The sequence below is a fragment of the Kogia breviceps genome, chromosome 4 (genome assembly GCF_026419965.1).
Source record: "Kogia breviceps isolate mKogBre1 chromosome 4, mKogBre1 haplotype 1, whole genome shotgun sequence".
NCBI classification, from domain to species: Eukaryota; Metazoa; Chordata; class Mammalia; order Artiodactyla; family Physeteridae; genus Kogia; species Kogia breviceps.
Window position 1 is genome coordinate 83,522,250 of NC_081313.1, and position 1,153,433 is coordinate 84,675,682.

Consider the following 1,153,433-nt stretch of genomic DNA (forward strand, 5'->3'; position numbering starts at 1 on the left):
GATGTTTTTTAAGCACAGCAGTGGATTAGAAACAGTAAATTAGAAGGCCTTAGGGATAGGTTGTTAGCAGTTGGAAGCAGCCAAAAACAATATTCACTAATGTGACTATAATTACTGATTAAGGAAAAGAAGGCAGGAACTTACAGGAGTGAAATTCTTCTATCTGTTAAGTTCTATGTCTACAAGACAAGTTCCCAAACATGTCTGCATATTAGAATCACCTGTGGTATCTTTTAAAAATGTCAGAGCCCAGGCTATGCCCCAGATGATTTAAATCACAGATCTGGGATAGAGCACAGACATCAGTATTTATTGAAGCTCCTTGGATGTGTCAGTGTGTAGACAGCTTTGGGATCCATGTGCTAGAGGCACAGCATGATGACATTGAAGGAGAACTGGACTTGAAGCCAGGAGACCTGGAACTGCACACCTGGCTCTGGGTAGGCCCTTGCCTTCACGGCTTACATGTCCTCTTCTCTGTAATCGGAGGTTCCGGGAAAGTGAACTCCTAGATGACTCTGGCACTAGAACTAGATGGTTCTAGATATCATGGGGCTGATAATGGTCATGCTTAGGAAGGACTCCATTTCCCAAGGAATGACTCTGTTCTGAATGGTTTGTTTCAGGTACCTCTTGAAAAGGATTTTGTTCACATGATATTTTTGTTCTGTATATTTAGACAGTTACGTTACATCTGTTTTGTCTTAAATTTTGTTGCTGCTATGTGTTGCTAAAAACAGTTCAAGCATACTGGAGCAGTTTTTTGATTACTGAGGGTGACTTTTTTTGATAAGCCTGATTTAAAAAAAAACACTCCCAGAATGCAGTACTTCTCAAAAGAATTATTCATATAGTAGTTGTGAAACTTATCAGCTGTTTTCAGAGCTGGTCTAAGGAACTGAGGCATCTAGGTTATATTTTCAGAATGTTGCTCCTGGTGCCACATGTATAGGAAGTTTGGCCTCTTGGAGGGTGTTCAGAGCTAAGTAGATTCCACACGGTCACAGTCTTTTGAATATGCTGGTCTTGATGCATCAGTTTCCCCTACGTGTGTATTGTGGTTTGGACTTTTTACTTTAGTTTCAGCTAAACTTCACAATTGCATGCCGTACCCAATGTTTTTAAAATGTACACTGTGTACATTTTCCTGGTAAATGCTAAAGTGTTTCCTTGTTTAGCGTTGTCTAGTTTTGAGTCCTCATATATTTCAAAGAAACAGACTGGTGCCTGTGAACATTGCCAGGTCTTCCGTATGCTGTATAAATATACTTGAGTGCCACTGTTGCTGATTGGATTGTGAGGGAATTTGATATTGAAGACCCTTAGGTGTCAAAAAAAATTACAGTTGTTTCTGGTACTTGTTTATGAAACTCAGTTATAAAAGTAGTGTTCAACTACAAGTTGACTTTTTTATGCTTGTTGCATTTTCTGTTCTAAACTCTATTCCACAGAATATTGCTGCTTCTGGTATCATATTTTCTGTTTCCAGTTTTTATTTTTGCTTTAAACTGCATATGAAAGGCATTAATGGAAACAGTAAGGGTCTCTGTTGTCGGTCTCCAATTTGTAGTGCTTTGTGGTGCAGAAGTTAGCAGTGGGCCTGATTTCTCGGTTCACATTTATTCTTAAGGATGCAGTGGGCGCCTATTGCACATATACCTGCAATATTTACAGAGAGTGCTTTGTAATTGTTTATCTTGGCAGTATTTTTTTTGTGTGTGTGTGTGTGTGTGTGTGTGTGTGTGTGTGTGTGTGTGTGTGTGGTACGCGGGCCTCTCACTGTTGTGGCCTCTCCGGTTGCGGAGCACAGGCTCCGGACGCGCAGGCTCAGCGGCCATGGCTCACGGGCCCAGCCGCTCTGCGGCATGTGGGATCTTCCCCGACCGGGGCACAAACCCACGTCCCCTGCATCGGCAGGCAAATTCTCAACCACTGTGCCAGCAGGGAAGCCCGGCAGTATGTTTTTTTGATACAAGTTTTATTTTAGAATATAAAACAAAATGCTTAGTCATGAATATTGTTAAAAATAACAAACCCATAAGCAGAGTTTTCATGGTAAAATACAAAGAATATACTGCTAACACAGGCTACATGCTATGTAGTCACGGTAGCCGAGTTCCCTGATGAATGCCTTTAATAAGAAATTTTCCAGTGAACATTATTGGACATTCATACATTCTGACTTTGAGACCTTTCAGTCTTTATTGTCTTTCACGTCACCCCCATTTTTTTAGAGGGTACTTCCCCCTCTTCAGATGGGACAGTACCTACACTACTTCTGCCCATTAAAAAGATAAGTAAATGTTTATTGTGTAACTGCTCTCAGGATCTTGCTCCAGTATTTAAATCTACTCAGGAAATTTTCAGCAATTTAATAGCATAAAAAGTTTTGTTTTCGGTCACATTGAGGAATGGAAGGTTATGCTGCTTAGTCAGCACTTTACCCAGCTAAAATTGAAATATTACTTGCCAATCAGGTAGTCTCCACATAGCTTTCTTAGTGCCACACAGTAGATGTTCTTTAGGAAGGCAAAATATAAGTAAAAAGGATCATTTTTTAAAATCTGTGCAATTTGCTGAGTCCTGGTTGCACCATTCATATTCCTACATGAGTGTCAGTATCTGAAGATGTTCTTGTATGCTACAGAGACCATGAAAGCACCTCAAAGAGCTGTTAGTTTTGAGAATATGCAATTGTTTGGAGCAGGAGTACTGATGTTTTATAACTAAAAACTGCAGTTTTCCAGCCCTTAGAATTACTCATCAGAGGTTCAGCAGGTAGCAGCTATTATGTATGTAATATCTAAAATGAGCTTTTTCATGTTCCAGTACAGCAGGACTCTCATTCAGAAGTGTTACATAGACTATTGATCCTTAGTTCCTAGGTTAAAAATTTTTGTTAGGGGATATTAGAAATGCTTATTTCTTTAACTTTCTGGTTAAGTAGTGTTTTTTACAGGGAGTGTGTTGTTTACATTAGTAAAGTGTAGTAGGTTTCTTACATATGGTAAGTTTCCTTAAAGTATGGTAGGCTGCTCAGTTGAAATTTCCAGAGTTCTTAAACTACATTTTCTGCTGAACAATATAGGTTAAATCATTGTCTATCAGGTTAGATGTCTGAAGATCCTGTTGGATAGTTTTGCCCAAGCCAGGTGATGTTTTTATGGTGTTTTGACTGCTGGAAACTTAACCAGTCATAGTTACTCATCTAACAGAAGTGTCTTTTTCTTGTCACACCAAATCTTGACCTTTATACGTTGTCTCACTCACTTTCTTTACTTTTCTAATTTTCTAGGTACTTATTTTTAAGCTGGTATATTATTTCTTTTTCTCTCAAACCTTTGTATCCTGCCATTCATTATCCTCAACCCCTAGAGATTCTAAGTATTTCTCTTGGCCTGCCTTGATGCAGCAAGATTGATTTAGTGAGGGAGCAAACTTTTGATGATTGCATTGACCAGAGAAGCCTGTGCCCACTCTTCTTTGCTGTGACTTTGCACACTGTTAGCTTGCTTAGCAATTTTTATACTAAGGGGCAAATAAGATGACTTCCAGCTTAGCCTCTTTTTGAATTATCACCCAATACAGAATGGGTGAAGTGTGAATTCATGAATTTTAGGAAGTTTATAATATACCAGGGAATGCAGTAAGGTGACTGGTGGAAATCCATGGACTGTCATGGACTGCCAGATTTGGAAGAAACCTAGACTGGTTTGTCGCTTAATGTGGACTGATTGCCTGAGTGTCACCACCTAGGTAACTCTCCTTGGGTGGTCTCCATCTCCTCCACAGCCCTGATTATTTAGGTTTCACTGATCCTCCTCTCCTTCTCTTTCAGAATGAAGTATCAGAGAAACACTTCCTGCCTGTAGCTGCCTGTCAGGTTAGGTATGTTGGAGGCCTTGGATCTGTCCTCTTGTGCTCTTTCTGGACTGCAGAATTAGTGGGAAAGGAAGGATTAATTTGTCATTTGGCTTAGAGTAAACATTTGTTTGTTCCGCATAAAATCTGTTGAGGTTTCGTATGGCCCTCTAAAGTTTATTAGATGAGAAATCTTCAGGTTTTTGCATGCATATCAAAGTATGCATGGTAGTCTCCTCCTATTCCCATCCTCTCAACAGAGAAATAAATTATACAATTAAATATAAATTTATTTTTACATTAATAAAATAGAATAAAGCCAATTAATTTAAATCTATAAGTGTTGAGGGACTAAGGTATTGTGGTTAAATTTAAATTGGAAATAGTCTAAGATTTAGAGTAAAAAGTAAGTAATAAGCAAAACTGTGTGGATCCCTTTGACATTTACTTTATCTCAGGAATCATTCTTGATATTAGTTTTCAGTTGTACTAGAAATGTGTGGACCATAGTGAGGACAGGATGGCATCTGGTAACTTCTTATAGTCTTGGTTTATTTATTTTCTAATGAAGGAAAAGAAAATACAGCATGCAAATGAAGGAATAAGGTTGGAACTTTTTTTTTAGCTTCCTGATTGCTTAGATTTTGAATGAATACCCAAATTTTAGAAAATGATTCAATTAGGAAAAAGTTATTTGTTTTACAAAGGGACTCGTGAGAGTTATTTAATATAATAGCCTAATTCAATAAATATTTAATCTTAAAATCACATTATTTTTTGACATGTTATTAGTTGACATCATTTTAATTAGTGATTTGAGACATTTAAAACTGTGCTACCTACTTCTAATTGAAGATCAAGTAGAAGTAAAGTTTATCAGAAGTGACATTGTCACTTGGTTTCCCTTGGATTTTATTTTCCAAAATTAGATTTATCTGCAAGTTTCTAGGAACCTGGCCATTGTTTGTGGTACTTCTGGTTGCTGGGATTTTCCAAATTATGTAATGTGATCATTGTGATGAATAATATTAATATTCATTGTGAATTGTTCTGCCATTTACCAAACTATTCAAAAGTATACTGTCTTAGGTGTTGCAGAATAAAATAACTGTCAAATCTGTGGTATATTTTAGGATGAAATAGTCAAGTAACATTTGATTTTTATATATGTTTAATATTAAAAATGGCCTGATTTACTGGATTTAGGATTAACTTTTAAACTACAAAATGGTTTTCTTTAAATAGTTGATTGGAGATTTGGAATAAGGATCATTTACAAGGTTTGTGAGAACCTTCCCTTAAGACTCCTCCATACCTTAAAAATTTTTCTAGGTCTAAATTGGATTCTTTGGAGAAATTGATCAGCTTTTATCTTTTATTATATGCCCCTTAAACACAGTTGAAGAGTTAATTTTAAAGTTAATTTTTATGTTGGAAATATTTTGTGGATTCTTGTGAAATTGTGTATGATTATTTTTATTTGCTTCATTATGTTGAGCTCTGTATTGGATTTGTTTAATAATCACATCAAGGAATAAACTTTGTGTGATTGAATGGAGTGCTGTATTTAGAGAAGTATTGCTGTTGTTTTCTGTTAACGCTTCTCCATATGAACCTTTCAGTAGTCCTTCAGACTTTAATTTAACCTGCCTTTGAGTTCTTGAAGGCAGAGAAGTAGTAGTCATTTCATGCTTGCTGTGGAACATTTCATAGACATAGATAAAAATCTGTCAGATGTACATTGGCTGTTTTTCAGGCCGGTGTTACTTCATGCTCCCTGAGCCTTCTCAAACCACCCAGCTTGGCCTGAGGTTCTGAGCGTTATACTCTTCTAATCTGAGTCTGTCTGCTTTTAGGAGTGTGCAGACTGGTGCCTAAAATGGAAGTAGATGTTAATGGAGAGTCCAGAAGTACCCTGACCACCCTGCCCTTGCCCGTGGCCGAGGTGAGCTCCCCGGGAAAGGCAGAGGTGGAGAAGCCCCGCTGTTCCAGCACTCCATGCTCGCCGATGCGCCGGACTGTGTCAGGCTACCAGATCCTCCACATGGACTCTAACTATTTGGTTGGCTTCACGACTGGTGAGGAACTCCTGAAGTTAGCCCAGAAGTGCACAGGAGGTGAAGAGAGTAAGGGAGAAGCCGTGCCTTCCTTGCGCTCCAAACAGCTGGATGCAGGACTTGCTCGTTCCTCTCGTTTGTATAAAACCAGAAGTAGGTACTACCAGCCGTATGAGATTCCAGCTGTCAATGGCAGGAGGCGAAGGCGGATGCCCAGCTCAGGAGACAAGTGCACTAAATCTTTACCTTATGAACCTTATAAGGCCCTCCATGGGCCTCTGCCTCTCTGTCTTCTTAAAGGTAAGAGGGCTCACTCCAAATCTCTGGACTACCTCAATCTAGATAAAATGAACATCAAGGAGCCAGCTGACACAGAAGTGCTACAGTACCAGCTTCAACACCTAACCCTCAGAGGGGACCGTGTGTTTGCTAGGAATAATACATGAGTGACTTGCAGAGGATGTAAACCAGTTTAGGTCAGCCTACACTTGGCTAGAAAATCCATTGTTGTACTCTGTACAGGACTCTTTACATTATAGATGGTTAAATCAGCTAAGTGTTCCTGGAACATAAAAATTGGATCAGATTTTGGATGCAGGAATGAAATCACAGGTACTTGAGGTGAAATCATTCTAGAGCACGCAACTGCAAGGAAAACAGAATGTTGACCATTAGTTTGTATCGCTTTTTAGCTGGGAAAAAAAGGCTTTGGTACAGTAATATCGTCTTTAAAATTCTGATACTCAAATTGGGAATGTCATCTGCTTGGTTGTTGCTGACTTGGTATGATTCATTAGAAATTTATATCTTAAGTACTCAAGTACTTCTTTAATCTCTGTACTTTACTATAAAATATATGTAATGATTTGTTTTATGAAATTTAGAACTTGAACATTGCTAAATTGGACCACGTTTTATTTTTAAATATTGAGTTTAAATATTTTATAACTGGTTTTGCACTGAAAAAAATTAACATTTCAAATTGACAAGAGAATAATCTTTCTTCACTTGCTTCAATAATATTATTGAGCAGTGAATTTTTTATTTCCGCATGGAAAGTTGATCTCTATGGCTGTAAAATATTTCTTTATAGCGTTATTAAAGTGTGTCTTAATAAAATTAAATTTGGGGTACAAAGTATTTATTTTACAATGGGTGGGGGGAAACTTTACAGGAAAGTTTCCAATATGAAGTTTTCATAAGTTGAAAAAGTTTCCTTAGTGCTTATTTTCTAATTTAAAATTCATCTGGAACTTTAAAATGGAAAGGATTCTTTAAATTGTGGATTATAGGCATAATACTGATTGCATCTGAATGTTCTGTAAGTGAATGGAACTCTAATAGAGGAACTCATGATTTCTACTTTCAAATGCTTAAACTAAGTATGAAGTGATACCATTCAGCATGGCATCGGGTCATTTCAGTTTTAGTTCTGTGCAGCACAGGCACTCATTGAAATTCCACTTTCTAGGATTAGTGCAGGAGCCTGAAGTGCTTCTACAGTTTTAATGGGTTAATCCTGGATTACTTAACAATTTATGTCAATTGCACTGGTTTAATTTGTTGCTAAAGAAATAATGCCCTGGCTTTAGTAACAAATACAGCTCAACTATTCTTGAATATATTTTGAAAAAAAATGTATGTAATGTACCTTTTGTAAAAGTTTCTATTTCTTTTTTTCTTTTTTGACTCTTGAAGGTGCAATTTATTACTGAATTGGCATTTCTGGCAGCATAGACCTCCTTATTTTAAATTTTATTTTGGGGGCTGTGAGTTTCTAAGGTGTTAGCAATCTTGCTTATAAAATAAGAACACCTTTTAATTAAATGAGTGGGTCATTCCTGGTGCAGTTGTGACTTTTCTTTGGCCAGAATGAATGACAAACTCTATTTAGAGCAGAATATGTATTAGAAAACCCTAGGAACTCTTAATCAACGTTTATTATACTTCCACTGAGGCAAATCATGTGAAAGAGCCTCAGGGAAGTTGGCCCATATCTTACTGAGTTGATCAGATTTCTTGGTGGGCTGGAAATTTTCAGCTATTGTACATTTTAAAGTAAATTGCACCTTTGTAACATATTGTATTGACGAATGATCACTAAGATTAACTATATCTATACAGTCATTAGTTTGAAAAGAAATAGAATCCTGTCAGATGCCAAAGAGTTGGGATTTTTACGTTTAATGATTAAACACCATTATTTATTGATGACTTACCCTGTGGAACTGTATTATTTCTAACTATGAAATAAAAGGGTGATATAAACACACATTGTTGTGTTGTGCTTTAACGAGGTCCATCAACAGGCCAGTTACTATTCAAGGATTCACCAAAGCACTTATTTTTAGATTCCATGTTTGTTAAATAAAATAATAATTTTGCATTTGGTGCTCGTCCACATTTCAAGGTGAAGGATGTATTCATGGCAATGGTATGTGTTGAGTCACACAACTTTGTGACTGTGAGATCTGTCTATGCCCATGCGCCTACATAATTTCTTAAGCTAAATAAAAATATGTAGCGGGCTTCCCTGGTGGCGCAGTGGTTGAGAGTCCGCCTGCCGATGCAGGGGACATGGGTTCGTGCCCCGGTCCGGGAGGATGCCGCATGCCGCGGAGCGGCTGAGCCCGTGAGCCATGGCCACTGGGCCTGCGCGTCCGGAGCCTGTGCTCCATAACGGGAGAGGCCACAACAGTGAGAGGCCCGCGTACCGCAAAAAAAAAAAATGTAGCTGTTTCATTTTGTTTTTAAAGACAGGTGTGAAACTCTGCAGCAAAAATGAGGGGGGGTTAAAAGTTTGAGATATGATATATTTTCTATTATGTGATTAGTAAATATATATAATTTAAAGTTTGGTTTCCTAGAAAGAAAGTTTCGAAACTCAGGGTCAGTGGTTTTCAGAATGTGTTTGCAGAGCCCCTTCACTAGCTCAGTCTTGCTTTCCCTACACTTTGTGCTTATGCTCCAGTAGTAGATAGTGGTATCCTATCAAGAAAAATGGTTAGGGAGGATCTCTAAGTTGGGGGGGGGGGAAATCACATTTTCTTTAGCCTTTTAGTATGGTTTCTATTTTTTAATTCTTTTTCCCTCCATTTTCATTCAATTTGATATTCTGTACTAAACAGGGCATATTTTTGGCCATCATATACCTGCTGATATTATCTTAAAATACATTGCAGTATCACATAACTTTAATTCTTTTTTTATTTTGGCAAAAATACCATGTTTTAGAGACTCAGCTGATGCATTAAACTAGTAATAGAGTTCAGTCCTTGCCTCAGTCTCAGGTGAGCTGCTTTTGCTCCTCGACTTTTGCTGCATTTGTACTTCTGGTTCCAGGGCTCCCAGCATCAGTGGTCAGGGAACAAAAGACTCTATGGGGATGGATTAAAATGTAAACCTGTTCAGATCCCCATGTCTTCCTGCCTCTGGCTCAGCTAAGCTACTGTTGAGACCCATTGAGTCCTCTCCATCACCCCTTGTGCCCTTTAATGCCCGGAGTGGCTCGCTGTGTCTTTTCCTTTCCTGAGATGTTTATTTAAATAATTTCAATATTTGAGGTGTGGGAGCTTTTAGAAGATTCTAAGTGAACTTCTAAAGGCAAATTGGCCTTTCACTGAAGAAAATATTACTTGAGATCTTGGGAAAAGCAACCTGTTTACTAATTTTCTCATTCTTACATACTTTTGTCTTGAAAGGGCTTTTATCCCATTATAGCTGGTAAAATTTTTTTAAGGGAACTTTGAAATGACTGTGGCCTAAGTGATTTGTTCTCAGTCATGGAAGGGAGGAGACAAGACTGTCAAGCATAAATGGCGTAAATGCTCTAGAAGAGTTGGAGTGGAGAGAGAGCAAGGATGTACGTCACTGTAATGCAAAGAGGACAGCAAGTATAGAGAGAGCAAGGATGTATGTCACTGTAATGCAGAGAGGACAGCAAGTATTAAGTAGAATTGCCTTTTTTTTTTTTTTTTTTTTTGCGGTACGCGGGCCTCTCACCGCTGTGGCCTCTCCCGTTGCGGAGCACAGGCTCCGGACGCGCAGGCTCAGCGGCCATGGCTCACGGGCCCAGCCGCTCTGCGGCATGTGGGATCTTCCCTGACCGGGGCACGAACCCGTGTCCCCTGCATCGGCAGGCGGATTCTCAACCACTGCACCACCAGGGAAGCCTAGAATTGACTTTTTAAACAATGTAATTGGATTAGGGTAATGGATAAGGAAGATTGCTTTGGAAAAATAATAAATATGATGATAAAGCTAGAAGTGGATGGAGGTTGTCAGCCCTTAGGATGCACCTTCTACTTTGTAGTGTGCTTTAGCATTATGAAATGGTTCTTGTGATAGATTACATTAGAAAAAAGTTCAGGATTTTTCTGGCTGACGAGAACACTACTAGAAACAAATCAAAATAAAAATGGGTTTGATTTGTTATTTTGAGTTTGCTGGGCTCACAGGTCACTTCTTTAGTTGGGGGGAAAATGTTGAATTTGTATTCTTGCCGTGGTAAAATGACTTTGTGTCAGGTTTTGTTAAATTATTTCAGAGGAAAGATCTGAAACCAAATCTCCTAAATGTTGTCACCCCGATCTTGGGGTTGTCTTTGATGTACAGATTTATCGGAGAGCACAGGATGAGAAAAGGGAACTCTTTAAAAAGAAGAACACAACATCTACTGGAATGAAAGAGTTGCTGCACAGACAGTGGAATCCTTAAGTGATCCTGGCTGGGGTTGCTTCTGAAATAAAGAGCTTCAATTCTTTTGCTTTTGTGGAAAAGTTTAGCGGCACTTTAAAAGTTGCTACCGAATGCTCTCGAGAAAGGGTTCTTACTGTGTGCCGGTGCAAAGAGGGAGGGGAACACTGGGTCCATGATGTTGACCTTTAAGTCTAATCCACCGGGAAGAGTATTCTTTACCAGACTTTTACGTAAAAGGATTATACATGGAAATATATATTTGGAAGACCTTGAACCCTCCGTGCCTGGTCTAATGCTTCAGTTTGGGAAAGGAACTTAGGCAGTAAGAAGTTCTTGAACTTAATGAAATTCAGATTTTGGCTCAGGGTTTAGAGTTGAGGTGGCAAATACTGAGCATGCATACCATCATGCTCCTCACCTACGCATGTGGCAGACATCGCTAACATTATTAGTATCAGTGTACATTCTCTCTCTGAGTCCATATGTGACCTTATCTTTCTTAACCCAGCACTTTTGGCAGCTGCTAGTGAATTCATCAACATTACAGTGAAGATAAAACCTGTTTGCCCACCACACCCTCTGCAATGGGTTATAGTGTGAATTTTAAAGTGGTCTGAATGTTTTTGAGGAGACCATTCTGGGCCCAGTCTTCTAACCAGAGAACAGAGGAGAATTCAGAAGGTGCCTACTGAGAATATGCAGGCATTCTGGGGACAGAAGAGATTAAGATGGATTTCACCTTCAAGAGCATGCCTGTTATTGGGAGAGGTAGGGCAAGGTAGCATAAGATGTATGCCAAGTGAGTGTTTTGTAGAATAAATATTAATTTAAGAGAGGAGCTTAAATCCTACGGGACTGAAATCTGAGAAAGAACTATCTTATTCATTTTTCTGTCAGTAGCTTGGCCTATATACTGAATGTGCTCACTTAACATTGCTGTCTGTGTAGAAAGTGAAAAAAAGTGACTTGATGGGGAAGTTTGGGGAGATGAAAAATATGGAGAAGGCAAAATCTTAAAATAATTGAATTTTTTTTTTTTTTTTTTTTTTTTTTTTTGTGGTATGCGGGCCTCTCACTGTTGTGGCCTCTCCCGTTGCGGAGCACAGGCTCCGGACGCGCAGGCCTAGCGGCCATGGCTCACGGGCCTAGTTGCTCCGCGGCACGTGGGATCCTCCCGGACCAGGGCACGAACCCGTGTCTCCTGCATCGGCAGGCGGATTCTCAACCACTGCGCCACCAGGGAAGCCCCAAAATAATTGAATTTGAGAAGGATCAGGGCATGCCAGTAACGTTCAGTGGTTACCTCCACCTTTCTTCTAGGTGGCTTTCTAAGATGGACTGACCCACTTTCTAGAAGAGAAGAGTTAAGGTGGTGGGGTAGTTAAAGAACTGAAATACTGGAGTTGGGGACAGGGGAGGTGAGACCTATGAGAGAATAAATGGATATTTTAGTGATTTGTTTTCTCTTGCATTGCCCTTTATCCTGGGGTTGGCGGGGGCAGTGACTGAGAGGTTTGTTTTAATTATTTAGGGTCTGAAGTACATTTAAAAATAAAAATGTATTCTTGATGTAGTTTGTGTAAGAAATGAAACTACTATATGGTAAGTGTTTTGCTCAAGAAGTTTCCTAATACAGATTGTTTTTGAAATGACCACCTAGAACCCTGCATTTGTTGGTAGATTTCTGTATTTTACTTTCTAATATTAATAAAGTTTGAGTTTTGTTATTCTTAGGTTTCACGTATGTTTAGTGACATGCTCATCTAATGAGAAATTAATGCAGTTATGGGGGAAATGTTTAAGGGATTAGGTATTTAGGAAGGCCACATAAGGTAATCCACTCACAGTTCAGAAAGATATTCTCTAAACGTGACAGACTGACTCTTTTTTTTTAAGGGCAAGAGCACACACTACATTTGGTATAACATTGCCTAACTACTATTTTTTCCACTGTAAATTCATTTCTTAAATGCTTGCTAGATCAAGCCTTCAAAGTAAATAGGTGGGATTGTGTATTTTTCCTTCAGATTTTCTTTAAAATTTTCCTTTTTTTTTTTTTAGGAACGTTTTGACTAGAATAGAGATACCAGAGAATAAACAATTGAAAACATGACTTTCCCCACAGGGCCAGGTTACTCTGTTTAGAAATTATAGGAAATGCTGCAGATGATAATGGTTCCTAATTTGTGAATAGAAAAGTTGTAAGAGCTATCTCATTTGTGTTAGGCTAGACTTGTGGTGTGACTAGTAATGAGAGAGCATTCCTTTGTATATTGACAACCTGATATAGTGATCTTATAAGGTTACAAAGAGAATGTTCAAAGAACTATGGTGGATTTTATATAAGGTGTATAAAGGCAAACAAATCCTTGTTTGAAATAGAACCATTGAGATGAATCTATTATAATTAATCTGTAGGAATTAGTGCTCCTTCAGATTCATGATTCAACCTTTATTTCTTCATCCACCAAATATTTGTTGTGATAGATTATGTGCCAGGCACAGTAATAAGTGATGGGAATACAAGGTGAGTAAACACAGAAACCATAGTCAAGAACAAATAGTTGCATTTTAAAATGAGTGGTTCTAATTAAATACAGATTTAAGATTTTTTTTGAGCACACAGATGAGAAAGTTCCTAATTCTCGCTTACGTGTGGGGAAAGCTTCACTACGGAAGCCATGCTTGGGTGTGGAGGGTGAAGAGAAATCTGCCAGGTGGGTAGGAGAGGTGAGAACTTCCCAGGCAGAAGAGAATGCCTGAATGGACAGCAGTCATATATCTTTTAAAAAATCTTCAGCAAAGGAAATCATGCTGAATCACAACTGTAGTTTAACCCATGTTTTCTGGTGTAGAATTTAGCAGTGAAATTTCAAATCATGGTTCTTAAACTGGCAAACAACATTTTACAGTTAGCATTTCTCCTAATTCAACCAATTTTTTACTGTAAAGTAGCTTCTCCAGGCTCATGGACCCTCTCGTCTTTTGTGGGACTTTGGCAGCCCGGAGGCTTCATAGATATTAGCTGCATCTGTGCCTGGACAAGGAATAAGCCTCGTAAGAAGAGTGGGTAGGGAATCTAGCTGGCTTTCTCTCTCCTCTTATTCTTCAGCGCAGAACAGTATGAATGCCCTGCTCTGCAAGCTCCAAAACTTATCCTTAATAAATTCTCTTTTAAGGGAATTCCCTGTCAGTCCAGTGGTTAGGACTCTGCACTTTGATTGTTCAGGGTGTGGGTTCAATCCCTTATCGAGGAACTAAGATCCCACAAGCTGCGTGGCCAAAAATAAATAAATAAAAACAAATTTAAAAAAATTGTCTTTTAAGATTAAAGGATGTTGTTTTGGGAAACAATACTCAAAGCTCTAAGGTTTTGGGCACCTGCATCAGTAGAACCGTACCTGCTGTAACCACTCCCAGAAATCTGCAGCGTCTTTATAGGACTTAAAAGTACTGTTTGCTGAAGGAGAGGGGAAGAGAAGCAGGTGGAAATGTCTGGGAGCGGTTATTTTTTTAACCTAAAGAATTTTTAATAGTTTATTTCTCAGTTCCCCTCTATTTGCTTTAAGGAGCCAGCTGTAAACAAAGAAAATAGTAAACAGTTAAAATGCTTGGCCCTTGTCCTGTAATTGTGATCATCTTGATTTTGTGGTTTTAAAGATACCCACCCTGGCTCTACCACTTAATTGCAGGATGTGGTTGATCATGAACCTTAATTTCATTTTTTTAAATAAAATGGGAAGAGTAATTTTTACTTTATAGTTCTCGTGAGAATTAGATATAATACATGTAATATAAAATGCCTGTCACATAATAGTTGCTGAGTAAAGTGCAGCCATAGGCAGTAATAAAAAGTCTTTGAAACCCTGATTTGCTGTATCTTCATTCACCCCACAACTGCTTTAAAAAGGTTCTACATAGTAATATAAAAGCACTACATTTAAATTCAAGTTTTTTGGATAAAATATTGCAAAATCTCAAACGTGTATATGAGTGTAAGTTATGGGTGAATATATGTTGCCCCTCACATCCAATTAATGAACTAAATTTGTGTTTTCTGAAATGTGAACATCCCAAGCGGTGCAAACATGATCCACCTGGGTGAGGGAAGAAAATAGACTGCTTTTAAAATATTTTTAATTTTATCCTTAAAACCTTTTTATTTGTTGTATACATCATGTATGTAGTTTGCCAGTATAATAGTAAATGCATGAAATAGATGAATAAGTATACATTATATTGGAAATATCAACTCAGTTTTTTTTTAACTCATGACCATGAGTTTGAAAATCGCTGAAGTAAATAGCCACATCCATTATATCCTGAAAATTCTTCTTGTTGAGGTCAAAATATTTTCTTAGAGTTTTATCTTATTAAATGTTTGAACGTAGCCTTGAGATTTAGGAAAATTAAAAAATAAGGGGGCTTCCCTGGTGGCGCAGAGTCCGCCTGCCAATGCAGGGGACGTGGGTTCGTGCCCTGGTCCGGGAAGATCCCACATGCCGCGGAGCGGCTGGGCCCGTGAGCCATGGCCGCTGAGCCTGCGCGTCCGGAGCCTGTGCTCCGCAACAGGAGAGGCCACAACAGTGAGAGGCCCGCGTACCGCAAAATAATAATAATAAGGACCATTTAAAAATATTTGTGGACAGTTTTATTTTGATTCTTATTCTACATTTTTTTGCTAGTAATTTTCTATCCAGTGCATTAAGTTCCTCAATTTCTTGGATTTGCTTTCTAGTTCCTAATTTGAGGTCTTGATACAATTTGGGAAAGAAAAGAGAGTAGAAGAGAACCCACCTGTCTTGATAGGTTTCTGAAGTTTGTGAACCTTTTCTTGTGCACATGTTATATTTTTGGTTAGGGACTTTTGAACCATGTGGTGAAATATTTGCTGAACATCCTACTTTCAGAATCCGTTATTAGTGCCTCGAGTGAGGTCGTGTTCTTGGTGATGGTTGTTTAGTCGTGTCTTTTAAGAGCATGATACAGCTTTGCCCTGCAGAACTTTCTACTTCTCATCCCACAGTTCTTTCAGGCAGCCATCTCTGATAATTTGAAGATCTTTTTTAAAGAAGATTGGCACAATTGCTAATCTCATTCTTTGGTGTGTGACACCCTTACGGAATATGTCTCCCCAGTGGTCGATTTCTCTTGTGCTGACAGCTAAATTTTTCATATGATTAGTGTCCTATCCTATCCTGAAAAAAAAAAAAAAAAAAAAAAGTAGAGTCAGAGACCGTGTTCTGATACACTTTGTTGTCAGGAGCTTTGGCAACAATGACAGAAAGTGTCTAGAAGGTGACTTCTTCCTCCCACTCGTCTCCCTCTCCAACTCCTTGCCCTCTTTTCCCTGTTGCTGCTGCAACTTCTAAGAGCCAGAGTTGACCCCCACCCTCTCTAAGCCCAGGCTGCTCCAGCTCAAGGCACGGAGTTACTGTGTGGTCCATAGCGCTTCCTCCAGGTAACCTATACTATTCTCTCCATCTTTACCACCGTCCTGCTCTCATCAAACTATACAGTGTAATGTACCCGAGAAACAACTACAGTCGTTGCCCCCTCATCCACGGTTTCCCTTCCCACATTTTCAGTTACCCGAGGTCAACTGAGGTCCGAAAATACTATTTTTATTATTATTTTTATTGGAGTAAAATTGCTTTACGATGTTGTGTTAGTTTCTGCTGTACAATGAAGTGAATCAGCTTTATGTATTCCTATATCCCATCCCTGCCTCCTCCCCGCCCCGCCTCCCACCCATCTATGTCGTCACAGAGCACTGAGCTGAGCTCCCTGCGCTATACAGCAGGTTCCCACTAGCTATGTTTTACACATGGTAGTGTATTTATCTCAAACCTAGTCTCCCAGTTCATTCCACCCTCCCCTTCCCCCCGTGTCCTCATGTCCATTCTCTATGTCTACGCCTGTGTTCCTGCTTTACAAATAGGTTCATCTGTACCATTTTTCTAGATTCCACATATATGCGTTAATATACGATATTTGTTTTTCTCTTTCTGGCTTACTTCACTCTGTATGACAGACTCTAGATCCATCCACATGTCTACCAATGACCCCATTTCATTCCTTCTTATGGCCAAGTAATATTCCATTGTTTATATGTACTACATCTTCTTTATCCATTCATCTGTCGATGGACATTTAGGTTGCTTCCATGTCCTGGCTATTGTAAATAGTGCTGCAATGAACATTGGGGTACATGTGTCCTTTTTTTTTTTTTTGTGGTACTTGGGCCTCTCACTGTTGTGGCCTCTCCCGTTGTGGAGCACAGGCTCCGGACGCACAGGCTCAGCGGCCATGGCTCACGGGCCCAGCCGCTCCGCGGCATATGGGATCCTCCCGGACCGGGGCACGAACCCGTGTCCCCTGCATCGGCAGGCGGACTCTCAACCACTGCGCCACCAGGGAAGCCCTGTCCTTTTGAATTATGGTTTCCCCGGGGTATATGCCCAGTGAGATTGCTGCATCATATGGTAGTTCTATTTTTAGTTTTTTAAGGAACCTCCATACTGTCCTCCATAGTGGCTGTAACAATTTACATTCCCACCAACAGTGCAAGAGGGTTCCCTTTTCTCCACACCCTCTCCAGCATTAATTGTTTGTAGGTGTTTTTTTTTTTTTCGGTACGCGAGCCTCTCACTGCTGTGGCCTCTCCTGTTGCGGAGCACAGGCTCCGGACGCGCAGGCTCAGCGGCCATGGCTCACGGGCCCAGCCGCTCCGCGGCATGTGGGATCTTCCCGGACCAGGGCATGAACCCCCGTCCCCTGAATCGGCAGGCAGACTCTCAACCACTGCGCCACAAGGGAAGCCCCGTTTGTAGATTTTTTGATGATGGCCATTCTGACTGGTGTGAGGTGATATGAGATCCAAAAATATTAAATGGAAAATTCCAGAAATAATTCATATGTTTAAGATTGAACAGCTATTCTGAGTAGCGTGATGAAATCTCGCGCTATCTAGATCTGACGTACCCGTTAGTCGCTCAGCCGCCATCTTGGTTACCGGATCGACTGTGGACGTATCACTGTGTTCAGGTAATTTATTTTACTTCATAATGGTCCCAAAGTGGAAAAGTAGCAGTGCTGGCAATTCAGATATGCCAAAGAGAGGCCATAAAGTGCTTCGTTTAAGTGAAAAGGTGAAAGTTCTCAACTTAATAAAGAAAAATCATGCTCAGGTTGCTAAGATCTACGGCAAGAATGAATCTTCTATCCGTGAAATTTTAAGAAGGAGAAAGAAACTTGCTGGTTTTGCTGTCACACCTCACACTGCAAAAGTTATGGTCACGGGCTTCCCCGGTGGCACAGTGGTTGAGAGCCCGCCTGCCGATGCAGGGGACGCGGGTTTGTGCCCCGGTCCGGGAAGATCCCACGTGCCGCAGGGCGGCTGGGCCCGTGAGCCATGGCCGCTGAGCCTGCGCGTCCGGAGCCTGTGCTCCGCAACGGGAGAGGCCACAGCGGTGAGAGGCCCGCGTACCGCAAAAAAAAAAAAAAAAAAGTTATGGTCACAGTTGCGTGATAAGTGCTTAGTTAAGATGGAAAGGCATTAAATTTGTACAATAAGATATTTTGAGAGAGAGAGACCCCATTCACATAACTTTTGTTACGTATATTGTTATAATTGTTCTGTTTTATTATTAGTTGTTATTGTTCATCTCTTTTTATGCCTAGTTTGTAAATTAAACTTTATCATATGTATGTATAGGAAAAAATATAGTACATATAGGGTCCAGTACTATGGAAGTTTCCAGGCATCCACTGGTGATCTTGAAACGTATCCTGTGGATAAGCGGGACTACTGTATTTGCTATAGTTAACTTTGCTACAGTTAGCTACAGCCCAGTTAACGTCATGTAAAGCATACATGTTACTTTTACTTAATAAGAAAGGAGATCCATTTTCATTGTTTCTTTACTCTCCTTATAAAGAAGAAAATATTTGTGTGTACCATAACCTGCATATTTACATCTCTCCATTAGACTTGTTTGGCTGTCATCCCAATGCCTGTTCCTGCTTCTAGTGTGTATTTCTGTTTTTAGGGTTGTTTTAGTTTGCCTACGGTAAGCTGAGAACCCAGAGGGGAAATTTTCAGTTATTTCTGCTGGAGTTTTCCTGAGTTGCTAACAATGCCCTTATTTGTCATCTAGCCACTGTGCAAACTGACTTTGACGAGGACTGTTGAGACTTCAGCTTGTCTTCATTTTTCGTATAGAAGTGTGTTAACCATCTTTTGATCTTTTTTCCAAAAATCTCTTATGACTGGTGCAGCTTACTTTTTCATACCTTCTGATGTAAAAGCAAATTTGTCTTTTTTATGCACAACTGTAGACTTGTTCATTCTGTGACAAAGGCTCAAAATGATATAAATTCTTACCTTTGAGGCTTGGTGATATATCTGAAAAATGGACAAACTGGCAAAAAATTAAAAAATAAAATTTTATTTGGTTGCAAATGGAAAAGGCAAAATAGCCTGTTTAGCTTAAATCTGCATTCACTATTCCTCTGTAGCTGCTAGTTTTAATAAAAAACAGCTGAAGCAATGGAAAATTGGGTTGGAGGAGGGCTCTGTTGAGTGTGTGATTGGACCTTTTAGAAATTACAGAAATTCTCAAAACATTTTGTACCTAAAGGCTTTTAGTATTCCATTCTACAAATTTAGACACACAATCAGAGTTTATAACAACCCTCTGTGCAGTTGGTTCTTGCATCAAAACTTTGTGCTAACACACCTCTTTATGTGGGCTGTTTAATGAATAACTTCCCATTCACAGTCTGCATTCAGTGTACCTGGGAAGTCTTGTCGCCCCTTCTCAATATTTGCCTCATACTTGCCATGCCTCATACTCATTCTATCAGTGTTTTGTTTTGAAGTCAGTCACTGTTACAGGGTTAGTATATTTATTTCCTCTGATCATTTCCTAGATTGAGTGTTTTAGGTTTATGTAAGTTATATATTGAGAATCTACTGTGTGCACACAATGCTTTGACTTTGAACCAAATTAGGTAGTAGGTTGCTCTTAAGGATGACAGTTAATGTTCAGAATATGAATTTTCTTTTAGTTAAATATTCCATTCTCTTTGTTTTGTGTACATATAACCGAAGGTATCATGGAGTTGGATTGTCATGACAGTTTTATCAAGTTTATCAAGTTTGACAACTTGATAATAGTCATATACTATTATTGATGTACTAGTCAAGAAACTTTGAAATTATTTTTCTAAAAAGAGATATAGAATCTTTGCAAGTAAATAATTTCACTTAATGTCTGAAGAAGTATGTGAATATAAGGCCTCAGAATGTTCAAGTCAGCCTATATGTGAGGGTTTCCGAATAATTGCTCTAGATTTCTTCAAACCCTTATGACATTGATAGTGTCAGTAATGAAAGGAGCAATGCAAACAGTATGGAAACTGAGAAAAAAATCTAAGTTGGTTCAGTTACACTCAACTCCCCCCCCTTTTTAATTATCACCTGGTTTATATTTAAAAATAACTTTTCAATTGCGGACTTCCAAGTTTATCCCAATGTTCTCAGTGCCCTGGGCTATATGTGGATTCACAGTGTATGATAACAGTACTTTGTAACCATCTTGGGAGTTTTAAAATGTCTTGTTATTTCTGTGAAGTCACAAAAAACGTGACTGCTGAAATATGCAAGAATTAGAGCAAGGTGATAAAATCTGGAACGCCTTATAAAAGCCTGACCTTACACTTCAATTTATTTAACTCCCACACAAGCTTTTCTCCTCTAAAGTTTGATTGAGCGGTAGTTGATTTTTGTTGATTAGGATAATTATGCTGGACTTTAAAATCTCTATGCATGCACTGTTTAGCTTGGGCACTTCTTGTAATCACTTAGAGGGGGACCAGAGTGTCCTACCCAGAATTCCCAGGGTAGGGCGGTCCGAGGAAACCTCCCGGGAAAGAGCAAGGTGAATTTGGGGAAGCAGTTATCTTTGTTCTGCATGCAGTTCATCTATACAGTGCTGCTAAGGTTGGTCATTGCATTGAAAGCTGTACAACTGTAAGGAGCCAGGTCAATCTGAAACCAAACAGCAGAATATGCAATGGAAAGAACATGGGCCTTGAAATCAGACAGAACTTGGATTTGTATTCTGGGCTTGAACCCTGGCTCTGACACTTGAAGCTCTATGACCTTGGGCTATCTTTGGGAGTCAGTTTTTAAAAATTTATTGTGCAGGATGTAAGCCAGGTAATCACTTAGCACAGTGTATGGTGCAGTAGTTATTCATTTTTTTTCCAACTTATTTATGATAAAGAAACAGACATCTGTTCGCCTTTGGAATGTAATTAAGGATGTTTGCGTCATTCATTTTTATTGGCTTTTATTAATTTTCTTTTTTTTTTTATAATTAAAGTAATGCCATGGCATGTCACAGACCATGAAAACTCAGTTTAAAAACAGTTTGGGGTGGCTCCCCTGGTGGCGCAGGGGTTAAGAATACGCCTGCCAATGCAGGGGACCCAGGTTTGAGCCCTTGTCCGGGAAGATATCTCACATGCCTCTGAGCAGCTAAGCCCATGCACCACAACTACTGAGCTTGAGCTCTAGAGCCCACGAGCCACCACTACTGAAGCCTGCGCTCCTAGAGCCCGTGCTTTGCAACAAGAGAAGCCACCTCAATAAGTCCTCGCACAGCAACAAAGAGTAGCTCCCCGCTCACTGCAACTAGAGAAAGCCAGTGCGCAGCAACGAAGACCCAACACAGCCGAAAATAAATAAATAAAATAAATTTAAAAAGAACAGTTTGGGGTATTTTCTTCTGTTATCCTATCAAGATGTCTTTTTTTAATTTTTATTTTTTGTGGTACGTGGGCCTCTCACTGTTGTGGCCTCTGCCGTTGCGGAGCACAGGCTCTGGAAGCACAGGCTCAGCGGCCATGGCTCACGGGCCCAGCCAATCTGCGGCATGTGGGATCTTCCCAGACCGGGGTACGAACCCGTGTCCCCTGCAACGGCAGGCGGACTCTCAACCACTGCGACACCAGGGAACCCCAAGATGTCTTTTATATTTGATATTGTGCAATAGAAGTGATGTGGCTGATGTCAAATCTAAATCAAGTTCCCAGGAAGAGTGTAAAGCAGTTGTACATTTGCTTCTAGCTGATTGCTGAAATGATTTTCCTCTTTCTCATTTGTGTGCTTCATTTTAATGGTGAAGGCAATTCATAAAAACAGTGCATAATCAAACCTGTTTATTAAGATGAAACAGTCTCTAGCCCACTAATTTAAATTTCTTTAAGAACAAACAAAAAAACCCTGCCCTTCCATGACTAAACCATAAGCATCCTTTATACAGATTGCAAAACTAATGGAATTACATAATTTATAGATAAACTTTTACAAGGCATTTCTAAATTGCTTCCAAGCTTAGACTTATGGGTTAGTTATAATGGGTTATACTTCTTAAATATTTTCTTAATGTCTTCTGCTATGTAGTGATAATTAAATGCATGTTCTCTTGGAATCAGTTATCCTAGTGTAGCTAAACAGATTAAATTGAAAATTTATTTAGAGGCTAAGTGTTGAGGTAGAAATAAATGTAGGCTTACCTTGGTTTCAAACAACATTACTTTTAAATAAGGTATGATAAAGCTTTAGTCCTGAGTCCTGTTTTGGTTATTAAATCGGCTTCATTTTTAGTATAATTCTAGGGTAAGACTTTTTAACCTTTTCTCTCTTAGTCCTAAATCATTAAGTGAATGTTGTATAGCATCCTAAGAGATTGCAGTGTTTTGTAATTAAATCTATGAATTCACTTTTGGAAATATGAAAACAATTGCAAATTTAAAACTGGAGATCATGGTAACTAGCTTTCTTAAGTTACTTTTTATTGACTCTGTTGGGGTCGGGGGTGTGTTTTCTGTGTGATTCCCTAAACAAGTTTTACTGAAAAACTTTATGTCACAGCAGTTTTATGAGTTTGCGCCCTGAAATTGCTTATTTTGAGAGTAGCAGCTTTCTCCAGGGAATGTTTACTTGGGACTTTTTTCTTTTTGCCCTTGGTGGTACAAGGCAGGAACTTTCTAGCCCAAAACAGAATTATTCTAATAAATATAACCTCATTTACAAACTTTTAAAAAATGTCCTGTTAGGTCTAGTTTGTCACAAGGAAAATAATTTTTCCTTTAACATACAAATGAGAGAGCCAAGTTAAATGTAGTAGATAATCTTAATGCAATGAACATGCTGAGGGCCTATAAGTATGGCTGTTTTCCAGTTTGAGTTCCCTAAATGGGGGCAGTAGGTGTAGAAGCCTGTGGTCAGCTGGAATGAATGAGAAAAAAACAGCAGTGACCTTTGCATCAGGGGAAAGACATCATTCCGCTTCTGGCTTTTCACAGCTTATGTTTGTGTTTTTAATGTATGACTGAACCTGAAAGTTCATCTCTAATCTTGATCCACAGGGAAATGGCAGAAATCCTAACCAGCCAAATGAAGCAAATTTAAATTTCCTGTGGAGGAAAGGTCAGTAACATTGTGTTCGCTGGGGACAATCTCAGCACAGCAAGCAATCCTTCTGATTAAAATTCCTGTTGAGAGCTAGTGATTTGTCTGATTGAAAAACTAAATAGGTCCTTAATCACCTAGATAAGATGACATCACCGGGGCATCATAAACTGTTCAGCAGATGAATAACCCCTCTCAAATATCAACTTCATTTTAAAACTGAAAAACAAAAACATGAGGCTGCATTTAACAGCAACTATTTATAGTTCTGTGATGTAAGGCCTCCAGTTTCCTTTAATTCCCATTGTTCTCTAAAAATAAAGACCCATTTAACCAAGGAGGAATGACAAGTGATCTTGTGATGGATTTGAGTTATTGTTCAATGTGTAAGACTAGGGAGAGTACCGCAGCAGCGTGTCAGCACTGCTGGAAACCTCTGGTGTGCTGTGGCGCCCCCTGCCTTGCCCGCTATAGGTACCTGTTTGCACACTGGTACTGTTGGGAAAATGACACTCTTGTGGTTGGTTTCTGCTTTTCCAGTGGAAACATAGCCCTTTTTTAAGATGAGCACACAACCTGCATATCTAGTTGGTAACAAGTGACCGACCTAATGAATTAGGTCAGCATGGAGAAGATTCAGTTCCCCTCCCCCATTCTTAAAGTTCCTGTTTTTAAAATTTTTAAAAATTAATTAATTATTTATTTAAATAAATTTATTTATTTATTTTTTATTTTTGGCTGTGTTGGGTCTTTGTTGCTGCGCACAGGCTTCCTCTAGTTGCAGTGAGTCGGCAGGGGGCTACTTTTCATTGTGGTGCGTGGGCTTCTCATTGCGATGACTTCTCTTGTTGTGGAGCACAGGCTCTAGGTGCGTGGACTTCAGTAGTTGTGGCACATGGGCTCAGTATTTGTGGCTCACGGGCTCTAGAGTGCAGACTCAGGAGTTGTGGTGCATGGGCTTAGTTGTGCTGTGGCATGTGGGATCTTAGTTCCCCAACTAGGGATTGAACCCATGCCCCCTGCATTGGCAGGCAGATTCTTAACCACTGCACCACCAGGGAAGTCCCAAAGTTCCTGTTTTATAAATATAGGAGTTTTGTATCTAAATTACCTACATCTAACTAGCACCTTCCTATGAAGTCTCAAGGTAGCCATTATCCTGAATTTAAAATAACCTGGGATGTGTCATTTTACCTAGAGGCCAACAAAAGATGTTACATCCTTGTTAATGTTTCCAATATAGATTTTTTTTGACAGTCCCTATTTATAGTTTACTTCTTTCTTTTCTCTTTTCTTTTTTATTGGAGTATAGTTGATTTATAATGTGTTAGTGTCAGGTATGTAGCATAGTTATTCATTGTTTTTTTGCAGAATATATTCCATTATAGGTTATTACAAGATATTGGGTATGATTCCCTGTGCTATACAGTAAATCCTTGTTGCTTGTCTATTTATGTATCTATATACAAAACAAAAACAGACTCACAGACATAGAAAGCAAACTTATGGTTACCAAAGGGAGAGGGAATAGGGGAGGGACAAATCAGGAATGTGGGAATAAGAGATACACACTACTTTATTTCTTTAAATAAGGAATTTCTCAATTTTTGTGTGTACTGTGGTGTCTGTTGTTTTTCCTTCTTGTAAAACAGAAGAAAGTAATAAAAAATAAAAGTTAAGAAAAGACACACATTGCAGATTAGGTGCATTTCCAGACTCAATTTGAAATCACATAAGGTGGTCATGTCTTCCCTTGCTCCGAGGTATACAAGGAGCTCATGAGGACAGCTAGAGACTGTGTCTGCTTTCAGAAAGGCCCTGGGAGTCCTTGTTTGAGGCTTCTCATCTTACCAGTGCTGAAGGGCTGAAGGCTGAAGGAGAATGCAGGGATTTCCTCACAATTGGAATACCCTGACATTTTGTCTTTAATCTCTTTTTCAATGTGAACCCTGTCAGATGATCTGAGAAGACATCCAATTACAGTCTGAATTGCTATCCAGTGTCTAACACTGCTCAAGGAAAGGGCTTTCTTTTTAGGAATAAGATAGTATGTGTGTGTTCTGAGCTTTTAGCTTTTCATATGAAATTATAATAAACTGTGCATGAAGGTGAAACACTGAGGATGATGCAGCCTTATTAAGTTGAATTTAGTGGGTGATTAATTCTGATTACTCTGAGATATCGCTCATTCTAAAGTAGGCACACTGGTGCCAGGAAAGTCCTTGATGTGTTTGGCATGGAACTGTGACGTTTAGCTATTAGAAACTGGAGTGAAATATCTTGAGTAGAGCTGAAGTGGTGAAGGCTAAGTACTTGAATGGTCTCACTTCTAATGCATTTGGGTAGTTCTCCATGTGCCTAATAATAAATTGAGAATTGTGTAGATTTCCTAAATGGTAAATATACAATCTTTATTCAAATGGATTTAGAAGGCTTACTGGTCAGATATTAAGTTTGGGATATATTTTTAAATATCTAAATTGCACATTTCAGTTATTAGAATGCAACCATATATTGTGTGTGAAAATGAACTTAAAATCAGAAAGATAACTGAAATGTATGACAAAGGGAGAAACCATTAATGCTTAGTAGGTTTTAAAGAACAAAATAATTTCAAATATTTATTTATTTTGAAGTGGACACATATTGTAGGAAGCAATGAACAAATGAAGACAAATTCACAGACTGAAAGCTTGATAAAAGTTTCTCTGGACAAATAAAATGATAATAAAAATGGAAAAAAACCCCTTTAAATGTGTTTGCCAAGCCCAATGGGCAGTTTCACAGTACTAAGTACTGATAAGGCTGGTGAACCCTGAGAAGGTGCATAGGGCTTTTTCTCATCATTCATATAGAATTAGCTACAGATGGTTTTGTCTTGAGTGATAATCACAGCCTCAGTTTTAACCCCAAGTTCCATAATATCCACTTTCAAAGGCCTTGATATTGTGAAATTATTTCAGTTTAGTACTAGATGTTTTTTCATTAGTGAGTCCTCACATTTGAGAGAGAGAGATGAAAAAAATCAAAACTGCTTTATCTGCTTGGTTGTCATAAGCACTTTGCATCATGATTTGCTTTGCTGACACTAGGGAGGGTTGTGTTTGGGTTACAGACCATGTCACACAGTCTCTCCCTCATATGCTACTCAGACTACATAGGGGTCACACAAGGACAGCAGGAATCTGCAAGAGTGGATTATTTTCAAGAAGGCTCCAGATGGTATTTTACTTATTTATTTAGGTTAATTTGGAGATACATCCAGTTTTGATGCATCAGACATAGATATAAATAAGCAAAACATAATGATCTGGACCTGTCTATTTGTAAGTTATCCTATTTTTCTATCATGCTTTATAATTTTCTACAATTTATTCTGGAAGAGTCTACAAAAATCACATCTCATACATAACATAAAAAATACCCAACATTACTAATCGAATATGTTATTAGGCTGAATTTACCACACATATAGGAGAACTACAAATTTAAATGTTTAATAGTAAGCTTAAAAATATTTACCAAGGTCAGTATTTTAAAAGCACTGACTCTTAGTCTCCCAAGGCAATAGAAATAAAAGCAAAAGTAAACAAATGGGACCTAATCAAATTTACAAGCTTTTGCATAGCAAAGGAAACCATAAACAAAACAAAAAGATAACCTATGGACTGGGAGAAAATATTTGCAAATTATGCTACAGACAAGGGATTAATTTCCAAAATATACAGCTCATACAACTCAATAACAATAACAACAAAAAAAAACCCAGTTAAAAAATGTGTAGAAGACCTAAATAGACATTTCTCCAAAGAAGACATACAGATGGCCAAGAGGCCCATGAAAAGATGCTGAACATCACTAATTATAAGAGAAATGCAAATCAAAACTACAATGAGGTATCACCTCACACCCATTAGAATGGGCATCATCAGAAAATCTACAAACAATTAATGCTGGAGAGGGTGTGGAGAAAAGGGAACCCTCTTGCACTGTTGGTGGGAATGTAAATTGTTACAGCCACTATGGAGAACAGTATGGAGATTCCTTAAAAAACTAAAAATAGAACTACCATATCACGCAGCAATCCCACTACTGGACATATACCCTGAGAAAACCATAATTTAATAGGAGTCATGCACCACAATGTTCCCTGTAGCTCTATTTACAATAGCCAGGACGTGGAAGCAACCTAAGTGTCCATCGACAGATGAATGGATAAAGAAGATGTGGCACACATATACAATGGAATATTACTCCATAAAAAGAAACGAAATTGAGTTATTTGTAGTGAGGTGGATGGACCTAGAGTCTGTCATACAGAATGAAGTGAGTCAGAAAGAGAAAAACAAATACCGTATGCTAACACATATATATGGAATCAAAAAAAGAAACACAAAAATGGTCATGAAGAATCTACAGGCAGGACAGGAATAAAGACACAGATGTAGAGAATGAACTTGAGGAAATGGGGAGGGGAAAGGGTAAGCTGGGACGAAGTGAGAGAGTGGCATGGACATATATACACTACCAAATGTAAAATACATAGTGGGAAGCAGCTGCATAGCACGGGGAGATCAGCTCGGTGCTTTTGACCACCTAGAGGGGTGGGATAGGGAGGGTGGGAGGGAGGTGCAAGAGGGAGGGGATATGGGGATATATGTATAGGTATAGCTGATTCACTTTGTTATACAGCAGAAACTAACACACCATCATAAAGCATTTATACTCCAATAAAGATGTTAAAAATAAATAAATAAATAAATAAAGTTTGCCTCAACAACAACAAAAAATGTCTCCAAATAACAAGTGCTGGAGAGGGCGTGAAGAAAAAGGAACCCTTCCACACTGTTGGTAGGAATGTAAATTAGTGCAGCCACTATGGAATAAAGTATGGACATTCCTTAAAAAACTAAAAATAGAGTTACCATATTATCCAGCATATATCTGGAGAAAACACTAATTTGAAAGCATACATGCACCCCGATGATCATAGCAACATTATTTACAATAGCCAGTATATGGAAGCAACCTAAATGTCCACTGACAGATGAATGGATAAAGAAGATGTGGTGTACATATATATAAATATATACACAATGGAATACTACTCAGCTGTAAAAAAGAATTAATTAATGCTATTTGCAGTAACGTGGATGGACCTAGAGATTATCATACCAAGTGAAGTAAGTCGGAAAGAGAAAGACAAATACCATATGATAATACTTATATGTGGAATCTAAAATATGATACAAATGAACTTTTTTACAAAATGGAAACAGACTCACAGACATAGAAAAGAGACTTATGGCTACCACAGGGGAAAGGGGGTGGGGGAGGGATAAATTAGGAGTTTGGGATTAGCAGATACAAACTATTAAATACTGTATATAAAATAAACAACAAGGTCCTACTGTATAGCACAGGGAACTATATTCAATATCCTCTAGTAAACCATAATGGAAAAGAACATGAAAAAGAATATGTATATATATCTGAATCACCTCACTGTACACCAGAAACTAACACAACATTGTAAATCAACTATAGTTCAATTAAAAAATAAAAAAATAAAAAAAAAATAAAAGCACTGACCCTTTATATCAGGGATACCCTCCCTTTTAGATATCAGGGATATCTGAAACTGCAAAACCACTTCCAACTCTCCCAGTACACTTTCTTTGCTTTATTTTTTTCTCTCAGTTTTTTTGTATATCTAACATATTAAATATCTAACTTATTCTGTTTATTTTCTATTTCTATCAGAATGTAAACTCCATGAAGGTAGGGATTCGTCTGTTTTGCTCAGCGCTGTATCTCCATTGCCTAGAACAGTGCCTGGTGTACCACATAAACATTTGTTGAATAAATAAATTAATTAATTTTAAAAGATACAATATTCATTCATCAGACATTTATTAAGCAGACACTGTGTGATTCTGCCTCATATAAGTAAGTACCTATCTTGGTTTGTGAGTGTATCCATTTACTTAACACTTTATTAAATGTGCAATTCCAAGCACCCTCTTGGAATCATGATGTACCTGGCCAAATTAGACCATGCTTTCTGTCACTTGACAATTTTAAGAGGCTGTTAAGGTGTTGGGAGCACATGCCTGAGCTTAAAAGCTAGATCCACCACTTACTAACTGTCATTTTGAGCATGTTCTTTAGACTTTTTGTACCTCAGAGTGTGCATCTGAAAAGTTGGGCTGTGGTGAGGATGAAATGAGATAACACAAGTAAACTGCCTAGAATAGTGCCTGGCACATAGTATGTGCTTGTTGGTGTTTGTGTTGGTGTGTGATCTACCTAGATCAAAACAGTTTCTATACTTAGCTTGTTTCTGCATTTGTATGTATTCAGAAATAATGTCTAATATTTTTCTCACACTGGAAGCAAATGGCAAATTGAATAGAAAATATATTCAATGCACTAGCACGTTTTTTCAGATGTTCGACATTTGTTTGGTTTTTAAAATTAAGTACTGTGTCATTCACACTCTCCAATATTTTTGCCTCATTGGGGAAGGAAAAATAATGATTATTAAACATTATCTAATGTTTAGATAATGTTTAGCCCAGTGTTGCTTTCACTCTCTGAGTGAGCCAGGGATTATGTACATTATGTTCCAGAAACATAAAGCATAGAAGGATAACTGAAAACTAAAGGATAGAAGTTTGTGAATTCAAGAAAAATTCAGGGGGACACTTTTCAAGTGTATCATCCCCTGGGGATAGGTAGTCTGGCATGGTGCTACTGGGGGATAGAAAGTAGGATAAGAAACCAGAGGCTCTGAGGACTCCAAGTTGTGATGGAATCTCCATGGTACTCTTGCTTTCTGGTAATGGGATCTTGAACCAGTTCCCTGACTTTTTAGAGAAGAAGAAAAGTGTGATGAGTGAGTGCTGTGTAGACAGAGACCTCAGTTTGAATCCCACTGATCTCAGAGAGACAGCAGTGAGTGGTCCTGAAGAGAGATCTTAGTTCCCTGCCCAGGAATTGAACCTGGGTAGCATGGATAAAAAGCAGGAATCCTAGTCACTAGACCGCCAGGGGCTGGAGGCTAGAAGCAAAGTGGCCCTGGCTCTTTCCCCCATTTGAAAGCAAGAATGTTTCAAGGAGGCAAAAACTGTAAAAACAGGTACAAAGTTTATTATTAAAGACATAGCACAATGTATGGGAGAGCACACAGAGAAACTAGGCAGAGATACACACCCAGAGAGAAAGGGTGTGGGCGTCCTCTCTACTGAGGAGGAACTCAGTAAGTCAGAAACTAGGCAGAGATACACAACCGGAGAGGAGTGTGGGCGTCCTGAATGAGGAGCGCAGTAAAGAGGTGATTTAGTCCTGAATGAGGAGCGCAGTAAAGAGGTGTTAAATCACTTACATGGGACAGTCCTTCCGGGTCTTTGTTTACTTTGGCCAATTGTTTGTTTCTTTCTTCCCACATCTGACCTGCCCGAGGATCCTCCCCAACATGCATGCGCAAATTTTTGCTGGGGTATGTTCACACTTATTATGGGGTGGTGCCCCCTCCCTTTTTGACCCCCAAGGAGCCTTCCTGCGCATGTGCAGACAGGGAAGTTTTCCTTGACCTCAGGAGTGGTCATCTTATCTCTTTACTTGCGCAGAGCTCAGCTTCTGCCACTAGCTTTGTCTTGGAGTGTCTCGGTGAGAACAAAGCTTCGGTTTTGCTCCACTTGACAGACACCAGCTGTCCAGCCCAGGGGCCCATCTATCTCCTACCTCAACACTGCTAATTACTTACTTGAGGATTTGGGGCCAAATTGCTGAGTCTCTCTTGTCTTAATTTTCTCATCTGTATATTGGCCATAAAAGAATCTCTGTCACAGCGCTGGTAAGACAAGACATAAGTCACTTTGTACTGTGCTTGGTACATGAAAAACGCACAGTACATTGTTGTTGCTATAATGATGGGTAATACCATCCACCTTAAGAGATTTAGGGGCTAAATGAGATATCGGAAACACCAAGCACATAGTACATGTTTTTAAAATGTTCTTACCTACTTCCTTTTTTGGCTTTCCTCGAAATGGGTGTAATTCTCATCCTTCCCTGGAGAGTAATTCCACCTTCTGGTCCCTTTTCTCCTCTCCAGCAGCTTCTCCTCACAGTCTCCGTTGAGTGATGCTCACACAGTGCATCTGCCCACGTGTCTTGCTTCATGTTCACGAAATGAGAAATTCAGAGGAGGATGGCAAAATGGGCCACTTAGCGAATGCTAATCTTTTTGAGCTTTTCCACTGAAAATATACCCATCTACACCCCTCTCTTCTTCTCAAAGATGATCAGATATGATCATCTCCTCAGTACTTAAAATCACAGAATCCTAATGCTAAATAGAATGGCAGAAAACTGAGGGCCTGAGGGCCAGTGTAGTCCAGAGATATTTTGCTTCACTGTCCAGGGTTGGCTTACGTGGTGTTTTTAAAGTTTTGAATTAGTCAATAATATTTTTAAAAGTCAGACATTTCAAATCAAAACACACACATACAGACTCACACATATTTCTGGCTACTCTGGCAAAGTGGGTGATCTGACAATCCTAAGCCCAGATTCTCCTAGGAGACAATGGTCTGGAGTAGAACAGCAGCTGCCCTTTACTTTAGTGTCCTATGGTTAGACAGAGTCCCCCACCACTGTCTTCCTTTATTCCTTTATTTATCTGCATAGCTGCTGCTCACAGAATAGTCCAGTTACCTCCATGTGCAGATATGGGACCTGAAGCCAATCTAGGCTTAGGGCTAGTTACAGATTGAAAAGTGAGTTAGTAACTGAATGAAGATGAGAATTCTAGCTTTTGGATTCTTGGATCCCTGTTCTTCTTAATCATCTTAGTTAAATTCATGGAAGATCATTACTCAGCTGAGGACAGGTTTTTATTTTTTTTATGACTACTTTTCAAACATCTTGACCCATTCTCTCGCTTGGTTAGAATATGACCAAGTCTCAATGAATTCACTTCAGTCCCATTTACTTCATTCTGTCTTACAGCTCCCAGCCATTACCCCCTGCACTTGTTTCCAAGTTGTAAGGCACTGGCCTTGCTTGTAGATAATGTTCAGTGAATGTTAGGTGACTCTACTTGATACCATTCATCCAGAGATGGCAAACTGAGATGCTCATCGGAGCCAGGCACTTAACTGTGTGTGACAGGCTGGGGTGTCCTGGAGACAATCAACCCTGAAGAAAGAGCACAGCCATTCCTCAGCTCTAGTTGTCAGTTGACATGAGGGATTCCTGATGCTGTCATATCTTTTGATACTTTTATTTTTAAGGAGAAGCCCCAAATCTTTATATGAAATCTTCTTGCTTTAAATTCGGCTGTTAATTCACATTTCTAAATAAAACTGTTTTGTCTGAAGAGAACAAAACCTCAACAATCTGTGACCCCTGCCGAGGAGAACTCCAAGTGAAAAAATGAACAGCTGACCAATACAACTCCTCCTACTGGAGGGGCAAAAAGAGCACAAGCTTTGGTTTTAGGCAAACTTGGATTTGAATCTCAGTTCTCCTATTACTCATATGTGATAGTGCCCAAATTACTTCATCTCTGAGTTTCAAAACCCTCATCTGAAGCATGCCTTTAATAATACCTTAGGGTGATGTGAGGACCAAAGTGAGAATGTAGGTACAACGCTTGGCACAGAATAGGTACTGTGAAGATCTCAACTCCATTTTTTTCTCTGTTGCTACCGTCTTGGTTTTTGTAGGATGGTGCATTTGAATTTACATCTATGTACTTGTTGCTTTGTTTCTTTGTTTCTATCTTAGAGTACCGTGAAAGTGGTGAGTTGAAAACTGCTCCTACTATTTTGGCTCCCTCATATCCAGGACTGAAAATGATTATTTAGAAAGAGATAAGCTGTGTTAACAGTTACTTGGTACGATTAAAAGACATTTCAAACAAGCTGTTGTTAATGGTGTTAAAACAGGTATCAGCAATTAAATACATTCAAATATGGTACTACAAGGGAACAATTCACTGAGAGAAAATAAATATGCTATGTTCCCAAGTAATATTTCAGTTAAAACAGCACATACATATCAGAACAACCTAGAAATGCTGACAGATTTAGATGTTCCACTTTATTTTTAGCCATAGTTCAATACTCATGGCAAAAAGACTTATAGTTTTTTTTTTCTGGAAAAATTAAGATATTCCCTATTGGATTTTTATGAACTTTGAGAGAATCTAAATGCCTTTTTGAGTAATGAACGCTTTAAATGGAGGAATGACAAAAGAGATGCCCACCTCCTGTGTTGATGTCACATCTGGCCGTTGTGGGTAAGGCTGGGGGAGGGAATGAAATGAAATAACTATAAACAGAATTATGGGATTAAAGCCTCTACCCATCAACTCTGTTATCATCCAATTAGAAATTCTTTGATTGTAACAATCCTTTGGCTAATGACAAAGGAAAGAATGGAGTCAGAGGTCACCAAACCAAACTTACCCCATACGGAGATGGTGCCATTGATAGTGAATCTTCTCCCTATCCATTTCCCTGTTCTTACTTGTCTCTCTCTCTCTCTCTCTCTCTCTCTCTCTCTCTCTCTTTCTTTCTGTCTTATCTGATGATATAAAATGGCTTTCCTTTTCTTTGCCCTTGGATTTGCCGTTAACAAAGGAGGGGTGATTCTAGATACATTTTTTTTTTTTTTTTAAATGCATGGCAAGTTTTAAGTTCCCTAGGTATTTCTAAATTTAGGGGAAATGTTCCCATGGAAAAGATAAAATATATTTGATAAAAATCTTTTTATATGTTTTCCTATAATTTCTCTCATAGCTTAGAAGTGGTCTAAGAGTTTTGTGATGTACCCGTTGCTAGGGAAACTTGCTTTTTAGTGAGCAGCAATTTTCCAAAGCAGATGCATTTCCTCTCTTACTAATGAGTGTGTAAATGGTACCTCTATTGCTTTTTGCCTCCATATTTTGGAAACAACTTGAACTGTTTGCTTAGGACAGCAGACATCTGCTTTATAAAAATTGAAGCAGATAGACTCCTAGAATGTCTTATTTATATGCAACTTGTGCTGCATATTTCCTAAGCACATTTGCTGTTTTGCACTTTCTTGTTAGAAGACATTTTACACCTGTTAATAGCAGAAATAATTGCTTGGATTAAAAAAATGTCCTCTCTAAAAGGTTTATCTATGTTTGGTCACATTGTGTATTTCATTCCCACCAATCTCACGGTAGAGAGGGGGAACTTTTCCTGATTTGGGCTGGGAGGCAGGCTGGAAGTCGTGCTGCATAATAGCAAACCGAATATTGTTATGCAAAGTTGAGTGGGAGCAAGGCTATTTCAGAGGCAATAACGTTTCCTTCCAGTTCACTGATCCACTAATTTCTATTCATTTTAAACTGCTCTTGTATTTTTCAGAGAAAAAAAGCTATTTTCTACCATTTGCGCTGTTCTAATCTTTTTGGCTTTGAACAGAATCTGCCTGGATAACAAGGAGGAATGGTCACTCTGCTGCTTTTATGGACAGCTGGTAATGGGTCCAAACACATGCAAATAAGGAGTATAGATATTTCCATAAAAGGTGGAGCCACATGCCCTCTAATTATGCTCTCTGATTTTAGATGGAGGAGAAAGATAGATTTAAGGAATTAAAAAAGGAAAAGGCCAGAAAAAGAGGGCAGCAGCTTGAATAATGTAAAGGATTATCTGAGCAAAAGACAATGTACTTGCATTTTTTTTTAGTAGCTCCCTCCCTGAAAGAGTCCTTGAAAAGTTTCTAAATTTGGTGGCTTTTTATAGTACCACTGAAATGAAACAGTATTATTCTGCTGATTTGTTTAAGTTTATAAGAATTTCTCTTCTGATATGCTTATACAAGATTATACATGACTTTTTCTTTTTGTTAAATCATTAACTATTTTTTTTCTTGGAAGTTTTGTACCTCTTGACAATCTTCCTTAAAGGGGTTAAAGCTGTATTAACATTGGACACATTATGTGTATAGCTTTAGATTTCCATTAATTCAACTTGAAGGTTTTTTTTGAGTAAATAATATACCTCTTAACATAGTTTAAAGCTGAATTGGCTTTCTGGTTGTGGCATGTGTAAGGGAGAATGGAAAGGAATTTGTTATTTTTCTAATATATCTTTACAAGAATTATCAAGAGGATTCTAATGTACACAGAAGGAGAGGCAAATTTTCCAAGTTATCTTTTTTTAATAGTCCTTTTTAAGTGAAAATGCAAAAACCCAAGGATGCCTTATTTAGATACCAACTGAAATGTGCCCTCCAAAATGTGATTTGAATTCACATCAGAGAAAGCTCTTAACAGGCCAACATTTGACAGCTAACTTCTTCTTTGTACCAAGTGTATAGCAATTATGGAAGCAGATCAGTTCTATGCCAGAATACTGTGTTGTAATTTGGGTCAGTGCCACAGAGTACAAAGAGCACCAACTGAGGGATCATAGGACCCCAACTATGCCAACAAGCAGCTGTGTGACCTCAGGCAAAGCCCTTCACTCAACAGAGAGGCTGTTTCCTCATCTATCAGATGCAGATAACAATGCTTTCCTTACTTATCTCAAGGAATTACAGGAGGGTTCTAATAAGATAACAAATTTAGTAGCATCCCCATCTTTTCTATTTAGAGTTATTTATTAGAATATTATGTATTTAGCCTACTTATATGTTTATCTTCCCCACTACATTGTACATTCTTCTAATGCCATTTTTCCTTTATATCTCAGTTACTGTAGGATCACCTTACATGTTTATGGAATGAACTATTGCTTTTAAAAAGTAAAGCACCACATAAATACAAGGTGTTGGGTGTGATTTTGCATTAGTATTGACAAGAGTCAGTTTAAAGATGAAAATCCCTCTGTGAGGTAGTCATTTAACTCCAAGAGCATTGTGTCCTGAATTGATGGGATCCACCATTTTCTCTGAGTTCAGTACAATGACCAAGGCCATCATCTACTAAGCCCTGGCTTCCTCATGAACAGATTCCATAAAACAACTGGTCTCTTTAGTTTATATTTCCTGTCTCATATTGAATGAAGTGCATTCCGTGTTGGAATTACATGTTATAAGGAATGCAGATAATCCAAATAAAAAATGATTATCAAGCTATAGACCTTCTAAATAAGGTCCCCAAATACATCCACAAAAATCACTGTATTTAAAGGACATTTTGCACAAACATGGACCCCAACAAGTTACTTTGAATTGTCATAGAGACTTCCTCTGTGGATTTGATGAGGTTATTGCCCCATTTGCCATTCCTATATTGAGAATATGAATTACCTGCTTCTAGGGAGTTGTGAGAATTTTTTCCCTGAAGTTAGATATCAGAATATAGTTTCTATTCTTTACAGGCTTTTTTAATTTTTATTTTTCCTTTAAAACTAAACTCTAGACTTTATTTGGATTTTACCAGTTTTCCCATTGATGTCATCTTTCTGTGTCAGGATCCAGTACAGGGAACCAGATTGTATTTCATCATCCTCTCTCCCTAGTCTCTCCTGGTCTTGGACTGTTTCTCAATCTTTACTTTTTCCCCCCACAAGACCTTGACAGTCTTGAGGAATACTGGACAGATATCCTATAGAATATCTCAAATCTAGATTTGTCTTGTTTTTTTTTTCATGGCTATACTATGGTTACAGGTTTCTGGAAAGAATATCTTAGAGGCAAAGTGCCCTTTTCGTTATATCAGGGGAACGTGATATTCACATTGCCACTGCTGGGGGTGTTAACCTTCATCACGTGGTCAAGGTGATGATATCTTCCAGGCTCATCCACTATAAAGGTACTATTTTTCCTTTCCCTTGTCTATTTTTCAGAAAGGAGTCTCGAAGTCCAGACCACACTCAAGGGGATGAGGTGGGAATTAAATTTCACTTCTTGAAGTGCGTGTGTATCTGCATGTACTACTTGGAATTCTGTAAGGAAGATTTGTCTTTTCTACCTATTTATTTATTTATTCAACAATTTATATCAGTGTGAATTCATGTATATTTATGTTATACAATGGGTTATAATCCAATACTGCTTTATTTTGTTGCTTAAAATGTTCCAACTTTTCGGGCTTCCCTGGTGGCGCAGTGGTTGAGAATCCGCCTGCCGCTGCAGGGGAAACGGGTTCGTGCCCCGGTCCGGGAAGATCCCACATGCCGCGGAGCGGCTGGGCCCGTGAGCCAGGGCCGCTGAGCCTGCGCGTCCGGAGCCTGTGCTCCGCAAAGGGAGAGACCACAACAGTGAGAGGCCCGCCTACCACAAAAAAAAAAAAAAAAAAAAAAAGTTCCAACTTTTGCAGTTGGGAACTCTTTCAGGTGGCTTTTTGTGTCCTTTTGACATAACCTCAACTTTTGTTGTTGTGTGTGGTTTTTTTTTGTTTGTTTGCTTTTTGGTTTTTTAGCGCTTTCTTATTTTCTGGGAACACAAGGTGCTCTTAGATTCAGCTAATAGGCACTTTAAAAATTTTTTATCAAGACAGTTTTTTAAGAGCAGTTTTAGGTTCACAGCAAAAATTAAGGGAAGGTCGATTTCCCATGTATTCCCTGCTCCAACACGTGCATAGCCTCCCTCATTAACATTTCCCCATCAGAATGGTACATTTGTTACAAATGATGAGCATACATTGGCAATCATAATCACCCAAAGTCCTTAGTTTACATTAGGGTTCATTATTGGTGGTTTACATTCTATGGGTTTGGACACATGTATAGGTACATGTATCTATCATTATGGATTCAGAGTATTTTCACTGTCTTAAAAATCCTCTGTGACCTGCCTATTCATTCCTCCCCACTCAAACCCTGGCAACCACTGATATTTTTACTGTCTTCCTAGTCTTGGCTTTTCCAGAATGTCAAATAGTTGGATTCATACAGTATGTAATGTAGCCTTTTCAGATTGACTTCTTTCACTTGGTAATATGCATTTAAAATTTTTTCATGTCTTTTCATGGCTTGATAGCTCATTTCTTTTTAGTGTTGAATAATATTCCATTATACAGATATACCACAGTTTATTTACACATTCTACTATTGAAGAACATCTTTGTTGCTTCCAAGTTTTGGAAATCATGAATAAAGCTGCTATAAACATTTTTTTGCACATTTTTGTGTGGACATAAGTTTTCAACTACTTTGGGTTAAATACTAAGGACCAGGATTGCTGGATCATATGGAGTTTTGTAAGAAACTGCCAAACTACCTTTCAGAGAGGCTGCATCATTTTTCATTTCCATCAGGAATGAGAGTTCCTCTTCCTCTACGTCCTCACCAGCATTTGGTTTGTCAGTGTTCTGGAGTTGGACCATTCTAATAGGTGTGTAGTGGGATCTTATTGTTTTAATTTGCCTTTTCTTGATGACATTTGCTATGGAGCATCTTTTCATATGCTTATGTGCCATCTGTTTATCTTCTTTGTTGAGGTATCTGTTCATGCCTTTGGCCCATTTTTTAATTGGGTTGTTTGTTTTCTTGTTGTTGGGTTTTGAGAGTTCTTATCTATTTTGGATAACAATCCTTTATCAGATGTATGTTTTGCAAATATTTCCTCCTAGTCTGTGGCTTGACTTATTCTTTTGACATTGATTTTTGCAGAACATAAGTTTTTAATTTTAATAAAGCCCAGCTTATCGATTATTTCCTTCATGAATTGTTCCTTTGGCATTGTATCTAAAAAATTATTGCTATACCCAAGTTCATCTAGGTTTTCTCCTATGTTATTTTCTAGGAGTTTTATAGTTTTGAGTTTTACAAAATGTGATTAATTTTGAGTTAATTTTTGTGAAGGGCTGATAGTCACTCTTAAGAGAGCTATATTTTTACTTATGTTAAAAAGTCTGTTATAACCAGTATGAACATGTAATAGCATACAATGACATTCCTGAGTATCACGGATCCTAGCAATCATGGCCTCAGTTTATTATTTTTTAGCTAATTATTTTTTTAGATGGAATAGGTATTTAATGATAATATGGGCTGAACTGTGTCCTCCCCCAAGTTCATATGTTGAAATTCTAACTCCCAGTACCTAGAATGTGACTGTGATAGGACTTTTAAAGAAGTAATTAAGGTTAAGTGACAGCATTAGAGTGGGCCATTTTATTGTCAGCTTGGGCTGCTATAATGAAATACCATGGGCTGGCTGTCTTAAACAATAGACATTTATTTCCCTTATTTCTGGGAAGTGCAAAATCAAGGTGCCAGTAGATCTGGTTCCTGGTGAGAGCTCTCTTCCTGGCCTGCAGACTGCCATCTTCTCAGTATATCCTCACATGGTCATAAGAGAAAGAAAGAGCTTTGGTCTCTTCTTCTTATAAGGACATGAATCCCATCATGAGCCGGGCACTGGCTCTGGGAATCTGACCTATCTCAACCTGAAAAGACTCAGCCTTTTTTTTTTTTTTTTTTTTCCCTTTTAATTGGGGTATAGTTGCTTTACAATGTTGTGTTAGTTTCTGCTGTCAGCTTTTATTGTACAAGCTTCTCTTAAATTTTTTACTTAAACAAGAGGTTCTACATAGAAATAATTTGAAAACCATTGTTTGACAACATGATTTTTATGTTATGCAACATGATACATTTTCATCCTTTATATGGACTTTCCACATACAACTGACTCCATTCCTGGGAGTGAAATAGTTGGGTTAAAGGATATATTCGTTATAATGCTGCCTAATAAATCACCCCAAAACATAGAGACAGAATATAAAAATAACCCTTTATTATTAGATCAGGGATTCAGGATTGGCTAGGCAGAGTCTTTTCTGAGGCTGCAGTCAGATGTTGGCTGGGCTGCACTCATCTAAAGGCTTGACCAAGGCTGGAGAATCCACTGCATGGTGGCTCATGCACATGGCTGGTAAACTAGTGCTTGCTGTGGGTGGGAAGGCTTTGTTCTCCTCCACATGAGCCTCTCGACAGCGCTGCCTGAGTGTCCTCATATGTGGCAGCTGACTTCCACAGAACAAAACATTCCAGAAAGCAAGACAGACGTTGCAATGCCTTTCATGACCTCATAAAGGAAATCTCATACTGTTAGTTCTGCCATTTTCTGTTGGTCACTGTGGTAAGCAGAACAATGGCCCCTCAAAGATGTCCTAAAACAATGGAACTTGTGAATATATTATCTTTTATCACCAAAGGGAATTTGCAAATATTACTAAATTAGGATTTTGAGACAGGTAGATTTTCCTGGGTTATCCAGGTGGGTCCAATGTAACCACAAGTGTCCCTATAAGTAAAACAGGGAGTCAGGAGAATTATAGGCAGAGGAGGAGATGTGACTACAGAAGAGGATGTTGGAGTGATAATGATTGCTATCTGGAAGGAGGCCATGAGCCAAGAAATGCAGGCAGCCTCTAGAAGATTAAGAAAGCAAGGAAACTGATTCTCCTTTAGAGCCTCCGTAGACATGCACCCCTGTCAGCACCTTGATATTAGCCCATTGTGACCCATTTTGAACTTCTGACTCCCAGAAGTCTAAGATAATAACTTTGTGTTGTTTTAAGCCACTCAATTTGTAATACTTTATTACAGCAGCCATAGGATGCTAATGCAGGCTCATACCCACACTTCCTGGCGGCAGTGAACTACACGAAGGGTTGAATACAGGCAGCAAGGACTATTTGGAGCCATTTAGATGCCACAAAGGGTATGCCTACTTTTAAGGCTCTGATATCTATATTGTCAAACTGCCTCCTAAAAAGGTTGTATGAATCTTTACAACTAGAAATTTGGATAACTACAGACTTAGAGAGATCAAGGGAGGTGTCTTTCAAATGACCAATATTTTCAGCTCATGTATCTTCTTGTGGAGGAGAATATAAAGGGGAAGTGGGTTCTTTAATTGTCTAGGTGTCTTTCCTTCTGACACAGTGGGAGACCAGGTAGCAAATAGGAGGCCTATAGCCAAGGACCTATCTCTGTGCTTCTTGAGGTCATTTTTTTCCACCACACTTTATTCTGACCCCCTTCAATAAAAGTAAATTTCAGATGCAATTCCATAAATGTATTTTCACCTAACAGAATTTAAGAATCATGTCAGACTTTAAAGCCAAGAGGATCCTAAATATAGCTGAATTTTTTTTGTTTCCTTTAAGTATTCTGAGATTTGTCTTTCAACCAGGTGAACATTTTCATACTGTTCCAAAAAGAGGTGTTTGAAATAAAGACACATGTGTTTAAGAGGAAACAAGTGATTTCCATGGCAGCTAAGGCAAGCTTATTCTTTGCAGAAGGCAAAGTCTCCGCTGGGGAAAATTCTAAAATGCATACCTCTGACTCTCTGTTGATCATGTCTAATATTTGAATGTGTTTTCATGATGCTGACCTTACAATCTTGGGCCACAGCGAGTGAGGAAAAACGTATTTTTCCTACAGAGTATGTACTGCCTATCAGAGAAATGCTGAGCAAGGGTCTTTCTCATTTTGGAAGGTTTTTTATTTTTCCTGGAAGATATAAAATGCTTTAAAAATTAATTAAACCAAAAAAATAGATATGCCAGTAAGCAGATGCTATTCCAGCAAGGAAGTCCAGATCCCTCATGTGCTTTTCCCAGGCTTTCCCCCACTAAACTCACAGAATCTCTCAAAGGGGATTTAAAGACCACTTAGTTCCCCTTATCTTATAAATGAGGGATCTGAGACCTAGAGGATTGATCTGCCATGAGGACTCAGGATATGTGAGTACTAGACACAGTACTAGACTGAAAAAGGATATACTTTATCGTTCAAGTGGCTTTGGGGTTTCTCTTTGCTTTTTATCTTTTCCCTCTTCCCTTGTAATCTGACAGGAACTTTAAGTTGAGTTACAAGAAAACATAACTGAAGCTTATTTAAGCCAACAGTGTGTTTATTGAGTAATGAAACTTTAAAAATCCACAGGTAGGTTTGACTCCTATGAGGTCTGACTCAGGTACTTAAGTGCTTTCTGATTTTTCTCTCCATCTCTTGTTCTATTTCCTCTGCGTCAGACCCATTTTCAAATACACTCTGTCCTTGCAGTGACATTAGCCTCTCATTCTCCAGGTTCAGGTCCAGTAGGAGGAAGTACTTGCCTCTCTCCTGGCTTCCCAGCAAGTTCCCAGCATTGCGTTGTTTTTGATTGGGTCCTGTGCTCATCACTAAACCAATTTTGTTGACCAGGAGGTTGCATTGTTCTGTTTTGTCAGACCTGATCCACGTGCCATACCCCTGGAGCTGGGGGCGGTAGCCAGTACTTTTTGAATCATAGGAACTGAGAGTTGGGGAAAATTTGGGGTACTGTTACCAAAAGAAGGGGAATAGATGCTGGCTGGCCCCCAAGTTGCAAGTGGTTTTCTGTATTCCCTTTTAAAATTTCTTCTTTACATTTAATTTATCAAGCACCTACCATATACCAGGTATATAGTTGGGACAAAATGGACAATATCTCTGACATATGAAGTTTTTAATCCTAGGGAGGGATTGGGTGGGTGTAGAAACAATCATCAAAATAAGTGATCCCACAAATAGGTTAAGTAAAGAAAAAACAGAGGTTAGTGCTTATCTATTAGAGGTATGTGCTAGAATATTTACAGATAAAATATTTACAGATAAAGTGATATGATGTCTGGCATATTTTCTTCAAAGTTGTCTGGGTTTGTGAGGGAGGTTGGGGTTGTAGATGAAATGAAATTGACTAGATAATTGATGAAGCTCGTTGATATATATATATATATATATATATATATATATATATATATATATATATATATAGTACAGGAGGACCCAACCAAGTGTCAATGGTCAGGAAAGCTTTTCCAAGGAAGTGAAATGTTTGCTACAATCTGAAGTATGACTAGTTAGTATTGAGATATTAGGTGGACAGTACATAACACCCGCTCCTGCTTGAGTTTGAAAACAAGTGAGAGACAGACAAAGGAGTCAGACAGATAGAAATCAAAATGTCAACTTATTACTGATACAGTTTAGGATATGGCTTACATATATAGTCAGGTAAGCCTGCTGATGCACCTCTGAACTGAGTTTGTGCTTGAAGACTGAAGGCGAGATTGCAGACCAGAATACAACCTCATGAAACCTGGAATAGGGAGTAAGACAAGGGCAGGACTGGGTGTACTTATTCCCTTCTCACAAACACTGCAGGTGGCAGTCCTTGTCCTAGGATGGAGGAATGAGTCAGAGCGGGACCAAAGGCCATAAATGTCACGATGGGAGTTCCTCACAAACAGATGTATGAGGAGTGGGGTGATAAATGGCTCCCTCTTAAGAAGTAGTAGTAAACTAGGTTAAAGGGTTGGTCGGTGGGTCAAGAATAGGGAGGTATTTTCTGGGCAGTTGGAGCAGCCCATGGGAGGGCCTATGTATGCCTAGCACTGTATGTGCCTAGTGCTGGGTGTGTATATAGGAATGAATGGGGTTTGGTCCCACGCCCAAGTCATCTGTGGTTTATATGGGAGATAAATACAGAAAGATACCACCACAATGAACAAGACACACTTAAATACTGCTAAAGAGGGGTAAGTGCAATATAGGTTGATTATTACTGAGGAAGTCAAGCTGAATTCTCAGCATGTACTAGCAGAGGAAGGGAAGAAGGCAGGGAAAGAAAGAAGAGGAGGATTAGGAAAGGCTTCCTGGAGGGGCATTTATCTGGTCCTTAAGGGTGGGTGGAATTCCCTTCAGGGTAGGGTGAAGAGCAGGGCACCCCAGGGAGCAGGAACTAAGTGGTGCTTCTCCTGGCCTATTTTGTTCAGTGTTTTCACCTGTATAATTGTTTCCACATTGTTCCAGCCTCTGAGGGAGGGAAGCCTCCTCCCATCACCTCCCTAAGGTTCTGTGACGCCCTAGAGCACAGACCCTACATTCTGTGCTCTTGCCCTCTGTTCTCTCACTGTCTCACACAAAGTGATCCTACCCTCAGGCTTCCTGATACTGCTGCTTTTATGGCTTGTGTGGGAGGGAGGCTCTAAGCCAGCCAGGATGCAAGTTCACAATTATGATAACTTTATTAGTGGTTTGAGGTCAAGATTGCAGAGAATCCGAATTTTTCTCAGTGGAATGTAATACACTTAGGTGAGTGGCAGAGGAGTTTTCATTGTACGCTATGCCTGTCACATGGAATGACACTGTCATACTTTTTTCTTCCCCCTACTTTCTAAAGCTTGTAAAGAAACAAGCTTGAGAGAGTTCCTCTCTAGAAGTGGGAGGAGTAGGGGGAAAGTTTCCATCTCAGGAGCACATGTGACAAGTCTTTACCTGATGCCTTATGCATAATAGTGGGATTCCCACTTTAGACTCTTTTACTCTTAAGTAAAACAATAGATTGTTTTAAGTAAAACAATAGATTGAAAGCATGTCTATTCTCAAAGATTCATCAAAGAACAATCTATATTTAATACTTTTAGATGTTTTTCTTGCCCTAAAATAATTTATATATAGTGAAAGCACAGGTGAGGTCTTGCCACACTGAATATTTTTGAACCTTTTTAGCATTTACAGTCCCAGTTTACAAGCAGGCAGTTTTAAGGGAATCATATCTACTAGGGAAAAGAAGAGGCAACCTTTTATCAGAATGCCAGAAGGGTTTATCGACAGGCTGTTGTCGACCATAGGAGACAACATGGAACAGCTTTCCAGGTCTGCTGTTACAACCCTTCAGGTTTTAGCAAATTTTAAAAAGGCACCTTTCCTCCAGGTGCGGGCAGCCCTAGGCCAGCTTGGTAGGGCTTGGCAGGCTGAGTACCTGCTGAGTTTCAGTGCCTACTTTGTACCTCGGCCCAGTGCCTTTCTTCAGTGATTCACCTGCAGACTTATGGCTGCGTTCAGCAACAGGCTAAGGAGCTATTAGCTCCTGTGGTTTGGGTTGCTGAATTTCCTATTTTTGCCAAAATTACATCCTCTTAAACTTGAGGGTTGTGATGGTTAATTTTATTTGTTAACTTGACTGGATCATGGGGTGCCCAGATATTTGGCTAAGCATTATTTTTAGGTGTGTTTGTGATGGTGTTTCTAGATGAGATTAGTATTTGAATCAGTAGACAGAATAAAGCAGATTTTCCTCCCCCAGATGCAGCTGGGCATCATCCAATCCCTAGAGGGCCTGATTAGAACAAAAAGATGGAGGAAGGGAGAATTCTCTCACTCTCAATTTCCCCCTCTCTCTCTCCTTCCCTCTCAGCCTCCCTCCCTCTTTGCCTCTCTCTCTTCCTAACTACTTGAGCTGGGACATTGAACTTCTCCTGCTCTCAGGCTGGGACTGACACCGTTGGGGCTCCTGATTCTCAGACCTTTAGACTTAGACTGGAACTACCCCCCAGGCTCTCCTGTGATTCCAGCTTGCAGATGGCAGATCATGGGACTTCTCAGCCTCCATAATCATGTCAGTCAATTCCTTATTTTACACACACACACACACACACACACACACACACACTCTTACTGGTTCTATTTCTCTGGAGAACCCTTACTAATACAAGAGTCAATAACGAATAAAATTGTTTGATTTCTCACAAATACATTAAGAAGTTTTCTTGACCAAAAGATGTTCATTCTCATTAGAATCACTTTTTTTCTGTCTGATTTTCCACATCACTTCTCCTTTTTAGACCACAGGGTTACAATCTTCCCATCCCTTTTGTTTCAGGCTACATTTCCACCGTGTACCTCAGTGCTTTTAAGGCTTTTCTGGAAATTCCAGTTTATTCATATCTATCCTCATAGACATGTTCTTTAGAGAAGGGTCAAGGAGTAGAATTTATTTAGTCACTTTAAAAATGGGTCATATCTTTAAAACTGTTAACTCAAGAGTTCCTGCACATTTTAAATTAAGTGATTTTGAGACTATTAAAGCAAGAATACAGATTTCATAAAAACTTTATATATTTAATATATTCACCCATTTATTGAGTGCCAGGTACTACCTAGGTGCTTTGGAGAAAACAGAAGATTAAACTGTTGTCCATGTAATCACAGTTCTTACAGTTTAATGACATAGTTAGATAAAAATAAACATTTTGAAATAAGATACAGTGGGTCTAATAAGCAAGTTCCAAGTGCTACAGCAGTTCAGATAAAAGAGAGCTATTTTCTGGTTAGTAGGACTTGGGAAAGCTTAATGGAAGTGACTTCTGAACTAAGGTTGAATAATGAATTGGATGACAGTGGGCTGGGGAGAGAATTGCAGACCAGTGGTGTGGCAAAGCACAGACAGTAGGGTGGGGGGGGATGGTATGTGGTCTGATTTAACTGAAACATAGGGTATTAAGAGAAGTTATTTACAGAGTACCTACTATATGCATGCATTGTTTCTAATCTGCAAACGCTCTAAGACAGGAATCCTTATTCCCTTAACAGATGAAAAGATCTTCATCTCAGAGAAGTTTAGTAATGTCCATAGTTATTTAGCTGTAAGTGGTGATGTTGGGAGTCAAGTGCAGATCTACCTGACTCAAAAGCCTGTGTTCTTTCTGCTCTACTACTACTGTCCTTAACTGTGTACGTGGAGGAGAAAATATGGAAAGATACATCATTCATGTAGTAGGTTGTTCAGGGTAAGAGAGAGGAAACATAGGCAAGGAAAAGAATATGCTATGATTGAAAGGACTTGTTGATAGGATATTTTTCTGGGGAAGGCATGCTCATATCTAGATGACACGATAGAAATGATGATGATGACAATATGTAGCTGTCATTTACTGAATGCCAAAAACAGGCCAAAAATTACATCATCAGTGATGCTCACAACTACAGGTAGCACAGTCATGTGATTTGTTACCTGATGTAGTAGAAAGAGCAGAGGTGTAGAGCCCAAAAGAACTTGGTTCAAATCCTGCTTTTATTCTTTTCTAGTTATTGAACTCTAGGCAGATTATTTAATATTTATGAACTTCAATATCCTCATCTGTAAAATGGGTATATATGCATATGTCATGGAGTTGTGAATGTTAGAAAAAAATTTTAAAAACCTATAATGTGGGGCTTCCCTGGTGGCCCAGTGGTTGGGAATCTGCCTGCCAGTGCAGGGGACACAGGTTCGAGCCCTGGTCCAGGAAGATCCCACATGTCGTGGAGCAACTGTGTGCCACAGTTGCCACAGGCTGTGTTCCACAACTGCTGAACCTGTGCTCTAGAGCCTGTGAGCCACAACTACTGAGCCTGCATGCCACAGCTGGTGAGGCCTGTGTGCCTGGAGCCCGTGCTCCACAACAGGAGAGGCCACTGCAATGAGAGGCCTGCGCACTACAATGAAGAGTGGACCCTGCTCACTGCAACTAGAGAAAGCCCGCGCAGCAACGGAGACCCAATGCAGCCAAAAAAAAATAAATAAGTAAATAAATTTATTTTTAAAAAATTTTAAAAAAAAACAAACCTATAATGCATTTTATAATAACAAAAGCAGAAGAATTCGGTAATAAAAACAAAATTCTGCTATAAAAGCAAGGGTATCTCTGAGCATGTCTAAATGAAAAACATTGTAATAGTATGACAAAAATATGAACAGTCATAGTACCAAAATTTAACCTACCTTAATAAAGGCTGTTCTTTCCTTTACAAAAAGAATTGTGTACCAGAATAGGCAACTGAGGATATGACTATAAATTTAAATATATTCTGAGAACCGAGAGGATTTATATTAGTGTATATAACAGCAAAATACACCTAAAAGTTATTGTTGTACAACCCCATGAAAAATACAACTCATTCTTACTATGGTGAAATATGCTTTTATATCCATAGTATTAATGCAGTTCTGGCTAGATTTTTTTAATGACAGTTTTTAATTCTTTCTGAGAAGAAATTCAGTACATCAAAAGTAGGTCATGCTGTGCATAGATTTATTTTCCTAGCTTGATGTGTGCTTACATAGTAGACTGAGAATTGAATCTTCTCAGAATGAAAAATGGCTGATTCTGACTTTTATAGCAAGCATAGGAAGTATTATAAACATTATTGAAAGTATTGCTGCAATTGTTTTGAATGTAATATTCTTGCAAAAAACACTTGTCTAGAAGGCTTTGTTTTTGTTAAGAGACTCTTCTAATTGAGACTCTTGTGTGGAAACCTTCCAAAGGGAAATCCTATAATTGGAGAAGGCAGGGAGAGAGTTTACAGCATTCCAGATAATTTCACCTTCCTGAAGCCTTAGCCCTTAATGGTTTATTTAATCTCTTACCCTATCCCAGGACACTGGACCTCGATTAATTTATCCAGAGAAATGTTTGGAGCAACTTGTAAGCATATACAATTAGCAGAGTCTTTAGAATATATTTATGTTCATTTTGTAAAGTGTCAAATTTTCCTGGAACATATTGTGAAGAACCCTATTGAACTACCAATAGTGTTACCAGATTTGTAAAGCAGAAAAATAATCCCCAAACTGGGAAAGTATTTTCTCAAATACTGAAAAGTGTTCTTTTCAGGACACTAGGGCAGAGAGCTGAAAAATAAGTCCATCCTGAAAAATATTTTGTCAATCTTGCCCTGGAGTAAACTATGCACAAGGCAGAGTTTTAAAAGTTTGAGTAAATGCTTGCAATGAATGGATTAGTCTATCCCTGCCTTGCGATCTAAATCTGAGTAATTTGTTTCAACATAGAAATATGTAAATGCTGCAATACAGCTCATTGTTCTTACATTCTGAGTACCCAGGTATTCCCAAGGCTTAACAAAATTTATACATCATAACTCCAGAATTTACCCTATTTTAGGAATTTGTCCTGTGTAAGTAGCCATAAATTTAAATGCATAAAATGTACAAAAATCGTTGCTGTAACATTATTTATAACAATAAAGCTATTGGAAAAATCCTAATAATAGCAGAGTGCTTAAATACATTAGGGTAGACTCATAAGTTGGAATAATATGTAGCCATTAAAATGGAGTTTTTGAAAAATAGTTAATAACTTTAGAAAGTTCTTGGGATTTGATGTAAAGATTAAAATTATATATGTAATATCTATATAAAAATATCAAAATATGTTTGAATTAAAATTATTGGAAGGTAATACATCAAAATATAACTGCTTATTTTGAGGCAATGGGATTTTGAGTGATTTGTTTTCCTCCTTGCTTATTAATTAATTAATGTAACAAGTCTTCATTAAAACCTAACATGTGATAGGCACTATACTAGAGAGCTGTTCATTCAATAGTGAGCAAAAATAAAATAGCCTTTGCTATCATTATGCTTCTAATATATTGGAGAAGACATTAATTTTAAAAAGTCACACAAATAAATGTAAAATTACATCTGTGATAAGTGCTAAGAAGGGCGCCGTGAGAGCATACAATAGGGAACCTAGCATAATTTGGGGTTTAGTTCACTGAAGAACTGACAAATGTACGAAAACCTGACTTGTAGGTAGGAGATTTTAGCAGGTGCATGGGGTAGGAGGATTAGGAGAGCATTCTTTCACAGAGGAATAGCATTGTAGAATCCCTGTAGTAGGATGGAGCATTTGAAGAAGTGAAAGGGGGCCGAGTATGGTAGTGCATAGGGGTGAGGGAGCATAGTATGAGATTTGTGTTTTTAAAATTTCATTCTCTTGTGCAGTATAGAAAAGACATTAGAAGGAGGAGAAGCAGAATCAGGGAACCTAACTGGGGGATTATAGCAGCAGTATAGCTAAGTGATTATGGTACATTGGATTAAGGAGATGAAGGTGGAAACAGCATCAAATGGATTGAATCAAAATATATTTAGGAGGTAACAACGAAATGGACTTGATGATGGATTATATATGGAGGTGAAGGATCAGGGAAAACTGAAGAGGACTCCTAGGTTTCTAGTTTGAGCAACTGTTTGGAAGGTGGTGCCAGTTATTAAGGTAAGTATTTGGGAAGAGAATTAGACTTGAGAAGGAGATTATGTGTTTCGTTTAAGACATGTTAATTGCCTCTGAAACATCCAAGTGGATATACTAGCAGGCAGTTGATATATGGGTTTAAACTCAGAAAAGTCTGAATTCATTCACTCTCTTATCTCTAGGGACTAGAATATTGTATGCATTTAATAAATATTTATAGAATGAATGAATGAATGGGCTGGAGAAATAAATTCACTGGACTCATTGGCTTATGATTGATAACTGAATCCTACTGGATACAATTCCTAAGAGCAGAATATAGAATGAGGAGAAAAGTGACATAGAAAAAACCCATAGAAAATCCTCCATTTAATGACTCTGAAGAAGGGGGAAGAACACAGAGAAATAGAGATTGCAAGAAAACTAGATGAGATGCTGTCTTGAAAACCAGGAGGGAGAGGTCAACCATGTCAAAACTGCTGATAAGTTGTGTATGGTGAGGACAAAAATGCCCTTTGGGTTTAGATAGTGAATGCCTTTGGTTAACTTAGCAAGAGCTATTTTGATAAAGAGTGAGTGGGAATTAAGGGGATAAGGATGGTATATAAAGGGTGATGTGGGGATAAAGGGAGGTGATTGATTGATTGATTGCCAGGGATTTGACTTTGGTTAAGTCCCACTGGGAAAGATGAATTCAGATTGTGTGTGTGTGTGTGTGTCTGTGTCTGTGTGTGCATGTGTGTGATTTGAAAATATAAGAAAGATAAGAAATAATCTATTATATAAAGTTTTTGTGAAGGTCAGAGTAGATGAAACTACTAGATGAAACTATCTATCTATACTACCATGGTCCTGAATGAATATTTTTGAGGATAATAAATAAAAGCTGAGGAAGAGAGTTAGTTCTCAGAGAGGAGATGGGCAGTATCTTTTTTCTTACAGGTGTAATGGGAAGGGTTTAGAAGTAAGCTGACATACTGAGCAAGATGATCTTTGTTTCCTCTGTGAAATAGAAGGACACATCATGTCCTTCATGTAAAGAGGATAATTTAGAGTGGGAATGTTGGAGGCTTGAGAAAAATGAGGGCACTTTATGTAGTCATTTTAGAAAGTGAGCATGAGGTTCTGAGAAATACCATAGGCAGGCAGGTAGAAGGTGGTCAGGCAGAGCTCATTTGAAGTTGATACTATGAATTCATAGTGATGTTAGTCTGCCCTGATGGTGGACTTTCTCCAGCAGTACTCAGCCACTCAGGGCAGGAATGGAGAAAGAAAACACGCAGAGGTGGGATTTTGCCACACCACTGAGATATAAAGACAGAGGAGCAAGAGAGTTTAGAATACTGACAGGGATTTTCCTGTAATGATGGACCAAGTAACTTAAGCTGGATACATGAAGAAAAGGGGAGGCTCCTAATGTGCTCCTGATGTATTGACACTAAACAGAGGGTTCAGTGGACATGCGTTTCCAAAAAGGTTGAAGATTGACGGTAATTTGGAGTAGTTGAATAAGCAAGCTCCAAATGTAGAAGTTTTTGTCAAAAAATGGAATTCTTGAATAAGTGACTTTAGATAAGAAGTAGTTATAGGTGACAAGAAAGTCTTTTCTATACTTTTCTATAGGTGCGAAGGTCTTTTCTGTCTCTATAATATGTATGTCTTGCTTTTGTAATCAGAAAAGTGGTGTAAAACAAAAGACATCCTTATTTTTCTTTTAATTGCAGTCAATATTTTAAACTGCTAAAGGAATGAAAGGAAGTCTAGAGAAAAAGGAGTAAATAGTGAATAAAAAATCTTGGGTGATTAAAAAGTCTAAGTGAAATTAAACTAACAGTAAACACCTCAGTTTCTGAAATCCATTCGAGATTTTATATCCCATTACCCAGGACAGCTGTCTCTAGGAATCCACTTCCAACCTGAGTGTTTTGTTAGCTTAGGAACAAGGAGCTGTTCTCCCAGACTGGCTCACAGTGGCTGCCTCTGAAAGAAAACAGGACATGATCTGTTCTTGTTGGCATAGTTAGGGGAAAAAAGAAGGTGCATTATAGTTTCCAAAATATTTTTGAGGATAATATTTAAATGGAGAAAATTTCTTAGCATCAAGTTATATATAGGTGATATATTAGTATTAGGATCAGAGTTTCAAACTGAATCTTACTTCTAGTAGGGACTTAGAGGTCATTTAGTTCAGCAAATTTATTTTCACATGAAGAAACTGAGATTTAAAGAATGATTGAATCAATATTCTAGCTTCGGAGGAACTTCAAGATGGCGGAAGAGTAAGACGTGGAGATCACCTTCCTCCCCACAAATACATCAGAAATACAACTACATGTGGAACAACTCCTACAGAACACCTACTGAACGCTGGCAGAAGACCTCAGACCTCCCAAAAGGCAAGAAACTCCCCACGTACCTGGGTAGGGCAAAGGTAAAAAGAATAAACAGGGACAAAAGAATAGGGACGGGCCCCGCACCAGTGGGAGGGAGCTGTGAAGGAGGAAGGGTTCCCACACACTAGAAGCCCCTTCGCGGGCGGAGACTGCGGGTGGCGGAGCGGGGAAGTTTCGGAGCCACAGAGGAGAGCATAGCCAGAGGGGTGCGGAGGGCAAAGCGGAGAGATTCCCGCACGGAGGATCGGTGCCGACCAGCACTCACCAGCCTGAGGGGCTTGTCTGCTCACCCACCGGGGTGGGCGGGGGCTGGAAGCTGAGGCTTGGGCTTTGGTTGGAAGCCGGGAGAGCACGGGGGTTGGCTGCGTGAACACAGCCTGAAGGGGTTAGTGCGCCATGGCTAGCCGGGAGAGAGTCCGGTAGAAGTCTAGAGCTGCCGAAGAGGCAAGAGACTTTCTCTTGCCTCTATTTCCTGGTGTGTGAGGAGAGGGGATTAAGAGCGCTGCTTAAAGGAGCTCCAGAGACGGGCACGAGCCGCGGCTAACAGCGCGGACCCCAGAGACGGGTATGAGATGCTAGGGTTGCTGCTGCCGCCACCAAGAAGCCTGTGTGCAAGCACAGGTCACTCTCCACACCTCCCCTCCCGGGAGCCTGTGCAGCCCGCTACTGCCAGGGTCGCGTGATCCAGGGACAACTTCCCCGGGAGAACACACGGTGCATCTCAGGCTGTTGCAACGTCATGCTGGCCTCTGCCGCCTCAGGCTCGCCTCACACTCCGAACCCCTCCCTCCCCCCGGCCTGAGTGAGCCAGAGCCCCCGAATCTGCTCCTTTAACCCCATCCTGTCTGAGTGAAGAACAGACGTTCTCAGGCGACCTACATGCAGAGGTGAGACCAAATCCAAAGCAGAACACCCAGGAGCTGTGCGAACAAAAAAGAAAGAGGGAAATTTCTCCCAGCAGCCTCAGGAGCAGCGGATTAAATCTCCACAATCAACTTGATGTACCCTGCATCTCTGGAATACCTGAATAGACAACGAATCATCCCAAACTGAGGAGGTGGACTTTGGGAGCAACGATATATATATATTTTTTTCCCTTTTTCTCTTTTTTGTGCATGCGACTATGTGTGATTTTGTTTGTATAGCTTTGCTTTTACCATTTGTCCTAGGGTTCTGTCCTTTTTTTTTTTTTTAGTATGGTTTTTAGCACTCGTTATCATTGGTGGATTTGTTTTTTGGTTTGGTTGCTCTCTTCTTTCTTCTTTTTTTATTACTTTAAAAAATTTTAATAATTTTTTTTTATTTTAATAACTTTTATTTTACTTTATTTTATCTTCTTCTTTCTTTCTTTCCTTTTTTTTTCTCCCTTTTATTCTGAGTCACGTGGATGACAGCTCTTGGTGCTCCAGCCAGGCATCAGGGCTGTGCCTCTGAGGTGGGAGAGCCAAGTTCAGGACACTGGTCCACAAGAGACCTCCCAGCTCCACGTAATATCAGACGGTGAAAATCTCCCAGAGATCTCCATCTCAACACCAAGACCCAGCTCCACTCAAAGACCAGCAAGCTACAGTGCTGGACACCCTATGCCAAACAACTAGCAAGACAGGAACACAAACCCATCCATTAGCAGAGAGGCTGCCTGAAATCATAATAAGGCCACAGACACCCCAAAACACACCACCAGACATGGACCTGCCCACCAGAAAGACAAGATCCAGCCTCACCCACCAGCCCACAGGGACTAGTCCCCTCCACCAGGAAGCCTACACAACCCACTGAACCAACCTTAACCACTGGGGACAGACAACAAAAACAATGGGAACTATGAACCTGCAGCCTGGAAAAAGTTAAGCAAAGTGAGAAGACAGAGAAACACACAGCAGATGAAAGAACAAAGCAAAAACCCACCAGACCTGACAAATGAAGAGGAAATAGGCAGTCTACCTGAAAAAGAATTCAGAATAATGATAGTAAAGATGATCCAAAATCTTGGAAATAGAATAGAGAAAATACAAGAAGCATTCAACAAGGACCTAGAAGAACTAAAGAGCAAACAAACAGTGATGAACAACACAATAAATGAAATTAAAAATTCTCTAGAAGGGATCAATAGCAGAATAACATAGGCAAAAGAACGGATAAGTGACCTGGAAGATAAAATAGTGGAAACAACTACTTCAGAGCAGAATAAAGAAAAAAGAATGCAAAGAATAGAGGACAGTCTCAGAGACTTCTGGGACAACATTAAATGCACCAACACTCGAATTATAGGGGTCCCAGAAGAAGAAGAGAAAAAGAAAGGGACTGAGAAAATATTTGAAGAGATTATAGTTGAAAACTTCCCTAATATGGGAAAGGAAATAGTTAATCAAGTCCAGGAAGCACAGAGAGTCCCATACAGGAAAAATCCAAGGAGAAACATGCCAAAACACATATTAATCAAACTATCAAAAATTAAATACAAAGAAAAAATATTAAAAGCAGCAAGGGAAAAACAACAAATAACACACAAGGGAATCCCCATAAGGTAAACAGTTGATCTTCCAGCAGAAACTTTGCAAGCAGAAGCGAGTGGCAGGACATATTCAAAGTGATGAAGGAGAAAAACCTACAACCAAGATTACCCAGCAAGAATCTCATTCAGATTTGATGGAGAAATTAAAACCTTTACAGACAAGCAAAAGCTAAGAGAATTGAGTACCACCAAACCAGCTTTACAGCATATGCTAAAGGAACTTCTCTAGGCAGGAAACAGAAGAGAAGGAAAAGACCTACAATAACAAACCCAAAACAATTAAGAAAATGATAATAGGAACATACATATCCATAATTACCTTAAATGTAAATTGATTAAATGCTCCAACCAAAAGACACAGACTGGCTGAATGGATACAAAAACAAGACCCGTATATATGTTGTCTACAAGAGACCCATTTCAGACCTAGGGACACATACAGACTGAAAGTGAGGGGATGGAAAAAGATTCCATGCAAATGGAAATCAAAAGAAAGCTGGAGTAGCAATGCTCATATCAGACAAAATAGACTTTAAAATAAAAACTATTACAAGAGAAAAAGAAGGACACTACATAATGATCAAGGGATCAATCCAAGAAGAAGATATAACAATTGTAAATATTTATGCACCCAACATAGGAGCACCTTAATACATAAGGCAAATGCTAACAGCCATAAAAGGGGAAATCACCAGTAACACAAACATAACAGGGGACTTTAACACCCCACTTTCACCAATGGACAGATCATCCAAAATGAAAATAAATAAGGAAACACAAGCTTGAAATGATACATTAAACAAGATGGACTTAATTGATATTTATAGGACATTCCATCCAAAAACAACAGAATACACATTCTTCTCAAGTGCTCATGGAACATTCTCCAGGATAGATCATATCGTGGGTCACAAGTCAAGCCTTGGTAAATTTAAGAAAATTGAAATTGTATCAAGTGTCTTAACTGACCACAATGCTATGAGACTAGATATCAATTATAGGAAAAAGTCTGTAAAACATACAAACACATGGAGGCTAAACAATACACTACTTAATAAGCAAGAGATCCCTGAAGAAATTAAAGAGGAAATAAAAAAATACCTAGAAACAAATGACAATGAAAACACGACAACACAAAACCTATGGGATGCAGCAAAACCAGTTCTATGAGGGACGTTTATAGCAATACAATCCTACCTTAAGAACCAAGAAACATCTCAAATAAACAACCTAACCTTACACCTAACGCAATTAGAGAAAGAAGAACAAAAATACCCCAAAGTTAGCAGAAGGAAAGAAATCATAAAGATCAGATCAGAAATAAATGAAAAAGAAATGAAGGAAATGATAGCAAAGATCATTAAAACTACAAGCTGGTTCTTTGAGAAGGTAAACAAAATTGATAAACCATTAGCCAGACTTATCAAGAAAAAAAAGGAGAGGACTCAAATCAATAGAATTAGAAATGAAAAACGAGAAGTAACAACTGACACTGCAGAAATACAAAGGATCATGAGAGATTACTACAAGCAACTCAATGCTAATAAAATGGACAACCTGGAAGAAATGGACACATTTTTAGAAAAGCACAACCTTCTGAGATTGAACCAGGAAGAAATAGAAAATATAAACAGACCAATCACAAGCACTGAAATTGAGAATGTGATTAAAATCTTCCAACAAACAAAAGCCCAGGACCAGATGGCTTCACAGGCGAATTCTATCAAACATTTAGAGAAGAGCTAACACCGATCCTTCTCAAATTCTTACAAAATATAGCACAGGGAGGAACACTCCCAAACTCATTCTATGAGGCCACCGTTACCCTGATACCAAAACCAGACAAAGATGTTACAAAGAAAGAAAACTACAGGCCAATATCACTGATAAACATAGATGCAAAAACCCTCAACAAAATACTAGCAAACAGAATCCAACAGCACATTAAGAGGATCATACACCATGATCAAGTGGGGTTTATCCCAGGAATGCAAGGATTCTTCAATATAGGCAAATGAATCGATGTGATACACCATATTAACAAACTGAAAAATAAAAACCATATAATCATCTCAATAGATGCAGAAAAAGCTTTTGACAAAATTCAACACCCATTTATGATAAATACCCTCCAGAAAGTAGGCATAGAGGGAACTTACCTCAACATAATAAGGGCCATATATGACAAACCCACAGCCAACATCGTCCTCAATAGTGAAAAACTGAAACCATTTCCACTAAGATCAGGAACAAGACAAGGTTGCCCACTCTCACCACTCTTATTCAACCTAGTTTTGGAAGTTCTAGCCACAGCAATCAGAGAAAATAAAGAAATAAAAGGAATCCAAATAGGAAAAGAAGAAGTAAAGCTGTCACTGTTTGCAGATGACATGATACTATACATAGAGAATCCTAAAGATACTACCAGAAGACTACTAGAGCTAATCAATGAATTTGGTAAAGTAGCAGGATACAAAATTAATGCACAGAAATCTTGCATTCCTATATGCTAATGATGAAAAATTTGAAAGAGAAATTAAGGAAACACTCCCATTTACCATTGCAGCAAAAAGAATAAAATACCTAGGAATAAAGCTATGGAAGGAGACAAAAGACCTGTATGCAGAAAGCTATCAGACACTGATGAAAGAAATTAAAGATGATACCAACAGATGGAGAGATATACCATGTTCTTGGATTGGAAGAATCCACATTGTGAAAATGACTCTACTACCCAAAGCAATCTACAGATTCAATGCAATCCCTGTCAAACTACCACTGGCATTTTTCACAGAACTAGAACAAAAAATTTCACAATTTGTATGGAAACACAAAATACCCCAAATAGCCAAAGCAATCTTGAGAAAGAAAAACGGAGCCAGAAGAATCAGGCTCCCTGACATCAGATTATACTACAAAGCTACAGTAATCACGACAGTATGGTACTGGCACAAAAACAGAAATATAGATCAATGGAACAGGGCAGAAAGCCCAGAGATAAACCTATGCACATATGGTCACCTTATTTTTTAAATTTTTGCGGTACACGGGCCTCTCACTGTTGTGTCCTCTCCCATTGCAGAGCACAGGCTCCAGATACACAGGCTCAGCAGCCATGGCTCACAGGCCCAGCTGCTCTGCGGCATGTGGGATCTTCCTGGACCGGGACATGAACTCGTATCCCCTGCATCAGCAGGTGGACTCTCAACCACTACGCCACCAGGGAAGCCCTGGTCACCTTATTTTTGATAAAGGAGGCAAGAATATACAATGGAGAAAAGACAGCCTCTTTAATAAGTGGTGCTGGGGAAACTGGACAGCTACATGTAAAAGAATGAAGTTAGAACACTCCCTAACACCATACACAAAAATAAACTCAGAATGAATTAAAGACCTAAACATAAGGCCAGACACTATAAAACTCTTAGAGGAAAACATAGGCAGAACACTCTATGACATAAATCACAGCAAGATTCTTTTTGACCCACCTCCTAGAGAAATGGAAATAAAAATAAAATTAACAAATGGAAACTAATGAGACTTTAAATCTTTTGCACAGCAAAGGAAACCATAAACAAGATGAAAAGACAACCCTCAGAATGGGATAAAATAGTTGCAAATGAAGCAACTGACAAAAGATTAATCTCCAAAATTTACAAGCAGCTCATGCAGCTCAATATCAAAAAAACCAAACAACCCAATCCAAAAATGGGCAGAAGACCTAAATAGACATTTCTCCAAAGAAGATATACAGATTGCCAACAAACACATGAAAGAATGTTCAACATCATTAATCATTTGGGAAATGCAAATCAAAACTACAATGAGATATCATCTCACACCAGTCAGAATAGCCATCATCAAAAACTCTAGAAACAATAAATGCTGGAGAGGGTGTGGAGAAAAGGGAACCCTCTTGCACTGTTTGTAGGAATGTAAATTGATACAGCCACTATGGAGAACAGTATGGAGGTTCCTTATAAAACTAACAATAGAACTACCATATCACGCAGCAATCCCACTCCTGGGCATATACCCTGAGAAAACCATAATTCCAAAAGAGTCATGTACCAAAATGTTCAGTGCAGCTCTATTTACAACAGCCAGGACTTGGAAGCAACCTAAGTGTCCATCAAGAGATGAATGGATAAAGAAGATGTGGCACATTTGTGCAATGAAATATTACTCAGCCATAAAAAGAAATGAAATCGAGTTATTTGTAGTGAGGTGATGGACCTAGAGTCTGTCATAGAGTGAAGTAAGTCAGAAAGAGAAAAACAAATACCGTATGCTAACACATATATATGGAATCTAAAAAAAACAAGGAGAAAACGGTCCTGAAGAACCTAGGGGCACGGCGCGAATAAAGACAGACCTAGTAGAGAATGGACTTGAGGAAATGGGGAGGTGGAAGGGTAAGCTGGGACAAAGTGGGAGAGTGGCATGGACATATATACATTACCAAATGTAAAACCGATAGCTAGTGGGAAGCAGCCACATAGCACAGGGAGATAAGCTCGCTGCTTTGTGACCACGTAGAGGGGTGGGATAGGGAGGGTGGGAGGGAGGGAGATGCAAGAGGGAAGAGATGTGGGGATATATGTATATGTATAGCTCATTCACTTTGTTATAAAGCAGAAACTAACACACCATTGTAAAGCATTTATACTCCAATAAAGATGTTAAAAAATATATATTCTTGCTTCTTTCCCCCACCGTATCGTGGTGAGGGTGTGCAACTTGCTAAACAGAGAATCTAAACCTTTCCTGATAAAATGTTAGTTCCCATATTAAAAGCAAAACTGAAGGCCTTCTCTACTCTTGTGTTTTCAGTCTGGTAAGATTCTCAATTAATGGCATAATCTTAGAGCAGCACTTGCCAAACTGTGTTCCAACAAAAGTTAATAGATATTCTATTAATGTTGTATGATATATTCTCCCTTGGACATGCACACTTCACATGAGCATATAAAAACCTATCATACGTCCTGAAGTGAATTACATTTTAAAACTTTACTTAACCTAGTCAAATTTATGTTTAAGGATTAGATTGTTTTGATGATAGAGCAGGAACAAACTTCAGGGATTTATTTACAGGCATGCAATTGTATGGAGAAGCCATCATAAATGCTTATTGAACTTGCCTACCCTTTTCCTCAATATTCTACCAAGGCCTTCCAGGGTGGATGCACTGGAGCACAGCAAGTAGCCTTGGAGAAATTTGGAAAGGATGGTAAGGCAACATTAAAGCATCCACTGTCACAGCAAACAGAAGAGTCATAGTTAAAATGGCCACCTATGGGGATGACCTAAGGCTTCAACTAATGAAGATCATCTCGTAAAGCAACTAAAAATTACAGTCATTAGATGTTTATGGCTGGTCAAAGCATTGATGCTAAAAGACCTCTTAAAAATGTAGTTATTTAAAATGGAAGGGACAGTATATCAGAAGGGTAGGTTGATGTATGAACATGCAAAATGAGATTGCTAAATTCCAACATTTCTTTAACAATAATTTAATAAAATGTTTCAGTGAAGAATAGGCAATCCAAACAAAGAGTCTTGTGGGTATTTACCTTATTTAAGTAAAATGGAGAGAATTATAGAGGCTACATTTTTAAATAGGCTCTTAAAAAATCTTACATGCCATAAAATATATACTTCTAAAGTGTATGATTCAGTGGTTTTTAGTATATTAACAAAGTTATGTAACTATAACTAAAATCTGATTCCAGACATTTCCCTCGCCCCCAGAAGAATCCTTATGCCCATTTGCAGTCACTCCAAACTCCCTCTGCTCCCAGACTCTGGAAACCATTAGTCTTTCTCTTTCTATGGATTTGCTTATTCTGGACATTTCATAGAAATGGAATCATGTAATACGTGCCCTTTTGTGTCTGGCTTCTTTCACTTAGCATAATGTTTTCAAGATTCATCCATGTTATAGCATGTATTAATAGTTCACTCCTCTTTATGGCTGAATAATATTCCATTGTATGGATACACCACATTTTATTTATCCTTCATCAGCTGATGGACATTTGGATCATTTATATTTTTTGACAATTATGAATAATGTTGCTATAAACATTCCTGTATAAGTTTTTGTGTAGTCATATGTTTCAGTTCTCTTGGGTATATACCTAGAAATGGAATTTCTGGATCAAATTGTAACTCTATGTTTAAATTTTTGACGAACTGCTAAAGTACTTTCCAAAGTTGCTGTACCAAGAAAAGAAAGAAAAAAGTGGCTGTACCATTTTGCATTCACACTAACAGTGTAAGAGGGTCCCAATTTTTCCATATCCATGCAAACATTTTTTTTTTTGTCTATCTTTCTGATTCTAGCCATCCTAGTGGGTAAGAAATGTTATCTTATTGTGGTTTTGATTTGCATTTCCCTAATGGCTAATGATGTTGAGCATTTTTACCTGTGTTTATTGGCTATATGTTTATCTTCTTTGGAGAGATGTCTATTTAGGTTCTTTGCCCATTTTGCATTTGGGTTATATGTCTTTTTATTGTTGAGTTGTATGAGTTATTCATATACTCTGTATACTAGTCCCTTATCAGATATGATTTACAAATATTATTGATATCTCCCATTCTGTAGATTGTCTTTTTACTTTCTTGATAGTGTCCTTTGAATCATAAATGCATTCATTAAAAATTTTCTCTTCCTTATAATTTTTTAACTAAGGTATAGTTTCTGTATAATATTATACATTGTAGGTGTACAATATTGTGATTAACAATTTTTAAAGGTTATACTCCATTTATAGTTATTATAAAATATTGGCTATTTTCCCTGTGTTGTACAATATATCCCTGTAGCTTATTGTTTTTTTTAAATTTATTTATTTATTTATTTTTGGCTGCTACTCTTCATTGCAGTGCACAGGGCTCTCACTGCAGTGGCTTCTGTTGTTGCGGAGCATGGGCTCTAGGCATACGGACTTCAGTAGTTATGGCACGTGGGCTCTAGAGCACAGGCTCAGTAGTTGTGGCGCACGGGCTTAGTTTCTCCGTGGCATGTGGGATCTTCCCAAACCAGGGCTCAAACCCGTGTCCCCTGCATTGGCAGGCGGATTCTTAACCACTGCGTCACCAGGGAAGTCCCTCCTTGTAGCTTATTTTATACCTTATTTATAGTTTGTACCTCTTATTCCTCTACCCCTTCATGCCCCTCCCCCCTTCCCTCTCTCCACTGATAACCACTAGTTTGTTCTCTATATCTGTGAGCCTAATGCATTCATTTTTATATCAGCTATCATAGAATTTAAAACTTGGAGGCAGTGGCTGACAGTGAATGAAAATTTTAACAGATACAAATAAAATAAATGTCCAAGAACATATTATTTTATGGGACTCTTTCATTTCTTTAAATTCAACTAGCTAGAATTATTTGCTAAATATTTTCCCATTCCAGTTTTTGGAATGAAGGATTTGCCTTTTGAATAGAATTGTTAACTTCATTGTAAAGAACATGATGTTCTTGCCTGCATGCTTTCTCATAAAACTGGCTCTTTATTGTACCCTTTGCTTAATGAGTAGGAAGAGACCTTGGAGCAAGTTTATTTCATGGTGAGGCACAAAGATACAACAGATGAGTGATAGTGCAGCTCACATACTCAGTTTCCCAAATATTGCAGGTGAAAACTCAACTTTCCTGACTTCTTTCTCAACCATGTCTCAATGAGAATAGAACAAGTTGAGGATAAGCAAAATCTTAAAGCAAGAACAGGTTCCAAAAACAGTATCAGGGACTCACTTACAGTTCGGAAAGTAATGTTTCCCCTGGATATCTAGTGGGATATCTTTGTAATAAATATATTGATAGTGGCAAAATACTTGGTATTTTTTATGGAATGTGTCTTATACATATATTAATTCAGTTAACCATGTGAAGTAGATATTTTAAGTATCTCCACTCTCAGATGAGGAAACTAATTTTTAGAGGTTAAATAAATTGCCTTAGATTGCACAGCTAGTTAATGGTCAAACCGTGAAATCCCTTTCAAAGAGGGGTTTAAAAGGGAGAACCTTGGTTCTATACTGAAAATGCCAAAGGCAATCAACTTCTACTACAGGCCTCTGCTGATTATTTGATTTCTAAGGCAGCCTTCTTAACCTAAAAGTCTGGCCACCTATGACTCTGTTTCCATTGTCTGTTCAGGGTTGGGATGATGATATGTGTGAATTTTGATGAGAAGGATAATAACAGCAACAACAGTAATAATAACTTCTTTGAGAATCTCCACTGGCCAGGTACATTCTCTTTGTCACCATAAATTTCTGCAACAGTATTCTAAGGTTAAGGCATTTATAACCAGTTTATCAATGAAGAAACTGAGGTGTACAGTGGGCTATGATTACTTTGGGGTTATGCAGTGGCAGAACTCAGAATGAAACTAGTTTTATTTGACTTTGAAATACTGGCCATCATTACATGAAGATTTAGGACCTTTTTTGACCAGTCTGTCACCATCTTTTAGTTATCTGGCTCCCTTAGATGGGCATCACACCGGATTTACATTGTATATGAGAACAGAGAAATGACATATAAATTGAACTGAATGTAATTAATTTTACAGTCAAAATAAGCCAAGAGGAAAACAAGTCCCAGTAGTTACCTATTGGTTGCCTGGCAGTTTCTCCCCTTTGCACCAACTAATAGCCCTGATTGCCATATGGAGCCATGTGGATATGTGGAGGTGACACCACAGCTGGGGAGTATAAATCATGCTTGATCTAATCCAATCAGGAAACTTTTTCCCAGATGCAGTGACTGGTTCACAGGTGACCTGATCTTGTCCAATCAGAATGAACTTAGGACTTTTCCTGGGGATTCTGGGGAAAATGCTCTTGTCTGGGGGAACAGCCTCAAACTACTGTAGCCATTTTTGTTTACACAAGGAAGTCATCCTGAGGACTGGTAAGTAGAACTGGGAAACTGGGAGCATTGTTGAGTATTGCGCCTAGTCTCAATGCCATCATGAACTATCATGCCGGAAGCCTGGTCAGGCTCTGGGCCTTTGAGGCCTGTGAATCCATAAGTTCCCTTTATCTGTTCATCCATTTTGAAATGGTTTCCTAATGCTTGCAACGTGTCTATACTGATGCCATCTTCTTCTGATCCCACTTGCTGGCCCCAGGATTCACATTTCCTTTTGTTCATATGACATCTTGTCTTACTAGTCTGTATTTCATGTATCATCAGGTTTTTTTTAACCTGTACGACTATAAGCTTCTTATTGCCTTGTCATACACTCAAAGAATATTAGTTGCATTAAGAGTAAACATGCCACTTTCCAAATTATATTTTGTGTAAGTGATACATGCTGCCTGTTTAAGATTTTTAAAGGGTAGAGCAAATAAAATCAATTTTAGAGGCAGAGGCGCTTGATGTCTACATAATTTTTCTTATTTAGTAGCAATAAACTATCTAGCTGAGTAGCAAAGAAATTCAATGCCTGTCAATGGTGTTTTTACTTGGTGTTATTATTAAAACTCTCACATTGCCATTCAGTTAGCTACTCTGCAAAGCAGACTGTTGTACACTGAAAATGAGCAGTCAAGTGCAAAGAAAAGGTGTGGGTGAGTGTGTGTGTTGTTAATTTCACACTCACAAACAAAATCAATATTGTGATATAGTTAACCAATTTCAAAGATATAAGTGTATTTTGAAATATTCAACAAATTTAGCTCATCAGCCTATGTGCCTCTCAATTAAAGGTGTTAAATATTTTTATTATGAGGAACTCTTTATGCTGGCAGAAATTTGAAGATCCCCACTCTCATAGTAATATGGTTTAGTAGCTATTATGCAAGAAGGTAATTTTGAATGATATTGGACTGTATGTAAATCTAATAGAGAATTTAAATAATTTATAACAATCACAAATTTGAGGATATATGGCACTTAAGGGGTATATATGTAGGTAGGTACAAGTTGGTTAGGAGTTGGGGAAAGTAGCTATTGAACTCCATTGTCCAGGTTGAAGAATAGCTGAGCCATAGCTTTCCAATGATCAAGTTTGAATGGATTTATGAGAGAAATGACCCTGTAAGAGATTTGAGATTAATGGCAAAGAGTGGCTTAGTGGTTTTGAGAGAGAAGTTTGTTATAGGTCCTTGGTATTTCATTGAAAAAGGTTTAGTGGTGCTATTGAGTGATGAATAGATTACAGTGTGTATAGATATGTCTGAGATAAGGTTGAAGTGACATAAGTCATCTGAGTGGGAAAAAAAATAAGACTATAAACTCCCTGACTCCATTTTCCTTTTCATTTCCTTGGCTGAGACATTATTAGTTAACTTTAATTCCCAAGTTGTTTTGGCTTCTATGATGTGGTTCTTTTGCACCATGATCCTATGAACTCTCGTATATGCTATTGTTTTCTAATTAACATTGGAAAATAAAGAAATCTCTAGATGTGAGAAGAGTTAGGAAATTCAGAAGATGATTGCATATCGTCTGTGCTTTTTGAATGTTAAAGAGTGGAGGGGAAGAAAACTGTTTAATGGCATCATAAGAATTTGTTCTTTTGGAGCTAATCCAAAACAGTTTCAGGCAAGGCTATGTAGAGATGTGATTTATAATTCAGTTTTAGAGGCTATATAACATACTAGTTTAAAATAGGCGATCTGAAGTAAGAGCAGTTCAGTCACTTCAGTCTCTCACTTCAGAGATACAGTCTCTGACCCTTAAAAACTGTGTGACTTTGAACTTGCTACTCAACCTTTTTATGCCTCAATTTTGCAACATGGAGTTGTTTGAGGATTCAGTGAGATAATTTATATAAAACACTTGGAATAGTGTCTGGAACTTCAAAAGTTTCAACTAATATTTGTTGTTTTTATGATTCTTTCTCACTAATGAGGTATTACCAGTGTTATTCTACACTGCAAAATATGTATGTCAGCTTTTTTATTTGCATAAAACTGTTCACTGGTTCATCAGCATTAATTCTCAATAAATCTAACCATTGGCTGTTAATACACATTTAATCATTATTGTGAGTGGGTAAAAATATGACTTCAGACATTGACCTAGTACATGAAGTAATCTATTCATTTAAAGTTGTCAAACTTTCCTGACCAAATTTTTAGCTAGAATCATCAGAATAGGAACATATTCTTAGAAAAAGCATGGAATAGCAAGCTACCTTCCACATATCTCTAAACCCTGAACTTTCCAGCCATTATGCATTTTGACTCTGATGATCTCTGAAGACAGAAAAAAAAAAAATTAGCTGTTTTTTGCATGCTGTTTAGAATGAAGTCGTTACACCACAAGCAAAAACAATTACTCATTAATGAGTGACAACGTAGTGGCCTTACAAAATTAAGTAAATGATAACTTTATTTTTTTTTAACTGTAGGTGAATTAGGATCAATATTCTTGGTCAAGCTTGAGATAATTTCCAAAGTATTGCAGTATAGAGAAGGCAAATATTGATTGAAACAAAGAACACAGCCTCAGAAAATTCTGCAGTGATTAATTTAAATGCTTTATATTTGAATAATGGAATAAGTATCATTGAAGTTAATTGGCAGTCAATACATTCTATGCAGTACAGCCCAATTGATTATGCACCCAACAACAAAATGTCTAATTGCATAAATGCACAGTATCCTTTATTAACATTAATACCCTTTCTGCCTATCTATTTTCACTGTGTACAATGTGTAATATTGTATTAATCATTAATAAACTGTACTGATTGCATCAGTCATTAATTAATCATTAATAACTCTCAAACAATAGAATTTTAATATTCTCCTTGAACAGTTTGAAAAGCCCATATGTACAACTCACAGTCATGTCACTCTGAAGTTGGGCAATGAATCTACTGTAGATGCTTTTACTGAAGTTCATAAAGTTTAGGTGACTTTCTTTAAAGTCAAATAGAGTTTATCAGTGGCCAGAGATGACAACAGATTTCTGTGAAATTATGGCATCACAGGGTCACACATCCAATTCAAATACAATTCTCTTTTATGTCAAATCTTACCAGAGACATTGAGTTTTGAGAATTTTGGTGTAGGATGACCTAGAACTTGGCATAAGTATATGGTACTGGTACAGATCATGTTTGGGTTAACAAGCCCTTTGTAGTGGCTCTTGATCACTTTCATTTGCCAAGTTGCTTGTTGGAGCATTTCTTGTACTGACCCAAGGATGGAGAAATAAACACACATTTATCTCATGCAAAGGTTTGTATAACCAACTCTAAATTAACTGTACAAATTGGGGGGCAAAGAGCACAAAGTTAATTAAAATTCTCAGGTGATCCTTAGGTCTCATATATGTTTTGGCTTATTCCTCTTCCAAATTTTTGCAAAGTTACAAACGTAAAACAAAAGGGATTGACATATATCACTATGACCTTTCTCTCTACACATTGATGAGCAAGATAAAGAGCAGTGAAACAGAAAGTAGGCAGCAGAAGGGAAAAAAAGGGTTCAAGGTCATCTGCTTGTACATTAGGTTTAGTATCATCATGAGTTGACTGCTTTTGGATAATCACCTTCCAAATTAGATGAGGGCAATGTGTCCAATTTTTATTTCTGAAAAAACTGAACACCCCCCTCACTCCCCAGAATTCGCATAATACATGCCCTTCCAAAGTGGCCTGATTACCTTACACTGAATTGTTCCCTTGGTAAAGAAGCTTTCATTGCTTTTGGGCACAAAGGCAGACATGATGAGAGAATGTGGGCTGGTACTTATAAAATGCAGCTGTGCCTTGAGTACACACTGAGCAAAGAATACTACAACAGACCCTCTTTCCTAAACTGACTTATACTTAGGAGACACCAGGCCAAACAAATAGGGAAAAGATAGAAGAAAAGGTTGCTATCAAATGTATTGAACATTTCTCTACAAAAGTCAATGTTAAAATCTGAGTTAGTGAAAATCAGAGGTGGAGATTCTGAAACAAAGAGAATAATAGAGAATAGAGATGATTTTGTTGATTTTCTTTTTCTTCACATTCAACTTGTTTGTAAGGGCTGCATTTTTGTAATGGGTTTTTGAAATGTGTCTATTGTGAAGTGTGTGTGTTTGGGGGAGTATTGTGTGTGGGTGGTGTTTGTTGTCCTTATGTGTGTGTATGAGTAGTGGTTGATGATATGTGCATGTGTGGTGGTTGATAGTGTGTATGCTTGTTGTTGTGTGTGAGAATGGTGATTAGTGTGCCTATGTGGGAGGAGCTGTTGTTGCTGTTGTGTGTATGTTTGGTGGGAAGGATGGGTTTAGCCTTTGTCCAGGCAGGCCACTGAATTAATATTTGGCCATTTGAACAAATGAAACTTTGGCATCCTTAGTTTGTGGGGAAGCAGAGTTTAATGCTGAGATGCTGGCTTTTTGTTCAAGTCTTTATTGCTAACCAGTGCCTGTGCCAGTGAGATTCTATAGCAAGTGCTGAGGAAGTCCTGAGCCTCCTTCAAAAGCCCCCCCTTGAACTCTGATTGTTAGGGAGCTTTCCACCCCCATCCGCCAATTGAAAATCTTTTTAGTCTGCTTTAGGAGGAGACAGTGAATGAATGAGAATGGAGTAAGAGGGAGAGAAAGTGAGAGGGAGAGAAGAGAGAGTTAGGGAGAGACAGAGAACAAGAGAGCTGTCTCCACTACTATTGAGATTTGTGTGGCTCTGACATCCCTAGGACAATCTTGACTTTTTGTTTGTGAAAGTTTGTGAAAGTCACAAACTTTCAAAGAACAACCTTTTAATGAACCTCATTGGAGACAAAATTAAACTTTTCAACCATTGACTAAAAAGCCCTGCAAAAATCAAACCCCTAATTCATACTAGACCACAATATCCCCCTCTGGACACATAATAATCTTCCTAACTTAGATTTTTTCTTTTTTTTCTGTGGTATGCGGGCCTCTCACCATTGTGGCCTCTCTCGTTGTGGAGCACAGGCTCTGGACACGCAGGCTCAGCGGCTATGGCTCAAGGGCCCATCCGCTCCGTGGCATGTGGTATCTTCCCAGACTGGGGCATGAACCCACGTCCCCTGCATCGGCAGGCGGACTCTCAACCACTGCGCCACCAGGGAAGCCCCCTTAGATTATTTTTTTATACAAGCAAGTGGAAATGGGGAGGATATCCCTACTTTTTGTTATCTGGTATGTATGCAAGGTGACTCTGCTTCAGTAATTGCAATAGCCAGAGAAGAATTACTGCTTCTTTGATTCTGTAATTGTGTTTTGTCCTTAGAGGTGTATCCCAAAACAATCAATGTCAACTGGCTTTAGAGGTAATGTTTTTAATGGGCCTGCTGCTGCCAAGTTTCTCCGGGATGCTTAATCAATGTCTTTGCACCAGTGATAGAAGCACTGTGACTTCAGTAGCCTGGTTCTAAGCAGACCATCTCAGGGGCTCAAATGCTTACAGAGGCCAGACAGATACTATAAATGGGTGGAGCACTTAGGTATACAACAATAGGGAATATGGGGGGCTGTGTGAACCTGGAGAGTGTATCTCATACACAGGAGGCAGCTGCTACCTGTCCCAGTCAGTTGTTGCCCTGAGGGAATGAGACCTCTGTGATGTGGGAACATCTCTTACAGTTTCTCTCCATATCTGTATAAGAAACAGACTAAATTGGGGTCACATACAGGTAAACCTGAATGGGTCACCCTGAAGAAAAGGATTAGGGAAAATTAGGGAAAAAAAATAGGGAATCTTCTGATATTAAAACCTCTCAAGGAGGACCAAATTAGTTCCTAGGGCTGCCATAACAAACTACCACAAACTGGGTAGCTTAACCTGCAGAAGTTAATTTTTTTTGCAGTCTGAAGACTGGAAGTCCAAGATCAAGGTGTTTGCAGTTTGGTTGCTTCTGAGGCATCTCTCCTTAGCTTGCAGATGGCCAACTTCTTACTGTGTCCTGACATGACCTTTTCTCTGTGCATCCCTGGAGCTCTAACTTCCATTTGTGTGTTCGAATTTCCTCTTCTTATAAGGATACCAGTCAGGTTGGATTAGGGCCAATCCTAGTGATCTCATTTTAAATTAATCACCTCTTTAATGGCCCTATCTTCAAAGACTGTCACACTCGGAGGTACTGGGGGTTAGGACTTCAATTTAGAAATTTTGAGGGGACACAATTTGCCCATAACAAAGCAGCACCCCACAGTCTGGGTTCTGCAGAGGCAGGCAGCTGGGGCATCTGCATCCCATTTTCCACATTCAGACTAGTAGACAAGTATGTATTATAAACAAGGAGTGAACAACTCCAGCATCACATATGCAGTGACTTAATTAATGGTTTAAGCTTATTCCTAGACTAGAATCCCCAAAGAAACTTGTGATTAATACAGATTATAAAGGCTTGCTAGAGAGAGTGTGGAAATACTTGACTCCTGCAACAGAATTAACTTTTTCATGATTGTAAGCTTTATTCCATTCTGGAGATGGCATTGCCCTTAAACAGTTAGTAATCGGTACTTCAGTGCCTTCAGTGCAGCTTTTTCTCTAAAACAAAGTATCTGTGGTGAGAAATGGTGGTTTATGCTCTCTGTCTGCATGTTGCCACAGTCTTAGAAGTAAGTAAATGCTTAGCCTTCCAGATAAAGACTCCCACATTGGTGATGAGAACAGTTGCACAGACTGATTTTTCCAGTAAGTATAGATGAGTTTACCTCCTGCGGAAAAAAAAGCAGAGTAGAAATTGAATATACTAAGGATGTGCTTGCAACTCTTCACTTAAAAAAGAAGTGCATGTGCTTTTTGTTGGGTGGGATGAAAACCAACACTATTGATCTGGTAATTTAAGAATTTGGCACTGAATGTTCTCTCTTCATATTTCTATAACTTCACTTGGTTACTGGATGAATCAAAATGCTGCGTAGGTACTGAAGCACTTTTGCAGCCCTATGGGTAGAACATCAAAATATGGTATCATATCTGGCGACCTAGAAATTCAAGTCTTTTGGAAAAGTCAAAGGTAACAGACATCTGGGGTACTTGACCTAAGCTATTCTCATTAGTTTCTCCACTTAAAAATTTGGAATTGGGTCTCAGAGGCTTTAGTTCATCCCTATTGGATGTCAGGGGATAGAAAAACAGGGTTTTCAGGGGGTGACATATTTGGATCATGTGCATCCCAAGGCAGAGAAAGCCTGTCTGCTAAGAAGGAGAAGAAAAAAGGAGGCAAACCAAGAGAAGAGGAATGGGAGTATCTCACTTCCAGGGCAATGGTGAATGTAACGACAGTTCCTAACCCCCTATTCCTTGTTTCCTTTCCCGGTGTGGATCAGGTGTATTTTCTGCCCTTTGGGTTCAATGAAATATCCATTTATCTTTCTATATCCCAGATAAATAAAAACAGTAATTAATTGTGAAAATCATCATCATCCAATTCTGAATAACCATCCTAAATCTTTCAGTTTCTTTCTTTCTATGACTTTGCCTTTGTAGTCAATCGTGGTTTTTTTCTTTCAGTTTATACTCTCTCCAGTTTTTCAAGAAGCAAATATGATCATTTTTACCCCCTGGTTCTTATTACTTATGATCAGTTTTTTTACAGTTTAAAAGTTTTATTTCTGAAATAAAACTGGGAGCCAAGTATGCTAATTTTAATGCTGTGGTATTTAACACACTGATGGTCCATATTAGAGCCTCAATAAATACCTGTGGACTGGTTCATTTTGACTTCTTTTCTAAGTCCTTCATATGGCTCAAAGCTTTGTGTTATTGGGCAATACAATCTGACCTGGCTTCTAGGTGGGTATTGACCTGCTCTGTGCTGTGAAATGACTATGTTAGAATTGGTGCAACAAATCTATCAACTGCCTGAATTCAGATACTGTCAATATATTTCAAATTTCTTATCTTTTATCTGCTGTGGAGGATTGACAAATAATCCAGTCCAGAGAAATTTAGGACTAGATGAAAATTCATTTTCTTGGGTAAGATGTGGGATAATGTGCTGTTTAATTAATGGTATAGTTTGGATCTCTTGTGCTTCTCTAAAATCACCAGGTGTATAGTAAGTTGGATAATCAGGAACAGGCCTAAAGTATACTGGCTATTGCTGTCAAGTGTAAAGCCCACGGGATTTTTAACACCAGAAATGTAGTCTGATGCACTTGTCCTTTGGAAGAAAACACTCTCTGAGATTACTGTGATTTGGTAGGTTTGCCTTCAGCTCTGGAAGCTGCTGCCAGATAATTAGTGGTACATCCTCAGGGCAGTCCCTGCATAGCTGCTACATGTACTTTAGCCAAGAATCTAGCCTCCTTAATGCCTTTATTTGTCCTTTTTACAAAAGGAAATTATAACCTTGTATTTATATAATTAAAAGTGGGGTATGCACAACAATGTGAATATGATTAACACTACTGAACTGTACATTTAAAAATGGTTAAGGTGGTAAATTTTATTTTATGCTTACCACAACTAAAAATAAGAAAAATAAAAAAGTGGTTTGTGATCTTATTTATGGTTTTCCAGAGGCCACAGGCAAGTGCCTACATAGGCTAAAATGGTCCCTTTGGTTTTAAGTTTATATTAAATGTTTTCTTGAATTAACACTATCCAGCCATTTACCTTGAATGTTAAATACTTTCAGACATCTCATAAATACCCCTGCATTCCTCCTGTCTGCTTTACTTCCATGAACATTTATTGAACATTCATGAATCTGGAATAAAAGGGAGAAGCAGGATTTGCTCTCTGCCCTCAAGAAGCTGCAGATTGCTTAAGATGACTGACAAGGAAAGACAAAAATTTGAAGACAGATGTGTGTTTTATATGATGTTTAGGAAATCCTGGAGGGGCATCCAGCCGCATCTGCAGTGGGTGTAGAGGGTGGCATGCAAGGCTTACCAGAGGAGGCAAAGTCTGAACCGAGTCAGGAAGAGTGGGTAGAGGGGAGCTCAATGAAGAATGGAGAGCAGGGCATTGCAGACAGAGGAACGACATCTACGAAGGTGAGGAACATGCAGGCACATGAAATGCTGCAAGGAATTTTATATCCTTGGTGACTCGTGTTTGTGTGAGAAGGGGTTCAGAAGAAGTTAGAGAAGGTGGGAAAGTGGCAAGAAATGAGGCCAGAGATATAGACAGGGTCAGATCTTTGAGCACCATGCCCCAAAATTTAAGCCTCCCTTACATGTTTGGGGTAGAACCAGAGAAGGAATTTGAACAGAAATGACATCAAGTTTGTGGTTTAGAAAAATCACCTTGACAGAGTTGTGGAAATGGATTAAAATGGAAGAAACTAGATGACTTTCCAGTAATTCAGGTGAGAAATAATAAAGGTGTGAACTAAAGCTGTGGGGCTGGAAGAGAGGGGAGGAAGTTGAGCAAAAAAGAAGGTTATTGAATAGGAGAGGAGTGGGGAGGAAGAAGGAATAATCAAGAATGCGTAGCTCTTTGAGTGATACACTGAAGATTTGTGCATTTCAGTATATGAAGTTCCTCAAAGTTACTTACGTTCTTAATAATAGGCATGCTCAAGTGTTTAGGGGTGAAGTGTCTGATGTCTGTAGGCTACTTTGAAATAAGATGGACTGATGGAAGGCTAGATGGATTGATACGTGTTAAAGCAACTATAGCACAGGTAGAGTAGAATCTAGGTTTGTAAGTATTCACAACGTAGTTCTTTCAATTTTTTCTAGAAGACATAATTTTCAGAATAAAATATAGGGGGAAAAATGTTGCTCCTAAGTTACTTTATGCAGTGTAGAGAAGTTATAATATGCTTTACTATGTAAGAAAAATACAGTATAATTCAAGTTGCCAAGACCATACCCAATAACCGAAAGCCCCATCACATACACTACTTCTATAATATATAGCATTTCTACACTATGGCCATATTAATAAGCTAATGGATATTTCACTTCAGTCTGTTTTTTGTGTGTGTATGTGTGAGCCATATATTCCCCCGCACCCCAATAGCTAGTACAGTGGCAGGCAAATAGCCAGAAAAATCATGCATTGCTCTAGATATCAATAGATAACATTATAAAATATTGTTTACCCTAGAATATGTTATTCCACTTAGAAACTAGTGTAACTGACTTTGGGTACTGTGTGTGAAATGAGGGGAATAAAGTATATTTTAAAAAATATTTATTTATTTAGGCTGCCCTGGGTCTTAATTGCAGCACACAGGATCTTCGTTGCAGCAGGATCTTTTTTAGTTGTGGCATGCGGACTCAGTTGAGGCACACATGCAGGACCTAGTTTCCCAACTAGGGATTGAACCCAGGCCCTCTGCATTGGGAGTGCGGAGTCTTACCCACTAGACCACCAGGGAAGTCCGAGGGGAATGAAGTAGTTTTGAAAAACAAACAAACACACAAACAAACAACTTCCTGATTCATTGTGTGACAAGGGCAATAATTGTTCCCATAAGTAAGGTAGAGAATCTGGGGAAAAGAGTGGATTTGGGGTAAGGGGGCACAGGCAGAGAGGATTATTTTAGGTTTGGAAATACTGAATCTGAGGTGTTGCTGACAGCTGGACATAATGGTTTTGGAACTCAGAGGAAAGTTCTGTGCTGGAGGGGAGGAATATAGCCAGATGGTCACATAGATGAGATCCTGGGAGGGTGGGTAGAGTATAAGAAAAGATGACCAAGATTAGAATTCTGAGGAACATTCAAAGGGACAGAGAAGTTGAATTTTCCCAGGAGGCTTGGAAGGCATATACAGATAGGTAGGAGGAAAATGCAGGAGAAAGAGAGAGCATGGGGGGAGGGAAGAGGTAGAGGAGAGAGGAGAGAGGAGAAGGGGTGGGGAGGGGGAGAGAGAGAGAGAGAGAGAGAGAGAGAGAGAGAGAGAGAGAGAGAGAGAGAGAGAGAGAGAGAATGAGAATACGCAGATCTGAGAGGAAAGAGCAAATCATGAGGAAGGAATGGCTAACAATGTCAAGTGGTTGCCTGAGGTCAAGGCTAAGGAGTAAACTACTGGGTATGGTGGTTCTAAAAGATTAGAAACCATGGTGAGAGCAGTTCCAGTGAAGAGGTGGATTCAGAAGCTGGATTATAGCACAATAAAGAGTTAAGGAGGTTAGAATTTGGATTCAGCAAGTGTAGATTGTTCTTTAAAGAAGTCTGGCTATGATGGGTTGAGATAATTTACAAACAGATAATATCATGACTCGTTATGTCTAATGGGGAAAATCCTTGGAAATAGATTAAACAAACAGAAGAGGAATTGGTAATAATTGAGGCCAACTGCCTGACTGGCTGTGAGGGGAAGGAACCCAGAGGCCAGGTGGAGAGTCTAGACCAGGATGTGGTAGGGAGACCTCCCTGTCCTTCCACTGAGGTGAGGGAAAGGAGGCGATGGTGGGTGTGGATAAATTCCTTTTCTGGGTAGGGGACGAGGGCAAGCAGGAAGGTAAAGAAGCTCTAGTTACTGGCATTAATAGGGAGAGTAGTAGGTCAGTACTGATGAAGATGGTTTGGAATAACTATTATGGAATTGTGAGCAGGATCGGAATAGAGACATGGAAAGCAATACCAGGCCATTGGAAGGCAAGGTTTGGTAGTTTTCTCCAGGGGCTCTTAACTAATTAGATGTAAGAAGCATCTCTCTGAACTGCTCATCAGCCCTCAGCTGCCTTCTGCTTTGGTTTTAAACCTCATCACAGAGTGTATCTGCAGATAATACAGTCCCTTTTGTAAAGGGCTAAACATCATCTACCTGTACAACTTCCAACAAATAAACAACAAAAAATGAGATTAAACGTGTCTTCCCCTAAAACCTAATATGAAATATCGTTCTTTTTAATAATGTTGGAATCATAATTAGATTGACCCACATACCAACGTGACCATGAAAGCTGGACATGGCCTAGTATTTATCTTATATTTTATAACTTGTCTTCTTGGGAAGGCAGCATATTCTGCTACTGCAAGCCTGAATGTTCTTTTATGGCAAGACAGAAGGTGCCAAGACTAACCCTGTTCCCTAGATCTTACATATTCAGGTGGTAGGCAAGATTTCATAGCTTTAAATCAAGATCTCACTACCCACATTTTAGTTTTCCATGGACTAACTAGCAACCCAGTGTTCTTCTTTCTGGAAAAATTACCTCCAATCCTAATCTCTGCTTTCTCAAATATGGTTGCAGGGTAGAAATGAACTCAACGGTGGGGTCATCCTCTGGTGTGTGGCTTCCTGTGTGAATCCTAGAGGCTTCATTTTGACACCTTGCCTCTCATGTGGTTTTCATCTCAACCTCAATTTCAGCTGCAAATCCTTCTCAGGAAGTGAGGAACTTCCTAGCTTCTTCAGTGGCCATCTCCCTGGCTGCTTCTGGTGGCATCCTTAAGTACCAGTGCTGCATCTTTCCTGAGTCACTGCACTCAAGTGACCAAACTCTTTGGAGTCTCAATTAAATCTGGTTTCCCACAGAGTAAGATTAGTAAATGTTTCAGAAACCGTTTGTGAAATATTGAGTCAATTCTGAATCTAAACTCAAAATAATTTCTTATTTCATCTTCATTTTGAAAATTTAATGCCATATAGATATTCAGTTGAGATCATTCATTTCATAAATTCCAGTTCCCTGCCTTCTGCTTACTCAGAAGTGCTCCTCAGGGTCCCAGTCAACACATATTTATCAAGAACCTACTCGAGCTTGTCACTGGTGATAAAGAGGTGGATAAATCACAGTACCTGTCATCAGAGGCACTCAAAGTTTGGTAAAAGACAGGCTAGTAGTTAATATATAGCAGCAACTCTCCAAATGTAATGTATAGAATAATCAATTGAAAGCCTAGATAAGGGAGATTTTTTTCTGTAGACCTGCCAAAGAATCTGCATTTTTTTTTTTTTTTTTTTTTTTTTTTTGGTACGCGGGCCTCTCACTGTTGTGGCCTCTCCCATTGCGGAGCACAGGCTCCGGACGCGCAGGCTCAGCGGCCATGGCTCACGGGCCCAGCCGCTCCGCGGCATGTGGTATCTTCCCAGACCGGGGCACGAACCTGCGTCCCCTGCATCGGCAGGCGGACTCTCAACCACTGCGCCACCAGGGAAGCCCCAATCTGCATTTTTAATAAGTGCGTAGGAGTGGGTGGTCTGGGGAATAGTGGAGGTGAGTCTGATACCTTTATTGTAACACTTATACTGTTGTCTCGCAGTGTTTTTCCAAGAATCACACTTGGAAAAACACTGCGAGACAATAGTGTAAGTGTTACAATAAAAGTATTTATCCTGGATGCTCTGGGAGCCAAGGAGGAGCTGACTGACTCGGCCAAGGGAAGTTGAGGGTAGAGAGGCTGAGGGAAGGAGGTTTTATTGGATTGCTACACTATATCCTTTCACATGATCTGTGAGATCTGTGAATCAAATAAATCTCCTTGTCTTTGGCCCTTTGTCTCTAAAACCTCTCCTAAAGTATTTTCTACTTGATTTATAGTGTGTACTCTTTTCTCTTATATATGTTTTTATGTTTTCTTTTAACTAAACAAGTTACACCGTCTGCAGCTTCATGGGTTTCATGTGTCTTTTTCCATTTCTAGACATGTTATAATTTAAGTAGCAGTTTCCTCCAGAACTGAGTTTCCCATTCTCAGCTACTTATTTCTGAATTTCACTTACTGCATATGCTTTCCTTTTTTTGCCTTTAGCAAACAAGCTCTTTTCCTTAACCCCAAACTGAAAATATAACCCTTACCTTATCCAGACATTGAATGTACTGTTTGCTTCTATCAGTTTAAAAGGAAGGTGTGGGCTATTGTTGTGGTTGTTGTTTTTTAAATGATGTAATCAGAATTATTATTTATTTATTTATTCTATTTATTTATTTTTCGCTGTGTTGGGTCTTCATGGCTGCACACCGGCTTTCTCTAGTTGCGGCAAGCGGGGGCCACTCTGTTGTGGCGTGCAGGCTTCTCATTGCAGTGACTTCTCTTGTTGCGGAGCACGAGCTCTAGGCGCGTGGGCTTCAGTAGTTGTGGCTCACGGGCTCTAGAGCACAGGCTCAGTAGTTGTGATGCACGGGCTTAGCTGCTCCGCGACATGTGGGATCTTTCCAGACCAGGGCTTGAACCCATGTCCCCTGCATTGGCAGGCGGATTCTTAACCACTGAGCCACCAGGGAAGTCCATGGGCTATTGTCTTGTGAAGGTTATCACAGGATAACTTAGCATCATTGCATTTGTGTTTATGAATTTACACCTTGATGTGGAGAGAGTAAGGAATGTATCACAAGCAAATCTTTATGCAGTTAGTCTCAAACAAGTCATTACTGAGAAATGAGAAACAATATCAAGCTGTAGAATATTTTCCTTTTTTAATATCCAAGTATTATTTCCTTCATATTGAAATGTTGAAGTATGGAAACAAGAGTTGTGTTTTATTGGCAAGGAGGAGGGATGTGGAAAAGTTGTGGCAATCATTTTTTGAAAGAAGTTCCTATGGACTGAATTGTGTTTCCATAAATTTGTATGTTGAAGCTCTAACCCCCAGTGTGACTGTATCTGGAGAAAGGGCTTTTAGGAAGTAATTAAGGTTAAATGAGGTCACAAAGCGGGGTGTGTGTGGGGGTCCTAATATGATAGAATTGGTGGCCTTATAAGAAGAGGAAAAGGAAAAGATTCTCTCCATGCGTATGCACTGAGGAGAGGCCATGTGAGTACGCAGTGACAAGGCTGAGGTCTGCAATCCAGGAAACAAACTCTCACCAGAACCCAGCCATGCTGACACCCTGATTTCAAACTTGTAGCTTCCAGATCTGTGAGAAAATACATTTCTGTGGTTTAAGCCACCCAGTCTGTGGTATTTTGTTATGGCAGCCTGAGTTAATACAGAAGACACACTTGACAGCATGAAAGTCTGTGTTCTGGGTTCTAGTTCTGATTCTACTACCCTTAGTTCTTGTGGCTCTAGAAGTTTCATAAGACCTCAGTTTCTTCTTTGCAGAATGAAGGAGTAAAACTGACTCTTAAGATATTATTTGATTTTGAAATCTTTGATTCTAATTACATGAAATAAACTGCTTTGTGAAGATCATATAACATTGAGCCTGAAGCAGCTTTCAAGGCCTTTTTGCCTAACTCTCATTTAGTGGAAGAGGAAACTCAGGCCCAAGTAGATTGTGACATGACTTTCCCAATGTCACAGTGGTACTCCTGGCAATGCCTGGAAGTGTAGTCTCCTCTTTGTTCCTCTTCCTTTTACACTACTGAGTGAGTTGTCAGCTGTTAAATAGGAATAGCTTTTCTTTCATGGACCTATTTCATTGGGAAAATGTTAATAAGTTGGAAAATACTAAGCTTTTCAGAATGAACTTTTTAAAAATTGTTTTATGGTGATTTATCATGAAAATATTCTATAAGTGTTTTCTTTTAAAGTTATCTATTATTGCATTTAAGTATTTCTCTCTAAATGCTTATTAATTGATACTAATATGCATTTATAGTAATATTTTATTTAAAGTTTGTTTTTTCAAAATAACATGATATGGTAAATAATAAAATTATACAGATGCATTTATGATGGAAAGTAACAGTTTCTCAATCAAAATTCTCCATTCCCAATTATTCTCCACAAAGGCAAAATCATGCTGTTACCTTTCAGATTTCTTTTGAAGACTAGCTTGACAACGTTAGAGAATGTGCTTATTCCTGTACTCTTCCGTAAATCAATAAACCACATTCATAGACTTCCTATTAAGAAATTTGAGGTAATAATTCACTTACATTACTCTCCCATCCCCATCTTCCATGCTAAAATTTGATATTAATATTATTTTTAGTTTTTCTAAACCTTTGTAATTTTTAAATAATATCGTAAGACATCTTTTGGCAGATTTTTTTGATTCCTTGTTTTGTAAAATGAGTACATCTAAGTAGTAGGACCCCTGCTTTTTTCTCACTTTTCCTTTCCTATTTCTACATCTTCCTATCAGCTACTCTTGCTTTTACATGGTCAAGGTTAACATTTACCTTCCATTCTGCAACCACAAATGTGTCATCTCTGCTTGTCCAGACCTTGATTCTACGTTGAAAACCAATAAAATAATGTTTTAAAGAATGTTTGGGGACCCCAGATGTTCTGTACAAATGGATTTTCTGCAAAAATGGAAATTTGCCACTTAGGCAATTTTGAATTAGAAATTACATTTATTTGAATTATGAGGGGAGGTAAATATCCCCCTTTTCTCTACTTTGCCTTTAAAAATGACTTAGCGTAAATAAAATGCCAGAAAGGGTGCCATGAATATCATTTAAATAATTTTTTTAAAACTGTGTTAATTTTTATAAAATTAGAGTTTCTGGTTGGGTTCAAAAGGTCTGATTAGACACTGCATTAAATTGTACTTCTTTAGAAGTCTTGATAGCCACTCTTTGATATACTGGTTTACTCACTTAATTCAGTAAAATTCTATCTTTAATGTGTTCCTATCATGTGATGCTTAAAATTATTCTGTGTAACTAAGTCAGAACCTCACTGTAAATCATCCTTAGAGTCACACCAAAAAGACTTCATTTTTGTTAAAAGTGTAATTACGTTTGTTGGTTTGGGATGAAGGGAATGTCTTAACATTAATAATCTCCTATGTACTGATTTCTGTTATGTCCAGGGAAGCTTGTAGGAGGTTTCAATGCACTTTGGGTCAATTGTGTCTCTCTCTCTATTTTTTTTCTTGTTTTTCTGTTTTGTTTCGTTTTTTTGCGGTACGCGGGCCTCTCACTGTTGTGGCCTCTCCCATTGCGGAGCACAGGCTCCGGACGCGCAGGCTCAGCGGCCATGGCTCACGGGCCCAGCCGCTCCGCGGCATGTGGTATCTTCCCAGACCGGGGCACGAACCTGCGTCCCCTGCATCGGCAGGCGGACTCTCAACCACTGCGCCACCAGGGAAGCCCTATATTTTTAATTATATTAACAACGGTAATACATTGCCTCTTTTTTGTAATCATATTTCCAGTATGGTTGCTAGGGAGTTATTTGTACAGAAGGGACTACAAGTCTCTATGCCTTTTTTTTTTTTTCTTTTTGTGGTATGCGGGCCTCTCACTGTTGTGGCCTCTCCCGTTGCGGAGCACAGGCTCCGGACGCGCAGGCTCAGCGGCCATGGCTCACGGGCCCAGCCGCTCTGCGGCATGTGGGATCTTCCCAGACCAGGGCATGAACCCATGTCCCCTGCATCGGCAGGCGGATTCTCAACCACTGCACCACCAGGGAAGCCCTTCTATGCCTTTTTGATGAATGTATGTTCTTGAGCTTCCTTGCCTATATAGCATTTCATATCTTGCAGACATAAATCCCAGAGCTAAGCCTAGCTCGAATAGCTCTGTATAGTTTCACTTCCCCAATGGTAGTTACATCATTTCTGAAGTAAGAGGATCAATACAAAATAAGGTTCTCTAAGTAAGGGCTAAACCAGTACCAAATATAGCATTGATGAAACATTTAGTGGCTTCCTGTTTGTGAAGTTCATCAAAGCTATAAAGCTGACTAAAACCAGGATTTGAGTTCTGCAGAAGACTACATGGTCACAAAATTTCTGAAACAGTCTTTCTACTTGTAATTGTGCCCGGAGATTTCTATTTTTACCATAGATCATGATGGAATTCCCATTTAAGGCCCTTAACTTCTGATTAAATCACATATGTCATTATGATAAAATTTATTATGAGCAAATGTCAATGTATTTCCATACTTTCTACTAGATTATGAACTGCTAGGGAGTATTCATTATGCTTTATCTTCTTTATATCCTCCAGAGTGTACTAGAGGATGCTTCTCATACATGAGATATTTGGCAAGAGCTAGTTTTCTGCCTGGCACTGTGCTAATCAATTTAGATGCGTTTTTTCTTTAATTCTCAGAACAACCCCATGAGGGAGGCACTCTATAGTTCTGTTTCATGGATGGGTAACTTAAGGGAAAGAGAAGTTAAGTCACTTGACTAGAGGCAAATAGCTAGTTAAATATTAGAGCCAAAATTCATCTGTGTGACTGAACTCTTCCAAGATGTCTTATAGTTGGAATGATATAGTATGTAGCCTTTTCGATTGACTTCTTTCACTTAGTAATATGTGTTTAAGATTCCTCCATGTCTTTTCATGGCTAGATAGTACATTTTTTTCTAGTGCCGAATAATAGTCCATTGTCTGGATGTACCGCAGTTTATCCATTTACCTACTGAAAGCCATTTTGCTTGCTTCCAAGATTTGGCAATTATGAATTAAGATGCTATAAACATTCATGTGCAGGTTTTTGTGTGGATATAAGTTTTCAACACCTTTGGGTAAATACCAAAGAATACTACTGCTAGGGCTTCCCTGGTGGAGCAGTGGTTGAGAGTACGCCTGCCAATGCAGGGGACGTGGGTTCATGCCCCGGTCCGGGAAGATCCCACATGCCACGGAGTGGCTAGGCCTGTGAAGCCGTCCGGAGCCTGTGCTCTGCAACGGGAGAGGCCACAACAGTGAGAGGCCCGCATACTGCAAAAAAAAAAAAAAAAAAAAAAAAAAAAAAATACTACTGCTAGATTGTATGGTAAGAGTATGTTTACTTTTATAAGAAACCACCAAACTGCCTTCCAAATTGGCTATGTCATTTTTCATCCCACCAGCAATGGATGTGAGATCTTGTTGCTTCACATTCTCACCAGCATTTGGTGTCATCAGTGTTTTAGATTTGGGCCGTTCTAATAGGTATGTAGTGGTATCTCGTTTTAATTTCTAGCTCCCTAATGACATATGATGCTGAACATCTTTTCACATGCTTGTTTTCCATCTGTATATCTTTTCTGATGAGGTGTCTGTTCAGGTCTGTGGCACACTTTAAAATAGGGTTGTTTGTTTTCTCACTGTTGAGTTTTTTGAAATTGAAGTATAACTCTTATTGAGTTTTAAGAGTTCATGTTATATTTTGGATTGCAATTCTTTATTATATATGTCTTTTGCAAATATTTTCTCCCAGTCTGTGGCTTTGTATTCTTTTACATTTGAATTCTTTTGACATTGTCTTTTGCAGAGCAGAAGTTTTTAATTTTAATGAAGTCCAGTTTATCAATTATTTCTTTTATGAATTGTGCCTTTGGTGTTGTCTCTAAAAGGTCATCAACACATTCAAGGTCATCTAGGTTTTCTCTTGTGTTCTAGAAGTTTTATAATTTCACATTTTACATTTAGATCTGTGATTCATTTTGAGTTAATTTTTGTGAAGGATGTAAGGTCTGTGTCTAGATTCACTCAAGTTGTTCCAACACTACTTACTGAAAAGACTCTCTTTGCTTCATTGTATTGTTTTTGTGCCTTTGTCAAATATCAGTTTACTACAATTATGAGCATGTATTTTGGGGCTCTATATTTTGTTTCATTGATCTATTTGTCTATTCTTTTACCACTACCGTACTTTTTTATTTTTAACATCTTTATTGGAGTATAATTGCTTTACAATGTTGTGTTAGTTTCTGCTGTATAATGAAGTGAATCAGCTATACGTATACATATATCCCCGTATCCCCTCCCTCTTGCGTCTCCCTCCCACCCTCCCTATCCCACCCCTCTAGGTGGTCACAAAGCACCCCACTGATCTCCCTGTGCTATGCAGCTGCTTCCCACTAGCTATCTATTTTACATTTCATTACCATACTATCTTAATTACTGTAGCTTTTATAGTAAGTTTTCTTGAAGTCAGGTGGTGTCAGTCTTACAATATTGTAAGATGTTGTTCTTCTTCAATATTGAGCTGACTCTTCTGAGGCTTTTACCTCTCCATATACTCTTTAGAATCAGTTTGTCTACTTCCACAGAATAATTTGCTAGAATTTTTACTGGGATTGTGTTGAATCTACTAAGTTGGGAAGAACTCACATATTGACAATATTGAATCTTTCTATCTATGAACATAGTTCTTTGATGTCTTTCATCAGAGCTTTGTAGTTTCTCTCATGTGATCTTGGCATATTTTGTTAGATATATGCCTAAATATTTCCTTTTTGTGGTGCTAGTGTAAAGGATAATGTGCTTTTTAAAATAAATATTTATTGGAACACAGCCACAGTCTTTCATGTACATATTATCTGTTGTGCTACAAAGCAGAGTTCAGTACTTGCCATAGAAATTATATGATCCACAGATTTTAAAATATTTCCTATCTTGCCTTTACAGAAAAAGTTTTCTGACCCCTTGTCTAGAGGAGTAGCTTTCAAACTCCAACTCACATTGGAAAATATATTTTACTTGCTGATCCTGTACACACATTTCAGCAATTAAAATATTACAGATGCCTGAGTGTGGGGTTGCCAGATTTACCTATAATTAAAAAGTAATAAAGGATAATGTGCTTTAAATGTCAAATTCTTCTTGTTAATTGTTGGTATATAGGAAAGTGATTAATTTTTCTTTATTAATCTTGTATTCTGCAATTTTGCTATACTTAGTTCCAAGAGTTTTTTGGGTTTTTGTTTTTTAGTTTTCTACATAGCTGATCATGTCCTCTGTGAACAAAGACCATTTTATTTCTTCTTTCCCAATCTGTATGCCTTTTATTTCCTTTTCTTATTGCATTAGCTAGAACTTCCAGTATGATTTTGAAAAGCAGTAGTGAAGGAAAATCCTTGCCTTTTTCTTAGCTGGGAAGCTTTGGGTTTCTTATCATTAAGTATGATGCTAGCTCTAGGTTTTTTGTGGATGTTCTTTACCAGGTTGAAGAAATTCTACTCTATTCCTGGTTTACTAAGAGTTTTATCATGAATGGGTGTTGGATTTTGTCAAATGCTTTTCTCATCTGTTAATATGTCTTGTGAATTTTTTTTTTTTTTAGCCTGTTGATGGGCTGGATTACATTAATTGATTTTTGAATGTTGAAACTGCTTTGCACTGCCTGGGATAAATCCCACTTGGTCATCATGTATAATTCTTTTATACACTATTTGATTCAATTCATTAATATGAAGATTTGTTGAGGATTTTTACACCATTGTTCACGAGAGATAGTGGCCTGTAGTTCTCTTTTCTTATAATATCTTTTTCTGGTTTTGGTATTAGAGTAATGCTGGCCTTGTAGAATGAGTTAGGAAGTGCTCCCTCTTCTTTTATATTCTGGAAGGGATTGCAAAGAGTTGTCATAATTTCTTCCTTAAATGTTTGGTAGAAATCATGGGTAGAAACATCTGGGTCTGGTGCTTTCTGTTTTGAAAGGTTATTAATTTTTTATTTCTTTAATAGATATAGGCCTATTCAAGTTGCCTATTTCTTCTTGAGTTTTGACAAATTGTGTCTTTCAAGGAATTGGTTTCTTTCATCTAGTTTATCAAATTTGTGGTCATAGAGTTATTAACAATATTCCTTTATTATCCTTTTTTTTTTTTTTTTTTTTTTTTTTTTTTTTTTTTTTTTGTGGTATACGGGCCTCTCACTGCTGTGGCCTCTCCCGTTGCGGAGCACAGGCTCCGGACGCGCAGACTCAGCGGCCATGGCCCATGGGCCTAGCCGCTCCGCGGCATGTGGGATCTTTCCGGACTGGGGCACGAACCCGTGTCCCCTGCATCGGCAGGCAGACTCTCAACCACTGCGCCACCAGGGAAGCCCTATTATCCTTTTAATGTCCATAGAATAGTGATGTTCCATATTTCATTTCTGATATTAGTAATTTGTGTTTTCTCTCCTTTTTTTTTTTTGGTTAACATGGCTAGAGTCTTATCAATTAACCTTTTCAAAGGATGACTTTTTAAAAAATTTTCTCTATTGATTTCTGTTCTTTTTTTTTTCTAATATGTGCATTCAGTGCTGTAAACTTCTATCTAAGCACTGCTTTTACTACATCCCATACATTTTGATAAATTGTATTTTTATTTTCATCCAGTTTAAAATGTTTTATAATTTCTCTTGAGATTTCTTCTTTTACCCATGTGTTATTTAGAATCTCAATCTTGTTCTATTTGTTTATTTATTTATTTATTTTGAAGTTTTCCAGCTATCTCCCTTTTCCAGTTTAATTCCATTGTGGTCTGAAAGTATGCATTGTATAATGTATTGTATTCTTTTAAATTTGTTAAGGTGTGTTTTATGGTCCAGAATGTGGTTTATCATGGTGAATGTTCCATATGAGCTAGAGATAAATGTGTATTCTGCTGTTGTTGGATGAAGTAGTCTATAGATGTCAATATATCCAGTTGATTGATAGTGTGGTTGAGTTCAACCTTGTCCTTAATGATCTTCTGGCTGCTTGGATGTCTCCATTTCTGATAGAGAGATATTAATGTTGCAATTATAATAGTGGATTCATCTATTTCTCCTTGAAGTTCTACCATTTTTTGTCTAATGTATTTTGATGTTCTGTTGTTAGGCACATACACATTAAGGATTGTTTTGTATTCTTAGAGTATTAACCCCTTATCATTATGTATTGCTCCTCTTTATTCATGATAAATTTCCTGTTCTGAAGTCATATAGTCTGAAATTATTCTAGCTACTCCTCTTTTCTTTTTTTAGAAATTTATTTATTTTGTTTATTTTTATTTTTGGCTGTGTTGGGTCTTTGTTGCTGCCCGCGGGCTTTCTCTAGTTGAGGTGAGTGGGGGCTACTCTTCGTTGTGGTGGCCGGGTTTCTCATTGCGGTGGCTTCTTGTTGTGGAGCACAGGCTCTAGGCATGTGGGCTTCAGTAGTTGTGTCATGCGGGCTCAGTAGTTGTGACTCACAGGCTCTAGAGCACAAGCTCAGTAGTTGTGGCGCACAGGCTTAGTTGCTCCGCAGCATGTGGGATCTTCCTGGACCAGGGGTCAAACTGTGTCCCCTTCATTGGCAGGCGGATTCCTAACCACTACATCACCAGGGAAGCTCCTCTTTTCTTTTGATCAGTGTTAACATGGTATATATTTCTCTATCCCTTTAGTTTTAATCTGTATGTGTGTTTGTATTTAAACTGGGTTTGTTTTGGACAACATATAGTTGCATCTTATTTTTTCATCCACTCTGGCAATCTCTGTCTTTTAAGTGGCACGTTTAGACCATTGATATTTATTCATATGGTTGGATTAATATTTACCATATTTCTTACTGCACTCTATTTGTTGCTCTTGTTCTTTGCTCCTATCTTGTCTTCCACACTTTTTCTGCCTTTCATGCTTTTAATTGAACATGTTATATAACTTCATCTTCTTTCTTTTCTTAGCATACCAACTACACTTCTTTTTCTTTATTAGTGGTTGCTCTAGAGTTTGCAATATACATTTACAACTAATCCCAATTTCAAGTAACATTTCATAGTTAGTATGAGTACCATATAATAACAAAACATTCCTAATTCCTCTATCTTGTCCCTTGTATCACTGCTGTCATTCATTTCACTTATACATAAGCATACATAAGCATATACACACACACACATGCATACATATGTATACATAATAGAATACCTTGTTGCTATTATTTTGAACAAATAGTTAACTATTAGATTAAGAATAAGAAAAATAAAAGTTTTAATTTTACCTCTATTTATTCCTTCTCCAATATGGTCTTCCTTTCTTTATGTAGATCCAAGTTTCTGACCTATGTTATTTTCCTTCTCTCTAAAGAACTTCTTTTAATAGGTCTACTGGCAACAAATTTCTTCAATTTTTGTTTGTCTGAAAAAGTTTGTATTTCTCTTTCATTTTTGAAGGATAATTTCACAGGATACTATTCTGTTGGTAGGCTTTTTCTCTCAACACTTTAAATATTTCACTCTACCCTTTTTTCTTTGAGGAGAAGTCAGAATTCTTATTTTTGATCCTCTGTAGGCAAGGTGTTTTTTCCCTCTGACTTCTTTCAAAGTTTTTTTTTTTTATCTTTTGATATTTGAATGTGATATGCCTAGGTGTAGATTTTTTTTGGCATTTGTCTTGCCTGACGTTCTCTGAGCTTCCTGCATCTGTGGTTTGGTGTATGACATTAATTTGGGGGAAATTCTTCGTCATTATTGCCTAAAACATTGCTTCTCTTTCTTTCTCTCTTTCTTCTCCTTCTAGTATTGCCATTATATGTATGTTAAAACTTTCTTAGTTATCCCACAGTTCTTAGATATTCCATTCTGGTTTTATTTTTCATTCTTTTTTCTCTTTGTCTTTCAGTTTTAGAAGTTCTATTGTCATATCCTCAAGCTCAGTGATTCTTTCCTCAACTGAGTGCAATCTACTAATGAGCCTATCACAAGCACTTTTCATTTCTGTTACAGTGTTTTTTTGTTTTTGTTTTTTGTTTTTTTGCGGTATGCGGGCCTCTCACTGTTGTGGCCTCTCCCGTTGTGGAGCACAGGCTCCGGACGCGCAGGCCTAGCAGCCATGGCTCACGGGCTTAGTTGCTCCGCGGCATGTGGGATCTTCCCGGACCAGGGCACGAACCCGTGTCTCCTGCATCGGCAGGCGGATTCTCAACCACTGCGCCACCAGGGAAGCCCTGTTACAGTGTTTTTAATCTCTAGCATTTCCTTCTGATTTTTCTTAGAATTTCCACCTCTCTGTTCACATTATCTATCTGTTCCTGCATGTTGTCTACTTTTCCCATTAAGGCCCATAGCACACTAGTCATAGATTTAAAAATCCCTGGTCTGGTAATTCCAACATTTTTGCCATATCTGACTCTCATTCTGATGTTTGTTTCATTTCTTTGAACTGTATTTTTTGCCTTTTAGTATGCCTTGTAATTTTTTGTTGAAAGGTGAATATGGTGTGCCTGGTAAAAGGAACTGTAGTAAATAGGCCTTTAGTAATGTATTGGTAAGGTGTAGGGGGAGGGGAAGCATACTATAGACCTATGAATAGGGCTCAGTCTTTTGGTGAGTCTGTGCCCCTGAGCTGTGAACTTCACCAGTGCTTCTCAATCCCTCCCCATCTCCCCTGCCTTGGCTCCAACTGGATGGCTAGAGGGGGCTGGAGTTGAGTATTTCTCTTCCCCCAGGGTGGATAGGCTCTGATGAAACCCCATCAGGTTAACCTGTGGTAAAATTGTTTCTCTTGAGGGCAAGTCTTGTAGTAAGAACAGTATGCTTTGGTGTGTTTCAGGATGGTTCCTTCTCCCCTCCCTCTGCTGGAATTTGCTGATATTCTCTGATTTTCTCTGTGAGGACCTGGTAGAGTTCTTGGAGGTAAAACTTACAAAAGTGTGGGTACCCCTCTCTGACTGGGTCCCCATAGATTTCTTTTTTTAACTCTTGGAGTTTTCCACACTGAGCCTCCAGCAATTTGTCAATTATAGTTCAAGTTTTCCTAACCCAGTACTGGTTTCGTCAGAGGTTTCTGCTCTGGTAAGTTGTAATTCTCTGTATTTACCTGTCTGTCTCTCAAATTTAGGGGGCAGCAGTTTGTCCTGTGACCTCATATCTCTGAGGGATCTAAGAAGAGTTGTTGATTTTTCAATTTGTTTAGTTTTTTACTTATTAGGATGGACTTGTGACTTCTAAGCTTCTTACATGCTGGACCAGAAACTAGAAGTCTGCCTGAACTCTGAATAACCACCAGGCCCCATGTTTTCCCACTAACTACTGGTTGACTTGATTTCTCTGTGTATAGTATCTTAGCTTGGGCTATACAGGAAGCAGAGTCTGGGTTAAAGGCTAATATGCTATTATTTTAGTAAGGAGTTCAATCACAGGGAGCAAGAGGGAGGGCAAAAGGGAATGAGGAAGGAAGAAGAACCAGTATGAAAATGTGTTATCAAACTGGCCACTGCCTGGTATTGAGCCTAATTGACTGTCCAATTTCAAGGGGCTCTTGCAGAGGCCATTTAAAGAATTACTTTTCAGAAGAGGCTATGGTGTAGAGGTGGGAGTAAGTATTTATCTGCTGACCTGTTCTCCCAGTCATCGCAGTTTTACTCCTTGGTTTAACTCCTTTCCTCCACACTTTTGGGTTGTACATGTGTTGGCCAAAAAAAAAAAAGAGGTCCCATGGTATCTTAGTTTGCATTCCTCTGAAAGCAGAGCCTAGATAAGGGCTTAGGGTTTATGTAATTTATTTGGACAGTGATCTCAGAAAGCAAGGGTGAGGAAGTTGAGAGAAAGAGAGAAGGAGAAAAAGAATATAGGAGTGCATTATTGCAGTCCCTGCTGTAAGCAGTAGGAGCTCCAACCTACCAGGAATTTTGAGAAATGTACAGAATGCCTCTCAGAATTATCCATCCATACGATGAGAAGCTGGACCATTTACTCACTGTCTTCTAACTCCCATTTATTGAGAGTTGCCCCCTTGGGGCTGTAACTCTCTTCCCTTTCTGGGCAGTGCTTATGTGTGGACTGAGAGTACTTCTGGGACTTTGGAAAAGTCTCCTAGCTTAAAAAAGCAGAGATTTGCACAGTCAGTGTGAGTTTGATCTTGAGTACAACTGCCCACCACAGAGTTGAGCCAAAGAGATGTGCCATGGATTTTTAGTTGCCTTAGGGAACAGGGAAGCATTAGGGCAGATGGTCAGAAGAGTATTTCTTTTGTAGGATAGTGTGAGATTAGCCTTCCAGAATGGTGCTGACATGCTTATTTTGAGTGGCTTGCATGGTTCTGCTACAAACATCTGCCCAGGACTCCACACACCCTAGGGGGAGCCCTGCCTCTGTGAAGCAGGTTGGAATCATGCAAGCTGACGGCAGTGGCTGCAGCTGAAACAAAAGTAATAACGAGAAGACTTACAGTGTCATTTAGGAGGTAACTGATATCCTTGGTTAGGTGCTTCTTCAGAAAAGTTTTTTTATGGAAGATTTTTAGAATCTATATTCCTCTATTACATATAGAATAACATTTGCAAATGTTTTATGAGTGAGTCAACATGTGGGGTGGGTTGAAAAATGTGGCTGCAAATTCTTTTCACCCTGGTATGTATATTCCTTCTAATTCAGAGTTGGAGTCTATTTCTCCACCCTCTTGAATCTGGATGGGCAGGTAATTTTCTTCTTTTAGTTTATAAAGTCTCTAGATCAAGAGGAGCTATACTACTAGAAGTGGTCTTGTGACTCCCTTTGACCCATAAAATGAAGTGAAAGTGAAATTTTGCAAATTCTGGTCTTGAAGCTTCTGCTTTCACCCTCTCCACTGAGACCAGCATGGAAGGAGTCTAGCCAGTGTTTCCTACTGGAGAAGGAAAGGCAATGTGGGGGAGAAAATCAAGACACCCTAGCTTATGGCCAGCAACCACTCGCAAACGTGAGTAAGGCCATGTGGATCCTCCAGTCTGGCCACCTTTAGAGCTCAACAAACTCACGTGAGTGAATCCAGGCAAAGGCAGAAAGGACTGCTCAGCCAAGCCACAGAATCATGAGAAATACTCAATTATTGTTGTTTTAAGACATTAAGCTTTGGGTGGTTTGTTATGCGGCAACAGATACCTAATATAATGAAAATACTAAAAGCCTTTGGAAGCATTTTTATGCTTCAGCTAAATAGATGACTAAATTAAATGATGTGTTAATAAAATGTGCAAATACTAATAAGGTTTCATGGTGAGCTTTGGAGAGTTCCTTTTCTTTATTTAACCAATGAAGAAAACACAAAGGAGGAGTTGCCGTTCCATGCTAGAAAGTAAGCTTATGAAAATTACATGTCAGTGAAATAAATAAAAGGGCAAATTGTACCTTAAATAGTCCATGTAACTACAGAGAACAGTTTTTATATGTGTATGAATTCTTGGCTTCTAGGAAAAGAAGTAATTTAAAAGAAGTCACTTTAGTGACTGTCAGGATGTGATTGAAAAGATGATGCAATTTTGTACTCTGATCTAATTCTAAATGATTTTGTGGATCATAGCAGTTACTAACATTTACTGAAAAGTCTTGATGGAATGGAGCTCTGTTGGCTGATTAGGGACTACATGGTGCTCATGGTGCTCCAAAAGTTTCAGAAAGTGGCAATGATTGGAAAGGGGAGGAGAAGCCCAAGAAAATAGATTCCTTATTTTTGGACTTTGCTTGAGTCTATCCTTTCCAAAGAGCCAGAGATACCTCATTTCCTTCTAACCATAGAGAGGAGATATCACATCCTGCCTTTAAAATTTGTAGCAGCAGAAATTTGAGTTTTGTTACAACATGGAAAAAGAGACCTGTTAGATTTTCACAAATCACTGATTAAAAGAAATCCTGGGCTTCCCTGGTGGTGCAGTGGTTGGGAATCTGCCTGCCAATGCATGGGACACGGGTTCGCGCCCTGGTCCGGGAAGATCCCACATGCCGCGGGGCAACCAACCCCGTGAGCCACAACTACTGAAGCCTGTGGGCCGTGCTCCACACAAAGAACAAAAAAGCAGCCAAAATAAATAAACTAAATAAATTTTAAAAAAAAAAATCCTTTTTGCATAGTACTGGGTACAGTAATACTGGTTCTTTGACCAAGTGATACATAATCTACAAGTCTAGATTATACAAATTGGTAGCTCATGGGCCAAGTCTATCTACCTTTGGGTGTATTTTGTTTAGCCTGCATTGTGTATAAACATAGTGTGTTACAAAAATTGAGATGCCTTTTAAAAATCCAAGAGCTTTCACACAAAAATCCATACTTTCAGCATTTCTTGGAAATTGGATGATCTAACCACAGGTCTAAAGTGAGGGATAGCACCCACCTTAGACAGATCCCATATTCTCCAGCCAGCAGGCTACACTGATTACCTTATCCATCTGGTTGCTCTAGGCAAGTGCCAGCATTTATAGACTCATTTCAAAGGGGCAAGCATGCTGGTACTCTGGACTTACTGACTATTTAAACAGTAGTTAGTGGTTTGATTTCCCACAAGTGGAAAATGATCATAAAATGTCATTTATATATGAAATATCAATTTTAAGTCATTTCCACTACTAAAAAAGTCCCAGTTCAGGCGGAACGTTCATAGGTTTAGGTAAAATGTTTTAGTGAATGCTTCACAGCTGATAAAGACTTGCTCCCACTCTGATGAGAGGAAGAGAGGAAAGTCCATAGTTACTTGGATTGAAAGAGGACCTATGTTTTATTTTTGGTATCCCGTGGGGAAAAAAGGCTGAGTCTGGGCAGAGAGAGAACCATAGACAGCTCCCCCTCAGAAGCACCAAAGACCTACAGACTTAGAGGGACCTGTTGAAAGGATATCATGTACCTCACAGGCAACCTGAGTGAATGGTGTTTGAGAACAGGATACTCCACTCTCCACCTTTTCCCCAATGCCTTGGCTTGGTAGAAGATCCTAGAACTTTGACAGAATGCATTTAAAAGGATCAGGCAACCCAAAGAGAGCTCATATTAAGTTTCCCACAATCTCAGTGAAATGGTGCTTTGAGTCAGAAATTACTATAGAAAATAGAGGATTTATTTATTTATTTAATTGAAGTATAGTGATTTTAAATGTGTTAGTTTCTGTTGTACAGCAAAGTGATTCGGATATAAATATATATATATATTCTTTTCCATTATGGTTTTTTACAGAATATTGAATCTAGTTCCCTGTTCTACACAATAGGACCTTGTTTTTTATCCATCTTATATATAATACTTTGCATCTGCTAGTCTCAAACTCCCAATCCAACCCTCCCCTGCCCCCTGACTTACTTACTTCCCTTAGTATGATAATCTCTAGGTCCATCCATGTAGCTGCAAATGGCATTATCTCATTCTTTTTTGTGGCTGAGTAATATTCCATTGTATATGTATGCCACATCTTTATCCATTCATCTGTCGATGGACATTTAGGTTGTTTCCATGTCTTGGCTATTGTAAATAGTGCTGCTGTGAACATTGGGGTGCATGTGTCTTTTTGAATTATAGTTTTTTCTGGATATATGCCCAGGAGTGGGATTGCTGGATCATATGGCAACTCTGTTGTTAGTTTTCTGAGGAACCTCCATATTGTTCTCCATAGTGGCTACACCAATTTACATTCCCACCGACAGTGTAGGTGGATTCCTTTTTTTCCACACTAGAGGTTTTTATTATTAATACACCTAGAATTGTGGACTGAGATCCATGTCCATTATACTGTCAAAGAAATATACTTATTTTAGGAAGGAAAAAATATATTCCATTAAGTGAGTTAGTTTGTGTTTTCAAGGTATTGTGTTATTTTTATTCCTTAACACTAAGTTTACAAAATACATCCTGTGATTCTGCACTTGATTATTACACTGAATATTAGAATTGTGATCCCTAGAGTTAATTGCCTTCACATGTATTTGGTCATTTGCTGCCAGCTGTGTCTTTGTTTTAAGAGCATCCTTATGTTTCTCCTTCACACCAGCCAGAAACGTTTCCAGCGCTATGCACAAGTAATGGCTCTTTAAATTACCACCGTCCAGTCATCTTCCAAACAGGTTTTCTTCAAGAGTCAGCAAATGAACAGGACCTTCAAGGACTGCTCTCCAAATAAGTGGATCTTCTACTTTACATGGACCAAGTTTCCACTGGGAATTCCAGGTTTTTATTTCAGAGCATCAAGACACATTGTTGTAAATTCTTAAACCTTAGTTGAGAGTTCCAATGGAAATTCTATCAATATGACAACTGTATTCACTCATTTATTTAAAAAATATATGTTGAATGGCAACTATGTGCTCAGGATGCCATATAAGATCCAATAGCTGCTCTCTGGGAGCTAACAACCTTCTGGGTGAGAGATGAATATATGCATGATTATAAAGAGACATGAAAGTGCTATGGTGAAAGTAGGCACAAGGCATCAAAGGACAAAAATTGGTGGGTGGGTGGGAAGTCAGAGTACAAAGGAGGTCAAGAAGCATTTTGCTGATGTAATATCCAAAGTATGTTTTTTGGTTTTTTTAGATGTCGGGGGTAGGAGTTTATTAATTTATTTTATTTTATTTTTGCTGCGTTGGGTCTTCGTTTCTGTGCAAGGGCTTTCTCTAGTTGTGGCAAGCGGGGGCCACTCTTCATCGCTGTGCGCGGGCCTCTCACTATCGCGGCCTCTCTTGTTGTGGCTCACGGGCCTAGGTGCTCCGCGGCATGTGGGATCCTCCCAGACCAGGGCTCGAACCCATGTCCCCTTCATTAGCAGGCAGATTCTCAACCACTGTGCCACTGGGGAAGCCCCAAAGTATGTTTTGAAGTAAGGAGTTGGAATTATTTAAGAGAATAGACAAGGACCAAAACCTTAAATGCCATATTAGGAAATTTGGACTTTACCCAGAACTGAGTGTGGTTCCATGTAGCACCAGTAAAGAATTCTAACCAAGAAGGGGGTTTGATCTGATTTCCCTTTTAGAATGAGCACTTTGGTGATAGTGTGGAGCATGAATTAGGAGCATGGTAAAGCCTGGGGAAAAAGATATATCTTAGGAGGCAGTTAAAATAACTTAGATAATAAATTATAAGAGTCAGAACTCAGGCACTAGAAGTAAGAATATATAGTGCCTGAGTTTTATATATATATATATATATATATATATATATATATATACACATATACATATATATATGAGGTAGACTCAAAAGATATTAAGAAGGAAGAGGATTTATGTTCTGAGGACTAGTTGTATATACGGGGTGAAAAAAGGAAGGAGTCAAGGATGATTTCAAATTTTCTGCTTGGGTAATTGGTTGTATAATTGATCATTCACAGTATTAATGAACAAGATGGAGGAACATCCCTTAGGAGACTGATGATTAATGAATCTTTGGATTTGCTGACTTTGTGGGGCCAGTGGAACAGTCACATAGAGATTCTAGTTAGCATTTGGATATATGGGTCTGGGGAACATGGAAAAGCTGGGCTGGAAATATTTTGGGTCCTTGGCACACAGAGGATAGCTAAAACCTTGAGAATGAATGAGATGATCCAATGAGTGTTTGTAAAGGGAAAAGAGAAGAGTACCAATTACAGATTTGTGGGGCACACTGACTGTTAAAGGATGGTCATTTGAAGAGGAGTACATAAAACACTTTTCTGAAAACAAGCAACTCGAAGAGCAAGAAGAAAACTAAGGGAAGGTGGAATTTGGAAGCAAATGGAAGAATGAATTGAGAGAGAGAGAAAGAGAAATTTCAGCTGGAACTAAGATTTCAAGGGCTAAATAGAGGTGCTGACTTATTTAGATTTTTTAAAATTCCAATCCAATTAAAATAGATGAAAAATCTGTTATGAAAAGAAGTGTAGCAAATGCCAAAGAAGTTTGAAAGTATGAAAATAATTAGCAAAGCAATTAGTTTTATTTAATGGTTGTAATGTGAAGCAGAAGTGGGGGGAGGGATAAATTGGGAGACTGAGATTAACATACACACACTACTATATATATTGGGGTGGCCAAAAAGTTCGTTCGGGGCTTCCATACATGGAAAATCCCGAACAAATTTTTTTGCCAACCCAATATAAAACAGATAATTAATAAGGACCTACTGTAGAGCACAGGGAACTCTACTCAATACTCTGTAATGGCCTATATGGTAAAAGGATCTAAAAAAGAGTGAATATATGTTTATGAATAATTGATTCACTTTGCTTTACAACAGAAACTAACACAATATTGTAAATCAACTGTACTCCACTAAAAATTTTTTTAAAGTAAAGCAAATGTGTAAACCATCCACAAATGTGTTTAGATATTGTTTTTGTAAATATTAGGATATGAGTTCAAATGCTTCTGAAGTAAATGTCTTATTAATCTTGTTTTTGACAATTTCCATTGTTGCATCTGAAATTAAAATTAATGGAAAACTATTTAAAGTATTCTATGGGGACAACAAATTTTAGTTTTAGCACTATCCAGCATATCTGCTTCTGTAGTAGGAAAGAAGAGCAATTGTGAAATTTACCAATGCATTTACTAAAGCCAAGCATCACTTATTAGCTTGTTAAGGCTGCCATAACAAAATACTACAGACTGGGTAGCTTAAATAATATAATTTATTTTCTCACAACTCTGGAGGCTAGAAGTCCAAGGTTAATATCAGCAGAGTTGGCTTCTTCTGAGCCTCTTTCCTTGGCTTGTAGATCACCATTTTCTCCCTATGTCTTCACATGGTCTTCCCTCTGTACATGTCTGTGTTCTAATCTCCCTTTTAGAAGAATACCAGTCATATTGGATTGGGGCTAACCCTAATGACCTCACTTTAACTTAGTTAGCTCTTGAAATACCCTATCTCCAAATACAGTCACATTCTGAGGTACTGAGAGTTAGGACTTCAACATATGAATTTTGGGAGGACAGAATTCAACCCATAGCAATCACAAAAACCAATCTGCTTCAAAATTTTAATTTCTATTTATTGACAGAAAAAAGACTTTTTTATATCATGTTTTGTATTTAATTTTAAGTTTTAGAATGTGTATATTTTATCATAGGCATATTTTTGATTATTAATAAAGTATGTAATCATGTATGGTAAAAGCACATTTCACTAATTCACTAGTGGATGCTCTATAGTTGTTTTTTAAACCATGGAATGATTGTATGGGAGAGTAAAGACAATCACAAATTCTTTGACACTCTTTCCATTGAGAGGTAGGGGTCTCAAGTCAATGTCCCCTTCCTTTGAATTTGGGAGGGCTCTCTGTCTGCTTTGACCAGTATAAAATGACATAAGTGATGCTTTCTGAGGAGTCAACCTTAAGATACTGGCAGCTTCTACTCAGGTCTCTTGGTATCCTCCCTTTAGGAGCCCTGGGCTGTCATGTCAGAAGTTCACTGCCCTGAGACTGCTATGCTGGAGAGGCCATGTAAAGGTGATCTGGTCAACAGTCTTCCTTCAGGCATCCTTGTCAAAGCATAGATATGTGAGTGAACTCATCTGAGATTTTCCACTGGCCAACTGAACACTACTACGTGACCTCATATGGTAGGTGATGCTTGTAGAAATATTTTCTAAATTTGGTCTCTTGCAAATGAAAGCTAACCAAATATATTAGTGTACCAGTAATTTCAATATATAGAGTTGTCTGGGAGTGTATCTAAGTTCAAATATGAAAATGCTCTGTGCAGACCAATAAACTAGATCTCACTTTGGTTGTCATGGAATAATTGTGAGTCTGAATCCAAGGCCAAAGATTCCCTTTTATACTTTGTCATTCTATACCCTAGTATCAGAAAAAAGAAAGTGAGCCTATGGCAGATAGAAAATACAAGGCACCCGTGGATGCAGCGGAGTCACCAGATGTCTTAAATTGGTGTTTAGAGATCCTCACATTTAACAGCCAATTTACTCATTTGTCTTTAACGTCTCTTAATTAATTAATTAAAGACAAATGACCCAATTGAATATCATAATAATGTAGTTTCATTTTAGAGTGTACGTTTTTATTCCTAAAATAACAGTCTGAGAACGAGCGACAAGAGCTGCATTAACCATTTTTACAACCATCTTTCCACCTATCCAATATCCAATGGTGGTACATAAACTTGGAATTCAACAGTGATAGTTACCAGCTGTTATAGTTATGATTCCTATGATTAGAGCTTGTGCCTTTCCTTGGTGCCGCACACATATTAGTATTGAGGCTTCACGTGGGCAGCAGGAGAATGCTGCAAGGATAGATCACATGCTTTGCTTCCTTTGAGCAAGGTGGTGAGGAACAAATTGGCAGTAGGAATGTTTTGCCATGAATTTTGTGGATGGAAAAGAGAAGTAGAAATAGAAATGCATGAAAAGTGTGTGGGGGTGACAATAAATAAAGGTGTAAACAAATTAAAATTTAAAAGTGGTGATTTCAGTTCTTTGGTAAATTGTTTATTTCTGTTTCATTATTTATTTGTTCCGGGTTTTTCTCTTGCTCTTTCAATTAAGAGTAGTTCCTCTGCCTTTTCATTTTGCTTAACTTTCTCTGCCTTTATGAACTTAAGTGAAACAGTTACCTATTCTACTCTTGAAGGGGTGTTCTTATGTGGGAGCATCCCTATTCAGACTGCGTGTGCCCAGTGCCTTTGGTGGGAGAGCTAAATTTGATGTGGACACAAGTCACATGTTTCCTCAGGGTGTGCTGGCAGCTATCACTTTGGTAGGGGGTGGGGCTGGAGACGGAGGGGCTAGAACTGGCGCCAGATGTGACGTGAGACTTCTCCCTGTTCGGTGGCCACCACTGCCCTACTGAGGGTGGGGTCTGAATTCCTAGTTGCTGAAGCAGAAGCCTTGAGGGTTGGGCCCAACCTGACCATTCCCTTTAAGGGTATGTTTTCCCCTTTCTTTGCACTGGGACCCTTGCTTCAGAGGGGAGAGTGCTAAAGCAAGTGGGGCTCATGCACATATAGAGGTCTGATGTGCTGCCTGTGCAGGCATCTATAGCTCTGCTCAAACACAGCCTCGGGTGTAAGTTCCCTTTGTCCTTCATAGCTGATCACTGCCTACAGCCTCTGCCACTGTTACTCTGTTGTGGAACTACTCTGCAGGGCTGGCAGTGCCCACATGGACTTTCAGCATGTTTTGGGAGGTGAGCTATGTTGGAGCTGCCATCATCAGATATCTGGGCTGCTTCTGGTTCACTGCTTGAGTAAGTGCCAACAATGGCCACCATCACTCCACCCAGGCTCTATCCCAGGACCAGGTTGCCTCTGTGTCCAACAGTTGAGTCTTTCCCATAGGGAATAAAAATTTTAACTGAGTTAGGGAAAAGAATTAATGTAAACACTTAAACAAGGAACTAAAAAATATTTAAAAAGACCTAATCAGAAATGACGAATTCAATAGTTAAATAAAAAGCACACTAGGGGACTTCCATGGTGGCACAGTGGTTAAGAATCCACCTGCGCGGGCTTCCCTGGTGGCGCAGTGGTTGAGAATCCGCCTGCTGATGCAGGGGACATGGGTTCGTGCCCTGGTCTGGGAAGATCCCACATGCAGCGGAGCGGCTGGGCCCGTGGGCCATGGCCGCTGAGCCTGTGCGTCCAGAGCCTGCGCTCCGCAACGAGAGAGGCCACAACAATGAGAGGCCTGTGTATCACACACAAAAAAAGAATCCACCTGCGAATGCAGGGGACATGGGTTCGAGCCCTGGTCCAGGAAGATCCCACGTGCCGTGGAGCAACTAGGGCTGTGTGCCACAACTACTGATACTGCGCTCTGGAGCCAGTGAGCCACAGCTACTGAGCACATGTGCCACAGCTTCCGAGGCCTGCATGCCTAGAGCCTGTGCTCCGCAATGGGAGAGACCACCGCAGTGAGAAGCCCATGCACCACGATGAAGAGTGGCCCCCACTTGCCACAACTAGAGAAATTCCTCATGCAGCAATGAAGAGCCAACACTGCCAAAAATAAATAAATGGATAAATTTATTTAAAAAAACACACTAGAAGGAGTAAATAGCAGACTAAGTGATACAGAAGAATGCATAAGTGCTCTGGGAGATAGAATGATGGAAATCACCCAATTAGAACAGCAAAAAGAAAAACCAATTTTAAAAATTGAAAGCAATTTAAGGTTAACATTAAGCATACCAACCTTTGCATTATAGGGGTCCCAGAAGGAGAAGAGAGACAGAGAAGGGGATCAAAAATGTATTTGAGGAAATTATGGCTGAAAAATTCCCAAACCTGAAGACGGAAACAGATATCCAGATACAGGAAGCACACAGGTTCCCAAACAAGAAGAACTCAAACAGACCCATACCAAGACACATCATAAGTAAAATGGCAAAAGTTACAAAGAGAATTCTAAAGGCAGCAAGAGAAAAACAGAGTCATATACAAGGGAATCCCCATAAGCCTGTCAGCTGATTTCTCTGCAGAAACTTTGCAGGCCAGAAGGGAGTGGCATGATATATTCAAAGTTCTGAAAAGGAAAAACCTAATATACTCTACCCAGCAAGATTATCATTTAGAATAGGAGAGATGAAGAACTTCTCCAACAAGCAAAAACTAAAAGAGTTCATCAATACTAAGCCTACACTAAAAGAAATATGAAGGTTTTTCTCTAAATGGAAAAGAAGAATCTATAGGAAAGGGAAAATCCCACCAGGAAACACATATATGTGGTAAGGGTTGAGGATCAAGCACTTAAATAAACCAGTCTGAAGATTAAAAGACAAAAAATTGTAAATCAAGTATAACTACAATAAACAGTTAAAGGTTTAAAATGAAGATATAAAATATAATATCAAAGACACAAAATTTGGGGGAGGGGAGTAAAAAAATGTAGATCTTTTAGAGTTTGAACTTCAATGACCACCGGTTTAAAATAAGTAGATATAGTTAAAGGTCAACATGTATGAACCACATGATAACCACAAATCAAAAACCTACAATAGTTCACAAAAACTAAAAAGAAAGGAACACAAGCGTACTACTAAAGAAAAGTATCAAAGCACAAAAGAAATAAAAAGAAGAAATGAACAGAGAAGAACTACAAAGTCAATGGGAAAACAAGAAATAAAATGGCAATAAGTACATACATATCAATAATTACTTTAAATGTCAATGGAGGGACCTCCCTGGTGACACAGTGGTTAGGAATCTGCCTGCCAATGCAGGGAACACAGGTTCAAGCCCTGATCCAGGAACATCCCACCTGCTGTGGAGCAACTAAGCCCATGTGCCACAACTACTGAGCCTGTGCTCTAGAGCCTGTGTGCCACAACTACTGAAGCCCACGCATCTAGAGCTTGTGCTCTGCATCAGGAGATGCCACTGCAATAACAAGCTCTCACACCACAACAAAGAGTACCCCTGCTGTCTGCAACTAGAGAAAGCCCGCGTGCTGCAATGAAGACCCAGCACAGCCAAAAATAAAATAAATAAATAAATTTATAAAAAAACAAAGTCAATGGACTAACTGCTCCAATCTAAAGACAGTAGTAGATGGCTGATTGGATTAAAAAAACAAACAAACAAACAAAACCCAAAACCCTTCTATATGCTGCCTAAAAGAGACTCACTTCAGGGCAAAAGACACACAGACTGAAAGTGAGGGGGTAAAAAAAGATATTTAATGCAAATGGAAACAACAAGAAGAAAGGGTAGCAATACTCATATCAGAAAAAATAGGCTTTAAAACAAAAACTATAACAAAAGACAAAGAAAGGCATTACATAGTGATAAAGGGATCAATACAAGAAGAGGATAGTATGCTCATTAACATATATGCACCCAATACAGGAACACCTAAATATGTAAAGCAAATACTAAGAGACATAAAAGGAGAAACTGACAATAATACAATAATAGTAGGGGACTTTAACACACCGTTACATCAATGAACATATCATCCAGACAGGAAATCAATAAGGCAACAGTGATCTTAAATGACACAATAGACAGCAGGATTTAATAGATATCTACAGGATATTATATCCCCAAGTAGCAGAATATAAATTCTTTTCAGGTGCACATGGAATGTTCTCCAGGATAGATCACATGCTAGGCCATAAAACAAACCTCAACAAAATTAAGAGGACAGAAATTATATCAAGCATTTTTTCCAACCACAACAGTATGAAACTAGAAGTGAATTACAGAAAGAAAAATGGAAAAATAACAAACATGTGGAGCTAAACAACATGCTTCTAAAAAACCAATGGGTCAATAAAGAAATCAAAGAGGGAATCAGAAAATACCTCCAGATAAAAGAAAATGGAAACACAACACTCTAAGATTGATGGGATGCTGCAAAAGCAGTTCTAAAAGGGAAGTTTACAGTGATACAGGCCTTTCTCAAGAAACAAGAAAAATCTCAAATAAACAACCTAATCTACCACATAAAGGAATTAGAAAAAGAACAAACAAACCCCAAAGACAACAGAAGGAAGGAAATTAAAAGATCCAAGAGAAAATTAAAAAAAATAGAGATTAAAAATAGAAAAGATTGATGAAACCAAGAGGTGGTTTTTCTGAAAAGATAAACGAAATTGATAAACATTTAGCCCGGCTCACCAAGAAGAAAAGAGAGAGGACCCAAATAAACAAAATAACAAGAAATGAAAGGAGAAATAACAGTCAATATCACAGAAATACAAAACAATCACAAGAGATTACTATGAACAGTTATGTGCTCCCAAATTGGACAGCCTAGAAGAAATTGACAAATTTCTAGAAGTATACAACTTGCCAAGACTGAATTAAGAAGAAACATAATTTGAACAGATCAATCACTAGTAGTAAAATTGATTTTGTAACAAAGAAAACCTCCCAGCAAACAAAAGCCTAGGACCAGACAGCTTCACAGGGCAATTCTACCAAACATATAAAGAATTGATACTTATCCTTCTCAAACTATTCGAAAAAATTGAAGAGGGTGGAACACTCTATAATACAAGGGAACGCTAGCCACAAAAAAGACTAAAATTCTGCCCTTTGCAACAATGTGGATAGACCTGGAGAATATTACACACACTGAAATAACTCAGACAGAGAAAGATAAATTACTGTATGATATCACTTATATGTGGAATCTAAAAAATAATACAAATGAATGTACATAGCAAAACAGAAACAGACTCACAGATATAGAAAACAAACCAGTGGTTACCAGTGGGGAGAGGGAAGGGGAGAGGAACAAGTTAAGGGTATGGGATTAAGAGATACAAACTACTATGTATAAAATTGATAAGCAACTGGGATATATTGTATAGCACAGAGAATTATAGCCATTATCTTGAAACTGCTTTTAATGGAGTATAATCTGTGAAAATACTGAAGCACTATGCTGTACACGTGAGACATATAATATTGTAAATCAAATATATTTCAATTAGAAAAAATAAATAAAAGTGGCAATTTCAGATACTTGTATATCTATAAAGGAAATAAATGAGGTGGTATAACAGAATGACAGTTTCTTGTGATAGGATGGTTGGGGCAGACCCTCAGAGGATATTCAGTTGTACAGGTAAGAACTGGAACTCTGTGGTTTCTACTGATGCTTCCCTAGTAAACAGGAAAATTCTTCCTCTCCTAGACACATGCATGGGCTTCAAAAACATACCAATCCTTGACAGATTAATGGTTAGTTTTGATGGCGATATTAGTAACACATATTCCAAAAGTAACATAATTGCACAGTTTGCAGACTCTATTATTTTGTTTAAAATAATGAATTCCTGAGAAGATCAAATCAGGATAATGTGATAATTACTTTAAATAAGTAAAAAAGAATAATTAATATTTATAAGCATTTACTAAATGTCTAGCAGCAGCGTAAACACTCTATGTATTAATTTCATTTTTATAGTGGTTACCAAAATTGGTGCTAACACCAATGTTGTTCATGTTAAAAAAAGAAAATTCCAGACCAATATCACTGATGAATGTAGATGCAAAAATCCCCAACAAAATACTAGCAAACAGAATCCAACAGCACATTAAAAGGATCATACACCATGATCAAGTGGAATTTATCCCAGGGATGCAAGGATTCTTCAATATATGGAAGTCAATCTATGTGATACACCAAATATTAACAAACTGAAGAATGAAAACCATATGATCATCTTAATAGATGCAGAAAAAGCTTTTGACAAAATTCAACACCCATTTATGATAAAAACTCTCCAGAAAGTGGGCATAGAGGGAACCTGCCTCAACATAATAAAGGCCATACATGACAAACCAACAGCAAACGTCATTCTCAATGGTGAAAAACTGAAAGCATTTCCTCTATGATCAAGAACAAGATAAGGATGTCCACTCTCGCCACTATTATTCAACATAGTTTTGGAAGTCCTAGCCATGGCAATCAGAGAAGAAAAAAAAAATAGAAGGAAGACAAATTGGAAGAGAAGAAGTAAAACTGTCACTATTTGCAGATGGTATGATGCTATACATAGAAAATCCTAAAGATGTCACCAGAAAACTACTAGAGCTAATCAATGAATTTAGTAAAGTTGCAGGATACAAAATTAATGTACAGAAGTCTCTTGCATTCCTATACAATAATGATGAAAAATCTGAAAGAGAAATTAAGGAAACACTCCCATTTACCACTGCAACAAAAAGAATAAAATACCTAGGAATAAACCTACCTAGGGAGACAAATGACCTGTATGCAGAAAACTATAAGACACTGATGAAAGAAATTAAAGATGATACAAACAGATGGAGAGATATACCATGTTCTTGGATTGGAAGAATCCACATTGTGAAAATGACTCTACTACCCAAAGCAATCTACAGATTCAATGCAATCCCTATCAAATTACCACTGGCATTTAGAACTAGAACAAAAAATTTCACAATTTGTATGGAAACACAAAAGACCCCGAATAGCCAAAGCAGTCTTGAGGGAAAATAACGGAGTTGGAGGAATCAGACTCCCTGACTTCAGACTATACTACAAAGCTACAGTAATCAAGACAATATGGTACTGGCACAAAAACAGAAATATAGATCCATGGAAGAGGATAGAAAGCCCAGAGATAAACCCATGCACCGATGGTCAACTAATCTATGACAAAGGAGGCAAGAATATACAATGGAGAAAAGACAGTCTCTTCAATAAGTGGTGCTGGAAAAAATGGACAGCTACATGTAAAAGAATGAAATTAGAACACTCCCTAACACCATACACAAAAATAAACTCAAAATGGATTACAGACCTAAATGTAAGACCAGACACTATAAAACTCTTAGAGGAAAACATAGGCAGAACACTCTTTGACATAAATCACAGCAAGATCTTTTTTGATCCACCTCCTAGAGTAATGGAAATAAAAACAAAAATAAACAAATGGGACCTAATGAAACTTAAAAGCTTTTGCAAAGCAAAGGAAACTACAAACAAGACGAAAAGACAACCCTTAGAATGGGAGAAAATATTTGCAAACAAATCAACGGATAAAGGATTAATCTCCAAAATATATAAACAGCTCCTGCAGCTCAATATTAAAGAAACAAACAACCCAATCCAAAAATGGGCAGGAGACCTAAATAGACATTTCTTCAAAGAAGACATACAGATGGCCAAGAAGCACATGAAAAGCTGCTCAACATCACTAATTATTAGAGAAATGCAAATCAAAACTACAATGAGGTATCACCTCACACCAGTTAGAATGGGCATCACCAGAAAATCTACAAACAACAAATGCTGGAGAGGGTGTGGAGAAAAGGGAACCCTCTTGCACTGTTGGTGGGAATGTAAATTGATACAGCCACTATGGAGAAGAGTATGGAGGTTCCTTAAAAAACTAAAAATAGAACTACCATATGACCCAGCAATCCCACTACTGGGCATATACCCAGAGAAAACCATAATTCAATAAGACACATGCACCCCAATGTTAATTGCAGCTCTGTTTACAATAGCCAGGTCATGGAAGCAACCTAAATGCCCATTGACAGACGAATGGATAAAGAAGATGTGGTACATATATACAATGGAATATTACTCAGCCATAAAAAGGAACAAAATTGGGTCATTTGTAGAGACGTAGATGGACCTAGAGACTGTCATACAGAGTGAAGTAAGTCAGAAAGAGAAAAACAAATATCATATATTAATGCATATATGTGGAACCTAGAAAAATGATACCGATGAACCGATTTGCAGGCCAGAAATGGAGACACAGATGTAGAAAACAAATGTATAGACACCAAGGGGGGAAAGTGGTGGGGAGTAGGTGGTGTGGTGTGATGATTTGGGAGATTGGGATTTACATATATACACTAATATGTATAAAATGGATAACTAATAGGAACCTGATGTATAAAATAATAAATAAAATTCTAAAATTCAAATAAATAAGTAAATAAACCCAATATGTTCATGTTAGAGATGAAGCCAGTTAGACCAAGAGAAGAAGATAATTTGCCTCTTGTCACATAACTAGGAAGTAGAGGAGCTGGGATACAAACCCCACAGTCAGACTACTTTTCATCATACTATGCCTTCACAGAATAGCATCCTATGCATTCAAGACATTGATGGGATAGTATCAGTTGAGAAATTTTTTGTATATGATGGAAAGTTTTTGAGGGTGGTACTCTATTTTTTTCAGGGCCAAAGAGAATCTTTAACTTGTCCTTGAGGATTCAAAAGAAAATAAAGATGTAATTTTTTAATAGAAAAACTACAGTGAGGAAAATGTATTATATCTAAGCAATATTTTGTGTAAACAGTTAATAAATCAGAAAAAAAAGAAAAAGAAAAATGTTAACAGTAATTTAGTAGCAAATGGGGCATTTGAACTGCAGCTCCCAAATGAATTCCCAAACAATGTGAATAATTTATTTTAGGAAGATGAAATGATATGGGTTATGTAATGCTTGATGAGAAATTGCAGTTGTAATTGGGAAAATTGCTTCTACTTAGCAGGGTCATCAGTGAGGAAGGAGCGATCCCAGGATACCATTTTCCACCTTGAGAATCTTGGCCGAAGTAGTGCCTGAGTGCTTTCTGCCCAGCTGCGATCAAACTAGTGTAGCTGAAGTTAGCTTCATTTCCTGAGACCTGAAAAGGCTTTTGACTATCTAGCCTCTGTGCTATTTTGTGAGAGGTTGTGCTCCAATCACAGCTCCTCATTTTAGAGCTGCAGTACTAGATTTGCACAGTTGCAAGGCTCTCCCAGAACTAGGATAAGCTGTCAAGTTGTATGGCAGCTCAGTTGCTCCTTGGAATTTATGCCCTAAGGGACAAGCACTCCATAGAGCATTTTGAAAGCTGGCAGCTTAGTGTTGGCAGCTGAATTTTGACATTTCAGGCTATTATCAAAACTCTCTCAAACAGCTGAAACTCTAGGTATCTGACAGTTAAGCCTTCTGTGAGGCATGTTTATCTGGCAGGAAGAATGCTATCAGTTGCCTTATTATTCTATTATCCTGTACATTTCAATTGCTTTTTGTTAATCACCTAAAATTAATGCATTGTTAAGATATATCAAATGACAAGGCAGATAAAGAGCCAGGGTTCAGATTTTAGCCTCAAGACCATGCTGAATTTAAAGATATGGAAAAATTTATCACTGGGCTTCTGAGAAATATAAAAAGCAATACAAGAATCCACATATTTGATTGTCTCTGTTAAAGCTCACACTTAGTCCTTCCCCTATGGACTTAGAAAGAGGTAATGAAAAACCATATTTCTTCCCAAGCTAGAGCTGACCCCCTTGGATATGTTGGTATCTGAAAACATATTTTATCCAAATAAGGAGCCAAGGTGATTTTACTTTATTTTATACAATGTCAGCCACTTAATTTTCATTCCATTAAATGCTGAAAAAAAATCAATATCTGATAGATGAAAAAGGTCAGAGTTAGAAGAGCTATTTGGAAAAGAATAGTATATCACAAAAAGAAGAGTTGGGATTATTTTTATTTAGCAAAAGGAAGAATAATAATCCTGTAGCTATGTTTACTTCCTATACAAATTATGTATTTTTCTTAGTGAAGACAAAAATGAAATTGCATTAGTAATGGTGAAAGAATATGGCCCTTTAATTTCTAGAAAAATTGGTTGAAAACATAATATCTTTATCTCCTTTGGAAAACCACCTCTCACTCCCCCTATGCTAACAATCAACTCAACTCAGAGACTTAAGGAACTTAGTCCCAGCCCCAGTATAACCCTCATCAAAGAATGCAGAAAAGAATGCTACCTTCTGCTTAAATACTGGATAAGCACAAATTGAAATAAGTCATTAAAGTAATTATCCAACCAAATCACCCTAGTTGCCACAAACTGAATATAAGATTGTAGAAATCTTTGATGTCCTCTGATTCATGACGGAGAGCTGAATTTGATAAAACAGCTTTGAGATGAGTCATGATCATATTCTCCATGCATGTACACAGCACCAAACAGTCAGTCCATGCAGTAAATTGAACTTCCTCAAAACAATGCTCAGTGAAAAAAAAGAAAGAAATATGTTTATCTGGAGTTTTCTCATGAGTTAAGTTTTACAGAGACACAAATTTTAAATTAATCAGTGCCCCAGTCTTATCTGTCGGCTAAGTTGTATGGTAGTTTTGTAATGACACTAATAATAAATAACAGTGACAGCATCTAACCCCTAAAAAAATGTGTATGATGTAATAGGCACGGCTTAAAGTCATACGTGCACACACATACATATACCTCATATATACATATGTGTATATATATACACATACATATACATATGTATACTATTTAATCCTCAAGACATCCTTGATATTGGTAGATGCTATTATTATCCCATTTTGCAAAGAAGGAAATAGAGGTTCAAAGAGCTTAAACAATTTGTCCAGTGTCACAAAATCATAAAGGTGGTATTTAAATCTGGACCATCTGACTGTAAAGCCTGTGATATTTATTTATCACTACATAAATAGTCACCAGAACATTTATATGTTGAGATGTATTCATTTGAAGCCTATCTGCAATACAAGAATTTCAAAATTCTATATGAGCTCCTTCAAAAATGTGGTTAATATAGTAAAGCAGAATAACCACAATAGAAGTGATATTTTCAATGCTTCCATATAAAAATGTCTGGAGGCAGAGCTGGTAATGGAAAAATATTGATTGTGAGTTTAAAAGGTGATGAACTTCAGTATTGATAACAGACAAATTTATATTCCTAAAGTTTTCCTCTCTATTTGCAAATTCCCCTTTCCACATTCGAAAAGCTGGTTTTTAGAAGTGATGACAGAAGTGTTACAGAGTCAACCCTAATAACAGCTGTTAGCTCAGATTAGCCCAAGTGAAAATGTCCCTCAGTTTCTGCTGCACATCTGTCATGATTTTGTGTGTGTGTGTGTGTGTGGATAGTGGGTTATAGGATGGTGTATGGGATTTTTTCCCTATATTTAAAATATTTTTCTGTATTTTCTTTATTACTTTGCCTCATTTCCTGGAAGTTTTTCTGTTAATGCATGGTAACCACTTAGCTTCAAGCAGACACCTAGGAGTAAATAAAAATATGAATGCTTCCATCTATTAAAACAAAGATTCATTTGGATTTCAGACTATCTTGGCATTATTATTTTTATATATGAAAATGATTTTTTCTATATTATCATGCACCTCTGCATCTTAGAGTGCTTAATTATAGCTATTAATTGCAGTATTAAGGTAAACTAGGTTTGACAGGTAAGTTCTCTCTTTTTATTAAGACATCTGTGTACTTTGGTCAGAAAATTTAATGATACTTTCTCATTTATTTTATTAGTAGTTTAAAAACAAAACAAAGAACAATTGGGTGGCAAAAGTGTAAGACCTTTAGATAGCTTAATTTTGTCTTTGCCAAAGGGCTTTTAGTAAACATGTATATATTCATACATAGTCAGCTCCTTATTTACATTTCTCACTATCAAGATAGGAAGCCCCTTTATTTGGAATTTCTACTGGAAAAAGTGACTTCAAGAATTATCACCAACAGTCTCCTCTGAATCTCTTAACAGGATTGCCTTCTTAGGGACAGCTGCCTCCCCCATTCCCCCACGCATGAGCTGCCTTGGGTCACATGGTCAATACAGAGAAGAGAAATAACTACAATAGAGGTAATATTTTCAATGTTTCAAATACAAAAATGTCTGGAGGCAGAGCTGGTAATGGAAAAATATTGATTTGTGATGAACTGAAGTTCATCAGGACTGATAATAGCCGCCTTTACACCTCAAGAGCTCTACAAAGTCTGGCTTCTGGCCAATTCTGGCTCCATCTAGGAAGCAGCCATGAGAAATAGAAAGGCCATGGGTTTATACTCAGGCTCTAAAAGTTCTCAAATTCCATTCCAAATGGCACCAGAGATTTGAAATTTGTTTCTACAGTCTGAGCCTCAGTCTCCTTATCATTAAATTGGGAGTAAATGTATATTTTAAAATTTCTTCCAAGGACTAAATTGAAATGAAGACTAAAATGAGATGAAACTTTCTGGGTCTCTCAGTAAATGTTTCTGGGTCTCTCAATAAATATATTTCCAGTTTGCTAGAAGTCTGACAACAGTTTCCGTTTTGGGGATAATGATACAAATAAACATATTGATGAAGATATATTTTTGTTGGGTCAAGTAATATTTACATTAGTCAGGACTCTTCCTTCTGGAATTTATCATACTTTCCATTAGTGTTTTTCAAAGTGTGCTTCCATGGACCACCCGCATCAGAATCACTTGGAGTGCTTAGCAAAAAGTCAGGTTACCAATCTCTACACTGGACTTATTGAATCATGATTCCTGGGGAAGGTGCTTGGATGAATATGTATTTAACAACATCCCCGGAGGAATTTTTTCCCCTACACTAAAGTTTCAGAAGCATTGCCTATTTGTGTGTGTGTATCTTTATATTTTATGCATCATAAATCGTGACACATGCTGTCATCCTACTCATAGAAACCTTGTTAGATATAAAGGACAAGAATAAGTAACATCTCCTTTGTATTGATGGGAAAACTGAGATCTAGAGAAGTTAAGTTTCTTACCCAAGGTTACAAAGACAATAAGAGGCAGAATTTAGATCTATATTAAGGGTTTCTAGTCCAGACTATATCTCACCGATTCTCCTACATGAAAGGATGCTAGATGCACATGGTTTGGGGCTGCAGGTAAGTCTTGCTACTCTACAATATTTTATTTTAAAGACAATGGAGATATATTAAAGATTTTTAAGTATTAGAATAACTTAATCAGATCTGTGTTCTAAGAGGCACCCTAGAAAATTTGGAGAGAGGAGAAACTGAGTCCAGGAAGTCAATTGGGAGACTGATGTTCTTTCTACCACATCAGCAATATATGCTAGGTTATTTATGCCAAAAATTCTCAAGTTGCATCCCAGAAGGCACTGGAAATTAAATATTTTTGGAACAAGATATAGTTGTGAAACCCAGAACATGGTTCTCTATGGTTGTCATTAATCACATTAGTATGGCTGGCTCCTCTAAGTTGTGAGCTCTATGAAAATAGAGGCATGTTTCATTCATCTTTGTATGCTCAGAAGCTAGTTTAATATTAGCTGTATGGTTTCATTAAATATGTTTGTTGTTTGTTTAATAAACTTCAGTGAATGACAGTAAAAACTTTTATTATGTTGGCAAATGTAATTTATTATTCACATATATGGCCCATTTTGTATAAACTCAATATATGCCAACATAGAGATTTAGTTACATTTACTCATTTGATAATCACAACTGCCCCATTTTAATAACCCCTATTTTGCACATGAGAAACACAGAGTGGTTAAGTAATTTACCCAAGTCAGTCACATGTCTAAGCTCTAATCCTAATGGAATTGGTATTTGAATTAGGTAGCCTGGTTCCAAAGCCTTGTTATGTTACATTATGTACATAAATTTATCATTATATTTCAATTGCTTATTGTTTCTAACATTATTTCATATTGGTATAAATTGGAGTTTAATAGGTATACCATACGCTGTGTAACAAACATGTAAAATATCAGTGGCTTGACCCAATAAAAGTTTACTTCATACTCAAAGTTTAATGTGGCTTAGATGACATTCCTGTGTGGCTGTCATCCAAAAGATGACTCAGTGACCTGGGGTGCTTTCATATCGTAACTATGCCAGCTGGAACAGGTGTCCTCCAGGGTTGAGCAGGCAGGGGAAGAGAAAGGAAGGAGACATATTAGCTCTTAATTGTCTTGGTCTGTAAGGTCACATGTCACATCCACGCATATTTCATTGGGTAGCACCATTCACACAGCCCAAGTTAACTGAAAGAAAGTCTGGGAAATGTAAATGTGTCTGGAACCTGGAATGTAGAAAAAATATTATAAAACAAATGATGCTTCTATTCCCCCTATCATTCAGGAAATTACAAAGGTTTTAGGAGCTCTGTGCTAGGAAGTCAGCATAGAGACTGAATTTACATTTCTTATTAAGTCATACAAAGTGACTTAATATACATGGTATAATATAGGTAAGGGGAGGAGGGTGGGCAGTAGTGTGCTGGAAATATTTAACACCTAGCTTGCTGAAAAAAGGTATGCCAATGTGTATATACATTAGCTTATTATCAGTTTTTCTGATATAAAGGTTGGGTAGCACACTCTTTATAAGCAATAAAATAAAGTATAAAATCCTCTTCATTATTCAGAATGCTTTCATTGATTTCTGCCAAACATTTTTGTCCCTAGTCAACTATGATTGCAGTTGATGAGCAGGTACAGTTATGACATGAATGTCATGTTACAACATGAATATAGTGAAAAAACAAAAATGTATTTTGAAACTTTATTTCTCAGTGATGTAAGTTACATTTTTGCTGACTCAGGTAACAGTTTTCAAATACTAGAAGAACATTTTGAGTTTTCACAATGTGACAGCTACAGACATGACACACTTTTAATTCTAATCAACACTACTAACAGCTCCTCTGTCACTTTCTTAAGTCTTGACAATCATCAAAACAATAAATTAAGCCCTGATTTGTAGCAATTTGCTGATTTCCATGGTGTAAATACCATGGCAGATTCCAGGCCTCCAATGTGATATCATCGAATGTGGAGATGGGAAGGGATGCTCAGTAGCTCACCATTATATAGTGTTACCATGATAATAATAGATGTAAACAAGCTTGAGAGCATAAATAACAGTAAGGTGTAATAAAATCATAAGAAAGTGATGATTTTACTTATTTTTACTACCTTTGTATTTAATATAATCTATTTAGGATGAGCTTAGGATGGGTTTAGGATGAGCGAGGTTGGTGGTGGAGTTTTGCTATTTCATATAGACTGATCCAGAAGGACCTGTCTAATAAGTTGACATTTGAGCAGAGGCCTGAAGGAAATGAAGAAAACAGCCATGCAGATATCTGGGGAAAGAGCATCCCAGGAACATGAAACAAGTGCAGGGGTCCCAAGGTGGGAGCATATTTGATGTACTTGGAAGACACATGAGGATGCTACTATGGCTGGAATGGAGTTGGCAAGAAGAGAACGGTAGGACCAGAGGTCAGAGAGTTAACAAAGGGGGAAGGCAGAGGGCAGATGTATAAGTTGACCTGTGAGTCACCTTGATGTCCATCAGGCTGGGCCCCAGGACCCTCCTAGGCTATCCCTGGGTCCCTTGTTGGTTCCAAGTCCCTGCCCTCTTATTCACCTCCCACACTCCTCTGAACATCAGATTTGGCAGAATCTTCATACCTGTATTTCTGTCTGTGTACTTATGTGGTCACACACTCTAGGTCCTGACAATCTTGGTCTAATACCTTTCAGAAGCCTGCCCTGTTAGCAGATACAATGCCTCCCTTCATAACTCTCCACAGAAATGCCCATTGTCTCCCATAATATGCCATATAGCTTGTCTGCTTTGTCTATTCACTTGGTTACTAAATTGTCCTAGTATCTCCCTTCCTTTTTTTTTTTTTTTTTTTTTTTTTTTGTGGTACATGGGCCTCTCACTGTTGTGGCCTCTCCCATTGCGGAGCACAGGCTCCGGACGCGCAGGCTCAGCAGCCATGGCTCACGGGCCCAGCCGCTCCGCGGCATGTGGGATCTTCCCGGACCGGGGCACGAACCCGTGTCCCCTGCATCGGCAGGTGGACTCCCAACCACTGCGCCACCAGGGAAGCCCTCCCTTCCTTTTTTAAATAGAAAATGATGAAGCCCAATCGCTGGCTCAAAGGAAAAAGGAATTTCATTGGTTCACAGGACAATACAAGTTTCAGGTGTGTTTGATCCAGGGCTCAAATGATAACAGCAAGAACTGCTTGTTCTCCAACTCTTGCTTCACCTCAAAACTGGCTTCACTTTTAAGCTCCACGTGGTGGTCAGTGGCAACTCCAGACCTAAGCTTTTCCAGGTTCAAATCTAACAGGAAAAGAGCCTCTCTCTCTCTCCTCTCAAGTCTCTCAGAATGTCTCCTTAAATCTTAATAATTTGATTATCCATCTCTGAAGTAATCACTGGAGGTGGGAAAATGTGAAGCCCTGATTGGTTTGGCCTGGGTCAAATTCCTTTCCCTGAGGCAGAGGTAGATCATTAAGTCCTTCCAAACCACATGGACTAAAAGTGAGAGAGAAAAGTATTTCCCAGAGGAAAATTGGGGTACAGTTACCAGGAGAGTGAACTGATTTGGGGTAGCAAAATGATTAGATGTTCACTATACTTGCAGCTTATACTCCTATTGTGCTCACCACACCAATTCATCTCGAAGTAGGTTCTTACATTTTAGGCTATGGCCTACAGTCTCCACCTATTTTATTTTGTTCATCCATTATGGGCTTCACACTTTAGGGCAGGCTATGGTTCACAAATTGTAAGCCTGGACTAACACCATCAATATCACCTGGGAACTTGTTAGGGATGCAAATTCTTGGGCCCCACTTCAGATCTACCAAATCAGAAACTCAGGGGGTGGGGCCAGCAATCTGTGGTTGAACACACCCTCCAGGGGATTCTGATTTGTGCTAGAGTGTGGAACTTCAGCTTGGAGCTGTGTCTCTGTGTACGTCTTTGTTATACACTGTTTTAGGACTCTACTGGTCAAACGAGAGGGGTAAGTCTTGATAAGCACTCTGTTCATCCTCAGGCAAGCAAGTCTTGTAAGTGTGTGGATGTGTGTGTTCTGTTTTCTCCCTGCCTATTCCATACTGCCCTAGGTCTGCATTTCTTTTTATTTCCCTAGAGATCACTGGACCCCGTGGGAACACTTTTGGCAAGATTCCTTAGGGATGATGCACAGTGGCCCATGTGGTTCTGAGAATAACTGTATCTCTATGAGCCTACACTAAATTTGTAGCATTTTTATTTCTCTAATGATTATTTTTCACTATAATATTTTTTTTAGGTTTTTTTTTTCTTCTTTAGTGCTTGTTCTAGAGTTTGCCATATACATCTTAAGAGTCAGCTTTGGATTTATATTAGCTTAATTCCAGTGACAAATAGGAACATTACTCTGTATAACTCTTCCCTTCTTCCCCTGTTGTAGTATTATTATTAGACATATTTATTAATGTCACAGACTCAATGATACTTTACCATCTGTGGTCATTTCCTAAGCTATACAACTTTGTTCATATCCACCTCATTTTGCTGTTATCGGCAAATATATTACACATACATTTCTATATGTGTAGGCCCAACATTACACTATATACATGTTATTTTATACAACTGTTTTTTAAAATCACTTAGAAATGAGAAAAATGTGCATTTATACAGTTTATTCTGTTATTACCTTTTTTTTGTGTGTGTGTGTGGTACGTGGGCCTCTCACTGCCGTGGCCTCTCCCATTGCGGAGCGCAGGCTCCGGACGCACAGGCTCAACGGCCATGGCTCACGGGCCCAGCCGCTCCGCGGCACGCGGGATCCTCCCGGACCGGGGCACAAACCCGCGTCCCCTGCATCGGCAGGCAGACTCTCAACCACTGCGCCACCAGGGAAGCCCTGTTATTACCTTTAACTGTGGTTTTCTTTCTTTCTTTTTGTTTTTTTTTGGTCTGTGTGGATTTGAATTACTGTCCTAGGTTACTAGCTTTCAGCCTGAAGAACTTTGTTTAGTATTTCTTGCAAAATGGGTCTTCTAACAATAAATTTTCTGTTTTTATTTTTCTGGGGAAGTCTTTATTTTGCCTTCAGTTTTGAAAAATAGCTTTGCTGGGTATAGAGTTCTTGGCTGACAGTTTTTTTTTTTTTTTCTTTAAGCACTTTGAATATAGTCCCACTGACTTCTAGTTTACATTATTTCTTCTGAAGTCAGCTGCTAATGTTACTGAGGTTCCCTTGTAAAGGATAGCCAACCATTTTATTCTTGCTGCTTTTAATATTTTCTCCTTGTCTTTGACTTTTAGCATTTTACTATCCTGTGTCTATTTATGGATCTCTTTGCATTTATTCTCCTTGGAATTCATTGAGCTTCTTGGATGTGTAGGTTATTGATTTTCAATAAATTTGGGAATCTTTCAGCCATTTTTCTTTGAATATTTTTTCTGTTCCTTTCTCTCCCTCTTCTCTTTCTGATATTCCCATTATGCCTATATTAGTACTTTTGATTATATGGAACATTTCTTGAGGCTCTGTTCATTTTTCTTCATTCTTTTTTTTCTCTCTGTTCTTTGACTTGCATAGTCTCTATTGATCTTGAAGTTTACTAATTCATTATTCTGCCAGTTCAAATCTATTGTATCTATAGTGAAATTTTTATTTCAGTTATTTTACTTTTCAACTCCAGAATTTCCATTTGGTTCTTTTTAATAATTTCTGTCTCTACTGATATTCTCTATTGCTGCAACCTTCCTTTACTTCTTTCATCATACTTTCCTTTAGTTTTGTGAACATATTTATAATGGCCATTTTGAGATCTTTTTCTGCTAAATCTGTCATCTAGTTGCTCTTGCAGGCAGTTTGTGTTGTCTGCTTTTTTCCCCCGGTGTATAGATCATTCTCTCCTATTTATTTGCATGTCTGATAATTTTTTATTGAGGGGGGCAACTGGACATTTTAGATAATATATTGAAGCAACTCTGGGTACTGCTTCCACCCCAGGGCTTGTTATTCTCATTTACTTGTTTACTTTTTTAGTGGCTGGCTCCTATTATTTTCGTGAAGTGTATTTCCTCCCCACAGTATTGTCTCTTACGTTGTTTCTCAGGATGGTTTTTTTTTTTTTTTTTTTTTTTTGCCGTACGCCTGCCTCTCAATGCTGTGGCCTCTCCCGTTGCGGAGCACAGGCTCCGGACGCGCAGGCTCAGCAGCCATGGCTCACGGGCCCAGCCGCTCCGCGGCATGTGGGATCCTCCGGCACCGGGGCACGAACCTGTGTCCCTTGCATTGGCAAGCGGACTCCCAACCACTGCGCCACCAGGGAAGACCAACTTTGGGTATTCTTCATCACTCTGGGATGACAGTGGTATTGGTAGGGGTCTCTGGAAAGAGACTCGATCTCACCCAGCTGTTTAACTCCACTAATTGCGTGCTGATTGTGCTATTGTTTTCAACAGCAACCTGGGGGTCTAAATTGTTGTACAGACGAATCTAATCAAATTGTGACTCCTTTGGTGGAATAGTTTCTGAGGTACATATTCTGACCCCCTGTGATCTTATCCCCCTGGTTTTTGCCCGTAAACTAGTTGGCCTTCAGTCTAGGATGTATCTTCATTAAATCCACAAATCTCCTCTCAATTGCCTTTCACCAAAACCTCCACTATTCTTGAGAGAGCCGTCAGAGTTGAATTTCTCCATACTCCATTGCAAATGAAGTCAATTCCTCTGGGAAGAGATTAGGAGCTATCTGTTTTACAGTCTGCTTCTCCTTCCAGGCAAAAAATCTCTGAACTCGGGCTCTAGAGCTGGGGGTGGGTGTAATAGAAAGCTTCTTGCTGTGTGACACCCTGTTCTAGGAGTTCAGTGCTCAGTGGAGGATAGAGGCAGCAGTCTGATGTCCTCTGGGCTTGCCTTTTCTGGCATAGAACCACTGTCTCTTGAGCCAAGGCAAGAGCAACCAGGACTCCCTTAATCTTGGCCTGCAGCACCCAAGGTACAGCCTCTGTTCCACAAGTAGGGACTGGTGGAAGAAGGGAACCTCCATCTCTCAACCACATTCATCTGGGACATAGCCTCAGCAACAAGTGGCTGGGGCAAGATGAGAAATGCTGAAGTCCTGTTCCTCCAGGGATGAAAGTCCTCTGACCGGGAGCTGGGGGGAAAGGGAGCCCTGTGCTTTAAGCTGTAGCCATCTGGAGTGGAATCTCCACCTTACTGAGCTGAGAGTTAGGAGGGAGGGAGAGGGCTTTGTTCAATTTCCACAGATTCTCACCTTTCTTAGCAAATCTTCACAGATTTTCTTGAGTAGATATTTCATTTGCTGTTTGTTCTTAGGACAATTTCCAGAGACTTTAAAGTATTTTTAAAAAATAAGTTTCACCAGTTTCACTGGGAAGTGGGTTAGCAGAGCTCCTCACTCTGCTATGCCAGAAGTTGATCTCCCCAACACTAAATTTGAGTTGATAGCAATTATTGTCTAAATCCTGCTTAAAGTTAATTGTGCACTTGGATACCTTGGGGTCTATCTGGGTCTGTCTGGGTCCCCCAAGTTCCAGGTCTGGAAGCTGAGCCTCATGCCAGGCCTGACATTACCTGACAGTCCTGACTTCACCACAAGTACCATATACTATGACTGTTTTCCAATGTCATGAGCCCCATAGCAGCAACTGTGATGGGAAATGATGCCAGCAGGGAGAAGAGAGGGCATGAGAGTAAACTGCCATTTACGATTTTGTACAGCATCAGCCCAAGTCTTGTCACTTAAAATTACCATGGATGCCACCTCTCCAGCGTGTGCACTCACTTCTTTTTCAAGGTGCCTGTTTCCTTGCTCTTACTTTCCAGTAGCTGTGCAGAATTTTATCTTCTTTTGACTAGTTTTTTAACCTGCTATTCAAGAATGCCTGCCTAGGATCATGACTATCCTGGAAAGAATATTGACCTCAAAATCATGCAAAGAATGGCCTGTAAGTCTCCTAGAGGTACGACCCTCAGAATGCCTTGGGGTGTGTTGTAGGCCTGACTGAATGGTCATTTGCTTGTGTGCTTGGAGGCAGCCCCTGTGTATTTATTCAGCCAACATAAATTGCACAACCAGAGACCCCCAGACACTCTGCTAGGACCGAGGACAGTGGGGAAATAGTCATAGTTTCTTCAAGGAGTTTATTGTCTAGGGGAAGAAACAAAAAGAAATCAGCAATTATAATGTCATATGACACTGTGACAAGGAGGGAAAGCACAGGTTGCCTGTTTCAGCCTCCGCTCCCTCTTGCTGGCATCCAAAAAGCAATGCTGAGGCTCCCTAGTGGGGAATGGGAAGGAGGTTATGTATAGATCCTTGTTTTCTTGGTTTTCTTTGAAGTTGAGAAGGGAGAAGAGAACTGAAAAGTGTACAAGAAGGTGCCCAGGCACACTTGCTTTCTCTTGCCTTTTTCAATGAAAGCAGAAAAGGAGGAGAAAGGTTTTTATCATCACCAGGGGAAGCAGTGGGGCTGGCAGCAGGACAATGACTGTCACCTAGCAGGGGAGAGTTTGCAGCCCAGGAAGACCTTCTTCTGCCCAGCCAATCCAGACAAGGAGTCAAGAGCCTTGGCACAGGCTCTGCTCGGCAGCATGGGGATGACTGAAGACTGAGTAGCTTTCGCTATCTGAGAAGTTTGAATGACAAAACCCCTTAAGGTGTGAAGAGAGGATGATTCCTTGTCTTGGGGGACTAAAAAGGAGACTAGATTGGCCTGTTAATGCTCAAGACTGGAAGACAGTCTCCCTGTGGGGCTGCAATGCCTGATGTTATCTCACTAGGAGGAAGGAAACAGTGCACTTCCCTATGTAATGGTCTGGGATTTACTCTTTACCCCCATCAAGCATTATATTGCATTGAATTTGAGCAACCACAGTATTGAGCTGCCAAGGAGGGGCCAACTCTTTAGGTTTATTTAGAAGGAGACAGAAATGACAATGATTATAAAACAGATGAGAAGCAAGTCCTCAGAAGTTAGCAGAGGCAAGGAAAATGAGCAATGGTCATACTCTGGGCTGGAGAAGCAAGCCAGGTACAACCAGGTATGGGTTGGTCTGGGCCCTCATGGAACAGGGTCAGAAGCATGGGGGCCCAGACCAACCCATACCTGGCTGTACCTGGCTTGCTTCTCTGGCCCAGGGTGGCTCTGCCTGGCAACTGGGGGAGAGATGGGCGGTGTATGGGATATGAATGGAATTTCTCAACTTTTTCTCCCCTGGCTTCCATCTGCTTTAGGAGGAATTCCAATTTTATGTCTGGTACACTTCACACAGTAGGTTTGTTGCAGGAGTTCAATGTTGGTTGTACACTGTGCATAAATGGGGATGCTTGGGGTTTCCAGAATTGGTGGTCAGCGCTATAGGAGACAGGACCTCACTAGTACTTATCCCAGCTTTTGAAATAAATTCCTTACTGTTCTTCTTTATTTCATTCTCATCCCCTGAGCTCTCTCCTCTACAATGTTGCCAGAGTGATGTTTCAGGAATGCAGACTGACTGTGTCCCTCCCCTGCTCAAAGCCCAGTTCCTGTAGAATAAAGTTCCTTACATGGGACATAAATGTTTCCTTAACCTGACGTCTACCTGTGTTCCTAACTACTGACAAGCCACCATCCCTGTGATGCACACACATTATATATTCCGGCAATAGCAAACTGCATGCACACAGCGTTCTGCTTCCAGCTCCTTTACCTTTGCTTGTATATATATTTTTTGCTTGTAATACCCACCCTTTAGTTCACCTCCCCTCCTTTTTTTTTTTGTCAGACTTTCTTAAGAAAGTCTTCTCATCCATTTTGAAGTGGGTTAGATTCTGTTCTTCTGAGGACCCTGCACTTATCTCTAACTTGTTTGTACTCACCATATTGTACTGCATGTGTAATTCTCTCTATTACTTACCTCTGATCTCCTCCTTGCTGTGTCTTATTTATATTTGTATCAACCGGGGCAGAGCATATGCCTAGGACATAATTGGTACTGTAAAAATATTTTGTTGCATAAATGACTCAAATGATCCTTAACTGCCTCCTGAATAACTAATTCTAGATAGTATCTGTTGGATTCTGACTGGAGTCTGGAAGCAATAGGGGCCTTCATTTCACCACTGAACTTAGAAATGTAGCAACCCACATCCTGCTAGGCTGGATGCACCTGAAAGCCTCAGGAAATCTTGTCACTGTGCATTTTATTATGTGACTACAACTTGAGCTGAATAGAGAGAAATGAATCCTGGCCAGCACCAAGCATTGTGCCAGGAATAGAACAGTGGGGCCATTGCACTCAGTGAAACTGAAGGTTACCATGGTGTCGTCAGGGAGTGTTCTTGAACTGTAGCTGGACCGTATGCCTCATTCTACCCTGGCCACTGCTCTGTGTCACCGAATGGAGAAGCTGTGGGCTCTCTGTATCCACAGAGGAATGTAGCATACCCCTTATCTCCTAAACCTGTCCCTGAGAAAGTTACTTAGCCTTGGGTAACAGTGTCACGCAGAACAGTGAATGTGATCTCAGCCCCTCCTGGGTGTTCAGTAACCGTCATCTGATATGGAGTGCCCCAGCCAGGTGACACAACGAAATCTGAAAGCACCTCAGGTGGTCTTCACCGTCATGCTCCTTATGCACAGCACACCCTCCTTGTCCCACTTGCAGCTTCTCTAATTATGACTTTCTTTTCTTCCTCTAAACTGAGGCTGACATCACTGAGTGGTAGGTCAAAAGTGTCAACTAAATAATAAACTGTGTTCCTGTTTAAGTGTGTGATGTTAGGTTTTCCACATGAGGGGAGGATGAGGGTCAGTAGCACTGCCATAGACGTGAGGGAACTCAGTGTGCTTCCCAGATCTGACTGCCTCTCATGCTGCTGCAGGTGGAGGGTTTGCCATTTCCTTTCCTGCTCAGTGTGAGATATTTTTTACCTTCATACAAATGAGAATTTATATGGAATTTTAAAAACCCACAAAAACAAAACCTTTGTTTTGAATGTAAAGCTATGGGAATAAAGATGATCTCACAATCTGCAATAAAAAGGTCATCTCTGGGTCTTGGATGTTTCCCAGCTCAGCACATTCAGGATGGCAGTAGAAAACCCAGAGTGCCTGCAGCCTCCACACTGTGATTTAGTGAGGAGAATGAGTATTTTTGTCAGAGGAACTGGTTCTCTGCTTAGCCTCAATATTTCATAAAAAGCTCATGGCAGCAAATTTTTCATTTGGCAGCATCTGCTGTGCTGTCATCTTGATATCTCCACTTTAAGTAACACTGACACTTCAGGGTCAAGTGAAAGTCAAATTGACATGCTGAATATTCAGTTATCAACTTCTGTTAGTCCTATACATTTATATATATATATAAATATACTCAGCAATATTTTGGGGAAAAGGAAGTTAGGAATCCTGGAATCATAGGGCAAATAAAAAGTTCAAATTTTAAGATATGCATCACATGGTAGGAAATGAATCACTAGAATGAATATTGTACTTGATTCTGACATTGTTGATCTTGGACAAGTCATTTAAACTGTAGGTCTCAGTTTCCCCAACTGTCAGGAGAATGAACTACATAACTGTCATAGTTTTTACTCTTACTCCTATTTTAAGTGATACGTTTTCTAGATACCATTAGAAAGAACGTCCAAAATGTTGCAAAATATTGAAACATACTGGGGGAAAAGGATGTGAGGTTTGTTGTTTGTTTGTTTTTTCCCTGAGCACTTAAATAATAGAATAGGCAGCAGTTTCCTAAGTGATGGATTTAATGAAATGGAAATCACAATGAGACTTATAAGGCTGGGAAACGAGCCTGAAATGTGCAGGGACTAGACTAAAAGAAACTTGGCCTGTTTGCATTTTCAGTGGAAAACATAGGATGCTGTTAAGGGCCTTCACTGGAACTGTTTTTTAGAGTTTATGAGATTACGTGTGGCCTGCATAACCTAGTGGACAGAGAGTAGGATGTCAAGTACACTGTGCCTTTATCAGTGGCCAAGCCGGAAATGACTGAGAAACATCTACTTCTTTGCAGTCTTGGAAAGTTAGGTATTCTATTTGAGGATAATGTAAGCATTTGTTTCTGGAATTCTGCCCGGTAACCCAGAACACACAAAAAGGTCTTAGGGTAATTCGATCAGTGTTCTTGTAAAAGAACACCAAAGCCACAGATTCTGTTACTGGCAAGACAGAAAATGCATTATAAGGAAAGACAACATGTTTCATGGCATGATGGCTTGGCCTGGAAGGGCTCAGGAGAGTTAACTGACAGCAATTAGGAGCAATGATGAATGCTAACCTAAACTTCTGGGAATGCTGCTGAAATGTACTCTTCAGGGTGGGTTGGTGGTTGCAACTTTGCTTTTTGTTTTGCTTCTGCAGCCTGATGCAGTTTTGGTCAAGGTCCTTGTTAGTCTCTGTTGGCCCGGTTTTTGAGCACTGATATAAAAGGACATCCTTAGAAACAATTTTTTCTCCACTTGGTCATCTCACACACTATCCACAGTAGTACTTCCAAAGGTATATTCACCCTTCTGTCATTACTGTTTTTGGATAGTCACAGAAAATGTGGCTGTAATCATTCTTCCATAAACTGGTCTGTTGTTTAGCTTCTTTGATATAATATTGGTACTCACTGTGAAAATGATGGGCCAATACCTATGTGTCTATGGGCCTTGCCCTCTTTGGCCTGGGAATGGGGAGAGTGTAAGGACTGGGGGATATTAAAAGCAAATTATAGATAACCTCCTGTGAACTCCTTTTGTTTACATTGGTCATATTGGGTGGCTTTGGGGAAATATTATTGGAGATGTGGGGAGTAGTTTTCTGATTGGCAGAATGCAATCAACTAAGTAGGGCCACTCTAAGTTCCAGTTTCTCAGGCTGAAGGGGGTTAATTAGGTTGGGTGAGCAATGAGAACTTTGGGGAGGGAGTGGGAGACACCTTGATATCAGTTTAAGCCTTTTTCTTTGGATGCTTTTGTTACTGTTGAGAAGTCAGGGGGACATTCTGTAGTTCCAGGACTGGAGAACTATGACTCATGAACAAAATATGTCCTGCTGCCTGTTTTTATAAATAAAGTTTACTGGAACACATCTATGGTCATTTATTTATTTATTATATATATATATGTTTTTGCAGTATGCGGGCCTCCCACTGCTGCGTCCTCTCCCGTTGTGGAGCACAGGCTCCGGACGTGCAGGCTCAGCGGCCATGGCTCACGGGCCCAGCCGCTCCGCAGCATGTGGGATCCTCCCAGGCCGGGGCATGAACCCGTGTCCCCTGCATCGGCAGGCGGACTCTCAACCACTGCGCCACCAGGGAAGCCCCATGGTCATATATTTACACGTTGTCTGTGGATGTTTTTGCACGAAAACAGCAGAGTTGAATAGTTGAAGCAGAGACTGAGACCTGTGAAGCCTAAAATATTTGCTATTTGGTCTGATATAGAAAAAATATTTGCTTAATTCTGCTATATTCTTTGTAGGTTATCTGCTCTTTGGTGTTGTGTAGTTGCTAAAATGAGTTTAGGTGTGAATTATTTTTCCTGCTTTGGATTTGTGGTACTTTAACCAATTCTTAGCCGTAAACTCTTTAGAAATTGTCCCTCCCCATCTCTTCTCTTGAAAATCTGATTAAATTTATGTTAGAATTTCTCATCCTTTTCTTCATTTATTTTAACTCTCATATTTTCCATCTCTTAGGTCTTCATGCTGTATTCTGGATAGTTCTCTAGATCTCTGATTCATTAATTCGGCAGTTGTGTCTAATCAGCTGTTAAACCTATCATTGGATTTTTTTTTTTTTTTTTTTTTTTTTTTTTGCGGTACGCAGACCTCTCACTGTTGTGGCCTCTCCCGTTGCAAAGCACAGGCTCCGGACGCGCAGGCTCAGCAGCCATGGCTCACAGGCCCAGCCGCTCTGCGGCATGTGGGATCTTCCCAGACCGGGGCATGAACCCGTGTCCTCTGCATCGGCAGGTGAACTCTCAACCACTGCGCCACCAGGGAAGCCCCTATCATTGGATTTTTAATTTCATTATTTTAAGATTTAAAAGTCTCATTTACTTCTTTTTCAAATATGCCCGGACATCTTATTCATATTTTATATCTCCTCTTTTATTTCTTTAAACATATCAAGCATACTTAGTTTAAATTCTCTGCTGCTAATTCTAGTGTATGAAGATACTATAGGTCTGATTCTGCTGTTTTTTTTGTTTGTTTTTTTGTTTTCAGTTTATTTTTGGTTGAGTTGGGTCTTCGTTGCTGAACGCGGGCTTCCTCTAGTTGTGGTGAGCAGAGTCTACTCTTCATTGTGGTACGCGGGCTTCTCATTGCAGTGGCTTATCTTATTGCAGAGCATGGGCTCTAGGCGCGCAGGCTTTAGTTGTAGCTCGTGGGCTCTAGAGCACAGGTTCAGTAGTTGTGGCACACAGGCTTAGTTGCTCCGCGGCATGTGGGATCTTCCTGGACCAGGTTTCGAGCCCGTGTCCCCTGCATTGGCAGGTGGATTCTTAACCACTGCACCTCTTGCAAGCTGTTGTTTACTTATGAGTTTTGTGATTGTTTCTAATGTTGAGCTCAGGTTTCTTGGATCTTTTCTGTGGAAATTCTTCAAGCATTTTTATTTGTTATTCAGAATATATAACATACCATCCTTCCAGAGAGGTTTACTAAGCCATTTTATCCATACCAACTATACCAGAGATTTCCAAATGTTGCAGGTTGTTAAGCACTTGCCTGACCATTAATAAAGCTAATTCTTTGATGTTAAATTGCTTACCATTTCCTGGACTCTCTTCTTGCTTTTGATTTGATCCTTGAAGAGAGTAAAGTGAATCTTAATTTCTCACTGGGATCCACAGTGATATGATAAAAACTAAGAACCATTTCATATCTTGAAGTCCTGTTTGGTTGTTTTTCAAATCTGCCTGTCATTAATTTTACTTCTGTGAAAATTACCCTGCTCTCTAGAGCAAATGACATTCGGTATACCATTTCCTATTTCACCTTGTTCATGAAATCTACACTTTATTAAGTTGTTCCTAATATATCAATTCTTTGATCTCAATGAGACATCTACTCTGTTTATCATCTACTTTCAGTGTTTCAAATATTTCCTATTTTTTCTCATCCAGATCATATTTTATAATTCAAGACTTCAAATACTGCTTTACTAACTCCCTTAGCTGACTTGCCATATACTCTTCCTATTCTTACTTGGTAAAATTTCTGTCCTGGATGAAACAAAATGCCCATTTTCTCTATGCCATACCTGAGCTGATGAGTATTCTTGAAGAAATATCATAATTTTCACTTTGGTAATGATTGACTAGATTATTTAGAGTAATTTCTCCTGAAAATATTTTGAAATGCTAATATAATATTTAAAATGTCTTTTTTAAAACACTGAAGAATTTTTAAGATGTTAAGGAATTACCAGACTGAAATTTAAGAAAAACTGGAAACTCAAAGAAGTAAGCTGAACATTGAAGCCAGTTGGCCCAGAAGTATTTTCTAACACTGAAAAAATTGCGCTTGTTTTTGGTAGCCTCATAGGGTAAGGAATCATAATTTAAGGCCCAGGGCCAATGTAAGTGGGCGATCTAATAAGAGATTCTCCTCAAGGTAAGCCATAATCACAAAGGGATAGGCTCTCAGGGTGAATGAAAAACAAACTTCTAGAAAGGTTATTTGGGAACTATGAACAGAAGAGGGAAAAAGGAAAGAACTGTTTTTTGAAAAGTTGTGGCCACAGGCCAAACTGTGTGCAGATTTGCAGACTAAGTTCACATATCCTGAAGGGATCCAAGGAAACCTCAGGACAAAAATTTGTTTTAAGTTGGTTCTAGACTGGTAGTGCCCTTGGTTTCTAGGCAGAAGTAAATTCAGATCCCTTTGGAGATAGGTAACTTGATGCTAAGCTTCAAGGAATCCCCACAAATATTTTTCAGGGAAAATGAAAATTATATAATCAAAAATAAAATCAATCACACAGTGCAACAGAATATCATGAAGAGGGAAGATTAGGAATAGCAGATTGAAGAAACAGGTCTACAGAGACTTCACAGTTTGGATTCACTGGACATAAATTGTAAATGTTTTTGCTTACTCTATAAAGAAATAAGAGGCAAACTCAGGAAATTCTAGAATTTAACCTAACAAATGAAAAAGAGCCAAGTAAAACTTCTAGAAATGAAAACCAAAATGTAACCCCAATTTAACTCAATGTCTGGATTTAATAGAAAATTACCCACAGAACTAATGGGAAGGTGAATAGAAATATAGATGAGAAAAAATATACAGAATAAATTATAAAGAGACAAGAGTATAAAAATAGGGTTAACAGCCATAGAGGGAAGTATGCATTTAATTTGAGGAGATAGAGAATAGGAGCAGAGGCCATAGTTGAAGAAATGATGACTGAGAATTTTGCAGAACTGACGAAATATACCAATCCAAAGATTCAAAAACTAATAAAACCTTAAGCAGAGTAAATATGACTTCATATCTAGATATTTTACAATGAAACTGCATAACACCAAAAAAAAAAAAAGAAAAGGAAAGAAAATATTCAAAGCAGCCAGAGAAAAATGTTAGAATACTTCAAAAGGAGGAAGTGTTAAGCTGACTGTTGACTTCTCAATCCTAGCACTAAAATCCCAGACGTCAGTGGAATGATATCTCCAAACTGCTGAAAGAAAATACATGCTAAGTTAGGGTTCTATACCCTGAGAAAAATCTTAAAAAAATAAAGGTGAAATAAGATCATTCTCAAACAAACAAAAATAAGGAGTGTTTGTGCCAGTATACCATCACTAAAGGAAATTCTAATGGAAGGTAAGCCCAAATGAAAGGCCTAAAATGAAAGAAGGAATGGAGAGTAAAGAAAATGATAAATACACAGGTAAATATAAATGGACACTTACTATATAAAATGATAATAATGTATTATAAAGTCAAAACACAGTATTAAAATACATGGTAATAATAACACATGGTGAGTGAGTAAATTCAGTGAAAGCATTTGATAGTCTTTTTATCTGGTAGGGTAAAGGTATTGATTAACTTTAGAAATATTTGTGTGATTTAAAAATATATTTTGAATGTACCTTTCTGTATGTATGTTATATTTTACAGTAAAGTTAAAAAAAATTAATCCAAAATTTGGTCCACTATAAGTTTATGGTCTTCAACTTTAGTCAACAATATTTCAATGCTTCCTTGCAATCCTATGGTTTCCATAGTCATGTCCCTCACATTCTCCATAGAAATGCTTTCAAACATTCTCCAGTCTCTCCAGTCTCCTACTCTTCTCCTGCTCCCAACCTTTCTCCTTTTCTTCAACACATAACCTTACCTCCTAATTCACAGTGTATATAGCAGCCATAAGATGAGAGCTCCCTCAACTTCCTGCTACAAACACTAAAGTTTTCTCAACATCAGAATCAATCCTTTCCTAATTTTCTCTTATTGAAAAGACTAAGCTGTCCCTTCTCCAATCTAAGCCTAATCCTCTATTTCTTCTTAGGGATTTTATTCTCTCTACCCCATCTCCCACCTGTACAACATCTCTCTCTTTAACAGACCCTTATCCTTAGTATTTAAACATGCTCAAGTTTAAATATTATCTGTCTTAAAACACACACACACACACACACACACAGGCGCGCACACCCTACTTCTGACCCCAGAGTTCCCTTCTAAATAATGTTATATCTTTCTTTCTCATAGCCAAACTTCCTGAAAGCATTGTTTCTACTCTCTGTCTCTCTTTCCTCACTTCCTACCCAATCTGCTAGAATAGCAATTTTCAAACATTTTGATCTCAGGACTCTTGAAAATTATTGAATTATTGAGAGGAGCACAAACAGCTCTTGTTTAGGTGGCTAGCTACAAGGTATTACCTACTCTTAGATGCTTAACTTTTCTTTTTAGATGGATACTCTGTCCTCTTTATTTTTACCTAGAGTAAATATCACAAGAGCAGAATTTATGTCCACTTAATCTTGGAATCCTGGTGACTGACTCAGAAGTTGGTACGCTTTTTGGTTATTATTAACTCTGTCTTATGTCCCTGATCTCACTTATTCTTTGTTGGTAAGTGTGAAAGAGTCAGCAAGTGTTTCAGCTGCATTTCTTTTTAAGTTCTTTCTTTTTTTTAGGTGCTTTGTGTAGATTTTAAACAAAATGAAACAATAGTTTATGAAACAGGAGTACTAAACCAATTCACCCCACTCCTTGGAATACATGAGAAAGACAAAACAAGAAAACAAAGCTCCAATTTCACACTCCAGCTGAAGTCTGTCCTATATCTGAGAAAACTGCCCCAGGTGTCCACAATGGATCTTCTGCTTGAGATTCTAATATGCTAAAGATGATTTCTCAGGAGATGTTATTTCTCTGAAAAGTGACTGAGAAAAAGCTTTGTCAATAGCAGATTAAAATAAAGCTAAGATAAAATTCTATTATTCTAGCCAAATGTAGTGGTTTTATTCCATCTTCAGGAAAAGAAAGTGGCATATAAGGATGCCCAGGAATTAAGTATGGTTGATCAGGTAAGCACACTAACTGAAAGGTAAACATAGTTTTGCTATAAGATACTTTGCCCCCCTTGCCTCCACTGAATGGAGGTTTTTTGTTTGTTTTGTTTTGTTTTTTTGTGACTATAATATCTCAGAGCCCTTAAAAGAATTTATCAGACAAAAAAATGACTTGCAGTAAATTCCATTATATGTGTGGATAGTGTTGTAGCCAGATTCTTGCATCATTTTACACATTATATTTGGGCTATAGCTGGGTGAGCTTCTCCTGGCCCTATACATGTGAGTGTATATGTGTGAGTGCGTGCGTGTGTGTGTGTGTGTGTGTGTGTGTGTGTGTGTGGTCTTTGACAGGGAAGATGGGTGAAAGGCAGTTGGGGATGGGGAGAAGGTAGGGGCAAAGCTGGGAAGAAGTGTATCTGAATTGTCCTTGCACATTAGGTGTCCAGGACATCCTGGGAGACAATTAGCCACACTGAATTTAAATGGTATAAATGGGATAGTATAAAAAGGGATGGAATGTAGCTGGTGTTAATGTCATGATAAATGAAAATTTGGTGCTTAATAGCAGCCAAGAACTTTCCTGCTTTAAAAAAATTAAAAGGATGATTTCATTCTTCATAAGTACTCCTAGTGCAAAAAACAAAAAATAGAATTTGTTTCATGTTTGAATCCAGTGTTAAATCTGAAATATGGTCTGAGGCAAAGAGAACCAGCTTCTCTGCAAAGCCTTAAGCAAGCCCTTTTGTGCTTGCCAGCTTTCATTGAGTACACGGGTTGCCCTAGTGATGAATGTCCTGCTTTGTGTGGTCTCAGCATTTTTTTCTGGAGAGGCTCTTTTAATGAGAAGGTGAATAGAGGGGCTTCTTTTGAAACCAGGATAAGAGGAGGGACGCTTCTGAACATGCAAGCATAATGGTGCCATTCCTTATCACAGATCTGACAATCCACAGAGCCTGCTCCTCTCTCTCTCTCTCTCTCACTCACTCATTCTCTTCCTTTAGCTAACTACTGTTTTGGATTGGCCTCTGGTCTCAGTCTCCTGGAATCTTCTTTTGGAAGTAAAGAGTAAACAACCAATCAGATCTCATTCTGTCACTCTGGCCTTCTTTCCTCCAAAATGGGACTGTTCTTGGTGTTTCAGGGAAGGACACACCCATGCTTCTTTCTCCTACCTATTTTAAAATGCTGCACTTTTTACGGATTTACCCACATACTAAGAATTATGCTTCAGCCTGTTTGAACACCCTTTCTCCTTCAGGATCCATTATGCAGGGCAGGAGTGGGAGGAAACCATATAGTTGTTATATTTTAGGACTTGCTTGGGGCTAGCTGGGATTGAACACACACAATAAACTCTTGATTATCCATGCTAATGGAGGGAATAGTAATACGGACCATACACATTGTGTCTGACTTTGAAATGTGTTGTGTGATATTTTTTTTCCTTTTTGAAAGCAGTAGGTGGTTTACTTAGAATGATAGTGAAATTACTCTTGTATCGCCTGTGTTTGGGGTAGGCAAAACTGTGAGAGGTACTATTCTCTTTCTTCCTCTGCCCCTCAACCTCACCTGACAGAGACTCCTCCCGCCTTCATATCACACGTTCCTTTTTATTTACTCCTTCTCTTATCAAAGTGAACTATTTGGAAACTGGAGAAGGGGTAAGGCTCACTTGACATATAATTAATTGAGGGAGTGTATTGTCAGACATTTATATTTAAATAGGAGTCAACATCAAAGCTAAGGAAACAAAAATGATTAATATTTGTGTGATCAGTATTTACACAAATAGACTAAGTTCCATGATGGTAGGTATTTATTGTTGATATTGCTTTGGTGGTATGCCTTGCTGTTTGCTTTGTTTACTGCTGTATCCCCAGTGTTTATAACAGTGCTGAGTATATTTATTAATATGCTCTTAATAAATTTTGAGGACCAAATGAATGAAAAATCTTATAATTTTCAAAATACTTTTTCATATACTTTTTTAATATTCTTACTACTCTCCTAGAATATAGCCATCATAGTCATTATTATTAAAATAACGAATTCTTGGTTTATCCCCCCCTTTTGTTTGTATGTAGCCGACTGTCTAATTCCTTGTAAATTCTCAAAGGAATATAGGATAATGGAAGGATTTTTTTCATGGACAGTCTCATTGAACTTTTGCTATTTTTTACTTTGTTGATTTGTCAGACAAAGTTTTTTATCATCTTAACAGAGACAGCTTTTCTTTGGAGATAGTGGCGAAGTGGTATGCTGCTCACAGGCCGTTTCTATCACTGGACCTAATCTGTCACAGTGTGTTTGTGTGTGATAAACCATTCACTGCACAGAGCAGGAATCTCACCCCAGCTAGGCCCACTCCAGCCTTTTTTCTTAATAAATAGAGTTAAGCAAAAGAGCTTTCAGCTTTGTGCCACTTTAGCTGAGAAGAAGCCAGAAAGAGAAGGTCAAAATGGAATGGAACCCCTTTTCCTATTTGATCCTCTCAAAGGAAGATGAGATGGCAGTGGACTGTTAAGGTGGGTGATTTCTGATTCCACCTGAGGAGTGCAACTTGGCTTAGAGTTAAAACTCGCTGAATGCCTATGATGTGTTAGGGAAGTAAGTTAATCATTTGGCCCTGGAGCTAAACCAAGGTTGAGTACCCATTCTCCCACTGACCAGCTTTACAAATGGAGCAATTTACTTAGGTCCTCTGGACTCCTGTTTCTTCATGTTTAAAATGGTGATAACAATAGTATCTCTTTTACTGGGAGAATTACATTTTTTAAGGTCTGCAAAGAGCTAACTTCATGCCTGGCATACACACAATTACTGACTCTGATGAACACTCCTTGAGCACCTACTATGTGCCAAGAAATGCCAGAGAACTTTGACACGCTCTGTAATTTAATCCCTTTATCAACCCTTCCTTCCCAATGAGAAAACTGAGGGTCATAGAAGTTAAATAGCATGCTCAATGTTACACAGTCATCAGGGTGCTGGGAATTTGGACCTGTACATGTCTCTTTGTATATCATGTGACCTCCTTGGGGTTTCAGTGCCCAAACCGTTGAATCCATTACACAGCCATGTCCCCAATAATAAATACTTTGCATTAGGTTATTGGGGAGATAAAATGCAAGAGCATTTATCAAAGCAGAGATGTATTTAACTCTCTGGACATCTCTCCTCCTCCATGTTCTTTGGAGGGTGTGCTTGGGCATCCACCCTGGGTCTTGGCAGGGCTCAGCTGACATGACACTTCCTGAGAGCAGCTTTCCCTGACCACACTATTTGAGATTGTTATTCAACCACGCCACAGCTGCCATGAAGGCATTGTCACAACCATGAAACATGGATGTATTTGTCTGAGTCATTGCTGGTTACTCCCACTGCACTGTGAGGTGTCCGTGAGAGGGGACTTTGCTTTGTTCACAGCTGTATCTTCAGCACATAGCACAGTGCTCACACGTGGGAGCATCACAACAGATGTGTGACCCATTTGCAAATGAAGATCTCTAACTCTTGTGGGAAGGCTGCAGGCCTGTCAGGCAAGCATTGTATTGGGAAAACCACCCAGCTAGGCTTTCAGTAATAGATAAGGGAGGGTGTAAAAGTTGCCTGAATTCTCTGCCCGTATGTCTGCTTCATGCCCTTTTGATGTCAGGAGGGAGCTGTCCTGATTCTTTTGCCAGGGAGTGAGGCCTTGAGGTACAGCCCTTGGCTAAATATGTCCTAGCTCAGCTTCTGCTTCATCCTCATTAACTCCACTTCATAGTTGGCCATGGGGAAAGATTAATTTAGTGACCAAGCTTAATAAATAGATGCTTCTGGTCTTACATTTCATGCATCGCTCTCAGAGGCTAAGAGCTCATTGAAGTGCCAGTTTCAAGATGTCAAGGGCAAGCAGCTGGGCTTGGGGGAAGTGCAGAGATATTTCTGCTGAGCCTTTGTTCCCCAGCCCATCTTGCAATCACCAGAACTGCAGTGATGACAGGAAAACCCTTCAACATCCATTTCCCGTGCAACCCATAAACCACATTTCTGAATCGGATTGCCTGTGTGAAGCATTGCCACATGTGTGGCCCTCCAAGCATATCAAGCCACTCTTGCCTGAGATGTATGGTTGGAAAATTTTGATTTTGTCACCATGTATACATTCTGTCATTGCATGGCATCTGATATAGAGATCTATTATCTCTTGCCTCTGAAAAGCCTTGGCAAAGAGTTTCCATTTTTGAGGAATCTTATTTCCGGGCAGCCATCTCCAGGGAAAATCGAGTGTGAGGTACTAGATGGTAAACAACATTGTATTCCATAGGGACTGAGGTGACCTGAATAAGTTCCAGAGTGAGTCCACGATGGCAGCATAATCATTACAGTGTGTGTGTGTGTGTGTGTGTGTGTGTCCATGTCTATGTGTGATTGTAATGTATAATTAATACAGAGCTAAAATTAAACTCCTGGTTGAAAGAGACTGGCAGGCTGAAGAGGCTGAGGAATATTAATCTCTAAGATGCAGCTTGTTTACAACAAAGGTAGCATTGCATTCCTCTTCATTTCAGTGGGTGTGTGCCTGTGTTTTGGGTTGCTTTTTGTTGTTAATATTTCAGCCTTGAGGAATAAGGATTTTGCATCTTATCCACTCCCCATTCCCTCCAACCCCGGGAAGAAACTTGGTTTCATTTAACCTTGTCCTCAGGCTACTTAAGTACTTTGGTTTTTCCAGATAATTAATTTTTCTCAAGTGGCAAGACTCACAAAGCCAACAGAAACAGGAGATAAACATCCCTTACCTGGTGCCATTCCTTTGCTCTCTCTTGGCACTGATTTAGCCATGAGTCCATGAAGGTGTGTCACCTGAGAAGACTTCCGACTCTTGCTCATGAATACTCCTCATAGCGCCCTTCATGTTTCTTTTGATCTTGAAGAGAAGTGACCACTGTTTGCAGTTGTTGCCCTTGATTGTTTATGGAAGTTTGCTTCTTGGAGCAGCTGTTCCATGAAACAACTATCAAAGTAACTAAGCTTATTTCTACTTTTCAAACCCAGACTTCATTTTAGCCTCTGCATTATGATTTGTGCTAAATGTGCATTATGGAAGAATTTAGAGAGAAGATGGTTTTCACTTCTCTTCTTCCCTAGTTTATTGTTTGAAAATCAGTGACAGGCTTGAGTTGAACAATCATCTGGCAAGACATAGCTTCTGAACTCCCACTTTACCGTTATCCACACACAGACCCTCTGTTCCTGCTTTTAGCTGAATGCTCTACTATTTTCTACTAAAGGTTATAGTAATACAAATTCTGCATGTCTGTTTCCACTCCTAGATCTTGTTATTCCTTGTTTGGGCAATGATCTGATTTCTTAGTAGTTTTAATAATTTCTAGTTCCTGGTTTCAAAGAAGTTTTCTATTGAACCCCCAGAACACCTTCTAACAAGAGGTAGTACACACTAGACACAGCGTCCTAGCATCTTCTTCCTAGAATTCCAATGAGATGAGAGAGAGAGAGAGGCAGAGACTGAGACGTATAGTTTGATCCAATTAACTCTCTTCTGTAACAGCAGTAGCAAATATTAGCAAGTGATTTTCAACCTCTTTTGTCTGTGTTTTGCCTTTGTCACTGTGATCTTGAGCATGCTACTAAACAACTCTGACCCTAAGGCTCCTCATTTGTAAATTGGAAGACAGAAACAGGTTTAGTCCTCAATGGGTGTTGGGCTAGCAGAGAACCCAACACAAATGAAAGTCTTCATTTTACTTTCTTTTTTATGTCCTTGATGGAATAGGAAAACCAACACTGAAGCTATAAAAATATGAATCTTGAAATTGATCAGAGCATATATTTAACAGACTGGAAAGTCCGTTTGACAAAATTGTTTTGAATCTCTCATCAGATTTGATGGTATTAAATTGTTAATTTTGACAACAGAATTCTTTCCATATTTTAATTAAAACAAATGTTCTGTAAAGGGTCAAAGAGCTTCTTGGAGACTTTCATGTAATGATAATAGAGAATAAAGTACTAAAAGTAATATCACTAAATATATCATTGGCTAAGTATTGTTATTATTCTTCTAAGATCACTTATAAAATTTAGAAAATTAAGTGATAAATAATGGGCCCAGAGTGTCTATGTATGCTGGCTTAGGATAACAATCAGGTTGGAAGGAAAAACTAGAGTTCCTTTTGATGTTATGTTTGCATAGCCAGCCCACAGTTTTCACCCAGATTGCATATTATTGGGGATGACTTTGAAGCTCATGAAAATACAGGGCCCCTCTTAAAGCTGCTTTTGTATAGCAAGGCCAATTTTATTACTTAACCGATGTGTTTACTGGGGGCTTTGAGTGTATTGATAGAGACAGAGGTGGGACTGTAATTCATTTTAGCCACGAATTAGATAAATTCTGTCCAAGATATATTTAGGGTTTCTGTTTTAAGTTGAATTTGTTTAAAATATAGTGTGAAGATTAGACATGTGAAGAATTCAAATGTTGCCAACTTCACTCACCACTAATTCCTAGACTTGGAATGATTTTTCTCTTTGCAGAAACAAGGTGTTTGAAAAAGTGGTTGAGAATTGCAAATGTGATATCAGAGTTATGCACGTGCTGTGATTTCTTTCCTAAGATACAGTATGTTTGCAGGATCTGTGATGTTTGCTCACTTTAAGTTTGGATGCTTGAGTAATCCAAGGGTGTTGGAGAGACAGTAATATTATAGTGTTTTGTTTGTTTGTTTGTTTGTTTGTTTTAATGAAAGGCACTGTTGGCATTTCAAAGGGTCAGGGAATAAGGTTAGATCCTGCATTTAGGTGGAATACCTGCATGATTTGTCTTGAGGTCACTTTGTCTTTCAAACCTCTTCATCTGGTTACCCTTAGTGACTGAAACTCTAAGATATCTCACATCTTTGGGTAAACTCACTAAAATGAAAATGTAATCTGGGAGAAGTTGCTATGTCTACACTCATTTTGCAAATTCTGATTTATAAGGCGTGTCTATATGTGCCTCTTCTGGCAACTACATCTACATTTAACTTTATGGAATAAGCAACTAAGCTTTGTATAGGCAAGGATGACTGACAGCACAGGCTATACTCCAGTACTTGTAACATTGTTATTGATTTTGTTCATTTAGTCAACCAATAGTATAAATTAATCAATAAATACTTTCTGTAAAAGTGGAAGATCTAAATGCCAACCCTAGAGTATAATTTGTAGTTTTTACACTAATCATCAACTCTTACAACTTTTATTGGTCACTACTTCTTTTGATTTCTGTGTTAAAATAGTTACTCACCAAGGGCTTCCCTGGTGGCGCAGTGGTTGAGAATCCGCCTGCCAATGCAGGGGACACAGGTTCATGCCCCGGTCCGGGAAGATCCCACATGCCGCGGAGCGGCTGGGCCCATGAGCCATGGCCCCTGAGCCTGTGCTCCGCAATGGGAGAGGCCACGACAGTGAGAGGCCCACGTACCACCAAAAAAAAAAAAAAAAAAAAAAGTTACTCACCAAGAGCCTCAGATTTCAGAATAAGAAACCTTCTGAGACATTTATACAAAAGGGCATCACAATTTAGAATTCATCAAAATCTATTAGCAGGTCTCATAAGCAACTTAGTAACTAGTTGGTCCTTTTAGCTGTCATAGTTATAATTCTTCTAAGAACACATTCTATCAAGTCTTCTGAGTTCTTATACCTACTCTTCCTTATGGTAAGCAGAGAACAGAGGAAGAAATGAAATATTACCACCATAACGTGCTCACAGCCACAAAACAAATATATTAACTTTCAGTTGGAAATGATCCTCCACTTCTCATGTTTTTCCTGCCTGGATCCCTAACCACCGAATTTAGGATCAGTATATGAACATATTAAGTATACTTCCCAATCCATCATTATTCATTTCTGATGTTTTCTACTCATTCCCCAAATTCTTTTAGGTGTTAAAAATGGTCAGTGTTCTCTGTTTGGGTTTGATGAGACCCAATAAACAACGCTGCTTCTTCCATCTAAGTCCAAACTGAGAGAGAGAGAGAGAGAGAGAGAGAGGCACAGAGAGGCACAGAGACAGAGACAGACAGAGACAGAGAAATCATACAGACAGACAGAGAGATGAAGATCAAAGAATCAGATTTGTTTGCCGATACCAGGTGGACAGCAGCCACATGTGCTTGCTGATGCTGAATTAGAGAGATTAGGAAACAGTCAGTGGTAGAGTGGGACAAATCTATTTTCTTTTAGATAGGGCTTACTCTAGATTATCTGGCTGAAGGAAAGAGGGGCAAAGAAGGTCTGAACTGGGCATACTAGTTCCTTCTCAAAGACTCACCAGTCAAGTGAGTTACTCTAGGAGGACGATCTAGCAGGAGATAGAGAGCTACCAGGGATGCTACTCGAGGAAGTTCTCCACACTTTTACTGGAATGAGGACACGATTTCTAGTAATGAAATTTTATCAGTTAGCAATTTGTATTTATAAGATAATGAAAACTGACTCAGTAGCTTAAGCCAATAGAAGGGAGAAATTTAAAAAATGAATTCTGGATAGATGACTCATGGAGCTGGAGAGGATGAGCACACTCAGGCATTGGGATGTGCAGAAACCAGGGCAACTCAGAGAATGTTTGTAGAGGGAGTTCATGCGCAGTCTCTTTAGGTCTGGCATGGCCATCCAAATGATTCAGCTATGACTTCCTTTACCTCTGTGCATTTCTGTTCAAAATTCAAATTCTTGAGGGTTTGAGTCTCAATGGCTTAGGTATATTTATTATAGTTTCTGTAAAGGTGGTTGCATATAGCCATTTTATATCAACCTTCACAAAGGCTTAGAGCCTGGAGTTTAATTATTATTCCACAAAGCCATTCTGAAGTGAAGCTGCTGATAATTTAAAGAAAAATTCTGTTGTTTTTAAGTGGCAATATGTATCATCCCATATAGGTTTATTAATAACAGGGAACTGAAGAGGCATATGGAAAGCCAGAGGCCGATAGAGGCTAATGTCTGGCTGATGGTGGTGGGAGTACCTTAGATGTTGATGTCTTTGGTGGGGTTCCCACATAGCCTGCAGAAGAAGCAATGCACAAAGGATGGGAAGTAACCAGGAAAGAAGAAGGAACAATTTACCACACTTTTGCTATTTTTAGGGACTGTGTAATTGCTTTGTCTTTCATTATTTTGTTAATGGTGGGCCATATGTGATATGATATTTTCTCATAGATGTTTTCTGAGGCTGTCCTGTCTTAGATTATTTAGGTCCGTGGACATTTTTCTCAGGTTGAATGTCTCACATTAAATTCATTATGACACATTTCTTTGCATTTCCATGAAAGTAAAGCCTGAGACAGGGACTTGGGTGCAGGCATTTTATCTGGGGGATGATCCTAGGAAGCAGACGTGGAGGAGTGAACAGAGTGAAAACCAGGATAAGGATGTAGTAGTTAGGGCATTGCTGTAGGCAATAGGGGCTTGATTCTGCTGAGACTTGATGAGACATATACAGAATGCCTCTGAGACTTGTCTGCCTGAAGGGTTAGAGACTGGGACATCCATCCACTGGCCCTTGCACCTCACTGGTAAGGATTTCCCTCAGAGTGTTAACTCCCCTGTGCTTGTGGACCAGACTGTGCCTGTGCGTGGGCTGAATAGGTACCTGCAGTGTCAGAAAAGACCCTGAGCAGAAAGCAGAAAGACATGCAGATTACATTTGAAATGGAGGGCAGTGAGATGGTTTAGTCTGAGCTTTCATGTACTGTCCACTGCAGCTGTCCTAGAATCAGAGGGGACTGTGATACAAGGTACTTAAATAGTCTGCTAAAATGCTCACTCTGGTTCATTCATCAGTCCATTTGTCCATCCATCTGTTCATCCATCTATTCAACCAAATGCACTTAATTGGCACCCATTCTATCCCAGGTCATGCGCTAAACCCTAGAGACACAATGGGAAAGCAAGATATAATCCTCATCTTTAAGGAGCTTATATTTTATTGAGGAAATAAGAGTTCATGAAAACTAGCAGGAGTCAATAAAAGATTCCATAAGAAAAAATAGCATGGACACTTAGTCTTGGAAGGGTCAGAGAAGATTCTTCTTAATGGAAGAAGCAAAATTTAAGGTGGTTTGGAAAGCCTGGAGTGTAGCCAATTATACCTTACTATGATTGGTGTTGTGGTACTCAATAAAAATTAGCTGAATTGGTTGCAATTCTGACAGTTTTACCTGTTAAAATTTAGTCTTTAGCAATTTCTACCAAATCTACTTGTTAAGTGTTAGAATTAGTTCTCTGCCACAGTATGAATATTTGGCAGGGAAATTGTTGGTTGATTAAGATAACATTCCCATTCTATGGCCATCTTTTCCCAACTGACATTTTATTTTTGGCTCTACACACACCTTTGCTGAAAAAAAAATAATGTGAATATGACCTGAGTGTTGCTAATTGTTGAACTTTTAGGCAACTTTGCAGTAAGCAAATGCCAAAGAGAAAACCCTTTAAGGAGGCAGGGATTAATTATGGATTGCAAACTGTTTGCCATTAACAAGGTTCAATATGTTTCTTGCTTTGTGAGTGGATTTCCTAGGGTTGCTGGGGTTGGAGTTTAAGCATGAAGCAGTTTTGGCTGCTGATATCATGTTCCAGAATGCCCAGGTGTTCTCTCCCACAGCACAGTCTCAAATGAAGCCTGTTTAGCATCACTTGCTGCTGAGAGCAGTTTAAGCTTGCACCTGAGGTGTCACTTTCTGCCCACTGTGGGAAATTCTTCCCAAATGGTCCTTGGCTGGCATCTTGCCCCAGCTAAAATCGATGTAGTATAGTCCTTTGAATCTGGGCATGGGGCCACCATAGCAGGAGCACAGATCTCATGCGGCAGAGAAAGATGGACATGAGGGGTCTGTAAAACATTATCTCTAGAGTTGCTTGAAAACTCTAAAATGGCCACATTGTACTAAAGAATGGATGTTTATGCTAATGTTCTTCCCTCTTGCCTTCATATGGAGAGAAGATTCCCTGGATATATGTGGAGAAATTCATTCATTACTTAATTCATCTTTTCAAAAATATTTATTAAATTCCCACAATGTGCTAGGCACTGCCGGGAGCTAGTATGTGGTAGTGAAGGTCCCTGTTTCATGCAGATTACATTCTCATGGTGGCTGGGGCAGGGGAGACATAAAAGAAACAATCAAATAAATAAGCAAGAACATGGTCAGATGATATGTGCTCTCTAGAAGAGTAAAGTATGGTGATATGATAGGGAGTTCTTTGGTGGATTTTCTGAAGGCTGGCAGGTGTGGAAAGTTGGATTCAACTAGTGGAGCTACAGAAAAGTGGGGGATGAAAGCCTCAGTGATGATAGATGACCTGCATTGGTGACAGAAATGTGACTATGATGAGGGAATCATCTCTTGGGAGAACATGAGTAATCAACTTAATCTGGATGGGGTGATCAACAGGGTATGAAGGAAAATGAGGATAAGTGGAAGGTATTTTAGAATTGGGAGCACAAGCCTCTGAGTGACACCGCAGTCCTGTGGTGTTACAAGCTGAATTTCAATTACTGGTAAGAGGCCAGGGTGAATCTCTTCTCATAAGAGGTGCAGTGTTGTGTGGCTGGGATACAAGGTTAAAATGCTCTCTTTCACTGGGGCAGATGGATGACAGAACTGAGAGACTTTCCAATTTTCAGGTGTATGAATTCCCTTCACATATTCTGTCATCATCCTGACCCTAAGGGATCTGTTCTCTTAGCACTTGCTGCATCTATGGCTTTATCCCTGAGGAAGGATTCATGAGCTAAGAGATGCATGACTTTTCCACTCTATATATACACCTGCTACAAACTGCAGACTGGGAAAGCCAATTTTCTGTCTTTATTCATGGCCGAGGAGAAAGCAAAATATGCATATTGTTATTTTCAAAAAATATTTTAAATCTTTCTTTTGCATATTTCTGCCCAAATTTATCACTTTAAAGAGACCATTTCTTACCATCTTGTCTAAAATAAATACCTAATTCCATTGTACCCATTTAATATCTTTTCTCAATTATTTACTTTTGGTTTATTCAGGATTACTCTTTATATTTTACACTGACTTTTTGAGTTGGTTGCTTAACTCATTATTTTTCAGTTTTCCTCTGATACATGAATTTAAGGTTGTAAATTACTCTCAAGTATGATAACAGCTATATTCCATTAGTTCTGATACATAGTTTTTACTTTTTTTGAATTACTGTTCAAGTCTAATTTTTTTTCAAATTTTCATGATGATTTAATTTTTGAACTACAGATTATTTAACATTTTTAATTCTTTTCCATTACAGTTTATTATAAGATATTGAATACAGTTCCCTATGCTATACAGTAGGACCTTGTTGTTTATCTATTTATATATAGTAGTTTATATCTGCTAATCTCAAACTCCTAATTTATGCCTCCCATCCCCCTTTCCCCTTTGGTAACCATAAGTTTGTTTTCTATGTCTGTAAGTCTCTGTTTTGTAAATAAGTTCATTTGTATCATATTTTAGATTCCACTTCTAAGTAACATCATATGATATTTGTCTTTCTCTGTCTGACTTACTCCACTTATAATCTCTAGGTCCATCCATGTTGCTACAAATGGCATTATTTCATTCTTTTTTTATGGCTGAGTAATATTCCATTGTATATATGTACCACATCTTCTTTATCCATTCACCTGTCAATGGATATTTGAGTTGCTTCCATGACTTGGCTATTGTAAATAGTGCTGCTATGAACATTGTGGTGCATGTATCTTTTCAAATTTGAGTTTTCTCTAGATATATGCCCAGGAGTGGGGTTGCAGGATCATATGGTAACTCTATTTTTAGTTTTTTAAGTAACCTCCATACTATTCTCCACAGTAACTGTACCAATTTACATTCCCACCAACAGTGTAGGAGGGTTCCCTTTTCTCCATACTATCTCCAGCATTTATTATTTGTAGACTTTTTGATGATGGCCATTCTGACCAGTGTGAGGTGATACCTCATTATAGTTTTAACTTGCATTTCTCTAATAATTAGTGACATTGAGCATCCTTTCATGTGCCTGTTGTCATTTGGACGTCTTCTTCAGAGAAAAGCTTACTTAGGTCTTCTGCCCATTTTTTGATTTTTTTTTTTTTTTTTTTTTTTTTGCTATTGAGTCATATGAGCTATTTGTATATTTTGGAAATTAAGCCCTTGTTTGCCACATTGTTTGTATAACATTTTTTAAAAAGATTTTCAAATGTATGGAATTTTGGGTTTACTTTGTTGCTGATTTCTAGTTTTATTGCATTATGGTATAGTTAAAAAGAATATATATTTTCAAATAACATTGGATTTCATGTATATATTTATTAAGTTGCTCTTGTTAATTATGATATTCAAATCTTCTATGTTCTTAATTTTTATTCACTTGACTTCTAAGTGCCTGAGAGAGGTATATCAAAGTCTCTTATTATGATTATGTATCCTTTCATATCTCTTGAAAATTTTTCCCTCATATTTTTGTTTATGTATTTTCAAGCTATGTTATTAACTGCTTACAGTTTTAAGATTATTATATTTCCAGTGAATTTATCATTATAAAATGTTCCCTCTTTTCCCTATAATTTTTTTTAACCTTAAAATCACCTTTTTCTGATGCTAAAAATGCAATCCCACTTTTATAAATTCTTTTCTTAGAACATCTTTCTTTATAATTTTAGTTTCTATTTTGGGGGATCATTGAGGTTAGGTGTTTCTCTTGTTACTATATGCATCTTGATTTTTAATAAGCTCATATAATATTTTCAGTTTAAATGAAAAATTTATTGTGGTTACTTGGATTTTTCTGCCATCATGAATTGTACTTTTAAATTATCTCACCTTTTTCTTGCTTTGATTTTTCTTCTTTTATGCTTTTATTAGATTAATAAAGTTTTCTTAACTCCTCTCTTCTGTGTTTGCAATAATGCACTCTATTTGCAATCTTTAAAAGTTTGTCCCCACATTTTAAACATTCATTCTTAAAAAATATAAATCTAATCAAACTTTCTGGCAAACTCTTTGCCTTCATACAATAAATGGACTGTTTAATGTCCTAATGTTGACTACACACTCCTATATTCAATGCTAATGTTGCTTGACTGTTTTAGTTCTGTTTTTGTTTAAGTTTGGATTCTCTAAGAAACAGAAGCCAGTGCAGGATTACATATGCAAGAAATTTTTTGAAAGACATTAAAGATAGAGAGGGAAGGAGCAGGAATAGACAGGGAGAGCTTGCAGACAATCATGCATGGCTGACAACTGTGAAAGGAGAGATGGAAAGGAGGATTTGGTAAGTAGAACCTTAGACTGCAGTATAGTTCTGGAGAGGTTTATGTCAGGGTGATGGAAAGTTTCTGGAAAAAAAAAAGGACATGAAAAAAAAACAAAAGAATACCCATCAGAAGAATTTCATGTTGAGCAGGAATGCTTGGCTCTAGGACCCCTGAGACTAGGCCTCAAAGCGAACAAAGTGGTGAATCCAAAGTTTCAGTAGCTGGGGCTATTGGTCACCTATGCTCTCTTCAACAGAATATGTTAAAGAGAGATCTAAATGGCATACCTCTATGGCCTCCACAGCCTTGGACAAATGTTCCCAGATTCATTTTCTACTTTGCTAATTCTCTCTTCAGTTCTGTTTGATCTGCTGTTTAACCTAACCACTGAATTTTTACTTTCAACTGATAAAAATTTTCACTTTTAAGGGGTCTATTTGTTTTTTTCTATTTGTTTTTTCTCAATGTATTTGTCTAGTTTTCTTTTTTCTTTTTAGTGTCTTACTCTTTTCCTATAGTTTCTATACCTTTTTATCTCCTATATTATTTTATTTATGTTTATTTTGTAATCTATTCTGCCTGCCTCTCACTCATCCTGGTTAGTTCCCTGATATGTGTCCTAACTTATGAGTTCATCTTCTGCTGGTTTTGTTCTTTTCTGAGGGAGTATAGGGCAGACTGATTTGCTGCTGCCTGGTTTTAGAGATATTTTGGGCCCATGTTATACTTACCTTAATTATCAGCTTGGGAATTCTTATTCCACCCAAGTAGAGCTCCAAACACATGTGTGGTACAATCTTGGCCATTTGGTTTCTTATGGGATACTTCTTTTTCCTATTCATGGCACAGCCATGGCAGAACAAGCTTCCTTATAATTTTCATTGGCAGATGGGTTGAGTTTTTCCACTCTTTCTTCTACTGAAGATGCAGCTCTTTTCGTGTCCCATGTTTATGCAGAGTCTCAGCTCCAATTTGTGTTTCACATGGGCCTAAATTCTATTTTCCTGCCCCTGTGTGAATTACAACCAATGATTCTGTATAGTAGTTTGTATCTGTTAATCACATACCCCTAATTTGTCCCTCCCATCCCCCTCTTTGGTAACCATAAGTTTGTTTTCTATGTCTGTGAGTCTGTTTTTGCTTTGTATATAGATTCATTTGTATTATTTTTTGTATTCCATGTAAAATAGATAAGCAACAAAGATTTACTGTATAGCACAGGGAATTATACCCAGTATCTTATAATAACCTATAATGGAATATAATCAGAAAAAAAAATCACTATTCTGTACACCTGAAACTAACACAATATTGTAAATCAACCATACTTAAATTAAAAAAAAAAAAGTTTCTGGCCATCAAGTCCTATTTCCAGGTCCAGTTACTTCCTGTACCGCATTCCATGTCAGCTTGCACTTTTACTATTCTGATTTTCAGTTTAGCCTTTGTTTCTTGCATTTTGGGATATCTCTTACTTTCATATAAACTCATACATAAATTTTTAAAGTTTTTTTTTTTGTATGACTTTTCTGAGTCTTTGTAGCATGATGATTTTTATGCTCATTCCTCTGGGTTGTTATCTCAGATACTGTCTTTTTAACCTGCCTTATTTTCTTATTAGTACTTACTATTCTGTCACAGAAGCAGATGCTGTGATGAGGTTTGGGGTTCAAGTTGTTTATTAGGAATTAACCTGTGAAGAAAGTGAGGAGCAGGATTGGGCACAGGAAGAAGTCAAACTGCAACGTGGGCCTGATAGAGCCTCAGCCAGCCTCATGTAGAGCCTGTCAGAGTGGCCCATGTTGAGCCCAAATGGCTGAACCTCTCTATCCCCACTTCCCCACTTAGTCACAGATGCAAACTTCCTTGGGAATAGTATGGCTTTGAGAAAGGTGGCTTTCTACAGCTCAAGTGGGTCCTCAAAGAGTTGACAGCCGGGGTTGCCTGCTGACTATACTGCTGCAGCTGGACAGAAAGTCCTTCCTTGAGGGAGATTGGGACAGCACAACTCTGCATCTAACACACACTCTCTGAATTCATACTCTTCAGTCATTTCTCTACTGATTTGATTTTCTACTCCAAAAAATAAAAGCTCTGTGGGCAAAGCTGAGACTGGCCTGGTGGAAATCAAAAGCCAGTGTTTGTGAGCTGGGGGAAATTAGTTGGGCTTAGTCAAGTAGGCCTAGACTTTGATGGGTCTTGGAGTAGAAGGAGAGTTTACATTGATTATCTGACACAACAGTTTTCTCTTGCTGTCATTATAAATGACCACACATTTTGTGGCTTAAAAGAGCACAAATTTACTATCTCATGGTTCTGTAGATCAGAAATCTGGTTCCTCTGTTCTGGGTCTCCCAGAGCTGAAATTAAGGTGTTGGATGGGCTGGGCTGTTAGCCAGAGACCCTGGGGGAGAATCTGTTCCCATGCTCATTCAGGTTGATGGCAGAATTCAGTTTCTTGTGGTCATAGTGCTGAGGACACATCCTTGCTGGCTGTCAGCTGGAATCTTCTCTTAGCTCCTTCAGGCCACTTACATTCCTTATTATCCTTCCCTTCATCTTTGAACCAGCAATGATGAGTTGAGTCCTCATGATTTGAGTCTCTCTGCTTTCCCTTCTGCTACATATCTTCTGCTTCCAGCATAAGAAATTTCTTTTTTTAAGGGCTCATGTAATTAAATTGGGCCTACCAGGATAATCTTCTTATTTTAAGACCAGTAGCCTTAATTATGTATGCAAAGTCTCTTTTCTCATATAGCATGACATGTCAGGGATATCTGATATGGACAGCTTTGGGAGACACTGTACTGCCTACCACTGCTGGGGAGCAGAGGTTTCAGGAAAGGGTCCTGACATGATAAAAGTGGCATTTTAGGAAGCTTTCTCAGCAGTCAGGTAGAGAATGGATAGGGCCAGGGAGACAGTGAAGGAGGATGCTAATCTAACAGAAAATAAAACTGTAAGGTTCTAGATGAGGGCAATGATAATAAGAACAGGAAAGATGTGGACATCAATTAAAGAGTTTAGGAGTATCTGATCAGATTTGCTGGCAGATTTATGGGGTACAGGAGCGGGTAGTGGGTTACGTGAGATATTGTGTTTGAAAGGTGATGAGTTCATTGTGAGCAAGTTGGGTTTAGTTTTCTCACCCTAGTGGGAAGCTGCATAATTGGGGCCATCAAAGACTTACCACAGCTTACTGCCTCTGACACAGAGTCAGGATTACATGGAGCAGGACTCTAGAGTATACATCGGTTTTCACTTCTGGTACTAAAAACACTCATTCTAGAAACTCTGTGGGACAAGCAATAAGATAGGGTTAATACCTACCCAGATATGTTGTAGTGTAAGTGCAGATCATCCAAAATAATTTTTTAAGTTCTAAATTATGTACCTTTGACAAAAGCATACATCTAGAATTCTAGGTGATATATGTATCTTCTACAGTGTGTTTTACTCAGGCTGATATTAAAATAGGTTTGTATTATCTCAGTATGAGTCAAAGTCAATTGGAGACTGGGGAATTTCCTTCAGAAACATGTTGAAGGGAAATCAGCTTAAATATCAATTTTGCAGAAGAATAACATACGTGGAGATGATTAAGAAATCACTATATTTTTATTCCTATTGTACAGATGGTAGAAACAAAGATGAGTCATTGATGGGCTTAAGGTGAGTCTGTCTGGGTATTACCTCAGTCATCACCTGCTTTCACCAATGAGTTCCTGGCAAAACTGGAAAAAACACACAGGAGAAGATATATCCCCAAACCAAAAGCTCATGTTTATTTTGTTTTCAGTATTGAATTCTCCAGAGTATCTGAAGTGAGCTGGTCCAGCAATTCTTCTTTTCACACCTACAGACCTTAACCCTTAGGTCACTCAAGTTCATAGTGGAGAATAGACAGAAAGAAATATTTTGGAGTAGAGAATGAATACTTGGGGGGTATTGCGGGGGGAAGTATTTGGGTGGAAATGGTGTAACTGTATAGAAATGGTGTACTTTTCAATATTTGGTGCATTTGCTCTGTTTTCATTCTCTGTGTTTCTTTTTCTCATCAACAAATGCTAATTTTTTTTTTTTTTTTTTTTTTTTTTTTTGCGGTACACGGGCCTTTCACTGCTGTGGCCTCTCCCGTTGCGGAGCACAGGCTCAGTGTCCATGGCTCACAGGCCTAGCCACTCCGCAGCATGTGGGATCTTCCGGGGCACAAACCTGTGTCCCCTGCATTGGCAGGCGGACTCTCAACCACTGCGCCAACAGGGAAGCCCAACAAATGCTAATTTTAATCCTATGGATAGCTAAAGGCAGCATTAATTTCCATTTGGTCATACAAGACAGGTTTTATGGTTCCTAAAATGACACCACCAAGCAACCTTGTGTGTATAGACTGAGACTGCAAGAGCTTGGGAAAGTGGGAGGAAAAGGAGAAGGGGCAGTGACACTTGTACCAGTGGAAAAGTCTCAGAAATGGCAGCAGATACAGAAGCGTTGATTGGCAAAGGCTGGGGTCTAGGTGGCTATCTAGAGAGACTCCATCCTTCTGATACACATATGCATAATGTTGGAGTCGTTGTGCATACATGTGTCTTTCTTGGGAAATTTCATCAAAATTCTAAAAGGTAAGGACCTGTGGGGTCCAGAAAGAGAGTTTAGAGAAGCAAAATAAATGGAAAACCAGGTAGATACTATCTGAAAACAGTTCCTAAAGTAGTCACTAGTAGGATGAGGCCAAGGGATGAAAAGGAAGAACTTCTTAAAAGCATCTTCCCTTTTCTGAGAGCATCAAAATAAAGAGACAGTAAGGCTTCAGGGCAGTGAAGGGAAGGAATGTTACATATTGAACATCAGGGGAGCAAAAGGCTTTAGAAGATTATGAGCCTTATTTGCATATTTTCTGGAAATGTGTCAAGAAGAGTGAGTGCATCTCTATATGCAAAACTTCAACCAAAATAGATCATCTGAGTGAAGGAAATAATAAGGGAGCTGGCTTGCCTATTGACATTTATTTAACTCTTTTAGAGGAAAGAATATGTTGGCAAGAGCTTTTGGGAAAAAAATGTATCTGCTTTCCAACCACAAGAAAAGGCAACTGACTCAAAGCCAAGGAGTATTCTTGGATTGATCTTTAGTAGTGCCTTAATTTAGACAGCTGGAGAAATGCTTTTTTCAAGTATAAAATTAAACTTCCAAAGGAAAGTTTTCAGTTTAGTTTTAAATCTGGACTTTACTGTAAATTTGTCCTTCTATGAATTTGCCAAAATAACCACCACTTTTCAGTGATGGTGAATATATTGCATTTATGAGAGGACTTAATGTGAGTAAGGGCTGAGCTTGTCCCTATATACTTAGCAAATAATGCTACTTCCTTAGCAAGTAGTGAGGGGACTTTTGACAAAGCTATAAATGACAGTGCCCTAGATCTATATAAATCATCAGGGATAGAGCTCAAAAACTTAATGTTGAGTGAAAAAGCAAGTGACAGAAGATATGTACAGTGTGTTATTTCTGGATACATATATAAGCATGAAGAAAAATTTTTAATTATGTTATTGTGCTACTGGTTGCCTGGTGTGGGAGAGTTGCCTCTGGGGCAGAGAATAAAGAGGAAAAGTGAGAAAGGAGTTTGATGGTTGTCAAAGATAACTTTAGTCCCTCCTTCCCCTCCCTCCTTCCCTCCATCCCTTCTTTCCCTAAAAGAATGCAAGTGTGAATTGCTTGTGCAGTTTTATTTAAAATTATCTACACAGAAAAAATATTGGAACAATTCAATATTGAAAGTTAATAATTTTGTAAATGGATGGTAGGAATATGTGGGGGTTTTTTCTGTGTTGTAGGGGAAAAAAGAGCATTTACTGAAGATATCTGTATCATTTCAGTGTATTAAAATGCCAGTATTAACACTGATCTTCTTTTTCCCTATCAGGTATTCCTTAGCAGCAACCAGGAGAAGAAAAGAATGAGAAAAAGAATCCAATTCCTATTTCGTATTCCATAATCAGGACAAGAATAAGAAGATGGAAACACTTAAGGCAGAGGATTGAAGGTGAGTGAAAACATATGAGTGACAAATTGTGGAGGAGATGGAGTGGACAAGAATATAAACAGAGTATTGTGGTACAGCCCCCAAAATATATATATATTATAAAGCAAGTCAATTACATTATAGAGTCAGTCATGCCAGTTGGTCAATATCTTGTGAAACAAATAATGTGAAACATGTGAATTTTAAAATTTTTAATTTGAGCCATAGTGTCATAAAAATCCATTAGTCTCAAGTGTGAAGAAAATGAGTCTGTGACATTGAGTGGACCTGAAGCATTCTTCTGTATGTCTGTGTTTTCTGTTAAATGAGGGGCCTGAGAAGACACTTGTCCTAAGAGAGTGTGGGAACATGACCCGCCCACAGAGGCTTTGATCTGTGAACATAGAAGTCAGCATTGCAGGGACAGATACTCTTTTCTAGTTAAAAGGCAGCTTTTGTCTGGAAAGTTCCCCTCTAGCAATACACAGACCAAAGCAAAAATACTAATAGGATGGTGTGGGCATAAGGACATGGCCTCTGTCTGATTATTGATCTACAGTCTCACAGTGTCCTAGGTCTTATAAGTGAAGATGTGTAAGTGAAGCCACATAAGTGGAAAGTCAGGGTCGCAGGGAATGCATACATGTTGTGTCACATTTTATTCTTTGGATTTGCATTTCCTCACTCTTCCTCTGCCAGAATTGTTCCCGTCTAATTTCCATGCTTCAAATGAAATAAATGGGTTCACATTTGTAAATTATCCTGGAGGCCTCTCTTACCCATTTTCCTCTTTCCTTAACTGGCCATTTACTTTCAATAATTTATGTTGGCTATAGAAATGGGGGAGTTGGGATGAGTAAAGACATACTCCAAAGAAAGGGGAAGAACCAACAGGTTCTAGTGAGAAAATTATCTTTGGTGCTTCAGTGCTTCTTGCTGAGTACATCAGCCTCAGGTGGGTTTTGCTCTGGTGACCTTGAGTCCCTCCTTTGCTGTAAAAGCTAACAGATATTCTGCTGAATAGAGCAGAAATAGAGCTCCTCATTTTGAGTAGTAAACCAAGCTGAATAAATCATGCCTTCAGAACCTGACCTGATTTTTTTTTTCAGTGGAATTTTGTGATTCCCCTAATGGAAAGGTTTTATAAAATAAGGGCATATATGACTTCCTGAAAACAATTAGAGGCTCTGTAATACAAGCACATCTAATAAAAATTATGAATCCTTTGGCAAAAACAAATCTTGAGGTTTTATTGATAAGCTGACGGTTACACAGAAACACTAGGCCATATTGACTTTAATAATACATTAAGTGGTTTAATTAAATCATAATTCCACCCTCAGTTCCATTTTTCAAAAGACAGTCAATGTAAAAATAAAACGGTTTCTTTTTTTAGCTGCTTCTCTTTCCTCTGTAATTCATTAGGATGAGTCTATAGATTGAATTATTGCTACTCTGCCATAAAGCACTTGCCGCCATTTCAAGAATATAGTACTTTAAGCAGGATACAAGGAAGTATTGATCTTAAGGTGACATCTTCCTTCACTTTTCATAAAAGGGTTTTTTCTTAGAAAAATCTATAATATGTGTATGACTACAGAGATTTAAGTCGCAACATTATTATACTACTACTAAAATAATTGTTAACTTGTTTCTCTGGTCTACAGGGAAAACTTATAAAAGGTATGTGAGCAACTTTAAATTCATGAAATGGTAATCATCATACATTTTCTTTCTAAATTAATTTTTATTTATGAAAGTAATATATGGAGATAGTTTTTAAAATCAATAATATCAGAAAATATATAAAAGAAATTAATATTTTGTCTCACCCTCCTGATACTGTAATCATACTCCCCAGAGACAGTATATATCTCTGTATTTAAAAATAATATTACTCAGCCATAAAAAGAAACGAAATTGAGTTATTTGTAGTGAGGTGGATGGACCTAGAGTCTGTCATACAGAGTCAAGTAAGTCAGAAAGAGAACAAAAAATACCGTATGCTAACACATACATATGGAATCTGAAAAAAAAAAAAAAAAGGTTCTGAAGAATCTAGGGGCAGGACAGTAATAAAGATGCAGATGTAGAGAATGGACTTGAGGACACGGGGAGGGGGAAGGGTATGCTGAGACGAAGTGAGAGAGTGGCATGGACATATATACACTACCAAATGTAAAGTAGATAGCTAGTGAGAAGCAGCCACATAGCACAGGGAGATCAGCTGGGTGCTTTGTGACCACCTAGAGGGGTGGGATAGGGAGGGTGGGAGGGAGATGCAAGAGGGAGGAGATATGGGGATGTATGTATACGTATAGCTGATTCACTTTGTTATAAAGCAGAAACTAACACACCATTGTAAAGTAATTATACTCCAATAAAGATGTTTAAAAAAATTAATAAAAATAATATGCTGTCTTAGCCTAGATTCTCTAAAAACAGATTAACTAAGGGGTTAATGTTTTGATACTTTGGGTGGTATAAGCCCAGGTAGGTGAAGGTAAGAAAGAAGGGAAGTGAGGCAAGGAAAGCTACAAAGCACTGCCATGTAATACATTACATGATGGGTACTTAGCAGGCATGTCAACTCAGCATATGGATTTGTCCCCATGGATTGTGATGAGTAACCCCATCCCCAAATACTGTGTGGATGGAAATTCATCTGCTTGGCTTGCTCTGATCTCCCTTTTCCCCTTGGTCAGAGTTCACTCCTTGGGGAGCTAACTCTTCTGTAGCTCAGGATCATGCCATCTGGCCCTTGGTGGCCTCCTAGAAGCTTCTCCCACACCCTGTGGTGTTGCATTCCATTGAAGTCCAGGAGTGGAAGGGTGACTTGGCATGGACAGTCTCAGCATGCAGGGTGTATGGGCCGTCCAGGTGCTGGACTTCACCTTAACTCCAGCCAGCTGGGAAGCTTGGCAAAGGTGATGGAGGGGGAGTGGTGGCTCAGCCTGGAATGCAGACCAGGCTGAGCACCTGGAATACAGCATCTTCAGAAAGGAGACAGTAGGGGAAATGTGAGTGGTTGTGTAATACATATACTATGTTTATTCCTTGATATACCGATTTTAGACATTAAATATTGACTTCTTAATATGGGTTGATGAGTATTTAACTCTTACACTCCCTTTCTTTCATTCCCACTCCAATATAGTTATATAATAGTTTTTGTTTCAAGGTAATAGTCAATGTTTGCATTATTGTGTTAAATTATATTATTGCTAAGCCAAGTAGTGAATATAATTATATTTTCTTTCTTATACAACTTTCATTTTCCCTAATTACCAGGTTTTTATTTCCATTGTTTTCTAAGAACTTTTCTAATATTTTTCCATTATAGCTAACTATAATCATTTTTTCTAAATCCTCACACATGTAAGACAGTCTGTCAATTCCATTTTTTTCCCCCTACTTTCATGACCACTTTCCCAGAGCCCTGGATTCTCCTGCTTTAATCTGGACTGATTGCTTTCCAGGCCTGATGATGTGGAATCCTTATTTTCTGGATCTCATATTTTCCCTTTTCTTGGATAACTCCTTTGCTTGGGTCTAACACATCCAACAGTGGCCTCTTAAAATAAATTTGGTAGACACTTATAATACTTCTCTATGATCAGTTTTCCTCTCTTCCTGGACAAATGGGAGGGTGACACTTCATTGCCTCCTTGCAGCTACATAGGTCATTATCTGGTTCTGGCCAGTGGTCTATGAGTAGAAGTGACACACCAGTTCGTCAAAAGCATACTCTTTACCCATGGGAGAAGATACCATGCCTTGTATAGAGATGGTTGTAAGACCAAAACTAAGCCTGGATTGCTAAATTGCCATGGAAGATGGTTGACCTGGAGAATCTCCTGTACTCACATAAATTCCAAGTATACCAATAAAGAAACCTTTGCTGTATTAAGCAACTGAGATTTTGGCATTGCTTGTAATCTGGCCTCTCCTGACTGATACAAAAGGGTTCATGGGAAATACATTTTTGAGCCATTCTGATCTGAAAACATTGTTATTCCACCCTCCCATTTGATTAATAGAGTAGCTGAATATGGAATTCTAGATTATGGAAAAATTTTATTATATTCTAATCCTATCTGTTTGTATGCAAGCTAGCTTTTCCCTGGAAGCTTTTAGGGTCTTCTATTTATCCTTGGTGTTTAGAGATTTCATTATGATGTGGCTTGATGTGAGTCTTTTTTTACTTTTATTTATTGAGGGTCAATCTTGAGGTTTATGCCATTCATCTCTGATAAATTTTGCATTATATCTTTGATAGTTTTCCCTATTTTTCTTTCTATAATTCCTGTTAGTTGGATGTTATATAGCCTGGAATGATATTCTTTTTCCTCACTTAAAAAAAAAATTAATTAATTAATTATTTTTATACAGCAGGTTCTTATTAGCTATTTTATACATATTAGTGTATATAGGTCAATTCCAATCTCCCAATTCATCCCACCACCCGTCTCCCACCCCCTGCTTTCCCCCCTTGGTGTCCATGTTTGTTTTCTACATCTGTCTCTATTTCTGCCTTGCAAACCAGTTCATCTGTACCATGTTTCTAGATTCCATATATATGTGTTAATATACAATATTTGTTTTCCTCTTTCTGGCTTACTTCACTCTGTATGACAGTCTCTAGGTCCATCCACGTCTCTACAAATGACCCAATTTCGTTCCTTTTTATGGCTGAGTAATATTCCATTGTATATATGTACCACATCTTCTTTATCCATTCATCTGTTGATGGGCATTTAGGTTGCTTCCATGACCTGGCTATTGTAAATAGCTGCAATGTAAAGTGCTGCAATGAACACTGGAGTGCATGTGTCTTTTTGAATTACGGTTTTCTCTGGGTATATGCCCAGTAGTGGGATTGCTGGGTCATACAGTAATTCTGTTTTTAGTTTTTTAAGGAACCTCCATGTATATCTTCTTTGGAGAGATATCTATGTAGGTCTTCTGCCCATTTTTGGATTGGGTGTTTGTTTTTTTAATATTGAGCTGCATGAGCTATTTATATATTTTGGAGATTAATCCTTTGTCCTTGGATTCGTTTGTAAATATTTTCTCCCATTCTGAGGGTTGTCTTTCGTCTTGTTTATAGCTTCCTTTGCTGTGCAAAAGGTTTTAAGTTTCATTAGGTCCCATCTGTTTATTTTTGGTTTTATTTCCATTACTCTGGGAGGTGGGTCTTTCCTCACTTTTTCTTTCTGATTTTATATTTCCTTTGTCTTTCTGTTCTACTTTGTGGAAGAAAGCCTCAGTTTTAAAGTTCAACTCTTCTACTGAATTTTTATTCATTTAATATGTTTTCTCCAGCTTTATTGAGGTATAATTGACAAGATTATGTATATTTAAAATGTACATGTTGATTTGATATATCTTTACTTTGTGAAATGATTACCACAATCAGGTCAATTAACACATCCATAATTTAGCATACTTACCATTTTTTCCTGAGTTTAAAAATTTAATCAATTTTATTTTAATTTCTAAGAACTCTTTCTTGCTGTCTGTCTTTTATATAATTCTATTTTTCTTTTATCTTTCTAAGGATATGTCTTTTAAAATTTGTTCTGCTATTCCCTGCACTATTTTTTTCTGAGTTCTTTTGTCTTCTTGATTTTTTTTTTTTTTTTGTGGTACACGGGCCTCTCACTGTTGTGGCCTCTCCCACTGTGGAGCACAGACTCCGGACGCGCAGCCTCAGCAGCCATGGCTCACGGGCCTAGCTGCTCCGCGGCATGTGGGATCTTCCCGGACTGGGGCATGAACCTGTGTCCCCTGCATCGGCAGGCGGACTCTTAACCATTGCACCACCAGGGAAGCCCAGTCTTCTTGATTTTTTAAAAGACCTTTCATTTTGGGTTTCCCTGAATAATCAGGTGATACTTTGCTGTCCAATAAATCAAGTGTTATATTTGAAGACCCTTATCAGAACCTGTGTGCCTAAGTGGAACTTGTTGACTTATAAACAGTGGAATAGCCTATTTGTTGGGAGAGTGCCTCCAAATACCAGTATCTATAGGTCTCCTCTTTAAGGCTACTCACTTTCTCCAGAGAAGATTCCCTTAATCTCCTCTCTGGTTGAGTGCAGGGTTGATTGACAGCCTTCTTGGAGAAAGGCAGAAGAAACTCCTTTAATCCCACAGGTGCCTGGTATTCTCCGGTCTGGAGACTCTCTGGTTTAATTTCTCAGAGAACAAATGTCTGGCCTCCTATCATGGGAAAAGAGAAGATGCTTACTTCATTGCAAACAGTGGGAAAAAGATGTACCCATGGAGGGGCAGATTGGAATGCTTATAAGGGTGTAAGAAAGGGAAGAGGACATATGCACAGAAAGGCAGCCTGGTGTGGGGCCTGCAGAGTTGGAGCCTCGGGAGGATGTGGAGAGCATCTGTACAGAGTATGGCCCAGCATGAATGAGGTCTCCGAGTTTGAGCAGGGTAAGAAGGTCATTCTCTCAGTAGGCTTTTTGCCATAGGATGGAGCCCAGCATAGTGAGGAGGCTGGTGGCCTAATATGGGCTATCAGGGTCTGAGCTGGGTGAGGAAGGCTTCCATGTGGTGATAGATTTTGGATTAATTTCCTATGGCTACTATAACAAATTGACAAAAACTTGGTTGCTTACAACAGAAATTTATTTTCTCACAGTTCTGGAGGCTAGAAATGCAGAATCAGTTTTACTGGGCTGAAATCAAGATTTTGGCAGGGCTATATTCCTTCTGGAAGCTATAGGGGAGAACCCATTTTCTTGCTTTTTCTAGCTTCTACAAGCTGCCAGCATTCCTTGGCTTGTGACCTTGTGGCCCTGTATCACCCTGGCCTTTGCTTCCATCATCGTATCTCTTTGTCTGATTCTGATGCTCCTGCTGTTCTCTTATAAGGACCTGTTTGATTACATTGAGCCCAGTTATGCAGGATAACTTCCTCATCTCAAGATTTTTAATTTAATTATATCTACTAAGGCTCTCCTTCTTTTATTGCTCCCCAACTGTATAAGGAAACATTCACAGCTTCCAGGATTAGGATGTAGATATCTTTTGGGGGGCCATATTTAAGCCTACCACAGATATATGAATAAATAAATACTCTTGTAAATGTGTTCATGTTCACACACACACAGTACCTCTGCCCACTGGAGGCCTGGGGAAAGCACCATCCCAATGTCAATGAATACAGCTAGTGACTAGATCTGGGTTGCAGTTGCAGTTGGGTTTTCCAGATTTTCATACCTGCCTCACTTGGCTTCCCAGGGTAGACTGTGATTTTGGGCAAGGTGACTATCTGTAGCTAAGGCACTCCCTGAAGTGGGTGACAGCTGACAGTACTTTAATTTTCAACCCAAAGGAATCAGGGTCTCCTGGAGAAATGGCTAATTCCAGGCTGAGGCAGGGAAAGTACAGTATAAATCTGGAACATCTTTTTGTACTAGAAAGTAAGGAAGTGATCTAAGAATGATGTGGATAATATCAACCTGACACAGAACCAGTTTGAAGGAACTCCCATTGACCAAATCTGAGGCAGTTCGAACATCAAAAAAAGTAATGAGAATAATGGATTATAACCTATTGAATAAAATCAGACACACCATGAATCCATACTGATATAAATAGATAAGTGAATACATTAAAAATTTGGTGAGGGGGCTTCCCTGGTGGCGCAGTGGTTGAGAGTCCGCCTGCCGATGCAGGAGACGCGGGTTCGTGCCCTGGTCCGGGAAGATCCCACATGCCGCGGAGCAACTAAGCCCGTGAGCCATGGCCGCTAGGCCTGCGCGTCCGGAGCCTGTGCTCCGCGATGGGAGAGGCCACAGCAGTGAGAGGCCCGCATACCGCAAAAAAAAAAAAAAAAAAAAAAAAAAAAAATTTGGTGAGGGAAGGGATATTTACATAGTTTAAAAATGCATCTGCACAACTACTTATTAAGTACAAGGTGTTAGAATAAGGTTTCAGTGGAGAAACCTGGCAGAACCACTTTAATCAAGTGATCAAGGTGAAATTAGTAGTGATGGTGGGAATAGATTGCTTGCCACTTCATAGGATGAAATGAGAAGAATATGCTTCTCATCTGTGTTATTTTTAATCTGATCATGAGAAAATATCAGAGTAACCAAAATTGAGGATAACGCTACAAAATAAATGACCTATAAACCTCAAAAATGCCCACTTCATGAAAGTCAGGGAACTGTTCCAGATGGGAGGAGACTAAAGAGATGTGACAACTAGTTGCAATGCACGACTCTGAAGTGGATTCTATAAAGGACATTATTGTAACAATCAGTGAAACTCCAGTAAGGTCTGAGGATTAGCTGGTGGTAATATATCAGTGTTAACTATTTTTCATGATTGTGTTGTGGTTGCATAGCAGAATGTCCTGTTTGTAGGAAATGCACATCAGCTACGTGAGTGTGATGGTATATCATGTCAGCAACTTATTCTCAGATGATTCAAGAATAAATCTCTTTGCACAATACTCATAACTTCTTTGTATATTTGAGATTGCTTAAAACATTAAAGTTGCTCCCCTATTTTTGGCCAAGCAGCTCATAGCGTTGCTTCTATACTTGTTGTTGATCCTATCTTGGGGAAAGGGGATATGGAAGAAGGCTGATGTAGAGTGCAAAGTGAAGGAAAAAAACATTCATGAGGAATATTATGCCATTGACTCCTACCCAGCCTGAGAACTATCTCGCAAGATTGATTACTTTCCATTCAAACTCCATTCCTTTCTCATTTGGGCTCCTATCAACCCTCACCATTTCAACTACCGGCCATGGACTTGCTTTCTGACATTTTATTCCCAGTGCTTGGCACCTGGGAGACCCAATAAACATTTAAAGAATTAATTAATGGTACCCTCTGGAAATGAAGTCAGCAATAGAGTCTTAGAAAATAAGTCCAAGCTTCATTTAACGTTCTCCATTAGTATGAGAATTAAGCATTAAATATTTTTTTGTATAATTTTAAATGAGAGGTTTCTATTTATGGCCCCTCTGTCTGTACACATTTTCCTGAACAGTCCCAGGTAATTAACTTCCTGGAATATTACTGTGTGGCAAGTTCTTGTCGTTCAGATATCTTATTCTTACGTGCTTAAGAGTTACTTCTCCAACTTCTCTTCATCTCCAGGTCAAGGAACTTATCTTGGTTCTTCATGGGAAGAAAGCTTAATCAGTTTTACCTCTGGCCACAATCTCACTTGCTATGCAAACCTCCTCCATGATCAGCCCTGAATTCAAATCCTAATAGCAGTGTGTACATGTCAATCCCAAACTCCCTAACTATCCTTTCCCCTCGTCACGGATAACCAAGGACCTACTGTATAGCACAGGGAACTCTGCTCAATATTATATAACAACCTAAATGGGAAAATAATTTGAAAAGAATAGATGCATGTATATATATAACTGAATCACTTTGCTGTACACCTGAAACAAACACATTGTTAATCAACTATATTCCAATATAAAATAAAAAGTTTAAAAAAAAGAAAAATAAGCAAGAAAATGTCAGGGAATTTGTGGCTCCATGCTTCTTATCTAAGGGGGAAAAAAAATCAAACTAAAACCTTGAAATTGCATATTATGCTGTTGTTGTTTCAGTGGTAATATTTATAGATGATCAACAGCCATAGGTAAACTACAACAGTAATAGTGAAAACTAATGGGTCTCTGAATTTAAAAATTAATTATCCCTATTGCAGTTTTAATGGATACTGACATTTCTGATTCCCTACTGAACAGAAAAAAAAAAATCCTAATAGCTAACGTTAAAATTCTAAGAATAGCTAATAGTTATTAATTGCTTTATAGGTGCCAATCATTGTGCTAATCCTTTTTATGCATTTGTTCATTACTCCTCACAAAAAGCCTATAAGATAGGTACAATATTGGTGTACATTTTATAGCTGAAGAGACAGATATTAGACTGAGCTTCTAGGAGTAACTCCCAAATCTTCATGGAAAAACTGGGCTGCCAAGGAGCTGCTCCTGGCCACCATCAGAGAGCTGCCTATCCAACTGAAGCTTTACCCTTCCAGCTCTCAGTTTGAGAATCAAGCTTGCAACATCAATGCTCCTGCTCTGCACTTTACCATGTACTCAGTTCCAAACTCAAGTCTTGTATTTTGAATTTGATTGATATAACCAAACTCACATCTAGAAGCCAAGCTGTTATGGAGTCTAGGATATGTATTCTTCAGCTTTCTAGCTCTGTAGTATAGGAGAGAATATAAGAAGGGCATCAGGTTAGATGTAGAACAAGTGAATTCTCAGTATGTCACAACAAAAGCCTCACTGTTGGGATTGGTTTATTTGGAAGTATGCCTACAGCAAGATTACATATACATTCTGGAGTATGTCCCACTTTAATTTCTACATCTGAATTCACACAATTCTCACATTGATTATCTTTAGTACATCTGTCTGAGTGAGGTCTATTCCCATGATTCTTTGAGCCCCTTTTCTCTTGTTCTTTTAAAAGCCCTTACAGTTTCCAACAGTTTATTTCATAGCTGTCTGGCTTAATTTTTGTAGAATCACAGATTTCCTAGATTCTTAGTCACCTTGGAAAAGTACAGCCTTTCATATCAGCTTCTTAGTGATACAAAGACTGTGTGGTAGGGCTCAGTTTCCAGCCAAGACTTCCTGGAAGAGGAAACTCCTGTCTCCATTGCTGTTTTTTGTTTTGTTTTGTTTTGTTTTTTTAAATTAGGACCAGATGGCAACTGAAACTCAGCACTGTCTAATAGAAATATATTGTGAGACACATAGGCAATTTAAAATTTTCTAGTAGTTACGTTAAAAATTTAAAAGAAACAGGTAAAATTATTTTAATAATATATTTTGGTTAACCTAATATCTCTAATAATTTTGACATGTAGTAAATGTAAAGATTATTAATAAACTATTTTACAATTTTTGGTACTAGGTCTTCTAAATCTAGTTCATATTTTGTACTAACAACACATCAGCAGCCACATTTCAAGTATTCAATAGCCACTTGTAGCTGAGGCTACCTACTGGACAATGCTATTATTAGAGAGAGAACTGCTTACTTTGGTTCAGAATGTGATGGCCTTATGTCTTTTTTTTTTTTTTTTTTTTACTGAAGTAAAATTGCTTTAAAATGTTGTATTAGTTTCTGCTGTACAATGAAGTGAATCAGCTTTATGTATTCCTATATCCCCTCCATCTTGGACCTCCCTCCAACTCTCCCCATCCCACCCATCTAGGTTGTCACAGAGCACTAAGCTGAGCTCCCTGTGCGATACAGCATGTTCCCACTAGCTATCTATTTTACACATGGTAGTGTATTTATCTCAAACCTAATCTCCCAATTCGTCCCACCCTCCCCTTCCCCCGCTGTGTCCACATGTCCATTCTCTACATCTACATCTCTATTGCTGCCCTACAAATAGGTTCATCTGTATCATTTTTCTAGATTCCACGTATATGCGTTAATATACGATATTTGTTTTTCTCTTTCTGGCTTACTTCACTCTGTATGACAGACTCTAAGCCCATCCACATGTCTACAAATGACCCAATTTCATTCCTTTTTATAGCTGAGTAATATTCCATTGTATGTATGTACCACATCTTCTTTCTCCATTCATCTATCATTGGACATTTAGGTTGTTTCCATGTCCTGGCGATTGTAAATAGTGCCGCAATGAACACTGGGTTACATGTGTTCTTTTGAATTATGGTTTTCTCAGGGTATATGCCCAGTAGTGGGATTGCTGGGTCATATGGTAGTTCTATTTTTAGTTTTTTAAGGAACCTCCATACTGTTCTTCATAGTGGCTGTATCAGTTTACATTCCCACCAACAGTGCAAAAGGGTTCCCTTTTGTCCACACACCCTCTCCATCATTTATCATTTGTTGATTTTTTAATGATGCCCATTCTGACTGGTGTGAGGTGATACCTCATTGTAGTTTTGATTTGCATTTCTCTAATAATTATTGCTGTTGAGCATCTTTTCATGTGTCTCTTGGCCATCTATATGTCTTCTTTGGTGAAACGTCTATTTAGGTCTTCTGCCCATTTTTTAGTTGGGTTGTTTTTTTTTATATTGAGTTCCATGAGCTGTTTGTATGTTTTGGAGATTAATCCTTTGTCCATTGCTTCAATTACAAATATTTTCTCCCATTCTGAGGGTTGTCTTTTCATCTTGTTTATTGTTTCTGTTCCTATGCAGAAACTTTTAAGTTTAATTAGGTCCCATTTGTTTATTTTTGTTTTTATTTCCATTACTCTAGGAGGTGGGTCAAAAAAGATCTTGCTGTGGTTTATGTCAAAGAGTGTTTTTCCTATGTTTTCCTCTAAGAGTTTTATAGTATCCGGTCTTACATTTAGGTCTTTAATCTATTTAGAGTTTATTTTTGTGTATGGTGTTATGTAGTGTTCTAATTTCATTCTTTTCCATGTAGCTCTCCAGTTTTCCCAGCAACAGTTATTGAAGATGCTATCTTGTTGCCACTGTATATTCTTGCCTCCTTTGTCATAGATTAGTTGACCATAGGTGCGTGGGTTTATCTCTGGGCTTTCTGTCCTGTACCATTGATCTATATTTCTGTTTTTGTGTCAGTACCATACTGTCTTGATTACTGTAGCTTTGTAGTATAGTTTGAAGTCAGGGAGCCTGATTCCCCCAGCTCCATTTTTCTTTCTCAAGATTGCTTTGGCTATTCAGAGTATTTTGTATTTCCATACAAATTGTAAAGTTTTTTGTTCTAATTCTGTGAAGAATGACATTGGTAATTTGATAGGGATTGCATTGAATCTGTAGATTGTAGTCATTTTCACAATATTGATACTTCCAATCCAAGAACATGGTATATTTCTCCATCTGTTTATGTCATCTTTGATTTCTTTCATCAGTGTTTTATAGTTTTCTGAGTATAAGTCTTTCGCCTCCTTAGGTAGGTTTATTCTTAGGTATTTTATTCCTTTTGTTATGATGGTAAATGGGATTGTTTCCTTAATTTCTATTTATGATATTTTGTTGTTAGTGTATAGGAATGCCAGAGATTTCTGTGCAGTAATTTTGTATCCTGCAACCTTAGCAAATTCATTGATTAGTTCTAGTTGTTTTCTAGTGGCATCTTTAAGATTTTCTATGTGTAGTGTCATGTCATCTGTAAAGAGTGACAGTTTTCTTCTTCTTTTCCCATTTGTATTCCTTTTATTTCTTTTTCTTCTCTGATTGCCATGGCTAGGACTTCCAAAACTATGTTGAATAAGAGTGGCGAGAGTGGACGTCCTTGTCTTATTCCTGCTCTTAGTGGAAATGCTTTCAGTTTTTCACCATTGAGTATGATGTTTGCTGTGGGTTTGTCATGTATGGCCTTTATTATGTTGAGGTAGGTTCCCTCTATGCCCATATTCTGGAGAGTTTTTATCATAAATGGGTGTTGGATTTTGTCAAAAGCTTTTTCTGCATCTATTGAGATGATCATATGGTTTTTATTCTGTAATTTGTTAATATGGTGTATCATATTGATTGATTTGCATATATTGAGGAATCCTTGCATTCCTGGGATAAATCCCACTAGATCATGGTGTATGATCTTTTTAATATGTTGTTGGATTCTCTTTGCTAGTATTTTGTTCAGGATTTTTGCATCTACGTTCTTTAGTGATATTGGCCTGTAATTTCTTTTTTTGTGATATCTTTGTCTGGTTTTTGGTATCAGGGTTGTGGTGGCTTCATAGAATGAAGTTGGGAGTGTTTCTCACTCTGCAATTTTTTGGAAGAGTTTGAGAAGGATAGGTTTTAGCTCTTGTCTAAGTGTTTGATAGAATTCACCTGTGAAGCCATTTGGTCCTGGACTTTCGTTTGTTGGAAGATTTTTATTACAGTTTCAATTTCATTACTTGTGATAGGTCTGTTTATATTTTCTAATTCTTCCTGGTTCAGGAAAATTGTACCTTTCCCAGAATTTGTCCATTTCTTTGTGGTTGTCCATTTTTTTGGCATATAGTTGTTTGTAGCAGTCTCTTATAATCCTTTGTATTTCTGTGGTGTCAGTTGTGGTTTCTTCTTTTTCATTTCTAATTTTATTGCTTTGCATCCTCTCCCTTTTTCTTCTTGATGAGTCCAGCTAAAGGTTTATCAATTTTGTTTATCTTCTCAAAGAACCAGCTGTTAGTTTTATTGATCTTTGCTATTGTTTTCTTCATTTCTATTTCATTTATTTCTGCTCTGATCTTTATGATTTCTTTCCTTGTACTGACTTTGGGTTTTCTTTGTTCTTATTTCTCTAGCTGCTTTAGGTGTAAGATTATATTATTTATTCGGGATTTTTCTTGTTTCTTGAGGGGAGATTGAATTGCTATAAACTTCCCTCTTAAAACTGCATTTGTTGCATCCCATGCGTTTTGGGTCATCGTGTTTTCATTGTCATTTGTTTCTATGTATTTTTAAATTTCTTCTTTGATTTCTTCAGTGATCTCTTGGTTATTTAGTAGCACACTTTACCCTCCATGTATGTGTGTTTTTTACAGTTTTTTTCCTATAATTGATTTCCAATCTCATAGTGTTGTGGTCAGAAAATGTGCTTGATATGATTTCAGTTTTCTTAAATTTTCTGAGGCTTTATCTGTGACCCAGTATGTGATCTATACTGGAGAATATTCCATGTGCACTTGAAAAGAAAGTGTATTCTGCCACTTTCAGGTAGAATGTCCTATAAATATCAGTTAAATCTATCTGGTCTGTTGTGTCATTTAAAGCTTGTGTGTCCTTATTTATTTTCTGTTTAGCTGATCTGTCCATTGGTATAAGTGGGGTGTTAAAGTCACCTACTATTATTGTGTTACTGTCAATTTCCCCTTTTATGGTTGTTAGCATTTGCCTTATGTATTGAGGTGCTCCTATGTTGGGTGCATAAATATTTATAATTGTTATATCTTCTTCTTGGATTGAGCCCTTGTTCATTATGTAGTGTCCTTCCTTATCTCTGTAACAGTCTTTATTTTAAGGTCTATTTTATCTGATACAAGTATTGCTACTCCAGCTTTATTCTGATTTCCATGTGCATAGAATATCTTTTTCCATCCCCTCACTTTCAGTCTCTATACGTCCCTAGGTCTGAAGTGGGTCTCTTGTAGACAGCATATATATGGGTCTTGTTTTTGTATCCATTCTGCCAGTCTGTGTATTTTGGGTGGAGCATTTAATCCATTTACATTCAAGGTGATTATCGATATGTATGTTTCTATTACCATTTTCTTAATTGATTTGGTTTTGTTTCTGTAGGTCCTTTTCTTCTTTTGTGTTTCCCGCCTAGAGACGTTTCTTTAGCATTTGTTGTAAAACTGGTTTGGTGGTGCTGAATTCTCTTAGCTTTGGCTTGTCTGAAAAGCTTTTGATTTCTCCACTGAATCTGAATGAGATTCTTGCTGGTAGCGTAATCTTGGTTGTAGGTTTTTCTCTTTCATCACTTTAAGTATATCCTGCCACTCCCTTCAGAGAGTTTCTGCTGAAAAATCAGACCTGCAGAGTTTCTGCTTAGAAATCAGCTGATAACCTTATGGGGATTTCTTTGTATGTTATTTTTTGCTTTTCCCTTGCTGCTTTTAATATTTTTTCTTTGAGTTTAATTTTTGTTAGTTTGATTAATATGTGTCTTGGTGTGTTTCTCCGAGGGTTTATCCTGTATGGGACTTTCTGCATTTCCTGGACTTGATTGACTATTTCCTTTCCCATGTTAGGGAAGTTTTCCACTATAATCTCTTTGAATATTTTCTCAAACACTTTCTTTTTCTCTTCTCTTTCTGGGACCCCTATAATTTGAATGTTGGTACATTTAGTGTTGTCCCAGAGGTCTCTGAGATTGTCTTCAATTCTTTTCATTCTTTTATCTTTATTCTGCCCCTTGTCAGTTATTTCCACCATTCTGTCTTCCAGCTCACTTATTCGTTCTTCTGCCTCAGTTATTCTGTTATTGATTCCTTCTAGTGTATTTTTCATTTCAGTTATTGTGTTGTTCATCTCTGTTTGTTTGTTCTTTAGTTCTTCTATATATTTGTTAAACATTTCTTGTATTTTCTCAATCTGTGCCTCCATTCTATTTCCAAGATTCTGAATAATATTTACTATCATTACTCTGAATTTTTTTCAGGTAGGTTGTGTATTTCCTCTTCATTTATTTGGTCTTGTAGATTTTTACCTTGCTCCTTCATCTGTGACATATTTTTTGTCATCTCGTTTATTTTTTTTGATGGGTGGGATTGTGTTCCTGTCATACTGGTTGTTTGGCCTGAGGCTTCCAGCACTGGAGTTTGTAGGCTGTTGGGTAGAGCTGGGTCTTGGTGCCAGGATGAGGACCTCTGGGAGACCTCACTCCTAAGAATATTCCTTGGGGACTGAGGTTTCTGTTAATCCAGTGTTTCGGACTCAGAGCTCCCAGCACAGGAGCTCTGGCCCAACCCCTGGCTCATGAATTAAATCCTGCAACCTGCACAGGGCAGCAACAAAAAAAAAAAAAAAAGGAAGAAAGAAAAAAGGAGCAGAACAATAACAAAACATAAAAAATAAAATAAGATTAGAAAACTAACAGATGTTAGAATATATATTGATGAAACAACAACCGGAAGGTAAAACAGACCACAGTAGTAAAAAAAGAGGAGGAAAAAAAAACAGAGAAAGAAAAGGCCTTGGCTGTGGAGAGCGGGGCTTAGGCTCAAGGGAGTAGGGTCCCAGGAGTGCCTCTGGCCTTGGAGGTTGGAGGACCAGGTCCAGAGCCCCAACAGGCTCACTGGGCCCAAGTGAGTGGGAGAAATGCTAGGCATATTCACCCCATCCTCTGATCCTGGAGGGCCCCTCTTCGTTGGCCTCTCTGCTTCTTCTGCCACCTCCCTCCCTCCTATGCCCCTAGGAGCCACATGGCAGGTGGGGGCCCCAGAAGGCAGGGGACCAGACCCAGAAGCCCAACAGGCTCTCAGGGCTGAGTGGATGGGAGAAACGCCCTCCATGCCTCCCCTGATACTCTGATCCCAGAGTGCCCCTCCCGCCTGCCTCTCCTCTTCTCCCTCATCCCCCTGTCTCTTACACCCCTAGGACCAATGCAGCTCGGAGGCCTCAGAGGTCAGAGGACCCAGCCTGGGAGCCCCTCAGGCTTCCCGGGCCTGACTGGGCAGGGGAAACACTAGGCCCACTCCCCCCTGTTCCTCTGAGCCTCCAAGGGTCCCTCCAGGTATGGGAACCCCTCCCCTCTCCCAGCTAGCCCTCAGGGGCACTGTTCCTGTCTGGCCTCCACTTCTCCTCCCCCCTCATTCCCCCATGTCCTACCCGGTCACTTGGGGGTTCCTCCTGTCTGCTTGGGCATTGGTCCCCCACCAGCGTCCAGCAGGCACCCTGGTTGTTGGGGAGATGCAAACTCCGTGACTTCCCACACTGCCATCTTGACTCCACCCCCCTTATGTCTTTTGGTACTCATTGTTTTATATCACTGAAACTCAGAGACACGTGAAGGGGAATTAATCTGTTAACATTACTTCTTTCAGTGATGTGAACATGTAGCAGGAAGCTGGTGGCACCATTATGCCTTCTGACCTAAGTATCTTTAGCCTCTTTAACCATGTATGTCTGAAAAGTTCTAGTTAAAGATAACTTTGTGGGCTTCCCTGGTGGCGCAGTGGTTGAGAGTCCGCCTGCCGATGCAGGGGATACAGGTTCGTGCTCCAGTCCGGGAAGATCCCACATGCTGCGGAGCGCTGGGCCTGTGAGCCATGGCCGCTGAGCCTGCGCGTCCGGAGCCTGTGCTCCGCAACGGGGAGAGAAGGCCACAACAGTGAGAGGCCCGCGTATTGGAAAAAAAAAAAAAAAGATTACTTTGTGACTGATAGGGTTTAGTCTAGACTTCTTAGTACCAACCACCCTGGGGACCTTATTTCTTTTGAAGACATCCTTAGTTGGATTGGATTTTGACACGGAAACTGTAACATGGAAAGTACTTCTTTCCTATTACTCTTGTAGTAAAATGGTGAGACTGCATCCTTGATGCAGTCAGTCTGGATTTGCTCTTTATTCCTAACCAAAATAGTAATTCACAATCTTTTGCTTTTCCTTCATGGACCAGAAGGTCAGTGTTCTCTAGAACTACACATTTACTACTTATCACATTTTTCAGCTCTTCTGCCTGAAGGTGTAACATTTCCTGTCAGTCATGTCTTATGCAAGCAAAATGAGCTTGTCATTTGGGGCCAGCAGAGTCTATTCTACACCAAATTCAGAGCGCTTTCTTGCTCTCACTTCTTGGTGTCATTATGGAAAGCTCTCAAAGGTCAGTGGCTTTTGGATTTGGGGGAAAACATTTGGATACCTTGTCATGTGAAGTAATATAGCCATTGCTTCTGGTGGCCAAGTCATAATGCCCTTCGGGATATGTGTCGTTTAGACACATCAAGAACTCACCGTGTCATGACTGTGCTCTCAGTTTGCCAAGGTTCAACCTATGGTTCTATGTCAATGAACTGACTTCATTTCTTTAGGAGAGAAGAAAAGATAACCTAATGTTTTCCTCTGGAGGTCACCATTTTAAAAATCTTTTCTACATTTTACTGGAGTTCCTTGCTATGTCATTGGGTTCTCTAAGTCAGGGGTCCCCAACCCCCAGGCTGTACAGCAGGAGGTGAGCAAGCAAAGCTTCATCTGCCACTCCCCATCGATCCCCATCGCTCGCATTACCGCCTGAACCTTCCCCCACCACCCCAGTCCTTGGAAAAATTGTCTTCCACGAAACCTGTCCCTGGTGCCAAAAAGGTTGGGGACCACAGCTCTAAGTAAATCTCTGCCTCTCAGACTATGACTTTTATGTTTATAGGAGCTGGTGTTTCTAATTCCATTATTCTTAGGTAGCCTCCAGACAACCAGATTTTTCAGCTTCTAACAGACTTCTGTTTCTCTGTCTTGACAACGAGGATTAAAAACCCCATTCTTTTCACTCTTATTTTTTAAGGAAGATGGAAACTTCAAATGATTGGTTAACCTGAAACTTTCTCCTCCTGTTTTACCACATTTGCCTGTAAATGGCTAGGCACTTCTTTCTGGGTCATGTTAGTGATCATATGATAGGGGTTACTTTTAAGTTAATTGGAGTCTCATTATTCTTTCTGTCAAGTCTGGGTATTCACTTCTCTTTTTCACCATAGTTTTTCTTTATGATTTCAGCAAGTCACATACTTTTTTTATATCTCTACTTCAGTATGAAGCAAGAATTTTACCATATGACAAAAGAATGTACTGAACATCCTTTAAATATGACACATTTACCTGTGATTTTAGAAATTGTGCTTTGAGTTATTTTTGTAATGGCAGGTAATTTAACAACGACAACAACAAATACGATCTTTTGTGAAAACTGGTTGTTTTAGTGGTGCAACATGAGGACTTGGAAGAGAGCAAAGCTAACTCAATTATTAACCATAAGCAGTGGCAATAATCAACTGAGCCAACTTTGCAATAACCAGCATAGTAAAGAAAAAGTGATTTAGCACACAATACTTTGTTATCCTAAAACCATCATATGACAGTGTGTTTATCGAGGTAAAAGTTCCAGGAGTGGTAGGGAGTCAAAATCCATTAGTACCTAGTTCTACTCTCACTGAATGTCAGCCTACTAAGAAGTATAGGGATTAGGTAGTGTCAAAAATATGTCATGCAAATTTATCATGTTTTATTTTTAAACTATTATAATTAGTTGAAAATAATGATGAAAAATTTATGTCATCACAAATTTGAGCAGTGGTGCTTTAATAGCTAGTCAGTTGGTTTAGGATGCCACACCACCTAGCAAAATATTGATATTTGAGACCTCAATGCTGGAATAATGCTTACTTTTAACTAAGAATTTATTACAATTAATTCAATTATGCCTCTCTTCCCAGTTCACCTCAGTGATGATGTGAAGTCCAAGCCCCCAGCTATCTATTATTACCTCATCTCCGTACTGGGCTCTGTATATTTGCCTATCTTACTCACTCTTCCTTGGCCACTTTTGTCCCAGATCTTCTGCTCTATGATCAGCAAACTCTCTTAATCAACAACCTCTTTTCTGATTGTTCACTTGTTTTCCTTGCTGTAGCAGAATTACAAGAACTACAACTATTTCTCATCTTCTGGGTCTCATTTTAATAGAGAGACATTTCCTGCCCATCCTATCTGTCTAACATCATCATTTTTATTCTCTCTCAGAATAAGCTGGTTATTTTCCTCCTTGTACTCATCACCTTTTATACTTATTTAATTCCTTGATTTATTTTATTGCTAGTTTACTGCTAGACTCCTGCACTAGACGGTCAGCTCTTCAATTAGAGCAGAGACTTTGTCCACCAGGCAAATGTTCTTCAGGGTCTGGAAAATACTGAGAATGAATGAATGAATATTATCATTCATTCATGATAAATGAATCATCACAGAGGCTAAAAATTTGAATACACTTAAAAAATTAATTTTATCTTTTGACTAAATATATTCATGTTATGGTCATAATTTTTTACCTGGTAAATTGAGTATTTATCAATTGGATCATGGCTTATTGCTGCTTTTACAAATGTCCTGAGAGAACAAACAGATTCCATACAGGTTTGTTAGGTGACCACATTTAATATACTTGGTTTCTGAAGCATTTAGATTTTGTAGCAGGACATGATGGAGCAATGATTTGACATGGTTTGTTTGTACATTCTTAGTAAAAATCTGAAAATTTTACCTCTCTAGTAATGCACGGATGAGCACCTAAAATTTCTTTAGCTAAAACTGATGTGCACACAATTCTAAGCTACCACTGCATTTGGAACCAGCTATAAGCTGTTTCTGAAGTAAAAACATCACAGTTATGAACAGAAAAATGGATGCCGTAGGAGAAAAGAAAAACCTCCAGTTTTTAATACTTCTCTTTCCATGACTGTAATGGAAGGAGAACCTCCTTTTTTGCTGCTGCATTTCAAGGGACATTTTGTTCAATTAAAAACCCTGTCACAAAATTAAAAAGTCTGTATCACTTCATGGCTTAGAAATTCCTAAAAACGATTTTAAAAAAAACGATGATAAACACACACAAATTCCTTTCAAAAGATCAGGAAGATGTTCTGATGAGAATAAGGGGAGGGAAACCCTGAAAACACCATCATCAGTATATTTTTTTGGAAATCTATAATTAAATAATTCATAGTAAATATAATAATTGAAAGAAGTAGCGCTATGTATAACTATTCATCTAATTAGTATCAGATTTCATATGTAGTTAACACTCCATAGGACAGCGAGAGAAGCTGCAAAGAAAAGTCTGATTTGAAAGTAGAGCAAAATTATTACCTTGTGTTTCCACAAAGAATAGATTGAAATTCCCCAAAACAACATTCTAATTTATTTTACAGCATAAAAAATACAGCATGGATCATTTAAAAATAAAGTCATAATTACAGGGATTACAATTGAACAGATTCACTGAGCAAAACATTTTATTTTTATCTACAAGTTGAGTAACTGATGAAGCATAAAGGACAAATATGTATAATCAGTTGGAAAGTCTGAGGGGGGGTTTTATCAAAATAAAGATTTGGTGTGGTTCAAAGGCATTCACCCAAGAGAGTTCCTGTTTCAAACTCACATTCACAACCTAACACTTCATTGCTTGCTGCTAAATCAACACAGTAGTGGATCTCAATAAATGGTCAATTTTGATTCCAGTGTTATTTGAACAGTGTCCTCCAAAAGGAGTCTCTTGTTCTATATTTATAATTTTAATTACAGATAACTATACCTTCCTCATAATCTCAAGCTATATAGTGATTTATTGTATAACATAGTAACCTTTTAAAAGTATGGGGTAATTGATTCCAGTATTCTCTTATGAGCTCAGGAAAAACAATAATTTCTCAACTGTCGCTTAAGTAAACTAGTTTAAAACCTATTTTAGGGTCTGCACAGCACAAAAATAAAGGTGAGGAGACTAAATATCTGAAAAGCCAAATGACTTATTGTAGGCAGTATGGCCAGTTGGTGATGCAGGAATCAGTGTCATAGGCCACAGCTTAACAGTGGCGGGCAGTGGCTGCTTTTGCCATGAGTAATAGAGTTCTTTGTCTCTGACACAGGAATCTCATGTCTTTTGCAAGCATCCATGGCACTGTGGCAGGCAAACTCACTGTATAGTCATTTTGATGGGAATTCTTTGGTTTCCAGGACTCGTGCATACCATTAAACCTTATAAGTAGGATAAAATCCCAACATTTGGCTTCCCCGAGTCTCCATTTTTCTGGAAATGCAATGCTTCCTCTCTCTACTCCATTCCATACAAACACAGAGTTAGGACTGCAGAGCTACCAGAATCTGTTCTCTTATAATGTGACCCCACCTCCTTGGTCATGAGTAATTGGTTTCTTTCAATTTGTTGGAACTGCTATCGAAAGATAGGAATTATTCTCTCAGAGGAACTGGACTGAGAACATACAGACTTGAAGCTGTCAGCTAAAATCACATTCCTCCATGTGGGTGAGGAAGCAGAGAATACCAGTTTGTACATTATTCATAAGATGACATATCTCACTTTCCCTGAGAAATTCCCTGCTTACATCCGTTGCTCAGGATAATTATTGATAGTATCTTCTCTCAAAATGTCCTGATTTGGAAGCTAAATTGTATGGTCACACTAATCGCTCAAGACTCTGATGGCAAACATAGACATTTAACTTGAACAGCAAATGCCTAGATATCATTCTGGGTCCCATGATTCAAGGTAAGAGACAACTTTAAAGCATTCAGAGAGTGAAGGCACAGCATTTACCTCTGCATGGGAGCAAGTGGCTTTAAACTAGGAAGGCTCCTTCCTATATTTCATCTTAGATAAGAGGGAAGTTCCCTTTCTGAGTTTGGTTCTTCTGTAAGTGTTGCTGTTTAGGCCCTTGCTATTACTGGTGATATGCAGGGTACCTCACTCTAACATGTTGACACTAGCTCTGATTGCTTCAAAGTCTTTTCTACCCCATCCTCTGGCCAAAGACTTTATGAATACAAAGGTGAGGTAATCTCCATATGTGGATCCTGTTAAGAGGCTAGGACTGTCATTGGGATTTTGACTTAAAATTCACACATTCATTCTCTACATCAATTAAAGTCAACTTGCAGGGAGAAAGAAGAATGAAGTGGCATAACAAGCAGTAGAGCGGAGATAGAAGATACCTTGGGTTTCTTCTTATGCTTCAATCCCCATTGAGACTGACTCTGAGGTGCATTTTTGCCTTTAGGTTCTATAAGATGCCACAGTTTCTTCATAATTATGATATCTTTATGCTTAAGTTCTTTCCAAAATCTTTCTGTAAAGTCCTAATGTAACTCAGAATCTAAACTCAAAATTTGCAGATTTAATTTTCATCTGTGATCAGGTCAATAAATGGGAATTCATTTATTTATGCTTTTACTATATGAATATTGAATGTTTAATGTATGTTGGACATTGTGCTAGCTTCAGGGAAGATGGTAAGTAAGACAGACATATTGCTACCTCCCTGAAGTCATCATACCAGTAATTACAGATGTGAGATCCTCCCCATTCTGCCTCAGATGATTGATCAAATAATCTAGTAGTATGTTCAGAACCCTGTTTATGCATTCTAGGTATTCATAGCATGTGAAGAGGCACTGATATGAAAATTCTCTGCTTAAGAATGGGTTCCATTCTAAAAAGACAGATTTGGAAACATGTGGAGGGATATTTTTTAAACAAAAAATATACATAGGTAATATTATAAGATGTAAGGTACTAGTAGAATAGAGTGGTTATTTTTTTAAAAGTATGCTTTATGGGGCTTCCCTGGTGGTGCAGTGGTTGAGAGTCCACCTGCCGATACAGGGGACACAGGTTCGTGCCCCGTTCTGGGAAGATCCCACATGCTGCGGAGCGCTGGGCCCGTGAGCCATGGCCACTGAGCCTGCGCGTCCGGAGCCTGTGCTCCGCAATGGGAGAGGCCACAACAGTGAGACGCCCGCGTACCGAAAAAAAAAAAAAAAAAAAAAAAAAGAATTGGAGTTAGGTCAGCCCGACTTAGGCCCTGAAGGGACCATCTGAGAATAATTTGGGCCTAGCTTAGGGCTTCTAGGAATGCTGATGGGAAATCTTCCAAGTTTACTAAGAAGTTGGGCTAGAAGAGTTTTGACAACTGCAGGCCAGTCTTTGGGGTGCTAAATAGGCAATATTATGTTTCATATAACCCAGAACGCCTGAAACTATATTTGCTCCTCTCTTTTAAAGCCACATAAGAAGGAAACCTTGATGGAACTCTCCTCCATCCTCTCCACCTTCAGGTAGTGAGGTGAGGGAGACAAGATATGTTTCTTCTGAAGCTGTCCACAGAGATGGGAAGTCTGTATATAACTAGCTGACAATGCTTGCTAATGATATTGATAATCATATTGAGAGTTCACTGGGGCTGCTCACTGTTACAGTGCTTCTCATACATTGTTCATTTAATTCTCATAGACAGGTGACACACACTGTAATTATCTCCATTTATAGATAAGGAAACTAAAGCAGGGAGAGCTAAACATGCCCAAGGTCACAGCCAGGAAGTGACAGGGTAAGAATTTGAACTCAGGCCATCTGGCTACAGAGTGCATGCTTTGAACAATGTTTCCTGCCTCTCCTGAATAGTAGCACACTGCTGACAACTAGTACTTCACCCATAGTAGGTGCTCAATGAACATTTATTTACTAACTGACTATTGGGCTCATGGGGAGCTCTCCTTGATTTGCCAAAAGGTGGGCTAACCCTCAAATGTGTAGTCAGATAGTGTTTATGTAGAAGGCTGGCCCTGTACCTTTCCCTCCCTAGTATTCCTACTGGGGATGGAAATCTTGTGGATCTTGGGAAATGTTTTTAACCTTAGAACTAAAAAGTTCTTTGGGGGTCATGTATCCCTTAAAAATCATATAAAAGCTCAGAATCCTCTCCACATTAAAATGCTCACACGAAATTTTTTATTTAATATGTCTGGGATTGTTTAGATCTCTAGAACCTTCCAGGAATAAGTACAATAGTTTTTGAGGAGTGGCTCTGAACTTCTAATGTTGATACCTTTCACTTTTTTTTTTTTGTGGTACGCGGGCCTCTCACTGTTGTGGCCTCTCTCGTTGCGGAGCACAGGCTCCGGACGCACAGGCCCAGCGGCCACGGCTCACGGGCCCAGCCGCTCCGCGGCGTGTGGGATCCTCCCAGACCGGGGCACGAACCCGCGTCCCCTGCATCGGCAGGCGGACTCCCAACCACTGCGCCACCAGGGAAGCCCATACCTTTCACTTTTAAGTGAGCTACATGAGTGCTTAATTCAGGAAAAACTGTATTCACCTTTTACTGAGGTAGTCACTTTTGTTTTTCCCCATCAGGGGAAAGCTCCATGCCAGTGTTACAGTTGCCTGTGGTCACTAGCCTGCTGCCTGGTAACAGCACAGTTTGTACATTCCTTGATGGGGCTCCAGAAAGGCGGAGGGCTCCACTGGGGAGCAGATGTGTGAGCTCCAGGTTTCTTACATGAACATTACTATCAGTAATGCCCCTGCTGAAAGTCCTCATTATTATCATGACAAATACTGGAGAACAAAGGGACCATTGTCAGAACAGAGGGCTATCTGTTATTGTTAATTGAATATTTTTGCTTATGGTATTAAGTTGGTCAGAGTACTACAGCATGCCTTTTAGGGCATGAGTTCATTTAGGCAGCTTCTCTTAATATGGGAACTAAGTTGCACATGCCTACACACTCACAAGCCTCCTTTATCTGAGTTGTGGTGAGGACAGCTGCAAAGTGTAACCTTCTAGTTAAAGAATGCAGTCTTTTGGGTGGGGGATGGAGGTGAAGAGTGTAGGAAAAATGGCATGAATTTTTATATCTTTTTTATATTTAAGATTCTCTGGAAAAGGCTATGATTTGAATTAACATGAAGGCCTTCCATGAGACTGTAGAAATGTAAACATGATTTATTGCTGGAATCAATGTTTTTCAGTTCTCAGTGAAAGACTAGAAGTATTCAACAAGTTTGGGGAGTGAGTAGCTGCATTATCTCTATTAAACCCCACCACATCCTTGGGCACAATGAGGGGCTGTAGGATGGGTGGAAACAATGCTGGATAGAGGGATGAAGATCTGAATTCAGCTCCAGGCTTCAGCTCCAGTTTAACCTTTGTGATCTTCAAGAGGCAATTACCTCTCTGAGCCTCAGCCACAAAGAATAGAGGTTAAGCTGTAAGGTCCTTGTGAGTTCCGAAATATTTTGACAAATTTTCAAGTTTTTATTACTGTCCTAAGTTGCTCTAGAGCACTTGAATCTGTGCTCTGAAAGCTGTATTCCATGTTCCATTAGTGAGGGCATGGGACTTCTGAGTCCCATACCAGAAGTCAATGCTCGGAATTCACTTTTGAATTTCTCTGAATTTTACTTTCAGGATTAAGAACAGAACATTCTTGATTTATTTTGTTTTCCCTTTTCAGTGTGATAGATATTCAGACAATAATTCAGGTAATAATAAGACCCATGCCTCTGAGTTCTCTCCCCTAAATTCAGTCTAATTATTTCCTTATTTTATTTTTATAACAATAATTGTTATTATTTTCTTCCATCTGGGAAGTTTTGGGAGACACTTGGGCCAGTTGATTTTAAGATGACCTTTGTTTAGCTGAATTATTTGCTCATCATTTAAGCCACTTAATTTCCATGATCTTAAATTTCCCAAATATCAGCTTCCCACATCATGACCTAGAGACATTCTAGGAAACCTACAGCCAAAGAACAGAGTGGAACATTTAGCAAAGAATATAAAAGAAAGAATAAAATAAATTAACTTTTCTTGTATATATCCTTTCAAAAAGCCAGGGATATGGGGCATACTATATTTTGATGCTTAACATGTACAGACTATGGGGGAAAAAATATAGAGGTCTTAATAATGTTGATATAAGTTATTTGAGTGTCACATGAGATTTTGGTGTTTTGGTTCAGAATCAAAATTATAATCTTATCACAAAATTTTAATATATTGGAGGAACATTCATTTGAAAAGTTATATAGTGATAAATGTTTTTGTTTCTTCCCACAACTAGCTGGTGGTGATTTTGTGGATCCTTTCTCTTAAGATTAGTATTTCTGTCACATTCTGGTCTCCTCTAGAGGTCGATTCATGAAGTCTTGAATAGCCTGATGCAAAGGAAGCCATTTTTTGATAGACATTTTCAGAGCTGTAATCCAGCTGCAGAAATAATAGCACAGGACAGGTCATTAAAAAAATTGTTGGACTCTAGGGAGATGAAATGTTACAAAATCTTTTAATTTATCTTGTAAATGTTTCTCTTTGTTATTTAGTTCAAAATTAATATAGTAAACCATGATCCTTAGGTTTTGGATTGAACAAAAAGGTAAAACACCAAAAGAGAAATACGCAATGGTAGCTATGATGTAAATCCATGTTAATGTAAATAATGGGGCCAGAAGAGGGTACAATGTTAGTAAATAGTGATTAACGCAGTTATAGGATTTTAAAATTATTACTAGTATTTTTCTGTTTCTATTTAAAGTTTAGTTGATCAAATGTATAGTAATCAAATATTGCCATTAGGGCCAAATACTTCTTCGTCACATTCTTGAAACCACAGCAAACACTCCAGTTAACTCTCTTCTCTCTTCCTCTCTGTTCCTTTTGTTTTCTTGGATGATGTTTTATAAAATGTGCCCATATAATGTTTATTCTAAGGGTGGTTAACAGGAGTTATTTTTTTAAAGTAGTTTAGGTCAGGTAAGCTTAGGTAGTGGGAGTTAACCAGGATTCCTTCCAGCAGTGTGTCTCAGAAACATTGAGTTAATATACTTTGTGATTCTCTGAGAGGGGAATATGATTTGTATCATTTCCTAAACTTATGTCACTACTTTTGGGGAGTGGGCTATCTTGTGGAACCAGAGTTCCATAAACCACAATTTGTGAAACTCTTGCTCTTTTAAATATTTCTCTAATGACGTAATATTGTTTCCTCTTGATAGTATCCACTCATGGATTTGGCAGTGAGATCCAACTATTCAACTTCCTCTCTTAGAGAAGCCAGCAAATTTTATCAGATAGGAGTTAACTCTCTTTCAGTGACCCCTTTTCTACAATAATATGCCAGCTGGAGCCTCACCTTCAAGGGACCATCTTTATCTGCCACCAGATTATACAGCACAGTCTGAGGAAGAAGATCTTGGCAAGTATCTAGCAATTCTATATTCATTATCCTCCCACTCTAGCCCATGCTTAGGAGTGAGTGGAGCAAGGAAGGTTACATAAAGAGGGAAGGCCTAGGAAATCCTTTTCCCTTCTCCAAATGGTCACTTGCTGGAGATTACTGAAATTCTACTTTTGGAGTTTTATTTCTTTGGGTTGAAACAGTGAATTTGATTCTTACAAATGGCCCTGGAAGTTTTACCATGTCCTTTGTTTTAATAAATCACTGTAAATTTCTTTATTAGATTCGTTTTATTCAGATAGTTGAAAGAAAGTGTCTGGATGGTCACCAAGCAGTTGAGGGTAGGAATGGGAGATGTAGGACATTGGATGTCCTGAGGATTGGAGTTAGGTCAGGGAGACTTGAGAGATGAAAGAGGATACTCTAAGTACTTCCTCTGTTTCATGGTTTTGTCTCTGTTAACTTTACTGCTGCGTTTTTTTTCAGAATCTTTATGAAACCAGTACCCATTTGTACATGCCAAGTTGGATACTAAACATACAATTTAGATGGATAAGTCCTATGCTCTTCGATGGCTTATAACAAAACCAAATAACTGACCAGATGGACATATCAATAAGAGTTATGTGAAAGGTGGTGAAACAACAAACCTGTGAATTAATAAATTACAATATTTACGGGTTACAGTGTTAGTGGACTTTTTATGTTGAAACCTGAGTCAGCCACTACCTTGGGAAGAACTATGGACTCCTTTTTCATTTGAAAAAAAATACTTCTAGAAGAGTCATCTTCTATGCATTGAAAGAAAAAAAATCCTGGGGAATATTAACTATAGGGACTATGCAAAGAAAGGGAGATATTTAATTGAAGATGTGGAGTTGAAGTTGGAAAATAAGGATAAGCGTTTGCTTAGAAGGCTCCTGTCAGGACTGATAAAGAAGAAATACGTAGACCTTGACTTACCGTTGGTTTTCTGTCTTATTTTCTGCACAGAAATAGAAAGTCTTGAATTCTTCAGTTGGAGGTTTGAGTTCAATTACTGATTGCTTGAAGCTAAGGGTCTGCTCATTCACCATATATCCTTGTAGATAAAGGCCACCTACAGAGGGTGAAAGGAAAAAAACAAGTGAGGAGAATAGGGAAAGAGTAAGATGGAGAAAAAGTCTGAAAAGGTGTCAAGAAAATTTGTATCTGAAGGAACCTCTAGTCCAGGTGTCTTGTTTTACGGATGAAGAAATTAGGCTCCAAAAGAATATATATTGATAACTTAAGGTCATCCACTAATAATTAATGGCAAGACTGGTACCAAAGTTTGGATTTCCTGTTTTTCATTTCTACAGTGTTCTCATGACATGTTCAATATTTAGCTTTTTGTTACTGTGGGCCTAAAGTAGCTTCTTTAGGCTACTTCTTTTAGTTTGTTCCTGGAGTACACATTTTGAAATACATTTTTTGGTATCAAATATTGACACCTACAATATTCCATTAGAGGAAAAATTAAATAGTATTTGTTTGGGTAGAACCATTAAGACATCCTGAGGAATTATGTAGATGGCCAGAGGTTTCTACAACCAACATAGATTCTCACCTTGTTTGTGCATATGCAAAGCACATTTAAAATATGAACCCACAGGGTGATATGAGGGAGCCAACTTGAATTAAAATGAGAATAAATGACTAGTTTTAAAAGATAATTTCTTCCCCGTGGTCCTTTGAATCTATATTAGTGGTTATATATTGCTTGGCCAGAATTCTGTTTACATTGTTTAGGGGTTGGGGTGCGGGGAGAAGACATCAGTCTAGGAGAAGGTGCCGAAAAATCAAAACACTTGTGTGTTCCTTATGGTGTCTTGATGCTCTGAGGTAACCTGAATCTCATGCAGATACTCTAGGTAACGTCATTAATAGTGATGATTAGATTTTTAGATCTCTTTCTTGTGCTTGCTAACTCTTATTATTCTCGCTCCCCAACCTCCCACTGTCCCCACCGCACGAGCCACTTTGCTGCACTATACTAACAAAGAAAATGCCAAAATACTACTGGGATTTTTGCTACTCTATGGGATAAATATTCTGTACTGGTATGGTAATAAGGGACTGTGAAAGGAAAATTTGGCTCATTTTTGTTTTTCTTTGGCTACACTTGATAACAATATACACTGTCAGGACGTCATAAATTTTTCTTTTTAGACAGAATGAGTGGCTTTGGACTTTAAAAATTCTTTACTCTATAGAAGGGGTTTAGTTGCACTATTAAATTCTTTAAAATTTTTCATTTAAAAAGAGTCCATTTTAGAACTAACTTCTAGGAAAGCATTCATTTTAGAAATGGTTAGAATTTTTTCTTTTAGTAGGCTCCAGTAAGATGGTGCTTACCAAAATCAGAGAGTGACTTCTTTCTTTGAGAATGATATAAAACAACTTTTTACAGATAATATTTACACAGCATAATATTCATCCATTTAAAGTGTACAATCACTGATTCTTAGTTTGTTTATAAAGCTGTGCAACCACCACCATAATCTACCTTTGGAACATTTTCATCGTCTCAGAAAGAAACTCCATACCCATTAGCAGTCAGTGCCCACCTGCTTCCCCATCCTAAGCCTAGGCAATCCTAACCAACTTTCTGTCTCTATAGATTTGTTTTTCCTGGGACACTTAATATAAGTGGAATTATACAATATGGTCTTTTGTGACTGGCTTATTTCACTTAGCATAAAGTTTTCAGGGTTCATTCATGTTGTATCATGTACTAGTACTTCATTTATTTTTATTGCTGAAATTTAACTGTATGGATATAGCATATTTGATTTATCCATTCGTTAGTTTGGACATTTGAGTTTTCTTCAATTTTTTGGCTATCATGAATAACGTTGCGATGTGGTCATGCAAGTTTTTGCATAGGTGTATGTTTTGGGGGTATATACTAGATGTAGAATAAGCAACGTGTTAGATGTTTCAGGACTATAGGATACCTAAGGACTTATCTGAGGGTTATTTTGCTGTCTTAATTCTCTGCTCCAAACAACAGTATACACCATTTATATTATGTACTGATTTTTGACTTCTTCCTGCTTGTGAATTTCCTTTTCTCATATGTCTGAACAGATAAGAATACCTTCCTCCATTCCTACTCATTCTGAGAATAGATAGAAAGTTATGCCCAAAAGGTGTCTGCTACAAACAGGAAAGTTTCTGACACCTCTCCTAACCAATTATAGGGTAGAAATGATTAGCAGTAAAATCATCCAATTATAACCCCATTACCTCATTTCAAGTGACCTCATTGGGCTGGTCTCTGTCTGTCATTAGGTGGCAGCAATAAATAGCAAGCTGGCACAGTGTTTGGACAGAGATTTCTCACAAGAACTATCCATTTGTTGCAATAATGTAAAATATATCTGAGAAGCACATGCAGACCTTGATGTGATTTGTTTAAGAACAATAGTTAATCACGATTTGTTACTTCCAGCTCTTGCTGGAGAGAGATAAAAGGAAAAAAATTATCAAGTATACTGTGAATGACAAGGGGCTTCAGGCCTATGAAGAGGCACTTGACTAACAGGCTTCTGGAATAATCACAGTGGCTTTTTAATATTACCAGGCATAGGCCAGCCAGTAATACATATTGTTAAAGTACTAGCACCTTCCATAACGGTGAGAAAAGACTTCAGGGACCTAACTGACTGGGGCTATTTCTCTGACTCCCAAAATACATATCTGAGGCGTATTTAGCTGAAAGTAAAATGTGGGACTAGCATCTCATAGGGTTTTTTTTTTTTTTTTTGCGGTACTTGGGCCTCTCACTGTTGTGGCCTCTCCCGTTGCAAAGCACAGGCTCCGGACGCGCAGGCTCAGCGGCCATGGCTCACGGGCCCATCCGCTCCGCGGCATGTGGGATCTTCCCGGACCGGGGCACGAACCCGCGTCTCCTGAATCAGCAGGCGGACTCCCAACCACTGCGCCACCAGGGAAGCCCTCTCATAGGGTTTTTACAGGAAATCAGGGCTGTGTTGCTTCTCATGGCTTTTGCTCTTTCCCCTCCTTTCACTGTTATCTTTCCCTGCCTCCTCTTTGTTGTCCTTACTATTCTCTCAGCATCACAGGTGACTGTCACAAGAACTAAGTCATGCCCCAAATACTACAGATACCTTCAGAAATAAGAAATATCATATGGTGTGTCCCAGGTCTCTAATAAAGAACATAAATCAATGTAGTAAAATGAATAATAAAATAAAATAAATGAAAATAAAACAGTAAAGTAACCGAGATGCTGCAGCCAGGGGACCATGTCTCTGAAGTGGTGAACATAGAAGGCCGAGTCTTAATAACAAAGCAAATAATATGACAGGCATATTACAAAGATAATAGAAAGGAAAGAACCTTCTTTAAATATTCTGTTTCTAATATTCTGAAAGAAAACTGACTGTGTGAACCAGGATATATGCAGAGATGAGGTTTATGTACTTTAATATTTTTCTACCTTTTTTGGCTGTGATATAAAGATGTTATAAATACAGACCTCTACATGTTTTAATACAATTAAACCAAAAGTTTTGTGAAACATTATGATGTATCATGATATTTTTTGTTCAATTAAATCATATGCTATTGTTTTTTAAATACTGGTCACAATTTACTACATTGATTGTATGACACAGTAACAAGGTCAAAACCTGCAGTTTGATAAATACTGCTATAAATGGTAATCAAGGCCTGCTTCAAGGTTATGACCTTCACAGGGCCGGAGAACTAGGAACCAAACCAGGGTGGGATGTGCAAGAGCCAAGCAGAGCTTGAACAATATAAGTAAAGAACGAACTATAGATCAGACCAGCACAAAGGTCATTTACTTAGTGTCACCTAGAAGAAAATGAGCATTAGAACCCTGTATAATCTTTATTAATATAATAATGATTCATATTCCATGCATATAAAATGATTAAGTTAAACTAAACATATTAGTGCATGTAGTGTTTATGGTGCAGCATGGTTTCAGCCATTCTCACTAAATTTCTTTGCTGTCCTCACAACTCCTTTGGTTGTTGGACTGAGTGGACCCTGGCTATCGCAGTCAGTGTGCTGATGTCCAGAGTGCAGAGACCAGACACAACGTTACTGACCGAGTACTGCTTTTAGAAGACTAATTTCTGTCAGGGAGTGCTATACAGAGCATGGTGGTTAAGAGTTTGGGCATAGGATTTCGATAGCATTTGTTCAGAGTTTGTCTCTGTCACTTAATAGCTGGTTGACCAGTGGTGTGCTAGTTAACTTTTCCAAGCTTTAGTTTCTCACTTATAATGGGACAATAACTGTGGATGTTTTGCAAATATTAGTTTTAGATAAAGAACATGAGGGCTTCCCTGGTGGCGCAGTGGTTGAGAGTCCGCCTGCCGATGCAGGTGACACGGGTTCATGCCCCGGTCTGGGCAGATCCCACATGCCACGGAGTGGCTAGGCCCGTGAGCCGTGGCCACTGAGCCTGTGCGTCCGGAGCCTGTGCTTCGCAGCGGGAGAGGCCACAGCAGTGAGAGGCCCGTGTATCACACACACACAAAAAGAACATGAAGTGCTTATCCAAGTCCTGGACACATAGGAAGCATTCAATAGCACATGCTAACTTTCCCATTCCAATACACTTGAGCAGTATGATCCAGTCCTCTGGAAAAAAAAAAAAAATGTGGTTCACCAGAGCAGTGACTTTTTGTGGACAGTGGAGAGGGGCATATTTATTTGGGGAATTTTCCAAAGGAAATTTGGATTTGCCTCAATCCTATCTTGAGTTTCATTATGCAGGACCACTGGCTGTGAGCCTCAGGTCATGATCTGAGAAGATGTATAAGAAGATTGAAAAGGACTCCTAGAAAAAGGATGTAAACCTCAATTTAAAATTCAAGTCTAGGGAAGGGTAAAGAACTTCAGAAGAATCCCTGCACAGCCACCTTAATGCTGAAGAAGGGTTAGCAGCAGATTAACCCTGGGAGAGCTTCCAGCTGGGCCCAGCAGCTGTCAGGGTGGCAGTGGGGAGGTGGTGGCAATAAAGTACACCTTCAGGAACAAGGTGCATGCTCAGGCATCTTTTATTCAAAGAAGAGTAGAGTCATGTAAAAACAGAAATCACAGGCCTCTATTTTAGAACCTGGCCTAGATATAAAAATTCTGTTGGAATTTCAGTAAGGAACATGTTCTTTTAATTCATATTTAAAATAATTTGGGCTAGAAATTAAGGACCTATGAAGATAGGATATTCAAGAAGTAAGGCTGGGGGCTTCCCTGGTGGTGCAGTGGTTAAGAATCCACAATGCAGGGGACACAGTTTCGAGCCCTGGTCTGGGAAGTTCCCACATGCTGCAGAGCAATTAAGCCCGTGCACCACTACTGCTGAGCCTGTGCTCTAGAGCCCGCGAGCCACAACTACTGAGCCTGTGTGCCACAACTACTGAAGCCTGCGCTCCTAGAGCCCGGGCTCTGCAACAAGAGAAGCCACTGCAATGAGAAGCCTGTGCACCGCAACGAAGAGCAGCCCCTGCTCACCGCAACTAGAGAAAGCCCATGCACAGCAGCAAAGACCCAATGCAGCCATAAATAAATAAATAAATAAAATAAACTAAGGGAAAAAAAGAAGTAAGGCTGGGAAAGAATGAATGGCTTTGAATTTATTTTTATTAGCCACAAAATAATATATTTTCAAGAGAAAAATTTTAAAATAGATAGAAATTAGATAACTTCTTACAGCTGGAAAGAGTGTAATATGGCCAAAAGCCCAGGTATCTGGTGGCCTGAGTTCTGGTTTTGCCTTTGAATTGGCTTTGTAATCTTCTAATCTTTCTCCACTGTTAAATGAGGGTATGACAAACTACAGTACCCACACTTCATGGGAATAGTGGCCAACTGAGTCAATTTGGTTGTTCACTCATTCATTTATTAAACATACATAATATAGAGTCATCTCTGAGTACATAATCCCTTAGAAGAGATAAATGGCCAACTAGAGATAAAATACAAAGTAGAGGGTGATAAGTGTCACAAGATGGGTGAGTGTGGAAGTTCGGAAAAGCGAGATGCTTTGTTTACCTAGGACCATCTGGGATTCCTTTCTAGCAGAGATGGCCAGCATATGAATAAACATTTGAAGGACAGGTAGAATCTGGACAACTTGTGTTGGGGAATCAGTAGGTAGAGAATGTTTCAGGGGAAGGAATTAACATAAGCAAAGACATGGGGTCAGAGAAAAGTCCAGGAGGTGGGGTGTGCTAAGCAAATAGAATGTGACCATGTGTGCATGTAGAGTACAGGGTGCTTAGACACAGGAGTGGAAGAGAAAGCCAGAAAGAAGGGTTTGGGGACAAAGTAGAAGGCCCTAGAGTGCTCTACATGCAACAAAGGACCATGGAAGTTTCTGGAAAGATGTGTGAAATAATAAGAACTGAATATAAAGAAAGCTTTCACATTTCCCCCCTTGTCTATTTTTCCTTTTGGCTAGTGTAACTTAGGCTGCCTAGGTTCAAATTCTATCTTCACCATTTACTAGCTAAGGGAACGTGGGCAAATGATTTAACCTTGCTAAGCATCAGTTTCCAAACTTGTAGGTGGGCTAATAACCTATTTATAGGATTGTTATAGAAATTAAATGAAATAATAAGTAAAAACACTTACTAGAGTGACCAGTACAAAATCTTTACCCACTAAAAGATAACTCTGTTATCTGCTTTTACTGTTGTTATTTTTAGGCCATTTATTAGTAGCTGTTTCCCAGCTCTCCCACTAGGACTTTCTAAATAGGGCCTCCTCGGACCTTTCAGAATAAGGGAAGCCACTTAGTGGCTGTCATTACCATTTTAAACTCTTGGAATCAGTAGCAGTCCCTGGGCTCCAGGGGTTTGGAAGCACTTGGTTAATATTTAAGTTTGGAGTAATCTGAGCATTCAATCCTAAACATTCACTTTCTACCTATGGAAACATTCTCTTGAAAATGAACTTCATTGATTTGTTAGTTACAATGGTTCAGACTTTCGCAGTGATATTTTATAATAAAAGCCCCAGTCAATGACTACTTTAGAGGTTTGTTTTGTTTATCTTCATTCTCATCCTGGAGTCAGGTGCTTAAAGCTGTGGATTTGGATTGCATAGGAACAGTCTGTTCTGTAAGTGCTTAGAGATGCTGACTATTGCCTAATAGTTGAATAATATTCTGGGTCATGTTTTAATACTCTCAAAGTGAGTAAGTGAAAGAGAATCATTGTATTGCTCATCCTGAGTGATGAGTAAAGGGCCATAGTGTGATACTCAGTTTGTACCTCTTTCATACCCTTCCAAGAAGGTCGAAATGGTCACCGGATACCTCCTTCCCATTTGGCATGGCTATCTAGCTTAATTAAAGAAAGGCATTTATGCTAAAAGAGGAAATTAAATGACTAAGATTCCAGGATCTTCATTACTGAAAATTATTTAAGGATTATTCATTTGGGAAAGAGTTCAACTGCAAATAAAACATCTGTAATCTATTTTGTCAAAAATTACAAGAAGGTAAATAATCTTTCTTGTAGAAATCATGCACAATTATTTTATTACTATATTATATTGTTTACCTACTTATTTTGTATATATAGCTTTTAGCTTAGCAAAATATATATGATGTGTAATATTTATATATAATTTAATAAATATATATACGTTTTATAGAGAGAAGGCTTTTTGTGTGGAGTACTTTGTATGTAGAACTTAAGTAACTCTAAATGGCAATCATTTTATTCAATCTTCACAATAGTCCTGTGAAATAGATAGCTGTTTCCATTTTATGAATGATGAAACTAAGTTTTAGGAAGTTAAGTAACTTGCCTAAGGAAAATTGACAATTAATGTTCTTTTCATTACTCACTTGTCCAAGATTTAGGGATACTATCAGAAAAGGATAGAGTCACTAGCCAAGAAAACTACTGGCATTGACTCTGAATGTCATCAGTGATAAAAAAATGAAAGGGTTTAGTTTTTGTTTTTCCAGGCGTAAAATCATGGGGTTAGGGGTGCAGGCTCTGGAGTTAGGTTGGATGCTTTTAGATCTCAGCTTCATTGCTTACTACACGAGATCTTGTCAAGTTGTGTAGACATTCCAGTCAGTTTTCCTATCTGTAAAATGTGAATAATATCCCTTCTCCAGTTGATAACTGAACTAATTTACACAGCATAAAGTTTGGTAAAGTCTCTGTAAAGCTAAGATGTTATAACTATTATGACGGTAATTACTATTATTTCAGGTGAAAGTTGAGTCCATACCTGAGGCCTGGGTGGAGCGAATGCTAGTGTAGAAGTACAAGCAGCCATCCTTCAGAATGCAGTAGTGCTGGATCCACATGTCTGTGCTTCTGTCAAGTTGGTGCAGAAGGCCCAGGCACTCTGGGTTCTTGATAGCCAGGGGCGGGAGGCTCCTGTTGTGCAGAGTAACGTCTTCCCAGACATGCTTCTGCAGATGTGACACAAAGGGATCAGCTGAGTGGCCATCCTGTGCCAAAGGTCATTGACACCCAGAGCCAATGACATCAGCGCCAAGACTGACTTCAGAGAAGCTTCTGTCCTAAGTGATTGTATTGCTAAGGCAATCTGAATACTTGAGCAACAAGCCAGACAATCTGAATTTATCCATTGGCCATAGAGAATTTCTCCCTTTTCATGTCCATAGACATCCCTTCTCTTTGGCTTCTTTTCTATTGTGAGGAAATCAAAAGAATTATCAGTGATGTATAGAAAGGAAATGGAAATGGGCAGCTCAGCAAAGGCTATTGTTTAAAGGCCCTGTCTATAAGTGCTGGCCCCAATGTGTTATTTTACTCACCATTGGGATTGTCCTTCTAGCCCTGTTCCTGGTATGTCCACTGTGACTAATTGCAGCCCGTGGTTCATGCTTTACTTTATCTAGCACTCCCATTTGTGCAAAGGAACAAGTTAAACACCCCAGGCCAGATCAGGCCTTAGGCTCATATGGTCCGTGATGTGGAAGGCCCATGATAAATCAAGATCCCCTACCCTGGAGGTCAGCCCTCGGTCCATAGTCCTGAGAGTGGCAGGCTTTTCCTGGGAACTTGACCCGAGGCAGGGGACATGGTGCTTCATCCCTTTATCAGAATGCCTTGCTGGGCACTGGCCAGTTTCTCTTCTTTATTTGGTTTCATTTTCGCTCTTTAGTTTTAACACAGCAGTGCAAAAGATTTCAGAATGCAGAGCTGGCTGAGTTCTTTGCTGTGTAGTGGGAGCCTGCTGGGAGTTTGGGTATTCATTTTTCACTCTGCTGCAGACACCCTGAGTGCATGAGCAGAATAGATCCCTCTTAAAAATATCAAGGCTCATTACGATGATGCACTGGAGAGACGGATGAGTGTATTGAGCATTGTGTTCCAGCTAAAGTGAAACACAAGTCCTGCTGTTTATCATATGATAATGCTGGTGATTATTCTGAAAGTACAGTTACAGGGCACGGGGGTAGTACATTTAAGCTCAAGCAACCCACATTTTCCTGAATGTACAAGAGCCAAAATATGTTGAGAAGATAATTGACAGTAAATACCTTTTTCTTGTATGCCATTTTGTGAGGAAATGAGCATATTTAAAGGAACTCTATAACCTTATTAGAAATCATATCTACAGCATAAACATGAAACAATTGAATTTGAAGCAGTTTCTTCCCTCTTGACCAGGTCATAGCTCAGAAAGAAGGGTATCAAATGACTTGGGGGCTGAAGTGATTACTCACCTGTTGATGTTACGAAGTTATCTATCAGTTTATAGGTCAAATCTAAATTAAAAATTATATTACTTCAAGGCTAGCAATCATTTTCTAATAAGCTGCTTGGCCAACAGCACTATCCCAAGATATACCTGAGCCCTTGTTCTTAGGGAGTGAGAAAAAAACAGTAGCAGTGGTTTAACCTCATAGGGAACCACTGGGCTGTTCTGTGTCAAGGAGAAATTCCACCCCAGTTGGAACACCCATTGAGCTCACCAAGAGGAATGTCATACAAACCGCTGAAAACAAAAAGAACAGCAGGAATGCAAGCACCTCCATAAAATCTGAGTGGAAAACCCTGTTGACTGCAAATCCCAGCTTTTATCGCAGATCTGAGAAGTCCCAGGGTGGACTGCATGACATCTGACTTGATCCTTTCCCCCTCGGAGAAGAAAAGCAGAATGAATAGATAAACATCAAGGACAACTTACGTGGTGGACAGGATGGACCGCTTTGTCCATTGCTTCAAGCCACCTGAAAGACAGAAAGATGAGAGCTGCTTTCCTTGGGGAGCTTGATAAATGTCATTCAGAGAGCCTTGTTTTTCTCCTTGAAACTCATTGTTCAGACAGAAGAGTCCTGAGCCTCAGGTATATTTCATGGCTCTAAATTCATGGTTGAAGAGCAACACATTCTTATAAAATTGGTGTTACTAGGTGGCAAAATCCCACACTCACCAGGGGTATTTAAAATAAATTTATTTTTATTCTTCTCCGTTACTATAGTTTAATTAGTGCCTACGGGAAAATGTATTCATTATTTTACTGAGGTATGTGAATTTAACATCAGCAGGGCTGATAACTGTAAGGCCCTGGCTATTAATATATGGAAAGACTGGTAAATAGCCACTGTTCTAAGCCACCTCCCTAAGTGTTCCTTGGACAAGGTGGCCACCTTTAGTGCACTGTTAGTGTCCCTACTTGAGAACTGAACTTTGTTAGTCTTGTCTCCTTAGCCAGGTACCAGCCTATCTACCCCACCCCATCTTGCCAGTCTTTTCCAAGTTTCTTTTAAACCCTATAACTTCCAATCAAACCATCCTGCATGCTTTTCTCCCCAAAGCTTGATTTAATCACTCTGCACTTCTGTGTTCCATTTCTTCTTTTGTATGCCTACCTGATGCTGTACCACACCCTTCATAAACTCCTCCCTCACCCACACATCCAGAGACCTTCTCTCCCCCCCCTCAATTCCTACGCCACATTGTCTTTTTGTATAGCACATCTCGACTTCTATTTTGCATTAAAAATCCTACCTTCTTGGTTCAGAGCTTTTTTGAAGGCAAGGATTGGTGCCTAATCACACTAATGTCGTCAGAGATTTTAAAACAGTGTCTTGGACATATTAGCTATCCAATAAATATTTTGTCTATGAATTGAAATACAATTAAGTTGCTATCAGCATGTTTCCCTGTTTGTCCTATAAAGAAACATGCATTTGAATACACAATGTTCCACAAATACAGACAGTATATTGTTTGCCTAAGAGGTTTCAGACCTAGGGCTCTCTTTAAAATTGGAGTCCAAATTCTCTTAAAGAGATATGGCATTCTTCTGAACACCGTTGGCCCATTTTTTTTGTCATTGTCTCCCTCTCCCCCATTCTATCCCACCCATCACCCTAAAGTAGCAGTACTTACACAGCAGTTCTGAGTTGACTCACTGGATTGACCAATGAATGATCTCCATTCCCTCAGGGTGACACTCTGAATAATGTTCATAAGTTGCTGAATGCTTAGAGTTTGTAGGCTGCCCTCTTAGAATGCCTTCACACTTCTACCCTCAGACTGGGTTGTACGCTTACAGACTGTCAACTGCATTAATTCCCCACAAAGCTATATTATTATTATTAATTTTGCTCATTTCACTGTAGTGTGTTAAATTGTAACCCAACTACATTATTTTTATTCCTCTGACTATCCATCCAATTAGCTTAAAATATATGTATCTGGAAACTTTTGGGGAAGCTAGATGTGAACTGTGGCAGTAGTGAGCTTTTTTAGAAAATATAGAGATCTAAGGTAAATGAGTTAGGAGAAGATGCTTCTGTTCTTTGGAAATTCTGTTAGGAAAAAACTTGGCAGAAACATGAAAAACCAAACTCCTCAAACATAAGAAAAAGACAATTTATTGACTCATGCTGTGAATTTGCTATTCCCTTCCCTACTTGCAGTCCCAAGAATCTATCAGATTGCTTTTGAAGAAGCATTCCCCCACCCAAAGTGAAACTAGTAAGATAAAGAGTAATCAATTACCTTTTCATTTCTTGGTTTGAGGTTGCGCAGAGGTAGAAAGTTCTATTTCCAGACTGAGGCACACAGTTAAACACGAATGGTCTTCCCAAGCTGCTATCAATGCCAATTTCTGCACCTTCTAATTTTATTACCTCTAGAGGTGGGCATTTTCCTTCATCCTATAATTGATAAGAAGAGGTTCAGAATGGGCACTGCAACTAAGCAGATAAGGAAGAAAATGAGGGAGGAAAGGAGGACTGAAGTTATTTTTCTGAATTGATTGTTTGTTTTGTTCCGAAATGAAAATAAAACCAAAATGAGTTTTTGTAGATTATGCTCTCTGTGATATATTATATCAAACTCCAAATTTTCCACATCCCTTTTGAATAGCCTGTATTAATATGCATTTATTTATGTTAGCTCGGGAGAGTATCATTAATCATTCATGCCCATTTTTCCCATCAGAGAAAAGAACATCAAAAGAAATTGATGTTACAAAATATATGTGTTTGGTAGTAGCATGAGATCTCTAGTTAGTGGCTATAATTAACATGATACCATACTTATTGTGTGTCAGGCCCTCTTCTAATTTCTTTACATCTATTAATTGATTTATCTTCACAAATGCTTATGAGGTAGTTACTTTTATTATCTTTTATTTTTACAAGTCAGGAAACTGCAGCATAGAGAGAATAAAGAACACTTTTCTATAAATGACAGTAGTTTGAAACATGTATGCAAAACTAAAATCAGTTTATAGGTAAATTTTTGCTCTTTGTATTTATTTTACAATTATATGTCAAAATATCTTGTCCATTATTCATGTCTTTTCTAAAAACAGCTGTACTGAGGTAAAATTTACATACCATAAAGTCACTTATTGTACGTGTACAACTTAGTGACTTTTAGTGCATTTACAGAGTTGTGAAACCATTGCTACAATCTAGTTTTAGAACTCTTCCATCAACCTCCAAATTTCCTTTGAGTCTGTTTGTAATCACTTGCCACCCTTGCCCCTCCAGTTACAGGCAGTCACAGATCTATTTTCTGTCCCTATAAAGTTGCCATTTCTAGACATTTTGTATAAGTAGAATCATACACTATAGGGTCTTCTTTCATTTAGTGTAATGTTCTCAAGTTTCCTCCATGTTGTAGTTCTTATTAGTATGTCATTCCTTTCTATTGCTGAGCTATATTCTACTATATGCATATGCCTCATTTAGTTTATCCATTCACAAGTTGATGGAGAGTTTTCTTTCCAGTTTTGGGCTATTTCAAATAATGCTGCTATGAAAACTTGTGTACAGGTCTTTGTGTGGACATATGGTTTCATTCTCTTTGGTAGATTACTAAGAGTGAAATTGCTGGGCCGTATGGTAAGTTTAACTTTGTAAGAAACTGCCAAACTGTTTTCCAAAGTGGCTGTACCATTTTACATTTCCACCAGCACTGTATGAATGTTCCAGATTTTTCACACCCTCACCAATACTCTGTATTGCTTGTCTTTTTGATAATAGCCATCCTACTGGGTGTATAGTGGTATCTCCTAGTGGTTTTTTTTTTTTTTTTTTTTTTTTTTTTTTTTGCAGTATGCGGGCCTCTCACTGTTGTGGCCTCTCCCGTTGCGGAGCACAGGCTCCGGACACGCAGGCCTAGCGGCCATGGCTCACGGGCTTAGTTGCTCCGCAGCATGTGGGATCTTCCCGGACCAGGGCACGAACCCGTGTCTCCTGCATCGGCAGGCGGATTCTCAACCACTGCGCCACCAGGGAAGCCCTCCTAGTGGTTTTAAGTTGCATATTTCTAATGACTGTTGATGCAGAACACCAACTAGCCCAGAGGTTCTTAATCAATTTTAGGTGATGACTTCCTTTGAGATGCTGATGAAAACTATGGACGCCCCCCCACCAAAATACATAAATGTGTATGTGTGAATTTATACACATATACAAAAAATTTCTTGCAACTCACAGGTAGATATATACAAATACATGCTCCACTAAAAGTAATATCTCATAGTTGTATGGCACTTTATAAAACATTTTCGTGGACCCTGTCTTTTTTACTCTTCACAACTACTCTATAAAGCAGGAAGCTAATGTTATCCCCATTTTCTAGAAGAAGAAACTGAGTTTCAATAAGATGCCCCAAGGTTACATAGACAGAAACAGAACTTAAGCACTGTTTTTTTGGCTCTATCTTCCACACTACATCTCTCACATATCTGGCTTCTTGGGCCATGGCTCTTAGAGTCAGCAGTTGAAAGCTGTAGTATTTACGTTTTAGGAGACAGAATATTTCCTGAAGCCATGAGCTTTCCTGGAATATAGACAGAGGTCTAAAATTTAGCTCTGTTTCAGTAAATATAAAGAAGGTAGCACATCTTATAATACTTGTATATGGCCAATAATAATGACATTAGAAACCAGAAGAATATATTTTCATTTGCTTTAATAAGTATAAAGAACTTCCATGCCTATAAAGAGTAGCTATCTTTCAGAAGCATCTTAAACTGCAAAAAGAAATGGGGAAACATAAATAAAGCCTGGAGATTTTATTCTATTAATAAGTGACAGACGTATTCATTTGCTAAGAGCAAATACTCAGTGGGTCTGCTATCCTTTGGACCCATTAGGCAGAAAAGATGCTATAATATGTTTGTCTCTCTGTATCAGCACTATTAGGTAATTATGAAACTACCAGTATTCTCCCTCATCCTTTGCTGTGGGACAGTGCAAAGGAATACACTCCTATGACATATGACACACAACCAAGAAAAGTATCTGAAGTCACTTATGAGTCTCTTTGCCTCTGCTCAAGTTTCATCTGTGTGAGGTGGATGAATGGTGAATGGAGTAGATTAAAAATGAGGGCTACTATTTCTTACATGGTCTCCATCATGGCCCATGTTCCATTTTTACTAATCTCAGCTGCTGCCTCATTGCCCGGGATTACGAGCCCACTGTGGCCCTGGGAACAGCTGCAATAAAACCATGGACACAGAGCCTGTGTAGCAGGTGCAGGTGCTCTTGCAGCTGTGCTTACTCATCTTACTCTTTTTCTCTTGGTTTCACCAGCCCAAGCACCTTTAAGCTCCACCCTCATGGAGATACAAGGGTTGGAAAAGGTTCTCCATTCAGTCTAATCCTAATGCTGCTTGGACTGTCATTCTATATTCCCCAATCAAATGTTTTCTAGAGATAAAGGACAACTGAAATCTTCTATCTTATTGCCATGCCCTGGGGTCTTTAACTCATCCCTTAAGCAAAACTCAATTCTTCAGTTTGGCAATAATTCTTAAAGAGGTTCTGTCTGATTCCTTCCCTCTAGCTCTGCCCAAAGTCTCACTTAAGTCGGAACTAGAAACAATGAAGATTTCTTTAAGACTTTGGCTTCCCTGCAACTTTATATTCTTCTTTCCAAGGCATGGGAAGGCTCTAGCTCCATTTTTCTATTCCTGAGACAAATCATGAAGCAGAGATCCAGCTGCTTCATGTGTGCAGGATTGATTAAAATAGCAGGGATGCTGAAGGGATTTACCAAGGAATTGTTTAGTGAGGTCCAGAAGCTATCGATTGAGAATAAAAGAACTTGGGCTGTTTATGCCATATGGCCTTAGATAATGTTGACATTGTCAATCATGGAAATAAGATTTCTATAGCAACAATCCCAAAGGTCAGAGTGCTCAGAAGAGGAAAATAGTAAATTATAATAATGACAAAAACCCAACCCAGAGTGAATTCACTTCTAAATTCAGTTATTTCTATAAAGAAAAATACAGACAAGGGCATTTGTGTCTGTCTGCAACTTGGGCTCTCTGGTAAAATAAAATTATGTACAGATATCTCTGGGTTATTTGTGTTGGTCAGAATTTTGGTTTGAACATGTTAGAAATTTTTTATTGTTGTTGCTAGGCCTCTTTGTCTAAGAGAAGAGAAAAGGTTGGGACATTATACCAACATGGTTCATTTTATCTGAAGGCACAGCCATGAAAATCCACAAACTAAGGAGGAAAAAAAGGCATCTTTAGCCATGAAAAAGAGCTGATTCTTGGTGGGGAAAACAGAGCCAAGATAAATTTAGAGGGAAAGAAAGCATGTCCTAAAGCAATGCACCACATGAAACGGTGCATGAAATACACATCTCAAGTGCTGTATTTAAAGCTAGCAGATTGAAGCAAAATTGAAGATGGAGAGTCTCTTGGAGTCTTATTAATGATTCTGAGAACCCTTTATATCTAGGCAGCAGTTTGGAGGCATGCCCTGCCCACTGGTGACTGAAAACCATCACTCCTTGGTAGCTATGAGATGATGGCCTCTGTTCATATGCTACCTGATAGGATCCAGACAGCAGCAAACCCTGCAAAGGCAAGAAGGAAAGATGTAAGAGTGCTTTCACTGTAACGATCTTTGCTATCTTTGTCCTGGGATTAAATAGAAGTCTTGACGCTATTTAAGTTTTTTTTTTTTTTTTTTTTTTTTTTTTTTTTTTTTTTGCGGTATGCGGGCTCTCACTGTTGTGGCCTCTCCCGTTGCGGAGCACAGGCTCCGGACGCACAGGCTCAGCGGCCATAGCTCACGGGCTTAGTTGCTCCGCGGCACGTGGGATCTTCCCGGACCAGGGCACGAACCCGTGTCTCCTGCATCGTCAGGCGGATTCTCAACCACTGCGCCACCAGGGAAGCCCTCTTGACGCTATTTAAAGGCTCAAGCCCCTCACTACACAACTCAAGATTATTATATACATACATATATGCATGTGTGTATTTGTTTATTTATTTATGCTTTCCTCTTTCCCTCCGGGCAGGCAAGGGAGGATGGATGAAGAACAGAGCAGAAAGTAAAGCAAGCACGTAGGTCAGGCCCTTGTTTGTAAGTGGTACTGGGTGCCTTGGCAAAGCTTTGTGAATTTACTGTTTTTCTTTTTGCTTTTATCAAGAACTTGAGATGATGACAATTTCATTGCACCCCACAGTTGCAGCAACTCTCTAGTCTGAATAAAAGTATGGTTACTGTTCTTTCCCTGCTTTTATAATGCAGCCTACTTATTTGTGACATCAGCAGAGGTAACTGGCCCAAACTCAGAATTTTGTGCTTTTCTTTTCAGTTTGCCTGGAGTGGTGAACCATTTTTTCATAGTGATAAATACATGCTGGCAACACCATGTTGTTTCCTGGCACTAGGGAGACTGGGCTCCAGGAAACATGGGTGGCTTTGGGGGCTGAGGGAGCTCATCTCCACCACCGCATTATGCTGCATCCAGACAGACAGGCTTCCTGCTGGAAAGCTAGCCAAGCAGAGGGATACTAATGATGTTGGGGTCCTGGCTACCTGGGCTTGACAGATTTGAATACACTTCTGGCCTCAATCACATGTCTCATTTGTCACCATTTTACTTGGCTCCTAAACTATCCCTTAGAATATAACAACTCCAGCTCCATAGTTTTATTACAACAGAAAAAACTATGAAGTTGTGAATCTGAGTAGTCATGACCCTGTTCAAAATTGTCGAAAAGTTACCAGGTTAACTGTAAAATCAAGACATTCTACATCTTATGCTCTGCAATTGATTGTTTGTCCTACGAGGTTTCTCTCTGAACTCAGTGTGCTGTTTTGTGCACGGATTCTAGAGCCAGACCAGCTGGGTTTGAATCCTCACTGTACCACTTATTAGGTCACTTATGTGACCTTGGCCAAGTTACTTAACCTCTCTGTGCCTCAATTTCCTCATCTGTAAAATAGGGTTGTTATAAGGATTGTGTTAATATATATGTAGTGTTCAGAACACTGCCAGGCACTTTGTAAGTGAGCTGTACATGTTAGCTTTCATTATTATGTAGAATTTGATGAAAGTGAAGAGTAAGAATCTAACAAATTAGTCAACCAAGAAGCTTTAATACGGATGACAGGGTAACTTTATTTAAAGTGAGTTCCTGTATATGTCTTTTTTTTCCTCCAAGAATTACATACTGCATGAACAAGGGGAAAGACTTACTCTCTCAGAATCTGTGAGAATCTGTGTCCTCGTCTGTAAAATGGGGGTAGGAGTACCTTTCTCTGTGAGGTGCATAACAGCTGTTCAATGAAGGTTCGTTCTTTCCCACATCTGGGGTCCACTTTCAGTTTAAGTACAAATGAAGCGTCACTGTTATATCCCTAGGACTCAGGGAAGCTGTGCAAGAAAAGCCCCTGCTCCAGAACCACTGGTGGTATTACTGGGAGGAGGGAGAGGGCAGAGAGGGAGAGACCCTGGGCGACTTCACTGTCATATCTTGGAAGAGAGTTGTGATGATCTGAGTGGTTGGCTCCTGTGCCTGGATTCTTGTCATTTAGGTGACAAGGTTCATTAAATGTTCTCTGCCCCTTACTCAGGGATTTGGAGGACTCAGTCCCTGCTTCTGGTTACACTTGGACTGGGAACCTCCCATAGCCCACAGGTAGAGGCTGACTGCTGCCAAGAGCCAGGCCTTTACTCCTGGCCCTCCCTCCCTCCGGGATCACATCCTGAGAGGCTGCTTTGGGGACCTTTGCCAAACCCTGCCCCTCCTGGATTAAGATTCCACCTTTTAAAGGATTTCTCTCTCTTTACCACCCACGGTCCCTCCCTCCCTTCCACCAGTGTTTACTGAGTGTGTCTGTACCTTCTGCCGGACGGACGTTGTGCTAGGCCCTAAGGACATACATGGGCTTTAACCTTAGGTGGATTTCCTAGTCTTCAGCCTCTCTCATTCTTGACAGTTCCTTAGCCCCTTTCTGGCCATGTTCTTAGACTCTGGAATTTTCCAAACCCAGCTTGTCCATTATTACTCATGACCCTTTGCCTTCAAAGTATCTTACCCAACCCCTCTATTTCCTTCCTACTGACATCACTTTGGTCCAAGGCCTTGGTATCTCATGCCTATGTCACTACAGAAGCCTCCTGGCTGAGCTTCTCTGTCGCCAGTACGATCTTGACCATGTAATCCAAACTGCCTGATATCACCCCCAAAGGTCTGCTTCCATTGCGCTGCCCATGGTGACAGTTGCCAATTTATTGCCTCTTAGCTCCTAACGTATCCTTCACTGCCTGATTCCTGAAAATGGATCTTGAACCTTTAAATATTTTCCTCTGCCAGCTGGCATGAAGTTCAACTCAGCCAGTACAGAGCACTGGAGAGATATCACAGGAAGAAGGGTTCTTCTTCCTGGTTCCTGTGGATAGTTCCAAAGGAACTAGAGAGTGCTTTATTTTTCTCCACTACTCAGCCCTCGAGGTTTCTGCCGGTGCTAAGAACTTGCAGGATGCAACTTCCCCAGGGGTCCTCCACTCCCAGTCTGGACAGCAGTGGCATAGTGCAGAGCCCCAGACAATGAAACCTGTGCTTTAGCCCAAGTTTCTGCCTGCACACCTTCTCCTCAGCCCTATGGGGCTGGACATGTAGGGAACTCTGGACCCCTTGGCCTGAGGTACCCGAAAGTACCTTAGGTTCTTACATAGGAAGGCCTCTCCAGACCCCAGTTCCAGCAGCACACACGGTAGCACCCCAGCACTATCTATGTACCCAGGTCCCTCTGTGTGCCCAAGCGTCAGCTTCAGCTCACCAACAGCATGGACATTTGTTTCTGTGGATATTCCAGTGCAGACACCAGGGCGCAGTACCCCGACTGTGTGATTTCTATCTCCTGAATGGACCCAGATTGATAGGCTCATGAACACATCAAAATATCCAACCAGGGTTCTCCTGCTGATTCCCAATCCCCTCTATAAACAGGCCCCACCAATTCTATCTAATTTTGTTATTAGTCCTCAGTGTCCCAGGAACATACCACTCATTCTTCCTCTGTCTGCACTCAACTTTCCCTCACCATTCATGCCCTCCCATCTCTTTTCCTCTCATTCATATTCTAGCCATCCTTCAAGGTCCAGCTCAGATTCCTCTTCCTTTGTGAAGTCATGTTTTTCTTCTTATAGCCATCACCATTCTTTCTCTTCTTACAAAGCATGCCTGTGCCATATAACTGAGTGATGAATTATATAGTGCCTCTTGTGGTTCTTTTGTTTTTGGCAAATATTTGTTGAGATTGGGTTGTTATCACACATCAGGAACTGTGCTGTGCACTTTTAGTCATTTTATCATCTCATCTTGAAGATTCTCCATCAGATATGTATGGGCCGATGTGCTCCCCTAAGAGTCACTATGTAATTAAAAATTTTTCTTCTTTCTCTGGGGAACCAAATGAAATTAGCAAATTAGGACTATGGTCTATTGTTCTTAAGTAAGATGTCATAAGGTCAGAATAAGGTCCCCCTTTTCAGAAGATAAACAACAAGTTTATAAACAGGGGGAGAGAACATGTAACATGTGCCACATTCCTGTGAGAATTCTCTCTGTGCATCTGGAAATTATGGTGGCCTGCTGGTTTAGTATATCTAGTAAATAATAGACAGGTGCCTTCCCATTGAACCTACCTCCAGTGGGATAACCTATCCTATGATCCACTGTGAAACCCCAGGGAGGTAATAAAAAGGGTCAGAATACCACCTGCTCTTTGCAGTAGTTGCTTTGTTATGTCCACAGAGTTGACTGAGAGTTTCTAGCAAACCCCTTTCTGTTCAACCTCAAGAAATCTTCTGGATGGCTTAGACCTTTGAGAAAGGGAAAAGAAATTTCGAGCATATTGCTGAAAAAATAGTGTATGTGATTTCTGAATGCCATTTGGTCTTGCCTGGAGTGAAAATTAAATGGTGGCAAACTGACCCGGACTCTTCACATCTCTAAAGATTTGTCTTAACACTCTTTGTTGAGTTGGGCAAGGTTGTAAAACCATCTCACTATGATGGCTATATTATCTGCATTCTACAAACAAGGAAATGGGGGCAAGTGAGGTTAAGTAATTTGACCAAGGAAATGCAGCTAATAGGTGGTAAAGCCAGGATGTGAACCATGGTTTACATAACCACAACATGGGACTGTCTCCATGAAACGTGATGTATTTCATAAAGGCCAGATTTCCTACCTGCCGTGTTCACGTTCACCTTGAGAGAACGGGGATGTTATTATCCCCATTTTATAGTTCAGGAGTAAGGCTTGGAAAAGCTCACCGAATTGCCCAGTTCCACTCAGGCAGAAAGTTAGCAGCATTGAGGCCTGAATCCAAAGCTGGTACTCTTCATCTGTCATGAGATGAACTATTTCACTTGGATGTTATTGATCAAGGTATATACCAGCTCCATGTGAGCAGACAGTGTGTGCTTTTCACAGATAGTAGGTAAGACAGTGCTGGATCCAGAGGAAGTTCTCAACTAAACACCAAATGATCCAGTGGACAACTGTTAAGGAGCCTGTGGTCCTGTTATCCAGCACTATAGTTTCTTCTGCTGTAAGTTTCTGGTGTTCTGTTGTTTCTTCACAGCTATGACATAACCTCTCCAGAGACAAGTCTCCCTACTTCTGTTTTCAGAAAAATTTCCCTTTCCCTGGAATGTGTGCACTTGTCAGGCAGCTTTGACCTTCTTTCAGCTCTTGAGGCCCTACCACAGTATAAGCCTGGCTCTGGAGGACTTGCTATTCAGGACAGATGACAATGATGACAATGGTTAGATCCAAAGGGAAGCTTGTCTTTAGACTGTATGAAGACAGTGCTGGGTGCTCTGAACCCTGGTGCCCTGGTCCTGCTCTGTTGCTTAAACGTCCTTCATTCACGAGCTATTACCCAGGAGTGGAAGAACATGATAGGCTATTTATGTCCATTCAGGGAATGACCATGCAGAGTGCCTCTACAGTGTTTGCTTTTAATTCAGAAATCTCACTGATTACTAGTCCTTCCCCCATGATGTGAGCAAAGAAAAATAACATAAGAGAAGAGGTATTCTAATCACTGACTAGAACAAAGCTTTGGGATGGTGTGTAGTTTTAATTTGTTACTCTGTTCCACTTTTGCACAGAAGCAGTAGAATTGACTGGGTATTAATTTTCCCTTCATTTGAAATACACTTAGAACTTCAGTGCTAAATGGTATTTTCGTAGAAACTGTTTTAACTCTATGAGCTATACTTTTATTCTGTTCACACAGATTTTTTTTTGTTTTTTTAGAAAAATGGAACTCTCCCAGCTTTGTAGTTTGGAGATCCTTTTCTTTGGGATCGAAGACTGTGATCTATTGGAAATATTACTGAATATAATAGCAATAAGAATGCCTACCTTTAATTTTCTGCCTGTTTTGTTCCAAGGATTATGCTAGATGGTTTATATATGTTAGTTTATTTACTTCCAGCAATATCCCTTTAAAATCTGTGTAGATCTTTTTTTTTTTTTTTTTTTTTTTTTTTTTTGTGGTACGCAGGCCTCTCACTGTTGTGGCCTCTCCCGTTGCGGAGCACAGGCTCCGGACACACAGGCCCAGCAGCCATGGCTCACGGGCACAGCCTCTCCGTGGCACGTGGGATCTTCCCGGACCGAGGCACGAACCCGTGTCCCCTGCATCGGCAGGCGGACTCTCAACCACTGCGCCACCAGGGAAGCCCTGTGTAGATCTTTTTATGCCAATCTGAACTGTACAAATTTGGAATAGTATTATGTAAACATCAGGCACAAAGTCAGAAATAAGGTGAATACTCTCAAATTATATTAAAAATGGAGAATTTCAACCCACATGGGCCAAGAAAACTCTGTTCACTCTAATGCCATGAGGTAGTACTGCTTTAGCTGGCAACTAGAAGTTCTTTGTCAAGATTAGTCTTGGATTCCATCAACTCTTGGGAATGCATTCCTTGTATAAAATGCACTTGTATTGTAATCTCAGAGAGCATAGGGCAGTGCAGTGCATTCCTTGTATATAGGGAGCAGTCAGAAAATGATCATTTAGTGGATTTGAACAGGGGAGTGTGGTCAGAAACAAGCAGATCAGTCCTTCACCTTTGGAATGTGAGCCTGACCACTCTCCTTTTGCATTTCCAGCCGAGGTTGCAAGATAACTTGTGATGTACAGCTGAATACCACTAAGTGACCTTAATTTCATCCTCCCAATCTTGCTCTTGGTTTCCTTCCCGGCACCCTCCACCCCTTCCTTTCTTCAGAAAAATAGCATATGCATGAGGGTTTTTGGTATATAACCTTTTATTTTCAAATAACTGTAGATTCATACGAAGTTGAAAGAAAATAATAAAGACAGGGCCTATGTACCCTTCCCTCAGTTCCCCCCAGTGGTAACGTCTTGTAAAACAGTAGTAGCACATGTGGTTTTGAAGGACAGTAGCTCACTGAGTTTAAGTTCCGAGGAAAAACTCCATATTGAGGCCTTCTCCTCAGGTCTCAGCCAGAGCAGGTTTCATGGGTGTTCCACCTGTGCCTTTGCACAAAGCCCCACAGCAGAAGGATGCAATCAGCATCTTGAAATCCTTAATGATTTTATCTTTGAATTTATGTTTTGTAAGTGAAGTTGAAGAAACAGTGGAGCATGTGCCAGGGGCTTGGAGCCTTGGCTCATGTGTGAGTCCACCTCCCTGTCTCTGTGGGTTGGGGTTTTGGCCTCCTCCTCTCCTGCTCCCATCCATAGACCACTGCTGCCTTCCCCACTGCGGGGTGCTGGGCATGGGTGCTGGGCTTTTGGGTCGGGGGAAGACATCTGGTACCTGTGAGGGTCTGTACTTGTCTGGCAAGTATCCTTGTGCTTTAGGAGTTATTTTGAACTAAATAACAACTACAAAGCACCATGACAAGTCATGACAGAGACAGCTGAAGAAAGGAAAAAGCTTTTAAACTTCATTTTGAACAAAGGGCCTGACATTTTCATTTTGCACCGGGCCCCACAAATTATATTGCTAACCCTACTTAAAACTATTTTATAGCCCACCCTCTTAGAAAAAATGAAGGCATGAATATGTATCAGGAAATAGGAAGCTTTGACTAAAGCACAGAGGACTATTTGCTTGTCAAAGGCAAAAATGGTTCCCGCTAATGCCAGAGAAATCTTCCTAAAGCACACTCTTTTCAAGTCAGAGACTGCTCTAAAACCTGCAGTGCTCCAGGCTCATAGGATACAATCCACAGCCATAGCCCGGTCGTGGGCTCTCTGTAAATAATCTACCTCATCTTATCTTTTTTTTTTTTTTTTTTTTGCGGTATGCGGGCCTCTCACTGTTGTGGCCTCTCCCGTTGCGGAGCACAGGCTCCGGACGCTCAGGCCTAGTGGCCATGGCTCACGGCTCACGGACCCAGCCGCTCCGCGGCATGTGGGATCTTCCCGGACAGGGGCACGAACCCGTGTCTCCTGCATCGGCAGGCAGATTCTCAACCACTGCGCCACCAGGGAAGCCCTCATCTTATCTTTTGAATTTCAGGTTTTACTAGACCTTGCCTCAAATTCATGCTTGCTTCCAACTCAGTGCAGTTCATGCTTTCCCAGTTCAGTGCCTTTTCTTATGCCATTTTATTTTTCAGAAATATCACTTTCCTCAGTCTTTGAAGTTGAACTATCACTTGTCTCCTAAAGCTCCCATCCTGTGTCTACCTCACAGCCTTTTCACTTGTTTCCTCTGCCCATATTGTTCTTTCTCTAGGTCTTGTACAGTTACAGCCATCTCATCATTCAGAGAAGTCACCTCTCTAGAGGGGTCTACCTGAATACCTGCTCTAAGTTAACCTTTGCCCCATCCTATTCCTGTTCTGTTAATTGCATTGACCACTTTTAAAATTGACTTTGTATATTTAATTTTTTACTAGTGTAATGATCATCTCTCCCCACAAGAATGGGTACCTCTTTTGCCTTTTTCACTCTGTATCTTCATGCCTTAAACCTTGCTTAGCATATATTTGTTGAATAAAGGAATGGTTCTTCTCCCTATTCCAAACACTGGAACATATTGTGCATTGTATTTTGCTTACATGTTTTCTCTCCTCTTCTATGCTGTTAGCTTCTTGATGGTGGGGAATGATTCATTCTTATCCCTCACAATTCCTAGGAGAGACCTAGGCTTCAGTAAGTCTTCATTGAATGCATATATAAAAATAAATGGTGCAGAGGCAGAGCGTTTCTTTTCTCTTACGGAACAACTGGACACAGCATTAAGCCAGAGCGATCAAAACTAATTGCTGGAACAAGGAGTACATGCCATTTAGCATTCACTGCATATGTACCAAGGACAGCCTTGGGAAAGTGTGTAATCAACTAACAGCACACAGTATCCAGAGTGACCTCTATGTTCATCATAGTGCCATTCTCTCCAGGCAGTTGGGTGCCTCTGTGGCCTTTGGGATGAAAAGCTTCCCAAAATAGAGATCAGAGGTGAGGTCTAGCTCTGAGGGGAGGGACTCAGAGCTAGAGGGCAACTTCTTTACCAACATCAGCACTCTGTGCTATTTTTTTAGCAAAGGACTTTGTTTTCCATTGTCAATAAAAATGGAGATGTTCACCCACAAATTATTTGGGGGATCAAGGAGGTGTGAAGAAGGTAAGATGCAGCATTAATCTAGAGAGTGACAGGTTTGGGGCAGAAATGGGACCATTAAATCAAAATGGTGTCCATAAAAAAGCAGAAGAGTGATGTGTTCTGATTGTTCTGGGCAAGGAGAACATGAGGCCTGCTGACCAGCTCAGCTAGGTTGAGATGAGGCTTCTTAAGCTCTGTGAGAAGTCTGGAGCTGCCAGAGACCACCGGGCACTGGAGAACAGAGCAATTATGCACAAGGCCAAGGGATTTGGAGGCCAGGCAGAAAGAGAGGATGTGCAATGTTCTAAAACTCATTTATACAACTACTTCTTCCTTTACCCCTCAGAAGAGATTCTCGCTGGTAAATGCTGAGCCTCAGAAGCTCCCCATGGGCACTCCCACTGCTAATGGTAAAAATGAGGATGGCCTCCCTCAACTGTGCAGAACCCCTGTGATGGGGAGCTTCTGTGATGAGAGGACACGTGGTTTCATTCCTGGGGAGAATTAGGAATTCACAGAGGGTTTCTTAGAGGGGAGGGGTAGTGTGTGGCACACAAAGAAAAACATAACTATGCAAACTGTGGGATAAATGGGCATCATACTGTAGCCCCAAGACCTGTCTGCTGGGATCAGATCCCTCCTGAGGAAGCTGAGATTGGCTCTTGGTACTGATGGAGAAAGGTGTAACTATGTGGGGTGGTGGAGCTGGGGTTGGGGAGGTAATTTTAGGGAAATCCTGCAGGCAAGGTCCTGGAAGGCTTGGTGGAGTGAAGGCTTATTTTAGTCTTCTCCCTGGGAAGGAAATAGCTCTTGTATGACAGGGCAGCGTTGTTGGTCTCCTGTGGGATTTTCCCCTTCTTTGGGTCTTTAGTCCCCACGTTGGCATTTTAGACAGCTCTGCAGTGAGAGAGCTGTGGGCAGAAGTCTTGAAGTCTTGTCTACTGTATAGGAATGCCTCACTGTAACCAGCCAAGTGGGACCCTGGCCTGCTGGCTGTATGAAGGAGTAGAGGATGGTACTCAGACAGGTCTGACAAATGGTGCTGGGGTGAAAAAGCTATTTCTTTCCTTCTCTTTTCCACTATGGAGAAAATCATTCTTCTTACTTCTTGGAAGGAGGAAATTCTGTGGAGCCTGAAATTAAACCACAGGTACACTCATCCCCTCAAAGGCATCCACTTTGGTGCTTGCTCCTATCTTTGACCTTGTTTTTCCATTCTTTATGACAGTATAGAACCAGAGTGTGCTTTTTGACTTGTTCAGTCTGGGCTCTGAGTCATTTCTTCTTCCATTGGCTAGATGTTTCTGGTTAGTAAGTAAATTATTTATTTGTCAAATCAGTCACCCAGGAAAGCAGCACTTGCTTTCTAAGACTGATGACTCTAGTGTGCCAGTAGTACCCAGGGGTTCCAGCCTCTGCCAAAACAAAGAATGGTTTAGGAGCTAAGGGCATTTGGCAAGTCCTATCAGCCCTACCTTCAAAATTTACCTCTGGTATGTTTCCTTATCTCAGGTCTATGCAGCCTCCATTTCTTTTGTACAGATCTACTTTGTCTGGATTGCTGTAGTAGCACCTCAGCTGACCTCCCAGTCCTACCCTTGATCCCCTTCACACCATTTTCCATGCAGAAGCTGTACAGGCATTGCATTAGTATCCCATATCATTGTTAATAAGAGTAAATGAAATAAGATATGCCAAGTATCTAGCACCAATACCTATAAGGAAAGTAAATGCTTAACACATGGGAGATCTAAAATAGTATTATTAGAAATCTTCGACTCTAAATTCTTCTTAGAAGCAGTTTTGCCTCTTTGTTTCCCTCTAGTTTAAAAGAAGCTTGACTAAGACACCTGAAAGAAATGCTCCTGGTCAATAGCTCTATTTTCATCATCACTTCTTCCTCTCATAAATGTCCTCAAGCTGAAATTCACCGAAACAGGTTTCCCCATCAATAATGAATATTTTGTAACTCACTCAAAATCTTCAGGAAAGAGTTAAAATTTATCTGTGGTGAAATGCTGTTCTTTGGGGCAATAGCTCATTTAGGACATTGGAAGCTGAAGAATGAAACAGTCTTCCAAGTGGGTTAGAGAAAATGTCCTGAGACCCAGCAGCTTTCCTTCCTCCTAAGATTGCCTCCCTAGTGAAATATTTTTGGAAAGATACACTTTTCCTATCCCACCAGGAGGGTTGGGAAAAGGTTAATAAAGCATATAACTTAAGCTCTCCTGCTAATAATTTCTTTTCTAGGTAGTGCTTCATGTTGCCATGTTTAAAAGACAAATCTGTTTTAAAAAAATGTTAATATGAGTATGTCATATCCTTGCTTAAAGCCTCCAATGAGTCCTTTCGGAATGAAGCCCAAACATCTTTCACTGTTCAGTAAGTCTCTCTACCATCTCATCCCAACCTACCTTTGAAAGCTCCATTTGTTGGCACTATTCCCCATTCCATTTACTACTGCTTCAATACACCCTCCACTTCATGGAGAAGGTGCTGTTAGTCACCCTTCACACTCATACTGGGAGTTAAGTGCAGGGACATAGGCATGTTTTTGCTCATAAGAGCACCATAAATGAAATCTGCATACTTTACAGATCAGAAGATAGTTCCTAACGTGGTTTAGATCTCATCAGCCCAAGATTTAGATTTACCAAATCTATGGGTAGTAAATATCTTTACAGGCAGCTAGGATTGTATATAGAGAGTGCCAGCAAAAACAAAGAGCTTCAAAACCTGTATTTTAAGTGTCAAGTTACTGATTGATTACCAAATAGCTAGTCTGTCTCCATTTTTCAACAAGAGTCAGCAATGATATCTCAGCTTTCCTGTTTAGAAGATGTCCTAAGAGATATGTCTAAGTCCCAGATATTTATGACTCTTTCCTTTCATTTCAGTTAACTAACATTAGTAGGGCACCTACAATGTGTAGGCAATTTCTTAAAGACAAGGACATATAGGAATATGGAGATGGAATAAATTAATTATGACCTGGAGATACTGAGAGGGTCTTATGAAGGAAGCTATATTTTGACATCTGTAGACACTGGAGGGTAAGAGAGGCAAGCAGAAGAAATGGTGTGAGAAGTGGTCTAGGAGCTGGAGGGAAAGAGTGTTCTGGGGTAGCAGCAAGTGGAAGGGGCTGAATGGTGCCGAGTAAGCATTGAGGAATACTATGGTCTATGGGGGGTAAGTCTGGAAGTTGGACTCGTATTGTAGAGACTCTTAATACCAGGCTGAGGAGTTTGACCTTGCTCTATGGATAATAAGGAATTGCTGAAACTTTTTGAACAGAGAAGTGACAACATCTCCCATAACTTATAGTAAAATATAAAGAAGAGTTAGCTGCATGTTTAAGGTGCAACAAGTGTTTATATACCATCTGTGTTCCTGGAAGAATAACACATTTCCTAATTTCTTTTTGAGAAATTACTGTAAACTCAAAAGAGTGTGTTCCTGCACAAATATAAGAAAAAAGGACTGTGTTATCTGAAGGGCTACGTGTTGTTCTTTTATATTCCAGAGTCTACAAGAATGTCAACAGAATATTTGTGCATGGTTAAGATGAATAATTTAGATGAAAAGTTTACAAGAACCTGAACAAAGGAAAAACTGTTTGAAAAATGCAGCTGAGTTCTGGACAAAAAAGTGACATTATGGTAAATTTATCAATCTATTTCAAAATTAGTGACCAGGATTAAATTCAGGAAGGTCATATTTCATGGAGTTGCAGGAGCACCCTGATCTTTTGAGTGTACACTGAGTTCTAGCTCAGTCAATTAGCAGCTGAATGAGCTTGGAAAATATGATTTCTCTTCTAAACCTCAGTTTTCTCATCTTTAAATGGGCATAATAATATAAACCACCTCAGTGGGTTATTGAAATTAAAACCTTGCTAAGTGCTTAACAAAATCCCATTTTGTTCATAATAAATTCTTAATAAAGAACTGCATTTTTACTGTAATACTTTCTTCCAATTTTTAATAAAACTTGACAACAAAAAAAGAATCATCTTTCACATTTCACTTTCCTATTCTCTTAATTTAGTAGTTTAAGATTTACAAGCAATAGCTGATTCTCATTGTTCATAAATTCCATATTTGAAAATTCACCTACTTGCTAAAATTGATTCATAAAACCCAAATCAATACTCATAGCACTTTCACAATCATTCATGGATGTGCTTAAAGTTGCAAAAAATTTGAGTTGTCTAGGCCATGTCCCCAGCTGAGGCTGAACAAAGCAATGCTCTATCTTCTTGTTTCAGCTCTTATTCTGTAAACAAGTATCCTTTTCATAGTCTATTTAGTGCCATGTTTTTACATTTTTATAGGGGTTTTTTTGTTGGTGATTTTGTTCTTTAAATGGCTCCAATGGCAGTGTTGAATTTCTGGCTAGTGTTCTTAAATGCAGGAAGGCATTTAAGATGTGCCCCATGGAGAAAATATTTGCATATCTCGTTTTATTGCATTTCACTTTATTGTGTCTTGCAGATACTGCATTTCTTACAAGTTGAAGGTTTGTGGCAACCCTGCATTGAGTTGCCAAGTCTATCAGTGCCATTTTCCAACAGCATTTGCTCACTTCCTGTCTCTGTGTCACATTTTGTTAATTCTCATGATATTTCAAACTTTTTCATTATTACTATGTTTGTTGTAGTGATCTGTGATCAGGGATCTTTGCTATTACTACCGTAATTATTTTGGGACTCCGTGAACTGTGTCCATGTAAGATGGCAAACTTAATGGATAAATATTGTGTGTGTTCTGACTGCTTCACCATCAGCCGTTCTCCCCATTCCTCCGTCTCTCTCCCTCTCCTTGAGCCTCCCTATTCCCTGAGACACAATAATATTGTAATTAGGCCAATTAACAATCCTACAATGGCTTCTAAATGTTCAAGTGAAAGGAAGAGTCACACATCTCTTGCTTTAAATCAAAAGCTAGAAATGATTAAGCTTAACGAGGAAGGCATGTTGAAAGCCAAGATAGGCCAAAAGCTAGGCCTCTTGCGCCAAAAAGTTAGCCAAGTTGTGAATGCAAAGGAAAAGTTCTTGAAGGAAATCAAAAGTGCTACTGCAGTGAATACATGAATGAAAAGAAAGTGAAACAGGCTTATGCTGATAGGGAGAAAGTTTTAGTGGTCTGAATAGAAGATCAAACCAGACACAATATTCCCTTAAGCCAAAGCCTAATCCAGAGCAAGGCCCTACCTTTCTTTAATTCTGTGAAGGCTGAGAGAAGTGAAGAAGCTACAGAAGAAAAGTCTGGAGCTAGCAGAGGTCAGTTCATGAGGTTGAAGGAAAGAAGCCATCTCCATAACATAAAAGTGCAAGGTGAAGTAGCAAGTGCCGTTGTAGAAGGTGCAACAAGTTATCCAGAAGATCTACCTAATATCATTAATGATGGTGGCTACATTAAACAATAGATTTTCAATATAGATGAAATAGCCATCTTTTGGAAGAAGATGTCATCTAGGGCTTTCATAGCTAGAGAGGAGAACTCGATGTCTGGCTTCCAGCTTCAAAGGACAAGCTGACTTTCTTGTTAGGGGCTAGTAAAGCTGGTGGCTTGAAGTCAGTGCTCATTTACCATTCTGAAAATTCTAGGGCCCTTAAGAATTATGCTAAATCTATTCAGCCTGTGCTCTATAAATGGAATAACAAGGCCTGGATGACAGCATATCTGTTGACAACATGGTTTACTGAATATTTAAAGCCCACTGTTGAGACCTACTGCTCAGAAAGAAAGATTCCTTTCAAACTATTTACTGCTCATTGACAATGCACCTGGTTACCCAAGAGCGCTGATGGAGATGTACAATTCATGCCTGCTAACACAACATCCATTCTGCAGCCCATGAATCAAAGAGTAATTTAGACTTTCAAGTCTTATTATTTAAGAAATACATTTCAGAAGGCTATAACTAGCATAGATAGTAATTTCTCTGATGGATCCGGGCAAAGTACATTGAAAACCTTCTGAAAAGGATTCTCCATTCTAAACACCATTAAGAACTTTTGCGATTCACGGGGAAAGGTCAAAAAGGAGTTTGGAAAAAAGTTGATTCCAACCCTCACAGATGACCTGAGGGGTTCAAGACTTTAGTAGAGGAAGTAACTGCAGATGTGGTGGAAACAGCAGGAACACTAGAATTAGAAGTGGAGCTTGAAGATGTGACTGAATTGCTGCAATATCACGATAAAACTTTCACTGATGAGGAGTTGCTTCTTATGAATGAGCTAAGAAAGTGGTTTCTTGAATTGGAATCTACTCCTGGTGAAGATGCTGTGAAGATTGTTAACATAACAAAGGATTTAGAATATTACATAAACTTAGTTGAAAAAGTAGTGGTGGAGTTTGAGATGATTGATTCTAATTTTGAATTTGGAATTTCTCTGTAGCACTGCATGCTGCAGAGAAATCGTTCATTAAAGAAACAGTCAATTGATGCAGCAAACTTCATTGTTGTCTTATTTTAGGAAACTGCCACAGCCACTCAACCTCAGCAACCACCACCCTGGTCAGTCAGCAGCCGTCAACATATAGACAAAACCCTTCACCAGCAAACAGATTATGACTCACTAAAGGCTCAGATGATGTTTAGCAATTTTTAGCAGTAAAGTATTTTTTAATTACAGTATTACATATTTTTAGACATAATGCTATTGCGCACTTAATAGACTACAGGATAGTGTAAAAATAACTTTTATAGGCCCTTTTATAAACTTTTATAAACCAAAAAATTCATATGACTCTCTTTATTGGGATTTTCACTTTACTGCAGTAGTTTGGAACTGAATCCTCAGTATCTATGAGGTATGCCTGTATCTGTGTCAGTTAAGTTTCTTTCAAGCATAAGTAATAGGGCTGTAGGCCGTGAATTCAATGTTAATGAATCACCTATATATATGTTAAATGAGATATATTTAAACAGAAACCCACATAAAACAAGGTTATATATTGAATGACTGATGAAAATGTTTTGACCAGAGGCCTGCAGGAACCTAGCGCTGTGTTTCCCTAGGAGTAATGGTTCAGTATTCTCTAATTCAATGTTTGCAGTGAATTCATAGAACATAACTACTGAGACTAATAAGAATTGACTGTATTTTTGAAATTTGTCCTTATAACAATGAATATAATAGGTGATGTGTTAGTTGTTTAATCAGTAAGCACAAACTATAAAAATATGTATCCTTGCAAATATATAAATATTGTTTAAAATTTCTGGCAACTTGTTATTTCTTGGTAGTTTCATATGGCCCAATTGTAGTAATTTCATTTGCTTATGCTTTTATAGCCCTTTGTTATAGTCTTCTAATTTTATATATCAATTTTGTGAAAAATCAACTAAAACTAAATGTCAAAAACTAGTGTTTTCAGTATTTTATTTCTTGGATGCTCATTTCAGACTATTTATAAGCCTCAGTAGTCTTCAATTACATTTTTGTTTGTATTTAATTTCAATTGGTTGAGCTTTTTGAGTAATGATCACAAGGATAACATGATCATTGTGGTATTAATAGAAATCAAATGCATCTTTTAATTGTAGGGAGAATGACATTCTTAGTGAACCAGGAAAGGCTGTGCCTAGATTCTTCTTGTGAAAACTCAGACATGAAAGTCCAAGGGTTGTGTGTTCATAGATCAGCAGGAAGTCTGGCTCCGATACCATGTTGTAATATAGATTGCCTTTCATCTCAGGTAGTTTAATATTTTAGAAAAGATCTGTAGAGAAAAGGTTTTTTGTTTTCAGAATTTGTTTTTATTTTAACAATAAAATACATCCTTGAAAATACATTTTTAATTTTAATTTATCCTTAGTTATTTTCTAGGCCTTATGTTCTTTTTTTTTTTTTTTTTCCGGTACACGGGCCTCTCACTGCTGTGGCCTCTCCCGTTGTGGAGCACAGGCTCCGGACGCGCAGGCTGAGCGGCCATGGCTCACGGGCCCAGCCGCTCCGCGGCATGTGGGATCTTCCCGGACCAGGGTACGAACCCGTGTTCCCTGAATCGGCAGGCGGACTCTCAACCACTGCACCACCAGGGAAGCCCTAGGCTTTATGTTCTTTTACTTTTAATTGTTCTTAGAAAATTTAAAGAATTTGTGGACACCACGCTCTATATAATAGCCCACTATGTTCATAAAGACAATCGAAATGTTAAGTAATAAACTTTGCTGTTTAAACTATTGGCCTTTCACAGTCAATTAGAAAAATAAAAAACACATTATTCAAATCGATTAAGACCTTAGTATCCATGGTATGTACAGCTCAGAGACTGAGATGCAAGAAGAAAATACTAGAACTTCTAATTTTAGACTTTTAGCTAAAAATATAATAACTTAAGCTTTATGAATATTGAATACATAGCTTGTCCCTGGCATCGTCACATAGACTGTATTTCAGGTGGTTACAGGTTAGGAACCTCTACCCAAGGCTCCATCTCCCCAGGGCAAGAGTATGAGTTCCACACTCAGAGGAACTGGCTCTACACCACAGCTGTGTGTTCACTTTCAGCATGCTGCAGTGCTAAGTTAGTACGTGAGTAAGGGGATTCAGAAATTATATTACCTTCTATTTTAAAAATTCTTACAATACTTTCCAATGATGTGGAGCAGTGAGTGAACTTGAAAATCTTTTGCACACCACAGAGGTTTGCTGGTTATGTTACAGAAAGTTAAAATGTCAAATTTAAGATTAATTGTACATTGTTTTCTTTATTAAAAGAAAAAACCCCAAAACCCCTCACTTGCCAGGTTTGCTGACCTTTTTTTGTGATGACAAGTAGCTACCAGTAGTGTGTTATCTAGCAGATATTTGAAAAAATAAGCAAACTTGATTTGCTCCTTCAAGGTAAAGGTCACTTTTTAATAATGGATGAGAAAGGAAATGCTTTGGAAAGAAACTCATGATATGAAAAAAGCATTTTGGAAATGTTTCTTTCATTAATGATTTAGTTGCCATAAACAGTGTGTTTCACCTATAAAAACTCATATCTTCACATTTAAGGAACTTAGAATTTTAAAATCTTCCAAATAAGATCTTCTGAGTCCATTTGTTAAAAATAGTAAACAGCAACACTACCCAGTTAGTTTGCATGGATGAGTCACTGATATCAGGGAAAATGGAAATTTACTGGCCAAATTTAAAGGAAAAATTTTTGCATAATTGGTGGGTGGGATTGAAAAATGAGCCCCATGATTTAGGAAGTACAGCCGATAAGGCACTTCTTCCATTTAGATCTCTTCTATCTTTGTAAAGTGTACATTTAAGTTATGACAGTCACTAAAACTATGAATGAAAATAAACAGAATTCTGAGCTAGGCCTTCGAATTCCTGTCTCACAAAATGTTAAACCAAGATTTTTAAAAAATGAGGTATATGAAATAAGGTGGTCTCAATAATATTTTTAAGATGAGAGAAAACATAATGGGTCATTTGAATCTTTAACAAGTAAAATAAATTTTAATGTTTATTTTTTATCTCATCCTTTTAAATTTATATTTTGTGTAAGTTTAATAATATCAGTATATTATCAGAGCAGCATATGAATGTGATTTATAAAATAATCCCATACACTAAGGATGTGTGTTAAAATTTTTCTGAAAGATTTATGTAATAAACAAGTTCAGCATCACTAGTCTGAACTAACTATTCAAAGAGTAGAAAATGAAAATAAATTAGAGAGATTGGATGTACTTTTCTTTTTAAAAAAATTTTTTCCCAAAGAGGAGTGTTTAAGAAAAATCTAACATCTATTATTTGTATTAAAAAAAATAAAAGACAATTTGATACTAGAAAATTAGGAGGTATGTATTTGCAGAAGAAAGGAAAAAAATTGGAAAAAAATTAAATTGGAAAAAATTTACTTATGAACAACTTAATACATTGTCCTTTAAGGGAGTTCCCTGGTGGCCTAGTGGTAAGGATTCCGGGCTCTCACTGCCATGGCCTGGGTTCAATCCTGGCTGGGGAACTGAGATCCCACAAGCGGCCTGATGCAACCAAAAAAAAAATTTTTTTTTTTTTTTTTCCTGTGGGCTCTGAATACCACCATGGAGCAGTACTGGTCTGCACACCCAAACACCCTAATTCTCACAATTTTCTTTTTTCCAAACGTAATACGTCATGTCCCTTGTACTTTTCCTAAATCCTTTTTTTTTCATACTCTATGAATTTTGACCTTTCCTGGGACAGTTATCCTCCTTCTTCATGTCTTCCTATCACCCCTTGTGCTGTCCTTACTAAAACAATGACTTCACAGTGGCCAGGGAGCGAGCATTTTTGCATTTTCCATTCTAGTTTTGATTTCTGGATGATTATAGTCCACTCTAACTCTGTGACATTTTTAGTTAAACAGAAACATACATTTGGCTCCTCTTCCCTCAGTATATATTTGTCCCTACCCACCAACTACTTCTTCAAATTATAAAAGTCATTTGAATTCTAAGCTTATGTTTTGTGATACTAGATATCCTTGTATCTGTGGCTCCAGTTTTATTGATCAAACTTTCTATTCCTGTTTTCTTGATTTTTATTGAAAATGTCAAGTTACAGGTTTTCAGAAACAACCCCTGAAACCTCATTATTTACTTCCAATATTGGGAGAGCATATTAAATGAAAATTCTGTGTATAATTTTCCAACTAATTATTTTTTCATTAGTCATTTGATGTGTATGTTAAAAGAAAAAAAGACCCAACAAAACAAAATCATACTAAAATATCCACAAAGTTCTACAAAACACATAGTATCTTCTATCACCAGTTCCATCTCTTAGTCATAGGAAATGAGGTAAATTGAAAGAAAGTTTCATGAAAACAAAATCTGTTAAAATTATTCTAGATTAGTCACAATGTCAACAAAGAAAATATTTGTCATGCTTTCATTTTTAGTGTGTGGCCTAAGCGTGTGCCCTTTGAGATGTTACATAACAGAGGTTATCAACTTATTCACATGTGCCAAGACTCTCAACACACAAGGTCATTCAGTGGGAGCAGTCAGGGTCAACCCTGGATGAAATTCATGTTTGGTACACTCCCTGTCCCTTAAAAATACCCTCTCTCCATTTGGTAGTCAACAGTTCCCTTCCTGTCCTCTCTCCCCACATCACTGTATGGTCCACAGGCTTGTTGAGGTGCCTCACACACAGCATTAATTTCCCAGCAGGAAATTCATCTCTCACCTCCTGCTCTCTCTTATAAGGAAGTGAATCAATGGAGACTTGGCATTCACCTTTAAAAGTTGTTGGCTTCTGGTTCGCAGCAACAACAAACTGACTAGATCCAGCAGAGAACAGCATTTTTATTTAGTATAGAAAGAATTCTCCAGGAAAAAAAAAAAAGGACAAAACGGAGATTGAAATTATGCTTGGTTACAAAAGCACTGGCATTCTGAAGGTGTACAAAGAAGGCTCATAAAGTAGAAGAAAAAGTGAAAACAAAATGGGGAGGAAGAGGTGAAACCAGCAATGAGGTGACAAGTGAGAGGACATCTTTCCTTCCCTTGTCTGTAGGTGATGAGAAGAGGCAAGGCTGCCTTTAGAAAGAGTGAGAGATGGAATATTTCCTCTCAAGGGTATAGAGCTAGACCTCGGAGATGGTCAGAAAATTGTGTCAGGCCACGACCTCAAATGATGACCCAGATCTCTACAAAGCTTCTTGATGTTTGGCAGTCCTGAGAAGCTTGTGTATCTTTTTTTAGAATAACATTTTTACATGCATAAATCAAAATACTTAGGATTACAAAGAAAACCAAGTATACTGAAATACCATTATCAAAATATTAAAGAAAAATGTGTGATATGGTAGCACCTGCTTTTTAAATAACATGTTAAACAATAAAATCTGGTAATGGGACTAACTACTACCTTAATTTTGAAATAGTGATGAATACAAACTATATTTTAATATATGAACAGTAACTATAATATGACACAAAATACCTGTAACTTCTGTCATTAAAAAAATGGACAGAACAGTCAATTTTATGGTGGTTTGTTCCCTATTTTATAATTGAGGAAAATTTTAAGTTTCAGTTAGAGGTTAGTGAAAATAAAGATGTAACTATTTTCCCATCCAAGTCCAAGAACCTTTTAATATTATATTGTTGGGAGTCCTTGAATTCCATGTTAAGAACTTCCATAGCTAGGGGCTGGAGAGGTTGGTCAAGGAACAGTAAAGGAGGGTGTATAGTGGGATAGAGGATATAAGACTGGTGAAAACAGTGTAGGGTAACGAAAAATTTGGAATAGAAGTCAAATATCTAAGATATTTTTGAAATCCATTTTCTTTCCCTGATTCTTAGTGCCATCAGCCAAATTCAGCCTCCTATCTCTTGCCTTAATTAACGCAAGGCTACCTAGCTCACCCTACAACCCAACCTCCCAGCACCTCCCCACAGTCCTAAGGAATAGCTTCATTTATCTTTCAGTTATGCTTCTGGGGTTCAGAATCACTCAGTGGTTCTTCATTGCCACCCGCATAGGGGACAGCTCTTTACTATGAATTGAAGGCTTGTTAGTATTTGGCTTTGGTCTATCTTTACAGTCTAAGTCTCCATTAGTCTTGTCCATATACCCCATGATGCAATCAAATTGATCCACTGTGGTTCCTTAGTTGGATCTCAACATATTCCTGTACAGTCTTTCCTCAGGCTGTTGCTTCCACCTCGAATTTTCTTTTCCACATTATACGTGCAGAAATATTACCCATGCTAAAAGCTTAAGTTCAATCACCACCCATTATAAGAGTAGGAACTTTGTCTTATTCAACTTGGTTTCTAGACTAATGATTAGCTATATCCCTTGCACACAAAAAGATGATTAATAAGAGCATTTAAAATTAAAGGACGGGAGACTAAACATGGGATATTGGGGAAGTCCAAGATTATAGATTTTAAAATTTCGGATGGAATTCAAGGTAGAGTGATTCAGGAGCTGGTCTAAAAGAGTGGGAGAAAAAATTCTAATATCTGAGTGTAAGAAGTAGGGAATTGATCAGTTATCAATTGAAGGTTTTATCTCACGTTATTTGGATTAATCTGTTTTCATTTTATTTGGCTTTAGTACTTTACCTTGTTTCTGTTATCATCATCTCCCCACCAATGAAAAAGAGGAGAGGATGGTGCTATGAGATGAGGTCCTGCTTATTGACTGGCAACTACAGTAGAATGAATATCAGCATAGGGGTGGGAGGTCTAGAGAGTATCCTTTACAGGCTATTTTTTAAAGGTTCCTTCTTACATAGTCTTGACCGCAGCTTTCCATTTCTTAAATGTTGCCTGCCTTTAACCTGTATGAGATTCTGGATAGGAATTCTCATGCTAACCAACTCCAGCTTTCCAGCTCCCCTAGCACCTATTACAGAACAAGGCAATCTCATGGCTGCTGATATCAGATCTGATGAATTCTCTGTTCCCTATAAATTATTCAAAAGCAATTTCAGCTTACCAGAAATGAATTTCCCATTCTATAAAAAAGGCAAGTTTTGGTCATTTTCACCTTAAAATAACATAATGATACTCAAAACTAAATAGATGGATATAGAATATTTCTCAAGAAATTTGTCCTTTGAAGGCTAAACTGACCTAAATTCATATCTCTTTACCAGATTCAAATGCAACTTGATATCTGTTAGATGAAAGAGCTGGGAGAGTATTAATATTAAACTGACCTTGAGTTCTCTCAATTTCTGATGAAAAGTTTCAAGTTGCAAATGTTCCTTCTGTGCTTTCAGAACACATTTTTCATAGCTAGAGGAGGCATTCATTTGCAAGCTTTTAATTTTAGAATTCCTTGGGTAGAATTTTGCGCAACTCATTCACTGTTACAATTCCTTGCAATGTAACAAATACCTCTGACCACCACACAAAATGGCAGTGAGCACAAAGAGATTTGGGGACCATAGTCTAGTTTGCTTTGTCATCGTGTTTGGCCCAAGGAAACAGGAGATGGCAGGTCTGTGCCACTATGCAATATTTAGGACAAGGATGACTCAGTTTAAATGGAAACATTACCTTAGTTCTGAGGTTAAAGGGCAGATCTGTAAGCAAATACCTTCCATGTAAATGATGATGACAGATGTATCCCAAAGGGAAAAATGCAAATGGCATATGTACTTCATGAATAATTTGTCTTAATTGTCTATTCTTATACCCCCAAAATTCCTTGTGAAGGACAAAAACACCAACTTTGACTGATTCTCCTTTGCCAATTTAGCACACTTTACTGGAATAAGGAGATAAGTGTATGTCAAGGAAAAATAATGTATTATGGAGCCATAAAATAATTTCCACCCTGATGAAGCCTCTGGCATTTTGGTTAAAACATTTGAAGAGTGTGAATAGTGGTTGAACTGTCTTTAAGCAAGGGTTGTTGGGCTTCTGAAAGATCTTCCCAAAGGCCCCGCTGCTACAACTACTACTGCTGCTGCTATTGTTAGGCATTATGGCCTGCTAGAAAAATCTGTGGAAGAGAGAAGTCATGTGCTTTCTCTTCAAATTTTTGATGATGAAAAATAAAAAAGAAATTGAGCATTAAATGTATTGGGCTGAATCAGGCAACCAGATAATCCTGCTTTTTGCTGGTTTATTGGGGTTAGGTCAGTGGAAGGATTAGTAGAAACAAACAAATGAACAAACAAACAAAAAACCTCAATACCTAATGGCAGATGGGAGGTGGGTGTGTAAGAAGTCCAAATTTACTCTTGCTTTTTTGGCCATAGTTTTGTAAATTGAATACAAATATACCAGTGGACATGAGGAACATATCCATTTCTTCACCATTCCAAATGCACTTGCTGTGTCCTCATTGTTGTGTGCTGCAGGAGTTGAAATCACATCCTTCCAGCCCACAGTTTCACTAAAGGAACTTTCTTCCCACTGTGTCCCTGAGAACAGGATGAGGTGAGAGGTCAATGCTCTTGAGATTTACAGAGAGCACATTATTGCCCACAAAATTACACCATCCACAGGAAAACTAATACTAAACCCTTGAAGAAAGCTTTTGTTTACTCAAATCCATAAAGAAAAGTGCTCCTTTATATATTATAGATTTAAAAAAATCACGAATTATCAAAGACCTATGTCTTGTTAATAAAGGGAACTATTAAAGATCTCTTTAAAACTCCCTAATGTTTCACACGGGTTTGGGCCATGCATTAATCTTCCCTTTTTCTCTCAGAGGTGTTTTAGTCTCTTCCTTCTTTGAAGAACTGAGCCTGTGCTAGGAGAAAGTTGAAGGCCATACTATTTGAAGAGCTGAAGCACTGGGAAAATGCAAATTCTCTAGAGCATCAGTTCTCAACTTTAGTGTATATAACATTTACTGTGTGTGTGTGTGTGTGTGTGTGTGTGTGTGTGTGTGTGTGTGTGTGTGTGTGTGTGTGTGTGTGTGTGTGTGTGTGTGTGTGTGTGTGTGTGTGTGTACTTATTATAAGCCATATTCCTGAGCCCTATCCCATAAATTCAGATTTGGAAGACCGGATATGTTGCCCAGGGGTATCTGATAAGTGCATGGGTGATTCTAACTTGTGGTTTCCAGACCACATTTCGGGAAACACTGAGGTGGAGATAAGCAGGCTATTTAAGAATCTCTTTTAAGTACTTGCAGTTTGGATTTGGTGCCCTCCGTTTTGTTTTTTATTTTATTTTATTTTTTTTGCGGTACGCGGGCCTTTCACTGTCGTGGCCTCTCCCGTTGCGGAGCACAGGCTTCGGATGCGCAGGCTCAGCGGTCATGGCTCACGGGCCCAGCCGCTCCACGGCATGTGGGATCTTCCCGGTCCGGGGCACGAACCAGTGTCCCCCGCATCGGCAGGCGGCCTCTTGACCACTGCACCACGAGGGAAGCCCTGGTGCCCTCCGTTTATCCCTTTAGTGAGTCTCTTCTGCTCCTTGTGATGCCCGCCTCCTGTCCTGGTGCTTCCCCACAGACCAGGGCCACACTGCTGGACTCAACTGTCCCCACGACCTCCACACTAGGGAGGAGACACGCCTGACACGTTCCAGGATGATCCCTCTCCTTTCCCTCGTTTAAACCTCAGTGCCTTCAGTATTTTCTTTATACCAGGTAGCAAGCACTTAAGAACCAAGGGATAAACTACCTAATGCTTATTGAGATTATAATGATTGAAAACAGCTTGAGGCTCCTTCCTCAGGTCCTTTGTACTAGCTGTTTCCTCTACTGAAATCATTCCCCCAGATCTTTGTTTTATCTTAAATGTCATCTTCCCAGACAAGCTTCCTTGACGATTACTTAAAAATAGTCTCCCAACCCTACCCCTCCACCCAGCCACTCTCAAATCCAGATACTTATTAGTATCTGAAATTATCTTGTTTATTTACTGTCTCTTCCCACAGTCAAGTGAAACTCCATGAGAACTGTTGGCCTGGTCTATTATTTTTACAGCTCTGTCTCTGACATATAGTAAGTTTTCAATAACTATTTTGCCAATAACTGAATGGATATGAACTTCCCCCAGGAATATCTTTTAGAAGTGGACATGGCATGATGGCCTTGTCTTTGTCCCTGGGAATTCCAGATACTGGGGCAGCCTGGGAAGGAAGCTGCTTTGGGAAGCTGGCTTTCTTCTAATTTACAATCTGAACATATACCTGGCAAGTGGGATTTTGCTGTAGGAGAAAAAAGCAGAAAGTGGTAGGAGAAGATCAGGAAGGTGAAAGGGAAGGGGTGGATTTCTTCCCATTTTAAATGTCCTTTTGTATTGAGATTTCTTAATACTGGATAAATAGGCCCAACAGGTTATCATCCTAAGACTGTGGTCATATCATGGCAGACAACTTTCTCTATGTAGCCTTACACTTTCCTAACCCAGAGCTAGCTGCTTACTGCCATTGCATGGCCTTCCTAGGGGACGTTACCCAAAGTTTGAGACTGGTAACTAGTATAAATAGGAGAATTCCAGGTGAGTATCAACGACCTGGTTTAAATGCTGGGTCTTCTCTTATAAATTATATAATCTTTAATCCTCATTTTCATATTTTGGAAAAGGAGGAAGTTGGTCTAAATTACTTGTCTCTTCCTGCATTAACAAGAATTTTATGATCCAAATTGCTCTCCCAGGTGGGTTCTGGGAAACCATTTGTGAGTAAGCTGCGCCACCTACTGGGAATCACTTAAATTACAAAGTAAGGTTCCAACGAGGTACTGAAATTTGGAACTGAACTTACTCAAGATTTTAGAGCAAACTTGGAAATCCTCTGTTATATTGACCCCATATATTGACTCATTCCCTGCTTTCTGAATGCCACAAGCATTCTTCCATTGATGAGGTATTTATTTGTTCCATTCCTGTGAAATCAGGAAACGATGCTCACGAATCTTACTTAATAGTTCTTATGTTCACCTCTCTTTTAGACTAGCTGGATGAGGTTTGAGGTGTGAACCTGGGAAATGCATCAGGGACTGTGGTTTCCAGGGGGCAGGTAGTTTGCAGTTAGGCACAAAACTGGGGACTGAAGCACTGGGAAGGAAGTTTGGACTAGTGGAAAGATAGAAGTATGCTTTTTAGCCAAGAAGACACGAGTTTGAATCTGTACTCACATATGAGCTACATAACCACAGGCAAATTACCTAGATTAAGGTAAAATGGGTCGAGGGGATGGAATCTAGTAGTTGAAACTATGTGCCAGGCCCTGTAATTACTGATTTATATATGATACTTAATTTAATCCACATAAGAGCTTTATCAGGTAGACATTATCATGTCCCACTAAATGTTGGTGGCTCACTGCTTTTCTCATCCTACACTCTCTTCCTGGATAATCTAGATATGATCATAATTTCAATGTCCACATGTATAGCAGAAACAGACACCTGATTGCAGTGGGTTAGGAAAGAAAATGAAGGAAGGTAGGTAGACAACTCTTCCCAAGAATTTGCCTTAGAAAAGGAGATGAGAGATAGAAAGTCAGTCATAATAAATGTGTCTTCAAGAGGGTTTTCTCTCCCCTCCCTCAGGATATAATAGACAAATATGCCTTTAGATTGGGAAAAAGTGAATTCAAAGAAAGAGGCAAGGCAAGGCCAGAGAAGGCCAGTCATAGCAAAGGAGGTTCACTCTCCCACTTAGAGGCTTGTATCTGGCAGGCAATTACTTCACAGCAGCATTTAACTCCACTGACTGCTCCTACGCTTTTGAAACACATTCATGTCTGGGCTCTGGAAACATAAAACTCCTTTTGGTTTTCTTTTTGCCTCGTTGGCTGTTCCTATTCAGCCTGTAATGCTGGATCCTCCTCCCCATGCCAGACTTCTGACTGGCTCTGTCCTCATCCCAATGTCTTTGACCTCAGCTCTCTTCTCTTGTAATCTACATTCTTCCTATGCAACCTCGTGACATATAGTGCCAACTCCATATGCAAATGATTTTATAACATAGCTGAACTCTTGACAGATCTCTCCTCAGAGCTCCACCATGCCGTCTCTTCCATAAGGTCTCCTGGATAGCTGCAGGCAAAGAACCATTTTGGTAATAAGCAGGACCATAAGGTGCCATCAGGAATCAACTGTATTGTTTCCTCTACTGTCTGTTCAAGCCCATTCTGTGGGCCTGGTTTTCCTCTGCACCTTAGGTCAATTCTAGGGCAAATTCCCTTTCCGATAACTCTTACTTTACGAAAAATCATAGTATAAAATTATTCTGAGATTGTGGGCTGTAGAGCTAGACTGACCTTCAAGGCCCGTACTCTATTCTACTTCACCCTGCCTCTAGTTTTAGAGCTTAACTGCCTTTAAAAGTGCATTGTTAACATCATAGCAATTTTGGAAGGGAATATCATTCACTTTCCTTTCGTAAAAGGAAATCAAAGATTAACAGGTCTCATTTACAAAAGAATTTCAAGAGACATGACAAAAATATTTAATCTTATTTCATGCCCCAAATTTTACTCTTTGTTCAAAACGAAGTCTCTCACACTATTGTGTGCTACTCAGTCCCTTGGACTCCTCCTCCAACATAGCAAAGTAAATACGCTGTGACAATCACAATTCCTGAAATAGAGACAAGTATGTAAAGCATAACACTGCTTTCTTCTTTGAGATCTGTAAAGCCCAGTGTGTGAAGTGTCTCCCAGTCCTTTTTCCCCCACGTACACCCACGTTTGGGTTCTTGCATACATAGATTTCCAGAACAGAACAAAAACTGGCTTGTTCTGCTACAATGTACAGAGAATGCATCCTTTTTCTGAAAAACCTGGTTGAACATTCAGTCTTATCCTTCATAAAGTTCAGTTTCTCTGTTGGTACCTATGAGCTAGATATACCCAATTTTAGGATAGGTGGATTGTAAGGTAAATGTATCCACTAGTAATTCCTCTTTTTCTGTATCTTCAGGTTTTTTCTCCTTGCTTGACTCTACTTTCAGCAGCATTCACACTTAAACTGGTATCTTACACCTTAAAAATAATAAAAACAATTCTGCCCTCATACATATATCCTTCCTTTTCAGCTGTCAAGGAAGCTTGACAGCTAGGAATTGTCCTTTTGGTAATGGCAGACTAGTTCATTAGTATCAACTCTATTACTGAGAAAACTAGAAGAGCTGAAGTATATATAAATGCCTCTTTGAATACATCAGAGAGCCTATAAGACAGTGAAGAATAATGGGGCTAAAATCCAGCAGAAGATGAACCCAGCATTGGAGTCACTTCCACCTGAAGGGGCTAAGAAGTTGAGCAGAGATTTCAACATACTCATGGAGTTCAGACCCCATCAAGGAGGAGGTACTTATAAATCATGCTCTGAGTTAGAATCTTGAAGAATAACCTTGGGAATTAGAATGAATGACAAAAAGACCAACCTTCACAATGACTGAAGGTTGTCTTACAATTATTTTAGTACTGAATAGATTAAGATGACCTAGGATTAGTGCCCTTATCTTTCTAACACAGACAAAATTGCAGAAATGGCAGATGAAAGAAACAGGCACCTGTAGAGGATCCTGATAAAGGATGGACTTGAGCATGACTATCATTAATATGATCAAAAAATAAAAGACAAGTTCAAGCATTTCAGCATAAACAGGAAAATATAAACAAATAATCAAATGGGCTCTGGAACTAAAAATATAATTGCTGAGATTAAGAACTTACTGGAGTTTATTTGCTATTAAACTAGACAGAAGAATTTCAGAAGAATATATGCAGAATAAAGCACAAAGAAACAACTTATACTGAGAAGTTATCTAATAGTCTTATTGTTACAGTGAAAGCCAAAAGAAAGTGAAAAGACATATTCAATGCTCTGAAAGAAAACAACTACCCAATCTAGAATTCTATATCCAGTAAAAGTATTCTTATAGTATTAAGGGAGGAATAAAGATATTTGCCCAAGGTAGCTGAAAAATTCACCCCCAGCAGACCTCTAACTAAATACCATTCTTTTGGAAGATGGAAAATGTTTCAGGTTAACTGTTTAAAGATGCAGGAACAGATGAATACCAATGCAAAAGGTAGATATGGGTAAATACAAAAGAATATTGATTGTATAAAATAATAATATCTCAGAGGATTTGCAATCTGTATAGAATTTAAATATATGACAACAAAAACATATTACTTAAGGCATGGCTAAATTAGATGCTGTGATGTCCATAAAATAGTATAAGTACTAATTTATGTTTGACTCTAGTAATCTAAATGCATGGTGTAATATTTTTGGTAATCACTGTAAGAACAGTAAAAGACTTAATAAGTACAAGTTAAATGGGATCATAAAACTATTAACTTAATTGAAAGGAGGCAAGAAAGGTGAGGAATAGAAACAGAATAGAGAGACAAATTGAGAGCAAAAATAACAATAGTAGATGTAAACCCAATTATATCAGTAATTAAATTAACTGTAAATGGACTAAATACTCTTCAGTTCTCACACTATTTCTCTAGTCTCTTTCATAGGCAAGATTTTCAAAAGATTTCTCTGCAAATGCTGTTTATACTTTTCCAATTCATATAATAAATTGTTTCTCTCTCGACTCACTCTATATAACCCAGACTTTTGTTGCCAAAGTTTCCAAGGACTTTGCATAATGCCAAACCCAGAAGATGCTTCCTAATACTCATCACAGTATGACCTTTCAGCAATTCCAGGAAACACTATCACCTTCCTTCTTGAAACTTTTTTTTTCTTTTTTATCTTGGCTCCATGACACATGTTTTCCTGGGTTTTGTTTCTATCTCTCTGGCCACCCCTCTCAATCACCCTTCCTATTTCCTCCTACTTTGTCCACTCTCAGGCTTTGAGACTTCTCTTTTCATCTCACTTTATATTCTCTCCCTTAGCAATCTCATCAATTTCCATGGCTTTAAATAATACATATATATATATATATATTTGCTATACTATAACTATACAGTATATATAATACTCTAAATGTAGTTCAGATTGAACTATTGATCTCACCTTACCCTATACCCTTGTAACCTGCTCCTTTTTCAGTAAAAGATATCTTATCCAACCAGTTACTTTGATCAGAAACTTCAAAGTCATCCTTGACTGTCCTTTATTTCCCCTTTCTCTACCACATTTAACCCATCACCAAATCCTTTTGATTTCAGCTTTTAAATATTTCTAGAGATCGGTCCACTTAGCTTCCTTATTCCCACTCTGGTCAAGACTGCTTACCTAGGCTCTCCTCTTGCCTAGACTATGTATAGTACTAGCGTTCTAACTGTTATTTCCATTCCACTCTTATCCCCCTCCAATTTATTCTCCACATAACAGTCAAAATGATCTTTTGAAATTGCCTTGCCCAAGAGAATTTTGGTGGCTTTCTATTGTAGTTAGAAGAACATCCAAAAATCTTTGTCATTGACTCAGGACCCTGAGTTGACAGCCTCCTGCCTACCTCTTTAGCCTGACCTCCTGCCTTCCCTTCCCTCTTTCTTGCACGCTGGTGTAGCCGCACTGGGCTTTCTCAGAGTTCCTCAAACTTGCCAAGCTTTTTTCCAGCTCAGAGACTTCATACATGTTTTTCCTGCCTAGAGAACCCTCATCCCAACCATCTGTCCGGCTAGCTTTATTTCAGTCCTCAGGCCTAAGCTAAAGTATTACATCCTCAAGAAGGAATTCGTTACATACTCCCATGTCTTCTAATCTATACTAAACCCTCCATTTCACTCTTGTGCCCGTTACAAACTTATTGCTTCTCAGCTCCAAATTCACTCCTCAATGTATGCTCTGCAATAATGGATGGAATTCCTTTCCGTAGTTTTGTTTTGTTTTGTTTTGTTTTAACAGTAAGCGCATTGTTTTCTCAGTAGAGGGCGCTAGAGGAACATTGCAAGAGGAAGGGGCCCTCCCGCTCTTTTCAGCGGCTTAGGGTGGGTCTGCAGTGTGAGTGTGTGGACATCTGGAGGTTCTCTATCTTACTATTCACCCAGAACACACTGTTCCTGGAAAGCTTGCAGCCCTAGTGTGACCTGATGATAACCTTCCCGTGACCCTCTCCATATGGACATCTCCCGCCCGCTCTGGTGCCCTGATTCCCTTGCTCACTTCCCCTCTCCTGTAGGTTTGTCTCCTGCAGTCCTCCCTGCACTATCACACTCCAGACGTTCTTCGCAACAGGGATATCTCATGCACCAGGCTTCCTGCCACAGTGGCATCCCCAACTCCTCTTATTCTCCCATTCACCAGCTACCAGCTTCAGTTTACCTGCCCCATCTGTGCTCCAAAGGGTTGCTTCCTGTTTGCCCTCTGACTGCAGTATAACTACCTCTGTCTCAGCGAACTAGTGAGCTGCTCTGATATCCAGTGGATTCAACTACATTTCCCAAGGAGATCTGAATCCCCAGCCTTGGAGAGGGGTACCCTTTCTAAGTTTGTCCTTCCTTGGGTACTTTCCCTTGGTATCATATAGATTTTTTCTTATAGCCTATAGTAATTCTTTTATCATAGTTTAATAATTATTTATATTAAACTTGTTTAAATCACTGTGTGATTGTATCACACAGTGATTTGTTTGGATTCAGACTGCTACCATTCTCTTCTCCCATCCCATAATTTTTCGTATTGTACCAATCACAATTGCATATTTATTTGTAAGTATTTCTTAGTATCAGTCTCTTCTATGGAACTATAAGTACAAACAGGGCAGGCACCATGTCTGTTTTTTTGTTTGTTTTTTGTTTTTGTTTTTGTTTTTGTTTTTGTTTTTTTGTATTCCCAGTGCTTAGCATAATGCCTGGCTCTTAAAAAGCACTCAATAAATATTAGTTGCATGAATGAATACTGTATAGCTGAGTTCATTTTCTGCTAATTTAATCTGTTGTGTTCTTATTATGCCCCCTTAACTCTTCTCAGTCATTGCTATCTACTCTAAAGATTAGACATAATGTATTCTAGAATTTGTAGCATTACAAGGGATCTGATTTTGGCTCTTTATGAACAAAATAAAACTGTATTTTTATATTCTACCATCTCCATGTTAGACCTGTTGTGGTGGTGATGCTCACAACAGCAGTTACTCAAGATGTTTTTTTCTTAGCTGTGTCCAAACTTACTATAAGATGTACATATCTTTTCCAAAGAGGACTAGAAGCAGTTTTTTTTTTTTTAAATCTATTTTAATTCTAACCTCTCTACCACCACACTTTTAATTTTTCACATAAATTCTACCTCAGGACTCATACATTCAAATCCCTGCAGGGCCTAGTGAGTAATTTAAATGACTGGGCTCAGTGTAAGGAAATGAGGAGTAGTAGGGATTATGGCAAATTGGATAGTACCTGCTTCACCTGAATGCATTTCATTAAAAAATTTATGAAAACTTTGTGCAAGCCAAATATAACATCTGCAGGCACCACTAGCCCCATGATTGCCCCCTGGCAAGCCCAGACACTGCTCCAGGAATCATTCTTAATCTCAAGAACCAGGAATCTTAAACTATGGGATGCTCGACATAGGGTTGCTTTATGTATTTGTTTTGCTGAAGAATCCATTAAAGAAAAGCTAGCATCTACTATTGTCACTGTTTCACAAGAGGAAACAAAAATTATCATCACCAAGAGGTAGGAAGGACACAGTCTCAGGATAAAGAACCATCTATTCCATGAAAGAAAAATTGGGAAGCTTGCATTATTGTTTTATTTTTGTCTTCTGACTATAGATGGAAATGAACTTTGCTGTGGGACTTATCCAGGCTACAAATCAGTTCCTTCAGAATGGCCTTGAAAGCTTACAAAAGAATATATAGTTTCCAGGGCCCCACTCAGGAGGGAAGGGGGAAGGAGATTGTTTGCATGTGTACTTTGGAAAACTCTTCAGGGGCTTCTGAAGCATACCCAGGTTGGAACCTTCTGGTCTGTTCCACTTTAATACTCAGAATACAGAAAACAAGCCTAGACCATCATTTCTCATCCTGCTTACAGAGAATCCTATTTTCCTGCACTGGAGGGAGACAAAGATTTTGCAAAGTAGCTGTACGGCTCTCATTGCCATGAAAGGCAGACACCTCCTGGTCTATGTCACAAATAAATGATTCACAGTCTAGGAATGAGGAGTCTTCACAATGATTCAATATGCAGTTACTAATTTTTTTAATGTACTGATTTCTTTATAGATAGATAAATACATACATAGATAGATAGACAGATAGATACTCCTTGTTCCAGAAAGGAATTAAGGTCATTTAAAAAATATATAAAATAACAAAAAAGCTTAAAATTCAGAAACTAGGGCAATATAAAATAAAGGCAGAAAAAATAAAATTGTGCCATGGATAAGGTAAATAACCCAAGCTCCTGTTTTTCACGCTTATTAGCAGTGGGTCACACAGGTGGTCCAGAGTGAAGCCAGCCAGACAGAGGACATAGGAAGCAGTGGGCCCTCTATTGAACTGCACAGTTCTCACCCTCCCTAGAGGAGGGAGTCACTACACAGTTCTCACCAACTGTGACTAGAGAATTTTTCACGAGAAATTGGAATTTCTGTGTGAAATCTCTAAAATGTATGATGCTTGCTTTTGATTAAAACAATTAAACATCATATCGCATAGGGCAAAGAAAACAATTCTGCTGATAAGACCTGACCTGCCGGTTGGTTGTTTAAACTGCAGGCCAGCATCTCTTGAAGTGCTTTCCCCACACCCACAAGCCCAGGCCTCATCCCAGACTTGCTGAATGAGAAACAACTGGGTTGAGGACTGGATCTCATATTTTGAGAACATTCCCTAGAAGATTTCAACCCTCACATATGGTTAGAAATCACTGCTCTAAGGAAATCTGGGAAATGAAACAAAGTATTTCAGGTGGCTTAGTAGGTGCTCTGCTTCAGAAGCCTTACTAACATCAGTCACTGTAACCTAAGGAACAGTGCCCAGGCACAGCAGTCTAGTGAGATGTTAGCTGTGCTTTGCCTTAGCCCACCTTGATTTCTCTAGGGTACTAGGTATATAATTTGGTTCTTATTTTATTGGCTTTGATAAGAAAGTTTTCACAGAGGATCTGAAAGTAGGAATAAATCAGATAGAAATGTATGCCAGCCTTGATTTATGCAGCAGCAGAGAAAATAAATTACAGTTCTCTGAACTTCTGAAGAAGGAAAAGTTCTTTAAAAGTCACTGGAGAGAACACTGTTTCTAGAATCCTACCATATACATGGTACCTTACAAGACAATACTTTGGTAATGGACTTCCTGTACTTCCCAGGGTTTCTTGTTCTTATCCACTCCAACCCTTTCCCTTCCCTTTAGTTTACCTTCTTATGTCTGTAGTAGTGGACACAGCCATCATGCTTCAGCACGAACCACCGTTTCCTCCAACTCTTCATGAACCCGGAGTGAGTCCTCTTATGTAAGTAGCCGCGGCAGGTGGGCCAAGGCGTATTGGGACAGCAGCTGATGTCAGATCCCACCACCAGAGTCAAGATGTCTGGACCTAGAGGGATAAATTTGAGATAGTTCAGTGGCTGAAACTCTTACAACCAACTGGAAGGACTGTTGCTTTTCAGAAGGAATGGATGAAAAATAGGTATAGTTACCATAAATGGAATCAGTGAAATGGAATTCTACAACTGGAATGAATCAGAGAGTTCTTTAGTAATTCAACCCCTCATGTCGAAAAGGAGAATGAAGACTGGGGAGGTAAAGGGACTTCTTTGAGGACCCATAGCTCATAAGGGGTTGAATCAAATGTGAGACCCAGGTTTCCTGATTCTAAGACAGAACTCTTTCTATTCAACCACATGGCCTAGTTGGGTCTGATTACGGAGGACTCAGGTCTGCTCATTCTGTCTATAGTAACAGCAAGCTAAACATTTAACATATTTTGATTTACATCCAAAGAAGGAAGATAGGTGATGTTTGGCTTTTCTATCTCACTTTTATTCAAGATAATTAGCTTCCTTGACCTGTGTTAGCTAAAGGGAGGATCTAAACCACTGCTAGTATATGTTGTCAATATTGTCTCTGATCAAAATCAATTACTAACCTTTGAACTTCAAGTAGACAGAAATTTTAGGAGACTTGAGGTACAAATGTTTTTTATCCTTTTTTCTTGCCTACCCAACTCGTTGCTGAGGATTTGACCCTGAGCTTCCAAGTACCTATCTTCTCCTTCTGGAGTGCCTGGACTTCAGTGGTGCCCCCTTTCCTGTAGAATCAGTATGGTGAAGAGCTTGAGAAAAATTGTCCCTGTCCCTGATAATATGAGGTCACTGTTTACCAATTGTGCTTTGATGCTGCCAGCATGAACATAGACTTTCATCATACCTACCTCTTGATGCCTCAAGAAAATTCTCTGAATGTCACTCAGACAGACAGCAACCCTGACATGCGTTGAAAACTGCAAATGGGGTGTGACTTCATTTACAATTCCTCTGAGATGGAGGCCACATCCCTGAAGGGGGACATTTGGCCTTGGAAGCCCTGACTTCATCATGATGTCTGACATTGAGATTACCAATCTGTTTAGAGCTGTCCATGGAAATGGGGGTCAGTGAGGAGACTCCTCTTATATAAGTGACAAGTTCCAACCCAGGGGATCATTTCTGGCTGAGCCACATGGCCCTGAAAATAAAGATTTGTCCCAGAAAGGCTGACACAATCTTAACTTTAGCAGCACTCAAAGTACCTTGGTAATTAAATAACTGGGTGTGTTGAGATGATTCTTCATTGCCATGTAAATACATTTTAATTTATTGAACTGCCCTTAAGCTCCTGTCAAAAATACATCCAGAATAATTAGAAGAAATGCTCCAGATTGACCGGTAACCCACAAATGTCTTTGTCTTTGGACTTCAGTCCCCAAAGAACTGCACTCCTGGGCTAATATGCATAGTTGACACATCTGCCAACTTATTTAAGTACTGCTGCAGTGGGCTGCCCCTGGAGGTCATTTTTCTCTTGCTTACAAAGACTGCATATGGGTTTCTCTGATACTGATCGAGCTAAACTTGAGTTCCAGCCGGCCGTAAACATAACTTGGTACACCAAAAAATTCTCTCTGGGACAGGGATACAGATGTTCCTATATTCATATTGAAAGGAAAGATCTTCATGTTCACAGTTAGGACATGATCCTGATGCATGGGGAGTTGCTGAGTTCTAAACAGCTGTTGGGTGGTGGTGGTTTTATATTCTTTGCAGGTCCTATCCAGGGCCAGGAGGACCTGGGCCTGACACTTACAGAGACTTCAGACTTTTGATGTTATCTCCACATTAGATTATTTATATAGTCATGGTAGTGTGTGTGTGTGTGTTTTAAAAGAACTAAATGTTAAGTACAAACAATTAAACCCTTCTGGTTCTGTTATTATTTATCTGTTAATTTACTGGGAGCCTAAAGACATGCCAATGTCCTAGCTCAGTGCTTCTCAAACTAAATGTAGATGCAAATCACCCAGTGGGTTTTGTTAAATGCAAATCCTCATTCCGTAGGTCTGGGATGAGGCCTGAGATTCCTTATTTGTTAGGAGCTTTCAGGTAATGTTGGACCACAATTTAAGTGGCAAGTCCCCAGGCAACTGTCAGTTGCTGAGAGGATCTGCTCATGAACACAGTCTTTGTCACCAACCACCATGCTTCTTTCTTTCCTTGGCTCTGATTTAGTCTCCCCTGTATGCTTTCATTTTCATCCCCAATATTTTGCAACAACAAAATCATTAGTTCCACGCCCTATCCCAGTGCCACCATTACTTCTTTCTCTAGATATCTCCCCACCCTGGAGAAGTGGAACACATAATCATTGCCTTCCTCTACTGGACACCCCAGAAATCTTTCCTGCTTTTTGGGTGTGAGTGGGAGGGAGAATGCGGTAGGATGAATGGCCTGATGTGAAAGAGTTAAGAGAACTGTTTGTTTCATGAGATGAAAGAGTTTGAAAATCCATGCCTTTAGCAAGTACAGCTCTTTGGTGGCGACGTCCTTAAAAAGAAAAGCGCTCCAGCAAACTCTTCTTCCCTAGAGATTTGGCCTATAGTTTTGGAAGTAAGGAGTTGTGGGTGAGGTTATTTACAGCTACAGGAGAGAGAAAAATGATTTCTTTTTCTAATTCACACTTTCTCCTTGGATCACTGTCTTTTATTATGCCACCAATCTTAAACTGTGTCAGAGTCGCACCTCTGCTGTCAGACAAACTCCACCACCCTCGCAGGCGTGGATGAGCAACGTGCAAGATGAGTGCTGTCCCCCAGGGCTGGCGCAGTGGGCTGGTACTGCGTTCAGCTGCGAGGTCCTAGGCTCCAGAGGCACTTCTGTGCTTGTTTTTAGTACAGCCTGCTGTTAGGGAAACAAAGGAGCCCTAATGAATCCAAAGGACTTCCAGGTTGATTAAGCTTCATTGTTTCCCTTTCCTCTCTTTCTTTTCAGCACTTTTCGTTAATGATTAAATCTTCTATTTGACTCTGCAAGTAACCAAGCCCTATAAAAGCTCAAACCAGAAAGTATGAGGGACCTAATTAAATAAAAATTCACATGGAGCTATTGTCAATCCCAGTGTGATACTGAACGCTTTCTTAAATCTGTTTTGGTATTTCCATCAGCAAAATTGAGGTAATTTGTCTAGGTGTGTGTGATTAGTATTTTTGAATAGAATTGTTATTTGATTATGTTTTATTTTATATTATTTCCTATTATATAATATATAACATATACTAACATGTTATTCTATTATTATTGAATGGAATTATTATTTCAATAGAATTATTGAAAACTTGACCTTGTAACATACAGTGGATCCCCTTTCTAATGCTGGTCTAGGAAGATATGATGATAACACCTACAATGGAAGCTAACAAAATTGATTTTTAATCTTATGCCTGTAACCTTTTGGCCAGGCCTCCGAGATGCTGGTCTGTGTACTGATGCTGGGCAGGCTGTGAAAGAACCACCAGGGAGACTTGATTAAAATTACAAATGTGCAGGCCACCACCCACCATGAATTCTGTATTTAAGAGTTTCTCAGGTGATTCTGGCATATAGTTAGATTTAAGATTTAATGTTTTGAGAAAAGTTACTTGATGTTTCTATATCTAAATCAGTAGTGTAGCAATCAGTAATATAATAGGATTTTACCAAAGTTCCACATGCATGGGAATGAAATTGTGCAGAGATATATAGCAGTCAAAAAGATATCAGATGGACTTTTAAGAAGTTTATGCAAACAGACACAAGAGTCAGATGGAAACATTCAGATTTTTAAACACGCTCTTAATAGGTACCAGGTAGATATATCTTTCAAGACCTCTGTGTTTCATATTAATTTAAGAAAAAGCTCTATCATTTGTTTCACAATTTTTACTTTCTTCAGACAAGTTGGTGACTTCCTCTCCCAAAGAGAACCTCCAAAAGCTTGTTTCACATTCTATATACTCCAGAAATACCTTGACCAATGTATATAGGCTTGCTAACAAAATCGAACATGTAAAGCATTACATAAAAATAAAATTATTCCTATTATATCTTCCCCTTTCTCCTCTTCTTTTTTTAGTTTCATGGTCATGTATATTCTTCTCATAGACCTACTGCCTCTCAGTAATGCTGTGCTTTTTGTTTGTTTGTTTGCTTTGCCTTCCTTCACGATTACCACCTATACATTTTAGAACTTGGAGCTAAAATTGTGTATGTGTGGGTCCCCATTCAGGAGGCATTTGTCTGTTGCTCTTGAACTCAACTATAGACAACTGAGCCCATCGTAACACTCAGGTCATTGCACACAATTGTGTTTAGAGTACAGCCTCCTTTTGTTTTTTGTTTTACTTTATTTTTTCCTTCCATTCCTGATTCTCCTCAAACATTCTGCTCCCCACAATAGGCACTCACAAAACATGTTTGATATAGGACTGTGAATACACTCTTTTGTGCATGTCTTTTTATTTTACATAAATGGTATTTTGCTAACTCTATTTCTGTCTTTTTCTTAACTCAAAACCATGTTTTTAAGGATCTATCCATGGTGCTGGCTAAATGTGCATTTCGTATATTGTTTCAAAGAAGGCATAGAAGTCCAGAGTATGCATCCATTATTGGTCTGCTTATCCATTCCTCTAGTGACAGTCACCCAGACTGCTTCTAACTACTCCCCACCACACAGAACACTGCAATGAACATCCTTGTATATGTCTTCTCAGCAGCTTTTTTGGGCTTAAATGCCCAGAAGTGCAATTGGTAGGACAAAGGATCTATAGGTACTTCACTAGATGTTGCCAGTGCTCTCTGAGATGCCTAGAGCCCAGCAAGACTGCATGAAGATTCTCACTTCCTCATATCCTTACCAAAGCTGGCTATAATCTAATTTCCACTTTTTTCCCCTAACCTGGTGGATCTAAAATGTCACCTTATTAATTTGCATTTCTCTGATCACTAACAAAGTTATTCTACTATAATTTCTTTTATTGACATTATGCTGTTAACTTAAAAATTGAGGTCATTAATACATCTGAGGTCAACCTTGGTATTATGGTATAAACAATAAGGCATAATACATGAAGGTATGAATCCATCCAAATGATAATTCTCCATAAAAATAATGTACTAAAATGTTTGTCCTTTTCCCATTGTTTTGTGGGGCGTTTATCATATGTTAAGCTTTAGTAGTTTTTTTCAGTCCATTTATAAACTTTCTAACCCATTCCATTCCACTGGTCTATTTCTGTGACAGTACTACATTTTTTATTTATTAGTATTATGGTTTCATAATATATATTAATATCTGATATGAAAAGTTCCTCTGCCATTGTTTGCCCTATTCATAAATGATGTAGCTATTTGCAGACATTTATTCTTCTATATATATTTGAGAATAAGTTTGACAAGCTACTCAAACATTTAAGATACAATTTTATTGAAAATTTATTGACTTTTTAGATTAATTTTGGGAGAATTAACATCTTTACAAAGCTTTTCCACTCATAAAGATTCTATGTATCTCCAGTTATATTTAGGTCTCCTTTTATGTACTTTGGTCAAGTTGTAAACATTTTTTCAAGAAGTCCTTGTGCATTCTTTGTTAGATTAATTCTTTTCTACCTTGTAGTTTTGTTGCTATTGTTAATCATATATTCGTTTCCTTTTCTTCTCTTTTTGGTTATTGAAGGTATAGGAGAACACTCCTGATATTTATAAGGAGATCTTAGTTTGGTCAATCTTTCTCTAACTACTTCTAAGCATCAGTCTATTAATTTTGTAATAATCATATAATCTACAAATAATAATGGTTTTGTCTCTTTTCTTCTAGACCATATACCTTTATTTGTCTCTCTTGTGTATTGGACAAGTCAGGACCTTTGATGTTATATAAACAGAGGTTGTTAAAATTGGCATTATTCTTCTCAATCTCAAAAGAATGTGTCCAAAAGTTTCTCTATTAAATGTTTTATTGTTGTTGTGTATACACTTTTATTTATTTTTCTCTTTTCATGGTTAGAATTTTGGTAGATAGACTTTATCAAGTTATGAAAAGAAACTTCTGTTCCTATTATTTAGAGAATTATATGTATATATTATACATATGTGTGTATATATATATATAACTTGATACACGATTTTTTCTTCTTTATATAGTCATGTGATTTTTTTCTTTAATTCATTAATGTGATGAATTGTGTTACAATATTTTCTTATAAGCTGTCTTTATTTAGGAATAAACCCTACTTGATTATGATGTATTATGTGTAATTTTAATAAACAGTTTGCTTCAGGTATTTACTATTTTTTCTTAGGATTTGTGCATCTATACACTCATAAGTAAAATTAACATATGATTTAGTTTTTCATACTATACTAACCTGGTTCTGAAATCAAAGTTATAGTAGATTTATAAAATGAGCTGAGGAGTATTCACTCTTTGTTATTTTCTGAAAAAACTATGGAATAGGGATTATTTGTTCTATGAAAGTTGGATAAGTTTCATCTATAAAAGTGACTGGTATCCTGGGCTTTTGAGTGAGGAATGGGGTGGGTATGGAAATGGAGGAGAGGCAAGGTGGTCTCTTTGTTTATTCTATAAATATTTTATTATAGTCTATACAAATTTTCTAACTATTCTTGCACTAATTTTGGCTCTTTAAATGCCTGTGGAAAATGTTCTTATTTATCTAATTTTCAAATTTATTGTTATGCAGTGTTCAAATAGTATTTTATTATTTTTAAAAGTTTGTTTTTCCTTTTTTATTATTTCCTTTTTTTACTCTCCATTTTATTTGCATCTTTTAAATTTTTATTATTTCTCAGTTAAAAGCTGGTAGCCTTAGAAATGTGCAGAAGATTAAGCCTGAGGAAGGAATGATCAACTCCCTAATCCAGCTGTGTTTCAAGGGCTACTCTGATGTTTTGCACTGACTGTCCATAACAGGTGGTGCCATCTGTCAGGCTTTCAGTGCAGTGTGGTGGGGAATTGGCCACCAGGGCTATAATGGGGAGAAAAACACTAAGAAACAGTCCCTCAGCCATTCCCTATATGAGATGTTCAGCTCTCTTTAGCTGCTGGCTGTAGTTCCCACCCCTCCAAACATACACAGGTACCAAATGGGCTTGTTTCCCTAAAAGTCTCTTACTGTCCTTACTTTAACATCTCAGACCCATAATTCACCTTTCTGCTTCTGAGGCATCTCTACTGTTGGGTTTGAGAAAGATTGACAAAGACACAGGGAGGTTCCCTGAGGGTCAGAGTCTTGGGATCGGAAGTCCACGCTGGCAAGCAAGGAGTGGTGGAACTCAGATAGTAACAGCATATAAAACCATCCTACAGATAACTGCCAGGGACAGCACAAGCTAGGGTGCTGAATTTAGCTCTTCTCCCAGGATCAGTGTTAGTTTATCATCTTTTAGAAATCCACAAACCCTCCATTCAAGTTTTAGAGCTGTTTTCTATCTTCCATTAACTGAGGCTGAATGCTTCAGTGCTATAAAGAACATTAAGCTTCTTGGGGAAAAATGAAAGAAGTACTAAGAGTGGAAATATTACTAAAATTAGATTTTATTTAACTCAAAAATTGGAAAATTAATTTGTGAGAAAGAACCTAGGAACAGCTAGATCCAGTAGCAAGGGGGTAGTATTCCCTCATTGAATGGGATACTACCAATTCATTAGTATAATCATTACCATATTATCTCGATTTTTAATCTGTACTGCATAAGGATAAATATTTATGTAGGACTTATAAGTAGTTGCTGCACCTGCTGACAGTGTCCTTGGATTCCTGGTGCACCAAGTACATGACAAGCAGCCAAACACTAAGCTAAATTCTACCTCAAAAGGCTCCAGGATGCTTATCAGGACACAACATTTGTTAGTGATTTTCTTGTGCTGGTCTGCACTAGAGAAGTCTCTTGCTGTTGCTCACCCACAAGCATGATGGCATCCTGAGAAATAGCGAGCGATACATACTGTTCAACAGGTTATACTTATGGCACGTGTGGCCTATCCCAAATGCACACATTTTAATCCCTCATTGCCTGATAATATATTTCAGGGCCACAGAGGTATGCATGCAGCCTTTGGGAAGCCAGGAATAGGACACCTCACCAAATAATCCCATGATGGAACACAGCATTTACCAGCTGTTTATTTTTAGGCCTGTGGGGAGATGAGGATTTGTAACATGATGCCAAAGAAAGTAACTTTGTTTTGCAGAGAGGAAGGTGCTATTTACCTTTCCAATATTTTAATGTAAGTGGATACAAGGGTACAGGGCATGTGTTATCGTTGTTCTCTTGGTGGTCCCATCTGTGTCAGATTGCTATAAGGGCAAGCCTCAAGTGGCCCTCGGAGAAGCTGTAGAAGCTTTAGGTTTGTGATTTCTTTATGTCCTTCTCTCTCTTTTATAACATTAAAACCCTGAGGCTCTTAATTCTAAAAACTGATGGAAAGAAAGAAAAGAATAAAGGAAGAAAGAAAGGAAGGGAGGAAGGAAGGAGGATGCAAGAATGAGAGGGAGAGGCAAAGGAAGGGAGGAAGGGGAAAAGAGACATACTAAATGAATTCTTGTAATGATACTTGCGTGGCAAGGAGTTTAAGGAAACATATTGGTAATAAATAGAGCACATTTTGCTTACTGCCACTTTCTGGTTTCACTTTTGTGGCTGGCCATCAATACAGAAGGAACAAGGGGCAGAAATGTGATTTAATTCCTATGAGAAATCATGTTGATGACAAGGCATTAACGGTAGCCTCAGGAGAGAAGTGAAGTTATACCCATTCTGTGGTTGCCTCCTCCTCATGTTCGCATTCCCTGCTGTATTTCAGCTCTCTGCTTCTTCAGATCAACCCTGGACTCTGTAGACCACCTACCTTTCCTTGCAAGGTGCACAGCTTCTGCATGCTCCACACTGGTGACCTCAGTGCCATTGACAGCCAGCACCACATCTCCAATCTGGAGCCCAGCTTCCTCAGCAGCACTGTCTGTAAGTAGACAGACAACAAGGGTCTCATTGAGGAGGGGTCCCAAATTGATTGCCCTGCTGTTTGTCCCCTTTTTAAAAGGCTCTTTCTGTAAAGGGCCTTTCTTTCCAACTTTAGACAATTGCCGATGTCATTAATAAGAAGGAAAATACTGTCCTTGCAGCCTCCTTTCATTTCCAGGACATGGTTTCTTTGCACATTCATCCAGGCATCTGCATGGCCTCTTTGCAATATAATAGCAAGGCTGCTCAGAAACTCAATCTATTCATCTACCAGAAGGTTGAACTGCTAGTTCTCATTCCTTCATTGCTGCTAAGTCTCTTTGTAACCCTGAGAAAATCACTTAACCTCAATATCTTCATCTATAAAAAGGGAGGTGGGGGGCAGAGCTTCTCAGCAGTATTGTTGAGGGCACAAGTAATTGAAATACTTAAGAAGTTTTGGCAAAAACAGATCTTGGAGTAGTCAGAGAAAAAAGAAATAAAGAGCTGCTCTTACTTTTCATTGTATAGGCTCCTTTCTAACCCATCTCAGAAAGGAAACCAAAAATAGCCTTAGGCCTTAAGATTTAAGTTTTGGAAGGTGGGGAGGACCTCTCTGGAGGCTATTTATTTTATCCCTCGGTTTTGGGGCATCTGCATTTACTGTAACATACCTAATATTCTCTAGGGGTAAAAAAGGATATATTAAATCATTTCAAGGTTAATTCATTTTAAATACGGTTTCCCATATATTTGAACAAGATTCTTTCTGCAACAGTTTACATCTATTTTTTCTTTTTCACTTCAGTTTAAACCCATTTCCTCTTTCTTAGATCTTAGTGCTGTGTGAGTGTTTATGGACTTGCAGAGTAATTACGCAGCAATATTAGGCTGTCATTATCTAGAATGTCATAAACCTCCTCAAATACTTTTAATCTTAAAGCATGACTCATTTGGTGAGGTAACATGAATTTGAATATTTTTAGTAATGACTATAGTTTGTCTAAGTCTGTTTATAATAGTAGGGAAGATTTCTGCTTGGATAGGAAATGGTCAATCACTGTAGGAAGGTTAAGTGAAGAGTAATATTTGATATATCCATTCATTAGCATAATATCATCCTTGTGGTGAATTAAAGTCTCATGGTATGGCTGATCATTTGAAAAAATTTCCTCCATTGCATTAAAAACCTTGATCATGGCAGTGCTTTCTGAATCAAATTCCAAAATGATGATACAGATCCAGAAACAACTTATCAATTTTTGTATTCCATATGCTACTAAATATTATGTCTTTATACAGTAGTCTTCCAATGAATACATGTCGAACGAATGAATGACCTAAAAATTATATCTTCAAGGAGATTAGAATTCTATTGGAGAAGAAAAGACATGCATAATCAAAAAGAAATAGTGTAGGGCTTCTCTGGTGGCACAGTGGTTGAGAGTCTGCCTGCCAGTGCAGGGGACACGGGTTCATGCCCCGGTCCAGGAAGATCCCACATACCACGGAGCGGCTGGGCCCGTGCACCATGGCCGCCGAGCCTGCGCATCCGGAGCCTGTGCTCTGCAACGGGAGAGGCCACAACAGTGAGAGGACCGCGTACCGAAAAAAAAAAAAAAAAAAAAAAAAAAAAAAAAAAAAAAAAGAAAGAAATAGTGCAAGTGTAAAAATACAAAGATAATAGGTATTGTGAAACTTCAGAAAAGGGAATTCTCACTCCCATGTGGAGTGGCTAAGAAATGTTTCCAGAAAAGTGGAATTTGGTTTGACCTTGATGAATAAGTAGATTCTCCATAGTGGGGAGTAATGAGGAAGGCAGGGTGAGAAAGACTGCTGGGTGTTCACAAACCAAATTTCTCTTCTATCTGGGCTCACATTTGGACAGCTTTTCTCCGACTCTCTTGCAGTTTGGCAATATGATTGAGTTCTAGCCATTGGAATGGGATAGAAGTGATGTATACCACATTCAGGCCTGGAGCATAAAAACATCCCATGGACCACTCTTCCTATTCTTTACCCATCTGCCTGCCAGATGCACATGACTTCAAGATCCTATGGCATGATACACTAAAGAAAAAATAAACCTGGATCTCAAACAATTTTGTGGGAAGCAGCCATCTTCCAACCAAGAACATCCACATGGGACTATCAGCATGAGTGACTAATGAGCTTTTATTGTCTTAAACCATTAATGTATATTTTGTTACCAAAGTTAGCATAACTTCAAACAATCAGCAAGCAAGCCAAGAAAGAAAATCTTCTGAGCAAAGGTGCACAAGCAGAATGTTATTAAGACATGCTAAAAGTTAGTGACTCATATCAATTGGAGCAGAGGTAGTGGGTGGATACAGTGAGCCTGGAGGATAAGGTTTGAAAGACAGCCAGTGTGTAAAGGGTCTTGGATGTGAAGATGATGAATTTGTACTTGATCCTTCAATAATAGAGAGCCATTAAAAGTTTGTGAGCAGGGCTTCCCTGGTGGCGCAGTGGTTGAGAGTCCGCCTGCCGATGCGGGGGACACGGGTTCGTGCCCCGGTCCGGGAGGATCCCACGTGCCGCGGAGCGGCTGGGCCCGTGAGCCGTGGCCGCTGAGCCTGCGCGTCCGGAGCCTGTGCTCCGCAGCGGGAGAGGCCACAGCAGTGAGAGGCCCGCATACCACCAAAAAAAAAAAAAAAAAAAAGAAAAAAAAAAAAAAAGTTTGTGAGCAGATGGGCTTCCCTGGTGGCGCAGTGGTTGAGAGTCCGCCTGCCGATGCAGGGGACACGAGTTCGTGCCCCGGTCCGGGAAGATCCCACACGCAGCGGAGCTGCTGGGCCCGTGAGCCATGGCCACTGAGCCTGCGCATCCGGAGCGTGTGCTCCGCAACGGGAGAGGCCACAGCAGTGAGAGGCCCAAGTACCGCCAAAAAAAAAAAAAAAAAAAAGTTTGTGAGCAGAAAATAGATATACAGTGGTTTTCAGAAGATTAATTTAGAATAGGAAGAGATTAAGCATCTCAGCAAAGATATTATCAGAATCAATACAGGCCTGCAATACAGGCTCTGGAAACAGGAACTGGAAATGAATAGAAGGTGTAAAATGCTGTCATAGGACCTAAAATAACCTCATTGCACTCATTTGCATGAGTAGGGGCAGATGCCTTTCTACCCCTAATAGACTATAAGCATCTCATGAGCAAGTAAAATTTCTTATTTATTTATTTAGGTATTCCTGTGGCTAGTATAATCTCTGGCACACTGTAGGGGTATTAAAAAGGTTGGCTAAATATACTGAGATAACCATGGAAGAGAAAAACTGAAAATGTTCATTGGGCCAGGTATAAAAATATCTTTGAAACCTAGGGTATGAAGCTGGCCTGAGAAATGGATTCAGAATTTATAACCAAAGGGACAAACGTAAGGAGAGAAGTACAGAGCACTGAGGACAAAATCTTGAAGAATAATCATAATTCCCTTTAAGGACAGAGAGGAAATGGGTAGCCAAAGAGGAACATAAAGGAGCAGATAGGTCCTAGAGAGCATGGAAGCAAGAGTATAAGATCAGTGAAGGCAAAGGAAGAATTTCAAGATGGAGAAAATGGTCAACACTTCTACAGTGATACCATAGAAGTAACCATAATAATGGTATTCTAAATCCTTTTCTAGTCACAAAGTCAAGAAGAACAAAGATGGAGGAAAAGTGATTAAATCTGGAGTAAGAAAAGTAAATGATAACTAAAGAATTTTAAGGAGTATGATGGAAGTGAAAGACAAACTTTTGAGCTATTTGTGCTGATCAATATATGCTAAATGATTGAATAGATGAAGTCATAAACTACTATATAATCAAAGGTACGAGTGTTTGATAACAGATCTCTCCCAAGTAAACTTTGCTTTAAACAACAATTTATGACTTAAAGGATCCAGCAATATGGAAATAATTTGTTTTTTTAACACCTTTATTGAGTCAAAACTAACATATCATATAATTTCACCCATTTAAAGCATATAATTAAATGTTTTTTAGTATATTCACAGAGTTCTGCAACCATCATCACAATATAATTTTAGAACATTTTTGTTACCCCAGAAAAAAACTAAGTAATGAAGAGTAGTCACTCTCTCTTTCCCCCAGCCTCTCAGCTCTAGGCAACCACTAATCTATTTTATGTCTCTATGGACTTGCCTATTGTGGACATTTTGTATAAGTGAAATAATATAATATGTGGTCTTTTGTGTTCAGTGTCATTCACTCAGCAAAATATTTTCAAGAGTTATCCACATTGTAGTATGCACTGAATTCTTTTCAATTGCTGAATTAATATTTTATTGTAAAGATATAGCACATTTTGTTTATCCATTCATCAGTGGATGATAATTTGTGTTGTTTTCCATTTTTTTGATGAATAATACTACTATGAAAATTTGTGTACAAATTTTTTTGTGGACTTATGTTTTCATTTGTCTTAGGTATATACCTAGGAGTGAAATTGTTGGGTCAAATGGTAACTCTGTGTTTATTTAACGTTTTGAGGAATGGTCAGACTGTTTACCAAAGTGGCTATACCATTTTACATTCTCATCACCATTGTATAAGTGTTTTGAATTTCCCCACTTTCTTGCCAATATTTGTTATTTTTGACTTTTTGATTATAGCCATCCTAATGGGTATGGAGTGGTTTTCATTTGCTTTCCTTGATGACTACTGATGTGGAATATTTTTTTATGTGCTTATTGGCTATTTGTTTATCTTCTTTGGAGAAATTTCTATTCAAATCCTTTGCTCATTTAAAAACTGTTATTTATCTTTGTATTATTGAGTTATGGGTGAAAATTATTCTTGTTTGTCGAGGAATTACTTCTGTGGTGTAATGCTTCTTGATAGTTTATTTGATTGCTTTTAGCTTTAATTATAGAGGGTATTGACTGTGTTCCTCTAATCCGAATGCAACTACAAATTTTCCCTTTATCTACTAATTATGGTGACAATTTGTGACGTTAGGATTTCTGAGGGGGGCGGTATTTCAAGGTGACTCTGTAATATACCACATGTATACCACATAGACGGTTGCCCTACTTGAGGCTGCTCTTAGGAGTAGATGGAAGTATACATCCTATATTGCAAAGGAATGATCAAGGTGGTAAGAAAACAAAACCATGCTTTTCTAAGTTTGTTTCCCCCATAGGATACCTGACTACATATTTCTGTATTTATTTTAAAGAGTTAAATGCCGAGCTACTTCATCCTTTCATGCATATTTACATATAGTGCAGAATCTGAAAACCTTAAAATTAAAAAGTAGCCTTGTCCTTTTCATTAAAAAAAATTTTACTATAACAGTAGCATTTTAAATTCTAGAGCTTCCAGAAAGATGGTCCTGTCCATAATTTCCTCTATGGTCTGCCCATCCCTAAATGTATAGTTTTCTTTTCAAGTTTGCTTTGTATCATAGTTGGAACATCTGTTTCTTTTGTTTATGCCAACAGATCTCACAAGCATTTAGGCTTTTATAGAAAATGTTCATGCAAATGCCAGCTGGGTGTGGGCAATTAGTTATGTAAGCTACGAGCAAGCTCCCTCTCTGTATACTTAAGGATAATAATTTCTGTCGCACCTACAGGTCTTCCTGCTTTATCTTTTTATCATCAGTGTGTAATTAAGCCTCTCTGGTGCATCCAGAACAATGTTTTGTGGTGTGAACGAGATTCTCAGAAATGCTAAAATACATGTAATTTTCAAGTCCCTCAACCCTTCATTTAGTAGATTTGACTAGACAATGGATTTCAGGGGTTGCTTTTCAGCATTGAGAAATACATTTTTTAAAAAAGGAAGTAGACTCAGCATACATGAATCCCTGCCAAGGCAGCACTTTCTGATGTTGAATAAAATCCTAGGTTAACTGTGTATTGTACCATTTTTGTTACAGTAGAGATGCTTCAGCTTTTCCTATTACAAAACCTCAGGGCCTCCTAAATACAACATCATTTGCAATGCAAATTTTTTGATTTGTTTCACATCTGAATGAATGAGATACAGTTAACTGTCTCAGTTGCACAGGTATCAGACATTAAAGAAATCATAACATTTTATTAAACTGCATTTAGTTATTTTATCTAGAAGGCAGGCATGAAAAGTATGTCAAGGTTTTTGATATTTTGCAAAAATTTGCTAAACTTATGTTTGAATTTGAAAAGGTAGTCATTTTTATTTTTCTTATGAATTATTTTATTTCTTTGTTTAAGGCTAATCTTGCAAAGTCAGAGGTATAAAGAGGAGAGTAGGGAGAAGGGAAAGAGGACAGAAGAGAGAGAAAATGGAGCGAGGAGGAAGGGGGAGAGGAGTTAAGTGGAGTGGGAAGATGAGGAACATCATGAACACATTCCCCATGAATGAACATTTATTTTTTTAAAGCCAGATGTCCTTTAAAACATTGTAAGAAATCAGAAGCCACTTGATGATAAAAAGTTGACTGTTTTTGTCTATATAGAAATAATTAAAGCCATAATTGGTTTTTGTTCTTGTTAATTTGAAGGGCACTAAGAAACAGAGTAAGGTTGTCCCTGGACAAAATTTGTAATGTTTATGTTTTGTCGCCTGAGTTCTATTGCCATGTTCCTCTTCTACTCTCTCCTCATTTGTCTGGGGTTCACCCTTACCACCCCAAGTCCCACCAACATTTGGGTAAACTCCCCGCCTTCCCCTATCATTAAGAGAATTTTCTGCTTAATAGTCACATATATTTGCTTAGCTGATTAAACTTTAATTGAAATTCATTCACATCAAAGTTAATAAGTTGGCCCTTTGCTTTTCTATAAATATTTTAGAATCTAATTGAAAATTTTTTACCAAGAAAAACAAAAGCGAAAACAAAAACAGCCACTCTACTAGAATTTTGATTGGGATTGTATCTCTAGGTCAGTTTAAGGAAGAACTGATATCTTTAAACATTAAGATTTACAAACCGTACACACTTTTCCTGCCGTTAATTTAAGTGTTCTTTAATTTCTTTCTGTATTTTGTTATTTTCAAAGTAATATTGGCACACCTTTATGAGAATTATTTCTTTGAATTTGCCTTTTTTTTTTTCCTTCCTGAAGGCTTTATATCCCATACTCTACATAGAGTTCTTAGGTCTACACTGCCAAGGTATACCTTCAAGAGAAACTACTGTGAGGATTATGATTGAGTAAAAGCCTTCAACTGCTACACTTTCTGGTCATCCTGCCTCCCACTAAGGCTACATTCCTCCCACTAAGTCACTACTTCCAGCCAGTGACTGAATTTGGAGGGCGTACTGGAGCAAGGCTGTTTCTGGCCAATGTGGGACTTGTCTAATGGGCACTTTTTACTCTGGGGCTCTCAGAATTTCTCAGAGCTACAGTGCAGTTTGAGGTTCTTCCTACACAATCCTGCTTCCTTCTCCCTCTCCTTTCACAGGGGCCAGACCTGCATTGTTGTCTAAAGGCTCTTCTGCCTACTTATGCTCTCTTTTGTCTGTCATAGTGATTTCCTCCAATCTTTTGCACATCTGCTTTTGCATTGGTGTCTATTTCTCAGACTACAGAAATGGAGAAAATGGAATTTCTTTTATTACCTTAAAGAAATTTACATCTGTTCCTAATTTACTAATATTTTTGTAAGTCACGAGAAGGTAGAAGTATTGGCTTTCAAATGGAGAAGGAGAAAAGGAGAAAAAGGTAAAAATTCAAGTGCATTTGAAGGTATAGAGGTGGGATTTCTAATGAACAGAAAATAGAGGTGAGAGCTAGTAAAGAAGATAATCCATTCTTGCAAGCCTGAGGCTCAAACTGGGAGAGGAGGAGAGAAACTCAAGATTAGCAAAGAATTCAGAAATTTTGATTATTACATTAGACTTACCTGTAGTTCTATAATTATTAGACTACACTGAACTTTTAATTACAAAACAATTATGTTCTTATTGTCTGAGACTACAAAAAATTAGAATCTATCCCAGAACTCACCCAGAGCAGGAAAGAATGGGTCTGCAAGGCAAGCTTAATGAAGAGTATTAAGAAAAAGTTATTTTATGTAGTGCACTGACTGAATCCTGCTCATAAATGGTCAGATATTTGGGGCAATGTCAGTTCAACTGTATAGCTAAGAAGAGTTAGTGTGATTTTTTTTTTTTTTTTTTTTTTCAGTACGCGGGCCTCTCACTGTTGTGGCCTCCCGCGTTGCAGAGCACAGGCTCTGGACGCGCAGGCTCAGCGGCCATGGCTTACGGGCCCAGTCGCTCCGTGGCACGTGGGATCCTCCCGGACCGGGGCACGAACCCGCGTCCCCTGCATCGGCAGGCGGATTCTCAACCACTACGCCACCAGGGAAGCCCTGCTAAGATTGTTTTGAATCCAGATGAGAGCCTTGTAACACTAAGGTAGTCTGGATCAAGTGGCTGAAAGAAGTTGTGCCTTTGATTAAATAACTGAGCCATGAAACAAATCTAACACCTGTGCTATCTCAGAACCTTCAAGTTTTTTGAGTCAATCAATCCCATTCTATTTTGAGTCAAATTTCTTACTAGTTGAGAGAGTCCTACCTGATATAAGTCATAGGGCAAAAACTCTGGTTCTAGGGGTAGAAATTCTGAGATATGAATCCTGGAGTTGCCATGATAAAGCTATATAACCTGAGGTGAGTTGTTCAACTAGTTTGAGCCTTAATATATTCATCTGTTAAATGGAAGTAATAATACCAAGTTTCAAGTTCTGTTGTGTAGATTATATGGAAGTACATATATAAAATGCCCTGCCCATACTAGGTGTCCAGTGAATGTGAGTGTCTTTCCTCTCTGCAACATCACATGGCTTTTATATTTAAAGTACATTTAATTTCTACTTTGATATTATAAATAAGTAAGTAAATTTCTTTCCTTACAAACATCAGTGAGTGTGACATAGATATATAGGTTACTAAGTACTGAGGCATTCCCCCTATGCTTCATTTAAAGGAGACTAAGCCTCTACATAATACAAATTCTGTGCCATTGATCACCTGGCATAAGTGATAACCTGTGAGAAGTTGTTTCCTTAAGATGGGTCCTAAAACTGTAAAACTTAACTTCCATGCTGCACCAGGAATATCTCACATTCTATCTAGATACTCCATTCATATAAAAAATAGGTGGTTGTCTGTGCACACTGTTTCCTACCCGCTGATGTCACCTATGACTGTGAAAGGCTGGGCTTGAAGGCAACAATTTCATCTGCTGCAGCTGTCACCCCTCTGGCCTTTCCCAGAGTTGAGTAGTCATCTACTTCTTTACAGATAGGAGAACATATTCCCAAAGGAATCACAGAGAGTACACAGAGGAAACATCCGAATGCTGATAAGCAAAGAAAAACAAAATGTGACCCTGGGTGATAACGGCACCTGGGTACCAGGGCGAGCCAGATGTTGTAATCTTCCTGGACAGTATGCCTCCCTTCCCCTCTATCCACACTGCCCCAGCCTTCAGGTACCTAGGGCTCTCATAGTCACTCCACAAGCATTTTTGGGGGCATCTGCTTTGTTGCCTTTGGGACCCTGCACAAAGTATTGAGGATTAAAATAATGGATAGGATACAGTTTCTGACCTTGGAAAACTCACAGTCCAGATGGGGACTGTGAAACCCCTAGTGGCCTTGGGCATCCCTCTGTGATAACCTCATTAGGCCTCCCCTAATGCACCATGCTTGGTATGGGTATATTTATCTTATCTTTATATCTAACAGATCAGGGAGCAAAGGATCTATCTTTCATTAGGCATCTACTAATTCCCAATTTGCTTGTTAGGAAATAAATCTGAGAAGCCATAAAGGAAATAATTTAGGGGGAACGGAACTGCTCCTGGAAACTATTAAATACTAATAAATAGGCAGCTGCCTACTCATAAGACCCTTCTATCTCCAGAGCTTGAGCCCTGTTTCTGTAGGTACAGGTAGGGCTCTTCTTTAGTCAGGTGGCCCTGTGTATACCAGAGGTGTCCATTCCGTCAGGAAAACATGGTCTTTTAAAAAATAATTGATCATGATGTGGGCACTTGCCAAATATCATGAGTTTTTATAGACTGAGATTTCAAAATTGCTTCTATTGCATATATGTGTTTTACAAGACTATAATATTGGAGGCTATTTAGTATAATATATTGCCCGAGGCTTGAGATAGTTGTTCCTGTCTGAATTAAAGTTGCTATAGTGAGATAACTTACTAGCATCCACTTCAGTTACCACGATTGGTTTGGAGAATTGAATTCGGAATCCCCAGGGATAATCGCCAGTTCCTTTGACTAGTTTCACGGTTCGCTCACGAACTAAAGAGGAAACAAAAAGGGCATTCTTTTGAGTTATTCTTTAGATACTACAGATATGATTATAAATGCAGCTAGTATTTATTGCTTATTTATTACATGCCAGGGTAATAAAAACATTCTAAGTACTTTACAAGTATCATCTAATTTAATCTTAACATCGGCCTGTAATTAATATTCCTTTTTTGGAGAGGAGGAAACTGAGGCACAAAGAGGTTAACAACTCATCTGAGTCACATAATGAGTAAGGGGCAGTGCTTACTACTCCAAGGCAGCACAACTCCCAAAAGGCAGCTGAGCCTTACAGGTATGAGGCACTCAGATCCATAAACAGTGGAACATTTATTACAAGGTTATAATACACATGGAAACAAGAAAACAGAATACTCAGCCATACATTTAGCTCTTACAGGAACCCAATCCTGAAAAACTGAGCTTTTCAGAAACAATGGGAACAGCTGGGCCTTGCCAAAATTGTAACTGTAAGGTTATGCTGCATTGAAAGTGGAGAGTTCCAGAGACTTCACAGTAAAAATTCAAGAATTTTTACGTTAGTCTAATAACCTTTAATTAACGTGGCCCAGCTGTTTCTCAGTCTGCTTTTCCATGTATCTTCTCCCTTTTCCTTCTGCTACCTTTATACCGTCTTTTCTATATGTGTATGTACAGGTGTGTGTGTGTGTGTGTGTGTGTGTGTGTATGTGTATTTCTTCCTCAAAGCTTCTGCTTGCTGAGAAGTTCATAACTTCGACTAACTCCTGGGCCTTCTTGACTTTTCTCTACCTCAAGACTTTCCAAGAGCATTTTCCCAGGCTGAATTCCTGAAAGAGAGAATCTCACAGGATGAAACTCATAACTCTTTGAGCTATTGCTCTTCAGAGATGAGGAAAGAGCAGGATTCCAAGGCAGAAAACATCTCTCTGCAAGACTGTTCCTTTTGTGCAAGGGCAATTTCCATAAAGGGAGATGTGGCCATGGTAGGTGTTTTGTCTTTTACAGTATATTTATACCTTATTTTTTATTTAGAAAAAAAAAAATCATGCCTGAATCATGCTAGAGTACAAAACTGAAATAAAACATTTGAAGGGCTTAAGTGATCTCAGAAGAATCCTATTTTAAATGCTGACAGTGTTATCCAATGAAGAATTACAACAAAAGTCTTCAAAATATTGAGTATTTGGGAAAACTTCATCAGAGAGAAGGAAAACTTCATCAGAGAGAAGTATTAATGCAATACTGGGAGAATTAATCTACCCCCAATGATTAGATTGGCATGCTTTATTAGTCAAGTTTTTCCTATTTGTTAATGAATATCTTAAAATGATAAAGAATAAATCATAATAAAGTGTAATGATAAACTTCCTGAGCTGCAGAAGTGAATTATTAGTAATAGGTCTCTGGGAAAAAAGTATTATTAGGTCTCTGGGAAAAAGGTAATTAATTTTAAAATAAGAATGCTCATCTATTAACAAGGGCAAGGCAAATTCACACCTTAAAATTGTAATAGAATTCCCTTCCATTAAAAAATGGGAATACATTAAAATTTATGGGTAGTATATTTTGTAGCTTCTTTTCAACCATTTTTTGTATTTTTATATTTCCGTATTTCACTTCTCATTTCTCAGAAATATTTAGATATTCCTCCAGGTTGGAGATCAAGGACATTTCTTCTTTGAAGGGTTGCATCCTCTAGATTCATATTCAAAGGTTCATACTAAAAAAAGTGTCTAGTGCAGGCAAAATTTGGATGAAATTAGAAACAATCAAGGGTTCAAAGGAACTCTTAATTGCATTTTGAGTGGGAAAGGACCTTAGTCCAACTTCCCCTTTGATGGGAAATCTCTTTCTCTGCCATTGCTGACAGATGGTCTGGGTGGGTGAGTCCCTGATCTTTGGAGAGATATTATTATTATAAATGTACCTTATATTTTGCAGAGTTTGTAAAAAGATTTGCCATTATTTTATTAAATTTCCTTCCAGATATTCTGAGGTAAATCTTTTTTAAAAAATGAAGTTTCTTATTAAAAAGTGACAAAGATAGTAAAAGATTAGGTAATCTCTCCAAATGTTATTGGATGTGATCATCTCCTTGGTCAGCTAGGGAACAAAAATATCTGATAAAAACAAGGAAACAAGCATCTTTGTCTCTAATAATCTACTGTAGTCTAATATCAGAAGTAATTCATTCACAAACATTTACTAAGTATCTACTTTGTGCCCAGTTGTTTTCCTATGTATTAGGACTGTAGTGGTAAAGACAGAGAAGAGACTTTTTCTCAAGGAGTTTACATCCTAGACACTGGCTACCAAAATTGGCAAACATTCAAAGAGAGAAAGAATAAATTCTCTTCATATGGATTCCTGAAGGAAGGTATGTTATTACAAAATGTCTGAACAAAATACACTGTTTTTCTACCGGAAAAGGAAACCAAAGCTGCTGTGCAGGTATTAGTGTATTCCAGCCCTAAAATGCTGTGCTCTGCTCTATTCTATGCTCCTGGGAAGATCTCTTATCATTTGTTAATATGATTCCCTTTTGGCAATTATTTTACATGACTGTTTGGACTGCTACTTACTGGATCTCAGCATAATTTAAGGGACAGAACTGGGAAATTCAAGGACACAGAAATGAATATTTTAGCAGTCTGCAACAAGCTGGTAGCTAATCAAGGCAAAAAGAAAATCAGAAATCCTATTTCTGACCTCGGTAGAAATCATTTCTAACAACCCAACTTGTCAAAACTTCTTGCTCCCTATAGGTTACCATCTTGATACTATCTTCTGCTTTTGACAGATTGATTACCCAATAGATATTTGTTTAATGGAGTATTTTTACTGTGTTGATTCAAATCAAATCATGTTTTTTTGTTTGTTTTCGTATTACATGAGACTGTAAGATAGCTATGCTTTCAAGGCTGTAGTGGTGGTGGTGGGTTTTTCAATCAGGCAAATCGAATGTCAACAATGTGTGACAGTAAAAACAATTCAATAAAGTCTTTAAATGGTAAGCTCAACTGTAGTGCTCTCCTATGGGAGAAGATACAATCAAGATGTTTTGCGACATGTTCCCCTCCCATTCTGAAGACAATTTTCTCATATTTCAAGATTTATAGTCCTGGATTCCCTTGCTACTGTCTGGTGAATAATCTGAGTACACAGCTGCTGAAAAGCCACAGATGAATGTCATTGTCTTTTCAGAGACTGTGTGGGCACATCGTCAAGTAATTTATCCCCCCAAATAACACTTCCTTGGAATCATCTTGTTAGATGTAAAAGTTCAAATGAAGGGTACATATTTCCATAAATACAATACGACTCACATATTGAATATACCCTAAATTTTCTTTTAGCTCCAGCAACATACTTTTGTAATGATGAAAACCTTTGTTTATCTATTTCTCCAAATTATATAAGGACGCTTTCTAGTAGATTCAGGATTGAATTTTTTTAAGTGTAAAATTTATTTTCACAAAATACATACTGGTAGATGCAAATTAGTATTACAATATTTTTAAAATGCCATTAGACTAATAAAGATATCTTTCAGTCTTAAAGCTATTCATTTGCCTCCAACTCACGTTTCCTCCCAATCTCCATCTTCTTCTATTGATGTCTCAAAATCACATAGTTAAAAACATGTATCTGGTATATGTCTTAGTAACAGTAAGAAAGAAAAACTAGCACATTCTTGAACTGAGGTTCAGTCCAATAAATAGTATAAAACTCACCACATTCAAACATTTTCTTTAGTTGTATGTATGTGTGTGTGCATATGTGTGTGTGTGTATACACACACACATGAATTTTTTTGCAAAATTAAACAAATTTTCTTTTCTTTTTTAGCTAAAGCAAATAACAGTGAATCAACCAAATGTTTGTTCATTGATGACCATAGACAGTTGTAGAAATGGTGATAATTGTACTTTCTTACATCAGGTGTTAGCCAAGATACTGTGAGGGAGGAATTGTATTTTACCCAACTTATTTTTTCAGCTCCCTGCCACAAACAGTCAATACATATTGGTCAATTTAGTTAGTATATTATGAAATAGCAATTGTTTACAATTTAAGTAAAAAATATATAAATAAACACAGATGTGAATATGTATTTAATATTTAGTTAAAACTCTCATAAAAATTAAGAAAAATAAGGATAGCAGATAGAAATAGTCAAGATAGATAAGAATAGTGCATTATAATTTTTACATATATAGTCTCACTTTATATCTTTATAATACTCTATGATAGGCAGAGAGATAATAACAGTAAATAAGTGACTTTTCTAAGGTCACATAGCTGGTAAATTACTTTTTATTCATTCATTCAACAAATATAAATTGGCTTCCTATAATGAAGCAGACACAGTCCTTGGTGCTTAGAATACATCAGTGAGCAAATAGAGATCCTAACCCTGAAAATCCTATTTTCGGCCTGGTGTTTTTTTCCTATGCCATCCAATACTCAAATAAAAGTTAACTATAGAAAATTTTGTTTCTTTTTAAAAAAGTTTATTCCTAATTCTCAGCATCTATTTTTTTTTTATAGTTGATTTACAATGTTGTGTTAGTTTCTAGCATACAGCAAGGTGATTCAGTTACACACACATAGATATATATACACACACATATATATAAATACATACCTATATATACAATATATATTCTTTTCTATTATAGTTCATTACAAGATATTGAATATAATTCCCAGTAGGATCTTGTTGTTCATCTATTTTATATATAGTAATTTGTGTCTGATAATCCCAAACTGCTAATTTATCTCTCCCACCACTTCCCCTTTGTTAACCATAAGTTGTTTTCTATGTGTGTGAGTCTGTTTCTGTTTTGTAAATAAGTTCATTTGTATTATTTTTTTAGACTCCACATATAAGCGATATCACATGATACTTGTCTTTCTCTGTCTGGCTAACTTCACTTAGTATGATAATCTCTAGGTCCATCCATGTTGCTGCAAATGGCATTATTTCATTCTTTTTTATGGCTGAGTAATAGTCCATTGTATTCATGTACCACAACTCCTTTATCTATTCATCTGTCAATGGACATTTACGTTGCGTCCATGTCTTGGCTATTGTAAACAGTGCTGCAGTGAACATTGGGGTGCATGTATTTTTTCAAATTAGTGTTTTCTCTGGGTATATGCCTAGGAGTGGGATTGCTGGATCATATGACAACTTTATTTTTAGTTTTTTAAGGAACCTCCATATTGTTCTCCATAGTGGCTGCACCAATTTACATTCCCACCAACAGTTGGGAGGGTTCCCTTTTCTCCATACCCTCTGCAGCATTCATTATTTGTAGTCTTTTTGATGATGGCCATTCTGACTGGTGTGATATAATGCCTCATTGTAGTTTTGATTTGCATATCTTTAATAATTAGTGATGTTGAGCATCTTTTCATGTGGCTGTTGGCCATCTGCATGTCTTCTTTGGAGAAATGTCTACTTAGGTCTTCTGCCTATATTTTGATTGGCTTGTTTTTTGTTGTTGTTGTTGTTATTGAGCTGTATAAGCTGTTTGTATATTGTGGAAATTAATCCCTTGCCAGTTGCATCGTTCGCAAATATTGTGTCCAAGTCTATAAGTTGTCTTTTCATTTTATTTATGGTTTCCTTTGTTGTGCAAAAGCTTGTAAGTTTGATTAGGTCCCATTTATTTGTTTTTGCTTTTATTTATTTTTTTGCCTTTGGAGGCTGACTGACCTAAGAAAACATGGCTACAATTTATGTCAGAGAATGTTTTGTTGATGTTCTCTTCTAGGAGTTTTATGGTGTCATGTCTTATAGTCAAGTCTTTAGCCATTTTGAGTTTATTTTTATGTATGATATGAGGAAGTGTTCTAACTTCATTGATTTGCAGGCAGTTCATCAGCTTCTAACTTAATTTTCAAAAATTCCACTCTAAATTCCATAAGTTTTAGAATCAAAGTCTCATGCTTGCTTTTCAATGAATGGTTAATCTCAATTAATTCATATTATGAAATGAGTATAAATAAATATTCTAAATGTGCAATATACAAATCTTGCATTGTCTTATGCATGTGCATAGGAACTCAGAGTTACAACTTTTCCTCATTAAAATCCTCCAATGCTGAATTTCATATTTATAAGAAAAAATTAAGAAAGGCTGTATTTTACTCTACACATAAAACAAATGATGATCTTATATGTAACAACAATTAATCTTGTCTCCATAAATGGGATTAAGATAAAACTAAGCACATTTTGATGCCGGTACTGAAAATTTAAGTACCTCTTTATGCAATAGAATCTATCATACTCATACCTGTCACTTCTGTGTATCTTTTTAGCAACTTCCCCCAGTGCCTAGACCATAGTAGGCATGGTATTTGTTGAATGCCAATGATTGTACAATTAATTTAAAACATTATTTTTAATCTGAATCTTTGCTTGCTTGAGTTAAATTGTTTACTATTTATCAAAGTCATTTATTTATACCAATAAAACAGAAGTTTATAAAAGCTCTACAGCTTAAATTTTGCAGCAAAGATGGGACTGAAGTAATAATTTCACATGCTGTAAGTTGTTATTCAGGTATAAGTTTTTAAAAAAATCATTATGCTGTTATTGCATTAGGGAAATATCAATAGTTTAAGTAAACTAAATTTTAATCTCTTAAAAAACATCATGAAACTATTAGAATATAATGACATCTGCAAAAACACATGAAAATATTTTATTAAATGAATGTATAATTATTATATAATTATATTATTACATATAAATCAGGCTATATAATTTAATTTAATAATTGTAGGGTCCTTACCAGCTACTGGTAGGGGGTTTTTCTTATATATCAAGCTTTATACATGATAATATGAAATGCATATTTCATATGCATTTGAAAACAGGACTAGACCTATGTATAATAAAAAGAATGCAGAAACAATAAAATGGTCATATTCCAGTGCTGGAACAATAAATGATTTGTTACTTGTTTATACTTTGCAGTACATTTTTAAAAAATAGTAAGCATTTTTTTAATGGTTCTGAAGAACCTAGGAACAGGACAGGAATAAAGACACAGATGTAGAGAATGGACTTGAGGACACAGGGAGGAGGAAGGGTAAGCTGAGAGGAAGTGAGAGAGTGGCATGGACATATATACACTACCAAATGTAAAATAGATAGCTAGTGGGAAGCAGCTGCATAGCACGGGAAGATCAGCTCGGTGCTTTGTGACCACCTAGAGGGGTGGGATAGGGAGGGTTGGGAGGGAGATACAAGAGGGAGGGGATATGAGGATATATGTCTATGTATAGCTGATTCACTTTGTTATGCAGCAGAAACTAACACACCATTGTAAAGAAATTATACTCCAATAAAGATGTTAAAAAAAATGAATCTTAAATCATGGTTTAAAAAAATAGTAAGCATTTTTTATTCATAGAATGAAAAAGACTCTTGATTCTTCTAACATTAATCTTTAACTCCAACTTTGGAATTATTATTCTATTTTTGAGTGAGTGCTTAAGAGAGTTTGTATTTTAATAGCTTCAGATTCTTTCACAATATTAAGAAGTTCTATATATATATACACACACACACACATACACATATACATACACACATACCCATACTTCTCTCCAAATGCTCTACCCAGTGTGCAAGTTTGCCGACTTTAGAGACTTGCCTGGTTACAGGCAAGTCTCTAGGACATATTCATTTTACCATAATTGTAGGGTCCTTACCAGCTACTGGTCGAGGTTTTTTACTAAGACATCTGGGACTGTCATCAGGATTCCCATCATCCCCTCGGAAAACCCATGCTGCTGAATGGAAATTCTCTGTGTAGAATCCTTTTGCTTCAATACCAACTCGAAAGCCAAGATCCACAGAACAGCCATCTTCTGAGGTGACTGAGGAGCAGAAAAGGTGATAACGTGAATTATGGTCTGGGAAGAAAGATGTGAACATGCTGATGGCCAAGGTAAGAAAGCTCCCGAATGTGTGCAGGGGTGAAGTCTATATACTAAAGGCAATGTCATCCTGGAAAACTAGTAGCTCAGTTTTTTAGACAATTCTCTTGGGAAGAACTTGTATAGTCCTAAAATATCATAAATAAAATAGGCATTGCTTGAGGGCCTATTCTGTGGGAGTCAGTGTACTAAAGACAGCACTACAAATCCTTTTGCTGAGGAGAAGTATGTTTTTCAGACTTATATATTAGTATCTAGGGGTCAATGGGAAGCCACATAAGACTGAGAAATAGCTTTAGAATCCCTTTCAAAATTCCAGGCACAGGGGAAAAAAATCACTATTGCTTCTCTGTGCCTCAAAGAAGGTGCTGCAAAAACATACATTCCTAGAAAACTCTCTGTGCTCTTACATGTAGAATGAAGCATATAGGGAGGCAAGTAAAGTTTTCATCTGACAGTTTCAGTCATAGCAGTTTACAGTTTTCTGTGTATTTGGGAGTTTCTTGGATTGTATAGAAGGCTATGCCAGTTAAGGAAATGAGAGTGCATTTCTATTTTATCTTCCAAGTATTTCTTTGTGGTCCTGTTTAGGTAATTGAAACCCGAATAAAATCATGCCCCATGCCTTTCAGTCTTTCAAGGATACAAAATTGAGAAGCACTATTTTATAACCAAAACATACTTTCAAGAAAAACACAGGTCCTTTACTTATATTTCTTAATGATCATGAAGAGAGTAGGGTTTGAAGATCACAGAATGATTCTTAAACAACAACAACAACAAAACACTTCTCTTTTAATGTCTTCTCACATACTATAGTTGCTCCCAAGTGTTTATCTTAAAATTATAGGTAAAACCTTTTACTTACTTCCCTCACCATGTCCAGCAGTAATCAGCTGGACTTTTGCTGAAGGTCACTTATATAAACCCCAGAAAGAAAGGTTCTTTTTTTTTTTTTAATTTTTGCGGTACGTGGGCCTCTCACTGTTGTGGCCTCTTCCGTTGTGGAGCACAGGCTCCGGACGCGCAGGCTCAGCGGCCATGGCTCACGGGCCCAGCCGCTCCTCTGCATGTGGGATCTTCCTTGACCGGGGCACGAACCCACATCCCCTGCATGGGCAGGCGGACTCTCAACCACTGCACCACCAGGGAAGCCCAGAAAGGTTCTTTTGCTGTCACTGATTTTCTCTGGAGACTCATTGCTAATGGTTCTTGCCCTTGGCCCCACATTTCCACCTCTGCTCTCCTAGTACTGGGCTGAAGGGTGTAAATGTTAGTTGTCCTGATACATAGATAAATGCAACAATAAGTTTCTAGCTCAAATATTTGTTTAACTTGTGTGGAAATGGTCAGGGGTGGTATACTGACAAAGCATGCTACAGCATAGTCTCTTGCAGACAGTCAAGAACAAACCCCAGGACTTCCCTGGTGGTGCAGTGGTTAAGAATCCACCTGCCAGTGCAGGGGACATGGGTTCGTTCCCTGGCCTGGGAAGATCCCACATGCCGCGGAGCAACTAAGCCCGTGAGCCACAACTACTGAGCCTGTGCGCTAGGCCCACGAGCCACAACTACCGAAGCCCATTCTCCTAGAGTCCGTGCTTCGCAACAAGAGAAGCCACCGTAATGAGAAGCCTGCACACTGCAACGAAGAGTAGCCCCACTCGCCGCAACTAGAGAAAGTCCGCGCGCAGCAACAAAGACTCAACACAACCAAAAATAAATAAATAAAAATTTAAAAAAAAACCCGAATGTTTTTAATGCTTGTTCTTATAGTTTTTATTTTATATATCAAATACAAGTTCATTAATCACTTGCTATTAATTCAAAATGGTTTAAATGGTTTTAGATATATTTATTCATTTATTACTCATGTATTGAGTTGAGTTAATTTAAAATAGTTGTTCCTCTGTCATGAGCAAGGTACAATTTTAGGCATAATGGGGACAGAAAGATGAGTAAGATATAAGACTCAGGATGCAGTAAGAGAGTTCAGGGGAAGGAGAGTAATTGTGGCTGTAGGGAAGGGAAGGATTGAAGGAAGGAGGAGTGGGCAAAATTTCTACAGGATGATGGGATTATGGATTGGTAGATAAACATGATATGGACAGGTGGTCCACAGTAGGGAAGTAGGTACTGGAAAGATAGGCCATGTTGATTGAATAAATATAATTTTGGTGTGTGAAAATAAAGGGAATGTTATATAGTAATATTATGTAATGATAAAGTTGAAATGTAAATGATATGAGAATGTTATGGGACATCTTGTTTATTGAAATAAAAGTGATAACATTCGAATAGAATACTTTAACTCAGGATATAGAACACCTTTCACATATTATATTTCAAAATTCCTTAAGTATGTTTGCACTCATTTTTTGAATAAATCTGCGTGTGACATTTGACTTTAAATGGTAGGAAGAGTAAACCAAAAAAAATTATAATAATTCATTGACCTATCTTTCTGAGCTTTAAGCCTAAATCAAAACTGCTTCCTACATACTTGCTAAAGTTACAGAAGCCCTAAAGGCTTTTAAAGTGTCATCCATTATTTGATTTATTTCCTATATCCTTGGCCTTAAATATTCAGTTATATTTTAATATTTATGAATATAACATATGTAGATTCCTGGGCAAGGATTTATCTTTTTTTTTTTTTTCTGAGCAGGAGCTGTCCATGTTGGACAGGTAATCATCCCCCTATCATATAAAGGTCTGAGGGTGGGCCTTTAAATTATAATCATCTTTGTTTTTGTCAGCCTGCATGAGACTGCTAAAACAGCTCACTTACTTATAAACAGATTTGATTATGTGGATGAGCAGTTCTCTGTTCATTCAGTTACCAGGACAGAGCTAATCAACATATTCTTACATAAACTGAAAGATAAAATTTGTGTTAAAATCCAGTAAAGCAGCATGCCACACACCTGCTGCAGCTTTGAGCTGCTAGATTTCTCAGCTGCCCTTTTGGAACTCTGAGCCAAAGAGAAAACAAATCCAAATGTTTCTGTCACCAAAATTTGGTCATCTAAATTTGGCTTGCTAGATGAGTCTTTTAATAAATGAAACTTTAAAACAGAATGAGCTCTTTTTAAAAAATTTTTTTACAGTAGGTCCTTGTTGGTTATCTCTTTTAAATATAGCAATGTGTACATGACATGTGCACAGAATGAGCTCTTAAATATGCTCAGTATGACAGAAATTGCATGTGCACTTCTTTGCTCTTGAAAAATTTAAATACTTCCTTTTTGGGACTTGAGAATCAAAAAGATAAAATACTCAGCTCACTTCCAGGTGTCTTTAGACATTCTCATATCTCTTTCATTCTACTGTATTACTTGACGGTAAGAAAAAAAGTGGTATCTAATGAAGTGAGACTCTGTTTGGACATTTCCAGAGAGAGACCAGGTCAGATATGAATGATCCAACCAGAGGCAGTGAGTTGTATTGTTCAAGAGGGTGGATTCCTGGTCAGAGGTCTGGTTTGAAACCCAGCTCCACCACTATTTATAGCAAAGTGACATTGGGCAAGTCACTTATTCTCTCCGTGACGCAGATTCCCCACTTGGTAAAGTCAGGATGAAAATACAGGACTTAACTAATTTATATTGTAAAGACTGGCATAGCAAGCACAATGTAATTGTTAGCTCTTATTATTAGAAATGGAAGTTCTATTATTGTGTAAATACAGTTCCATAAAAATTCTTATTGCTGAATGAAATAAGGGAAATGCTATCAAGTATCCTCACACAATTAGACTCAAATTCTTGCCACATCTGTTTGTAATACAGGAACCATTCGAGATTATAAATATCAGAGCTCCATTTTGCGGACCCTTCTGACTTCCGTTTACAGCCTCCAAGTTATTTACCTGGTGTGCCTTAGTCAGCATTCCCCACAACCTAGATGGATTGATCAACTGTGTCCACAGACATAAATATGTCATTCCTAATGTCTTTTCCAGTTATTAGGTAGGAAGTCAGAGATGAGTGAGATTAACAGACTGAGAAACACCAGCTGTAATGATGCTTGATAAAGCTGTCAGATTTGAATTCATGGATTAGTAGCATATCCTGACTCTATAAATGAGATAAAATTTAAACAATACATTAAACAATACTAGTTCCAGCAGCTCTTAGTGAATTGCAGTCTCTACTGAAAAGTTTCTGAGGAAATACAATATGCCTTGTGAGTGTCTTTGCGTTGGATAAACTGAAAAATAAAATGGCAGTTCAATTCCCTCATGCCTAATCTGAAACAAATTGTTAGTATAAGTTTTCATTCAAACCAGAATTCACCCCAAAGGAAACAATCATTATTTTAATTAAAATGGCTATGTTATTTTGGCTTGAATTTGAATTTGTATAAGTTATACAGCTGATTCCTGTGTTGTTTCAAGTGGGCACTGGTAAATGTTTAACAAGTGACTCTCCAAAAGGGCTAAAAAACAAGCCCTGATTTGTAGTGTTTGCCAGTTTCCATTGAATAGATACTTCCATCATGGCCAATTTCAAGCTACCAAACTGATGTTACTGAATTGCAGTGTTAAGGGAAAAAAAGTGCACAGTTGGCTATCATGAACCACTGTGAGTTGATTCCAACACACCTATAGTTGTTCCTTTTTCTGCAGAGCAGACATGAACATGAAATGAAAGAGCATTGGTAGTAGAGAATTTGTCCGTAAAACAAAGGATTTCAAGTTGTTTGCTGTGGAGTATGTAATAGAAGCCCTTTTATGTAAGGGACTTGAGCATCCAGGGATTTGTTATCCACAGGGGTGGGGTCCAGGAAACAATCCCTTGTGGATTCAGAGGGCCAATTATATTGCTTTTGTGTGGATATATTCTTTGGGGGACCTGGAAGAGTAGGGCCAATGGCAATTGTATCTGATTTACATACATAACACAAGATTTATATTCTTAGGTGAAAAGGAAGAAAATTTTCAAAGACTGCAAGTTAATCAAACAAAAGGCCAAGGAAAACATGAATGACAGTTCAAGAATATTGCTGTCTAGGAAATCCAGTTTGGGGGAATCCACCTTAGTGAAATTTTGTCTGTTTATTTACCTTAAGACTAGGGAAGATTTGAGTACACTGAGAACAAAACCTCTATTCTTTTTTACAGCTTGGACACAGAGGACCAAAACCACCTACTCCCACACATCTTACTGTCTAAATTACATGACCTTATTTCACATTATCAACACATTTTACACTCTAGAAGACTCTTGACCAGGCAAATACCTTTATCGTTCATTACAGCAACTTCTGTCCACACCATCAACTCTTCAACAGAATGCACCAATAGATAGTTTATTTCCTTAGTCTCTTGGAAACACTCAAAATCCTCACCTTTCCATTTCCCAAGTCCTAATCTTTTAAATCACGATCCTTACCCATTTCCAATCAAGCTCTCACATTGAAAGACCTGCCTTAAATCAAATTTCTAATTCTCTATAAAGTGGGACTTTGCCTTTCCCCCTCTGAGGCACTACCGAACCTCTGTCAAGGGGGTATCCTCCCTTATCTCTGTAAGCAATGGACAGCTCTCTCTTATCAATATGTAATATAGGTGATATTTGATCATTGCTATAATATGAGAACAGAGCACTGGTATGTCATAAGGTTGTGACATGAAATAGGTGATACACTCAAATGAATAATTTGAGGAAAGCTTAATAAAAACACTATTTACAAACTGTGGACAGAACTTAAGGAAATCAGGTGTGATAGACCAGTCCATCTAAGACTAAAACAGTAAGGGGGGAAGCAGGTACCAGTTACCAGACCCCAGAGCCATAGAAGGCAGTGTGGAGAGGACTGCTTTATAGGAGTGTGACTTTAAGGACACAAGCGGCCTTTGGTACACCACAGGGAGAGATCTGGGGCAGTAATACCAGAATCTCACTCTCCCTCCAGGCTTCTGCTGATCTTCCCTACTGGCCAAACCCATAGGAAGCCAGGGGGCAAATACACTCCTTGATATAGTCCATAGTGGTGAGACTCCTGAGGCAGACAGTAAGGTGGAGAAGGGTGCAAAAGGAAGCTAGAGGGGCAAATGGAAGCTATTCGCAGACATGCATTCAAGATAGTGGAGTAAGCACAGACCTTGTATCCCATTTTGATAGGAATGCTAGAAAACATATTTTTGGATAGGTCCTAACTCCCGCAAGGTCTTTTATTTTATGAACACTGTGATAAATTCAATTGCACTTATGTAGAAACAGGGGTTGCAGCTGAAGTTTTCTACATAATGAAGGAGGGAAGTATTTCAAAGTCCACAGGAAAATTAGGAAGGAAATAGAGAATGTGTGTGTGCCTATAGTATAGTAACTGTTTTAATATCTATAGATATGTTTGGAAGAAAGAAGGGAATTCTCAGTACTACCTAATAACTGGGAAAAACCTGAAATCCAGAATCAAACTATAAGCCATGGAATGAAATCACAGCAGAGGATATATATGAGAGGTGTTTTTTTTTTTTTTTTTTCCTGTTGAAATATATTTGACATATAACACTGTGTAAATTTCAGGTGTACACATATTTGATACATTTATACATTATAATATGATTGCCATTGTAGTGACAATTAGCACCTCTAGTACATTAATATAATTATCCTTTCTTTTTAGTGGTTGGAATAATTAACTTCTAGTCTCCGAGCAAATTTGATGATTATAATACAATATTATTATCTATATTCACTATACTGTGCTTTTTACCTCTAAGATTTATTTACTACTCTTTGCAAGTTTGTACCCTTAAACAACATCTATCCTATCCCCCCACCCCCATCCCCTGGTAACCACCATTTTACTCTCTGTTTTTACGAGTTTGGCTTTTTTAGATTCCACATATAAGTGATATCCTACAGTACTTGTCTTTCTCTGTCTGACTTATCTGTGAGGAAGTTTTGATGCAGAATGGTGGGAGTATGACAAGAGTGAGAACCCAGGAGCTAGAGAGGCCCCAGGTACAAACAACAGGGCAATCAACTGAAGCACCATAACAGAAACAGCAGGTAGTTTGATGTCTGTGCATCCCTCACTTAGAAACTCCACCATGAGTCAAGTAGCAGCAGTGATTGTATCTGCCTCTAGCCAAGAAAAAATGAATGTTTAAAAAAGTTACAGATTGAGGACAGAGGACACCCAGATGGGATACAGAATATCCTGTGCAGGGGTGAGTCATTTATTGTAACCTGAAGCATTCTTACTTACACAGAGTACAGCAAAAATCATAGTGGAGCATTTGCTACCTGCCCAGGTGCTCAGTAGGAGGCATTACATAAATAGGAAATTTGAACCAAAAAATAAGCATCCAGTCAAAAATCACAAAGCCATTTGGGAAAAGCCAGCACTATGAAATAAAGATAACTCAGCAAATGTGAAATTTGTACTGAGGAAATATTTGACAGAGCAATTAGATTAAAACTTTATATAATTCATTTAATGTTCTCAGAGGTAAAAATATATTAAAAAATAAAAATAGATCAATAAAAAGAAACATCTAAAGATTCTTTGAAATTAAGAAAGAGTTGTTGAAATAAAAACGTTTTAAAAAAAGGCTAAAGAGAAGGAAGGATTTGGATGCAAGGTGAATTGTTAAGCTGAAAGGTAGGGCTAAGGAATTTTCTCAGAATGTAGCACAAATTGATGAAGAGATGCAAAGTACAAAAGGAAGGTTAAGCTATCTGGAGGATAGATCTAAAAGTTTAAATGTCTCTCTAAAAGGGGTGACAGCAGGAGAAAATAGAGAGAACTCATATCTGCGAATTTATGAGGCTTGAAGAAAGATATGAATCATCAGCATGTAACAGCTTATGGGATGCCAAACATGAAAATATATTTAAAATACACATACTGAGATACATACTAGAAAAATTTTAGAATACCAAGAATAAAGAGAAAACCCTAAGAGGTAAAAGAGACAAAAATTGGATTCATGACCGAAGTTGTGAAAATGAGATTGGATTCAGACTTCTCATCAGCACTGCTGGCTGCTGGAAGATCGTGAACCAGTTTCTTAAATAACCTGAACCTAGAATTGTCTACCAAACTATGCCAAACTGTCAATCAGAATTAAGAAGGAAGTGAATACATTTTCAGATATATAAGGTCTGAGTTTATCTCCCAAAGAATCCCTCTGAAAAAATTATTCGAGGATAACTATAGTAAGAAGAAAAAGAAAGCAAATCCTGTTGGAAGTAATTGGTACAAAAAGCAGTGGTGAAGAAACATTAATGAACTATATTAAGTATTGATTATTAAAAGTAACAATTTAAAAAATATAAATCAAATTCTAGAATATATCAATCCAGAAATTGATAAGGGGAAGGGAAAGTGAGAGTTGAATAAAATGAACATTACAACAAAATGTGTAGCAGTGGAAATATATTATTGGAAGTCTGATATAAGAAAAATATTCTCCAGGGAGGTATTTCAAGAGTCCGTGAATAATAGAGTGATAATAAAACAACCCTATACAGTAGTATATGTAAGAATAAAAATTTAAGAAATAGGTGAAGGGGATCAAGAAGTACAAAACTTTAGTTATAAAATACAAAAGCCAGAGAGATGCAATATACAGCATAAGGAATATGGTCAATAATATTGTAATAACTTTATATGGGGACAAATGGTTGCTAGACTTATCATGGTGATCCTTTCATAATGTATGCAAATGTCAGATAATTATGTAGTACACATGAAACTAACATAATATAGTACGTGAACTACATTTCAATAAAAAAACAAACAAACAAAAATACCATTGGGGGAAACTGGGCTCTTTCTATTCTTTCTTACAACTGCATGTGAATCTAGAATTACCACAATAAAATTTCAATTAAAAGAAAAAAAGAAAATTCAAGATCTTGAGTCCTTGCTGCCAAATAGGAAGAAGCAACTAGAGGGATTAGACACTGATCAAGAGACAAGGACAAAACTCTCAGGACAAAATGGGACATTTACATTGTATTCTTCACTGTTCACATGAATTTAAGAACACCATGGCGGGATAATACAGTACAGTGTTTAATTATTTAAATTACTTATAATTTTGCCACACATTTATAGCTACATTCAATTTCTAACCTGTGCCAGCTCTCTAACTCACTCTGGATAAGTTATACCATTGTCTTCCTGAACTGTACTTGGGTCATTCCGGGAGCTTGTCCATTGGACATAACCTAGGACACTCACACGCTCACTATTGTCTCTATCATAGAGACACTGTTCTCTGCGTCATAACTCTTTAGGGTTCCTGGACCTAATTCCAATGTGTGTGTGTGTGTGTGGGGGGGGACTTTTGTTTCCCCACATCAACAAGAAACAATTCTTAGAAACCACATGGGTGTACTACAGTTCAACTCAATTCTGACACTACCTACCAAATACAAAGGTTAAATGTTCAGTCTTAAAAACTGCCACCCCCACCCCTCCACCTTCCACTTTAGCTGCCAATCGCAAGTCCAGGTTGTTACCTGTACTTCTGACCCACCAGCTAGGTTCCAACGACCTCCATGTGAATTAATATTTTAGCGCAGCTCACATAACTCCGAGAAGCATTTCACTTACTAGATCACCAGTTTATTATTAAAGGATACAACTCAGGAAGAGCCAGATGGATGACATGCATAGGGCAAGGTATGGGAAATGGTATGGAGTTCCATGCCCTCTCCAGTTGTGCCACTCCCCCATATCTCCACATGTTTACCAACCCAGAAGCTCTCTGAGCCCCATCCTTTCAAGATTTTTACAGAGGCTTCATTACATAGACATGATTGATTAAATCTTTAGCTGTTGGCAATTGTTTTAACCTCCAGCCCCTCTCCCTCTCTAGATTGGGGCTGGGAAGATGGAGGTGAGGCTAAAAATTCCAACCCTCTAATCATGTGGTTGGTTCCCTTGGCAATCAGCCCCACCCTGGGTTACCTAGAGGCTGGATCCCTGGTCAGGGAACTAAGATCCCACATGCCATGCAGTGTGGCCAAAAATAAATTAAAAAGAAAAAAATTTTAATGTAGTATTCATTAGTGCCCCCCCTCCATTTTTTAAACCTGTATTTCCTTCAGTTAAATTTCCTCAATGATGACTTATTTACTTTCATTTCTCAATTTGCCATTGATTGTGGGACTGAGATGTAGGGATTCAGAAGAGGCCTCCCCAAGATGCACCACTTTGGCATGTGGATTTCTTTCAGCTAAAGACAGTGGAACCCTCTGAGCTCAAGAGAATACTGCCCCTCCCTTAACTACCTAGATTAACTTAAATTGGGGATTTTTCCCAGAGAAAAAGCTATTGCCAGAGATAAGTTTTATCCAGGTGGCTCCCTCTTTATGGCAGGGCGAACATCTAATTACCAAACCTCTGCTCTTCTTATCATCCCATGAATGACCCTCCTGTCCTTGAAAGCCCCAGGCACCTATCCCATTTCTTGGCTCAGGATGGCATATATACCTCATTTTATATTTCTACCTTTTAAAAAAAGTTTTTTGGTTGCACTGAGAGGCATGCGGTTCTTAGTTCCCTGACCAGGGATCAAACCCACACCCCCTACAGTGGAAGGGTGGAGTCTTAACCACTGGACCACCAGGGAAGTCCCTTACATTTTTGTCTTTGAATCTCTCAAAGAGATTCAAAGACATCTCTGACCCCCAGGTATGTGTGGTCTCTGACCCTCTCATGTATGTGGGGTTCCCACACCTATGAAATTAAGTTTGATTTTCTCCTGTTAATTTGTCTCATGTCAATTTAATTCTTACACCAGCCAAAAGAACATAGAAGGGTTGAGGAAGGTCTTTTTCCTCCTTGACAGAAGTATGATGCTGATTTAATAACACCTTTTCAATATCAGGAGAAAAAGCACTATCTCACTAAAGTACACATCTACTTAAAGACACTTTCTCATTTCAGAAATGTTAAAACAAGAAAAAAATTGTTTCTTATAATCAAACATATTAATCTTATCATTTTACACTACAGGTATTTTTGTAAGCCAACTCAAATTCTTTGAAATAGGACATACATTTCATTCAGTAAAGGTTTCTTCAGTAAAGAACCCTATATTTAGTTATTTCAGTTTCTGAAGAGAACAGTAGTCTTAGTAGGCTGTTGTGTGTTTTGAAGGAGGTAATTTACCAAGTTTGGATTCCTTAGTGTGTAATAAAGAGTTGATTATTCTAAAAATATCTTTCATATGAAAGCACATAATTACCACATTGGCATGGTCAAGGAACAGGGTTTATATTCTGAAGATAAGAGGGAGGGGATCTGGTTAAGCTTCAGTAGGTTGTTGCCTTTGCTCTGGTTTTGGAAAAGAAGGCATTAGTCTACTCACTGGATCCTTCAGTGGTGTTGCTGGCAAACGAACTTCTTCCAGTTGAGCTGCATCTTTTACCATCTCTGAATTGCTCCCTCCTCCTGGCCCACTGGTCTACTGCTTCTTCCAGTGAACCATCACTGGCCCTTGTACCTTTTGGTGCCATTTCCTGGGATAACTTTTGGTGGCTGTTTATTTCCAAATTCCAATCTAGATTAAACCACATTAAGTATGAAAGTGAGACAGCATTTCAAGATAGAATTTCAAATATTCCAGTCTTTGAAACAGAATCACAGAAGACTAGAACTAGAATGATTTCATTCAACTCCTTCATGATTCACTTTCTAAATTAGTATTACTCAAAAAGGAGAAGGAGAAGGAGAAGGAGAAGGAGAAGAAGAAAGAAGAAGAAAGAAGGAGGGGTGGGGGAGGGGGCGGAGGAGGAGGAAGAGGGGGAGGAGGAGGAGGAGAAGGAGAAGGAGAAGGAGAAGAAGAAGAAAGAGCTGTATAGATTGAAAATAGACATATAGGAAAGGGGGGAATCACCATGCATTTCCTCAGTTGGATTCAATTCAGTAGATATTCCTTGGGCACCAGCAGTATGCCTGATACATTGTATTAGTCTATTAGTTGTTTTGAAGGATCACAGTGCAAATAAATAGTTAGTTATGTCCACTGAAAGTTCGATAAGACAAGATATGATTACCTGAATTAGTTAAATTACAGTCTTTGAAAACAAGTTTACTATTGAACTCAAGTCCTTTATGGTTTGACCTCTAATCATCACAAGACTACAAATTTCATGATACTTTTCTTGCTGCATGTGTTGGTTCAAAATGAAGAAAAGGGAAAAGAAAAGCCAAATTACATGAAGGCTTTGATAATTTTATATTTGAATAAATAACAACTTGAAATACTTTATATACTTCTACACTGCTGCTTTCTGTCATCACAAGCTATGAGGCTGTGTATTAGTTAGAAGTAAGAAAATTTCAGTTAAACTAATTGCAATACAAGCAAACTTTAAGAAGATAATTGTCAAAGTGAAAAAAATAAAACCTCAAATAGCAGAGTACGTAACACCTAGAAAATAATTTGATAGGCTAGAATTGGTTAGGATTTTTCTTGCTTTCACTTTTTGATACTATACAAAAGGCAAGCAACATCAATTAAAAAGAAACCAAATTTTAACCTTTATTTTTATTCTATTCCCAGGAGCAAATGAATTTTTAAAATTTGGTCTTTAATTTATCAGTGTCAAAATTTGTTCTCAGAACTATTTAAATAATAAATGGGGTATATCCATGAGTAAATTATCTTCTTTATTTGTATAGATAGTTATTACTAATCCATTTACATAACAATTTAAACTTCACTTGGCAGGACCAAAGACATGGGAAGGGAGGAGTCATTATTCAATTCCTCTTATTTTCCATAATTTTGATGTTGACTCCTACCTCCTCCCTAGGGCTTAAGAGGGTGACAGAAAAATGACATTCATCCTATAATATTTACGGTTCCTTTCTATACTAATATATAGGTATGTATGTATGTGTGTGTGTATGTATGTATGTATATATATATATATATATATATATATATATATAAACTAATTTCTACTGTGCTGGTTACTAGGACTACAGCTATGAACAAGATGACTTTTTTGCCCTCTGGAATTTTACAGAGTGGTGAAACTTTAAAAAATGCAACAGAGCTGGCCTCTAACCATTTTCTTCAATGCTCACTCTAGTTTCATCCACTATTTGTTGAGATTGGGAGTCCAGGCTGACTCTGAAGGCATCCATGAGAAGGAGAATTTTCTAATGTCAAATATTTTACAGTTAAAGCAATTCTTTTCTGAAATTGCTGGGGAAAAAAAGAAGTCTTATGAGTCTAGGAAAGTGTGTGTAATGGAAATATGACTCTGACATTGTGAGGAAAGTTTTCCTTTAGAATATTAAATACTGAAATGAGGAGAATATGTGCCCTACAATATGTTTTGAAGTGTGATTTGAGAACCACTGTAATGTGCACTGAGAGCAAAGCGTCACTCCCATTGTCCTACTTGGTGTTTGTAGAATCTCAGGTTTGCAAAAATATACAAGGTAATTTTGTCCAACCACCCTCTATATGCTTGAAACAATTCTACAGGATTTCTACCAAGGAGTCATTCAATCTAAGCTCGAACACTTCCCAGACTCAAATTTACTACCTGAATCAGCATAATCCTTGAATACTTCAAGCTGATAGAGAATTTTTACATGGTGAATTTAACCTATGTCTCGGTAACCTTTGTTCACATGTAAGCCTCTCCCTCATTCATGATTACTCAATAGAGGTTTATTGAGCCTTTCTAGGAATCAGACAATTTGGTTGGTGCTGAAATGAAGACACTCAAGGATCTTGAAGGACTCTATTAAAATACATACTGTCCCTTTGTAGAGACAGTATGTTAATACATCAAAAAACACACTAATGTTTTATCAAACGTGAGTATGAAAGTAGAAAGCGACCACCATGAAAGCCAGAAAGAGGCCTGGGAAATGAGTTATAGACCAAGGAGAGGAAGATGCAGATCTGGGTGGAGCCCTGCTGGAAGAAAGCTGGGGCATTTGAGCTGGACCCTGGACCCTGGACTTCCTCTACTGAGAAACACTGAAATGGCTGTAAGTGTGGAAAGTTCCCAATTTCGTAAGAAGTCAGCTTGTTGGAAATTATCCCAAGAGTTGTATTCTTCTATAAGAAAAGGAATAACTGTTTTATATATCTTTTTATCCCTAGTGCTTTTTGTAGATCTTAGGACTACAAACTTTGTCAGAGCTACAATCCTGTACACCTTTTGCCTTGGTGCGGGCTTTCAGAATCACTCCTTCCTTAAGGGCACAGAGAAATAAAATATCTCACACATTACATGTAAGTTTTGTATCATGTTACATATATAGGACTGTTCAATTATAAATATTTCTATGCCATGTAAAGTATCATTTAATCCTTCTCATTATCTGTCATTCTCTCAGAGTAGCCTAGGTTTGATTTCCTTATTAAAATGTTTTATGACAGAGAATTTCTGGTCCTTTGGCAGAGATCTTAAATATACATTTCAGGCAATTTACAGCGGAAGAACTGAGGCCCTGATAAACCTCTTTTCCTAAGAATGTGCAGACCAGGGCCCAGAATTTAGTCTTAAGAGGTTCAGACTGGTATGCTTTCCTTTATACCACTGGCTCTTTAACTCTTGTCACATGCCAATCCCTACCACCTCTGGTTTATCTAGTTCAGAGGTGGTAGATTGTTTAGCCTGTACTGTGTCTTAAATGTCATATAATCTAGAGATTCATACAGATAAAACCGCCACATCTCCAGCACGCTTGAAAAACTAGAAGGCCTGTCTATACAGGCAGGGCCTGAATTCTCATTCCCTCAGGACAGCGTTCCCTCTAGTCCACCAACACTCCATTATTTCTCACATGCAGCCTGCTTTACTCATTTATATTACCTGCCTGGCCCCTCTAGATTGTGACCTCTAATCTAGTTAATTCCTAAGTGGAAGGAACTATATAAGTACAGCATTCATGTCAGGGATTCTTAATCTGAGGTACGTGGACAGACTTTGAGAATTTGGAGGATCCCTCTGCAAATAGAGTCATACTTTTGTGCCTATATTAAATATAAAATTTCTGGAGAAACAGTACAAAGATGCCCAAGCTCTTCAAAGCAATCTGTACCCTGAAAAATGACAAAATCTTGGCCTGAGGTATCAATAGTATAATAACAATGGTATTGAATAAAGTATAAAAAACCTCATAGCTCTAGGAGACTAAAATCCATGCAAACATTTATAGATTCAAATATCTTCTAATATAAACATTTTGATTTCTGAACTGTTTTCCTGTTTTTTTGTTTTTGTTTGTGAACATAGATTTTTTCCACAAAGAAACCTGATCTAACTTCCCTGAACTCATCCTTTCATTCAACAAATATTCATTGAGTGCCTACTCTACAGGCAGGCACTGTTCAGGTGCTCTGGATACAGCAATGATCGAAACAGAAAAAATACATGCCCTCACGACTACATTCTAGTGGGAGAAGACAGAATAAATAAACTAGTAAAACATACAGCACATTAGCAGGTGAAGATGTTATGTATAAAAGTAATTCATTGAAAAGGAATATAGTATGCCTAGGCCGGAATGGACAGAGCTCAGTTTGCAATTTTAAATTGAGTGTCCTGAGAAGGCCTCACTGAGATGGTACCACATGAGCAAAAATTTGAAGGAGGAGTGTGAACCATGTGGACATTTGTGGGAAGAGCAGTCCAGGTAGTGGGAGTAGCCCAAGCAAAGGACTGATGTGGGCTCTTGCTTGGCAGGTTCCAGCAACTCAAGGAAGTCAATGTGGTAGGAACAGAGTGATCTGGGGGAAGAGGACTAAAGGGACAAGGGAGAAAGTTGTAGCAACTGCCTTTTGATGAAACACAGTAAGTAACACAGGGAATCGGTAACTGGAATTGTTCACCAAATGGGACAGTTTCAAAGTCTAATGAAGTACAGTATCAGCTTTGGGAAGATTCTGACTTGAATTATTGATTTTCTTAAGGAAATATGCTTGCTGGGAGAGGCAGTCCAGGGAGGAGCATGTCCACGGGGGAAGAGTCAGCCTGGGAGGGATATTCATCCCGGTGAGCACACATCTGCTCTGGAAGACACAGTGCTCTTATTGCAGGTCTGCTTCTTGCAGACTGAAATAATTATGGACTGAAGCAAATGTAAGGATTAATGCCATTGATCCTGGTCTTTAGGGGTATGTTGGAACTGGGAAGAAGTCACTATGACTGATGGATCTTTGCCTTAGGGTGTTCATATTAAGCAGGTGACTACATAGCTTTTGTGTTGTTTTAGGGCATTTAATTCTCTATGAAGTAAATTTCATATTTCATGCCAATACTTCTGTACTTCTATGTTTTATTTCTACTTCTAAATTTTATTCTATTAAAAAATTAGGGATAGAATAACAACAAAGAAAAGGTAGCTTCTTGACTAAATTTCATCATTCCAAATATCATCTGTGGACCCATTAGGTATGTTACTGGCAGTTTGGAAGGAAGTTTTTACTTGTTCAAGGTGTATTTTATTATACAATGTAGAATAATGCTAACCTTAAATATAAAACATTTGGGGCTTATTGAAGAAAACCAAGAAGGGCCTTCTATGAAATGCCCCAAATGATATAATATGGATCCTAGATTGAAAGCAGACAGGCAGTATTATGTACTTAGGAAGGAGCTTCTATCCTAGCCCTTTCCAGGTCTGGAGAGCTTCTGGGTTCTATCAATGGTTTGAGAAGGGCCAACAAATCCACAAGGGAGGTCAGAGGTCTGTTTGAGGTCAGAGTCCCCATGGACGGATCAATCAGGATTAGCCATGGCTGTTTCTGTTTCTTATCCTTTGCTTTAATTACTATTCCACATGGCCTCCTGAAACATGTATGCCATGCTTCTGCAACAACACAGCAAGATTTTAAAATTTATCACAGACATATTCTTCCTATTCTTCTGAACATGCTTAGCTTGCAAGAAGGAAAGAAATGGCAGATTATTTAAGAGTGGCAAAAGGCTAACATTTCCTACAAAATTGATTTGGCAATACATCAACCTTTTAAAGAGAAATTGATTTTTTTTTTTTTTACTTTATATTACACTGCAGACTTGGTGATTTTGTTGTGCACTATTTATGGGTGGGGTAGGTGATAATGGAAAGAAGCAGGCTGATATATGCTTACCCGTATTCATCTAACTCTAAAATACTCAATATATCTTCAGCAATAAAGAAAAAACCCCAAGCAATAAAAAAGACTTCCCAAAGCTCAAACATGTAAAAATAATGAAAGTTAAAGATTTTGTATAGTCCATTGTACCTTTCAAAGCTTTCTGCTTCTGAGGAGAGAACAACATGTCTATTTGGTGATAGTAAGTTTCCTTTGGGTCATTTTTATTTTCTTCAGAATTTGACTTTGTCGGTGCATTCCTTTGGCACTCTGCTGGCTCCTGTTTAAAACTGGTTAGTCCAAGGCCTTTTTCATCTTGGTTACCATATTGGTCTGCATCGCTGGTCAATTTTTTCTCAATAAGAAACAGATTATCAGTAGCACACATTGCACAGTTGAACTCAGCACTGTCTGGAAAATTCTTTTGAAAACAAACTTCATCATGAGTCTTGTTTGATAGGTCTTCAAAATCTCTGTAGCATGCATTCTTTACCACAGGCATAATTATCTGGAATTTGTCTTTTTCAACGTTTCCCAGAGAGCTGGGTGACTCTTTAGGCTTTTTCAGTCCCATGGGATAATTAGAATAAACCGTGCCTTCTTTATCACTTTGAGTAATTAATCTCTGGTCTAACTCATCAGTTATTAAGGTCATAACTGGGGCTTTTGTTTTGCTGAGGACTTCTGTGTCTGGATGACTTGCCTGGGACTCTGTCTGACCCCATTCTGCGGTGCTGTGGCTACTACTGTTGAGTAGGCTGCCAGCAGAGAGGCTGCCAGAGAATGCAGGGCTGAGAGTTGCACACTGTGTACTCTTCATTTCCAGTAGTTGCTGTACTTTTGTATGAGAGTCACTATGTAAAGTGGTTTTGTTAAAGTCTCTGTCAGTTATATCAGTAAGCCCTTCCTCATAGTCTTTCAAAAATTCAGCACAGTGATTAAAGGAAAATGTATCCCCAGGGGTTTCTTTAGGTTCTGAGTGTCCGGTGGCCCAGTGTGACGGCCTGAAAGAAGTGGAAGACTTCAGAGCATTTTGAATAGAAGGGAAAGATAAAGAATTTGGGTTCTCATAGCAATCTGCAGGTGGAATTTTGCTGCCTTTGCAATAAATGTTGGATGCCTTTTCTCCTGCAAGCTGCACACTCAGAGAAGATGAAGAACAAAAGTCAGAGTCTTTGCCATCTTGAACTGGAAAGATGTCAGTTATGGTACTTGGCAAATAATTTATTCCTTCTGTGCTGCACTGTATATATGAGTCTGATGTGATATTTTCTGGTTTATCAAAGATGATTTTTCTCTCTCTATTCACATCTTTGGGGTCCTCAAAAGGCATTTTACTTAAGTCTGTATTGCTTAAACTTGTGGTCTTTAGGGTATCACGTGAAGTAGGAAGAATGTTTTTGAGAAGAGTCTCAGCCTCAGAAAAATGTTTCTTTTGGGGGGTATTCTTACTAATTATAAAGTTCTTCTGCTGAAAGATGGCAGATTCTACCTCACAGTCACCTAAGACTGAAGATGGTGTGTCAGGCTTCTTCTTCTTCTCAGGGCTCATGCACAGAGGAACCACAATTGTACCAAAATTCTCCTCTTTCTGGGCAGCAAACACAACAGGAGGAGAGGCATGAAAACAATCTGAGCTCTGATGCTTGTTTTCAAGCTGCCACTTTTCAGGGTGCCTAATATTGGACTGTGCAGGAGACTTGGAACATTCTTTAGTTGTGTGATTGGAGGAAATGTTTCTGTATTTAGCTGTTTTTCTACTTCCTTTAGGATGAGTTATATGTATTAATATATTCTGTTTCTTACTCATGTCTTTAATTTTAATTCCTTTTCCTACAATGCTTACTTTCAGTGAGGGGCTCTCAGTTCTGGCAATTTTCCCTTCAGATTTAGATGGTGCCTCAGGTTTTAGTTCTATTGATATATTCTTGAATTTAGAACAGCAGCTTCTAGAAGTGTAGCATCTCTGAAAGTATCTGACAGAATAATGCTGGTGACATTTCGAACATCTCTTTTTTGTTGGAAACCATATTCCTGTTTCACAGAAAAATCTATTCTTGATTTCTACTTGTACATTGATAGCCCCACATTTCACTTCTGTAATAATTTTGCCTTTTGCTGGTTTAAAGTCTTCTAATGTGTTTGGGAAATTCTGCAGTGTAATTTTTCCTGATAATGATTCTTGACAGTCATTAAACATGACCACTGGTAAGACTTTCTCTAGTTGATAAGAAATGGATGAAGGAGGATCATTATTTTCCTTCTCTCTAATTATTCTGCTGTCAGATGGAGGTTGTTTCTTATCTTTAGGAAGAAAAGGGGACTTCTGCTTTCTATTCATAGAAGCGGATATATGCACATCTCCATTTTCCTTAGATTTCCCTAATGTCCCAGTCTGATGAAGCAAAGCTTCCGAGGTGTCTCCTTTGACTTCCTTTTCAAGATCTTTTATATTTTTTTGGCATGCTTGATTAGCAGGCTGAGGTTCACCTAAAGAAGAAGCAAAAAAAAAAAAAAAGTTTTCTGTGTCCATTTAGAGAGCAGATGTTCCAAATTCTAGGATGAAATTCAATACGTATCCTTTGTAAGTTTTTTGAGTAACATTTTTCATTCATTTCTAGTATGTCAAGGTACTTTCTACAAAAATTCATTTCTAATATCTCATTTTAAATCAATAATCTTAGAATGCAGAATATCACCTAGTTGTTTTAGGAAGTAAGAATCTAATTGTTTTACTCTAAAACAGAGACTTCCAAAACAGGTGAAATAAAAATTTGAGAGCAAATTTATGCAAATAAATTTTAAGAGACTTCTTGATAAAGAGCAAGTTGCCATGGTCAGGTATTTGGCCCAAGAACTGCCACCTTGTGACTCTTACTCCTCTGCTTTATAATGTTAGAATATTTTGCATGAGAAATTTGTGAACCTGAGGTACTAGATCTTGTGTAAAAAACAGTAGGCAAAATACGAAGATCTCAAATTATGTTTTAAACGACATCTCAAAGAGAGTATTTCGAAAGGAAAAGAAAAAAGAATGAGCAACAAATAAATAATGATGTCATGGAAATCTATCAACCAGGGGTCCACAAGGATACTTTTAATAAGTTGATTAAGCTAAAAGTTGGAAAAATATTACTTACAATTATTTTAAGTATCCTTAATTTAAATATGATTTTTATATAACATTTTTAATAAAAATACTTACATAAATACTTATATAAAGAGTAAATAAGTAAATTCTCTTCAATCAGAAAAAGGAAAACATCCTATCAAAATTTAGCTAGAGGTGGCATAGAAGTAAGGGGTGCAGAAAAATAACTGCTGTTTCAGAACCAAATAAAGAATCATACGTTTAGGAATTATTACTTTCCAACTTGAGGAGAGATATACAGACTTCTGATTTGACCTATAGGTTCTCAAGCATACTGAAGTGCCTTGGAGAGTCTAACCATTCCCATTTGTCGCTCTTCTAGTCTGAGGAACTGGCTTTTCTTACAACAAGTCCTGAAATGGTTTCCAGTGGACCTGGTTACAGTCTGAGAACTGTCATGTGGAAGTTGTGGGAGAAGAGACATGGAGACATGGCTCTCTAAAGCCCATTTACAGTGGTTTATAGACTGATAGCCTGCCTTCCAGAATTGTAGATTACAATTTATTCTTAAGATAACACCCTTCTGCCAAGAACAGTTCAGTTTACAACCACTTTCAATTTTATAATTTTACAGCTAATAGCCTCCTTCAATGGACTATACTACAATTTCTACAAGTAGGAAGATAAACTTGAGACAGTTACATAATAGTACACTGATAACAGATTATAAGAATAGGGGTTTTAATAGCCTTTGTTTGAATATGTAAATATTTATATTTAAGTTTTTATCACTTGTAATTCATATAATTTTTAAGGCAGAAGTATATACGTAATGACAATTGACCAGATTTCTAAATCATTTTATAATATCTATATGCATTTATCTTCCTACTTTTACAGATATTCCTGTGACAAAGAACAAAATACATAAGCCAGGTAGTTCATTTTATATGTACTTATAAAATCAATGAATTGGACTTACATACTGTGGGATTCAAGATTTTCCATTTTTTATAGGCTTTTCTTCTTTTCTTCCTCATGTTGGGGAGCTGGGGGTCTTCAGCTTTCACTATCCTTTGAAAGCATCAAATTTGAAATTATTTTCCATTCAGAATATAGGTTTAGTAAAATTACTAACTCAACTCATTTGCCAACTTGATAGTATAATATCATTCTTCGAATCATTTTATTATCATAATTATATTCTCCTTTCCTGTTTAATTCCACCCCAACTATTTAGTGCATTATTAATATACTATGTGAACACTAACATATATTCTTTTCATATGTGTAGACATTTAGGATGCAAGTTATAAAGTCATATTCTGTTTAATTGATCATTTTTATATTCCAATTTTTTTCTTAGCCTAATAGAAATATCTAATTTTTTTTTGTGAAGTTGGCCTTAATTCAATATCATCAAATTTCTAGTCCTGCTAAATTAAGTGGGGTAGAGAGGTGGTTTGCCTTCATTACATTATCATCATATATACTATATGTAAATATTATAAGGTTTAGTATATACTATATATTCTTTGTAGAAGGATCAACTGTTTGTACAAGATCAAATTAATTATTTATCTTTATTGTGAAATAAAGGATTATTTTCCCTGTTGATGTCTTAAATAATAGAAAGTATTGGGGAGATATCTAGGGGAAGGCAGCCTGCTAACTAACCAGGTAAATACCTGTCTGTGCTTAGAGCTAAACCCATTTCAAATGCTTTACTTTTAGAGGATTAAACTGTCTGCAAAGATGCAAAGAGAAATAGATTCCCACTGAAGCAGTTTGTTATGAGTGTATCTGGGCGGGCTGTGCCTTTGGACATCTCAGCTGAGAAGCTTATCTTTTATTTGTTTTACCTGTAACTCAAATGAAATGGGGCTGTTTTGTGGCCAGTTTTGGCAAAAATTTATTTAAATTCTTCTTAACGAATTTCTCTCCTCAAAATCCCTTACATCATAGTGTGTGTTGATTTCAAATCCTTTTTCTTCCATAAAATCTCAAAGTTTCATAACTTTATGAAAATTCTTTTTCCTTAGTCTGCCTTTCTTACATAGAGCAATGAGCACTCATTTGGTGTCTTCCAATTATCCTTTCTATTCTCTCCCCAATGGACACAATTAAGTTCCTATGGCTGACTAAGCAAGCAATAATCCTTTCTTCTTAGAAGGCCAATATGGGGTGGGGTTGGGGAGAGGATTACAAACACATAATTAAAATCTTTTTTTAACCCCTGTCTTACACATATTGGATTTTCTAATTTAAAAAAATGCTTCAAAAGTGTTGACTAGGTTTTTGATTATTTCTCTAGAATCCCATTAGTTTGAACAGCAAAATGTAGTCTGCTGCATTTTGTTTAGTGGAAGATCTGGGCTGTGGTCTGACTCTGCTCCTTACTCAACAGGTCATGTAATCTCTGTGAGGCTGAGTTTCCTTCACCCCTAAGTTGAAAATGATAACAAATTTCACCTTGCAGAGTTGTTTTGAAGAAACACAACTGAAAATATGTTATAAATGTTTCCAGTAAATGGCATCTATTATTCTTAACCTTGTATTAGAATATAAATACACGACTATTAGAATACATACATAATTAGAGTTGAACAGTGCCTGACACTGGGAGACGATCCATCACACTAGAGCTGTAAGTGAGTGCTTAGACAAAGCTGATCAAACCATAAACACTTTTAGAGCTAGAAGATCTAGAAGTTTTCAAGATTATCTTATTAAGTTCTAATTTTATAGGAGAAAACATACCCAGAGAATCCTTGCTTCCTGCATTGCAATAATAGGGAAAAATTCAGGACTAGAACTCAGGCTGTTAGGAATTTGGTAACTCTTTGAGCAACACACAGTATAGATGCCCTGAATTTATTTCTGATCTATAGAGCATATTTTATTTATTTATTTTTAAAAAACATCTTTATTGGAGTATAATTGCTTTACAATGGTGTGTTAGTTTCTGCTTTATAACAAAGTGAATCAGCTCTACATATACATATATCCCCATATCTCCTCCCTCTTGCATCTCCCTCCCACCCTCCCTATCCCACCCCTCTAGGTGGTCACACAGCACCGAGCTGATCTCCCTGTGCTCTGCGGCTGCTTCCCACTAGCCATCTATTTTACATTTGGTAGTACATATAAGTCCATGCCACTCTCTCACTTCGTCCCAGCTTACCCTTCACCTTCCCTGTGTCCTCAAGTCCATTCTCTACGTCTGTGTCTTTATTCCTGTCCTGCCCCTAGGTTCTTCAGAAACTTTTTCTTTTTTAAGATTCCATATATATGTGTGTTAGCATATGGTATTTGTTTTTCTCTTTCTGACTTACTTTACTCTGTATGACAGACTCTAGGTCCATCCACCTCACTACAAATAACTCAATTTCATTTCTTTTTATGGCTGAGTAATATTCCATTGTATATATATATGTAGAGCACATTTTATAATCAGTTTGCATTTTAGCTCCGAAATAGTACAACTTTGTTTAAGGAAAGTGAAAAAACTGTTGGATATGTGCCTACTGTCTAGCACAGTGCCTGACACATAATGCGTACCTAATAAATATGCAAGAAGAAATGAATTAGATGGACATCCCCAATCTGTACCTAATTATGTTTTTAATAATGTACCCTCCTGGGCTTCCCTGGTGGCGCAGTGGTTGAGAATCCGCCTGCCGATGCAGGGGACACGGGTTCGTGCCCCGGTCCGGGAAGATCCCACATGCCGCGGAGCGGCTGGGCCGCTGAGCCTGCGCGTCCGGAGCCTGTGCTCCGCAACGGGAGAGGCCACAACAGTGAGGCCCGCATACCACTAAAAAAAAAAAAAAAAAAAAAAAATGTACCCTCCTTTATTTCTAAATGTATTCTTTCCTTTTACTCTGTATTAATTTGTTGATAGTTAATAAGGTTTCTATTATCTATATATTCTATTATATATGTGTGTATGTATATATATAGTCCAGATTTAAAGTGTATATAATATATATTATGAGTATATATAAAATATATATTTTAAAAATCTGGACAACGGCAATAGCTTTCTAACTGATTTTCTTACCTCTGTATTTATGTTCTTGAATTTACATAGTAGCCAGATTTTAAAATGTATGAATTAAATCATGTCATCTTCCCTGTTTAATACACTCTAATGGCCTCTTATTGGACTTTGAAAATATTCTAAGCACTTTAGTTTCTTTTACACATATGAATGAAGTATGTGAAAAAATTCTAAGCACTTTAGTTTTTTTTACACATATGCATGAAGTATAATTTTATCCACAAGTAAAATATATCATCACTAGACCTTGATATTTATATTAATGTATCCACTCCACTACAGATTTCCTGGATTTATATTTTTCATAAATGTTTATTTCTTCTGTGCAAAATTGGCAATAAAGCTCAGGAAAGTTACCATGATTGCTTTTATATATCAGCCAAACCCTATCATATTTGAGACCTTTATATTGGGTTTTATAGATTTTTTTTAAACTGGGCTTTGACTCATTACTATAATTCACAGAAGAATGAGGAAAAATGTAAACAGGAAATACAAACAATATCTTTCCACTGCAGAATTACAAAGCAACACCATTTTTCTCAGAATATTGCTAAATGGTAAAGATTTTTTTTAAAGGTATTGTTAGAAAATTTTACTGGTGCCACTTTTTTGACAAATTACTTTAAAATGTTCTATTGTGTTGCTAAAGCTGAAACGTTTTCCTTGTAACATTCAAAAGGAATGCTCTATTGCCAATAATAAGAGAACGATTCATACAAAGGTATATAATGATAGCTATTAGAATTCTAGAAGGGCACTATGAAATAAATTCAGAAGGTTAAATGCTTAACTTCCAGGGTAGCATACTATCAAGTTCGCTTTTTAATGCCTATTGGCTCCCTTTTCCTGTAGAATTTGAAAGAAATCTTAGTGTATTTCTTATAACTTCATTTTCTTGATTTTAACACAAAGCCTATGTTCTCTGTACTAAATGTTTAAAAGAAATTTATATATGTAAAACAAATTATGAAAAGTTCAAGTTAACATATTTAAGGAAAAAAGTTTTTAAATTTCCATTTACGTTTGAAAGTATGTTGAAAGTACACAAACTTGTCTTTTACTGACATTTCTGATTTTGAATAGCCTGAATTTTAAACTATATTCTTTTGTCCTTAAATTTTTAAAAATTATGTATGAGCATAAGAAGAGTCATACTGGAAAACAGCTGTTTCAGTAATGCCCATATATCAGTTCAGACTTGCACTCAACTTCTATGGGTCTATAAGAATGAAACTTTACAAACTTGGTTGCTGGGCAGTTATTCTTAATAAATAATGTAAGTTTCCTGGTATCCTGAAACTAAACAGCTTTAGTTCAAATCATTTAAGGGTGTGTCTCGGTTCTATTACTGAGTAATAGTTGCTCTTCACACCTTTACTTCCTTCTCACTGTCAAAAGCATTGATGAGTAAATGTATTTATATCTATATTTATATATATTAATATGGATAAAATATCAGAATCTATTAGGTTAAATTTTTAAAATAGAAACATCCAAATCTCACATCCAATGAAACCGACTTTTCCTTTCCCCAAGCACCATACATTGAGTAGGTTGTTGAAGCTCTATCTGCAAAAGAGACTCTTGGTGATCATTGGAGTATAAATCTGTTAAGGACTTGAGTTCAGAAGAATAGATATTAAAAAACCTCAATATTAAAATAATTATCTTTAAAGTTTGTTGGAATGCCGTCACCCTATTTGACCGGTAATTGATCAAACATAACTTAGTGGATGAGGGTAATCCTTGGAGAACGAGAAGCTCACTCTATACAAGTTAAATCAGAATCTCTGCAGAAATGAACTGCAGATAGAAAAGAGCATTCATTGTCAAGTGTGTAATTTATTATTGTTATTATTAATGTTTTAAAAACTGGGTAAAGAAAAATTTATATTAGTGAACCAAAAGGAAGTTGAGCTCAGTATTTAATAAAGCTTGCTACATTAAGTAATGCCAGTAAAGGAAGGGAAGGATGAACTAAAAATGAAAATCCCTTACACTTTCAAAAGTGTCTGCCCTTTGACTGAGGTTAAATAGGTGTGAGATCATCTACTCAACTTCCTCGTTTCTCCCTAGAGGAAATGGAGAGATGCAGTGAATTGCCCAAGGAAACATAGTGTTGAGATGCTGCTTCTCTTCTTTTTCACCAGGGCAAGACTCTGAAAGTGAAGAATTTTTTTAATTGGGATTTTTGAAAGATTTTTTATTGCTGTACTATGTTAAATGCAGAGGCTCTTCTTGACATGCTTCAGGAACTCTCTCCTCCCTCTCTCACTTCCTTACAGAATGATTCTGGCAAAAGGAGATGGATTACAAGTGGGAAAACTTAGTGTACTTCCCACAGAGGTAGACTGAAGAATTTGGCACTCTGTGTTATGGGCTCAAGGTTCTGAGCTGGACTTAATGTAAAAATGTAAATATAATGTAAACTTCAAGGAGTTTATGGTGTAGCACAAGAATCCTCAAAGTTAACAGTGCTTAAGAATCGCTGAGCAACTTGCTAAAAATGTTGATTTGGGGCCTCTTTAGAGATTTGGATTCTGAGGTGGGACCTAGGAACATGCATTTTTAATAAGCACCCACCAAACCTCCTACCCCCTTACAAACACACCAAGTGATTCTGATTCAGAAACCCCACTGAAGCAGATACAATTGGATAGGTAGAATGGAACCTAATTCAGAAAACCTTTAACAACTTTAAGATTTTAAACTAGGGCAGTCTTGAGAGGAAACTTGCAATGAATTCAGTTTCATTTCATTTCACCTCATTTTCCTCCTTACCCAATTGGTACACACTAAGACTTAATTTCTAATTTTTTTTGTTTTGGTTTGAGCACAGATTCTTTTTCTTTCTTTCTATATCAGCAAGCTTCTAGGAATAAAACTCCTTGAGAGATTACTTTTTAATTTTTCTCAGCCCATTGTAAAGAGTCTCTGCCCAAATTGTGCCCTAGATCAATCCTAGGTGTTAACTCCCCAATATCCTTCTTTCATCTTATGCTAATCATGACTTGTGATAAAAATCTAGCAAGTCAGCTTAGCAGGCCAGGGCAGTGTAAGAAGATGCCATGTTGTGCTTTTAATTACTTGTCTCCCCTGTGTTCACATTTGATTTCTCAGAGTCAGAGGTTTCCATATTTGGGGTTTGACTTTGCTTGTAAAAACTGAAGTGGTTGGCAAGTACATGGGGGATTATGGTAAAGTGGAAGTATTCAGAAGGAGGGTACTTGGCAGGGTGAATGAGGCACCTAGACCTTGATCTGCCTATTTATGAGGGTGCACCCAGAAGTTCATCTTCCTCAGAGCTCAGTATTTGTAGGGCATGGTTCTTCATGAAGCACCACTAGTGAGAATATCTTCCTAGGACTGAACCAGACCCCTGGCTGCTCCATATTTAACCTGACTTGAGCCAACAGAGCTTCAGAGGAAATTTACTTTTGTGCCCAGCAAAGGTGGATAAAACACCCCAGTGTAGACAGCCTTAGATTACCCCAGTCTCCTGAGGAATCACTAGAGACGTGGGCCAAAACGTAGGCTCCACAAGAGCAGTGATCTTATCCATCTTATACTTTTTTTTTTTTTTTTTTTTTTTTTGCGGTATGCGGGCCTCTCACTGTTGTGGCCTCTCCCGTTGCGGAGCACAGGCTCCGGACGCGCAGGCCTAGCGGCCATGGCTCACGGGCTTAGTTGCTCCGCGGCATGTGGGATCTTCCCGGACCAGGGCACGAACCCGTGTCTCCTGCATCGGCAGGCGGACTCTCAACCACTGCGCCACCAGGGAAGCCCCATCTTATACTTTAATGTGCTCCTATTCCATATGTGTGGACAAACATCATAGTTAGTAAATCTTGTTGGATGAATGAATGAGTACAACTTGCTCCACTGTTTCCCAACTTCAGCAATTTGTGTATTACCTTTATGATTTTTACTACTGCCATGAAATATGTGCTGTTATTTGCTTAATAATTTTTGATTCACTAAATTTTTAATTTTAGCTTCATGTAAGATAACAATATATGTGAAATTCTGGGATGTGGCTAATACACATTAAAACAAAAACAAATAACTAATAAAAAGAAAATATTTTCATCTTGTACCACCTGAAGCCATTTTGCCTATCAGCAATGGTATGTGTCTCTCACTTTAGAAGGTGTAGTCATACTCTATGTGCTGTTATCATGACAATATTAAACTAGAAATCCCTGGAAGTTATTTTGCTTTGCTTCATTTCCTCTTTGGCTTTGGAATGACTATTAGAGTGCAAGTTTAGCTAATCCCATATGCAGAATGATGCATGAATTAAATACCACTGCATGAAGAGGAATCATCCTATTCAAGTACAATTAGAACCCTACCTACTCTAAATTTTTTTTCAATTGCTAGATCTGGGAAATCTGTAATTATGGTTTTCCCCTACTCTGACCTTGACCAGCACAGAGACTTTTCAGAATCTATCTTAAGAATCTATCCATTTTCATGTACTCAGTCCTATGTGACACTTCACATTATTCCTTTTTGGCTAATTATACTGTCTGCAACTAGACCAGAGGTGACAATTTCATTTCAACACTTACATATTTCAAACAATAAAATGTTTACTAAACAGGTGTGTTTCCATTAAGATGAAGAAAAGGGAAAAATAAAGCACATATGTGCATTTAAATATGTCATTAGATACTTGATAATAGTCAGCAAAAGAATAGGCACCAAAGGCTAATTGAATAAATCTCAGGGACTACTTTTTTTCTGCTGAAGACTTTCCCGTACCTATTAATTTAATGAAGAATGCCTCTGAGTTTTCTAAAGAGGAATGCTGTCTCCTTTTTCACTTATTGAAGTGGAGCCACACTACTTCAATAAATATGTTCCAGAAGAGCTATGCTTCTCTGAAGACTTAATAATTGCTGAATTACCAACTCTTGATGGGTTTAAGTGACACCCTCTTAATTTTGAAGCATTCATCCGTAAAACTCTGTTTGAAGTAGCGTTTGAATATACTGTGTCTTGATCTCCATACAGAAACCTCAGTATGTAGTTCCTCCCAAACATGAAATCCCTGTGATTCTTTCAATGAGGGTTGTGTCTTACTCCTCAGGGGCAAATCTTATCAAGTCTGTGACACTGGAGTTTTTGATTGCTCAAAGTAGAAAATATGTAACATCTTCATTCCTTTCCAGCCTAGACCCAAGGAAAACCCATATATAACCACTGTTAAATTCTAAAGAGTAAGAATAATTTCAAGTAAATATTTAAATTAAAAATGGCTGCAGGTTAATTCTACTTCAAGTCACTCAGAAGAAAGTAATGAACAATGTTCTTCAAATGTTTCATCGGAAATGTTATTATCAGCTACTTATGAAGAGCCAACTTTTTATTTTTAGCAATATTTAGGGTACTTTGGGCAATGTGAAACCTCATTACCGGTTTAGAATTTATAATTCAAGATAACTTGAATTACCTTGGAATTACTTGTGTTACCTATAAAAAAATAATTTGATAAGAATATCACTCTAAATAAGATATAAGGACTTCAAAGAGGTTTTATTCAAAATATATAGAGGATATACCTTCTCGAATAATTTTAGAATCAACATTTAAAAATATTTTCTATGCTCACTTTATTTAGCTTTATTAAGCTACATTTCTGTAGCTTAATCCAAACTAATGCAAGTTTTTGAAAACAGTAAAAAGGCATTTATTTTTATTTATTATTTTTTAAAAATTTATTTTATTTACTTATTTTGGCTGCATTGGGTCTTTGTTGCTGTGCGCGGGCTTTCTCTAGTTGTGGCGAGCAGGGGCTACTCTTCGTTGCGGTGCGCAGGCTTCTCATTGCAGTGGCTTCTCTTGTTGCGGAGCACAGGCTCCAGGCGCGCAGGCTTCAGTAGTTGTGGCATGCAGGCTCAGTAGTTGTGGCTCACGGGCTCTAGAGCGCAGGCTCAGTAGTTGTGGCGCCTGGGCCTTGCTGCTCCGTGGCATGTGGGATCTTCCCTGACCAGGACTCAAACTCTTGTGCCCTGCATTGTCAGGTGGATTCTTAACCACTGCACCACCAGGGAAGTCCCTATTTTTAAAAATTAATTAATTAATTTTTTGCTGCTTTGGGTCTTCGTTGCTGTGTGCAGACTTTCTCTAGTTGTGGCGAGCGGGGGCTACTCTTCGTTGCAGTGTGTGGGCTTCTCATTGTTGTGCGGTGCGGTGCGGTGGCTTCTCTTGTTGCAGAGCACAGGCTCTGGTCCTGTGAGCTTCAGTAGTTGTGGCTCGTGGCCTCTAGAGTGCAGGCTTGGTAGTTGTGGCGCATGGGCTTAGTTGCACCTTCCCAGACCAGGGCTCAAACCCGTGTCCCCTGTATTGGCAGGCGGATTCTCAACCACTGCGCCACCAGGGAAGTCCCAAGGCATTTATTTTAAAATGTTCTATGCTTGATATTTTTTGCTGACCTTCCTTTTACATAGTTTGATCTACTGACTAAGTTGTAGTTTCGTCCACTGTCATTAAAAAGTGTGTAAATTGCAGTCTGGCCAATGTTGAAGGAATGAGAAATTATGTTTAGAATTAATCTGCCAAGTTAATTTAATCACTTTATGATTGGGTTTATATTGGAAAGATAATCATTGCTAACATTCCATCCCATCTCTCACTGAGGTCTGGACAGTCTCATGAGGTAAGAGTAACATACCAGTGCAATTTGTGTAGTAAGTTTTTACCTTCACAAGTCCGATCACATTCAGAATTTTTATTCTGCTTTTTGCAAAAATAATCAGGAACAGTCTATGAAAGAGGCATCATAGGTGATGAGACAGTTGAGAATTTGACCCATCACAGTTAAAATTCCTGGTGTGTCATTTTAATGACTTATTTGAAAACTTGGTTATTGGATGATTTTCCCCCTGAAGAGGAGACACCAAGACTATTTTATGAACATCCTGACTGTAATTTTATCACATGGTTACTACAGATTTCTTTGAAAAGTTAAATGACTTCACATAACATTTAAGGAAAAACATGAATTGTTAGCAACTCAGGGAATCCAGTATCTTTTTTAAAAAAGTAGACAACAGAGATTTAGTTTTTAGTTTACTTTCCAAATAAATAATTTTAGGATACTTAGTCAACATTATGGTAATCTGACACTAGAATGAAAGAACTAATGTTTAAATTCTGGGAGAAGAAAAAGAGATGAAAAACTAATACTTAAATTCTGAGTGAGAGTACTGAAGGTAAGAAGGACTGGCTGACTTCTTGATCCACAGAGGAATCTTTGATTGTAAATATACATTGCCATCAAAATCTTGGAACATATTATTTAAAGATCAACTGACGGTGAAGTTGCAAACATTATTTTGCAAAGTTTGATTTGGGATTATTTACACAAAAGATATCAGCCAGAATATTTTGCCTATGAAATTGGTCAAAATCTAAGAGTAGATGCAGTTGTTGTTACAGAACAAATTTTAATGCTTAATGTCTCCGTTCTTGAGATTAGATCACAATGTTTTGGGTAATTAATATATTTTAAAACAATTAAATATAAACATTTATACAATAGAAAATTTAAGTATAAAATTAAGAAAAATTCTTCTAACCAAACCAGAAGAGAAAATCATTTTGGTGATTAGTAAATTTAATGCTGTAGATGAAACAAAGCAGAATATAGGAATTCAAAACAAGGACTGCTACTTTGAAGTGAAACTGACCCTCCATGAATTCAGAATGAATTTCAATTATGTTTAGCAGCCTAGCTTCTCAATAACATTTTCCTTGCTTTCCAAATGTACAATTTATCTCAAATAACCAAATTAGGATATGGATGGTGGCTATTCACGTGTGCATATGATGTCTTTCTTAGCATAAATCGAAGAGGCCTAAGCATACTGACTATTTAGAATTTTTTTGGAGGGGGCGGGTGTATTCATCCTATTTGGTAACAAAGCAAGTTACAAACAGCTGTTAGATTTTTTATGACTGGAAAGAAATATGTTGTTAAATTTTCTTCATATATAACATTCAAATAATTTTCCCTTTGCTTTTTTCTTTTGCTAAGCAACTAATTTAGGATAGCAAGAATTAACATAGGGAATACTTCGTTCAAAATGGCAAAAAAAAAAAAAAGTTAAACGTACAAAGAACATATAATCAGCTCACCTGGGTAAAGCCTTCATAAGTTCTTCAGCTCTAAAGAAGACATGGATAAAATGCAAATATGTATTTTGAAAGGCAAGCAAATGAAGTAAAGGTTTGAGTACCTTGTCCTGTTCTACTTGGGATTTATTGGGTTTTCTAAATCCAAAATCTGATTAGCATACTTAATCTTATGCAGTGTCAGGAATGAGCTACCATCCTTTAATCATTCTATTATTATCTGTCTTAACCATTCCTAACAGTCTGCTTATTTTCAGATACACTTTTAGTGAACAATGCTGCACTGTGTGCTTTTGTGGCTTAAGTGCTTGGATGGGGCATACAAGAAACACAGCTATGATGTTCACATGGTGCAAACGAAGTGGAAGAAACGCAGACAAAAATGAAAACTTAAATGCTCTAGTTGGGCTCTTTACATGGATGGGGTTAATTATAAAGTCATTCATTTATCTTTGTATGGTAGATTCAGGGGCAGAAGCAGTATGGTGTATGGTATGGTGGAGGTTGTAGACTTTGATTAAGAAGATTTAAATGTGAGTCCCATTTTCATATCCTATGTTGACCTTGGGGAAGTCATCTGACTTCTCCTAGACACATTTGTAAAACTGTACTCTTTTGTAAAACTGGGATAAATAATACAGGCCCTGATTTAGAATTTTTGAAGTCCTATGAATATATCAATGAAAACATAGTTTAGAATCTTTAAATAAATGAAACATTTCCATTTAAACTAGTAGCACATGATATTGATCATAATTATTCAGATGATCCTTAATGAATGTTATTAATGCCTAATAAAAATTTAGAAGATTTGTCTTGTGGCTTTTTGCAAGAACATAAATTATGGTACATAAGGGCCTGGAAAAAAGGGAAGTGATGAGAGTTGAAACTGCAGAGGTAAATTGCTCTGCTAAGAAAACAGGACTTTATCCTTTGTCCAAAGAGGAGTCTTTTTTCAAGAATTTTAAGTAAGGGAAAGACTAGAAAAGATTGCTCCTTAAGATTTCCTTTGGCTGTAGTGTGAAGAATAGATTGGGAATAAAATCTGAAGTAGGAAGAGAAGACAAAGGGATAGGGTTTGGAGATTGTTTGGCTGTGAGGTAGGGTAGGGTGAGAGATAAATTAGACAAATTAAGGATAACAATACCCAAAGTTCCATCCTGAGTAATTGCAAGAATATTAAAATAGGGATACAGAAGCAGGGATATGCTTGGAAGAAAAGATAATTTTATACATGTAGTATTTGGGAGGCTCTGAGATATCCAAGTAGGCATGTCTGATAGACAGTTGGAGATACAATTTGGGAACCAAGTAAGTAGTGAAGATTCTGCAGAAATGTGCAGAGTAACAAGAGTAGAAGACCTAACCTGAATTTGACCAAATTTTAAAGGATTGACGGAGGAAATTAAGACTAGATGTGCTTTTGTCAATGCAGCATTATTAAGAAAATTCTGTAAGATAGCTCCGGTAAGTGGAAAAATGAAAGGTTTGAAGTGAAATACTTGGATTCAAACTTGGGCTCTTCTACTTGGGCTCCTCTAATTATTCACAATTTGACTTTGAGAAATTTAATCCCTTTTAGCCAACTGTAAAATGGGGATAATGATATTAATATGCATTTCATAGGGTTAAGGATAAAATGAAATAATAATTGCTAATATTCTATATATAAAGTCCTGTATAAACATTATTAGTATTGTGAGAATAAGCTAACTAGAGTTGTTTTCTTAGGAACTTGTTGTAAATAGGGATCCATAGTTATTAGAAATACATTGGCAAGAACAGGCAAAAAATAACTTTTACAAAGTCCAGAAAACTTAATTTAAATTGAATTTATAATTTATTAGTATTGATGTTAGATATACTGAACAAGGAGAATTATGTGCCCTTTTCATGGTGTAAAACAAAACAAAGCATTTATGTGATAAATATATCATCATAATAGAATGAAAAAATATGCTTATTACTCATGAAGATGTGTAAAATGACTGGAAAATAAAGAAAAAGGTTAGTATGACAAACCTAGTAATTTGTATAATATGAGTATTTTCCAAAAATAATCATTAGTAGATAGCTCTACGGCCATGAAAACTTTGAGGTTCACACAGATATGTCTGTATTTTCTCCTGTCATCCCAGAACACTCGGAGTTCCTACTGGCTTCCCACTCATGGCTAGATTCCCACTGAAGCCCTCACTATGACAATGCTGAGCAGATGATGGTCAGCACCAACACAGCCCCGGAGATTTGAGTTTGCACACATTGTTGGGGCATGTTTTCTGTGGAGTTCCAAATCCTCCAAACTATTTGGCACTAGAGTATTCAAACTTGTTTCATAAACACAAGTAAACCCAGCAAAAAAGCAAAGTAACTCTTAGCAACAAAGCTGTCGGATAAATGGCATTTTAAAACATTTTTACCCCCACTGATGGAGGTGATTTCAGCTCACTGCTGTCTGAAAGCAGTAATAAATATTTATAAGGTACTTGTACTGAGGTGAAACATCACACTCCTCCGGAGTACAATTTTGGGCAGGATAAAAAGTAAACAAAAATAAACTTCAGACTAGATCACCTGTCCACTTACTCTGTTCTAAAATAGATATGAGTACCATTTTCAATTTCTACTGCTGGGTGAAACTTCCACATTACTAACAATGAAACTACCTTGCAAGTTAAATGGTTAGAAGAATGTTCTTAATCCAGTGTTCTTAATCCATGGTCTGGTATAGTTCCCATGAGCCTAGGAATGGAAAGCCAGGATATTTTTTCATTCTTTATACTGCAGTTTGTCTCTCATCAGACTTCTAGTTAGGAAGAAAAATGTATCCATTAGGAAAAACTTAAGGTCTGTTTTAAAATTCCAAAGCCACCCCACTATTCTGTAGAGCATCATTATAATGGGAATTGTGAAAAGGAGAACTATCTGTTGTCCAGTGTATGATGCTGTCTGCTTAGCAATAAAAGAAATGTATCCTTGAAGGAATAAAGGTAAGTTAAAAGTGCTACTTCCAGCAATTAGTATAATTATATGTGGATATCCTTCAGTGAATAGTATTTGCCTGTTAGCCCAATCAACATTACCACGTGTTTATTTTACAGGTGAAAAGATTTTCCCATATAAAAGAATTCAGGCTGCTGATTACCCATTTTTCTCATGCCATCTTATTACTCAAATAACTTTCCTTTCGACCATTTCTACTTTGGGCAAATAAATGGAATTATTTGAAAAATCTATTGTATATAATAATAAACTGCACACACCCTTTCAGAAGCTGTTTTGAATTCTAACTAAGTGTCCTGGGAAGAAAAAGGACAAGGTATAGCATAGGAAAAAAAAATCATTTTCAGTACTAAGTTTATTTTCACAAGCAAGTCCTTCCCAGTTCTCTCCTGACTGATGAGATTCTTTTTGAAGATGCAGGCTCTTGGCAACAGTATTATTCCTGTCTCCTCAAAATACACCATGTCTCTGTGCCTCTCCTCCGTCCCTGTGGTGTCAAAGCTCCCAAGCATTTGGCTGCCTTATCAAGCACCCCTCTCATCTGCACTGAAGTCAACATCTTCTGCCTTCCCTTTCTAACCCCTTTCCAAGTGCTTCTGGTTTGCCTCAAGACCCAGATCTTTTACATTTGTAGACAGACATTCCTAATTTTGCACTTTGGATTAGTTTGTCCTAGACATTTTTCTGCTAAGAGAAAATTGGGCCCTTTAAGTGCAGCACATAAATTTTACTCATCACCCATCACTCCCAGTTCATGAGCTTGCACGTGTGCACACACACACGCGCTCAGAACCTAGTAACTTGTTCTCACCCCTAATAAAATTTGCATTGTAGACATTTTGTTGTAAATAATTAATAGATTTGTTTTATAGAACAGTCTCACCTAGTATTTTGCTATATTCACATTAGTAACACAGTTCTAGGACTAGATGTCTACTGTTGTTTACAAGATTTAATCAAGTTTATTTGGCTTATTAACAAACTTACCTTTTCTCCTTCTATCTCATGGTCTCACCCTCTGTTGCTCCATTCTTTTCACTCTTCATCTATGTCCTTAACCTTATCTTTGAAAAAGTTACTTAATCATTTTTCCAACAAAATGAAAAATTAAAAATGCAAAGACTGGTAATATTAGACAAGTAATAAAAATAGATGTAAGGCTAGATATATAACTTTAAATCTGAAGATAAAAAATTATTGAACTATATTATATATGTTTGTGTATATATTAAGTCTCTGTGTGTGTGTATATATATATAAAACATATAGTGTGTGTATGTATGTACACAAATATATGTAACCCCAAACTATAAGATTAGAAAGATTTAAAAGATTTAAATAAAAAATTTAAGGCTTCCAAATAAGGCAACTTTTAAATAGGTTTTTGTATTTTTTTGTTTACACATCCTTAATTCTAAACAGGAGGATGACTGAAATTTGGCTTTTTCCATTTTTCAGAAAACATTTATCAAAACATATTAAAAAACCACACATAACACACAAAGCAGAAAATAAAAAAATAAATATTTTAATGTATTGTTACCTTCATTTTCACTAGAATACAATCATTGCACTTGAACCTCTAACATTTCTTGGCTATTCCTTATATCTGCGAGTGGTTATCCACCACTCAGAGGTTAGCAGTTCAATAATTATTAAAACAATAATTTACTTAGATGCTGATTTTCCCTGAGTACAGGATTAAATGTCCAAAACTAAATTTATAATCACATTCTGTTGATACTTTATGTTTTACTTGGCTATCCTAACACTATGAAAACCTGGAATTTTATGATGTAATCTTAGAATCTGTAAGTATTAAAAGTACATTTGGTGTAAAACTGAACTTCGAGTCATTATACTTTGTAATAATCAAGGCACATCATTTTCTGTATAGTTACGTAGTTCAAAATTTTTTTTAACTGTCAAATAATTACTTTATTTTTTAAACTTTTTTTATATAGGAGTATAGTTGATTAACAATGTTGTATAGTTTCAGGTGTACAGCAAAGTGATTCAGTTATACATATTCATGTATCTGTTTTTCAAATTCTTTTCCCATTTAGGTTGTTACATGATATTGAGCAGAGTTCCCTGTGCTATGCAGTAGGTCTTTGTGTCACAGTACAAATTACATAGAAAATTCAGGTGCAAAGAAATTTAGCTATCACATGTTAATATACCATATGTCTAAGATTGTGCCTATCACAGGCTGTCTTTGAGCTATAAAAGATCAGACCCCGTTCAGTATAACCACCAGTTGTAGTTCAGAAACCTTTGAAAGGCATTAGACTATTTCCTTTCCGTTAATGGTTCCATATATCCAAGAAATGTGTATTAACTGTTCCCTAAAATTTCAATGTAAGGAACTTTCAGATTACCTATATCTGGGATAATGCTTCCTGAATTAAAACTAAGGCTTTATATTCTTCATGCTAAATATTTTCTGGCATTTCAATACTTTAGTCTCAAAAGTGCACTCAGAAGATATTTAAATAATACAACCAGAAGATGAATATGGTGAAATTCTAGATCTAAATTGGAATGCCAAAAATTCTTCTATTTGCAGCAATCCTATTTACTGTCTGATATGTATGTTTTTCTGGTTTACATACCTAATGATCTGAACTTCAGTCATAATTTCTCCCAGAAGCCTTTCTGTTTTCCTCCTTAAGGCCTTTTGTCCCTTCAGATCTTCCTTTTTCTAAAAAAAATTTTTGGCTGCGTTGGGTCTTCATTGTTGTGCATGGGCTTTCTCTAGTTGCGGCGAGCGGGGGCTACTCTTTGTTGTACTGCACAGGCTTCTCATTGTGGTGGCTTCTCTTGCTGCAGAGCACGGGCTCTAGGCACGTGGGCTTCAGTAGTTGTGGCATGTGGGCTCAGTAGTTGTGGCTTGCGGGCTCTAGAGTGCAGGCTCAGTAGTTGTGGCGCACAGGCTTAGTTACTCCGCAGTCAAATTTTATTATGTATCTAAATGTCTTATGTAAGTCTTAATTTTATCTAAAGTCCTGATATCAATATTTTCATCAATTACTAAGAAAATCATTGTTCATTGGTAAAATAAAGTTTTGTTTAAGAAGAGTATTATTTAAATGAATTTTAGTACCTAAATTGTAATTAACAGGATTTGGTAAATTAAATTTATTCTTCTTATCACCCCACATATACTTTGAGTAATAGTTTTCACTTCCTATTAGAGGGAGAATCCTGCACTGGGTTATACAGTACAGACTGTTGTAATTAAGTTAATTATAATTAACTGTATTAACAATTGCAAGTGGTTGTAATTGTGTGACTTTCACCAATTAATTAATTGATTCACCTTTAATGGATAAATTAATTAAATTCACCTTTCAGGATTTCCTTTTCCTTATCTATAAAAAAAGGGCAGTGAACTACAAATATTGTCTTTAAGTTCTCTTCCAGTTCCAACATGAATAGTAAGGAGCCAAATTATATAAATTTATACATTTATAAAGTACCTTTTAAAACAATTTCAAAACATCCTTATAAAATACGACAGTTTTATGTTGCAAAATTGTGAAATGCTAGTTTACTTTCTCTAAAATCTTACTGATTCAGTTCTAAGATATGCTTATTAAATATACATTTCTTAGAATGTGTTGAAATAAGGCCAAAACCAAGATGTTGTATTTGAGTTTAATAAATGTTATTAGTAATGATTATATAATTTTCCCCTAATGAAGATACATTCCCTTATCACAAAATGACATAAGCCAGTGTTTTTATTAAATATGTAAATCTATCTGGGATTTTATTTAATATTTGACCTTGAAACGAATTCCTTGCAGATATGTTTAATTTCACTGAAAAAGCAGAGACTCCTGATTTGTCTTAAGAACAACTTTGAGTAGAGCTAACAAATAGATATGTTAACTAATTTTATGTTTAAGAAGGGGTCCCAGACACAGTGGTATTCTCTCACTTAAGTTCTCCTTCCCTGAGGGCGTGGTATAGTGCTCACTAATAGAGTTGTTAAAATAGAAGATTCTTAACACTGATCAAAACAGACTAGTAGTTACACTGTAACAGTGCCACTGTTAGAACAATGGAATCAGGAGAAAAAGTGGACTACAATGGGAAGATGAGCACAAATCAGCTACTGACAACCAAAACGACCTTCATGATAACCAAAGTATTAAAAATCAAGCTCAAAATTCATTAAAAATATTTTGTCTCATTTCTCAAAAAAGACCTTTAGTGAATGGTCTAATGCTTACAAGAGGTGCTGAAATTTAGGTTTATTTACATTTTCAGAACATACTTCTTTACAACATGACTTCTCTTATTAGAAATACGGTTTTGTGAGATAAAACTGTGGAGCTCAACTCCCCCCGCCAGAAAGTTCAGAGAATGCGGACTCAGATTTAACAAAATCTGAGGCAATGTTATAATTTTTAAAAATATGAATTTTATCGTTAAGATGGAAGGTACATTTCGAAAATATTTCGAAAACCCAGTATGATATTTGTGTTGTGACGTTCTAAAGAGCATTAAACATTTCTAATCTCACTTGAGGAATAAATGGGATTAGAAATCAATTAGGGCGGGGTCGGAGGGCGGTGCGGCGCCGTGTGGGCGCGCACGCGCCTGAGCGCGCGCCCGTGCGCCGGCGGGACTCGGCGCTCGCACCGCCTTCCGCTTCGGACGCGCGGTGGGTCAAGCCGGTGTATGTGCGGTAATAACACGTCGGCCCCGCTGCCCGCCATCGTGCCCGCCGTCGAGAAGGCCACCGCTGCGGTGATTTTCCTTCATGGATTGGGAGACACAGGACCGGTTATGCCTGTAACATTAAATATGTACGTGGCCATGCCTACTTGGTTTGACATTATTGGGCTTTCACCAGATTCACAGGAAGATGAAACTGGAATTAAGCAGCAGAAAGTGTAAAATCTTTGATAGAGCAAGAGGTGAAGAATGACATTCCTTCTAACAGAATTATTTTGGGAGGATTTTCTCAAGGAGGAGCTTTATCTCTGTACATGGCACTGACCACACAGCAGAAGCTTGCTGGCGTCACCGCTCTCAGCTGCTGGCTGCCGCTGCGAGCTTCCTTTCCACAGGGTCCTATCAGTGGCGTGAATAGAGACATTTCTACTCTTCAGTGCCATGGAGTTTGGATCCTTTAGTTCCCCTAGTGTTTGGTTCTCCACTGCTGAAAGGCTGAAAACCTTGGTAAATCCAGCCAATGTAACCGTCAAAACCTCTGGAGGCATGACGCACAGTTCATGTGAACAGGAAACGATGGATATCAAGCAGTTCATTGATTAACTCCTACCTCCCACTGATTGACGTCACCAAGAGGCCTTCTGGAGAAGTGCACACCAGCATCATCGTCGTGGAGTATGAACTTTTTCCTGTGCCGCATCTTGAAACCTCTGATGTTCGCAGTGATAAAATGTTTTGCAAATACACACCAATGACACAGACTAAATGAATCTCCTCATGGGAAATTTATGATCTGTTAAGTTTCTATGTATATGATCCAGAATATACTAGTATTAAAATACGTGAAGCAGCTAGCTTCTTTCTCCCAAATGTAATTCAGCGAAATAATTAAATACTGCAACCAGATTTTTTATTACATCACTTGAAAATTATTAGTATGCTTAATGAAAATTTGTTCAGGTATAAATGAGCAGTTAAGACAGTTTATGCATGCTGTGGCTTAGACTCTGGACTTATTCCAAATTAGTCACCATGCAGCATTTTTATATACGTGTTCATATGTGCTTAATGATTATAATGCATAGTAAGAATGTGTTGTTACATTATTCCTAATTATAGGGATAATGCTTCTAAGTGTCAATAAAGAGTAATACTGCTGTCTTCAATTAATGGCCCTTTTATTTTGGGGACCCGGTTTTTCTTTCCTGAATATAACTTCTATTTAATATTCTTTTTCCTCTCTAGAAACGAAATACGTTCTTCCTTCTTTTTTATCCTTCATAACAGACCAAATATTGCCTACTTGCCGTAAACATCTGCTGTCAATACATGCTGTAATTTGACATTCTGAATCAGAGACATGATGGCATTGAAAATGTATTTATACTTGTAGAAAGAAACCAGACCATCCCTTCAAAGTTTCTGCACTACTACTTAAACTGGACCTTTGTCTGCAGTTTCGTCCTGCAGAGTTACTAGAATCTTCAGTCCAGGTAAAGAGAATAATTCTGTGGTTGTATTTTTCTGTAATTATCTGGAAGAATAATTAGGTCATATTCTAGTATGTTTTGAAATATTTAAGACTGATCTTACAAACTGTAATTTCTACGATGATTTGCTCTAAGATGATTCTCCTTGTAGCATAGAGTTTTAGTTACTTATTTTGCACATAAGTTTGAAACCGACTGCTGTAGGAAATGAACAATCCATTCAAAGAATCTGCTTTACTTTTATCTGCCAATGGACTTATTTGAAATTTTCACTGTAGTCAGAGAGGATCTTTTTTTTTTTTTTTTTTTTTTCGGTATGCTGGCCTCTCACCATTGTGGCCTCTCCTGTTGCGGAGCACAGGCTCCGGACCCGCAGGCTCAGCGGCCCTGGCTCACGGGCCCAGCCGCTCCGCGGCATGTGGGATCTTCCCGGACCGGGGCACGAACCCGCGTCCCCTGCATCGGCAGGCGGACTCGCAACCACTGCGCCACCAGGGAAGCCAGAGAGTATCTTTTTAAGTTAGTTTTTGTGCAAACATAAAAGTAGCAATTATTTGATTTTAAATAGATTTTTACGGTGTAGTTACCACCCAGGTTAATATGTAGCAAAAATGTACGCTTGATATTTCTGAACTGTGAATTTTTCTGCTGTATCCCAACTGACTAGAACACCGTTAGGAATGCTTTATAAATGGGTGCTACTTGATGATGGAAACGATTTCGTATGGACAGTATAGGATGTTAATAATGAAGCCATATGTTTATGTCTGGATTTACAGTTTTTAAACAATCATTTACTAAGTCATTTTGCTTTTATCTTTAAGAATATAAACTGTTGTTTCACACATATCAGCAAGATCTAATTTATGGCAAGAAATATTCCATTGAAATGTTGTGATGTAATGTGGGAAAATGTAAATCTTTTTCACGGTTTCTATCAGTGTGAAATAAAATTTAATTTTGACTTAAAAAAAAAAGAAATCAATTAGACATAGTCAAAGTTTAGTTATTTGATTTAGAGATTGGGGTTCATTCCAATCCAGTGTTTGATTAGTTGATGTGCAATAGCTCGGCTTGGTGGCACAAAGAATGCCTGCTGCTTCCCTTTGGTCAGAACATCCACAACCTAAAATACACCACAATAAAATGTATTAGGATTTTAAAACTGTCACACTTAAATATTATTTCTATGCTTATACAATTCAACTAAAATGTAATGACTTTTACAGTGAATAACAACAGGAGAAAGCAATAACATCCATATTCAACATGCAAAATTTAGTACACCATTTTTAGTTGCTTCATTGAGTCAGTGATTCAATTTTTAAAATATTCCAGAAAGACATTTTTCCTGATGAAAATAAGGTTATGAAAAAGCAAAGTATATGCTACACATTTATTTTCAAAGTGAAAATAAACTTTTGGAAAAAATTCCCTTTTATCCTTTTATAAAATTCTGAAAAAAAAATCTAATTTCTACTTTTTTTGAGGTTGAGCATAAAATAAAATTAATTTTGTGTAAGCGAAGTCACCAAGGATTTCAGGTCTTCACTATTGTAGAGTATCCATCTGTTTTCTATACAAAGACATTGGGTTATACAAAACACAGACAAGTAATTTATCTTTCATTGTATTACTTAAGGATGAGTTTTAAAAAGTTCTGTGAGTGTATCTTTGTTATACAGTTTCGTCAGTCTTGTCAAGTACATTTAAAATGAACAAGAACTTTTCAAAACTTATATGCATTTTTACTGATATTTTTTGAGTTCCTTGCTTTAATGCTACAAACTAAAATATGTCTAATAATAATATTCCTGCTTCTCATCTCTGAAATAATGTTCACCCATTTTAAGGCCACTGAAAGGTATCATTAATCTCAAGAAACGGCATTTGAAATGAGAAAACGGCACAGAATCATCATTACTAGAAGAATCTCACAGAAGTTAACAGTGGACACATCAATTACATTGTAATCCATGAATGATGAGGGGACCATAGCCATTCATTCAACTTGTTGAAAACATGTATCCTTGCTACATGCCCAAACTAATACAGTCAGAGAATCAATAGAAGAAGGAAATTAAATTGAACTTCACCTGTTCTCTAGTGAACCAGCGGGCATCCTCTATTTCATTCTTGTCAACTTTAATTTCTGTAGACACTGCCACAGCTAAGCAACCAATCATTAAGGAGGAGGGCATAGGCCATGGTTGACAAGAGACATACTGAACATGGCCAACTTTGACTCCACTTTCTTCTTCTACTTCTCTCCGAACAGCATCTTCTATTGTCTCCCCTAATCAAATGGGGCAAAAGAACAAGTAGCTGATGAACATACCCTGGACATTTTGTGCTCCAAATGGTTCAAACATTTGGAAAACACTTTGGACAGAAACCCAATTCAAAGAATCAGAAAGCAGAAGCCTAAAACGAGACTGGAATTCAAGAAACATTATTTCTTAAAGTATATGACTACCTACAGAATCAAAATGCCAAGAAACATTTCATTTCTTAAAGGTCTAAATTTGTTATATTTAAAAAATTATAACATCTACGACTATCCAGCACCTACTTACGGTTGGCTAAACACTATGCAAACACTTTATATATTATCTTGTTTATGTATCTAAGCTTTTCCTCACTAAAATCTCGAAACATTTTTTCCTTATGTTGTCGAACAATTATTGCAGATAACTTTTTTCTTTTTGTCTTTGCAGATAACTCTTTTCCAAAGAGTTAAAAACTAAAATTTTAAAAACAGCATACAATGAAACTCATTATTTTTCTCTTACCAAATGATTATTTTTCTCTATATAATTGTTGACCCAGCTATAATAAAGTAATGCCTATAAATGTAATTTATATTTCTGATTTGTTGAAACTGAGAATTAGAATAAAGGGAATGGTTTCTAAATTAAATTTATCTGAAAGTTTAGAAATATTTTGCTATTTAAATACAGCTTTCTATTTCAAATAGATTGGTAAATTTCCTGTATTAAAATTAATTTATATTCATAAAAATAGTGAAAAGATAACTCATAGACTAGCATAAGATATCTGTAAGGCCAAACTAAATAAAGATTAGCATACAATACATATTTAAAAACCCCTAAAATCAATAAGAAAAAAAGATCAACAACCAAAACAAAAATAGGCAAAGAATATAAAAATGTAAAATTCAGAAACTGGAAATCAAGAAACTGGATGCCTAATACATATCTGAAAAAGATGCTCCATCAGCAGGGAAATAAAAATTAAAATGACAATGACATACCATTTCATAACCATCAGAATGGCAAATAAAAATCTTGATATTCCTAACTTGGTGAAGATGAGGAATAATAGACATTTCACGTACTTCCAGAGGGAGTGTAAACTGGTAGGAACACTTCAGAAAACAACTTGGCAATATGTGGAAAAGATTAAGATGCTCATATTCTATGAGCTAGCAATTCTACTCTCAGATATACAACCTATGGAGGCTTGTACCACTCCTTGCAAATGTGTACAAGGAGTAGTTCAAGAATATTCACTGTAGTGTTATTTGTAATAGTAAAAGCTTTGAAATAAACTAAATGTCCAACAGCAGAATGGATAAATGAATTGCAGAATATTCATAAATGGAAGGCTACACAGCAGTTAAAAAAAAAAATGACCTAGAGCTACTTAGAGGCAGCATAGAAATTAACATCATGGACTCAGAGCCAAACTGCCCAAGTTTGAATCCCTGCCCTTTCACTTACTAGCTGTTTGATCTTGGGCAAGTTATTCAGCCCCTGTGCCTTAGTGCCCCATCTGTAAAACTGCTGAAATACCACCTACTTTATAAGCTTGTATGAGGATCACATGATTTAATACAAAGAAAGCCTTCAGGAAAATATGGCACTACATATGTTTAGTAATATTATTATCTATTAATGTAGATTAATATTGGAAGTTGAAATTAAACATGTTAATTAGATATATTAATTCATTTATTCCGCAAATATTTACTGATCTCCTACAACGTATCAGGCGTATGCTCTAAGGGTTTAGGATAGAGCAATAAATAAAGTCCTGACTGTTATGGAACTTACATTCTGGTACTAGCAAATAATAAACAAATAAACAGATAGATAAATAGATAAATACATACATATATACCATGTTAGGTGCTGATGAGTACTGTAGGGAAAAATCAGACTGGATGACAGGGATTGTAAATGCAGGGTATAGGGCTAACTAATGTATTTAGGACTATCACGGAAGGCCTCTCTGAAACGGTGACAATTGAGCCTAGTACACAAGGAAGTGAGGTGTAAATCATGCAGAAACCTTGGGTAAGGGCAATATATGAAAGATATATGAAAGAGCAAATAATGAATTTTTAAAACACAAAACTATTCCACTGGTAAAAATAAAAATTATATCATCTAAAATACACAGAAAATATTTTAAAATATCCCAGTTTTATAACATGATAATTTATCAGAGATTATTTCTCAAATGCTGTCCAAACTTTTTATTTAGAAATTATAAGTTAAATGAAAATTATTAAGGAAAGGCTTACCAGGTTCAATAAATCCAGCAAGGCAGGTAAACATGCCTGGAGGAAATCTTTTCTGCCTGCCTAAAAGACATTTGGTCCCATCTGGATGAATAACTTGCATGATTACTACTGGATCTGTTTTTTTTTTAAAAAAAAAAATCAGATGTATGAATGACAGGAAAAAATAATTTAGACTCATTGTGTAAAGTCACTGTCTAGTAGGATAATAAAAACATGTATCTCCTGTAAGAACAAGACTTTTGTCTAGTTATAAGAGACTGTTTCTTTCTGCCGGGAGACAGAGTATTTCAGGAAAATTCCATAGAATGTTGTCAGTAAGCGAAAGAAAGAACATTTTTGTCTTCTTTCTCATCGTAATAGCAACATTCATTGTGTATTTATGGTATGCTAGGCTTATTTTTATTTTCTAATTAGAAAAGTTTGAGTAGGTAATACATGGCATTGAGAAAATTCAAATTTTACCATAGCAAATGTAGTGAATTTCCCTGTTCCTTCCATCGCAGTCCTTAACAAAATGTTTTTAAAAGCTAATGTGGGGCTTCCCTGGTGGCGCAGTGGTTAAGAGTCTGCCTGCTGATGCAGGGAACATGGGTTTGTGCCCACCCGCAGAGCGGCTGGGCCCGTGAGCCATGGCTGCTGAGCCTGCACGTCCGGAGCCTGTGCTCCGCAACCAGAAAGGCCACAACAGTGAGAGGCCCGCGTACCGCCAAAAAAAATAAGAAGCTTTAATCCATTAAAAAAAATTATTTTAAATAACAGTTCATCTCTCCAGAAGTCACTAATTCAGTAAATTCGCCTTACTAGATCACAACTGAGAACCGGTAATCAAATGTAAAAGGCTCCTGAGCAGCAAACACATGTCACTAAGCCATGCACTTTACTCCCAGAAGACCTCCTCAGGTGTTGCTGAGTCTATCCTTTTTTCACACAACTTTAAAGGGCTGGGTTATCAGATTTCTAAATCCACAGCCAACTCAAAGCACCAATTAGGAGGAGAGAAAGTACAGGCAGACACCAGCAGTAATGAGAAGCTAGCTCCAGGCTCTACTGCTTTGGTGATGCCACAAGCAGGTACTTGACTATTTGGGCTTTCTTTTCCTCTCCACTAAGTGGACCCAGATGGTGGGCTTTTGAAATCATGTATCTCAACACATCAAATTCATGCTGATTAACCCAGGTTTAAGAAGGGTAGTAAAAGTCATGAAAGTACATGATACTTTAATAATTATAGTCTTAATAGTTAAATTAAATATGCTTTCAATAAAAAGGTAAGCCCCTCAGCAACTCAAAATCTTGTCTTTCCAGAATGTCTTATTCCCTAAGATTTCCAGATGGCTGAGGTTTCACTGTAAAAGAAAAGGCTTACCAACTCTTGGGTATGATGTGTTGTGAACACCATGAAGGCTAGGACAGTCTTCTTTTAAGCATACTCTTTTATAGCCACCTTCTTCAATTTTAGTTGCACTTCCACAGGTTGGACAGAACTTATATCGACTGTGCCAGGCGAGGACAGATCTTGCTTGAGCTACAACCCCTACGAGAGAAGCAAAAGAAGTTTTACTTCTGTGACAAATTGTAAACAAATTAATATAGAAGTAAAATGTTCTTAGGTCATAATAAAGATGTACACTGTATTTTCTGAATAGCTGTGTGATCAAGGGTTTTATTGTTCCTATTTTTATGATCTGTATCTTTCTTTTAAAGTAAAAGATTTAATCCTACAGACGACAAATGAAAATTAGATTTACCTTTAATTTGGACTAATAAAATAATGTCTCTCATATAACTCTCATATAAGATAGATATACCGGGACTTCCCTAGTGGCTCAGTTGTTAAGAATCCGCCTGCCAATGCAGGGTACATGGGTTTGATCCCTGGTCCAGGAATATCCCACATGTTGCAGAGCAACTAAGCCTCTGCACCACAACTACTGAGCATGCGCTCTACAGCCCGCAAGCCACAACTACTTGAGCCCGCATGCCACAACTGCTGCTACTCGCGCACCTAGAGCCCATGCTCTGCAACAAGAAAAGCCACTGCAATAAGAATCACGTGCAACGCAATGAAGAGTAGCCCCCGCTTGCCGCAACTAGAGAAAGACCGTGTGCCGCAACAAAGACCCAATGCAGCCAAAAATAAGTAAATAAAATAAATACATTTATTAAAAAAAAAAAGATAGAGGTACTAACATCTGTATATACTGTTATTAGTTTCGGCATTTACTATAGGTGATTTGTAAATTTTGGACATACATGACTCTAGCGTATAGTGACTTTACACACAGTGACTTTACAATAGTGACTTTTATAAAAATACACTACAAAGACAGTTCTTAACTTAGATTTGGGCCATAAAGACAGTATTACTAGGAAACTGTAGGAACCCATCTCTACTTTCCTTGGGAATAAGACAATACTGGTCTGTGTCACTGTGGAACATACTCTGTTTACAATTAGAAATTACATAGAATAATTTTTAAAAATATTGTGTTTACAACATTTGTGATTAACTTTGTTTATGACAAAAATGCCTAATAGAATAAATCTTAGAACATGCACACTTTGTCTACAGCCTTTACCCTGATACTTCAAAAAAGAATTAATATGGCCTGACCCAAAATACTAGAATTGGGGCAATAAGAGTAGAAATGCTACATTTCAAATGCCTGACAAAACCTCTCTCTCCTAAAATAGATTATTCGGTGTAAGGATTTTGGAATAAACAAAATAATCAGAAACAGCAATAACGACATTTTAAACTAGGAAAAATGAAACTAATAAACCATAAATCTGAAATTCAGTGAACCATAGGCAACATTAAATATCTGCCTGCTCTGTTACTGTGTATTATGTAATTTACCTCAAGGTATCGCCATTATTTCAGTATCATCACAATACAAAAAGCTAACATTTATTGAGTACTTACTATATGTCAAGCACCTGGCAAAGATCTTTACATACATTATCTTATTTAATGTTTAGAGCAACACTATAATGTAGGTACTATTATCATCCTCATTTTTGGGAGGAGGAAACTGAGGCAGACAGAGGTTAAGTATCTATGTAAGGTTACACAGCAGCTGAGTAAAACAGCCTGTTTCCTTACTAGCTTTTTTTTAAAGATCCTTTTGATCTTAAAATTATATATACAGCTTCAAAGAAAGGATATTTTCCTTTTAAAAGTGTTGTGTTTTTTCCACAGATGTCGGGAATAAAACATACCACCCCAGATTTTGGGATGAGTGCTAAGAAGTCTCTGGAAGAGCCTACCAGATCACCTAAGAGAATATGGACATTGAGAAGTGACCCCTTCCTCACCTCCCATTAACTCTTCAGTCTACTGTAATATACCTTCTATTCCACTGACACTCCTCTCGTCAAATTCATCAACAGCTTCATATTATCAAACCAAAGATTCTTTTAAAAAAAGTCTTTGTCATCTTACTCAAATTCTCAGCAGCATTCAATATATTTGACTACTAACACCAAGATATACTTTGCTCTCTTGGTTTCCATGAGCACATTCTCCTGTTTTCTTCTTACCTTATGGCTGCACTGTCAACATCATCTTTGATGGCTCCTCTCCTTCTATCTGACTTTTAAATTTAGGGGGATTCAGGTTCTTTTTTTTGCTTGCTCTCAACTCTCTAAGTAATCTCAGAAATTTCCTGGGATTTAAATACCACCTTTGTGTTGATGACTGCCATACAGGTATATTCCAGTTCCTCTCCTTAGTTGCAGATTCTATTTCCCTTCTCTGAAAGTTCACATGCCCAAAGCGAAAATCTTGATTTACTTCAAGTCTGTCCTGCTTCCCTCACTCTACCCATCATTCTATATTATTTTATCAAGAAAGAGTATAACTATCTACCAAATTACTAAAGTCTCAAACTTAGCAGTCATTCTTGATCTTTTCTTTCATTATTATATACCCCATACCCACTCCATTAGCAAGTACCGCTGATTTGCTCTCCAAAATATATCTTGAATGTACCACTTTCCCTCCATCTCCCCTATTATCATCTTAACAACTCAGACATAGTCTAGGTTACCAGCATCTCTTTCTCAATTACAAGTCTCAACCTACTGTTCAAGCCCTATCAGTTCTACCTCCTGAATATCGCAAACTCTCCCTTTCTCTCTACTCCACTAGTCCAAGCCACTGCAATCTCTTACCTGGGCTACTGTAATCTCCAGTCCCCTCTTAATAGGACTCCTGACTTCCACACTTAATTATCTACAGTTCATGATCTACAAAGCAGCCAGAGTGAGGGTTTTTTTTTTTTTTTTTTTTTAAAACCTAGGCTAGGTTATAACATTTAAATGGAATTTAGAATAAAAAAAAAATAAAATAAAATCCCTCATTCTTACCATGATATATATGACCCCACATGAAATGGCATAGCAAGCAACAGACAGCAAAGCAAAACAGTAAAGGTCTTTGCCATTATGTTCAGTGCACAGCAGGCACTAAAAAATCAAGTGAAACCAGTATGCGTTAGGGTTAATTCTGGGGAAACTAATCCTGGCTGATTAAAACTGCTGTAACCACCCAGGAGAGTAGTCCTCTAGGGTGAGAACTTTAGGAAGTTTCTAATGAAGATAGCCTAATTTCATTGCTTCCTGGAAAGAGTGTGCTTCCTAGAAATTGTGGATACATGCAATTTCAATACAGTACCAAAAATCAGATTATTACCAATACAAGTAAACAGTGTTCACTTACCAGCTTCTTTTTCTTTCAATTGCAGAAGAGCTGGCATAGGAGGATGAAGAAAATAGCAATTTTCATGTCTTTGCTTAAATTCTTCAGCAGCAACAGGATCTATACCTAAAGCAAACCAGGCAACCAACGCATCTTTTTCTTGTGAGACTTCCCCAGCATAATTAAATAACTCTTTTTTCATTTCAAGTTCTACTCCAAGGAAAATCAAGGTGATCTTCTCAGGCTGAGCCAAATAATCCTTTATATCTGTGTAGTTCAGCTGACAAAGCCTGACTTCCGGCTGTTGGAAACTTTCTTTATTGCCACCTAGAGTAACCAAGGGATTTAAATCTGAGAAAAGGATATAAACTGTGGCTGGATGGCTTTCTTTTGCTAACAGCCAGTCAGAATTATTTCTTTTTTCACTTTTCCGGTCCAGTAGTGTCTTGCTAAAATAATTTTCACATTCTTCCATTTCACTGGTTAGGAACCAAGGCTTCTTCCCACCTTTAGCATTAGCTAGTAAGTTAGTTATATGCTTATAACCCCAAAATTTAGCAATATCCAGTGCAGTCTGCCTTGATTTATTGATAATGGATCTGTCACACCTATGGATGGAAGCAAAAAATAAAATAGTAAAGAAACATTTTCTTCAGTATTTATTACAATAAAATATTTCCAGATGTACGTGATAGCCCCTCTATTTAATCATTGCATATATTTCTTTTTGTTTTAGCACATAATATACTAATGGAAAGGTAAAAGGAATCATAAATGATTAAAATTTAGAGACAGCAGATATTTAAAATTTCTGGAAGATTATTTATAAAATAAAAAAAGCATACGTTTTATGTGCTATAATGAGATATTAAATTTTTACAAGGAGTTTTCTGTAGTCATAGTGGGTAGATTTACACATTCTATTTGGGAGAAAAAACATTAATTTAACTCTCTTTGCTGTTAAGTATGAAGAGTAATTTCCCAATTAAAAACGTTAAAAATTTTTAATTAGAAATTATGCTATTATATAACAAGACTGTTCAATGAGTTATTTACAAGCCCAATGTTGTAAATATGGCTATAAGAAAAATTTTAAAGAAAATACGTAATCCAGAAATTAAACCAGACACTCCTTCAGGTGGTACAGCCTAAAATGTTTACCCTTTCTCAAGTAGAAACTGGACAACATCTGGGTGCCCATTCCTTGCAGCATACATTAAAGCAGTCCAGCCATTTTCAGAAGTTTCATTGAGAAGAGATGGAGAATGACTGAGCATTACTGTTAACCTGGCAATATCTCCTTCTGCAGCTGAATAGTGAAATTGGGATATAATTTCTTGGTTTGGACTTCTTTTTACAGAAGACATTTCTTCCTTAAAATAGGAAAATAGGAAAAAAAACTCATTTGCAATTGCTTTCTTGTATCAATGATTGAACATTATCAGGGTGCTGATATAATTAGAATATTAGTTATGGTTTCTAAAACAATATACTGTTAAAAAGGTAACTAGTAGTCAACTGTCATCACAGCATACATTTCAAAACTGTTATCAGTTGAGAATTTTAAATATAATTCAACATGGGGGATATATAAAATAATGTATAAAGAACTTTGGTGGAATACAGTTGAAGGGGGTGACATCATTGGGAGGGGGAATAAGGTAACAGACATTACAAAGAGGAAAGTGTATTTCAGGCAAACCAGAGGGACTTCAATATGGATCAGGGCATGAGGGGAGTTAAAGCAAGGAGACAGAAGTAAAGACAGATGTTTTCAGCAGATGCCAAGTAGTATTCTTAGAATCTGTGGTACTAGAAACAGATCTGTCCTCTCAGGGAAATTATGATCCTACTCAAAAACCCACGTTTCACATGAAAATAATTTATTGCTTTACCTTGCATAGTTAATTCTGCTAATCCATCAGGAAATTATTTTTGCTCATGGTGTGAGGTAGGGGTCATGATACATTTTATCCCAATAGATAATCCATTTGACTCAGCATCATTCTTGAATTCACTATCTTTGTCCCATTACATTGCAGTATTATCCTTTTCACAAATGAGATGACCATATATTTTGGATCTATTATTGAACACTTCTATTGGTCACTTTGTCTATCCTTGAATCACAGAAGCTTTTAAAACCATTAACTTTGTCTGCTTTGTAACTCTGTTATTTCAGTTGCCTAATTGTGGACTGAATGTGGTAGGGCACAAACTGAGCTTTTTTGTGTGTGTGGGTGGAAATGATTCGCATTTCAATTGTCTATAAACTTCTCAAAGTTTTTGTAAGGTATGATTTTTTCTTTCTATGAAATTCTATTAAGAAAAGATTTGGGATTCTAACTAGGTTTCTACCATTCTGAGCATAAGATATTGAGGCTAAAGAGAAAGAAAGGTTATAATCCATAATTTTTGACAGCAGTTGTCTCTAGGGTTCTGACACTGCAATTTTGTTGATCAGTTGTGTAGTAGGAATAGCATGACAGTATAAAAAGAAAAAAGTGGACTTTGTGACTGTTCACCTTACCTGTTTATATCTTTCTGCTACCTATAAATAGGTCAAAACTACTCACAGGAATAGAAACAAAATATTGAAATTCTGTATACAACTTAAAGTAAGAGGAGTGACTTCTAGATTAGAAAACAATTTTTTTATTTCTTTTGATTTACTCTAGAATTTACTTCACCATTCTCTTCATATTAAGATTCCTAAATGCTTAAAAAATATTATGAATAACAAAGCTACAACTTTTCAGGACTTTATTTTGCACTGCTGTATACTGACTCATGTATGGTCTCCCTTTAAAGTTGCCTTTTCCTTAAAATCATATCACACAGGTTCTTCAGTTAGGTTTACTTCAGGCAATATTTAAGTCATGGTCACTTCCTTACCTTCTCCACAGCCCACTCACTGCAGGTTGACTGCAAAACTGGCCTCCAAAAATACAGTACCATTCACTACCCCCAGCGCAATGCTTATGCATACAGTATTCTCAGGTGAAAAGAAGTGGAAAATGCACACTTTCTCCCTTAGCTTTCTCAGCAGAAAAGCCATCTAGAAATAGAACCATTACTCAATTCAGAAGAGCAAAGTCTAAGGTCCACCTCTGTTTGATTTACTTTTTCATTTCTCATTGTCAGGTTCTCCTGAAGGTAAGGATTTGAAGGCAGGATGAGGTGATTCAGTTAGCTAAATGCTGCCCTTGCTGTCCAAGAACGCGGACTATCCTGAGAAGTCATTTTAAAGAATCTTGAGTTTAAAGAGTCTTAAGATTTAGCCAAACCAACATCCACTTTTACGGATGTGTACCCCGGTGCCCCTGACTGGTCCAAGGTCATATGGCTCAAGAGACAGGGCAGACCTCAAATACAGCTTTGTCACTTAAGTCACCGCCCATTATTTCTTGGGTGTTCAAGAGGGCCATCTAACCGACCAAGCGCCACCCATTGCACGGTCTCTGCCATGTCTCCAAACAGTCAAATACCTTGAGAGTTTATTCCCTTGGCAGTACTGTGAGATTACTTTTATTTAAAAACGTGAAAGCACACATGAAGCAGCTTCTTTTTCCCCACCTCAAAGACTGCGCTGGATCGGCTGAGTCCCCAGCCCCGTCCCCGGCGCCCGGGTTGCAAGTCCAAGCGCGAGGCTGCGCCACACTACCCAGCAGGGCAGGGCCCGACAGCACGAAGACCCGAGAGCACAGAGAACCGGCTACCAGCTCCAGAAGCGCCACTGGGCCGACTAACTCTCCGCTGCTGCTACTAACCCACAGGTGAGCAGAATTGAAGAATGCAGCCTGTAGTCGAGAACCAGGAAATCCCCACACTCGCTCTTCCCGGAGCCGGATGGAGCCTCTCAAACTTCCGGCGAAGAGCCGGTGTCCTCGCACGGCTTTATGGGAGATGTAGTTTGACGGTCACGGACTGAGAGATTCGAGAAGGCTCGGGGCTTGGCGTGTAGAGGCTTTGGGGAGCTGGGTCAGGAGGTCCCAGCTGAGAGGACCGGCTTCCTAATGGTGAGTGAAGGGCTGTTTTGTTTTGTTTTTTTCCCGGTGAGACCGAGATGTGTAGGGCGATGGAAAATTGTAGGTCTGTGGAAACGGTTTTAAGTTCTCTAGAATTTAACATCTAGCCCCCACAAGCTTCTCCCGGATATAGTTCAGTGCGTTGGAGTGTTCAAAGAATTCTTTCTTGTTAGATAAACCTGGAATATTGGTTGGACCAAGTCATTACAGTATATGACCTTAAACAGGTTATTGGCCTCGAACCTCAATCATCTCATTTGAGAAATGGGACCATGTGTTGACCATTCAGTAGTCCTCTAAAAAGTTTATGTCAATCGCCCACAACACTTACTTGGGTTGTTGTGAAGTTTAAATAGAATAACATATGTACACAAAACGCAATTATTATTGTTACCGTTATTTTTTATTTAATTTCCTGTGTTTTCGAACTCCTAAACGTACACTTTAAGTGAGTTCGAAATTACAAAGCTCGGCGTTGTTAGTCGTCTAACTCCCAGATGAGGTATTTTTTCTTTACTAAATTGCCCCCTCGGCATTCAGTAACAGTTAAGGAGTCTCAAGGTTGACCATTGCTTCCTACCCCGATTTTAGGCATTGGAAGTTCTTTCTTTTCTCAGTGAAGTTTTTACATGCCCGCCGACATTGTACTTCTATAACTACTTTTTTTCTAACTTTGTTCTATGTTTCTTTCTGTGAGTAGTTGTCTTCAGTCTTTAATGATTTCAGTGATGAGGCAGGAGGTCAGAAGTACTTTCAGTTAACTGACTTGGAATAATACCCAATCTCTGTATTCAGACATACCTTAAATAAGTTGGTTAACGAACGCACCTATATAAATCAGCTAAACAATAATTAATATATAGCCCTTTTTCCAGCCCTTTGGATTCTTTTGAAGTAAATTCCAGACATCATATTGTTTTATTGATAAGTATATAAGCTTTCTGGAATTATGAATATATATCTAAAATATAAAAGGGCTTTTAAAAAGAATATAACTGCAATATGATTAGTACACTTAAAATTTTAACAGTACTGTAATATCATAAAAGAGACATTCAATGTCAAATTTAATTGTCTTAAATTTTATTCCATATTTTACAATTGATTTACTGAAATCAAGACCTAAACAAAGTCTGCACATTACTTTTGATGTATTTCAATCTATAGATTCCTGTTTAATTTTTTATTGCAATCTATTTGTTAAAAAATAATGATCCTGTAGAATTTCACGCATTCTGAATTTTGCAAATTGTATGGATACCTATGATGTCCTTTCTCCTGTCTTTTTAAAAACTGGTAGTTAAATCAACAGGATTATTCAGATTGAGGGTTTTTTGTTTTTTCCCCTGAAAAGACTTGATAGGTGTTTACTGTTTACTTCCTATTGCATTACTGTAAGAGACATACGCTATCTGGTTATCTTTTTGTCATGTTATGGTTGGTTATTGTGTTCAGAAGTTGTCAACCTGATAAAGTTTATGATAAAAAGCATAAATTCTCCTTTGCCTTTTTAGCTAATAGTTTTAGCAGTCATTGATGACTGTTATGTCCATGATTTCATTAGGAGGTGCAAAATGGCAATATTCTTATTTGATCATTAATTCTACCTTTACTAACAGAAATTCTTTTATAACAAAGAACTTTACATTTTTAAGTATTTGTACAGTTTTTATAGGAAGAGTAAGATAAATGTGTGATTTTTCTCCTTTATTTCCTAGTTTTCAGCATGAGTTAGTTCCCTGTCACCTTCAGGTTTTTAAGTATATTTATGAACTCATGGATGTTAAAAATTTTAATATATTTCTATAATATTTATTACTTTAATGCTCAAATTGTTTCTTCTTTGGCCAGTGGGAACTCCCTCAGGTGGGCTCCTGAATTCTTTTGACCAGGCCACTGTAGTGTTTGATAGTTTACTTCCTTTCTGGCATAACAAAATGTTTTACACTGATTTTGTAAATATTCTGCACATCCCTGGATTCAGCCCTTTCTCCAAGGAGCATTGGTTCCTTTTAGTAAGAAATGGTATTTAGATACCACAGCCTTTGTACTTGGGGTGCTCATTGCTAATGGGATACTAAATACTTCTCTGCGTGTAATCCTCTTTTAGGGAAGTTGAATAGATACAGATCCTATCCAATAAGAGTTTATATTCCAGGGGCAGTAATGCTGCCAACATAGATATTAATGCCATAATGTTTTCATTTTATTATTTTCCCATTTAGAAACTTCAAGCTTCCTCAGTACCTAGGATAAAAAGTTGAAATTCTTTAGCTTAGCATTAGGTACCTTCCTTAATATGGACCCAGTGTATATTTTTAGCTATATTTTCCCAAGAATATTCTGTATAAATTGTCTCTCGGATCCTGCCAAACTGGCTTATAACTGACCTAGGATACATCTTATTCTTACTTTCCTCAGTACTTTTGCTCAGGCCACTTTTCCTAACTTAAATGTTTTCCCTTAACTAAATCCAACCCATTTCTCAAAGCCCATCTCAAGTCCCTCTTCTCTTTGTTTTTCTAGATCATTCCTGACCATATGACTATCAGTTTACCACCAGCATTCCCTTTCTCTTGCCACTTCAGTGTATGCTAGCCTTTCTTCCAGCTGCCAGCAATGGTAGTATTTTTCTTTTTTTTGGCCTGAGGGCCTTTTCTTGTCACCAAAGCCCACTTTGTCTTCCTGCTCAGTACATCAGCAATGCCAGATAAGTAATACTGCCTGGGAGCAGCCCTAAGCTGATGACTGACATGAGTGACTGTATAAATTCCTCAGCCTTTCTCACTCTTTCAGTACACTGGCTACACTGTTCTAGACTGGCTACCAGATTCCCTCAGTGGGATTAGGTTCTTTTTAATCTACAGTGGACACTTGATTAATAACCAACCCTTTGTTGCTTGATTTCCCTTCCCTGTCTCACTTCCTCCCTCCCTTACTATTGTTTCCTCCTAGTTAACCAATTGCACATGAATCCTTGTCTCAGGATTTGATTCTGGGCAAAACTAAACTAAGACAAGGATTTTTCCTTCTTTGAATTCATAACCTCTATTATATAGTAGTTAGCTTCCTCTGCATAACTTGAGAGAATCATTAACCATCATTAAATAAACAAATCACTATTACCACTCATCCTGGAACACATTCCTTTTTGTTTTGTATATTAGAGTCAGTGTTATTGCAAATCAATGCATGGAATTTGGATTGATTGCATTTGAGTCAAATAGTTTGGAGTTCAAATTTGAAATCACTGTTTTCTCTCTGCTCATCCATTGCATCAATTTCCAAAATGGTTTATCCCTCCCTATTACCAGACCTCTAAGACCTCATGGACCCTTTGTTGCAGTTTTTAGTTTTAGCTGCTTTTAGCTGCTTAAACTTTTTAGTTTAGTTTTGGTACCCTGCTAGTGAATGTTGTGTGTAATACATAGACTATTTCTTAAGACAGAAATATGCCAGCCGTTTCCTGCCAATTTTGTGAAAATCTGTCTAGTCAGTTTTCCTTCAACTAGATAGAAACTTTATTTTATGGACAACATATAAATAAATGTTTATGTAGGTAATTTTACGTGGTGATTAATCTTATATTACCTGGAGATATGTCTCATTCTTGCCGCATATTGCTTTTAAATTTTTGTATTAATACTTCGTATATTTGTGCCTTTTTCTCTAATAGATTTTATTTTTTAAGTGAAAAGAGTCTAATTAAAAAAAAATTTTCTACAGTGATAGCTGTTTTTCTTTCGCATATAAGGACACTTAATAAAAGTTTGTGGTTGTTAATGAGATATGCTGGGAACTGTGCTTTAACTCTAAACAATTTAGAGGTGAATTCAAAAACAGTGAAGGTACCTTGAACTCTACATAAGGTCTTTGATATAAAATAATGTTACATGTAATTACAGATAGGGATCTAATTTACATACATCATACACATATTCTACATTCTTGAATACACCAAGTTTGCTCTGGACTTTGGAATAGCTTGTCCCTCTTTTAAAAATACTCCTCTCTTAGATTTTCTAATTGTAGGCTCCTTTTTGCTGTTCATGGGTTGTTTAAATGTCACCTTTGTAGAGGGCTTCCCTGATGCCCTAGTTTACAGTAGCTCTCCCACTGATATTTTCTTGTTTCTGGTATTCTTGTTTTTGATATTTCTTGTTTCTGTTCTTTATTTATTGTTTGTCCCTCTTAGAATGTAAACTACTACATGAGAAGGTCCTCATTTATCTCATTTACTTCTGTTTCTCAGGACCTGTAATTTTGATTGGCATATAGGAATCATTCAGTTGATATTTGTTGATGTTAAGTAAATGGTTGCTCTCTTATTCAGTCAAATGTATTTTTGATGTTGCTACCATACCTTGGAAATTAGAACTTCTCAAATAGCATGCATCTGACTTTCTGTCGTTATGTTTGTGTGTTTACGGAATTTAGTCAGGAAAATAATATCTGGTTGTTCTTTCAAGGAGCTCATTGCCTAATGAAGTAAAACAGATGATAAACTATTACATGTTCTATAATAGAGTGAAGACAAATAGAGAGCACATTATGGGTACCCAATCTACACTTACATGGCAGGGTTAGAAAAGGTACACTGGAGACCTAAAGTTCTTACCCATGTCTTATTCTTCTCTTCTTCCAGATCTTCTGGGAAGAGGATGTGGCCCATGTTCCTTAAAGCTAGTCATGGCCTTGTGATTAGTTATAGCCAATGCACTGTGGATAGAAGTGGTGCTCTTCTGGGCCAAAGAAGTTACGAAATGGTACATTGTGCTCCAGATCTTTTTTACCCTATTATGGTAATCTGGGTGTGGCATGTTAAGATGACCAAGTCACAGGGAGATAGGACTGGCATTTACACTAGGGAGGGAGCTACTTTGGAGAGCTACCAGACTTGCAGTGGACTTTGCATAAGTAAGAAATAAATTTTTGTGGTGTGGGCCTTGGAAATTTCAGGGTTAAGTTGCTACCTGGCCATAACAAGTCTATTCTGAATAATACAGAAAACAGTGAGGAGGTAACCTCTGAACTGAGTTTTGAAGGGCCAGGAAATGAAAGAACAGAATCTGTTTGTCAGGGATTCTTCCTTTCCTCCTTGCCTGGGTAGAACCTGAACTCTTAAAAGAGTAGGAGCAAACTTAGAGATAAAAGTAGGTTAGTAGTCCAGATTTTAAGGAAGTATTAGAGTCCACTAAGTGTCAGATATGTCAGAAAAACACACCATAAAATCCTGATATTCTAGGGCCTTGGTAGGCAGATTGTGGACAGCACTCTGTCAGCAGTCCCCAACTTGTCCGATTTAAGGACTGTTGTGTTCACTCTGCTTTTGCAAATGCATTTCTTCTTACTGAGAATGACAGCATGTAATAGCAGTTGACAGAGATGACCAAAATAAAACACTTTATCCTTTGTAAAGTGTACATCTCAAAGAAATGCTTTTAATCTTTAAATGTGCTCATTTATGATTTTTATGGGTACCAAGTCACTCTTGTTGAGTTTAATGGTAATTTCATCTGTTTTATGATTTTCAAAAACAATATTCAGAGTTTTTCACTGTTAGAAGTATATGGAAATGACTATTTTTTACACAAACATCAATTTAGTTTATGTATTTTATAAAGAATTCTCAAACAGCAGTTTGTTCTTATTTACAAATGGTCTCTCCCTTTTTGCCGTATGAGTTGTGTTTTATGAAGCAACAACTATGATGTGAGAAGGAGTCTTGTTTGATCAGAGGCAGAATTAACATTACTTGAAAGAGCAGCCTTCTTTCTGTGTACTCAAGTTAATTGATACAGTAATTTAATTCTTGAGCCGCTGCTCACATTTCATGTTTAAGTTACTTACACTTGATTTTATTTTACTTTTTTAGAGTGTCTAGGCTGATGAGGATTTAAATGGATTTGTAGCATTTAAAAATGTCCTCAAAACTGATTGCAGCATGACATTCATCAGATTCTGTATTCAGTTTTAGTTTAGCTATTTTGAAGCTATCAGATGAAAAAAAAATCTAAATTTAATATTCTGCAACAGAGTTTTTCCATCATCATACTAAAGCCCAGAGGAACACAATATATTTTTTTCATTTTAGTCTTCTATTTTTCCTTAGGATATTTTTGACCCCAGATACTTTTTCCTTTAAATTTGACTGAGCTGTGATCATGGCTCTGACCTCTAGCCTTGAAAGAAGAGGAGTTACGCCTCTCAGGAGTGATGCCTCAGGCACTTTGCAAATCGGCTGGCAGGGATTGTTTCCCAGGCTGTGAAACGATGACCTTCTACGGAGAGTGAATGTCTGCAGTGCACGTAATTTCCTTCAGCCATGATTGAGAGCCTTAGGCTTGTTACCTGCTCTATGAATCAGAGTCTATTCTATCTTTACGGAAGATGGGTAATTTAGTGCTATATTTAAAGCCACATGTTATGTGCTCACATGTCAGTTAATTTATTGCTGGAGGTGAATATATTCTTTTTTTTTTTTTTTGAGCCCCATTTAGGGTTAGTTCAGAAGTAAATCTGGAGTTTTGGAATGAAAAACTGGGATAATTTTACTGTGATTAGAGGGCACCTATCCCGTTATTTATAAACAAAGTGCCCCAGCAGTGCTCTGTCCACTGTCTCCAACATGTCTGATTTCAATCTCTCAAAGAGGATTTCTGTTGCCTCCTAAGCTGTCATTACAACAATAATATAATGCTGATTGCTTCAATATTCTCAGAATATGTTGAAAAGAGGAATGAAATTTAAAATGATTAATAAATACTTTTTGAATCTGTGGAATGGCATTTTGTTTTTATTCTCTGAACTGAACTGTTAGTCTTAATCCAGGAAATTTCCAAAGTTTATACATTTTTAGGATAGAAAACTGATTTTCAATATTGGTAATTTTAACATTAATGCTTAACACATTAATGTTAAAAATACATTCTGTATTTTAAGTTCTTGTGAAAAATCCTTGAGAATCCACTTATTGCCACTATACAGTCTAGCCAATTCCAATATAAATATGACCAACAGAATTGTGGGAAAGCTACAGTAATTTAAGAGAGAAGCTATGCCACTAAAGGCCATGTGAAATACTTAGCAGGATAAGAAACTATTACAAAATGCCACTAGGGATAGCTCTTATAATATCCCATTTTGTCCTAGTTAAATCACAGGGAACTTTACTGGTGACAGGACCATCAATGTGATACATCTTAGGTAGGACCAGGCACTTTGATCTGAGGTAAAATTTGAACATTAATTCATTCGTTCAAAAATAAGGAGTTCTTAAAATGTTGATGGAGAATAGTACTTAACAAAGATCAGTTATGCAAAATGTAGCTAATTTTGTTAAATCCAACTTTAAACCCCCAATGGATAAAGCTTAACTTATTTAAGTTATATCTCATCATTCATTCTCTTTTGCATGGTTTTTGGTTTTCTTAGCAAACTAAATCTGTGATATATTTGGATGCAGATTTATTTAAAAGTCCCTGGCCTATGGAATCTGGTAAAGCTGAAAGGGAAAACAGAAACACAATACTATCTTTGTTCCATCACTGTGGGATGATATGGGATAATCAGATACTGATCTTAACATCTTAGTTTAATATCGGGCAGTATCTTTTACCTTCACCTTTGCCACCCCCTCCTTCCTCCCCTCTCTCCCATCTTCTGTGATCAAGATTTTAATTTAGCATACATGAGAAAAAACTGTAGTGAAATAACTAGGACAGTGATTACATTGCTTTTCAAATATTGGTCCTAGTCCTGAAATCAGAATATAATTTCATCTTTGAGTTTTAATGACCTCAAATAGGATAATGGTACATTATACCTTGATTTGTAAGCCTACTTTTGGAAGAATGTATAAAATGTCTTTATGGAATTGTGTAGCACCAAAATGTAATGAATGATGTAAGTCAATCTGATTTATACTTTATAATCTTTTTTCTTATAAGCAGCCTCTGCCTCCTCCTTGGCATTCCCACTGTGCCACCATCATTGTTTAAGACCTTCTCACTGGGATTACTACAGAAGTTTCACAACTGCTTTTCTTGTCTCATATCTCTTCTTCTAATTTATCTCCTAAAATACAGCGAAAAGAGTGATCTTTTAAATGCAGTTGTTCATTTGCTTAAAGTACTTTATTATTATGCATCACCTTCAGGACAATATAAATTATGAGGTTCTTTCTTTTTATTTAATTGCAATACCATCAATTACATTTTTTGGAGGACATATATCTAGAATATGTTTATTTATAAATTATACACATGTACAAGGTTTAACATTCTAAAATATTGTATACAGTATATAATATGTACAAAAACAGAATTTTGGAAAAAGGAGGTGGTAAGAATAATTGTAAAAGAAGTTCTCAATTTTTCTTCTTGTACTCTTGTATTTGTCTTGTGTACCCAACTTTGGAGAACTCCACTACCCCCTTACTTTCTACCTACCCTAGATCCATAAGTAAATAATTACAGGAGCTGTGGCATGTCACCTCCTTCTATTTCTTCTGTTACAAACACCTGCCTCACTCTACCTCCTCACTCATACAGCCTGTTCTTGAGTAGTTACTACTTGATTTTTAGAACTAAGTTCATGTGTCACTATCTCATGGCAACCGAATGATATCCCCTTGTCTGGTTCCAGAGCACTCTGAATTAATCTTTTTCATAATATTTTATAGTATAGGTATTTCTTTTTTTCCAACATTCAAAAGATTAGTGGTTCCTTTGGGGAACAACTGTCTTGTCCATCTTTTCATCCTTAGAGGCAACCATAATGCCTGGCACGAAGTTAAATGAATTCATGAATGAGCCAGGAAGGAAGGAAAGAAGAAAGGAAGGAAGAGACAGAGAGGGCAGGAGGGAGGGAGGGAAGAATTAACAGGTGTGTTCGAGATAAAGCAATCTGTTACTAGTAAAAGGAGAATTTTAACCGATTTCTTCATTGTTTCCTGATGGTCATTGGTAAATATTTAGGGAAGGTAATTTTGCATTATTTAAAGTGAGAAATTCTGTTTATTATATTTAAATATTGCTATGTAAATGCTCTCGCATTTCTCTATGTCCGAAATAGTCACCTGGTAACTTTTTCCTACTGAAAGCTTTGTTTTTATCCTTAAAAAAATATGTCCTGTTTTATATAATGCCATATGGGTAGCACAGGTATGTAAAATATTGAAGTGCTTAAAGTTCCTTTTGAAATGAGTGTGGGAATAGAGCGGATCATAGGAAACAGGTTATGGATAAGGATAATGTATTTTGATGATATTCAAATTCATTCAGCAAAGACCAAATAAGTCAGAGCAGATTTGCTGGTTCATCAGTTGTGCTTCTTCTGCATCCTTATTAGTAAACTGTAACACATTTTACAAAGACCCATCATTTCCTACAGGGCACAGCTCTAGGTTAAGCCTAAAAAGCAACTTTCATTATAGACCGTTCATTGAAAGCAGAGTGAAGCAATTACAGAATCTCTTTGAAGAGGTATATTGGCCAAAGATTATTTGGGATAGTGCATCATACTGGATTAGTTATTTAATACTTTGACTATTATTGAAACTTGGAAATGTGTGTAGATGCCCTCTTGGGCTTATTGATAATGTTAGAAAAGCAACAGATACATTCTGGAAAAAGAAGGTATATGATCCTGAGCAGCCTTCTTGAAAGCTAAAATGTAGTAATTTCCCAGTTGGTGTATGTTTTATGAAGTTTACGGTACCAAGGAAAGTTGTTTTGAGTAATCATTTTTCTGTGACACATTGATAAAACCAAATTTCTATTCTGTTGATAACTTGTCTTTGAGCAAATTTAGATGTAAAAATATAGGGGTTCTTTTATATTTAATCTGTCTGAATTTTCTCATTTGAAAAATTGGAATAAAATGCATAAGATCTTTTTCATAATGGACCAATCATAAAAATTCTGTCTCATTTTAGGCAAATTAGTTCTTCTAAAGAGTCAAATAGTCTCCTTGGAAATGGTTGACTCTTTTCTCCTGAAAGTAATGGATTTTTGTCACCTTTCTCTGATATTGGGGACAGGGTTATGTTTTTAAATTCTTTAAATTTAAAGGCTCTGAGTTATTTGAATATGTCAAATCTGAGTTATTTAAATTAAACTGAATCTTATGATTCTTATTTGAAGGTTTCAAATATAATTTAAAATTTGGAAAAACAGTTTCTTGCAGCTAGTGAATGATTTCTCAAATCACGAGTTCAAATTTCTCTGCTTAAATGGCATATCTCCTTTATACAAGTAATAGCTTGCGAGAAATTGTCATTAGCATTCGAATCTCAATCTAAGGTGTGTTTCTTTCACTGGTATTTGCAGAGTTGTTATACATTTACACAGGTCATTCCATGGGACTTTTTCTTTTACATTGTCATCTTTACAGATTCATTCTCAAAAAGAGACAATAAATGTATGCTATATATACAATCTGGGGTGTTTTCTTGTGGACTACTGTGCTGTATCAAAGATCTGTTCTAGATGCAATAGCTGTTATTTTTAGTGTTTCAGCTACTATACATTTATTTGTTCTTGATCTTAACTTTTCCAGTTTACCTTCCATTACCAAGGACACAATCTAGTTCACAGGTTAAAATTTCTCAGCCCCATTAATGAAACAAAAGTGGATTTTTCCAAGTTGATTCATCAGTAACGGTGGAAGAAATAAATTGTAGCAATGGAAGTAATGGATTTAGATGAACACATTTATATTAGTTGATGAATCACATGATTTCTGCCAATATGAAACTTTGATATTTCAAGTGAATGGGATTATTTAAAAGACATTCCTAATGTGTACTAATGAAATAATAGTTTATTATTTTCTTGGCACTACTACATTTCATTTCTTTCCCAAATTCTTTTTACTTCACTTGTATAAGTATGGTAATACTTGGTTGAAGTGGAGGTTAATTTAATACTACCTGCCTAGGTTCAAAACCTGACTCTGTTACTTTGAGCTGTGACTTTGGGCCAGTTGCTTAATCTGTGCCTCAGTTACCTTATCTGAATAATGGATTGATTAATAGTAAGTTCCTCATAAAATTGTTATAAGGATTAAATGAGTAAATGTGAAAAAGCTTAAGAAATATTGGCATATGTAACTTAAAACACATTGGGGTTATTCCTTGATCTCTTTTTTGTTAAGACATTACAGTATTTTTGTACTTGGAATGGAGAGTGTTTATCAAATGATCACCTAGAATAAAAAAGTGAATTGTATGAGAAAGCTCTCTCATTAATACAGTTTATTGTGGTTAAATGGTGGGGTTAGTGGAGAAGTAGAAGCAGTCTCCAACACTACTTGATTCTTCAACAATTTAATCTTCATATTAAGGTTTATGGAAACTATATGTAACTATTCTGCTTCTTTTATTGTGACCATGTGGCCTTTCTTTTAGTTTAAAGCAAAGAGTTACAGCATCATTTGGTTCCTACTCTATGCAGTTCACGTAGATTATTCTCCTTGTTTTTCCAAGCCTTTCTACTGGCTTAGAGGGGTTGAATGACTTCCCTAAGGTCACACAGCTAATCTTAGTGGCAGAATGTATAGAATTAGCTTCGTATTTAATTTTATATTTATTTGATAACTATTTCCAGTTATCAAAACTTTGAATAAGGTATACATTTTTTTCAGAAAAAGATACTTAAAGCAGAATTAATACCTGGATCATATAAGACCTAAGGTATTATAAAATTACCAATAAAATAAGAGTGGTGTTAACAATGCTTTTAGTCTGTACTATTTGGAAGAATCAGAATCCTTGGAATCAAGGTTTCATAATTATAGAAGGAGAGTATAATATTTTGTTAAAACTTTTTCTCAAATGATACATTGTTTTGAAAAGTCTTAGGATATTCACAGTTTTTAGTAAAGTATATATGCTAAAAGTAGAATATCTCTGAAATATATTTTAAGAAGAAATATATCTTTTTGATAAACCTGTTGGCAATTCTTAGAAACATGGATAAAGTAATAAATCTATTCTTTGGTAAGTATTATGTATAAAGAGCCTTAAAATCATCAACACTTTGGTAGCTTGAAAACTAAAAGGACTTATTTTAAATATGAGCTTTTAGCAATATTTAAATGAACTTCAGAATTAAATATTTTCCTTCTTACCCATTGGCTTTATTTATAATGAGAATCTGTTTGAGACATGCACCAGCAGCTTTTGCCAGGTTATATTGTGGTACCTACCAATCAACTCCTAAATTTCAGTGACTAGCAACAGTATAGGTTTATTTCTTGTTTGTGTTATGTGTCTGTTGCAGGTTGACATGTAGCACATCCTCACATTATTGTAATACAGCCTCACATTGTTGTTTTTTCCTATTTGGTCAGAGAGAAAGGAAAGCTTGAAACTGCAAGATGGCATTCAGGTTTCTGCTTGTCAATGGCACAAGTTCCTTAGGCTTACTTTGGATTGGCCAAAGCAAGTTCTCTGGCCAAGCCTGAGACTGTGGTGGCAGGAATTATATTTCTTACATAAGTAGAGTCATAAGACAGGGAACTTATAAGGAGGAGTGAATATTTTGAATAAATAATACAATCGACCACAGGAACCATTGTAATTCCTATGTGTGGACTCCGCTCAAGGTAAATATCAATATTACAGTTTGCTATAGAGAGTGCTTATCTCTACAATTGTACTTCATGGGCAGCATCTACATCTTTCAGTTTTTAAAATTTTTGTCTGGGTTCTAATTTTTGTTGTTGTATCAAAAATATCCAAGAATCTTCTGTATTAACGACTCATTGGAGTCAAGGCTTTTGGCTTCAAGAAACAGAATCCCATAGCAAACTAGTGTGAGTTCAGTGGGGGAAGGGAGTTATATGGGTACAGGAGAGGTCACGGAACCTATAGGCAGGAAGTACTGCTGGGCTCATGTGGGACTAGAAAGCTGTCAGGCATTACTTCCTTTCTCTCTTTCTGTGTTTTCTTCTCCTCCCCACCCTTTAAAAAATCTGTACTTGCCTTTTCTTATTTTCTCTTTGTACATGGGCATTTCTCTCTGCTTTTCCATGCATTTTGTACTCAATGGCAGCCCCATAGCTGTTCAGTTTACATGTTGCCACGTTACAAATCATCAGAGACTGAACTATCCTTTCTGAATCCCACTTCTGAACTTCAAGAAGAGAGAAGCACTCTCCTATAGGCTATGACCATCTAGGATCATGGATTTTAAAATTCTATGGATGAGGGAATTGAGTGGGGAAATTCAGAGAAAGAGAGTTCAACAGACAACCCCAAAGCTGTCTATTATGCAAATGTTAGATTTCTTGGTAAAAAATAAGCAGCTTTAAAATGAATTTTCTTTAGTTTTAATAATAAAATCCTCATGCATATGTTTTAAAGAAGTTCTCAGTTTTGGTTTTTTTAATGTTTGATAGACATGGAAAATGGAAGCACACTGATAAGGCTTTAAAGTAACAGTTTTGAAGCTGTTAAATTGTAAAAGGAAAAAGTATTGGGTATATTTATGTTTTATACACTTTGTTTCTGTTTTACCCAAGAGGCTGTGTTAGGTCACTGCTCCAGTTGTATGACTAGCCATCTCCCACAAGACCAAGGTTGCTCTAAATCATGTTTCTCTAAAATGAGGAAAAAAAAAAGAAAGCCTCAATATTCTTTAAAAAAAGTATCAGCCTTTCTCAGACTTTAAAATATGTATTACATTTGTCTAATATAAGTTCAGTGTTCTCTTAAATTCCATGAAATTTAGCTGCACTGGTAAGGCAGATTAAGAATATCAACGCATTATATTTTTTTCTCCAACTTTTTATTTAGAAAGTTTGTAAACCTAAGAAAGGTAGAAAGGATAGAAAAATGATATGCCATATATCTTTCAACTGGATTCACCAATTTTTGCTTATATCTTTGTACATGTATGCTTATTTCTTCATTTATTAGACATATCTACTCAATTAAAAAATCACTTAATTTTTCCTGGAAAAACTTTAATACTTTCACTTTTTTTGGTACTGCATCCCCTCTTTTTTGTCGCATAATTAATGCTCTTGTAAGAAATATACTTCCGTCTGACAGATGATTACTAGACTTATGGTGATCAGTTTGTAATGTATATAAATGTTGAATCACTATGTTGTACACCTGAAACTAACATTATATTGTATGACAAGTATACTTCAATAAAAAGATTTAAAAATGTACCTCAATCAGGGCTTCCCTGGTGGCGCAGTGGTTGAGAATCCGCCTGCCGATGCAGGAGACATGGGTTCGTGCCCCGGTCCGGGAGGATCCCACATGCTGCGGAGCGGCTGGGTTTGTGAGCCGTGGCCGCTAGGCCTGCGCATCCGGAGCCTGTGCTCCGCAACGGGAGAGGCCACAACAGTGAGAGGCCCGCGTACCACAAAAAAAAAAAAAAAAAAAAAAAAAAAAAAAAAAAAAATGTACCTCAATCAAATGTGACTAAAAAGGCTCAAGGGTCTTTTCAGTCATATACTATGTTCCTCTTTCATAGTAAGAGTCTTATTACAGTGTAGATATAACTTTATTGTCAGAAAAAACTTTATCGGTGGATTGCACACAAATTGTCTTTAAAATCTGTTTTGATGCTTGTTTTCCAGACCAATTTGTCCATGCTATTCCATTTATTTTTATTTCAATTTATATATGTTGGAAAATGATTTAGAGTCAACAGCAGGTGGCAGTACTAGCAAAGGTTGTGACTTTTTGGTATATGAGCAACTTGGAAAGGAATGTATCTTTCAAATCTACATGAGTAATACAATTAGTAAGGAAACTTTAAATAGAGACTTAAATTTATTGCCAATTAATTTTATTTCAAGAATTATTTTAGGCATCAGTTAAAAATTGTAAGATGAATATGTTTAAAAATAATTATTTAGAAACTAAATTTTGTTTTAATTGTGGGACCAAATAAGTCAGAAAATCCAGCTTATTTTTTCCTTGATTTTTTGCTTATAGAAACAAGAAAAAAAAACAAAACAAAATACTTACAATAGAAAGATTAGGTAATCTGAATCCTGTTAAAGTTTTCAGGAAAAATGTCACAGCAACATCACCTATTTCTGTTGAAGAAAAGGTAGTTATTTTGAAATTTTGTGGCAAACTTCAAGAAAGCTTTTTATAAAGCTAGAGTACTCTGGTTCAACAGGGTAAAAAATTTAGAAGGCCCAAATTGCTTTGGGCATTTGTGGAAATAATTTATTTTTTATTATTTATTTATTTTTAAATTAATTAATTAATTATTTTTGGGCTGCATTGGGCCTTTGTTGCTGCGCGCAGGCTTTCTCTAGTTGCGGCGAGCAGGGGCTACTCTTCATTGTGGTGTGCGGGCTTCTCATTGCAGTGGCTTCTCTTGGTGCAGAGCACGGGCTCTAGGCGCCCAGGCTTCAGTATTTGTGGCATGTGGGCTCAGTAGTTGTGGCTTGTAGGTTCTAGAGCGCAGGCTCAGTAGTTGTGGCACACGGGCTTAGTTGCTCCGCAGAATGTGAGATCTTCCCGGACCAGGGCTTGACCCTGTGTCCCCTGCTTCGGCAGGCGGATTCTTAACCACTGCACCACCAGGGAAGTCCTGTGGAAATAATTTAAAATATCCTCTTTAGTTGTGTTTTTTTTCATAGACCATAATTTTGTTTCATTTCTCTTCTTTCATTTTTAAAGAAAAGGAACCTGGAAAAGAAAATAATTTGTTTTCACTGAGATATCCTGTTTGATTTTTCACAGTTTTTGTGTTATAATACTAGAAACAAAGAAGACTTTTGAGGATGATATATCAAAAACTGTTTACTGTTTCTTGGATTTTAAAAGATCTGTAACATGTGTTTGAATAACTTACATATTGCTTATTTAAACATTCATTTCTTTATATGTATGTGTGTCATCTAGACATTAGCTAACAGCAATTTCGTTGATTTCTGTTAATCTAATTTAACTTAATAAGAACTTAAAACACTTAAAATTAGAATAGAATTGAGAAATCATGTAGTTGATGGGGGTCATTGCTCAGATGAAGAAACTGAGGCCGAAGAGAGATTTCATTGAAGGAGACTTAAGGGTATGCAAAGACTTTGTTACATTGGTTCTTGCTTCTTAGGCAGACTCCAGAATGATTCAGTTGCAACTTATTATTTTATTTACTTATGTCCTCCAGATTCCTGTAGTGTTGTGTTTTGTTTTGTTTTTTTGCAGGGGCGTGTATGTGTGTGTGTGTGTGTGTGTGTGTGTGTGTGTGTGTATGAGAGAGAGAGATTCACTAGGTCCTATATTTTATTGTGAACAAAATGATTTTAACAAATATTCTATCCCCTCCAAGAAGCACTTATTTTAGCCACTTAATTAACTGAATAGTCGACTTCATGCCCCCATTTGCTTGATGTGTAATTAGATGAGTGTAATGTATAATTAGACGACTGTAATTAGATGCGTCTTTCTGCAACTTAGTTTCAGTGCTTTTTGAGCTATACCCTGTATAGTGACAGCTATTATTATCACTGCATTTTAAGACAGATAAGGAGAAAAAAAAATACCAAAATATTTAAGTTGCATTAAGATAAAGAGTATGTCTTCAGGAGATTTGTGTAGGACAAAAAGACTCTTAAGCATAATCACTGGTTTCACAAGGAGCAGCTTTTTCTTTTAAAAAAAAAAAAAAAAGAACCAAACTTAAAATTTTTCTTCCAGCATTACATTAGAACTAGGAGTTAAGATGGAAACATTCTAGACATTATATGTGGGATAAATCATTTTGCAATGGAAACACATTGCCTGTTCTCAATAAAATATTAATGATTTATTGAAGTTATTAGTTAATTCAAACATAATTTTTTGTACTTTTGAAATTTCGTTATGATTAAATTCTTAAGCATTACCCCTTTAAAAACTAGTATTTATATACAGTAGCTTTTTTTAAACATCTTTATTGGAGTATAATTGCTTTACAATGTTGTGTTAGTTCCTGCTGTATTACAAAGTGAATCATTTATATGTATACATATATCCCCATATTCCCTTCCCTTTTGCGTCTCCCTCTCACCCTCCCTATCCCACCCCTCTAGGTGGTCACAAAGCATCGAGCTGATCCCCTGTGCTATGCGGCTGCCTCCCACTAGCTATCTCTTTTACGTTTGGTAGTGTATATATGTCAATGCCACTCTCTCACTTCATCCCAGCTTACGTTTCTCCCTCCCCATGTCCTCAAGTCTACTCTCTATGTCTGCTGCTTTATTCCTGTCTTGCCCCTAGGTTCATCAGAACCATTTTTTTTTTAAGATTCCATATATATGTATTAGCATACAGTATTTGTTTTTCTCTTTCTGACTTACTTCACTCTGTATGACAGACTCTAGGTCCATCCACCTCTCCACAAATAACTCGATTTTGTTTCTTTTTATGGCTGAGTAATATTCCATTGAATATATTTGCCACATCTTCTTTATGCATTCATTTGTTGATGGACACTTAGGTTGCTTCCATGTCCTGGCTATTGTAAATAGTGCAATGGCTTTTTTTTTAAGGTTAGGCAAATTGTTGTTTCTTGTAAATTCTGCGGTCAAGTGCATAGCCAAGGGAAAGTGCCTTAAAAATGGAACTTTATCAAGTTTGGCCTGTGGTAATCTATGTTTTAAATTACAGCACATCTCATTCCAAATCAGTATAATGAATTGATTTGTAAATGTTTCAGGCAGGACTGCTTTCTTTGGATTTTATCTACTGAATGTGCACTGCAGTTAAAGCATCTTTTTTTTTTTTAATGAATAGTCTGTGTTCTAGGCCTTTCATCGAGTTTAAACTGGGCTTAAAAGGCAGAAATGTATGGCTTTTTTTTTTTGATTTTCCAAGTCATTTTATTAATACAACCATACAAAACTTTCCCCACCACATCTCTGCCACCCCCACTTCCTTCCAAAAAGCAGTGGAGCAAGACGGAGAGAGGGACTGAGCAGACACGCCCCCCTGCAAGAGCCATCTTACCAAATGCAGAGATGGGGGAGACCACAAAATAGCAACAGATGAGAGAGGGGCACACAGAACCACAAACACAACACAAAGCTTAGCAGTGGGGGGCTGCCATCTCTGCTGTTCCGAGGCAGGGAACACTGGAGGAGAGAGGCCCAGAGGCCGCTCCCTTCTTTCTCACAGCCTCAAAGGCTGCATGCTACACCTGGGCAGGCGAAAGAGTTCTGCAGTATACCTTTGTCTCCTCTTCACATGCTAGGGTCCCCGGAGAAGTGGGGGCAGGGGACCACCAGCTCCTTGCAAGGCCATACTCCAAGCCTGCCTTCCCCACCCCACTGAGGAATGTGTGCACGAGCTGTAAGGAAGAGACAGCAGCTGTGAGGGGCTCTGATCAGGCCCCTGGCCCATCTCTGGCAGGCAGTGCTTAAAAAATAAAATAGAAACAAAGCCCAGTGCAGGACCCTGGCTGAGAGGAATGAGAGCAGCTAGATGACCAGGCCGGAGAAGATATAAAGAATAGCAGGGAAAGAGAGAAACAAAAAAACATCCAGGTTCTGGATTGCATTTTAGTACCATGGCAGTGAAGGTCCTGCCGCCTCCCCACCCACAGGCTGTGGCAGGGATCCTTTCATCAGGAGACAAAATGAAGTGTAAGGGCTCTGCACCTTTTCAAGCTTTCCTTCAATCAAGCCAGGGAAGCAGGGAAGTAAGGGTGCCAAAAGTTGAAGGCCAGTGCTGTGACTAATGTGCAACAGATGGGGGGGTGTACAGCCAGAGTCCAGGCTTCCAGGACAGTCCAAACATCAAATATTCTGCTCTGTCAGACCACATATCCCAATTTTTAGCAAAAATATTGTCATTAGGGAAAAAGCACAAGAGAGTCTGAGAAAGGACCAGTGACTTTGGTATGAGGGAGGTATGTCCTGACAGCATCTCTTACCTACTGTCTTGAAGCCCCAAATCACCAAGCCACGTGGTCATAGCCACTTACTCTCCTGCTTCTTCAAGCTATTTGGTTCTCTGAGGGGGGAGGAGTTGGGTAGGTCTTGGAGGAGGCAAGGGTAAGGTAAGAAAAGGGGAAAATCTCCAATTATTCCCTAAAGCTGTTTCCCAGCACCCATGAAAGGGCTACTGCAGAGATGGGAAGAGACCCTCAACTCCTCTGGCCAGAAACCTTTTAATACTGGACTCCAAAAACTAAGTCTGGGGCTGGGGGGCTAGACAGGAGTGTTAGGCACAGGTGTGGGGGCATCCATCATCTGTAGAGGGACACCCCTACCCTTCAGATCTTCCTCCAGCCTCTTTTCTCTTGCAGTCACACCCCTAGGCCTCCAGAGACAGCCACCAAAAATGGCTCTGCTTGGCAGGGCTTTCATTTCCTGGACCTCTGTAGATCTCAACATGTAAGTTTCCAGAAAAGTGGGCAATCCAGGCTCTTTTGCCTGCCCGTCTCAGTTCCTTTTCTGCCCCCAGGAGCCATAGTGTTTCTGCCCCATGGGGATGGGAAGCCAGTGGAAACAAGGACCAAGAGCCAGACAGGAAAACAACCACCCTGGAAGAGCAGGGAGGAACGTATGCACTTCCTGGGCACCTCGCCAGCATCACCCATCATTAGCAGCCACCAGCTGCCCCATGCCCTCGTGGATGTAGACAGACTGGATCTCCTTGGTCTTGAGGCAGAGATCGCAGGCCCCGACAGGAGAGGCCTCAGTGGTCAGCAACCCATAGGCGCTCTTAGTCATGCCCGTGCACTCACGGTGGAACCACTTCTGGCAGGAAGCCTCACACAGAATGGCATCTTGGTCATCGTTCACCTCACTCCGACAGGCACCATATGGATACACCAGGCCTGGGGGAGGCTGGGGCCCTGAGCCCGTACTTGTCTTGCCAGGGGGTGCCAGGCTATTGGCATCTGGGGTGCCCCCACCCTGCCCACTGCTGTTTGGGGGAAAACAGGGCTGATTTCCATTAACAGCAGCAGCCAGGGAGCCTGAGTGGGGCTCCTGGGGAGAAGCAGTGGGAGCAGGTGCCTTTTTTTTTTTTTTTTTTTTTTTTTTTTTTGTGGTACACAGGCCTCTCACTGTTGAGACCTCTCCCGCTGCAGAGCACAGTCTCCGGACGCTCAGGCTCAGCGGCCATGGCCCACAGGCCAGCCGCTCCATGGCATGTGGGACCCTCCCGGACCGGGGCACGAACCTGCGTCCCCTGCATTGGCAGGCGGACTCCCAACCACTGCGCCACCAGGGAAGCCCGCAGGTGCCTTTAAGGGCTTCCCCCCATCCTCACCACCAGGGCCAGGAAAGCCAGGGTCTGGACCAGGGAAGGGGCCTGTGTTGGGTGCAAGCTGGGGAGCCCTGACCAGGTCTCTGGAGAGGAGAAGGGCCAAAAGGTGCCCCTGCTGGGCAAAGCGTTGGGGGAGACAAGGGGGGCCCAGCTCCCCTCTGGGAGGCTGTCCCATGATGGGTGAGATCGTGTGGCCATATCCCCCCACAGGGCCTGGCATCATCTGCCCACCAGGCGGGCTGAAGTTTTGACCCAGAGGCTGGTTGAAGGGTTGGCTGGGAAAGTTCATGTTGCCTGGGGGAGGGTAGCCAGGGCCCTGGAGGGGCATGTTGAAAGCAGGGCCCATCGGGTTGGGAGGGAAAGACGAGGGCTGTCGACGAAGACGCTGGGGGCCTCCTCCACCCCCGGTGCCATAGCCTGGGGGTACCTGGCCTGACATGCACCCCTGTACATGGAAGCCCCCAATGGGGACAGGACTGCCCAGGAATGGAGGGTCTGCGACCCCCACCTTAGGGGCTCCGAAGTCATCCTCAGGAGGGTCGAATGCAACCAGGTGATCCACCATGGGAGTCGGGGGGTGGCGCAAACTCCGTCAGATGTGAGTATGCAGGGCCCTGGTATTTGCCTTCCTTCGTTTCTTTTCTGGGCTCTTCATTTGCAGGCCGGCCTTGCCCTGCTTCCTCCCGGTGCTGGGTGGCGTAGGGCGCGGTGCTGGGCCGCCACCTCCCTCCAGCTTGTCCGGTGGGGGCGGCGCCGAGGCGGCCGTGGAGTGGGGGACCGGGGCCAGCGGCGGCGGGGGACGGACGCGCCCTGGGGTTGTACTCTGGCCCGGAACGTGAGACGGGGGCGGCGCAGGCCCCCGCGCGGCAGCAAGCCGGAGGTGCGGCGAGGCGGGGGCGGCGAGCCCGGGGCGCCAACTGTGCGCTCGCCCAGCCTCGCTGCCTGACCAGCCTCGCGGCCGCAGAAAATTATGTGCATCCCTTCTTAGTCTTATAAATATTGAAGCTTTTTAATTTTTCTCTTTTGGTGAGAAATAGAAGAGACAATAAAGCTGAATGCCCTGTACTTTAGTTCCCATTCCTTAGGATATTTTATTTCTGGAAAAAAAATTGAACTTACTGCCCTCAAATGCATTAATTGCCTGAATACACAGTAAAATCCTTTATTTTTATAGATGTGGTTATATTTAAATTCTGGTATATAGGAAAGAGTAAAAAGAAACAAGGTAGAGTTTTAAATTTTGAGAAGTCTGGAAATAATTTGAGTAAATACATAAGTGGAAAGAGCTGTAGGGAAAGATAAATTCAGCTAACATTTACTGAGCACATATTACAGTGCCTTCTATGTGCTAGGCACTGGGTTAGTCACTTTATGGGTATCTTTCAGTTTCCCAACAATTCTGCAAGGTGTTTATCCCTCATTTACATATAAGGAAACTACAAAAATTAAGTGATTGAGCCTAGGATTAAAACACAGTTTTCCATAATGATGTTTTGGACTCCAAAAGCATTATGTTGCTTCAGCACCTACTATTTTTCAGGTACTGGGCATGTAAAAATGAATAAAGGGAATTTCCTGGTGGTCCAGCGGTTGGGACTCCGTGCTTTCCCTGCCGAGGGCCTGGGTTCAGTCCCTGGTTGGGGAACTAGGATCCCACAGGCTGCAAGGTGTGGCCAAAAAAAAAAAAAAAAAAAAGAATCAAGTCAGTTCCTGCCTTCAAGGAATTCATATGGTGGTCAGTTGGGAGAGAGAGCCATTCAAACAAATATTTTATACTACCATATGATAAATCCCAGTATATAATGATGTTTTACTCTACAGTAAGAGAGGGAATTATTTCTTATTTATTTATTTTATTGAAGTATAGTTGACTTACAATGTTATTGTCTTCTTGTGTACAGCAAAGTGATTCAGTTACATATGTATATTCTTTTTCATATTCTTTTCCATTATAGGTTATTACAAGTTATTGAATATAGTTCTCTGTGCTGTACAGTAGGACCTTGTTGTTTATCTATTTTGTATATAGTAGTTTTTATCTGCGAATTCCAAAATCCTAATTTATCCCTCCCCTCCTTTTCCCCTTTGGTAACCATAAGTTTGTTTTCTATGTCTGTGCATCTATTTCTGTTTTGTAAATAAGTTCATTAGTATCATATTTATATTCCACATATAAGCGATTACCATGTGATATTTGTCATTCTCTCTCAGACTTAACTTCACTTGGTGTGCTAATCTCCAGGCCCATCCATGTTGCTGTAATTGGCATTGTTTCATTCTTTTTTTGTGGCTGATACATTTCATTGTATATATGTACCACATCTTCTTTATTCATTCATCTGTTGATGCACATTTAGGTTGCTTTCATGTCTCGGCTGTTGTAAATATTGCTGCTATGAACATTAGGGTGTGTGTATCTTTTCGAATTAGAATTTTAAGAGATGGAATTATTTCTGATAAAGGGAGCTAAATGTGTAATCACTGAAATGTGAAAAGATATAAAGCTGAAGAAGAGTAGTGTCCTGTGGCTGATTTTGAAGGGCCTGGAATTTTATGTTAAGTAGTTTAGGACATCTGGGTTACTCTTCTTTCAAACAACCCTTATTATTGGTTTCCTAAATGGTTGTTGATGATAGTGGATTTAATTGTTTTATATCTTTGAATATACAATCATCAGACTTTTGTAGGACAGGATACATTTGAACACAAGTATTTTCAATACCCATTAATAAAGCATATTGTTTTTTAATTTTTTTATTAAAAAAAATTAAAAATAAATAATAAATTTAGTTATTTTTTTTTTGGCTGTGTTGGGTCTTCATTGCTGCACATGGGCTTTCTCTTGTTGCGGCGAGTGGGGGCTACTCTTCGTTGCAGTGTGTGGGCTTCTCATTGCAGTGGCTTCTCGTTGTGGAGCACAGGCTCTAGGTGTGCGGGCTTCAGTAGTTGTGGCACTCAGGCTCAGTAGTTGTGGCTCTTGGGGTCTAGAGCGCAGGTTCAGTAGTTGTGGCACACGGGCTTAATTGCTCCATGGCATGTGGGATCTTCCTGGAGCAGGGCTCGAATCCCTGTCCCCTGCATTGGCAGGCGGATTCTTAACCACTGTGCCACCAGGGAAATCCAACAAAGCATATTGTTTTTTTAAAAGGATAGACATACCTGTAAAGTAGATTCCAGTTGTCAATGACTGTCATTGTGAAAGAGTGCATACAAGGGGAGGTATTGGTAGTGTTCACTTGGCAATTTCATATTTTGCAGTATTTATGAAATATGGACAGTGTATTTTAGATAACATACATGGTTTCATTGTCAGAGAGATGATGTGGGTTTTTAGATTCTTTGAAAGTATATTTGTAGGTAAAGAATATTTTTACAACTGGCAATAACTTTAATGTTCTGAAGTATATATTTGCTGTCAGCACATCTGATACAGTGATTGAATTACATAGGAAACCTACAGATTGATATCTTGCAGGCATTGGTGATCTTTGTAAGTGCTATTATTTACTGTGAGAGATAAGTGCATTTTTCAGATGTACCACCAAAAATTTTATTTTTAAACTTCATTTGTAATTTGGAAATTGATAGAAGCTTTAAATATTTGGAGCATCATCCTATATGATATCTGACTTTAGCTTGGTGAAATTGTATTTTCTGTCCCCTCAACTGTTATTCAGTTACAGGATTTCTTGCACTTTGGGTTAGTACTCTTCTGTGCCCTTAATAACAGTAGTTGTATTTTGAAACCAAAATTATTGATTTATAGATACATGTATAGGTTCTGATGTATTTTTCTGACAAAAATATGAATGTATTATAAGTTAGGAATTTAAAAAGCTATAGTACTCAAGTTATACTTCAAGTTGAAAGTATCTTAAAATGTGTAGCTCTCACCCTGGAAAGAAAAATTTATATGGTAATGCAACAGTTCTTCTCATAACACTTTAAAGAGTAGTTCCTCTGCCATATGTACAGTTTGAACCAGTTGTTTCTTTTTTTTTACCACAAAGCAGGTATCCTTATCATTGGCAGCAGCATGAATTCAGAAATAAAGCTTGCCATTAAAGCTTTACACATTTTTCCTAAATGTTTTCTAAACATGAACTATAACTAACAGAAAGAAGGAGATTTTAAGTTAGGAAAGGAACAAGCAGTCTTTGTTTTTATTATGGTTATCAAATTAAATATAATAGAATGGTAACATTTGATCCTTAGGTTTTTTTTAAAGATCTCTAGGTTAAAGGAATTTAATGTTTCCAAGACAACAGGAGCCAATTGAGTTATAAAGTGTATGTGTGTGCATGCATGTGTGTGTGTTGTGTGCGTTTGTGTGTGTGTATGTGTGTGTTAGGTGTGTTTATCTTGCTATTGCAACTTCTTAATGAAGGACAGCCACGTTTATGCTGCTATTTTTAGGATATTGTACTAAGTTAGAAGTCATATCCATGCTTTATATAAACAGGCCCAAACAGATTCTAGGCCCAAACAGATTCTAAGTTGATTTCATCATGTCAGTATCAGAAAATAAGAAGGGTGATACCTAATGATGGCATTACTATTGAATTGCTTTGTGCCTAGGAGGCAGAATCTTAAATTCTTATTAGCTTGTTAATATGTCAGACATAATTGGAAAGTATGGAGTGTTTCTAATTATTATCCTAGTAGCCTCAACTCTGTATACTTCTGTTTTCTCAACAGTGTGAAGAAGTGTGAGCTTCAATTAATATTTGGGATTACGAAATTACAGATTTAAATGTGGAAAGTGTGTAAATGTCATTATTCTAATAAAAATTCAAATTTACAAGATAAAGAAACCATTGAATAGCCTCGAATAAATTGCTCCCAATAAAGCAAATCCTAAAATGACCATAAGAGGGTGCAAAGGCATTGTAGAAATGAACAAACCAGTTCCTAGAACGAGAAGCCACTGTGAAAGAAGTGTATCTTTGTGACCACAAAATATGTAACGTTTCAGAAGACATCCAAAGCTTGGAAAGCATTTCAATGAACATGACATGAGTTTATGTTCATTTGAATATAATCTTTTCTTGATTTCTTCTGAATGAACAAGTTGTCACTATGTTGGTTCTTGAAAAGCTTAGATAGGATCAAATCAGTAACGCAGTGTTAAAAGTGGGATGTAATTACAGTTGCTGCTGTTTAAACTGAATCTAGCGTTTTTTAAGTCATAAATTACCATTTTAGACAAATCTAGATCCTAAGTTTTATACTTTATCTGTAAAGATGGACTTCTGATTGGAGAGCGTTATCTGTAAAGATGGACTTCTGATTAGAGAGAGGAAATTAATTCGTAGAATAAGAGGCTTTGGAAAAATTTGAGAAAGAAAGACAAAAATGCCATTAAATGTCTTCTAAATACAAAACACAAAGTTTCTGTTTGTTAATTTGGGTCTTAGAATTATTCTGTTTTAGATGATGTAATTTCATGAAACATCTGTAGGCAGACTCTAATGAATCATTTGGTCTTTTGCACATTTTTTTCTTTTAATATTTTGTATTTATTTATTTATTTATTTTTATGGCTATGTCGGGTCTTAGTTGTGGCATGTGGGATCTTTGTTGAGCCATGCGGGATCTTTTTGTTGCGGCATTGGAGCTTCTCTCTAGTTGTGGCATGTGAGTTTTCTCTTCTCTGGTTGTTGCGCGCAGGCTCCAGAGAACGTGGGCCCTCTAGTTGAGGCGTGTGAGCTCAGTAGTTGTGGCGTGTGGGTTTAGTTTCCCTGCAGCATGTGTGATCTTAGTTCCCTGAGGGATCGAACCTGTGTCCCCTGCATTCAAAGGCAGATTCTTTACCACTGGACCACCAGGGAAGTCCCTGGTCCTTTGCACATTTTAAGAAATAAACTCAATGAAACAAAACAACTTACCTAAAATTAACTTTAAATATTAATAGATTAATTGAGAGAGAAACAAGGAAGGTGACTCTTGCAGAGCAGTTGTTTTCATAAAGTTTCCTTGCATGGTCTTAGTTGGACATTTAGATGAGATCAGAATTTTTTCAAAATAATCCTTTATTTTGTGACAGCCTTAGAAGAAATTGAGAACTGTATTCCCTATTAGTTGTAAGTGAGAGGAAATAAAAATAAATGATTTGGACATTTAGTTTTAAGGCTCTATCTGAAAGAACTGCTTTAGAAGTAATCTCTTTGGTGATTTCATGTTAGCTTTTCAAAATAAAATCAACTTTTGAAATGAAATCTCAGAGAAGATGTTGAGTCAGTGGAAATATTTTTTGTTGTAGGATGTCATTTACTAACAGATGCCCCAAAGCTCACAGAATTACTCATTTTTTCACCATCAGAAGCTTAGAGCCACAGGAAGCCCCTAAAATTTGCCCTCTTCCGGTCTTTTCAGTGACCATCTTCCACAAGAGCTGAATTAAGGGAAAGTCTAGTAATATGGTTCTTTACATTGCTGTGTATTTAGGAATCAGGTTCTTGGAACTTGCTCATCTAGGTAGGTATCTAGATTATAGCCCTACATAGCAGAAATATCTCTGTTTATACCTCTGAAAATTTTTATTACAGGCAAATTGTTATAAAGAATTCTTGGGGTGATAAAGTAACAATCACTGAATATCATAGATTTATGTATGAATGTTTAGAAATGATCATTGAGATTCTGGGCATAATCCAGCTCATACTCCAACCTTCTAGTTTCTAGTTGATATGGGGAAGGTGGTAATTTAAAAGAAGAAAATTAATACTCTTGCTGAACTCTAAAAACTGCATTTCAATAGTGATTGGGAAGATCTATTAAGATTTATACCAATCTCAAGAATTAACAAAAGATAAATAAACCTCAACTGTATAAATAAAATAAGCCAGTAGGATTATAGACAGGCAATTATACTTTGAATAAAAAAGAAAACAAAGATATGTTAATCCAGATTTCATACCTGAAGGAGAGAGAGTCTGAGCATACTGTGAGGGGCAGTAACTAGTCATTTCAAAAAGACCAAAAGTATAGAGGAAACAAGATTTTAGCTGTAGTGCATTTATTCAACATCCAGTTACTATGTACCAGGCGTTGGTCATCTTGTTGCTATTTTAAGACCTATCAGTTCTTAGTACTTGGAATTCTGAAGAGAACGTATCTTTCCCTTAGATTCTTTGTTTACTCAGAAGATATCAGATATCCTAGTACTTTTAATAAACATTCTAATCATCTTGCAGTAATTTCTGGACACTACAGGCTTGGGTATAACTCAGTTATGAAAGGCTTGGGTATAACTCAGTTATAACTCAGTTATCAACAATTTATTGTTGATACTGGGTGTTCTGTGCTTCATTACGCTAAATTGCTATTCTTCATAGTAGTCAATTAATTTTGTAGCTCAACTGGACAGAATTGGTGCTACTTTGACATTTAGTGTCAGGGTGACAGAGAGTTATGTTTAAAAAAGAGAAATTACCACATTGGAAATAAAGAGTGTTTAAAAGGAATTGTTCAAAGTGAGAGAGTGGTATGGACATATATACACTACCAAACGTAAAATAGATAGCTAGTGGGAAGCAGCCTCATAGCACAGGGAGATCAGCTCAGAGCTTTGTGACCACCTAGAGGGGTGGGATAGGGAGGATGGGAGGGAGGGAGATGCAAGAGGTAGGAGATATGGGAACATATGTATATGTGTAACTGACTCACTTTGTCATAAAGCAGAAACTAACACACCATTGTAAAGCAATTGTACTCCAATAAAGATGTTAAAAATTTAAAAAAGGAATTGTTTTATCAATATATTATTAATATAGCTAATGTTTTTTGTTTTGTTTTTATTCCTCACTCATAATGCACTAGGGACAGCAAAGGTTTTTTAATTCATTCCTCAACGTCAGGTAAGGACTCCATGCCATCCTTTGAAGACAGTTAAATATTTATCTTCTTTAAAGGTCTCAATGGAAGGAAAATCTATATGCTACCTTGATGATGGATCTTAGTGTGTAGAAACATTCATACATTTGTACAAGAAAGAATGAAGAAAATTCCAGTTTGACATAAAATTCATCATTTACAGTGGGTTACTCTGAGAATGAGGGAGTGCACATTTCTTTTCTTATGGAGAAGATGAGTGACCTCTCACAGCCTTAACTTTGCTCTGTGTTCTGAAATCATCTTGATCCTGTGAATGTTGTATGAAAGGAGATCAAGAATAACTGTCAGGCAGTGTGTGTAATTTTGGGAAAATGAGAGGTTGAGGGAAACTCCTGCATATTCTCTTCTTCTTCCACTTTAAAAAAAAAAAAATTCATAGCTTTCATTTTGACTTTCCTCTGGTTACATATGTTTCTCCCAGCTCATTTTCTCACAAGCTCCTGTCAATGAACACAAGCTTAGGTCATGACAAGTCATGACATTTGGGTACAGAACTCTCTGAGACTCTGTGACAGAAAGGAGAAGATTAAAAAAAAAAAAAGCTAACAAAGTGAATGAAGCTGGGTAGGCCTAAAATCTGAAGTGTTTATCTCAATCCTAACTTGGAAGCTGCTGCCCTGGTGTCAGGATGGACAGGTAGTGGGTGAAGAGTTTCTATTTTGAAGAAGAAGCATAGAAAGTATACTCCTGGCCCTGTGTGTAACATTAAGGGCCAGTTCTGTTTGATCTCAGTGATAGTCTATATTCCCCTGGCCACATACCATAGTTTAGAACTTTAAAGAAAACAAGAAGAAGTAACCAAAGCAGAAGTTATATTTTAATAAGATGATAATTTTGGACTGTTCTCTCCAGAGATGGTCTATTCAAAAGTTTTGTGGATGTAATGCTATTTTAATGAAAGTAGCATGAGAAATGCGTCATATTACTACATAATCAAGCTGTGATAATGTTTCCATTGGATATTGCATCATTGTTCTGTGATCTGGTCCAATTCCAGATGAAATTTAAGATGTTGACTACAGACTATAAAGTCCAAAATTACTTGGATCTTGGTTACTTTATTCTCCCCTAATGTGATACATAATAATTTAGACTTCTGGGCATTCTTGCTGAAGGTTTTCAGACTACATTGATGAGAATTGGAGAATAAAACTTGTTTTAGATGTATGAATCCTTGCTTTGGAAATTATCTTCTTTGGTGGAGGAAGGGACAGGGTGAACTTAAAAATACTGTAAACAACATTTATTGATATTGGACTTCCCTTGAGAAAGGAAGTTTTATTTCAAAATCTTAAATATTTAAATTATTTAAAATAACTGATTGCTTTTAAATCCCAAATATTGTTTTGCATGTATAATCTTATAAACATACAAATGTATAAATCTTACATGTACACTTAAGTTAATTTTATGTTATAAAATAATGCAATTCTGGCTTAGTGCTAGAGGTGTGTTATAGATTAAATGTTTGTGTCCCCTCAAAATTCATGTGTTGATGCCCTAGTTCTGAATGATTGTATTTGGAAGTGGGCCCTTTGGGAAATAATTATGTTTAGATGAGGTCATGAGGGTGTGGTCCTCATGATGGCATTAGTGTCCTATAAGAGGAAGGGACACCAGAGCTCTTTCTCTGTCTTTGCTATGTGAGAACTCAGCGAGAAGGCAGCCTTCTACAAGCCAGAAAGAGAGCTCTCACCAGGAATCAAATTTGTCAGCAACTTGATTTTTGACTTCTCAGCCTCCAGAACTTTAAGAAAGAAATGTCTGTTATTTAAGCCACCCAATTTATGGTATTTTGTTATAGCAACCTGAGTTGACTAAGACAGGATGGGAATATCAAAATGATTCTAAGATGTAAAATATTACTCCATTACCTTCTTTATGCAATGTACTGTTGAACCTTCTAGCTATGTATAATAAATCTCTTCCTGCTTTGTACCCATCCTGTTAGCTTCAAAAAGTATCCATCCCTCAAAATCTGTACTTTGGAATTTTGCCCATTTTCCATTACACAGCCCCAAATTTATAAGTCATTTATTGGTAAATCCCCTTCCATTTTCACACATATTCAAATCATCACCAGTTCTCATACCAATTTTTAAATATATATTGATTCTGACCTTTTTTTTTTTTGCGGTGCGCGGGCCTCTCACTGTTGTGGCCTCTCCTGTTGCGGAGCGCAGGCTCAGCAGCCATGGCTCACAGGCCCAGCCGCTCCGCGGCATGTGGGATCCTCCCGGGCCAGTGCACGAACCTGTGTCCTGATCCTCCTGGACCGGTGCACGAACCTGTGTCCCCTGCGTCATCAGGCAGACTCTCAACCACTGCGCCACCAGGGAAGCCCGATTCTGACCTTTTAATTCATATCTACCCTAGTCCAATCTGCCACCGTCTATTGACTTGATAATTGTAGAATTCTCCTAAGTGGATCCCTATTTCCACTCTAGCTCTACTCCGTTTTATTCACAGTGGTCAGCAGCATCTTTTTATTTCTTTTTAATTGATGAGTTTATTTTTTAAAGCACTTTTAGGTTTATTAAAAAATTGAGTGGAAATTACAGAGAGTTCCCATACAGTTTGCTGGCCCCAACAGTTTCCCCTATTATTGACATCCTGCTTTCTTGTGCTATACTTGTTATAATTGATGAGCCATAATTGATACATTATTGTTAACTAAAATCCATAGTTCATATTAGGGTTAACTCTTTGTTTTGTACTTTCATTGGTTTTTACCAATGTACAAAGACATGTATCCACCATTAGTGTATCATACAGAATAGTTTCACTGCCCTAAAAATCCTCTCTACTATGCTGATTTATCCCTCTCTTCCCTTACCCTCTGGCAACCACTGATCTCACATCCTTCCCTATACTAATCTGAGAATGAAAGTCTAATGTTTTAACACAATGCTTTATAATTTATACTATTAATATCAGAATTAATTTGTTTTTATTATAAACTCCTAGAGAGTTAGTGTTTTTTTCTTTTTTTACAAGATGAAACCATTTTGAGGATTTGAAGAAAACTAAGGACTCTCACCTTATATTCACTGCCATCCACCCTGTCACATAAATAAAATTTCACTGGTTTATGGGCACTCTGAAGCTATGCTAAGGACTGCTGCTAAAGAGAACAATTTCTGTGTAGTTGTTTGTACCACATGGAAAAAAGTACTAACTACATTTCTTTCAATATTAACTAAAATTTTGTGCAAAACCTAAAAATTTACACCATCCTCCTCTCTGGGGAAAATGGTTGCAAAAGCCAGAATTCACTTTTAGAACAAATTTGATGAATGTGTTTTTTCTCTAATGTGTTGGGATTTTTCTACTAGAGGTTTGAGATTTTAAGATTGCCCAAACACTCATAGGTTGTAAAAAGTAGTTCTCCTTCTGTGTTTGTGAAAGCCATTTCAATCTGTGCTGTTTCTCATTTATAGTTTTTTTTTTATCTTTTTCAGTCTCACTGTTCTAATTTCTTTAACCTTTTCAGTTTTTCTTATGAATTATTTCTTCTCTGAAAATGAGATTATATTTCTAAAAAGAATAATATTTACTACTTAGATACCTGAATTCATGGAAATAATAGGACTGCGGACCTAAGAAAACCCTTCTGTGATAATGCTAATTTCTTCTCTTGCTTGCCTTTCTCTTCACCATGACCCCAACTAGCTCCACAGCAGATTGGTGAGAGGTCTACAGTTTCACTGCCCCTCCCATAGCTATGGTCCACTTTCTGGAATTTGCAGAGGAGGCCTGAGGGCTCCATGGACTTATGGATTTTGGCATAGCCTCCTAGTTCTGTGTGTTGCTGATGAGTCAGTCCCCCCAAACAGGCTTAATAGAAGGAAGCCCAGGGAGCTCAGGTTCCTTGTTGGTAAGACAATTACTCTTCGATGCACCTCATCATTTCAACTACCCAAGACAGTAATCTCCCCAAAATGCTATATTTAGAACTGCTTACCCTTCTGGAGAAAAGCATCAGGACAAGTTACATTATACTTTACACTCCTGTTTATCAAAGTCACCTTCAGAAACCCCAGAATCTCAGTTCATAGCTTATCATTGGGCTTGTGCTCCATAGCCTGAAAAATCCCCTAATTTGACCACATCATTTGCTTCCACCCCATATTCTACACTCTTTCATTGTGCCCTTACAGTTTACCATCAAAATCTAAAATCCTTGGTATCTTTAACTCTCTCCTCATCATTACCTTCACTTCACTCCTTTTCTTTAACTGAATCCTGGTCATCTATGAAGATATTGATTCTCTTCTAGTTCTCTCTACTGGTGGCTATTTTTATATCTCATATTCCACATGTAATGGAGCTTGGGGATGAGATAGGTGTCCTCATTCTGTTTCATTGTCCCTTCTAGACCACTCTATCTCCTTCTTCCCTCCAAAATACTAGACCCTCTGAAATACATCCCTTCTTGGTAATGTACAAACCTCCCCCCTCATTCACTGAAGATATGAGCATCCAGGTAATTTTCTTCATTCTTGGTGACTTCAGCATCCATGTGGCTGATCACACTCAACACCTCTGAGCTCCTTGACCTCACTTTCCCTGACCACACTATAATCCATGTCCTATTCTAGTCTTTGTCATTACCAATGACTTCATGTGTTCCACTCTTTGAACAGCTGTATCAGTTTTCTTTTGCTGCCATAATGATCTTAGTGGTTTAAACAACACATTTGTTTTATCTTATAACTCTGGAGATAAGAGGTCTAAAGTGGGTCTTATAGGCTAAAACCAAGGTATCAGCAGAACAGTATTCCTTATGGAGGCTCTAGGGGAGAATATGTTTTCTCATCTCTTTCAGCTTATAGAGGCCACCTACTTTCCTTCCTTCCTCTTCAGAGCCAGAAACAGCATCTTCATATCTCTTTCTGACTTTGACCGTCTGTTTCTATCATCACGTCTCCTTTCTCTGTCTCTGATTCTTCTGCCTTCCCCTTATAAGGGCCTTTGTGATCCCCACTTTAAGATCTTTAACTTAATCGCATCTACAAAGTCCCTTTTGCCATATGAGATAACATAGTCACAGGTTCAGGGGATTAGGATGTGGACATCTTTAATGGGCCATTGTTCTCTACTGAGTCAACTATCTTATATTTCTAAGTCACTTACTGATTCCCTGTCTCAAACATTATTTGATTACATGTGGATCTAATCCATTTACTGTACTACTTATTCATTGCCTATAACTGTCTTAATAGACTCAGTTTTCTCCTTATCCAATTTATATTCTATGATCCTTTTTTTTTTTTTTTTAACAATTAATCCCTTCCAGACACTCTCAACACTTCTCCTCCCATCCTCCTTCCCCACCCCTGCTCTCTGTAGTATTCATCAGGCTCTGTCCCTGGTTAAACCCAGCCAACTCTCTGCCTACCTACTTTGCACCTGTACCTGAGCAGCAGAATGTGACTGGAGAAAAACGAATGTTCAGGAAGATCTTTCTCATTCCTATCCTTCTGTTTCCTTTCATGTAGAGGGGCTTTAATAACATACCTGTCCTATCTCTATCCTCTCATTCACTCTGAGCTAAAGGAGATGTGACTTTATTTACTTGGGTGATTGAAAAGGAAAATTAGGAGCATATACCTTGTCCTCTGGCTGTGCCTGCAGGAAATATGATGAGTTCCCTCTGCTCTGTGCTATGCTGCCGTGAGAGGGCTCTGATGCTGTGGGAGATCCTGCAGTTGCCCAACACTGACTATAACTGGGCTGGCAGGTCTACCTAACTGTAGATTTTAATATTAGGTAGTCCTCTTTCCCACAGATATCAGACACATTTTCCAAATTCAGTGTTATCAACAAGAAAAGGGTGACATTTGGTTTCTTATTTGACTTTTCCTTATCTTTTTCTCAAGTGAAATAGAACTTGAGCGTATTATTTACTGAGTGCCCCCAAACTCTGACCATCATACCAAAAGTAGCCCCCTTTCACTCTGTTTCTTTGCCCTGCTTTGTTTTCTTCATAATCATTACCAAAACCTGGTATAATGTATTTATTTATTTGCTCTCTGTTTCGTCTTCTAAATGAGGGTAAGCCATTTGTTTAAGCTATGTTCCCAGTGCTGGGAACAGCAGTGCTTGGCTCACAATGTATTTTTATTGAATGATTATTAAATGAAAGGATGTAGAACATTTAAAGTATCGTATGAAGATTCAGTTTAGACACTTGTAATTTTATTTTGCTTTATTACAAATATGCCAACTCTCAGTTATCCAGGGTAGACTTAATTGACTTGGAGATTAAACATGGTAAAAAGTAATAATAGTTCATATGTTAAAAAATTAAAATAATTAAAAATTCTGGCATATAGCAAAAAAACTTATGTTTGTCAGAAAGAGTCTATTTTCAATGGAAGCATGTAATAACTTACATTGATCATATACATCAAACAAGTATCAAATTGTATCTACTTGGGAACATTTTTCCTTCTTGTCAATCAGAAGTGTACAATAGAAATTTTGAATCCAAGCAAAAAAGCAGAATGGTTAAAGAAATCATAAAATAGAGAAAAGGGTAACATTTCTTCTTTACAGCATGTTACTGGGGAACAAACAAATTTTTGTTTGAAGAAAATTTTCATTTGCATTCTGAGTTCAAGTGGATCGAAAAAGTTAAAGCATGATAAGATATCCTCTTTTTTTTAAAAAATATCTTTACTGGAGTATAACTGCTTTACAATGGTGTGTTAGTTTCTGCTTTACAACAAAGTGAATCAGTTATACATATACATATGTTCCCATATCTCTTCCCTCTTGCGTCACCCTCCCTCCCACCCTCCCTATCCCACCACTCTAGGTGGTCACAAAGCACAGAGGTGATCTCCCTGTGCTATGCGGCAGCTTCCCACTAGCTATCTTATTTACATTTGGTAGTGTATATATGTCCATGCCACTCTCTCACTTCGTCACAGCTTACCCTTCCCCCTTCCCATATCCTCAAGTCCATGCTCTAATAGGTCTGTGTTTTATTCCCATCCTACCAGTAATCTCTTCATGACATTTTTTTCCTTAGATTCCATATATATGTGTTAGCATATGGTATTCGTTTTTCTCCTTCTGACTTACTTCACTCTGTATGACAGACTCCAGGTCTATCCACCTCATTACAAATAACTCAGTTTCATTTCTTTTTATGGCTGAGTAATATTCCATTGTATATATGTGCCACAGCTTCTTTATCCATTCATCTGTCGATGGACACTTAGGTTGCTTCCATGTCCTGGCTGTTGTAAATAGAGCTGCAATGAACATTTTGGTACGTGACTCTTTTTGAATTATGGTTTTCTCAGGGTATATGCCCAGTAGTGGGATTGCGGGGTTGTATGGTAGTTCTATTTGTAGTTTTTTAAGGAACCTCAATACTGTTCTCCATAGTGGCTGTATCAATTTACATTCCCACCAGCAGTGCAAGAGTGTTCCCTTTTCTCCACACCCTCTCCAGCATTTATTGTTTTTAGAGTTTTTGATGATGGCCATTCTGACTGGTGTGAGATGATATCTCATTGTAGTTTTGATTTGCATTTCTCTAATGATTAATGATGTTTAGCATTCTTTCATGTGTTTGTTGGCAATCTGTAAATCTTTGGAGAAATGTCTATTTAGTTCTTCTGCCCATTTTTGGATTGGGTTGTTTGTTTTTTTGTTATTGAGCTGCATGAGTTGCTTATAAATTTCGGATATTAATCCTTTGTCAGTTGCTTCATTTGCAAATATTTTCTCCCATTCTGAGGGTTGTCTTTTGGTCTTGTTTATGGTATCCTTTGCTGTGCAAAAGCTTTTAAGTTTCATTAGGTCCCATTTGTTTATTTTTGTTTTTATTTCCATGTCTCTAGGAGATGGGTCAAAAAGGATCTTGCTGTGATTTATGTCGTAGAGTGTTCTGCCTATGTTTTCCTCTAAGAGTTTGATAGTGTCTGACCTTACATTTAGGTCTTTAACCCATTTTGAGTTTATTTTTGTGTGTGGTGTTAGGGAGTGTTCTAATTTCATACTTTTACAGGTAGCTGTCCAGTTTTCCCAGCACCACTTATTGAAGAGGCTGTCTTTTCTCCACTGTATATCCTTCCCTCCTTTATCAAAGATAAGGTGACCATATGCGTGTGGGTTTATCTCTGGGCTTTCTGCCCTGTTCCATTGATCTATATTTCTGTTTTTGTGCCAGTACCATACTGTCTTGATTACTGTAGCTTTGTAGTATAGTCTGAAGTCAGGGAGCCTGATTCCTCCAGCTCCATTTTTTGTTCTCAAGATTGCTTTGGCTGTTCGGGATCTTTTGTGTTTCCATACAAATTGTGAAATTTTTTGTTCTAGTTCTGTAAAAAATGCCAGTGGTAATTTGATAGGGATTGCATTGAATCTGTAGATTGCTTTGGGTAGTAGAGTCATTTTCACAATGTTGATTCTTCCAATCTAAGAACATGGTATATTTCTCCACCTATTTGTATCATTTTAAATTTCTTTCATCAGTGTCTTATAGTTTTCTGCATACAAGTCTTTTGTCTCCTTAGGTAGGTTTATTCCTAGATATTTTATTCTTTTTTTGCAATGGTAAATGGGAGTGTTTTCTTAATTTCACTCTCAGATTTTTCATCATTAGTGTATAAGAATGCCAGAGATTTCTGTGCATTAATTTTGTATCCTGTTAGTTTACCAAATTCATTGCTTAGCTCTAGTAGTTTTCTGGTAGCATCCTTAGGATTCTCTGTGTATAGTATCATGTCATCTGCAAACACTGACAGTTTTACTTCTTCTTTTCCTATAAGATATCCTCTTTTGAAAGCCAGGATGAAACTTGGGTCCATGAGCAATGGTTAGAGAAATGCTGCTAAATAAGAAAAAAAGTTTATTTGAAGCTGTGTAACAGATATCTCTATCCCTCTTTCCTGATAATAGACTCAGGTTTTCCTTTGAAGAGTTTTCCCTCTCCTACTTGCAGTCCACGTGATTCAGATGGGCCTGATTGCTCTTCTAGCTTCAGAGGGTGTCACAAGCATCAAGCTTGAATGATTGGTATATTCCATATCCCTGGCTACAGTCACTGGTTCAGGGATGAGCTCATAACCCAAGCTGTCTTGGTCAATATTAATGCTAGGACTTCAGTTGGAACTCTTGGAACAAAGTATGCATTTTAGCTGGGGTTGATCGGCTTGGTAGAGTATAAAACTGTGGCTGCCAGTGGCTTTCTTGCTAGAGGCAAGTTAACTCAATGAAAATCAATTCTACAAAAACTAATTTTCTGAAATTAAATTTCCCAAATGAAAATTCACTGTATGACAAATCTACCAATTTATCAAAATCTTATATCTTTTAACTACTTACACAGATTACTACGATTTATACTTGGGAATGCTTTTAAAAGCTTTTGAAGATTCTTCATTTTTACTTTTCTTTATATGAACATTTTAAATGTTATAGTTGGTAAATTCTGAGGATCATAGGGTGATTCGTTTTTTGTAAAAAATATATATATATATTCATATTTAGAAAACAATATTTTATCATCAAAACCCAATAGCATTTCATGTGAATTTTTTCAATTTCTGTTTACTTAACATTTTTTTTTTGTTTTTTTGGTTGTACGCGGGCCTCTCACTGTTGTGGCCTCTCCCGTTGCAGAGCACAGGCTCTGGACGCACAGGCTCAGTGGCCATGACTCACGGGCCCAGCCGCTCTGCAGAATGTGGGATCTTCCCGGACCGGGGCACGAACCCGTGTCCCCTGCATCGGCAGGCGGATTCTCAACCACTGCGCCACCAGGGAAGCCCTTAACATGTTTTTAATGTTGTTTTTTGTATCAACACTTTAGCACTGTTAAGATTTTTTTTGCCAATTTTCCATGTGGCATTTAAACCTTAGCTTATTTCTAAAAAATGGTAGTAAGGGCTTCCCTGGTGGCGCAGTGGTTGAGAATCCGCCTGCCGATGCGGGGGACGCGGGTTCGTGCCCCGGTCCGGGAAGATCCCACATGCCTCGGAGCAGCTAGGCCCGTGAGCCATGGCCGCTGGGCCTGCGCGTTCGGAGCCTGTGCTCCGCGACGGGAGAGGCCACAACAGTGAGAGGCCCGCGTACCGCAAAAAAAATAAATAAATAAATAAATAAATAAAAATTAAAAAAAAAAATGGTAGTAAAATAATATTTGGTGTGATTTACCTCTTGCTTTCTAGTTAATTTTATACTTTTTTTTTTTTTTGCGGTATGCGGGCCCTCTCACTGTTTTGACCTCTCCTGTTGAGGAGTACAGGCTCTGGACATGCAGGCTCAGCGGCCACGGCTCACTGCACCACCAGGGAAGCCCCAGTTTTATACTTTAATTGTATCATTTTTAGGATATTTAGCCAATTTCTATTTTTTAAAAAATCTTATTGAAATATAGTTGATTTCACAATGTTACGTTAGTTTCAGCTGTACAGCACAGTGACTCAGTTATACATATATATATTCTTTTTTTACATTCTCTTCCATTATAGGTTATTACAAGATACTGAGTACAGTTCCCTGTGCTATACAGTAGGTCCTTGTCAGTTATCCATTTTATATATAGTAGTGTGTATATTTTAATCACAAGCTCCTAGTTTATCCCTACCCGCCTTCCCCTTTGGTAACCATAAGTTTGTTTTCTATGTTTGTGAGTCCATTTCTGTTTTGTAAATAAGTTCATTAGTATTGTATTATATATTTTAGATTCCTTGTGTAAGTTTTGTCTGGCTTACTTCACTTAGTATGATAATCTCTAGGTCCATCCATGTTGCTGTAAATGGCATTATTTCATTCTTTTTTTATGGCTGAGTAATATTTCAGTGTGTGTGTGTGTGTGTGTGTGTGTGTGTGTGTATCACATCTCCTTTATCCATTCACCTGTCAATGGACATTTAGGTTGCTTCCATGTCTTATCTATTGTAAGTGGTGCTGCTATGAACATTGGTTCAAATTATGGTTTTCTCCAGATATATGCCAAGGAGTGGGATTGCAGGGTAGCTGTATTTTTAGTTTTTTAAGGAACCTCCATACTGTTCTCCATAGTGGCTATACCAATTTACATTCCCACCAACAGTGTAGGAGGGTTCCTTTTTCTCCACACCCTCTCCAGCATTTATTATTTATAGACTGTTTGATGATGGCCATTATGACCGGTGTGAGGTGATACCTCACTGTAGTTTTGATTTGCATTTTTCTAATAATTAGCGATGTTGAGTATCTTTTCACATGCCTTTTTGGCCATCTGTATATGTCTTCTTTGGAGAAATGTCTAGACCTTCTGCCCATTTTTTGATTAGGTTGGGTTTTTTTTGATATCCAATTTCTATGCTGATTCTTCAAATTTTTCTATTTTTGTCTCATTTATGACAAATATGACATAGTAATCATATAGTATATTACAGTAATAATAGTACTTGCCTCTGTTCATCCTAATTTAGCTATAATTGCTTTGAATAATTTTATTTTTCTAAGTCAAATCTCTTAGCAAATTATTTCCAAGTTCATATATCTAATAGTGTGTTGTGAGAAACCAGAGTAACTTTTCATTTCCTTTGGATGATTTTTTATGTCACATTCTCTCTACTTTTTAGGCATTTTCAACTTTCTTGTACCAACTCCTTAGATGACAAATAGCTTACTTCTTACAATTTTTTTACACAATTGTCATTAGATAAGTTTATCCTTATAGAACTGATTTGGGAAAAAAAATTTTGGTGAAATGACATAAAATTCTCATTATACCACAGAGGAGTAACTTGTTAAAAAGGATTTTAATGCAGAGCTGAGAGATAGAGACATATTGCTGGCATCATTTGAACACCTGGATTCTACTGTGCTTAAAGATAGGTTGGAGGTTGGGTTTCCAGGGATGCAAACTGTGAACTAGAGATTAACATATAAGAAGTAAAGTGTATTGGGATCAACACCTGGGGTAGAACAGTGAAGGAAGCTGACTGGGTGGAGGGAGAAACTGGGCTGTGATTCAGTCTCAACAAGGACTTCAGACAATCCAACCCTTTCTGGTGACTGGAATGCTTGTCCTGGCTCAGCTGTTTTCCTAGCATCAAGGTACCAAGGAAACTGTATTGTACTTAGAAGGTTGTTTGGGAAACAAGCTATGAGAACATGGGGAAGGAGAGAATTTATTCAGCCCACGATAAAGCCATAGGAATATCTTGTACAGTGGAGGACATCTCTCTGGTAGCTGTTCATGTCTCTTAAATGTAGTTCTCTTTCCGTGGAGTGTGCTGGACACATTATAGAGCCAGTTTTACCTCTGAAACCTCCACATTTCCAGTTATATTATTTATCATAACTTTTTCAAAATAAAATTTAATTTCTCCCATTTTCTAGTTTTTCTTGGAAGGTCCTCATCAGAACCCCCCTTGACTTACAGTTTCCATGTAGCTCTTACTGCTTTTGACTATTACATGTAAACATATATTACCTCATAAAGACAAATGAGTATATAAACATTTTCATTGCACAGGAATTAACTATTTGGGGGTGATGTGTCTTCAGATAGGCTTGTACTTCTATCCCATATAAAGTGGGACCTGTTTTCACTTGCCTTGAAGCCCAAGTCTGCATGGTATTAGATATCAAGACTTTCATCTGTCTCTGCAAGTTTTGAAGAATATAGGTTTTATAATAAGTTTCTGAAGGAGATACGGAGAAATTTTACATAGTGTATTACTGAGAAAACTTCCAAAAGTTCTCTGAATACATCTCTCCACCTAAACTTTCTCAGACACTTAACTTATTTATTAAGTAGTCATTCAGTTCCAGACACAGTGCTAGGTGCTAGGAAACAGTATTAAACAAAACAGAAAAATTTATTGAGTATTTGGAGTTTATTAGAATTGAGGGAGATAACAGACAGTACACAAGTAAACAAGATAAATAAGATGATTGAAAATAGTGCTAAGTGCTATGCAGAAAACATAATAGGGTAATGAATAGAGAGTGGAAAGAAGGAACCACTTCAGATAGTGTGATCAGAAAAGGCCTCCATGGGTGGCATTTGAGCTAAAAACTGAATGGTGAGAGAGTTGGCTATGTAAAGGTCATGGGAAAGAGAATTCCAGGCTAAATAAATAAATAAATAAATAAATAAATAAAGGTGGAGGGTAGGTAGGAGCCTAATCATATATAGCCTTATAGTAATAATCCGACACTTTGAATTTTATTCCGATTCCAATAGTATTCTGATGGAGAGTTTTAAGTAAGAGAACAATATAATCTGATTCATGATTTAAAATAGTCACTTTGGGTTTTTGGGACATAAGACTCAAGGAGCAAGAAAAGAGGCAGGGAGACAGGTTAACTATTGCAGTAATCCAGGAGAAAGATCATGGTGGCTTGAATTAATGGGCTATTGGAGATGGTGAGAAGTAACATAAATAAGGTATATTTTGAAAATGCAACTGCAGGACTTGCTGATAGTTGAAATAATGCTAGGGAAGGTTGTAGTGAGGAAAAGAGAGGAATCAAGGATGATAAATTTCCTTTTTTAAGCAGTCTCCTTATAAGGTGGTAGTTTTCATTTGCTTCTTCCATGTCTGCCTCCTGTCATGTTTAGTAATGAAACCCTCTTCAGGTGCTTTCTTCACAGACACTCTCTGGAAAGAAAAGTCCATCTTTTGCTCTGACTGCCTCGTTTATGAGAAGCAGACCTATATGTTTCCATTTTGGAAACAATGTTATATTTACCTGCCTTTGTTCTTGCTGTTACCCCTGTGTGATTGAATGTGTCTACCCAAAATTTGTATGTTAAATCCTAACACCCAATATGATAGTATTTGGAGATGAGACCTTTGAGATGTGATTAGGTCATGAAGGCTGCACCCTCATGAACAGGATAGGCGCCGTTATAAAAGAGAGCTCAGAGAGCTCCCTGGACCCTCCTGCCATTTGAGGACACAGCAATTTAGATGGTCATCTATGAACCAGGGAGCATGCTCTCACCAGACACAAAATCTGTTGGCACCTTGATCTTGGACTTCTCAGCCTCCAGAAGTGTGAGAAGTAAATATTTGTTGTTGAGTCACTCAGTCTATGTTATTTTTGTTATAGAAGTCTTGAGTAGACTAAGATACCCCAGCTTTAAATTGTTTGACCTGTCTTTCTGGCCTCCCCCAACCCTTTCCAAACTCTAGAATGACAGTTTCATCCTTCAAATACTAACTCCTCTCTACTTTTCCCCACTGAAAATCGTGGAATTAATTACTCTGTGCTTCTGTTTCTTTCTGTACCTATCTCTTTTATTAGAGCACTTTCCACATTATATTTTCATTGTTTAAATTTTTCTCTTTCCTGTAGAATGTGAGTTCTTCAAAGGCAAGAAAAATGTCTTTTTTCATCCTCCTATTCCTAGCACAGAGCCTGGCACATTATAGGCTCTAATTAAATGTTTGATCAGTTGAAAGCACTGAATTACCTCTTGTTCTGTTTCAATTGATTTTACTTGTAACCACTTAACTGAAATAATAAAAAATAGTATTGAGTAGCACCTCACTGCTTTTTCTTACTAGAACAGTTATTTTATGTGTTTAATGTTTATTTAAAGGGATTTTTAAAAATTTACTTTGTATACTTCCAGTCTCTAAATATTTTTGCTCAATTAGATCTGAAAGATGACTCAGAAAGTTGAACTTTGCTTACTGTGGGGAAACAGATAATATTAATGGACTTTAGCCTTTTCCCCTGGTCCTTCTAATATCAGTTCTTAAACGCCTCAGCTGTATGCTGTTCAGTGGAAACTTGTCAATGGTACACTGCATTATTGCCACATGAACTTTTGTTAAGGGTGGAAGACTGTGGAACAGCCAGACTTTTTTGAGGAGCACCTTGATTCTAAAAAAGCAACTGGTCCTCTGTTGCCTTAAGTCTGCAGGTAGAGATGCTGATGCTGAGAGTGATATCATGTGTGAAGGGGGATCTGAGATTTTAGATTTAGATTCATCTCCTGTAGACATACATTGTATTTCTTCTGATTTTGGAAGGTACATCTTTCTTGCTTTTAAGCAAAGAGACTGGAGGAGAGAAACAATTTGATGATTCAGATTAAAAAGAGAAAGGCAGTAGTGTGTATCATATTTTGGCAGGAAGGGAAAGAAGAATAAGTACACACCATCCACATTTTTCCCAGCATGGTAATTATGCTAACTTTAAGTTGAATTGGGAGAAGGTGTTAGTTGATAGAATATGTTTAAAAAGTAATAAATTGTTAGCAGGGCCAAATAAGCATATTTCTATGTTAATCATTGAAGAGAAACCAAAATAATTATATTTTTGACCAAAAATAGAACTGAAAATTGTGACACTTTCACTAGCATCTAAAGAAATGAGAAAATTGGACTATGTCTGTTATTATATTTGAATTTCAAGCATCTTACCATTGATATGTATTGGAAACAACGTGGTATTAGTTCATCTTAAAAGGGAAATCTATCTCTTAACAAAACTCCTCTCCAAACTCATTTTTTTTTTAAAAAAAAATTTATTAAATTTATTTATTTTTGGCTGCATTGGGTCTTTGTTCCTGTGCGCGGGCTTTCTCTAGTTGTGGTGAGTGGGGGCTACTCTTCGTTGTGGTGCACGGGCTTATCATCATGGTGGCTTCTCTTGTGGCAGAGCACAGGCTCTAGGTGCCTGGGCTTCAGTAGTTGTGGCTTGCAGGCTCTAGAGCGCAGGCTCAGTAGTTGTGGCACATGGGATTAGTTGTTCCACGGCATCTGGGATCTTCCCAGACCAGGGATCGAACCCGTGTCCCCTGCATTGGCAGGTGGATTCTTAACCACTGTGCCACCAGGGAAGCCCTCCAAACTCGTTTCTTTCTCTTTGCAGAAAAAGTCCTTAAGAGTTACCTGCACCTCCAGTCCCTGATTCCTCTCTTCATATCTCTCTTACACTCACTTCTCTCAGGCTTTTGACACTTTACATCCCACCAAAATTGCTCTCATCAAGGTCAACAAAGACTCTCAGGCTACTAAATTCAATTCTCAGTACTCATCTAACTTGACCTATTAGCAGCATTTTACACAGTTGATAATTCCTTTTTTCCTGAAAACTCTTTCTTCACTTAGCTCCCAGTATACCACAGTCTCCTGGATTACTTTCTACAATACTACTATGTCTTTTCTATCTCCTTTTTGCTGTGTCTTGTTTATCTTGACCTTTTAGTGTTACTTTGGCTCAGGGCTCAGACCTTGGACCTGTTCTCTTTCTCTCCTTGTTAAGTTGGTGATGTCATCTGCCTCATGGCTTAAATCTCATCCATGTGTTGACAATTGCCAGATTTATATCTTTGGCCCAGATCGGTCCCTGATTCCAGAATCATATATCCAGCTGACTACTTGACAGCTCCATTCAGATGTTGAATAGATATTTCAAAATTAGCATGTCTAACTGATTCACTTTGTTATAAAGCAGAAACTAACACACCATTGTAAAGCAATTATACTCCAATAAAGATGTTTAAAAAAAAAGAATGTTCTGCCTATGTTTTCCAAAAAAAAAAAATTAGCATATCTAAAAAAGGATTCCTACTCTTGTCCTCCCCCAGATTTGCTTCACTCACAGTCTCCCTCATATCAGTTATTGACAACTCCCACTTTCTAATTGCTCAGCCCCAAAACCTTTGAGTCATTTTTGACTCTTTTCATTCACTTATGGAATATAGCCAATCTGTCAGCACATGTATTGACTCTACCTTAAAAATAAATCCAGAATTTTGCCACAGCTCACAATCTCCTTTGCTACTAACTGGGTCCAACCTACCAACATCCCTCATTGGGATTGTTGTATGTAATAGTTTCCTAACTGTCTCTAATATTATGTATCTGCCCCACTTCATTATGTTCTTAAATAAGAGTCTGAATGGTCTTGTTAACATGTAACCCAGATCATATCACCCTTCAACTCAAAACCTACCAAGGGCCTTCTGTTCTTTTCAGAGTCGAAGCAAAAGGCCTTACAACGTAATGTGTATTAGTTCGGCTACTATAACAAAATACCAATGTCTTTAAACAACAGACATTTATTTCTCACAGTTCTGAAGGCCCAGAAGTCTTAAGATTAAGGTGCTGGCAGATTCAGTTCTTGATGAGGGCCCTTTTCCTAGCTTGCAGACAGCTACCTTTTTGCTGTATCATCTCATGGCAGAGAGAAGCAGCTCCTGTGTCTTTTCCTCTTCTTATAAGGGCACTAGTTCTATCATGGGGGCTCTACCTTCATGACCTCATCTAAACCTAATCACCTTCCAAAGGCCCCACCTCCAAATATCATCAGATTGGGGGTTAGGGCTTCAACATATGAATTTTGAGGGGATACAAACATTCAGTCTGTAACAGCTTATATAAACTACTGGCCCCTTTTAGCTCCCAGACCTCCCCTGCAATACTCTGCTCTAACCACAATAGCCTTCTTAGTTTTTCTTGTGCCTACCAGGCACCATCCCACATCATGCCCTTTGAACTGACTGTTCACTCTTCCTGAAGTGCTGTTCTCCCAGATATATGTATGGATCTACCCATATTTCCCTTCAAGCCTTTGCTCAGTTGTTACCTCTTCAGCGAAGTCTACTCTGGAGTAAGTTTAAATTTGTGACCCATCTCCCAGCACTCCAAATGCTCTTTGCTTTTTTCTTTTACCTTCTAATATATTTTATATGTGATGAGACAGTGGTTTGTACTCGTATACTTTTAGGCTACACCTCTTAGGCTTCTCGAATTTTGGTGGGATATTTAACTTATTCTTGCTAATGAAATGTGTGTGCAAGTAATGTGTATCACCTCCAGAGCAAGGTGGTTAAGAGCAGGCATTCCTTTCTCATGTTTTTGCTTTCTTTCTTCATCTCCTAGATGGATACAGGTGATCAAGAGAAACCACTAAAAGGAAGGAGCTTTCTGAATCATAGTGTAGAAGGATGTCTTTAGAACACTCAGATTATGTGCGAGAAGGAAGGAAATTTCTGTTGTATCTCAAAGTTATGTGCACCCTCTGTTCTAATTTGTTAGTGCGTGTGTTATTTTAGAAAATTTTTAATATCACTCTGGGAACATAAATTGATCAGTGCATATCACTTGAAACTGAGTGGAGTAAGTGATGGCTATTAATAGAAGGAAATATCAACAAGTAAAATAATATGGATACTGTAGGTGTCATCAGCATTTTTGACAGTTTCCTTAGATGAATTAAAGATCATATGCATTTAAGGTCATTGAGAATTGGCTATAATTTGGGCTGGTTTATGTGAAAGTTTATATCTTAACTTGCAAATTTGAGAAAATTCAAAGACATTTTCATTCTTTCAATATTTACTTCAACATTTATTCCTGACAATGTAAGTTTAAAACAAACCCCTAATTAATACAGGCCTTGTTTTCCTGGCTGTGGAAATTTGCATAGCTGTGACTTATACTAATGTCTGACATATCTTGCAGCTTGTTAGAACTGCAGCTTAGAGGGGAGCAGAATATGTCAAATATGGTAGGGCCAGGAGAAGAGAAAGCTCTGCAGTCCTGAACAGGTGAAAAAGATCTTAGTGGCAGGCATGAAGCTGAGTTCCAGAAAAAACAGAAATCTTAGATAGTGAGGTAGACAGGATAGGAGAAAAAGATTCCTGGAAGGGAATCAAGACCCTTTAGGTGTCTGAGCCAAAGGTAAAGAACGAGTTATTATATTTGGGATTCAAGAAACCAATTACTGTAGATATTCAAGTAATAAGAAAAGAGTCTGGGTGCTACTATGAACAGCCACCTGTAGGCTGACTTGATGATAAACTTTGGGCTTATGAGTTTATGGTACAAAATTGGTTCAGGCATCTGATGTAAGACAACTTACAGTTGAAAATTTAATGTTCCAACTACTGAAAATTTGAGTGAAGCTGGGAAGGGAGAGAGCAAATATTTTCACCATTGTTACCCAGTAAGTACTCCCAAAATGCTTTGTTAATAAAACACATGAATGAATAGGCAGAAAAGTTTAATTTGGATATTTAGAAGATGATTAACTAAAACAATCTTAAGTTATTTAGGGTGCTAAAATATATTTGGTTATATCTTGGTAATAAGCTGAACATGAATTTTATTTTCATAATTTCTACTTGCTCTTAAGTTTACAAAGGGCCACTTTTTGGATATGAACTATACACATAAAGACATCTTGGGATACAAAGTAAGTATTTTATTGGCATGTTAGTTGTAATTCAAGTCATGTAATTAATAGTAACTTAAACAAATTTTAAAAAGTCAAGATAGTGTTTGTTTAAGAGACATAATATGTACTATCCCTTTGTGCCCAGACCTGCCAACACTGAGTGTGCATAAGGTGACCCAAGTGTCAATATTTTCAAAATCTACATGATAAGTTTCTTCAAAATTCAGAAAACAAGAATTTTAATATGAAACCCCATATACTTGATTTCCTAGCTTAGGAAATTAGGATTTGCTTCTCATTTGATCAAATAGGAAAAGTCAGGATTATATACCTGCTAATTTTGTATTGGAATAGACATTTGTTTCAAGAAGGACTCATTACCCACAGCCTCTTTGGGTGGGATTCAGTGCCCAGCTGTATTGGCTCTTTATAAGCTGGACTGGGTGATAGAGTTATATTCAGTTGCCTTTGCTTTGTTGTATCCAGCTGTGTTCTCCGGGTGGTGACCTGGAAATTTGTGTTGATCCTCAGCCTGCTCCCTAAAGATGTTGTGGCTGGTATTACTTCTTTATTATCAAGTTTCTCCATATTGTCTCCATATTGCCCTCTCTCAGTCCATAGGCACATGTGAGAGTTTTGATGAATTGCTTTGGTGTGTTTCTGACCTTATGTTACGAGTCAAAACAAGTATCTTAAGGAGATCACATTCTAGTTAGTATCGCAGCCAGTGCCATATTGGGTCAACTCTGTGTGACAGGATAATCTTTTGAGTTTTTTTATGTATTTCTCTTATTGTGTTCAGTATTTTTTTTTCCTTTTTCTTTAGTGCAGGTAAAAGAGTAGATGCTTCCTTTGCTCAGAGAAGGTTTATGGAACAGCATAAATATAAAAATAATAGCTTAAATTTATTAAATATCTTCTGTGTGTGAGAGACTTTACTAAACACTTTATAGATGGGAACTCCTTTAATTCTCTCAGACCTTGTGGACTGCCTGTTTTTGTTTTGTAATAGACTTTATTTTTTAGAGCAGTTTTGGGTCCATAACAACATTGAACATAAGGTTCAGAGACTTCCCATATACCTGCCCCCACACAAGCATGTCTCTTCCTTTATCAGCATCCCCCACCAGAGACCTATATTTGTTACAGTCGATTAACCTACACTGATATATCATCAGCCAGAGCCCGTGGTTTACATTAGGGTTCATTCTTGGTGTTGTACATTCTGCAGGTTTTGTCAAATGCATAATGACATACAGCCACCATTGTAGTGTCATACAATGCCCTAAAAATGTTTTGTGCTCTGCCTGTTCGTCCCTCCATCCCGTAACCCCTGGCAACCACTGATCATTTTACTGTCTCCATAGTTTTGCCTTTTCCAGAATGTCATATAGTTGAAATCTTATAGTATGTAGTTTTTTGTTTGTTTTTTTTTTTTTTTTTTGCGGTATGCGGGCCTCTCACTGTTGTGGCCTCTCCCGTTGCGGAGCACAGGCTCCGGATGCACAGGCTCAGCGGCCATAGCTCACGGGCTTAGTTGCTCCGCGGCACGTGGGATCTTCCCGGACCAGGGCACGAACCCGTGTCTCCTGCATCGGCAGGCGGATTCTCAACCACTGCGCCACCAGGGAAGCCCAGTATGTAGTTTTTTGAAATTGGTTTCTTTTACTTAGTAGTTTGCATTTAAGATGCTTCCATGTCTTTTTGTGGTTTGACAGCTGATCTTTTTTTTAGCACTGAATACTATTCCATTGTCAGGATGTACCACAGTTTATTTATCCATTCACTACTGAGGAACATCTTATTGCTTCGAAATTCTGACAATTATGAATAAATCTGCTGTAAACATCTATGTGCAAGTTTCTGTGTAGACATAACTTTTCAACTCCTTTGGGTAAATAGCAAGGAGCATGCTTGCTGGAGTGTATGGTAAGAACATGGTTAGTTTTGTAAGAACCTGCCAAACTGTCTTCCATAATGGCTTTATCATTTTACATTCCCATCAGCAATGAATGAGAGTTCCTGTTGTTCCACATCCTTACCAGCATTTGGTCAGTGTTGTGGATATTGGCCACAATTCTAATAGGCTGTTTGTTTTTTATAAATAAATTTAATTGGAATACAGCCATGTCCAGTTGTTCACATATTGTCTATGGCTGCTTTTGCACTACCAGTGGCAGAATTAAGTAGTTGTGATATACTTTATGGCCCACAAGTCTTAAAATATTTGCTGTCTGGCCCTTTACAAAAAGCGTTTGCTGACCCCTGTGCTGCAGAGTTGCTGTCACAATATCTAGTTTAGGTATGGCTATTTTACATCAAGCTGATAGTCAGAAAATATTTTTCTGTTTCCTATGACCCTATTAAAACTCTTGTAGTATCTTGAGTTGTGGATTAAGCTAAGTCTTGAACATACTCCTGAGGCTTAACAACACTTTTAAAAATCATACCTTATTTTGATTTCTAGGCACATATTTTATTTCTTAGATGTAATTTTTTTCCTAATTGAAGTTATTTCCGTAAGTACATGAAGTTACTACAGGTTTATTGTTAACATATATTTTGGAAGTATAACATTTCCTTCAGCATTCTCTATTGCCTTCCTCTTCTTTTCTAACAAGCAGTTATTCTTTTTTTTTTTTTTTTTTTCCCTCCACTGACCCCAGTTTCACTGATTCACCCTCCCATGTAGCAATTTAAAATAGCGCCAGGGAAAGATGTTGCTTCTTTCTGTCTTGAATCTGTCAAGCTGCTGACTAGTTTCTTCTCAGGTGTTTGCTGAAGATGAAGCAGATTTTCAACAAATGTGTTTCAGGGACTATTTGGCTAGTTTTTCATCATTTTAACTACAAGAGGGTCCTGACCAAGAGGAGGTAATAATTTTGCTCTTTGTGCTCTAAATATTATTTTGCCAAATTGCCATCTTCACACACATTAGCAACATCATATTTGTTTGGCATTGGCAGCAGGACCCACAGAATAATTTATGATCTAAATGCAGCTCGTAATAGTAGAACTGCTGCTGGTGCTTAGAAATTAATTCAGAAATCACTGTCTGTAACGGAATGATTTACCATTGTTTTTGAACCATGTTTTGGAACCTAAGAGTATTAATTAAGAATTATGGCATAAGGCCAGATAGAATCTGGTGAAGTTTCATATTGGAACAAAGCAACCAGTTATCAAAGTATTTTGAATATAATAAACATTTTCATATTTTCAGATCAAGTTGTGAGTGATACTATTTAATATACTCCAAGGGTTTGGATCACACCAAGACCACATAGTAGTGTACAGTTTGGATATTCTAATAGACAAATATGTCCCCTTTTTATGAATTTTTAAGAACTAACAAGAATAATTCACCAAGTTAGAAATAATTGGATGTATCTAAAATTGGAGTGAGATTTAAAGATGAATATTTCATAAATCAGTTTGAGTGGTGATTTTTAAAAGTTGAATTGAATTGAAAAAAAATTGGTAAACAATTGAAAATGGATTAGAATGAGGAAGTGAAGATTCATGGGATATTTTTTTAAAAATATGGTCTGTCTCAGATACAGTGCATCTCTGAATGCTGAGCTCAGAAACTGTCGCCCCAAGTAGCTACCAGAAAATTCCTAGTGGAAGTGATGATGCTGATGAGACTGGTCATTAACATATTAGCACTTTAGTTTGTGATGCTCTTTCTGAAAACAAAGTTCATTTGACTTTCACAGTGTCTCTATAAAGTATCTTCATTTCCTGAACTCCTTTGTAATTGCCTGTACTTCTATCAGTAGTTCTTTATATAGGGATATATGTCCGAGACAGTTGGGATACTAATTCAGGAAGTAGGTCTGAGATTAGGCCCTATCTCCTTTTCTGATCTTCCTGATTCTAACATGCACCACCAGGATCAACTTGTCTGAAACATTTTATATGTTGTTTTGCATATATTTGTGTCCAAGTTTGGTTTTCCCAGGTAGGCAGCAATTATAAAATGAATTAGAAAAAAAACTGCATGACAAGCCTCTGTTAGATGGTAAAAGCAGACAATATCATCATGTATAATCAAAACAAAGCATCTATAAAATAGGAGTCTTAAAATTAAAACTTGACATTAAAGTTTTACAAAAAAATGCCCATTTGTCTAGAATTTAATTCAATTCAGTTAATTTGACAACCTTTTAGAAGTACTATGTGTTAAGTGTTGCAGAGGCTTTCACACTGAGTAAAAACATGGTCCTTGTCCTCAAAGAACTGGTAATGTGGGAAGTGGGACAAAACAGAGCAGAATACCATCATACAAGGAAAATTTCAAGTTAACAGAATTATTACAGTTCCCATAAAAAGGCCATCAATGGCCAAAGAATAAGGAATGTAATATAACAGACTTGATACCCAAACCCCACTGTGTGATTTACAATATTCTTTTGATGCCTATTGAAGTATGAGCTCTCCTTCTCTTCCAGTGTGTTAGAAACCAGGAGAGTCTGTCTTTTGTGGGAGGGAACCAGACATACTAAATATGGGACATTAAAATGGTTTCCAAAGAAAGTACAGATTGCAAGTGAAACGAGGGCCTGAAGCAAGTTTAAGTAGCCAACTAGGAGTTAGAAAACTAGAAAAACAAGATGGTAGAAAAGGGGAGAAAACTGGAGGTTAATTCTGGATATCAGAATTATATGGCATTGCCCAGGTTTCTGTGTACCTCCAGGAAATATTCACAGGCAATATTCTAGGTGCATATAAAGAGGCTGTGACAGGTGGATAACTCAGAAATAACTAAAAAAATATTGGGAGATGTTATGGATATTTGGATACATAATGAATAAAAAGTTATTTATCTACATAAAGAAAGCAGTTCCTGAAGTGCAAACTGTACTTCAGTGTGAAAATTCTTTCTTTCTCTTTTTTAATAATTAATTCAGGAGGGGGTAGATACTGTATAGCTATACATCATGGTGGATCACTAAGAACTACATGATGATATGTCTGCTTTTACCATCTAACAGAGGCTTGTCATGCAGGTTTTTTTGTTTTTTTGTTTTTTCCTAGTAAGGAAATCTCTGTCAGCTTTGCTAAAACATAGATATGCTGTCTGGCATTTTTCTTTCAGGCTTTCACTTTATGAAGCTACATGTATTTTCAGTCCTAACAGGAGCCCACTTTTGTTATTATCTTTCTGGACAAGTGGCTCCCTTTACTTTCACTTATGGCCTGAGGTGGATTGGGCCGAAGATAGTACCACATTAGACTTGTGTTCTTTAGGGGCAAGTAAATTTTGTAAAGAAGGTGGAATTATACCTTGATAAAGAATGTCTGGGGCTTCCCTGGTGGCTCAGTGGTTGAGAGTCCGCCTGCCAATGCAGGGGACATGGGTTTGTGCCCCGGTCCGGGAAGATCCCACATGCCGCGGAGCGGCTGGGCCCATGAGCCATGGCCGCTGAGCCTGCGCGTCCGGAGCCTGTGCTCCGCAACGGGAGAGGCCACAACAGTGAGAGGCCCATGTACCGCCAAAAAAAAAAAAAAAAAGTCTAGGTAGGCAGTTTCCTTTTGAAAGAGCTCATCTTTTCCACTGTATGTAGTGGACACCAGGATTCATCCTTTCAGTTCATAATTAGTGAATATTTGTTATAGGCCAGGTAGTAGTTTAGATGTTAGCAGTACAGTGGTGGAGAAGCTGCCAGGATTCCAAGCTAAACAAGTTTATTAAACAAGTAATTCAGTACATGAATAAAATAATGATAATTGCTAAAAGAAAACAAGACAATGTGATGAGATAAAAAGTGATGTGGTTGGTCAGAGTCAGGTGGTAACTTAGGTGAATTGGTCAGGGAAAGCCTCTCTGAGGAGGGGACATTTAAAAACTGAATGACAAGGACAGTGGCACGTAAAGATCTGGGGGTCTGAATGTTCCAAGCACAGGGAGCCCAACATAGCAAATCAACAACTGGGTAGAAGGAACAAGGCTATGCACAGAAAGAAACCTGTTGGCCATTTCCCCATGTTGACTCTGTAGAGATGTCCATGTAAGCCATTTTTAACAAAGGTCCATGAGCCATTAAACAAGTCTTACTTGATGGCCCTACAGCTATCTTTCTAAAATGTGTCCCTTAATTCTGAAAACAGAGACAATTTCTCAATTGTAAAAAGACAAATAAATGATTAATATTGTTCTTACATTTATGCCCTTTTTATTTGCTGGAAGAAAAAAATTAGTGGGAAGTGAGGGCACTGCTTAGAAAATCTTCTAAAGCTCTAGACTACATAATAACCTAAGGAAGAATAAAGACCACTTGGTACTTTCTATTAGTCATCCTGAAAATTAATAATCCTAGTAGTTTTTAGATTTACAGTTTTTCCTTTGCACTATTTGGCAGTTAGGTGAGGAGCAGAAATATCATCTTATCCCATGCAAATTCTGAACATACCCTTATAGATGAGAAGCTTTTAAGGTACAGAAGTCCAGATGTAGGTATTGTGGTTTATATAGATGAATTAGAACAGTGGTACTGACCAGGAATTAAAGTGCAATATAGAAATATTTATTGATCCAGTCATCATTAATCACAAATTCTTAATTTAAAAAATAAGCTTGAGTTATTATATGTGAGACAGCTTGCCAGATTTATATATATATAACTTAATATGTATAATTATACACACACACATATACACACAGACATGATTTTTGTTTAGTTCTTTCCACTTTGCAAAGCAGTATTACTCTAGTTTGACAGATGAGAAAACTGAAGCTCAGACCTCTTAAATGACTTAAACATGTTTATAGTGTAAAACTAGGATTTAAACACAGCTATTTGTAACTACAAAGCCCATTCTTTTTTACTATGCCATGCTGAATTTGAAAATTTTGATAAAAATGAAGACTTTCATTTATTTTTTTTGTTTGTGGTTCTGCTAACTAGATGAAAAGTATAAATCAGTTACCAGAGAGAAAAATCTACTTAACCTACTTAGACAGCAAGCGATTTTCTAGCCCTCTGGAAGTGTTTAGTCACATAGAACTGACGCCATCAAAGCTAAACAAATTTCTGTTATATAACATTATGCTTTATGTTACTGAAGCAGATTTGCCAGATAGTTATTGGCAATATTTTGTTAATCTTGTATAATTATTATGGGATGTAAAGTTAATGTTTATGAGCACTCACAATGTTTCAGAATGCACTGTGCAAAATTCTTTATAACTGTTTTCTCCTTTAATCTGCCCAATTTTATAGACAAGGAACATGAGGTACAGCAAGTTTAAGTAACTGACATAAGCGAGAGAGCTGGGATCTCATGGTTCCTAAGTGCCAGCCTGTCATGTTACTCTCACCTCGAGGACCTTTGTAGTTTGAAAGTATTAACATTTCTTTATATATAAACAGAATAATTATGATCTTTCAGTCTTTCAGATGATACTTCTTTTTACCTGGCTCTAAGTAGTGAAATTTATCCTGTGTATGGTAAAATCTAGATTCTTCTTTTTTGCACATAAACTTTGATAAACCTTATATATCCTTTTTTACCCTTTTCCCAGGATATTTTGGAAGATTTCAGGCCATTAGTGTCATTTATAGTTACTGAAGTTTATTATGTGGAAGGCTTAAAGATTAAATGCCTTACTTATTATTTATCATCTAACCTATTGTAGTGCAGCTGGGGAAAATAGAACCACTGGTTGTTTGACAGAGATAAATTCCTATACAAGGACTTGCAGTTCAGTATGAACTTCATCCTTAATACTGCTTTTGATTGATTTGTAAGTGGGTTGGGCTTCCCATTCATAATGCAACATAGTAAATCCTCTGGTGGGGATGTTGGTAGCCACAGTTCTGAAACTTTGTGATAATTCATCACTATGATATAAATTTTCAAAAATATTCATTTCCATTTCTACTACTGGAAATGTTTTACTTTACTTAAAAACTTTCAGTCCCCAGCAGGCATCATATGCATGGAGTTGCTAATCCATATTCTCAGTTCATGGCTTTAAACTGCGTCCGTTATTGCAACTTGTATTCTCAGTAACTAGATCAATGGTCACAAAGTAAGCTAGCCACTAAATGTGACTGCCTTGATATAACTCAAACAACATACTGTTGGAACAATGGTAGGTCCGTATTTTACTTTCAGATACAGGTAGCATGTTAAAAAGAAATTTCCCCATCAAGTCCTATGAGTCAATGTTTTTTATTATGAGGAAATATTTGGAAAAAGAAACGAAGCCACAGAGATCAGTCCTGGTTTTATTTAAGTAAAAACGAATGCCCATTATATAGAAGGAATATTTTCAGTCTTGAAGAGGTAAATAAGAAACATTATTTCATTGTCAAGATATATGTTGTACATGTGATGGAAAATTACTGAAGAGAAGCAGTCACATTTCAGAGTCTCAAACCTGTTAGAAAATGAGAGCAGTTTCTCTCCATGGAATTGCTATTGTGAAAAAAACAGGCTAGCTTTTGTAACACTGGGGTGCTTGATTTCAAGTCCAAGTTTGTATAGGGGCTTCACCAAGGTGTGGAACTGTAATAGGATGTGGTGGTTTGACATAAGGTAGTTTATAAGTCTGATCCTTAAAAGCCCATGACATTCTACTAAGAATTCTCTTCTCTGATTTTTCTCAGGTAAGAAATGTATGGGGGTCATTGTTAGATATTCTGAGTTGTTAAATAAAATAAATATGAAACAATTACTACTGTAGGGGAACATTTCCTGAGCATCTCTGCTATGGTATATCCTTGGCATGTTTAAATTGTTGGTAAAAAAAGAAAAGAAACTATCATAGATGCATTGATAATCATGATAACTTTGGGACACTATCAACTGTAATTATCTTGGAATATAGCTGTTCTACTCATATTGTTTTCAGAAATGAGATAAGAATAAGACCAATTATAACAAGAAGACTGAAGGCTCCTGGGATTTTCTTTTCACTGGGTAAGATTTTAGGGAAATCCCATTTTATCTGATTTAATGTCTATGAGAAAGTACTTTCTAGATGATTCTAATACAGATTTTTCATTGCCTTATGAAATTCGCAGTGTTTCACAGTCTGTCATTACTGCCTTGCTGACATATGAATGAAGATCTATAGTGATCACAGCATATGTCCTAGGCATGCTTACTTTGGTAGACCCCATTCCTTATTATATCGAATTCTAGTTCTAATGCACTCATTTGAATGCATCACATTAAATTGATTTTTTTAATTAAAAATTTTAAGATAATTTTATTTTAAAAGAATAAATTGTTTCTTTTGTGGACATTATTTGAATATATATATATATTTAAAATTTTTGGAGCCAGTGTATATAATTTGTGGGGGAGGCTTGGAAAGCTAACAGATCTTGTTTTGTGTTTGCAATAGCTGATGTAAAAAATGTCCCGTATTGTGAAAAGCTGGTCTAAACTATTGCAATTCTGCACAGAGCTCTAGGATACCCATCGCAAAGCTAGTTTCATGGTACTTATGGCAACGTTGATAAGTGTTTGCTTCCACTTTTGTAAGAAGAATGTTGAAATGCTTGGGTTTCTTGAGACAAAATGCTGTTACCTTGAGGATAGTGTAACTGATAGAATCAGTGTTGTAAATCCCAGGTGAAACTGCTACTTAATATGGAATAAGTTTTACTTGGATGCCAGTTTTTCAACTTAACGAATAAAATGATCCTTGGTTAATCTCACAGGCGCACACACAAACTTATGAATGTGTAACTTTTTAACATGACCATATTATATACCTTTATAAAAAGGAGATGGAAGCCCTCCCTACCCCCAACTACACTGTAGACACTGCAGATTAAAAAAAAAAAGGTTGAACTTTGTGGATCAAAGATGAGGCAGAAGATATAAGAGGGATTAAAGTTAAAATGAAGATAAATTCCTGAAAGCAAACAAAGGCATGAGAAAATGAAAAAAGCTTTCAAGGTTAAATAGCGTGATAATCTCAAAAGAAAAATGAATTTAAAGTTCTAGTCCATTTTATCACAACCTTTCACAAATAAGACCTTAAAGAGATACCTGGGTAAATATGATGAGCTGCTGCAATAGCTTACCACAGGAATACCATATCTATCATTTAATTGCCTCTTTCTTACAATTTTTCCCCTATGTGAAAAAAAACCCCTCATTTTGAGATCATTTTAATGAATTATTCATATTCGGGTCATCTCAATACAATGTGTATTTTATTTTCAGCTCAAATCATTGACTCTGTTAAATGTAGGCACCATTTATTAATTAGAGAAAGAATATTTAAGTTGTCTGAAAGTGGTTAATACCCCAGTATAGAGTTCTGTGCCAATGTGGCTGAATTTTGTGTTTAATGTCTCTATAGACTAGCTAGTTTTACTGTGGCATTAGCTGAAGATTTTCTTCCTCTTCCATTAATCTTTTCCTGTATTACTTGCTGAGCGCGTTTAGGTCACTCATGACCCGGTCACTGAGGGATTTGCCAGCTAGCAGTTGACCAGTATGTGTCCTTTATTTTGTATTCTGGATGATCTGATGGGTCATCAGGTCAATGCCCAACTGTATTAGAAATAATAGCTGTAAATGAAATTGTGGTGAGCCTTTAAAAGCCCATAAAATGGGTGAAAAGCCATTTGATCACATGTAATGTTTAGGAAATACCCTGGCAGAAGTTTGGTTGTGTGAAAAAATGACAAGTGCATATACTACAACTAATCCTGGCCACTGACTCATTATTTTATAACGATGCTGAGTTTTCAACAATGTTAAATTTGATTTTTTTAAAAACTAGGATAATTGGGAAGGAGATTACAATAAAGATAGTACACAACATCTTCATTTGACTGCCAACATTTCTTTATCAGATCACACAGCTCTACCTGTAGTTTCAAAAAGAAAGCATGTATTGTGCTTGCATTATTTGACTATTTTCTAGTAGAAAATATACCATGTGGGAAATTTATATTTTAAGAATATTATGGATAAGAAAAATCTCATATCCAAAGTTAGAGTTTGTAAAAATTAGAATGAGCAATATAGTTATTCCAGAGCTGAGAATATGAACTTTGTTTCCAGGTGGAACATAGAGTTATTAACAAGCAGAATGAAGGAAAATAGTTCATGTTAAGGAAGACAGGCTTTTTAGGCATCTCATCATTTATGAGAAACATCTAAACCTTTGAAAGTAGAACACTCAAATGAAAAAGTAAATCTAGAGGCAGTATGAGCAGATAGATATAGGACCCACCATTATTTTTTTGAAATTGGGATTGAGCTAGAAATTTGCTAGGTAATGGTGACTGCTACCTGCCCTTGGAACAGGGTGGGAAGGAGTGTCTAAACAACAAGATTAATCCTGCTCTGAGGAGAGCACAGTAAAGACAGAGTGGGTGGGAAGAGGGAAAGAAGAGCTCAGATAAGATTGTAGATGACAACAGTGCTACTGAATTATGGATGAATTCGAAGTGGCACGGTTTGGGCTTATGAAAATCTGAATAATTTACAGCAGTGTTCTCAGAGTGCCACCTGGCTGCCTGGAAGAACTTGAGATGATTTTAGAAGGTACATGGGCATAACATTTAAAAACACTGAGCCAGATTTTAGAAAGAGAAGTACTTTCTTTGCAATATTCTTCCTAATTAGAATAAGGAGAAAAAAAAACAAAAACAAAAAACAACCAGACCTCAATGTGGTGTTAATGTGTCTTAAATAGCTCACCAACACTTGCTATCTCCCTATTTAATAATTGGGAAGCAGGCCTTGGCAAGCAGCTGCATCTAGCAAGATGTTTATGACATTTTTAATGACACATGATATTGATTTTTCATTTACAATAACGGTAGAAAGTTTTTTAAAGTGAATTTATTTAAGTAAAATTAATGATACTATTTAAATTAAAATACTAAGTATATGAGTCTAGGTGTTACAGAGATAAGATACAAATCAGGACCTCAGTATGCAAATGAGGGTAGTTTGGCCAACATTGGTGTAGAGAGATGTTTCAAGCCTTCTCTTATTTATGAGAGACTCTGGTGATATTTGGCCAAGCAGCATATGCTAAAGCTTTCCCTTGTACTTCCACCTTCTTAGGGGGTCAGAACTCTGTACACTGGGAAGGGATGCAGAGCTCTCCTTGTTCAACGCTGGGGAAAACAATCAAATAGTTGAAGTGGCAGCTTGGATAGACCACTCTTGAAATAAAAAGGAAAAATACTATTTTCACTTCCACACACTCATACTTAGTATGAATTAGCTTGCAACAGTAATGTTTATAGTAAGAAAATGGAGAAAACAATGGCTTTTCTGTTGACTTTTTTTTTAACGTATGTAGTTTATTTTGCAAGTTGGTATTTAAAAGTAAAACATATTTGGTAACAATTAGTTGAAGAAAAATATAGCTAAAATATAGGGCCATAAAGAAAAATTATAGGTCTGTTCTCTAATCTTCAATATATCATAGTATAAACATTTGCCAAAAAACACCATTGAGGGCACAGTGATTCTTGAGTGGTCTGGGTTGGTATCTAAGAGTTCAGAAATGGGATGTATTAGTTTCTTTGACTCTTGCTTGCACTTTTCTTACAGGACCAGGGTCATCTAAGAAATTAACACTCAGCAAATTATATGATATTTCAGCAATTAGCTAACTCATAAATTTAGAGGTTGCCACTTAAGTGGACAGTGAATGTAAATGGATTATTTTATGGAGACTTTGAGGACTCTAATAACTTTCTGTAAAGATTCTTTGACATATTAAGAGAGCTTTTGCACAGCTGATTTATTTATTGCAAGCTTTGTAACCTCTGCACCATTTAAAAGAAAATGCCTTGAGGACTTCCCTAGTGGCACAGTGGTTAAGAATCCACCTGCCAATGCAGGGGACACGGGTTCGAGCCCTGGTCTGGGAAGATCCCACATGCCTCAGAGCAACTAAGCCCGTGCACCGCAACTACTGAGCCTGTGCTCTAGAGCCCGCGAGCCACAACCACTGAAGCCCGTGTGCCTAGAGCCGGTGCTCTGCAACAAGAGAAGGCACCACAATGAGAAGCCTTCACACTGCAATGACGAGTAGCCCCCGCTTGACACAACTAGAGAAAGCCCGCATGCAGCAATGAAGACCCAACGCAGCCAAAATAAATAAATAAATAAAACAAATTTATTGAAAAAAAAATGCCTTGAGTGCTAACTAAATCTAGAAGTGGCTGTGTTGAGTATAGTATGGAAAAAAAGTTGAATTGGATGACAAACAGATACAAATATTAAAGGGAAATATTTTTATATCCGTTGGGCTCTGCTGGTTGCAGATTGGTTCAAAGCAGATCTCAGCAGTTTAAAAGGTAGTATTGACTAGTTTCATGTTCACCCCCAGCCCTGAAATTGCTGTCTCTTCTATGCGCTTTGCTTTTTTTTTTTCCTCCCTAAACACCCTTTACCCATTTTACTCTGTATTACAGTTAGTGGTGTATGCATAGGCTTTTAAGCTCTGTATTTTACATATCTTATTCAACTTCCAAGATAGTGCCTTACTGGTAGTAGCTTTTCAATTAATGCTTTCTGAATTGAGTCTTGAAAGCTGCTTAGTCTGAATCAGGAAATGAGCAGACTGCCAAGAGCCTGAGATGCCATTCCATTTTTACCACTTGCTATCTGAGTGGCCTTGGAAAAGTTGCTCAGTGTCTTTAAGGCTTAGTTTCTCCACCTGTAAATTGGGGTAATAATAGTACCTGTCTCTTAGAGTTGCTGGGAATAATGCCTATTGCCAAATATAGGAAGGGAGTCAGTACATTTTAGATATTTAATTTTGGTGATGGTATCCCAGTACTTTTTTCAGAGATGACTTAAAAGAATTATAGATTGCAGTTGTGGGAAGAAATCTACTGAAATCCAGGAATCTATATTTTCATCTTGTTTCTATTGGTATTTATATAATCTTAGCCTGACCAAGAAGATTTCCTGAGTTTGTTTCCTCATTTATAAATATGAAGGTGTTTGGATATGATGTCTCTAAAATTCCTTCCATTTAAAAATTTTTATGACTGCTATTCTGTTTGTTCTTAATGGGAGGATAATGTAAAAACACAAGTTAATATATGAACATTTGGGGGGTATTGCATAATCTATGTTAGATTGTACTTGATTAAAAGTTGAAAAATATTAAGGTCTTATTGAGACCACTATAATTAAATAATCTTTTAATCTGTGTAAATCTCATTTAAATAATTGAAAGTAGGATGCATGCTTATTTTATGAATTTAACTTTTTTATCTGCTTAGCAAAAGCTGAAGCTGAACAGATGATTTATCAGGTGAAGCTACTAAACTAGGTATTAGTACAACTGAATAAAATGTCATACAAATATTTTTTTAAGATTTTTTTCATGAGCACCATTTTTTTAAAAGTCTTTATTGAATTTGTTACAGTATTGCTTCTGTTTTGTGTTTTTTTGGTCTTTTGGCCACAAGGCATGTGGGATCCCAGCTCCCCAACAAGGGATCGAACCCTCACCCCCTGCATTGGAAGGTGAAGTCCCAACCACTGGACCCATGTCATACAAATTTAATGGATGTATCATTTTCCCAAAAGACAGTTTAGGTAATGCTTTGGTGACTCTTTGGATCCATTATGCTTCTGTTTGGACAATTGCTGAATTAGTTGAGTTGTTCTTCTGGAGTTCTCTCCTTGACTCAGGTTCCAGGGAACACTGACATTTAAATCTTGATGACTGGAAAAGGAAATGATGCATTTCACTGGGGCATCTTTGAAACTCTGGATTAAAAGAGATTACCCTGGGTCTTTTCTGGTTCTAAATCGCATCACATGACTGATTAAATCTTTTTACTCGAAATACTCAACAACCATAACCCTCTTCTTTCCTCTCTGTTGAGTTTTGAAATGGTAACATTTAGTGCTATCTCTCATTCCTTGGGCTCCACTCACCCTCCAACCCATTGCAATCTGATTTCTCCCTTGCCACTTCAATGAAACTGCTTTGGCAAAGGATAGCAACTTCAAAATGGTTAAGTCTGACAGATATTTTTATTGTTTTTTTTTCTTCTACTGTTTTAGGTAGTATTGTTATATTCTTCTATAAACTTTCCTTAAACAAGTATACTTCCTTTGCTCTGTGTCATCATTCTTTTTTTTTTTAAACTTTGGTGTAAAGTTTTACTTTAATTCATAGATGCAACAGAGAAGAAAAGGAAAGTAACATGAATGGGAATATTCCACAGGTTTAGAAAATCTTCCAGGCTTTACCAGAATTAGCTCTGATATAAAGATACTGACTATATGTATTTACCTCTGCATCTCTCCTAGGGCTTATAGTCCTTTTTCCTTAGTGCAAGATCTTCCCAGCACCTAAGTCTGAGAGAAAAATGCCTGTAATCATGTGGTAAAGTTTATTTTGCCCTGTGTTGCTTGAGGATGGTATTGTTTAAATACTTCATGTGATACAGAGAGCCAATTTGACTCCTGAATGCAAGCTTCTTCCTTCATTCTATCCTTATATTTCTGTTCCTTCCTTGGTTTTAAACTTCACCAGGTACTTACTGTATGTTTTTATGTCATTGACTAATCCCTATACTCTGTAGTGTTTTCCCCTCAACTGTTCAGTATTCACATTGTTCTATATATATACATATGTGTTTACAAATATATTCATGTATGAAAACGTAAAGAACACTGTAAAGAGACCTGCAGTCAAATAGCTTGGCCTTGGACAATCTCTGAATTCACTCATTCTCTGACCCTCAGTTTTTTTTTTGTTTTTTTTTTTTTTTTTTGCGGTACGCGGGCCTCTCACTGTTGTGGCCTCTCCCATTGTGGAGCACAGGCACCGGACGCACAGGCTCAGCGGCCATGGCTCACGGGCCCAGCTGCTCCGCGGCATGTGGGATCTTCCCAGACCGGGGCACGAACCCGTGTCCCCTGCATCGGCAGGCAGACTCTCAACCACTGCGCCACCAGGGAAGCCCTGACCCTCAGTTTTATAATTATTAAAATTCAACTTGAGCAGGTCACTTGGTCAATGTGAGGTGCTATACAGTGAAATCATTTATGTGAAAATGTTTGAAAACTTTAAAGTACTAGAAAAAATGGGAAATATTATTAAATTATTTTATCCATTAGTTTCTCAATAGCAGGGACTAGATCCAGTATCACTATAATCCTTCCTCTTAGAACTGCTGTGTCATCATTCTTACCTTGTTTTCCTTTTTCACTGACTGGTCTTTCTTATTTGAGATTTTTCATTATGTTTTGAACCTTAATTTTATCCTTTCTCACATACTCAAACTCAGAAGATCATGGGAGCTCTACTTTCAAAAGGTACCCAGAATCCTACCATTTCTTATTACCATTCTAAACTACCATCATTCTTTCATGAAGTAGTGGTATAGCTTCCTAAAACAAAAACAAAACAAAAAAACCCTCTACATTTGCCCCTTGCCCCATAGTAGATTCCATAGGCAATAGCCAGAGTAAATTTGTTAAAACATAAATCATATTACTTTTCCAATCTAAACTTCTACTGGATTTCAGTTTTATTCAGAGTAAGATTCCATATAGCGAAGTCTGTATAATGGCCATTAAGATTCTATTTGATCTAACCCATTGTTCTTCAAATAATCCAAGCACACCCTTAACTCAAGGCCTTTGCATTTGCTGTTTCTTAGTCCTGGAAAGCTCTATCCTGAGACATTCATTTAACTCACCTTCTCACTTTAGATCTCTGCTCAAAAATCACCTGAAAAGTGAGGCACTTCCTGACTATGCTATATAAAATAACAATGCTCTCTCTCCTCCTTACCTTATTTGATTTTTCTTCATTGTGCATATTTTCATCTTGCTATACTATTGGTGGCTACCAAATATTCAATCTTGACTTTTCTTGTAAACTTTCCGATAAACATTTCTATTTAATCATTCCAAAGGCACCTTGAATGCACATGTCCAAAACTAAAGCACGTTTTATGCTCCAGAAATACCCAACTGCTTGTAACCTGAACAAAACCTTTGGCATCATGCTTCTATGCAGTTACTCATGTTATTTTCACACCTGTAATACTCTTCTTCACCTGCTAATTCCTACTTGTGCTGCAAGAGCAGATTTCATTTCTCCTGTAGCCTTTATTAATGTGATTCCTACCCTTACAGTGTTTAATTATTTCTCCTCTCTGTTTTCATAAAACCTTGCGCTTATCTTTAACCACTGTATGTATTGAATTATAGCAATATGATCCCTTTAATTATCTTTCTCCCCTAATAAACAAAATTTCCTTAAGGATACAGATTGTGCTCTACATATCTTTGTATTCCTAGCACCTTAGTATTGCCAGTGCAGAAGGCACTCAAGAAATGTTTGTAAGATTGATCAGAGCCAGTGTTCCTTAGGGAATGACAGAATGTTAAGGAGGCTACTAGCCAAAAAAGGGCACGAGAGGAAAAATAGGAAGACAGGAACTTTGTGACCTAGCTGGTTCTTTACCAAGGTTAATTTTTATACAACTCCAAAAAATTGAGGGCTTAGGCACTGGAGGTGGAGCGTGTGGGTGGGATAGGATTGACATGAAAGTTCTATCATTGGCCACAGATGCATTTGAAGAGAGGAAAGATAAGAGAGGTAGAACAATAGAGCCTTACTATCTTGGCAGTTTCACATCACAGTGCCAAGTGACTGGCCCAGCTTCAGCAGTCCAGTTGGGTGGCAGAAGAGGGATAAATTATACAATAGTGTATTCTTAGATCTAGAGGCCTTTTGCTAACAGAAGGAAAAATAGAGGACAATGTCAAGTTCCAGAGAAACCCCCGTGAATCAATATAAATAACAAACCTTAGTATATTTTCAATATATAGATAATTGGATAATAGATTTCCTCTGATGCATGGCTATTTCTTTATCCTTTTCTGCATAGTGACAAATAAAAAGATGTTGAATTAAGGCTTAGAGTAGATATTTCATTGGCTGATGTTTCCATAGCAAGTAATTACAGAGTCAGAGTAGAAATCTACTTCTGACTCCGAATATTTGCTTTTTGTTTAATTTCTGGCTTCTTCAGAAAGAAATGAGTTCAAAAACATGTACTCAAGTACTATTTGTCACTTAAATTTTCTAGGATTCAGTTTCCTGATCCTTGAAATGAGTGTCATATTTATTCTACCTAGCTCTTAGGGTTGTGGTGAGGCTCCAATGAAAACTACAAAGTGCTGTATGGAGGTACTGTTTTTAAGACCACCATAAAAGTAGGAGACTGTCTTATTAGTATATATTAAGTCAAGTTCATTTAAAATTATATTGTTTGTTATTTGGTATATTAAAATGACAAATGATATTTAATTTCTCCAAGTTAATGTAATTTTGTTCTTTCTTCCAGAACAACTAATATGCTTGATAAACTGACTGTGACTAAGTTGGAGCCTTTCTGTAAGACAGTGTCCTTACTCAAAAGCCAATTATAGATGAGCACATATTCTCTTGTTTCCACTGATCTTAGACTTCCTGAACATATTTCAAGAAGGAATCTTGTATTGGTTTCCTCTTTGTAGTAGGCTGTTGTTTAGTCAGCTTGGATGTATACATGATTGTAGGAATTACTAATATCTGTTAGAGGAAGCATATATAGTGTGTGTGTGTGTGTGTGTGTGTGTGTGTGTGTGTGTGTGTGTGTGTGTGTGTGTGTGTGTGTGTGTGTGGTACGCGGGCCTCTCACTGTTGTGGCCTCTCCCATTGCGGAGCACAGGCTCCGGACGCGCAGGCTCAGCGGCCATGGCTCACGGGCCCAGCCGCTCCGCGGCACGTGGGATCTTCCCAGACCGGGGCACGAACCCGTGTCCCCTGCATCGGCAGGCGGACTCTCAACCATTGCGCCACCAGGGAAGCCTTATATTTTTATAATAAGTACTTTGCAAAATATTTTTTGAGGAAAAGTTATTTTAAAGTTCTAACTAGTATATTCAGTGAATATTTCTTATGGTCATTCATTCACAATTATGTACTGAATGCCTATTAAGTACCAATGTTCTAGGCACTAGGAAATATCAGTGAACAAAATAGATAGAGATTCCAGCTCCTGAGGAGCTTGTTTCATCAGAGGAAGATGGACATTAAATAATAAATATAATAAATGAGTATATTACGTAGTATGCTAGGAGGTGAAAATTACTATGAGGAAAAAAGTAGAGCATAGTAACAGAGATCCAGAGGCTGAACGTGTTCATTCACCTAATTAATGAATATTTATTAAGTATAAAAACAAACAGGATAATATCTAATTCATACTGTACCAGCAGTACTTAAAGAAATCCAAAATCTAGCTTGAAAAAATCAGCAAAGATAAGTTTGGAAAAGAAGAATAATATAGGATCAATTTCACTACGTTGATTTTTATATTAATCACTCCCTTGAGTTTCTTTATCAATTTTTTACCCAACTGTGCATCCCTAAACTATAGTCTTATACCTTGTTTGCATATTGTCTGTGCCTTTTATGTCTTTTGGCATATAGTTTCTCTCTATATCTGTTTCTTCTTTGGAATTCATTTGTTGAAGAACTTAGTTCATTTTAACCTACAGAATTTCCCAGTCTGGATTGGTAATTTCATACTTAGTACTTTGCTATTCATCACATTCCTCTGCCCTCTGACTTCTTGCATATTGGCAGATGGTTCCAAAGTCTTGATGGGTTAGATCTGTTTGCAAACCTATTGGTGGTGGTGGTTTTTTATTAGGAGACACATAATGTCTGGTTTTCTCTCAGTCCCCACCTGCCACACTGCCAGACTTTTTCCCTCTCTGTAACTCTTGTGTTATAATGCTAGCAACCATTCATGCTAATGCCTTGGGACATGGTGATATTCTAACGTTAGTATTTTATTTTCATTTATCAGATGGAATAATTTTATAAAGAGTTGCTATTCCTCATCTGTTAAGGTAATTACCCAATGGTACAATTCATATAAGGAAGGCAGTATAGATGTTTACTTACTTTTCTTAATTTACCAGTTACCAGGATAGTGAATTGATTTCCAATCATCTTCTAGAGACCCACTGGCTTTTTTCCTCTATCTTTATAGACTCATAGTTTTAAATGTATTTTGATGTGTTTCAGTCTGTTGGCATTATCATCTTCTTTTTTTAATATAAATTTATTTATTTAATTTATTTTTGGCTGCATTGGGTCTTTGTTGCTGTGTGCGGGCTTTCTCTAGTTGCAGTGAACAGGGGCAACTCTTCGTTGTGGTGTGCGGTCTTCTCATTGAGGTGGCTTCTCTCATTGCGGAGCACAGGCTCTAGGCACGCGGGCTTCAGTACTTGTGGTATGCAGGCTCAGTAGTTGTGGTTTGCGGGCTCTAGAGCGCAGGCCCAGTAGTTGGGGTACATGGGCTTAGTTGCTCCGCAGCATGTGGGATCTTCCCGGACCAGGGCTCGAGCCCGTGTCCCCTGCATTGGCAGGCAGATTCTTTTTTTTTTTTTTTTTTTCTGGTATGCGGGCCTCTCACTGTTGTGGCCTCTCCCGTTGCGGAGCACAGGCTCCGGACGCGCAGGCTCAGCGGCCATGGCTCACGGGCCCAGCCGCTCCGCGGCATGTGGGATCTTCCCAGACCGGGTCACGAACCCGTGTGCCCTGTATTGGCAGGCGGACTCCCAACCGCTGCGCCACCAGGGAAGCCCAAGGCAGGCAGATTCTTAACCACTGGCTACCAGGGAAGCCTGGCATTATCATCTTCTTGAAGCTCAGTTGTCTCATTTTTGACCAGTGGGTGCCTCTTCCATTTGGCATGTTCTGACAGGACTCTACTAGTTTTTTTTTTTTTTTTTTTTTGTGGTACGCTGGCCTCTCACTGTTGTGGCCTCTCCCATTGCGGAGCACAGGCTCTGGACGCGCAGGCTCAGTGGCCATGGGTCACGGGCCCAGCCGCTCCGCGGCATGTGGGATCTTCCCCAACCAGGGCTTGAACCCGTGTCCCCTGCATCGGCAGGCGGATTCTCAACCACTGCGCCACCAGGGAAGCCCTCTACTAGTTTTTGATTGCTTACTTTCTATTGTACGATCTGGTTTGACAAGATTTTCTGGGCTTCTCTTACATATTTCCTATCTAAGTCCTAGAATCAGACTTTTTCTGAGAAATCAAACTGGATTGTTTAGTGGAAAGTTGAATTTCAAGATTAAAGTCTGGATGTTAGGGATGCTTATTTATCTTGGGCTGGTCATTGTTTCTAGGCATTTTTAATAAAGTTAATTATGTAGGCAGAGATGAGAAATACCCAGAAATATATATCTTTAAATATATACCTATCCAAAGATAATATATCTCATGGTTTTATCTTGATATTTTCAAATCAATTTAAGTACTACATGGTTTTTACTTAACCTTTCCTCAAGGACATAGGGGATGATAGCATTAGAATTGTGCTATAACTTCTTATTTTCTTTATCCTAAATTATACATACAGCAGTCTTAGAATGACAATACTAATATGATGACTATCAATGTGATTACGGAACACAGTTATATGTGATTTTTACATATGCTATCCTCATTCCTTGCTCATTTCTTAGTAGTTGAACTATACCTGTAAGGTCTGAGTATATAACAATTACATACTATATTTTTTCTTTTAAACTTAATTCATTTACTTTTGGTTATAAATGTAATTATAAACATAATGCTCACTATCAGTGCTTATGTTGGTATTTCTCATTTTGGTTGTCAGAATTCTTTCCCTAGTTGATTCCTAAGGAAGTGCTCATGAGAACATTCCTGAATTCTTGAATGTTGATAATAGTTTGTCTTATGCCCTTTATATTTGAAAGACAGTTTTGCTGGATATGAAATGGATTCTGTCATGGAGATTCTCAAATATATTAGTCCATTTTCTTCTGGCATAAAGCATTGCCATCAAAGTCTGATGATAATTTTTATTTTCCTTGTAAAATAAATGTTTTCCTTTTTTTAAAAAGAGCCCAAGATTTTTTTCCCTTTAAAGTTTGGTAATTTTACTAGAGTGTACCTTTGATATAGTAGTTCTCAGTCTAAATTGTTAAGTACACATGTGCTCTTTTAATATGCAGTTTCAAATCTGTATTTCAGGAAAGTTTTCTTGAATATTAGTTTTAGTATTTGTTCTGTTCTCTTGCTTCGGTTTTTTATTTTAGGGATTCCTGTGGTCTGTATCTTGGATTGGCTTTCCAGGGCAACATCTTCAGTATTTTATCTCTTCAGTATTTATCTTTCCTTTTGTCTAATCCATTCTTATCTTTTCTTTCTCAAAAATTTCTAAGTTGTAATTTACATAAAGTAAAATTTACCCATTTTAGTGTACAGTCCTGTGGATTTTAAGCAATGCATAAATCTTGTAAATGTCACCACAATCAAAATATGGAAATAGTTCTAGCACTCCCATCCCCCAAATTCCTCTGTACTCCTTTGTAATTGAGAATTTCCCCCACATCAATCCCTGGCCACCACTGATTTATCTTCTGTCTCTATAGTTTTGTATTTACAAAAATGTCATATAAATGGAGTCATATAGTATGTCTTTTGAGTCTGAGTTATTTCACTTAATGAACTACATTTAAGATGCATACATGTTGTTGCATTTATCATAGTTTTTTCTTTTACTGCTAATTGCTGAGTAATGTTCCAGCATGTGGTTGTACCAGTACTATAGTTTGCTTCCTCATTCTTTGGTTGAAGACATTTATGTTGTTTCTGGTTTTAGGTAATTATGTATAAACTTGCTATAATAATTTGTGTATGAGGTTTTTGTGTAATCTAAGTTTTTATTTCACTTGAGTAAATATGCAGGAGTGGAATTGCTGGTTGATATGGTAGTGTATATTGAGAAAGGCATGTGTAACCAGAAGGAATGAAACTGGTGTGAGGAGAGAGGAAGAACTGAGTAATCTAATGGTGTTAAGTTCTTAGTCTCATTTTTTTCCCTAAGATCCAGATGCTTCTTTGTTTTTCCCATAACTTGGTTGTCCACTTATTCTTCCACTTATTCTTTGGATTTCATAAAACAAACTAATGTCATTTGAAAGATCTATTTTTGTCCCTTTAGGCTGTTCTAAGTAGATTTCTGACATGTGCAGCCAAAGTAAGATTTGTATTAGAGCAACCCTTTATTGAACACTTAGGGGGAGCTAACCACTGTGCTAAACCCTTAACATACATTTTATAATTTATTCACTGGGATTATCCAGCCTTATACATTGGTTGCAATGAAAATTTAACTCATTGTTATGAAAAAAGAGAGAGGAAGTGAAATTAAGAAACCTATGTGGAATTAATGTGTTTACTAAAGGGTTATAAACATGCTGTCAAGCATTGCCAATGCATTTTTTGTTTTGGAGAAACACACTTTTCATTACAAATGACTTTATTGTTTAGTACAGGTATTTTAATGTTGGCAAGTAAAGTCCAAATCTACTTTGCACGAAAGAACAAGCCGGGCTTCCCTGGTGGCGCAGTGGTTGAGAATCCGCCTGCCGATGCAGGAGACACGGGTTCGTGCCCTGGTCCGGGAAGATCCCACATGCCGCGGAGCAACTAAGCCCGTGAGCCATGGCTGCTAGGCCTGCGCGTCCGGAGCCTGTGCTCCGCAACGGGAGAGGCCACAACAGTGAGAGGCCCACATACCGCAAAAAAAAAAAAAAAGAACAAGCCACATTGCTATGAATTCACACATGCATATGTAGATTACTTCTTTGGTGTATATATTAATAAATAAAATATTCATGAACTGAAGCCTTAACATGAGAAACTTAAAACCATGATGGCTAAAACACTTTGTTATTTCTGTTAGATCTAACAATATTCAGCTTTCTGGTTTCCTTTGGAACAGATGTTTAAAATACAAATGATCTAAAGGATCTCTAAATACAGGCCATGACTTTTGTTGAATAACTTAAGATATTCTGATATCCTTCCATTTTGGGATTAATGCTCTCTTGTCTTGAATCATTTTGTAAGGACACATATCATAGATGCTCTATGAGTGGTCCAGATGCTATGTGCTGCTGGAGTTGAGGAGAGGGACAGGTCCATTTCTGAGTTGGAGGATCAGGGAAGGCTTTGCGGAGAAGGTGGTACTGGGATGGGGCCTTGTAAGTTATTTGTTTCCAGAGACCATTGACACTAACAGGAATACCTTTATTAAATTAATATTCTTGTAAGGTACTAAACTATGGTTCAGGTAAAAGATTCACCTTCAAAAAAGTAATTAAATTTCTTTTTCACAGTGTTTTGAACATTTAATTGAAATCAGTAAATCCATACGGCTGGCTTCTTGACTAATTATTATAAGAAAATCATGCCCTCTTTGATCCCATCTCCTGCCGTTGCACTTGGAAAAGGCAACTTCTAGAAGAAAATTTGTCTATTATCTAATTTATTATGGAATATTATTATTATGTTTAGCCAAAATTCTGTATTGTATCTTTATTTATAGTTGATTGACCTGAGTTCCAGCAAGACAGTTATTTTAATATTTTCATTATCTCCTGGAAAAATAATAGATCATTAAAAATGAACATTGTTTATTCACCAGAGAGCAAAAGAATCAATGTGGTTACTCAGTAAAATATACTTTTAAATTAAAAAATAACTCAAATGGCTTTTTAGAGTAACAAAAGCACACTTCAAAACAGGAAAAATCATCATGGCATTTAGAAGCAATAGAAAAAATAATATATAACCTATTTGTAATTGATTACAACAGGACCTCTGACATTTCTATGTACTTGTTCAGGGGCTTGTTCATGAAGCCGTTGCTAAGCAGGGAAGTGTTGATGATTATTTATGAAACATTCAAGAAAAATAATGGTTCATACTTGGCATAAATTCTGAATTAATCTCTTAAGTACTTGCATGCTATACAGCATTATCAGCCTGATGTGCTGATACACACGGATCACTACAGAAACATGTGAACAGAAGTTTTCTAAATGTTTACAAGATGTTAAAAGATTTGACTGCCTTAAGACACCACAGACATTTATTAGCAATATTTGTGTGTGCTTTAGTAAATGTGGTATTATATGTATGTGGTACCATGTTAAGTATCACACAAACAAGTTTAATCCACTATGCAAAGTATATTTAGTAATACAGTAGAACACATGCTTTGTCACGACTGTGCAATCATTGCTTGATTCCCTCAATCTTCAGATACATCAGTGGGTCATGTGGTGGACCCAGACTTTGGGCAGGTCAGCCTCTTTCACTTTACTGAGCATACAATATAAATACCAATTTTTATGTATGCCATGCCAATAAAATGGGTGGGAAACCCAGAAAGCAGCATTTATTGAGCAGCAATTACATGGAAGATATTGGCCTGAGAACTAAAAGTGATTTAAAAACAAACAAGACATTTTATGCTTTTAAAAGTGTTTAAAATCTAACATAAGAGGGATATGTAACAAAAAAAATGTTAAAAACTCAGATTTGTTATTTCTGTTTAAATGATCTTAACATGTATTCCAAGCCCTCATTTCCATTATGATAGAAAACATTCTTGCCAAGTCAAGGTAGCTTCCAGTTTAAATAGTATCTTCTGGATCAATGCAGGCAACTTCAAGGCTCCTTTCCTCCTCCTCTTTCCTAGGATGATCTAGGTTCTTGGGAGCTTCCATATGTCTTCCTGACATTGGAGGGAGAGAATATGGTCTGGGGTTCCTATCTGTTGTGTTCACTGCTGTAATAATGTGCCATCTGTTCTGTCTGTGTCTGCAAAATGCAGTGATTTTTCTGGAAAGCTTAATCTGTGCTGTTAAGTCCTCCCTCTTCCCTCCCCAACCCAATCCTCATCCTCTTAACCTTCAGGGATGCCTTATCTTAATTTTTACCTTATTTCTGTGCCTTACTTGGGCAGGAGAGTCTTCTTGGATTCTCTCCATATCCCACAGAATTCAAGAAAGGGTGATGGAGTGGGCATGAATTTCAAGATATTCCTCTGTCTGGACATGCCCTGCTGTAATTTATACTCAAAAGCAGCAGCTCCACGTTAAGCATCACACAGCTAGGCTGCCTCTCTCCAAAATCCAGACAAGAAGTGGATCTTTTTCTGCCTTCATATTCTCATAAAAGTTTGATGGTCTCTATAGACTCCATTTCTCTGGGTTTCAAGCCTTCATTGAGAAAAGGAAGAGCCAGGGACAACAGTTTAACAATTGCATGTAGCTGTTGTTCCCCAAGCTTCTCCAAACTCTCTTTCCCATTCCACACAGGCACATACAAAGGTTCTGGACAAAACATAAACATGTTGCTCCTCCCATCCCAATGTAGTTTATAATTTAAACTTGTATTTTTCAAAAATTTTTGATAGAAACTTCTTGTGAGAAATACATTTTCTCATCAACCTCAAATATCACACACTTACTCTTGTGAATTGCAATATAATCTATTCCATTTCATTAGGGGGAAAAAAGACAAAAACAAAAATGAACAACAAAAAAAATAATACTAGTGTAGACTCAGAAAAATAATTTCATGACCTTCTTGTGGGCCTTGACAAGCAGTTTGAAAAGCAATGCTATAAAACTTCACTCTGAGTCACTCTTTGCTCTTGGTAAGCAAAGCCAAGCCAGATTTTTAAAATTCTAGTAGACATCATCCCTTTTCAAGTGGCTGAGTCTCACAAACGGAAAGAGCTTTGACCTTCAGACCTACATCTACGCAATGTGTTTAAAAAATCCATTTGAATTATTTGTTTTGGTCTATATCCCATTTGCCACCTTTGGCAATGAATATCTTTGAGTATATGAGCAGGGAACAGTAAGAAAAATGAGAAAAATCTACAGGTTTTATCCTGATGTGTATAAATTAGAACAGAGAACCATAGAATTTTGAAATGCTGCAGAAACTTAGAGACGTTAATTTTCCCAACCAAGCAGTTCTAAAAGACACTAATAATCAGGAGGATCATCTGGCTTGTCTATGGCCACAGAGCTTGTTAGCGCCAACTCTCAAACCCCTAGCTTGGCTGTCATGTCACCATTCTTTCCATTTAACACTATTCAGCCTCTTCTTAAAGTTAGAAAATTGGTCAAATGAAAGTACATATGAAGAACTAACATGGAATGGGAACTCATTCTCACCATGTACTTAATAATTGTTAGTTCTTTTTTCTCTTCCTGACCTTCGTGAGTCTGAGGTTGAAGTATTCATTGTGTCTGATGCGGTTCCTAATTTTCTATATTCTCTCTCTTTTCTTTCTTTTCCTTCATACTTAGGGTGCTCTTGAGGGACGAGTGGAGAATACTGCCTATACTTTCATTGGGTCACTATTAAGCTGTGGTATTAGGGAGCCTAACAACTCAATGTGCCATAAGACAAATTTTGGAGGATTAAACTGATTGTCACTTTGCTCTTTGGCTTTAGTCAGTAATATAGAACCATCCTCCATTTCAACTCTTCTTAGAGAAAACATATTTCATACACTGACCTAAAGATATCTGGGCAGTTCTGATGATCTACATCAGGGAACAGCAAAAAAAGGTATTTAAAAAAATATGGATCTAAAAACATACCAGCAACCCTTTTAGAAAGTGATTTATCAATATGTGTCAAAGTTCTTTGAAATACGTTCCAGTGTTTATCTCAGAGGTTATGTCTAATAACAAAATTCTATATTAGATACAACTTAAATATCAGCAGTGAGATGATTAAGTATAGTAATAAATACATTTTAAAATAAAAAATTATTATATAAAATATTGGGCAGAATAAATTGTTATACAATCCTGAAATATATTGATGATGTGTCCATGATTATGGAGAATGTTTGTGTTTTGAAAGGTTTTATAAAAGATTGCATCCTCAATATGAGATTAACTAAAAACAATTGTATAGAAAAAGATTAGAAGGAAATAAATCAAGATGTAATAATGATTATCTCTCGGAGATGGCTTACATTGAACCATTTTTCTTTTTCCCTTCTGAGTCTTCTGAGTCTTCAATTATCATGTATTACACTTAGAAAAAATAAAAAATTTAAAAGTAAAATGTTTCACAAATATGTAATATCATTTTAAAATATTGGAAGCAGGAAAAATCTCAGGTTTTAAGCTTTTAAGGTTTTTAGGTTGTGTTTGATTACAGTGTTCAAAGAAGCTTCATGAGTTGGGATGTTAGCAGTTTTTTGGATGGAATATCCTGAGATGTAACATCAGTGACTCACAGTCACTGTTAGTAATGTGCAATATGAAAAAATGAGATGTTGAATGGAAACATACCTATCTTTAAACAACAGGTGGAGTTATTATTTAACATTTTGAGTGGGCCAGGGTGTTTGTTTATCTCCTGCTGCTGTTTATAATTTAGGACTGTTATTAGATCCAAAATAGAGGAACAAGTTGAAAAAAAAAGAAGAAATGAATATCTCCTTTACCTCCTCTTTGAGGAAGTTACCTGCAATCAATCCTGCTAGAATGAGCAGCAGCTGCAAATGGGTCTGTCTTCTTGAATTCACTGCGTGTACCCACAGTCCACGCTGCAGTGGTTGAAGCAATCTTCCTTTCAAGATATTGATTTCCTATGGAATTGTCATTTGAAATGATGGATTTACAGTTGGGTTGGGACCTGGAGGGAAGATGGTTGTGTTTGTGTTGCAGGCATGAATCTTGACAGACTTTGTCCTCCACACAATCGGCAAAAGGAAAGGAAAGAAATTATTAAAGCTGGGAGAAAGATTAAGGAGGATACTTTAATCATCTTCCAGTTTTACAGGGCAATTTCTAATACTTAGGACAAGGTTTTTTATGAGTTCATCATTTCACAATAGTTGAATTTTTTTGATTGTTCCTAAAGCCAAAGTAGCAAGACTTATTATTGTGTACTTTGCAATAGAAATGCAGAAAGTTTTTTGTTTGTTTGTTTTTTTGCTAGAGTATTCATTGGTAGTAATTTTCTATTTCTCAGAGGAGGTCTGAAGGCTGACCTTCAGGTCACAGTGCTAACAGTCCTTTCTTCATAGGTCAGATTTCCTAGAGCCCCGGGAGCCTTCCGTTTAAGAAGGGCCTGATTCTGGATTGTTTCCTTCCATTCTAAGATATTGGACCTTACTCCCTTCTTCCTACTCTTCCTTCTGTTATCTTCTTTTATACAATATGAATTTCATGTAATATGGATCTTCTTTTTCTGTAATATGTTATTGCCTTTTTTTGGCCACACTTTGAGGCAAGTTATTCCATCCTTTTTTCCTTCTTTTTTCATTTGTTTTTCCTTTATGCTCTAATTTTTACCCAGACACAATGCAGCCTCATTGGTTTGGGGCTCATTAATCAGTCTGGTTATTTGCTTGACATGAATTCATTTCCTATTATTCTAGATAGGCCCAAAGGTATTAATATATCCTTTTGTTTTCTTAGTTTTCAGAGAAGAGTCCATGAAGCAAAGTAGGTACCTGAGATTGTATATGCTTGTGTATTAAAGTATGTGATATTAAAAACATTAAGTTGATACAGCAATTTATGAGTACTTATCATCAATGAGTACAATATTCTTCATAAATAAATTTCATAACAACAAAAATTTGACTTTATTATCAGAGTATATTTTTAAACTATTTTCAACAGAAAATTTTCATTTAAAAGCACTCATTTATCTACCTACAGCAAGTATAATGAGCCAAATTAAATCATTTGGAGGTGATGGAACATCATCCATATATACTATATAATAGGTATACTGTTACTAGTTTTGGGGGCCATTGGGTCATTATCTCCTTAGACTAAATGACCACTGAGATTCTTTATTTCATTTGACATATACATATAGTGATTTTTGATATCACATTATATATATATATTTGCCTTTAATCAGCTGACTTTTCTGTGTCTTAAACATGTGCTTTTCTTCTCTAATTTTGTGCTTTTAATCTACTGTGGACCAGAAAAATCATATCTATACTTAACAGAATTGTATCTGAAGTTGGAATAAGTAGTTACTGGGTGATATTTAAAAACACAGAGTTTGTATACAGCTTTTGACCTCTACTTTTGCTTCCTTGAGCTCTTTAATAAAACACTTCATTTCCTGATTCTTACTAGGATTACAGAGATTTGAAGTTGTTGGGGAAGTGCAATGTTGAAGTATTTGACTATTTCTAAGCAATGCCCATATTAATAGTAGGTCAACTATCAAAATATTGAGGATTGAATGCATCCTATATTCAAGCATTTGATACATGTAAATCACATAGTGTCATAGTGTGTGTGTGTGTGTGTGTGTGTGTGTGTGTGTGTGTGTGTGTGTGTGTGAGAGAGAGAGAGAGAGAGAGAGAGAGAGAGAGAGAGAGAGAAACCATCTTCCTAGGAAAGATTTGGCCAAAAGAGGTGGCTTAAAACTTGATTGGTACCCATTTCTAGCACATTTCACTAATCTGAATCACAACTTTCAGCACTATTGTCAGGCAAACAACAATCTCATCTTCATCTTTGTTTTGTTTAGGACACATCCTCTACCTTTCTTTTATTTAGAGAATATATTTAGTTTGGAAGAGGTACTAGGATGTGTATATGTAGATGAAGGTAAGCTGAAATAAAGTATAAAAACATCTAGTTGGAGCTGTGATTCTTCTGATTCCAGTATTCAATTAAATTTCTAGAACACTAAAAGCATTATTTGGCAGATGCTTGCTGATGATAACCTGTTATCATGGCAATATCTTATTATTGAATAATTAAAACCACACTTTCAAGTAGAGTAACCCGTCCAATTGGGGCATAAACACATACTACAATTCAAGTGCCCATTTTAGACTTCAGTCAGTAAAACCTTAATTAATTAGAAGTCAGTACATTAGGAACATAAATCAGATAGATTTCAATAACAAAATAATTTTTACTCTATAATGATAAAATAAAATAGCCTAATATTTAAAAAATATTGTTTGATAACAAGTCAATATTTTTTAAAAAATGCTTTCTAGGAAACTCTCAGGTAGCCAGGGTTTATCCTTCCATTTCTTGTATTGTTGTTTTTTCTTTTTTTATAAATTTATTTATTTTATTTATTTATTTTTGGCTGCTTTGGGTCTTCGTTGCTGCTCTTGTGAGCTTTCTCTAGTAGCGGCGAGCAGGGCCCACTCTTCGTTGCGGTGCATGGGCTTCTCACTGTGGTGGCTTCTCTTGTTGCAGAGCATGGGCTCTAGGCACACGGGCTTCAGTAGTTGCAGCATGCAGGCTCAGTAGTTGTAGCGCATGGACTCTGTTGCTCCGTGGCATGTGGGATCTTCCCGGACCAGGGATCGAACCCGTGTCCCCTGCATTGGCAGGCGTATTCTCAACCACTGCGCCACCAGGGAAGCCCCGAGTATTGTAACAGTAATATTAAGGGAAAAATCTTTCCTCCTTCAGGACATTACAAATCAAATTCTGATTAGCCATACTTACAAAAATGTGTCTGATATGCGTTTTTTATATAAATAGAAGGATTTTTATATTATTCTTTTTTCATGCTTGTACATTATTAATGGGAAATCAATGTCACTTGAAAAACAATTTTACTTAGACCATCACATTTGTTTTAACAAAGTAAGTAGATTTTATTTGGTGTTCAGTGAAACAGGCTGTTCTGTTGCTGGATATTTATTATAAATATGTGCCATTTCACACTCATCTTTGTTTAGACAAACATGCATTTCTGAGATTTATCTATTTTATTTACTGGTCAGTGCTATTTATATTGGTAGGCAATGCAATTTCCTATTTAACTTTGGTATGAACACTATGCAAATATAGTTTTGAGCTTGGCCACCTGTTTACACATTCTATCATGTTTCCAACAAAACCTTTTCTAGAAAAAGTATTTCAAGGGAGTGAGATCTTCGGCGATCCTAACACTAAAGCAGACTTAAATTAGATTTTTAAAAACTGTTAGCCTGCATAAATTCCCAAGGATACCTCTTGGTAGGCAGTATAATTGAGATGCTGGGGAGTATGAAGGGACTAGCAGGACTGTTATTGATAACACTTGGATCTAATCTCTTAGCTTATAAATATTGAAAATGTCTTAACATGTATTGATGTTTGGTCGTGAACTCAGGGGCAGTGAAATACATAAAGAAGGCACTGAATACATAATAAATGAAGGAACCACAACTCTGATGTTACACTGATGATGTAGTTTCATATAGTTTTTTTTTATGTGGACAGTATTCTTTTTTGTCAAATTTTGGAAAGGAACTGTGAAATCTTCTAGTGCACAGCTTCGTTAAACTTCAACAGCTTACAGAAAAATCTCATAGCAAGCTTCTCAGTGAGTGTGGCATACAAGGGATTCTAGAGATCAAAGTTTAGTCCTGTTACCTATGTTGTTTCCCAACTTAACACCAGGAATCCATTTTGGACATTGATTTCAGTGAACTATTAGATGAATGTCATTTTAGTGATTGATCTAAAAATGGATGAGTTACCCTCCCCTACTCCCCAGTCAAATGCTCTGTCTTGTATACAGAGTAAAAGATGCATGAAAAGAATAATATACTTTGAGAAGTTGAAATCTTTGAAGTGGTAGGCTTTGGTATAAAATAAGGAGTAATCTTTCTTTGAACTAGGAGTAATGTGAAAGTATAAGGGAAGTGATATTCTAGTGAGCAAAAATAATTAAGAATATATATTTGCCAATGAAAAACTTACATTTATTTCTGATACCTTTTTTTTAGGTTGGCTGAGGGGAAAAACTATTAGATCAAGCTTTTGGTGATGGAGTAAAGAGTTTTGACCAAGGTTTTGTCTTGCTATCATTGAAAAGAGTTCTTTGAGTATGAGTTTCTAAAAATGTGAGTAATCAGAAATTTGGAAAAGAAAAGAAAAGGCTAGTCTTGCAGGATGTCAGGAAAGGGCATGAGCAAGCATTAAACAGAAAGAATATGCACAAAAAATACCCCTAATGGGATGAATACCCAGCTTGTCACAAAAATGCTTAATGATGGAGTGAAGATAAATTTGTCAGTTTCTCATATGTTGAATATTCATCATATAGTCTATGCAGCTGTATCTTAGAATGCCATTTCCTCTTTTTTTTTTTTTTTTTGCATAAAGCAGATTACTCTCCTAGTTTATCCTTAGGAGCTGCATTGTGCACCTTACATGCTTAAGTGAACTATTGTAAGACAGTACATTAAATGCTGTTTTGTTATTCTCAGCCCTTATTTCTTACTGTGTGATCACATTTATGGTACATTGGTAATTTTTTTTTTTTTTTGAAAAAGGGAAAAGGTTTTATGAAAATGGGCATTTCCCTATTTGGTACTCAAGCATTCTGATTGATATTTATTCAGTGTTAAATAAAACTAGTGCTATATTTAAAGCATATATGCATATACATATATGTTGAGGTATAAACATTGTCCTTGATTATTTATTAGTAAGGGAAGGGATCTTAATTATTTCTCTAGTAGGTTTCACAGGTTAATGCCAAATCTAATCATATCTTCTTAGACTCAACATGTGTGATTGAAATTTTACAAAGCTCTAACTTGGAAGTAATATTCATAATATCTTATTGGAGTTTATAATCCTACGTCTCAAACTAAACAACCATTTTAAACTTTTAAAGTAATTCTTAAAATAAAATATATGTAAGACCTGATTCCAAAAGTGAATTTAAGATGAAACCCACAAAGCTTAAGTGTCAGGGCCCTCGCTTGCATAGGTCACTTTCAATCTCAGCGTGTTCTACTTTCAGGATGTGGAGAGGAAGCACAGATCATGTTGTAGGTGGTGGTCCTGGGACTGTGGGTGGTTCTGGGTCATCAGCATCTGCATGTCTACCCATGTCCCTGGTGAAAACCTGACCCTGGTAGATCTCATTGTGCATGTGGATCCTACCTTTGACTCCTAAGGAGAAAATCTGAACAAGTGTTATTCTCTCCCTCAGAGAGAATGAACCTAAAAATATAGGGAAAAAGTACTACAGAGGTATTATAAAAGTGGTGATTTAATAATAATGATAAAAGTACTGGGTTGTTTTCCTGGATTTTATTATGTTCATGGTATTTGTCAGCTTTTTAAAACTTTATAATTTGTTGTGAAGCCTTTCCTTACTCTAAATATATACTCACTTTCAAATCTACTTTTATATGCAGAATTTTATATTATTTTCTAAAAAATAGGTCCTCAGGCGATAAAAAACCTGGATTCACCCTCTGCCTGGTACATAGCAGCTATTTAGTATGTGTTTATTTTATTCTCCTCTAGATCCATTAAATTCCAATTGACTGTATAAGTAATAATGACTTTATCTGCTAATATTTGTCACACACAAATACATAATTTCTGTCAATTACTTTCACTTACTTATCCTGCCATTTGTACTGGGTTGAATGATGACCTCCAAAAAGGTAAGTCCACACATCCTGAAATTTGTGAAGTTTCTAAATCTTATTTGGAAAATGGATTTTTACAACTATAATTAAATTGAGAATCTTGAGGTAAGGAGGTCATCCTCAGTTTTCCAGGTAGGCCCTAAATCCAATGACAAGGGACACACAGAGAAGACCGACAAAAGCAGAGGAGGCAATGTGACCTTGGAGGCAGACTGTGGGGGACAGACCATGGAGGAGGAATAATAGGTACACATGTCAAGGAATGCCAGTAGCCACCAAAAGTTGGAAGAAGCAAAGAATACAGTCTTCCCTAGAGCCTTCAGAAAGAGAGTGCCCATGCTGACACTTTGATTCTGGACTTTTAGTCCCCAGAACTGTGAGAGAATACACTTCTAGTGTTTAAAGTTATCCAGTTTGTGATCATTTGTCATGGCAGCAATCAGAAAACTAATACACTCTCATTTTATCACAGACATTTTCTTACGTTATCAGCAATGCACATCCTATTGTAGCAAAAACAAATGACCAGAAATTAGGGGAAAAAGGTGGCAGTGGGGGCTAAGAGGGAGAAACTGAAAAAGAAAATTGAAGACAAAGCAAAATCAGAAATTTATGCAGTTGTCTCTCAGCATTCAAGAGGGATTAGTTCTATAACCTCCACGGATACCAAAATCTGCAGATGCTCAAGTTGCTTATGTAAAATGGTGATCCTTTTTTTAACTTAAGTTCTCTAGAGATGATACTTTAAATCACCTCTAGATAACTTAATACAATGTAAATACTATGTAAATAGTTGTAAATACAGTGTAAATGCTAATTCAAGTCTTGCTTTCTGAATTTTTTTCTTTAATATTTTTCATCTGCAGTTGGTTGAATCTTCAGTTGTTTGAATCCAAGGATGCGGAATCCAAGGATAATGGAGGGTGGACTGTATTCATGAAACAGACAATTCAGGCACATGTTTTTTCCCTCTTCCTGTAGCATTCTTTCTGGTATTGCCACTTATCGTCTTCTATCTGTTTGGGGGGATGGTTAAAGGATAGAGTTTATTAACCCCCCCTTTGGTTGTGGATTAGAAAATAGGCAGGGATCACAATGGCAGTTCTGGTACCAAGTCACATGAGAAGTTAAGAAGAGGTAGTTAAAATCTTTTGAAACTTTTCAGCTCCACCAGAAGGTAAACTATGTTTTTGCCATATGAATAATATCCTAAAATCCATATTTTTCTTACATATGGGCTTAGAAGTGTATCATTACAATAGGAGATTGTGAATTTTTCTTATTTGTCCTGGGTACAATCTATTAACACTACAGTTTACCTGAGTACATAAAGATCTTTTTGTTGTTGTTGTTTAACAACATATTTAAAAAAAAATATTCACTTAAGCAAACTAACTAGAATATGTTTTTGCTTCTTTAGTTGTATAAAAGTTTTAATGTAAATATATAAGATGTAAATACTCATAAACTAATAGATGAATGAATTTTTTTCATTAAATAGGGACAGTGATCTAAACTTAAGAAAGTTATGTGACTGTTAGAGAAAAGGTATCAGTCATGTAAATGCACCTTAGGAAATATACTGAACTAACATATATAGAAAGATTATTTCAGTTTCGTCCCAGAAAGTAATTCAACTGTTTATATTTAACAATAACTTCCTATTTTGATGTTTTTGTATATTGAATTCTCATATATCATCTTTGGAAGGTATGGTCATTTTTCTTAAAAATTGATGAGAAAGTCATGAATTGTATCCATTGAAAATCAGACTCATTGTTCTTTGCCAGAACAGAGATTATGTTCAGTGTTATATTTTAAAAATCAGATTAAGTGAAAAGGACAGCTTTCTCTGTCTTATTTTGTGTTAGAGGACATTTTTTCTAAGAGGAATTTAATGTATTTTATCAATATTTGCCCAAATTCTGTTGTTAGTCTCTGTCCTTTAGAAAGACAGGTGGGAGATAAGGGGTTCTCTTCCTTTAATCTCCCCTTTTGCCCCATCCCAATCTATCCTTTAAATTCAAATCTGTTTATAAATAATATAAATTGTTTCTTGTTGTCTTGAAAGTGAGTTGTATAACTCATAAACAAATCCTTTTTAGTTAAATGACTTTATCTCCTGCCTCTTCCTCCCTTCTCTATCCTCTATCATATTATATTCTAATTATACTGAACTGTTTAGCCGTACTATTCCACATCTCTGTACATTTTTACAAGTATGGAAGGGTTCTAAGTAAGATGCAAACATAATGTAATTTGTCTGGAAAACTGTTGGGTTGGGCACTTTTCCTGTGAATTGAGAGAACTTTTAGAAGAACTCATTCTGAGGGAATAAGAAGGATGAATATGTTGTGAAAAGTGCACCTTGGCCACAGAAGGACAAAGCCAACCTCAGGTTCAACATGTTGTCCATGACTTGTTCAGCTTCCTGTTGGGCACATGTCTAAATCCTATGGAGACTGAGTAAGAGAGAGATGTAAAAAAAAATCATAAAGCACAGTTTCCCTAAAATCTGTGTAAAACGTTAGGACTCCAGGATCATTGCTTTGTGAGTCTTTTCCCTGAATGGAACAAAACAGAACTCCTACTGTGATTTGCCATAGAATTCCCTAAAGCTTTGATTATATGAAGGTCCAGTGGTGGCCCCTAGGGAATTGTGGTTCCCTGTGGTTTGATACTCTCTGCATCTGTTGATGCCAAAGAGATGTAACTATGAGTATACTTTTTCATAAGTCTGTATAAGACACTTCGTGGGATCTCAGAAATACCCAGTTGTGGTGTTGATGTTGGACATTGTAGGAATTGGACACTCTGAATTAATAGATGGAGAAAAGCTACTAGGAAATTGGGACTCTTACTATAAATGTGACCTTGTATCAGTCAAGATACAAGGAATCAGAGCATAAGTGAAAACAGTAAAATTAAATTTCAGTGTATCAATTTTATAAAGCAGTTTAGGTTATGGTGATTTGGCAGAACACAGGGAAGCAAGAAAATGTGTCACACTTACACCAAATTAAGGATGTTGAGTTGTGTTACTAATGTATGCAACTTTAATTTTTTTTAACACTCTCTGCCAAAATAAACTTTATTCCCTATAACTTCCCTATAACTTACATATATATATATAATAGTTTATTACGTACAGTTAATTCCACTGTTTTGGCTGCAGTAAAATCGATTTTGAAAAAAATGAAAAAGAGAAGACAAAATCCACATTAATATTTTGAACAGGGAAAATATAATGATTATTAAGTAGGTAAAAGGGATAAAAGAAAATTTGAAGGTGTAATAGAGGTAGCAACTGCAGAAGATAGCTACCATCTCTATGATTGTAAGTAAGTGAATCAGGAAGGAATTTGGGAATTTAGAGAAAGACCTCCGTAAGGCTGAGATTACGACCTCAGACTGGAGAGCATGACTGTCCACAACAATACACTGTACGCTACTGGGGTGAAGAACTCTGGGGCCTTCTCACAGAACCCTGAGACTGTCCTGGAGGTGGTAAATGCTTCAGGGGATGCCATGGGGAATACTGTGCCTCCATGTTACCTCAGTCTTCTCTCTGCCAGTTGTAAACAGAAAACAAAAATGCAGAACAGTCAGTTGCTGCTTCTTATTCCAGAGTTGCGGGCCTCTAAGCACCCCTTTTTGACCAGCTGGCAAAAGAGAAGCATTATAAAGTCCTGGATTCAGTACCTTAAAATAGAGAAGGAAGGGTGGGTTTGGAGCTAAGAGGCGATAGATTAATAAATGGCACACACTCATTTGTCTCCCACACATTTAACCCAGGTCAGTCCCAAATTCTACAGTTTTATAGGTTCACCTTCCTTATAATATCTAAACCCATGTTTTAAAACTCCAACTTCCTCCCCAGGTACTTCAGACAAGTCCTTTGGAGAGTTTATTATTTTCCCTGTTACTAGTTTACTGAACTGTTGCTTTGGTTCTCTACAGAGATCACCTTAGGTAATTTTATATCCATTGTCTGTGTTTGTACAGCGTTCTCTGGACCACTTCTCTTCCAAAACAGAGACATTTCCTTCCTAAGGCATAGTTTACTCAAGACTGTTGTATTTGGCAGACTTCACTTGAGACCTGGGTCTTTGAGGGGGCCCAAGAAATAGTACCTTATTCCCTACCCAAGTTCTAAACAAACTGAGAGGTGAGACAAAGGAGTCTCAGATGGAAGCAAAAATAAAGGTTAAGATGGAGGACATGGGCCTGTTAACAGAACCCTAGAGTTAAGCAGAATGTCCCACCTAGTCACAGATAAAATTAAATCAGGCCTGATCCCCCCCATAGGAGCCTGACCACATCAAACTTTGCTCCTGAAGGAGTTCGTCAGTGGAGAAGGAAGAGTGGCGCTAAGCATTCTGGTTTATTCTGTGCAAATTTAGTGGTTTCAGAGAAGTTACTCTATCTATGTCTATGAGTAGAGACACAGCAAAAGGCCAGAAGTGTCATGCCATTTGATCTCCCACATCACAGAAGAAAATGTAAGGAGTAGGGAGAAAACATTCTCACCTTACCATATAGGTGACACTAGGTCCTAACTTATAACTTAGTATGAGATAGGACTGTAACAGATCCATTAATTACTGCCTTCAGAGGGTTGCCCATTGGTCATCTCATTTCAGCCTGTTCTGCTGCCGTGTTGCATCAGATGGATTTAGAACATGCCCCGCCATGTTCCAGGGCTTCCAAGTGAGGTTGACAGCTAAGACAAAGGAAACAAACAAAAAATCAGTTGATGTAACACTATTATTATTTTTTTCTCAAAAGTTTATTTTGGGCAAAAAAATTTTATTTCTTAGTTTCAAAAGTAAAATCAAGAGCACATTCTCTTTTTATGACTGGGTCATTCAGAGAGAACTCGTAAAGTAAAATAAATTTTTTTTTCTCCTTCACTTCCTCACCACATACACCCTTAGACCTAAAAAGGGAGAATAGGGACTAGAAAGGGCAAAACTTTCATCACTCCACGTGCAGGTGATAGGAGGGAAGAAGCCATTGGCTTGGCAAGAGAGTAGTGTGGTCATTGGGAAGGAAGCAGTTCCATCATTAGGTTTCATCAGGAACAACATCCACAGAATAGAAGTGAGTCCATATTTTGTTATCTCATGCTGCCCTGGAGAGAGGACCAGAGCAGGTATCGTTTTGTGATTCTAACTGGGCATAATTAGGGCTCTTTTTGTGAGAGGCTAGGGCTCTTTTTTCAAGGGCTAGGAGATTCAGGTACAAAATAAACTCATCATCTCAAATCACATCACTAGCCAAATCATACCATAATAAGTAATAAAAAAGCATTTGTGCTTAAATTCAGGCTACTATATTATTGAAATGTTGCTTTATCTTATTTATAAATTAGGGTCTATAGTCATCAACTGAGTTAGAGGAACGTGTCTTGAAAAAAAGAAAAATAGGTAAATGTTTGGAGACTTTGTAGTCAAAGGTACATTTTTCAAGGAACACTACCAAATACTCTCAGGAAGAACTTACTTCTTTATCATCCTATTATATATCTCTTCATTCTTATTAAATTGGACATTCCAGAATATAATTTTGCTTAATCTTAACACAACCAAAAGCCCATAAAGCCAAAGAATATTATCGTCAAAAATAACATTAGGACTCCAGTAACTTGGATTCATAAAACTTAATTGGATTTTGTTTTTAATTTATTTTCTTTCTCTTTTAAAGGCTTCAGAGAACTCATATCCTTTCAAGATTCCTGCCCATACACACTCACTCTCATCACTGCAGACAGTAGCCTTCTAAAAACACATGTGGAGGTCAGTAGATGATCAGTCCCAATCCAGTCTTCATTGAGAGAAAGTTCTGGAGGGCTCTTATACATGGGTTTGGTTTTGTCTTGTTTCTAATTACTCAGATAAGATGTCACTTCTTTCAAGAAGACTTTCCCTGCCACCTCACTCAAGCTCTATATAAGTTTGGCCATAATCTCCTCTGAGTATTTTGCATGTGCTTCTGTTCTTGCAGTTGTAGACTGCTTCTGTATTAAGAGTTTCTTGTGAGTGCTGGGTATTCTAAGTGCCTAAAACAGTGCCTGGTGCATATTAGGTACTTAATAAATTGTTAAATGAATGAATGCCCTGAATGTTACTTTAAGGCCAGGACTGTTTCTTCAAACATTACCCAAATTAGGAAGTAGACATTTCCCCTTTTCAGTACTCATTATCTGCATTAACTCTTAATACCTTTCAGATATTCCTACCTTGATTTTGTCTTCTCAGTAGGCAGCTCTATCCTGGAGCTATTTTTTCCCCTCTTTCCATCTCCCTGTCATTCTAAATTTAATTTTTTAGTGCCCTAATCAATAGAATCTTGCTAAATGAATGACTCTTTATCTGATATACTTGTTTATGTTGTTATATTAATGGCTAGAAATGGCTAAAATATGTTCCACTACTATTTAAATGTTATCAGACACTGAAATTTCACTAGAAATTAAGTCCTTGAACTCAAAGAACTACTCTATTATGGTGAGATTTTAGTCCCTGTGGCAGGCTTGCAGATCAGATTTTTGATGAGGGGGCATTTTCCAGGTGTCCTCCCAACTCACATTTCCTAACTTCCTATAGTTTCATTCCTTCTAAAATTGCCTCCAAATAAGTAAATTGCTTTGGGCTCTTAGAGTACTCCAAGAGAGCTGATGGCTCTCTGAGGAGAGGGCCAGATGCTTCATTTTTGTCTCCTAACTCACTTCACTACCCCCATCTACACATGACAATCCTCACATTTATCATGGAGTATCACTGAACAGGAAAAGATCAATGTTAATGGTTGCTGGGAAAGCTGGTCCAAAGCAATCAACAAGAAAGATCTGCTCTTTATGTTCCTTTTTGTTTTGGAATATAATAACCCATCAAAAAAATCTAACTAAAGTGAGGAAAGAATCTTGGCATATTAACATTATAAGCTGAGATTTACTGGTTTGTTGCAGAATTCATCTTTGTGCACTGAAAGAAGTAATCGGTCTAGGAGAACTGTAGGGACATGAAGCAGTTATTAACAATAGTACAGTTAACTAACTTATTAATTAGTGTGTGTGTGTGTGTGTGTGTGTGTGTGTGTGTGTGTGTATTTTCTAGAGTCCAAATTTTTATCTATTAAACCTTGATTAAATTTAACAAGTCGAACATAATCTTTTAACACTTGACCCGAATGAATGGAAGAGAACTTTGACAATATCAGATAAATAGGGAATGAGAATGACCACCCAGGGTTGTAAGTATCTCTGTAGGCAGATCTCACCATTGGGGTCTCCTGTCCCTCAGTTAGTGCATCACTCTGGTGAGGACCAAAGTGAACTTCCACATCCTGTTATGCTTGAGATCCCACTGGTCAGACCTCTTCCTCCTCAGTATATTGTTTTGTCCTCAGTTTCCCTGTTTTTATCCAGATTCCAACAACCAGGTTTTTGAAAAACTTTTTGAGTAGTTGACTGTATTCTTTCTGCTTTAATGACATATAAGCTTTTCCCTTTCAGAGACTGCCTGATTCAGGCTTATCATTTTATACATGAGACAGGTGGAGAAGTTAGGCAACTTTCTGTTTACATAGTTTGCTAAGACTGGAAAGCCAGGTCAGGACTTTTGTCTGCCTCTTGGTTCATTTATCCTTCCTTTACATCATGCATTTTCTGACTAAAACCTAGAGTAAGTGGCTCCCTTGGTATGTGAGAATGCAAAAATGGCTGAAGTGCTCTTGGAAGTCATTTGAGCTTATTTCCCTGGCAAAGAGAAAAATGAAGCGAAGTCTGATTGCTTATTTTTAACTATTTACTAAATGGATTCTTGGTTGTTGGCATTGAAAACTATAAAACCATAATGAAGACCATACCACACAACATGGCATATTATATATTTATTTGAAAAAGCAAACAATGAATTATTTACAAAGCACATAATAACTGTATTTGCTTAGATGCAATTTGGAAGTGATGTTAAAATTGAGAGCATTTAAAAGTTTTTTCAACAAATATTAAACAGGAACCTACCAAGTGTCAGGCACGTATTAAGTGCACATGACTCCTGCCTTCATTGAGCTTACTCTCTAGTGGGGGATATAGATAAGTAAGTGGGTAAGTAAGATATAGTGCAAAAATGAGCATCTGAGGTGAAATACAAGGCATGTGAGTACTTAGCAAAGGCACCTTAACTTATCTAGACATGGGTTGTCTGAGAAGTTTTGCCAGTAGAAGTGACATTTAAACTGAGAAGTCAAGAGTGAAGAGAAGTTAACCCAATAAAAAAAAGAGTTGGATGAGGATGGACAAATGTTGCAGGTAGAGGGAGCAGCAAGTGGAAAGGCTCCAAATTAAAAGAGCAAATAATTTTTCAGGGACTGAGAGAAGTTCAGAGTTGTTGAAATATGCCTCCTACAAACTCTTCTGTGGTTATTCCAGTGATAAACATATAAGGTTATTTTTCTCAAATAAGTACTTTTTTCTGGGCTTGGACATTTATGAAACAAGTTTTGTTCCTTTTTGTTTTTTGAAGAAGGGGCAGGATACTAATCTCCATACATACTGGTTGTTTCTTATCTCCACCCCATGTATGTTGATATGTGTGGGAGTATTGTCCCTAGGAAGAGATACCATGTTTTCACATGAATCTGTAAATCATGAAAAATGGATGCCTTCTTTTGCCTGCATTGTGACTGTTGTCACTTGTAGCTTAGAACGTAGGCATTATGCTCAAAAGCCTTGTGTGACTTGTCGTATATGATTGTTAATGTGTTTCCAACTTGTGGCTCTCTTAAACTTTATTTTGTATACCTTATACTTTTATTATTTATGTAGAACACCTCAAAATCTTACTTTAAAGCATGGAAGTGTCTGAGAATTCTGCCACACTGGACAATTTAATTGATAACTGAGAGAAAAAAAAAAGGACATGTAGGAAATGATTATAACTAACTTGTGTCTATTCATAGCAAACTGGTGGTAAGAAATTGTCCTGTTTACATTTCCCTGCCCTGAAACATCTTGCTCCCTTCCAGAATAGCTGATGCTTATATATTAGATCATTCAATATTAAAGTGATTATGAAGATTCCTAATATACTAATATGTTCTAATTATTAGCCACTATAATTATCATTATTAACAATATTAATAGCTAGCATTTGCATCATGTTACTGTATATCAGGTACTGTGCCAAGTGTTTCATGTTCGTTATTTCATTTAATCTGTATAACACTTTTATGAAGCAGGCATTGATGTTTTCTCTGTCTTACAGTTAAAGAAACTGAGGCATGGAGAGGTTATGTACTTTGCCCAAAGTCACAGAACAACTGTATGGGGAGAAGGGATTTGAATGTAGGCTGTCTGACTTCCAAGCTCACTTGTATACCAGATAAGACTCTATCGCTGAAGATAGGGGCATCATAAAACTCTGCAAAAAGAGTAAGCTAGAAGCATGCCGAAGAAACCAGTAGAGTGTGACATTAATTTAAAGGATATTTTTTTTGGCGTGATGGACTATCTTCTTATGGGTATTTTCAGGAATATTTATTAGGTTAAAATTAACTTGCAGTTCTTGTGGATGCTAATAAGCTACCCTGTTTACCTTTAAGCTGAACTTTACAAATGGTATTGTACCTTTATAACCTTGACATTTATTAGGGTTTGAAAAGTGCTGTTCACTTTTAGAAAAGAGAGTACATCTACTCCTAGTTTGTTGAAAAAAATCAGTGTTATATGTGCAATTGTTTCAGTGGTTCTTTATGGTATACCAAGCACTTTTGCATTATTTTATTTTATTCTTAAAGCTTTCCTAGAGAGATAGGGTGGGTATTACTGCTTCCAGTGCATGAATAAGGAATCCAGTTCTCAGTGAGTGATGGTTGAAGCAGAACTAGAACATGGAACTCTGTAATCTTCCCTATATGCTGCTTCTCTGCATACAATTTGGAAGAATAGGTTGGGGAAATTTCATAAGGAATAATATATAAGGAGATAAGCTAGAATGTGACACTGTCCCTTGATTTCTTAACATTACCAAATATGGCTTGGTTGATAAGCTCACTGCAGATAATGGAATTCCTGATTATTGCAACTCGTAAATATAGCACATGGCTTTTTTGCTGGCCCCTACTTTTGAGTCCGTGTGAGATGGGGGTGCTTCATGGACTTCAGTTCTCCCCTTAATCTACACTGATGCCACCATGGAGGGAGGACAGATGTTAGCAGAGAGTGGCTTTATAAACTCTCAGGAAAACTTGGGAAACTACTTCATATTTTTAATAGAGGAAATCCTTTGAGTGTCTTGGCAAGGATTTAAAAGAATTTTTTCTTTTAGTAGAGCTAAGATAATTTTTTCAAAAATCCATTGTAATTAGGACAAAAATCCATTCCACTGGCTTGTCACCATACTCAAATTCTTGCTAAAATCTGTATTCAAGTCATCTGTTCTGTGTTTTAGAAAATTTAGCTCTTGGCCAAAATTTTCCATATTTAATGATAGAAATAAGAATGAGGCAAGTGGCAGAATGATTGAGTTGAAAGTGTAGATTTTGATAAATAATGGACAAAAACTAGAATCAAAGACATATTGAAGGAGATCTTGGTAATAGCACCAAGTCACCAAAAACATTAGCCTAAGACAAATGTCGAAGTAGGAAGTGTGCATAGAGGTATGAGGGCAAGTAGGGTCAAATAAAAAAGGCAAAAATATTAGCCAATCAGATGTCAACTTGATAGTATCTTTTTTATTAAAATAGTATTAACAATAATTTTACAGTGACCACACATTAGGGAACTTTGTGATCTTCAAATGTTGTGGTAAGAAAGAATTTCCTTCAACTGAAGAAATACTTCGTTGTCAGGCAACTCCTTGTAGTCAGACTCCTGGTGAGCAAAATCGCCCATTATCTTGGCCAAAATATCTGGCCTAATGCAGACCAGAAAGGCACCACAACCCTAACAACTTGAAGAAAGTAAAAAGACATGGGGGCTGATGGGCTGATTTAAGGTTCCTTTAGAAAGAGAGATTGAGGTCCACCCAGGGCAGAGACTTCATGACTCCAGTGAAGAGGTCCAGTTCATCTGTTGCAGAGATGTGGACCTTAGTCAAATCTGTTATAACTGGGTTTAGCTCAACTCTGGTTTATGTAGTTACCTTTAGTGATGTCTATCATGGGTCTGCCACAGACCTTGGTCTAATACTTAACCTCAGTGGGTCTTTTTCTATATAGCACAATTGATACACTTCAGGTTCTTTTCCAGTCCTCACAGGGATGCCTGTGAAGAAGGAACATAGTAAATGTGAAGTTGTTTTGAGTTTCTCAGAGGAAAAGACATGTGTACTGGAAGTTATTGCTATCATTAAAGTAACTATTATTAGCAGTACATTAGGATAAACAACACTGACAGTCAAGATTTGAGTAGCCTTTAGCTGAAAATCAACCGAGTTCAGCTTAACTATTATAAGGGTTCTACTGGAATAGATACAAGGTTCAGGTGTAATAAATATTTTTCTAGGAAAAGCATTGAACAATATATTGATTTAGGATCCATAGAAACATTTTCCTGGGTTTTTTGTTGTTGTTGTTGTTGTTGTTGGAATGTGCCTAAGTACCAGATAGCATCTGTTCTGTTAGATGAAATTTACTCAGTTCAGTGATGGCTGAGGACAATGAAATAATTATAAAAGCCATACACTGAACAGTCTCAAGTTAGAAACATACAAACATGTAGTGTTCAGTTTTTTCCAGTATCTTGTTAACATTATTTTCTCTTCCACTACCCACTGATAAGCCTGGGGAGTGAAGCTTGATCTTTACAGTAGAAGTATCTCAGTACATGCAGATACTTTTTTCAGGTCACATTCAGTATTTATTATGATCAGTGTCTTTAAGTGGAGGGGTAGTGTCCTGCATTCTCTTTCACCTGTGTTTGCTAAAGCCTGGGGTATAGGTAAGGACCTACTGCTCATGTGGGGGACAGAATGCTCTTTGTGAGGAATTTGTGGCACCTCTGTGATTAGCCATTGCCTTCTCATCTAACATCAAATGCCTGGTAACATTTGGTACAGCTGGTCTCTAATTCTGGGTCTCTGGTGTGACACTTGAGATGGGCTTTGGTACCTAGAGGGCATTCTCTGTGTAGCCCCCTAACTTCAGAGATTCTATGGAGAACAGTGACACCTCTTTTTCCTCAAAACCCCTCTGGGTGGATTCCCACAGTGACCACCAAGCCTTGCCTGATATTATTTCTGTAGGCTCCTCTAGGCCCTTACAAAGCCTCAGAGCCCCTGCCATGGAGCCTTAGCTCAGGGAGAAATTGAAAAGAGCAATCTTTGCCTTATTCCCAAATGTTTGTAGGTCCTGGTGATCAGCGAACAGTCAGCTGTATGATGAGCTTCTTTGAGATCTCCGCTTACTCACACAAAGGAGAGAAGGGAAAGGAGAAAGTGCCAGCACTCTACAAATTCTCCCCTTCTGTTTTTTTCTCCATGAATGCCCTTCTCTTCTCCAACTAGGCTTTTTTTTTTTTTTTGGTAAAATTTAAAATGTTTATTTTTATATTTATTTATTTATTTTTGGCTGTGTTGGGTCTTTGTTGCTGCTCGCGGCCTTTCTCCAGTTGTGGCCAAGGGGGGCTACCCTTCGTTGTGGTGTGTGGGCTTCTCATTGCGGTGGCTTCTCTTGTTGCGGAGCACGGGCTCTAGGCACGTGGGCTTCAGTAGTTGTGGTTCACGGGCTCTAGAGCGCAGGCTCAGTAGTTGTGGTGCACAGGCTTAGTTGCTCTGCGGCATGTGGGATCCTCCCAGACTGGGGCTCGAACTCGTGTCCCCTGCATTGGCAGGCGGATTCTTAACCACTGCGCCACCAGGGAAGCCCATTTTCTTTCTTTTTTTTGGCAAAATTTTGGTTCCATTGAAAACTCCTAATGCCAGGTAATCAGCATAGAGAGACTCCTCTACTTCACATCCTTATAACAATCCTTGAGTGGATCTGAATCTTTTAAGAATGATTTTTACAACTTGTTTTTATTCATTCTTTTTAATTAGGCAAAATAACATATAAATATTTCATGGTAAATGAAATGTCTCTCCTATTATAAAAGATGCCAAGAGAGAAAATGCCTAGGCTAATCAGTTCCAAACTATATATGTGTGTGTGTGTGTGTGTGTGTATGTGTGTGTGTGTGTGTGTGTGCGCGTGCGCGTGTGTGTGTTTTCCTTCCCACAAATCAGAAATGCAGACATTGTTTTCCTGGCTTTACTGATGTGGAAACTGAGTCTCAGAGAAGTTGTCACATACCTAATAAAAGGCAGAGGAGTTATTTAAGTTGAGATTTGGCTAACTTCAAATTCTTTATTCTTTCTGCTAGGGAAAAGTACCTTTTAGCTTGCCATTCCTCTTGGTTGTCCAGCATTTGAACCGTATTCCCCAATATGGGAGTTGCCTTTTCATTATGAGTCTCAGAAGGGGAATATCCACCTCCCGTTATAGAAAGTGTAAATATTAGATACTTTCCTAACCCCCTTTGCAGCCAAGACAAGGACATGTGACCTAGGCACCATAAAGTCAGATGTGCCCATCCCAGAGTAGGGGACACTTTGAGTTCTCTCTCATCAGCAGTGGAAGTTGCATTTCTGGGTTGAATCTCAGTGGTATCCTGAACAGTGCTGCCAGTGCCTGTGTCCAGTGTTAAGGACAAGCAATGCAAGAACCAAAATTCAGTGCCATGAAATGGCAGCCATGGTATTCCAATTCATCAAGTCAGTGGTCTAATTTTGGGCATTATTCTTGGCTGCATATCCACACCTCTGCTTCCGCAACTTTTCCAGTGAGTCTGAGATCAATCTAATATTCTTTTAATAAATCTCTTTCTGTTTAAATCATCTAGGGTTGGTTTCTTTTCTTGCAGGTTCCAATCTATAGCCTTTTGAATCATTTTAGGCCTATTTTCTTCTGTGTTGGATTTCTGTTTTCTGGTTTTGGGGTCTATACAGTTTATCAGAGAGCTGGATAGTATTACTTTTGGATATGTTTTCCCAAGTACTATCCATTGTTTCCTTACAAACTAAGTGTGATTTTTAGGATATAAAGGATATGTTTGCTGTAACGTACCTGGCAGTGTGCAAGAGTGTAAATGAGTTTTCCCATAATTTAACAGGCATGGGCTTTGGAACTTTTGAAAAGAAGCAAAATAATGGGCTTCCCTGGTGGCGCAGTGGTTGAGAATCCGCCTGCCGATGCAGGGGACACGGGTTCGTGCCCCGGTCCGGGAGGATCCCACATGCCGCGGAGCGGCTGGGCCCGTGAGCCATGGCCGCTGAGCCTGCACGTCCGGTGCGTGCGCTCTGCAACGGGAGAGGCCACTGCAGTGAGAGGCCCGCGTAGCACACACACACACAAAAAAAACCAAGAAGCAAAATAAGCATTTCAAGGGATTAATTTTGTGAAGCGATACCCTTCAGCTGCCATCTACCTAGCAATACCTGATCAGTTAGAGAGTTAAGTCACATGAAGCCTTTCTACTCTCTCCACTCCTTCTCTGTTTCCTAACTGACCAATCTCTCTCCTTTGACTTTATCTTTACATTCTTCTTTATTAATTTATTTTACCTCTCTCTGTCTTCCTCCCTTCTTCCCTTCTCTCTTAATTCATTTCCTCCTCCTCCTTCCCCTTCTACTCCCTCTCCCCCTACCCCCCATGCTCCCTCCATTTTTTGTAAGCTTACTCCCAATACACAGGTACACACATATTAGAATTAGTGGCTCCTCAAGGGCAGATGCCATGTCTCATTTACATTGTTTTGTCCACAATCAAGCCCAGTGCCTGGAACAGAGGAAGCAATCAGTGAATATTTGAAGAAACTAATGAGTACAGTAAATTCTGGTATGGTTAATTTCCATGAAATTTTACATTTGCTTAAGTCAAATTTTCAAGAGAAGTTTCTCTACATGATTTATGTAATTCTTCATTAAGCTTTCATGATTTATTTGGTTTCTTCCAAAACCCCCATTTCCTTTTTAACTCCATCCTTTCCACATTCTCTCTCTCTATGCACCCCTTCCACATAAACCCACATGTAACCTGTGTGCACTACACAGCAAGGTGGTCCAAGATTCATGACAATTGCTTTAACATTAAACATCTCTTCTGAAAAACCTTAGTATTAATATCAGCACATTTTAAACCACCTTGTATTTTTATTTTCTCTGGCCCCATTCCATCGTGTTACTTTCAATCCACTAAGACTTAGGAGAAGGTTTTTGATTGCTTAGTGACACATGATTTGTGTTGGTTGTATTCAACATTTTAAAATATAATTTGGGGAAGAGAGAAGTTTAGATTGGATTTAGACATGCCTTTAACTTTATATGCCTTAGAGCCTATCTCCCAAAGTTCTGAGGTACAGTCATTATCCTAGTCTGTAGTGTAAAACTCTATTTGTGTTACCTGTCTGAGAATTCGGAATTTCATGCTGCGAAATATGGGGGTTCCGTTTTGTAACACTCCCTTTCTAGAACCTACTCTTTATTTTCAAAGAGAGCAAGGATTATAGTGGAAGAAAAGAATGAGGATAATAATGGCTCCATTTTTACAAGCCCCCTGTCAGGTTTTTGTGATGTAACCTCTGTCAATTTAAGTAAAGGCAGGTGAGAAAGACCCAGGGGCTCCAGTCACACAAGGCTGCCCTACATGTACCTACTGTTCTATCTAACCTTAACTCTCTCCTAGTCTTTTCAAAAGGAGAAAAGAAAAGGACATGAATAGTTCCTGTCTGTTGTACTGTAGACTGGATAGAATATATGAAAGAGGAAATTATATGTCTGGGACTTGGAAAACATTCATTATAACTGATCATAGAACAAATTGACATGGACTAGTGCAATGTGCTGGCCTTACAGTAGATTTAAATATATAGAAAAAAGGCAAGGACAAGTAGTAGCATGACCTTGATTTCCAGTCAATTTCTTTAAATGTCTTTTTAAGATTTCTACTATATTTTGGACTTAAAGAATACCGAGATCCTTCTCTAAAAAGAAACTATGTTAAATGTCATGTTGTGTAAAAGGATACCTTCAAGGCTTTTACAGTTTAGTGGGGGAGAAGGTATCAAAGAAATACAGCAAATTAAAATTCAATATGAGATTTAATAATAACCATCTTATAGTAAATAATTACCCTGTGCCTTAAACTATCCTAATCTCTGTACTAATAGGACTTCATTTAATCTTTATAAAAACCTTATTATTATCTGCATTTTACAAAGAAGGAAACTGAGGCACAGAGAGGTTAGGTACTTTGCCCAAGGCAACACAGCAAGTTAATGATGGAACAGAATTCAAACCCAGATAGCTAGGCTTCAGAGTGTGTATGCTACACAGTCCTACTGTTTTAGACAGTAAAAGGATGACTTAAGGCAGTATGTGTTAATGAATGTATATTCCAGAGGTGGCAAATATACACCTTGGCTTGGGCTAAACTTGTCCCTTAGGTGTTTGGACGCACTCTTTTGCCTGCATATTGTTTAGAAAAGTTTCTGTGTATTTAAAGTAATTCTAAATTAATTGCCAGTACTTAAAAACTGAGAGATTTTACATAAATATTCAGATTTTGGCTTCTCTTGATAATTCAGAAGATTTGGTTATCCTCTGCCTACATTCTTATGAGGAAGCATTGTCTGTAGCTGAGTAACTACTGCTCACTTTAGAAGTGGCATCGCTCTTCAGTTTGCCATAGTCCCCACTACTCCCTTTTTTTTCCCACATAAATGTTGCATGTCAGCTGCCATATATCATTCTGCTTCCAGAGTTTTTTTCCTTGTGGTGGAATTAGGAGGAAAATTATTTCTTGTACTTGTGTCTATATTAGGTGTGAGCAAAATGAGAAACATACACAAATACCAAGTATTTACACTTATTCACTCACTCATGTTACCTGACAAGTTTGTATACTTGAGATTGTAAGTTATGTAGACTATAACACAGGGCTCACTTGGATAGGTAAACTCTGATAAAAATAAAAAAGGATTTTACTTAGGTCTTAGAGAGTGTTTAGGATTTTTGTAGGTAGATCAAAGTATGTTAGGGAAAGTAGGAAGGTTAAGTGGGTAAACATTAAAATGCAATTTGTATAAAAAATAGATTCAGTAGCAAAACAAGCATTATTCACTTTTTGACTAGTGTAATTTGTGATGGGTTTGGTGGCTTCTGAGGCTTAAATGAATGGAATGCATAAACAAATCTGAGAATGTTTCAATGGAAGTACCAGTCATGCCTTCTCTTTCTCTTTGCCTCTTGTCTCTAAGACAGTCACATGCACACACATATACTCAGATATATACACACACACTCCTACACAAATATGCATACATACATACATACACATACATACATACACATGTATATATTACTGTTTTTCCCTTTGAATTGTTCAGTGGCTTTAGACAATGGGATGAGAAATAATGTTGATAAAACTGCCAAAGTAAATGAATTACTAGGCCATAATTGTCAAAAGATTCAGGTAACAGAATTAGAGATATTATTTTCCTTCAGTCAGGCTCTTATGGAATCCACAGGGTCACAGAATCGGTAGGGACTAAGCCATGAACCATGGATTCCTTACAAATAGAATCAACAGATGACCATGTCCATGTGATTGCCAGCCAGTCAAGGTCTGGCTTTCCAAATTAACTGGGAATGTCTGTTGTCATCTTATCTCCAATAGTTGTGCTGCCTCCTCCAGCCCTTGCAGATGGAAAAAATAAAGTATTAAAAGATAGATATGGTTTTAAATAGATTATTACCTGGCTTCTTTCAGAATAGTAAAGAACCATTCTAAAACGGTACTTGAGTGCATTTGACTGAAACATCTTCATGTAACGTGAGCCTCACTGAGCATCAGTTTGCTACACTTCACTGTACTAGTGATAGTTCTCATTGTAATAGTCCATTCCAATTTATCTTATGCCAAGAAAACAAGTATTTCCTGAACTCTAGAGGCACAATTTCCTTTCTTATGTATTCTGTCTTGAAAGAAAATGTCACTTTGAAACAAAAAGCAAATATTTAAATTTCCCCCTCACTCCACCCCATCCCTATCTTTAAAAGATTAGATATCAGGGCAAAATAATTTGTGATAACTGTGCAAATTCTTAAGATGTACCTGGCTGACCCACTTCTGTTCAATACATAAAATATTTCTTAACAAACTGCTTGAAGCAAAATAGGAATTTCACATTTCTCTCTTTAGATATAACTACTGATTTCAAACATGTAGACTTGGGACCCATGAATGATGAAGTTACTGTCCTGCAGGTGCATAACGGTAAATAAACATAAAAGATTGAAAGTTTATGCAAGGCACATATGAACCACGTGCCTACCAGGTTTTAGAACTGAAAAGTGTCACAGCATTTGCTGTAGTGGAAAAGGCCTAGACATTTTGAGTTTGGGTCCTGCGGACACTAATTTTCATCTGTAAGGACTCCCATTTTTCCTCCTACCTGTCTCCTTCCTTACTTCATCTATCCCTTCCTTTCTTTGTAAAATGAACACTTACTCTGTGCCAGTTACTGTACCAGGTGCTGGAACACAACTCCCAGTATTAGCCTGCTGGGGCTGTCATAACAAAATATCACAGATTGGTTTATTTTAACAACAAAAATTTATTTTCTCATAGTTCTGGAGGTTAGAGTCCAATATCAAGGTGTTGGCCAGTTTGGTTTCTACTGAAGCTTTTCTCCTTGGCTGTCTTTTTACTGTGTCCTCACTTGGTCTTCCTCTGTGGAATTTGTCCCTGGTGTCTCTTACTCTTCCTACAAGGATATCATTCATAATTAATTAGGTCCCCAAACTTACCACCTCATTTAATCTTTATTTTTTCTGAACTAAATAAAAATTTTTAAAATTTTATATGGAAGCATAGTTGGTTAACAGTGTTGTGTTAGTTTCAGGTGTACAGCAAAGTGATTCAGTTATACATATACATGCATCTATTCTTTTTCAAATTCTTTTCCCATCATTTAATCTTAACTGCCTCTTAAAGGCTCTGTCTCCATACAGTCATATCTTATGGTACTGGGGGTTAGGACTTCAACATATGAATTTGGCGGGGGGGGGACCAAAATTCAGTCCGTATCACACCCTAATGCAAGATCCCTCTTTTGGAGAGGATTATGGTATAATAGGAGATTAAGAAGGAAACAACAGTATTAATCAGTTGATCAAGGATAAGTCACTTCACCTCTCAATTTCTTAGCATTTTTCCTGTAAATGATGGATTGGGTAAATAATTTCTAAGATTCCTTACAGCTCTGATGATCTGTGATTCCAACTCTGTGTCTAAAATTAGGCCTGAAATACAGGGTGAAATAAATATGGAGAATGGGAAGGGACATGACTAGGCAGTGAGGAAAGTACCAACTGAATGGTAACTGCTCCTTCTCTAGGGGTCACTGGTATGAATGTAGTCATTCCCCTTTAATTTTCTAAGAAAGGTTTCTTGTCTCCCATTATTTCAGGGAGTGGGGATTTTTATTAATCAGTCACTCATCAACTTTTTATATTTTGAAAAATTAACTAAAATTTAACAAATTCTTAAAACAAAATATCTGTGTTGTTCTTGGAGTTGAGCAGACATTTTGTTGCCTGAATTTAGGCCCTGAGTCTCTGAAAGAATTCCCCAAACATGAACCACCCCGTCTGTAAAATAGCTGACCCCCTCACATCATAATATCAAATGAATGGAAGGAAACCCTTAGTGTTCCAGATTCAGTGCCGTGTATAAGGCTTGTTTTCATCAGTTGTGATTCTTCTTTCTGAAAATGAATTTCTCTTTTTTCCTTTTACCTTTTATCCAGTGTGAAGTAATTTAAAAATCCATTAACACATATTGCCATGTTAATTGGATGGTATTCTTCAAGGTCAAGAAATTATCAATAGATATTGAATAGTGACTATAAATAAATTCATCACAGTAATTAGATTTGTCAATTAAAATTGGCAACCGCAACTGGATTAAAGGTGGATCGGATCACTTTGGGAAAATAATTTTGCTCAACATAATAGAGGAAGATTGGTTGATGATCTCATATGCAAGGTTGACCCCATGAGTGAAATAAGCTTCTGATTTTTTTTATATCAGCAGGTTCAGAAACTCCTGAAAGTGTGGATGCTGCTGAATTTCCTCTAAAAATATTTTTAGAAATTAAAACCAAGTGAAATATCCAACATATTTATCAAGAAGACACTCTAATAACAAGATCTAACATTTATTAAGAACTTGGTCTTTGCCAGATTATGTACTAAAACTTTAGTGTATTATCTTTTTTAGTCCTCATAAATTATATACCGCATGAGGTATATAATTATCTTCTTTTTGCAGGTGAAACTTTTCCATGGTCATTCATACTATTAATAAGTGCTGGAGCTGAATTAAAATTTAGGTCCATCTGACTCCAAGTCCAAACTCTTGTCACCTTTCTGCATGTGTATTACTAGATAATTTTTTTTTTTTTTTTTGCGGTACGCGGGCCTCTCACTGTAGCGGCCTCTCCCGTTGCGGAGCACAGGCTCCGGATGCGCAGGCTCAGCGGCCATGGCTCACGGGCCCAGCCGCTCCGCGGCATGTGGGATCCTCCCGGACCAGGTCGCGAACCCGTGTCCCTTGCATCGGCAGGCAGACTCCCAACCACTGCGCCACCAGGGAAGCCCAAGATAAATATTTTAATTAATTTCATTTTATTTGTTATTCTCTCCAAGTGAGAAGGTTTCTGGTAAAGAAAAATGTTATCCTTGTTGTTTTTAATTTTAGTAAATTTGGAATGGTTATTCTGAAAACCAGATCACATAATTTATTGCATATTTCTTCATTTTTTAATCTGGAAGTTGTACAGTGTATAAAAGTTTGTGGTCACTATTTGCCTTCTATTTTGTTGGTGACACAGAGCTATATTTTTTTTCACATGTTCTCTCTTTGTAAGGAGTCTGAATTGCATAGCAACTTTAGCATTACTGGTCTGGGGATGTCAGATGCTCTGTGTATGGAAGAGAAGTGTGACTGTCTGTTTTTGATGCTGCCAATCTTATATATTCACTCAGCAAATAATCATTAAGTGCCAGTCATGTGCCATAATCTAGCCTAGGTGCTGACAATACAACAGTGAATCAGAAGACAAAAATTGCTAAGTCAAAGAACTTATATTCTGAGAGTTGAAAAGCAGAATCAGTAGGTCATCTCAGATTTGTCTGACCCCAAAGTGCACTTTATAATTAGGCTATTCTGCCGTTTCTTATCTGCTGAGTCACTTTTTTAACATAAACCAGTACATTTGGTGTGTGTGTGGTGGTGGGGATTAAAGGTTTGGGGATGTGCAGAATGTGCGGGTAATGACTAGAAAGTAACATACACTAAGCTGTGTTTGTCTTAGTTTTTTTAAAGTATCACACTAACTGCTGACATCTGAGCATGTAGTACCATAGGGCATGGTTCATATTTTCTGTTTGTTGCAGAAAAATGTCTGGAGTTTGTGGTATGCCAGATCCCCAAGGGGAGTGGCCACCAGAAACTTCTGTGATGAGTGAGGGATCATTATATAGAGTAGCTATCAATGCTGAAAATCAACTTGAATGCCAACATTTTATTATTTTAATAAATATTGAGCATTCATTATGTCTTAGGCTCTAGGTAATGGAGCTAAGTAAAGATTTGGGGGAATGACACAAAGGGGCAGCATAGCAAATAGCACATATTTGATATGGATAGAATATTAACTGTAAGTGTATCTGAAAATCAGGCTGAAGAGAATAGAATGTGTGCTTTGCCAAATGGCTTTTGATCTCATGGCAGAGAATGGGAACTTTCCATGTCCTTCAAACTGGAGAACAGATATCTTAGGGAATATGTGGTTGTTTTTAAGTGGTACAGAGGCTGATATATAAACCTATCCTTTCTATAATATCAACTTTTTATTGACTACCTGGAAGCAAAAAACCCCTAAATTTAAAAATACTAAGCATAGGGACTTTCCTAGTGGCGCAGTGGTTAAGAATCCATCTGCCAATGCAGAGGACATGTGTTCGAGCCCTGGTCTGGGAAGATCCCACATGCCGTGGAGCAACTAAGCCCGTGAGCCACAACTACTGAGCCTGTACTCTAGAGCCCACAAGCCACAACTGCTGAAGCCCTCGCGCCTAGAGCCCATGCTCCTCAACAAGAGAAGCCATGACAATGAGAAGCCCGCGCACCACAACGAAGAGTAGTCCCCTCTCACCACAACTAGAGAAAGCCTGCGCACAGCAATGAAGACCCAATACAGCCAAAAATAAAAACAATTAAATAAATTTAAAAAAATACTAAACATAGATAAATTACAAAGAAGCATGCAAAGTGTGTGTGCATTTTTAAACTTTTATATCTATTTATTGAAATATACATAGAGAAAAGTGAACATAAGTGTAGAGATGGTAAATTTTCACTGATGACAGCTAATAGTGTATCAAGAAATAGAACATTAGCAGCGCTCTCAAACCCCACTGTGCACTTTTCCAGTCTCTACCTCCTTCTACCAAGAGTGAGCACTTTCCTGACTTCTAACAGCACAGATTAGTTCCACCTGTTTCTGAACTTTATAGACATGGAACCATAGAGCAGTACTCTTTTGTGTCTGGCTTCTTTCCCTCAACATTGTGTTTGGGAGAGTCAGCAATATTTTCTGTGTGTAGCTGTAGACTGTTCATTCTCCTTGTATCATGTTCATTGTGTGAATATACTACATTTTGTTTATACAATCCACTCTTGATGGGCATTTGGGCAATTTACAGATTTTTGACTATTCCAAATGGCTTTGATATGACATAAAAATATGTATGCATTTCTAAGAGCCAAGTTGCTGGGTCATAGGTTTATATATGTTTAGCTTTAAAAGATACAGTTTTTCAAAGTGGTTGTACAATTTATACTCATACTAGCAGTGTATTAGAGTTTTAGTTGCTTCAGGTTCTTGACAGAATTTTCCATGTTTTTAATTTTAGTCATTCTAGTAGGTATGCAGTGATACTTGGTTGTAATTTTAATTGCATTTCCTAAATGAAATGTTTTCATATTTTTAAATAGTTTTCTTGTTATTTAGATACTCTCTTTGGTTAAGTGTTCATTTTTTGTCCACCTTTTTACTGGGTTTTCTGGTTTTGTTTTTTTCTTATTGATGTGTAGAAGTTCATTGTATATTTTGGGTACTAGCCTTTTGCCAAATATCTGTATTGCAAATATCTTCTTTTACACCTTCTGTGGAATATACACATTTTTAGCTAATACATAAGCATAAGACTTGAATGCAGTTTTGCTCACAAGAGGTCACTTTGGGCTGTGCCCCAAAGGATGAAAGTTTACTTATGTATTTGCTCCACTATCATTTAAGGATATAGGTGCCATATTCCCCAGCCCTGTCCTGGTCTCAAGTGCCCTATCCTTGAAGTTAAAACCAGGAAGATTCAAGAAACAATGAAAAAGGCTAGATCCTTAATGTTTGCTAATGCACTTCATAGTCTCAGGAATGTTATAGAATTTAGGATAAAGAGTTACATCTAATAGATATCAGAAAACTGATTAGTGTTTGTAAGAGAGGAGTGGAATGTATAATTGAATTAAATGCCATATTTTAGGAGACAGGTAGTTCTCACTCAAAGGAAGGAAAGGGTTTTTAGAAAACTGTCCCCTTTTTGTTTGTAGGCACATGGCATGTTTGTAATTCTGGAATGACAACATCAATATTGTTATATTGAGCCCAGCCATGAAGGTCATGCATGTGATACCTTAGCCCAAGCCTTCTGTTTGTACACAGTCTAAGTACTTTTTCTGTTATTCTTATTCATTCTTTATTTAAACATATGTATCAGTTAGGGATGCATTCTGCTATAAATAGCAGTTTAACCACATGAGGCTTAGTGATTTAATGAAACAAGAAATTCATGGGTGAGGAGTCTAGGGCTGGCACAGAAGCTCAAGGAGGTCATCGGTGACCTGGTTGCTTTCCATCTTCCAATTCTGTTCTCTTTAGTGTATAGACCTTTGTCCTCATGCTTATTGACTCAGGGTCACAAGATGGCTGCTGAACCTACTGGGAGAGGATATGTCTTCCAGGCAGGAGGAAGCAAGAGAGCAAAAGAACTAGTAGGCTAATAGGCTGTAATTCATGTACAAAATCTCTGGGGATTTCTGCCTATTTCTTATGGCCTGAACTCTGATATATGTCCACACCTGGCTCCAAAGTAAGCTGGGAAATGGGATTGTTTTTATCTGTGACAGTAAGGAAGACAAGAACAAGGAGGCCTGTGAAAGGGGTGTAATCTGCAGAATAGGCCACAGAGCCTTCATCTCCCTCCCTTTTCTCTTACATATTTTATTTGTCATTATAAAGGTATTAGAGACTTGTTAAAGAAAGACAGCAAAGAACAAGAGAAAAGTACAAAAGAGTGTCCATCATTTTAACATCCTGAACAGTCACTATAGATATATTAGCTTGCATCTTCTAGTCACTTCAGAAAACAAGACCTGGGTGCTCAGTGTACTGTACTCATGGGTATTGGTGGTATCACTGCTCTCAGGCGTCCTCTGTAGACAGAGAGGTAGGTAATCCACACACACAATTACATCTACATTTATTTCTACAAGTGTCTGTATATTATGAAATGAGTAAGTTCACTCTGTTATATTTAATTCCAGTCCCACATCAAGGTTCATTCCACTTGTCTTTTTTCCTATATTTGTTAGCCCTTTTTCCACAGTGAGAAACCTGACTCCTTTTATCAACCATGTATTTACTTATTTGATCAGTCTCTCCATAACCTGTCTCCCATCTTACCACCTTCCCCTCCCATCCCTCTAGATGTCTTCTTAACTCTACTGACCGTTCAATAACGTGTGCCAGGCTGCTCCCTTACTTGGACATGACCACCTCTTCTCGCTTGAGCTCAGGCAGCTTTGCTAGGCTGCCCATCTGCTCCCATTCCCTTCCTGCTTCCTAGAGCAAGCCCTTCTCACCCAGAAATGTTCTGGCTTCTCACTGGCTCAGCAGAATCCCTATAACCCCATTCTGACACTACCTTTCTTGGCCTTATCTGTCAGTTTGGGACAGAATTTTGCAGGAAAGGAAGGGAAGGAGAGAAGGATATAGAAAAGAAACTATTTGTCTTTTTATTTCATGGTGTGTTCTGATGTTAGAAACTTTACATTTTCTTTAAGTAAACTGGTCAGTCTTTTGGGGTGATTTCTTATCGTTTTACATTTAAAATGTGGTGCCCCATAGAGATATTAAAATATACTATTTTTTCTAAGTTTTTGGCATTTAATTATCTATCAGACATTTTGCCTTTTAATGTGAAGGGAAGAGATCTAAGCTAATTTTTTTCTGTTATTACAATACCACCTTCCTTTTTTAACTTTTCTCATTTTCTCTTCTTGTAGCTGCCCTTATCCCTTTTCTTTATGTTTCTTTCTACATGTTTTTGACTTTTCTTCTTTGCACCTTTATATTCCCTCAAATTCTGCCACCAGAGATCACAAACCCTGCCCTGCGGTGTCCTTTGCTTTCCACTCTGCCATCCTCTGAATGCCCTCTTCCACCCTTTGCGTAACAGTCAGCTAGATTTTAGGAAATCAAGTTGTCATTCACAGTAATGAATGCCAAATAAATCAAAGATATTTTAGGCTCTTCCTAAGAAAGCCTAGGGAAAGAGAACCCTCTGATTGTCTAAGATCTTTCCAGCCCTAGCTTTCAGTCTGCAGCTGAAGTCAGCAGGATTACTTTTATATTCTTCCCTATAAGGGGACTGTCTTGCCCTAAATAAGCAAAGTGTGACTTGTTACTACAACAGATTTCTACCCTGGGGATACACTGGTCAGAAGAGGTTTTCCATAATGTTTAGGCCAAATATTTTACCTGTTGGAAAAGGTAAGTTTAAAGGTTCCAGAAACATCCCAGTACAGCTCCATCAATCCTTCTTGTTTTTTCACTCCTCTTCTCCAGATAAACAGAAACATGCTTGGTTTGTGTGTTAGAAATAATCACAGATGTGAACTGCTTTACGTTTATGTATCAGTATGATACCATGAGAATAACAGTTACTTATTTCAGTATAGCAGATTTTATGTTATGGTATCATTTACATTTTCTAATGTACTTCCAGTCTTTAAAACTCTATGGCATATTTATCAGACTGCAACTTAAAGTAAGTAAGGATTAAGGGACTGAGGAGATAAAGATGAGGTTTAAAGAAAATTGATTCGAAGGACTAAAGGACAGTGAGTAATTTTCCTCTCTTTTGATTCCCAAGTGAATGCATTTCTGAAAAACTTTGTTTTAGAAAGATGCTTATGTCCTGAGTGAAGTTAGAGAAAACACTAAAATGATGTGGTTATAATTAGGAAATGGTTGGGGATGGGGCGGGAGAGCGTATATAACATATATGTGGGCTAAGTGATTTTTGAAAACTATTTTCAAGGTGAAAGTAATAAGTCAACCATTTGCCAGTCATTCTGGAACAGTCAACTCTTGATTCTGTACGGAGGCAGTGGTGTGGATGATTAGCAAAGAGTGGATAGTTTCCTATGCTTTTCTATTAACATGGTTAAGGGAGTGGTTGGTTCAGGTTGTTTAGCAGGTAGAGGAGAAAGAGAGTCTCCCTTCTCAAACCTTCAACATTTCTTCCTTTTTATTTTAAGCTATAACTTTGTTTCTTATCTCACAGAAGAGAAGTATTATTTCACAGAAGTAATCAGAAGAGAAATTCCTCTATCATCCTCTCCTCACATTATGCAACCCCCTACATCTGTCTATACATATGAATTCTACCTTTCATCCTTCACTATGGATGAAATGTGTTTCTTGCTATGGCAACATCCTCCATCTCTCCTCCCCCACCCGATATTCCTGCCATTTGCTCTTTAGACCCTATCTCCTCTGTCCTAATCAAGGACATTGCTCTAGCAAATCTTTTTTCTCTTGCTTCCTGATTTTTTGCTTTTTGCCAAATCATTCCAATGAACAAACACATAAGCTTTTTCCTGTCTTAAAAACAGATAACAACAATAGCAAAACTCCAAAAAATTTCTTTATTCCATTTTTTGCTCTTCCTTAGAGTGAAACTCCTAGAAAGGGCTCTTCTAATACATACTGTAATCCTTTGTCCCCATTTGTCTTTGAGCCCACTTGATGACCTTGAAACAGCTCTCATGAAGTATACCTGACTTTTATGTGGCTAAATGGGTTTTCTGTGAAGTCTTCCCTGACCAGCTTATATAAAAGAGCCTCCCCCATCACTCTCTATACCCCCGTTCTCCCTTTATTTTTTTTCCTCAGCCCTCATCAGCAACTGACATGCTGTATATATACTTGTTAAAATTTAAATGAGAATGTAAACTCAGTGAGTCAGGATTTTTACTTTGTTGACTACTGAGTCCTAGCACGTAGAGCAGCACCTGTCCCATAATGGAAACAGAGTAAATGTTTATTGAGTGCATAGGTAACTGGATGGTAAGGGAAACAAGTGTTTCTTATTTGTTTTAAAGTTCTAAGGGCTGAATTTGTGTCATGTTTGGATGGCACAGTGGGAAGGGAGAAAAGGATGTATGTGTGAGAAGAGAATGGGGGCCAGAGCCCAAGTATCACCTGTTTGGCACCAAATCAAAATCCTTGGAAGGGGATTCTGCCTCTGAGTGATGATGTAGTAATTCATATAGCATAAAGATGGTTGATAGACTTTGTTAGGCATCAGAGTAACCAATTAAGATATCCTCATGTGAAGTTGGACAACTCCAGAATTATTTGTTCATTAGTAAAGCAAACCTGAGATATGCTAGGTAGGAGAAACTATTTCCAGGACTGACTGGCCCCATGAATTCTTGAAGTCAATTTGTCACAAACTGTAACTTCTTCAATAATATATATATTTTTTTAAGATAGGGACTAATATTCTTTTCTTTTTTTTCTTTTTAAATTAATTTATTTTATTTTTGGCTGCATTGGGTCTTCGTTGCTGCTCGCAGGCTTTCTCTAGTTGTGGCGAGCGGGCGCCACTCTTCGCTGCGGTGTGTGGGTTTCTCATTGCGGTGGCTTCTCTTGTTGCGGAGCACGGGCTCCAGGCACGTGGACTTCAGTAGTTGTGGCATGCAGGCTCTAGAGCACAGGCTCAGTAGTTGTGACACACAGGGTTAGTTGCTCCGCGGCATGTGGGATCTTCCCAGACCAGGGCTCAAACCTGTGCCCCCTGCATTGGCAGGTGGATTCTTAACCATTGCACCACCAGAGAACTCCCTAATATTCTTTTCTTAAGAAGCATTTTTGGCTTACAAAGAGAGGCAGCATAAAAAATAACACATTATGTATATGAAAATCAGCAGCTGCAATGCAATGAAAATAAGGCAATGAGATTTTTAAATTAAAAATATTCTAATTTCAAACCTCCTGTCTCTTACTATTAAAAAAGTTCTCCAAGGCAACAAGATATAGCTATAAAAGCATGAAATCTGTTTTAATCTTAGCTCTATTATAAAACTAATGGAATAGCAAAATGGGGGATTTCTTCAGTTTCTTTATTTGTACATTGAGGATTCTGGACTGTAGTTGAGTTAGCAAATGTATTTCATCTTCTGTGCCAGCTGTGAATGATTGGTAAGGGCACCCTAGAGTGCTTTGTGGATAGGCACTGGAGACCACACCTAGGCTCAGCAAAAATGAAACCTGAAATTGATTGGCGTTGTCTGCCTTGGGTTTAGGAAAGATGAATGGCAGCGTGTGTGTGTTGTGTCTTTGCGTTCCTGGACTTTACAGTCCTAAGCTGTTTTTCAGTTCTAAAATTCAATGATTGGAGTGCCTAGTATGTTATATACAGTCTTTGCAGTAAAGGCAATGATAAGATTTTATATGTAAGATAATAAAACATTCGTTTTAGTGTATGCCTTTGGAAAATCTGAATATCGTTCGTAACATTTTCTTCTAAAGGTTCTGGGATTTATATATTACTCAGAATATTTTTACATTGTGTGGGAAGTGCAACATGATAAGTGTATACAAGCAGCATATTGAAATAGTAGTGATATTTTGCCATGGAAAACTCAAGTCAGCATCAATTAATATAATTCACCTTGATCAAGTTTTAGTTTAATTTAAAACAATCTTTCAGTTTTACCCACTGGTGTTGTCTTATGATAAGCCCATAGGAGGTGCTATTTTGGCATCCAGGAAATGAAGCATTTCAACTGCAATCTTTCCAAATTACTATAGAAACTTCTAGAATTGAGTGATGCTGTCTTAGCTGAAATAAATATAAGGGTGAGATGTAAGGGAGAATATCTAGAGATCTTTAGAGATAATTCAACTTTAAACGTGGAACCTTAATTATGATGCAAACGTAGTCTACTTCAATTTGTATTTCTTAGAGCAGTTCTTCCTTGCCCACCACCTGTAACATGCCATATAAAAGAAATTGGAAATTTTAGGTCGAGTATATGGATCTGATACAATTTCATCCGTTTTTCAAGAAAGTGTCAAAATATGATACAATTATGTAACTAGCTGAAAAGCACCATTATGTTTGGGATATTTTTAGTGCAATAACCTAAGTAATCACAAGAAAGAAATGTCAGTTTGTGGAAGTAAGCATGTGTTCTTCATGTAACTGTTAAATATGTCTTACTCATCTTCAAACCTGGCACTGAATTTGACACTTAAGTGTCAATTTTTTGAATGGAAATAATTTAAATAGTACTTTGGATAAATGTACTTTGAAATGCATTATTTCATATATAATCCTGGAGTTATTTGTGGTGTTTGGATCATCTGAACTCATTTTCTCTAATTTCTAATCTTCAATATAATCAAAGGGTTTTTTGTTGTTGTTGTTGTTGTTGTTGTTGTTGTTATACGCGGGCCTCTCACTGCTGTGGCCCCTCCCGTTGCGGAGCACAGGCTCCGGACGCGCAGGCTCAGTGGCCATGGCTCATGGGCCCAGCCGCTCCGCGGCATGTGGGATCTTCCCGGACCGGGGCACGAACCCATGTCCCCTGCATCGGCAGGCGGATTCTCAACCACTGTGCCACCAGGGAAGCCCCAAAGGGTTTTTTTTAAGAACTGAAAAGGGCATTTAGAAATCATCTAACTCAATCCTTTCATTTTCCTTTCCTTTCCTTTTTTTTTTTTTTTTTTTTTTTTTTTGCGGTATGCGGGCCTCTCACTGCTGTGGCCTCTCCCCTTGCGGAGCACAGGCTCCGGACGCGCAGGCCTAGCGGCCATGGCTCACGGGCTTAGTTGCTCCGCGGCATGTGGGATCTTCTCGGACCAGGGCACGAACCCGTGACCCCTGCATCGGCAGGCGGATTCTCAACCACTGCGCCACCAGGGAAGCCCCCTTTCCTTTCTTTTACTTTATATTTTTTGTGATTTCCATGTTCATCTCGGTCATGTGCTTTTATTTTTGTTTTCCCATTTGTTTGGTCTGGTCTTATTATTTTAGAACAAAGACAATGAAATAAGTCAGATCCCACTTTCTAGATGAAGCTTAGGGTTAGCCAAACACCTGGTTCAAAGTGAAATGTATGTTAAATTAAGCGAACAGTGGTTTGCTTTCACACCCTGACCAAATTGTCTGATTTTAGTCTGGACTGGGTTGATGGTTTTCCACTCAGACTATCCCATTTTGTCCTTTTAGTAAACTGATTTGATTAACTGTGTTTATTTTGCCTGCACTGCTGTAATCTCTAACTAATTGCCTCAGGGTGTCTGTGGTGTGCAAGCAGCTCAAGGGCTGGAGGTTTTTGTTTTTTTATTTTTATTTACAAAGCAGTCACGTCCTGCTGGCAGGGTCCACATTGTGTTCGTTTTTTCTTTGAGCACTTGGACAGTTTTTTCTACCCAGTAGGCTCTCAATATTTGTTTTTTAAATCTCTATGTATTCTTTTACTTGAGATATAGGTTAAGAGGTTTTTACCATGAATTAGGACCTCACCTATGTGATTCTGATATGAATTCCTCTAGAATCTTAGTTGAATAACTTTGGATCTTCTCAGCTCTTTCAAAGTCTTCCCAAACTTTGACCACCTTTGAAGACCTTGTTATGGGGTCTTCTTCTGGAATCTGAGATGCTTTCAATAGTTACATATACCCTATTCATTTCCTTTTCATTTTCTAGATCTATTGAAACTCCAGTTATTTTTTCATTGTGTATTACTCATATGCTTATAGATGAAAATTTCTGAATAAAGGGAAGAGAATTCCATATTTAAGAACATAGAAGGGGGGTGGTGCTGGTGGGATGAACTGGGAGATTGGGATTGGCATATATGCACTAATGTGTATAAAATAGATAACTAATAAGAACTTGCTGTGTAGCATAGGGAGCTCCACTTCGCTGTACAGTAGAAAGTAACACAACATTGTAAAACAACTATACCCCAATTAGAAAAAAAAAGTCTAATTTTACATTCACAGAAAAAAAGAAAAAAAAAGAACATTGAAGAAAATGCAGAAGTGGGAATCTTGTAACACCAAAGGGATTCAAAACTGGATGTAGACATGTCTCTTTGTTTTACATATGAGGAAATGAAATCAAAGAAAGACTGAGTTGTCCAAGGTGCACACTGGTTAGTGAGTGAAGGATCCTCAGACTCCTATTCCAGTGCTGTTTCAACTTAACTGTCTTGGGAGGTAACTCATAAGTTGCTCAGATTTTCACACCTTTCCATCTCTATTCCTGCTCTTTCTTTTGTCTAGAGTAAACCAGAAGTGACCAGATCTCTCTAAACCTTTCCCTGAAACAATGAAAAGAGAAACAGTGAAAGATGCTGCTGAGCTGGGTGTGGGGACTGGGTAAGGGTGAGTGGTGAGTGATTAAACATAGAAGATTTCATACATCATGTTTATCTAATATTTGCAGAGTTTTTTAAAAACTTCACTAAGTTGCATGGGCTTGTACAGCAGACTAACCATCTCATAACCATCAACACTCCCTAGAAATTGTTTTCTTTTTCAGTTATATAGGAATGCATTTCAATTTAAGTTACTTTAACTGTCAGAAATACCAGAAAGAGCTTTGGCACTTTATGCAATCTTCCCGAACTCCCCTCCAGTAGACACGCGGTGAGAGCAATTTTGAAGCAATTCTTGGTTTGCGTTCTTTCCCATTGCCCTTTCACCCCAGATGAGGCTTTCAGCTAATTAGGTCTTCCTGACATCTCAATGAGAGTTATACTATGCTGTACCTAGAGCGGTAGATTGGGGAAGGTCACACAACTCTAGCCTTGCCGTGATTTATTTGTAAAAACCATATTTTGTTTAGCTGTTTGACACCTAACATTTCAGTTGCCCAAGTGCTCACAATTTCAAGGGTCCAATGAACTGCAACTTACCATTTTAACTTTAGGTCAGCCTCTTTACTCTGTTTCTGACTCTTATCTTTAGGTATTACGAGTCCCAAGTCATAATGAAATCATTTTTATTTTGCTTTTTAAAAATTTGAAGAAATGTTGAATGTCAGGACAGAATCACTGGGTTTATTTTTATGGGCACATTACTTAAAGATTAAAAGGCAATGAAAGAACAAGGACCTCTCAATATTTTTAGCATACAGTGTGCTTTGGAAGGCAGCAAATCAGAAGGTCATCAGTGCTGTGGTATACCTTCACAGAGGAATGAAGCCAGTTAATGTACAATTACTGGCATCAGTGCTTTATTTGAAGTGTCTTTTACAATGAAACTTTTTAACAGGATAATTGTAGACATCTGCTCCATGTTACCTTAGCAGCGGCAGAGCCAGTATTTGCTAAGATGTTCTGAGCTTTTACAGCTTTACACAAAAGGACATACTGGCAATTCCATTTTCGATATAATAGGCATACTATGCAAAATGCTGAGCTAGAACTCAGCATTGTAGAAATGCTCAATGTCACCAGAGCGATTGACTTGTTCCACCTGGCTTTCAGACATTTGGAGAAGCAAAACATATGTACCTTAATTGCAAAATGTGGGCTTAATGAACATGCAGCCGTTATGTTATACCAAATGTAACAATTGACATGATGGCAAGCTACTTAAGAACATGTCACAATGTTTGGTTTTTAAGAGGTTTGCCTTTGGCAGTGTTTCAGAGAAGAATGTGTTTCTTACATTTGCAGTCCTGTGAGCCAATAATAAAGTGTTCAGCATATGAGGCTGGTATTTATTTTAAATTGATATGTCAATATTTTTGTTTAAAAGCAGGTTTGGTTCCCTGTGTGGACTTTGTTGAAGCCTTCTATCACTGCTTTTTATTTGAGTTTTGATTTAGCTTCTTTTCCCCCTGATTTTGTGTTTTGCAGAATGGCTTACATGAAAGCCTTCTGATTAGGTTGGGGGGATAAAGTTGCTATGTGAATTTCAAAGCTCAGACAATGTAAAAAGGAGCAAACACTTGCTCAAGGAATCAGAGAAGTGACTGCAATCAAGCAGTGTTGGTTTTGTGACCTTGAATCTTCCCAGAATAGCTACAACATTTGGAATAATGGAAGCCCTGAATTCAAATGCCTCAGGATGACCTCATCACCAGCAGCCCCCTTCCTCCTCCTGATATATGTCTCCAGGCTTTATGCCAATGTTTAGTCCGTTAGCAGGAATCCAGAAAATCAGCCTTTTGTTTTTGAAAATACAAAATAAAGGCAGCCATTATGGTATATTGCATAACTGACTTAATCCTAATGTGGTGTCAAAACAAATTTCCCCAGTAGTTGAGAGAATAGTTTATCTACCACAGATACAGTTGCTTTGTTGATACTGGGTGCTCTTCCAATAAATTGTTGGGCAGTTCTGTTCATGAACTCTCACGGTTCTCCATCCCAAGAACATTTTTGTGGGTAATTAAAACAGTCTTTTTAAAACGGCAGAGTATGAAACAGTATGCATCATCTATACACGCTGAGCTGAAAAAATATTGTATTCATAAGTTAAATTGGACATTTTGAAAGGTTAACGCAAAAAGCTGCTTTGCTCTTGGTAATCAATAAAGAAAAAAGGATTTCAGGTAATTAAAATCTGTGAAGTGAACAGTTCTCATTTGGAACCTATTAAAAAGAATGTAAGCAGACAGAGGCGAGAGATAAATATGGAAAACAAGTGCTTCAAAGTTTTTGTTATATGTTGGCAAGGGAATGTAACAACATATATTCTGAGGTCTGAAATAATATAACATGTTATTACAGATAATATAACAAATTATATGGTCTGTGTGTAAGTTATATGTATGTACATTACTTAATTTAAGCATTAGGTTGCGATTTTAAAATATGCCTATACTCTATTTTGGGCTCCGATTTAGCTGTTGTTTAGGTTTTTCTTACTCAAAGTTTGAGCTTGGAGGCAGTATGCAGCATGAATGCTTGTTAGAAATGCAGAATTTCAGGTCCATTCCTGACCTACAGAATCACAATCCGCAATTTAATGAGATCCCTACGTGATTTATATGCACATCAAAGTTTGAGGACAGGCTTTGTGTGATTGTCCTACTAAGATGTGTTGCCTCTTAAAAATTCATGCTCATTTTTTAAGGCCCAAATCAGTAGTGTTTCCTGGGCCAAATATAAGGATAATAACAGACTCTGCTTAGGTTATTTTAGAGCTCCTGACTGCTCACAATGTAGCAACTAAGGGAATTAAATGCAGTGAGTGGAGCCAGACTCCATGCCCAACACTTGCATCTAGGCCCTGTTGATACAACTTTTCTCTTTGTCTAATGGCAGTGTTCTTTCCAATTTCTTTGCTGTTTGCCTATGAAAATTTGATCTCTGGTACCAGATTACAGTTTTCTTTACCAGACATTAGAAATCACCTCTGTGGAGTTTTGTTTCTTTGTTTGTTGGTATATTCTCAGCTCTTTAGAATTTTTCCTAGAATTCTGACCTTGGCTATAGATACAGGACTGAAACATCTGAATACTTGCCATTCTGTGATGGTTAATTTTATGTGTTAGCTGGACCGAACTAAGGGTTGCTCAGATAGCTGGTAAAGTATTATTTCTGGGTGTGTCTGAGGTGTATTTCTGGAAGAGATTAGCATTTGAATCAGAACATTGAGTAAAGCAGATGGCCCTCCCCAGTGTGGGCAGGCATCATCCAATCTGTTGCCGGCCCCAATAAAACAGAAAGGCAGAGGAAGGGTGAATTAGCTTTCTCTTTTTGAGCTGAGACATCCATCCTTTCCTACCCTTGGACATTAGACGTCAGCTTCTGGTTCCTGGGCTTTTGGATTCAGATTGGCTTTTATACTCTTAGAACCATCCTCTTCCCTCCCACCCCAGGTGGGTCAGTTCTTTCATTACCTGCCTGTAATTTCTGCTTCAGGTCTCAGCACACAGCTTCTGCCAGCTACAGGATGCTAGACTATAAAATTCATTTTGCTTTCTCTTTAGTTTTCATATAGCTTTCAGAACATTGAAGTAGCATATGCTTCATTTTAGTTTTGACATAGAGTTGCAAAGATGTATTGTTTGTATGATAGAAGAGATCTTTTTTGTGCTAGGGATTAAAAAATGTGGCTATGACGTTTTAAAAAATATATTTATTTGTTTATTTGGCTGTGTTGGGTCTTAGTTGCGGCACACAGGATCTTTTTTAGTTGCAGCATGCAGGATCTTTTAGTTGCGGCATGCGAACTCTTAGTTGCAGCATGCGAACTCTTAGTTGCAGCATGTGGGATCTAGTTCCCTGACCAGGGATCGAATCTGGGTCCCCTGCAATGGGAGCGTGAAGTCCCTGACTTTTGGATAATAAATATTTTGTATATATATATGTGTGTATATGTAAATTTTTTTCCAATGAAGAGTAAGGACCTATGCTGTGTGCTGTGCAGTATAAGGATGAATTATAAACTACATGGTTTAGAGCACCTAGTGCATATATCTGTAATACAGTTAGGCCAGTGTATAAGTGCTATGAAAATAGAAGTGACAAGGGCATTAAGTGCTCAGAGTAGAGAGAAGTCACATCTGGCTGATATTCAGGAAAAGGCTCAAAGAAGAGGCAGTATCTGAATAGAACCTAAATGGGATAGGGAAATAGTATTCCCAGCCCAGAACATAGCAAGGGCACAGATGCTAAAACACATTTATTTAAGATGTACCCAGAATTATAATGGACATTCAGGTGAAGCTGAATATATGTGAAGGCAAATGGTGGGAGATAGAGGAATTTGATCACAATGTGCTAAGTATGTGAACTGGATTTCTGGAAGGAGCACAACTGTTAGTGACAAAAATGGGAGAAAAATAGTGCTGTAGGGAGAAGTGCTGTAGGGAGAAAGGCAACTTTGTGCCTGAATGCCTGCCTACTGAAGGCTGGCCATGAAAAGGTCACACTTAGCAGTAAAGGAATGCACGTGAAGTCATCTTTGTCAGTCTAAGCAAGATTTCTCATCCAGAGGGGAAAAGGATATGTGTATTAGAAATCAGTGGCACCATCAAGTGATTGTCAGCAGCCACATAGCTCATAGACAAAATAATACATTGGTCATATGTTTGGCCAAATGGATCTAATAAGTTGAGTATCCAGAAAACCCACTGATCAAAATTTGCAGCTCAGGACAGATGAAACAAGTAAAGTGATTGGTTCTCATTAACCAGGAGAGAACAGGTGAGATAGGAGACTAGTGTAATGAATGGAGGTGAGAATGGAGACTAGTATAATGGAGGAAGCACTGACTCAGGACTTAAAGACAGGGACAACGATACAATTCTGTCCTAATTCACTGTGTGACTCTTGGCAAGTCACTGTAGCCTTCTGGGCTTCAGTGTCCTCGTCTGTAAAATGAGGACAGTCTGTATTCCTGGCCAATGTGGATACATTTTGCCTAATTTTCTAGGTCTTTTGAGGATCACAGTGAACAAACAAATTTCAGTTTGGGAGACTGTGCCAACCAATATGGTGAGATGGGAAATTTAAATTTCTTTCTGAATATCAAGATAGTAAAAATTTTGTTGTATCTACATTCCACATGTTGATGCAAATGGAACCATTGCTGTACACTCAGGCAGTAGTGGTTGAAGTGCAGAGTTTGAGAAGCAGCACCAGTGGACCCAAGACCATATTCACTGCCTTTTTGACCACTGGACTGCTGGAGGAATCAGAAGAGGGTGGGAGTTAGAAGTTATGACTGGGGACATCCGCAGGTGGCTTTGTAGATAGGATGTTGGGCCTTCAACAAGAATGCTCTACTGCTAGCTTGTGCCTGGATCCATGATGCTTAAACTTCAGGTTGTATATTTTTGGTGTTCATCATTGTGTAAGATAGTTTAAGACTTTGGCTTCCTAGTGTCACTTAGTTTATGCACTGCAGAGAATATCTGCCAATCAAGGAGTATATCTCAGTGGGATATATTTTAAAATTCTGGTGGCTATAATCACCTCTCATTACAATTTTCTACAACGTCTACTCTGGAAAGAATGCTACAAACATAGAAAAAAAGGGGGGGCTTCCCTGGTGGCGCAGTGGTTGAGAGTCCGCCTGCCGATGCAGGGGACACGGGTTCGTGCCCCGGCCCGGGAGGATCCCACATGCCGTGGAGCGGCTGGGCCCGTGAACCATGGCCGCTGAGCCTGTGCGTCCGGAGCCTGTGCTCCGCAACGGGAGAGGCCACAACAGTGAGAGGCCCGCGTACAGAAAAAAAAGAAAAAAAGATGTATTTTCAGAAAATTATTCATAATTAAGGCCAAGTGAGTAAAATTCCTAAGTGTTTAAATGCTAAGTAAAAGACAATACTAACTTGAACTTCTTCAATTTTCATATGGAAGCTTGTGAAGTTTGGGTAGGATAAAGAGAAAAGTACCTTTTATTCCCAAAGTTTTTTAAAACCTGCCTTTAGTAGGCACTCTGTCTTCTCTTTGTAATCTCAGGTTTTATAGTCTCCTTTATCAATTGTGAGAGGTGTGGAATGCTAGTTTGTATCTTTCAGAAGGGACACCTGGGTCAACAGGTTGAAAGAACTTTGAAAGTTATTTGTATCTTTGCCAGTCACTGCATTGTGTGAGAATCACCCTAGCTAGTGGGTAAACTACCTTTGAATAAGAGGCAGAAAATGGAATTTATCAGGGGACAATGCCCTTTGTTTAGAAGGAGTAACAAAAGATGAACAAAAGGACACAGCCAGTCTTCTGTGTTCAGTGTCCCATTTTTCCAGATAAAAAAGGGGATAATATTCAATCTTGATTGTGCACAGAGGCCTTTGGTACTTTAAGGAGATGGAGGAAGAAGGGAAATGAAAAAAGAAAGCGACGGATATGTTCTTGAACTGTGACTTGTAGCAGCTGCATTTAAAAAACAACCATTACATTTTTTGAGTGTATCTGTGAGGCTTATCCATTATGTGGGCAAACACAATCTGATTAGTATTTGTTATAAGCTCATCTTGTCTGCTTTCATTATAGACATCACCTTCAGATGTGGGGCCACTGCAGCTATTAAATCAGGAATATTTAGCTATTATTTGTAATAAATGTCAGCAGGGCTGAACTGAAGCCAGCAGGAAATGTTCAGGGCGGAAAACACACTGACATTCATTCATGCAAATTTGTACCACTGATAGAATTAATCATAAAGAGGGAGGGTAGAGCATACAATGCATTTATATTACTGGTTTGGCCAGTTCTCCTTCTTCTTGAATATGAGAGTTATAATGAACAGAGAGCAATCTACTGACAAATAGTCCCACGTGAAGTACAGGCAGCAAGGTTAACTTTTCCAAAGCAGGCTTGTCTGGGTTTATAGTAGATCACCTTTCCTTCCCTCCACACTACCCTGGCCATCTGAGGCAGTTTGTGGTGTCCTTTTTCCTCTTTAAAAGACATCTAGATTTATGGGACTTCCCTGGTAGTCCAGTGGTAAAGAATCTGCCTTTCAATGCAGGGGATGCGGGTTTGATCCCTGGTCAGGCAACTAAGATCCCACATGCCGCGGGGCAACTAAGCCCGAGCACCATAACTACTGAGCTTGTGCGCCTCAACTAGAGCCCGGGTACTGCAAACTACAGAGCCCATGTGTTCTGGAGCCTGTGCGCCACAACTAGAGAGAGAAAAACCTGCATGCCACATCTAGAGAGAAGCCCGTGCACCACAGCGAACAGCTCGCATGCCTCAACGAAGATCCTGCATGCTGCAACTAAGACCTGATGCAGCCAAAAAAAAAAGACATCTAGATTTAGCATGCACATAACTCTTACCTCTTAAAATCATAGGGACACTCTAAAGAACATTCTGTGAGTTTTGCTGAGTGCTGGACCAGACTTACCTTATTATAACTCAGGATGCTTACATCACATTTGGAAGCTGTGGTGATAGGAACTTAGCTGTTGGCAATAAAGAAACTGTAGTTTACCAAAAAGAAGAAAGTTTAAATCCTTTGTAATCTGCCTCTGTGTAAAGTGAGGTGAAACAGCCTCTACAACTGAATAATCTCCTCAGAGAAGATTGTAATCACCATTATCAAACATAGCTATTTGATATGGGAGTATCATTTAATTCTGTGAGTGAGTAAAGTTATAACCAGAAAAGAATTAGTCACTTATTTTTGTAGAAAGGTGAGAAAAATACAAGATGAAAGCATACTTTAAAATTTTTCTCATTTTCTCATTGTATGAAATTATTTTTCATTAGGAAACAAAAACTGCTGAAAGGAGTTGGCATTAAATATAGGTGATTTCAAAGATACTATTCTTATGATGTTTTAGCCCTATCATTTGAATCAAAACCATGAAGAACATGAGATAAAAATATGCTTAATAAAGTTAACACAAAAATGCTTTTAAAAATCATATACTCATATTAATCAGAATTAAGGTAAAGTCTTCTAAAATGTTTTGTGTATCATGGAAGTCAATTCAAAGTAATGCTTTTCTAAAACAGTGTCATCCCTCGCCCTCGCCCCCACCCCTGCTGCTATCACTTGTACACAAATTTATAGAATGCATATTATAAACTGAAGCACTTTCCTCTCTAATTCTAATCCTTGCTGTGATTATGTTTCTTGCATTATTTTTCTTAGTGTAGGTTTTAGGAGAGAGCTTACACAAGTCAAATGGAAAAGGACATTTCTGTTAATTGAGTGAAAGTTGTAGTAAGTATAGCAACTGAATTGAATGACTTATGCTATAATTAGGGAGATCAGAAGTGGCATCAAGGCAGGTGTAGAACATGTTTTTTGCCTATGGAATGTTTGCAGTACCAATGGAGAAAACTAGAGAAGCTGATGTAGCATTGTGACTTCACAACTTTTCAAAGCTGAGCTACTCTTTTTAACAAAGTCCTTATGGTGTAATTATTGATTCCATGTCTCATTCTACAGAGGATTTGCAGAAATTATAGGAACATGTTAAAAAAATAAAGGGATGAAAGAAGTATAAATTAATGGCAGCAGTAAACATTTTTTTATAGGGAAGATCAGTCTAAGGGGGATAGTTATTTACACTGCAGATATACATAGACTATTTAGCCTTACAGGGTTACTAAAGCTAAGTCAAAATTTTGGCTTTGGGTCTCCTAGTGGCCAAAAAGAAAGAACAATATGATTCCTGTGTGATTAGAACTGTTGGAAAGAAGAAAGTATTAGTAATTTGAGGCAGACAGACTCTGTGGTGGCCCTCATGATTCCTGCCTCCTGGTATTCATGTTCCTAGTGCATACTCTTCCCCTTGAGTATGGTCAGGATCTATAACTTCTGACTAAGAATAGTATGGCAAAGGTGACAGAACATGCATGATTATCAGTGAGTGAGTGATTATCGTACAGAAGATTATACCACCCATCTTGCTAGGACTCTCAAATTCTCTCCTTTGCTGGCTTTGAAGAAGCAAGATGCCATATTGTGAGCTGCCATAAGGAGAAAGCCAGTGGAGGGGGAAAGTAGCCTCCAGCAAACTGCCAGCAAGAAACTAAGCTTCCGAATCTAGCAGCACAAGGAATTGAATGCTGCCAACAAGGACATGAGTGCATCATTTCCCACTTGAGCCTCAGTTAAGACTGCAGCCATGGCTGCTCTATGAGACCCTGAAACAAGAGCTAGATAAATCATTCCTGGACTCCTGACCCACTGAAATTGTGAGACAATAAATGTTAAAAGCACTAAATTTGTGGTAATATTGTTGTACAGCAATAGATAACTAATGGGAAATATAAGAAGAACTCTTTTTCAGTTCCGCTGCTGTTTGGGTCCTAAAACTGTTCTTTATTTTTAATTTATCTTTGGAACCCAAGAATTTTTTTTTTTTCTCTACATCAAATTGCCTGCATCTCCACCTCCTCTTATAAATGTTTCCTTTGGTTTCAAAGACAGTTATTTCATATCCCTATGTCTTCTCCCTTTTCCCTCTCTTTTTTTAAAAAAAATAAATTTATTTATTTATTTTTGTCTGCATTGGGTCTTTGTTGCTGCGCGCAGGCTTTGTTTACTTGCAGCGAGCAGGGGCCACGCTTCGTTGTGGTGCACAGGCTTCTCACGGTGGCTTCTCTTGTTGTGGAGCACGGGCTCTAGGCTCACAGGCTTCACTATTTGTGGCCTGTGGGCTTGGTAATTGTGGCTCGTAGGCTCTACAGCACAGGCTTAGTAGTTGTGGTGCACGGGCTTAGTTGTTCTGCGGCATGTGGGATCTTCCTGGACCAGGGATCGAACCCGTGTCCCCTGCATTGGCAGGTGGATTCTTAACAACTGTGCCACCAGGAAAGTCCAATTTTCCCTCTTATGATGGTTCCCTTCTCTACACCCAAAGAAAAGTGGAAAAGTGAGCAGTCAATCTCTGGAGAGACTACAGATTGTTTTTCTCTTTCTGAAAGATTTTAATGCTGCTTTAAAAAATAAGCATAGCACAATTTACAAAGTATAAGTATTATAAAAAATTTTATAAGGGAGATAAAATAGAAAACACAGATTATATTTATTAGGTATAAGGCTCTATTCTAAGTGCTTACATGTTAACTTATTTTACATTAATAAAAACTTTTTCAGAAAAAAATTGAAACAGGTTAAGTAACTTTCTCAAGGACACACATTTAAAGTGCAAACTGGAATCCAATTCCAAGTATTCTGGTTTCATATTCTGGTTTCAGAATCTGTACTTTTAACTACTGTGTTATCCTGCCTCTGAAATGCTGTTAGTAGAAGAAGACGACTATTAGAATGGATGCAATTGTATATAAAGCTGAGTCTGTACTTGCAGAGGATGAAATGTGCTAAGTATTTAATTTTAATTGTGTTAAGAATGCATTTATGAAGTGGCTGTGAATCAGCCTCCATATAATAAAAGGAGATTCACAGAGTTGTTTTTGAAGCCACCGTCAGCTTTCGATTTGGGCAAGTAGCCCATATCATCTCCTCATCAGGAGGCTTATTTTGGCACCAATTTTGATTAATCTGAATTTTATTTTTTTATTTCTTATTTTTTATTTTTTTGCGGTACGTGGGCCTCTCACTGCTGTGGCCTCTCCTGTTGCGGAGCACAGGCTCCGGACACGCAGGCTCAGCAGCCATGGCTCATAGGCCCAGCCGCTCCGCGGCATGTGGGATCTTCCCGGACCGGGGCACGAACCCGTGTCCCCTGCATTGGCAGGCGGACTCTCAACCACTGCGCCACCAGGGAAGCCCTGAATTTTATTTAAAAAGGTAGCCTTTGCATTTTTTCCCACTTTGATTATTTTCCTTGAAACTTCTAGTTTAAGCAACACAACCAACTGATGCATCTGTCTTTCAGGATAAATCACCTTTGGCCTCCTGTAGCCATCATCCGTCTCCACCTTTTCTTCTTGATTACTGAAGTTTTGTATAATGTGATGGTTAATTTTATGTGTCATCTTGGCTGGGCTATGGTGACCAGATATGTGATCAAACATTATTCTGTATTCTTGTAAGGGTTTTTTGAGTGAGATTAACATTGTTCCTGAAAAGCACAAAAATTTTACCTCACTCCATCAAGAAAGAATTCTGCTAGCCAACAGCTTTTGACTTAAACTTCAGCACCAGCTCTTCCTAGATCTCTGGCTTTCCAGCCCACTTTGCAGATTTTGGAATTGCCAGCCTCCATAATCATGTGATCCAGTTCCTTAAAGTAAATCTGTTTTAATGGTACTGTTTCTCTGGAGAACCCTGACTAATACAGTATCCATGTGCTTCAGGGGGTTGGTCTTCCTTTTAGTCAGGAGGTGAAAAGGAAATGTTAGAGGAATTCTACTGGGAACATTTTGAGAAATGTTTCCTCAATTGTAAAAGGAGATACAAGACAGGAGATCCTTTCTTTTATCACTCTGGACTTCATTGGCTGGTGTGACACCAGGACCAGTGCTGGTCAACTTGGAATGAGGGGAGGAGGTAGCCACAGAAACCAAGGCTATATACTCAGGATGGCAAAGCAGGAAACTGAGACATTCTAGTTGCTTGAGATACTGTTGAGCTGCTGAATTAGCCAACATAAGAACCCTGAATTTAAAACTCCTTTACATGCAAGATAATAAATGTCTATATTGTTTAATCAATTCTAATTGGATATTAATTTTACTTGCTGCTGAAAATATACTAATGGATGTTGTTAACCATTGCATATATCTCTGGGGAGTTGAACAAAGTGACCTGATGTGTAATTATTAGATACTGATTACCAAATCAGTTACTACTTCATAAGAATACAAGGTCCAGGCAGTTAATATATTTGAGTGAACAATAAGGTGTAATGGGGACTGTGGGGTACCTGAGGAGGGTATAATCTGCCTTACAGGGCAGCTACTCAGCTCCTATGAATTGTTACCATGAAAATGCAATCTAAGTACTGTCAGTTGTTTTGAATTTGAATTGGAAAAACCTGTATTTTTCTTTAAAACTTTCCAACTTTTTTTTTTTGGTACACGGGCCTCTCCCACCGAGGAGCACAGGCTCCAGACGCACAGGCTCAGCGGCCATGGCTCACGGGCGCCGCCGCTCCACGGCATGTGGGATCTTCCCAAACCGGGGAACGAACCCACATCCCCTGCATCAGCAGACGGACTCTCAACCACTGTGCCACCAGGGAAGCCCCAAACCTTCCAATTTTTGAATGTTTATAATTAATTTTTTATAAGAAATAAAACACGAGTGGGTCAGACAATCAAGGTTGAAGGCCAGAGTCCACTTGAAAGGTTCTGGTTTGCAATTTCTGACATAAAAAGTGGTGAATTTATGCCAAATATAATTTCTTGTTTCATTTTATGTTAAGTATTTATTACCTCTTTTTCCTTGTACTACATAAGTAGCAGGACTAATGATCTCTTAAGGCAGTTTCTGTATGGTGATAATAACACCACATTACTTGAGTACAGAAGAATGCTTATCTTCCCATTTGCTTTAATATAAAGCATTATGAAGCAGTTATGACATAAAGTTTAAAAGGCAGAAGGAATGTAGAACTCCCCCTTTTTTTTAACCATCTCTTACATTGATATTCTCTCATCAAGACACCATTTCCTCTACAGAAATTATCTAGGATTTCTTATTTTCATTTTGTTTTGAAACATGCTTGCTGAATTAGTCCATCTAGATTTTAAATTCTAATCAGATGGATACTCAAGAATTCCTGGGCAGACTCCACCACCACTTATTTGACACTGGGAAAATTATTTAAGCTTTTAAAAGCTATTTTTCCCCATCAGTGAAGTATGAAAATTAAGAGGGGGAGACATTCAAGATGGTGGAGGAATAAGACGTGGAGATCACCTTCCTTCCTATAAATACATAAAAAATACATCTACATGTGGAACAACCCGTACAGAACACCTATTGAACGCTGGCAGAAGACCTCAGACTTCTCAAAAGGCAAGAAAATCCCCATGTACCTGGCTGGGTAGGGCCAAAAAAAAAAAAAAAAAGAAAAAACAGAGACAAAAGAATAGGAATGGGACCTGTACCTCTGGAAGGGAGCTGTGAGGGAGGAAAAGTTTCCACACACTAGGGAGCTCCTTCACTGGCAGGGACTGGGGGTGGGTGGGGGGAAAGCTTTGAAGCCATAAAGAAAAGCGCAGCAACAGGGGTGCAGAGGGCAAAGCAGAGAAATTCCCGCACAAAGGATCTGTGCTGACCAGCACTCACCAGCCTAAGAGGCTTGTCTGCTCATCTGCCAGGGCAGGTGGGGGCTGGGAGCTGAGACTTGGGCTTTGGAGGTCGGATCCCAGAGAGAGTACTGGGGTTGGCTGCATGAAGACAGCCTGAAGAGGGCTATTGAGCACAGCTAGCCAGGACGGAGTCTGGGAAAATGTCTGGACCTGCCAGAGAGGAAATAGACCTTTGTTTCAGGGTGAGTGAGGAGTGGGGATTCCTTCCCAGTGTGCCCATAGAAGGCAGAGCACCACCTAAGTGAGCTCCAGAGATGGTCATAAGATGCGGCTCTCAGCTCAGACCCCAGAGACGGGCATGAACCACTAACACTGCTGCTGCTGCCACCAAGAATCCTGTGTGCCAGTGCAGGTCACTGTCCATACCCTCCTTGAAGCATGCCACTGACAGAGTCCTGAAATTCAGGGACAAGTTCCCCGGGAGAACACACGGCACACCTCAGGCTGTTGCAATGTCACACTGGCCTTGGCCGCCTCAGGCTTGCCCTGCATTCCAATTATGAATATCACAGCCCTCCCTCCCCCTGGCCTGAATGAGTAAGAGAGCCCTAAACAGCTGCTGCTTTAACCTCCTCCTGTCTGGATGGGGAACAGACTCCAGAGGGCAGCCTACACACAGAAGTGGGGCCAAAACCAAAGCTGAACCTCAGGAGCTGTGTGAACAAAGAAGAGAAAGGGAAATTACTCTGTGCAGCCTCAGGAGCATCAGATTAAATCCCCACAATCAACTTGATAAACCCTGCATCTGAAGAATACCTGAATAGACAATGAACGTTCACAAAATTGAGGTTGTGGTCTTTGGGAGCAACTGTAGATTTGGGGTTTGCTTTCTGCGTCTAATTTCTTTCTGGTTTTATGTTTATCGTGGTATAGTATTTACTGCTTATTATCATTGGTGTATTAGTTTATCGGTTTGGTTGCAGTCTTCATTGTTTTTTAATATTATATATATTTTTTCCTTTTTCTCTTTTTTTGAATGTGTATAAGTATGCTTCTTTGTGTGATTTTGTCTGTATAGGTTTGCTTTTACCATTTGACGTAGGGTTTTGTCAGTTCATTTTTTTGTTTTTGTTTCTTTGTTCTTGTTTTTTTTAATCTCTTCTTTTTCTTCTGAGCCATGTGCCTGGCAGGGTCTTGGTGCTCTGGCCGTGTGTTGGGCCTGAGCCTCTGAGGTGGGAGGGCCGACTCCAGAATATTGGACTACCAGAAACCTCTCGGCTCCATGTAATATCAGTCGACAAGAACTCTCCCAGAGATCTCTGTCTCAACACTAAGACCCAGCTCCACCCAACAGCCCGCAAGCTCCAGTGCTGGATGCCTCATACCAAACAACTAGCAACACAGAAACACAACACCACCCATTAGCACAGAGGCTGCCTAAAGTCATACTAAGTTCACAGACACTCCAAAACACACCACTGGATGTGGCCCTGCCCATCAGAAGGGCAAGATCCAGCCCCACCTACCAGAACACAGGCACCAGTCCCCTCTACCAGGAAGCCTACACAAGCCACTGAACCAACCTCACCCGCTGGGGGCAGACACCAAAAACAATGGGAACTATGAATCTGCAGCCTGTGAAAGGTGACTCCAAACACAGAAAGTTAAACAAAATGAGAAGACAGAGAAATACGCAACAGATGAAGGAGCAAGGTAAAAACCCACCAGACCAAACAAATGAAGAAGAAATAGACATCCTACCTGAAAAAGAATTCAGAGTAATGATAATAAAGATGATCCAAAATTTTGGAAATAGAATGGAGAAAATAGAAGAAACTTTTAACAAGTACCTAGAAAAACTAAAGAGCAAACAAACAATGATGGACAACACAATAAATGAAATTGAAAATTCTCTACAAGGAATCAATAGCAGAATAACTGAGGCAGAAGAACTGATAAGTGATCTGGAAGATAAAAGAGTGGAAATAACTACTGCAGAGCAGAATAAGGAAAAAAGAATGAAAAGAACTGAGGCCAGTCTCAGAGACCTCTGGGACAACATTAAATGCACCAACATTTGAATTATAGGGGTCCCAAAAGAAGAAGAGAGAAAGAAAGAGGTTTAGAAAATATTTGAAGAGATTATAGCTGAAAACTTCCTTAACATGGGAAAGGAAATAAGCAGTCAAGTACAGGAAGCACAGAGAGTCCCATACAGGATAAATCCAAGGAGAAACATGCCAAGACACATATTAATTAAACTATCAAAAATTAAATTCAAAGAGAAAAACTTAAAAGCAGCAAGGGAAAAGCAACAAATAACATATAAGGGAAACCCCATAAGGTTAACAGCTGATCTTTCAGCAGAAACTCTGCAAGGCAGAATGGATTGTAAGACATATTTAAAGTGATGAGAGGGAAAAACCTACAACCAAGATTACTCTGCCCAGCAAGGATCTCATTCAGATTTGACAGAAATTAAAACCTTTACAGAAAAGCAAAAGTTAATAGAATTCAACACCACCAAACCAGCTTTACAACAAATGCTAAAGGAACTTCTCTAGGCAGGAAATGCAAGACAGGAAAAGACCTACAGCAAACCAAAACAATTAGGAAAATGGTAATCGAAAAATACATATCAATAATTACCTCAAACATAAATGGATTAACTGCTCCAACCAAAGACACAGACTGGCTGAATGGATACAAAAACAAGACCCATACATGTGCTGTCTACAACATACCCACTTGACCTAGGGACACATGCAGACTGGAAGTGAGGGGATGGGAAAAGATATTACATGCAAGTGGAAATAAAAAGAAAGCTGGAGTAGCAATACTCAATATTAGACAAAATAGACATTAAAATAAAGGCTATTATAAGAGACAAAGAAGGAAACTACATAATGATCAAGGGATCAATCCAAGAAGAAGATATAACAACTGTAAATATTTATGCACAAAACATAGGAGCACCTCAATACATAAGGCAAATACTAACAGCCATAAAAGGGGAAATTGACAGTAACACAATCATAATAGAGTACTTTAACACCCCGCTTTCACAAATGGACAGATCATCCAAAATGAAAATAAATAAGGAAACACAAGCTTTAAATGATACATTAAGCAAGATGGACTTATTTGATATTTATAGGAAATTACATCCCAAAACATCAGAATACATTTTCTTCTCAATTGCTCATGGAACATTCTCCAGGATAGATCATATCTTGGGTCACAAATTAAGCCTTGGTAAATTTAAGAAAATTGAAATAATATCAAGTATTGTTTCCGATCACAACACTATGAGACTATATATCAATTAGAGGAAAAAAACTGTAAAAAGTACGAACACATGGAGGGTAAACAATACGCGACTTAATAACCACGAGATCACTGAAGAAATCAAAGAGAAAATCAAAAAATACCTAGAAGCAATTGACAATGAATACACGTCGACCCAAAACCTATGGAATGCAACAAAAGCAGTTCTAAGAGGGAAGTTTAGAGCAATACAATCCTACCTCAAGAAACAAGAAACATCTCAAATAAATGACCTAACCTTACACCTAAAGCAATTAGAGAAAGAAGAACAAAAAACCCCCAAAGTTAGCAGAAGGAAAGAAATCATAAGGATCAACTCAGAGAAAAATGAAAAAGAAATGAAGGAAACAATAGCAAAGATCAATAAAACTAAAGCTGGTTCTTTGAGAAGATAAAGTTGATAAACCATTAGCTAGATTCATCAAGAGAAAAAGGGAGAAGACTCAAATCAATAGAATTAGAAATGAAAAAGGAAAAGTAACAACTGACACTGCAGAAATACAAAGGATCATGAGAGATTACTACAAGCAACTATATGCCAATAAAATGGACAACCTGGAAGAAATGGACAAATTCTTGGAAAAGCACAACCTTCTGAGACTGAACCAGGAAGAAATACAAAATATGAACAGACCAGTCACAGGCACTGAAATTGAGACTGCGATTAAAATCTTCCAACAAAGAAAAGCCCAGGACCAGACGGCTTCCCAAGTGAATTCTATCAAACATTTAGAGAAGAGCTAACACTTATCTTCTCAAACTCTTCCAAAATATACCAGAGGGAGGAACACTCCTAAACGCATTCTACAAGGCCACCATCACCCTCATACCCAAACCAGACAAAGATGTCACAAAAAATGAAAATTACAGACCAATATCACTGATGAACATAAATGCAAAAATCCTCAACAAAATACTAGCAAACAGAATCGAACAGCACATTAAAAGGATCATACACCATGATCAAGTGGGGTTTATCCCAGGAATGCAAGGATTCTTCAATATATGTAAATCAGTCAATTTGCTACACCGTGTTAACATACTGAAGAATAAAAACCATGTGATGATCTCAATAGGTTCAGAAAAAGCTTTTGACAAAGTTAAACATCCATTTACGATAAAAACTCTCCAGATAGTGAGCATAGAGGGAACCTACCTCAACATAATAAAGGCCATATATGACAAACCCACAGCCAACATCATTCTCAATGGTGATAAAATGAAAGCATTTCCGCTAAGATCAGGAGCAAGACAAGGTTGCCCACTCTCACTGCTGTTATTCAACATAGCTTTGGAAGTTTGAACCACAGAAATCAGAGAAGAAAAGGAAATAAAAGGAATCCAAATCAGAAAAGAAGAAGTAAATCTGTCATTGCTTGCAGATGACATGATACTATACATAGAGAATCCTAAAGATGCTACCAGAAAACTACTACAGCTAACCAGTGAATTTGGTAAAGTAGCAGGATACAAAATTAATGCACAGAGATCTCTTGCATTCCTATACATTTACAGCAAAAGATCAGAAAGAGAAATCAAGGATATAATCCCTTTTACCATTGCAACAAAAAGAATAAAATACCTTGGAATGAATCTTCCTAAGGAGACAAAAGACCTATATGTAGAAAACTGTAAGACACTGGTGAAAAAATTAAAGACGATAAAAACAGATGGAGATATATACCATTTTCAACACTGTAAAAATAACTGTGCTACCCAAAGCAATCTACAGATTCAGTGCAATCCCTATCAAGCTACCAATGGGATTTTTCACAGAATTGGAACAAAAAATTCTACAATGTGTAGGGAAACACAAAAGACCCTGAGTAGCCAAAGCAATCTTGAGGAAGAAATATGGAGCTGGAGGAATCAGGCTCCCTGACTTCAGGCTATACTACAAAGCTACAGTAATTAGGACAGTATGGTACTGGCACAAAACAGAAATGTAGATCAATGGAACAGGATAGAAAGCTCAGAGATAATCCCATGCACACATGGTCACCTTAGTTTTGACAAAAGAGGCAAGAATATACAATGGAGAAAAGACAGCCTCTTCAATAAGTGGTGCTGGGAAAACCAGGCAGCTACATGTAAAAGTATGAAATTAAGACACTCCATAACACCATACACAAAAATAAACTCAAAATGGGTTAAAGACCTAAATGTAAGGCCAGACACTATCAAACTCTTAGAGGAAAACATAGGCAGAACACTCTGTGACATAAATCACAGCAAGATCCTTTTTGACTGACCTCTTAGAGAAATGGAAAGGAAAATAAAAATAAACAAATGGAACCTAATGAAACTTAAAAGCTTTAGCAGAGCAAAGGAAACCATAAACAAGAGTAAAAAACAACCTTCAGGATAGGAGAAAATATTTGCAAATGAAGCAACTGACAAAGGATTAATCTCAAAAATATATAAACAGCTCATGTAGCTCAATATCAAAAAAAAAAAAAAAAAACAAATAACCCAATCCAAAATTGGGTGTAAGACCTAAATAGACATTTCTCCAAAGAAAATATACAAATTGCCAATAAACACATGGAAGGTTGCTCAACATCACTAATCATTAGAGAAATGCATATCAAAAAGCACAATGAGGTATCACCTCACACCAGTCAGAATGGCCATCATCAAGAAATCTGCAAACAGTAAATGCTGGAGAGAGTGTGGAGAAAAGGGAACCCTCTTGCACTGTTGGTGGGAATGTAAATTGATACAGCCAATATGGAGAACAGTATGGAGGTTCCTTTAAAAGCTAAAAATAGAACTACCGTATGACCCAGCAATCCCACTACTGGGTATATATCCTGAAAAAAAACATAATTCAAAAAGAGACACGTACCGCAATGTTCATTGCAGCACTATTTACAATAGTCAGGACATGGAATCAACTTAAGTGTCCATTAACAGATGAATGGATGAAGAAGATGTTGCACATATATACAATGGAATATTACTCGGCAATCTGTAGTGAAGTGGATGGAGCTAGAGACTATCATACAGAGTGAAGTAAGTCTGAAATAGAAAAACAAATACCATATGCTAACAGTTATATATGGAATCTTTAAAAAATATGGTTCTGTTGAACCTAGGGGCAGGAGAGGAATAAAGATGCAGAGGTTCGTAATGAACTTGAGGACACAGGGAGGAGGAAAGCTAAGCTGGGATGAAGTGAGAGAGTAGCATCAACATATATACACTACCAAATGTAAAACAGATAGCTAGTGGGAAGCAGCTGCATAGCACAGGGAGATCAGCTTGGTGCTTTGTGACCACCTAGAGGGGTGGGATAGGGAGGGTGGGAGGGAGAGGCAAGAGGGAGGGGATATGGGGATATATATATATATATACATATAGCTGATTCACTTTGTTATAAAGCAGAAACTAACACAACATTGTAAAGCAATTATACTCCAATAAAGATGTTAAAAAAAAAGGAAATTAAGAATGAAAATCAGTAACATATTCTTTTCAACATTAAAATATGATGATTCTTGGTTTATAGCAATAGCACACAAACTACATTTTGGGAAGAGCTGATGATACTGTACTGTTTTTGTAACATTTTTCTGTAGCTCACGAATGTTATCTTTTATTATTTTTTTCGATTTTATTTATTTTTTATATAGCAAGTTCTTATTAGTTATGTATTTTATACATATTAGTGTGTATATGTCAATCCCAGTCTCCCAATTCACCCAACATCCTCCAGCCTGGTTTCCCCCCTTAGTGTCCATACCTTTGTTCTCTGCATCCATGTCTCTATTTCGGCCTTGCCAACCGGTTCATCTGTACCATTTTTCTAGATTCCATATATATGCGTTAATATACAATACTTGTTTTTCTCCTTCTGACTTGCTTCACTCTGCATGACTGTCTCTAGGTCCATCCAAGTCTCTGCAAATGACCCAATTTCGTTCCTATTTATGCCGAGTAATATTTCATTGTATAAATGCACCACATTTCTTTATCTATTCGTCAGTCCATAGGCATTTAGGTTGCTTCCATGACCTAGCTGTTGTAAATAGTACTGCAGTGAACATTGGGGTGCATGTGTCTTTTTTAATTATGTTTTTCTCAGGGTATATACCCAGTAGTGGGATTGTTGAGTCATATGGTAATTCTATTTTTAGTTTTTTAAGGAACCTCCGTACTGTTGGCCATAGTGGCTATATCAGATTACATTCCCACCAACAGTGCAAGAGGGTACCCTTATCTCCACACCCTCTCCAGCATTTGTTGTTTGTAGATTTTCTGATGATGCCCATTCTCACCAGTGTGAGGTGATACCTCACTGTAGTTTTGATTTGCATTTCTCTAATAATTGAGCAGTTTTTCATGTGCCTCTTGGCCATCTTTATGTCTTCTTTGGAGAAATGTCTATTTAGGTCTTCTCTTCATTTTTGGATTGGGTTGTTTGTTTTTTCTAATATTGATCTCCATGAGCTGTTTATACATTTTGGCTATTAATCCTTTGTTAGTTGCTTCATTTGCAAATATTTTCTCCCATTATGAGGGTTATCTTTTCATCTTGTTTATGGTTTCCTTTGCTGTGCAAAAGCTTTTAAGTGTCATTAAGTCTCATTTGTTTATTTTTGGTTTTATTTCCATTAGTCTCAGAGATGGATCAAAAAAGATCTTGCTGTGAGTTATGTGAAAGAGTAGTCTTCCTATGTTTTCCTCTAAGAGTTTTATAATGTCTGGTCTTACATTTAGGTCTTTAATCCATTTTGAGTTTATTTTTGTGTATGGTATTACGGAGTATTCTTTTGTGTAAGGCTGTCCAGTTTTCCCATCACCACTTACTGAAGAGACTGTCTTTTCTCCACTCTATATCATTGCCTCCTTTATCCTAAATTAGTTGACCCTAGGTGCATGGGTTTATCTCTGGGTTACTATCCTGTTCTATTGATTTATATATTCAGAAGTGAGGGTGTCTGATTCTTCCAGCTCCATTTTTTTCCCCTCAAGATTGCTTTGGCTATTTGGGTTCTTTTGTGTCTCCATACAAATTTAAAGATTTTTTGTTCTAGTTCTGTTAAAAATGCCATTGTTAATTTGATAGGGATTGCATTGAATCTGTACATTGCTTTGGGTAGTATAGCCATTTTCACAATATTGATTCTTCCAATACAAGAACATGGTACATTTCTTCATCTGTTTGTGTCATCTTTGATTTCTTTCATCAGTGTCTTACAGTTTTCTGAGTACAGATATTTTACCTCCTTAGGTAGGTTTATTCCTAGGTATTTTATTCTTTTTGTTACAATGGTGAATGTGATTGTTTCCTTAATTTCTCTTTCTTATCTTTCCTTGTTAGTATATAAGAATGCAAGAGATTTCTGTGCATTAATTCTGTATTCTGCAACTTCACGAAGTTCATTGATTAGTTCTCATAGTTTTCTGGTGGTATCCTTAGGATTTTCTATGTATAGTATCATGTCATCTGCCAATAGTGACAGTTTTACTTCTTCTTTTCCAATTTGTATTCCTTTTATTTCTTTTACTTCTCTGATTGCCATGGCTAGGACTTCCAAACCTATGTTGAATAATAGTGGCGAGAGTGGACATCCTTGTTCCTGATCTTAGAGGATATGCTTTCAGTTTTTCACCATTGAGAATGATGTTTGCTGTGGGGTTGTTGTATCTGGCCTTTATTATGTTGAGGTCGGTTCCCTCTATGCCCACTTTCTGGGGAGTTTTCATCATAAATGGGTTTTGAATGTTTTCAGATGCTTTTTCTGCTTCTATTGAGATGATCATATGGTTTTTATTCTTCAGTTTGTTAATATGATGTATCACATTGATTGATTTGCATATATTGAAGAATCCTTGCATCCCTGGGATAAATCCCATTTGATCATGGTGTATGATCCTTTTAATGTGTTGTTGGATTCTGTTTGCTAGTATTTTGTTGAGGATTTTTGCAACTATATTCATCAGTGATATTGGTCTGTAATTTTCTTTTTTTGTAGTATCTTTGTCTGGTTTTGGTATCAGGGAGATGTTGGCCTCACAGAATGAGTTTGGGAGTGTTCCTTCCTCTTCAAGTTTTTGAAAGATTTTGAGAAGGATGGGTATTAGCTCTTCTCTAAATGTTTGATAGAATTGACCTATGAAGCCATCTGGTCCTGGACTTCTGTTTGTTGGAAGTTTTTTTTTTTTTTTTTGCGGTACAGAGGCCTGTCACTGTTGTGGCCTCTCCTGTTGCGGAGCACAGGCTCCAGACGTGCAGGCTCAGCGGCCATGGCTCATGGGCCCAGCCACTCTACAGCATGTGGGATCTTCCCAGACCAGGGCACAAACCCGTGTTCCCTGCATCGTCAGACAGACTGTCAACCAATGCGCCACCAGGGAAGCCCCCTCTTTTTTTAAAACGTTTTTTGTTTGTTTGTTTTTGCGGTACGCGGGCCCCTCACTGTTGTGGCCTCTCCCGTTGCAGAGCACAGGCTCCAGATGCGCAGTCTCAGCGGCCATGGCTCACGGGCCTAGCTGCTCCACAGCATGTGGGATCTTCCCGGACCGGGGCATGAACCCGTGTCCTCTGCATCGGCAGGTGGACTCTCAACCACTGCGCCACCAGGGAAGCCCTGGAAGATTTTTAATCACAGTTTTAATCTCAGCGCTTGTGTTTTGTCTGTTCATATTTTCTCTTTCTTCCTGATTCAGTCTTGGAAGTTTATACCTTTCTGTGAATTTGTCCATTTCTTCCAGCTTTTCCATTTTATTGGCTTAGATATTGGCATTGCTTGTAGTAGTTTCTTATGATACTTTGTATTTCTGCACTGTCCATTGTAAATTCTCCTTTTTTGTTTCTAATTTTATTGATTTGAGTCCTCTCCCTCTTTTTCTTCATGAGTCTGACTAGAGGATTATCAGTTTTTTGGCACAGACTTTTTTTTTTTTTTTTTGCTGTACACGGGCCTCTCACTGTTGTGGCCTCTCCCGTTGCGGGGCACAGGCTCCGGACGCGCAGGCTCAGCGGCTACGGCTCATGGGCCCAGCCGCTCCGCGGCACGGGGGATCTTCCCGGACCGGGGCACGAACCCGTGTCCCCTGCATCGGCAGGCGGACTCTCAACCACTGCGCCACCAGGGAAGCCCTGAGGATTATCAGTTTTTTAAAATCTTATTTTAGTTTTATTGATCTATGCTATTGTTTTCTTTGTTTATATTTCATTTATATCTGCTCTGATCTTTATGATTTATTTCCTTCTACTAATTTTGGGTTTTGATTGCCCTTCTCTCTCTAGTTCCTTTAGGTGTAAGGTTAGATTGTTTATTTGAGGTTTTTCTTGTTTCTTGCGGTAGGATTGTATTGCTATGAATTTCCCTCTTAGAACTGCTTTTGCTGTACCTCCTAGGTTTTTGATTGTCATGTTTTTGTTGTCATTTGTCTCTAGGTATTTTTTTGATTTCCTCATTGATTTCTTCAGTGATCTCTTTGTTATTTAGTAACATATTGTTTAGCTTCCATGTGTTTGTGTTTTTTTACATTTTTTTTCCCTGTAATTGATTTCTAATCTCATAGCATGGTGGTCAGAAAAGGTGCTTCATATGATTTCTATTATCTTAAATTTGCAGAGGCTTGATTTTTGACCCAAGATATGATGTATCATGGAGAATGTTTCGTGTGCACTTGAGAAGAAAGTGTAATCTGGTGTTTTCAGATGGAATGTCAGATCAATATCAATTAAATCTATCTGGTTTATTTTGTCATTTAAAGCTTGTGTTTACTTATTAATTTTCTGTCTGGATGATCTGTCCATTGGTGTAAATGAGGTGTTAAAGTACCCCACTATTTTTGTGTTACTGTTGATTTCCTCTTTTATAGCTGTTAGCATTTGCCTTATATACTGAGGTTCCCCTATGTTGGGTGCATATATATGTATAATTTTTATATCTTCTTCTTGGTTTGATCCCTTGATCATGTAGTGTTCTTCCTTGTCTCTTGTAGCATTCTTTATTTTAAAGTCTATTTTGTCTGATATGAGTATTGCCACTTAAAATTTCTTTTGATTTCCATTTTCATGGAACATCTTTTTCCATTCCCTCACTTTCAGTCTGTATGTGTCCCTAGGTCTGATGTGGGTCTCTTGTAGACAGCATATAGATAGGTCTTGTTTCTGTGTCCATTCAGCAAGTTTGGGTCTTTTGGTTGGAGCATTTAATGTATTCATATTTAAGGGAATTATTGATATGTATTTTTCGATTACCATTTTTGTAGTTGTTTTGTGTTTGTTTTTGTACGTCCTTTTCTTCTCTTGTGTTTCCCACTCAGAATATTTCCTTTAGCATTTATTGTAGAGCTGGTTTGGTGGTGCTGAGTTTTCTTAGCTTTTGCTTGTCTGTTAAACTTCTGATTTCTCCGTCGAATCTGAATGAGATCCTTGCTGGGTAGAGTAATCTTGGTTGTAGCTTCTTCCCTTTCATCACTTTCAATATATCATGCCGCTCTCTTACGGCCTGTAGAGTTTCTGCTGAGAAATCAGCTGTTACCCTTATGAGAATTCCCTTGTATGTTATTTGTCATTTTTCTTTTATTGTGTTTAATAATTTTTCTTTGTCTTTAATTTGTTTCAATTTGTTTGCTATATGCCTTGGCATGTTTCTCCTTGAGTTCTTACTTCCTGAGACTCTCTGTGCTTCCTGGACTTGGGTGGCTATTTCCTTTCCCATGTTAGGGAAGTTTTCGACTATAATCTCTTCAAATATTTTCTCAGGTCCTTTCTCTCTGTCTTCTCCTTCTGGGACCCCTATAATGCAAAGTTGGTGTGTTTAGTGTTGTCCCAAAGGTCTCTTAGGCTGTGTTCATTTCTTTTTATTCTTTTTTCTTTATTTAGTTCCATGGCAGTTCATCCCACCATTCTGTCTTCCTGGTCACTTATCCATTCTTCTGCCTCACTGTTTCTGCTATTGATTCCTTTTGGTGTATTTTTCATTTCAGTCATTGTATTGTTCATCTCTGTTTGTTTGTTCTTCAATTCTTTTAGGTCTTTGTTAAACATTTCTTGCATCTTCTTTTTCTTTGCCTCCATTCCTTTTCAGAGGTCCTGCATCATCTTCACTATCATTATTCTGAATTCTTTTTCTGGAAGGTTGTCTATCTCCACTTCATTTAATTGTTTTCCTGGGGTTTTATATTGTTCCTTCAACTGGTGCATAGTCCTCTCCCTTTTCATTTTGTTTATCTTTCTGTGAATCTGGTTTTCATTCCACAGGCTGCAGGATTGTAGGTCTTCTTGCTTCTGCTGTGTGCCCTCTGGGGGATGAGGTATCTAAGAGGCTTGTGCAAACTTCCTGATGGGAGGGACTGGTCGTGGGTAGAGGTGAGTGTTGCTCTGGTGGGAAGAGCTCAGTATAAGTTTAATCCTCTTGTCTGCTGATGGATGGGGCTGAGTTCCCTCCCTGTTGGTTGTTTGGCCTGAGGCTACACAACACTGGAGGCTATAGGCTCTTTGGTGGGGCTAATGGCAGAATACAGGAGGCCTTATGCCAAGGAGTACTTCCCAGAACTTCTGCTGCCAGTGTCTTTGTCCCTGTGGTGAACCACAGCCACCACCCCCCCCCCCCCGCACCCATGCAGGAGAGCCTCCAACACTAGCAGGTAGTTCTGGTTCAGTCTCCTATGGGGTCACTGCTCCTTCCCCCAGGTCCTGATGCACACACTACTTTGTGTGCGCCCTCCTACAGTGGAGTCTCTGTTTCCCTCAGTCCTGTTGAAGTCCTGCAATCAAATCCTGGTAGTCTTCAAAGTCTGATTCTCTGGGAATTCCTCCTCCCATTGCCACACCCCCAGGTTGGGAAGCCTCATGTGGGGCTCAGAACGTTCACTCCAGTGGGTGGACTCCTGTGGTATGTGTCCTTCAGTTTGTGAGTCACCCACCCAGCAGTTATGGACTTTTTGTTTATTGTGATTGCGCCCCTCCTACCATCTCATTGCGGCTTCCCCTTTGTCTTTGGATTTGGGGTATCTTTTTGGGTGAGTTCCAATGTCTCCCTGTTGATGATTGTTCAGCAGTTAGTTGTGATTCTGGTGCTCTCGCAAGAGGGAGTGAGTGTGTGTCCTTCTACTCTGCCATCTTGAACACTATGCCAATAATATTATCTTTTAAATAACTTGTAATGGAGTCAATCTGTGAATCCACCTAAACTCAAACTTTTTCAGAGTTCCAAGTTGAATAACGTTTTGAGGATAATGAATTCCATGTGTTCAGTTATCAACAGGTAATGAAGTACTTCTTTTATTTGTTCCCAAATATGGATTTTAAAAATGAACCACAAACATAAAAATATTTACATAACTCATGGGTGGGACTATGACACCCATTTATAATTTCTTTGCATAGTTAAAAAAACATTAAACATGTAAAGGTAAAATGAAATGGAGGTAGTGATATTGCTGTTATACAGTGCAGTAATGAAAAAATAGCAGCAATAACATCACACCAGTGTGATGGTATTTATCAAAAAAATGACCTGTGCTTTCTCAAGGTAATAAGTTCCTCAAGTACACTCCAAAGGCGTTCTGATTTTTCCTTTTGATTTGCTTGTTTCTCTTTTCAGGCTCTTGGCTAATTATGCCAAATGTTATATACCAATCTTCTATGTGAACAGAACAAATATATGTTAAATAGAAGTTTCTTATTGAATGTATACACAGAATTCAATGACTAACAAATATGATCTAACTTCTTAGGGAAGGAGAATGAGATCGAAATACTTCCAACACTGAGCCTCAGTGTTCACAATAAATTGAAATAATCTCGTCTTCAAAAGATACGGAGTTCTACCTGCTTGAGAAGATTTTCTATTATGTAGAGACTTCGATGCCCTCTACTGTACATTCTACATGTTTAATGACCACCCATGTAAAATAGAATTTTAAGAAAACACTGCCCCAAATTGGTTTATTTTGAGATTGAAATATTTAAAAATTGTATCCTTTTCTGGAGTTACTTTTTTTGCTGTATACAGGATTAGAAGATATTTAGAGTTCCTGGAAGCAGTAGGGATGGAAGTTTTTGTGTTTATTATATCTAAGTTAAAAGCTCCCACACTTGGGACTTCCCTAGTGGCAGCAGAGTGGTTAAGAATCCACCTGCCTGTTCAGGGGACGCGGGTTTGATCCCTAGTCCGGGAAGATCCCACATGCGGCAGAGCAACTGAGTCCGTGCACCACAACTGCTGACCTGTATTCTAGAGCCCCCATGGTGCAAGTACTGAAGCCTGCGCGCCTAGAGCCTGTGCTCCTCAATAAGAGAAGCCACTGCAATGAGAAGCCTTCGCACTGCAACGAAGAGTAGCCACCACTCATTGCAGTTAGAGAAAGCCCGCACACAGCAAAGAAGACCCAATGCAGCCCCCCACCCCAAAAAAAGCTTCCACACTTGATTCCTCAGCTGGCATTTCTAAATTAGAGCATTTATGTTTGTTAAAAATTGATTTTTATCATGGCCAAAAAGTTGATTTATTTTTGTTCATACTCAACCATTCTTATGAAAAGTAGTGAATATGAAGTGTTATTGTCAAATTCATGTGGTGCATTCACTTTATTCTTTTGGCAGCTGTGATTTCTCTGTTTATTTTGGATATGACTTAGTGATCCCATATGATCATGATCTGAGGTCCTTAAATCCCTTCCAGTTGAGGTAGGAAATATACTAGGCCTCATTAAGAAGTCACCTGTATACTATATTGATTTTTATAAGTTGCTTCTCAAATTATAGTGGGCAGCATGACACATACAAAGTTCACTGAGATCAGGTTATGTTTGGATAAAATTAATACATTTTTTTTTTTTTTTTTTTTTTTTTTTGCGGTATGCGGGCCTCTCACTGTTGTGGCCTCTCCCGTTGCGGAGCACAGGCTCCGGACGCACAGGCCTAGCGGCCATGGCTCACGGGCTTAGTTGCTCCGCGGCATGTGGGATCTTCCCGGACCAGGGCATGAACCCGTGTCTCCTGCATCGGCAGGCGGATTCTCAACCACTGCGCCACCAGGGAAGCCCAAAATTAATACATTTTGCTAGTAGTTATTGTCACAGCTATTCTTTTACTGTGCCATGAGTAGTTGTACTTTGGTAAATTATTTAAAGTATAAACTTTTGTCTTCATTCTCATTGAAGGTATATGTTGAGTAAATTATGCTTATTGTTATGTTATAGATGTCAGTCTTGGTGCGTGACAAACTATGATCCTTCCTAGGTCAGTCTTACCTGTCTGCAGCCATTGCTGAAGAATCTGACTTGTGAAGATGATGGAATTCTGCCCCCTTGATTTGACTGATTGGGAAATAGGGAAATAATTAGTGGTTAATAAGGGGAGCAAAAATTGAAAGATGTCGTGGGATAAAATTAGAACCCTAAGTGATGATCACAAGCCAAAGTTCTGAGGAGGCAGAACTGTGAGTAAACAGAAGTTACCAAGAAGAGAAAGGATAGCAGATCTGTCTCTAGTTGTATGAATGGAGATAGGTAGCCTAGTTAAGGTAAAGCCAGATCACCGGTGTAAAGATTCTGCCATGTTACAGGGTTTTTATTCTCTGGGCACCAGCTTGTCCTGGGTTTCTGTAGCTATGTCCATGTATCCTCACAGCACACTTCCTGTTATATAACTCAAGTTTGTCTCTCTTTCTTGATATACAATGAGAATTATTTTTTTTCTAACAGCAGAACCAATTCTTTAAGTGAAATATTTTTTAGCTTCCTTATATTTGAAAGCAAATGAAGTCCTGTACACTTGAGGCAATGGTAGTGAGCTAAAGTGCCTGTCACTTTTCCCTTAGTTCTCCCAATTCCACACTGTCACGTGCTGAGACAGTTCTGTAGATTCTAGTTACCTCTTCCTGTAGTTTAAACTTCACTAATTTGAAGTAAAGATACAGGTAAACCCATAAACAAGTGGTGAAAGGAGCAGGAGGACCCAGACACACAGAGGCATTTATTTCTCTTGAGTTTGAATCATTATTTTATCATGATTCCTATCATGATTCTTTTGCTATAAGACCTCTTCTTCTCAAACTACTTTCATTCCTCTCATGATCTCACAAAATATCACAAAATTTGTGTTCAGCTGTAAGCTTGGCATCTTCAGCCTAAACCTCTTTCTTGAACTCTGGACTCCTCTGTCCAGTTGCCTACCAATCATGCCCTTTGTGTGGCTAGTAGGCATCTCAGAAAGTAGTGGGAAAATGAAGTCATCACACAAAGCAGTTGTGTAGTTAAACTGAACGCAAGAGAAACTATGTTCTAGCAGCCAGTAATGTTGGATCTGGTAATTTGACTAAGGCAAAGCATCATCAGACATTACATTAAATTAATATTAATTGTAACATTGCTTTTATAGCTTTGATCATATTTAATTTGTATGTTTTTGCTTTTATATTTAGGTAAGGAGTTTATATTTGGATTTATGTTTTAAATATTTAAATTACCATAAACACAATTGAAGTTATTACCGGTAATGCATAATGCTTTGTATTCCTCTAATATAAAAAGTGTCCATGAGAACCATTAACTGACACCGTTATTACATGCTATTAACCCTATTTATGTTGTTCACAGAGTGGTCTTTTATCTGCTAGCATCCTATTAGCAAAAGTTTTTTTTAAAAATCAGACACTTTTAGAAGGGGAGCTGTATGTTTTTGCTGAATAAAGCAGGATAAATTGATGAGGCTTGTTTTGATGTGTAAAGGTAGAATACAGAGATATTTAAAACTGAATACAAAGATATTTCTTACATTCACTTTATGTTTTACTTTCACCGTGTCTTAGAAGGTAAAGGTTATGTTTATAGTGTTTGTTGGGAGTCATTTAATAATATGATTAGAAAGTTAAAAGGTTACTTTTTGAGGTGTCATCAAATGCCACAGTTTCAAAATATATTGATTTGCTGAAAGTATTTGGTTTAACTTGTGGCTGGATTTTCTTTTAGGAGTCCATGCTTTTGTTGACACCAAGAGACATACTAGTTTACCTTTCTTTCTACCTCCCCTCATTAATAATTGTGTTGTGGCAAAAGCATGGAGATTATGTGTAATTGGAGGAAGCTAAAAGTGAAGTAGAGAGGAACCAAGGAAATTATAAAATAAAATAGAATTTCATTGATAGTGGTAATAAAAAAAAAACTTCCTCTTGCCACCAGTATTACCTTTATCACAAGCAATATTAGTAAAATAATCTCCAGAATTAAACTCAGAAACGATTCAGCTGTTGCATTTTATATAATTGTGGAGAGTTTGTTTACGGACAAATATTTCTTAAGCAGCAACTCTGTGTAAGAGACTGTGAATAGCGCTTTATACATAAATTTTACGCTCACAAAAGTCTTCAAGGTCTGTGTTATTACCTTCGTTGTGCAGACTATGAACCAGAGGTGCCAAGTGGTTAAGTAATGTGACCTGTGTCAGGCAATGTGTAGTGGACTTAGGTTTCAAAAACCAGATTTGTGTGGCTTCCAAATTCATGCTGTTGCTGTTACATCTCTTTAATAAAAATCAGAAAGATGACTATGGAATACAGTGCATTTAGTAAAATATAAGGCCTGTGTTCTTGCAAACTAGTCCTAAAGGTAACTCCTATTAATGCTCTATTAATATTTGGAGCACTGTCCACACTTTAAGCTGTGTAAGGTAACTAATTTAAGAGAACAACAGCGCACGTATATACTTGTAATTTCTAGAGTATCAAAAATGAAACAAATAGTTAGTTTTTAGTTGCACTCTTTAGAGTATATACTTAAAAAAAGTTATGGTGACTGAAGTACCTGACTGTCATCTTGAGATGGTTGTTTTTCAGGATCCTTAATTATGTATTCAATGTTCTTACAATATGTAGACCAACATACTAGTTACTTGTTATTTCTAACATTAATAGTATTAATATTTCTACTAGTTTCCAAAATTAGAGACATTTTTGGACCAGTAAATAGGGCTATTGGACTCCTTCCTTCATTTCTTGAATGCTAAAGCATTTGATCCCATTAGGTCATTGTTATCAACATCAAAAGACAATTCCAATATTCATTTTTGGGATCCCTGTTAACTCTGCAGTTATCAAGAAAAAGATGATGGTATGTGTCTCATAAATGATTAAGTGGGAATTAGAAAACACAGTAGTTCCCCCTGACAGCCCTTTACCACTGGCTTTCTCGAAACCTATGATCAAATTTAGTACACATTTCTTACAACTAATCCCTATTCTTGGGGGAAAAAAGTGCTTTTTCATCTTTAAAAGTCTTATTATATCTCTTCTGAAATCTATTTTTATTGTTTTGTACTCACCTGTACATTTTTTGGTAATATGTTTGCAATTTAGACTCTCTCCAGTTCTCTTTAGAAAGCATATATACTCTCTTTCCACTGAATAATATAGAACTATATTGTCTTAAATAAAAATAAAGGATAATTTAGTTGTTGAATCTATGAGGCCAAAGAAAACTATGACTAGAGAAAAAATTTATTGAATGTATTGGTGAAATTTGTCATTGTCTTACCATGTAGCAATGCTCCCTTTCAAAAAGTTGCCTAAAAGGGATTGCCTTGGTAAACTTTCTTTGGAATATTACTTGCTAGATGCTTGAAAGATGTGAAAAGGGAAAGCACCAAATGTGTATGTGTTTAAAAGTTGATCTTTACAACTAAGAGGAAATAGTGGGGTTTGACTTAGTTATTCATTCCACACAGCAGTGGACAGGTTGTTATTGTACAACACCAAACATTCTGGGGTGAGATTTGCTGTAATAACATAAACCAACAGGTTTAAATCTCAGAAATGACCTTTTAAAGGGCAGACATTCAATTTTGACAAAAGTGATCAACAGCAGGCTTGAGGGTAAAATATAAAAATTTTAAATCCTACCATTAGGCAGCTTATTTAAAAACACAGGATGAGAGGCACAGATGGTTCATATTAACAAAAGCAAATAAACAAAAGACTAAAAACAGGACTATAAAATCAGCAATGGAAAGAGATCAGGCCATCAGACTGGCTCTGAAATATCTCTCTCTTTATCAGTCAGCATTTATTGGGAAGTGGAGGTAAAATACAATATAAGTCTTTACTTTGAAGAAATTTACCTACTGATAAAGGTGATAGAGTTTACATCAGCTGTATAAATCTATATGCTAATGAAATTTCACCCTATAAAGTTATTTTTACAGAAGTATGAAACAAGTTTTGAAAAAGATTTTTTAAAATCTCATCCATGGATAGATACAAATGCAGTTGTAAATTGGCTATGCTTCTCTATGTTCCGAGAGCTATACTTCTCTCAATCTCTTCTTCTGCCAAATTATATATATATATATATATATATGTAAAACTAAAGTATGGAAAAGTGGTATTTGTTTCCAAGAGTAATTATTGCATTCATTTGATTGGACTTACTGGTCAGATAACATTTATGAACCATCTATAGTGTGTGCACAGTACTTCATAAAAGTTAAGTGGGAGTGAGAAGATGGTGGTTTGGATGGGGGGATGTTCATAAGAAGTAATAATGGTTTTTGTCCTTATGAGCGTAGTAGTGTTTTTTAAAAAATCTTTCTTTTCTTATATTTCCCAGATACTTATGCATTGAGACCAAAGTGATTTGAGTGGAGGAAGTATATCGTTGAATTGCTTATGGGTCAGCATTTTAGTTTTTCTTTTCTGTTGGTCCCCATTCTTGACTCAATTCTTAGTCACAGTATATCCATCCACCTTTGTGCCTGTGTGTGGTAAGGGGAATTTGATTCTTTTGCTAATCTAAGGGCTTAGAATCCTTGATTTTTTGTAATTTGAGGGCCTGAGTGAAGGAAAAGAAGAGGCCTCCTCAAATTCCAACTGATTATAAATTTTGGTTTTATGAATGCCCTAAGCACTTGACTGTTGTCCTTCATAGATACTTTCTGTGATAGCATGTGAGGCTGTCAGTAGGAAGCTAATCTATTTGATCGCTTAAATAAAGTGAATGATTTCAAGGACACCTGCTTATATGGAACACTATTCTATATAAAATTGCTTTTATTGGCTTATTTTATAGATTGAAAGACTGAGTGGCATAGAAAGTTTAGTGACTTTCCAGCACAGCCCAGCAAGTCACTATCAAGATAATGCAGACTAATGAAACTTGGATGTAAAGCCTAACAGGCAATTGTGTATGTGCATTTTTTTTTTTTGCCAAGGCCTCTTACGGGCTCCATTTTATTTTCTATGGTTGCTTGTTTCTTTCAGCTGACCTCACTTCAAAAGCACCAGCTCTGAGAAGCAGTAACCTGGTAGTGGCACCATTGGCAGCATCTGGCTCATCATTGACCTGGAGACCCTGGCTCTATATAGTAGCCCCTCCACATAGACATGCCTGTGATTGACTCACAAAATGCACTCACTCTGTGAGGGGCAATTTTTATCTGTTCGAATGACTTGAATGGGCCAGGGGTACTAATGTGTATACAGAAATCTACGGCATATTTTTCTTTTTCAAAAATGTGAGCTCCACTTGTCAGGATAAAAAATATTTTTTTCATTTGCAATGTTTCTCTCTCTGTCTCTGACTTCTCCACATTTCCTCTCTGCTACATCAGCCCTGAATGAACTGTAAATGGGATAATGTAGAGCGCAGGAAGGACATGATGTTCAAGGGGGGACAAGGCAGGGAGGGGTATCTTTTTCACAGTTTACCTTCTAATGACTGTTCAGTCTTCCAGATGGCTGGCACAATGATCAATTCTAACACTTTAGACAGTACCATTCCAGCTGCTAGTACCTTTGTCATACCTAGTGTTGCATTCAGTGCCAGTCTGACAGGGCAATGTTGGCAGAATTTTTCTAACCTCAGGTACGAAAGCAAAGCAAACAGTTTGTGATAAATGGATCAGAACCATTTCCTATCTCCCTTTGGAAGGAAAATTTTTTCTTTTTTTCTCAGACAAATGAGGGTGAAATAAGGCAGGCTTGTGGAGAAAGAGATGAATCAAAGAATTTCCTTATGTTTCAATCAATACTAAGTGCTTTAACATGTGTTTTCCCCTGGGAGGGTAGAACTGGGGCTGTCATAGAGTAATTGAGAGGCTGGTGCACTGAGCATTGTGTATACCCTTCAACCAAATACCACAGGTAGTTAAGCCTTTTTGTATGTCTCTGTGGCACGTATCCTCCTTCCTGGCAGTCACAGAGAAGTATCTACAGATATTTTCTGCAGATGTCTCCTAGCAGGGACTCCCTTTTACTGACTGCTTTCTCATTGCCTGCTTCTTTTTTTCATTCCCATATCTATCCATTTCCTTCTAGTGAACTTTTTGCTGCTCTTCTCTCTCTTCTCTTCTCTTGCACCTGCCTCCTAGTTCCCTTGACTCTGACTTTGTCCCTTCTTCTTCCTTGCATCTGGAGTCTGGTAAGAAGCCCACCTGTTCTTTTCCAAATCTCTTGTCAAAATTCACCTTTGGGAAATGTTTTCAGTACATTACCATAATAAGTGCATTTCTAAAGATTAACAGTTGAGTATCAAAGGAAGAAAAAAATACACACACAAACATATAATAAAAATAGTGCTTTATCCCTAATTTAAGTTACCCATTAAATGTGAAATATATGACACACTTAATGCATTCATTTATTTAATAAATTTTTCCTGACTAAAAGGGACCCAGAAATCTAGATTTAGGAAGAAAATTGTTCTGACCTAAAATTAAACAATACATGGAAAAATAAATAAATAACTTTACTAAAAATCTAAAGTTAGCCCATCACTATTGAAGCTGTATTTTGTCCTACTAATTTGATTACCATTAGGCACACTACTATTATACTAGGGAGAATAAGAAAGTCTAACAAAAACTGTTGTCTAGAAAAATGGTACAGATGTACCTGTTTGCAGGGCAGGAATAGAGACGTAGACTTAGAGAATGGATATGTGGGTGCGGGGGGAAGGCGAGGGTGGGATGAATTGGGAGATTAGGATTGACATATATACACTACCATTCCTAAAATAGATAGGTAGTGGGAACATGCTATAAAGCACAGGAAGCTTAGTTCAGAGCTCTGTGACAGCCTAGATGGGTGGGATGGGGGGTGGGGATGGGAGGGAGGTCCAAGAGGGAGGGGATGTAGGTGTACATATGGCTGATTCATTTCATTGTACAGCAGAAACCAACACAATATTGTAAAGGAATTGTACTCCAATTAAAAAACAAAGTGTTCTGAGCTCACTAATTGTTGAGAAGGACTGTTAAAAAAAAAAAACACAAAAAAACTGTTGGACCAAATATGGTATCTTGTCAACAGTTAGATTTTTTGAAGTTTTGTGCAAGGATAACACATACACTATTTTAAATTTGTTTAAATACCCTGGAAAATTATTTTTTCCTTTACTTCTATGTACTTCTACTATTTCTCCTCTAGATTTTTCTACAGAACTTCTTGGTTTCCCGTTCATTATTTTCATACTATAGCTAGATTTCATTCCTTATACTTCTATACCCTCAAATTTTACAAGCACAGAGTTTTAAACAAATGTTTTAAAAATTGTAATTTATGTTAGCTGTTATAGTCAAAGATAATCTGGATAAGCAACATAGATTTATTATACATTGCTTTTATTCTTTTAGTAGGTGACATAGAGTTAAGACTGATAAAGAACGCTTGGGATGCATTTACCTGTAATTGTTTTCATATCGTATCTTTCTGTCTCCCTAACTGGTTTCAGAGCCTAAAAAGTTAGGGGAAATATACACCTTGGTAAAAGGCAAGAGAAGCACACACTGTGCTGGAACACAAAAATTTGTGCAGATGTGGAGAAAGTATTCCACCCTCACTAGCTCTCATAATTGAGAATCAATTCTTTAAAACAAACAAAAAAAGGCAATCCAAAAGTGTGTCCTCAGCTTCTTAGAAAGAAATAATTTAAAGCGGAAGCAGGGAGAGATGAAATGGGGGGGAGTATAGAGAATTAAAATAAATGCCAAATTTGGAGGCATTAAAGTTTTCTTTGGATTAATTCTTATTTTTGTTTACCCAGGATTTTTTTTTTTGACAAATACTTAACTACATAATTGGGTGACTTCATTTAGGGAAGAGAAATTAGCACACTTAAAAAAAAAGACTATTCCAAGGGCAAACAAATCTTTAATGAAAATTCATTGAAACTTTTTAAAAAGTACTTTAAAAAGTATTTTTTTAAAAAGGTACTTTAAAAGTCCTTGGGTGGAAATGTGCTCATTTTCAGACATAGGCGCCTCTCTGGCATCATTATATGAACACTAAAGGACCATCAGAACCACTCAAACCACCAAGGGAAACAGACTTGAGCTGAATAAAGTGAACAAGTCTCTCTACTCTAAGGACAATTTTGTTAAAAATCAAATATTTTTATGCTTTATTAGCATAAAACAGAATTTCAAAGTTTGCGTCTCCCATGAGTTTCTTTACATGGTTTCCCCCCACTCCACTTTCATTCTTTCACCCTAAGTAAGTAGTAACTCTATACTTTCATAAATTAGTAGTTTTCTGTATTTATTCTGTAAAACCAGATTTAGATGTGACACAATAAAAGAGTAGATATTGATTAATATACATGAACATATATCATTAACTGCTCAGATGGAAAATCATTGTGTGTGTTGGGCGGGGGAGGATTGCTATAAATATTTTCCTAAACATTTGCAGAGAAAAAAATCCCAAACCTGGGTAATAATTTACAGAAAAGGAAGGAGAGAAGGACTCCAGATATGAAGAAGGATTCATTTGGAGCGAATAGTCATGGGCTCTAGTCACAGATCACTTTATGATTTCATAAAGTTTGAACATTAATATTGATTCAGTAATGTTTGAACAAGATAGTACAAAACGGGAAGGATTAAAACAAGTGGCCTGTAACCCATTTCTCTTCTGATAAATAATTACCAGAGTACCAGACCAGTTGATTCCCTTCCAGTGAAAGGAAACAGGTAACCAACTTCAACATCACTGTAAACATGCTGCTAACTGTCCTCATGGTATTGCTTAGCAGGAGAATCCTTATCTGTGGAATGCTAGTAGTTCGATATCCTTGTTTTAGGATTACTGAAGGCAAAAAAATATAGGATCTGTGGATTTATGGAACAACCTCACTGGGATCTCGAGTGTTACTGTGAGCCAGAAAGTTTGTGGGATATAGAAAGGAAGGGCTTGTAGAGCCACATGGTATATCCCAGAGCTCTCCCTGCTTCGCCTTTGCCTCTTGATTCTGGGTGAGATCTCTGATTTGTGCGAGTCTTGATTTGACAACTAATCAAGTTGTGTCAGTTCAAAAATAGTTTTCATTTATTAAATAATTAAGTTGGATAGCATACAATAACTTTACATACATCATCTCATTGGACTGTCACAAGAACCAATTCATTGCCCTCATTTTACAGAGGAAATAACTGAAGCTCAGAGAGGTTACTAATTTGCCTTAAATTACACAGTTAGTAAGTGGTAGAGCCTGGCACCATGCTAGGTCCCTTGGGGACAAGTGGAAACATAAAACCTAGTCTCTGTTTTTCTGTAATAATCCTCCATGCTCCATACAAATGGTGTTCCCGGTCCCTGCCAATAACACATCAAGACTTTTACTAAAAAGAAATATGAGTATAATGTTGCAGCAGTAGTAGCAAAAAGGCTATTTAAATCAGTATGTAAAAAAAGTCTTGTTGAGGAGGAGGTTTAACTGGAGAGAAGACTGAGTATACTGTGTAATTTCAGGGAATTTGAGGGAATTTGAACTTTAAGTAGGATAAAGACTAACAAAAGAGTGGCCAACTTCACTTATATTCTGAGATGTGTGAGATGATAGAAGTGTTTAAATGGAGATTAGAAATCATTTTATGCCGTCTACTCTGTAGAGATGTAAATCTCAGTCTACGAAATCAGGTGTGCTGGAACTGTAACTTTGCTTTTTCTTACTTATTTTAACCTACTCCAAGTCTCCTTTTTTACTGGGTAATAGAAAATCTAAGTCAATGCACAGTTTTCATCTCCTCCCTAAAGTGAGTCTGAGTTCTAGGGGACTTCTGAAGAGTCCAGGCAATGTATTGAGATTGGAGCACACTTTAGTGCTTGACATCTGCTGAACTGTACATCATCTCATTGGGTCCTTGATCTTTGCATTTTTTTCCCCCAGATCATTGCTGTGCCTGTGCCATGTCTTGATTTTAGAGTATAGGCCTCTTGGGGTCTGCTGAGTCCCCATTCTATGTTTTTTCTCTTCCTGAATCATTCTGGTGGGTAGCAGAAACTACAAGATTGTCTGAGGTCGATTTTCCTAAACCCACAATGCAGCCTCTGCTCTTGTGTCATGTCTAGTATGCAGGGAAATTCTGAGGTCTTTCCACCTCTCTGGGCTCTACTGGGAAGTGACGCAGTTTCTCTGTAATCTGGACTTCCTCACAACTCTTTGGATTTTTTTTTTTTTTTTCCCATTCTATCTATCTGGTCCAAATTAAAGGGCATGGTTAGTGCACAGGCAACTTTCTGAGGGACACATCAGTGCCGAAGCTATTTTTGCTTCTCCTCTTAAAGAAAATAGAAAGGTTTACCTTTACCTTCTATATTATTTTATATCCTTGAAGCCTCCTACACCTTATATTTTTGACACTTCAAACCTTATTGTATGTTCTTCGGCTCTCCCAAACTTTGCATATATGACAAGTGTTTAGCTGCCCAAGCAAGAAATGTTTTAAAAAGTAACATGAAATAGAAGAAATGTCATAATCACTTAATATTCTTTTACCACCTCTCATGTAAAGATGAGAATTGAGAGCTGTGGAGATGAGAGAAGGGAGTGAAGTCAAGAAGCAGAGCCGGGCTTCCCTGGTGGCGCAGTGGTTGAGAATCCGCCTGCCGATGCAGGGGTCACGGGTTCGTGCCCTGGTCCGGGAGGATCCCACATGCCGCGGAGCAACTGAGCCCGTGAGCCATGGCCGCTGGGCCTGCGCGTCCGGAGCCTGTGCTCCGCAACGGGAGAGGCCACAGCAGTGAGAGGCCTGCATACCGCAAAAAAAAAAAAAAAAAAAAAAAAAAAAAAAAAAAAAAAGAAGCAGAGCCAAGGGGCTTCCCTGGTGGCACAGTGGTTAAGAATACACCTGCCAATGCAGGGGACATGGGTTCGAGCCCTGGTCCGGGAAGATCCCACATGCTGTGGAGCAACTAAGTCTGTGTGCCACAACTACTATGCCTGTGCTCTAGAGCCCACGAGCCATAACTACTGAACCCACGTGTGACAACTACTGAAGCCTGTGTGCCTAGAGCCCATGCTCCGCAACAAGAGAAGCCACTGCAATGAGAAGCCTGTGCAGCACAGTAAAGATTAGCCCCCGCTTGCCACAACTAGAGAAAGCCTGCGCACAGCAACGAAGACCCAATGCAGCCAAAAATAAATAAAATAAATTTATTTAAAAAAAGGAAGCAGAGCCAAGACCAGTAGGTAGAGAGTTCAGCTTTCCCTTCTTCCGTTATGCCATTGTCCCATTCAGACTCCCAGGACAGGGGAGAAATGTTATATCAACGATAGTAGAGAAGACCTTCAAGATGGAGGAAGAGTAAGATGTGGAGATCACCTTCCTCCCCACAAATACATCAGAAATACATGTGCATGTGGAACAACTCCTACAGAACACCTATTGAATGCTGGCAGAAAACCTCAGACTTCCCAAAAGGCAAGAAACTCCCCACAAACCTGGGTAGGGCAAAAGAAAAAAGAAAAAACAGAGACAAAAGAATACGGACTGGACCCTATTCTTCCCTCTTTCTGGGAGGGATCTGTGAAGGAGGAAAAGTTTCCACATACTAGGAAGCCCCTTCACTGGTGGAGACGGGGGTGGCGGGGGGGAAGCTTCAGAGCCACGGAGGAGAGCACAGCAACAGGGGTGCAGAGGGCAAAGCGGAGAAATTCCCATACAGAGGATTGGTGCCAACCAGCACTCACCAGCCCGAGAGGCTTGTCTGCTCACCCACCAGGCTGGGTGGGGGGCAGGGAGTAGAGGCTTGGGCTTCGGTCGGATCCCAGGGAGAGGACTGGGGTTGGCTGCATGAACACAGCCTGAAGGGCGTTAGTGTGCCACAGCTAGCAGGGAGGGAGTCCGGGAGAAACTCTGGACCTGCCTAAGAGGCAAGAGACCATTGTTTCGGGTGCGCAGGGAGAGGGGATTGAGAGCACGACCTAAACAAACTTGAGAGATGGGCACGAACTGTGACTATCAGCGCGGACACCAGAGACAGGCATGAGATGCTAAGGCTGCTGCTGCCGCCACCAAGAAGCCTGTGTGCAAGCACAGGTCACTATCCACACCTCCCCTCCCGGGAGCCTGTGCAGCTTGCCACTGCCAGGATCCCATGATCCAGGGACAGCTTCCCCAGGAGAACACATGGTGCACCTCAGGCTGTTGGAACATCACGTTGGCCTCTACTGCTGCAGGCTCGCCCCGCATTCTGTACCCCTCCCTCCCCCGGCCTGAGTGAACCAGAGCCCCTTAGTCAGCTGCTCCCTTTAACCCCGTCCTGTCTGAGTGAAGAATAGATGCCCTCAGGCGTCCTACATGCAGAGGCGGGGCACGCAGAGGCGGGGCCAAATCCAAAGCTGAACCCCAGGAGCTGTGTGAACAAAGAAGAGAAAGGGAGATCTCTCCCAGCAGCCTCAGGAGCAGTAGATTAAATCTCCACAATAAACTTGATATACCCTGCATCTGTGGAATACCTGAATAGACAACGAAACATCCCAAAATTGAGGCATTGGACTTTGGGAGCAACAATATATATATATTTTTCCTTTTTCTCTTTTTGTTAGTGTGTTTGTGTATTCTTTTTTGTGTGATTTCGTCTATAGCTTTGCTTTTACCAATTGTCCTAGGGTTCTGTCTGTCCTTTTTTTTTTTTTTTTTTTTTAGTATAATTTTTAGCTCTTGGTATCATTGGTGGATTTGTTTTTTGGTTTGGTTGCTCACTTCTTTCTTTTTTTTAAATTACTTTAAAATTTTTAAATAATTTTAAATATTTTTTTATTTTAACAACAATCCTTTCTTTGTCTTTCTTTCTTTCTTTCTTTCTTTCTTTCTTTCTTTCTTTCTTTCTTTCTTTCTTTCTTTCTTTCTTTCTTTCCTTCCTTCCTTCCTTCCTTCCTTCCTTCCTTCCTTCCTTCCTTCCTTTCTTTTCTTTCTTTCTTTTTCTCCCTTTTCTTCTGAGCCATGTGGCTGACAGAGTCTTGGTGCTCTGGCCAGGTGTCAGGCCTGAGCCTCTTAGGTGGGAGAGCCAAGTTCAGGACATTGGTCCAAGAGAAATCTCCCAGCTCCACATAATATCAAACAGCAAAAGCTCTCCCAGAGATCTCCATCTCAATGCTAAGACCCAGCTCCACTCAACGACCAGCAGGCTACAGTGCTGGACACCCTATGCCAAACAACTAGCAAGACAGGAACATAACCCCACCTATTAGCAGAGAGGCTGCCTAAAATCATAATAAGGTGACAGACACCCCAAAACACACCACTAGACGCAGTCCTGCTCACCAGAAAGACAAGATCCAGCCTCATCCTCCAGAACACAGGCACCAGTCCCCTCCACCAGGAATCCTACACAACCCACTGAACCAACCTTAGCCTCTGAGGGCACACACCAAAAACAACAGGAACTGAGAACCTACAGCCTGTGAGAAGGAGACCCCAAACACAGTAAGTTAAGCAAAATGCAAAGACAGAGAAACACCCAGCAGATGAAGGAGCAAGGTAAAAACCCACCAGACCAAACAAATGAAGAGGAAATAGGCAGTCTACCTGAAAAATAATTCAGAATAATGATAGTGAACATTATCCAAAATCTTGGAAATAGAATGGAGAAAATACGAGAAACGTTTAACAAGGACCTGGAACTAAGAGCAAACAATGAACGGCACAACAAATGAAATTTACTGTTCTCTAGAAGGAATCAATAGCAGAATAACTGAGGCAGAACGGATAAGTGACTTGGAAGATAAAATAGTGGAAATAACTACTGCAGAGAAGAATAAAGAAAAAAAAAAATGAAAAGAATAGAGGACAGTCTCAGAGACCTCTGGGACAACACTAAAAACCAACATTCGAATTGTAGGGTTCCCAGAAGAGGAAGAGAAAAAGAAAGAGACTGATAAAATGTTTGAAGAGATTATAGGTGAAAACTTCCCTTATATGGGAAAAGAAATAATCAAGTCCAGGAAGTGCAGAGAGTCCCATACAGGAAAAATCAAAGGAGAAACACACTAAGACACATATTAATCAAACTATGAAAAATTCAATGCAAAGAAAATATATTAAAAGCAGCAAGGGAAGAACAACAAATAACATACCAGGGAATCCCCATAAGGTTAACAGCTGATCTTTCAGCAGAAACTCTGCAAGCCAGAAGGGAGTGGCAGGACATATTTAAAGTGATGAAAGGAAAAGCCTACAATCATGATTGCCCAGCAAGGATCTCATTCATATTTGTCAGAGAAATGAAAACCTTTACAGACAAACAAAAGCTGAGAGACTTCAGCACCACCAAACCAGCTTTACAACAAACGTTAAAGGAACTTCTCTAGGCAGGACACACAAGAGAAGGAAAAGACCTACAATAACAAACCCGAAACAATTAAGAAAATCGTAATAGGAACATACATATCCATAATTACCTTAAATGTAAATGGATTAAATACTCCAGCCAAAAGACATCGATACAAAAGCAAGACCTGTATGAATGGATACAAAAACAAGACCTGTATATATGCTGTCTACGAGAGACACACTTCAGACCTAGGGACACATACGACTGAAAGTGAGGGGAAATGGAAAATGGAAAATGGAAAATGATATTCCATGCAAATGGAAATCAAAAGAAAGCTGGAGTAGCAATTCTCATATCAGACAAAATAGACTAAAATAAAGACTATTACAAGAGACAAGGAAGGACACTACATAATGATGAAGGGATCAATCCAAGAAGAAGATATAACAATTGTAAATAGTTATGCACAAAACATAGGTGCACCTCAATACATAAAGCAAATACTAAGAGCCAGAAAAGGGGAAATCGACAGTAACACAACCATAGCAGGGGACTTTAACACCACACTTTCACCAATGGACAGATCATTCAAAATGAAAATAAGGAAACACAAGCTTTAAATGATACATTAAGCAAGATGGACTTAATTGATATTTATAGGAAATTCCATCCAAAAACATCAGAATACACTTTCTTCTCAAGTACTATTGGAACATTCTCCAGGATAGATCATATCTTGGGTCACAAATCAAGCCTTGGTAAATTTAAGAAAATTGAAATTGTATCAAGTATTGTTTCCAACCACAAAACTATGAGACTAGATATTAATTACAGAAAAAATATTTGTAAAAAATGCAAACACATGGAGGCTAAACAATACTTAATAACCAAGAGATCACTGAAGAAATCAAAGAGGAAATTAAAAAAATCTAGAAAAAAATGACACTGAAAACACGACGACCCAAAACCTATGGGATGCAGCAAAAGCAGTTCTAAGAGGGAAGTTTATAGCAATACAGTGCTACGTCAAGAAACAGGAAACAACTCAAACAACCTAACCTTACACCTAAAGCAATTACAGAAAGAGGAACAAAAACACCCCAAAGTTAGCAGAAAGAAAGAAACCATAAATATCAGATCAGAAATAAATGAAAAAGAAATGAATGAAACAATAGCAAAGATCAATAAACCTAAAAGCTGGTTCTTTGAGAAGATAAACAAAATTGATAAACCATTAGCCAGACTCATCAAGAGTAAAACGGGAGAAGACTGAAATCAATAGAATTAGAGTTGAAAAAGGAGAAATAACTACTGACACTGCAGAAATACAAAGGATCGTGAGAGATTACTACAAGCAACTATATCCCAATAAAATGGACAACCTGTTAGAAACGGACAGATTCTTAGAAAAGCACAACCTTCCGAGATTGAACCAGGAAGAAATAGAAAATATAAACCGACCAGTCACGAGCACTGATATTGATATTGTGATTGAAAATCTTCCAACAAACAAAAGCCCAGGACCTGATGGCTTCACAGGAGAATTCTATCAAACATTTAGAGAAGAGATAACACCTGTCCTTCTCAAAACCTTACAAAATATAGCAGAGGAAGGAACACTCCCCTACTCATTCTACGAGGCCACCATCTCCCTGATACGAAAGCCAGACACAGGTGTCACAAAAAAAGAAAACTACAGGCCAATTTCACTAATGAACATAGATGCAAATATCCTTAAGAAAATTCTAGCAAACAGAATCCAACAGCAATTTAAAAGGATCATACACCATGATCAATTGGGGTTTTATCTGAAGAATGCAAGTATTCTTCAACATATGTAAATCAATCAATTTGATACACCATATTAACAAACTGAATAATAAAGACCATATGATCATCTCAATAGGTGCAGAAAAAGCTTTTGACAAAATTCAGTCCCCATTTATGATAAAAACCCTCCAGAAAGTAGGCATACAGGGAATTTACCTCAACATACTAAAAGCCATATATGACAAACCCACAGCCAACATCGTTCTCAATGGTGAAAAACTGAAACCATTTCCACTATATCAGAATCAAGACAAGGTTGTCCAGTCTCACCACTATTATTCAACATAGTTTTGGAAGTTTTATCCACAGCAATCAGAGAAGGAAAAGAAATAAACAGAGTCCAAATTGGAAAAGGAAAAGTAAACCTCTCACTGTTTGAAGATGACATGATACTATACATAGAGGATCTTAAAGACGTTTTCTAGTAGAAAACTGCTATAGCTAATCAATGAATTTGGTGAAGTAGCAGGATACAAAATTAATGCACAGAAATCTCTTGTATTCCTATGCACTAATGATGAAAAATCTGAAAAAAAAATTAAGGAAACACTCCCATTTACCATTGCAAGAAGAAGAATCAAATACTTAGGCATAAACCTATCTAAGGAGACAAAAGACGTCTATGCAGAAAATTATAAGACACTGATGAAAGAAATTAAAGATGATGCAAACAGATGGAGAGATACACCATGTTCTTGGACTGGAAGAATCAACATTGTGAAAGTGACTGTGCTACCCAAAGCAATCTACAGATTCAGTGCAATCCCTATCAAACTACCAATGGCATTTTTCACAGAACTAGAACAAAAAATTTCACAATTTGTATGGAAACACAAAAGACCCTGACTAGCCAAAACAATCTTGAGAATGAAAAATGGAGCTGGAGGAATCAGGCTTCCAGACTTCAGATTATACTACAAAGCTATAGTAATCAAGATAGTACAGTACTGGCACAAAAACAGAAATGTAGATCAATGGAACAGGATAGAAAGCCCAGAGATAAACCCACGCATGTATGGTGACCTTATTTTTGATAAAGGAGGCAAGAATATACAATGGGGAAAAGACAGCCTCTTTAATAAGTGGTGCTGGGAAAATTGGACAGCTACATGTAAAAGAATGAAATTAGAATACTCCCTAACACCATACTCAAAAATAAACTCAAAATGTATTAAAGACCTAAATGTAAGGCCAGACATTATAAAACTCTTAGAGGAAAACATAGGTAGAACACTCTATGACATAAATCACAGCAAGATCCTTTTTGACCCACCTCCTAGAGAAATGGAAATAAAGACAAAAATAAACAAATGAGACCTCATGAAAGTTAAAAGCTTTTGCACAGCAAAGGAAACCATAAACAAGACGAAAAATCAACCCTCAGATTGGGAGAGTATATTTGCAAATGAAGCAACTGACAAAGGATTAATCTCCAATATTTATAAGCAGCTCAGGCAACTCAATATCAAGAAAACAAACAACCCAATCCAAAAATGGGCAGAAGACCTAAACAGACATTTCTCCGAAGAAGATATACAGATTGCCAACAAACACATGAAAGAATGCTCAACATCACTAATCATTAGAGAAATGCATATCAAAAGCACAATGAGGTATCACCTCACACCAGTCAGAATGGCCATCATCAAGAAATCTGCAAACAGTAAATGCTGGAAAGAGTGTGGAGAAAAGGGAACCCTCTTGCACTGTTGGTGGGAATGTAAATTGATACAGCCACTATGGAGAACAGTATGGAGGTTCCTTAAAAAGCTAAAAATAGAACTACCATATGACCCAGCAATCCCACTACTGGGCGTATATATTGAGAAAGCCATAATTCAAAAAGAGTCATGTACCATAATGTTCATTGCAGCTCTATTTACAATAGCTAGCATATGGAAGCAACCTAAGTGTCCATCGACAGATGAATGAATAAAGAAGATGTGACACATATATACAATGGAATATTACTCAGCCATAAAAAGAAATGAAATTGAGTTATTAGTAGTGAGGTGGATGGACCTAGAGTCTGTCATACAGAGTGAAGTAAGTCAGAAAGAGAAAAACAAATATTTCATGATAACACAAAAACATGGAATATAAAATAAAAAACAAAAAAATGGTTATGAAAAACCTAGGGGCAGGACAGGAATAAAGAGGCAGATGTAGAGAATGAACTTGAGGACATGGGGAGGAGGAAGGGTAAGCTGGGACGAAATGAGAGAGTGGCATGGACATATATACACTACGAAATGTAAAATAGGTAGCTAGTGGGAAGAAGCCACATAGCACAGGGAGATCAGCTTGGTGCCTTTTGACCACCTAGAGTGCTGTGTTAGGGAGGGTGGGAGGGAGAGGCAAGAGGGAGGAGTTATGGGGATATATGTATATGTATAGCTGATTCATGTTGTTATAAAGCAGAAACTAACCCAGCATTGTAAAGCAATTATACTCCAATAAAGATGTTAAAAGAAAAACACACCAAAAAACAATAGGAATAATGGTACAGATGAACCAGAGTGCAGGGCAGAAATAGAGACAGATGTAGAGAACAAACATATGGACACCAAGTGGGGAAGGTGGTGGTGGGGTGGATGGTGGTGGTGTGAGGTATTGGGAGATTGGGATTGACATATATACACTAATACGTATAAAATGGATAACTAATAAGAACCTGCTGTATAAAAATATAAAATTCAGAAATTCAAAAAAGAAGTATTAACTGCAGATAAAATTTTTAAAAACCCAAAACAATAGTAATAATGACTAAGTTTTATTTGTGGCTAACTGTTGGAAAGTTCTCTAATAAGTATTTATGAACTATCTCATTGAATAGTCACAACAACTCCAGGAGGTATATATATTTTCTTCATTTTGCAGTTCAGGGAACTGAGGTGCAATGCAAAACACTGATGTACAGAGAGAGATAATAACTTCCTCCTGCTGTAATACTATATATAAACTACACTTATTATGTAGACAATATTATTGTACTAGTTACACGGTACTTCATAACAAAGCAGCTAAAATCAGTAAAAATCTTACACAGTTTCTGTTGGTCAGAGATTTGGGAGCAACTTAGCTAGGGGGTTCTGGCTAAGAGTTTTTCATCAAATTGCAGTTATGGTGTAGGCTTGGTCTACAGTCACCTGAAGGCTCGACTGGGACTGATGAATTTGCGTCCTAGGTGGGTTACTCACATGCCTGGCAAGGTTGTTCTGGCTCCTGGCAAGAAGCCTCAGTTCTTTGCCATATGGACCTTTCCACAGAGCTGCCTGAGTTGTTTTCTTCTTACCTGGTAGTTGGCTTCCAGAGAGAATGATTGGAAAGGGAGAGGGAGCAGGAGAGGGAGAAGGAGAGAGAAAGACCTTTTATATCCTAGACTTGTAAATCATACTCTGTCACTTCTGCCGTATTTATTTGTTAATATGTTAGTTTCATTTCGCTTGTTAGAAGTCAGTCACTAAGTCCAGCTCATATTCAAGGGCAGAGCAATTAGTCTCTACCTTTTTAAAAAATTGAAGTATAGTTGATTTATAATATTGTGTCAGTTTCAGATGTACAGCAAAGTAATTTTGTTTTATATATATATATTATATTTCAGATTATTTTCCATTATAGGTTATTACAGGATATTGAATATAAGTCTCCACCTTTTAAGGGGAGGTGTGTTGATGTGTAGGCATATTTTAAAATCACCACAAGGGCATTCCATGTTCATGAATGTTATAATTTAGTCCAATTTGACTTTTAACTTGCTCTTTACACATGTGTGTGAAAAAACATTCTCCTCATAAAGAAACACATGCAAGTCCTTATTAGGAAGAATTGAATCTGCCTACACCTTGTGCTATAATTATGAGTATAAAACAATCATAGCTTTGATGTTTACTTCACTGTACTTTGGAAGCTAATTTTTAATTTATAAAAATGACAATTTTCTGTGCCTTTGTGGCTATTTTTGATATGTTTTCCATTTTTCCCTTGCTATATTGAAGTCAGTCTCTGTGGTACATTCATCATCCTTGAGTTACATTCCTAGGTGAAATGCAGTTTGCAGACTCCAGCTCTGCACACCTGTGTTCAAATCCCAGCCTCACCACTTGGTTTTGTGACCTTGGACACATTGATAGTCTAAGTCTCAATTTCCTCGTCTGTAAGATGGGGCTAATAATAGTGCACATGTCATATGGTTGTGATGATTAAGTGATGTAATTTCATGTAAATTGTTTAGCACAGTGCCTGATACATAAGTGTTCAATGTAGTTTATTTGTTTTTTAAATTGAAGTATAGTTGATTTACAATGTTGTGTTAGTTTCAGGTATACAGCAGAGTGATTTAGTTATACGTGTGTGTATGTATATTCTTTTTCAGATTCTTTTACATTATAGGTTATTACAAGATATTGAATATACTTCTCTGTGCTATACAGTAGGGCTTTGTTGTTTATTTTACATACAGTAGTGTATACATGTTAATCCCCAATTCCTAATTTATCCCTCCCCCCACCCCGTTGTTGTTTTTCGAATTATCTCATAACAGAACTGGTATAGTATCTGCCAAAAGATACACTGACATTGTTTTTTTTTTTTTTTTTTTTTGTGGTACGCGGGCCTCTCACCGCTGTGGCCACTTCCGTTGCGGAGCACAGGCTCCAGACGCGCAGGCTCAGCGGCCATGGCTCACGGGACCAGCTGCTCCGCGGCATGTGGGATCTTCCAGCTGCTCTGCGGCATGTGGGATCTTCCTGGACCGGGGCACGAACCCGTGTCCCCTGCATCGGCAGGCGGACTCTCAACCACTGCGCCACCAGGGAAGCCCGACATTGTTTTTTTAAAAATATTTGACTAACAGATGATATGAGACCACCGACTTCTTTCTTATGGGTGTTACAGTATTTTAAAAGTGCCCCATTTTTATGAATGAAGCTTTAAGCCAATCATTTATCAAACACCTGACTTTCAAGCACCTGATTTTCAAAGAATTTATCCATATTCCCGTAGGGTTAGGCCAAATGACTTGATTGACTTGTTATTTCCCTTTAAGGTCAGTTGGTTAATGACAGTAAAATACTTAATTGTGGTAGAGTCACAGGTCAAACTTCCCAGCTCACTCCAGTTTTACTGAGAATTTGCCTTTTGTTTTCTCTTTTCAGCCTTGTTCTCCATTAAGTGGATCTCAGATGATTGTGTTATCAATCACTGTGGCAGCACTTACTCTATATGGCCAATAATATGCTCAGAAAATCATGTACTTTCCTTCATGATACAGTTCTGTAGCTGTTTTCATTGTATATGATAAGCAAAGCAATATGCAAGTTTCTATGCTGAGAAGTAGAATGTACCAAGACATGGAATTGATTCTCTTTTATAAATTCAGGAATTATTCAAAGTATTTAGTTCTTGGACTTTTAAAGACTGTGATTCTTGGACTAACTCTCAGGAAAAGTAAATAATTTAATTATCTGAATTCAAATATGTGTGTGTGCTATTCTTTCTTATTATGAACATTATTATTTAATGCTAACATTGGAATATTCTGTTTTATGGAAAGTAATGAATTGTCCAGCTACCTGTGAAGGTAGGATATGATGGATGTGACAGTCCACAGAAGATTCTGTCAGGTAATTTGGCTTCAGTTTACCTCTGTCAGCCCAGTTCAGTGCTTGAATCTACATATCTCTTTAGTATATAAATGGGTATTACTGTCCAAGGTAGGCTGTGCAACTTTTTACATACAGGCTGTTTTTCCAGGGAAAGTAGTGGGAGGGAAGAAAACTTTAAAATGTTTCCTTTGGTTGTTTTATAGAGATTCTTAATTTCAGATGTGCATCAGAATTATCTGTTGGGCTTTAAAAAATCCAGATGCCAAGATTCCATCCTAGACTTAATAAGTTAGAAAACCTAGAGGTAGGGAACAGAGATATGTAAAGTTAAAAATCTCCATTGTTCATTTTAACGTACTCTTAGATATAACAGTTATCATATATGCTGAAGTTTTGTTGGGAAAAAATACCAATAGTCACTTGGCATTTTCTTTTTACCTAAAGCATAGACTAGGAATTAATGTAGTATCTGGTATACAGTAAACAAGCTCTGTCATGGGTAGGAATTTTGCACAGAGCTTCAAAGCCAGGTTGAAGGAAATAAGGAAGTTGTAACAGGGAACCTCTCTGTTTCCATAGCTTGGGTTAGAGTAATTCCTTGGAAAAGCTCTGCTCTTACAGGAAATCTAGTAAATCAATTCTGAGCTGCATTGCAATTTTAATTTTGACAAACTGATTAACATTTCAATGTTTTTTTCCTCATGTTCGATTTTATAGACTTCATAATTCAAAATAAGGTTGTAAATGATTGCCTTCTTGTGATAATTTGAACTTTCTGTTTAGAATCTATTGGATTTTATAATCTTGCATAGGGTATTTGGTAATTTCAAGGTTTAAAATCTCAGAATGAATAATCTGTTACATTCATCTTACTATCAGCTGTAGTCCTTGAGGATAGTTGCTATGTTCTGCTCACTACTCTGACTCCAGTTATGTTTAGTTAGCTCCCTATTTGTCTTTACCGCCAGCATCAGCACAGTGTTTGGCACATATCTGGATGTTAATATCCACTGAATGATTAAACCCCCAGATCTACCCAGTTTTTACTCTGTTACTCTACTTCTTTCGGCCTGATAGAAATGCATGACATGTTTTATTATAGGAGTTTTTTTTTTCTTTTAATACGTGCTGTGACCATCTAGTACTTTTTTGGAGCATGAAGAGATGTACCCACTGAGAAATGAGTCCCTTACTCTGTTCCCTTTGCTACTGCACATGACAACACCTCTCAGAGAAGTAGTTTTAAGCATTGAACTTGATATGTTAATTGGTTTATATTCATGAACTGGACAAATTCCTTAAAATCATCACCATCCTGCTCCTCACAATACAGTGAGTCATTTTGCACTTACATTTTCGGGTGCCAGAATGCATATGTGTTATTCTGGAAAAACATTTTACCTTTTGTGAAAGATGGCGTGGGAGAATTAAATGTGTGTGAAGTGAATGAGAGTGACAATAAAAATTATTTTTGGAAAGCTTGCCTTTAAAAACTAGTTTTTCACCAGAAAACTTGAGCAGTAGAATATATGTAGCTTTTTATAATTTTTAAGTGATTTTGCATATTCTATCATGTTTAATATATTTAATCTTCAAATAACCAGGGATAAACTTAAAACTTTACATTTGAAAGATTAAACAATGGAGAAAGCATTGCGACTTTTTTACAGCAGTTCATAGTTTTAATAATTTCTATCATTTAATAAAAAATTGTAATGTATCAGGAGCTTTGCTGATTGCTTTTTATCTCATTTCATCTCACAGCAACCCCCTAAAGTAGGTATTATGAATGGGGAAACTGAGGCTCAGAGCAGGTACCTTAGTAATTAATTGAAGACCAAGTGTCACAATAAGTGTATGAGATTGGCTTCAAGTCCCTTGGAGTTGAAAGTTCTTGTTCTTAACCACACTAACATGCTCTGGAGCTTGAATGCAACTTTCCTAATAATGAATTAATTTTCCCCATCATATCATACTTTCTTTTTATCACAGCCACTATAGACCCAGTATATCTACAATGTAGATGTACTGGCCACATTTATAAATTGTAGATTTGTTTTAGTTAAAATAAATAAAGCATTATAAAATTTATACAATAATGCCTTATATAATGAATTTTATTAATGATACTAAAAATAATTATTTGATAGGATTTTACTGTCGTACTGCTCCTTAGTTTGCAGAACAATAGCTTGACTATTGTTTGCACTGAGATTTGTTGTTTTATAAACTATAATACTCAGAGGACAAATATTCACTCTGACCAAATAATATCTTTCCTCTATCCCGTGCATACTATTATTCACAGTTGTACTCTAAAGAAATCCTTTTGGATTATGGTGATATAAGTAGCTAGTGCATCAGAAAATTCACAGAAGAGCATAGCCATGGAAAAGCCAAATAGGCTGGTTTTGAGAAAAATCCATCCTTTTTTTTTTTAAAGAAAAAAACAGGTCCTCACAGTCACCCCTTCGTGTTGCATGGCTGGATTTGCAGTGCTTCTGTAAATGTGCTGTTTCTCTTTGTCCAATTTACTGGTCAGATGACTGTGTCATAAAACCACCATCACCACCTCCACTCCTGGTACTAATTAGCACCCTGTTTGTCAGCTTCAGTCCAGTGGTAAGGACTTGAGTGGTTATAAATACTGTAATACTTCTTCACCTGTGAACGTAGCTCTTCCAAAGACAAAGAAGAAAGCACAGCAGGCAGGAAGGCTGCATTATTGCCACCTGAGCTATTCTTTTCTCTGGACAATTTCAATCTTTAACATCTGTTCTGAACATTGCATTTATTAAACTAAATAACAAAATACATTCATCTGTATATAATAGTCCTCCCAGGGGATACAGAATGGGGTTTCCCTCTTTTTTAAAAAAGTGAAACACAGTTGGCTGAGTCTGCTGTCTGTTTAATATAAAGAAAAGCAGCCTGGGATATAGGGAAGGAACATATTAGGAAAGATTTTTTTCCCCTCTTTGACTGTGGTGTGACTGCTGCTGAGGATATGCTTATGTGTATTCTCCTACAATTTTTAATTACTGGGTTTAATTGTTGGCAGGTGGATAAGAGTTCTTTTACATGTAATGTTTGTTTATCCTTTGCTCTTTGTTAGAAATTGAATGCATTAGTTTGAAAATGAGACTCAAGAGGTCTGTTGTGGTAATGTGTTCCTTTTCCTGCTAGAGGACAAAATAAACTCAGATCATAAAGTTCTAATTCTTGCAAGGTCAGAAACTTTCCTCACAAATAGCAGTCACGTGACTACCAATGAATATGTACGTCACACACTTAACATTCTTTTTTTTTTTTGCGGTACGCGGGCCTCTCACTGTTGTGGCCTCTCCCGTTGCGGAGCACAGGCTCCAGACGCGCAGGCTCAGCAGCCATGGCTCACGGGACCAGCCGCTCTGCGGCATGTGGGATCTTCCCGGACCGGGGCACGAACCCGTGTCCCCTGCATCGGCAGGCGGGCTCTCAACCACTGCGCCAAAAGGGAAGCCTTTTTTTTTTTTTTTTTTTTTTTTTTTTAACATTCTTAATAAAAGTAAAAAATGTGAGGAAAATTTAGCCATTTTTAGATGGATATAAAAGTCCATTCTGAAACCGATGTAGAGAACATCAATAAATATTCCAACTTTTCTCTCTCTGTTATCACAGTTATGACTTAGACCTTCTTTCTCTCACCTTCCCCTCTTTCCTTAGTTTCTTGAAGACTTCATCTAGATTGTGAATGGGCTTTCTCCATTTACAAGGCTTTCACTTAGCACCCCCATGCCCTAAAGCCTCAATTGTCTGTAGACCCTAACCTCTAGCAGGCTGTGGAGCTCAAAGGAGGTGGCTTGGTTTTTAGAAAAGGGACTGAAAAAGTGAAAACGTCTAAAGGGTTTCAGAGAAGTAAAAATAGACTGGTTATAGATGTGTAGAGGACGTCTCATGAAAGATGTGATTCTAGGTTATGAATGATCGTGAAGTGTTGGAGGTAATGGAAGATAACACTTAAATGGGAACAGAAAGCTAGGGGGAGGTGGAGAGTAGGACTTATGGAAGGTGAGAATATTGGTGAACCCTGGGAGAAAATATACTCTGAGGATATTGGTGAAGCATTTGAAATGAGGGAAAGAAGAAAAGGAATGTTCAGTCAGTACTTACTGGTCTTGTACCTACATTAATGCTGTCCTTAATGTGCCCAGGGTGAATATCACATGATGCATAGATTATTTCTCATGTGACTTACATGATCATACATTTATGACCCATCTATGACTATTGGTTCACCTATCCAGTATCTAAGTGGCAAATGAGAGCTTAACCCTTTGTGAAATTACACCTGTGGTGTGAAATGCAACAAGAATACTGAGTGGTATGAATTGCTACTTTGAATTTGACAAAAATTGTCTTTTATTTAGCCAAGTTAAGCAAGAAGCGCTACATTTCACTTGCAAAGAACTTCTAACCATGAATTTTATGAACCCAGTGGAAAAGTCAAGTTTGCCTGCAACACACTTATTTATATTGGTGATTTGGATTGCTAAACTATTGTAAAGTGGCTTTTGTTTGTTTATTAATAGGTACAGGAAAAAACTTAGATCATCTAAGTAGATTTTTTCCCTGTCAGACCAACACTGACCATTAATTCACATTCTCACATAGTTCTCGTTCAGTTTGAAGTGGCTTAAGCTGATTCCTTTAGTATCTGCCTCCATATCTTTAAAGAACATCTGTATATTGTACTTCATTTTAAGACATTATTTATTGAATTTTCATTAGTAAAGGTAAGGATTTAGTTCTGTTTCACCTACTACATGTACACGTTTCCATTCCTCCATGATCCCAAAATATTATGGTATAAATTTGGGTATTTTCTCTCAATCTTTCCTGTATTTGATATATTGTTCCCAGAATATTAATGTAAACATTTCCTCTCACACTGGACAATAAGGGAAAAATAATCTCAGAACATTTACAAATGCAACTGCCCTTTATATAACTCTGGTTATGGATATTCACCTAACCTCAAACTTTACTCTGGATATATATGTTTTACATGTTTTGATCTACTGTATTGTTTGGAGTATCATTAAAAGGCAAGGTGAGTTGGTTTCAAGACAGCTCTGACAATGCTAAGAAATCTAGCACAATTCCTCTAGCATAGAGAAACAAGTATGCTGAAGTGACAATTGCCAACAACTCAAGAGGGAAAAAAATAGCTTAGATCTTAAACATCCTGGCATAAATAACACCCATATACACAAATCAGTAATAACATATTATTTTTGAAATGAGATTTTATTTAATGAATGTCAACAAGAATTTAATCCCTATATTTCATTGAAAAATGTTTCATCCATTTGAATAAATATTTTTTTCTTCTTAATTTGTGGCTTTAAAAAGATTTTGCAGGCATTGGAACATCTGCCAATGTTATAAATTATGATGTACACTAAGTAGAATTGCACTGAATATTTAAAAGGAAAAAAAAAGAAATGTACACTCACCTTTAAAGTATTAAATTGTTCAAAAAAGGCATTCTTCTTGTTATCCCTAAATGCATGTAAAACATTATAAAATTTTGCCTAAAGTTGTCTGTTCGGTTTCTTTGGAGGGAAACTTGTGAGTCGTTAAAACAAAACATTTTCTGTTTTGTTTGCAAGATGTTTCTCTGTCATGGCTGCTCTTATTAAATAGCTAGTTTTTGTGTACAATGTGTATGTGGGAATTAGTGATACTTGAGAGATTAGAGCCTGTTCAAAGACATAAAAGGAAAAAACTTTCAGGAATTGATGTTAAAATAGCCTGAAAACTCCTGATACTGATGTTTTTCAAGAATTACTTTCAGCATTTTAGAATTCTGAGTCAGTATATCTACACAGAAAAATAATCACTCTAAGTTTGGTTCTCTATGGCTTTATCCTACATCTACTTGGTTCAAGGGAACAAAATACTTCTTTGTTGATACAAAGGGATTAATATGAGTTAACTAGAGCAACAGTTCTGCTTAAGACAATCCCAGTATGGGAAGAGCTAGATTTCACTGTTTTTCGAAGTTTTTCTATTTAGTAATGACTTTTTGTGCATGGATGGAATTCAGTTAGAACTACAGAGAAGGTTTGATGTACAATATTTGGAGCATAGTGGGGACCAAAGCAAACAAGCAATTATTCCCTCACTTATCAAGAAGGTAAATGATCTTTGCACCTCCTCTATGTGGATCACAATTGAGAGCCAAGAGGTGAAAAAATAAGGCTTGTGCGTTGCCAACATATATGTTCTATACATACTAAAGCTCATGAACTGTATTTGTGGGAAAGCTTCTTAGATTCTTTTATAGCAATTGTTTAAGTTTCTATTATTGGATTATTAAAAATCCAATAGGTTATTTTCTGATTACTCCACTTACTATTTCAAAAATATTTTAAAAGAAGGGGAAGGGCAGATAGCTATATGCAGGTCAGCTGAAAGGACACTGACAGTCTGCAGGTGAGGGAGGATATAGGCTGATAAACCTCTGTGATCCCTGTGGGTAGCACTGCACAATTCAGAATAATGATGGTGCTGATAACAATAAAAATGGTGATGATGATAAAATAATAATGGTGATGATAAAATAATAATAGCAATGATGAAAATGGTAGTCATTGTAATGGCTTTAATTTCCTGAGTAGTTTCTATGAGTTAGGATTTGCTTTATGTGAACTTTCATACCTGATCTTTATGATAAACCTATGGAATATGTATTACTGTTGCCCCCATTTTATAAATGATGTAACAGGGGCACAGAGAAGTTAAGTCATTTGCATGAGGTCACACAGTTAAATGAGGGAGAAGCAGAATATGCACTCCTACAGATATGTTAATGCTCTACTGAATAACTTGCATTTGATGACTCCAAGTCATCAAGAAAATGTTAAATTGTGTTCAGCATTTTGGTTAAGAAGATAGAACTGTAGCTTGATTAGAGGGATAAGTGTCAGTTTTCTAAAAGAAAACTTATTCACTTTTATATAAATGCAAGTGTATGTGAGAGACAACTAAACAAGGCTCAGCGACAAACTTCTTGAGGATGGGGAGGAAATGGGAAATGTGCATTCATTACAGGCTTTTGTCAAATCAGAGTGGTCTGATGAATGACATTTGGTAAGTCTGAGACAGGGTAGATATTACTACAAAGCCATTAGGGGCTGATATTGAGGATTTATTTGAGGATAGTGAAGTCTTTCAAAACTGTCCAAGGCAAAGTTTGTTTGTGAAGGGAAATACAATCTTGTAAGCATAGATGAATTAGAGTAAAAATCAAATGTACTTGAACAGTCAAAGTACCCTACCATTGGGTAAAGACAATGACACCATTTTTTTCTCCTATGAGTGAGTACTGTCTTAGGTAATTAAAAAAAAATTAGTCAATGTGCCTTATCAGGTGTTGGTCTCCATAGTGTGGGTGGGTCTGCTTATGACGCGAAAAACCACATAAGTCATGTTATCTCAACCTCAAAAGTAGAGCTGATCTTCTTTGACATAATTGATTTTTATCAGTTTAAAAAAATAGTCAGTGATTTATTAGATGAAGCTTGGTGCTAGTGAATCAAGATGTACATGACTGTTAACTCGGATGACAAATAAAAAATTAGAAAGATAGCCAACAAAAGCTAAAATTAAGTCAATGGGAAGTGGCTACTTGCACATATATTAATGACCAAAAATTAACAATGTGTATATGGCTGGAAAAAGCCTGACTTGGAAGAAATGTGGCTGGAGATTACCTGACAGAGGAATGTAAAGAGAAATAAGAATCCCAAACCTAAACCTTAAATACATACATGAATTTATAACAGCCATTATTAAAAGTTAATTTAGTTCTATTTCTGATGGTTTCATTGATGAAGTTAAACCAGAATTGAAAAAAGTCCCCAGTCAAATATTCAAATAAATATCAAAATAGTAGCTGAATTAGAACACACAGAAGAACTGAACTGTGTTAAAATTCCCAAGTAGTCACACTTCCTCAAACATTTTTTAACAGTTTACTATGCATCTGTTTCATGACCATAATTTAAATGATGATTCTTAAAAATGAGTTAGTGTTCCAGAATGGAATATAGAAAACTTAAATTCAGCTATTCAAGGTAATTGCATGTTCCATTTTTTTTTTTACATGTTGTAGGATTAATTTACAACCTTTCTTTCATATTTTACACCTTTTCCTCACTGCTTTGCAATGTACTTTCACTTTATATGCTATGTTGCTGTAGAGACTATTGTTTTTTTAATGTTCTCAGGTTGAATTGTGGTGATTTATGTTCATAAATAGGCCAAAGTCATAAAGGCATGATTTAATACATTTTCTAAATAACGTATGACATTATAGTTCTATCTTAAGTAAATTAATGCATAAACAATGTGATTCTTATGTGCTATAGAGTCTTTTGTGTAAAACAATGCAATAAAGATTTATTAAAATCTAAATTTAGTTTGGTTCTAAATGTCTTAAGCCTGGAATTTATTTTGTGGTAAATGGACTTGAGATATTATTTTTGAGAGAAATTTAGACATACTTAATGATATCCCAAATAGTATCCAGAGTTTGAAAACAGGTACGTGAAGTTTGAGAGTTGTTGAAGTCATAAAACAAAATATTTACACACTCTGGTACACAGATCCCACTGTCTCATGCTACTTATTTTATGACAGATGATTTATTTGTACTGGGCGTGTTTTTCATGTGCAGCGCTAATAAAAGCTAGATAGAATAGGGAATAATTAGGGGAATAGTTTCATTTTTTGTTTTTTTGGAGGAATTTTTAGGAGGAAGTATGTTGATGGTGCATCAAAAGGTTCCTATTATTTTTGGTAAAGTTAGATCTGAAAGCAACATACATGTGTTGGATTTAGAACATATACATTGGACATTTGGATTTAGAAATAATATGGATTATATCCTTATCATAGACAATATTATATTTAGAGTTGTAGTCCTCAGTTTCATTCAATCCATGCTTCCCCTTTTTGTCCATGTTCCCTATTTATAATAATATAATTCTTCCTCTGATCCTCCAGATTCTGCTACACTTCTGCAACCTATCTTGTGAAATACTAATTTAAAATGTGACTCTGAAAACAGTGACTCATTTTTTCTTTTGGGAACCACCTTCCCTTCTTTTAGTTCATGCAGTTTAGTTGAGCTGATTCAAATCTAACCTAGGGAGTCAGGAGTGGCTCATATGGATTTTTTTATCCCTAGTTGCAGTTCAGAGACTGGTACATGAAGAAAGTAGGTGTACAAGATTGAATTCCCGGAAGAACTTTGGCATGAACTAGAATGAAGAAGCTCTTTTCATTTATTTGTTTGTTTTTATGGAATTGCTTTCTGTTAGGATAATGCAAGGCTGAAAGTGTCAGTACTCACAATACAGGGGTCATGCATAAATTATAGCTGGCTCAAAGCGAAGCTGAGCCAAGAGAGGCAAATGATGAACTATTGATCATATCATTTGAGCCCCTGGGTCCAACCATGCCTGAGGCTAACATTTACTCTGAAATTTTCAGTCATAGAAAATTGCAAATTAATGCCTCCCCCACTTTTTTTCTTTGCTTTAGTGAATTGAGTTGGCTTTCTTTCCATTGCAAGCAAAAACATCCTAATACATAAATGACTTGTGGGAATATGCATATTCCACTAATTAATTCTTTACTTATCTGTCATGTGTATATAAAATGCAGTATAATTTTCCTATAGCTCGTTACCTCTCTTACCACAAACTCCCTAGAACTATGAATACTGATTACATATTCAATAACCATAATATAAATTATACTCGGAGTGCAAACAATTACGTTCTTCAGATTGGATATTAACAGTCATGTCCTCTTAAACCAGTGTAGTTAACTTATTATCCTGTTTACCTGTAACCTCTTTATCATTGAAGCTGACACTGTTCATTTGTGCTCACTTTATGTTTCTCCTCTTAATTCATGTTGCAACTGTGGCTTGAATATTTTACTCTGTATTCTCTCTCTCTTTCTATAACTGGGTTTCTGTTTCTGATGTGTTTTTTGACTTATAGCTCCCTTTCCTTTCTCATATCTACTATGTCCCTCACTACTAACCCTTAACTCATCCCTTTGTCATAGCTGCTCCTTTGCTGATCCTCTTCCTCCTTTTTCTTTTTCCCTCCACCAATCTTAAAGCATCTTCAGGACATACATGTATGAAAGGAGTTTTGTGGACTAGATATCTTTGAATTTCCTGGTATCGTGTCTTAGCACACAGTAGGCATTCAATAAATGTTATTGAATTAATATAAAATTACCTTATTAATATAGAGTTCTAAGAAAATTAATGCTGTTTCAAAGCTGCCTGATTTATGTGCAGAAAGCAGATTAGACAAGGAGAGAAGTGAGTTAATAATCTTACCTTCAACATATAGTTAATTTTGATACCTGTTAATTACTCACTGCTATTTGGAAGGTGGTAGCAGACATGTCTCTCTTTTTAGTGAGGTTAGGTCTCCCAACAAATGCACTAAGAGCTAAACAGTGAGACTCCAAATGGTGGTAAGCAATTGTTTATCTTTCAGTACAAGTTTCTGTATTATTTCATTCATTTTTTTTAAAGTTTATGAGACTCTGGGGAGATTATTAAGAAGAAAAGGCGGCCATACCTTTCTTTACATTGTAATATTGCTGCAGTCTGTATTTCAGATACTCTCCCGTGCTCATTGACTGGGTTCTGTCCTATGTAGACCTCTAATGGCCCAGCTTCTCATTTCCCTCAGTCACTATTTATTCTGCCTGCACTTGAATCTTGACTCAGGTTAGAATTTTCATCAGTCACCTTTATATAGTCCTAATACCCTAGCTTACCTTGTACCTTAAATCTATAGCCAGATCTGCTATGTCTGGATCAAACCCTGGCCAATTTATCGTTTTTTATGCTCACAGGCTATCAGATAGATGTGTTGATTTGACTTGCTGTGACCTCTAATTTACTTTTTAACTCATTGTTAATACCAAGACTTTTTATTCATGTATCAGTTTTCTAGTAACAGTTTTTATCAGTTTCTGTTGCTTCAATCATTTAATCTCATTTCACCAGCCTCAGTCCTGTCAGATAGTCTTACCCACTGTTTCACAAAAAGGATAAAGGTCACCACTTTAGTCACAACTTGGCCCATCTACTGTCTTTACTACTCACAAGTACCCTTTATTGAGATTCATCTTTCTTCCTTGCTTCCTTTTCTGTTTGAGGAAGATATGCCCTGTCTTCTTTTTAGGGCTAAGGACAATCCATTTGTTCCTCGAAGACCCTGCTCACTCTTGATCTATAGCATCTTCAGTCTTTCCACCTCCAAACTTTTCTTCCCTATAACCACAAATGTACAAAGGTCTCACCTCCCTTTCACCATTGCCAAAATTTTGGATTAGAATTAACAACCATTGTCTCTTCATAATTATGTACTCTAAGCCACTATTTAGCTTCGCTATCTTGAGTCCACTGAAACCCTTTCCTTAATTCACTGACAGGGATCCTGTGCTCCCTCCAACTAATTTGCTCACTTTGCTAAAATAGTTCCCATGGTTAGAATTCCTTTTCATTATCTAAAATTTCTATGACTGGGAAAAAATACTCTTAGAAGCTACCACAAAGCTTTTGCTAAAATTTCCAAGCATCTGTGATAAACAGAAATATTAACTCACTCCTTCTTGCTTTGAAAGAAGGGGGAAAGGTGATATTCATTAACTTCTAGATGAGATGTAACCAACATATTGGTCTGGGCTATTGAATATCTAAAGTGTGTCAGAACTGAGCTAGGCTTAGGCATTGCCTTAATGAAAAAACAGTCTCTGCTCAAAAGGATCTCACAGCTAGCCTATGCATTAGGACATTAAGCCTAGCTTCAGCTCATATCTGAAAACTTTAACTAGTTTGAATATGGTATTTTTTTAAAATTAAATACTCCTACTCATGGAAGCTAAATAGATATTTTATTAGTATTCTTAAAATCATGGCAAGCTTAACCAAAATCAGTGACCCTTTTGGCTCAGCATGTGAAATTTATTTTCCATGATGTATTGCCCCTTATCCAATTCTAGAATACGGAAAAATCCACGTTAGTGAGTTTGTAATTATGACTTACTAACTTAATCAAAATCATATCCATTCCTATTTGAAGGTTTTCAATAAAAGAATCATGTATGCTGTAAAGAAAATATGTTAGATACATATTTACTCTATTGCCTGATGAAAATACAAACAAATATAGGATCCTTCAAATGAAGTATGTTTACCCCAATACACAGTTATACTCTTTCTATATCTTTAATAGATTATTGTTGGTTTCAGGTGTTATGGTAGGTTAAATATGTAATATTACCTCAAGGCATCATATTCATGGAGAAACAAGAACACTCACTCTGTGTGTACCAGGCACTGGACATTTGTTGTAAATGCCAGGGCTTGTATACCTCAGTTTAAAATGTGTATGCACTGTTATTTATGCGTTCTCCATATATTGTATAGTTTACAACCATCACCAAAATAACTACAGTGAATGGTGAGACAAATTTAATTTCTTTCCCTTGTAATTCAGCTATACTTCTTTGTGAAGAATTATTATTAATTTATCTGATAGCTTCAAATGATTTAAAATGCTATTTTTGGTAAAATCATATTTTATACACAACAAACTAGCTGTCCTAAGTTTTCGTGCATTCTTTGCATGGGGGTGTGAAAATACCTCTTTTATATATTTAAATATATATGTGTATATAATTTGCTTTCTCTTATATTACCCTTTAAAATTTGTCGAGGTTAGTTTTAAATGAACTATGTCTTCCCATAGAAGAGCTTAAAACCTTAGTTATCTTATAACACTCTATTGAGACACTTTCCATAATAACTCAGAAATAAACAAAGCTTGAAGAGTTACATTATGGATCTTAAAGAATCTGAAATATGGGTTCTTCTTATTTCATACTATTTTGAGAGTGATGTGCGCCAACGTACAAGTCACAGAGCTTCTTCATGGTTAGGACTCTTTATGCCCTACCTAGTGAGAACATTTGTGGGGATAATGAAGTCATATCTGCCACAGAAATCTTCCACTCATGTTCATTTTAAGATTGTGAAGAGTTGTCATTGTGGTTGGGGTTGGATTTGGAACACATGCAAACTTTCTGGCTTTTATCAAGTGTAAGGTTTCAATACTTAAGCCTTCCTTATGAGTCTGTGGTCCTTTGGGGTGTAAATTTGACTTCAAAGATAGCTTGGCACAGGAGTGAGGCAAAGTCTTTATGTAGGTGTCTCTGCCTCACTAGAAATCTGATTGCCTGCCTTGTATCCTACATAAATGCTTTTTAAAAATTTTTAACTGACAGTCACTTTCCCTTGAACTCCTTTGGACAAGTCCTCTGACCTAAACCCTGATGTCATTTCTTGTATGTTTAGGGATCTAATGAGGCATTTCTAATATGTCTGAAAAATTCCTAGAGTATAACATCTTTGAAATTATTATTTCTCCTGACAGGAACATAATGTGAATATGTGATTAAAAAGGCTGGTCCAGTCTTTGAAATACCTAAATATATATGGAGGGGAGATAAGAAAATGATTTTCAAGGAAGATTCTGTATTCTTTCTTGTGCACTTAACCAATTCATAAAAATAGCTAACAGTCACCATTCTGTTCACAGAACATGCCATCCTCTGCCCAGGACCTGCTGAACATGGAGGGCTAACAGGCTGCCAACCTGCTCTACTTGCCTGGTATGTTTGTACAGTTCTACTACCAGTTGGCTTATATGCTTACCACAGTGTATTCCCAAACCAATTGTGTCAGTTATTATTATAGTTATGTAATTTACTTGATAATCTATGAATTAATGTAGTGTGAGTGTGAAAAAGGTTGTTTCCATGATAACTAATTAGAATGCTCTGGAAAGGGTTGATAAAGGTGAATTGCTAAATATACTGTGTCTGCTGTCAAATTAGGTGTGAGCAAGCCAAATATAAACAATTGGAGTAAAAGTTATTAAAATGTAGAATTTTTTGATAGCATTTAAAAATTCTTGCTTGAAAGACACTAAGAAATTATATATTATGATTTATATGTATGGCTAGTGAAAGAAGGAAGATGGGGAATTACAATCAGATCCATACTTTCTTAAGAAAAGACCTTGTCCTACATCAAAAGTATTAGATAATTATTTTGTTTTATTTGTCACATAAAGTGAAATATTTAAGATAGTATGTGCAATTTCCTTGATTTCCTACTTTTTCAATTATCTGACCAATCACTGTTCTAGGTAACTAACATAAGACCCTATCTACTGTAAATGCTTTGGTCCAAGTAACTGTGTTTTACTGCTTATTTAACACTGGAATCCCCAGATCCCCACAGTAGGAAGCAAAGTTTTTGCTTGATCAAGTTGAATTTCCTTAGTGTAATGGAGCTTCCTTCTGAATGGAGCTTCTACTACCTTCCCAGCATCCTCCCCCACCTTTTCCCCATACATCTGAAGCTACAGCCACATCTGACTACTGACTATGTACTAACCATGTCGTAGACTTCTTGCCTCTGATCACACTGTTTGGGATTACATCACGCTGTCACCCACCTGATCCATCTGCTTTGTCCACTAGCAAAGTCCTTTTCAAATATTCCAGCTCATATATTCACCTCCTCTGTGTAATCATCCCTGCCAGGAACTCCCTTAGCTTTAGTCCTGTAAAAGTAAGTACTTTGTTTTAGCACTTATCACTCACACTGCAAGATGATTTTTTATGCAGCATTTGTCTCAGCCAGAGTCTAAGCTCCTTAAAGGGGAAAGAAACCATGTATTGATTGTTTCTGTATCCCCAAATCCAAGCAATACTAAGTATTTGGTAATGTGTGTAGAATGAAGTAACAAAGAGATCGAATTTGTATCAAATTGAACTAACAACTAGAATCTTCAGAGAATATGGCCTCCCTCAGAAACTAGTGAACTCCTTGGTCTTTCTACATTAAATTACCTTTGCTCTTTTTTCCTTTTACCATAGAATTTATCATCTCAACTTCTATACCTCTCATTAATCTTAAGCATGCTGTATTTCTATTTCAGCCCCTACAAATTTATGGGAGATTTTTAAGAAAATTGTGAACAGCTACTGACAGGGAATTCCAGAAGGAATTAAACTATCAGATGGTGGGTTTGACCAGATTAAATTTAAGGTTCCCTCTTGCCTTGATATTCTGTGAGTTATCTTTCAGCAGGTATTAGTTCCCTCACAAATTATGGTGCCCTTCACATTCCGCCATATGGGCTGTCATCTATTCTACTCAGTAACCATGACTCTCTTATGGAGCCTCTCTTTCATCATCTCATTAGTGATAAACAAGAGCAAGTGGGTTAAGTGCCCACTTACCTTTCTACCTACCTCTTAAATCCACAGCCAATGGGATGGACTCTGCAGAATGGGAAGTTGGCTGAGCAGATGGCAGGGCTTGCTTATATATTTGCACATAGTACTCTCTACTGTCTGAGATTAACAGAATGATAAAACTCTGTGTGTGTGTGTGTGTGTGTGTGTGTGCGTGCACCTGCGTGTGTGCATGTGTTTCCTCCTCTGCAGCCATAATCTACTTGAAACAGAAAGGGCAGTGTACTTCTCTATGTATAAAGGAAGTAGCAGGGAGAAAGTAGAGACAGATTCAACTACTGGCTCACATCCTACTGTCAAATGTATTCAGATGGACTGGGGTGAAGATGATCTAATGCATCTATCCTAGTTATGCCTGAGCACAAAAGTTGGCAGCAACAGATTTGATATAGGGTGAGCAGTTCTCTAGGACTAGGTGGGGATGGGGACAGCAGAATATTAAGAACTGAAGGTGAATGTCAATTTCTGTCACAAGTACTGTCACAAACTCAGAGATTTCGTTACTAGTAAAGAGTAGCAGCTTTTTTTTTTTTTTTTTTTATTGGTGTCCCCAGTAGGACTACTGAGATATGGAAGTTTCCTAGGTCCCAGTATTTATAACAACCAATACTCAATGTCATGATACCCTATAGAGAATTCTGCTAGTCTGGTCAGTGGGTGATCATTTCATTTCTTTGCTGATTATTTCCTAAGGACATGCCATGTAATTATATTATACTGAACGAGGTTAAAAACTCCAAAATCTTGTTTTTTGTGTGATTATATGTGGCTAATAAGTTTATTTCTCTAAAGCTGTTTCATTGGGAGAGATTTGGTTTAAGATTTTAGCACAAAAAGTGGTAATTTACCCATATGCCTTTCTATTATATTTACGAAACAAAGTTACTAAATTAGTTTATGCAGGGCTCTGAAATTTTACCCTTCCTGGGGCTAGAAAATATATATTTTGAAGTAGCTTCCTGGAAATCTGTATAATGCTGTCATCACAAATTGTGTGTGAGTGTATGAGTGTGTGTGTGTGTGTGTGTGTGTGTGTGTGTGTGTGAGAGAGAGAGAGAGAGAGAGAGAGAAGTATAAAAAGAAACAGGGCTTCCTGGTGGCGCAGTGGTTGAGAGTCCACCTGCCGATGCAGGGGACACGGGTTCGTGCCCCGGTCCGGGAAGATCCCACATGCCGCGGAGCGGCTGGGCCCGTGAGCCATGGCCACTGAGCCTGTGTGTCCCGAGCCTGTGCTCCGCAACGGGAGAGGCCACAACAGTGAGAGGTCTGCGTACCACAAAAAAAAAAAAAAAAAGAAAAAAGAAAAAAAAAAAGAAACAAAATGTAGTAGATCAACCATCTATAAAGTGAAACAGGAACACTTTCAAAACTTAATAAAAAAGCCAATTGAGGGTATGTGAGCTAGAAGCACAGTTATATCTTTTAACCCCACAGAATTGCATTTCATTTCAAGTTCTTGTCTAACAAAGCTACATATATCAGACACTTAAAACGAAAACTGATGTTAGCACCAGCTGTTGGATGAAGGCATGTAACCATCCTTCTTAAGTTTAGCTGTTAGCAATGTCTATAACCTGCAGTTAGCTGTGAGTGATTCAATGTCCTTGAATTAGAGAGTGAAACACTCTGGTAGATAAAATTAATTGATGAAATTTAGGTATATGATTTAATGCACCAAAAAATGAGTCACATGGAAGACAGAAATTAATACATATTCATAATGAAATTATCCCTTGGTTTATTGATGGCAGGGAGCAAAATAATTCCGGGATTGAGAGGAATTCAAGTTAGAGTTGAGGGAATTTGCCAGTTACATAATTACCTTGTGGCCTAGAAGGGCCAGTGTCTTGCCCTAGGCAATACTTATCACTCTCAAGTATTCCAAGGCCCTAAACAATTCACTCAATTCTCTTCCAAAATTGTATGCATAGATGATAATCCAGGGGAACTGGGGAGCTCCAGATGCCCTATTATTAATATATAGCATGCCCTATTATTAATATAGCAATATTTCATTCATAAAGTAATGACTTTGGTTCCTTGGACGCTCAGCAAGAAACTAAAACAAACGTGACTACACTTTATAATTAGTGACAAATCTCTCCTTGCTTCCTTTTGATATTCACTGTGATATCATTAATCAGTGCTGAACTCTTGATAATAAATCTTAATGTTCCCCAGAATGCAAAAATGCATTATTCCTCTGTTGTCCAGTATTCTGTATGCAACACTCTTTGTTAAAAACAACTAGAAGGTTCTAGGAAAAACATTTAGTGTAAATTCAGATATTCAGCTATTTCACTTTTGACACCATGATTACCTTGGGATCTCATTAAGAACTATGAAGATTACTTTGTCATTTGTCTATTGTCCCTGGAAGGAAAATAAAATTCTTTCTTACCAGTTTTGAACCTGTAGTCTAGGAATGTTTGCTTTTTCAATCTATGTATTATGAATATACATATTTGCCTGTTATAGTGTCTGTTGCAGTTAATGGACATAAAAAGGGAGAAAAAATTATGTCCATTTGATCCACTTCCTAATGGGAACATTATCCATCTGTTCTTAATAAACTATAATCAGCCCTGCTTATTTTTGATTTTTTTTCTAAAAGAAACTGACAAAGACAAAATAAAAGAGACATTTAGGATTTGAGAAAAATAGCTTCCTCATCATGAATCTCTACTAGATCAAATTTGTACCATGTCACAGATCACATCATGAAAGCGATATCAACAGATTAAAATAATACTCACACAATCTGCAATCAAAACAGGAACAGTTGGCATTTAATGTCTGACACTCATGTTTTCCAAGTATATTTTTAAAATCTAAGTAATAATAATATCTACTTGCTAAAAAAAGTTAAATGGCTTTATAGAATAAAGTTTAGAGTGAATTTTCTCCTGTACCACATGCCAGATCTTGTTTTTAGAGAAACTACATTCAATTCTTTCAGCTTTTTTATTCCTAATAGTCACCCTATATTTCTAAATTAAATGGGTTTGTACATGTATGTTCTTTTTCTTTTAATATTGTCCCAACAAGGTTATATCATAAGACTTGATTAAACTAATATTCAGTCTTTGTATTAATGATTATATAAATACTGTTAACTGATACATCAAGTAGCTCACCTTTCTATTAATGTAGATATTTTTTGGTTTTCCTAAAATTGAAAATTGCCTCACTTTGAAAACTTTCTCTCTAAATATCACTAATTCCTTACAAACTCTTCCATGGAACTGTGAAACACCTCTGGGTACTCTTTTTCTACATGGTAGAACATACCAGGTAATCTTATCAGGTTGTTTTTCTTTCTTTTTTTAACCAGGAGACATCTTACTTGGAGCCCTCCCAGGCTTACTGTATGCACAAGGTGACTTGTGCTACATACCTCCAGGTGTGTGTTTACACAGACTGTGATGTGAATGGTAGCCCCTACCTCCGCTCCAACCAGGTTGGACAATTCAGTAACCCTCAACCCCCTCGTATACCTTATTACTTGTTCCAAATTTCACTAGTTGTTTTTCAGGGTTGATGCACAACTTGTCCTGGGTATTCTCTTTACCATTATTGTGAATATTCCCTTTATCTCTGTTGGTTTCCTGTTTCCTGAATTTTAGGCTTTCCTCCTTCTTGGTTATCTGCCTCATTTTAGTGGACATTTTAGGAAAGCATGCAAAGAATGTAACACTTGCATGTTTAACAATATTTTTATTCTACTCTCGGACTTGCTTGATAGTTTGGTTGGTTATAAAATTATAATATGAAATGTTTTCCTTACACTTTTATGCCATTTCTCCCTGTTGCTGAGAATTGCTGTGTCATATTGTATCCTAATCCTTTGTGTATATTCTTTTAATTTTTTCTGTAGAACCTTTTTATACCCAGTGTTTTAGAACTTTTTGGTAATATGCCTTAGTGTGGGTCTTTTTCAATTCATTGTGCTTTGTATTCAGTAGTCCCTTTCAATGTGGTAACTAACGTTCAGTTGTGGGAAATATTTCTTTAACAGTATTTCCTATTTTTCTTTAAACTTAGAACACTTGCTAAGTAAATATTTGACTTCTTTCTCTGATTTTCTAGTTTTCTTATCTTTTCTTCCTATTATCCCACTTTCTTTTCTTGATTTTTTAAAAAAATGTCTCTTTCTACAAGGTAGACTCTTTCCAAACTTTCTGTTAAAACTTATATTTCAGCTATTCTAACATTTTCATGTTCTTTTCCTACTCTGTATACCCCATTAAAAAAACTGCACCCATTTTTTGTTTTGAAGATGAAATAACTTCTTTTCTATCTCAGATAATGTTTTTCTCTATTTTGCCAAGTTCCTTTAATCTGCTGCCTCTTTTTCATGTTGAAGGCTTTTTTCAAGTCTCTTTTGGTTCTTGGCAACCATTCAAGTTTAGGAGTGAGGACTAAAAATTGATAGGGAAATTTATTGTGTGTGTGGAGTAGGTTTTATTTGTACAGAGTGGGTCTAACAGAGATTCAGAAGATTCATTCTGGGGCCCCTGAATGTCTTATTGGCCTTTTCTCTGATCCTTTTCTTCAGAGATTAATTCACTCTATTGCTAGAGTATCTGACTGCTAGCATAATGAGAGTTTAGGTGGGAGAGAGGGCTGGAAACTCATTGTTCAATACATAGAATTTAATTTTATTCTCCTCAACCCTGCCTCCCCTGTGTTTTTATCCTCTATAGTCAATTTCTTTAAAGACTAAAGCTTTCCATCTTTTTCCAAAGGGAGTAGTTGCTTGGTTGTATGGAGTAGGGTTCCTGGGCCTGAGGAGAAGGTTTGTCTGAGGGGAGGGTTGTTCTGATATGTACTTCTGCTTTTAGCCTACCACTCACCAAATTCTCTACTTGCAGAGGCTTGCCTGAGTCTATCCAGAATTCTTCAGCAAAAGCTAGCTTTATCTCACTCGTGGGATAGCTAGCTTTTTGCCCCACTGCATATGCTGACATTTTAGTTTTCTCCACACATTTAAATATGTTACAACTCATTCACTTCCTTTCCATATCCTAACATTTGTTGACATATATTGCCCACTTTGCTGCCTCATTTTATTTTCCTTGTGGTTTAAAACTCTTTGTTATCTTGTTATCATCATTTTTGTAAGGAGGTAAACATAAATATATGTAAAATCTGCCATTTTGAACAGGAAATTCTCTAACAGAATGTAATGTATCAAAGAAATTACCCTATTGAAAATATCTATTTGTTTATATACAGAGTATTTTAACTGTCCTAAAAATCCTCTGTGCTCCTTTTATTCATCCCTTCCCATCCACACTCCCGGCAACCATTGATCTTTTTACTGTCTCCTTTTCTATATCATACAATTGGAATCATATAGATTAGTTTAAAAATTTTTTTTCACTTAGTAATATGCATTTGAGGTTCCTCCATGTCTTTCCATGGCTTGATAGCTCATTTCTTTTCAGCACTGAATAATTTCCGTTGTCAGGATGTATGCAGTTCATCTATTCAATCACCTAATGAAGGACGTCTTGGCTGCTTCTAAGTTTTGGTAATTGTGAATAAAGCTGCTATAAACATCCGTGTACACATTTTGTGTGGACATAAGTTTCCAACTTCTTTGGTGAAATATTAAGGAGTGTGACTGATGGATTATATGGTAAGTGTATGATTAGTTTTGTAAGAAACTGCCAAACTCTCTTCCAAAGTGGCTTTACCATTTTTCATTCTCACCAGCAATGTATGATAGTTTCTGTTTCTCCATATCCCCACTGGCATTTGGTGTTGTCAGTGTTCTAATAGGGCACTGTGAACCATTGTGTGCGGAGGGATGCCAGGGAGAACAAGAATGACAGATGTTGACTTTCATGACGACCTGGCTGAGTGATAGACACATAGTCAAAATTAATTTGATTTAAAGAATGTGAAGAAATTAGACAATCTTTATGCATGTGATATTGTGAACTGTGTTAGTGTCCTGTTTCTGCTGTAAAAAACTATGAGAAACTTGGTGCTTAAAACAACACAAACCTATTATCTTATAGTTATGAGGTCAGAAATCCTAAAATGAAGGTGTCAGCAGGGTTGCACTCCTTCTGTAGGCTATAGGGGAGAATCTGTTTCCTTGTCATTTTAGCTTATAGAGGTGCCCTGCATTCCTCACTTCAGAGTCTCTTTCTTTATCTTCAAAGCCAGCAGGGTAGTATCTTGAAATTTCTTTCCAGTGCCCCACTCCTTTCTCTTTCTGTCTCTTTTCCCTAATCTTCTATTGTCATATCCCCTTTTCTGACTTTCTTGTCTCCCTCTTTCCCTGATAAGAACTCTTGTGATTACATTGGTTATATCTGGACGATCCAGAATAATCTCCCTAATTCAAGATCCTTAACTTGATCACATTTTGAAAATTCCTGTCATAATGTGAGGTAACATAGTGCTAGTGTTTGGGGACTAGGATATGGATATCATTGGGGGAGGCAATATTCTGCTTACCACATGGACTGAAAATATTGCACACATATGTAATTCGGATCGAAAGAACATAATTTTAAGTCTAGGGAGAGAAGGTAAAAAACACACAAAAAACAAGGGTTAATAGCTCATAGATGAAATGTATTATTGCTTATGATTATAAAGTAGTCGCATGTTCATTGTGGCTAATCCAATCAATAGAGAAATGCTATGTATATAGTAGGAAAAAAAATTTAACTTAAAATTCCAAGGCCCATTGACAATCCTTGTCTTTTATTTCCAAAAACATGTCTTTTAAAGATGAATGTCAATCTATAAACACAATAATCAAGTCTGATGCATACTTCAATCATATTGGTAGACCACATATCTTTTTTTTTTTTTTTTTTTGCTATACGCGGGCCTCTCACTGTTGGGGCCTCTCCCGTTGTGGAGCACAGGCTCCGGATGCACAGGCTCAGTGGCCATGGCTCACGGGCCCAGCTGCTCCGCGGTATGTGGGATCCTCCCAGACCGGGGCACGAACCCGCATCCCCTGCATCGGCAGGCGGATTCTCAACCACCGCGCCACCAGGGAAGCCCCCACATATCTTTTTTTTGTTTTTAACATCTTTAGTGGAGTATAATTGTTTTACAGTGGTGTGTTAGTTTCTGCTTTATAACAAAGTTAATGAGCTATACATATAAATATATCTCCTACTTCTTGCGTCTCCCTCCCACCCTCCCTATCCCACTCCTCTAGGTGGTCACAAAGCACCGAGCTGATCTCCCTGTGCTATGTGGCTTCTTCCCACTAGCTATCTATTTTACATTTGGTAGTGTATATATGTCCATTCCACTCTCTCACTTCGTCCCAGCTTACCCTTCCCCCTCCCCATGTCCTGAAGTCCATTCTCTACGTCTGCGTCTTTATTCCTGTCCTGCCCCTAGGTTCTTCAGAACCATTTTTTTTTTAATGTCCCATGTATATGTGTTAGCATACGGTATTTGTTTTCCTCTTTCTGACTTACTTCACTCTGTATGACAGACTCTAGGTCCATCCACCTCACTACTAATAACTCAATTTCGATTCTTTTTGTGGCTGAGTAATGTTCCATTGTATATATGTGCCACATCTTTTTATCCATTCATCTGTCGATGGACACTTAGGTTGCTTCCATGTCCTGGCTATTGTAAATAGTGCTGCAGTGAACTTTGCGGTACATGTCTCTTTTTGAATTATGTTTTTTTCAGGATATATACCCAGTAGTGGGATTGCTGGGTCATACGGTAGTTCTATTTTTAGCTTTTTAAGGAACCTCCATACTGTTCTCCATAGTGGCTGTATCAATTTACATTCCCACCAACAGTGCTAGAGGGTTCCTTTTTCTACATACTCTGCTCTGTCCAGCATTTATTGTTTGTAGATTTTTTGATGACAGCCATTCTGACTGGTATGAGGTGATACCTCATTGCAGTTTGGATTTGCATTACTCTAATGATTAGTGATGTTGAGCATTCTTTCGTGTGTTTCTGGGCTATCTGTGCATCTTCTTTGGAGAAATGTCTATTTAGGTCTTCGGCCCATTTTTTGGATTGAGTTCTTTGTTTTTTTGATATTGAGCTGCATGAGCTGCTTGTAAATTTTGGAGATTAATTTTTGTCAGTTGCTCCATTTGCAAATATTTACTCCCATTCTGAGGGTTGTCTTTTCATCTTGTTTATGGTTTCCTTTGCTGTGCAGAAGCTTTTAAGTTTCATAAGGTCCCATTTGTTTATTTTATATCCATTTCGCTAGGAGGTGGGTCAAAAAGGATCTTGCTGTGATTTATGTCATAGAGTGTTCTACCTATGTTTTCCTCTAAGAGTTTTATAGTGTCTGGCCTTACATTTAGGTGTTTAATCCATTTGGAGTTTATTTTTGTGTATGGTTTAGGAAGTGTTCTAATTCCATTCTTTTACATGTAGCTGTTCAGTTTTCCCAGCACCACTTATTGAAGAGGCTGTCTTTTCCCCATTGTATGTTCTTGCCTCCTTTATCAAAAATAAGGTGACCATATCTGCGTGGGGTTATCTGTGGGCTTTCTATCCTGTTCCATCGATCTACATTTCTGTTTTTGTGGCAGTACCATACTGTCTTGATTACTGTAGCTTTGTAGTATAATCTGAAGTCTGGGAGCCTGATTCTTCTAGCTCTGTTTTTCTTTCTCAAGATTGTTTTGGCTATTTGGGGTCTTTTGTGTTTCCATACAAATTGTGAAAGGTTTTGTTCTAGTTCTGTGAAAAATGCCATTGGTAGTTTGACAGGGATTGCACTGAATCTGTAGATTGCTTTGGGTAATATAGTCATTTTCACAATGTTGATTTTTCTGGCCCAAGAACATGGTATATCTCTCCATCTGTTTGTATCATCTTTAATTTCTTTCATCAGTGTCTTATAGTTTTCTGCATAGAGGTCTTTTGTCTCCTTAGATAGGTTTATGCCTAGGTATTTTATTCTTTTTCTTGCAGTGGTAAATGGGAGTGTTTCCTCAATTTCTCTTTTAGATTTTTCATCATTACTGTATAGGAATGAAAGAGATTCTGTGCATTAATTTTGTATCCTGGTACTTTACCAAATTCATTGATTAGCTGTAGTAGTTTTCTGGTGGCATCTTTAGGATTCTCTATGTATAGTATCACGTCATCTGCAAACATTGACAGTTTTAGTACTTCTTTTCCAAATTAGATTCCTTTTATTTAATTTTCTTCTCTGATTGCTGTGGATAAAACTTCCAAAACTATGTTGAATAATAGTGGTAAGAGTGGACAGCCTTGTCTTATTCCTGATCTTAGAGGAAATGGTTTCAGTTTTTCACCACTGAGAACGAAGTTGGCTGTGGGTTTGTCATATATGGCCTTTATTATGTTGAGGTAAGTTCTCTCTATGCCTACTTTCTGGAGGGTTTTTATCATAAATGGTTGTTGAATTTTGTCAAAAGCTTTTTCTGCATCTATTAAGATGATCATATGGATTTTCTCCTTCACTTTGTTAATATGGTTTATCACATTGATTGATTTGCATACATTGAAGAATCCTTGCATCCTGGGATAAAGCCCACTTGATCGTGGTGTATGATCCTTTTTATGTGCTGTTGGACTCTGTTTGCTAGTATATTGCTGAGGATTTTTGCATCTATGTTCATCAGTGATATAGGCCTGTAGTTTTCTTTTCTGGGACATCTTTATCTGGTTTGGTATCAGGGTGATGGTGGCCTCATTGAATGAGTTTGGGAGTGTTTGTCTCTCTGCTGTATTTTGGAAGAGTTTGTAAAAGATAGGTGGTAGCTCTTCTCTAAGTTTGATAGAATTCACCTGTGAAGCCATCTGGTCCTGGGTTTTTGTTTGTTGGAAGATTTTTAATCATGGTCTCAATTTCAGTGCTTGTGATTAGTCTGTTTATACTTTCTATTTCTTCCTGGTTCAGTCTCAGAAGGTTGTGCTTTTCTAAGAATTTGTCCATTTCTTCCAGGTTGTCCATTTTATTGGCATATTGATGCTTGTAGTAATCTCTCATGATCCTTTGTATTTCTGCAGTGTCAGTTGTTACTTCTCCTTTTTCATTTCTAATTCTATTGATTTGAGTCTTCTGCCTTTTCTTGATGCATCTGGGTAATGGTTTATCAATTTTGTTTATCTTCGTAAAGAACCAGCTTTTAGTTTTATTGATCTTTGCTATTGTTTCCTTCATTTCATTTTCATTTTTTTCTGATCTGATCTTTATGATTTCTTTCCTTCTGCTAACTTTAGAGTTTTTTTGTTCTTCTTTCTCTGACTGCTTCAGGTTTAAGGTTAGGTCGTTTATTTGAGGTGTTTCTTGTTTCTTGAGGTAGGCTTGTATTGCTCTAAACTTCCCTCTTAGAACTGCTTTTGATGCATCCCATAGGTTTTTGGGTCCTTCTGTTTTCATTGTCATTTGTTTCTAGGTTTTTTAAAATTTCCTCTTTGGTTTCTTCAATGATCTCTTGGTTATCAAGTTGTGTATTGTTTAGCCGCCATGTGCTTGTATTTTGTACAGATTTTTTCCTGTAACTGATATCTAGTCTCATAGCGTTGTGGTCAGAAATGATACTTGATACAACTTCAATTTTCTTAAATTTACCAAAGCTTAATTTGTGACCCAAGATATGACCTATCCTGGAGAATGTTCCATGAGCACTTGAGAAGAAAGTGTTTTCTGTTGTTTTGGATGGAATGTCCTATAAATATCAATTAAGTCCATTTTGTTTAATGTATCATTTAAAGCTTATGTTTCCTTATTTATTTTCATTTTGGATGATCTGTCCATTGGTGAAAGTGGGGTGTTAAAGTCCCCTACTATGATTGTGTTACTTTCGATTTCCCCTTTTATGGCTTTTAGCGTTTTCCTTATGTATTGAGGTGCTCCTATGTTGGATGCATAAATGTTAAAATTGTTATGTCTTCTTCTTGGATTGATCCCTTGATCATTATGTAGTGTCCTTCTTTGTCTCTTGTAATAACCTGTATTTTAAAGTCTATTTTGTCTGATATAAAAATTGCTACTCCAGCTTTCTTTTGATTTCCATTTGCATGGAATATCTTTTTCCATCCCCTCACTTTCAGTCTGTATATATCCGTAAGTCTGAAGAGGGTGTCTTATAGACAGCACATTTATGGTCTTGTTTTTGTATCCATTCAGCCAGTCTGTGTATTTTGGGTGGAGCATTTAATCCATTTACATTCAAGGTGATTATCGATATGTATGTTCCTATTACCATTTTCTTAATTGTTTTGGGTTTGTTGTTGTAGGTCTTTTTCTTCTCTTGTGTTTCCTGCCTAGAGAAGTTCCTTTAGCATTTGTTGTAAAGCTGGTTTTGTGGTGCTGAATTCTCTTAGCTTTTGCTTGTTTTTAAAGGTTTTAATTTCTCTGTCAAATCTGAATGAGATTCTTGCTGAATAGAGTAATCTTGGTTGTAGGTTTTTCCCTTTCATCACTTTAAATATGTCCTGCCACTCTGTGTGACGTGCAGAGTTTCTGTTGAGAGATCAACTGTTAACCTTATGGGGATTCCCTTGTATGTAATTTGTTGTTATTTCCTTTCTGCTTTTATTATTTTTTCTTTGTATTGAATCTTTGATAGTTTGATTATTATGTGTCTTGGCATGTTTCTCCTTGGATTTATCCTGTATGAGACTTTCTGTGCTTCCTGGACTTGATTAACTATTTCCTTTCCCATATTAGGGAAGTTTTCAACTATAATCTCTTCAAATATTTTCCCGGTCCCTTTCTTTATGTCTTCGACTTCTGGGACCCCTATAATTCGAATGTTGGTGTGTTTAATGTTGTCCCAGAGGTCTCTAAGTCTGTCCTCAATTCTTTTCATTCTTTTTTCTTTATTCTGCTCTGCAGTATTTATTTCCACTACTTTATCTTCCAGGTCACTTATCCGTTATTCTGCCTCATTTATTCAGCTACTGATTCCTTCTAGAGAATTTTTAATTTCATTTATTGTGTTGTTTATCATTGTTTGTTTGCCCTTTAGTTCTTGTAGGTCCTTGTTAAACGTTCTTGTATTTTTTCCATTCTATTGCCAAGATTTTGTATCATCTTTACTATCATTACTCTGAATTCGTTTTCAGGTAGACTGCCTATTTACTCTTCATTTGTTTGGTGTGGTGGGTTTTTTACATTGCTCCTTCGTCTGCTGTGTGTTTCTCTCTCTTCTCATTTTGCTTAACTTACTGTTTTTGCGGTCTCCTTTTCGCAGATTGCAGGTGCGTAGTTCCTGTTGTTTTTGGTGTCTGCCCCCAGTGGGTAAGGTTGGTTCAGTGGGTTGTGTAGGCTTCCTGGTGCAGGGGACTAGTGCCTGTGTTCTGGTGGATAAGTGTGTATCTTGTCTTGCTGGTGGGCAGGATCACGTCCAGTGGTGTGTTTTGGTTTGTCTGTGACCTTGTTATGATTTTAAGCAGCTTCTCTGCTAATGTGTGGGGTTGTGTTCCTGTCTTGCTAGTTGTTTATCGTAGGGTGTCCAGCACTGTGGCTTGCTGGTCATTGAGTGGAGCTGGGTCTTAGCATTGACATGGAGATTTCTGGGAGAGCTCTTGCTGTTTGATGTTACGTGGAGGAGGACGTGGACCAATATCGTGGACCAATATCCTGAACTCAGCTCTCCCACCTCAGAGGCACAGGCCTGACATCTGGCTGGAGCACCAAGGCCCTGTCAGCCACACGGCTGAATCTGTCACCGAGTCCCTTTTACCCCCTTCTGCGTGATGACACCGAGTGGAAATGGTATGCATTTGGGAGGCAAGAGGCTGAAAAGCAGGAAGCGCAACTGAGCCTGAGATTTGTTCAGCTTCTCTCCACAGCAGGCTCAGGTGCTCCCTAAAGAAGTGGCAACGGCAGTGGCAGCAGTATTGCCAGGTGGTCCCAGTGTGCCCGATACCCGCTTGGCCAGATGCTCGTCCTGGGCTGGGGTATGCTGTGGCAGAGCCTGCATCCCCAGCTTCCTGCTTGGACGCCCCCACTTGCCCAGCACCCCCCCGCACTCACAGTCAAACACCGCCTCCAGGCGCTCGGCTCAGAGCGGGAGCTTTTCATGTCACCACCCAGACTTGGGCACCAAAAGGGCCACATATCTTTTTGATGGAGATGTGGGTAGGGAAAGTTTGGTTTCAAGTTTAGTTCTGTGTGTATATTATTCTAAATGATTGATTATTTCCTATTTTATTTATTCATTTTGAATATGCAGTGTTAATTTTAATCCCTCTACTTCTTATCTTAACTGAGGGACAGACTATTGTCTAGATCATCACTTGACTGAATCTTAATCCCTTCTAACATGAACCTTGTTAGTATTCATGTCATTTTATTATTCTGTTATAAACTTTAGATTTTGTTCTACAGAAAAATCCTTTTGGAATTGGAATTGAAATTGCATTGAATATAATGAGTGATTTGAAGGAAATTTTATTCTTTAAACTTCTGTATATCTAATAAAAATGTAAAGTCTTCCTCTGGCTTAAGAATTATGAGTTTTCTAGATTTAATAATACAGAAGACAGTCAACCAAATAAAAAAATGAGCCAACACAACCAGAGTGTGTTCCTTGTCAGACTAGTAAAATAGCTGCAATTTTGGCAAGACAAAGAAAAATTTTAAAATACGTTTTAACTAAAACATAGATATAAGTAAAGATGGCATGTTTAAAAAGAAATACAACAAAGCTTTGTATATCGAAAATTGACATGAAATGTAAGGTTTCCTAGATATAACTGTATAATTAATGGCTCCAGTTTATACTAAGTTAGTCGTAAGAGTCAACCATCTGGAAAGGATACCAGGCCCAAACTATTTTACAGACAGTTTTAATCAGAAGCTCGAAGAACAGTAAATCTCACTTTAGAAAAATTATTCCTGCAATTGACCATGTGCTTTTATGCAGGAGTTAATACCAGGAATGCAAGAATAATTCAGTATATTAATGTAATTTCCTACACAGAGTAAGATATAACAAACAAATGGACACTTCAATCAGTATAGGAAATCATTTGATAAAATTCAACGTTTGTTCATAATAAAAATTTAACAGATTATGGATAGAAGGGAACATTCTTAATCTGATAAAGGCATGCATTAAAGACATGTAAAGTACAACAAATTAGTGAATAAAACAAAAAGGAAGCAAACTCACAGATAGAGAGAAACAAACTAGTGGTTACCAGTGGGGAGAGGGAAAAAGAGAGGGGCAAGAAGCGAGTAGGGAGGGAAAGGGGTGTTAATATGGGATTGTATGAAATCTTGTATGTGAAACTTCTGAAATTGTAGAGATTTGTATAGAATTTAAAGAATCTAATTTAAAAAACATTTAAAATAATAACTAATGGTGAGTAGTACAGTGTTACTTGGGGACCTGAAAGCAGCTCTTTTATTTCTTCCTAGTTTTGAAAACAAATGATAAGTTGACACAAGAAGCCAAAAGATAGAAATAAAATATAGTAGCTTTGTTACTGACAAAGATTCTTGGACATGATTTGTATGTGCAGCCACATTGGCTTTCTAATTTTTTCCTCCTGTATTGAACTTGCTGCCTAATTGGGGGCCTTCCTCTCCCTGTCTCAATGTAGGTACTACATAGATGACCACAGAGCCCAGTATTGCAAAAAGAAAGTGGTTTTGAGGAAGAGTGGCCCAGAAGGGGGTGATTAGAGCATGCTCAGTTCCTTCTAAACTTATCAGTTTGATAAAGTAGTGACAGTAGTCACATAGTGTTGTAAACTTGAAGTCTCTGGAAATGTGAGGAGTGAGAAATAAAGTTATCCCTTAGTACTTTTTACTGAAGCCAGGAATAAGACCATTATTTCCATGTTACACCCACTATTCAGTATTGTATTGGAGAACCTGGACAATGCACTAAGTCATCAAAAATAAATGAAGTTTAGTTTAAGGAACTGAAAAAAGTGACAAAGGTCATTTCTTATTTTCAGATAATATAATTATCTAAATGCCAAATCAAGAAAAGTACATAAAGTGTCAGAAGCTTTAAGAGAGTTCCACAAAGTTGATGGGTATATTACTGACATTTGAAAAAAGTGGAAGAAACTTATAAAAAGCCATAAAAGAAAACTTGAAAAATGGAGAAATGTATTATGTTTATTGATGAGATTGTGAATTTTATGAAGGTGACATTTTTTCCTTCAAATCACTCTATACATTCAATGCAGTTCCAATTATAATCCCCCAATAATTTTTTTTTTCGTAGACGTTTACCAACTGATTTTAAAATTCATGTGGAAGGGTAATGGTCCAATAATAGTTCAGTAAGAAAATGTAATAATATGAAAATTGGTTGATTAAACAGAGTAGGAACTCAGAAGCAAATTCATTCTTAAATGGAAACTTGATGTACTTGATGTACAGTAGGGGAGGAAAGGCAGATTATCCAATAAATATTGTTAGTACAATTGCATTTCATGTGAAAAATAAACATTATTACCCTATACAAAAATTAATTACGTTATGTTATAGAACTAATGTAAAACATAAAATTTAAAGCAATTAGATTATGGGAGGGTCTTATTATACTCTTTTGTAGGAAATATTTCTTAAATAAGACATTAAAAACATCAAAGAAGGGACTTCCCTCATGGTCCAGTGAGTAAGACTCCAAGCTCCTAATGCAGGGGGCCTGGGTTTGATCCCTGGTTGGGGAACTAGATCTCACATGCATGCTGCAACTAAGAGTCCACATGCTGCAACTAAAGAAATCCACATGCCACAACTAAGAAGACGCCCTTATGCCGCAACAAAGGTCCTTTGTGCCGTGACTAAGACCCAGCGCAGCCAAAAATAAATAAATAAATAAATAATTGATTAATTAATTAAAAAACAAACAAGGAGAAATTTTGCTAAGTATATCTATTTCAAAATGTTGATATTCAGAGAATTTTTTTAAACATTTGACAAAAGATTGCAACCAAAATTTTATGGATTTTAGTTGGTCCTTAAATCCCTTGAAAATTGCAAAAGTGCAACATTGTGTTTACAGATATCATAGAGTTTTATCAGTCTGAAAAATGGGTGCATGCCCCCCCAAATTAATTGTAATCTTTGCTAAAATATGTACACACATACTCAGGAAAGCAAGAGATGGGGCTTTAATCTATCTGCTCCCCCAATTCTAATATTTTTGGCACTTGTCTTGGCTCTTCCTCTGGCCCTTGGCTTTCAGACTCAATACATTTATCCCATTCTCTGTCTTATGCAGAATTTGATTTTTTTTAAAAAGGTGTATCTATGAATGATAGTCTAGGAAAGACATCCATTTCCCTCAGTTTTGCACAAGGGTTATGGTAAGGTCATACCCTCTGAGAATTTGAAATTAAGAACAGCTATATGTGATAGCTTGTGTACCATACCTAGATCTAGGGAGGCATCCTTGGAAAGACAGATAGTTGGAGAGAGCTTTATTCCTCTCCTGTGTTGTCAGATTTAGCAAATAAAAATACAGAAAGGTTAAAGATGCTACCAGGAAACTACTGGAGCTCATCAGTGAATTTGGTAAAGTCACAGGATACAAAATTAATACACAGAAATCTCTTGCATTTCTATACAGTAACAATGAAAGATCAGAAAGAGATATTAAGGAAACAATCCCATTTACTATTGCAGCAAAAAGAATAAAATACCTAGGAATAAACCTACCTAAGGAGGCAAAAGACCTGTACTCCAGAAACTGTAACACACTGATGAAAGAAATTGAAGATGACACAGATGGAAAGATATGCCATGTTCTTGGTTTGGAAGAATCAATATTGTCAAAATGACTATACTACCCAAGGCAACCTACAGATTCAACACAATCCCTATCAAATTACCAATGGCATTTTTCACAGAACTAGAACAAAAAAAGTAAAATTTGTATGGAAACACAAAAGATCCTAAGTAGCCAAAGCAATCTTGAGAAAGAAAAATGGAGGTGGAGGAAACACACTCCCTGACTTCAGACTATATTTCAAAGCTACAGTCATCAAAACAGTATGGTACTGGCACAAAAACAGAAAACAGAAATATAGATCAATGGAACAGGATAGAAAGCCCAGAAATAGAGCCACACAGTTATGGTCAATTAATCTATGACAAAGGAGGTAAGAACATACAATGGAGAAAAGACAGTCTCTTCAATAAGTGGTGCTGGGAAAACTGGACAGCTACATGTAAATGAATGAAATTAGAACATTCTCTAACACCACACACAAAAATAAACTCAAAATGGATTAAAGACTTAAATGTAAGACTGGGTACGATAAAAACTGCTAGAGTAAAACATAGGCAGAACATTCTTTGACATAAATCTCAACAGTATCTTTTTGGGTCCATCTCCTAGAGTAATGGATATAAAAGCAAAAAACCAGAAAAACAAAAACAACAACAAAACCAAATGGGACCTGATTAAACTTAAAATTTTGCACAGCAAAGGAAATAACAAACAAAATGAAAAGTCAGCCTACAGAATGGGAAAAAATATTTGCAAATGATGTGAGTGACAAGGGATTATTCTCCAAAATATATAAACAGCTCGATATAAAAAAAAAACAATCAAAAATGGACAGAAGATCTAAATAGACATTTCTCCAAAGAAGACATACAGATGGCCAAGAAACACACAAAAAAGATGCTCAACACTGTTAATATTAGAGAAATGCAAATCAAAACTACAATGAGTTATCACCTCATACCAGTCAGAATGGCCATCATCAAAAAGTCTGCAAATAATAAATACTGAAGAGGGTGTGGAGCAAAAGGAACCCTCCCGCACTATTGGTGGGAATGTAAGTTGGTACAGCCACTATGGAGAAGAGAATGGAGGTTTCTTAAAAAACTAAAAATATGATCCTGCTACCATATGATCCTGCAATCCTAATCCTGGGCATATATCTGGAGAAAACCATAATTCAAAAAGATACATGCACCCCAGTATTCATACATGCAACCCAGTATTCATAGCAGCACTGTTTACAATAGCCAAGACATGGAAACAACCATAAATGTTCATTGACAGATGAATGGATAAAGAAGATGTGGGGGCTTCCCTGGTGGCGCAGTGGTTGAGAATCCGCCTGCCGATGCAGGAGACACGGGTTCGTGCCCCAGTCCGGGAGGATCCCACGTGCTGTGGAGAGGCTGGGCCCGTGAGCCATGGCCCCGGAGCCTGTGCTCCGCAACGGGAAAGGCCACAGCAGTGAGAAGCCTGCGTACTGAAAAAAAAAAAAAAAAAAAAAAAAAAAAAAAAAGAAAAAGAAGATGTGGTATATTTATACAGTGGAATATTATTCAGCCACCAAAAAGAATGAGATAATGTAATTTGTGGCAACATGGATGGATCTAGAGTTTATCATCTAAGTGAAGTGAGCAAGACAGAGAATGACAAAAATGATATCACTTATATGTGGAATCTATTAAAAATGATACAAATGAATTTATGTACAAAACAGAAACAGATCCACAGACATAGAAAACAAAGTTGTGATTACCAAAGGGAAAGGGTGGGGAAGGAATAAATTGGGATTTTGGGATTAACATGTACACACTATATAAAATAGATAACCAACAATGACCTACTGTATAGTATGGGGAACTATACTCAGTATTTTGTAATAACTTATAATGGAAAAGAATCTGAAAAAAAATAGATATATATATGTATGTATAACCAAATTACTTTGCTGTACACCTGAAACTAATACAACATTGTTAATCAACTATACTTCAACAAAAATAAATTAATTAATTTAAAAAATACAGAAAGCTCAGCTAAATTCAAATTTCTTATGACGGTCAGAAACAATGAATACTTTTCATTATATTTTGAACATATGTATACTAAAAATTTTTGGTTTATCTGAAATTCACATTTAATTGGTATGATATATTGTATTTAGCAATCCTACTCTTCTCTGGTGTGAAGGTTCTCACCATTGTCCACACCTGAGTGACTTGGGTAAGACCAAAGTACCCATTATATGAAACATAAATAGGGATTTTTGCTCTCTGACCCAACAATGCCTCAACACTGGACTCCTAAATTAAATTTATTTCGGAAGACCAAAACCATTCATCATGTATTAAGTTTACCTAACCAGATGATTTAAAAGAAAAAGGCATGATTTAGTTCACCAAAATTACCAAAACTATTCAAATCATTTAAAACTATAATTTGAGTCAAGTTTCTAAAATACTAGCAGGGGTCGTAAATTCACATTCTCTTTGAGATTATCTCTTCTCTCACCCTTACCCCTCACATCTCCACACGTACAGGCTATTATTACCTACAAGTCTGTCGCTAGACTTTCAGGTTTTATATTCCAAATATTTTTTAGGTCGTTAGACTTTCAGATTTTATATTCCAAATATTTTTTAGGTCTGCTTTATGCAGGGAATCAGGGAACTAATACATGAAACCAAAGCTTACAAAAATCTAGTCAAAATTAAAGAAGTTAACCATACAATACATTTCAAGTATAAGAAGTTTAAGGTTCCTTCCAAATCTGTGATCTGTGATCCATGGCATCTTAGACCATTGAATCAAACTGTACTTCATAAGTGATTAGATTATTTGGCAGTCCTGGTGTTCTACAGCATGATTTTATGTTCTCAAACTATCTATGAAGGTAGAGTTATGAATAATGAATAATTTAGATCTTTGAACTTAATTACTGTAGGAGTCCAGGATGAGTGTGTTTTCTGGGTTAATGAGAAGTATGAATAGTATAGTGTCTTGAGGTGAATTCTAGGAATTGTCATTTTGCAGTTCAAAGATAAGTTTAAAGATAGTTGTTGTGGTAGACAGAATAATGGCTCCCCAGTGATGCCTATGTCCTAATACATGGAACCTATGAATATATATTATGCTACATGGCAAGCGGGGATTAAGAATACAGATGGAATTAAGGTTGATCATCAGTTAACCTTAGAGATTACCTTGGATAATCCAGTGGACCCAGTGTAATCACAGGAGTCCTTTAGATATAAGAAGGAAGCAGAAGAGGAGTCAGAGTCAGATTTAAAGATGCTATACTGCTGGTTTTAAAGATGGAGTAAGGCTGTAGTCAAGGAATGAAGGCAGCCTATAAAAGCTAGAAAGCAAAAGGAGATGGTTCTCCCCTAGAGCCTCCTGAAGGAATGCAGCCCTGTCAGTATCTTGATTTTAGCCCAGTGAGACCCTTTTTGGACTTCTAACTCTCAGAACTTAAAAATAATAAATGTGTGTTGTTTTAAGCCACTGTGTTTCTGTTAAGTTTCTATAGCAATAATAGGAAACCAATGCAGACATATAATTCATGTAACACAGAAGATTTTCAATTCTTAGGCTAAAGTTTCTCTCTTCTAAGATAGTGTGTTGGCTTGGTATTTTACCTGTTAGCCACCATTTTGTTGGGGCTTACTATATATGAGTGCTAGTAAATGCTTTACATATTTCACTCTATTTCTTCCCCAACCAATTTGAACAGTTATTACTATACTCTCTTCATGGATAAAGAGACTGAGCCTCAGAGAAATGAATCAATTTGCCTATCTTTGAAAAGTGAAATAGATCTACCTGAATTTAAAAGATTTTTTTTTTTTTTTTTTGCGGTACGCGGGCCTCTCACTGTTGTGGCCTATCCCGTTGCGGAGCACAGGCTCCGGACGCGCAGGCTCAGCGGCCATGGCTCACGGGCCCAGCCGCTCCGCGGCGTGTGGGATCTTCCCAGACCGGGGCAAGAACCCGTGTCCCCTGCATCGGCAGGCGGACTCTCAACCACTGCGCCACCAGGGAAGCCCTGAAAGTTCTTAAGTATCATATTATACTTTATTTTCATTAGTGCAAATAGCTGACATGTGATATGCACATAGTTAAAACAAGTAAGTATGCTTTTTAGGGGGGAGGGATAAACTGTTCTCAAGGGTAGGCAGGTTAAAGAAGATAAAGGGAGAACTCTGGGTTAAGAAAAGTTTGCTTGTATCATTTGTAACATTATAACCTGGGTAGATGTTTTAAAAGAGGTATTTTACATGTTTTCTGGCATGCTAGAGCTAAAAGAGATATTTTACGTGGGTTCAAAGTTGTGACTTTTCTTGCTTCATGCTAATGTTGGCATTTAAAAGGAAATTTTGATGTTAATTCAAGTTGTGACCTTAACTTATGTTGGTTGTACTTTTGTCCTGTTAAAAATATGTCACGAACATGACCCTGGATGTAATATTGCTAGAACAGAAATTGATGAATGCTCTAAGCAGTTCATAGGAGTAGCCATCATATTGTCTCAAATGAAATAAAACTTACATTTGCCCAACCTTAACTATATTACCAGGGCTTGCTAATGGAACAATAAATGTGGTAGAATCTGCTCTACTAGTTAATTCTAAAAGTCTCATACTGTTTTTTTTTTTTTTTTTTACTTTGTGTTATTCCATTCAAGTTTATTTTAAAACAGTCAGAAACCATGAATAGAATGTCTTCTATTTTATTTTTTGCCTGATCTCCTATTTGAGTATAATCCCCTTGAGTACTGGGGACATGTCTCATCAACTCTTTATTTCCAGACAGAGAACATAGTGGACCCACAATTTATGATAGATAAGTGTATGCAGTGTTGACCCAAACCGAATAGACGACCACATTATTTCTCAAGCAAAGATGCATTTATTCAGGATCAGTGGAAAATTGCAATTCAAGGTCTGCAACCATGGCAAGCGAAGGAGAATACTTTAATAAAGGGGAATAGGAAGTTGGGAGGGCTTCCGTTGGGCTCTGCTATTGTTGCAGAGCATGAGAGCTCCCCTTCTGGTCTCCTGACTCCATTTAATTACGGTTTCTGTCAGTTTTTTTATAGCAGTGATCAGGTAAAGTATGAGTTACTTATAACTGGTACTTTAGAAAGTGTTTAGATTCTGGGGAAAAAAGAGAACTGATTGAAAACTAAAAAAGGCAGTCAACTTGCCTTGATAGACATCTATTTGTCCTCTTTCTTTTTTAATTGAATATTGTGATATTTTCTTTCTTGTATTAAAAGTGATGTTTTGCATTTGATAGGTGATGTCTCTATCTTTAGATAGAGTAGATCTATCTTGCTATAGAGTAGATTTCAAGAATCTTTGTTTTCCAGTTGTGAAGCCCAAAATGTCTCTTTCCTTTCAATAACAGAGAATATGACCCAATCTGGCTTGAAGCAGACTGACTCACCTTACTGAAAAGTCCTAGTGTACAGCTGAATTCAGTCTGAAACCATTATCAGAATTCGAGTTTCTCCCATCTTTTAGTTCTGCTTTCTACTATGTTGGTTTTTATTCCTCCAAGAGCATCAAATTGATAACATCACAAAATCAGTTTCAGGAGAAAGAGCCTGCTTTCTAGGTTTGAGATCTGTTGCCATGACTGGTTTAATGTGGATCTTGTGCCCTCCCCAAACCAATCCTGTGATTGAACAGTGGAAAATCTTAAGTATACGTTGTGCATTTCATTTGTGGGTATAGATTCAGCATCACTAGATCCACATAGAGTAAGAATGGGGACATCATTATCACAAGAAGTAGGGATAGATACTAGGCTACAAAGCCAACAAATAATACTAGGTCTTATTTTTCTTGAACTTGCTTTACAACCAAAGTGTGAGGAAGACGGTTACACTTTATTATTTTGGCAAATGGCACTGGGCACTCTCTTTGCATGGTTAGGGTAAGTTGAGTTTAGTGTTCTCCTTTGAGGATTATTGAAGTGACTTGACCTTTGTAAGAATAAAAGTAACACTACTGACATCAGCTCAAATGAAACTAGTTTTCTATGATCAAGTGAGAAGTTGCTGAACAGTGCCCATTCCAAAAGCAGATTACATTGAAAGATGACACACAGAAGAATTAAAGTAGCTGTTAATTTCAGATTCCTTCTTGTTTTAGTTACAAGAAATAAATTAATTAACTTCAGTTTAGGTAGATGGCAGAAGAGAACATCTGCTTTCTTGTTCTACAGGGAATTAAAATTAAAGGTTTGAGCCATTAAAATAGAAGGGTTGGGAATCCTGACTGAACTTTATAGCAGATGAACAAGTGCAAGACTATTACTTTTCCAAACCTACCTAGATGCCTTGCTTGAGTTTTTATAGACTGGTTTAATGGCAGAGTGGGTTTGTTATTAATAGGTAGAACTCTAAACATGTTCAGCTTTATGTATAAGTGTCATGTCATTTAAAATTATGAGTAAACTTCTTAGAAAAAGATATGAGGAAACCAAGTTTAGTAACTTAGATAACCAAGTATATTTACTAACTGGAGTGAACTTTTAATCAATTAAAAAAATAATACAATGAGATTGGAATCCAAGGAATTGAATCTTGTTTACCACTCACCCTACTAATTGAAGTCAAATGAGTAAGACTCATGCACTGCTTTTGGTGGTCTGGTGTGTATGGTTCTCTGGTTTGATTTTTTATCCAGAGAACTCATTGATGTGGCAATATGATGTGCTGAGAGTTCAGCTAGCTAAGAGAAAAATGATACACAATGTGTAAGACACTCCTCTGAAATCCAGTTCAATGAAAGATAGTATTTAAGGCTTCCTGAATGAATTACAGCTGGGTAAGATACTGCTATAAAAGCAGCAAAACCACTAGCATAGACAGTAGAGATGCTAGGTTGGAATGCTTTTATATGCCAATTTAATGTTTGTGATTATGCTGCACAGATTCAGTACTTCATAAACCCATTTATATGGCAACAGGGAAATGTTGAAAGCCCATAGCATATAACTAAGACTTTTGAAAATTCTGACTTGTCTAAAGAATATGTTATCTTGTTTTAATGAACAAATTTTTAGAAATTGAAAATTACTGAATAACATGTGAAGCAGATCTGACATCTTATAGTTAAGCCTGCTGAAAGCCTTATTTGATAGTTTGTTAAATGCAGCTGGTATATTTAAAAGTATGACTAGAGGGGGAAAAAAAGAGATGAGTCTGTAAAATGTTTTAGTCCAAATAAGCCTTTAACACTTTAGTGTTGGTAAAGAAATGCAGCCAGTCTTCTTGCTGGAATTTACTTTTAGGATTCCCATACAGTTTTTGAATGGGATATTGTGAAACATAGCACAGAGGTTTCAATAACAAATAAACAAACAGAAGATAACCCATGGAAACATTTAATAATGTGATAGGCTTGTAAATGCTTTCTTCAGAAATTAACTTTGGGGACTTTGACATTTATTTTCATATAACAAGGGTGAATTGATTATTGAATGGTTGAAAGCACACAATGCATATTGATCTGTTCATGCATAGCCACTTTCTCCCAACAGGCACCTTGGTGCCTGCAACATAGTTTTAAATAAGATTACTACTCATTAAATTACAATGACCTGAAGTAGTGGTCAACAAAAATGAAATTGCCTGGGTTCATCATGGTTTGGAGCATTGCCATGGACTCTCAGTGGCTTGCTTTTCCTGGTGGAACTCGACCTGAAGAATATCCTTGGATGACTTCTTCAATGTCTAGAATTTAGCCAAGCAAAACCCCCAATTTTGCGCCTATGACTGAAACTTAAATATGTCCAAAGTTTTATGTTGTGATGACAAATAGTTTAAGGAATCTTTATTAAACACTGTATATTAATCAGATTGTGGATATTTTGTGTAGCAATCTGTGGGCTACTGATGCAAGAGATTGGAGTTTAAGGGAAATTTTTTCCTTTTGTTTTTTGCTTTTTTTCTTTTAATCATAGAAAAAGTATATAGACAGTTACCTTAAAAGGATGTTAATGGAGAGGGTGGGAGGGAGACGCAAGAGGGAGGGGGATATGGAGATATATGTATACGTATAGCTGATTCACTTTGTTATACAGCAGCAACTAACACAACAATGTAAAGCAATTATACCTCAGTAAAGATGTTAAAAAAAAAAAGGATGTTAATGGAAGTTTTAGATTAGATGATCATAGGAGGGTAGGAAGAGGTATGATGTGGACATATTAACATTTTCCTAAAAGTTACATATTATAAGTCATTCTTGACCATTGGAAAGAAAGATTACAAGTACCTTGTTGTTCTCTTTCTGTCTGTATATTATTATTCCATGATTTAACCTATATTTATACTTCACAATCTATCTCATAATTTCCACCTTCTTAATTTATTTTATGATACATGAGCACTTGGTATATGTATCAGATCTTTCTCTGAGAAATCTAGGGCCCAGATTGTGATAAAATTTGGGGGTCCAAGGCTTTCATTCAGCTGTCTTGTAACTCCATATCTACCAGGCCTCCCCATTATACAATTTTAGGCATTGAGTGTTTGTTATGGTAGAAAGATCATGTAATCTCTTCATTTCCTCTGAGAAATAGGGGCAAAGTCACCAAAGCTCCTGTGATAAAGTGTCAGGACCATAAGGTCAATCACAAGCCCTGAATTTGCTTTCCTTTTAGGCATCATGTAATATAGCTACTGTTTACACTTCCTGTACCACATTTAGTTCTAGGTCTTCTTCGGTGATTTCTTCACAATTTAATTAATCCCTTGGCACTCTGGGTTTGGATGGCTACCAGCTTCGAGTTCCTTGATGCCATGCTAGTGACCTTACTATCTAGGCATGGTCTTAGTGTTTACATCTTGTCTCTGTATCCATACTATTTCTTTACACTCAGAATGAGCCTCACTTTCCTCTGAGGTGTCCATAATACTACCATGATGATCATCCTATATAGATTGGCAACCTCTCTGTCCACTGCCTCCAGAATTCCCTACTGTGTTACAATGCTTTGATTTCCTCCATAGTACTTCTCACCTGACATACTGTATATCTAACTGTATATTTGTTTATGTTGGTTTCCTTCCACCTGAGCTGCTTTAGAGAAGAGATTTTGTTTACTGCAGTTTCTTCTGTGCTTAGAACATCACCTGATTTGAGTGCTAAGTAAATACTAGTTGAGTGACTGACTAAATGCATAAAGGGCAGAGCTTTGAGGGTTAAGAGCCTCATCACAGTCTCATCTCTGCTCTTAGGAATATACATTGACAGTGAGTTTGCCCTCAACTGTGATTCATAGGTCTTTGAGGCAGATATAAAAATGGGAGACCAAACTGCATTCTTGAGATTTATAAAAATTTTATCTTATAATTATTTTGGCTGAACAGTTTCATGTTTGTGCCCATTCGCCCATTCTGATAATTTAGCTCTGTATAAATAGATACTGTCTGTCTTCCAAAGAAACAAGAAAAAGTGGAAGATGAAAACTTGTGTGTAAGGAGAAAGATGTTGTCCTTTTGGAGAGTAATGTTATGTAACATAAGTGAGTAGGAGTAATAGTTTTGCCTTATTTCTGGTGCTGAACTAAGCTATTCACTTCTCTTGCGCAACAGTGCAAATATTGTTTAAGCACAAAATATCAATGGGTTAAGTCCTTGATAATGTAATATTTGGAAAACTTAGCAGTTTTTTCACCGTAAATCCCAGTAGAAACTAACTCCTGGTGGTGGGTCCTGTGCAGTCTTTCTGTTGGAAATAAATAACATGATCACTTATCAGAAAGAACTATCACCACGAAAGGGAGATCATTGCTCAATCAGGGTGAATTTAAGGATGGGAATTTAAAATGCAACAAATAACGTCAGCTGTTTAGGAATAATTGGTCAAATGGAACATTCAGCCTCACTTGAACAATTTTAGATTATGAGACATGATTTCATCTCAAAAGTTAAATATTGCAAACCCCTGTGAATTTTAAAATCTAGTAAATAAACCAAAAAAAAAAAAAAAAAAAAAAGGAAAACTAAGCTGGTTAGAATATTAAAAGATGTTAAGAAATGAAAGTTCACTTCAGGATATGAGCAGATGTGACATTCCAGAAAATATCTGGGCTTGATTCTTCCTTCCTCTGTGCTGCTCATCATTTCCTTCTAGAAATTGTGTTGTTTCCTCTGCTTGGAATTCTTCCCTCCTTGATTTTCTTATTCAAATCTACCCATACTGGGGGTTTTCTTCTCCAGGAAACCTTCTATGTCAGAATTTACACTGAGAAATCTCTTCTATAAAATCTGGGAGACTTATTTACATATCATATCTCTAAACTGTAGTTATCTCATTGCTCAATAGGATTTTAAGTAACTAGGGGGCACCTTTTCTTCCTCTTTCTTTGTCTTCTTCTCTTACTTTTCCTCTTTTTTATTTTATTTTAAAAATTGAATTATAGTTGATTTATGCTCCTTCTTCTCTTTTTCTTTCTTTTTGTTCTTCTTCTATTTCATTTGACTGCTGATCCAGTGATAGAGTTCAATATGTTTTCTATTTTAAGGTGCTTAATACAGTTTGAGAAACATATGGTACAGCTGAAAGGTTTGGAGTCAGACAGACTTGGTTTTTAATTAATTTTCTGCCACCTACTAGTTCTTTGACCTTTGGCTAGTTTCTTCTCTTTATTTTTCAGTGACCTCTTTAAAATGATACACCTTTTAGTGTCATTGTGAAAATTAAACTTGAAAATGTATGCAACCTGTCATATAGAATGTACTCAACCATGTACTATCTCTTCTTCTCATCGTTATTTTACTCATTTGACTTTGAGATGACCCTAATTATTTGTTTGCATTATGTAGAGTTGTACAGAGATTCTAAATGAGAATTTTCTGTCTCATCAGTAAGTGCTTTCTGGAGGTGTTTGAGCAAGTGGAAGATGAAAAGAAACCTGTAGTCAAATAAATGGTCATTTAGGGGATATTAAATGTTTTTCTTTCCAGTTTCCTATTTTTTCTTTTCCTCTCCCTTCTTCTCTTTCTTCCTTCTTTCCTTCATTCTTTCTTGCCTTCCTTTCAAAAAGCATAACACTTATAATCCAGAGATAAAAAGCATTTAAAGACTTTAATATAGGGACTTCCCTGGTGGTCCAGCAGTTAAGACTCCGAGCTCCCAATGCAGGGGGCCCAGGTTCGATCCCTGGTCAGGGAACTATATCCCACATGCTGTGACTAAGAGTTTGCATGCTGCAGCTAAAGAATCCCGCAAGGGGCAACAAAGATCCTGCACATGGCAATAAAGGTCCTGTGTGTCGCAACTAAGACCCAGCGCAGCCAAATAAATAAATAAATATTTTCTTTTTAAAAGACTTTAGTACTTTATAAAGGGGGTATAAGTATGCAAGTATAATTCAATTTTATGATATCTCAGACCAAAAAAATGGTATTTCATCACTTCATTCCTTCCTTTAGTTTGACAAACAGCAGTCAGTATGCACATAAATTACTTTGATTGAAAAAGTATATTCTGCAGAAACTCATGATTGTGAATTTGAAACTGTACTTGGTTCTTATTGGGCACATCTTGCTATCATCTCAAATTTTTATCTAATTCTTGTGGTTCAACTTGACATCTCTTTCTTACATTTCTCACTGATGATTTACATTTCTGATAATGTACAAAGTTAAATTTAATTTTTCTAAACTGAATGTAATTTTATTTCTACCCCATATTTCTTTTCACTTAGGTCCATTTGTCTCGCTTCTCTGTCTTTACTAGAATTTGCAACACCATCAGATTTATCATGAACTGAAAATTTCATAATCTTTCTTCCAAACCATTACTGATGGTGTTAAATGAGACATACTCATTTTCAGTCCTTTAATTGCTTCCTCAGTGGGCTCTATTTTCATTACTATTTACTTTTTTTAGCAGCCCTCAGAATGGTTTTTTACTATATATTATAATATTTTAATGGAGGCCAATTTAAATTAATTTTTGAATAAAATTTCATGATACACAAATAAAATGGTACCAGAATCAGAATGTGCTGTCTGTGATACTTCCCTCACTGTTTTTCTTAAGCAAAATTAAAATGTGAAGGAATTGCATTTTTCTCTTATTATGGACAAATGTTGTTTTGTCTTTTTAATTATGTTTTAATATCTTTCATTGTTTTCTCTTGCTTTTCATTTGATCACTCCAGAATTGAAAAGTTTTGTACACTAGAAAGTATGGATAGGATTAGCCTAGCTTTATTTCAATTTTCAGCAATATGTTTAATACCATGTTTCTTGAGAAAAATTTACTTGATTGACTTCTATAATAACTACTTTAGTATAAGAGAGAAAGCCCTATACTTCTGGGACCCTAAAATAACCTTGGGTAATTTAGAAACAGTGTTTCTAATTACTGAACTTTTTCTAACTTTGACCATAACACTTATTTCTAAACTTTTCTCATATTCGTATAAACAGATTTGTGTTTATTATTGATCCCATGAACTAATTTTTCTCTCTGGGCCATTTTTCTTTTCTTTAGAAAGAAGATGCATTTTCAGAATACCTAATGACCAGATAAATTAAAAAATATTTCCAGCATTAAAATTTTAGTTGCACCTGTAGTCACCTTTTTTGGGCCAAAATTTTGGAATAATTTTTCCTAAAGCAAGCCCCTTTTTATCACTTTCTTACCTGGTACTTTAAAAAAATATTGCCATCTGAAACGGGCACCCTTCCGTCACACTCAATGTATATACTTAAGATTAATTGTAAAATCCCAACTTAAAGTACGTGGGGATCTGCTTTCTGTACCAACAAGGTCTAATGGAAAGGAAAACATTTGAAAGAGGGCATACCCAAGAAAGATTTAAATATAAAGGGAGTCAGTAACCCTAATCCTACTTTATGTTCATTATTTTAATTACTGTGTGGTGGATTTTAATTACTCTTTGCCCTTGCCATTATTGATTGTTTTTTTCATTTGGCTTCTTTTGGTACCAATTTAAGGAAATGTTTTCTAAGAAGTAAAGCACTTTTAGGATATTGTGATTTTTAATTATACAAACAACTATTCAATCAGAGACTTATAGTCAGAGATTTCTTCTAATTTCTTAATTCCTTGCTGTAAATGGGTACTTGCCTATATTTAATAAAACTTCTATTTCCATCGCTGAGAGCTAGTCTTATTCAAAATTTAAAATTAAACCAAGTTTTCTTAAAGACTTCTAGCCTCTATTTAAATCATTCCTTTTGGATGTTCAACAGCTTAGTAACCAGGTACTAGGAGTGTTCATCTCTTGTATCCAGTAGATCTGGCAAAGACTCTACATGGTTCCAAAATTTTCCTTTCTGCAAGAGTAAAATTTGCCTGTGTTATATTCCTTTGGTTCCTTGAACCTAGTTATAGTAGATTATGTAAAATTATGTGATCTAATTTATGTTAATGTGTAAGCTAGCCAATATGTTGTGAATTTCACTCCAAAGAGTTCTTCCTCTATCTTCACAATAGGGAGAATTTCAGAAAGCATGACTTAATGGTAGAAGAGGTAAATTTGGTCATACTGATATATATCATGTCTCCCACATCATAACCCATCTATATCTGCCTATTTTTCCCACAAGTAAAATCGGTTCTATTGAGCAGACTTCTGTGTTAGGGGCTTATCTGGGTTAACTGAACCTGATCATGTTTATCTCATGAGATTTTAATTGGTTTGATATAAGTATGATGCATTATGCATTCAGTCCAAAATTAGTAATAATCTGTCTATGGAGTTCAATATAGTTATTGATTGCATTTATCATGTTTTAACATACTAGAGATGCAGTTACTATTTCTAAACTTTTAAAATTTAAAATTTAATATATTTTGAATATGAAATCATTTATATGGCTCAAACATTCAAAAACTGTAAAATGAGAGCAGTGAAAGTTTCCCTTAAGCCAATGTTTCTCAGCCATCTAATTTTTCTCCATATAGGCAACGAAAGTTGTCCCTTTGTTCATATCCTTACAGAAATACTATGTGCATATATAGACAAGCACATAAATACACACGCGTCCTTGTTTATCTTTTAAAAACAGTGTAGAATATTAGAATCATATGTATCAGAGATCACTATTTCATAGTAGTACAAAAAGATCTTGGTTATCCTTTTACTATGGATGTAATGTATAAATATACCACAGTTTATTTAACTAATCCCCTATTGATGGATATTTAGGGTTCTTCTAAACATGCTAGTGCAAATAACCCTGTGTTGAATAACTGTGTATGTAAGTTGTTTTCAGCCATCTGAGTTGAAATAAGTAGCTGTTGAGTGAATAATATTTTATTTGATGTCTTGCCTTATTTAGTTTAGATAAGTTTGATTTTCTTTTTACTGAGTCAAATTTGTAAGCATTTCCAGTTAAAATAATTTTTTTGTCACTAAAAACAAAGGGAAGTTATACTTTTTCTGAACTACCTTTTAAAGAATGACGTGTTAAATGGTTGATTTAGTTAAATTTAAGAATAAGGAGGGGCTTCCCTGGTGGTGCAGTGGTTGAGAATCTGCCTACCAATGCAGGGGACATGGGTTTGATCCCTGGTCCGGGAAGATCCTATATGCCACGGTGCAACTAAGACCTTGCGCCACAACTACTGAGCCTGCACTCTAGAGCCCATGAGCCACAACTACTGAGCCTGAGTGCCACAACTACTGAAGCCCACGCACCTAGAGCCTGCACTCCACAACAAGAGAAGCCACCGCAATGAGAAGCCCACACACCGCAACGAAGAGTAGCCCCTGCTCACTGCAACTAGAGAAACCTGGCATGTAGCAATGAAGACCCAACACAGCCAAAAATAACTAAGTAAAATAAATTAATTTTTAAAAAAAGAATAAGGAAAACCCATTTGATGTTGGATTTTACCACTTAAACTAGTATAGTATGAAAAGAATTAGAACACAAGAGATTTCCAGCACAATTTCCTGTAGTAAACCAAAGAATCAATGAAGGGGGGATAAAAAGCTTTTCTTCTTAGTTCTAAATCCAGTTACAATAGTTATGAATCTGGATATGGCAAGTTTTTGGTTTTCTTGCTTCCCAGGCTTGGTGTTTACTATGAGAAAGAAAAGCAGGAACTCATTGGGGTTGATTACATTATGGATATAGGGAAAGAATCACAACATTTCTCTTCCTATAATCACAATTTCACCTCCTCATGCGGTGCACACCTGTGCCTTGTTGGCAGTTGTCAATGGGAAGTCACACATTACATACTTCCAGTAAGGGAAGAAATTAGTTTTTTTCAGTATATGTCCTTTCAGATGACACTGAATGTTTCTTACTGAAGATCTGCAAACTAAATAAATAAAAAGTCAGAAGAGAAACTGTGAACAGAATTCAGTGCAAAGAGTGTCTGGCTTGATGGGTACAGATCTGCATGCCATGGGTAATAGAATCGTAATGACTTTAGTAAATGCTCATGTTTCAGTTTATTTAAAATTTAATAGCAATTCAAGGAAGAAAGTGTTAGAGTAAAATTATGTATACTAACTCTGCACTTTGCATGAATTTTCAGGCTGACTCAGCTAAACAATAGGATGTGGCAGTGCATTCATTTGCCATATGAGTTCAACATTGTCTTCCTCCACCCTACCCCCTGCGCAGCCTACACTGAAAATGCTTTGCAGCTGTGTGACTTTTACATTGTAAGACTATGTCTGAATTTCTCTGTCAATTTTATCTTGGGTTCTTGAAACAGTTATTTTCCCTGATATTTTTTAGCTTCCTAGGTATTTAGTATGTTTTTCATTTTGTCTTAACTGTTATTATTAGCTACTTTCAAGCTATCTCTCCTATTTGTGACTTTCTTTTATATGTTTTACTATTTGGACTATGATTGCTTGAATGTGTTCTGCTACCTCTTTAATACAACTAGTGTCTGCATATAAGGGGAAGTTACTGTATTTATGTATTAATTTGTCAAGTTGGATTACTCCGCAAGCAGATGAGAGATATGCTTAGAGAAAAAATGAAGGGAAATCATTCGAAATTTTATTTGAAGTCATAGATGTTTCACAGTTAAACAAAAAAGTAGTCATAGTTAGAAAACTCAAAATTTTGTTGGCATTTCTTATACTTATTTTATACCTTAGTATTGTCTTTATTCAGAATTATATCTGAAGGGTACCATGAAGTCTCTTGTGACATTTAGGATCTTTTATAATTTTAATCTGATCCTGCCCATGCATTCTCCCAAACAGTATTTCCTCTTCTTCCCAAATTTCCAGATATTAAAAAAGAGAAAAGCTATTTTTACCTCTCCAATGTCTGTCTTGCCTATCTCCCTTTTTTGGGGATGGCTGTTGTGTCTAGGCAGCAAAAGGAATCATAGTTCTGAAATCTTGATCTATTTCAGGGATTGGCACATGATGGTCATGAGCCAAATCCAGTTCACACCTGTTTCTCTTTGGCCTGACTAGTAAGAATGGTTTTATACTTTTTAATGATAGAAAAAAAAAATCAAAAGATGAGTAATATTTCATGACATAAAAATTATACAGAATTTGGAGTCTTCTACTTTCAGGATGAGGGAGTAGATGAACTTTTGGGTATTCCTTCTACTAAGTATATCTAAAAACATTAGATAAAAAACAAACAAAAAGACCCTGAAAATTAGAGTGAAAAAGGCAGACTAAAGTCCTTCGTACCCAAGAAATAACACTGTCATGAGTTCCTTCAATTTTCTTTTTGCCTCATATAGCCTACACTCAGAGGTGAATAAGCCAGAAGCCTGGAAATGTCAAGGGTTAGGTGACAATGACAACATCAGCAACAACAACAGCAACAAAAGCCTGATCTCTCTAGCCAGGACAGGGGCAGCCTAGCAGGAAAGAAAAGTTTTAGACAATAACTAGTGTACTGTAGCCAAACATCACAGAAAAAGTTTTAGTCCAACTTCCAATCCTGCCAGCAAAGGCCAAGTAGGGAACTCTTAGAGGCTGTAATAAGGCACCCCAACCTTCCTGCTTGGGTGATGTCAGAGAAGGCTAAGTAGGGACCTAGGACTTTCATCCCAGGTAGTGGGTCCCTACTTCCATCCCCCAGCCATCTTTGGAGACCATATGGGAATCTTGGACCCCTATTCAGTAGTAATAAGGCGGCCCTCCTCCCCACTGGGGTGATGTCAGAGGAGGCTTAGTGGATATTTGGGACTTTCACCAGTACCCAGGTGTAATGAGGCCATCCCTCACCAACTCATGGTGTCCCATGCACTCCTACTCCTCCCAGCCAAGATAGTATTAGTGGAGGCCTAGTGGAGAGCCAGAATTCCCACCCCTGCCAGCAGTATCAAGGAGCCCCTCCTGCTGTCACGTGTTGGTGGTCTTCAAGTGGAGAACATGTACTTCTACCCTCACCTTGCAGTAATGAGGTGGTGTACCCCACTTCCTTTGCTAGAGTTGTGTCAGGAAAAATCTAGCTAAAAATAGAAGGTTAAAATAATATCCAGTATCTCGTAATGTAATACTGAAAATGTCTAGTTTTCAAAATTTGAATTTAAAAAGGGCAATAAATAGATATTAACATAAAGATGACAAAAATTTTAGAATTATCTGACAAAGACTTTAAAGGAGTCATCATAAAAATGCTTTCGGCAATTACAAACACAGTTGAAACAAATGAAAAAATAGAAAGTCTAAAATGAAACAAATTCTCAGCAAAGAAATAGAAGTTATAAAGAAAAACCAAATGCAAATGTTAAGACTGAAAAAACAGAATAACTGACATAAATAACTCAATGGGAGGACTCCAACAGAATAGAAGGGTCAGAGGAAAGTATCAGGGAACTTGAAGATAGAACAATAAAAATTATCCAGTCTGAAAAATAGAGGTAAAATTGACTGAAAAGAATAAATAAACAGAGCCTCAAGGACATGGGGGGACAACCAAAGATCTAACATTTATGTCATTGGAGTCCCTTCAGAAGGAGAGGAGAGAGAGGGTGGGCCTAGAAAAGCAGTCAAAGAGATAATGACTGAAAGCTTCCTATTTTAAATATGTTAAAAGTCAGTCAAGAAGTTGTAACCCCATACCCCCCCCCAAAATCCATGCTGACACATTATAGTCAAACCTCTGAAAATTAAAGAAAAAGAAAAACCTTGAAAACAATGAGAGCAAAGTGACTCCTTAATAATAGGAACAAACAATTCAAATGACAGTATTTTTCTTATCAGAAACCATGGAGGCCAGAAGAAAATAGTGCACATTTTTCAAGTCCTAAAAGAAAAGGACTATCAGACTAGAATTCTATATCTGGTGAAAATATTCTTCAGAAATGAAAGGGAAATCAAGATATTCTCAGATGAAAGATATTGAGAATAATTTGTCACAACAGACCTACTCTGAAAGAATGGCTAAAGAAAGCTCTCTAAATAGAAAATAAATGATAAAAGAAGGAAATATTGAAACATTAAGAAGGAATAACTGTGGGACTTCCCTGGCAGTCCAGTGACTCAGCTTTTTCACTGCTGTGGCCCGGATTTAATCCCTGGTTGAGGTACTAAGATACTGCAAGCTGCAGAGCTCAGCCAAAGGGAAAGAAAAAAAAAAAAAAAAAGAAGGAATAAACAACATGCGTAACAAGAACAGAATTATGGGTGAATACTGTAAATTTTCCTTCTCCTTTTGAGGTTTCTAAATTATGTTTGACGATTAAAGCTAAGATTATAGTATTGCATGTTTCTATAGGTATGTATAGGAAATATTTAAGGCAATTATATTATAAATGAGGGAAAGTAGAGGGATGAAAGGGAGATAAAGTTCCTACATTTTACTCAGACTGGTAAAATGTTAACACCAGTAGACCGTGAGGAGTTATTTATATATAATGTAATACATAGAACTATTACTTAAGAAAACAAACAAACAATACAATGAGCATACTGAAAAACACTGTAGAAAAATCAAAATGGAATTTTAAAAGAATGTTCATGTAATCCATAGTGAGACAGGAAAAGGATGAACAAACAGAAACCCAAAAATAAAATGTCAGACTTAAGCTGTAACATAGCAATAATTACATTAAATATACATGGTCTAAGTATACCAATTAAAAGACAGAGACTTGTACAGTGAATTAAAAAAAAAAAGTTAGGTTAATCTTTATAGATTATGCAAACATTAGTATATTAATATCAGATATGTTACAGTCCTAAGTGGTATGAACCAAACAATAGAGTGACAAAGTATGTGAAGCAAAAAGTGATTGAACTTAAAGAAGAAATAGACATATCCATGATTATAATTGGAGATTTCAACACCCTTGTATTGGTTTCCTAAGGATTCCATTAAAAAAGTCACAAACTTGACAGCTTAAAACAAAAGAAATCTATTCTCTCTCAGTTCTGGAATCCAGAAGTCTGAAATCAAGTTGATGGGAGAATTGTTTTCTTATGGAGACTCTAAGGAACAATCTGTTCCATGCTTCTTGTCTATCTTCTGGTGGTTGCCATGAATTCTTGGCATTCCTTGACTTATAGACACTGCAGTCTCTGTTCCCATTTTTACATAGTCTTCTGCTATGTGTCTCTGTGTGTCAAATATCTCTCTGTGCCTTTCTCTAATAAGGACCCCTATCATTGAATTTAGGACCCATCCTAAATTCAAGATGATCTCATCTCAAAATCCTTAACTTAATTGCATATTCATATCCCCCCACACCCACCCCTGCAGCCTTCTTTTTTAAAAATAAGGTCACATTTACCACTTCTGGAGTGAAGATATCTTTTTTGAGGCTGCCATTTAACCCATTACAACTCTCATAACAGCAACTGACAGAGCATATAGAAAATTGGCAAGGATGGAATAACTCAACAACACCATCAACCGATAAAGTATAATCAACTTATATAGAGCATTACACCAAACAACAGCAGAATACACATTCCTTTCAAATGTCCACAGAACATGTACCAAGATAGACCACATTCTAGGTATAAAACAAGCCCCAACAAATTTAAAAGGATTGAAATCATATAGAATTTGTTCTTTTACCACAATAGAATGAAACTAGATATCAGTAACAGAAAGATAACAGGAAAATCTTTAAACACTTGGAAACATACAGTTCTAAACAACATACTTCTAGGTAATTCATAGGACAAAGAGAAAGTCTCAAGGGAAATTAAGAAATAAAACATTGAATTAAATGAATATTAAAACGCAACCAACAAATTTGTGGGACACACTTAAAGCAGCTCTGAGAAGGACATTTATAACACTAATTCTTACATTACATAAGCAGAAAAGTCTCAAATCAATAATCTGAGATCTCTTGTCAAGCACCTAGAATAAAAAGACCAAACTAAACCCAAAGCATGAAGAAGATAGGAAATAATAAAGATAAGCACAGAAATCAAGAAAATCGAAAACAGAAAAACAGTAGAGAACATAGATGAAACAAAAAACTAGCCCTTTGAGAAGATCAATAAAATTGACCTCTAGCAAGACTGACAAAAAGAGAGAAGACAAAACATTACCACTATCAGGAATAAAATAGGGGCTATCACTATAGACACTTCAGATATCAAAAAGATAATGAAGGAATACTATAATCTCGTGTCTACACAGGAATTTGACAAGTTAGATGATTTAAATTCCTCAAAAAGCACAACTTCATCAACTCACCTGGTATGAAATAGAACATTTGAATAGCTCTATAAATATTAAGGAAATTAAATTTTTAACTTAAAAACCTCTGAAATAAAATATCCAGGCCCAGATGTTTTCACTGGAGAATTCTACCAAAAGTTAAAAAAATTAATGCATTTTAATGCAATCTCTTTCAGAAAATAGAAGAGGAAGAACATTTCCTAACTCAATTTATGAGGCTAGTAGTACCTGGATACCAAAATCAAAGGCAGTTAAAAAGAAGAAAAGAAAGAAAACTATAGAATAATGTCCATACCATGGAATACTGTTGAGCAATAAAAAGGAACAAATGTGATACATGCAAAATATGGGTGAATATGCAGAAAATTATGCTGAATAAAGAGAGCTAATACCCAAAGTTGTATGATTTCATTTATATAACATTCTTGAAATGATAAAATTATAGAAATGGAGAAAAAATTAGTGGTTGCTAGGAGTTAAGAATGGGGGTATATGTGAAAAGTGGGTGTGGCTATAAAAGGACAACAGGGTGTTCTCTGTAGTGATGGAAATGTTCTGTATCTTGACTATATCAATATCAATATCCTGGTTGTTGTATTATGCTAAGCTAGAGTTTCATAAGTTATAACCATCGGGGAAATAGGATAAAGAGTCTATTGGACCTCTCCTATTGCTTACAACTTAAATGAATCTACAGTTATCTCAAAACATTTAAAAAATTATAGGAAATTCAAATTTCTGTGTCCATAAATAATGGACAGTACCTTGTTTAGGATTTTTTTTCATTCAACAAATATTTATTAAATTTTTATTATGCCAGGCCCTAGAAATTCAGTATCATCAAGGCAGACAGTTTTTAACTCTCTTATAACTTAGATTCTATGGGAAGAAATAAGCAACATATAAGTAAACAAATAAACAAGATAATTTCAAATAATAAAAAGTGTTGTGAAGAAAATAAACCAGTGTGAGAAGATAGCGAGGGGTAGTATGGTGGTTGGACTTAGACTAGGCAGGCAGAGATGTTCTGTCTGTGGAAGGGACTGCTTCACTGTTCCCCTTATGGGAAAGTTGGAGAAAATCTGGGGGAAGAGCATCCCAAACCTTTTTTCTAGCAATTACCAAAAGCATAAGTTGCTGTTTGCTTATAAAGTTTATAAACTTTGCTTATAAAGTTTGCTTATAAAGTTTAGCTTGACTGAACAACAGAAATGTGGCTAGTGTGGCTGGTGTATGAGATGAATTTGAAGAGGTCTCAGAGGCCAGGTTAGATGGGACCTCATAGGCCATGATGACAATGCGTTTAGATTTTACCATAAACGCAGAAAAAACATTGGAAGATTTTAAGCAGAGGCATAACATGAACTGATTTATGTTTTAAAAAATCATGTTGACTGCTTTATGGAAAATGGAAAATTTAAAGCAAAGAAATTAGTAAAGTCACTCTTGTAATAATTTGGGCAAGAGATGATGAAGTCTACCCATATCTCTTCAAATTGAATTAATTAAAAGTGCATGTTAAGTGAATAAAGGAAGGGAAGGATAGAGTATTAAAAGTGAACATTGGAAGTGGTTACTTATTTCAAAAGCGCTCTGTAGGAACAAGAACATAAATAATGGAGTCTTAGCTCATAGTCATTTGACTAGTTGAGGGCTGAGTCTTCTGGGAAATCAAAAGGAGAGGAAGGTTTTCCTGCTGTCATCAAGTATCAAGGATTGCTTGCAGAGTAGTGTGGTGTGTAGTGTGTAGTGTGTAGTATACCTACTAGTCAGGGTTCTCTAGAGAAACAGAGTCAATAGGATATATATTTATAGTCATATTCATATTTATATTCAGTCCTATTCATATATAGAGAGATATGGAGAGAAAGAGATTGATTTATTTTAAAAAATTGGTTTACGTAGTTGTGGAGACTGGCAGGTTCAAATCTGCAGGCTAAGCAGGCTTCAGGCTGGAAATTCAGGGAAGAATGGTTGTTGTAGCTTTAAGTCTAAAGGTAAATGGCAGGCAGAATTCCCTCTTACTCAGGAAAGGTCAGTCTTTGTTTCATGGCCTTCAACTGATTGGATGAGGCCCATGCACATTATAAAGGATAATCTGCTTTGCTCAAAGTCTACTGATTTAAATGCTTATCTCCTTTAAAAAAATACCTTCACAGAAACATCCAGATGCATTTGACCAAATGGCCTAGCCAAGCTGACACATAAAATTAAGCATCATACTTAGGGAAGTTGAATTCTATTGATACATAACACAGCCTTGAAGAGACCATGTATGCCATGCATAAGAATCTCAGCAGTAATAGGTAGAGACAGATGATAATGATCAGAGGAACACACCTTGACTTTGGGGCTGCACAAGTCTTGTCATAACCCTTCTTGAGGGTATGGATAGAACCTTGGAGATAAAAACCAAGATTAGATTTATCAGCTGCCTGGAAAGATGAAGGCTTAGAGTTTGCTTTAAGTTGATTCAAGGAAAATAAGGAAATGTGTTTCATTTTCCATACTCAAGTTTGTGGACTAAGTGATAAGCATAATGCAGAATGCCAAAGATGGTAAGACTGGTTCACAAGTTAGGTTTTAATTTTATGAGAAAATACCCACTTACAAAGGCACAGGTAATATCTCTATTATTTGTGCTGACAGAATAAGGGTGTGTGGAGGTCTCTCTTATTGCTAATTCTAGTCAACTTTGGTTCTTTTTTCTGAGAATCAGAAAATAAGAATGATGATTCTCAGAGTTTTTTTCAGAGGTCTCATTACAACAAATACACATTGATCATCACCTATTCATAAAACACTGGGCTAAGTAAGTGCTCAGGGTAACATAAAGAGATAATTTCTGCACTGAAGGAATTAACACCTTAGGTGGGAGGTGAAAAAGCAGGCAGTGTAGCTATTTGCCACTTTGACTTTTAGGTCAGACCAACAGGGGTTACAATTCCCCACTTAAACTAATTACTAGCTTTATGTACTTGGGCAGGTAACTTGTTCTCTTTGAGACCATTTTCTGATCTGTAAGATGGTAATAATATCATGGATCCACATGTTACACTGAGTTATTTTCTAAAGTAAAAGTTGGGATGATAATCCCGTGTAATCAATATTATGCTTAAAAATATCCCATCACTTGTGAAATACTGCACCCACAATTTTTTTTGTGTGTGAATATATATATATATATATACACAGTACCTCTTATACACTAAAATTTGTCAGTCACTAAATTGAACTAAATGAAAGAATTAAAAGAAAGTCTGTAAGCAAATGTCTGGGCATTCAACCATTTGATTTTTTTAGATGACTATCAATCCCCAGTAAAAAATAGGAAGTTAGGTAGAGAATTTTTTTTTAACATCTTTATTGGAGTATAATTGCTTTACAATGGTGTGTTAGTTTCTGCTGTATAACAAAGTTAATCAGGTATACATATACATTTATCCCCATATCTCTTCCCTCTTGCGTCTCCCTCCCACCCTCCCTATCTCACCCCTCTAGGTGGTCACAAAGCATCAAGCTGATCTCCCTGTGCTATCCGGCTGCTTAGGTAGAGAATTATTAAAGGTTCTGCTTGCTTCAAGGATTTTCTCCATATTAAGTCTTTTTAATTATATGTTTGTGCTTATAGATTTGTTTTTATTGTGAGAATTAAGTGAATATTGGAGTAGCTACTTTTTTTAAGGGGTTGAAGGAGAGGAGGGCTGTGGGGAATATGTTCTGAAGCAAGTTGAATTGCAACTTCAGTGTTATAGGACTGTTGTGCAGAGTAAACAAAATACTTACATGAATCACCTATTATCACACCTGACACAGGATAAACACTCAGATGCTAATTATTTTTGTTATTTTAATTAATTTTTTTGTTGTAGAAGTATCAATAATTTGATCATCACAAGGCTGGCTGGCAAGGTGATGTTTATAGCCCCATTCAGCCTTAAATTCTCTGATCTTGAACATTTTTAATGTATGACACATGATATATTTTGACAATCTATTTCCACACCTGTATAGAGTATTCTGAAAAAGGAAAAAATAACTCCTGGTTTGGAAGTCCGGAAAGACCTTATGGAAGAGGGAGTGTTTGAAGAACTTGAAGAACTAGTGGGGGACCCTTGAATAACTAGTGATTCCTTGATGGATACAGAGAGTGATTTTGGTAGCCACCTTTTGTTGAATAGTCACTCCTCTCCCCACTCTAACCCTTCCCTACTTCTAGGAGTCAGAAACCTGACTCCCAGACCAGGAGCTCGCTTCCCCAACTTTCCTTGCAGCTAGACATAGACATGTGATACAATCCTGGCCAATGAGCTAGGGTGGCTTCTAGATCTTTTCTTCCTGATTATCAGAGAGGAAGGAGAAGGAGGAAGGGAGGGAGAGAGAAAGAAACTAGTTTTCCCCATGAGCACAAAAATAATAGAAAATATTTATGTAATGCTATTTGCCAGGTACTATGTTAAGATTTTTATAGTTTTTCAAATTGGAATATTAAATCTCCACTTTATATATATTGTCATTAAATCCTAGATACTATTTTTATCTCTATGTTATAGATGAAAAAACTAAGGCTCAGAGAACTTATGTACATTCTGAAGGTCATAAAACAGAAGTAGATTTTGAACTCAGTCTTACTCCAGTAGGTATAGTCCCGACTATTATGCTATGTAATGAACCCCAACAAATTGGTGATGATACAACTGAAAGAAGGAAAACACTAGCTCCTTGAAAATTTTTGTGACAGAAAATTAGCCAAAACATGAAACTGAGTTCCTCTGCATTTATAGAATTTTGGAATATTTAAGGTCTTAATTGTTTAGCTCACTGTTAGGTGGATTTTCTGTTACTTGCAAGCAATAAAAGATAATCTTGGGATTCCTTAGGTGGTACTGTGGCGGTGTTAGAGTTAGAAATGAACATTGCAGGCAGGGAGAACAGCATGAACAAATTCAAGGATAGGTTGGGTTTAGAGGATAGGTATTAACCTCCATTTGCTGGACTAGAGTCCATGTGATAGAGCTGTAGGAAGTGAGTCCTGAAATACGGAAAGAGACCTAAGGTAACAACATCTTATTCCAATTTTCACTAATTTCAGGCAGAATTTCTCTTTAAGGTCATTGAACTTGGGAGCAATAAATGTAGAACATTGCTTTAAGAAAAGCAACCCGGTAATGCAGAAGGTCTTTCTTCTAAGAGTATGGACAAAGTGACAATTACATTTCATAAATGTGGCCAGAAAGAAATTTGTATGCCATATGTAATTGAAGAATTATCTCTAGCCTTGAATTCTAGTTATAGCTTTGCAAATCTCTAAGAAAAAATTATGCCAGGAATATGTGCTACCCATTATGTTTGCATGGAGATGTTTGATTTCTCACTATTATCTCTTTAATCCATTGCAAAATGTTTTAGAGCAAAATTACTTCCATTATCAAGTCCTCAAATCCTTTTTCTGAGAAACCATGTAATGTACTGCTTCATAGTTTCCCTGTCTAATGAAACACTACAGCAAAGTCTCTAAATCAAACCTGTGCTTTTTACTTCTGTCCTCCTATTTTGCAGGGACTGAAGGACAGCACGTGTATCATCAAGATTGGCTGTTTTCTTTTTAACATTGCTTCTCTTTTCCTGAACATTCTTTTAATGCCAGAGGCAGCGTAGTATAAGGAAAAAAGTATAGGATTTGATTTAAACAGAACTAATTTCTAATCTGGCTCTAACTTTTCTATTATATGTCCTTAGATAAATTCTACTTAGGCACTCCAATCTTTAGTTTTCTTATTTATAAGATGGAAATAACTCTTCCTTTTTGAGGAATAAATGAGACAATATATGTGTTCAATATATGCTAAACTTATTTTCCTCTTTGCCGAATCATAATGAATAAGCATAGGTAATTATTAGGATATTTTAGAAAATATCCTTGTAATCTAAAACATCAGTTAGAATTATTTAGAAAAAAAAGGAATTGAGTCATTTTGAGACTCTTTAAATGTTATTTTCTACTATGGTTCAGCATCAAGTGTTTGCTTCTTTTGGAACTCTTTGTTCCTTTAAATGCTTATATTACATTGATTTGAAGAAAGCTTAACCCAGAACTTTTATTTCTAAGAGATAACTTTCTGGTGTACTCATCTGCTGCCAAGACAGCCACTATCAAATAGTAGCAAAATGGAAAACCAAATGAAACATGAAGGGCATTCATTGTGTTCCAACTGCACTGATTAGTTCTTTGAAAAACAAAGATGATTTTATCATAGATTCGCAAGCAAATTCTTACTAAATTTGAATTTATGTCTATAGATGGATGATATCAAATTTTCACTTTCTTTTGACATAAAACAACCATGATGCTTAACAGTGACCCACCTACAAGAGGATGATAAAGAAATGAGGCAGTTGATCAAATGAAAATCAGTCATTGAGTCAAATATAAATCTGATTTACTGTGATACTCACCTCTGGTTTGATTTGCATGAGTATCTCGATGTCTGGAAATTCCAAATGTATCTACTGAAAACAGATGCTTTAGCAGTTCTGAATTTAGGGATATTCTGAGCACAAAAGTTCAGGAACTAGGGAGACCCACAGGCAAAGGTATGAGATAAATAAATGTAAATGTACCCAGGAAAAATTTTCTCACTAACATACTATTTTCATAGGACTGATAACTTCTAAGAAGAGCAACAAAACTAAAATAATCTTTGGAAATTTAAAGCAGTGTTGTAATTTCCTGCTGAATAAATGTTGATTTAATTTTGACATTGGGTATCTAAAATTGGTTTCGCCATGTGTCATTCAGAGCTGAATTTATCCCACAGAGGTTTAAGTAAATTGTTGGTAAATATAGTGTCAGTACAGTAGTGATGATGGAAGGAAAATTATAAAAACCTATGTATTTCAAACTTTTAAAAATTATGTGGCACAATTATATTGCATATTCTGGATAGAGGATTATAGTCCCTTAAACATCCAAAAGGATTGTAGATGCAGTACTAAGATATAAAGAAAGCCTCTGAAAAGCATTTTATTTTATTTTTTTCTCACATGAGTTTTTTTTAATTGAAGTATGGTTGATTTACAATGTTGTATTAGTTTCAGGTATACAGAAAAGTGATTCAGTTATATACATATATGTATACATATTTATGTGTACATATATAACTGAATCACTTTTCTGTATATATATATAAATATCTATATCTATCTATATATAAATATATACATCTATATCTATATCTATAATCTCTATATATCTATATATATAAAACTAGGCATCCTCGTCTTGTTCCTGATCTTATATGGAGTGCTTTCAGCTTTTCACTGTTGGTGATGTTGGCTGTGGGTTTGTAATATATGGCCTTTATTATGTTGAGGTGTTCCCTCTATGCCCAGTTTCTGGAGAATTTTTTTATTATTATTATAAATGGATGTTGAATTCTGTCAAAAGCTTTTTCTGCATCTGTTGAGATGATCATATGGTTTTTATTCTTCAATTTGTCAACGTGGTGTATTATATTGATTGATTTGCAGATATTGAAAAATCCTTGAATCACTGGGATAAATCCCACTTAATTATGGCATACGATCCTTTTAATGCATTGTTGGATTTGGTTTACTAGTATTTTGTTGATGATTTTTGCACATGTGTTCATCAGTGATATTGGCCTGTAATTTTCTTTTTTTGTGACATCTTTGTCTGGTTTTGGTATCAGGGTGATGGTAGCCTCATAGAGTGAGTTCAGGAGTGTTCTTTCCTTTGCGATATTTTGGAGTAGTTTCAGAAGGATAGATGTTAACTCTTCTGTAAATGTTTGGTAGAATTCATCTGTGAAGCCATCTGGTCCTGGACTTTTTTTGTTTGTTGGGAATTTTAAAGTTACTGTTTCAATTTCAGTACTGGTAATTGGTCTGTTCATATTTTCTATTCCTTCCTGGTTCAGTCTTGGGAGATTGTACCTTTCTAAGAATTTGTCTGTTTATTCTAGGTTGTCCATTTTATTGCTGTATTGTTGCTTGCAGTAGTCTCTTGATCTTTTGTATTTCTGTGGTGTCGGTTGTACCTTCTCCTTCATTTCTGATTATATTGATTTGAGCCCTTTCCCTTTTTTCTTGATGAGTCTGGTTAAAGGTTTATCTTTTCAAAGAACCAGCTTTTTCTTTCATTGATCTCTTTTATTGTTTTTTTTTGTTTTTGACTCTATTTCATTTATGTCAGCTCTGATCTTTATGAGTCCTTTCCTTCTACTAACTTTGGGTTTTGTTTGTTCTTCTTTCTCTAGTTGCTTTAGGTGTAAGTAAGGTTAGGTTGTTTATTTGAGATTTTCTTGTTTCCTGAGGTAAGCTTGTATTGCTATAAAGTTCCCTGTTAGAAACGCTTTTGCTGCATCCCAGAGGTTTTGGATTGTTGTGTTTTCATTTTCACTTGTCTCTGGGTCTTTTAAAATTTTCTCTTTGATGAAAATCATTTTAGATCCAGCAAATAACACGGTTTGAAAAGGATTGTCTGATCCTACTCATTTCACAGAAGCAGAGACTGAGGCCCTAAAGTGAATTGTGTTAAATCACCACAATGCCAAGTGTTATAAAGATTGTCCAAATTAGGTAAGCAATCACTGTCATCAAATTATTTACATGTGAACATCAATTACAGGGAGAAACTTGAAGGTAATGGTCTTTTCAAATGTAGTTTACACAGGAAAGAGAAGATATGAGAAGGTAAAGAGAGAAGGACAGATGGCAAAGAAGCATATGAAAAGATGCTTCACATCATATGTCATCAGAAAATGCAAATTAAAACAACAACGATACCACTACACACCTATTAGGATGCCCAAAATTCAGAACACTGATAACACCAAATGCGGAGAGGATGTGGGCAACAGGAACTCTCATTCGTTGTTGATGGGAATTCTGAATGGTACAGCCACTTTGGAAGACAGTTTGGCAGTTCTTACAAAACAAAACTAATCATACACTTTCCATGTGATTCAGCAGTGGCACTCCTTGGTATTTCCCCAAAAGAGTTGAAAACTTATGTTCACACTAAAACATGCACACAAATGTTTTTAGCAGCTTTATTGGTAATTGCCAAAACATGCAAGCAACCATGAGTCCTTCAGTAGATGAGTGGATAAACAAACTATGGTACATTCAGACAATGGAAAATTACTCAGCACTAAAAAGAAGTGAGCTATCAGGCCATGAAAAGATTTGGAAAAATCTTAAATGAATACTCATAAGTGAAAGAAGCCAATTTGAAAAGGGAACATACTGTATGATTCCAATTATATGGTATTCTGAAAAAGGAAAAACTGGAGACAGTAAACCCAGGTTTCCAGGGGTTTGGGTGGGGGGAGTGGCATGGAGGAAGGAAGGATGAACAGGCAGAGCACAGAGAATTTTTAGGGCAGTGAAACTACTGTGTATGATACTATAATAACAGATATATGTCATTATACATTTGTCCAAACTAGTAAAATGTATAATACCAAGAGTGAACCCTAAAGTAAACTATGGACTTTCTGGAAGAATTAGAAAATAAAACAGGTCAATCACAGGTAATGAAATTGAAACTGTAATTAAAAATCTTCCAACAAACAAAAATCCAGGACCAGGTGGCTTCACAGGCGAATTCTATCAAACATTTAGAGAAGAGTTAACACCTATCCTTCTCAAACTTTTCCAAAAAATTGCTGAAGGAGGAACACTGCCAGACTTAGTCTATGAGGCTACCATCACCCTGATCCCCAAACCAGATAAAGATGTCAGAAAAAAAGAAAACTACAGACCAATATCACTGATGAACATAGATGCAAAAATCCTCAACAAAATACAAGCAACCAAACTCCAACAACACATTACAAAGATCATACACCATGATCAAGTGGGATTTATCCCAGGGATACAAAGATTCTTCAATATATGCAAAACAGTCTATGTTTAATGCACTACATGCTGCTGGCTGCTGGAGGTGCAGGAGGAAAGACTGGTGTGGCCAAAGCATCATGAAAAAACTAGGAGTACAGTCATCCCCCTTTATCCTCAGTTTTTCTTTCTGGGATTTCAGTTACCCACAGTCAACCTTGGTCTGAAAATATGAAGTGGAAAATCCCAGAAATAAATGATTCATAAGTTTTAAATTTGGAGAGGTTCTGAATAGTGTGATGAAATCTCACATTGTCCCATTCTGTCCCACCTGGACTGGGAATCATCCCTTTGTTCAGTGTGTCCACACTATATGCCACCCGCCTGTTAGTATAAGAAAAAACATAGTGTATGTATATATATGTGTGTGTGTGTGTGTGTATATATGTATATGTATATAGTGTATATATGTGTGTATGTGTATATATATATAGGGTTCGCTACTATCTGTGGTTTCAGGCATCCACTGGGGGGTCTTAGAACATATCCCCTGTGGATGGGGGGGACTACTGTATAGATAAAGGTAAGGTCAAAGAGGAGCATTGGAGTCAGACCACTCAAGGCTTGTGAGCCATTAGAGGGATCTGAGATTTTACTCTAAAAACTATGGAAATCCATAGAATATTTTCAGCTGGAAGTCATAAGATCTGACTTACTTACAACACCTTGATTTTTTCTTCCTAATGTTTGATATTCATAATTAGGAATTGCTTCTGAGGCCAGCTACTATCAACCTTCTAACTATGAAAATAAGTGAAGGGAGACAGGAGAGGGGTGTGGTTAGGAAATCTGGGGTTGAAGCTATACCATTCACTACTATATGAAAACACTTCTTCAGAGCACTGGGGGATGTGATGCAACATCAATATTGACAGATGTCTGTGTCCTGCCAACATAGAAGAGCTAAGTGGCATATAAACACTACAGGTGCCTTGCTATTCAAAGTTGTCGGCATGTTGCCCTCAAATTTATTTCTTTTTGAAAAGATCATGTTTATTATTAGAGTGTCAAAACAGTATATCAAGGCTAAGTTATCAATGAAAACACCCAACATCCCACACAGGAGATTCAGGAGGAAAGTGGCAATTCTTTCTTGACTCTGAGCATATGGAGCTTAGATCGATATTTGATATGCACTTTGGGAAGAATGTGATGAATATATTGAAAGTTAACGGGAATTTAAAAAATAAAATGTATATGACCCACAATCTTAAAAATGAAGTTTTTAAAACCTTTTTTTCAGCAGTTTGTATCATAGATTTTATAATCCCTTTAACATCTTGAAAATAGAAGAACTTTCACAGAGATTTAGTGACTTTCAAGTCAAGCAAATTAGTTGATGGAAGATCATACAGTTTCTTTCCTGATGGGAAAGGCTGAGATGAATAAAGACCCTTAAGATCAAAACACTAAAACGATTAAGCCAGTTGAGTTCCAATCAGCAAACTTTTCTGTAGGCAGAAGAGTATTTTCAGCAGTGTTCAATGAGGTTTTTTATAAAAATGATATCTGAATGATGAAGTGACTGTGCTCCTGTTGCAATATGGGAAGAAAAGCTGATGGTACTCCTCTCCCTCATTATTTGCAGCACTTCCTTCAATACAGTTGGTGGTCTTGTTACAGGCAGAAGCTCCCACTCAGCATCTCCAGTATTAGATATTAGTACCAGTGTGAACACGTTTATTCCTGGGAGTAAACAGTCTTTTCCCTTTCTCCCTGGACTTTGATAGAATATCTTCTCATGAACATCTGCGTGGATTCTGTCCTTAACTTCTCAAACCCTGTTTCTAGGTTGTCTGTTTGGTAAATGATCTTAGACTCTCCAGTGTGCCAGACACATGCAGCTGTTCTTGTTCGATTGTCGACTTAACTATGAAATGTGCCTCCTGACACTTGCTTATGCTGGTAGCTTTGGTGGAGTTGTTAAGAAAGAGAGAAGGTGATTCTGTGTCATTTAAAATGCAGCAATATTTTCATTGTTTTAGTTCATTTCCCGCTCATGGAGCTCTTGAAACTCTGCCCATGAGTCTTTTGTGTAGAAATATTGGGCATTTATCCTGCCCTGGGAGTTCTTGGGCCTCTGGTATATTCATTTGACCCTGTTTCTCTTTGCTGTGATTTTATGTTTATAAATTACTGTTTTTTCCCTTTGTAATAACGCACAGGAGCAGTTACTAGGGAAGAAGGGAGAATAAGAAGGGGAAACAGAAATATGACTAAACCATCTTGTTTCCTTGGAGCACTGAGACAAACTGCCATAATTTGGAAGCATTTTGTGAATTTGCAAAGATCTTCAAGACCAACTATAGTTAAAAAAAAAAAAAAAAAGAAAAGACCAACTATAGTTTACCATGTTAATTTCTTATTGATTTTTAGCAATTTAAAATGTTTGAGGCTTAGCTTAGCATGCGCTTCTGGGTTTTTTAAATTAGATCTGTATATACAAGTCTAAAGTGTTGATGGAACTTTTATGACTTATTTTAAGATTTAGGAGAAAGAAAAAGGAAGAAGCACTTTATCCTTTTATTTGGTAGTTATTTTCTTTATGGAGATTGAGGTGAATACAAGGAGAATGTTTATTGCTAAGTTATTTTGAGTATTTTAAACCTCTTTGTAATACTGGGCTTTGATGCCATTCCACTCTGTTAGATCATGACATTTTCGTTATCCAGTGTTAAAATAAACTTGATGAAATAAGAAAAAGGTTAAGATTTTATGTTGTTTTAGAAGGAATATATGTATTTTCCACTTAATTTTCTATGCTGATAATTTAGTTACTAAGAGTAACTAACTAATTTAGTTACTAAATTCTCCTTTTATAAACTGGAAAATTATAGGATGATTTACTGAGAACAATACATGTGGAACAACATGTAAAGGTTTAATAATCTCTACTTCTCAGTGAGAAATATGGTTTAGCATCCATCTCCACCTGGATAATTTTGCTTTCTGTATCAATAAGACATGTCTCATATTGTTTCCACTCTCATCATTTTTCTCTGGGATTAATTCAGAACCTCCCTGACTTGTCTCTTCATCTTCGTTCTCATACACCACCACCTAGCTCACTGTGCATTTCAGTAGAAAGCCTGCTGCACTTTGGTAAAGGCTTGGCTCTCAGTCTGGTTTATGACACCAAATAACATTATGATTTTGGGTGAATTATTTTGCTAATAATCTCTCCTCTACATGCCTCAGTGTTTTGTAATGGGGGCATGAGATAGGATACAGTGAGGTACTTTTTAATGATAAAGTGCTATATAAATATATATAAAAGACAGCATTATTCCTGAAGGACAGCCCATATTATGTCATTCCCTTACTCAAAAAAACTTCAGTGATTCCCTATTACTTAAATAATCAATTCAAACTTTTCCTATAATTAAAGGACTCTAATCTCCCACCTTAATATAGTCCTTACTTACCTTTCTGATCCTGTTTCTCTCCTCTCTCTCTCATGCCCTCTTGATTCCAGTGATGTTTTCCAAATTCTGAGCTTTTACACATTAATTCCTCTACATAGAATTTCTTTCCCCAAATATTCAAATTACTGTTCATTCATGAGCTCTTTCATGACATCATTCTTCTACATATGGAAGCAATCTCTCTTATATCTGAAAAACGATATCTGTTTTTCTTTATTTCATCACTTCTACCTTATTTATGGGCAGGACTTATCTCCTGTACTATACATTCCTGAAGGGGTTCTTCATATCTCCAAATGCCTAGAATTTCCCATTGCACATTCTATCTGCTCTATAAATGCTTGAATAACTATAAAAAAAGCGTATTGTTTTTCTTTTAAAAAATCTTTTTTCAGCTTCACTGAGATATAATTGACAAATAAAATTGTAAGATATTTAATGTGTACAATGTGATGATTTGATATACATATACATTTACTTTGTGAAGATTCCTCCCATTGAGTTAATTAACACTTCCATCACATCACATATTTACCCTTTTTTGTGTGTGAGAGAAAATTTACGTTCTATTATCTTATCTAGTTTCGGTTGTATAATACAGTGCTAGCAACTATAGTCACCATGTTATACATTAGATCCTTAGACCTTATGTTACAATTGAAAGTTTGTACCTCTCTAGCAACATCTCCCTGTTCCCTGATCTTCAACCCCTGGCCCTGTCATCTTTAACTGGAAGTTTGTACCTCTGTAGCAGTACCCTTCTAGCAACCCTCCCCTATTTCCCCCATCCCCAACCCCTGGCAATTACTCTTCTACTCTGTTTCTATGAGTTTGACTTTTTTTTTTTTTTTTTTTAAGATTCTACATGCAAGTGATACCATGCAGTATTTGTCTTTCTCTGTCTGGCTTATCTTATTTCATTTAGCATGATGCCCTCCATTTTTATCTATATTGTCATAAATGATAGATTTCCTTTTTTTAAAAGGCTGAATAATATTCCAGTGTGCATTGTGTGTGTGTGTGTATGAACATTTTCTTGATCCACTCAGCTTTTGACAGAAACTTAGTTGGTTTCCATACCTTGGCTATTTGAGTAATGCTGCAGTGAACATGGAAATACAGATATCTGTGCAAAATAATTTTTCAATTCCCTTTGGGTATATACCCAGAAGTGGGATTGCTGGATCTTATGGTAGTTCTATTTTTAATTTTTTGAGGGATCTCCATACTATTTTCCATAGTGACTGTACTAGTTTGCATTCCCACCAGCAGTGTATCAGGGTTCCCTTTTCTCTACATTCTTGCCAACATTTATCTCTTATCTTTTTATAATAGCTATCCCAATAGGTATGAGGTGATATTTTACAGTGGTTTTAACTTGTGTTTCCCTGATGATTAGTGATGTTGAACACCTTTTCATGTACATGTTGCCATTTGTATGTCTTCTTTGGAAAAATGTCTATTGAGGTCCTTTGCCCATGTATTAATTGGGTTATTTGCTTCTTTGCTGTTGAATTGTATGAGTTTCTTGTGTGTGTTGTGTATTAACCTCTTATTGGATATGTGGTTTGCAAAAAATTCTCCCATTTCATAGGTTGCCTTTTCATTTTGTCAATGGTTTCCTTTGCTGAGAAGAAGCTTTTAAATTTTGATTTAGTCCAACTTGCTTATTTTTGCTTTTATTGCCTTTGTTTTTGGTGTCAAACAAACAAACAAAATCATTGCCAAGACCAATGCCCAAGGAGCTAACCCCTATGTTTTCTTCTAGGAGTTTTATGGTTTCAGGTCTTACATTCAAGTTTTTAATCTATTTTGACTTGATTTTTGTGTATAGTGTAAGATAATGGTTCAGTTTTATTCTTTTGTATGTGGCAATCCAATTTTCCAATCATCATTTATTTAAGAGACTATCCTTTCCCCATCATATATTCTTGGCTTTGTCATAAATTAATTGACCATAAATATGTGGGTTTGTTTCTGGGCTTGTATTCTGTTCCATTGGTCTACATGTCTTTTTTTATGCCAGTACCATAGTTTTGATTACTATAGCTTTGTAATATAGTTTGAAGTCAAGCAGTGTGATGTCTCCAGCTTTGTTCTTCTGTCTCAAGGTGGCTTTGGCTCTTAGGGTCCTTTTTGGTTCCTTACAAATTTTAGGATTGTTTTATCCCTTGGCCATATTAGAGATAATGTGTATGTGTTTGTGGGGTGGGGGGAATGAGGGTGTCCCAGGAAAAATGGGCAAAGGACAGATCTTTAGAACTCATTTGGGAAAATTTTATACTTCATTTGATCTTTTTTTTTTTCTTAATTTATTTTTGGCTACGTTGGGTCTTCCTTGCTGCACACACACTTTCTCTACTTGTGGCAAGCGGGGCCTACTCTTTGTTGCAGTGCATGGGCTTCTCATTGCAGTGGCTTCTCTTGTTGTGAAGCACAAGCTCTAGGTGCATGGGCTTCAGTAATTGCAGCACGCAGGCTCAGTAGTTGCAGCATGTGGGCCCTAGAGTGCACAGGCTCAGTAGTTGTGGCACATGGCCTCAGTAGTTGTGGCTTGCGAGCTCTAGAGCACAGGCTCAGTAGTTGTGGCCCACGGGCTTAGTTGCTCTGTGGAATGAGGGATCTTCCCAGACCAGGGATTGAACCTGTGTCCCCTGCATTGGCTGGCGGATTCTTAACCACTGCTCCACCAAGGAAGTCCACTTCATTTGATCTTACTGACAGTTCAAAGTATTTAATAGCCATTATATCATTTATGTATTTGGTGGGAAATGAAGTTCTTTTATTTCATTAAAGAATCTAATCTAATATGGAAGTGTTACACCATTCCTAAAGACGATAACAATGAAGGGCAGAGTCAGATTCACTAAATGGGACATTTTCTACAAGTTCAGTCTGTATTTGTTGAATGTGAGTGTTTCAGTTACTATAGTTGTATAATATTGAATAAAACATCCTCAAACTTAGTAGCACAAAACATCATTTATTATATTCACAGATTCTGTGGGCTTGTCCCTGCTTCACAATGTCTATGGCCTCAGCTAGAAGATTTGAAGTCTGTGGCTGGAATTATTTGATGGTGTCTTTGGGCATCTCTCTCTGTTTCTGTAGTCTCTCTGTGTGAACTTGCCAGATTTGTGGCAAGACTTCAGGGAGGCTGGATGTATAAAAAATTGGCAGAGTGCTCCCAAGGCTCATGCCCAGAAAAAGAGAGGGAAAGCCAGTAAAAGCTGAATTACCTCTTTTGACCTAGTCTCAGAAGTCACACAGCATCTCTTCTTGTATTGTTTGTCGAGGTAATCACAGTGTCCTACTCAATTTCAGTAGGAGGGTAATAGACCACACCTTTTGGTGGGAGAGAGGCAAGGATCTGGGAGAGTATGTGGGACCAGAAATCTTAGCATGGCTAGTTTTGGAAAATACTATAGTGCATGTCTTGAAATTGCAACTTAAACTCGGTTTTAGGATTATAAAACTTAACATAAATTACAGTACTAAGTCTAGGGTTGAGAGTCTAAGTCTATTTCAGATACTACTGTTCTAGCTTTACTGTTACTTTTTGAAGGAACTGGGATTTTTAAGTTTTTCTTGGTAAGTTGCCCCAGCAAATAGACTTGAAAGCAAAAAAACAAAATTAAATGGACATATTTAAACAAGTATATGCTCCTGCAGTAGTTTCTGAAGAAGTAATGACCATTTTGAAATAATTAGAATTTCAAATTGTGTAAATTGGTTTCATTTTGCTGACCTGCTTCAGCAGATGCTAACCAAGCTTAGGAGGACTATTCTAATTTCAGCATACAATATCCAGAAATGATGTGAACATGGAGGATTTCATGACCTTCAGAGATGGAATTATGCCCTTTTTAGCAAGGCTTTTTATTTCTAAAATGTGTTCTGCTTCCAGCAGACCTGACTCATTAATGCCTGTCCCCTTTCCATGTTGTTCTGGATGGCCAAAGCATCATTATTGAGAACCTCCTTTGTGCAGGGCACATTTTTTTCCTAATTGCTTTGCATAGAGATGAAAGCTTTTTCAAGGTTGAAGGCTTTGGATGAGATAAAGACTGCTATTGAGCTAATCAGAGCATATGTGGGAGGGTAAAGGGGTCAATGGTTTTCTAAGAACAGAACCTTTTCCTCTTTTCAAATATAGATCTATTCTACAAACCTCAACATTTGCTTATTGTTCTGCTTTATTCCCCTCTGCATATTCATTTTCTCTTTCACAGTAATACCCCTTAAACCCACATGCACACTTACACACACATTAATTTTAAGAAAGAATAATCTTTATGATATGGACCCTCTTTTAGAAAATGATTCTTTTGCATCATTATGAATATTGCAATCAGTTGGTATATTTCTGTTAACCCACTCTAAATTTATACTTTACAGAAATGAAAGCAGAGAATACATACTTCGCTGTGCAACTTTACATTTCTAGAGTAGTCATGCTTCTAGAATATGTCATAATCTAACCTTTGGGACATAATGATAGACCACTTTTTAAACAGACGTTACTGATAGATTGATAGCTTAAGCTTATACTTTAGGTGCCATTTTATTATCCACTATAGTTGTTTTTGTGATTTTGATTTAACTTACTATATTTTTGCTCTGAGATAATTCATGCATAAGGTGCTGTTCAGAAAAGCAGAGTACCTGTATAACTCTTTATGTATTTCTTTTTGTATAGGTTAAGAGAGCTAAAGTGCAAATGGACAGTTTGGTCCTTGTTCTCAGCGAGATGAGAGTGCTGATGATGTAGCTTCGTGAATTGCAGGTCTTGGTGTTGGCATTAGTTGGAGTGGAGAAACTCAAATGAGGTCGTTTATGATACATTCTTCTTACCCTCATCCATCTTTCTGTGGCCCAGTGACATCTGTAATGAGGTGTAATAAGGGACAGTGTGCAATATTAGTTGCCAGCATTCTGTGCTTTCTCTAATGATTCAGCTAACCACGAGTGTTCCTAGTAATAAAAAGGGTGAAAAAAAAAGAAAGAGGGATAATGCAAGAGTGAATAAAAGAAATACAGTCACATATGAGGCAAGAGAACAAAATTTAGATGAGACATACGGAAGCAATTCCAGTCTGACTTGTTAAATAATGTAATTTGGGTATGTGGAAAAGGAAATTTCACCTGAAGGAAATAGCATGGGCAATATGGACCAAATTGAGTCAATATTGTAAGGTTGAATTTTAATTTTTTTTGCAATCTTCTGTTTCTCTTAATGTTTATTTCCTTTCAGAATCTATGGCTCTGAAGACATAGGCATCTTTTCTCTGAATGTTTTGAAATGTTTTTCTGAAGCCTAGGCTATATCAGACCTTTAGTTGTTATGAACTTTAGGTGGCTTAATAACTTTTTATATTCAATAGTAATAATAATGTCAACAATATATTAAATGTCTACTCTGAACCTGAAATACTGCTATATATATGAAAAATAGATGATTTTTATTTTATTAAATGTATAGTAAAACTTTGTTTCACAAAATATTTTTTAACTGGAAACCACATCTTATTCATAAAAAGTCTGTTTTTTCCATACTATTCTGTCAGTTCTGTTGGTCAGAATTAAGTCATGAAATTTAGAACTATAGTTTTTGTTGTGGCTTCTGCTTAACAAGAGATAAAATTATATGTAATTTTAATTTAAATTATATGTAAGTCTGGCCAAATTTTAAGAAGTTCCATTGTAAGTAGAAAAAGGCTTGAGCTTGTGTCAGGATGTTTGAAGTTGCTCAGTGCTATTATGGTTTTCATTTGGTTCAGTTTTGTCCTCCCTATTTGAAACTATCATCTACATCTTTACCTCACTGGCTAGTCTATACTGAAAAAGTCTTTTCGGAAGAATAAATTACTGATCAGAAGTTTATGACATAAGCAAAAAAGAAAAAAAAAGGGAATTTAATTATTGCTTTAACATTGATAGTAAACAGGTGTAGCCTGTGTGTTTCCTGCTTTCTCCACCCTCTGCCTTTACTAATCCTGTTTGCATTTACACTGGCCTTGTCCTCCCACTCTCACCACTCAATTGTCAAAATCCCACTCAACATTGAAGACCTAGTTCAAATGCAACCTTGTTTCCAAAGTTTCCCTAATACCTTTCCTCCTTCCCCAAATGAAGCAACAATTTATTTTCTGTTCTCCTGTAACACTTTGCCTGGCTCTTAAAGCATACTTGTAAGTTACAGTTGTTTAAAATTATTAGTTATTTACAAAAGTGTCTTATCTGTCTTTTAAGAATAGCCCTATTATCCTCCAAAGGTTGGGGGTAGGGTGGATGACTCGCTTACTGCTTGATCCTTAACATTTCAAAAAGAATAAATGCTGGTGAACCTAAATACACATTGCCACTTCTGTGTGACTTACTTCTTATGCTCACATACTCATTTAATTATGTTTCTATTGGTGTGGAAATAGCAAATAGCTTATTGGCATTTTTAGCATGTGCTTTGCACACCAGCAGAAGAATATTTTAGAGAAAAATTATTAATTGAAACTGAAAAATAGTAAAAGTAGTCATTATGGGAAAAAATCCATCTCTAGATAATTCTTCATACCAAATTTATAATTATTTGTGAATTACATGTGTATGGGAATGAGGGTAGAAGTGAGGGTTGGGAATGAGATCTTTTAGGTTTCTAAAAATACTAACTTCTCCCTGATTTCCAGTCATGGATTCACAGATGTCCATTTAGTTTATCTCACAGTCATACTACTCACTTTCTCTCCTGTTAGATTTTCAGTGTGGGTTTTCTCCCTCTACCCTAAAAACAAAATAAATCCTTCTGTTACTTTATTCAACGGATCCTTGTCCTACGACATTATATTTATTTCCATATGTTACTGACATTGTTCAATACCAGGATGCAAGGTAGTTAGATATAGGTTGGTTCTCTATCATAGAACTGAAGTGGCCCTATGGCTGAGGCAGACACATAGAATGACCTGGTACACAACTTGTGGGTAAACTTGCAGGGAGGCAAGTCCTTTAGGAGTGCACTCTCTTCCCCTTAGTGTAGGCACTTGGCTTGCTATTTGAATCTTGCCACACAGCAGTTATTCTTATAAAAGTATTGATATTTAATTTAACTCTATTTCTGAGAAAGATTGACAAATATTTCTGTTTTCTGTGATACTAGTTTAGTTGTAATTTTAGTGGGGAAAATACCTTAAATAATTTAACTTGGGATTCACAAAAATTAAGTGAGCAGGAGAGCTACTGTATAGGGTCTTTGTTCTTTAGTAAGTTGACAGACTGTATGTGTGTGTGACATAGAATGTGTTAGGGTCCTATGGCGCCTATTATGGCTTTCTAATTAACAACCTAACTTTACTGGGCACTGAGTGCTTGAGGTGGATAGATGGCTGATGCTCACATTCAAATGCTACTCCTGCCTGAAGGCCCCATTTTTTGAAATACTGAGATAGCGTGTAAATTCACTGAATACAAGGGAACAAAAGTGACTGTTATTCACCAATTAAATTCTTTCCTCCCAGTGCAGAAATCAATCCTGTACTTTAGTTGGTGGGGAAGATAAAACTCTAGGACAGCAACCAGCTGTGGTGGCAGAAGGAAAGGCAGTAAGAGTTTAGAGGCAGGAGCCACACTTGGCTAAAACAGGGGAGAAAAATGGACTCAAATTGGCATTGGGTGTTCACTCAAGGGCATGTATACTACGTCCTTGGCATAAGCTGATAGAATCCAAAGAGACCACATGGGGCAAAGGGCTGACTTAAAAAATCAGTTCTGGCAGGTTGGTTGTCTCTTAGAGATGTGGAGGAACATTCTGCGGTCACATCCCAAGGGCAGATAGAATGCAAAACTCAGTTCCCACATTGCTTGCAGTGACTAATAAAGAAAAGTCTAGGAGATGATTGTTGGAGTAGTGAAACTGGCATATTATGGGTGAGTGGGGACCAGGTGACTGGGAGCATTGTGGACTGAATACAAAATACAATAGAATAAATAACCAAGGCAATGATTTGTAACTGAATGAGATTAAACTGGAAAATTTTCAGGGGCAATGACTAAGGCTTTACATTGCCCACAGTGCCAGAAGAGAGCACAAGTGTAAATTAATTGAGCAAATGTAGGCAAAAACATCTTTGATCAGAACATCTATATTTCAAAAATGGTATTTATGGACAACTACATTTTTTATGGGTTCTTATAAGATATTGGTGGTAGAAAGAATTCTTTCCTTGTTCATTAGTGAAAAAGCAATCCAGGAGTGTTCGAATAGTGAATTGACTCTAGAATTTTTCCCATGTCCAACTCCCCTTTCCTGATGGATCACTGCCTTATGGAAATAGGAACTGTGATTTATCCCTGCTGTGGAACATGGTGGCTCTAGGTCCTTCACTGTAACTGAGCAATCTCTGATGGTCTTGTCACACTCTCAGTTTGCTTGCCCATGGATTGGTAGGTCTTTCTGTGTCAGCAGTAGAAAAAGAGAAACCCCAGAAATTCCTCCTTTTAAAATGATATTCTTAGTTTAATCCAATGTTTTCACTACTTTACATCAAAGGCCATTGTAAGAATAGCTCACAGGATTGCAACCTTGAAGAAGCATGGGGTTGAAGCTTCAGAGGTCCCCAGCTTACTTTGTGTTCTTTTTTTGTAAGGCTCTGAATAAGCCATACACAGGGAACATCACAGTGGTAACTGTGGCTTAGTGATCACAATTTCCTACTTTGTATTTTTGAAAAGTTTTACTTCTCAAAGAACCTAGATCAGTAAGCCCTTTAGATCAGACTTGGACAGAGTTTTTGAAACTTCATTTAACCACAGAAATTTAAAGTTGTCTATGACTGTGGTATGCATTATCCAAAATGAATTATTTCACATTATGTCTTGGAGGGGAAAACTAATTTTCCCTATACCCTTTTAGGTTCTTGGCTGAGAGCCACCCCGACCCACTCCCACCCCCAGCCCCTATAATAAAAGACAGATTAATAGGAGAAAAATAAAGAAATGTTTAATAACATGCATATCTCCTGTATACCCAGGAAAACGGAGTAACTCCCCAAAATGACCCAAGGCACCGACTTAAATACTATCTCCAGCTAAAGACAAAAGAAGATGTGGGATGCAGAGAGTGGGTGCTGGGGGCTGGAAGCCAGTTAATGGAAGATTACTGGGAAAAGCACAGTAAACAAGGTATGAGGTTATTATGAAGATATAAGTTGTCGCCTTCTCCACTGAATAGTTTCTAGAGATTTATTCATCCTCCTCTTCCTGGTATAGAGAGGTAAAAACCCTTACAAATGGAGATTTCCCTTGTAAATGCAAATTTCTCTTACCAAAGGGTATCTTCTGTTACCAAACTCAGGTTTGGCTGATAGGGATGATGTAGTAAAAAGAAATATTGATGATGTCCTTGAGCGTGTGATAAAGAATGAGGAGTTTGCTAGTACATTCTAAGTAGAAAGACACAAGTCATAGTAAATGGGTCCAAATGGATATTTTTGGGTGTATCATAATAGGAAAAACCAATGGAAGTGGAAATGTTACCCAGCTCAGGTTCTGCTGCTCACTGCTGGAAAGCAAATACTCAAGAGACAAGTGTTGGTTGGAAAGAAAATGTTGCTTTATTCAGGTGGCTGGCAGCCTGGGAAGAAGGTGGACTCATGTCCAAAAACCAACTCCAAAGGTTCTGCTCGACCCTGAAAGTTTTGGAGAAAGAGAAGTTAATCATTTGGCGAGGGGGTCAGAGTCTTCATTATCTTCCACTGTGTGCAAACTTTCTTCGGATTGGTTGGTGGTGAGGTAACAGAGTGGTGTTCCAGGAATCTTGTGCTCAGCTTGAAGTTACCATCCTTCACCTGGGTGGGGGCCTTAGTTCTTGCAGAAAAACTCAAAAGATATTGTTATGTATATCTCTCAAGGAGTAACCAGGACTATTGTTTCTTGATTGCTCCTCCTTTGTTTCTGCATTTCCCTCCCTTCCTTGTTTGAATCTGCCCTTTGGAACTCAGGGAAGGTCAAGGAAGCTGAATGAAGTTGATTTCCTACAAACAAGAAAGGGGGACCTGGAAAGGATTTGTACCTGGGAGCGCCTCACAGGGTCCTGCTTGGTTCCACTTCTACTCCATTTTCAGAACTTCTGTGTCTGCTGTTTCTTAAAAATAATCAGCCCTAAAATGATCCTTATGCCAGAGGCATATTGTGGGGTGATAAATTCTGCTCCCTTTCATATGTGTCCAGAAACAACTTAAAATGTGCATGTCCACAGCCACACACATCCACACACATGTGTTTAAGAGAATGTTTATTTTTGAAGGTAATTTTGGTGACCACATTTACAGGGTATGCAGGTGGTAAAGTCACTGTTAGCTTTTTTACCCCACTGAAGTGGGGTAGGGAGCCCTATTGTGCCTAATTGCATTTTAGGGGGAAATTAGTTTATTATATAAGATCGCCAGTTATGAGCAAGTACTTGTGTAAGAGGCAGGAGACAATGCATTGATAAAAGAAAGAAGAGACGAGGATGGTAACTGGAGTGCATCTTAGCTTTGGGGTAGTGCTTTTATGACCTGAGAGATGACATCATGGGAGATGGGAATGGAATTCGGGAAACTCAACCCTTAAAACTTATATGTAACCTTAAATAATCTCTTCTGTTGTTAGTCATTGTCAGGGAGGAAGAAATTTTCCTCTGCCCTCCTAGGTTCTTCTGGCTGGTCTAAGAATTATATTGACATGAGACAGATTAACAGGGGAAAATCAAACATGTTTATGACATGTTTACATGGGAGAGACCCAGAAAAACTGAGTATAGTTTACCCTTGAACAACACAGGGTTTAGGGGCACTGACCCTCTGAAAAGTCAAAAATCCCCATTTAACTTTACAGTTCATCCCCCATATTCATAGTTCCACATCTGAGAATTCAATCAATTGTTGGTTGTGTAGTACTTTAATACGTGTTTATTGAAAAAAATCCATGTGTAAGTAGACTCACACAGGTCATCTACATCATATATCTTTCATATTGAAGGGGAGCAGAGTTTGCTCTCCCAAAACAGGTCTCTTTGTAATAAAGATAATCTTCAGCTCATTATTTGTAAGAAACTGCAGACACAGGGGAAGTTCTGAAAGCTGAGTGGAAGTTACCCTTTTGTAAGAGAAATTTACATTTATGAGGAATGTCTATGTGTAAGGGTGTCTCTCTTGCTGTCCTGGGAAGAAGAGGATAGCCAAACCTCTAGAAATTCTTATTAATAGAGAAGGCAACTAACTTAAATCTGCATAAAAACCATACCCTTTTTACTGTGCCTTTCATTTTTCTTTTTTTTTTTAAATTTATTTTACTTATTTTTTATACCGCAGGTTCTTATTATTTTCTAATATGAAAAATATTTTCTCCCATTCTGAGGGCTGTCTTTTCTTCTTGATTGTAGTTTCCTTTGCTTTGCAAAAGCTTTTAAGTTTCATTAGGTCCCATTTGTTTATTTTTGTTTTTATTTCCATTACTCTGGGAGGTGGATCAGAAAAGATCTTGCTGTTATTTATATCAAAGAGTGTTCTTCCTATGTTTTCCTCTAAGAGTTTTATAGTGTCCGGTCTTACATTTAGGTCTCTAATCCATTTTGAGTTCATTTTTGTATAGTGTTAGGGAGTGTTCTAATTTCATTCTTTTACATGTAGCTGTCCAGTTTTCCCCACACCACTTATTGAAGAGACTGTCTTTTCTCCACTGTGTATCCTTGCCTCCTTTGTCATAGATTAGTTGATTAGATTAGTGCCTGGGTTTATCTCTGGGCTCTCTTTTCTTGTCTTTTTTTTTTTTTAATATTCTTTAAATTATACATATGTATTTTATTTACACTTTGATATATTTCATGATAAACAGTTTTTTTCCATCTTAACCATTTTTTAAGTGTACAGTTCAGCAGTATCAAATACGTTCACATCGTTGTGCAAAAATCACCTCTGTCCATCCCCATAACTGTTTCCATCTTGTGAAACTGAAGCTCTATACCCATTAAACAATAACACCCTGTTACTCCTTGCCCCCAGCCCCTGGTAACCACCAGTCTACTTTCTGTCTTTATGATTTTGACTATTCTGAGTACCTCATATAAGTGGGATCATACAGTATGTACCTTTCCCTGACTGGCTAATTTCATTTAGCATAATGTCCCCAAGGTTCATCCATGTTGTAAACATATTGCAGAATCTCCTTCCTTTTTAAGACTGAACAATATTCCATTGCATGTATATCCACATTTTGCTTATCCGTTCATCCACTGATGGACACTTGAGTTGCTTCCATGGTTTAGTTATTATGAATAATGCTGCTATAAACATGGGTGTACAAATATCTCTTTGAAATCTTACTTTGAATTCTTTGGGGTATATGTGCAGAAGTATATAGTATGCTGGTTCATATAGTAATTCTATCTTTAATTACTTGAGGAAACACCATACTGTTTTCCATAGTGACTGTAGCAATTTCCACCAGTAGTATACCAGGGTCCCAATTTCTCCATGTCCTTGCAAACACTCATATTCTATTATTTTGATAGTAGCCATTCTAATGGGTGTAAGGTGGTATCTTGTTGCAGTTTTGATTTGTATTTCCCTAATGATTGGTGATGTTGAGCATCTTTTCATGGGCTTATTGGCCATTTGTGTCTCTTCTTTGGAGAAATATCTGTTCAAGTCTTTTGCTCATTTTGAATCAGGTTGTTTGGATTTGTCTTTTTTTTTGAATTTTTAAATTTTATTTTATTCATTTTTTTATACAGCAAGTTCTTATTAGTCATCCATTTCATACACATCAGTGTATACATGTCAGTCCCAATCTCCCAATTCATCACACCATCACCCCCATCCCCTGCTGCTTTCCCCTCTTCGTGTCCATACATTTGTTCTCTACATCTGTGTCTCAATTTCTGCCCTGCAAACTGGTTCATCTGTACCATTTTTCTAGGTTCCATATATATGCTATAATATACAATATTTGTTTTTCTCTTTCTGACTTACTTCACTCTGTATGACAGTCTCTAGATCCATCCACGGCTCTACAAATGACCCAATTTCGTTCCTTTTTATGGCTGAGCAATATTCCATTGTATATATGTACCACATCTTCTTTATCTATTCATCTGTCAATGGGCTTTTAGGTTGCTTCCATGACCTGGCTATTGTAAACAGTGCTGCAATGAACATTGGGGTGCATGTGTCTTTCTGAATTATGGTTTTCTCTGGGTATATGCCCAGTAGTGGGATTGCTGGGTCACATGGTAATTCTATTTTTAGTTTTATAAGGAACCTCCATATTGTTCTCCATAGTGGCTGTATCAATTTACATTGCCACCAACAGTGCAAGAGGGTTCCCTTTTTTCCACACCATCTCCAGCATTTGTTGTTTGTAGACTTTCTAATGATGGCCATTCTCACTATTGTGAGGTGTTACCTCATTGTAGTTTTGATTTGCGTTTTTCTGATAGTGATGTTGAGCAGCTTTTCATGTGTCTCTTGGCCATCTGTATGTCTTCTTTGGAGAAATGTCTATTTAGATCTTCTGCCCATTTTTTGATTGGGTTGTTTGTTGTTTTAATATTGAGCTGTATGAGCTGTTTATATATTTTGGAAATTAATCCTCTGTCCATTGATTCGTTTGCAAATATTAACTCCCATTTTGAGGGCTGTCTTTAGTCTTGTTTATGGTTTCCTTTGCTGTGCAAAAGCTATAAGTTTCATTAGGTCCCATTTGTTTATTTTTGTTTTTATTTGCATTACTCTAGGAGGTGGATCAGAAAAGATCTTGCTGTGATTTATGTCAAAGAATGTTCTTCCTATGTTTTCCTCTAAGAGTTTTATAGTGTCTGGTCTTACTTTTAGGCCTCTAATCCATTTTGAGTTCATTTTTGTGTATGGTGTTAGGGAGTGTTCTAATTTCATTCTTTTACATGTAGCTGTCCAGTTTTCCCCACACCACTTATTGAAGAGACTGTCTTTTCTCTATTGTATATCCTTGCCTCCTTTGTCATAGATTAGTTGACCATAGGTGCATGGGTTTATCTCTGGGCTTTCGATCCTGTTCCATTGATCTATATTTCTGTTTTTGTGCCAGTACCATATTGTCTTGATTACTGTAGCTTTGTAGTGTAGTCTGAAGTCAGGAAGTCTGATTCCTCCAGCTCCTTTTATTTTGCCTCAAGACTCCTTTGGCTATTTGGGGTCTTTTGTGTCTCCATACAAATTTTAAGATTTTTTGTTCTAGTTCTGTAAAAAATGCCATTGGTAATTTGATAGAGATTACATTGAGTCTGTAGATTGCTTTGGGTCATATAGTCATTTTCACAATATTGATTCTTCCAATCCAAGAACATGGTATATCCCTCCATCTGTTGGTATCATCTTTAATTTCTTTCATCAGTATCTTATAGTTTTCTGCATACAGGTCCTTTGTCTCCCAAGGTAGGTTTATTCCTAGGTATTTTATCGTTCTTGTTGCAGTGGTAAATGGGAGTGTTTCCCTAATTTCTCTTTCTGATCTTTCATTGTTAGTGTATAGGAATGCAAGAGATTTTTGTGGATTAATTTTGTATCCAGCAACTTTACCAAATTCATTGATTAGCTCTATTTGTTTTCTGGTGGCATCTTTAGGATTCTCTATGTATAGTATTATGTCATATACAAACCATGACAGTTTTACTGCTTCTTTTCTGATTTGTATTCCTTTTATTTCTTTTTGTTCTCTTCTTACCATGGCTATGACTTCCAAAATTATGTTGAATAATAGTGGCAACAGTGGACATCGTTGTCTTGTTCCTGATCTTAGAGGAAATGCTTTCAGTTTTTCACCATTGAGAATGATGTTTGCTGTGGGTTTGTTGTATATGGCCTTTATTATGTTGAGGTAGGTTCCCTCTATGCCCACTTTCTGGGGAGTTTCTATCATAAATAGGTGTTGAATTTTGTCAGAAGCTTTTCTTCAACTATTGGGATGATTGTATGGTTTTTATTCTTCAATTTGTTAATATAGTGTATCACATTGCTTGGTTTGCATATATTGAAGAATCCTTGCAACCCTGGGATAAATCCCACTTGATCATGGTGTATGATCCTTTTAATGTGTTGTTGTATTCTGTTTGCTAGTGTTGTGTTGAGGATTTTTGCATCTATATTCATCAGTGGTATTGGTCTGTAATTTTCTTTTTTTTTAGTATCTTTGTCTGGTTTTGGTATCAGGGTGATGGTGGCCTCATAGAATGAGTTTGGGAGTATTCCTTCCTCTGCAATGTTTTGGAAGAGTTTGAGAAGGATGCGTGCTAGCTCTTCTCTAAATGTTTGCCAGAATTCACCTGTGAAGCCGTTTGCTCCAGGAGTTTTGTTTGTTGGAAGATTTTTATTCACAGTTTCAATTTCCTTACTTGTGATTGGTCTGTTCATATTTTCTGTTTCTTCCTGGTACCAAGAAGGTATAACCTTCTTGGAAGGTTATACCTTTCTAAGAATTTGTCCATTTCTTCCAGGTTGTCCATTTTATTGGCTTAGAGTTGCTTGTACAAGTCTCTTATTATGCTTTGTATTTCTGCAGTGTCCATTGTAACTTCTCCTTTTTCATTTCTAATTTTATTGATTTGAGTCCTCTCCGTCATTTTCTTGATGAGTCTGGCTAATGGTTTATCAATTTTATCTTCTCAAAAAACCAGCTTTTAGGGCTTCCCTGGTGGCTCAGTGGTTGAGAGTCTGCCTGCCAATGCAGGGGATATGGGTTCGTGCCCGGGTCTGGGAGGATCCCACATGCCGTGGAATGGCTAGGCCCGTGAGCCATGGCCACTGAGCCTGTGCTCCGCAACAGGAGAGGCCACAACAGTGAGAGGCCCACGTAGTGCAAAAAACAAAACAAAACAAAACAAAAACAGCTTTTAGTTTTATTGACCTTTGCTATTGTTCTCTTTGTCTCTATTTCATTTATTTCTGCTCTGATCTTCATGATTTGTTTACTTCTACTAACTTTGGTTTTTGTTTGTTCTTCTTTCTCTAGTTCCTTTAGGTGTAAGGTTAGATTGTTTGAGATGTTTCTTGTTTCTTGAGGTAGGCTTGTATAAATATAAACTTCCCTCTTAGTATTGCTTTTGCTGCATTTCATAGGTTTTGGATGGTTGTGTTTTCATTGTCATTTGTCTCTAGATAGTTTTTTATTTCCTCTTTCATTTCTTCAATGACCTCTTGGTTATTCAGTAATATGTTGTTTAGCCTTCATGGTTTGTGTTTTTTACGTTTTTTCCCCTGTAATTGAGTTCTAATCTCATAGCATGGTGCTTTGAAAAGTTGCATGATATGATTTCAATTTTCTTAAGTTTACCAAGGCTTGATTTCTGACCTAAGATGTGATTTGTCCTGGAGAATATTCTGTGTGCACTTTAAAAGAAAGTGTAATCTGCTGTTTTTGGATGGAATGTTCTGTAAATATTAATTAAATCCATGTCATCTGTTGTGTCATTTAAAGCTTGTGTTTCCTTATTCATTTTCTGTCTGGATGATCTGTCTGTTGGTGTAAATGAGGTGTTAAATCACTATTATTATGTAACTTTCGATTTCCTCTTTTATAGCTGTTAGCAGTTGCCTCATGTATTGAGGTTTCCCTATGTTGGGTGCATATATATTTATAATTGTTATATCTTCTTCTTGGTTTGATCCCTTGATCATTATATAGTGTGCTTCCTTTTCTCTTGTAACATTCTTTATTTTAAAGTCTGTTTTATCTGATATGAGTATTGCTACTGCAACTTTCTTTTGATTTCCATTTGCATGGAATATCTTTTTCCATATATGTCCTTAGGTCTGAAGTGGGTGTGTTGTAGACATCATATTTATGGGTTTTGCTTTTGTATCCATTGAGTGAGCCTGTGTCTTTTTGTTGGAGAAGTTAATCCATTCAGGTTTAAGGTAATTATCTCTATTATGTTCCTATTACCATATGCTTAATTCTGGGGGGTTTGTTTTTGTAGGTCCTTTTCTTCTTTTGTGTTTCCCACTTAGAGAAGTTCCTTTAGCATTTGTTGTAGAGTTGGTTTCGTGGTGCTGAATTCTCTTAGCTTTTGCTTGTCTGTAAAGCTTTTGATTTCTCTGTTAAATATGAATGAGATCCTTCCTGGGTAGAGTATTCTTGGTTGTAGGTTCTTCCTTTTCATCACTTTAAATATATTGTGTCACTCACTTCTGGCTTGTAGAGTTTCTGCTGAGAAATCAGCTGTTAATCTTATGGGACTTCCCTTGTATGTTATTTGTCGTTCTTCCCATGTTGCTTTTAATAATTTTTCTTTGTCTGTAATTTTTGTCTGTTTGTTTGCTGTGTGTCTTGGCATGTTTCTCCTTGGGTTTCTCCTGCCTGGGACTCTCTGTGCTTCCTGGACGTGGGTGGCTATTTCGTTTCCCATGTTAGGGACGTTTTCAACTATAATCTCTTCAAATATTTTCTTGGGTCCTTTCTCTCTTCCTTCTCCTTCTGGGACCTGTATAATGCAAATGTTGTTGTGTTTAATGTTGTCCCAGAGGTTTCTTAGGCTGTCTTCATTTCTTTTCATTCTTTTTGCTTTATTCTGTTCCATTGCAGTGAATTCCACCATTCTGTCTTCCAGGTCACTTATCCTTTCTTCTGCCTCAGTTATTCTGCTATTGATTCCTTCTAGTGTGTTTTTCATTTCAGTTATTGTATTTTTCATCTCTGTTTGTTTGTTCTTTAATTCTTCTAGGTCTCTGTTAAATATTTCTTGCATCTTCTCGATCTTTGCCTCCATTCTTTTTCCGAGCTCCTGGATCATCTTCACTATCATTACTCTCAATTTTTTTTCTGTAAGGTTGCCTATCTCCACTTCATTTAGCTGTTTTTCTGTGGTTTTATCTTGTTCCTTTATCTGGTACCAAATCTTTTGCCTTTTTATTTGTGTATCATTCTGTGAATGTGGTTTTCCTTCCACAGGCTGCAGAATTGTAGTTCTTCTTGCTTCTGCTATCTGCCCTCTGGTCTACTGTGCTTTTCTTTATAGCCTCCTGTAACAGGCTCCCCCACCTCACAACATCACTTTTGTCTTTAGCTGGAGATGGTATTTAAGATGGTGGCTTGGGCCATTTGGAGGAGTTATGCAATTTTCCTGGATATCTCCCATGTATATAGGAGATTTACATGTTATTAAATGTCCATTTGTTTTTCTCCTGTTAATCTTCTATTACAAGGGGTTTTCAACTGAGAATCTCGAAGGGTAGAGGAAAAATAATTTTTCCTCTTCATGAATATATTTTTCATTCACTGCTTTCAAAATTCAAAGGTTATGTGTTCTTCCCTTCCTCCATCCCATCCTCTCTCCTTCCCTTCCTTCCTTCCTTTCTTTCATCATCCCATTACCTTGCTATCCTTACTTAGCTTGAAAACAAAATAATAACCAAAGTAACATCATCAATAAAGATAATCCCTTTTGTTTTCATTTTTTACTGCCCTTCGTTTTGCTTATTTATTTCCTCTTTAAGTGCTCCTCTGAAAAATGGTTTGTGCACAGGAGGCATATAAATATGAAATGGCTCACATCGGGAGTCTCATAGTTCAGCCTTATGATCATGTGTTTCTTATTTCTGGCTTGTTTCTTATGCTTCTAAGCATAATCTTGTTACCTGAAAACTGGGTTTGCCTCTTGGTGGGTGTGGAGCCAAAAGACACAATGAAGTCAAAGAACAGGAGAAGGAATGGTTTATTACTTGCAGCAAGTAAGGAGAACACCATGGGTCTTTCCTCAAGCAGTGTCTCCCCAAACAGCAAAATTGGGGAAGTTTTAAGCTAAGAGTACATGCGTATTCATTAAGGGGCTTGAACAGAGAATTCAGTGGTAGAATTGGGGTAAAGGTTTACAGAGTTCAGGCTCTAGTTAAAGTCACAAGGATTAGAAAAGGTCAACATTATGATTCCTAGGTTCCAGTTAATCTGGTAGTTGAGTGCTCCAGGGAGTTTGAATTCTGTGAAATAGCTCACGAATGTCCTTCAGCCTAAAGATTTACCAGTGAAACAAAACTGCAAGTCTTTGTAAGTAATTTATTATCTTTGCTGTTATTAAGTTATCTTCCTGGCTTGCTAATAGATGTTTGTTTTTACCTTCTTTTGTTTCCTTCAAATCATTAAACACTGGGACCTATGCTTCTGCAAGGGCAAGCACTGTGGCCAAGTTTAGATCACTGAATGGCTTAGGCCTAAAGTGGCTCCTCTTATGTTAAGATAAGTTATGTCTGGTTCTCTTTCACTGGGGACCCCTTACCCTGTCTGCTCACAATGGCAAAAAAAACCTGACTTGTGATTTTATTCTCTTCCTTGAACATAAAGAGCCCTGTTGCAATGACACAGGTTTGATGTCTCTAAACCATTCAAGGTTACTAGGTGTGACAAATTTTTCCAAATTTTATTTTGCTTTAAAATTTCCTTTTATTTTTTGATATGCATGCTGTTAAAAATTTTGTACAACTGCACAAGTACATACACATAAATGTATTTCTTTTCCTTTCTGAGTTTTTTACTACTTACTCTTTAAGTTTTGCCCTTTCTGAAATTGATTATGTAAGTATTTTTCTGATATGCTTTTTTTTTCCTTTAACTCAAATTCATCTGAGATTCGTATTACAGTATGCTATATAGTGTAAATAAAATTTTTTTTTAATGATTAATTTTTTCCCACCTTCTCTTGAATAAGTCATCCCTTTGTTATTGGTCTCCATTGTCATTTATATCACATATTAAATTCTTTTTATACGAAGGTCTATTTCATGAATATCCTTATGATTTTTTTATATCTGTAATTTTTCCTGTCAATATCACATTATATTATAATTGTAGATTTGTAATTAAAAGAGAAGATGATTTGCCCCCCTAAAATATGTCACTGGCTTATTAATTATTTTAAGCTGATTATTTTCTACGAAACAGCAGGCTGGGGGAAACTATGAAAACCAAGTAGGAGTTACCCTTTTGTAAGAGATATTTACATTTATAAGGGAAATTTCCATTTGTTAAGGTGTCTCCTTCTTTGAACTAGGAAGAGGAAGATGACCAAATCTCTAGTTACTCTTATCACTGGAGAAGACAATGACTTAAATATATATAGCAGTCTTACCCTTATTCACTGTGCTTTTTCTGGTAACCCGCAGTAACTGACTTTCTCCCCTATTGTCTTTAGCTGAGGATGATATTTAAGGTGAGGGCTTCTGTCATTTGAGCGAGTTACTCAGTTTTCCTTGGTGTCTCCCGTGTATATGTATGATTAGATTTTTGTTTTTCTCCTGTTAATTTGTCTCACATCAGTTTGATCCTTAGACTAACCAGATGAACTTCGAAGGATAGAAGAACATTTCTTCCTCCTCGACATAATATTTTTTAGTATTTAGCACAAAAAATTTTCCTCTATTATTTTTCTTTGTCAAAAATGTATTACCTGTTAGATGTGTTAACTCTTGTGTATAAGCTTGAGAATCATTCTGGTAACTTCAGAAACAATCCATCTGAATTTTGTTGGCAGTGGCATTAACTCTAGAAATTAGTTTGGAAGAATCTATACTTTTACATAAATCAGTTTTCTAATTTATAAAAATGGAATGGCTCATGATTTACTAAAATCTTAATATTTTAGATGTTTTTCATAAATATATGAAATACTTAGATTGTGCTTACTATATGACTGGAATTTTTTTATTGTAGTTTATAGTTTAGGGGAGAAGAATTTGCCACCCTGAAATATGTCACTTTGGCATATTGTTTTAAGCTGGTTATTTTCTGAGAGATAGCAGACATGGAAGGGCTCTAAAAACAATTAGGAGTTGCCCTTTTGTAAGAAACGCTTGCATTGGTATGGGAAATTTCCATTTGAAAGGGTGTTTCCTCATCTTTACCTAGAAGAGGAGGATGACCAAATCTCTAGAAACATCAGTGGAGATGGCAGTGACTTAAATCTGTGTAACTCACAGTCACCCTTGTTTACTGTACTTTTCCTGGTAACCTCCCATAACTGAGTCTCTCCACCCTCAACATCCTCTTTTGTCTTTAGCTGAGGATGGTATTTAAGTTGAGGGCTTTGGTCATTTTGGTGAGTTACTTAGTTTTCCTGGATCTTTCCCATGTATACTTGTTATTATATTTTTGTTTGATTTTCTCCTGTTAGTTTGTCTCACATCAGTTTAATTCTTAGACCAACCAGGAGAAGCTAGAAGAGCAGAGGAAGATTGTTTTCTCCCTGACAATGGTAACTAATTTTAGTCATTTGCTTTTATTACTTTTTTCTTATAAGGCTACCCTACTTAATTATTAATTATAATTAATTTTACACTACATTTTTTGGGTGTTATCAATAATAAATAATATTGGGAAAGTAGTAGTCTAGTCTCCATACTAAAACCTTTAGAATTTAATTGTCCAAAATAATGTTTTAAGATACATAATGGTGAATTGCTCATTTCTTAAAATATGTGTCAGGATTAAGTTTGAATATTATCACATGTCCTTTTGGAGTCTATTGAGATTGTCAAAAGTGTTCCCTTATTTGAACGCATTTCTGTTAAAAGAGATTTCCTATGATTATAAAATCTTTGTATTCCTAAATTAAAACCAACTTGGTCATGGTAGATGCACTGTTGAGTTTAATTTGTTTATATCTTATTTAGAAATATTCTTGTCTTTATTCATATGTGAATTTCCTCTAAGCCTATTTTTATGTGTCAAATGTGTAATATTAATCAAATTGAAGCTAAATATTAAAACAGAGCTGTAAGTGAGTGTAGAACAGCAGAACATTTCAATCTTCTTGTGTCATTTGCTGCTAGGCATCTGACCATGCTTTTCTCAAGGCAGTATAATTTTGAAAAGCCACACATTTGCATAATGTCTTTCCTGTTGTTCCTTTGTTCTTTGAGTTGTATCAAACGAATTGCTTTGGAAAGTTTTCATCCCAAATTCCTCCCACGGGTAACATTAAGGTAAATAAGGCTCTTCAAAGTTAGAATCAGGGACTTGATACTATTGGTATACATCCTGGCACATCAAAGAACAAGGCCAAAGACTCCTAAGAAACATAACATCAGAAACTTTTCTTCCCACCACCCCTTTGGTTAATGTCTATTCTGATTAGAAAGGAATTGAGAGTGATGCCAAAAACTTGGCCTCTGTGCACCAGTGCCAAATTGAATCTTGGAGGTTAGTTTAGCAATGGTTCAAGGGTGGGGTGCTGATAAGAATCAGGGTGTGTGCAGGGCCTACACTCCTTTAATCTGGCCTAAGGTGGTCGCCTGATGAGCTTCTGTGGTTCTCAGAGGTTATCAAACTGTGACTTTCTCTGGAATGAAGATTCCTTCATGAAGTAGTTAACATCTTCCATTTGTTGGGGGTTTTAGTTTTGTAGAAGAGCTCAAAGATATTATTATGTGCATCCCTTGAGGCAGAATCTGGACTCTGCTCCAAGGCTGCACTATTATTTTTTGACTGCTCCTCCCTTGTCTCTGCATCACTTCCTTTCCCTGATCAACAACTGTTTGAACCTGCCCTTTGGAACTTAAGTTTCAGCCTCCATGACCTTCCCTATTTCCTACAAACAAGAAACAGGCGACACAGAAAGGCTCTGTGTCCAGGAGCCCCACAAGGTCCTGCTTGGTTTCAAGAGGGAACCAGGAAAAAGGCAATATTGCTGCTAACAAAGTCTTAAGGAAAGGTGTTCCTTCACAAATGGGTTTGGATGAGGACACTGATTTTTATGAGGAAGTTACATCAGGCCATCAATAAACTCTATTAAGAGCCTTCCATCCCAAGTTGCTCTTTCCTTTATTATTTAATGGTATTTATATCAATTATCTCTTCCTTGAGAATGTGAAAGAAGTTTCTGGTAAAACTTTCGTTTGAGACTGATGGGGGTTTCAGGGCAAGCCGCTCCAAGATGTGCCACTCTGGCATGTGGATTATTTAGAGCTGAAAAGAAGCAAGACCCAAAAGACTCAGGAAGAACCTTTGAACTTCACTCTTACTGCCTAAAAAATTTAAGATAGAAAACTTCTTCCAGGAAGGAGTTATCACCATAGATAACTATGGTAAAGTATTGAACTAAGTGTGGTAAACAGGAAGGAACCTAGCAAGGCCCATTTGATCAAAGTCCTCTCTGTCCTGTTGTCTCTAGGTGGCCCAGCAAACATTTGTTTACCAAAGATTAGTTATTTTCATCTTCCTGTGAATCACTTTACTTTCCTTTGAAGTCCCAGACCCCTACCTTCTTCTTCTTAGTCCAGAACAATATATATACCTCATCTTGCCTTATTGTCTTTGAGATTCTTCATGCTTATGTAGATTCCCCATATGTGCAAAATAAATTTGTTTTTCTCTTGTTAATCTGCTTTATGTCATTTTAATTGCCAGCCAAAAGAACTAAACGGGAAAAGAGGGGGAAATTCCCCTCCACTACTAGATATTTTGTGATTTTTTTTCCCTACAGTTCTTTTTTTTTTTTCCTAGAAGGTTTTGTCCTTCCATTTGAACTAAACATAACTATTTCCCCAGAAAGGAGTACAGCTCACTGATGCTTTGAAATTTATCATCATAGAATTATACATACATCATTTAAAAATCTTCTCTGTTTTTGCTTGTATAGGTCCTTTGACAGTTAATCATTAATTTGGCAAATCATTTCAGATGGATCCCCCTGGGCTGTGTTTTCACTCTGAAGGTTTTGTTGAGATTTTTCCATTAATTTCTAATTACAACATTAGAATTAAATTCTTTTTATGAACTTTCTTGTGCTATATATGGCAGTTATAATTTTGACACCCTTATTATTATCTCACTTGGATTTCTGTGTCTGGGTGCAGTGTGGGCATATAACTTTTCTTCATTCAGAGTTCTAAATTTGCCCTTAGCAGTGAGCTGTCTCCATTTTATGACATGCTGATCTATGAGCTAGGTCTCTCCTTTGTTTGTTGTTATAAACAAACCTGAGATGACTAGGAGTATTTCTCTAGTGAATCAGTAGTCTGCTTAACATTCTACAGTTTCTAGAATGACAGTATAAGAACCTCATAAATACTCTGGTTGTCTCGCCTCATCCCTGAGTTTCAGGAAATCATACTTAACTTTCATATATTTACTTTGGAATGAAAACTTGGAGGTCTTCTGAGGAGCCTGAAAACAGTTTCATTGAAAGTTGGGGGGATTCTTTGTATTAGCCATTTATGGAAGTGAAGCATGTCTGGTTGTTTTCTACTCTTTTAGCTTTCTTTATATTGACCGTTATTAGATATGAGATTTAATTCCCTCTGTCTCCCCACTGCATATGGTAAATGATTAGGCACCAGTGATTTCCATGAATTGTTGAAAATGAGAGAACAAATATATCATCTGGAAGTGAGAACATTTTGTTTAATGTTTGATTTGCCATAAGCTGTCTGTTTTCCCTTATTATCTAAGGCATGGATCCACCAAGCAGCTCATCTCTCTTATAATAGAGCTTTTCTGTCTTCCAACTGGTGCTTAAAACTTTACTGATTGCTTCCACTTGAATTGTTCTCTAGTATAGAAATGTAGTCGTATTATCTCTCTGTTTAAATTAATCTATTTAAAATAACTCTGCCCATTGTTACACTGTTTTACTTTATTGATAGCCTTCTTTGCTAACTAAAATAACATTTATTCATATTTTAATTTATTTATTCTACTAAAATATAAGCTATATGAGACCAGGGATTTATCTCTCTTACTCATGAAGTGCTAGGCATTCAGGAGTAAATCCTTCTGATTTTCTGATGTATTTGCTCTTCTTTTTATTGGTATGTATTACTGTTTATATTTTAAATTGAACAGTCACATTTATATGTATGTTGAAGTTATAAACTACCTCAAATCCTTTAAAAAAATACAGTAGAATATCAATAAATAAAAAGCCAACCAACATAATGTTCTTGCAGATAAGAAGATATGGTACATAAATACAATGGAATATTACTCAGCCATAGAAAGGAACAAAATTGGGTCATTTGTAGAGACATGGATGTATCTAGAGACTGTCATACAGAGTGAAGTAAGTCAGAAAGAGAAAAACAAATATCGTATATTAATGCATATATGTGGAACCTAGAAAATGGTACAGATGAACTGGTTTGCAGGGCAGAAATAGAGACACAGATGTAGAGAACAAACGTATGGGCACCAAGGGAGGAAAGCAGCTGGGGAGGAGTTGGTGGTGTGATGAATTGGGACATTGGGATTGACATATATACACTAATATGTATAAAATGGATAACTAATAAGAACCTGCTGTATAAAAAAATAAATAAAATTTAAAAATTTTTTAAAAAGAATTTTCTTAAATTATGTTGTTATTTTAAAAAATGTCGAGAGAGGGGAAATAGACTCACATGAGCATGTGAATTGGTGTAACTTTTTGAAGGGAGATTTGGCAGTATGTAGCATAGTATAAAAAGCACATACTTTTTTAACAGTGGTATTAATGTCATCAATGTTAGAAATTCCTATAGAGTCATGCCAGTGCACAGAGATTTTTATAAATGAGTATCTATTTCAGTATTGTTTTAGTAACAAAATAAAACCAAAAATCCCTCTCCCTAAAATCTGGAGAAAAAATATAATGACCAAGAATCAGTGAAAGTGATTATGGGATATCATGTAATATAATACTATGAACCTGTTTAAAAGGTTTTTATTTTCATATGTGCATAACAATAGTTTACAAACAGCAATACCAAAGTAGCTAGATTCTGTATTTTAAAATTATTAAAATCAGTTTGTCAGAAACATAAGCCAATTAAAAAGATAAGAACAGTTTGATGACTTAACTTTGGGTGAATATATCACAAAATTATGGGTGATCTCAAGGTGAGGATCTAAGAAATCATCTAATATAGTGGGTAGGAGCATGACTTAGGGGTTGCAGACAGGGTTGATCTTTAGCTGTGACTTTTTTTTTTTTTTTTTTTTTTGCGGTACGTGGGCCTCTCACTGTTGTGGCCTCTCCCATTGTGGAGCACAGGCTCTGGACGGACGCACAGGCTCAGTGGCCATGGCTCACGGGCCCAGCCGCTCCGCGGCACGTGGGATCCTCCCAGACTGGGGCATGAACCCGTGTCCCCTGTATCGGCAGGCAGACTCTCAACCACTGTGCCACCAGGGAAGCCCTAGCTGTGACCTTTGATTGCTATGTGATTTAGGATTGTTACTTAAATTCTCTGAGCCCCACTTTTCTAACCTATAAATTGGATCTAATAAGAATGGTTCATGTGCATTGAGTGTTTATTATGTGCTTGGATAGTTTTTCTGATTTAAATCCCACACCACTATTCCCATAAGGAAAGTAATATTATTTCTTTCTTACAGATGAAGAAACCGAGGCACAGCCAAATTAAGTAACTTGTTTAAATGATATAGTTAAGCAAGGGTTAGCCTTGACATTCCTACCCCAGCAGACTGACTCTGCATCCTAAGTATTAAACCAATACTCCATACTGCTCTCTGTATATATTAATAGCTTGTTTTCCTAGAAAAATGAATAGTGTATGTGACCGTCATAGCAGAATGCCTGACATATGGTAAGGTCTCATTAAATGTAGTTATTATTTTCTTATCCTGAGGATTATCATGCTGTATTCTGAGGGAGCCAGAGATCAGAGAACTGAACAGCCAAACCTTTGTTTAATATATTGGACTTGGCCTCAGATTCAATTAAATGTATGCTTGCAAAAATAAAATTGTACAAATCAGGATTTACCTGTTAAAACTGAAAAAAAAAAAAAATGACACCCAGGCAGGCAAGGTTTCTCCCCATAATCAACCAGCTAGTTAAAGGCAGAAATTTTCCTTCCTTACTTTCTACCTTCCTGCCTTCCCTCCTTCCCTCCTTTCTTCATTCCTTCTTTCTCCTTTTCTCTCCCTCCCTCCCTCCTTCCTTCCCTGTTTTCCTTACTCCTTATCTTTTTCCCTCCCTTCTGTATTCCTTTGTTTCTTTCAGCATGTAGGAGTGTTAGGATGGTATATATCTGCAACACGGATATGTACTACCTTTAACATTAAAATTTAAACATATAAGTTTATAAACTCTTATTGAAGCTGCTGCAGGTTTGGTGAACCAATAAAAATAGCAACATGAATTGGCACTTGGTCACAGACAGCTGGAGGTGGGGCTCTGAGGGTGGAAAAAGTCATTATATGGCTGCCAACTAGATATACACCTACAATAAAGATGGGTTCCAAATAAACGAAGATGAAATCCTGGTACTCAGGAGTGGAAGACAGAACAAATCCCTAATTGGAAATACACAATTTAGAGACTCTTATATATTGATGATAAACTTAGAGTTGATGGTAACATGTGAGATGGCAGTGTGCCATGGTATCATACCTCACATCTGAGGGAGGTTAGCAGAGCTATCTATACCAATTTAAGGATGGAAGGTCATAACTACTGGGGAAGTAGTTTTATAACAGTCCTATACTAACATAAGCTATTTTGTAAAAAGCAACTCTGAGAACCCATGCTAGTTCTTAAACTTTGACCAATAGCAGAGATGAATGATTTCCTGGAATGCTTAAACATGTTTTAAGAATTCTCCAGCATGAGGGAGAGTGGTAATTCCAGAACTTGGGGTGGACAGTGAAGTAACTGTCCTACAGTCAGTGTCGGACAGGAGGAATCAGACTTTATTTCCTGATTCTTATGAACCAGCTGGGTGATTGGGCATGAAGTTCATGTGATGGTGTAATAAACCTAAATGATGCTTTTATTTCATTGTGGTCTTATGAATCTTCAAAACCTTGATATATTATTGCTTTGCCTGCAATTTTCCCTGGATGAACACTGGCATACGATCATTTGATTTTTCTTTTTTTTTTTGTAATGTTAATACTACTTTTCCTTAGATATATATTTTACACAACATTGTTAACTTTTATTTTAAAAAATTTTTTTGAATTTTATTTTATATATTTTTTTATACAGCAGGTTCTTATTAGTCATCAGTTTTTTTTTTTTTTTTTTTTTTTTTTTTTTTTTTTGCGGTACGCGGGCCTCTCACTGTTGTGGCCTCTCCCTTTGCGGAGCACAGGCTCCGGACGCGCAGGCTCAGCGGCCATGGCTCACGGGCCCAGCCGCTCCGCGGCATGTGGGATCTTCCCGGACCGGGGCACGAACCCGTGTGCCCTACATCTGCAGGCGGATTCTCAACCACTGCGCCACCAGGGAAGCCCAGTCATCAGTTTTATACACATCAGTGTATACATGTCAATCCCAATCGCCCAGTTCATCACACCACCATCCCCACCCGCCCACGGCTTTCCCTCCCTTGGTGTCCATATGTTTGTTCTCTACATCTGTGTCTCAACTTCTGCCCTGCAAACTGGTTCATCTGTACCATTTTTCTAGGTTCCACATACATGAGTTAATATAAGATATTTGTTTTCTCTTTCTGACTTACTTCACTCTGTATGAGTCTCTAGATCCATCCACGTCTCAACAAATGACCCAGTTTCGTTCCTTTTTATGGCTGAGTAGTATTTCATTGTATATATGTACCACATCTTCTTTATCCATTCATCTGACGTTGGGCATTTAGGTTTCTTCCATGACCTGGCTATTGTATATAGTGCTGCAATGAATATTGGGGTGCATGTGTCTTATGGAATTATGGTTTTCTCTGGGTATATGCCCAAGTGGTATTGCTGGATTGTATGGTAATTCTATTTTTACTTTTTTAAAGAACCTCCATACTGTTCTCCATAGTGGCTGTATCAATTTACATTGCCACCAACAGTGCAAGAGGGTTCCCTTTTCTCCACACCCTCTGCAGCATTTTTTGTTTGTAGATTTTCTGATGATTCCTGTTCTAACTGGTGTGAAGTGATACCTCATTGTAGTTTTGATTTGCATTTCTCTAATAATTAGTGATGTTGAGCAGCTTTTCATGTGTCTCTTGGCCATCTGTATGTCTTCTTTGGAGAAATGCCTATTTAGATCTTCTGCCCATTTTTGGATTGAGTTGTTTGTTTCTTAATATTGAGCTACATGAGCTGTTTATATATTTTGGAGATTAATCCTTTGTCTGTTGATTCGTTTGCAAGTATTTTCTCCCATTCTGAGGGTTGTCTTTTCATCTTGTTTATGGTTTCCTTTGCTGTGCAAAAGCTATAAGTTTCATTAGGTCCCATTTGTTTATTTTTGTTTCCATTTCCATTACTCTAAGAGGTGGATCAAAAAAGATCTTGCTGTGATATATGTCAAAGAATGTTCTTCCTATGTTTTCATCTAAGAGTTTTATAGTGTCTGGTCTTAAATTTTGGTCTCTAATCCATTTTGAGTTTATTTTTGTGTATGGTGTTAGGGAGTGTTCTAATTTCATTCTTTTACATGTAGGTGTCCAGTTTTCCCAGCATCACTTATTGAAGAGACTGTCTTTTCTCCATTGTATATCCTTGCCTCCTTTGTCATAGATTAGTTGACCATAGGTGTGTAGGTTTATCTCTGGGCTTTCCATCTTGTTCCATTGATCTATGTTTCTGTTTTCGTGCCAGTACCATATTGTCTTGATTACTGTAGCTTTGTAGTGTAGTCTGAAGTCAGGAAGTCTGATTCCTCCAGCTCCTTTTATTTTGCCTCAAGACTCCTTTGGCTATTTGGGGTCTTTTGGGTCTCCATACAAATTTTAAGATTTTTTGTTCTAGTTCCATAAAAAATGCCATTGGTAATTTGATAGGGATTGCATTAAATCTGTAGATTGCTTTGGGTAGTAGAGTCATTTTCACAATATTGTTTCTTCCAATCCAAGAACATGGTATATCTCTCCATCTGTTGGTATCATCTTTAATTTCTTTCATCAGTGTCTTATAGTTTTCTGCATACAGATCTTTTGTTTCCCTAGGTAGGTTTATTCCTAGGTATTTTATTCTTTTTGTTGCAGTGGTAAATGGGAGTGTTTCCTTAATTTCTCTTTCAGATTTTTCATCATTAGTGTATAGGAATGCAAGAGATTTCTGTGCATTAATTTTGTATCCTGTTACTTTACCAAATTCATTGCTTAGCTCTAGTAGTTTTCTGGTAGCATCTTTAGGATTCTCTAGGTACAGTATCGTGTCATTTGCTAACAGTGACAGTTTTACTTCTTCTTTTCCAATTTGTATTCCTTTTTTTTCATTTTATTCTCTGATTGCCATGGCTAGAACTTCCAAAACTATGTTGAATAATAGTGGTGAGAGTGGACACCCTTGTCTTGTTTTTGATCTTAAAGGAAATGCTTTCAGTTTTTCACCATTGAGAATGATGTTTGCTGTGGGTTTGTCATATATGGCCTTTATTATGTTGAGGTAGGTTCCCTCTATGCCCACTTTCTGGAGAGTTTTTATCATAATTGGGTGTTGAATTTTGTCAAAAGCTTTTTTCGCACCTACTGAGATGAGCATATGGTTTTTATTCTTCATTTTGTTTATATGGTTATCACATTTGCATATATTGAAGAATCCTTGCAACTCTGGAATAAATCCCACTTGATCATGCTGTATGTTGGATTCTGTGTTGTTGGATTCTGTTTGCTAGTATTTTGTTGAGGATTTTTGCATGTATATTCATCAGGGATATTGGTCTGTAATTTTCTTTTTTTTTGTAGTATCTTTGTCTGGTTTTTGGTATCAGGGTGATGGTGGCCTCATAGAATGAGTTTGGGAGTGTTCCTTCCTCTGCAAATTTTTGGAAGAGTTTGACAAGGATGGGTGCTAGCTCTTCTCTAAATGTTTGATAGAATTCACCTGTGAAGCCATCTGCTCCAGGAGTTTTGTTTGTTGGAAGATTTTTATTCACAGTTTCAATTTCATTACTTGTGATTGGTCTTCTCATATTTTCTATTTCTTCCTGTCAGTGTGGGAAGGTTATAACTTTCTAAGAATTTGTCCGTTTCTTCCAGGTTGTCTATTTTATTGGCATAGAGTTGCTTGTAGTAGTCCCTTAGGATGCTTTGTATTTCTGGGTGTCCATTGTAACTTCTGTTTCATTTCTAATTTTATTGATTTGAGTCCTCTCCCTCTTTTTCTTGATGAGTCTGGCTAATGGTTTATCAATTTTGTTTATCTTCTCAAAGAACCAGCTTTTAGTTTTTTTGATCTTTGCTATTGTTTTCTTTGTTTCTATTTCATTTATTTCTCCTCTTACTTTTATGATTTCTTTCCTTCTACTAACTTTGGGTTTTGTATGTTCTTCTTTCTCTAGTGCATTAAGGTGTAAGGTAAGGTTGTTTATTTGAGATTTTTCTTGTTTCTTGAGGTAGGCTTATATAAATATAAACTTCCCTGTTAGAACTGCTTTTGCTGCTTCCCATAGGTTTTGGATTGTTGTGTTTTCATTGTCATTTGTCTCTAGGTATTTTTTGATTTCCTGTTGGATTTCTTCAGTGATCTCTTGGTTATTTAGTAACGTATTGTTTAGCCTCCTTGTGTTTGTGTTTTTTACGTTTTTTTCCCTGTAATTCATTTCTAATCTCATAGCATTGTGGTCAGAAAAGATGCTTGATATGATTTCAGTTTTCTTAAATTTACTGTGGCTTGATTTGTGACCCAAGATGTGATCTATCCTGGAGAATAATCTGTGTGCACTTGAGAAGAAAGTGTAATCTGCTGTTTTTGGATGGAATGTCCTATAAATATCAATTAAATCTCTCTGGTCTGTTGTGTCATTTGAAGCCTCTGTTTCCTTATTTATTTTCATTTTGGATGATCTGTCCATTGGTGTAAGTGAGCTGTTAAAGTTCCCCACTATTATTGTGTTACTGTCGATTTCCTCTTTTATAGCTGTTAGCAGTTGCCTTATGTATTGTGGTGCTCCTATGTTGGGTGCATATATATTTATAATAGTTATATCTTTTTCTTGGATTGATCCCTTGATCATTAGGTAGTGTCCTTCCTTGTCTCTTATAACATTCTTTTTTTTAAAGTCTGTTTTATCTGATATGAATGTTGCTACTCCAGCTTTCTTTCAATTTCCATTTGCATGGAATATCTTTTTCCATCCCCTCAGTTTCAGTCTGTATGTGTCCCTAGGTCTGAAGTGGGTCTTTTGTAGATAACGTATATCTGGGTCTTGTTTTTGTATCCATTCAGCAAGCCTGTGTCTTTTGGTTGAGCACTTAATCTTCACATTTAAGGGAATTATCTATATGTACATTCCTATGACCGTATTCTTAATTGTTTTGTTTTTGTTTTTGTAGGTCCTCTTCTTCTGTTGTGTTTCCCACTGAGAGAATTTCGTTTAGCATTTGTTGTAGAGCTGGTTTGGTGGTGTTGAATTATCTTAGCTTTTGCTTGTCTGTAAATCTTTTCATTTCTCCATCAAATCTGAATGAGATCCTCGCCGGGTAGAGTTATATTGGTTGTTCCCTTTCATCACTTTAAATATATTGTACTACTCACTTCTGGCTTGTAGAGTTTCTTCTGCGGAATCAGCTGTTAACATTATGGGAGTTCCCTTGTATGTTATTTGTCGTTTTTCACTTGCTGCTTTCAATAATTTTTCTTTGTCTTTAATTTTTGCCAAGTTGATTACTATGTGTTTCAGTGTGTTTCTCCTTGGGTTTTTCCTGAACGGGACTCGCTGCGCTTCCTGGACTTGGGTGGCTATTTCCTTTCCCATGGTAGAGAAGTTTTCAACTATAATCTCTTCAAATATTTTCTCTGGTCCTTTCTCTCTCTCTTCTCCTTCTGAGACCCCTATAATGCGAATGTTGTTGTGTTTAATCTTGTCCCTGAGGTCACTTAGGCTGTCTTCATTTTTTTTCAATATTCTGTTCCGCAGCAGTGAATTCTACCATTCTGTCTTCCAGGTCACTTATCCATTCTTCTGTCTCAGTTATTCTGCTATTGATTCCTTCTAGTGCAGTTTTGTTTCAGTTATTGTATTATTTGTTTGTTTGTTTGTTCTTTAATTTTTCTATGTCTTTGTTAAACATTTCTTGCATCTTCTCGATCTTTGCCTCCTTTTTTTTCCGAGGTCCTGGATCATCTTCACTATCATTATTCCTACTTCTTTTTCTGGAAGGTTGCCTGTCTCCACTTTATTTAGTTGTTTTTCTGGCATTTTATCTTTATCCTTCATCTGGTACATAGCTCTCTCCCTTTTTATCTGTCTGTATTTCTGTGAATGTGGTTTTTGTTTCACAGCCTCCAGGATTTTAGTTGTTCTTGCTTCTGCTGTCTGCCATCTGGTGGATGAGGCTATCTAAGAGGCTTGTGCAAGTTTCCTGATGGGAGGGACTGGTGGTGGGTAGAGCTGACTGTTGCTGTAGTGGGCAGAGCTCAGTAAAACTTTAATCCACTTGTCTGCTGATGGCTGAGGCTGGGTTCCCTCCCTGCTGGTTGTTTGGCCTGAGGCAACCCAACACTGGAGCCTACCTGGGTTCTTTGGTGGGGCTAATGGCAGACTTTGGGTAGGCTCAAGCCAAGGAGTATTTCCCAGAACTTCTGCTGCTAGTGTCCTTGTCCCCATGGTGAGCCACAGCCACCCCCCAACTCTGCAGGAGACCTTCCAACACTAGCAGGTAGGTCTGGTTCAGTCTCCTGTGCTGTCACTGCTCCGTTCCCTGGGTCCTGATGTGCACACTGCTTTGTGTGTTCCCTCCAAGAGTGGAGTCTCTGTTTCCCCCAGTCCTGCTGAAGTCCTCCAATCAAATCCCGCTAGCCTTCAAAGTCTGATTCTCTAGGAATTCCTCCTCCTGTTGCTGGAACCCCAGGTTGGGAAGCCTGACGTGGCACTCAGAAACTTCACTCCAGTGGGTGGACTTCTGTGGTATAAGTGTTCTCCAGACTGTGAGTCACCCACCCATCAGTTATGGGATTTGATTTTACTGTGATTGCACCCCTCCTACCATCTCATTGTGGCTTCTCCTTTGTCTTTGGATGTGGGGTGTCTTTTTTAGTGAGTTCCAGTGTCTTCCTTTCAGTGATTGTCCAGCAGCTAATTGTGAGGCTGTGTTCTTTATTCCCTTTGCTGTGACTGGCTAACTTTTAAATTATATATTTTCTCTGCATCTTTGTTGGATACATTTTGAGTTTTTAAGGTATATTTTGGTTGACATTAAATCATTGGCAAAAGCATTACCAAACTGCCAACCCAATTGTTACTAAAAAAAAACCCAGCAAAAAACAAAAAACAAAAAAACCCAAGGCAGTAACAATTCAGTTTGTTGAATAGAAAAAGTTTTAAAATACCTAATTTGTAATAGAATATTTTAATACAATTTAGAACACTAATTAGCTTAGTCTGTGGGCTGTTACTCAGGTAGTGAAAGTAAACCTTTCCAAACACCAGGATAGAATAAATTGTTGCATATTTGCATTAGAATTCATTTTATTACAAACTGAATTTTTGTGCAACTTTTCTTTTAATTCAAAAGTGCATAATAATTTGCCCAGCTGATGACGTAAAGGCTTGCCACACTTATTTTTCTTATTTGAATTCATTTTTGAGTTGTGTAAAAATACAAAAAAGCTTATAATATATTTTTCAACTCTTTTTAAGTGAAATAACACAAAAATAGTTTTCTAAATGTTACAATATTCAATCCCTTCTAACTGCAAGTGAGTTTTCAAAATTTTACAGTTTGCTCTTTTGTTGATGAGAATTTCTAACGAAGAGTGTGACAAAGTCTCCTTTACCCAGGTTGGACTGAATACTATTTCTAAATAAAACATCTGCCCTCTAGTGCCTAATGATCCAAAGGTCTAAAGGTGTAATTTTAACTGATGAAAAGTATAAAAGAATTAAAGCTAAAAGCTATGCAAATGAAGCAGGATGGCTTTTGTTAAAAATAAAACTAATATATTAAACAATTAACAAATGTGAATAGAATCCTCTCCCAAATTAAATGTTTACCTAAATTTTAGTATCAACCATGTTGACATCATGAAGAACTGTCAAGAGAGCTGACATTCTTAGAAGACATAACTTCACCTGTAACCTTTAAAGAAATCTGCTTTGTGAAAGCCCTAAAGGCAGAATGGTCAGACTGGCATTTGTATAGTGTGGTGAGAGATGTTAAAATAGCAACACACAGAGTCCTTTCAAGCAATTTTTATGTCACCGACAGTGAGACTTTTGGAAAGAAATCTATAAGTAGTGATTTGTCACCACTTATGTAAAGTGGAATAATTTTAGACAGTTTTTTTTTCCAGATCAGAAAGTGCTATACCTAAAGTGAATAATAAATCAAATTTGAATCTTTTTGTTTTGATATATACATCTCTGAGGATACTGTTTTTAAAGCTAACATTTATTTCTTCATTCTCCATAAAACTGAAGTCCAATTTTATAACTTTGCAAATTTTTTCAATCACTTTCCTTGGTGTAACAATTACAAGTGCAACATATTTGTAATAAAACTGTCAACCATGGTTCAATTCAAAATGTATCATGGGGAAGTCAGACTTCTGAAGGGGGAAAATTCTGGTACTTTTCTTTGAGAAGCAGTGGAGGTACACTCTCAGGACACTTAAGAATCGAATAGCAATTTCCCCCAAATCAGGGAAGTTTGGAATCCAACTCTTTATAATTATAAAACAAAATTTGAGGGTACTTCTAAACTGTTGTCTCCACCTTTTAGGGCGAATGTTAGTGTGCAACTTCTTTTCATCAGTAATTGTCTACCCAGAAAAAAGATTGTTATTGCATGTTGGAGAAAGCAATATTTAACCCTAAATCAGCTGTGTTTTTTAATCATCAGTGGGCCTTTTGAGATCATTGTGACTCTTATGGTTATTTGTGTGTGTGTGTTTGTGAAATATAAAAATGAGGTTATCTATCTCCCCACCATCCAGAATATCTCTGGAAGATTTATAAGTCCTCTATTCCTTTTTTTGTTTTGAAGTAGAAAAGAATAGCTTTATTGCTATGCCAGGCAAAGGGGGACACACCGGGCTTCTGCCTCGAAAAATTATGTGTCCCAACCCCAGAGAATTTGATGAGGGGTTTTATAATACTATATAAGTCCTCTATTCTGTAAACACTTAATAATTCTGAATATACACAGTAATTATTTACTGAGACTCTCCTCTTGAGTTTATACATCAGAGATTTAACCTTGTTGGGGTCCAGGGCAGGCCAACCCAAAGTATTTCTCAGTGGCATATTGATTATTTTGAATTAAAATTACTTAAGAAACAGTTGGTGCAAGGGAACACTTTTGATCCTCCTCTCTGTTTCCTTGAAAGCAGGAAATAAATCCCTTATAAGAAAGGTGCCCTCCCTACACATGGTAGAAGGATGCCCTTATGGCCAGAGAGTGGGAATTCGGGCTGAGAAGTCTGTATAAACAAACCTTGTTACTTCTTTAATTTACTACCCAAAGCCCAAACTCTGTTTAGATTATTCACTAATTATTAATTAATTAATGAATTTCACCTAAAGCCTAAGTTTTTTTTGTCATGTCAGTTGCTCATAAATTTATTGTTTCTTTGTCTAAAAAGTATAAAAGCTGCCTGCTCTGGCCACATCTTATATTCTGTTTCTATGAGATCTTTGTGTGTATGAATTAAAATTTGTTTCTTTATCTCCTGTTAGTCTGTCTTGTGTCAGTTTTATTATTACTCCAACCACAAGAACTCAAGATGGTATAGGAAAATTTCTCCTGCCCTGACAACCTCGTTGCCCAAGTTTTCAATTTTGTTTACAGGATTCAGGATTTCATTTATTCTTAATTAAGTGTTTGATGATACATTAGTGTTCCTACCATTTAATACTTTCATTCCAACAATAGTTTTATAATGTAGTTTGAGGCGATATTGTTGCTGAGGTTTTGGTTTTCTCACAGTCAGCATTTTATAAGAGGAAAGCAGTCTGAAATTACTGATGATCTTTTTCTACTTAAGCCATCAAAATACTTTACTTGAATACCCATAAGTTTCAAAAATTATGAAGAATTTTGAATACTGTAATTTAAGAATACATTTATGGCTAGGGTTGAAACCATAGTTTACTTAATATACATGGGTAAAGGTTTACTGTTTGAAGGCTGTCTCTTAAAACAAGCTAATATTTGTAATTTTCACATTTATGTCCTCTCCTAATTATATTTTAATTCCTAAAGGGTAGAGATCTTATTTTGTGGATGTTTCAATACCTCTTAAAACAGGGATTTTTAATGTAGTAGGCATTCAATTGCCAAAGTGAAACTCTACTTCTCTAGTGATTCTGAAGGCTTACTAAATCATGATATGGGTATTTGGGTAGGGTATTTGGAATTGCAGAGTTTAAATGTCAGGATATTATGAGTTTAATTGTAATGACATCCTGTCTTCTAAAGCAGCCAGATGGTGGTTACCCTGTGTAGAGATTTACCTAGGTGAACAATCTGTCCATCGAGCATAGATGTAATTATTGATCCTTCTTTGCTTCTTTGATCAGTCTAAACCTCTGAGTTTTCTGTAATTTATTATGAAGATATATTATCCAGGAAGTTTTCCAGATTCGTCCTGAAAGAATTGAACTTCCCAATATGTGATTCTGTGGGTTATCTTCTTGTGTTGGAAATTAGCAGTATATAAATACTAAAAAATAGGATGAAAATTCTTTTATATTGAAATCCTTTGGGAATCATATTGTAATTTCTTTTAAGTGAAAAGTATGAAAAATGTTGTGTTTTCTATTTCTGTCTAATGTTTCAGTAAAGTAAGTTTATTTACTGCTGTTAAGTCTTTAATTTTGGTAGGGGATTCTGTTTACTAATAGCAACATAATGTTTTGAAACATATATTAAATTGGCTTACATATTGCCACAAGTGGCTTGTTCAACATCAAAAATAAATCATTAGGGCTTCCCTGGTGGCGCAGTGGTTGAGAGTCCGCCTGCCAATGCAGGGGACACGGGTTCGTGCCCCGGTCCGGGAAGATCCCACATGCCACGGAGCAGCTGGGCCTGTGAGCCATGGCCGCTGAGCCTGCGCGTCCGGAGCCTGTGCTCCACAATGGGAGAGGCCACAGCAGTGAGAGGCCCGCGTACCACCAAAAAAATAAATAAAAAAATAATAAATCATTACATATTAGGAAATTCTTTATCCTCTCAGGTTGAAATAACGTAGGATGTCATCTTATTCTTAGATAATGGTGACACAAATCTGATCCTTTTAGTTTTCTTGGCAGAAGAAAAAAATCTATCCTGGAATTTACACTTTAGTGAAGTTACTTTTCTGAGATATGATTGTATAAGAAAGAACAGCCTTTACTTGAGATTTGTGTGTGTGTGTGTGTGTGTGTGTGTGTGTGTGTGTGTGTGTGTGTGGTACGTGGGCCTCTCACTGTTGTGGCCTCTCCCGTTGCGGAGCACAGGCTCCGGATGCACAGGCTCAGTGGCCATGGCTCATGGGCCCAGCTGCTCCGCGGCATGTGGGATCTTCCCGGACCGGGGCACGAACCCGTGTCCCCTGCATCGGCAGGCGGACTCTCAACCACTGTGCCACCAGGGAAGCCCTACTTGAGATATTTTATCCGACACCAGGGACTGAACCTGTGTTCCCCTATATTGGCAGGCAGATTCTTAACTACCGCACCACCAGGGACGTCCCTACTTGAGGTATTTTAGACAGCGCTTTTTTCCTACAATTAAGATACAGACTTGTGCGCACACACACTGCCTGAGAAAGTACTTATCCTGTGGCAAACTTTTAATTCACTAAGTTACTTGATTTATGAAGTTCGTTTTGACCAACCTGTTTGAAAGAGAGAGTGATTTTTCATAACTGACTTTGAGACAGCTTATCAACTTTTTCTTTTTGGGCATGGAAATAAAATATAAAATTTAGTGAGAACCAACTGGCCTGATCTGCTTCGATGTTTCCTATTCTAGATATCAGTCTCTGAACCTTAAACTTTTGATCTGACCACTATTTCTTATATATCTGGACATACTTCATGCATTTTTAGTTGCATTTCAATAATTCTAATTATTAAAAATAGTGCTGTTTTCCTCCAAAAGAAGGGGACTTAGCCAAAAGCAATTTGTTTGGTCAACACAATGCTTTGTTAGAAAATAAATATTCCTAGTTCGAGGGTTTTTTCAAACTTAAAAAAAATAATTCTTTTGTATTTCATATTCCTCTTTTAGTTATTTAATATTATTACCTTGTACTCTTTTCAATACTGAAATGTTGTGGTACTGAATATAAAATATAATACAAGTGGACTAATTGGAAAAATCTGTTACAAAACAGTAAATGCAAATATTTCATATTAAAAATATCCTGGAGAATGTGATTTTCATATGTTAATGTGCATACATGTGTATGTGTATACAAGGTGGTAACAGGAATTGACTCCGGTTAAGTTAGAGGAATTATGGGTATTAGTTATAGACTTTTGCTTATCTGTATTTCTTTGCACAGGGGCCATGCTAATCTTCTTTGTATTGTTCCAGTTTTAGTATAGGTGCTGCCGAAGCAAGCACTGCTTATCTGTATTTCTTGATTTCTCTTGAAGGAGCCTGTTTTCTTTTCATAAAGTGAACTCGGCTTCCATTTCTCATGTCTCAAGAAAAAGGTCTAGTTCTAGACTTTGTAAGATACCTAAAATGAGAGATGAAAGACAGAACTGGGTCCAAGAGACTGAGAATACCATAGGAAAAATGCCAGTGGGCAAGTTACACAGATGTGAGCACATTTACATATATGTCCGTGTACACACACATACACACACAGACTTTTCTTTTCTCAGGTATTGTCTGATCTCATATTAAAAATAAACAGTGCTTTGAGAAGAAGACTCAGCTTATGATACTCAAATGCTCTATAAATATTCACAGTGGTCTGCAAGCTGGATGCTAATCCATTCTGCCTAGTAGTTTATTCCCCCTGTGACTCCTTTTCAGTGCAAGGAAAAAGATACTTGACTGAACAGACAGGATCAGCATGATGCAGGTTCTGGTAAGAGATGCATAAAAGAATGTTGCTTTGAGAACAAAGTCATACCTCATTGCAATTTCAAAATATTTTTAAACATTCTGTAATTTTCGTCAGTGTGTGGTTTCATATTTGCAGTTATAAAAGATTATATTTATGCATAAATTGTAGACTCAACACTTAGTGAGACTGTGTCATGCGTAAGACATCAACAACATTTTAGAAAGCTTTTGTGTGTGTATGGAACAGTCACATATAAGGGATGGGTTCCTGAAGAAATAGCATAATTTAAAATTATCCTAATTCAAGAGAATTTCTTAGAAGAATAAATATAAACAGTGGATACCTCCTTCAAATGCACAAATATTCACACTTCTAGCATATTTTAAAAATTGTTTTTCTTTTCTCAGAATTTTCTCTAAGGTATTTACAATGATCTCTTTAATATTAACCTTATGCAGAATCACAGTGGTTCTGTCATAGTTTGTATCAGTCAGAGTCCATTTGGAAGACAGAATCCACAAAGTGATTTGAACAAGAAAAGTTATAATAAAGAATTATTAGCTATAAAGGGGATTATAGTTACTAGGAGTTGGCTAATAATAGCAAATTCTGTAGAATCAGTTGATACAAAGAACAACCCCTATCCCTAGGGATAAGATAAAGGACCCAAGGACGAATTGCCTCTTCAAGCCTGAGATGCAGAACTTGAAAGAGATGGCACAGATGTAGCTTGCTGGATGGCAAATAAATCTTGTGTTGCTGCTCTGGTAGAATTTGCTAGAAATCTGCCCTTTAGAACTTGTCAGAAATCTACCTCTGAGGGTGCTGGGGAAGGTGCTCACCATGATGTCCATGGTTACAGAACTGCCTGAGGCAGATGACTGGGGAAACTTCTAGCCTCTGGGTGCAGCTATTAACACACACATACATGACAGGAGCCACGTGCTAAGGAAGCTTCTGTGCTGCCAGTGCAAGTATGTGCTACAGGAGAAGCTGCCTGTGTTGCAGGAGCCTGCCTAGGAGCACAGCAGAACCAAGAAGGAAAGCCCTTTTATCATGCAGTGTCCTTCCTGCACCCTCTTGACAAAGCTTAGCATCGTGCCAACTAGCAAAGGAAAAAATACTTAAAGCGTCCTTCTGTTTTTCATTGAGCAGGCAATGAAGGATGTATTTGAATCCGACAGACAATAAGTTGATAACAGGCACAGACTTTATCTCAATATTTTATTGCCTCAAAATTTTACTACCAAATTATTGATTTCAGGATTTTTTTTCCTCTGGCACTAAGTACCATTATGGCCACTTAATCATTTGCAAAATAAAGACTGTAAAAAGATTTTAAATCAGGCTGATGGTGAACATTAAAATGATGACATGATATGCACCCTGAATTTTATGCAAAACATAAAAATGTGTTGCTCACATAATAAGCGTATTTACTGATTCAGATGAATTTAAAACTCAGCCAGCTCACCATTGTCTTAGAAATTAAGCAATTCTTGATGTGTTTAATTCTTTGTTATTCATGTTATTTTCTATTTTGCATAAAATTAGCTTTATAAATATATTTATCACATTATTTCAAATTTCCTAAGTCAAGTTCATATAAACTGTGATCACACTAAGTATATCCCCATTGCCTGGTTAAACCATTATCTTATTTTTTTGCTATAGAGAGAACAGACAAGAGAGTATAGGATGATCACCCTAAACCTGTCGCCACTGTAAGGGAAAAAAATTGTTCATTCTTCCCAGTGATGACTCAGTCATTTTCCAACATTCTGAAGTTGTTCATTCAACCTGTGCTTGACTCATTCTCATTGCATAGTTAAAATTATATTTGGGGGGGAATTTCCTCAGCTTCTTAAGCCATTTTACTTTTCAGGGTTTCACATTATTTTTAAAGAATAGTAGTTTGGAATTCTGGTCCTAGAGCCCAGCATCTATATCCAGACCTCTTACTTGAATTAGTTGCTCTATGAAATTATGCATTTCATTTAAGCCTTCTCTTTATCTTCTCAATCTCTGAATAAGAGCCACCATTTCCACTGATAATGCTGAAACCAATATCATTATTTTTTAAAATGCCTTCACACCTAGAAAAAATAGGCTTAGGTTGTATTTTATAAGTATTTTTCTTCAAGTTGAGTTTTCCTTCTGTAAAACCAGTGCTAATACTACAAGGAGAAAAACATTTTCCAAGATGGGTACTCGGTCGACATTCCTGGCTCATGAAAGACAATGATTTCATGTAAAAGACTGCCAGGTATGCCTTTGGGCTTTATATTAATTTGTGAAACATTCCTTTCATTATGTTTTCTGTTCAGAAATTATACACATTTGAATCAAAGCCCAGTGACAGTGTCTAGTAACTGGAAAATATTTATTTCTCCTTGGAAATCTTACCTGCTTAATTACCCAGTCTTTTGGGAACACAGCCAAAGCCTGGAGTGAGTCTTTTGTTGTAGGAAGAAAAGAGAAAAGTAATTTGGTGCTGAGGGGAAACAACTCCCTTACAGTTCTCGTGGGCCATCTTGTCATGTTTGGAGTTACCTTGCAAGGCTGCCGTTGTCATTTGGTTTTGTGTCATTAGAGTTCACATCATATGATATAAAGAACTGTGTTCCTTTACTACCCTTCTTTTTTCTTTTGCTCTCTCATATTCATGTCCAACTTGCTCTGGCTTATTCATATTCTGGGAGTAATGGGGTGAAGTTAATAGAAGACAGTTAACTCTCAATTACTCAGGGACTAATTATCCAGTCTATTGATTGCACAGTCCAGCCTCTGCTTTTCCTGCCTTTTAAAGGGTGGCTGACTGCCCATTAGCACTTAAAACAGACAAGAGTAGGCGGTGGAGAGGTAAAGTGATAAAATTCAAATCTATTTATTTTGCAGCTTATTAGCACTGGTTAAGAGCTTAGGTGATGGCAAAAATATGGTTTGGAGACACCTGTATATTTAATTTAGCCTTACTTTTCCTTGTCATCTCTTATCGTGGATAACTGAGTTGGCTCCATTACCTTATGTTCATACAGTTAATTCTCAGAAGTTGGGCTTTTACTGCTTTGGAACAGTGGCTTAAATGGTACTTAAGGCATTTGAAGGAGGTAGGGTAAGTTACATAAATTTCATTTTTTGAATAAGGAAACTGAGACTAAGTATTCAAACTGAAGCAGGGCACTTGGTGGAATCATGGGCCAGAGTGATTTTTTACTCTTTGGCCTGAGTTCATAGATACACAGATACGGTAGAACCACCTAATGATAATTCTTCTTATCCATTGGTTCCCTACAGTGGTCTGTGAGTCTAGTATAATCCAGCCATGAGGAATTATGGTTTCAGAGTTGGCTCGAGATGTCTCTCAGTTGTGCTACTTATGGCTGATTGAGCTTGATATACATTTCACTTAGCTGAATGTATGGAATATAGTAAGTGCTCAATAGAGCCATTTTAATTCAAATTGTAGTAATAGTTGTAGTGGTAGTAGTACTATTACTAATAAAGTCTCTGAGTTGTTTTTAATATTTCGAGAACAATAAGGGAAAGCATACATTTACCAATGGCCGGACCATGAGGTTATTACTTAATGCAGCCTTAAGTAGTAATTTAATCTCAAATTATGGTTTATGCGGTAGTCCCTAGTACAGTTCCCTTATTTTGTAACTACAAAAATACAGGCTCAAAGAGCACAACTGTTTTTCCAAGTTTACCCAGCAAGTTAAGGGAAGAGATGCCAATGGGTTAAAGATGGACCAGTGGCTCCCAGCTCAACCTTTTCCCTGCAATTGTACTGATGTTAGATCATCAATGACTTGATTCCTAGAATCAGTAAGTGACCTTCACTTACCTTTTCCTCTAGTCCTCAGTGCCTGTGTTCTTAATTTCCTAATGGGAAGCGGGACAAAGAATAACTTTTAAGAACTAGGAGACCTGGGAGAAAGAGTGATGGTAGCAAATCCTTAGGTGGTAGTAGTCAAGCAAAATGCAGTGGAAAAGTGATGGAAATAATGTGTCACTTCTAAGGCAAACCTTTTAAAAAATAGATATGCCCTTTCCATATTCTTTCTTTTTCTACTGGCTGGGCGCAGAGGACCATGAAGCCCTGGGGGGGTAGAAGACCTACAAAGTAGGTGGATCCTGGGTCCCTGAATTACTACATGGAAGAAAGCAACTCTTTGCACAGGAGTATCAGCATTGAATTGCAAAGTGAATGAGAAATTTCCATCATCATAAGCTAATGGCATTTGGGGGTATGCTAGTATGACTCCAAATGATATTTGCACTATTTTTCACAATAAATGTAATGAACTATCAATCTCTGAACCATAATATATATGTGCATAGATATTATATTTTCTTATAAAAAAGAAAATTCATCTTGGCATAAATATTTATTTTGAAGAGGCTTCTTATAATTATATGATATTATTTGATAAAGCACTCATATTAATACTGTCAGTGATGCTGAAATATAAATTTGCTTTCCTCCTAAATAATATTTTGTGGTGGTGAACAAAACAAATTACATTTCAATTCAGTTGGACTAAAAACAATAGTGAGCAGAGCATGCAGAAGAGCGTATACTAACAGAACACATGAAGTCAAACAAAGCAGCAGTAATTTAACATACTCTTATTAAGTATAATACCTTTTATTCTACACAGCAATGGCCATCAGTGCTATGAAATTTATGTGAATTTCTGTAACAAGCATTTCTTTTTATTGTGAAATCAAATTTGTAGTTTCTTCTTTTCTGTATCACTTCACCAGTGTCTTAAAACTATGTTAATGTTTACAGTTCCTCCTATTACCACTCACTAATGATTATATATTCACACTCAGAGGTGTGAACACATTTTAAAAGAAAAAAATTCTACATTTCACCATTACTGTACTACAGATCCACATGCATTTGTCTTCAGTGCTTTAGCTAAAACCTAATGCCAGAGCTTTATACCCCTCTCTTCCTGCCATTTCATTTATTCCCTGCTATGCTGCTTTTCACTTCAGAGGTTCTTTAAGATCATAACTAGGGGCTCCTTTCCCAGAAGTTCCAGTCTTAAGGACTGAGATTTGGAACTGACTTAAAGAAGCAGTCTCTGAGTCAAGAACCAACGGTGTTCCTGTTGGGGTAATAGTTAAATCATCATGCTAGTTTGGGGCTGACAAACCAATTCTTAGCAGGGCAGCTTCCAGATAACTTGGCCATAAAAGTGAACAAATGTGCACTCCACCCAGTAATGTTGCACACAGCATAATCTGAGACAGAATTCTACTTTCTCTCAGAAACAGTTGCTGCATACCTCAAACAGTGGACAGTAACCTGCCTCCACAACTGTAGGGAACAAGAAAACCCTGAGTCAGTGTTGAACTTAGTGAAATGATATTACTGAGCAAAATTTTTGATGGTTGATTGTGTTATTTTCACCATATAAAGAGACTTCAGAACCTAAATTCTAAGTAAGTTGTGGGAATTAGAGTCCACTAGGATTAGAAGAAACAAATGATGTTTGTATGTTGCTTCCTTAGGTCCTCCTTAGGTCCAAAGGCACTTGTGGGGAATACTTTTTTTCTCCTTCCCTCCTTCTCTCTCTCTATTCCTTCCTTCCTTTTCTTTTCTTTTTCTTTTTTATTTTATTTTTTAAACATCTTTATTGTAGTATAATTGTTTTACAATAGTGTGTTAGTTTCTGCTTTATAACAAAGTGAATCAGCTATACATATACATATATCCCCATATCTCCTCCCTTTTGCATCTCCCTCCCACCCTCCTTATCGCAGCCCTCTAGGTGGTCACAAAGCACCGAGCTATCTCCCTGTCCTATGCAGCTGCTTCCTACTAGCTATCTATTTTACATTTGGCAGTGTATATATGTCAATGTTACTCTCTCACTTCGTCCCAGCTTACCCTTCCCCCTCCCCGTGTCCTCAAGTCCATTCTGTATGTGTGTGTCTTTATTCCTGTCCTGCACATAGGTTCATCAGAACCATTATTATTATTATTTTTTTGGATTCCATATATATGTGTTAGCATACGGTATTGGTTTTTCTCTTTCTGACTTACTTCACTCTGTATGACAAACTCTAGGTTCATCCAGCTCACTACAAATAACTCAATTGTGTTTCTTTTTATGGCTGAGTAATATTCCATTGTATATATATGCCACATCTTCTTTATCCATTTATCTGTCAATGGACACATAGGCTGCTTCCGTGTCCTGGCTATTGTAAATAGAGCTGCAATGAACATTGTGATACATGACTGTTTTTGAATTATGGTTTTCTCAGAGTATATGCCCAGGAGTGGGATTGCTGGGTTGTATGGTAGTTCTATTTTTACTTTTTTTTTTTTTTTTTTTTGCGGTACGCGGTCCTCTCACTGTTGCGGCCTCTCCCGTTGCGGAGCACAGGCTCTGGACACGGAGGCTCAGCGGCCATGGCTCATGGCTCACGGGCCCAGCCGCTCCGTGGCATGTGGGATCTTCCCGGACCGGGGCACGAACCTGTGTCCCCTGCATCAGCAGGCGGACTCGCAACCACTGCGCCACCAGGGAAGCCCTATTTTTACTTTTTTAAGGAACCTCTGTACTGTTCTCCATAGTGGCTGTATCAACTTACATTCCCACCAACAGTGCAAGAAAGTTCCCTTTTCTTCACACCCTCTCCAGCATTTATTGTTTGCAGATTTCTTGATGATGGCCATTCTGACTGGTGTCAGGTGATACCTCACTGTAGTTTTGATTTGCACTTCTCTATTGATTAGTGATGCTGAGCATTCTTTCATGTGTTTGTTGGCTATCTGTGTATCCTCTTTGGAAAAATATCTATTTAGGTCTTTTGCCCATTTTTGGATTCGTTGTTTGTTTTTCCGATATTGAGCTGTATCAGCTGCTTGTAAATTTTGGAGAGTAATCCTTTGTCAGTTGCTTCACTTGCAAATATTTTCTCCCATTCTGAGGGTTGTCTTTTCGTCCTGTTTATGGTTTCCTTTGCTGTGCAAAAGCTTTCAGTTTCATTAAGTCCCATTTGTTTATTTTTGCTTTTATTTCCATTTCTCTAGGAGGTGGGTCAAAAATGATCCTGCTGTGATTTATGTCATAGAGTGTTCTGCCTATGTTTTCCTCTAAGAGTTTGATAGTGTCTGGCCATACGTTTAGGTCTTTAATGCATTTTGAGTTTATTTTTGTGTATAGAGTTAGGGAGTGTTCTAATTTCATTTTTTTACATGTAGCTGTCCACTTTTCTCAGCACCACTTATTGAAGAGGCTGTCTATTCTCCATTGTATATTCTTGCCTCCTTTATCAAAAATAAGGTGACCATGTGTGTGTGGGTATATCTGTGGGCTTTCTTTCCTGTCCCATTGATCTATATTTCTGTTTTTGTGCCAGTACCATACTGTCTTGATTACTCTAGCTTTGTAGTATAGTCTGAAGTCCGGGAGCCTGATTCCTCCAGCTCTGTTTTTCTTTCTCAATATTGCTTTGGCTATTTGGGGTCTTTTGTGTCTCCATACAAATTGTGAAATTTTTTTTTCTAGTTCTGTGAAAGATGCCATTGGTAGTTTGATAGGGATTGCACTGAATCTGTAGATTGCTTTGTGTAGTATAGCTATTTTCACAGTGTTGATTCTTCCAATCCACGAACATGGTATATCTCTCCATCTGTTGGTATCATCTTTAATTTCTTTCATCCGTGTCTTATAGTTTTCTGCATAGAGGTCTTTTGTCTCCTTAGATAGGTTTATTCCTAGGTATTTTATTCTTTTTGTTGCAATGGTAAATGGGAGTGTTTACTTAATTTCTCTTTCTGATTTTTCATCTTTATTGTATAGTAATGCAAGAGTTTTCTATGCATTAATTTTGTATCCTGCTACTTTACCAGATTCATTGATTAGTTCTAGTAGTCTTCTGGTAGTATCTTTAGGATTCTCTATGTATAGTATCATGTCATCTGGAAACAGTGACAGCTTCAATCCTTCTTTTCTAATTTGGAATATTTTATTTCTTTTTCTTCTCTCATTGATGTGGATAAAACTTCCAAAACTATGTTGAATAATAGTGGTGAGAGTGGACAACCTTGTGTTATTCCTGATCTTAGTGGAAATGGTTTCAGTTTTTCACCATTGAGAATGATGTTGGCTGTCAGTTTGTCATATATGGCTTTTATTATGTTGCGGTAAATTCCCTCTGTGCCTAATTTCTGGATGGTTTTTTATCATAAATCAGTGTTGAATTTTTTCAAAAGTTTTTTTCTGCATCTATTGAGATGATCATATGGTTTTTCTCCTTCAATTTGTTAATATGGTTTATTTATCACATTGATTGATTTGCATATATTGAAGAATCCTTACATTCCTGGGATAAACCCCACTTGATCATGGTGTATGATCCTTTTAATGTTCTGTTGGATTCTGTTTGCTAGTATTTTGTTGAGGATATTTGCATCTATGTTCATCAGTGATATTGGCCTGTAGTTTTCTTTCTTTGTGACAACTTTCTCTGGTTTTGGTATCACGGTGATGGTGGCCTCGTAGAATGAGTTTGGGAGTGTTCCTCCCTCTTCTATATTTTGGAAGAGTTTGAGAAGGATAGGTTTTAGCTCTTGTCTAAATGTTTGATAGAATTCACCTGGGAAGCCATCTGGTCCTGGGCTTTTGTTTATTGGAAGATTTTTAAACACAGTCTCAATTTCAGTGCTTGTGTTTGGTCTGTTTTAATTTTCTATTTCTTCCTAGTTCAATCTCGGAAGGTTGTGCTTTTCTAAGAATGTGTCCATTTCTTCCAGGTTGTCCATTTTATTGGCATATAATGCTTGTAATCTCTCATGATGCTTTGTATTTCTGCAGCGTCAGTTGTTACTTCTCCTTTTTCATTTCTAATTCTATTAATTTGAGTCTTCTTCCTTTTCTTCTTGATGTGTCTGGCTAATGGTTTATCAATTTTGTTTACCTTTGCAAAGCACCAGCTTTTAGTTTTATTGATCTTTGCTATTGTTTCCTTCATTTCTTTTCCATTTTTTCTTGTCTGATCTTTATGATATCTTTCCTTCTGCTCACTTTGGGGTATTTTTGTTCTTCTTTCTCTAATTGCTTTAGGTATAAAGTTAGGTTGTTTATTTGAGATGTTTCTTGTTTCTTGAGGTAGGATTTTATTGCTCTAAATTTTCCTCTTAGAAGTGCTTTTGCTGCATCCCATAGTTCTGGGATGTCGTGTTTTCATTGTCATTTGTTTCTAGGTATTTTTGATTTCTTCAATGATCTCTTGGTTATTAAGTATTCTATTGTTTAGCCTCCATGTGTTTTTATTTTTTACAGATTTTTTCTGTAATTGATATGTAGTCTCATAGCATTGTGGTTGGAAATGATACTTGATACTATTTCAATTTTCTTAAATTTACCAGGGCTTGATTTGTGACCCAAGAAATGATCTATCCTGGAGAATGTTCCATGAGCACTTGAGAAGAAAGTGTCTTCTCTTGTTTTTGGATGGAATGTCCTATAAATATCAATTAAGTTTATCTGGTCTAATGTGTCATTTTAAAGCTTGTGTTTCCTCATTTATCTTCATTTTGGATGTTCTGTCCATTGGTGAAAGTGGGGTGTTAAAGTCCCCTACTATGATTGTGTTACTGTCGATTTCCCCTTTTATGGCTGTTAGCATTTGCCTTATGTATTGAGGTTGTCCTATGTTGGGTGCATAAATGTTTACAATTGATATATATCTTCTTGGATTGATCCCTTGATCATTATGTAGTGTCTTTCTTTGTCTCTTGTAATAGCCTTTATTTTAAAGTCTGTTTTGTCTGATATGGGAATTGCTACTCCAGCTTTCTTTTGATTTCCATTTTTGTGGAATATCTCTTTCCATCCCCTCACTTGCAGTCTATATGTGTCCCTAGGTCTGAAGTTGGTCTCTTGTACACAGCATATATACAGGCCATGTTCTTGTATCCATTCAGCCAGTCTGTGTTTTGGTTGGAGCATTTAATCCATTTATATTTAAGGTAATTATGGATATGTATGTTCCTATTACCATTTTCTTAATTGTTTTGGGTTTGTTATTGTAAGTCTTTTCCTTCTCTTGTGTTTCTTGCCTAGAGAGTTCCTTTAGCATTTGTTGTAAAGCTGGTTTGGTGGTGCTGAATTCTGTTAGCTTTTGCTTGTCTGTAAAGGTTTTCATTTCTTTGTCAAATCTGAATGAGATTCTTGGAGCGTAGAGTAATCTTGGTTGTGCGTTTTTCCCTTTCATCATTTTAAATATGTCCTGCCACTCCCTCCTGTCTTGCACAGTTTCTGTTGAAAGATTGGCTGTTTACCTTATGGGGATTCCCTTGTATGTTATTTGTTGTTTTTCCCTTGCTGCTTTTAATATTTTTCTTTGTATTTAATTTTTGATACTTTCTTTGTTATGTGTCTTCATGTGTTTCTCCTTGGATTTATCCTGTATGGGATTCTCTGTGCTTCCTGCACTTGATTAACTATTTCCTTTCCCATATTAGGGAAGTTTTCAACTATAATCTCTTGAAATATTTTCTCAGTCCCTTTCTTTTTCCCTTCTTCTTTGGGGACCGCTATAATTCAAATGTTGGTGTGTTTAATGTTGTCTTAGAGTTCTCTAATACTGTCCTGAGTTCTTTTTATTGTTTTTCTTTATTCTTCTCTGCAGTAGTTATTTCCACTATTTTATCTTCCAGGTCAGTTATCCGTTCTTCTGCCTCAGTTATTCTGCTATTTGTTCATTCTAGAGTATTTTTAATTTCATTTATTGTGTTGATCATCATTGTTTGTTTGCTCTTTAGTTCTTCTAAGTCCTTGTTAAACATTTGTTTTATTTTCTCCATTCTATCTCCAACATTTTGGATCATGTTTACTATCATTACTCTGAATTCTTTTTCAGGTAGACTGCCTATTTCTTCTTCATTTATTTGGTCTGGTGGGTTTTTACCTTGTTCCTTCATCTGCTGTGTGTTTCTCTCTATTCTCATTTTGCTTAACTTACTGTTTTGGGGCTCTCCTATTCTCAGGCTGCAGGTTCGTAGTTCCTGTTGTTTTTTGGTGCCTGCCCCCAGTGGGTAAGGTTGGTTCAATGGGTTGTGTAGGCTTCCTGGTGGAGGGGACTGGTGCCTGTGTTCTGTAGGATGAGGCTGGATTTTGTCTTTCTGGTGGGCAGAACCTCGTCTGGTGGTTCTTTTGGAGTGTCTGTGATCTTATTATGATTTCAGGCAGCCTCTCTGCTAATGATTGGGGTCATGTTCCTCTCTTGCTAGTTGTTTGGCATAGGGTGTCCAACACTGTAGCTTGCTGGTTGTTGAGTGGAGCTGGGTCTTACGTTGAGATGGAGATCTCTGGGAGAGCTTTCACTGTTTAATATTATGTGGAGCTGGGAGGTTTCTGGTGCACCGATGTCCTGAACTCGGCTCTTCTACCTCATAGGCACAGGCCTGACACCCGGCTGGAGCACCAAGACCCTATCAGCCACACAGCTCAGAAGAAAAGGGAGAAAAAAAAGAAAGAAAGAAAGAAAGAAAATAAATAAATAAAATAAAATGTTATTAAAATAAAAAATAATTATTTAAAATTAAAAAATTAAAAAGTAATAAAAACAGAAAAAAAGAAACAAAGAAGAGAACAAACCAATCGAAAAACAAATCCACCAATGATAACAAGTGCCAAAAATTATACAAAAAAAATAAAAAAGGACAGAGAAAACCATAGGACAAATGGTTAAAGCAAAGCTATACAGACAAAATCATACCAAGCAGCATACACATACACACTCACAAAAAGAGAAAAAGGAAAAATATGTATATATCATTACTCCCAAAGTCCACTGCCTCAATTTTAGGATGATTCATTTTCTATTCAGGTTACATAAGTAGATTGTGGAGATTTATTCCGCTGCTCCAAAGGCTGCTGGGAGAGATTTCCCTTTCTCTTCTTTGTTCACACAACTCTTTGGGTTCAGCTTTGGATTTGGCCCCGCCTCTGCATGTAGGTTGCCTGAGGGCATCTGTTCTTCGCTCAGACAGGACACAGTTAAAGTAGCTGCTCATTAGGGGGCTCTGGCTCACTCAGGCCTGGGGGAGGGTTGGTACGGAATGGGGGGCGAGCCCACGGCGGCAGAGGCCAGCGTGATGTTGCAATAGCTTGAGGTGCGCCGTGTGTTCTCCTTGGAAGTTGTCCCTGGATCACAGGACCATGGCAGTGATGGGCTTCACAGACTCCCTGGAGGGGAGGTGTGGATAGTGACCTGTGCTTGCACACAGGCTTCTTGGTGGCTGCAGCAGCAGCCTTAGTGTCTCATGCCCAAATCTGGTGTCCGCACTGATAGCAGCAGCTTGTGCCCGTCTGTGGAGCTCGTTTAGGCGGTGCTCTGAATCCCCTCTCCTCGTGCACCCTGAAACAATGGCCTCTTGCCTCTTAGGCAGGTCCAAACTTTTTCCTGGACTCCCTCCCAGCTACCTGTGGCTCACTAGCCCCCTTCAGGCTGTGTTCACACAGCCAACCCTAGTCCTCTCCCTGGGATCTGACTGCCGAAGCCCGAGCCTCAGCTCCCAGCCCCCACTGGTCCTGGCGGATGAGCAGACAAGCCTCTTGGGCTGTTGAGTGCTGGTCGGCACCGATCCTCTGTGTGGGAATCTCTCCACTTCGCCCTCTGCATCCCTGTTGCTGCACTCTCCTCTGTGGCTCCAAAGCTTCCCCCTGTCAACCCCCATCTCCACCAGTGAAGGGGCTTCCTCTTGTGTGGAAACTTTTCCTCTTTCACAGCTCCCTCCCAGAGGTGCCGGTCCCATCCCTATTCTTTTGTCTCTGTTGGTTTTTTTTCTTTTGCTCTACCTAGGTACTTGGGAAGTTTCTTGGCTTTTGGGAGGTCTGAGGTCTTCTACCAGCAATCAATAGGTGTTCTGTAGGAGTTGTTCCATATATAGATGTAGTTCTGATGTATTTGTGGGGAGGAAGGTAATCTCCATGTCTCACTACTCCACCATCTTGAAGGTCTCCCCTCTTTTCTTTTTAAATGGAAGCAGTTGAATGAGCCTTGTAGAAATGTGAGAATAAGTGTGGACCTTCCTGATGTTGATTACTTCTATACACAGTTTCCTTTCATTTTTCTGATATTACCGAACACACTTGCCTTCAAAACTGATTCTGAGAGGTAGCTGGTACAATTTTTTGGCAAAACAAAAGGAACTGCTTGAATCTTCTTCCAAAAATTTGTCTTGTTCTGCCTCTCAGTTTTACCTTTTTTCCTTGAACACTGTTTTTTACCTTTACCCCTCTCTAAGTGGAGATGGTTTTTATATCTCACAAACAAGTTTAGATTAAAATGCAGATATCTCAGAGAAAATCAGTTTTTTGGCTTAGAATCATTTATGCTGGGAATCAAAAATTGCTGTCAGCATTTGACCTGAAACCAAGAGGAAAGAGAGTTTGAGGTATGTGTATATGTATGTGTGAGCTTTGGGTGGGGTTTTGGAAACTGGGGAGAATTCATAACTCAGGAGGATTAGAGACTACAGAAAGAAGCTCAGCTTAGATTTCCCACTTCATCTTTTTGCCCAGGGCCAGCTTTGTTCCTCTTCAACTATGTGTATGCAAATAAAAAAGAGAGGCATTGAAAATATGCTGTTGGCACAATCTGCTTTTCCACATTCCTTTGTAATATGGTTCTCTGTCAAGTTACAGGTCTAATGAGAAATTGCCTCTGCAACTGTGGAATATGTACAAGCATTTTGGAATAATCTTGCTGAGAATGCAGGAAGAATACAAGCAATGGACAGAGTGTTGCAAGTCAACTCATCTGAGTTTTTGTTGTAGGTTGGGGAGGCAATTGTGTTCCATTCCTGCTGACAGGACTCTGGCTCAGAAATAATTATTGACAACATCCCTTTTCTATATCAAATACAATGAATATTTTTTTTCCGTATAAATGCCATAATAAACTTGTTCTGTGAGGAAAGAACAAAGATGAATAAAGCTTGGCATTCCCTGGTTTATACTCAGAGCTATTCATTGTGTTTTCATCCTCTCTCTACAAAGTAAAATACCTAAGTTTATCTTTTAAAATTACTCAGGAATTGACAATGAATTGCAAAAGATAGCACAAGAACATGGAGGGGAGAAAATAGAGGATACACTATTTTCTATTAATTAATCGAAATGTCTTATTTCCACCATAGGGAACAAACTAAAATATATTAAATTTTTCCTTGACATACACCTTTATTAATGATCAATAATTCAATGTCTTGTCTGTTTGTGTTTTTAATCCTCAGTGCAATTTCTGGTGGTTTTGGTATCCAGTCTGAGCCTGTTTTCATTGGGCTAAGACGGTGGTTTTGCTCTGCCCAGGGCTCTAACAAACCTCCCTTCCCTAGTTTTCCTTCAAAGGACTAAAGAAAATCAGTGGCTGTTTTGTTGTTATTGAGAAGAATCTGTAATGGGAAAAATGACTATTCTCGAAGGAACAATTAATCTATTCAGCACTTTATTCAATTAGACCTACTGTTTCCTGGTGGCCACCCATGGTATGTAGTAACACTCTATAAAACTAACATCTAAGGCACAAAAGACCCTCAAGAAATAGTTTCCACAACAACAAAAACAAGAAAAAATTAGCAAAGAAGCAATATATGAACTGAGGAAGTCCCTAAGCTTGAGACTCATATGTTAGGAGATGTTTCTAGTTTCAGATCATACCAGGTAGGAAAAGTACAAAATTGTGCTTGTGGTACATCATCCAAACTGAACTTCAGCTTCCTATTTATTTTTTTCTCTAAAGTGCAGTACAAAATGGACTCATTTTTGCTATAGTCTTTAAGTAATTATTAGGCTTAATTGCCACAGTTCATAGAAATTTTAAAATTAGCAAGTGGTGCTTATGTCTGTGCTGTGCTCAGTGTTAATAAAACATGCCGCTCCATAAACACATTTCACGTCATATTTGTGCATGATTATTTCATTGTTTTTCCAAGTACAGATGCCAAGAGACAAAGTGTTGCCGAATTCCTGTAATTACCAGCATTTCCCTCCATTTGGGGCCTTGAAGTATGTAGTCAATCTCTATTGTCTTGTGCCTTGGTTTTGAATCTGTCCCCAGTGCAGGAATGTCAAAAACACCATTTAGCTAAACAGCCTGCTCAATTTAAAAAAAAGGAAAATCACATTCAAGCTACTAATTAAGAAAAGAAGAGAAGTGAGTTGTGAATAAAAAGAACTGCCTTCTAAAAAGGCTTTAAAGGAAAACTTGCAACTATGCTGTATTCAGAAAAGGAATGATTCTTAGTTTTCAAAGCTAAATTCTAATATAACAGAGGCAAGATTTAACTAACTCCTTAATATTTTAAAAGCAGCCAAGTGAATGAGAATTCAGGTAATGTCCATTACCAGGTAGGAAAAGTACAAAATTGTGCTTGTGGTACATCATCCAAACTGAACTTCAGCTTCCTATTTATTTTTTTCTCTAAAGTGCAGTACTACCTTTAAAAGGGAACTTAATTAACTTTTTTTTTCAGTTATCAGACACTGCTTTTTCTAGAAGCTTCTTCTATCCCTGTAAGATCATTTTGACAATTAAAAAAAATTTCTTTAAAAAATATACTGTTGCCCTTTTATGCACAAATATTTGGCAATATAGCTAATAGACTTGTCTCTGTGATATAATAATTCTTCCAAATGATTTATTTCAACTGCTCTTTAGAACTATTTGGAATAAACTAAGGTTGAGCACCATAGACACAGGGTAAATGATTTAGACGGGTCGGTAAATAGCAAACAGGGAAAAATTCTCCTTCCATTTAATGTTACACTATCGAACTGTTCCTGTAGGAACGTGGTTAAAAATGCCAGGTGTAGATATAGAAATAGAATCTAAGTAGGCTCTATAACTGTATCTACTTTGAGAGCAGAAAATGTGTCATATGTTACTCTCTTGAAATTAATTCTTCATTACTTTAATACTCTATATATTGATTGATCAAGAATATGAAAAGATCAATATATTCAGCCATGCTTTACTGATTTTAATCTAACTGGGTAAACTGTGCAGGAAGAATACAGTTATACTAAACTCTTTGGACATCTTATGCTTCTTTATGTTCCCCACAGTGCTTTGAAGGTGGTAGTCTAGACAATTGCCCTCTTTCCATTGTTATTCTCCCAGGAATAAGAAATCCATTAAAGTCCATCAGTAGTTTGGCATGTTTATTTAGGATCTCACTTTTTCTATCTTAGGACCTAGGTCTGGGGGCACTTACTTCGGTAGGCCATTAGATGCTGCTAGTATTCTTTTTATTGCTCAGTATTCTGCAAAGAAGTCTTCCCTCACAGGGTGAGAGTCATCAGATATTGAAGTCTGTCTTCTCAAACTGGAGGCATTTGGTTTCCACCCCTAGGAATAGCTTGGTTGCTATCTTCAGACTATTTCTTATCTTGGGCAGGAGAAATTTGAGAAGGTTCAGTTTTTTTTGTTTGTTTTTAAAAATTTATTTATTTATTTTTGAGTGTGTTGGGTCTTCGTTTCTGTGTGAGGGCTTTCTCTAGTTGCGGCGAGCGGGGGCCCCTCTTCATCGCTGTGCGCGGGCGTCTCACTGTCGTGGCTTCTCTTGTTGCGGAGCGTAGGCTCCAGACGCGCAGGCTTAGTAGTTGTGGCTCACGGGCCTAGTTGCTCCGTGGCATGTGGGATCTTCTCAGACCAGGGCTCAAACCCGTGTCCCCTGCATTGGCAGGCAGATTCTCAACCACTGCACCACCAGGGAAGCCCCGAGAAGGTTCAGTTTTTGAGACCATCAAATGGTCTTTTAGGATATTATCCTAAGACCTAGTCCTTACCCTAATTCTTTGTTTCCTCCATGCCTGCATTTCTGCCTTGGACCTCATGCAGTGCCCCTGAAGAGTTGGATTCTTGGCAGTTTTCATTCTCCCCTTTTCCTTCACCTCCGAAAAACTAGAATTTTACATCTCAACTTGATTTTGACAACTGGGTCCCTGCTGCCACCTTTTGAGAAATTGCTCTGCCTTCCACTTGCTGATTATCATCTGAATCTCCTGGTGGTTACAATACATGTTCTATGCACATATTCAAAGTCAGTTCAGATGGAAGGGCAATATGGCTTCACTTTGGTGTCCAAACCAATACAAGGGTTTCATGTGTTAATCTGCCCACCTGGGAGAGTGTCCTTTTTTATCTGTAACCATTCCTTACCCTATTCCCTCCACCAACCTATTTAACAGAAAAAATAGATGAAGATAATGTTCCTAGATATAGGGGATTGTTCTTTGCCCAAGGTTATAGAAGTAGCCCCCTTTCTTAGAATAACATTAAAATTTTGAACCTTATTTGAGTGAGTCATGTTTCCTAAAAATTAAAACTTTAGTGTGTTGCTTATAATGAGATATTTTTTCTAAAATAGTAACATTTTGAGATTTCAGTTAATAATGTATTTTTGTTTTTGAAACTTCCAAAAGAAATTGAAATAAAGGTAACATCAAGACTTCAATTATCCATACTATTGTATGATACTTCTGTTTTAAAATGTACCCGTACTTTTAATTATGTACCTGTACTCTACTAAACCCTTTATAAGCTGTATCTCTTTTAAGCCACATAACCTTATTAGGTGGGAAAAATTATTTACTTCATTTTTCAGATGAGAAAGTACAGCAGAGAGAGGTTGCCTAAATTGCCCAGTGTCTCATGGTTGTTAAGTAGTGGGGCATGACTTCAAATGCAGGTTTGATATCAGAGTTCAGTCTATTAATGTGATATATACCCCTTATTCTACTTTATTGATCAAATTTGTTTGGAAGAATTAGAATAGCTAATAACCCTTTATTTAAATATATTTCTATGAAAATTATGAAAAATGAGCTTTGTTGAATTATTTGCTTTAAATATATATTTGTTCTTTCCATGTTGGGTCAGGCTCTTACATAAGTCTCCTCTCCTACATTTTCATTGGAACTACTTGGTATGAAATGTGTATGAAGTTCCTAAAGCAAAAATCTGTGTTTAAAGAAAGGTTAGTATTATGTTGGCAAAATCATTTTTTCTCATTGCATTTCTGAGTTCCTCAGTGGTTTGAATTTCATTTAAATGAGTGGTAGAGCTTCTTCTATCAGACAGATTGTCTACCTTTCACTTGTGATGCTTGCTGTCTGTCATTTTGGGGAAATGCATGGATCCATTTTGTTTAATATGGTCCCTAAAGGACAAGTTTGATATGGAAAGCATTGAAGAATGTTTGGATGTAGGAATATTTATGGATTTTTAAAATGTACCCTCTGTAATACTTGGGTTTTATCTAAAGAATGCAAAGAGGTTTTTCCCATAATTCTGACAATAACAGTTATTCTTGTTTAGTTAAGAAGGAAAATAATTCAGGTTCTCATAGTTCAAAAAAATAATGACAGCTCTGAAACATATTTCATAGCTCTGCAACAACTCCATGGGCTATGGAGAGGATAGGAACATATCTTCCTGCAGCAAATACTGAGCTTTATTGGGTGAAAATGAATTGCCTAGTATCATTGGTTGGAGAAAGATGACTCAAATATGGATTCTACTCTCAAGAAATTTGTTTTTTAGTAGAAGAGACAAAACATACATAGAATGTGAGGCAGAAAAAAATGCTAGGTTCTGTGATAGGTAACATACTTCGGTGTCAAAGGAAGAAGACATTTTCTACCTGAGATGGTTTTGCAAAAGATAGCAGGGTTAGTGGACAAGCCTTCAATAAATATTTAAAATGCATGCATCCTAATTACAAGTAGCTTAACAGAGAAAATATATTGTATATAGCACACACTATTGTAATAGGTTTCAAAGACTGATAGCTGTATTCAGTTGCTTTTCAGTGTTTCTGTCTGATTTGGTGAAATCTGAGCCTGGTTTCCGAAATTTGTATTAATCAATGTAACTTGGATGTCCATAGTAGATCTCAAGTAAGAACTGGTCTCTGTGTTTAGACTTATCATTAACTTATCATGATAATGTTGTTAATGATCTTTGTGTCTCAGTTATGTTATTTCTAATTGTGGAATACAGTTATTCCTCCATATCTCAGAGAGAAAATTGTGACACCTTCTAGGTAAAAGCTAATATGAATTGTTCACATGGGAAGAAAGCCTACCTGGGGAGATTGTTCAGGAAATGGGTGGGAGGGAAATAAGAGAAGTAAGGTGATTAAAACAAAGGGGTAGAATAGACAGAGGAAGAGGGCAGAATAAAAGCTGTTCTCAGAAGAATTAAAGAGGAAAGTGAAAACTTAGAGATTCTTAGGAGTGGAGGACAGATCTCATCTTTCAGTGGACAGTCGATCAGGATATCACCAATAAAATGTCTGCAATTCCCACATGGGTATTATGTTTTAGAGCCTTGATCATAAAGTCAAGAGGATGACCCTGGAGTTTTCAGTGATTCAAATACCAAATGTAAAAACCATAGCTTTAGTCAAAGTGACATGAATTATTACTTTCAAATTGATACCTGGAAAAAAATTTTAAAGCAGAAATTATCTAAAGGACTACTTTTAAGCAAGCAAAGAAAGAAAGAATATTACATATATTTATAATTTAAATCATTTCTAGACATCCTTTGTTATAAAGATATTAAACAGTTTAAAGTTATCTAAATTTAAAAACGGTTGTATTTCAAATGTGCAAGACCTAACTACCACATAGAGAGTGAGACTATTCCATTTAAAAAGAAAAAGGTCAAGGAAGAAGATAGTCAATTTACATATTGAGATAAAGTATTTTAAAAATAAGTAGTACATATTTTAGAAAGAAGCTGGTCACAATATGACAAAAGGATTGTCAGAGAATTCTTACAGTAGGTGCAAATCCATTTCACAAGAAGCAAATAAGAAACTTTCTTGGTATTGACAAAAGCCTGATAAGAGTAGAGAATATTTATTTTCTAGTTGTTGCCACCTAGCTGTATAATGATGAGCAAGTCCCTTCATCCCTTTGAGTCATCTCTAAGGGGGAAGAGCAGGAGGATAATTAACTTCAAATATTTGGTTAGAAAGCTTCATACTGAAAGAATGTCCTCCAAATGGAGGGAAGGCAGTTTGTAAACATAGCAGAAGTACTGCTGAAGTTTGCTATTACTTTTTAAAATACAGCTTTGTTAAAATATAATCCATATGTCATACAATTTACCAACTTAAATTTTATAATTCGATGTTTTTTAGTATGGTCACAGACTTATTCAACCATCCCCACGATCAGCTTTAGAACACTGCCCATTTTTCAGCAGTCCTCGCCTTTAATGCCATCCCTCGGTAACCACTATTATCTTTTTATTGATTTGCTTATTTTGGACATTTCGTATAAATGGAATCCTACAACGTATGGTCTTTTGTGACTGGCTTCTTTCACCTAGCAAAATGTTTTCAATGTTCATCCATGCTGTAGCATGTATCAGTACATTTTCCTTTTTGTACAGATATTCCACATTTGTTCGTTCATCAGTTGATGGATGTTTGGGTAGTTTCTACCTTTTGGCTGTTATGAATAATATTGCTATGAACATTCCTTTCCAACTTTTTGTGTGTAAATATGTTTTTATTTTCATAATTACCTTTTTATATTAGAATTTTAAAAAATATCTGACTAGCTTATGGTGCATATACAGATTATAAAGTATGACAAAGACAAGGAAAAGTTATAAACAGTATACATTTAAGGTTAAGAGTATCCTGTTTACTACATTGTCTTTAAGGAAAATAGTTTCTCCAGAATAAAATTTATAAACACATAAAATAGTTATAAATTTAGGCATTTTTTGAGCTACTTAATTAAAGGCTGGATATTAATCTAAGTTTTTTGGTATTTATTGTTGGGACTCTGGACTGGAAGATGATGTTGGAGTTGAATTCTATCATGGAGGGGATAGCTAGTATAATTAAAAAGTATAATTTTGTCAGTAAAGTCAAGCTTCTGTTTATGATTCCAGAGCATTTGAATTTGATATACATTGACAGTTTATATTGTAGAGATCATGTTGCTGTACATCTGGCATTGTGTCTCTTAGGGAAATTTGGTCTCCACAATACCAGGTGAATTTTCAACATATGATACATCCCTTTGGAGCAAATTAAATGGGAATAGAAAGCTGTGGATATATATTTTCTTGGTACTGAGTGATTAGTGAAAATATACATGGTAGTGATGAATGTAAATAAAATTTATTAAGAAAAATAAACAGCTGTACTCTTTTTAGATGTGGCAAACATCTTTGTTAGAAAAGGTTAAAAAGACAATTTATATAACTAAGGAAATAATAAATGGGCTAATACATTTCTGACTTTTAAAGTCAAGTAAATAAATAACTGAATGTTCTAATTCCAGTATGACTCCAATTTGAATTTAAAGCTAACTGCTACAATGCTTGGAAAATCTCTGAAACAAATTTTTTTTAACTTCATTTAGGAAAAAAAAAAATATTGGTCTTACCTTTTCATGCTGCTTGCTGATCTAAGCTTTGGTCCCAGATAATAAAATTCGTAAGCATGCTGAGAAGAGCTTCCTGGAGAAGCCCTAATAAACCAATAAGCACGTGTATAGCACTGTGATTAGAATATAAAGCAAAACTCTGAAAGGCACTCGAAGTCAAATTTGAAAGGTCTAAATATGCTTTTTATGGGACTGAATTTATAGCAGGTGAATTTACTCTAAATTTTGTACTGCTAAGCATGAGATAGCTTAATTGTCCTTGGTCTCCCCTTGTCAACTGTTCTCAGATAAAGAAACCATTTAGATAATAATGATTAAGGTTCTTAGCAATTCATTTTCCTTAATATTTTTTTAAACTTTCTAAAAAATATTATTATTATTATATTTTAACATCTTTATTGGAGTATAATTGCTTTACAATGGTGTGTTACTTTCTGCTTTATAACACAGTGAATCAGCTATACATATACATATATCCCCATATCTCCTCTCTCTTGCATCTCCCTCCCACTCTCCCTAACCCAACCCTCTAGGTGGTCACAAAACACCAAGCTGATCTCCCCGTGCTATGCGGCTGTTTCCCACCAGCTATCTATTTTACATTTGGTATTGTATATATGTCAGTGCTACTCTCTCACTTCATCCCAGCCTACCCTTTCCCCTCCCCGTGCCCTCAACTCCATTCTCTATCTGTGCGTCTTTACTCCTGTTCTGCCCCTAGGTTCTTCAGAATCATTTTTTTTTTTTCTTTTAGATTCCATATATATGTGTTAGCATACAGCATTTTTTTTCTCTTTCTGACTTACTTCACTCTGTAAGACAGACTCTAGGTCCATCCACCTCACTACAAATAACTCAATTTTGTTTCATTTTATGTCTGAGTAATATTCCATTGTATATATGTGCCACATCTTCTTTATCCATTCACCTGTCGATGGACACTTAGTTGCTTCCATGTCCTGACTATTGTCAATACTGCTGCAATGAACATTGTGGTACATGATTCTTTGAATTATGGTTTTCTCAGGGTATATGCCCAGTAGTGGTATTGCTGGGTCATATGGTAGTTCTATTTTTAGTTTTTTAAGGAAACTCCATACTATTCTCCATAGTGGCGGTATCAATTTACATTCCCACCAACAGTGCAAGAGGGTTCCCTTTTCTCCACACCCTCTCCAGCATTTATTGTTTGTAGATTTTTTTTTTTTTTTTTTTTTTTTTTTTTTTTTGCGGTATGCAGGGCTCTCACTGTTGTGGCCTCTCCTGTTGCGGAGCACAGGCTCCGGATGCGCAGGCTCAGTGGCCATGGCTCATGGGCCTAGCCACTCTGTGGCATGTGGGATCTTCTCGGACCAGGGCATGAATCCATGTCCCCTGCATCGGCAGGTGGACTCTCAACCACTGCGCTTAGGGCTTCCCTAAGCCCTGGAGATTTTTTGATGATGGCCATTCTGACTGGTGTGAGGTGATACCTCATTGTAGTTTTGATTTGCACTTCTCTAATGATTAGTGATGTTGAGCATTCTTTCATGTGTTTGTTGGCAATCTATATATCTTCTTTGGAAAAATGTCTATTTAGGTCTTCTGCCCATGTTTGGATTGGGTTTTTTTTTTTTTTTTGATATTGAGCTGTATGAGCTGCTTGTAAATTTTGGATATTAATCCTTTGTTAGTTGCTTCATTTGCAAATATTTTCTCCTATTCTGAGGGTTGTCTTTTTGTATTGTTTATGGTTTACTTTGATGTGCAAAAGCTTTTAACTTTCATGAGGTCCCATTTGTTAATTTTTGTTTTTATTTCCATTTCTCTAGGAGGTGGATAAAAAAGGATCTTGCTGTGATATATGTCATAGAGTGTTCTGCCTATGTTTTCCTCTAAGAGTTTCATAGTGTCTGGCCTTACATTTAGTTCATTAATCCATTTTGAGTTTATTTTTGTTTGTGGTGTTAAGGAGTGTTCTAATTGCATTCTTTTACATATAGCTGTCCAGTTTTCCCAGCACCACTTACGGAAGAGACTATCTTTTCTCCACTGTATATTCTTGCCTCCTTTATCAAAAATAAGGTGACCATATGTGCATGGGTTTATCTCTGGGCTTTCTATCCTGTTCCATTGATCTATATTTCGGTTTTTGTGCCAGTACCATTCTGTCTTGATTCCTGTAGCTTTGTAGTATAGTCTGAAGTCCAGGAGCCTGATTCCTCCAGCTCCGTTTTTCTCTCAAGCTTGCTTTGGCTATTCGGGGTCCTTTGTGTCTCCATACAAATTGTGAAATTTTTTGTTCTAGTTCTGTGAAAAATGCCATTGGTAGTTTGTCAGGGATTGCACTGAATCTTTAGATTGCTTTGGGTAGTATAGTCATTTTCACAATGTTGATTTTTCTAGTCCAAGAACATGATATATCTCTCCATCTGTTTGTATTATCTTTAATTTCTTTCATCAGTGTCTTATAGTTTTCTGCATATAGGTCTTTTGTCTCCCTAGGTAGGTTTATTCCTAGGTATTTTATTCTTTTTGTTGCAGTGGGAAATGGGAGTCTTTCCTTTTTTTTTTATTTTTGCAGTACGTGGGCTTCTCACTGCTGCAGCCTCTCCCATTGTGGAGCACAGGCTCCAGACGCACATGCCCAGCGGCCATGGCTCACGGACCCAGCCGCTCCGCGGCATGTGGGATCTTCCCGGACCGGGGCATGAACGTGAGTCCCCTGCATCGGCAGGCGGACTCTCAACCACTGCTCCACCAGGGAAGCCCGGGAGCGTTTCCTTAATTTCTCTTTCTGTTTTTTCATCATTAGTGTATAGGAATGCAAGAGATTTCTGTGCATTAATTTTGTATCCTGCTACTTTACCAAATGCATTTCTTAGCTCTAGTAGTTTTCTGGTAGCATCTTTAGGATTCTCTATGCATAGTATCATGTCATCTGCAAACAGTGAGAGCTTTACTTCTTCTTTTATGATTTGGATTCCTTTTATTTCTTTTTCTTCTCTGATTGCTGTGGGTAAAACTTCCAAAACTATGTTGAATAAGAGTGGTGAGAGTGGACAACCTTGTCTTGTTCCTGATCTTAGAGGAAATGCTTTCAGTTTTTCACCATTGAGAACGATGTTGGCTGTGGGTTTGTCATATATGGCTTTTATTATGTTGAGGTAAGTTCCCTCTATGCCTACTTTCTGGCGAGTTTTTATCATAAATGGGTGTTGAAATTTGTCAAAAGTGTTTTCTGCATCTGTTGAGCTGATCATATGGTTTTTCTCCTTCAGTTTGTTAATATGGTGTATCACATTGATTGATTTGTGTATAATGAAGAATCCTTGCATTCTTGGGATAAACCCCACTTGATCATGGTGTATGATCATTTTAATGTGCTGTTGGATTCTGTTTGCTAGTATTCTGTTGAGGATTTTGCATCTATGTTCATCAGTGATATTGGCCTGTAGTTTTCTTTCTCTGTGACATCTTTGTCTGGTTTTGGTATCAGGGTGATAGTGGCCTCATAGAGTGAGTTTGGGAGTGTTCCTCCCTCTGCTATATTTTAGAAGAGTTTGAGAAGGATAGGTGTTATCTCTTCTCTAAATGTTTGATAGAATTCGCCTGGGAAGCCATCTGGCCCTGGGCTTTTGTTTGTTGGAAGACTTTTAATCATGGTCTCAATTTCAGTGCTTGTTATTTGTCTGTTTATATTTTCTATTTTTTCCTGGTTCAGTCTCAGAAGGTTGTGCTTTACTAGGAATGTGTCCATTTCTTCCAGGTTGTCCATTTTATTGGCATATAGGTGCTTGTAGTAATCTCTCCTGATCCTTTGTATTTCTGCAGTATCAGTTGTTACTTCTCCTTTTTCATTTCTAATTCTATTGATTTGAGTTTTCTCCCTTTTTTTCTTGATCAGTCTGGCTAATGGTTTACTAATTTTGTTTATCTTCTCAAAGATAGAGCTTTTAGTTTTATTGATCTTTGCTACTGTTTCCTTTATTTCCTTTTCATTTATTTCTGACCTGATCTTTATAATTTCTTTCCTTCTGCTAACTTTGGGGTTTTTTTGTTCTTCTTTCTCTAATTGCTTTAGTTGTAAGGTTAGGTCGTTTATTTGAGACGTTTCTTGTTTCTTGAGGTAAGATTGTATTGCCATAAACTTCCCTCTTAGAACTGCTTTTGCTGCATCCCATAGGTTTTGGGTCATCATGTTTTCATTGTCATTTGTTTCTAGGTATTTCTTGATTTACTCTTTGATATCTTCAGTGGTCTCTTGGTTATTAAGTAGTATATTGTTTAGCCTCCATGTGTTTATATTTTTTACAGATTGTTTCCTGTAATTGATATCACAGCGTTGTTTTCAGAAAAGATACTTGATACCATTTCAATTTTCTTAAATTTACCAATGCTTGATTTGTGACCCAAGATATGATCTATCCTGATGAATGTTCCATGATCACTTGAGAAGAAGGTTATTCTGTTGTTTTTGGATGGTATGCTATATAAATATCAATTAAGTCCATCTTATTTAATGTATCATTTCAAGCTTGTGTTTCCTTATTTATTTTCATTTTGGATGATCTGTCCATTGGTGAAAGTGGGGTGTTAAAGTCCCCTACTATGACTGTGTTACTTTCGATTTCCTCTTTTATGGCTTTTAGCATTTTCCTTATGTATTGAGGTGCTCCTATGTTGGATACATAAATGTTAAAATTGTTATATCTTCTCTTGGATTGATCCCTTGATCATTTTGTAGTGTCCTTTGTCCTTCTTTGTCTCTTGTAATAACCTATATTTTAAAGTCTATTTTGTCTGATATAACAATTGCTACTCCAGCTTTCTTTTGATTTCCATTTGCATGGGATAACATTTTCCATCCCCTCACTTGCAGTGTGTATGTGTCCCTAGGTCTGAAGTGGATCTCTCGTAGACAGCATATATATATGGGTTTTGTTTTTGGATCCATTCAGCCAGTCTATGTCTTTTGGTTGGAGCCTTTAATCTATTTACATTTAAGGTAATTATCGATATGTATGTTCCTATTAGCATTTTCTTAATTGTTTTGGGTTTGTTATTGTAGGCCTTTTCCTTCTCTTGTGTTTCCTGTCCAGAGACGTTCTGTTAGCATTTGTTATACAGCTGGTTTGGTGGTGCTGAGTAATCTTAGCTTTTGCTTGTCTGTAAAGGTTTTAATTTCTCTCTCAAATCTGAGTGAGGTCATTGCTGAGTAGAGTAATCTTGGTTGTAGGTTTTCCCCTTTCATCACTCTAAATATGTCCTGCCACTCCCTCCTGTCTTGCAGAGTTTCTGTTGAAAGATCGGCTGTTAACCTTATGGGGATTCCCTTGTATGTTATTTGTTGTTTTTCCCTTCCTGCTTTTAATTTTCTTTGTATTTAATTTTTGATACTTTCTTTATTATGTGTCTTCCTGTGTTTCTCCTTGGATTTATCCTGTATGGGACTCTCTGTGCTTTCTGGACTTGGTTGACTATTTCCTTTCCCATATTAGGGAAGTGTTCAAGTATAATCTCTTCAAATATTTTCTCAGTCCCCTTTTTTTTCTCTTCTTCTTCTTGGACCCCTATAAATCGAATGTTGGTGCATTTAATATTGTCCCAGAGGTCTCTAAGACTGTCCTCAATTCTTTTCATTCTTTTTTCTTTATTCTGTTCTTCACTAGTTATTTCCACTATGTTATCTTTTGGGTCACTTTTCTGTTCTTCTGCCTCCATTATTCTGCTATTGTTACCTTCTCGAGAATTTTTAATTTCATTTATTGTGTTGTTCATCGTTGTTTGTTTGCTCTTTAGTTCTTCCAAGTCCTTGTTAAACGTTTGTTGTATTTTCTCCATTCTATTTCCAAAATTTTGGATCATGTTTACTATCATTACTATGAATTCTTTTCTGGTAGACTGTCTATTTCCTCCTCATTTGTTTGGTCTGGTGAGTTTTTACCTTGCTCCTTCATCTGCTGTGTGTTTCTCTCTCTTCTCATTTTGCTTAACTTACTGTTTTTGGGGTCTCCTTTTCTCAGGCTGCAGATTCGTAGTTCCTCTTGTTTTTGGTGTCTGCCCCCAGTGGGTAAGGTTGGTTCAGTGGGTTGTGTAGGCTTCCTGGTGGAGGGGACTGGTGCCTGTGTTCTGTAGGATGAGGCTGGATTTTGTCTTTCTGGTGGGCAGAACCTCATCCGGTGGTGTGTTTTGGGGTGTCTGTGGTCTTATTATGATTTTAGGCAGCCTCTGTGCTAATGGATGGGATTGTTTTTCTGTCTTGCTGGTTGTTTGGCATAGGGTGTCCAGCACTGTAGCTTGCTGGTTGTTGAGTGGAGCTGGGTCTTTCCATTGAGATGGAGATCTCTGCGAGAGCTTTCGCCATTTGATATTACATTGAGCCGTGAGGTCTCTGGTGGACCAATGTCCTGAACTCAGCTCTCCCATCTCAGAGTCAGGCCTGACACCCAGCCGGAGCACCAAGACCCTGTCAGCCACACGGCTGGTATTTGTTCATTTTCTGGTTGATTTGAAAGATATAGAGATTTGTGAAGATATAAGAAAAGGATAGAAAGGACCTGCAAAGTATACCCAGCATTGACAACAAAAGCAACGAAGCTAAAAGAGGAGTTATCTTCTCCCCTCTTCTCCATTTACCAGCCCAATTATGCTTGTTCTTAAACCTCTGCTTCCGGGAAGGTGGGAAACTGGGATCTTAAGAGTTGTTGGGGAATCTAGAAATGTCGGGATTTTGGACTTCAAGAAATTTCCAGGCCCAGGAGGGTGACCAACAAATGGTGAAGTGGCCTTCCTTAATATTTTTTTATGGAGTGGAAGGATCTTGTTTGCAGCAAAACAGTTAGGAATTCATGGAATGATACAATCTGATGTATTTTAGAGTATTTATGGAATATTTAAGTCTAATAAAAATAATAAATAGAAATTTGCATACTGGTTTCTTCTGAGTAAAGCTATACATAAAATCTTATTTTTTCACTTTTTAAATTTCCATTTTTCATTTTGATTGGCTGATTGTGTGGATTTATATTCTAGTGGTGTAACCAGCTTGTTCCATATACATTTGTACAATGATAATTATAGATGGAATTTCTGCCTAGTGTTTACTACAAGCTGGACACTGTTCTAAGTAGTTTCAAATATACTATGACAATACTTATCATCAAAAGAAGTTATAAGGGAGATAGATTGTTCTCATTTAAGGAAGTGAAGGTGCAGAAAAGTTAAGTAATTTGCTCATGTCACTATACAATAATTGTCAGAGATGGGATTTGAACTTAGGCAGTGTGAAAAATGTGTATATGCATCTGGTTTTGTATATGTTAATATTATAAGCATTCTCAAGTTTTTTTTGTGGATGAAAGTGGGTGATGTAAAAATTAGCCCTAAATATAGATTCACTTGTTTGCCACATTTGTGTGTTTGTGTGTGTAATACACCTTTTCTTTAAAATTATTTCCCCATTTAAAAAATAACAAAGCATTAAGTTCAGCTGTAAATAAAGTAAATGGTTATTCTGATTTTACCTGAGACAGAGGAAACCACTAAAGGAAAATACATTATTCCATACAGGCCTTACCGGAGTTGGGTCTGGGAGTAGGTTTAATATTCCCTGTCCTGTTCATCACATGGCACTTCCCTCTAGGAATTAAATACAACATCCTTTAAATCTGGCAAATCTAAATCTATAGCTATATTATCCAAATCTTCTAGAAAAATAATAACCTTCATGGGACAGAGAAAACAAAGATGTATGATTTTAAAAAATAGGTATCTTTGTATTTTAAATATAGCATAAAATATAATGTCAACATTTTTGAGGAATAAGACAAAAATAAATCAGGCTAATTTGCTAAATTCTCCATAGTGCTTGAGCATCAATGTCCTTTAAGTACATTTTTTCATAACAACTCTTCTGAAAAAAATGTCTTTTATCACTTCAGTGTGTAGCCTAAAGTTAAATATCATTCCTCCTAATATGAATTTCCTTTTAAATTAATACAGGGCAAGTAGTTTTGTTCATGTGAACTTTGTAAATGAAGCCTAATTATCATAATGTTTTATTATTTTTCTTCACTTGAAAGTCAGATTCCATTTTGTTTTCTTTTATTCCATGTTAGGATGTAGTGCCTTTAGCAATGACAAGAAGAACATGGCAAAAGGCTGAATTATATTGTTTGCTACTATGTTTGCCTATCTGATCATGCAGGTTAATGAGGCCACTTTAGGTAACTGAGGACTCCTAACAATAAGGTTCGGTGATTATATAAATTCAACAGAATCACTGTTGAAGGGTTAAACCCTTCAAGGCATTTTCCTCTCAATTGATGAAAAACTGACTTTGATGTGATGGGATAGACTACTGGGTATTGAAGTCTTTAAAAAAAAAAAACTACTTTAAAATAGAAAGATACCCAGCTATGACAAAACAACAATGAAGAGAAAATGAGAAAGCAGGTTGATTTAGTCACTTGTGTATGTATCTATATAGGAACATTTCAAGATAACTTTTAAAAATTCAGTAATCAGGAATAAATCATCTATCTATCTATCTATATATAAAGCATACAATGAGTAAATATCAGGATTTACACTTAGAGCAGTGAATGAAGCAATCGAGAAAGCTGAGAATAGTCTTCTCAATTGTGATTTGGAATTTAGTGATGGTGCTGTAGGAAATAGTTTTTTGTGGGACTGGGTTTACCAGTTTGGGTCTTCTCAAGGAATCTTGGTCGAGGCATTTAATTATTCCATCTGAGACTTCACCAGTGTTCTAGGTGCATGCAGCCATTTTGCTGTACGTTGAAATGTTGCCAAGAAGGTGGATGATCATGTTTCTTGAAGCAGTGTGTGTTTTACCAAAAAAAAAAAAAAACCCAAAAAGGTAGTGGATGAAAAACACGATATTTTTATTAAAAATGACTGGAATATAAGGTCTGAAAACAAAAGTAATTATGACTTGAAATAGTGTTTTGCATAGTTCTGGAAAAATGTAACTACTCAAATACAGTTATGTGGCTGCTGTGGTAATTCTTTTACCTGTATTTTATTCCCCTCCCGCCTCATGTGCTGTTAGTGCTCTGCTCTTTCACACAGCAGGCAGCTGAGTTGCAAGAACTTTGTCAAAAGAACTTTGAATATGATTCTGACAACGTTGGTGGCCAGAATTTTTTGGCGTTTTTAGGAGACAGGTGAATAACACAGAGAGTTAAGGGGGAAAGGAACCCTTTTAGGTGACAGAAGCTGTAAGTTGCCAGTCACAGATACAAATGAACTTACTTGCCAAAACTAACTAACTAATTAAGAAAGAAAGAAAAAAAAAAAAAGAAAGAAAGAAAAAGAAAAATATTTGAATTTGATTCTAATCTCATATAAACCAGATCCCATGCTTTTTAAGGAATGTAAGATCCACAGCTTTGCGTTTCATCTGAATAACAGATACCAATTAGAAGTACATCATGAATAATACATACGAGTATTTAAGGTATACAATGTTAGGAAAGAAGGTCTCTGTAGAGGTAGCTGGCAGGTCTTTCTGGTATGTGTGAAGTTACCCCAAATCGGGCTGTTGAAAAATATTATTCTTTTATGACTACATCTTTATTAGAAATTCAGGAAGTACTTACAATGTTGTTTGAACAACTTCCCAACATGTAAGTTATGTGGCAAAGCTTAGATGTGGTAAAAATATGATTGATTAGAATGAGACTTTACATCTTTAAAAGAGAAAGATGTTCAATTGCATTGTCAAAGGAACTATACTTATTTGAATTAACGGCTGCTGACTTTTGCCTGAGGTTTTTTCCAGATGTCATCAGAAAGGATAAATATAATCCTTAATTACTCTTCTTGCATTTGCCAAGAACCCAGGCCAAGTTCAGGTGAAAAGCACAGAGAGTTGAGGGGAAATGTAATCCCTTCACCATTCCTTGAAAGCATGATTAATACCATGTTAATTGAAATGGTTTCATTTTGTTCAGCCTATTTCTTGAAAATTCAGGTACTAAGAAATGTCTGCACGGGGAAGGGTAAGGGTAAGTAGAGATGAAGTGAGAGAGTGTCATGGACATATATACACTACCAAATGTAAAATAGATAGCTAGTGGGAAGCAGCCACATAGCACAGGGAGATCAGCTTGGTGCTTTATGACCACCTAGAGGGATGGGATAGGGAGGGGGGGTGGGAGGGAGACACAAGAGGGAGGAGATATGGGGATATATGTATATGTATAGCTGATTCACTTCCCTATAAAGCAGAAACTAACACAACATTGTGCAATTATACTCCAATAAAGATGTTAAAAACAATGTCTGTTGTTATGTTTTAGTTGAAATGGATTTTTAAAATATTTAAAATGATGTTGTTATTGATCTCTTGTAAATAAAAGCTGAGTACACTGCTCTAAAAAACAAACACAATGAAACCCTCGTCTTATCCATTGAAATTTTAGAACCCAGTGATGACGAAGCATCGGGATTCCTTGGTCGCTCTTTTGTGAGTGCACTGAGGAAGCAAATTTCAGGAGCAAGAGTTATATCTTTTTAACAGTGTGGTACCTGATAGCAGAATGGTAATGTAACATTGACCAAGCACCCAACGTTCACTGGCATCAATTTCCATTTGTAAAACAGAGAGGTGTTAAGGTCCTTTCTGGCAGGTATCTTAACTACTTGAGAGGACTGGTCCTCCTCTAAATTTGGTGATATTTGTAGATTTTGCAAGAAAATAGTTGGAAAAGCTCCTTTAGGGAATGAAAGAATAAATTTCTCTGGTTCATTTTTCTTGTTTGCAGCTCGAACTGAAGTATGTTCTCCTTTTTTCCCTCCCTCCCTTTCTTCTTTCTTCCTCCTTCCATGTTGTTCTTTTGTCTCCTCCTTTTGTTTCACTTTACTCCCTCTCTCCCTTGCTTCTTTTTTACCTTTATTTTTTGTCTCAGATGCTTATTAAAATCCACAAAAACTACCAAAACATCTGCTTGAGTTAAGATGCTTATTGGTTTTCTTAAATTGTAAGTTCAGAGGTATTCCGGCTTCAGCTGATTGTTGATCAAAGACACCCTGAGTACCTGGTTTCTTTCCACTTCTGTACTTACCTTCTGCAGGGTTGATTACTTCTTTTTTTGATAGCTTTCATGGGAAATCAGGAAAAACTTTTGCCCCGAAACTTATCTTTTTCATAGCCAAAATTGAACCTGACCCAAATCTGAAGTCATTGTTAGCCAAGCAAATGAAATTTCTGATTTGCTTAAGCCAAGGTATTTCAGTTTGGGCTCAATACCACCCCAAATGCATGGCCTAAGATGAAGGAGATGTGTGATTCACTAAAAGGAATCTGCCTGCTACAGTCTCTGGGGGATTTCATTTAGTCCTGGGACTTTAAATTTAATAAAACGCTAGTAACTGTATTTTACAAATATGTTATGTAATACAAAGTAACCAGTCAATTATATATATACATATATATGTATGTGTATATATGTATATATATATATGCACATGTATTTCCAGTGTGTGTATATATATGTATATATGTGTGTGTGTGTATATATATATATATGTATCTCCACTGTGGGACACACCTCTTCCATTTTTTTTCTGCATCCAGTTTCCTACTCAACACTTCTACTTTGACATCTAATAGGCCCCACAATTTAGCATGTCTCAAATCAAACTCTTGATTTCCATCCCCTGTGCACTACTTCCCTCTTCTATTCTTTACTCTCAGTAAAAATTTACCCAGTTGCTCAGTACAAACATTTTGGAGTCATTCTTGATACTTTTTCCTCCCACTTCGGATCTGTTTGGCTCCATATTCATTATGTATCCTCACTCCACCCACCCACCCTCCACTGCCACTACTGCTCTCATAAAGCTACCATCATTTCATTTCTATAACCTCATGACTCTTCTTGGGGCTTCAGCTCTCACCGCCTCATTCTATTCTATTCTATTCTATTCTATTCTATTCTATTCTATTCTATTCTATTCTATTCTATCCTATTCAATTATCTATAAACAATGATGTCTTAAAAACATTAGTCAGATTTTGTGAGAAAGCCTAGTGTCATTCCATCACACTGAGAATAATTTCCAAATTTCTTAATATGACATAAAAGGTCCTTCATAATCTGACCCTTAGATGTCTCACCACCTTCATTGTTTCCCCACTTATAATCTCTGCTCTGGTCACATGCCTTTCTGGCAGTTCCTTAAGAGCAATAAGTACTTTTACTGTTCTACGTTTCTTCACTTGCTCTTCCCTTTGCCTGAAATATTCTTCCCTAAGGTCTTGTCATAATTCAGCTTAATTCCTTATTTTTTTTCCCATGTCACAACTCAGATTTTACTTTTTCAAAGAAAACTTTTCTGACACTCCTATTGCCACCTAAAATTGCCTCCCTCTCATCATTGTTAACTATCCCCTTACCCTGCTTTATTTTTAAAAATAAGTTTTCAACTTTTTTTCAAAGTGCTACCTAATATTATATGTATGCATATATATCCTATATCCTATCCCATTCCATCCAATCCTATCCTATCATCATTTATCACGCTTGCATGCAACCTCTATGAATGCAGGAACTTTGTTTCATTCACTTCTGTATCAACCGTACATAGAACACTGGTTGGAATATAATGAATGCTCAATAAATATATAATGAATAAAAGTCTATAATGGCAGTTTTCAAACTAAATTCTAGTATGGGCTGCAATTTGAAATAGCAGTGCCTTAAAATTATTTTCTAGCATTTATTTTCCTGGTATGATAACTAAAAGGTTTGTTACCCATTCTGGGTGCTGCTATTCATTCTTCCTTTTTTCTATTCTTTGTGTGTGTGTGTGTGTGTGTGTGTGTGTGTGTGTGTGTGTGTGTGTGTGTATGTGTGGCTTGGCTTTAGCTCTTTTTCTTTAGTGGATCCATAAGAACCACCAATGAGTAGAAGAAAATAAATTATGTATTTGGGAGACTATTTGTAATGATTAATTAATCATCCATTCTTCTGTTAAAGATGAATAATCTTTTTCTTTTGGTGAAGTATTTAATATTTACTGAGGAGAGAAAGAGTCTGCCTAAGTTGTAGATATTGAAGTCCTGGAGTTCACAATCATGTTAATACATTATTTTTGCTGGATACCTGTGTTTTTATGTAAGAAATATGGGCTAATGCATTTTGTACTTCAGCTGTTTCACCTTTCCTATTTGCTATAATGTTAAACATGTCCTATTTTGTGGGACTTTGTAATGTGCCTTTGAGACAGAAATGCATGTGTGGGAAAGCATTTTTAAAAGGCCTTATTATACATCATTTATTTGTTGTGTTATAATTTACCAATATTTTATTGGGCTTCATCTGTCAAAACTTGATAAAGGATAATTAACTGCAGGCAAAGTCCAGGTTTGGGGATTCTTTCATCTACCATTAGAATAAGAACTTGCATGTACATCATTAACTATATAGATTCCAAAGCATGGTTAAAACATGACATTATCTCTTTCAAGCCTGGTGCTATGAAATTATCTTATTATATAAACAAATAAATACAGGATTTAGGAAAAAAGTTTTATGTCATATTTTTCTTTCTTCTTATTTTGGGAATACTTAATCTTTTAGAATGATTACAAATTTATTAAAAGCATTAAGCATTTTAGTTGAGTCCACTCTTAAGGTGAAGGGAATTGGGCTCTCTCTACCTTTTGAAGGTAGGATTATCAAAGAATTCACAGACATATATTAAATCTGTAATACCTTTGGGGGGAAGGGAGGAGGTAATTACTGGGAGGGAACATAGAATGAGGGACTTGAGGGACTGGGAAGATACTCTATTTCTTGACTGAATATTGCTTACATTGGTGTGTTTCCTTTGTGAAAATTCCCTGTGCTCTACACTTTTGTGAATTTTCTGTATGTGTGTTATATTATTATAAAAGAGTTAAAATACTTAATGCAACTTTTGATCATCTTTTGCTAAAACAGTTAGCCATTTGAAGAGATACTTTAAAAAAGATACACAGGATAAAAAAAATATTGTTAAGTGCAAACAGGCTAATTAATCATGTAGATGTGCCATTTCTCTGTTGAAGCAAATATTGCAGAATAAGTTGATATTTCTCAGGTGCAGCAGAACACCAAATATCCTAGCATAAATTATCACAATATATGATGGTTCACAGCACCTCTAGTTCTTAGAATTCATGAAAGCAGTAAATTTTTTTCTTGCTCAATTCCAGTTAGTTAGAAGATTAAATAATTTTCCTTAAAATTGTAGTTATGCTGGCTTCATGATATAAGTTTGCCCAAGATGTATCAGGACAAGGACAAATCCTGCAGAGAATATAAGTTCTGTGGCCCTAGAGACAGTATTTGGTACTAAATGGCTGTGGCATTGTCTCAAATATTGGAGATGCAGGTGCACCTTGGATTTACTAAAGAATTGCATTTTCCATTACATTTGTTTCTGTGTTAAATACTGTTATGAAAAATGAGCAGATAAGTAAGAGATTCTCTTGGGTGTAGAATATACAGGAAGAGAGGAAACTTGCACAAGCCTCTTAGGTAGCCTCATCCACAAGAGGGGAGACAGCAGAAGCAAGAAGAACTACAGCCCTGCAGTCTGTGAAACAAAACCACATTCACAGAAAGATAGACAAGATGAAAAGGCAGAGGGCTATGTACCAGATGAAGGAACAAGATAAAATGCCAGAAAAACCACTAAATGAGATGGAGATAGTCAACCTTCCAGGAAAAGAATTCAGAATAATGATAGTGAAGATGATCCAGGATCTCAGAAAAAGAATGGAGGAAAAGATTGAGAAGATGCAAGAAATGTTTAACAAAGACCCGGAAGAATTAAAGAACAAACAAACAAAGATGAACAATACAATAACTGAAATGAAAACTACACGAGAAGGACTCAGTAGCAGAATAACTGAGGCAGAAGGATGGATAAGTGACCTGGAAGACAGAATGGTGGAATTCACTGCTGTGGAACAAAATAAAGAAAAAAGAATGAAAAGAAATGAAGACAGCCTGAGAGACCTCTGGGACAACGTTAAACACAACAACATTTGTATTATAGGGGTCCCAGAAGGAGAAGAGAGAGAGAAAGTACCAGAGAAAATATTTAAAGAGATTATAGTTGAAAACTTCCTTAACATGGGAAAGAAAATAGCCACCCAAGTCCAGGAAGCGCAGTGAGTCCCATATAAGATAAACCAAAGGAGAAACACGCTGAGACACATAGTAATCAAATTGGCAAAAATTAAAGACAAAGAAAAATTATTAAAAGCAGCAAGGGAAAAATGACAAATAACATACAAGGGAACTCCCATAAGGTTAACAGCTGATTTCTCAGCAGAAACTCTACAAGCCAGAAGGGAGTGGCATGATACACTTAAAGTGATGAAAGGGAAGAACCTACAACCAAGATTACTCAACCAGCAAGGATCTCATTCAGATTCGATGGAGTAATCAAAAGCTTTACAGACAAGCAAAAGCTAAGAGAATTCAGCACCACCAAACCAGCTCTACAATAAATGCTAAAGGAATTTCTCTAGGCAGGAAAAACAAGAGAAGGAAAGGACTTACAAAAACAAACCCAAAAACAATTAAGAAAATGGTCACAGGAACATACATATCAATAATTACCTTAAACGTGAATGGATTAAATGCTCCAACCAAAAGACACAGGCTTGCTGAATGGATACAAAAACAAGACCCATATATATGCTGTCTACAAAAGACCCACTTCAGACCTAGGGACACATACAGACTGAAAGTGAGGGGATGGAAAAAGAAATTCCATGCAAATGGAAATCAAAAGAAAGCTGTAGTAGCAACACTCATATCAGATAAAATAGACTTTAAAATAAAGAATGTTACAAGAGGCAAGGAAGGACACTACATAATGATCAAGGATCAATCCAAGAAAAAGATATAACAATTATAAACATATATGTACCCAACATGTAGGAGCACCTCAATACATAGGGCAACTGCTAACAGCTATAAAAGAGGAAATCGACAGTAACACAATAATAGTGGGGAACTTTAACAACTCACTTACACCAATGGACAGATCATCCAAAATGAAAATAAATAAGGAAACAGAAGCTTTAAATGATACAATAGACCAGATAGATTTAATTGATATTTATAGGATGTTCCATCCCCAAACAGCAGATTACACTTTCTTCTCTAGTGCGCATGGAACATTCTCCAGGATAGATCACATCTTGGGTCACAAATCAAGCCTCAGTAAATTTAAGAAAATTGAAATCATATCAAGCATCTTTTCTGACCACAATGCTATGAGATTAGAAATGAATTACAAGGAAAAAAAGGTAAGAAACAAAAAACACATGGAGGCTAAAGAATACGTTAGTAAATAACCAAGAGATCGATGAAGAAATCAAAGAGGAAATAAAAAAATACCTACAGACAAATGACAATGAAAACACGACGATCCAAAACCTATGGGATGCAGCAAAAGCTGTTCTAAGAGAGAAGTTTATAGCTATACAAGCCTACCTCAAGAAACAAGAAAAATATCAAATAAACAAACTAACCTTACACCTAAAGGAACTAGAGAAAGAAGAACCAACAAAACCCCATGTTAGCAGAAGGAAAGAAATCATAAAGATCAGAGCAGAAATAAATGAAACAGAAACAAAGAAAGCAGTAGCAAATATCAATAAAACTAAAAGCTGGTTCTTTGAGAAGATAAACAAAATTGATAAACCATTAGCCAGACTCATCAAGAAAAAGAGGGAGAGGACTCAAATCAATAAAATTAGAAATGAAAAAGAAGTTACAACAGACACCACAGAAATACAAAGCTTCATAAGAGACTACTACAAGCAACTCTATGCCAATAAAATGGACAACCTGGAAAAAATGGACAAATTCTTACATAGGTATAACCTTCCCAGGCTGAACCAGGAAGGAATAGAAAATATGACCAGACCAATCACAAGTAATGAAATTGAAGCTGTGATTAAACATCTTCCAACAAAGAAAAGTCCAGGACCAGATGGCTTCACAGGTGAATTCTATCAAACATTAAGAGAAGAGCTAACACCCATCCTGCTCAAACTCTTTCAAAAAATTGCAGAGGAAGGAACACTCCCAAACTCATTCTATGAGGCCACCATCACCCTGATAGGAAAACCAGACAAAGATACCAGAAAAAAAGAAAATTACACACCAATATCACTGATGAATATAGATGCAAAAATCCTCAACAAAATACTAGCAAACAGAATCCAACAACACATTGAAAGGATCATACACCATGATCAAATGGGATTTATCCCAGGGATGCAAGGATTCTTCAATATATGCAAATCAATCAATGTGATATACCATATTAACAAAATGAAGAATAAAAACCATATGATCATATCAATAGAGGCAGAAAAAGCTTCTGAAAGAATTCACAACCCATTTATGATAGAAACTCCCCAGAAAGTGGGCATAGAGGGAACCTACCTCAACATAATAAAGGCCATATATGACAAACCTACTGCAAACATCATTCTCAATGGTGAAAAACTGAAAGCATTTCCTCTAAGATCTGGAACAAGACAAGGTTGTCCACTCTCACCACTATTATTCAACATAGTTTTGGAAGTCCTAGCCATGGCAATCAGAGAAGAAAAATAAATAAAAGGAATACAAATTGGAAAAGAAGAAGTAAACCTTTCACTTTTTGCAGATGACATGATACTATACATCGAGAATCCTAAAGATGCTACCAGAAAACTACTAGAGCTAAGCAATGAATTTGGTAAAGTAGCAGGATACAAAATTAATGCACAGAAATCTCTTGCATTCCTATACACTAATGATGAAAAAATAGACAGAGAAATTAAGGAAACAATGCCATTTACCATTGCAACAAAAAGAATAAAATACCTAGGAATAAACCTACCTAGGGAGACAAAAGACCTGTGTGCAGAAAACTATAAGACACTGATGAAAGAAATTAAAGATGATACCAACAGATGGAGAGATATACCATGTTCTTGGATTGGAAGAATCAATATTGTGAAAATGACTCTACTACCCAAAGCAATCTATAGATTCAGTGCAATCCCTATCAAATTACCAATGACATTTTATGGAACTAGAACAAAAAAAACTTAAAATTTGTATGGAGACACAAAAGACCCAGAATAGCCAAAGCAGTCTTGAGGGAAAAACATAGAGCTGGAAGAATCAGACTCCCTGACTTCAGACTATACTACAAAGCTACAGTAATCAAGACAATATGGTACTGGCACAAAAACAGAAACATAGATCAATGGAACAAGATAGAAACCCCAGAGATAAACCAACACACCTATGGTCAACTAATCTATGACAAAGGAGGCAAGGATATACAATGGAGAAAAGACAGTCTCTTCAATAAGTGGTTCTGGGAAAACTGGACAGCTACACGTAAAAGAATGAAATTAGAACATTCCTTAACACCATACACAAAAATAAACTCAAAGTGGATTAGAGACCTAAATGTAAGACCAGACACTATAAAACTCTTAGAGGAAAACATAGGAAGAACACTCCTTGACATATATCACAGCAAGATTTTTTTTGATCCACCTCCTAGAGTAATGGAAATGGAAACAAAAATAAACAAATGGGACCTAATGAAACTTAAAAGCTTTTGCACAGCAAAGGAAACCATAAACAAGACGAAAAGACAACCCTCAGAATGGGAGAAAATATTTGCAAATGAATCAACGGACAAAGGATAATCTCCAAAATATTTAAACAGCTCATGCAGCTCAATATTAAGAAAACAAACAACCCAATCCAAAAATGGGCAGAAGACCTAAATAGACATTACTCCAAATAATGCATACAGACATACATGTGCTACATTTCAAGTAGCACATGAAAAGCTGTTCCACCTCACTAATTATTAGAGAAATGCAAATCAAAAGTACAGTGAGGTATCACTTCACACCAATTAGAATTGGCATCATCAGAAAATCTACAAACAAAAAACGCTAGAGAGCGTGTGGAGAAAAGGGAGCCCTCTTGCACTGTTGGTGGGAATGTAAATTGATACAGCCACTACGGAGAACAGTATGTAGGCCTTAAAAAACTAAAAATCGAACTGCCACATGACCCAGCAATCCCACTTCTGGGCATATACCCACAGAAAGCCATAATTCAAAAAGACACATGCACCCCAGTGTTCATTGCAGCACTATTTACAATAGCCAGGTTATGGAAGCAACCTAAATGCCCATCGACAGACTAATGGATAAAGATGATGTGGTACATATACACAATGGAATATTACTCAGACAAAGAAAGGAACGGAATTGGGTCATTTGTTGAGATGTTGATGGATCTAGAGACTTTCATACAGAGTGAAGTAAGTCAGAAAGAGAAAAACAAATATCGTATATTAATGCATGTATGTGGAACCTAGAAAAATGGTACAGATGAACCCGTTTGCAGGGCAGAAGTTGAGACACAGATGTAGAGAACAAACGTATGGACACCAAGGGGGGAACGCAGCAAGGGGGTGCAGGTGTGGGTGTGCTGAATTGGGCGATTGGGATTGACATGTATACACTGACTTGTATAAAACTGATGACTAATAAGAACCTGCTGTATACAAAAATAAATTAAATTAAATTTAAAAATTTTTTAAATGGTTAAAATGCTTTAAAAAATGCTGTAATATATATAGTCTTTGTAGTACTTTATGATGAGATGGGAGTGACCATGATTATTGTTTATACATCCAGAGGTTTGCTCTTTATCTTGTGACAATATAAAAAAGAATCCTTGAACTTAACAAAGAATTATGTACTTTTGCAAAAATAAAACCATTCCAATTTTCTTAACCTTTTTTTTCTTGGTAATAAATAGCTATGAATAGTATGAAACCTAGTACATATTGCCTAAAATTCTGTTGATTTAAGGTAAAAATGATGTTTTAACTGAATGAGAAAGCAACTACTTTCTGGAAGAAACTTTGCTATGGGGAGATGATTTCGAAAATAGACGCTGGGAAATATTTCTATTGTTATGTGATTTTCTTGCCAAAAACAATGTGCGTCACCTAGAAAAACTCTTGTATTGACATACGTAAAATACTTGGAAACAGTTTCCTTATATTTTGAATGCATTTTTTTAAAATGTAAAAAAAAAAAAAAATAAGAATGTATGGGAAGAGGTATCTCAGCCAATTCACTGACCATTCTTAAAGTCAGACCCCTGAATCCCGTTGAAACAGTGCCAACACACGTTTTAAAGACCTGAAGTTAAATCCTGTGTCTTAAAGGTTCATCCACTGTTTTTTAAAATATGTATATAAATTTATTTATTTATTTATATTTGGCTGCGTTTGGTCTTCATTGCTGTGTGCGGGCTTTCTCTAGTTGCGGCAAGCAAGGGCTACTCTTCATTGCGGTGCGCAGGCTTCTCATTGCAGTGGCGTCTCTTGTTGCGGAGCACGGGCTCTAGGCGCGTGAGCTTCAGTAGCTGTGGCTCGCGGGCTGTAGAGCACAGGCTCAGTAGTTGTGGTGCATGGGCTTAGTTGCTCCGCGGCATGTGGGATCTTCCCGGACCAGGGCTCGAACCCGTGTCCCCTGCATTGGCAGGTGGATTCTTAACCACTGCGCTACCAGGGAAGTCCCCATCCACTGCTTTTTTAAACCTCTGAAATTACTTCCATGATGATTAATTCTGGTTCTACTGATATGTGACATTAGAAAAGTGACAAGGATTGTTTGAGAATTACGGCAGAGTGTACTTTGGAGAGGTCCCATTTTCTATATGTAAAGCTACTAGATTCACTCTTTATGTAATTCTGAACTGAAATGAAAATTAATATATGGTAATTTGAGTTCACCTCTTGAGAATACTTATCTTGAGAATACCACTTTTTTCTAAGTGTTCATTAGCAAAAGTAATAAATCTAATATTCTCTTCCAAATAATCATACATTAAAAAACTATTCCAGAACCAGGGTACAAATGTACATCATCTGAATTAACTAAAGAACAATTTTTTAAAAACTTAAAGATCAATTTTAAGCAGGTGCTAGGATTTTATTAACTATTTTTTTTTACTTGCCACAAAAGAGAGCCATCTCTCTTTATCAATCAAGGCTCATATACTTCATTTAGAATTTTTGACATTTGTAGATATAAATAGAGCATGTGAATAAAAGCAGGATATTTAGGCAACTCTTTTAGCAGAGTTCTGAAGGATGGGGTTACGCACATTAATAATATGATTATCAGAATTGTTTCAGATGATGTATAGTATTGAAAAATGGGTCTGATGATTTCTTAGCCTGCACTCTACCTAAGGGAAATGGAAATAGTTGAAAAGATGCACAGCAGTTAAAAAGATCAGGATACTGAAAGAGCAGTTATCATTATTACAGTAAATTTGGTCTGGAACATTTGAAGATGAGCCTGAGCACTTGGTTGATAACCATTGCTCTGAAGAAACTTGCGAATGATTTCCCTTGGAATTAGAGTAAGGAAGATAATTCCAAAAGGACCTTCTTGATTACAATTAATAAGCTTTTAGCTTGTAATGATGTCAATACACATGGAATAAACAAATTTCTGAAGTGGACTTCTGAATTCAGTGGGTCCTCAAGGTTTTTCTTACATAAAAATGATCCTTTGTGTGTCTTAACAGTGGAGGTCTATATGTGTAGGTCCATTTGTATGTGGAAATTGGAATTCACATGTATGGTCTATCTAGAGAATACAGATTGTCACTTTCATGTACATTTAGTTATTTGCATTGATGTCTGTGAGATTAGATATTATCCAATAGGAATGACATATTAATTCTTATATCATTTACATTTTATAGTTTTGTACCAGGTATGTGTCACTTCATGTGTAGCACTTATGACTGAGAAACAACTCCATTTTAAGCCTGTATTTCTGAGTATATATGTGTTTGTAGGCTTCTATTTTAAGAATATAAAGTTTAATTCTATTCACCTGAACAGTGTTATTCAAGTAGGATATTGTGTGGGATAGCCTAGGTCAGAGAACTATATTTGATGAATGCCATGGTAATGAAAGACAGAGGAGAGTAGAGCTTTGGAGCAAGACAGCTTGGCTTTGAATCCTGCTTACAGTACTTACTCGGTATTTGGCTTTAGTCCATAATTTCTTTACCTGTAAAATGTGCATAATGATGATAATAACACCTACCTCATAGGATATTTTTAAAATTAAATGAGATAAAGAGTGAAAAGCACCTATATGTTACTTGAAATACACTGAACCATGAATAGCCAGCAGACATTATTGTAATTCTTTCTAGATCAGTGAACTTCATGAAAGGGGTGGTGATGGTGGTAGAACTGCCTTCTGTTATATTTCCAACCCAACCAACTGCCTCACCATTATGTGCCATGGGCCAAAAGAGCAAAGAGATTACAGATGGCCTGGAACAAACCTTTCCCTCTGCCTGAGAAATAATTTAAAATGAATTTTGAGGGTTAGTCTTCAATACTCTATCATTTAATAGACAGAATTAGAAGGCCTAAAGAGGAACGGCACATTAAGCTTTCAAAATTTGGTATTCCAGGGCAGTTTGGAAGAATTTATTCAAGATAGACATATGTGCCAGGATTAAAGAATAAAAATGAGGCATAAAGTTATTTAGAGAACATTCACCATTCCAAAAGGCAATCTGGGTAATTCTTATCAAATAGTGGCAACTTTATAAGACATCATCATCAATAAACATTTATAAGCATTCACCAGGACCAAGACCATACCTGGCATTAGAAATTACTGAATGATTGCTTAACTCCAAGTTTCATTTTGGTTCTGGAGACATGGTCACGCATTGATACATAAGGGAGTGTTCATGATGGGAAATGATCACAGTAAGATTTTATCATGACTACTGAAAAGCATGCCACACCCGGTTTCCAATTTTTGATGAAGCAACTAAAAATACAATATATTCAAATATGTCATATTCATCAATAAGACTTTATATATATAAGTTGTTCCAATGACATTTTTTAATAGAAATTTATTTTATTTTTATTTTATTTTTGACTGCATTGGGTCTTCGTTGCTGTGCGCGGGCTTTCTCTAGTTGCAGCAAGCGGGGGCTACTCTTGGTTGCAGTGTGCGGGCTTCTCATTGTGGTGGCTTCTCTGGTGGCAGAGCATGGGCTCTAGAGCACAGGCTCAGTGGTTGTGGTGCACGGGCTTAGTTGCTCCGTGGCATATGGGATCTTCCCGGACCAGGGCTTGAACCCATGTCCCCTGTATTGGCAGGCAGATTTTTTAGCACTGCGCTACCAGGGAAGCCCCCAGTGAAATTTTTTAAAGCCTTGTAAACAACACTGTCTTTGATGCTTTTTCTTTTACCATTTTATACTATTCAGTTTTGTGAGAGCTTTACAACCAGTCATACACACACACACACACACACACACACACACACACACACACACACACACACAGAGTGAAACCACACACAAAGGGACTTCTCTCAGAAAAATGTTTAGATTCAAACTTTATTTTAAGCCACAGCAGGATGCTTTAGAGCAGATAGAGTGAGAACTAATGAGTTATCCATTTGCACCAAGACTCTAAACTCTATCTTGCCAGTAGACTTGATATAATTCATGTTAGCCTGGCAAGAACAGATTAAGAATGGAAAGTGTGGGCTCACTCATATATTGTGTTTGGCTCATTAACAACATTAGTGTACCTTGTTAAGTAACTATATATATCAGCATTGAATGCTATGCAAATGACATTAAAATTATCTTTTATTTTCAGGAAGGAGCTCTTAATTACTATATGGTTACATCTACCTTTAATAAAATGTCTCATTTTTTCTTTTGTAGAAGAGAAACTAACAGAGCAATACCCTAGACCAGGGGACTCCACAGACTTTGTAGACAGGTCACAGGGATTCATTCTGTTAAACTGCAGATTCATTAGGTTTGGGGAGGAACCTGAAAAATGTGCATTTCTAACAACTTCCTGTTGATGCTTTTGCATGTAGTTCCTGCACCATGTTTTCAGTAGCAAAACCTGAGCTAACACATTGGCTCAAATAACTTCATTTTAAATGGAAGTGCCTGAAATCTAGGGAATAATGTGCCTTGGTCATTATTGGAATTTGGTTGCTTTGAGCTCCAGAACTATGAGGAAGACATTCTCATCATCTTCTATGAACCTGTGACAGCACATTTTATATTCCAGGATACTCCTTGTTTTATGTAAGAGTTCTTTCAGATTTCCTAACCTATGTCAGTAGTGAAGCCACATTTTTGTTTTTGTTGTAAATTTATGAGGATGGCTTATTGGAAGGGAAGCCACATTCTGTAAACAAAATCTGAAATGTTTCTTTCTATTTCTTTGCAAGTTAACATAGAAGAGTGTGTTTTCAATCTTGGATCTTACAACCTGTCGTCTTATTTTAGTGCTTCATTTATTATGTATTGAGTTAACATTTTACAAGAGTATCAGATATAGTTTACCTTTTATATACTTCTTTTTTTCTTTGCATCCTGAAACATTTCTCCCAATAGGACTAGTTTGAGAAGCTGAGGCATTTTGCCCATTGAAAGAAGTTCAGAAATCATCTAAAGTGAATGAAGAGTCAAATTCTTGGCTTTTGAGCTCCCAGGTAGACTTTTAAAAATCTACTGCCAAGTCAATAGTCTGAAAGTCAAAGCTCTTTTGAGTTGAAATGGGCAGAATTTATTCAGAGAGAACAGTTTTGTTTTGTTTGAATTCCAAAAGATGGGCTGTTAACATCAAGAGCAAAACCTGGAGGACTCAGGGCACAGGGTTTACACAATAAACCACAGACTAGGGAAGACTATATGAATGACATGAAAGCACTGTGCCCACTCAAATGGAGCCAGCTTTGTTTTGATCAGTGGTTGAGAGAAGAATATCAGAGGGATTGTGACTAGAACTCAGAGGCTGCCTGGAATCATGGTCTGGGTGTAGGGGTAGATAATGGGGCTGGACACTATATAAAACACAGATATGTTTAGGGGAATGTGGGAGTAGAAGAGTCACATGCCCTCCCTTACCGAGTATAGTTGGTGAGGCTACAAACCTCTCTGGAACACTGGTATCTAGTGTGTTGTTGGAAGAACAGAGCAGCAGAGGCTGAGAGGAATACCTTGGACACTTGGCCTGGTGGACTCTCTCAAAGTGCTGTCCTATTAAGTTGGGGAAGGAGATCTTACAGCCTGGGTCAGGGTGAGGAATAGATACATGCTTGGACTGGGTAAAAGTACTATTGAGGCCATCAGCAGAAAATATCAATATCTTATGAAGGAGACTAGATGAGATGAGTTACATACAAGGTGGAGAGTTAAGAGTCCTGGGCAAGATGTCCAACAGAGCATAGATTACCTCCAGTAAGAAAGGAAAGGGAAGTCAAATGGGGATGGGAGTGGTGGAAGAATCCTAAAGAGTGACTGCAATTGACTGAGTTGTATTAAACAGAGATCAAGGTTTAATGTAGAAGTGACCGCTGGTTAACTTGAATTGCAAAGGCTGAGTTATCCTTTCATTGTTGAGCATAGAGGAATTGAAGATCATGAGGTAAATTCAGTTTAACAGTGTGTCAACTAAAAAGAAGTGCGCAACTTAAAAGGTGAAAGTTATATTTTATTTGGTGGACAAAACTGAGGACTTAAGCCAAGGACACAGCATCTCAGATAATTCTGAGAGACTTCTCCAAAGAGGAGGTGGGGAAGAGCTAGGATATATAGGAGTTTCTGCAACAAAACCAGGTGGTTGGAACATGAAAAGATTACTATTTCTAAAAGAAAACCAGATATCTCAAGGTAAGGAATTTAGTGCTTTTCTATGTATGGGAATATACAAGAGTCTGGGCTCACTGAAATCATTACTTTGATATGCACCTCAGCTATCTGGGGCCAGCATCCTGTGTTTTCTCATCCTGAGTCTTCGCAGGGTACACCATAGGGGTGACTGAAGCAGTTGACTGCTAGATGGCAGGCATTCTTTGTTTCCATCCTGAGTTCCATCAGGGCTCACTGTTGAGGCAGTTGTAATGTGGTGGCTTGATGGCTGTAACAGCCTTTGTTTATGGCAGACAATATTTTAGTTCTCAAATGTAATAATAAAGTTACAATTTATCAGTCTGAGTTCTGTGCCTATGTCAATTCATAATTTCCATAATAAAATGATGATAATAATAATGCCAGCCCTGCTTACTTCAATTTTGAATGGGGAAAAACTTCCTATAGAATTTTTAGAGTAGGTATTAACTTTAGGATAACTAAGTCATGTCATCCCCCTTCTCATAATCTTTGAACACTTCTCCTTGTTCTCAGAGTAAAGCCCTAAACCCTTCACGTGGCCTTGGAGACCCACCTGTCTTGCTCCTTGCCAGCTCTGCAGCCCCATCTCGTACTGTTTGCCGCTCGCTATCTTTGTTCCAACCAGACATTGTTTTTGCTTTCTTAAACTTGACCTACACTTTTCCCACCTCAAGGCATTTTCAGATGCCTTGAAAGACTCTCCTTTTCAGCCGTAGGTCAAGTTTCCTTGCCAAATGCTTCCATATCACTCTGTACTGCTTCTTTATAGTATTTATCACAATTGAAATAGATTTTTGTCTTTGTGGAGAGTATAAGTCTTTCTCATAGGCTCTAGGCTTCAGTAGTCCAGAGACCATGTCTGTCTTATTTGCTGATATAGCCCCAGTGTATAGCACAGGCCTGACATGTTATAGTCATTAATATTTGGGGAACATGCAAAATGAGTGAATGAATGGTTTGATCTGATACTCTCATTTTACTTAAGAAGATATAGTGTCTGATGTGGTACATATATACAATGGAATATTACTCAGCCATAAAAAGGAACAAAATTGGGTCACTTTTAGAGACGTGGTTGCATCTAGAGACTATCATACAGAGTGAAGTAAGTCAGAGAGAAACAAATATTGTATATTAACACATATATGTGGAATCTAGAAAAATGGTACAGATAAACCTGTTTGCAAGGCAGAAATAGAGACACAGACATAGAGAACAAACATATGGACACCAAGGGGGGACAGGAGGTTGGGATGAATTGGGAGTTTGGGATTGACATATATACACTAACTAATATGTATAAAATAGATAACTAATGAGAACCTGCTGTATAGTACAGGGAACTCCACTTCGCTGTACAGTAGAAACTAACACAACATTGTAAAACAACTATACCCCAATTAAAAAAAAAGAAGATATAGGGTCTGATGAGACTGAGTTTTCTAGTTGCTTAACTATAATCAAAGTTGTTTTATTATACCTTGGGGAGAGGATGGGAGAAAAATTCAAAGATACTAAAAACACAATTAAGAATATTGTTTAGTTTAAGAAATCATTAATTACCCCATCCCCTACTGTTCTAATCTTTTTTGTTATGTATTATGTTTATTTGTCAAACCTGCTCTTAAAAGAATCATTGGTTGTACTTTTATTGTATTTCAGATAAAATGTTATGGTTAGAATGTCACATTATTTTATTTATTAAAAGAAAATTGGTCTCTTTGGCTCACTTATTAAGTTTTGTGGCTTTTTAAAAAGATGAATACCCACCAGACCAATGATTGGCCTCCATAGGTGTTTATCCCCCATGTTAACCAGAAAGCCATATGATATTTTGAAAAGATGTTTGCTATACCTGGAAAAGTGAGGCAGTAAAGAACAATGAGGCAGCCAAAAATGTCACTAGATAAATGAGTCCCAGCTTGTATTCTCTTATACAAGATTACACAATTTTAAATTGCACTAAATTGGTACTGATCTGGCAATCTTGTCTTTGATATGCTTTGAGTCTTAAAATTCTACAGACTATAGACTTGAGGGGCACTCACACCAGGTTTGAATGAAATGTATTTACAGCACAGTGGGAGAAAAGTATTATTTTATTCCTGGTTTTCTCTATGCTTCTTAGTGTGGAAGCAGTGGAACCAATGAAACGTTATCAATATTTAGCATCTCTTCTTTAAAACGACAAGCTTTAGAAAAATAATTCAATATCAAGGTAAATAACCATAGCTCTGACTGCCCAGGTATGTTTTAAACATTGTTTGAGGAAAGAGAATATTTCTCCTAAGAAAACTATATGAATGTCAGACAACTATTTTTTTCCATAAGGCCTTATAAATAATAACTAATACTGTGCTAGGACAATAGAGGATTTTCTCAATCTCCTCTGGGTGCCAGGTAGAATACTGGCTGTTAGCTCATATTTATGACAAAGTATTATTTTTCTGCTAAAACAGATGGATTTTGAACTGACATTTTGACATCACAGGAGAATACATACTGTCCTTTCAAACACCCCTCTTGGATACATCAGGAAAGCAACTATTAAGTGAAATGTATGACAGCAGGACTTCATTCTACTTTTCTTGTTTGAGTGTTTATTTGTTTGAATTGGCCATAGATAGGTTCCTAAGGATTTGAGCTGTGTCGGAAATGATTTGATTTAGATTTAAGTCAAACAACGAACACAGTCACACCTTGTCACCACTTCCAAAATGACTTTTTTCAGGGAGGGGCCCCCTTCATGAGCATAATATAGCAAGTTCAGAAAAGCTTTCCTGGGGATTGTTTCATTTGCAAGATTATTTAAACCTGGAAAATGACATAGGAATATTTACCAAATACAGATATTAAAGTAATTTCTACTCCCATAAATGTGAATGTGGAAGTGTTTAGAGACAAGTCCTATGTGACAGTTTGAAAATAGCATATACATATTACCGAATAGAGATATTACCAGAATAATTCTATATCTTTATATTCATAAGTGTAGACTTAGAGAAATGTTAAAATTGTGATTACAGAAATATTTACTCAGGGAAATTATCACCGTGAGGATTTTATTGTAACTGTATGTGTGGGTTGGGGTGGGTAAAGTAAGACTTACTGATTATTGCATTTTACTAGGTAGACTTATTTATGTGCAGGAGAATATTCAAATATATTTTATTTTTTATATGAAAACTTCCTGTTCTTTATGTGCAGACTTCTCTAAGTTTTCACACATTTGAAAGATTAGGTTTGTTTTTTGAATCACTTAGTAAGTTTATTCCTTTGGATTTATTTTCCATTCAGAGATGAGATTGTTTCCAATGTAAAGCTACACCTTGAGCATTTTGACAACTCAGCTGAAGACGTTCCTTCTGGTCATGCTGGCCTTATACACACTTACCCCATGCCCATATGAACCATTTTAGTAAGCTGTAGATAGTTGTACCTTTTACTTCAATTCCTCTGAAATCATTTTCAATCATTTTGATGAAAGCTGTCAGTTCCTTATTCATTTTTAACTTTCAAAAAGGCTCAAAAGGCACTGCATTCTCATTTGCATACCCAATCCTTCCTTTCAGTCTTGAATTATTATTAACAGTACACTTTACTCTCTAACATGAACTTAAGACTGTAAAAGAGTATTGTTTTGTTGAGACTATCAGTAAATATCTTTATCTGCAAAGATATTATTACTCTTGATATTAATATTACAGACATTTAGTTGTGTTTTTTTCTTAATTTGTAAAGCTGTTTAAAAATTATATTTAGTTTACATTAGCTTTATCCTTTAAAAATCATGTTTCTAAATCTTGTGGTTAATACTTTAGTGAACGGATGTTTCAAAGTCCCTTTTCCTTTATATGAAACCAGTTCAATCAGCAAGGTAAAAGTCAGAGCTTTGACTCTGTTTTTTGATTTCTTCTTATTTGAATGATCCACCTTTCCCTACAGTGATCACAGTGAATCACTTGAAAATGAATATGCCAAGGTAAGTGTATGTTCGAGAAAGTTTGGGTATTTTTAAATTGCCTAATCATATAATTTAGACCTCAAATTCATATGAACCTTATAATTTAATCAAAAGGATGATGTTGTCCAGAAATTATTTTGAATTCCTAAAATATGCCAGGTACAAGCACTGTGTCATTTCAATCATACAGATGGGGAGGACTCCATACACATGAGGACCCTGATGCTCAGCAAGGTTGAATAACTTGCCTAGTGTTACACCTCCAAAAATGACAGAGTGGGAGTCAAATCTGAGTCTTTCTGGTTTCAAAGATGGTGATCCACTGAATTATTGGATTAATTTCTTTCATGTTCGCTTTTCTTACCTATAATGCTAAAAAAAGAAGTTCTTTCAGATCCTTGGATAGTGAACCTATCTTGGATAGGTTTTTTTTCTCTTCAACTGCATTTTTAAATGATTTAATGACAGGAATAGTTTAGTTGAAACTGAAAATTTAAGATAAGAGACTCAACATTCATAAATTTCAAAATTCAAGCATTGCCCCCATCCCAAGAAACTATAACTTTTTTTGTTTATTTTTTTTAATTGAAGTATAGTTGATTTACATTGTTGTGTTAACTTCTGCTGTATAGCAAAGTGACTCAGTTATACACATGTATACATTCTTTTTTATATTCTTTTCCGTTATGGTTTATCCCAGGATATTGAATATAGTTCCCTGTGCTATACGTAAGACCTTGTTTTTTATCCATGAAACTATCTCTTAATAGGCCATTGTATTTGGAGATAGCAATTAGAGAACCTCGGGTTCTCAAGTTACAGGCATATTTTACATGGTTATTAATATTTTACTAACTATTTAACTGTTCGGTTTACTTCTACCACTTGTAAGGAGTAATTGTGAACAGCTATCTTGTGGGATGTCCTGGTTACTTTGCTCTTTTTCTCAGGGAGCCATGTTATGATACTGGCTAGAGTTTGTTCTGAATTTCAGATAATGATTGACAATGAAATAATAATTAATATTTATAGAGTTTCCACAAGATATATAGTAAAGATGGTGGAAAAGGAACATATGTCAAGATATTTGCTAATATAGAGATGGATTGTTCAGACACTGACTCATCTCATAGAATGATAGAGGTCAATGAGTATGAACAGTAAAATATTCTTTTGGTTGAGGAGAATGAAGTCTAAAAGAATAATTAATTGATAGCAGAGCCCAGTCAAAAACCTGTTTATTCACAGAGCTGATCAGGGAAGGGGCCATGATTTGAACTCAGGCTGTTTGATTCTGTATCCTATCCTGTTATGCAGTCCATGGGTTCTGGATATCTCCCAAGTAGGCCACAGAGGAGGAGGCCTGGTTCATACATGTCCTTCCAGAGGGCTCTGGGTCTTTTAGGCAGAGCTTGGGTAAGAGTTAACCCCTAGGACTGAACTTGCATGGTGTCCCCCATAGTTGTAGAGTAAGCAGCCTTGGCACATACAGCCCCCCTCTCCAATCCTATCCAGTAGTTTGTGCTGCTTCTGTGGAATTACTGCCTGGGACTGCCGGCTCAGAACCATTGTGCCTGCTTGCTGAAGCTCTGTGCAGACAGGTGCAAATTTCTCCTCCTTGGTGGGTCCCTTTCTTCTCCTAGGGGTCGGTCAGGGCCCCTACATGGTCCATGCCATTCCTAGTCAGGCGCATGGCTCAGAGTGTTTCCTCCGATTCTACAGGTTCACATAAGAGATTGTGAGATTCATAGGGAATATGAGGAGACTGAGGTACAGAGAAGGGAAGGGACTTGCTTGTAGTCACAGAGCCAGGAAACAGGGCTGATAAGAACAGAATACTGATGTAGCCATTTCTTCTTCACAGCAAAGCTAGGAAAGGGATTGATTTTTTACTATCTTACCTCATGAGGAAGCTGAGCCTTGTTCAAGGTCACATAGCTGGTAAGGAGGGCTAATAATAACAATAGGAATAATAATACTAATATACTAACACATTTTGTCAGTTACGTTGTGTTAAACATCATCGAATGCTCATAGTTCTAGGAGGTTGATGCTATTTGCAGATGAGGAAATTGAGGCTCAGAGAAGTGATGAAACGTGGAAGTCACATGGCTAGTAAGTAGGGATGGAAGTAAAACGAGCTAACATTTACAGCACACTGAGTGTACTCCAAGCACCTTGCTGTTTAATTCTCACAGCCCTATTGGGAGAACAGGTGCAGTTAATCAACTTTATAGGTGAGGAGAATGGGGCTTAGAGAAGTTATTAGATGAAGGTGACAGTTAATAAATGGAAATATAAAAACAGTAATAGTAATAATAAGCTAACATTTATTGAGCACTTACTCTGTGCACAGTAATATGTCATGTTCTCTCATGTTCAGAGAATTAAGGGACTTACACAGGGCCACACAGCCAGGAGTGGAAAGGTAGGGATTTGAATTCAGATCCCTGGAGAGGGAGATCCTTCTGTGGGAGGGGAAGTTGATAAATATGGAGGCCCTTCAACTGGGAAGACATTGGCCGCTTAGAGGGCTTCCTGGAGGGTATCTGTGTTTGGAGGGTGGCATTCTTACCTACAGCTTCAGTTGCATCAAAAACAGCATGAGCTCCATGCCGAGGACAACTCCTATGGCACAGCTCAGCCACCCAAAACCAAAACCAGCCACCGGCTGCCAGCTGACATCATGTACAACATCAGGGCACTGGCCCCCTATGACAGCAAGATGTCAGTGGGTACAAGGACAAGGAGGACAGGGAACCCCATGACAGGGGCGTAGTGGCTGAAGACAACAGCGTGCAGAGGGTATGGAAGAGGGGTGACTTTGCAGGCCTGCCTGGGGCCTCTACTCCTGGTGGGTCTCCATTTGTGCCCTTTGGACTCTGGTCCCTACAGTATTGAGAATGTCCTGTCAGGGGCAAGAGAAGAGGACCCTGAAGTCCTTGGTCAGCAGCCTGGGGCTGGGCATGCATCCTGCGTTGTCCTCCTAGCCCCAAGAGATTGACTCCAGGACACCTGTGACATTGCAGCTTTCCCGAGGTCCAAAGAGGCAAGAGGAGTGGGTACACTTCCTGGCCAACTGATAATAGAATTCTCAAACGCCTCATACCTCTCTGTTTAGTCCTATTTTACAGATTCGGAAAGTGAGTTTCAAAAGCAGAGAAGGGACTCAAAACAATTTTATTTTTGTCCTCTGACTTTTTATATCTTATTTTCTACTCCGATATATTGTTTGTTTTGATAACCTTAAAATCACCACCGAGAGTCTATAGTTTAAACTATATTTGTTTGAACAAATGTAGAATCTTTTACATGTACTATGAATATTTTGTATATAGTAGGTATTCAATGAATATTTGTTGATACAGATATTTTAATTAGAAAGAAAATGAGAAGAAGTATCTTCATACTATTTTAGACAATCCGTGAGTTCTCTTGATAAAAGGATTTAAACTGAAGGGCTATCCAAAAAACAGGGTCAGATAATAAACCCCACAGTTAGAAAGAAAGAGTTTGTTAAGGATAAGGCCCCTCAGACTATGAGATTTAGGGTCCTGACAGATGGAGAAAGTGGATTTAAGGGGATATGAAAGCAAATGTGCCTATTCAGCTGCTGATCAGAAAATGACAGATGGATTCACTGAGAAAGCTGAAAAGGCACACCAGAAGAAGAAAACAATACTATTATTTAAGATATGGGGGACATTCTTCACAGATCGTTTCTGGAAAAACCAGCAGGCATGTTTATCCCCTGATTGAGGCACTGAATACGTTTCAATCAAAGCACAATGAATTGACCTAATAAAACTTTTCAGAGCAAAAGTAAAGAAAAATAGGAGACGTTATAGGCAGTAAGCATTTTACCTTTGTACAGTTGGCAGTGTCAGTGAGCAATCACATTAGCCATCTTAAGGCGGTGCCTCTCAAAGTGTCCTTTTAGGGGTTCTGTGGGATCAAACTCTTTGTAATAATACTAAGGTGTTATTTGCTTTTAATACTAAAAATTCTCTCATGGGTACACAATAAAACATTTCCAGATGCTACTTAAATTGTGATATCATAACCAGTTGAATGCAGAAGTAGATATGTGAATGTAGCTGTCTTCTGTTTAATAAAGATACTAAAGAGATTTCCAAAAATATAAAACAATGCCACTCTTCTATTTTTTTTTTATTTGGAAATATAGTTATTTTTCACTAAAAAACATTATTTATGTTAACATATGATGGGTTTATTACTTTTCTCTTCAAATGAATTAATAAATATATTTTAAAATTCTCAGCTTTAATTTCAAATGTTAATAGACAAAATCAACATCAAAAATAGCTCTTAGGGCCCTCCATAATTTATAAGAGTATAGAGATATCCTGAAACTAAAAAGTTTGAGAACCTCTGCCTTTAGGGATATGAGAATGTTTCTTCTAAAAATTGTCTGTGTATGACAGAGACTGTAAATGATCATCATGCCCATTTCTCTTGTCCTTTTGGAGAAGGGAGGAGTATACATCCTCATAGCCCTATGATAGAGCAGACCTATGTTGTTGGTTCTAGCAGTGTGTTGTGGGTGGCAATGACACGTGTCACTGTCTGTCAGAACATTTGATGGCTGATAAGAGATTCTTAAGAACTCTGCTTTCCTGCTTTTGTGACCACGGAAGCACCTGTTGACATAAAGGTGCAAAAGATGAAAGCAGACTGGGATACTGGGCCAGCTCTGGGAGGAGAACCCCTCTGGAGAACCACCTAGACTGGCAGTAGACCTAGCATGAGCTAGAGAACAATGTTGTTAGTGATAAATCCCTGAGACTTGAAGGCTATTTAATACTCCTGCATAAACTAGCCTATCCTGGCTTGTACCTGACTTTTCATGGGAAAACCAGCACGGGCAGACAATTTTAGGGGATTATTATCCTGAGAGCTAAAGGAAAGCCCTCATACTGTTAGAATAAAAGGTGATTCAGAGTAGTTTTAAAAAAAAATGTCATTTATTATTTTTTGATGCTTTAGAGGTAATTATTTTTAAAAATGACATCAGGCTCTATGTAACTAATGTGTCGAATATGGATAATACGTAGGTCTTTACTCTCGAGGAATGTGACCTAAATGCTCTTCTATTATTTTATTATCATTTGTATTTACAGAAAGCAACGTTTCCCTATGTATTTATTAACTCTTTGAATAATAGTTATTAAATGATCACTATGCAGTACTTTGTTGGGAATGTTATAGTGACAAAGACAGTCTTCAATGTCACCACTTAACATAGAGGCAAGAAATTGAGAAAGACAAAGGGTAAAGTCTACATGCTGATTGGGTTTGCACATTTCAAGAGCTTTCTAAGAAGTCCCTCCAAGGACTTGGGCTTACATCTTGTTGGGCTCTCCGAGCTATTAGGAAGGCTGGAAATCATAGTGTTTTTTTGTTGGGCAACATTGACACCCTGAAAAAAATTGGTTCTTGTTAATAAGGTGAAGAGTAGATTGATACTGAGTAGGCAGCCAGAAGCATCTTCCACACTGACCCTTGGTCCTTTTGAGGATATCATCACCTTGGTTGTACAAAAAAATCTGGACTCACATGCGCTGCCAAGGCACAAAATCATCAGTCCCCAGTGTCCAGAATATCACTGAGTCACCTGCCACCCTGCTCCACATAGCTGTTTCAGGTCTATTGACATTCAATTTCTTATGTGTTACATTTTGGGGTAAGGTTGTCTTTGAAAACTGAAGTAATGTACCACACAGTTATTCTCCCCCCCTGGACTCTGCTCTGGGAGCCAAGCCCAGGTCGTCTTTGCTCTTGGACCCACAGATCTCTGTTCTCTACCCCTTCCCTGCCCCCATGACAGAACAGTTTCTTTCTAATAGCAGGGATATCCGTCTTCCTTCATGATGCAAACCTAGGCATTTTGCCTACACCTAGAAATCCTCTCCACCCTTTGGAAGCAGGAGGATTCATGGGATGTTTTTCCTTTCTACTCTGATGCATCACTTCCTGGAGCAACATTTAAATCACCAACTACTTGTATGAATAAAAGAGAGGGAGAAGAAAATACAAGTTAATGTCATAAAGTGTCATTCTATCATATAAGTGATTGGGTTTTCAATAAAATGTTGTAAGGTTTCTCATATGCGTAGGCACAGTATGCTCTGGGAAGCCCTAGGAATAAGTTCCAGGGAGTTTCAACAGTCCCTGAAAAAGTTGGTGTCTAAACTGAAAAATTAGTAGACTTTATCCAGTTGAAAATAAAAGATTGGGGGAGAGAAGAGGGAGGAAGGGAGAGAATAAGAAGTACTCTAGAGAAAGGAAGTAGCACGTGTAGAAACAAGATAAGTATGAAGAGGTTAGGGGGTTGTCAGTAGGTCAGTATATGGCTTGAAAGTACAATGTGAAATAGAGAGTGATGTGATGGAGAAGGAGTGAGAGAGGAAAATAGCTCACTTGGACTTTATCCAGGGGGAACCTAAGCAGCCCTAATGATTATGTGTAAGATCTCTCTGGCTACAGTATGAAAAATGGATTCAAGCTGTGCAAGACTAGAGTAGGGAGACCTTTTAGAGGTCTGTTGTAATTAATTATTTTGGCAGAAGATAACATCAGGTTGACCTAATGTCATAGTTGTGGGAAGGAAATAATTGAATTGGAGAGTTATTATGGATATAGAATAATTGCAACATCGAAAATCAACAGTTGTCTTTGGATTGTCAGTTGAGTGTGTGTTGGTGACATTTTGAGATAAAAAACACAGGAAGAGGATCAAATTCTGTGAGGTGACTCCACTCTCTAAAACTCCTCCCCATTTCCTGCTTTCTTTGTTTTTAGAATTTATCATTATCTGTTACATTTTATTTTTTCCTAGTTTGTACATACCCACTAGAATATAAACTCCTTGTGTAAGACATTTGTGAAAGTTTTTTCTCTATTGTATCCCCCACTTCTAGAACAATGCCAAGCACATAGTGGCCACTGAGTAAATGTTGGTTAAATAATTGAGTGACTAACTGATTGACTGCCTAAATGAGTAAGAATGGGCCAGTAGTAAAATAAATAAGGTCAGTGTTTGGACCTGCCAAGTGTGAGTTGCCTTTTGGCATTCCTTTGGGATGTCCATTACACTTCAGAGATAAAGATACGGAGTTCAGGTGAAGTCTCTGATATAGAAATATTGGATTGGCCAAAAAGTTCATTCAGGTTTTTCCATAATATCTTACAGAAAAAAACCCAAACGAGCTATTTGGCCAACCCAATAGAACTTTGGGAGGTCTGCAAAATATAAGTAGTCTTTGAAACAATGAGAGTGAATTAGATGTTCATCCTGTAATTCAGTTCTTGATTAAAGAAAATACCCTATCATTCTTCTTTGCAGCTACTGTTGTTCCTGATATAAATTTCCTTTATTTATCAATGAGAGCATGAAAGATTTGTCTTTGTAGTCACCTTCCCTACACTTCACTCCTTCAATCTTTTCCTTGCCAGGAATGCAGTCCCTTCATTGAGATGTAACAATTCTTATATTTTATTTCATAACTTAGAAATCATCTTCTATCTTATGGCTTAGGTTACTTAGGTGCCTCTGGAACCTTACAAGATTTGGTGATTGATAGTTAAGTAGTTCCCAGAAACAAAGGATACTTATCATACATTCTTTGCAGTCTTATATGCTCTTGAAAAAAGTTATACTCATCTAAGTATTTTCCTAACACCTCCCATTTTCTTTCTTTCTAATTATTTCTCTTTACATTTTTAAATGACCTACACCTACACCTAAATGTTTTTCTCAGGAGAAAGAGTTTAAGATATCAGATAAATATTTGATTTTTTTTTCTCTTTTGCTGTGTAGCTGGCCTCTAATTTGCCATCATTTGTAATTATAGGGAATTCAAACATCTGCCCACCAGTGAGAGACAGAGCCAAATTTTGTGAATGAGTCCTATAAGGTAGAGTTTAGTGCCAACTCTCTGCAGTAGTTGTTTTGGGGTTGGCTTAATTTTTTTTTTTTCTTCTTTAGAGTAAATATGAAAGGAGTTCTCAGATATGTGAGAAGTGATGATGCTCATGAAAGCAGGGCATGTGTCTGAGGAACTGGTGGGGGCCAGGAATAACTAGTGTGTTATTTTCATCCCAGGCAACAAGGTGCACTACAGTGGTCTTAGGAGGCTCAGGACAGAGGTGGGGATACTAAATTGACTGATTTTTGTTACCCGAAGAAATATTTCCAGGTTTTAAATGACAGAGTAATTGTTTTCTTATAACTTTGAATTAACTGAAACCTATTTCTATGTAAGATCTTAAAAGAGCTTGAGTGTTAGGGATGTGATAAGGAAACTGTCTGCCTAGTATTACTTTTCTCAAGAAACTATGTCAAGTTAGGCTGAGATTCCTTAAAAGTGACCCGGCCTCTTGTGGCAGGTTCTATTCACCCGATGTGAGGGATGGCTATAAGGCTGTTAGAAAATTGTTTGTGGTCAATCTGTAAACGACTCTGGAAACATGAATGAAACCATTGAAAACTTGGCTTTACCATATAAATTGTAACATTTGTGAAGTCAGGGACTATGCATTCTTTAAAAAAAATACTATTCATCATGTATCATGGTGCCCTGTACACATAAAAAAATATGTTGATCATTCATTTAGTAATTACACAAATAATTTGAAATCATGCTTTAATATATGACTTTTTTGGTAGAAACTCAGCACTTACTGTATGCCAGGTATTCATTTTTATTTTTTAATTATTTAACTTGTACATTTTATAAGTAAAAAATTGAGGTTCACAGTAAGTCACCCAGAAAATTATCAGTTGAGTTTTAAATAGAACCAAGCACTTCATACTCTCAGTCTTTGCATTAGATAGTAGAAATGATTATTAAAATGTTTTCTTGTGGATAGAGTAAGCTTACCTTACAGAATCAATTTTACAGAATCAATTACAGAATCAATTATTCTTTACAGAATCAATTATTCCTCAACTGTAAGATGAACGGCTTTCTTCTGCTTATCTCTCTCTCTTTTTTTTTTTTTAAATTTCTCCAGAGTTCTCCTTATCTCTTAAAAACTCTTAGAGATCAGCAGATACTCTAAGAGAAAGTCTGTGGGTGGAACATGGATCCACAAGACAAGAACTCGTAGTACAGTTCCTAATAATTGTTTGAAGCTCTGAGCAGGGGTCTCTGTACTCCACATCTTACCCTCCATTCCATCCACAATCATAAGAAATTCTGACAGAGTTTAAAAGCTTTTAAAGAAACAATTTTATCTTCTCATACCTTTGGGGGGAGGTAATGATAAAGCAATTATTGTGCATAGAAACACCACCAGCTTTGCATTGAAAATCCAGTAACAAATTGCAAGTGGAGCCTAATAAACATTGTTTATTTCCTTCCAGTTTAAAAGTCCCATAAGTTCCAAAGGCAGATTGTTCTTTAACCTTTATTTCAAAAAGCTTTTTTTTTTTTTTTTTTTTTTAATCCCTAGCACCAGTCCCTACATTGGTGAATAACATGATTTTAGATTCAAGCCCATTTCCTACCTCAGGCTTAACATTGAAAGTCACAATTTTAATAGAATAATTCATTTTAGAGAGGTAGGCAGCCAAGCAATCATGTTAGGTACTGCTATTTATTAATAATAAATATAAAATACCAAGAGAAAATATACATTCTTAAGTTAATCAGACAATGCGGCTTCAGGAATTACAACACAGAATCTTTCAGTTGTTTCTTGAAAACCTTGGATCATCAAGTTCAATATTGATTGAAAAAAATCTGTAAGCACTGGCATGGAATACACAATGAATCTCATTGTAGAGTCTACACAGTGAATGCATTTTATGTCAGTGTATGTACATGTGTAGCACAAGAAATTGGTATCTAGGAAAGTGGGACTTGTGGTTAAGGACTTGCTCAAGTGGGCTAAATTACTTTCAAATACCTGGCTCTCAGTAATGCCTTATGATTTAATATTGCTTCTCCTGATCTATTCACTTCTATGTGACAGAAGCTTCTAAGGAAGGTCAATGGTATATCTAAGAGATTATGACAGATGAGTTATGGTTTCAAACAGGTTTGGCTTTTACACTACCTTAGAAAATGAAATAGCTTTTGATTTGTAGTCATTTTACATTAATATGCATTTCTCTCTTATATTTCACTTGAAATTGGGCAGGCCAGGTTTATACATTCCATATTACTTCTTGAGGTGCCTACTGAATTACGTATTTTAAGCAAATCATTCTAAGTTGACATCAGGTGCAAACGAGAGAATAAGTAAGAGGCTCTGAATTTCCCTGGCTATTAATAGCAACATTAAAGGCATAGAGATCTCTGTATGACATGTTATTCTAGGTGTATTTCTCTGTTAATAATCTTGTACCCAACAAAATTTTTTTAAAAGGCAGCAGATTAGAGATTCTACAGTATCAGACATGAGGTTTTTTTCTAAACTATAATTAAGTTGGGAGATAAATTTTCAGGTGTCTGGGTCTTTGTTGGTAGGAAACCGAATCCCACATTTTATAAATGTATCAATAGTAGAAGAGAATGCATTTTCTTCTACCTACTAAAATGTACTATTTCCATTTCTGGATGGTCTTGTGATTCTCCTTATTTCCAAAACTGTTCATGGCTTACTGGATAGAAACTTCACATGCTTCTGCATCCTCTTTCACTCTGGAATATTTTTCAAGGGCACTCTAAGTCAGGATTTAGTGAGATACGAAGAGTGTCAACTGATAGTCTTAACCACTGTGGTTGACTGCAACTTTTGAGCTTGCAGAGATATGCTACTCTGGATTCTCTGAAGTCTAAGTTTCTGAGTGAAAAAATATGTGTTTTATAACACAGGAAGACTAACATACATTTGCTTTGCCTCACTCTATTTATTTATTCTAAAGAAGAGTAGATCTAATATTATTAATTCATTGATTTACTTAACAAATACTTGTCATGTGCCTATTGTTCTAGACCAGACATTGTTCCAGAAGATGGGGATACAGATGTGATTACAACAATGTCCATGACTTCATAGTGCTAACTTTTTAATACCAATTTAATATGTTATTAGTATTATATATTGAAATAGACTCTGAACACTTGGGTTTTTCTTACCTGGTGAAATCGTACAATTTCTTACTCATAAAAGGAAGGGAATGTTAGGAGATAAGGAATAGTTTTATGTATGAATAATGATAGATGAAGCAAGGGAAAATGTCCTCAGGAGGCAGTGATGCTGAGGCACTCAATCATGCTTCATTCATCACAAATGGGCTGTCCTGGGTGCAGGGACACTTTTCTTATATTTTAGTTCAGATAGTGACTCATTACTCAGTAAATCAAGTGCTTCCCACATGCCTGATATATTTATCTGAATTCTGTGGAGTAAACCATTTCTTTATAGTATTCAGAATGCTTGGTTTGAAGAAACTGTTTTATTTTTTTTAACATCTTTATTGGAGTATAATTGCTTTACAATGTTGTGTTAGTTTCTGCTGTATTACAAAGTGAATCAGCTATATGTATACATATATCCCCATATCCCCTACCTCTTGTGTCTCCCTCCCACCCTCCCTATTCCATCCCTCTAGGTGGTCACAAAGCACCGAGCTGATCTCCCTGTGCTATGCAGCTGCTTCCCACTAGCTATCTATTTTACATTTGGTAGTATATATATGTCCATGCCACTCTCTCACTTCATCCCAGCTTACCCCTCCCGCTCCCCGTGTCCTCAGGTCCCTTCTCTGTGTCTGCATCTTTATTCCTGTCCTGCCCAAGGCTTTTCAGAACCATTTTATTTTTTTAGATTCCATATATATGTGTTAGCATATGGTATTTGTTTTCTTCTTTCTGACTTACTTCACTCTATAAGACTCTAGGTCCATCCACCTCACTACAAATAACTCAATTTTGTTTCTTTTTATAGCTGAGTAATATTCCATTGATTATATGTGCCACATCTTCTTTATCCATTCATCTGTCGATTGACCCTTAGGTTGTTTCCATGCAATGAACATTGTGGTGCATGACTCTTTTGAACTATGGTTTTCTCAGGGTATATGCCCAGTAGTGGTATTGCTGAGTTGTATGGTAGTTTTATTTTTACTTTTTTAAGGAACCTCCATACTGTTCTCCATAGTGGCTGTATCAACTTACATTCCCACCAACAGTGCAAGAGAGTTCCCTTTTCTCCACACCCTCTCTAGCATTTATTGTTTGTAGATTTTTTGATGATGGCCATTCTGACTGGTATGAGGTGATACCTCATTGTAGTTTTGATTTGCATTTCTCTAATGATTAGTGATGTTGAGCATCCTTTCATGTGTTTGTTGGCAATCTGTATATCTTCTTTGGAGAAATGTCTATTTAGGTCTTCTGCCCATTTTTGGATTGGGTTATTTGTTTTTTTGATATTGAGCTGCATGAGCTGCTTGTAAATTTTGGAGAGTAATCCTTTGTCAGTTGCTTCATTTGCAAATATTTTCTCCCATTCTGAGGGTTGTCTTTTCGTCTTGTTTATGGTTGAAGAAACTACTTTAAAGGAGACAATTATATGGTTTTACAGAGGAAAGGGATATGGGACTCAATAATAATAATAAAATGACATGTAATAAAATTAGTTCAGTTTAAAAAATCTCATGAAAATATTCTCACAACCACCTGAAAATATTTAAATGCAACCAAGTTCTTTATTAATAGAAAGTTTACAATTACGTTGGAGCATTAGAAGCTTTTGCTCTAATAGGAATGACTTAACTAGAAGCTATGATCCCCTCTGCATAAAGTATTTCCTCTTTGTTAATATAGGTTTATGCCTGAATACAGGAAACAGTCTGTGCTGCTAGAACAGATGATCCTCCCATTATTCTTGTCTCTTCAACCAAGCCTGATGTGAAGATCAGGCGAATACAGTCCTCCATGCATTATTGATTGAATCCTGACTGATCTTCCAGCTCAACCTGTACTTCTCTATATATTTCTGTCTTCATCATCTTCATTGATTGATATTTGTGACTACATTATATGCTTCCCTAAACATTGCTCTGTGTCTACTGTGTGTTTGAATCAACAACAAGTTGTAAGCAAATAAGTGAAAAGCTCTTTAACATCGAGGAGTTTCCAGTTTAGTGCAGTTACTCTTAACTATAGATGAGCCCTGGGCTCAAGGACTTTTAAAATATACAGATTCTTTTCCCTCAGTAAGTCTTGGCAGGGAATTATATCAGCACCTTAAAATAATTTTCTCCATGTTATTTTAATGCATATTTGCAGTTCGTACCCTTGAAAGTGGAAGATTTGGCCTTGACAACAAGTATAGAAGAATACAACAAATATCATTGTCTGGGTACCATATACAGTGCAATTACAGTTGGGAGAGTGCCTGGCTTTGTGTGGACAGATCACCTGGCTGAGGAAGTAATGTTTGAGCTGGAAGATGATTAGAATTAGATGGGTGGAGCAGGTAGGGAAGGACAATGTATGCAAAATGTGTACAGGCATGAAGTAACTAATACTATAAGTTTTCTTAAATATAGAAATATTCCAGGAGTAGTATAATGAATACATATGTTACCTTCACCTATATTCAAAAATTATTAGCATTCTAAAATAGGCTTTTGAAAAAACAAACCAAACCAAAACCAAAACCAAAATTCAAACCAAACCAAACAAAACCAAACAACAATAAACCTTTAACTTCTTTGTAATGCACATATCTGGGAAATAAGGCAGTTGATGTTCCAGTCATACTTTTTTGATGCATAGATAATATGTGCATTAAAAATTAATATTCCCCTACATAAAATAGTCTTTCTGTATTTAGGAAATAGCATTCTATTTTATCTGTTCACTTTCTTCTAATCCTGAAAGTCTGATTCTGTGTGTGTGTGTGGAGGGAGTGTGTTTTGTCAACAAAATAGAATAAACATATGATTTGCTCTATATAAATTTATCTATTTTAAGATAATGCTCTATGAAAACCTCTCATATAGCAATGCCAGTTTGTGAGAATATGTTGCCATAATTTCTTTGGGAAACCATTTGATATATTCTAGTGCTGAGCCACTTGTTTGCTGTCCCTGAAGACCTATGGTAATACTGAGGAAGGAAGAAGAGGACTGTCAGTAAAGTATTTGAGACCCAATATACAACAGTACATTTTCCATTAAAGGTTTGAAAATTCGAGACTATAGAAAATAAGGGCAAGAGTTAATGTTCAAGGTGACAAATTTTTTTTTCTGGCCCCAAAGAAGTTAAATGTCAAAGGTAGACAGTGTATTAGCTTTCATATCATTTTTTTGAGCCGTATATTTCTGATATTCAGGAGCGTGCTAGATATTGTCCAGATCCAATCTTGTTTACTGTGTTGACTTGTCTTAATTATGCAGTATGCATTATTAGAGCATTGATAATCTCATGAAATAAAGTTTGGACTAAAATGCTTCTCGATTACCTACTAATACATATGTCTCATAACACTATGTAACATGCTTTAGATATTGTATTAAAATATCATCTCAGTTCATACATAAAATGACTAAAATTTTTTTGGAATTATTTAAACTTGTTCATTGATTTTTCACTACATAAGAAAATATTTCTTAAACAACACACAATATATATAAAAGAAAATGCTCATATTATGTAAGATTTCTTTGCATTTAGGTAATTATTAATTCAGGAAATGTAGAAGTTGTTGGAACCACTGATACAGAATTTAGAACACTTTTACTTAGTGTTAAGCATTGTTTTATTAGTCATCACATTAAATTGAAGCCATTTGAATCTTCTTATGGTGGCTTATTTTTGCTCTGAACTGATAGTGCTTTATTAATGCAGATATGTGAAACTTCTGCAGCATTACATGTTATTAGGGTTTAATGTTTATGATTGTCAGATCAGAGCTATCTGATGCAAATTTCTCTCATGTGTTCATGCAGTCAGAAATGATTTTCAGGGTATATATCCTAGTTTGAAGCATGAATTAATTAATTTCTGAGGTGATTCCTTTTCTCTTCCTTAGGGCAAGACTGAATGGCTCTCTCCACTTTATACTTATGGTGACTCACCAGACTATAAAAATAAAGCTTGATTTGAGACTCTAGAAAAAATAAACAGACTGTTGGCCCCCAGGCACTCAGACTTCTGCTGGGAAGCAAAGATATTCATAAACACTATCACTTGAGGGGGGCACTTGTCCCAGATTTTCAGTGTATCCTATGCTGTCTAGATACTGGGACATTTTAATAATGTATACATTTTCTTATATGTTAACAGGCATATTTGCAAAATGTAGCACTTAGAATAATAATAGTAACAATAACAACTACAACAACAATAAAAGTAATAATAATATATTTTCTGTTAACTTCAAAATTAACACTAAGAACGTCGGCTTGAGGTGGGCAGTTTTTATATTTTGACTGCCCAGCATCAATTTCTATTTCTTATCAATACCCTGATTTTCTCATGAAAATCGATCTCTCTTCTGTTGTATGTAGTCTTTCTGACTTGCTGAAGCTGAAGGGGTCCCCGCATCTCACTACTCAGGTACAATCAAGGGGTACGTGTGAAACCTAAGTTTATCCAAATAGATTCTCTCTTCTAGAATTTTAAATCTCCAGTGGAATGAAGCAGGATGGAAGAAATAGCTAGAGCTCAATTATTTCAGCAGTTTTTCCCTTTCAGCAAAGCAGTTCCAGTGGGTTCTTGCTTTGTTTCTAATCCTGGTTTTTCCAGGATTAGAACTCCATGCATTTAGTAACACCCTGATATCCTTCTAATAAATTTCTTTTTATTTAAGTTATCTAGAATAGGTTTCTGTTTGCATACAAATAACTCTAATATAGGATATACCGAAGTTAAGTTACTTTGGTAAGTAACACAAGCAGCTTCAGCAAGGAAATTTATATGGCTTTTAAGCTGCTAGTCCAGCCTTCTGTTGGTGTCTGGAGACTATAAATTAGCAGCCACCGTTTTTGAATCTTTTTTAAATTTTGAAAAGTCCTTTTGCTCTTGACCTTCAGAAATGAACAATTCTAATAAAATATTAAAAGATATGGACCTGATTTATTTTAGTAGAATGAAAATGAAGAGAGAGAGTTTTTTTTGTTTTTGTTTGTTTTTTGTTTTTAGCTTGGAAATATCGATGTCTACTTTCCTCTAATTTTAATGCAGAAGCTGTCAGTGTATATTAGAGACAACTCAGTAAATCTTTACAGAGAGGAGACATTGAAAAATATTCTCCTGATTATCTATTTCTCTCTTGAGACCAGAACTACACTGCAAATAATATACAATATGTCTCAACCAAAATGGAAAATACAGCTAATTACCATTTTAGTAAAACACATAAGGGATTTTTAAAAAGGTAGGTGAATATGGCCCGTTTCTAATTATCCAAGGAGAGAAACTTCCATTTCTAAATGATACATTTTCATCATATCTTCTTCCTCTCTTTGTCACTCTTGTCTGTTTTGTCTCCCTGTCTCTGTATCTGTTTGTATATGTATGCATACATGTGTGTGTGTATTATGGCCTATTTGAACTTTTCTGTTGCTCATTTGCCACACACACAAAGAATGTACAAGAAGGATTTGTAGCCCACAGTACTTTTGTAAAGGGTATATGGAAAGAAATCCCTTTTATTGAAATCATGGCTATTTTACTCAGTTTCCCTGATATACATACTTACATAGATAAGCTAGGGAGATTCTTTACTATTCCAGTGATTTTCACTATAGTGGAAGAGTTTGATCCTGGTTACAGTGCAGCTGCTTACTCTCCATGTGCTGTTGAAAACACATAACCTTTACAGGACTTGCTCTTTGTGCTGTATAATGAAGTGCTTGGGTTAGTGATATCTGAGGACTTTTTTCCTCTAAAATGAGAATAGTAGAAATTCTTACAAGTGATTGTCAATATATATATCCCTAGGATCAGTTTCTTCAGCAGAGTGAAGTCAAATTCCGGTAGCTGATTTACTTTTCTGTGGAAAAAAGCAAACAACAAAAATTGTGTATAATTTGCTGTATTTGCTCTGTGTTAGTTTTAGGCTCTAATAGGGGTTCTCTTCTTCATGGGATGCAGTCTTTACTTAAAATATCCTATAAACAGGATGACTCATCTAGTTTTAAAATTAGAATTTACTAATCTAAGGTCAGGTTATTTGAATCACATCCTCCAAGTTTTTTTTTTTTTTTTTTTTTTTTTTTTTTTGCGGTATGCGGGCCTCTCACTGTTGTGGCCTCTCCCGTTGCGGAGCACAGGCTCCGGACGCACAGGCTCAGTGGCCATGGCTCACAGGCTTAGTTGCTCCGCGGCATGTGGGATCTTCCCGGACCAGGGCACGAACCCGTGTCTCCTGCATTGGCAGGCGGATTCTCAACCATTGCGCCACCAGGGAAGCCCACATCCTCCAAGTTTTAACTTGAAATTGAAGGCCTAGTGCTTGCTATTGCTTTTAGTAGTTTACTAACTTGGATATAGGACCTTTATGTTCTGTCTATATGAGGAAAGTATTTTACAACATAGAACACTGTATGGTTCATCTCTGAATTTAAGAAAAAAAATTTTTTTTCTATTTTTTCTCAGAATAAGTTTAATTTTTTTTTTTTTTTTTTTTTTTTTTTGCGATACGCGGGCCTCTCACTGTTGTGGCCTCTCCCGTTGCGGAGCACAGGCTCCGGACGCGCAGGCTCAGCGGCCATGGCTCACGGGCCCAGCCACTCCGCGGCACGTGGGATCTTCCCGGACCGGGGCATGAACCCGTGTCCCCTGCATCGACAGGCGGATTCTCAACCACTGCGCCACCAGGGAAGCCCAGAATAAGTTTAATTTGACAAACATTTACTGAGTGCCTGGCATGGTAGTAGAAGATGAAGGTACAAACCAAAATAATTGCTGTATTATGCAACAGTAAGTTACAACAGTCTACTTACTGAATATACCTTTCCAACTTTCAATCCCTTTTCTTCACTATATCCGTGCATTAAATTTAAGATAACTTTTAGTTACTTGATTCTTCAGCTTTCTATTTCTCCATCCTGATTTCATTTTCCTCTGCATTTAATCTTGAAACTTTCTCTTAGTCCTTCTTCCTCCAATAACTTCAACAGCTTTGTCTCCACGTCTTTCTCTCTAGCTGCACTTCGAGGCACAGTTGTCAACCTGGATTATCCGTTTACTAAGTCCAGGCAACTGAGCACTGGTAAAGGAAATCACATAACTATGGGGGTATTGGAGAAAGCAGATTTACAGCTTCTAGCTTCAATTGGGTACTTAAATCTTCCTGGAAATCTTTTAAGCTTTTCATCAGTCTCTCTTCCATGCATTATTATTCTAAGCTCCCACAACCCTTCTCAAATTCCCTAAGCTACTCCTGTTCTTTGACTCCCAGAAGTAGACTGTGCCTTGGAATTAATGGTGAAAACAGAGTAGATTAGACTAGGAGGATTCTTCTAGTTTCTCAGCCTTTCACCTGAAAAATATCTGTATATACTCTAGACTTTTTCCCTCTCTTCTCATAAGAAGCAGTCATTTTTTTCTTAAAAAATATCCTTCCTACTTTGCCATGGGTCCCACATCATCCCCATTTCCTCAGGCACTTCATCAAGTATCATGATTGAATCTCATAACTTGAACGTTTCTTACTATACTGACTCCTTTCAGTAAACTTTCATCTCTGCAGCCAAACACAATTAATAAATCCAGAACTCAGTCTCGTATATTATTGCAGGCATTACATCATATCGTTCTGTCCATTAACAACCAAAGAAGTGGAGAAAGAATATCTCTACTTCATATGCATGCCTCTTATATGTAGCTTACTGTAATTAGAATATCACTCCTGGAAATCAACAAAACTACTTTTGCCAAAGTTGCCCAAAACTTCTAATTGAAAAATTGAATGAGTTATTTATGGTTCTCATATAATTAATTTCTGAGTGGTATTAGATAGTAGGATTGACTGTTTAATTTTTCTTTTCATTGAAATGCTTTCCTTTCTTGGCTTCTTTGTTTTCCTTCCAATTTTCTGAGCTTTCTTAGCCTCCTTTTTGTACCTATATCCTCCACCATACTCCATGTTTCAGTGTTTTTCATGGTTTTATCCAAAGCTCTGCTATCTTAAAAACATATTGGGTAGGCTTTCCTGGTGGCGCAGTGGTTGAGAGTCCACCTGCTGATGCAGGGGACACGGGTTCGTGCCCCGGTCCGGGAGGATCCCACATGCCGCGGAGCGGCTGGGCCCGTGAGCCATGGCCACTGAGCCTGCGCGTCCGGAGCCTGTGCTCCGCAGCCGGAGAGGCCACAACAGTGAGAGGCCTGCGTACTGCAAAAAAAAAAAAAAAAAAACCCACAAAACATATTGGGTGACAAATGTGTGAATTCTGCCAGATTTTCTGTCACCTCAGTATTGACATCAGCTGCTTCTGTGGTCTCCCATGTATCAGAAAGGAGAAACTGGGAACTGTGTTTCTTAGAAGACCCATGGCTATAACAAAGAAATAGTTTAAATTGATAACTCCACAATCCTGATTTGAAGCACAACCCACTTGCAGGCATCATGGCATGTCTCCAACAGTTCTAAGACAGCTCCTGTTGGCTGCCCAGTGGCACCTCATCTTTCTGTGTCCTAAATCAGTTGTTTCATTTTATCCCATTAGTAAATGGCACTTCAGTTTGACTTGGTTTCATAAGCTAAAAATTGGGAGTCATTCTGTATTGTTCCAGCCCTCCTCTTTCCTACTGTTCACTAAATCCTGTCAGTTCCTAAATACCACTTCAATGAATTCTGTTCTTTCTGCACTTACAGACTCTATCTTAGCTATCTTAGCTCTGTCCAGCATAATTTTCAACTGTTATTATTTTAATAGTCTTATAGCTAATGTTTCTGCCTCTCATTTAACTTCTTTTGATTCTTAAATATCTGATTGTTCACACTCTTGTGTGATATCTTCAAATTGTTTTCAATTACCTTCAAGATAGAATTCAAACTATTTTGGGTATAAAAGAAAAGACCATCTTTTAGTCCTGTCCTATTTTCCCCACGTTGTTCCCTACATGCAGCTCCCCTTTGGACCATACCATAATGATGTTCTTTGAGTTTTCTGTGGCTTTGCATTATAGGGACTTAACCCTCTTCTTTGCTTCAAGAATTACTGTAAATATAATCTCCTTTCAAAAGCATTTTGATGGTCTTCAGCAATCCACTCTCAACCACAGTTGTTAATATCTTTTGTGCCTGCCCTCCGTACACCTTGGTCTTATCTTCCAACATATCACTAATTATGCAGTATTGTAAATATATTTTAATAGCTGCAGAACTTTTATCTAGTTTATGAGAATGTCAGATCTCTGAGGACAAGGATTATATCTTTTCTGAGTGTCGAGTGCCTTGCGTAGTAAATATAGCTAATACAGAATAGAAGACTGATAAATGAATGAATTCTAGTGGCTTCCAAAATCCATTGAGAGTACAGGTCTATAAAAATACTTTACATATTTGTAAGGTGAGTGGGATTTTTAAAGGTGAGTAGAATTGGTCAGTCATGGACATGGAGCTCTGATTAACTTCTCTCTACCATAAACTTATAAATGACACAGACCTTCTCTAATCTCACATTAGAGAGTTATTTACCCATCTCAGAATGATGTGAACAAGTTGGTCAATGATCAGTGACTTCAATGGAAAAAAATGTAACTTGCACTGTTAGGATAGTATAATTTCTTTGGCTAGACAGGTAGTCAAGTTTCACACAGAAGGAGCTAGGAAGATATTTAGTCTTAGCTTTTTCAGCTTGGAATGGGTTATTCAAGTTATCTCCTGAACCTACTTTCTGCTAATGATCACAAGTCATAAAAACTATTCCACGAAACTCCTCCAGTCTGCAATATTGACTTTCCTGTCCACTAACTTTATTCTGTCTCTTGATTGATCTTATTCGCCCTTTGGATTCAGTACAATTTTCTTGCTACAAACTTGGACAATAAATATTGTGGGTCTAATTCCCAGTTACAAAACCTCACGCTTCCTTTTGGAGCAACCCTTCCTTGCTTAATCCAGTCTAGTGTTTCCCACTATAGCTGTATAATATGTAAATATCTGGAGAGCTTAAAAGACACAGATTAGCAGTTTTCAAACCAATTAGAGAAATCCCTGAGTGTAGGGTTCAAGCATGAACATTTTTTAAAAGCCAGGCATGAGTGTTATTGACAGAGACCCTATGGCCTTACACAGTGACACTTTTGTATTCTAAAAGCAGAATAAAGCCACCATCCTCTATTCTTTGGAACAGGGAGTTGAGAAGAGTGTATAACTCAGTGTTGAGGTATAGATTTCAATTGAGGCAATATTCTACTAAAGGAATTCACAGATAAGGTAGAGGAAAATAGGTTTTAGAATGGTATAATAAACAAGTCACAAAAATTACAAGATTATTGATTCAATTTAACTGTGTTCTAAGGCATACCGGATTCCTAAAATTTCACCTAAAACTTTCGTTTTGGAAACAAAGCTTTCTAATATTAAGTAAGCTTTTTATTTTTCTCCCGATTACATTGAGTAGTAGATACTTACAAGATTTTTAGTTTTCAAAGATTCAATTAAATTTTTTTGAATTCAAATTTTAAGTTGCATCTGATTGAACTTCAATTTATTTTTATTATTAATACTATCATCGTCGTCGTCGTCGTCATCATCATCATCATTATTTTGGTACCAAACTGTTAAAAAGCTATTAACATATACTCAATGGTTTCCAATAATGGCATCGGTACAATAAAAAATTTGTTTCCAACATTTTTGTTTCTGGGAAGCTCTGAAATCTGAAAAGCTAAATCTCTGAATGCATTGTTTTTATTTGCAGGACAAAAATGAAATAGGTTCACTTTGAAATTAGAAATTGTTAATCCTATTTCCCAGAGCTGTTAACAATGAGTCAATGTTTACAGTTGGATTATCCACTGAACCAAGGGCTGTATACCATGTACGATGGATATTGAAAACACCTGTATGACTAGCTGCCATTGCTTTTATATTACTGCACAATGGTAAATGGGCCATCTCTTCAGGGCTACACTCTATAGCTATATTAAAGTGCGCTCTCATGATTAGAAGCACATGAAAATAAATCATTTGGTGAGGAGAAAATTAAAAATACAATTATTAATGAGAATTATTATTAACTTCGGGCTAACCTTAATAATAATTTTTTTCAGGTAAGCATTTTATAAAAATGTGCATGTGTTATCAAATGCATCGTTATGCTGGGAGATAACTATTCTTTTTATGTTGTTTCCATCACCGGATAACATATGAAGCATGAACTGATCTCTTGGTCCTTGTGTTAGAATGGAAGTATTGTCCTCAGTCCTCTTATATAACAGTGTCTCAGTTGGGGTACTGTAGAGAAACAGAATGTGTGTGTGTGTGTGTGTCTGCGCATGCAAGCGTGCGCATTCACGCATAATGGCACAATACAACATCTGTTTCCGACATTTTTGTTTATCTATCTTTCTAGAAAGATGTTTATTATAACGAATTGAGGAACGGGCTCATGATTATGGAGGCTAGCGAGTTCCAAGATCTGCAGAGTGAATCGGCAAGCTGGAGACCCAGGAGAGCTGAGAATATATAGTTCCAGTCCAAAGGCCAGCAGGCTCAAGATTTAGGATGAGTTGATGTTTCAGTTAAAATCTGAAGGCAGGAAAAAGCTACCTTCATATTTTTGCCTTTTCTGCGTATCACTTATACTTGGATTCCCTATCTCTGTCTCTGTCTCTCTTTACACACGGACACACAGACACACAGACACACAGACACACACACACACACATTTCAAATCCACCCTTTCTCAATGGGTCTTATTTTACCTTGACTTAAATATTGGTAATAATAGAATGTTCACGTAATGATATTTATATACATGTATCTTTTTGGCTGGGGGACCCAATGGAACCTTTAATTCCAAGCAGAGTCCCCCCTCTCCAGCATTATCACATGCATTGTGCCCAGGCTCTGGGCAATAAAACCCAGATCCAGAGATAGACAGATATATCTATAACTATTTACATCTATATATAAAAATTATATACAAATATGTATTTGTAAAGAGGAAAAGCTGGGAGTATGATTAAGGTAGGGCAGAGAGTTAGGTGAGAAATGCAGTGTGAGGGAGTGGTGCTCCAATAAATTACATTCTTTAGGTATGGGTAGGAGCAGGACCTGGTAGCCAGGACGTTCAGAAATGCTCCTGTAGCCTGGCCTCTTGATCCCATCCAAGGGAGTTTGAAGGCCTGGGTTCTGCCCAGGATTTGGGCTGGTACTAGAAGGCAGAGTTCTAGCTGACTTTGCCTGGAGGGTGATGGTGAGCAAGGATTTTGTTTTGGTGACATCTCCACTCTAAGCCAAGGTTTTAGGGGAAGCCACAGGTTTGGAGCAAGAGTCTTTGAAGCTTGGAGGTTGCAAGTAGAGGACAAGGTGAACTAGATAGAGGGAAGGGCGGCCTCCCTGTTTGAGATTTCCCTGAGCTGGAGCCTGCTTTTGCTAGAGTCAAAGAGGCTGGAGGTCAGGGTGATGGGGGAGCTGTAAGAGATGAAGTGAGGAGGAGTGCTTGGGTACACACGGAATCCCAGAGCTTTCCCTGCCTGCCTGGCTGTTTCCCACTCTCACCCTCCTCCTTCCAGGGCTGGGGGTTCTACCCACCCATTGGTCAAGACAGCTGACAGGTCTGACCTCTTAAGTGCCATATTTATTTTTCCTTAATTTCTTCTGGGAACCTTTATGTGGGGATGGAGGCAGGGAAAGGTCACAAATATTTACTCTGTGTGTGCTTGAGTCCAGGCTGGGTTTGCCCAATCCAGTGAGGACCAGGGATGAGAGAAAGAGGACTGCTCCCTCATTGTGGGGAAGGAAGTCCATGTCCCACAACCCCAGGGCTGCAGAAGACATGGAAAATACCCTTGAGAAGTCCTTGGCTGACAAATGCCTGTCAAGCCTGGAGGCAACTTCGTTTGCCCCTTACTGGTCACCACCAGCATTTCATAGGGACATATCAGCAAGGTGTCAGCTTCCATTCTCACTCCCCATGGGCTGAAGTCTGAGAAGTATAGTAAACTCAGGGTGGTACTGCTATAGGCAGAGAGAGAACAATTAGACTTTCCATGGTGTAAGGAAGTATGAAAGGGTGTCCAGTCCAGTAGGGACTGGTTCTCTCTGGATAGGCAATGACTTTTCCATCTTGTCTTTCAAGGCCATCTTTCCCAAGTTGGACATCACCTTACTGAGTTTCTTTCTCTGACGCTTCCTTGAGTGCCATTTCTTCTCTGGAGTCACCATCACCCTCCTCTTCCTTCTCTTCGTCTACCTCCCTGTGAGATGCCTTTTTTAAAAAAAACAAAACACTTTTTATTTATTTATTAATTTTAAAATTTTTATTTATTTATTTTTGGCTGCATTGGGTTTTTGTTGCTGCATGGGCTTTCTCTAGTTGAGGTGAGCAGACGCTACTCTTCATTGCGGTGTGCGTGCTTCTCTTTGCGGTGGCTTCTCTTGTGGAGCACAGACTCTAGGCGTGTGGGCTTCAGTAGTTGTGGCGTGTTCAGTAGTTGTGGCTTGCAGGCTCTAGAGTGCAGTCTCAGTAGTTGTGGCACACAGGCTTAGTTGCTCCACGGCATGTGGGATCTTCCCAGACCAGGGATCGAACCTGTGTCCCCTGCATTGGCAGGAGGATTCTTAACCACTACACCACTAGGGAAGTCCCTGAGATGCCTTCTGCATCCTCCATTCTGTCTCCACAATGAAGAGTCATGGGAGGCAGACCAGTAGTCAGTTTGGATCTTGGCCATCTGGTTGGAGTCAGGAGGCTGGGATACAGGGAACTTGGGTGACTCAGTGATGAGTTCCTCAATGAAAGCCTTACTCTGAGGGCTGCCTCCCATGAACTCTCTCTGTTTGTAGATGAGTAACTTCTTGTAGATGTTGGAATCTGGGCAGGTGGTCTTGGGATGATGGAAATGGTAGAGGCTGGTTCTTGGGTCTAACATCTGAGAGTTGGTTCCAGGAGACCAGCTCTCTGCCCACACCTCCAGGGTGATGGAGATGGTAGGGGGGTGTAGATTTGAGTGACAGTGAGCTCCTGGCTTCTGGGCAGCTCCACGTGTTCCATGAGGGAAGGTAAAGTGGGGCTTGTAGATTGTGAGGTTAGGCCGCCCCATGTCCAAGATGGCCTTGTCCTGGGGGATGGCAGCCAAGTCATTGTGGCCAGCATGTGATTGTCCATTGATTTGTGTGCTAGTTTGTGTGCTAGCTCTATATTTCCAGCTGCCATTAAAATAAATGCACAAAATGTTTATTTGTGTACCATATAAAGTAAGCCAGGTTATCATCAGCAGTTTGAGAGAGATTAAAGTTTCTGGAAATTACTTTTAAAGGACCATAATACCAGCCACGACTAGATAAGTTTAAAGCAACTGTTTTTGAATTGAATGTAAATTCCCATAAAAATAGGCTGTCTGTGGGGTTTTGTAAACTAGATGCCACATAGTAAGAACAATTAATGGTAAGTTTGATTATATAACATTAACAGTATTATATAGGCAGTTTAGTCCCAAATAGATGAACACTTATGTACTTATAAACAAATTTAACATAATATCATATTAATATAATTTTCTGAGTTAGCAAACATACACTAAAATTAAAAATTTTAAAGGACGGTTATATAAACTTGAATAGAGATAGATTTATAAGCAGTTTTCCCCACAATTCAGTTGATAGTCTTGAGCAATCCTTAGTGCTTATACTCCATTGGGTCAAGTCTGTGACTCAGCATCAGAATTTGACTGCTTAGATGAATCAATAATTTTATATTTTTTAAAGACTCCATCTTTTACCTTGATCTCTGAGATAACTTTGTTTATTTTATTACCTCCCCTCCACAATGTCCAATTATTTGGATACTTTTATTTTAGTTGTGTCATAGTGGCAACAGAGCAAAACAATGGATCGTGAAATCACGAGAACAGCTGAAAGACCAGTACAAGCAGATTTAGGTCAAATTAGTGGTATTCAATAAGGTTAAACATAGATGTATTTTCTAGGAAAGCTATAGTTAAAAACAAAAGCAAAACGTGGATAGCTGAATTGTCAAAGAGATACTTTGCAGACCACCGACTCAGTATTACATTACCTCCCAGTTGTTTACTTAATGACAAACAGGGCTCCTTCAGATTTTGCTTATGAAGACAAAGGGGAAACCTTCTGTTTTAAGTAGGGTGTGGCTTATAGAAGCATCTTATGAAAATGACATTCTCCCTGTGGGCATATATATTAAGAAACAGTTCACCCAGCCTAAAATCAATTACTCCTATGGCAAAGAAATTCTGAGTTAAGCATAATTCTCAGAGGTAGTTAGCATTCCACTGAAGGTTACTGCTCCCATCCAAGAGAGGAGTTACCCAATTTAATCAACTCTCTGAGTGTTAAATCTCAGATAGTAAACAACTTAGATTATAAACAGTGCAATTATTAAGTATAATCGTTAAGACACTGTGTTTTAACTAGATAATTCACAGAATAATCAGTGGTTATCCAGAGAGTTCTGATTGTTTAATACTTAGTTGAACTTTTATTCAGAAGTAAACACAAAACAAGTTTGAGTATTAACCTATTACCGTGATTCTAGACCCTCCCCCCCTCATATGTTCTGCACATTGCAGTCAGTTTTCTTTCTCAAGGAAAAACTTAGGTCTCTCTCCTGCTTAAAATATTCATCTGTTCTTCTGTGTTCTCTTGATAGATTTCAAACATGTTTACATGGCTTAATGGACCCTTGATCTGACCCCTCTTTACTTCTCTAGCCCCATTTTTTATCTCTGTACTGCTCAATCTCCTTTCCCTTTCTTCTACTTTAATTCTATACTGTAGTCATTCTGGATTTCTTTAGTTCTTGAAACATGATATAATTTCCCCACCACTGGGAGTTAATATAGACTGTTGCCTCTGTTGGGGACTTTATTCTCTTCCTTTTTGCCTAAGTTGTTTCATCATTTATGTTTCAATAAAGATTCCAATTCCACTAGACATTTTCTCTTGACTCACTAAGACTGGGTTAGTATTCTTTCTGCATAGTCCCATAATGCTCTGTTTTATACCTATCATAGTTCTCTCCATGCTGAACTTGCTGGCTTATTTAATACTGTGTCTATTTTCCACACTGTTGTATTCCTAGAGGCTAGGTGCTGGGTAGGTAGTAGTTGCTCAAAAAATGGTTATTGAATTACTGCATAATTAAACTCTTAGTTGATGCAAAGGTGTTTCTCAATCTCTTAGTTAATACATAAATAATTCTCACACCCTAGAAATTTGATCCACTACCATCAGAAGCAATGGCTTACTTTGTAGTGGTTTTAATGGCAAATGGCAGATATAGGAAGATTTCCATTGCATGAGGTATGTGTTGGGGACTGTATTTAGTTTGAAAATTTCCCAGGTAACTGTGTTATGTTCCCCTGCTGCAATATGACTTCTGGGTTAGAATCAGTAATTTAAGCATAGAAATTATAGCTCTTCCTAAATCAGCTACGAGTTTTAATACAATTTGAAAGTCCTTAACACCAAGACATTAGGGAGGAAAAAAGAAGACCTTATAATTACAAAAAAAAAAAAGAAAAAAAAAAGGAGAAGAAGGAAATGGCTAACCAATTACTTGTGCCTCCATTTTCCCAACTTAGTTTTAATAGCATCATTGCTCACCTGGGAATTATTTTACTTACCATTAATGTGAGACCTGAGGGTACTACTGTTAATGGCTCCTTCAAGAACCTGTACTAGACCCCTTCTAAAAGTTCTGTTTAACGGGTATATGGAGGTGTTTATTAGCTCCCATTGTTCACCCAGATAGCATGAATTTTAAACTATAGGTGTAAATCTTACCAGTAAGCAGCTGTGGTCTCTTTTTCTAGCTACAGTCCATTAAAAGATTTGGCCAATGTATTTATATTAAAAAAGAAATGTTATAGGTATTAGTAAGTTGTTTAGAAATAAAAGAAACCAAATTGTGGTTTTTGGACTCATCAGCTTTTAGGGATAATATAGAAGAGAGCTTCAGATTTCTCTTACATCAGTCTTAATTCTGGACAGGATTTCCTAAAGTATTCAGGGAAGCACATGGGGAAAATGTTATTTTTGTTTTTGTTTTTTTTTTGCATTGGAATTTGAATCCTTTTATTTTTATTTTTTTAATTGTAGTATAGTTTATTTACAATATTGTGTTAATTTCTTCTGTACAGCAGAGTGACTCAGTTATACATATATGTGTGTGTGTGTATATATATATGCACACACACACATTCTTGTTTATTCTTTTCCATTATGGTTTAGCCCAGGACATTGAATATAGTTCCCTGTGCTATAAAGTAGCACCTTGTTGTCCATCCATTCTATATGTAATAGTTTGCATCTACTAACCACAAACTCCCAATCCTTCCCTCCCTCACCACCCCTCCCCCTTGGCAACTGCAAATCTGTTCTCAATGTCTGTGAGTCTGTTTCTGCTTCATAGATAGGTTAATATGTGTCATATTTTAGATTCCACATATAAGTGATATCATATGGTATTTGTCTTTCTCTTTCTGACTTGCTTCACTTAGTATGATAATCTCTAGTTGCATCCATGTTGCTGCAAATGGCATTATTTTGTTCTTTTTTATGGCTGAGTAGTATTGCATTGTATATATGTACACAGCTTCTTTATCTATTCATTTGTCAATGAACATTTAGGTTGTTTCCATGTCTTGGCCATTGTGAATAGTGCTGCTATGAACATAGGGGTGCATGTATATTTTTGAATTACAGTTTTGCCCAGATAATTGCTGGATCACATGGTAATTCTATAGTTTTCTGAGGAATCTCCATACTGTTTTCCATAATGGCTGCACCAACTTACATTCCCACCAGTAGCATAAGAGGGTTCCCTTTTCTCCACACCCTCTCCAGCATTTGTTATTTGTAGACTTTTTAATGATGGCCATTCTGACTTGTGTAAGGTGGTACCTCACTGTAGTTTTGATTTGCATTTCTCTAATAATTAGTGATGTTGAGCACCTTTTCATGTACCTATTGGTCATCTGTGTGTCTTCTTTGGAGAAATGTCTATTTAGGTCCTCTGCACATTTTTTGATTGGGTTTTTTTTTGTTGTTGTTGAGTTGTATGAGCTGTTTGTATACTTTGGAAATTAAACCCTTGTTGATCACATCATATGCAAATATTTTCTCCTGTTCCATAGGTTTTTTTTTTTTTTCATTTTGTTTATGGCTTCCTTTGCTATGCAAAAGCTTGTAAGTTTGATTAGGTCCCATTTGTTGATTATTGTTTTTATTTCTGTTGCCTTGGGAGACTGACCTAAGAAAACATTGGTACAATTTATATCAGAGAATGTGTTGCCTGTGTTCTCTTCTAGGAGTTTTATGATGTCTTATAATTAATTCTTTAAGGCATTTTGAATTTACTTTTGTACATGGTGTGAGGGTGTGTTCTAACTTCATTGATTTACATGCAGCTGTCCAACTTCTCCAGCACCATTTGCTGAAGAGACTGTCTTTTTCCCATTTTATATTGCCTCCTTTGTCGAAGATTAATTGACCATAGGTATGTTGGTTTACTTCTGGGCTCTCTCTTCTGTTCCATTGATCCATATATCTGTTTGTGTGCCAATACCACACTGCTTTGATTACTGTAGCTTTGTAATATTGTCTGAAGTCTGGAAGGGTTATGCCTCTTGCTTTGTTCTTTTTCCTCAGAATTGCTTTGGCAATTCTGGGTCTTTTATGGTTCCATATAAATGTTAGTATTATTTGTTCTAGTTCTGTGAAAAATGTCATGGGTAATTTGATAGGGGTCACATTAAATCTGTATATTCCTTTGGGAAGTATGGCCATTTTAACAATATTAAGTCTTCCAATCCAAGAGTATGGGTTACCTTTCCATTTCTTTGAATCATCTTTAATTGCCTTTATTAACACATTATTGACTGGAGACATATTAGTATGTCTTTTGTTACCCAAACGTTATTGACTGGAGATGTTGTCAATACTTTTATAGAGAGTGCTACAACTAACATCACTGTGTGAAGTTGTTAGAGCTTACAATTGATCAAGCGTTCATTATACAACTTATGATTGTCATTATCATTCGCATTCTGCTCATTAGGTTTTTGTTCCAACCTTGTGTATGTTATAAACGTAAAATTTTCGAAAATGACACATCGTGAAAGTTTGAGTGAAGAAGAATTTTTCAGTGAATTTTATGCAGATACTTTCTCTGATTGTCCGAGCAACACATATACTAGTGTCTCAGAAGATGATAGTTCTTCAGAACATAGTTCTGATTCAGACTATGTGACTGTTAGACCAATAAAAAGACAAAAACTTTAGTGATTGATTCTGATATGGAAAGTGAAAATGAAACTCACAGTGCTGGAGAATGCTCCTTTGCTTCTACAGAGGAGTGGATTGAAGACAACATTTCACAAAAATTAGAAGACTTTACAGGTGTGTCAGGTGTAACTATTGAATGTAATAACCAACAGGGTGTTAGTGAAATAACAGAATTAATTTTTGGCTGGCCAAAATAAAATCTCTGGCCACAGGCATTAGTTTCTGCAAAAATCCCCTGGGCAATAATGAGTTAATGTTTTATAGTTCTCAGCATATAAGTCTTTCACCTCTTTGATCAGGTTTATTCCTAAGTATTTTATTTTATTATTTTTTTTGGTGTGGTTTTAAAAGGTATTGTTTTGTTTACATTCCCTTTCTAATATTTCATTGTTAGTGTAACGAAATGCAACTGATTTCTCTGTGTTAATCTTGTATCCTGCTACCTTGCTGAATTCATTTATCAGTTCTAGTAGTTTTTGTGTGGAGTCTTTAGGGTTTTCTATATATAGTATCATGTCATGTGCAGATAATGACAATTTTACCTTTTCCCTTCCAATTTGGATACCTTTTACTTCTTTTTCTTGTCTGATTGCTGTGTCTAGGACTTCCAATACTATGTTGAAGAGAAGTGAGGATGAGCATCCTTGTTTATTGAGTATTATATTGGTTGTGGTCTTGTCATAAATAGCATTTATTAAGTTGAGATATGCTCCCTCTATACCTACATTGGTAAGAGTTTTTTTTTTTTAATCATTAATGGATGTTGAATTTTGTCAAATGCTTTTTCTGCATCTGTTGAGATGATCATGTGGTTTTTGTCTTTTCTTTTGTTGATGTGGTGTATCACATTGATTGATTTGTGTATCTTCTATGAAGATAATTTTATTATATCTATTTTAATATTAATTAAAACATTCTCTTTTCCCCAAAAGGCCTTACCTTTTATCTCTGTTGAAATTCTTCCATTTGTCTGAGATGTGTCTCAATATTATCTTCAATTTTTTTTTTTGTTTTTTGTTTTTTGTTTTTTGTGGTACGCGGGCCTCTCACTGCTGCGGCCTCTCCCGCTGCGGAGCACAGGCTCCAGATGCGCAGGCCAGCCCCCATGGCTCACCGGCCCAGCCGCTCCGTGGCATGCGGGATCCCCCCGGACCCGGGCATGAACCCGTGTCCCCTGCATTGGCAGGCGGACTCCCAACCACTGCACCACCAGGGAAGCCCTATCTTCAAATTTTGAAAGCATAATTTTTAATTAAAATTTTTTATTGCTCCAAGTATTTTGTATCTCTCTTATGGCAATTAAATCTTCATATATTATATTTGTGCTTTTCTGAAGATGTAATTTCCACTTACAGAATAAGTTTTTTGATGATGTAGACTAATGTCTTATTTATTAGTTTACACTGTATAATTCATAGCAAAACACCTTGAATAGAGCAAAGAGTTTTTGAATTACTGAGCTATTTTCAGAAAAAACTCAATTATAGTCTTACTTATATTGAAGAAAAAAGGAAGGAAATATAATGTTTATAAAGTAGATTAAAATTCTGAGGGGAAATTTCAAAGATATTTTGCAAGTTTTTATTTCACCTGCCAAATAGTGTTTATGTATATACTTAAAAATTTAACAAATTCACGTGTAAAGCATTGGAACTGGGGATTTTTTTAAACTACTGTTTTATTCTACATCATTGTTTTGTTTCATCTTATAGTAATTAATATATGTCAGTGATCTTATTAGATCACACCTGCAGGAGTCATAGGAAATTTAATTTTGAAGCTAGCCTGAGTAAGAGATTGGAACTGATATATGCCCAAAGAAGTTTTGTGATTTTCTGTAACTTGCAAATATCTGAAATCTTTTCAGATGATCCATTTGAGAATTTAAGACCAGAAAGTTTAGATAAGCATCTTAGGAATTATGACTGTGTTTTCTCAAATGTGGCAGGTGTGCAGCACTTTATTTTGGCTTTCATACAGAATCTTAATCCATGAGGGAAGTATGCCACTTTATCCGTCTCAGTCATTAGTTCTACTGACACCATTAAATTGCGAGATCCAAATGCAATCACGGATAGCACACACCTGTTTAATACTTAACAGCTCTTGTCATGGTGGTCATTTAAAAATAGTGTGGTTCTAAATGCATCCCGATTTCCTGGGCAAGGCATTGTCAGGTTGGCAGATTTCCCCACCAAGACACTTGTCCGACACTGCTTCTGTGTCCATCATGTCCTTTCATTCCTCCATTAGCAAGCAGTCATTCAGCTGTGAGTTCCCTGTTGCCTCAGCTGGACCCTTAAAGCTCTCCAAACTTATAATACTCAGATGCTCCAGGATTGACTCTTTTTATTTCTTTTTTCCCCAGGAATGGCCAGGTAGATATGTGTTACACTTGGGTTTACGAAGGAGTCAAAACAAAACAGCCTGCTCCACAGTTAAAAACAGAGAAGTCTCACAATGAGTTGTCCCAACTCTCTGAGCTGGGGATAAACAGGGCTGATTTATTGATATTTTGAAAGCTTTTTTTGCTCAGATCTCATTACAGTGCCTAAGATGCTGCCCCAATGTCCTCTGGTGTGAATAGCAGAGTAAACTACAGCCCCGGGAAAGGGTTGAGCACAGCTTTCCAGAGGCATCAGACCTTTTTCTTTATTATCAATGGCAACAACAATAACAGCAACCACCACCACAAAATGAAAAAGATATTTTCTGTTTTTTACTTATACTCACAATGTCTGTCTAGTCAGGTCACACATTTGCCTAGAGAATACCCCTAAAATCCTTTCAAACCAGTTTTTGATGTTACTCATGTCATTATGCCGTAATGTCAGAGATGTGATCATGGATATTTAAAAAATGTAGTTGTATTGTAATTTAAGACAATGTGTGCCTGCAGCATTCATCATTTAAGAAAATGGTGTTTTTCTCTTTCAGACCCCAATTTCCCCTCATTATTAGAGAGCTGAATTCTAAATCAAAGACTGTGGAGAAGAGATGTGCAAACTGAATAAAACATTTCCAGAAGAGCCTGAATAATGGTTCTGAATAAAGGGAACTGAAATGTTCTTGAATTGTAATTGGAAAAATTCAAGTGGGTGTACCTAGGAGCACATCTACTAAGAAGAGGTTAGTTATTATTATTCTTAGTGCTATTTAACATTTATGGGGCCCCAATAGTATTTTTAGTTCTGAATTGAACACAAGTGGTCTAAGTGATCTCCCATCCAAATTATCCATGTGGAGATTCACCTGTAATCATTCTCTGTGCAGAGAGAGACAGCACTGATAAACAACCCAGAACAGGTGGACTGTTAATGCAGAATAAAGTGATTAGACAAATATGGCCTTTGAAAATATCATTTGATACTTTCTTTTCTTACCTGATTTATCCATGGCTGGGCATTCAGAAATTAGTGAACACATTTGTTGGACTTATACAAAGCTGCTGAGAAGTTGAAGAAGGAAGTAAAGGTAGATTGAGGAGGACTGAAGATTGGGGTCAATCTCTGACCTCAAGGATTTTATGCTTCACAGATAAGTAATGGAATGTATTTTCTTCTTTGTCTCATGTCAATAATGTAGAAAAAATAGTGAATGCTACTTTTGAGAAACTGTCTCTGATACTTAATTCTGAAAAACCATAGTAGAAAAATTTCTGGAGTAATGAATATTATTGTCCAGAGGAAATTAAAAATAAGAAAGCATAATCCTATGATAATTAAATGTTAGAACTGAGAAAGGTAGATTTGTGAGTCATGATAGAATCTATAAGAATGAATTCATACTTCTAGTAACTTTCTGTGCCAGTTGCTTTCTATGTGAAAAGGAAAAACTGGTTCCACCACCTAAGAAGAAACTAAATATCCAACAATAATTATAATACAGGGGACAGTTTGAATTTTAAGCTAAGAAATAGAGACTTTATTCTCTAGGCTTACTGGGGAGCTGCTGAAAGTTTTTGAGCAGGTGAGTGACATGCCCGGAATTGCATTTTATGAAGATTAACCTGATGGCATTTTCAGGATTGATTAGCGTGAAGTCTATATTGTGACAGAACAGATTGTGATAATGCAAGTCTGAAATGTGGTGTTGGGAAAGAGAATAGAAAGGAAGAAATTGATTTGAAAGATCCATGACAGTGGAACTTCGGGACTTGATTATGAAATATGGGACCTGAAGTTATGGAGACATCAGAGATGACTCCAGAAACTTTGAGCCTGAGATGAGAAATCAAGAATGTCCTGTCACTGGTTTATTCTTACCTCCTGGATGCTGTGAATCATGTAATCAATTGCATTTCTAAAATCTTGGGTCCAAATCCCAAGTGGATTTGGGATCCACATCTACTTAGCAGACTGTGTCGTCCTGGCATCTATTTTTTGCACAGTGATCCATTGCCAAGCATAGGTTTTACTTTACTGAAAAGTACAGTGTGTGGCAAAACTAAAGTTGACTAGACCAAGAATGCAGAAAAAAATTGCATTTAATATATTTTAAAAAGTTAAACCTCAAGAAATAAAAATTATAGTAAAAATGCACTTCCACAATAAACAAGATCAATCTGAGTTAGAAATTTGCTTTAAATTTATTCATCCCATTGAAACCAAACCATTAGTAAAACACACACACATATACACACACACTAGAGGTAACTTTTCTCTGGAATCACTTTTAGTTGTTCAAGAAATATTGCTGAAGTGGTGTAATCTGCTGAGGCAGATTCTCCTAGAAGTTTTATATTATGCAAAGTGATTTCTTTTTAAAGTTTTCAAACCAACCCTTACTGACTTGAAATTTAATGTATCTTACACTTAAGTTCTTTTTTGCCTTTTTAGTAAGTCTCAGCCAAACGCTTGTATAACTGTTTGGCACGTTCACAAATTATGAAGATCCTGAAGGACATGTATTTATACTTTTCTATCTACATATTGAGAACATGTGGTTTAAACAGATGCCTTATACCTGCAGTATCCCCTAGACTCATTTATGTGGCCCCGAAAAGTGGGGAAGTAATCATTCCAGTAGACTATTTGCTCATGGGGATTGGAACTATTCTATGTAGAAATATATGCATGCAGTTTAAAAATTTTATGCAGATATATATATAACTGCACAATATACAATAATATATATTTTTCCATTCTATAGAAAAATAAAAACATGATTGCCAAAGCCACAGATGTTAAGACATTACTGTACAAACTGCATTCATTTATGATTTCAGATATTTTCCACCTTTATTTTCCTGTTTTGAATTTCTCATCTTTACTGAAAACTTTATTTTCTTTTATAATATGTGGTTTTGTAATTCTTATATATCATTTAGCTGACATTCTCAAACTGTAGAGGTGTCATAGAGGCACATAAAGCCAGAGGATAAATGTCGCCGTCTTCATGGAAAGCATGAAACTGTTGCTCCGATTTTTTTGGAGAGTTTCCAAAGGTTTAGCATTAAAATAAACATTTACCCTTCCCCCTCCCCATGTCGTCAAGTCCATTCTCTATGTCTGCATCTTTATTCCTGTCCTGCTCCTAGGTTCTTAAGAACCTTTTTTTTTTTCTTAGATTCCATATATATGTGTTACCATATGGTATTTGTTTTTGTCTTTCTGACTTATTTCACTCTGTATGGTAGTCTCTAGGTCCATCCACCTCACTACAAGTAACTCAATTTTGTTTCTTTTTATGGCTAATAATATTTCATTGTATATATGTGCCACATCTTCTTTATCCATTCATCTGTTGATGGACATGTAGGTGGCTTCCATGTCCTGGCTATTGTAAATAGAGCTGCAATGAACAGTGAGGTGCATGTATTTTTTCAAATTATAGTTTTCTCTGGATATATGCCCAGGAGTGGGATTGCAGAATCATATGGTGCCAGTACCAGTTTACATTCCCACCAACAGTGTAGGAGAGTTCCTTTTTCTCAACACCTTCTCCAGCATTTATTATTTGTAGACTTTTTGATGATGGCTATTCTGATCGATGTGAGGTGTTACCTCATTGTAGTTTTGATTTGCATTTCTCTAATAATTAGTGTTGAGTAAAATATTGTTAATCACCAATTTAATTTGTGTATTTCCATCTTTGTAGAAAACTGAAATACTTTATTAACTTGATAAAGTTATTTATATTGAGGTTTAGTCACATCAAAGTAATAAGTTTTGTGAGAATACAGAGTTCGATTACACAGATACCTCTATTTCATGGTATATGAGCAGAACAGTGGGTAATTCTGAAAAGACAAATGGAAGGTCTTAATCTCTTTAATCTTATGAGATTAAAAATTCCCATTTTAAGTGAATAAAAAATGCAAATGTTTCAAATAGATCATGGTGCAATCCACCATATTAGTTCATCGGCAAAGGTTGATAATTGAAATACTACTCAGTTTCCTCAATGGACCTGATTTATTATTTTGAGATTAGATACAAATTAGTTTGAAATAAAAATGCTGCCCTATTAAACTTTGCTCCTCAAACGTCTACAGATGCAGGTAGTATTTTCAATGGAAAGATAAATTTCAGAAATACTCTGAAGGTTGAGGGCAATTTTTTTTCCTTACTCCTGAGTTTTTTTGTGATATAAAATAGAAACATACATAGCCTTCTTACATACTTGATGACACTTAAGCCAATTATCTGTTTTCTTCTAAGCTCCAAACCAGACATGAAGTATAAATAACTTAGATAAAAGTTAAGACAATAAAACAAACCACAAACAAGGTAGACTTTTAAAACAAATTAGGAAATGTGACCCATTGTACTAAGGACAGTTCTCCTTATGCAAATCTGTGGGTAGAGATGGTTTTGTCAGTAATTTAGAAATAATGTCCACCTCATTTTAGTCTGAGTTATCTTGGCAAATTGGATCTTGTAGATTTAAATTTTTCCCCTCTATAACATGGAGAGTAATCCTAGAGATTTTCTGGGGACTCCTTCAACTTAACCTTAATTTTGTAAGTGTGGCAGAGGTGAGAACAAAGACATTTAAAGTCACCACTTAAACATTTCTCCTGTCAAAGATCACTGGGAAAAGATGTTTGATTCTTTAAGGTTAAAGTATTTTAAACATTTGAAGACTTTTGTATACATGGAAAGATTTGGAACAGTCCTTCATTCATAGGTGAGTGTGAGAGTATCTGAGGGGCTTCTGGGATTGGGACTCTGAGCATAGTTTCTCAAAATGCTGTGAATAAGCCACTGCTAGGTCATGAGCTAATTTTAGGTGATAGAAGAACAAATACTTTTTCACTTTAGTAGCTGAGGTTTTCTGTTTAAGTGTGGGGTAGGGAAATACAGCTAACAAAATATACCAGAGATTTCAGAAGATAATGAGTTAGTGTGAAATATTTGAAACAAAATAGGTAGTGTCTCAGCAAATACCTTTCTTTTTCATGATACATTGACATACATATCTTACAAGGATATGGCCAAAATTATGAAAATATTATACAAGTGAATGAACTTTGGGAAACACTGCCTTTAAAGGGAAAAATTAGGTGAATTATATATTTTTCATTCTGTTTGTCTTATTTCAGTGATGACTGAGCATTTTGTTGCTTTCACCAAAAATGAACAAGAGTGAGTGCATTAGATTAGTGTCTTCTGATTGACAAAACATAAGCAACTTTGTATATACTGCCTGCTAATATATTTCTTTTGATTTAAGTAACACAAGAATTGATTTTAAATTGTACATTGTGAAGAAAGTTAATCAGTTTTACATAGGGTTCTTATTCCAGGTTAGTAATTTTGAGTATCCAGAGAGCATGTGTTGGGTAAACCTGCTTACACATTTATTCTTCCATTTGTACATTTGTTGTACATCCAACAAATATTTATTAGGTTTCTATCATCTCTTTCAGTTAAGGATAAAATACTTATTATAATATGTATATTTTTAAATTGATTTCTTGATTTTTGTTAATATCAAGGAAAAGAGAGCCACCCACAATTGTTAGGTAAAATTATCTTGGATTTGGGCTTTTTTTGTCATAAAGGAATCTAAAGCAGTATTTTTCAAGTTGTGGGAACTGAACCTTCTAAAGAAAACTCTCCTGAGATACCTTCCAAAATGTAAGTTCTCTTGGGGTGGGGCCAGGTAGAGAGGCCCACATGGGCCTCTCACTGTTGTGGCCTCTCCCGTTGCGGAGCACAGGCTCCGGACGCGCAGGCTCAACGGCCATGGCTCATGGGCCCAGCCGCTCCGCGGCATGTGGGATCTTCCCGAACCAGGGCACGAACCCATGTCCCCTGCGTTGGCAGGCGGATTCTCAACTACTGCACCACCAGGGAAGTCCAGTCCACATTTTTAACAAGTTTTTAGGTGATTTCTGTTTGTACTTCAAAGATTGGGAGCCACTCAAGAAGAGTAGGGACTGAGTCAAGAGTTTGTGCAGAATTCCAGATGTGAATGGATGTAAAACACACTCCTTAAATTATGAATAAATATGGGCCTATAATTTGAGGAATAGTGGATTGCTTTTTTCTTCTTTCATCCTCAACTCCCCTCCTTTGCTTCTCCTTTCTCCCTTTTGCTTCAACCCCCTCCTAAAGCAAACACACGTAGGTTTCCAACTTTTAAACCTAAGACTACTTTGAAAAAGATGACTCCTCCACTGTTATATCTTTATATAATCTTGGAGATCACCCAAGTGCAATGTTCTGATTTCATATCATTTTCAAAAATGCTTAAGAAGTGAACAAAACACACTCACAGGCCCTAAATATGGAAGCTGAAAAATAAAGTGCCTTGTTTCACAGAATGCTACAGCTTGACTATCTGACTATGCTTTAAGATATTTTCATTGATTCATGTGATTCATTTTCTGTTGAGCTGATCAAAAATTGTCAGAGAAATTGTTAGTTTTAGGATAACTCTTCTGCTACCTCTATCTATACCCTGGTGAGAAAAAAAAAATAAGGTTGGGGGGAGTTAAACACATCTTGTTCTAATGCAGAGATGAATAGCACTGAAAGAGTCCCAGTGTGACACTTCTGGCATTGGTGAAACAAAGCTGAAAAGCAACATGGGACAAACAAGGAAAAATGTAGGGGGGGGAATGTTCCCATAAATTCAAAATTAAGTTCCTCCTTCAATTTCCTTGAAGCAAACTCCCTGTGGTGAACATCTGGCAGGCCATTAACTTTTGTTACTTTATTTTATTAAAAAATCTTAAAGTGAGAGAAATTTCTCCAGTTGGAGACTTGAGTTAACATTGAGACTGAAGTCTGGGCCATCATGTTGTCATTTGTTGAGTACCCATGAGCCTACAGAACATATTGCCCTCACAAACTTTACTAAGTTTTCCACCAAAGGTTGCAGTTCTTTGTTCTGAGAGTTATTATTTTTTTTTAAATATATAAATCAGCTGATCAGTGGCCTGTATCTGCTGAGGGAAAAGCGACTGCCAGATTCTTTATGCTTTATAGCTTCTTGCTTGCATGTTTTTTACTGTATTATTTTCTACAGGAGCTTGAATGTCAAAACTGTTTACATAGAGCTTTTTCAGTGATCCATCAAAAGGATGTGAACTGTTGATTACACCATTTTCTTTATTTGTACAGCTGCTATAACCTTCAATCTAAATCATTTTCTTACTGTGTCTTCCCTTTCTCTTTTCTTTTTTCTCCTTTGTGAGCTAACCATCACTTTCTAAAGTAAACGTCTCATATTCTACCATCAAAACTATTTGTGTACATTAACTTCGAAGCCATGAAGTTACTTATTAGTTATTACTTATTAGGTTATTTTTTATTAAAAATTCTGGGTAAATGTTAGAGAAAGGAGTGCAAATGGCTTATTTTTTGTTGAATTTAATGTAATTTATGAACTTGCATCTTTGTTTCTTTGATTGCATGTATACATCTATTACATTTCTATCTATCTATAATATATCTATCTTAATTATTTAACATAAGATTTTTTAACCTAAGCAACTTTAAGTTAAAATATTTACTCAGTTTTATGAATGATTCTAATAGATTTTTTCAAAGTAACACAGATATTCCTGTTTATTATAATTAGTTTGTTTCTGAACATTCATACAATAATTACAACAAACTGCTAACAAACTCTGAATGTTTTGCTGAGAAAAACTTTTGAATGTTCTTCTTTTAGTCTTACAAAGGCTTTTTTGATTGTAGGCTTATAATAAAACTTCTGAAACAGTTCCAATGGCTTTTTTCCAGTTTATAAACAGTTTTTGATAATAATATTTTTGAGATGTAAAAGATTAAATATAAGCAGCTGAATCTTGAGTTTTCTCTCTAGATTCTACTATAACTGCTTAGTAAGTTACATTTAAAAAATAGTTGTTATATATTTTTCTTTAATAGTTTCAGCTTAACTAAATATCTATATCTGCATCTATCAATGTATAAAATGCTGTGCTGTTTGAAAAGTGAATTTTATAGAATTCTTTTGCATTTGACAGTAACTCTGGAAGTTGAATTAGGGTGGATATGATTATGGAGTTGAGAAGTCAAGCAGGAAAGATATGACTTTGAATAAGGAAAACTGAGGTTCAGACTTCAAGGGATTTTTATAAAAGTTTGCATGAAGAGTAAGTACAAAGTTCTATGATTCTAAATGTGCACTTTTTCCAGTGTAGTGGGGTTTATTATATTTTTTGAGAATTTTTAATTTCATTCATCCATTTTTAAACACATATACAAAGTAGGGTGTAAAAATTCAGACAGACACTTTTATATGTAATATTGAATCCAGTAAGTCATTGAGAGAAATATAGAACACATAAAGAATTTCATATTTGTGTTTTTTTAATCACATGAGTAATACAGAAACACTTTATGAATTATTTCAAAACCCAGAAGTATATGGAATTAAGACTAGGATGCCTACTTTTTACATTCTAAGCAGCAGATTCTATTTCCTTCTGCTGATGTAACAATGCAATTTCCTTATCTATTTACTACTACTTGATTTTTTTCTATTCTGAAAATGTGTCTTGGAGTTCTTTTCATATGATTCATCTTGTTCTTTTTAATTACTTTAGAGTTTTGCATAATAGCAATATGATACAATTTATTTACAGTTCCCTCATTGTTGGGCAATTTGTCCAAATTTTTGCTGTTAAATTGTGCTCACTTGCTTTTTTTTTTGTATGCCTCCATACACAAGTGAGTATTTCTTACAGATATTTCTAGAAACAGAATTAATGGTTCTCTGTCATGCTCACTTTGAGTTTGATACATCCTGCCACAGTGCCTCCCCTGTCAACAACATGTAAGTGATCATTTGTCTCCACCAGTGCCAAGTCAGATATAGTCAATTATAATTATTTTCTATAAATTATCACATTATTATTTTAATTTCCATTTCTTTGACTAATAATAGTGCTGATCAGCTTTTCAAATATTTATTTCTTCCCCGGGAATTGCCTATCCCTGTGCTTTGACCATTTTTCTATAAAGTTTCTTTCTTATTGATATGTACAAGTACTTTGTATAAGCTAGTTGAAATCTAAACATAAAGAAGACAGAAGAGTGAGGTAACTTCCCAGTCCCATGTTCTGCCATCTGCAAGATAGGGACAGTAAGGGACACTTCTCATAGTAAAGGCTGAATAGTTGGTAGTTGTTTTTATTAACTTTCTATTACTATGTATCTGAATCTACAGTGTTCTTTCTAAAGAAGTCTATTAAGACTCTTTATGGAGCACAAGAGTACAAACTAGGGTAGACAAGTTCCCAAGATGTTAATTATATGTATTTTTGTTACCTAACTTGCAGATCCCTAAGGGAATCTTTAAGAGGGTCTGTGGGTACTTGTCAGATATTAAGTAGAAACTCATTTTCTGATTCATTTAATCAATACTGACAAAGAGAGTTTGCTCAGCTCCCCTCTCCAAGTATCTATCTCATTCAATTGAATTTACTTCTTGTATTAATAATTTAATCAGATACTTGCTGATCTCTAATGAATTTATTATTTGTAGATATAACTAATATACTTATGAGATTTATGGAAATTCATTTCAAATTTAATTTCATGAAATTCCAACATTAAGTCTATTTTCTTTGACTCTCTTTGAATTTTCAGTTCCATTGTTTAGGTATATAAGTCTATTTGCAAATTTCTTCAAACAGAGAAAGATTATTTAGAGAAATGAAGAAAGATGAAGCCAAATCTGATCAGAAGACATACCTTGTTTTTGAAGAACAGGAATCTAACTCTAGTCCAGGCAGACAGATTTTGACAGGTGATTTTTCTTTTATGAAAGACTATGTAAAGACTTTTTTTCCCTTACAACTTTCTTATTATTGTAATGCCCTAAAATTCTTAATAACCTCCAAAGACTCTTGCATACTTTTATCACCTTGCTCTTTTAATCATCCTTGAAGTTGCTTATCTTATTGCTTTTTTATTCTAAAACTTGCTTTTTACACCTTGATCTGCTTATTGGGGTTTTACCTCTAAGGTTCTTAGAGCTGCCTTTTCTTGCCAGCTGACTCTGTGTTCTCTCAACATGCTTCTTTACAGTTACCCTCTGCCTTTTCATCTTTCAATTTATATCATCTCTCTCATTCCTCTTTTCTTCAGCTGCATTGAGCTCGTTTTATTTTGTGTGCGTAGACGAAAAATGCCCTCATGACATGTCACTGCTGATCTTCTTTTCCATTTCTAGTGTGTATTTTATTAATTTTTTTTCTCATTTATTAACCTACATACTGACACAGTGCCAGGCTTATTTCAAGATTTTTAACTCAGTCAACACTAACTGACATGTGTTAAACTAGGAGAAAAAAAGAAATCAAACAGAATAAGAATTACCGGAAATCAACTGCACTTTCTAGATGAAGAACTTTGGTAATTGAATTGTTACATAGCCACTAGGTGTAGGGAAAGAAATACAAAATGCCCAAGATAGAACTGAGGAGAACTATTGAGTCTGTTAAATTAGATTTGAATAATTTGCTCCTGTGATAGAACCTATTCCTATAGGGAAGCATCATATGACTGAACCTGAGAATAAAATTACCATCAGACCTAAAGCTCATTTGACAATGCACAGTATTGCCAGATACGTATCACAGTAAGTAACATAACCAAGTGCCTGATCATGACTGACCATCAGCATCGGGAAACAAACATATTCTATATGTGTTAGGCTTAGAGTAGCTTTTTTCTTTTTCTATATATGTGAATAAGAATGAACAAATTGAAATATTTAAAGTTTTTCTGTTTCTGACATTTTACTGAATATGTTGAGTCTTGCTTTTAAAATCTATTGAAAATATATTTTCAGTGTTTCCATTACAGGCTAACTCTGCACATTTTGGTGTAAACAGTTGTTTAGATAATCCTGCACATGTGAGGGTGTGCCAGGAGGTGAAGAAAAGAAAGAGAGTGTCAAATAGGATAATTTTGCTACAGAAAGAACTGTTGGTTTATAGTGATGAAAAATGACATTAAATATTAAATACAATGAGAAATACTTGTTTAAGCTGTATCACAACAGTGAATTGCAATTATCTTTTCCAAAGGCAGAAGTCATCCCGGCATAATTCTAGTGTTCCTGAAAAATTATTTATACCTTAAAAGCTCTCAAAATAATCTTCTCTTCTTTTTGACATTTGCAGAAAAGCACTCATTTAAGTGCTTTAAAACAGTCTTTGAGGGCCAGGTTGCTTGTTTTAGCTATAAGGATGAGTTTACTGGTCTTCCATAAGAACAACAGCTTTGGGTTAAATTTTAATGTCTTAACTTCCTAAAAAGAAAAAAGAGAAAGTTTGAGTCTTCATTTTTCTATAAAAAGTATGGTAACCTAAAAAATGAACAAAACACAGAGTCGGGGTGAAATTCAAATATATTCCTACATAACATGTATAGATTTTTATGAAGCTTAGATCACAGTATTAATCTTTTTTATTAATCTGATGAAGATATATATCTCATAAAAATGTTGCCATTTCCATATATCTCAGTGTAATTTGACTACTGTCACTGCAAAAAGCAGTTAGTTGCCTGGTGAATTTTGCTAGTTAGGTCTTGTGAAAGAGGAGAATTTATGCTAAGCCCATCCCAATTTCCCTTCATTTACTGAGGATTAGCAATTGACTGGCAGATAAATGATACCCATGGGAAGTTAAGTGCACTTTGCACTTAAAAAGCTGCTGTTTTTTACAGGGTTAGGCTTGCATCAAAAGCCTGATATGTCTGCTTCCAGTGTTTTGCACTTTATCTGTATAACCAAGAAAGACTCAAGCCTGCAATAGCAAGTAATGAGTCAAGTCTTTAATTCAGGTGCAGTGCTGGAGGTGTAGGTGAAAACCTCTGCTTGCTTAGGGCCCTGGGCTCCAATTCTACTGTCACTGTGCTTTCCCAAATGTTAAAGGTTACAATTGGAATGACATTCTGTGTGACTGTTGCACAGGGTAACAGTGTCAATACAAAAGGTACACCATAGCTGGTCCCACATATTTTATCATGAAGTTGAAAGAGCAGCAGTAGCCAAAAATAATGACACATAACTTTTGTTATGTGCTGAATACTGAGAAAAATAGGACGTTTTCTTATATTGATACATTCTGTCACAGAGGTAGAGATTCAGAACACTTTTGAAGTCCTTTTCGTTGTTGACATGAAGCAAAAAGGTGGTGTTTTAATATATAACTTTTTTTTCCATTTTCTCCAAACTGGTAAATGTTTCATAACCCTTTTCAGCTAACAATAACACTACCTTTTAGATGATTGAGGGTGTCTTCCTTTTAGGAGCTCAGATTATAATATAAAATTTATGTAAGACCTTACAATTTATAAAAACTTTCTCATTCACCATCCACTTAGTAGAGTCTTTATTGTTTGTATTTAAGGACTAAAAGTAAGGCAGATTATCTAATGTACTCTAGTATTCCCCAACAGTATTTCATACTGTTTTCTGTAAACCAGATTATTGATTCCCATGAAAATATCCAAAGCTAGAAACCATAAAGAAAATAAAAAGACTAATCAATTCAAATAGGTAATACATTTTTTTGAATGGGGGAACATAAAACTCACATGGAATGATGAGGAGAATAGTGATGTGATGGCACATTTTTGAATTTTTCTCTCTCTATATATTTTTAATTTCTTTATCTTAATAGAGTTTTTTTATTCAGACAGCTAAGCCCTCAGTGATTTTGCTTTGGGAAAGGTATGAGACCACAGAAAGCAGAGAAAACAAAGCACATGAATTCTTGAGTTTGGATATTAAGATTGCCAATTCAAATTAAGAGCCAAGAATTATGGTTCCTGTTTACATCCTATACTCCAACAGAGAAACAGAATTGGAGGAGGAATAATTGTTTCATAAAAAAATAAATAAATAGGGCTTCCCTGGTGGCGCAGTGGTTGAGAATCCGCCTGCCGATGCAGGGGACACGGGTTCGTGCCCCGGTCCGGGAAGATCCCACATGCCGTGGAGCGGCTGGGCCCGTGAGCCATGGCCACTGAGCCTGCGCGTCTGGAGCCTGTGCTCCACAACGGGAGAGGCCACAACAGTGAGAGGCCCGCGTACCACACACACACACACACAAAAAATAATAATAAAATAAATAAATAAATAGGTGGATACGTAGATAGGGTGGATCCCTGACGAAAGGGCATTCAAAATCACTGCTTGCCAGTAATGGGCCTGGGTAAAGCACTGATGTTTGGGGGCAATTTGAGGGCAAAGATGGTCTGCCCTTCCCTTTCTGTACAAAGTTTAGATAGCATCAGGATCCAGAGGGGAAGTGGCTGTGAAGTTTCTGTAGTCAGAAACAGATTGAGTCAAGAAGTGTCAGGCTCTCCAGTGATGTTTCCAAGTAACAGAATGAACTCACATGCCTCTGGCCAAGTTGCATTAGTAAATGAGTGAAGAGGAGTTTCTAAAGAGGCTCAGTAGTTGGGAAAAGGGATGGTTTAACAGCCTACAGGTATGGACATTTGCAGTCCCGATGGAGCTAAGTATGGATTCAGTGCCTGCTTAGATGGTTCTATCCCAGCCCTGGCAGAATATAAGCCCCTTAAACCTAATAGAACCCTGGATATAATAGGAAGAGGCCTAAATTGATTCAAAATATGCCTCTATTCCTGAGTGGAGTGGGGATTAATAAGTAGATGTTTTTTGATAATATAGATTTAGCAGATTGTTTTTACCTGTTACAGGATCGAGGTTTCCATTCCCTGGGACTAAAGCAGATTTGTTAACAACATGGTGAGGCAAAGTCTGCTCTGTACTTTTTAGGAGACCCTGAGGGAACTGTGCCAGAAACCCCAAGTAGGATGAGTTATACAAGTACTCCTAGGACCTATTTTTTCCTCACTTCTAGCGTAACGCTCAGGAAACTGCAAGCATGACATCAGGAAACAGGCCCTGGGTGGAGAGGTCTTAAAAAAACTTAGCAGGTTTTCTGGGTACCTGGAGTCTCACTGGAGGGACAGAAGATGCATACATAAGTGACAGGGGAATAGACAGAACCTTAGCTTCACAGGGTTGAATGGAAAACTTTCTTTAATGGGAATTCTTTTCTAGAGAAAGAATGGACCTGTGAACTCAAGAAGGATAACTGCTATAGTAGAAAAAGCTGGACTTGACTTAATATTTTGGTAGAGAATGGTTTGGTGTGATTTGTGTGAGCTGAAATTGAAGGCCAGATGTGAACAGAGGTACTTCAGTGGATGCTCAGGGGACAGCTAATGACCCAGGCAAAGTGCACCTTCACTCCATCACTCAGTTCTTCTAATTTGTGAACACATACCAGGGGTGTTGAGTGGGGAAATGGAGAGATGATGATGATTGGCTAGGAATAAGTTCTACCACAAGGAGGTATGTGAGTTCAAAAGAGAAAAGTTGAGTTATTCTATGGAAAAGTAGATCATTTTTATTGTTATAGAAAAGTTAATAATTTCTTGATCAACTGAGTTTATTGAATGTGATTTTAGAAAAGTCTAGTACCTGAAAATCTATGTAAACCTTAACATTTTTGTCTGTTTTTAAAAATTGAGCTATAGCTGGTATACAATATTATGTTAGTTTCAGGTGTACAGCCAGGTGATTCAGTATTTTTGCAGATTATACTCCATTATAGGTTATTATAAGATAATGAGTGTGATTCCCTGTCCTATATAGTATATCCTTGTTGTTGATCTATTTTATATATAGTAGTTTGTATCTGCTAATTCCATACCCCCAGTTTGTCTCTCCCCACTCTCCTCTCCCCTTTGGTAACCACAAGTTTGTTTTCCATATCTGTAATTCTGTTTCTGTTTTGCATATACATTTGTTTGTATTGTTTTTTGGCTTCCGTATGTAAGTGATATGATACAGCATTTGTCTTTCTCTGACTTATTTCACTAAGCACAGTATTCTCTAGGTCCATCCACGCTGCTGCAAATGGCAATATTTCATTTTTTTATTACTGAGTTATATTCCACTGTATATAAACCAGTTGTCTGTTGATGGACACCTGGCTTGCTTTCATGTCTTGGCTATTGTAAATAATGCTGCTATGAACACTGGGGTGCATGTATCTTTTTGAATTAGTGTGTTCATTTTTTCTGGATGTGTGATATACCCAGGAGTGGAATTGCTAGATCATTTGGTAGTTCTATTTTTAGGTTTTTTTAAGGAACCTCCATACTCTTTTCCGTAGTGGCTGTACCAATTTACATTCCCACCAACAGTGTAAGAGGGTTCCCTTTTCTCCACACCCTCTCCAGCATTTGTTATTTGTAGACTTTTTGATGATAGCCATTCTAACAGGTATGGAGTGATATCTCATTTCTCTAATAATTAGCTATGTTGAGCATTTATTTATTCATGTGCTTGTTGGCCATCTGTATGTCTTCTTTGGAGAACTGTCTATTTAGGTCTTATGCCCATTTTTTGACTGGGTTGTCTGGTTTTTTTATTTTGAGCTGTATGAGCTGTTTGTATGTTTTGGATATTAACCCCTTGTTGGTCACATCATTTGCAAATGACCTTAATGTTTTTTAGACTTTTCTGATTAATGGCTATTTCTAATTAGAATCATTTAGGAAATCATTACAATAATGAAACAATTTTGTTCTAAATTTAGGAGATAAACATCAGAAGTTAATTCTGGACGTTATATAGCCATTAACTGGCTTTTAAAATAAATCATCATCATCTTGCTTGGATACTTATTACTATGAAAAAAATGTTGAGTCGTAAACATAAATCATTTTTTCACAGGGAATTGCTATTTCACCATTTTTGCTTAAAACCTTTCTCAGGTACGGAAATTTTATTTAGTCCTGGTAAATGTTATAATACAATCTACACAAAATTAAATTAAGGGTTTGATTTATTTGGTATTAATTTAAAAGGTTAGAATTTAAGTGAAACTGAAATAAACAACAACAATAACAACAACATAACCTGGCATATACACTGGCCTGAAAGGAGTTACCAGTTACTTGTAATTAAATATTTAATGCCTACTTAGATGTGATTACTGTGATATAACTAAGAAGGCATAATATAAAATAATGTTTAAATTTGTTGACAAGTTATTTAAAGTAGTATCTTATTAGTCTTAGTATTTTAATAGGTTTGACTATCAATTGGATACTAACTAAGCTTTATATTTCTGAATTTTATCTCATGGTTTATTATTTAGATTTTAATCTCGTGTTCTGAGTGTAGTCTTTTAACTGTTTAAAAGGGTTATTTTGTACTTTTGCTGAAGTTTTGCTTTTGTTGAACTGTGTTTTAAAAATGTGTATTCAAATAAATCTCCTTTTAAATTGTCCCATATAATGATTTTTCTATAAATTATACCATTTTAAAATGGCTGCCTATTACTTCCATTTCTAATTTCTTTTCATTCAGCTTAGCTGACGATAGCATAATTTTGAGTTTCACAAGCATACCAGTTGGTTTATTTCAGTTGGAAGCTAAATTTACAGTAACTTATGGAAACTCAAGGGAATTGACATCATTCAATTACTTGACTTTCCCAACAGCCTCATCTTCTTCATGAAGGAAGATTTATATATAAAAAGAGCTAAAATACCTGCAAGTGGATATGGAAAGAATATGGATAACAGGTAAACACATGCAGAGGCCTGGGTGATCTTTAAAAAATGCCAATTTTTCTCTTAAACATATTGTCTTCTTGTGGCAATTGGAATAAAGGGGGGGAAATACTCACCTGTACCTTCAAGGCCTGGCATGCTCTGGTCCCTGCCTACATCTCACACTTCACTTGGTGTCTCTTTGTCTCCTTCTGCAACTTTGTTGCCCGTCTGTGGTTCCTTCAGTGTCTCCAGCCCTTTACTACCTTAGGCTCTTCTTGTGTTACTGCTTCCCCTGCCTGAAAGCTCTCCTCCCCAATCTCTTCCATCTGGCTAACTCTTACTCATCTTTAAACTCTCAACTTGAATTTGGATTCCTTTTATTTCTTTTTCTTCTCTGATTGCCATGTCTAGAAATTCCAAAACTATATTGAATAAAAGTGGTGAGAATGGACATCCTTATCTTGTTCCTGATCTTCGAGGAAATGCTTTTAGTTTTTCACTGTTGAGAATGATGTTAGCTGTGGGTTTGTCGAATATGGCCTTTGTTATGTTGAGGTAGGTTCCCTCCATGCCCACTTGCTGGAAAGTTTTTATCATAAATTGGTGTTGAATTTTGTCAAAAGCTTTTTCTGCATCTACTGAGATAATCTTATGGTTTTTATTCTTTAGTTTGTTAATGTGATGTATCACATTGATTGATTCGTGGGTATTGAAGAATCCTTGCATACCTGGGATAAATCTCACTTGATCATGGTGTATGATCCTTTTAATGTATTGTTGGATTTGGTTTTCTAGTATTTTGTTGAGGATTTTTGCATCTATGTTCATCAGTGATATTGGCTTATAATTTCTTTTTTTGTGATATCTTTGTCTGGTTTTGGTATCAGGGTGATGGTGACCTCATAGAATGATTTTGGGAGTGTTCCTTCCTCTGCAATTTTTTGGAAGAGTTTGAGAAGGATGAGTGTTAGCTCTTCTCTACATGTTTGATAGAATTCTCCTGTGAAGCCATCTGGTCCTGGACTTTGTTTGTTGGGAGATTTACTTTTTAATATATATAAATTTATTTATTTTTGGCTGCATTGGGTCTTCATTGCTGCATGCGAACTTTCTCTAGTTGCGGCGAGTGGGGGCTACTCTTTTTTTTTTTTTTTTTTTTCGTGGTACACGGGCCTCTCACTGTTGTGGCCTCTCCCGTTGCGGAGCACAGGCTCCGGACGCACAGGCTCAGTGCCCATGGCTCACGGGCCCAGCCCCTCTGCAGCATGTGGGATCTTCCCGGACCGGGACATGAACCCATGTCCCTGCATTGGCAGGCGGACTCTCAACCACTGTGCCACCAGGGAAGCCCGAGGGGCTACTCTTCATTGCGGTGCACAGTCTTCAAACTGTGGTGGCTTCTCTTGTTGTGGAGTACTGGCTCTAGCCATGTGGGCTTCAGTAGTTGCAGCATGCAGGCTCAGTAGTTGTGGCTTGTGCGCCCTAGAGCACAGGCTTAGTAGTTGTGGCGCATGGGCTTAGGTGCTTCATGGCAGGTGGGAACTTCCCGGACCAGGGATCAAACCCATGTCCCCTGCATTGGCAGGTGGATTCTCAACCACTGCACCACCCAGGAAGCCCTTGTTGGAAGATTTTTAATCACATTTTCAATTTCATTACTTGTGATTGGTCTGTTCATATTTTCTATTTCTTCCTGGTTCAGTCTTCGAAAGTTGTTCCTTTCTAAGAATTTGTCCACTTCTTCCAGGTTGTCCATTTTATTGGCATATAGTTGCTTATAGAAGTCTCTTATGATCCTTTGTATTTCTGTGGTGTCTATTGTAATTTCTCCTTTTTCATTGCTAATTTTATTGATTTGAGCCCTCTCCCTTTTTTTTCCTGATGAATCTAGCTAAAGTTTATCAATTTTGTTTATCTTTTCAAAGAACAGGTTTTAGTTTCACTAATCTTTTCCATTGTTTTCTTTGTCTATTTCATTTATTTTGGTTCTGATCTTTATGATTTCTTTCCTTCTACTAACTTTGGTTTTGTTTGTTCTTCTTTCTCTAGTGGCTTTAGGTGAAAGGTTAGGTTGTTTACTTGAGATATTTCTTGTTTCCTGAGGTAAGATTGTACTGCTATAAACATCCCTCTTAGAACGGCTTTTGTTGCGTTGCTTAGGTTTTGGATTGTCATGTTTTCATTGGCATTTGTCTCTAGTTATTTTCTGGTTTCCTCTTTGATTTCTTCAGTGATCTCTTGGTTATTTAGTAGCATATTGTTTAGCCTCCACGTGTTTGTGTTTTTCGGTTTGTTTTTTTTTCCTGTAATTGATTTCTAGTTTTATAGCATTGTGGTCAGAAAAGATGCTTGGTATGATTTCAGTTTTCTTAAATTTACCAAGGCTTGATTTGTGGCCCAAGATGTGATCTATCCTGGAGAATGCTCCATGTGCACTTGAGAAGAAAGTGTATTCTGCTTTTGGATGGAATGCCTATAAATATCATTTAAATCCATCTGGTGTAATGTGTCATTTAAGGCTTGTGTTTCCTTATTGATTTTCTGGTTGATCTGTCCATTGGTGTAAGTGGGATGCTAAAGTCCCCCACTATTATTGTGTTGCTGTAAATTTCCCCTTTTATGGCTGTTAGCATTTACCTTATATATTGAGGTGCTCCTCTGCTGGGTGCATATATATTTACAATTGTTATATCTTTTTCTTGGATTGATCCCTTGATCATTATGTAGTGTCCTTCCCTGTCTCTTGTAACAGTCTTTATTTTAAAGTCTGTTTTGTCTGATATGAGTATTGCTACTCCAGCTTTCTTTTGATTTCCATTTGCATGGAATTTCTTTTTGTATCCCCTCACTTTCAGTCTGTTACGTGTCCCTAGGTCTGAAGTGGGTCTCTTGTAGACGGCATATATATGGGTCTTGTTTTTGTATCCATTCAGCCAGTCTATGTCTTTTGGTTGGAGCATTTAATCCACTTACATTTAAGGTAATTATTGATATGTGTGTCCCTATTGCCATTTTCTGAATTGTTTTGGATTTGTTTTTGTCGATCTTCTTTCTCCCCTTATTTTTTTCTCTTTTCTTGTAGTTTGATGACTATCTTTAGTGTTGTGTTTGGATTGTGTTTCTTTTTTGTATGTGTATCTATTGTAGATTTTTGGTTTGCAGCTCCCATGTGGTTTTGATATTGCACTCTATATATGTACAAGGTTGTTGTAAGTTGCTGGTCTCTTAATTTCAAATGGAGTTCCCATTTCCTGCATTTGTACTCTCCTCTTCTTGTGGTTGCTGGTTTTGATATCATATTTGTGTGTGGATGATTTCCTACCTTTACTTTATGCTTGCCTGTACTGGTGAGCTTTTCCATTTGTGATTTTCTTGTTTCTAGTTGTGGCCTCTTTTTTTAATTCTCCCACCTAGATTAGTTCCTTTAGCATTTGTTGTAAGGCTGATTTGGTGGTGCTGAATGCTCTTAACTTTTGCTTGTCTGTAAAGCTTTTGATTTCTCCATTGTGGAATCTGAATGAGAGCCTTGCTGTGTAGAGTATTCTTGGTTGTAGGTTCTTCCCTTTCATCATGTTACATATATCGTGCCACTCTCTTCTGGCCTGCAAAGTTTCTTCTGAAAAATCAGCTGATAATTTTATAGGGATTCCCTTATATGTTATTTGTTGCTTTTCCCTTGTTGCTCTTAATATATTTTCTTTGCATTTAACTTTTATCAGTTTGTTGAATGTGTGTCTCAGCATGTTCCTTCTTGGCTTTATCCTGTATGGAACTCTCCATGCTTCCTGGACTTGGGTGACTGTTTCCTTTCCCATGTTAGGGAAGTTTTCGGCTATAATCTCTTCCATCTTTATGTGGGAGTTACTGAGATCTCTGTTTCTTATTTTACTATCTCATCATATTTCCTATCCCAAAACTTCCATTCCAGATTAGTATTTAGGTGCAAGTTCAAGAGCTCTTGATCTCCAAATTCATTGCTCTAACCTTCAGAACTCAAATTTCAAGTCTTTAATCTTTTTTCTCTTTCCCTGATGTCCATCTTAAGGATTAATGGGTAGGACAGAGCCAGGAAAAAGAAGTTGAGCATAGGAGCTCAAACATTCCTCTGAAAAATTCCACATTTCCGGCCCTCAGAGATTAGGCAACAGAACATGCTTATTTCAACCATCAGATATAGGACCTACTTCTTAATGTTTTATGTCCTGATATAAATGAGTGCAAAAGTATGAAGACAGGAGTAGATTTATCAGTCTGTAAAGGTACCTAGAAGCTTGACGGCAAATATTACATCATGGGGTATTTATAATCTATCTGTGAAAAAAGAAACTGCAATTTTAATTTCTTTTCCATTGTTTTATTTTCTAGTTTAACTTTCTTTCTCTTGCTTAATTCATTGTGCCAATAGAGTCCCGATGGATCAGTTGGTGAAGCAGCAGTCTGGAAACTCAGGTGCTCTGTAGCCCATCCCCTGCTGGGTTTTTAATTTGCTGTGTAACCTTGAACATGCCTCTTAATATCTCTGTGCTTCAGGATCAGGATCTATTTTAAAAAATGGAAGAAAAGTATTAAACTTCAGGCATATTGTGAGGAAAAATTAGTAAATGTGGTTGGCAAGCACTTTGAATATATAAAGTCCTAAGCTTAAGAAAAAGGAAATCAGTCAAACTCTAGAATAACTGAGAATGGCCTTAAATGTACTTAACTGTTAATGGAGAGATTTAGGTTTAATGTGAAGAAAATTTTCCTGAGAGTGAGTTGTTAAAATAGTTTACTTCTTTGCCTTATATTTTCCTGCTGTTTCACATTTTATTATGTCAAAGCCAATCTTCCATCAAGGTATATGTGGAAACTGTAAAATAGAAGTCATGCAGTAACTATAACCAGTTGTATGAGACATGGCCAGGCTCTCAGTACACAGCCTTCATTAGTGGTCAATTTTTATGGATAGTCTAGATAATCACTAGGCTGACACCAGACAGAATTTGTCAAGTAAATAATGCTGTTTGGTTGCTTAAGAATTTTACAGCTTAAAGCATTTTTTTTTTTCCTGAGAATGTTTACTTAATCAAATAGTTAATCCAGAAATCTCAAATTATAGAATTTCAGGCACTTGAGAATGGGGGAAGGGTATCTTATTTATTTACTTTTTAGGCAGAAGTCCTTCTTGGGGCTACAGGAACCACATTCTAAGTGGTCATTTGTTTTCTTCTTATTTCTAAATTTATTACCAGACCTGTTTAACCTCTTTCTGGAGTACATGGTAAAGAGTTGGCATAGGATGTGGGTTGACTTTCTGGAGGGAAAGATGAAAATAGTTATTTAGGAATTGAAATGTATACATGAAATATTGTTTAAAGGGACTTCTAAATATTTGCCTTTAGAGGTCATATAATGAATTCATCAAAACACATTAGTTTGCAGAATGCTAATGTTCTTCTCTTGAATTGTAATATTAAAATGTTTTTAAATCTACTTTTTTAGAGTTGGAACATCAGTCTAGTGAATCTTTGCCTGATCAAAAACCCCACCTTTGAAATCAATGTTTTTGCAATGGTACCTGAACAAGATTAAGATGTTGCTAATGATTTTGAAAGTTTCAATTAGATATAAAACTCATTATAAAAATTCTGCTACATTATCATATAATTAAGAGATTTGCTTTGCATTTTTAAAGATTGTCCTAAATATGTCAAACTTGGATGGATGTGCATATTTCCATCAGTTTGTCAGAAGTAAATCTTATAGTTCTTACATAGAAGAAAGGAGATTGAAGATCATGAGATCAATTTGGTTTATCCATTGCTTTTAAATTGAAATTATCACTAGTTTAAGTTTCTGTCTCTAATTTGTTCATCCTGGATGAAGAAATGTCAAATAATTTAGAAACGTGATTCTCAATAAATCAGTAAATTTGCAGTATTTCCTAATTGAAATCTAAAGTTTTAGGCATTCAGCTTTTAATTGAGACTATAGTATGTTACATTTGATTGTTTAATTGTTGAAAATACAGTTCACGCCTTCTTTAACCTAATTTCATGTACAACTTTCAGTTTCTGAGCTATGGTCATAGCTTAAATGGATATCAAATCATCTATCACTCTTGGCCTTAAAGTTTTTTCTTAATATGATCCTTTTTTTTCTGTTTTCAGTTTCCAAATCTATAAAAAGCAATAGTGACAAATGCTTCCCTTTGTATCATGGTATGATTAAAAAATCCTTCATTAACATCCAATACAGCATATAATATTAATAACATCTTAGGTTCTTCATTGAGTTTTTTTTATGATCAGAGTAATTGTATCATTTTCCAAGAGGAATATCCAGACTTTTCCCTTTAAAAGCATAGGTTAAAATGAGAGAATCTTAAAGGAAGAATGGGAGAAAAGCAGAGCCAATGAAGACAGAAGTTATAGTTTACTTAGAGAACAAGGAACTAAATTTTTAGTGTACTCTTTAAATAAAATATTAGTTTGACTCCTGCTGTACTATAGATTTTCATATATTTAATGTCAACTTGGGGACTCATTTATATTTGGACCAAGTTAGTCTTACCTGTATCTCTACCAAGTGAAGTAGCTGCTACATATAGTAGAAGAAGGAGAAGCAGTAACATATATTTCACTTCTCTGAGACTAGTTGAGTCTTATCGACTTACAACAAAACATATGCAGTGTATAGTGGGCAAAACAGCGATCAATATGTGAAGACTTCCTCATGTGGCATAAATTCTATTGGTCGTTAACAATATTAATACTTCTGTAATTCACATGATTACTAAAACTGAAATCATGTGCTTTGTTACAATGGGAAGTGAAGAACTGACCATTACATCCTGAAATATACTCTATATACTCTATTGACTGAAAATAAACAGCTAGATAAACATGTTGACTTCAAATTTAATCTGTAGGAAAGCTCTTTTCCTAAGACCTGTTTTGTACATACCTATCAGTACATCAAGTTCTTTTTTCTATCTTGGTGAGGATTGACTAGTTAATGTTTACAAAGTATTTTGAAGGTATAAAGTGCTATGCAAGTGCTAAGCCCAATAAAAAGTATTTTATATTGAATCTGAGAGCTGACTTGTGCAGCACCCAGCTTTGTGAGTGAATTGAGCAATGATGATTAAAATCAACATCATTTGTAATTTAAAATACTGTGAACAACAAAGAAGATCCAACCGTGGCTTTCGTTTTGGCAGACTGCAAATATAGATTGCTGAACAGCGGTAGTCTGTCAATATAAAGCATTTAGCACTTCACTAAGCAACTTGAGAGTTTTCTACTTAAGCAGAAAAATATATATATGAAATCAGATTTGGTGTAACATTATTTTGATGGATTGGCTGTATCATTATTAAAAAGAAAACTACAACTCAACAAAATCTAAGAAAGAGTCATCAGTGTAGAACTTACCAGTGTGGTGAATGTTCAGAAAAAAGAGACCCTCTCCATGAAGCTTCTCCTCGCCCCCACCCTGAATGTGCAGAGGGATGAAAAGAGAAATCAATTGCACAGGGATAAAAGGCATAATAATCATAAGGAAAGATTGAGAATAGATAAAAGATTGACAGCCACTCATTTGAGAAGTAGCTTTGAAATGTGTTTGGCTGGTTTCCACAGTCTAGTTTCACAAAGTGCAAACTATTTTTTATTGAAGTAATAAATGTTGATTGAGTCCACAAAATATTTTCAGAATATTTGGGGGAACACTTTTATTTATTATATTTTTATAATGCCATTCCTAAAAATAATTTAATTCTGCTCTTAAGGGATATAAAATAAGTAAGACACAAATAATGAACTCACAGAACTAACAGTCTGAGAAGTATAATAAAATGTCTAAGTAAATATCTATACTACAGAAGAGAATGTAAAAGTTACATGATTAAGATACTGATTTGATATTTTGGGAATTCAGAGGAAGGAACTTTGCATCCATTAGGGGAAATCAAAGAATACTTTAAAGTGATACAGTTCTGCCAATTATCTATCTATCTATCATCTATTGAATTTTTCTTTGGAGAGAAGGATTTAAGGTAAGAACTGCAGTAAAAAAAAAGATTAATTTGGTTCATTAATTCTACAAGTATTTATCCTGATTCTTATATTTAAAAACAAAGGTCTTGGATTTAGAAAATGCATTACTTCATTAGTAAATCAAGGCTGTGTATGTATAGTTCACAGATCAATTTACTGTTTTCTGTTGTGAAACTAGTACATTTAAGGACAATCCACACATATTTTGTAAAAAATTGCGACAAGATTAATTCCCATATTTTTGGGCAGATAGGCTAAAATCATTATGTGGAAACTTCAGTCATTACATTGGCCAGTGGACTTTCTCAGTAACAAAATGGGAGATATGACTTGCCAAAATATAAATGGAACTAGATACTATAATAGTAGTAAAACTACATTTTATATCATTCTAATCCCTTCTACTGTTGATCTTATTCTTCAACTTGTAACCCTCAAATACCGAGGACCCTTATACTGCTTCTTAATTTCTTATCATCTGTATTCCAGGGCCCCCTTCTCTCATCTGTTTCCTTTTTCCTATTAGAGTTCCTTATATCTATCTCTCTCGTTTTTGGGGGTTTTTTTTGTGGTACCTGGACCTCTCACTGTTGTGGCCTCTCCCGTTGAGGAGCACAGGCTCCGCACGCGCGGGCTCAGCGACCATGGCTCACGGGCCCAGCTGCTCCGCGGCATGTGGGGTCTTCCTGGACCGGGGCACGAACCCGTGTCCCCTGCATCGGCAGGCGGACTCTCAAACACTGCTCCACCAGGGAAGCCCTATATATTTCTTTTATACGCACACTCATTAAGAAGAATTTGAAACATTAAAAAGTGTAAGGATATTAACAAAATCTCTCATGGTCTCACCACCCAGAGATATTCATTTTTTAATATTTTGGTGTGGACCTTTCAAAGCATTTTTTTCCACTCCAGATAATTTTAAAAGTTTGCATAATATTACATAAATACATATTAAGCCTCATGTCATCAACCTCCTAGATATTTCTTCTTGGAGATGGTAGCGGTGTCTTTCACCATCCCTTAAATCCCAAGAAATAGGAAATACCAGTGTGTGTAAATCGACTCCAAGATGAAAACAAGTTAATTTATAAAGATACAAACCAAAGAATTTTGTGAACAGGTCAGCATTACTATTCTTTTGAAATATTTACGTATAGAACATTAATCAACATTTATTGAGTGCTCACTGCATGCTTTGAGGAGCATTATGTTCTAGAATGGAATGTGGTACAATGGTATGGCAGGAGTATTGCCCTGTCAAGCCCTATCTGTGTGGTAGTGGAATAACTGTTTCTATACATGTCAGCTTTTCCACTAAATGTTGGGCTTCTTTTTTTTTTTAGAGATTTTTTTTTAATGTGGACCATTTTTAAAGTCTTTATTGAATTTGTTACAATATTGCTTCTGTTTTATGTTTTGGTTTTTGATCTGTGAGGCAGGTGGGATCTTAGCTCCCTGACCAGGGATCGAACCCCCACCAGCTGCATTGGAAGGTGAAGTCTTAACCTCTGGACCTCCAGGCAATTCCCACATTGGGCTTCTTGAGGTTAAGAGAACTTAATTCATTTTTGGATCACCAAAACCTTGCACAATATGTAACACATATTGGGTGGTTAATGAAAGACTTAAATTGAATGACAGGGCTATACTAGATAACTTAAAGATTACTTAAAGCCTATTTTTGGTGACTGATTTCTAAGCTACATGTGAATCCCTCATAACTAGGAAAGTTACAGTTAATTCTGGTCTTTCACATACATCATGTCCTTAATCTGTTAAGCTCAATGTTCTTTATATATACTGGCTGATATCATTTTCACAAATCTTAAGGAGAAAGTAACCTTATTTTCATGATTTTACAATAACTGAGGTTCAGAATTTAAAATTTTCTCAAGTTCATGTAGCGAGTAAGTGAGGAACAGTATGTGTACCCAGTTCTGACACCAGAGTAACCATGATGCCAGTCTGCATCATAGAGGGAACCAACTAAAGGAAGGCTCCAAGGATAAGAGAACCAGAACTTTGAGAACTTAAAATCACCATCAACTCAGAAGTGATCTGAAAACGTCCTTAAATTTGTTTGCAGCTTTTTTTTTCAGCCACAAATTATGACATGCTATTCTCGATGAAATAACTAAGTTTTGTTAAATAGAATTAAGACATACTAGGGTGTTTTCTTATAGTGTATTCATTTCTCAATGCTGCATTTTAAGAAGAATATTTTCAAATTGGAACTTATCCCAAACGAGAGTGAAGAAACTAAAAACCCTTTTATTAAAGAGTACAGTAACAGGATTTTAAGAACTTGGAGGGGAAAAGAATGTGTATATGTTATTGAATAAAGTTTATTTGTAGGACACAGGGAGTGCAATGAGTGTTTGGAGATGGAAGTTAAAGGGAATATAATACTATTTGAAATGTTCCAGATTGGAGGGTGGATTTGTGGAAGTCTGAATGGAATCTATTCCATGTGATGTTATACTTTAGACTTAAGAACAATGGATGAAAATTCCTAGGAGACCAAATCTAACTCTGTTAGGAAGATCATTTTAACCTTAACAACTGTCTCTCCTACTAGAGGGCAGGTGACTTTGCCTTTGTTCTTTTTATTACCAGTGTCTTGCAGCATGCCTGATTTGTAGTCAGCTTTCAATGTTGGTTTACTGAATATTTACATGAATGGTTGTTCAAACAAACAGTATACTTTATGAGGTAGTGGGTTCCCATTACTGGAAGTTTTATTCACAGTTTTGACAGGCACTGTCTGGCATGCTGTGGAAGGATTCTTGGAGAGCCTGATAAGAAAAGCCTGACAGTGTGCAAAGTGCAGAGGCTCTGCTACCAAAGCCTCGTTGCCAAGTCAGAGTAGAGCTGCAAGTTGGACAGTGAGCTCTGGATTCCTGCTTAGAGGCCAGATGAGTCCCAGTGCTTAGGGTGGGGCTGAGGCTGCATATCTGTACTGAGGTTCCAGCTGTCAGGGAACAGGCAGGCTATTTACATGAGTAAGTCTTAGACAACTTTGATATAAAAGATTTTAGCACTTTGATGAGTTAAGATTACTTGAACACTTGGAAAAATAATATATTATATATATATAATATATATTTATATAAATATAAATATCAGTGAAATATTCAGTTTAAAATTAAAACTTAAGGTTTTTTTTACATTGTGGTAAATAACAGTCTGAATATTTTCATTTTAATTATTTGATTGAATCATCTAGTAGGGATTTTTTTTCCTCCTAGGAGGCTAGGGGTCCTCTTTAGTGTTTTTGAAATAAGAGAAAAAGTTCTGTACACTCTAAATATCAATTCTCCTCCTTTTCTTATTAATAAGAACCACAAATTTTAGCTGACTACCTTGCTACCCAGCTCAAAACTGATTTTTCCTTTTATTGGTAGTGGCCTTATAAGTAAATTTTGACCAATGAAAACTAAGTGTTATGTGCAACTTTCAGGAAATATCCTCAAAGGGAATAAGATTTCCATACTTATTCCCTCTAATTTTTCCTGGGATGTGATCATGATGACTAGAGCACAAGCATACATTTTGTGAAATGAGGCAGAACAGTAAAGATGGAAGCTTTATGAGGGCTCTACAAAACAGCCCTGGGCTGCCTAAATCTGTTAGGAAATGAGAATAAGTGTTCATTTTGTTCATCATCTTTTGTTGGTGCTGTTATTGTTATTGCTGTTGTTATTGTTATATGTAGCTGAACCTAAGGCTGATATACCAGAAGATTTAACAGTTAAGGTCACACACACATGCATTCACTCACATACCCGCTCACATCTGTGCAATGCTGTGGTAATTAATCTGTGTTGGATCTGCTTAGTAACCTTTAGAGTCATGACAGTGACTAAAGTTTACAAATACCTTTGGCAATTTGAACTGCTGCAAATTGGCATGAATGACTGATGTATTTCTAGATCTTGCCTTCTGCAGAAGAGGAAAGCTGCATCCAAACCCCTCTCCAAACATAGTACTTTCTGGGTTGTTGAAATATGTATTTGGAAAATCAGTCATACATGGAAAAGAGAATTTAGAAAAATATAATGATAAGGTTTTCTAGTTAAATAAAATGCATTCTTGGCACTTTGAAGTCTACAATAATATAAAAAGGTTTCTGATAAATGTTATTCTGTTTTAAAACACCACAGTTTAGATTTTGCATTGAAACAGGGGTCCCCAGCCTTTTTGGCACCAGGGACCAGTTTCGTGGAAGACCATTTTTCCATGGGGGTGGGTGTGTGGGGGGAGGGAGTTTCAGGTGGTAATACCAGCGATGGAGAGCAATGGGGAGCGGCAAATGAAGCTTCTCTTGCTCGCCTGCCACTCACCTCCTGCTGTGTGGCCCATGGTCGGCAGCCCGGGGTTTGGGGACCCTTGCATTGAAATGATGTGGAGTCAGGTAGGGTGGATTGAATCCTAGCTTCTTGCTTAGGCCTTGTGGTCTGGTACCTGTTTATCCATGGGTTTGCTCTTCAACACAGACTTGGCTGCAATTAATTAACTGAAATTTTGTTGATTACCATCCATGGACCCTGGAGCTGAAGGCTCCCTCCTCACTTTTGTGTGCTAAGGACATTGTGCTGATATTTTGATTTGAGGTCATGTTTATTCCTTTATTCATACTGTTCACAATGTAGCTGCTAAATGTACACCTGTATTAAGAATTCCTGCTGTTGGCATAGGTATAGCAAATAGAGTCCAAATCATGCATAAATGCTCTACCGGGGAATTGGGCTAAGTCTGTGAAACTGTTTTTTGTTTTAAGCCCTAGGAATGTTTTAAGAACTTCTTTAGTAGAAGCATCTAAATTACATTTCTATTTAAGTCATGTTTTAAATAATAGTTCATCTGAGGGAAGAAAAATGAGTAAAGATTTTTGTGACTCGGAGAAAATCTATGAAAGAAAATAATTGAAAAAAACACTTTACACCAAAAGTAATTCTAGCTAATTGTTCTTAAAGCCCATGTGTTAAAAATAACATCTGAAAGAGTTGTGTTGCAGAGATTTGCAATTCACTATTGTGCAAAAAGTTACTATTAAATGTACTATTACCAGGTATACATAATACAAGGCTGCCCATACAAACATTCATCTACACAAGTGGCCATATCTTAGAAAGAGAAAGTGGGCTTACAATTTTATTTCAGCTGATTCTTATGTGGGACTAGGGAGCATAGTTTGAAGAAACTGATTTGTTTTTTCATCACAAATAGGGAGGTGTTCTGTCATACACACACACACACACACACACACACACACATACATACATGTACATATACATTTGTTATTCACTCATTCTCACTCTTTTAACCTATCAAGTATAATATGCCTACATAAATGTGCATATATCATAAGTGTACAGCTTGATAGATTTTTACAAACAGAAAATACTGAGGTAACTAGGACTTACATTAAGTAAAAAAAGATTACTTTTTAGATGCTTACTCTTGTACTCTTCCAGTCACAAGCTCACCACAAGGGTAACCGGTATCCTGACTTCTAATAGTATAGATGAGTTTTGCCTTTTTTTGCACTGTTTTTTTTTCATTTTTTAAAAATTAAGGAATAAAATATTTTCAGTGAAGAAAAAGAAATACAGAAATTTTAAGAGTTCGGCTCAATAAATGTTTACACATATATATACTTGGGTAACTATAGATTTCTATCATGCCTGAAGGTTTCCTCCTGCTCCTTTCTAGTCAATACGTATCCCCTCCCCAGAGGTAACCACCACTCTTACTCTTAATTATTTATTCAGTGAGGCTTTTTCGTGTTAGCTGCTGTGCTGGTTGCTAGAAGTGAACAACCTAGTCCCTGCCTCCAAGAAATTTTTTGTGGAAAATCTAGATCTATAAGCAGGAAATGTTAATGCTGAGTGCTGAAGGCTGTGATCAAGAAGGGAACGCTCTGGGAGCTCCTAGGAAGGGCAGCTAAATCCAGCACAAGTATTGGGTAAGGCATCCCAGTGGGAGGGATGACTAAACCAAGAGCTAAAAGATGGGGAAAAATTAGCCAGGTAGAGGAATTACAGGGGAACCACAAAGGTAACCACTTCTACTGAACCCTGGAGCCCAGAAATTGAATGGTCTGGAGTTTAGGAGGACTGGATCTTAAAATGTTAGTGGATAGTGTTAGAAAATGACTTGGAAAGACAGAAACCAGGCCACGTAAGAAATGTGGGCTTTGGGGCTTCCCTGGTGGTGCAGTGGTTGAGAGTCCGCCTGCCGATGCAGAGGACACGGGTTCGTGACCCGGTCCGGGAAGATCCCACATGCCGCAGAGCGGCTGAGCCCGTGAGCCATGGCTGCTGGGCCTGCATGTCCGGAGCCTGTGCTCTGCAACGGGAGAGACCACAACAGTGAGAGGCCCGCGTAACGCAAAAAAAAAAGAAATGTGGGCTTTGACCTGAGTTTGTGGCAGATATGATATGATCAAATTAGAACTTTAGAAAGTTCACTGACTGTGGTTTAGAGATTGAATTGAGAAGAACAGGATTCAACCTAGCTAATCCAATTTTGAATTGAGGGAAGGACAATGTCTCAGTATTCCAAGTGACACTAGAACCAGAAATAGCAATAATGAGAACTGCAGCTAACAGTATAGCTGACATTAACTAAACCGGGTGCTGCTAATTGCTTTCCTAACCTACCACCTGTAAATTCTCAACACAGCAACATGAGGTAGATGTTACAAACTCCATTCAATTTATAGTAAAACTGAGGCACAGCATGGAGCAACATAGCTAAAATTTCACTGTAAATGATGGAGCCAAGATTCAAACTTCAGAAAGCCTAACTCTCACACTTGCCTTCTTAACTACTCTGAGTAGAACTCTCCTGTTAACTCCTTAGATTAATCATTAGCAAATGTCTTCAGTTTACATGCACTGTGAGTTTAGAGGACTTTTTCCTATGGGAAGAAACCTATTGATTTTCCTCTTCTTTAACCTGTACTCTCATCTCCACCCTCAACCATATAAAATTTTCTCTACCGATCTAAGGTGTTATAATAATAAAACTCTGGCAACTTTCTGGTTTCTCCGTTGATGTGCTGGATGACCTAAGCATATTGTTAAAGATTTTCCTTACAAAAAACAAACAGAAAAACCTTGTTCTTATTCTGTGTTGTTCTAATTGCCATCTGAATTCAGCACACACTCCTTCACACAGAACTCAAGACCCTCTGACATCCTGAGGCAGTCTATGCTTACACTCATTTTTCTTTCTCCAAATCCCCACATATCATAAGTCAAACTCCACTTGAAACTCTTGCTTTTCCTTGGGCTGCCCTGTTCTCTCATGCTTGTTTTTGTTCCTGTCTTGAATGCTTTCTGCCTCTGTGTTGAAATCCAAGGCACTGTTAAGGGCCCAGCTCCAGGAAACTCCCCAACCCCTCACACCTCTCCCTCAGACTCCATTTAGGCTCCTTCCTCTGCAAAACCATAGTACTTTCATAGTACTGTACTTTGTTTATACCTTTATAGCACTCAGTGAGAATTCTGTTTGGTATACTTTCAAGGAAATTGGGAAGGACTGCTTGCCCGCTAAAGTGATTTCACCATCTGGCTCCTATTGCTTGAAGTTTTACAATTAAAACCAGAGGTGAATGAAGCTAACAGAGTTTCAGCTTCAGTGTCCTCTACTTGAACAGGACTCTGTGAGTTCTGCGAGTTGTAGAATGTTCTAGGTAGAGAACGGAGGCAGATATCTGTTAGAAGCATATGTAATCATATTTTTAAGTTTTCTAAAGAGATCTGAAAATATAAACATACATGATTCTCCACGTCTTCAATGTTTTGTTGGCATTTCTTTTCTCATTCTAAAGCAATGATCACTTTCATATCTGACTTTGTATTTGTATTCTTTTTCTTAGAGAACCCCACGAATTATACAAACTTCATGTCTCACAAAATCTGGATCCATCCCTAATTATCACATTATTCCACTCAAGTCATTCAGAGTATTGCCTTGCCTGGATTCGTCTTCCAGCATATTTCATTTTTACTGCTAGGGATATTTAGCCATCACTTAGATAAACATCAGGCCCAGTTAGAAATTAGTCCTGTTCCCAGCCAAAGCTTAAAAGCAGTAGCTCATTCTGTCTGCAAAAGTCAGCGACATTATGGATCCTTTTCTGATGTTGTATGGTAGTTAGGTTCCAGAAATTGTGTACCTTTCCCCTGTTTCTTGCCATCTCCTGGCCTATTCTAATAACTAAGTCCCTTTGTTGTTTTCCTATGTCTGTGTCCCTGCCTTGAGTATCTTTCAGGCAATATAGTCTCAGAGCTGGAGAAAAGGACATACCACTTAGGGAAGCTTTGACTCAGGCCTCTAGGAAGGCTAGACACTGGATTTGTTAAACAGACACACAGTAACAGCGAAACCACATCGATGGCAACAAGAAAGGCAGTATTACAAGAATAGGGAATAGCATCAGTGAAACCAGCAAAGAGGAAATAAAGGACAATAAGGGAGCTGACTTGCTAAGAGATGGGTAGAAGGGGAGGGTAGGAAATGGTTTGTCAGAAAGGGTACTAGGACACTGGAGGGCCTTGATAGCTAAAAATGAGACTCACCATTTACCATGGCTTAACCTGATAATAGCAGAGAATATTTCTGATTTTTCTTCCTTAAGTTAACCCTTAGATACTGCTTTGAGATATTCAGAAGAATAATAAAAAGATTAGCATCTATTTGTGGATAATGGAAGTATGTAGGATTCAAAGTATATTGGTAGTATTATGTATAAAATTATCAGTACATTTCTGTTGGCTAAGATTATAGATGGATTATTTTACTACCTCCTTTTTTCTCTCCCTCAGCCATTTTTTTTTTTTTTTTTTTTTTTGCATTAAGCACTTAGTAATTTTTGAATTAGGGGGAAACTAAACTATTAATGTTAAAATACGTTTGGAGAAAAATATATAAAAATAAACACTCAAAAATGAACTCAAAGGACATATGCCAATTTATTTACAATGATTAGATGGTTGAAATATTTGAGTTTTTAAAACATTATTGTATTATTATTACTATTATTATTTTAAGTTATGTCAGTGAATTGTTACAAGTTTACATAACCTAGTATTTACTATTTTTGAATTAGGAAAAATAAATAACATTATAGAAGGAAAATATGGGAAGAAATACTGTAAAATATTAAGAATGATTATCTTTAGGTGGTGACATATTAGAAGACTTCCTTCTTTTGACATTTTCTTTTCAACAATTTCTATAATAGAAACCATTAACAGTTAAATTTTATCTAAAATAAGTCAATATGTTAATATCTAAATATTGCATAATATAGTTTTGTGTGTAACTATTTCTAGAAATAGTTTCAGAAAGCTGTATTACCTTGTTACTTACCATATCTTTTAAATAAATAACTAGCATATTTCTCTTATAAATATATTTTTGACAATATCTATTTTGAACATCTCATAAAATTATTTTAAATGGTGGATGAATTCATTGCTTCATTCAGTAAGCATCAAGTTAAGAATTAAATAGTTATTCGTTTCTTCTGCAATAGTATTTCAAGCTTCTTTCATTTTAATGCTGGCAATGTGGTAATAGATGAAAATATTTCCAAGACTGTTTTTATCAATAGTCACTCTAACACAAGTGATTAAATAGAAAACTATAAAAATGATAGTTTTATTCTCTTCAAAATAGTTTTTCATCTGGGTGGCTGCTCTCGTAGAAATTTGTTTAAGACTCCAAGACTTGTATTAGGAGGCAGATGTGACTTAGGCTTGCTTTAAATTCTTCTTAATATAGTACACAAAGAAAGGACAACTAGTCAAAGAACCAAAAAGTATACATAGTAATCCTAAAAGTACTATCACTTCAAAGTGAATTATAGCACTATATGGAAAAAGGCTTGCATTGCTATTTAAGTTCTTCCATTCATTTCAACAGGATTAAAATAAATGATGCACTTACCTCACCTGGCATTGAAATTCATGGTGATGAAAGGAAAGGGTGAACTTCAACGATGCAATGTGCGAGATTTAAAATTTGATGGAGGGATTTACTTCTCAAATTGTCATTGCCATTGATTGGATTTACTAATCAATGAGCAAGAATTGACTGAAATGAGAAGCTGTGCCTAAAACTGGTAAATCTATATTTCATATTTTACTTTTGCCTTTTGAAAGACAGGACAATTTATTTGATCAGTGGCTGAGATAACATTATATATGAGCCTGCTAAACTTATATTCTGGATCCTTACCTAACGCTATCTCAAAATTTCATCTAAATTTGCCTTGAACTCTAATTATTAATTTGGAAATGTTTTTTTCTAAGATTATATATTAGAGTTCTAGATTTTAATCATGCTTTGATTCTTCTGCCTTACTAACTCATCTTTGTGGTTTCACATTTTTAGCCTTTGACATCACATCTGCTTTTGTTTGTTTATTTTTATTATTTAAGCATTTTTTTCAATCATTAGTATTATTATCTAGGTCATCAATCTTGATCATTGAAATTTTATATTATACAAAAATGCCTGATCAGTTAGATGAAATTAATCAAAGCTACAGTATGGATCATACATGTTTAGTGATCAGTTGGCAATGGTTTTACACTTTCCCAATAATTATTTTAAGCTAAATCATTTCCTTTTAGAAAATACATACGTAAATGCTAATCTTAATTATTTTGAGGTTGTGTTGACCACAGCTTATGGCAGTCATGATAGCAAAAACCATTCTTTAAAAACATTTCTTTTTTACAGAGGTTGTTTTGGAGTGATGAAACGGTTTTGGAAATAGTGATGATGTTTGCACAATGTTGTGCGTTCAATTAAAGCCACTGATTTGGACACTTAAAAATAGTTAAAATGGTGATATTTTATGTCCTACATATTTTATTACAGTAAAAAATTATAAAGAAACATAAGAAAAAATTAAATTTTATGTTTTATCATCAAAGGTAACATTTTTTGAATTGATAAGTTTGGGATAGGGCCAATGATTGAGGTTTTTCATTGGAAATTTTAGAAAAGAAATAATTCGTAAGGTGCTCTCATAAGGAATGTTGTACTCAATTCAACATGGTTAAATATGGACTTGATTTTCAGAGTCCACTGAGTGAAATCTGTGGCATTTTGAATTGTAATGTTTTGAAATTGTCCATGTGATTTAGTCAGCAAGGGGTTTAGGAGTGTCCCTCTCCAGCATGGAGTGGAGATCCAGGTGGCTGGCAACTTGGTCCTTTTATTGTTGTTTGTTTCCTGCTCCCCGCAGCCCCTCCCTCCAAGACCCCAGCAACTCTCCACCGCTGAGTGGAGAGTTAGAGGTATGTGGGGAACCCAGGAGTGTGACTCTCACATCCTCTTAAAATTCTGTCTCTCTGTTTGGACTAGTCATCCCAGTCCTTAAAACCATCCCTGAGAAATGGGAAGGAAAAGGCTCAGGATGAGAGAAGTGGGATATTTCAAGATTTTGCCAAAAACAGCAAAGTCGGAAAATCTTTGGCAAAACAGAAGAACTGGCTACTTTAACACGTTTCTCATTTCTGGGATCCCCTGTTAACTGCAGTGCTACTGTCCCCAAAGTTTCTGTTTTTGCAGGTGGAAAAGCAGTTGGAGCAGCACCCTCTCTCCAACTCAAACATTCTTTTCCAGGCCCTCTGTGAGCAGCCTGCTCCAGTGAGCTCAGCGTTCAGCTATCAAATCCCAGAAGGCCCATTAGCCCTTAACCAAATGACAGCCAGTAAAGTTCCTTGGAGTGAAGAATTAGGGTAAGCTGTTAACCTTCCCCATGCAAAGGACAACAAAGAAATTCTGGTAAGAGGTAAAAAGACAGACACTCAATTTACTCTTCTGCTATTAAATTCTCATCCTCTGCTCATGGAAGAAAATGTGTGCTTTTCACAACTGTTTTCCTTGGGCAGTTGGCGTAGGAGGCTACCTGCAGCAGCAGCTTCTTCTCTGCCATTTATTTTCCCATTCCTGATTGCTGCCTGCTCCACTCAGGCACCTTATATAAGCTGATACCACTTAAGCTGAAGTGCTAAAATCTGCCTGCCCTAAATGGGATATGGAAATGTGGGAATATTAGCCCTTAAACAGTAGGCTAAAATTTCTTTCATCCATTTATCCCTAAGGCAAATGGGGTTTTAAAGCCAAAATCACAGCTTGCCTTTTGCTTTGTAAATCAGCAGTTGGATGTGTAATTGGGATTTTTTTTTAAATGTCAAAATGACTCTTGGGTGTTGATCTGGCAAGTGGAAGTAACATAGAAAGGCTGTATAAGTAGTTTTAGAATGGCAGTTAAAAATCTCATAATCTGAGTTTAACAATTGATTTTGCTCCAAATTTCCATATTTGTGTTATTCATCTTTTGGCTGAGGATCTGGAAATGGAGCTTTTTTCCCAGTGAAACTCGGACTAAACCTAAAATTGGACTTGTCATGTTCACAGTTTGGATAGGTAAATTTTATACATCTAATTTGCAGACCAGCTTATAGAAAAATGAGATGAAAAGACCATTTCATGTATTCCCTTGGAAAGGTGGAACATTTTCTTCCAGTATGTTTTCCAATTTACTTTTGGAATTTATGGAGGTTAAGAAAAGTACCATTCCATTATCTAATAGTTCTTGCTAGTAGGCAGTTTTCTTAAATACCTAGCCTAAATTTTCCATTGCTTATCTGACTTTAAATCTTCATAATTTTCCAAACTAATGGATTTTATAACTTGATGTTTGCTAAATATTTAGTTAATAGCTATTCTCAATATTGTGATTTTTAAAAAATGCATATTAAGTGATTTTGCTCCCTTAGAAATTATATAAACTACTGATTGAATGTGTGAAACATTTATGCCCTATATCTAAAAGAGTAAAAACTTCATCCACAAACTATTGCTCTGGATAGCAAGACATGAGCTCATTTCTTCGGCCTAGCTAAGAGAATTATTTTGCTTAGCTTGATGCTGTCAAAGTATCTTTAAGAAAGAATAAAATGTCAACTGATCATGCTTGTGGGTGATTTTCTGAGGTTGAGTCAAGAATGGTATATATGGAAGGACACAACAGAACTGGAGAGCAGTAATTTCTTTCAATCACTAGTAACCTGTGGGGTGTTCAGTCATTGACCTACCAGTAAAAGGCTGCATCTTTTCATCACTATTTCCCTGTGATATTTGGACCTTTTAGTCTACTCACATTTCAACTTTTATATTAGGTATTGAAAAGCCATCCCTACCTAGACTTGTCAGTTCAGGTGCTATATGGATAAAAACTGTTGCAAATATTTTCTGCATGTTCCTCCTTACAAGTAAGTCCACTATTTGGTAATAATAGCTAAAATATAATGAATACTTCCTGTGTACCAAGAATTATTTGAAGTGCTTTATCTGAATTAATTTACCTAGTCTTGACAGAAATCTTATCAGGTATGTTTATTATTCCCATTTCACAGGTGGAGGAAGTGAGGTACTGATTAATTCATTTGCCCAAGGTTTCACCATGGCAATGAGACAAAACCAGGATTAGTTTCCACATATTCAGTTCTCCAGAGCCCATGCTTTTAACCACAACTCTACCACTGTCAAAATGTGAATATTTATACCATTAAAGAATACTTCACAATAGCACTTATGGAGTATTCTTGCCAAAAATATTAAACATGAATTTGATTAATCCTCTAGATCCAATTTCCAATTTATACGAAATACAGAGTATAGAGAAAAGTGTTAAGGAAGCACAGAGATGCTGTCAGCAAAATCCAGGCTGTGGGAAACTGGATAGTACAAGGAATCTAGTTTCTTTAAGAAATAAATTGCAAGGAAGAGAGAGAGAATGTGCATGCGAAAGGAGTAGAAACTATAAATTTAAGAAGACTTAAAAGATACACTCCCATGTTCATTGCAGCATTGTTCACAATAACCAAGAGGCAGAAACTACCTAAATGTCTATCATTTGATGAACAGATAAAGAAAAGGCAGTATATACATACAAAGGAATATTATTTGGCCTTAAAAATATGACAGGAAATTCTGCTATTTTCAACAACGTAGATGAACTTGGAGGACATTATGCTCAGTGAAATAAGCCAGACACAGAAGGAAAAATACAACATGATACTACTTATATGAGGAATCTAAAATAGTCAAACTCCTATAAACAGGGAGTAGATTGGTTGTTGCCCAGGGCTAGGAGCAGGGGGAAACAGGAAGGTAAAAGGGTACAAAGTTTCAGTTATACAAAATGAATAAATCCAAGAGATCTGCTGTACAGCATAGAGCCTATAGTTAACAGTACTGTATTATATTAAAACAGTATTGTACTAAATAGCTGCTAAAATCTGCTAAGAGATCTTAAGTGTTATCACACACACAAAAATAAATAAATATAAATAAATAGGGCAGGAGGAAACTTTTGGTGGTGATGGATGTATTTGTGACATCAATTGTAGTGATGGTTTCACTGATATATACTTATCTCCAAACTCATCAAGTTGTATACATTAAATATATACAGCTTTTTGTAAGTCGATCATACCTCAACAAAGTGGTTTTAAAAATAAAGTAGGTTTATTAGTAAAGTTAAGCCACCAGTAGAAATTAGCATTAATATACTTTAAAAAAAGGAGAGAGAGACTTATTAAACACGTATCAACCAGTAACAATGTGTGGATTTCATTTGGATCCTTACACAAGAAAAACAATTTTTAAAAATTATATGATGTACAGGATTTTTTTCAAAATAATATTGGATGGGACAAGTGGATGAGGGTATAGAAAATGTCAGATTGGCCATGGATTGACAATAATTGACAATATGTGATAGAGATATGCAAGTTTATTCTATTTTTTATCTCTATTTAGTTTTTTTAAAAAATTAACAGCAAAAAAGTAAAAGAATAATTAGTAGCAATTTCTTCAATCTTTTGAAAAAATTGTATGATTTATAACAACATATGTAATTAGTTACTACATAGAAGTAAGCCAAAAGGTTTCAAATGCTTATGGTTTTATATTGATATAATGAGCTGCCAATTCACATACTTGAATTAGCTTATGTTTTCTTTCACAAAGAACCCTGCAAAGCATCGTTGTGACTTTAAGGGTAAGACTATAGCACAAAAATTTATTATCAAAAGGAACTGACAGCAAATAGAAAGATTGCATAAATCCTTCAGAGCAGAGAGATCAAAGTATGATCAGATTTACAGAAAGTGGTACTCATTTACCAAAAGTGATTAAATTATAGTCAGGATGTACCCTGAAGTACCCACTTCAGTAGACAGACCGTAATATATTTAGAAAATATAGAACCCTGCACTATCTCTCTGCTTTATCTTTCACAAACCACTCTGTGTTTTCATTGATGCTTAGGACATGAAACTTGTTGCAGAGAAGCACCATTTTTTTCTTTTAAAATTGATTAGATTTAGTTCAACAAAAGGCACCATGTGCATTGTGAATTTTTTCCTATAGATATAAGGAAGATAAACTTCCCAAGAAAGGGAATCCCTGACTTAAAAAAAAAAAAAAAAAAGGTGGTATAATCATAAAACCTAGAAAATGCCACAAATGGGAATAGCATCAGGCACAACACGAGTGCTAACTTCTATTGTTATTGCATGACTGATTTCCTTCAAGCAAGCATAACTATATGCTTTGGGAAAACCATGCCCTGGTGGTTATTAGGTGTATTTTCCTTCAGAAATAACTGCTCTTAAAATTAGCTATTCAAAGTAAGAACTCCAAAATATATAATTTATCAAAAGTCATATTTTGGCCTTTAGATAGCCAGAGGAAATCATTATGAATTTATGGGGTTAGAATCATAAATGTGTAGCATTTGCAGTACACTGTGCTTGTGAGAACTACTTCATCTACTAGAGTTACATTATTGCATTTGAGTAAGTTAAGCAGAGTACTTCTAAAGCTAGTTTTCCTTTAGTTTCACTTCACCATGAGTCATCAATGCTTGTAAACAGAGGGGACAATTTGAGAGGTGTGAAACTCCTGATCCCCCTGTTGATCTCTGTTCTTTGCAATAGAAATTACAAGTTTGCATTTTCATTCAACAGCCTGCCGGGGAGAGGAATCAGACTGTGACTAAAGCATGTACCTGACAAAATGTCTGTTGCATTGCATGGCACAGCCTTGCTGCCGCCGATAGATAATCATGGGATGACTTGCAAGGTTATATCATTGTATTATTTCACAGCCAGTTATTTCTATCGGTTTTATGAATTAACACATAATATGCTGGTTTTTTAGATAACATGACAAGATTTAGTGAAATCCTTTTTCAGTAAAATACTGAAGACCCCTAGTTGTCTATAATATTTTAAATTAAAGATTATACTTAGTTTTTAGATGTTCATGAATAGGCAGAAACAGAAGTCTTTACCAAAAGATAACTAAATTTGTAGGAATGCTAATTGTATTTGAAGTATAAAGGATTTTCTAGTATGCTTTTAATTATTTTATTTTATTTTTTTAAATAGATCTTTATTGGAGTATAATTGCTTCACAATACTGTGTTACTTTCTGTTGCACAACAAAGTGAATCAACAATATACATAAACATGTCCCCATATCCCCTCCCTCTTGAGCCTCCCTTCCATCCTCCCTATCCCACCTCTCTAGGTCATCGCAAAGCACCAAGCCTATCTCCCTGTGCCGTACCACTGCTTCCTACCAGCCAACTATTTTACATTCGGTAGTGTATATATGTTGATGCTACTCTCACTTCACCACAGCTTCACCCTCCCACCCCATGTCCTCAAGTCCATTTTCTATGTCTACCTCTTTATTCCTGCCCTGCAACTAGGTTCATCAGTACCTTTTTTTTTTTTTTTTTAGATTCCATATATATGCGTTAGCATACACTATTTGTTTTTCTCTTTCTGACTTACTTCACAGTCTGTATGACAGACTCTAGGTCCATCCACCTTACTACAGATAACTCGATTTCATTTCTTTTTATGGCTGAGTAATATTCCATTGTGTATACGTGCCACATCTTCTTTATCCATTCATCTGTCGATGGACATTTAGGTTGGTTCCATGTCCTGGCTATTGTAAATAGTGCTACAGTGAACACTGTGGTACATGTCTCTTTTTGAGTTATGGTTTTCTCAGGGTATATGCCCAGTACTGGGATTGCTGAGTCATATGGTAGTTCTGTTTTTACTTTTTTAAGGCCTCCATACTGTTTTCCATAGTGGTTGTATCAATTTACATTCCCACAAACAGTGCAAGAGGGTTCCTTTTAAACCACACCCTTTCCAGCATTTGCTGTTTCTAGATTTTTTCATAATGGCCATTCTGACTGGCATGAGGTGATACCTCACTGTAGTTTTGATTTGCATTTCTCTAATAATTAGTGCTGTTGAGCATCTTTTCATGTGCCTCTTGGTCATCTGTATGTCTTCCTTGGTGAAATGTCTATGTAGGTCTTCTGTGCATTTTTTAACTGGATTGTTTATTTTTTTGATATTGAGCTCCATGAGCTGTTTCTGTATTTTGGAGATTAATCCTTTGTCTGTTGTTTCATTTGCAAATAATCTTCTCCCATTCTGAGGGTTGTCGTTTTTGTCTTGTTTATGGTTTCCTTTGCTGTACAAAAGCTTTTAAATTTAATTAAGTCCCATTTTTTTTTGTTTGTTTTTATTTCCGTTACTCTAGGAGGTGGGTCAAAAAAGATCTTGCTGTGGTTTATGTCAAAGAGTGTTTTTCCTATGTTTTCCTCTAAGAGTTTTATAGTGTCTGGTCTTACATTTAAGTCTTTAATCCATTTGGAGTTTATTTTTGTATATGGTGTTAGGTAGTGTTCTAATTTCATTCTTTTACATGTAGCTGTCCAGTTTTCCCAACACCACTTATTGAAGAGGCTGTCTTTTCTCCATTGTATGTTCTTGCTTCCTTTGTCGTAAATTAGGTGCCCATAGGTGCGTGGATTTATCTCTGGGCATTCTATCTTGTACCATTGATCTATATTTCTGTTTTTGTGCCAGTACCATACTGTCTTGATTACTGTAGCTTTGTGGTGTTGTTTGAAGTCGGGAAGCCTGATTCCTTCTGCTCTGTTTTTCTTTCTCAAGATTGCTTTGGCTATTTGGGGTCTTTTGTGTTTCCATATGAATTGTAAAACTTTCTGTTCTGAATCTGTGAAGAATGCCATTGGTAGTTTGATAGGGATTGCGCTGAATCTGTAGATTGCTTTGGGTAGTATAGTCATTTTCACAATATTGATTCTTCCAATCCAAGAACGTGGTATATTTCTCCATCTGTTTATGTCATCTTTGATTTCTTTCATCAGTGTTTTATAGTTTTCTGAATACAAGTCTTTCATCTCCTTAGGCAGGTTTATTCCTAGGTATTTTTTTTCTTTTTGTTGCAATGGTAAATGGGAGTGTCTCCTTAATTTCTCTTTCAGATTCTTCATCATTAGTGTATAGGAATGCCAGAGATTTCTGTGCATTAATTTTGTATCCTGCAACCTTATCAAATTCATCAATTAGTTCTAGTAGTTTTCTGGTGGCATCCTTAGGATTTTCTATGTATAGTATCATGTCATCAGAAAACAGTGACAGTTTTACTTCTTCTTTTCTGATTTGTATTCCTTTTATTTCTTTTTCTTCTCTGATTGCTGTGGCTAGGACTTCCAAAACTATGTTGAATAAGAGTGGCAAGAGTGGACATCCTTGTCTTGTTCCTGATCTTAGAGGAAATGCTTTCAGTTTTTCATCATTGAGTATGATGCTTGCTGTGGATTTGTCATATATGGCCTTTATTATGTTGTGGTGGGTTCCCTCTATGACCGTTTCCTGGAGAGTTTTTATTGTGAATGGGTGTTGAATTTTGTCAGAAGCTCTTTCTGCATCTATTGAGATGATCATATGGTTTTTATTCCTTAATTTCTTAATGTAGTGTATCACATTGATGGATTTGCATATATTGAAGAATCCTTGCATCACTGGGATAAATCCCACTTGCTCATGGTGTATGATCCTTTTGATGTGCTGTTGGATTCTGTTTGCTAGTATTTTGTTGAGGATTTTTGCATCTATGTTCATCAGTGATATTGGCCTGTAGTTTTCTTTCTTTGTGACGTCTTTGTCTGGTTTTGGTATCAGGGTGATGTTGGCCTCATAGAATGAGTTTGGGAGTGTTCCTCCCTCTGCTATCTTTTGGAAGAGTTTGAGAAGGATCGGTGTTAGCTCTTCTCTAAATGTTTCTTGATAGAATTTGCCTGTGAAGTCATCTGGTCCTGGACTTCTGTTTGGTGGAAGATTTTAAATTACAGTTTCAATTTCGTTACTTGTTATAGGTCTGTTTATATTTTCTAATTCTTCTTGGTTCAGTCTTGGAAAATTATACCTTTCCAAGAATTTGTTCATTTCTTCGTGGTTGTCCATTTTATTGGCATTTAGTTGTTTGTACTAGTCTCTTATAATCCTTTCTACTTCTGCAGTGTCCATTGTGATTTCTCCTCTTTCATTTCTAATTTTATTGATTTGCGTCCTCTCCCCTTTTTTCTTGATGAGTCTGGCTAAAGATTTATCAATTTTGTTTATCTTCTCAAAGAACCATCTTTTAGTTTTATTGATCTTTGCTATTGTTTTCTTCATTTCTATTTCATTTGTTTCTTCTCTGATCATTATGATTTCTTTCCATCTACTGACTTTGGGTTTTCTTTGATATTCTTTCTCTAGTTGTTTTAAGTGTAGGGTTAGATTGTTTATTTGAGATTTTTCTTGTTTCTTGAGGTGAGATTGTATTGCTTAAACTTCCCTCTTAGAACTGCTTTCGCTGCGTCCCATAGGTTTTGGGTTGTTATGTTTTCGTTGTCACTTGTTTCTAGGTATTTTTTAAATTTCTTCTTTGAGTTCTTCAGTGATCTCTTGGTTATGTAGTAGTGCACTCTTTAGCCTCCATGTATTTGTGTTTTCTACATTTTTTTTCCTGTAATTGATTTCTATCTAATCTCATAGTATTGTGGTCAGAAAAGATGCTTGATTCCATTTCAATTTTGTTAAATTTTCCAAGGCTTGATTTGCGACCCAAGATGTCATCTACACTGGAGAATGTTCCATGTGCACTTGAGAAGAAAGTGTATTCTACCACTTTGGGTGGAATGTTCTATAAATATCAATAGATCTATCTGTTATTGTGTCATTTAAAGTTCGTATTTCCTTATTTATTTTCTGTTTGGATGATCTGTCCATTGGTGTAAGTAGGGTGTTAAAGTCCCCTACTATTATTGTGTTACTGTCGATTTCTCCTTTCATGGTTGTTAGCATTTGCCTTATGTATTGAGGTTCTCCTATGTTGGGTGCGTAAGTATTTATAATTGTTATGTTTTCTTATTGGATTGATCCCTTAATCATTGTGTACTGTCCCTCCTTATCTCTAATAACAGTCTTTATTTTAAAGTCTATTTTTTCTGGTACGAGTATTGCTACTCCAGGTCTCTTTTGATTTCCATTAGCATGGAATATCTTTTTCCATCCTTTCACTTGCAGTCTGTATGTGTCCCTAGGTCTGAATTGGGTCTCTTGTAGACAGCATATATATGGGTCTTGTTTTTATATCCATTCAGCCAGTCTGTGTCTTTTGGTTGGGGCATTTAATCCATTTACATTCAAGGTCACTATCAATATGTATGTCCCTATTACCATTTTCTTAGTTGTTTTGGGTTTGTTTTTGTGCGTCTTTTTTTTTGTGTGTGTGTGGTTTTTTTTTTTTTTTTTTTTTTTTTTTGCGGTATGCGGGCCTCTCACTGTTGTGGCCTCTCCCGTTGCGGAGCACAGGCTCCGGACGCGCAGGCCTAGCGGCCATGGCTCACGGGCTTAGTTGCTCCGCGGCATGTGGGATCTTCCCGGACCAGGGCACGAACCCGTGTCTCCTGCATCGGCAGGCGGATTCTCAACCACTGCGCCACCAGGGAAGCCCTTGTGGGTCTTTTTCTTCTCTTGTGTTTCCCGCCTAGAGAAGTTTCTTTAGCATTTGTTGTAAAGCTGGTCTGTTGGTGCTGAATTCTCTTAGCTTTTGCTTGTCTGAAAAGCTTTTGACTTCCTCATCGAATCTGAATGAGATTCTTGCTGGGTAGAGTAATCTTGGTTGTAGGTTTTTCTCTTTCATCACTTTAAGTATATCCTGCCACTCCCTTCTGGCCTGCAGAGCTTACACTGAAATATTAGCTGATAACCTTATGGGGATTCCTTTGTATGTTATTTTTTGTTTTTCCCTTGCTGCTTTTAATATTTTTTCTTTAAATTTAATTTTTGTTATTTTGATTAATATGTGTTTTGGTGTGTTTTTCCTAGGGTTTATCCTGTTTGGGACTGTCTGTACTTCCTGGACTTGCATGAATATTTCCTTTCCCACGTTAGGGAAGTTGTCAACTATAATTTCTACAAATATTTTCTCAGACCCTTTCTTTCTCTCTTCTTCTTCTGGGACCTCTATAATTCAAATTTTGGTGTGTTTAGCATTGTCTCAGAGGTCTCTGATATTGTCTTCAATTCTTTTCATTCTTTTTTCTTTATTCTGCTCCTTGGCAGTTATTTCCACCAATTTGTCTTCCAGCTCACTTATTTGTTCTTCTGCCTCAGTTATTCTGTTATTGATTCCTTCTAGTGTATTTTTCATTTCAGTTATTGTATTTTTCATCTCTGTTTATTTGTTATTTAGTTCTTCTAGATCTTTGTTAAACATTTCTTGTATTTTCTCAGTCCATGCCTCCATTCTATTTCTGAGATTCTGGATCATCTTTACTATCATTACTCTGAATTCTTTTTCAGGTAGGTTGCCTATTTCCTCTTCATTTATTTGGTCTTGTAGGTTTTTACCTTGCTCCTTCATCTGTGATATATATTTTTGCCATCTCATTTTTTTTTTTTTTTTTTTTTAATGAGCGGATTGTGTTCCTGGCTTACTGATTGTTTGCCCTGAGGCTTCCAACACTGGGGTTTATAGGCTATTGGGTAGAGCTGGGTCTTGGTGCTGAGATGAGGAAATCTGTGAGACCTCACTCCTATGAATATTCCCTGGGATCTGAGGTTCTCTGTTAGTCCAGTGGTCCAGACTTGGATCTCCCACTGCAGGAGCTTCAGCCCAACCCTAGGCTTGTGAACCAAGATCCCACAAGCTGCCTGAGGCGGCAATAATAACCCCTAAAAAATGAATAAAACAAACAATAACAAATTTAAAAATAAAATTAGACTAGGAAACTAACAGATATATTAGGAAGAATATAAAAATAAAAATATAGATGAATCAACAACTGTAAGGTACATCAGTACCACAGTAGTAAAAAGGAGGAGGAGGAAAATGAAAAAAAAAGAGGGGGGAAGCCTTGGCTGTGGAGGGTGGGGCCTAAGCAAGGGAAGGTTTGGGCAGTGGGCAGGGCCAATGGTCAGGACCCACAGGCTGTAAAAGGCCCTGGGGGCTGTGGGGGGCGGGGCTTAGGCTAAAGGAATAGGAGTGGCCCAGGCATGCCCCCCATCCCCAGTCTCAGAGGGTGGGGGACCTCACCTGGGAGCCCAGCAGGCTTCCTGGGCTCGAGTGGGCAGGGCAAACACCCTCCCCTCCTCTCCTGCTCCTCCGGTCTGGGAGGACCCCTCCCACCTGCCTCTCCTGATCTCCCCGGCCACCCTCCCATGCCCCCAAAGACCCACATGGCCTGGAGGGAGCCTTAGAGGACAGGGGATCAGCCTGGGAGCTCAGCAGGCTCCCAGGGCCCGAGTGGGCAGGGCAATCACCCTCTGCTCCTCTACCGCTCCTCCTGGAAGGCCTCTTCCGCCTGTCACTCCTGATTTCTCTGGCCTCCCTTCTATGCCCCCAAGGACCCAAATGGCCTGGAGGGGTGTTTGGAGGGCAGGGAACCGGACTGGGAGCTCAGCAGGCTCCCCTGTGCCCCAGTGGGCAGGACAGTTGCCCTCCGCTCCTCTCCCACTCTTCCCAGAGTCCCTCCCACCTGCCTCTCCTGATCTCCCGAGCCTCAGGGGCACCGATCCTGTCTGGCCTCCACTTCTCTTCCCACCTCAGTCCCCCTATGACCTATTGGTTCTCTTTGGGGTTCCTCCTGTCTCCTTGGGCATCAGAGTACCCCACCAGTGTCCAGCAGGTGCCCTAGCTGTGGGGAGACACTAACTCTACGTCTTCCTACTCTGCCCTCTTGACTCCCACCTAGTATGCTTTTTAAAGCAAATAATTTTATTTATAGTTTTCTGGGCATGGCTTTATGTGGTCTATTCAGCTTAAAAAGATAAGGTAAATTATTATGAACTTTTGTTATTTGCTTTGGACACAATGACATTTTTCTACTAATTATGACTCTTTTTTCCTCAAGCAAAGGATAGTTTAAAGTTAAAGATAATTATTAATTAATTTATATTATGGCAATTATGATTCCCAAGATCATCTTCCATTTTCTGTACATAATATCTGTGAATGAACAGTTAGAAGTTACATTATGGAATCAAAATGTGTGTGATGAATTAATATATTCCTCAGTGTCACCCATACAATTGCAAAAATGAGAGAGTGAAACAATTGGGTGAAGATTTCTTTCTTAACCTTAAAATAGTTTCAAAATGAGAATATATTATGCACTTACTAAGTGATGAGAGATGGTATCATTGCCTATATCATGTTATGCAGCATCCTAATTTTATATCTCTGTCATAAATCCTAAAAGCTGGAAAAAGCAGTAATTTGTCACTTTTTAGTTTTTCTCAATTTATAAGTTCCCTTGAAATGCTGATCCCATTTGAAATGTTTCTGCACATACCAAACAAATATTTTGCTTCACAATCAACATTTGCCTATCCCAGAGTGACCATATTTCCTTCCTGTTTTATAACTTTGCTAGCTGTGTAACTATTATTAGCACCCACTTTCACTCTAAAATACCCTGAGTTAGAAAATAAATTGTATGGTAAGTCTGGTTCATACCTGTTTGCATAACTAGTTCAAAAATTCTAGTTGATTTTAGAATTCTACCCTGTATGAAATGAATCTTAGGCAATTATAATCTGAGTTGTGGTCTGTGGTGGATTTCAGGACACATACCCACAAAATATGGTACCTTGGCATATTGAGTATTTTAAACTGAAGGAGTTTGAGAAAACGGAAGAAGCAGGAAGGTCATTTTGACCTTTCTCCTACTCTTCTCCCCTGAAACATGTTAGAAAACCCTTGTATGAGAGGTGTCCTTCCTATTCCAGGAGAAATGGAGTATCTTTATGTCCAAAGACAAAAAGACGCTGAGAAAAATCCTAACAAACAGACCTTCCTAAGTATTCTCCAGTTTAGTACACTTGCCTCATACTCCTTGACCTATCATATTTCTCCATGAGTGTCCACTCTTCATCAAATGTAGCATAAAAATACTCAGGTAGGTTTCTTGGGTCTCTATGTTCTTATGAAGGCTTCCATGTCACATAAAAATTACATTAAATATTTTTGTATTCTTTTCTTCTGTCAATTTGCCCTTGTCAGTTTAATTGTTGGACCCAGCCAGGGGCTCTAAGAAGGTTAAGGGGAACTTCTTCCTCCTTTAAATTTGTGCTTTTTCTATCAATGTCAAGAATAAAATAAGAAATGCTGAAATTTTAAAGGACTTTAAATTACGATTTTTTATCAGACTAGAAAATATGAATCAGAACTTATTACATTAAACATTTGTATTTTATTAATTTTGGTGAAAAAGTAGAGTTTAATGAGTTGTAAAAAATACATTTGAGCAATAATACATTGATACACAAGCATATGGATAGGAATCACTCACAAATGAAAGTACGTGAGCCTGACAAATATTCCAGCAAATATTTGCTCTGAAGCAGACTGTTCAGCAATGTCATTGATACAGAATGTTAAAAGTAGAGAGAAATTAAAATAAAACAATGTATTTATTATGTAAATTCTATTGTAAAGTTAACATTATGCATATATATTCTTTAAATGGGTCAAGTACAACACCTTAATTGATCAATGGGGAAATCAGCTTATGACATTTGGATTTACCCATGACCTCACATAAAAGGATCATTTCCTGTGCATTTTTTTAAGGACATTGGATTGGCTATTATGTCCAGGGAAATGGAAAACCCTGAACTGACACTTTAAAGATAAAGAACCTTGTAGGCACCTCTAAAGTGTGTTTTCGTAAACCATGCAGATTGATGCAGTAGTACCCCAAATGTAACTTTCAGAATGAAACATGGATAAAATAAGTAAAATGTTACTTTGAGATTTTTATTCCCAAATGGTTCATTGCTTTCATATTCTAAATTCCAGTGCCCTTGTAGGTCCAATTAAGATGCTTAATTGAAAAATTCCAAGTAAGCAAACTGCCCTGGCACCCAGAGAGGATTATGCCTAGTAATGATATTTCTGAATTGGAAAGAAAGAATACTCACAAATGTCAGCAGAGGAACATATATTTGATAATGGAACATTTATTCTCCAAGTGTAAAGAAAATCAAGCCTGAGAATCATGGGTGCTATGGTAACGGACAATTTTTTTTTTCAGGTCTAATTTTAAACTATCTATGCCTTCATTCTTTCCCTCACAATCCCTTAATTCTTAAGTAAAGGATAAAAATACAACTAGTGGTAGCAAATTTTAATTTATTAACACAATTTCCTAGTTACTATCTGTAACTTTTTTTGAAATGCAGGGTGAGGCAAGCCATTCTGTGACTGCCAGGTACTCCTTCCAAAGTAGAACTAGTAGAATAACCAAGGCTATATTTAACAAGGGCACTAGAGAGAAAATTGCTTGAACATACTTGATTTTAATATGCACGTTAGCACCCAATTATGCCTTATGTTGCAACAAAGCATTTTTGTGATGAGCTTCAATTCTTTTACATGAGGGCTTTTGTTTATTGTTTTACTTGTCTTATGTTGCATGTTTTCTGTACTGTGGATGAATATCACACAAAACATGGCAGAAAGTGAATCACTAGTGTGGCACTTACATTTCTCTGATATATTGTATGGAAATAATTGTGTTGTGTCTTTAACATTTCTCTATTATCAATTGTATTTATATCTTATTTGTGAGTCATCCCAAAAATAGGAAGAAGAAAAAATAATAATAGAGTGTCATTAACCTTGATTTAAAAAGTTTAGAACTCTATCCATGATATTTAATAAGAAAAAGATGAATAGAATATAGGGTCCAAAGCTATTTCAGTAATAGTTTTTAGATATAGTTGATTGTGGTCTTTGTCAAACTATATGTTGAGAAACACAACATTCGTGTTTCCTTACAACGAAAGGAAAGCTAAAATTGAATATAGAAGTTTTCTTTGTATTTCTATCTAAAGATGATTTCATTTTAGTATTTGTTTTTTGTGAATTGCAAATAATTGTGAATAATTATTTACCTGCTCCCACTGCCTTGCTGTCTTTGTTAAAGCTGTCCCCGTCTGTGTTTGAAGGTCATTCTTTTTTTCATACATTGGCATTCTAACCCAGTACTCAGACAAACCAACTTCTCTAATTTCCATACATTAATTTTCTCTGGGAGTGGCAACAGTAGTGCTGTCACTCTTCTCACTGACCCAGCAAATATTGGTAGTCCTTAGTCCCTATCCAGAAATAGTCTCTGCCACATAACCTGCATGTAAAATTAGTGCCCTAACTCATGGGACAAAAGGCAACACTAAAAGTGTATTTATACTGTTACAGGGCTGCCTGGCGGTCAAATCTTCCTGATTATTGCAGGTTTCCGGATTCATTTGTCTTCTGATTTAACACATTTCAACATCATATATCTGGGTTAAACAAATACTGCTCAAGTTCAAGTATTCTATATTTGTCAAGAAGTTCAAATAAATTGAAATTAAATTGTTCCTTATTCTATGTACCTCTAGAGGTACAAAAGCTAGAAAAACAATTATGCTTTTGAAGCCAGTTTATACAGGTCTTTTTTGCTTAATTATATGAGGAATTGAAATGTGGTCTTTTCTTTCTAGAGGTGATATTCTGTGTCTCTTTAAAATATACAACCAAGAGAAAATTGCTAAGAATGTAGCTTTGTCACAGTTCAAACACTTACTTCTGGACAAGCCACTTTATTTGACATAGGTCTTTATCTTCTGTATACTCTGTTTGAGAGAACTGGAACTAGAGGTAGTTTTGCTTCCAACAGGTGTCATGACAGAAATTTTCGAAACTAATGTGTTCTTTGTTGTATATACAACTTTCAAAATTTGTTTCAGTCTCTGTGTCTGCCCGTCTTGTTGAAAGTTGTACCCCTAAAGGAAAAACTTTTCTTCAGTCTCTTGACTTCTAAATTATTGGTTAGTTAATGACTGCCGTGAGGTGTTACCAAGACTCCTGAGAACAAACTTGGTGAAATAGAATATAGAAAATTATGAAAAGAAATAGAATGCTAAGGGCATGGTGTGTACCAGGTAAGAATGTTTCTTCCCAAAGGGGTTGCTATAGTTTGTGGTTTAGGTGATTTTGTCCTGGAACATATGATCGGATATAAATAGGATGCCTCTATTTTCACTGAGAGTAAACAATGCTTATTAAACATGATCTTTCTTTTGAACTTGTGTCTTTAACTTCCTTATTTCAGAGACAGCAAAATGTAACACATCTTTCCATTTTGGCATAAGTTTTAGTCCACTGAAATATTTATTTGCTATCTGATAGGAGTGGGAAGATCTTCCAGGTGCTACCTTATCAAGAGGGCATCATTAAAGATAATTTTTGCCTCTTATCATTATATATTCTCAAAATTAAGACAAAATGTAAGCATCTGGGTTAAAACGCTACTGCTCACATTGAAAAATTCCATATCTGGCTGGCAGTGAAATTTGAATTGAATTGTTCCTTATTCAATAGCACTGTGCCACAGGGTTATTGTTTTAATGGTCACACCCATGCAAAGTGTATGTGTGCATGTTGTGTGTATGTGTGTGTCTGTGTCTGTGTGTTGTGTTTGATGAGGAAATGCAGTGTACAGGATACTTTAATTGATACGATACTGGAAATGTCTTAGTATTTAATTTTTTTCAGTATATAATGGCTATTTATATCTAAGTTTTACATTGCAAAATAACTTATGTTTGAGTATAAATTAGATGAATAATAACAAGTAAATGTCCATTTAGAGCAAATTGTCTATAACACTTTTACTTAGATAAAGCTTTGTTTTAATTTGCTTTAAGCATCTTTTTTTAAAGACTACAGTTAATATCAGCAAATAATTCCTGGAATTTAAATTGAATTAATATACTGAATTCAACACTTTTGTATCTGGAAAAAAAAAGACAGCATAATACTAAATGGTACCCTACATAATATACAAATCAGTTGCATGAGTATTTACTTTTTTATTTTTAGAAAGTTCTAAGTCTCTTATTCTTTGAAATTTCTTATAAAAAAGAAATGTGTATTATCTTTTATTCAAATGGTTGTAAGTAAAATAAACAGCCTAAACTTAACAACTTTAACTCCTTGTATTAACTTTGTACATACTTGAGAATTATGGGCTCAGCTATAATTCTCAAGGAAGAATAATTTAAAAAATAAGAACAACAGGTGACGATTTGGTCAGGGTACCAAAATCCTAGGTTATTAATTTATTTATCTATCCTTTTCCATTTTACAGTTTTCCTCTTGATATTGGATACTTTGCTTATTCCCTATTGCTCATTTTAATGAATACTTAACCATATGAAATATTTGTTCATTTCAACAGAATTACCCCTGGTTTCAAAAAAGAATGCAGAAGCCATTTCAGAGCTTAATTAGGGAGATTTGGAACCTCTATGCTAGTTCAATCAATTTTATCACAGTAAAAGCATTTTAACTATTCCCTTTGTCTATACAATCATTTGCAACCCAGCAGAAAAATTCCATTCCTTCTACTGTAAGCTTAACCAAGCAGGACAGTCAGTTGGAGTGAGGTCACACTGGAAAACGTTTTTAAAAGGGTTTTCTAAACCTTTTTAAAATTTAAGTTAAGTTTTAATGAGCACTGCAGAAGAGTTGGATCCCCAGGGGGCAAATCAATTTTGAGTGTTACACTGTTGTCTGTTCCTTTTAGCCTCTGAAATACTACCTTAACTGACTTCTCCATGCTTATGTTGAGCCAGATATTCAGGATGAAAGAATGCAAATATACAGCCTGTGAATTTCTGCCTCACCCAGGGGTCACCAAATCCTTAAGCCATTTTATTTTTTCAAGTGGTGAAAGGGATGAAATGGGTGGAACAAAGTAGTTGGCTATTTCAGCACTAAGAGAAGTGTGAAGTATAAGGTGGGCTGTGGAGGGTTTGGGAACCTTCCTTAGGACACGCTTAGTGACTTTACCCCCTTGGGTCTAGATCAGCTTCTGGTATACAGAAAGTTTAAAATTCAGCCTGGGACCCACTGTGGTTTAACATGACTGACTACTGAAGGATGAAGGAAAGCTGCCAAATGAAGTTCAGACCCACGTTTACTTTTACTTTTTCCCTCATATGTGTGTTGTTTTAGGGATTTTTAGATTCATAATGTTAGAGATATAGGAGTTTCCCCTACACAGTTGCACAATTGCTTCTTTTTCATATATTACCTCAGATAAACTGACACCATGCATCTTCCGAAAAGGACATTATGCTCCAGAGTGTACTTCTCTGGGGCTATTTACTACATTCTGCTGTCTCCCTGCAGTAAGGAAATTATATCTTAAAGATTAACTGAGCATATTGTTTCCCCTTTCTAGGCTGCCATGAAGTAAGTCTACAGACTGCTGCTCAGGATTTTTGCAGCTTACTCATATGAAAGAAAAATTTTGAGACTAGTTGAACACATGTTCTTCATTCCATCCATGAATCAATATGTAGCCTCCTACAAATGCTAAGTAATGCACTGTATTGAGCCCTTGTTCTAGAAGATACGTTATTACTCTGTTTACCTATTATCTTTTAAAATTTTGGCTTAAAGGTCATCTTCTCAGTGAGGCCTACCTGACCATCCTATTTAAATTCACAACAGGTACCACACCCCCTCTTTATTCTCCAGCCTTGCTCTATTTCTTTTCTCATGGCATTTCTTACCACCTAACACAGTATATCCTTTTTCTTATTAATAAAAATATAGTTGTAGGTACATAACTAAAATATAAATCAGTATAAAGTGAACTCATGTAATACTGTATTCATTTTTTTCATAGCCGCATTTCACACTATGTCATATTTACACCAAAGCTATGAGTAGTCTAATTCCCATTTCATTGAAGAGGAAATAGATTAAATAACTTGTTTCAGGTCATGTGGTTTATAAGAGGTCAGGATGGCATTTAGGCCCTTTTATATCTGACTTCATTGTTCATATTCTTTATACTTTCCACGTGACTTTGACATGTCTGAGAGAAGACCTTGAATAATATATGTACAGTAGTCCCCCCTTCTCTGAGATTTCACTTCTTGCCATTTCAGTTACCTGTAGTCAAGTGTAGTCTAAAAATATTAAATGGAAAATTGCAGAAATAAACAATTCATACAGTTAAAATTATGTGCTATTCCAAGTAGCGTGATGAAATCTTGTGCTGTCCCATCACTTCCTGTCCAGGATCCCCAGCCATCTCCTGATATCTAACCATTGACATCATTATGGCTAGATGATTCAGGACCACCCGAAATAGATGTAAGAAGGAGACTAGTAGCCTAATGCTGCATCACAATGCCTACATCATTTACCTAACTTTGTCTCATCACATAGGCATTTTGTCATATCATCACAAGAAGGATGAATATAGCATAATAAGATATTTTGAGAAAGAGAGATAAACCACATTTGTGTGACTTTTATTATAGTATATTGTTATTATTCTATTTTATTATTAGTTCTTATTAATCTCTTATTATGCCTAATTTATAAATTAAATTTTATCATAGATACATATGATATACCTAGGTACAGGATAAAACATGCTCTATGTAGGGTTTGGTATTATCAGAGGCTTCAGGCATCTGCTGGATGTCTTGGATCATAATCCCTGAATATAAGTGAGGACTACTGTAATCATATTAGTGTGATTAAATCTTGAGTTCTGAATGGATTCCTGTTGATTAGAAACTTGCTTTTTCTATCTGAATTTGCTTTGGATATTTTAGTTTCTCTACAGTAGAGTAAATAATCCTCACCAACTTTGTATAGCTCAATTCTTCTAAAAAATGGAGTCTAATCACCAGCCAAAATTCAAAGCTGAATTTAAATCTGTTGGCTCCTTAGCATTTATTTGACTTTGACTTTTATCTAATCTTTAGAATTCTGGTGCTAAGTGACACTAAGGATGACTGGCATCTTATTCTTACACTTAGGTATTTTGTAAACAGTTTGTAGCTGCTTCATAACAAATTGCTTGCAAGTATAAGGAACATAAACAACAAAAATCATAACCAATATAGTGTAGTTTTCCCTGGGTGAATTATTTTAAATGTCTTTAGTGTGAGGGTGTAATTTCTTTTAGACTTTTTGACTGGATTCATCCTCCAGTTTGGAAGCACAGTAAAGAACACATGCTATTTAAAATCTCATCAACAAGGGGAAAATGATTAAAAAGTTGAGCTTATTAACATGAATTTTTCAATGTATTATTACATCAGTTAGGACAGGTTAGATTATGCTGAGGTAACAACCTGAAAAATCTAAATGGTTTACAACAAAACTTATTTCTACCTTGTGCAATACATCCATCACTCATCAGTTACTGTTCTGTTCTAACCTATTTATTCTAGGATACAGGCTGATGGATCAGTCTCTATGTATGATTGTTCCAGAGAGAGGAAAGAGAGTAGACGACTCACATGCTGGTTCTCAAAACTTCTGTTTAGAAATGACACTTCATGGACCTAAATAAATCACCGTGTCCATGCCTGAGTTCAACAAGGCAAGGAAGGAAACAGGAGACACACGTTACAACCTGATGGTAGTGGGGGAGGGGTGCATAATCATTTTGAAGGGAGGTGAAGGAATAATTTTAAACATTAATAATATCTACTTAAATTATCTTTTAAAATTTGACTTACAGAGTTTTAAAAAATTGTTTCTATCTCAAAGGAATATGAGAATATTTTCCCTTGGTTTTTGCTGTATCTTAAACGTAGCTAAGAAGTCTGTGTTGTGCTACATACACACTTAAATAACTTTCCAGGATTACCAGTGCTTTCCATTGATGGTCAAATCAGTCAAAAACAATATTCCCTTCTACTGGGTTGGCCAAAAAGTGCCTTCAGTTTTTAAGTAAAAATAAAAGACACATTTTTCATTTTTACCAAGAACTTTATTGAACAACATATCCATCCTTTTGTTCCACTACCTTCTGCCATTTTTCAGGCAACTTCATAATTCCATCTTCCCAAAACTTTTTATCTTTTTGAGCAAAGAACTGCTCCAGGTGCCTTTTACAGTCTTCCAGGGAATTGAAATTTTTTCCATTAAGAGAATTTTGTGAAATAAATGGAAATCCAGAGGTGTAATGTCTGGTGAATACAGCAGATGAATCAGAACTCCCCAGACAAGCTGTAACAGTTTTTGCCTGGTCATCAAAGAAACATGCGGTCTTGCGGTATCCTGATGGAAGACTATGTGTTTTCTGTTGACTAATTCAGGACACTTCATCAAGTGCTGCTTTCAGTTGGTCTAACTGGGAGCAGTACTTTTGGAATTAATCATTTGGTTTTCTGGAAGGAGCTCATAATAGAGGACTCCCTTCCAATCCCACCATATACACAACATCACCTTCTTTGGATGAAGACTGGCATTTGGTGTGATTCGTGGTGGTTCATTTCGCTTGCCCCACGATCTCTTCCATTCCACATTATTGTACAGTATCCACTTTTCATTGCCTGTCACAATTTGTTTTAAAAACGGAACATTTTCATTACGTTTCAGTAGATAATCGCATGCGAAAATAGGGTCAAGAAGGGTTTTTTTGCTTAACTTATGTGGAACCCAAACATCAAAGTGATGAGCATAACCAAGCTGGTGCAAATGATTTTCAACGCTTGATTTGGATATTTTGAGTATGTCGGCTCTCTCCCACGTCGTATAATGTTGATTGTTCTCAATGAATGTCTTGACTTGATTGCTATCAATTTCAACTGGTCTACCTGACCGGGGAGCATCGTTCAGCGAGAAAACTCCAGCACGAAACTTCGCAAACCACTTTTGACACGTTTGCTCAGTCACAGCACTTTCTCCATACACTGCACAAATCTTTTTTTGCATTTCGGTTCCATTTTTACCTTTCTTGAAATAATGAAGCATAATATGCCTAAAATGTTGCTTTTTTTCTTCCATCTTCAATATTAAAATGGCTACACAAAAATTCACCAATTTTGATGTCTTTTTTAAACGCATGCTGATATGACAGCTGTCACATACAACCTAACAAAATTGTTTTTAATGAAGTTGAAGACAACTAAGTGCTACTAGAGCCATTTTACGGAAAAAAACGAACGAACGTTTTGGCCAACCCAATACATTTTTGGGGAGTAACTGTATTTACAATGAGAAATAGTCTGTGTTCTGAAAATTCACTTATTTGAATAGCCCCACTCTAGGCCTGCTTTCCCAGTCTTCAGTTTCATCTCACATGTTTACACATACATGTTTGTTGGCATACTTCTGTCAAAACGGAGTAATCTGTGTCAACCATGCTATCCAAACTATAGTGCATTTTACATAATGAGAACACAGCTGGCACAGTGGCTTGATTCCATATACTATGAACATATGGTTTGAGGAAGGCCAGAGAAGCTCTGATCAGGAAACTTGATTCCAATTAGAAGAGATGTATTAGAGTCCAAAGTCCTGTGAAGAAAAATATTGTTTTGTAAATATAGGCTTCATTAAGCACCTGTCTGCACAATTTACTGAGGTTATTCCAGTTTAAAGTATGAATAGCAATGAGGGATTATGCTTCAGTTTGAATATCAAAATTTATTTTGACTAAGGTCAGGATTATAAAGTGAAGTGAAATATAAACCTCTTTCATGCACCTCTTACTACTGGCAATCTGAAAATTGACTTCAGTGTCGCTTTGGGTTTCTGAATCACTGAGAGGCTAATATTTTTCCTCTTTGTTCAAAGAGACTTTTGGGCAGCATTTGTCCTCTTGTTGGAGATATTCAAACAGTAAAGGTTACATTCCTATTTCAAATTATTGTGTACCCCAAGAATGGGCAAGGGGTAGGAGGGATAGGAACGTGCACAGTACCTTGTAGGCTTAAAGCCTTTCTTATCCCCAGCACAGAATCAGATGCCTCCTTGCATTACATCTTTTATTCCAGGCATTATTCGCTGCCTTAGGCTTTGGGTACTTTTTAGGCAAACTTTTCCCTCAATGTTAGAGCCGAGTATTATAGTTCTGTTAGCTGCTTCCAAAGGCTTTCCCTTATTAGTCTTGAACTCCCAGCATCCTTAGCAGAAAGCTATTCTAAGGGGCTACTGGCCAATAACTGTGTGACCCCTTTTGAGAAGTAGCAAGCAATAATCTTGGGGGGTTGATTGTTCCCCTCCCTCATCATTGATTACTTTAGTTTTACCATCCAGAGTTCCTCATGGGCACTACATTGTTGAACATTATTCCTTCAGGCAACATCTCCTTAGGAAGCATTTTTTGATCTCTTCACCTTGCCTGGTGAAGTTAGATTTTGAAACACATAATGAGATCCTTGTATTTCTTCCATAACCCATTAGTTTAAGGTGATTTCTAATATTGACTGCATTAGTGTAAATTGAATATCAGAGTCAATTGCTCCCTCTGTTCAGTGGCTCCCCTTAGAGATATGAGATCTAGAAATATGTGGTCTTATGCACAGAACTTTGTGGGTGCTCAGGGAAGATCTCTGAGTTTCCTACAGCTTGTGAGAAGCCAACCATATGTTCTAGGGATTTTCCAGATATTCTCTATTTATCCCTCCAGATCTGTCATTCTCACCTAGTTCTGTGGCCTGAGAGGTTAATCATTTTCAACTGCATGAATGGGTACCCTTGACCTCTGGCTTCTGATTTGGCCAAGTAAGTCATTGGTAGGAGACTTGAGGGTGAAAGGAGAGTGAGGCAGGGGCATTTATTCCCACAGCTCCCCCTTTTCTGCCTTCCTTTACAGCAGCTGCTCTTTCAGTCCTAAAGAGTGTAATGACTTTCCACATTGCCAGCCCTGGCATTGTGCATCATCTCTTGGTTTACCTTCACACTACCCAGAGTCTGTAAATAGTCCCTTAGGTAAGTGCTCCTCCCTTACCCCTTTTGTTATATCTTTCCTTCTGTGACTTTGGCAGATACAAGGGCATTTTGTAATCATATGATTACAGTTGTGAATAACTGTATTCCGACGGATATATTGAACTGTATTCATAACCGATTTAACCCATATGCATCTTTACCATGTATGATGCATTCCTAAGATGTTTTCTACACTTTGTGGATGCAACTGGTGCTGTTTAATTGTGTCTCATTAACTTTTATTCTACAACTGTGTCCTTAGTTTCCTGAAGTAAAACATCTCCCTTACCTTACTATGTACTCTTCCAATTTTGATAATGTATACCCCTAGATTTGGAATCCAACAGTGTATGGACACTAATCTTCTACGATGTTGAGCAGATGTAACTCTTTGTTTCCAAGAGAGCTGGGGAAAAGTGACTAGAATATGAAAAGGGTCAGGTAGTTTTCTGATTGATTTTGTAACTGAGTGAAAATTTTAACGTCTCTAGATTTTAATTTCCACTTATGTGAAGTAAGGAAGTTCGGCTAAATGAGTGTTTCTTTCCATGAATACAGTTTTATTCCTTTATTAAGCCTCATCTATATGCCAGGCACTCATAAGACTGGTTTTGGTATGTTAAAAATCTAGAGCAACTTGATGGAAGAATGGTGCTAGGAAGTGTCATTTTTACTCCTAAATTTCTTTTCCTGATTCCAGCATTTCCTAACTTGGGATCCATCATCTTTTGGAAAGTCCATGGACGGTCTTTAGGCAGGGTGTATATTCCCTTGATTGTATGTTAGAAGACTGGGTCCATGCACGTTTCTCTGGGGTGAGTGTCCATATCTAACACTGGATTCATAATGGAAAAATGACCTTTCCAACAAAAAATTAAGGACCACTGTCCTTTTCCTTTTCCTCACTCCTACTCCTTGAAGACCTGCTAAAGACATGTTAAAGTTCCAGGCTGCCAAAGATATAATTAATATATGATCTACTGCCTCCATAAATGCATTTATCATGTACCATGAGCCATCTTCTTTTCACAGGGTTTCACATTTCTTTAAAATATTCTGATGGATTTTCAGATCGACCTTTGACTTGTAGAAATGAGAAAGAGGCTTTTTGTCTATGTGACTTCCTTTTTAACTATAAACAGCTGGCATATTTAAGGACTCCTTTAGGATAAAGAGAAGAAGCAGATTTCTCTCACAGAGAAAATCAGATTAGGAGTCTTTATTTGAAAATTAAGTATCTAAGTTCTGTTTTTAAGGTGTTTTTCCTTCCCTGAAGCACTAACTTGCCTAATGGAATTCTCATTGAAATTTCTGTCTCTATCACACTGCTCTATCAAAGCCTTTAGTTTTCTTTCATTGATTTTTTTCTCCTGTTTCTCCTTATAAAAGGTGTCAGGTCACATCTATAGGATAGTAAGTGGGGTAACACATCAGTATTTTCATACAGGATCAAATTCGAGAGGAGACAGAAAATAACTTTGCGTATGGGTGATGTTTGTATTTCCAAAATATCTCCCTCTCTCCTATATATTTCAATCTGGTTTCCATCCTCAGTATTTACCCAAAACACTTCAGTTAATTTAACCAGTTATTGTGTCTGTCTCTCTACCTGCCTATCTGTCTGTCTACTTATCTGTCTAATCTATTTTTCTATCATCTATCTATCTCTATTTATCAACACTTATAAAGAATTTTGAGACAATGTTCCAAGTACTTTATGAGAATTAACTCATACTTTTTAAGAGTTACCTTATTTTATCCTCAAAACCTGTGATTCTCAAACTTTGTGTCTCAAAATCACTTTTTACTCTTAAAATTATTAAAGATCTCAGAGTATTGCTTATGTAGGCTTAATATGTTGACATTTTTCATATTCTAAAATAAAGTTGAGACAACTTGAAATATTTATTTAGTAATTAGTTTAACAACAATAATAAAGCCATTGTAAAGTAACATAACTAACTTTTAATGAAAATAAAAATATTTTCCAGCACAAAAGCAATGTAGTGAAAAAAGTGGCATTCTTTTATATTTTTCAAATCTTTCTAATAACTGATTTAATAAAAGGCAGCTAGACTCTCATATCTTCTTTTGCATTCAGTCTGTTGTGATATGATGTTTTATAGGAATCATATGAAGAAATTCCAGCCTCACTGAGATATCTAGTTGGAAAAGGGAGGACTTTTAATAACCTAAAGGTTATTTCAGTTTTGGATTCAAAATCATGTCAATAAATTTTTCTTAGTCTGCTACATTTGAACACGGGAGTATTTTGAACATTGAATGGTTATTTTTACCTATGTAGAATTTTGGAATATTATGCATTAGGCATTTGGAAAATGTTGGTTCACTGAGACACATAGGTCTTGGCAATATTTACACATTTCATTATATAATATGAAAGATAAAAATGTATTGAAATTAATATTTTTACTGGTTCATCAATAACATTCTTATAGGAAATTGACTTTTTTTCTTTTACCTGCAAGTGAACTGTAGAGAAGAATACAATGTAATAATACATTTTAGTGCTACCTCCTTGGCTTTTGCAAGTCAACTCAGTCAAAAAGGCAAATAATGTCTTAACATTATTATGAAAGTAGTTTTGATCTCACAAATCTCCTCAAAGTGTCTCTGGAAACCCCACGTGTCCACAGAGCACACTTTGATAAGCACTGTTCAAAACAGCCTGTATTACAAATGAGAAAACTGAGGCAAAGAGTTTAGGTGGCTTCCTCTAGTGTACCTAGCTAGTAAATGAAGGAGGTGGGATTCTAACTGGGGTAATCTGCTACCAAATCCATGCCCTTAAACTCCATTTTGTTAAATAACATTTTTTCAGTTCTCACCTTATTTTATCCATGTGATTTGTCATCACTGTTGTTTCCTCTCTCAACTGCTTTCTTATCTCTGCTTCCATAGCATCATCCTCTCCTAGTTTTCCTATACCACTTAGGCAGCTCTTTTTCAGCCTTCTTTGCAGTTTCATTCTCCTGTAACCATCCATCCTCAAGCTGAAGTACCTTAAGGTTTTGTCCTTCCTCTCCTATCTTCCTCAGTTTAAACTCCCTCTAGGCAATATCCATGTGCATGCCTTCATTACCATTGATATGCAAATGACTCAGAGATTTATATCTCCAACTCTGATTTCTCATCTGTGAAACACTTTTATTTTTAACTCATTTTACATGATTTCTTCCTTCAAACATATTCTGAACTCTATAGGACCATAAGTAGAACTAGGTACCCTCTTGCCACCCATGACTTCAGCCTAAAGCTGTTTCTTTTCTATATCCTATTTAATGTATGTTATTACCATCTATCCATATCTTATGTGGTGACTGCAGTAGTCCTCCTCTTACCCATCCTGCACAGTGGGGGCAAAGTATCATGCAAGTTCAGATCAGTTTCCTTTCTGCTAAAAAATTTCAGGGCCTCTTCATTGCCTTTATGATAAAGCCTAACACTTTAGGATCCCCTATGAATAGGATGACTATAAGTCTCCAGTCACTCAGTAACTGGTAACCCAACTATTCCTAATGTTATTAGTAGAAACCCATTTCACCCTGAAAAGTGCCTTGGTTTGCATGACGAATCTACATGGCCGCCCTGTCTGTGGATGTCCTGCATGATTGGATCTCTGGTCTCATCATGTACAAAGCTCTTTCTTATTCTGGACTTCATCATAAACGGCTTTCTTCAAGTCCATGAAATACAAGCATTTTAATCCACTTATCTCCTATTATTTCTTCAGATTTCATCTCAGTCTTCACATTTTAGGGTAGGCTTTCAGATTCCACCTGATTCAGTCCCATAGCACCATAAACATTCTCTTTTGTAGCTCTTGTTTCACTTGTAGTGAATAGTTTGGTGATAAATTTCCATATCCCATTTTATTTTGTTTATTTTATTTTTTATTTATTTATTTTTTTTTTTGCGGTATGCGGGCCTCTCACTGTTGTGACCTCTCCCATTGCGGAGCACAGGCTGCGGACACGCAGGCTCAGTGGCCATGGCTCACGGGCCCAGCCGCTCCGCGGCATGTGGGATCTTCCCGGACCAGGGCATGAACCCGTGTCTCCTGCATCGGCAGGTGGATTCTCAACCACTGCACCACCAGGGAAGCCCTCCATATCCCATTTTAGACTGTAAGCTCTGTGGCGGCAACCAGCGTGGCCTTCTAGTTCACTGTTGTGTCCTCAGTATTTTTCAGTATTTGGACAAAGTGAGCATCCAATATAATTTTTTGAAGAAACAAACAATACCTGAGATACTAATTCATATTTTTAACTAACATCTATGAAAAAAATTAAAATTTAACTATTTTTGAACACTTTAAAATGCAAATATGAATAGCTTTAAACATTGTTAAGATCACCTTTTTCTGAGTTAGTTTATCAGAGAACTTTTCCTTTTTTATAGGAAGAGCTGAGGAAATGAAACTTGAATGGGAGCAAAGAAACGATCACTCAAGAACAGGGGAGTGGCAGGAGTTAAAAGTGTGCATACAAATGTGTGTATGTTTGTGTGTGTGTGTGTAGTTTGTCGGTGGGAGGAGAGCTGTTGGGAGCTGTTAGGAGGAGATTATTTTTCTCTCTTTAACTGCTGCTTTGCAACCCTGTGGGGCAAAGCCTCAAGTGAGATGTAGATACCGTGCAATTTTACAATTTAACCACTGGAGTAAAATATTTTGATATAGGCAAGCCAATGGACCTTTCTGTGTTTTTTTCAATTTTTCCATGGTGAGATGGTTCATTCTTGGCTCACTGGTCCCTCCAGCACCATGGCATTTGTTGCAGTTCACTGAAGGAGAGGCAGGGGAAAATGGTGCAGTTGCATGCCAAGAGGGTAATCAGAGAGGTCACTGTAGCTTTGTTTAATGAGCACATGGAGGATACAGCCTCTGCCCCCAAGTTATCAGAATTTTCCAGAAGCTGAACATTGATATAATACCCTGAGTCACAGGTAATCTGATAATGACCTCTGTTATAAATGCTTTGAAGAAAACTTCTTTAAAGGGGTCACTCTAGGATCATGCTCAATTTGATAAATGTTCTCACATATTTTAGCCCATTGTTTGCTAGTGGATCGAAAAATGTAAACTCTGATTCTAATGGCAGGAACTTTATTTTTAGCTAAAATTATGAAAACACCAAATGACCTTTGATCTACTAGAGAGTAGGAGACATTTCACATTGCTTTGCTGACCTGCAAAGTGGCACATGACTCTTACAATTACATGAGTCAAAGCTCCTCCTAAGCCTCTCTGCTTCCACCTTGAAGGCAAATAATGTAATAACTACATGTCAAAACATCTGAGAATATATTGAAGGTCTACACTACTTAGTTCATTTAGCCCCAAGGTGTGGTATGTAATCTAGCCCCTTGAAAGGTACCAAACACATTTGAAGTACTGTTTTGTGTTGTGCATTTTCTGTGACTTAATGGTAGTTTTTGTTTAGCAGTTTGTAGAAATCTTCCCAATGACTAGTATTCAGTCATCAAGACAATTACTAAGAGTGTAAGACTTTTTTATAAAAGAAATAACAAAACCTGTTCTTATGAGTCATCAAAATTTTCTTTCCTCATAATTTTCTATAACTTTTCATTTTGTGATAATTCCCTTGTAACTTTACAGTTTTAATGTAGTCATTGGTACCAATATATAGAGAAAGAAAACTTTGACCTCTGTAGTCTCCCTGTTATTAAATGTGTAGCAATGATGATTTTTTTCTTTAAATCTAGATAACTAGTCAAAGAAATCAATTTTAATTAGTGCAGATCTCACCATAAATTCATTATGAACTTACTGTGTGATGTAAGTAAAATGTTAAGTTTTGCCTTACTTTATATTTTTGTTTTATAAACAAAGTTTTCAAGAATAAATCTATCTTCTAGAATTAAGGATTAGAAATAAATAAGAATATATATGTAAAAACTCAAAAACTTGATACTTTTGAAACTTTTTGCTCAAATTTTATAAATGTTATATTTTTCACTTAGAATATAAATGAAATGCTACCTATGAACATTTTTGAAGTAGATGATTCATTTTGATGTTTGAATTGTATTATTATGCATTGGCCCATAGATTTTAGAATAACTGTTTTATTAATATTTCTCTGATAAATGTTTATTAGACACTAGTAATGTTGAGAGTCATAATTAAAAACTATACATCTTTACCAGCCAAGTTATTAAATTCACATTTTGACCTTATTATAGAACGTGACACACTGAATTATCACTATTTCTTTAAGTGTCTCCTCTTATCAAGTATAAAAACAACTATTGGAATAACATTGTGATTTATTTAAATTTATCTCTACCAAACAAGCATAATTTCTGGTCCATGGCTAGAACTCAGTAATGGCTTGTTGCATGGGTAAAATATCTATAAAATGTACATAATCATAAGGGGGTAAACTTACAAAAGAGGGAATTGACCACTCAAGACCCAAATTCAGACAGGTAACCCCAAAACAAATACATCAGCAAAGAGGGTTGCTGACATGCTGTGGAATTAGTAGAATTGATATATCTCTTCTTGCTTTCTGGTATGTGTACATGGGTTTGTGGGAGAAGAGGGTACTGTCAGCCTGACAGGGCAGGAACAGTGGAGGGTGAACATACCATAAAGGTTTAAGAAATTCAAGATGGACTTAATGGAGAAACATCATCCTAAAGGTTTGTTAATTCATTCAAGAAATATTTATTGAGTGCTTCCTATATGCACTATTTTAAATTGCAAAAATGTAGTAGTGGATAAAACAGAGTCCTACTCAGAGTCCACATTTTAGTTTATAAAGAAAATATTTTGAGGATAAAGAGGGTTCATTTGTTAGAGAGACAATAGAAAGATGATCTTCCCATTGTAAGTACAATATTTTAAATCATCTCTGAAACAGAGATCCCCAGAGAAGAGATTCAAAGATTCCACCCAATTCTTTCAATACTTAGTAGATCTACCTGGAAAGAAATTATTCCCATTGGTTTACTTAACCCTCACATGCTGCATTTTAAGCTAGTTTCCTCAGAGTCTGTGTCCATAATGGGAATGAAGGTAAAGAAAGGATAAACACTAGGATGAAATAAAGGTCAGGAGAGGAGTTTTTTAACAGGAGAGAAGAAAAGGAGAAAAAGGAATAAGAAACTATATTTAGATTTATTTCTGGAGCAAGGGGAAATGAGAAAAGATGTTTGTGAAAAAATCATCCCTACTTGGCTAAGATCCCATGTGATTATATTTAGACCTAGATATTTTTCATAATTTTCATGGTCTCTCATATCTCTTTATTTTACTCCATGTGGTAAACAGGCATTATTTAATACATTTTTATTATTTACTTCTCTTTAAGCTTCAACATATTATAATTTTCTTTACCATTTAAGGTTAGATTTCCTTGACTATCTTTTGTAATTTTTACCTATTTTTCTTCTGATATGTAATTCCCCAAATATATCATGGTCATCTGTTTGGCAGGAAATTGTATTTCTTTCTATCTATTATTTTGTGCTTATTAGAAATAATCTTTCTTTTTTTTTTTAAACATCTTTACTGGAGTATAATTGCTTTACAATGTTATGTTAGTTTCTGCTGTATAACAAAGTGAATCAGCTATATGTATACATATATTCCCATATCCCCTCCCTCTTGCGTCTCCCTCCCACCTTCCTTATCCCACCCTTCTAGGTGATCACAAAGCACCTAGCTGATCACCCCCATGAGATGCAGCTGATTCCCACTAGCTATCTGTTTTACATTTGGTAGTGTATATATGTCCATGCCACTCTCTCACTTTGTCCCAGCTTACCCTTCCCCCTCCCCATGTCCTCAAGTCCATTCTCTATGTCTGTGTCTTTATTTCTGTCCTGCCCTTAGGTTCATCAGAACCATTTTTTAAAAAATTCCATATATATGTGTTAGCATACAGTATTTGTTTTTCTCTTTCTTACTTACTTCACTCTGTATGACAGACTCTAGGTCCACCCACCTCACTACAAATAACTCAAAGAAATAATCTTTCTTTTTTAGACATTAGAAGTTGCACATTTGTATATTAGAGGAGTCCTGGGATTTCACTGGAGGGGTTCTTGAAGTTATCTCTTTATGAAACTCTATCTTGACATATAATTTGAAGAAAGGACACTTGCCCATATGAAAACTTGGGCGCTAATGGAGAATGTAAGAGGGGTTCATCTTCCCCAGGTGATGCCACCAGTATACAATATATCTCTCAGTGATACAGCTATGGTGATCACTCTAGTTTCCATATCATTCAAAAAATATCATTTTCCTGTGCTACTTATAATTTTATTTATTTGATTTTGTAATTTTTTTCTTTTGTTATAAATGCATTTTAATAAGCTACAACATTCTAAGACAGAGTATCATTCTAAGACATTGTAAACATATGTAAAATAATCACTATGACCTTTTTTATTTCTCCGTGTACTCAGAGTTCAATTAAAATTTCTTGCTAGGGAAGAGATATGGGAACATATGTATATGTATAACTGATTCACTTTGTTGTAAAGGAAAAACTAACACACTATTGTAAAACAGTTATACTCCAATAAAGATATTTAAAAAAAAAATCCTAAAAAAAAAAAAATTTCTTGCTATTGCCTACAAACCTAGTCTTCTGTCTGCATAGTCTGGTTTTATGAGGACAAAAACATTTTTTGTAGGTAAAATTATCAATTCACAGAAAGTGGTGTAATTTAATAGTCTCCAGACTGCAAATTTAGAGACTTAGGTATTCTTAAACTCAAGTGAAGTTTATTAAACCTAAGGATTTAGTAGTTAATACAAGTTACACATTTGCACAGTCATTCATAATGTTTATAAAGGTGTATACTTTGCATAACATTTGCATTGCTATACTTGTCAATCACCTTTAGCTGTTCTTAGTTTGATGAGGCTAGACAGGTGGTTGGGGTATATATCGAGGTGTGAGGCTATAGGGAAAGCAGTTAAATGTATTCCGTCACATAAATGTGTAGAAAGATAAAGAGGAATGCAGAGAGAGGGAGGCAAGTGTGGGTTCCTTCGTGACCATAAATTTATTGGACATCATTCTTTCACTTTAAAACTATTCAGGAGCATTAGTCTGATTCTTCATTTTCTCCATAGGCTTGCACATTTTAAGTAGAGTATTTTCACTAACTGTGGTCCTACTTCACCGTGTTAAAAAGTTACCTTCATATGTGATTGCTCTCTTCCTTTTCTAATGATAGCACATAAGAAAATAGTTTAAACTGTAACCTCTAAAGCCATTTAATCAAGTCTTACCTATAAAATAGAGTGTGTACCTTCACCACAGTACATTCACATTGGCATTGGAAAAGTAAAATCTTAATTTTTAGACTTATGGAGTTGAAAGGCTACCACCACAAAATGTGCATGATGACATTTACACAGCCTCAACGACATGACACTTCAGAATGAGAGCTCCAGGTCTCCAGACTGTGGCCCACCTGCAAGTCATTATAGACCATAATATGTTTCTCAAGTCCTGACCATATTATTTATAGAGCTTGACCAGCCTTTCAGAGAATAATAACAGCATTTCATCCTTCTGCTGTGCCCTACATCTCAATGTTCCTTACTAACATGAATAAATTCTTATATCACTTCTGTGTGGTATTGGATAAATATTATGACATCAAGTTTTACAGATGGGGAAGTAGAAAATGAAGCACAGATGTTAAATAATTTTCTCCAATCCCAAGTCAATATGTAGCACTTTTCTACAGATCATGTAAATAATACCAAGGATCAAAACTGATGTGTAGGGAAGTAGAAATGGGTGGAAGGAATCTGGGCTCATTTAAGCCAATTGAATATGGAAAAGTCACTGTGGGAGTAGTTAAGCTAAGAAAGTGATTGAAAACAAGAAGAGGGATTAAGTCACTATGATTTATTTATAGCTTCTCTCCTAGTAACTTCCCAAAAGGACTTTCAATTGGAGAATTAGGATGTCTCTTCTCTCCTAAGGTATTTTTGCAAGAAAAAGAATGAGAGCAGACACTAGGAAGAAAATTGCATTAGATTCCTAATGAGGGATTATTGTTCAGTTGGTCTGGTTATACTCTGGTAGTGAAATTGTAGATGGACTAAGGAAAGAGTTGGCTGAGAATTCATATTTATGATATCTTTAGCATTAGAACTCTCATCTTTATTTTTTTTTCTCCTCTTCATCTTTATCCACATCTGCTTATGGTTGCTCTCTCCCTGCACAAAATATATATTATATATATAATATATATTATGTATATAATGTACTTATACATATATACAATATATATTGAATATATATGGGATGTATTCTCTTTCTCTAATATATATATATACATATATATTAGAGAGAGAGACACCATTATTACTATCTTAATTTTTTGATTTTCTCAGGATCTCATTAAATCAAGGTTTACTCCACATGCAGATTCCACATGATTAAATAATCATTTGGATAATTATGTCTTTAATATCTGTCTCCCACAGTAGACTCCATGAGAACAGCAACCATCTGTCAAGTTTCCACCTCTACTTCTATCTCTGGTACATACCACAGGGTCTGGCATATACTAGGTACCTAGTAAAAATTTCATGAAAGAGTGATGGAATGAATGAAAAAGGAAGCAATGAAATGCTGCATTTGAGTGGATCTTAATCAGAGCCTAGGGAAACCCTGTAGACTGGAGCAATGACTGGTTCAGAGAGAAAACTGTGTTCCCCTGCAATTTCAAAAGCTTACTAAGTCTCTCAGAAGGATAGAGTATAATGTGCCAGTGGACTGTATAAGACACTTGTGGAAAGTAACTTTAGAATAAGAGAGTAAAAAGGCTTAGCTTTTTTACCTGTGGAGAACCTAGGCTTCAAGTGAGTAGTATAAACAATTTGAGGGAACCACTTGAGAGCACGCTCTAAAATTAAGTTAAAGGAGTTTGTCATCATCCTGAGAATAAATTAAATAGGAGATTTCAGTTACTCATTTTTCTAGTAAACAAAGGATTAAGTGGGAATAGTTACTGCACACCAAAGAATAAAGATGCACTGAATTATGAAGACCACATTTGGTTCTATTAAAATGCTATAAATAGTTTCTTGATTACTGTAAGATATCAAGGATATTTTCTTGGTTACTTTGTTTTAGGTTGTGGAGATTCACTGGCAGTCAGGATCCCTAACCTCATGGAGGCTACATTCAATCACATAGAACCAGACATTACAAACATAAATATATAATATCAATACAGTCATTTTATATCATAATAAGCATTACAAAGAAAATAACATAGTGTATTAGGGATTAGGGAGTAACTAGGGTAAAGGTGGAGGTGGATGACTTTTTAAAATCTGGTTGCCTGAGACAGTTTCTCAAAGGACATCGAATTTGAATTGAATGTAAAGGGATAAAAAAAGGAATTACACATGTTAAGAACTGGAGGAACAACACCCTAGGGTGGAGGGTCGGGTGGTGGGTGAGGGTCAGCCCCAATGGAAAGGGCCTGAAGTGGGAAAGAGGCTGGCGTAGTACGTTTGAGGAAGAGAAAGGGGGTCAATGTCATTGTGAGTATAGCTGTAGAGAATGAACTGCTGTAAAAGGAGTCTGGATACACAGGCAGGAACCTTACTTAGGCCTTGCTACTCAAAGCATGGCCCATGGAAGAACAGTGAATTTACATGCTCTAATTTACTTTCATAAAGTTTAGCTCTGGGTCTTACAGGAAGAATGGAATGTATGAAGACTAGAGCGGAGGGTATGAGGTTCTTGAAGAAGTCTGGGTGACATTATGGTGACCAGGAGTAGGAAGATGGCATTAAAGGTGGAGATGTAAAAAAGTGAATATCAGTAGAACTGTGGAAGTACTGGTGGGCTGATTGGCTAAGAAAAATGTTTAAAGTTACAAATGTCCCATAGACACTTGCCCTAAGCAATGGATAGATGGTATCATCTACTAAGACGGGAAAAGACTAGAAGAGAAACAGATTAGGGAGTTATAACCACAAGTTTGAAATTGAACATCCAAAAAATATCAAGTTGGTCTTTTATTAAGTCAGGATTTCCTAATAGATAACTGTACTAGAGATATATCTTATTTAAAGGCACTGGACTATGTGAGACTATCTAGAGGTGAAGAGAGAGGAATATGCAGGACTTAGGCCCTGAAATACACTAGCATTTAAAGATTCTATAAACCTTTGATACTCAAACTACACTCCATGGACCTACAGCATCAGTATCATTTGGAATCTTACTAGAATTGCAGAATTGCCAGACTTATTGATTTATAATCTGAATTTGTACAAGAAGTTCTACTGTACAAGGTTGTATTATAATAAAGAAGACAGAAATGGTGTAATGATTGAAACAGAGGACTTAACTTGTAACATGTGGTATCAGAAATATCAAAAGAGGAAAGTGTTTTAGGCATGAAGAAGTGGTCAAACCTATGGAATGCCCTGATAGGTCAGATAAAGTAAGGACAGAGAATTGTTCTTTGAATTTCATCTCAACTTACTTTCTTGCAAAATCTGTTCTACATTTATCCACATTATTATTAATAATCCTCATCAGCATAAAACATACTCTGTTGACTCCCATTAAGTCCTTTTTAAATCTTATACCCACATCTCATTCTAACTCATTATTTTCCCTTTTTTTCCAGAAAAACTTACCAAAAGAACTGATATAATTATTATCTTTGTGTCTTTATTTCTTATTTCCTCTTCAATCAATTCCAATCTGGTGTTTCTGTCCTTATTGAACCAATTATGGAGGGTAGAGTTATTTTACAGCTGGACTGAGAAAGTTCAATGCTTTTCTCTAGGAATTCCTAGATATTTTAGTTAAGTATGAAAAATATTTTAGTTTAAAATTCTTTACTTAAATAGGTACCACTAAATAGGCCAATTTTATGTTCATTATGGGTATAATTTACATTTCCACAGACCAATCATATCTGGGATTAAATGGAGCATCTATATTCAGAAGTAGCATAAAAATGAATTGAAATAATCACCTCCATGGTAAAATGGATAAAATTAGTACTGTACCAAGGGATCTGTCAAGGTAAATAGAAAGAGGAAGTTGAAGATGTTGACAGCTATATCTATCTGGGTCATGTGTTAATGGGGAATTTAGCAGAAGAAGAAAGCTAGAGTGTGTAAAGAATAGTCTTCATCACTAGATGAAAAGCTGTCCCCCCAGAAAAGAAGAAAGAAAAAATTCAAAAAGCTATTCTACCATTCTGTCTCCAGCTGTACAAGTGCCACATGGCTGAAAGATGCCATTAAATGCTCATTGAGAACTGTAGCGAAAGGATGTAATCTTTAAGTAACTCAAGGTGCAATGGAACAGAAAATGCACTCAGCTTTACTGACCTATTAAACATGGGCTGAGTTACAATCATAATGTGGCATTTATGGTTACAGTATAGGCGATGAATAATTCAATTAAATTTAATTCTTTCCCTCAAGTTATAGAACTAGGCACTGTTCTGGGTACCAAGATTTGTAAATCTGTGGTATCAAGTTTAATGGCAAAGAAAAGATGTGTTTATCAAAACATTACTAGAGACAGCAGCAAATGCAAATTCCCAAAGGGAAGTGCAGATAAAGTATTGTGTGTGTTGGGTAGTGAGGTGGTTAGGGAAAGGAATAATCATATTGAGTTGTGGGGATGAGAAGAAATTTCATGAATAAGAAATCTGCATCTATTGTGCACCTCCAACACCAGTCACAGGACCTGCTACATAGGCATAAACAAAATAGAGGTTGAGTGCTTAACTGAATGTGGTAGAAGTTTAGGAAAATTTAAGAAAGGGTCCAAATGTATAAATGGAGAGGAGGAACATGAATCAGGGCACCAAAGTAGGGAATCATAGGTGTTACTCTGGAGAATAGAAAATGATCCATTTTAACAGGAACCTATAGTGTGAAGGCACAGGGATGTCGAGCGTATGGTTCTGAACTTTGTGATGTCCTGACAAGCTCTTCCAGAGTAGCCATGTGCCCTGATGTGTACAGTGTGCTCATCCACAGAATGGAACCCTTTTCTTTTCGCAAAGGCAGTCATGAGCCCAAAACTTGTACCTTCAGGCTTCTATCTTCCCAGAGATGGTGTCTTTTTCTAATTTGCATAAATGTGCCCTATAGGCTAGGGTAGTATCTGGAAAGATAAGTTAAGGCCACACACAGCAGAGGGTCCGGAATATTTCTAGAAGGGATCTGTTCTTAATTCAGGAGGCAGTGTGCAACTAATCAAAGAGCATTTTTCAGCAGAGAAGGGGCCATGTTTGGAGCTGTAAAATTAGACCTTAGAGCAATTGGAATGGGAAAAGATGGCAGTGGTAAAACCAGTTAGAGGAGCAGATCACAGAGCTTTGCTTAATATAAGAAGACAGTGTATTTCATGAATTGGATAACATAGATTGTGGTAACCATGTAATGAATCAGTTTGGTGAAGTATGGAAGTACATCTGCATTAGTAGTCATATGAAATCAATGTCTATGACTAATAGAAAAAATGACTTCTACATGTATACGTGTGACATGAGCAAGACAAAAATTGTGTAAACAAATATATTTATAGGACATTTTCTATGCCAGGCACTGACCAGCCTGGATATTAGGGGTACAAAGGTGAATGAAGCATAGTTCTTGCTATGGCAAATGACAGCAATTAGTACACTAATACATATCTTCTCTTTAGGTTTCTGGAATCTAATTATTTTAAGCTAAATGTTTCCATATTGATGGCAAGGTAAGAATGTCTTTTATCATACTTAGTTGTTCCTAATTATCACTGTAATTTTACTCTTTCATTTTTACATGAGAAAATCAACTCAATTCAAAACTGTATGATGGGAGTTTTCATCAGACTTAATCTAAGTAAATAAATATTAACCTTTAAATCTTAATGTATAAACATAAGAAAAATATGAATATGTTAGTCCTGATTCATAGGCTGGAATGCCTTTAGTCTTTAGCCTACCATATTATTAATGGAAACACAAAATTAAAGGAGATATATATATTAAGATATGTAAGTCACTACATTTTATGTTGTTAGTCAGGATGAGAATAGATTGGTCATAATTCAAATTTGTGGGGAGGGAGGGATTGTTAGATAGTTTCCATTTGCTCCTCCCAGTTTGCTCTCTACTCCTTCTCACTCTGCTTTCAAAGCCAGTGACCCATCCATGTAGATCACAACCGTGGGCTTTCCGGATTCCTATAGGGTTCAGCCTATGGGAAGGGTATTTCTTCTCCTGACTTCCTCTTTGCAGGACTACCTTGGGTTGCCTATATCCCTCACAAGTTCACTGTTCAGAAGTTCACAAGTGACCTTCTCTGCTGACCTTCACCTTATGTATTCTGGTAACCATTTCCCTGTCTTGTTCCTTTGGGCCCACTATGGCTTATAACAACTCTGCTTTTACTAGCCTGTCTTTATGCCACAGTCACTTGAGGTGTTCTAAAACTTTGTAAATAATCTCTTTATTAAACTCTCTTCAAATTATCCTGATGTGAGAATGACATTTGTTTCCTTTTGGGGACAGTAATTTAGAGAACGACAATAGGGCTGGAGGTTGTAACAATATGTGCAGTATTAAGTGGAGGGTACATCCAGATATTGCCTGGAGGGCAATATTCAGATATTAAAGTTAAGAACACTCGGCTAGGCAGAGGAACAGTTCCTTAGAGAACAGAAGTTAGAGAGATTAGAGAAAATAAGCAGATCTAAAAGTTCTAGGAAACTATCAGAAAATAAGAATTAAAATACCAGAACAAAACATGTAGTAAAACATACATGGCATCAATGAAAAGGAGGAACATTATAGTAAAGGCAATAACTTTATTCCTCATTTACCCAAATAACTGCAGGGACAGGAACAACATTTTTGTATTCATAACTATTTGAGCTGCTGACTGGAAGCACATAGCTAAGCTAAGCTAATGGGCGTATTGAGGATACAGCAACAATTTTATTGGCAGATCAAAACAATGATTTTTCTCTGTCCCTTAAATGTAATGAGTTTTAGAGGTATATATGCTGATCTTCCCCCAAATATCTTCCAGTTCTTCTACCAAATCTGAATCCCCGCTTTTTGTAATGATCTGAGGACAAGATAGGTAAGTCATAGCAAATGAGATTCAGGAGAATTATTCAGGTGACATGGTAGGAAGAATGATAATCCCCAAAGATGTCCACACCATAATCCCCAGAACCTGTGAATATGCTACCTTACATGGCAAAGGGACTTTGTAGCTGTGATGTAAACTTAGAATCTTGAGATCAGGAGATTACCTGGATTATCTGATGGGCTCCATGTATTCACCTGGTCTCTAAGAGTAGAGAATCTTTCCTGGCTATGGTCTGAGGAAGGGATGAGACACAAAAAAGAAAGGGTCAGAGAGATGTGAGGTTTCTGGCTTTGATGATGGAGAAGGAAGACCACCAGCCAGGGAATGTGGGGTGCATCTAGAAGTTGGAAAAGGCAAGGAAACAGATTCTTCCCTAGAGTCAGCAGAAGAAAATACAGTCCTGCCGAAACCTTGACTTTAGCCTGATAAAGACCCATATTGGACTTATGGAAACATAAATGATACATTTGTATTGTTTTAAGTTTAAAAGTTTGTGAAAATTTGTTAAAATAGCAATAGAAAACTTATACCAAGATATATTTACAGATCATGAAACTTGAAAATTTTGGATAAAGAAATAAAATACAACAGGAAAATCCCCACCGCCTTGGAACAAAGTTGATAAAGGCAAATGCCTAATCAGAAAGACCCTATCCTGGTGGAAAAAAAAAGCTGTGAAAAAGGTCAGTAGGTTAATGGTCAGTCTGCCAATTAACTAACTACATGAAAGGTCAATAATTTATGCATGTAAAGTTTGGTATTATTCAGAAACTCACGAATATCCACCTTTTTGGCTTCTTTGGGATATGACAGTGATGGAGATAGAGATGAAGGAACTTAAAGTTTACAGCTGAGCAAGGCTCACTGCTGCCACCTGAAGTTACCCAAAACATCCTTTCTCCTGCTCAGTTCTGTGTGCTCTTCTTAACTGTTGCATAGCATACCTGTTTACATTTGTCAATTGCCATTGCTAGGAGCGAACAGGCCCATTTGGTATACCATTTCCAGGAATGAAACTGAGGTTAGCATTGGCAATGATTGTGGAGATTTTGATTTTGATCACACCATTTTAATATTTATTTTGGTTTTGATCCTATCATTTCAGTATTGATTTCTCAAAAATTATCAGGAATTTACTTCTACTTTTGAGAAGAAATAAAATGTTCTGACACCTTGTTTTGCTAGAGAAAGCCCATGCGCAGTAACAAAGACCCAACAGAGCCAAAAATAAATAAATAAATTTATTTATTATAAATAAATTTTAAAAGTCCTACCAGAAAAGAAATAATTTTGAAACTTATTCTAAAGGTATTCAAGGGCTTCCCTAGTGGCACAGTGGTTGAGAGTCCGCCTGCCGATGCAGGGGACGCAGGTTCGTGCCCCGGTCCGGGAGGATCCCACCTGCCGCGGAGCGGCTGGGCTCGTGAGCCATGGCCCCTGAGCCTGCGCGTCCGGAGCCTGTGCTCCGCAACAGTGAGAGGGCCGCGTACAGGGGGGAAAAAAAAAAAAAGTGGTAAACGCATTCAATATTTTTAAAAATTGATGCTTTAGATTTTATGATGAGCATGCATAAAAAAAACAGAAGTCAGCTGGATAATTCAATGAATGTAGATTTTTTCCCACACTGTCATGTTTCAGTACAATTCACAGCTGTATAAATAATGCCATTCATAAACAGAACTCGGGCAAATTCAATTCTGTTTCTATTAATGTGGAATGTGCTAAAATTTTCCACTTTTGTTTGCTTAAAGAGCATGTATGTCTTGGCACACAAAAGCTCTCTTGTGTTCATCTAATTGTAAAAAAAGTTTAAAACCCACCTCAAAATCCTAAGGGCACCAAGCAGTCATCCTTCCAAAGAGGCCTGTATTCTCAGACATTGCGTGTATTACTGATTGTGGAACAAAATCCACTGCATAATTTCCGTGGTTGTCTAAAACTGACAAAACAGCTGGGAGATAAAAACTTACTGGTTGCTATTTCCCCGGATTTTCTTTCATCTCCCTCTGAGGAATGTGTTTTCAGAGCATACACAACACAATCCAGAAACAGAGGCTTTTTCTGAATGAGACATGTTCTGTCTTAAGCGAGTTCTAAAGTGGCCTACATGTGAAGCTTTGGAATCTGATGATACCTACTCCATGGAGGCCTGATGGTAAGTCACGTAATACATTGATAAGTTTATGTGTTTCTCGGTTAGTAATTCCAGATGGTGTGTCTGTGCTCCGGCTGTGCACTCTGTGTAAATCATCTCACTCACAATCAACAGATATCCAGAAGCACTTTAATTGGAAACATTTATTTTTACCAGTTATTTATAACTTTCAATAGAGTCTCATTCAAGAACATGGAGCCCCTTGTTTTTCATAAAGCTGAGCTCTTTTTCTGGAGAGCAGGTTTTGGCAGGGTATGTGCTGTCTGAAACAAAGTTTTTCTTGAGGTTTTTATATGTTCAATATATTTTTGGTTTAGTCTTAAGAAATGCTGCTCTTGGATCTTCTGCCTCAATACCACCTTCTTGCCAACTCTTATTTTGGACTAGAAAGTACTTCAAAAGAAAAGCATGTTTGCCACAGTTGAAAAATGATTTCTGTTAATGCCAGGGTCTTGGTATCAGCTCTTCAAACCACTATCATTAATCTTAATTAGAAAACTAATGCAAAGGTTTTTACCATTTGCAATTAATATGGGACCTAATTTGGATTCAGATTCCAAACTGAACTCACTTGTCTGCCTGTGTTGGAGAGAGTGTTTTATACCTGCCAGTACCAATATTGTTTTAGTAACCGAGAAAAGAGCAGTGCCTTGACTTGACATCAGAATAATCTGTGTGGACCATAAGCATTAATCTTATTTAGAAAGTCAAGCCAACCTTTGTCAAAGAAGAAAGATCTGGGAAAAAAAAAAGAAAGAAATTTACTTCAAGGCTCTACATAGTATCAAAAGCACCAAGTTTCATCTTTGAATTTTTCCCATGGGAGAGATGGATTTGGCCATTTGTAATGAAAGTCTTGTCCTTTACTCTTCCTTATGTTATTCCGCATTCTTTGGAGGAAACATATGACACCTGAGCTCTTTCTTCATGGGAGAGCTCTTCTTATAAAATAGTATTTTCGGGCTTCCTTGGTGGCGCAGTGGTTGAGAGTCCGCCTGCCGATGCAGGGGACACGGGTTCGTGCCCCGGTCCGGGAAGATCCCACATGCTGTGGAGCGGCTAGGCCCGTGAGCCATGGCCGCTGAGCCTGCGCGTCCGGAGCCTGTGCTCCGCAACGGGAGAGGCCACAACAGTGAGAGGCCCGCGTACCACAAAAAAAAAAAAAAAAAAAAAAAACCCATAAAAAAAAAAATAGTATTTTGGAGAAAATATCTCTAAATTCTTAGAGACATTACCTCCAACTTCGTAAGCATTTCAAGTCACTTTTAATTCTAATTGAATTTATCAGAATTTACTAAACACAGAAATATCTTTAAGGAGATATTGGCCTAGACGATTTATTGTGTTAAAAACCACCATTTATCTCACCTTCAAAGTGAACCTCTTAACAATGATGGTCTAGTTTTTTCTAAAGGTCTGTGAGTGAGGTTGTGAGTTTCAGGACTTCTCAGGAGTGTAGTGGCTGGTTGGAAACTGAGATAATGGTGCTTGAAATTTAAATGCAAATTGTCTGATATTCAGAAGATTTTATTTTCCAAAATTTTACCAACTGCTGTAGTAAACTGGTACTTGTATCCATGTAAATAAATGTATGTATATATGCTGGTATTTATATGTGTATAAATTCAGCTTATCAAAGCATGTGTGTGTATATACATGTCACTTGTGTTTTACACATTTTTCAGATATGAAAAGAGAAGGATAAGAAAAGGCATACAGTAGCAGTCAAATCAGAATAACATTCCTAGCATCTAATTTTTAGTAAATTGACTATTAATCTGCCTTTCAGTTTTAAAACACCCAAATGAACAAAGCTAAGGATCAATATTTGAGTATTTTATCTAATTTTATTTGGCTGAGAATAAGAAGTCTGACTACTAAACACTCTCCTAAAAAGGCTTAAAAATTTCTGTTGCTGGTCTCATATTGTCTCTATTTAATCCAACTTTTTGCATCTTGATCCTAGTAAATAAAGAATACAAAGCATTAGCATGACTGAAGCTGGATATTGCATATATGGGTATTTATCATAGTAATTTATATATGTTTTACCCATATTTGAAAATATCCGTTAAAAAAAAATTAAAAAATAAAATATTAACACGGTCAATAGATATTGATTGACAGAAGAATAAAATTAAATAGAAAAACATGCCATCTGACTCTATTGACTTCAAAATATAGCCCAAATATATACCTCAAACATAAATCTTTCCTCGAAACACACCCTTCTTACTACTTGCTTGGACCCAGAAGCTACTCCGACCAAACAGAGCTGAATTTCATCCACCACTAAACACCTTGGAAATAGCATTAAGGAAGATTGGCAACTGTCAAGAATTTTTGCTCTTTCAAAGGTTATTCACTTTTGCCTTGTCAGTTTCATCATGGAAGTGGTATTTCTCACAGAGTTTTGTAGAATATGGTTTTCTGTGTGTATACAAGTGACTTTTCAATGTGAGACATTCCCCATCAGAATTCTATTAAATAGTGCTATTCTGGCTCTGAAAGATGTTGGATGAATTAACTTGGGAATCATTTATGTAGACAATATTCATTATTCTTATTTAGAAAGTCATATTTTCTGATGGCCATGAAAGGATTTTATTTTGTTTCTGAATTCTCAGTTGGCAACTAAATCAAAAACCCATTTCCAATAACTGCCACTACATAGCTCATATATTCCTATGCTTCATTTTCTTCAGCCATCCTATAAAGTGTAAATGTGTTAAAGCTGCAGAGTAATCTTCTCTTGCAAAGGGCATCAGTAGATGCCTAGTTTTTATTTTCTTATCACTCAGTTTCTCACTACATACAGCTTTGTCTTTATCTTCTAATCTCTAGTTATAAACTCCTTCATTATAATCTGAGGGAAATTGTGCTAGTAAACGTGATGAATTGGGAAATGTCTTTAAAATCTGTAGTCTAGTAAATAATTCCAGCAACAGGAAAATACTTTGTAATAAATTTGAAAGTACTTTAACTGTGGAGTATATTACCTTCTGCTTTCAGAGTTTTTTAGGCTTATGATCTGTAAGTTTCTAAAATAACAAAAGGAACGTATGAGAAGAAATTCTGGCAATCCCAGAAGTAGTCCCTGTTCTGCATATAGTACCATCTGTAGAAAGACACCAATGCCAAATTGCCAGTTGTAGCAAGTTGTACATTTTTCTTATTTCTTGGGGTCCTTTTCAAATCAATACTGTTTTTTCTTTGTCAGAATAGTGAAGATATCCAATGGATTAAAATATAGAATGAAGTTGAAGTAGTATTACATTTTGAAAATGTAAACTAATTAGTACAATATTTCCTGAAGAACACATTAGTAAATTGGTTCATAAGCTTAATCACTCTTTTCATTTAAGGTCTTTCAACATACAGTGACTGTGGACCAAGATGCAAATGGCAGTGTTTCATAGTGAACAAAGTATAGTGACATTTATTTTTACATCTGTCCATCAGCTTATCTATTCTGCCTGATGTAGTGTTATGGTTTGTGTGTTTCAGAATTTTAGGTAAAAACCCAGGTAATCTAGAAAATATACATTTTAAATTAAATTAATTAAAAATTAATTTGGGGTTAAAGGTAAAATGCCTATAACACTCCTAAGCAAAACCTTTTTATATTTGATAATATTCGTTTGAAAAAAATTGTTATTAATTTGGGGGAAATATTTTCTTATAAAGTCTAAATATTCATACTAACCTCTGGGGAAAATGTAAGAAACAACATGAAGAAGAATAGAATAATTATTTCCATATTATTTTCCTATAACTATATGTCTAGAAATAGCAGCTTTGGAGCAAGTGGGACCAAAATCTAAAACTGTCACATAAGAGCGTTGTATTAAGCCAAAGTTATGCGTATATAACTGTTTTAAGTTAGAATAATACTCAGCATCTTTTGGAGTTTTCAATCTCGGGAGATAGACGTGTTCAGTCTTGCAATATTTTCATTGTATACTTTTTCCAGACACCACTAGAGGCCACACAACTCCAAAAATTAATGAGTGATTACATGGATAACTAATCAAAGCATAAAAGAAAATAGAAAGTTAAGTGGAAGAATTACCACTATCTGCATGGCAAGATTTTAAATTCAGAGATTTTTCCTGGAAGAGTTTAGATGGCCCGGCCCTTGTGAAGTCATTAACACTTGCACACTTTTTATTTCCTTCTCTAACTGCAACATATTCTAATGTTGCACACTCCTTACACACACCCACATACACAGAATATATGTATGTAAGTGCCCGCAGCACACAGGGTCTTGAAAGAAATACACTTCTGAACCTTCTGAATCTATTAGGAAATTTAATTTTAAAATGTACTTTATTATAGATTGCTAAAAATGTGCTTGCTTTCTTTTTATATTGTATTTATTTTTATATTAGGATAAAGAGAGACTTTAAATACAGTTACAGTTTACATTTGTAACAAAAATATGATCATTCTCTGTGTCAAACTTTATGTTATGCCACAAACATATTTTATAATAATTAGGTAAAGACCCACGGAGATGAGCTGCCTTCTTTCTCCAAGAACACATACCTCCTCCCAGATGATCTGGGAATAGTGTGGGGATAATGTTTCATTGCCAGTAAACAGACCAGTCTTCTGGATCTCTTCTTATGTCCTAAGTAAAATTAGATGTAGCATTTTCAGCCTGGTTTCTAAATGTTTTGTCTGCCAGCCGGCAGCTTGTCACCTTGAGCAGACTTAACCAATTAGTTCAGTTCTCTGGTTCCTGGCTAGACTTGAATCATAGGAAGCTTTCATGGCATCTCAGCGGAAGCTTAAATTGTGACCTTTATGGTGAATAAGTAGTGTCTAGGCTCTGGGAATTTATTTTGTGAAAAACCAGTAGCGTAGCACCTGGGCTGATTTTTATAGAAGACATAATAATGTTACCAAGCTTTTCTCTGAGAGCCTTTCATTCTGGGCACCTCTGTTTTCCTGATGAGTAAACATAATTTCCCTTCTTTTTCAGCTAGAGAAAGAGTAGTTAAGAGAGCTTAAATGACATCATGATAGCAAAACAATACCTAAGGCAAAGGGTCCCCAGATTTTTAAACTACAACTGTTCACATTGACAATTACTAGATGATGGTATTTCAAAATTAATAGATCAGATTCCTACAGGGCTTCTCTCATGTTCAGAAGGATGTGAAGACTGCTCGGAGCATATAAAGGCATGTAAGGCCCAGTTCTTCCTCCCAAGAAAATAACAATATAAACTTAAAAGTATATCTTTAATAACAACCTAAGTACATGCTATTTTCAGAGATACATCTGAAATAGAATAAAAAACTAGTCAGAGATATAGAGTTATCACAAGCAAAATAGGAAATCAGAGTGGCAATACTATTCTTGAAGAAGAATTCAAAGCAGAAAGTGTTACAAAAAAACGTTTATATCAGTAAAAGTAACTACAATATTTGGTAAAACTCAAAAAAAAATTTTCACTCTAAACAAGATAGCTTTGTGACACATAAGGATGTTATGAACACAAAGAAATATAGACAAAGACTATTGATAAGATTCTTTGAAACGTTATCAATGTTTGAAAATTAAATGAGTTAAAATTAAAGAGGGATATTGACTACTTGAGTAATATAAGTAATTTTGAGCTATGTGTTGGGTTGGACAAAAAGTTCATTTGGGCTTTTCCATAAGAGGTTACAGAAAAACCCGACCAAACATTTTGGCCAACCCATAGATATCCTTGATATAGATATGTTATGTGTTTTATAATATCTGTTATATATAATTTGTCTTTGGATATATTACTCCTCATACCTAATATATCTAATTATATGTTGTGTTATATTTACATATTATATATTATGTAAAATTATGTATTATATATTACAGGTATCTATATAGATATGTAGTTTAAAGAAAAAAGTCTACTTATCATCAAAAATGGCATAGATAAAAGATCAATAAATTCCAAAATTCAGATATATGTTTTTGCTTTAAACACATTAAAAATGACTGTAAACTAATAAAAACTTTAAATAATGATAGCCTTTAGCACTCATAAAAATTATCATGCAGAGTAACTCTTACATGAAAACAGGATTGAAGAGATATTTAATGTTCATGTGTAGGAGTACTTTATACTTTAAATGTGTCAATTCTACCTAAATCTAGTTTCAGTTTTGCCCAAAAAGCTTCTTCTTAAATGAATAAACTGTTTCTAAAATTTATATAGAACTACAAAGGGCCAAGAATAGTCAAACCTTACCAGTAAAAGAAAATAAAAAAGGGAAGCATATTGAAAAGCTTAGTATTAAGTGAAAATATTACAGCTGTGTGTGGATGATTCAGGGATAAGTAATTGTCAGTAGAAGAGAGTGGCGGGTTATTAAAAAGACACCGACTTATGAGAAATTTTGCTTTATGACAGATGTGGTATCTCAGGGTTTTGAGCAAAGGAGTGACTATTACATAAGTGGTCTTGGGAAATGTAGATTTCCTGAACAAAAAACCATGAAACAATCACAAATCAAAGACTGTCAGATTTTACTGTATACAAATTAGGAACTTTAGCTTGTGAAAATGTGTTTTAGAGAAAGTGAAAAGACAGAACACAAACTGGCGTTAGATATTTGCAATATATGTAAACAACAAAATATTAATTTTCAAATATATAACCCTTACAGAACAATCAATAAACAAGTAAACAGAATTGAAAAAGTATTCAGACATGAACATGTGTTTTGCAAGGAAAGTAATACAAATGACTGAAAAAGGTGTGAAGATGTGCTGAACTTCATTAGTAATCAGAAAGGTACAAATCAAGGTAACTATGAGATACTATTTTAGACCCACTCATTAGGCAGAAGTTAAGTCCGACCTTACTGAGTTTTACAGGTGATGTGCATCACTGGGGCCAATTATGCTGGCAGGAGAATAAATTGGATAATAAGTATGGAAAACAATTTGAAATTGTCTTGTAAAGATGAACTTTTGTTTCCCCTCTAATCCAGTAGTTTAACTTGTGTTCATCTAATTGTAAAAAAAGTTTAAAACCCACCTCAAAATCCTAAGGGCACCAAGCAGTCATCCTTCCAAAGAGGCCTGTATTCTCAGACATTGCGTGTATTACTGATTGTGGAACAAAATCCACTGCATAATTTCCGTGGTTGTCTAAAACTGACAAAACAGCTGGGAGATAAAAACTTACTGGTTGCTATTTCCCCGGATTTTCTTTCATCTCCCTCTGAGGAATGTGTTTTCAGAGCATACACAACACAATCCAGAAACAGAGGCTTTTTCTGAATGAGACATGTTCTGTCTTAAGCGAGTTCTAAAGTGGCCTACATGTGAAGCTTTGGAATCTGATGATACCTACTCCATGGAGGCCTGATGGTAAGTCACGTAATACATTGATAAGTTTATGTGTTTCTCGGTTAGTAATTCCAGATGGTGTGTCTGTGCTCCGGCTGTGCACTCTGTGTAAATCATCTCACTCACAATCAACAGATATCCAGAAGCACTTTAATTGGAAACATTTATTTTTACCAGTTATTTTACCAGTGCATCAGAAAGCATGTACAATTAAGGTTCAGAAAATCATTTTCTGTAATAGAGAAAAAAACCCTGAAACATCATAAATCCTTTAAATGAGATAAATAGATAAATTTTATTGTAATCACATAATGGAATATTATACATCAGGAAAAATAAATGAATTATAGCTCTGTGCAATAACATAGATGGCCTCATTATGATAGTATTGAGTGGAAAGACCACATGCAGTATGATGACCTTTATATAAAATTCAAAAAAAGGAAATGTAAATTGATGTCATTAATATACAAAAAGGCTTTCCAGTAACAGTGGATGTGAAAAGATAATTAAAGTAAGAAATACGACTAGAAAATAAAAATGAAAAATAAGTGCTTAGTCGAGCAAAGGGTGTAGTCAGATAAATACTGTATTCACTTTTGATGGAAGGATAAATGAACAAAATCTCCCTGAAAAGCAATTTATTAATATCTAAAGAAACTTAAAAATGTTGTTGTTCTTTAAAGTAGTAATTCTTAGAAATCAGTTCCTAGATATAATCAGTGATAGAGTTTTATAGATAAAGATACCCATCGCAATATGATTGACAGTAGTAAAATTAGAAATAAATGAAATATAAACTATTATAATTCAGTAAATTATAGTGTATACATTAAATGGATGTTAGGAAATCATTAAAATTATGTTTTCATAATTTTTAAAATAATCATTTAATTATTTTATACAAAATAATGTCTAAACTTATTTTAAGAATCAAGTGGAAGAATCAAGAAAAATAACAAAAGTATATCTCCATTCACAAAGAACACCTTGGGAAAATATCATTCCTAGTCTGTGTTTCTCTCCCTTGAAATATATGTATATATTCACACACATACATATGTGTATATATGTAATATTTATATAAAATAAATGAGTATTTATTATATATTTTGTGTATGTATATGTTATACACAGAGATTCCTTGAGTTTATTAATTTTCAGGAATATCTTTCTATTGCCATTGCATATAAACAATAACAAAAAATGACTGTTTATAATATTCTTGTCTCACAATATATTCCCCTCTGATCTATAGACAATTTGTTCATTTGTGTCTAAAATTTGTTATGGAAAAATTTGGTGCCAATATGTTTAGGTCCACCTTTAAGCCCCACTGGTGACTTATTTTCTGCAAGAATCCTGAAGAATTCTTTATTTATCAAGTTCGACGATATAATCACAATATGTTTCAATAATATGTCTCTTATCCTATGCCAGATTTTTTTAAAATGCAGTGTGCTATTTTAATCTTCATATATACTACTTTTATTACAGTGTTTGTTTCATATGTTGGATTATCTACTTCTTTCCCAGTGGATGCCTCTTTTATATCAATACTATGATTTTTAAGCATGGCTAGTCTATCTCACAATGTTTTAAATTTATTTTGGTCCCCTTAACTATAATATTTCTGGATTTTCTTGATTGTGAGGCACCCTCAAAGAGTTGTGTTTTCATTTTTTCTGTACTTTTTTTTTGCACTGGGTTCCCTTTTAGATTGAACACTTTGATATTTAAAAAAATGTGATGTACATTTCTTTTATCTATTTCCGTGGTTGCTTGCTTACTTGCCATGTATTTTCTATTCATCTTGCTCTGCCAAAAACCTTTATTTGTTGTTTTATAATGTGAATTAATTCTCCCTGACTTTATGACTACTATATCTGAAACCTATCTTCCTTCCTCTCTCCAAGTATAGTTTGTGACTTGAGATATGACACTTTGGTCCAGTTTGGAGAAAGAGCTTTGCTGGAATTGTATATAGCCTTTGTTGGATACCCTGAGCTTATCTTATACTTAGTTTATGTGAAATGGTATGAAGGTAGGGTTCCCAGTACTTAGCTAGAGGGAATATCATGATCCCTTGACAGAAGACTTGGGTACCTCAAATCATTCCCTCCTGTTCATGGTGCAGCACTTGAAAATGGTGAGGGGCCTTTATTCTGTAGGGTTCGAACCTGTTTTTTCTAGACAACCTGCTTGTCATGTTTATCCATTTGTCTTCCAGTTGGTGGGTCTTAGTGAGTTTTGGAGATTTTCTTGATTTACATTCTTTCTCAGAATGACTGACAGGTATTATAACCCAAACATTGCTGGAGCAGAATTCTTCCCGTGCTCAAGATTTTTTAAAGATTATGGTATGAAATTTTACTTGTAACATGGTTTGCTTGTAGCTGTTGAGGATTCTGTTTGGTTGTTTCTGTTTTTTTCTTTTTATCTAGTATTGAGGGATCTAGATTTTATACTCCTGCTTTATTATCTAGAATTCTTTTGAAATGATATATTTCTGCAAAAAAGATAGACAACCATATAAACAATAAAATTCCCATTTTATAAAACCAACAAATGCTTAGAAAATAATTGTAAAATAATGAGTACTTTTTTGTTGGGGCTTTAATGGTTATTTTATTCTTAGTTTTATAATTTTCTCTGATTTATTCTTCTGAATATTTGCTATGTTGATTGTCCAAGAAAAGAAAATGCTTTGTTTTGGAACTACACAAAAAATCCTCAATCATATAAACAAAAAATAATTATTTGCATTTTCCAATATTCAATTTTTTTTTTAACATCTTTAATGGAGTATAATTGCTTTACAATGGTGTGTTAGTTTTTGCTTTACAACAAAGAGAATCAGCTATACATATACATATATCCCCATGTCTCCTCCCTCTTGCATCTCCCTTCCACTCTCCATATCCCACCCCTCTAGCTGGGCACAAAGCACCGAGCTGATCTCCCTGTGCTATGCAGCTGCTTCCCATTAGCTAGCTATTTCATATTTGGTAGTGAATATATGTCCATCTTACTCTTTCACTTCGTCCCAGCTTACCCTTCCCCCTCCCCGTGTCCTCAAGTCCATTTTCTATATCTGCTTCTTTATTCCTGTCCTGCCCTAGATTCTTCAGAACCATTTCTTTTTTTTTTTTTAGATTCCATATATATGTGTTAGCATATGGTATTTGTTTTTCTCTTTCTGACTTACTTCACTCTGTATGACAGTCTCTAGGTCTACCCACCTCACTACAAGTAACTCAATTTCATTTCTTTTTATGGCTGAGTAATATTCCATTGTGTATATGTGCCACATCTTCTTTATCCATTCATCTATCGATGGAAACTTAGGTTGCTTCCATGTCCTGGCTATTGTAAATAGAGCTGCAATGAACATTGTATTACATGGCTCTTTTGAATTATGGTTTTCTCAGGATGTATGCCAGGTAGTGGGATTGGTGGGTTGTATTGTAATTCTATTTTTAGTTTTTTAAGGAACCTCCATACTGTTCTCCATAGTGGCTGTATCAATTCACAGTCCCACCAACAGTGCAAGGGGTTCCTTTTTCTCCACACCGTCTGTAGCATTTATTGTTTGTAGATTTTTAATGGTGGCCATTCTGACCAGTGTGAGGTGATAACCTCATTGTACTTTTGATTTGCATTTCTCTAATGATTAGTGATGTTGAGGAACCTTTCATGTGTTTGTGGGCAATCTGTATATCTTCTTTGGAGAAATGTTTATTTAGGTCTTCTGCCCATTTTTGGATTGGGTTGTTTGTTTTTTTGATATTGAGCTGCATGAGCTGCTTGTATATTTTGGAGATTAATCCTTTGTCAGTTGCTTCGTTTGCAAATATTTTCTCCCATTCTGAGGGTTGTCTTTTCATCTTGTTTATGGTTTCCTTTGCTGTACAAAAGCTTTTAAGATTCATTACGTCCCATTTGTTTATTTTTGTTTTTATTTCCATTTCTCTAGGAAGTGGGTCAAAAAGGATCTTGCTGCGATTTATTTCATAGAGTGTTCTGCCTGTGTTTTCCTCTAAGAGTTTTATAGTATCTGGCCTTACATTTAGGTCTTTAATCCATTTGAGTTTATTTTTTTGTATGGTGTTAGGGAGTGTTCTAATTTCATTCTGTTACATGTAGCTGTCCAGTTTTCCCAGCACCACTTATTGAAGAGGCTGTCTTTTCTCCATTGTATATTCTTGCCTCCTTTATCAAAGATAAGGTGACCATATGTGTATGGGTTTATCTCTGGGCATTCTATCCTGTTCCATTGATCTATATTTCTGTTTTTGTGCCAGTACCAGACTGTCTTGATTACTATAGCTTTTGTAGTATAGTTTGAAGTCGGAGAGCCTGATTCCTCCAGCTCCACTTTTCTTTCTCAAGATTGCTTTGGCTATTCGGGGTCTTTTGTGTTTTCATACAAATTGTGAAATTTTATTGTTCTAGTTCTGTGAAAAATGCCATTGGTAGTGTGGTAAGGATTACATTGAATATGTAGATTGCTTTGGGTACTATAGCCATTTTCACAATGTTGATTCTTCCAATGCAAGAACATGGTATATCTCTCCATCTGTTTGTATCATCTTTAATTTCTTTCATCAGTGTCTTATAGTTTTCTGCATATAGGTATTTTTTCCTCCTTAGGTAGGTTTACTCCTAGGTATTTTATTCTTTTTGTTGCAGTGGTAAATGGGAGTGTGTCCTTAATTTCTCTTTCTGATTTTTCATCATTAGTGTATAGGAATGCAAGAGGTTTCTGTGCATTAATTTTGTATCCTGCTACTTTACCAATTCATTGATTAGCTCTAGTAGTTTTCTGGTAGCATCTTTAAGTTTCTCTTTGTATAGTATCATGTCCTCTGCAAAAAGTGACAGTTTTACTACTTCTTTTCCGATTTAGATTCATTTTATTTCTTTTTCTTCTCTGATTGCTATGGATAAAACTTCCAAAACCATGTTGAATAATAGTGGTGAGAGTGGGCAAGCTTGTATTGTTCCCAATCTTAGTGGAAACGGTTTCAGTTTTTCACCATTGAGAACGATGTTGGCTGTGGGTTTGTTAATATGTTTGATTATTAGGTTGAGGTAAATTCCCTCTATGCCTACTTTCTGGAGAGTTTTTTCCATAAATATGTGTTGAATTTTGTTGAAAGATCCTTCTGCGTCTATTGAGATTATCATATGGTTTTTCTCCTTCAATTTGTTACTATGGTTTATCACATTGATTGATTTCCTTTTATTGAAGAATCCTTGCATTCCTAGGATAAACCCTACTTGATCATGGTGTATGATCCTTTTAATGAGGTGTTGGATTCTGTTTGCTAGTATTTTGTTGAGGATTTTTACATCTATGTTCATCAGTGATATTGGCCTGTAGTTTTCTTTCTTTGTGACATCTGTGTCTGGTTTTGGTATCAGGGTGATGGTGGCCTCATAGAATGAATTTGGGAGTGTTCCTCCCTCTGCTATCTTCTGGAAGAGTTTGAGAAGGATAGGTGTTAGATCTTCTCTAAATGTTTGATAGAATTCACCTGGGAAGCCGTCTGGTCCTGGGCTTTTGTTTGTTAGAAGATTTTTAATCACAGTCTCAATTTCAGTGCTTGTGATTGGTCTGTTTATATTCTCTATTTCTTCCTGGTTCAGTCTCGGAAGGTTGTGCTTTTCCAAGAATTTGTCCATTTCTTCCAGGTTGTCCATTTTATTGGCATATAGGTGCTTGTAGTAATCTCTCCTGTTCCCTTGTATTTCTGCAGTGTCAGTTGTTACTTCTCCTTTTTCATTTCTAATTTTATTGATTTGAGTCTTCTCGCTTTTTTTCTTGATGAGTCTGGCTAATGGTTTATCAATTTTGTTTATCTTCTCAAAGAACCAGCTTTTAGTTTTATTGATCTTTGCTGTTGTTTCCTTCATTGCTTTTTCATTTATTTCGGATCTGATGTTTATGATTTATTTCCATCTGCTAACTTTGGTGTTTTTTTGTTGTTTCTCTAATTACTTTAGGTGTAAGGTTAGGTTGTTTATTTGAGATTTTTCTTGTTTCTTGAGGTAGGATTATTTTGCTATAAAGTTCCCTCTTAGAACTGCTTTTGCTGCATCCCATAGATTTTCCTTTGTCGTGTTTTCATTGTCATTCTTTTTCTAGGTATTTTTTGATTTTCTCTTTGATTTCTTCAGTGATCTCTTGGTTATTTAGTAGTGTATTGTTTAGCCTCCATGTGTTGTATTTTTTACAGATTTTCTTCTGCAGTTGATGTCTAGTCTCATAGCATTGTGGTTGGAAAAGATACTTGATACAATTTCAATTTTCTTAAATTTACCAAGGCTGATTTGTGACCCCAGATATGGTCTATCCTGGAGAATGTTCCACGAGCACTTGAGAAGAATGTGTATTGTGTTGTTTTTGGATGGAATGTCCTATAAATATCAATGAAGTTCATCTTATTTAATGTGTCATTTAAAGCTTGTGTTTCCTTATTTATTTTCATTTTGGAATATCTGTCCATTGGTGAAAGTGGCATGTTAAAGTCCCCTACTGTTATTATTGTTACTGTCGATTTCCCCTTTTATGGCTGTTAGCATTTGCCTTATGTATTGAGGTGCTCCTGTGTTGGGTACGTAAATATTTACAATTGTTATATCTTCTTCTTGGATTGACCCCTAGATCATTATGTAGTGTCCTTCTTTGTCTCTTGTAATGGTCTTTATTTTAAAGTCTATTTTGTCTGATACGAGAATTGCTACTCCAGCTTTCTTTTGATTTCCATTTGCATGGAATATCTCTTTCCATCCCCTCACTTTCAGTCTGTATGTGTTCCTCAGTCTGAAATGGGTCTCTTGTAGACAGTATATATACAGGTCTTGTTTTTGTATCCATTCAGCCAGTCTTTGTCTTTTGGTTGGAGCATTTAATCCATTTACATTTAAGGTAATTATCAATATGTATGATTCTATTACCATTTTCTTAATTGTTTGGGGTTTGTTATTGTAGGTCTTTTCCTTCTCTTGTGTTTCCTTTCTAGGGAAGTTCCTTTAGCATTTGTTGTAAAGCTGGTTTGGTGGTGCTGAAATCTCTTAGCTTTTTCTTGTCTGTAAAGGTTTTAATTTCTCCATCTTATCTGAATGAGATCCTTGCTGGGTAGAGTAATCTTGGTTGTAAGTCTTTCCCTTCCATCACTTTAAATATGTCCTGCCACAGCCTTATGGCTTGGAGAGCTTCTTCTGAGAAATCAGCTGTTAACTTTATGGGGATTCCCTTGTATGTTATTTGTTGCTTTTCTTTTGCTGCTTTTAATACTTTTTCTTTGTATTTAATTTTTGATAGTTTGATTAATATGTGTTTTGGTGTGTTTCTCATTGGATTTTTACTGTATGGGACTCTCTGTGCTTCCTGAACTTGATTGACTATCTCCTTTCCCATTTTAGGGAAGTTTTCTACTATAATCTCTTCAAATATTTCCTCAGTCCCTTTCTTTTTCTCTTCTCCCTCTGGGACCCCTATAATTTGAATTTTGGTGCATGTAATGTTTTCCCAGAGGTCTCTGAGAGTGTCCTCAATTCTTTTCACTCTTTGTTCTTTATTCTGCTCTGCAGTAGTTATTTCCACTATTTTATCTTCCAGTTCACTTATCCGTTCTTCTGCCTCAGTTATTCTGCTATTGATTCCCTCTAGAGAATTTTAAATTTCATTTATTGTGTTGGTCATCATTGCTTGTTTGCTCTTTAGTTCTTCTAGATCCTTGTTAAACATTTATTGTATTTTCTCCATTCTGTTTCCAAGATTTTGGATATATTTACTACCATTACTGTGAATTCTTTTTCAGGTAGCCTGCCTATTTCCTCCTCATTTGTTTGGTCTGGTGTGTTTTTACTGTCCTCCTTCATCTGCTGTATATTTCTCTTTTTTCTCATTTTGCTTAACTTAGTGTGCTTGGGGTCTCTTTTTCACAGGATGCCGGTTCATAGTTCCTGTTGTTTTTGGTGTAAGCCCCCAGTGGGTAAGGTTGGTTCAGTGGGTTGTGTAGGCTTCTTGGTGGATGGGACTGGTGCCTGTGTTCTGGTGGATGAGGCTGGGTCCTGTCTTTCTGGTGGGCAGGACCGCATCCAGTGGTGTGTTTTGAGGTGTCTGTGAACTTATTATGATTTTAGGCAGCCTCTCTGCTAATGGGTGGGGTTGTGTTCCTGTCTTGGTAGTTGTTTGGCATGGGGTTTCCAGCACTGTAGCTTGCTGGTTGTTGAGTGGGGCTGGGTCTTAGCTTTGAGATGGAGATCTCTGGGAGAACTTTCCCCATTTGATCTTACGTGGGGCTGGTAGGTCTCTGGTGGACCAATGTTTTGAACTCTGTTCTCCCACCTAAGAGGCTCAGGCCTGACACCTGGCCGGTGCACCAAGACCCTGTCAGCCACACGGCTCAGAAGAAAAGGGAGAACAGGGCCTGCCTGGTGGTGCAGTGGTTGAGAGTCTGCTTGCCGATGCAGGGGATATGGGTTCGTGCCCCAGGCCAGGAAGATCCCACATGCTGTGGAGTGGCTAGGCCCGTGAGCCATGGCCACTGAGCCTGCACGTCCAGAGCCTGTGCACTGCAATGGGAGAGGCCACAACAGTGACAGGCCCACGTACAGCAAAAAAAAAAAAAAAAAAAAAAAAAAAAAAAAGGAAAAGGGAGAATAAAAAAGAAAGATAGAAAAAACATAAAGTTATTAAAATAAAAAATTTAAAAACATTATTAAAAATTTAAAAATAAATTAGTAATAAAAAAGAAAAGAAAGAAGAGAGCAACCAAATGAATAAACAAATCCACCAATGATTACAAGTGCTAAAAATTATACAAAAAAAAAAGGACAGACAGAACCCTAGGACAAATGGTAAAAGCAAAGGTATACAGACAAAAATCACACAGAGTAGCATACACACTCAGAAAAAGGGAAAAAAATTTTATATATATATATAATATATATATATATTATATATATATATATATAAAGGAAGACAGCAACCAAATCAATAAGCAAATCTACCAATGATAATAAACTGTAAATACCAAACTAAGATAAACATAAAACCAGAAACAAATTAGATGCAGGAAGCAAACCCCAATCTACAGTTGCTCCCCAAATCCAGCGCCTCAATTTTGGGATGATTTGTTGGCTATTCAGGTATTCCACAGATGCAGGGTACATCAAGTTGATTGTGGAGATTTAATCCACTGCTCCTGAGGCTGCTGGGAGAGATTTCCCTTTCTCTTCTTTGTTTGCACAGCTCCTGGGGTTCGGCTTTGGATGTGGCCCTGCCTCTGTGTGTAGGTCGCCTGAGGGCGTTTGTTCTTTGCTCATGCAGGACACGGTTAAAGTAGCAGCTGGTTAGGGAGCTCTGGCTCACTCAGTCCAGGGGGGAGGGAGGGGTACTGGATGTGGGGCGAGCCTGCGGTGGTAGAGGCCAGTGTGACGTTGTAACAGCCCAAGGCGGGCCATGTGTTCTCCCGGGGAAGTTGTCCCTGGATCACGGGACCCTGGCAGTGGCGGGCTGCACAGGTTCCCAGGAGGGTTAGTGTGGATAGTGACCTGTGCTTGCACACAGGCTTCTTGGTGGCGGCCACAGCAGCCTTAGCATCTCATGCCCATCTCTGGTGTCTACGCTGATAGCCATGGCTTGCGCCCATCTCTGAAGCTTGTTTAGGCGGTGCTCTGAATCCCCTCTCCTCGTGCACCCTGAAACAATGGTCTCTTGCCTCTTAGGCAGGTCCAGACTTTTCCAGGACTCCCTCCTGGCTAGCTGTGATGCACTAACCCCTTCAGGCTGTGTTCACGCCGCCAACCCCAGTCCTCTCCCTGGGATCCAAACTCCGAAGCCCGAGCCTCAGCTCCCAGCCCCCGCCCGCCCCAGCGGGTGAGCAGACAAGCCTCTCGGGCTGGTGAGTGCTGGTCGGCACTGATCCTTTGTGTGGGAATCTCTCTGCTTTGCCCTCTGCACCCCTGTTGCTGCACTCTCCTCCATGGCCCTGAAGCTTCCCCTCACCCATATCCTGTCTCCACCAGTGAAGGGGCTTTTAGTGTGTGGACACCTTTCCTCCTTCACAGCTCCCTCCCACTGGTGCAAGTCCCGTCCCTATTCTTTTGTCTCTTTTTTTTTTTCTTCTTTCTTTTGCAGTTCACATGTAAAATGTGGCTGACTGGTAGAAACTTGTTCATGTAGTCTATTGTAGTCTATTAAATATATGATATAAAGAAAGTTTAAAGACAATAGTGTGCAAATGTGGGAAATTTTGAGGGACAGAGGATGTTTTAACCTCAAGTGAGTTTCATAAAATGAAAATTTATTCAATTTTGTATCTAGCACTCATTACATAGGAAACCAATTTGATTTAATTCGCCTTATTTTCTGAGTCTCCATGCTTGAGGACAGTGATGTGTCATTATCTTGCAGCAGTAGTTTTCTTTAGCAACTGTGATAATCAGACTTCTGGTTTCCAACGAGCAGGCACATTTCAAAATCAATGTTGGAATTGGCAGAATGTTGCCACAATTGTGTTTTTTCAAGCTCCAAAAATGAAACAGATATGAGTAACATCTCTTTTCACCTTCTTAAAGAAAAGATTGTATATACCTGAATAATACCAAATAACTATAGGCTCTGAAACACAAGAGCCATTTTCCATATTTGATTTCCTTCACTTAAAAAAGTTCAAAACCGGACACTTTAAGGATCTCCCCAGAAATTTACAAGGTTAAAGTTTCAGTATTCAAAAGTGAAGTACTGGTTTAAGATAAAAAATATGCTAACATTAAGTTTTGGTGTCATGATGGCTTAAAAAGCTTATAATTTTATCAGAAACTATTGGCTTGTAGAATAACTACAGTAAGAAATATGGGACATTTGAGTATATTGTTCTAATGTGAGATATATTATATATAAGACACTACTCTTCACATTAGGAGATGAGAGGTGTATATCTTGACTTAATTGGAAACATCCTTCTCCCTTAGAAAAGGTGATTCACATAGCCCAGCTAGGGAGAGCAGGCTCACAATTCAAAATACAAAATAGACGAGTGCAGTCACAGAAACAATAAGGAACTAAACCAACTGCAGGCAAATCTCTTCAATTCATTACACAATGAGAGTTAGGCCTGGACTATTTCATTTTGGATTGCTTTTTGCAACTCATAATCTCTTTAATGGCAGTAATTTGTTAATAAAACAATGGTAATGAAACAGAAGTATCTGTTTACAGCAGTCCCCTTATATTTCTTGTGTTTATGCCTGCTTTCATTATTTATAGGGAAAGGTACACATTTGCTCTGGTATACATCAGTAATAGAAAACCACTTTACAGGAGGATAGGAAAGGACATTTTCAGTAGAGTATAATGTCTGTATCTGGAATCATTATTGCCCCCTTTGGAGTGTTTTTTCAACCTTAAAGCAATAGATCTTGAAGCAAGCTAAAAGCTACAATAAAAACATATTTTATCTTTAGTCCTTTAAACAGTATTTCTCTGATCTGAATGGGCTCTCTGCATCAGCAATTACCTGTTAAGTTTTTCTCATTTCTTGACTTGGGAACCTACATTTTAGTGTGAACCAATAGTAATTCTAGAAACAAAATACACTTTCAAAGATATATGAATTATTTTTCTTCATATCTAGAGAAGTTTATGTTTTTCTTCTGTTTCATACTTATTGATAACACAGTACAGTTGTGTCTATAATCTGTATAAAATATTGAGGATTCTTGATGAAAACATCAAAAAAACAATCACACAATTCCCCAAATCCAAAACAATGAAAAATTAAATTCATTAAAAAATTAATATAATTTTTGATAATCTGTGAATAAAAAGACCAGCTTTGTTTTTTCAGTTTTGAAAAAAGATTTATTTTAGTTTAATTTAATAAATGAATTTCAAATATAATATTTTTAAAGACATTCATTATTTAAAATATATTTTGCATTTGATAAATTTCATCAATATAACACAGAATACTGTATGAGAGGAAAGGCTATCTAAAATGCAATTATTTAAGTCTACTGTAAGCAAAAATCCTTTCATAATACAATTTATGTCACAATATCCTGTTATGTCTTTTTTTTTTTTTTTTTTTTTGCGGTATGCGGGCCTCTCACTGTTGTGGCCTCTCCCGTTGCGGAGCACAGGCTCCGGACGCGCAGGCCCAGCGGCCATGGCTCACGGGCTTAGTTGCTCCGCGGCATGTGGGATCTTCCCGGACCAGGGCACGAACCCGTGTCTCCTGCATCGGCAGGCGGATTCTCAACCACTGCGCCACCAGGGAAGCCCCCAATATTTTTCTATTTTTGAAATCACATTTCTGAACTAAAAATCATGGGAATTTAAAATTCCAGCATTATTCCCAAATCAAGGATTTTCTGTAACGTAGGACATGTCGAACACGCCAATCTGTATATGTTATTTTGCCATATATCAGCCATGATGCCATTCCCAATTACATCCCACTGCATGGCTGGTGACATTACATAACCCTTTTCAGGCAGTTTCCTCATATGTAAAATAGGAACAATGATAATTCCTACCGTAGATGGAATTTATCGCTAAAGGAAATGCATCAGAATCTGAAATAAACATTTATTTTACATTAGCTTATCGATAGTAGGTTTCAAGGACATAGTGAACTCCTCATTTACAGTGGTGTTTATTGGGCTATATTGGTGGCTTGAAACTCAGATTAAGGGAAGATGGATTTTATGTGCCTATGAGAATTATTTTCCTGGGACTAATTCTATAAGATTTTAAAACAAACTGTGAAATAAACTATGAAAACTATGAAGTTAGCATACTTAGGAAAATTCATTGTTCTTAAGTATTTCACCTCATGTCATTTCCAGTCACCAGCACTTATGATGCCATAGACAGGCACAGACACAGAACTATATCCATGGGAAGGGAAGGGGCATTAGTCTATGGAAGAAAACCAGAATGTTCTTATGAACCTTCTGCAGAATCTGCCAAATGCATGTGGGTGGGTTTACCTCTTCCAGTCATTTCCTGTTGTTGAGAGCTGGGAGCAAGATCAGCCACCTAATTTTCCAGGCTCAGTGCAAAATGAAAATATAGGACCCCTTTCTTCAAACAGCAGGAAACAAGTGCTAGTAAAGGTACTTAAAATAAAATTCCTTTCTTCTGTGATTCTTCCCCCTTTCACAACCTAAACTATATATTTAAAAAATTTACTATTTAATGGCCTGCGCTTTGAGTGTGGGGATATCTGGAGGGCTAGTACAGACATTCACAGGTCCCTGGGGGCCTTGTCTCTGTGGGTCCTTACCTCCTGCCAGACGCCAGACCAACATGCTGAATCTCATGCACAGCAAAGAAGTCAAGCAGGCTCAAACCAAGCAGGACTGACAACCGCAAGGGACATTGTGACCTCTGCCTTGAGAGGCATCAGCTGCCTAGATCAGGGTGGGTGCGAGGCTTGCCCCTACTTGTCTCCTGCAGGATGTGTTGAGGCTCTCATTGCCCGTCTGTAGAGGAATAATCGCTACTAAGTCTCATCAGGACTGACCTTTACCTTCTGGGCACTGGTGATCAGGCCCTGGCTGGTGCTGGAGGGTAGAGGCTGCCTCTGGGAGGGGGAGAAGAGGGAGAGGCCAAGAATAGGTCCAGCAGAGGCAGAGGTTCTAAGTCTCGGATGAGTTCTTGCAAATTACACATTCAAAGATAAAATTATTAAGAATCTCAAGGCAGCAACCAAGCTCAGATTAAAACCTCAAGTGCTGGGACTGGGTGCGGGCAGAGCCCTCTGCTGCTGCTCTGCTTGAAAGCTGGTAAGGACAGCACTGGTCCAGAGGGCTCAGCCTGTACTCTTGGGTATCTGAGCAGATTATTCCTAGTGTTTAGGATGTGCCTCCCAGGAGCATTAAGAAGTGTTGGAATGATGATATTTCATTGCAATTTAAAAAAACATATATTTTTTAAACTATTTATGAATCAAGACCAAGAAATATCCTCTGAATGAGGATTCTTTGGAGTAAACCCTCTTTGGAGCTGTATGCTGGCCTGACAACGACCTGGCTTCCCAGCCAGTCTAACACTGCTTTGGGGATCTACCCATAGGGAGATTTATGTTTATTATGCAACTGATTTTCCTGACTGCCTTTCCCACAGCCTTCATTGACTAATATGACTAAATGTTTTTCCTCCTGTTTCTGTAGATAGCCTATTAGGGTTCTCTGCATGGTTTAATTAAATAAGGTGCTCCCTGGAATTCAGAGACAAAGTCAGAGAATACTTTTTGAAATTGAAACAATTAGGAATACACATGAAATATGTGAAATCAGGTGGAAAGATCTCAAGGGTGCTCTTTCTATTACTTTCCTCTTTAGAGAAATCTGCTTATTCTCTCGTCCACGACACACTTCGTACTGAGAGTGAGGATAGGAATGCATCTTCCACTCTTGACCAAAAGACCTCCTCCTTATGTGCTCAGGACATTGTTTTGTCATATCCCACCCACTCTGGCCAACACTCTCCATATATTCTTTTGAGAATTTGGCAACTAACTCAAGGTATTCCTCATTAATTCAGGTCTCTCAAGTTATACTGGGAAACTCAAGGGCTCTTTACATGATAAATCCAGCCCCATATCCATTTGATTTTCAGGGTGAAAGCATCATCTCTATTCCACTTCAACAGCAACCCACACCTGAGGTTAGTGGGTTGTCATCACGACAGCTCTTTCAGGTGGTGAAAATCCATTGCTCCACTCTTACACAGCTTCCAGTTTCTTTGGGTTTCTCACCACCTTGCTTTCACTACATTTGCTCTTCCACACCCATTACAATTTCCAGTCCCTTGCCTTTTCTGCCTGAAGCTTCTAAGCCCTACTGTGTGCCCTGTTTTTCCTTTTACACTCTCAACTCCTTGGGCTGTCAGCATAATCTTACTGTTTCCTTTTTCATCACAGCCACTTGCAAAATTTCAACTTTGATTTCATTCAAATCATCCTTCTCTGGTTCTATGCCTTATAAGTGGCATAATGAAGGGGAAGAAAATCTAACACTATGACTGAGTTTAAATTTATAGTTACATGGGCTTCCCTGGTGGCGCAGTGGTTGAGGGTCCTTCTGCCGATGCAGGGGACACGGGTTTGTGCCCCGGTCCGGGAGGATCCCACATGCCGTGGAGCGGCTGGGCCCGTGAGCCATGGCCGCTGAGCCTGCGCGTCCGGAGCCTGTGCTCCGCAACAGGAGAGGCCACAGCAGTGAGAGGCCCGTGTACCGCCAAAAAAAAAAAAAAAAAAAATTTATAGTTACAAGTCTTCAGCTGAGCAGGACCTTCATTGTTCTCTGGCGTTTATTGTTTAGAGCCACACCCAGCTTTTTCAGCCATTCCCTGGATGTACACTCACATTTTTGTCACTTTCCTCATGTACTTGAATCTATCTAAGTAGACTCAGCAAACTACTTTCTACTTCACAGAAAAGCTGGAAACCGAACATTTACACATATTTATTTTCCCTTCCTCTTGAGACGACAAAGATATGTGTATCTCTACTAACTCCTCTCCATTCTGATTCTGTGCATGAACAGGATTGCCTGGTCTCTCTTTGGGAAATGTGCTCCATTAATGGTCTCTTCTTTTTTTTATCTTCAGCAGTATCTTACTGTTTGTCTCTTTTCCTCTAACATATAAACTACTGCTAATTTCCCCCACTGTAGCAATATGGAAAACAAAAACTATTTTTCCCATTTCATTTTACTTTATCTGTAGTTCACAACAAAAGTTTTTGAAAGAATGTTCTATATTAGCTATCACGGGTGCTCACATCCCATTTATAAGCAAACCCTAACCTCCACTTCATTTCTAAACATACTGTAACTGGGGACTCCAAAGATGTCCTAAAGACACTTTATTCTCTTATCCAGTGTAACTTATCCAAGGTGATTGGCATCATTGATTACACCTGCCTTCTTGATTCCACCATAAACATTCGGTATTTACCTTTGTCTTTTTAAGATTTTTCTTCTTCCTTCCATGACAACTACTGCTTTGTCCCTTTCACAGGCTTTTCATTATTTTTTGTTTCCATATGGAAGAATTCAGGACATCATCTTTATCTTTCTTTTCTTCCTTCAATTTCTAGGTGAAATTATCTAAACTCATAAGTTTTGGGCTCCTGACTCTAACTAAAATGGAGTAAGAGAAATGGAAATTATCCTCCTGTCTAAATAACTAAAAATATGGATAAACCTATGAAACAGTGGTTTTTCTAAACATTGGACATCAAGCAATCAAAGTCAGTGAACCATGAGAGAGAGGAAGTAAATGAAATGAGCACTGATTGGCCCAGGTGAGTGCTTCAAGGATTTTCCAGGTCATAGTTCAGTGAAGTGGGTAACCAGGAAGAATTCAGCAGACTCACTGAGTTGAGGAAATAGAGGTGAGAAGAAAGGACAGGTACATAAAGAACTGAGGAGTTTTGCAGAGGAGATTTGCAGAGCTCCTCCAGTCTTCAGCAGAGTAGTGACTGGCAGATTTTTTGAGGGATTTATTTGAGGTAGGAAAAAAGACTCACCCTAAAGGATTAGAAGAAACAGTAGCTAGAGCTCACGTAGGGCTGGGAAGAGTATCTGTTCCCCAGCTAGACCTGACAGCCTCATAATATGTGTGACACTGAGTACAGTTCTCAGAAGGGCCTTATCTCAGTAGTGGGGAATTATTATCCCAAGAGTAAATGCTGCTTTGGTCCCACTTAACAAGTCAAGAGGAAGACTGAAAGGATCTAACAGCTTACAAATAAGTTAACTGTGTCCCAGATCAAAGCTCAAGAATAATTATAGTAATACAAAAATATACACTACTCAACATGGTAAAATCTACAATGTATGGCATATAATAAAAAGAAAAATTGTAAGGCATCCTAAGAAGCAGAAGAATATGACCTATAAAAAGGATAAAATCCATTAAATCGGAACAAACCCAAAAGTGATACAGATGTCAGAATTAAAAAACAGGGACATTAAAATGCTTATGTTAACTCTATTCCATGTATTGTAAGAGGTGGAAGAGAGACTGATCGTGTTGGGTAGATAAATGGAAAATATAAACAAGATGCAAATGGAACTTATAGAAATAAAAACTACAATGTCTGAGAAAGAAAATCACTGAAAGGAATGAATATGATATTAGGTATGGCAGAAGATAATATTAGTAAATTTGAAGCTATAAAAACTCTCCCCAAAAAACCCTCAAAAAACCTGGGGGGGAAAAAAGACCTAAAAACAAAAATATATACACTTGTGGGACAACTCTTCAAGTGACCCGTTTTATATATATAACTGGAGTTCTAAAAGATAGTGAAAATAGAAAATTTATTTGTAGAAATTATCACCAAAAATATTCCTAATATGATGAAAATTATTAACTCACAAATCCTAGGAGCTAAGTAAACCCCAAACACACATACGTGAATTTCAACTTCCGGATATTTGTGGCTGACTATCAACTAGGGAAGACATATCTCCTAGATTAATTCCTTTTATATGTAACCAACAACCTATTAGACATCCTTAACTGGATGTCCTGTATATACTTTACAGAAAACATGGCTAATGGTTCACCTATTTGTGAACCAGTATTTACTGAGGCGCTGATATGTTCCAGACAATGCAATAGGGATCAAAATTACACAATTGAAAAGAAATTGTCCTTGAGTTTTAGGAGTCAACATAAGACATATATATACAAAATATTTAAAATACAATGTGTTAAGTTCCATAACGGTGATGAGTACAAGATGAAAATAACCATAGATGAAGGTGAAACTGAATCTAACTGGGAGAGTCAGATAACATGTACTGTTATTTCAATTAAACGCTGAAAGTTGCACCTTGAGGACTGTAATTAGGAGGTCATTTGTGACAGCACAGCTGCACAGCCTCTCAAGTGCGGGGCCGCGTGACCCTGGTGCGGGGCCGCGTGACCCCAGCGCGACCCCGGCTGCTTTGGCCAGCAGGCGGCGCTCGTTCTCGCCCGGCAATCCGCTTGCCCCAGCGGCAGCTGCGCGACGCGTCTCCAGGTGAGTGGACTGGGCGCCGGACGCCGGGGTTTAGGGGAGACAGGCGAAGGCTGCGTGGGGAGGGGGGGCACTTTGGCGGGGAGGTCTTGGGGCAAAACCGAGGGGCCAAAACCGAGTCAAAGACGTCGGCGTGGGGAAATGCTGGCAGGGAGCTGAGGCGCCCGGGGCAGGAGCATCCGGGCATTTGCATGGGGAAATGCTGGCAGGGAGCTGAGGCGCCCGGGGCAGGAGCATCCGGGCATTTGCAGGAGGGCGTTTAGAGGACGGTGGTCTTGGGCTGAGGGGGCTTCCTAACAGATGAGAGGCAGGGAGGCCCCAAGAGCATCGAGAGTATCGCAATGAGAGGAGGAGGCTTTTGTCTGTATGGACACCGGCCAGTGGCTGGGAGGAGCCCGGAGTCCAGAGAATTAGGGGCAGGGGGTGGGAGAAGAGATGTTTTTAAAAAAAAACACAGAAAACGTCGTTTGTGACTTTGATAAAAGGTATTCATTAAAATAGTAGAGATAGAAGTCAGATTACAGTGGGATGAATAAGAATAGGGTATAAAGACATGGGAATAGGAGACAGTCACCAGATCTGAATGTGGGGATGGTAAGGCTGCACAATCCATACTCTCCCCCAAAGGGGAGAACTTTAACTTTGCATAAGCATCATGGGTCAAAAGTGGTGGTGCTCACCAATATCTGAATTCCCTTCTAACTTGTAACACTCTTGTTCTACATTTCCCATTATCTTGCCTTTGTTGGGGCCATATGACTGAGTTCTAATCAGCAAAATTCGAGAAGTTAGGAGCAGCACTGCCAGATATGGCCTCTAAAATCTCTCATGGAATCGTCCATATTCTTTTCTTCCCTATGCTCTTATGTATTTGCAGACCATTCAGAAGAGGACTTGGAGAAATGGTGGAGCACAAGATGGAAAAAAGCCTTGGTCTCTTAACCACCATGTGAAAGCTTATCTCCTGACACTTAAAGGTATTGTGACATGGTTATCTTTAAATTTAATTTCTATTTCCCTAAGCCTGTGGATATTTGCTTTGCAATGTTGCGGGTTGCAGCAGTTTTTCAAAACCAGAGCTTCTAAACTCTTTGACGGATTTTAATAATTCCATAATATGTTTTATTGCAATGTCCACGAATATTGTTTTATTTACTTGTAGTTTACTGTCGACAGTTCTGGCAGTTCCCAGAGTTAACATTTGTGCACATGCCAATGGGATGGGTGCAGAGACAGGCAAGCCAGGCCCCATGCACTGCCCCCACCAGGAGCACTTCCTCTCTGCTGGGCCAGAGCCACTGCTACCCTGGCTGCTACTTCTGCCAATCTGTATCCAGGTCCTGAATGGGTTTTACTCACAGAGTCCCAAGAATCCGGGACTGCCCCACATGTGCTAGATGTTGCCACGTATATCTTCTTTGCTCGTAGTTTCACTCCATTGTTCCATAGGACTTAATTTAGAAACACAGGTCCTGAGATAAAATTATTAAGACTTTCAAGAAGGCAACACAAGAGCATTAAACCAAATCTGGGGGGCCCCTTTTGAGAGTGGGACCCTGAGGGGCTGCACAGTTGTACAGCTGTGACGCAGTTGTAATCCCAGAAGTGGTTCAGGTTTAGGTGCTGTTTGATGCAGAGGTTTATAATATCAGAGTCTCATTTTACTTTTCTACAAATTTCTCTGTCTTTTCACTCTGCTTTCCTTCATGTATTGGTTCCATCCTCTGACTAGTTTCCTATGTGAAAGCAAAATGGCTACAGGAGTTCCAGGTCTTTTATCCATATAATACACACTCTATAGCAAAAGAGATTCTCACTAGTTAGTCAGGCGAGGGTTACATGGTCATATGCTTAGGTGGTAGGCTACCTGATTGGCTTAGCCTAGCTCGTATGCTTTACCACTGTAGTAAGGTTTTCTGGAACCATATGGCTCCTAGCATGGAAACGGGACTATTAAAAAAGCAGGAATTGCTACAGTGGAAGAAATCACAAATGTCCACTACAAAATATTTCTTGAATTAATAACTGACTAACAGATTGTAGTACTTCATCCTGGGAAAGGATTTGTGAGTATGCCTCTTGTTTCCAAAATCGTAACTGAAATTGTAACTAATACTGTAAAAACTGATGTCTAGATAATTATAATATGGCAATGTTAAAAGAATATTGTGATGAGAAAAAATCCTATTGCCTACTTAGAGATATTGAAAAAGAAGCAGTTAGTACCAAGAATGTTATGTTTTTCCAGCACTGCTGGGGAAAGACGTCTTAAGGCTTCCAATGACCAATACTGATTATATTCTAGGTATATATGTCTCTGAAGATACAAAGGATAAAACCCTAGCCTGATGGAACTATCTTTCAAGCAATAGCAAAATTTCTTATTATTGTTCTGTGATTAATGGACAGCTTCTCTTATGTAATTTGGTTTTTGTGATGAACCTACACACCAGGAGGAAGTGTTGTATACAAATGTATAGTAGCTATTAACAAATTATCAATTGCGCTTAAGTAAGTCTTTTTAAAGATTTCTTATGTGTTCCATTTCCCAAGAAATTTAATATCATTTAGGAATTGAAAAACTAAAAAAAAGAAGAACAAAATTAAAACAAAGAAACAGCAAACAATACCTTGATGATGTTCTCAACTTGTGTAGGATTTGACCCCTGGTAACTCCATACATTTGTCCATTAATTAATTAATTATAATTAACTAATATCATAATTACAGGGCACGCTAATGTTCTCAGCTTTGTGCTGAGATGCAAAGATAAGCCTAATATGGGGAGTAGACCTTCAATCATCAATCTCAAAAATATTTTTTAAAAATATTTATTTATTTAGGTTGCTCCCAGTCTTAGTTGTGGTGTGTAGTTGCAGTGTGCAGACTTCTTCTTAGTTGCAGCGTGTGGACTTCTTCTTAGTTGTGGCATATAGACTCTTAGTTGCGGCATGCGTGTGGGATCTAGTTCCCCAACCAGGGATCAAACCCAGTCCCCCTGCATTGGGAGCGTGGAGTCTTACCCACTGGACCACCAGGGAAGTCCCGAATATCTTCTGTTTGTTAACAATCTTAACAAAACCTAGCTGTTTTCCCTGATTCCTATGCTTCCCTACCAAATTGCAAATATTCTATTGCATAAGTTTGGCTATGATTGTATATACTCACTGATTTCATCTGGGAAATGGTACTGAAAGTGTTAATGAGTTCAAACTCATGTTGCTCACGGCATGACAGGCCAATAAATCGAGAGACAAGATGTTGGGGTAGGGAATAGCAACTTTATTCAGAAAGCCAGCAAATCCAGTAGATGATGGGCTTGTGTCCCAAGGAACTGTCTTGCCTGGGTTTGAATGCTATTTTCTTCCATAGAGCAAAGAGAGGTAGGTGAGGAAATAAAGTAAAAAAGGTGATAAGTTGTTGCAAATATTTCCTGGGTCCAGCCAGACTCTGGAGGGGATGTGTTAATTTCTTTCTTCCTGTAGGCATTCATAGATGGGCCTGGTCAGGATGTTTCCCGTGAGCTTAAATAAAGGTGTTTGAGCTTAATGCTCAGGCATGGGAGGCAGGGTTCCTGGAGATGGGCCATTATATACACTATAACCTGTAGGCAACATTCCTTTAGTGATTAACTTGTAACAAAAGCAATCGAATACAAAGGTTAAAGTAAAAACAGGTACAATATGGAGTCAGGTTTGTTTTTCTCTGTTACAAAAGTACATAATTTAAAAATTATATAACATACCATAATACTTCTGTGTTCATCTAGAACTTTTAAATTAAATAGGAAAAACAGACATGGAATGAAGAAAAATTTATGTATTTTATTTGATTATTAAATAATGCAACATATAATTTGGTGAATTTCAAAGGCATTTATTTTTTACTATGATAGCCACTGAATTTCACTTCGGTGGGGGCTAAGTTATTCTTATAAAATAAAGATTAAAGGAGGCTATGTTTCTCTTCAAATCATTCTTGTTATGTGTATTCGATTTGCAAGACAAGCAATTACTGCTGTTTGAATCTGGCAACTAGCCACTATTTTTAATTGAAAAGGTATTTTGCAAAATAAAGAACATGAAGTTATAAGAGGAAGTGGTGTTGATGTGTTAACAGGAGTGAACCGTAAGGAATGGCAATTATATATTTTAACATGTAAAGAGATTTTCCAAATTAGCTGTTGGTAAAATTGCTACTCCTGTCACACCAAGTTCATTTATTTCTTGGATAAACTTGAAGAATATAAAGGCACCTATAAAGATGCTTTTTTAAAAGACATAAATGCATCATAATGATAACATCACAGGAGTGCAGAGACTTGATTTTAAGTAGAAACAAGGGCTCTTGCTTAACCAAGTTAAGCAGGGCTTCAGAGTTAGATTGATCTGGATGATCCCATCTTGGACACCTTATATGTGGTTACTTGGATTAAGTATCATAAACACCATGAAGCTTCCATTCTCTCATTTCTAAAAACCTTGATAATAATTTTACATTATAGGTTTTTGGAGTATATGTGAAGATTAAATGAGATAATGTCTAGAAAACACTTATGCCTGTGTCTGGCATGTAGGTGTTCAACAAATGGTACCTGCTATTTTTATGTTTGCTTATTGGGGAGAATGTGACACAAATGTGTAGAAAACTGATAACTTTGATAAAGAAGTTTTATATTCAACTGAAGTCATATGTTAATATATGTCAGTATTCAAATCTAGTAGTATACTTTCCTCAATTTGTTTCATGTAGATTCTCCTGTTCAGTTTTGTTCTGAATTTATTTAGAATGAATCCAAATTCAGTATTAAATCTTCCCAAGCCTGTGACACTTACCCTGACCTCTGAAATTTAAGTAGAGGTTATATTGCTTTCTGCCAAAACAATGACTATACAAAAAAAGATTGTTTATTGATTGCATAATCAAAGTAACCAAAGTCAATTAATTATTGACTTATTAATTTATCCATTTTTTTCCAACAAATAGTTTTATCCTATGAGTACTATTCTGTACAAACCAAAAATAATTTTGGGCACTGGGGGGTATAATATACCTAGTGAAATGGTTTTCAACCATTTCAACCTGGTTTCACTTAGAATCATATGGGAATGTTTATAAAATACCTATGCCTGGGCTCTATACCCAGAGATTCTGATTTAATTAATTTGTATGAAGCCCAAATGCTTTTAAAACTTTCCCATGGCAATTCCAATACGTAGCTGTGCTTGAGAGCCATATATTTAAAGTAGTGGTTCTCAATTTTGTGAACAACTATAATATTCACCCGGGAGCTTTATTTTAATTTATTATTAATTTAATTGATGTAATTTAAATTTTTATTGAGATATAATAAGTAAACATAAAAGTGCACTAATCTTAAATGTACAGCTCAATGAATTTTAGATATGTGTATCTTTGCATAATAACTCAAATCATTATATTTTCTCTAGTCCAAAATGTTCCCTGTGACTCTTTTTTTCTTTTAAATTGAAGTATAGTTGATTTACAGTATTCTATTAGTTTCAGATGTACAACATAATGATTCAATATTTTTACAGATTATACTCCATTTAAAGTTATTACAAAATAATGGCTATATTTCCCCATGCTGTACAATGTATACTAGTTGATTATTTATTATATACATAGTTATTTGTATCTCTTAATCCCACACTCCATCTTGCCCCTCTGTCCTTCCCTCTCCCCATTGGTAACCACTCTTTTGTTCTCTGTATCTGCGAGTCTGTTTCTATTTTCTTATATACATTCATTTGTTTTATTTTTTAGATTCCACATATAAGTGATAACAGTATTTGTCTTTCCCTGTCTGACTTATTTCACTAAGCATAATAGCCTCTAGGTCCATCCATATTGTTGCAAATGGCAGAATTTCTTTTTTTAAATGGCTGAGTAATATTCCATTGTATAGATATGTAACATATCTTCTTTATCTATTCATCTGTGGATAGACACTTAGGTTGCTTCCATATCTTGGCTATTATAAATAATGTGATATAAACATTGGAGTGCATATATGTTTTCAAATAAGTATTTTCATTTCTTTTGAATATATACTCAGGAGTAGAATTGTTGGATTATATGGTAGTTCTATTTTTAGTTTTTAAGGAACCTGCATACTGTTTTCCACAGTGGCTGCACCAATTTACATTCCCACAGCAGTGTACTGGGCTTCCCTTTTCTCCACATCTTCATCAACATTTGTTATTTGTAAACATTTTTATGATCACCATTTTGACAGGTGTGAGTTGAGACCTCATTGTGGTTTTGATTTGCATTTCTCTGATGATTAGTGATGTTGAACATCTTTTCATGTGCCTGTTGCCCATCTGTATGTCTTCTTTGGAAAAATGTCTATTCAGGCCTTCTGCTCATTTTTTAAACGGGTTGTTTGTTTTTTTGAAATTGAGTTGTATGAGCTGTTTATATTTTGGATATTAACCCCTTATCAGTTACATCTTTTGCAGATATTTTTTCCCATTCAGCAAGTTGTCTTTTTGTTTTGTTAGTGGTTTTCTTTGCTGTGCAAAAGCTTTTAAGTTTAATTAGATCCTATTGTTTATATTTACTTTTGTTTCTTTTGCCTTGGGAGACAGATCCTAAAAAATATCGCTACAATTTATGTCAAAAAGTGCTCCATGTTCTCTTCTAGGATTTCTATGGTTTCAGGTTTTACATTTCAGTCTTTAACCCATTTTGAGTTTATTTTTTGATATAGTATGAGGAAATGCTCTAATCTCATTTGTTTACATGTAGCTGTCCAGTTTTCCCAGTGCCACTTGTTGAAGACACTGTCTTTTCTCCATCGTATATTCTTGCCTCCTTTGTTGTAGATTAATTGACCATGCATATGTGAGTTTATTTCTGGGCTCCCTATTCTGTTCCATTGATCAGTGTCTGTTTTTGTGCTAATACCATGCTATTGTGATTACTGTGGCTTCGTAGTATAGTCTGAAGTCAGGGAGTGTGAAACTTCCAGCTTTTGTTTTTTTAAGATTGCTTTGGCAATTTGGGATCTTTTGTGGTTTCATATAAATTTTTGAATTATTTGTTCTAGTTATGTGTAAACGTATCATGGTATTTTGGTAGAAATTACATTAAATCTATAGATTGAAACTATGAAATAATAAAGATGTGCTGTTTTAAGCCTGTAAGTTTTGGGGGTAATATGTTATGCAGCGATAGATAAATAGTTGAGTTTGGTACATTGTTTTACAACTGTTAAACTGGTTAATGATGCTTTCAGATCCTTCCTGACACACATAAACAATTGGATCAAATACATGAAAATATGTTTCTCAAGGCTTTGGACATCAGATAGTAATGTACAGTGATATTTGAGAGATGGGAAACTGATGAAGTAAACTTGAGATTGTCCAGTTGGCTTCCTTAAAAGAATTTTCAGGCTACAGTGCCAGGAGGGCACACTCACATGGAGTTCAGCAGGCTCCTTTATTTGAGGAAACAGAGCAAACATTCTAGGAAGAACAAGACAGCTAAGGTCCTCAGAGCAGAGTACCCAAGAGGAGAAAGAATAGGGAAAGACAGCTATGGAATTTGCAGTGGTTGAGTAGTCAGTGGATGCATCAACAAATGCATGTGATAAAACTGTGCTAGGTCAGGAAAGGGACCACCTGAAAAGAATAGAGGGAATAATATTCAGAGCTTACATGGGGCCAAGAATAGTGCCTGTTTTTAAGTCCGACTGTGAATATCATAATTCATAGGGCATTGAAGAATACTCAGAAAAGTCTTGCCTCTTAACAGTAATTAGCCTTAGACTAACCACTACTCTGGTCCAACTTAACAAATTTCCCAGTAATTTAACTGTGTCTTAGAACAAAGCCTAAGAATATTTGTAGAAATTATATCCCTATCTATCTATCTATCTATCTATCTATCTGTCTATATGCAGAGAGGTAGATGGGTGTGTGTGTCGGGGGGGCATGTGTGTGTGTATCTTAGCCAAAATCCAATGAGGTAAAATTCACAACATGTATCATATAATGAAAAATTTTGCAGCATGATAAAAACCCCAGGAATATATGATTATGAAGAGGAAAAAAAATAATGCAAATCTACCCAAAACTAACACAGGTGTTAGAAATAGCATACAAGTACTAAAGAAGTTATAACTATCCCATATGTTCAAAAAGACACAGGAAAGATTGGACATTTTATGTAGAGACACAAGTTAAAAAATACATGAGTGAAAAACACTGGTTTGGTTTAATGGTGTATTAGATGTGGAAGAAAAAATATTAGTGATCTTGAAGACTTAGTAGTAGAAACTATCCAAAATGAAATGTAGTAGGAAAAAAAAACGAGCTGAGCAAAGAGACCTGTAGAACTACAAGTGGCCTAATATATGTGTATTGGAGAGAGCAAAACCCAAAGCTTTTTTCATCATTATTTTATCTCCAACATCAAGCATGGTGTCCAGCATATGGTAGGGCTAGATAAATATTTCTTAAGTGAATGAGTTAACATTTAAAGTGAATGAGAAATTGTGAACCTTATATTTTATTAAATATACTGATTCAAAGTAAATGAAAATATTTTTATTAGTAAAAGAAAACCAAAATCCATTTTGTGGAAAATATTAAATATTATGTATATACATATATATACACATATATATATATCCCTCTATATGCATACGTATATATTACTGCTTAAACAGATTTGTAGATCAGTATTTTGAATTGCTAGTAATTAAGTCGAGAAGTTTACAGATGTACACAAAAATACACACACTTTGTTTCTATATGTCAGCCAGTCAGAAAAGGGAGTAAAATATACAGAGAAGAAAAAGAAAGACTTCACATCTGAACAGCAGTTATAGATATAGACACACCACAAACATGCAAACATTCACACTAGAAATAGCATTCATGGGATACAGACAGATTGATTTATTGTATAAATACAGTAAGAACAGGAAATTTGAAGACAGATATGAATTCGATCTCACCTAATACTCTTGTGAGTGCTGAACTTACATAGCAGTCATTGTAGTCTCTATCCTATAGCAGTCCTGTTCAGTTTTATTCAAGAGTCTGTACAGAGAGCACTCCCTTTAATATGTAGTCCTTTAGGAGATGTTTAAAGAGATTCCCCAGAGAGTCCTTTTATAAACTCAAGAAAGATCTACTACATTATTTATCATATTTTTCTAATCTGAGGCTACTGCTAATTGAAATGATGGGGGGAGGAGCTAGATTTCAAAGTCTCTAATAGTTTTAAAGAGGTGGAGGGTAACTCCCCTCTCCTTAAGTATGGGCTGCCCATAGTGATTGTCTCCCAAAGAGTATAGTATGGAAAGGGAGAAAAGAATGACTTCACAGTAGAGAAACCTGACAAACACTACTTCAGCCAGGTGATCAAGGTTGACATCAACAGTGTTAACTCATGATGATAGAATGTACCCTTGAAATGATGTGATACAATGGCACTTTACGTCTGTATTCATCCTCTCCAAAACCTACAACCCCAGTCGAATTGTGAGAAAAAAACATCAGAATAATCCAAATTGAGGGACATTCGATATAATCACCGACCAGTCACTCTTCAAAACTGTCAGGGTCATCAAAAACAAGGAAAAGTCTGAGAAAGTGTCAGCAGCTTAGAGCCATCTAAGGAGACATGAGGACTAACTGTGGTGTGGTGCCCTGAATAGGATCCTGGAACAGAAAAGATATTAGGTGAAAACTAAGGAGATTTGAGTGAAGTATGGGTTTTATTTGATAATATTTAAAAATCATGGTTCACTAAATGTCATAAATGTACCATACTAATGTAAAATAACAGAAACTAGGAATCGGGTATATGGGAGCTATCTGTACTATCTTTGTAACTTTTCTATGTATCTAAATCTGTTCTAAAGTAATGTTTATCAAAAAAGTAAAGTAGGAAACATGAATAATATACTTACTATATAAAAGAGGAATAAACATATGAGAGTAAGAACAAATTTTAAATGAATGAAATCTGGGAAACTTGAGAGTCCCTAAATTTGTTGTTTGAAATTTTAAGCTTTTATTTTATTGTTTACCTAAAATTTGATTTGCAAGCACAATTGATTCATTTCCTACAGGCTGAGTACTTCCCAATAATTAAGGACTTAGGGCTTCAGAACAGGTTGGGTGAGGTATACATTTTGTACTGGCTTGACCCGTTTATGCATTAATAATTACTATTGGAAACCTATTTCAAACAGTGGTGACTACACTGGGTATTCAAAAGTAAATAAGGTAAATATATGCCCTGACTTGAAGAATGTCATAGTCTAGTGAGAGAGACTGACACATAAACAGTTAAATACAATGCAATGTGAAACATGCCGTGAAAGGACAAGGGAGGCGGTGGCTAAGCTTTCTGGGCTTCAGAACACAGAGTCTTAGAAAAGCCCCCATGACCCTTGTTTCTTGTTCATTAAGGTGCAAAGTCACTATTACTCAAAACCTTGCTGTTTTTCATAGCTGCTGATGTTTCAGCATCCATCATTTCTTATGCCATAATCACTTTTTTTGCTTAATAAAGTCAGAAAATATTAATGTTGAGATAATAAAAGGGAAATTCAAGTTTATCTATTACATCTTCCTAAATCATTCATGAGCTTCCTAGCAAAGGGCATCCACTCTGTGTATGAGCACTTTTAGGGATGGAAAGCTCAATATGTTTCAGGGTGGACTAGTCCATTGTTTTAACAATCCAATTATTCAAAATTTTCTTTAACAGTAACTCTTAATTTTGTTTTTAGTCATTTTTCATTCATTACGGACCTGCCTTTGTTTTTTCCAACCTTCAAATAGAGGACATTAATAAACGCACATATGTAATTTAAAAGTTTAATTACTTTGCAGGTACACATGGTAGAATTAATTTATAAACATCAATGGAAACATATTTTATGCAGTTTTAATGTACCACAACTTTAATAGCTATCATTTTAGTGGCATATCATTAAATGTCATTTCCCAACTTATAGAAAGTATGTTTCAGTTAATGGTACTAGTTCATAAACATTTTTAAGACTATCTCCAACTCATTTTAAAAATGTAATTTTGATCAATTAAAAAAGGTGCTTTTAAATGGCATCATAAAGAGTAATCTAATAGAACTAGGTTAAAGCAAATGAAGTAGTTAAGAAATTTGTCTTTATCTTATCTGAAAAATTCACTGAAGAATATTTGTAGAGTTTAAGCTCGTCATTAGGAAACATTATCATTAAGGATATGGTATGGAGAGTCAATTTAGAGTGTAGATTTATCTAGCTATCAAGGATGGTAGAATAAAAAATACTTAGGTGACTTAGGTGAAGTTACCTAAATCACTATTTATCTATCTATCTTATATCCTGGAGGCTTCTAGGCAATAATATATTTGTCTTGATTGTTGCATTTATTACAAAAAGCAAAGAATGAAACCAGTAATGTATGCTGTTGTTATTTCATAAGTATTAAATAGGTTGTTAATGAAAATATTAATAAAAAGAAATAGTGTGAAAGCTATCTATACATTCCTTTGTGTAATGTTTGCAATTAGTGTTCATAATGTCTACAAAGTTATTCAGTTTTAGTACTCCACAGTGAGTGTGAAATTCTTGGCATTTAAAAGAATAATTGCACACCTCTAAAACATTAAAAAATTATACTTGTTTTTAATTTGATATAAGGTTTGTTCCCAATTTTGAGTGACCAGCCCTTTATATTCCCTCAGGTGTTCTACTCCCTTGATTAATATAGAATTAAAGAATGTCAGTTGTGAACAATAAAATACTACTAATTCTACTCATGTACTTATAATCCAAGTTAAAACTAATTTAAAATTAATTCATTCGGGCTTCCCTGGTGGCGCAGTGGTTGAGAGTCCACCTGCAGATGCAGGGGACACGGGTTCGTGCCCCGGCCCGGGAGGATCCCACATGCCGCGGAGCGGCTGGGCCCGTGAGCCATGGCCGCTGAGCCTGTGCGTACGGAGCCTGTGCTCCGCAACAGGAGAGACCACAGCAGTGAGAGGCCCGAGTACTGCAAAAAAAAAAAAAAAAAAATTAATTCATTCTCTTCTCTTCTTATTGCTGTCTTGCCAAACTCCTTGAACTTCACAAGTCTTTTTCACATAAGTGCTTACTTTGTCTGGTATACCCTAAGCTCTGCTTAATTTAGTTGCAATTATCTTTAACATGAATGTAGACCTTCACTTTCATCCAAATTTATTCTTGTTGGCCTTATGTTATTCACTGTAGATATCTATATATCCTCTACATATATAGATATAGCTTATATATCCCTATAGATATAGATATCTCCCCTTTAGTGAATAATATTGTGATGTTTTTACATGTCAACTTGACTGAATCACGGGGTGCCCAGATATTGGACTAGACATTATTTATTTCTGGGTGTGTCTATGAGGGTGTTGGTGGATGAGATTAACATTTGAATCAGTGAAGCAGATTGCCCTCCTCAGCGTAGGTAGAGATCATTCAGTCCTTTGAGGGCCTGAATAGAACAGTGAGTAGCGGGTGCAGAATTGGTTTCTTTCTGCCTGATTGGATGAGCTGGAACATGGATCTTCTTTGGCTTTTGGATTGAGATTTACACCATTGGCTCCCTTGGTTCTCAGTACTTTGGACTCAGACTGAATTACACATGAGCTTGAATTACACTATGTGTTTTCCTGGGTCTCTGGTTTGCAGATGGCTGATGGTGGGACTTGTCCTGTGAGCAATTCCTTGTAATGAATATATAGGATATTTTAAATATTTAAGATATTACATTCCTTATGATACATATATGTTGTAATAATGTATATCATACGTTCTATTGGTTCTATTTCTCTAGAGAACCCTAATACAAATATATATATGTAATGGAGATCTGTCTATCTATCTACCATTATCTATCTATCTATCTACCTATCTATCTATCTTATATCCTGGAGGCTTCTAGGCAAGTTTCAGCAGTGACTTAGATCAGTGATTTTGGTCAGAGTTTTGCAGCTATACATGTTTAGGTAAGGCCTAATGCAACAGGCTTTGTATATTGAAATCTTTAAGTTTGAAATAAACCAAAAAAACTTGAAGAAAGAAAAAAAATGAAAAGAAAGGAAAATTTTTGAAGTTAATTTCATAAGGATGTCATATATTTTTAAATGAACAGAAAATTACATTAATTTTAGTGAAAATAATTATATGTAAATTATTTTAAGCAATTAATTTTCCCTACAAGGTGGATTTGATTTTCTAATAAGACAATAAATTAAATGAGTTTTTCTTTAAGATTGTTTTCTTTTTATTTTCCTTTTTTTAATTGAAGTATAGTTGATTTGCAATGTTGTGTTTAGATTGTTTTCTGAAGACAGTCTCATGTACCCTTTTAGTCAAAAAAGTCAATCATATTCCGTTTACCATCAGGAATAACATGGGGAACCTGGAAAACATTGTCATAATGTTATTTTAATTTTGATTAGCTTTAGCAAAAAGTCAAGAACACTATGAAAGAGCACAAGTTCTATGGGAAGTCTGTAGGAACCTTGGCATCAAAGGTAACGCTAGAACCTCAAGCTCACCAGGACTCTCTTCCCCTTCCATCTCCTGTTTCTGTGTCTATTCTCGACTTTATTTTGCAGGCAGTTTCCCCCATATAGTTGGGAAGATGACCATTGTTAGCCATTCCCAGTAAAGTAATTTTCTCAGAGAAGACACTGTCTCTTCCCCAGTCTGTTCAAATCAGTCCTGGATTCTGATTAGTGCCCCCTGCTCCCATACCAGTCTCTGTGTTCAGGAGAAATGTGCCAATTCATGTTCAACTTGTCTCAGTATGTGTACCCTGAAACCAGGGGGTTGGGGAATAGTTTTACAATCGGGAATAGAAGATTGAATAAAGATATATCAGGTGGCCAAAAAAACAATAGACACTGCATTTCATTATATATAGTAGTAGACTGAATGTAGTGTGTATAAATCTGGACTACTAAGTATGATTCTATATAAACATTTATACATTTATATATATTAAACATTTTAGTAAATGCAAAATAGAGCTTGGATTGAAAAGCAGTATTGTGGTGTGGGACATTTATTGCACCAGAAATCAGAGGTCCTGGATCATGAGTTAGTCCCTTTATACTCATAGGCCTTGGATAAGTCACCTAAATGCTGAACCTTATTTTTTTTAATTTCTAAAATGAGAATTTTACAAATGTAGACATTATTCTTCAAAATTTCTTTGAAAATGATACGTATGGTTCAGAAAAGGCTAAATAAAATGGTAAAGGAGAGAAAGGTTTATAGACCTAAACTGTTTTATCTATCTATCTATCTGAAATAATCATTATTATAGCATTTAAAGTGATTGCTGTCTTCTCTGTAATTCTTCAATTTAAGGAGGGTAGAGGTTATTGAATATGTACATATGAGAATGAAAGCCTAAAGGTAATCAAATTATATGTTAAATTTCCTTGGTTAATAATTTTATTTCTTGCTTTAACTGTTATAGCCTTGGGACTGGAGCTAGAGTTGTACAGTTTTACTTTGCTGAATTCCAAGTTTTTCTACTATGTAGAGTTTTGAATAAAATTTTGATTCCCCTCAGACTCTTTACAGGATTACTCTGAACTGTACAAAATACCCCTGATCAATAAAGTAGCATTAGCCTGACTTGCCCTGAAATATGCAACTTTCCATTTCCACATTTGCTAAACATGCAGAAGTCATCCACGTTAGGAAGTCCGAGTTGTCTTTACTCTTTCTTTGTTCCTAGTATTGATTTGTATATAGAGTAGGAAGGAGGAAAAGGTATTTTTGGTATGCTCTTCAGCTCCTTTCCCAAATACTTTATCTTATCAAATAGCCACATGCCAGCTCTTCCTTTCTGCCTGAATAACAGCTGTGGTTAGACAATTTACTTGAATGCTCACAACTTATACAAATACCTAGAAATTCATGAAAACATCATAAGTATTAGAGTGTTAATCTTATGGGGTATGATGGACAGAGCGTCTAGAGCCAAACATCTCCCACCCTCCAAAACTTCCAGGTATGCCTTAGATATCCACTAAGAAGAGATGTAAAGGGTAGATAAGTTCATCAATAATCATCACAGGGCTTCCCTGGTGGCGCAGTGGTTGAGAATCCGCCTGCCGATGCAGGGGTCACGGGTTCGTGCCCTGGTCCGGGAAGATCCCACATGCCGCGGAGCACCTAAGCCCGTGAGCCATGGCCGCTGGGCCTGCGCGTCCGGAGCCTGTGCTCCGCAACGGGAGAGGCCACAGCAGTGAGAGGCCCGCATACAGCAAAAAAAAAAAAAAAAAAAAAAAAAAAAAAAAAAAAAATAATAATAATCATCACAGAAGGAATCTTCCACGCATTCACAATAAAGCTACAAGTACAATCCTATTAGTGTCCTTCATTGTATTTTCAAGTGATAACTCAGGACCACTTTTCTTTCTTTTATCCTATGAGACAATATAGTGATATTTTCCTTAAACAAAAATCTACAGCTAGATTCACCTGTATTTATATGAATTTATACCAACATAATGGTTTCTCAGTTTGCTATTTATTTCACACTCACAATTAATTTAATGACAAGAAAAGCTATACTGGTATTATGGTTATTTAACAATTAGATACATTAAACAATAGAATATATGACATCTTTACAGTCATGGGCATTTTCCCAAGAGTGTCTAGTACAATGAGGAAAATACAAGAGAAAACCCAGCATTGGGTTCACAGGAACCTGGTTTTAAATCATGACACTATTACTTTCTAGATTTTTGATGTATGAAATTTATCTACCTTTATAAATGTATACTTTTTAATCTGTTTAATAAAGATAGCATAATAATATCATGTGATTTGTTAAGAATATAATATACTGTCTAGACTGCTAATTTTCTTCTTTCCCTTTCTAATCCTCTTATAGAGGACCCAAACATCTTTTACTGATTAGTTCCTGAATAATTTCTTAATTATTATTTTAAATTTAGAGAAAAAGTTTCTTATATTTATGTGCAGTCTTTATATTAAGGGATCTATTTTATTACTTAGCATGCGTCAGTGAAATTATTTCCTTAAAAGGGTGCTATGAATTCTGATAAATTTAGGCATATTTTCTTGTAATTGAGAACTCATGAGGTGAAAATGTCCTTGTTGAATAACCTCAGACTGTACATCTGAAACCAAGTTTCTCTATGGAATTGCATGTCTGATTGAGAATAGGAGGTAATTAGTGAGTTCTTTCTATAATTTACTATTATTATAACAGAACATTTTTTAGTTCCTTACACTTCATTTTGTCTAAAATTAGTATGCTCACTCATGCCTCAGAAATTCTCTGTGTTGTCCCTTGGGATGAAAGAGATAGAATTATGTGATATGTGTAAACAGGGATTAATTTAATCTTAGGCAAATCCACACTTTGCTGTGTGAGTGAGGTTTGCAGAGGATTATAAATACAGTGAGTTAGATACAGCTTGACATCTTGTTTTTTGAGACTCATACTTTTTAAAAGCTTTTCAAAATCACTTATTAATTTTTGGTATGCAAAATTACATGGGAAAAAATAAAAATTGAGCAACAAGTCAAGTTTACTTTGGATTGAATGTTAAAAATGTCTGTTACTTATTGGAATAGGAATTAGGTTTTATGTGATTCTAAAAGGCATGTGTCTTCTTTGCAAAAGGGCAATTGTCTTGCTTAGAGATGCATGTTGAAGCGATGCTTCATAACTTGGGACATTTATTCATTTTGATTCCCAGCATTGTTCAACTCTCGACTGGGCAGCATTTATTTGGTGGCACCCTATGAACTCTAAAGTACATAAGTTTAATGGCAGGAGTGTGTGTGGAGAGATTGGCAGAGAGAAGCCCAACATACATCATGTGGCTAGAAATGATATAGTAGGAAGTCACAAGCCATCATACTCATCGTAGGTTTAAGCTTTAGCTATTTCTATGGTTAAAAAAAATATTTGGGGGAGATTGGACTTTATCCAAAATCAATTTACAACTCTCAAATTTTTTTAAAGCCTTCACAGAGAGAGACATGAGTTTGGCACCTCTATTAGAGCTACACTTCCGGGAATATCAGGAATCGACATGTTGGTTTAATAAAGAGTAAAAAATCCAATCAATGCAACATCAAGGTTTGGCATGGAATAGAGTAAGTTGGGGATTTTCTTTCAGAAGGCTAATAGCAACGTAGTGTTAACTCATAGGATCTTGACAGGTATTAGAAATTGGATTGTATAACAGAAAGGAAGATATGTAAATAATAGAGATCACATCTGTTTTCAGTATCTCTAGGGTGAAAAAGTAGAAACACTTGAAGTTGTTAAAAGTCTTGACTAGTCAAGGCATAGAGGAAAGGAGTGTGGACCATAAAGGGTTATAGCTTCCATAGATCCAGGACATCAAAAAGAACAGCAATACTACATGTGCAGCATAAATGGATTCAGTTTTCTGTGACTATGAGCACAAGCTGTCTGTGATTAGAATCAAAACTATCCTATCACAGCTGGAACCATTAGAATGGCCTTGGGTGGGATTTAGAATGGGGAAAAAAATCTAAATTTGAATCTCAAGGCTGTCTTTCAAATTACAGAAAGTCCTTAGAGACTTGCCTCTGATGGAAAATTGTACAAACTAGAAAAGAAACCATGAGTTTGACTACAGGTGTACTGAAAACATAACACTGAATCATTATTTAGGTTTAATTTTAAAGGATCAAACTGAATGATTCTTGAATGATCTTATTAAGAGTCTAAAGCTCTAGGTAGGAAAATGTGGTTTGTGAAAAGTTTTCTGAAAAGAACGTTTTCATGTATATGTATTTAAAAAAAGTAATATAAGAAATATTTAGGGCATAAATTGAGTAAAGAGTTAAAAACTTTGTCATGATCCTAAAAACTCATTCTTGTTTTAGTAAAGGGATTCTCCATATGGTTTATTAAAATTTTTTCCTTAATTAGTCACTATTTAATCTTTACTATATTCTATATATCTCATTCTTTAGATCTGTAAAAACTAGCATCATACCTATCTGGCTATTTTGGCTGTATTCTAAGTGGATTTCTTCCTTTTATTTTATTGCTATCCAAAATTTGGGACCTTTATTCTCTTAATATCATTACTTTAGCAGGTGCTATGCCCAGGTTTTAGCTACCAAGCTTTGTTCACAGGCAAGGAAAAATACGTGTAATGGCTAAATTACAGACCAGGCACCTGCTGTCAAATACAGTCAACATAGAATAAATCACTCCTGCCTGTGAATCAAAATTTTGACTTCCCCTTGGCTGTCTGCAGAGCATAGCACAACACCTGAGACATCATTATGGGGATGATTTTGTCAAAGTAAACAATTACCCTTTGATATCAGATGCCAAAGCATTTATGCCATACCTGGGATTTGTAAGATTTTCCTTGGATATTGCTTTATATAATCATGGTATAGTTTACTCTTTTATGCCAAAGCAGAATTGTATCCCTTGAATTGAGCCACATAAAATAATATAGTGATGATAATTCAATTCTGATTAACACCATTTGGCCATTTACTACATGTAAATCCCTTTTCTAGACATAGTGAGACTTAAATGATGGATAAGAGCCAACCCTACCCTCCAGAAATTTATAATCCAATGTGGTCAAGGAGAATAATATATACATACTGATACGCATATTTCAAGGCAAATAATTTAAGTGCTATAGTACAGAGGTTCTCAAATTTTATTCCTTGGATCAGCAGCACCAGCATCACTTGTGAGCTTGTTAGAAATGCACATTTTAGTTAGGTTGCATCTCAAATCCTTGAACAATGTGGGGGTTAGAGGCAACAATCCTCCACTCAGTCAAAAATCCACATACAGCTTTTGACCTCCCCAAAACTTAGCTACTAATAACTTACTGTCGACCAGAAGCCTTACCTGTAACATGAACAGTTGGTTAGCACATATTTTGTATGGTATATGCATTATATATTGTATTCTTGCAATAAAGTAAGCTAGAGAAAAGAAAATGTTATTAAGAAAATCATAAAAAAGAAAAAAAGACATTTATAGTACTGTACTATTTTTATCAATACCAGAAGTTCATATCATCTGTTTACAAGATGAATCATCTGTCAGTACCTATATCAATGTCATTTTCTATGATACAAAACGCTGTATGTTATATATATTACTAACACTGGAAATCAAAAATGAAGAGATAATGAGAAAAATAAATTCATATTTTCTTACAGGCATCATGCATTGATAACAAAGAAGCAGCAATGTGATTGCTTTATGGTAGCCTAGTGTAATCAATATGATTGCTTCACAGTAGCCTGGCCTATACACTAATGAATTAATCATTATAAAATTTTGTGGCATACAGTATTATAGTCATATTCATAATACTGTATTGAAACTTTGTTACATTTTTTAAAAACCACTTACCTGTGATGATAGGCTGATATGCAGTTTTTCCAGTTATGAGAGAGAGGCATACTATGCAGCAATGTAATTCTTTGAAAGCTAAGTTATAAAATAGTAAGAAAACTAATACATTATTAATTTCATATTAAATGTCACTCACTTTATGCCCATGTAAGGATAGACTATCCACTTCAATTCAAGCCTTGCACTTGATGTTCTGAGCAGTGAATGCTTAGATGATGATGATGATGATGATGATGATGATGATGATGATGATGACACGAAAACATCTCATACAGTTCTTGCCGTAGTTATTCGATTTTCACATGAAGACAATCACACACACGAGAGATGAGCATGTTAACTGTGTGGCATGATTATTTACTATTTGTTAAGTAGAAATGGATCATCATAAAAGTATTCATCCTCATCTTCATGTTGAGTGGGCTGAGGAGGAGGAGGGAGAGGAGGGATTCATCTTGCTGTCTCAGGGGTGGGAGGGGTGGAAGAGGTTGAGGAGTTAGAAAGAGCGGTAGGTGAGGCAGGCACACTCAGTGTAACTTTATGGGAATACATCATAATTTCTGTCTGACGGTTTTGGTTTTTCATATCTCTGAAAATATTTCTGTATGGTACCAATTCTTCTTCCACTGTTTGCTTTCATTGCAGTGCCTGTATCATGGAAGGATCCATGTCATAAAAGAAGTCAAAAGCAGTCTTGAAAAATCAGAACCATTTTGCCAGATTCTTTTTTTCTTTCCTCCACAGTGTGTATATATATATATTTTTTATTGGAGTATAATTGCTTTACAGTGTTGTTAGTTTCTGCTCTATAGTGAAGTGAATCAGCTATACGTATACATATATCCACTCTCTCTTTAACCTGTCTCCCCCTCCGCCATTCCACCTATCTCGGTCATCACAGAGCACCGAGCTGAACTCCTTGTGCTATACAGCAGGTTCCCACTAGCTATCTATTTTACACATGGTAATTATGTCAAACCTAATCTCCCAATTCATCCCACCCTCCTCTGCCCCCCTGTGTCCACACGTCTGTTCTCTGTGTCTGCCTTTCTATTCCTGCCCTGCAAATATGTTCATCTGTACCATTTTTCTAGATTCCACATATATGCATTAATATATAATGTTTGTTTTTCTCTTTCTGACTTACTTCACTCTGTATGACAGACTCTAGGTCCATCCACATCTCTACAAATGACCCAATTTTATTTCTTTCTGTGGCTGACTAATATTCCATTATATATATGTACTGCATCATCTTTATCCACTCATCTATTGATGGACATTTAGGTTGTTTCCATGTCCTGGCTATTGTAAATGGTGCTGCAGTAGATATTGGGGTACATGTGTCTTTTTGAATTATGGTTTTCTCAGGGTATATGCCCACTAGTGGGATTGCTGGGTTATATCGTAGTTCTAGTTTTAGTTTTTTTAAGGAACCTCCATACTGTTCTCCACAGTGGTTGTACCACCAAGAGTGCAACAGGGTTCCCTTTTCTCTACACCCTCTCCAGCATTTATTGTTTGTAGATTTTTTGATGATGGCCATTCTGACCAGTGTGAGGTGATACCTCATTGTAGTTTTTTTTTTTTGGGGGGGGGGTTTGCGTTACGCGGGCCTCTCACTGCTGAGGCCTCCCCCGTTGCGGAGCACAGGCCCCGGACGCACAGGCCCAGCGGCCACAGCCCACGGGCCCAGCCGCTTTGCGGCATGTGGGATCTTCCCAGACCGGGGCACAAACCCGCGTCCCCTGCATCGGCAGGCGGACTCCTAACCACTGCGCCACCAGGGAAGCCCCTCATTGTAGTTTTGATTTACATTTGTCTAATAATTAGTGCTGTTGAGCATCTTTTCATGTGTCTCTTGGCCATCTGTATTTCTTCTTCACTGAAATGTCTATTTAGGTCTTCTGCCCACTTTTGGATTGGGTTGTTTGTTTTTTTGATATTGAGCTGCATGAGCTGTTTGTATATTTTGGAGATTAATCCTTTGTCAGTTGCTTCATTTGCAAATATTTTCTCCCATTCTCAGGGTTGTCTTTTCATCTTGTTTATGGTTTCCTTTGCTGTGCAAAGCTTTTAAGTTTCATTAGGTCCCATTTCCTTATTTTTGTTTTTATTTTCATTAGTTTAGGAGGTGGGTCATAAAAGATCTTGCTGTGATTTATGTCAAAGAGTGTTTTTCCTATGTTTTCCTCTAAGAGATTTATAGTGTCTGGCCTTACATTCAAGTCTTTATCCATTTTGAGTTTATTTTTGTGTATGGTGTTAGGGAGTGTTCTAATTTCATTCTGTTACATGTAGCTGTCCAGTTTTCACAGCACCATTTATTGAAGAAGCTGTCTTTTATCCACTGTATATTCTTGCCTCCTTTATCAAAAATAAGGTACCCATGTGTGTGTGGGTTTATCTCTAGGCTTTCTATCCTATACCATTGATCTGTATTTCTCTTTTTGTGCCAGTACCATACTGTCTTGATTACTGTAGCTTTGTAGTATAGTCTGAAGTCAGAGAGCCTGATTCCTCCAGCTCCATTTTTCTTTTTCAAGATTGTTTTGGCTATTCAGAGTCTTCTGTGTTTCCATATAAAAGTATAATTTTTGTTCTAATTCTGTGAAGAATTCCATTCATAATTTGATAGGGGTTACATTGAACCTATAGATTGCTTTGGGTAGTATAGTCATTTTCATAATATTATTCTTTTAACCCAGGAGCATAGTATATTTCTCCATCTGTTTGTGTCATCTTTGATTTCTTTCATCAGTGTTTTATAGTTTTCTGAGTACCAGTCTTTTGCCTCCTAAGGTAGGTCTATTCCTAGGTATTTTATTCTTTTTGTTGCAATGGTAATGGGATTGTTTCCTTAATTTCTCTTTCTGATTTTTCATTGTTAGTGTATAGGAATGCAAGAGATTTCTGTGCATTAATTTTGTATCCTGCAACCTTACCAAATTCCTTGATTAGTTCTAGTAGCTTTCTGGTGTCATCTTTAGGATTTTCTATGTATAGTATCATGTCATCTGCAAACAGTGACAGTTTTACTTCTTCTTTTCTAATTGGTATTCTGTTTATTTATTTTTCTTCTCTGATTGTTGTAGGTAGGACTTCCAATACTATGTTGAATAATAGTGGTGAGAATAGACATCCTCCTCTTGTTCCTGATCTTATAGGAAATGCTTTCAGTTTTTCACCATTGAGAATGATGTTCGCTGTGTGTTTGTTATATATGGCCTTCATTATATTGACGTAGGTTCCCTCTAAGCCCACTTTCTGGAGAGTTTTTATCATATATGGGTGTTGAATTTTGTCAAAAGCTTTTTCTACATCTATTGAGATGGTCGTATGGTTTTTATATTCTTCAATTTGTTAATATGGTGTATCACATTGATTGATTTGCTTATATTGAAGAATCCTTGCATCCCTGGGGTAAACACTACTTGATCATGGTGTATGATCCTTTTAATATGTTGTTGCATTCTGTTTGCTGGTATTTTGTTGAGGATTTTTGCATCTATGTTCATCAATGATATTGGTCTGTAATTTTCTTCTTTTGTAGTATCTTTGTCTGGTTTTGGAATCAGGGTGATGGTGGCCTCGTAGAATGAATTTGGGAGTGTTCTTTCCTCTGCAACTTTTTGAAAGAGTTTGGGAAGGATAGGTGTTCACTCTTCTCTAAGTGTTTGATAGAATTCGCCTGTGAAGCCATCTGGTCCTGGACTTTTGTTTGTTGGAGGATTTTAAATTACAGTTTCAATTTCATTACTTGTGGTTCGTCTGTTCGTATGTTCTAATTCTTTCTGGTTCAGTCTTGGAAAGTTGTACCTTTCCAAGAATTTGTCCATTTCTTCTAGGTTGTCCATTTTATTGGCACATAGTTGCTTGTACTAGTCTCTTATGATACTTTGTATTTTTGCAGTGTCAGTTGTATTTTCTCCTGTTTCATTTCTAATTTTATTGATTTGAGTCCTCTGCCTTTTTTTCTTGATGAGTCTGGCTAAAGGTTGACCAATTTTGTTTATCTTCTCAAAGAACCAGCTTTTAGTTTTATTGATCTTTTCTATTGTTTTCTTTCTTTCTATTTTATTTATTTCTGCTCTGATCTTTATGATATCTTTCCTTCTACTAACTTTGGGTTTTCTTTGTTCTTCTTTTTCTAGTTGCTTTAAGTGTAAGGTTAGATTTTTTTTTTTTTTTTTGGCGGTACACGGGCCTCTCACTGTTGTGACCTCTCCCGTTGTGGAGCACAGGCTCCGGACATGCAGGTCCAGCGGCCACGGCTCACGGGCCCAGCAGCTCTGTGGCATGTGGGATCTTCCTGGACCGGGGCACGAACCCGCGTCCCCTGCATCGGCAGGCGGACTCTCAACCACTGTGCCACCAGGGAAGCCCCAAGGTTAGATTTTTTATTTGAGATTTTTCTTGTTTCTTGAGGTGAGCTTGAATTGCTGTAAACTTCTCTCTTAGAACTACTTTTGCTGCATCCCATAAGTTTTGGATCGTCGTGTTTACGTTGTCACTTGTTCTAGGTATTTTCTGATTTCCTCGTTGATTTCTTCGGTGATCTCTTGGTTATTTAGCAGTGCACTGTTTAGCCTCCATGTGTTTGTGCTTTTTACAGTTTTTTTTTTTCCCCCTGTACTTGATTTCTAATCTCACAGTGTTGTGGTTGGAAAAGACACTTGATATGATTTCAATTTTCTTAAGTTTTCCCAGGCTTGATTTCTGACCCAAGATGTGATCTATTCTGGAGAACATTCCGTGTGCACTTTAGAAGAAAGCGTACTCTTCTGCTTTTGGATAGAATGTACTATAAATGTCAATTAAGTTTATCTGGTCAGTTGTGTCATTTAAAGTTTGTGTTTCCTTATTTATTTTCTGTCTGGATGATCTGTCCATTGGTGTAAGTGGGGTGTTAAAGTCCCCCACTATTATTGTGTTATTGTAGATTTCCCCTTTTATGGCTGTTAGCATTTGCTTTATGTATTAAGGTGCTCCTATGTTGTGTGCCTAACTATTTATAATTGTTACGTTTTCTTTTTGGATTGATCCCTTGATCATTATGTAGTGTCCTTCCTTATCTCTTGTAACAGTCTTTATTTTAAAGTCTGTTTTGTCTGATATGAGTATTGCTACACCAGCTTTCTTTTGAGTTCCATTTTAATGGAATATCTTTTTACATCCCCTCACTTTCAGTCTGTATGTGTCCCTAGGTCTGAAGTGGGTCTCTTGTAGACAGCATATATATGGGTTTGGTTTTGTATCCATTCAGCCAGTCTGTGTCTTTTGGTTGGAGCATTTAATCCATTTACATTCAAGGTGATTTTAGAAATGGATGTTCGTATTAACATTTTCTTAATTGTTTTTGGTTTGTTTTTGTGGGTCTTTGTCTTCTCTTCTGTTTCCCGCTTAGAGAAGTTCCTTTAGCATTTGTTGTAAAGCTGGTTTGGTGGTGCTGAATTCTCTTAGCTTTTGCTTGTCTATAAAGGTTTTAATTTCTCTGTTGGATCTGAATGAGATCCTTGCTGGGTAGAGTGATCTTGGTTGTAGGTTTTTCTCTTTCATCACTTTAAATATATCCCTTCTGGCCTGCAGAGTTTCTACTGAAAAATCAGCTCGTAACCTTATGGCGTTTCCATTGTATGTTATTTGTTGCTTTTCTCTCACTGCTTTTAATATTTTTTCTTTGTATTTCAGTTTTGATAGTTTGATTAATATGTGTCTTGGTGTGTTCCTCTTAGGGTTTAGCCTTCTGGGGCTCTGAGCTTCCTGGACTTGGGTGGCTGTTTCCTTTCCCATGTTAGGGAAGTTTTCAACTATAATCTCTTCAGATATTTTCTCAGATCCTTTCTCTTTCTCTTCTTCTGGGACCCCTGTAATTCCAATGTTGGTGTGTTTTTTTTTTTTTTTTTTCAGTATGTGGGCCTCTCACTGTTGGGGCCTCTCCCGTTGCAGAGCACAGGCTCTGGATGTGCAGGCTCAGTGGCCATGGCTCACAGGCCCAGCCACTCCGTGGCATAAACCCCCGTATCCCCTGCAACGGCAGGCAGACTCTCAACCACTGCGCCACCAGGGAAGCCCCAGTATTGGTGTGTTTAATATTGTCCTAGATGTCTCTGAGACTGTCCTCAATTCTTTCCATTCTTTTTTCTTTATTTTGCTCCTTGGCAGTTATTTCCACCATTCTATCTTCCAGCTCACTTATTCGCTCTTCTGCCTCAGTTATTCTCCTATTGATTCCTTTTAGTGTATTTTTCATTTCAATTTTTGTGTTGTTCCTCATGGTTTGTCTGTTCTTTAGTTCTTCTAGTTGTTTGTTAAAAATTTCTTGTATTTTCTTGATCCAAGCCTCCATTCTGTTTCCAAGATTTGGGATCATCTTTACTGTCATTACTCTGAATTCTTTTTCAGGTAGGTTGCCTATTTCCTCTTCATTTATTTGGTCTTGTAACTTTTTTACCTTGCTCCTTTATCTGTAACATATTTTTTTTTTTTTTTTTTTTTTTTTTTTTTTTTTGCGGTATGTGGGCCTCTCACTGCTGTGGCCTCTCCCGTTGCGGAGCACAGGCTCCGGACACGCAGGCCTAGCGGCCATGGCTCACGGGCCTAGTCGCTCCGCGGCATGTGGGATCTTCCCGGACCAGGGCACGAACCCGTGTCTCCTGCATCGGCAGGCGGATTCTCAACCACTGCGCCACCAGGGAAGCCCTGTAACATATTTTTTTTTGTCTCATTTTTTTTGATGGGTGAGGCTGTATTCCTGTCTTACTGGTTGTTTGGCCTCTGGCGTCCAGCACTGGAATTTGCAGGCAGTGTATAGAGCTGGGTCTTGGTGCTGAGATGAGGTCCTCTGGGAGACCTCACTATGATTAATATTTCCTTGGGTCTGAGGTTCTCTGTTAGTCCAGTGGTTTGGACTTGGCCCTCCCACCACAGGATCTCAGGACCAACCCCTGGCCTGGGAACCAAGAGCCAGCAAGCCATGGGGCGTGGCAAAAGAAAAGCAGAAAAAGGAGCAGTACAGTTGTAAAGGATACAGAATAAAAGTAAAATTAGAAAGATCAAAAATATATAAGGAAAAATAGAAATACAAGTGAAACAACTACAAGTTAAAACAGAACCACAACAGAAAAAAGAAAGAAAAAAGGGAAAAAGCCAAAAGGAACAGAATGATAACAAAGTATAAACAATTAAATAAAATTAGAAAAATTAAAAATTTATTAGAAAAAATAAAAATATAAACGAATCAACAAGAAGGTGAAACAGAGCCCTAAGGTGAAAGAAAAAAAATAAGAGGCCAGAAAAGGCCTTGGCTGGAGGGTGGAGCTTAGGCAGGGGCGGGGTCTAGGGTGTGGGGCCTGGTCTTAGGCTCAGGACCCAGCTGGAAAAGGCCTTGAGGGTGGCACCTAGGCGGGGCAGTGTTTAAGCATGGCGTGGGGCCTAGACTTAGGACCTTTGCGGGCAGTGGGGAAAGACACCATAGCCTGAGGTGGCCTTGAAGTGTAGAGTTTGGAGGTAAGTCCCTGGTTGGGGGTGGGGGGCGAGGCTTAGGCTCAGCATGGCTGGAGGGAGCCTCTGAGGGTGGAGGATTAGGCCCAGCAGCCCAACAGGCTCCCCAGTGCCCAAGTGGGCATGAGATGCGCTGGCCGTGCTCCCTTTTGTTCCTCTGCTATCCCGAGGGTCTCCCCTGTCCCTGTTGATCCCCTAACCATGGGTTGGCCCCACTGGGTGTGGGAACCCATCCCCTCCCCCAACCACCCCTCAGGGGCACCAGTCCCATTGGTCTGACCTTTACTTTTGCTCTCCCTTCTGTCCCTCCTTCTCCCTCAGGACCCACGAGCTGGAGGGGGCCTTGGTGGGCAGAGGGTCAGGCCCAGGATCTCAGCAGCCTCTCTGGGGCCCAGGTGGGCAGGGGACATGCTGGCCACGCTACCTTCTGATCCTCTGCCCTCCCAACAGTCCCCTCACTTTCCCCCTTCGGGTGTGGGAACACTTGCCATGCTCCAGCTGCCCCTCAGGGGCCCCAGTCCCATCCTGCCTCCACTTCTCCTCCCCCCTTTCTCCCCCCACGTCCAACCCGGTTGCTCAGGGGTTCCTCCCATCCCCTAGGTAGGTGCCCTAGTTGTGCGGAGACATGAACTCTGCATCCTAGTCTGCCACCTTGACTCCAACCCCCTGCCAGATTCTAATGTCAATTTGTTTTGTGGCACTGTTTCTCTTCTCTTTTATCATCTGGCACTGGTTTGGAAGCACTCATCTCTATCAAGTCATCTTTTATTAATTCCTCTAATGTGGTATCTGTTAGCTCTTGAATTTCTCCAAGATTCTTATCTTGAAACCCTTCACCACCCACCCTTTATTTGTCATATCTTTTGTGATTTCCTTGTTTGTCTCTGTACTAAACCTTTGAAGTTATGCACAACATCTGGACACAGTTTTCTTCAGTAGGAATTTATTATTTGGGGCTTAATGGCTTTCATGGCTTTTCTTTAACAACAGTGGCATCTTCAATGGTGTAATCATTCCAAACTCTCATGATGTTCTCTCTGTCAGGGTTCTCTTCCATAGCATTGACAATCCTCTTCATAGAATATTGTGGGTAATGAGCCTTAAAGGTCTTTATGACTCCCTGATCTAGAATAGGACATTTTCATCTCTATTAAAAACCTGTTCAGGGAGATCCCCTTTCTCCTCAGTGATTTTCTTAATCTGGGAACTCGTCTGCTGCCTCTTGGTCAGCAGAAGCTACTTCTTCAGTTATCCTAACATTTTTTTAAGCCAAATCTCTTTCTAAAATTATCAAACCATCCTTGCTGGTGTTAAGATTTCTCCAGCTTTAGATCCTTCTTCTTTTGCTTTAAGTTGTAATATAATGACTTTGCTTTTTTTCAAATCACATTAGAGTCTATAGGTATGCATTCCTTATGGCAATCCTGCACTCACATAAAAGCTGTGTTTTCAATACAAGGTATTTCCAAAAAGTGTAAGGTTCTTCTGCCTGCTGGCTCAGCTGCAGTGACAGCTTCATGAATTTCCTTTCCTTTCTTTACATTGGTCTTTACACTGGATTTATTTATCTTGAAATGGCAGGCAACCACAGCTGCAAACCTCAATCTATAGTACACATCAAGCAGTACACCTTTTTGATGTAATGTCATGCCTTTGCTTCTTGATGGTACTTCCAGAATCACTAGTGGCACTTTGTGTGGGTCCCATGGTGTTACTCAGTTTACGGTATTGCACTAAACACAGTGAGAAATACACAAGAACCGTGAAAGATCACGTTTTACTGAAATACACCGTTTATTGGCGAGAACTGCTCATGCAGAGTTGATTCATGTCACATGGCATTTAAGCAGATACTCATAACACTTGAGCTCACTGCAAAAGTAACAGGAGGTGGCTATGAAATTATTATAGTGATACAGTATGTACTGCAGTTAATTTTATTCAGTTATGATTTAATGCTGCATCTTTATATTTCTCTCAACTGCAAATGGCTCCACGTACAGTCTGTAACTATGCATAAGTTTTGATACTTTTAACTTTTTGTAGTAGATTTGTATATATTTTATGATAGTAAATGATAAAATAGACTAGTATCTACATATATTTTATGCATTCATGACATACCTTTTTCTATTTTTTTTCGATATTTCCAGGTTATACAGTTTGCAAGTTTTTTTCAAACTGTCACAAATTTCCAAAACATTTTCCAATATATTTATTGAAAAATATTCACATGTAAGTGGATCCACACAGTTCAAACCCATGTTGTTCAGGAGTCAACTGTAATTCACAAAGTGGAGGGTGGGGCCTAGAAATCTGTTCTGACAAACCCTCAAGATAAATTTGATGTGTGAATCAGTTTGAGAATCACTGTGTAATATATTTATAAAATATACATTCAGGATGTAAGAGAATGAGTTCTTTCCTATCGAAGGAAGATACCTTGGGGAGGTAGTTTTGAACCAGACTTTCAAGGTGAAGTATTAAAGAATAAAAGTTTACCGAATATCCCCCTATGTGCCAGAATATTCATTTAAATATTACTATAATCTATGAGGTTAGTTTTGCTTTCTAGAAGAGGAAATAATCACAGATGTTAATGAAATTGTCCCAGGTCACACACCTAACTAGTGACCAAGACAGGAATTGGAACTAGATATATTCAGATATAATTGAGAAGAATATAAGTTGACCCTTGAACAACACAGATTTGAACTGCATGGGTCTGCTTATATGTGTACTTTTTTCTTCTTTAAAAAATTTTGATTAATTTTTTTTATTGAAGTATAGTTGATTTACAATGTTGTGTTAGTTTATGCTGTATGGCAAAGTGAGTCAGTTATACATATCCACATATCCACTCTTTTTCAGATTCTGTTCCCATATAGGTCATTACAGAGTATTGAATAGAGTTCCCTGTACTATACAGTAGGTTCTTATTGGTTTTCTATTTTTTTTTTTTTTTTTTCTGTACATGGGCCTCTCCTTGTCGTGGCCTTTCCCGTTGCGGAGCGCAGGCTCAGCGGCCATGGCTCACTGGCCCAGCCAATCCGCGGCATGTGGGATCCTCCCAGACCGGGGCACGAGCCCGTATCCCCTGCATCGGCAGGCAGACTCTCAACCACTGCACCACCAGGGAAGCCCTGGTTTTCTATTTTATATACAGTAGTGTGTAAACATATTTCTTTCTCTAAATACATACTACATTACTACATGATCTGAGATTAGTTGAATCTGTAGATACAGAACCACAGGTAGGATACAGAGGAACTGCATGTACTGAGGGCTGGCTGTAAGTTATATGCGAATTTTCAATTTTCAATTGTGTGGAAGGTTGGCGCCCCTAACCCCTGCGTTGTTCAAGGGTCAACTGTATAAGAAAGAAAATCTTGCTCAGATATAGTTTCATGAGTCTCATGAGGATTGTAGTAGGCAGAATTCTAAGTTGACCCCCAAGATTCCAGCTCCTGGTATTTACACATGTTCTTTCAATTATTTAGTCAAATAGTATCTGGACACTGCTCTAAAAGGATTTAAGAGAAGTAAGTAAGATCCAAATCATTTGACCTTAAGATAGGGATATTATCCAGATAGACCTGACCTACTCACATGAGATGGTTAAATGCGGATCAAGAGGCAGAGAAAGATAAAATCAGAGATTAGAAGCATGAGAAGTATTCAGTGCAGCCTTGCCGGTTTGATGATGAAGGGTGCCATTTGGCGAGGGATGCAGGTGGTCTCCAGTAGCTGGGAGTGGCCCCTGGTTGACAACTAGCAGGAAATACGAAACTCATTCATATAGTTACAAAGAAATGTATTCTGTCCACAACAGTTAGCTTGGAAGAGCTCCCTGAGCCTCAGATGGTAATCTGAACCTCCTATGGGAATCGCAGCCTCAGCTAAAACCATGATTTTGGCCTGGTGAGACCCTGAGTAGAGGGTCCAGCTAAACTGTACCCAGACTCCTGACCCCCAGAAACTGTGAGGTGATAGATGTTTTGCCTTAGTAGTTTAGTCCACAGAGTTTGTGGTAATTTGTTATGTGGTAATAGAAAACTAATACAGATTTTGTCATCAGAAATGATGTGCTGTTATAATAAATACCTAAATATGTGGGGAGTACACACTTGGAACTGGGCAGTGGGAGAGGATTGAAGAATTTTGAGGAGTATGATAGAGGAAACCTAGATTTCCTTGAATAGACTGTTAGGAGAAATTTGGACGTTGAAGACATTGATGGTGAAGACTCAGAAGAAAATGAAGAACGTGATAGAGAAAACCTAAACAATTTAGCATTGGACAGATTGTCAGTAGAAATCTGAACTTTACAGTGAGGGCTCAGAAGAAAGTGATGCATATATTATTGAAAATTGAAGGGAGGGGGATTCTTATTATGTAGTAGAAGTTTGCTTAGCAATATAGTATTCTACAGCTATGTGGAAAGTAGAACATTTAAGCAATAAACTTGGATGTGTAGCTGAGGAAGTTCCAAGCAAAATACCAAAGGTTCTGCCTAATTTCTTCTTGCTGCTTACAGTAAAATGTGAGAGGGGAAAGACAAATTAGGGGAAAATGGTTAAACAAAAATAAAGACTAGATGATTTGAGAGATTATCAGCTTATCTGTATGGCAAAATATTATAAAATTACGGGCTTCCCTGGTGGCGCAGTGGTTGAGAGTCCACCTGCCGATGCAGGGGACATGGGTTTGTGCCCCGGTCTGGGAAGATCGCACATGCTGCGGAGCGGCTGGGCCCTTGAGCCATGGCCGCTGGGCCTGCGCGTCCGGAGCCTGTGCTCCGCAACGGGAGAGGCCACAACAGTGAGAGGCCCGCGTACCGCAAAAAAAAAAAAAAAAAAAAAAAAAAAAAAAAAAAAAAATATATATATATATATATATATATATATATTATAAAATTAAGATACTATTTCCAAAATATTGCACAGAGTAAAGGCCAAGGGTGTGGCTATACAACCATTTGCTAAAACCTTAGAAAGATAAAAAAAATTAGTCACACAACAGGATATTTTAAGAGATTAAGGGTGTGCCTCATAGATCTTCTCAAACAAACCTGAGTAGGTCTAGGAAGCTCAGTCATCTTACCAGGAGATGACTGAGGAGCAAAAAAAAAAAAAACAAAAAAAGCTTGGAGTGAAACCTGATGCAATATTATACAGATCGATATGTTTCTTGAGAAAATTATATTAACAGAAGATTTCCAGGTTGGTTGGATTATATTAGAAAGAGAGAGAATGAAATGAAAAGAGGCTGTCATATACCCTAAATTCAGCTGTTGAAAGCAAGCTAATAAAATCACTTAGCTGGAAGGATGACTGAGAAAGTGAAACCAAGAGCCCAGTCAATGGAGCTGAGAGCTAGGGAGAATTATTCCCAGGCCTTGAATCATAATTAAGAAACTCTGGATCGATTTTTCATGACTGGATTTCAAAATTGTGTTGGCCCAATTTTGGGGGCCAAGTGACTTCTTTTTACCTTGTGTTTTCCTCATTTTTGAAATGGAATGTCTGTAATTTTTATCTTATGCCAATTCCACCGTTATAGGTTATGAGTGCATGTAACTTAGGTATGTAACTTTAGTTTCACACATTCACAGATGGAAAGTAATTGTGACTCAGAATGAATTATTAGGAGGAATTTGATCAGCTCTTATTTAGATCATTTAGATAATGAGATTTAGATTTCGATGATGAAATTTTAGACTTGAGCCAGTGCTTTAATAGGATGAGTTTTTTGGGAAGTTTGGGGAGGGATGAATGTGTTTTGCATTTGGGAGGGAAATGAATCTTTAGGGGCCAAAGGACAGACTGTGTTAGGCAGAATTTTAAGATGGCCCCCAAGATTTCTGGTCTTTGGGGTACACTCTCTTTCTAATGGTTATTCAATCAAATGCTCATGTAGCTACTGCTTGTGAATGGGTTTTTTTTCCCCAAGTAATTAAGGTCCCAAATTAGTTTTCTTCTAAACTACTTGGCAAAAAAGTAGTTTTTGAAAGTAGATCATTTGCTGAATTATAGTTGTTTTGAATAATGAAGCCAAATAATTGATAGAAACTGACCAATGTTCTACTAAATTAAATATCATTTGCTTTCTTTCATGTCCTTCCAAATTGTCCCATAAATTACCTCACTTCAAGAGAGTCCCTTAATATGTCACATGAAAAGATAATCATTGCTTCTGGTAATTATTTTGTCTGAATAATCTGCTTTATCTTCCATTCACTTATAGGTCACCATCATTAATCCAAAATGACTTTGTTCTTTTTTCCTTTTCTTTTTTGTTTTATGTCATTGTCCTTGGAATTCACTTTGAGACCAGAGTTATTTTAACTTAAGAATATCTAGTTTTTGACAATATTTTATGGTTCCTCAGATTCTACCTTAATTTCATTGTATACGTTTATGTATTAAGATAAACAGTGTCAATGCTTTATTTTAGGCTATCTTTGGTGGTTCAGAATTTGGGGGCATGCATTAAAATAGATATACCATGTTTCTATTGTATTTGTAGTAGTCAGTGCTAATAAAAGGGCTCTCATGCAATAAAAATTTGACCTTTCTAGGTATAACAGAGATACAGTCCATATCCATCTCATACATAAACCTAGTGCCAGCCAAAAAATAAACCCTTGTCCTGAGTTCAGCCATTAACTTTGTCACCATATGAATTGGTAACTACATTTTTTTCTGCTGAAAGATCCATCAGTGGAATGGACTATCAGTTTAAATTTGACTGAATTTAAACCAGATGACCTTTATAAAAACCTTGTGGACACTGTTGGGGAGGGAAACAAGAAAGTAGCATAGAACTTCAACTGCCACATTATATACAATAGCTGATTTTAACGACTTTAAGTACCACATTTCAGATTGATTTAGGCTTTCTCGAATGTATGCTTGGGAATTTCACTTTAGCAAAGATGTGGTTCTCAAAATCACATGGTGACATTTATTTTCCACATGAAACCCACCTGAAGAGGGTTATCATTTCAAACTAAACTTCACATTTTCATTTGGTTTGAATTCTCTATGTGAAGTTAAAGTTGTTTGAACCTTACTATATTACTGTTGGTAATGCTAGACTTGATTCTGTTAAACTGTGTGATCCCTATTGTGGAATAGAGTTGATTTTCTCTGCAGTGTGAATGAGGTTTTGGCAGTTTTTGATGTAGGAACAAGTTCATTGCTGAGAGAAGCAGATTTAGAGGGCAGAAGAAGTGAGAGAGAGAACTCTAAGATAATTTGATTATTAAAAATTTCTTCTTAACCAAGTTCATCAGCTAAAATAGAACTAATAGCTACTGATATTCTAAACTTATTCAGAATCTTACCAAATGTACATTTTCTAAATTTTATGTTTTTTACATCTACAATTAATATTCCTTGCTTTGAACAAAATGTGATCTTATTATTGTCCTTTTGGAGTATATAATATATACATAGATACACATATATACACATTCATTCTGTTTCTCATGTGGACTCTGAGACAGTCCTAGAAATGTCAGCAGACCTCCTGGAGGCAGGAAGTAAGGCACATTTCAGTTTCAAACTATATTAATTCTGAATGAAATCAAGCCTATTCTCACATTTATTATGGCAACCTGGTCCAAGTAAAAAATTGCAGATTTTAATAAGGGCATTTTCCTTGGTTTCCTTCCATTTTCACAAACTCATAAATCAATTCCTGTCAGCCATTACAGATTTGTCAGTTCTTATGAGTAAATATGACAGCCAAATACTATTTAAATCTATAAAATTATATTTCTGTTAGCGAGCTAAACACAATTTTGGCCTCAATGACACCCTCTTTGTTTCTCTGAGTTTATTTTTTTCCAGCTCATTTAAACTATCTGAAGAAACTGGAAAGAGTGTACTCAAATGGAATATATATTTAAATACCAGCAGAGTATATATTTCTTTGAACAGTCTAGCAAAGAGTAAAATTAAATAAAAAATCATGATAAAGAAAGTAAGGAAAACAAGATTTTTTAAAGAAAAGTTTACATGTGAACTATTTTGTTGAAACAAATAACTTAATATCTTTAAATTTACACTTCAAATCCTTAACATCTTTGCATATACATGGTAAACATTAATTTCTGGGTAATAAAAATGTGATTTAATACCACATCTACAGCTTTATGCATATTCCATAAGTCTCAGCAGACTAATTAGAGGTATCACATTTTATGGAATGAGCATTCCTTATTTTCTTGGCCTCTAACTACTGTGTAAAATTTAAATAAAGGATATATTTCTCTAGCAGAGAGAGAGGTGGAGAAAATGCTAGATAGAACTGCCATCAGGCTAATAAGGTGAATGTTTTGGGTCTATAATTTTTGCACCAACAGAAGTTCTTTAGAAGGGTCACAGTGAGAAAGCAATGATAATCAGATAAGTAAGATATTTGAACATTACAGAATTTATGACAGTAGTATCTAAGACAGTCACACCTCAGGCCAACTGAATAGATGTTAAGAAATGGTCAATAGTACTACTAATTTGTGCCTATTACTTCTTACTGACAGTCATGTAGCTCTGTAATTGAAATGCTCAGTAACAGTTTCCTACCTAAATTTTAATGATGCCCTTTATAATTCTCTTTTTAATGCAGTTCCTGAACTTTAGAAAGGTTCTTCACTGCCAAATATCAATTCATTGTGAAGTGCTGCCTTGGAAAAATTCTTGCTTTAAAAAAAAGAAAAGTAGCATTGTTCTTGATGTCTGTTGAAAATCGCATTGTCCAGTCATGTGCTAAAATTGTTGATTAGTCCTGAAAGGCAAAGAAAAGATCACTTAAAACTAACAGTTTGTTTTCAAAATGCCATTTATAGAATATATGAAAAGAATATTTTTAAAAGAATATTTTAAAAAGAATACTCCCAGTTAACTTATTAAATGGCAAAAGACTGTCATAAACAACAATTTCATAGTTACAGTTTCATAGAGAACTCTAGTAAAGAATTATTATCCTAACATTTACTGTTAAAATTTACTGAATAAAATTCACTGATTGGGCTTCTCTGGTGGCGCAGTGGTTGAGAGTGCGCCTGCCGATGCAGGGGACACGGGTTTGTGCCCCGGCCTGGGAAGATCGCACATGCTGCGGAGCGGCTGGGCCCGTGAGCCATGGCCGCTGAGCCTGCGCGTCCGGAGCCTGTGCTCCGCAACGGGAGAGGCCACAACAGTGAGAGGCCTGCGTACCGCAAAAAAAAAAAAAAAAATCACTGATCATCACTTTCCACCAAATTCATACCTTCTGGGAAAGAGTTTTCTCTTTTTCTTGTATATTTTGGAATCATAAGACCCCCCCTCTGCCCATCCTGTTTTTCTGATCTATAATGCAAAATCATATGAAACTAGAATTCCTGAGATATACAAGTTAATACTTTAATTTTAATTTGATAAAAGGGATGCTTGAGAGACTGCCAGGAGTTTTCAGAGTAAATAAATTATTTTTATTGACTTTGCTATTATTTTTCGATTTGATGGCATGTGGACAGTTTTGTAACCTGGGTTCTGCACTGAGAAAATACAGTTTAAATTTAGTTGGAGAGATTGAATAATGTTCATCTTTTGGACATCTGGATATTGATTAAAATTAAGATGTCTAATACTAGGAGATCAAAATTAAAAACAAACTACAGTTTTATTTATCGTTTTAGGAAGAAGTTTTAGTATAATGTATTGTCTTTAAACCTACTTAACAGTCGTGTCTATTTACAAACTTACTGAAAAAGGTAATATGTCTCGAGATTCACAGCTTTGAAGAGATTAGGACTTTTAGATTTGCTTTTTCGTGGAGCTCTGTCAGAAGTCATTTATGGGCAAATTATCCTGATTAGGAGTAGACTGTTTCTCAGGACTGCCATAAAGTGAATCTAAATGTCTCAGCTGTTTCTGGTCCAGCAACAACCTCATTGAAGATACACCGCACAGTTGCTAGGTTGGCAGCCTCGATTTTGAACGCCAGTCTAGGCTGCATGTAAAAGAGAATAAATTGCCTTCTTATTCCTCTAAAGGTCCATAGTGCTTATCATTTAGGATTGAGAGGCACTCTGAGAACAATGTCCAGAAGCATGAACTACTTCTCCCATAAGAGTATGATACCTGTGAAACAGATGTCATTAACTACAATTCTCAATTTTTCATGTTTGACAGGCAAAGCCAAATATTTTAAGAATTATGTAACTATTCTTAATAGGTAATAAGTGAAAATACTCCCAAGTTCAATTTCATTTCCCAGTTTCAGAGGACTTCATTACCCTAGTAAAACTAATAATCGTAATGTGAGAGGAAAAGAAAAAAAACCTGAATTTGAAAGCTCCAGACACTAAAAAATTAAGATTTCCATGGGGTTTTAATAATGTCATAGATCAACTACAATTCTGTGTGCTGATTCCAGAATATAGTCTCTATAGCTTATGTTTTAAACCTAGAGAATCCCTTAGGGTTTGAAAATATGAGAAACTCGCCCTGTCGTAATGTAGACTGCTTAGAAGTAAATGTTCAGCACCAAATTTACCCTTATTTTTTAAATGTGGCTTTTGGGGTGGTTGTTTACTACTTATTACGATATCTCAAACTGTCATTCGTGCTGACCTGCTTTGAAAATGTGGAAAATTATGTATGTCTCAGAGCTAAGGGAAAATACCCGAAGTGAATGAAATAATATATTTTGCATAGAATTCCATTATGAAAAATGAACAAATTAATTACCTACACACATACTATGGATTTACAGGGTAAAGAGCAGACAATGAACGAACTACCTGTGCATGATGATAATTTTACAAATTTATGTAGAGTTTATATAAAGTTTTATGTTAATAAATTGACCTCACTGACTTTATCCTCTTCATCATAATGACAGAATTGCTGGACTGAGTCAGACTTTTGAGAAAGCTTTTACCATTTTGATTCTTTGCTCAGAACAGGAAGAAAATGTTCAGTTCAGTTCAACAGACATTTAATGAGCACTTAGTCTGTTGCAGTCTCCTTGTGGGACTCTGAAGTGCACAGCAAAGAAAACAGTTTCTAATGCAGACTCGCTTATAGTCAAGAGGAACTTATATATTTATCTAAATATGATTGCATATTCAACTCTTATAGCCTTTCCAATGAAGAACAATAATAACAAAGATCAAAGCAAACTAAACAAAACAAAGCTCTGAAAAGGTTGTACCAAACATAAAACCATTAGCAGTTTCAACATAAACATTTCCTTTTCTTTCTCTGATCCTCTCTTCACTGTAACTTTCTCACTCCGTAAATAAAATTACTTAAAACTTTTCCAGTTGAGAAGCAGAAGATATGAAAATTAGGTAATTGGTCTGGCCTTTCCAGAAGCCTTTAACAGGAGTGGGAGAAGGAATCCAGGCCTCTGGTGTCTTATTTAGTGGAAGAATTGAAATTAGAAGACTGTGCCCAAGTCTGGCCCCAATACCTCCTATTTCTGTAACCTGTTTCTGTAAGCTGCATGACTTTGGAAAAGTCACTTAGATTTGTAGCACCTTAACTCATTCACCTGTAAAATGGACTATAATACCTTTCCTTCCTGCCTTACTAGGATTGAAATGATGAATAAATGAAATAATACACATGACCAAACACAATTAGATACCTTCATTTTTGTCATTAATAGATTTTAATGCAAAATATCTCCCAGATAGTAAATATTTCTCATGTTAAGAAATGCCAAAAATTCTGAATGGTCAAAAATGGGTACATTTAGTTATTACTTTTAATAAAGTAATTACTTTTAATAAATTTAGATAGTTAAAGTGATATTTTCACCTATGCATATTCTCAAAAAACAATATTTTTTTTTTCTTAAAAAAGCTCATAATCCCAGTCAGTCCTCAGAACATCCTGATTCATGCTTTAAAGATTTTTTTTTCTGTTTTTATATTCTTTTCCATTATGGTTTATCACAGGATATTGAGTATAGTTCCTTGTGCTATGCAGTAGGACCTTGTTGTTTATCCATTCTAAATGTAATAGTTTGCATCTATCAACCCCAAACTCTCAGTCCATCCCTCTCTCCCTGCACCCCGCCTTGGCAACCACAAGTCTGTTCTCTGTCTATGAATCTGTTTCTGTTTTATAGATAGGTTCATTTGTGCCATATTTTAGATTCTACATGAAGATTTTTTTAAAATTTCAAATCAAATGTTGATATTATAAAGATTTCTACCAACATAATTAATCATTCTACAATCTGATTGGCAAAGTATGGGCTTTAGCAGTGGACGTTAAGCCCTGCAAATGGAATGGTCCTTCGAAGAAGCTTCATGCCAAAGCAATGTTGGTGTTGTCAGAGAACAGAAACATTGAAGGGAAGCCAAAGCATTTAATTCCAAAGCAGAAGAGTGTATTCTAATCACTGGATTTAATTCAGTTATCACTCTAGCTATTATTTGAAAAAGATTTATATCACCAAGGTAATAAATATATAAATTAGAGTTCCTTGATCAACTTGATCAAAAGAAGAATAACATCTGCTAAAATCTTAATTATTATGATTTCAGAGGTCACAAAATTTGTAAGGTCTGGGCTGATACGTATTTGCTATATTATCTCAAATGATTAGCCCTGTAGACACTGGTTTGTTCTTACAATTAAATGTGATTAAGCTAGAATTACAGTTATATTTCTCTTTGGATAGAGATCAGTGTCCATCCATTCTGAAAGTCAAGATGCAGCTTCTAGACACTTTTTGATAGTTTTGAATGAAGCAGTGGGAGTTGTTGCATTTGCCTATCCACGTGCCCCCCCGCCCCCACAAAAAGCTTCACAAAACAGCAGAAGACAAAATGCCATCAGTGAGTGAAAGAAATGTCACAGATATAAAGAACTTATGAGGATATGAGTCAAAGGGTCAACTGATGTTTGACTTATGAATGTTGTTTGGGAAATTCCAAAGGAGTGAATTCATGTGAAAACTCCTACCTTGAGCTTTTCTTTCAAGATATGTCAGTGGGTTCTTTTAGGCAATGAATAGAAAGAAAAGGAAAGATCAGAAAAGGTCACGTTTGCTTTGGATCTAGGAAGAGATTTTTATCATAAGAGAGGAATTCTGACAAAATTCAAACAACAACAACAAAAAAGAATTCTGGTTCGACAGCACAGTTCCTGCACACTAGGTTGCAATGTCTGAGTGAGAGTGATTTACTGACATGAAGGATTGTTGGTCTGGACAGTTAGTTAGAGGGTGCAAATGGCAGGTGTGGTAAAGGTAGAAGCTGAATAGTAATTGCCCACAGGATTGTACCCCACTTGTTCTCTTTCAGGTATATCAGCTTTAAGCCACAAGATGATTCTCAAGGACTGTATCTCTCACTCTCTACCTTTAAAGCCACTCAGTTGTCTTGAAGATTATTCAAAGTGGTGAATGTTGCATCTTCTTCTCAGATGCCCAGAACTTCTAGCCAGGTTTACTTATCTGCTTTTTTTTCTTTTTTTCAAATTAAGCTTTCATTGTTTATAAACAGCAATAGTAATAGTGAATCAAACACCTCTTTTAATTTTTTTGATTTTTATCTATTTGGTTTATTTTACACTTTGTAACATAGTGTATTAAGATAAGAAAAACAGATTTTGGAGTCATAAAACCAGACTTGGAATCTTTGCTATAGCACTGAAAAGCCCTTAGATTTTCTGAGGCTATAAAGTACAAATTTTAGTTTCCTCATCTATAAAATGGAAATAGTGATGTTAAGTGCCCTTTAGTAGAGTACATATTAAATAAAATAGAATTTCTGAATTTTCTGGACCATTGCCTGGCAAACAAAAATTGTCCAATGAGTGTTCAATTCTTTTCTTACAGCAGGAATTAGAGATACTTAAGATCTTACTGACCTAATTATTTATTATAAGTCTGTTTACTGTTGCATTCTGTTAAGCCACTTCAAAGTGAAGTGCTCTATGAAAATCTAACGTGAGTCTTTTTACAGACGGCAGTTTTGTGCCCTACTTGTTCTCTCCTTCGTCATGTACTTATTTTTTAATGGAAACAAAAGAAAATTTTAATTGTTATTTATTCTAGTATGTATAGAATTAATTTGACAAAATTTCCTAATGCTGTTTAAAAAGTTAACAGCTGTAGGCAACAGAATTCCATCTTACATTTTCATTTTACAATATCACAGTATAGCATATGTGCTCTTCCACAGTGTGGCAAACTTGTCAACAGTTCGTCAAAGAGCAGATACATTCCTCATGGTAGAAGAGACACAATTAATCCTGGGAATGAAACAACTATAATTTCACTTTTTTTTTTTTTTTAGTGAGCTTTAAGTGTTGTATTATTTTCTGGTTAACCCAGTGAGGGCAATTTGGAATTTTGTCTTCATTTTTCAAGTGAGTGAGTGAATATTAAAAGAGTGCCCCACTTTATAAAGTTGTTAAAATCCAAGTTTTATGTTGTCCTTATAAGCATTATACAAAAATTAGGTTTTTGATGAGGAGGAGGCAATGCCATCAATGATAAAGCTATGGGATATACAGTAAAACAAAACTTTAAGTTCTAAGTATAGTATCCCTAGATGATTCATCTTAAGAAAGTAATTTAACATCTCTAGGGCGCAGGTTCCTCATCCGTAAAATGGATGATGACAGTTGTACCCATCTTATAAGGTTGGCTTAAGAAGTAAATGAAATAAATCTTGGAAGCACTTAGTCCAGTCTCTGGCACATTATAAGCACTCAATAGATATTCCTTGCTTTTAACTGTGATAATATGATAACCATATCATTTTTTTTTTTTTTTTTTTTTTTTTTGCGGTACGCGGGCCTCTCACTGTTGTGGCTTCTCCCGTTGCGCAGAGCACAGGCTCCGGACGCGCAGGCTCAGCGGCCATGACTCATGGGCCCAGCCGCTCCGCGGCATGTGGGATCTTCCTGGACCGGGGCACAAACCTGTGTCCCCTGCATTGGCAGGTGGACTCAACCACTGCGCCACCAGGGAAGTCCAACCGTATCATTTTTATTCCCACATAAACGTATTTGAAAAGGGATGGGCAGTATCGATCCAGTTAAGTTTTCACTTGGTACTAAAGACCCTAAAAGTGCCATTTACCTTTTTGGTAGTGAGACATTGACTTGCTCTTCATTTATAGTACTGTACAGAATATTGGCACTCTGGGGATTTGGTTCGAGGGAAGAACCATGTATTATCTGCTATCTAGCTTCTTTCAAAATTCAAGGTGATATAACGTACCACCTATAAAGCATTCTTGTCAAACAAGCAAGCAAATAAACCCAACCTAAATCGGATCAAGCTTCCAGAATTATTCTATATTGTAGAGTTTTTAATATGCATATGTTATTTTAAAATATACAGCAGCATATTTAAGCTTGTTTATTTATAGATAATGAAATTTGAGGTGATTTGGATTTTCTAAAGTCTATGGAAGATGTAGTAATATCTAAGATATGGCAAAAGAGGGGGTGCAAAGAATAAAAAGTGGGAAGATTTAAGAGTTATTCAAGAGACGAGCTACTAGGACACAACGATGAGTTGCAGGCACTATTAGAGATAGGAGCTGATTAGATTTACCCAGATCCATAGAGAGGATTACAGCAGGTTTGATGGTTCTATAGAAGGATGAACAAACATGGATTTATCATAAGGACAGTTTGTGACATGTTAAAGTTGAAGTGCCTGTAGTATATCTGCGGGGAACTTGGAAGGGCCCAAATTTAGAGAAGCATTTAGGCTGAACATGTAGTTAGCACAAATCAATCAAACAATAAATTCACTGATCAATAAAACATGTTCTAAATAAAATAAAATATTTTGGTTTTGAGATTCCACATAAAGAAAGGTAATGGTTCTTTTGCAAACAGCTAAACTATGTTTAGCTGATAAATAGCTTTTATTATAAATATTCTGTCCTCTAGAAAAACTTTATTTTCTTAATCCTTTATTTTCTTCTCCTATGTTGGGAATGTCTGTTCACCCTTTAGGGCAGAAAAAAGTAATGCTTAAACAAGTTAAATTTGGTGAGCACACTTTGAAAAATAATTTTCAGTTGGTTACCAAAAGTAAAAAATATAATTGCTTTACTGAATTGAAAATATTTTACTTTTTCTGTTTTCTTTTAAAACCAGCCTTTGTTTCTCTTGCCCTCTTCCTGTAGAGAAACAGCAGGGAATAGAATTTTTTAATACAAGAATTCATTATCACCCTTGTATTACCTCCCTGTGGTTTCTGGAAAAATGCAATGCTAACTACAATCCCTGGCTGCAGTGTTTGTCTATGCATGTTTTGAAAATGATTGTAGCTATTTTATATCATCAGGCCTCTAAATTGTACTCTTCAAAACTTGCTCAACTTATTTTCCTCATCCTTTCTCCTTGTCTTGGCTGTAGGAATTATGAGTCTTTGGTTTTTGTGGCCATTGTATGCATTTTAAGTATCCATTTTATTTCCTTTTCCAACAATAAAATTATGTCTATTTTATGGAAAAATGATTTTCCTATTGTGCTACTTGTCCTCCTCCTCCCAAATTTAACCAAAACCAAAGCCCTATTATGGTCTTAAATATTAGCAGTTCATTAATGAGATGAATTTAGAAATGGAATTTGCTGAGATAGAGTAGAAGAAAGTCTACATGGAGAAGGAAAACCAAGTTTTCACTGGAGAATTTTGTGGTAAAGAAAAACTAATAAAAAGGATTATAAAAAGTTCTTTGCCAATAAGAAAGACAGTTGAAACAGTTGAAACTCCAATAATTGGAGTAAATAAACTGTGTGATTAATGCCTCATGCATGTAAAGTAAATTAATTTTTTCTGGGTACCATTTACTTTGTTTGGGAAATATTTTACTTTAGGTACCTAACATAGCTGGTGTACCTTAATCGCAGTATAGACATAGAGAAGTAAGGGTTATTTTCAATGACAGTAAGAATTAGAGTGGATTTGCTTTGCAGTTTCTCTCCTTTAATTATGTAAAACAGAAAAAAAATGGTTTAGGGGAAAACTTGAAAGAAAGAGAGAGATGGAGGGAGGGAGGGAAGCAGGCATCTAACTATTTGATCACCAGATAGAACTGTTATTTTGCTAAAAGCAGAAATTTTTATTTGGTAAAACTTTACTTTGCCAGCTTGGTTTAGTACATTTTTCTTTTAAGGGGGAAAGAAAGTAATTAAAATGTCCGGATTTAATTTTGCTTTCTATGAAAGACTTACCTGATGATACGAATATGTTGGAAACATTAGAAGGAAATATAAATGGATAGAATTTTGGACATAGGTGTGTACTTTATATTTCAGAAAAAAAAATCTGGTGAGTCAAAAAATAGAACTATTGTTCAAAAACATGGAAATGGAAGGTCACAGTAATTCTAAAATTTAAATCCAGTCTCTTTAGTTAGGAATCACAAAATTTGAGATCTTTAGAATTGAGGCAGTTAAAGATAATCAATATAGTTACACCGGACATTTATAAGAGCATAACAAAAAAAATGAATACAGAATTTTTTATTCCTATCATGTTCTTGATTATCAAAGTTTAGGCAGGAATAGACAAGTCCATTAAGAAAAAAACTGTTTCCATGGCATTTCTTATATTTGTATGTTCTGATATTGTATAGTAATATACAAAGACTTATGATAACAGTAGATATTATTGAAAATAAGTTTTAGATCCTATGGTAGCTAATAAACTTATCACATTTGCTAACTTTATTTTTTTTGTTCCAAGTATTATCTTATTTCCTACAATATAAAAACATCCTTCACAGAGCTTCAATCTCTGACCTACTCAGACCAAAAATACCATATTCAGTTATCCCTCTAATTTTCAATCAATTCCAATTTTTAGAATGTGACAAAATATATGTAATTGGCAAAACTATCAAGGTTGACACAGTAAATGAGCCTATAATTCAGATGCAATTCAAATATTATCAATAAAATATGGGCTTTTATAATATAGACCCAGAGAATAATAATTCTTTAACCAGACTACTGCAAACAGTAAATTCCAAACTGTCTCTGGTACATAGTCTCCAAAAATTGTTCATAATAAACAATATCTCCCAGTATGCTCTCATGTATTACCCTCCCTTTCTGAATCTGGGGAATCCTATCATTTGTATTAGCTGATAGAATATGAAAGAAATTATGGTCTGCCAGCTCTAGGCCATACCTTTAAAAGGCTGGGCCACATCCATTTCTTTGCTCTTGGAAGGCTCACTTTCATAGGCCACTGTGGAAAAAGGCTGATTACCCTCCTAGAGAGACTGCATGGGGAGTCCATGCCAATAGGAGAAGCCCTGAGACTGCATAGACAGGAAGAGGGCCCAGCTATGCTAGTATTTCAGTTGAACATGCAGATGATTCCAATCTCAGCTGCCATCAGACTGAAACTACATGGGAGTCCCAAAGTGAGAACAACACAATTATTTAGATGAACCCACTCAACCCACAAATGGTAAGAGGTGGTCAAACATTTGTTTTAAGATATTATATTTGGGGGTAGCTTTTGCAGAGATAATCAAAACAGAAATTGGTACTAGAAATCGTTCGATGGAAACAGAGCCTCAAAGATGGGAATTTGTAAGTAGCCCTCTTACCTCATTAGATTTAAAGGCATCCTGAGCCAGGGTGGCAATGCTAACTCATGGCATGCCATGGCAGAGTGGTAATGTAAATGATCACTGTAGTCACCTATAGTAATTAAATGCTTACAGAATGAAAGTTTTAGGTAACCAAGTAGTAACTGCCATAGAAATGTTAGAGTAAATAAGGGATGTAATGGAGGTGGTTGATCACTTCTAAATACACTGGAAAATTGGAAAAAGAAAATTATAAGCTCAGGGTTTTAAATTATCAACTCAAACTCTTAGTAAGAGACTGGAAAACATCCACAACTTCTCTAAACAATACTTGTATTTCCTATAGTTGCATGGTCGAGGTTTCTGAATACCAAACTACAACCAATAATCCAGTTACTGCTTTTTGACTCAGGACCAGGTTCAATATGCACAATAGTCACCAAACAGTGAGTTAATGAATCAGTACTTGAAAAAAAGGGCCTGGTTCAAAATAAAATACAATAAAAACTTAAGGGAAGCAGTGTTTATAGATAAGTACGCTCTGACTTCATCTTAAGGAAGACAGGAAGGAGAAAACATTTGGTCCCTGTCATCTTTATATGACTTTATAAGTTATAATTCTGACTCCATTGATTTGAAGAGACCTATAGGAAACATACCTTTTATATGGGATAGTTTTGGTGTTACTTTTTGGTTTCTTACCCATTTTAATTGAAGATTGTTTAATTAAATATATTTTGTGGGAAAGTTTATTCTAAATTGAAATGGGTAGGGTGTTAAATTCCACTTCCAGCCATGGTAATTGTTATGGTTTTTAAAAATGAGGAAAAATTCATTTCAGAATTCCTTTCAGATTTCTTATTTCAAAGTGATTCCTAAATTCAGATTTTTTGATAATCATTTTTAAATAACAAACAGCTTGCATTTGTGACCTGACATGAAGAGCATGACAGTTGGAGCTTTTAGCCATGCTTATACAGAAACCCAACTCACCATAATCCTGGTGGAAGGATTGGATTTCTGTTTTTATTAACTTTCCCTCAAGAGACAGACACTTGGCTGTTTACTTCCATTTCCACTTTCGGGGGGTATCATTATTGTTGCTTCTGGGTGACATAAACAGCCTGTTCAGCTTAAATTCACCAAACTTTTAGAATGCAATTTAGTATCTGCTGAAGCCTTATGGTAAACACACACGCCAGACAATATTTCATGCTAGGATATTCCCTATCCACCTATGTTATGAAGAGTGATCTTCATAGTGGTAGTTGAACTCCATTCTCTAACTTGTTTTTAAATTTCCTTGTGGCTGGCTTAAGTCAATAGAGCAGTGTAGTGCACCTTTTGAAAAATCTCCTGTCTCATTTCTCAATACTTTCCTTTTTTTTTTTTTTTTTTCATTTTAAGCAAGAGAACTCACTGTCATATACTGTATAGTTATCTGTGATCTATTGGTCCAACTCTGCTGGATTAATGCCAGATTTCAACACTTAGCTCCCCACTGGCAAACTACTTTCCCACCAGTGGTTAAAAAATGATCACTTTTACGCTTAAGCACACACATTGACATCTCCCGTCTTGAATTCCTCTGAAAAAGAAAAAAAAAAATAGAGAAGTCTACTGTAGCAACCCCCTCTGGCAGGGATTTGAAAGTAAAAGAGCATTTCCAATTTCAGTCAAAACCAAAACCAACTGGTTCAGAAAAGTTCAGATACTTCAGAAGTTAACACAGGGCTCCCTTTGGTCCCATCAGGATTGATATTCCTATCTGCCCAGTTTGCTTTTACTCAGTTCAGCTGTTTTGTTATTACTTATAGAAAATGTTGCCTCAGCTGGAAAGCAGAATCATATCAGAAACCATTTTTAGAGGAGTTTAATGATGATATTTCAGTGGGACAAAAGGAAAAGAGTACCCCCTCAGGATTTCTTTAAAATCCATAAAGCCAGGTTTTGAAAAGAACATGATTGGAATGCAGCAAGAAACCTATCCTTAACAATTTCTCTTCATTGAATTGCTTCCTGGTTGTTCTTTAAATGGCAAGCCTTCATGGTATAGGGCATCTTTACTTACTGGAAAAATGGTAGCCTTCTCATGGCACAAAAACTATTACTTTCACACAAAGAATTGAAATAAATTGTTTTCTCTCTTTCCTGTTTTAGGATTTAACTTGGGTCAAGAGATTTTTATTTTTCTTCTCAAGGAAAAATCGAATAAGAATCCTGAATTTTTTTTAAATGTGCCAATTGGATTTGAAAGAAAAATTAATAATTTTCTCAAATTTGAAATTTTTTATGTTCTTTTGATTTCTTAAGCAAATGGAATTGTTAGATTACTGTAGGCTCTTCATGCATTATTAACATACAACACACTAAAAATACCACATTATTTTGATGAGGCTTTAAGTGAAATAAATTTCAAAAGTTTTCTTAGGTATTTATACAGGATATCTAAATAAATAAATTGGTGCTTACAAAGAAAACAAAAAAATTCACAGTAAAACCAGACAAGGTACAACAAACAAAGAGCAGGCAAGAGTAAAGAATGGTGTTGAATCATGTGTTTCCCTATATGATACAGAAATAGATACAAAAAGATTTAGAGAAGGACCTTGTGGGCTGAGGAAGTTAGAGGGACTTTAAGAGACAAAGGCTCCTGATGTAGTCACTGGAAGAAATAAAGAGGTAGAATTCATATTAGAGGCTAAATCTTGACTTTTTAACTCTTGAGAATAAGGAAATGGACGTTTCTATAAAGTCAATTTAAGCAAACAACCCTAGAAGTCCTTAATCTAAATTAAAAGAGATGAACACATTTAAAGGAAATATGGTAAAAGAAACTGAAAGCATCTAGGAGGAATGCGAAAAGAAAGGAGAAATACAAGAATACTGTCTTGACAGACAAAGAAGACAACATTCAGGAAAAGGAAGTCATAAACAATTACAACTATAGTGCAGAGGTCAAGGAGGGTGATAACTGTTGGAGGGCTAAAAGAAAGACAAGGACTGAAACAAATCAGTGAACTTTGTGACAAGGATATTTTTGTTGACATTACAGCAGTATCAGTGGAGTGGTTGATGGAAGTTTGAAGAGGTAAATGAAAAGTCAGGGGCAATAATTAGATACTGTTACCCAAGAATTTTAACTGGGAAAGAAGGGACAAATAATAATGAAGTAATGAGAGCAGAGAATTGTGTTTGTTTATGTATGTGTTTTGATATAACCAGTGTTTTATAATATTAAGAAAAAAAGCTTTTTCTTATCTGAAATACAAGGAAATGAGAAAGAATTGGAAGAAAATGAGACAGAATTGCTGCTTTGGTGCTAGAGAAGGATATGTAGAAATAATATTCCTTACAATTAGAAGAGAATGTAGAAAAGCACTCTAGTAGAGGAGTAAGTTTTAGAGAGGAGAAGGAGTTTACGTCTTTGAGATCATAGGGATAGATGAGCAGAAAGGAAGGAAGGAAAGAAGAAAGGAAGAAAGTAAGTTTCAAATAAGGGTGAGGTTATATGTGTAAACATACATGGAATGATCTCGATCACTTTATTGGTGGTTGCAAGTAAAATAGAGAGGAGATTGGAAGTTGATATCAGATATCAGATATCAGATATCAGAAAGTTGGAATATTACCTACAGACTCTAAGCTGGAATACATGAGGACCAACAATCAGAAATTAGAACAAAATTGTAGTTTTTTAGTTTAAACATTCAGAAAGCTATGCCTGCTTTATAACTAAAGGAAATAGACACAGAACATAAATTGTGTGAGTTTTGAGTGCTGAAAATCCTTCACCACTTCCTCTATCCAATACTCCTATCTCTGCCATGGTTCTTAAACTTTTCATGTTATTTATTACTTTAGGTTAGATGAGTTGAAGGTCTCTCTTAGTGTGAAAGCAGTACCAAAATGATTACTACATCAATAGTATTGTCAGTCAGTAAGTGCTATTTATATGTTAATTAACCATGCTTAAGTCTAAAGAAATAGCTCTTTAACACCAAATTTCTGAAGCCTATGGTATTCTACTCGTAGCTAATTTTATAAATGAGATCTCCAGTGGTGTCTTTAAGACCATACTATGTTTTAACTACTTTTGAAACTGCTAGCTGGCCTTTTGCAGGGGCTCCAAGGAGCACTAGTCGTTTATGTCTCAGCTCAGAAAGAATGCAGCGAGAGGCAAATTGGTAGATAAGAAGTGATTTATTAGAATAGGGACACTTGTGAGGCTTACAAGTGGGCAGGAGAGAAGGTGCCAGGCCGAGAACTTAGCAGGCTACAGTTTATAATCAAAGGAAAAGTTGGGAGGAGGAGAAGACCACCTTCTTCCTCATTCTTGAGTAGACATCACACTTCCATCATCAGCTCCTCCTCCGGGTTCGGCAGGGGAGTTTTCTTTCCCCCACATTGTCAAGCTAGGACTGTCATGGCACTGTGGAAAAATTATTTTAGGTTTCAGTACAATAAGAGCCTTTCACTTTGAAATGTCACCTTTCCGTAAATTATTGTTTTTTATGTGTGCAGAGAGCATGTCCTAGGGGTCATTAACTTACTGAGCTCACTAGGCAGTATGTGGGTCTCATGCCACCATTTTTTAATTATTTTGGAGCATATCTCATGCTTCTGTGGCATGGGTTTGTTGCTAAGCAGACCTGCTTGGTTTTGTGGATAAGCCAACCTGCTTTCTTGAGTGATCATTAACTTAACAGGGGTCTCCCGTACTTTTTTCTTTACTTACCATCCCCTAGTGGGATTAACTATTTAATCACCTACTCTGTCCCTTTACTCTGTCCCTATCACTTTCATCTTTCAAGTGGAGGATTGGCCCCTCATTCAACTGATTCTTCACTTATAAGTAACTAAAAGGACCAATGTATTTACACTAGCTTGTTGCATAAATGCAGCTTCATCTCTCTTACTTCTTAATAATCACTTATTAAATGTTATTGCTTTTATTAAGAAGAATCCCAGTATCTGTCTTGGGAAGCTTCCTTGCTGTGAACAGGCCAGTAATCTAGAGCAGGGGGTCCCCAACCTTTGGGCCATGGACTGGTACCGGTCTGTGGCCTGTTAGGAACCAGACCGCACAGCAGGTGGCGAGTGGTGGGCGCTCGAGCAAAGCTTCATCTGTATTTACAGCTGCTCCCCATCGCTCGCATTACAGCCTGAGCTCTGCCTCCTGTCAGCATCATGGTGAGTTGTATAATTATTTCATTGTATAGTACAAAATAATAATAATAGGAATAAAGTATGCAATAAATGTAATGTGCTTGAATCATCCCGAAACCATCCCTTCCCCAAAGTCCGTGGAAAAATTGTCTTCCATGAAACCGGTCTCCAGTGCCAAAAAGATGGCGTACCGCTGTTCTAGGGCATACTCAGGATTTACTCATTCCTGAGTACATTGCTTCTTCTACCAAGCAGGAAAGAGAGAGAAGGAGAGAGACTGACAGAGAGAGAGTGATAATCAGAAAACTTAGCTGCCTCATTATTCCAGTTTCTACACCTCATGTGCAAAAAACCAAGGTCACTGGGGAAAAAGTCTTAGAAATAACTAGAGGAAAAATGCTTTTATATAACAAAAGAGAACTGTGCAGATGTAAAAAGGGAAAAATAATATTTCACTTATATGGTCATTGTGAAGTTGAAATGAGTTAATACATGTAAACCAGTTAGAACAATCCTGGCACATGGTCAGCATACAATGTAAATGTTAGGTGATGTAGTTACTTTTAGTATGTAATGCAGTGTACATACTGTAGATGTAGAAAATATTGCTTTACTCCTTTTTTTTCTTTTTTTTGAGGCAACAAATGAAACTACACACGTACAAACCAAAAAATAAATTTTAAAATGTTCCTCCAGATTTTTCAGCCCTCTTAGATTTTTTTCCTGTCCATCATGAGGATAGGAAGGAGCTGAGTAGAGACACAGAATGGCCTCAAAAGAAACACAAGTCCAGATGTGAGCATTTTTTTTCTCCAGTGGGTATTAAATGGGAGAAAAAACCCTTAAGTATTTGCATACTTCCTTTTAAAAAGTCAATTTACAGTTTTTGTTAGAAAATGCAATAACTGCAAAAGCAATTAAGTGGTTTTTATTATTTCCTGTCACTGAAGCTTTTCTTTAAGAGGAGTAAAATTTCAGGTAACATCCATAGAATCTGATGGTAATAGTAGGTTATATTTTTATTTAAGACCCACTTGAAGAAAATGAAGTAAATATATTTTTACAATGACTGTAGACTATCTCAGAATATATATATATTTACATATATATATATCAGAAAATAATAAAAATAAGTTACGTTTCGTAGCATCTTTATATTTTCTTCTGTATTCTTGAATATTGGTCATTCATATTTGTATATATCAAAAGAAAAGCATATTCAGTTAACCAATAGTAATTGGGCCTCTGCTATTATAAATTTTAAATATACATTTATTTTATATAAAACATCTCATAAGCATAAGAGACTTTAAAAAAACTCAGTGTAGTATTCTACTTTTCCCCTATTATTTACAAAGTGAAACACAAATTTCAAATATCAGACTACAAAGATGAAAAATAATACTAGGTGGCAAAGATTACATTTGAAGGAATTGCATTCCCTGTGGAAGTTGCAAATTTGCCTCCAATATGAGAAAAATGCTTGTTAAAAAACAAAGCACTTCTCTTGCTTTCTAAAAGATATCAGTTCTATTAGAAGTCTCTTGTAAAATGTCTTCACATGGTAATCAGTTTATTAGTCTTTCAAAGTTGAAACATGGAATTCAACCTTTTATAATTAGGAATTCCTGAACACAGGCATCTCCCTTAGCACAGTCCCTCAAGCCTGGGTTGTAACTTGGCACCTGTTAACAATGGGCAGATTTGGGGTATCAGATACTTCAGCATTTTATGAATTTACTTAAACATTTTAAATGTCCTTTTTGACATTTTTTAAGTTTTGGTTTTGTTCTACTTATCTATTTTGGTTTTTTTTTTGACAAAACAGGTACATGCCCCAATAAAACGAAATCTGATTATTTTTCATTAAAGTAAATCTGTTTCATTTCCCAATCTACAATAAATCTGATTACCAATATAAATAGTTACTATAAGTACTCAGAAAGTAAAATTAAACAAACAGAAACCCCAGTTATCTTAATGCTGAAATACACGTGAGGTTTGCCAATTGGCTGAAATATATGTGAGGTTTGCCAATTGGCTGATTAATTACAGAATTCTAAATATCATCAAAAAATACATAAATGTTGAAGAGACCTTTTCCTCCCTCTTTGCTGCCTGGGCGCGAGGAGAGGGGATTAAGTGCGCCGCTTAAAGGAGCCCTAGAACCGGGCGCGGAGCTGCCGAAGAGACAAGAGACTTTTTCTTGCCTCTTTGCTTCCTCGGGTGTGAGGTGAGGGGATTAAGAGCACCGCGTAGAGGAGCTCCAGAAACGGGCGCGAGCCGCGGCTGTCGGCACGGACAGTAGAGACGGGTGTCGGACGCTAAGGTTGCTGCTGCCACCACCAAGAGGCCTGTGTGTGAGCACAGGTCACTCTCCACACCGGCCCTCCCGGGAGCCCGTGCAGTCCGCCACTGCCGGGGTCCCGGGATCCAGGGACAGCTTCCCCGGGAGAACGCACGGCGCGCCTTGGGCCTGTGCAGCGTCACGTCGGCCTCTGACGTCGCGGACTCGCCCTGCCCCCGTGCCACTCCCTCCCCCCAGCCTGAGTGAGCTGGAGCCCCCGAATCAACTGCTCCTTTAACATCGTCCTGTCTGAGCGAAGGGCAGTCGCCCTCGGACAACCTACACGCAGAGGCGGGACCAAGTCCAAAGCTGAACCCCAGGAGCTGTGCGAACAGAGAGGAGAGGGGGAGATCTCTCCCAACAGCCTCAGAAGCGGCGGATTAAAGCTCCACAATCAACTTGAAGTGCCCTGCATCTGTTGAAAACCTGAATAGACAACGAATCATCCCAAGTTGAGGAGGTGGACTTTGGGAGCAAGATATACTATTATTTTCCCCTTTTTTTTCTTTTTGTGGGTGTGTATGTGTGTGCTGCTGTGTGAGATTTTGTCTGTATAGCTTTGCTAGCACCATTTGTCCTAGGGTTAGACCGACCCATTTTTCTGTTTTTTTTTTTTTTGTTTGTTTGTTTTTTTTTGTTTGTTTTTTAAAAGGAAATTTTTCTTCTTAATAATTATTGTTTATTTTAATAACTATACTTTATACTACTCTGTCTTCTCCCTTTCTTTCTTCCTTTCTTCCCTCCTTCCCTCCTTTCTTCCTTCCTTCCCCCTTCTTTCCTCCCTTCCTCTCTTCCTTCCTCCCTTTCTTCCTCTGCACCTTCCGTCCTTGCTTTCTTGCTTCCTTCCTTCATATCTTCCTTCCTTTCTTCCTTCCTTCCCTCCCTCCCTCCTTCCTTCCTTTTCTTTCCTCTCTATTTATTCTACCTTTTATTTTGAGCCGTGTGGATTAAAGGTTCTTGGCGCCCCAGCCAGGCACCAGGGCGGTGTCCCTGAGGTGGGAGAACCAACCTCAAGACACTAGTCCACAAGAGACCTCCCAGCTCCACGTAATATCAGACGGCGAAAATCTCCCAGAGACCTCCATCTCAACACCAAGACCCAGCTTCACTCAAGGACCAGCAAAGAACAGTGCTGGACACCCTATCCCCAACAAAGAGCAAGACAGGTCTACAGCCCCATCCATTAGCAGAGAGACTGCCTAAAATCATAATAAGGTTACCAACATCCCCAAACACACCACCAGACGAGGACCTGCCCACCAGAAGGACAAGATCCAGCCTCATCCACCAGAACAGAGGCACTAGTCCCCCCAACCAGGGAATCTACTCAACCCACTGAACCAACCTTAGCCACTGGGGACAGCCACCAAGAACAACAGGAACTACGAACCTGCAGCGTGCAAAAAGGAGACCTCAAACACAGTAAGATAAGCGAAATGAGAAGACAGAAAAACACACAACAGATGAAGGAGCAAGATAAAAACACACCAGACCTAACAGATGAAGAGGTAATAGCCAATCTACCTGAAAGAGAATTTAGAATAATGATGGTGAAGATGATGCAAAATCTTGGAAATAGAATAGACAATTTGCAAGAAACAGTTAACAGGGACCTAGAAGAAATAAAGAGGAAGCAAGCAACGATGAGCAACACAATAAATGAAATTAAAAATACTCTAGATGGGATCAATAGCAGAATAACTGAGGCAGAAGGACGGATAAGTGACCTGGAAGATAAAATAGTGGAAATAACTACTGCAGAGCAGAAGAAAGAAAAAAGAATGAAAAGAACTGAGGACAGTCTCAGAGACCTCTGGGACAACATTAAACGCACCAACATTCGAATTATAGGGGTCCCAGAAGAAGAAGAGAAAAAGAAAGGGACTGAGAAAATATTTGAAGAGATTATAGTTGAAAACTTCCCTAATATAGGAAAGGAAATAGTCAACCAAGTCCAGGAAGCACAGAGAGTTCCATACAGGATAAACCCAAAGAGAAACACGCCACGACACATAATAATCAAACTGTCAAAAATTAAATACAAAGAAAACATATTAAAAGCAGCAAGGGAAAAACAACAAATAACACACAAGGGAATCCCCATAAGATTAACATCTGATCTTTCAGCAGAAACTCTACAAGCCAGAAGGGAATGGCAGGACATATTTAAAGTGATGAAGGAAAAAAACCTACAACCAAGATTACTCTACCCAGCAAGGATCTCATTCAGATTTGATGGAGAAATTAAAACCTTTACAGACAAGCAAAAACTGAGAGAGTTCAGCACCACCAAACCAGCTCTACAACAAATCCTAAAGGAACTTCTCTAGGCAAGAAACACAAGAGAAGGAAAAGACCTACAAGAACAACCCGAAACAAGTAAATGGTAATAGGAACATACATATCGATAATTACCTTAAATGTAAATGGATTAAATGCTCCCACCAAAAGACACAGACTGGCTGAATGGATACAAAAACAAGACCCATATATATGCTGTCTTCAAGAGACCCACTTCAGACCTAGGGACATATACAGACTGAAAGTAAGGGGATGGAAAAAGATATTCCATGCAAATGGAAATCAGAAGAAAGCTGGAGTAGCAATTCTCATATCAGACAAAATAGACTTTAAAATAAAGACTATTACAAGAGACAAAGAAGGACACTACATAATGATCAAGGGATCGATCCATGAAGAAGATATAACAATTGTAAATATTTATGCACCCAATATAGGAGCACCTCAATACATAAGGCAAATACTAACAGCCTTAAAAGGGGAAATCGACAGCAACACAATTATAATGGGGGACTTTAACACCCCACTTTCACCAATGGACAGATCATCCAAAATGAAAATAAATAAGGAAACACAAGCTTTAAATGATACATTACACAAGATGGACTTAATTGATATTTATAGGACATTCCATCCAAAAACAACAGAATACACATTTTTCTCAAGTGCTCATGGAACATTCTCCAGGATTGATCATATATTGGGTCACAAATCTAGCCTTGGCAAATTTAAGAAAATTGAAATCGTATCAAGTATCTTTTCCGACCACAACGCTATGAGACTAGATATCAATTACAGGAAAAGATCTGTAAAAAATACAAACACATGGAGGCTAAACAATACACTACTTAATAACGAAGTGATCACTGAAGAAATCAAAGAGGAAATCAAAAAATACTTAGAAACAAATGACAATGGAGACACAACGACCCAAAACCTATGGGATACAGCAAAAGCAGTTCTAAGAGGCAAGTTTATAGCAATACAATTATACCTTAAGAAACAGGAAACATCTCGAATAAACAACCTAACTTTGCACTTAAAGCAATTAGAGAAAGAAGAACAAAAAACCCCCAAATTTAGCAGAAGGAAAGAAATCATAAAGATCAGATCAGAAATAAATGAAAAAGAAGTGAAGGAAACAATAGCAAAGATCAATAAAACTAAAAGCTGGTTCTTTGAGAAGATAAATAAAATTGATAAACCATTAGCCAGACTCATCAAGAATAAAAGGGAGAAGACTCAAATCAATAGAATTAGAAATGAAAAAGGAGATATAACAACTGACACTGCAGAAATACAAAAGATTATTAGAGATTACTACAAGCAACTGTATGCCAATAAAATGGACAACCTGGAAGAAATGGACAAATTCTTAGAAATGCACAACCTGCCGAGACTGAACCAGGAAGAAATAGAAAATATGAACAGACCAATCACAAGCACTGAAATTGAAACTGTGATTAAAAATCTTCCAGCAAACAAAAGTCCAGGACCAGATGGCTTCACAGGCGAATTCTATCAAACATTTAGAGAAGAGCTAACACCTATCCTTCTCAAACTCTTCCAACAGATAGCAGAGGGAGGAACACTCCCAAACTCATTCTATGAGGCCAACATCACCCTGATACCAAAACCAGACAAAGACGTCACAAAGAAAGAAAACTACAGGCCAATATCACTGATGAACATAGATGCAAAAATCCTCAACAAAATATTAGCAAACAGAATCCAACAGCACATTAAAAGGATCATACACCATGATCAAGTGGGGTTTATCCCAGGAATGCAAGGATTCTTCAATATACGCAAATCAATCAATGTGATACACCATATCAACAAACTGAAGGAGAAAAACCATATGATCATCTCAATAGATGCAGAGAAAGCTTTTGACAAAATTCAACACTCATTTATGATAAAAACCTTGCAGAAAGTGGGCATAGAGGGAACTTTCCTCAACATAATAAAGGCCATATATGACAAACCCACAGCTAGCATCGTTCTCAATGGTGAAAAACTGAAACCATTTCCACTAAGATCAGGAACAAGACAAGGTTGCCCACTCTCACCACTCTTATTCAACATAGTTTTGGAAGTTCTAGCCACAGCAATCAGAGAAGAAAAAGAAATAAAAGGAATCCAAATAGGAAAAGAAGAAGTAAAGCTGTCACTGTTTGCAGATGACATGATACTATACATAGAGAATCCTAAGGATGCTACCAGAAAACTACTAGAGCTAATCAATGAATTTGGTAAAGTTGCAGGATACAAAATTAATGCACAGAAATCTCTGGCATTCTTATACACTAATGATGAAAAATCTGAGAGTGAAATTAAGAAAACGCTCCCATTTACCATTGCAACAAAAAGAATAAAATATCTAGGAATAAACCTACCTAACGAGACAAAAGACTTGTATGCAGAAAACTATAAGACACTGATGAAAGAAATTAAAGATGATACAAATAGGTGGAGAAATATACCATGTTCTTGGATTGGAAGAATCAACATTGTGAAAATGACTATACTACCCAAAGCAATCTACCGATTCAATGCAATCCCTATCAAATTACCACTGGCATTTTTTACAGAACTAGAACAAAAAATTTCACAATTTGTATGGAAACACAAAAGACCCCGAATAGCCAAAGCAATCTTGAGAACGAGAAATGGAGCTGGAGGAATTAGGCTCCCTGACTTCAGACTCTACTACAAGGCTACAGTAATCAAGACAATATGGTACTGGCACAAAAACAGAAATATAGATCAATGGAACAGGATAGAGAGCCCAGAGATAAACCCACACACATATGGTCACCTTATCTTTGACAAAGGAGGGAAGGATATACAGTGGAGAAAAGACAGCCTCTTCAATAAGTGGTGCTGGGAAAACTGGACAGCTACATGTAAAAGTATGAAATTAGAACAATCCCTAACACCACACACAAAAATAAACTCAAAATGGGTTAAAGACCTAAATGTAAGGCCAGACACTATCAAACTCTTAGAGGAAAACATAGGCAGAACACTATACGACATAAATCACAGCAAGATCCTTTTTGACCCATCTCCTAGAGAAATGGAAATAAAAACACAAATAAACAAATGGGACCTAATGAAACTTAAAAGCTTTTGCACAGCAAAGGATACCATAAACAAGACCAAAAGACAACCCTCAGAATGGGAGAAAATATTTGCAAATGAAGCAACTGACAAAGGATTAATTTCCAAAATTTATAAGCAACTCATGCAGCTCAATAACAAAAAACCAAACAACCCAATCCAAAAATGGGCAGAAGAACTAAATAGACATTTCTCCAAAGAAGATATACAGATTGCTAACAAACACATGAAAGAATGCTCAACCTCATTAATCATTAGAGAAATGCAAATCAAAACTACAATGAGATATCATCTCACACCGGTCAGATTGGCCATCATCAAAAACTCTAGAAACAATAAATGCTGGAGAGGGTGTGGAGAAAAGGGAACCCTCTTGCACTGCTGGTGGGAATGTAAATTGATACAGCCGCTATGGAGAACAGTATGGAGGTTCCTTAAAAAACTACAAATAGAACTACCATACGACCCAGCAATCCCACTACTGGGAATATACCCTGAGAAAACTATAATTCAGAAAGACTCATGTACCAAAATGTTCATTGCAGCTCTATTTACAATAGCCAGGACATGGAAGCAACCTAAGTGTCCATCAACAGATGAATGGATAAAGAAGATGTGGCACATATATACAATGGAATATTACTCAGCCATAAAAAGAAATGAAACTGAGTTATTTATAATGAGGTGGATGGACCTGGAGTCTGTCATACAGAGTGAAGTAAGTCAGAAGGAGAAAAACAAATACCGTATGCTAACACATATATATGGACTCTAAGGGGAAAAAATGTCATGAAGAGGTTAGTGGTAGGACGGGAATAAAACACAGACTTACTCGAGCATGGACTTGAGGATATGGGGAGGGGGAGGGGTGGGCTGTGACGAAGTGTGGGAGTGGCAGGGACATATATACACTATCAAATGTAAATTAGATAGCTGGTGGGAAGCTGCTGCATAGCACAGGGAGATCACCTCTGTGCTTTGTGACCGCCTGGGGGGGTGGGATAGGGAGGGTGGGAGAGAGGGTGATGCAGGAGGGAGGAGATGTGGGAGCATGTGTGTATGTATAACTGATTTAGTTTGTTGTAGAGGGAAAACTAACACACTATTGTAAAACAATTATACTCCAATAAAGATGTTAAAAAAAAAAAAAAAAAGATATTTGCAACTCCATGTTCAATGCAGCATTGTTTACAACAGCCAAGACATGGAAACAACCTAAGTGTCCGGTCACGGATGAATGGATACATAAATGTCTTATATATCTATAACCTATATATATTATATGTATTATAGATATATATAACATATATTATATATATATTATTCATCCATAAAAAAGAAGGAAATAAAAAAAAAAAAAATACATAAATGTTGCTGGCACTCTTTTTATACTTTCTCAAACTTAAAATAGAATTATAATATTCTTTAAATACCTTCATTCCGTGATTAGTAAATATTTTTGTCTTATTACTCAGTCAACTGACTTTCTTACTCTTACTTTACTTATAAAGCAACAAAACCACAGTTAGAATCACAGAACTATACAGTGTAGACAAATCCTAGCCACTCACATATGAGAATAATACAATCTAGACATATGGAGAAATCTCAGGTTTTTATAGGTATGGGACTTGAACTCCAGTTCAAGAGGGGAATACTATAGCTGTGTTTTGCATTCCAAAATTTCTTCATGCTTCAACCAATGCTAAGATATATCTTAATAAGAGCTGTCTCATTTTAAAGGTGCTGAAGAATGGGTAAAGTAACATTTACTCTGGTTATCAAATGGGTTCATTAGGGAACAAAAAAGTCTTTAGATCAAAATATAACAATAAAGAAAATGACTGCTGTTGGCTCTGTCCATTTGAATGTAATGGTAGCAGATTTTCACTTTGTAACTTTATATTTTGATAACTTTTAGAATAGGACTTGGTATTTTTGTTTCACTTTTTAATTTCTTTGGAATTTAATTCTAACTAGCTGTCTATGCACCCAGTTAATCAGTTTATCAAGTATTTAATATATATGCATTACTTTCATCAGAAAAGATGTTATACAGTTTCTGCCCTTTGCTTCACAAGCTTCTGATTCAAAGTCTTACTTAAGTGTGTCTAATTGGCAGAGCTAGGCCCCTTGCTTGAACTCTACATGTAATGAAACCCAAGAAATTTGTTCTTTCATTTCTGTTTTGGAAATGTATTCATCATTGTAAGAGCTAAGTTGCTATAGCAAAGGTAGCCCAAAGTACAATTGCTTATAGAGGAGGCAAGTGCATTTATCCTCAGATGGCAGTTCCAACAGTAGCAAACCACATGTCCAGGCTGTAGGAGCTCTGCATGCTCATTCTGGGTCTGGATCTTTCCATTCCTTGCTTGGCAATCTGCAAGGTTGCTGTCTTCATCTGCATAATCAGAGATAGATTGTGAACACATCATTGTTTCAAATCACAAGAAGAGGAAAGAAGAGCACTAGTACAGAAGTGGGCTATGTTTTGCACTAGAGATGATTGAAAACTTGTAAGTCATTCTCCTTACAACATGTTTACAGAGGAGGCTTTTCAGAAAGAAGCTCTTTGATAGGAGGTGGGGAAATGTCATCTCTAGCTGGTCAGCCATGTGCTCCACTCCAACTTTTTTACTGTAGAAGAGGCGAGGACCTGCCTGTCTCAGACACAGGAACTCCCAGCAATTCCCTAGACTTAGTAAAGGTGCCCTGCTGGGTAATTGCATAAACCTTTGAGCAGGGATTTAAGTTCTTCAAGCAAATTGGCAGAAGATCAAATTCCGTCGTAGAAATCACTTATACAAAACTTAAAATGCATGTTTCAGAAAATATAATATTTTAATGACATATTTTCACAGGACAAGTAATTTATACATATTGTATTAAGTTCTGCATGACAGACTAAAAAAAATCTGGGTTTATATATATTAAACAGAAAAATATGACGCCCTTTTGGATCCTCAGGGGCTTAGGTTGTCTTTCAACATGACCAATGAATGGACTTCCATTTGCTCATTTATTCTTTTAACAAATAGTTATTGAGTGCCTATCTTCAGATCTTATGCACAGGAAAAGTTAAAAATAGCATGTTACCTACACTCAAGGAAATTCCAATGTAGTAAGAAATATAATACATATAAAGATATCTTCTACACAAGATGAAATAAAGCACAGATGCCCTTTTTGTTTGCTGTTTGAGAACTTGATTTCCAGAGGTACACAGAAAATGTAATGTAAGTCCAAGGAAAGAGGAATCAATTCCACATGGGTTCCAACTATGGAAACATCTAAGAATTATCTGATACACTTAGGAGAATGCACTTTCTTTAAGGAATAATTGATCAAAGAAGGTTATTTCTATATTGTTCATAATTACTTGCAGTTTTAGACACTCATTTCTTCGTAATTGCAGCCTCAATGACATGTAAGTTCAGAAAACCTCAGCCAGTTGTGTCTTCTCAAATAGAGATAAGGAGACTGTCAGGATGTCAGTCTTCTCTCTTCCAAAATGCCTTAAGAATGACAGGCCACAAATCACTCTGGACAGGAAGAACTTAAAGTCCGTATGTCAGTAGTGTTTCCCCCCTCTGGATTTGAAGATGAAAAAATCCTCTTAAACTATACATTAATATGTAGTAATTGATATATCTAGATCAGCTTAGATGCTATCAGTCTTATTGTGTGTGTATATAAAGTTAACAGCTTAGAAACAACTGTTTGCCTCCTGGCCTAGAAACAGAAACAGAAATTTGCATGATTTCCTACCAATTTGTATATGTAGGTGAAGACCACTGTTAACATATTTTTAGGGACTGGTTTGTTTATACTTAGGAGGCATATTATGCACAAGTGACATGATTTAGTAAAATGATCTTTACTGTTAAGCCTGGTTTTCTCAGGAACTGTTTTGGTAGTTTTTATAAGAAAAATTTGTGAGACACTGAGGCCTACTACATTATTTAAAACAGCATGCTTGTGGCATTCCTACTTCTCATTAAAATCCATAGATATTTTAGGGACCTTCTTAAATCAATTGAAACTAAGTTCATGATGCTGTTTACTATGAATCCATCCAGGAGGTTCTCTCTTTTAAATTTTAAATAAATTGTTAATACTTAATTATAATCTCGTTTTTATATAATACACATACCATAAAATGTATTCCTTTAAAATGTACAATTCAGCACTTTTTAACACATCCACAGGCTGTGCACCATTATCCCTATTTAATTCCAGATAAATTTCCACTCCAAAAAGAAAGCCTATAGCCATTGTAAGTCACTCTGCATTCGCAACTCTCCACAAAACCCTGGAAATCACTAATCTACTTTCTGTCTCTATGGATTTTCCTATTCTGGACATTTTATTGTTTGAATCATAAAGCCTTTGAATCAAATTTAATCATATTGAAAATGTGACCTTTTATGTCTCATTTGTTTCACTTAGCATAAATAATGTTTTCAAGGTTTACTGCTACATGTTGTAGCATGTATCAGTACTTCATTTTGGCGGGGGGATGAATAATATTCTATTGTATGGATTTACCACATTGTATGAGTCACGGTGCTCCAGAGAACCAGAATCACAGAACCAATAGGTATCCCTATATATCTAACCTACCTATCTATGTATCTATCTATTATCTATGTATCTATCTATAATGGGTATATAAATATATATATAATGTGTAATATGTATAAATATGTAAATAATATATATATAAAAGAGATTTATTATAAGGTATTTCTTGTGATTATGGAGGCTGAGAAGTCCCATGAACTGCTTTCTACAAGCTGGAGCCTCAGTAAAGCTGGTGGTGTAGCTTGTAGGCATAAGGGCCAGAAAGCTGATGGTATAGATTCCAGTTACAGTCTGAAGGCCTAAGAACCAGGAGCACCAAGGGCAACAGAAGATCAATGTCCTAGCTCAACCTGCAAAATAGAATAAGAATTAGTCAGGCAGAGTGAGAATTCAACCTTGCTTCATCATTTCTGTTCAGGATTGGATGGTGCCCACCCACACTGGAAAGGGCCATCTGCTTTATTCAGTCCACCGATTCAAATGCTAAGCTCTTTGTAAACACAGACACACCCAGAAACATTCTTTAACCAGGTATCTAAGCATCCCCTAGCTTGGTCAAGTTGACACATAAAATTAACCATCTACACATTTTGTTTTATCTGTTCATTAGTTGATGGACATTAGGGTTGTTTTCACTTTGGGGCTACTCTGAATAATAATGCTATTAACATTTGTGTACACATTTTTGTGTGAACATGATGTTTCAGTTCTCTTGAGTATATACCTAGGAGTAGAATGGCTGGATGTTATGGTAGCTCTTTGTTTAACTTCTTGAGAAACTGACAAACTGTTTTCCAAAAGAGCTCTATGATTTTGCATTCCCACCAGCAATGTATGAAGGTTCTACTTCATCCACATCATTGCCAATACTTGGTATTGTCTATTTGATTATAGCCTAGTGATTTTATTTTTGTTGGAATATAGTTGCTTTACAATGTTGTGTTAGTTTCTGCTGTAAAACCAAGTTAATCAGCTATATGTATACATATATCCCCTCCCTCTTGGACCTCCTTCCCACCTCCCCCCATCCCACCCATCTAGGTTATCACAGAGCACCCAGCTGAGCTCCCTGTGCTACACACTAGCTATCAGTTTTACACATGGTAGTGTGTATATGTCAATCTTAGTCTCCCAATTCTTCCCACCCACTTTTACCCATGTCCACACGTCCATTTTCTGCATCTGCATCTGTATTCCTGCTAGTCATTTTTGATCTGCATTTACCTAATGACCAATAATGTTGATTATCTTTTTAAGTATGTATTGGGCATCTGTTCAAATCCTTTTCTCACATTTTGATTGGGTTATTTTTCTTTTATTGTTGATTTATAAGTGATCTTTAAATATTCTGGATACTAAATATATGATGGATGATAGAGATAGGTAGGTAGGTAGATAGATATAACATGGAGATATGTCTAGATACATCTACCGATATACATCATTTGTAAACATTTTCTCCCTTTCTGTGATTATCCTTTCACTTTCTTGATGGTGTCTTTGGAACACAAATGTTTTATATTTTGATAGTGTTCATTTACTTTTTCCTTGGTTGCTTGTGTTTTAGATATTATGTCTAAGAAACCATTGAGTAAACCAAGGCCATGAATATTTACACTAATTTTCTTGTAAGTGTTTGATAGTTTTAGATATTGCATTTAGGTATTTGATCCATTTTTAATAATTTTTGTATATAATGGGAGGTAGAAGTCCATTTTCATTTGAATTACTCTCTAGTGTCATTTCTTTTCAGTGTGAAGGATTTTCTTTAATATTTCTTGTTGTGCAAGTCTGATAGTGAAAATGTTTCTCAATCTTTGTATATTTAGTATTTTTCAATTTTTTTATTCAGTTTTAAATTATTATTCTGCTGGATACAGAATTCTTGTTTGAAAGGTTTTTTGCTTTCAGCACTTTCAATGTGTCTTCCCACTGCCTTCTGGTCTCTATCATCTCTGATAATAAATTAGCTGTTAATCTTATTGAGGATCCATTTGTACATGGTAAGTCTCTTCTTATTTCTTTCAAGATTCCCTCTTTACATTTGGCTTTTGACAGTTTGTCTCTGATGTGTCTAGGTGTGGATCTCTGAGATTAGGAATGTGTTGGATTTTTTGGGTGTGTAGCTTCATGTTTTTTATTAAATTTCAGAAACTTTGGTGACATTATTTTTTCAAATATTCTTGCTTCTCCTTTCTTCCTCTCCTCTGATAACTCCCCTTATGCATATATTGGCATGCTTGACAGTATCTCATAGATCTCTTAGAGTCAGTTCATTTTTCTTTCTCTTCATCAGTCTGGATAATCTAAATTGACCTGTCTTCAAGTTTGCTGATTTTTTTTCTTCTACCTGCTTAAGTCTTCTTTTTAACTCCCCACCCAGTGAAGATTTTATTATAGTTATTTTACTTTTAAACCCAAGAATTTCCATATGATTCCTTTTTCTAATTTTTTTCTCTTTACTGATATCTTCTGCTTGGTGGAACATTGTTGTCATACTGTCTTTTATTTTTTTAGACATGCCTTATTTTACTTTTTGAACATATTTAAAGTAGTTGTTTTAAGTTCTTTGCCTAGTAAGTGCAATGTCTAGACTTCCTCAGGGGAAATTTCTATTAATTGCTTTTTTCTTGCTGCATAATGGCTGTATCTTTTTTGTTGCTATTCAAGACTTAATTTTTAGTTGAAAACTAGACATTTTAAATAATATAAAATATATAATGTGGCAACTCTGGAAATTATACCTTCAATTACCCCTTGCTGCCAGGGTTTATTATTGTTGAAGGTTTTTCCATGACTTTTCTGAACTAATTCTGTAAAGTCTGCATTCTTTAATTCTGTAAATGCTACCACCAAGATGGAGAGTTGGGGTTGTGATTAGGACAAGTTAAAAATGCCACAAAGTTCACTGTTCTTGCTGAGATTCAGCTGTTTTTCTTGAATAAACAGTCCTAGAACTGCTGCAAATTTTGGCTAATTTCCAGAATTCTGAAAATGTTGATCCTGACAATTTTTTATAGATTTATAATTATTTGTAGAAGAGAATTTTTGGAGGTTCTTACGCTGCCATTTTCACTAATGTCATCTAGTTCTCTTGAGAACATATTTACTTGGAAAGTAACTTTATTTCTCACTTTATGATGCAGTAACAGATTTTAATTATCTTTTGAGTCAAACTGTTTTTTCAGCAGGAGGGACTGTGCACAAACAGGATCCAGATCATTGTTAACTATCATCATTCCTGACAATATAATTGGTTTAGCAATCTTTACAACAGGTCTCAGTTAGCATTATGAGATAAAATGAATCAAAGTAAATGTCTATGAAACATGAGAGCGGTCTCATAATAACTTATAATTGGATATCACATACAAATAATCTAGAAAATCAACATCAATTAGGAAAGTATGGGCTCTAAGACATTGTTAGAAACCAGATTGTACACTGCTGTACATACTCTGAAATATGACAGGAGTGTACTCATCATGTTACTTTAAAGTGTGACAGACATCTTTTCTACCTTGTGGTCTTGGGCGTAGTTCAAATGTAAAAACATCCTTTTGAAGATATAGGTGGAGTTCTAAGAGATAATGATTGCTTTATATTTATCAATTAAAATTTATCACTTGCTATCTTAAGTAGATAATTTCAAGAAAATCCAAATCAGTGATATAGAAAAGATATTTAAAGAAAACCTGGAATACCTGGCTGGAAAATTTAGAGATAGAGCTGGTATAATTCAAAAGATAAAGTGGCTTTTATAAAATGCATATTGTAGCAGATGTAATGAACATTTGTTGTGCTACAAAGAAAACTTAAGTTTAAACATTTCAATTAAAATTTTCCACCAGTTGCAGCCACTATGGGAAACAGTATGGAGGTTCCTCAAAAACTAAAAATAGAGTTGCCATATGATCTAGCAGTCCCACTCCTGGGCATATACATGGAGAAAACTATAATTCAAAAAGATACATGCACCCCTATGTTCATAGCAGCACTATTTGCAATAGCCAAGACATGGAAACAACCTAAATGTCTATCAACAGATGAATGGATAAAGAAGATGTGGTATACATTGATATATATATATACACATATATATATATATATAATGAAATATTCCTCAGCCATTAAAAAGAATGAAATATTGCCATTTGCAACAACATTGACGGACCTAGAGATTATCATACTAAGTGAAGTAAGTCAGACAGACAAATACCATATGATATCACTTATATGTGGAATCTAAATACAATACAGATGAACATATCTATGAAACAGAAACAAACTCACAGACATAGAGAACAGAATTGTGGTTGCCAAGGTTGGGGGTGGGGATGGGGGTGGGGAGGGAAGGATTGGGAGTTTGGGATTAGCAGATGCAAATTGTTATATATAGGGTGGATAAACAACAAGGTCCTACTGTATAGCACAGGGAGCTATATTCAATATCCTGTGATAAACCAGAATAGAAAAGAATATATATATATGTATAACTGATAATTATCCATATATATATTTGCTATACAGCAGGAAGTAACACAACATTGTAAATCAACTATACTTCAATAAAATTTAAAAAAGTTTCCACCAGGTGATTCATCATGGAATGTCTAGAAAGGAGTCATATCATATGAAAATTTCAATAATGTGTATCCAAAGGTGGTATGCTAAATTTTGAGACTGAAGGTAGAGACACAGTGATTAAGCTTCATTTGAGGATTGTGGCTAAGAAGATAACAATTAAAACAAAAATAACTCAAAGTGCACAAAGTCACTAGTATTTTTAGCTGATTAGCTTTATGTTCTGTTCCACTTGCCCAATTATCCCACGTACAGTCTCTGAAGCCCTTAAACTAGTTGTCATTCAAAAGCTCATTTGTTTACTTGGCTATTTGGAACTTGGGATACATTTTTTTTTCATAAAAATGTTATAAATAATCATTTGGTCTTAGACCAGATCACAATTTCTAAAAATAAATGTGTGGTTAATCTACAGTAATGGTGATAAAGGCTTGGGTTTTGAGACCAGAAAGTGGGTGGACTTGATTTTAAAGAAGAGTGTCCTGTCCTTTTTGTGGGGCCTGGTCAACCTTGGGAAATTTTAAAAGGAAAGTGAAAGTTTATTTTTAACATATACCTACCTTCATTTTAGGTCCTTCCTTTTAATTGCTTCCTAATGTCTTTTTTCACAAATACTCCATATACTAAGCCATATAATTTATAAGTATTAAAGTTTTGCAGTGTTAAATGCATTTCACTAGTCTGGTTGTCTATTAGCTTGAATCTGTGTTGTGCCGTTTACTAGTTGCATGATGTTGGGTAGGTTTTCTTCCATGCTTGAATTTCTCCCTCTGTAAATATCAAATGATAATGGTATCTACCTCATACTGCCTTATCTCATTGGGAATAATAAATGATATACTATGTCACTGCACTTACAACTGTACTTAAAGTAGAGTGTCACTGAATATGAACTTTTACTCTAAATAAAAGCCTTTAATTTGTGAAATCCCATTGTACCCAGGTACAATGGAATGAAAGTAAGAGCGTGGCTGGAAGAAATTTTTGATCAAGAGATTAAAAACTCATTATTTTTGCCCAGGAGTAGCTCCTCTAAGCTTTCCATAACCTCTTTGCTTTCTTGACTCTTCTTAAAGCTTCATTTGGTTTGATTTTAATATTGAGTGTTTATTAGTCCTCCTATTTTATATAGATGAGGAAACATAGTTGAGAGGGGTTAAATAACCTAGTGCCACAAGGCTTCTTGGTGGGGAAACATACTCAAACTATATTTTTTTTCTTTGTACTCCAAACCCTTGCTTTCTGCATGTGAGTAATTAACCTTAACTGATTTTTTGAACATACCCTAAGAACAGTAGTTCTTAATTTCAAACTGTTCTGGTTTATCTATCTATGCAGGTGGAGAAAATTCAGTAAAATAGGATAAAATGTAAGAATTTGAAAACTAATTTTGAAGTGAGTTAAACTGGGTAAGTTCTACCACCATAATGGAGTACCTTGAATAAATGACACACTTATCCTCTCTGATCCTCCAATTTGAATACGTGTAAGTGATTACAAATATTTTCAATATTTTAAGATTTAAGAGAGTAGGAATCACACCTATCTTACTCAAATATATATGTCCATAGCATAGCACAGTAGATGCTCAGTAAGTATTTGTTGAGTTAGTACCTTCTATCTACCTCACAGGCCATGGGATAATATATTTCTAGGTAATATGGAATATTTAAATAAGTCTTATAGTCTGTACATACTGATATCTCCATTTCACATTGAAATACCCTAAGGAGTCTATTTATTACATAAATCAGGGTAGTTAGAGTGGATTGTCCAACTATATTTCTATAAAGTATTGAAAATTTGATTGATGAATTATAAGTCTCTAAAGAGTAATGTGAAAATAAAAAGCAAACATGATTTAGTGAAGTTGAAAAGTACATAAGAGGAAATAGGCAGTGGGGAAAGATGTGAATGAAAGTTGAAGCGAATTCCCATGAGAAAGGCCTTTCTAATATGCTGTAATGTTGATCAAACTAATCAGGAACAGATAGCAGGGTTATAGAGAGAGCCTGGGTTATATTTTGGAGATGGGGAAAAAAGACTTAGAAATGTAGTTTGAATTTTGCCTTAAATCTGTTATACAGATTGATTTTCTGGAGGAGAAGGTATTTTGTGTTTTTAAAAATGAATTTCACATTTACGCTATTCCTGAAGTAGTCATAGTAACATTTTCATATAAAAAGTATATGCTTCTGAATCACATTAATTGTACATTATTCATACATGAGAACATGTTCTTGTTCAAGTCAACTGACTAGCTGAGCCTTTTATACTTGAGAATTCCATTATCAGAATGCAACAGTCTATCTTTGGGGAAAATGAGCCAAAAGAAATATATATTTTCATAGTCCTAAAGTGAAATTGGTTGTTTTTCATAAGAAAGATGTGTTTAAACATACTATTTCCAACCCAGTTGCCCAGGAGTTAGCCTCAATAGCAGGAATCTGGGGTAAGATGAGAAAAGTTGAAGTCTTGCTTCTCTTGGGAAAAGGCCTGGGCTGGGAGCTGGCAAAGTAGAGGCTCTATATTCTTGACTGCAGTCATCTGGAGTGGAGTCTCTGTCTCACTGTGCTGAGAGAGTAGAAGGAGGGAGATGTCTTAGTTCAAATACCAGATTCTTGCCTTCCTTTCCACATTTTCATAGATTTTCTTGATTAGATGTTTCTTCATTTTCTGTTTGTCCTTAAGACCATTTCCAGGGGCTTTAATTGGATGCTTTCAAAAAAAAATTTTCACCAGTGCCATTGGAGAGTGAGTCAGCAGAGCTTCTCATATGGTCATACTGGAAGTTGATCACTGCTACATTTATTTTTGAATGTGTTCTTTTCATTTTTGATTACAGAGATAGCACATGTTTCTTATAAAACATCTCAATGATATAGGCCTTTATAAAGTAATAAAATTAAACTCCCTTCCTGCCAATTCCATTCCTAGGATAAACCACTGCTAAGTTAAAGTTAATATTTAAGTTTTAAAATGGTATAAAATGAACTCTACAAAAACACATATCTCTGTAAATGGCATGTGACACAGTTGTTTTAACCCTTCTCACATTAGTTCTAGAATTGTCCACTAGTCTAACTTGGCCCCAAGCTTTGCACAAGACTGCACCTGTGCTGTCCAGTCTCTAGCTCTGGCTTATTTTCAAAAATTTTAATTTAATCCAGTGATCAATCTCAGAACTCATCTTACCTGACCCACAAGCAGCAGTATTTGATATAGTTGAATACTCTCTTCCCTAAAAAATCTTTCCATTTCCCTTCTGACCCCGAAAGCCTGATTTTCCTTTTGTTTTTATGGCTGCTCATTCTTAGTCAACTTTGTTGGTTGTTACTCATTTCTCTTTAAACTTCAGAATTCCAAGAGTTAGACCTTTGGATCTGTTTTGTCTCCACTTAATCCTTTCCTGTTTTTCAGTCATCCTGATGGCTTTAAATTTGCTGTCTATATACTAATGATTCCCAAGTGTACATTGATAGACCTCTTTCTAAACTCCAAACACATATATCCAAGAGACCCTTTTACTTGTCTAATGGGAATCTCAAACTTCACATATTCAAAACTGAGTTTCTGATCTCATACTTGTCTTCCACCTGCTTTTCTCACAGCCTTCTCCATCTAAGTAAATGGGAACTCCATTCTTCCAGTTACTCAGGTCAAAAGACATGGACTTATTTCATTCTGTCATACCCCATATTCAATTATTTAACAAATCTTTTTGCCACATTCTTAAAATTATATCCAGATTGGTGACCTCATCCCATTGCTGCTATTGCCAGCATTCGTTTTCTTGTTTCTCTTACTGTATACACTTTTACATAATTAGGCTCCCAGCATTAAACAGGTGACATACTCAAATATGATAATTAAGAAATTTGTTTACAAAGAAAACTTACAAAAGTATGAGTGTAAGAAAACCAGAACTGGAGCTAGTGACAGCTAGGTTATTTTCATTCCTGAGCCTGGAAGAACAATGTTACGGGTTGAATTGTGTCCCCCCAAAGGATATTGAAGTCCTAATACTGGTACCTATGCATGTGACCTTATTTGGAAATAGGATCTTTGCAGATGAATAAGTTAAGATGGGCTTATTAGGGTGGGCTGTACTCCAAAATGACTGGAATCCTCATATTGATAAAAAGGGGAAATTTGGACACAGAGTCAACATGTACAGATGGAAGACAATGTAAAGACACAGGGACAACACTACCTGTAAACCGAGGAATACCTGTGTGTACCAGAAATGAGGAGAGAAGTATGGAACAGATTTTCCTTCACAGCACCATGATTTTAGGCTCTGGCCTCAGAAATGTGTGACAACAAATTCTGTTATTTAAGCCACTTGCCTGTTATTTAAGCCACTCATTTATGGTACTTTGTTATGGCAGCTCTAGGAAACTCATACAAATGAAGAGAATGGGAAGAACCCAGAAGTTTAGAGTCAAGAAAAATTTGCAAACTTGAAAGGATAGCAACCTTTCATTGAGTAATATAAGCAGCCATAGGCAAACTCACAGGATAAAGCCAAAGACATACCTGACCTCACTCTTTTTCCTCCCTCTGATCTCCTCCAAGGTCCTCCCAGGAGTTCTGCTGATACAGTTCGCCCTTTCATCTTCTTTTTCCGTCCCACCACCTACTCTCAGCACAGCAGCCAGAGTGTCACTTCTCTTCTTAAAACCCTCATACCTAATAAGAAAGTCCTCACAAAGACCTTTAAGACAATATATCTGTGGCTGGCCGTTGCCTCTTACCGCACCTTCTAGTACTCCTCCTTTGCTCAGTCTGTTCCAGCCAACCTGGCTTCCTCACTTAACATTGGCTCTTCTGCTCTCTGGAGTGCTTCTTCTGCAGGTATCTGCATGACTTCCATTCTCTCTTCACTCAAGTCTTTACTCAGTAAGGTCTCCTCAGACCACTCCAACACGTTAAACCCTTATTCTCCAAATACATTTCCTATTCTGCTTCTCCTTAGTGTTTATTACTATCTTAAAATCTATATATTTTGCTTACTTACTTACTTTTGCTTACTTATCCTTACTTATCCTGTCTCCCTCCTCCAATAACCTGAAGCCCTTCAGGGAAAGGATGTTTGCCTACTTTGTTCACTGCTGAACTCCCAGTACCTAGAAATAGTGCCTGGCAGTAGACTCCAATGCATATATGTTGAATAAATGGATAATGTTTTATATTTTTATAATTTGTGTCTTTCTATCTTATGAACTTAACCTTCTCTAGTAACTGCAAGTTTTTTTTAAAGACTAATATTTCTACCATCAAAATTATGAAGAGATTCAATGGGACAGATTGCTTTATTGTAGCTGATGCTTAATGAACACAGGATCCTTAAATTCCAAATATATGCACAAATCCCATATATGGTATCTTTCTGGTAAGCCTGCAACAGTCCTCAATAATAAACAATTCAACTTCAAAGGAATTTTGTATATTCTTTTAAGTTTGAGAGCCATTTTGTCTTTGGTCTATCTTTTTTTTCACTCCACCCTCTCCAATGTATACTAAACTGTGTTCCTTAAATGTAAGCAATGATGGCAGACGGTATTTACTGTTTTGTTTAAAACTATTTTGAAAAATTTGGTCAGGGACAAACATTGCATTTCAGCCCACGTTTCTTTTGGAAGAAGAAAATGTAAACAGCTAGTACTGCCAAGTCGCTCTGTCAACTCCATGTATAACCATAAAGAAAAAAATAATGCTGTTTTATTGCTGTTCTCTTTGTAGATCTGATACAATAGATTCTAGGTAAATATGTTATTACTAAAAGCCTGTAGGAGTTGATGGTTTAAATACCCCATACATTGCCAGGATTTTGGACCCCAGATTATTATACCGATTTTGTGACTAATAATCCTAGCTATTTCTTCTTCCTCCCAGCATTCTCATTGTCTTTTTGTCTTTTTAATTCTAATACAAATCACTGTTATGTTTTAGAGTCACTGCCTTTAAAATGCACATCCTTATAAGTCTCTTCACGGTGTGTCTGTACAAACATTTAGGTTTTCCAAGTGTGTGTGTTCTTTATTACAGAAAGAGAATATGAATTAGAAAACACAAAGGAAACACCATCTATAGCTTTTAAGTAAATTTTTTGATGGCTTAAAGTTTACAGAGATTTGAAATTTTTAGTGAAATCCAGAAAATCTTCCAGGTAATATGATAAACATACAGGGAAAAAAGTCAACTCTTTTTTGGGACAAAAGTGGCTTCCTTTTAACAACATAATGAGGTCAGTGGCTTATGAAATGCTCATGTTCTTGTTAGGCTAACCTGCTTTGATAACATAATATTGTTCATAACAGTGTTTTATGCAAGGCACCCTTCTTTGAGAATGAGAAGGAAGTTTTGATTTTTTTGCTTCTTAAGTTTCTCTTCTTTCCCCGACACTAGCCTGCATCAGCCCCCTCCAGTTCTGAATTGTTTCTCTCTACACACCCTGTAAAACTTGCTTTCTTTCACTCCAGAAAACCATAAATTCCAAGTATGTGTTTTGCATACTCCCTCTGCACATTACCCTTGTGGGATTTTTTTAAGATTTATATTAAATTTTTTTTCAGTTCATCTATAAACTTGAAAGCAATCTACTTACAATTAAATGAGAAATACTTGTCCCTCAACATCGTTGGCAGGTATATTTGGTTTAGGGAAGACAGGGTGGGGTGCTCAGAATGTTATTTAAGTTGAAGTCTGAGATAAGATCCTTTTTCTATGGTCTCCAAGGCACAGATGTAAGCATGATCACATATCGAAAACCTTTCCTAGGTCTGTGACCTTGAATGTCTCTTCAAAAAGTGAAACATCTAATTTAAAAATGAAATGCAAATATGATTTGTGATTTTTGTGCCACATACCCATGGATCTTTCAGAAAAAAATGTCATTTAACTGAACTCAAGTTTTTATAATGAAAATTACTTACACCAGTGTAAATATAGGCAATTTTTTTGAATGCACTAAGTTCTTCTAAAGTGAGTTATTAGAGTGTACCGATCAAAAGTATAACATAGAAAAAAAAAAGAAGTCTCCACTTCTTAAAACACTTAAAATCAATTTCAAAAAACTAAACAAACCGAAAAAAAGAGCCCTATTTAAGGGCAATAGATCCAACCAAACTCATTTTAAAGAGCAGCTTTAAGAAGAAGGATCATGGAAGGTATTTATTACTCTTCATCTTTGCCAGTTACTGCTTAGCTTCAAAAGCAATGCTTTCTGCTGCAGCCTGGTTCAGCTGAAGCCATATGTATGAAGAAATGGGTCTGTTTGCTCATTGCAGGGCTAAGTGGCAGCTAAAGTCTTAAGGCCACACATATATTAAATTCAGAGCAGTTTCAAGTGTCAGTTGGCATGTACTTGATGAAGAAGCTCATCGAGGAGGCCAGCTGGCCTGCAGTCACACTAACTGCAAAATAAACAGTACTGAAGTGCACATATTTAGATATTCAAGAGAGAACTTTAATCCTGTGAAATCCCTAATTGTACTGCTCTCAAGTGTGATTTGGGGTAACAGATGCCAGAAGTCAGCCTCTTGACTAACAGCAAAGGATTGTAACAAGAGAAGGAACAGAACAAGCTTGAAAAGAACAACAGAAGGCAAGGGAAGGGTGGTGGTGTCAGAGAGAAAACTGAGGAGAAATCCCTCTTGAAATGTGAAGCTTTCAAGCTGTTCTTGTAATTGAGATAGCATAAAGAATACTGGAATATACTTTAAAAATCTATTGCCAGAAAGTTATGAGTGAGCTGATACATTTACTTTTAAAATAGATATTCCTCAATATGGATATGTCATACCTTCAATTTTGCAGCATTACAAGAAAAAGGGGAAGTGAAATATACTGATAGATCACTATCTATAGGGCATTCATGTTGAAAATTTTATAAAATAAGCATAGCACTTTAGAGAATTTGAAGCTTATCTTTTTTCTCTCTAGTCATATCCAAAGTATGCCAAAATGTATAAGAAACTGTATAGAAATGAGGCAAATTATTTTCCTATATTTCTTTCCAGTAACTAATACACATACGACTTAATGGCAGTTAATGTAGCATAGTGGTTTAAACAAAGCCAAACAAAACAAAACACTCAACAATTGAATATTAAACCTCTCAAAGCCTCAATCTAAATATTGGAATAATAAGCCAGCTTCATAAAAATCTTGTGAGACTTAAAAGAGAGAGTAAATGTAAAGATAAAGTATTTAGGGGACTTCCTTGTTGGTGCAGTGGTTAAGAACCCGCCTGCCAATGCAGGGGACCTGGGTTTGAATCCTGGTCCAAGAAGATCCCACATGCCACGGAGCAACTAAGCCCGTGCGCCACAGCTACTGAGCCCACGTGCCACAACTGCTGAAGGCCGGGCGCCCTAGAGCCTTAGAGCCTGTGCTCTGCATCAAGAGAAGCCACTGCAATGAGAAGCCTGTGCACCAGAACTAGAGAAAGCCTGCGCGCAGCAACTAACACCAACGCAGCCAAAAATAAATAAGTAAATAAATTTATTTTTTAAAAAAAGATAAAGTATTTGGTACGGTTATTAGCACATTTCAAGTGATCAATAAATGATATATGCCATTATTATGTGAGAGCATGTTAAATTTTAAGTTTCAACTTAGATGTCAAATTATAATAGATAAAAATCCCATAAAGAAATACAAGATTGAAATGTACATTTTACAAGTATATAAGGGAATACTTCTTGGACAGTTCTAAAATTCACAAGGACACGATAAAAGGGCCAAGAGAAGGGAGATTTGTGAAGAGATTCTTTTTGGCTATAGTGCTGAGGTGCTATGAGTCTCACTCCTCCTTAAGGGTTAGTTTGAGGTACATTCTTCTAATTTCAATCCCGTTTGCAATCATTTCGAGAAGGCAACTCTGAAAGCTTGGTGTGTGCCCCAGGAAATATGGGAGTACAATGGTTGGGTTGTCTGACACACATATGAGATTTCTAAATGTGTGTGCAGCCTGAAGCCACAGTGTAGAAAGAGCTACTGCTGCATCCAGAAGCAAGTGACCAACCTGCTAGTGGTGGATAAAGGTGCAACATCTCCAAGATCACTTGTGCAACACCAAGTAGGAATGTAGGTGTGTGTTCGAAGGAATCTTGTTTAAAAATGGTCTCTGTCAGCGAATTCCCTGGCGGTCCAGTGGTTGGGACTCTGCGCTTCCTCTGCAGGGGGCATGGGTTCGATCCCTGGTCAGGGAACTAAGATCCTGCGTGCCGTGTGGCACGGCTAAAAAAAAAAAAAGCCTCTGCCAGAGTGTGCAGGATCCCTAAAAGGGAGAGCCTGTGAAGGACGAACCTAGAGAAAGCTTGAAGCTTATGGGGGTGCAAGAGCAGCTAACCAAAGCATAGCGTTAGGGTAAGAGGAGTCCATCAGGGGAATTTCTTAATAATCTACTAAAATGCTTCCAAGAGAAAAGTTCAGCCTTAAATACTAGCCATTTCCAGATGATACAGAATCCTGTTGGATAATAGTCAAGTAAAAACTTCACATATTCCTTTTCCTCTTCCCTTTCTCTCTTCCCATTCCAAGTAGTCAGAAACCATGTGTATCAGTTAGAATAGGTAAGTTTGTTGCAATAACAAACAAACCCTAATCTCATTAGCTTAAAACAAAAAGTTTAATTTCTCATTTATGTCACATGTGCTTTGCAAGTTGGCAGGAAGTCACTGTTTATTGTAGTCAGTCAGGGACCCAGATTGATGGAGCTGTACTTCCACAAACATTGCAGATTATACAGGAAAGAAACTCAGGAGGATCTCACATCAACAATTAAGTGCCAATACTTTCACTCACAGCTTGTCCAGTACTAGACTGGGTGGCCTACTGGATCACAATATGCCAGGAAGAGCGATGCTATCACATTATATTGAAGATTGAGGGTGAGAAATATTTGACCAACAACACTAATAGCTGCCATAATTTGCCTTTCTAGCTAAAAATAAAAATTTACATATTCTTGGTTTCACAGTCAAAATATACTGTCTCCTTCTCAACAGATACAGCTTCAAAGTCTTATCCATTCTTGGCATTTAACTCCAAGTCTAGGATTCCTGGGTGATGACTGATAGTTTCTATATTTGGTTTGATGTATTTCCTCTTGTCTTGGGGACCAGTGAACTAAAAAGCCAAGTTCTTTGCTATCCACACAGCTAAAATACAAAAGTAAAACAGGGATAGAAAAACCACAATAAATAATCTCAATTGGAAAAGATATGGTCTATGGCAAATTTCAAAGCAGTGTTTTAAAGGTTCCCTATCCTGATGATGGGAAACGTATTAGGCCCTGATTCTGTCCCCACTGCCTCTCACCAAGTACTTCTGTTGTTCGCTGTGGCCCTCAGATTTTCTCTCTGTTCCTTTTCCAGTAACCTTTGACAGTATCTGAAATGGGCATTGGAAAATGTTACTGGAGTTCAGCAGATTTCTCAGCATGCTTCTTACTGATGTATGGTGGCAGGGGGTGAGGGTGTTGGGGGGCAGTGGACAACGGTCATTTTAAGTCTTGAACATTCACAGTTTCATTTAGAACAGGTTCTTTTGGCAGTAGTTCTTTCCTAAATAAGTTAGGAAACTTCTGGAGATGAGAATCTAATCTATTTGATTCAAGTCATCTCCATGTTGTAATAGGCACATCTTTCCTTCTGTTCTAAATAGATCTCTTAGATTTGCTATATTTCTATACTTTCTCCCACCCTTGATTTTTTCTCCAAAATTAATTGCAGGTACTTTGAGCTTTTTCTACATATGTGGGAAAGTCACATCATTGGTTTCATATCTCTGAGCCATATTATCCAGTTCATAGTAATTGGGCACCTTGGTTTTAACTGGGTATTTGCTCCAAGACTGATTAAATTTATCTGGAGGTTTTAGCAATTCATATGTAGACTATGCTCTCAATTTGATCCTTGCTACACGGCTAAATTTGAATCAATATTTATTATTCAGAGGCTTTTTTAGTTTAATTTTTTACTAGTAGGTGATGAAAAGTTCTCAAATTTCAGGACTCTCTTAATTCCTTTCATTTGTTTTAGAAAACCAACTATTTTTTTCCTGATAAGCATCTTTCTTATAGTAACTTGCCAAATCCAGCCTTCAGCAACTAACACATACTGATAATGTTCTGTTTCTCATTCTCTCCCCTTCAAGCTATAAATTCATTAAGTAAATCTCTTTCTAGTTATCATTAACTCAATTGCCATTTTCCAAGGTACAGTAGGTAGCAATTTATCCATTGCTTGTCACCTAGCCCCTAAACCAGTGTTTTAGATGAGTGAGTGAGTGTGTGTGTGTGTGTGTGTGTGTGTGTGTGTTTGTGTGTTTTGTTATTTCAGTGCTTCAGTTCTGGTCAGAAGTGGTTAGGTTATCTTTGTATCACAATTAACTCCAAAATATCAATGGTTTAGAAAAGTTTATTTCTTTCTCCCATTACATTTTCCTTGTTAATTTGTGGGAAAGGAGTGTCTACTCAGAAGCAACTGTAACTGTCTTAAATGTAGCCTTTCATTGTATCTGAAGGAAAGAGACATCTTGGAGAGTTAAATACTAATTAAATAAATAATAATTAAATAAATTAAATAATCTGTCATGTAAATAACTCATGCCACTTCCCACTTGCAACTTATTGGCCAGAACTATAGATACACTTTCACTCAGTTACAAGAAACGTTATTCTACCATGTGCATTTAAGTGGAAAGCTATATTGGAAGGAAAACACCAGTAGTGACTGAGACAACAAGGTTATTAGCAGACTTGGAGAAAAGAGAGTTCATGATACCAACCTTCCAAACAATAAGTAGCCTGCTAGAAGTTGGCTGTAGCCAGGGAAGGAAAGAAGACTTAGCAGTAAATCATGCTCAGAATTTTGATTGATTCATTATATTGATCATCCTAAAGTCTCAATTGTGATTGTTTTATAACTCTAGGTCACATAGGCTTGTTTATTATCTGCTAGAAGGAAAAATAGAAGGAAAAAATAGATCTTTTTAAAGTTTTCATCCAGTGGCCCCACTGGATAAATTTTAAAGTGCCAATGGGATACAAAAATTTGCATTTTTATTACAAGAGTTGTTTCCTTTGACATATCAGCTGCCATCACCATGACCACCTCCACCAGTATCATCAGCTGCACTTATGTTTATAAAAACTTTGGATTGATAAGCATAATGGGTTAATTTTTCCTACCTGTCATCAGTCAGTTAACCATAGACATTATTTGCAGGTAACATGATTTTATATATGGTAAATCCTAAAAACCAAAAACTGCTACAAGGATGAAAGAAATCAAAGACACAAATAATGAAAAGATAGCCCATGTTCATGGATTGGAAGAATACATATTGTTAAAATGTCCATACTACCAAAAGTCATCTATAGAATTAATGCAATTCCTATCAAGATTCCAAAGGCATGTTTTACAGAAGTAGAAAAAACACTCCTAAAATTTATACAGAACCACAAAAAACCCCAAATAGCTAAAGAAATCCTGAGAAAAAAGAACAAAGCAGGAGGCATCACACTTCCTGACTTCAGGCTGTACTATAAAGCTATAGTCATCAAAACAGTATGGTGCTGTCATAAAAACAGGCAAATAGACCAGTGGAACAGAATCAAGAGCCAGAAATAAACCCACGCATATAAAGTCAACTAATATTTGACAAGGAAGCCAAGAATACTCAGTGGAGAAAAGACAGTCACTTTGATAGATGGTGCTGGGATAATGGATATTCACATGTATAAGAGTTGAAACTGTACTCCCTCTTACACCACTCACAAAAACTAACTCAAAACAGGTTAAAGACTTGCATATAAGACCTGAAACCATGACACTTCTAGAAGAGAACATTGGAATAAAGCTTCTTAAAGTGGGTTTAAGTAATAATATTTTTGGATATGACACCTAAAGCACAAGCATCAAAATAAAAAATAAATAATAGGACTATAGCAAACTAAAAAGCTTCTGTACAGCAAAAGAAACCATCAACAAAGTGAAAAGACAACCTACAGAATGAAAAAAAAGTTGCAAACCATATAGCTGATAAGGGGCTAATATCCAAAATATATGAAGAACTCATACAACTCAATAGCAAAACAACAACACACAAAAATACAAAAACAATTAAAAAATGGGCAAGGGACTTGAATAGACATTTCTCCAAAGAAGATACGTGAAAGGCCAACAGGTACATGAAAAGATGTTCAACATCATCAGTTGTTACGGAAATGGCAATTAAAACCACAATGAGATATTACCTCATGCTGTTAGAATGGCCATCATCAAAAAGATAGGATAACATATGCTGGTGTGGATGCAGAGAAGAGGGAACCCTTGTGAACTGTTGATGGGATTGTAAATTGGACATCCACCATGGAAAACAGTATGAGAGATCCTCAGAAAAATAAAAAATATAACCACCATGTGATCCAGCAATTCCACTTCTGGGAATATATCCAAAGGAAATGAAAACAGGATCTTGAAGAAATATCTGCACCCACATATTCATAGCAGCATTATTTACAATAGCCAAGACATGGAACCTGAGTATTCATCAAGGGATAAATGGATAAAGAAGTTGTAAGATACATCTATCTACCTATCTATATCTATATCTATATACACATACCTACACACACAAACATGCACATGCATGTACACACATATACATACAGTGGAATATTATTCAGCCATAAAAAATGAGGAAATTCTAACTATTTGTAACAACATTGATGGACCTTGAAGGCTTTATGCTAAGTAAGTCAGACAGAGACAAATACTGTATGATCTCACTTATATGTGGAATCTAAAACAAAAACAAAACCAGAAATTAAACTCATAGAAAAGGAGCTCAGACTTGTGGTTACCAGAGCAGAGGGAAGGGGAAGTAAGAATTAAAGGAAGGTGGTCAAAAGATACAAACTTAACAGTTACAAGATAAATAAGTACTAAGGATGTAAAGTACAAAATAATGACTATAGTTAACACTGCTGTATGTATAGCAAAGTTGTTAAGAGAGTAAATCTTAAGAGTTCTTATCACAAAGAGAAATTTTTTCTTCTCTTTTATTGTATCTATATGAGATGACAGATGTTAGCTGAACCTATTAAGGAAATCATTTCACAATGTATGTAAATCAAACCATCTTGGTTGACACCTTAAACCTATACAGTGACATGTCAATTATTTCTCAATAAAACTGGAAAAAATTAATATGAAGACAATAAGAAAAAATTTCCCCCAGAATCAGTATTTGTATAGCAGAACTCTCACCTGTCTTTTTGATTGAAAGTGCCATAAAAGAAATCATTTTTTCTCCCCCCCCACACACTCTGTGCCTTTGATTGCAGACACTACCAGGTGACTCTAAATTAAACTAAAATGAAAATACTGAGTGGACTTAAGGTATCTCACAGCATTTAAGGGAGGGCTGGCGAAATAGGCTCACAATAGGGAAAGGAGGAAGCTTTTAATTCTCAAGAGCGTTGATTGCTAGACAATTTCTGCATTGGTAGGATGAATGAACAAATTCCAGTTATTTTTCCTGCCATGTCACTCCCCTCATGATTCAAATTCTGAGAGAGAGGATTGACTGGCTAAACTTAGTTTGATTATTTACCCACATTTACTGTATCTCAGAAGTGAAAAGAATGATCTAGTTTTGATGGAAGAAACCTCCAGTATTTTTTTTTCTTTTTGGTTTTTTCTTCTTTTGGTGGCAGAGCATAGCTCTGCATTTTACTATTCCCCCAGATTGCCCAGAACGAGAGAGAAATATTTCTCCTCCCTAAGATATAGAGTAGTACCATTAGGAACAGTGATAGTGGTTGCTTGGTAACCAAAAACCAAACCAAAACAAAAATGCATATAACCAGTTTGCTTCTGTTATATGAAGGTGAAGTGTTTGAGGAACATAATTTTAATAAACTTTTTTTTTTTGTTAATGATAAGAACAGCTCTTTAAGAAAAATATTTTGGGAAGAAGTTTTGGGCCAATATCACTTTTCCTAGGTCGGTAATCTATAATCAATAAGGTACAAAAAGTCATGCTTGAAAAAAACGATGAGATTAGCTCATCCAGTCTTTTGATTTTGGGCCCTCTTTTTGTTATTACACTCTACACTGAAAACCAAACGAGTAGCAGCTAAGAGTTTCAGGGCTCTACAGTGCCATGTCTTTGGAAAAATTGCCTTTTTTTCCCCAGATTTAGTCATTCTCTAGATGCTGGTAACCTGATGTGATTTCCTCAGTGCAGATGAACTGATTTATTTGAGCTTTTCCTTGACACTAACAACTCATTCTTGGTGGAGGCCAGATTCTGAGGTTGGTGGTGTGATGGTAGTAGAGGGAGTGAATTATGAGTGTGCTGATTTCTTAGAGCTTTCTACAACATGTTGAAGGATTACAGGAAGGCTTGTCATTACAAATAAGCTAGTATAGAACACAGATGTAATATTCATCACAGTCATAATGCAAGTATTACAGCTAATATGAGAGAAGCTCCAGAAAAAGAAAGGAAACTTTTCTGTTTGCATGAAAGATGGCAGGAATAAGCTACTTTGACATGCATTTGGTATTTGTGTTATCTGTGCTTTTTCTATTTATATGGATAAAAAATTAAACCTTTGACTGGATAGCAGTTGGTAATGGTTCATTTTTATTCACCACTGTCAACTAACCGGATTGAATAATTACAATTTGTCCTACCATCTGACACTTTCCCTGACATTTGGCTGCCTCTGCCCTGCTGCTCACTTATGTTTAAGTTTGTACCTGTTCATTAACTGATTTGTCCTAAAAATAACATTGAAAGTCTCAGATCCTGAGCTGTTAGCACTTAACCTAGTTAAGGTTATAAAATCAGCATCTGGCTAGAGCTAAAAAAGCTGACTCTATTATCATTTTTAAGACTAAGATGAAGAAATTTATATTTGACACTGCTTCTGATTAGCTCTTAAAACTATAAAACACTGAAGGCTATTGTGAAAGATCTGCCTCATTGTACTGCAGTGTTTGTTACTTCATCCCAGGCATCAGAATTCAATTATGGCATCTCTCTTAGACGTGTGGTGAAAGCTCCCATCTCTTGTCTTTTCCACAAAACCTTAAGCCCAAACATTAGCAATAGTACTCTATATGTTGGTTAAGTATTTCCATGCAAAAGTTGTGCACTTTTTAGAAATAAAGGTATCAACCTAAATTATCTGCATTTTGGAGTGCCAGAACTTATTTGGTAACATTTGCATTTGATCTTTGAATTAAATATTTTCAGTTTTGGCTAACCCAGTTCTTCAATTTCATAAAAAAAGTCATTCTGGGAATAATTCCATGTATGTAAAGATTCTAAGAAGCAATTCCTATTTCTGGAATTCCATGTGAGGATTTATGGGTAATTTCTCTTGTGGGTCTGAGGAGAAACAATTTTTAAAATATTTTGATGCAAATTAACTAGATATTTAATGCAATTAATAAAATGAAAATAGACTGATTAGTAAAATCACATGTGGTAGGTGGGTGAATAGGGGAAGTAGGTTCGAAGGATTTGAAGTAATGGAGTATAAAGTTAAACTGGTATAATATTTAGGGTAGGTCTTCATCTATTGATTTGGCACTTACAGTTTACCTTGTACAGTTGTTTTAAAAACATTATCCTATATCCTAATCACCCTGAGAACAAACACCTTAAAATGCTTTTCTCTTTATAGCTAGTGCAAAACTCAGCATACATAATGAACTAGATAAATATTCTTAATAATGGTATTAATATAGAACATAATTTTAAATTAAATATTATCTTAAAAATTTATAAAATTCTGTTTTGTCTCTTTTTATCTTCCCAGAAATTGTTTATCTGAAAAAAATATAGCATAAATGTACAATGAATTTTCTTCCTCAATCTCAGTTGCCTCATGTTAAATGATATCTCAAGAAGAGAATATGACTTTTTATTTTTTGTGTATTATTATAAAAATAAGTAACATAAGTTAAAATGTTACAGAAAGAGATGCAATGAAAAGTGAAATTTTACATTAGTAAAAAGCCTGTCCCACTCAACTGACTAGTGGTAGTAGCCATTAGTAATATTTTGTGCCTTTTCAGAAAGTTTCTGTACATAAATAAACATATATGGTTATAATTATTGTAGGACTATATAGTAAAAATCTATACATATTTTGTACATAAAAGGTATAGATAATATATTACAAAGAGGATGTATATCTCCCTTAAAAATACTATATCATTTCGATTTTTGTATTCAATACTGTAACTGGGAGATCTCAACATGTATAAATATAGTTAACCACTGACTAGAATACTTTTGTATGAATATATAATAATTTCACATACCTAGTCCTGATAGATGAATAGTTATGTTGATTCTGACCCTTAGCTATTATATACTGTGTTTCAGTGTTCATCCTTGTACATGTATCTTTTGAGTAAACCGTAAGGGTATATTTCTATGATAAAATCATAGAGGTTGCCAGTCTATTTTTTCTTAATTTATAAATTGTTTTTTGAGTCACTTTAGGCAATTTATGTTTTCCTTTTTTTAAAATTAATTTTTATTGGAGTATAGTTGCTTTACAATGTTATGTTAGCTTCTGATGCACAGGAGAATGAATCAGCCATGCATATACATATTTCCCCTCCATTTAGGGCACTACAGTACATGAAGTAGAGTTCCCTGTGCTATGCAGTGTGTTTCCATCAGTTGTCTATTTTATACATAGTATCAATAGTGTATATGTGTCAATCCCAATCTCCCAATTCCTTCCACCCCACCCCTTTCCCCCTCGGAATCCATACATTTGTTCTCTACGTCTGTGTCTCTATTTTTTCTTGGTAATTAAGGTCATCTATACCATTTTTCTAGATTCCACATATATGTGAAAGTATACGATATTTGTTTTTATCTTTCTGACTTACTTCATTCTGTATGACACCCTCTAGGTCTATCCACGTCTCTACAAATGATCCAATTTCATTTCTTTATATGGCTGACTAATACTCCATTATATTTAGGTACCACATCTCCTTTATGCATTCATCTGTTGATGGCCATTAAGGTTGCTTCCATGACCTGGCTATTGTAAATAGTGCTGCTATGAACATTGGGGTGCATGTGTCTTTTTGAATTATGGTTTTCTCTGGGTATATGCCCAGGAGTGGGATTGCAGGGTCATATGATAGTTTTAATTTTAGTTTTGTAAGGACTGTTTTCCATAGTGGCTGTTATCAATTTACATTTCCACTAACAGTATAAGAGGGTTACCTTTTCTCCACACACTCTCCAGCATTTATTGTTTGTAGATTTTTTTGATGATGGTCATTCAGACTAGTGTGAGGTGATACCTCATTGTAGTTTTTTTTTCTTTCTTTTTTTTTTTTTTTTTTTTTTTGCGGTACACGGGCCCCTCACTGCTGTGGCCTCCTGTTGCAGAGCACAGGCTCTGGATGCTCAGGCTCAGTGGTCATGGCTTACGGGCCCAGCCGCTCTATGGCATGTGGGATCCTCCCGGACTGGGGCATGAATCCGCGTCCCCCGCACCGGCAGGCAGACTCTCAACCACTGTGCCACCAGGGAAGCCCCTCATTGTAGTTTTGATTTGCATTTCTCTAATAATTAGTGATGTTGAGCAGCTTTCCATGTGTTTGTTGGCCATCTGTAAGTCATCTTTGGAGAAATGTCTGTTTAGGTCTTCTGCCCATTTTTTGATTGGGTTGTTTGTTTTGTTGATGTTGAGCTGCATGAGATGCTTGCATATTTAGGAGATTACTCCTTTGTCAGTTGCTTCGTTTGCAACTAGTTTCTCACATTCTCAGGCTTGTCTTTTCGTTTTGTTTATGGTTTCCTTTGCTGTGCAAGTGCTTTTAAGTTTAACTAGGTCCCATTTGTTTATTTTTCTTTTTAGTTTCATTACTCTAGGAGGTTGGTCATAAAAGATCTTGCTGTGATTTATGTCAAAGAGTGTTTTTCCTATGTTTTCCTCTAAGAGTTTTATAGTGTCTGGCCTTACATTTAGGTCTCTAATCCATTTTGAGTTTATTTTTATGTATTGTATTAGGGAGTGTTCTAATTTCATTCTTCTACATGAAGCTGTCCAGTTTTCCCAGCACCACTTATTGAAGAGGCTGTCTTTTCTCCACTGTATATTTTGGACTCCTTTGTCAAAAATTAGGTGACCATAGGTGTGTGGGTTTATTTCTGCGCTTCCTATTCTGTTCCATTGATCTATATTTCTGTTTTCGTGTCAGTACCATATTGTCTTAATAACTGTAGCTTTGTAGTATAGTCTGAAGGTAGGCAGCCTGATTCCTCCATCTCTATTTTTCTTTCTCAAGATTGATTTGGCTATTTAGGGTCTTTTGTGTTTCCATACAAATTGTAAAATGCTTTGTTCTAAACGCCATTTTTTCACACACACACACACACACACACACACACACACACACACACACACACACACACTGTATTTTATTTTTACAAGAGATAAATAAACTGACACCAAGCATTGTAAATGGATGACCACAACAAAAGCAACAATGATTGCATTTACCAAACACGAAACACACTCATACTATGTCATAATATTGACATTCAGTCCAGTAATCCTCCACTGTAACAGCTCCTTTACTTTTCAGTGAAAATTGATTTGTATATTTTTTGCCTCTGAGTCCTTGTGGGATTTTTTTTTTTATTCTAACAGAAAGTCACATAAATTATAATCATCCTCATCAGTTCACTCAGTCCCATGTAATTAATTTTTTTTTCATCTTGATCTTTTGTTACCACTTTCATGAGTTCATCAGTTTTCCATTAGAGTTCTGAAAATGCTTATTCATTCAGTTCAGCACTACAGTCAGTTACCAGAAACCTGTACTTGTCAGAATCTTTTCCATGAATTCCTTGAAGATGAAACCCTTTTATAGGAACATATTTGCAAAAGCATCAGAGTACACCCAGAACTGTCTGTAAATGACAAAAGACTTAAAAATGACCAAGGTTAAAGATTTGATGAAAGTTTATAATAATGCAATTGACAAGGAAATTTAGTTATTTCTGAGACATACATTTTAAAGTAATAACTAGTATTATGACTTATAACATACCAGAATATATAAGATTTTTAGAAATTTCATGTAATGTCTGAAACATTTATATTAATATATTTCCATACAAATAACCCAAAGAAACTTTAGTATTAGTTGTTTGTTTGTTTGATTTTTTATACTGCAGGTTCTTATTAGTCATCAGTTTTATACATATCAGTGTATACATGTCAATTCCAATTGCCCAATTCAGCACACCACCATCCCCACCCCACTGCAGTTTTCCCCCCTTAGTGTCCATACGTCTGTTCTCTACATCTGTGTCTCAACTTCTGCCCTGCAAACCGGCTCATCTGTACCATTTTTCTAGGTTCCACATACATGCGTTAATATACAATATTTGTTTTTCTCTTTCTGACTTACTTCACTCTGTATGACATTCTCTAGATCCATCCACGTCTCAACAAATGACTCAGTTTCATTCCTTTTTATGGCTTATATTCCATTTAGTATATGTACCACATCTTCTTCATCCATTCGTCTGTTGATGGGCATTTAGGTTGCTTCCATGACCTGGCTATTGTAAATAGTGCTGCGGTGAACATTGGGATGCATGTGTCTTTTTGAATTATGGTTTTCTCTGGGTATATGCCCAGTAGTGGGATTGCTGGGTCATATGGTAAATCTACTTTTAGTTTTTTAAGGAACCTCCATACTGTTCTCCAAAGTGGCTGTATCAATTTACATTCCCACCAACCGTGCAAGAGGGTTCCCCTTTCTCCTCACCCTCTCCAGCATTTGTTGTTTGTAGATTTTCTGATGATGCCCATTTTAACTGGTGTGAGGGGATACCTCATTGTAGTTTTGATTTGCATTGCTCTAATAATTAGTGATGTTGAGCAGCTTTTCATGTGCTTCTTGGCAATCTGTATGTCTTCTTTGGAGAAATGTCTATTTAGGTCTTCTCTCCATTTTTGGATTGGCTTGTTTTTTAATATTGAGCTGCATGAGCTGTTTATACATTTTGGAGATTAATCCTTTGTTCCTTGATTCGTTTGCAAATATTTTCTCCCATTCTGTGGGTTTTCTTTTCATCTTGTTTATGGTTTCCTTTGCTGTGCTAAAGCTTTTAAGTTTCATTAGGTCCCATTTGTTTATTTTTGTTTTTATTTCCATTACTCTAGGAGGTGGATCAAAAAAGATCTTGCTGTGATTTATGTCAAAGAGTGTTCTTCCTATGTTTTCCTCTAAGAGTTTTATAGTGTCTGGTCTTACATTTAGGTCTCAAATCCATTTTGAGTGTATTTTTGTGTATTGTGTTAGGGAGTGTTCTAATTTCATTCTTTGACATGTAGCTGTCAAGTTTTCTTAGCACCACTTACTGAAGAGACTGTCTTTTCTCCATTGTATATCTTTGCCTCCTTTGTCATAGATTAGTTGACCATAGGTGCGTGGGTTTATCTCTGGACTTTCCATCTTGTTCCATTGATCTATGTTTCTGTTTTTGTGCCAGTACCATATTGTCTTCATTACTGTAGCTTTGTAGTATGGCCTGAAGTCAAGGAGTCTGATTCCTCCAGCTCCATTTTTTTTTTCCCTCAAGACTGCTTTGGCTATTCAGGGTCTTTTGTGTCTCCATACAAATTTTTTTTTTTTTTTTTTTTTTTTTTTTTTTTTTTTTTTTTTTGCGGTATGCGTGCCTCTCACTGTTGTGGCCTCTCCCATTGCGGAGCACAGGCTCCGGACGCGCAGGCCCAGCGGCCATGGCTCACGGGCCTAGTTACTCCACGGCATGTGGGATCTTCCCGGACCAGGGCACGAACTCGTGTCTCCTGCATCTGCAGGCGGACTCTCAACCACTGCGCCACCAGGGAAGCCCTCCATACAAATTTTGAGATGATTTGTTCTAGTTCTGTAAAAAATGCCATTGGTAATTTGATAGGGATTGCATAGAATCTATAGATTGCTTTGGGTAGTATAGTCATTTCCACAATATTGATTCTTCCAATACAAGAACATGGTATATCTCTCCATCTGTTGGTATCATCTTTAATTTCTTTCATCAGTGTCTTATAGTTTTCTGCATGCACGTCTTTTGTCTCTCTAGGTAGGTTTATTCCTAGGTATTTTACTCTTTTTGTTGCAATGGTAAATGGGAGTGTTTCCATAATTTGTCCTTCAGATTTTTCATCAGTAGTGTATAGGAATGCAAGATATTTCTGTGTATTATGTTTGTATCCTGAAACTTTACTAAATTCATTGATATGCTCTAGTAGTTTCTTGGTGGCATGTTTAGGGTTTTCTATGTATACTATCATGTCATCTGCAAACAGTGACGGTTTTACTTCTACTTTTCCAATCTAGATTCCTTTTATTTCTTTGTCTTCTCTGATTGCCATGGCTAGGACTTCCAAAACTATGTTGAATAATAGTGGCGAGAGTGGACATCCTTGTCTTGTTCCTGATCTTAGAGGAAACGTTTTCATTTTTTCACCATTGAGAATAATGTGTTCTGTAGATTTGTTGTACATGGTGTTTGTTATGTTGAGGTAAGTCTTTAATCCTTCAATTTGTTAATATGATGTATCACACTGATTGATTTGCATATATTGGAGAATTCTTGCATCCCTGGGATAAATTCCACTTGATCATGGTGTATGATCTTTTTAATGTGTTACTGGATTCTGTTTGCTAGTATTTTGTTGAGGATTTTTGCATCTATGTTCAACAGTGATATTGGCCTGTAATTTTCTTTTTTGTGATATCTTTGTCTGGTTTTGGTATGAGGGTGATGGTGGCCTCATAGAATGAATTTGGGAGTGTTCCACCCTCTGCAATTTTTTGGAAGAGTTTGAGAAGGGTAGGTGTTAACTGTTCTCTATCTCTGTCTGATAGAAATCACCTATGAAGCCATCTGGTCCTGGACTTTTGTTTGTTGGAATATTTTTAATCACAGTTTCAATTTCATTACTTGTGATTGGTCTGTTCATATTTTCTATTTCTTCCTGGTTCAGTCTTGGAAGGTTGTACTTTTCTAAGAATTTGTCCATTTCTTCCACATTGCCCATTTTATTGGCATATAGTTGCTTGCATACTCTCTTATAATCCTTTGTATTTCTGTGGTGTCAGTTGTAACTTCTCCTTTTTCATTTCTACTTTCATTGATTTGAGTCCTCTTCCTTTATTTTCTTGATGAGTCTAGCTAAAGGTTTATCAATTTTGTTTATCTTCTCAAACAACCAGCTTTTAGTTGTATTGATCTTTGCTATTGTTTTCTTCATTTCTATTTCATTTATTTCTGCCTTTATCTTTATGATATCTTTCCTTATACTAACTTTGGGTTTTGTTTGTTCTTCCTCTTCTTGTTGCTTTAAGTGTAAGTGTAGGTTGTTTATTTGAGATTTTTCTTGTTTCTTGAGGTAGGATTGTATTGCTATAAACTTCCCTCTTAGAACTGCTTTTGCTGCATCCCATATGTTTTGGGTCATCGTGTTTTCATTGGCATTTGTTTCTAGGTATTTTTTTCTTTCCTCTGATTTCTGCAGTGATTTCCTGGTCATTTAGTAGTGTGTTGTTTAACCTCCAGATGTTCGTCTTCTTTACAGTTTTTTCCTGTAATGGATTTCTCATCTCACAGCACTGCGGTCAGAAAAGAAGCTTGGTACGATTTCAACTTTCTTAAATTTACCGAGGCTTGATTTGTGGCCCAAGATATGGTCTATCCTGGAGAATGTTCCATGAGCACTTGAGAAGAAAGTGTATTCTTCCTCTTTCAGATGGGATGTCCTATAAATACCAGTTAAGTCTATTTGATCGAGTGTCATTTAAAGCTTGTTTTTCCTTATTTATTTTCTGTCTAGATGATCTGTCCATTGGTGTAAGTGGGGTGTTAAAATCCCCCACTATTATTGTGTTACTGTCGATTTCCCCTTTTATGGCTGTTAGCATTTGCCTTATGTATTGAGGTGCTCCTGTGTTGGGTGCATAGATATTTACAATTGTTCTATCTTCTTTATGGATTGATCTCTTGATCATTATGTAGCGTCCTTCCTTGTCTCTTGTCATAGTCTCTTTTTAAAGTCTAACTTGTCTGATATGAGTGTTGCTACTCCAGCTTTCTTTTCATTCCCGTTTGCATGAAATATCTTTTCCCATCCCCTCATTTTCAGTCTATACGTGTCCCTAGATCTGAAGTGGATCTCTTTTAGACAGCATATACATGGATCTTGTTTATGTATCCATTCATCTAGTCTAGTTTTTTTTTTTTGGTTGGAGCATTTAATCCATTTACATTTAAAGTAATTATAGATATGTATGTTCCTATTACCATTTTCTTAATCGTTTTGGGTTTGTTCTTGTAGGTCTTTTTCTTTTCTTGTGTTTACATAAGGGTATATTTCTACAATAAGATCATGGAGGTTAGCAGTCTATTTTTCTTAAATTTATAAATTGTTTTCTGAGTCACTTTAGGCAATTATGTTTTTCTAAAAAAATCTATTTTATTCACATTTTCAGTCTAATGAAACATTTCAGCCAAGGATTTTAAAAATCATTCTTTTATTTCCCAGTGTTCCCATTTTTCCATTTTTTATTTTTAAATTAGCATATATGTTCCTTTTCTACTGTCTCATGTTTAGGTTCACTGGTAAATTTTTTTTCAAAATTTTTCTCTTTTTGTTTTCCAGTTTACTATTATTTTATTTTCCAACTTGTTAATGTTTGTTTTTATTTAAAGATTTATTGGCATAGTAATAGTAAAATCTTTGATATCTTCATTATCTAATGCCACATCAGCTGTTTATATTTGCTTCTTTTCTTTTTCATGGTTTTGAATCATGTGCTCTTGTAGCACCCATGCCTGACTATATTTGATCAAATTACACATATGAATTCATGAATTATATTTTACAGCATGAAAAATTATTGAATTAACTTAAGATACGAGACCATGTTATCTTCTTCCAAAATGGATTACACATTTCTCCTATAAGGCCAAGAGTACCCAGATATCATGGATCATCTTATGCAATCAGGGATGATTCAAAGTTGGACCACAGTTCTTTCAAGGACTATTTCTACTTTTCCCTTCCTCCTAAGATATAACCTGCACAAGTCATGGCAGGTTTGCCAAGGTCTTAGTCCTTGGCACTTAAACTACATATGTTTTTTCTTACTTTTGTAAGTCTTTCAAAAGCTCTGCTCAGCTTATTAAGCTGCTTAGTCACCTTTATCATGATATGGAATCCATAGACATCTTTCAGTAAAAGAATCCTTAAATACCAGAACTCATTTTGCTGGATAGTCTTGTTCTGGAAATGGGTTCTATAATTCCTCACTACCTTGTTAGTTAGTCGATATATTTAAAATTAAAAAAAAAAATTATTTTCTTCCTTTCTTTGTTACTTGTTCACAGCTAAAAGGTTAATCTGAATTACCTAGTCATTACTAGAAGCAGAAATGCTGGTTTTCTTTGTACTTTGTTAATTTTGAATTTATTTGTGTGCTGACACATTAGAAAAAGGAAGTGTTAGTCAAACTAATTTTATAGTTAAAAATGTATGTGAAGAGTTTTTTTTAATGCATCTTCCCAGTTCTCTTGGACAATATTTTTTTAAGCTATACTATGTTGACAAAAGCATAATAAATTGAAAATAGCTATTACATTCTTGAGTGGCTTTCCTACCATCCCACATTTCATCATCAGAATAACTTTCTAAAAAGTTTTTTTTTTTAATTATTTATTTATTTTTAACATCTTTATTGGAGTATAATTGCTTTATAATGGTGTGTTAGTTTCTGCTTTATAACAAAGTGAATCAGTTATACATATGTCCCCATATCTCTTCCCTCTTGCATCTCCCTCCCTCCCACCCTCCCTATCCCACCCCTGTAGGTGGTCACAAAGCACAGAGCTGATCTCAGTGTGCTATGAGGCTGCTTCCCACTAGCTATCTACTTTACGTTAGGTAGTGTATATATGTCCATGCCGCTCTCTCACTTTGTCCCAGCTTACCCTTCCCCCTCCCTGTATCCTCAAGTCCATTCTCTAGTAGGTCTGCATCTTTATTCCCTTCTTGTCCCTAGGTTCTTCTGACCATTTTTTTTTCTTTTTTTCTTATTTTTATATTCCATATATATGTGTTAGCATACAGTATTTGTTTTTCTCTTTAAAGAACAGTTTTTAAAACCCACGGTCTTCTTTAATATGATTGTAGTCTACTTTTCCATTCTTAGCTCCACCTATTATATTTGTTCTCTCTGACAATTAAGATCAGTCTATTATTTTATTCCCAAAAAGGGCCTTGCACGTTTCTGTTTTCTTCCTTTGCTCAGATATTTTGTTCTTTCCAGACTCTACTGTTTCCAAGCTGTGTGCCAAAACCTCATTCATTTGTAATGTTCAGCTGAAATGCTATCTCTTTATGAAGTTCATCCTGATTATCCTCATTTTAAAGTTTGGTCTCATCCCACCTTAAATGCTATATTGTTCGTTGTACAAAATGCTTTTGGACTGTTGCATCTATCGTTTGTGTCTCATATCTTTCATTTCAGATTTCCTGAAGGCAGAAATGTCTGTTGTGTTTGCATTCTATTTAAAATGCTGTGTATTGAATGGTGCAAGCTTTTTCAGAGACAGTTATGGCATACGTATTTAAAAACAAAAGGGTGATGCATACACATAATTAGGTGTAATGGCATTGAAGTTATTTCTTTCAAAGTTAGATGAAGAAACTTTCCCTACAAAAGTATGTGGTATTCTTTGTCAGGCTTAAATATGGCATATTTAATTGGAATGCACATTTTACCTAAGGATAAATAATTTAGAGCAGTATTTTGTATTAAAAATCAGTATATCTTGTGATATATGTATTAAATTTTTGTGTGAAATTTAAAGATAAAGCAGTGGAACTCAAAAACTATTCAAACTACTTTCAACTTTTCTGGACAACTATAAAGCAAACTGTTTCATTACAAATTGGTAAAGATCTGAACAGACACCTGACCAAAGAATCTGAGTCTTCGAGGTAACCTCCCACTAGGAAACTATAGAAAGGAAACATTTGAAAATAAATAGATTAAGGAAAGTACCAGGAGGGAGAAAAATTTAAGAATTCAAAGAATCTAATCCACAGTAAACATTCAGAAAATGCTTGATAAGAGAGCTACTAGAAAAATTTTGCATTTACAAATTCCAGCATAATAATACAGTAATTGAGGAATGTCAGACTGATGGCAAATTACATCTCAAAGAATTGGAAAGTTTTATAAAATATGAAACTGTAAAACTGGAATAATGTATTTTGGTAGTAGTTAAGAGATCTATATATCACCCCTATATTTGTTTTGAAATAATAGCAATAGCATAATTCCCACGATTTTAAATAACTATATACTAATTCTAAATCTATTATTAAAATTAAACATTTATTTAATTATAAAACCAGAAGATTTCTGTATCATTTCACCCTAGAACAGCCATGTACAAAATCCTACGACTAGTAAGCAAATTATGTTTCACTTTAGACAAGTCCTGAATTATTCTAGGTAAATAGTAAAACTGTACTTGATTTTCAACCATGTCATTCCTGCTGGTTAGGTGGTGTTCTAAATATTTTCAGTTGGTTATCTTTTTCTCCAACATGAGACTAATTAATTAATTTTTTTCTAAATACTTGTTCATTAGACATTATCAATCTCAAAACATTTAGTAACCGCCATACACCATCTTAGCCAAACCTGTCTGTTCATTCTACATCCAACCTGCTATTTGCATTTCCTCCCCTCAGCATTTATACTTTCTTTCTTTCTCATCTAACATGCCTTTTAGAATCTTTTCTCATTGTACTTGTTTTTCTGTACTGTACTTTGTTTTTTTATCTCACTCACAGACCTTACAAATCCCAAGATTTCTCTTGAAAAGCCTATATTGACAAAAGAATCCTTCTCTTTGAATTCTGAGAATCTATTTTTTGAACCTATTTTATGTCAAGTACTTTGGACCAGTTGCAGTTGCTGCAGTTTCAAAATATTCAGTCTCACCATGAATCTCATTGATTACTTGGAGAATTAACTATATTTCCTTATGTGGTATTTGTTTTACATATTTAAACTCTGCATACTGTAAACTTATGGGGAGAAATCATGTTTTAAACTAATGTGCACATAATACTAAAAAGAAAAATATTTATACATTTCAATTTAGGAAATATTAATTGATAATTTATTGGGGGGAGGGTTTTCTGGGATATTCTCAAGACCCTGTTTCTATATTCCAGGATCTTAAGGTCTAGAGAAATTTGGGAAGGAGATTAGGCAAACATTGAGTAGAAGTTTAACATAATTTTTCTGTTAGCAATGTGTAACAAAAGCCCAAGCAGGGGGCTTCTTACTTGTTTGATGTATTATGAGGAGAATTAGAGGTAGGTTTTAAGGTTGAATAAGCTTTTAAGATGTAAAGAGTGGTTCAGTATTCTAGGTTAGAGAAACAGCAGAGAGAGTCATACACAAGAAAGTAAGGCTATGTTTGAGGAACAAGTTGTAGGTAGGAAAAAACGTGAATAAGATCCCCATGAGATATCTATGAATAATGAGAGAGTAGACTGAAAATTTAAGTGAAAATTAAGTAGAGAACTGAATACAGAGAATATTGAATGTTATATTGAGGGGTTTTGCTTAGATTTTAATAGACAAAGGGCAACATGAAGGTTCTAAACAAAGGACTGATGCTATTTGAGTATTGATTTAAAAACACTAATTTGGCAACCTTGGGTAAATATATTCAATAGGTTTTTAAATAATTTGAGTTAAGTAGAAATTATTGGAAACAAATGTTGTATGCCATTGTAGGCAAAGGGTAATGAAGACCTTAAATATGTGCTGAATATTGCAAAGGAGAGATGAGTATTGGCAGATATTTCAGTTATTGAATGAATAAAACATAGCAACTGATATGTGGATTCAGCAGAGGGAGAAATCAAAGTTCTCAAGTCTTTTTTAATGGAAGATTTTTGGTGTCATTAAGTTAAGGAGAAAAGTCAGGCAGGGGAAATGGTCAGGTAATAGTGGATGATGAGAACACCTAGGTCACTGGGGTTCTCAACATTTCCTGCACATTTAAATCACTGGGGCACATTAAAAACTACTGATGACTAAGTTACACCCATTGAAATTCTGATGTAATAAGTCCAGAGTATGTCATGGGCATAGAAATTTTTAAAAACCATAGGAAATTCTAAGATTAAGCTAGGGAAGTTCTGGTCTAGATGCTGGCTACTTAACAATGCTGGACATAAGCCAGCAGCATCCACGTTATGTATAGAAATCTAGATTTTTAGTCCCAATCACAGAACACCTGAGTTAGAATCTGTAGTTTAAATACTTTCCTAGGTGAGTTGTATGCCTATTAAATTTTTAGTGGTGCTTAACTTGAACATGCTAGAATCGTCTGAGGTGCTTTTAAAACCAAACACCTGTAAATCCCACCCCTAGAAATGCTGATTTAATTAGTACTGGGTGGGGCCCAGGCACAGGTATTATTTTGAAAGCTCCCCAGAAGATACAGGCATGAGCTAGATTTGAGAGCTGTAAGTACAAAGTATTTTACCTGTACATCCAAGAATCAGATTTCCAGGGGAGTTTGTTCTTTTGATTTCTTATAACAGCATTAAAATGTAACTAGGAGGAGAATGAGAAATGTTTTTATTCTCTAACTGTATTGCAAGATAGGAGGTTGCTTAATGAGAACCTCCTAGTTCTACGTGACTAGAATTATAGATTCATTCTAAAATGTTCTACGTGACTAGAATTTTAGATTTATTTTGGAGCAATTTTGAGTAAGATTGAAAAATAAAACTGAACAAAAAGGTCTCCCAGAAAGCATTTTAAATATCCATATCATCCATGCACAATAATCTATTTGGAGTTAAGGTAAACTTTCTAGGCATCTCTGATTTTTGTGAACTAATACCAATAGCTACCCTGTTTTGAGGGACTTTATAATGACAACCATTGTGAATTGTAGCCACACTCAATTTGCAAGGGCAGAGTTTCAAGCTAGAATAATTGCCTGTTCCACTCCAGAGATGGGATGCTGACTGCTTCATTACCAGCTGGATGAACCAGGGCATGAGCAATTTCAGACAATGTGAACCATGCTCCTTTATACTACCCATGGGTGCTAGTTCCCAAATCTACTTACTCCCCCAAGCACAATGACAACAGACATGTTTTGCTTGCTGAAAGGTGCTCTTGATGGGACTAAAAGAGTTGTGCAAATGCACCTGTGCCCTGTTCTCACATGATTCTGCAGAGTGAATCACCACCATGTTGGAATATGCAGATAGATTCACATTATGGAATCACTGATGTGATTTTCTCTATTACTAATTTTTTTCCATCTGACTTTATCCCATTTTTAAGGCAAAGGGAATGGCTATTATATAATCTATTATTAGGTTACATAGTTATATTGGCATACATCAAGCCAATAAATGTAACTAGGAAGGTTTAACTTACAGTTTAGTACATTGATTTGATTCCAAGGATGTCTATAGAAAAGCCTGTAAACCTTGGGAAGTAATTGCTTTTAAAAAGCATTTATTTACATTTGGAACTTTGCATAGTTGATATAAACTATTACGAGAGGGACTTCCCTGGTGGCGCAGTGGTTAAGAATATGCCTGCCAGTGCAGGGGACATGGGTTCGATTCCTGGTCCGGGAAGATCCCACATGCTGCGAAGCAACTAAGCCCATGTGCCACAACTACGGAGCCTGTGCTCTAGAGCCTGTGAGACACAACTATTGAAGCCCGCACACCTAGACCCTGTGCTCCACAACAAGAGAAGCCACTGCAATGAGAAGCCCATGTGCTGCAACGAAGAGTAGCCCCTGCTCACCTCAGCTAGAGAAAGCCTGCGTGCAACAACAAAGACTCAACGCAGCCAAAAATAAATAAATAAATTAAAGGGAAACACATCTTTAAAAAGAAAAAACTATTATGAGAATCATTTTAAGGCACAACTTTTTTTGTTTTTGTTCAGTTTATTTATAATATTGCATATGTACTACTTAAATAACTAAACTTCATTTAAAATCAATCATAGTTTCATTCTGAGTTAGAGGAAATGTTGCTTGCACCAGAAGCCAATGTCAAATTTGTATAAATGAATTATCAACTACAATTTTAAACCAAAACCAGACACGCAACTTTAGAAGTAGTGTCTGGTACAGTGGAAACCAGGATGAAAATATTGGTAAGAATGTAATTAAAGTTAATATACCCAGTTTATATGTTCTTTTATTAATTTTGAATTACTTGATAGTCCCTGTTTAAAATATCTCTATATCTGTCTTTCTGTGATATATGCAAAAATATATATGTACATGAAACATGAGAGTAAAGTAAAAACAAATACTTTAAAAAAATTATGTGTCTACCACCAATGCTGGAAATATAACATTCTCAATTACTCTAAAGCCTCCTGTGTATCCTCCTCATCATTCATCCTTATCCTGTTCATATATAAACAGTTTCTTGAATTTCTTATAATATTTTAGTAGGTATATTGATAATTCATATAACATGCAATTCACCCTTTTAAGGTCAACAATTCAGTGGTTATCAGCACATTCATAGATATGTTTAACTATCACCACAGACAAATTTAGAATGTTTTCATCACTCCAAAAAGAATTAATTAACAGTCACTCCCCATTTTACCACCCTAGCCCCAGCCCTAGATTACCACTCACCTGCATTTAGTTTCTATAGATTTTTATCTTCTGGATATGTCAAATAAATGGAATCATAGACTGTGTAGTCTTTGTGACTGACTTTTTTCGCCTTAGAATAATATTTAAAAATTTCATCCACATTGGAAAATGTATCAGTACTTCATTCACTTTTCAGTGAATAATATTCCATTGTCTGGGTATACCACAGTTTGTTTATTCATTCATCAGCTGATAGACATTTAGGTTATTTCTATCTTTTGGCTAATATGAATCATGCTGTTATAAATATTCAAGTACAAATTTCTGTGTGGGCATATGTTTTCATTTTTCTTGGGTATGTACCTAGGAGTGGAATTGCTGTGTCAAATGGTAGCTCTATGCTTAATCATTTGAGGAACTGACAGACTGTTTTCCAAAGTGGCTGCACCATTTTACATTCCGACTGTAGTGTAAGAGGGTTCAGGTTTCTCCGTGTCCTCAGCAACACTTGATATTCTGTGACTTTTTGATCCTAGTCATCCTAGTGAGTGTGAAGCTGTGTCTCATTGTAGTTTTGATTTGCATTTCCTCAATGACTAATGATGTTGAGTATCCGTTCTTGTGCTTATTGGCCATTTATATTGCTTTGAAGAAATGTCAATTAATCTCATGCCCATTTTAAATTGAATTGGTTGACTTTTTGATAGTGAGTAATAAGAGTTGTTTACATTCTGGATACAGATTCTTTATCAGATTCATGACTTGCAGATATATCCTTCCAATCTATGGGTTGTCTTTAGAATTTCTTCATGGTGTCTATTATTTGTTATTGTTATTTTCTTTTGCATTTATTTAGTCACTGGCTGGATTATTTTAGTGAAGTCTGTTATCATGCCTTAGGGAGGCACAGCTTTGGCTTTGCCCATAGTCATCCTAGGCTGACAGTGATTTTGGTAGTGCTCTCTTCCTCTCATTTCCTAACCATACCCATATGGCTAGCACCACCAATTGCTGCCTATTGCTCAGTGGATTTTAACAGTGCTCTAGAGTATAAACTGCTCTGCAAACTATTCCAATCAAATCGTGGGTCGAATAGTGTCTGAGGTTAGTATTTGATACTTGTTTTTGTCCCAGCAGGGTTCCTCTTAGCTGACTTGTTCTCCAGTTCTTTCAGAAACTTCTGGCCCACCATTTAACCTATATCTTGAATCTCCTTTTAAATGCCTTTAACTACAACCTCCAGTTTTTTTGAGTGTGCATCTAGGCTTGACTTGCTCTGTGTTTTGCTGCAAATGAGAATGTGCATTACTTTCTTATGATTCATGAAGCCAGAAATCCAAAATGTTTCACTGAGCCAAAACCAAGATTTTCTTAAGGCTGTGCTTCCTTTGGAAGGTCTAGAGGACAGTGTGTTTTCCTCATCTTTTCCAGCTTGTAAGGGAGCATCCTTTGGCTCATGTTCTCTTCCTCCATCTTCAAATCCAGTGGTGTAGCATCTTCTATGACTCCGTTTCCCTTTGCTTCCTTCACAAAACTTTTTCTCTGTGTCAAATCTTCTGTTTCATTCTTATAAGTACCCTTGTGATTGCATTTAGAGCCCACCCAGATAATCCAGTTAATTCCCTCCATCTAAATATCTAAATATTCTTAATTTAATCACATCTGCAAAATTATGTTTTAGCATATGAGTTAACATTTACAGGTTCCAGAGATTAGGTCATGGGTATATTTTGGAGGGGCCATTATTCAGCCTAACATAGTAAATATGCTTCCATCCAATCTCCAAGAAGACTTTCTAAGAAGGGCAGCAGAGAAAATAGTCTCTTTGCCCTCTATATAGAGGAAATCATATTTCTCCATCTGTTGTCTACCGAGTGAACCTCCAACTCATATAGAGCATCTTTTCCATCTGGTTCTCATTGCATTGCTCTGTTGGGCTTCTGGGCATGGGGTACCAACACTGCAGTGTTTAGCTGGATGTTGATATTGCTGTAAGCATAATAAAAAATCTGTTTCTGATCCAAAAACCTCACATGCATAAACTTAAAAATCACATTATTTACCTTGATATAAATGCCTGTATAATCCATATGCAGGAAAGGAAAAGATAAAACATGGTTAGAACTGTTCTTAAATAAAGTATTTTCTAAGATTTCTATGAAACACTTATGCCTTTTTGGGTTGGACTTTGTTTCATAGGCTTGATGCTGTGTCAGTCCACAAAGATTTTGTAAGAGTATTCCTGTTGTACAGTGGAATAAAACACAGAAAAATAGTAAGCATGAGATCTCTTAATATATTAAGTATTCATTTTCATAATTTCTGAACTCACTAATATTTTCTTTGTGTATGCACATACATATATCTTTTAGATGATGTATATTATGTATATGATGTGTCATATATATCACTATATTATATGTAACGTATCATATATGTAACATATCTCTTAAGAAATAAGCAGAAAGGCATGGATCATAATTTCTATGAAATTAGGGAATTTTTACATCTTGAAAGTTTCAGCACCTTAAAATTTATATTACCCTGGTTTATTTTTCCATTAGTGCTTAGAATCATCTTTATTCCTACAGGACATCTTTCAACATGTTTGAGAAAACTCTCATAATAAGACTCAGGCAACACATCTTTCCACTAGGGAGTTATATGATATCCATTCATACAGTCCCTTAGCTGTTTAGGAATATATATCGAGAAATAACAAATCAGTAATATATCTATATTCATTCTTTAAATAAATGGGTTTAAATATGAAGGCAGAAAGTCATCTGTGTGAAGTATTGAATAATTCAAAATATTTTGACAAATACACCTTAATTTTGAAAACACACAAATACAGATATGACTATCCATTTTCTATGGTAAGTATATATACATTTTTGCTTCCAAATTTAGCTAAAAAATATTTTTATTCTAAGAACATTCTTTGTATTTGAAGTTGACCAACTGGCGATTTTTTCCCTTTTTAATAAAATCTTATTATACTGCATCTTGGCAGAAAGCTTTAGGGAGAAATAATATGAAATTGGGAAAAAAAGCAAGATGAAACTAATAAAATAAGATCAAAACTAAAGTACTGTTTTAGCCCTGAAAATGGTCAACACTGTGTGCTGAAGAGAGGATGTAATTAAAGTGATGTCAGGAACAAGTTACACCTAAGTCATTCACTGAATGGAGAATTTTAGAATTATTTCAAATTTGGCTGTATTTTTTCTTTTTGATTTTTTTGTAAAATTGGTTAGCCATTAAATCAAGGAAATAACTTATTGTCTATACTACAACATAATCATTTGTAATCTACATTAACAACAAATGGTTTTCATTGCCTACTTGGCAGGAATTGTGTAATATTACGAAAGAATGGTAGCCAAATAAAAAGTTTGATGATGACTCTCAAGGCCAAGCCCTTTAGTCCATCACAATGGTTCCATGGTTTCTGGCCTTTTCAAAATTGTCTTTTAATAATACCCATGTAGTATAAGTTAATTGTTTAGTCATGAACAATAATTGATAAGAAAAACACATAATGATAGCAAGTCCTATCAGTTTAATAATACTTTAATTTGTACCATGAGAGCATCAAAAATAGAGCACCAAAAGAACATCATTTTCTTTTCTTTTTCTTTTTTTTTTTTTTTGTAAAACGATTAAATGACATTGAACGCACCAGTTTGTTATGTAATGTTTGGACTGTATCTGATAAACAAATTAGACCCTGAATTAAAAAAAAAAAACTACACAGCAGTAAAATAGATGATTTCTTAATAAAACCATAGATAGGAAAATATTCACCCAAGATATTAAATATAATAAATTAAAGTTTGTATTTTTATGGGTTCAAGTTAATGTTTAGATCTTATTATTTTAAGGATCAAAATTAAAGTTATGGATTTTATAGTATTTAAAAATTAGCAGAAATAAAAATGTTCATGAGCTTTATGGACATAGAATTTGGTATTTATAATCTCTCAAAGTTTATTGTTAATAAATCAATGTAAGGCATCCTAATGAGTTAGTATCAATCAGGTCCTTCCACATTCTATCAAAATTGGCTCAATCATGGTAAATAAAATTCAATCCAATTAAACTAATTTAACTTTCTACTTCTCTTTGTATAACTCACATGTTAAACTCTGAAGAAGTTTTCTTCCAAACATACATGTATGTCATTGTGTCCCTTAACTCAATTTAGTTTTAATTTTTAGAGCAAACAGTTTAGTAGGAATTGGAGGGACGGAAGTAAAGTTAGGGACACATACTATGTTCACATATGGTTCATGGTCCTACCTTTTCAGAGCTCTCTCACTTATTCCTTAAAATAACTTTATTCAGTTTATATTTTTATATCACTTTTGTAAAAGAACATGCACGTTTAGAGAGCTTTAGCAGTTTTCTAAAAATTAGAGAGTATGACTGAGCCAGAATTAAAGCTGAGATATATTCAAAGTGCAAACCTTTCTTCTAAACTATTCCCATTAGACTTAAGAAATTGGAATCGTATTCTTCAAATTATTATCCATAAATCAAGGATGCCTGCATGTTTCAGGATAGACTAGGTTATACTGTGTTAAGAAATATTACAGTAATCTTACTGACTGGACATATTAGCTCATGATACTCCCACATAGGTTGCCTGAAAGCTTGGTTCTCTACATTTACAGAGTTCCAGGCTAATAAAGGCTTCATTCTAATAGAGGCGTTCTTCCTACACAATCTTCCATGATCATCACAGAAGGGCGAAGAGATGTTCTCAACAGTTATCTAGGAAATAATACATGACATTTATTTACATTTCCTTGACTAAAGAATCTCGTGTATAATTTCACAGGGGGTAAAAATGTCCAGTCCTACCTAGTTCCTGGGAAGAGGAGAGCAAAAACTATTTGGTATAAGCATAAATGACTACTTCTGTTCATCTTCTAGTCAACAAATATTCAGCTGACCTTTCCATAGGCAAATACACTCATCTTTGTGAGGCAAAGCCAAAATATCCCATTCATTCACCTCAAAATTTATTATCTTTACGTGATATGCAGTAGTCTCAACATCAGGTTTAATGTAGAGCCACTTGATATGGAGTCTTATGAACTCAAAAGGCAGTTTCTCTGCCCCTCACCTATCTAAATATGGTGGCAGAACGGGGTAAACCAGAATGAACAGTCTTGTTTTGAAGAGAGAGAATGGGGAATACCAGCAGTCACTGGTCCTACAATTATGAAATCCTGCCTGGCAGAGATTATAAGAACCCCTACATTGAGGAAAGGGAAAGTTTCTTAAGCGGGTCTGAATTTTGCTCCATTCTAGGGATCTCCAGTCCCTGAGCTGTGACCTCTGAGGGGTTTTGTTTTGTTTTGATTTTTCACTTCATTATCTTTTTGGACCACGTTGGAAAATAGACCCTCCCTGCGGGCTGAGCAGCTTTCTCAGCTTGATTCCTGGCTGTACAAGCTTGGGACCCAAGGATCAATTTAGTGTTCAAAGAATTACAGACTTTTTGAGTCTAAGCTCGTTCTCTAGAAGTATAACTTTCTTAAAAATATAGTATGCTTCATATCCATTTAATTATAGTTGGTTCAATGAAAAATAGTAATAATGAGCATTCTTAGATTTATCTAACTTTTTTCCTTGCTTTCTTGCCTCCATTTCTCACTTTTACCACTTAGTTGCAGTTACCTTGAGTTAATACTTCTTTTCTTGGAAAGTCTTTAGCCTCTTTTCCCTGAGCGCTTTTGTCAGTTGAAATGATTTACTTGGTAACATAACCTTAGTAATGTTCCAAGACACCTTTATTCATTCACATTTTTAACAGAGGGTGTTGGATTAGATATCTATAGCTGCATAACACATTACTCTAAAATTTAGTGGATTAAAACAACACATTTATTATCTCACAGTTTCTGTGTGTCAGGAATCTTGTTCAGTTGGGTTCCTTGTGTCAGGGTCTTTTATAAAGGCTGAAATCAAGTTGTCAGCCAGTACTGAAGTCTCATCCAACTACTTGACTGGGGAAAGAATCCATTTCTATGCTTGTTTTCATGGTTTTTGAAAGGATTCAATTTCTCAAGGGCTGTTTGGTGGAAGGCCCCATTTCCATGCTGACTCTTGGCCGGAGGAGGATACCTTTAGTTCCCTGCCTTATGGGCATATCAAACATGGCACTTTGCTTCACTAAAGCCTGCGAGAAAGAGAAAGAGAGAGAGAGAGAGAGAGAGAGAGAGAGAGAGAGAGAGAGAGAGAGAGAGAGAGAGAGTGTCTGCAAGCAAGATGTAACTTAATCTTTCAAGTAACACCTCATCACCTTTGCCATTGTTTAGATATAAATCACAGGCCCCGTCCAGACTCCAGACTCAGGGTAATGGAGGTAGGTAATATGGTATAAGTACTAAGAGGCAGAAATTATTTATCTGTCTTACAGCCTGTCTGCCACAGATGAGATAGATAAACATAGACTTGATTTGATCTTTATGGAAGCCTGGGATTTATTTTTTTTCCTCTGCCTTTTGTCTTTCTTAGGACTTCTCAGTTTAATCTTTCACTAGTTAGGGTTGAGAAGAAATTACCTCTTTCAGAACTGTAAACTCCTGCTTTTTAGAACTCAGTTATTCTCTTCCACTATTACTTACAAACTGTCCAGTTCTCTTTTGTGATCAGTATTACTGATATAGTTTCATACCAATTCGGCCACCTGCAGCTAACATATCTGTTTTCCAATCTCTTCCATAATGCTGCTGTCCCATAGAAGTTTAGAGCCAGGAGACAGTAGGTGGAATGGCATCAGATCTCTTTGCTCCTGGCTCCAAATTTAGCCATCTTCTCTACTGTCCCCGTAGTTGGTGATTTAGGATATTTCACCAGTACTCTGGACAGACAGTGAAAGTTCCATTTGCCAGACTTCTCCAAGAGAGAGTTATATCTCACCCTTGTCTTTTGAAGGGGTAGAGGAACCCATCTCTAAGCCCCACATGAAGACTATGGTTCTTTTTTGTTCTACTTTCTCATTCAGAGGCAGGAAAGCCTGTCCTACAAAACTGGTTATTATATTTCTTTTTATTCTTCCAAATATTTATAGAGTTTGGCATTAACTTTCATAAAACCCTTTCTCCTATCATTTCACTCAAAAGAATATTTTGATTTTCAAAAGCTGAAATCCAGTTTATTTTTATTTTGCTTTGGACTCTTTCCTTAGATTAAGTAGGGGTAAATGGACAAGAAGATAAAAGAATTACAAGTACTGGAAAATAAAACATAAAATTAAAATATTATCTCAATTATGCTTGCTCTCTTTTATTTATATTTCCCCGCTTTATCTCCTTGCTTTCTGTCTTTTGCTTCATAGATTATGTTCTTTTATGATTTTAAATTTGTTTAGTGTTTTGGGAATTAGATATTTCATTTGCAATTCTACTAGTTTTTCAAAAGGATTTTATGGGGGGACTTCCCTGGCAGCCCAGTGGTTGGGACTTTGCCTTCCAATGCAGGGGGTGCGGGTTTGATCCCTGGTCGGGGAGCTGGGATCCCGCATGGTTCGGGGCCACAAAACCAAAATGTAGAGCAGAAGCGATATTATAACAAATTCAATAAAGACTTAAAAAAAAAATGGTCCACATAAAAAAAAAAAAACTTCTTTAAAAAAAAAGGATTTTATGGGTTTTTTCCTCTTAATTTTCACCCTATTTTAGTATTCTCTATCTTGCTTTATCTCATTCTTTTTATTTAATGTAGATACTTTCCCCTCCTTTTTTGCTTTATTAAATTGAAAACCTTGATACATGAAGGTCATAATTTATTACAATTCCTAGAAGATAATGTAATCTGAGTATTTTCTGCATCTCACAATAGGTCATTTTTTGAAATACACTGTTCCTCTGATAGTCTTCATATTATTTTGTTCTTCAATATTTTCTTGATTCCATGTTGTTTTTTCCCCTCCAGTACTCATTATTCAATAGGAGATAATAATACTAGGCTAAGCATTTGACAACGCTAAGAGTGAGTAGGTTGCCTTTGGCCTTCCTGTTGATGGCTCAATGTATATTTGGAAAGCAAATGGATATATTCAATCCCAAGGCAGATTTAGGTTTTAAACAGACTTTTTTTTTTTGATGAGTTCTTACCTGTTCCCCATCCCATACCTTGATCTGAGTTATAGAGTTACACGAAAAATTAGAATTTCTACCTTTTTCATACACTACTTTGAACTTTTATGAAAAAATCACCCCCAGAGAGTAAAATGTAATGAGTAACACTCTTATTTTTACCAAGTTATTATTTGGAATTTAATGTCTTTTGAAGAAAATGATATGTGTATATGTGTGTGGATGTGCACATACATGTGCTGGGGTAGTTGGAATGGAAATACAGCATAATTGCCAAGGGAAAAGAATTGCTGACCACATTTCTGATTTATATAGTCCCTGAATCAGAGAACAGGTGAGGGGGTTGAAGGCATGTCTTCCAACATTTTTTTTCTAGATAATCTAGTTTAGTTCTGTGAAATGAGTAGATCATGGCCTCGTGGACTATAAGTCTGAGTTAGTTTTGTTGCTGTTTTTTCTCCAATTAAACTTTATCAGCCTTAAAATTTTTTTCAGTTCCTCCAAGATTGTGGCTTGTCTGTCAGTATTAAATTTTATGTTATTAATGTTTTTAATCCCTTACTTGTGTTTTCTTGCTTATTTTGTGAGAAATTGGAAGAGGTTAATGGTCAAATGCTGCTGGCTTGAAAGCCATTAAGTATGCTTTCACATTTTTGTCATCATGTGATTATATTTTAACATATACTGTATTTTACTACTTCTAATTCTACAATATTCAAATAAAATTCTATATTGATAAAAGTATATATTAATGAACTGAAAAGTGCCATCCTAGAAATAATTGAAGATAGAAAAAAGTCACATAATAATGGAGCTATTGCCCACTTAAAATACTCAAATCAATCAAAGACAATTAGAATTAACTTTTGTTCCAGTTGGGTTTTGGTTGAAATGCCAATTATAGTGTGCATTAGGAAACGATAGGATGTTGTGATCAATACTCAAGTAATGTCAATTCAATTGAAATATGAATTATGGTGCAACATTAATTGGATTTGTGTTCTATGTATAAGATAAAAATATTAGTAAAATTATATGATAATTTATCTTAATAAAAGGTAACTTTCAGAGATCTCTAATATATACTTAAAATTTTAAGAATGTATTTGAATCATACCCAGTGCCTGATAAATTATAATAATAAATAAGCTTGGGAAGTAACTGAGTCAGAACCTGTCTGAATCTAGATATTTTTGTATCATACTGCTGCCATGTCCTCTAGCACACTAAAATATGTCTATGGTTGTTGCAATAATGACTTAAAATCAACATATAGTAGGTAGCCATAATAAAGAATCCCTGAATGATATATTTAGAGTTTCAGGTCATACATACATCAGTAATTAAACCATAGCAAAGACTGTCTCTGACTTATTTTAGAAATATGATCTGTTGCCTTCCTGACATTATGGAGATGCTCTTTTCAAATAAGATCATTTGGAAACATATACAGTAGTACATGCCTTTTTTCAAAACCTTTATTCGGTAATTGATTTTTTTAAGAAAAATATTGCTTAAGGAATACAGCTGTATCTGATTACCATTTCTTCAAACAGCCTCACTGCTGTGCCATATGAAGAGAGATAACACATATTACATTTTAGTGATGTCATGCTAACACCTCAGGGTGTGTTCACAATGATGTAAAGCTTGCCCTACTTGGAGGCAATAACAGAAAAATTAAGAGTAATGACAATTAGAAAAGCAACTTGTTGTATAGAGACCTTCCTAAATTTATATTTAAATTGAACCATACATAAATTATAATATGTATTAAATAAATTTATATTTAAATTATATTTATAATTTAAGGATGTTAGGATTTATTTAAGGAAGCACTACAGAATCTCTAGATACAGCAGCCAGTAATGTTTGTTGTGATAAAAAGGGATATTTACTCCTCATATATTATGATAGTTTACCTAGTAAACTGCGTTATTTTGTGGCAGATGTGATATAATGGTCTCTGAGATCCTCAAAATTGAACACTGTGTCAAAGTAACTTTTATATTTGCATTCATTCAAATATAACTTAATATTTGCTCTATATGATTGGCCTATTTTTGGAACAGGTATGTATTTCTGTATTTAGCTTGAATTTAATATTGGCAATAAAACATGATCTTGTAGTGGAAGCTGACAACAAATATCCTCTGTAGCCAACTAGATTTTGACATACAATTAAGGAGAGCCTCACCGTGTAATTTTCACATAGATCAATAACATTAGATTCTCAGCACAATTCTTTCTCTGCCGATATACATGAAGACCTCATTTTAAATTAGTTCAGCTAAAATGTGATTACTCAAGTAATGTTAGATAAAACAGGTTTCCATAGCCAACGCTGGGGACTTTACATAAGAAAAGATAAAAATTTAAGTAGTAATTTAATGATGGTTTTTAAAAAAATTGTTAAAGTCATATCACAGATGGTTTGTTGTACACAAAAAGGATTTTATAACATATAAACAAGTTTATTATTGGAAGTTGTTAATTGACAAGAATATATTTGGCTAATACATAGTAAGTTCAACTTTTTTTTCACCATAAAATTCACCTATATATCAAAAATACATCTGGAGACAAGGCATGAGGAAAGGATAGAATTGTGTCTATACTAATAATAGCTTCCATTTCTTTATTTTTATATCTCCACATTGGCACCAAATTCTTATCCTCTGTATCATATTTTATCTATCTTTTTCCCCTCAGAACCCACTTGATCCCTTTATTCATCTGAGAGCTTCAGAGGAAAAGAAAGGGAGAATTTTGTCATAGAATGGAACCATTTCAATTAGACTGTGTGTCAAGAACTTGGTGTCATTAGAGAAAAATATATATAATACTAAAAATATATCCATCTGTTAGCAGTGCCAGGAGATTAAGACTAACCAGCTGGGATTTAAATCCAGGAGTTCTGAGTCCACAATCCACATCCTTAACCGCGATACCATACAACCTCTCTGGATGACTTCTCCTGTCTGCTGAGGTCTTTTATGATGATATACTTTCCACTTTATTAATTAATATTAGAAAACTGAAGTTACATTCACATTTTTAATTGCATACAAGAGAACTTGTATATTAATAGGCTGTGCAAAAATTCAAGACCATACGATATGCTCATTCTATTAAGTGATAAGTCTTTCTTGTTTAAGAATATGGAAGTTGTGAAATCAGTTTATTTTTCCTTTCTTCTGAATCTTTTCATGTGTCAGCTATAATGCTGTTTGAATCAAAGACAGTTGATTACCATTTATGTTCTTCCCTTAAACTGAATGGAGAGCTTTGTGGAAGATTGGCAGGCCTGCAGAATGAACTATTTTGACATTGGCAAAATGTTGCAACAGGAGAGAACTTGCAGCTCCTCCGTTCTATGGTTGTAAAAGTAGAATTCAGTGCCAGATTTGGCAAAGGTTTCAGAGCTTTTTGCTTCATCAACTATCAATTCCCTAAGAAGCTCAAGCCATCTCTGTTTGTTGCAAGAAGGCAGCCCCATTGGTCAGATAGTTTTCTTTTTTAAAAAAGTTATTGGTAAGGGCTCTTAGGATATATACATATGTATGTATATATATATATATAATTAAGTTTTAAGTGCTTACGTCTCACTTTTTTTCCTTCATAGAAGGCTTTGTTGTGGTATTTTCATTAGTTTCCCAATACCATATTATTTTTCTCTGTAATATAAAAGACCTTAGGGAGGATATGAATTCTACCCAATCCCATTCAAAATCAGCATTAGAAAATGCTTCCTGAATAAATGTCATAATTCTCCTTTCTGGGTGCAGCCTCTGGAATCAGATGGACAGGTCTTATTCTTACACTGTTTGCCTGGTAAAACTGACACTGGATAAATGCCCAATATACTTCTTCATCTGTTAAATTGGTACAATAAGATCAACTTCATAGGATTTATACGAGGAATATTGAGATGATGCTTATTAAGTATTAGCTCTGCCTGGGACATAGTCAACATTCAATAATTGTTAGCCACCATCCTCATGATCATGATCATGGACAGAAGGAAGCCTGAATAAATAAAAAGATTATGGAAGCAATTTTATATTCCTTTATGATGATAAAGCATAAGGAAAGAAGAAGGGTGAGGGAAGATTGGAGTGGGGGAGAATGTATTGTTTCAAGTAAATTAACATAATATGAAATACTAAAGACAGGAAGACTCATGGCAAGACTCTCTGGCACATTCAATAATTCATCACATACCCTAGAGACCTAGATATTGAATGTCTTTATTAAATCTTCTCACTATTTGAGAAAATAGATCTGCCCAGTCCCGAGTCAGAAGGAGTTAGGCTTTTAGAGGAAGGTGTTACGAAATAATCCTCCAAGGGAAGAGAAACCCATTGGAGATCATTGTAAGTCAGTTGAATAGTTAAGCTTGGCTGCTCCAAAATGAGTAAAACAAATGGGGATCCAGGCTTGGAGAGGCTTATACTGCTCATACTGCTCTTAGGAACAGGTCCCAGTGAAGAGGCTCAGTAGACATTTTGCTGGGTCCTTCTTATTTGTCAGGACTTAGCTGAAATGTGCCCTCCTTGAGAGGCCATCTTAGACTCCGTGATATTAATGTCTCTTTCCCCTTCTCTATTACTGGCCTCATTTTTCTCCTTTATTATATTTATGGTAAATTGCAATTATTTGAGTATTATTTTTTAACTTAGTATCCTCTGATGTCCATAAGTGTAAGAGCACTATGTGTTTAGCTTGCCATTGTATGGAGAACACTTAATGTAGTGGTTTTCTCACAGTAAACCCTCGATACAAATTTGTTAATTAGAAGGAAGAACAACAATTAACAACAAGGACAATAAAACTGGGGGATATCTAACTACATTTATCACACAAAATAAAGGCAAAATAAAAAGGACAGTCCCTCAACAGTGCAGCCCTTTTATGATATCCCCTCCATCCTTAGTGGAACTATCACTTGATTTAACCTGACCTGTTTGAGAGTGTTGGGAACAGGGAGGCATAAAAGTTATTATAGATAGATAGTCATTCTGCCTATTTCTCTACCAATAATCTTGGTGGTGCTTCTTAATTTTAATACTTCTCTGCTCCCTCATACCTAATGACAAATTGTATAACTGAAGTCTATCGTGAAAAACTCTGTGAGATTTTCAGCACTATCTTCCTAAGCTATATAAATTTTTTCAGTTCAGATATCTATATAAGTTACCTTGTCATGCACTGTTCTGTCCTTCATGAGCCAGGATAACTTTCAAAGAAAAGGTGATGTTAGGATTTATTATCCACAAGGTTTCTTGAATAGTACAATGTCCGTAACTACACTAAGTCCCCTACATACGAATGAGTTCCATTCTGAGAGTGCGTTCGGAAGTCCAGTTTGTTCATAAGTCCAACAAAATTAGCCTAGGTACCCAACTAACACAATCGGCTATACAGTACTGTACTGTTATAGGTTTATAAGACTTTTCACACAAATAATACATAAAAAACACAAAAAATAAAACATTTGCTATCTTATAGTACAGTACCTTGAAAAGTACAGTAGTACAGTACAACAGCTGGCATACAGGGGCTGGCATCGAGTGAACAGGCAAGAAGAGTTACTGACTGGAGGATGGGGAGGAGGTGGGAGATGGTAGAGCTGAAGGATCATCAGCAGTAGGAGATGGAGGGAAAGCTGAAATTTCACTTATACCTAACGTTGATGGCACAGGTTCCGGTTCCTTGTTGGATTCAATTCTATCTACCTTCTTGAAAAAACGATACAGTGATGTCTGGGTAGTAGCTCTTTTTTTCTCATCATAGATGACACGGTAGCACTGGATTGCATTCTAAATAGCTGCTGCAACCTTTATGTACTGTTCTATATTCGGGTCCTGTGCCTCAAAAACTAACAGTGTCTCCACAAATAAAATCCCCTTTCCATTTCCTGCATCATGAATCTCTTAGGTTTTTCAGTTAATTCTTCTTCCTCTTGTCCCTATTCATCCTTTCTCTGGGCCTCCAATTCCATCAGGTCTTCATTAGCAAGCTTCTTGTGTTGCACAGCAGAGTTCGATGAAGTCGTCCTCTTGCAGATCTAGATCCATCTTCTTGCTGAGGGTCATTAAGTTGCTGAAGACCTCTTTGGACTCCTCATCCACCTTCTCAAATCCACGAAAATCGTGAACAAATTGTGAGCAAAGGTTCTTCCAAACCCCATTCATTCATGGTGACGGCTGAAACCTCACGCCAAGCAAAGTCAATGTTTTTTATGGCCTTGCAGATGTTATAGTCCTGAAATTGTGGCAAGGTTGTTCCTGATTCATCACTCGCCTTTACTGCCTGACGAAAAGTGTGATGTAAATAATATTCCTTAGAAGTTGCTATAACTCCCTTGTCCGTAGTTTGGATGAGCAATGTTGTATTTTTTGACAGATGCACTACTTCGATGTTGGGATAAAAGTCGTCCATGAATGGGGGGTAGCCTGGAGCACTGTCAAGCAGCAAAAGAATGTTGAATGGGATGTCCTTCTCCAAGCAATATTCCTCTACCTTTGGGATAAAGTGGTGGAAAAACCAGTCCTGGAAAATGGCCTGTGTAACACAGGCTTTGAGGTTACTCTTCGACACAATAGGAAGAGAGCTCTTGGCTATGTTCTTAAGGGCTCTTGGGTTCTCTGAATGGTAAACTAAGAGGCTTCAGCTTCATATCGCCAGAAGCATTGCCACCAAACAACAGAGTTAGCCTATCCTTTGCTGCTTTATAGCCTTGCATCAGCTTTTTCTCCTTACTGATGTAACTTCAGTCTGGCATCTTCCTCCAATAGAGTCCTGTCTTATCCACATTAAAAAACTGCTTGGGGAAATATGTGCCTTCTTCAATAATTTCAGCATTTCCTGAAGCATTTCAGGAAATTCCCGGGCAGCTACCATATCTGCACTTGCTACCTCGCCACTTTTACGTTGTGAATGTTGGCTCTAATCTTGAACTGATGAAACCAGCTGTGGCTGGCATTAAAAGATGTACCCTCTGATTTTTCGCGATGTTTCTTCTTCAAGACTTCATAAAGGCTTTTAGTTTTCTCTTGAATCAGCATTAAGCTAAGCGGGACTTGACGCTGATGCTGATTCTGCATCCACACACCGAGAAGTTTCTCCATCAATTTTCCACACTTATTCGATATTATTGTTGACATCATTGGCACAGTAGACTTCACATGTTCCATGATCTTGTCCTTACTCATTAGAATCATGCCGATAGTTGAACAATTCATGTTATAAGAATGAGCAGCGTCTAACACCTTTTCGCCTTACTCCACTCTCTCAATTATTTTCACTTTTGTTTCCATTGTCATTTCTTGGCGCTTCTTAGCATTACTAGTTACATCACCGATGCTTTTACGCTTGCTTCCAGACATCCTGGGCTTGAAATAAAGATACTGTACTACTGTACTCTATATTGTGCTGTACAGTAAAGTACACAAAAGCACAACCACTTGTAGAGGATACATGCACATGACAGTGTACACCAGACACTTGAACTAACTTATGTGATTGGACATGCGAATGCATGTTCGCATCTTTGAAAGTTCGCAACTCAAAGGTTTGTACGTAGGGGATTTACTGTAGTTAATTTTCAGAAAATATGTTTCTCTAACAGATTAAAAGGATCTGTTCTTCACATTCTATTCCTGGCTATTGTAGGAAGTAGAAAGATCTTTTGTACCCAAAGTAAGAAAGGCTATAAAGGAAAGGCTCTATAAATGTATTACCAACATGTGTATCTAGATGGTGAAAAAAGCCTCCTTCCTTGTAGAAGTAATCACAGTGCTCTTGCTCTTTTGTAGACCCATAGCTATGAAATGCAGAAACTTTTAAAAAATATCTTTATCTGGATATGGTAGGCGATTTTTATTTGAGTAAGATGTTAAATACTTACAGACTTGAGATTTCTCTGCAGATGTATTGAGGAGAAGCAGTAGTTTTCAGATTCACAACAAGCATATAATTCAAGCTGTTTTCAAAATTGTTTGATTAAATGGAAAATAATTGCTTTTGAAATAGTTATCAAGTAATAAGCTCTTTTGATTTTCTCCATTATTTTAGAAGCTGGTGTAAAGAGGCACAGTATACATAGGAGAGCACATTTTGATTCCAGGTTGATTCCATTGTGTTTGATTAGCAGCTGCTATTACAACCAGTCCAAGTTAGATGAATGGCCTAGGGATTGTAGTCTATAAAGTGTCACCTCCTAGGGAAAGTAAACAATAGCCAAGGGAGATATTTCATTCCTTGGAGTCTAAGCAAACTGTGGAGAAATCACTATGAATGGCGAGCATGCAGAAGATAGAGAACAGAGAGAACAACAGTGCTGGTAAACAGAAAGTCCTTAAAAATGAAAAAAAGAAATTGGTTACTAAACAATTCAGTCTTAGTTGCTAGGAATTGGATTTGATACAGTAAGCTTTGTATATATGTACAATATTTTCCCAGATCAAAATATGTTTGAAATGTTCATATACATCTATATGTAAATGTTGGAAAGGCACACACAATATTCGTATAAAGAATCTCTCTGTAATACCTGTGAAATATAGAATCAATCTATGAGACATGCAGAGTTGTAGAAGTTCTTATATATGGATATGTAAAAAAATCTTAGAGAAAAATTAATTTTCTACATTTATACACATTTACATCTATCTCACTGGCAGTCATAAGAGCTTTTTTGAAGGATTCTTAGCTTATTATATATTATTTAAAAAAATCACAGGATTGGGTAAGAAAGAATTGAGTTCCTAGAACTTCAGCCTGAACTAGTTATTAATCTCTGCCTCAGTGATTTCAGTGAAACATGAATATAGTGATGCTGTTGTGCTAAGGGAGAGATTATGCAAAAGGTGCCTGTCTTAGTCCTTTCAGGCTGCTCTAACAAAATACCACAGACTGGGGAGCTTATAAAAAGACAAATTTGTTTCTCATAATTCTGGAGCTGGGAAGTCCAAGATTAAGGTGCTGGCAAATTCAGCAGCTTGTCTAACGAGGGCTTGCTTCCTGGTTCATGGATGGCCATCTTTTTGCTCTGTTCTCACAGGGTGGAAGTGGGAGAGGAAGCCAAGCTCAAGGGTCCCTTTTGTAATAAGAGCACTAATACCATTCATAAAGGTCCTACCCTCATGAACTAATCACCTCCCAAAGGCCCCACCTCCAAATACTATCACATTGGGGATTAGGTTTCAACATATGAATTTGGGGGGAACACAAACATTCAGTCTAAAGCAATGCCCAACAGAGAAACAGCTTATAGGGAACACTTAAAAAACTGTTGTGCCCTTTCTCTGCCTCATTATTAATAATGCCACTTTGTAAATAGTAGTATTTTAATGGTATGTATTTTTCAGTTGCTTTCTTTTGAGGATCTTATATTGCCTCTGAGGCTCTTATAAACAGAGGAAAAGAGCTTAGTGAAAAAGGAAGAAGAAATAGGTCACGTATTTGTAGCTGTATCTATGAGCCAAATGTTTTAAGCAGACAGCTCAGGATTGTTAGACTACATTCAGTTAATGGCCCGATGTGCTGATATTAGTCAATGTGTTGTTGATTAAGCAGGTTGTATGTGAACTAAAGGCCCACTTAATGTTTGTTGTGCAAGTTTAGGAATCCAGTTTCCATCTTTCCTCCATGACAAATCATCTTTTTTTTTTTTTATAAAAGGTGACCTTAAGATCACCCAAAGTTAAGTGTAATATTCTCTTCCAGTAGTTACTTCATAATAACTTTTGAACTTAGAAAGTTGAGACCCCAGTACGTTGCATTGTCTAGTACAAAAGAGACTAGTTGATTGAAAGAATGAGCATTGACAAGCAGTCAACGCAGGTTTTAGAGAAATTTGATACTTAACTCAGAAATATCTGATTTTTAAGAGTGGTACAACCTGAAGTCCCCACCAAACTGAATGAACTTTAAAATGTCCTCTTGAGTACTGTGTTTGAATGAACTTCCCTGTAGGATATAACTGGATATTTTTGGTTTTAAATGTTTCAGAGCATCACTATATTATTCTTATAGCCAGCAAGTTTTGTGTGCTGCTTAACTCTACCTCTAGGTCAGGATAATAAAATCATATCAGCATAAAGAACATTTGTGTTCTTCTTTTCTGTAAAATGCAAATAATCAACTAAAATAATTGTTTACTAGGTTGGTGACATGGAACTTGAAAAGTGGGATACGAGAACATAATCTAGTTTTACCAGCTTAGAATTTGTTATGTTAAACAGCTCTTGAAGATTTATTCACAGCTTGGATTATATAACAATTCTCCAATAATAAATTCCATTTTAAAGGGCTATAGACAAAAGTAGTCAGTGATATGGTTGTATTTTTTCACATTTATTTTATAGGTGAAAGGATATAGAACAAAAATAATAGTGATAGCTATCATTTATTGTAAATTTACCATATGCCAGACATTGTGCTAAGTTCTCTATGGATTTTATCCACTTAGCATTCAACACATCCCTTTAAGACATGTAAGGCACTATTACTATTTTATAAAAAATGAGACTTAAGCTTAGATCACAGAATGAATTTATCAGAGTCATACAGCCATTAAGTGGCAGAATAGTATGCAAACTTCATGTATGGATTCTTAGGATTAAACTGTTGCTCCTCCTAATGAATATCATCTTATTCTTCACCTCTCCCACTTTTACTGGCGTGAAAACTCAGAACTAACTAAGTTCTTTAGTCACATCATGAATCAGACAACTTACATCTAGATGTCTTTATGATTAGAGCCAAATCCTTCCTACTTTTGAAAGGTATATAGTTCTTTTGACCCTTGAGACATTTATGTCAATTGCCATAAAAACATTTTTGACAGCAAAATCAATTATACTCTGAAAGATTTTTAAATAGTAATGATAGAAATGCTATCAATCCAACATTTACAAAAACAGAAAAATAATAATCCTTATGTATAATATTCTAGGACGTTATCTGTCTGGAAGAATAAAACACTCTTGTAGGAATTAAAAATTAAGTGGGCCTTAAAAAAGATTTAGGGAAAAGTAAATTAGGTATCTATTTTAGTTTGTACCAGCTAAGGTGCTAAGTAACATCTTAATAAGTAACTACAGTGGAACTTTGTAGGCTAAAGGTGTCTTCTATAAATAATGTGTTGAAATCAATTAGTATCCCTAATGAAATACATAGAGCATTTCTAAATGACATAAAATGAAACGTGCAAAAGTAGGGGAATGGGGCTTCCCTGGTGGCGCAGTTGTTGAGAATCCGCCTGCCGATGCAGGAGACACGGGTTCGTGCCCTGGTCCGGGAAGATCCCACATGCCGCGGAGCAACTAAGCCCGTGAGCCATGGCCGCCAGGCCTGCGCGTCCGGAGCCTGTGCTCCGCAATGGGAGAGGCCACAACAGTGAGAGGCCCGCATACCGCAAAAAAAAAAAAAAAAAAAAAAGGAAAAAAAAAAAAAAAGTAGGGGAATGTAAATTTTCAGGGAGGGATTTAGTACATTTACTTTGGAGCCACACCAAAGCTTTCACCTCCTGTGAGCAACATGTAAAATCATGTCAGAATCAAATTAGATATACTGTCTTTAAATGAGTTTTTCTTTATAGAAAAGGGTTTAGAAAAATGAACTTCTATAAATATATATATTGTTAAAATTTCTACTAGAGTGGCTTGTGCCAAAATTTACATTAGGGACAATTAGAAAATAAGAATGAGTATTGGAATAGAATGAAGGTGAGAATATTTGTGTATGAACAGCCAAGTCTTTAATAGGAGGAGTAAATTCAGAGAAAAATTGCTAAGGGTCTATATCTACCTGCATAAGAAAACTCAGGTTTTTTTCAGTTCTCCCCTTCATGTATTTTATAAGTTAGAGAAAGAGTTCAGATATAAGATACATAGATGATAGACCATAAAGGAAACATATCCATAAGATCATAATATACGGCATCTATTCTCAGAGCTAAGGCAATACACAATACACCATGCAGAGCCCTTTGGAAGAACAGGGAGGAGAGGTGGAAAAGGAGAAGCAAGAGGAGGAGGAGGAGAAGAGAGGGATGGGAGAAGTCAGGGAAATGAGGAGGTAGAGGAGGGAAAGAAGAAGGAGGGCTGGGGGAGAGGGAAAAGGGATAGAAAACTTTCTTCTGCAAGAGTAATTCAATTATGTTCTCTTATTTGTTACTATCTTTCCACATTTAAAAAAAGTCATATTTACTGCCTAATAGTCATGACTCCCATCTACTGCTTCATTTTTTTTCTCTCTCTCTTCAGTTACTCACTACTGCCCGTGGCAATACCCAGTGCCCAAAGCTAACTTGGCATTATTTCAGGTCATTTTTCTCTTTCTCTTCTCTAAGCATTACAGGATCTTCCTTTTTTTCCCCCACTGTAGTTGTTCAGGTTCATTGTTTCATTTTTATCTTTATAGCCCTGAGTTTTACTCATGCACTCTAATATAACAAGTGAAAAATTAAAATTCTTCTTCATAAAAACTAATTGTAAATAAAAGGCAAAGGAATCCTTACTGAAAATATTGCAACATATAAAATATAATAGACCAAGAGACCTTAATATATTAAGAGATTTTTCACACAAGTTAAAAAAAGATACAATCTAGAAGAAAAAAAAAAAGGTCTGATGATAAAGGGAATAATAACAATCCAGTAAATATATATAACAACATTTAACCTTTCTAATAATTAAAGAATCCCTGAATTAAAGGTCAAGTATCTTATAATAAAGACAGTGACAGAGGAGTAAGAGAAAAACAGAACTTGTTTAGAATCTTCAGTTACTTTAATAGGAAATGATTGCTAACTTCTAAGGCAATCCAAGAAATATTTACTGATTGAATGAACAGATTTATCAGTGAATGAAAGAAAAGAAGGTTAGCTGGGAGAGAAATATAGGAATGGTGGTTATTCATCATAATCTCTGCAAATATAAGCATGGGAGATTCTTCTGAAGGACAGAAGGTAGAACAAAAATTCCCTATATAAACACAGTATCATTAAAAATTCAGAAATATCTACTGTCAAGTTACTACTTTTTTACAAGGAGGTAATAGAAAGTTAGTTAATGCAACCTAACGTACCATTGTGATCTAAGCTACAATTGTCTACCTGACTCTAAAATGAGAAATATTGTGTCTAATAGAATATTCATGTATAAATCTGCATGTACATTTTTTTTTAGTTTTTAGTATAAATAAACTACAGTTTACCACTGGGGAAATAATTTTAAAAAACAAAATCATAATAACACTATTATTTTCATCTTTCAAACTGTCAATTAAAAGAATTTGACACTTGATTTAACAATTTATCTTTTAGTAATCAACTTGAAGGAAATTAAAGTGCCTTTAGTACAATACTAATTTTAATAGGGCAAAACGGAAGGCTTTTAAAAATGTTCCAAGATAGGAATCTGGTTAATTATATGAATGGATAAATACAGATATAAATAAATGAGTGACAGCAGTGGTTTCATTAGGTATGAAATTATAGGTGTTTTTATTTTTTAACTTGTTTATGTTTTTTAAAACATATATAACAGTATGAGTCTGTTGTATTTTTACTCAGTTTATTTACCAACTTCTACACAATTTTCTCTAAATCTTATTTATTCTTCAAGTTTTTTCTACTTAGATTCTCTGCTCATGACTTGTGCCTTTTTCACCCACTAATGTGTATGAACAATTCTACCAACTTTAGCTTCCTTTGCTATTCCTCTGCATGTGCACAATTGCAAAACTCACCTGAAAGCAGGTTAATCAATGAGGAAATAGATGGGCTCACATCGTTGCTAAGTTTAAGCACAGAAATTGTACCCCTTGAAGTATATTTAGATTAATATCATTGAAAATTATGCCTACTGATTTCTAGGTATGTCACTTGCATTTGCTAGCAAGGATGACACTAAAAATTCAGGTTTCCATGAGCCTTAATGCCTGAAAATCCAAAGAAGAGGTTTTGTTAAACTTGTGTGCATTTTCAGGAAAAAAATGAAATAGAGAATAGAAAAAAATAGAAAAGATCAACAAAACTAAGAGTAGATTTGTTTAAAAGATAAATAAATGGAAAAACCTTTAGCTAGACAAAAGAGAGAGAGTTCAAATAAAGGAAAATCAGAAACAAGGGAGGAAACATTGTAAGTGATACCACAGAAATACAAAGGATCATAAGAAAATACTATCAACAATTATATGCCAGCAAATTTTGTAACCTAGAATGAATGGATAAAATCCTAGAACCATACAACCTACCAAGGCTGAATTATGAAGAAATAGAAAATCTGAACAGACCAATAACAAGTAAGGAGATTGAATCAGTAATCAAAAACCTCCCAGCAAATAAAAATCCAGGACCAAATGGTTTCACTGGTGAATTCTACCAAACATGTAAAAATGAATTAATGCTAGTTCTTCTCACATTCTTCCCAAGAATTTGAAGGGAGGGAATACTTGCAAAATAATTTTACAAGGCCGACATTACCCTGATACCAAAGCTACATATGAACACTACACAAAAAGGAAACTACAGACCAATATTCCTGATGAAATTAGATGCAAAAGTTCTCAACAAAGTATTAACAAACCAAATTCAGTAGCACATTACAAAGAGCTTACCTCATGATCAAGAAGAATTTGTTCCATAAATGACTGCAAAATGGTTCAACATTTGCAAATCAATAAATACGATATACCATATAAATAGAATGAAATATTTAAAAATATGATAATCTCAATAGATACAGAAAAAGCATTTGACAAAATACAACATTTTTTCATGATACAAACACTGAACAAATTGGGTATCATAGGAACATGTCTCAACATAAGAAAGGCCAATATGACAAGCCTAGAGCTAACATGATACTCAAAGGTGAAATGTTGAAAGCTCTTCCTCTAAGATTGGGAACAAGATAGGGGTGTCCACTCTCACCATTCTTGCTCAATGTAGTGCTGGAAATCCTAGCCAGAGCAATCATCCAATAAAGAGAATAAAAGTCATCCAAATAGGAAAGGAAAGTAAAATTGTCTTTGTCTGCATATGATAAGATCTTATATATAGAAAATCCTAGTCTCCACCAAAAAAAGGTGTAAGAACTAATAAACAAATTCAGTGAAGCTGCAAGATACAAAATCAACATATAAAAATCAATTATGTTTCTGTACACTAACGATGAAATATCTGAAAAAGAAACAGAATAATCCCATTCACAACCACATTAGGAATAAATTTAACCAAAGAGGTGAAAGATCTGTGCACTAAAAACTATTAAGACTTTGATGAAAAAAATTGAAGATGACATAAACAATGGAAAGATAAGAATTAATATTGAAATGTTCATACTACCCAAAGCCATCTATATATTCAGTGCAATCTCTATCAAAATTCCAATGGCATTTTCCACAAAGTTGAAAAAATATAATCCTAAAATTTGTATGGAACCACAAAAGACCCCAAATAGGAAAGCAATACTGAGAAAAAATAAAGCTGGCGACATCACAATTCTTCATTTCAAGCTATACTACAAGGTATATACTGATACTGGCATAAAAACAGAAGTAGACCAACGGAATAGAAAAGAGAGCCCAGAAATAAATTTTCATGTATACAGTCAACTAATACTTGAAAAGAGAGCCAAGAAAACTCAGTGGTGAAAGCATAGTCTCTTCAGTAAATGGTGTTGAGAAACCTAGATAACCACAAGCAGAAGAATGAATCTGGACCTCTATCTTATACCCCTCACAAAAGTTAACTTAAAGTGTATTAAAGGCTGAAACATAAGACCTGAAACTGTAAAGTGCTGGAAGAAAATATAGGGAAAAGCTCCTTGATGTTGGTGTTGGCAATGGTTTTTTGTATATGACATTAAAGCAACAAAAGCAAAACTTAGTTCATGGGAGTACATCAAACTAAAAAGCTTCTGCACAGCAAAAGAAACAATCAACAAAATTAAAAGGCAACCTAAGGAATGGAAGAAATATTTTCCAATTATATATCTGCAAAGGGGGTAATATACAAAATATATAAATAACTCATACAACTCAATACAAAGAAAACAAGCAAACAGTCCAATTAAAAACTTAGTAGAGGTACTGAACATTTTTCCAAAGAAGATATTCAAATGGCCAACAGGTTACATGAAAAGTTGTACAGCCTCACTAATCATAAGGGAAATATGAATCAAAACCACAATGAGATATCACATTACACGTGTTAGGATGACTATTGCAAGAAAAAAAATGTTGGTGAGGATATGGAGAAAAGAGAACACTTTTTCCTTGTTGATCATAGTGTAAATTGGTACAGCCACTATGGAAAACAGTATGGCAGTTCATCAAAAAATTAAAAATAGAACTACCATATGATTTAGCAGCCCCATTTCGGGGTATGTACCCAAAGGAAATGAAAACAGGATCTCAAAGAGATATCAGCACTCCCATATTCATTGAAGCGGTATTCACAATAGCCAAGATATGAGATATGGGGACAGCCTAAGTGTCTGTCTGTCAACAGGTGAAACGATATGATACAATGGACTGTTAATCAGCCATGAGAAAGAAGGAAATCTTGCCATTGTGGCAACATGCACAGACCTTGAGGGCATTACGCTAAGTAAAATAAGTCAGACAGAGAAAGACAAATACTGTGTGATATCACTTATATGTGGAATCTAAAAAGCTAAAAATTTAGAGACTAGAATTCTGGTTATCAGGGTCAGTGGTGGTGGTGGTGGTGGGGGAAATGGGGATATGTTGGTCATACAAACCAGTTATAAGATGAATAAGTTTTGGGGATCTAATGTACAGCATGGTGATTATAGCTAATAATGTGGTATTATATACTTGAAAGTTGCTAAGATAGTAGATCTTAAATATTCTCACCACAAAAAAAAAACGTTAATTATGTGATGTGAGGGAGGAGTCAGCTAAAGTTAAGGTGGTAATCATTTTGTGATATATGTATATATGTACATTAAATCAGCGTTGTACACCTTAAACTTCTACAATGTTGTGTGTCAATTATATCTCAATAAATCTAGGAAAAAATGTATGCATTTTCAATTCCAAGTAAAGGATTTTGATTGGTTCTGTTAGGTCACACAAATTGAATACTCTGATTTACCAGAATGGATCAGGTGACTTCTCCTTGGCAAAAAAGGACAAGCCTTAATCGACAACCCTGCCAGAGGGAGGGGTAGGGCCCAATAATAACATGACACTGTTAGCAAAGTTCAGGGAAAAATACAGCTGCTGTATTCTGGTGTATGCATGTTCTAAATCTTACCCCAAATTTATTTCTTCTCAAAATCCTTTTTTTTTTTTTTTTTTTGCCCTCCTTCATCGAGCTTATACCATAATTTTTTAGATGGTTTAAATTATTTTTAAACGTATTTTCTGATAGGCTCTTTCTTTCTGCATTTTTTTGGTATTTATATTTTGGGAAATGGCTGATTTCTCCACATCTTACTTAGGTCTTTGCATATTGATTAATCACCTGCATTTCAGTAAAATCACTAACTATGTCTGATATTAATGTTGGTTAGAACTGCCACTTTTTTCTGGGGGAGCTACTTTTATTAAAATAAAAAATATCCTAGAGACAGTAGGGACAAATGTCTATTATTCAATTTATTTAATTTATTTTTTTATGCAGTTGACTTGGTATCACTTACAGTGCTTCTGTGAAGTTGTCTCCATGTATACTAGACATCAGATCCTTTAGCTTCTTTCTTTTATTCTTTCTTTTGTTCTTTATTTTGTGAATAGTAGATTGACATTAGGTATTGAAAGTATTATTGAAAGTATAGGCTGAACATTAAAATACTTACCTAAGGGGCCCTTTGAATTGTCCCTGATTAACTTTCTCATCCTCTACCAGTGCTCATTTCATACTCTTTGGGATATTTAGGATATAACTCACATCACATACTTAATCAAACTTGTATATACAATGAGATGTTGCCTTAAGTGATATATATTTTACTAGGATATGTACCTGGGAAGATAGCCTCTTCATTTGTTAAGGTGAAAGAAACCCTGTAACTAAAAAAAAAAAAAAAAAAAAAAAAAAAAAAAAAAAAAAGAAACCCTGTAACTGAGGATGGGTACTGTGGTTGGACACAACTTTCATATTTATAGTTTTTATTAGTTAAGAATGTCACAGTTATTTATAGAGCTTTTGGCACATGCATGTTGATTAGTCCTGAAAATAGCCACTCATCATAAAGAACAATATTTCACTGAAGGGGCAATAAAGAATGCTGATTTATTTTTTAATACCAAATGTAGAGTCAACTGTCAATTAACTCTATTAATGACAGAGATGGAACATTAAAAATTCCCAGCATTATTTTGACAAATAATTGAAATTTATCCTCTATTATTTATTCCACTGCAAGAAGCAAAATTGAATGGCTTGAATTGCATGTTTTTTACTTCCTCTGAATTTCACTGCGCTAATGAAGGGAAAAATGGGTAAAAGTCATTCAGCAGAAGGGAGGAGAAGTCAACGACCTGGATAATTTACAAACTGTATAATCAGTAGTTGAATAATCAAGCATTCAGTATCTCTTCTGAAAATAGATAAAAGGGAAAATAGTATTTGTGTTAAATAATGAAGCTGGAAAGTACATTTTATGATGTGGTATCTACTTCATAACTTTTGTCAATTTTACCAATTGTTTTTAAAGTTGCTCACATTGAACTTATATAAAAATTTAGTAATAATGTTTCAAGGCAGGTCACATATAAAGGAAGGAACTCTGCCATGGGAAGTACTGAATTGTAGTCCCAATGAACACTAATGTGATAATTTACTTTGGATACTTGAAGTAAACTTAACCTATTGAACACCCGTTCTGTATAAGTCACTCGATTTACCAAAGTTAGACACACATACAATTAAATTATATCTCTAGAGGAATATGTAAGTTGTTTTAGGGAAAAAAAATGTAGATAAATGAATCTAATATGTCACTATAAAACAATGTACTAAGAAGTGATAAAAATTACTAATTGCTCATTACTTTGTAGAAGGAAATCTGTCAGTCCTTCAAGGAAGAAGCAGTACTTGAAATGCCCCTTGTGGGAAGGATTCCAAAAGTTAGGCATCATGAGGAGGGACAATAAAAGATGAATTAAATAATGATTATACAGTAATAGAGAAAGAAATCACAAAGCATGCTCAAGATTACAATACATTTCAACTTAAAGGTAAAAAGTAAAAAGTAATGAAACTAAAGTTGGAAAAAAAATTGGAGTCAACTCATGCAGGGCTTTCACTATCATAGACTTTAGTGGGAGATGACTTAAAAAAAAATTATTTTATATTGGAGTATAGTTGATTAAAAATGTTGTGTTAGTTTCAGGTGTATAGCAAAGTGGTTCAGTTATACATATACATATATCTATTCTTTTTCAGATTCTTTTCCCATTTAGATTATTACAGAGTACTGAGCAAAGTTCCCTGTCCTATGCAGTAGGTCCTTGTTGGTATCTGTTTTAAACATAGCAGTATGTACATGTCAATCCCAGACTCCCAATCTATACCTTCCATCCCAACCCTTCCCTCCAGTAACCATAAGTTCATTCTCTAAGTCTCTGAGTCTGTTTCTGTTTTCTAGATAAGTTCATTTGTATCAATTTTTTTTAGATTCCTCATATATGCAATATCATGTATTTGTCTTTCTCTGACTTACTTCATTTGGTATGATAATCCACAGGTACATCCATGTTGCAGCAAATGGCATTATTTCATTCTTTTTAAATGGCTGAATAATATTCCATTGTATATCTGTACCACATCTTCTTTACCTATTCATCTGTCGATGGACATTTAGGTTGCTTCCATGTCTTGGCTATTGTAAACAGCACTGCAATGAACGTTTGGGTTGCATATATCCTTTCAAACTATGTTTTTCTCTGGATACATGCCCAGGAGTGGGATTGCTGGATCATATGGTAGCTTTATTTTTAGTTTCTTAAGAAACCTCCATACTGCTCCTCATAGTGGCTGTACTAATTTACATTCCCACCAACAGTGTAGGAGAGTCCCGTTTTCTCTACACCCTCTCCAGCATTTACTGTTTGTAGACTTTTTGATGATGGCCATTCTGACTGGTGTGAGGTGATATCTCATTGTAGTTTTGCTTTGCATTTCTCTTATAATTAGCTATGTTTATCATCTTTTCATATGCCTCTTGGCCATCTATCTGTCTTCTTTGGAGAAATGTCTATTCAGGTCTTCCACCAATTTTTTGATTGGGTTGTTTGTTTTTTTGATGTTGAGCCACATGAGCTGTTTGTAAGTTTTAGAGATTAATCCCATGTCGGTCGCATCGTTTGCAAATACTTTCTCCCATTCTGTGGGTTGTCTTTTTGTTTTGTTTATGGTTTCCTTTGCTATGCAAAAGCTTTTGAGTTTAATTAGGTCCGATTTGTTTGTTTTTATTTCCATTACTCTAGGAGGTGGATCCAAAAAAATATTGCAATGATTTATGTCAAAGAATGTTCTGGCTATGTTTTCCTCTAAAGGTTTTATACTTTCTGGTCCTACATTTAGGTCTTTAATCCATTTTGAGTTTATTTTTACATATGGTGTTAAAGACTGTTCTAATTTCAGTTTTTTACATGCAGCTGTCCAGTTTTCCCAGGAACACTTATTGAAGAGACTGTCTTTTCTCCATTGTATAGTCTTGCCCCCTTTGTCATAGATGAATTGACCATATGTGCATGGGTTTATTTCTATCCTCTTCCATTGAGCTATATTTCTGTTTTTGTTCCAGTACCATACTGTTTTGATTACTGTAGTATAGTCTGAAGTCAGGGAGCTTGATTCCTCCAGCTCTGCTTTTCTTTCTCAAGATTGCTTTGGCAATTCAGAGTCTTTTGTGTCTCCATACTATCACTCTGATACCAAAACCAGATGAAGATATCACAAAAAAAGAAAATTACAGGCCAATATCACTGACGAACATAGATGCAAAAATCCTCAACAAAATACTAGCAAACAGAATCCAACAATACATTAAAAGGATCATGCACAATGATCAAGTGGGATTTATCCCAGGTATGCAAGGACTTTTCAATATCTGCAAGTCAGTCATTGTGATACACCACATCAGCAAATTCAAGAATAAAAACCATATGATCATCTCAATAAATGCAGAAAAAGCTTTGGACAAAATGCAATACCAATTTATGATAAAAACTCTCCAGAAAGTGGGCATAGAGGGAACCTTCCTCAACATAATAAAGGCCATATATGACCAACATACAGCTAACATCATACTCCATGAGGAAAAGCTGAAAGCATTTCTTCTGAAATCAGGAACAAGACAAGGTTGCCCACTCTCACCACCATTGTTCAACATAGTTATAGAAGTTTTAGCCACAGCAGTCAGAGAAGAAAAAGAAATAAAGGGAATCCAAATTGGAAAAGAAGAAGTAAAACTGTCACTGTTTTCAAATGACATGACACTATACATAGAAAATCCTAAAGATGCTACCAGAAAACTAGGAGAGCTCATCAGTGAATTCAGTAAAGTTGTAGGATACAAAACAAATACACAGAAATCTGTTGCATTTCTCTACACTAACAATAAAGAGAAATTAAGGAAACAATCCCACTAACCATTGCATCAAAAAGAATAAAATTCCTAGGAATAAACATATCTAAGGAGGCAAAAGATCTGTACTCAAAAACTGTAGATGCTGATGAAAGAAATAAAAAATGATACAAACAGATGGAGAGATACACCATGTTCCTGGATTGGAATAATCAGTATTGTCAAAATGACTATACTCCCCAAGGCAATCTACAGATGCAATGCAATCCCTATCAAATTACCAATGGCATTTTTCACAGAACTAGGAGATGACTTTTTAACATGGAGAGAACTGCTGTCTTTGAAGTTAGAACTTGATTTCATCTTGGAATTTTTTTTTCTCATCTGTGTGAATAACCTACCTACTTTTGTCTCCATTTGCTCTGTTATAGGATTGCAATAATGCTTCTTAGGTTAGCACGAAGTCTGGTAATTATACATGTGAGGCATCTGCAACATTTTATGTACCTGATAGGTATTGTTTGCTCTACAGAATGTAGGGAGTCGTAATCTAGATTGTTATTAAAAAGTACAGGGGTATCACTATAAAAATGCTTTTCATAAAGTGACATTGGAAGTGGGGAGACCAGACTGGATATTACAACAATAGTTCAGAAATTAGGTAACTATGGTGATGTGAATGTTGGCAGCTGATAGGTGAATAGCTTTGTAAACCAGAGGGGAAACTTGAAGCTGAAAGCATCATTTGGACAATTTTCCACTGCTCATCCAAAGAAGGTTATTGGGAAGGTAAAAATCATCCTATGCCACACTTGAAATTACAGAGTTGAGTCTATGAGTGATGTTTTCATGGTATTGCAGGACACTACTGGAAATAATGTAATCATTCCTGAAGTTAAAATGAGGCTCTATCCAATCTAAGAGGAAGAGACAGAGGGTAAGCATCACCTTTATGGTTTTGGGAGAAGACACGGGAATTTTTTTAAATAACTGATTTTGAGATTAAAAACATAATCAAAATTTGGAGAAACAAAACTTTATAATAACTACTTTCTGTCTTAAGAAACTATGACTTGCCTAAGCACTAAAATAACCTCCAAACTAGTAAAAGGAAACACTTCATAATAATTCATAACAAAAACTGGGATTGACAACCAACGTTTTGATCAAGTCTTCTCTAACTTCAACAGTAGACCTAAATTTAAAATAGTGGTCCTGATGCTAACAATAACAAGAATAACAATAATTTTATAACTTAAATTATAATTTTATAATAAATTTATAATTTTATAATAATTTTTTCCAGTTTATAGGAGAAGTTAAGTAACATTACATGGTCATACTACTAGAAAATGGCTACTAGAGCCACTAGCATATGTTTTACTCTATTAATTCCCCATTTCCTGCCACTCACAGTGGAACACAGGTTTTACACAGTACTTGCAGGTCTTGAGTAAGGTCAAACCAGTCAGGATGAAGAATAGTAAAAAGATAATTCATCTGACTCTTATGCCTGTCTCTATGCCAGAGACCAGGTAATGTTCAAGACCATTAAACAGGTATACCTTTCTTGTATTATCTTAGAGCTTAAGAACTTTATAATATCTTTTATGATGTTCTCAGTCCACCATTAGTAATTCTTCTGTATCCCTGGGTGAATATAAGAAGTAGTAATACATCTGTGTTGGAGACAGAATAATAGGAAGGGGAAACAATAGGACAAAAACCAGGAAATATTAGTTTTATCATTTCCATGCAAAAATCAACTGTAAGAGAAAGTGTAAGCTATTCAAATCTCCAAAATCATACAGACAAACAAGCAGATAAACAAAATGAAACCAGAAAACAGTAGCAAAACTTAAAAAATAAAACAGCATTTTTGTTTAGAAACACAAATAAGAATGGCATTAAATTTTCTATTCCAATTATTAAACCTTGGAGATAATTGAGCAACTTCTATAGATGTTTAACCTTCAATGTAGATAAGAAATCAGAATAATAAAGGATGAAGTTAATCCAAAAAAAAAAGAAATTAGAAAGTAGAATGATCATATACTTGTCCAAAAATAAAGTATTGAAAAGTTATTAATGAACTCTCAGAGATTAATGAAAATAATTTAAGAATAAGAAAGCTGTTACATTTTTTAAAAGACCAGATGGACAGAATCATGGCCAGTAGCTTAAAACTAAGCCCAAGTAATTGATAAAAACATAAGTTCAAACTTAACAGAAATGTAAAAAATATACAAAAATTTATTTTCAAAACTATAAAAATTGATATGTTGGAGATGAGAAAAGGAGTGTCAGTTTCATCTTTTTATGAGAGAAACATGTTCAATTTTAAGACTTAGATGAAGTGGACAAATTCCTCTAAAAATATAGCTACCAAAACTTACCCAAGAAGAGAGACACAATATGAGCATTCTACAACTATCAAAGACTTAAATATTAAAATACAGAAAATTTGAGACCAAAATGGCTTCAGAAGTATACTCTACAAAACATTAAAGAAAGAAATGAAGAAAATACTACACAAATTCTTCCACAGAACAGAAGATGTAGGAAAATTTCTAACTAATTTTATGAGATCAGTGTAACTTTGAAACCAGCTTGATGAGGACATTACAATTCAGAAAAATCACAAGGAAATTTCACTAAGAAACACAGATATAAAATCCTAAACAAAATATTAACTCATCAAATGTAATAATTTATAAAAAGGATACTGTAATGTCACATTTTGTTACTTCTCAGGAATACAATGTTAGTTTAACATTTGAAAATCAATTAATGTGTTTTACCACAGTAGCAGAAAAAAGAATAGCTGATTAAATCATATCACTAGTTCCAGATAAAGCATTTTCCACAATCAAAATTTACTCTTTATAGACATTTACTAAAGTAGAAATAGAAGTTAATCTGATAAAAATTAATGATCAAAAAACAACCTTAATTAACAATGTGCTGCTAAACCTTATACTTGTTTGTAGAATTTTGAAAGCTCTCTCTCATATTCTAAATAAGAGAATTTCCATTGCCACTACTTCTCTTAAATATTCTACTAGAGGAGCTAGATCGTATAATAAGGCAATAAAAATAATAATATAACAATTAAAAAGGAATGAATACAACTCTCCTTATTCACAGTTATTATAATTGTATATAGTGAAAATTCAAAAGAATCTATAAATTAGAATGTGAATTCAGCTATGCTATTTTACAGTCATTATACAAAAACCAGTTTTATATCTGTAATCAGATGTAATAGGAAATACAGTTTTTCCAAATTTTATAATTTTCAGTAGCATTTATAATATAAAATATTAGAAATATGTCTAATGAAATGTTTGCAAAAACTATACAGAAGAATAAATGAAAGGATCTGATATATCCATGGGTTACATGGTGAGTTTTCTTTGAATTGGTCTGCAGATTAAACTTAATCCAATCAGAATGTCAGCAGTGTGAGGCTTTGTATAAACTGGCAAGCTGACTCTAAATTGAAGGAAATGTAAAGGGCCAAGGATATAAAATCTCTCTTTAAGAAGAAAAATAAAATTAGTGTATATACACTACCTTGTATCATGATGTATTATAAAGCTACAATAATAAAGACAGGGTACTGTTGGCTCAGGACAGACAAATATAAGAATGGAATACAAGTGAGAGTTGAAAATATAATTCATGCTTGATTTTTTACAAGGTAGCTTTACAGAGCAATGGATGAAACTTAGTTGGCTCAATCAAGTGCATTATAATTGGATACTCATATAGAAAATGAGAAAAAGAAACAATGTCTTCCTTATGCCATTCCCCAAATAAGTGCCATGCAGATTGCAGTTATAGTCTACAGAAAATAAAAATAAAAAACAAGCAAAGTGTAGTTTCGAAGGTAAAAAACAGAATGCTTCTAGAAAATAATATTGAGAGAGTGTCTTCATGATCTCTGGGTAAGCAAATTTTTCTTAAATATGATATAAAAACACTAAATATAAAGGCAAAACTTAGTATTATGCAACATTAAATATAAAAACTCTGTTTATCAAAAAACACTATTAAAAGACTAAATACCTAACCATTGACTGGTTATTTGCCACATGTCACCAAGAGAGTTTATACAAAGAATATATAAAGAATTCCTACAATCAGAAAATATAGATAACCTAAGAGAGTTATTGCCTTGCAATTTGAACAGGACCATCACAAACAGAGATACCCAAATGGCTTATAAATACATAAGAAATTTCTCAACTTTTTCATCAGAATTAAAATTAACAATATAAGCGAACAGCACTTGTCATGATAGGTAAAATTAGAAAAATGAAATATGACTTAGTATGGGAGTATCAATTTTAGTACCACTTTGGCATAGTAGTTGATATTATCTACTAAAATGATATGTGTGACCCACCAATTCCAAACCAAGTTATCAAGGTATACATACAGACAACAAAATTTCAGGCAATATGTCAAGATACATGCACGAGAAAGTTCATGACATAAACTATAAAATATATCAAAACCAAATTTCCATCTACAATAGAACAGATATGTAAATTATGGTGAATTCATTCAGTGGAATGAATGTAACACCAAAATTGAACAACTATATCTGCTACAACAATATGAATTAATATAACCAACATAAGGTTGAACCAAAAGAGCTAGACACAAAGTAGTACATGCTGTGCTGGTCTCACTTACATAAAGTGTAAAATAGACAAAACAACTCTATGATGTTAGAAGTCAGGAGAGTAATTACTTTTACAGAGAAAGAAGGAAATAAGGAAGATGCAGAAGAGAGCTTCTGAGGTTCTGATCAAATTTTATTGATTGACTTAGTTGGTAGCTACACATATTTCTGTGCTTTGTGGTCATAAATGGTCTATATTCTTATTTTGGTCCACCTTTCTGAGTGAACAATATACTTCAAAAAGTGTTAATAAAATAGCAACCAAAATTATGATTTATAACATTTCTAATTTTCTTCTTACTAAGTTATTAATCTGGTAATAGCACATGTGAAATGACTGTTGCCCTTCTGGTTTATTGTCTTTCTGAAAGTGAACAGGTAAAAGAAATAAAGTTGTTCAGAGAGTACACAGGTCTACAAAATTATGAATAAAAGTCTAACTATTCAAGGCATAGAAGTTAGGAGAATGAATAGCAGGGAGAGAAAGCAGAGTTAAAGAATAGTTTCTCTATTATTTAAAAATATGCACATGGAAAGTATCTTACACTTTCTTCAAAAAATATTCTTTCTGTAAAAAAATACCCTCAATGTATATTTTCTCTCTCCTTTCTCTTCCTTAGAACTAATATTTTTAATAAACCTTGACTCTTGTGACATCCAGATAGTTCTAATAAACTTGATTCCATTCTGCAAGATAGATTACTCTTCTAATTGGAGAAAGCATCCTCTACTCTGTATTAATATCTAGTAGGATTTAGCTGGTGGGTAATGTTTAAATGCAGCTGGAGTGATCTTGTGCCTTAAACTCTTTAGGATCTTTTCTCCAGCAGTTGCCTATTAACTTAGTTTTCTAGCTGTTTTGAGTTTGGAAGAAGAAATAATAGGAAAGAAAGTATAAACTGTTTGAAGGGTTAGAGATACTTTAAGATGCTATTATGAGATTGGCTATTGCCAGGCTTGACTCAAAGAAGTTTAAGTGATGCCTACTTGCTTCAAATTGGAAAGGTCTTCCTACTCAGAAACACTTTTACACTGGTGAGTAACATAGCCAAACTCCCAGTGATATGAAATATATTCCATTAAGTTAAAGCTTTTTCTCTAGAAGTCTCTTTCATTTTGAATCATTTCTTTCAGGGGTAAGATATCAAGCCACACTATGTACTGACCATTTTAGCAGGGATTTATTAATTAGATTATTGTACTAGTTTCCTGGGGCTGCTGTTAAGAAATTATCCCAACATGGTGGTGTAAAACAGCAGAAATTTATCATTTTACAGTTCTGGAGGCCAGAAGTCTGAAATTAAGATGTTGGCAGGGGTGCATCCATTGGAGGCTGTGTAAGAGAATCCATTCCTTGCCTCTTCCAGCTTATGATGTCTACTGGTATTCCTTTCTCTGAGCTGAGTCACTGTAAATTCTGCCTTCATTTGTGTGTGGCGTTGAATCTCCCTCTATTTCTCTCTTATAAGAACACTCGCTATGGTCTTTAAGGCTCACTCAGGTAAACTAGAATAATCTCCCTATGTCCAGATCTTTCATTTAATCACATCTGCAATGACACTTTTCTGTATAAGATTTACACTTCCTAGGGATTGGGACCTGATACCTTTGAGAAGCCATTATTCAGCTTCTACATATATTTAAGAGATTCCTACTGTATGTAAGGAAGCAAAACATAAGCAGCTACATTTTGATAGGAAAGGTGAGGGAATGGCTCAAAGAGTAGAATATCTCTTGGGGGTGGTGGTTGAAACTACCATGAACATTAAGGTCATGGAAAAGGGGAAAAGAAAGATCCTGAAATGGGATATATGATAATGATATAGCACTGTTTTAGCATTAATGGAAGCTGGCATTGTCTATGAAACCAGAAGGTATGAGCCTTTCTGTGCAAAGAATTAGGGAGAGAGAAATCACTCTGTTCTGGTCATAGTTCTGCACTTTCCCTGATTCCAGTGAAATAATAAAAATATAGAGTGGGTATAGGGAACTGATATATCTCTTAGAACTAGCTACTATATAATACAGTATAATTTAAAAATGGCTACTTGAGGAATTTTAAATTTTGCTCTGGACCAGTAATACATTATATATAGTAGGAAGTATTTCCATGCAAATCTATTATTCTAGTTTACTGTTTTGAATACTCATATAGCTTTTATTTGCATCTATGCTCTTGTATAACATTTTAAGTATGGTGTATCTAGTTCAATAGAGCCACTACCTTCAGTATTCTAACAGAAGTATTTAATGCACATACTGTCTGTTGGGCTGCACCATGCAGGCCTGCAAGGCCTGTACTTGCTTAGCCTCCAGACCGAAGAAAAGAGCTGGGAGTCAACAACAGAGACATCAGTGGTTTAATGGATGAGGGAGCTTACCTGTCTGAAGCAAGGTCCTGGAGCAACACCCCACTGTGTGCTGCAGAAGGCGGGCAGGACATGGTAGCAATCTTTGCTTGGGGATGGGGAGCCAGGGGAGGTTACCAGTTATAGAGGAATTGATGTCAGGTTGGCTCATCAGTTACTAGGGAAACCAGCAGAAGGGTATGCCCCTTATGGCCCCTTTGATAAGGTATCATGGTTGCTAAAGTTAGACCAGTCGTTAGCTGGGGCCTGGGGCAAGTATGTAGAAAGATCAGTCAGGTGAGTAAGATATAGGTGAAGGAGGCACTGGTTGAGCAGGGGATGTACAGAGAGCAAGAGGACAGCCATCCTGGGTGGCTTGATCATACACTATCCATATGAAAAATGTGGATATATATAATATATACAACTCAGAAACGTCACACTCATGAAAAAGGATGTTTTTTTGCCAGTCCAATGGCCATCTGCTTTGCCTTTCTACTTATTATAATGTGAAATTTTAAGCGAAGACTACTAGAAAATGACTGTGCTACTAGGGTTATCAGTTTTGGACCTTCTGAAACCCAATAATTTCTTTTTTGTTGTTGCCATTCCTTTGATGAACAGTTTGCCTTATTTCCTCTTAATGGTTGTGATACAACAGTCATCAACCCAGCCTTCCAGTTTTCTTACCTGCTGTGCAATGAAAAAAAGAAGAGCCAGGCTTCACAGAGTTATAGAGTTTGACACAGGAATGATAATTTCTCACTACTGTCCTCATTTGGTTACTAAGATATATAATATCAGAAAATGTGGCATTTCCTCAGAACTTAAACCTATCTTAAAATGACAGCCAAGACCTGTGTAATTTACTAGAGTCAACTTTCCAAGCTTAATGATTTCAGTTCTTTAAATTTATGAGACAATTTATGGTAAGGGTATTTCTTTTTAAGCAGCTGAACAGTAAAATATGGATGATGAGATGAGATTCATACTTTTTTATATATTTGTTCATGACCCTTTGCCAGAAGTATTTTAGTAGCCTCCCAACTGTTCTGTGTCTACATTTTTTTGCTTACCGTGTACGCCTATCAATCTGCTCTCACTGTAATGTTTCTGAGCCTTTAACATATATCCCAAATGCAGAATTAAGCATTGATTTATTCATTCAACAAATTATTAAGTACATTAAGAAAATTAAAACAGTCCTTGAAGGTGCTCGCCATTTTGACTTACATACATAGGATATGCACATAGATAGTTATAATACAAGATTGAAAGTGAAAAGCATGATGAGAAAAGTAAAAATAAATTCTAAGGAGTTTAGAAGAGGGAGAGATTGTTTCCTAAAAAGGGGGAAAATAAGAGTGTGGAGGAAGTACTTCTTAAGCTGAGACATGACATCAGGGTGTTATTTACACACAAAGAGGAGCTACAGAGAACAGATAAGAAATTTGAACTTAATTCTTTAGATAATTTTTAATCATTGGCGCATTTTAAGTGAAAGTATTCCACATGTTTTTTTCAATAAGATAACATTTCTGAAAATATGGCAAGTGGACATGGGAGGGGGTATAAAGGAAGAGCAATGAATTAAGTAAGCTTATTACAATGATGAGTATCTACATTAAGAAATTACCCATTAAAATGCAGAGGAATTAGAATTTTTAAAAGTACAATTAACAAAACTGGTGAACAATTACATTGGAATGATGAAAGTGAGAGCTGAAGGCAAAGCAATTTTCTATATTGGTGGATTTGATGGGTGGTGATGACATTCTCTAACAAAGAAAATTAAAGAGAAGGTTTGTAGCAGAGGAAAGAGCAGAGTAAGATCTGAAAACTGAAAATTCTAATGTGGTAGCCTTTCAGATGGATATCCTTTAAATACATTTTTTTCACCTTTTAATTAGAGAAGACCTTGAGTGTTGCCTTGGGAAGTGAAGAGGGAAGATTCCTTCTGATACTGCCTTAGCTTGCACATCCTAGTGAACAGAATGAATTTTGTAGTTAGCTGGACATATCCACCTCAGGAGGCACTTAACAAATATCAGTTACTACTGAAAATGCATCTGAACTATCAGTCTTGCCTCAATCCCTGAATGTTTTATGCAGTTATTACTTCCAATCATATAGAATTCTGGAAACACAATTACCCATCTTGTTATGTTTACAGTGATATTTGACTTACCCTGTAGATTGGAGATTGGCTTCCTGGCAACCGCTGAGCAGGCTTGACATTTAAAACAGACATAGGTAAGAAATAATACACTCTTTTGTGTGTGTGTGTGAGTTTTAAAGGCTTGGTTGTGGAGATAGTGCAGGTCTGGAATTCAACAAGCAGGAGATATTTTTAAAGCTATCATAATGTTGAGAGTCAAAACCATTTTAGTTGATGTGTTGTTGGTAAGATAAGAGAAGATAAAGTATAGAGAATCATGATGAGATTAAAAGCACTTGGGAGTGCTAAGATTTTGGAGACGAAAAAAGGAAGAGCAATTGGGAAATAAAAATTGAAAAACAGGTGAGAGACGGAAACTGAATTTTTGGTGGTGAGCACTCTGTAATGTATACAGAAGTAGAAATGTAATGTTATATGCATGAAATTTATATAATGTTGTAAACCAATGTTACCTCAGTAAAAATACATAAATAAATAAATAGGCAAGAGAAGGTTTGAGTTCTCACATTCCAAAGTTAAAAAATAAACTGAAAAGCACTAGGCTGAATTGTAGAAGAGATTAGCAAGATTGTGTAAGGTAAGACTGGGAAAGACAAACATTTCAAGACTAGAGTGGTAAACAGTGTGGGAAGGTGAAGAGAGATTTCTAGATAGAGACACAGAGGAGGTCATCAAATCTAATAATTAGGAGAACTTGGGGAGAAATTTCAGTAGGATTGTTTATTTAAGACACATAGGAAGGGTTGAGGGAAGGCAAAAATTGGAGGTCAAATGATGGAAACTTCTCTTTCAAAGTTTAGAAATTAATAAAATAAATAATATAAATTGTTTAATAGGGACAGGATTTAAAGAGTGTTTATTCAATAGTAAGATTCGATCTTGTTTATAGGATTAGGAGAAGCAATAGGGAGGTAGAGACCAAAAACATGGGAAAAAATTTTTTTGATGTGAAAAATCAGAGAAAGTATACATCAACAATATAGGAAGGTTAATATTAAAGGAATTTGTTAGCACATCTAGGTTTTTTTAGTTAGATAACAGATGGTGCCAGTAATTAGAGGTAGATAAATGCTGGCTATTTCTCTACAATCTTACTTTCAAGTTATTAAGACCAAGACCACATTCTGCTGCACATATAAATATTTATTAGCTAACATATGCAAAAAAGTCATTCAAACTAAATTTTTAGTAACTTTGGTGAATTTTCAGTTTTCTGTTTTTTAAGATGTTAAATTACAATTTGTATGAAAGGTTCATTGAAGACATACATAAAAATATTCTAAAATCAGCATTCTTTTAAGTTCATATCAGACAACTAAATTGCTCATCTGTGTGACTGGGTACAGGAATATTAGGGATTAATTCTAAAGTGTTTCTATTCTCTCAATAATTTACTCTAAATTAACTCAACATAGACAAGTGTAATATCCATATATATATTACTTAGTTTCCATTTCATTTCCAGATACAGTTTTCCTAACCCATATATTCCATGCGTGATCAGCTACTATGTTTCATAAGAGGGAATTTCCAGAGCCTCTGTTAACTATATCAACATTTTGTAGTTTTTAAAATAAAAGAGTGAATGTCAGAAATTGATTTTCATTTTTGCAAATAGTGGCCTATTAACAATCACGTTGAGTGTGGAACTGCTAACTAACATGCTGTATTGGAATAATTAGTGGTGTTCAAGATATGTACATTGGATACTCCCATACCACATAGGACCAGGTTGTAAGCATCCTGTAGCATTCTAGTACCTAAATGTACCTGTGCTGCTATTGGGTTAGAAGAATTTCTGGCTCCCTGATGCCTCCTATACAACATAATAGAATTCTTCCTCTGGAATGTTGTCATATCTGACTCTAGAGAATCTTTCATGAAAAGGGTTGATCAGAGAACATAAAAAGATAGAGGCTGAAAAGTAATATACCTGACAGAATATAAATTGTTTGGGTCTGCTTGCTGAGGAGTGATATGTTTAATAAATGTTGGTATGTGTGACAGAATTTGCTTCGAGGCATGCTTTCATTACAGCATAGTTGGGAAGTTATGGTAAAATAGCTAAATCTTGGCCCTTTTCAAAGTTCTCCAGTGTCTGCATGAGGCATGACCTGATTAGCATAGATCAGTTTGCTATAGAGATCGTTCCTATTTTGCAAGGATGGGAAGTGTCTCTAAAATATTTCAGCCAGTCCACTGTGTTGACCACCATTGGTTGCACTACTGACAACCCATTTCTTTAGGCCACTAGTAATTCAGCAAAGCCTCTTGTGTTGATAGGAACTAAAGGTAACTGACTTTCTAATAAGAAGAATAACTAAAAATATTTTTGCATGAATTCTTGATTAATGCAAATGATTGCACCTAGGATTTAAGTGCAAATCATTTATATATATATACATAATATCATGCTGCCTATGCTGAAATATTTTACAGCGAATTACAGATATCTTAACAATACTTTTTGCCTTTTAAGTAAGATGCTCATAAGCAGTATAGCCTTATATGAATACATGAAAATCTAGATAGACCTAAATGTATTCCTAGATTCTTGCCTTTCGTAGAACTGATACTGATAGGTTTGACAGCATCCGTAGACCCTATCTAGTAAGAGTGGTTCTCAAAGAGGGTGGTCCCACTCTCTGAGGAGGCATTTGGAAATATGAGTGGGGGCTTTGTGAGTTATTATGATGAGTGTCATAATGATTGCAGAATGCTACCGGGAGCCTAAATTCTACAATGTCTAAGGAACAATGTCTAAAGAGTACAAGGACAAATCATCCCACCCAAAATGCCAGTTGCATTCCTGTTGGAGAAAACCTCCAGACCAAGCAATATCTTTTCTCCTATACTTTTGTTATGGATTTTAATACATTATAATGATTATTCCTTGTATTTTTATTTCCACTCATCTGGATAATTTGTTGGTGGAGTGTCCTTTTAATCTTCATGAGTTGAGAACTCTTACAGTATTTGGCAAACAATAGGTTTTTAATAAATATTTGCAGTTGAATAAACAGCATGCATTGGTCCAAGATTCTCAGCTTTTTGTCCTAAAGAAGGAAATGCTGAATTTTGCTTCTTGAAACCAACATAGTCATTTACAAGCAATTGGAATAAGCAACATGTACCTTTATGTGGTTAAAGGATAAAGGTTGAATTTAATTTTACTGTATCTGACAGAATTTTTCTAATTGGTATAATTCGGAATGAGAGTAAAGAAACAGTGAAGGAGAGGACTTCTTAGACAAATTGGAGTCAAATGTCTCTAAAGATAATCCAAAGTCTTTTTGTGTTTGTTTGTTTCTTTTAAAATTTGTTACTCCAATACTAATGTAAAACAAGTTTCAGCACAAATAAGAAAGCTAAATCTTCATCTGTAGTTTCTAGAACAATATATTTCTGTTTTTATTTCTTCATGATGTTCCAAAATATAGACCTCTGATGCTAATTTTTGGTCTAGATTGCATTTGAAAACACACATAAGTATTGGGGACAAACACAGTTCTCTTGTTAAGCATCATAGTACCTTCTAACTATATTATATAATTATATTAGAATGTAAAATTTTAATTTTGTTTTGTATATACAAATCTTTGTTTTTTGAAATATTCAATAAAATATCCAAGTTTATATAAACCCATTAATTAAAATCTCATAGCTCTTACTGTCTCCACGACTGTGGAATGTAAGTCACATGAATACCTTGCTAACTTACTGCAGAATACAAAGACAGCCACTACTAGACTGAATTGCATTGCTTTCCTGAGTCATTTGAGATTTCTCCTTTTAGTGCACAGTGTTTAGATGAAAATTGGTTTTCTTTTTCTAGTTTCATAGTGTGTTTGTAAGTGTGTGTATGTTTTTCTTTCCGAAAAATACTTTTGATTTTCATCTACAGTGTAAATCAACAAAATAAAATAAAATAGAGGTTGTGACTCGAACCTTTTGCATGCTGATAATAATTGAACCTTTTAGCTTTCTAGGTTTCACCTAATCTATAGCACCTCAGCAAATTCAGGGTTAAAGTGTAAGTTTTAGGAAATCCATCCAGTAGATCATTAATCTGTGATTATAGGTTATGTAGGGGGTTGGGATAAAAATAGGTGGGAAGGTATAATTTCAAGAATGGTATATAGCCTGGGAGAAGGTTTGAAGGTCTGCACGGCAGTGATGAGTCGAAACAGGTAAATGCATCATTTGAACAGTGTCTCTTGTAGGGCAAACATATATTGGATTCAACACTCTAGCATGTGCTTGAAAGTAGTATGCTTGCAACTTTCTATTATATTTCACTGCCAGTGTTGCAGAGAATGGCTTCAACCTAACTTACATGCTGAATTCTTTCCTGAATATAATGGTACTTACCGGAAGCTGGGCTAGGGGATCACTGAATTTCACGTCTTCCCTCTACATTTTTAAGTTCGAGTTCATATTCACAATATTATAGTAGAATGCATTCCGTGTGAATTGTTTCTTCTTCAAGTAACATTATGGCAATACATTGCAGGTAGATTCCTTTTTTTATGCAGTTACGCTCTCAAGAGATAAGCAGAAAAAAACGTCTAGTCATCTTAACCCTAAAAAGAGGTCAAATAAATAAGTGACTTTACTGGTAATGTAGAAAATAAGCAAAGAAAACATGTGGACCATATTCGGAGGGAGTGCTTTTTTAGACAGGCCATGTAAAGTTCTCTTACTTCTTGATATCATTGCAGAATCATATACTAATCTGCCATCATTACAGAGAAATTCTACTTTAGAAAATCTCATTATGAGTTCAGTTTCTTGACTAATATCTAATATTTCTCTGATTTTATTCCTCATTAGGACTGGTTACTGACACATTTCATATATTCTTGGCAAAGTCTTGAACTCCAACATTCAACATCCGGTTAGACAATATGTTTAACAACAGTCACAGTCGGACCCATGTTTAGATAATCTGAGTTAGTACTGGGTTAAACAAATCTGTAAAAGAGAGATAAGCTGAAGTCCCTGAACAGAATTACAGTGTTATTCTTTTTTTTTTTTCGGTACGCGGGCCTCTCACTGTTGTGGCCTCTCCCGTTGCGGAGCACAGGCTCCGGGTGCGCAGGCTCCGCGGCATGTGGGATCTTCCCGGACCGGGCCACGAACTCGTGTCCTCTGCATCGGCAGGCGGATTCTCAACCACTGCGCCACCAGGGAAGCCCTACAGTGTTATTCTTGATTTTATTTTTCATTTATCCAAGACATAGTTCAGTTTTTTCCCTTCATTTTAAAAGGCTGTACAAACTCCTTAATCATAATTGACTTAATTTAAATGCATACTATTATTTGGTTGGTAAGAAGGGAATATACTACCTCTAAATGATATTGGCATGGCATTTTAGATATGGTTTTCATGAGTTAAACACCTGTCTGCAAAGAGCTGGTGAAGTGAGGCAGCCAACTCATGGCACATCAATCCTGGAATAGCTGTCACATGCCCTTGACATTTAGCTACTGCAGTGACTTGGATTAAACCAGAACTGGCATGGAAAACTTGCTTGAAGGCTAGGTATGTCATTCCTAGCTGAATTCAATCTTTGTTTTACTTTTGAAGGTGATATTCTCATAATAGAATTTGTTGGTGGAGTTGTTTGTTTTTAAGTAAGCACAATTCATTCATTTTCTGTTTCTTTTCATGATCTACTGTTAATATTGTCTAATTCATTTTCAGAAAAAGGAATATGCAAACTCATACTTTCTGAAAAGTTTTAACTTCCCTTGCTTTTCAGTTTTATCTTAATAAAACCCATATCTTAATATTTCTTTTGAAATAAATAGAATAATATATTATATTTATCTCATTAACAAGATATCCTTCTAATCTATTGCTATGTTAATTATTTAACTCATTTAATTTTTAATAATTTATTTTAAAATATAATATACTTTCTTAGATATTAGTATGTAAACTGTCTGCAGGGACCTGCTGGTGCAGTGTTTAATTTGGGTATATTTCAAGACAAAATAAAATGTTAGGGCCCATGAATAATTTGAGAGTACATACCCAGTCTAATTATATTTAAATCTTCAAACATTTCCAGCTTTGCCAAACAAAAAACTACTGTGGGATGTATTACACCAGAAGGCTGGTACTTTTTGACATTTTATTTAGATATTTCCAAAAATAAATTCAAAGCCTAATTTATTAGATATTTTCCTCTGTGTGTGTGCATACGTGTGTGTGTGTTGCATTATGTAGATATAATTTTTATTTATCTTAAAGCAGCAGCCAATATTTTTCCATTTTTGGTGAGTATATGTTCATAAAATTATTGTTGCTTTAACAGTCACTAGTACTTGATTTTGTTTAATTTTCTGTCCTATTCTTTGTAGTTCTGTTTGAAATTACTCATTCCTTTTTTCTTTGCTTTTCATTTCTAGTTTCATTTTTTAAAAGATAAATTCCTCAAAGTGGAATTCTTGCATCAAAAGATGTGATTATTTTCAAAATTCTTGAAACATTTTGCCAAATTACTTTCCAATATGTGATACATATGAATGATTACTTTAAAATACTCTTGCCAAATTTTGTTCCCCAGTTTTCCCATTCATAAAATGAAAATAATAATATTACCTTACAATAATTACATTACCACGTAGGTTATTGTATTAAATGAGTTAGTAATATGTAAAGTATCTAGAACAATGCCATGCACCTTTTTTCTATTATTATTTGCAACTCTGTCAGCTAAAAAGTCTCTCATTTTATCTTTTATTCAATTTTTAGAGAGATGGGTCACATTTTTATATGTGTATTACATATTTTTGCTTCTTCTTTGGTGAATTGTCTATTCATATTCTTAGTACAATTTCCTAATGGGTGTTTGCTTATTCTTATTTATTTTTAGGCACTCATTATGTCATAAGGATGTTAACTCTGTATCTGTCCTAAATGTTTAAAATATTTCCTTCAGTTCTTTTGACTTTTTATATGCAAATGATTATAATATTTTATTGAGTCAAATAACCAATCTTTTTGTTTGTAGTTTTCCTTTTTCTTTTTTATAGGAAATATATTAGTTGTCTGTTGCCACTGTAACAAATCACCGTAAAGCAAGTGACTCAAAGTAACAGAAATGTATGACTCATCATTGTGGTGTTTAATAGAAGTCCAAAACAGGGTATTGGCAGATTGGTTACTTCTGGAGGCTCAGAGAGAGAATCTGTTTCCACGCTTCTCTTTTAGCTTCTTTTGACTGCAGGCAATCCTTGGCATTCCTTGGCATGTAGATTCCTTGGCATCTCTCCAGTCTGGCTCCTTCTCACATGGCCTTCTCCCCTGTATATGTGTATATCTTCATCCAAATTTCCCTCTTCTTGTAAGAACAACAATCATATTGGATTTAGGGCCTATCATAAGACAGTATGACCTCATCTTAAATTGAGTATATTTGCAAAGACACTATTTCCAAGTAAAGTCACATGCATGGGTTCTGGATGGACATGAATTTTTGCAGGACACTGCTTAATCCAGTATAAGAATTAATTTCATGCTCCAAGATCATACAAATATTCATCTAGATGTTCTATTTATTTTTTTACACTTAATTATTTAATCCATCTGGATCTCCAGTGTTTTTGAATACAATTAGTAATTAATCCTTTAGACTGAGATACATTACCTTGAGATCTAAGAATCCTTCCATTTTTTTCAAAAATGTCATGGAAAAGTAAAATACCAGATGTACCATTTAAATCAAAACTTAGCAGTTTCACAGAGAGCAAGAAATAAGAAAAAAGTAAAAAGGCAATTTGATGACTCAGAACTTGACTAAGAAGTATCAGGCTTGATTTCCATTTTCTGGTGCAGAATAAATACTCCTCACTCTTAGAAATCTCAGAATTCACTAGATAATCCTCATTTCACCCTGTGCCCCATATTTACATAGTTTTTTTCCTTATTCTTTTATATTGTGGTAAAAAAACCACATTATATGAAACCTACCTTCTTAACAAATTTATAAGTGTGCAATTTGGTGTTATTAACTATAAGCCAATGAATGTTGTACAGCAGATTTCTAGAAATTTTTCATCTTTCATGTCTGAACATTTACAATCATTGAACATCAACTCACTATTTTTCCCTCCACCCATCCCCCAGCAACCACCATTTGACTTTCAGATTTGATGATTTTGACTATATTACATACTTCACATAAGTGGAATCATGCAGTATTTGTTCTATGACTGCTTACTTCACTTAGTGCAATGTCCATTAGGTTAATCCATATCATACCATATTGCAGTATAACAGGATTTCCTTCTTTTTATGGCTGAATAAAATTCCATGGTATATACCATGTTTTCCTGTCTGCCTCAGTGCAGTGAGGTGGTGCACTGGCTTCTTGTTCATGTGGGAAGCCTTATAAGTGATGCCTCATAAGTGATATCTGGATTTCTGATAAGAGGAATTGGTCCTTGTATTGTTGTATTTCCTCAGTGTCTTCCCAGGAGGAAGGGAGTATCTAGGGCCTCCTATTCCACTACATTATTGACGCCACCTTTCTTTTTTCTTCTTTTGCATGAATGACACCATCAACATGTATGAACATTATAGCAATTTGTGTCCACATATATGCTCAAAGTGAGAAAGAAAGAAGTATTTTAAATGAGCAATTCTAGATTTAGAAGATTGACATCTAAGATGTATCTCTCCCCTCTCTTTTACCTTAGTGTCGCTCCGTTAATTTTTCATTTCTTCATGCAGAAACGTTCAACATGACTAATTCTTTAAAGTGAAATATAACAAAGTGAAATTTAAAAGCTACATAATACATTTAATTTTTCCCTGAATTATTTTTCCTCAAGGATAAATCTTTATCATTATCTTTTTTATCTAGCCAAACTTTAGAAGATTTTAAACTCTGTTTTCTTACTCTCTTTACCCATCAATTCTAAACCCATTAGTTGGGGACTGTCCCCAAACAGTTATTGCAATGTTTCTTGTTGTGAAAAAGTCCCCTTTCAATTTGTTTGTATATTTAATCTTCTTTAGTCCTTATTGATTTCTCTGGTGCTATTAAATTCTATTGATACTTTCTACTGTTACATTCTACTGTCCAAGACTCCTGAGTGTTGTCAGCATCCCTGAACTGATCATGTCCCAGGTCAAGTGGAATTCCTAACCCAGTAATTAGTTCTTTATATTCCTAATTAACACTATTTGATGTTGAAGTTTAAGGGTACCTCAAAAAACTCCACGTGGCCAGTGATCTCCCTGGGGCTGGTGTCCAGTGAGAAGTCAGGAGGTAGTCCTTTTCTCCTCCATTCACTCTGTTCCCTGCCTCAAACCCTGAAGATACTTGATGAAGTTTAGATGTCTCACATTTCATGCCAATTGGAACATCTTGCACAGGTATTGATGGAGAAAGAGTTCTGAATCCCTCCTACAGAGAGAAAGAAAGACAGAGGCTGGCATCCTTGGCTGAGGCCTCAAAGCTGGCCTGTGGGATTCATTCATCTTGCGCTTTCAAAATGTGTAGTGTATTCTTTTACTTCCCAGCACAACTACTCCAGAGACCACACATTTTTGGCCTTCTTGCATTTTTACTCTTTATACTTGACATTTCTTTTCCATCAACAACAACAACAAAATTCCTGTATCTCACACAGCATTTACTCTTCCTTCTCTGCTTATAGGGTGCTGTGCCATCCTTTTACAACAAGGAAATTATCAAACATTTTTGATAAGATCAAATTTTCATTTATACGACATTCCTGTATGTCCTATAAATGTAAGCCAAACCAATTTTGCTTTCGAAATTCATTCTATCTTCCCTTTCTCCTCCTTTTCCCAAATTCAAGTCTTTATATGAGACCAGCAGCAGGATCCAGTGGTAGGATGCAGGAGTAGCATAGATTATCCACTGGGCATCTGTTGCCTCACTTATTCTTTCTGTCAAGTTTCATTCATCCAGCTTAGTCGAAGTGAGCAACTTTTCCTCCCATCAAAGGTTTGACTTGGTATGTGAAATTCAGAAGGATCCCTAAGGTGCTGGACACCAAAATGAACTGCAAATTAGGAATCTGATGGTAGCCAGCAGGAAAGGATGTGGATTTCCCCCTCACACACCCTCCACAACCATCAAGCCAAGTCTGCCACACCTAGATCAGATTTCCGCTTTTTGATAAAAATAAGATTGGACCAACGGATACTTTAGAAATCCATCATGTCACTAGAGTTGATTTTGGCTTTTAACTAAAAACTAAGTTTAATTTATTTTCCTTGTACTAGTGAAAATGAATTAGCTCAGTCTCCTTATCTCTGTGGGTATGTGTGCATGTGTGAGAAAAATATATATTTTTAAAATTGTCTTTATATAGGAAAAATATCTTTTCTACTCTTTGGTTATGTAGCCAAATTACATGAAAAAATCTTGGAGAAACTTTTGTTATGTCAAGATGCATCTCTATATAACTAATAAGGATATAAAAATCTGTAGTGAAATACAAAAGGGAAAATGGTAAGTTGCTTTTTGTTTGGCATCTTAAGGTCTCCAAAGAAAATTAAAGTTCATAAATCCTAATGAGTAGTGCACTTCACACACACAACACACACACACATACACACATACACAAACAACAAAGAATGTATGATGCTGTTAATAAAAAAAGTCTCAACATTTGTGTATTTGAAGTACTACTTAAATGGAGTAACATCTGAGATTTTTATCCTTGGATAATTCTTTTATCACTTGTTTGATATAATGTAACAATTATTCATGACATTATGCAGTTGAAATGGTTTCACTAGATGAATAATAGCCTGTACTTCTGCTCTTCATTATAATCCATGACTTTTGTATTTATCCTTCAGATGAACAATTCATTTAGTGATATAGAAGAGGCACACATTCTTTACTGAATGGAATGTAATATAGAACAGCAACTGAGAAGAGGAGCAGCTAGGCTCACACCAAAATTACTCTCTGACCAGCCTCTATTATCTACAAAAACACAGTAATGGAGGGAAATATTTTTTTTCTTATCAATAAAGATTGGAAATGGGACAGTACTCTTTTATTGTGTTCCTGCTATCTGTCTTTCCTTCTCTGTATAGGCATTGTTAGGTATCCTCTATATTCCACCTTCATGGAAAGCATTATCTCTTATTTATCAGCTCCTGAATTAGCACATTCTCATCATAGTTGGTCAGATTATTTTTGCTATGTCAAACATCTGCCTGTCAACTCAGAATGCTTTGCAAAGCACAAATTGTCCACACTTGTCTGGCCCAAATCAATTTTACATATGCAAATATTAGATGAAATTAAAATAAATAAAAAAGCAGTAGAACAAGATATAATTATAGTATATAGTAAATGCATTAATTGTCCGGACTGATAATGCATTAGGAAAGTACAATATCCCAAATCTATGTTATAACAACTATTTTTTCTGTCACCAACTTCCCAAGCCTTAATATCATTTTTCTGTCTTCTTCTCTTAATCATTGATGAATTGAAAATAACTGTAAGTAATTGGAAATCATATGGTACAGATCACATAGAATTTATATGAGTATTATATGCCATAAAATGCCTTGTTCTCATCTTCATCTTCAGTGTAAAAGTAAGTTAGATAGTGGACAAAAATTTTTCTTTTTACCATATAGTTAGTTACTATTCTGTTGTTGAGACTTTTTTACACTGAGTGACTAGCAAAATAAAATTCAAAGTATATTTATGCCTTGGAAGTTACTCTCTTCAAAATAAAATGGGAAATTTTGAACTGGTTTTGAAATACCGTTATTTCAGAGTTTCATTTTCCAGTTCTAATCATATATTGCCTATCAGCAGCCCTATTAGCTTGCAAATGAGTACACTCTCTTCAGTTGTAAATGTAGAGGAATATTGGATAGAAGTTGTACAAATCAGAAAAGAATGAGGATGTAAAATAAATCTGATGGCAATATTCATTGATACAACATGGGAAAACATAATGCTTTACTTTATTGCAGTGTTTTCTTCTGACCAGAGTTTTTACTTTGATGTTATGATATTCACAGTAAGCTTTTCCATAATACAAACTTGCGTGGATGTACAGTATCTCTTCCCTTTGTTCCCCAGATCTACTTATCACCAGGATGTTGATTGTATGAACTACATCAATGGACTGATTTGCCCTCCAATTTTTTGTTTGGTTTGACTAATCAGAAGAACCTGCAGGAAATAGGCCATAGGGAGGAGAGGTAGATGACTGGATTTGGGGTAATTATTTTCCTGTTATTCTACCTGGTAGTTGATTTTTGTTTCCTGTTTTTTCTTTGTTTTTCTTTTTTTTTTTGTTTTTGCTGTTTCCCTCTACTAACAAACAGCCATAGTTTGTGTCAGATAGTTCACCCCATAAAGCTATCTTATTTGCCTAGATACTGTGAAAACTTTGTTCTTTTTATCCCCTGGATTACCATATTATCCTTTGTAGCTCTCCCTATGAATAAATAGTACTCTCTTTAAACTCCTCCAAACACCCAGATTCAATGCACCATATGTATCTTGCCTGGTACCTGATTTATACAATGAGTAAGGACAGTAGACATGTGCTTCTAAATGAAGTTGTTTATAGACTTGAAGCATTACTAGGGTACTTACAGTCATTCTATAAGCTGTTTTGATATTTAATCTAAGAAATGAGTTATGAAAAGTATTCTGGGGCTTCCCTGGTGGCGCAGTGGTTGAGAATCCGCCTGCCGATTCAGGGGACACGGGTTCGTGCCCCAGTCCGGGAAGATCCCACATGCCGCAGAGCGGCTGGGCCCGTGAGCCATGGCCGCTGAGCCTGCGCGTCCGGAGCCTGCGCTCCGCAATGGGAGAGGCCACAACAGTGAGAGGCCCGCGTACCACAAAAAAAAAAAAAAAAAGAAAAAAAGAAAAGTATTCTGTTCTTTTGAGGATACTCTAAAAAATCAATTAATTATTGGGGGGGACTTAGTTAGATCAACATATTTCATATATACACATATACATATATATATGTATTTATAAAACTCGATTTCTGTAACTTAATACCAATGAAGATATTATTATTTTATTCTTTCATTTTTTTGGATTATATAACCACTATCTAGAACCAAAGTACACCCAATCCAGTGTCAATCTGAGAATATTCATCTCCTTAGCTCTAAGAGCTTGAGTTCAAAAAGAATACACTATTTGAGAAGAAAAATTAAACAAAAAAGAAATATTAAATCTATCTCTACTCTTCCTGGCTTCCAAGTCCAGCTTTTAGTTTTCTTCCCACACAGCTACAACATCTAGCAAATGATAGGAGTAGCTGAGGCAATGATGACTATTAATTTCAGCACCCCAATAATTTTAACTTCTCATTACAACACAATATTTTAAAAAGAGCAAAGACAAGTACATAAAATCTACACCGTTATCATACCTAAAAGATGATCCAAATTTCAGATTGCCTACAGGTTGAAAAAAAATCAAGCAAAGAAATAAGCAAATAAAGTCATTGGTGTGAACCTTTGTAAAATACAAGGGAAAAACAGGAAAAAAAACTGCATGGAAGAGAGAAGGAAGCTAGCAGAGATTCTAAATAAATCCCACATTAATGTAGTCCCAAACATAATGCAGCCACTGTGGAAAACAGTATGAAGATTCCTTAAAAAAACTAAAAATAGAATTAAAACTACTATATGATCCAGCAATTCCATTCTCAGGTATGTATCCAAAAAAAAAAAAAAAAAATGAAGACACTAACTTTGAAAAGAAACAGTGTTCATAGCAGCATTATTTATAATAGCCAAGGTATGAGACAACCCAAGTGTCTATTGACAGATGAATGGGTAAAGAAGATGTGGTACATATATGCAATGGAATATTACTAAGCCATAAAGAATAATGAAATTCTGTCATCTGCAACAGTGTGGATGGATCTCAAAGGTATTATGCTAAGTGGAGTAAGTCAGACAGAGAAGGACAAATATTCTGTTATCACCTACATTTGGAATCTGAAAAATAACATGAATGTATATGAATGTATATAACAAAACAGAAACAGACCCACTGATAAAGAGAACAAAGTAGTGGTTAGCAGTGGGAAGAGGGAAATGGGGAAGGGTAAGATAATCGTATTGGATTAAGAGATACAAACTAAACTATTTATAAAATAAATGAGCAACAAGGATATATTGTACAGCAAAGGGAAATATCGCTGTTATTTTGTAATAACTTTAAATGGAGTATAATCTATAAAAATATTGAATCACTATGCTATACTTCTAATATATTATTAACAACTTTACTTCAATTAAAAAATAAAATTAGGGCTTCCCTGGTGGCGCAGTGGTTGAGAGTCAGCCTGCCATGCAGAGGACACAGCTTCATGCCCCGGTCTGGGAAGATCCCACATGCCGCGGAGCGGCTGGGCCCGTGAGCCATGGCCACTGAGCCTGCGCGTCCGGAGCCTGTGCTCCTCAATGGGAGAGGCCACAACAGTGATAGGCCCGCGTACCACAAAAAAAAAATAAAAAAAATAAATAAATAATAAAAAAAGTAAAAAATAAAATTAATCCCAAATCATCATCAAAAATGAATGATCGTTTAATATGTTAAAATAGAGATTAAATGAATTAGATTTATAAAGGCACGTTACATGCAAAGATATACCCAGGGTGAGTGCTGGGGTATGTGGGGTTGTGAAGAGTGCAGAAAAGGAAAGGCATACTTTGGAAGAAGCATGATAAAAGGAAAAAGAATGAGTATGACAATCAGTATATTTCAAGGCAAAAGACATTTTTTAAAAAAGACACACATATCTTCCATTTCTTCACACCCCCTTAAGAACCTGTACTTTGCTATAGAGATAGAAGTGGGTACTCTTGAACAAAGATTCTTTTTTTTTTTTTTTTTTTTTTTTTTTATTACTGTACACAGGCCTCTCACTGTTGTGGCCTCTTCCATTGCGGAGCACAGGCTCCGGACGCGCAGGCTCAGTAGCCATGGCTCACGGGCCCAGCCGCTCCGCGGCATGTGGGATCTTTCTGGACTGGGGCACGAACCCATATCCCCTGCATCAGCAGGCAGACTCTCAACCAATGCGCGACCAGGGAAGCCCCAAAGATTCTTATAAAATGCTACAGATTGCCAACCATGCCCACAAAGATGCAGAGAATCAAACACTCTTTTTTTTTTTTCCTGGTATGCGGGTCTCTCACTGTTGTGGTCCCTTCTGTTGTGGAGCACAGGATCCGGATGCGCAGGCTCAGCGGCCATGGCTCATGGGCCCAGCTGCTCCGTGGCATGTGGGATCCTCCTGGACCGGGGCATGAGCCCATGTCCCCTGCATTGGCAGGTGGACACTCAACCACTGCGCTACCAGGGAAGCCCCCAAACCCAACTTTTTGAAAATTGTGACAAAATTAAATGAAAAATGTGATGCTATACAATTCAAGTGGAAATATTTTCCATGCCAAATGAACCTCAAAAAACAGTGTGAGTAGAACACTGTAACATGACACTCAAAATTGAATTACTTATCTTAAAGCAAACATTTGTAGATTTGAAAAATCATCTTGAATCAGTTTCAAAATTGAAAACATAATGTTAAAAAAAAGGAAGAAATAAAACAAAATTGACTGAACCAAGGAAAGGAATGCAAGAGCTGATAAAATCTGATCAGAAATGAATATGAAACTACGAGCTGACCAAGGAAGAATAAATCTGAATGAAAGTATAAAACATAATGTGGATAGATACATATATAGGCAGGTGGAAGGAGGGAAGGAAGGAAGGAAGGGAGGGAGGGAGGAAAAGAAGGAAACAAAGAAAAAGGAAGAAGGAAAGAACAAAACAGAAAGAAAGGAACTAATAAAGCAAAAGGGTGAAATACTAACAGGTGCATGTGGGTAAAGGGTAGATGGTTTTTACTTGTACTATTTTTGTTTTTGTGACCTTTTGAAAATTTGATATTATTACCAAGTACAAAGTTATTACCAAATTATTTGAAATGTGAAATTATTACCAAAATTGTGAAATTATTACCAGATACACATATCATAAGAAAGTCATAAGATACTGTCTTTTAGAACTCATAATCAAGGGAGGTAAAAGCCACAGAAAATTTTAACCCTAAAGCTTTTAATCCTTGCATATCATTCTTTAACCATCTTTAACCAGTCACAAGTTCTCTTCTGTTAACAATTAATATTCTTTCACATGGTTGTAAAGTAGCAGTCTTACATAGGATGTACTACTTCAAGAATATATAACCATTGACACTTTTGGTTTTTTTCAAGTTCCTTTCTCATTTTTGAATTGTCTATTTTGTCCACTTGATTGTTGAGTTAACTTTCTGCTTATCATTAATTTGTAAATAATTTTTATATAACAAAAATATTCTTTTTAAAAATAAGAGCTATTGAATAAAAGCAAGATTTGAAAAACAAGGAAATTCAAATGATGTAAAAAATAAAGTCAGAGAGAAATATCTTAGAATGGAATACAGGAAAAGAAAAAAATCACATCTTTAACAGGAATGTTCAAAGAAGAAAAACAAAGCAATGGAGCAGATATAGTTTGTAGTAATATAATTCATTGTGTATATATACCTCATATGCAGAAAATATAGAAAGCAATTTTTTCTCAAATGCATATGGGATATTTAGAAATAAATGGTCATATGGTAAGGTATAATGAAAATACTATTTAGCACCAAAGAGTAGAAATATTTCAAATAACACACTGATCAAAACACAATCAAAAAATATAAAAAACAATCAAAAGATCTTGCAGCTAGAAATTACATACCTCCTTTTAAAACAACTCTTGAGTGTACAGGGAAGTACAAGACCAAAGTAAAAAATTTCTAAAAAATAATAATAATGAAAATACCACATATCAGAATTTGTGGAATACATTTAAAGCCATGATTACAGGAAAATTCATAATACTAAGACCATTTATCAGTAAAATTTTTTAAAATTGAAAATAAATTTTCAATTCAGAAAGCTAAAAAAACAAAATTAAATGAAAAAAGCAATATTAAGAAATCAGATATAAACAGAAATTAATGATAGATGATAGATATAAAGTTTAATAAGTTTGTATATCAAATATTATCTACTTGAAAAAAGTTAAAAAGATAAACTAAGTGGTAAGTTAATAAAGTCCAACATGCAAGAAAGCACAAATATATATTAGTAATGACAAGGAGAAAATAATCATTGAAAAAGAAGGAAAATATCAGAAGAGTCTGATCGTGTCAATGACTAATGAAAATGTTACTATGATATATATTATTAAAATTTTAAAAATACTTTCTCTTCAGTGGCACCTTATTAAAATTGCTATTTATTTTCTGGATATGGTGTCTTACACCTAAGACACATAATCAAATAGAAAATAAAAGTTGGTATTTAACTTTTAATAATTAGTGTTAGGAATAATTAATACTGATTGTTAGTAATAACTACTATGAATAGAGTGTCTATATAGATTGTTTTACTTGTTCTTGCTTTATTTACATTTATATGCCTTGGCGGGTATGGCTTTCAAATTAAATTTGTATTCTGTTTGCTTTCATTTGTGATATATAGTTAAATGTAGTAAAAATTCAGAATAATTCAATATGCAGTAATTTTATTGCATCCAAATATATTCATTAAATATCAAATATAATTCAACAAGATGTCACCTTTATAAAAGATTAACACATTACCCTAATTCAAATATTGATTGATATTTATTATTTACTGTTATAGATTAGCAGATGGTTACTTATTTGGTTAGCTTAAGAATTTTGCAGTGGAGAACAGATATTAAAAATGGACTGTGGGAGTTTGGAGAAGTCCTGGACATTAATTCTAAAGTCAACCTGAATGCATTTATTCAGAGTTACTAAAAAAATTGAAATTATAAAATTACAGGAATAAGATATTTGGCTTTTCAAATTATTTTTTCTGTTTTCTTTTTTCTTTTTCTTTCTTTAAGAATGCAGAGAAATTGGTATAAGAAATGCAATGGCTTGAAAAAAATGTGATTTATGTGCCGGGCCACTGGCTGAAGGTCAAGGGTTGGTGAAGTGCTTCTGCCAGGTTTAACATGTGGCTTCCATATTGGCTCCAAGATGGCTGCTTCTGTTGTTACTATTTTTCAGGCAGCAGCAAGAGGCAGGTGGATATGGAAGGGCAGTTAGTTTCTTTTTAGGAAAGTCGATGCATTATTTCTACTTACATCTTGGAGCCTGGTGTTGTGGTCACACCTAGCTGAAAGGGTAGTTGTATTTCTAAAAGGAGTATGTGGAGAATTGATATTGGGATGTGTGCCAGATAGCTTTTTTCCACAGGATAAAATATCTATTGTCCTGTGATTAAAATATTTGATAATTGATTTCTTATTGTGAAATGAAAATGAACCAGTACACCAGTTCCAGACACAGTTTGCTTTTGCTTATGATTACGGGAAATCAACAGATTTTTGAAATGTATTTATGATATTGTTTATGTCAATGCAATGATAGTTCCTCTTCATCTTGACTTTAATCAACTGATTTCACTGTAGAAAAAAATTATTCAAAGTGTTATATTAGTTCATTATTATAAGACATATTCTGAATATGAGTAAAATGATCTTTTATTCTGTAATTGAGGTGACTGGCTTACTTTGCATTGAATAGAACTTAGTGTCATGGCTACACCTAGCTCCCAGGGAAGATAGTCAATGCTGGTTTCATTCTAAGCACTTTTGTGCCAAGCTGAGAACTGGGAGTTCAGTGACTAAGAAAAAAATACCTAATAGATCAAGTAAATTAAAAAGTACCATCTGATAGCCTACGGTTAAATTAGGTTAAAAGTGTATCTGTGTAATCCTAGAACAAGGAATAAAATATTATACCAAACTTACTGTTTGATTCAAAATCCAGTGAAAGTGCTTATCTCTTTCAGCTCTAGAAGATTTAAAAATTGTATTCTACAGTCTACGATTGCAATAGAAGGTAGATCCAGTGTCAAATTAAGCTTGATTGGACATATAATCTTTGAAAACTCCTTCCATTTGTCTATGTAACTTTATGATTTCTCTTTCAATCCTTTACATGTAAAGGTTTAAGGGGACAAAATTACTTTGCCTTGATCCTTCAAGTGACAACTTCTAGCAGATAGGGTACCCATCAGTGTCACTGATGTCTTTTAAAAGAGTGAAAACGTTGACCCGTGTTCCTATAAATGTTCCTCTAGCCGTCTAGCTTCATGTGAAGAAAATATATTTCCAACTGTATTTTATTTCCAATACAACAGCAGACCTCTAGGGCTCTGGGAGGTTTAGCTGATCAAAATAATTATTTAAAGATGTTCCTGAGGAGTGACCATTTGGATCATCTGCCTTGATATCACCTGTTATCCATTTCTAATTTGATTCTTCACATTCTTTCACATTTTGCTATGTGAAAAATACACTTTCAAATAAATTTACAGTTTTTTGTCCATATTCTAAGTATAGAGACGCACCCTAATTAAGCAGTTGGATTTACATCAGTTTAAACAATAAGGCAACTTTTAGTTCTTTCACTATATACGTATCTTAGTGTTTTATCCATAACACATAGTAAGGACTTCACCACCATGAAAACATCTATGATATAGAAAATGGAAATGCAGGCAGTAAGAAATGTTCTAAACATCTGCTATAAATTTGTATACCAGTGAGTAATAGTAGTATTGTACAAAACAGACTTATGAATTCTGAAGTAATTTTTCAATTCTTAAGGAACAAAGGAACACTTTTTCCATTACTGTAACTTTTATTTTGCTCTGTTGAATTTGAGAGCAGAATCACTTTTGCTACCTAGTAATTAACAGATAAAATCTGTTATAATATGTCATTATAGATCATTGCCAAATAAAAAGCAAGCACCAGATGGTGTGCTTTATGTTAAGCTACAGTGCACATGCACTAGGACTTCTTTTTCTCTCCTAGGAAAATTGCAATTTATTTTAGAGAGGTCCTTTACAGTCTAGAAGCTGTAGAGCAAGAAGCTGTTTTTACTAGGATGAAATCCATACGAAGTGTGGTATCATCTCTGACTTTAATGCTCTGTAGGGGATTAGCTTAAGAAACAAAATAATGTTTTATTTATTTTCCTTTCTCCTTTCTCCTCCTTGTCCTTTAACTCTTTTTATCATGGACAAATGATAAAAAGAGTTATCATTTTAACTCTTTAGAAGATCTAACAGTAACAGATATTCTTTATTACCCTTTTTATAATTTTTATTTATTTATTTATTTTTGGCTGTGTTGGGTCTCCATTGCTGTGCGCAGGCTTTCTCTAGTTGCGGCGAGCAGGGGCTACTCTTTGTTGCAGTGCATGGGCTTCCCATTGTGGTGGCTTCTCTTGTGGAGCACAGCCTCTAGATGCACGGGCTTCAGTAGTTGTGGCACATGGGCTCAGTAGTTGTGGCTTGCAAGCTCTAGAGCACAGGCTCAGTAGTTGTGGCTTGTGGGCTCTAGAGTGCAGGCTCCGTAGTTATGATGCACGGGCTTAGTTGCTCCGTGGCATGTGGGATCTTCCCAGACCAGGGCTCGACCCTGTGTCCCCTGCATTGGCAGGCAAATTCTTAACCACTGCACCCCCTGGGATGTCCCTATTACCCTTTCTTTTATTGACAATCTCAATATTACATTCTGAGAGAAAAAGATTCCTCATCCGCTACCCCTCAACAATGATGTGGCTCCTAAAATTTGCGTTGTTTGTCCTCTCATTAATATCCAGATTCTTTCTGTGGTCTTTGAGCCACACGTTGAGACCTTTCTCATCACTCTTACTTTATCTTAAGCACTCTTCCCTTTGTCCACCGCTGCCCAGGTCTAAAGTCCTCCTTTCTATTCTTCACACAGGGCCAGCTGTCCCCCACATTAGGGTTTTCAAGCATAAAACCTCAGCTTTCCCTCAGTTTTCACATCTCCTCAGGTGTCTGGCTCCTTCTTGTTGATTTCTCTTTAAATATCAGGGAGGGCACACCCTTACCCCATCTCTGATCCTGACACTGAAACTAACTCCCTTGATTTATGCTAGTTATCTGTTTATATTCTGTTAAATTATTGTTTATCTTTCTCACTATATTTAAAATCCAGAATGGGAGAGACTACTTTTTATTCACTATACATACCCATATCCTATGTGCATCTGAAATTCAATAAATATATGCTAATTTAAAATAACTAAAATTGAAAACCTAAGAAAATAATAACTATTTGACATACTATAAAGTAAACTTTATGTATAGTCAGTACTTAATTATCAATAGAAAGCTACTACATCTACTTTGGAAAGAATTCAAATTGAATTGGAATCTCTCCCCCACCCTCCAAGGTCTTGGCCATTAACAAATGCCAAGTGTATAGAAGGGGTTATAGTGCTTTGTGTTTGTAAAAATGTTTCATCTGGTGAGAGCTGATTAACTTAATGTAATTTAGTGAACCATTGTTCACTATCTTTACCAAGAACTGAATGAAGTAATTATGTAAAATTTATCAGAATAGATTTAGGTTAAAGATGTTACTGAAATGGAAAAGTTATTGAGTGAAGGATTTTTATTTCTTTTCAAGATGTTTTAAAAGCTCTAATAGCTATGTAAGTAACAACTATTTTATAAGTAGGAAAAAAGCAATTTTACCACCTCTGAGATTTGGGGATGGGCATTACTAGCAAATTAAAGAAAATAGTGTACTAGAGTAAAATGTTTATCTCCCTTTCTCCCATTTGAAATGTCGTCTTAGTTTCTATATTATTTGGACACAGCTGTCTAGCATTTAGTCTCATAGAATAAATGAAATTGAGCAATTACAGGAAAATGTTAAAAACAGCTTCAGAAAAATGGAAGTGTTTATATATACTTTACCTGCAATTTGGGAGTTGTATTACTCAACTAGGGCTGCCATAACAAAGTACCAAAGACTTCTTGGCTTATACAACTGAAATTTATTTTCTCACAGTCTGGATGCTGGAGGTTCTAAGATCCAGGTGCTGGCAGAGATGGTTTCTCTTGAGACCTCTTTTCTTGGCTTTCAGACAGTCAGTCACCTTCTTGCTTTGTCCTCGCATGGCCTTTTCTCTGTGAGAGTGCACTTCTGGCATAACTTCCACTTTTTACAAGGACCTATTGGATTAGATCCCCCTTTTATGACCTCATTTAATCTTAATTACCTCCTTAATGGCCGTGTCTCCAAGTACGGATACATTGGGGGTAAATGCTTCAACATATGGAATCTGGGGGAAACAATTCAGTACATGACACTAGTGTTTACACACTATACTTTGTAATCATCCATTCAGAAATATGAGATACTACTTAAAAGTCACAAACTAAGAATATAAACATGGCATTTCAGAAACATTTTTACCCCATACGTCCCCATGATGCTAGTCAAGTAATTGAAACTTAGAGAAGTAGCAGTAAAATCCAGAAGTGAGGCATGCAAAGAATATAACAACTAATGTGAAATCCTTTTACACCATTTCTTAGTTTGCTGTTTCCCAAAGTATGTTCAGATGAATAATAGTCTCCACTGATTCTCCTTTAAAACGGTATTCCTTTTGCCCTAAAGCACAGTAAATAGATATAGATCTGTCACATTAAATGTTAATCTTCTACTTGCTGAGTTACCTGCACTTCAGGGAAGTATGCTTAAACTTCCTGGCTGTTTATTGTATTGTGACTATTTTAAAACTGTTGTCTGTGGGGAATTTTAAATGTGCAAACCTTTCTATAACTCTACTTTAAAAAGTAAAATGAAAAAGGAAAGTTTAATACCATAGAATGAATAGAAGTGTCAGAACGGAGATTCGCTATTTATTGTGAATTATCTTGCTTTTATTGGCTGCAGTCAAGCTTTTGAGGTTAAATAAACAGTTTTCCGAGATTGACTGAGAATGCTTCATTTGTACATAAACATGCTGAAGAACCATAACAATGTTAGAAGTTTGAGTGTTGTATACATTGAACAAATGAACACATTGTATCTGTAGATATTATTTATTCAACATTTGTCATGCATTTCAATGAGTAAAAACACATGTGCATAGAAAGCACTTCCCTCAGAATCAACAGAGTCTTGTCTTCTTCCGAGAAGAGACTTGGCAAGAGAAAAGAGTATCTGAAGCGTTCAATGCCATTCAAGTTCAGATACTGAATAAACTTGCTGTCAGTCAAAAGTCAGATATATTAGGGGAGGAAAAAGAAAAACAGTTTGTAAGTAAACATCAATTCTGTTAGGTTGGAAAAAAATGAAAAACCAAAAGCACCATGGACTAACTCAGGGTAGCTGCAGAGTGCTTATGGACCTGCTCCCCCTCAGAGGTGGAGAACAGTTTTGATAGGGAAGTGGAAGAGTAGTACCTTCTATTCTTTGAACCTGCTATCCCTAGATACCTAAAATGCCTTTATGCTAACCTCAGGAAGAAGTCTTTAGATTTTTTTGTTTGATATTTTGTAGATGACTTAAATCTCTATTTTAAAGAGTTTTCTATGATAGAAAGATCACACAGTCTTATCTAATAATCATTTTGTGTATTTGCAGTTCACCATTTCTATTTTCTCCATTTAAGAAGTTTTTTTTTAAGATAGTGAATCCCACGTTAAATAAAATAATACATGAAGAAGGAAAAGAGAGAAAATATTTTCAACCCACATTTATACACTTTGAATAGCATAGCTGAGAGTTATTGAGTACTCTCTTATTTTGCAACAATTTTTGCATTTTATTATTTTAGCTTTCAAAAGTAAAAGATCCAAGGGATAAATATGAAAGAATTCTTGTTCATTTCATGACATTACATGAATATTCCTCCTGTGACTGACAAATTAACATCTGAAAATAAAGCATCCTGGTCCTAGTAGTTAATTTGTAAACATTATTAATTATTTTTTCAGAAATGATCACACTTTATTGGACTTTCCTTAGTGTAAGTTGCAATCAAAACATAATATTCCAATTCTCATACTTCTGTTTGTATGAGAATTGGAATATTATGTTTTGATTGCAACTTACACTAAGGAAAGTCCAATAAAGTGTGATCATTTCTGAAACCACGGTGACTCTACCCAGCAAGGATCTCATTCAGATTAGACAGAAAAATTAAAACCTTTACAGACAAGCAAAAGTTAAGGGAATTCAGCACCACCAAACCAGCTTTCCAACAAATGCTAAAGGAACTTCTCTAGGCAGGAAACACAAGAGAAGGAAAAGATTTACAATAATAAACCCAAAACAATTAAGAAAATGGTAATAGGAACATACATATTGATAATTACCTTAAATGTAAATGGATTAAATGCTCCAATCAAAAGACACAGACTGGCTGAATGGATACAAAAACAAGCCCCATATATATGCTGTCTACAAGAGACCCACTTCAGACCTAGGGACACATAAAGACTGAAAGTGAGGGGATGGAAAAAGATATTCCATGCAAATGGAAATAAAAAAGCTGGAGTAGCAATCCTCAATTCAGACAAACTTTAAAATAAAGACTCTTTCAAGAGAGAAAGAAGGACACTACATAATGATGAAGGGATCAATCCAAGTAGAAAATATAACAATTGTAAATATTTATGCAACCAACATAGGAGCACCTCAATACATAAGGCAAATGCTAACAACCATAAAAGGGGAAATCGACAGTAACACAATAATAGTAGGGACTTTAACACCCCACTTTCACCAATGGACAGATCATCCAAAATGAAAATAAATAAGGAAACACAAACTTTAAATGACACATTTAAAAAGATGGACTTAATTGATATTTATAGAACATTCCATCCAAAAACAACAGAATACACTTTCTTCTCAAGTGCTCATGGAACATTCTCCAGGATAGATCATATCTTGTGTGAAAAATCAAGCCTTGGTAAATTTAAGAAAATTGAAATTGTATCAAGTATCTTTTCCAACAACAACGCTATGAGACTAGATATCAATTAGAGGAAAAAAAAACTGTAAAAAATGCCAACATATGGAGGCTAAACAATACACTACTAAATAACCAAGAGATCACTGAATAAATAAAAAAAATACCTAGAAACAAATGACAATGAAAAACACGACAACCCAAAACCTATGGGTTGCAGCAAAGCAGTTCTAAGAGGGAAGTTTATAGCAATACAGTCCTACCTCAAAAAACAAGAAAAATATCAAAATAAACAACCTAACCTTACACCTAAAGCAATTAGAGAAAGAAGACCAAAAAAAACCAAAGTTAGCAGGTGGAAAAAAATCATAAAGATCAGATCAGAAATAAATGAAAAGAAATAAGGAAATGATAGCAAAGATCAATAAAACTAAAAGCTGGTTCTTTGAGAAGATAAACAAAATTGATAAACCATAAGACAGATTCATCAAGAAAAAAGAGAGAAGACTCAAATCAATAGAATTAGAAGTGAAAAAGGAGAAGTAACAACTGACACTGCAGAAATACAAAGGATAATGAGATTACTACAAGCAACTATATGCAAATAAAATGGACAACCTGAAAGAAATGGACAAATTCTTAGGAAAGCACAACCTTCCAAGACTGAACTGGGAAGAAATAGAAAATATAAACAGACCAGTCACAAGCACTGAAATTGAGAATGTAACTAAAAATGTTCCAGCAAACAAAAGCCCAGGAGGAGATGGCTTCACAGGTGAATTCTATCAAACATTTAGAGAAGAGCTAACACCTATCCTTCTCAAACTCTTCCAACATATAGCAGAGGAAGGAACACTCCGAACCTCATTCTATGAGGCCACCATCACCCTCATACCAAAACCAGACACAGATGTCCCCAAAAAAGAAAACTACAGCCCAATATCACTGATGAACATAGATGGAAAAATCCTCAAGAATATACTAGCAAACAGAATTCAACATCACATTAAAAGTATTATACACCATGATCAAATGGGGTTTGTCCCAGCAATGTAAGGATTCTTCAGTATATACAGATCAATCAATGTGATCACCATAATAACAAATTGAAGGATAAAAACCATATGATCATCTCAATAGATGCAGAAAAGGCTTTTGACAAAATTCAACACACATGTATGATAAAAACTTTCCAGAAAGTAGTCATAGAGGGAACCTACCTCAACATAATAAAGGCCATATATGAGAGACCCACAGCTAACATCATTCTTAGTGGTGAAAACTGAAACCATTTTCTGTAAGATCAGGAACAATACAAGGTTGCCCACTCTCACTGCTTTTATTCAACATAGTTGTGGAAGTTTTAGCCACTGAAGTCAGAAAAGAAAAAGAAATAAAAGGAATCCAAATCAGAAAAGAAGAAGTAAAGCTGTCACTGTTTGCAGATGACATGATACTATACATAGAGAATCCTAAAGATGCTACCAGAAAACTACTAGAGCTAAGCAATGCATTTGGTAAAGTAGCAGGATACAAAATTAATGCACAGAATTCTCTTGCACTGCTATACACTAATGATGAAAAATATGAAAGAGAAATTAAGGAAACAATCCCATTTATCATTGCAACAAAAAGAATAAAATACCTAGGAATAAATCTACCTAAGGAGACAAAAGACCTGTATGCAGAAAATGATGACACTGATGAAAAATTTAAAGACCATACAGTCAGATAGAGAGATATACCATATTTGGGGATTTGAAGAATCAACATTGTGAAAATGACTATACTATCGAAAGCAATTTACAGATTCAATGCAATCCCTATCAAGCTACCAACTGCATTTTTCACTGAACTAGAACAAAAATTTCACAATTTGTATGGAAACGCAGAAGACCCCAAATAGCCAAAGCAATCTTGAGAAAGAAAAACGGAGCTGGAGGAATCAGGCTCCCTGACTTCAGACTATACTACAAAGGTACGGTAATCAAGACAGTTTGGTACTGGCAGAAAAACAGAAATATAGATCAATGGAACAGGATAGAAAGCCCAGAGATAAACCCACGCACATATGGTCACCTTATCTTTGATAAAGGAGGCAAGAATATACAGTGGAGAAAAGACAGCCTCTTCAATAAGTGGTGCTGGGAAAACTGGACAGCTACATGTAAAAGAATGAAATTAGAACACTCCCAAACACCATACACAAAAATAAACTCAAACGGATTAAAGACCTAAATGTAAGGCCAGACACTATAAAACTCTTAGAAGAAAACATAGGCAGAACACTCTATGACATAAATCACAGCATGATCTTTTTTGACCCACTTCCTAGAGAAATGGAAATAAAAACAAAAATAAACAGGTGGGACCTAATGAAACTTAAAAACTTTTACACACCAAAGGAAACCCTAAACAAGACGAAAGGACACCCCTCAGAATGGGAGAAAATATTTGCAAGTGAAGCAACTGAAAAAGGATTAATCTGTAAAATATACAAACAACTCATGCAGCTCAATATCAAAAAAACAAACAACCCAATCCAAAAATGGGCAGAAGACCTAAATAAACATTTCTCCAAAGAAGATACACAGATTGCCAAGATACACATGAAAGGATGCTCAACATCACTAATCATTAGAGAAATGCAAATCAAAACTACAATGAGGTACCACCTCACTTTGGTCAGAATGGCCATCATTAAAAAATTTACACACAGTAAATGCTTGAGAGGGTGTGGAGAAAATGGAACCCTCTTGCACTGTTGGTGGAATGTGAATTGATACAGCCACTATGGAGAACATTATGGACATTCCTTAAAAAAATAAAAATAGAACTACCATATGACCCAGCAATCCCACTACTGGGCATATACCCTAGAAAACCATAATTCAAAAAGAGACATTTATGACAATGTTAATTGCAGCACTATTTACAGTAGCCAGGACATGGAAGCAACCTAAGTGTCCATCGACAGATGAATGGATAAAGAAGATGTGGCACATATATACAATGGAATATTACTGAGCCATAAAAAGAAACGAAATTGAGTTATTTGTAGTGAGGTGGATTAACCTAGAGTCTGTCATACAGAGTGAAGTAAGTCAGAAAGTGAGAAACAAATACTGTATGCTAACAAACATATATGGAATCTTAAAAAAATAAAAGCTTCTGATGAACCTAGGGGCAGGACAGGAAAGAAGATGCAGATGTAGAGAATGGACTTGAGGACATGGGGAGGGGGAAGGGTAAGCTGGGATGAAGTGAGAGAGTAGCATTGACATATACACACTACTAAATGTAAATTAGATAGCTATTGGGAAGCAGCAGCATAGCACAGGGAGATAGCTCGGTGCTTTGTGACCACCTAGATCGGTGAGATAGGGAGGGCGGGAGGGAGAGGCAAGAGGGAGGGGTTATGCAGATATATGCATACATATAGGTCATTCACTTTGTTATATAGCAGAAACGAACACATTGTAAAGCAATTATACTCCAATAAAGATGTTAAAATAAAAAAGAACACATTGGAATATTTAATTGGATACTTTATGAAAATTTGACTTCAGAATGGGTCACACTGACTTTGAACACATGATCAGTTCTTTCCACAATAGCCTTAGGGAGTTAATCCATTTTAAGTGAGTTGCCAACATCCATGATGAAGTCCTTGGATTTGCATGTTTCTTTCTTTTTTTTTTAAAATAGCATATCATTTCTTTGTTTTAAATTCTCTAAAAATTTTATTAGAGAATAGTTGATTTACAATGTTGTGTTAGTTTCTGCTGTACAGCAAAGTGATTCAGTTATACGTATATCCATTCTTTTTCAGATTCTTTTCCCATATAGATTATTACAGAATATTGAGTAGAGTTTCCAGTGCTATACAGTATGCCTTGTTGATTATTTTATATACAGTGGTGAGTATATGTTAATCCCAACCTCCTAATTTATCCCTCCTCCCAACCTTTCCCCTTTGGTAACCATAAGTTTGTTTTCGAAGTTCTGTGAGTCTGTTTCTGTCTTGTAAAACAAGTTCATTTGTATGATTTTTATTAGATTCCACATATAAGTGATATATATTTGTCTTTCTCTGTCTGCCTTAGTTCACTTACTATGATTATTTCTGGGTCCATCCATGTTGCTGCAAATGAAATTATTTCATTCTTTTTTATGGCTGAGTAATATTCCATTGTATATATGTACCACATCTTCTTTATCCATTTCTCTGTCACTGGACATTTAGGTTGCTTCCACGTCTTGGCTATTGTTAATAGTGCTGCAATGAACATTGGAGTATATGTATCTTTTCCAATTACAGTTTTCTCTGGATATACGCCCAGGAGTGGGATTGCTGCATCATGTGTTAGTTCTATTTTTAGTTTTTTAAGGAACCTTTAAACTGTTCTCCTTAGTGGTTGTACCAATTTATATTCCCTCCAACACACTCTCTCCAGAATTTATTGTTTATAGATTTTTTGATGATGGCCATTCTGACTGGTTTGAGGTGATACCTTGTAGTTTTGATTTGCATTTGTCTGATAATTAGAGATGTTGAGCATCTTTTCATATCCTTTTGTGGACATTTTTATGTCTTCTTTGGAGAAATATCTGTTTAGATCTTCTACCAATTTTTTGATTTTTTTTTTTTTTTTTTTTTTTTTTTTTTTTTTTTTTGGTATAGAGCTGCCTGTGCTCTTTGTAAATTTTGGAGATTAATCCCTTGTCGGTTGCATAGTTTGCAAATATTTTCTCCCATACTGAGGGTTGTCTTTTCTTTTTGCTTATGGTTTCCTTTGCTGTACGAAAGCTTTTGAGTTTAATTAGGTCCCATTTGTTTTTATTTGCATTACTCTAGGAGGTGGATCCCAAAAGATATTGCTGCGATTTATGTCAAAGTGTGTTTTGCCCATGTTTACATCTAAGAGTTTTTTAATGTCCATCCTTATATTTAGGTCTTTAATACATTTTGAGTTTATTTTTGTGTATGGTGTTGGAGAATGTTCTAATTTCATTTTTTTTTACATGTAACTCTCCAGTTTTCCCAGCACCATTTATTTTAGAGGCTGTCTTTTCTCTGTTGTATAGTCTTGTCTCCTTTGTCATAGATGAATTGACCATATGTGTGTTGGTTTATTTCTATCCTGTTCCATTGATCTATATTTCTGTTTTTGTGCCAGTACCATGCTGTCTTGATTACTGTAGCTTTGTAGTCTAGTCTGAAGTCAGGGCGCCTGATTCTTCCAGCTCCATTTCTTTTTTTTTTTTTTTTTCCCCTCAGAATTGCTTTGGCTATTCGGGCTCCTTTGTGTTTCCATACAAATTTTAATATTTTTTGTTCTAATTCTGTGAAAAATGCAATTGGTAATTTGATATGGATTGCATTGAATTTCTAGATTGCCTTGGTTAGTATAGTCATTTTGACAATATTGATTCTTCCAACATGGTATATCATCCCCTCTCTTTGTCACATCTTTGATTTCTTTCATCAGTGTCTTACCATTTTTGGAGTACAGGTCTTTTACTTCTTTAGGTAGGTTTATTTCTAGGCATTTTATGCTTCTGGATGAGATGGTAAGTGGGATTGATTCCTTAATTTCTGTTTCTGATCTTTCATTGTTAGTGTATAGGGATGCCAGAGATTTCTGTGTATCCATTTTATATCTTGCAACTTTACCAAATTCATTGATGATCTTTAGTAGTTTTCTGGTAGTATCTTTAGGATTTTCTGCGTGTAGTATCATGTCATCTGCGAACAGTAGCAGTTTCACAACTTCTTTTCCAATTTGGATTCCTTTTATTTCTTTTTCTTCTCTGATTGCCATGGCTAGGACTTCCAAAACTATGTTGAAAACAATTGGTGAGGGTGGACATGCTTGTCTTGGTCCTGATCTTAGGTGAAATGCTTTCAGCTTTTCACCACTGAGCATGATATTAGCTGTAGGTTTGTCCTATATGGCCTTTATTATGTTGAGGTAGGTTCCCTCTGTGCCCACTTTCTTGAGAGTTTTTATCATAAGTAGGTGTTGAATTTTGTCAAAAGCTTTTTATACATCTATTGAGGTGATCATATGGTTTTATTCTTCAGTTTGTTAATGTGGTGTATCACACCGATTGATTTGTAGATATTGAAGAATCCTTGCATCCCTGGGATAAATTCCACTTGATCATGGTGTATGATCCTTTTAATGTGCTGTTGGATTTGTTTTGCTAGAATTTTGTTGAGGAGTTTTGCATCTATGTTCATCATGATGCAAAAATGTACGTGATACTGGCCTGTAATATTCTTTTTTTTAAAATATCTTTTTCTGGTTTTGCTATCAGGGTGATGGTGGCCTCATAAAATGTGTTTGGGAGCATTCCTTCCTCTGCAGTTGTTTGGAAGAGTTTTAAAAGGATAGGTATTAACTCTTCTCTAAATGTTTGATAGAAATCACCTGGACTTTTGTTTGTTTTAAGTTTTTTAATCACAGTTTCAATGTCATTACTTGTGATTGGAGTGTTCATGTTTTCGATTTCTTCCAGGTTCAGTCTTGTGTGGTTGTACCTAAGAATTTGTCCATTTCTTCTAAATTGTCCATTTTGTTGGCATATAGCTGCTTGTAATAGTCTCTTATGATCCTTTATACTTCTGTGGTATCTGTTGTAACTTCTCTGTTTTCATTTATAATTTTATTGATTTCAACACTCTCCCTTTTTTTCTTGATGAGTCTGGCTTGAGGTTTATCAGTTTTGTTTATCTTTTCAAAGATCTAGCTTTGAGTTTCATTGATTTTTTTTGTATCATTTTCTTTGTCTCTGTTTAATTTTTTTCTGCTCTGAGCTTTATGATTTCTTTCCTTTCAGTAACTTTGGGTTTTGTTTGTTCTTCATTCTCTAGTTGCTTTAGATGTAAGGTTAGGTTATTTATTGGGATTTTTCTTGTCTCCTGAGGTAAGATTGTATTGCTATAAACTTCCCTCTTAAAACTGCTTTTGCTGTGTCCCATATGTTTTGGATTGTCATGTTTTCATTGTCATTTTTCTCTAGGTATTTTAAAATTTCCTCTTTGATTTCTTCAGTGATCCATTGGTTGTTTAGTAACATATTATTTAGCCTCCACATGTTTGTGTTTTTTTTACAGTTTTTTTTCTTGTATTTGATTTCTAATCTCATATTGTGTTTGGAAAAGAAGCTTGATATGATTTCAATTTTCTCAAATTTATCTAGGCTCAATTTTTAGTCCAGCATGTGATCAATCCTGGAGAAAGTTCATGTGCACCTGGGAAGAATGTGTACTCATGCTGTTGGATGGAATGTTCTATAAATATCAGTTTAGCTCATCTGCTCTAATGCATCATTTAAGGCCTGTGTTTCCTCGGTGATTTTCTGTCCTGATGATCTAAACTCCTTTTCTCCATTTACTGAAGACTATCAGACTCTACAGGAATTCCTTGCTCTAGAGAAATTTGTATTAGCAAACTAAGTTATATATTTTAAGCTTTTAGTAAGGGGAGGGATAATGAAGGCAGATGAAAGTAGTATTCAGCCTGACTAAGGCCAGTGAATATCTCCATAGAATAGTCCTTTCCCAAAGGACTCATCAGAATATTATTGCTTGATGAACAACAGAATTAGAACAAAGTTGTTGAAGTTTATTTTGGAAAGAAACGATCAAGTTTTGGTAGATGAATCTCTTTGCTTTACTATATGAAAGTCTGCAAAGTAGAATGGCAATATGCTGCTTACTGTCTAGGGCAGCCAAAATTTTCACTGGTTCTGTGGATTTATCCTCAATGTCTTTATTTTTATGATAATAGTAATAGTAGTAGTAATAACAGTGATAATTCCTACCTCAAAGCATTCTCTGAAGAAGGTATGAGTTAAATTCTTCCTATAAATTGTTATGCTTATAAATTTTGTTAGTTGTTTTATTTTATTTATTTATTTATTTTTTTGTGGTACGTGGGCCTCTCACTGTTGTGACCTCTCCGGTTGTGGAGCACAGGCTCCAGACACGCAGGCTCAGCGGCCATGGCTCACGGGCCCAGCCGCTCTGCGGCATGTGGGATCTTCCCGGACCGGGGCACGAACCCGTGTCCCCTGCATCGGCAGGCAGACTCTCAACCACTGCGCCACCAGGGAAGCCCTGTTAGTTATTTTAAATGAGAATAATAGACTGCTTGTCTAGAATGATCATAATAAGTATAGGAAAAATATTTAAAACTTCATTTTTTCTAATTCAACCTTATCCAGTAGAACTTTTTGTGATGATGGAAATTTCTATATTCTTTATGTTCAATATGGTACCTGATAGCTCCATGTAACTATTGAGCATTTGAAACATGGCTAGTGTGACTGAAAAATTGTTTTAATTTCATTTATATTTAAACTTGTAGCTACACACTACTTTATTGGACAGTGTAGATCTATCTATATATATTCATGTCTCATTGGGGGAGATTCTGTGAGACTATCAAAGATGTATCTCCATTTATTCCTTTCTCTGGAAGAGTTTCTGTCAGAGCTGTCTTATCTTTTCCTTTAACATCTGGTGGAGTCTACTGCCGGACCTATCTGGACTAGATGTTTCTTTGTAGGAAAGATTTTAATTACAAATTATAGTTCTTTAAAACATTATTTATATTTTCTATTCATTCCTGTGCAATTTGGAAATTGAACTTTTTCTGCTGTTTTAAAAAATTTCATCTAACAGTTTCAAATGGATAGTTTAAAATATTTAATAACATCATCTTAGATTCTTTTTAGTAGCCATACATTTTGTAATGATGTTCCCTTCTACTTTTTCCTTTTGAAGTTGGTATTGCAAATTCTTTTCTTAATAAATTAGCCACATCAAAGTTTTAGCAATTTGATCTTTACAAAGACACAAAAACAAAAAGAAAAAAATTTTTGTTGGCCCTCTCTTTTAGAAGTTTTTAAAAATATGTTTTATTAATTTTTGCTTCTATGTATATATTAGGTCTTCCTTCTAATTTCTTTGAGTTATATTTCTTCCCATTTTTCTGTCTCATAGAGGTAGATAATTATATAATTTAATGGAAACATTTTATCTAATTAAAGACATTTAGGTTCAATTTCTGTCTTAATACATTACTTTCTGCATCTTATAAGTTTTGATATATCATATTACAATTAGTATTTGGTTAATTATTTTCTATTTTCATTTGATTTATACTTTGAGCCATGAATAATTAAGCAGTGGTTTCCTGATTTCCAAGCATGAAATGGTTTGCTAGTAATGTTTTTTCCACTGATTTATAGCTTAAGTATTCTGTGCTATTTTATGATTTAAGCCTTTGGAATTTGGAGAGATATCTTTTTTGTCTCACAATGTGAGTAATTGTGGTAATTTTGTACATACTTGAATATGCATCTTTTTGGTCTGGTTGTCTTATTACTAAAAAAAAATGTGCTAACATCTCCCACATTGTTATGTATTTGTCTCTTCTCCTTTGAATTATGCTTCTTTTAATTTAGTATTTCTCAATAACTTGTCCTCTTTTTCTCTGATAATACATTTGGCTATAATGTTTACTTTTCCTAATATTTATGTAGTGGCACCAAATTTTCTTTTGTTAATATGTTCACAGTATATAATTTTTCATTTGTTGTTTTTTATTTTTATAGTACTCTGATGAAATTCTTAATGTAATGCTTTAATTTCTTAAATATATGTAGTGTAGTTATATTATTTATTTATTTATTTATATTTTTTGAAGTTCTTTGGCCATGCCTCATGGCATTTGGGATCTTAGCTCCCTGACCAGGGATTGAACCCATGCTCCCTACAATGGAAGTACAGAGTTTTAACCACTAGACCACCAGGGAAGTCCCTGTAGTATAGTTATTTTAAAGTCTAAGGCTGAATTCTCCATTATCTATATCCATGTAGTTTCTTTATATGTTCTGATTTGTTTTATAATTTATAGTCGCAGTTTAGTTTCCTTGTGTGTTGGAATTTTAAGTTGAAATTTTAAAGGTTATTTGAGATTCTCAATTATCCTCCTCTGAACATGGCTGAGATTGGCCACCTGAAATCTCAGATCACTCTAATCCAATAAAAAACTGAGGCAGGGCTTCCCTGGTGGCGCAGTGGTTGAGAATCCGCCTGCCGATGTAGGAGACACGGGTTCGTGCCCTGGTCCGGGAAGATCCCACATGCCGCGGAGCAACTAAGCCCGTGAGCCATGGCCACTAGGCCTGCGCGTCCGGAGCCTGTGCTCCGCAACGGGAGAGGCCACAACAGTGAGAGGCCCGCATACCGAAAAAAAAAAAAAAAAACTGAGGCAAATTGAAGCTGGAGTTTTATTTTCAGGAAGAATGGTTTATTTCTTCTTTAACTTTACTCCTAGGATTTAGCACTTCAGCTTCCCAGCCAAAGCCTATGGAATGAATAAGGCTTTGTTCAGTTCTCCCCTCTACTTAATGTTGTGTGTTCTGTTCACAATTTTTTTTCAGCTTATTAACCTGCCAGCTACCTGCCATGAGTAGCCAAATATCTGTTGGGGAAAAGGAATACCAAACCCTGGGTACACATGCATGCATCCTTACTCTCATAGATCTTTGCCTCACAAATTCTTACTGCCTTGAAGATGTCTATTGCCTTCATATATATATATATATATATATATATATATATATATATATATATATATATTATATATATATACACACACACACACACATATGTGTGTGTACACATATATACATTACATATGTGTGTATGTGTATACACACACTTAGATATATATATGATATAAAGTTACTCTATTTGTGTTTAAGGAATGGTTATTCTAAACTACTAACCCACTGCTCCAACTTTGCAGAAAGTTGAATCTCATTATATTTTAATGCATATTCAATATTTTATTTTTCAATATTTACTTTTTCAGTCAGTGACTAGTGTCAATTAAGGTATTGAGCCTCCCTAATAAAGCATAATTTCACATCCATTTCCTCCTCCCTTTTCTCTTGCTACTATCAAGGATGTTTGATCAAGATTTTTTTTTAGTGATACATACTAAAATACTTTTGTAGATTGATCTAAACATGGTGGGTTTTGGCTCCTTGGATCAACATAAAAGAGAGCCCCTTTGCATTCTCTGCCATATTTCAGAAATGTTCCCTTGCTTATGTTTGAACTGAGCCTTCCTTCTATAATCCACTTCTATCTACTCTTGATCTTTCAGGGATTCTTTGTGATTTCTGGTTTACTGAGGATACCATGGAGTTACATACAATCCATGGAATTGTTATAAATATTGTTTTGTTTTCTGAATGTGAGGGGTGGTATTAACATAAGATCATCATGAATCAGAGCCAATGTTTAAGTTAAAGCAGGTTTTGTTTTGTTTTAGTCATCATTTCTTTAAAGTCTAAAAAACCTGGAACTTTCAAACTATTTTAATCACTACTTTGCATGTAAAATGTAATTTTGACCAAAGAGGGGGCTCCTTTTAAACATAGAATTATTTTCACGCATTGAGTAAAAGAATTGCTTAGTCTGTACTTGTGAAATACAAAGTGAATTTGTTTATGTTGTGTACATATGTCCATCTGGAATATTTAGTTTCCCATTTATTGTAGTAACACAACTCAATTTTCCTATTCATTCAAGCTATGCAGACAGTATTGCTCTTTCCACATAAATATTATTTAGATGTAAGGTTTGATAAATGCTTTAGGGCTAAGTTATAACAATCTGTTTAAATAACAATGGTGTTGGGCTTCCCTGGTGGCGCAGTGGTTGAGAATCCGCCTGCCGATGCAGGAGACACGGGTTCGTGCCCTGGTCCGGGAAGATCCCACATGCCGCGGAGCAACTAAGCCCGTGAGCCATGGCCGCTAGGCCTGCGCGTCCGGAGCCTGTGCTCCGCAACGGGAGAGGCCACAACAGTGAGAGGCCCGCATACCGAAAAAAAAAAAAAAAAAAAAAAACAATGGTGCAATGCTTACTATCAAAGAACATAGAATTATTGATATTACAATGTACCACTTTCACTTTTTGCACATTTAGGACAAAAATAAAACATTCCAAGTTTTGTATAAAATTTTGATCATTTTATTTTTAACAGTATCTACTAAATACAGCATTAGCTGAGATTTTAAAAACAACACTATGAGAAACCGCCATCCCCGCAAAAAATAGTAAGACTTCCACAAGGAGTATCCCAACTTTTGCTGGAAATATGCAGTGTATACGTGATGAGCACACATATATAAAACCAATTTTGTTAATCAATTTGAGTGTTGCTACAGGAAAAATAGATAAATATACACAAGGTAATGCCTTGGCTGTGGCTTATTATCACAAACATGTTTTCATTTAGCACAAGACATGTTTAATGAGAAGATTTTAGTTATTTTGCAGGTAAATAAGGTAAATAACTGCTCACCATAAAATCATCAGCTGTATTTCAGAATCTCATTACACATTTTGGCTTTTGATATTACTTTTTGTGTAGGTGATCACAACCACAAACTTTTTGAAAATGTTTTATTGTGTAAATATTGTTCATTGTTTTATATTTTTGTGTCATGCATTCATTGTGATTGATTTCTAAATATGCTTTTGTAATAATTATTTTTCAAGAAAGTAGAACTATTTTGACACTATATTTGCAAAGATTGCGGTTAAAAAAGGTGTCTTTTAAGTTACTCAACTTGAATAGTCAAACATGTACATATGAGATATCAGCATCATTATTTTGCCTCTTATAATTACATACTTTTATAGAAAGATGTATCAGTAAACCTTACTAACTAAAATACACCACACATTCTATTAAGAAAGTTGTCTAATACAGTAGTAATTTTTCCTCTACTTTTTTCTAAAAATTAAAGAAATAATTTACTATACAAAATCAATATTACTGAGTTGCTATTAAATCTTTAAAGCTATAAAAATGGAGGTGCTGGATAGAAAAATACATTATATTGAAACATATTTATAATAGTGCTGTATATGATATATTATTATTGTAAATTACAATACAAGGGAATACAAGTTGAAAAACAAGGGAAAGTATAGTCACGGCCTCTATAGCCTACTCCCAAAGGTGAGAACACAGGTCTTCTGCACATATACTCACAAGCTGATATACAGTAACCCTGCTGACTGCAATGGGAAAAGGCTGACTTTAAAAAATTAATTGAAAGTTACACCACATTAAAGATGTGTTGACTGCTCTAATAGGTCTTGTGAAACAGAAGCATCTATTAACCCTCCAGTCCTAGTGATTCTGTGTGGGTAGGTTAATGAGATGAAAACCCAGCAGCCAATTCAGAGAAGCAAAAATGATAGGGCTGATGACAGGAGGAAACATTATTTTTCCTTATCTTATTCAGTTTTCCAACTAAGTAGTTGGAAATATAGAATACTTCTCCAAGTTTATTTTACAGTTGTGCTAAGAATGAGTTTTGTAGTTTCCAGTAAATAGTTACTAATTTTGTTCATGGTGTCTGTTTTCCCCATTATTTTCTTGCTTTATAATTTCATGCTTAAAGGCATGTTTTAAATAAATGATTATTTCAATGACAGTTCTATTTAAATGTAAGCTACCGGAAGCTAAGAAATGTCAGATTGCTTTGTCTACCGTGTGTGTGTGTGTGTGTGTGTGTGTGTGTGTGTGTGTGTGTGTGTGTAATAGAGCTTCTGAACTGGAGAATTTAGGGGAAATATATTTTTTCAGAAAATGAAAGCATGAATATTATCTGGACTCTAAATTGGGGATAATATTCACTTCACACCTCTAATATCTCCTAGAATTATCCTTTTAAGTAGATGTTACTAGGTTGCTGGCTTTTTTACATAATATTCAGAACAACTCTTGAATTATCATTGTAACTGCCAGTGCCAGATGTTCTATGTGCATTTTTGGGCAAGTAAGAATCTCATTGAGCTCATTAAACTCCTGACCAAAATGTTCGTTTTTTACCATGAATCTTGCCAGTCCATTAAACCCTAACAATAATTTCGACAGGTCCAGGCTCCAGCTTTTGGCCACTTTATTCAGTTATAATTGTTCCTCTGTGATTTGAACTTTTTCATAAAATTTCTAAATCAATATTTGAATAGATGTGGAGAGCTAAATGTAGGGTATTTGTGTTTGCTTCATTAAAACCAAAGTATTCAATAAAATGCCACTGTACCTTCTTTGTTTTCTTCTTCATACATGTTCTCTATCATGAGAATTTAGATGCTAACTTTTGTTAGTACACTGTGAGATTTAAAAAAACATAGAATTAAAAAAAATATTTTCCTAGTATAGCAGGTTTTCAAATTTAAAGTATGTGATTTGTTTTTAATTCAGAATAGTACACATGTGCATAAGATGGAATTGTGCTCAAGCACACTGGCTTTACCTGTACATTATAGGTACTTGTAAGAAATGTGTAAGCTTCCATATGATACAGTGGATGAAGGGAAGAGGCACACTCAAAAAGCTTTTCTATTTCAAATCACAGAGCTTCTCTCTATCTTTGTGACATTTTGAGACTAGTGGAAAGAAACACATTTTGAATCTGGTGGTGTCTAAGTATATATATATATGAGTATGTAACACAGGGAATTCTGGTTGATTAGCAGAGCATGCCAGTTTCAAACAGTAAATGCATGGATGCACCTGTTATTTTGCACAGCAGATTCATGTGTATTTATTTGGAATTTTTTCCAACTTTTTGACATTTGGAATCAAGTAAAAACATGATCAGAAATGATATTTTCATGAGTTGGTTGGTTGGATTTTAGGCAGCAGAGTAAACAGGCTCAATTCTTTTGATTATGTAGGATCTCAAAACGTTAAAAGATGCAATCAATAGGCAAAAAAGATGTTAATCTAGAATGGATAGAGATTTTAAAATAACATATTTTTGTGAACTAGAAGTGAATTGGTATGTGGAATCTGAATCAGTAATATGGTGATACATTTACAGTTGCTGAAGATGTCATACTGGTGATTCCACAGCCTTAATTGGTTTGGATTGGAGAGGAGAGAAGAGAGATAATACCTAGCCAGTCAACAGGTGTCCTTAGGGCAGCCCTCATCAAAATTATTACCATCTCTTTCTGAAGATTAAACTCAGTTCCTTACATATACATGAGGTGGTTCTATTTAATACAGTCTATTAAGATCTTGGGGTTTCCTTTACCTTTTTAATTGGAGAGGATTCATTTTTATGATAAATATAGCAAGAGTAGTTTGGTGAAGGTAGTCAACTTTTTGAGGCATTCACTTTTTCATGAAATAAGCAAACATTTGAATTCTTCCCATGCCGTGTGTCTGCTTCCTATTTTTATGGCAGTTGCTTTTTAAAAGAGTGTCTTTTCTGTTTTTTTTTTTAAAGAGTGTCTTTTTAACTGCTGTTGTTCTTCTTTTATATCCTGGAGGGAAGGAGAAAACAAGCTCATATTTTTCTTTCATCTTGGAAAGAGAAAAAATATTCCCCCCAAACAAAAATATTGACAGTCAAGAGGTCCAGAGAATATCAGTAAGCCAGAGCTGTGAAAGACATAAATAAGACTTTTTTATGGCCCAAGGGATGTAAGCAGATATATGCAGTTTGTGTTACATGCTCAATTTTATTTTCCTGGGAGTGACATTTCTTAAGGTGACTGACAGAATTTTTTTTTTCCCCAATCAGTTCTTTTATTATCAGTCAGTTGTATTCATGTGTCATCTTTCCTCCAGTATGCTAGGTCTCCTTGGGAAAATAGCAATAATTATATGGCTAACTAGGGGACTTATTAACAAGAAGACAGACTATAAGATTTACTTGATGAATTGTCTCTGTCTCTCTTAAAGAACATGGTTTTACAACTTAGCAACCAATAGAGATGTGGGTACATGGTTGAATAGTATTTCCTTGGAGTTTATTTACTACAGACAAAGAAACAAACAAAAACCCAAAAAGGACAAAGTAATTTAGGGACAACTTAAATGATGTGATGATTGTTCCAAAGTTGCTTAATACCAAAAAGATACACTTAACTTGTAAATGAAAATTAAGCAAGTGGTAACTGTGCTCCTCTCATTTATGTTTACCTTAATTTTTAAGGTTAGAGTCAGTGACTAAAAGAAAATGACGTCTGATACTCCTATAGGTAATAAGAAATTTAATATTTTTTATCTAAGGCTTTTGATGTCTATTATGAAAATAGAGGACAGTTCTCTTGGAGATAAACTCCTTTAGTTCAATGTCCCTCCATTGACTCAGTAACTCAAAAAGCTGAATGTAAAAAAAAAGGTTTTTTTTTTAATTAAAAAAAATTTTTAAAAGCTGAATGATTGTCAAGCACTAGAAATACAAAGATAAAAAGTCATAAATGATAAAAGTCATTCATGTGCTTTTAGCATTTGCCATCCAGTAGCTTACAGTTTGGGGGGAGAAATATAATTATCTATAATAGAAGGTGAAAAAAAGTACAACGTGCTGTGTCCTCAACACGGTGACTGGAATGAAGGGAGCAGTGAATAAATTTAGTAGTATTGTATTCAAGGTGGAAAAAAAAAAGAGGACCTTGATATTGCTTGCTGCTTTCTTTTTCTTATCATAGCTCATATTTTATCAATATGATTATTACAGTATTTTTGTGAGGTATCTGGATCATTGGAAAATGAGCAGAGAAACTTCTGTGACTCACTTTTAAAATAGTGGACACAGAGGAGAAAGTATTCTTAATGAGATTATAGACTGAGCAATAAATAAATAAATGTTGACTCTTTGGGAGCAATGTACATGTAAATACGAGTTGAATGAGTTTATTCAAGATAATTGCCAAATACATACATACATATATATACACACTTTAAAAACATTATTTGTAGGGCTTCCCTGGTGGCGCAGTGGTTGAGAGTCCGCCTGCCTTGCAGGGGACACGGGTTCGTGCCCCGGTCCGGGAGGATCCCACATGCCGCTGAGCGGCTGGGCCCGTGAGCCATGGCCGCTGAGCCTGTGCTCCGCAACGGGAGAGGCCACAACAGTGAGAGGCCCTCGTACCGCAAAAAAAAAAAAAAAAAAACATTATTTGTAGAATTTTCATGTATGATTTTATATCTATATTCACATATTTTATTGATTAGTTTAATAAAATATCACTGATTTGCAGAATTCTGAATGAATTCTAAGATTTTATCCAAAAGAAAAATGGAGAAGAAAATGAAGATTTATTTTTCATACTGAGCTGTAGTAAAAGCCTGATAAAAGAGAATCAAGGTCGGATTTATGGTTATTTCACCACTAGCATCTTGTCATAGCATCTGCAAATGATACTTGCGTATGTATGAGTAGATACATTTGTAAACATTTAAAAATTATTAAATATGTATACTGCAAGTCAAGTCTCATTACATGTGAAAAATAAAATGTAAGGGCCAGTTCCTTCCTAAAAGAACAATCAGAACTAATAGCTGATAACGTTTTGAAAGAACTATAAAAACAAGAGGAAGCATAAAAGCCATGTTTTATAAAACAAAACAAAACAAAAATTTTATGTTTTCCTAATAATAAAACCTGCAATCTAGGAAAAATAAACTATAGGAGAAAACTTAAATCTCTGGCATAAAAAAGAGGTATATAAGATATATGCTGTGATATTTTGGAGTACTTTATCTTCCAAAGTCTATTATGTGGATTTATGTGTCTCATATTATTTTTATATCTTATTCTGTTTCATCTGCTTACATTACAGCAGTTTCTCCTGTCATTAAGTATTTTTTACAAAGTATTTTAATAGATGCATAAAATTTCATTCAAGGGAGACCATAGTTTACTAATATTTGGCACATTTTCGAATATTACAATGTTTGTATAGCTGTTCACTTCATCTACCTTTCGTATATCAGCAGTCTATGTTGCCTGATGAAATTTAGTAGTTAAAATTTTTCTGGATAGACACAGGGCTTTTCTATTGAGAGTAGAAGTGGGGAGGAACAGAAGAAGTAAGGGGAAATAGACAAGAAAGAAAGGTAGAGCTGTCACTGGAGTAGCATCATTTTGTACCACAAGGTTGATGTAGTGGCAGAATAGAGTTTAATGAGAACACTGATTTTTATTGTGTTCCTACTTCATACTATCTGCTTTATGTACATCATCTCTGTTAATCTTTTTAACAATCCAGTGAAACAAGTACAATAGTTACCCACCTTTTGTGGCTGAAGAAGCTGAAACTCAGTCTTAGAATCCAAGCTCTCTGGCTCCAAGCTTTCACTGTTGACTATAAGTTCCTCTATCAAGTTACCTGACTATGCCTGTGTTCAAGGAGAAGTGCAAACAAGTGCAGGAGTCAGTGGTTCCTGCCCAGGTTTCCATTTGGGGCTGCTGGTTTATATTGACATCATAAATCCTGGGATGGAAGTAATTTTGAAAGGTCACCTAATCCATTCACCCTGCCTTAAACTTTCCTGACAGATGAGGAGCTACCTTAATTCTCTACCCCTTCAAAAGAAAGTACAGCTTCCTTCCATCTCTTATTCCTGGATTTAACAACTCCTAGGGCAGGAAATCTCATCCTTTTTTATAGCATAAATCCCACTCAGTGCTATTTAAGCTTGCTGCTTTTTACTCTGCTTCTTGAGGACACATAGTGATGTCTAAATAACAGAATTTCCTTTACTTAAAGATGGACACTAAAAATGTCTCTTCTTCAAACTATATAATGTATGTGCTTTTAACTTTTATTAAAAACACATTTTTCAACAACATTAGTTGTCTTTTATTTTTCTTGGCATTAGAGTTCTTTTCCTTCTTTTTTGTATTAATGGGCTCAGATCAGAGAGTTCTAGAGAGTGTTTGACCTTGGTTTTCCTGGCTTTTCTAGACCTTTGTTTAAATCTCTTTAAAAAAAATTCCATAGCTGCCCTGTGGTCTTCATCAACAATGTCAAAACATTATGAATATCTTCTCTTTTTTATTTCCTTTTTGTGAGTCTCATTTGATCACTTGCTTTCTTTTAAAGATTTAATCAAATGTGAGTATGCATAAAACCACTCTTGGTGGGTTAAGGAAGTTCTCCAATTCAGATACCCTCCTAGCTAAATATTTATTGGATGATGATGTCTTTTGAAAGTCTGCTTACAGTCATGTTTTTTCTCTCCAGTCCTGTCTGTAGTCCCATTTGATTTACATTGTGCAACTAATAGAGCTTCATCTCTATTCAGTGTTTCCATCTTAAATTTAAATGGGATTAATGAAGTGAAAAGTTTTTTTAAATGATTAGGTTAATAATCTGGAAATTATGGCTTCCCAAATAAGGCATCCCCAAAGCTCCTTTACTTCATTTTTTAGGACTACTTTTTTGCCTGTCTTCAGATTTCCAAATCATTAATATAATGTTCATGTGATTGTTAATTCTAAATATGATTTATCTACTTTGTGTTTTACTTTGAAAAGAGTGGAGACCATCGTCTCAACTGATTCAACAACTGTAGATCTTTCTAGAGGTCACACTGCAAGATGGCATTTGCCATCAGTCATGGTTTTAATTAAAACTTGGGTTATAGCTGAGTAAACTTTCTCCTCTGCTGTTAATTTCTCAAGCATTTTTACCCTTGTCTTTTTTTCTTAAAATATATTAAAATAATAATAAGGTTTATTATCTATTTTGTATTTTATATTTCTTGGCACTGCTTAATATTCATGGTTTAGAAAAAACAAGTATAAGTATTAAAATCTGAATGAGGTTTCCCCTATAGCCAGAGGTCAACTTCATTATATGTATAATATCACTGTAATATATAAACTGTCCTGAGCATTTATATCCAAGTGTACTTATTGATTTTGTATTAAAAAATAAGCAACCACTACTTTTGCCTTTCTAATATTTATTGTAAAACTAACAAACAAAACCCCATACTGGCACTTTACTCATTTAAAGATATGAAGAAATATAGTACTATGTAGATATGTAAAAAGCAGCAAGATTTTTTAAAGTATTCATGATAATAAAAAGTATCCTATGAAAAATTAACTAAAGGTAATATTTTTAGGATAATAGCTCCAGTTTTCCAATCATATGTGCAATCTCCTATGAAATCTGAAAAAGAATACTGTAAATTCATGCTTTCACAGAAACCTAGATGATCTGACTGACATAAACTGACCCACTTAAAGGACTACCGTTGATCTCCAGAAAACCAGAATATTCAACAAACAGGTGACCTTTAAGTAAAAGTTTAGATTAGATCCACTCTACAAATGTAAGAATTTCAAAATCACATATATTATTAAATATTTGAGAAGTAGTAAAATAATTTGAGACATACATTCTGGGTTTAAAACCATTCAAAAAACTATATAACTATCTGAGATGTGCATAATACAAAATATCTAAATATTTTATGAAGTTAAAATAAAATCCATTTTGCATGTCAACTTGTTCATCTTCAATTACATGAAACTACATGTTTACCTTTTGAAATGGTGTTATGTCTAGTTCATACTCTTAGTACATTTTGGCTACTATAACAACAACAAAAAAAACCACAGACTGGGTAGTTTATAAACAATAGAAATTTATTTTTCATTGTTCTGGAGGCTGGAATTCAAGATCCAGATTCCAGTGTAATCGGGTTTTGGTGAAGGCACTCTTTAGGTTGCAGACTGCTGATTCGTGCTGACATTGTAGAAGGGGCAAGGGAATTTCTTGTGCCTCTTTTATAAAAGCATTTATCTCAGTTATGAGGGTCACACCCTCAGACCTAATCACCTTCCATAGGCCCCACCTCCTAACACTATCACCTTGGGAATTAGGTTTTCAACCTATGAATTTTGGGATGAATGCAAACATTCAGGCCATAGCATCTATTTTTTAAAAATTATAAGTATGCATTCAAAGACAACATTGTACCCAGACAAATCATGTTTTATATGAAGTTTCACAGGAAATTCTTAAGAAAGTTAATGGCAACAGCTGTATCAAGCTTCATATCAAAATTTTTATAAATAATATTTGAGACTCTAACTTATATCACCATTTTCAAATTTTTGCTGAAACTTCAGATCAATGAGAAATAGTTTTATTTTTTCAGTTCAGTAGTGGTTCACCCAGATTATAAAACCTGCCATAAAGAGGTAAGAAAATATAAAGGATGAAAAATGCTAAAACATTATAAAAGATTCTTTATATTCCAACAATAGATCATTTTAGGACATTTTAGGATATAAATTAGTAGATAAAATTTAAATCTCTATTAGTGAAAACATTTATTCTGATGAAATATTTGAATTAAGATTAGCCAATTCAGAATCAGTAAACTGTCAATCCATTTTGCTAGCCAATGATTTCCTTAAAAGTATTCAGAATAACAGCATTCTTTTGAATTGACACAACAAACCCAGCATATTTTTTCTCTCATTTAATGTAACTTAGTCTGTATGGTTTTCACATGAGAAAAGCCTGTAAGAATTGTCTTTGTACTATACTATACCTGTATATACAAGAAAGACTTTATTTATTTATTTATTTATTTTAAGAAAAACTTATATTTCTAAATATTTTAATCATTCTTAATGGTTTTGATTCCCACAAAATTTTCATATCTAATTGCTTTTTCCTTTCTCAGTAAATTATTAAAATAACTTTCTCTTTTAAAGATTTGTTGAATGAAAATTCAGTATGTTTCAATTATCTTTTAGGTTAACTTTATTAGTATTGCCTGATGACAGTAAGAGATGCATTGCAAATTAGATGACTTTGAGTCACATCAGTATTCAAAGTCAGATGATGAAACATTTAAATAAGAGATCTGATGACTTCCCTGTAACAATCCATATAAAGGGAAATAGTTGTACCACAAGGAACTGATGGATGAGTGTATTGGAAAAAACACAGTAAATAGGAGATCAACAAGAACCATTTGCAAATTAGATTTTTCATTTCAACGATATGAAACCAAGCTGGTGCACATCAGGAAATTGTTCACACAGGGGAAAAACATGATTATGGTATTTCTCATTGAATCAAGATAAAACAAATATTATATTCAACACATTTCACATTATACAATCCAGTGACTGGTATAGGGAGAAGTGATTCTTACATGTTTATCATGCATGAAAAATGGGGGATATAATGAAGAATTTACACCAAAAAGAAAAAAAGTAGTAAATGTGTCTTACCAGTTTTAAAAATGTTGCTATTCTTAATGTGTTTAGGAAATCATTTTTTACAAAGGTAAAATATCAAGCAAAAGAGAGAGGCAGTTTCCTAATTCTAATGTATAATGCAGGTATTAACATCATGAGGACATAATAGAAAGCTTTCTATGGATTGTGCCTTACTTGCTATTTTTAAACAAAAGCAATTAATGTTATTCTGGAGTTTAGCTTTACTTTGCCACTAATAACATTGGTTCTGAAACTCTGTGGATCCAAACCATTTTGATTTTAGTCTGAAGGTTATGGGTGAACTTTTAAGTTAGATGTTGCTAATTTTAATTATGCCTAGAATGAACCTGTATGACATATTTTGGAAGTATCTTAGTCTCAGAACTGAAGTAAATTCAACTTTTCTTAGAAATTCAGACTTTCAATACCCTATGTTAATCATTTGTACTATAACTTGATATTTATACTGAGCACAGATTTCTGTTTCTATGAATATAGAAAAAAATATAAAACAAGCAAGAGGCTTTCAGTGGAATGTAAATCAATACTTTGGCAAAATATAACCTGTTAACTTTTCTCTATTACTATCCAAACCCAAGGCTAATAGCACTTCAATATTTCAAATGTTAAGTAAATCTTTTATAACAAAACTGTACTTTTGAAACCAAACATATGTCTGGTTTTGATTTGTTATTCCCACATAAGCACAGAACATAAACTACTTCACATTGCTATGGCTTTACTACAAGCATGCTTTCTCTAGTGTGTGAGCGTAAAATGTGAAACAGGCCCTTTCATAAAGGAGGAAATCAGCTTTAAAAAAAAGTCAACATGGCTTAGTAGCTTCACCTTTCTATCCCTCAGCCACATACAAGAAGGCCATTTTTTTCCCCAGAGGATGCCTCAAATCAATATGTGTTTCTTTGATTTTATCCTTTTTACCTTAAAGAATAGGAGTAAAATTTCCTTGTGATGAGTGGGCATTTAAACATTACTTCTATTGATCATATTTTCTTGGGTTATATTCAAAACCAAATCCATTTTGCAAATTATTACTTCAACTTTATTTAAGACAAGTCCTACCCTACAATATTTCTTTGATTTAAGAAGATTTATTAATAAATACTAAGAGGATTATTTTGCCTATATGAACAACTCAGTTATCCTAAATCTAATTTAATTTGAAAATCTCAATCACCATGGCACTATTAAAAAGAGTATTTCTCTTTTCTAACTTTACTGTATTATGCTTCTTTTATACAGTAATTTAATCAGAATCTATACCCACAAAATCTCCATATCTGTGATGGAATTGATTCTCTGCTAGACTATGTCAAGTGGGTCAGGGTGATAACATGTCCTTCTGATTGAAACATAGCAATGACCTGGCAAGACATCTGCAACTGCTCAGGAGACTGAGCAAGTCACTTGATTCCTATGGATCCAAGTCTATGGAAAATGTTAAATACCTCTTTATTAAAAAAAAAAAAAAAATCCAACTTTTAGACAGAAACCAACTTGCCCATGTAATATTGTTTAGATAAAAATCAAATAGTATAATCATATATATATTTGGTTTATGAAAAAACTTGAGATGTTCTGATTGTGCAAAGAAGTAAGGGCAGCATCCATTCAATTTCTGCATAATCCATTATGTAGAGTATATTGAGTCAGGAAGATGTATTATGTCTGTTTTTTCTATCAATATTCTGCAACTGAGACACAGAAATACCAATAGACTTTTCTCAAAGAAGCCATTTAATGCCTTCCAAGTATGTGTGGGACATACCAAGGAGAACACACTAGGATATCCCTTCTCTTGCTTAGTTTAGGGGCTTCTTTCGGTGGATGGATTTTTTTTTCCATGATTGTGATGGGAATTTCCACTTGGGTGCATTATTTAGAAGAAAACAAAATAATTTTCTATAAATAACTTTAATTTTAAACTTCCTGTGTAGAAACACAAGGCAAAAGGCAGAACACCTGGAATAAGATCTTGCAATTGTGAATATTATATAATAACTCTTAGAAATACTATAATGTAAAAATAAATGAATGTGATAACCATTTTTGTGCATTTCAAATGGTGATGTGTGCTTCTGCGACTTTCTACTTATGAAACATACTCAGTTATATTTTTATTTTTTGTGCCCCCGTATGTCAACATAACTGTAAGCATTAAGGAAATCTTGGTGTTACTGTATATACTGTTATTTTATTTTAGTGGTCATACTTTGTTCTCAGACCTCTTCTATGCAGGAGATAAGGAGGTCAACACTAGTACCAAGTTGGATATCGCACCAGCACACTGATTGGTGTCTTTTCTCTGAACCATTAAAACACTGTTTGCTTGATTGGCAGCGTAGGGCTATCTCACCATGTTCCTGCTTGCTGTTGATTTTGGTTTTCTGTTTTATGTGATTAAGCTCCATTATGAGGATTTTCAGGTCACCCACAGTTAAATGTTATTCCAGCTGATGGGCACTTTGATCAGCTTGTCCCACAACTTTTTTTGTAAATCACATGTTCCCTTTCAAAAGATTTCTCAGCAAAAATGGTTTTAAATTAAGTCATCAAAAAAAAAACGCACAGAGGCCAATTAATATACTCACTGACATGGACTGTGCACCCTCTTCTTTCTTTAATCCTGACCCATGCAGTTAATTTAGAAGACAAGTATTTAACATGTGACTAAGGGGAAAAAAAGAGAGAGAGAGAGAGAGAAAAAAAAAAATCCACTAATCTAAGACTGCCTGTGCATTGGCCTCAGAAATTGTTTTCTACATGGTTCAATGGAATGAGAAAACCATACCACTTGCTGTGCTATTGTTATTGTTAAAATGTGTGAACTTTATCTGTAATCTGTTGATTGATGCAGGATCTTCATTTACCATTGATTTAGCTATGAATATAATGCATAGAGACCTCAAAACAAAGGTTACATTTTTATGTAAAAATTTCTGAAGGTTCGATATATAAATAAGTTTCACTTAGAATACAAGATTATATCACCAGACAGCATTTATATTTTCCTATTAAAATTTTTTTTAAATGTAAGTGTATAATGAAGTGGACTACTAATACTATACTAGGTAGAAATTTCACTTTTATCCTTACAATTAATCAACCATGTTAAAATAGTGTTATTTTACTGATAATGATTTTTGTCTTCCAGAGAAATTTCATTTTTTTCCCTGCTCTTTGCAAGAAGATCTGATAATAATATTTATTTCTCTAGAATGCTGTGTACGTGTATGTGTGTCCTCATAGTTATAATTACATTTTTTCTTACTTTTTTGCTCTCTCTTAGTGTATCACCATTGTTACACTTTAAGTAATAGTTCAAGTTATCAAGGACATTGATATTTTCTCAGTGAGTTCAAGATATATTCCCAACTTAAAACACTTGTAATGAATTCCACCCCTGCATAGCTGAAAGGCATTTTATGTATCAGGGTCTCCAGGGCTTTTCAGGTCTGGAGATTATGATGCAGCAATTAAAGTGAGGATTGTTGTAGCATTCTCATTTTTTGAACAGAGCTCCAACTTCTGAAATTGACAGAAAATGTTTAATTCTAGACGTTAAAGGATACTGTCTGGAGCATTTGCATTAATAAAGGGGAAACCATGCAGCGGGTCATGTTACTTTCAAACAGATTAAAGAATGTATAATGACAAAAAAACTCAGGGAACTTCCTTATAACAAGAAAAGAAGGTTGCAGACTCTTACACAGAGCTTTCAAATGACTGTGCAGTGTTAAACTGACATGTGAGAAAAGAGATTAACTGATGGGACTGACAGCATGAAGCTGCCAGAAAACTAACCATGCTACTTCCTGATCTTAGTACTACTCATCAATGTCAAATTATAACATCCTAAGGGAGACAAGGGGATTACAAAATATTAAAATGAAGATATTGGGAAAATCTCTATCAACGCTAGATTTTGGTACAATCTCCATAAGGAAAAAAAAAGTAACGTGTTTCTAAATTCATTCGTTCAGAAATAGAGGTTGCCAACACTTCTCATTACTAAAACTAAGATATTATTATGTACCTCAATATGTGATTGCAATTTCAAAACTCTAGTGCCTAACTGGATGAAATTGATACTTTACAGCATTTGTGAAAGAACCTAAAACTAAATCAACTTAATAATAAAAGCAAATAATGTGTAACACTTGATAGTGTTCTCACTCTAGATATTTGATTTGTGCCTCATAATAAGTCTCTTAGTAGTTAAGTCAGGTAGTCTTATTGTATCCATTTTTGTTGCTAAGAAGCTGAGGCTTTTTGCTACTAAATGTCTTCCCTGAGATTATCCGTAAGTTGTGAAAGCAGGTCTCAAATATAAGTCTTCTTATTTCCTATTCTATGCTCTTTCATTTATGCTATACTGTGACTTAATTAGACTCTTAAATGATTTTATTTATAAGTATCTAAAGCCAGACACCTTTATTTTTTTATGGCTGTACTCATGTACAACTGAGAGTGAAAGGTCACTCTAATATTTTCAGTTTTTTGTGACTCACACTTATTCCCTATGTAAAATGGCAATACGCTTCATGAAATGAAACTGTGTCATCAAAATCAGGTTCTAATGAGATTGAGTTTAAAGCTAGTTGTCAGGCTTCTGGTGTAAAATGGACTAGCTCCTAAGTCAATCCTCATTATCCACTAAAAGACCTGTGGACACACTAGACAAAAGATAACTCTTCACAGCATCAAAAGAAACTAAGCTTTACAGACAAATAATTGTCCAAATCTGGGAGGATTCTTCAGAAAATGGAATTTCAGATCTTTGCTTCAATAAAAACAATGTCAGAGGTTCTGTTTCCACATAGGATGTAACAGAAGTTCACAATGATATAATGCTCCAAAATCAACAGTGAGAATCTGGATCAACTACAAAATTCATAGTTAGAGTGTCTATATTAATATCAGACAAGCTAGATTTCAGAATATAATACTAGTAATAGAAAGGATCATTTCACGAAGATAAAAAGGGATCAGTTTACCAAGAAGACACACCAGTCCTAACAGCAGAGCTTCAAAATACATGAAGAAAAATGTGATAGAATTGAAAGGAAAAATGAAGAAACTAAAGGGATAGTTGGAGACTTGAATACTGCTTTCTCAGAAATTAGACAGTAAGTCAATAATGTCATAGACAAATTGGCCAACGTTATCTACCAAGTAAGCCAAACTGATGTTTATAGAACACTCTATTCAGAACAATAAATACATGGTATTTTAAAATACACATAAAGATATATATATATTTTTTCCAGGCCACAAAACAAACCTCAAGGAATAGAAATCATTCAAATTATGCTCCCAGATTACAACAGAATTAAACTAGAAACCAGTGACAGAATTATATTTAGAAAATCCCTAAGTATTGGGATATTAAACAACATAAATGCAAATATCCCATGGGTCAAATAAAAAGTCTCAAGAAATTTAAAAACATATTTTGAACTGAATAAAAAAAGAAATAATTTCAAAATTTGTGGATGGCAGCCAAAGCACTGCAAAGAGTAAAATTTGTAGTATTATTAAATGCTTTTATAAGAAGAGAAGAAAGGTCCCCAAACAGTAATGTAAACCTCCACCTTAAGAAATTAGAAAAAGAGCAAATGAAAACCAAAGTAATTAGTAAATAAAAACAGAGAACCTTGGCATATACATTTCTGAAAGCAGCACCATGTGCAATTATCTGTCTAGAACATGGTGCAAAAGATTGAGTGACAAGAAGAGTAAACCAGGAGTAAAATAGAGATTATGAATAAAAAATGGTAAATTTCTCCTCCATGCTAGGTAACCTCTTGAGTTTTTCACAACTGTTTTATCTCCATTGATATCGATTGTATTATTGTTATAAATAATATAATCTTCAGGTATGCATATTTCTTCTCCTGTCTTGTTGGATATAATTGGTACATGACAGTAGATTGTAGATGGAGCATAATGGAAAGCCACCCACGTGATAATAATCATATGCAACACTGATATAGCACTCACTCTCTGCCACCAACACTTCTAATTACTTCCTGTATATTATGCCATTTAATTATCTTAACAATCCCGAATGACTATTGTTATTGCCATTTTACATATGAAGAACCTGAGGACCAGAGGTTTTAAGTAATTTTCACGAGATCCCAGAGTGAGTAAGTAGCAGTGCAGGATTTCATCCCAGGCAGTTTTTATCATTATGCTATAAAACAAGAGTTGTAATGCTTTGCAGTTGTTCATATTTTTTTTTTCCCCCGTATAATTTTTCTCTCAATCTATGCTTGAAAGCTAAACCTATTTAAGTTGCAGCAAAAATACACAGAGCTGGTCTGACCCTGAGCTCATTGAATGTTACAGCAGCAATTGGCTGAAAGGAGTACTTCTCATTTGGAACAGGATATGAACCACTGGTTATTTTGGGGATCCAAATTACTTGGATTTCAACAGTCTTCTAAGTAGATTTAATTTGGTTTCCACATTTTCGTGCTTTCCTTTTTAAACCGTCATTCGCATTTCTAACTTTTAAATTCTTATCCAAAAGTTTTAGTAAAAACTGGTTTATAAAATCCCATCAATAACACTTAAAACTAGTTTAATTCCACAGAATGCAAGTTGCAATGATGGATGGTGTCTACAGAATACTTTATTTTGGTGCCTTGTATTCTTTTAAAATGCATCTTTCATATAATTGCTTTTCATTGCACTACCAGGTTATATGTTATATCAAATTGTTTAAATTACCAGTTACTTACTATTTGAAAATTTATAATTATTCAGAAATTGTAGTACATTATATATAAAGAGGGTGATTTTTGGAAATTTGGACATAGTAATAATACATTTTAAAAAAATCTAATTAACATTCAGAATTGGAATATGTATAATTAATAGTAATAAAGTACATATGAATATATTCATTTGGGAAGTATTTTGGAACAGTCATATTAAATATTTTCTAAAACAACTTGAAATATGATTAAATGTAGCATAAGTCCACAGTTTTCTGAATGGTTACTGTTTAGGAGCATTAATGGTTGGTGACTTTGCCTTAAGCAATTAACTTTGAAAATGACCCTTCAAGCTAGATGTGATTGATATGAATGATATTAATGCATTAATATTGTCAGTGTCACATTTGTCAAAGTTACTGTAATCAAAAGACTGCCAACTGTTAGAAACTGCAGGAGAGTGTTTTGGAAGTCATATGTAAGAATGTCTTTCTCTGTGTAGGAATTTGTGGCATATGCTTCAAGAAAAAGATGATATTGTACTACAACAAAGTCAGTAAGTACAGGTTGTTTGATATTACAGAGACTGATTTCCAGTGGAGGTCTTGGCTAGCTGCCCCTAATTTGTACCTATTTGTTCCTATTTGTTTTTATTTTACCTCTTTTGTCAGAGTGCTACTGGACATCTAAGTACTGAGAAAAATACTAGAATAATAGCTTACTTTTCCTAGTAGATAGGATTATGGGAATAAAAACAAAATAACTATGGCATAGTTTTATTCCTAAGGTTTGTAAATTAGACTGACGTGTAGAAACTAAAAGCTAAAATAAATTGCCACACAAGTTTTAAATAGCTATTTATAAAACAATTTTCCCCAAACTATTTACATAATGAAATGAAAAAAAAATCAAACAAATTAAAGGAGCTGTATATATATAGCCCCTTCTTGAATGTCAGTAATGTGTTAGTGCATAGTTTAATTAGGTTCAATAGAAAGTTTCTGTTATTTCCCCAGAGTACAGTGGGCAAAGGATGTTCTTCACTCGGCTGCTGTGAAAAACTATTGTTTATAAAGATTTATTCTCCATGTAACAAAGCAATAGGACAAGAGTATTTGAAGGATTCCTGAATTCTCTCTGTTGCAGTGTGATTGGGTAAGGTGATGCCACATGCCCATAAACTATCATAATAGGTAATATTTACAAAATAAAATAAGAAAATAAAAGCTGCAGCAGCTTTTATTATAATGGAAATGACTTACCTTCTTTTTGAGAAACTAATAGGCTTATTTCCTCCTTAGAACAACATAATGCAAATTTTCACACAAGAATAAATCTTGTGAAACCTTGTGTTTCTTAGCATATGGCTCAAAAAGCTGAAGGTGAGGACTTGGCCTTTTTCATTTTAAATCATTAGGGTAAAAGTGAGAGTAGAGACACTGGGACAAAGTGGAGGTGGTGATTAGTGCACTTAAGAAAAAAGTTTTAAAACTCTTTTTAATGCTGTTGTTTTCTGCTGATTTTAGTCATTGCTGTCTTTTGTAGATTAGAAATCAGGGTCAATGAGAGGGTTATACTGTATGGCAAAATGGAGGGATTGCAGGTTTTAAAGTTTATCGTAGAAATAGCTGCAGTGTCTTACAAGAAAGAGTTTGTTCTTTATTTTACTTAAAAGACCTAGTTGTTTACAAAGTAATTTGTAAACAAATAGAATTTTTTTGAACTTTGCACTTTTGCAACATTCTTTTTCTTAAATCAAAATATGGTAACAGGGGCTTCCCTGGTGGCGCAGTGGTTGAGAATCCGCCTGCCGATGCAGGAGACACGGGTTCGTGCCCTGGTCCGGGAAGATCCCACATGCCGCGGAGCAGCTGGGCCCGTGAGCCATGGCCGCTAGGCCTGCGCGTCCGGAGCCTGTGCTCCGCAACGGGAGAGGCCACAACAGTGAGAGGCCCGCATACCACAAAAAAAAAAAAAAAAAAAAAAATATATGGTAACAGAAAAAAGTAAGGATGTTTGATGTTGAGAGAATAAAAAATGAAACTAAAGTGGTTCATGATAACTTATTTTCATTGTATCTTTGAAAGTTTAAATATTATTCATACACTTAAGCAAGGTTTCCACATCAGGATTATTGAGCCTGGTATCTAAAAACAAAAGTCTGTAATTATTGGAAATCCTATTAAGGAAGTACTAAAATTGAATTTTTAAAAGTTATTTAGGAAACTTTTATTGGCTATCATGGCTAGGTGCTTTACACCTAAATTTTTTTTTAAACGTTTATCTGAACCAGGTCTTTCTTTTTTTTTAAATTTATTTTTATTATTTATTTTATTTTTGCCTGCGTTGGGTCCTCGCCGCTGCGCGCGGTGTCCCTCCAGCCGCTGCGAGCTGTGGCCGCTCCCTGCAGCTGCGCTGCAGGTCCCTTACCGCAGCGGCCCCTCCCGCCTTGGAGGACGGGCCCCAGGCGCGCGGGCCCCGGCTTGCGGACTCCACAGCGCAGGCCCAGCAGCCGTGGCACACCGGCCCAGCTGCTCCAAGGCATGCGGGATCACCCCCAACCAGGGCTCGAACCCGTGTCCCCTGCACTGGCAGGCGGACTCGCAAGCCACCAGGGAAGCCCACATCTAAATTTTTAGATCTGGATGCTGACGCTCAAGAGATGTACATTTGTGAATGTGTGCGTGTGTGTGTGTGTATGTATGTATACACACACACACACACTCACACACACATATATACACACATCTCAGGTCACACATTCAGGAGGTGGCAAAAATATATGAGAATGTAATCTTATTCCCTCCCTACATCAATCCTTTTCTAACCACTAGTCTTACATTTTTTTCCAGTATTGATTAGGTCATAATGAGAGAGTGGGGAAAATGGGAACTAAGAAGCAGCAAAGGTAAATTTTCTGAGATGATGTAATCAGAATGACAATGATGTCTAAGTCAAGGGGTAAACAGAAATGATAGTAGTGTAGAAAAAAATTACTTTATCCCCTCAGCATGACCATGATCACCAATTTGAAGCTGTTAAGGAATTTCAGTGTGAAAACTTTTACCTATTGCCAGAAAAGCCAAAAAAGGAAAATAATGAAAAAAATGTGGTGATTTCTCTTTTGATCTCTTTTTTATTGCTCTCTGTTGATGACTAAAATTGCTTACGGAAAGGAGATATATTTTATTTTGCTTAAATTTTTCAGTGTGAAAGTTTAAATATTTGAAAATCAGTGAGCTAAGAGGAAAAAAAATAATTGGGACCTTTGTCAATCAGTCTTTCCAGTGCAAAGTGTGGATACCAATTTCATATTTAACACACACACACAAGTTATAAAATAAAATGCAAAACATGAATTTTAAAAGTCTAAATCAGTCCCTGAAGTACATAATGTACTGGTTTTTTCAGATAATTTTCTGTAAAGTATTATGGAAGATGGTGTCCTATGGATATTATCCTATGAATTTTCACTTAGTGCTCAAAATTTTATATATATATTTATATAGGTTATATATAAATATATGTAAATATTATATATAATATATATTTTAAATTATCTGAAGAATTTCATTTATAATATAATGTCTTCAATTTAGTTTTAAACTACTTAGCAAAATACTTAAATAAATTGAAAAACTTTCACATTAAATCATTTAAATATGTTATTGTGTAATAATGTAATCTTTTCTGGCATAAGGTTGGGAATCAACAGAAAATTAATGTCTACCTGAATTTCTGTTATATAAAGGCCAAATTTGCCTAGAGCACATACTCAATTGAATGGTATTGAGAATCAGTAGAATATTTAATAACACACAGTGCTGAGGTTTAGGGGAATCCCCCAGAAGACTGAAAAAACAGTGTAATTACGTGGACAAAATGATAATATTTTTCAAAGTACAGTTAGATAAAATAATAGAGGATTGAGTGGGTACAGAATATAAAGGTAGATAAATTGACCAGTGGATAGGTAAATATCTACATCTATCTATATCATATATATTCTTAAAATACTACATTTCTTAAAATACTAAATTACTATACCTAAGAATGCAGTAATTTCCAAAGCCAAAATTTTATTTTTATACAGAAGAATACATACTGTGATTTAGAAGCATTCTCTATTGTTGAAATTAAATAATTGCCTTACTTCTAAAGAATAGACACTAAAAATGTTGTGGACACATATTTAAAGCAACAATTACAAAATATTTACATATTGATCAGTATTTTGTTACCGGGCTTCCCTAGTGGTACAGTACTTAAGAATCCGCCTGCCAGTACAGGGGACACAGGTTCGAACCCTCCTCTGGGAAGATCCCACATGCTGTGGAGCAGCAAGGCCCGTGCGCCACAAATACTGAGCCTGTGCACCACGGCTACTGAAGCCCGCACGCCTAGAGCCTGTGCTCTGCAACAAGAGAAGCCACTGCAATGAGAAGCCTGTGCACTACAACGAAGAGTAGACCCCGCTCGCTGCAACTAGAGAAAGCCTGTGTGCAGCAGCAAAGACCCGCCGCAGCCAAAAATAAATAAAAATAAAATAAATTTATAAAATAAAATATTTCATTACCTTTTTCCCTCAAATGAGACAATGTCTATGACAGTCTTTTAATCTTAACAATTGACTAAAATATTCATTAAGACTCATAATAGAAATACATACACTACAAATGTCTAATTCACTACATTAGTCTCTAGTGACCATTTTTTAAAAATCTGTCTTTTTTTGTCATCCTAGTTGGCCTCTGTACAGCAATCTAAATTGCTGACCATTTTCTCTTTGAAAAATTTCTTCTTCCTTTATCTGTGATATACCACCCTTGTGTGCTTTTTTTCTTTTATTCTGACAAAGCCTCTTAATTAATTCTCTTCCTTTTTTGCCTCAAACCCTTAAATATAGATTTTTCACTTACATTTCGTCCTCAGGTAACTTCTCATGAATTATTTTTTCTTCCTCCACACATCTTTTCATCCATCCATCCATTCATTCATCCAAGATTCATTCAGAACCTACACTTAGTTAGGTGTTAGGAATATTGATATAATTTAGATGTAGTTCCTTCCATATCCTAGAGAAGTGGAAAAATTAAGTATATACATGTAAAGGCAATTAAATATTCATGATAGCTGTTTGATATAAAATAGTGTATGGGGGTTGCTGGGCACTAAGAGGGAAGTAATTATACCAGGAGGGTAAAGGATAGGATAAATAGTGTTTTTTTTAAACTTTTTAGTTTATATTGTTCATTAACAATGTTGAGTTTCAGGTGTACAGCAAAGTGATTGTTATACGTGTATCTATTCTTTTTCAAATTCTTTTCACATTTAGGTTGTTAGGTAATATTGAGCAGAGTTCCCTGTGCTATACAGTAGGTCCTTGTTGGCTATCCATTTTAAATATAGCATGTGTACATGTCAATGTACACATAATATGTACATGTCAATCCCAAACTCCCTAACTATCCCTTCCCCCCAGTAACCATAAGTTAGTTCTCTAAGTCTGTTAGTCTGTTTCTTTTTTGTAAATAAGCTCATTAAGATACATAGATTTTTTTTAAAAATATGCTGATTATTGAGGGACAATTACGTGTGTTAACCAGGTGGCCAGGAAGAAATGGGGATTCCAATGAAATTGAACAGAGAATAAATGACAGCATTTGGGAAAGTCTAATAGTCTAATAAGCTGGAGTAAAGAGGAAAGAGTAATGATGCAAGAAATGGGATGGAAAGATAAGCAGGGTCCAGGAAGGGAATGTAAGACCTTACATAGAATTAGAAAGAGTTGGGTTTTATCCTATAGCAAATAAGGTGTCAATAAATGTTTTAAGTATACAAAAATCACTTTGACAGCATTGAGAAAGATAGGTCTGTGGAGGGAGTGAGAAAGCAGGAAGGATCTGATTAGTGACTTATAAGACAGCAGGTTTGTAGATAAGGAGCATCATTTAATGAAAATCCAAAGGATATATTATATACAGAAACTGGTAAAGAAAGGCATGATTTGGAGATGGGGTGGCTAAAGCACAAAGAGTATTCTAGGATGATTCCCAGGTGGTTTTTTTTTTTTTTTTTTTTTTTTTTTTTTTGGTTGGTGTTTGTTTAGAAATTGTTTTGGAAAGAGGATGGTGTTCAACAAAATTGAGAAGGAAAAAGAGGGGTAAGGAAGGAAAGAGAAAGTTCTGTTTAGGACACCTTATACTGAAGAAACTTTGAGACACCAAGTAAAAAATAAGTAAAAAAAAAGGAGTATTTAGAGCATACTTCATGTGTTAGGTATACCTAGAATAGATGTACCTGTCTGCAAGTTTTCAGCATGTTGAAACTCTGAAGGCAGATAGCTTTGCCTAACGTTCATTAATATAATGGAATTTATGCTGATAAATAATTGGACAAATGCATGAAATATAAATGTATAAAATAACTTTCACTGATAAATTTTTATAATAATGAAGGAAGAAAATACTGGAGTTATTTGTAAAAATTAAAAGGTAAGTATAAATAAGAGAAGAGGACTATAATATTACTAGGTAAGAGAAGCAAGTTCCTATATATGTATAGTATAATCCCACTTTTGTCAACGTATGTATTAATCGACAAAAGCCTGAAATATATCACCATATATTTAATATTGAAGTCTTGAATCAGTGGGATATGAATAATTCTAGTGCCTAATTTATGTATTTTCCAATTGGTTTAATACTATAATATGTATTACTAGAATCAACTATGTGTATTTGCCATTTTTGTAAGTCAAAAATAGTAAATATTGTCAAGTTCAACCTGATGTTATCTCTATGATAATAATCTTAAAACGATAAATGCAGTTCAGTTTTTGAAGAGAAAGTATGTGGGTAAGAGAACCACTCCAGCTTAGGATAGAATATTAAGTCGTATCAATATTTAAAGAAAGTAGATCATGGAATAAAAACTTACATAACTGAAAAGATAAAGCTATAGAATGAAATCTAGTGAGCTTGGGTTTATGAAAAGCTAGGAAGGAGAAACATAGTATCTTTAGGCTATCGTAATGTGTATATTCCCAGGACAGACCATGCATATCCACCAGCCTGCCAGGTATGTCCATGTGTATGTTTTGCATCTACCTCAAACTCAACATGTCCAAAAAAAGTCTCATTTAATTTCCATCCTCCATCTAATCTTCAAAATTGCTTCCTTTCCTTACATTTTCATTAATGATATGACATCTATTCTTTTATCACAGGTAGAAATTTTGACAATATTGTTTACTTCTCCAATTCCTGATGTGTACAGTGTTTTCATTCAGCTGAGCTTAAGTTCTTTTGATTTCACCTTCATTTCTTTCCTATCTGTCTCATCCTCAGTACAGACTCTTCTACTGCCCTTGTTCAGGAGATCATCATTTTTCACATGGATAGTTGGAATAGCCTCTACTCTTTGCTTTTCAGCTCTTCCCCTATCAGTTCATTCTCCACACTGAAGCGAGTTTTCTTTCTCTCTTTCTTTTTCAATTCAAAACTCTGGGCCAATACTCTTGCCATGCTGAGCCTCATTTTCTATTCCCACTGTGAAAACAACTTCTGCTTCAAGTACCAGCAAACAACTATGAATTTTTCCTAGAATCCCTCTCTCTTCCTTCTTAAGACTTGACACAGCACAATATGCCTACTTCCATTATGTGATCTATCTCTTTCTACATTGTGAAACCTTAGAAAGAAGGAGATACATCTTAGTAATCCTTTTTTATGATTCTTAATACAGGGCTTTGCACATAGTAAGCATTTGCTGAAAAAGCAAGTAAGTACCTTATTTAAATACTAAGTTTGGTGTGTAAGACAGATATTTCCTCATCTAAATCTATGAAGAAACAGTTTTAGTATAAAAATCAAAAAACTAAAAATAGAGCTGTCATTCGACCCAGCGATTTCACTCCTGAATGTATATCTGGAAAAAACAAGAACTCTAATTTGAAAAGATACATGCATCCCAATGTTCACAGTGGCATTGTTTACAATACTTAAGATATGGAAACAACCTAAGTGCCCATCAACAGATGATTGGATTAGGAGGATGTGGTATATATAAACAATGGACTACTACTAAGCCATAAAAAAAGAGTGAAAATTTTGCCATTTGCAACAACACAGATGGACTTAGAGGGTATTACGCTAAGTGAAATAAGTCAGAGAAAGACAAATTCTGTATGATGTCACTTATATGTGGAATCTAAAAAATACAACAAACTTGTGAATATCACAGAAAAGAAACAGACTCACAGATGCAGAGAACAAACTAGTGGTTACCAGTGGGGAGAGGGAAGGGGGAGGGGCAATATAGGGGTAAGGGATTAAGAGGTACAAACTATTATGTATAAGATAAGCTACAAGGATTTATTGTACAACCCAGGAATATAGCCAATATTTTATAATAACTATAAATGGAGTATAACCTTTAAGAACTGTGAATCACTATATCGTCACCTGTAACTTATATAATATTGTACATAACTATACTCCAATAAAAAAAGAATAATGTGCCTTTTCACAGAATTGTATAAAACATTAAATATTCCAGTATTTTTAAAAAATCATTCGGTTAAAACAGATATGATATCACAGAATATGTGTGCTTTATGAGCTGGAAAACAGTTTTCTTTCCACTTAAAATTTTTAGAATATATTTTATATAGTCCCCTAAATTAAAAAAAAAATCTACAATGTGTTAATAACTATTTAGGAAATCAATATAATGTTTCTGTTATAGAGCAATTTTACTTAAAGAAAAAAATTAGGGAAAGGTATTTCTTAAATAATGGTATTTCTTACAAGGTCTTAAAATAACATAAACTGACAATAGTAAAATTGTATTGGAACATATTGTTGTAATAAACAACAACCCCTAGTTGTTTATACTTTGTGAACTATTCTTACACAAACCAACCTTGAATTTTAAATAGGACATTAAGCCGTTAAGCTTGCCCAAGATTTACTAATTCTGTACATGAATACACAGCTGTCTTTGCCATTCTTCTTCAGCCCAGCATCCTGGGCAAGTTAGGGTTGTTCTGGGGATAAAAAAGGATGAGGTTCAAAGTCTGAGAGAAATCTGGAGAAAATTCTACTGCTTCAAAAAAGTAAATGGATGTTACTTTTCAGAAAATATTTTTAGATATTTAGACTAAGAAAATAATTTATTGAAGTAAATAAACTGAAATCAAGACTCAAGAGGGGTGGATATGGAGTAGAGAGATTTTTAAAATAACATTCATTATATCTAATTTCCATAGTTTACATATGTATTATATTATCACTGGTCTATTATAATAACCTCTTAGCTGGCTACTTGATCCTCACCATTAACCCTAAAACATTCATTGGTTGTCTTTGTAATAATGATTCACCAGGACATAAATATGGAAATAAAGTTTAGCAATCAAAACTCTTTCTGACATGGCAGTGATTAACTTTTCCAACATTTCCATAATATACAAACTGTATCAGTTAGGACTAGGTTTTATTTAAGAAGAAGAGGCACAAAATAACAGTGACTGAAAGAAGATTAAATTTTATTTATCTTTCATGTATAGTTTTCGAGGCAAGTAATCAGGTGATGTATAGCAGCTTTGCTACATAAAGTCCTTAGGGACCTGAGCTCTTCCCAGCTCTGTGCTTTGCCATCCCTAAAGTGTGGCCTTCATCCTCATAATCCAAAATGAAGCTCAAGTGTTGGTACCTATAGTCTACATAGAATATGGGAGAAGGAAGAAAGAAGAAGAAAAGAGAACATGCTGTCACAGGACATTTATACTTCTGTTCCTTTAGCTAGGTCTCAGACATAAGAACATGCCTAACTGAAAGGAAACTTAGAAATTTAGTCTTCTTTCCAAGTGTACATGGATCCAGCTAAAAGTCGATGATCGTAGATGAAAGGGAGACCAGTATTGGGGTGAGAAACAGCTCTTCCACACTACACCGCCTCTAACTATGTTCTCTTGACAGTTTGCAGTGATGTTAACTGACCTGGCACTTCCTCAGAAGGTGATTCCTCCATGTCTATATATCTTAACTCCTTTAGGTGGAGACAGTTTTCCTGGAGGGCATGAAAGGTCAGGCCAAATAGGAAGGCAGCAAATTGCCAGTATTTCCGTAATCCAAACATTCATAAAAATTTAACTTCTTTCTTAAGATTTCTTTCCATGTTGACTGGTAGAGCAGATAACAAAGGGTGGTTTATGAAATTCTTTTCACATATCTTCAGGAAGTAAAACATATTTGCACTACCAGAGATGTCTCAGAGTTTGGTATCTGTTCATCCTTTTATTCACTATGTAATCATTCCTCACGTGATTTTATTGATGTCCTTCACTTAAATCCTTCAGGAATTCTACTTGAGAATTCCTGCTCAGGTAGAGTTACCTGAAATAAATATAGCTCTAGTTTACTCCTAATTAGTAGTTACTTCATTTCCATGTAGCTCTTATTAACATGAAGATGAGGCTGTTGAATTCCAACTGAGATCTTAGCTCACCTCATTCTTTTGATCATAAGAATAAAAATTTGGGTAGTGCAAATTCCCTCAAAAAAAAAAAAAAAGAATAAAAACTGTCAACGGCTTCTTCCTCTTCATTATGCATGTACCTCCCAATATCTTCCCAAATGCTGCAGAATGCTCTGATTTGGCTTACTTTGTTTCTACCAACATAATGAATAGTTCACAGATCCACATTATTATACAGTAACAAACTTTCTGAGAAAATATTTTATGTAACCATTGCTTATTAATATACTATAATAATGTACTCTATTATAGATTTCTTTTCTGATCATTAATACCAAATACAGTCTAGTCATTTTGTTCCTGCTGAATACAAGTTCTGCATTTTCTTATCTTGTTTTCATTGCACTAGTGAGGTAGTAAAGCCAGCAGTTAGGAGTGAGGCAGTGTAGGGAAACTTCTGTGTTCCCCTATGTCCTGTGGAGTTTGGGTCGGTTACTGAAACTTCTCTTTGTTGTAGTTTCCTCATCAGTAAAATGGAGACTTTAGTACTACTGACATTATAACATTGTTAAGGATATTAAATAAGGTCTTAGAATGTGAACACTTGGTAAATCTTAGCTATTATTATGCCCTCTGCCTAGAATTATCTTACCCTAATTAACCACATGGAATTAACTCTAAATTAACTCCATTTAGAGTTAATTTCTTCCTTACCTGATCTCACACAGTGCTTTGCCAAAGCTCTGTTAAGGGATTTATTAGAGTCTGCCTTTTATCACAGTTGTTGTGTATGTACCCACTGTCTTCATGAGGTTGTGAGCACTTATGGAGCAGGCTTTATGGTCTCCTTCATCTACAATTTACCAGTAATGCTTTGTTGTTGTAGTAGTTATTTAATATATATTTGTTTAATTACCGTCAACATTTTAGGAGAAAAAGATACAGGTGTAACACCTGCAGTATTGCTTAGCTTTTCAGAATTTTTTCTTGATTAAGCAATATGATTTGTAATATAAGAAACTATATTTCAGACCAGGGATATTTACTTATGTTCTTTATTGGTATCCTTTGCCATCTTTGCAACAGCAGACTCTTAACAGATATCTGTTGATTGATTAACTTATGGGGATTTCATTTTAAATTATCCTGTATGCTCTGCCAACTTTTGAAGATATTCAGCATTTTATAGTCAGCTCAATTGTGCCTTTTCTGTGGAACCTTGCCTCATTATTCCCCTAATATTTCATTGCTTTATTCTTGGTTCTCTCATATTTTGTTTATCCTCTATCAGCATTTGTATCACAATATTGTAGTGATATATTTACATGTCTGTCTTCACAAAATATGTATTTTGGGGGCAGTGGCTACATTTTTATTATTTTGTGTCCTGTCATCTTGTATGACATAACTGAAAGTTTATTGACAAAACGAATAAGTGTGTTTTCGATATCCTATATTTTCTTCCCAGCATTTATTGAATTATATAATGAGAATTCATTGTCAGCATAATGATCCCAAAATACTGCATGATCATCAAGGTAGCTAAATAGAATTAAACAGTCCATTGACTCACTATAGCAGTAAATAAACAAATACTTGAGAAAGGTGTTTAGTGATACTGAGAGCCAGTGGAATTTGTATATTTGGGAGCCCAACCTCTGCAACCAGATTGCCTCTGTTTACATCCTGCTTCTTCCTTCTACTGGATATGACCTTGGATAGATCATTAACCTCTCTGTGTCTTAGTTTCTTCATCTGCAAGAGATAGATAATTGTCCCCAACTCATAGGGTAGTTGGTAGGATCAAATGAGTTAGTAAAAGTAAAGCCCTTGCAGTTATGTCTGATACATGATAAGTACTATTTAAGTATTTTCCATAGCATTCTAACAATGCCATTCAACAAATCATGGTACCCCATTTCCTGAACATTTCAATTAATGAATATTTAACCATTCAGAGTTGTTCACCTGCATTCTCTGTGTTGGCAGGTATATATTGTTGGCATTGGAAAGATAATTTTAATGGATATTGAATCACTAGAGAGGAAGGCTGAAGACAGTGAGCCTAAGGATAGAATGGAAAATGTGGGTCAGCAGATCTGGATCTGCAGATAAAAACTGTATCATACACAACTACCCAGGTCTGGGAAGGAATGAAAGCCAGGTGGCAGCTGATGTGGCATTTGGAATGTGATAGCAGCACTCAATTGCAGTTGACTAGTCTCTTCCTCTTATATAACATCATGCATTTTGATGGTTTTATATTGAATGTTTAATGACATATTTTATAAGTTGAAACTGCCATCTTCTCAATTTCATTTGTCATTTGGATGCCAGAAGCTCAAACCTTCCTTTTATATAATTCCCCTGAGAAAGCAGCCTTACTGGAAAATACTTGCTTTCATCTGTTCACATGAATTTATGCATTTAAATTTGAAGGAATAATTTTTTGCCTCCATATTGGCAAGCCCCACCCCTATGATTTCACCAACTAGATTTTATATTAGTTTTGCTACTTAAAATGATAGGTGATGTAACATAGGTTAAAGAAAAGTATTTTGGTTTTTTGTGATTTTTTTTCTGCTTTAGATTGGCCTTTTGTAGCAAATAGTAATCAATTCTAATGTCAGTTTGCTATTTGATGTTGCATTTTTCCCTGCTACATTTATAACATTCTATTTTTTCCTTTAAAAATTAATATGCAAAAGGATAGTAGACAGAATCAAAATATTAGATTATGTTACAAAGCTAGTTTATGTTGCTCAATTAACAACTAAAAACTTGGAGTATTTAGTTGCCCATCTTTCCAAGAGAACTCAAAGAATACCATGTAATTTCTTTATCATGTATTTTTTTGTAATTATAGTAAAATAGCACTATACAGTCACTCCTACACTGTTAAATAAGAACTGTGGACTAGAGGTCTACTTGTGACATAGATGATTCCTTGAATTCTCCATTAATTACTGCTATTATTTTTAGCATCCTTAATTTCAGCAGTGAGACAGTTGAGATTGAAAAATAAGGTATCTCATGTATTGGAACAGGTAAGGACTACCCCGGGACCAGGCAAATTAAAATGGAGGAAAATTAATTTTATCTTTGTTGCACAATCACATGCTTATTTAGTGTACCTTTACATAAATGTTTCAGGAGACCATTGCTCTTCTTTTGTCTCTTGGTTTCCCATCCTTCCGGAAATGGTTCTCTGTACCTGTGACAATTTTGCAGTTCTTGTCAATACTTATTTGACTTAAGTCTGAGTCCCTCATGGCCTACACTATTTGCTAAACTAGTAAGTGTCAGTGATTGAACATGGCTTAAAGAAAAAATGCATTGTAACATTAGATTACCTTCATTACTCAAAGAAATATAGAGCCCTTCCTTTTTGTTCTGCAAATTAGAGTACAAAGTCTCTAGATTGTCTGGAGGATTTTATGAGACTCTTTGTAAAAGTGCTTCATATACAGTCAATTTATAAAAAGTAAAATTTAACTATTTCAAGTCTGAACTTAATAGAGGAGAAAATAATAAACATGAACCCCTTATTTAATTGCTTTTGTGCCCTCCCTCAAGGAAATTTCTTGAGTTTCAAACATCCAAAAGTAACCTTTTTTGTGTGCCACACTTTTGAGTAGTTTAGAAGTCTTCAGTCGTATTCTGCCGGTGTCCCAAATCCTCTTCACCTAGGGTCTTCTTGCCAGCTCAGTAACCATGTTGTCAGGCTACTGGCAAGCCATCCTTAGTGGTCTTCTACAGCAGGGCTCCCCAACCACTGGGCCACGGACCAGTACTGGGCCACACAGCAGGAGGTGAGCAGCGGGAGAGTGAGCAAAGCTTCGTCTGTATTTACAACCACTCCCCATCGCTCACATTACTGCCTGAGCTCCGCCCCCTGTCAGATAAGCAGTGACAATAGATTCTGATACTAGCGCGGAAACCTTACCGTGAACTGCGCATGTGAGGGGTCTAGGTTACACGCTCCTTATGAGAATCTAAAGCCTGGTGATCTGAGGTGGAGCTGAGGAGGTGATGCCAGCGCTGGGGAGCGGCTGCAAATGCAGATTATCATTAGCAGAGAGGTTTGACCACACAGAGACCATAATAAATCAATTGCTTGCAGACTCATAACAAAACCCTATCAGTGAGTGGCAAGTGACAATTAAGCTGCATCTGGTGGCAGGCTTTATAGTGGCAAGTGAGTTGATGTACTTCAGTTATACAGCTGCATCCTGTTATTTTAGTCCATGTGTGGCCTGCCCATTATTTTATTTACCACTTCCATCTGTGACTCTTTCCTGCACTGTGCACTTGTCTCAGTCACAGTTTTGGCAAGCCCACAAGCTAACTGTAGCCAAAATGAGTAAAAAATAAACGTTGCTGGAGAGCTTCTTTGAAAAGGGGGAAAGACCCAAAGATGAGACAGCAGAAGACTCTAAGACTGCCAACAAAAAGAAAGCTGCATTTAGAAGAAAATACCAAGAGTCCTACTTAAATTACGGGTTCATTGCAACAGGTGATTCACATTCTCCAAGCCCGCTTTGTATAATATGTGGCGACCAGCTATCCAACGAAGCCATGAAACCTTTAAAACTGCTTCGCCACATGAAGACCAAGCACCCTTATTAAAAGACAAGCCTTTGGAGTTTTTCAAAAGAAAAATAATGTAAAGATGAAGAACAGAAGCAGTTATTGAAGGACACAACTTCATCAAATGTGTCTGCACTGAGAGCATCGTTCTTAGTGGCTAACCGCATTGCTAAAGCTAGGAAGCCCTTAACTGTTGGTGAAGAGTTGATCCTGTCTGCGGCTAAGGACATTTGTCATGAACTTTTAGGAGAGGCTACAGTTCAAAAGGTGGTGCATGTTCCTTTTTCAGCTAGCACCATAACTAGATGAATTGATGAAATAGCAGAGGATATTGAGGCATAATTGTTTGAGAGGATTAATGAGTCACTGTGGTACGCAATCCAGGTTGACAAGTCCACGGATGTTGACAAGGCAACAATGCTTGTTTTTGTGAGATATATTTTTCAGGAGGATGTGCATGGGGATATGTTATGTGCACTTTTGTTGCCAACCAACACCACAGCTGCAGAACTATTCAAGTCTTTGAATGATTACATGTCAGGAAAACAGAATTGCTCATTTTGTGTTGGTATGTGTGTAGACGGAGTGGCTGCCATGACTGGATGGCTTTCTGGTTTCACTACTCAGGTCAAAGGGGTCGTTTCTGAATATGAGTCTACACAGTGTCATCCATAGAGAAATGCTGGCTAGCCAAAAAATGTCACCTGAACTTAACAACGTTTTGCAGGATGTGATTAAAATTCTCAACCACATTAAAGTACATGCCCTTAATTCACATCTGCTTATACAGTTCTGTGAGGAGATGGACGCAGAGCACACACATCTTCTCTGATACACAGAAGTGAGATGGCTTTCTAAAGGTAGATCACTGGCCAGAGTTTTTGAGTTATGAGAGCTGCTCCAGAGATCTTTTAGAAAAACCATCACCATTGGCAGCACATTTCAGTGACACACAATGGGTCATAAAACTTGCTTACTTGTGTGACATATTCAACCTGCTCAAGGAACTCAATCTGTTACTTCAGGGGAGAATGACAGCTGTGTTCAAGTCGGCAGATAAAGTGACTGCATTTAAAGCCAAACTGGAATTATGGTGGCAATGAGTGAACATTGGGTTTTTTGACATGTTTCAAACATTAGCAGAGATTTTGAAAGAGACTGAGCCAGGGCCTTCTTTCTCCCAGCTGGGGCATGATCACCTGTCTCAGCTTTCAGAAGAATTTGAGCATTACTTCCCAACCACAAAAAACCCCTGAACTGGGAAGGAATGGATCTGCAACCCATTTGTGAATAAGCCAGGTGATTTGACTTTGTCCATGCTAGTAGAGGATCAACTGCTTGAGATCACAAATTACAGGGTCTTAAAAGTATGTTTGAGACAACTTCAAATCTCCATACGTTCTGGATTAAAGTCAAGGTGTAATATCCTGAGATTGCCACAAAAGCACTGAAAAGCCTGCTTCCATTTCCAGCATCCTATCTTTGTGAAGCAGTGTTTTCTGCAGTGACAGCAACCAAAACAAGGTTACGGAGTAGACTGGACGTAAGCAACACACCTTGTGTGTCACTGTCCCCCATCACTGCCAGATGGGACCATCTAGTTGCAGGAAAACAAGCTCAGGGCTCCCACTGATTCTGCATTATATTGAGTTGTATAATTATTTCATTATATATTACAATGTAATAATAATAGAAATAAAGTGCACAATAAATGTAATGTGCTTGAATCACCCTGAACCACCCCCCCACACACCCAGTCCATCGAAAACTTGTCTTCCATGAAACCAGTCCCTGGTGCCAAAAAGGTTGGGGACTGCTGATCTACAGTATCCACTAGGCCCGCAGGAAATCAGACAGCGTTGCTGAGCCAAAGGAGAGGATAGGCTGCCCCACTACAGATTGCTCTTTCAGTCTAAAAACTCGTTTACTTTTCTTTTATGCACTTGCCCCTGCTCAGATATGAACAGGGGTTATAACAGCAAAGTTTAACTATAAAACAAGATAAATGATGCCAGCATCCTTTCCTACCAGGTAGGCCCAATTTCTACAAGTGCTTCCCGTGCATTTCCCCTTCCCTCAAGTTTTTCCCCCATGATGTGCTTAACTCTACCCCCTGTAGATGCTTCTTCCCATCAGGACAGTATTTTCCATAGGTCTCAAAAGGAGGAAGGGAGAACGCTTAGTCAGAACTCACTGTCTGTGAATGTCCTAACATTTTTTCATGTTTCCCAATTATCTGCTGATACAGACCGTAGGGTGGGTCTGTTGATGTCATTACAGTGAGCTGAATCACCTCTTGCCAAACCCTGCAGCAACGTTTTTCTTCCCTTCATCTTTTAACTGTGAGGATATACTTGGAACCTGTTGTTTTCAGCTTTGGGGGCTATAGCTAAAATTCTGAGATATCAGAAAATATACCTTCAAAAATCTTGTTATTACTATTACTGAAGGAATTTCAGGCAAGAATGTAAATTAAGACAGAGGAGTTTGTGGGACTACTTCAAGTAGGCTTCTGAGACAAGTGGCAACTCTGCCCATGGGTAAGGTGGCCTTGGCTATAATTTACATAATCACAATAGTAATGATGAAGATGATGATGATGTAATATTTACAGAAGTCTTATTATTTTCCAGGAACTGTTTTAAGTGCTTCGAAAGTACTTGTTTAATCCCCACAGTAACTCTATGAAGAAGTAATATTAAAATTATTGCACACTTGAGAAAAGTAACTTCCTCAAAATCTTACAGCTAAGAAGCAGTGGAATTAGTCTTTGAACCCAGGAAGCTTAGCCTCAAAACTTTGTATCTTAACCAACAAAATATAATTAAAATAATGACACTTTTGCATTGCAAGTAATTGTTTACTTTTTAATGAAATAATCCAGATTATTAAGTGTTGATAAAAATGTAGCTTTGGGGCTTCCCTGGTGGCACAGTGGTTGAGAGTCCGCCTGCCGAGGCAGGGGACGCGGGTTCGTGCCCCGGTCCGGGAAGATCCCACATGCCGCGGAGCGGCTGGGCCCGTGAGCCATGGCCGCTGAGCCTGCGCGTCCGGAGCCTGTGCTCCGCAACGGGAGAGGCCACAACTGTGAGAGGCCCTTGTACCGCAAAAAAATAAAAAATAAAATAAAAAATGTAGCTTTGTTTACCCATATTTTTGCATAAAATATTTAAATAATGTTTACTAGTTAACTTTGTGACTGTATATATAATAAACTTATAAAATTAAACCTTAATAATGAAGAATAGTTGAAAAAATGCTGCAGCACTTTAGGCAAACCTCAGTAGTGGTTATTGAATGGATTAATTTAGGTATACAGATTTGAAAATAAGATCAAATGTACAGATTTTATCTTCCTATGGCGTCTGGCATCTGAATTTTACTTAACTATGTTACAAATGTCCCCCTACCCAACTAAAACATTTTATCTTCTTTTCATTTAATAATTGAAAAAGCTCTAGAATATTTTCAGATAGCAAATCCTTAATACAAAAACACTTGTTGATCTATTCCACAGTTTATTTCTTTTCTCTAATGTTTAAATCCATTTATAAATACAGTATATGCACAATTAGTCAGTGTGGTGGGAAACTGAGAATTAATCATTGGGCAATCCTTTGAAATAAATATTTCATTGAGCACAAATATTCCAAATTAATGAAACTGAGCTCACAACATCCTTAAAGAAACACATACTTATATTGAAATATAACATAATCCTTCAGAAAATATGTGTTACAATTAAACATAGCCCATTCCATTAAAAAATGTGATTCATTTTAAAAGACTGAGAAAAAAACTGAGCTAAAGAAGAACTATATTTTATTAAAAGTCTTTCCTGAGATACAGACAAAATTTTTTAGGCTTATTTTTTTTAAAGGCTGAGCAAGTATATGCAAAGTTATTTTCCTAGCTGGTAAAATTCATCACCTAGAAATATTTTACTAGCATAAATGCCAATATTGCATGGTTTATTTATTGGAAGCCAAACTATTTGGATGACTTTGGATGCCTTGCTACAAATAGTGATTTTTCCTAAAAACAACGAAAGAACACTTCAGTCAGGAGGAAAAGAAAACACTTTGACCCATTAGTTTTCTCTATAAGTTCAGATTTTGGAAATCTGAGAATTCTCACAATAACATCATATTTTAGCTATTACCATGTAACAAACTACCCTGAAACCACATGACTTAAAACAACTATTTCATTTTGCTAATGACTTTATGGGTCAGAAACTTGGGAAGGATTTAGTTGGGTGCTTAATCTCTTATGGTTGTCCATCAGTTGGGGTGTCTCGTCCTAGAGAATCAACTTGCAAGTCTGGCTTCCCCATGGTCTTTGTTTTTTTTCTCTCATTTTCCACAAGATATATTATCCTGTTTAGGCTTATCAAACAAGGCCTGAGATTTCAGGTTATTTGTATTTGTTAGAGTGTGGCTCAAGGCCCCCAGATTTCAAAGGTGAAATCTGCCAGTACCTTTGAATTCCTAAAACAGGATATGGCATTATGTCTCTTCTGCCACATTTCATTGGTCAAAGCAGTCTCAATCCAGCACAGATTTAAGGGGAGGAGGAGAAATAGACACCTGTCACTTTGTAGGAATAGAGTCAAAAGGATTTGTTGCTGTCTTTAATTTGAGATATATATTGTTAAAACGACAGTTTTGAAATATTTTTCTTTTTTACTTCTCAGTTTTACTTTATCTAATTCAAACCGGTGCTGCATTGGTTAACATATGGCTCACAATACACTTTCTAATGAGAAAGCTTCAAAAAGCTCAGTCCTCAAATGCCAGTACAAACTAGTCTGGCAGAAAGTCACCTGAATTCCTCTCTTTGATACACAGAACCTAAGCTGCATGGACTTGTTTTCCCAACACAGAAAACATTATGGTAAACAAGGGATTTGAATTTAGATATTTACCCAGCTTCTCTGAATCCTGGGCTCTTTTTTGCCTCAATCCTTTGCCAGGAGTTCTGCTGTTTTTCTTACACTTTGGCTCACCACGTCTCCTAAGCTAATATGCATTTCCTGGCAAATTAGAAGCATTCTGGACTGAAGCAGAGATTGTGGCTTGAGGGTAAAATTAACTCTTACAACTGAGTAGTTTCCCCTGTTCACCAAAATGTGCAGTTGGAGGCTTAAAAAATACATGTATATAGATATAGATATATAGATATATAGATATGTGTGTGTATATATATATATATACATATATATAATTTGGCTGTCAGTTTAAAAGGAAATAAAGCTAAATAAAAAGTAAAGTTTTCATGTATTAGAAAACCTAAACACTTTCTACTTTTATGTACCGTTTAGTCTGTGGTCATTCCCGCATTGTGCCTTTGTGGCCCTATTTGAAATTCATAGTCTCTGTTCTCATTTTTCAGCTCTTTTATATGTTGAACATTCTTACTGAGGGCTATCATAAGCTATCATTATTCTTTTTGTGTTTAAGTATTCACTCCTTTAGTCTCAACTGTTCAGCTGTTCAAATATCATTCATATTGTCCATGATCCATCTAAAGCTAATAGTAAAATGATAGAGTGTGCTAGTGAATATCATAGCATACCATCCTTCAGAGGGTTATTGAAAGCTACATGAGACAGAATACAGAATACATTTAGATAGATAGATAGATTTTTACATGTATATATATATCTTTAATTCATTACATTTTAAGTGATTACTCATCCATTATATTTATATACATTGCTGTTCTACATTACCATATTCTAAAGAAAATTCCATTCTTCATGAGTTACTTGGCTAGTGCACACTTTTCTATCTGGTGGCATTAGTGGGCTGTAGCTTTTATGCATGTTGTCAACCCATGCTAATTGAAATGTTTATAAGATGCTGATTCTGAAATATTGCATCTTAACAGTTCAGTAGTTTTTTAATGGGCTCTCTGTTTCATTAATGAAATGATTTATAGAAATATTTAATCTCACTGATTTACCACTAGCATTAATGAGTCTAGTTATTAAGCACTCTATTTCCAAAGGCTATGAAAACAGGCCTGGCAAGTGTGTAGTATTTTGTGATGAGTTATTTGTGCTGAGATAGGATCAATGCTATGGGAAGCTTATTTCTTAAGTGAAACAATATTATTTATGATCATGTAGCTTGATGACTCTCTGTAATTTTCATACCATTGCTTTCTTATTTACAAGAAATTTAATACCAATTATGAAAAACATCCTGCAGATTTTTAAAAGACATTTAGGTGATATATAAATATATCTTTTGTATTAGTTAAACTGATCTCTGACAGTAAGCCATTTAAAAATACTTAAATAGATCCTTGCAGAATACAGATTTATTCTTTAGAGAAACCACAGTTATTTCTTTTGTCTATGGTAAATATTTAAGGTGGCTATTACTACTTCCATGGAGTCTTTTTCAAATAAACAACCCACAAAACCTGTTTTTATGCACTTAAGTAATTTTTTCTTATTTGCATATTTAAATATTTCATGTATTATGGGTAGTGCTTAGATACCTTAAGTATATTTATGGAGCATCTCTTCAATATATGATGTCGTCTTTTAGTTCCATAAAATAGTTGGATCTTTGAGAGGTATTTTTTACTCCTTTGCCAGTCTTAAGCAAGACTAGTTTAATTACCTAACTTATATATTAAAGAAAATGATTTCTTAGGTTTCACCTTAAGGCTTTGATGCTTTTAGAAATGTTAGTGCCTTTTTGAGATTTTAGTGGCTATTTTGGATTACAAACCTGTTGAAATAAATGAAATTTGGGAGAGGGGGAGTAAGGATATGTCTTTAGCTATAAGATGTCAAAAATGAGATCCTAAACTATTCAATAGCTCAATATGGCATAAAATGGCTTTGCTACTATTACTCTCTCCTTCCATCTTGTAATATTGAGGTATGACATGTCATAATAAGGAGCTGGCATGATCCATTGACATAAAATACCAGCATTATGTGGTTTAGCTCACTGAAATGGTATATTTCCTCTTTCTCTTGTTCTGTTTCCTTCTTGGAGCAGAATTTGTATTATTTGTCAGCATGTGGATATGATTTATGTTGGGAGAGTTTGATGATTAACCAGAAACTTGGGGATTTTCATAAAATCCCCCTTATTTCAGCTAAGCAATACGTCCTTAACTTTTTCCTACAAGTAAATGAGTGGTAGCCCATGATTTTATGGCAAAATTTAATTTCAAATTTTTGTTCATATTTAGAAAGGAATTTAAAATAAAGTGATCTGATTCTCTGGCCACAGTTCAAAGAAATAAGATACAATTCAGGTAATTTCAGGAGAAGACAATGTACATCTTCAAATTTGATTTCACTTTTTAGTTATTCTAAGCTACTCAAATTAATGGAGCAATATAAGTTTAAAAAATTGATTTTTTGGCTAACATTGTAAAATAGTTCATCAAAACAAAGGTGATTGCCTATATAGTTTAATATTATCTGAAGCAATCATAAGGTTAAAGGCTTTTAAATTGCTGATAAGTTATTTTGCACAGGGATCCCAAAATACCCAAAATTCTTAGGGGACTTTCATGATAAAAGAATGAACATACTTCCTTTCCTTAAGACATTTTTGATTTTTTAGGAGGCTTTATAAGAAAATACAAATACTGAATTTAAATTAGCGTAAGGCCTTTGGGAATCCATAATAAGGGAAAAATCTCTAAATTAGTGGAAAGATTGACACAATTTAGACTCAGAATAATATAAGGTCAGAAGTTTTAGACAAACCCCAAATTATATAACGTAAGACATTTATTAGTATACTTTTTTCAGTGAAATTTTTGACTTTTACTTCTCGTTTTTCTCCTTACATGGAATGTAGTCAAAGGAGAGCCTACATGTTGCTGCATACAAAATAAAGTAAAACTAAATAAAGAATTAAATGAAAATAGAATAAGTGTTAGTAATTCAAGATCATATTGCTTGTTAATTTTAATTTAAAGAAAGAAAATAAGTATAGGTTCATGATTTCTTATCCATAATCTTAAATTGCACAGAGCTCTAAAAGAAAGCTCTTTCATAATTTACTTTATTGTAAATACAAACCTGAACTGACACAAGCTATTTAGAATCTTTATCACACTTAATGTGAATGTTCATAAGTTTTGCTGATGAAACATTAAAGTATTATGTAAATAGTATATATACTTTATTACATTTCTGAAGTTACAGTGAATCCCAATTCTGAAACATTTGCCAGTAATTTCATTTAGGATAACTTGAATGTAATTCAAGTCTAATGCTTATGTTAAGAAAAATCTCACCCTTAGTATTGCTTTCTTTTAACATTATTTTTTATTTTCTGTAAGGGGTCATGACTGTGAATCTAGACACCATGGCATGGATTAAAAGCTGGAGAAGACTGATTAGTCAGCTTTTGCCTCTTAAGGTACCTGTTTTCTTTTCTTCTTTAAAAAAGAAATAAAATGTAGTGTTTCAGAGCATGGGCTTTAGATCCAATTAACTTGGGTTTGGATAGCTATGCTTTACTAGTTTTGTGACTTCGGGCAAGTCATTTTGACTTTCTAATCTCTCAATCTCTGCTATCTTTTCTGTGAAATAGGAATGAAAAAATTGTATGCCTCTTAGGGTTGATACAAAAGCAATGAAATATTTCATGGAGAGAATTTAGTCCAGTGTCTGGTTCATATATGCATGTAATAAATAGCTATCATCATAATAGAAAAAATCTGGCCTAAAATCAAAACATGGAGGGGCACTAAGAGAAAGATTATTATTATTATTTTTATTTTTTGGGGGGTGGAATCTACTTTTTTTTTTAAACATCTTTATTGGAGTATAATTGCTTTACAATGGTGTGTTATTTTCTGCTTTATAACAAAGTGAATCAGCTATACATATACATATCTCCTCCCTCTTTCATCTCCCTCCCACCCTCCCTATCCCAACCCTCTAGGTGGTCACAAAGCACCAAGCTGATCTCCCTGTGCTATGCAGCTGCTTCCCACTAGCTATCTGTTTTACATTTGGTAGTGTATATATGTACTAAGAGATTATTTTAATACATTCAGGATGAATAGGATTATAATGCTGGGTAACCTCTAAAACTAATTTTCTAAAATAGATATTTATATGATTACATTCCAAAACAAAAATATGACCTCTCTTCCACCTTTTAACCTGTGGTAATTATGCCTAAATCTTTAAACATGTCTTAAATTAGCTCATTTGGGGAGGCACTAAGAGGTGATACAATGAAGAAATATACTACTGAGTAAAATTGCAGGTTGCAGAGGATTCAAAACATTCTCTGTAATGGTTTCCAGTCCATAAACTCCAAAGGCTGTTAATTCCCCCACATTTTTGTGTTTAAATTATAGTGAAAGTGGCTAATACTTGTCACAGCTTGTCATGACTCTCAGTGAGAAAAATCAAGTGAAAATTAAGAGAAACAAATCACTAGCTGAGTAATATATTCATAATATTTTGAACCTAGAAAGATCATGTAGAATTAGATAATGTAATGTAACCATCACTTTGCTTTATGTATGTATGTAAGGACCAAAGAGGCTAATTTGTTTGCCTAGTATGACACAGGTAATAAGTACCAGAATAAGCCTAGAATTATTTAGCTAGTTTTCCATTCTTTCCATAGTAAAATTCAAAGTGTATTACTTCAAGAAAGTATGTATAGATTCTTCTGTATGAGCAGGAAGATGGTGTGACATTACAAGAATAAAATAAATGTTATTATCTGATATTTTGGGCAATTTTTTATTGTAATTTTTGTAATGGCATATATCTGTGTATAAATGTACTTCATCATGCTAGAACCCACTAGCAATACTTCACATGAAAGCACTTTAGATTTGGTCTCCTTGCTTTATTTCTCAGCCTGCTTTTATCAATCAAAAGACAAAAATAATTTATGATAGAAAATACATTACATTAACACATAGATTCTTGTAAAAAATGAAATGGGAAATATGAAAGGTATAAATATTTTAAAATACAGGACTAATAAAAATTGCTAGGCTAAGACACATAGTATTAGGAGTTATAAAAATATCAAATCTATATTTATTTTTGGATAGGAAGGTATATTTTGTAATTATTTTATAATCTTATTTATTTGTAGTACCTTCCTACATAAATATTACTTTTAAAATAGATTTATCTCCTTTTGTTATTAGTTTAATGAATTCCAGGGAAGATTTGATGTATATACACACACACACACAATTTCAAAGATAATTTTAGACTTGAACTTATTTTTTCTACGATGTTAATGTTAGGTTGTTAAATATGCTCATATTGTCTTGTTAGTGGTTCAGAAGGCTCCAGAAGAAACTGAAAGTCAGAATGAGATCATGTTATATTTAATCCACTTTCTACCTCTAGGAACTTGAGAGACTTAAATAATACCCCTAAACCAGTTTTCTTATCTAAAATGGGAATCCTACAGCACCTATCTCTTAGGATTGTTGTGGGGATCAAATGTGACAGGACATCAAAAAGTAAGTGCTCAATACACACTAAGTATTATTATTATCATTATCAACTTCAGTGTGTAAATTCTCTGAGTTATGTCAATTAGCCTTTAAGAATGAATTGAACTTTTGTTGGTGAGATTGCAAATTCAACATCTCTGGTGGGTAAGTAGAAAAAATGTATCAAATACCTTAAAATGGTTTTATACCATGTAACTTCTAGAAATTTGCTAAGTGTAAGTTTGTTTATATTAGGTTATATGAATGCACTCAAAAGGATTTTGTAAAATGCTGTTCTGAAGTATTTTTTATAAAAGTTAAATCACATGTGGAATGTACTATTTTGAAGCTACTAAGAATTTCTTAAAGTATTTGATGAAAGAACAAACTATTCATATTCACTGAATCATAATTCTAATTATAAGAATTTACTCCAAATATTTAAGCAAACAATGGCATCAATACTTAATTATAAAAATGCTCATTGGAGCATTTTTGTAACTATTAAAAAGAGAGAATATTAAAATGTCCCAAAACAGGGAATTGTTCATCATAGTCATACCATATAGTACTATGGAGTCAATGAGAAATTTTTGTTTAAGAATATTTAAAGAGGGGATTGGAACCAAGATGGTGGAGTAGAAGGACGTGCTCTCACTCCCTCTTGTGAGAACACCAGAATCACACCTAGCTGCTGGAAAATCATTGAGAGGAAGACACTGGAACTCACCAAAAAAGATACCCCACATCCAAAGACAAAGGAGAAACCACAATGAGACTGTAGGAGGGGCGCAATCACAGTAAAATCAAATCCCATAACTGCTGGTTGGGTGACTCACAGACTGGAGAACACTTATACCAAAGAAGTTCACCCACTGGAGTGAAGGTTCTGAGCGCCATGTCAGGCTTCCCAACCTGGGGGTCCGGCAACAGGAGGAATTCCTAGAGAATCAGACATTGAAGCCTAGTGGGATTTTATTGCAGGACTTCAACAGAACCGGGGGAAACAGAGACTCCACTCCTGGAGGGCCCACACAAAGTAGCGAGCACATTAGGACCCAGGGAATGGAGCAGTGACCCCAGGGGAGACTGAACCAGACCTACCTGCTAGTGTTGGAGGGTCTCCTGCAGAGGCATGGGGTGGCTGTGGCTCACTGTGCAGACAAGGACACTGGGAGCAGAAGTTCTGGGAAGTACTCCTTGGTGTGAGACCTCCCAGAGTCGCCCATAGCCCCACCAAAGAGCCCGGGTAAGCTCCAGTGTTGGGTTGCCTCAGGCCAAACAACCAACAAGGAGGGAACCCAGCCCCACCCATCAGCAGTCAAGTGGATTAAAGTTTTACTAAGCTCCGCCCACCAGAGCAACAGTCAGCTCTACCCATCACCAGTCCCTTCCATCAAGAAACTTGCATAAGCCTCTTAGCCTCATCCACCAGAGGGCAGACAGCAGAAGCAAGAAGAACTACAATCCTGCAGCCTATGGAACAAAAACCACATTCACAGAAAGATAGACAAGATGAAAAGGCAGAGGGCTATGTACAAGATGAACAAACAAGATAAAATCCCAGAAAAACAACTAAATGAAGTGGAGATAGGCAACCTGCCAGAAAAAGCATTCAGAATAATGATAGTGAAGATGATCCAGGACCTCGGAAAAAGAATGAAGGCAAAGATTGAGAAGATACAAGAAATGTTTAACAAAGACCTAGAAGAATTAAAGAACAAACAAACAGAGATGAACAATACAATAACTGAAATGAAAACTACACTAGAAGGAATCAATAGCAGAATAACTGAGGCAGAAGAACAGATAAGTAACCTGGAAGAATAGTGGAATTCACTGCTGCGGAACAGAATTAAGAAAAAAGAATGCAAAGAAATGAAGACAGCCTAAGAGACCTCTGGGACAACATTAAATACAACAACATTCGCATTATAAGGGTCTCAGAAGGAGAGGAGAGAGAGAAAGGACCAGAGAAAATATTTGAAGAGATTAGAGTTGAAAACTTCCCTAACATGGGAAAGGAAATAGCCACCCAAGTCCAGGAAGCGCAGTGAGTCCATATAAGATAAACCAAAGGAGAAACACGCCAAGACACATAGTAATCAAATTGGCAAAAATTAAAGACAAAGAAAAATTATTAAAAGCAGCAAGGGAAAAATGACAAATAACATACAAGGGAACTCCCATAAGGTTAACAGCTGATTTCTCAGCAGAAACTCTACAAGCCAGAAGGGAGTGGCATGATACACTTAAAGTGATGAAAGGGAAGAACCTACAACCAAGATTACCCTACTCGGCAAGGATCTCATTCAGATTTGATGGAGAAATCAAAAGCTTTACAGACAAGCAAAAGCTAAGAGAATTCAGCACCACCAAACCAGCTGTACCACAAATGCTAAAGGAACTTCTCTTAAGTGGGAAACACAAGAGAAGAAAAGGACCTACAAAAACAAACCCAAAACAATTAAGAATGGCAATAGGAACATATATATCAATAATTACCCTAAACGTGAATGAATTAAATGCTCCAACCAAAAACACAGGCTTGCTGAATGGATACAAAAACAAGACCCATATATATGCTGTCTACAAGAAACCCACTTCAGACCTAGGGACATTCAGACTGAAAGTGAGGGGATGGAAAAAGATATTCCATGCAAATGGAAATCAAAAGAAAGCTGGAGTAGCAATACTTATATCAGATAAAATAGACTTTAAAATAAAGACTGTTACAAGAGACAAGGGAGGACACTACATAATGATCAGGGTATCAATCCAAGAAGAAGATATAACAATTGTAAATATAAATGCACCCAACATAGGAGCACCTCAATACATAAGGCAACTGCTGACAGCTATAAAAGAGGAAATCAACAGTAACACAATAATAGTGGGGGACTTTAACACCTCACTTACACCAATGTACAGATCATCCAAAATGAAAATTAATAAGGCAACAGAAGCTTTAAATGACACAATAGACCAGATAGATTTAATTGATATTTATAGGACATTCCATCCAAAAACAGCAGATTACACTTTCTTCTCAAGTGCGCATGGAACATTCGCCAAGATAGATCACATCTTAGGTCACAAATCAAGCCTCAGTAAATTTAAGAAAATTAAAATCATATCAAGCATGTTTTCTGACCACAACGCTATGAGATTAGAAACGAATTACAAGAAGAAAAACGTAAAAAACACAAACACATGGAGGCTAAACAATATGTTACTAAATAACCAAGAGATCACTGAGGAAATCAAAGAGGAAATCAAAAAATACCTACAGACAAATGACAATGAACACACGACAATCCAAAACCTATGGTGTGCAGCAAAAGCAGTTCTAAGAGGGAAGTTTATAGCTATACAAGCCTACCTCAAGAAACAAGAAAAATCTCAAATAAACAATGTAACCTTACCTAAAGGAACTAGAGAAAGAAGAACAAACAAAACCCAAAGTTAGCAGAAGGAAAGGAATCATAAATATCAGAGCAGAAATAAATGAAATAGAAACAAAGAAAACAAGAGCAAAGTTCAATAAAACTAAAAGCTGGTTCTTTGAGACGATAAAGAAAATTGATAAACCATTAGCCAGACTCATCAAGAAAAAGAGGGAGAGGACTCAAATCAATAAAATTAGAAATGAAAAAGAAGTTACAACAGACACCACAGAAATACAAAGCATCCTAACAGACTATTACAAGCAATTCTATGCCAATAAAATGGGCAACCTGGAAGAAATGGACAAATTCTTAGAAAGGTATAACCTTCCACGACTGAACCAGGAAGAAATAGAAAATATGAACAGACCAATCACAAGCAGTGAAATTGAAACTGTGATTAAAAATCTTCCAACAGGGCTTCCCTGGTGGCACAGTGGTTGAGAGTCCGCCTGCTGATGCAGGGGAGGCGGGTTCGTGCCCCGGTCCGGGAAGATCCCACATGCCGCGGAACAGCTGGGCTCGTGAGCCATGGCCACTGAGCCTGTGCTCCACAGCAGGAGAGGCCACAACAGTGAGAGGCCCGCATACTGCAAAAAAAAAAAAAAAAAATCTTCCAACAAACAAAAGTCCAGGACCAGATGGCTTCACAGGGGAATTCTATCAAACATTTAGAGAAGAGCTAACACCCATCCTTCTCAAACTCTTCCAAAAAATTGTGGAGGAAGGAACACTCCCAAACTCATTCTGTGAGGCCACCATCACCCTGATAGCAAAACCAGATAAAGATACTACAAAAAAGAAAATTACAGACCAATATCACTGCTGAATACAGATGCAAAAATCCTCAACAAAATACTAGAAAAACAGAATCCAGCAACATATTAAAAGGATCATACACCATGACCAAGTGGGATTTATCTCAAGGATTCTTCAATATATGAAAATCAATAAATGTGATACACCATATTAACAAATAGAAGAAGAAAAACCATATGATCATCTCAATAGATGCAGAAAAAGCGTTTGACAAAAATCAACACCCGTTTATGATAAAAACTCTCCAGGAAGTGGGCATAGAGGGAACCTACCTCAACATAATAAAGACCATATATGGCAAACCCACAGCAAACATCATTCTCAATGGTGAAAAACTGAAAGCATTTCCTCTAAGATCAGGAACAAGACAAGGATGTCCACTCTCACCACTATTATTCAACATAGTTTTGGAAGTCCTGGCCACAGCAATCAGAGAAGAAAAAGAAATAAAAGGAATCCAAATCAGAAAAGAAGAAGTAAAACTGTCACTGTTTGCAGATGACATGATACTATACATAGAGAATCCTAAGGATGCCACCAGAAAACTACTAGAGCTAATCAATGAATTTGGTAAAGTTGCAGGATACAAAATTAATGCACAGAAATCTCTTGCATTCCTATACACTAATGATGAAAAATCTGAAACAAAAATTAGGGAAACAATCCCATTTACGATTGCAATGAAAATAATAAAATACCTAAGAATAAACCTACCAAAGGAGACAAAAGACCTGTATGCAGAAAACTATAAGACACTGATGAAAGAAATTAAAGATAATACCAACAGATGGAGAGATATACCATGTTCTTGGATTGGAAGAATCAGTATTGTGAAAATGACTATACTACCAAAAGCAATCTACAGATTCAATGCAATCCTTATCAAATTACCAATGGCATTTTTTATAGAACTAGAACAAAAAATCTTAAAATGTGTATGGAGACAGAAAAGACCCTGAATAGCCAAAACAGTCTTGAGGGAAAAAAACGGAGCTGGAGGAATCAGACTCCCTGACTTCAGACTATACTATAAAGCTACTGTAATCAAGACAATATGGTACTGGCACAAAAACAGAAACATAGATCAATGGAACAAGGTAGAAAGCCCAGAGATAAACCCACGCACCTATGGTCAACTAATCTATGACAAAGGAGGCAAGGATATACAATGGAGAAAAGACAGTGTCTTCAATAAGTGGTGCTGGGAAAACTGGACAGCTACATGTAAAAGAATGAAATTAGAACACTCCGTAACACCAAACACAAAAATAAACTCAAAATGGATTAGAGACTTAAACGTAAGACGGGACACTATAAATCTCTTAGAGGAAAACATAGGAAGAACACTCTTTGACATAAATCACAGCAAGATCTTTTTTGATCCACCTCCTAGAGTAATGGAAAGAAAAAGAAAAATAAACAAAGGGGACCTAATGAAACTTCAAAGCTTTTGCACAGCAAAGAAAACCATAAAGAAGATGAAAGGACAGCCCTCAGAATGGGAGAAAACATTTGCAAATGAATCAATGGACAAAGGATTAATCTCCAAAATATATAAACAGCTCATGCAGCTCAATATTAAAAAAAAAAAAAATGAAAAAAAGGGCAGAAGACCTAAATAGACATTCTCCAAAGAAGACGTACAGATGGCCAAGAAGCACATGAAAAACTGCTCAACATCACTAATCATTAGAGAAATGCAAATCAAAACTACAATGAGGTATCACCTCACACCAGTTAGAATGGGCATCATCAGAAAATCTACAAACAACAAATGTTGCAGAGGGTGTGGAGAAAAGGGAACTGTCTTGCACTGTTGGTGGTAATGTAAATTGATATAGCCACTATGGAGAACAGTATGGAGGTTCCTTAAAAAACTAAAAATAGAATTACCATATGATCCAGCAATCCCACTCCTGGGCTTATACCGAGAGAAAACCATAATTCAAAAAGTCACGTGCACCCCAATGTTCATTGCAGCACTATTTACAATAGCCAGGTCATGGAAGCAACCTAAATACCCATCGAGAGACGAATGGATAAAGAAGGTGTGGTACATATATACAATGGAATATTACTCAGCCATAAAACAGAACGAAATTAGGTCATTTGTTGAGACATGGATCGATCTAGAGAGTGTCATACAGAGTGAAGTAAGTCAGAAGCAGAAAAACAAATATCGTATATTAGCGCATATATGTGGAACCTAGAAAAATGGTACAGATGAACCAGTTTGCAGGGCAGAAATAGAGACACAGATGTAGAGAACAATCGTATGGACGCCAAGCAGGGAAACCGGGGGGTGGTGGTGGTGGTGGTGTGATGCATTGGGTGACTGGGATTGACATGTATACACTGATGTGTACAAAACTGATGACTAATAAAAACCTGCTGTATAAAAAAATTTTTTTAATTTGAAAAAAAGATAAGTACTAGTGATGTAATATACAACACGAGTAATATAATTAATACTGTTATATGTTATATATGGAAGGTGTTAAGAGAGTAAGTCCTAAGAGTTCTCATTACAAGGAAACTTTTTTTTTTTTTTTTTTTTACTTTAGATGATGGGATGTTCACTAAACTTACTTTAGCAATAATTCCATTATGTATGTAAGTCAAATAATTATGCTGTGTACCTTAAACTTAAAACTTGTATGTCAATTATATCTCAATAAAACTAGAAGGAAAAAAATTAAGTGATAACAAAAATAAATAAATAAACATTGTTCTCAATGAGTAAAAATAGAATATTTAAAAATATAGAGAAATTTTCACAAATTGTTAATTGGAGGAAAAGCAAAGTACAAAATTATCACAGTTCTAGTCATAAATATATCTGTACATTAAAATATGTTTACAAATTATATATTATTTCTGGTTTCTGACAATGCTGAGAACTAATGTTAGTTTTAAATCCTGACTACCTTCCTCATAATCATCGTTAGAGAAAATATAGAAATAGAAAACATTGATTTGAAGTACTAAACTAAACCAAACCAATCTGTGAGAAACCTCTGCAAATCGGAATGTTGCCTTGAACTGGTGTGTTCGTGTATGCGTGCGTGTGTGTGTGCGTCCAGAAGGGGACAGTGTCTGAAGCCTGAGGTGGAGTTTGGCCAGAGCATCTGATTGCAGGAGTGATTTTAAGGTCTGATTTTTTCTGATGATAATGATCACCTGCTTCTCACAAGGTCATTAGCACAAGGTAAGCACCTGCTGCAGTAAAACCTAACTGACTGACCCACTGCCCTGGGCAGTCTCTCCTTCATCTCAGCCCCTCCAAAACGTTAAGGTTGGTAGATTACAACCTCGATAGGCTGCCTTCTCCAATGGAGCTATTTTTTGAATATTTAAAGACCTTGAACTCTGGGGGGTTTGCCTGGTGGAGTTGGCCCAGGAGAAAAAGAGCAACAGTGAATTTTTTTTTGTCTCTTTGGGATTCTCCACCCTAGAACACATCACCACACCTCTCCTAACATTCTTTTACATTCCTTTATTACACGTGACTAGATAGAATAGGTGACATCCCCAGTAGAAAATGAGTACTAAATAAAGACTAAAATAAAGTACATAAAGTGGGAGGTGAAGAAAGGAGCACACATACCATATTTAAATAGTGCTTTTCTGTGCTTGCTGTATTATGGCATAGGGCAGAGTCCAGGAGAGAAAAGGTGAGGCTTCCTGCCACCATCTTTCTGTGGAGTTTTGCGGTCAGCGCTTAATCCTTCAGTAACAGTGTGTGACAACACGCCTAAAGTATTGGCAACAAGGGAAGCCAATACTGTCAACCTGTCAACTGAAAACCTTAGTGTCCAAGTTCTTTTTTTTTTTTTTTCTGTAAGCGGGCGTCTCACTGCTGTGGCCTCTCCCTTTGCGGAGCACGGGCTCCGCACACGCAGGCTCAGCGGCCATGGCTCATGGGCCCAGCCACTCCGCGGCATGTGGGATCTTCCCGGACCAGGGCACGAACCCGTGTCCCCTGCATCGGCAGGCGGACTCTCAACCACTGCGCCACCAGGGAAGCCCGGTGTCCAAGTTCTTTACTGGGCATTGTTCAGTAGACACAACTGACAACCAACCTGGCTGACTTTAGTTAATTCCCTGCCCCCGCCAGACTTCAAATTGATATCTTGTAGCCCATGGTTCCCATGATAAATGACATTGTTAGTATAGAATATCCTGGCATGGCCTAAGGCCTCAGATAAAAAAAGACACTGTTATTACATAGGACATTCCAAGCTCTAAAGGTTATCTCCCAGAAGCAGGGCAAGGGCCAAACCTTTCTTTTGAGCAGGTTTTGGACAACCCAGGCTTACTGACTTAGTCCTTTCTTGCACATATGTAAATCTTGCTTTGCTTGAGATGTGTTGCCGGAAAGGGATGGATGAAGAACAAGGAAATCACACCCAAAGTTACTGGAATTCTTTGTACCAATAAGCAAAATCCAAAAGGTTTAACTTTCAATAATACATGAGAGACAATGTGAAGGAAAAAGAGGACAGATCCTGGATATACAGTTTCTAGGTTTATATAGGCACTCTACTATTCTCCTAGCTGTATGACATTTTATAAATATTGTATCATAACTAGTTGCCTCAGTTTCATTATGTGATAAATAAGGATATTATTATAACTAATTTGCAGGCTTATTACAAGAAGCAATTGAATTAATACACATATAAAACTTCAACTTGTGTTTGGCAAGTAGCAATAATGTGATAAGCATCAGCTTGTTTTGTTATTAACCAAATGATGATACATACTTAAGTCATTTGAAAGAGCCCTGTACCTACTCCCATTGATTATTTTATTTGTCTTCTTAATCAGTTGACAAAGAAGTGATGGGATGAATATATGGATTTCTGTACTTCTGAGAAATTTTCATCCTCTAAGAAAATTCAACACTTTTCTCATTTAGAGAAATAACCACCCTCCTAGCCCAAGTGGAAAGAAGTGATACATATTGGCATCCATTTAAGTTCTGGTTTTCTGTCTTATGTCAGATAGAAATAATTTTATTATCAAATGTTGGTAAAATGAGTTTATCATGTGTATAGAGCAAATCCATTGAATAAAAGAACTACTGGGTAAGCTCTTCAACAGGTTGCTATCTGGATGGATCAGCTGCAGCTCTCTTTGCGGTTTGTTATTTTTCTGTTCAAGATTTATAGTCACAAGGGAGAGAGACTCTGGTTAACACTGGTCATATGCCCGCTCTTTAGCCAGGAGAGGGCAAGAAAACTTGAACGACAGCTCCACCAATTCCCCATCTATCATGGAAGGGTAAACTCTCTGAAAAAAAATTGAGACACAATTAGCACACTAGGAAATGGGATGCTATGCTTATATATAGTTTCCTTCATAATAGTAAATGATATTATCCAAAATCAAACTCCATTAACAGAATAATGTGATGGGCAGATATCAAGTACCCAATTGCCTAGTTTAAACCATGGTTAGATTTTAGAGTACTACAGCAGATGATTTCAAGCTCTTTTGGTAAGAATGTGATACCTAGAGTTGAGCCCTCCTCTCAATTTTAAGTATGTTAAACTTGAGAAATTTTTATGCATGCATAACTCTACTAATTACTTTTACATTATAAATCATGCGCAGAAATATAAACAGATAGGAAAAAATAGAAATTCTAATATTTTCTTCCTATCCCATCTTGGGTGTGTCTCCTGTGTTGGAGACTGGTATAAAGGAGTGAATGTACATGAGGTACATGAGGTATCCTATGTAAATGCTCTTTCTTCATTTCATCAAAATTGGATAGCATCAAGCAATCACAGTCTGACATGTGTCTGAAGAACAAGTGCGTTGCATTGTAGTTTGATGGCAGATGCATGTGCAATGGCGAGGAGCACCCATCAAGCTACTGTATATTTGTTATACAAAGGGGATGCTACTAAAGCATTTGTCCTTAAACCCGCGATCTACTCCTCAGTAACTTTGTTATGATTCCCCCTAGTGATTCTCCTAAACATTACTTAAGGGTTTATGAGTGCTTTCTTTCCCAGAATGCAGAACCGTTTGATGTAGCTTCCACTCCTCTAAATAACCTTCTTCTTTTGTGTCGTTAACACGTCTGTAAGTCATCACTATTAACAAAAATAATGTGGTTTTTCCTTTAGCCAGGGGAATTGAATAGTACCTGTGCATCGGGTACAATTGCTCCAGGTTAGCAGTTAGCACGAGGGTTGTCCTTTTGAAAAGAATATACAAATTTTGCATAGCTTCAGGCTCCTGAGGTACTCAGTAGTCTGACCTCCGAATAAGTTTTCTTACATAAAATGTGAAATGCTGTCCTTACTATTGGAGATTAGTGACCAGTTAAGTGGTTAATCTTAGATTTTGAGGTCTTTGAACTGTTGGCAATAGCTGTTTAGCTGTGTTGTGGTAATTCACAATACAGTCAAAATACTTTTTGGTAGATCACTTTTTGGTCCAGAGATATATGATTTTATACATTTCATAGCCCATGAATAAACATGCAGGAGTTACTGTTAATAAACCAAACAAATACCACCGACTCCAAACATTTAATCACTTGTTATTTTTTAAAATGTCAATAGTATATTCACATATTAAAGTCTTTTAAATTACATAAAGAATATACCGGAAGATCAAAACAACATATGTCCTTATTACAGTAATACACAGTAAACACATACATGTTTTCTAGCATCCAGTACAAATAATAGATAGTTTTGCCAATATATTAGGCAAAAAGCTAGTATTTTTGACTATCTTGAGCCTACAAAAACAGTACTATCGGGCTTCCCTGGTGGCGCAGTGGTTGAGAATCCGCCTGCCGATGCAGGGGACACGGGTTCGTGCCCTGGTCCGGGAAGATCCCACATGCCGCGGAGCGGCTGGGCCCGTGAGCTCTGGCCGCTGAGCCTGTGCTTCCGGAGCCTGTGCTCCGCAACGGGAGAGGCCACAACAGTGAGAGGCCCGCGTACCGAAAAAAAAAAAAAAAAAAACAGTACTATCACATGGTTCAGTCAAATATATTAGCAAAGTTTTGTTAGTAAAGGCTTTCTGCCAAGACTTCTAAATGGACATGTTACCTCATATCAGTTATTATGAAATTATTTGATAAAGTGGACTTCATTTCAAAGTTCTTAATTTATGTTGACTGAATTTTTGAAAGGAAAAAAATCAAAATATGTTTTGTGCTTAAAATAACTGTTTAATATGTACTAAAATAATACAAACCTACTACTTCTTCAAGAGTTATGAAAGCATAAAACTACAATTCAGATTCTACCTAAAGTACCATAAATTCTAAATCAGTGCAGTTAAGTATAATGGGGACATATTCTTATCTGATGTAATAAAAAGATAGCCAGCCTTTGTTTTTAGACAGTGTGTTAAATGAGCATTAAGGCCATACATAATTCATCTTCTTTACTATAAAATAAATACATTTGTCATAGAAAGCAAGAAACAAAACTAAACAAGCCTACTACTCTGCCTCAGTAAGAATATGAAATAAGCTTTTGAGGTCACATTGTCACATCGCTGACTATCCAAAATGACAATGGATAAGATCAAATAATTGATGTACATGTTGCTATTCTTGTATTTTTCTGTGTATATTTCATAGCTTCTACAACTCTTTCTTTATAATCCTCAGATAAGGGATCAAGTTATTATTAAAAACATTTTTGTGACTTTCCTGAGATGAAATAGGTGGCCTACAGATGCATGACAATTATAGCAGCATGAGCATGAGGGGACTTAGCAATGTTGAATGTATTCCAATGACAGTCTTTTAAAGAATTCCCCGAGAGTAGTTTCCTCAAAAAAAGAGAAAGAAATTGCAATAAGAAAAATGAATGAGTTTTATAGCTTTCATATATGACCTTAAATAATAGTAAAAATGTTTAAACCAAATTGAAATGCAAAATAAATTGTGGGAATTTAAAGCTATTCTCCCAAAAGCCTTCCTTGAATTAATTGTTTGCCTGATTTTGTCATATCATTTATCACAATGGTCTATAATCTCTAATTCACTTGTCTGTCTTACCTTACACAAGACAGGTTTCATCTGTAATTCAACATTGCATATTCCCAATGCCAATCACAGTGCCTGAGCACTCATTAAATATTTATAGAATGAATTGAATGAGTAAATATATTAATGTTATATTAAAACAAGGGTATATGTATGTAAATTTGAGAGTGTTAGTACCTTTATTTTCATTAGAATTGTTTCTTTTGGAAAATTATGCTCTGACTTTTTTGGTGTGTTTATCATTTGTTTTTGTTTAAGAACATATGAAAGGTAGGTTTAAACTGGCAGTAATAAAAACCATTCTTTATATTATAAATGGAAAGGAAAAGTTTTTGACCTTTTTGTGTCTGTGTGTGTGTAATGATGATGCTGTGACTCCTTATTCCTAACAGTTGTACTTGCAGTGCACTAGAAAAACAAAAACAAGCAAAAAAAAAAAAAAAGCATAGGACCATTAAAAAATTAGACAATTTGGTAAATCATATAATCCTAATCACATAGGAAAGGCTTTCAGTAATACAGTTAGAAATCTATTGGCCTTTTGTACACTCTGGCTTATACTTTAGATATAAATTTGCTTGCTGGAGTTTTAAATTATATTCCCAAAAATGTCAGTGAATGAATGTATAATAATGTGAGGCCTTATGCAACTATGTAACAATACCAGGATACAATAAAACTTATTCCTGACCATCTGCTTAAAATGATTTGAGAACATTATCTACAGATTGTTTAATTTTATAAGTATTTGTACTTATTTTAAATGATTCTCTACCTCTGTACCAAACTTTAGTGTAAATATTACACAAAGTATGTGAACTCTGATATTAACTGAATTAATAATCATTTTGAGAATCAACGACAAAATGAATTTAAAAATCAAAAATCAAGGGCTTCCCTGGTGGCGCAGTGGTTGAGAATCCGCCTGCCAATGCAGGAGACACGGGTTCGTGCCCTGGTCCGGGAAGATCCCACATGCCGCGGAGCAACTAAGCCCGTGAGCCATGGCCGCTGAGCCTGTGCGTCCGGAGCCTGTTCTCCGCAACGGGAGAGGCCACAACAGTGAGAGGCCCGCATACCGGAAAAAAAAAAAAAAAAAAAAAAAATCAAGTGAAATGTCTTTAAATCTGCATTCTGTTTGAATTATCTAATTGTTATTATTATAGCATATTAAATACTGTCATAGACTCAAGTGATTTGTTCCCCATTTCTATTTTTGAGCTTTCATAACTATCAGTAGTATAATTTTCTTTTTAATTAGAAAAAGTTATATGAAAAAATTTTCCCCTTCATAGTGAGATGAGATACAAGTTTGTCTTTTAATTATGTGAAATTTGGGTTAGTTTCTTTGCCTCAGTAGTTTCTTTGAGAGCAGCCACATTCTTATAAGGCTCTGGACACATTAAAGATAAAGTAATGTTAGTGAAGTATTTTCTAAAATATAATATATCAATAATTCTCCATTTAAAATACTAAAATTCAAGTGTAATTTATTTCTCAAACCTTGTTTCAACCATCTTTTTTCTTGTCTTTAAGTTAATTTTGATGATGCCTCTATAGACTTTGGTTCAACAATAATAATTTGAGCTGAATTCTATAACCCTCTTGGCAAAGAGGTTATTTTTTTGAATATTTGATCCCCCAAGCAGTAATTTCATAGATATAATTGCAGTGAACCACACCTATGCTATTATTATATTAAAGCTAATTTATGCCATTAGCCCAAGTGAAATAATTCTCTGAGTTAAAAAGCTTAAAGATTCCTACAAAACATAGAATATTGTTCATACGTGGCCATAGAGATCTACATTGCCATAGAATTTTAAAGCTTGGATAGATCTCAGATATTGTACGGTCAATAAATTTTATTTTTTAGCTGAAAACAAATTGTGGTTCAAGAATGAAAAGTGACCAACACAACCAGAGCAATTGTCTCATTTCTAGTATAGTGCTCATTCTTCCATCCTCAAGTGTTTAATATTTTACTGTATTTTCAGCTAAGCTAAGCTCTGATTTTCTGTGTTTGCAACTAAGCTTTTTCAATTCCCAGTTGTATCTCAAGAGATTCTACTCACATGCTACTGTAAACATACACTAAGAACATAAAAAACTAAACTTATCTTCTTACACTTCCATATCTGTGTTAATGGCACTAAGACTTGAAATATTGAAATCACCTTTTACTCTCCTCTTCTATAAAATTATTCACCAAGTATTATAGTAACTAGCAATATATAGTAGGAATAGTTCTAAGTACTTTATGTGGATCATTTGATTGTTTCTCAAATGAATCTCTACATAGATAGTATTATTCTTTCTGCTTAAAAAAGGGGGAAATGGTCTTAGATAATAAAGTTGCTTATATTCACAGTTAATTATTAGTGTACCCAGGTTTCAGTTGAGACCATCTGATGTCACAGCTCTCTCTCATGACCACTATAATAATTGTCCCACTAGAGATTTCACTAACATTTTTTGTTTGTCTTCCTTTCCTTTTATTCTGCTATGATGACTTGATTCCACAGTCATGTATTAGATGCCTGTGGAGGAAGATGGCTGAAAAAGATATTTAGAGAAGAGAGATAGTTGACATAACAGCAGTTTGTTCAGGATGATAGATGAGCAAAGAAGAGAAGTGGGTTGCACTTTTTAAAACCTGGCAATCTCAAATTTAAAATAGTGAAATTAAATAAATGCAGATTGCACTAACAAGATGTACAGGATCATCTGCTTCCGGTGATCCTGGATCATGGAGCCAGGACAGTGTCGATGGTTGGATGTCAGGAGCAGACAGTGTTTATTGCTGGGGATCTGGGGCAGGAAGGATCTTCATCACACTACTAAGACACCTAATTTAAAACAGATGAATTGTTTATTTCTAGAATATTCGTTTTAATATTTTAGGCTCCAGGTGACCTCAGGTAACTGAAACTGTGAAAAGTGAAACCACAGATAAGGGGGGACCACTGTATTCTTTTCCTGGAATATCACATTTTACAAGCTCCAAGACTTGGCTGGTGTCCTTTATGATTATTTGTGAGTTTTTTTTTAATGTACAAACTAGTCATTCCCCTTATATTTTTTTTCTGAAATAGTCCTCTCAGCTAAGTTTGACTGTTGTATTCAATATTTCCACCAGTCAACTAACTGAACTTTTGCATCCAGTTTAAACTTTGGGTAAAGCCATAGGACACATGATTATTTAGAGAACTTGTACATGGATTAGTGGACGTGTCTGAAAGTAGACAAACCAACATGTTTATTCAAGCATCACCTAGTAATGATGCACGATGTAAAAATTAAAATTTATCTTATAGAAAGTACTAGCATTAGGCCAAAGCTAAAATATAAATATCCCTGATGGTTAATGCTTTGATAATATTAGATTATAACTTACTGAAATAGAATATGTGTGGGGAGTTATCTGTTTAATAAAGTTCATTGTTATTATTATCATTATAATAATAATTACTACTAAGCAAATCCCCAAATTCCCCACTCTGATAGCTGCCCTAATTTTTCTCAGACCTGCCCACAGCAGGAGACTTGAGGATACTTTAACATAGGTAAGAATGGGAAAGGAAGTCTTCCAGGGGCAATACCTACCATGGCCCAATGTTCTGGGCAAAGGACAAGTTTGTCAACTAAAAACATAAAGTGATTTTTTCCCAAGGAAGTGGTATTATAGTAGTTTTAATACCATTTTGTGTTCTGTATTTTGTCTGCATTGTGGATTAAGTTGGATCTTATGAATAATCTTTATAGTTCTAAGTGAGTTACAAATCGTGTTTTGAATTTGTCCCTGGGGTGGAGCCTTTCAATATTTGGAGTATTAATAATAATATCAATAATTTTATATATAAAATTTGGCCCACTCTCTAGAAATTCCTGTAATTATAATCCAAGTTTATCATAAAACTAGATAATCTGCATCTAAAATAGGAATTCCACATTACTGAACTGAATTTTTCAAATTCAGATTATTTTTAATCAAATAAATTATTTAAAAAATATACATGTAGGCTGAAGATTAATAAATGAGTGAGCATGATTTCATAGGATAGGTGGTAATCAAAATACTTTCTATATTTGTGAGTTTTACAAATAATACTATATAGTTGTTTGTAGATTTAAAAACCTAATGGGCCTTTGTCTACTAACTATAATTAAAAATTTAATATTTACTTTATATCTTTTAAGATTGTTATAATCACATATTGAATGGTAGTATTTCCCCTTTTAACTGAAAGAATTAATAAGATCATTCATCAAGACTCCCTTCTTATATTCAATTTCAATATACAATCACCACCATATGATTTTAGCTATTTTCCTTTTCTCTTTCACTGAAAATGTTTTTACACATATTTTAAAATATGTGTTGTCCTTTCCTGAATCACTTAAGTTGTTACATACAGACATTACCATTTTCAGGTGAAATGCACATAGGAAGAATGCCAGCTCATCCAGAAATTGGATTCCTGAGTTTCAAAAATGAAAGATCCTGTTATTTGACTTGATGGAGACTGTATTAGCTGTCATTCACGTTAAGACTTTTATTCTCCTACCAGATCAACTCCTGAGGGTTTGAAAATGTAAGACAATGTGGTTCTGCTTTTGGTACCTTTCAATGCTTGCACACTAGTGGAGTGAGACCATGATTGTAGGTTGTGAGAATTTTTAAGATGTTTAAAATACAAATTTTTTTTTTTTTTTAGTAAACAACATTCCTCCCAAAATAGTATTCAAACTTAAAACTAATGAAGATTGTTTGAAATCAATGTAAAACATATCCCTTTTAACATAGAGAAAAAAATTAATATGGTGAAAAAGTAAATTAGTTGTCTTTGGATCCACATTGCTTTTACATTCTGATATGTATTCCTGAGATTCCTGAATTAGGTAAGGGGATTGCTGTAACATTTTCTATCCAATATTTCTATTAGTAAAATAAAGCATGTTTCTCTACAGTGTATTAGTTTCTCTGGACTACCATAACAAAAAGTACCACAAAGTGGTGGTTTAGAATAACAGAAATTTTTCTTTCATGGTCCAGGAGACCATAAGTCTGAAATGAATATGTATCAGGGTTGGTTCCTTCTGGAAACTCTGAGTAAAAATCTGTTGCATGTTGCTCTCCTAGCTTCTGGTGGTTACTGACAGTCCTTGACGCTTGTTGGCTTGTATCACTCCAATCTCTGCCTTCATTGTCACATGGCCTTCCTCTCTTTGTGTCTCCACGTGTCAGTCCTCTTCTTATAAGAACACTAGTCCTTGGATTTAGGGCCTGCTCTAATCCAGTATGACTTCATCTTAACTGACTGCTTTTGCAATGATCTTATTTCCAAATAAGATCACATTCTTAGGTTCTGAATGGACATAAATTTTGAAGGAACACTATTCAACCCACTCTGGCTTTCTGTCAGAGAGTTTTTTCACTATTGATGACATAATCCACATGGAACTTGGTGCTTAATTAATTAAGTATATTATTCTCTCTCCTGTGATATTCCAGTTAATTCACTTAATTTTAGAGCATCAATGTTTCTGTTTATAAACACGGAAGATGATAATTTCTATATTAGTAGGTCTTAATAAGATCATGCAATATAGAAATTTATAACCATTTTGACTAAGGATATTCAATAACTTAATAATATCATTAGAATAAGAACAATTCTCAAGTCTGCTAGTAATCTATTGTGTGACCTTGGGCAAATCACCTGCCTGAGTAAAGACTGCATGATTGATACATAAAGTAAAACCAGTAGCCTATGGGTCAGTTTGATCTATAGACATATCTTATTTGACCAGCAGAATAATTTAAAACAATGAATTTGATTTCCTTTATGCAAGATTTTTACTCTCCAGTTAATCACATTCTTTATCCCTTCCTAAAATGTCATATTGACTACTTCATATTTAGAACCTGGTGACCCCTGAAGGCATATGAGTTTCCAGCCCTTGAGTTTTCTAACTTATAGTCTCATGATTCCTAAGTCATAGATTACTTTCAGAATAATAAAGTCACGTTCTGTAACCAGTTTATCACTTTTGAAAATGTTATAAATTCATTTGACTCCTTAAAGGACAGCTATTTAATAGGTATAAAATACTATTACGCTTCTATCTCTTTCTTACTGCTTGAAGTACCACTGTGTATTAAGTGGACATCTTCATTTAGCTTTTCATTATGAATTCTAGATTATTTCTTTGAGAGGTTAAAACTAATTCAGCTCCTATCAGTGGATATGAGTAGTCACAATTGCCTCTGCCCAAGGACACTCATGTAAATCAAATGTTAATTTCATCTCTGCAAGGTGCCATTAAAACAGCAATAAGCTGTCTGCCCACATTTCAGCTTTGTGAAGACAACATGCATTTAAATACTCTCTTTTATATCCTTGGCCTTCTGCTCACTAGAGAAATTTCTATTCAGGAGCATTTTTACTGCCAATGTCTGTCCATCCCCTCTCTCTTCAAAGTAATTTCCAGTCCAGGGAAAAGTCTTAATTGGTGCTGACATCCAGACCAGTAGTTGAATATCTATATTCTAAATGCTAATGTAGTTGAATATCGTACTTACAAATGGGTTTTACATATAAAGTTAATTGAAGATGTAGAATTCTCCTTAAAGGAAGGAATGAATCCTGCATGCCATAAAGAAGCTTGGGGTCTGGCAGAAGAGACAAATGGCTGTAAAACTATTTATTACATTAGAGTTTTAGTAAGTGCTGTGATAAAAATTATGTTTTTCATGAAAAGATGTTTTCCAGGTCTGAGAGGTCAAAAGAAGCCTTTCTGAAAAAGGACAATAATTTTTTAAAAATTTGATTTAAATAGAGAGTGTGTGCCGATGCAGGGATAAAATGTCTGGGGAGTTACCCTCAATATCCCAGACCTCTCTTTCACTGAGCATCTTGATTGCCTGTATCCTTGAAAGTATTGGTAAAGCTTGACACTAGGCAAGAAACTGGATAATAATGATCACAGGGTCTGCCTTCTAGCTTCCTTACAGTATAAGATCAATTCTTTTCTGAAAGAGGGTATCATAATCCAGAGCCTCTATAATATTTTATACACAATGTCTAACATTTAAACAAAATTATCAGACATATTAGGAGGTAGAAAAGCATGACTGAAAAAAACAAAAGGGTAAAATAAGAAAAATTTGAAAGAGATCCATAGGAAATACACAGATACACATTATACAATAACAGCATTGAAATAAAGGTGTTGAAAATATTCAAGAACATATATGACAATATGAAATATTTTACAAGAGAACTGGGAAAATCCTGAAATTTAGTGAGTAATACATGGGTTTTGTAACAGCAGAGAAAGAAGAAAAGAGATGATTAGTGACTGGAACATATGTCAGTAAAACTTATCCAGACTGGGGCAAGGTGGAAGAAAAGATAGAAACTAGAGAAAAGAACAGAAAGGATGTAGAATTCATGGACAAAAGTACACATGCACATACATGCAACCTACATGTGCAACACTCTTGGTAAATGTAAAAAAATAGCAGGGAGAAAAAAAACCCAGAAACTATGCACATCGTAGTGAAGTGGCTGAAAACTGAAGGTAAAGAGGAAAACATAAAAGCAGCCAAAGGAAAAAAACCACAAATTAACTTTAAACATGCAACAGGAAAAAAAAAAAAGGATGACTAGATGACTTTTCCACAAAGTAAAAGTAGAAGGAATTGGGATATATTTCAGAGTTCTAAAAGAAGATAACCACTAGCATAGAATTCTGTGTTGAGTGGAAAATTCTTTCAAAATTGAGGGAAAGGAGAAACATTTTCTGATGAACAAAACCTGAGGGAGTTTGTCACAGCCAGCTAGTACTAAAAGAGATGCAGATGAATACACTTCAAGAAGAAGGAAGATATTCCTAGAAAGAAGCACAAAAACGCAGAATGAAATAAACAGTCTTGCAAAGGGCAAATAGGAAGATTAATTAAACAAAAATATTTGCAGGATGAAAGAATAGTAATAACATCTTTTGAAATTTAAATATATGTACAATCAAGTCCATTTATTTCCTGCACAAAGACAACTGGTAAATAGATATAAAAAGATCTGACGTTTTTGCAATGTTTTAGAAATGGTAAAAGTTCTAATTTAGAAAAGATGTTAATATATCAAGAATGTAGTTTTTAATCTCTTTGCTAACCACTGTAATAAACTGTGTATAACTAAAACCTAATAAATGAAAAAGATTTTTTAAAAACCCCAATGAAGCCAAGATAGAAGAAAACAGAACACAGTACAGCTAGGGTAAACAAAAAGCAAATAGTAAACTGATAGCAGTAAAATCAGTAACTAGAACAAATATAATTGCACTAAATATGCCAATAAAAAGACAAATATGTTAGCCCTCTAAAAAACAGTATGCTACTTATAATAAAATTTAAAAAACATTGAATACTGAAACATAAGAAAGTCTAGATATGTAGAAAATTCACAGATATTTAGACATTAAATAATACACTTACAAATAACCTGAGTCAATGTAGAAATTATGAGAACTAAATGTGTATAATAATATGAATAATATATATGTACATATATATTTTAACCTAGTATTCACATATTATAACACATCAAAATTAGTAAAATGAACTCACACCATACTTCAAAAAATTTACATTGATAAGTGGATTTATTGGAAACAAATGCTGAAAATCAGTGGACTAAGTATATTTCTTAATAAGTTTTTAAAAAGATAATAAGCCACCTTTCTCCCAAATAGAAGGAAGCATTAAAAAGAAGTGTAAAGTGAATGAAAAAGAAAACAAATGCACAATGTAGAAAATCTATAATGCCTAAAGCTGTTTTTTAAAAAAAATTAATAAAACTGATAAATTCTAAGAATGACAAGGGGGATATCAGTATAGAGCTCACAGATATCAAAAAGAAAAACATATTATGAAAAAATTTATAACAATTAACTAGCATTTGGATGAAATAGAAAACTCTTAGATAGACACAACTTCCCAAAACAGACAAAAGCAGGAAGGAAATTTATATAGCGTATACTTATTAAAGCTTTGGAATACATATTAGAAAACATTCACATAAATAAAGATGAGCTTTTCAGTGGAGTTTTCCCAGCATGTAAGCCTAAATCCCTATGTCTTTTTCAGTGGATTCATATATAATGAAGGAGTAATGTTAATTTAGAAAAAAAAAAAAAAAAGGAAGCATTTAATAATTAATTTTATAAGGCCAGCATAACCTTAATCCTAAATCTTGAAAATAGTATATAAGAAAAAACCTAACAGGCTGATCCTTTCAAGAAACAAATGCAAAAAAGTCTTGGAAAATAATAGCCATTTAAATTCAGCAAACAGGAAAAGGAAAGTGCCTCAAATGAAGTTGGATGTAATACTGAAACACAATATTAATTTACCATTTGAAAAATTAATTTTTCACATTTACAAAATTAAGGTGAAAAATCATGTGATCTTTTTAGATACAGAAAATTCATTTCACAATATTCAGTACTCATTTATGATAAAACAAAGCTCCTAGAAACCTAGAAGTAAAAGAAAATTTTGTGAATGTGATAGAGTACCTACACCAAATTTACAGCATTTTACTCTATGATCTTTCCCCTGAGATTAGGATTGAGACCAGAATGCCCTTAGACCTCAGTTCCATTGAATGTGCCCTGGAGACCTTGGTAACATTACACAGAGGGATGAGATCAAAGGCTAAAAAACAGACACCGAGGCTCTAAGAGTGATCTTTCTAAAAAAATCCTAGTCTGATTATATCATCTATGTATTCAAAACCTTTTAGTGGATAAAAGTTAAGCTCCTTAGCCTGCTATACAATGCCCTTCATGATCTGGTGTTTACCTCTCTTGACCCTCTAATTAAAACTTCGCTCCTTGTGAACTAGCCATGCATTCTCAGGAGGAAGTTAAAGCAGCTGGATTGTGACCCACTTCCCTGGGGTACAGTGCCACTGGAAAGTAAAGAAGGCAGACAAACCAGTCTAATCTTCTTGTCAGCATGATTACTGGACCTTCAGGTAAATAGTCAAATAATATTTATAAAGAGAAGGGTTTTTATCCATGAAATGTTCTTAACAAGATGTCCTTGTTTAAACATTGCTTATAGTTATTAAAACACTCAGAATCCATGGTTTTAGGACTCATGCTCCCTGGAAAAGGTCATATAAGCTCGAGTATAAAATGAAGCTTTTTCATAAACTAACCTCTCCCCATGATGTGGGTTAATAACCTATGTAGCTCATTTAGTGACCTTGTCTACACTGGGCCAGAAAATGCATGTTCCACGCAAAGATGGAGAATTTGGGGAGCCACCATCAATATTCCAGGCCTCTGCTTGACTGAGTCTCTTGATAGCTTATGTCCTTGAAAGTATTCATAAAACTTGATAATAGCTAAGATCTCTGATTCATGTAACAGTCATTTGACAAACCAATCCATTATGATAGTTTACATGTCTTTACTCATTTATTGCTGGTGCTGTTATTGACACTTGGTATATATATCATTGACATGGAAGATAAGACCTTTCCTATTTTTTTCATGGAACTTTAAGCTAGAGGAGGTGAAGATAAACAAGTAAATTTAAAAAAAGACCAAGATAATTTCAAATAGTGTTAAATATTAGAATACAATTCAAATGGAGAGTACTTCTAGCAGGGAATATATTAGATAGGGAGAACAATGAATGGAAATTTTAAATGATGACTTCTGAGCAAAGATTTCAGTAATTTGTATGTGAGATACTTAAAATGATCTAAATGAAGGACAGACGAGGTGAAATTAAAGGAGAGTTGCAAAGCTCTCTGATGAATTGAAGATGGATATGAAAGAGAACTCCAGGCTGATTCCTGGGTTTGGGATCTAGCAATTGAGTAAATGGTAAGATTATTAATTGATATGAGTAGAGTTAAAGAGGAACAAGTTTGGGAGATGGGGTTGAAGTAGGGATTGCAGGTTATTTGACATTAAGTTTGAGATACCTAACTGTCATAGGAAAGGAGACCTTGAGTAGGAAATTGAATATATGTGTCTGGAACTCAGAGGAGAATTCTGATCTGAAGTTATTAATTTGAGTCATCAGCATATAGATAGTATTTAAAGCAAAGGGACTGCATAAAATTAACGAGGCAGAGTTTTCGGACAAACAAGAGAGGAGGACCAAAGACTAAGTCTTGGGTCATTCAAATATTTAAAATATGAGAAAAGCCAAGAGATCATGGTATGCTGGAAGACAAATAAGAGACATGTTTTAAGAAGGGGGGAAATAAAATATGACAAGTTTCTGAAAATTTAAAACAAGGACCAGGAATCATTGGACTTGGCAAATTGAATATTGGTGACCTTGCAGAGTGATTTTATGAGTCCTGAGGAAAAATACATACTTGGAATGTGTTCAAGAGAAAAGAGACAGTGAGAAGATATTACATATTTAGCTGTAAAGGGCTACAGAGAAGTGAGGTAGCATCTGGGGACAGCACTTGTATTATGTGTTTATGTTAATAGGAATGATCCATTGGAGTAAGAATGTTGTCAGTAGTTAGAAAAGGTTAACTTTAGGAGAATAAAAAATCTTCTGTTCACAGACTAATTGGAGTGAGATCTGGAATACAAGTTAGAGTTTCGACTTGGAAAGAGAGGGGACTGTTGGTCAATTTTAACCAGAGAAAAATTCAGCATAAGGGGGGACGTAAATGTATACTTATTGCTAGTAAAATAAGGTAGATATCTTTCAATCACCTTATTTTCTAAGATAATTAGGAAATAAAGTTACCATTTGAGAGGAACAAGTATATAGGGGGTACTGAAAGCTTAATGACAGAAGAAAAGACATTTAAAAAATATTTTGGTTAGATGCAACATTTCCAGGGGTACTCTACTAGTATTGCCAAGTAGTGCTGAGGACCAATTTGAGATTGGGAAGGATAAAATAAAGTGAAAATAATCATTTTATTTGCATGTTCTCCTATATGATGTAGGCAGGGAGTCAGAAGAAAATCTGGTTAAACCTCAATTGTCTTTGCTAGCAGAGTGCAGCTGAGGAAGAGAGGGGTAAGAAAGTGAAGTGTATATGTAAAGGAAGCATTGAAATGAAAATTAATCAAGATAAGGAAGAAATGAGAACATTTTACTGGACAAGGAAAAAATTATGGTGTCATCAGATACTCATGTGGTCAAAGATTGGATATAATAGGGACACTAAAATGATCTAAAAAAGAGGAAGCTGAGGGCTAGAAGTGGGAGAATTATAATAAAGATTTTGGATATAGTACTCCTATTAGAGATAACAAGGCCTGGAACAGTGATTCTCAAACAGAACACCACCGGTATTTTGTGGTGGAAAATTCTCCATTGTGTGTAATTTACCAGTACATTAAAGAATATTTACTTTCCCTGGCCTCTATACACTAAGTACCAGAAGCATCCTTCCATTGCAATAACTAAATACCCTAACAAATTTCCAAAGTTTGCCTGAGGTACCTCCCAGGTGAAATTACTGGTGGATATGGTAGATCCATGGATCCACCTCCTGGAAGTGGCAAAGAATCATTTGGAACTATTTCCTTACTTAAGGGTACCGTGCACACTTTTGCATCCATGTCAATTAACTATTACCTTTAAAATGTTAAGGACCAAATCCGTCTCTTCTGTTACATGTCTAGCTCACAGAAATAACTCAAAGGTATTTTGAATAAATGCATAGAATGATTGAATCTATTTGCCCTGCTTTATTTCTAAGTTTGGCTGCATATCTTACAATTTCTAAGTTTGGCTGCATATCTTACAAATGCATTTTCATGAATTATTGTATTTACTTTCCTAATGAAGAATAATGACTGTATTATTTCCCTTCTTGAATGCTAAAAGGAAGCTCTTTTCTATTTTTTTTTTTAACCAAAGTAGGCCTCAAAGTATGTTGGTCTTAACTCACACAGTGTTTATAATTTTTTTTGTAAGGTTGGATGCTTTCAGATGAACACATACTCTCACAACTTCTTACCAGTCCCTATTTTATTTTTTTTTTGTCAGTTCTCCTTCCTTCATTTATATGAGCTCTGTGGTCCTTGTAGGTATTTGAGTTTGAGATTCTTGTTATAACCTAATAATTTCAGTTTAGATGATACTTATATTTGGCCTGACATACATAGTGGGCACAAAAGAAATATTAATAGTAAATAGCATTCATTTGATTTTATTTATTTTTCTTAAAAGTAAACTTTGATAGAATATAATAGTACTTGAATTCCAGATGCATAGAGAAATGTGTGCTTAATTTACAAAAAAATGCTTATGTGATAGTGCACAATGATTAGTGCTTGGCATATTTTATTTTTAAACTACAATTTCTAATTTATATGAATATTACTCCCAGTTAAAGACTTCAACATATTAAATTTGCATTAGAGATGTGTTATTAACTCTAGTTTGCTTCTAATAAGAGCATATTATTAAAACCTTTGAATGTGCTTAAAATTCCATAAACTAGAATAACTTGCATTTTCAACAGCTATTGCATTTAGCTTTTCCCAACTTTATTTTACCCTTTTATGCTATAACCAGGTTCTATCTTGCTGACTTCTACTCTGAGTCCAAAATATTACATATGTAAAATAACTTACAAGAAAAACAAATCTAGTTTATATAATTCAACATATTGCCACTTAGTAATGTGTCCTGATAGGTTGATCCAACTAATAGACTAATTTTTGCAATACCCATCCCAACAATATTTCACAATATACATTTGATAAGGTAAAAGGAACTGAAAGGTAAAAAAGGAAGACTGGGAGAAGGCATTAGGTTTTAACTTGACTTCACACAGTGTTTTAATATGACCTCCTTGTTTTCAAGACATTATTTTAGGTGCTTTTTATGTGGTTGAACAGTTCTGTTTCCTACCTAGCGTTTTAATATTTGAAATCAAAGACTTTTTTTTTAAGTCACAAAATTATTCTCTAACTAATTGATGGAAAAAATGAATAATGTGATTTAAACCAATATGAACTTTTATGAAATTTCACTAATTATTGCAATAACTTTGGAGTAAAATAAAATTATCCCTGCAGCAGACAATGAATTTATACTTAATATCACCATGACTTCACAGGTATTAAATTAGCCACAAAGGAACTCTTGGGAGCAATCCAAACTTAATAAGAATGGACAGGAATGCACTTTTAAAAGAAACATGAAGTCAAATATCTGGTATATAACCCTGATTCAGTCTACAATAATGTGTCAGTATTTCTCTGCTATTTCTGTAGATAGGAATTATAGTTTGCCTCTATTCTTAGTCTTCTTTCTTTCTCAAAGAAGGCTGAAATTAGAACTAGGTTAGTGGTTTTTTTCTTTTCTTTTTCTCCCTTTATAAAAACCAAACTATATTTAGGCCTCAGATATTTGTATCATTAAACCCATGTGACAAAGTATATTTTGAAAAGGAACATGACTGATAAAATGGTTTTCAAACTGTGAGTATGTGGATACTTCTTTAATTCTGTATTAATAAAACAATCTGGTACCAAAAAGCTTTTGGATTGGATGCCTGCCAGACTTCAGCACACAGCCCTTTAAAGACATCCCTTGCTAGACACCAGTTTATGGTGCTTTGGGAGCCACAGCCTTGGCCTCTGTTGGAGTCGTAGTTGAGCATCTGCCATGACAGAAAGCCCAGGATTCCACTGGCAAGAGTATTTTCCTGCCTAGGCAAGCACTGTGGAGTGCCAGAGGGCCAGCAGACTCCCACAAGGCTGTAGGCAAGGACCTTAGTTACCAGGCTGACAATTGTAGTTGCCAGAATCAAGCAGTTGCTGTTAAGCCATGACTGCAAAAATAGCTTAGGAAAATCTGTAAGAATATTTGTGTTTGAAATATCTTTGTACCATCACATAAACTTTATCTAATGTGTGGGTCATCAATAGCCAGAAGATCCCTAGAGAAATCAAAGTACTCACGGTTAAGGTTGAGGATTAACTATTCCACACTATGGCACACCTGAATTTCTGTTTTATTATTTCTATAATATTAGCCACTATTATTGAACATGTATTGAATGTCAGATACTGTGTTAAATGCTCTACACATTAGATTTTGTGTTCTTTGCAATAACTTCCTGTGCAAGGCAATACAATACTCAATTTAAAAGTTGTGAAATTGACACAGACAAGTTAATAAGACATTTACTCAGCTCAAGAATAGTAGGTAGGAGAGCAGGAATCCTAATTCATGTTTTTCTGATATCAAAGCCACTGTGCCATCCTGCTTTTCTGGTGGCTTTGCAATTTTAATTCTAACTCTCAGGACTCAGAGCAGAAAGGATCTAGGGTTATAAGACTTCCTATATTCTAGAATTCCGGGTCTAGGTTTATTAAGGAGACTAGGACTAGTATCAAAATTACTTCTGATCAAATCTTTAATATTTTTTAAATGTTAAGGTGTTGGGCTTGTATTACTCAGGATTATTTTCTTTTCATTCTTTCACTGAAGTTCTCCTTAACTTTGGATAAGCCTGCCAATGCCTCTGTATCATATGTGTCAGGATTATACATTAGAAAAATCAATTACTTAAAAGAACATGGTGCAATTAACTGTTATCTGAACACTGGCTTTAACAGTTGACATGAACAAAACATTTGTAATCAACATTATGTTTATATGATACTGCTTACCCATGAAAAATATTTACTATATATAACATAGGTATAAACTATATAATGAATACATATAGCTATATAATTTTCACTGCTGTGGATATCAGATGTCATGTGTATTAAGAGAGATACATGATTGAGATGCCCTGTTACAACAGATACACAGACAGATTCATACTGTGTCCCAGGGAAAGTTCTTGTTTTCTATTCTAGAATCCTAAGTTACATAAAAAGAGGCTTTCAAGAAAGTTCATTTTATTGTGGAAGAGAGTTTTTATAAAGATATGATACTTCATCATTTGTTCATTTGTTGGTCTAAATATGTCTATTATACTATATCATTATTCATTTATTAAATTACATGTAAATGAAACATAACAAAGAACATCGTGCACAGAAAACAAAAAAATAAGTGCTGTCACCTGTTTGCTCAAAAGAATAAATGTTCCCCTTTGCAGATATTATTTGCATGCACATCTTGATGCTTATAGAGAAGGAGAAACATATTGACTCAAAAATATTGAGTCAACCTTGTTTCTGCTCTAGGACTTGCTTTGAGTTTCATAAACAAAATGAAGTCAAAATTTGAAAGTCCTGAGAAAGGCTAGGCAAAGGATTTTGACTGTCCCTTCATTTTCTCTCTATTTCTATGCTCTGCCACATTTAAATATTACCCATACTACTTTTCGTCACCTCTCTCTCTCTGTCTCTTTCTCTCTCCCTCCCTCCCTCTTTCCCTCCACACACCTTTCATGTAGTCTGTTAGAAAATCCTGTTGGCTATGTCTTCAAGATATGCCCCGTATGATTATTATTCCTTACTGCTAATTTTCCTATTTCTCTCTCACTGGGATTGTTAAAATATCCTCTTAACTTGTCTCCCTGCTCTCATTTTTTCCTCCACTGTTTAATATCCACACGGAAACCAGATCATGAACTGTAACATGTTAGATCATGCCTTTTTGTTCAAGACCTTATAGTGCCTCACAATTTTTTTCAGATTAAGTGCCAAAATCCTTATAATGGCCCATAGAGTACCCATGATCTACTCAAAACTCTTAAAAGCAGGCAGTTTTGTCTATTCCATTCACTGGTGTATCTTTAGTCTCTTAAATAGTAAGAGTACAAGGTAAATGCTAAGGAAATATTGATGTATGAATAATGTCTGAGTAGTTACAGAATCTTTGGTATATCTTGGATTGCTAGGACAAATGAGTTGACATAGAGACTTTGAATGGGGGGAGTTGTTCTGGATTCCTTTATTACTTCACTTAGGGTGGAAATGATGGGCCCATGGGGATAGACAGTCTGAACATCCTTATACCATTGCAGTTAGTGTTAATAGTGGCTACTAATTCCTATTTTGCTACCTCCTTTGGGACACTGATGATAAAGCTTGTAAACAGTTTCTGGACAAAGAAACTTTTCATATGAATTTGGTAACTTGAAGCATTCCTTATCTGCAATATAAAAATGTTATCAGTAGGAAAGGAAAGCAGTTCTTGATACACCTTGCATTAATAGTCACAAGTGATTGGGGAAAAAAGGGATATAAACAATCAATACAAGTTGTCTTCAGGGTTGTAAAGGTCTATTTGATCTAGCATCTCACATAATAGATCCACAATTTCTCTGCTTCATTTTTTTTTTACCTTAAATCTGTGAATTGAGCTATTATGAATAACAATATTTCCATGTTTGAACTGTATTCATAATCAAGAATTCTAAAAACAGCACAGGTAAGGACCTAAATGATAAGATTTTTATGTTTTAAAAGCTTTCAAGAAATTGTTGAAAAGATCAATCTGGTTTAATATGTTTAAGTTAAAACACACTTTCAAAGACCTGGCCAACCAACTTCATTTTTATAATCAACTAAAATATTAGTTCTGGGATAAATTGCCCCATAGAGAGGCTTGAGTGCAATCCATCCAGACATTTTGAAAAGCAAATTCATTGGTCAAATTTCTATTGTTCTTTTTATAGTAATTTTTATTTTCCTATGGCAAGTGTTATCCCTTGATACCAAGCTGAGGAAATTGAATATATAGTAATATAGTGTAACATGTTAGGAAATTAATGATACTCTAAATACCTCAACAAAATACTATCCCTAAATTACTCCTACATAGTGACTAGACAGTGGGGAAATTTTAAAAATATAATAAGATTATATGAGAATCACTTTTACAGTGTAAAATTATATAGAGTAGGAAAAGAGATTTCTTTTTTTTTTTTTTTTTTTTTTGTGGTACGCGGGCCTCTCACTGTTGTGGCCTCCCCCATTGCGGAGCGCAGGCTCCGGACGCACAGGCTCAGCGGCCATGGCTCACGGGTCCAGCCACTCTGCGGCATGTGGGATCTTCCCGGACCGGGGCACGAACTCATGTCCCCTGCATCGGCAGGCGGATTCTCAACCACTGCGCCACCAGGGAAGCCCAAGAGATTTCTTAAGAGCAAGAATAATGTTATATTTCTCTAAATCAAAAAATATATACTGAACTTATTTTTTACCAATCTTTAAATTGGATAATTGAGTTTTAAATTGAATAATAAATATTATGGATTAAATCATAGTGGTTATCCTCCAGCATATTTTAGGTCTCAGCTTAACACCTCACGAGACCTATAGACTAAGGTGAATTACCTTTATGTTTTCTCATTATACTACGTATAGTACAGTAAAAATGGCACTATGCCTTGATGCTCTATTATTATCCAGGAATGGATTCCTGTGTTCTTTTTTTCCACTCTGTTTCCCCAAAGTGCTTTTCCACTTTGTTCTATAAGAGCATAGTCTCTCAGATTTAAGTGAGTTTCTGGGTGGATGTAAGAGAGAATGGGTCACCATGTCTGTCCCTTGGAAATATTTCCAGAATGTATGATCTAAATTATTGGGAGTATATGGTAAAAAGCTAACTCTAGTAAGTCTAGTCTCATACTTCATTCCTATAATGGAGCAAAATCAGAGACACATGGTGTGAAAATGTAAATTTACTTAAAATGAAAGATACATATATAGAGAAACTCTTTGAATGGTTTTCTAGGACACAGTTTTTCTTTCCTCTCAACCAAGTCTATGTTCTGGTGCCATTTTCACAGTAAAAATTGAGTTTACCAAAACATGAACATCTTATATTTGCATAGTATTTTGTGTCCAAAATGTAATTTTTTCTATTAATTGCTTAATTGTTCTATCCATTTTCACAGTATTTAAATATATGAATGACTTATTTTTAAATCCTAGATACTATTTTTATATCCTGTGAATATGTGAAACATCTAAGCTTGTTTTTTAAGTTGTCAATCTGGTTTTAAGCAATTACACACACACATACACACAAATTCCTTTAGATTTTATTAAGTTCTGTTTTTTTTTTAAATTTTTATTGTAGTATGGTTGATTTACAATGTTGTATTGGTTTCTGCTGTACAGCAAGTGAATCAGTTACACACATATCCACTCTTTTTTATATTATTTTCCCATATAGGTCATTACAGACTATTGAGTAGAGTTCCCTGTGCTACACAGTAGGTCCTTATTAGTTATCTATTTTATATATAGTAGTGTGTATGGGTCAATCCCACTCTCCCAGTTTACCCCTCACCCCTCTTTCCTCCCTGGTAACCATAAGTTTGTTTTCTACATCTGTGATTCTATTTTTGTTTTGTAAATAAGTTCATTTGTATCATTTTTTAAGATTCCACATGTAAGCGATATCATATGATATTTGTCTTTCTCTGTCTGAATTATGTCACTTAGTATGATAATCTCTAGGTCCATCCATTAAGTTCTTCTATTTTTGACAAAGTTTTTCTAATATATTTTCAGTGTTTCTAGGACTGTTAGTAATGACAGGTGCAATGTTATGAACAGATCACTTGTAAATGTATCTTGGCATTATTTGTTCAACTTAATCCATATGTCTTTTCATTTCATTATTAAAAAAAAATTTCCTGATGCTGTCTATATGCTAGAAAATTGTGCTGAATGCCATGTATATAGTCATAAACAATACAGTTCTGATTTCTGCACTCACAGAGTTGGTTTCTAATTCTTAAGAAAGGCATGGAATAAGTTAATTATACACATAAAGAGTAATAAGTATTATGATGGCAAAAAGTATACAGTGTTATCAGAAAACATAGCTGTAACTCACCTAGTCTACAGGACATTTGAGGTTTTCAGCTGAGACCTAAAATACAGTAGAATATGACCATTATGATTTAGTAGATGATGTTTATTTTGTTCACTTAATATGTGTTGGCACCCAGTATACTACATACCTGACATATAGTAGGAAGTCAAAAAAACTTATGGAATAAATGATGGATGAATGAAAGAGTTTGGCAGACAAAGAGGTTTGGCAGTGTTTTTGGTGCAAGGTTACAGAAAGAATAGAAAATATGAGGGATTGAATGTGAGAGATTATAGAGGAAAAATGTTCACCATTACTAGGTGAAGATGATTAGAACAGGTTGAAATGATCTAAACCAAAGATTCATGTAATTACATCATCAATTTGCATTTCATAAAAATCACTCTGCCTGCTCAGTGGAGGACATCTTGGAGAGGCCAAATCTGGTGGAAGAGATGTAAAACACTGTAAAGGTCATCTAGCTAAGATCAAATGGTACTTCAGACTAGTAAGATAGCAGGTGTTTTCGAGAAATGTGGGTATATTTATGAGCTAGTTATATTGGAGACATGATAGATGTTAGTTATTGATTAGATGTGATGAATGTGGGAGATGGTGGCATCAAGGAGAATTCCTAGGTGCTTAGAGAATTATGATAAAAGTGGTGATTTAGGGAGAAATAAGCTTACACGTGAAGAATCTGAAGAATCTGAGATGCCTATGTGATATCCATGTAAAGGTGTCCAGTTGACAAATGGAAATACGGGGTTACTACGGGGATATCAGTTTCCTTCTTAAAATGTTAACATATATCTGCAAGATGTGAAGTGTAGCATTTATCTAAGGATTTGAATACCTGATTTGTAGGAAGTAATTGTTTTAATTGAGAAGTCATTTCTGAGGATTTTGCTGTCCGAGAGGGTGGGGAATTTAGGCTGTTCGTGTAATAGTGCTTGAAGACATGGATCATGGAATCTAAACTAGAGAGCCAAATAAGTGAAGGCAGGAGGAAGTGGAGAAATGAATTAAATGTCCTCCTGAGTCAAAAATAGCATATAGGAGTATTTGAACCAATGATTTGGAGGAAGAATTGCTGTTACTCTAGGTTACTGTGTAAGTTTAATTTTTTTTTTTAATGAGAGTAAATGTATGATCCTGTGTAAGCACCTACGGAGAACTGTACTGGTGCATATAACTTAATTTCTTGGAATTAACCAGGGTGCAAAATAAGCCTTGCTTATCTTTACTTTATAAACAGCAAAGTTGAGAAGTGAACTCATCAACATATTGGGCTAACACTGTTCAAAAATTAAAGTAGGTGAGAAATGACAGTTATCTAGCACCTCTCCTTGGACTCATTTGACATTTAGGCCAGTCTGAGAGCACATATGTCTATTTTCTCTTAAATCTGGGGCTTAAAAGAAAAAAAAAATTATAGGGCTGTCTAGGTTTGATCAACCATAGGCTTATTTTTATTTAGACAATAAAAAAATTCAGTATGTTATCTGTTCAAAAAAATATACTGGCAAAGGTATTTTGTGGTCCAGAAATTTTTAAAGTATCATTGATATATTAGGAAACCAAAAATACCTATTCTATGACAAAATTAAACGGGAGCTATTTCTTCTAGCCAATCTTGCTTTTGGCAATAGGTAGGATTGGTTTAAATAGACACCATTTTCATCTCAATCTGTTCACTGTTCTCCAAGAGAAATCCCTTGCTGAGATAAATGATTTCTATCTCCTTTAAAAAGACGAAAGTTGTAAGATAAATGTTTACATTCAGCCACTTCTGGTGGTTGAATATTATGTAGAAATGTACTTAATTTTCCTCAAAATAAAAAAAAAAGTTCAGGAATATAAATACCTGTTTTGCTAGGAGATAATTGACTATTTTGTTGAGAAATCAATTCCAAGAATTTAGTTACTGTGAGAGTGAAGATTTTGAACTGAAGGAGATATGGAATAAAAACATTCTTAGCGGGCTTCCCTGGTGGCGCAGTGGTTGAGAGTCCGCCTGCCAATGCAGGGGACACGGGTTCGTGACCCGGTCCGGGAAGATCCCACATGCTGCAGAGCAGCTGGGCCCGTGAACCATGGCCGCTGAGTCTGCATGTCCGGAGACTGTGCTCCACAACGGGAGAGGCCACAAAGGTGAGAGGCCCGCATACCGCAAAAAAAAAAAAAAACCCAAAACACGCTTAGCATTGTCAAAACAGAAAGAATTGTACAAATGCACAGTTTATTGGGACAAGTAGGGAATGATTTTTTTCTGGCAGTGTCCATGGGGATCTAAGTTTGCTATGCTAAATTATTCCTTATTATCAGTTTCAGTTTACCAGATGAGCCTTCAAAATTTTATACAGCATAGACCAAAAAGAATGAAGAAGTCAGGGAGAGGCCAATACATGATACTTACAGATAAACTTAGTGAAGAGGCAATCTGTTTTTTTTTTCCATTTTGAAATATATATATGTATGCGTATATATAGGTATATATATAGAGAGATATATGTTCACTTGTCCTCAAAACACTGCTCGTTGTCCTAGTCAGAAGGAAAATGTTGAGTTAGTAGTCCAAGCACTGACTTTACCCTGTCAAGTCCAAAAAAATTTGTCTTCAAGCTTTAGATCACCCTGACACATCTTTTTTTTTTTTTTTTTTTTTTTGCGGTACGCGGGACTCTCACTGTTGTGTGTGGCCTCTGGTGTTGTGGAGCACAGGCTCTGGACGCGCAGGCTCAGCGGCCATGGCTCACGGGCCCAGCCGCTCCGCGGCATGTGGGATCCTCCCGGACCGGGTCACGAACCCGTGTCCCCTGCATTGGCAGGCGGACTCTCAACCACTGCGCCACCAGGGAAGCCCATAATTTAACAATAATATGTATGTGCCATTTTCTTTCTTTACTTTTGACTAAAGAGAATCATGATGTCAAGACTGCACAACCCAATATTGTAACCTCTAACAACATCTGGCTTTTTAAATTTAAGTTAATTAAAATTAGATGCAGGAGGCGCCTCGGGGAAGCGCGGCGATTGGCTGCGGCTCGGGGCTGGTGCTCGGCTGCGGCGCCGCTTGACAACCGCAGTGTGTGAGAGGCTGAGCGGATGGTCGCCGGCCCGGGGCCCGGGAGGGGGAGACTGTAGGAACTTAAAAAAAAAAAAAAAAAAATTAGATGCAATTAAAAATTCAATTCCTCAGTCACACTAGCCAAATTCCAAGTGCTTAGTAGCCACATTTGACTAGAGGCTATACTATAGAACATTTCCATGACTCTAGAAAGTTCTATTTAAGCTGAAAGCACACCTGTATTAAGCTCTTTGATCATTCCTAAACAACTAGGTTATATTTTTATGGTTCCAATAAAAATCAACATGTGTTAAGAGAAGTTACACCGGTGCTTGAAAATTTAGAATAAATTTTTATAAAGACAAAAGCAAAGGTTATAGAGGTAGGTTAGATTCTTAATCTAATCCACAAAGCCTATATAACTCTAATAGTCATTGAACTGTATTAACCATCAATAATAGGGCTTAAGTCCCTCTGGGGCTTATAGGTTTTTGGCAGAAGTTTGTAAGGAGTGAGACAATATACCCTCACTGGCAAATCTCTAAATTTAAAGCTATTTATACAACAAAGCAATAAATATATAATTCAGTCTGATGAGGTTTATGGATTTATTTACTAACCTAATTTTAACTAATAGGAATGAAATTCCCCCAAAGCTCAATGATTATAGTAGATTGTATTTTCAAATATTGTATTTCCAAAGGCAACAATATTCACTATCTCTGCTTTTTTATGATGTGACCTTCTTTTTTCCTTATCGAAGGTGGAACTTATTTACCCCAACCTTGAATTTGGGCTGTTTAGGTTGACCTGCCTTCCAGATTGGCCCAGGAATGCTCTGGTTTTGGCAGTTAAAGTCCTGAATTCCAGGAAACACCTTGGCCCCAGGCAAGGAGAGATGGTTGGTGACCCTAGTCATCCCTGTGATGTTTTGACCAATGGAACACAGCACAAGTATCTGTAACTTCTGAAGCTGGGCTTTAATAGATCCGTAACTTCTGTCTTCACTACTTGGAACGTTCTTTCTTAGACCTAGTCACCATGTGTGAGGCTACCAAAGAAGCCATATTAGGAGGCCCACTTGGAGGAGAACAAAGGCCCCAGGTCAACAGCCTCAGCTGATCTCCCCTCCAGCAGCTTGACTGTCTTGAAAATGAGACCATTTTGGAAATGTCAGCCATTACACTGCCCAAGATGACAACACATTAAATAAAAAGAGCAGCTTTGTCCACCCACAGATTCATGAGAGATAATTAATGGTGGTTGTTTCTTTAATTCTCCAAGTTTCAGGATGCTTTATTATGCAACAATAGATAATTGAGACAATGAGTGACAAAAGGTCAGCAAGTACTCAGAAGTAAATGTTGAAAAATTAAGTACTGTGTATGGTAGAAAAAGTATTGGACTTGGAAATGCTATGCTGATTTTAAGCTCCAGATCCTCATTTGTTAGCTGAGGGATTTTTAACAAATCATTTACCTTTATTTCCTTATCAATAAACTGGAGATTACAATACCTTACAAATTTGGGGAACTGTCAAGATAATACATACGAAAAATCTTTAAATCACAAAGTACTTCACGAGTACATGACAATGTTACTATATCAATCATAAATGAACAGATCCATCCTGTTATTAAACTTTAAATATAACAATATGCTTCTTTAGAATATGAGTCTTATTATAGAGGGGCAGTTTAGATAGAGGTGAACGTTGCAACTGGTTTCCATGATAGTTTATTAGTAAAATCTATTGACTTCTATCCCAATAGGGAAGAAAAGCAACAAATCCCGTTTCTAGCTTTGCCACATACACTAAAGTACTTTGCACAATATCAAGAAATACCGTTTCATGTTCACTGAGAATCCATATAATTACTTTATACCTCATGAGACTCCTCCACGTTACATTTCACTATGGATCTTTCATTTTACTATTGTAAAGATTCAAAGTTTACTTTGCTTTTACCATTAAATTTGCCTTAGTTTTCCTGTTTTTTGTTTGTTTGTTTGTTGTTGTTGTTCATTTTTCTCTATGAGGGTAGTGTAAAGAGGATAACTCAGAAAATAACACATGGCTTCTAGCTCCTGTGATGACACAGGAAAAAAGTGATTCCCTTGGCAGAAGGCTCTTTGAGAGAATTGTGGAAAAGGGAATGTTGTGTATTAAAGGTATTTATGAGCATAAGATCTGAAATCAGCTGGTTTTGTGGGGGTTGGAGGTTGTTTATGAAAATTTCTTTCTTATTGTTCTCTTTAGTAAATATGCAGAAATACTGAATCATGAAAAGTTAAAAACATTAACCTCACTTTCCAGGTCTTCCTATAGAAATAATTAAAAACAAATCACCATAAAAAACAGAAAGCCGTAATATTTGTGTATCAGAATACATTTTAGAGCATGGAAAAAATAAGGCTGAGTTTTTACAAAACAAAAATATTTTTTATCTTTTTCATGGTTAGTACAATACTGGGGCATTTTAAAACTTGTTATAGAGGATCCATTAAATTTTACTGCTGAAAGTGAGGGAGGAAAATTACACACATGGGGTCTTTAACAGGTTTTATATCTAACAGCTTTGACACTGTCCTACTGATTTTTGTCCCTGCTCTGATGGCTAGCCTTGAGAAGTGCCTGTTGTCTGGAGTCTAATGTCGCAGCAATTAAATTCCCAAAGGAAGCAGCAGCTTTAGAGATGTGATTAGATTGGAGACACTGATGCTTGTTTTGATTTTGAAAATGCATCATCGATCAAGCCTACTGATTTCAGCAACTGCTCTAGCTGAGGGAAGTGTGGGCTTAGCTTCTGGCTTTATATTTAACTTCAGGGAAAATGAAGTCTTACCCTGCCTGTCAAACCTTTACTCTGATACGTGGTCAATGCCTTTAGCAGATAATCCCCAAAATGTCAAATAACCTTTATTTCCCAGAGGTCATGTTGATCTTTTTCTTCTCATTCTGACCTCAGAACAGACCTATTCATTTTACATCTGACATCAGACCAAGAGAAAACAGAATAAGTTTTATCTTTTTTTCCAGGGTCTTGTTGAGATGCTTTTTGTGTGGTTATTACTATGCCTGCCTGCCACCCCTCACCAAAACAGAATGTGTTTCTTGTGTATGTGTGTGCCTGTGTGTTATTATCAATAGTTCAAGGCATGTCAATGAAATTCTAAGCACTTCATTTAAGTCAACTGATTTTTATAAACAAAAGAGAACATCATTGATGTTAGGTAGTCTCCAAATGAGACTAAAAACTCAGCAAGTTTGTAGTTAACTGGCAAAGATCTTCTCCAGCCACCATTTCGGAGCAGATTTCTCTCTCCCACAATTATCAACTTCCTAAATTCCTTAAGATATTCCTCAATGGCCTTGCACATCTGAAAAGGAAGTTAAATGAGTCCACCTATAATACCGAATGCATGATATTTTTATTCATACAAAATTGTCCCCTAATACAGGTGCCTCTGCAAATTAGTCATCACTTATTGAAATTTAATTGACAGAGTAACATACAATGAATATGCATATAATGTGAATTGTGGAACCAAGTGAATATCTGACCAATTGTATAAATAAAGGTAACTAATCCTTACTAGTTAAAATCCCCCAGCTTTCCCTTAAAATTTCCCTTAAAATTTTCCCTCAAAATTACTTTTTACTTTAGCTGCCAAATTATCTTGATGTGTGTCTCAATGTTATTTCAACATTATTTTGGAAACAGAAACTCCAAAAATTAAAAACTACTGTTTTGATTATTTCCATAATAAAAAAACTGTTAGAGAAAAGTACAAGTTTATAGTAAGCCCCTCCTAAAATATTTATATTACATCAAAATATATATTCTTCCTTACATGAAAACTGCCTTTCAAAAAACAAAAAGGATAATACAATGATCAAGCTTGTGTATTCTTGATCCACACAGATATGGCTTCAGTAGCTGGCTTCACCTTCAAGTTTTATGATTTTAGGAAACATACATAAACTTGTTAATCCTCAATTACTTTGACTGCACTTTGGGATTATAATAATACTTAACTCACAGGTTTGTTGTGAGGATATAATTAGAAAATGCATGTGAATCACTTTATTGAGCCAATGGTAATAACAGGAGGACAGTAAATATTAGTGACTGCTAGGCTAGCTGTTCAAGTATAATTTATAAGAAATAATATCTATAAATATCACTTCACTGTAGGAACTAATCCTTATTCACTCATTCATAAATGTTTTCTTGGGTGCCTACTATGAGTCAGCAATATGCTGGGTGCTTAGATTACAAACTAAATTAAGAGAAGTTAGAAATAAAGAGTTTGGGTTAGGGTAAAGAAGAACAATGCACACACAGGCAGAGCAATGGAGAGCTTCATTAGATATTGTGGCAACATCAAGGAAGGACACCCAAATTGACCTGGGCCCCTAGCCCTTCCTAGACAAGTAAAGACAAGCTATGTCACAGAGGATGAGGGGTTGTGTACGGATCAGGGACACTGACTTGGAAGTATGTTCAAGACAGGCTATTATCATGATCAAATGCACAGAGGTGAGAAGTGGCACAGTGCGGAGGCTGTAAGTAAAAGCATGAGACAGAGAATGCAAAGAATGAGAGATGGCCAAATACACAAGGGCCAGTCACTTAGGGCCTTGAATGTCCTTTGTAAGAGGCTCTGACATTGTTTTCTGGATGATAGGTGGCCAGTACTCAGCAATAAGATATAGTCAAACTTTGCCTTTTAAATAGATCATTGTAGCAACAATGGAATGGATGCATTTACAAGGGTCTCTGAGACCGTTTTAGGCTGGGTCCTTAATCTTTGTAGCAGCAGATGATTTAGGTCAAGAAACTGAGTCAAATAAAGAGGTTAAACTAGTGTGTCAGGACCATTATTTGAAGGGAGCTGGTACAGGTACACCCTTCTTTTGCAGCACACTTACCATGACCTCTCCTACCCATCAGGTGCTACTACTACTTCACCTCAAACCACCTCTATGATTAACTGGTTTCAGTGATGCCACTGCAAGAAAATTGAGCTTTTTTAAAAAAATTTCTCGGGCTCTTTAAGTGCATTGGTATTGCTCCGTTTAAATCTGGATCGGATCACCTGGTCAGGAGGACTACGCTGCCGGACGGCGGAGGGTTTCCTCTGTGTTCTCTATCACAGAAATTGAATCCTTTGCAGCCACAGCAGGTTTTCAGGGAGCAGATGTTAAGAGTAAAAGAAGATGAGAATGTTTGATTTTTGCTGGTTGGTTACAAATCAGATTTAGGAGCTAAAAGCTAGGTTTATGTAGAAGAGGTGAAAACCAGAGCCAATCAGTAGAATGTTAACTATCTGGAAACATCTGCTAAAATGCGAACTAATGTCAACAAGGTAGTTTTTCATTTAAGGAGGGAATTTCAAACCAGAAAGATGGGAGACATATTTTTCTTTTTTTTGGGGGGGGGGTGGGAAATAGTATTTCTTGTGTCTCTAATTGTATATATTTAGATGTGCGTAGTCGGCTGGCCGAGTTCATATGGTTTGTACAGCAAAGACATCAGCGGTGTCCTCTCTCCGTGGGGCAGGGGGCCGGGGGTAGGGGGCGGGGGAAGCGGCCTCACCTACAGTTCAGTAAGGGGCCCTTGGCTGCCTTTTTCACAGCGCTTTTGTCTTCCATCTCCTGTTGACACTCCTCATGCTTCTTTTGAGCCAGGTTGGCCTTCTGCTAATGGCTCTCCATCCCCAGCCCCTCGCAGCTGTTATCACCCCACGAGTCTGGTCTCTGCTAAGTATTCTAGAGAACACCGCTCACAACCATGTTACACATGCACACAAACATAAATAAGCATAAAATTTGTGAACAGTGAAAGTCCTAGCTAGAGAAGAAAGGGGCTAAGGATTTTGTGTCCTGAGGGAAAATAAAATAAAATAAAATAATTAGGATGAAGTGATTCAATAATGGACATCATTAATGTTGCACTGATACAGAAAATGAGACTCATTTATCCAAAACACATAGAGAAGGCATTTTAGTATGTGGTCAGGAAGCTTTCATGAGTATGATATCAAAGTTTGATCAATGCTAAACATTTATTTTTTCAGCCACTCAGTATGCATTAGTTTCCAGTGATGTTTGTGATATATAACAATGCAGAGTGGTTTGCAATAAGAGACATAGCTTAATGATCTCAGGATTCATGATCTCAGGATTCCGTAAGAACTTTACCTCCTGGTTTTAATAGAAAAATCAGGGGCTTCCCTGGTGGTGCAGTGGTTGAGAGTCCGCCTGCCGGTGCAGGGGACGCGGGTTCGTGCTCCGGTCCGGGAGGATCTCACATGCCGCGGAGCGGCTGGGCCCATGAGCCATGGCTGCTGAGCCTGCGCGTCCGGAGCCCGCGCTCCGCAACAGGAGAGGCCACAGCGGTGAGAAGCCCGCGTACCACACACACACACACGAAATCAGGACATAAAATGCATACGTAAAATTAAGTATACAATCCTGGAATAGTGACAAAGTGAATTATGTAATATTCTTGACTATTTTATCCATTATTAATATTCAATAATACTACAGGCATCACTGTGGCAGTGATTTGATTATACCAAACTAATATTTTCCAGAGTTTCATTTATCTGATATACAATATTGAAAAAGATGTTACAACATCACATACACACAAACACATATGTGTTTATATAAACATATATACACGTATACATACATACCCAATACATATATACATGCTCAATATATATACATTTATACATACATCTACATACTCAAGATATTGGCAGTTTTTTTCAAATAGGTATTTTCAAATAAGGATATTCTGTAAACAACATATTTTTAAAAAGGAAGATTTAACTGGTGGCTTTCTAATAGAATGAAGAGGAAACAAAGGTGCATTCAAACTACTAGATTTTCCCTCATGAAATGGGAACATTGATGTTATTCATACACAGAAATAGCTATACTTCCAGCAAGTTTAGGAGAAGCATATTAGAGAGCTGTGAAGTATTTATTAATAAGTAAAACTGTGAAATAGTATGCATCTGCGGACCTAGAATGATTTCATTCTGTTGACTAGTAACTTCTACAAAAGCAAAGTTAATATTTCTTTCTGGGTATGTGGAGACAATTGATTCAAGTAAATAATTTGAAATTTCATAAACAGTGGCTGATGGAGATCCTGCCTCTGATTTTATTGTGGATTTATATTAGCATTGTTTTCTTTTCTTTTTATTGACATTTTAGAAGACATTTAGATTTAATAATATTTTAAAAATACAGGTCTTGGTATCCATTGAAGATTAAGAAAAAGAGGAAGGAGGGAGGGAGGAAGGAAAAGAAGAAAGGAGAGAGAATGAGAAAGGAGAGAGAAAGAAATTGAAAGTAAAAGACAAAAGGAAGAGATAGAAAAAATAAAATATGAAAACGACATTTTCCAATAAATAACATTTAATGGCAATGCACATGTTTTCATGTAAGAACTGTATAACAGAAAAAAATACTGTGAGCTTAAGTACAATCTCAAGATTGTCAGGAGAACTGATTAATTTTGCTCTCATTCCCATTTTCTCAACAATCTTTGTCTTCAGAGTGGATAAATGCAGTGTCACTCTGGGTTCACTTGGCAATCTTAAAATTGTCACAAGAATGGATTGGGTGCCGTTTTCTCTTCTTGTTACAATCTTTGTCATGAGCTCTCACAGACCTTTTAATGCTTGATATGCTCTCATTCTCATTACATATTCTCATTCCCATAACAAAGATTATAATGAAAGAAGAAAATGTCATAAAATTAATCCATTCTCATAACAGTCTGTAACGAGGGCAGAAAATTGAGCAAAATTAATCCATTCTCATAACAATCTGAAGATTGTAATGAGAACAGAAAATGGCATGAAATTTATCCTTCTTGTGACAATCTTTAAATTGTAACAGGGCAGAAATGGGATACAAGATTAACAAGCCCTCAGGACAAAGGCTCTAACTAGAACTGAAAATCATGCAAAATTAATTTGTGTTGTGTGTGTGTGTCTGTGTGTGTGTCTGTGTGTGTGTGTGTGTGTGTCTGTGTGTTTGACAAAGGCCTGAAAGCCTGATATTATAATGCCTGATTCCATTGGGATGTCATATTAAAATCAGTAACTATTTTAATGTGCCTTAAAATACTAGAGCCTGACACCTTTGCTAAGATGGTGAATTAAAACAAATATGGATGTTCACTCTTTAAGTAGACCCTTGAGGGCAAAATTGTTTTAGTAAGTAGAATGCTAAAAAAGTGGAACTTGTTATTGAATTCATGAATTCATGAATAACCTATTTGTTATCCAGTAACTTTAATTTTAAAATCTTTTTTTTAATGAATAGCATGGTATATTTAGCCTGATATAGAGCAACAGTTGTGTGATTACGAATCTTAATACATTTGTATATACAACTGACCCATGTATTTGTCTGTGTGTAAACTATAGTTTACCTTACTGTGACTCATTTCCACTAGCAAACATAAGAGGTCTAATATCCAGGTTTTTGATTTACACTAACTTTAAAAATAATTTACCTAATGTATAATTTCTTCACTTTAGTCACTTAATGAATTGAAATTATAATTGCCTTTCAAAATGTTTTAGTTTTAAATATTCTCAATTTCTAAAAGGAAACTAAGGTCAGACAGTACTTGCATAGAGCTGCAAATCTATTCAGCTCAAGCAGAACATGAACAGCTTTTTATTTGCCTTAATAACTGAAGTATAAACAATGTAGTGAATTAATGTGCTAATTATTCTTATGAAGGCACACATATTTGTGCATAGAATGGGGCTTTTAAAATACTTGTTTAGCACTTGTGATAAAACAGCCATTATAAATGGATTTATGAATTTATGCATACTTTATAACAACTATAAACTTTTTTCTGTGAGTACAGGGCTTATTACAAACAAGCAATAATTTCAATAGCTTAAACAACAGCCCATTGTTTTAAAGATATATACTAGGAGCTAATAATGAATGACAGTAATATTAAATACTTTTAAAACTTTTATTTTTATGGTATCAAAATGAAAAGCCACATTTATATTGTTGTTTTCCCTCTTTAAGGCTCGTACCTCCGAAGACATTTCAGAAAATTGTATGTCAGTGAGACTGCGATAAATTATTGGGACACAAATCTATTTTGTGGTATTTTCCTGAACCTTTAAAAGGAAATATCTATTTGAAAAACCTCACTGTTACATATAATTATATCACTAGTTGAGAATACAGTATTGAACATCAACTGTCTTAAACATAAAAGATAGTATTTCCATACATTGGAGGTACAGTTAGCATGTTTAAAAATAGACTCATTTTTAGTTGTAGCTATTAGGTTTTTCATATCTGGAGACTAGATTTGAATGACTTGTTAAACTCTATCTTCTACTGTTTCTTTTGACAAGAATATGTAGCTGTAACTATAATTAAGAGTGCTTTTTTGATAAAAATATCATTAAAGTCTTGGTCAAAATAAGTAAATCTGGACATGGTCATTGCTCCATATTTTGAGAAACATGCCATGCCTGGGCTTAAATTGCCACCCATTTTTCTACATCCAGAGGGAAGATAAATATAGTGATTCATAGTACTTGTGAAACCTTCAGAAAGTAAACCTTTGCTTCATGGAAAAATGAGAAATTTGGGAGGTTGCACTTTTCATCATCAACAAAAGCTATTTTTGTAGACCAAAGAAGAAATGAAAAACTTTTCATTTATTTAGCTGTTCCTGGAAAGGTTGTAAAAGGTCCTATCATGAAAGACGAAAAGGAAGAGCTGTTCATAGAAAGCTTTTAAAGAACAAACATCATAAGCACAGATTCATATGGTAGGTGGAATATTGTAGGAAGGTGCAGGGGGCAAAAGCACCAGGATATGTTCCCAGAAAGAGGAGCCTCTTCTCTGTATTTTTTCCATTGTTCCCACCTTTTATATACTGAGCTATAGGTATGTTCCAATTTAATGCACTATTCTGCGTGGAAATACAAGTTTTCCAAAAAATATAAATGAGTATAAGTTATCTTAAAAATCAGTTTTACTAAATAGTACACCATGGGGCAGCTTTAAAAAGTATGCTCCTATAATTAGTGTGATATGTGCCATTATCAAAATGTGTTCATTTTTCAAGGTAGGCTCCTCCTAATTTTACTGCTAAGGTACTCCAAAGTCTTTTTATCTGAATTTATTGATAGAAGAACCAAATGTCTATAACTCTTATTAGGAAATAAAAATAGCCATTCTGAAATAGGCAAAATGGAAGATTTTTGTTATAGCATAATTATTAAGTTGTACATGAGAGGAATGGAAAAAAGGTAATAGTCAAAGGAAAAATAAAATAGTATTCAGTATTCACCTGGTGGACAGAAGTTTTCTTAAAATAAAGACACTTAGTCTTGTAATGTAGCTGTGTTTCCTTAGTAAGGAATATCCCTCCAAACTTTGTCAGTCTTTGAGTGTGGATATGATTCAAGGTAAAGACGAGGTTGTTAACTAGGTGGTAGTGAGAACTTTCCATCCAATTTCTCAAGGACCTCTTACCCTTGAAGTTGCTCCAGTTTCTTCTACATATGTTTCTTCCTATACGTAAGGAACCATTGCTCCATCCCAAGAAGATCCTGCTCGGTGGGTACGTCCCCTCACATCATTGCAAATGGAAGGGGTCATTGTCTCCAGCTCTAGATACTCCTTGGAAACCATGGGTGTTAACTCTCTACTGTGGTAGCTGTGTTCCCTGAGAAACACAGTCTCTTTCTCTAGTTTAGAACTATGGGTAGGTTTGTCCATCTGCCTTATTTTTTAACTTATTAAATATTTAACTTTTTGGTGATGGTTCCCTGTCTGTAATTGTTTGCATGAATAACAGGGATGTTTCTCAGGGACCTAGTCTGCTAAGGCTAGGGCTCTAAGACAAAAAACTGTTTTCTCATTCTTACGTTATTTTGGCATTGCTTTATGTTTTCCACATCATTGTGCCTATCAAGGTTACTTAACAGTAATGGCAGAAGTTCCCATTGAGTTCCTTTAGTTTATTCTGTTCTGTCCCCCAAAATTTATTTTTTTAATTTTTCTGTTTATCAACCACTTTTCTCAAATTATATTTAGGTTTTACACTCCTCTGAGAGTTTTCAAACTGGGATATATAAACTTTATATATTAAATCCCTAAATGAGAACTAAATGCTGAATATGAATAAAAACTCATTGAAAAGATACAATTGTACACTACACCAGATAAAACTCAATATGTTCAGCTAGTAAAATGATCACTGTGTATTTCTTTAGCAATACTAAAATCATAAAGTAATTCTGCTGTGTCTTAAGTAGCATAGGTAATTTCCCCAGGATTTCATTGATGATGTGCAGCATTGCACTTTACTTCATTTTAATAAGAATGAGACAGGTGACACACTGAGTCCAGCATTGTGAATGGAGAGAAAGTGCTTTGTTTAGACATAGTAGAAAAATACTACTTTATATATAGGCATTTATTTAGGCTTTATTTCAGACATTTTAACAATTATACCCTATCACTTCTGATAGCTGTTTCTGAAAAGCAAAACCTGTCTTGAAAACTAGTCCTGAGTCCTAATAGCTCTGACACTTCGGATAATGCCTTATAAGAGACAAGAAAATAAGCATGGCCTCTTCCGCCGCCGCCGTGGGAATGGAAACATCTACCCCACGTGCCGGAAGCCAGCTAGTGCCGACGGCGGCGCGCCACTCCGCGTCGTACCGAACCGAGCACCTACGGCTGTCATCGCGAGACAAGCTCGCTGAAATGGCCGCAACCAGTCAAGGAAACTTTGAGGGAAATTTTGAGTCACTGGACCTTGCAGAACTTGCTAAAAAGCAGCCGTGGTGGCGCAAGCTGTTTGGGCAGGAATCTGGGCCTTCAGCTGAAAAGTATAGCGTGGCAACCCAGCTGTTAATTGGAGGTGTCACTGGATGGTGCACTGGTTTCATATTCCAGAAGGTTGGAAGGTTGGCCGCCACAGCTCTGGGAGGTGGATTTTTCCTGCTGCAGCTCGCCAACCATACCGGCTACATCAAAGTGGATTGGCAGCGGGTAGAGAAGGACGTGAAGAAAGCCAAGGAGCAGCTGAAGATCCGCAACAGCAACCAGATACCTACGGAGGTCAAAAGCAAAGCAGAGGAGGTGGTGTCGTTTGTGAAGAAGAATGTTCTAGTGACTGGTGGATTTTTCGGAGGCTTTCTGCTTGGTATGGCATCCTAAAGAGGATGACTTCACTTCCTTATTCCTGGCTTTTCCAGCCAGCAGCCTTTCACTCCATCATAGGATAGCAAGTCTCTCCTCTTCGTCCTCTTCTCCCTCTTCTCCCATGCCTTCCTTCCTGCCATGGCATATCTGAATGGCTTCTGTAGGCATCTGTTGGTACAAGTGGATAACAGCCCCACCATGACCTTGACGGCAACGGAAGAGACAGTGGACATTGACCCTTCTCCCAGCACAGTCCCCCTTGACTAATCTGTAGGTCAGCAGGAATATTCCTTTCTCCCCCTATGTAAGATACTTACCAGAACATGGTACAAGGTGGCTCACCATGGAGCGTGAGTGGATCCTCAAAGGTTGTCCCAAACTTGATTTGGAAAAGAAATAAGCATATAAGATACCTTACTATGTTCTTCATGGAAAGGAACTGAATACATTGGCCTTTAAGCATGAAAGATTTTGGTATCTTGGTGTCTACTTTTGTAGTAGATTTTAGGTTACAGAACGAGAACTACTTATACTGGCTCTAATTATCCTGACAAAATGGCAGCATGTGCGCTACAGTTGAAATATCTGCATACGGATTGAACTTGTTCTAAAGATACATATGCTGAGCTGAAGGTATTGTGGGAAGGTCTTTGGGAAACCAACCAATAGATACATTTAGGATGGTCAGACTTAGTGAATCACTTAGAGGCATTCAGGTATTATCTAGGGATGTATTCCATCCATCATACAGGATAATGCATCTCATGATGGTTTCTAAAGGATTTATTTATGGTAAAATAAGTGACTTTAGGTGGAAGAGGGAAGAAGCTCTGGGATTTTTGTTTAATAGGAAAGGTTTTAAGCTTTGAAATGTGAAATATTCTTTACCTCGTCAAAACATCAGGGGTAGCCATAGCGCCTCTGTGCCAGTTCTACTATTTATCCAGTTGGTATGAAATATATAACGTTTGAACCAGAGTTTTCAAATGGTGACATTCCACACATTAAGAATTGAGAACAGTAGCAACAGCACATGTGAAATAAATTATTTCTATCATCAAAGGTAATGTGCTGTCTCAGGATGACCCCAACTCTTAGAATTTCTCTTTAAAATAAAAGTTTATAGATATACCCATGCTTAGAAACTTAACACATTTTTCTGTAATGGCCTTCTATTGTACCATCTAGGAGACCCACTGCAGGAAGGCAAGGCTTGTGTCTTCACCATTATATCCATGGAGCCAAGCACTTAATAAGAACTCAGTATCTGTTGAATATATGAATAATGAGCTCATAGAAAAGTATCTGGAAAAGGCACTGAGCCACAGGATTTGTGAGACTTCATGAGTTCTGAAAATTCAGAAAACTTGGAATTAACTTCTTAAACTTGCAGGTGATCCTTTGCAAAATGTATGTTTTTAAGGCCTTCCTTTTAAAGTGTTTGCCTTTTAACTTACCTTAGGAATGATGTATTGAATTTGGAAATTGTAGCTACTAGTGGATGTGTGGAATGTTTTAGAATTCATCCATTTGCATTTTTCTCCTTATGGTAGTATTTTAAGGCAACATTGTTTTGCTTGTAACATGTATGAATTATATACAAATCATAATGGTATTAGCCATGTCGTTCCATAAAAAAAAAAAAAAAAAAAAAAAAAAAAAGAAAATAAGCATGAGCACTAAAACTGGAGTTAGGGAGGGAAAAGTCTCAGTAGGGTGGAGGTGAGTCACACTTTAAAAAAAAATCAAGAGGGATCAGTTTTATTTCACTTTCCAGATGTTTTCAGGTTCTATTATAAAGCCAAAGGTGTTAAAAAGTACTTCTGTCTTCTTTGTCACCTTTTTTTCTTCTTAGTAGAATATAAATTGATTTTGGTAATTTAAGGTAATTGAACTGATTAACATTTAAAAATACATTTCTACTAATTGTCAGTAAAACTTTTCTTTTTAGAACTGTGTTGAACATTATGACAGACTCTTTCTAGAGCTTTGTTTAAAGTCTAGTAATTGACAGATTAATAAAATATTTATTAATAAAACAAATACGTAGTTCATAGAAGGGAAATGTGCAAATAATAATGCAATTTGCTCATCTATTTGCTTTTAAATATAAATACCTTTGGGATAATAAAAGGAATTATTTTTTCCATTTAATGATGATTTCTCTTCAGTCAGTGAGTAATTTTCTCTCTCTTCCAGGTATAGTGAAGGTCCAGTCTATTTCAGAGTCAGCTCCACCAATGAAATAGAATGAAGGAGAGGGCAAAGCAGTGAGTTTAAGTTTGTGACATCTTGTGCCTAGAGAGTGTAAATCTATCATCAGTTGTAAGTGGGGGGACTTAGACATTCCATGTTAGACATAAAATAATTAAAATATTTAGGTGGGCATGACTTACTTGAAGTGCAGTTTGTTGTTTTCTATCTTGATTTGTACAGTTTGGGAACTGTACAAAGAGGAGGATATCAAACCATGACTAATGTTGGCAGTTTATTCAGCTGATCTCGTTTATTTTTGATGCATACCTGAAAGGTTTCCAAAGCTGCATATTTTCAGTGTTATCTTTATTATTGTTTCCTTCTGATTGTTCAGGTCCTCTTCCTCCCAAAATTGACATTCTGTAGCAGAGGAACCATTGTTGGATTACCTCTGCATTTCCACAGAAGTCCTTCTTACCCCAAAGCTGCCACTCTGCTGTATCCTTACAAGGAAGCGAGAAGCGGCGATGAAAACTATGTCCAGAATTTGGTCACCGTGTAGAGGCAGTATCCCTCTGTTTTGTTTCTGAACAGAGACATTTTATTGAAACATAAAGTGTGTTTTAAGAATATTAATGAAGTGTAAATGTTATTAAAACAATGCTAAAGCATTGTTTGATATTAATGTATTAAATGTGAAACTGATAATGAATTACATAATTTATTACATTTAATATGTATGGAAAAGGATCTTGGGGTATGCACTTCAAAATCCACTATATACTGTATTTTTATCTTCTCCTGATACTTTAATATTTCTTCAGTTTGAAGATTGTTGATCATTTCTAAAGAAAATAGAGCTTCACTAATAGACTTACATTTTAATGTTTAACTCATGTCCTTATGAACGGAGAATCAATGAAAGAATTAGAGAAAAAATTTTATTTGTGATTGCCTAAATTAATCATGTGAACTAGTTAATTTATACTGATTATAAGCAGAAAAAATCATAATGTTTAACTGTAAAATATCTCATTCATTATTTTATTCCCGTCAATCAAGAAAACATATCTTTAAGATGGAAATATTATTTTAGCTTTTCCTTGTAAAGCCTTCTCCATGGATATAGATGTTCCTATTTAACCTTCATGTTGTAGTTTGCATCAACATATTTTCTTATTAAAAATAAGTTTATTTAAAATTATGCAAATAATATATTTAAATTTTTAAATTAAACAATTGTATGGTCAGGCCACTCAAGATGGCCGTTCTCTTGCTCTCTGTGCATACCCTGCCGAACCAGTGCCTGCTTCACCTACACCCTACTCACCTGACTGACCTTCCTACATATTTGCCCCAGGCCTAGCTAGTGATTGGGCTGTGAAGGGCATACCCCTCCGCTGGTTTCCCTGGTAACTAATGAGCCCACCTGACTTCATTTTCCCTATAACTGGTAATCTCTCATTCCCCTCAGGAGTGAAGGCTGCCACCATGTCCTGCCTGCCTTCTGCTGCACACGGTGGGGTGTCACTCCAGGACCTGGCTTCAAACGTGTAAGCTCCTGCATTCATTAAACCATTGATGGCTCTGTTGCTACTCTGGGCTCTATCTTCAGTCTTGAAGCTGGGCAACTGCAGGCCTGCGGGGTGGAGCCCAACATCAATGTATGCACATATAGAGTCAAAATTATTGTTTGAGATTTCATTGAAAATTTTCACTCATGTACACACACCTGCATACATATGGATTTATATTATATCTATTTTTCTTGATTTTTTTCATTTAGTATGTCATACAGACAAAAATAAGGCTTGAATATGATCAAAATACATGGAAAATTTCTCTGGTTTTTAAAATGGAGTACTATTCTATTTATTGTTGCTGCATAAAAATTGACTCCAAAACTTAAGGACTTAAAGCAACAACAGTCATTTTATTATTTCTCACAGTGTCTGTGGGTCAGGAATTTGGGAATGCACTAGCAGCATAGTCTGGCTACAGGTCTTCCTTGAAGTTGCAGTCAGATGGTGAGTAAAGCTGGAATAGCAGGTGACTGGAGAAGCTAGGGGCTTTGCTAGACATCTCTTTTTTATGTATTTTCCTTGTTTGGTTTTAGTATCAGCCTTATGCTGGTTACATAGAATGAGTTAGAAAGCGTTTCTTGGTTTTCTAATCTATGGAAGATTGGGGGGAATATTTGATATTAGATCTTCCTTAAATAGTTCAAAGAATGCATCAGGTGGAGCCATCTGACCCAGTGCTTTTCTTTTTTAACACGGATTTTATATGAGTTAAATTTCACTTACAGATGTAGGATTATTCAACTTTTATATTCATTTTGTATCAGTATTGGTAAATTGAATTTGTAAGAAATTTGTCTGTTTTATTAAAAATTCTAAGTTATTGGTAAAATGGTATATGTAATAGCCTGTTATTATATTTTTGGTATTTACAATAAATATTGTGGTGTCCCTATTTTCATTCTTCATACTGCTAATTTGTATATTCGCATATATTCTTGATCTCTTCTGTTAGGTGTTTATCGATTTTATTATTCTTTTCAAAGATCCACCATTTGGCTCTACTGATTTTGTCTATTATATGTCTATTTTTGTTCTTTGATATTTCCTCATTTTTAAAAATTATTCTTTCCTCTTTTATACTTTAGCTTTAATTTTCTGCTCTTTTGATAACTGCTTGAGTTGGAAGCTTAGATAATTTATTTTTAAACATTCTTCTTTTATAATACATGCTTTTAAAGCTATAAAAGTCCATATGAACACACTGCTCTAGGTACATTACACAAGTTTTGATATGTTGAATTTTCATTATCTTTCAGCTCAAAGTATTTCATAATAAAATCTATTGCTTTCTTTTTTTGGTTCCTTAAAAGTAGTTTCCTTAGTTTCCAAACACCTGCTGAAAGATACAGTAGTTATTCTACTAGTGGGTTCTTCATTATACAGTTTTTTTTTTAAACAGCTGAGAGTTTCTTTGTGGCTCAAATTAAGATCTACTTTGGTATATGTTCTGTATGTACTTCAAAAGAAAGTTTTCTTTCTTCTACAAATGTAGGTAAAATGTTTTATAAGGGTCTATCAGAGAAAGTTAGTGAATTATATTGTTCAAATCTTTTTTACTGGTAATTTTTATTTGCATCATCTCTGGTACTGAGAGATATGTGTTTGTTAAAATCTACAGTCAGGATTATTGATTTCTTTCTCTCTAAATCCTGTTTTGTTTATGTGTTTTGAAACTGTATGTCCTGGTGTGTATCAAAATTGTATTTTTATGTCTTCATGTTGAATTAAGCCATTTATCACTACGAAATATTTTCTTTATATCCTATGAACTTCTGGCCTTAAGGATTATTTTATCTGATATTGATATTTGCAACAGATACTTTTGTTTCCACATGGGAACTATTTTTTCATCCATTTGCTTTCAAGTAAATTGTGCCCTCCTTTACAGTGGTGTGTGTGTGTGTGTGTGTGTGTGTATCAATATATAATACATATTATAATTATATAGCATATTCTATTACATATATAAAATTTATACAATCTGAATATGTCAATCCTTTTTTTTCTTTTATTTATCAAATTTTAAATCAATATTTTATTAACTTTTAGCTTTTGATTGTACCTACTTTTATTGTTTTATTAATTGTTACTCTAGAGATTATAATATTCACTTTTTCATTTATTAAAACTGCATTAAACCAATGCATGAGCCACTTTCTAAATGATGCCACAGATAGACTCCATTTACCCTTCATGTGTCATTTTTTCTATTGTTATCTTATGTTTTACTGGGTTTTTTGTTTGTTTGTTTGTTTGTTTTGCGGTACGTTGGCATCTCACTGTTGTGGTCTCTCCCATTGCGGAGCACAGGCTCCGGATGCGCAGGCTCAGCGGCCATGGCTCACGGGCCCAGCCGCTTTGCGGCATGTGGGATCTTCCCGGACCCGGGCACGAACCCATGTCCCCTGCATCGGCAGGCGGACTCTCAATCACTGCACCACCAGGGAAACCCTTATGTTTTACTTTTATATATGCTATAAATTCTACAATAAATTATTTTCATTATTTTAATGTCAATATTCATTGTATTTATCTTCAATAACAAAAAAACAAACAACCCAATTGAAAAATGGATAGAAACCTAAATAGACATTTCTCCAAAGAAGACATACAGATGGGCAACAGGCTTATGAAAAGATGCTCATCATCTCTAATTATTAGAGCAATGCAAATCAAAACTACAATGATATACCATCTCACACCGATCAGAATGGCCATCCTTAAAAAGTCTACGAGTAAATGCTGGAGAGGGTGTGGAGAAAAGGGTACCCTCTTACACTGCTGGTGGGAATGTAAATTGGTGCATCCACTATGGAAAAGGGTATGGAGGTTCCTCAGAAAACCAAAAATAGAGTTGCCATATGAACCAGCAATCTTAACTCCTGGACATATACCCAGACAAAACTATAATTCTAAAAGATACATGCACCCCTATGTTCATAGCAGCACTATTTACAATAGCCAAGACATGGAAAAACCTAAATGTCCACGGACAGATGAATGGATAAAGAAGATGCAGTATATATATATATATATATATATATATATATATATATATATATATACACACACACACACACACAATGGACTATTAATCAGCCATTAAAAAGGATGAAATAATGCCATTTGCAGCAACATGGATGGACCTAGAGATGATCACATTAAGCAAAGTAAGTCAGAAAGCAAAAGACGAATACCGTATGATGTCACTTATATGTGGAATCTAAAATACGACACGAACATATTTACAAAACAAAAACAGACTCACAAATATAGAGAAAAGACTTGTGGTTGACAAAGGGGAGTAGGAGTGGGGGAGGGAAGGATTAGGAGTTTGGGATTAGCAGATGCAAGTAGTATATATAGGATGGAAAAACAACACGGTCCTACTGTACAGCACAGGGAACTATATTCATATCCTGTGATAAACCTTAATGGGAAAGAATATGAAAAATATATGTATGTATGACTGAGTCACTTTGCTGTACAGCAGAAATTAAACACACCATTGTACATCAACTGTACTTCAGTAAAAATTTTAAAATATTCATTGTATATCATTTTGAAAATTTTTGGTCTTTCTTGTGGTTTTATGGTTTCATCTGGATGCTTTACCTTCAGCATAAATAACTACTGTATTTCTTGTAGCTCAGATCTGCTGGAGACAAATTATTTCAGCTTTTCTTTTTCTTTATTTATAAAAACTCTATTTTGCCTTTGTTTTTGAATAATATTTTATTGACATTTATATCTTTCAACACCTTAAATCTGTAATTCCGTTGTATTCTGCCTTCTATAGTTTTTGATGAAAAGCCAGCTTCAATGGTATTTTTTAAAGTAATTTGTCTTTTTATTCCTTCAACTGTTTTTACATATTTTCTATCTGAATTTGTGTTTAGCAATTTTACTATAGTGCACTTATCTGTGATTTTTTTGTAGTTATCCAGCTTCATGTTCACTGAACTGCTTGAACCTATGGTTTTGAATCTTTCAACATTTAGAAAATTTTTAGTCCTTTTTCATCAATATTACTTTTTAAATATTCTCCTCTTGTCCCTTCTTGTATTATTTTATATATATTACATATATTTCAAATATTTTGAGCTGCTTCACATGTATCTTTTTGTTCTTCCTCTTTTTCCATTTTTTTCTATAAGCTTCAGTTTGGATATTTTCTACTGATCACTACACCTATCTTCTGTTGGTTACAGGCTTCTGTTGAACACATCCATCTAGTCTTTAGGTATTGTATGTTGCATTTATAGAAAGTAACTTAGATTCTTATTTTTATTGATTCCAAATATATTTTGAAATTATTTCTTTCCCTCCATTTTGTCCATATTTTATTACATTTTATTTAATGTATTAACCACAATATTTAGAAATCTTTGCCTGATACATCCAATATATGATCATCTCCGGTTCTGCTGCTATCGACTAATAAGCTTTGGAAATGTTGGCCACACTTCTAAGTTTATCTTCTCTCATAGATTGTGGCCCTAAATTGGTTATTTCTCATCATCTACCAAGTGTTTCTTTATATATTTAGCCAGTTTTAAAAATAGTGGGTTTTTTTTTTAAGTTGCTTTATATTGAGGGAATGAGCCTGATACTAGCTTTTAGATCATGACTGGAACTGCAAGTTGTGTTGGTGAAAGGATTTTCTTCTTCTTTCATGTGGAAAGGGCAGGATCAGCCCTTTTACCCAGGATCAAGATCACAATCTCTTGAAGATATCTGTTGGTTCAGATGCTTCATTCCCTGTCAACCAGCAATAGGTTCAGTTTTCTCCTCACAGAGTCAGACTTTGTCCTAACAGTTTAAACTTTAATTCTCCCGTGGGAATAACAAGAAGTTCTGCCAAATGTTTTTCGCTGGCTCTGTATGTGTGTGTTCTCTTGTGAGCAAAATACTTCAGAATCATGTGACCCATCATAATCCCTTCTTCACACTGTATTAGAGTAATCAACTTCTTCATTGATTTGTTGTTTTAGCTGGCCTTTTATTTTAGATTTAAATAATTATGATCAAACATACCGTAAGTATGAATGCATCAACTGTGAATTTTAGAATAAATGATAGAATAAAATCAAACATTCTGTTCAGCTCCTATATTTTGCAATATTGCTACACAGTAGGTTAATCTACCAATATACAAGAATCAACGTTAGAGACTGTGTCATTTCTGATGTACAAAGATCCTATTGTACAGTACCTGTTCATCTGACATGGAGGTGTACTTTCATTTATTTGTGTTTTTAATTGTCAATACAAAATAATTGAGTGTCTACTGTGAAAATTCTATGGAGATCTAGGCCTGAAATCTCTGAGTCTCATGAACCTTAAGTTAGAGCCTTCAGAATCTCTGAGAGGCATACAGGCCATGGAAATTGGAATTTGAAAACTAAATACTTAATAGAAAGTATGCCAATAACAGATCAAATAAACATAAAATGTTCTATTCCAATTCACAATTTTAGAGCTCCATGGAACAGTTTTCTAAACTTATGTTTAAGTTAGTAAGCCAACACTGCAGCTATTGCTTTTAGACATGAGAGGATTGTCTTCTGGTTCATTCACTTATTGGTAATTACATAACACAGTCTTAAAAACTATGTTAATTTTTCTTTTCTATGCCTGAACTTCAGGGACATTATTTAATAAGATTTTACATTTGACTTGATTTCCAAGAGGGATATACACATAATATAATAATACTTATTCTAAAATTGTGTATTTTTGACTTGACTTGATTTCCAAGAGGGATATACACATAATATAATAATACTTATTCTAAAATTGTGTATTTTTGCAAAGGGTAATTATAAATATTATTAAAAAGGGAAATTACCATATTTCATGCCTAGTCCTCAAATTCCTCCTGCAAGAAATATTTACATTATTTTAAGCCATTTTGCAGTACCTGGAAATAATACAAAGTCTAGTAAGAATCACTAAAATAGTGTAATAGAGATATCTCAATTTATAAATTTTGGTGACTGATTAAATTCCCTGAGTGCTGGTTTATAAACAGAATACTAATTAAAAGTATATAGATTTTAAAAAGTAGAACTCCAAGTCAGGTAAACTTATCTTTTTTAGGAGCAGGCTAACCAAAGAAAGACGGATATTGCTCCAGGCTTCATATGAAACTTAATATTTATAAGTAAAATATAATGCCTAATTTCCCTTATGTGCAAACACTTTCAATATTATTGGCATCCCTAAGTGCTGGCATACTGCTATTAAAGTGTTGCTTTTGTTTTGTTTTCCTGTAATCCAATTGTTCTTAAACATGAATATATGTGAGTGACATAAGGTTTTTGTTCAAAAGTGTGTGTCCTTTGTCTTCAATCTCAGAGATTCCAAATACCAGTCTAGAGTGGGGCTCAGGAGTATACATTATAATAATGGAAATCTGATCCAAGTTGTCCAAGGATAACATTCGATAAATAGTACTTTAAGCACTCCAGTAGTACTCTGTGACATTGGGGTTGTTGTTTAATAATTGTGAGACTCCATTCCCATATTTTAGTAGATGGAATAATTGATCTAGCACATCTTTTAGGTAGACTTTTAGATATAAGGTAATGATGGCAATATTATCTTATTTTTATGTTTAATGTCAATCAGGAATCAGTACCAGGATGAAATACTGATAAGCTTACTTGTGCATAATACTTTATACATTTATGACATTTTGTAAATTTTTTATTAATTGTTGCATGTGCACACACATACACACACACTCACAGACTAAAACTAAACAAACTAAAAAACATTGTGCACATGAGAACATTGAGGCTAAGAAAGAATAAGTAACTTAAATTGAGAGTACAAATGGACTGAAGTCCGTTGATTCTGGGTTCAGTGCTCTTCTGAGTACACTGCAATGCATCCCTATAATCATAGTTGATTAAATCACCAGAGAAAGAGTTGACTCACCTATTCAGCTATTTAATTATTTAGTGCTAACTGTGAAACAGGTAATATGCCAAATACTAGATTACAACAGTTAATGAAGCAAACAAAATTATTTTCCCTTATGAAGCTTACATTCTACAGTGGAGAGAAAAGAATGCACAGAGAGTGTGAGCCATGTGTAAGTTGCTGAGTCCATGATGTAGAAGTATGCCTAGCACATATTAGAAAAATCAAGGAAGTCAATATGATTGTGAGTAAGGAGAAAGGAGCAGAACAGAAGGAAATAAGTTCAAAAATCTTACATAGCTTTGTGGACCATCAGGGGGACTTTGGCTTTTAACATGAGTGAGATAGAAAGTCATTAAAGTTTTCTGATGAGAGAAGTATTATGATCCAACTTATGTTGTACCAGGCTAATTTTGGTAGCTTTTTTGAGATTAGTATGAAAAATCTAAGTGCATGAGCAGGAGAAAAAAATAGAAAGTTATTGAAATAAGAGATGTAAGTGACATGAGCCAACTTGGTACTTGTGGAGGTAGAAAGAAGATATCAGATTCACTATTAGGGAGGTAGAAAAAATAATTTTTGCCAAAAGATTGGATATTGGGTTTGAGAGAAAGAGAGAAGTCAGGGAAGACTCCACGGTTTTTCTCTTGTATATTTAGAACAATGGATTGACAACCATTGTTGTCAATGGTTGGGAGATAAGGACAACCATGGGAGATATGTCTTCTTTTTTTTTTTGCAGTTCGTGGGCCTCTCACTGTTGTGGCCTCTCCGGTTGTGGAGCACAGGCTCCAGATGCGCAGACTCAGTGGCCATGGCTCACAGGCCCAGCCGCTCTGCGGCATGTGGGATCTTCCTGGACAAGGGCACGAACCTGTGTCCCCTGCATCCGCAGGCAGACTCTCAACCACTGAGCCACCAGGGAAGCCCGAGATATGTTTTCTTAGAGGAAGACCATGAGTTCAGTTTGGACTTTTTAAGTTTGAGATGCTTAGTAGACATTCAATTCTATATCCTAACTAGGGAGATGAATTCAAGGAGAAGATTCAGGGAAAGATTGAGATTGAAATACTAAATTTGGGAGTCCTCAGCATGTACTCAATGAAATTGCATTCATGAGACTGGGTAAGGTCACCAATGGAGTAGACACACAAAAGAGGAGATCCCAGGACAGAAGTTGAGGAGAACCTTAGAAGAATCTAAAAGAGAGATTGATAAGTATCTAGTAATATAGAAGTAAACCAGATAAGTGTTTTTATCCTGGATTCCAAATGAAGAAAATGCTTTGAGGAAGAGAACATGTTCAACTCTGTCAAATGCTTCATATAGTGGATATAATTTACCATTTGATTACCAATGTGAACGTGTGTAGTGACCTTGGTAAGAACAGTTTTTACAGTGTGAATTAAGGTATGGTATAGAAAGTCTGATTGAAGTAGCTTCAAGAAAGAATGGGAGAATTTTAGACAGTGGATTTAATAAACTTTTTAAGAGTTTAGTTTTAAATGGAAGAATAGAAAACAGGCAGTGAATTAAGAGAAAAGTAATGTTCAGAAAGGGTTTATTTAAGATGGAAGCAATGGAAGTTTAGTTGTATGAGGGTGGAAAAGAACCAACAGAGAGAGAAAAAAAGTGTGTGATAAAATAATGAAGAGGAGAGAATTGCATGATTATTTTCCTGAGAAGGATGGGGCCTAGTGCCCAGAGGGAGGGAATGGCTTTACTTAGAAGGGCAGGCAGTTTATACCTGGTAACAGGGGGAAGGGGAAAGTATATGGCCTTAGATGCAAGTGTTACTGGCCCTCCTGAGTCTGTCCACATTAAGGGTCCTTCTGCTGGTGTCCTTAGAGCCAACAGAAGCAAAGGAAAGATTTATTCTTTGAGCAAAGGACAGGGAGGCGCTGCTCAGGCTCTAGAGCACGTGCTCTCCCAGAAAGGCTGCAGGTGGGGCTGCTTTACGGGGTACTTGTCTGCAGGGCGGGAAGGGGCGGAGATCTTGGCGCAGCTGCTCAGCTCACCTCTTAAGATTGAAGCACGCGGCCCCGCCCCTCGGAGCTGAGGTTTCCGCGCAGCCATTTCGCGCCAGGAGCTCTGGTCTGAAGTCACGGGTGTGAAGCCTCTGTGCGCGGCATCCTATGAGCAAGTGTAGCCAGACCAAGCACGATGGAAAAGAAAAAAGGTTAGACTTTATCTTATTACCCAGATTCTGTTTTTATTTCCTGGGAATTGTTAAGGAGCTTTGCATGTGACACAAATAAAGTATGGAAGCAATTCTGTTCTGGAAGCTTGTGGAATTTCTCTTCTGGTTTTATCTGTTTTCCCTGTGATTTATGCAGCAAGGCTTTAAGGTGACTGTGAGGTTGAGGGAGGAGGTGCTGAAGATGTGAACTGAGGAGAAATTAGGAGTGTGGGACTGTGAATGGATTATTTAAAAAGGAGTCTGATTACTCTGGATCTCTCGGAGCTTTGATTTGGATCAGGAATTTAAACTGAAACCAGTCAGCAACTTTAAGCTAAGTTGTAGCTCATCTTCTGTAGGTGCTGGTTCACATCAGTTTCATTCTCTAGGTCTTTACTATATTTGTATGAGTCTTTTTTATGCATATGTCAGGTGTTAGTCTGAGGTTTGTGGGAGCGTTCAGACAAGAATTCAGAGCACAGCTTTTGCTACCTTGTTTTTGCTACCTGAGCACTCTGCTTTTGCTTTCTCATTTTTTTGACAGCTGGAGACTTCTCTTTTTCTAGCTGAACTTTATATTTTTTTCTTTTTTCTAATTTATCCTTTTTTCATGGTAATAGATGGAGTGTCGACTTATCAAAATCAGTTGGATTCATATGATATTTTTCTTGAATATTCTATGAAAATTGACATGTCTGGTTCTAAAATAAACACTATGTGGAGTAAAAACATCCGTAGGACAAACCTCCTGTCTTAAAAAATGAATATAATTCCTTTTTTGAGCTGGGGATCTTTGATAGTTCCTCAGGCTTGGCAATCTTGTTTTGAGAATTAGTTCAGCTGGTAATCCATGGGAACTCTTCAGCACAGCTTCATGAAATTAAATCTTAAAATTGTTTTGCTTAAGTCCCTATGGTGCTATAAAAAGTGGGAGTTTTTGTATTTATCCTTTTGTTCTTTAAAAAAATGGAATTCAATTGCCTTGATGTTACCTTTGCAAGAAATTTCAAGTGTTGGTTAAGTTTTGATAGTGTTAATCAATTTTGAACACATCAGAATGGGTGAAAATGACAATTAAATGAAAACCATTATCTGATATTCTCAGCACCTGCATAATGAGCTGGTCTCACTTATTAACCCTACTCCTGCTTTCTGGAACATGTAGTAGATTGAGGTTCTTCAAATATTTGAAGTCAGATATCTACATTTCCCTCTCCCTTGACTTACAAGAATGTCAATGGAAACTGCTTGTCAAAAACACCAAGGTGTTCAATCTCATTTTTACTTAACATAAAGCCATTGCAAGATTTTAGATCACCAAAACGACTGTAAAGAAACTGTAAAAATAAATGTGAATGATTAGCCCTTAAACAAGAGGGTTCAGCTACTATTGGTGATGCTTGCTAACCACCCCTTATTAATAGTAAATCTTCCCAAGTTAGCTGCTCTGAGCAGATTGCATTTTCTGGAGAAAAGATGGAAGTTTGGAAAAGCTAAAGACAAAAGTCATATATATGGGGGAATAAAGCCAAGGCCTGATGTGGGCAGAATAGTGCAAAAGTTTGTAAAGAGCTAAGCTAAGGACAAGGCTGTGCTCACTCAGTGCATTGCAGCCTATCTTATTATTATTGAACGAAATAATTCCACATTACATTGGCAATGCTTTAATATTTATAAAGTGATTTCACATACAGAAATTGATTTATATGAGTTGATATGTGCAACAAAGGGTAGGTCTTCTTACCTTTACTATACCAAGAGGAATCCTTGCTGTTTCTTTCCATTTTACCATCAGAACAGAAAAAGATCTGGGGAACTGAGTTAGTTTCCTGATTCGCAAAATTGTTTTATGACTCCTATCAAGGGTGGAACTGATTCCGGTGTAACAAGCCAGGGTAGCAGCAGGGAGCAGGTAATAGGGATACCCTACTTCAGAAAAAGAACCTGACTGGGAGATGGGGGACGGTGTGAGGAGGGAGAGAGAGAGAATATGAATGAATGAATGAATTTCTTGGCTGGCTTTCTTGTGGCCAATAACGTTTTAAAGGGAGAGGAAGAATTTCATAGCTTCTTTCCAACATAGACAGCCTGAGGCCACATTTAGGTATTCACTGAATTATGATGTTATTAGTAAGTCCTTGGTGAATGGAAATTATTGTTGGAAGACACAGAGTTCTTAATTAACATTCTAGGCAGGCTGAAGGGAACTTCACAATGTGTATCAATATACAGGCAAAGAAACTATTTCAGTTCTACCTTCTGGGAAGCCTTCAAGGGCTCAATGCTAAAATCTATGTATTTATTCACGTTGATGAACTATCCTATATGCCGATCCTGGCCTTTTTCCGTGTTCAGCGGCTTCTTAGACCAACAGTGTGGGACTGAAAAACAAAACAATGAAACCAAAAAACCAAAAAACTCTCAACTTTCTGTGATTCTTGCTTGTCTACTTTGCACTGCTTCCCTCCTCTCCACCCCTCTTTCCTCCAGCTCTGGAAACTTGTAGTAGAGGAAATCTTTAGATTCTGATCTGTATCATGAGGCCTGGGTAAAGGTCTATATTCTCTTTGCTTTTGCTCTAAAGTAGGTTCACCTGCACTTCAATTAGTGTTTTTCTTAATTTAGAACAGCTGATATTCTTTAGTCCTTATTCACTCTGCTTTTACTTATTTAAAACTAGTTATTTCTTTACAGCATAATTAAGTTGATAAAAACTCAATGTGTTCTGATGGCTAATTATAAAAATACAATTGCAATAAGCAGCTTTTTATACTTTTTATACAATTATAAGTACACAATCAAATATGAGAATATGATACACAATGGTTACTTTTTTCTGTTTTCAGTTATATATATCACTGAGAATTTTCCAAAACAAAGCACTTGTAAGTTTAATTTTCTAAAGACAGCCTTGAATTTCATGGTTTTGTGATACATAATTAAACAAAAATGATTCCTGGTATGCAGTTTCCAGGATTTTACAATAGTAAACAATGATATAATGATTAAACTTGTACATGTATCTTTCCATCAGTAAAAGTATATATGGTAATAAATATTTAATGAAAAATGACTAGGTCAAAGGTCAGATGCCTTTTAAATTAATTGCCCAGTACCCTGTCAAGCCAGAGACTTACTTTCTCACCTGGGGTGTATGCCAATGCTTATTTCTTCATGTCCGTATTGTGCGTTATAACTTTTTAGTAGTTGTTAATCTGATAGAGCAAATTTTATTCGAATATGGTTCTAATTTGATCTAATTAATTACGTTGAGTGTTTTTTCATGAATGTATGTTTTGTGTAAAACTTCCTATTGTGTGCTTTTATTCATTTATGTTTTTGGTAGTTGCTCTCTTTTATAAATTCATATCATGTTTATATTTGAAATAAGTAGCTCTATTTGCTACAAATATTTGTTGCAAATATTTTATATTCTTACTTTAATAGAACATTTGTACTTTGTAGGGATTTTTGTAGCATAAAAAATCTATTTTAATGTAGTCACGTTCCAGCTTCCACTGAGGTGTCTCTAATTTAATATATTTTATAGGGCTCCATATAAGATTTTGTTTGAAATGGTATTTATCTTCATAAACATTAACAAAAAACAGAACTCTGGCCCCTTTTATTAATTTAGTCACACCTTAACCTGATATTAAATTTTTTTCTGTAGTATGACCACAGACTATATTTAGAGTCTCTCATTAATAGAAATGTACATCATAAATCCAAACCGTATTTTGTGTTCCCTTTTCATGGTCGTTATTTCTTTTATTCTATTTCTTTCTGTGGGGAAAGAAATAGTCCATAGTTCCATAGTTTTTTTTGTTGTTGTTGTTGTTGTTGCGGTACGTGGGCCTCTCACTGTTTTGGCCTCTCGCGTTGCGGAGCACAGGCTCTGGATGTGCAGGCTCAGCGGCCATGGCTCACGGGCCCAGCCGCTCTGCGGCATGTGGGATCTTCCCGGACCGGGGCACGAACCCGCGTCCCCTGCCTCGGCAGGCGGACTCTCAACCACTGCGCCACCAGGGAAGCCCCCATAGTCTTATTATTTTTATAAAATCTTATCAGATTCCCTTTTTGAAGGGCAAGAACCAACGTGGTAATTCAGCAAATATTTGTTGTTCTGAGTTGTCTTTGGCTGCTGTTACAAAGTTATTTAGTGGATTGGAGTAAGAAAATTTGGTGTGTCTTAAGTGCATTACTGAAAGCAGTATGACTTTTGATAAAACCATCATCCTTCTGGGACTGTAACATTTTAAATTTTCAATTACTTTATCTACAAAACAGATTATACAAGAGTACTCCCAGGTTCATGTGAGATTAAATAATTTTAAAATAAATAATGTTTGTAAAAGCACTTTTTATATTACAAATTTCAAAGTCTTAATTATTATTACTCTCATTTGAATATAAAATTGCATGGATAAGTATTCAAATGAATTAGGGTTTTTTTTTGCATAATGAAATTCATGTTTCCTTAACAATTGGTTAATTGAAACTGACTTGAAATTTTATAAGCATATGTTGTTCTCAGACATTTGTAAACTTTAACAGGTCATTCAAGGACAGAATCCATTCTATGCCCTAAATGTTCCACTCTTTTGAGTTATATTCCGAACTAATAAGCTAGTGCACTAAAGTCTGTCAGTAAGCTACATAGGTCTAGTAACTATGAGACCTGAAACTATTCAAACATTTTCAGGCTATCTAGACTTAAACTTATGAACACTTTAAGAAAAATATCTATGATATGTCCAATTAATTGACTTCTATCTCATTTTCCTCTTTCTATGAAGGATATGGATCTAACTTTGTAGTAAACATGTATTGAATAAAGAATAGATGTAATTCTGGAAGCTTCACTTCTAGATTCAGAAGTTAACATTCATCTCCTCCCCCATCTGCCAAAATCTCTTTTAAAGGAATTAGAATATACTCATTCATACAGGGCAAAATCTTAGAGTAGTCTCCATTGCCTGTCTCACCCAAGCTGTCACCAAATCCATCAGTTCTACTTCCCAAGTGAGTCTACCTTCCATTTTCTATGTTGTCACTGTCTTATTTGAATTTTCATCATGTCTTTCACCTGGCTAATTATAGTAATTTCTTAATTGAAATAACTACCTCTAACTTTTCTTTTCCCTATTACCCGTTCTTCATAATGCCACTAAAAATACACACTTGCATTCCTTTTTTATGTACCCTCATTTGCTTTCTATTCCCAATATTTGTATAACATCCATAATCCTCTGAAAGATCTATAAGGCTACACAGAATCTTGCCACAGCATATTTTTCCAGTTTCAGCATTACAAACAGCAATTTCTTTCAACAATCAGATTGTTATTTATTGCTTTGGCTGACCCATTTAGTTGGAATCTCCTTCCCCCACTTCTAGCCTGACAAAACCCTACTCCTATATTACAACATACATAAATGTCCCTTTCTATGTGAGTCTTTCCCTAGTCAACTCCATGGTTACAATTACTTCCTCCTTTTTTTGTGGATCCCCCACATATCAACAATATTGTTTTTTCTATATTTGCTTTGTAGTTACTTATTATTTATTTTTACATAAACTTTGGATCTATCTAAGATCAGACATTATCTCTTTTTCATAGCTGTACTTTTTAGTCCTTGGCACACATTTGGCCCTCTGTGAATACTTACTGCTGTTTGGAAAGTGGAGTAATGAAAAAGAGAACTCAAGTGATCTGTGAAGAAAGGGAAGGAGAGTGGCATGTGAAACGGTATCCTTCACAGTGTAGGTTTTTCTTATTCTCCCACAGCACTCTTGCCATTTGCAATAAGTCTCATCACTCATGGGTTGTTATTACTGAGGTCCTCACAGAAGAAATATTATTCCATTTCTGGCTGCTCTCTGCAGCACTTATACTTCGTTATTTCCCCATGGGCTTCATGTCCTTTGGTTCTTTTCACACTCCTTTTTTCGTCAGTAGTATCTGTGATGAAGGACTGATGCCAAGTAATCAACTTTACTTCTTTTGGAAAAAAAAAAATCCCAGTCTGAACTGATGGTGTATTTTATAGACAAAAGCATCCCTCCATATTCTCAGCAAAACCCTCGAAACATTTCAGCACAATGTGGTAGGATATGCCAATTGATGAAATGCCAAAGCTCCATAATGGAAAAATAAGAAAAGGATCAAAATTCTTTTCACCTAAGAAATTGCTATTAGTTCAAGTAGCACTTAACTAGTGAAATGAATATGCCCTGAAGCAGAAATTTCATCTTTGGCAGCTGCAATACCTAAGACCCACTGGCTGTCCTTTGTTCCTGCTTATTCAGAGAGTCTCATTTTCTAGGGAGGATGATTCAATTTGAATTAAATTCCTCTTCTTTTTTTTTAATTTTAAAATGAGGTGTTGGGTGAATCACATAGGCTTCTCCCACTTACAAATTCCTCATTATTTAATGTAATGTCAGTTTAGCTTACTGACATCACCCTTTGTGTTCTGCTACCCACTTTTATACTGCCAGAGTGCATTTTTACAGCATAGAACAGAGAGGAAGTGAATGTGGGCATGGGGTTGAAGAGGCAAAAGAGACAAGGTTGGCATATGGTAATGATCCTTCTAGTTATATTTCAGGAATACGATGTAAAAATGTACTTTAATGTGTCACTATACAAGAAGAAAATGAGGCAGATATTCTGAGTTGAGGGAAGCACTGAAGCACTTAATGCACAACAACTGTGGGAAGGTTTCTGATAACTCTTTTTATAAGAAAAAGTTGGGCAAAATTTATACATCTTCTGTCTGCTTCCACTTGAATAAAACATAATGAGTTCGGAAAGACAGACTGTAGTCCCATTAATTGTGGAGCTAGATTATGTGGTGCTGGATCAGTGACATCCCCGCAGTGTGCCTACCACTAAGTAGGGGTGGTTCTTTTGTTTATTAGCTATCCAGTGAGTGGATGGCGTATTTGTAGCGTTGCCAAATTTAGCAAATAAAAATAAGGACACTGAATTAAATTTGAATTTCAGATGAAAAATAAAGTACAGTATATCCCATGCAATATAGTAAATATTTATTGCTTACCAGAAATTCTAATTTGACTGAACACCCTGTATTTTATCTAGCAGTTCCTTATTAGGATATTAGAAGTCTCTTAAATAGCCACAGATTTTCTGCTGTGGTAGAAGTATGCATTAACACAAGATGAGCAAAGAATACCGGACACATCAAGAAAAACCCCAAAACCAGAGGTCTTTAACTAGAAGGAAATATTGTCAATTATAGCTTTTTGGTCTTAATGCCCATATGTGGATCTAGAAAGGCAAGTGCAAGACTGGTTACTGTTGGATACAGGTGTACCCTGAGACTTCCCAATAAACCGCCTGAGTTTCTGCCCTGAAAAATCTCTTTTATAGAAACCAGGAGGCATATTCAGGGACATTTATTGCAACATTGTTTGCAAGGGTAAAAAAGTGGAATAGCTGACTCTTCCATCAATAGGAAAATAAATACAAACATATGGTCTCTTTGATTTTGAGCACAGGAGAATGTGGTTAATATGTGGACTCTGGATCCAGACATCCTGAGTTCAAATGCCAGTTCTACCATGTACTATCTACACAGCATTGTGCAAGTTACTTAACTTCTCTGTGTTCCTTTTAGATCATTTGTAAAGTAACAGTATTATAAAATAATGTATACAATATTTAATATAAAATGAGTTATAAAATATAAAAACAAAGCCTCCTCTACAGGGTTGTTGTGAGGATACAATGAATTAATGCATATGAAATATTTAACACCTAGATTACTAGGAAACCTGGAAATGTTCAGTAAATATTAGCTTCTATCAAAATGATTACTGTGTAACAGTAAAATGAACAGAAAAATATGGACAATTAAGTAGCATTTATGTAAAGCAAAACAGACAAAGCAATGCTATACATTATCTGATGCTTATATATGTAGTGAATATGTGAAACCATATATTGAATGATAAATACAAAATTATGATGTAGATGTCTCAGAAAAGGAGGGAAGGTCTAGGAAATAGAATAAAGTTATTTTTAAAATTGTAATTATTTTATTTAGAAAACAGGAGGGCAGATCACAAAATGTCAGTGTTTGGTAATTCTCGATTTATGGATATTTGTTATTATGTCCTCTTCAGTTTGCTGTATTTGTTCAAACAAACTCAAAAATAGATGGTGTATAGAGACAAAGACTTGTAGCCTTCGGAAGTTCTCTGTTAAAGTCTTACTTTTTATATGATATCTGCTGAATTCATATGCCATTGTCATACTGATGAACTTTATCAAATAATGTAAGAGGTCTAACATTCATTGAAAGCCTAAAATATGCCAGGTGCATTTTATTTTATATATTTTTATTGATAATATGATGGATTTATTGGTTTAAATAAGATGTATTATTAAAATTAATTTCACCTACTTCTGTTTACCTTTTTATTAAATGCAGCTTCTAGAAATTTTAAAATTACCTCTGTGGCTTGCATTATATTTCTTTTAGACAGTACTGCTCTAAAAGTATCTGTGCACGTGATCTAAACAGGCAGGTAGTTAACATGCACAAGGCTTGTGAGTTACAGCATCCTTCCCACCCCATTCCATCCCCGGCAGCAACCGTCTCCAACTAGCTCTTCAGGTTGGAGCAGAGTTTAGCACTTAAGAATTAGGTCCTTGGGACTTCCCTAGGGTCCAGTGGTTAAGATTACGTGCGCCCGCTGCAGGGGGCACGGGTTCGATCCCTGGTTGGGGAACTAAGATTCCACATGCCATGGGGTGCAGCCAAAAAAAAAAAAGTTAAAAAAAAAAAAAAGAATTGGGTCCTTATCCATAGAGAATAGACATGTGGTTGCCAAGGGGGAGGGAGTTGGGAGAGGGAGGTGAGGAGGGATGTATTGGGAGTTTGGATTTAGTGTATATCGAATGGATAAACAAGGTCCTATTGTATAGCACAGGGAACTATATTCAATATCCTGTGATAAACCATAATGGAAAAGAATATAAAAAAGAATATATATATATTTTCTATATATATGTAGCTGAATCACTTTGCTGTACAGCAGAAATTAACACAAAATTGTAAATCCACTACAATTAACAAAAAGAATTGGGTCCTTATCACAGAATTTCTTGCCATATTGCTGCTTTATTATTACTGTTGTGGTGGTGGAGGTTCTTGTTGTTGTTATTGTTATTACTGGTTTTAGGCTTTGTTTCTAAAACATTCCATTAACATTAAAGAGAGCTCCCTTTAACCTCTGTGTCCCTACCACATATATACACACACATTTCCCATACTCTGAATATCGTTGAAAACATAATATTGTTTAGGTCAAGATTTAGTGTTTATTATCATGACTATAAATGCTAGTCATTACTGAGCTGTGTATGAAGTACTCTGGTGCATTTTTAAAATATGGCCATCAGGTAAAATGGATGTCACTCTTGGGCTTCCCTGGTGGCACAGTGGTTAAGAATCCGCCTGCCAGTGCAGGGGACATGGGTTTGAGCCCTGGTCCGGGAAGATCCCACATGCTATGGAGCAACTAAGCCCGTGTGCCACGACTACTGAGCCTGCGCTCTAGAGCCCGCGAGCCACAACTACTGAAGCCCGCGCGCCTAGAGCCCGTGCTCTGCAACAAGTGAAGCCACCGCAGTGAGAAGCCCGCGCACTGCGAAGAGTAGCCCCCGCGCGCAGCAACGAAGACCCAAAGCAGCCAAAAATAAAATAAATAAATGTATTAAAAAATGGATTTCACTCTTCCATGATGAAGCTAAAAGAGAGTAACTAGCTAATTGCCAAGCTAGGAAGTGATAGTGTTGGAAATCTTGTCTATGTCTGCCTTCAAACTTATTGTCTTTTCATTTCACTTAGTACAACCCAGTTTTACAAATATATTTCTATCCCAGTTATAATAGATTGTTAGTCTACTTTTAGAAATTTTATTCTCTTATATTTAGAACTTTGAAAGTGTATGTGTTCTGTATGATAAAATTTTTTTTTTTCTTCAGTTCTATCCAAGATATTAGCAGATTTTTTAAATGACCTGTCAGGTAGTCAGGGGTAAGGAACGTAATTTCAAACATACAGGGAGTGAGTAATTCAGCTTAGCCTAGAATTTGGGATCAGGATCTTTCTAGCATGTGGTATTTGAATCTGAGAGCAGTGTCACATGAAGTCCTATTTTTAAATAGAAAATGTTTAAACTTTATTCTGTACTTATATTTTCACCAAGTGTTAAGCTAGTTTTAGCCTTTAGGGTTTGTTTCTGAAGTAGGTGTTTCTGATATTGCAGAAAAATGTTCTGGTTAGTGAAGACTCTATCTAGTATGTGACATAACCTGTATGTTCACTGCATGCATTTGTAAAATGCAAAGAATGAGGCTTATTCATTAAGTCTGGATGCAGAAGTTTAAAAATGTTTAAAAATGTTTTATTTCAATATGGGCAAAGCTTCCATTTTTCATCCCTTACAAAACACATAACCATAAAAATTAATGTTGGCAACAAAATAAATTTATCATATTTCATGAACAGATACTTAATGAATACTCTTCAGCTAGAATATGCTACGAGATGATGACAAAATGCACCTAAATCTGTAGTATTTAAGAGGAGAAGAATTACTCACATAATCATTTGAAAATGAAGATAAGAAAAAGACCAAAATGTTCAATCCCTTGGCTAGTTTTGAATGCTGGAGATAAGTTGAAATTTAATAATGTAATGAGTAATGGATAATGTTTTCTCACATACATTATTTCTGAGTGCTTTCCAAAAAGCTTGTAACAGTGAGTTAAACTTTTAGAACAGGACAATTTCCAAAAAGAACTGAAAAGACAAGTAAATTTTAACATAGCCTACTTGTCTTATATTTTTAAAAGGGTCACATTCTCTCTTCGAATAAAATTATTGAAGATAGCCTTGAGATGTTTCTTCTCCTATACTTAATTTTTAGTGAAAAAATGATGAAAATTATTTTATATTTCCTAACAATAATTTCAAGAGATTTGAAGTTATGAGATATGTGTGATTTACTTTTTTATCTACATTTAAATCTGTATTTATATATTGCTGGTGTAAATGTATGGTTAAATATAATTAACAATAGATGACAACATTTTTGTGTGTAAAAAGTGAAAGAATGATTACATTCCATTTTGTAAATAGTTTAACAAAAATTTTTTACAACTGAAAAAATGGGATTAAACTTCACTTTGATAAATTACTTATATACAATTTACAAAACTCAATATCAAAATATTAAATAGATTGCATAATAAAGGTAAAATATTAGCACATGTGTATTCTTTGATGTGAAGGAAGTCAGCATTTATCCATCAATTTATTTCTTATAATCTGTTCAAGAAAAATAATCTCTTATAATTCACTTGAAGTAGAAGGGAACTCAGTGATGAAAGCCTTTCATTTACCTAAGGCTATATATTACAGCTTTAAAAGTGAAATTGTGGATAAGTGTCCAAAAAAAGGATATGAAAATAAAAGTATACCTGGGTAAGAGTTAACTAATTGTTGGACACTTTAGTCCCCATTTATTTTTTCTTTACATTATCCTTATGCAGTTTTAAATTTTGATTTGAAAAGTCAGGTATGATATCCCTAAACAGTAAAAGTAAATAAGGAAAAATGAAATTTTCTATTATTAGTTTTTTATGGATATTACATTTAATTACATTATTAGTGGATAATATATTTAATCCTGGATAATACATTTAATCCTGGATAATACATGTAATCCTATTTACATGTAAAATATAACACTTTTCTATTTAAATCAAATATAAAACTTCTAAATAATAGTGTCTGAAGAAAATGGCCCTTATATCTTAATGACCAATACCAAATTAAATTAATTTGTAACTAGAAAATATTACGTAGAATATATACTTACACTTTAAATCTATGTTGTATCAAAATGACTCAGTTTTTGCATAAATTTTTTGATACTAAACAGGTACAATATTCTGTTTAAGTAGGTTCATTTATAACACAAATGATGGTATAATTTCTCTACCAGAGCATAAAGTATATATGCAAATTGCATAAAATAAAAAATTTAAAATAAAATTATGAGTGAAAATGCAAAAAGTTAAATATAAGGGAAAAATAAAATAATTACATGATCATAAAATTTCACATAATCTTGGTGATCTTCACAAATTTTTACAGAATCCTAAATAGTAAAATCTATAAGGACAGGCATTATATCTGTCTTCTAATTACTAATTAAGTCCCCTTTATTAAATCTAGTGTGAGATTCCACACACAAGAGGCACTCAGTAAATGTTTGTTAATGAATGAAGCAAATATAGAAATCAGAAATCAGCTTTTCTAGTCTTTATGTGTTCAAATGCACACACAAAATGGTTTTAAGTTTAGACAGAGTACACAGGATAATAATTTTTAAAATCTTCATATACTTACTGGTATAATAGTTTTATAAAATTTTGAGCAATTTAATTATCTTTGTGTGAAACTATATATTCTAGATGTATTAATTGTCTTGCATAAAAACTTCCTGAGCCTACTTAAAACAAGGATCAATTTTTTTTAAACTTGTTGATCTATTTTAAATGTGTAAAACTGTACAATGTATGCCACAATTGGGAGGTTTCTTTCATAGATGCTCTGTGATGAAGCATTATCATTAGATTAATGAAATTATAGTGTAGGCTAGTAAGTAATCTATTTAATTACAATTCTAAATTAATTACATTACTGAAATATATGTATGTCGTGTCCCTGTACTTAGGCTGTGATTGTCCATGATCATTCTTTTACCAGCTCTGTGAATTATTGAGTTTGGCTAATTAAATTTCATATTATGAAATGTACATTAGTGTGTATGGAAGGCAATGCATCTTCTTTTTTCATAGAGATAATTTCTTGATTATTTAGTGCCTACTTAGCAAATACGCAAGCATCACAAAATTTTGTTTGCTTTCAGAAACAAACATTCAGCACAACCAAAACAAGCTAGAAATGAATTTCCATCAAAGAGCCTGATTCATATTGTCGTAATATCCAACTGAGCTCTAATTTACTGTCTGTAAATTTTCTGGCAGTGGTAATAACGAACGCTATCATTCATTTTATTACTGGAGACAGTCATTGTTTCTTTTTTCTTTTTTTTTTTTCTTTTTTGTGGTACGCGGGCCTCGCACTGTTGTGGCCTCTCCGGTTGCGGTTGCGGAGCACGGGCTCCGGACGCACAGGCCGCGGGCCGGGGCACAAACCCGCGTCCCCTGCATCGGCAGGCGGACTCTCAACCACTGCGCCACCAGGGAAGCCCCTACTGTCTGTTCTTTTTAATGGAATACAAATTTATTACCGAAAGATCAGAGTCCACATTAACAACTACACTCATTATTGTGATAATAACCCAAAAGTGTGATTTTCAAGGAACAGTGGAGTGTCAGCAGAACCTGGATAATGACTCTAAACAGTGATCAGGAGTGTAATTTATTACCTTTATATTAATTTCAGGAATTCTAAATGCAGAACTTTAAATATTGTCTTCTCTTAATTTTGATCTTTTGTGATTCTCTAAAATATGTACATCCAGATCATAAATTCAGGGGATTTTTCACTCTATTCTAAAACAGCCTTCTCAAAAATTTTATTCCTAACATTTTCTCACAAGGGTGTGGAGGAAAATCACAAAATTAGGATGAGCTGATGTGCTACAGGTTGGCTCTTGTACATAATGGGTGACACAGCCTCCATTTTCCAATAACTATAGTTCACGACTAAATTCCCCCTTTTAAGCTTATCTTTGATCTAAGGTCCTGATGGTTGTACCTCTCAAGTCATGAAAACAAAAATAAAATAAGAAATATCTAGATGAAGAAATGCAAGTAAATATTGCTATTTGGTATAAAAATGGTATTCAATTTACACCTTGAACCATTTGCATCGAGGAGGGACGTTTAGAAAGGATCATTTAGTTCAGCTGTACGGAGGGCATTTTCTGAGTTTGTCAGATAGCTGTTGGGTTTTGAACATCCATTTTATTTCTGTCTTACATCCATTTTGTGTTAGATGAACAATATTTTCAACTGCACTAATATATCAAAGTTATTGATTCTTTCAAAGTGAGTTGCATAAATGTTTCACTTCAAAGCATTTTGATACATACATAATACTTCTCAGCCTCCACGCCATGAATAACTAGCGATCTTTATGCTGCTGCTTGTTCCAATATTGCTTTCACTTCACAATTAGGTACAATTCCAGAGAGGGCTACTGTGAGTGGGTAGGGCCCAATCTTTGGCACGTATACACACAATTAAAGTCAGGGCTACCTCCCTGTCATGCAAGGTACAGAGAGATGCATTAAAACTAGCAAAGCGATAAAAGGGACCTGAAATTGAAGCAGTGTAAGAAATGGCAGTTTAATGAAAGCGGTGTAAAAATACTATCACTCTGATGGAAAACATCTGTTCTCCACGAATCTTGAATGATGGAAGGTCGTGCAGCTCTTGAGGAATGTTTTGCCAGTCTATGGTTATATCAACAGCAGGTCAGGCAAGGCCTGTCTCCTTTAATATCATAGTTATGACTGTCCAAATAGATACTGTTCCAGCCAGTGCTTTGTCTTCAGCATTGTAATAAGTTTAAAGCTCCTTTCGTTTCACTGTTTGTTGGACTTTTTCATTGGAGTGTGGGAATAATGCTACTGAACTATAAGGAGAAAGAAAATAAGTATATCATTGAGAGCTGTTTGTAAAGCAAAAAAGTTCATAACTATAATCCTGGTTATTATAATAATCAAAAAGAGATACTTTTTGATTTAAGATCTGTGCTTTAAGATCTTATTAAATTATTGTTGCCATCAATAGTTCATGATTACTTTTGTTTTTATTTGAACAGTCTTCACCCCCCCCAGCACCAAATCATTTATTGCAGATAGCAAAAATTTATTTCAGCAGATAAATGTTTATAACAACAGTACACTGAAGACCATCGTTGTGTGATAAAAGGGTTAAAGTGTTTTTCCATGGCATCTGAATGACTATGACAGACTTTCACAAGAGAGAGGACAAAAGTTTATTTATATTCCAAATTGACGACAAACAAGTGGATTAGTCTCAGGCCCCAGATGTGGAAGAAAATGAACCTAACACTTTCATTTAAAAATCATTATTTTTTTCCTTGTTTCTCATTCATCAAGTTATTTTTGAAATGAAATTTTACAGGTGAAAAACCTATATTATGGAATAAAAAATTTTCTTGGAGGTAAGAAAAAATGAATTACTTCTCAGCAACAAAAGTAGTTAAATCAAATGCTATTCAGACATGCTAAATGTTTAGCTATATATGAGTTTAAAACAAATGTAAAAATTTTAGTTCTTTAAGGAGTTCATCTCTGTATTTATTCCACCGATGGAAATGTTTTCCCTTTTTTCCCCCCAGGAGGGAATTATCAGGTCTATCAGTTTTATCAGATCTGGCAGTTTTAGTCATTTATTCAATCTTGTCTACTACATATCTAGAATTGCACTCCACTGAGTTTTCATGAATTGTGGGCTGGGATGGGTGAGGACAGGATTATGAATATAGTTACTGTGTGCAAAATATGACTTCCTTATTTGTGTGTCTCAGTACTTTTTTTCGCAGAGCATGAAAACTGATAACATAATTTGCATGGCTTTAGTTTATTAATCTCTTTTCTGTGATCCACACTTTAGTGTTATCACAGGAAAAGCTTCCCCATGCAAGTTCAAGCTTAACTTGCCTTGATAATTTTGGGTTATCCATAGACCACACCAGATTTTTCAGGTGCCCTTAGGAAATCTCATATTCGTGAAAACTTTATTTTAGAGGGGAGCTCACAGGTTTTCTAGATTATATACAATAGTGACTTAAATGCTGAAATTATTTGATGAAATAGTGGTTATTTGGAGACTTCTCAATATTCTTATATAGCAAAAATGTTTTCTTGTATAATTTTCTATGCTTATGATAAGTGGAATAACCCAAATGTGAAACTAGGTCAAAATATTTATCAACACAGTTTACTTCACTTCTGTAATCCTGCCCAACCATATATTTTCCAAAACAAATCTAGCTTAATATTGAGGTACAAGTTACCCTTCATATTTAGGAAAGAAAATTTCTGTGGAGGGTTTAAATAGAAAAATATATAATAATTTTTTGACAAACACTATTAACAATAACTTTTTATCCAGCACTCTTCCATTTCCAATGGTATTTATCAATAAATTTTCAGGATATATCAAGAAGAAGAACTTAACCAGGTGCTAAATATCCTTAACAACACTCTTTAATATCTGACCTTTAGGTCAGGACAGTGTATAGGATTTGTCAATTCAGGCAAAATGGATTTTCTGAAAGCATATCAAACAAAAATAGAGTATATTTAGTTTACAAATAAACTATCAGTTTTACAAGGCCTTGTTTAACATAAATAGTAGTAAAGGAAAATCTAAGAATTGGTTGTTAAGTGATATTCTATGGATGCTATTTCAGTATGATAATATTAAATATAAAAAATGCTAGTTAATATATCCTAAAATGCTATTATCCCGCCTCAGTTATATTAATGTTTCTATCAGAATTATTCTTATATATTTCATTTCTCTTGCATATCTGAGTAAAAATTTTGCTTCTTTCCTCTGCCGGTAAAATGATGTGAGGCAATCTGCCACTTGACCCTTAGCATTTACATTCCCTTGTACATAATTAAGGGTTCATAATTTTAAGTAAGCTCAATATATTATCTTTCATTCTAAGTAAACTGCAGTTTACATTTAGACTTTGTACTAATATGTTAGCCTTTTCTGTGATAATCTCTCTTTAAGTCTTCTTTCCCTTGGCTCAAAAATAAAGAAGTGAAAAAAAAAAAAAAAAGGAAGTGTTTTACACGAATCCCCTATCTTCACACACAGAGAGTGTGGGGCAGAGTGTGTTGTTTTAGTATAATACACCAGGCTTAGAATCCTTGCTCTCTTCACGGTGTTGGTGAAGGACCTAATATTCAGTAGTGTCTCATTAGTTTCTCTTTTTTTTTTCTCTACTACACCCACTTTATCACCTTTCATTATTTGCAGTGTTATGACAGTCTTAGAGAGGTCAACATATTGTAAACAACCCTTTATGTCATTGTGATTTCACCACCATCAAAATAAAAAATTCAAAGGCATGACAGAGGCAGATTTAATTTTTACTGTATCGTTAATACAAGCAAAACAAAGTATCACTTTCCAATTCCTATTTTTCTTTGTAACCCTAAAAATTTGAGAGCAGAAGCTCTCAACAACTTGAGTTACCTTGCAGAATACTCCTTAAAGCTAAGACTGGAGAGCAGATACAGGGAAGGGAGAACACATTAGGCCTCTGGAGGCAGTAATAACAGTTGTGAGGACATTTTAATTTGTTTAAATTAGTTTTTAAATCTTTCATGATAACATTTAAAAACTGGTTTTAAAAGTAACTTCTAAGTCAAATTTCACAGCACATAATCTTATTTCTAACACAACTGGCCATACAAATAAAAAGTGGGACTATAAATTAAATTAACAATATAGATTAGAAGAATTTCCATTGTAGTTGTACTTTAAACGAAGGTTCGCTCACTGAGAAATTATTTTTAATGCCTGCACTTGCTATTGGGGGACTATTACTATGGTTTTAAATTTATAGAACTTTCTCTATTTCACTCTATATAGAATCTGTTAAAATTATAATGGCATACAGTTCCTGATACTGCATTTTTCCTTTCAATAAATTGTTTAATGTTTCCCTGTTATGAAAAAGAAAAACCATTTATTTCTTTTCCCCTCCGTACCTCCTTTAAACAATAAGTCAAAATATACCAGGAAATGTTAGTTACCAGAAGGAGATTTTAGTCAATTATTGGAACCAGTCCCACATTTTATGGCAGGAAAATGTTGCTCATTAAAGACACATTATAATGTGGCTTTAATTCCTTCTTAATTTATCTGGTTACATTTTCCTGAATAATTTAATATCCCCACACTATTTGAAGGGCTATATAAGTCCCTCTTAATCAATTATCCTCTTTATATATGTAGTTGTATATTATTTTGGGAAGTTTTCTTCTGCCTTGGAAAATGTTATGGCATCTGGTGCATAACTGTACTATGAGCACCATAGGTTAATCTTCACATCTCTTGGGACAATAGCTGTTTGTCAAGTCAAAATTTCAGATTTTCTCTAACCAGTCTAAATATATGTCAATGTGAGTAGCCTTATTCAAAATATAAATCTCAAGTTCAGCTTAAGCCATGTGATTTATTTGTTATTTCATATACATATCAGCTTTGGCATAGTGTAAAGGAGCACAGCATCTCACAAAAGCTACATAATTAAATGTTTCCAACCAGTTTGTTAATATGGGGCTTATGTGTTTTAAAACGCAGACTTTACTTTGTAGGACTGTTACATTTCTGAAAACATGGTGGTCATGTAAAGGTGGGATGCACCACTATCAAAATTTGATTATCTGACTACCTAGTGATTTTGTCTAATCATTCATAAATATATACTATTTAATAGCATTTAATATCTTTAAAAAAAATAAGCATATCCTAAACTGTGGTCCTCCTGACTTAAAAAAATGTTTTATTAAGACTTCATATTTTTAGGGCAGTTTAAGAGTTTAAGATTCACAGCAAAATTGAAAGGTAGATATAGAGGTTCTCCATAGAGATCACCAAGATTATGTGAAATTTTATGATCATGTAATTATTTTATTTTTCCCTTATATTTAACTTTTTGCATTTTCACTCATAATTTTATTTTAAATTTTTTATTTTATGTAATTTGCATATATACTTTATGCTCTGGTAGAGAAATTATACCATCATTTGTGTTATAAATGAACCTACTTAAACAGAATATTGTACCTGTTTAGTATCAAAAAATTTATGCAAAAACTGAGTCATTTTGATACAACATAGATTTAAAGTGTAAGTATATATTCTACGTAATATTTTCTAGTTACAAATTAATTTAATTTGGTATTGGTCATTAAGATATAAGGGCCATTTTCTTCAGACACTATTATTTAGAAGTTTTATATTTGATTTAAATAGAAAAGTGTTATATTTTACATGTAAATAGGATTACATGTATTATCCAGGATTAAATGTATTATCCACTAATAATGTAATTAAATGTAATATCCATAAAAAACTAATAATAGAAAATTTCATTTTTCCTTATTTACTTTTACTGTTTAGGGATATCATACCTGACTTTTCAAATCAAAATTTAAAACTGCATAAGGATAATGTAAAGAAAAAATAAATGGGGACTAAAGTGTCCAACAATTAGTTAACTCTTACCCAGGTATACTTTTATTTTCATATCCTTTTTTTGGACAATTATCCACAATTTCACTTTTAAAGCTGTAATATATAGCCTTAGGTAAATGAAAGGCTTTCATCACTGAGTTCCCTTCTACTTCAAGTGAATTATAAGAGATTATTTTTCTTGAACAGATTATAAGAAATAAATTGATGGATAAATGCTGACTTCCTTCACATCAAAGAATACACATGTGCTAATATTTTACCTTTATTATGCAATCTATTTAATATTTTGATATTGAGTTTTGTAAATTGTATATAAGTAATTTATCAAAGTGAAGTTTAATCCCATTTTTTCAGTTATAACAACACAGAAACTAAATATTAACTTAAATAATTTTCTTAAAAAACTGTCAGTGAATGGTTTACTTTAATTTACCTAATCTTCAATTATCATATACTGTGTATCTGGCATGATGTAGAATTTTTACTTATGTAAAAAATTTTTGTTAAACTATTTACAAAATGGAACGTAATCATTCTTTCACTTTTTACACACAAAAATGTTGTCATCTATTGTTAATTATATTTAACCATACATTTACACCAGTGACATATAAATACAGATTTTAATGTAGATAAAAAAGTAAATCACATGCTTATATATTTTTTAAGTGTTTAAAATATTTTCTTCAGTGGTAGATAATACAGGGGTGTGTCACCAAGATGCTAATATACTAATTTAATATAAGAATCTTAGAAAATTGAATTATCTTCTGGGGAATCCTTCCTTATCTGTCAATTTATGTATATAGCTTTATCAATAGTAGTAAGTGTTAAATTGCAATGGATAGTGCTATTTTATTTGGAATCACATCATATTGAGGATATTTAGCTTTTTAATGATGTGTATGTGTGTGAAATGAGCTGCTCTTTATTTTTAGAGAACCATAAATTAATAAATTCTGGCTATTTTAAGTTCACATTTAGGTATTTTCACTTTGGGTGTATATTATATATTATATATAAATATATTACTGATGATAATATTGTTATAGTAGTTAATATTTATTGTCTACACAACACACATTCTGTTTTTATAGTCTGAAAGATCCTACTGAAAAAGGTAGTATAAATAGCTCCTATTTTGACAGTGAGGAAACTGAGGCACAGAAAAAATGTCATCCAACTAGCACATGGCAAAACTTGGATTTGACCCTGAGTATTATGATCAACCCATGCTGTTTACAATGATGCAACACTGCTTCTAGATCTCAACGTGAGTGTCTCACTCAAGACACGTTTGGAATCATTCCTAAAATCTAACAGATGTTTAGAGTCTCATCATTTTTCTCTTGGGATATAACCCTTGAGTAGCACAAAATATTATTTAACACCACTTCTGTATTTACATCTGTGATTTCACAGTTACCTTAGTTCTCTAAGGAAACAGTTTTCAATCATCTTAGTCTTACAAAAGTGTACTTCTAATCATTATTTGATAACATATGTAACGAGAGCTGCAGTCATTAATTTTGAACTAATGTATACTAGAGTAGGATATATTATAAATTTACTAGTGAAAGTAATATCAAAATTATCACAATTTTATGATTACAGTTTTCCTGAGTCATATTTATTTACATATAGCATATTAATCATATTTTGGTCTAGCAGTTAAATATTTTTCTACATTTTCATTTAAAAGTAATTAAATTGTGTAAACACTGTTCTAAAACAGCCTCAAGCCCATAAATACTATATAATTATGTAGGAAAATATATACTATTAGTGGAAACGTAGAACACATACTGTGTAAAATTTATCTTATGCCTATTGAAAATAGATAATATTATGAATAAGTATCCAAAGTAAAAGTATAAAAATGAAATTAATGAGGTCCAAGTTGTCAGTAATTTTGGCTGTGGGTCGTGCTTTGGTGTTATATCTAAAACTAATCATCAAACTCAAGGTCATGTAGACTTTTTCTTGTTTTGTTCTAGAAGTTTTTGTTTTGCATTTTACATACAAGTCTATAATCTGTTTTAATTTTTATGAGAGATGTAAGATCTCCGTGTTATTTTTTTTCTTTTTTTTTTTTTTTTTTTTGCATGTCGATGTTCAATTGTTTCCCCACCACTTCTTGTAAAGATTATCATTCCTCCTTTGCACCTTTGTTGAAAATCAGTTGACTACATTTGTGTGGATCTTTTTCTGGGCTTTTGATTATGCTCCATTGATCTGTGTGTCTATTCTTTAGACATACCACACCATCTTGATTACTGTACCTTTATAGTTACACTTGAAATCAAATCAAGAACTCCAGTTTTTTCTTCTTTTTCAGTATTGTGTTGGCTGTGCTAGGTATTTTGCCTTTCCATATAAACTTTAAAATTAATTTGTCATAGCTACAAAATAGCTTAATGAGACTTTGGGATTAAATTGAATCAATAGATCAAGACTTGACATCCTAACAATACTGAGTCTTTCAATTCATGAACTCATGATTTGGTATCTTGAGGAATATATATTTGTCTTTCATTAAATTTTGACATCAAAAAGTGCACATAAGTTATAAAAATCAACATTGTCAAATTAGAACTTTAATTTAAAAATAAACTATTGCTTTTATCTTTTAATATAAGAACTGAGTAGCTTAACAGGTAAAATGTTATCAGAATTTTCCCTTTTATTAATTTATTGATATTAGTACAATTCTCAAGTTGATTTTTTAGACCTTTAATCTATTTTTGTTCCTGATTACTGCCTATTACCCAATAAATATTTTAAAGGTGAAATGAAACTTATTTCAAAGTAGATGTAGCTTGTTGTAAGATATTGTTTATCATGGAATATCTCATTGCAGTGCTCGTATAGAAAAAAGACATGAAAATCCGTCTATGTCAGCATACAATTATTATTTTAATTCACACTTTGCTGATTCAAACCTATTGAATCAGAGCAAGACCATTGAATGAACTACTTCTATTAATAGCATCCATTACATGATTCAGGCCAAAAAAAGTGATTAAAATTATTTCCATGAACACCATAATTTTCATATACAATTCTTGTTAAGTGGAGCATGTCAAAATTATTTTCTCCCATAAACTAACAAAGCATGAGGCATCCTTAATTTTTAGAAACTAATCTCTTTTGAAAGAAATCTCTTTTCATACAGAATCTCACTTTTAAAATTCTCCAGATTATAATTTTAAAACATGGCTACCGTTAAAACTTTCTTTTTCATAATCAGTATTTGAAAACTCATTTTAAACTTAAAAAATCAATCTTAATGATTAGAACTTTGATCAATGATCTATGAAGTCTGTACTTTACATGTAAAGTACAATTTATCTTAAATTAAAATGCTGTGTTATTTGACAAGACAGTACAATGTTCTATGTCATGCCATGAATTATGTGGGTATACCTGTCAGTATAAATTTTCTGGCAATGGTAATAAAGAATGCTATCATTCATTTTATTACTGGGGACAGTCATTGTTTCTTATTCATACTAATACGGCATTTCCATGACTTCTTACAAAAGCCTTGGCACTGCTTCAAAATGAGTGTTATTACAAAATATTCTATTACAGCATGGTAAATATATGACTTTCTTTTCTATTATGTTTACAACTCTCCAAAGAGGACTTACTTTGATTATACTGATCTACTGTCAAGTGAGAAAAACTGACTTTCAGATTTTGCCTTACTGAAAGAATGAATGGCTTTTTCCCTAGAAGTCGCCTCTTACACCAGAGTGCATTGTCACATTGCAGGCTTTGTTAGTGACTTCCTCGCTTTCACTTTAGCACTTAAATGTAAAGCTTCTTTGGAAAGGCATCAACTGCCTAGACACATGGTAGTATGTTTAGAAGTTATAGGTAATAATTAACATGTATCAGATATTTTAGTAAAAATAAAAATCTGAAACTCATTAATTTTTTATTGAGGTTTAGTTGATGTACAATATTATATAAGTCTCAGGTGTATAACACAGTGATTCACAGTTGTTAAAGGTTATGCTCCATTTATGGTTATTATAAAATGTGGGCTATATTCCCTGTGTTTTACAATAGATCCTTGTAGCTTATTTATTTTATACATTATAATAGTTTGTACCTCTTAATCCCATACCTCTGTCTTGCCTTGCCCCTCCCTTCCCTTTCCCCATTGGTAACCACTAGTTCTCTTTATCTGTGAGTCTGTGTTTTTATCCCCATTTATTTGTTTATTTATTTATTTGTATTGGAAGTATAGTTGATTTACAGTGTTGTATTAGTTCTAGGTGTACAGGAAAGTGATTCAAACATACTTATATATCTATTTTTTCCTTTATAGGTTATTACAAAATATTGAGTATAGTTCCCTGTGCTATACAGTAGGTTCTTGTTGGTTGTCTATTTTATATTTAATAGTGTGTATATGTTAATTCCAAATTCCTAATTTATCTCTCCCTCCCACTTTCACCTTTGGTAACCATAAGTTTGTTTTCTATGTGTGTGGCTCTATTTCTGTTTTGTTTATAAGTTCATTTGTATTATTTTTTTTAGATTCCACATATAAGCAATATCAAATGATATTTGTGTTTCTCTGTTTGGCTTACTTCACTTAGTATGATAATGTCTAGATCCATCTATGTTTCTACACATGGCATTATTTCATTCCTTTTTTATGGCTGAGTAATATTCCATTATATAAATATGCCACATCTTCTTCATCCATTCATCTGTTGATGGACACTTAGGTTGCTTCCATATCTTGGCTATTGTAAATAATGTTGCTATGAACATTAGTGTGCACGTATCTTTTCGAATTGGTGTTTTCAGTTTTTTTTTTTTCATACCCAAGAGTGGGACTGCAGGATCATATGGTAGTTCTATTTTTAGCTTTTTGAGATGCCTCCATACTGTTTTCCACAGTGGTTGCACCAATTTATATTCCCACCAACAGTGTGTGAGGGTTCTGTTTTTCCACATCCTTGCCAACATTTGTTATGAAACTCATTGATTTTTAATTACCAAGAATGAGTCCTAAAAGTAACTTTACTTATTGAAGAGTTTATGTTCCCTTGCTAACAGTAGTAAGAATGAGTATTGCTCAGCACATGCTTGACAGTGCTCACCAACATACAGTATCTACAAATGTTGAAATAATAGGTTTAAAGTTTTCCCTAAGCCTCATTAAAAATATTATTAATTATGAAAAATAAAGATCACAAAAAGTCTCTGCCTGTAGTAGTCATTACATATAACTGCTGTTAAGTACATTTATTTTAATAGAGTAAAACTTCAAGATACTAATAGTATATACAATTTTTATTCCATACTGAGTTTTTAATGGATCTATCAAAATACACAAAACTTATTATAACAAAAAGGCAACAGTTTTGTTTGTGTGTGTTAGAGAGGAAATAGGGTGACAAAATGTAAACAAAGATTAGGAAAGTATTTGAATGTGCATACTTTAAAAAAGAATCTTAGAATCTGTGACACATGATGTCTCAATTATATATTGATCATCTACTTTGGAACGTGCAGAGGGATAAAATGATAACTAAAATATTCAATAGGGTCTTGGAGCTCATCATTTAGTTTTTCTCATCTTGGAGTTTTCATACTCAACTTTCCTTATTTCCAAGTCTTCCTCTTTGTCACTCTGTGTACATTTTCTTGATCTTCAAGATAATCTTTAGTAATTTGATTCCCCTCCCCCAGTAACCAGTCTTTTAGACCTCTGTACACTACAGAATGTTCACTTCCATTTTGCAAGTGGGAGACATGAGTAGATATTCTTGCATTCCATTCAAATAACTCCAAAAATTGTACAGTACTCTCAAGTTTGACAGTTCTCAATCTGGAGTCACTTTCATCATCAACTTCCTCCATTCTCCCTTTTAAAGCATTAACTTTATATTTCTTTGCAAATGACTTTCTCCGCTTACTACCTTTTTAAAAAAATTGAATTAAACAGTTTATTACATATACAGAAAAGCAAGACAAGCATGGCTTCAGCTCCCTGTATCCCTAGTGCCACAGAATGATACTGAGCAAGTTGGGCCAGATGACAAATGACTTGAGCAATGAGTCATTTTTATCATTGAGTACTCACCTTTAGATTACATTCAAGTAGTTTTATACCTAAAAGAGGGATGGGACAGAAAGGGAAGGGAAGTCAAAGGGAAATATCCTTGGGGCAGCATTCCATGAGATAGAGAGCCTCTGCACGATAGGGAGGTGACTTATACATTGCTCCCACCATGTTCCAAGGATGATCATGGAACATAACATCAAGACTTGGATCATCATGTAGTTAAGCCTTGCCTATGTCTGGCTTATGTGGAAATGGGCAAGATTGCCAAGGCTCCACGATGGATCTATTTTCCTATACTCACATAGCATTTCTACTTTTTTTTTTTTTTTTTTTTTTTGCGGTACGCGGGCTTCTCACTGTTGTGGCCTCTCCCGTTGCGGAGCGCAGGCTTCGGACGCTCAGGCTCAGCGGCCATGGCTCACGGGTCCAGCCGCTCCGCGGCATGTGGGATCTTCCTGGACCGGGGCACGAATGCGTCGCCTGCATCTGCAGGCAGACTCTCAACCCACCAGGGAAGCCCCAATTCTACTCTTTATGTTTAATTTTCAGTCCAAGGCTAGGTTTTCATTATTTCCTGCTTATGTCTAGTACTGTTTCTCCAATAATTCCCATAACTAAAGTTCCCTCCGATCTCAAACCATTCTTCCTTTTGCTCTTAGGGATAGCTATGTGGAGATCAAATCTAAGGAAAATTAATCTAATCAAAATCTATTTAATGGTTTTGCATCGCTTTTGGATTCAAGTAATGCAGCATCCATACTTTTTTAGGATTCCACAGTATCTCCCCAAAGCACTTTTCTAATCATTTCCAAACAACTATATTATTCCAGTTAATTTTATTGAGTCACCAGTCCCTGAGGATTTGTTATAACTTGGCACTTTTATTCATACCACTTCCCATGCCTGCAGCAATTTTGCATATCAGTATTCTCTCCAACAACAAATATCCATCACAAATAATTCCTTCTTCATCATACCTTCTTTGAACGTTAGAACTAAACTTTCCCATTTTTGACTTCCAAGTGTCTAGTTATAACCTTTATGTGATATATTACTGCTGACTTGTCATATTGATATTTTCACGCATAGAACTTGTATCTCTTCTGTGTGAAATATAGGAATTATGTTACTTTTTATTTCCTCCTAGTTCTTATTACATAGGCTATGCATAATAAAAATGTGCTCGATGAATCCCAACTGCTTTACCATCAGTTCCAAATTCAGGCAGTATTTGCTACCTTTGTTAGTTAAGCATGTGATCTCATGATCAAGAGAACAGTTAATATCAGATAACTAACTTACAGAGAAATGTTATGCATGAGCTCATTAACTGTATGTTATAACCAGCCTTGCTTTGTAATTGCTTATTTACCCATAATTTCCATCTCTTTTCTTCATTCAAAGTGGATAAGAGCAGAAGTACTGGTTTACCATTTATTTGGATTCCTAATCTATTACAGTTTGAACCTAGAACATTGATGGACCCAGGGAATACATATACATGCAGCCTAGTATATTACTGACTCTTTCTTTACCCCTAATGAGGAATTCTAACCCTCGTTTAGGTTCCCCGGAGCCAATAACATTTATTACAAGATAATCTCAGAAAGTTGACATGAAGGAACAAAGAGGACTAGATAGGGAACAAGGAATAAATAGGCAATAGGATACATTATTGACTGATTACCCCTCTGAGCAACTAGGAATCTATTATGATGAGGAACCTCTCAAGAGCCATGTACAATAACCACGTCAGGATGTTTCCTCTGAAAGCTGAGAGGCTGGAGCATTTATCCACAGACTTACATCCTTCATCGATTAGAGAGTACATTGGGAGTGTTAACACTTTCAAAATTCTAGGGACAGGTTGGACAAGCTTTCAGGAACTCCATGGCCCAAAGGCAGAAAGCTGAGAGTGCGAAGGGAAGGGTGTCTACAGTCACAGAATTTATTCACGGCAGCTTTAGCTAAAGTCAGATGTGACCCAAGATGATGTGCTGTGGTTACCAGTAGTGTTGGCAATACCAAAATGACTTCAAGGTAGTTTGGGAAGCTCCTAAACAATCTTTTATGTGTATTTCCAAAATGCATCAGTTACCTGGTAGTATCCAACTTTGTAAAAATTCTACTTTATCCTCATAGTTTATCACTCTGATTAAAGGACACTGCTGGGTTCATGAAACACTGAGTCACTTCAGCTGTGCCCTGTGGTTAAAATTCTCTTTGTTAGGCACCTCTTCTGTTAGCTTATTGCTAAGCTCATGAGGAACAATTGCCTGACATTGTCTGTATTTTCACTGAGAGTAATAAAATTTGCAACAAATCACTGTGTCCAACAACAATAGCAATGGACTTGTGCTTGGTTGTGTCTACCAAAATATTGAAGTCATTTTGTGTCCCTATAGAGTTGAAAAAAAGTCTTGTCTTTTCTTCCTTAGTGTTGCTCTTCCCTCACAGGGCTACCAAAATATGGCTGCTTTTTATGATATTATGAATGTTAGCTCCAAGAGGGAAGTAATTTTTCTTTATGTTCACTGCTATATTTCCAGCATGTAGAAAAGTACATGGTATATATTAGGCACAATTTTTGAATGAATAAATGTCTTACATAATTTTTAGTGGAATAGCTCCTTTATATTTTTGCTTACAGCCCTCTTTCTCCCCTTAGGCCCAGATATTAATCCATATTGGCAGGAGTCGGGGGGGGGGCAGGAAAGGAGGTATACCAAGACACAAATATGAGTAATATATATCATAATATATCATAATATTTAAGCTCTGAAATTTACCATCCCTGACATTAAAATGAAGAAACACTGCATAAGAAAATTAATCATATGTGGGCTGTGACCCTAATGTTTGAATTCCAGTGGTGGTGACTAGTGGGCATGAACAAAATCTGCTGCATTTAAACCACATTTAATATTTATTTTTTGCCATACTTTGTGGCTCTGCTGCTTTATATTAAAAAAAGGGAAAACTGCCTTTGTGGAGGAAAAGGTTCAAGTACTTTCTCCAAAAATTATTTTATTTTACTATAAATGGGATCATGTATTTTGTGAGATTTAAGGACCACTGCAACCTCTGAAAATTTTTAAATGGAAAAACATAGGCCCCAAACATAATTTATTTCTCCATGGACATATCACTGAGACATAATATGATCCAGTTCCTAAATTCCAATTTATTGCTTTTGTACTTCATATTTTCCCTTAAATTCTTAAAATTTTACCAAAAAAATAAACAATATAGAAGTTTTTTTCTTGTTCTATAAATTTATTTTATTTTATTTATTATTTTTGGCTGCATTGGGTCTTCGTTGCTGCACACGGGCTTTCTCTAGTTGCAGCGAGCAGGGGCTACTCTTTCGTTGCGGTGCGAGGACTTCCCATTGCAGTGGCTTCTCTTGTTGCGGAGCACGGGCTCTAGGTGCACGGGCTTCAGTAGTTGTGGCATGTGGGCTCTGGAGCGCAGGCTCAGTAGTTGTGGCGCACAGGCTTAGTTGCTCTGCGGCATGTGGGATCTTCCCAGATCAGGGCTCAAACCGGTGTCCCCTGCATTGGCAGGCAGATTCTTAACCACTGTGTCACCAGGGAAGACCCAAGGAAGTTTTATTAAATAAGGAATATGAATTGATAAATCTATACTGATAGATAGTCTAAAAACTGACTTAAAGATAAAGTTTAGGAGAATATGGATTCCATATACTGAGAGAACAATGATGTAAAATACTGTTTGCTACTTTAGAAGCTTAGTTTTTCTTTCAAATATTTTTATCCTTCTGACTTTTGTTAAAACTGACTTTAAAAATTATGGAAATGAAGAACAGATTAGTGCTTGCCAGGGATTAGAGACATGGTAGAGAGGAGTGAGGTGGGGATGGCAGTAAAAGGACAATAGAAAAAAAATCTTGGTGGTGATGGAATTTCTGTGTCTTGACTGTAATGTAAAAGTCCCAGCCCGGGCTTCCCTGGTGGCGCAGTGGTTGCAAGTCCACCTGCCGATGCAGAGGACGCGGGTTCGTGCCCCGGTGTGGGAGGATCCCACATGCCGCGGAGCGGCTGGGCCCGTGAGCCATGTCCGCTGAGCCTGCACGTCCGGAGCCTGTGCTCAGCAATGGGAGAGGCCACAACAGTGAGAGGCCCGCGTACCGCAAAAAAAAAAAAAAAGTCCCTGCTCTGAGAATGTACTGTAGTTTGTAAGGCTCTGCCATTATTGGAACTGGGTAAAGGATACATAGTATCCCTCTTTATTAGTTGTTTACAACTTCATGTGAATTTGCAATTAGCTCAAAATAAAAATTTTAATTAAAATTGTGAACTTATTAAATACAGTGACGATATGAAGTTTTATCATTTTGAGATTATGCTATAATAAAAATAAAAATGGAATCCAGAATATTAAAATTACTGTGTATATAAAACGTTTGGGAAAAATACTGAATTTATTTATGGAAGTCAAGGTAGTTTATAGTAAAAATATAGTTTGATTTGTTGGGATAGTGTATTATAATAAGAAGCCTGATATTCTTATTACTAGTTTGGGATTTCCTATTTCCTTTTTTCATTTACCTATAGCTTTAATGTAAATCATGTGATCCTCATGTTAGTCTTTCTACAGAATTTCTTAGGTCAGTGTATATTTCAGTGGTTTTAATGTGCACATAAACAACAATATCATTTCGTTTTTTTCTTGTTTTTCTATAAAGCCAGGGCAAGAAAAACCAAAAAAGTTATGATAATATTTCTCTGATATATCTATGTTATAATTTAATTATTAATATTAAAATGTCACTCCTGGCATTTTTGTAACACTCTTTGACCTAGAACATCTTCCATGCCTAAATGACCCGTTCTGTAAAATGTGGGTGTGGGTTTGGGTGAAATCTATCACCTCTTCTTAATCTAAATGCAGTGACTTTCTAAGATAGCTTCTCGTATAATTTCTCAAATGCATAAGATTTCTGGAATACAGTGGAAGCTGCCAAAGTGCACCAGACATGTGTCACGCATAAGTGGTAAGAAACACTCCTGGATGCGATTTAGAGAGTCTGAGAGACACATTTTTAAAACCCCTTGCATAGCAAAATGTTGTAATTATCTGAATTGTAGGTTTTCTATGATATCTTAGCAGCAATTACTGTGGGTTATGATGTGATATTTATATTCACAGAGAGTTAGTAGGCATATCCTAGCATTGCATAGCTAACCCTTTTATTTGTTTATTTAGGTATCTATTTATTTTCTGTGTCCAAATATAAAGGTAGAAGTATTACTTACTATTTGATTTGTTTTTAAGAGTGAACATTTTCATCATTATATGTGGAGGGAGAAAAAACCATGAAGAACAGATTCTTTATTCAAGATCTAGAAATAATTATTCTCTGAAGGAAAAAAAAAAGGCATATTTTGAAGCAAAGAGATGTGCAGTAAATTTTGAAAAAAGTGTTCTCATTCATATCCCTAAAGTGTAAAATCCTTTTTCCACTTGTTCATTAAAAATGATTCTGAATATCTACTCAGTCTCTGGCCACTTCAGATTAGCTCTTTTCCATGTCAAGTACTTACCTGCTGAAATGAGTACTTTTCTTTACTTATGTATTTTTTCTCTTTCCAGTGTCTCTCATGTCCAGAGTACCTTCAGCTCTTTAGAAAGCTTCATGTACTGTAACTATGCCATTTATGCTGGGGACAGTTTAACCATTTTAAGAATAACAAGTCAAAACCTTCTTCCTCAGGTTTAGATATTGATTTTTTTTCTTCCAAGAATGCTATTTATTCCAGATATACCACCCTTAGAATAACTTCCTCCCTAGACAATGATAATCTACAAGGCATAGAGATCAATATCAGTTATCTCAATTCAGATGTGAATAATAAATCAGTGAGCCTTAAAACAAACAAAGCAGGGGAACCTGTCTAAGGTAATAAAAAGCTTGAAGAAATAGTGAATAAAAAATTTAAGGGAATTATCTATTATTTACTCAGAACATTTTTTCTAAAAATAAATTTATTTATTTGTTTTATTTTGGCTGTGTTGGGTCTTTGTTGCTGTGCGGGGGCTTTCTCTAGTTGCGGCAAGCAGGAGCTACTCTTCGTTGCAGTGCATGGGCTTCTCATTGTGGTGGCTTCTCTTGTTGTGGAGCATGGGCTCTAGGTGCGCGGGCTTCAGTAGTTGTGGCACACGGGCTCAGTAGTTGTGGCTCATGGGCTCAGTAGTTGTGGCTCATGGGCTCAGTAGTTGTGGAGCACGGGCTTAGTTGCTCTGCGGCATGTGGGATCCTCCTGGATTCTTAACCAGTGTGCCACCAGGGAAGTCCTTTTTTTTCTTGATTAACTAATTATTCTTGGTGTATCTATGTGTTTGGGTGTGTGGATAATCAGAAATGTTTCAAAAGGCAAAATAGCTACAATCACAGAAATACTACAGTTTACTGGCTGGAAAGTGAACAGTTGATATCTTTTAATAAATAACTTTAAGTAGTAAATGTGGTAATATCATTAAGCATTTTAAACAAAGAGACTGATTTCTTGTTTCATTTTATCTATAAACAACCACATTTTATAGAAAGCCTGACTCTGAGGTAAGATTGTCCAAAGTGTGAATTACCTTATTTTGTCCAAATACATTTTATTTAAAAGCATTTATTATTTTGCCATTAAACATATTTCCAAGTGTCTTGCCATCATTTTATTGGTCTGATTGCAGTTAAATTTGAAACAGTAAAACTTTGTAACACAAAGTGCCAATAGTGTGAAAAGTTTTCTTGAATTAAAAAAAAAAATGGGACCTTTTATTTATTACTATAAAATAGGGTAATCTGCAAACCCAGCTTGATTCAAGGTCATGTGTAATTAAATTTAAGTTGTATTGGATGTCAAATATTACAAATTCAGTTTGCCTGGAAATGCAGCCTTATTTACCAACTATTTATTGAGTTAAACATAAAAGTTGAACACCTTTCTTCTAAGACTATTAGAAGTAGTAATAAAATCTGAGAAAGCATCCTGATATCATGAACTTTGAGAGCACCTACTTATGGAGCAGGTTAATTACAGAAGACAAGAGGCAGCATTTTCCGGATGTGAAACTGTAGGTAGTCTAACCACATTCACAGCTGAAAATTAATATTATCTAGAATTCATACTGATGTAATCATATTGAACTTTATACTTCAAGTATGGGGTAAATAATTTGCATAGTTTCATGAATAGAAGAAACAGGAAATCCTCATTAGTCATTATAGAATTTAGTATCTTAAAAACCAAAAAATATGACATTTAAATATTTTATGTTCTTTGAGCAAAGGTAACATTTAACATAGCTTCCTAAGTCTTTTGGACCATTACCAGAATTCTTCAGTTTAATCAAATTTCTACCACCTGACAAAGTGCTGTGGTAGCTGATCAAATCATGCATGTCTGCTGTGAACATCCTCAGTACAAACGAGATATTGCCAATAAACTACTAATTTAAGTTTGATTTTTATCTCATATGCTTTCCTTCAGCTCCCTTCCTTCTAACACAACCCTCTGAATAAATGTGTCATTATGGCCAAGATGGCTATGGCACCCCACACCCTAAATTTTCATGCTTGCTCCTTTGAACTGAGAATGGAAACTTACTCTGCAACAGCTACGTAACTAGCCAACTAACCAGGTGCTCCTCCGATGTCTATTCAAGTTCTTTGATTTTGAAATAGAAACACTCATCCAACAGTCAATGGAATTATAAGCATAGTAAAGTTGTACTTCAATGCTTCCTGGTCCAATAACTTTATCCAGACTCATTGAATTTATAATCTTTCCTGAATGTCATGAAAGAGAACCTACGTATTTAAACAAGTTGAAATAGAATGATTTGTCTTGCAAATAAAAACTTAAAAGTTTGTTGTGCTTACTTCTGACCAGCCTTAGCTCGTATTTTGCTAATATGGTCCTGACTATAGATTTGAGTATGGATGCATTCCGTAAGCTGCTTAGCACATCCTTGTTCTTCCTCACTTGATTTTTCAGTGCTGTTTCTCATACCTGGGCATTTTCCTGTGATTCAGGAACAGTCAGAGAGAATGACTACCAAATGGGGACTTGAAAATAAAATTGGCTTTAAACTATTACCTGTTTTCTTTCATGTCTAATGTCTTCTTTCATGTTCTAATGTTGTCATTGGCACAGAGGAAAAAGCAAACTACCTGTGTGCACATCTGAAACATGACTTCAAGGCAAAGAACTAAAAATTAAATAGATCAATGAAAGGAAAGACACCTTGGACAAGGTCACTTAGATTAATTAAATGTATTAAATTGTTTCATACTATTTTGTGGAATTTAACTTATCAAAGTCATTCCTTTGATCATCATGCTTAAAAAGTAAAAAAATATGCCATGAATACTTTTAACAAAATAATATTAAATCAGAAGCAGAAAAACTTTCAAGTCTAATTGGTCACTAGTAAACGTTCTTCTCTTTTGTAAGTAATGCATATCCTCTAAGTTCCTACCTAGCTCCTACGTGCAAGACACTTTTTTGCTCTTTAATTGCCATACAAGGGGGTGAAATTATCTCTATCATATTATAAAACTAGGAACAACCATTCCCTATTTCCCAGCACCTACAATTCAACTCTCATTTATGAATATTTCTTGATTTTTTTCCCCTTTTCTTTCCATTCCCAAGTTACTGGCTTAGTTCCTGATCCAATTATGTAGCACTTGAATAACTGATTACCTTTCTAATAAATAACCATATCTCTATTTTTACTCTCTCACTTTTAATTCAATCCCTATGCCATTGTCACCATGGTCTTTCACATATATAGATACTATTCAGCTTAAAAATCTTAATGGCTTACTTTAGCTTCAAAATAAAACCCTTTGAGTGGCTGGGAGGATTTTCATTGTTGATTCCTGCTTACATGAGTCAGTTATGCCTCTGTCAGTGTTTTTCTATGCATTTCATGACTCACTTATATTAAACATTTGAAGATTGCCTAATAATGTGAGTTAATATTTGGCTCCTTCTCCTTGGTGTTACTCCTAGTACCTTGAACAATTTATCCTTTCTCTTATCCTAGATAATTTGTATTCATTCTTTTTTTTAATTGAAGTATAGGTGATGTACAATATTATGTAAATTGCAGGTATATGATATAGTGTTTCAAAAATTTTAAAGGTTATATTCCATTTATAGTTATAAAATATTGGCTATATTCACATGTTGTACAATATATCCTTGTAGCTTATTTTATACACAATAGTTTGTACCTCTTAATATCCTACTCTAATATTTAATCTCCCTGTTTCCCTCTCCCCACTGGTAACCACTAGTTTGTTCTCTATATCTGTGAGTCTGCTTCTTTTTTGTTATATTCACTAGTTTGTTGTATTTTTTTAGATTCCACATGTAAGTGATATCTTACAGTATTTGTCTTTCTCAGTCTGACTTATTTCACTTAGCATAATACCCTCCGGGTCCATCCATCCATGTTGTTGCAAACGGCAAAATTTCATTCTTTCTTATGGCTGAACAGTATTCCATTGGAGAGAGAGAGAGAGAGAGAGAGAGAGAGATACACATATGTACACATACACATATACATACACCACATCTTCTTTATTCATTCATCTGTTGATGGATACTTAGGTTGCTCCCGTATCTTGGCAATTGTAAATAGTGCTGCTATGAACACTGGGGTGCATGTATCTTTTCAAATTAGTGTTTTTGTTTTTAGATATATACTTGAGAGTGGAATTTCTGGGTCATATGGTAGTTCTATTTTTAGTTTTTCGAGAAACCTCCATAGTGTTTTCCACAGTGGTTACACCAATTTACATTCCTACAAACAGCATACAGGGGTTTCCATTTTTTATGTCTCAATTTTGTTAGGAAATGATTTCATCATTCCAGTCTTCAAGTCCTTCTCTTACTACTTCCCAAAGGACCCTGCACAAACATTTATCTTGTCATTTATTCACACTAAAAAAATATCATCCGTTTATTGTCAATTGTTTCAGAGTACCCACTGTGTCTCAGGGTTTAGCATAATGGTTAGAATACAGCAGGCACTCATCAAAAAGTAACAGCCCACTAGGAAATAGACTTCAAGGTTGGCACCACGTATGTCTCATTCTTTTTTTTTTTTTTGGTGGTACGCCAGCCTCCCACTGTTGTGGCCTCTCCCGTTGCGGAGCACAGGCTCCGGACACGCAGGCTCAGTGGCCATGACTCACGGGCCCAGCGACTCCTCTGCATGTGTCATCCTCCCGGACCAGGGCACGAACCTGTGTCCCCTGCATCAGCAGGCGGATTCTCAACCACTGCGCCACCAGGGAAGCGCTCATTCTTGCTGAATTTCTTGTATATGTTCAGTGCTGGTATAGAGGGTGCTCAGTAATCTTTTAGTGAACACATGAATGAATGAATGAAGAAACTTTATACATTCCATTTGTTTTATATTTTCTTGGGTTCCTGTGTTAGGAATGTCTCTGACCAAACATTTTCTACAATTTATTTAAAATTTTAATACACACGAGCATAGGATATTTAACCTAAATATCCTATAATTTTAAATATATATCAGATCTTTATGCATACAAATTATTAATAACAGCAACAAAAACATTTATAACTCATAAAAATTATTATATTAGAACTTTTTCTCACACAATTGTTACACAATAATATCTTTTATCTGTGTTGCCTTGGTCAGACTAATACACACACACATATATATGCAGATGTGCAGTATCTCTTGAATTTCTAATTTTTTTAATGTGTCTCTGTTTCATATTTCTTAGAAATAGTAAAACAAAACTTAACATCACTACATGTTCTGAGAAGCCAAACTCTCTAGAGTTGTCATCCACATACCTTTGAAAGATTAATATTATTAATTTGAGACATTTATATAACAGTTCTATACTAACATACAGTTTACTTGATGCAACATAATTCTATGCTTCCTCCTCACCGCTAGTTGAGTTTAGAACTGCAAGTTTATTAAAATTTTAAGCAGAATGAAAGTGATACAGGAAAATATCTAATCATGCCAAAAATAAGAATTTAGTGTTCTGAGGACAAACTGCACTATTTGAATTATCCATATCTTTGCAAAAAAGTAAGTAGTTGGGAAAATCTGTAGTAGCCATAGGCTATCGGTCAACTGTTTTCATCATCTTCCTAGATATTACCTGCAAGCAAGTGTGACATGAGACAGAACAGATTGAAGCAATTGTTTTCACTGTTTTGCCTACATTCTTCCTCCTCTTTAGAGGGCATGGGTTTCCTGTCTCTCTCTGTATAGGAATTTAAATACAGTTCTCACTGACCATGAGGCCCAGGCTTAAAGCAGTCAGTAATTCTTTCTTGATAAGAGTGTGAACTCATTTGGTCCATTAACAAAGAGTGAATCCTAGAACATGGGTGGAATATATCCTAGAAAAATTTATTTTTCTACTGTATTAATGTTGCGAGCATGAGAACCTGAAGCTAAGGATAGATGAAGTAAGATATGATTGGGGTAGGCCTCACAAAGCACAGAATGCTGTCTATATAGACAAAGAAGAGCTGAGAGATGGACATGGGCAAATTGAGACCTAAATCAAGCCAGACTTGAAGCCAAAATTATCAATGAGTTATAGTTGATATTAATTAGCCAGAAGGTTTTTTTGTTTGGCTTAAGCCAGATCAAGTTGGGTTTTATTTTGCTAACGTATATCTTGCCCTTTTTAACACCTAAATAATACACGTCTTTGCTTAGCCAAATTTATGAAAGGACCTTTGTTTATGTGTTGAAGCCTGTATCATTATATCTACAGATGTTTGTTAACCTAGATTTATAAAAAGACTTGTGGTTATTTTCTTTGTTTTTGTCTAGCTCATCTTTTCTATTGGAAATCACCCTATATATTTCACAGATGAGAAAACTGAGGTTAGAGAGATTAATTTATCTATCACCAGCTGTTAAGTGATGGAACTAAGATTCTAAGACTGTAAACTTAGAGAACATGCCCTTCTAATTGCAGTGAAATACTTCTAATACAAGGTTACATATGATATGTCCCAATGAGTAAGCAAAGTAGACCTCAGGTGGGTACAGCAGAAATATTAGGAAGAGAGAGATGACTGTCCGTTGATACTATTGCCAGGTCATTTCCATCCTAAAGCACCGAAAAGCTAGGCCAATTTTAGGTCGGATCTGAAGGCTCAAATCTGCTTCTAGAGAAATAAGCAGGCTGGTTAGGAAGACAGAGTTTGAAACTACTTTCTTTATCTCAGAATAGAGTCTAATATCCAATTCATCCCTTTCTGGCTGAAGTCCAAACCTTCTCGATATTCTTAAAACAATCCAACACTCCATGGCTCCTCTGGGCAGAGGGTTTTTCAAGACTCTCCATCATTCCAATCTCTGAGCTGCAGCCAGGCTTGGCTTTGGGGGCCACCCCTTGGTGCAGATGTGAAATGTGTGTTACCACAATATTTTCAGAATAGTGTCTACCAAAGATTGTTCTGTGGAAAAAGATCTTTGGAGGAAAAGGTTTGAGGAATTTGGGAAACACTGCGTAGAATATCTTCATTTTGGAAAGTATAATGTGCATTAATAAATTAAAGGCTCTGTACTTTAAACATATTCACTTAACACATTTTTCCTAAATGAATTTAACAATAATATTTTCCTGTGAAATACTGATAAGCATTTTATGCTAAGAAACACTGACCCCAAAATCAATATGAAATTTTAAATCATAACACCTTTGTCATTTCTTGACATTTATTTTTTTTTTTAACATCTTTATTGGAGTATAACTGTTTTACAATAGTGTGTTAGTTTCTCCTTTACAACAAAGTGAATCAGTTATACATATACATATGTTCCCATATCTCTTCCCTCTTGCGTCACCCTCCCTCCTACCCTCCCTATCCCACCCCTCTAGGTGGTCACAAAGCACAGAGGTGATCTCCCTGTGCTATGTGGCAGCTTCCCACTAGCTATCTAATTTACATTTGGTAGTGTATATATGTCCATGCCACTCTCTCACTTCGTCACATCTTACCCTTCCCCCTCCCCATATCCTCAAGTCCATGCTCTAGTAGGTCTGTGTTTTATTCCCATCCTATCACTAATCTCTTCATGACTTTTTTTTCTTAGATTCCATATATATGTGTTAGCATACGGTATTTGTTTTTCTCCTTCTGACTTACTTCACTCTGTATGACAGACTCCAGGTCTATCCACCTCATTACAAATAACTCAGTTTCATTTCTTTTTATGGCTGAGTAATATTCCATTGTATATATGTGCCACATCTTCTTTATCCATTCATCTGTTGATGGACACTTAGGTTGCTTCCATGCCCTGGCTATCGTAAATAGAGCTGCAATAAACAGCAAGCAGTGACAGCTTTACTTCTTCTTTTCCTATTTGGATTCCTTTTATTTATTTTTCTTCTCTGATTGCTGTGGCTAGAACTTCCAAAACTATGTTGAATAAGAGTGGTGAGAATGGGCAACCTTGTCTTGTTCCTGATCTTAGTGGAAATGGTTTCAGTTTTTCACCATTGAGAACAATGCTGGCTGTGGGTCTGTCATATATGGCCTTTATTATGTTGAGGAAAGTTCCCTCTATGCCTACTTTCTGCAGGGTTTTTATCATAAATGGGTGTTGAATTTTGTCAAAAGCTTTCTCTGCATCTATTGAAATGATCATATTTTTTTTTCCTTCAGTTTGTTGATATGGTGTATCACGTTGATTGATTTGCATATATTGAAGAATCCTTGCATTCCTGGAATAAACCCCACTTGATCATGGTATATGATCCTTTTAATGTGCTGTTGGATTCTGTTTGCTAGTATTTTGTTGAGGATTTTTGCATCTATGTTCATCAGTGATGTTGGCCTGTAGTTTTCTTTCTTTGTGACATCTTTGTCTGGTTTTGGTATCAGGGTGATGTTGGCCTCATAGAATGAGTTTGGGAGTGTTCCTCCCTCTGCTCTGTTTTGGAAGAGTTTGAGAAGGATAGGTGTTAGCTCTTCTCTAAATGTTTGATAGAATTCGCCTGTGAAGCCATCTGGTCCTGGGCTTTTGTTTGTTGGAAGATTTTTAATCACAGTTTCAATTTCAGTGCTTGTGATTGGTCTGTTCATATTTTCTATTTCTTCCTGGTTCAGTCTCGGCAGATTGTGCATTTCTAAGAATTTGTCCTTTCTTCCAGGTTGTCTTTTTTATTGGCATAGAGTAGCTTGTAGTAATCTCTAATAATCTTTTGTATTTCTGCAGAGTCAGTTGTTACATCTCCTTTTTCACTTCTAATTCTATTGATTTGAGTCTTCTCCCTTTTTTTCTTGATGAGTCTGGCTAATGGTTTATCAATTTTATTTATCTTCTCAAAGAACCAGCTTTTACTTTTATTGATCTTTGCTATTGTTTCCTTCATTTCTTTTTCATTTATTTCTGATCTGATCTTTATGATTTCCTTCCTTCTGCTAAATTTGGGTTTTTTTTTTTTGTTCTTCCTTCTCTAATTGCTTTAGGTGCAAAGTTAAGTTGTTTATTCGAGATGCTTCCTGTTTCTTAAAGTATGATTGTATTGCTATAAACTTCCCTCTTAGAACTGCTTTTGCTGTATCCCATAGGTTTTGGGTCGTCGTGTCTCCATTGTCATTTGTTTCTAAGTACTTTTGTGTTTCCTCTTTGATTTCTTCAGTGATCACTTCGTTATTAAGTAGTGTATTGTTTAGCCTCCATGTGTTTGTATTTTTTACAGATCTCTTCCTGTAATTGATATCTAGTCTCATAGCGTTGTGGTCAGAAAAGATACTTGATACGATTTCAATTTTCTTAAATTTGCCAAGGCTAGATTTGTGACCCAAGATATGATCTATCCTGGAGAATGTTCCATGGGCACTTGAGAAAAATGTGTATTCTGTTGTTTTTGGATGGAATGTCCTATAAATATCAAGTAAATCCATCTTGTATAATGTATCATTTAAAGCTTGTGTTTCCTTATTTATTTTCATTTTGGATGATCTGTCCATTGGTGACAGTGGGGTGCTAAAGTCCCCTACTATGATTGTGTTACTGTCGATTTCCCCTTTTATGGCTGTTAGTATTTGCCTTATGTATTGAGGTGTGCCTATGTTGGGTGCATAAATATTTACAATTGTTATATCTTCTTCATGGATCGATCCCTTGATCATTATGTAGTGTCCTTCTTTGTCTCTTGTAATAGTTTTTATTTTAAAGTCTATTTTGTCTGATATGAGAATTGCTACTCCAGCTTTCTTCTGATTTCCATTTGCATGGAATATCTTTTTCCATCCCCTCACTTTCAGCCTGTAAGTGTCCCTAGGTCTGAAGTGGGTTTCTTGTAGACAGCATATATATGGGTCCTGTTTTTGTATCCATTCAGCCAGTCTGTGTCTTTTGGTGGGGGCATTTAATCCATTTACACTTAAGGTAATTATTGATATGTGCGTTCCTATTACCATTTACTTAATTGTTTCGGGTTGTTCTTGTAGGTCTTTTCCTTCTCTTATGTTTCTTGCTTAGAGAAGTTCCTTTAGCATTTGTTGTAAAGCTGGTTTGGTGGTGCTGAACTCTCTCAGCTTTTGCTTGTCTGTAAAGGTTTTAATTTCTCCATCAAATCTGAATGAGATCCTTGCTGGGTAGAGTAATCTTGGTTGTAGGTTTTTTTCCTTCATCACTTTAAATATGTCCTGCCACTCCCTTCTGGCTTGTAGAGTTTCTGCTGAAAGATCAGATGTTAGCCTTATGGGGATTCCCTTGTGTGTTATTTGTTGTTTTTCCCTTGCTGCTTTTAATATGTTTTCTTTGTATTTAATTTTTGACAGTTTGATTATTGTGTGTCTCGGTGTGTTTATCCTTGGATTTATCCTGTATGGGACTCTCTGTGCTTCCTGGACTTGGTTGACAATTTCCTTTCCTATATTAGGGAAGTTTTCAACTATAATCTCTTCAAATATTTTCTCAGTCCCTTTCTTTTTCTCTGCTTCTTCCGGGACCCCTATGATTCGAATGTTGGTGCGTTTAATGTTGTCCCAGAGATCTCTGAGACTGTCCTCAGTTCTTTTCATTCTTTTTTCTTTCTTCTGCTCTGCAGTAGTTATTTCCACTATTTTATCTTCCAGGTCACTTATCCATCCTTCTGCCTCAGTTATTCTGTTACTGATCCCGTCTAGAGTATTTTTCATTTCATTTATTGTGTTGCTCATCGTTACTTGCTTCCTCTTTATTTCTTCTAGGTCCTTGTTAACTGTTTCTTGCAATTTGTCTATTCTATTTCCAAGATTTTGCATCATCTTCACCATCATTATTCTAAATTCTCTTTCAGGTAGACTGGCTATTACCTCTTCATTTGTTAGGTCTGGTGTGTTTTTATCTTGTTCTTTCATCTGCTGTGTGTTTTTCTGTCTTCTCATTTTGCTTATCTTACTGTGTTTGGGGTCTCCCTTTTGCAGGCTGCAGGTTCGTAGTTCTATCTATTTTTGGTGGCTGTCCCCAGTGGCTGAGGTTGGTTCAGTGGGTTGAGCAGGTTTCCTGGTTGGGGGGACCAGTGCCCCTGTTCTGGTGGATGAGGCTGGATCCCGTCTCCCTGGTGGGCAGGTCCACGTCTGGTGGCGTGTATGGGGATGTTGGTAGCCTTACTGTGATTCTAGGCAGCCTCTCTGCTAATGGATGGGGCTGTAGACCTGTCTCACTCTTTGTTGGGTATAGGGTGTCCAGCACTGTTCGTTGCTGGTCCTTGAGTGAATCTGGGTCTTGGTGTTGAGATGGAGATCTCTGGGAGATTTTCGCTGTTTGATATTACGTGGAGCTGAGAGATCTCTTGTGGACCAGTGTCCTGAGGTTAGTTCTCCCACCTCAGAGACACAGCCTTGACACGTGGCTGGAGTGCCAAGAGCCTTTAATCCACACGGCTCAAAACAAAAGGGAGAAAAAAATAGAAAGTCAAGAAAGGAAGGAAGAAAGGAGGAAGGGAGGGAAGGAAGGAAGAAAGGAAGGGAGGGAGGAAGAAAGGAAGGGAGCAAGGAAGGAGGGAATAAAGAAAGGAGGGGAGGGAGGAAGAAAGGAAGGGAGGAAGGCAGGAGGGAATAAAGGAATGAAGGGAGGAAGGAAGGAAGGAGGGAAATAGGAAAGAAAGGAGGGAAGAAAGGAAGAAAGAAAGAGGAGAAGACAAAATAAAGTAGGGTAAAATACAGTTATTAAAATAACAAAATAATTATTAAGAAGAAAAATTTCTATTAAAGAAAAAAAAAAAAAAGGTCGGTCTAACCCCAGGACAAATGGTGAAAACAAAGCTACACAGACAAAATCTCACACAGCAGCACCCACATACACACTCACAAAAAGAAAAAAGGGGAAAATAATAGTATATCTTGCTCCCAAAGTCCACTTCCTCAACCTGGGATATTTCGCTGTCTATTCAGGTTTTCCACAGACGCAGGGCACTTCAAGCTGACTGTGGAGCTTTAACCCTCTGTTTCTGAGGCTGCTGGGAGGGACCTCCCCCTCTCTTTGTTCGCACAGCTCCTGGGGCTCAGCCCTGGACCTGGCCCCGCCTCTGCGCGCAGGTCGTCCGAGGGCGTCTGCCCTTCGCTCAGACAGGGCGGGGTCAAAGGAGCAGCGTTAACGGAGCAGCTGATTCGTGGTCTCTGTCTCACTCAGGCGGGGGGGTGGGGGGCGGGGGGGGCACGGATGTGGGGCGAGTCCGCGGCGGCGGCAAAGGCCGGCATGACGCTGCACCGGCTCGCACCGCGCGTTTTCCCGGGGAAGCTGTCCCAGGATCCCGGGACCCTGGCAGTTGAGCCATATATTTTTATTTAGATGGCTAAGCCTTAAAAATTGAAGTTTCTAGTTCAATTTTATAAATAAGGCATAAAAAATGAAAAGTGCTATTTTCCTTAATGACCTACTTCAAGAAAAATCATGAAAATGTACCGACAAACATAGGTACTCAATCTAAGACATTATAAAACTTAAAATGTACATGGTTTTCTCAGACCATTAAACAAAATAAATATTTTCATTGATTATGGAGAAGAATCAAACAAAACATTGGTTTGATTGTCTAATAATCTTTAACCAATCAATTTCTCCATTCCAGTAGTTCTGTGTAGGGTGTGTGTTTATGTATATATGTGTGTGTGTGTGTGTGTGTGTGTGTGTGTGTGTGTGTGTGTGTGTGTGTCCACATAAGGGCTATAAGAACATATTTCTGAAGGAACTAATTTAGGAAATGTTACGTTCTAACTGGGTTTTTATTTATGTTTATTTGTCTTAAGGGGGCAGCAAAAGCACACAAAGCATCTGATAGTATAACATTCATCTGCTGTGTCCTGGACCAAAATTAAATGCAAACATTTTTGTGACAGTAGACGTTAAGGACAATGTGGTGATGTTTCTCATTTCAGATCTTTATGAAAACAAAGTCCACAAAGTCCAGTGTTTTAGTAGGATGTATGGCACCTTTTGGGGGACATTGATTAAAGATGCCCAATTTACCCATTCATTGAAGTATTTGCTATGTGTCTCACCAGTTTAGCTGGACAGGTATAAGATGATTGTTGCTACTGTGAACTGTGACTACTTAAGAATGTTTTCACAAGCATAACTCATCTGCAGTTTCTTTCTTTAGTCATTACTAAAGCCCAGGGATGTAAGATGTTAAAAATAAGATCCAAATTTCATAGCTGATTTCCTAAGAACTATAGGGTTCTATACTGACATGTTGATTTTATAAATGACTTAAATACCACTCAGTTGATCTAACACAATTTGATTTTTGAATAACTTTCAGAATATACTCAAAGTAATCTCAAATGTATTTTGAGGACTAGACAACAGTAGTCATGAAGTAATTCATACCACCTCAAAAACAAGGACTTTACCACTGGGAAATTATTCAGTCCTCTTGAAATTATTGGGTAGCTATTTATAGTAGCCTATAGTGCTAAACATGCATTATAATGAATGCACATTTAAATGGCGATTGTAAACCTTTCTAATTAACTCAAATGCAATGCTTAGAAAAGTATAAAAGTGATGCAAATGCCCCTGAGAATGTGTATTTGTATAATATACATGTAGGGATGTATCTGTATCTATATGTACAAAGTATTGAGTAAAACCTTAAGGATCATACCAGTACTTCAATCAGATAGTACATTTATGTTTCTATGTAGTTCTAGCAAGCCTAGTGATCTGGCTTCTAAACTTTCAGTGAATTAGAAATAATGAATTAAAAATTGTAGGCAGGCATACAGGGAAATGTGAAGTGATATGATATGTACTATGTGTGGAATCAAAGAAACTATTAAAAAAATCACAGTAGAGACTTGAACAAATTCCTGGCCAAAAAGTATAAGAATAATTTTAGAAAGCTAAACAATTGTTGACTAAAATCATAATATGTGTATCACAATCTTGCACAGTAATTGAAGTTAAAGATGAAGTCATATTCTGGAAAAGCTTAGATTATCTTAAAATTATTGCTTAATAAAGCAAGAAATAAATATCCAGACAGTATGTTAAATAGTTCAAAATTATAAATGAGCTAAATTTTTAATAACAGACAAAAAGTAAAATTATGTTTGGATTATCTATGTTAGTATATTACGTACCCATTAATTATGTTGTTTTTCTATGATAACTCAAAATAACAATTAGTGTATGTTAGGTTAAAATGCAGAATATATGCAATATGATGCTTCTTTTGGTAAAATATATTTTATATTGAACAGTTCATTAGAACAAGGACATTTTGTTGGTTACAGAAATATCTGGCCTGAGGACATATACAGATGCTTTAAAAAACAAAACTTGAGCTTTAGTTTCATAAAATAGTATTAATTAAAAAAAATAGAACTTAAGAGCCATTGATACATTTTGACTTATCAAATACATGTTGCTCATTCATACTTTTGTCTTTTCAACAAACATCTGTTGAACACCCACTATGTACTTATATGCTGTTGTAGGTCATGGGGATATGCTACTGAGAAACACAATCCTTTAGGGGCTTATAATTATTGGTAAAGATGAATATGCGGACATAGCATTTCATCAGAGTGGGAATGTACCTTGCAACGGGATCACATGGAGCAGTAGTGCTGCATAGAAGGAGCAAGGAGAACCACATTCATCATGCAAAAATAGCTTACCAGATCAATATATACCCAGTTGGGAAGATAATGATTAGTAGGGGTTACAGATATGAAAGAGAGCAGTACAAGGAAAGGGGAACACGCGTGAGGGACTACAGAAGGAGGACATGGTATGAATGGAGAAGGGGAAAACGTTTTGTATCTCTAGATCAAGCAGAGTAAGTAGGGAGGGGGTAAGAGAAGCTGGACACGAGGGCCCTGTAAACCTTAGTAATACCTTTGGATTTTAACTAAAGGCAAATTGGTGGCCATAACTCTTTAACCAGTCAAATGGAGTGACTGGGTTTGAAGTTCAGATTTCTAAATCTGATAGAATGGGGTATAAAATAGGTGGAAAGGAGAACATGGAAAAAGGGGAACTTGTTGCAGTCATAAAAGTATTGCAGTAATTTAGGTCAAAGATGATGGGTGCCTAGACTAGAATTATTACAGTGCAGGATTTTGAAACTAAGGGTTCACATTCAATGAAGGAGTAGAGACATTGAATCATTCTTGGGTGAAATGATTAAACTGAGTTTCAGTGCTGGTAAATGCAGGTACAAACTCTGGGATTCAGTGACACCATCCTGTTAGATAGTAGCTGAATAGTCTCCTAGATTTCTTTCCTTCTTTACTTTTTAAAATCCACTCTGACTCTTTTTAAAGCTACAGAACAGAGGTTAAGTCAGGGGTTCTTTTTTCTAGCTGATGTTACTTTCACAGGGTGATTCAGTAAAGCCAGCTGGACTGATGCAGTCCTCTTTGGACTCCTTTACCTCTAATAACAGAAAACTGCAGAATTCTCAATTGAGCACATAAAGAGTGAACTCACTCAAAATGTGTCACTGATCACGTGCCCATGCTGTTGCAATTTACCCTTTCTTCAGCTAGAAATGATGGATAGTCTTCCTAACTGGCTTCATGCAGATGGCAGCAACCTGGCAGGAAGATCTTCTGGCGAAGGTACATACAGTATTAGCACTTCCTGAGTTTTAGTTTTAAGCTTTGTAAAATGTACTAACTGACCCTAGACTAACTGCTTTATAGAAACATGGGGACTGGAGGAAATCATATCTTTCAAATATTACAGCAGGTCCATTAACTTGGCTTAGCTGCATATTAGCAGTCTCTGTATATTTGATAGAGTAGAGGACCATTTAGTTGGAGATGAGTTGTTTCATTCTATTATTGCTGTGACATGAAATATTTTTTTCTGAGATGTCCTATACTTTTAAACCTGTACTGAGAACGGATTCTTAAAATGTGAAGAAATATCATTCTATTTTCTATTAAGTTAAAGAAATAGGAACAATAGGAATAAAGAATTCTTGGCAAAGAAAACAAATTAATAGATAAATGGATCAATTTTAAAATGCACTTTGCAGTTACCGTTAACAGAGTAAATAGTTTCTTAGATGTTTTTATTCAGCAATATATCAACATTGCCTCTCACCTTATACTGTACATAACTGGTGGCAAATGGATAATAGTAGAGTGTTACTTCACTTGTTAATCATCCAACAAAGAGAAAGTGACTTAGTGATCAATGGCAATTACATTAGAATTGCAACATATGGTAAATTGAATCTTTTTGTACAGTGGCATTTAGTTGTTTGGGACCATGTACCAAATTAATGGGAACATCAGGTAAATTTAATATCTTTACTGCTTTAATTGATCCTAAAGTAGGTAATTATGTTACCTATAAAGTCAATTTGTCCTTTTTCCATTATTTGTGATGTTCAGTTGTACACCAGGCATACACCAATCACAACGCAATTGCAACATATATGATTGGAGCCTGCTCCAAATGCAGTGCAAAACATGAAAGAGGAATAACCTGGAAGTTGTTTTATTGCACTGAAAGACTGTCTTATTCTTTCTGCTTTAGTTGTCATACTGGTGAAGAAAACATATAGCATTGTATTGACCTTTAAGATTTCTAATAACTGGAGAATAACCTAAAGAGTTTTTCTTTTGGATTGATTTGTTTTAAAGTCATCCAGACTGTTCTGAGTCTTCAGTATCCCAAAGTCTACCTTGGTAAACTCAAAACTTTTGCATAATTAACAGTTGCTGAAGTTTTTTGATTACCCCTTGGAAGGAAAAGCAGTCTTTTCAATTGTCCCTTCATCAACAGTTCTCAACTCTGGCAGTACATTTGGATTAACTGTGGAGATAAAAACAAATAATTTCCAGACTCTACCCCTATAGATTCTGATTTAATTGGTCTGGGAGCGGGTCAGGGCAGAGGTATTTTTATAATCTCTTCAGGTGATTCTGATATAGAGTGAGAAATGGTAACCATAACTCTAAATACAGGTCTTACTATAACAAGGAAAGATTAAAAATTCAATTTATATTGCCATGTATGACCATATTGACAGTAAAATAGGACTTACTGGGGAAAAAAGGCATAAGATTTACTGACATTTGGAAACAGATTCAAATTGACAAGGTGAGCAATTAACAAAATACCGTTGGACAATACTATTATTTAGTCTTATAAAAGTTTGAGAAAGTTTCAATTTTATAATTGAAAAACAAAATAAAGCAAAATGATGACGTTTAGATCACTAAAGAGGCAACTAAGGCAAGGAAGTGAATAAAAATCCACTCTAGTACTCCACTCCACTCTAGTACTTGGTGTTTACATACTCAGATGCCTAAGAGAAACGTTGTCTGCTTGGATTTGGCAAATAATACTGACATTCACTGAGTACTTTTTTTGGTGGTCATATTTCACAGATTTACTGTTTTACATCTTATAGCAATTTAAAGAAATGAGTACTATTATTATTCCCATTCTGCGAAGCAGAAAGGAAACTAAAGCACAGAGAGATTCAATGATGTGGACAAGTTTGTGAAGCTGCTGAGGATCAGTAAGTCCGTCCAGCCCAGTTTGACTCCAGAGCCCACATTCCAGACCCCTACAGCAGCCTCTGTATTATATGATGAATGATCCAGGTAAGCTGCACTATGATCAAATAGCCAAGGCCTGGATCTAACATGATCCAGGAGAAGGAGACTCCCCTCTCTATCTTGCAAATCTTCCTCAGCTTTTCTATGTACATCTTGCAGTGATCTTAGCTTATATCTAACCCACAGATAGAGAGTCTCCCTGGCTACATGCCATTGCAGAAGCCTCTGGTGGTCCCTGGGAGGAACGAGGAGATATGATCAAAAGATAGCCATTGAAAAACCTATAGCCCTTTGTTTCCACTGTTGTGGAAAATATAAAATATTATTTGATATTTGCCTAACTGGATGATAATGTGTTTTCCTATGAGAATTATTTATATTGCAAGAATTCAGAATCATGGTAAAATTAATGGTCAGTTTATGTAATTGTAGTTATGAAGGGTGAAATAATAGTGACAAGGAAACAAAAATTTTACTATTTTTTAAAACATAATTTTTATCTGTCCTTTAGTTTCTGTATGCAAAAAGTTAAAAAAATAAAATTTAATCTCTGAATTCCAGCCATTTGAAATTAGGAACAAAGTCACACACATGCAGGCCAAATTAAATCTAAGAATATGTAAAGCATTCACTATATTCTAGAGTTTATAGCAACAGTTATAATGTAACTAGTAAAATTCATTATAAAAAAGGAAACTTGATAAAGGCAGTTTTTCTATTTTGTGTTTCTATAAAAACACATAATAAAGAAGTGTGGACTTAGAAATAACAAGTGATGTTGAGTTTTGAAAAGGCCATCTAGTTTGAGTGTTACATGGGTCTAAAATAAGTTGCACTTAAAGACAGATGGGCAGAAACTCTAAAGAAGATACTTTTACCTGTGATCCAAATAAAACAGAGAAGAGAGAAATGGACAGAACAAAGAGAGACAGAAACACTGAGAAAAAGAAACAGGGAGACAGAGAGGGAGAAAGAAACAATAAAGAGATTAGTGAATCAGAGTCTGCCCATGCAGTTAAATTCAAAACGAACTGCTGAAGAAGACAATGCAGGAATAACCAGAAGAGGTAAACCAGGTGAGCCTATGACTTTTAAAACTGGAGAAAGTATCAATGATGTCATAATTGCTGACAGTTATCCTAACCTGCACAGAAGGACTAGAAGAACGCATGGGAAAAAGCAAGAGAGTGCTTTCATTGAACTTTGAAATTCTTGGATGAAAGGTGTAATAACTGAATGGAAGAGTTTGAGTTTCTCAGGATATCAGATGGTGTTATAATCAAGAAAAGCTATTTAAAGCAGATATATATACTTTAGGGAGGATATCAGATTCAGTTCCTATGAAGCATTAAATAAAAACAGGCTGAATTCCCTTTTCTTCCGTATTTTTTGAAGTAACCATGCATTTTCCATTTACAAAACTTGTTTTATATCTCTAAGCTCTTTACCACGTTGTATCAAAAGAGGATTATATATTTATAATGAAAAGTAAATTTCCTAAGTGCTTGTAAGACTGGATCTTTTAAAATATTTGTTAAATCAACCACCATGTTTATGAAAAAGTTAGAAACAACAGTATTTATTAAAATATAAATGCTTCACTTCTTATCATTTTTCTATAACATCTTGTAGATTTATTTCAAAGACAATAAGTTGTATTCAAAAGTTTAAACAAAGTTAAATGGTTAGTTAAAGCTGCTTTACACAGTACATTAAAATCCTGCAATTAAAATTGTAAAATAATATCTGATGACATGGAATAATATTCATGATATATTTTACTTAAAAATTATAAGTTAAAAACAATAATTTTCTTTAAAAAATGTACATTACATGTATAAATGCTGAGAGAGAGCTCTCAAAAACTATACTATAGTGTTAATGTTATTCATCTCTGGATGGTAAGTTATGGTTTTATGGGAGAGTTTTATTCTTTTTATGTATCAGTAATTTCTAAATTATATACAGTAGATGTTTAATGTGATATGTTTAGGTTTTAAGTGACGTCAAATGAATGATTAAATTCCTGTTAAGGAAGGAATATGAAGTTAGTGATGGCATAAGGGACTTTGTAAATGATGGGAGTTTATGCGTTTATCTCCTTTGAGAATTATATTACCACATTACTGAAAGTTTATATATTTATAAATGGCTATATAAAAAAATATAAAATATGCTGTACTATATTTTTAATAGTCATACTTTAATCTCTTCACTGTGGTTTTCTGCCAGTATGATGAAAGCAGATCACTGTCCTTGAGTACATGCACAATAGAGCATTTTCCAGACTGTAGAGATGGATTTCAAGCTACCTCTGACCAGTAGTTATCTTAAATGTGAGCTTCATTATTCTTCGCTCCAAAAATCCTTTGATCTTTTTTATGATGAGATGAGAAGGAAGCTAACAATGTTTCCATTCAAGAAATTTTTGGGAAAAGTACCTTGACTAATGTTTCCCTTTTCATTTACCTGCAAAAGTCTAAAGTCTAAGTATTTTGATAAGCAGGAATCTTTAAAAAAATATTTAATGTTTATTTATCACAAAGTGAAATTTTCAAAAGGAGTTATATTTATTTTCTTTTATTAAGGGAAGTAAAAATCATCAGTTAAATAAAAATGTGGTTTATCGGGATGGATGGTTTACAGTAATTGTAAATAAAATCTGCCTTAAGAAAAAGTGACAACAAAAGCAATTTTTAAAAAACTGTTGCAAAATGTGAAACTTTGATGTTTTCCAGCAATATATATAAGAGCATTAAAAAATAAAAACAGTGATTTTAGCCAACCTTGTCTGTCCGGTAGAGACTCAACTAAGTTAAAACAAAAAATTGGTGCAAAACATCACTAATTTAGTCAAAACAGTCAATCCTCTAGTCCCATGAGGACACAACCTAAGTGTGCCTATTTAAAGATCAAAGATAGGCTAAGACAGTTTGGAACTTTGATCTTCACATGACTGTGGAGTTTCAAGTAGCACTATAGGGTCTAGTTTTTTCATCGTCACTCTACTTTTTCCACCAACCTGTGTTATCTGTTGAACTGAAAGTGCAGGGATGCATGGTTAGAAAGAGGACGGCAATTATGCGAGAAGCCCAGAGCAACGACAGCTCTGGGGAAAACACAAGTTTTATTTTATATACAAGCGATTTTCCAACATAAAGGTGGATATTTTAAAATGCTTGTGCTCAGTTGAAGAACATTCAAAATACAAATTTTCACTTTAAAGTAATTTTTTAGATGTATCAAATCATGAATTCTATAAGAGATCATTAACTAGAATGTTATTAATGCAGAATTGTTCTACATTAATAATCATAGATATCTTAGATATCTAGATATCAATCATAAAGTCTTTTTCCGCACATAATATATACAAGTTAGCATTTAAATAATTGTTATCCTGCAGAATGTAAGGAAAATAATAACTTTGTAAATTCTGTTTTGCCAGCAAGATAGGGAATCTCTCTTCTCAGACATTTTCTTAGGTATTTCTTCTTGCACTGAGATGTACCGTTATTCATAACTTACTACATCACTCTCACTTTGCTTCCCACAGTGCGTTATAGTATGGTACAGAATAGTATAGTATAAAGTATAGGCAGTCCTTTTAGAATAATTTTGAAATTTTGTTTGACCTTAGTTTATGCTTTCATATCAATAATGATCTACTCTATATTTGTTAATTTAAACCTTTTACTTTTTAGTCATATCCATTTTATATTTCCTTCTATTTTCTTTCAAGGTGATTTTCAGACTAAAATGGCAAAACTGGTAAAGTCAATATGGAAATGATGCCTAAGTCAAGTAAGCTGGTTTTTAAGTTAGCTTTTAACTGCTTCAAATAAATACTAGGTAAATGCCATCTTGTTTTTATGACACAGTATTATAGAGGAGGCTGATAAATCACCCAGTCAGATTTACTAAGTCTTGGCAAAATGAGGAAGATAAATTCAGGGGAGGAAAAAGCTGATTTACTATTGATTTATTAAAATACAGGCCATTCCATTGGCCCCAGTGCTAGAAAGTATTTGGACATATATTATTTTTGGAAGATTTCAAACAAAAAGAATAACTGTGTAGTGGGAGCCATCATAGATTCACTACAAATAGTTTTTTTCAGGATTTCCTCATCAAAAACATATTTAGAACTCAATAACTCATTTGGAAAAGTCTTCCATAATCCTCTTGTGATTAACATGGGAAAGTGAGTTGAATGATATAACAATTTGAAGTAGTTTACTAGTGATCTGATAATTAGTTTCATTTCACTCTGAAAGTGAGTTTTGAGGGAAACATATCTTTTGGCTATGTATATAATTTCATCTATTCAAAATTGCATTAATTTTTGTAGGGAGGAAAAAAGATAGATTTCATGTTATTGAATTTGCACAGGATATGAAAAAAAAGAATTTTAGTTGATAATTTGTATGATGGGACCAGAGTCAAAGGAGTTTGTTCAGCTGAAGTTACATGCTTTTCATCCCTCAAGATGAAGTTTAATTGAGATAAATATAAAACCCTATAGTTCAACAAACAAGCAAATAAAAAATCAAAACAGGTAAAAGACAGGTGATTATGGATAATAGCAGGTGTGCAGAAGTCTATGATATATCTGCCAAAATTTGTTTTGAGGCAATCGGTATGTAGCTGAAATATAGCTGGGCCAAGTTGTGGTCATCTGAAGTCTCAAAGATGTTTTATGCCCCCGCCAAATCATTGATTATAGCAGCTCCATTCTAAATGAACTTTTAATGTTCTCCCTTAAAATTCACTCCCCTGTCTAATTCATTATCATTCAACTCTTGGCTTTCTACATGAGAGTCTTTCACCTCCTTTATGTCTTAGCTTGAAATCACCATATGAGAGGATACTTCCTAACAATTGTCTATAATCTCGCCCTAGTCCCATCTCCCCTAAAAAAAAAAAAATAACTAAACAACTTGCCATTTTCTATTTATTCATGGTGTTAATCACTTTAAACATTTTTTACCTACCTACTCTAGAATATGACCTCCATAAATGTTTGCTGAAAGAATGCTGGTTAAGTCTTCTGCTCTAAAATCCTTGTATGCATTCTTTGAAAAATTCTTTTTGCCACTGTAGTGTAAGATCTAAACTTCAATACAGACTAGACTAGACGACCCATCAGGTTTCTTTTTCCATACGTCCACTCTGACTGTACTTGGCCCTCAAAGTCATAGCTTCTTACAAATGGGAGAGAAGAAAGTTTCATGGAAGGCAATAATGTTACCTCCTTTGCTTTCCCAATAAGGTGACCTCTTTCCTCCTCTGACTGTTAAATTTTGTAAAATGTATTTTTTTAATCCAGAGGTCCATTTCTCCACTGATGCTTTCTTGAAAGAGTTCCCTTGAGTTTACACTTAAACAAGAAAAGGAGTTTAGGACCAATCCATTGCAATATATTGAAAAATTTGTTAAACGTTACATATTCTGTATTACTCAAAAGTTAATTTCGAATTGCATTAAGTTCCGGGCACCACGCTGGTAGAGTTATGTCTATACTCTTAATTACTATAATAATTTTTATAATTCTAATATAAATAGTAATAATTTATTAGGTAAGAGCAGTCCTTATGACCATTTCTGAATATACATTGGGTTCATATCTTTGAAATTTAAACAATGAATCAAACAGGTTCATGAATTATGAAATAAATATTGATTTAAGATAGGCCTGGAATGTTTCCATATTCATGTAGGAATTTTGCCTCTTTATCATAAAGTGGTGAGGCTTTAGAATATTATGTGCAAAATAGTTCAGGTATATGTCCTTTTAATTAGATATCACACTTATATATGGCTCAAGAGTTATTTGACAAAATCTAAGAACAGAATTGAGAGGTAGCTTCACAGAGAATGAGAACCTGAAATATTATCTCTCCATACTTTCTCCTTTTTCCTTTTTTTTGAATTTTATTTATTTCTGTTATAGAGCAAGTTGTTATTACTTATCTATTTTATACATATTAGTGTGTACATGTCAATCCCAATCTCCCAATTCATCCTACCACACCCTCCCCCACTTTCCCCCTTAGTGTCCATACATTTGTTCTCTACATCTGTCTCTCTATTTCTGCCTTGCAAACTGGTTTGTCTGTACCATTTTTCTAGATTCCACATATATATGTTAATATACAATATTTGTTTTTCTCTTTCTGACTTACTTCACTCTGTATGACAGTCTCTAGGTCTATCCGAATCTCTACAAATGACCCAATTTCATTCCTTTTTATGACTGAGTAATATTCCATTGTATATACATACCACATCTTCTTTATCCATTCGTCTGTCAATGGACATTTAGGTTGCTTTCATGACCTAGCTATTGTAAGAAGTGCTGCAGTGAACATTGGGGTGCATGTGTCTTTGAATTATGGTTTTTCTCTGGGTATATGCCCAGTAGTGGGATTGTTGGGTCATATGGTAAATCTATTTTTAGTTTTTTAAGGAACCTCCATACTGTTCTCCATAGTGGCTGTATCAATTTACATTCCCACCAATAGTGCAAGAGGGTTCCCTTTTCTCCACATGCTCTTCAGCATTTGTTGTTTGTAGATTTTCTGATGATTCCCATTCTAACCAGTGTGAGGTGATACCTCACCGTAGGTTTGATTTGCGTTTCTCTAATAATTAGTGATGTTGAGCAGCTTTTCATGTGCCTCTTGGCAATCTATTTCTTCTTTGGAGAAATGTCTATTTAGGTCTTCTGCCCATTTTTTCATTGGGTTGTTTGTTTTTTTAAGATTGAGCTGCATGAGCTGTTTATATATCTTGGAGATTAATTCTTTGTCCATTGATTCATTTGCAAATATTTTCTCCCATTCCGAGGGTTGTATTTTTATCTTGTTTATAGTTTCCTTTGCTGTGCAAAACTTTTAAGTTTCATTAGATCCAATTCGTTTATTTTTGTTTTTATTTCCATTACTCTAAGAGGTGGGTTAAAAAAGATCTTGCTGTGATTTATGCCAAAGAGTCTTCTTCCTATGTTTTCCTCTAAGAGTTTTATAGTGTCCAGTCTTACATTTAGGTCTTTAATCCATTTTGAGTTTATTTTTGTGTGTGGTATTAGGGAGTGTTCTAATTTCATACTTTTACATATTGCTATCTAGTTTTCTCAGCCCCACTTATTGAAGAGACTGTCTTTTCTCCACTGTATATCCTTGCCTCCTTTGTCATAGATTAGTTGACCATAGGTGCATGGGTTTATCACTGGGCTTTCTATCCTGTTGCATTGATCTATATTTCTGTTTTTGTGCCAGTACCATATTGTCTTGATTACTGCAACTTTGTAGTATAGTCTGAAGTCACAGAGTCTGATTCTTCCAGCTCTGTTTTTTTTTTTTTCCCTCAAGACTGCTTTGGCTATTCGTGGTCTTTTGTGTCTCCATACAAATTTTAAGATTTTTTTGTTCTAGTTCTATAAAAAAATGCCATTGGTAATTTGATAGGGATTGCATTGAATCTGTAAATCGCTTTGGGTAGTATAGTCATTTTCACAATATTGATTCTTTCAATCCAAGAACATGGTATATCTCTCCATCTGTTGGTGTCATCTTTGATTTCTTTCATCAGTGTCTTATAGTTTTCTGAGTACAGGTCTTTTACCTCCTTAGGTAAGTTTATTCCTAGGTATTTTATTCTTTTTGTTGCAGTGGTGAATGGGATTGTTTCCTTAATTTCTCTTTCTGATCTTTCATTGTTAGTGTATAGGAATGCAAGAGATTTCTGTGCATTAATTTTGTATCCTGCAATTTTACCAAATTCATTGATTAGCTCTAGCAGCCTTCTGGTGGCATCTTTAGGATTATCCCTGTATAGTATCACATCATCCGCAAACAGTGACAATCTTCTCTGATTGCCATGGCTAAGACTTCCAAAACTGTGTTGAATAATAGTGGTGAGAGTAGACATCCTTGTCTTGTTCCTGATCTTAGAGGAAATGCTTTAAGTGTTTCACCATTGAGAATTATGTTTGCTGTGGGTTTGTCATATATGGCCTTTATTATATTGAGGTAGGTTCCCTCTATGTCCACTTTATAGAGAATTTTTATCATAAATGGGTGTTGAATTTTGTCAAAAGCTTTTTCTGAATCTATTGAGATGATCATATGGTTTTTATCCTTCAGTTTGTTAATATGGTGTATCACATTGATTGATTTGCATATATTGAAGAACCCTTGCATCACTGGGATGAATCCCACTTGATCATGATGTATGATCCTTTTAATGTGTTGTTGAATTCTGTTTGCTAGTATTTTGTTGAGGATTTTTGTATCTATATTCATCAGTGATATTGTCTGTAATTTTCTCTTTTTTTGTAGTACCTTTGTCTGGTTTTGGTATCAGCGTGATGGTGACCTTGTAGCATTAGTTTGGGAGTGTTCCTTCCTCTGCAATTTTTTGGAAGAGTTTGAGAATGATGGGTGTTAGCTCTTCTCTAAATGTTTGATAGAATTCGCCTGTGAAGCCATCTGATCCTGGGCTTTTGTTTGTTGGAAGATTTTTAATCACAGTTTCAATTTCATTGCTTGTGATTAGTTTGTTCATATTTTCTATTTCTTCCTGGTTCAGTCTTGGAAGGTTATACCTTTCTAAGAATTTGTCCATTTCTTGCAGTTGTCCATTTTATTGGCATAGAGTTGCTTGTGGTAGTCTCTTATGATGCTTTGTGTTTCTGCCCTTTCCATTGTAACTTCTCCTTTTCCATTTGTAATTTTATTGATTTGAGTCCTCTCCCTCTTTTTCTTGTTGAGTCTGGCTAAATGTTTATCAATTTTGTTTATCGTCTCAAAGAAACGGCTTTAGTTTTTCTGATCTTTGCTGTTGTTTTCTTTGTTTCTCTTTCATTTATTTCTGCTCTGATCTTTATGATTTCTTTCCTTCTACTAACTTTGGGTTTTGTTTGTTCTTCTTTCTCTAATTCCTTTAGATGTAAGGTTAGGTTGTTTATTTGAGATTTTTCTTGTTTCTTGAGGTAGGATTGTTTTGCTATAAACTTCCATCTTAGAACTGCTTTTGCTGCATCCCATAGGTGATGGATCATCGTGTTTTTGTCGTCATTTTGTCTCTAGGTAATTTTTGATTTCCTCTTTGACTTCTTCAGTGATTTCTTGGCTATTTAGCAATGTATTGTTTAGCTTCAATGTGTTTTTGTTTTTTATGTTTTTTTCCCCTGTAACTGATTTCTAATCTCATAGCATTGTGGTCAGAAAAGATGCTTGAAATGATTTCAGTTTTCATAAATTTACCAAGGCTTGGTTTGTTACCCAAGATGTGATCTATCCTGGAGAATGTTCCTTGTTCATTGAGAAGAAAGTGTAATCTGCTGTTTTCGGATGGAATGTCCTATAAGTATCAATTGAATGTATCTGGTGTATTGTGTCATTTAAAGCTTTTGTTCCCTTATTAATTTTCTGTCTGGATGATCTGTCCATTGATGTAATTGAGGTGTTAAAGTCCCCCCACTATTATTGTGTTACTCTCAATTTTCTCTTTTATAGCTGTTAACAGTTGTCTTATGTATTGAGGTGCTCCTATGTTGGGTGCATATATATTTTTAATTGTTATATCTTCTTCTTGGATTGATCCCTTGATCATTACATAGTGTCTTTCCTTGTCTCTTGTAACATTCTTTATTTTAAAGTATTTTATCTGATATGAGTACTGCTTCTGCAGCTTGCTTTTGATTTCCATTTGCATGGAATATCTTTTTCCATTGACTCACTTTCAGTCTGTATGTGTCCCTAGGTCTGAAGTGGATCTCTTATAGACAGCATATATATGGGTCTTGTTTTTGTATCCATTCAGCGAGCTTGTGTCTTTTGGTTGGAGCATTTAATCTGTTCACATTTAATCCGTTCACATTTAAGGTAATTATTGATATGTATGTTCCTATTACCATTTTCTTAATTGTTTTCAGTTTGTTTTTGTAGGTCCTTTTCTTCTTTTGTGTTTCCCACTTAGAGAATTTCCTTTAGCATTTGTTGTAGACCTGATTTGGTGGTGCTGAAGTATCTTAGCTATTGCTTGTCTGTAAGGCTTTTGATTTCTCCATCGAATCTGAATGAGATCCTTGCTGGGTACAGTAATCTTGGTTGTAGTTTCTTCTCTTTCATCACTGTAGATATATCATTCCACTCCTTTCTGGCTTGTAGAGTTTCTGCTGAGAAATCATCTGTTAACCTTATGGGAATTTCCTTGTATCTTGTCATTTTTCCCTTATTGCTTTTCATAATTTTTCCTTGTCTTTAATTTTTGTCAGTTTGATTACTATGTATCTTGGCATGTTTCTCCTTGGGTTTATCCTACCTAGGACTCTGTGCACTTCCTGGACTTAGGTGGCTGTTTCTTTTCCCATGTTAGGGAAGTTTTCCACTATAATCTCTTCAAATATTTTCTTGGGTCCTTTCCCTCCTCTTCTCCTTCTGGGACCCCTATAATGCAAATGTTGTTGTGTTTAATGTTGTCCCAGAGCTCTCTTAGGCTGTCTTCATTTCTTTTCATTTGTTTTGCTTTATTCTGTTCCACAGCAGTGAATTCCACCATTCTGTCTTCCAGGTCACTTATCTGTTATTCTGCCTCAGTTATTCTGCTCTTGATTCCTTCTAGTGTATTTTTCATTTCAGTTATTTTATTGTTCATCTCTGTTTGTTCTTTAATTCTTCTAGGTGTTTCTTCTTCTAGGTCTTCATTAAACATGTCTTGCATCTTCTTAATCTTTGCATCCATTCTTTTTCTGAGGTCCTGGCTCATCTTCACTATCATTATTCTGAATTCTTTCTCTGGCAGGTTGCCTATCTCCACTTCATTTCATTGTTTTTTGGGGATTTTTTTCTTGTTCCTTCATCTGGTACATAGTCCCCTGTCTTCATTTTGTCTGTCTTTCTGTGAATGTGGTTTTCATTCCACAGGCTGCAGGATTGTAGTTCTTCTTGCTTCTGCTGTCTGCCCTCTGGTGGCTGAGGCTATCTAAGAGGCTTATGTAAGCTTCCTGATGGGTGGGACTGGTGGTGGATAGAGCTGGGTGTTGCTGTGGTGGGCAGAGCTCAGTAAAACTTTAATCCACTTATCTGCTGATGGGTGGGGCTGAGTTCCCTCCCTGTTACTTGTTTGACCTGAGGTGACCCAAGGCTGGAGCCTAGTGGCTCTTCAGTGGGTCTAATGGCCGACTCTGGCAGCGGGTTGGGGGGGCATTGTTCACGCCAGGGAGTACTTCCCAGAACTTCTGCTCCCAGTGTCCTTGTCCCCGCAGTGAGTCACAGCCACCTCCCGCCTCTACAGGAGACCCTCCAGCATTAGCAGGTAGGTCTGGTTGAGTCTTCTATGTGGTCACTGCTCCTTCCCCCTGGGTCTTGATCACACTACTTTGTGTGTGCCCTCCAAGAGTGGAGTCTCTGTTTCCCTTAGTCCTGTCAAAGTCCTGCAGTCAAATCCCGCTAGCCTTCAAATTCTGATTCTCTAGGAATTCCTCCTTCTGTTTTTGGACCCCCAGGTTGGGAAGCCTGATGTGGGGCTCAGAACCTTCACTCCAGTGGGTGAACTTCTGTTGTATAATTGTTCTCCAGTTTGAGAGTCACCCACCCAGCAGTTATGGCATTTGATTTTATTGTGATTGCGCCCCTCCTACTGTCTCATTGGGGCTTCTCCTTTGTCTTTGGATGTGGGGTATCTTTTTTGGTGAGTTCCAGTGTCTTCCTGTCGATGATTGTTCAGCAGTTAGTTGTGATTCCAGTGCTCTCAGAAGAGGGAGTGAGCGAACATCCTTCTACTCCACCATCTTGAACCAATCTCCTCTCCTTTTTCTTCCTATTAGATTTCATAAGGTTTTTTTTTTTCTTATTTGATTAAGTTTCTCTACTACTCATCCCACATGGATGCACAGAAGTTGGGCAGTCACTTCTCATTTCATGTATTATAGATGTAGTAACACTGAAAAACTAACCAATGGTCTTACAATTCCAAATTTCATAGAAGAAACTGAGTAGTTCATTTGGGTTTAATTTATTATTTTGAGGAATACAGAGACTCGCCAAATAAATAAGGATATCAACTCAAGGGCTTATTCTGAACCAAGGTAGACACCCCAAATGCCCCAATCCCTAGACTCTCGACTTCTAAGACATAGTGATATTAATGTCTTAATTGAATTATCTTTAAAGTAGTATCTTGAAAGAAATCCCATTATTGGTTTCATTTCTCCTGTTTCTCTGAAAAATGAAGAAATCTGTCCTTAGATAACAGCACTGATAATAGGATAAAAATCAAGAGAAATAGTAAAGATCAAATATGCCAGAATAATCTCTTCACCCATCCTAATCCTAATGTCTCTCTAGGGGCAAGAAAGTGCAAATATGGCAACAGAATCAGCAAGCTTCAGTGCCAATATATGATATCAACTCATAAAAGCTGCCTTCTCCACCTTATGCTCCAGGGTATTTTTATTCAGTGATGCCACTAGGCAGTATTGGTGAACTATCGTGGTTTCATGAATGAAAGCAGTGTAGAAAATGATAGGTTTGTGCAATGCCCCAGGTGTATGTGAACTCTAGGAAATAATACACTTATTTTATCCAGAACTCAAATCCTTTTTGTGATGGTCTCAGTTCTTGTTCTTTGTTCAACTTATCTAAAAAACCACCCCAGTTATACGCCTTCTTATGTAGTACAACAAACATGAAGGGGAGAAGTATGACAGTGACTGAGATTTAATTTTCTGGTGATTGTATTGGGTCAGGTGAATGGCAGATTTGATTTGATTATATAAAATAAATGTAACTCTTGCTTTCGTAAATATGTTTAGTAAATAGTTGGACTCAGTTGGATGCAACCTGAGCTGTTTCTTTTGGTGTGATCTTCTAGGCTCTCTGGATGATATCTCAGGTAACTCCTAGGGTTTTCCTCAATCATTCTCATGTATTATACAAACCACCAGGCACTGTCATCCCTTATTCTTCAAACTACTTTGGACACATGCAGCAGTATCCTGGAATTAGCTCATACTGGATCTAGAGCAAGTTGTTATATAGTTAGGAATTTTGTGAGTCCATTGTTAAACTGTTGGTCTCCTGAAATTGTTTATGGTGAGCATATTTATATCACTAATATTATCAAACACTGCAAATCAGGGCCTATTTATTTATTTATTTTCCAGAGACCTGGTTTACCGTAAGCACAAAGTACCTAGGAAGCTTCCAAAAGCTAACTTGAAGCAGCTTGACTGAGTTTAAGAAGAGACAGTGACTCTCCTTTCCTCTCCTCCCTGAGAGAGGTGTACAGGAGTCTGATCACATTACTTAGAGTAGTCCATTATCTTCTTTTTTTCTTTCTTTCTCTCTTGCTTTCCCTTTTTTCCTTCCTTCCCTTCCCTTCCATACTCTTCCCTTTCCTTCCCTTCTTCTTTCTTTCATTTTATTAAGTTCATTTGGATATTTTTAGTGGTGCTGGGTGGACTCATGCTACCAAGATAAAAGTTTTATCACTTTTTCCAAGGTCTTCATGGTTTTCTCTAGAATTTGGGGCTGCTTAGTAATAGATTATTCCCCTGCCCTTAAGACAAGAGAAGGTGTCACATTTAACATCCTTAGTCATAAGAATCATTGAGACTACTTATATTTTCAATTATGTTACATTTTGTATATACCATGTACTCAACACAGCAGATCTAGACCAAGAGATTCCCAGATTACCAAATTTACCTAGGTGCTCTAATACTTCAGATATCCTAATAAAATGTCTTAGTCATTTTGATCCCCTACTCTGTGCCACAAGGATTCTAAATTTCCACTTCCCTCAAATTTTTCATTATTATTATACCATACATCAGAGAAAACAGGAACTATAAGGCAGCAATTTCTTTTCACATCCATTCTCTGACCCTCAACCCATACCAACATATAAACTTATTATCTCTTCCAGCACTCCTCTTAGAATAGAGAAATGATATGTCTTCTTACCAAAAGCCAGTTCTTTTGTTTATATTCTTATAGGTCCCTCTGTTGTAATCACCTAAACTTCTGCAAATTTTACAAAGAGTGAGCTCCTCCTTATCTCTTCCCATATTAAGTATCCTTTTATTCCTTATTCTGTGTCCACATTGGCTTTCTTTGAATGTACCATATGTTATATTTCATTAATAATGTATTTTTCCATATGTACTTTTTTCAGATTCTGAAATCAGCATACATTTTATAATAAGGGTATATAACAATTGAATTATAGTATTTTTTCTTTCTTAATGTTTCATAAAATAGTGGGACATCTTAAAACCTAAGGCACTGCAAATGTTATTTCTGGTGAAAGCCTTTGCTCGTGTTGTTTTCTTCTCATTCTCATTTCTTATTTAGTTCTTATTTAGCCTTCATGATACAGATTAACTATCTTTCTCCCAAACATCTTAAATATCTAGATAATAACTATGAGTTAAATTAAACTAATTAAATGAAATATGCAAGGCAGATTGCAACATATAAGTGCATGGTATGCTGGAGAGAACCCAAAAGTACAAAGCAGGAGAACTGGATTTAGTCTGGACTATAAGACTTGCCAATTGTGCAAACTTGAATGAATCCCATCACCTTGGAGAAGCTGGCTAGTGCAACCTTCTCATTTCTTAAAGGGCAAGAAAGACTAGCTAGCTCACCAAGGACATCCAGCTACTTTGTGATTGACAGCAGAACCTTTTATCAGAGACAGGTAAACTTTTTCTGGGAAGGACCGGACAGTAAATATTTTTAGGCTTTGTGGGTCATACTGTCTGTTGCATTTACTCAACAGATGAAATGAATCTGTAGATTTAAAGCAATCAGATAATGTGTAAATGAATGGACCTGGCTCTATTCCAATAACAGTTTCTTTACTAAAATTAGTGGCATTTTGAATTTGGACTGCACAGTGTAGTTTGCCAACCCCTGCTGAACAGCATAGAAGAGAGAGCCAGTTGTACAGACAATAGCATGTTTTGTAGATGATAATAAAGAGGACTGGGCATGTAGTAACTAAAAGGCAAGAAAGGCAGAAAGAAAGATAAGAAAATATGGCACACGTGGTTTGGTATTGGCTTCTTGTGTGGTCGTCCTAAAATACATACTTTACTTTTTCAGATTAGAGTTTAATATATAAATTCACAATCTTATATAAGTCAGTAATAAAAAGGGATTAGTGTTTTGTAATTTAATACCTTGCATACTGAAACTTTCTGAAATGAATAGACCCTCCTTTGATTTTAAGAGAAAAAAAATGTTATTCCAAAACATTTCAGAGTGCAAAAAGCCAGGCAAAATAAATAAAAAGAAAAAAAGTGCTTTAAAAATAGATAGTTTTGTTTCATAGGGGAAAACTAAGATAAATTCTTATTTACAGAGGCTAGCTTTTACCCGTCAACTTCCCCATAGGGTGACTTCTCTTCTCTGCTCCCACCTGTCAGTTGAGTGGGATAGGTAGGATTAAGTTATCCTAACTGAATAACAGTCATAGTAATGGGATCAGGAGCTGTTCCATTGTCTATGAAGATAAGAAATATAATGACAACACTTGGTTATCTTTTTTCATAAACTGATTCTAGAAACTGGGCCCTAGGCCTTGACCCACTTGAAATGTAAAGTGACAGAATAAAGTTAAGCCAGTGAAAACTCATTGATGAAGTTTTTATGCATACATGACTAACAAAAAAAGAATAAAGTATAGGGAATAATCTTGGAGAATGTGAGGCACCTAAGCTCCACACTGAGAAGCCGTTGTTTCACAGCAAAATGAATACAGATCCCACTTGCTAGACTGGTGTTGACATTCTGTGTTAAAGGTTGTGTCAAAGACAATCTATGGGGGAGGCTGTCTACCTGCAGAAGGTCATGGAGTTAAACTGTCCACCAGGCTGACTCGGCACAGTGGCATTTATCACAGCTCACAGGCAAACAGAACCTTCTCAAGCGTGAGAAAAACCTGGCATTTTCTGCTACCTGCGGGCTTCTGCTTTTTGAAGCCAGGAAGGGCATCTGTAAAAGCTGGCTTGCCTGCATGGCAGACCATGCAAAATGCCAAGGAGAGTGATTTATGTCGCATTCACTGAGACTAAAGAGGAAGTACAACCAGATCTTAGTAATGAAAGGTCATGATAGTGGAACATTTTTATTATAATCTTTTCAAAAAAACCTATGGCAAGTGACACACAGTTATTTCCACAATTTGCAAATTTCCACTTCATGTGGCACTTGTACCTCTAAGTCCTAAATTGTGATACCTATTTAAATGCAATACCCCTTTTTTTCTTTAAAATATTTATTTCACTGCTTTGATTTGTTTCTCAAGGGTAAAAAAGTAACATTTCTTTAACCTTTCCCTATTTTGTTAAGTAAAATTGTTAATTACATAAAGTATTTTTTAATCAGGTGACTAGAATACAGTCACACATGGACAAGAATACATACAATATGGGTAATCACTGAAATTTAGAATTATAAACTTTTAAAGCTGGAAAGAAACATGAAGATCATTTAGTAATCAAATCCTTTTTTTTTTTTTTAACAAAGGTGTGAACTTGTTTCTTGGATGTTATACTAATTGATGAAATTTCCCAGGTAGAAAATAAAAAAGCAAATGATAGAAATAATTGACTTTTCCCATGTTGCTTCTAATTTTTATAACATTTACTAATATAGAAGTAGGAAATACATAAGGAATGACTAGTAATGAGCCCATTTTTTTTTTTTTAATTGGGGTATAGCTGTTTTACAATGTTGTGTTAGTTTCTACTGTACAGTGAAGTGGAGTTCCCTGTGCTATACAGCAGGTTCTCATTAGTTATCTATTTTATACGTATTAGTGTATATATGTCAATCCCAATCTCCCAATTCATCCCACTCCCCCTTTTCCCCCCTTGGCGTCCATATGTTTGTTCTCTACATCTGTGTCTCTATTTCTGCCTTGCAAACTGGTTTATCTGTACTGTTTTTCTAGATTCCACATATGTGTGTTAATATACGATATTTGTTTCTCTCTTTATGACTTCACTCTGTATGACAGTCTCTAGGTCCATCCACATCTCTACAAATGACCCAATTTCATTCCTTTTCCTGACTGAGTAATATTCCATTGTATATATGTACCACATCTTCTTTATCCATTTGTCTGTTGATGAGAATTTAGGTTACTTCCATGACCTACCTATTGTAAATAGTACTGCAGTGAACTTTGTGGTACATGTGTCTTTTTGAATTATGGTTTTCTCTGGGTATATGCCCAATAGTGGGATTGCTGGGTCATATGGTAATTCTGTTTTTAGTTTTTAAGGAACCTCCATACTGTTCTCCCTGGTGGTTGTATCAATTTACATTCCCACCAACAGTGCAGGAGGGTTCCCTTTTCTCCACACCCTCTCCAGCATTTATTGTTTCTAGATTTTTTGATAATGGCCATTCTGACCAGTGTGAGGTGATACCTCATGGTGGTTTTGACTTGCGTTTCACTAATAATTAGTGATGTTGAGCATTTTTTCATGTGCCTCTTGGCCATCTGTATATCTTCTTTGGAGAAATATCTATTTAGGTCTTCTGTTCATAATGAGCCCATTTTTATCTAGTTTGAGTTTGAAGGACAGTTCAGTTTCTGCACTGTCCGTGTGCTCTGAAATTATTTCTTTTTTTTTTTTTTTTTTTTTTTTTTTGCGGTACGCGGGCCTCTCACTGCTGTGGCCTCTCCCGTTGCGGAGCACAGGGTCCGGACGCGCAGGCTCAGCAGCCATGGCTCACGGGCCCAGCCGCTCCGCGGCATGCGGGATCTTCCCGGACCGGGGCACGAACCCGTGTCCCCTGCATCGGCAGGCGGATTCTCAACCACTGCGCCACCAGGGAAGCCCTGAAATTATTTCTTGATACCTATTTTCAATGCCACTGTGCTAGGCTCTATGAAAGACAGATGAGTAAGACACAGACCCTGTCCTTTTATGGAAAAAAAAAAAAAATTCTGAAATTTTGCTAATTCTCTCAAAAGTCACCCATCCAATGTTGTCATTTGAGTAATTTATGTGTTTATCATTATTCTCTTTTTGTGGTTTCTGAACATGTTTACAAGAGAAAAGGATAGGGACTTCCCTAGTGGTCCGGTGCTTAAGACTTCACCTTCCCACTCAGGGGGTGCGGGTTTGATCCCTGGTTGGGGAGCTGAGATCCCACATGCCTTGTGGCCTAAAAACCAAAGCATAAAACAGAAGCAGTATTATAACAAATTCAGTAAAGACTTTAAAAGTGGTCCACATCAAACAAATCTTAAAAAAAAAAGAAAAATAACGAGACAAGGATAAAGGGAGGTTCTGTTGTTGTGGCATACAGTCTAATGGACAAGAGAACACATGTATAATCATACATAAATGCATTGTAATTCTTAAGGGGATGATCTCCTTTAGCTGGAATAACAGAGGAAAAAAGGAAACAAGAATATCTAAATATTGTCACTGATTCAAGTAGACCCACAATATTTTTTTTTGCCTTGAATAGGTGGAATAAAAAAAACAGAATTGTCATGATTTGATCTAACCATAAACAATGGAATGACCAGAATGTAATATAATTTCAGTTTAGGTATAACATACCCATTTAAAATCATTAAATAAAAACAGAAGGTTTTGTTGCGTTAATTATGTTTGATTATTAAGCTTGCTACATGTCTCAGTTAAAGTATATCCAACACATATGCTTTTACCAGTTTCTTTTTTTTTCCCAGGAAACAAATATTGAAGTGAAAACAACAACAAAATAGCTCACATGTATTTTATAGCTGCAATCTAGCTTATCTTATATGACAGCAATTTCATATATAAATTTCAGCAGGCAGAACTACAAAAGCAAGCAAACACACTCACCAGATTCTTTCAAACTATCCTGTAAGCAGAATACCTTTAAAGCTGTTAGGTATTATATGTTTTTTATTCTAGATGCAGAAAACCTATTGTTTCTCACTGAAAACCATTTTTGAGATAGATGCAAATTCACAGGAAAAGAATGACTTTTAAGTAATAAATCAAGAAAGTATTTTTAATGTAATGATGGGAACAGAGAGTCATTTTTTCTTCCTAGGCTCATATTTAAGCCTAGAGGATTGGATTATCTCTAAGTTTTCACCCAGTTCTATCATTACATGTTTTAGGATTTACTACACTAGCTTCTTTTGCTATTGCTTTGTGTTTTCCTGTAATTCCCCCAACATTTCCCAAATTGAAGTTGTACCTCAGAAGTCAAAGCATTTCCCTTCTTAATGACAACAGCGGGTCTAAGAATGCCCATAGATTTCTGGCAGAACTCTAAACTAACAATTAGAAAAGAAACAATTATAAGTTGGAGAAAAATACATTAATACATGAGGGAAGAGAGGAGGGAGTGATTAGGAGAATCACAATGAATTATTTTATGAGCCTCAAGAGGCATCTTATAGTAGGAAAAAGAGGAGGATAGAGGGGAGAGACAGAGAGAAAGTCTATCTGCATCTTAACTCCCAAAATCTCTTTGAAGTTTTTCAAATTGGAAAGGGAAAGAAAAAATAAAATGATTTTTAAATCTCCAAAACAATATAACATTCATGTTTGTGTGGTTTTCTTTTTTTTAAAGCACACTTGGACGTAAAAATATCTACCTGATTTACAAAAAAAAAATTCTTTTAATTTTATATTGGAAAAATATTTAAGCTTTATAATGGAACCCTAAGCTAATATCATCAATAAAAAAGAAGTAAATGGACTTCCTGTTTCAGCTCCAATAGAGATCACTGCTATCCTTAAAACAAGAAATGCGGGACAAAGTGAAAGTTAGTGATTTTTAATCAGAGTATTGAAGTCTAGTCAAACTATCACCCTGAATTCTAGAGGGACAAGTAAATCCAGACAGTTGAATCTAAGATATGCTTATCTGGAGCAGAAGCTGAATGAGCTGTAAACTGGTAGAACACTTAAATGGTAACTTAGATGACTTGCTGGAGGCTTAATGAGGATAGCCTGAGAGTGACAGACTTGTAGGCATCAATTCTGATGCCAAAATACATTTAATTGGATTTCAGTGATTAGGTAAATGCACAGCAGATGGTTGGAGGCAGTGCTTTCCTTTTGCAGTTGGAGGTTACAGGCAAGCAAAAGGAGAAGGTACAATGCTGAATTCAGTATCCTGCAGATAAGAGTTATATCAGTGTTTGGTTAAATCAATCTTTAGTCGTTATATTTGGGAGGATTTAAATTTTGTTTCTTTTAGATAAACTAAATGCATTATTTGCCTTTTTTTCTCAACATTCCTTTGTTCATTTTACTTTGTCCTCTCCTTCTTTTTATTGCACTATATATTTTTTCTATTAGCTTTGAAGCTATACATTTTATTAGTCTTTTTCTCCTCCTTCCCCTCTTTTTTGGGCCTCTCACTGTTGTGGCCTCTCCCGTTGAGGAGCATAGGCTCCGCACGCGCAGGCTCAGCGGCCATGGCTCACGGGCCCAGTCGCTCCGCGGCATGTGGGATCCTCCCAGACCGGGGCAGGAACCCATGTCCCCTGCATCGGCAGGCGGTTTCTCAACCAGTGCACCACCAGGAAGCCCCTTCTCCTTTCCCTCTTATCCACTTCCCCTATCTTACTCTTTCCCCTCTTCTCCTACTCTTCCTTATCTCCTCCTTCTCTGCCTCCCCTTTCTTCTTAATATTTTTACAAGTGTTCTTTTATATTTTCCACATGTTTACACTTTTCTTAAATTAAGACTTAAGTGTTTAGAGAAGTTTTAAGTTCACAGCAAAATTAAGAGTAAGGTACAAATATTTCCCATATACTCTGTACCTGTACCCCCCCATATGCATAGCCTCTCCCGTTATCAACATCCCCCCCACAGAGTAGTCTTTTTGCTACAATTGATGAACCTACACACATCATAATCATCCAAAGTCCATAGTTTACATTAAGATTCACACTTGGTGTTGCAGAATCTATGGGTGTGGACAAATGAATAGATGTGTATCCATCATTACGGTATCATAAAGCATATTTTCACCCCTCTGAAAATCCTCTGTCCTCCATATATTTTTCCTTACTCCCCCAAACCCTGGTAGCCACTAATCTTTTGACTCTCTCCATAGTTTTGCTTTTCTAGAATGCTGTATAGTGGGATTCATACAGTATGTAGCCTTTTCAGATTGGCTGCTTTTATTTAGTAATATGCATTTAAGCTCCCTCCATGTCTTTTCATGGTTTGACAGCTCATTTCTTGTTAGCACTGAATAATATTCCATTGTCTGGATGGATCCCCAGTTTATTTATCCATTCATCTACTAAAATACATCCTGGTTACCCCCAAGTTTTGGCAATTATGAATAAACCTATCAATACTATAGACACTGGTGTACAGGTTTTTATGTGGCCATAAGTTTTCAAGTACTTTGGGTAAATACCAGGAGGAACAATTGCTGGATCATATAGTAAAAATATGTTTAGTTTTGTAAGAAACCACCAAACCGTTCTCCAGTGTAGTTGTACATTTTGCATTTCCACCAGCAATGAATGAGATTTCTTGTTGCTCCACATTCTCGCCAGCATTTGGTCTTGTCTGTGTTCTGGAGTTTTCACCATTCTAATTGGTGTGTGGGAGTATCTCAATGTTGCTTTAATTTGCATTTCTCTTATGACATGTGTGTAACATCTTTTCATATGCTTATTTGCCATCTGTATGTCGTCTTTGTTGAGGTGTCTGTTAAGGTCTTTGAACAAATTTTTAATTGGATTATTTACTAATTGTTCCAACAGAGCTCTTCCCTTGTGAGTTCTACACTTCCAAGTGTTCTGTTTTCTTTGTCTCATTTTATGTGTAGTTTTATATTTTTCCAGTATTTGAAGAATCTAAATAAATATGGGGAGGACTTTTCTGTTACCAAATGATCATCAAGAAACCATCATTAGGGTTTATCAAACAATATCACTTTAATCTGAAACACTCCTATACTTATAGAGTATAAAACAAAGAGTGATGATTAAACTTAAATTGATAATGTTTCCAACCTCAAAATATGCCTTAATTCTAAGGTTGGCAACAAGGGAGCCAGATGGGTTGCAGTAAAGTAAATGAGGGACAGAATGGAAAGAAAAAACTCATGAGGTAGAAAAAGGGCAGAATGGATGAATCAAATCCTTGAAAGATGCTTATTTGGAAATATTGTTCTTGTGACACCTTGCTCTTTGCTAGACTGTGTGCTGAGTGTCACCACTTAATTCTGAAATGATAATTATTTGAAAAGTCAATATTTATATAATATATAATATGTTTATATATTAAACATATTAATATTTATGTTATTCAATACCTGTTAATCTTTAAATCCTTAAAACTTTAATCTGAAATGTATATCTACTGTTCCTAGCTAGGGGGAAATTTTTGAAAAGTGTAGCATGATAAGATTAGAGAAATATTGCTCTTAATGTAGGAAAACTGAAATTAAAACAATATTTGAGTATTGTAGTAGGCATTTTTTCTTCCTAGAGTAAATACTTCATTAATACCAATGAGAAAACATTGTTACTATTCAAGAAGACAATTATTTTATGTTTATTCTTCATGTAATGTTATTCTTCATATGCAAGTTCCTTACAGAGTTCCATTTAAAACTATTGGTCAGTTCTTTAGGGAAATACTTCTATTTCAATGGAAAGCCATCTAATAACATATTAAGTATTAAAGTCAAGTCTCATTTTACTCTTAATATCCATGGCCACAACTTCTCACTTAATTATATATATAAACTGATTAAATAATTTATGCTGTGTAATCCTTTTTGCATGTAAAAATGGCATATTCCTTTCTCTGTTTCCTTCACCTCAGGTAAGAGTACAGTCTTCTCCAAATCCGTTTAGTATGGAGCAGGTGGGGCAATTAAAGTGAATTAATATGGTGTCTGAATTATCCCTTCACATTGATGGAAGCATGGTTGCCTCTATCCTATTAGTTAACTTTTTTCTTAATAACAACTACTTCCATGTAAAGTGCTTTTGTTTCAATAGGATGCCTTAACATGGGATGTCAATATTTCTTAGTGGAATAAATTTAAACTTTGTTCCTCAAACCAAAATTTCAGGAAGTATTCTTTATATTTTTGAAATTAGATATTGGAAGAGTACCAGGAAAGGAAACAATTTGTCATGTCTTCTTTTTTTTTAATTTAATTTTTTTAACATCTCTACTGGAGTATAATTGCTTTACAGTGGTGTGTTAGTTTCTGCTGTATAACAAAGTGAATCAGCTATACATGTCATGTCTTCTTTAGTTATGTAGGTAACTTCTCTCAGAGCCACCAGAAAATCTTCAAATTTTGGAACTGAACATGGGAAACAACTTGACAGACATTTTAGACAAATAGACAATAATTTGAATGCCAGACCTAATCAGTTATTTGTTAGTTATGTCATCTTGAGCATGTTACCAGTGCTCTCCGGGTCTCAGTTTTTCAACCTACAGTGTGGGGATAATAAAGACTGCTTGATGGAGTTCTTTGAAGTTGCTGCAAGATAATGTAGGTAAAGTACCTATAGCTCCTGATATAATCAATAAATGTAGTCATCTTCTCTGCAAATGATTAAAATACAAAAGTTTCCTTCTTTTTTTTTTTTTTTTTTTTTTGCGGTATGCGGGCCTCTCACTGTTGTGGCCTCTCCCGTTGCGGAGCACAGGCTCCGGACGCGCAGGCCCAGCGGCCATGGCTCACGGGCTTAGTTGCTCCGCGGCATGTGGGATCTTCCCGGACCTGGGCACGAATCCGCGTCCCCTGCATCGGCAGGCGGACTCAACTGCTGCGCCACCAGGGAAGCCCTAGAATGGGAAATTTAATGTTAGAAAAATATTATTTATATCATTGATAAATTCTTGATTTTGTGTATTTTTCCTCCTCAATGTATAATTGTATATTTTGATATATTGGTACTGAGTTAGTAATTTCACCTTTGTTTAACATTTATTCACTATTATTAGTGATACATTTTAGGTATAAACAACAGTGTGCCTTGAAATTTTATTGATAATATTTACAAAACAAGCTATGACCTGTAAAGTGGTTTTGAAAATCTATCAACTCTAGTGGCAACATATAAACATGATTTACTACCTATTTTCAAGGTCTAAATAAAGTTCTTTTATGTCATATATTGAATATTCTAAACATGCTTTTTGCAGTTAAGTTGAATTTCATTTCACAATAGAAAATAAAGTAATATAAACTATTTGTAATAAGACAGAATGATGAGTATTTGAGGGTTTAAAGATAAAAGAAAAAATAATAACCAGTATGGCTGTAGGCCATCTCTGTTCATTATCTTATCTTTCATAAACTGTCACTGTCTTGTCCATTATATACTACTGAATACAAAAAACAAATCAAAAAAATAAAACCTAACTCAAATTTAATATCTTAAAACAATGATTTTATTTTGCTTACAGCTCTTTTGACTAGGAATTTGAGTAGAAAACATTAGATGGCTCATATCTAATCTATGGTATCCTGGCCTAAACTAGAATGGCTCAAATGACTGGAAATCAGTCAAATGACTGATTCAGTTAGTGCCACATATCTGGAATCTTGGCTCTGGTCTTTGCTGAGTATCCTGTTTATTCTCCATTTAGCATCTACAGGGGGTCAAAAATCCAAGGTGGCTTCTTTATTTATTTGTCTGTCGCCTCTACTGAGGTGACTTGAACAACTGTGGTAAGTAATCTCTGTCTTGCTGTGTGCTCTCTCCAATGTGTCTAGCTTAGTCTTTTTTATAGCATGGCCGACCTGTGATAGTTAATCTTCTTATATGGGATTTGACATCCCCAAAGCAATTCTAAGAAACCAAGGGAGGACTTATACTCATAAGTTTTTCAGTGTTACTTCTGCTATATTCTCTTGGTTGCTGAGGAGTCACCCAGATTCAGTGAGGCAAGGAACTACACAGGGCATGAGAAAGAGGAGAAATGTTTCCTTTAGGCTGAAGGCATGATGAGGAGGCGCATCTTTGAATTTAGCTACCACACCATATATATGTCCCCTCTGTTCTGGCTCTCTCATGGGGTGAATGAGTAAGTTCTTTGGAGTAACTTGATCATCCTCCTCCTTATACAGTTCACTGATTTGGAAGATCTGGCTTTCTAAACATGTTCCACTACTTACCAAAGTCTACCAACAGTATGCTTTTTAGCATCTTGCTTTTTATAAATTCCCATTTCCTGATAGGCAGCATCTCAGGAAGGATGCCAGTGAAATGGTCAATACATATTCTCTGAGGTGTCCAGTTAACCAATGGAAAACTCAAGCATTTTTTTCATACGAAATGGTGAAGTATGTCAGTTTAAGAGCTTTTCTCTCATTCTCTCTTGCTCTGTGATCTCTCTTGAGTTTTTTTGGGATTTTCCCCCCTTTACAACCAATATCCACTCCAGCTAGACCCAAAGGCAGAACAAATATCTATTTAAGGCAACATTTAATCTCTGGAAATGATTCTCATACAGCTCTCCTCATTTGGCTTCCAGTACAGTAAATCACCCTTCTACTTATTTACAAGGAAAGGAATCTTCATTCATAAAAAATACTGTACTTACCAGAAGGCTGAAGAAGACCTCTTCTCTTTTCTTCCTTCTCTTCATCCTCTGATTTCAATGTTTTAGTCAACAATTGTGAGCAGGAGGAGGTTGTGACAGGGCCAGTTCTTCTGCCTCTTAGGAAGGATTGAATGAGAATATATGCCCCCAATTAAAGGTGGCTTTCTTTAGAATGTACTGGTTTTCTTTTACCTGAATGCTCTAATAGCAATTGCAAGGAAACAAAAATTCCCAATCAATATTGTCTTAGACAAACAACACAACCTTTGTCTGCAAATTTCTGATTTATGAAAGTGTTCTGATTGACTAGAGTATTCATTCTTGGGAAAAAGTGTAAAAAGTTTCTTACAACTATATGATTATATAGATAGAAAAGATGGTACAAATCAATTTTGAGGGAATAACAACAACATAGACCTAATTACATATTAAAGTGACACACTGATGGTAAATTAGACTTAGTGTATAGGCCTCTAGCAAATGGTTTCTTCTTAAAGAAAATGTTACTTAAGTAATTTGAACATATAAAGTGAAAATGATATAAAGAAAAAGGAAAACAAAATGATTGTTTCCATTATACTTTCTTAGATAAATATAATATCTTCTACTTATTTTAACTTGTCATTTGATGTGCAAATCTTATGCTAAAACAGAGTCATTTCATATCATGTGAAAGAATTTTTCAAGGATTATCTCCCATTATATTGGGATATAAGCTTCCAGTGTTAACATGGGAAGCTTCAGTTGATATTAGTAGGAAACACTGTGCAGAGAATAAAGACTCTCCATTCAGTGCATCCAAATTCAGTTTATAACTGACAGACCAAAATGCATCACTACTGTCAAAAACAATCAGTTTTAGGATGGGTCAATTTGGAATGAGGTAGTGAACTTTGACTTAAGTAAAATGGCAAATATTAACTAGCAGATGGCAAAAATATTAGTCATTTCTATCACATCTATTTATATGACAAGTGGGTACCAAAAGCACTTGTGATTATAAGTGAATAAGGTGATATATTAGTTACAACTCTTTTGTTTCCAAGTGATAGAAAACCAAGGTACTGTTGGTTAGGATTAAGATTGTGAGATAGGGAAAATGCAAAATAACAAATGCTTAAGAAGAAAGAAGTTATTTATCTTTCATAGAAACATAAGCGGTCCAGAGTTGGTGTAGTAGCTCCATATGTATCAGAGAACAAGCCTCTTTTAATGTTTTACACCATCAAGTTCAGTGCATGACTTTCACCTTGTGTGTCCACAGGGTGACCACCCATTATGTCCACATTATATCCAGCAAAAGGCAGGAAGAAGGAATGATAGGGTCACATCCAGCTTCAAGGAAACCTGGGAAATTTATACTTTTGTCTAGTGACAGTTCTGTATACCTGTTCTACTACTGAGAAAGGCAGAAAGAATAACTAATGGGGGTGAACTAGCAGTATCTGCCACTCCCAACTTAACATAGTTTAAGTAACAATGGAAATGTTAAAAATTGGGATGTTTTAAAAGAACTAAGAACAACTGAGTGGGAATAGACATTCCCAAGCCATCCAGACACTCTCTCTCTTGTTTCTGTCTCCCCTTGTGTATATCCTTCATGTTTTCTTCCCAGGCTTTCCGGTCCATATTGCACCAAACATGACTACTGACGATGCTGGGGCTTTATGAGTTTCCAGTTTGTTCCCTGGAATATCTAATTCTGTTCGTGACTTTGTTTCAAAATTCCCTGAAGGTGATTTTAGTTCAGTTTAGGTCAGCCACAAATTGACTGCGACTAGTGGAGCAGAGTCAAAGTATATAAAATAGCCATTCCTTTGTTAACCACTGGTGAAGAGGGGCCATTTCCCAGAAAGAAGAGAAGATTAGATAAAACAAACAAACAAATAATGAATTCTGGACATATGTAATTTACTTGCATATGTAATAATAATGATAATGTTTAAAAAAATCTCTTGGTAGGTCAGCTCTCAGAAATTATGTAGTCTCCAATAGCAAAGATCTTTTGTTATTTCTAATTCATAAATAACAATGATGGTTGATCTTCCACTTGCATTCCCGATTATTTATGATTTTAAATGATGCCATATTTTGAAGTGTCTTGCATTGGGCCATTTGAATATGAAACATTTGCTCTTCACTCTGATGTGGAAAAAAAAATACCTGAATGTAAGTGATATAAACTAATTTGATAATTTATAAATTAATCCTGATAAACTAAATAGTTTATTTTGTCAAGGTAGATTTTTTGTGTGTGTGATTTGATCTCTGAGTCAGCCAGTAGAAGTGCTTCTACAGATAGCCTGAGTGTATTTTGTAATATCAAACCTACTCACAAATCTTCTGAAACCTGTGTTTCTTCTGTTCTGTTGACCTTATAGACAAGGGTTCTGCTCATTAAATTTCTGGTTCAAAAGTGAATTAGCCTCACACAGTAGGCCAATTTCTTAAGAGTTTATCAAATTGATTTAAGCTAATTAAAGCTATTATTTTGGGGCTTCATTCTGAAGTTCATGCCAGGCAGAAAAAGAATAACTACTACCTCTATATGAAAGAGGGATTTTGATTTTTCTTGTTTTAACGCTCTTTTTAGTGTATAATAAGAATCCCATTGAGCAGGATGGACTAAGAATCCCAGTAAGCAGTAAGCATAGCAGGAATTTACTTCCATTGCTCACTGTGGTCCATCTTTTCAGTATTCCACCCTACTTAGAAGAAGATACTATGTTCTGTAGCTAAAAATAGATGGGGCAAGCAAGACTTTAAAAACACTTCTAAATCACTGAAGCACACAACTACCATCATTCAGACTTAAAAGTATATCATATACTACTTAAGTTGATGATGTATAATGATTATTTTTCTCATCACAATATCTAGCATTCTAACAAGAGCTTTACCAATGTTGCCACTTTAACCTATTAGGAGGTAGTCCTCATCATCATTTGTGGAAGAGAAAGTCAACGAATTAATTAATGTGCCCAAGGTCACAAATTGATATACGTAGCAGAGCCACAATTGAGGCATAACTTAAGTAGTTTAAAACCTTGTGCTCTAAATTACATTGTTTTATCAAATAACAATGCCTCTAAGCTCTGTAAAGGTATTAATAATATTCTAATTTGTCTCTGAAGTAAAGTGACCATATTATCAGAACTTTTGTGACAATCCTGAATTCTACCCCAGTTTCCCAATGCACTTATTTCATAGGTTTATTTTCTTAGGTCAATTTATTCAACAAATGTTTGTGGCCTTAATATTCAAGAAATACCCAGGGTACTGTGAATAGGGTGATGAACAGAACACTTCTAGTTGCTTTTAGACCTTGTTCTCATAGAGCTTTTGTGAGATAAATAAATGATTAGTAGCACATTAATTGAACATATAGCTTGTTAGGCACTAGAAGTACAATGGTAAACAGGACAGGAAAAAATTCTTCACCTCACGGGGTTTGTAGTCTATGAGATTATGTTGACTACTTGAACAGGTATCTGTGGCCAAGAGAATTTTAACACATAACTTCACAGTTAGATGAAAGATGCAGGCTTGTAGCAAGATGAGTCCTCCATTTAGAGTGGGGTAAGCAGCAGTGGAGACTATTGGATGACAAGCTCAGAGAGACAGGCAAGGACAAATTGTGTAGGCCATGTTGAGGGAAAGAGTTTGGTTATTATTCTGAGTGGCATGGGAAACACTGGGAAGTTCTGAGCGGGAATGAGGCATAATCTGATTTGTGTTCTTTGAAGATGACTTTGGGCAGCTGGATGAATGTGCTGGAGGCGGACTAGAGTAGAGCAGGAGATCCAACAAGCAGAATTTGAAATCCTACATGTTTAGCGCTGTATGGCAACTTACAGAGTGGAATAATGAAGAAACTCATAAAAGTCAGCTAACTGTTTTTATAAATACTAAAACAAACAGAAAACAAACTATAAAAATAAAACCATGGAAATATTATCATCCAAAAATTTCACTAACTTAAGTATATAAATCAGTCTTCCTTTCTTCTTGCTTTCATCCTTCTTTCCAATAAAGGAGTCAGGAACACTTTGCAGTCTTCATACATTCAGGGTCCATTTATTATAATTCACCAATATTGCAATTCTTTTAAAATGTAAAATAGGTAGCCTGTGTAATCAACTTCAAACAATGAAGTATAAATCGATCATTTACCTTAGAGAGCCAACTTGAGGAAAACTAATCTTTGTAGGAACATTAGTCAGCTTTTCTAATAAAAATATTTCAGTAATATAAGAATTTTCTTCAAAGATGAAATATATGGGGTTTCATAAAATAGCCAAATTAATTTTTCCCTCTACTGAAATGTCTGATTTCTTTCAAGACTTTAAGGGACTTACACAAAATATGGTGCCTGATGCAGAGGATTCATGCCGTTTCCTTTGCTTACACTTTACTATTTAATCTCAAAGAGGCCAGAGCTTTTAATTAAAGACAAAGATGGATATGCCTTGGTGCAAAGTTGTTTTTATTTCTGAATGAGCACACTTGTTAAACTGATTTCCTCAAGAGCAGAGCCAGGTGGAGAGATGGAGGTCACCTCTGTGTGACCTCAGATGCTCCTCCCAGATCGATAGGAAGCCGGCAATGCTGTCTTCCTCAGTGACCAGATGGGCCAAGTCCTGCAGAATAGTCCACAGCCATTATTCTGTGCATCAGGCTGTGCAATTGATTTCAAGATAACAGACAAGAGAGAAAGGGCTGTCAGGCTTGACTGCCTCCTGTCAGTGCAGGTGCCCTGGAACAGTATAATTCAGAAAATTTTTGTCAGTTTGGGTAAGCTAGGATGGTGTCCTGATAGGGTGATTCTTTATTTGACATGCAGTTTGAAAGTGCAGTGGGAATCTTGTCTTTGGTGCCTGGGCAATGACTGGCCTGGCTAGAATAGTGCATCGTGATGCATGGCTCAATTTCACAATCAGGCCCCATGGAGGATTTTGTTTCCTGGGTAGGAACGAATAAAAAAGGTGGAAATGAAGGGTAAAGTTTATTTTTCAAAGCTTATCTAAGATATTCCGTGTCTCTCAGTTCCTTCCTTGCAGACTTATTTTTCTCTCAGTGTCTAAATTTCAACTATCTACACAATATAAAATTCCCTCCCTGCTTATAATTAAATCAGTAATGTGGGAAATGGAGAAACTAATGTCTCAGGAACAAGGAAACGTACTCTTAAGTGTCACTACAGTTATATTTTGACTTGAATTGGGCAAATCAGATTACAATAATCGTGTCATGTATGGATGGATTTAAAATCGTGCATCAGGCTGTGCTAAATCATGTGAAAAGTATTTGAATGAAAACATTAATTACATCTCATAGTAAACATCAAAGAGACTAGGCAAGTCATGCTTTTGTTTTGTTTAATACTAGAGATGTCAGAGGTACTTGACTACAAATTCCCTCGGGCCCTTTTTTTGGTAGTATTTCATCTGCTGTACAACTTCGTGGACATTTAAGTTGTTGCTCTATGGTTTACAAATAATGATAATGTCAAAGTGGCTTTTCCCAACTTCTTACTAAAACTTTAAAATAGGAACTTAGGGAGCCATTGGAATGAAAGGTAACATTTTGCTCAATCAGTATTAGAGCTCAGGTGCCTATTGGATAGAAGTAAATTCCAGGAATAAAAGATATGCCAGTCAAAAGTCACAGTCTATTAAGCAATAGACAAAAAGAGAGGTTTCTGATATGAAATATATTTTCTATTTGAAATATCAAAAACAAAATGAAACCAAACCAAACCAGAAGAAAACAAGTGCAATGGGGTTTTTTAGTTTCAGTTTAAGATGTACTTTTTAACTAGCTCTGTACAATGTTGTTACTGTGCTAAAGATTAAAAAAACCTAAAAGACACGATCCTTGTCTTCAAGGGGCTCATATTCTACTGGAAATACTCGTTCAATAAATACTTGAGCAACTATTAGAGAGAGATGTTGTGCCATCCTGGCACTTTATTGATATTGCTGACATTTATTTTATTTTATTTATTTTTTAAACATCTTTATTGGAGTATAATTGCTTTACAATGGTGTGTTAGTTTCTGCTTTACAATGAAGTGAATCAGTTACATATACATATATCCCCTTATCTCTTCCCTCTTGTGTCTCCTTCCCATCCTCCTTATCCCACCCCTCTAGGTGATCACAAACCACCTAGCTGATCTCCCTGTGCCATGTGGCTGCTTCCCACTAGCTATCCACCCTACGTCTGGTAGTGTATATATGTCCATGACACTCTCTCACTTCGTCACAGCTTACCCTTTCCCCTCCCCATATCCTCAAGGTCATGCTCTAGTAGGTCTGTGTTTTATTCCCATCCTACCCCTAGGCTCTTCATGAGTGTTTTTTCCTTAGATTCCAAATATATGTGTTAGCATACAGTATGTTTTTTTCCTTCTGACTTACTTCACTCTGTATGACAGACTCCAGGTCCATCCACCTCACTACAAATAACTCAATTTCGTTTCTTTTTATGGCTGAGTAATATTCCATTGTATATATGTGCCACATCTTCTTTATCCATTCATCTGTTGATGGACACTTAGGTTGCTTCCATGTCCTGGCTATTGTAAATAGAGCTGCAATGAACATTTTGGTACTTGACTCTTTTTGAATTATGGTTTTCTCAGGGTATATGCCCAGTAGTGGGATTGCTGTGTTGTATGGTAGTTCTATTTGTAGTTTTTTAAGGAACCTCCATACTGTTCTCTATAGTGGCTGTATCATTTTACATTCCCATCAGCAGTGCAAGAGTGTTCCCTTTTCTCCACACCCTCTCCAGCATTTATTGTTTTTAGATTTTTTGATGGCCATTCTGACCGGTGTGAGAACATATCTCATTGTAGTTTTGATTTGCATTTCTCTAATGATTAATGATGTTGAGCATTCTTTCATTTGTTTGTTGGCAATCTGTATATCTTCTTTGGAGAAATGTCTATTTAGGTCATCTGCCCATTTTTGGATTGGGTTGTTTGTTTTTTTGTTATTGAGCTGCATGAGTTGCTTATAAATTTTGGAGATTAATCCTTTGTCAGTTGTTTCATTTGCAACTATTTTCTCCCATTCTGAAGGTTGTCTTTTGGTCTTGTTTATAGTATCCTTTGCTGTGCAAAAGCTTTTAGTTTCATTAGGTCCCATTTGTTTATTTTTGTTTTTATTTCCATTTCTCTAGAAGGTGGGTCAAAAAGGATCTTGCTGTGATTTATGTCATAGAGTGTTCTGCCTATGTTTTCCTCTAAGAGTTTGATAGTGTCTGGCCTTACATTTAGGTCTTTAACCCATTTTGAGTTTATTTTTGTGTGTCGTGTTAGGGAGTGTTCTAATTTCATACTTTTACATGTACCTCTCCAGTTTTCCCAGCACCACTTATTGAAGAGGCTGTCTTTTCTCCACTGTATATTCTTGCCTCCTTTATCAAAGATAAGGTGACCTTTTGTGTGTGAGTTTATCTCTGGGCTTTCTATTCTGTTCCATTGATCTATGTTTCTGTTTTTTTACCAGTAACATACTGTCTTGATTACTATAGGGTTTTTCTTTTTTTTTTTTTCATGGTATGCGGGCCTCTCACTGTTGTGGCCTCTCCCGTTGTAGAGCACAGGCTCCAGATGCACAGGCTCAATGGCCATGGCTCACGGGCCCAGCTGCTCCGTGGCATGTGGGATCTTCCTGGACCAGGGCACAAACCGGTGTCCCCTGCATCAGCAGGCAGATTCTCAACCACTGCGCCACCAGGGAAGCCCTGTAGCTTTGTAGTATAGTCTGAAGTCAGGGAGCCTGATTCCTATTGATATTGCTGACATTTATTTTAAATCTGGGACATTAAGTAAGATTATTTTTAACATCTTTATTGGAGTATAATTGCTTTACAATGGTGTGTTAGTTTCTTTTGTATAACAAAGTGAATCAGCTATACATATATCCCCATATAAGAAATTTTTCTGTGATATTTAGTAATGTATCATAAGAAGCTAATTTTCTCTTTTGGTTTTAAAAATACGTACGTTCATAATTTATTTGGTTACAATATTTACTGTTGTTTTCCACAAATGGTTGCAATATAATCAGGAATCATTCATACTTTGTAATATTTAAAAGCATAATTATTAATGATTCATATTGTATAATTCATAAATAATATATTAAAGGCCCAAGGTAAGTTTGATTTGGGATTTACCAAAAGGATAAAGTTAATTTTGAAACTAATGTTTGTACTTTAGCTATAGTAAATAAAATCCTAGTAAACTGATTTTCTAGGTAAGCATATCTCACCTGCTTATTGCAGATAGATGAATAAAATTTGTATATCCCTTTCTTGCTGGTTTGTTAATTTTGGAATTTATCAAAGTAGGATGTTAAATCTAGTGAAATATTTTTTCTGAAATAATCGTATGGCATAGTCAGGATGTTTTATCTTTTTTATATATTGTAGGACTAGATTTGCTAATATTTAAGGATTTTTGCATCTATGTTCTTGAGAGGTTTTGACCTGAAACTACCTTTTCTTGCAATGTCTGTCTAGTTTGGGTATCAGGTTAATGCTGGCCTCATAAAAATGAGTTGGAAAGTTCTACTCTGTTTTTTGGGAGGTTTTGTATAGGTTTGGCATTATTTCCACTTTCATGTTGATAGACTTCAGTGGAAAAGCTATTTGGACACAGAGTGTCCTTTGAAGGAATATTCTAAATTGCAGGCTAAATTTTTTAAAGACATATAAGGCAATTCAGCTTTTCTGTTTCTTCTTGTGACAATTTTGACAAATTGTATTCTAAGAAATTTGTTCTTTTCATGTAAGTAGTTGAAATTATTATCACCGAATTGTTCACAATACAATCTTTTTACACTATAATATCTGAAGGATTTGCAGTGATTACTTCTCTTAAATTTTGACAATGCTCTTTTTATTTTTGTTTTTTATCAGTCAAGTTGAATATTAGAAATATTGTTCCTTTTTCTATGAATTAGTCTTTGGTTTTATTTTCTTCTTTATTGCTCTTTCCATTTGGTTGATTTATGCTCTTGGCTTTATTATTTCCTCATTTCTACTTACTTTGGATTTCATTTGTTCATCTTATTCTAGAGTCTCATGATGAAAGCTTAGGTCACTGATTTTAGACCTTTCTTCTTTTCAAACATAGGCATTTAAAGCTGTAAAGAATCCTCTAAGTACTATTTTAGCTGTTATCACATGAAAATGATATCTTGTGGCTTCATTTTTATTTCATGCAAAATGTTTTCTAATATTTTTTATAATTTTCCTCAGTTAAACTTATATTATTATTATTCTAAAGAATGTTGGTGAATTTCCAAATATTTGTGGATCATCCAGATATGTTTTTGTGTCTGATTTCTAATTTATATTCATTTTGATAAGGGAACATGTTCTATTATTTCAAATTTTTAAGATGTGTTATCTGACCCAGCCATGTAGTATACTTTGGTGAATGTTGCTTATGCAGTTGAATAGAATGTGATTCTGCTGTGGTTGAATGTGTTGGACTTCAAATGTCAAGTAGATCAAATTGTTCTTGTTCTTTAGGTCTTCTGTATGCTTACAGATTATTGGTCAACATGTTCTACTGATGAGAGGTTTTGAGTTGTCCAACAGTAATTGTGGATTTGTCTCTCAATTTTTTCTTCATACATTTTGAAGTTCTATTCAGTGTATATTCATTTAATATTTTTATATATTTTTGATAAATTAGTCCTTTTTTTATTAATTAAGCTCTATCTTGACACTATTCCTCAACCTCTACTTTGATATTAATATGGTCAATTTGAATCTCTCATGATAAGAGTATGAACAAATTTTTTCCCATTTTTTAAATTTAATGTTTCCATTTTTTATCTTAAAATGCATTTTTACAGACATCATATAAATGACTTTTTAACATTAAAAAAATTATAAGAAAAATCTCCTTTGTCTCCCTTCTCTTGGGCATCACAATCCTGTATAACCAATGTCCAATGTTTTTTTAAAAATTGTGTCTATTTATCTATTTTCTTTTTTTGTGATGACAAAAAAGAGGATAAGTCTTCTACAAGTTACTGCAGCATGGCAAAATTAAAATCTCATGCTTTATTTTTTAATGAACTTTTCAAAATGTATGATCTATTTTTATTTTTCATCAGTTATAAAATTATAATAGCTATATAATAATCTTCAAAAAGATTTCCTTCCTGGTCTCAGGAAACTTGAAACTTCAATTTGTATGCATGTTTTTGTTTCAAAGAATTATAATACAGTCATTACTAAAAAACTTTCAAGTAAAAAATATGTGTTATGTGATATTAGGAAAAACTATTTTATGGGTCAAGTGGGACAGAAATATGAATTCATAGGCAAAAAATGAAAATATGTAAAATTCTAATTATTTAGGAGAAAGATATTTTTTAAAGTGTGAGGGTAGACTTAAAATCACTAGCCATTTAGATTACAGTGAATACACTTTAAAGTCTAACATAACCATTTTATTTGATAATAGCAATATCTACAGCATGCTGGAAATTATACCATTTTCATGTACTTAAGCTGAGGATTACTTTTAAAGATATCACTTTAAATGTGCTAGGACTGCATTGATTTTCATCTTTTTTTAAAATGATCCATGAGTAAAAGAAACTTGAAGACCACTGTGCATCACAACTTTTTTTATAGTTAGCAATAGATACCTTGGTGATGAATATTTCAGGTAATAAGTAAGAAGTAATCAAAGGAAAAACATCACATATATTCAGAGAACAGGGAGAAGCCCCGGTATCCTGGAATAAAAAGACTTATTAGAAGAAAAACATAGATATAAACATATATGTAATATACATGTAAAGATTAATAAACATATAACATGTTATAAAACATATAGTACACACATGTTATAAAACATGCATACATTACATATATTACACAAGAATATATATAACCATTTATAGAGGATTTTAGATTTTAATGTGTGGTAAAGTTGGTGCTGTTATAGGTCTTTGAGCAAAGAAAATGACAAGATAGGGTATTATCTGCTTGAAGTCTCATTTAGTAGCAAATGCAAAAATAAATGATAATGGGAAGAAGGGTAGGTAGGAAACTATTGGAATTATATAAGCATAAGGCACTAAGGATCTGGGTGTATGGCTAGGGGATGAATGAAATGACTGTTTTGAACTTAAAAATACCAATTATATAAAAAACAACAATTATATATTTAAAGCCAAGCTTTTGTATTCCTCCTTAGAAAACGTTTTTATGATGAAAATATCTAACAGGATTCTATAACGAAATAATTTTTGAGTGTTTAGAGGAGGACAGAAAATTGATTTTACTATTTCAGCTGTCACTAAAATTAAATTATACTGTATATATTTTTTTCCTTTATATGTTAAGCCTCAAAATATTTTGCTAGCTGAACCCAGACCACTATTATTTCTCTCAGGTGGCCCTGGTTTATCTGGCTCTTGTAAAGCTTGAGGCATAAAAACAGGTTTGGTAGGCTCAATAGCCTTTTGAGTGTTTCTGGTTATCTACTCAGGCTCCATTTTGCCCTGATATTTCAGCAGTTGTCAATAGTAGAGATGCCATTAAAATAAAGTTTCTCTGTGTGTGGTACCTAAATGCCTCAACTGAAATGAACTGAAGCAGAATCTTAACTAATATGGTGATCATAGCAGCATTTATCCTCTATGACAGTTGTTAAAAGTTATCTCAACCCAAAATTTGGGGGCTTAAAATGATATATTATTAATGACAATTCTTTAGGTTGACTAGTCAGTTCTACTGCTTTATTCACTCATTCTGCTGGTGCTCTGGCATGATTGTAAGGTCTAAAATGTACTCATTCTCATGGCTGATTGTTGATCCCTGTTGCTGGCTGAGGGCTCAGTTGGTGTTGACAGCAAAGGGCTTCAGTTCTCCTTTATTAGTGCACATCTGCAGAGCTGCTTGGGCTTCCTCACAACTTGGAGGTCTCAGGTAATTGACCTTCTTACAGTAGCTGCCTTTGAAGACTTTAAAAGCAGAAACTGCTAGGATATCTTAAGTTTTAGGTCTGGAACTGTAAGAGTATCTATGTTGCTGTGTACTGTTGGTAAAAGCATATCACAGGACCAGTCCAAAAGAGAGGAGAAGGGTTTACACAAGTGTGTGAAAACCAGGATATGTATGTTTCAGTGGTGTCACCAAATGATGCAGTCTAATAATATTCTATCAAAAACGGCTCATTCCCATTTTCTTCTTTCAATGAGTTTTTTAGATTCATTTCACCACCCTGAAAGATCATATTTGTTTTGCAATCAATAACAATCAATTAAGTTGGCTAAGCCTAATTTTCTAGAAATGTCTAGCCTGTAAAGTTTCTTCTAGAAACTTCTATTTCCTAGAATGTCATAAATGTAACAGATTCTGAATATAAAGAAATTTAAATTCTTTATATGATTTATGTACAAATCCTTTAGAAATAATGTTGATGCCATTTTCCATTAAATATTTCATTTTCATAATTTTCTTGAAAACAGTTATAAATCATATGATAGTATACTTCTCATTGTAGAGAACAACTAACTCATCATCACATTGTGATATGTGTGCATTTGTGTATGTGTGTGTATATGTCATTGTGATATCACTGAATAATACAAATAAAAGTGAAAATCTGAGGAAGATTGTTTAAATATTCTAAAGTTCTTTCAACTCATGGAAAGAATGTTATAAAAAATTCTAAAAAAAAGGAAACTTGTAATATTTTTAAAGGGCTCATGGAATTACTATTTCCCTGAGGTTTTATTGTTATTTTTTGTATTTATTTTACCTCTGTGAAAGAAAACACAATTAGTATGGATAATAAGTAGAAACATAAAACTCTACAATTTTTGACAGCTCAAGTGTTTATACTTTTCTGTTTATTAATCTCTACTCTCATAAAAGCAAATAAACTATCTTTACCAAAAAATACTAGAGCGTGGACTTGAGGATATGGGGAGGGGAAAGGGTAAGCTGTGACGAATTGAGAGAGTGGCGTGGACATATATACACTACCGTAGGGTGGATAGCTAGTGGCAAGCAGCCGCAGAGCACAGGGAGATCAGCTCGGTGCTTTGGGACCACCTGGAGGGGTGGGATAGGGAGGGTGGGAGGGAGGGTGACGCAAGAGGGAAGAGATATGGGAACATATGTATATGTATAAATTGTTGTAAAGCAGAAACTAACACACCATTGTAAAGCAATTATACTCCAATAAAGATGTTAAAAAAAAATTTAAAGCTGCCTAGTACAGAAATGGCGGTCAATCTTTAATTTTTATATTCAATACAACCATATCCAAGGGACCTGTATCTTTGTGTCTGCTTAATATCACATGTATGTACAGTGAATGCAAAAGCTACTGACAAATAGTTTACAAAGTTAAGTATATCTTGAGAGTTTTCCTTGTTCGATTGAGGGTTTTTCAGTTTACTAAGTCAAAAATTGCTTTCAGCACTTGAAATGTGATTGCATTGTTTAGATACAGATTCTCAAGTGTCCTGAATCACAGATATGTATCTTAAATATCAGTGGGGACTGTCTGTGTTAATCCATCCTTTTTCAGACAAACATGCCCTTGGCAGTTCTACTCAGGATTCAGCGATGCCTTTTAATTGTCAATTTAAAATTTGCAACGTGCAATGCCTCTGCGCCTAATCCCCAAACCATATTTAGGTCTCTTGTAAGTCATAAGCAGGCCAAGGACACCGAGGTCTTTAAGTTTCAATAGCCTGTGGGATCTGGAATGTATATCAGCCTGTACATATGTAACCTGCTGAGAAATAGCAGTGATGCAGAAAAATATGGTTCTATTTCTTTAACAGTATAAGTTAAATAGTTCTTTATTTCCTCCCTTTCATTATGTATTTCTAGCTCAGTGCTGTGAAACCTACTGACAGTAAATCCCTGGAAACTAGGGTGTGAGACAAGAATTTGTTTACTTGTAGGGAAATTGCAATTACCCCCTACAGTTTTTTGGGATCCAATTGGCAGACCACTTGAATTGAGTGTATTTTTACCAAGGACAATTTTTTTGTTTTCTTGTGATGGAATTTAACAGTTCCTCTTAGTATGCAAAGGTGGGGGGCAAATTTTGACTGGGGGCATTGCTGTTATATTAGTAAATAATAAAATACATAACTATCTAAGTTTCTAAGACCTAGCAGGATCAAATGAAAGTAGGGGTGATTTGTGAAGAGATTGAGGACAGAAAGTGACTTACTGAATAATTAAAAATAAGCAAAAGACATGGTTATGGTACTGTTCCATATATAAACATGAAAAGTTACAATCTTTGATGATTTCATGACACTTTTATAGTAACTCTATGATAAAAGTGTTTCTTTGATTTTAATTTTTTATTTCTCTGATAGAATTGCATAAAAAGAGATAGGGGTATCTACTTGTACTGTATAGCCCATTTTTTTTTTCTGTCAGAGACATAGAAATGGAAATCTCAAACAAATGAAATCTCACATCTTAAATTGATATCTTAAGGAAGCTTTCATTTTCTGAAAAATCAGAAAAGAGTAAGATAAAAAGTAGTAAAAACTTAAGCAATTATTTAAAATAATTTTGATGTAATTTGTAACCATTATAAGTTGTAGATAACACAGTGTTGCATATTCAGAAAACACAACAGTGTAATAGACATAGCAAAGGAATATATGATAAGTCATGGATTCTAATCTGAGAACTTTAAGAAATTTTAAGAATATTTTACTATTGTAACGAAAAGCCTTCAATAACCTCTCTATATTTTAATCTGAAAAATGGAGATAGAATAGGGAAGGACTTCCCTGGTGGCGCAGTGGTTGGAATCCACCTGCCAATGCAGGGGACACGGGTTCGAGCCCTGGTCCAGGAAGATCCCACATGCCGCAGAGCAAATAAGCCAGTGCGTCACAACTACTGAGTCTGCGCTCTAGAGCCTGTGAACCACAAGTACTGAGCCCACGTGCCACAACTACTGAAGTCTGCATGCTTAGAGCCCGTGCTCCACAACAAGAGAAGCCACCGCAAGAAGCCCATGCACCGCAAGGAAGAGTGGCCCTCGCTCACTGCAAGTAGAGAAAAGCCCACAAACGGCAATGAAAAAACCCAATGCAGCCAAAAAAACAACAAAAAAAAAGAATAGGGAAGGAGGAGACCTGCCTTAACAGCTTTGAAAGTTTTTGTGAGGAGTAGGTAAGATATTTAATTAGAGAAAAATTTTTTAAAGTTGAAAACAGCGTGACAGTCCACTCTGGCACAATAGAGTAACTGGTACTAGATATGACCTTCTAAAATGTAACAAAATACTGTATAAGTAGGCAAAATATTTGTGGCAACTCCTTTTAAGCATTGCACAAAAGGCAGCATAGGACTTTAATCCTCTATGGAAGGGAAATATGTGAGATGAGCCCAAAGTCCATCTGGGTTTGTGCCTGGGGGCACTTTCCTGACTCTGGCACAGGAAGGTGAAGCATCAGACAATGTGATGGTTTCTCTGAAAATAGTAGGAATAGAGAGGATTTCTGGGATACAAAACAGCTGGAATTCATGAGCTGGAATCTGGAATTAGGTTAGGTAGAAATTTGCAAAGTGCTCAGCCTTGGGTCCTATATTGAATTCTGGGATGTAGATTCACAGGGTGAGACTGTGCAAGGTTGAGAAGACAATAGCTACTGCTGGGATAATCAAGATTCCTAAAGTATAAAACTGCTGGAAGACATTAGAGTTTTAGCCCACCCGGAACTGAGAGACCTTCTGAACAATGCTGCATTTAGTGGAGGTCACATCTTAAAAAAACAAACAAAAAAATGCTCTTAAGGCCGTATTGTAGAACTAAGTAAAAACTGTAGCATACTTTTCCTAGAAAAAAGTTATATTAAGACTAACAGGATAAAGAAAATCTATGTGATTTAAATGCTTGGCAGAGTAAAAGGCAACACTTTTTAGAGAGAGAGAACAGAAGCTAGTCTCTATATCATTCACAATGTCTAGTATGCAATCAAAATCTACTTGATATGTGAAAAAAATGGAAAAATATTACCCTTAGATAAGGGAGAAGATAATCAATAAAAACTAATCCTGAGATTACCTAGAAGTTAGGATAAACAGACAAGGACTTTAAAATAACTGTTATAAACATGCTCAAGGAGATAAGGAAAAGTAGACAGTGAATGATCAGATGGGAAATCTCATTGCAGATATAGAAACTTTAAGAAACAAATGGAAACATATACTTATGAAAATGAGATTAAACATTTATAGAAAAATTGTGTGTAGATTACTCTAGAGTCCAGGGTCAAATACAAAATAACTATAAATGGTAAAGGTAAAGGAATGATCTGAGAAAAGTATAGTTAACTTCTAGAATGTTGAGGGAGTTTTGAAGTAGAGCAGGAATAGGAACTTTTCATGAGGAGAATTCTGTATACCAAGAAAAAAAATGTAGTGGAAATAAATATGAGGACTAACTCTCATATGCCTTGTCTGGAATGGAGAACTATTGTTGGGTAAGGAGATATCATTTCTGAGAGACTTGAAGATACAGTGTTGTGGCATAAGAAAGGGAATTTAAATACATTTCACCTACATACCTCTATGTGTCTTACGTAGAACATTTCTTCAGTATGTTAACAGTTCCACAGGTAGTAGATTGCATACTCAAACCGTTGGAAGCACCAGGTCAAACAAAGTGTAATTATTTCTTCTGAGAGCTACATGCTGGCTCCTTTACTTGCTTCATCTTTCTGCTCAGATATCACCTCATCAATGAGAACTTTCTTGATACTCAATCTAAAATATCACCCCTTATATCTCGACCTGGGTGCTCATATAGTTATATATTAAACAAAAATTAATTGAGCTACACACAAGATCTACATACTTTGTGTAGGTGATAACTAAATTAATAAAAACTATGAAAAATAACATTGCCTTATTTTCTCTGCTTTACTTTCTATTATAACATTTAGTATGTGGCATATATACTCAAGGGAACTATGGATTTTATTCCTCTTTTGTTTGCTGCTGTATATACATGCCCAGAGCAGAGCCTACACATAGTAGATACTAAGTGCTTTGTTGTTGTATAAATGGATGATTTCTAAGAACTTGATGCTGCTGCTGTTGTGATTCTATGAGAAAGATATGCACCATGATGTTTTCGAATACACAGATGTAACTTGTTTTCTGAAGGTTTATCTTAGACTAGTGTTCTTGATGATTCAAGTTTGATAAAACTTTAAATGTCCAGAAAAATCAAGTTTGAGAAATGTTATTTCTCATTATAATCCAGGAAATGCTGTTGGAGTAAAGTAGACAGAAAAATGTAGAAAGCCTAGTGAGAAGAATGAAAAAAAAAAAATCCAAGAATGAAAGAATGAAAGCTTAGACCATTTTAATATGAAAATGAGAAAGGAAAATGACCCATGTCATACCAAATTCAAAAATTTTATGCAATGTGAAAGAATGGTGGAAGAAAAAAGTATTTCAAGTTATTAAGCCTGAAAAAAATAGAAATGAGATACTGATATTGTTTAAAGTTGCACAACTTGAGGAATGCCATTTTAGGGAGGATTACCTCACATTTCATCACGTTCAATTGCAGTTCTTTTCAGTCCTGCTATGAAATGAGCAACACAGATTATGGTTTCAGCTGGATTATGCTGTTTTAGAGCATTGTAAGACAACATGAAAAGTTTCTTCTATATTCTGTAATCTGGTGGGAGTCTTAGCCACCCCCTTCTAATGGAAGTAAAAATTACTCAATAATGATAATAGTTTTATTGTGATATTTTAGATATAGTCTATAATATAAGAGAGAGTTTCCATCAAGAAATTTTTATCTATAGAATATGAGGTGAAAGGTGCTTCATTACTGATATCATCAGTATCAATACATCAATAATAATCAACTATAGTTAACCTTAGTATAATATCAAATCTAAACACATCAAGTATTTACTTCTAAGCATTCTGTTTAGTGATTATATTAATATTTGCCATAAAGAAAGTAGAACTGTATGGTGGTTGGTTTTCTTATGTTAAATTAGCTATGCCATGAAGACCAGGTATTTTATTTATTTTATTTTTATTGAAGTATCATTGACATACAATATTATATTAGCTTTAGGTATTCAATATAGTGATTCAACATTTATGTACATTATTAATTGATCAACATGATAAGTCTAATAACTATGTGTCACCATACAAAGTTTTTGCAATATTACTGACTATATTTCCTATGCTGTACATTACATCCCCTGACTTATTTACTTTGTAATTAGAAGTTTGTATCTCTTAATCCCCTCACCTATTTCGTCCAACTCCCCCCCCCCCCCCGTTCCCCACCCCACCTCCTCTTCGGTGGCCACCAGCTTGTTCTCTGTATCTATGAGAGACCAGATATTTAGTGAAACAATATTCTGGATATTTCTGTGAAGGTGTTTTTGGGTGAGATTTAAATTTCAATCAGTGGACTTTTTGCCCTCCATAATGTGAGTGGACCTCATCCAATCCAAGGTCCAAGTAGAATAAGGTCTGAGTAGAACCAAAGGCTGATCTCTCCCAAACAAGAGGGAATTTTCCAGCAAACTGCCCTTGGACTTCATCTGCAACATTGCCTCTTCCTGCTTCACCAGCAGGATGCCTTTGGACTCAAATTGCAATTTTTTCTTGAGTCCCTAGTCTGCCACCCTCCCCATCAGATTTTGAACTCACCAAGCCACCATGATCTCATGAGCCAACTCCTTAAAATAAATCTCTTTCTGTGTATATGCACATCCTCTTGGTTCTGTTTCTCTGAAGAACCCTGACTAATACAATATGTAATCATGAAATTTAGTAAGATAACATGCACATTAAAGAAGTTTATGAAAACATAATTTGCCTCAAGTAGAGTTAAAATCATGAACATTAAAATTAAGAAAGTTGACATACACTTACTTGAGTGAAAGATAAAGTAAAAAGTAGCAATATTTTTAATTCTGATATCCAATTTTAAATGTGAACTTAGATATAAATGGTAATTTAGCAGGGTTACTTATTATAAATTGTATAATAAATTTTGTACTTTAAAAATTTTATATTAATTGATTACTTGTTGGGTGCTTTAAGGATTTGTACTCTGTTTTCTTCTATCTTGCATTACAATTACATACTAGAAAAAGGATATTCTTCAAAATTCTCCTAATATCTATCTTAACATAGATATGTTGAAATTGGGAAGAGGTGAGAGTGTATATGAGAATTATCTTTTATTTGATATTCTAGCATATTGGCTTTGAAAACCTATTGATTTGACAGAAAAAACAGCTTCTACATGATTGGGTAGATATTATTCTAGCACTTTTATATAGATCATTTATTCTAGTATGTATTAGAATAATTCTTCATAGAAACTAAAATGAATAAGCATCAGTTTGTCTATTTTTAAGAACTATGCCTTCAAATAATTGTCTCATGAATGCATTTATTCATGGAATATTAATAACTGGTTCTACAGGACTTTAATTTCTATGAATACATTTGCTCAGATGGTCTGATTTTGATACATAGCAAAAATAATCATTTCCTAATGATTATAGCCTATGTGAATAATATAAAAATACGAGGAAACATGTGGTTTAGGAATATAGTTTTAAAAATGGAACGAATTGCTAAAATGTGAAGGGAAATTAAAATTATTCAGTTAAATCCAATGGCAAGGTGTCCTTCGAATAGCATAAAAACTTGAAAAGTGCCTGAAAACAGTAATACAATTTTCTACCCAAAGCAAAGGGACGGCTGGGTTTGAGGTTAAGTAAACTTAAAATACTGACTATATCAGCTGACATGGCTTGTACATGTCTGAGCATTTGGGAACTCCTCAAGGACACAGAGATGATTTTTGACAGATTTATTTGTTGCTTGGACTGTTTGGAATTCTTTTAACAACATAGAGCGCATTTTAGGGCTCTAAAAACTTTGCTGTAATTTGAACTAGGTTCCCAGCTTTTGGAGGAGGTGAGAGGGATGACTTACCTAACCCTTCTGGTTCATATTTTGTCCATATTTATCAAGTGTATCATTTTGGTTACTGAAGATTCATCAAGCACCCATTTCAGCTGAGGTTGTTTTTATTTTATTTTAGAAATTGGTTTGTGCCTAGATTTTGCTTAATATCAGTTAATAACTAAAATATTAATATTACTACAAATATGTATAATTTATTAAGTCCATACTACCTGCTATGAACACCACTAAATGCTTTACACTTACATTATTCATTTAATACTTACAACCCATGAGGTAGTTAATATAATTCTATTTAATTATGCTGGAACTTAGATATGTTACTTGATGTGCCTAATATCATGCTGCTAATTAAGGAATATATGCAATATATTTATATGTCAAGCTGTAATCACTTTCTCAAAATGTATTTTTTAATTAAGAATTTTTAAAACCCTAGTTAATAGTATGTATTATACATATCACCTATGTTTTCTGTTCTGTTTCTAAACTGTTGTCATTATTACATTACCAAAGAGACCACAAGCACAATTTTGAAGTATAAAAATCAAACCATTACCTTTATACTTTTTCATTTTCCACGTAATTTTTACAAATATCTTCAACTCATCATAGATACTCAGGAATCAAAAATTTACCACAGCTCCTCGTTGGAGACAGTTATATCAGAAAGAGCCTTTGGGTAAAGATTGGAAGGGTGGTGTGCACTGTTTGAAAATCAAACATAAAGTTTAAATTCAAGACATCTTAGTTTGTAGAAAAAGAGACCATGCCTGGGGTGAGAGATCTTGAGCATATCTTCTATATAGAATTCTCTAAAACAGAGCACAGTTGGTTTCACCTAGACGATAGGCAGTTTTTTCCTTTTGGTAAGTTTCTTGAATATATTAAGCTTACTTAATTCCATATATGGTCTCTTGCCAGGGATGTCCGTTGCATACATATTTTATAAGAGAAAAAAGACTCTTCGGATGGCAGGACACAACACAATGACATTGATACAGATGAAAGACAGAACTCATTGTTCTTACAGATCCAAACTTAGAGAAAACTGCCAGGCAAGGCCGCACAGTGGGCTGCACTCCGGGACAGTTTAACAACAAGCTGGAGCTACTGGGGGCAGCTTATGTATGACAAGGGGCTAGGATTTGCTAGTTTTTGTAGCTCCCTGTGGAATGGCTAACTTGAATAATTTTTCAGGCTCTGGGCATGGGGACTGTCCCTAGTTGTCTGCTGCTTCACTCCGGGCAGTGAGGACTAGTGCGTGGTCACCCTGGAGTACGAAAGACAGATAAAGTAAGTATTGGGATGTAGGCTTAATCAGCTGCTCAGTAAGGGGAACTGACCAGCCTGAAACTAGGGCCTCAAAACTGGGTCAAGAGAGCACTGGAAAACAATAACATAAAAACAAAACCTGTATTACAATTGACCTCTTGATGTCTTGACATTAGTTTTGAGCTTATTTGGGGTATTTGAGGGGCCCAAATAATAGAAAAGACTTTTAAAGAGTATTGTATGGGAGTTCCCTGGTGGTGTAGTAGTTAGGATTCGGTGCTTCCACTGCTGTGACCCGGGTTCAGTCCCTGGTTGGGGAACTGAGATCCTGCAAGTCACACACACACACACACACACACACACACACACACACACACACACACACACACACACACACACAAAAGAGTATTGCATAAGTTGCCCTAAACAGAATAGAAAACACTTTTTTAAAATTGAAACTATTATATAAATTACAGGTGTACAATATAATGATTCACAATTTTTAAAGGTTTCACTCCATTTGTAGTTATTATAAAATGTTGGCCACATTCCCTGTGTTGTACAGAAAACATTTTATTATGAGAATAAAATGGAGGAAAACAAGTTGAAGTATAAGAATTCCTTATAGTCTGGCTGGTGACAAAGTTTTCAATTATATAACCTTAGCCAAGAAAACGGATCTGGAATTTCAGGGTCTTTAGTGGAGTTGCAAAGTGTATAAAAAGTATGAGTTACATTTTTCATTATAGTAATATCTTTGTGCATTCCTTGCATCAAGGTGGCAAGTTCAGTAGTCATGTTGTTGGAGGGTCTGAGCTGATAGTTCAGTGACGGAAAGTGGTATTTGTCTGTATCCTGGAGGAAGGGGTAGTTGTGGTGGGCATGACCAGAGTCACAGGGTAGGCTCATCCTGGAACACTGGATGGAGGGAGCAGAAGAAGGTGCTGGAGAGTGGGAATTCTCTTCCCAGGGTGTCAAGGAGTAGACCAAAATGAGGCAAGTGCCTCCTGGAGAAAGCAATAATCTACATTAATATTTAGAGTGGCACAGATAGTACTAATCTCAGATTTCTTTTCAGGTGTGGCAGTGTAAAGCTTAACATTTTGGCAGAGAGCAAAGAACATAGGAGGATCAAGGGATCCTTGATAAGGAGCTCATGAGATAAACATCAAGCTCATGAGATGTAATAAAATTCACAAAATTGAAGGAAGAGAAGCAAAAATTGTGTCATATCCAGCTTAGCAGTGCCTCAGGAAAGGTAGCCTGCAGACATTGCTGGGACTGTGGTCTGTGTCAGGGTAAATCTGTCTCTAGTGCAGAAATCATCTCCAGCAATGACATCTTGGGTTGGGGCAAATGCATTAACTGAGTTTCAGATTGTTCACCAATTAAAATATCAGTGGCTGGAGTTAAAGCTTTACCATTAACCTTTAGGCATATGCTCTCTAATTGAGCCAGTGACTGTAGGCCCTTCTCTCAGTTGTTGGTCTGATCGCTGACAGTCAAGCCAGGGAGGTGTTGAATCAGCCAAGCTCAATGACATGGGAGCTTCTGCATTTACTGTGTTTGGTTGAAACAGTGGCTTATTTGGAGGGCTTGGGCCTCTGGATCACATCTCAGTGAAAGTACTCAGACTAGTAATAACAGAACCAAGAGTCAACAGAATGGTGTGCATTTGCACTTGACAGGCATTTGTTGCCTGATGTTGATTTTTCTCTAGCATGTATTATTACCACGGAGGGGTTGTTGTCTGGTTTTATCATTATGGGATATGGTATTAATTCCATTATTATCTCTAAATTTTATTTTCACTTACTAAGTGGTATTGGGCTTTTTGTTTTGTTTTATTTTTGTTTTTAATGTCCCTTCTTGGTTGTCTGCATTATCTGTGGGAATGGCCTGGGAACATTAATTTTAATTATCCAGAAAGGATCGGAGAGAGAGCCTGGATTAATCATCCACTCCCTAAAACCTGAATATTGAGGAAGATTTTTTGGGGGCACTGGAAGTTTAGTCTTAAATGAATCCCGTAGTAGATGGTGTTATGAATTTTTCAAATTAACACATATTAAGTAGAGCACAGGTTGTAGGATGGTGAGCTGTGGTTTAACAACAGATCACAAGAGGAGTTGAAATATAGAAGTTTATCACTCACAGTTCCTGGAGGAAGTACTCTGCATGCCATATGGGGTCACATGGGGATATCGAAGCAGAGTGCAGACAGGGGTAACCCCGGGGGCACATGCCTTTATTAAGGTCTGTGTGTGGAATGCTTTGTGGTCCCGGCTAAAGACCGATTGGTCAATTCAAATAAAAAATCAGGGATTGATAAGCAACACAGGGTTTTATCTAAGGGGTGGTAAGGTGAAAGCACCTGGAGCCAGGGGAGACTGTCAGGAATTTACATTTGTTTGTGAATCTGCAGGTTACTATCTAGGGTATGTACTTCATGAGAAGCTAGTGTCGATTTAAAGTCACTGTGGGCTGCATAGCCAAACAAAATGCCTTCTAAGGCAGCAACACCATGGAGTAGCTTGGTTAAACTGTTGACAGAAGGGCAGGTGTCTGGCTCGTGGGACAATCTATGGTTAACTCTAATTATATAAGTTACAAAAAGGACAAATGGACCCCTAAATGGATCTCTGTGTTGCTCCAGGGCTTAATTATTCTTAATTCAAAGTTGACTGACTCACACCAACTTTAACAAAACTTTCCCAAATATACCCTAGGTATATAAATACTCATTATATATGAGGCTCTTTAATAGTATCTTCCCATATCTTTATGGATTTTCGATATTTGCCCCCATCCCATAGGGCTGGAAGCCAGAACTTCTATTCTATGAACTCCCATTGTTATTCACTCAGTTAATCCAAGGGACTTCCCTAGGAAGTCAAGGCGCTTTGGGTAGGGGTAACCTCCAACAGTATCATGGCATCTCAAGGGACTGAGAACAGGGGAACACACCCTCTTCTGCATGTGGAATATGTCAGAGGGCCCAGGTTTTACTCCATCTTATATCAATAAGGTCACAATAGTTCAGAGCCGAGCTGTGAGGTGTTGCTTTCATGACCTAAGGCATCATGCACAACTAGGTGAGGAGAGTCACAGGCTCAGGGTCTATGAGAGTTTTCCTTTCCAGGAGAGACCAAATATGTAGCCAGAAATTTTCTTTTCACTCTTATTATATATAAATATATATTACAGAGGTGAAAAGGGCACACTTTTTTACATCAGAAGCCCATGGACAGTTTATGCCATCACATGTGGTCCAGAGATTCTAGGAGGCATACAAGGAGGTTACCAAAGGCTCTACAATGAGTCTCTGAGGGCACTAACAGGAATGCCCACTGATTTTAATTTGGACAGATTTTACAACCTTTTGTTGGAAGGATCTCCATTTAAGTGGGCAGATTGTAAGAAGCAGTATCCTTGAGATTAAGTAGAATTTGTAAATAAGGAATATGTTGCCTCCAAAAGGACAAAAAAATGTTAGACTGATATATCCCTAGTAAGTGTGTTCAATGTAACCCCTTGGAGAAAGGTGTTACCAATGTAATGTTATCAAGGTTCCTGGAGAAACATTGATAAGGTTAAGATCTTGTCTGTAAAGATAGTGTGCCATGGCAAGGCTGCAGAGGTCCTCCATGGGTAGCACAGTAAAGGTGTATTCTGTACCTTTGCTGGCTAAGGCAAACTGTGACCGAGAGGACGTTGAAATAGGCATTGAGTAGAACATATTAGCGAAATTTATAATAACAAAATATTTACTGGTTGTGATTGGGTAGAGTTAGTAATTTAAATAATATTGGGTTGTATTAGTTTGCTAGGGCTGCCATAACAAAGTACCACAGACTGGGTGTCTTAAACAATAAAAATTTATTTTCTCACAGTTCTGGAGGTTGAAAGTCCAAGATCACGGTATTGGCAAGGTTGGTTTCATTCTGAGGCCTTTCTCCTTGACTTGTAGATGTTTTCTTTTTCTGTCTTCGCATGGTCTTTCCTTTGTACATGTTTGTATCCTAATCTCCTCTTCTTATAAGGATACCAGTCATATTGAATTAGGGCCCACCTATATGACCTCATTTTACCTCTTAAAAATCCTATCTCCCAAAAAGATATTGCTGTCATTTATGTCAAAGTGTGTTCTGCCTATGTTTTCCTCTGGGAGTTTTATAGTATCCAGTGTTACATTTAGGTCTTTAATCCATTTTGAGTTTATTTTTGTGTGTGGTGTTAGAGAATGTTCTAATTTCATTCTTTTACACGTAGCTGTCCAGTTTTCCCAACACCACTTATTGAAGAGACTGACTTTTCTCCATTGTATATTCTTGCCTCCTTTGTCGTAGATTAATTGATCATAGGTGCATGGGTTTATTTCTGGGCTTTCTATCCTGTTCCATTGATCTACATTTCTGTTTTTGTTAGTACCACACTGTTTTTACAGGTCTTTTGCCTCCTTAGGTAGGTTTATTCCTAGGTATTTTATTCTTTTTGGTGCGATGGCAAATGGGATTATTTCCTTAATTTCTCTTTCTGATCATTTGTTGTTAATGTATAGAAATGCAACAGCTTTCTGTGTCTTAATTTTGTATTCTGAAACTTCACTGATGAGCTCCAGTAGTTTTCCGGAGAGATCTTTAGGACTTTGCATGTATGGTATCATGTCATTTGCAAACAGTGACAGTTTTGGATCTGTCTCCTAGATAAATGGAAATAAAAACAAAAATAAATAAATGGCACCTAATTAAACTTAAAAGCTTTTGCCCAACAAAGTTAATCATAAACAAAATGACAACCTACAGAATAGGAGAAAATATTTGCAAACGATGCAAGCTACAGGGAATTAATCTCCAAAATATACAAACAGTTCATACAGCTCAACACAACCCAGTCAAAAAAAATGGGCAAAAGATCTAAATGGACATTTCTCCAAAGAAGGCATGCAGATGGCCAAGAGGCACATGAAAAGATGCTCAACATCACTAATTATTAGAGAAATGCAAATCAAAACTATAATGAGGTATCACCTCACACTGGTCTGAATGGCCATCATCAAAAAATCTACAAACAATAAATACTGAAGAGGGTGTGGAGAAAAGGGAACCCTCTTGCACTGTTGGTGGGAATGTAAATTGATACAGCCACTATGGAGAAGAGTATGGCGGTTCCTTAAAAAAACTAAAAATAGAACTACCATATGACCCAGCAATCCCACTACTGGGCATATACCCAGAGAAAACCATAATTCAATAAGACACATGCACCCCAATGTTCATTGCAGCATTATTTACAATAGCAAAGACATGGAAGCAACCTAAATGTCCATTGACAGATGAATGGATAAAGAAGATGTGGTATATTTATACAGTGGATTATTACTCAGCCTTAAAAAAAGAATGAAATAATGCCATTTGCAGTAACATGGATGGACCTAGAGATTATCATACTAAGTGAAGTAAACCAGACAAAGGCAAGTATCATATGATATCGTTTACATGTGGAGTCTAGAAACAAATGATACAAATGAACTTACAGACAAAACAGAAATAGATCCACAGACATAGAAAACAAACTTATGGTTACCAAAGGGGAAAGGTGGGGGAGGAATAAATCAGGAGTTTGGGATTAACATGTACACACTACTATATGTAAAATAGATAACCAACAGAACCTGCTGTATACCACAGGGAACTATACTCAATATTTTGCAATAAACTATAAGGGAAAAGAATCTAAAAACAAATTACATACGTATGTATAACTGAATCACTTTGCTATACACGTAAAACTAAGACTAAGTATAGTTGTAAATCAACTATACTTCAATTAAAAAAATACAGAAATATAAAAATTTGGCCAAATTAAAAGAAAAAACCCCCCTGTCTTCAAATACAGTCAAATTCTGAGGTACTAGGGGTTAGAACATAACATGAGTGTTCAGTAGAGCCTTAATGAGGGGGACCACATTATTGAGATTGCAGGAATCACCATTAAATGCCATTTATTCTTTCCAGGTTTAAGAACAGGCAAAATTGGGCTGTCAAATGAGAATGCAGAGGACATAATCAGCCCTTTATCAATTAGGTCTTATATAACATATTTTAATCCTTGAAGATCGTGTTTTTACTTACGTTGGCCCTTATTTCAACTGGAGATCTGTGGGGAGTTTCATTTTAGCAGGCCAACTTGTAAGTGCCAAAGATTTAATTTAATTTTATTCCTTATTGTGTTAAAATGTCTATGTTTACTCTGTTAGCTTTTTTCAGAGAAACAGACCAACAGAATATATATGGATATAGAAGAGGAGATTTATTATGGAAATTTGTCTCACCTGATTATGGAGGCTGACAAGTCCCATAGAATGCCATGTGCAAGCTGGAAAACCAGCAAAGCTTGTGGTATAATTCAGTCCCAGTCTGAAGGTCTGAAAACCAGGAGATGCAATGGTATAAATCCCAGTCTGAGGCTGACTAGGGGTCCTGAGAACTGGGAGGCCACTGGTATAAGGTCACTATGAGATATTTCAGGGCAGTTGGTACTATGACTGGGAAATTTAAGGAAGGCTACAATTAAAGTAAGACATACCTATTTTTCTGCTATTTTATACATAGCTATTTTCCTAAGGTTATAAAGGGTACCATTTTAATATTAGTGGGATCCCCAGAAATAATTTGAGCCCTAGTATTGATTCAGTACATAAAGGTTTTGTCAGTTCATGCATTTTGCCAGATGTTAAAGTTTAGAAGCTATGTTGTAGAGACACAAAAGCCAACCAGTGCCCTTCTATGCTTTTTAACTTTTTGTTATGTAAATTCTTTGGTCAATTTTGAATTTTCAGTTTAGTCAAATTATGGACATGGTATGTATTGTGTATGTGTGTGTGTATATACATATACCTACACACACACACAGAGATATTGAGAGAGATTTTTTTTGTTTATTTTTGAATGTCCTGTCCCTGGACAGGGTATTTGGGTTTTTTTTCTTTCCAGTCCTTCTGGTTTGTTTATCTTTTGAGCTTCTAACCACCTGAAGCTAGGGTTTTTGGTTTCTGTCTCTGGTAACTCAGAGTATGGCCCTTTTAGGGGTTACAGAAAAGGGGAAGCATGGGTAGGGTCATGATGGCCTGCCTTGTAGACAGCTGTCTCTCTTTCCAAGGTTTCCCTGTCCAGCTACCCGAGGCTAAAGCAACCTCTTTAGTTAGCCCTCTTGTCCCAAGTATCAGTCCCTTTGTATGTTGATAAACAGTTACACTTTCTAAGGGCCAAGCACACTGGCTAGAAGGCTTACATTATTTAAGCAAGTGGATAATTTCAGCAGATGTTCTTGGTGTAGGGCAGGGTGCAGGAATAAGATATTCTTCCCTTGCCTCAGAGCTTCCCTTTTGATCAAGCATTGGGCTCCGGGCCTCCAAGGGTGCAACCCACCATACCCTTGAGGTCTGGGGCATGTGAAGTTTATTGATGATAATAGCAATGTGTGCAGCAGCAAAGAAGACAGGTACTCCACTACCCCCACCTGAGCAGCAGTGACAGGGAGATCAGGCCATTTGTCTACTGCTGGGTAGCCCACCCAACACTTTCCTCCAGTCTATAACACACAGACAAACCAGAGTTCTGCCTCCCAATAATTATAAAGAAACACCAACACTGAAGAAGTTGTGGGTCCCAGGAATAGGCCTCTGCCAAACACAGGCTGTGACCTGAAACACACCTGAATGCCCAACCTAAAAAGTTGTGATGTAAGTGGCCTATCACTTCTATTGCCCTAAGGTGGCCTCCAGCTGGGCTAGTTTCTAGCCGGGCAAGTTTAGCCAACTAACTACAGCTGTCCCTCGCTATCCAAGGGTTCCTAATCCACAGATTCAACCAACCCCACGTTGGAAAAAAGAAAAATCCACAAAGTTCCAAAAGCAAAACTTGAATTTATTGTGTGTCCACACTATTTACATAGCATTTACACCGTATTAGGTATTATAAGTAATCTAGAGATGATTTAAAGTATACCAGAAGATGTTCTTAGGTTATATGAAAGTACTAAGCTATTTTATATAAGGGACTTGAGCATTCTCAGATTTTGGTATTGGAGAGAGGTCCTGGGACCAATCTGTTCCAGATACCAAGGCACAACTGTACATATTCATTCTGAGTATTCCCATGCTCAAGAAATTTTTATAGGAGAGGTGTGGCAATCACCAGCAGACATGGCAACAAGCAACAAGCTTTAGCTAAACTTGCTGGAGTTCTGTCTCAAGCTGTTCATGTGGTGGTTTGGAATCAATTAGTAAGGCAAGAGCAGTCCCCCATGAAGCTATCTAAGAGTCCGTGATCATGGTCATGCCACTCTGCTCACAGCGTTAGTTGTTTTATAAGATTTAAAGATTCTTTTGATGGCAGTACACAACACAATGAATAAGTTATATGGATAAGAGGCAAAACTCTTATAGTTCCCAATGAGAGAGCACTGCCAAGCAAGGCCACATGGCGGTTGCAGTCAGACAGGGTAAGAGCAAGCTGGAGCTGTAGGAGACAGCTTATGTATGGCAAAGGGGAATAGAGTTAGATAGGTTTCCCAGGATCCCTGTGGATTGGCTGATTTTAATAATTTCTCTTGGTTGCTGGAACAAAGGGGCTGACCCTAGTGGTCTGGACCTAGTTCACCTGGCCCTGGGGTGAGTAGGGCTTGTGCATGAGGGTATGACAGTCAGATAAAAGGTTGGGTGTACATTTAACTATTCAAGAAAGGGAACTGGCCAGATTCTAGCCAGGGCCTCAAAACTGTCAAGACAAACAAACAAAACATTACAATATTTTACATTGTTTAGTAATTTTTAAAAGTGATTTTAGTTATACATATATCCATTCTTTTTCAGATCTGTTTCCCATAAAGGTTATTACAGAATACTGAGTAGAGTTCTCTGCTATTCAGTAGGTCTTTGTTGATTACCTATTTTATATATAGTAGTGTGTATATGTTAATCTCAAACTCCTAATTTATCCCTCCCCCGACTTTTCCCCTTTGGTAACCATAAGTTTTTTTTCTAAGTCTGTGAGTCTGTTTCTGTTTTGTAAATAAATTCATTTGTATGAGTCACTTTGCTATACACCTGAAATTAACACAACATTGTAAATCAACTATATTCCAACATAAAGTAAAAATTAAATTTTAAAAAGTGATTTTATATTAGGAAAGGCTGCCTGATGAAGCATGCCTCAATGTAAATATAATAATAAAGTACATGATTTGGTAAAACTGTATATAGACGAATTTGCTCCTTTGGTCTATTGAATCTTCGTAGTCATTGCCCTTGTCTATATGTTCATCCATGCTGATAAAATGTGAATTGGAAGTTAATTTTCAATGCAGAATTAATGTACGTGAAACTCACATTAGGGATGTTAATAAGTGGGTGCTAGATACAGAAAATGTTACAACAGGAAGTAATTTAGAATAGCTTAGCTATACATTCTTATTTTTACAAAGAAGAAAATATGTCCCAGTGCATTGTTAAAGAACTTACACAAAATCAACTCAGGATTTGAAATTGGCTCTCTTTGTCATAAATTAGGTGACCATATGTGTGTGGGTTTATCTCTGGGCATACAATGGAGAAAAGACAGCCTCTTCAATAAGTGGTGCTGGGAAACTGGACAGGTACACATAAAAGAATGAAATTAGAATACTCCCTGACATGATACACAAAAATAAACTTCAAATGGATTAAAGACCTAAATGTAAGACTGGACATTATAGAACTCTTAGAGGAAAATATAGAAAAAACACCCTTTGACATAAACCACACTAAGATCTTTTTTGACCCACCTCCTAGAGTAATGAAAATAAAAACAAAAATAAGCAAATGGGACCTAATTAAACTTAAAAGCATTTGCACAGCAAAGGAAACCATAAACAAGACGAAAAAACAGTGCTCAGAATGG

General features: G+C 36.5%; 3 protein-coding genes, 2 long non-coding RNA genes, 1 other non-coding gene and 3 pseudogenes across 15 annotated transcripts in view; 5 read left to right on the forward strand and 4 right to left on the reverse strand.

Moving 5' to 3' along the window:
* Positions 1–8,186, forward strand: part of MACIR (macrophage immunometabolism regulator) — an 18,631-nt gene extending 10,445 nt beyond the window's left edge. For 3 of the 4 annotated variants that reach the window (XM_059061799.2, XM_067031419.1, XM_059061800.2), the window contains 2 exons: positions 3,839–3,888; positions 5,718–8,186. In XM_059061799.2, coding sequence (XP_058917782.1) covers positions 5,741–6,364 — 624 coding nt within the window. In that variant the 5' untranslated portion in view covers positions 3,839–3,888; positions 5,718–5,740 and the 3' untranslated portion in view covers positions 6,365–8,186. The remainder of the gene's footprint in view (positions 1–3,838; positions 3,889–5,717) is intronic. The other variant, XM_059061801.2, reaches the window with a different exon arrangement.
* A 289,467-nt stretch (positions 8,187–297,653) lies between these two features.
* LOC131754951 (acyl-protein thioesterase 1 pseudogene) lies at positions 297,654–299,196 on the forward strand (annotated as a pseudogene).
* Positions 299,197–300,124: 928 nt separating this feature from the next.
* On the reverse strand, positions 300,125–312,333 carry NUDT12 (nudix hydrolase 12). 7 transcript variants are annotated; one of them, XM_059061042.2, is made up of 7 exons: positions 312,021–312,333; positions 309,606–309,817; positions 308,466–309,052; positions 305,109–305,276; positions 303,743–303,856; positions 301,290–301,489; positions 300,125–300,319 (listed from the first exon to the last, which is right to left on the reverse strand). In XM_059061042.2, exons 2-7 carry the CDS (start codon positions 309,809–309,811, stop codon positions 300,209–300,211), a joined length of 1,386 nt encoding a protein of 461 aa, XP_058917025.1. In that variant the 5' UTR covers positions 309,812–309,817; positions 312,021–312,333; the 3' UTR covers positions 300,125–300,208. The 7 variants fall into 7 exon arrangements, with proteins under 7 accessions (XP_058917025.1, XP_066887516.1, XP_058917026.1 ...); XM_067031415.1 differs by having other exon boundaries at positions 309,606–309,813; positions 312,021–312,315; XM_059061043.2 differs by having other exon boundaries at positions 312,215–312,310.
* Positions 312,334–312,381: 48 nt separating this feature from the next.
* On the forward strand, positions 312,382–908,577 carry LOC136794035 (uncharacterized). Its single transcript, XR_010840204.1, has 5 exons — positions 312,382–312,463; positions 425,824–425,919; positions 490,098–490,170; positions 771,029–771,128; positions 908,503–908,577. It is a non-coding gene; the product is annotated as an uncharacterized lncRNA (long non-coding RNA).
* Positions 332,030–335,905, reverse strand: LOC131755703 (pygopus homolog 2 pseudogene; annotated as a pseudogene).
* LOC131756470 (U6 spliceosomal RNA) lies at positions 581,874–581,977 on the reverse strand. Its single transcript, XR_009335650.1, has one exon. It is a non-coding gene; the product is annotated as a U6 spliceosomal RNA (small nuclear RNA).
* On the reverse strand, positions 655,286–659,052 carry LOC131755704 (dematin-like; annotated as a pseudogene).
* Positions 908,578–985,667: 77,090 nt separating the features above from the next.
* Positions 985,668–1,038,963, forward strand: LOC136794036 (uncharacterized). The gene is made up of 3 exons (XR_010840205.1): positions 985,668–985,729; positions 1,037,408–1,037,478; positions 1,038,879–1,038,963. It is a non-coding gene; the product is annotated as an uncharacterized lncRNA (long non-coding RNA).
* LOC131754542 (FUN14 domain-containing protein 2) lies at positions 1,034,651–1,036,833 on the forward strand. The gene has a single exon (XM_059060293.2). It carries the CDS (start codon positions 1,034,654–1,034,656, stop codon positions 1,035,221–1,035,223), a length of 570 nt encoding a protein of 189 aa, XP_058916276.1. The 5' UTR covers positions 1,034,651–1,034,653; the 3' UTR covers positions 1,035,224–1,036,833.
* Positions 1,038,964–1,153,433: the final 114,470 nt, after the last annotated feature.

What these genes read in the sequence shown, in the direction of transcription:
- NUDT12 (XM_067031414.1), bottom strand. Translation starts at nt 311,402, where the DNA reads ATGGTACTGTATTTTTGGAGGCCAGTTTTGCAGTCAACCTGCAGTGAG. An exon ending in ATTGAAAGAAAAAGAAGCTG is followed by an intron (nt 305,277 to 308,465) that starts GTAAGTGAACAC and finishes CTTCTCTCGTAG; the next exon opens with GGGTTGTAGCTCAAGCAAGA. An exon ending in CACATCATACCCAAGAGTTG is followed by an intron (nt 303,857 to 305,108) that starts GTAAGCCTTTTC and finishes AAAAAAAAACAG; the next exon opens with ATCCAGTAGTAATCATGCAA.
- LOC131754542 (XM_059060293.2), top strand. Translation starts at nt 1,034,654, where the DNA reads ATGGAAACATCTACCCCACGTGCCGGAAGCCAGCTAGTGCCGACGGCG.